Below are 1,153,433 nucleotides of genomic sequence, written 5' to 3' on the forward strand. Positions count from 1 at the left end.
CTCGCTAGATTAGGGAAGTTTTCAGCTATAATTTGTTCAAATATCTCTTCTAGACCTCTGTTTTTCTCCACCCCCTCGGGGATGCCGATGATTCTAAGATTGGATCGTTTCATTGAGTTAGTAATCTCCCGTAACCTACATTCGTGGGTGTGGATTTTTTTAAGACCAGCTTCTATTTTCGTTTTTTCCTCTATTAACCCATTCTCCAATTCACTAACACGTTCCTCTGCTTCGGTGACGCTGGCCATCAGAGCCTCTAGTTTTGCCTGCATTTGTCTCATAGAATTTTTTTTTTTTTAAGATTTTTTTTTTTTTAATTTATTTGACAGAGATAGAGACAGCCAGCGAGAGAGGGAACACAAGCAGGGGGAGTGGGCAAGGAAGAAGCAGGCTAATAACAGAAGAGCCTGATGTGGGGCTTGATCCCAGATCGCCGGGATCACGCCCTGAGCCGAAGGCAGACACTTAACTGCTGTGCCACCCAGACGCCCCTGTCTCATAGAATTTTTAATTTCTGTCAGATTCGCTCTCATTTCTGTCCTTAGGGATTCTATATTCTCAGTAAGCTTTTCGTTAATACTTTTTTCAATTCTACTCATCATTTTGACCATTGTTACTCTGAATTCCATTTCTGATAATTTGGTTACATCCATATCCATTATTTCTGTGGCAGAGGCCACAGACTTACTGTCTTTTCTTTGCTGGAGGGGGGCTTCTCCTTGTCATTCTGATGAGGAGAGGTTGAGGGGTTGTCCGGAGCCCAAATTATTGACTGGGTCCCAGGCCGTGCCCCTTGTTTTATAGGGATCTTAGGGATGTGGGGTTCTTCTTTAAAGATTTTATTTATTTACTTATCTGAGAGAGGGAGACAGACAGTCAGCAAGAACGAAACAGAAGCAGGGGAGTGGGAGAGGAAGAAGCAGGCTCCCAGCGGAGGAGCCCGATGAGGGACTCCTTTCCGGAACGCCGGGATCACGCCCTAAGCCGGAGACAGGCGCTCAATGACTGTGCCACCCAGGAGCCCCGGGTTGTGGGCTTCTTGATTTTTCAGCCTGCCTTCTGTGTTCTGGGGGAGGGGCCTGCCGCGCCGATACTCAGGCAACCCTGTTTGGTTAGAGTCTCCGTGTCCCCTGCGAGGGGGGATGGGGATGGGCACTCTCTGAGCCGGTATTTCCAGGCTTTTGTTCTCTGGCGGCTTTCCCTGGCGGTCGGCCATGCCTCTTCTGAGGGTCAGAGCAGCAGAGGCTGAATTGTCACAGAGCAGAGGGATTGCAGCCGGTTCTCCACTGATGTTCTGGCAACTTTAACTCCGTTACTGTTGGTGCTGCTCAACCCTGCAGCGTCCCGGGATGTGCGCCCCACACCCGGCGTCCCAGCCCTCACTTCCAGGGCCGGCGCGTCTCTGTCCTTTGTGTTTCTAACGCTGCCAGCCGCCCCGCGCGCTCCGGAAGCTCCCGGTCTCAGTCTGGATCCAGTGAGCGCACCGGGATTCTGGTGTTCCGCGAGATGCCTGGTGGCGCGCGCTCCCGGTTCAGGGTCTCAGTCTGCTGTTTTGCGGGTGCCGACCGCGAGTCCGCCCGCTCCCCTGTGCAGGTGGCCCACCAGCAGCCAGCCGCCCCGCTCACGCTCCGGGAGCACCTGGTCTCAGTCTGGATCCAGTGAGCGCACCGGGATTCCGGTGATCCACGAGATGGCTGGTGGCGCGGCTCACGGCTCACGGTCTCAGTCTGCTGTTTTGCGAGTGCCGTCGGTGAGTCCCCCCGCTTCCCCGTGCAGGTGGCTACTGCTTTCCGGCGCCCGAAGGTGGCGGCTCCCTCCCCCTTCCGTTTATCTTCCGATATCTGTGCACGGTTTCATGGCTCCCCGCTTCGTACCTCAATACTCAGCGCTGGAGATGTTCATTTGTAGAGATCCATATGCGTCTTCCTGCGTCTCAGGCTGGTTCCGTGGTTGTTTAGGCTGGTCTGGTACCTATCCGGCTCGACTCAGGGGACCAGCTGAAAAAGGGGTCCCCTACTCCTCCGCCATCTTAACTCTCCGCTCGATATCCATCTCTTTGATACCTGCTTCTATTTCTGAATTGTTTAGCGCTTGAAGAGAGAGAAAATTTAATTTAGTGCCCACAGCACAATCTCCAACACTTAGTAGTGCAAAGTTATTATGTATTTTAAGCACGTATGATCGTAGCCAAAGGGAAGCCAGAATAGTGCTGTTTATTTGCATTTTAATTTGACTCCAGAATTGTTTATTTTAAGCCCTTTGGTCCCATGCTAATGTAAATCACTTTCAATAGACCTTATTTTCTTCCCTTCGTGCTTTACAACCCTAAATAATAAAAGATATCATAATTTACTTTACAGTCCATATTTATTCTACAGGCATGATTTTTTAGCTTCACGAGGGCTTGAAAGACTGATAAATGGTAGCGATATGGTGGTTTTAGAAGCAGTTGCATAAAAGCTTGGTTTTAAATCCCAGCTCTGCCTTACAGCAACTGTGTGAACAGGTTAAGTTTACTTTATCTCTCTATCTCAGTGTCCTTATATGTAAAATAAGAATAATGATAGTATGTACCTCATAGAGTAGTTGGAAAGATTAAACGAGCTAAGACATGTGCAGTGCTTACTGTGATAATTGCCATATAATCCTCAAAAATTTAGCACCTGTTATGCACACTTATTTGATAAGTAGATAAAGAATTGGTTGGGAAAGCTGGGAATTCATTCTTGCCATAATTACAGTGGATGATGGTCTATTTTCAAAGGTGGTGAAGAAAAAGCTGAGGATAGACTTAACCTAAAATAAGGACAGGCAACAGTCACGATCTTTATCCTAGAGAATTGAAAACAAGTAGAACGACACTCCATAAAAGATAAAGAAATCAAAACATCAAAGACAGATTTCTGTGAAGAAGGAAAGAAAGAGAAGAGGGAAATGATCATTTATGGGGGGAGGGTGTGAAGCTCAGAAGAAGACATCTCCAAAAAAGGAACTGAAGAAATAAAAAGTGATTATTCTGAATTGATCCACCCACCAATAGGCTAATTGAATAGCGTTTATAAGACTGCACATTGAAGGATGTATTTTTTTCTGACCATTATTTACATAGACATTTCTCTACTTGATGAGAACAACAGTAGGCAACTGGAAAATGTCCATTAGCCAGCATGCCCAGCTGGATCTTCCTTGATGTTCATGATGAAAGCCTCGTCTTTGGAGAGACTACACATTTGATTCTAGGTACCAGACTGACGATAGAGGTAAGACATGCATATTCTTTCGAGTTTGTAATTTCCTATCTCATTTTTTTTTTTTTTTTTTGGTTGGTACCTTGTAGATTTGAAGAGGAAAAGTTTGGTGAGAAAAACATTAGTGTGAACACATATTAAGATTCAGCTGCTAACTTTTATATTTAAAAATAATTCTTCACTTTTGAGCTATATTTCTTCAGGTGTGACCTGTTGTAGCTACAGCGTCATTATTAGTATTTAAATGTCTCTAAGCCTGACAGTTCACTTGGACAAATGCAGAGCACAATGAGCACTGGTTTCTAAGAAGCTAGTAAGTAATTTACATAACAGATTTGCTTAATTTTAGTTTACAATAATCTAACATTTTGGGAAGGTTAATTTATTTGGATATTACAATGACATTTCTTGGGAAAACATGCTTATTTTCAGAGGCTTATAAGGATGCAATATACATGAGTCTGTTTAATATATATAACTATGGATAGAATTAACATTGAAAGTTTTAAGTACTTTCTTTCAGAATTGGGATTTTTATTTTCATTCTTTGTAGCAAGTCAACCTTGAGACGTGTGAAAAGTAAAGGGTGGATGGCAAAATAGAATGTTGTGATATGAAGGGAAATTTTATGAAACTGTAATTGATTCAGAGATTTTTTGTTGAACAAATGAAAGCAATTTCCCCCCCAATATCACAAACTAATTATATTTCTTTCTGATTTCCTTGGAGACACATGTGGAATAAAATGTAAAAAATACTGCACTTGTGTGTTTACTTACCAGAATGTTCTCCTCAGAAAAAGTAATGATACCCTTTCATTGACATCATCCAAGTGATAATATACTTTTGTTTCTATCATTGGAGTAATAATAACCTTTCAACCACATCACCACATAGTGCTGCTTTCTTTTATTGTACATAATGCATAAAAATAAAAAGGCTATATTATTTCTTAAGGAGAAAGATTGTTATTTAAATAAATTCAGAGACATCTGAAAACTCCAGTTCCTTGTTAACATATACTAAAATTTCTATAGATACTTGTAACTTTGTACGAGAATTTAATTTTAATATTCTTTCAATTCTCACATTGTACTTCAGATCTCTGCTACTTCACATCTCAAAAATATGACTTAAGATGAGTTTAGTTGCTTATATCATAATGATAAAGAATTGAATTTTTTTTGGTCAAATACTTCTTAAGCTGTTTCAAAGTCTGACTTGCATAGAATATTATTGGTAAATAAATTGTATGTTACTGAAGGACAGATATTATGTCCAAGTTTATGCTGATGGGTGAATTCAAAATAATTCAATAAGAGTTGACACAACCCATGAGAATTTAAATTTGTTCTTTTAAGTTGTTTTAATCACTTAAATTAACTCACAGCTTTAAGGTGAAACAATATGTATTTAATAGAGTCCTTTATGAGTTGATACCTATCATCATAAATCATATATAGTGTAAAGTAAATTATGACTTTGATCTCTTTACTTAGTATTTCTTAAGAATAGACATAAATTCTTTCTGGTTTTGCTTAATTTTGCTTCACTTTATCATAAATTGTAAAACTGATTTTTTCTAGATGAAGGAAACTCAGGCAGCATGTCTACGTAATAAGAAAAGTGAACCATATATTAAGTACTTCAAATAAAAAACTAATCTTAATAGTAATAAACTAATCAGAATGCTTCCTCATGCAGACACGAATCTCAGGAAACAGGCTGGAGGAATTTTATAGCAATTAATTTTAAAATTTTATATTATTAAATATATGTTTATTAATAAGTACCTGTTTCCGGTCTTACTCTATACCCTAAAATGCTGCATCTGAGCTAGATAACACTAGTTTTTACAAACAGAGGACAGAAATATTACCTTCATTTCCAGAATTCCGCTACCGCAAATACACTCTGGGTTAAAGCCTAAATTGCCTATTGGATTTTATTGGAACAAGGTTAACCCAGTTAAAGCTTTTTCCAAAATTCATATTTATTTAGGAGAGCAAGAAAACAAGCTCAAGACGGTTTTTAGTTGTTTTAGAAGTCAGCTTTTGGTTTTCTTCTGGAAGGAGAGGGATTGATCACCACATTGGTGATAATAGTGCTGGGATGACAGTGTTATTTAGTTGGTGTGACTTAATGTGCCAGGTCCCTTTTGGAGAATATTAAAAATGATGTGTTATTTTCAGCAGTGATTATTCTAATATTTTTTTTTGGTAATAGCTTTATTGAGATATAATTTACCCATTTACAGTGTACAATGCAATGTTTTTTACATATTCAGAGTTATGTAACCATTGCTACAACAATTTTAGAACATTTTCATCACCCCAAAAAGAATTCCCATACCCCTTTACAATCACTCCCCACTTCCTCCCAATTACCGTCCTACTACCCCAACTTTAGGCAACCACTAATTTACCTTCTGTCTTTATAGATTTGCCTGTTCTGGACATTTCAGAATCACAATCAGACAATCAGATGATCACAATCAACCAATTTGTGATTGGTTTCTTTCTCTTACCATAGTGTTTTCAAGGTCATCCATGTTGTAGTGTGTATCAGTACTTTATTGCTTCTTTTTAAAAATAATTTTTTGAATTCTATTCCAAACAAAAGGCCTCACATATTTATTACTGAACCAACCTAGGTGCAGAAACAGAGAAAAATAACTTCCCAATAAGACATGTCTATTATTCAGGTAGTAGTGATATTTACAGAGTGATAGGATACAAGCACTTGAACTTCATGAAGCGTAAATATATTTGCGTGCCATTTCATATGTGATCCGTTATAGATCCAGTCTGGTTCTTGTCCAATGCCTCTTTCTGGAGTTGTACCTGATTTTACTACCAGTTTTCATCTAAATCCACCAAGGAATGGGGCAATTCTGCTTTTGTTTCTTGGCCAGGAATCATTTGATTCTAAAAGTCACTTGTGAGAAGACATGGTGAGGAACAGTTAATTGCACATACCATGATGGTGGAGGAAAGGTTTATTGCTTTTTAATACCAAATAATATTTTATTATATGGGTATACCACATTATTGTTCATCAGTTGATGTGCGGTTGGGTTGTTTCCATCCTTTGGCTATTATGAATAATGCTGCTATGAACATTCCTGTACAGTTTTTAAGTGGGTATATATTTTTACTTCTTAAGAGTGGAATTGCTGGATTATGTGGTAACTCTGAATATTATCTATGAATAATTATTTGAGGATTTGCCAGACTGTTGTCCAAAGACGCTGTGCCATTTTACATTCCCACCAGTGGATATGGAGGTTCTGATTTTATGCTACCTTGCCAACACTTGTTATTATCTGTCTTTTTGGTTGTGTCCATCCTAATGGGGGTAAAGTGTATCTCTTTGGGCTTTGATGTGCATTTCCCTGATGATGTTGAACAAATTTTCAGGTGCTTATTGGCCATTTCTATATTTTCTAGGAAAAATATCTGTTCAGGTCCTTTGCCTGTTTAAGCAATTATTATTAGTATTTTTATTATTTTAAAAATTCTTTATATATTATCGATTTTGCTATCAGTGGTTTATTAAAATGAATACCTTAAGAGTGTGTGTGTGTGTGTGTGTGTGTGTGTGTGTGTGTGTGTCTATAATAAGTTCTATTATTAGCAAACCATTAGTTAATCAAATATAATTTTTGGTCAACATGACATAGAAAAACTAACTTGACTTTTCTTTCAATTATTCTGGAGTCTGTTTGACTACCAAATTTTGTGCATTTTAATATGTTACCCAGAGCACAGCTTATAAAATGGTAGGATGTACTGACTAGAAATTAAGTTCAGGGAAGTAAATAATTTGTTGAGGGCCTTAGAAAGATATAACACATGAAGGAAAAAGTAAATTCTCACAGGTTTATATATTTTTCTAATGCATTTAAGTTTTTTTAAGAAAAATAAAAATTTTTAGCATTTGAGCAGTCATCTTTCAATTTTTTTTTCATAATCCTTTCCTTGTATGTATGATTACTCTTAGGCTATAAATTAAATTAAAAAGAACATAAATATTTTTACATTTCAACAAAAGCAATTACCTTTATTCCCCACTTCCTTATCTTCAACTGAATAAGTAAGGGAAAGAGTAAAATTCACGGTTGCCCCATTGCTGTTGCTCATCTGGCCCCCTGGCCCATTTGCCATTCTAAGTGTGGCACAGATAGTAGAAGCCTACCTTACATGGAAGAGCACTTAAGAACAATTGAAGCTTGGAAAGGAAACCAGCTGCTACTACAGTGTCCAAGTATTAAGTATTCCTACATCCGTACCTGAAGGAAATGGATAAGACAGCAGAGTGCTCATTATGAGGCCCGGGTTCCCTGGCATTTGAAAGAAGGGTGACAGGTGCTGATGGTCCTTTCTTTTGGGTGTCTTTCCTCGGGTGAGGGATGTAGTATGAAAGTCACCTTAAGTAGCTGGACAAAAAGAATGTATAGCTCAACACATACCTGACCTCCCTTTTATGAAAGGAAGATTATGAGACGTATAACTGAAAATTATCTCAATTTGCAAACTATTGGACAGTATGAATTTCTTTTAGGAATCCTCATTTATTTTGATCAGAGAACAAGTTTTTACCATGAAAACAAAAATGAAATGGATGAAAAAAGTGAACAGACTGGACTTAGTTTTAAATTTGAAAATTTGGACATGCATAGGGAACCAGCATTTAAAGTATAATCCCTAGGGTGCATGGGTGGCTCAGTCGATTAAGCCTCTGACTCTTGATTTTGGTTTAGGTCATGGTCTCAGGGTTGTGGGATGGAGACCCATGTGGGGTGCCACACACAACGCAGAGTCTGCTTAAGATTCTCTCTCTCTCTCTGTCTCCCTTTGCCCCTCCCCCATCCCACTCGTGTGCACATACTCTCTCCCGCTCTCCAAACCAAAAATAAATTAATTAATTTAATTAAATATAATCCCTATTTGAAGTGGTCTTTGAAATACAGCAGGATATGAATGTATGGTATAATTTAAAGATAAAATTAATTCATAAATGTATAAAAAATTTATAAATATAATTTTACAAGCACATGCAATTCTTGTTCACAGACAAATGAAATTCTAAATATTGACAAGTTACAACAAGTAAGAATATGCTGACTGTAAGTCATGATCCAGCACCTGGACATAGTGATAACACTGGCACCTCGCTTGAGTAATAACTCCTCACACCAGGTGCCCGCAACGACATCTCCTGAGCTTCTCTTTCTTCTTCCTGCCCTCTTTACTTTAGCCTATGGACCTGCAAGTGGAATTTTGCTGTTTAACAACCAATCTCTATGACAGGATAAGTCACAATCTAGTGATGTGAAGGTGGAGAAGAGCCTGTGTTAGGCCAGGAGAGATGCAAATTGTCCATACAGAAGAAAAAAAGAAAAAAGGAAGTAAGAGGGAAAGAAGGAGTAAGAGAAAGAAAACCTTAAGGGCAAGAATTTTGTATTTACAAATACTCTTTCCTTTAGCTGTGGTTTTTGCAAGTGTGTGCCTGCCTCTTGTGGTCTTAGTAAATCACGGCTATTTAACCACGAATTTAAAGTTATTAAATTACTGACAGCCAATCCCCTAAAACTTATGTGCATGGAAAGATGTAAAAATAAAATAAAACAAAGAAATTTCCTATTTAAAATTTAATGTTGATGTGATTAAAAACATATATCAACAGCTTAAAGGCTATCAGACTTCATAATCAAGGAGTAGGCTTGTTATAATAAAAACAAGCTTCATTGTCATTTCTGGGTGCAGATTTAATTTATTCTTATTTTTTTAAAAAGCCGAAAATGGTAGGAGGTGATTCATTTATTTGGATGGAAAACTACATTTGGGTCAGAGTTAATAGCCTTCTAAAAGTAAAGTATCATTTGAGAAGGCTTGTGGGTACGCCTGCAGCTTTTTACTTTTATATCATTTGCTAATAAGCTGGTTATCTGGAAGCTATTAAATTAGAATATTTGATTTTGCTGAGATTAAAAAGAAATATTGGACTCATAATATTTTGTACAGAAAGCTTCCGTTACATTCTGCGACTTTTTAAAATCCAATGTCATGGCTTGTTTCTTCTGTTTTTAGGATTTTGTTGTGTTTTTGTTTTGTTTTACTTTAGGAAATGTTTTTCTATTTGTATGTAAAATAAAATAAGTATAATAATTGAAGTAAGATAATATTCTTAGCTGATGTTTTACAAGGCTCCAAACTTTAGAACTCTGCCTGATTTAAAGAATTTTTTGGTTAATATTTGTGCTGTATAAATTCACTGGTTTTTACTAGCAGGTGGTAAATTCCCAAAGCCTATCTCTGAAGGGTAATTTGTTACTCTCTCAGCATTTTTCCTTCTGGCTCTAATGGGAACATAGGTATAGTGTAGGAAAATGTGAGAATATTCGCAAACTACTCCCGAACAAACTAAAATTGAGAGAAAAAAATAAAGTTAGAGATGAGAGAAATGTCATAGCCAACAGTTGTATTTGGCAAGTATTATAAGGTTTTTAGATTGTAATTTTTAATATTTGGCTTTTCCTTTATTTTCCTTTTTTAATTTTTCTTTCCCTTCTCACTTCTTTGTTTCTTTTCTTTTTTTATTCTAACAAAATTATTTTTTGCCAAAAACAAGACATATTTCCACTCTGGGAAGGATTTTAGAATGTCAATGATCTTCCATTTAGTTTTCCGGGCTCAAGATGTGTGTGTGTGTGTGTGTGTGTGTGTGTGTGTGTGTGTTTTGAAGTTTTTATTTTAAGAAAATTTGAAATATACAAATTTATTATCTTTCTCTTTGCCTAACATTTTATAGAAATTCTACATAGTTTTGGAAACAGAGCTTCAGTAAATAATTCAGAATCTCTGTGGTCATATTCTTTCCTTAAAATTTCATACTAGAAATCCCTATATTGACTTCTTTTAACTTGAAATGTAGTCACATGTAGATCTCCCTATAATACCTTTCTCAAGGTTCCAGCTGTGGAACTGCAAATATGGAAATAGCATAATTAATTTCCTCAAGTAGTTACTAAATGTAGTGTTCAAAGGTCACCTTCTTTAGCACAGGGAGTTATTGACTTATGAATGAGATTTTTTAAATTTCACTTATAAGATCATTGTTTAGAAATCTTGGAAATCATTTTCCCACTGCAATAATATTAAAAGGATGGGACTTGGTCCAAGAATGATCCCTAAACTGGTTTATCTATCTCATAATGAAGCTGAAGTGTAGAAATCTGGACTAACTTCGCTGTATTGTTTGAGAGAAAAAAAACGGGTTGAACACTTGATTTTCTGATTTACCAGGGTTTTGCTCTGCCGCTGTAATCTGATTCTTACCCCTGGGTGCACAACTCCACACGGAGAGCACCAGCAATTGCTCGGATCTGGTTCGCCGCAATTTCATGCTAATTTTAACCGAGCCCATATCCCTGCTCTTCCTTTTAGATTTATCTCTTACTGGTTCTCTAACAAAATATTCAGAAGAGTAGCTGCCGCGGTTGTTCTGTCTTTCCGCTTATCTTTTTAATTCCATATTCCCCCTTTCCTCAGGTTTCATCCTATTCCTCATCAAATGATCATTCTTCCTTCTTATTTGAAAACATTCAGAGATTCAGGGCACTTTTTTTTCCCTCCTCAGCTTGTCAGTTTGTGATTTGCTTCAGTTTTAGAGAAAGAGATGATTCTATTATAAAACCAACCCGGCTCTTTGTCCTTGACCTAGCTCTTTCTGTTTCAGAAGGGGTATTATTTTTATAGATATTCTTTTCTAGTCTAGAATCTCACAACCTGCTTAACATACACATTTATTCCCACCTCCCTCTGCAGTATTGCCTTCTTTCCTTCTTTCCGTTTATTGCAAAACAACTTCGATGTCACTTTCATCTCTACCCGCGTGACCTTACATTCATTCAATTGTTTTCTCTTCTCCCCATTCTACTGGGACATCTACTCATTGTCAGCTCTAACCGGCGTTCATTCATTCTCAATCTACTTAATTCTTTAATGCATTTCACCCCTGAAGATTGCTCTTTCTCGACTTCTGGGAAAGCATATCACATTGCTCTGCAACACTCTAATTCCTCTTCTCTTCCATCTTTTAAATGTTGTCTTTTTCAAATATTCTTATTCACTCCTCTGTTCTTGCTATTAAATACTACACCTCAGGGATCTCACCTCCCCCAGGACTGCAACTCTCCCTTCTGTGTAAAATAATCTTAAAATAACAATTGTTTCCTGTTTTCAAAGGGTTTTGCTTGCATAATTATATTTAATCTCCAGCACAAATCTGTGAGGTAGATCTTATACTCATTTTACAGACTACGAAATTTATATTTTTCAGCTTCCAACTATCTGGCCACCTTCCAAAAGTTCGCTGGCTATATATGGCACTTAGGCATTCACTATAAAGTGGTAACATAGTCAGGATTAAACTTCTAATCTTTTTTTCTGTCCAGTGTCCTCCCTCTCCAACATTTCTATTGGGGTTAATAATACAACTACTAGCCAAGTCATTTAGTTCAAAATCTGGACTAAATTCTATTTCAAAGAGTAGGGGCTTCCAATGGGATTAATCTGGATCATCATCTCTTGGTCACAACAATGATTTATTTCTACCCACAGGACTCCTGACATTAAATCTGTGGGTTTTCCACACCAGCAGTTCTCCCATTCTCTGTGGGCTCAACTGGGTGTCCTATAAGCTAATTCAATTGAAACACTAACTACCTGGAATTAATGCAGACCCCACAGGTTAAGGGCTCAGTCCCATGAGACTGTCCCCTCCACTGCAGATGACAATCCTATGTAATGAGTTCCCAGGTCACCCACACTTTTGCTCAACATGGCTACAGATCAGAGGTTCTTACAAGTCTCTCCTCAGGTTGTTATAGTGACTCACAGAATTCAGGGAAACACTTTACTTATTATTACCAGTTTATTATGAAGGGTATATGTATGTGCGTGCACACACACACACGCACACACACACACACGCACACACACACACCTGGCAGGAAAAGCAGCAGAGAACACAAGTTGCTGGTTGTTAGGTAAAAAGATGTTTACCCTTCCTCCTCCACTGTCACTCCCAGACTCCAACACTAAAGGAGTAAGGTGCTATTAAGGAAGAAGAGGAGATATCCCAGTATATAATATACCCTATTCCTGGGATATAAAGGATATATATATATATTTAAAGATTTTATTTATTTATTTGACAGAGATAGAGACAGCCAGTGAGAGAGGGAACACAAGCAGGGGGAGTGGGAGAGGAAGAAGCAGGCTCACAGTGGAGGAGCCTGATGTGGGGCTCGATCCCGTAACGCCGGGATCACGCCCTGAGCCGAAGGCAGACGCTTAACCGCTGTGCCACCCAGGCGCCCCTATAAAGGATATTTTAAAGGGTACAAATGAAGAGCTAAATAAAGAGGCGCACACTGTAGGGTCCTCATGGAGTCTGGGGTGCACCACCCTTGTGGCATGTGTATGCATCCACCCAACCTGGCAGCTCTCCAAACCCTTCCATTTGAGTTTATTATGAAGACTCCATTGCATAGGTATTATTGATGAGATCAATGGCCATTGGTGATTGACCCATCCTCCAGTCCCCTCAACCTTCTGAAGAGGGAGGTCAGGGAGTGGGGCTGAAGGTAGGTTCCAACCCTCTAATCATATGATTCGTTCCTCTGGCAACCAGCCCCCATTCTGAAGCTATTTAGGGGCCCATCAAGAGTCATCAAGAGCCCTTCTTCACATGAACATAGATATCATTGAAAGGGGCTTATTATAAATAAGAAGATACCCCTCTCACACTAGCATTCAGGAAATTCCAAGGGTTTTAGGAACTCTGTGCCAGGAACCAGGGATGAAGGCTAAAGATACATTTCTCATTGCCCCACATTATCACAGTGGCCTTCTCTGTTACCTGTCTCATCCTTTAAAAGCCCATTCAAACGTTCATTCCTTCACGTGATCCCAATATTCCCAGAAATGGCTCATAACTCTGTTCTGAGCACTTGTTTGCCCCATCCTGCTATTGCTGAATAATGTGGCTGTCAGAGCTCAGGATCTCGGGTCAACCAGGCCTGCTCTAATCTTCGTGGTGCTGCTTACAAGCCAGATGACTTGTTGCAAGTCACTTAGCTTTCTGAAGCTTCATTGTTACATAGTGATAAACAAAGTCAAAAATAACAATGTGTAATTTGTGTGATGTTTAAAAAGGATTAAATGAGATAATGTGCATAGCTGGAACACGTAATTGCTCAAAAAGTTACTGGCTGACTCACCTCCTAAAGCATAATATTATGAAAATATGCCAGATGTGGAATTTGAAAATCCAGTTACCAGTTTTGCACCCTTTGGCTTTACAGTGCTATGACCTGGTCATGATAACTAAACTCATAGTCCTTTTATTGCCTGTGCTACAAAGTGGGATGAATTATAATGCAAGTAAATATTTGTGGGATGAGAAATTTTTCGGTAAAGATATTCATAAACTAAGATTCTTGGTAAAATATAAACAATGACTAAAATGAACACTTGAACAGAGGAATCAAGTTTTGTACATCTTCGCATTTTGTTCATTAGATGAACAGACATTAATTACATAAACAAACATGAATAATGGAGTGACTTATATATAAAAAGCTTTGGTTGTTGATCAAATTAACTTTGATAGGAATTCTCCATTTCTCAAATACAGACACTTTCCAGATTCTGTTGATTAAGAAAAACCCTCTTATCTTTATTACTTTCCCTTGTAACCCAAAGCCGTTCTCCTATTTGGGCCCTGTCTCCTTGGAGAGTAACTGTAAGTACTGCCTACTTGGCTGCTTTGCCTCCAGGCTTTCGTTCTACTAATCCATTCATTACCAGGATGTAGAAAAATCCTCCTTAAACACTCATTTGGCCATACCACTCCCTTGTTCAAGAACCTTCAATGGCTTGTTTTTTTTCTAGCAGAACAAAGCTAAACTTCTCCCCTGAATTTTAAAATCCTCCATCTGTTTCTGCTCTTCCTAGGCAATATTATTTTCCATTATTCCTTAACAAGCTTCCACTGCTCTACCGAGACAGGTATATTTTTTTGTCTCTAGTAAACTAGGCCCTGAAGATAAAAATTTGCATAAAATATTCAGTAGCATGTTCTTATTTTTCTCTTACCTTCTATGCTTCTATGCATGCCATTTAAGTCTCCTGGAATGCCTTCTTCTCTCCCATCCCCTTACATAAATCTACCCAAACTCTATGAGCCAACAAATGTTTTTACTCCTCTATTAATCTTCCCCCTTTCTTAATAGCACTGCATAGTCTTTTAAAATAGTCCGAACTAGATGATTTGGTCACATGGTATATGATTCAGAAGGTACCATGGGACATATAAAGTTTCTGCCCCTCAGTGACTACCCATTTCTCAGCTCTCAGAGATGTTCTATGTATAAACAATATTATATATGGCCTCCCCTCATCTCTTCTCCACCCCTCTTTTGAGTACAAATAACAAAGGGAGTGTTGAAGCTGTCCCTAAGGAGGTCATATTCCATCAGCAATGTGAATGAAGCAATTAAACGTGTTGGGTGAAGATCTGGGGAAGGAATATCCCAGGTAAAGCAAACCACAATTGCGAAGTCCTTCGCATAACAGCAAGCTTGCTGTGCTCCAGGAGAAGCAGGGTGGCCAGTGTGGGCTGCTAAGGAGGGTGTGGATGAGGTCACGGGGGTGGGGGGGCAAGGGAGGTATATGGTTAAATCAAGGAGAGTGATCTAAGCCACAGTAGGAGTTTGGCATTTATTCTCAGCTTATTGAAAATCTATTGTAGGATTTTGAGCAGAGCATGCTATGAACTATTCACATTTTAAAATGACCGTTATGGATAGTCTGTTGAGATTTGACAACAGACAAGTACAGAACAAGCAAGGAAGATCTTTATTGGTTTCAGCTGAAAGGAAGCTGTAAAAACACTTTCTTAAATGGGTTTTGATATTGCAAATCAACTGAAATTCCAGAAGACTTAGACATTAATGGCATTACTATATATTGAAACCTAAAAGATATAGGCAAAGTGGAACTTGGGGAGAAATTCATAATAATAAAAGCATCTATTTAAAATGTTGAAAGTGAACTGAACATTTAACTGGGCAAGACTCGGATTAAGAAAGTAGGTAAAATAATTTAGGTGGGAAGGACAGAGAAAGCAATAAGCAGGACTAAATGTATACAAAAGAAGACTAAAAACTGGTTCTTTGAAAAGACAAGTGAGAAGGAGAAAATTGGAAAGCCTGAAGAAGAAAGAAGACACATTGATTCCTGTTACAAGTAACTTTGTGAGGCTTGTCCAACTCACAATTCCACCTTTTCTAGGCCTCCAATGTATAGTGATTGACTGTTGGTAGTCTCATCCATGGTTCATGGGCCTCTCCCAGTAGCTGCCTTTCACTGAGCAAGGACTAGAGAACTCCCCCAAGCTGGGCCAATTATGTTTTCTCCCCCCTGGAAATTTAGCACTTAAAATTATGAGAGATATGGGGCAGCTGGCTCAGTCTTTGGAGTGTGTAACTCTTGATCTTGGGGTCGTGAGTTTGAGCCCCATGTTGGGCAAAGAGTTTACTTTAAAAAAGTTAAAAATAAAATCCTTAAAAAAATAAAATTTTGAGAAAGACTGAGCATTATGCTTTCCTCATTTTTATTTTCACGATAGCCTTTTTCTTTTACAAAAAAAAGTCATACACCTCACTCAGTGGTAAATTGCACCAATGTGTAAAAACCACCAAGGCGCCAAGCAAAGAACTGTTAGAAATATTAATGTTAGTGTTGAGAAAGTAAATCCCTAATAATTGGGTAACAAATCTTCTTGCAAATCAGGGAATTACTTTTTCATTGAATTAAACAAAATTTAAGGAGAATCTAATAGAATTTCAATTGATAAATCATTAAAAATAATTTTTAAAGAAATACCAATAAGTAATTTTTGTCATATAGCCAATAATGAGTTCAAAGAACTAAATAACTTCACTATATCAAAATTCCTTCTAAAACCAGTTTAAATGTATGTGAATAAGCTTTCTCAGCACTTGTATCTGGGAAAATGAAAATAGGGATAATATGAATGTTGAGCCCTATCTCATTTGAGTAATAATAACACTCATCACTGAATTTAGGAATTAATAAAAATTGGAAAAATCCAGAAAATCTTTAGTCTCATCTGTTTCACTAAGAAATGCAATTTCAATTAAAGTTTGCATTTTATGATTGATAATTGTCCAAACTTGTGAATTTGTTTAAATCAGTTGAGAGCAACTAGTAATTATATAATAATGATTAAGAAATCATTTAACACTTAGAAACTTATAGTCAAAGGAAATTAAACAGTAAACTTACAAGCATAGTTTTCTCATAAAAAGCTATTAAAGGCTAATAAAAGATGCTTGAGCATAAAAATATATAATCACCTTGGTATAAAGTTTTATGGGGTTAAGTGAAATATCAAAAGAAAAAAAGAAATAATGTAAAATTTTTTACTGATAAAAACTTTTTAAAAAATGGATTGCGGTGGGTGTCAAATCATGATGGTATTTAGATTCCACTGGATACCTTTTAAAGTGATAGAACAATTGCTTTTTTAAAGTTCTATATTTACAGTATATACCTACAATTATCTTTTTGCAATTACTTGAGTTTACAATGCAAAATCTTAATTTTTAATTTAAAAATTCTTTACAAATATCAAATCATTATTTTGTACACCTGAAACTAATGTTTATATCAACTATATCTCATAAAAAAGTTCTTATGGAGATATGTAAGCAAAGTGTTTGATGACCTCTATTTTAGAGAGACCTGCGCCTGGAACTGGTGCTACAGAACCTGTCCAGGGAAAGCCTCTTCCTTTCACAAAGTAAGTTACATCCTCAATGAAAAGAGCCTTAACAAGTGCCAGATTTTTATACCGTACAGGTTAAGGACCTATGGGCATTGAGTTTGAACCCTCAATAAGCTGCTTGCTTTCTGTATGATATTGGACAAGGAACATATTTATTTATTCCTCAGTTTCCTCACTGAAAAAATACAGCGCCTATCTCAAAAGTTGTTGTAGGAATTAATACAGTGCCTGACATACAGTAAGAATCTGAAATATCATTTGTTTGTGTAATGAAGAAATGGGCTCTAATTAAAGCTATAGAAGGGAATATTAGCATATTTTAAACAAGTGACTGATAAAATAATTGTGAAAAACTGAATTGGATTTGTCTCTAAGAAAATATAAATTGCTAACTTCTACCTTTAGAAAGTAGGAAGCCTGAACAGATCAACAATTATAGAAGAAAGTGCTACCTGAAAAGGTATTAGGATTTGATAATTTGATGAACAAGTTCTCCTAACTTGTATAAGATGCTAAGGTTTTTAAAAACGGGCTCTAAAAACAGGACAAGGTGGGGGTGGTGGTTCAGTTGGTGGAGCGTGTGACTCTTGATCTTGGGGTTATGAGTTTGAGCCCGTACTGGGTGTGTGCGATTACTTAAAAATATAAAAAGAAAATCTTAAAAAAAGTAAAAACAGGACAAGGTGGAAATTGCCTTATTGATACCAGCATGATACTGATAACAAAACCCGTCACACAAAGAACTCATGTACACAAGTGCACAAACACAACAAATCCCACTTACAAAATATGATTTAAAAAGCGAAGTTTACTTTAGGAATACAACCGTACTGACATATTAGAGAAACTGTTGCTCTCATGGGACTAAAAAAAAGAAAGCCAAATACTTATATTGAGAACTGCTGATGTGAGAGATAGCAACATACGGGATATTCCTGGACAGGAAAGCTCAATATGTACTGATATCAATTTTCCTTAAGTTAATCCTAAAATGGAGTGTAATTCAAATAAAATTTCAATGGAATCATGATTTCACATTTTATCTGAATTAATCAACGTGTGCAAGGAAATGAGCATATTCAGACACCCTTGGTGGAAGTGCCATTTGCTACAATATTTTGCGGGGGATAATATGGCATTACGTATGTAGGCGAATAACATGCATAGACTGATCTAGCAGTGAGGTAGATGTGAACTGATTGGTGGGGATCTTAGTAAGAGAAGAAAGCATGTTGAAATCTATGCTTAATATCATCTCATTTTGCTAAACATCCATATTTACATATTTAGATGTATTTGGATATACAGAGGAAAATATCTCAAAAGATACATATCCAAGTGTTAATTCCTGAGGCATTGAGAACTCTCTACTATCTACTGCATACAGTTTTGTAACATTAGTTCTGTTTTTTTTTTTTAACAACAGAACACAATTTTTGATAATTAAAATGAAAGTCAGGTCTTGGGGAAAATCATAGGTTGACAGTGACTATTGGACAAACATGTTACTTAGCTTGGAATTACAGTCAGAGAGATATAGACTAATGAGGAGAAGTCAGACTCGGAAAATCCTCACAGCCTCTTTTCATGTAGTGATTAGAGACAGATCTGTGTTAGAAACCAGATTCACTCTCACTTCATGTAAACCACACTATAGCTTCTGCAGTCAAATATTTAGACCTAATTATAAGACCTTATGTTGGTCTCATCTCATGTTACCTTGTTAATTTAAACTATTCTCCTCACCTTTATCCAGAGGGTTTGGGAACTTTGGGTAGATCAAAACAACATATTTTTCTTTCTAGTTTTATGACAAGTTACATATTTATCTAAATTATTGCTGAAATGATTTCATTGTATAGAACTAAGGACAGAGTATATTCGAGTTTTAGTGTTAAAAGTCTCCTAGTTTCTTTGGGTAAGTACCTAGTAGTGGAATTACTTGATCATATGGTAGTTGTATTTTCAACTTTTTGAGGAACCACCATACTATTTCCCACAATGGCTGTACCAGTTAACATTCCCATCAACAGTATGCAAGTGTTCCTTTTTCCCCATATCCTCACCAATACTTGTTATTTCTTATCTATTTGATACTAGCCATTCTGACTGGTATGAGGTGACATCTCATTGTGGTTTTGATTTCCATTTCCCTGGTCATTAGTGGTGTGGAGCATCTTTTCATGTGACTGTTGGTTATCTGTATGTCTTTTTTGGAAAAATATCTATTCAGGTCCTCTGTTCCCTTTTTAATCATATTGTTCTTTTGGTATTGAGTTATGTAAGTTCTTTATATATTTTGGATATTAATCCCATCAGTAGACAAATGTTGATAAGGAAGATGGAGATATGCACACACGCAATACATATCATGCAGTCATAACAAAGGATGAGATTGCATCATTTGTGACACCATGGATGGACCTAGAGGGTATTATCCCAAGTGAAATAAGTCAGACAGAGAAAGACAAAGAGCATATGATTTCCCTCATACGTGGAATCTTAAAAAAACAAATGAATAAAGAAACAAGCAAAAAGCAGAATCAGAGATAAATACAGAAACAAACTGATGGTTGCCAGAGGGGAGTATGGTGGGGGGAAAGATAAAATGGGTGAGGGGGAGTGGGAGAATCAGGCTTCCTGCTATGGAATGAATAAGTCATGGAAATAAAAGATCCAACAGAAGGAATACAGTCAATGATAGCATTGTATGGTGACAGACAGGAGCTACACTTGTGGTGAATATAGCATAATGTATAAACTTGTCAAATCACTATAGTGTACATCTGAAATTAACATAACATTGTGTGTCAACTATACTCACATAATAAGAAAAAGAGTCGCCTTGTTTCAAGAGTATTTATTAAAAGAAAGTCACACTTATGCACAATTGTGATGTCAGCCATTGATCCTTGAGATATTCCCACATTCCAGTCTTTCCTTTTGTTGCTCTGCCTTCCAGTCATAGGATAAAATAAAATGCTCTGTTCCCCTCCAGATGCATTGTCCTCTCTGTTCTTCCCCAGTTTTTCCCCATAGCTATTCCTGCCCTTAGATATGGACCTCACCTTCTGTCAAATTGCTGTCTCTCTCATCTCTCCTCAATATCTCTATCATCTGTTTTTTTTTTTTCAATACAGGCAGCTGCCCTTAGTTTTCACATAGATATGATAAACACTTTTCTTTTAACAGCTTTACATGTTATCTCTCCCAGGAGGTCTAAATTTGCACAGAGAATTTAACTGCAAATCTTTCCATAGAAATATTCCAAATAAAAAAGTAAGATCACTATAAACCAAAGGACTTGGGAAAATAGCTTAAAGCACCCCAGCAAATACTAAATTTCTTTGAAGCCCCATGGTTTATCTCTATAATTTAAGCATTGCTGAGTTCTACTTCATTATGTTTATTTTAATATGAAATTATGGCTTCAAATATGAAATAAAATGAATCATTTATTCCACAAAATCTTTAATAAAATTGACTCTCCATCTCCAAGATGTATTCTGTTAATACCATCACTTCTCATGCTTCCTTGCACACCACCTTCCCAAAGCTCAGTATTTACTACGTCACTTTCACGTGCGTTTGTGTTTGGGAGTATGTGTGTGCATAAGTGGGATATTATTTTGTATTCTTATTTGGCAAGGAAAGGTCGCCTTCCCAACGTTTCTTAGGAGCCTGCAATGCTAACGTGTAGGAGTTATATGTAAAGAAAGCAAAATATATGCATAAGCTCCTTCCTAGGATTCTGTGCACTTTTGAAAGCTGCATTTCAAAGAGGCCGTTTCAGTGTCTTAGGAAATTAGTCACTGGAAGGAATTGATGCAGGCTTTAAAAGAAATGGAAGTTCCCAGAGAGTGCTAATGCTCTGCTGGAATGAGCATCAGTGGGCAGGTAAATCAGTCATACAAAATGAAATTATGTATGCACCTATTAAAGATTACCTTCGTGCTAAATAAATGAAAAATTTTCTGATAGACACATTGCTTGTAATTGAAAGTCCTTGATTGCAGGGGCATAATGACAGCAGAAACTTGAGGCAACCTGTTTGAATGAATTCTTTTCATAAAAATATTGAAAACACAGATTAAGAAAGGGTTCTTCACTTTCTTCCAAATGTTTAAAATCACAGAGATAAAAGGAATAAAATAAATCTTTTAGGACTAAGTCATCTCAGAGAGTACAATCTTGTTTTTGTTAATATAAATACAATTCTTTCAAAGCGTTATTTTAAATAATTTAGCGTGTGTGATCTAAATAATTTACAGTTACTGGTTAGATAACAGATGTTTACTGGGGAACCATTTCTGTGAAACAAAAAAGGGATATCTTTCTGGATAAAGGTGAGGGGGCACCTACAGGGTAAAGTCAGAGGATGTAAGGGAAAATCAAAAGGAAAATCCACTTTGAACAAAATTGAGGGGCTTTGATAAGGCTGGAGGGTTTTAAATGACTAAGAGAAATAGTTTGCTGGTAGAACTGTCACTTAGAAAGCTTAAGATGCTGGCTGTGAAGGTCTCACCGAGCAGAAGGTTGTCTTTTCACGGAATCATTAGAACAAAGCAAGAGAAGGAATCCGTATCCTAAGAATTAGTTCAGATGTGGTGGATGGGGGATGGCTGAGGTACCAGCAGTCACTGCTGAGAGCGGCAGTTCTCTTGTCCTTTTAAGTTTCTTTTTTTCCCCTCTACCTAACATTTTATTATTATTTTTTATAATAATTTTTTATTTTGTCATAGTAGTCACCATACAGTACATCCCTAGTTTTTGATGCAATGTTCCATGATTCATTGTTTGCATATAACACCCCGTGCTCCATGCAATATGTGCCCTCCTTACTACCCATCACTGTCCTATCCCAATCCCCCACCCCCCTCCCCTCTGAAGCCCTCAGTTTGTTTCCCAGAGTCCACAGTCTCTCATGGTTCATTCCCCCTTTTGTTTACACCCCCTTCATTCTTCCCTTCCTTCTCCTACCTATCTTCCTGCTATTTCTTATGTCCCATAAATGAGTGAAACCATATGATAATTGTCTTTCTCTGCTTGACTTATTTCACTTAGCATAATCTCCTCCAGTCCCGTCCATGTTGCTGCAAATGTTGGGTAATTGTTCTTTCTGATGGCTGAGTAATATTCCATTGTATATATGGACCACATCTTAATCCAGTCATCCTTTGAAGGGCATCTCAGCTCCTTCCACAATTAAGCTATTGTGGACAATGCTGCTATGAACATTGGGGTGCATATGGCCCTTCTCTTCACTACGTCTGTATCTTTGGGGTAAATACCCATTTCATCACCATATTCGGTTTCCTTCTCATTCCTTGTTTTTCCCATCATTCTTGTATTTTTCCCTTGTTAAGTCCACAGGAGTAAAAGGAAGTGGTAGAGCTCTGCTCAGCACAAACTTTGCCGAGGCAACTCTTCTGTCACTTTGGCACCTGAAACTCAAAAGGAGAGCATTACATGTCTAATTTCTGCTTAGCTCTGTGCTGGGGCCAAGCCAGCTCCAGCCAAGAGACTTCGTAAATCATGGCAATAAAACTTCCCAGCAAAGAACTTCATGGCTTTCTTACATGCTATATTTTTTTTCTCCAGGAACAATTCCTCTTCACATATAAGATTTCCCTGTCCCAGCACGTCCTTTTTTTGCCAAAGCCTCCTCTTGTCAAGTGACAATGAGTCCACATGAGGCAGTAAGTCACTTTTGACCTCTCATTTCACTTCATTTTGTCACAAGTGACAGGTGTTTAAGCCAAACCATTTCCCTTTTTCTGCAGGACTGGTGACCTTGAGTTTGTGGAAGGTGAATTTTTCTATGCAAACGCTAGTGCGGAAGTAAATGATTCTCTCAAAATTTCCTTCCTAAATACTTCACATGGGTCTAATGCCATGGCTTCAGCGTAATTTGTCATCTTCCGTGCAATGAGGGCTTAAGGTTTAGGTGAATGTTTTATTTTTTCCTTGGCTGGTTTTCTCTTTGCTCATTCAAGCAAAGCTTGTGCCTTTTCCTCTTATTTTATTCTTTTCTGATTCGTACACTTGCCATGAGTGAAAGGGAGTAGAGGAGGGTATGTGTTGTTGTTTGAAAGATTTTCCTAAAGGATTTTAATAATATCTTCAAGGATAGTGATTTTATGTGTCTACAGACAGGGTAAGTGAATTAGGTATTTTGATTTGTTTTTGCTTTATAACGTATGCTACTGAATTCTTTCCCACATTTTTGGAGCTTTCTGGTTTTACATGAATTTGGTTTCTAAAGGCCAACACTAGGGGTCACCCTTCCTTATTTTAAGGTTTTAGTGATTGCCTAGAACCCACTGACAGTCCATTTATCTCAGAGGAAAGTAAGCAATTTTGTAAAGGAAAGCAAAAGTCTTTTGGCTCTAAGATTGCTAGTAATTTTGCTTTTTGTCCTTCCTCTGTCATGGAGCCCAGATTTGTAACAGAGTTTTATGAATGAGAGAATGCTGTTGAGTTTTTTTCCGCAAAAAATATTTTGAGCATAAGAATTAACTCAGTTGATTTGAAGCAGGACCCTATAGACAATAAGCATTTTAGGTATAATATATATAAAAGGTTTTACTTGAAACCATTAAATTTTAAAATGAGTTCTAAATTTGATAATTTACTTATAAGTATGACATTAATTTTGCTTACTAAAATAGTACAAATATCTTTATAAAACAAAATAGAAAATGGGAGGAGTAGGTAATTAATGATTATGCATATCCTAACTATAAGTTTCTAAAAATTATCTAAGAATGAAACTGTAGACAAAAGTATATACTGAACCGTATCATGTTGCTTGTTCACGCTTTCTTTGGTCTGTGTGTGTGTGTGTCTGACCGAAGGAATATTTCCATCTATAATAATACTAAGATTGTGTAGAGTTGCAATCAGTAGTTCATAGATTTGCTCCACGGTTCAGTTTTGAAGCTAAGTCTTATAGTTTTATTAGGAAGCTTGTATCTCTCAGTACCTATCTCTTCTCCGTTGGAATATTTCAAACATAATGTGACTCTAAAAAAGATCGCTTAGCATCGGAGAGAGTACTTCTTCTTCCAAGAATTTTGTTTAACAGCCTTAAATTCTTTTTTCTTTCCTTTATAACTCTTACCTCTGCCTGCTTCTCCCTTATGTTTCTTCCTGGTTGTGAACTGACTCCCATCGATCTTTCATTTCAGACATGTAGGTAATAAAGATAATACACTCCATTATTAAATGTGTATTATGTGCTAGGCATTAAGTCTTCACATCTTTATGTTATAGGTCGAGAAGCAGAGGCTCAGTGGGATAAGAATGCTGGAGGTAGGCTCTGAACTGAGGCTGCCAGGCTGCAGAAAGCATCTCCTAAGCTCTGGACAGAGCCGAGTTTGCCAGCTGACCACATGACTATGTTACCTGTCACACGTGTAGAAATACCCAACAAGCACCCAGAGACACATTAGGTGGCAGATAGAAGGTTATCTGTAACCCTCTGAAGATGCCATTTCAAAGGAATAATTCCAGTTGTGGCATTTCGGACCTAGTGGTGGGATGAATAGGGCAGATGGCTATTTGAGAACAGTGGAGATCGCACCACACCCTAAGCTTTTCCTGCATCCGCTTAGAAGGAAGAGTCTGTCTGGTTCAGGTGTTGGCAAGACGGGCAGCTTCCATGGCAATAACCAGGAGAAGATTCCGCTGCTTGTTTGCCTCGATGGTCTAGTGTGTTGAACAGGAAGAAGGGAGTGGTGAAATGATTTAATGACATTTCATTGATTCTTGAGCTAATTTTTTTTCCCTCTGGATAGGTTTTCCCAAAGCCAGAGCAAGAACAAAGGTCTCCTTCTTCTCTGCTCCAATAGCAGTTTGTGTGTATATATTTGCTATAATTTTCTCATTCTCTCATATTTATGTCTTTAGTTTCCTACTTCTGCACCTAATCTAGCTCACTGAAGGTGAGACAATGTCTTAGTCTTTATACATTCCTGACATGTGTCATAATGTCAGACCTATGAGAAACTCAAAACAACGGGTGTGAAGAAATGAACTCTCCATTTTTAAAGGACTCTTCGCCATGTTTTGCAACACGAGGCTACGAGAGTGCTGAACACGAGAGAGGTGGACTGGGGCTAGAGTGCACGTGAGGGTGCAAACGCAGCAGGCCATAGGTCACTGGGAGAAAGACAAGGAGAGACGGCAAGCCCAAATTGAGTTTTCAGAAAGGGAAGGGAAGTGGTGAGGCTCATCCCGTTCCTGGACCAGGGTAGCTGTTCTGTTAATTTCTAGATGGCAGTCTCTATATTGTACTTGAAAGGTTAAAATAATCTTTCGCCAAATTGAGTTTGATATAAGTGATGAAATTTTCCTCACTTCATTTCCAGAGTTGACTGAAACTCGCTCTGGGGGCCGAGGAAGCATGGCTTTGCGAGCTGATGCCTGTCGAAGCATCTCTGTCCCCGCAGCCGCACGTGCTGCTGCTTCTGTGCTGATCTACCCATGAAATCGGCCAGTTTCCCATCTTTGCCACCAAATTTCCCCTCACACTCCGTATTTTTTAGTGTAGAAATTCTCTTTAGACTGAAAAGGCCATCAAGACCAGTCATGTGCTCACTCTATACCGGCTGTGCTCTCTCCCACGCACCCGCCCTGTTTCTCTCCTCTTTCTCTGACTAAATCCTGCTCTCTGCCTCATGTGGCCGTGGACAGCAGGTGGATCAAAGAGAAGAAATGAACAGGAAAGATCTTACATGGCTAATGCTTCCATAGGCTGACACTGAGCTCCCTGGGACTTGATGTGGTTTCAAACTACCTTTTTCTTATAAGGCACTTTTTGGGGGTTCCGCGTACACTCTGCTCCTTCTACTTCACATAGCTGAGGTCTCACACCTATAGTTTCCTTGTGAGGGAGAGTTCTCTGCTCACCTTTATATTTAAACAGGCATCACTCTCTAAATGGTTTCTTTAAAGGCATCCTCTGGTTTTGACGTGAAGACAGAAGAACCCCCAATTCCTTTTCCCTTGTGTTGGGGGAAGGTCAGCAAACCAACTCTCCAAAAATTCACCGTTAAGTTTCTCCAACCCTTTTATACGCTCAGTATGGGTGAGGAATTGAAGACCCCCTCCCCCAAGCCAATTCCTCTCAGCATTTTCTGAAAATCTCATTTTGGGGAGGTAGTCTTGCACCTGACTTTGATAGGTAGTCTCAGGGCTTTGGCAAAAAATTGAGATTAAAACAGTTCAATTAACATCCTGCTAATCAAGTTATGGTTTGTGCTAATATGCTGAAAAAGAACTAAACCTCCACGTGGTTGAAATGCTTGCCCAGTATTACTATCCACTAAGTGGAACAATTTACTTATTTTTATTGTGGTAAAATATGCATAATGTAAAATTTGTCATTCTAACTGTTTTTAAGTGTAAAATTCTTGGCATTAAGTGTATTCACATTGTTGTGCATTGAATATACTTCAAATCAAGGTCTTTCTACTCCCAGGGTGTGTGCATGTTTTGTGAGTCTGGAGATTTTTGTTCCATGTTTATGACACTCTAGGCTTCATGAGAGGTTCACGAGGCTCTTCAAATACCCTCTTCTTTTTTCTCCAATCTTTCTCTTCTACTCGAGCATCTCCTCTATATCTAATGGGTTTTCTTGTATAAATATTTCACTTTTAAGTTCTATTCAAAATCTGCATTCATTCAAAAATAATTGAGTGCCAAGTACTGTTTGAGGCACTGGGGTTAAAGCAATGAATGCCATAGACAAAAATGTCTGACCTCCCAGAATTTCATTCTATCAAACTTCTTTTGCAAATCCTTTGACTCAATAATCATACTTCTAGAAATTTATCGTATAGGAAAGTTTGCTCAAGTGCACTGAGGCTTATGTAAAATGATATTCATTGTAGTACTGTTAGTCATGTGAAAAATTAGAAACAAGCTGAAAGTTCATCAATATAAAACTGGCTGTATAAGTTATGGCATTCATTGTGCAAAAGTTTCCTGTAGGTATTAAAAATAACAAGGTAGGTTTGGGTCTGTATGTTTAGGCATAAAAGATTATTTTTCAGTGTATATACATATTTGCATAGGAGAAATTCTGGCAGCATATACATAAAAATGGTTTCCTCTGGAGGTGGAATTATGACTGCTTGTCCTTTCCTTGTATACTTCTACGTGGTGTGAATATGTTTTCTAAAGGGTACGCTTTGTTTGTATCGTCAGAGTTTTAGAAATGTACAACCTTATTAGTAATTTTAAAAATTCAATTTAAACAACATGAAATACTCATTGTTGTCTTTCAAATCGGGTTAAAAAAGGAAAAGAAGACAATAGCGGTGTTGTCAAAGGTGTGGGGAAATAGATACTCTAGTACGGGGATGTACTATAGACACCATTTTTTCTAGGGAGCAGTATTTGGTGGGGTCACTTAGGACTGTCAAGCTAGTGTGTGGCTTTAGACAACACTGCCCCCTAGCGGTCATCATTGTCTGGTCATGCAAACTTCTAAGTTCCAAGACGCTGGTAAGTAGGCGCTTAACTAGGAGTCTGGGCACAGAGTCCATGCATGGGGCATGCTTGACTATTCACTAAGCCACCAATCTGTCCACCCCCAGTCCTTCCTTTGTTATCTGAGAAAAAGGCCAGTGATATGAAAGGAGAGAATGATGTTATCAAGCACCGAATGTGGAAGAGTAAGGCTCTAGAAAGGGAGAGCTTTCTTGCTGACTAAGTGAAAAAAGCACCGGTATTCAGAGATCCAGAAATGGGCAGTGTGTGGGCAGCTGAGGGGCTGTGGGAAAGAGAGGGAGGACTGGAAGACTGGGTATCATACGGTACCGCAGAACTGGCTATAGCTCCCTCCACCCCTGTAGCCCAGCAGTTATAAGAGTTAGGAGAATAACACTCCCTCCTAATTTGTGTAATCACACTATATTAGACACATTTGTATTTGCAACAGGGAGGCCAGTGTAAAAGATCCACGTATCAAAGGCCAAAAAACATATCTGTTTTTCTAAAACCTCCACTTCTAGGAATCCTAAGGAAAAGAACTTGGTATCCCCACAGATTTAAGCACAAGAGTGATTATTACAAATAGCAGAAACTAAAACCCAAAACTGAGGGATTGGTGAAATATATTTATGCCTTTATCATGTGGCTGGATACTGGGTAGCCTTAATAATCACCTTGAAGAATACTTACTGTCAAGGTAAAATATTAAAATATTTTTATTAAGCAAAAATATCAGGTTGCAAAATAATACATAACCAATTTTGTAAGAAATATAAAAAGCATGTATATATTCGTATAATTGAGAGAATACTGTATATGTACCAAAAGGTAAACAATGGTTATCCTGGACAGGTGGGATTTTTAAATGATAGATAATTTTTTCTGTATACTTTTGTATATCTCCAAATTTTTAAAATAGACATGTATTACCTTTATAGTTAAAAAATATTTAATCTCGGGAAGTATCAATGTAGGTACAATTCATATTCTTCCTTTCATGCAATTGTCCTCAATAGTTTTTTACTGCTGTAATTTAAGAGTCAATGATTTTAGAGCCGAGAATGTGTCTTTGAGATTATCTTCTTATTATTTAATCAGAAAGAATGAAATGATATATGTCATATGTTTTAAAAAATATATTTTAGTCTTTTATTTTTTAACTAAGAAGAGTGGCATGTGTAGGTTGGGGAAGTATTCTTCTCTATAAGATGGAACTAATGCCACTATCTATTCTGTTGGTTCTTTGAGAAGTAAATGAAATTGATTCCTGGAAAAGACCTGGCTCATAGTAAGTACTTTGTAATTATTACCTATCAAGAAACAATAATATAATAGACGTGCTGTCCTATATGCTACATGATATTCTAATATCATGTCTTTTATAGTATTGACTCACTGCTTTCAGCATTTAGCCCTGGTCATGTGTGCAAAGAGTTTCAGAGTTAAATTCTTAGTGTACCTCCAAGTGGTTGGGTAGAGACTGGTGAACAACGTGTCCACCATTTAACGATTATTATTCCTCATTTTTTTTTTTAAAGATTTTATTCATTTATTCGACAGAGATAGAGACAGCCAGCGAGAGAGGGAACACAAGCAGGGGGAGTGGGAGAGGAAGAAGCAGGCTCATAGCGGAGGAGCCTGATGTGGGGCTCGATCCCGTAACGCCGGGATCACGCCCTGAGCCGAAGGCAGACGCTTAACCGCTGTGCCACCCAGGCGCCCCTATTATTCCTCATTTTTATTTCCCCATCAGATAAATCAAACCTGTCACCAAAATCCATATGGATGCAATGCTGTTAAATTCTGTTTGGCTCTACATTTGATTTCATTTTAATCAGTCGTTGAAGGAAAGTAGCATCTTCTTGGCAAAATATCCTAAGATCTGTGGATTTTTGTTCTTTAATGAGCTTGCTTCTTGACGTAGCAAACTTTGCTCAAATTCATCAACGGAGTAAACAAAGCAGAAAGCACTTCCGAGTGGCTCTATATTCTACTCAGAGTCACAGAGTGAGTAATACTGGTGGACAGATAAATTAAGGAAGAGATGAGCAAATACAAAAGGCACAAATAACTACTTCATATTCACAGCAAAAGTCTCTCGTATCCACACGTATGCTTAGGAAATTCAGAGGAAGGCTGAGTTTTAACTGCTAATAATTTTACTTTATTTCAATATTGTAATTTTTCTAAATAAATAAATGGTAAAGCTCCTATCTATTTTTAATGACATCTTACTAAAAAGAAATTAGCAGAAAATAAAAAGGATCTTTAAAGGCATTCAGATTTTTTTAAAAATTTTATTGTTGTTTTTGGGTGAGTGAATTGAGATTCACAATCTTAGTATGAAGGGTGATTTTTGTACTTATTTTTTGCAATTCTTCCCTGTCAGTGAAAAAGCTATTGATTGGGCAAGCCAGACTTGTTACAATAGTACAAATGTACAAAGTTAAATGCATTTATTCAAATGCAAAACACATACCTCTATATAATTACAAGCCTATTAAACTACAGGTAGAAACACCTAATTTCAATGGAATAAATTACTAATTTTGAATAGTTTGTCATGGGAATTAGAAAGAACAACTTTTCAGGCTATGAATTATTTATCAACAAGAAATAATCATCAAATGGCCCTTTGCTATTATTATGTTTATGGGGCCATAATTAAAAAAATAAACAATATTTGAAGTGTCAAAAAAAAAAAGTAACAAGCTCAATTTAAATCCCTTATACAAAGAATTCAGGACTTTTACCCTTTACGATTTCTGATCTAGCAACTTTACAAATCAAAAAGCACAGGGAAATAGAGTGCGGGCTTGTGAACTTCAAGGTTACTGGACTATCCAAGCAGAGTCAGTCCATATTCTGAAACCATGTATAGACATTAGCTTACTGATCTTTTAATGCACATTTATTCTGCCAACTGGAACTCATATAATTATCTCTAGAAATCTCAGTGGTCTAACTTCCTTCACATTTTGATTTGGAATATGTAAAGCAAGCTTTTACTGGGAACTTAAGAAAATAAAAATTAATAACTGATTGATCTCAATCATATTACATAAGTTTGCTACTACTTCTAAAAATATGGTGGGTGCGATACCCTAAATGAACCTCCCAAACAAAATAATTACAATTCTTTTTGAATATTTAAATATCTTGAAATGTATTGCTTAGCTGTCCCAAAGGAAAGGAATTTAAGAAGGACAAATACAAAACGAAGTCAGAAACAATTGGAGGTAAGGAAGAACCAAACTTGCTTTCACACCGAAAGATCTAAACGTACCCTTGGCAGGGCAAATGGATTGCAGGCAATAGGATTTAAAGCCTAGAACCCATGCAGGATGCACACAGTCTTCTTGGAGACATTTGTACATGGCTGAAACCCTCATTTAAGGGTATAGGGTAAAGAGCAAGGAACCTACAAGGCTGAAGGGAACAATGAGTAATTTTCCTGTTTCCTGTCTCAACCTTTGCTCTGGGAAGAAGGAAAAAAATAATATGAGAATTTATACCCAAAAACCAACCCTCAAGCAGATTTAAGGTGCAAATTTATATCTGTTGGTCTAAAACATTTAAATGGAGAATACGGTTTTAAATTGTCTAGGGTTGGTAATGCCTCCAGGCAGTTTCCAAACACAAATACAATTTCTCTCTAGAGCAATAAAACTTCAAGCAGGTCCTCAAAGAATTTTCTCATATTAAGTTTACAGAAATATGAGTGCGAAGTTGAAAAATCTCAATCTCTCTCTCTCTCTCTCTCTCTCTCACACACACACACACACACACACACACACACACACACACACACACAGACACACACACAAAGAGACCATAGGAGAGAGCCAGATGAAATAACAGACTTCACCATCATGTTCAATACTTTAGACTTTCTTAGATACGCATCTTAAAATAGTAAGGGTAACTGGAAAAGTGTATACTGACAGAGGAGAAGGAAAAATGTGATGAAGAAAATGAAACTCTAATCTCAAAGAATATAAGAAATTAGTGAAAGCAAGAAAAGAAAACAGAAAAAAAAAATTCAGGTCACTCTCACACTGTTGGTGGGAATGCAAGCTGGTACAGTCACTCTGGAAAACAGTATGGCAGTTCCTCTAAAAGTTGAAAATAGAGCTACCCCATGACCCAGCAATTGCACTACTCGGTATTTACCCCAAAGGTAGAGATGTAGTGATGCAAAGGAGCACCTGCACGCCAATGTTCATAGCAGCAATGTCTACAGTAGCTGAACTGTGGAAAGAGCTGAGATGTCCATCAACAGAAGAATGGATAAAGAAGTGTATGTATATATATACACACACCCACATATACAATGGAATATTACTCAGCCATCGAAAAATGAAATCTTGCCATTTGTAACAACATGGATGGAACTAGAGGGTATTATGTTAAGCAAAATAATCGGAGAAAGACAATAATCATATGATCTCATTCATAATTGGAATTTAAGAAACAAAACAGAGGAACATAGGGGAAGGAAGGGAAATATAAAACAAAATGAAATCAGAGAGGGAAACAAACCATAAGAGACTCTTAATCATAGGAAACAAACTGAGGGCTACTGGAGGGGAGGGGAGGGATGGGGAAACTGGATGATGGACATGAAGGAGGGCATGGGATGTAAAGAGCACTGGGTCTTGTACAAGCAAGATGAATCACTGAACTCTACCTCTGAAACTAATTATACACTATATGTTAATTAACTGAATTCAAATTAAAAAAAATTCAGGTCAATAACAGCACATAATCCAAACATAGTAGTAATCACAATAAATATAAATTTGTTAGGCTCTAATCATATAACTTCCCAACTAACAGGAGAATGTAATAAGATTCTAAGATTCTAATCCAAAAGGCGGCTAGAAATTCATGAAAAGAAAAAAAAACCAAAGTAAATAGGACAATAAGAATACATAAGAAGATGATGCACGCCGATCCAACACAGTTATAATCACAAATATAAATGGACCAAAAAATACAAAATGAGAGTAAGAATTAAAATATCTGCTGCTTATATGAGATAATACTATAAAGATACACAATTTAAAAAATAAGAAAATGGTAGCGCCCCCCCCCAAAAAATGAAACCAAAGAAAGTATGTTATTTTCAGACAAGATAGGCTTTTAAGGCAAAAAGCATTATTAGATATGTAAAAGGTACTAAATGCTATTGAAGGGGTGTGGATGAGATATCCCCAAAGATGACACTGTGGTATAAAGATTATTTTGACTTAAAAGTAATAAATACTGAGCAGATGCAGGAAAAGTTCTCAACCTCCCCCATAACTGCCTAAAATTACAGTGAAAAGGAGAGTCTGTACCAGAAAGAGAGCACCTTGTTTTTCCAAACATTTCCTATTTCCTTTCACCTTCTTGCTAAATGAGCCTTCTTCTTTCTGTGTCCTCAACTACACCTCCCCCCACTCCATCTTCAGCTCATATAAGCTTCTTGTAGCCTCATTATCTTTGGAACTTCATGTCTGTGTGAATTCCCCATATATACGCTTATTAAATTTGATTTTCTCCTGTTAATCTGTCTCATGTCAAAGGAAGGTCTTCCTCCCCTGCACTATAAAATGAAAACATTAAAGTAGTAAATGAACAAATCTACTGTCTTAGTAGAAGATTTAAAAACCTATTCCTCCAGGAATTGATATTTTAAGGAGACAAAATAAATAGTAAAGATACATGACATTAGTGCATCTGATCTAACACAGAATGGAGCTCCCATGGTATCCTTACAATCACCTGGACAAACTCAGCACTGGGTATTTTATCATTCTCCACTGATGGGCATTACATCTATTACATATTTGTTTCCAGATGTGTGACTCTCTCTCTCTAGGCTTTCTTTTCTCTATTTGTTTATGCCTGCATTGAGATAATACATAATAATTATGATTTTTAAATAAAAACAATGGTACGACAGTATCCCCACATTGCTTTTCTTTTTCAAAACTTTATTTTTTATTGTCAAAATCATTGGCTTTCCGTATGAACTTTAGGAATAGAAAAATCAAGTTCCATGATCAGGATTTTGTTTGGAATTGCATTGAAATTATAAATTACTTTTTGCTACTGAAATAAAATCTCACTTCTATTATATTTTGTAGTAGAAGATTATTGATGCTTTTTTGCAATGCCTTTTATTATTTCTAACAATATGACTCTAGATCGCTTTTGATTTTCTAATTAACCATATTTTCTGAAAATTTGGCCAATTTTATTTTCCAATTCACATTCTTGAAACTCTCTGATTTTTTTTTTTTTTTTTTTTTTTTTTTTTTTTGTCTTATTGAAATGGTTGAAGCCACCAGTATGCTGTTCAATGGAATAGTAATAGCAGGCTTCCTTGTTCTCCTTCTGACTTCAGTGTCAATATTTATTATGTTTCCTAAGAATTTTTATAAGTCTTCTTTCTCCTGGATATAGTAATTCTCTTCTAATTCTATTTTTTTCTGTGTGTGTTTTAAAAACCATGAGTGTTGGGGCTCCTGGGTGGCTTAGTGGGACAAGCACCTGCCTTTGGCTCAGGTCATGATCCTGGGGTCCTGGGATGGAGCCCCATGTCGGGTTCCCTGCTCAGCAGGAACCTGCTCCTCCCTCTCCTTCTACCCCTTCCCCTGCTCATGCTCTCTCTAGTTATCTCTCCCTCAAATAAATAAATAAATAAATAAAATCTTTAAAAAATAAAAGTAAAAACCATCAGTGTTGAATTTGGTCAAGTGTATTTCTCTGTTGAGGTTGTCATATGGGTTTATTCTTTTAATTTGAGTCAATGGTATCCTGCATTCATATTTAATTTTTATAAGACTTCCTTCTCCAGGTTATAATAATTCTTTTTTAATTCTATTTTTTTTTTAAACCATCGATGTGGAATTTGGTCGAATGTATTTCTCTATCGAGATTGTCATATGCGTTTACTCCCTAGATTTGAGACAATGGTATCTTATGTTAATGTCAATGATCTCTTTGGTAAAACCAAATTAGACATACATGTGTATGTGTGTGTGTGTTTAAGATACTGCCGATTATGATTTATATTAGGATTTTTGAAAAAAATATTTTTGCAAATATGCTTTTAAAAGATATTGATATTTAATTTTCCTTTTTCCTAACTGTCCTAGACCAGTCTTAGTATCAGGACTATACTCTTTTTTTAAAAAGATTTTATTTATTTATTTGACAGAGATACAGATAGCCAGGGAGAGAGGGAACACAAACAGGGGGAGTGGGAGAGAAAGAAGCAGGCTCATAGCGGAGGAGCCTGATGTGGGGCTCGATCCCATAACGCCGGGATCACGCCCTGAGCTGAAGGCAGACGCTTAACCGCTGTGCCACCCAGGCGCCCCTCAGGACTACACTCTTAAAGTAGTTGGAGGGTATTCTATCTTAGAAACATTTTGTTCCTTGAATTTTTGTGGAAGTCACCTTTTTGGGTGGAAAATGAGTAAGTAAATGTGTGTGTGTGTGTGTGTGTGTGTGTGTGTGTGTGTGTGTGTGTGTATACACACACTTATTTTTTTTTTTTACAAAATAAAGTTCTTTGTTACTGGTTTCTTCAGTTTTTCTACTCATTATTGAGTTATTATGGCAAAAATGATTAGTTCTTGTGTTCAGATAAAAAGTGATGACTTTTAAAAAAAACATTCATGAGAAACAGAGAGAGAGAGGTAAAGGTAGAGGGAGAAGCAGGCTCCGCATGGATCCCCTGGGATCACGACCCAAGCTGAAGGCAGATGCTTAACTGACTGAGCCACCCAGGTGCCCCCAAAGTGATGACTATTTTAAAGGGAGAAGAGAAAAATTAATTTGAGGAAAATGAGTTGGGTGCCTGCTTCTGTATATTTAATAAATATTCTAAGTAATTATATCAAAAATTTTTATAGCCTTTCTTATGTGTTTTATGCTTGTTCTATCTATTTCTGGTAGGGTGTCCTTAAAAAATTATTATGATATTTGTGGGTTTTAAGATTTCTATTTAAAATTCGGGCAGATTTTGCATTCTATATTTTAGGCCTATATAGTTATGTGCATACAATTTCATATTGTTTTTTCTTCTTAGAAGATTCTTTTATGATTGTATGACAACTTTCTTTATTCCTATTAATGTTTTTGCTTGCAATTCTATTTTTCTTGATATCAATATCAATATTGCTTCAACGTCTTTCTGTTATTATTTGTGTGATATAGCTTTTTAATGCCTTTATTTTCAAACTTTCTGTGTTGCTTTATAGCTTGATACCCTAGGTAGAATACAGAATAATATGTATGTATTCGAATATATATATATATATTTATTTAAATTTTTCTTTATGGATTTGGCAGTTAAATTTTTTCTTGTTTAATCCTAAATTAAAATAAATAAGTACAATTTTTATTCAAACCTATTTTGTTTTTAGTATTTCTCTTTCCCCACCACAAAATAATGAGGATCTTAGAACGATTTGCTCATTGAACAACACCTGAAACTTCCTTATCTTGTTATTTTAGCAAAGAACTTTAATTCCCCACTTTAAAACACAAAATTACTATTTTTCAAATGTAGTTAATTGAAATTAGTACACTATTTCATCAGTTTCAATGCTGACCTTTTTTTTTTTCCCCTTTTCTCTACCTTACCTCCTTGTTCAACTTTTCTTTTGATAAAATACGTGGTTTAATTTTCTTTGAAAGAATGGCTAGTAGGTAAATGAGCTTAGATACTGTATGTCTGGAAACACCTTAATTTTACCCTCACTCTTGAGTAATAGCTTGATTAAGTTGACAGTTTTCTAATTTTTTTCTTCTTTCTGTCCTCAGATAATATTATTCCACAGAATTTTGAAATGCATTGTTGCCAATGAGAAGTATGTCTTCTGACTGTCATTTGTAAGTGATTTGTCCTTTTCGCTCTGGTTTTCAAGAGTGTCACTTTATCCCCAGTGCTCTCCAGCGTCAGTACATTGTGTCTATGTATGGAAGTTACCAACAAATCAGAGTATATATTTGGTCTGAAGCCTCATGGTTTTTTTTCTGTTCTGGAGAATTCTGAAGCACTTATCTCTTCAAATAGTACACGTCTGTCAGTTTCCCCAAGTGGACAAGTGTTTTAGCTTTTTAGTCCCTTCTATATTCTTCACTGCTTTGTCATTTTTATGCCTCCTTCTCTGAATTATATTCTTGATGAGTTCCTTCCTTTATGTTCATTTTCCTAATCACTCCCTAGTTGTTTCCATTCCTATTTTAATCACACATATTGCATTTTATTTTAACGACATTATTTTTCATTTTTGGTATGTTTAAATGATCTTTTCATATTCACAATTTATTTCTTGAGGATTTCTAAGTTTTGCAATTTGTTAACGTTTAAAGGGAACTAGGTCTCTTTTTTCTGTTGCAAATATTCAACATATTTATTTTAAAACTCTTGTCCCAATTTTTTAAAAGAGACTGAAATTAATTGGAATGAATTTACATTCTAATGACTGATGTCCTTGGCTGTCTTTTAATGTTACATTTCTTTATGTGTTTTAGAATTTTCAGTGTTTCTCCCCGTCTATCTTTCCCTCTCCTTCCCTTACTTCCTCTCTGCTTCTCTTTTTCCCACTTTGTTACACCACCCTGCCAAGCATCTTTCATTTACTTCTAGCTGGTTCTCTGATCCTCTATTTCAGAAGCAGGTCAGATCATGACAATTAGTTCATGGCAGGTGGTGAAACTGACAATATCCAATCTATTCACAAAGCCAGTGATTAGTTTGGTTCAGCCTCCTGGAATAAGGTTGTGTATCTTTTTGTCTATTTTTCTAGCTCTAAAACATCAGTCTCTCGCACTGTTTCATATTTATATTCCATTTCTGGTCAATGGAAATATTTATTTTGAATTTGAAAGTGGCTATCTCATTTTGTCACTACCATGTATCAGGGGAGTTTATGAAAGGTGTACCCTTTGTACTTTTTTGACCTGGGTATTTGTTTATTCAACTTAATTTTCATTTTTTCTTCATTGTTTCCTGTCCTGACCCATATTCTGTCTTCCTGGTATTATGATCATTTTTGAAAGTTGGCTACAGGTCTTCCAAGCTTCTTTTAAATTTGTTTTGCATCTGGGTATTGAATTATGAATCACTACCACTCCCTTAAGAGTCCTTCTACTAGTGATAGAGCTGTTGTTCAGCCCCTCACCCTCCCTTGGTCCTCCGCACTTTACTTTGTGCCATGTTCTATTCTTCTCTTCTGTTCTTTTGCTATGTTCTGCATAGTCTCTGAAATGTAACATTTAAAAAATTTTTCTATTGATCACCAAAATATAGATCTTATTTTAAGGACTTGCAGTTTTAGCCACCTGGCAACATGGTCCTTGATTTTATGGGATGTGTTATTGTTAAGTGTGACCAGATCACATCTCAGTTATTCTAAATTTGGGTCATCCATACGTTCTTGGTATTTACTCTAAATCCTGAGGTTTTCTCTTTGCAAACACACATGACTCTCCCTTTGCGGGCATTTTATGTGTTCTAGTAGCTTGCTTGGCCCCAATTCCGTACCCACCAAAAGTGCCAGAGTGTTAATGTCTCCAGAAACAGTTCTCAAAAATACTGAAGAGGACATGTGGAGCTTTGACAGGTTCCTTGCTTCTTATTTGGGGTAACTCTGAAGCATGTTCTACACCCTCTCCCATAGAGCCTTAGTAGAATTTGGTTTCTTAGTAGGATTTGGTTTGCCCGTAGTAGTAATTTACTTGTATTGCATCTTTTATTGGTTTTCTTTTCTCTCCACTCTTCTGCAAGTATTAACCTGGATCACTTACCAGACAAATTACTTACATTCTAACCCTTCTGTCTGGGTTTACTTCTGGGATAATTCAAGCTCAGATATCAACCATCTGTCTACATACTCTATTTACCCAGTGTTCATCCATTCCTATTTGATCTCATAGCAGATATTGGCAGCACATTTTTCACTATCTCTTCTAATGTTTTAGTTTGCTCTTTACACACACGTCTGCTTTTTCTATGTACTGAACTATTTACCTATTCCTTAAGAGAAATCCTCTTATTTTTGCAAAATATGCAAGATCCTAGCAGTGATATTTAGTAACATTCCCCTTACCGACCCCTGGGACCTGATGAAGAGTCTCTCTTTGATCAAACTTTAGTCAGGTTCCCTTGAATTCCTTTCCCAAATAGGCCTTCACTTAGACTTCTGTGTTCTTTGCATTGTTTAGTTTTAGCAAGAATTATATTAAGTTCATTTGTAAGTTCATTTAGCCAAAATCCCTCTACCCTTGATATCTGATTAGGTTTTTCATACTCACCATCCCCCAGGTAAAGTCCGATCACCCTGGCCTGCCTTCAACAAAAATTCTGTTAGGTCAGTTTAGCTAGAATCCTTCCTTATGTAACCCTCATGTTTCCTCTTAGTAATTTTCCATCCAGAGGATCCCCCTTCCTGCTATTTATGATTCCTGCTATTTACTTTTCTTTGTTGTATTTGGAATTGAGCCCAGTTCTATACTGAGGTCTTTTTCTCTCTATTGCAATAGTCCTGAATAATATCTGCTGTCTAGCTCTGACTTTCTTTGAAATTCTTTGAAAGGGTTCCTCATTTTGGTCTTTCTTATTTTTCTTTCAAAACATTAAAAAGCTCCTAAAAAAAAAAAAAAAGCTAAATTCACAGCGTAATCTTTACAACCAATGTTGCAGTTTGGAGCAGGTATGGGCAAGCCTATAACGTTCTCTTCCAAAATGGATTCTATGAGTTGGTTCATTTTGTATCAGCAAAGGTATAATTTCATGGTGTGTTTAGGGGATAGAAGACTAGACCTGTTTGCTTGACTTCAGAATTTAAAAGAAGAGAGAGGTGGATGGTATGATTGAACAATTGGTTTATAGGGTTCAGAGGCAGTGGTGTCTTACAGGACTACTATTTCTCTTTCTCCTTTTCCTCTTCCTCCTCTTGTATAGTGATAACATAATTGTTTAATGGGTAAAATGATAAATCTTTGTGAATGTGTTCTGCAGGCATAACTAACTTTTATAATGCCACAACTGGCAGGAACTTTCTAGTTTCCTCTGTTTTGTTTTGTTTCGGTCTCTGTTTTCTCTATTTCTTTTGGCAGGGAAGTCACATTGATTTCTGCTACAGAAAGAAGGCTAGATACTGTCACAAACTGCACTACAAGGCAATGTAATCTAAATAATCAGCTAGCTGAATGGATATCCTTCAAAGGCAAAGATACCACCAAGCAAGTTCAAAAGCATTTAAGCCCAACTTACTTTTAACGTTTCCCCAGTTGGCAATAGGCAAATATTGATACTGGCCGCTAAAATCTGTAAGTCAGAGAATAATTTTCATGGCTTTTGAAAAAAAATCACTGTAGTTACTTTGTCAGTTGTTGTTTCTTTCTATCTCTTTGAATTGGCTTATTGTTTTAGGCTTTGTCCCTCACTCAGAGGCAATTTTTATAGAAAAGAGGCTTTCATTTGCATATTCCCTTGAAGAATTTGAAGCATGTTTCCTTGGAAACTTCCTTGTCTGGAACAGTTATTTACATAAACAATGTTTTCATCAAAGTTAATGTTTCCAAAGGAAGGGAAATGTTAATAGTTTGTCCCAGTTAAAGCATGAATTAAAATACTTTTGTGCTGAGGTTCATCATGATTAGCAGAATTTGGTTACCTTTATCAGCAACATAGAATAATTTAAGAAAAAATAACTTTCCAAGGTAAGTATTACGTTACATGTTCTCTACATTGTATAATGATATCCCTCCTACTCAATTCAGGACTGGTAGGTGGAAAGTTAATTGAAATACTTGGTTAGTTTAAATGTCAATATAAGAAAAAAATAGATACACATTTTAACATTTCACTTTAAATTAAAACAAGTGGGAAGCCTGGGTGGCCAGGTGGTTAAGTGTCCAACTTTTGGTTTCGGCTCAGGTCGTGAGATTGAGCCCTGTGTTGGGCTACACATTTTGCACACAGTCTGCTTCAGATTCTCTCTCCCTCTCCCTCTGCCCCTCCTGCTCATGCTCTCTCTCTCTCAAATAAACAAATTTTTAAAAAATAAAATAAAACAAGTGAATTTGTATTCATTTGCTGATCTGTTGTTGGAGATCTAACACCTTTACTTTTGATGGGTCTGCTGAGAGAAGTTTTACTTTTTCTTTCTTATATAAATACACCTATAAGGTACTCTGTGATTTCCAATTTTGGTTTTCTTACTCTTAGAATGGGGGCTCATGTCCTTACAAAAAAATTGAGTACAAATGCCTTCTAGATTTTTTTCAAGTCTGTCAACTTCTTTCAGTTTTCTTGTCTATACTTCATACAGCACAAAATATATGTTAGCGACTCACAATTATGAAATCATTCAAAGTATTTAACTTAGTTTACATAGCAAACCCATCATCAATCACATTTCATCAATTTGCATAAAGTTTAATTACATAATTGTAGTAACAAGTACAACTGGCATAAACAATTTAGGAAATTCAAGTGAATCTCGGTAAGCGTACGACTCTACTGGTGAAAGCATAGGCACTTAAAGAAATTTACTGATTACTACAGGAGAGAAGAACTTTTATATCTTTTAACATTCTGAGCCTAGACCTAAGAATTAAACTGATATAGATTAACAGCAGAAAAGCATACACATTTTATTTAATACTTTAAATGTTCATGGGAGTTTTGAAAAGAAAAATGAAGGCTTAAACAAGCTGTTAGGCCCCAAAGCTTATATACATTTTTAAACAAGAAAAGTAATTTGGGGAACATGACATGACAATGGGGCTTGAGCTAGGGGCAAGTGGAACAGCAGTATGACCTAGAAAATATGTGGGGGAAATTAATGGAAGAAAAGGATTTTCTAGTAGATTCTTAAGTAGGTCCTTTTTTTTTTTTTTTAAGATTTTTTTATTTATTTGGGAGAGAGAGAGTGAGCAGGGGGAGAGGCAGAGGGAGAGTGAGAGAATCTCAAGCAGACTCCCAGCTGGACAGGGAGCCAGACACAGGGCTGGATCTCATAACCCTGAGATGATGACCTGAGCCAAAATCAAGAGTTAAGCACTTAACTGACTGAGCCACCCAGGCATCCCTATGCAGGTCATTTTTTTGGTGTCAACTCCTAGTCTCTGGTGACAAGACTCTTTTTCTCTTCCTGTTACAAGGAGGGCACCTTTCTCATGGGAAATTTTATGACCTGCTTTTATAGAAAGAGGGAGCTTGGAGAGCCCTTCCTTCATGTGCTGTTTCCCAAGTGCTTTAACTCAAAAAAATCAATATGCCAGAGTGGTGTATTTTGAGGTGGCATGTTCTGAACCCCTTCAGTACTTAGGGGTACTGAGCTCTGTTCTTGTCCTGGGTGATATAAGAGTGAATAAAACAGAGGAGAATTCCTGCCAGCATGAAGAGATTGGTTAGTAAGTAAATAAATATATAGTTTAGTAAATAACTATAGTCTCATGACAAATCAGGATGTTCTGTGCCTGAATACCTTCCCACATTCACAACATGCCTATAGTCCTTTCCCTACCTGAGATGTTGAAGTTAAAAGGTTTTACAATGCCCCCTTCTACATTCAATGTATTCAAAGGACTCTTCTCCAGTATTTATTCTCTGAAGTTGAAAAAGATGATCTGGCTGAAGATGTAACTGGTCTTTTCATTCACCTTCTCCATCCACCATGACTTTTTTTTTTTAACTTTGAACAATGTAGGTAGATACTTTGGTTTATGCTTTTCTCCAACATGAGCTCTTTGAACAGGAGTATTAAGGTACTTAAAGAATGGTTGACAGCATTCAAGATGCAGTGGACATTAACCAGTATTTTTATAGTAGGAATGGAGAGAGTAATTTACTCTTTTGAGTCAATCAAGTAGACCGAATCTTCCTTATGTATTTGCTATTACATTATGATTTTTGTGCATAGGAATATAATTAAGCATGTTATCATTATTTTTTTCTGACTGGTACACTGAAAATATTTTCTTCCAGGAAATATAAATGCTGCCTTTACCCTCTTTTGTTATATTAATATTATTTGATCAAAAAGCAATATATATATATATAGAGAGAGAGAGAGAGCAAACATGTGCAAGTTGGAGGGAGGGGTAGAGGGAAATGGAGAGACTTAAGCAGGCTCCACACTCAGAACGGAGCCCAAGGTGGGGATTGATCTCATGACCCTGAGATCATGCCCTGAGCAGAAATCAAGAGTTGGATGCTTAACCAACTGAACAACGCAGGCGTCCCTCAAAAAACAATATTTTAAAAATAAGGAATATGTTTACTTATAACTATTTTTGTCAGTGCCACAAACCAACTTTCCAAAACTTTCTATTTTCAATGACTTGTTTGTTAAATCTATTCAGTACTTTTCTTTTATAGCATATTATGTCATAGTACTTCAGAAATAAGTTATAAAAAATTTAGAAAAAATTATGTTTGGTTTATTTTACCTTGTGAAGAAAAGAAACAAAAGGACTGAGGCTCTTTTCAAATAAACACAAACACTAAACATATATAATTTGATAATGTATCCATTAGAATACCCCCCCCCGTGTCAGTAAATTAAACACTGTTTTTCAACTTTGCCTCTTCCTGTTTTTCTTTTTACCAAAACAAACTCAGCCTAATTGTAGTTTTTCCTTTTGTTGCTATTGTGTTTTTTTATGGAGCAATTTTAGGCAAAGCAGAGTCAAATGGATGGAAATTAAATGGTAGAGCAAGCTTAGAATCCAAAAGAAACAGATATAACATCTAGGTGAGGTCACTTGACTTTTTTGGCGGGGCTGGGGAATGATTTTGGCCAGTTTTAATTTTCCTGGTTTTCAGAAAATAGTTTGGTAGTGTTTTCAAGTTGAAGCTAAACTTTTTATTCATTCTTTAAGTGTTTACTAAACACTAAGAGGCAGGCACGAGTCTAAGCATTCAGGATATCTCAGTGAATAAAACAGTCAAGATTCCTGCCCTCTCAAAGTTCACCTTCTAGCGGGAAAGATAAATGTTAAAATATAAACATAAATAAATAAACTATAGCGGGTTAGTTGATTATCACTATGGAGAAGGAAGCAGAGGAGAGTAAGAAGGATTGGAAGTTTGGGGAATGCTACAGTGAGGGTAAATCCAATTGGAAGGTGGTGTTTGGGCAAAACTCTGAAAGATGAAGGGGGTAAGTTTATAGGTATGGTGTAGAGAGGAAACTGCTAGAGTTTCTGAATACGAGTTTACCTGGGATGATGGAGGGTAGCAAGGGAACCAGGCGGCAGAGCTGAATGACTGAAGGAAATATTAGAAAGAGAGAAGTCAGAGCAGTAGAGTCCTATGATCTCAACATTTCAAAAGGATCACTCTGGTTGCTGTGCTGAGAATAAAGTGTATGTGGCCAAATAATGAAGTGGAGAGAACAGTTGGGAGGCTGTGAGAAATAAAACAGATGAGAAATGATGGTGATCTAGACCCTAGGTTTTTGCATGGTAGGATTCTGAATATATTTTGAAGGTAGAGTCCTTCAAATTTGTGTCACTATTTTTTTAGAAGTATTCTGTTTTGTTTTCTGTATGTTAATTTTGTATCCTGCGACTTTACTGAATTCCAGTTATAAAATAACTAAGTCATGGGGATATAATGTACAGCATAAGGAATATAGTCAATAATATTGTAATAGCTCCATATGATGACAGATGGTAACTGGACTAACATGGGGAACATTTTGTAATGTGTGAAAATACCAAATCCCTATGATATACACCTGAAACTAATAAAGATATTGTATGTCAATTATACTTCAATTTAACAAAGTACTCTCTTTGGATAGGATGGAAATCATATATTGAAAAGATTCTATTAATGCTTATTTCTAGACACGATTTATTACTCTTCCCTAACATGAAAAAAAATTGAAAGTTTACCTGGCTTATGCTCACACACAAAGATGTCATTTTATCAGTGGGAGTGTTAAATGATTAGAGATGTATTTCACAGACTGCACATGGATTAGTTTTTAAGATGAGCTTGGCTCTCCCATGGTGTATCATTTCTCAGCACCGTAGCATGAACATATCTACTAATTATAGAAATACTGTAATTCATTTTAAATTTTAACTTAAAAATTTATTTTCAAGATAAACATCATAGTTTAAAAAGATATACATATACATACATCACACATATATTTTATTTTTTTAAATGGACCTTCCTAAACAAATAGTAACTTTATTTCTTCTCTTTTATCACCAACTTATTTGAAACAAGGAGGCTGACATTCTGAAGAATCTGCAGATAAGCTTACATTTTCCCCCTTTTCTCTAAGTGGCAGCTCTGGTCAGATACTAAAAAACAAATCAAGTATCACCAACCTATTTAACGTTGTTGTCAAAATCATTCAACTTCACATATAGCTGCTCTCTAGATCTTTGACTCCTAATTATGAGAAGGTATCTAGTATTTTCTTTTTCATTTTTTACACTAATCTCTATTTTAGCAGCTTATTTTCTTTCCAAACAATTGAAAATTATGTCTTAACTAGCTTATTGCCTTCTACTGACATAAAGACATATTGAAAATTTTTTGAGGTTGTAAGAAGTGATACGATAATGGAAAAACAGAAATGGAAATGATTAAACTGAATATAAGAATAGAGAGTGGATGCGCCATAGTGATCAAATCCAGTCCTCCTCCTGGATAGAAATCTGACCACCCTGAACATCTTTTACATCAGCTTGAGTTTGACAGCCTGGGTCGTACCGACAGTTAAAAAGTAGGTGTTGAGAATTTTGAAAGTTCTTCCGTTTGAGTACTGATTAGTTTGCTTTTTCTAGCAAAACCAATATTCTCATTATTGGAATTTAGGCAGTTAGCTCTTCATGGACAACATAGCCTTAAAATGATGACAGAAACAAAGGAAAAAAAAAAAAGATCTCACAGTAAATATTCTCAATTTGGTTCCATGAACTTAGATATTCTTAGTGCTTTATTTAGATCAATTTTGTTTTCAGACACCACTCACAAATTTCTCTCTTTAGCTAGATCTTTCCCCTGAATATCAGCCTGTATATCTATTTGCCTACAGTTAATGAATTTCAAACTGAGCTCCTAATCTGGTCCCCTTTCCCCACCTTTTTCTACACAAACTCCAGTAAAGTCATACATGTCTTAATTGAAATCACTTAATCCTTCCAATTTTTCTTGCCCCCAAATTTGGATTTATCCCTGGTTCCCTTCTCTTTTATCCCACATCCAGTTACCAGGAAATTCTGTTTGCAGTAATTTAAAAGTATCTAATCACTTCTCTGTTTGAGACTAGATTGCAACTAGACTTGTCTACAGATTAGATGACAAACGACTTCTTAATGAACTTCCTACTTCTTGTCTTGCTTTTTAAATTTTATTCCCATTACAACAACCAAGTGATCCATTTCAAACATAATTTTCATATTATTTCTTTGCTGGGAACCTCCATTGGTTCACCTCTTTGATTAGAAAAAAAGCTGAGGTTCTTACAATGGCCCATAAATACCTACATGACCTGGCCTACTCTTAGGTCTCTTATAAAGCAATAGTATTCAAGATCTACCATGAGAAGGGGCACTAGTAAACCTAGATGTCAGATGGAAACCCTGAGTGGCTCACCTTAGGAGTGAATAAAAATCAGAGGAGTCTTGACAAAATGTAATCTAGACTCTTTACCTAAGCTCTCTGATTAGATTATGATGATAACTACCCCATCCAATTCTATTTGCTAAACAGGATAGAAAAAACTTTTTGGAGGAACTCAGTGTTATCCGAAGTCAATACAATTGTTTTTACACACAATTTGTGCTATTTCACTAACACTAGACATGTTATAAGATAGGATCATACGATCATAAGAGAAAAAAATAGGCAATAGAAGCAGATTCATAGTTGATCTAGTTTTAAAGTTAGCAGATAGGAACACTAACATAACTATACATAATATGGTCTATAAAATAGAGGAAAATGTGTGTGAAAAGATGAAAAGTTAGAGAATATTCCTATAGAATTAGAAACTGAAAAAAATGGCATTTTGGACTAAAATTAAGATAGGATTCAATGAAAAGTATCTGATTTGAATCCTTGAAAGAGAAAGAACAAAAAGATATATAGAACACATGGATACAATCTGGAGTTTTAGAAGGGGAGAAAATGTGTGGCAAAGGCAATATTTGACTAGATAATGAGTTTTCTAAAACTGATGGAAGACTTAAGAAAAAGACTCAGAGTCTACTGAAAATCTTCAGCAGCATATAACAAAGAAATCATGCCCAGGCATATCATAGCAAAACTTTGAGAACAAAAGACAAATAAGGAATTGTAAAAGCAGAAAAAGTAAAAAAGATACTTCATCTTCAAAGACTTACAGCTAATTGCTCAGTGGAAATGATGGAAGCCAGAAATCAATAGAATTGTATCTCAAAAATGCCAGACAGGAGGGAAAATGCCTACATGAATTTTATATTAAGGAAAATAATCCTCCTAAAAGGTAGACAAATTAATAACATTTTAGACCAACATAGAGTGAAAAGGTACCACCAGCTGATCTGAATGAACAGAAATATTTAGGGAAGAAGTAAAAGAATTCCAGATAGAAATATAGAAATTCTGGAGATAAATAAGTGGGTAAATCCCAACATATACTGCTCATATAAAATAACAGTAATGATTAATTATGCTTAAAAATGTGAAGATTAAGATATACAATAATACAAAATATAATAGGGGTTAATAATCAATTTACATGTTTAACATTCGGACTTTTCTAATCTCTTTTTCTAGAGCTACAAGCTAGATGACTTCCAACAAATTGATATTGACAGTTTTACCAAATAGTTTACCATTGAGTAATATAGTCCTCCATCTTTTTCACTTCTAATATCAGCTTCCTTACTATCTACTGCCAGATCACTAACCCAATGCTATTGTTGGGGAGCAAGAATTCCTGTCTCCTCAAAGGACCTTCTAACTGGACTAAGAATCAAATTGACATGAGACAGATAAACAGGAGAAAATAAAATTTAGTAATGTACATATGGAGAATGCACATAGGCATGGAAATTCCAAAGGCAGTGAAGCAAAATGATGCTTATATTAGCAGAGTGTAGGAGTCTGAGGATACAAAAGAGAGAACGACCATTAGCAGTAAGATGAGAGGAGATGTTTGGAAAACAAAGGTTGCCCTATTATGCAGGTAAGTTTCTTAGGTAAAGAGGAGTCTGTTAATAGCTCTTTTCCTGGTAGAGGCATGCAGTTGAGGGGGAGTTGAAGAGCTTTTCCTGCATCTGCTGGATTTTGATTGCTTTTAACTCAAAAATAACGTTGATGCCAAAGTGACCCATGTTGGGGCAGCCTGTCTTTGGCCCCAATATCACACATACAAGGTATTTCTTAAAGGAAGAATCCCACTTCAAATTACTACTAGCTGTGTTAAGATAGCATCAGATACTATACAATTAATAAGTAAAACACAAGCAAAACAAAATTTTGTTGGATTTATGTAACTGAAGGGTTTTTTGCTCAAGTAATATCCAATACTAGCATGTTCAGTTGATAATTTGTCTTGTGTCAAGTGATTCGTGACTTCAGGGTCCTTTCATCTTATGTTCTAGCATCCTTTAGAACTTCAAAGTCCTCTGCATTTAGTTGGCAAATAGGTAAAAAGAGTATGCATAAAGCAGAGCTGTTTCTCAGCCTGAGGTGACTTCACTTTGACTCATGTTACATTGTTGTCACTGCCTAAAGGTGGCAAAGAATTGGAATTGAGGACTTTGGATAGACAATAGACCTCCCATAGTGACTCTTACATAGTAAAGACAGATCATAAATTTTTGTTGGACATTTAACCAGTTCTATCACAGAAGGCTTTTGAATGGATAACTAAGAGAGGGGTTATGAACTTATAAACAAAGCTGACCTCCTATTATAGTAACTTTATACCACCCTCATAATTAAATAGACTTGATGAGGTATTTATAGCATTGGGATGGAAATGCCATATATTTTGTGCCATTACAAGAAAATTCAGTTAAATCACTTGTCTAGGAGTGTCTATCACTAAAATGATAAGCATATGTTGAACACAATAATTCAATCAATCTATTATATATCTGTTGGAAAATCCATACATTTGACCTGAAAGAAATATTAACATCTTTTAACCTATCTACAATTTATTTGATTTAATGAGTTAAAGACACTAGAAAAAAAGTACTGGTGAGAGTGTTTTATATGTGGATCTCCTATTAATTCTCCTTGAATTCTGCCTGCAATAGCAAAAGAATCATTGTTATACAAACTTTTACGATTTAAATTAGCCTTTCAAAACTCACTCCTCTTAAATATGGGAGGGTATACAACAAATAAAAAAGTGCATAACTAAGGAGATTTTGCTGAAATGCTTAATTTCTCAAAATCACTCATACTTTAACACTAGAAGAAACGAATGATAATTATGGCCCTCTCATCTGTGACCTAAGCCCATACCTCCAGAGGAGAGAGATGACTATTTTGACAATATAAATTCAAACTCACAGGCTATTTGCATATATTAGATACATGCTGCAGTATCAAGCCCAATTAATTGAAGAACATGTTTTGTGAGATGCAATAACAATATAGCACATAAAAATGTGTCTATAGTATTAAATCTAAATTAAATATCAACTCTTGATTATTCATACTAACCATTTAATACAGAAGCACTACTTTTTAGTTTTTAATTTACAAATAGAAACATTTAAAACAATTACATTCATGCACGGATATATTTATTTGCAGCTCAGAATCAAATGAGATGGCTGTTTAGAAACTGCTCGATCTTATATACTGAGCTTATGCCTCCTATTAATTTGCTCAACCCATTTAGCTTTAATGAAAACCTCTCACCAGTTATCCATTTTCAATATCCTTATTAAATTAGTGCTGAAAAATTGTGTCTACAAAGCACTGAGTTCATTCACTCGAGTTGGATTCTTGTTGAAAAGGCACCTTCCAGTATGACATAATAAAGACACCATTAAAAAGTTTTAAATATCATATTAAATGCTAATTAGATCTGATCAAATACATATTAAATTTTTATTGTGGTTCATTTTGTTCTTGATTTATTATTGAATATAGTAGTTGCATTTTTTATACTTGGTAGCAACTGAATTGATTTAAACTTTATAATAATCATTAAGACTGCAATCAACCTGTTGATTTTTCTTTGTTTGACACAGGATTTTAATTTGGAGTTCACAATGGAATTTTTTCAATAGACAAAGTGGATGAAGACCTACCTGCGAGGTATGTATTTATGTATTTATGTGTATATTTATTTATATTGAATAAATGTGACATGCAACTTTGCATAAATTTAAGTTGTGTAGCCTATTATATTGATTGATTTATATACTGTAATATGATTGTTGTAGCAATATTTATCAAATTACGTAATTGTGCAATATTGTTCATATTCATTATACTGTGCATTAGATTTTTATGGCTTATTTACTATTCATTACAAGTTTGTACCCTTAAACACTATCAGTCTTAGATTTAGATTTACATATAAGTGATATTATGTAATATTTGTTTTCTCTGACTTATCTTGCTTAGTATAATGTGCTCAAGGTCCATCATGTTGTCACAAATAGTAGGATATCCTTCTTCCCTATGGTTGAATAATATTCCATTGTGTGGATATATAATATATATTTTTTTATCCATTCATCTGTTGATGGGTGTTTGGGTTGTTTTCATATTTTGGCTATTGTGAATAATGCAACACAATTGGGAGTGCATATAACTTGTTGAAATCTTTTGAGTTTATACCCAGAAGTATGTTGCTGGATCATATGGTAGAACTATTTTTAATTTTTTGAGGAAACACCATATTATTTTCTATAGCTGTTAGACCAGTTAAACATTCCCACCAACAGTGTATAAGAATTGCCTTTTTACCACATTCTTGCCAGTATCTGTTGTCTCTTGTCTTTTTGATGATAGCCATTTAACAGGTGTGAGGTGATATCTCATTGTAATTTTGATTTGCATTTCCTTGTTGATCAGTGAAGTTGAAGATCTTTTCATGTGCCTGATGGCCATTTTGATGACCTCTTTGAAAAAATGTCTGTTTAATCATATGATTTCACTCATTTGTGAAATTCAATAAACAAAACAGAGGATCATAGGGGAAGGGAGGGAAAAAATAAAATAAGACGAAATGAGAGAGGGAGACAAACCATAAGAGACTCTTAAACATAGGAAAGAAACTGATGGTTGCTGGAGGGGAGAGGGTTGTGGGGATGGGGCAAGTGGGTGTTGTGATGAACACTGGGTATTATATGCAACTGATGAATCACTAAACCTTACCTCTGAAACAAATAATACACTATATGTTAATTAATTGATTTTAAATAAAATTAAAAAATGCCTAAAGCCATACTGCAATTTTCAAAAAATGTACAGAAAAATTTTAAATTTGCTGTATTAATAGTTGATAAACAGTGATTCACAAAAAATGTCTATTTAGTTCTTCTGCCCATCTTTTAATAAGATTTTTTTGGTTATTATGTTGTATGAGTTTTTAAATGTAATTTGGATGTTAACTCCTTATCTGATAAATGGTTTGCAAAACTTTTCTCACATTCTGTAGGTTGTCTTTTCATTTTGTTATTTTTTTTTTTAAACTAGATCACTGGTTTATTATGAAAGGATATAACTCAGGAACAGCCAGATGGAAGAGATGTACACAGCAAGGTATGTGTTTGTTAACTATTTCTTTTGCTATGCAAAAGCTTTTGAGTTCGATGAGTCCCATTGTTGAATTTTGCTTTTATTTGTGCTTTGGCATCATGCTCAAAAATTACTGCCAAGACCAATAACAATGAGTTCGTGTGTGTGTGTGTGTGTGTGTGTGTGTGTGTGTGTGTGTGATATTCATTTTGCCCTCAGGGCTAACACTGGAAAACAATGTGTACATTTCATTGCCAGAATAAAAAAAAGTTTGGTCATATTAAAAATTATACATTACTTGAGGGCAATGACTATATCTTACCTATTTTTTATATCTAGACTATAGCTAAATTGTTCCATAGCCTACAGCTTTATGAAGGAAGTGAGGGAGAAAGCCGGGAGAGGGAAGCAGAATCTCATTTATCACCAGAACCAGGGAGACAAATGAGAAATGTCTTGTAGCAGCCTGTCACAAAATCAGTCTCCTCCATGAACATAGACTATCTTTCTGTTTGTTTTCCTTAATTTCTCTTAGATTACTTTTTCAGTATATAGGACTGGCTTATCTTGAATTATTTTTCCAAGTATTTGTGTTCTTTAATGCCTATATAAATGTGTTTCCTCCCTTCCTTCCTCCCTTCCTTCCTTCCTTCCTTCCTTCCTTCCTTCCTTCCTTCCTTCCTTCCTTCCTTCTTCAAGTTTTTATTTAAGTGCTGCTTGGTTAACCTACAGTGTAATATTGGTTTCAGGAGTAGAATTTAGTGATTCATCACTTATATACAACATTCAGTGCATAAATGTATTTTTGAAAGTTTCCTTTCACAATTGTTTGTTGCTAATATAGAAAAAAAGAACTGATTTTTATATTGACTTTGTATTCTATGACCTTGTTAGATTCACTTATTCATTGTAGTAGTTTGTTTTTTTAGATTATTTAAATTTCTCTATATAATGATGTAATCTGTGAACAAACGCAATTTTACCTCTTGCTTTCATATCTTTATTAAAAAAATTTTTTTTGCCTTATTACACCTCTTAAGAGTTCCAGTAAAGTTTTGGGTAGAAATGTTGAGAGTGGGCATCTTTGCCTTATTTCATATATTAAGTGAGAGCATTAGATATTTTACAAAAGCAGCTATGGTTTATGTATGTATCCTTCATCAGACTGAAGATGTTGTCTTCTCTTTCCAGTTGCTGTGGATTTTTATTATGAATGGGTGTTAAATTTTTTTAGATGTCTTTTCTGCATCTATGATAATATGGCTTAATTTGCTAATGTGGAATTACATGGATAAATGTTCAAATAATAAACCAACTTTGCATTCTTGTGTTAAACCCCAGTTAGTCAGGACATATTATCTTTGTATATATTCCTGGATTAGGTTTGCTAATATTTAGTTAAGGTTTTTTGCATCCATATTCGTGAAATATATTGTTCTATAATTTTCTTTGTTTTTAATGTGCATGTTCCAGCAGGACTTTGGAAACCCTGCCCCCCAGAAGGCATAAGACTGCATGAATTCTGTTTCACACTCTTCTTCCACTACTACTTTTCAATAAAATTCAAGGAGTTGTGGGAGAAATTGTCTGGCACATGGACTTATTTTTTGCATCTCGAGTGCTCCCAGATTTCAGTCCTCTCTGCCAGCATAAACTGTTTTTAAAAGCTAAGCATTTCTGCAGTCTTTGCATCTATGACAGGCCCACTTACTGCCCATTTGTATCCAGACAAGGCCTGTGCCTTCAGGCATGAAAGCTGTCTTGGCTTGCTACTTCTCTGTGTAGGTATAGTTCATTTCTTGCTGAGATTCTGCTTCTCAAATCTTCCATGAATCTATCAACCTTTGATCATCTCATAAAATATTAGGTACAGGTTTGTTATCTTTCACATTTTCTCGTGGCTACCATGAAAAGTAGATATTGTTTGACATCCTTCTCCGTCCTAGTCAGATGCAGAAATTCTTTCATCTATCTTACCTGTGCTTTCTGTTTATTAAGATACAGAATTATTCTTGTTGTCTCTGTTTGCTGACCAGTGTTTTTTTTCCTACTAAACCTTTTGACCAAAGGTTCAGTCCTGCATGGGTCCAGCTTATGGTTAGGTCCACAATCTTGTCTCTTACTTTCATTTGTGCCTTAAAATCCAAGACTTTCATTCATTAAAATAAAAAAATATTTCATGAAGAATCATCATTAGGTCTTAGCATACCATACAGGTTGTCAGTGCTTTCTCTTTTCCTTTTTTTCTTCTCTCACTCACTCTTTTAGCAACCATTGGGAATTGCCTAACCTTTGAATGAGCTAAACTTTGCTTATAAAAGCTTGTTTTCTATATGTTATCCAAGTGCTCTGTGGTTGGACAATATTGAGTATGCAATATTGATGGAAAGCGTAAGTCACTTCTTAGGTTTTCAACTTTTAATCTTTTTTTTTTTTTTTTAAGATTTTATTTATTTATTTGACAGAGAGAGAGACAGCCAGTGAGAGAGGGAACACAAGCAGGGGGAGTGGGAGAGGAAGAAGCATTCTTCCAGAGGAGGAGCCTGATGTGGGGCTAGATCCCAGAACGCCAGGATCACGCCCTGAGCCGAAGGCAGGCGCTTAACAACTGAGCCACCCAGGAGCCCCTCAACTTTTAATCTTTAACCCACACAATCTGGAAATACTATTTTTCCTCCTCTGAAACGCTCCAGTACTTTTCAGTTCTCCTTTTATGACACTTCTGTCCTGTATCATTCTATATTACTGTCAGTTCGCATGCTTGTCCTACCTGTACTACAAGAGTGAAAGTTAAATGAAGGAAGAGATTTTCTTACATTTTTTATATCAGAGTGCATGCCTCGTGCGATACATTGCGCACACTTCTCACTCAGTGGAGGAACTGATAGATGGCGAGTGTAATAATGTGGATAATTTCCACAAAGAAAAAGCAAAAACATTTCTGTCAGCAAGGTAAAATACTGAAGTTTTTTCCCTTTAGTTGTAGCTGCAGACAAGAATAAATCACAAGGCAAGAAGATAATGGACAGTGGTACTTTTCTTGAACCACTTACCCCAAAGTCATGTTGTTTTTATACCACGGTTTCCAGACTTACTAAATAATAGTAATAGTAATAAACATACAATTAAATTTGAATTTCAGATAACAAAGAATAATGTTTTAATATAACTATGTCTCAAATTGCAATGTTTGCTCAGATTTAACTGGGTGTCCCTCTTTTATTTGGCAATCCTACTCACATTACAACAGATACCCAGAACCCCCTTGGTGAACACTTCCTAAGTTTAGCTTCCTTGGACTGTAATTAAGATCTCGTCTTGAATCCCACTTCTCTTATGAGAACAGTTTCCTCCATATTCTTTTTCCTGTTTCTCAAGATGACAATGAGCAAATTGACAAAACTAAGGTGTGTTGCAAGTGAATAATAGGGAGTTAATTTTGGAATGTTCAGCTCTCACGAAACATGTGCCCATGGTAATAGTAATGTTTTGGAATTAATGTCATAATCCAAAATGTGTGATTCTATTAATGGAAATTTCAAACCAGAGACAGGTATTTTCAAAAAGCAAAGAAGTTCATTGTCTTCAAAACAGCCTGGTAACGTGGCCACTAATGACACCTATGTTAGGAGAAGCACTTCCTTGTTTGGATCAGTAGCATAGAGACTTTGTGATTATTGGCTACCTGGTCCAAATATAATTTAAAACTTTTTTGGGGGGAGTGTTGCTATTTAAAAATATTTTAAAGAATTTTCTTGGAATACTTTAAAATGTCAAATGATCCCTTGTAGTCTAGGCTCTAAAAATTTAGTGAAAAATTATTATAAAACTCAATTGAAACCAGTTATTAAACCCACTAAATAACTCACGTGACCAGCGTTTCTTTCTGCCCAGATCATATATACTTATTGAATACCAAAACTTCCCCATTATTAAATTAAGCAGAAAATCAGAAAATAACAATAGAATTGGAATCAAGAAGAAATAAACTGCTATCTAACCTATTCATCTAACTAGATCAATTTTTGCATTTGGACCTAAAGAGAACCCTTTCATTTAGTAATTTAGATTTAGGTTGATCCTCTCAGAAAGTATTATTATTATAAGAGGGGATGAAAAAGATAAATCATGAAATATTTTCAAGTAAAATAAGAAGAATTTTTTGAATGTTTTAAGAACACACTTTATTTTTATGGGCTAATAGAGATTTCAAATTATAGCAAAAACAATTGTTACATTGAATAGAAGGAAATACTTGTATTTGGAGTATATAAACCAGAAGAGATAGCTGTGGACATTTTTCAGAAGAACACTAATAATCATCACTCTGGGATGGGTATCTTCTTGATGACTGTACATTCTAAAGACTCGTCTGTGGTTTATTTCTGTACAAAAAATTCAATTTTAGAGTTTAAAGGGATTATTTTTCCTATGATCCTCAATCATGTCTTCGCTACTCAACACAGTTGATGGAAACTGTGAATGGTCCCCAAAGGTTGCAAGTTCAGCATCTTTTGGGGGGGGGGCATATATTTGAGTTTATTAGAAACTGCCAATTTTCTTTTATTTTTCTGGAGCAGAATTAAGTGATTCATCATTAACATACAACACCCAGTGCTCATCATAAGTACCCTCCTTAATAATAATAATCATTCATCTAGCCCATCCCCTACCCACCTCCATTCATCAACCCTCAGTTTGTTCTCTATCTTTAAGAGTCTCTTATAGCTTGTATCCCTCTCTCCATCCCCCCCCCATATGTTCATCTGTTTTCTTCCTTAAAGTCCACATATGAGTGAGATCATATGGTATCTGTCTTTCCCTGACTTATTTCACTTAGCATAATACACTCTAGCTCCATCCACATCATTGCAAATGGCAAGATTTCATCCTTTTGATCACTGATTAATATTCCATTGTATATAGACCTCATCTTCTTTAACCATTCATCAGCTGATGGACATTTGGGCTCTTTCTATAGTTTGGCTATTGTTGATAATGCTGCTATAAACATTGGGGTGCATGTACCCCTTCAAATCTGTATTTTTGTGTCCTTTGGATAAATACCTAGTAGTGCAATTGCTGTATCATGGGGTAGTTCTATATTTAACATTTTGAAGATCCTCCATACTGTTCTACAGAATGGCTGCACCAGTTTGCATTCCCAACAGCAGTGCAAAAGGGTTCCCCTTTCTCTGCATCCTCACCAACACCTGCTGTTTCTTATGTTGTTCATTTTAGCTACCCTGACAGGTATGAGATCATATCTCATTATGGTTTTGATTTGGATTTCCCTGATGATGAGTGACACTGAGCATCTTTTATGGTCTGTTAGCCATTTGGATGTCTTTTTTGGAAAAGTGTCCATCCATGTGTTCTGCCCATTTCTTAACTGGGTTATTTTTGTTTTTTTTGGGGGGGGGCTGAATTTGATAAGTTCTTTATGAATTTTGGATACTAACCCTTTATCAGGTATGCCATTTGCAACGATCTTCTCCCATTCTACAGGCTGCCTTTTAGTTTTGTTGGTTGCTTCCTTTGCTGTGCAGAAGCTTTTTATCTTGATGAAATCCCAATAGTTTATTTTTGCTTTTGTTTTCCTTGCCTGTGGTGACGTGTCTAGTAAGAAGTTGTTGCAGCTGAGGTCAAAGAGGTTGCTGCCTGTGTTGTCCTCTAGGATTTTGATAGTTTCCTGTCTCACGTTTAGGTCTTTCATCCATTTTGAGTTTATACTTGTGTATGGTGTAAGAAAGTTGTCCAGTTTCACTCTTCTGCACGTTATCTAGTGTTCCCAACGCCATTTGTTAAAGAGACTATCTTTTTTCCATTGGATATTCTTTTCTGCTTTGTTGAAGATTAGTTGACCATAGAATTGAGGGTCCATTTCTGGATTCTCTGTTCTGTTCCTTTGATCTATGTGTCTGTTTTTGTGCCAGTACCATACTGTCTTGATGACTTTGTAATTTAGTTTGAAATCCAGAATTGTGATGCCTCCAGTTTTGTTTTTCTTTTTCAGACTGCTTTGGCTATTTGGGGTCTTTTGTAGCTCCATACAAATTTTGGGATAGTTTGTTGTAGCTCTGTGAAAAATGCTGGTGATATTTTGATGGGGATTAAGTTAAATGTGTAGATTGCTTTGGGTAGTATAGACATTTTAACAATGTTTGTTCTTCCAATCCATGAGCGTGGAATGCTTTTCCATTTTTTTTTGTGTCCCTCTTCAATTTCTTTCATAATTGTTCTATAGTTTACAAATTGTTCTGTAGTTTACAAAGTATAGATCTTTTACTTCTTTAGTTAGATTTATTCCTAGGTATCATATAGTTTTGGGTGCAATTGCAAATGGGAAAAATTCCTTGAATTGTCTTTCGGATGCCTCATTGGTGTATAGAAAAACAAGAGACTTCTGTGCTTTGATTTTATATCCTGTGACTTTGCTGAATTCATGAGTCAGTTCTAGCAATGTTTTGGTGGAGTCTTTCAGGTTTTCTACATAAAGTATCATGTCGTCTGCAAATAGTGAAAGTTTGAGTTCTTCTTTGCCAATTTGGATGCCTTTTATTTCTTTCTGATGTCTCATTGCTGAGGCTATGACTTCCGGTACTATATTAAATAGTAATGGTGAGAGTGGACATCCTTGTCTTATTCCTGACCATAGGGGAAAAGCTCTCAGTTTTTCCCCATTGAGGATGACATTAGCTGTGAGTCTTTTGTATATGGCCTTTATGATGTTGAGGTATGTTCCAGCATCTCTAGGCATGCTTCACTTTGTTGAGGGCAAGTTCAGCAACTTGGTGAAGGGAGACTACAGAGAGGCATGGATAGTTTGATAAAGTTCTCCAAAAAATTCTGATATCCTTTTCCTTCCTTAAGGATCTTGTTTCTAATGTAATTTTTTAAATGAGGCAATTGAGTTGTCTAACAATGTCCAGAAAATTAGGCAGGAATTTAGAATTGGAACCCATGTCTCCCATTTTCAAATGTAGCGCTCTTACTAATGCATCATGTTTTAATGCGCCCCTCTTAAAATTATCTTAGTGTCAATAATGATTTATCACTTCAGTTCACAAATGCCTGTGGATTCTTTGACCTCCTTTTAAAAAAAACCAAAAACCTGATTTCCCTTAACTGTTGTAAAACAGAGGGTTTCTGGCAGAGAAATACCCACATATGAATTTCCTGATTTATTCTGAGTTTGATGCTTCCTGACAAACTCGGAGGTATCAATACAGTTTTACCAGTCTTTAAGCAGATTTCATCTTCTTTTATCATTTTAGGTTTTGGAACATATTGTTAGAATGTTTAATCAAGGATGAAAAATGTCAGAGCTCTTGCCCTAAGACTAATTTTGATTAACTCATCCAACCAGTCTGGTTTGCATTTCCATACTATGGTTTCACTAATTTCATAAATTCAGACAGTACTATAACTAGAAGGATAATCTTAGGGGACAGTAGACATTGAAGATTACATTCCTTTTCTGGTGCTAGGCACAAGTAGATGACAAGAGGCATCCTTATACAGCTGCAATCTGTTGGTCCCTGCTCCAGGTACCTGCTTCTTGGGTGAATTGAAGTGCTTCAATTCACAAGCAGTTGAGTTGAATCAAAATGACTCTTCCTTTCATTCACATACTCACCATGTGAGTTCTCTCATGTCCTTTATTTAATGTCTAAGCTTTGAACGATATTCTTTACCTTGAACTTCATTTTTATCTCTCACATTTGTATGTATATAAATGCTTATCAGAATTATATTCTCTTAGTAGAGATTTATTGATTTACTAAAATAAAAAAAATCACTGAGTGCCTACCATGTGCCAGACATTATCCTAGGTTGTGGTCACAGAGCAGTCAATAAGATAAAATCCTTGTTCTCATGAAACTTATAGTCTGTTGGAGCTTAGAGTTTTATACTGTAGTTGGTAAAGATTTTAGGTACACACACACGCACACACATATATCACATATATATGCCTCCATAAGCGTATATGCATGTCTACATACATGTAGAGGTATATATATGTGAGTGTGTTTGGTGATAACATGCTAATAAAAAATAAACTTGAGAAGTTCACAAGGATACTATTTTAGCTGGTCAGAGAAAGCCTCCCTGATGAAGTAACACTTCAGCAGAGATACAGATTAAGTGAAGGAGTGAGCCAGGGTGCTTTGTCTGAATGCAGGTTTAGAAAGAAGGGGTGTGGCTGGAGCAGTGTGATTGTAGAGTGAGAAGAGTTGAGGTCTGAAATGTGAGGAGCCAGGTCATTTGCCTTAATAATGTCTTTGGGTTTTATTCTTATTCATTGGCCAGATACTGGAAGGTTTTGATTTTGGGAAGAGCATAATCTGGTTTATGTTTAAAAAATATAATGTATGTGGTGTAAAGAATAGACTGTCATGAAATTAGCATAGAATCAGGCAGACATGTTGGGAGGCTGTAGAAATAATACAGGCAGAAAATGATGGTACTTGGACTGATATGGGATCTATAGAGGGGTCAGATTTTCAATATATTTCAAAGGTAGAACCAACAGGCTCTGCTGATGTCTTGGATAGAAAATCCAAGAGGAGGAAGAGGTAAAATGACTCCATGATTTTAGCCTGATAATCCCGAAGAATAGACGTAGCCATTATGTTGAGAGATAAAAATAATATTAGGTAAGTAGTGATTTCCAGAACCTTTCCTAGTAGATTACCAGTTCCTGCTGGATATAAGTAAAAATGCCTCCAAAAGACTGAATTGGTTCAGTACCTCTTTGTGTTCCTTCCTGAGCATTTCTCACCCTTGCTAATGAAAGCTCAGGTTGGCAGCCAAGATAAAAATGATTGGTGGAGCTATTAGGGAAATATTCACAGAGGCTAACAACTATCTTTCTTGACAGGCAGAAACAATGACTACTTAAGTGGCTTTACGGGCTGGGAGTGACCTAAAAAAAAAAAAAAAGAAAAGGAATGTCAGTCTTACCACAGAGTTCCTTACTTCATTATCTGTTTGCTAGTACGAAAGAAATGGGGGAGGTTCACCTCCCTTAGTTGGATTTTAAATCGATACTAAATATTTCAAAGCTGAAAATTAAACCAATTTAATTTTTCCTTTTAAATCAAAAGGAAAATATTTGTTGTTTATTCAGTCCTGAGAGCAGGAAGGAGAAATCTAGGAATACTAGGTATACCGGTAATTCTCAGACTGACAGAAAAATAATTATTAGATAAACAGCATGACTAGAAAAAGATACTTAACAGAAAATTTAAAAATAATATATAGAATCATTCTTCAAATTTGTAAAATGGACTGATTTTTTTTTTCCTCTGGATGTATGCTTTTTGATTTGTATGTCTGCATTTCATAAAACCCAGGATATTTTATTGCTAGGGGAAATGATTTCAAATGGACGTAGTAATTTAAAAAAATACAGTAGTGTACCAAAATGCAAACATTCTCAGTTTTGACACATATTTTGTGTACATGTTAATATCCTACATGAGGGGCTGCAATAGCAATCTGTCTTATTTTTCTGAAAGAATAGTGTTATGCTATCAGATATTTACCACTTATTTGAGAAAATAAGCCACAAACCAAGAATTTTCCAGTTTCGTAAAAGTAGAGAATGTCTCCAAAAATTTTTTTAAATGTTATTTTTAACTCATTTGTGAAATACCCAGTTTTTCACTGAGATTTCATCACTTTGTTCACATTGTTATCAGAGAGCAGAACTATCCTCTTTCAGCTACAAACCATTATTCCTTCAGCACCATGTGGAATGCCCTGCTGCTTTTGAAACCTTTACCGTGACTCCTAGCCACTTTCCTCATTGCTTTCTTGATCAGGTTTTTCAGTCTTTCCCTCTCATTCACTGAATGGATGACAATTTTTCATTTTATGCCATATTCCTGTATCATCCTTAGTGACTACAGCAAAATTGGGGGTGATTTTTGCAACATTCTAACCTCTCAGTTTCTTATGTTCTCATCTCTACTTTTCTTCATTCCCTCAGTCAAATATCCTAGACATTCATACCACCCAGGTCTTGCACATCTCTTAATATTTAATCCCAAATTCCAGTTACTGTCCACAATCTCTTTTCATTGCATCCCTCCCAGTATACCTTTTCTTTGCCTTCGCTGGGATCTCCCACATTTGGACCTTCTCATTTTCCTTCTCTGCCTGCTCCTGCCTTCATATGCATTCTTACTTAGTGCAGATATCTTGGTGTATTATTCACGGTCTTTCCAATACCTTTAATCTCCTATCAAATTCTTCTTCTACCCTAACCACTGGGCAAGCCATGATGATACATACGCATCGGGAATCCTGATTATAAGAAACAGAAACTTCTGGATCACTACAGCAGAAAATAATTTATTGGAAGGATACTGAATTGCTAACAAATTGGTGGGAAGATAGGACAACAGAGCACAGAAAATGGGGAGGCACTGTTGGAGGCTCTAAAATGAACTCTCAAGCAAGGCCAGGGTACAGGGACATCTGGTTAGGGTGCTGATGGGGCTCAGGACATGCTACCCCCAAAATAATGCAAGTTGGAATATTGAGTATCTTAAGTTGAAGGAATTTGAGAAGCAGGGAGGTCCTTCTGAACATTTCCCCTATTGCCCTTCTTTCCTGAAAGCAGAAGATAAATTTTACCTGTGAAAGTTACCCTCCCTGTACCAGAAGGTAGACATTTTTATCACCAGAGAGAATTTAGGGCCAAGAAATCTGTATAAACAAACCTTGTTAAACTCTTATCTTCCTACTTACTTCTTCACCATTTACTACCCTCAGGCCAATCCCCTTAGTCCTGTCAATTCTTCACAAATGTATTGTTTCTTTGTTTAAAAGGTTTAAAAGCTTCCTGCTTTGTTAATTTCTTCAGGTCTTCATTCTCTTGTGAAGGCTCCCATAGGATGTTAGGGTTCAAAGCCAGTGGCCAGGAAAGAATTCTTGAGATGTTTTTTGGTGTAAAAAAGTGGTTTTATTAAAGCAGGGGGACAGGACCTGTGGTCAGGAGTTGCACTGGGGTCAAGAGAAGTAACCCATTATATACTTTCAAGTTGGGAGGGGCTTAGGGATAGCCTTACGTCTCAAAGGAATTTTGGAAGCAGGGTTTCCAGGGCCTTGAGGGGGCTAGCTACTGTTGGGAAAAGGTCATTTATTACTGTCTAATAAAACCTGAGTCATAAGAACCTTCAGATATATATCGGTGGGTCATATGCTCGGGGGATGATTACCAACACACATCTTGGGGGTAGAGAAAAGGAAAGTTTCCAAAGGAATTTTTATATGTTAAAGTAGACTTACAGAATCTTGGGGGTTGGGCTAAGATTGCCTTTTGCTCTTAGCAAAGTTTTAACATCAAGGCAGCTGAGTTCCTAGAGGAATGTCACTCTGCCTGTTTCAAGGACTTGTCAAAGGGCTGTAAGTAGTAAGGAAATATAATTTTTCTTCTGCCTTTGTTTTCTACATCGCCATGTACATGTAAATATTTAGTAAAATTTGGATACTTTCCTCCTATTAATCTGTCATTGTTAGTGTAATTTTCAGATTGAGCCAGGGACCTTAAGATGGTTGAAGATAACTTTTCCTCCCCTACGTTATTAACTCTGAAACTGTCGGCCACACTGACATGACTGTCTCAGAATAGTGCTGCTAGAGTATTCCAATACTGATACTGGTGGATTATCAGAGCTGTGTTGTTGCCGTAAAAAATTTCTTTTTTTTTTTTTTTTTAAAGATTTTATTTATTTATTTGACAGAGATAGAGACAGCCAGCGAGAGAGGGAACACAAGCAAGGGGAGTGGGAGAGGAAGAAGCAGGCTCATAGCAGAGGAGCCTGATGTGGGGCTCGATCCCATAACGCCGGGATCACGCCCTGAGCCGAAGGCAGACGCTTAACCGCTGTGCCACCCAGGCGCCCCATTTTTTTTTTTTTTTTTTTTTAAAGAGGTAAAAAATTTCTAAACTGGGTTTAAGTCTTTGCATCACTCACTCAGGATTCAACGTCTCGGGTGGGAGAGTGTGTTAGAATTGATGTAGTTTTGAGTAGCATTAGTGTTGGGGTCTGGAACTAAGAATTCTTGAGATGTTTTTGGTGCAAAAAGGTGATTTTATTAAAGCACAGGGGTAGGACCCATGGGCAGAAAGAGCTGCTGCCCTGGGGTTGTGAGGAATGTCTGATTATATACTTGGGAGTTGGGGGAGGTAAGGACAAAGGGAGGTGTCCAAAAGGACTTTTCATATGCTAGGATACTGGAGGCCTGGCTATCTTCAAGTTTAAGCTTGTTTTTTCCTTCTAGTAAGGCATTAAGACAGTTGGGAGCTTCCTGGAGGAATGTTACATTCTGCATATCTCAAGTATTTGTCAATGGGCTGCAGGTTATAAGGAAATTTAGTTTTATTTACATTCCCTTCTGTTTTTTTTTTTTCCCCACATCAAAGTGACCCTGGGTCAAGTGTTTATATCCTGATTTTAAGAGTGGGAAATATGAAGTTCTCTCATCTTTATCTTTTGTAGTGGGAGGTAAGGCAGGACATCCTATCAACTACACAAGATGAGAATTTTCTCCCAAACAGCAAATAAAAGTGTTTGGAAGCCAGATGGCCAAGACCTGCCATACCAAGTTTATGTTAATCCAATTGGTTTCCTCATTGCACCTGTACATGGGCTGCTGAGCACTATTAGACAAAATTATATAGTCATAAATTCATATTCTTTAATCACAACTAGACCTTAACCATTTCCTAAATAATATTGATTCCTAATCATTTCTTTCTTCTGTTCTCCATGACAGTTATTGCATATTTTCTCCTTCTGATTCTTCCCTTTCTTTTCTTATTCTCAGGAGTTGTTGTCATTGCTCTCTTTAGAGAGAAAAATAGAAGTTCAAGAAAGTATCCCTTCCGTTTCCTGCCACCATGCCAACAAATTCATCTTGTCAAACTTGTATTTTCTTTCTTCCTTCATCTCAGTTGTTAATCTTCCCACCTGTGCTCTAGATCCCACCTCTAGTTCTTTCTCCTCTTGGACTTTGAACTTTTGCGGATTTTCCATTTGGTTGATTATTCCTCTTGCTGTCAACTTATCAACTTTTCCTTTCCTTTTCTTTTCTTTCTTTCTTTCTTTCTTTCTTTCTTTCTTTCTTTCTTTCTTTCTTTCTTTCTTTCTTTCTTTCTTTCTACTTATTTGTATGCACAGACACTTACGACTTCAAATTACTAACATTAAAAGGAAAAAGTTTCCTTTAACCTATATTGCTTAAGCTACTTCTGTATTATTCTACTCAGTGATGTTAGAAAGCTTTTCTATAGCTGTCCTGAAAGAATACCTTTTTTTGGGTGGTTATTTCTGGAACAGTCTTGCTGGAATCAGATGCAAAATTGAATTGAGCAGTTTGCAGAATTGTAAGGTAACTAAACATACAGACTTTTCACGTAACCTGATATGATTTGGCTGTTAATAAGGAAGGAATAGGACCTGAGACTTGGTTGACTCAAATGGAGTCTTTCAGATGCTCTCTTGTCAATGAAGAGCTCCTTTTTTTTTGTTCCGAGAAGACCAGCCTCCTCTTTCTTGAATCCCTTATAATATTCTCATCTAAGTCAGTTGCTGGAAATGGAATACCTAATTTCCTCACTCTGTATTGATTTTTCTGTTGCTATCATAACAAATTACTTCAAATTTAGTGGCTTAAGACAATACAAATGTATTGTCTTACATTTTTCTAGGTTGAAAGTTCATGCTGGGCCTTGCTAAGTTAAAATAAAAGTTTTCTGGAGGCTCTAGGAGAGAATATATTTCTTTACCTTGCCCACCTTCTAGAGGCTGCCTACATTTCTTGGTTCATGATCTATTTCCTCCATCTTTAAAATGAACGTGGGGTCAAATTCTTCTCACATTCCACCACACTGACCTCCCCTTCTTTCTTTTAAAGAACCTTGTGAGTACATTGTACTCACTGGAATAATTGAAGATTATAATGTCAACATCCTTAACTTAATCCTTTCTGAAAAATCTTTTGCCATTTAAAGCAACATATAGACAGGGTTCTGGGAATTAGGATATGGGCATCACTGGTCACCATTATCCTGATAATGACAAGACCACAGTGTCCACCTCAAGTACTCAACAACTTGTTGCCTCTGGACCCATAACTATGGTCATTTATCAGCATGCTTCAGAGTGGCAGATAACAAAGAACAGGGAGGACATAGCTCATTTACACACACACACAAAAAAATTGTAAGATTTTTCTAATATATATTGTAGATACCTAAGGAATAGATTTGGGAATACATTATAGTATTAAACCAAGGAGGACACAAAGTAACACTAGATTGGACTAATTTTTTGAAATAGATAACTTACTAACTAGATATTCTAGATTTTATATGTTAACTTGAGCAGCAGGTAATAGCTTTAATAATTCATTTTGTTGGTGATGGAAACTCTGATTGAGAGAAGTTGATATCCAGAACTTCCCTAGCATAATGTAAAGGAAGGAATCTAAAAGTCTGAGCAAATAGGAGTGTTGGAATATTTATCATGCATGACAGTGCATTGCCTATCCATTATATATGCTAAAGAGACCAAAGGATTCTTGCTTAACTAAGGCATTGAACACCAGTGTCCTTGAAAAGCCCTGGTGACTGTCTTCTGTAGGCTAGTCATGACTGCAGGAGATGCTGCCAGTAAGTTAGGTTCCCTGATTTTATTAGGGATGATGGGATCCAGAGTGACAGAAACTAAGTGTCAGAGCTTAAATAGGATCAGAGACAAGGCACGTACTTTTACAGCAATAGGCAGTACGGATGAGGTGGTAATCTGAATATTTTGACCCACAGGAATCTTTGGAGAAAGCTATTTTTAAGAAATGGTATCTATCAAAGATGTATTTAACTCATTATTGATGCAACCAACAGTATGCTAAAGCTGATTTAAAAATTGTAAGGTATATAGAATTATTTATAGCTATGGAAAGAAAAAAATGCTAGATTAAGATTTCTAAATTACATGTAAAAAATTTTAATGCCCTACATGCTATGTAAAGTTTTCTATGGCATAAAATCGTTTGCATTTCTATAGGACAAAATTAATCTGCATTGCTATAGAAACAGAATCATCTGCATCACTATGAGTTTTCTCCTTACCAACTGGTACCCTTACAGAGTTGTAAAATACTATAATCAAGCCTACATGTCCCTAGGGGTTAGATAATCCTAGTTAGATAAACCTGCTACATAAGGCTCTACTGTGACATTGAAAGGACATGAATCATCCAATTGCTTATTTCTAAGTTTTAGATTTTTGTTTTACTTAATAGTTCTTTCCTTTTGTACACAAATTCCTTTCACCCCTGGCCACAGTCAGTGACCGATGCTTTTTGTCACTATAAAAAGATTTATCCTGCATGGAGTCATACACAATGTATTCTTTGTGTCTGGGATCTTTTGCTTAGTATAAAACTGTTGGGCTATATATCTTTTAGTATCTATCAGAAGTTCATTATTTTTGCTGTTGTTGAGTTGTATTCTGTTACGTGGATTTACCAAAATTTGTTTAGCCATTTATCTACTGATGGACTTCTTATGTCCTTCCAGTTTATACCTATTTTAAATAAAGCTGCTAAGAATCTTCAAATGCAATTCTTTATGTGAACATATGTTTTCATTCCAACTGGATAAATAACAATGAATGGAATCATTAAGTTGTATGGTGTGTGCACAACTTATAAAAAAGAAATTCTCAAAGTGGTTAAATCATTTTACATTCCTACCAGTGGTATATCAGAGTTTCAGGGGCTCCCTATCTTTACAACACTTGGTATTGCCAATCTTGTTTTAACCATAATAATGCGTAAATAGTAGGTCTTAGTTCAGGCTGCTAGAAGAAAAATACCATAGCCTATTTGGGTTAAACAACAAGCTTTCTTTCTTTCTTTCTTTCTTTCTTTCTTTCTTTCTTTCTTTCTTTCTTTCTTTCTTTTTCTTTCTATAAAGATTTTATTTATTTATTTGACAGAGAGAGAGAGAGCAAGCAAGTAGAAGGAGCAGCAGGCAGAGGGAGAGGGAGAAGCAGTCTCCTTGCTGAGGAAGGAAGCCCCATGTGGGGCTTGATCCCAGGGCCCTGGGATCATGACCTGAGCTGAAGGCAAATGCTTAACTGACTGAGCCACCCAGGCACCCCAACATGTATTTCTTATAATTCTAGAGAATAACAAGTCCAAGATCAAAGTGCTAGCAGATTTAGTATCTAGTTAGGACCTGCTTCCTTGTTTATAGAGGGTTATGTTCTTATTGTACCTTCACATGATAGGATGAGAGTAAGAGAACTCTCTGGGTCTTTTATAAGGGCACTAATCCCATTGATGAGGGCTTCATCATCATGACCCAATCATCTCTCAAAGTCCCCACTTCTAAATACCATCTCACTAGATATTAAGTTTTAGCATAAAAATTTTGATGGATAGAAACATCCAGTCTATAGAATAGTAGCAGCTTATTATGGTTTTAATTTTCATTTAGCTGATTATTAATCACATTGAGCCTTTTTCCATGTAGTTATTGGTCATTATTATGTATTCTTTTGTGGGGCACTTGATTAGGTCTTTTGCCTGTTTTGGTGAAGAGGTGTTTTGTAGTGTAATATCCTCTAATTATCTTTCTTTTCTTGTGATTGATTATGTATGATATGTTATGATGAAAATATAGGAATATAAGATTGTATATATATATATATATATTTAACATGTATTAATACACAAAGGTTTTTCTTCTTTCATTTAAAAACATAATTTAACCCTACTTTGGTGAACTATGTATTATTATGAATTTAATTATTTAGTAGTGTTTAGATTGGATAAAGAACAAAAAAAGATTTGTCTGAATAAACCATTCCTTATTAAAACAGTTCTATTTTCTCTATGCTATGTTGTAGATGAATGGATGAACTGTATATCTCAGCTATTAGTAAGAAAACGTACAAAAAAAAAAGAAAACTTGTACAAATTCAGAGTAATATTAATAATTTTAACCTATACATTTTAGATATAATCTAAGGGTTTAAGATAAACAATTTATATAAAGAATTGAGAACATAATTTGATTCACTCTTATAGCAAAAAAATATATTTTTGAAGATTGAGTAACTTATGGATAATAATGAACTGAACTAAGTAAATAAAATAAATTCCAATAAGTGTATAAACTTTTGAAATTGAATATATTACATAGAGATATGAAAATTTCCATATGAAAGTATAGCTGAAATTATTTGTAGAAAGAAATATAAATATTAAAAACCTTATGTAAATGTAGGGGACATATTTGGGAAAAGACTGTTCATTTGATTGTAGAAGGATTTGTTTAACTTTGATCATTCATTGATTTATTCAATATACAAACATTTATCGAGCTTAGCAACTACAGTATAACTAACATTGTTATGTGTTGAGGATAGAAATTATGTAAGACTCTAATTTCAATGAAGTTGCATGTTTATAAAGATCATATTTTGATACAGTGTTAAAGGTGATAATATAGGTATATAGCACATATACTCTTAATGATAGATATGTGATCTATGAATTTTGTAGTATTTCTAATAACTATGCTAATATTATAAATTATATTAGCCTAATATCAATATTTTCTAGCTTTAAAAATAATGGTTTATTATATTTATATATTTTATATTGAGAAACAACCTAGCAATTCTAACAAAAGAAAAAGATTGTCATGAAGGTTGCAATGGTGTCAATCAGTGAGAAAACAGAACATAGGTTGTCCCTCTGAATTTGCTTCTTTTTCTTGGGCTTCTTTTTAACCTGAGAAAACAAAATTTTACCTAGTTAAGAGCTTAAAGGAAAACAGTTCCTGGGGGAGCAAAAGAGATCATGAATAGGAGACTAAAGAGAGTCAGATGCAAAGATTCTGTGCTGAAATTAGGCCTTCTGTAAAACTCATGAATTCCAACCAATACTATTGATTCCCACTGCATGTTACCCACATGGCCCCTTTTCCTTTATCTTGCTCACCCTAATTATTGATGCCTTTCTTTGTCCTCACATAATGTCATGTTCTCTTCCCAGTGCAAGTGGGACTCAGGAGTTCCATTCCAGAACATTTGAGAACACAGTGTTACTGTGTAACACTATACCCCCTGGTTCTTCAGTGCACACCTTAAAGGTAGCTGTAAGAAACTCTAATTCTATATGAAAATTATAATTGAGGATTAAATGAACAAAGATCAAATTTAAATATTATATATTTATCCTAAATTATCATCATCAGTAGGTTTGTATTGTTTTTGTGAACTCATAAGCGTTGGCAGAAAAAAAGAAGTAGGTAACATACTGTTTTAGATTAGGCAGTCACTGCTGGTCTGGTTCTTGGGTTATTTATTTCTTGGAGAATCTTTAACTTGGTCTCATATTTAATGTGTCACTCTGAAGGAAGTGACTCTTTCCTTCTCCCTCTCAAACTCCTGCATTATCATCTCAACTTTCTGGCACATGTTATCACAACTGTTCCCTATGTCCTTTTTGATGATGTTAGAACTCATTCCAGTTCTAGTGATATTGGATACTCTTTGTATCAAACCACAGAATCTTTTCTTATGTCTCTGAAACAAATATATGAATAAACAAACAAGCTTCTTATGATAGCTTTCTAGAATTTTTGCCTCTTACTGGTTTCTGTGTCAACTTATATATATATGTATATATATATATAAGCACATATATATATATATATATATATATATATATATATATATATATACATACACACACACATATATATATATTTCATGTGAAAGACATGGTAAAGGCACAACACTGGTCCATGAATAAAATTTCCCCACTTTCAAACTTTAGGGATTTAATAAATGGGGATTGACTATAATTGAATAATGGACGGATTTTTATGGAATGAATGGATTTTCATACCTTGAGCAGCATTTTCAAAGCAAGCCCCCAGAATAACCTGTGGGTCAATTCACAAAAATATGAAGGGTTTTATGGCCTAATAAATGTGGTGTAATAAATATAAACTATATTTTAGGTTGTAGGTTTAATGCACTTAATAGTCTCTCTCATATTTCTTATTGAAGAAATGTGCTTGGCAAAATAGTTCTCAAGTTTATTTGAAAGGTAGTTTAGTGCATTGGTTAAGAACTCAAGGTCTGGGGGCCCCTGGGTGGCTCAGTCTGTGAAGCATCTGTCTTCAGCTCAGGTCATGATCCCAGGGTCCTGGGATCGAGTCCTGAGTTGGGCTCCCTGCTCAGCAGAGAGCCTGCTTCTCCCTCTCCCTCTGCCTGCTGCTCCCCCTGTTCATGCTCTCTCTCCCAAATGAGTAAATAAATAAAATCTTTAATAAAAAAAAGAACTCAAGGTCTGCAATCAGGTGACTCAAGATCGTATCCTGACTGCATTTGCCACCTGGAGGCCTTGGACAAGTTATTTAATCTTTCTGTTTCTTAGTTCCATCACGTACAAGATGGAGTTAATAATAATAACTGCCTCATAGGTTTCTTGTAAGGATTGAATGAATTAATATATGTCAGGTGCTTTGAGTAATATGTGATATAAGTGCTCTAAAAAGATCCGTGATTTTAATTTGACTTTGGCGTCCTTTTTTCATGTAGTACCTACTAGTAGCTTGTGACTAATAGTGTACTTATCATTCATTGACTAATTCCCAAATGCTGGTTATGTGTTAAGTGTTGTCTTCGTCAGTTTGGGCTGCTATAACAAAATACTAGAGTGGCTTAAACAGCAAACATTTATATCTCATGGTTATGGATACTGGAAAATCCAAGATCAAGGTGCTGGCAGATTTCGTGTCTGGTGAGAGCCCATTTCATGGCTTATAGATTGCTGTCTGCTTATATCTTCATGCAGCAGAGAGCAGAGAGTGAGGATGCAAACTTCTGTGTTTCTTCTTACAAGGGCCTAACTACTCTCCAAAAGCCCCCATCTCATAATATCACATTAAAGTTTTAGGATTTCAGCATGTGAATTTTAGGAGTGGGGTACACAAACATTCAGTCGATAACAGCAGTACTACTACTATTTATTTTTATTTTAAAGATAAACTGGGGCAGATTAATCACTTCAATCAATCATCAACAAATATTTACTTAGCAAGATGTATCAGGCCTATATCTGTAGATAAGAGGTACACACAGGTTAGAAAACTTGTTCTGACTTTGATACTTGTACCAGCAATGGATGGACATAACGAGTCTTCTTGTATTTATTTAAGATACTGGAGAAGTTGAACATGACTATCTGGGGGTGCCTGGGTGGTTCAGATGGTTAAGTGTCTCCCTTCAGCTCAGATTGTGATCTCCAGGTCCTGGGATCAAGACCCACATTGGGCTCCTGTCTCAGAGGGGAGTCTGCTTCTCCCTCTGCCTCCCCATCCCCCGCTCCTGCTCTCTCTCTCTTTCAAATGAATAAATAAAATCTTAAGAAATATATATATATTTGAACATGGCTATCCATTACCAAGGTCTCAACTGCAGAAGAATAATCTATTACATTGAGAATTTGCACATATCAGTGCTCCTAGGGATGGTTTTTCATGGCTGACTGCATCATGGGTAAGTGCCTGACCTAAGAAAGGATGATCAGTTGCCTAATGAGTTCTACCAAACAGGGATAATGGTGATTAAGCGAACAATTCCAGACTTGCTTTTAGGGCATTTGAATATCAGACACACTAGGGAGGAGTTTTTAATCTTGTTAATATGGGATGGAGAGATGGAACATTGCTTACTCACCATAATGGTTAAGTCCTAGCTGGTAGAACAATAAGAGTCAGGTGCATCTGATTTTCTGCTAGAGTTGATACTATAGTATCTGTGAGGTCTGGCTCATGGCTGTTCCTATTTTCCTTTCTTCCCTTACATCCTTCTAGAACAGGAAAATTGTGACTAGCCAAGAAGGTGTAAAAAATGCTGTTAGCACTTTCTCAGTTCTACCTTTCACAAATATCAGTATTCCCATATGCAAAGTACCCTTGTTTCCTAACTAGAGAAAGAGGGAAGAATTTTAGTTATGGGTAGGAATTTTTTGAGAGAAAGAAGATGGAGAAAATGATTTTATTAATTTTGAGCCCATTACCCTTTAACAGGGAATTAAATTAAGCAAAAAGGGTTATAAAGAGATATGATTTCCTTCATCCCTTTAAAAGAACTGTGTGTTATTCAGGGCAAGAGATTGTGACCAGATTTGATGGAATTGTTTGTGTAGATGCCATGAGTTCAGGGGCCCTGCAGAGCACAGTCTTTGCCCACAGACAAAATAGAGCCCAAAGTTAGTGAAAAGGTTATTCCCACATCTGCATGGAACACAGCATCCTTCTAGTCCTTTAGAGGCCTACAGCTTGGGGCATTGGAGTTTTCATGACTGGAAGCGGTTACTCTTTTTCAAGGGCTTCTGCAGTCAGGGAGGAAGAACTTTTGTGAGCCTGAAGGAGAGCTGAAGAGGAGTATAAATGTGACATGATGACTGCAGCTGACAGACTGGTTTCTAAGTATAATTGAAACATCCTTTGAGTACTTCCAGAAAAAATTAAAAAACTTGGAGAACAAGTTGAGGGGAGCTTATCTCATGCTTAGGCAGAGAGGAGAGAGGATGATGACTCATAATTAAATATCTCTCCATTTTTAAAAATCACAGTCTGTTAAGGCTTGGGAATACTGGTTATAATTAAAATAAATCCCTATCAACTGAGATAATATCAGCATATCCTAAAAGATCCCTTCCAATCTGAGAGAGCTTAACACACGCAATTATATGGTGTACTACCTACAAGAAGCGACGACAGGCAGCAGTAACAAGGATTATTTTCTATTAAATTAATTTGAGGATGGAAAAGACAGAGTTATTTTGTTATTTTTATTTTTTAATTCAAACCAGAAGGGGCTGAAGTCAAAGAAGTAAACAACAAACTAAGAATCACATGGTAAAAATTCTTTCCTAGAACTAAATAGTTGAATTTTGTACAGTTTGACAAATGATTAACAATTACTATTAAAAATATATGTACTTGCTTTTTGAAGATTTTATTTATTTATTTATTTATTTATTTATTTATTTATTTAAGAGGTGCAGAGCCTGAGAGAGGGCTTGATCCCATGACCTGGAGATCAGGACCTGAGCCAGAGTGGGATGTTTAACCCACTGAGCCACTCAGGTGCCCCTGTACTTCTTTTTATTCAACTTTATAGTTTGGAAAAAAAAATATAGACTTGGGGGATTCCTGGATGGCTCAGTGGTTGGAGTGTGTGATTCTTGATCTCAGGGTTGTGAGTTTGAGCCCCACAGTGGGTTGTAGAGATGACTTAAAAATAAAAAAAATCTTAAAAAAATTTTCGACTCAGTAGAAGTTGCAAAAATAGTACAGAGAAGGTCTATGTACCCATCATCCAGCTTCTGTCAATGGTGGCATCATACACAGTATATTATCCAAGCCGGGATACTGAGATTGGCAAAATATAATTAACTTAGACCAATCACTTCAACTACTATAAACCACAAAAACCCACCCAAGATGAAATAGATAATCTGAATACTCCTGTATATATTAGAGAAATTGATCTGTAATTTGAAAGCTCTGGAAAATGAATTTCTAGGTGGCTTCACTGGAGAATTCTACCAAGTACTTAAAGAAGAAGTAATATCAGTTCTACACAATCTTTTCTAGAAGACAGAAAAGGAAGCAACACTTCCTAGCACTTTGGGAGGCTAACATTACCCTAGTACCAAAACCAGATGAAGATTGAAGAAAAAAGCAGGCAATTTCTCATGTACATAGACACACAAATCTTCAACAAAATATTAGTGAATTGAATCCAGCAATATTTTGAAAAAAATTATACACATGACCGAGTAGATTTTATTCCAGTTATTCAAGGCTAGTTCAACACTTCAAAATTCATTAATGTCTCTATATGCTAAAAATTGCAAAACCATGATGAAAGAAATAAAGAGGATCTAAATAAATGGAGAAGGAAACTATGTTCATGGATGGGGAAGCTTAACATAATGAAGATGTCAGTTCTGCACAAACTGATCTATAGGTTAAATACAATTCCTATCAAATTTTTAGCAAGATTTTTTCTTGTAAACATGGACAAATATATCTTAAAATAAATATGCAAAAGCAAAGGAACTAGAATAGCCCAAGCAGTTTTGAAAAAGAAGATTAAAGCTAGAGGAATCACAGTACCCAATCATAGTACACTGTTTTATATATATATATTTTTTTCTATGTCTCTACTTAACATGCTTAATATTTCTAGCTTTTGAATATATAAAAAACAATTATAATGATGAATGTGTTTTCATGTTCTATCTGCTTATTCTAACATCTGTTTCTGTTCTGGGTCAGTTACAATTGATTGCTTTTTCTCCAAACATAATTTCCTGCTTCTTTGGATGCTTGTTGATTTTTTTTTAATCAAATGACAGGAAATATAAATCTTACTTGGTTGGGTGCTATATACTTTTGCATCTAGAAATATTTTTGGCCTTTTTTCTCAGTGCAGTTAAGTTACTTGAAAAGAATTTGATTCATACTGGTCTTCTTTTTACAATTTGTTTTTCAGGACAAGAGCAACATTTAATCTAGGACTAATCTTACTCCTTTACTAAGTCAAGACCCTTCTGAGTACTCTACACAATGTACCTTGAACTATGAGGTTTCCTACTCTGGCTGGTGGTAGCAGTCAGTATTTCTGGTCCTGGGTGAGCACGAGGGACTGCTCTGTCTATATATTTCAGCTGTTTTTTTCCCCCTCAGCCATGGGTGGTCTTCTCACATCCGTGCACCAATGAGTGCTTGTCTGTATCTGGAGGCAAACCCTCAGTAGTTCCAGGGGGTTCATTCTCTGAGAAGCTGTCTTCTCACTGGTGCTCTTTCCCTTGATTCTTGTCATCTTGGTCTCTCTGGATTTCCAGTACTGTTTTCTCTGCCCAGAGAGTCTGCCAGTCTCTTTCTCTGTAATCCCTTCTTGCACGGAAGTCTGGGCATCCTTTCAAGTCAGTAAGCTGGGCCAATAGTAGAACTCACCTCATTTGTGTCCCATCTCGCAGGGATGACCATCCTTTATCTGATGTATAGAAAATATTGTTTCATATATTTTATTTGCTCTTTTTAGTTGTTTCAAGTAGGAGGGTAGATTCAGTGCTATTGTTCCTTCTTGGCCAGATGTGAAAATCCCACCATTCTACTTTAGTTCTATTTTCTTCTGGACATTTAAATTTCCTGACTTCTCTTCCTTCTTCCACTTTAGTAACTTCCTTTTGCTACAACCAGAGTAATTCTTTTAAAATACACAGTTGGTCAAATACCGAAAAACTTCATGGCTTCTCAAAGCATTTAACATGAAGAATAAAATCTAATAAAAGTTTAATAAAGTTTACAGCGCTTCTGTTCAAATCTGGCCTTAAGCCTTCTAATCCAATGTCTTCTAGTACTTCCTTTCATACCCTATATCCAGCCATGCTCAGCTTGGAGCTCTTCAAAGGTGTGGATATTCTTGTGTCTTTAGATAGTCATACATCCTTGCACTTTCCTCCTAGCTGTCCCCTACTCATCCTTTCTCATTTTAAGTATACTGTCTCTAGGTTTAACTCAGTACCCAGCACATAACAGGCACACAATACAAACTCCCTTTAGCATATTGTTATTTAGGATTGGTGTGGGGGAGGATGGAGTTGAAAATAGAAATTGATCTGGGATATTTGTGACTTTGAAAAAATTAAATGAATTCTTAATAAAAATTATGTTACTAATGCTTATGTTCTCATTGTCTTTTTATTTCTGCTGAATAGTTAGGACTATGCCTGTTTTCAACAGCTCAAGTTTGCAATGGAGTTTATCCACCTGCTCCCTTTTCTCATCACTCCTACTGAGTCTTTTGGCCTTTCTCCAGGCTCTCTGTTTGGTGCCAGATTTTACCCCATTCAAGGTTGGCCTGCTCATTCAATTTTATTCCAGGAAAGGCCCTTCTACTCCTTCCCCAGGCCAGCTGGCATCTTCTTAAAATCCTTTCCAATAATCATGGCCTATCTCATGTTCCGGGTTCCTCTTGCCTTGGCTTTTTCTCATAACACACCAGATTCTCTAATGAGGCAAAGGCTATTTGTCTTGACTGGTGGTGGGCAGAATTCCTAGTCCTATTACAAGCCACCAAGCAGAAATTATTTAACTAGAGAGAAAAGATGGCATTTAATTTAAAAAGTGGTCAAAGGATAAAAATAAAGAACAAATTTTTTTTTATACTTCAGATAAAGATCCTCAAAAGAATATTCTCATAAAAAACTACAATGTTAATTATTGACATATAAAACTGTTCTTTGGAACATGTTTCAAAGGTATATTTTTTAATTTGAAGTACTTTAAAATGTATGTACAAGGATGTTTTTGGAAAAATAATTATTTTTCTCTAATTTTTGAGAACTTCTTGAATATAGACTGGGTTATTTGAATCATATATTTGTTTGTCATAAAATATTAACTACAGGTAGTTCAAAGCACAATGCTTGATTTGGGGGACACGTATGGATCAACAATGCACATTAGTTACTCCCTTCTTGTACCTATGTGTGAATAGATCACTAAAAAGCAAGTTATTGGTTCACAGCTGAACTACAAAATTTTAGAACTTCTACAATACCTAGCAATATTACATAACTATTATATATATTTAGCTTTGCAGAACTGATATATAAATTAAAATGTGACTTTCTTTTTATCCTCTTGTTTCTTTGTTTGAATCCCAGAGTCACAGGATTGGGTTAATATTTGTCTTTATCACATACTCTCTTCAGTGACTCTTGCATACCTGATTTATTAGTTTGTTTTTGTTTGCAAGCAGTGATGTAACAGATACCAGTTAACCTAATACCCAAACTAAACATCTAATGATCTGGTTCTTGCCATTTCTGCCCCCTACCTGTTCGCTACTTTCTAGTTAATACTATTATCTTGGATCATACGTGGATATTATCTTGCTTTTAAAAATATGTCTTAGTCATAGCTAAGTATCTTTACCAAGTGGATTGTTTTGTCTTACTTTTTTTTTACATTTACATTGTTTTACATTTTTAGCTTTATAAAAATATATTATGCAGTATTTTAACTTTTTGGACTTATTTTCCCACTTAAATTTAGATTACTTACCTTCATTAGTGTTATCGTATGCAACATTTATTTATTCACTGTTTGACATTATTACATTTTATAAATACATAATAATTTGGTCTACTTACCGGTCGATATATTTTTGACTGTTTATAAATTTTTGCTATTACAAACATTACTGGTATAAACATTCTGCATATAAATCTGGTTTACCTTTGGAAGAGATTCTCTTTGGTATAAAATTATCTGAGTTAACTGTAAGTTTCCTAGAAATTATGAGAAAAAATATGACATTTTTAGACTGAATTTTGTTACTATATATACTTATGTATCCCAAATTCTATTTATTGTGATGTACATGTATATAGAAATGTAATAAAAGTATTATACATACATATTTAAAAGTATTAACTTTTTCTTGAAAGTTAATTTTGTTGGGAATTTCAAATTTGCTGTCTGAGGATTAAATTCAATCTGCAAATGTTTTTCTTTGTTGTCTTATTTAAGAGATATATACTCTTTTTCCTAATTAAAAAAAAGTATATCAGTTAGTGTGAACACAACATCATTTCTGCATGGGACAATATTTCTTCTGTTTAGCTCATAAAAGTAAGGTAAGAGTTGTGACTAGATTTGACAAATTGGGAAAAACTAGGAAGCATTGTCCAAATATCACAGAAGTTTAAACAAGCAATTTGGAGTAAATACATCCACTAATACCTGTTCAATGTTGATATTATTCAACATCACTTTCAATGGCCTGAAAAAATGAGATTGTCTTTTTGTCAGAAACCTTATTCAAATCTTTTATCTTATATCTCCTTTTTACAAAACAAAACTGCACTAAACTTTTTTCCATGACTACGTAGGACAATGGCTAGTTCTTCCTAAAAGTACCAAACAGATGACTCACAGTCGTTTCTTTTAGGGCTGACTTTATGCTCTGAAATTTTTAAGGCTGTCTTTGTAACTTATTACTTTACCACAAGGGTGCACTAAGAAGCCCTCATAAACACAAGAATCAGCTATTTAATTTGCTATAACTCATTTATCCAGAGCAGTAAAATGTTTCTACTGAATTCACATGAAGCTGTTCATACTCAAAGAACTTTTCTACATTGTTAGAGATACTGTGCAGAGGAGCAAAAAATGAATTCTCTTCACAAAGAAAATACCAATAAATAAGAATTTCTTCCTAATAATTTATTATTGTCTTTAAAATTGTTTCATAAATTGTTTCAGGCATAAAAATGAATTCAGTCAAGGATTTTTTTATTTCTTTGGTAGTTAAAAATAGTTTTCCTCTCTAAAAAAAGTTTTAATTACTTAGGAGAAATAGTGATAGGATTTTAGCATATATTCTAATTATGAACTATAAGCATTTCATATATTATGTTAGAATTATACCAATTTTTCTTCATTACTTAGATTAAATAAAATTGTATATTGAGTTTTTATGAACCTTACACAAATGAAGAGACATTTTACATACTGCATATACCAACCTGGACTACTGGAAGTGAGTTTAAAAAAAACCTGCAAAAAATGAACAAGTGTCCCACATCTAATTGTCTATCTATTAAAAGCACATCGTATCACCTTTGTCATCTCATTGACAAAAAGTGGCAATCATTTTGCTTTTAGATACATCTTTGCAATTATTAACATATAGATGTACCACATCACATCCTTTAATCTCCAGTGAGAATTTATTAGCTGCCTATCGCATGTCAGGCACTGTGATAGATCTTAGGGAATCAAAGTTAATAATAATAGCAGAAACAAAGGCTTCTTTAGGGCATTCACTCTCTTTTAGGAAAGCTGTGGAGATGGAGTTATTAGAAAGGAGTTTAGTCTCCGCTCATTCAATGATTCTTTGGGAACTTCAAAAGGTCTAGTTTGCTCATTTGTAAAATACAAGAATTAGTGTAAATGATCTTTCAATTTTCTTTGAACTTTAACATGCTGTGATTCTACTTATGTAACTGCATAATTAAGAGATTTATTCTACTGAAATGCAAAAGAAACTGGATTGCAAACTGAACATTTTATAGTATCAGGACAATAAATATATTGTGGACTTTCGATTTTGAACATAAAGACATTATTCATTTTTATGGTTTAGTTCAGCAGTAGGCGCCTTGCCAATGTGATAGGCACAAAACGACCCCTACATACAAAATAATCCTTTGAATACAACATTCCAGTTTAATGCTATTCATCACTGTAGATTTCTTAGTAGGCTAATTGGCTTGATAATTGAAAATATGGAATATCATTTCAAGAAATATTTTATATTGAAGATTTAATATTGTGGGATTTACTGAGGACTTCCTTATTTTCTGTCACATCTATCATCACCTTTAATTCACATTTAAAATTGTTTGTTTCTTATGAAAGATATCAAACACATAAAAAATGACAATGATATAATAAATTCCCCTGTATTCATCACAAAGGTTTTCTTTTTTTAGTTAATTGTAATTGTAATTGATATACAATGTTACATTAGTTTCAGGTCTACAACATAGTGACTCAACAACTCTATACCGTATGCTATGCTCACCATAAGTGTAGCTATCATCCGTCATCATACAAATGCTATTAAAATACCATTGATTATATTCCCTATGCCATACCTTTTATTCCCATGACTTATTCATTCCCTAACTGGAAGTCTGTATCTCCTACTCCCATTCATAGGTCTAATTCGCTTTTTCTTTGTTTATTCATTTGTTTTGCTTTTTCAGATTTCACATATAAGTGAAATCATGGTATTTTTCTGACTTATCTCACTTAGCATAATACCCTTTGGACCCATCCATACTGTTGCAAATGGCAAGATGTTATTGCTTTTATGGCTGAGTAATATTCCTGTGTGTGTATGTGTGTGTGTATCAAATCTTCTTTATCCATTCATCTATCAATGGATAGTTGGGCTGCTTCCATATGTTGGCTATTGTTTTTTTTTTTTTTTTAAAGATTTTATTTATTTATTCGACAGAGATAGAGACAGCCAGCGAGAGAGGGAACACAAGCAGGGGGAGTGGGAGAGGAAGAAGCAGGCTCACAGCGGAGGAGCCTGATGTGGGGCTCGATCCCATAACGCCGGGATCACGCCCGGATCACGCCCTGAGCCGAAGGCAGACGCTTAACCGCTGTGCCACCCAGGCGCCCCCATATGTTGGCTATTGTTAATAATGCTGCAATAAACGTAAGGGTGCATATATCTTTTTGAATTAGTGTTTTTATTTTCTTTGGGTAATAATGGAATTATTGGATCGTATGGTATTTCTGTTTTAATTTTTGAGGAGCCCCCATGCTATTTTCCACAGTGGCTGTACCAATTTGCATTTCCATCAACAGTGCACCAGGGTTTATTTTCCTCCACATCCTCACCAAGACATGTTGTTTCTTGTGTTTTTGATTCAAGAGACTCTGACAGGGGTAAGGTGATTTCTCATTGTGGTTTTGATTTGCATTTCTCTGATGATTAGTGATGCCGAGTATCTTTTCATGTGTCTGCTGGCCATCTATATATCTTCTTTGGAAAAATGTCTATTCAGGTCCTCTGCCCATTTTTAAATTATATCACTTGTGTTTGTTTGGGTTTTTTTTGGTGTTGAGTTGTATAAATTCTTTATGTATTTTGAATATTAACCCTTATTGGGTATATAGCTTGCAAATATCTTCTCCCATTCAGTAGGTTGACCTTTTTGTTATGCTGATGGTTTCCTTCACTGTGCAAAAGGTTTTTAGCTAATTGTTTTTGCTTTTGTTTTCCTTGCCTTAGGAGACATATCTAGAAAAATATTACTATGGCTGATGTCAAAGAAATGACTGCCTGTTTTCTTTTAGGAGTTTTATGTTTTCAGGTCTCACATTTAAGTCTTTAATCTAATTTGACTTTAGTTTTATGTACAGTGTAAGAAAGTGGTCCAGTTTCATTCTTTTGCATGTAGCTGTTCAGTTTTCCTAGCACCATTTATTGAAGAGACTGTCTTTTCCCCATTGTATATTCTTGCCTCCTTTGCCATGGGTTAATTGACCATATTAATGGGGGTTTATTTCTAGGCCCTCTGTTCTTTTTCATTGTTCTATGTGTCTATTTTTGTGCCAGTACCATACTGTTTTGGTTACTATAACTTTGAAGTATATCTTAAAATCTGGAATTGTGATACCTCCAGTTTTGTTCTTTCTTGAGTGCTTTGGCTATTCAGGGTTTGTTGTGGTTCCATTCAAATTACAGGATTATTTGTTCTAGTTTTATGAAAAATGCTGTTGCATTTTGTCCTACTTCTTCAGTTGTTTGTATTTGACTTTTCTTCTCCCGTATGGCCATTGCTGTGAGCATGGTGTAAGCATGGTGGGTGATAAAGGATTCTGGGATGTCTGCTTATGTGTCTTATTAATTAATGTGCATTAGTATTATTTGAGATTGATCCCAGATTTTTCATCTTAATATGGATTGCTGCTGGGCCTGCCTGACTTTATGACTTAGTGGACCAAATCAAACACAGCTCATGATAGGCTGTTCCATATATATGGTCACTTGGTTTTATATTGTTAAGTATTTCAACATTACCAGGGCCTGATAACTCACCAGGAGCTGTTTTTCAAAAAGTACATAATTCTTCACACAAATGGCACTACCTTGTTCCATCACCCCAGTTGCCTGTATTGTGATTCAACTCCTAAGGCTTGCTATAAACGCCTCACTAACTTTTTATATCACTGAGACTTCAATTTTATTATAGGATCTACTAACTTGTATAGCCTAAGCAGCAGGTTTATTATATCATAGCCTGAACCTGTTTCAAATCCCTTTTCTGCTCCAGCTCCAGTCAGAGATAGCAGGATTTTATGGTATTCGGGTTATAGACCAGATCAGCATTCTTATGTGAGGAATGTGTTGTCTTCAGAAACTTAAGTTGAAGAGGCACTGTATTTCCTACTTTGTAGTTCAGGATGTAAGATACAACAATGTGTCATTTAATCTGGAGAAAGTGTCCAGTCATGCCCCTGACCACTGGCTCTCCTAAAATTTTGCTGATACGGCAGATTCCTAAATCTTCATAAATGTTTTCTTCCTTTCATCTGGAGCTCATGTGTCTTACCAAGGTGCCCAGTGTGCTAACCACCTTTTGCTTATCCTGCCTGGTTGCATGATATCATTGATGTAAGGATCAGTGTGATGTTCCGGGGCATGCCCTTATGATTCAGGTCTCTTTGAACTGAATAATAACATGGAGCTAAAGAGTAAACTTAAACTTGAGGCAAACCTGTGATTGTATTTTGTTGGATATTCCATATGACTCAAACCTTTTCTGTTTCTTTTTCCCGATTGGGATAACACACACACACACACACACACACACACACACACACACACACACACACAGAGTCACTCACACATTCTTTAAATCTACCACATATCATGTACTTGGGGTCTTATTAATGTGCTTGAGTAAAAATACCATGTTTGGCAATTGGGCTACTACTTGGTTGAGTTAGCAGCAATGTATAGTTATTCTCCAGGATCCATGTTTTTTTTGTAGGAGCCAACTAGTGATATAAATGGATATAATATGATAGGGACCACTACTCTCTATCATCCACCATCTTATACCCCACCCCACCTCCAGGATGCAAAATTTTCTCTGATTTCCTATTTTATTTGGGAAGTGAGAAGGGTGGAGAACAGAGTTTCCAAGTCGTCCTTTTGATAATCCCCACTATAATAGCTCTTACCCCAAAGACCAAGGAACCAATGCAAGGATTATTACCCATCTGCTAAGAGTACCTCTCCCGATTATACATTCAGGGATCATGTGGGTCTGTGTGTCTAGTGAAGCCACTATAAACTAGATTTTAGCCAGAATGCCATTTATTACCTCATTTGCACCCACCTTATTTGCCTCTGCCTCTAAAAGAGGCCATAATGATTCTTTGTGTCTCTAGAGATCAATGTCAAGCAGATTCCGTGTTTAACAGTCCTCACAATGTCTGGTTATTCTTAGTGTACAGAGACTTAAGACTTAAGAAAATAGTCATAGATCCCTCTGAAAAATGACTGAGAAAGTTGTTACCATATATATTTCCCATGGTATTGCAGGTTCCTAACTCCTGGTGAATTCTTTGTGTCTTTTCATATATATTTGGTATTGATTCCTAGCAACCAAATTGCTGGGTCGAATAGTATGTATATGACTTGCTAGAGAGTTTCAAATTTCCCTCCGTAAGGGTTGTATTACTTTCCTTTTCCACAGCAATATTTGAGAACACCTGTTTCCCTATAGCTTCCCCAGAAGCATGTGCTAAATTTGGGATTTTGCTAATATGATAGGTGAAAAATATCTCAGTGTGATTTTAGTTTGCATTTTCTTATCACGAGTGAGACTGAATATTTTTTCATATGGTTAAGTGCTATTTGCAGTTCTTTTACTGTGAACTCTGTTCTTAATTCCAGGAAATTATTATAGAGTTTGTGAATTTTTTTCCTTCACAGTGTTAGAAGCACTTTATATATTTGTGATATAAATTGTTTTCTGTGATAGATGTTTGAGTTTTTTTCCTTTATCATTTGATTTTTCTTATGGTTTTTTTGGTCATGCATGTTTTATGTAATAAAAATAACAACTTTTTGCCCTTGTAGCTTTCAGTGTCTAAGTCAGCCCAAAAGTTTCCCTCACACCTAGGTCACATTGCAATTCACCCATGGTTTCATTAATTAATTGCTGCTGGAATTTGATCCATTTGGAATTTGCCACCTTGTATGGTATGAGGAATGGATACAATGTTATTTTTCCCCTATCCAGATCTCCCATATGTAATTAAGTATGCAAACATGCAGACAAACGTGTGTGTTAAAATTCTGTGCCATTGACCTGTTTGCCTATTTGCACATTAACACCTTAATTAATAGAAACTTAATTAATAGAAATTAATGTACGGGAGGGCTAATCACAGCTTCTAGACATTAATCTTTTTTCAGGGATTTCATGTCTATTCTTATTTATTTTTCCTTCAAATGAACTTTATAATAATATTTTCTAGCTCAAGAAAAAATATCCTTGGTATTTCTATAGAGTTTACATTAAATTTATAAATTAACTTAGGGAGTACTGATGCACTAAGTCTTTTTGTCCACATATACTTTTGTGTCTTTGGTGATTTCAGTGTGTAGGTTTTGTATATTTCTTGGTAAGTTTACTTCTTAATTTATATGTATGTGCACATGCATAAGTATATTAATACATCTATGCATATAATTTGTAGTCTAAATATGAACATTTGCTATCATAGATAGGGTTTTAGCCAGGTTTATTTGTATAGATGAAGGCTATAGTTTTGATATTGATTTTATAACATATTTATCAAACTATCTAAACATTTGTAGTAATTTCTCCATTATTTTTTTGTGTGATCCAGAAATATAATTATTTGATTTATAAACAGAAAGAATTTACTTCTGTCTTTCCAAGTATTATGGCTTTAATTGCTTCCTTGTATTTAGTTTATTTGGCTAAAATCTCCAACAAAAATGTTAAATAGTAATGGAAAAAATGGGAATTTTTGTCTCACTTTTAAATTTATAGGAACAGCTCTAATATTTTCCCATTAGGTAAGATACTGGCTTTGGACTGAGGTGGATATATTTTACTAAGTTAAGGAAGTATCAACTAATTCTATTGATTTTTTTAAAAAGAGAATGTGTCAAACTTATAATATATTGTTTCTTTATGTATGGAAATGACCTTCATTTTTCTCAGTTTAGAAGATACTGGATTTTATAAAATGAAATAAACCTCATGACATATTTTTAATATGTCATATATTTTAAAAAAATTTTTGCTAATATTTTGGGTGGTGCTCGCTTCAGTATTTGTGGGTGAGTTTGAGTTGTAGTATTTTTTTTGTTTGTAATCATTGCTTGGTTTGGGAACCAATGTTATACTTCTTTTGTAATGTAATTTAGAAGTTTTCTTTCTTTTTCTGACCTCTGAAGTAGCCGTGTTGGAATAATCTGATTTTAAAGGATTAGTAGAATTCCCTGTTTGTTTGTATTTTTCTTTGTTTGTTTGTTCTTTAATGGGTCCCACGTGAACTCTAACCATTTTCTCTTTTTATTTTTGACAAATGGTATGTTTAATCTTTCTATTTCTATTGGGGTCAATTTTGTTAAGTTTCACTTTCGGGATAAAATTATCCTTTCCATCTAGATCAAATAACATTTGCATGGAGTTGTGCAAAGTACTCTACTTTTTGGCATTCCTAGTTTTCATGCTATTTCCTGTCTTACCTATGTCCTTTCTTCGACTTTTCTTTCTTTGGCTATTTCAGCTAATGTTGTATCTATTTTGTTAATGATTTCAAAAGTCCGAGCTTTCAGTGTATTAGTTCTACTTTTATGTTTCAGTGTTTATTTCTTCTTTAATTTATGTTTATTAATTCCTTTCTTCTGCTTACTTTTGGTTTGTCTTGTGGTCCTTTCTCTAACTTTTTTAGTTGGATTTTAAAAATTCAATTATTTTTAATGATAGCTTTTATTGATGTAAGTACATAATACCATTAATTGGCCTATGACAATCGTTTCAATTATATTTCATATATTTTATTCTGATATATCCTGTGTTTATTATTATTATTTTCAAAAATATTTTGTGTTTTTTTGAATTATGATCAAATAGTGGTGATTGTATTATTTCTACTTTTTAGAATTTATTGAGGTTTTTTGTGGTCTATATTGTTCTACATTCTTACTTAATTTTTCTACTTTATTTGTCTTGAATTGATAGAGGTATGTTAAAATTTCTTACTGGTAGTTTATTTCTATTTCTCCTTAAATCTGTGGATGCTACTTCTTGAAAGTTTTTGTTGTGTTATTGGTTTCATAAATATTAATAATTTGCACATCTTCATTGTGAATTACAAACTTTATAAACTATTTTACTTTGTGTCCATTAGTGTTTTTTGTTTTGAATTCTACCTTGTTAAAAATAAAGATTAAGATCACCTGCTTTCTTATTTTCATTTTCCTGATGTAGCTTTGTCTTCCCCATCTTTTTTTTAACCTCTCTGAAACTCCTTTTTAAGATACGACTTCAAAATGTAACATTATGTTGGATTTTGCTTTGTTGGCAAATTTGAATATTACTCTTTAAATAGGAAAAGTAAGCCCATTTACTTTTATCAGTGCAATTAATATGATTATCTTCAATTCTATAACATTAGTTTCTATTATTTCATTTATTTTTAAATCATTACCCATTAGTGTTTTAATATGAAGAGTAAATAATTTAGTGTATTTGTTTCCTAGGGCTACTGTAACAAGCTATCACAAATTTGGTAACTTAAAACAACAGAAATTTCTTTTCTCATGGTTCTGGAGGGCCAACATCGAAACATCGAAGGGCCATATTTCCTCCAGGGGGTCCAAGAAAGATCTCATTCCTTGCTTTTTCCAGCTGTTGGTGGCAATTGGCATTCCTTTTCTACGTAGCACCAATATTTGCCTCCATAGCCAATTACCTATAGCTCTTCTGTCTGTTCTCCTTTGTGTGTCTCTTACAAAGTTTTTGTCATTGGATTTAGGTCATGTTCAGATAATCCAAAATGATCTCATCCCAAGGTCCTTAAGTTAATTACATCTGCAGAACCTTTTTTCCAAGTATGGTATAACATTTACAGGCTCCAAGAATGTGATATAGATACTTTCTGAGTGCCATTTTTTCCCTTCTATAATTTTTATTATGAAAAATTATTCAATCATCTAACTTGAACAACCATTCAACATTTTGACTTACTAGACTATTCTCTGATTATTTTTACTGAAGTGTTTTAAAGTGAATCCCAAAGTCATGTCATTTCAACTCCTAAATGTCAATATGCATCTCAAAAAAGGGGGAGACATTTTCTTACATAACCATAGTGCCATTATCACATCTTGTGTAATTATAAATAATTTTTTATTATGCTCTAATACCTAGTTCAAATTTCATCAATTATCTAAAAAATCTTTGTGGTTAGTTTGAATTAAAATCTAAGAAAGGTGTTTGGTTATGCTTTTTAGATTATTTGTGATATAGAATGATCTTTTCTCCCTTAGTTTTTTATGCCATTGACTTATTGAAGAAACCAGGTCAAGTGTCCTGAGGAACTCTAGAATTTGCATGTTTCTTCCTGTGGTGTCATTTAGCTTGTTTATCTATCTGTAGTATTATCTATAGACTGGAATTTAAATGTAGAAGTTTATAATTAGGTTTAAATTTTTTTGGGGTGCCAATTTTGGACTACTTAAGTTGGTATCTCTTTTTCCTTTCCTTTATCTCCTACAAAAAAAGGAGAAAGGGCCCAAATTATAAAATACAGTATAAAATAACTATAGTGTATCTATCCTTTTACAGGATTGTGACTATATTCTTTTCTTTATAACCATCAGTTAATTTTAGTTCTACAAGTAAATATATACTTGAGGCATCTTCTAGACATCATGCTGATGGCTACCAATTTTTTTAGGTTGCTTGAAACTTTTCTTTAATGGATTCTTCCAAGGTACTTCTGTAAGCAATATTCTCTGGGTTCTTAATGTTCCTAATAGTTGGATGCTTTTTTGCTTATATGTGCAGTATGTTTGTATGTATGTATGGTAGTTTGCCTGAATATAAAACTCATTGGCTTACATTTTCTTTTATTGTGTTTCTCAAATATGTTTCTTCATTGTCTTCTAGAATAAAATGCTGGCTGTCAAGAGTGTAACAACAGTCTAATTTCCTTTCCCTTTAAATGTTTTGCTGTTTTTGTCTGAATGCTTAACTCCTCTCTCCCATCAGTTTCCCCCCTTTTTATTAAAATTTAATAGTTTGCCTAAATGGATATGGGTGTTTCCTGTTCTGGATCATTTATCCACATATATAGTGTGCCTGACAGTATATACTTCCAACTTCTCTTTTTTCAGGAAGAGTTTTGAATTGTGTTTTTATGTTTGTTCTGTTTCATGGTCTTGATTTTCATATGTTGGATCTTGACTATCTTCTGGTGATACCTATCATTTTATTTTGAATCTCTTTTTGTCTCCATTTTATTTTGATTTTTAAACATCAGTTCCTCGCCATCTTCTCTTTAAGTCATTATTCATGCTGGTGTGCATATTCCTTCTAGTTTAGTCTTTATTTCCGAAGTGATTTTTCTTTTATTTATAATTCTGTTTTGTCAGCAATCTTTCAAATAATATTTTTGTTCAGTAATAACATTTGTAACTTTGTGTAATTATTATTTAAGCTGTTAATTCATAGCTTATAACAACTTCTTAATTTCTTTGGATTAATTTAGGTAAGTGTTTGTGGAAATGTTTTTCTAGTGTATCTTCATTGTCTGTAGGGACATAAACTTTCCCTTTAATCTCAGTTTTATTACAATAATTTCATCTGTGATTTGACTACAATCATTTTCATTGCTCATGCTTGAGATTACTTTCTTGTATTATTAGGGAAGAATAATGGATAATATTACATTTCCCAGCTTTATGGTTCTAGACCTCCCTCTTCTGTTAGTTTAGTGAAGTGCTGAAAAATATGTGTTGATACTCTGAGATATTATGGCTTTTACCCATCTCCAACATTAGATGATCTTTTTTTTTTCTTTGTCCCTCCCACTTCTTTCCCATGTCCTGATAAATTTGGATTCTGTCCCCCAGAAGGTTTCAGAAGAAGCTTTGATTGTTTTTTTATTTGTTTGGTTTTTAAAATAGAGTTCAAAGGACTCAGACTACTCCAACACCGTATGACCTTACCATCTTTTCCTACATTGTACTCACAAACTGGACCCTGTCAAATCCTTTGCCAAATCAGTTACCGTTCCCATCTTTGCTTTCTAAGCCTTCTAGAACTTGGTGATTTGAGGGTTCATTAGCGCTCATGGCTCACAGAAGTCCCTGTGCTTTTCCTCTGCTTCCTCCTGCATAGTTATGCAGCAGGACGATTTAGGTTTTGTTCTTGAGGTATGCATTTTTACCTGTTATCATTTTAAGGTTCATGAGGTAAACTTTTCACCTAGTACTGATGTAGAGGTTTTCCATAGTTGTTGATTTTGCTGCTCTGAGTACCCATCTGTTTTTATGGGAACATTAACAAAGATTCAAAACTATGTATATTAGTTTGCCAAGCTGCCATAGCAATGTATCACAGACTGGGTGGTACAGTTCTGGAGGCTGGAGGTCCTGGAAGTAAAATCAAAGGGTTAGAAGTGAGAGAATGTTCATGTCTGTCCAAATTGCCCAGAGAAGACTGACAGATTTTAGTAGACCTCCAGAAGTAATAGGGAAATGACTGGAAAGTGATGATGTGAACAACTTTTGGTAACCTTGAAAGTTAGGCAGAAGAACTAGACCACCTGAGAAAAGAAAGTGAAAGCTAATCAAGGCTTTTAAGACATATTTTGTGTTACAGCAAATTTAAGATTAATCTATTTACAGTGTGCTTCATGGATTCAAAATAAAGTGAAAATTGTAGATTAATTTATAGTTTGTAAAATATGTTTATATACATTTTATCAATGCTAGTAGAAGGATAAAAAATTAAGACTTATTTAGCTTTGATAATTTTGAAGGAGGTTTGCACAAATGTTATTTCATCTACTCCCTGCAAAAACACTTTCATGTATTTGCTAATGTTCATATATTACAAATGAAAAAATTAAGGCTGGACAGTTGAAGTAATTCCTCAAGAACATATATTCCATAAATGTTAAAGTTGAGATTTGACTTCAGTTCTCTCTGACAGCTAGGCTGTCATTCAGAATAGGAGAGACAAAGAGTTTCTAAGACAAGCAAAAACTAAAGGAACTTTTGAACACTTAACCAGTTCTGCAATAAATATTAGAGGGAACTCTTGAGCAGGAAAGAGAGGCCCAAAACAATAAAGACTAGACAGGAACAGAGACAATCTACAGAAACAGTGACTTTACCGGTAATACAATGCACTAAATTTGTATCTATCAATAATTACTCTGAATGTAAATGGACTAAATGCTTCAATCAAAAGACATGGGGTATCAGAATGTATTAAAAAATACCCAATGATATGCTGCTTATAAGAGACTCATTTTAGACTCAGGTCACCTCCAGATTAAAAGTGAGGAGATAGAGAACCTTCTATCATGCTAATGGACATCTAAAGAAAGCTGAACATACTTATATCAGACAAACTAAATTTTAAACCTAAGATTGTAATAAGAGATGAAGAAGGGCACCATTTCATAATAAAGGTATGTATCCAACAAGGAACTTTAACAATTATAAGTATTTCTGCCTCCAACTTGGGAGCAGCCAAATATATAAATTAATTAATAACAAACTAAAAAAGCTCATTGGTAATAATACACTAATAGTAGGGGACTATAATACTCATTCATGGCAATGGAAAGATCATCTAAGCAGATCGACAAGGAAACAAGGGCTTTAAATGACTCACTGGAATAGATGTACTTAACAGATATATTCAGAGGATTTAATCCTAAAGCAGCAGAATATGTATTCTTTTTGAGGGCACATGGAACATTCTCCAGAATAAATCACATACTGAGTCACAAAATCAGGCCTCAACCAGTACAAAAAGATTGAGATCATACCATGCATACTTTCAGACGACAACACCATGAAACTTGAAGTCAATCATAAGAAAAAATTTGGAAAGACCACAAATACAGCACATTAAAGAATATGCTACTAAAGAATAAATGGGTTAACCAGGAAATTAAAGAAGAAATAAAAAATACATAGAAGCACTGAAAATGAAAACTGGACAGTCCAAAACCTTTGGGATGCATCAAAGGCAGTGATAAGAGGGAAGCAAGAAAAGTCTCAAATACACACCTAACCTTACACCTAAAGAGCTGGAAAAAGAATAGCAAATAAAGCCTAAAACCAACAGAAGAAGGGAAATAATTAAGATTAGAGCAGAAATAAATGACATAGAAATAAAAATAAAAACCAGTAGAACAGATCAACAAAACTAGGAGCTGGTTCATTGAAAGAATTAAGAAAATTGATAAACTCCTAGCCAGACGTATCAAAAAGAAAAGAGAAAGGACCCAAAGTAATAAAATCATGAATGAAGGAGGAGAGATCACAATGAACACCGCAGAAAAAGAAACAATTATAAGAGAATATTATGAGCAATTGTATGCTAATGAATTAGGCAATGTAAAAGAAATGGATAAATTCCTAGAAACATTGAAACTACTAAACTACTAAAACTGAAGAAAATCTGAACAGACCCATAACCAATAAAGAAACTGAATTAGTAATCTAAACTCTCCCAACAAACAAGAGTCCAGGGCTGGATGGCTACCCAGGGGAATTCTACCAAACATTTAAAGAAGAATTAATACTTATGCTTCTGAAACTGTTCCAAAAGATCGACAGGGAAGGAAAATTTCCCAACTCATTCTATTAGGCCAGCATTACCTTGAAACCAGACAAAGACCCCACTAAAAAGGAAAATTACAGACCAATATCCCTGATGAACATAGATGCACAAATTCTCAACAAGATGTAGCTAATGGAAACCAATAGTACATTAAGGATTATTCACCATGAGGTTGGTTCAATATCCGCAAATCAATCAATGTGATACATCACATTAATAAAAGAAAGGATAAGAACCATATGATCCTCTCAATAGAATCAGAAAAATCATTTCACAAAACACAGCATTCTTTCTTGATAAAAACCCTAGAGAAAATAGGGATAGAAGGAACATACCTCAACATCATAAAGACTACATATGGAAGACCCACAGTTAATATCATCCTCAGTGGGGAAAAACTGAGAGCCTTTCCCCCAAGGTTAGGAATACAACAGGGATGTCCACTCTCACCACTGTTGTTCAACAGAGAACTGTAAGTCCTAGCCTCAGAAACAAAACAAAACAAAACAAAAAAAACAGCACAACAACAACAGCAACAAAAAGAAATAAAATGCATCCAAACTGGCAAGGCAGAAGTCAAATTTTCACTCTTTGCAGATGGTACAAATGATACTCTATGTAGAAAATGGAAAAATTCTGCTAAAATATTGCTTGAACTAATTCATGAATTCAGCTAAGTAGCAGAATATAAAATAAATGTACAGAAATCTGTTGCATTCCTATACACCAATAATGAAGCAGGAAAAAGAGAAATCAAGGAAAGTATCCCATTTACAATTACACCTAAAACCATGAGATACCTAGGAATAAACCTAACCAAAGAGGTAAAAGATCTATACTCTGAAAACTATAGACCACTATGGAAGAAATTGAAGAAGACACAAAGAAATGGAAAAACATTCCATACTCAGGAATTGGAAGAACAAATATTGTTAAAATATCTATACTACCCAAATCATTCTACACATTCAATACAATCCCAGTTAAAATAACACCACCATTTTATGTAGAGCTAGAACGGTCCTAACGTTTTTATGGAACCAGAAAAGACCCTGAATAGCCAAAGTAATGTTGAAAAAGCAAAGCAAAGTGGGAGGCATCACATTCCCAGACTTCAAGCTGTATTACAAAGCACTAGTCATCAAGACAGTATGGTAGTGGTGCAAAAACAGACACATAGATCAATGCAACAGAATAGAGAGCTCAGAAATGGACCCACAACTATATGGTCAACTAATCTTTGACAAAGTGGAAAGGAATATCCAATGGAAAAAAGACAGTCTCTTCAACAAATGGTTTTGGGAAAACCGGACAGTGATATGCAGGAGAATGAAAGTGGACCACTTACACGATACACCAAAAAATTCAAAATAGATGAAAGATAGGAAACCATCAAAATGTAAGATGGGAAATCATCAAAACCCTAGAGGAGAAAACAGGCAGCAACTTCTTTGAGTTGCTTCAAAGGTGCAGCAGCTTCTTACTAGGCACTTCTCTGGTGGCAATGGAAACAAAAGCAAAAATGAACTATTGGGACCTCGTCAAGATAAAGAGATTCTGCACAGCAAAGAAAATGAGCAAAAAAACTAAAAGGCAACCAACGGAATGGGAGAAGATATTTACAAATGACACATCAGATAAAAGGTTAGTATCCCAAATCTATAAAGAACTCATGAAAATCAACACCCAAAAACTAATAATCCAGTTAAGAAATGGGCAGAAGACTTGAACAGACATTTCTCCAAAGAAAACATACGAATGGCTAACAGACACATGAAAAAATGCTGAACATCACTCATCATCAGGGAAATACACATCAAAACCACAATGAGATAACACCTCACACTAGTCAGAATGGCTAAAATGAACAACTTAGGAAAGAACAGATGGTGGTAAGGATGCAGAGAAGGGGAACCTCTTACACTGTTGGTGGGAATGCAAAATGGTGCAGCCATTCTGGAAAACAGTATGGAGGTTCCTCAAAAAGTTAAAAATGGAACTACCCTACAAACCAGCAATTGCACAACTAGGTATTTATCCAAAGGATACAAACATAGTGATTCGAAGGGGCATATGCACCCCAGTATTTACAGCAGTGATGTCCATAATAGCCAAAACATGGAAAGAGCCCAGGTGTCCATTGACAGACTAATGGATAAAGAAGATGTGCTGTTGCGCCTGGGTGGTGCAGTCGTTGAGCGTCTGCCTTCAGCTCAGGGCGTGATCCCAGCGTTCTGGGATGGAGTCTCACATCAGGCTCCCCCGCTAGGAGCCTGCTTCTTCCTCTCCCACTCCCCCTGCTTGTGTTCCCTCTCTCTCTGGCTGTCTCTCTCTGTCAAATAAATAAATAAAATCTTAAAAAAAAAAAAAAGATGTGCTGTTTATATATACATATATATGTGTGTGTATATATGTGTGTGTATATATATATGTGTGTATATACACACACATACACACATATATATGTATATATACATATATATATATGTATGTGTGTATTACATTGCCATTTGCAACAACTTGAATGGAACTAGAGGATATTACGCTAAGTGAAATAAGTCAGTCAGAGAAATAGAAATATATGATTTTACTCATATGTGGAATTTAAGAAACAAAATAGATGAACATAGGGGAAGGGAAGGAAAAATAAAATAAGATAAAAACAGAGAGAGAAGCAAACCACAAGAGACTCTATAGTTTTTGTTTTTTTTTTTTTAAGATTTTATTTATTTATTTGAGAGGGAGAGAGAGGGCACAGAGGGAGAGGGAATAGGAAAAGCAGACCTCCACTAAGCAGGCAGCCCAATGAGGGGCTTGATCCCTGGACCCTGACATCATGACTTGAGCCAAAGGCAGACGCTTAACTGACGGAGCCACCCAGGCACTCCCAAGAGACTTGTTAGTTAAGAACCTGAGGGTTGCTGGAGGGAAGGTAGGTGGGGGATGAGCTAGATGGGTAATGGGTATTAAATAAGGCACTTGTTGGATGAGCAGTGGGTGTTATATGTAAGTGATGAATCACTGAATTCTACTCCTGAAACCAATACTACATTATATGTTAACTAACTTGAATTAAAAAAAAAAACAAAAAACAAAAAACAAGTATAGGAAATGGAAAAAAAATTTCTGTGGGAATGCAATGCTAAACCTTAATCTTAATATTATGCAAGTCAAAACAGCATTCTGTAATTTTGTGCTTCCCCACTAGACTAAAAGTAAATGGTGAAGAAAGTAATAGTACATAATTAATTATCTATAGATTTATTTCTCCTATATAGTAAAGAGAAACTTCTTTAGTCATTTTTCTTAAGTTAGTGGTCAGTTATCTCCTACTCACTGTAGTCTGAGAGAAGTGTAATTAATAGATGAAAGAAAGAAAATTGAAAGAAGAAAAAGAGGATGATTAGTTCCTAATTCAGTCTTTGTTTTGAGGGAGATAGAATTTAGCTTAATAGCAGTTCAACAACGCCATTTTACCTCCACCTTCTTTCTGGTTTGGTTTCTGGTCTTTAGGTTTCTGCATTTAGCATGACTTTTGGACCTCTTTTAGTTATATCAAGTTATGGATAATGCAAGGATGTTCCTGTATTGTCTGCACAAAATAGGGAAGAGAAACAAGGGATGCTAATGACAATGAAAACATGGGCAGGGTGAGGAGTCTTTCACATATAATATTTTGAATTCTGGTTTTTTTTTGTTTCTGTTTTTTAAAGATTTATTTATTTATTTATTTATTTAAGACTGTGGGTGAGCAGGGAGAAGGGCAGAGTGAAAGGGAGAGAGAATCTCACAGACTCCAGGCTGTGTGCAGAGCCTTATATAGGGCTTGATCTCACAATCCTGAGATCATGACCTGAGCTGAAATCATGAGTTTGAAGGTTAACTGACTGAGCCACCCAGGTACGCCTAATTATGCTTTTAAAAAAAATTTTTAAATTTAAATACAATTTAGTTTAATATATACTCTATTATTAGTTCCAGGGGTAGAATTTATGATTCATCTATTGTATATAACATCCAGTGCTCATCACATCACGTGCCCTCTTTAATGCGTATCACCCAATTACTACATCCTCCCCTACAGCAACACTCAGTTTCCTATAGTGAAGAGTCTCTTATGGTTTGTCTCTCTCTCTGTCTTTATCTTATTTTATTTTTTCTTTCCTTCTCCTATGTTCCTCTGTTTCTCTAATTATGTTTTAAGTGATGTTAAGAATGAAGGATTTGTGTTAAAGCATTATGTTAATGTTTGTTGAATTCTGTTATTATGTTGAAATTATGGGATCATGTTAAAACATAAGGCATATATATTTTAGCCTCATTACTAGTAGTGAATGTAATTTTAAAATCCTTTTGATTTATTATGTTGTAAAATTATGAATTTCATAAAAGCAAACCTAAAAATTAAACAAAGATAAATGTATTACATTAATTATAATAAATAACAAATTAATAAATAGGAATTATGGGGGGTTGCCTTAAAAAACTTTTTTTAACTGAAAGAACATTGATTAGAGTTCCCATTCCAGTAACAGTAACTTTTATTAAAGTAATCGTCCTGTTGATGGCTATTATAACTCTGGATTTTTAAAAAACTTTTTAAAGATATTAAAAGCAATTAAAAGCATCAGAAACTGTATAAGACACAATTTTTAAAAGAAAGGAAGTGAACAAAATGATACTCTTATTCATTGGTTTTCCTCCTAGAGGATGGTTCCCAGTTTCCTGAGATATACAGAGTAATAGAATTCAGTACAAATGTACAGTCTCATGGACTGAAAAGGCAGAGGTTGAACAAGATGGGAGGAGGTAGATATTGAAGAGAAAGCTCTTGGAAGGGAAAAAGCTCAGAGAAGGGATGCCCACCCCCAAATTCTGCATGGACAGTTCTGTGTACATGTACATATTATCTTCAACTCTTTAGATGTTTCCTAAAATATGCGTATGATAAACAGGGCTCCAAAGAACCTAGAGGAAAGCAGAAGCTGGGAGGTCTAGGAAATGCGAAGGGATTTCAACAGCTGTCTCTTGCTCAGGAAACAGAATTTGCCATTTAAATGTTGCTAAATTCTAGCTTCCAGAACTCTGAGACAATGCATTTCTGTTGTTTGAGCCACTCATTTTGTGTCTTTTGTTATGGCAGTCCTAGCAATGAGGAAATCATATGCAGCAACATATAACAAAGATAATAAATGTTGACCAAATGCAGTTCATTCATAATGTAAGGTTGTGAAGGTTGGAAAGCAACTTTGAAATCAATCAATGTAATTTCAACACATTAACAGAAAAAAAGTGGGAAAAAAATAGGATGACCTGAAGATGAATAAAAATTATGTGACAGAATTAAACACCAATTCATGATTTAAACAAACAAACAAAATCTCCCAGAAAACTAGGAATACAGAAAGATATCCCCAACCTGATTAAGGACATCTAGAAAATCCTATAATTAACATCACATGTAATGGTAAAAGACTGAAAAATCTGTCTAAAATGGGGGAGAGACTTATTACTCTCACTGCTTTTTTTTCACCATTGAAATTAAAGTCTTAGCTACTAAAATAAAGCCAGAAGGAAAAAAAAAGTGAGATTAGAAAGGAAGAAATAAAATTTTTATTTGAGGATGACATGTATACTTCAAAAAATCTATGCATTTTACAAAAGAAAACAAACCAGACCAATGAGTAAATTTCGTATGGTTCATAAACTCTTCCAGAATATTGAAGAGGAATGAATATTTTCCAATTTATTCTTTGAGGCCAGCGTTTTATCTGACACCAAAAGCAGACAAATGCACTACAAGGAAAGAAAAATATAGAGTAATACCTTTCTGAACACAGATGTAAAATTTATTGACAAAATTTTAGCCAGTGAAATATAATACATACAAATGATAAATATTATGCCCAACTGGAGTTCGTTCCAGCAATAGAAATCTGATTTAATATTTGAAAATCAAAGATATGATTCACTACATGAACAAACTAAGGAGAAAAACCATATAATCATCTCAATTCATGCAGAAAAAATGTTTGATAAAACTTCTGATAAAATCCATTACTGTTAGAAACACTTAGCAAACTAGGAATGGAAGGTGTATTAGTATTCTCCGGAAAAACAGAACCAATCTTAAGATTGTCTGTCTATCTGTCTGTCTATCTATCTACCTCTCTCTCTCTCTATCTGGTGAAAGGGAAGGAAATGAAGATGAGGGAGAGGGTAGGGGGATGGGAGGAGAAAATAAATTTATTAAAAAAAATTAACTCATGTGATTGTGGGGGGTGGCAAGTTTGAAATCTGCAGGGCAGTCTGGCAGGCTGGAAACCTAGGGAAGAGTTGGGATTGCAGTCTTGAGTCTGAAGGCAGTCTGGGGGCAGAATTCCTTCTTCTCTGGAGGACTTGGTGTCTTTTCTCTTAAGGCCTTTAATTGATTAGATGAGACACCCCCTCCACATTAAAGAGGGCGATCTGTCTACTCAGGTAGCTACTGATGTCTACTGATTTAAATGTGAATCACACCTAAAAAATATCTTCATAATAACTTCTAGGCTGGTGTTTGACCAAAAAACTGGCACTGTGGCCACACGTCAAATTTAGGGAAAATCCTTAACATGATAAAAGTCTTCTATAAAAAACCTACAGTGAACCTCATACTTGAGGGCGAAAGACTAAATGCTATGATTCTGAGATGAAAAAAATTGTAAGCATATTCAATCCCACCACTATTAATCAATATTGCATTTCAGGTTTTAGCCAGTACAAAATGGTAAGCAAAAAAAAAAAAAAAAAAAAAAAAAGAAAAGAAATTCAGATTAAAAAGAGCAATTTTTTTGTATAAAATAAAATTATCTTGGTAGAATATTTTATGGAACCCATAATCAAGCTACTATAACTAATAAGTGAGTTTAGCAATGTTGCAGGATACAAGATTCATATCTAAAAATTGATTATGTTTCTACATACAAACAATGCAAAATAAGAATATTAAATAATACAATTTATAATGGTATCTCAAATATGAAATAGAGATAAATCTGACATAAAAGGGCAAGGCCAAAAAAGGGAAAGACTAGAGAACACTGTTGAGTGAAATGAAAGAACGAAATAAATGAAGAGATAGACTTGTGATCATGGGTCAGAAGATTATTTTTAAGATGTCAATTCTCTACAAATTGATCTGTATATGCAATGAATTATATTCATTTATATATTGTCTCAGGTTGCTTTAGCTCTGCAGTAGTTAAGGTAAGAGACTGCATGCCCAAAAAGCCTAAAATACTTATTACCTGGCTCTTTACATAAAATTTGTTGATCTCTGCTCTATTTTGTTTTCCAAAATAGATGGCCTTGGATCTTTTTTTGGCCCTATCTCTGTCACTTTCCATTCTTGCACTGCACCCATGCTGAACTTGTTACAGATCATGCAATGTACCATGCTGTCTTTCATCTATGGCCCTGTACCTGTCATACCTGCAATATTCTTCAACCACCATACCTCCTATTTGACTGAGTTATCTCTTTTTTTATCCTCCAAATCCCACTTTAAGATATTGCTTCCTTTAGAAAAGCTCACTAAGTTCTGAAATCATATAAAGTTGCTCTGACCAAATCCTCCTATTGAGCTCTGTACATTTTCTAACAGAAGAGTTAACACACTGTAAATAGTTGCTTCTGTCTTCTCTAAAAGAGTGTAAGCTGTGTGAAAGGAATAATGTCTAATTTTTCACTGGGGACAAGCACATAATATCTGCTGGGTAAATAATTATTGAATGAACCAATAAATAAATGACAACTTAGGAACAAGATAGCTTTGGACCTGGATAGCATGGTTAAAGAAAGCTTTTATGAATATCACAATGACACTGATAATTGTTCTCTACCAGAAGAACTCCACGCCATTTTTCCTGGTTAGTCTAAATTCTAATTTGAGACACAGAGTTACAGCTTGATGACTCTAACATTAAAAAAAAAAAAATCATGGAGTCATATTACAAAGAATTCTGCTATAAACGTTTGTGAAATTAACTTTTCCTTTGGCATCGTGTTGATTGAATTCTGTCTAGGACATGACTGAAACTAGGCGCTTCCAGTACTGTGGTTTTATCTTAAGTGAAAATAAAAATGAGTTTATTGACTGATATGCTAACATGGGATGAGAATTCCCTGGGCTCCTTTCCCAGACCAATCACTGACTTATTTGTCTAAAAAGTGCACGCTTTTATCTGTAGTCCAGCTTCTTCCTATTTAAAGTATGTGACAGTTGCTATCCCCATAATTCCTTAATATGGTTGTTGAGAGGATTGGCATTTCTTTAATATTTTAAAATAAAAGGTTAAGACAGTTTCTGAGTGTTCTTACATGGAGGGAGAAGCACAGCCTTATTCAGCGAGTGGAAGTGGTAGATCACAGCAGCTAAGTCAAGAAGAAGACAGAAAATTATACTTCTATCATGTAAAAAAATACCATATTGATATTCAAAGTAAACAAATGAAGTTGCTTTAAAGTAAAAATGAAATTGAAATTAGTGTGTGATGAAGACAACCATATGGAATTGACAAGTGAGATTGATTTGCCAAAATCAGTGAAAAGTTACAAGTGGAATCTTGAATGCAAATTATTAGTTGAAATAGACAGTTACTAGTCTAACAATTAGAGAATTTGATCCAGGACAGCTACATTTGGATTGCCTTTTGACTGAGACAAGATGGCTCTAATACTAAATGTTTGGTAGTTTGGATTAAATACACTAGGAGCAATTCCAGGAAGCTAGAAGATACAGTGAAATGTCTCAGCAATGAGGGGGTGATATTTGACAAGGAGATACGGGCTCATTATTGAGATTTTTAAAAGTTACAAAGGAGTGGTAGACAGAAATACTTATTTTTAGTTAAGGATTTATGTCGTATCCATACATTGGAATATAAAGAAATAGTAAACATAGATTGCAATATAAAGATTGTAAGTTGATGAGAAAGAATACAAAATGACATCAGTTATGTTGTCCCAGAAAAATAATATCTTATAATCTTTCTCCATTTTTTGCACGGTGCTTTTGGCCCCCACCTGTGAGAGGGAAGGGGATGAGCAGAAAAGTTGCCATCATCCCCACAGAACATTTTTAACTCCGCAGCTGAAAGTGACAGTTGTAGAAAATTGGTGGAGATAAAATTGGATAAATAAAAGTCATTTTTTTTTCTTTCAGAAGTTAGGGTATATAAACTAAGAAATAGAAGTTTGCAAAGCCTACAGATCCAAATCTTAGAGGAGAGGTGAGCAGAAACCGTTGAGTTAGAGTGAAAAATAAAAAAAAAAAAGATAAAGAATGAACACATCATAGGATTACTGATATTCTTTGTTCTCTCTGGGTCATTATCCAGTTTTCAGAGATGAACCACAAGCTGTGTTAGAAAGTAAGCAAAACAACAGTAACAAGTGAAAAACCACCACCAACACCCTTCCCCACCAAATCTCAATGCGACTATTTATGAAGAAAAATACTTGAGAGGGAGGGCAGAATTGAGGCTAAAATATAAATTGAGAAATCATTTAGGAAAAGATTTATGATATTTATACAACTCACAAAGTATTTTTAGAGGGAATGTGTCCTTAGAAGAATAATAAACTCTTTAGTGTTGGGTTTAGGGGATCAATTGTTTATCAATCAAACTTATTCATCAGTTGAGCTGTTTTCCTAAAAGATGTTATCATAAATGACAAGAATAATAATGTTAAAAAACATTTTGATATGTGAAAAAGTCAATTTGTTAAACATAATTCTACCATCACTGACTGATAACAGCCCGGCCCTTGGGTGTTGAAGAGCAGAACTGTGTTCCGGCTCGTTGGTAGGCACTAGAGACTCTTGAGATTCTCAGGTGACGGTATTTGCTCTTAAGTTGCTTATAATATAGTGAGAAAGAGATATAGAAAAAAAATAAACAACTGTACTCTTGGAGATGTGTGCATGGTACATCCATGAAATATTGATGAAAGAGCTCTCTTATGTTTCAAATTCTCAGAATGGATGCTCAATTTGGAGGACAGAGAGAGACCTTACCTGTTTTGTTCAACACTATATTTCCAGTTCCTAAAACAGTGACTAGCCCAGAATAATACTAAAACTTTTTTAAAAGAATGGAAAAAAAATTGCTTTGCAGTGTTAAGCTAAATTTCACCATAGAGATGATGCATAAACTGATTCTTTAGAAAAGGCAGGAAAACAGCATACCAATGTGCCCAACGGCACAGAAGGATAAAGCAGCTTGATTGTCTGGTCAATAGCCAGTAGTGGCTGCCAGACTTGTCAGAAGAGAATTCTCTAAAGGCTCAAGAGCCTGGAGAGACGGGCAGGAGTCATCGCTTTAGATGGATCAGAAATGGGAAGATTTGACATGGAAGTTTGCTGAGATAATGGAAGAGAATTACTTGCCTGAAACTTGCCTCCTGAAGGAAATGAGTTTTAACCTTTCTAAAAATCTAAAAATCCTTTAATGGGTACCTCAATCAGGGCAGAGAAATTTCTGAGACTTGGAGATACAAGGAGAGTTTCTGGGGGTGGGGTCTAGGTTCCTCTGGACATGGGGAGGCAGGCCAGGGTAAATAGCTCTTAAGATTTGGGCTACTCGATATCACAGTAAAAGTCACTTACTATTCAAGAATTCTCTCCCATTATCACCAGTCTTTAATAAGAATGATGTCCAAAGTTATAGCCTGGTCTTGGTTGACTGGCATATTAAGACAGTGCCTTGGGATACCATCATGGATATCTGGAGGACACTGCAATAAAGCCACTGATGCCCAATGCAGCTGGATTTTAAATAAGACATTTAACACATTGCTCAGACACACAAGTTGTGCGTATGTCGCCTTTACTTCTTCTGCCCTGTATCAAGTATCCATTTTTCTCTCACTGCTTTGTATCAGTGAGCCTCTCATTTGGTGTTTGTCTTTCTCTTTTCCTCTGTAGAAAACATTTATTCCTCTCCTCCCTGTATTCTAAAATGCTTATCCACATTCTCTTCCATAAGCCATATTTATCAATTCTATTAAAATCTGAAGATGATCTCCAGGAAGATACCTAATGTCAACCTAACCCTGTGTGTTTATTTCCTACACTTGAAGTTGTTTTTCCTTTCATCTCACAAAATCATGGCCAACACTTATGGCCCACCACACGCTCTACTTAGTCCATAAAGGTCACTTCAGCTCTACAGAGTTTGTCAAACTACTATTACATTGGATTAGTGCCACTCATTAGGTCTTAATGCATGGTACTAGCATGTTAGCTATGATGTCATGAACAGTTTATAAACTCCTTGACTATCAGACATTTGTGTGTATCTGTATCCCATATAGTACTAAATTCAAAGCCAAGCATATGATAAATATTTATTTAGAGCTTGTGGTTGCTGACTTAAAGGCCACATGTGTGTGGAGGATTCTTGAATCTCTGGACAGTACTAGTACTTGGACCTTTCTGAACAGGGAGTGGTAAACTGATTATTCAATGCCGGATGATGCCCCTTCCACTTCATTTTCCTATCAGACATCTTTATGACCTTCCTTTTGTCATTCTATTATCTTCCTTCTGCCATCAAGGATTTGTTGGTTCTGCATCTATGGGATCTTTATGATTAGAAAATGACATGAGGTAAGCATGGAAAGAATTTGTTGCTTATCACTGAATAAGAGATGTTGCTCATCACTAGGTAATGTGATATGGCAAGCCCTTAATCAGTGGAATGTTCTGAGTATATTACTGAACACAACAAAAATGGAACAGTTACGCCATGCACATATGACTTTACAAATTTATTCTCAGAATCAGTGAAGCAGTAACCATAAATAGCGGATTATATTTTGCTCTGTTATATATAAATATAATAACTAAGTATAAACTTATCTCCAGTGGCTTGGTTAGTTAACTGGTTATCAGGTATCTAAGGATTCTTGCTGTAATATAAATACAGAATGGAATAGTGCTTGGTTGGACTTTTCCTTTTATGCTCTATAAAGGTAGAAAAAAATAGCAAGAACACTGGAAAATTTATTAATGGTATCAATATTACACAAAAATCTATATAATAAATTGGACTGTTGCTATAGAATTGTTATTCCTCTCAACATCCTTATTACACAGCTTTCTGAGTACATAATTTTCTGTTATTCTAAACAGCAAAGGAGAATTATGTACACAATTGACAATGTAATTAACTGAATTATGGTAGTATTTTTCTAATGAGTAACTTCGAATATTAGAAAGGCAAGTGATGTATTTTCTGTATTTGTTCTTCAGACAGAGTTCTGTTTTTACTTCTAATGACCATAACAAAAGATTTTTTCTGAGTTGTGACAGGGAAGGGGAAGACACTCATTTTTCTTTAGGAATATCTGTGATTGTTATTCCCCAGAGAAATTGCCTAAAGGACCTCTTCTCTATTACATGGTTTCTCAAAGACAAAACAAAACAAAACAACAACGGCAACAGCAAGGCAGTCTCTCAAAAGCCATGGAGAGCTGTGAGCAAACAAAGCCTTTCCCTTGGGCTTTGCTGGGTGCCTGGGGTCTGCTGCCTCAGCTATACCCCCTCAATACCTTTCAACTGGTTTTTGTCTTGAAATTGAATAGAGTTAAAAATTGATAATCTTTAGAAAGACTACTTGGAAATGCTTGGTGAATGACCAAGTATGCAGTCATACGCTTTCAAAATGCTATTTAAAGTTGATTAAATATGATAAAGAGAGGCAGAACTTTAAAAGGAAAAAGATTCCATATAACATATACAGACATATATGCTATTTTTTTTTTTTTTAAGATTTTATTTGGAGAGACGCCTGGGCGGCTCAGTTGGTTAAGCATCTGCCTTCAGCTCAGGTCATGATCCCAAGGTCCAGGGATTGAGCCCCCATTTGGGCTCCTTGCTCAGTGGGGAGTCTGCTTCTCCCTCTGCCTGCTACCCCCCTGCTTGTGCTCTCTCACTCTCTCTGTCAAATAAATAAATAAAATCTTAAAATCTCTTGCTCTCTCTCTAACAAAAAAATAAATAAAATCTTAAAAAAAAAAGATTTTATTTAGAGCGAGAGAGCAAGCACAAGCAGGAGGAGGGGCGAGGCAGAGGGAGAAAGAGAATCCCAAGCAGACTCCCTGCTGAGCGTGGAGCCTGATGTGGGGCTCCATCTCACAAACCTGAGATCGTGACCTGAGCCGAAATCAAGAGCCTGGCACTTAACCAACTGAGCCACCCAGGTGTCCCAATGCTACTGGTTTCGATTGTTGGTTTTCTACAATGGTACATGTGATGAAGTGAGGCTTATGCGGATACTTTTTGTGTGGTGCCCTTATGCATGCTTTGTAATTGTTAACAGTTAACTCTTCAATTACTTATAGACTGATCCTGTTTTTGAAGAATTACAATCACATCATCTCATATTGGCTCTAACTTGTGGATGTATTTAAAAAAGCCAGAAAATACCCTTTTGGAAATGAAGGCCATAGTCTGTGAGAAACATGTTGGTGCTAATGATTTATTGTTACTTCCTTTGCCTTTCCTAGTCTGTCCTCAGCAAGTGGATCACACCAACCTTGAGGACAAGCTATTCTCTAGCGAGAATAACAGACGCGTCCGTCTCTAAGCCCCACCTAGCTCTGTTGCAAGATGTCACTCACCTGGCTTATATACTTACATTTTCATTTACTCATTCTCTGAGAGTCCATATAATCTTTGGCTAGGCAACTGCTTTCACTACCATTGAGAAACTCCTGTAGGACTGTGAATGCATATTCACCATATCTACCTTTAGAATATTAATTCAAATTTATTTTTATCACCAGTACTCACTTTTTTCCTCATCTCCAAATATTACCACAGATAGCTCTAAAAGTTCATAGAGTTGGCAGAGATTTTCTTTATCGATTTCAGCATGGTTGACCAACAATGTGTAATTGTATTTTTCAGTAATTACTGCATTTCAGTTCATCTTTATAGACCTTTTCATTGAGGTTACAAAGAAGAGGGGTAATCAAATAAATGAATTAGAAAAAATTTCTTTTTCAAAATGTACGTTTGGCAGTCATGGAGGTGGGCTGTTTGAATCTGTCTTCAAGAGAGAACTTGTTCAGGGGTGCCTGGGTGGCTCTGTTGATTAAGTAACTGGCTCTTGGTCTTGGCTCAGGTCAGGATCTCAGGGTCATGCATCAGGCTTGGTGCTCAGTACAGAGTCTGCTTGAGATTCTTTCCCTCTCCTTTTTCCCTTCCCTCTTGCATATGCACACACATGTTCTCAAATAAATAAATCTTTAAGAAAAGAGGGAGAGAACTTGTTCAATTGCAGTTAGCACAGTGAGATGATAATCTATATAGCTGGGGGTACCTTCAGTCTTTCTCAGCCTTTTGTCCAGCTCCATGGTATTCTCAGCTCAGAGTCATGACTGAGCACAACGTGGGTACTGGTCCTGGGATGTCTGCACAATACTCCACTAAGGAACATCTTTGTACCAGAGCTCTCTGTTGACTGGCTGAGATTTTGTCAGCTCTGTGTCACTGCTAGAAGATCTCCCTGCCTAATACTTCTTAGCTCTCTTTTCCTTTCATTGGGGTTTCAGGCTTTTCTCTGTGACATTCTGCTTCCTTCACCTTTTATCTTTTATAAGCATTCCTGTTCAATAAAACTTTTCATCTCAGAGTTTGCTTTCCAAAGTACCCAACTAATAGTATTTTTAGTGGCTTGTTTAATGCTTAAAAAAAAATGCCATAGTTTATAATCTTTTTTTTTCTTCAAAGATTTTACTTTTTTTTTTTGACAGAGAGAGAGAGTATGTGACCACAAACACGGGGAGTGGCAGGCAGAGGAAAATGGAGAAGCAGGCTGCCTGCGGAGCAGGGAGCCCGATGCGGGGCTTGATCCCAGGACCCCAGGATCATGACCCGAGCTGAAGGCAGATGCTTAACTGACTGAGCCACCCAGGTGCCCAGGTAGTTTATAATTTAATTTCCCTTTTACTCTCTTGATTAATTCCCAGAGAAGCAGAGCTTGAGACAAGGGCTTATGTCCAGCCAGCTTATTTTGCTAAGTCTTTCCATCAGTGGAGCTGCAGACTGAGTGAAACACATAATCCAAGGATAGTTGCTATGATCACTGTGAGCTACTGGGGTTGCGTTCCATTAAAGACCTCTTGAGGAGTCTGGTCAAACCCTCCAGAATTGTCTCCTGGAGGAAGAGAAAAAGGGAGTAATTTTCATAAGCCCCATCCCTCATTGGTCAAAGGTCAACCTTTAGTGTTAACTCCTTTGCACACCAGGTTTGCCTGTGTAACAGAATTGCTGAATGTATTCCTGTTGGCAATCCAGCAGTGGGATCACAGAAAATCATCTCCTTGCTAGGAAGAGAGAGAGATTAGAAGCAACTGAGTCAGGATGCTGCCATTTACACCTCTGCACAGTGGGGAGATGTAGTTCTGACTGCAATAAAAGGGTGGGTTAAGTGGCTGTGAGGTGTGGCAAAGAGGTGCCCAATACAGCCCTCTAGGAGCTTCATTGCCAACTAAGTTAGGTTACATTTCTCCCATCTTAAAGGCTTCTGGCAACTTTTCATCCTTAGGTGTCTATTTATTACAGAAATTTTGAAATCAATAAAATAATTAAGTATGGTATAATTGAACCCCATGTATCCAGCTTTAACAACTGCCAATATTCTGCTACTCTTATTTCATCAATTCCTTCCCTCACTTTTTATCCTGGTGTATTTTAAATCAAATTGAAGATAACATATTAGTTTTCATCCACAGTAACTTGAGTATATATCTCTGCTAAAAAAGAATTTTTAAGCCTAATCATATCATTGTTATATTTAACCAAATAAATGTAATACCCCATCCATGACCATTTTTACCTGAGAGTTTCCAAATATGTTCTATAGTTGGTTTATTTGAATTGAGATCTTGACATTGCATCTGGTTGAATGCCTCCTAAGTCTTTTAGAAATTTGTTGCATATCGTTATGTTTTTTGAAGTAACTAGATCATATGGCCTGTGGAATTTCCCATTCTCTTTCTTTGACTGATAATAATTTCATGATATTGCATAACATTCTTTCACACTAGAGTTTTTTTTTCTTTTTTCTTTTTAGATTTTATTTATTTGAGAGAGAGAGAGTGAACAAGAGAGAAAGAGAGCGAGCGCGAGCAGGAGTGGGGGGAGAAACAGAAGAAGAGAGAGAAGCAGACTCCCTGCTGAGCAGGGAGCCTGACATAGGGCTCAATCCCCAGATTCCAGGATCATGACCTGAGCTGAAGGCAGCCGATTAACTGACTCAGCCCTCCAGGCACCCCTTGTGCTAGAGTTCTTAACTGGGTGTCCCAGATCCATAGAATTCAAAAAGTCTATGAACATGGGCTGGGGAAAAAAAGACATCTTTATATTTTGTAATGCCACTCATAGAAACTTAGCTTTTCCTTCATGTTTTGAATATAAGCAACAAACCACAGAAGTATTAGCATGACTATATAGATTTTTATTTCTATTCTCATAAATAGAAGTTTTTATGTCCACATCATATTATACTTGTTACAGAGACCTTGAAATAGTATTGTCCTTCATCGTAACTTTAAAATTTTACTGTGATTATGATATACTCCATTAGATTCCAAACAATCACACTCATCTTGTCCACAAATCTGGCTGGACTCCCCAGGGGCAAACCTGGGCCTAGTAATTATTCAGGGACCACACAGTGACTTCATGAGGTCTGGATAGGCCATGTGCATATTCTAAGCTCTCAGTTTGTGTTACAAGAAATGGGTAGCTTTTTACAACCAAATGAGAGCACAGGCCATGATTGTAGACCACATAATTTGAAAACATCTTACCATTGATGTAAATACAGTTTTTGCTATTTAATGTAGTTTATTATGAGTATAAGCAGATTGTATAGTGGATTATTCTTTGGTTCTAATTCTATGAGTAACAAGATTCTTTTTTTTCCCCCTACTACCCCTTGAACAGTATGTTATGAAATAAAAACATTCAGAGACTGAAAAATTGTAGTTAAAACCTGATTTCAAGGAGGCTGTTTACATATGTGAGAGAATTCTTGGAAGTGTTTGTGTTAAAGTGGATTCTGGTGTATTTTTTTGACAAATCTAACTCAGTTACAGATCATTGCTCCCAGTCCCTGACACTTGGAGTTGAAGAAAATAAAGGACAATGAAAAAGTATTGTCCGTTAGAGATAATTCCTTTTCATTATTTTATTAGAAGTTTATGGAAGTTCTTAAGTTGTTGAGAATGATTCATCAAATTGTAGGTGACAAGTAAACATTAGGGATTCACGTTGTGTTTAAGTCTTTCTTTCCATGTCATCACTACGTGAGTAATATTGGATGAAATAGGACTACCGCTAATTTTTGACAAATGCTACTAATGGTATACCATATAAGTGCATCACATTACCTGATATATTTCTTGATGGAGCACCCTAAATATTTAAAATGTTACTTAAAAATTACGTTTTTAAAAAGTTATAATTGCTATATTATCAATATTAATGTTGATGAATTAGTGAGTTTCTATTTGCAATGTTGCAAAATTTAGAATCCAAATAATGAAACACTTTCCATTTAAAAAATATCAGTTGTTATTACAATAATATTTAAAGGAAATAATTCAATTTGTTTATGAGATAAAGAACTCTTTCTCCCCATACACTTTATCAAAGTCAGTTATTTCACGTTGAGGCACTAAGATCTGTAGTCATATAAAGTTGTGGTTCTTAGTTTTAGCCTACATCAGAATCACCTGAAGACCTTTAAAATTCAGATTGCCAGGGCTCCAAAGTTTCTGATTCAATAAGTCTGGAATTGGATTCAGAAATGTGCCTTTCTAAGAAATTCTTAGATGATGTTGATGCTGATGGTCCAAAAACCACATTTTATTTTATTATTTTATTTTATTTATTTTTATTTTAAAGATTTTATTTATTTATTTGACAGAGAGTGTGAGAGAGCACAAGCAGGGGGAGGGGCAGGGGGAGAGGGAGAAGCAGGCTTCTCACTGAGCAGGGAGCCCAATGCGGGGCTGGATCCTAGGACCCTGGGATCATGATCTGAGCCAAAGGCATATGCTCAACCATCTGAGCCACCCAGGTGCCCCCAAGAGCCACATTTTTAAAACTACTACCATAAGATATAAGAATTTATTCAATCATTAATTCAGCCCTTCAATACAAATTTGAGTATCTACTATATGCCAAAATCTGGGGATAAAAAAGAAGAGAGGCTACACTTTCTTTTGTTTAAAAATTTTCGTTAAAGTATAATTGACATACAATATTAGATTAGTTTCAGGTGTATAGCATAGTGATTTGACAATTACATACATTATGAAATCCTCACCACTAAAAGTGTAGTTACCATCTGTCACTGGACAAACTTATTATGATATTATTAACTATATTCCTTATGCTGTACTTTTTATCCCATCACTTATTTATTTTATAACTGGAAGTTTGTACCTCTTAATCCCCTTTGCCTATTTTACCTATGTTCCTCTCCACTCCCCTCTGGCAACCACTAATTTGTTCTCCATATTTATGAGTCTGTTTCTTTGTTGTTTGTTTGTCCATTTGTTTCATTTTTTAGATTCTACTTATAAGTGAAATCATATGGTATTTGTCTTTCTCTCTCTGATTTATTTTATTTAGCATAATATCCCCTAGGTAGTCTTTTTTAGCAGCTGAGTAACTTTCCATTGTGTGTTTATACCCCATCTTCTTTATCCATTCATCTATTGACAGACACTTAGATTACTTCCATATTTTTACTATTGTAAACAATGCTGTATTAAATATACAGGTGCATGTATCTTTTTGAATTAATGTTTTCATTTTTTTCAGGTAATTACCCAGAGAATTACTGGATCAAATGGTACTTCTATTTTTAGTTTTTTGAGGAACCTCATTTTTCGAAGGTGAGGAAAACCTTTATTTTTCAGACTAGGTACACTACTTTACATTACTAAATAAAATGCACTACTTTACCAACAGTGCATGAGGGTTCCTTTTTCTCCATGTCCTTGCCAACACTTGTTATTTCTTGTATTCTTGATACTAGACATCTTGACTGGTATAAGGTGATATGTCATTGTGGTTTTGATTTGCCTTTCCCTGATGATTAATGATGTTGAGCACCTTTTCATGTGTCTCTTGGTTGCCTGTATATCTCTTTGGGAAAATGTCTATTCAGGTCCTCTGCCCATTTTTAAAAATCAGATTATTTGGGGTTTTTTTGGTGTCGACTGGTTTGAGTTTTTTATATACTTAGGATACCATGACATTCATGATATCCATGACTTATCAGATATAACATTTGCAAATATCTTCTTCCGTTCATTTGGTCGCCTTTTTGTTGTATTGATGGTTTCCTTTGCTGTGCAAACAAAAGCTTTCTAGTTTGGTGTAGTCCCAATTGTTTATTTTGCTTTGTTTCCCTTGCTTGGGGAGACGTATCCCAAAAAATATTGCCAAGATTGATGTTCAAAGGGTTATTGCCTGTGTTTTCTTTTAGGAGTCCTGATTTCAGGTTTTACATTTAGGTCTTTAATCCATTTTGAGTTTATTTTTGTGTATGGTGTAAGAAAGTGGTCCAGTTTCATTCTTTTGCATGTAGCTGTCTAGTTTTCCCAGAACCGTTTATTGAAGAGATTGTCTTTTCCCCATTGTATATTCTTGTCTCCTTTATTATAGGTTAATTGACCATATGAGCATGGGTTTATTTCTGGGCTTAGAAAAGCTACATTTTCTTCACTCATTATTATAAATGAGTGTCTAAGTTAACTTTATATCACAAAATAATTGACAGTTTTCAGCTCCTACCACAATTTCACGTGTCTACATCAATTTTACATCACTCTTTTTTCCCCATAAGAAATGAATCAGTATTTTGTTTATCAAATGAAGACTATTAGACTTAAAATGTAATGGATTCAGTATAAAGCTGCCTCACTAAATCTGAAAAGCAAGTAGGTCTGAAGATCATATTTATAAGAAGATTGAGATATTATGTTAGTTTTCTAAGGCTGTCATAATAAAATACCATGCATTAGGTAGCTTAAACAAAAACATTTCTCACAGTTCTGGAGGTTGGAAATAGAAGACCAAGGTGCTGGCAGGGTTGGTTTCTGGTAAGGCTATTCTTCTTGGCTAGTAGATGGCTGTCTTCCCTCTGTGTCCTCACATGGCCTTTTCTCAGTGCCTGAGCATTCTTTGTGTCTTCTCTTATAAAGCCATCAGTTATATTGGATTAAAGCTTCACACCATCAGCCTGATTTTAACTATATCACCTCTTTGAAGGCCCTATCTCCAAACACAGTCATATAGTTTAAGGCCCATACATCTGACCACATTAAACTTTAATTATCTTTTTATTTTATTTTTAGTTTTTTTTAAAGATTTGTTTATTTATTTATTGACAGAGAGAAAAAGCATAGGGGGATGGGCAGAGTAAAAGGAGAGAGAGAATCCCAAGCAGACTCTGTGCTGAGTGCAAAGCCTCAAAATCAAGAGTTGGATGCTTAACTGACTGAACCACCCAGGCACCCCCTTAATTATCTTTTTAAAAGTTCTATCTCCAAATATGGGTTACATTTTGAGGTACTGGGATTTGGGATTTCAACATATGAATTTTGGGTGAACACATTTCATCCCATACAGATATTTACAAATATGAGAAAACACACCTTTGAGGATACAACTTTAAAACTGTCCCCTGACTTGTACCTAAAACATCATCTTTCTTTTTCCCATAATCAGACTTGTAGAAAGACTTTCTATAACCATATATTAAGAGGCTATAACATTTCCAGGACTACTATAGGAGCAAAGAGAGGAAGCCTTCTTTGCCTTCAGTTTTGAAGGTTATTTCCAGATGTCTATGTGTAAATATATCTATTTGAAAATTGTGGTGCATAGTCCTTTAGAAACAATGTTTGGTTGAGAGTCAGTTTCCTAGAAGAACTAAAAAAGTCCATTTAATTTATTTTTTATTATTTTTTTCAAGACATTTATTTGAGAGAGGGAGAGAGTGTGTGAGCACAGGGGGAAGGGGCAGAGGGAAAGGGAGAGAGAATTCTAAAGCAGACTTTGCAGGGAGCCAATGGGGCTCCATCTCATGACCCTGAGATCATGACCTGAACCAAAATCAAGAGTCAGATGCTTAACCAACTGTGCCTGCCACCCAGGTGCCCCTAGTCCATTTAATTTATAATGAGTTTGAACTACTATATAACTCAAACACAAACTAATGCAAATTCTAATTGGACTAAATACAATTCAGATTTCCTTTTCTTTTTTAAAATTTTATACAAAGAATCCTAAAAATTAAAAGATTTATTTTATTTAAATTCAATTAATTAACATATAGCCTATTATTAGTTTCAGAGGTAGAGTTTCATGATATAATTCAGATTTTCTTTTTTTTTTTAATAACCTAGTTTATAATTCAGATTTTCTTGATGCAAGTGGCAAAATGGGGACAATTTTAATCATGGCTGTGAACATTTTTCTCCTGATCTTTAGCAGCAACTTCCATCCATTCATTCAATAAACATTTATTGGACACTTGCTTTGTGTTCAGGGTACTGAGAGATTACAATACAGCATTGTGTAAGAAAGAAAAATCTTTGCTAGAATGGAGCGAATGGTTTGGGAGGTGATTGGAAAATGAAGGTCCAACAGCAGAAGGAAATCAAGCTATTCACAGCAATAATGGGGAGAAGAGTTTTGGTGACTAAATGGTCCTGTCAGGAAACAAATGACCTTAGATGACTCAAAGGAAGTTTCTTCTATGAAAGAAATAGTTATGCTGGTATGGGCAATGTTGAGGAAATAAACAAGGTATGTTAGGATTCTCAGAACCTAGCCACTATCTGTGCATAGATCCAACGGGTCAAAGGAAAGAATTCCTGGTAGGGGAGCCCAGTAAGAAATGGAATCATGGAGGAAGGGACACACAGTGGGAGCTGTAGATGGTGGGTGGTTGGTGGGAGGGAAAGCTACTCTCAGAAACATAACCCAAAATAAGGAAGTGGTGGGGCGCCTGGGTGGCTCAGTCGTTAAGCGTCTGCCTTCGGCTCAGGGCGTGATCCCAGTGTCCTGGGATGGAGCCTCACCTCAGGCTCCTCCGCTGGGAGCCTGCTTCTTCCTCTCCCACTCCCCCTGCTTGTGTTCCCTCTTTCACTAGCTGTCTCTCTCTGTCAAATAAATAAATAAAATCTTAAAAAAAAAAAAAAAAAAAGCATCTCACTTTCTCTTTCCTTCTCCTCACCATTCTCTTGATGGTGTCTTCCTTTGTCCAAATCTGACAGTAAACCAGATGAAGAGGGAACTTCAGTAATGTAATCCACTGGGATTAGGAGAAAAGGAGCAAAATAGATCTGGTAGTGGGGGCAGGGGTGGCCCAGGGGATAACAGCAAATCACCAGCACAGAGATTGCAGGGGAGCTGAGATTTTTGCTAGAACATTCATTTGGATATGTTATTTACAGACAGGAATACTTGTATGTTAAGCACTGTTGTTATGAAAAGAAGTTTATATATTGCCTCTGATATTAAATCACAGAGACTACTAGGTGGGTGACATGTAAAAAATTACAGAGCCATAAAGAATAAGAAACAATCATGAACTAAGTAATTAATGAAAAGTGGAGGCCTGGGCAGAGAGAGAGATCAAAGGGGGGGCTCTTCTAAATGTATATTTTAACAAAAATCAATTTTAATGAACTGACCAGTCTATTTAATGGTAACTTTTTTTTTTTTTCAACCCTGTGCTCAATGTCAGTGTAATTCTATGGCTGATGCGAGGTATTTTTTCCAACCCGTACAGCAGATATGCTGTATTGGAGAAGGCTTTGACAGTAAGATCTTGGCAGTATTCCCAAATGACAAAGTCTTTGGTGACAAAGTCTATCTTTGGAAAGAGTAGTACAATTTCTGAAACTGTTCAGGCAGCTGAGTGGTGCTTGGATAATTGGATAGTATTTTTAAGACATTGTGTGAGCATAAATATATGAAGTGATAAGGTGAATGAATCCTGGAAGAATGATGGGAAATTACCAAGTATTTATATGCATAAAAAAGCAAAAACTATAAAGTCTTATAAGATATATTTATATCATTTATCAAAATAATTGGAGTAATTATAAGTAAAGAAAATCTACCATCTGATCACTTTATTCCCATTTCTGCATAGTTTCTTGGCTTTCTGAAATGCAACATATTATGATTGATGAGAAAATTCATCTTTTAAATAGTTTCTAAAACTTTATCTCCTCAGACAAATATTTCTAAATTCAATCTATCTGAACATCTAAACTCTGTAACTCATTATTTCTTTAGTTATCAGTGGCACAAAATTTCCGTCACTGCTGGAAATAATTAGCTTGCTTAATTGCTCGATTTAATTCTATTCATTAATTAACTGTTCATCATCTGTCTCATACATTTGTAGTAATTTAAAAAATTTTTATTTTGTTAAATTTTAAATTGGGAAAAGGTCTGATATTCTTGGAAAAGTCATGCAATAATTAATCCCAAAGGCTTGACATTAGATTTCATGAATTTGAGCCTCATTTGTCTGCTAGCTGTTTACCTTGACCAAGTTATTGAATGTCTATAAACCTTAGTTTCTTTTTCTGGAAAATGAGGAATAATAATGGTTTCTACCTCCAAGAATTATTATGAAGAATACATGAAAATAGATTCCTGATTAGTCAGTAATTAAAAATTTAAATTATTATTATTAATACATATAGCTCACATTATAGATATTTAAAATATCTAGATAATGATAATATTTAGTTATTTATAAGAATCAAACTTAAGTTACATAAACTTGATGTTTATATAGCAATATTATCATCAAAATACAACATACAACATTCTCATACTTTAGAATGTGACATGGTTACACAATTCAGTGCATGATATTCCTAAGAATAATAGTAAGTTAAATATTTTAAAAACTTATTATTCTCCTTTGCAATTATTGATCTTTAAAGTAATTTATTATTGATGACTTTTGATAAAGTTTTAATATTAAGTAGTCCACCTCTATATCAAAACATGATAACAATAATTTGAATGAATTTTTGGAGGAAAAAAATCCCTTAATATTACAGGAGTTGCCCCCAATAAAATTCTAAGATATTCCAACATAATAACATCTCCATTTGGTCTTTCCATCACTTGTGAAGCACGTGGTAAATGTGTATGTAATCTCCAAGATAGAACAAAAATCATGTGGCCTTTCAACAACTGTAATATGAATTTAAAAGAAATTATTACTATTTCTATTTATAAAAATATTTCAAAAATGGAAGATAAATTATCAGAGTAATCGATACTTTATTTTTTATCACATAAAAATAGCAGAGGATTAAAGCCATTTGTGCCTAATGCCATATTTTAAAAGCAAAACCTCTAGCAAAAGACATTTCTAGAAATCAGAAACCCGTATCAATAGGTAATAGGTCTTGGTTTGTGTACCACATTATACTGTGTTTTTTATTCTTTATGTAACATGTAACAACAACAAAAAAATTCCGGTGAAAGTGGCTTAAGGATCCATTTTTTTTTTTGCTTTCGATTCCATTGTTAAGTTCATTTGAGCTTTTCTCATACTGATAAAATAGCTGCAGCGATTCCAGTCTTTGAAACCACACATCATGCAGAAATAGAAGTGTTTTTTTCTTAAGGTTTTAAGCCAAAGTCCTAAAATTTACTTTTTAAAATTTAATTTCTGGCTGGATTGGTTAAGGGCACGTCCATTTGAACCAGTCACTATGCAAGAGAATGGAAATATACTGACTGGCTTAGGTCAACTAAATGCTACTTCCTCAAATTTAACTTTCCCCAGAACACATGGGCTGTATGGTGGATTGGTAGATATCCAAATTGAGATTAATGAATTTAGGGAAGAGAAAGGAGCCAATAGGTGCCAACTAAATGACCCACAAATCCACTACAGTTATTTTTATCAAAATCAACAAAAAGAATCACAAAAATCACAGAAACTAATCTTGAGGATCTTGTAAATATGGCTGTCCATCTTAAATTATGTATAGAAATAAATAAAACTACATCTAAGGAACATACCCACGGATATTACCATAATTGTTTGACTATTTTTTCTCACTTAGAACCTCTAATCCCAGAGGTTTTATCTACTTTTCCATGTAGATTTTCTTGAAGTTTATGGATCTGGAGATCTAAGAGTCTTAAGTGACAGTGGTTGTGTGTATTGGGTAATGTTTCCCAAATGAGGGCATTATCAGTTATGAGAATTGAACACTTGTTTCTAAAATATACCTCCTGATAACTTAGCTCTTCATGACATCTGGAAGACACTTGTCATGTGGTTCCATCATTCTCAGTTCAGACAAATTTTCATCTGAAAGCATGAATGATATTGCATTCCTACATCTGGTTGAATACTGAAGGATATAAGTATGCCAGAGCATAATATATATCAAAGTTGTATCTGTTTTTATCTCTCCCCCTATTACTCTGATGTCAGCAAATAACTACCCCTCCTTCTTTCAAATAGAGTTCCAGAACTGACAACTGTGTCTAAGGAGGCAAAGAGTTAACATTCTCTTCTGTTTTTTTGTTTCACCAAATCACCTTGGATGAGCTAAGGCAAAACTCCAAGTAGAATGAGCTCGAGAACATGAAGTCAGTATTACAACACAAGCTCAGGATGGCTTGTGATAAAAGTTGACAGTGACTTTAAATTCTTTAGGGACCGCAAAAGGCAATTTTGTTTACAGTTCAAATAAATGAAATATAAGAGCCTGCACCAAACCTTTTAAGGTTTTAGAGCCAAAATTCTTCAGTTTTTTAAATACATTTTTACCCACATGTAACAACTACACAGAGCAAATAAACGTGGATTCGTATATGACTGTCTTGGAGGAATTAGAAGGATTAGGGATGAGGAAACATTGTTTAGCTTAGAAAAGATTTCCAGGAAGGACACCTCGATAGCATACATTTCTTCAGGCCAAACCATGCTTCAATTCCCCAGGGAAGATTATGGTTCTAATATTTCTTAAAATCCTCCAGAAGGGCAGGGTCAACCCACGATTTGATGGTTGAGATACAGTATACTGTATGTTAAAGGACTTACTGCTTAGTCAGGCCATTCATGAATTTATTTGCACAAAGGAGACAAGACTTAGATGTGGTTTGTACTTGCTTGGGGTGGGAACTTGACACAATGCAGAGACAGACCCATGGACTCTTTTTATAAAGAACTCCATGAACCAAGGAAGCTCCAGCAATGTTGATTCAATATTCTAGTTTAAAACAAGACAGAGAGAGAGAGAGAGACATTCCACATGTTTATTTTACCTGAGCAACAAACACAGCATGACACATACACAGTGAAAACGGAAGGAAATTGTGTCATTTTGTCCTCTAGTGGGTTTGTAGCTTTGTAAGCAACAAGAGAAGCTGTCCTTATTCTGAAATAACATTTTCATGGAGGGTACAGAGAACAGCAGCCATGTGAGGGGCCAATATAGAGTACCTTGGTAGATAGCGAACTTCAGGGAAATGTTGAACTAAGACCAGAAAATCATTTGTGAGCATCTATGAGACAACAGGTAGTGGGGTACTGGGTGGGGGGTGGCGAGTATTTTTCATGGACAGAAACATAATCCACAGATATTTGAAGTATTGCTGTTAATAAGATTCTCTCATATTGGTAAGAGATGCAGACAAAAGCCCAGTTCTGAGCTCTATGATCTTAAAAAGTAAACAAACAAACAAAAAGAACAAAGATGATTCCTGAATCTCAAGGCAAAGAATGGTATATTCCACTTCTGCTATTTATTTCAAGAGCTATTTCCCTACATTGTTTTCATTTTAGTTACTTCTAACTTCAGTCGTGTAAATGATAGGTTTCTTCCTTTAAGTTTAGAGGTTAGTTTGATCACCTGGGATACAGAGAATTAAATCAATTAAGAAAAACTCAGTGGTCCCTTTTATATTGTGGGAGGCTAGCATCACATTTGGAAACCTTTAGAGAATAATTCCTTACATTGCTTAAAGTCAGTAGATTTCAGAAATATTGGGGCGCCTGGGTGGCTCAGTCGTTAAGCGTCTGCCTTCGGCTCAGGGCGTGATCCCGGGGTCCTGGGATCGAGCCTCACATCAGGCTCCTCTGCTGGGAGCCTGCTTCTTCCTCTCCCACTCCCCCTGCCTGTGTTCCCTCTCTCGCTGGCTGTCTGTCTCTGTCAAATAAATAAATAACTAAAATCTTTAAAAAAAAAAAAGAAATATTTACTTATGAGGAAAACATGTAATGTCTTTGTTGGATGGCATGAATGACTTCTCTACCATTGCCCTAATTGTGATTTTTTTTTTGATGATTCTAAGTAGAAAAATTTTTATGATGTAAATTTCAAGTATGTAAGCTGTACTATGGCCTTTCATATATTTCTTGTTCTGCTTATAATAAAACTGTTAGTTGCAGGTATTCAACCAAGAGCCTTGTATGGAACAACAGACATTGAAGTAAAATGGATCATATTTCCTATGGAATTGTTAAAAAACCTATATAACTTTAACAATATTATTTTCGAGTATTGAGCCAGCTGTCAGGGTTGGACTGGTTCATCAGGCTCTGCGGTTTTCTTCTCTCATGATCATTGCCTCCATCAACTTTGTTTTGAAACTGGTTTAAACACAAGGGAAGCAAGAGGAAGGATCTCTATTTCAGGAGATTGAGGCTCAGAATCATCACCATGAGCACTAATCCAACTCCCACTGTATTCCTGAAAACTTGTTTATTCTGGCTTGCGCCTGTTGGTAGGGTACATGGATTAATTAAATGAGTTCATTATCTTTATGGGTGGAAATAGTAATACCATTAAGAATTCCAATTAAGAAAGTTTGTTATTGTTCTTTACTGTCTACTTCATATTCTTCATGTAGTTTGTCAAATTCTATGCTTTTTACCTCAAAAGCTGGTCTCATCTGATTATCGCAACTCTTATTTTCCTACTCTGGGAATTCCATTATCTTTTGTTTGGTCATTTTATATTGCCTCTTATGGGTTTCCATTGCTGTTGGGTCTCCATTTATAATTTATCTTTCAAAACACTCCCAGAAGCATTGGAGTTAACACGTGATGTGGCGAAGAGTTACGACCCAGCTGTCAGGCTACCTGCGTTGAAATTCTAGCTCTACCTTGTCAGCCTGACCTTGGGTGAGTTGCTTAGCTACTCCATGCCTTGGTTTCTTATTCTATAAAATACAGAGAATAGCACCTAGTTTTGAGGAATGGAGAGAAAATATACGTGAGGCACTTAGAAGACAGCATTCTCTAATGCTGACAATCATAAAACATGATTTGATCTGCACCCTGTGATGACTCTTCTTTAACCTGCTGAGTATATGTGCCCCATGGCATACAGGCATTTTCATAATGATTCCGGGTTACCTTTCCAGGCTTGTCTCTATGCCCATAAACATAGTTTATCTGCTCTGAAATGTATGCTGTTTTATAGATGTATACAGTATGTTCCAACCACATATTTTCTCATTTTCTCTTCCTAGAATGATCTTACATTACATTTTTTCTTTTCTTGATCTTGCATTACTCATTGCCTCAAAAAACCTCATTCGTATTTCAAAGCCACAAATTCTCCTCTGTAGCTTTTTCTGACCCTTGGTTTTAGCAATGGACATTATTTGTGTTTTGTCTGTATCTCCTTGGTTCTGCCATTTCTTTCCACGTACGACGGCCAGATTTCTGATGGTCATTTTTGTCTAATGGCAGCCTTTGGCCTATTGTACTTACTTTGTCATCTGCTAGTCAATCTACTTCACAAAATAGGAGCTGGGTGGAAAAGATGAGGTATAGAAATACCTGGGAATTAACATTCATTGTTAATTACTAATTACTAAGTATCATACAATGCTATGTAATGTGGGGATGTGTTTTGTTGGAATAATCTTGAGGTATGTGTTTTACTGTGTTTCCTGGAGTTTCTTTCACAGTGATTGCTTAATAATGTACCCTTTAATGGCTGTGTTCCTTTCTGAAAAAAAAACCAACCAAACAAACAAAACAAAGCAAAACAAAACAAAAAACAACCCAAAAAAACCTATTTGCATTCTAATTCTTGGCTCAGGATCTATTCTTAGAGGAGCTCACAGTAAAACACTCCTTCATATACTTTCTATAGCACTTTTTACATGTTCTTTCTGTTCTTTATAGGATTTTATTATAAAACATTTTTTAGTTTTTTTCTGTTCTGCCACTTCCCCTGGACTGTGAGATGTTCTAACAAAGGGTCGTATCACGTTTATTTTTGTATTTGCACATTTATCTTGGGCTGGACTTGGCCCCTGATGGACCTTCAATAAATTGTTAGATACCAAAATGAACCAGAATTATCCTTTGTGTCGTCAAAGGCCCTTAATCACTCTTTTTATCCTCTGGCTCCTCTAGGCTTATGGAGTATTTGACCCTGCCTTGATCTTAAGTGTCCCCTTCAGGGACTGAAGTCGTGTCCCTGAAACCCAAACTCATGGCTTTGCCTTCTAATTGATCACTGTTTTGTTTTTTTCTTTTTTCTGTTTCTGCTTTCTTGAAGAAAAAGAAAGGAGAAAGGAATTAAGAAGGAAGAGGGAAAGGAAGTGAGAGAGAGACAGTAAAAGAAGGGGAGAAAAGCAGGGAGCAAAATGAGAGGTGCGGCAGGGGAGAGAGAAGTAAGAGGAGGAGTGGAGGAAGAAGTACAGTGACAGGAAAAATTGGAATGGAGAAGAGCGTTTAAAGTTCGTGTGAGGTACTCTTTTTCTTTTCAGTAAGGTGGAAGATGAAATCAACTGCTGAGATCAAGAGACATGAAAATGTAGGTTTGAGTAGAATGCAGAAGGCTTCAAAACCAATGGGAAGAATAGTAGTTAATCACTGATGAGTCAAAGCATTGGCATTTCTTCAATCTACGATGATTATAGAGCATCTTTTAGGTATCATGTCCCATACTAAGCAGACTGAGACCATTGCATTTGGCAAATAATGCAACCCTATTACTTTATATTGGTCTTTTTGTTCCATTTTTTGGCTAAGCTACCTCAAAATGTGTATGAATAATACCATTAACCTAAAATATGAAAATACTCATAAACAACAAAAGAAATTTTGTTAAATGAATGATTTAAGCCTTGAAAGTAGCATCCTTTTTTAATGTATAGCTGCTATCAGTGTCAGGATCTATTATTTTACTATTTTGTTGTCCAGTGAAGAGAAAAGTACCTCTGGCAATATCACTTTCTTTATCTTTGCTATCTAGAAAGCAGGATATTATTGTCCCAAAGCAGAAAAAAATGTCTGCTGATTTCTGCTCTGAGCTTTACAATATATTCTAAAGTAAAGTGTAATTTTATAACTAGAGTCTTCTGACCCAATTTCAGAATCCTAAGAAATTTTAGGCCTATGGCAAAAGTCTTAATCTAATGAGTCAGGTTTAAAATTCAATCTTAATGTTATGTTCTTCTCTCATATGACATTTCCTTAGCACTTTATCAGTTTTCTGCAAAAGATAAGCAATATTATATGTCAATATTACTATACACTTTGGACCTCATGAGAAAGTTAATTATGCAATTATAAACAATACCCATAATGGGTAAGAAGGTGGATTTAGCATCTGACAGACCTAAAATATAATTTTTTTTCTGTCAGTTATTAGCTGTGACCTCAAAGAATCTGTTTAACCTGACTGTATTTTAGTTTTCTCTCCAAAAATGGAGAAAACAATGTAAGAACTTAATGAATTAAAAGATAGAAAGCTCATAAAAACTGCCTGGCATTGACAAGAATTGGCTGTTTATATTGAATTTATATTGAACGTTTGCCTTTCTGTTTGTTTGTTTAAACTATCCATTATACATTGTACAGCTGTCCATTATACCATTGTCCTATAAACAGGGACTCCCCTACCTAGAAACCCTGGGGAGGATGGAGTTGACTTTCACCTATAGAAGTCGCGTGGCAAGTATTTATGATGCTCGCATGTCCAGCCTCCTTTCCACACACTTAGGCTCAGAAACCAAATGCATGTAGCCTATACATTGAATTATGTGATAATGATGCAAAGAAATATACAAAGAAGTGAATGTGTTTGGTGGAAGACGGAGATAACTATAGCAGTAATAACCACCTTCCAGAGGCAGCAGTAGTAGCGGGAGTCCTGACAGTGGCATTCAGAATTGTTAGTGCTGCTTCTGGTTGCTTTGAATGCCCAGCAGCGGCAAGCACAGCATGGGGAGTGGCCAGCTGGAGGGGATGATCTGGCTGCTTCTGGGTGTGTGGCCCCTGTCTGGTTTTCTAGCGGAAGACCCTGGACTATCTTTTGAAACATTCTTTTATCTTGAATCAGCCAGTGTCATTCTTTGTTGCTTTCAGTGAAGATCTCTGACTAATATAGAATTAGGACCAGAACCGTTTGCAGTCAATAAGCCTAAGGCAGAATGGTCAGGGCAGGGAGGAGCACAGGAGCACAGGCACTGTTAAGAAGTCTGGCATTTGTTAACTGGCCTAAAGGCAGAAGAATTCTAGCAAATATTAAAAGGATAGACGTTGATAGCCAATGGCATGTGGTACCTGAGCCACTAATTAAATTATCCCCTGGGGTCATCTACTATAAAATAACGATTCAAAGCAAGGCTGTGAGAGACCAACGGCTATTACAGTAGAGTATGAAGAGAAGTTCAATGAGTATGAGAAATTTTTTTTTTTTTGTAAATACATGGACTTCTTAAAAAGAGATGGTTTGTTCAAATTTCAAAATTCTTCCTTAAGGCTATAAATAAGACACTGTAAATAAGACTGTAAATAAGAGATTTTCTTTGCCATGTTGAAACAAACAAGAAAAATGTTATCTTTTGTTACGCAGAGCATTGGGAGAGTGACTAGAATCTAATAAGCACATAATAAAAATTAGTAATTATTATTATTGTTTTTATTGAAATTATCAACTCTATATTAATTGTTTGACCATGGCAAATTCGAGTAACTAATTTATGAAACCACCAAAAAAAAAATAAAATAAAAAGAAGGAAAAATAAGTATGTCTAGAATAATTTGAAGTAGAAATGCGAAGAGGAAAACAGATGGGCAATATCCAGAAAGAAAATTTTGCTCAGTATTGCCCATCTGCTACTCCTTGCTTGCATGCTTTGCAGTAATATAAATTTTCAAACAGCCAAGCAATATAATCCTCAATCTAGTTTAATTTATGTTTGCAGCTCATTGGCTGCTGGCAAGGGGATGGTTAGATTCAGATTTGATGATAAAGCCATATAGTTCCCATGTTTATCCCATGAGAGGCAAAGCTGTACAAAAGATTAAAATTAGTAGGAGGCAATTATTCTCCTTATTAATCAATTCTAGACACATTTGGCAGCTTGTCTCCAGCAACAGAAGTGCAATTCAAATAAAGGTGGTGAGACTCTTTCCAACAATGTTATTTTAATTGAAAGCATCACGCTCATTTTTGGTAGGCCATAACCTTCTTTGCCTAAGAAAGTGTTAAGATTAGTATTTTTCATATGAAAATTACATAGTTTTCTAAAAGCACTATCAGTATTCATTATCTTATTAATTTAAAGTATGCTTATTCACACTAAAACAGAAGATTACCTGATTTAGGAACTAAAAAATAATGCATTTTTTTTCTCCAATGGGAGAAAAGTTGGTACTATTTTGTCTTCTTTTAATAAATAGCCATTCGCATCGATCCAGATCAGATGTCAGATGATGGGTTTTTAAGACTAAAGGCAGGACTAAAATAAAGTTTCCATATTTAGTAAGTAGTTACCAGTTTATACAGAAATAAAGCTGATAAGGGATTAAGTCTACATATTACTAGAGCAGATGATCATTTTTCTGTTTTAATCAGTCAATTCAAGCACTTAGGGATGAAATTTTTAAGAGTGATTTTTACTTACTTTTAATAAGGAAGAAGAAAGTAGATCAAAGGCATTTCCTTCCCTTTCTCTTGATGATTCTTGCTATTTGTAGGGATAGGTATGCTCTAACACAGTCCATAACAACTTTAAACTCTCAAGGTCTTATAACAGCAAATATTTGTATCTCACTTCCACCACCATCCTCCTCTAAGACCCAGGTCGATGGTACCAGCTTCTCTGGAACATTGCTAGTCCTCATGACGGGGGGTAGGGGGGTGGGGGGGGGTGGGGGGCGAGGGGAGGGGAAGGGGGGGATGTATGGTGAAGCCAGCAGAGTGAGATATCCTATTTCTTATTTCACTCGCCAAAGTAAGTCATATGGTGAGCCTGAGTTCAATGTAGTGAGGAGGTGTAATCTCCCCACGGGCAGGGGCAGTGAATATCCTTTGCAGTACTTATCACAAATATAACCAGAAGAAGCCTTCTCAAATCCCTTTCAAATGCCTGAAAGGTGCAAAGGGAGAAGAATTTTAGTTGTAAGTTGGTCCTTTGTCTAATATGGAAAGAGGGAGAGAGGATCGAATAAGAAGTAAAAAAGTTAAAGTTGATTTTTTTTTTTTTCCGGTAAAGTCTTCTTTATTTTTTTATTTTATTTTATTTTATTTTATTTTATTTTATTTTATTTTATTTTATTTTATTTTATTTATTTTTTTTTAAATGATTTTTTATTATATTATGTTAGTCACCATACAGTACATCCCCAGTTTCCGATGTAAGGCTCGATGATTCATTAGTTGTGTATAACACCCAGTGCACCATGCAATACGTGCCCTCCTTACTACCCATCACCGGTCTATCCCATTCCCCCACCCCCCTCCCCTCTGAAGTCCTCAGTTTGTTTCTCATAGTCCATAGTCTCTCATGTTTCATTCCCCCTTCTGATTACCCCCCCTTTCTTTATCCCTTTCTTCCCCTACCGATCATCCTAGTTCTTATGTTCCATAGATGAGAGAAATCATATGATAGTTGTCTTTCTCTGCTTGACTTATTTCACTTAGCATTATCTCCTCCAGTGCTGTCCATGTTGTAGCAAATGTTGAGAACTCGTTCTTTCTGATAGCTGAGTAATATTCCATTGTATATATGGACCACAACTTCTTAATCCAGTCATCTGTTGAAGGGCATCTCGGCTCCTTCCACAATTTAGCTATTGTGGACATTGCTGCTATGAACATTGGGGTGCATATGGCCCTTCTCTTCACTACGTCTGTATCTTTGGGGTAAATACCCAGTAGTGCAATGGCTGGATCATAGGGTAGCTCAATTTTTAACTTTTTAAGGGACCTCCACACTGTTTTCCAGAGTGGCTGTACCAACTTGCATTCCCACCAACAATGTAGGAGGGATCCCCTTTCTCCACATCCTCTCCAACAATTGTTGTTTCTTGCCTTGTCTATTTTTGCCATTCTAACTGGCGTAAGGTGGTATCTCAGTGTGGTTTTGATTTGAATTTCCTTGATGGCTAATGATTTTGAACATTTTTTCATGTGTCTGTTAGCCATTTGTATGTCTTCATTGGAAAAGTGTCTGTTCATATCTTCTGCCCATTTTTTGATTTGTTTATTTGTTTCTCGTGTATTGAGTTTGAGAAGTTCTTTGTAGATCTTGGATACCAGTCCTTTATCTGTAGTGTCATTTGCAAATATATTCTCCCATTCCGTGGGCTGCCTCTTAGTTTTTCTGACTGTTTCCTTGGATGTGCAGAAACTTTTAATCTTGATGAAGTACCATAAATTCATTTTATCTTTTGTTTCTCTTGCCTTTGGGGATGTGTCATGAAAAAGGTTGCTTTGGCCGATGTCGTAGAGGTTGTTGCCTATGTTCTCCTCTAGAATTTTGATGGATTCCTGTCTCACATCGAGGTCTTTCATCCATTTGGAGTTTATTTTTGTGTATGGTGTGAGAGAGTGGTCAAGTTTCATTCTCTTGCATGTAGCTGTCCAATTTTCCCAGCACCATTTATTGAAGAGACTGTCTTTTTCCCACCGGATGTTTTTTCCTGCTTTATCAAATATTAGTTGCCCAAAGAGCCGAGGGTCCATTTCTGGGCTCTCTATTCTGTTCCATTGGTCTATGTGTCTGTTTTTGTGCCAGTACCATGCTGTCTTTGTGATCACAGCTTTGTAGTACAGCTCGAAATCTGGCATTGTGATGCCCCCAGCTTTGTTTTTCCTTTTCAACAGTTCCTTGGAGATTCGGGGCCTTTTCTGTTTCCATACAAATTTAAGGACTGTTTGTTCCAGTTCTTTGAAAAATGTCTTTGGTATTTTGATCGGGATAGCATTGAAAGTGTAGATTGCTCTGGGTAGCATGGACATTTTAACTATGTTAATTCTTCCGATCCATGAGCATGGAATATCTTTCCATCTTTTTATGTCTTCCTCAATGTCTTTTAAGAGTGATTTATAGTTTCTAGAATATAGGTCCTTTACGTCTCTGGTTAAGTTAATTCCAAGGTAACGTATGGTTTTTGGTGCTATTGTAAATGGGATGGATTCCCTAATTTCTCTTTCTTCGGTCTCGTTATTCGTGTATAGAAATGCAACTGATTTCTGAGCATTTATTTTGTATCCTGCCACGTTACTGAATTGCTCTATAACTTCTAATAGTTTGGGAGTGGCTTCTTTTGGGTTTTCCATATAGAGTATCATGTCATCTGCAAAGAGAGACATTTTGACTTCTTCTTTGCCAATTTGAATACCTTTGATCCCTTTTTGTCGTCTGATTGCTGTTGCAAGGACTTCTAGTACTATGTTGAATAATAGTGGCGAGAGTGGGCATCCTTGTCGAGTTCCTGATCTTAAGGGAAAGGCTTCCAGCTTTTCCCCATTGAGAATAATATTTGCAGTAGGCTTTTCATAGATGGCTTTTATGAGATTGAGAAATGTACCTTCTATTCCTACACTCTGAAGGGTTTTAATCAGGAAAGGATGCTGTATTTTGTCAAATGCTTTTTCGGCATCGATTGAGAGGATCATATGGTTCCTGAGTCTTTTCTTGTTGATATGATGTATCACGCTGATTGATTTGCGAATATTGAACCACGCTTGCATCCCAGGTATGAATCCCACTTGATCGTGATGGATAATCCTTTTAATGTACTGTTGGATTCTATTAGCAAGTATCTTGTTGAGGATTTTGGCGTCCATATTCATTAGGGAAATCGGTCTGTAATTCTCCTTTTTGATGGGATCTTTGCCTGGTTTGGGGATCAAGGTAATATTGGCCTCATAAAATGAGTTTGGTAGCTTTCCTTCTGTTTCTATTTTTTGAAATAGCTTTAGGAGAATAGGTATTATTTCTTCTTTGAATGTTTGGTAGAATTCCCCAGGAAAACCATCCGGGCCTGGAGTTTTGTTATTTGGAAGGTTGTTTATCACTGACTCAATTTCTTCATAATTAATTGGCCTGTTTAAGGAATCAATTTCTTCCGGTTTCAATCTTGGTAGTTTATAGGTTTCCAGGAAGGATTCCATCTCTTCCAGATTGCTTAGTTTATTGGCATATAGCTGTTGATAAAAATTTCTAATAATCCTTCCAATTTCAATGGTGCTCGTCGTGACCTCTCCTTTTTCGTTCATAATTTTAATAATCTGGGTCCTTTCTCTTTTCTTTTGGATAAGTCTTGCCAGGGGTCTGTCAATTTTATTGATTCTCTCAAAGAACCAGCTTCTAGTCCTGTTGATCTGCTCTACTGTACTTCTGGTTTCTGCTTGATTGATTTCAGCTCTAATTTTGGTCAACTGCTTCCTCGTGCCTGGATTAGGCCTGTCCCTCTGTTGCTGTTCCAGCTTCTTGAGGTGAGAATATAAAAACTGCATTTTAGATTTTTCTATTCTTTTGAGTGAGGCTTGGATGGCTATGTCTTTCCCCCTTAGGACTGCTTTTGCAGTATCCCATAGGTTTTGGACTGTTGTATTTTTATTCTCATTGGTCTCCATAAATTGTTTAATTTGATTTTTGATTTCCTGGTTTATCGAGTCATTCCTGAGCAGTATGGTTCTTAGTCTCCAAGTGTTTGAGTTTCTTCCAAATTTTTCCTTGTGGTTGAGTTCCAATTTCAGAGCGTTGTGGTCTGAGAATATGCAGGGGATAATTTCAATCTTTTGGTATCGGTTGAGACCTGTTTTGTGTCCCAGAACATGGTCTATTCTTGAGAATGTTCCATGGGCATTAGAATAGAATGAGTATTCTTTGGTTCTGGGGTGTAGTGTTCTATATATATCTATGAGGTCCAACTCGTCGAGTATGGCATTCAAAGCCTTTGATTCTTTGCTTAGTTTTTGCCAGGGTGTTCTGTCTATTTCTGATAGTGGAGTGTTGAGGTCCCCTACTATTAGTGTATTTTTATTTATATGTCTCTTTATTCTGGTTAAGAGTTGGCTTGTGTATCTTGCTGCTCCCCTGTTGGGGGCATATATATTTATAATTGTCATATCCACTTGTTGAATACTTCCCTTAAGAATAATATAGTGCCCTTCTGCATCTCTAACTATAGTCTGTAGTTTAAAATCCAATTTATCTGATATGAGAATTGCTACCCCAGCTTTCTTTTGAGGTCCATTTGCGTGAAAGATGGTACTCCATCCCCTTACTCTCAGTCTGAATGCATCTTTGGGTTTGAAATGAGTCTCTTGTAGACAGCAAATGGATGGGTCATTTCTTTTTATCCAATCTGCAACCCTGTGGCGTGTTATGGGATGGTTCAAACCATTTACATTAAGACTGATTACTGAGAGATATGATTTTAATGTTGCCATGTTGCCAGTAAAGTCTTTGTTTGTATTGGCTGTGACTTTCTGTTCTGTATCACTCTTGGGGCCTTTTTACTTTTATAGAACCCCCCGTAATATCTCCTGTAGGGCTGGTTTCGTGGTTACGAAATTGGTTAGTGACTGGCGATTCTGAAATGTCTTTATTTCTCCATCAATTCTGAATGACAGCCTTGCTGGATAAAGGATCCTTGGCTGCATGTTTTTCTCTGAAAGAGCTTTAAATATGCTCCCCCAACCCTTTCTCTCATTCCAGGTCTGTGTAGACAGGTCTGACGTAATTCTGATGCTTTTGCCTTGGTACGTGAGAAATATCTTTGCCCTGGCCGCTTTCAATACTGTATCCTTGCATCTAATATTTGCGAATTTCACTATGACATGACGTGGCGTAGGTTTGTCATGGTTGAGCTTGGGAGGGGTCCTCTCTGCCTCTTGGACACGAATGTTTGTTTCCCTTGCTAGATTAGGGAAGTTTTCAGCTACAATTTGTTCAAATATCTCTTCTAGACCTCTGTTTTTCTCCACCCCCTCGGGGATGCCGATGATTCTAACATTGGATCGTTTCATTGAGTCAGTAATCTCCCGTAACCTACATTCGTGGGCGTGGATTTTTTTAAGACCATCTTCTATTTTCATTTTTTCCTCTATTAACCCATCCTCCAATTCACTAACCCATTCCTCTGCTTCTGCGACCCTGGCCGTCAGAGCCTCTAGTTTTGCCTGCATTTGGCTCATAGAATTTTTAATTTCTGTTAGATTCGCTCTCATTTCTGTCCTTAGGGATTCTATATTCTCAGTAACCTTTTCGTTAATAGTTTTTTCAATTCTACTCATCATTTTGACCATCGTTACTCTGAATTCCATTTCTGATAATTTGGTTACATCTATATCCATTATTTCTGTGGCAGAGGCCACAGAATCACTGTCTTTTCTTTGCTGGGGGGGGCTTCTCCTTCTTGTCATTCTGATGAAGAGAGGTTGCGGGGTTTCCAGAGCCCAAATTATTGACTGGGTCCCAGGCCGTGCCCCTTGTTTTATAGGGATCTTAGGGATGTGGGCTTCTTCTTTAAAGATTTTATTTATTTATTTATGTGGCAGCCAACCAGCGAGAGAGGGAACAGAAGCAGGGGAGTGGGAGAGGAAGAAGCAGGCTCCCAGCGGAGGAGCCCGATGAGGGACTCCTTTCCGGAACGCCGGGATCACGCCCTAAGCCGAAGGCAGGCGCTCAATGACTGCGCCACCCAGGCGTCCGGGTTGTGGGCTTCTTGATTTTTCAGCCTGCCTTCTGTGTTCTGGGGGAGGGGCCTGCCGCGCCGATACTCAGGCAGCCATGTTTGGGTAGAGTCTCGGCGTCCCCTGCGAGGGGGATGGGGATGGGCACACTGTGAGCCGGTATTTCCAGGCTTTTGTTCTCTGGCGGCTTTCCCTGGCGGTTTGCTGTGCCTCTTCTGAGAGTCAGAGCAGCAGCGGCCGAATTTCAGCCTCTGTCACAGAACAGAGGGATTGCGGCCCGTTCTCTACTAATGTTCTGGCCACTTTAACTCCGTTACTGTTGGTGCTGCTCAACCCTGCAGCGTCCCGGGATGTGCGCCCCACACCCGGCGTCCCAGCCCTCACTTCCAGGGCCGGCGCGTCTCTGTCCTTTGTGTTTCTAACCCCGCCAGCCGCCAGCCGCCCCGCGCGCGCTCCCGGATCTCCCGGTCTCAGACTGGATCCAGTGAGCGCACCGGGATTCCGGGGTTCCGCGAGATGCCTGGTGGCGCGCGCACCCGGCTCACGGTCTCAGTCTGCTGTTTTGCGGGTGCCGTCCACGAGCCCGCCCGCTCCCCCGTGCAAGTGGCTACCGCTTCCCGGCGCCCGAACGCGGTGGCTCCCTCCCCCTTCCGTTTATCTTCCGATATCTGTGCACAGTTTCATGGCTCCCCGCTTCGTACCTCAATACTCAGCGCTGGAGATGTTCATTTGTAGAGATCCAGATGCGTCTTCCTGCGTCTCAGGCTGGTTCCGTGGTTGTTTAGGCTGGTCTGGTACCTATCCAGCTCGACTCGGAGGACCGGCTGAAAACGGTGTCTCCTACTCCTCCGCCATCTTAACTCCTAAAGTTGATTTTTTATCCTGAGTATCATCACTAGCCATTCCCAAATTACTCTGGTTAAGGTATTTTGAAGGTATGTGTCCTGAAAAGAACAAGGTGCTTGAATTTTGTAAGGGCTTTTTGCTTACAAACTGAAAATTAAGACAGTCTGTCAATTCATTTTGTTTCTCATTACCTCTTTTGACGTAAATGTTCTTTCAGTTGAAAATTTCTGTAGTACTTCACTGGTTATAATAAACCTGTAAGTACTTGGTCGTTATTTATCTATTCCCTCTTATAATTTTTGCCTGCATGTCGATCATGGGAACATTTTGATCTCAATCAAATTGTGTTAGGATATAAAGTAAAATAGGTTGGTGGGAAATTTGGATTCTAAGGGATATTATTTGACACTTAAGATATAAATTTCAACCCTGTCTTTCTTCTTCAGAGGATTACTGATTCAGGGAACATTGTTCTTACAACTGTTAAGTCAAGGTTCGTGCTGCATTTTAAGTTTTATATAAGGGATTTAAGTTTATCTGTTGCAGAAGTTATATTAAAAAAACTAAAAGGACCACATTTTCTTTAAAATGGTAGAAATGGTTCTAAGGTATGCTTTATAATTTATATTATATATAAATTGCATATATACATATAGATATATTTATAAATGTAAATTGATATTCTTTGAAATCTTTCCATTTCTTCTGTGGTAGACTTTCCTTAATTATGCATTTAAATATCCACTTTCTCTTGGACTCTCTGTAAGAAAAGATGGGCCCCCCTTTTGCTTGCCTTCTTGTTCCCACATGAGGGACATGGATTAACACTCCTGTCCTCACTCTCTCCTCCATGGGAGGAGGAGTGAATGATTGGATTGATAAACTGGGGAGTAGGAATTGGGCTTGTGAAGCTAAGGCTTTTCTATTCTTGGTATTTGCCTGCACCTCATAAATAATTCTTATTTGGGTGGGCTCTGTAGGGTGGGGGGGGGTGCTTGTAGTTCTCAAGAGTTGACTGTAAGTGGGATAAATGTCTAACTTTGGGATTTGGTGTTAAGAAGTTCTCATGGTTACCTGATTGAGCAATGTTCTCCAATGGTGCTATCACGTACACTGATTTTCCATTTCTCCTCTGCCTGACTTCTTTGTCTTTTAACTGATTCTGAATTCAGGCAAGGAAGCATTGCTCTTCTTCACACCCTAACCATCTATCCCTCTTGAACCACCCCCACACTTTGCTCACTGCTGCAGACGAACAGTGCTTCAACACCTGGTTATCCTGTCTGACTTTCATGTTCTTCCTCTCCTGATTGAAGTGGGAGGTGGGGCTGTGCACCTATATTTTTTGGAAAACGGCACATATTTTTTGGTGTGCTCCAGGTTAATGAAGATATTGGCTTACATCAGTTATATTGATTGCATATATTCTTCAAGTTTGCATTTATAGTTTTATTTATGATTTTTTGAGATAAACATCTGAAGTTGACTAATAAAGGCTATTCATCTTTTTTTATCCTTTCCCACTTTTATCCTCGCCCATCCTAGGAGCTGAAAATTATCTTGTTGATTCTTAGTGTTTGAATTTTAAGGTACGTTAGGTAAAAATCACTACAAAAATGATTGATGACTATTTGCATACTGTTTCAAAAGCCTTAAATTGTACAGAAACATATTTACTAAAACACGAAAATTCTCCATTGTTAACTTTGCATCCTTATATGTAATGATTGAGGACAATTTGGTATAGGTAGATTTAAATTTATATTCCTCATTTTAATTTTAAAAATACACATTGCTTAGTAACTTTTTAAATTTAATGTATCTTCGTGAAACCATGCTTACAGATCTATCTCTTTTTGATAATGGCTTAGGATTCTATAGAAAGGACTGATTACATTTTATCTAACCATTTCCCAATAGATAGACTTGAGGTTTCTGATTATGTATCATTGTGAATACTCCTGCAGTGATCATCCTTGTACCTGTTATCTTGTTGCTAACTTGTGTGAGTATAGGCTTTCTTCTCTAATACTATCAATGAACTCCTGAAAAACCTTACGTTCTTTGAGATAGGGCAATTAAGATACCAGGACATAAAATAGGGTTTTGGCAGACCACTTAATCCCTACACACCTTTGAAACCAGACAAGCAACAAAAACAAGTTGGTACTTGGGGAGATTGTGTGGACTTCCCAGCCAAGAGAGCTCTGTGTGCCTGCAGGCTGGCACGATGGATATCAAAAATGTAAAAGATCACTAAATGTAAATGCTGATAGGAGCATTACCTGTGTAGATGAAGCGGCGTCGTGAGCTGGGTAAGTGCTGGGTACGCTGTCATTGGGAGAGTGAAATAGGATTGAGGGTGAGCCATCATGGGAGAAGCCGGGGTACAGGTGCTGAGTTTTGATTTTCTAAAAAAAAGAGCTGAATGGGAGTCCTGATACTACTGCATCAGCCCGGCTGTGAACTTCTTCTTTTTCTCCTCAAAGTTGTTATTTCTACTCATGCTTTCCCTGCTTCCTTTGCCTGGAAAAAATAATGTACAAACCTACACAACTTATCTGTGATATTTGCATCCATCTCCTTATTTATGAATCAAATATGAGTAATTCATATTCGAGAAACATGGGCTGAGGTGAAACAGACTGTGTTTATGAACCATATGTTCCTGCAAGTGGAATAATTGGGTCAAAGGCAATGCATGCTTTGTGAGGATTCTGACAAATTGTTCCCCAAAAGGATGATAATAATTTACTATCACAGAGTATGAGAATGTCAGGTTTTCTTGTATTTTTTTTTTGTATTTTCACTAGCACTAGGTATGATTGAGCTTTAAATTTTTTTGATCACCTCGTTTTACCCATCTGAATTGAAACAGATTTCATTATTGTTTTCATTTAGATTTCTAGATAAATAGTTGACCAAGTTTTTCATAACATTTTTAAAATTTGAATCTTTGTTCCTGTGAATTATTTGTTGATATTCTTTGCCTACTTTTATATTGGGTTGTTTGCTTTCTCGTTTGTGGTTCATAGAAACTTTTTAAAAACAGTGTATAGAAACCATGTACCCATTAAACATTTTGAAAAAAATTTATCAGTCTTTTGCATATAATTTAACTTTACATGTGGTTTCTTTCCACATGAAAGTTTAACATTTTTCTATGATCAATTCTAATTTCTCTCTTGTGGTTCTAAACCTCTGACTTGTTTAGGAAGAACTTTCAAACCCCTGTATTATTAACATATTCTCTCGTACTTTTATTTATACTTTTCAAGTGCTTTTGTATTGTTAAAATTTGAATCCATATGGTACTTATTTTTATGTAAGCTATGCAGTACCAACCTAATTTCGATTTTTTTTTCTCAATTCATAGTCAGTGGTCACAGTGTCATCCTTTCTCCACTAATTCATGAATATGTATAAATCTAAGTATACACTATTAAAGTGATCTAGTTCCCCATCGCTGCAGTGTTAAATCTTCCCTGCTGCTGGTGATGGTGGTAGTGGTGGTGGTGGTGGTGCTTCTCCTCTCCTATCCGCTTTTCTTTCTTCTTTTCTCCAGGTTCCAAAAGTTTTTTTTTTGTTTAGTTTTTTTTTTTTTTTACGATTTTATTTTTTTAAGAAATCTCTACACCCAACATGGGACTTGAACCCACAACCCTGATATTAAGAGTCACATGCTCCACTAACTGAGCTAAAAGGTTTCTTGTTGTTGTTGTTGTTGTTGGTTTTTTTTTTTTTTTTTTTGTAAATATGCTTTAGAAAAGGATCATTGATCCTGTTGCTTCCAAATTAGTGGAATGAAGAGTTGTGTCCAGGGACACATCAAGTGATGTCCAAGCAGACAGCTGCTTTGTCAACCTCTTATTTATGCATCCAGTCATAAGGACAAGACATGTAGTCAACCAATTCTTAAGGCTTAAACCATTGGCTGATTTCTTCTTCAGGACTTTTTACTGAATCACTACCATGAATGATGTCCCTGTCAACTTGAATACAGATGTCCCCCAGAATGAAGCCTGGCTTAGAATCTGCTAGATTAGTCGCCCAACTTTCCCACATCCAGGCCATCCCACACCATGGCCACAAGCAGCTCTTAGTTCCAACCAGCTCTAAGAAGAAAGAGATCAATATAGTACTGCTTCAGGTGTTCCTCAGAGACCCAAAGGAACCTCATGGTCACAAGATGGCATCCCTTTTGCATCAAGATATTAATGATCTCTCCTATGAGATCTTAGTACCCCTGTCTGGTTTGATTGTGATGAAGGTGCATTGGGTGTTGGTTATGATATGAGCTGGCGGGGGCTGGGTGAGAGCTGTGCTGCTATGCCAGAGCCCAGTCCTGGAAACTTCTTCTTTTTTTTTTTTTTTCCAAATCAAAGTTTTGTTTTGGCTACTTGTAAGCTTTTTTTTCCCTGAAAGAATGTTAGAGTGACAAAGACACTTTCCTTCACCAAACTTTGGTCAGGCAGGCTCTTCTGAGCCCCGTTCTGGACTAAGTCTTGACCTTGGGCATCCATCACCATGTCTGCAGAGTTGGGTCTTAGCAAGTCTCCTGCTAAGTCAGTGTAGAGAGACCTTTTATGCTTACTAGCTAATCCTCCAGAATATCTGAACAAATTTCTCACCTCCACATTGCTCCAACTTCAATATCTGATCACCCTGGCCTTCAGCAAGAATCCTGTTAAGTCCGTTTAGCTAGAATCTCCCTACACTTGATGTCTTCTCTTGGTAATTTCTCATCCATTGACTACCTCAAAGCTATAAATCCACTTGTTCTTGTGGTATTTTGAGCTGAGGCCAAAGTCTCTTAGCTGCTGCAAAATCCCCATTTCAGTAATCCCTCTTAAATAAAATCTTTTTTTTTTAAAGATTTATTTAATCATTTTAGACACAGAGAGAGAGAGACACACACACACACACACACACACACACACAAAGAGACACCATGCGTGCACATGCATGGGCAGAGGGCAGAGAGAGAGGGAGAGAGAGTCTTAAGCAGACTCCACACTGAGCACTGAGCCTCACACAGCTTGATCTCATGACCGGGAGATCACAATCTGAGCAGAAACCAAGAGTCAGGTGCTTAGCCGACTGAGCCTACCAGGCACCTCTTGAATAAAGTCTTAATTTCCATTTTTAACACGTGTCAGAATAATTTTTTTCTTTAACAAGTGTCAGATTTCATAAATAATCCTTGGGTTTTAACTGGCTTTAATTTTGAGAAGAATTGATGTATTTAATATTTGATTCTTTCTTCAAGAAACATGGCCTGTATGTCTATTTCATTAGGTTCTGAGGACTTGCTTTACCTTTTTTAAAATATGTGTTAGAAGTCTTTTATTTTGGGGCATCTGACTGGCTCAGTCAGTAGAGCATGTGACTCTTGATTTCAGGGTGTGAGTTCGAGTCCCACATTGGGTGTAGAGATTACTTAAAAATAAAATCTTTAAAAAAAAGAGAAGTCTTTTACTTTTGTAGTTCTGGGATATACGCCTACACATGCACACACAGGTAAGTAGTTATAAGCTTTAGACACACCAGAAGTATTACAAACTCACAAAACACATAATTCAAAACTTTATTTGAATTTCCTTTTTTCAAAAAAAGGTTTTATTTATTTATTTATTAGAGAGAGAGAGAGAAAGCATGTGCGAGTGGGGGGGAGGCGGGGTAGGGTGAGGGAGAAGGACAAGCAGACTCTGGGCTGAGTGCAGAGCCCCACATGGGGCTTGATCTCAGGACTCTGAAATCATGACCTGATCCAAAACCAAGAGTCAACACTTAACCTACTGAGCCACGCAGGTGCCCCTTGAATTTCTTTACATTTATTTCGTGAATTTAAATCATAAATTTTAAATTCTTTTTAGCCAATGTGTCCCAACTTCAATGAGAAAGACTAGAACAAAATTAATAATTTATGATTCAGAAAGTTGAATGTATATACTGGAAATGTAAGTAAATACTTTTAAATTTGGGGGGTGGTAGATTTGTAGAATCTATACTTCTGATGTTATCAAAGCTTAGAACTGCACCAAGACATTTGAACACTTTGTCTATGAATTTTGTATAATTTATGCTAGATGTCACTTAATGTAAATTCCTTACCAAAAAGAGAACATGTCATTGTAGATACATGGGAAAAGCTTTTATTGGTATTTTGTCTTGAAAGTAAGACTAAAATTTAAAAAATGGAATATTTCTCTTAATTTTATCCAAAAAAGAAGTATCATTTTTAACTGCTCTTATTTTGAGCCTACTAAAGAATGAATCGAGAATGTTTTCCTGACAAAATTATATAAAAGCATGATATGAAATCAATTATTTCACATTTGACTTTTATAGCAGAATCCTAAAGCAGAACGCTTCTGCTAATGCATACAAGCTCTGTTTGCTAAACATTTTCATCTAAAAACCATTTTGTTTGAAGTCTTCGTTTTGTTACTATGCTTCCTTCTCTTCTTTAAATTGCTAATTTTGAATAGCCTGGTCTGTGACTTGTGTCATTCCCCAGATCACTTTAATGGACTTCATGCAGTGTTCCGAAGTTTACATGATTTTCATTTTCATATTGCAATTGATTTACATTGCATTTTTATTGTATTATTTGAAGTCGTAGTTGATAATCAGTAAGAGACTGACTGACAAATAATTTAGTTTGACATGCGGGGTAGATATTTCACTTAAGTCCAGTGACTAATTTTAAAATTGAGCTATTAAAATAGACTATTTTAATGTCCGCAGTTACATCATAACGACTATATTTTTCTCTACCTAACCTGGCAACTGTGGGGACTCAGAAAACTTCTACTTAGATAAGCATCATACCCTTTTATCATGCAAATATGATTGTCTTACGTATTTTCAGTCGACTTCCTTTTTTGTTATGTATTAGATATCTTTCCACATTAGGACCTATGGATATATTTTACTCTTTTACCTGGTGTGTATGTTTCATAGCTTTATCTAGTCTTCTGTTGGTGGAAATTTAGGAAACTTCTGATTTTTCAAAAGTACAGTGAAAATTGTACATAGCCCTTTTTTTTTTTTTTTTAAGTAACATGAGACTATTTCTCTCAAACAAGTCTCAAGTGGATTTGCTGGGTTGAGATGACAGCTATTTTACACGTTAATATATTTTATCAATTTGTACTCCTCAATGTATTGGCCAATGACACACTTTTGTGGATGGTATCTGAGCTCTCTCTATCATTCTTTGTCCAACTCTTGAAAGTTTCAACTTCTTTTCTGCCAACCTGATGGACAAAAACTGGCATTTCATTGCTGTTTTAATTTGTGTCCCCCCACTAATGGGCAAGGTTGTGTGCCTTTTTGTATGTGTGTTGCTATTTGCATTTCCTCTCTTGCTGATATCCTCAGCATATTTTTTGCCCTTGTTTCCCGTTTAATTACTCAACTTTCTCTTCTTGACTTATAAATATCTCATATATTCTAGGTAATAGACTTTGGTCTCATCTACATTGACATGTATTTTCTACTTTCTGTTACTCACCTGTTCATTTAATGTATTTAATGTTGATATTGCCTATGGCTTTTGAATTTGGGGATGTTAAGAAGGCTTCCCTATCTCTGACTGTAGTTCCTTCTAGTGTTTTTCTGGTTTTATTTTTAACAGTTTTACCAACTTCTTAATCCCCTGGAAATTTGACTTTGCAAAGTGTGAAGCAAGGAAAGCCCGTGGGCTCTACCTTTACAGCACGTCCAGAATCCTTTCCTTCTTTCCTCCGCTACTCCTCTGGTTCAACGCACCAATTATTATTATGCATTTATTTCTGCAGGGCCGCCAATTGATCACCTCATGGGGACACTTGCTCTTGACAGTCTACCTACAGCACAGCCACCAGAGTAATCTTTTACGAAGGTAATATAGCAAGAGCTGCTCCTTTTACTCGAAGTAAAACCGACGTCTTTAAAATGGCTACAGTCCTCTGGCTCTATCATTTCCAACCTGTCTCTTAGCCCTTCGCCCACCTCTTCTTCAGTCCCTTGCCATCTTCGAGAGCACACTGGCTCCGACTTGTACACCACCTGCAGATTCCACACCACCTGCAGATTCCTGCAGACCGCAGTGGCTCGCCCTGGCCCACGGGCCTGGAGCCGGGTTGTTGCTGTGGCAGCTGTTGCTGCTTTAGATTGATGCCCCCCCCCCCCACCCCCGTGTCTGCTACGCGTCAGCCCTCTTTAACGGATGGGTACAACTTCCCTCTTACCTCCCGTTTTCAGGTTCCATGTTGCCACTGACCTTCAATGGGCCCTGGCTCTCCATTCTACTAGGCACCCACGCATGAGCAACTCAGGTGGGCCAGTTCCTAAATGATGAAGTTTGATGAAAGGGGGATGGGAGAGAGTGGGTAGATTCTCCCTTCTCCCTCGTGTCGGAGGCAGAATAGGTTCATGCGATGTCTCTGAAAATGTCTTGTGTACTAATGGAGCAGTCAGGGTGCCAGAAAGCCGCGTCCAGCTCCATAATGCTCTGCCTCAGTTCGTTCTATCTCGCCCTCTGTTTTACTCCATTTTCTTGGTGCTCCTTCTTCCCTGGAATGTATTTCCTAATAAAATCCTAGTAAAAACACATTTCCATCACAGTCTGTTTTCTAGAGACACAAGACTAAGACAAGTCTATTTTCAAATGTCACATTTGCACTGAGGTCTATCCTAGGCACTGATTCACAGCCCCGACCCCACATCTCCCTGACTGCTGCGTTTATTACTAGCTCACACGTGATTTACTTAATCATCATGTTTTTATTTTCATCTGTTCTCCTTCCCCAGACTAGAAACTTTATTATTATGGTTATTATTTTTATCTTCTCTCCTTCCCTAGAGTAACAGTCTTAGGCCATAGAGAAGCAAACATCACGGTCTGTTTTGTGGACAGCTGCATCTCCCGCACTTAGCACAACGTCGAACACACAGTAAAGCCCTCCATCAGTATCAGTTGAATGAACGGAAGAAGGAGTGCTGGCATTAATGCTATTGACTAAATATAACCACCAGCACCACTGCAATGCATCTGAACTTGTCTCTACTTCTTTATATTATTAGTTGCAGGTTAAAGGTCTGACGTGGTGGGAGCACCTGGGGGGCAGTGCTTAACAGTCTTGCCCCCATCAGTTTCTAGAAAGCTTGCTGTCTTCTGTATTGGGCAACAAGGCCCCTCCTACTAGGAATCAAATAATGGCTGGGTTCCCAAAAGGACAAGTCAAAAAAGAAAGAGAGAGGAAAACAAAGACAAACATTCCTTACAGAATTGCATTACACTTATAAATTAATTTAGAGTGCTTCATTATAATGTTGAATATTCTCTCCAAGGGTTTGCTAGGTGCCTGGGTGGTTCAGTGGTAAAATTCTCACCTGACAAGAGCATGCTAAAACCCTTTATTATTTCGGTCTCCTTCTTAGGTTATTCTGATTTTTGGATATATAGTTTCACATATCAGTTGTACACATTTCTCCTTACATTTATTTTTAGATAGAATTTTTCAAAACTAGTTTGAATGGATTCACATTTTCTAATTGATTGTTTGGTATATACCACCACTATGTTTATTTCCACAGTCTTTTATATGTATCTTCCTTGCTCTATCATCGTTGGTCATTTTTTACATTTTAAAATCATGTGTCGTTTTTCACATTTAATCATTAAATTTATTTGGGATTTTATGTATAGCATTTAGTGAAGATCTAACTAAATTTTACTTTTCCAAGTGCTCAGCCAATTGTCTAGGTCTTTATAGCTGGGTATTCCTTTTTTTCTTTTCACTAATTTATGGTCCAATTGACCATTCACTAAATTATTTTGTACACTTACACTTGCTTCTAGGCTAGTTATGTCTTATTATTCCCTTCATCCCCATTCCTCAACTGCATGGAGAAATTTATTCCCTTGACTGTGTGGTCTTTACGTGGGATGGCTGAAGTGCCTTCAGAAGAACTAAAAATAACAAGCTGGATATTTCCAAGGGCAGTTACCTCAACATATCTGACTGGCACCTGGCAGTCTTCCTCTATTTCCTATCTCAGTTATTAATACTGCCAGACAGCCAGTTGCTCTGACCTGAAACTTAAGAATAATCCTTAAATCCTCATATCCGGTTAGCAAGCAAGTTTTACGAATTCAGTCTTTCAAATGTCTCCAAAACATTTTCTCTCCTCCCTACTGACAACTGCATTCATTGGAGTCCTGTGTTCTGTCACATCTCAGCTTAAGTGTCACCTCCTCAGAGAGGGTTTCCTGACACCCCATTTAAAGAAAACTTTACCTTACAGTTACCATTGTATCACCTTGTTTGTTTTCTTCATAAGTGTTATAACAATTTGTAATGACTCATTTAAAACTTTTTACTTAATTATTGTTTGTTTCTCTACTGGAATGTAAGTGCCATGACAGCAGGAACTTGTCTTCTTGTTTTCTGCGGCAGACAGAGTGTCAAGTTTCCAGCCTACAGCAGGCATGATATAATAATTTATTGTGAGAATGAATGAATGACACGATGTCCTCTTGTTATAAGGTTCATTTGCTTCCACTTTCCTTACTCATTTTACCAAACATCCACACTGATAGAATTTTTTTTTTAAAAAACAGAGATCTATCTGAGCATGTTAGTTCCCAGCTTAAAAATTTTCAAAATTTTCAGTGTCTTCTTAAGTACAAGATAGATATTAATTTTCTCAGCCTATAAAGAGTGATTGAATTATTTTAAACTATTTTAAATGAGGCTTTGAGTAGAACTGAGTGTCCAATATTAGGCCAAAATCTTAAAATTCATATTTGGTCTTACATTCTGCATTTAAAAACTCTGATTCTTTGTAGAGTTTTAATTAAAAAAATATAAATTTGTATAGATTATGTCTCTCCTTTCTTCATAGATGTTTTTGACTTAATTTTTTCCCATATGTAAAATTCTATTTTTTCAATTTCCATGTTTCTTTTTTTCCATTTTTTAACTTAAGTTGTTATTCTTTTTCTATATTTTAGAAACTTAACAGTTAAACAATATCCTTTTCTAGGTAGAGCTATAGAAAGGCCATAGCCTATGGGGTTGGTTTCTCTCTTGCTCTTCTCTTTTCTACAGATCACATGTTTGTGTGTGGCAGTTATCCAGGAACTTACATTTTAATATTTTTTCCTCTTTAAATAGAAATAATTTAAAAGTCATACACAATTGGCATTAAAATTATGAATTGGCCATGTAATCCATTTTTAATAGCTTTCTGTATTAGTTTGGCCCTATAATATATTGGTTTTTTTTAAAACTATGAAGTTTAGGGGTGCCTACGTGACTCAGTTGGTTAAACATCCAACTCTTGGCTTTGGCTCAGGTCTCAGGTCATGATCTCAGGGTCGTGAGATGGAGCCCTGTGTCAGTGCTCAGCCGGAAGCCTGCTTGAGATTCTGTTTCTCCCTCTCACTCTGTCCCTTCCCCACTCTCTCTCTCTCTAAAATAAATTAAAAAAAACAAACTATGAAGTTTAATGATACAAATTAATTCCTTCTAAGGTAAACCACAAAACAGTATTTCTATTTTTTCTCCTTTTATAATGAGTTTTTTTTTTTAAAGATGTATTTATTTGAGAGAGAGAGAGAGAGAGGACATGAGCAGGAGGGGCAGAGGGAGAGGGAGAGAGAATCTGAAGCAGACTCTGTGCTGAGCATGAGATCTGACCTAAGACTGGATGTCATAACCTTGAGATCACCACCTGAGCCAAAACCAAGAGTCAGATGCTTAACCGACTATACCACTCAGGCACCCCTCTTTTTAGAATAAGTTTTGATAATGTTATCTTGAATTATACTCTGTTCTTAACAGATCTATGCTGTTTTCACTTACACATTTTCTTTTTAAATCAGTTTTAAAAAATATATAGTCAAGATACCCTTTTCTTTGTGGGGTAGGAAATTTCCCTCCTTGCTAATTAACTCTCTAATTTTCTGACCTTAATCCTACTTTCTAGTATAAAATGTTCCCACATTGATTGCAATCCAGTACTTTGTGATTCATTACTTAGAGAATGCATTTTGGTAAATAAGTCCCTAGTTTGTTCATAAATTGTGCTAGTCTTACCCATTATTTATAAGGTCAATAATAAATTAAATAATCTGACATAATTCTATAGTTAAGTAAAAAGATTAATTGGGTTAACCACATTATTTTTTTTCTTTCTGTTTTTGGTCTTGTTGTATTTTCTTAAAGTACAGCTTGTGAGGAGTATTAAAGTATAATTTGAAAAAAAATTTAAAAACTGTGATGTATTTTAAAGGCCATATGATTAATATGAACAGTACTAGAATAGTCTCAGGCTATGATCTTCAAAATTGTTCTAGCTCATTACATTTCTTAAATCATTGGGATAAATTATCATTATATATGTATCTAGTCTTTTTTATCGTTTGAAATTATAACTTTGAGACTTTTACTGACAGTCATGAGGGACTAATTGGTACTAAATTTACTATATATAAATAACTAGAATGTTGAGGATACATAAAAATGTTGCTTTAAGATATTAGATAATAGGTAGTACAGATCTATACACTCTGAGAAAGGCGAACACATTAGATGGTTCCAGTGGTTGACTGACCCAGCTTTCTCTCTAGAAACTGTCTATCAGACTCTAATACAGGGAGAAAAAAAACTAAGCAAACCCAAAAGTTTTACCGAACTGCAGAGATAGAAATCAGAGTTTTGGGGGGGCAATCTAAATTTGTGAACCAGAGTACTAGACAAGGGTAATTTTGAGAGATAAAGCTCCAGGAATCTGTGTGGGGGTCCCCTGTATTTTTAACAAAATAGCATACTTCTCATGCAAAAGTTGAAAACCATGCACAGAATTATGAAGGAGTTGAAATTGAACATTCAAGACTGGGAGACATGTCATTTCCAACCAGCCATAGTGAAGAGATATTATTCAGTACAGACCCCAGAGGAGTCATGTCTTACTAGGAGAGCTGAAGTAAACCTAGAGTAAAGTCTACTTCAGTGATACCCCAACGAAATTTTAAAACTAACACTGAAAAGATCATGCTAATCCACAAAACACTTGATCTTAGCCAAAAGGTCAAGAAGCAATTAATCCACAAAAAAAACTGAAAAACAAAAACATTATTCTTCAAAAGAAGATAACAAAGTCCAGATACTCAAAAGCATAACATTTATAATACTTAATCACTTTAGCAATTGATCAATAATTACTAGACACACAAGCAGAAAAATATGACCCATAATCAGAAAAATACAACAGAAATTGAAATGACAGAGATGTCTGGATAAGCAGGTAAGAACTTCAAAACATCCATTGTAAATATTTTCAAAGAGTTAAAGCTGAACACAAAAAGAAGAGAAAAGGAAACCATAAAATTAAAACTAATAGAATTTCTAGACTAAAAAAAAGTAAATATAAAACGTAAAAAATGTACTAGACGTGTTTGAAAACAGATTAGATGCTACAGAAGAAAAGATAAGTACACATAGTGTTATAGGCTGAATGTTTATATCCCCCCAATATTTGTATGATGAAACCTGATCCCTAATGTGGTTGTATTTGGAGGTGACACCTTTGGGAGGTGATTAGGTCATAAAGGTAGAGTCCTCATCAGTGAGATTAACTGCCCTTATAAAAGAGACTCCAATGAGTGTTTTGCCTGTCATGTAGTCTGTGAGCCAGGAATTAGACTTTCACAGACAGTAAGGCTGCCAGAAGCTTGATCCTAGACTTCCCAGACACCAGGACTGTGAAAAATAAATTTCTGTTGTTTATAAGTTACCCAGTCTATAGTAATTTGTGATAGCAGCCCAAATAGACAAGACACACAGATACAGCAATAGAAAATACACAAACTGAAGCAAAAAGAGGAAAAAATAATTTTTAAAATAAGAATGAGAAGTGATTTGAGAAGTAGAGAGGAGACATATGATTGTTGAAGAAATTACTTAAATTTTTCCCAATTTTAAGAAGGCTCTAAGTTCACAGTTTCAAGAAGCTCAATGATCCTTAAGCGAGATATCAAATCTATATGAAGGCATATAGTAAAATTTATGCAAATGAAGGATTATCCAATAATCTTTCTGGGGGGACTTGTAAAGCATTTAATAAGGAGTCATGATCAAACAAAGATTATTTTATTTTTAAAAGAATAAATTTACCATACAGTACATAAGCAGGACAGCTGAAAGCTTCCAAAACAGAAACCCATAACATATGGGCTTGAAACTCCACATGCTTTGGTTGCATTTGGGAAGCATGATTCACCTATTTGGCTGTGAAAATCTCATGTTGCAATGGACCATCAGATTCAGCCGTCACCATTTAATGTTGTGGGATGATTTTAGCTATCACCATTTCATGATATTTAGATCAGGGTCTCTTCTGCATATTCTGTTTGGTAAATGTTACACAATAATCTTGAAGTCAGATCAGAAATGGAGAAAGATAAGAATAACTGCAGACTTCCTGTTAGGAATTATGCAATCCAGAAGACAATGAAGCATCTTTAAAATGCTACAGAAGAAAAGAACTTGTCAAGCTAGATTTCTATATGAAGAATAAAGGCTAAGTAATAACTTTTTCAGCAAACAAAAGCTAAGATAAATTTCTCACCAACAGATAATTTATTATTATACAAAATAAGAACTACTGTGGGAATTATAACAGAAAAATAATATATAAATAATATAACACAGAAAAATAATATATAAATAATAACAGTAAAAGGGCAGAAGGGAAAAAATGAAACCATACTATTTTAACATTCTTACGTTATATAGGAAGTAATATAATGTGAAGGTATGATAAGTTAGAGTCACATATTGTATGCATATAAGTACTATATATGTATGTGTATATTATCTATAATGTATGTTATGATTTACAATAATGCTATTTATAACATTGTATATGTATACAGTATGTATATGTATACATATTTTATGTAATACATATGTACAATAGTGCAGATAAAAATACAATACTAAAAAGTATTCAAAAATAAAGCAGAAAAAGACGAAAAAAGAATAAAGAACAGATGGAACAAATAGAAAACGTATAAAAAGAACTAGGTTTGACCCAATTATATCAATAATTCTATTAAGTGTAAAGTGGCTAAACCATAACTGTATGATAGAATGTTCAGGTAACAAGAGAAATGTCCCCTGTCTATATATAGTCTATGTTGTCCACAGTGGCTTTTGAACATTTGAACTGCGGCTATAGTGACTGAAGACCTGAGTTTTTAATTTTATTTGATTTTAGTTTATTTAAATTTAAATTTAAACCACCATATGTGGCTAGTAATTTACACTGGATAGTGTATTTCAAAACATTCCAAAAAGGACAAAAGTTATCAGTCTAGATAAAAAAGCAAGATTCAGTTACATGTTGGCTGTAAGAGATATTCTTTATACATAAAGACTCTGATTGAAAAGTAAAGAATGGAAAAAAATATGCCAAGAAAACCTTAATTATCAGAAATATGGACTGGACATATGAATAATAGGAAACTGATTTTAGCAGAAAAAATATTAATAAAGAGATATTTAATAGTGATATAAGATTTTGAAGAATACATGTATATATACTGATAGCAGAACTTTATTTGTATTACATGAAGCAAAATCTTACAGAACTGTGGTATGATATTGTGACATAAGAAATATATATCTGGTCATTAGATGACCACAATATATTTCTCACATATATTTGGTCTTGTCCACGATTCCTCGCTCACAGCTCCTAAAACCCTTGGCAGTTCCTATGATAAAACGATAAAGTCTTATCATAAGATATGACAATACAGGTGCCTTGTTATTAATGCAGGTGACCTTTGGAGCCCACCCAAGGGTGAGGGCTGGTTGCCACGAGGATCAACCAAGTGATTAATGGGTTGGAACTTTCGGTCCCTTCTTCCCTGCCCCCCAACCTCTGGGGAGGGGAAAAGAACGGAGGTTGAATCAGTCAATAACCAATGATTTAGCCAATCATGACTATGTAATGAAGCATCTATGAAAAGCCATAAGGACAGCTTTTTGGTCCTTTTTTGAAGAGCTTCCATGCTTGGGGAACCAGAACACTCACACATGCCATATGCCATCATCAAGTCAGGCTCCAAGTTCCATGAGGACAGAAGCTCTTTTGTTTGGGACCTTGCTCGATATATCTCTTTATCAGGCTGTTGATTCACATCCTTTATCATATCCTTTAATGAATTGGTAAATGTAAGTGTTTCCTTGAGTTCTGTGACCTGCTTTAGCAAGTTAATCTAAAGAGGAGGTCATTGGAATCTCCAACCTGTGGCTAATAGGTCAGAAGCACAGATAACAGCTTGGGGTTTGCACCTGGTATCTAAAGGGTGGTGGTGGGGTTGGGAGAAAGTCTTGTAGGACTGAACCCTTAACCTGTGGAATCTCATGCTATCTCCATATAGATAGTGTCAGAATTGAGTTGAATTGAGTTGAATTTTTGTTTAGTGTATGTGGGAGAACCCCTGCTCACACTGGAATTGGGTCTAGGAACTCTAAAAGAGGTGGTTTTAGAATATACTCACACATTTTTGATACTCCATCCTTCAAGAGGTAAGGCTAATTGTCCATCCTTTGAGTAGGATTTGTATTTATTAACCTGCTTCTAGTAAATAAAAATTTTCAGAAGAGAAGGCATGTGACTTCTGCAACTAGGTCATAAATGGTAATATAGATTGAGGCTACTATAAAGCTACAGTAATAAAGACTGTGATATTGGCATCAGTAAGTATATGTATTTAGAGAGTCCAAAAATAGACCCACATACAATCAACTTCTGAAAAAATGGACAAGGTAATCAGATGGGGAAATAATGTCTTCCTCCACAAGTGGTGCTGAAATGAATGGGTATCTGCATGGAAAAAAGAAAGTCCTTACCTAAAGTACTCTGCTTCATAGCTAACACCAGAATTTACTGAAATAAACCATAAACCCAAATGTAGTAGCTAAGATTACAAAATCTCAAGGAAAAAATAGAGAAGATGGTGTTCACAATTTTGGCATAAGCAAAGATTTCTGAAATGAGATGCAAAAAGTATTAAGCATAAATGAAGAAAGTCTTCATAAATTGGACTTAATCAGAATTAAACAATTCTGCTCTTTGAAAGCAGTTGTTGGTTTGCAAACTGGTGCCCATACAAAGGGGTCAAGGAGAGACAGAAGAAAGGCAGAGTACTCCAAGATTGGTAGGTAGTAAGTTTAATGAGCAAGGGAACATACATGAGGTTTGTCTTGGGAGGCCTTAAGCAGATCTCTACACCCAGCTGTCAGAATCTTAAAAGTTTGTATAGAGGTCAGGCATTCCTGGGTTCAGACATGTATACTGTCCAGATGTTCTCAACAACACTATTATCTGGGAGTTAAAGAGAAGCAATAGGGACTGAAGATACGAAATTTGGGGACTGGAAGGAAACGCTGGCTAAGGACTTTAATTATTTAAATAAAGGTCTGAGTAAACTGAAAGCCTTGCTCTTAACCTTTACATTGGTCATAAGCACTGCAGTGGAGCAAAGGAGATTTTTTAAATTTTGTCCCTCCTTTGTTGCCCTGCCAGCAATCTATCAAGCAAGCAGTAAGTCAGTGCCCTGGCCTGACTTGCAGAGGCCGGGGAACCGCCTTCCGCCCCCTGGTAACTTCACAGTCCCCCGGGGCCTTTGGGAAGGTCCTGTGTCTTGCGTTGGATCACCTGGGTCCGCAATGCCCGCGCGCACACAGCTTTGCCAGGCCTTTCTCAGGAGGTACATAGACTCAGCTCCGGTCAAGTTCCCAGCTGTGCAGATTTCCCACAAATAATGCTTTCCATGTGTAGAGACTTTACAGATCACAAAGTGCTTTCGTATCAGTTACCTCCTCTAATTTAAAAGAAGTTCAGCTAACAGCTCAAACTAAGGAATGATCGCTTCTCGGAGGCAAGGACGGCTATAGGAAAGGTCTGTTGCACCGAGGACCCTTTAAGGGCCTGTGCCTGGACGACGGCGGGATGAGGGCCTGGGAAAGGGGAGGGAGGGGGGGAGTGTCCTCTTTCTCCCCCCACCCTCTGGCGGCTGCGGAGCCAGAGCCAGGGGGGGCTGTCTCCTCCTCTTAGCCGGCAGCTGCTGCTCATTCAGCTCACAAGCCCGGGCCAGGGGACTGGGCGGGAGCGTCTCCTCGGGCTCCTGAGAAGTGGATCCGCTCCGGGCCACCGCAATGCCAGGAGCGGCCCCCGTCCTCCTGGTCCTGCTGCTCAGCGGGAGTCTCGGGGGCGGCCGGGCGCAGCGGCCACAGCAGCAACAGCGGCAGCGGCAGCCCCAGACACATCAGCAGAGAGGTAAGTCGAGGAACGGGCTGCTTCCATCCTTTGCGGGGGCTGTGGCCCCTCACCGGCCCCTGCTTCCAACAGTCCGGGGCAGGGACCGATTTCTGGCTCTCTCCTCGGGTAGTTGGGGCGAGAGGAGCTAAGCCTGCTGCGAGTACACGTTCAACTCCATGAGTACACCGTGGTGGGTGTGTTGGGGGGATTGCTTACCTCCCCCAAAAGAACCTGAAGCGCTTTTCATTGTTCCTTGGTTGTGAGAGAACTTGCTATCGTGTTTACCTATTGCCAATTGATTTCTGAAATCTTCCGAAGAGGCAAACTTTTAATCAACTGAAAAATAAAAAGTTTTTCCAACTCAGATTCCATCCCTGCAGAGAAATGTTTCCCAAGCTGTGGCTCATCTTGGAACTTTATGGAGGGCAGCTGATTCTTTCTTTCTTTTCTTTCTTCCCCTTTTTGAACAGTTTGTAAAGTAGTTAAGCGGATTTTTTCTTTCATTCCAATGGGACCTCCAGCCTCATCTTTTTCTGACTCACATCCTATCTTAGTTATCCTTTTTTTTTTATTATAGTGATATTTCTCCTCTGACTTAAATACAAAGACTTCTGTGTCGTGTTTACTTTAATCAAGACCACAGTGACCAGATACACACTTCAGGGACTTTGGAAAACGGTTTTATTTAGTGTAACTCAAACTATTCTCTTCAGAGTGCTGTAATGTTTATATGTATATAATTTCTGATACTCTTGGGAGTCTTTGAAGAATTATGATCATGAATTTTAAAAGAAGCACATGTACAGCGTTTTAAAACATAATTTATAATAGATCATTTCAGCAAACATTTTCATGAGTTGGAAAACCTGTATTAAAGTAAAAAATTTTTAAGGTTTGGTTTCAGATATCAAAATATTTACCCTAAGAGTATAGAATCTGGAGGTTAGCGCTTTTGAAAGTTTTGATGAAACTGAATCTAAGTTTTGAAATACATTTATCCCTCTTTTAGTTAACTGGAATAAAACTATGTCTAACCATTCTGAGAGTTCTTATAATCTAACATTTCTAGCAGTACTATTTTATCTTAAAAGGAGTAAAAAAATACTCTAATCTTCTTGCTACAATAATAACTTCTTGATTAAAATTCCTAGAATAAAAATGACCTTAAGTTCACTATATAACTTTTTTTCTTCTATTTTTGCTTTTCCTTCTCCGTGAGGTAAAATGGGGTCAATGTGGCTTAATTAATAGAATTTATGAGAGTGAGTTTGAGAATATCTCTGGCAGCTGATTTTTAAAAATACTGCTTTAAAATATTAGCCTTGCTTAGTTATGTGATATGTTTTAACAATACGTATTATTTTAATACTGTTAAGCAGCTGGGAGTAAAGAGAAGCCAGGAACACCAACTCTTCTGTTCGCTTGGAGTGGGGCAGAAGCTTAAAGCATGCAGAAGAGGGATCAAGTGGGTCCCTGAGAAATTTCCTAGTGTGCTGCCCACCCCCTTCATTCTCTCTCCTCCCTTGTCCCCTCTTTCTTTCTTCCTCTTCTCCTTTCCTTCTTCCTCCTCTCCTACTTCCCTCCTCTCCTCTTTCTTTCTCTCTCAGTCTCTTTCTCTCTCTGTTTTAACTGAGATAAAATTAACTCTGATTTCTATGGTCCAGGCACAAGCTGAGGTCAGTGAGAAAGGGAAAATTGATACTGCCACTCTGTTCCGAGATCACCTGAATGCTATATACAATAAGGAATTCTGTGCAAAATAGTTATAACACAGAATCTACTATATATAGACTGCTATCTTCTGCATCCTAGAATCTATTAATCTATTGTTATAGATCATTTGTAATATATTTCAAGATTGGCTCAGGGATAAATGGTTGAAACTTCTTAATATTAAAAGTATATATAAGGTATGTTTTATAAAACCTTAAATTTATTTAGTGTTTCATAATTTAAAAATGCCTTGTATACATTGGCTTATTTCACCTTCAACAAATATTATTCTTATTGGACAAATTTAAAACTGGAGACTTGGAGTAGTTGTAACTTAAATTCATGATAATAACTTAATTTTTAACAACTAAAAACAATTTTAGCGTTGTTTATGCTAAAGTTCTCTTTTTTTTGGTACTGAGATTTCTTTCCATTTATTGCGGAGGCCATGTTTTCTTTTTAATGTTGTTCTGTTAAAGTACACTCTCAGTGAAGATCATTGGATATGAGTGTGACTGACGAAGCTTTTGGCTATCAAAACCAAATTCTCTTTTCGATTATGCCAGTGTTGACCTTCTTGGCCAAGCACCGATTGTTTAGAATGAGTTCTTTTTTTCCCTTAGAGTATGGTGCCATTTTATTAAGAATATTGACAAGAAGCAATCATTCTTAAATGTCGTAATTGAGTTAGAAATTTAACCAGATTTTTTGTTTGTTTTTAATTTTTTCTTTAAAATCTTGTGTAGCTTCTCTAGCTCACTGAGTTGTATGAAATGAATAGCATCGATTCAGTAAGAACGAGATTCTAAGGAAATTTTTTAACTAGATATGACTGACAGAATAAAGTGACGTAGTCAAAGTGGGTCTGTGTTTCGGCAAGGCAGTAGATAAAATCTTTTCCTGATATTCTTTTGCATAATTCGTGGAAATGGAAATCTAATGGTAGGTAAATTGCAACTGATTGGAAGTTGTTTCCAAAGAATATCTCGTAGTGGTTTAAGGTCAGTTCGAAAAGAAGTCTCTGGGAATGTGAGAGGTTTCCTTACGTTCATTTGTCTCGGAGAGGGCTTGATGGAAACATAAAATCCAAGCTTATCAGAACTGTTGGTGGTCCAAAATTGATTCAGGTGGCTAAGCTGGTTAATAACAGATTCAGAAATTTTGAAGGTCTATATAGCCTGGACCATGAACAGAACCTGTGCAGAGCTGGTTTTGTTATTTGTATGCAGACGTTCAATAATTTCACTTGCCCTCTTCTGGAAATGTTTTGTTTCCATTATAAATACAGGATGTGTACAGAAACAGGAGGAGAAAGGGCAGTCTGAATTGCAGCAAGTTCACTGTGAACATATAGTGTGACATGGTGACAGAAAAGTGAACTCAAAAAAAAAAAAACACAACTAGAAACAGAGAGAGCTGTTGTTTGAGAACACATTGGGGTGCTTCATAGACAAATGTAGGTCCATTCAGAGGAGGAAGAAGAGAGTAGTTAGGAGTCTGGAAAGATTTCCAGAGGATGACTATTTCAAGTGAAAACTATTAATTTGCAGAAAGAAAGACTTAGGAAATCAGAAGAGTTATCCTTGAATTTGGGGATGGCTGTTTTATGGAAGAGAGAATAAAGTGTGCTTCCTAAATCCTGAACTCAGATCCATAGAAGCATATGACAAAGGGGTAGGTTTGAATTAAATAAAATGAGAGGAAGCCTGATCCTTCTCCCTGCCCCTCTCCGTTCTGAGCTGTTCAGAAATTACTGGGTTGTGTTGGAGCACCTAGTTTCTGGAAATGTCCATGTGTGATCAGATGTGCCACCTGTCAAGGGATGAGTTAGGATGAAATAAATGCCTTTACAGAGACATAGTTAAAACTCATCAAGCCTCTAGTACTTTCTAAGCCCAAGATTCTAGTATTACAGTCTATTATTTTTGGAATGCATACCTGCATTTGAACTTCTGAATTCTTAAAGATGTCAAGAAAATATGAATGTATGTAAATGTGTTTTTGGATGCCTTCTTGGATTTAAAATAAACACATGTTTCAGATGATCCTCACTCATTTTTGGCAAGAAGACTTAAAATTTTCATATGGAATTTTTATATCACATTAATTGCATGGTTTTAAAACATCCTGTGCTATAAAATATGAGAATGCTTCATAAATTACCTAAGATTTATTGTAACCATAAACCTGGTATTAGTTTTTTTGTATCACTTTTGCTACATATGTAACTTTTGCACATATGTTGGCTTGGTCACTACAGACTGGCCTAATAGTTCAGTAAAAATGATTCATAACAGATAAAATGTAGCATTGAGAATAAGAATATATTCAACATTAACAATTATACATATGGTAGAATTTTTTTTAAAGATATAAACTTTATATTATATATTTTATCTCACATATCAGTGTATACAAATTGCTGATTGATCTTATTCCTAAAACTTTTCTATCCTAGGATTTCATGCAAAGTTATGAACCGAATCCCCAACAGGGATTGCCAGGGATTATGAAAAAAACTGCGCGTGCCCTGCCAATTTGTCCTAAATTCACTTTTAACGATGGGATAACTGTCCCCTACACTGTAATGACCATCATTTTACCAATAATAACCAAAGAATTTATAACTCTTTGGGATATACCAACTATGACTCTGTAAGAAAAGCATGAGTCTATATTTCAATGGGAGAGATTTAGTTAAATTGGAAGAAGAATTTCTGAAGTAGTAAGACTTAGGTGTTTTTACACCATTCAAATATATTGCAATAACAATGACTCAAAATTGACTTTTTGGCAGATTTCACATATCGGTATTTTCTCAGTCCCCTTTTATTTAAAGCAGGTCATTGTCACTATTTTTCTGTTCATACATTTAATAAATAGTGATTTTTCATTGACAAAGACTATTGTGCTAGACTTTTCAACTTGGACCTTGGAGACCAGATTGTTGTTCTTCCTCTTTTTAATCCAAACAAATTCAGGATTAAGTGATAAAAATTCACTGAAACTTTTTTTGAGCTTTCACATCTTTCATAATCTGCTTTAGAATTATGAGGCCTGAATTCTGGGCCACAAGCAAAGAAGAATTAGCAGAAAAGGAGCAGCTAACCTCAAGCTAACCCATGCAGAGCAAGAATAGTGGGGTGGCTAGCTTAAATGCATGCTTGATCCCTGTCAGCATAACTATTCAGTAGGCTTCTACTGTGTGGGTGGAGCATGGCTGGAAGTTTCCAAGCAGGGTAATAATAATAACAACAACAACAACAATAATAACAACCACCACCACCACGATACATGGTGACTCAAGGTCATCTGTGCAGGTTACAGTAGGTTCTTTTTTTTTTTTTTTTTTTTTTTTTTTACCAGCTGGAGACAAGGAAAAAGATCAGGAAGAAAGTGTTGTCAATGGTCAGACACATTGTTTAGGCTTCTAATCCAGAACATTGGGGTTTAGGATTTGTGTAGAGTCACGACTTTAGACTGGGTAGCTAGGCAGGAACTTAGGCAGAAGTCCAGTTACAGTGATGGAGAAAACAAAGCCGAGGTTAGAGAAAGACAAAATTAGATTGGCACATGGTTCTCAGGACTCTGTGTATACCAGACAGAAAGAGGACGAATTGTGGACTGTACCAATTGCTCTGATGGAGCTCAAAGGCCCGAGTCTGTGCAGGAAATTGGTGGGCATGGGATGATGTGTATTGGAGTTATGGTTAATGAATGAATGTGTTCAGTAAGTAAAACAGAAAAAAAAAAATCCCTGCTCTTCTGGAGTTTATATTCTAGTTGGGGTGGAAATGGGGGGGGGGCAGAAATACGATGAATATATAGTGAGTAAGTAATATATGAAAACATATTTTTAGAATGTAGTGAGTGATGAGATTCTTGCACAAACAAATATACCAGGGTAAGAGGAGTCAGGAGGTCTAGGAATAGAGGTTGTTGCTATTTTAAATAGAGTGATAAAGGTTGACCTCATGGAGAAGGTCACATCTGAGCAAACCCTTGAAGGTGAAGTGGGAGTGATTCATACAGATACCAGGTGAAAGAGCTAATAGCCCTAGTACAGGGAGCAGGTTTATAAAGGTCTACAGCTGGAGCACAATGAGAACGGTCAGGGAAGCAATGGGGAGCTGGATCATTGTAAAGAATTTGTCTTTTAGTCAGAGTGAGATGGATGGAATTGGAGAGTTTTGAGCAGAGTTGAATGAATGAAATAACAGTTAATATTTCTTTTCCCAAACAGGCTTTAATCCACAGGCCTAGACCAATAATTCAAATGTATTAATTGAGATCCATTTCCTCCCCCATATGTCCCATTCTTAGAGAATAGTTAAGGGACTCCATTCCAAAATATTACACCTCAGCAGTCTTATCACTGAGATAACACTCAGATGTGTTTTTATAAAACTTTTTTTTCTTTTCCTTTTTTCCTTTTGGCATCTCCGTCCTATTACGATTAAAAGAATTTTAGAATCGGGTGCCTGGTTGGCTTAGTCGGTTAAGCATCTGACTCTTGGTTTCAGCTGGGGTCATGATCTTTTGGTTGTGAGATTGAGCCCCTCCCCCCATCAAGCCCTGCAGAGTCTGCTTGAGGTTCTGTCTCCGGCTCCCCCAGCCTCATGCACATGCGCTCACTCGTGCTCCTTCTCTCAAATAAATAAATGTTAAAAAAAAAAAATTTCAGTACCTTAAAACAACTGCAGTGCAAGGAACTTTTGCATATCCTTTTATTTGCCCAGTGTTCTTAGAAATATGCCACAGATTTCTTTTTTTAAAAAGTATTTATTTATTAGAGAAAGCATGAGCAGGGGGGTGGGGCAGAGGGAGAGGGAGAAGCAGGCTTCCCACTGAGCAGGGAGCCCTATGTGGGGTTCAATTGGAGGACCCTGGGATCATGACCAAAGGCAGACGCTTAACAGACTGAGCCACCCAGGCGCCCCTAAGTCATAATTTCTTGGAGTAATTTTAACTAATGTGGATGTTAAAAACAAAAATAAGTTGTTCACAGTCCCACATAAATATGTATACCTTGGAGTTCTCTTTTATTGTTCCTTTCAGTATCAGAGATAATGTTTAGATACTATTGTTAAAAAATGACAGAATGATGTATTGATCTGATGACTTCTTTTATAAAATGAACTTTGAAATGTTACCTATTTTTAGAATCAGAAACTTATTCTATGTTCTGTTTCAATTTTTATAACTTCTTTAAGGATCGCTCTAAATCTTGCAGTAACCTTTGGAGTAAAGTAATACAATTTTGGCCTGACTACATTCTATCATTTAGAACAAGAATTAGGTGGAGAAAATTGCAGTTTCTCTCTTTCTTTTTTTTTTTTTTTTTAAAGATTTTATTTATTCATTCGACAGAGATAGAGACAGCCAGCGAGAGAGGGAACACAAGCAGGGGGAGTGGGAGAGGAAGAAGCAGGCTCCTAGCGGAAGAGCCTGATGTGGGACTCGATCCCATAACGCCGGGATCACGCCCTGAGCCGAAGGCAGACGCTTAACCGCTGTGCCACCCAGGCGCCCCTAGTTTCTCTCTTTCTTTTCTTCCTTCCTTTACACCCTCCTCCCTTCCTCCCTCCCTTCTTCCTTCTTCTTTTAGTATCCCGCTTGTGAATAAAATGTGGCTTTCAAAGAGATAATTCTAACAAATATAACTTTTAAGAAGATATATAAGGCAAAACTTTACTTAAATCGTACCAAAAGCCAGATAATTACAACCTAAATATAGGTTTGAGGCATAATCTAAATTTACATGGTGAGTTAAAGCTAGACATTTGCTTGTCAAAGATGTATAATATGGGTAATAAGTGTTTTTTTTTTCTTCTAGTCATCTTGAATATGGATTTTAACATGGAAATCTGATGCTGTTTGGTTTTTATTTGGACACGTGACTTTTAGAAAAAGATCATAGAGATAGTCTGTGAGGGGTCATTATACATACCACTGGCTTTCTGTGGCAGTCTTGATCTAGTTCAAATAGTGAGTTCATCTATGGAAATCAAGAATAACGAAGACCTGAGGAACTATTTAGTGCCTGGCACTTAGGAAAGGCACTTTGTGCCATGTTAACAAAGCCTTTCCATCTGAGGTCCTCTTAGTGGACCACCAAGCTGTGCTTCTCTGCAGGACTGTTTGTATAACTGCATCTTGAGCGCCAGCTGCCTTATTGGTTTAACAGTATCTAGCACATTGCGGGCATTAACACATGTATTTACAGAGTAGAGCTGATTAGTAGGCTAATGTAATTATCCTCATTTTATAGAAGGAAAATAGATGTCTTGCACCTTGTCAAGGACAAACAAATTCCCATGCAAACTTTAGAATTAGAAATTACATGGATGGGGTACCTGGCCAGCTCAGTTGGAAAAGTGCACAATGCTTGATCTCAGGTTGTGGGCTTGAGCCCCAGGTTGGGTGTAGAGATTACTTAAATAAATTAAAAAAAAAAAAAAGAAATTAGGGAATGTTCCTGCTCCTGATTTTTTAGATCCTACATTGTCATCTCTTTTAGTATCTTTTATAAAATACCTTGAAATAATCATATCTCCATTTCTGAGTTATGTTAGTAGTCTAGTTAGGTAGACAGAATCACTAGGTATTGTGTTGACTTTTAGAAAAAGATCATAGAGATAGTGTGTGAGGGGTCATTATACATACCACTGGCTTTCTGTGACAGTCTTTAATGGTTGGAGTGACAGTCCCACATTGTGGGACTGTGTTGTCTTTAATGGTCTTTTTCGTTTAGACGTACATAAACACACACAACCATGCAGAAACATGCCCACACCACTTAAAATTTTGCATAAATGTAAAAATATTTGTCAAATTTTAGTCTTTAAATTCTTAGAATTTGGATTACTGGACACTGGACTATAAGAAAGTATTAATTGAGTATGGCTTTCCTGAAGTCGCCTTACATAAATAACGTCAGTGGGCTAGAAACATAATGGTATTCATTATATAATGAATGCTTTAAAAAAGGGAAGTCTATATATATTTCAGTGAATGAAAAGAACAAGAACCAAGCATGTATACCTGACTCAGAGAAGAGTTAATCTCAAAATTCCTTTTGAAAAAAGTAGAACACTGGCATTTCTGTAAAAAGATCTAACAAGTTCAATCTGAAATTGAACTTCTCTGTTAGAAAATTTTGCAAACTTCCTACAAGGTAGGCAGGCGTATGTATGGCACCAATGAGTGCGTATGTGTGTACCATTTAGAGCTAAGAACTTACACTACCTAATTAATGTATTTAGTATATTTCTATTAGTACATTTAATATACTAAGATATTTACCTATTTGATTTATTTTCTTAAATCAGATTTTCAGCTCTATAAAACAAATCTAGAATAAGGGAATCTAAGAATTAAATTTACAGAAAAATCTAGTTGCCTTTGATAAATGATTATGAACCACAGAATAAATTATAAATAGGATCATTATATTTTTTAGTCCAGTAGCTATACTATTAAAACTCTAAGGTGTAATACCTTTTAAGTTGCTTGCAACATGTACAGTTTATTCTAAAGGGGAAATAAGGTTAGTAGAGTTGCCACATTGAGTATATTTTTTCTAAAGCCTGTATAGCTACCACAATTTTCTGGCTTATTGCCTGCTATGCCTTTTTCAATTACTGAATGAGGCAGAAAGTACGAAACAGAACATGAAGTAGAACAGTTGTTATTTCAGGGAGCTACTTTATCTCATTGGTTTGTTGTGAGGAGTATATAAAACAATGAATATAAAACATGGGGCATCTATTAGGGCCTCAAAAACTGTGAGTTTCCAAAATGCTTCAAGAAAACTGAATTAAGTTTAAAAACTGTCTTGGTGTCAAGAGATTCTGGCTTAAAACAGCACTTTTTCTCCAACACTGTGATATACCAAACTCAGCTGAGGCCGTGTATGAAGGAATTTACTTATATACTGGAAAACACAAATGTATGAATTCAGTTTTAGTTGGAATTTCTGTTGTAGTGTTTTGCTATTCTGAACTTTATAGCTTAGGTTGCAAAAAATACCTATCAAGATATACCTCTTTGTACCTTCAATTTTCATATGCATTCCTCTGCTTTGGAGAGAACTTTGAATAGTAGAAAAAGTGTCTTTGGCAAGATGGCAAGAATGGGATTCATTGTCCTGTTACGCCTCTTTTATTAAGATGAAAAACCCTGGTCAATGGAGTTTAAATTTCCAATCGAAGTAGAATTAAATTAGATAATACATGTGAAAATACTTGGCAGCTAATCAGTAAATATTAGCTCCTCTTTTTCTTTATTGCTTGATCATAAAGCTCAAAAATGATATTCGCAGTATATATGACAACACTTTTGCTTAAGAAGAGTGAAACATTCTAGAAGCTTCTTTGAGTAGGCCCTAAAAGACTATAGATGGCAAGCTATGTCTTTGAAGAGATGGAAGAATTCTACCAAGGTCACACAACAAGTCAGTAACAGAGATAAGGAGAAACACAAGGTCCTATAATTAGCTAATAGTGATGTTGGTAGCTCAATGTGAGAGGTGATTTAGACATGTAACAGGATGGAAATTTTAGCAATGCTTTGTGGCTATTTATATTTCAAATATGATATAATTAACATTTTTCCTAGGAATCTCTAAATTTTGGACATTTATTAGGGATAAACTATGTTTTTAAAGAAGGGTTTTAATATGTGATAGGTAAGAAAAATGTGTGGCACATAGTAAGTGCTCTGTAAAGATTAGTTATTATTTTCAGCCTATGAACCACGTGTCCTCACTGGCATCTGCCTGAGTAGAGAGGATAATTCAGCATGTTTGATACACAACAAAAGTTAATTTCAGGATGGTCTTCAATTGGAAGTCTAATTGGATTACAGAAAAGCTCTCAAAATAGACCCTCCTTATTTGGACTCTTTCTATTCACTAAGGTTAAAAAAAAAAGTCTTGGAACACATTATTTAATACCAGCCTAGATTGGGAAAAATTTTAGTGTGTCTTCCTGCATATTAAATCTAGTGGTAAAATTCTAAAAAACCAAAGCCAAAACCAAATACTACCTCAGGAAATCACATAACCTCAACAGATCTCTAGGGAGACCTCCTTTTTTAGATTTGGGAATATCAGAATTTGAAAAAGCTTCAGACAAAAACATTTCCCATAGGCCCTTTTGCTCTTCAAACAGTTTCAGTCATGCTCAATGTGTATACAGCCATTCAGTTTTTCAATCTGCATATTAGAAAAATCACTGGATTTGCAATTAGAACTCTGGGTACAAGTTTTGCCTCCAGCTCTTCTGAAAGATGTCACAAGTCATCTAACTATGAAGTTCAAGTCTCCATCCAAAAAAAAAAAGAAAAGAAAATATAACGTTCAATGGAGGTGTTATAATAGTTAATTAAAATGTGCAAAACAAATAATATTAATAATTCTCTTCATTATTATAATAAATCACAGGTTTTCCAAAGACATTGATGGTTCATGAAGTTCTGCTTCACTCCCTTTCTTTGATTTTTTTTTTTCTTCCCAATGGCTCTTAATGTATTTAGTTCTTCTGTATTGAGAATCATGACACATCTTCCTATCTTCCTTCTTTCCTTCCTTTTTTTTTTTTTTTTTTTTTTTTTTTTTTGCTATATACCTCCAGGTAACAGAAAAAGTTAATTCATATAGAAGGGAAATATTTTAAAGTGCATATCCTGTCATTATTGATTTTGCACATAGCCATTATTGATTTTATCATTATTGATTTTGCACATATGCACATAGCACATATGCACATAGCTACATACACTTTATATGTAGACAATGATACATTTAAAAATTCTTTGGGGTGCCTGGGTGGCTCAGTCAGTTAAGCATCTGCCTTCAGCTCAGGTCATGATCCCTAGGTCCTGGGATCGAGCCTGCATTGGGCTCCCTGCTCAGCTGGGAGCCTGCTTTTCCCTCTGCCCCTCCCTTTGCTCGTGCTTTTTTTCTCTCTCACACACATGCTCTCTCTCAAATAAATAAATAAATAAAATCCTTAAAAAAAAATTCTTCAAAATACTTTTTCTTTTTTTTTTAAAGATTTTATTTATTTATTCGACAGAGAGAGAGACAGTCAGCGAGAGAGGGAACACAAGCAGGGGGAGTGGGAGAGGAAGAAGCAGGCTCATAGCAGAAGAGCCTGATGTGGGGCTCGATCCCATCATGCTGGGATCACGCCCTGAGCCGAAGGCAGACGCTTAACCGCTGTGCCACCCAGGTGCCCCCAAAATATTTTTTCATTCTTGTGTAAGATAGTTTTTGTCAGCTTTCAAGAACTGATTTTATCCGTAGGGTTCCTGACCTGGTGCTACCTAAGAGGTATGGAGAGAGCAGTGCTGTCCTACAGTTCATTATCCTTTTAGGGTTTGAAATTTTTATATTTTTGGACAAAACATAGCCCTCTGAGGCCATTTTCCATATCCTAGGATATCCATATATATATTTTTAAATTAACCCATGAGTGTGTTTGGGTTATTCTGAATATAATTCCATGGATTAAGTTAAATTTGGTTCAAGTATGTAATGAATCTAGCCTGTTAATGATTTTCAACTATGTACTAAGTTGAAAGACCACTCATATTCAGACAGACTTCATGAACTGTTGCTATTGCAGAAAGCTAGAAAGGCATTTAACCAGTTAGTTTCTCTTTTAAGATTTTAAGCTTTTTAATAATTAGAAATTAATAACATAAGTTACACACTGATAGGATTATTTGTCTCTTATTTTTAGCTACTGCTTTATCTCTAGTCTCTAGTCTGGCACATGGTGGGCATTTAATTAAATAATTGTAAAATGAATGAAGAAGCCACTCTTTGGTTAGACCCGAAAGGTGTCTTTTTAAATATGTTACATGTACTATTTTTCTTAATGCTTTTATATGTTAATATTTTTATTAGTTATAAATTTCCACAAATACTGAAACACAGTGGCACAGATACAGGGTATTGTTATCAATGACACTTAAGTGACAAGTATATTTCAGAAGTATTTTAGAATACTTTGTCTTGCTTTTAAGGTGTATTTTTTCCTCTAAGGATATTCTGCTAAGAGCTGAGGAACTTTTAAGCTTTGATGAGGACTGAATATTTCTTGGCTTAGAACTTTTCTGATGTGAGGACAGGACTTATAATGCATAAAATTAAAGTGGCCATTAAGATGTAAGTTCTACTTCAACAAATGGTATTTGGAAAAACTGGTCAGCTACATGCAAAAGAATGAAACTGGATGACTTTCTTAATACCGTACACAGAAACTCAAAGTGGATTAAAGACCTAAATGTGAGACCTGAAACCATCAAAATCCTAGAAGAGAACAGGGGCAGTAATTTCTTCAACATTGGCTGTAGCAACATTTTTCTAGATATGAGTCCTGAGGCAGGGAAAATAAAAGCAAAAATAAACTATTGGGACTACATAAAAATAAAAAGCTTCTGCACACTGAAGGAAACAATCATGAAAACAAAAAGGCAACCTGAATGAGAGGAGATATTTGCAAATGACTTGTCCAATAAAGGGTTAGTATCCAAAATATATAAAGAACTTATACAACTCAATGCCCCAAAACCAAGTAATCCAATTTAAGAATGGGCAGATGACATGAACAGACATTTCTCCAAAGAAGGCGTACAGATGATCAGCAGACACATGAAGAGGTGCTCAACATCATTTATCATGGGGGACATGCAAATCAAAACTACAATGAGATATCACTTTGCACCTATCAGAATGGCTAAAATCAAAAACACAAGAAACAAAGTGTTGGAGAAGATGAGGAGAAAAAGGAACCCTCTTGCACTATTGAGGGGAATGCAAACTGGTACCGCCGCTATGCAAAATAGTATGGAGTTTCCTCAGAAAGTTAAAAATAGAACTGCCCTGTGATCCAGTAATTGCACTACTGGGTATTTACCCCCAAAATACAAAACCAATAATTTAAAGGGTACATGTACCCTATGTACATGTTTGAGAAAAAGAAAAAGAGACAAACCAAGAAGCACTCTTAGCTATAGAGGACAAACCGGTGGTTACCAGAAGGGAGGTGGATGAGGGATAGATGAAATAGGTAATGGAGATTAAAGAGTACACTTGTGATGAGCACTGGGCAATGAATGGAATTTCTAAAACACCATATAGCATACCTGGAACTAAAATAACTCTGTATGTTAACTATACTGGAATTAAAATAAAACCTTAATACAATAAAAAAATTATTTCCTAAAAATGATGTAAGTTCTAGGGATAGAATACAGATAACTCACATAGGGAGACTTGATTAGCATCTGTTTCCATTTTTCTTTGTTTCCTCTTAGATAACACTGAAGTCCTTTATATTTTAGGGGGGAAAAAGCTTTTAAAAAACTATTCACCAGGCCTCCACAATATGTCAAATAATGCGTGTACGGTACCCTCAGATTAGGTTTCTTTCTTGCAGTTATTAACAGTCAAAATGGTGACATACCTAGAATTAATAAAAGAGATTTATAGTCCAAGAAACTTGGTAACCTGTATTCTTATTTTAGGAATGGAAATCTAAGGTGAGGTAGGGCAGATTTTGTGAGTACTTTATCCTTATTGTATAGGACAGAGCCTGGCATGTAGATTGGTCACAATAAGAATCGAATGATGGAATAACAGAAGAAGAGCTAACTTTCAGGAGGGAACACATACTGGTAGGTTTTGGGGGAAAAATGGAGATAGTTAAGATATGATGCTATCAGAAGTAGGCAGTTAAAATTTCTACTCAAGTACAGAAAAGAAAAACAAAGATAGAATTTACTAAGATATGGAGGAAAGGTGTAAGATCATGGAATGCTAAAACACTATGTTATAATTAAATGTTTAAATATAAATGATGCTTCTAGAAGTTTACCTCCTCTCATTTTCAATATATCATAAAAACTAATATTTAGGGCTCCCCACTTGTTTCTTTTGCAACTCCTCCAAATTTTACATGCTCATTACTTGGAAAGAATCCTCTCAACTTTTTCTAGATTAGTCCATCTTTTGTGAAAAAGATAATTCTCTCCCACTGTGCCTTTACTAAGCTGTTGGAGCCATCAAGAAACTTTCCTTTTTCCTTAGCACATCCTACTCTTGAATGCCTACCTCTTCTTTTTCTACTTTTAAAATGGAATTAACAGTTCATTTCCCCCTGGTCCTCTCTGATGAATTCCCTTATGTCTGATCATTTCTGTTATGGTAGCCTCCCAGATCATTATAGTGTAAAAAGTTGTCATCATATCATTTACTTGAATTCTTGTTTTTCTCATGTGTTTATGTGCTGAAAGTATGGGACAGGTGGAGTTTGTGTTGAAATCATGTTTTCGTTTTTAATACCAATTGCCGCACCTTGGGATTGAATTCTATGTGAACTCAGTCGTCCGCGCCAACATTTTCAAATGGGAATTTACTTAAAGATCGTAGGACTGTGGCATGCTCTTTAATTTTTATTCTCTTGGTATGTGTTCCTCATGGATAAAGAGACAGTAAAGTGATTGAAAAGATAATATGAATCAATTAATGAAGAAGCAGTCAACTATAGAATTATCATATTAGCAAATTTCTTTCAAGTTAAATACTCCACCTAACCTGGGAATTAATATTAAGCACTTTTTGTGTTCAGAGATCAGCTAATATAACTTTTAGTTAGAGCAGATCCTATAAAGTAAATGTCTGAATTTAAGTAACTACATAACATAGTTATCATGATTTCCATGGAGAGAGAAAATCAAATCCTATCTGATGGTCTTAATTACAGCCTCCTTCCCACCATGCCACTATCATATGCTTTACATTTGTGTAGCATCTGGCGTCTAGGATGTGTTATCATCATTTCTCTGCCTCTACACAAAGCTTTTGAGTATAGTGTATAAATGTGTATACTCCCACGGTTGGAGGAAAGGGGAATCAATACTTAAAATGGATGACTGGCCTATTAAATAGAAGAAAAGATAGACCCAGAATCCCACATTTTCTAAATCCCAGCCACGCATTTCACTTCTATATAAATTCTTGTTCTAATATGGAACGTAGCACTTTTTTTTAAAGGGAGAAAGCTAATATGAAAACTGTAGCATTATGATAATATTTATGGGTGGTAAGGGTATGATTTTTGAAAATGAAATCTACAAATAATCTATGACATGTCATTTTTTTTTATTTAGTCCAGAAATGCTGTTTGCTCATGTTCTCCAGAGGAAAACATAAATTTATCTGTGTAGTTAAGATAATTACTTACTCCTTCCTCTATTTAATTGATGTGTTTAATTCATTTTTACATTCCATTCATAAATATGACCAAACACAAATTAGAATGTGCATATTGTATTGTTTTATATTAGCACGCATATTTTCTGTCTTTCATGGTAGCTTTGTGTATGGTTTCATATATTAGGGAATTATAAATTGAATTTATTATAATTTGCTTAGTAAAATATTGATGTTAAAGTCTAATGTTATTTTGAATATTGCTTTGAGGGATATGGGAGACTCACAATGAAATCATCATTTCACCAAGATTTCTTTCTAATAAGTCATTCACCATTACTGGAATTGTATTTTGTGCATTATATTCCATTGACGTAATTTTAAACTTCCATTCTACTTCACTATAAATGGAATTTCATTATATCTGACTCCACAATAAGTGGGTTACAGTATCGTTGACATTTAGTAGAATTACAGATCTTAGTGTCTTTTTATACTCTGCATTAGAATGTATTATGTACGCTTTCAATTCTGTTTCAAAGAGACTACTATTGATTTACATAGTTGTATAAGAAGAGTTCTGTGAAACTCCATCGCTTGATTTCGTGGTGTTTTTTTTCTTTTCCTCTGAAATCACTTGAAAATATTTTTTAGTGTGTTTGCAACTGTTGGATAAAAATGAGATAAAACTTAGGGATTATAAATATGCTTGTGCAAGTTTTTTCTTTTCTTCCTAGCAGTAAGTAGGTCTTTATGAAGTCTTGGTGGATCTTAACCTGTAGCTTTCTCTTGCAACTTTCTTTTATTCTATACTTTATTATGAAAGCCCTTGTAGAAAATTAAGTGTTTTACATAGTGCTTAGAATGCCTTTCTCTTTTAAAGAGTGAAATGAAAATATTTCTTTTGTCTCAAGCTCAGGGGAAAAGTCCTGGTGGGAATAAGCTCTTTTATCTGGAAATTTGTTTGGGGGATTTAATGGCAGGGCTGCTGCTGCGGAGGCTGGGGAAGGAGGGCGTCTGGGTTGAAGGAGGTGACAGAGACAAGGGAGTTCAGTACTAAGAGGGTGCACACTGGGATCTCCTCATCTCTCCCCAGATCTCAGAAGTAGGCATCCAGCTGCAGGTAATCCCTTTTTTGGCTCAGAGGGGCCCTTAGAGGACCAGACCCAAAGGGGAAAATTACCCTAGAATAGTCAAAAACTTGAGTTCTAGAAGCATTTCTAAGGTCTGAGACCCAGGAATGAACAATGCCTGGGCCACATCTACTCTGTCCCCTTCGGTAGCAGGAACATTTAAATTCATCCAGGTCAAGATCACCCAGTAGGTCTGGGCTTGAACCTTACCACTCCTTCCCCTCTTTCTCTTCTTCCTGCTCTTTTCTGTTCGGGGAGAAAAGGGTCACAGAGTTAGTAACTACCTCGAAATATAGCTTTGTATTTCATGATTATGCCACCCACAGTTTTAGTTTTTCAGCTTGGTTTGGGGGCATCCTGTTTGTAACTTACAGTAACAGATTTGGAATAGAAATGCCCTTGACAACAGTCTTAATGAGCATTTTTAATTCCACAATAAAGTAATTCAGAGAATTGTTTCCTTTGTATCTATCTCCCAAGATAAGAGTATCTGGAGGCCAAATTTCCTGCTGAGTTCTTGAGCATTATTGCCGGGTCCGAAACTAGGCATTTTAACATGAAACATGTTGTTCTGCATCTGGAAGCCAGAATATAATAAGCATTGTTAATTTAGTTAAAGAAAAAGACAGCTGTTTAAGATTAGCCTTCTTGCGTATGTGTGGGAGTTAACAGAATAATGTCTCTTTCTCAAGATGTATATGTTTTTCTTCTTATATGCAAATTTTAATTCATGAAGGTATTAAGGAGCCAAATGAAATAATAAACCATTTTATAATTTTCGTTGGAAATTAGTTGACCAGTACTCATCTGAATGGCAATATAAAGCCCTGGTAACCAGATAATTTTGAAAATCTTCTAAGCTATATGCCTTATATTCTGGGTCATAGTCTCCTATAGTATAAACTACTAAGCCAGATAAAGCAACTCTATTTCCAAGATCTGCCCTCATGGTAACTATTATTTAAAGCCCTGGCCTCATTGATGCCTTTCAGTGAAAGCACTGCTGTATTCCGAAATATGTATTTTGGTAATTATCTAGGTTATGCACATTTCTGTAGGTGTATGTAATGAGATTTCTTTGGGAAATATGGTTTGTATCGGTCTATAGCCGAGGAAATCAGAACTGCCCGGATCGTAAGATATTTACATAACGACATAAAGTCACCAGGTCTTTTTTTAAAACAACTTTTTCAAGTATAACTTACATACACTAGAATTCCCATGGAAGTATAGGGATCGATAACTTTGTCAAATGCATATGCCCATGTAACTATCACTTTGATCAAGAAATAGAACAACTCTACTTTCTCAGAAAGGCCCCACTTGCTCTTTGCAGTCTCCTCCTACCCCCACAACCTCTTATCTGATAAGTTTCATCTGTTCTAGAAATTCCTCTATATGAATCATTGACCATGTACTTCTTTGTGTCTGGTTTTTTTCTCTCAGCCTAATGTCTGTAAAAATCATCCATGCTTTTGTTCATATGTTTTGTTCTTTTTAATTGCCAAGAGTTTCCAATGTATGAATGGATCTCAATTTTTAATTTAGATGTTGATGACATTCAGACAGTTTCCAGTTTTTAGATATTATGTGTGAATTTGTTATATGCAAGTTATGTACATTTCTTTCTATGAACATATGTTTTTATTTCTCATATTTATCAAGGAGTGGAATTCCTGAGTTGCATGGTGAATACACATTTAATTTTATAAGGAAAGGGAAAATATTTTTCTAAAGAGGTCGTATCATTTTACTTTCTCAAAACAAAGTCATGATCTTGATCTAGTGATAACAAACCAAGTGTAAATGTTGGGCCAGCTAATTCTGGGTTGAGGAATGATACTATAATTGATCATTTTTTCTTTCTGCTCCTTTCCTTCTCTTTTAGAGAACTACAAAAAATAAGGATTAAAGAGCTTGCTCTATATGGGAAGATTTTATTCTTTAAAAGGGTTTATGGCAGATTTAAGATTTCTTTTTCTTTTCTTTTCTTTTTTTTTTTTTAAAGATTTTGTTTATTTGACAGAGTGAGGGAGAGCAGCAGAGAAAGAGGGGTAAGCAGGCTCCCTGCTTTGCAGGGAGCCTGATTCAGGGCTCTAACCCAGAATCCAGGGATCATGACCCGAGCCAAAGGCAGAAGCTTAACTGACTGAGCCACCCAGGCACCCCTAGATTTAAGATTACTATAAAAATTTTACATAGACATAGGAGACAACAAATATACTTTGTTCAACTTTTAAAGCTGGATATTAGTTATTTGTTAGCTAATTGTTTTACAGTATTATGATCATGGGTAAAGCAATAATAATGTGAAAAGAAAAATTCCAATTTATTTATTAGATAAGAATGTGTTGAACATGTACTATGATCATGAAAGAAAAGGTTTTGTAAACTGTACATACAGAGATAAGCAAGATATAATTTTTTTCTCTATAAGAATTGTGTAAGTAGAAAACAAAGTAAATGTTTATATACAAGGAGATTAATAAAAGCAGCATATAAATGGAAAAGGCTTCAATAAATTATTAAAAATGTGTTTTAGATTCTCAGGGAAGTGAAGTAGAGACAATTTCACAGAAATGGTAAATTTGGCTGAACCTAACAGAAGGGAAGGATATTTTTTAATCATGTTATTTTTTATTAAAGTATAATTGACATACAATATGTTAGTTTCAGGTGTACAAAATTGTGATTTAACAATTCTTTAAATTATGCAGTGCTTACCATAATAAGTGTAGTTACCATCTGTCATCATACATAGTTATTACAGTGTGACTGACTATATTCTCTATGCTGTATTTTACTCTCCATTACTTATTTATTTTATGACTGAAAGTTTGTGCCTCTTAACCCCCTTCACTTATGTTGCCTATCCTGCCACCCCCTTCCTCTGGCAACCACCAATTTGTTCTCTGTATTTATGTGTCTGCTTCTGGTTTTTTTGTTTGCTTATTTGCTCATTTATTTGTTTATAGATTCCACAAATAGCTGAAATCAAATGGTATTTGTCTTTGACTTATTTCACTTAGCAGAATATGCTCTAGGTCCATCCATGTTGCTGAGAATGACAAGATTGTGTTCTCTTTTATGGTTGAGTAATATTTCATTGTATGTACATTGTGTGTATATTTTCTTTATTATTCAGCTATTGATGGACACTCAGGTTGTTTTTTCTGAGCAAATACCCATCAGTGGAATTATTGAATTTTTTTTTTTAATGTTTTTGAAGAACTACAACACTGTTATCCATAGTGGCTGCACCAATTTACATTCCCACCAACAGTGCACCAGGGTTCCCTTTTCTCCACATCCATACCAACACTTTTTATTTTTTGTCTCTTTGATACTAGCTTTTTTGACTGGTGTGAGGCAATATTTCATTGTGGTTTTTATTTGCATTTCCCTGATGATTAGTGATGTTGAACATCTTTTCATGTGTCAGTGGGCCATTGGTATGTCTTCTTTGGAAAAATGTCTTTTCAGATTCTTTTCTCATTTTTAATGGAATTTTTTTTTTCTTTTTTCTGGGTGTTGAGTCATCTGAGTTCTTTATGTGTTTTGGATATTAACCCCTTATGGGATATATAATTTGCAAATATCTTCTTCCATTTAGTAGGTTGCCTTTTTGTATTGTCGATGGTTTTGCTTGCTATGCTTTTTATGTTGATGTAGTCCCAATAGTTTAGTTTTGCTTTTGTTTCTATTGCCTGAAGAGACCCAGCCGCCCCTCATCCCCCCAAAAAATGTTGCTGAGGCCAGCGTCCAAGAGATTACTTTTCTTTTAGGATGTTTGTGGTTTCAGGTCTTACATTTAATTGTTAATCCATTTAAGTTTATTTTTGTGTATGGTGTGAGAAGGTGGTCCAGTTCCATTCTATTGCATATAGATGTCCAGTTTTCCCAGCACCATTTATTGAAGAGACTGTCTTTTCCCCATTGTATATCCCTGACTCCTTTGTCATAGATTAATTGGCCATATAAGCATGAGTTTATTTCTGGGCTCTATATTGTGTTCTATTGATCTGTGAGTCTGTTTTGATCCAGTACCATACCATCTTGGTAACTTAGCTTTGTAGTATACTTAAAATCTGGGATTGTATTAGTTTGTTCTTTCTCAAGGTTGCTTTGGCTATTTGGGGTCTTTTGTGGTTTATATAAATTTTTAGATTATATTTTCTATTTCTGTGAAAAGCACTGTTATTTTAATAGAGGTTGCATTGACTCTGTAGATTGCTTTGGGTATTATGGACATTCTAATGATATTAAATCTTCTAATCCATGAGCATGGTATATGTTTCCATTTGTGTCATGTTCAATTTCTTTCACCAATGTCTTGAAGTTTTCAGTGCATAGGTCTTTCACCTTGGTTAAATTTATCCCTAGGTATTTTATTATTTTGATGAAATTGTAAATGAGATTCTTTTTTAAATTTCTTTTTCTGTTACTTCATTTTTAATGTATAGAAATGCAACAAATTTCTTTGTATACTGCAACTTTACTGAATTGATTTATTCTAATAATTTTTTGGTGGAGTTGTTAGGGTTTTCTATATACAGTGTTTTGTCATATGTAAATAGTGTTTTACTTTTTTTTTTTTTTATCACTTTGGATGTCTTCTATTTCTTTTTCTTGTCTGATTGCTGTAGCTGGGACTTCGAGTACTATGTTGAATAAAAGTGGCAAGAATAGGCCACTTATTTCTGATCTTGTTTTTGATCATAGAAGAAAAGCTTTCAGCTTTTCACCATCAAGTAAGATGTTAACTGTGGGTTTGTCAGATGTGGCCTTTATTATGTTGAGGTATATTTCCTCTAAACTCACTTTGTTGGGAGGAGAGAAGAATTTTGATGGGTGGATATGTAAAAGAATAGTACAGGAGAGAAAGTGTGGGCTATGGGTATGGCTGATCAGAGAAGCAGGTAAGTTAAAACAGGGTTGGTGAACTGGGAGAAGAAAGGATTAAGTTTAGGCTTACTATTAGTAAAGAAAGGCTAGTTTATGATGAGAGAAGGGAAGGTCAAAATTAAATTTTGAAAATTTATCCTTCTGAGAGATTATGAAAACTAAAGTGGGGTCTCCTAGTGAGTTATCAAAAGGAAATGCAGAGAATAATCATTGGCTTTGATGAAGTTTGGAAGCTGTGAGAAAGGCCATCACCATGTTAGCATTTTTCAGTAGCTGGAGACCTTTTATTTTTTAAGGATTTATTTATTTATTTTAGAGAGCGCTTGTGCATGAGTAGGGGGAGGGGCAGAGGGAGAGGGATGGAAAGAGAGGGAGAATCTCAAGCTGACTCTCCACTGAGCACAGAGCCCACCAGGGGGCTCAATTTAGCAACTGTGAGATTATGACCTGAGCTGAAATTGGATGCTCAACCCACTGAGCCACCCAGGTGCCCCAGTAGCTGGAGACTTTTTTAACTTTCAAATTTCATATTTTCAGTAACTTTTCTAATTTGATTACTTCAGCCAGAGAACAAACTACTGTATCACTGATTTAACCAATTATTACAATGATTTACTTCACTGGTGTACTTTTTCTCCAAATAAGACACATTTTTGTGAAAAAGTTAGTTTTACTCCCTGGGATTCCTAACTTTTTATACTGGATGTACATCCATATAAACTTGAGGTATCTCTTTACTTGTTATTTAAATGACACTACTAATTTGGCTTTACATATTAAGTAGAGATATACTCATACAAAATGCCTTTTAAAATTGTGTACTTGTATAGCAATATAGTGACTAAAGCTAGTGCTCCCTTTGGAATTTGATTTGTGGGCATTGTCTACACTATGTTTTATAGCTGCAGTATTAAAGCGATCAGAGTTAAGTCCCCAGAGCAGATTAGAGGTGCTTATTAACAATAAAATATAGTCAAAATATACCAGGCATAAACATATTTTTGTGTAATGGAATTACCTCAGCATATTGTTAATCTAAATTAAATGAGTTTATAATTGAGGTTTGTGTGCAAGAAAAGAGAAAATTTATCTGTTAAGCAGACTATCTATGTTTTTAATATCACAAAGTCTTATATATCTTCTGAGAGTAAGTGCGGATGCCATTAAATGCAGTTGTCCTCTTCTGCTGTGAGTACAAATATATGGCAAACCTAGCCCCAAATTTAGAGAAATAAAAAGGGATTGTGGGGAAATGGAAGAGAAAAAAAATTAGAAGAGAAGAGGAACTAACTAATTTTCTCATCCTTTTCCCCCCAAGGTTGTTAACCAAAATAATTTCTGACTTTAATAGTGGACAAATAGGAAGGGAGCCCTGTATGGCTCAAGTTTTGATTGAGTTGTTTAACTCTCAGGACTCCTTAAAGCCACATGGATTGGAGATGCTATATTAATTTGACCTTTCAAATCAATGGTTTGTGCTCATTGGCTTCCAAGTGTAAACAGGGAGATACATGGTGCATATATAGTGTTTGGGTGCATTTGATTTTGCACTAGAAAATATTTACATGTTTGTTAGAAAATTGGAAGTTGAAATTAGCAAATAAAATGTGAAGTGAGCAAAAAAGAAATACTACTTATGATAAGAGCTGACCTGTATAATTTAACTGTGTAATCCTCCAATATATATACGTAATATTTGCTTCAGTTCAGTATAGCTTCTGGCCCCAGTACATCCCCGTCTCAAGGATGCCTAGTTTTGAAATAGCTGTGCTCATCTCAGAGAAGAATTTGCTTCATTTCTAATTTGTTTTATTTGTTTTGATTTTAAAGATGTACTACCTAAGTGGACAACAAAGTCAGGTTCCTGAACGCCTCCATGTAGAGGAATCTTAAGATAATACTTTTACTTGAGAGTTAAGGTGAATATAGCAGATTCTCTGAAACAAACAGAATCGAATATGGGTTAGTCATTTTTTGAGTTCATTACTATCGAATCTAAATATGTTTTCATTTATAATGTCTAAAATGCGTTCTTAACTTTGGTAGGATATTCATTTTGCATAGGATTTTACAAATCTCTAAATTCAGTAGGAAACTCATTGTATGTGGTATTTTTCAAATTAAAAACAATTTTTTTTTTTACTATAAACAACAAAAACATTTCCCCCCAAATGTTTTTATGTCTTGTGTAAATTATTGATTTGGAGTAACAGAACACTTGAAACAACGAGTTAGACCCGTTTATGAACAGGGTGGTGGTTTGTTGCTAGACCCTATTCTGTGGTAGAGATAAGGCTGAGATGGGAGGATAGTCTAATCTGAAATGCTTTGCTTCACATGGAACTTTTCCTGAATGCCGTTGCTATGTATTCAATATTTGGCCAAGTGCTGAAAATCAACATCTATTTGCTTTTGTCAAAACATTTTGTAAACATTCCACTCAGACTCACATGAAGAAGACAGAAAGGATAATGGGAAAAAAAAAAACACATTGGTTTTCTTAAAAAACCTACAAAAACACATACGTACATACATACATACATATTTCCCATATTTCCTCTCTTTTAATTGCTCATCTGCTTTTTAGATTAGTCTGTGGTTGACTTTGAAGAGTTTATGGGAGTACAGGGTAAGAGCTAAGGAAGAAATTCTACCCAGAGAATTTGTGATTCTCTTGTTATTTTGTGGAACAGCGTGAGTGATCTCCTCCAATTGTGTAGGATAAGTACAGCCCACTGAACCCTGCTTAACAGCAGTTTACCAGGAGCCGGTTATAATGTCAGAAACATCGGAACCTTTTCTTTTCTTCTACATTTGAATAATGGTAAATGCCTTCACGCTGTGTGAGAACTATTGAAGTGTGTTTCTCGGCAGGTAAACTTGGCAGTGTCTTATATAACTCTACTCGAAGGGAGTATTACTTAAACAGTGTGAAATACATTGTCTGACGAGAATGTATTACAATTTGGAATGATGTTTATGCAAGTGGATAGTCTTCCAGTTATTTGTAGTTTAAAAAAATGGACCTCTGAGGCCATGATAATAAAACCCAAGTCTTTATTTGGATATTTGTAGTGAAAACTATAATTGTTCCTTGTGGGGGAATAAGGTAAGCTCAATTATTAGGCCACAGTCCATCAAATATGTATGATGAGAGATAACTTCCTTCCTCTTTATTTCTGAAATAAAAGGCGTAAAATAATTAATGAATCACTGTTGTTTTCAAATGTCTAAATATAATTTTCATCGAAATTGCATGTGTACCTGATGCCTGATTATCTGCCTTTGCTGCTCTTATTTGCTCTCTAACTGCTGTGCCATTCTTTCCTGCTAGTTTGTCAGGATCCAACTCTCCTGGTGTCCTTACCCTACCTTACCTACCAAGTCCTACTTCTCATGGTAAATTTCGGTAGGGGTTTTATGTGCAGCATAATAGCCAGGTAACCAAAAAGCATGTTTGGCTAATGGGAATATGGGAGTGGAGGCCAAATATTTCGAAGTCCTTGGTAAATTTTCAAAAGAATTTAATTCTTTTGATTCATATTCTCATTCATTTAGTTTCTAGGCACTTGAGAATAAATGTAATAATCAGAACACTAAGTGTAAATACCAATTTTAGCAACTGAAAAAATTTGTATTTGAATCGCTGAGTTTCTGATATGTGAATACTTCGTTAGTTATGTGACTGCTTGTAAAATGGAATATAAAATGCTCTTATAACTGGGAATGGCAGTTGAGTACTGAAATCTGAAAAACTCACCTCTCTGATCATGCTTCAGTAAAAACCTGGTATTTCAAGTTTTCTTCACTTTGTGATTTCTTTTTTTTTTTAGAGATTTTATTTATTTATTTGACACAGAGGGAGAGACAGCCAGCGAGAGAGGGAACACAAGCAGGGGGAGTGGGAGAGGAAGAAGCAGGCTCATAGTGGAGGAGCCTGATGTGGGGCTCCATCCCATAATGCCGGGATCACGCCCTGAGCCGAAGGCAGAGGCTTAACGACTGAGCCACCCAGGCGCCCCTGCGATTTCTTTTTTATCCAAAGATTGCTTTTAAGTTAGACTCTTTTTGCATACAACCCCAAGATCCGTTCTTTATAGGGTGGGGTTTTTTCCAATTGTTTGGACATTCAGTCTAGGAGGCATGGGGCTATTCTGCCAAACCGCTGTGTTCTGTCCACAGTGGTTGTAAGGTCAGCCCATGATTTAGGGACAGAGCTCATTCATAGCTTTCCCATCCAACTTCTTTTCCATCTGAAGGGTCAGGTAAAAATGGAAATCCATTGGTCCTCAAGCTAGGTATTTTCTGTGTGTCAATATGAGTGATTTCAGTAAGTCACAGTGAAGATGATAAGATTAGATCTGATGGGGTGGCGTTTTGGGAAGAAGAAATTTTTAAGCTTTAGGTTTAACAGAGTGGAGGGAGTGTTGACCTCTCCTCTAATCCAATTGTCTTTGTGCTTGTGTTTACTATTATTCCTTCTCTACCTCAACCCACCTAATTCTTGTTCTTTGTTTCACTCTCCTTGCTTTGGATTTCATTTCCTCTATTCCATGGTGTCTCATTACTTCTCTTTGCCCTTTTCCTTCCAGAAATAGAACATGAAATGAAGTTTTCTCTTAAAAAAAAAAGTTGATAATAGAATAGTATTTGTTTATTACTTACTTGTACAATTAGAGCTATCTATAAGCAAAAAAGGAAAAATTTCCGTCATTCCACACCAGAAGTTAATTGAGTGATTCGAAGAATTGTAATTATATGGAAAGAAGTTTATTTTACCTTACTTTTCTTAGATATTTAAGAATTTGTTTCATGTTCTCAATTTAAAAAGTCATTTTATTTTATTATTTTAGTTTCTCCTATACTCCTTTTCCATGCTGCCAAAGCTAAATTGAATTTCATTTGTTTCATATATGGCCTACTAGCCTTTGCAGAGAAAGAGACTCCCCTCATTTGCATCAGGATTTATATATTTTTAAATTTATTTCTGGATGTAAGGAAACTGAGAAGAGCTTGACATCAACATTAGTTCTTCCCCATGGAATTCTAATTGCACCAAAACCCTTTTACTGAACGTGTACCATGTTAAGTATTATTTCATTTCCATACATCTATATTTCTCTTTATCCTACTTTGTATCCTTTTGTCTTCCTTTATTTTTTTTAAATTTCAGTATTCCTCATCTGTCCTCCTTATTCCCTGCCCTTTAACCTCATTGTTACAAAGTGGCATGAGTCAACCTAGAAAGGTTAATTTTTTTATTTTCCTGTGAGTGAAAATAAGCAAAAGTAATTATTTCCCCAACTTGATGATGTTTCCAAAAAAACCCTAGTAGCCACAAACCTAGTAGTCATCGCAATCTTCATTTCCTTCATTCTGTCCATCACATCCAACATTCCCTTGTAACAGGTGTAATATTCACAGTGTTGTGCCAAAAAATGCAAATTTTATGTTTCTAGTATGGAACTCGATTTGTGACTCCGAGCCTCTCTTTTGCTTATGGTAAACAACTAGGAGTTTCCAGGTAATATCAGTTAAATTTAGTAATTTGGGGATCACTTTTTCATTTAAAATTGGGTCATTTCGAGGTGCAGCCTCCTGATCTTTCTCCTGATGTAGAATTTAAATACAGGGGGAAGCATATGTAACATCATGGTGTCAGGTGTGCATTTTGGATTCTGATTGAATTGTATCAACATAGTAGATTACAACTGCTTCAGCTAGTGGAGATTAGGAATCCCTCCTAGTAGGATTCAGTTCTTCCATAGCTAACTTCAGTGTTAGCTCCAACCATATAGTCCATCCGGCCCATGCTTTTTCTCCTATGCTAGTGCTTTGCAATGCATTCTGGTGATCTTTAGCAAATGAGCGGATTTGAACTCTTTTTTCTTCAATAATGGGCCCACAAGAATGTTGGGAGTTTTCTTCCTCCCCTTTTGAGAACCTTGGAGCACTCATGGGGGTTATAATTCAGGTTGGTTCCCTGCTTGTGCCTATTTGTGCATGAGCCATATGCAATAAAGTCTTCTGTTATCTGCAGGTGGAAATTTTGAGTGTTCTCTGCTTTATTTTATTTTTTTTTTTATTTAAAGGGGTGCCTAGGTGGCTCAGTCAGTTAAGCATCTGCCTTTGGCTCAGGTCATGATCCCAGGATCCTGGGATCGAGCCCCACATTGGTCTCTCTGCTCAGCGGGGAGTCTACTTCTCCCTTTCCCTCTGCCTACTGCTCTGCCTGCTTGTGCTCTCTCTGTCAAATGAATAAATAAAATCATTTAAAAAAGTAAATTTAATTTAAAAAATTTTAATGATTTTCTTTATTATTTAGAGAGCATGCGAACAGCGTAAGGACAGAGGGAAAGGGAGACAAGCAGACTCCTGCTGAGCAGGGAGCTGATGCAGGGCTCAGTCCCAGGACCCTGAGATCATGACCCGAGCCGAAACCAAGAGTAGGATGCTTAACCAACTGAGCCACCCACGTGCCCCTGACTATTCTATGTTTTAAACTTTAATGTACAACTGATGTCAGTCAATCCTGATAATAATGCTTGTATTACTACTGCTGTCATCTAACAATTATATAGTGGATGATATTTGCCATGTGCTATTATAAGTGGTGGAAATATATGATTTTACATAATTCTCAGAACAATATGATGATGTAGATAATATTGTCCTCATTTTGTAGATGAGGAACTGGGGCATAATGTCAAATGACTCACCCAAGGCTGTACTTATTAACTGGCAGACCCAGCTAATCTGACATGAGAGCATACATTCCTAATCTCGGACCTCTGCGGGGGACTCCTGTATGTCTGACTTTCCTCTTCTCACCTCTCTAACATTTTTTGTCCTCCGTGGTCCATGGACCGGACTAGTCTAAAGGCTGGTGTTGGTGGATTGTGGAGGAACTTGTTCAGTGGAGAGCATGTTCCATCTGCTCTCAAATACCTCTCTCGCCTGAATTCTGACCTCTTAGATCCAGAAACCATAGATTTGGGGTCTATATTTGTTGTTCTCTTCTCCGCGACCCTAGTCTCGGACTTCCCACAATAAAAGGACACCTTCATAGTCTAAGACGCAGCCAGTATTGATCACACGGGAGAAAAATAGAACACATTAATACTTCAAGTTGTTTATTGTCTACCTCACACTTAACAAAGAAATCCGATCAGTCCTAATTCTTGCGAATCTATTAGTTGAACCTGATGAAACTACTACTTCTGTGGGTTACGAATGGTGAATAGCAGCAATTTCAGATGGATCAACCTGATGTGACATCATCAATTTCCTTACAGGTTCACAGTCATTACAACGATCCAGGCCGCCATCACCTCACACCTAGAAGTGATCACAGCTGTCTTTTAATGGATCTTCCTGCTTCCCATTTCACCCTCTCCCATTTGTTTATTACACTTCAGCTAGAGTAAGCTTTATAAATTACAACAGCACTGAGCCACTCTTCCGTATGAAATGCTGTCATGGCATCTGATTGACCTTAGTATACAGCCCAGCTCCGTTAACGTGGTTTGTAAGTCTTGTAGCATACATCCCAGTTAGTCTCTGACAGCCCCGGCTTACACCTGCCGCCCCAGCCTAATTATTAAAGGAGCCCCTCTTTATTCTCTGAAGTGGTCTGTTTCGGATAATGAATTATATGATCACCTCATTTGTAAGGTACCTCATGATCTGGCCTCTGTATTTCTCTCCAGCCTCATCTCTCACCACTTTTTAAAGTCATAATCTAGGTTGTAGCCATCCTGAACTCCTTTGATTTATGGAGCATGTCATATTGCCTCTCGGTCTGAACTTGGGCTCATGATGGCGTTGCTGTCTACAGCGTTCTTCTGTTAACCCACTAATTCATGCCAGTTTGTCACACAATTGCATTTATAAACTTGCTTCGAGAAGCACTTCCTGATCTCTAGACCAGCTTGCATTTCCCTGTTTTACTGTACTCACATTTGCTCTGCACATTTTCCCAGTCAAGTCCTCCTCCCCTTAGCCATGTTTGTATATCATTTTAGTGCTTCCTTTCAGACTATTAATTCTGGCAAGCCAGGACTCTCAGGTTATTCACAACTGTATTCCCAGGCCTTAATAAGTGTTTGTGTTACATAGTGTCACTGAAAATATACACATATGTATTGAATGAGTTTATGAGACAAAAATAGTTTGAGGGTGACTTCGCATTTGACATCTACTCTTGACTTTTTCTGTGAAGAGGCAGATGTTGAGCAAGTAGGAATGACTATAACAAGGGAGAAGAGAAAGGAAGACCAAAAAGAACCAAGTCTTGAGTATCCAGAAAAGAACAAATGGAAAAAAACCAGAGAGGCTTTGAACTGACAATTTGGATGGACACCTACCTTCCATCTCTGATCATCTGATCCTGGCTTTGCAGTGCTGCTCCCACTTATCTTAGCAGGAGCACTTCATGTGCCATGTGCAAACTTATTCAAACATCTTATATAGGAATATAATTTTCAGTAAGCGCAACAAGTAATTATGTTTGAATTTGAGGAAGTACTGGGCTAAGATAACTTCCTCTTTTAAAAGTTAGTAATAGTTATGTTAAACAAAAAACAGTTTCTGAAATGGTGGCTAAAAGTAGGGCTTTTGAAATCCAGTTTATAACATTCACTTCCAGAAAATGAAAGTGGGAAGCTGTTTGTAAGCTGTTCTTGTAACCTACTGTTTGCAAGCCGCTGTGGGTGGCGTTATGTCCTCCAAAAGATATGTGAAGTCCTAACCTCCAGTACCTATGAATGTGACCTTATTTGGAAGTTGGGTCTCTGCAGTTGTAGTTCAGATGAGATCATGCTGGCTTAGGATGGGCCCTAATCTAGTATGACTGGTGTCTTTGTAAGAAGAGGAGAGAGAGAGAGAGACAGATACAGGGAGGAAGCTGTGTGAGATGGAGGTAGAGATTGCAGTGATAGTTCTACAAGCCAAACACTGCCGCGGATTGCTGGCCTCTACCCGTAGCTAAGAGAGAGGTATGGAATAGATTCTCCCTCACAGCATCTAGAAGCGTCCAACTCTTCTCTGAGACCATGATCTGGGGCTTGTAAGCCTGTAGAACTACAAGAGAATAAATTATTTCTGTTGTTTTAAGCCACCCAGTTTGTGGTAATTTATGTAGCTCTAGGAAACTATATAGTTATTTTAAAAGGAAAAATAAGTATATCCAATGTATTTGATATGGAGAGGCTGGAGCTAGAAATGGTAGAATGATTACAGGAATAATTATTTAGGGTTTAAATTATGTGCCGTGCTTTCTTCCTGCTCTCAGTCTCACTGCTGATTCTTCTAATAACACAATTACTAACCTGCTGTAGTGGTCTGATCAGTGGCAGGCCATGCTGTAGGAACACATGACCCCTCGAATCTCAGTAGAGATGTGTATTACTGAGTTTAGTCCTCAATCGCACAATGTCCAGTACAGGTCCGTCTGGAGACTCAGGGTCCCTGTTTTTCTCTTGTGAGGTCTCTAACTCAGCACATGGCTTTCTGTGGTTGCAACCGCAGAGGCCAATGGGAGGGTGGAACGGGCACTCCAGGTCTTCAGTGCTTCGGCTAGGGACTCCTGCACATTCCGCCCATCTACATTTTATTATCACGGAATAGTCCTAGGACCCTCCAAACTGCAAGGGGCTGAGAAGTGTAGAGGACACAAGGGATGTTTGGTGAGAACTATCTCTGAGAGCTATCACACGAGCTTCTCAAAGATTCTAGCTCTTCCCTTATTTTGGCTGCTTTTCCCCCCCAGTTTTAGTCTTTTAAAAATTTCTTTTCACATACAAATAGCTATTACACAAGTACTTCCATATTCATGGTGTTATGTTTGTCCAGACCACCAGAACAACTGACATTAATAAAATTCTCCTCCATCCAAAACTTTTTTTTTTAGATTTGTTTTTTTATTTGAGAGGGTGAGAGACAGAGACAGAGAGAGAGTGCGCACAAGCTGGGGGGAGGGGCAGAGGGGAAGCAGACTCCCTGCTAAGCAGGGAGCCAGTTGCAGGGCTTGATCCCAGGACCCCAAGATCATGACCTAAGCTGAAGGCAGATGCTTAACTGACTGAGCCCCCCAGGCACCCCCCCATCCCCACAAACCATTTCTTACATAAACATTCATTAATGTTCAGTTCTAACATGTTTGACCTTCTTATGGAGAAGGATGAGGTAGAGGAGGAAATGAGAAAAGAATGAAGAAAAAGTAGAAAAGAAGGAGAACAGAAAGTGGGAGGGGGAGACATCCACTGAAGTTTTTAGAATAAAAGAAACATCTTGACATTTTAATTGTATTATTTTGCCTATTGATTGAATTGTCAATTATCAGAATTCAAGAAAATATACCCCAGGGAAAAAAAATCCCTTATACAACAAACTAAAGCTTTACATAACATTCTCCTTAGTCTCTTCATATAAAAATGTATACTCCTCTGTTAAGTATTTGTAAGAGCTCTTATATAAAAATGTATACTCCTCTGTTAAGTATTTGTAAGAGCTTAATGCACAGGTGTCTGGGGTGCCCTCTAACTCCCCCCTAGATTTATAGGCGCAGCCCATACAGAGGGGTTATTTCCCTGTAATGTGGATGTTTATCTGGCTCCAATACAGGCCAGCCACCCTTTCACATCAATCTGATTATAATTACTCTTTACAAGATTACATCTTTTCTTAGAGAAGAAAATCATTTAACCAGAAATAGCATTGAAAAGCCTTTCACATAATACATATGCTGTAAGTCCTACGTATATTCTTAAGATATTTATATGTGTTTGCAAAAGCAATATATGAATATATTTTGATTTTAAAAATATCAACCTAAGTGTCCAAGGACAGATGAGAGGATAAACCAAACGTGGCCTATACATACAATGGAATGTTATTTACTCTTAAAAAGGAAGGACATTCTGACCTATGCTATACCATGCATAGATCTTACAACTATGCTGAATAAAATAAGTCAGTTACAAAAGAGAAATATTATATAATTCCACTTACATGAGGTATTTCAAGTAGTCAAATTTAGAGCTAGAAAATAGAATGGGTTGCTGCGGGAGGGGAGTAGGAGGGATAAGCACTTATTGTTTGGGTACAGATTTTTAGTTTTTAAAGATAAAAAGAGTTCTGGAGATGGATAGTGGTGATGGTTGCATAACAAAATATGAATGTACCTGATGTTACTGAACTGTGCATTTCAAAATGGTCAGGATAGTGGGGCATCTGGGTGGCTCAATCAGCTAGGCACCTGACTCTTAGCTTTGGCTCAGGTCATGATCTCAGGGTCATGAGATTGGGCTCTGTGCTGGGCGTGGAGCCTGCTTAAGATTCTCCCTCTCTCCCTCTTCTTCCTCTCACCACCCCCACCTCCTTGCGTGTGTGCGTGCTGTCTCTCTTAAAAAAAAAAATCAAAATGGTTAGGATAGTGAATTTTATATTTTGTGTATTTTACAATTAAAAAATTTAAATGTAACATTCTTACCACTAGTGTTCTTTTATTTTATTATTATTTTTATTATTTTTTAAAGATTTTATTTATTTATTCGACAGAGAGACAGCCAGCGAGAGAGGGAACACAAGCAGGGGGAGTGGGAGAGGAAGAAGCAGGCTCCCAGTGGAGCAGCGAGCCCGATGCAGGGCTCGATCCCAGGACCCTGAGATCAGGCCCTGAGCCAAAGGCAGCTGCTTAATGACTGAGCCACCCAGGCGCCCCTTACCACTAGTGTTCTACCCAGAGAAAATCACTGTCTTTATTCTTCAGTTATAAGGTCTTTAAAAAATGTACTTATGACAGCGTATATTCTCATGACAGTGTGTATATATTTTTGATTAGTTTTGTTTTTCGCACAGTCCTGTCTTGTTGTGCATCCTGTTCGGCACGTCCAACAATGTTTAAGTCCTATTACGAGAGATGGGACAGAGAACCTTCCTCAGGCCCAAACTGATGAAGCCTCTCATTCCCTTCTCTACTCTCTTTGTGGTCTTAATTCTTTGGGACTACGACTCTGCATCAGTCCTTCACTACTGAGCCATTGTGGCGGACTTTTTCATGGTCCAGCAGATCTAGGATTTCTACTTATTACTTCTACCATTTCCATATTGCTTCTCCTATAGTTCTCTTTTATACTAAAGGTTGTGTTTCTCTCTTTCTCTATATTTATCTATCTGTCTGTCTGTCTGTCCGTCTATCCAATCTATCCTGGGGTGTGATGGAGTGTTGGACTTCAAAGATAAAATTGAATCTTTTCACAACTCTTCAGTTGCTTTAGCTTTGAGTCTGTTCTTTCCTTAAAAAATCTTTTTGGTGGTGGTTGGGCTAGGATTAGAATACAAATATTAGCTCTCTTTTAGGTGTCTAATCTGTAGATATGAATGGTTTACAGTTTCAAGGATCAGAACATATCATACCCCAAATTTATATCCCCAGAGGTTACTCAAATATTTCTCTTATACTTAAATAGTAATGTGATTTGTTCTGAGCATTTAGAGTGAACCCAAGATGAAGAATTGGAAAGAAAAGTTCAAAACTCAAATGCTTTAATAGGCTCCCAAATTTGATTTGAGAAGATTTGACAGCTCATATCTTGTTTCTTCGTTCAACATAGGGAAATCTGCAATAACAGTGAGATGCTCATGTCTGTTATTTAATACTAATATTGTATCTTGATTAATAAAATATATTATAGGCCTTATTTTGAGTATTTATGCTACTTTTAAAAATCAGTTATATTTTTCTGAGATAAATTCAGGAAGTCTGAACTTTCTTCTGAGTCCCATCCCCCCCCCCCTTTTTGAAGTCCATAAAGACCACTTTGCCAATGAGAAATATTTAGTATTGTAGTAAAGTTCAGGATTGGTAAGGTGATTCAGTATTCAACAGATATAATGTCGTAGTATCATTGGTAAGACTGTGAAACAAATCCCAGTACACTTCAGCTCTGCTAACCAAGATGAAATGGAGAATTAAATATGTATATGCTGAATCTGATTACGGTTGACATCCAGTTTGAAGACATTCATTCTCTAAGGTATAGTTTTGGGTAAAAATCATCAACCAAGCCTAACATGGTAGATTATAGGGGACTGAAAATGTTCTGTGGGGACTGGGAATGTTTATTCCTTGGTCAACACACCAATGTCCCTCTTTTCTCCTCGACTCCTCATAGGCAGTGGTCTTTAAACTTTTTTTTTTCTTTTTTGGTAAGAAATGCATTTAAGTTGTGACCAGTTCTTTTTCTCTCTCTAACACACACAGACACATACGAACACACTGAAATGTCATAAAATGTCTTCAAACAATACTTAGACTTATTACATTCAATGAATTCCAATATTTCTACTCTGTATTCTTTATTTTTAATACCAGTTTTAACCTACTAAATTGATTTCAATATCCACTCACAAATTGTCATAACAGTTTAAAAAATCCTTTCCGGTGTGTTTCATTTCATATATTTGACTTCATTATGAGAATAATTGAATGTGTGTTGACTGAGTAATGGATCACTTCATAGACAAATAAACAGTTTTGAGCTGGAATCTTTGTTCAGGAGATTTGCTTGAAATCCTTCATAATAGATTCACCTCATTACTTCTTTACTAAAAGTTTATGTCTGTACATGTTAAGGCAAAGGGAAAGAAAGACTCTCTATTTAAAAATCACAGGACTGTTACAGTGCCATGCAGAGGGTCATTTTTAAGTATGAGCTTATTAATTATCCTAGTGGAGATTAGTATTTTTACTTTTATTTATCTGGTGACCTTCTAGGAATAAGATACACAAGCTGTAAGATTGTGTTAATAAAAGACTCCAGAAGGATTGAAAATTCATAACTATCACCAATTTTAATAATTGAAATAGTAGAGCTCTTTCTTCCTGAACAACCTTGTGAATTCTTTTCTGCATTATTTTTATCATCAGTAGTTTATTTTCTTCCAGGAATATGAAACCAGTAAAACAAGGTCAACATTGTCTCTTTTTGGCTCAAGAATGTGGTAAACTCAATCTAATGAAGCATAATTTGGTCTTATCTAAGCCCATAGATTTAGACATTACTTCTCCATCAATGACTCTAAAATCCTTATTCCTATATTTGAATTCTTCTGTGACCTTCAGCTCCTAATTTTCATCTGTCCTTTGGATATCCTTAATCTATCTCCCTGCCAGGATTTGGAAGTTAACGTAGTCTACACTTAACAATTAAGCATTGTCTCTCTGAAGTTCCTCATTCTGAGTAGGTTTCCACTTCCATATTGTTGCAAATTCATTTGTGCAAGCCCTCATAAATATTTTAAAGTTGAATAAATGAATGAAATTAAGGTTACATTTGAATTTAAAACTGCCACTCTGCTCTTTAGAAACCATGTGGGTGTTGGCAACAACAATGAGACAAATAACACCAATTAATATTTCTTAAGTTAAAAAAATGTAAATGTCATAGTATTTATTTTCTTTCAAATGATCTTCATAAAAATTATTTTTTCTAAAATCCACTTTGACTTTTACTCTTAAATCTGACTTATTTTGACTTTCAAGCCTGTCTTTAAGACTCCAGTTTTTAAGCACTTTAAACAAATAAAAATTACTTTAATGAACTGTTGTTTTCAAACTGTTACTTTCCAAATAGTTCACTTGGACTGATATTGTAAAATCTATCTTTATTCTTTTTATTTTATTTATTTAAGAATATTTATTATTATTTATTTATCTGACAGAGAGCGAGAGCGAGCACAAGCAGGGGGAGCAGCAGGCAGAGGGAGAGGGAGAAGCAGATTCCCTGCTGAGCCAGGAGCCCGATATGGGGCTTGATCCCAGGGGATCAAGACCTAAGCTGAAGGCAGACACCTAACTGACTGAACCACCCAGGTGCCCCTCATTTTAGATATATTACTTTGTTTTAAAAAATAGCCATTTTTTATTATATTTTTTTCTCAAACTGCTTTAAATGCACCAATGATTCTTTTTTGATTGTAATATAAGGACACAAGTCTATGACTATTCTTCTAAATTGTACTAACTGGGGGCGCCTGGGTGGTGCAGTTAAGTGTCCAACTCTTGGTTTCCACTCAGGTCATGATCTCAGAGTCTGCTTGGGTTTCTCTCTCCCTCTCCCTCTCCCCTTGCCCCCAAGCTTGCTCACTCTCTCTCCCTCACACTCTCTCTCTCTAAAATAAATAAATAAACCTTAAAAAATAAATTGTCCTAACTGTAATTATTAAGAGAAAAAAACTAAACATTTTTATTTTGCAAAATTATATTTAAATATGCCTCTGTGTTTATTATAAACATCATCGCCATATTTACAGGTCAGGGAATTGAGGCACAGAGTTTTCATGACTTGCCTAGAATCATATAGCTTGCAAATGCCGAAGCTGTAATTAGAACATAGGTGGCCTGGCTTTGAAGTCAGAAATCTTAATTCCAGCAGCTCCTGGCGTTCCCACAAGGATCCAGGAGATCCTTGCCTGATCCCACAAGCTGTCTAGCCAAAAGAACAAGATTAAGTCATTCTTCATCACATATTATAAGAGCTTTGCCTCTTCTGTTTGGGCCCTTGAGTGATATTCTCACAAGTAGAGCTCTGCGTCACTGATGCTCTCTGCAAAAATGCTCTCTGCATTTTTTGCTACTGTGAAATCTTCAATAGGAGTGACTAGGCCTTATGCAAATATCTCTAGTTGTTGTTCTTTCCAGTCGTGATGCCTTGAAGCCTGAGAATCAATCACTCACCAAGTATTTACTGAGAGCTTACTGATACTCAGGCGTTGAGCTATTACTGAAGAGAATACCAAGACTGGGATTTAATCCCTGCCTCAAGGGCTTGCACTCAAGACAAGACTTACATCCATTACAGAAAAATGTAAGAATAAATGATTAAATTCTAAATGTCACTGTATAGCCAATGAGTGAAAACTACTGAGAAAAAGGAGAAAACAGTGTGGGACATGGATGGTAGAGGACAGTGGCCCTTAAGCAAGGGTGGAAACAGGGGGAGTACTTGGTGACAGCTTGTGGGGTCAGGCAAGGATCTCTTGGATCCTTGTGGGAACACCAGGAGCTGCTAGAATTAAGATTTCTGACTTCAGAGCCAGGCTTCCTATGTTGTAATTATGGCTTTGGCATTTGCAAGCCATATCATTCTAGGCAAGTCATGAAAACTCTGTGCCTCAATTCCCTGACCTGTAAATATGGGGATGATGGTTATAATAAAAATTATATGAGTACCTATCCTGTTGAGTTTTTGTGAGGATCAGATGAAATTGTTGGAAGACAGAATTGTAGGAGCAAATGAAATTGTAGGAATTGTAGGAAGAAAGTAATTACTTTTAATTTTTTTTTAGGGAGGGGGAGAGGGAGAGAGAGAAGCTTAAGCAAGGCTCCATGCCCGATGCGGGGCTTGATCCCATGACTCTGAGATCATGACCTGAGCCGAAATCAAGTTGGACACTTAACTGACTGAGCCACACAGGCCACCCCTACGATTATTTTTAACTAATGTTTTATGAGGTCCTTATAGTGCTAGGAACTGTTTACATGGCATATTTTATTTAATCTTCACCACAATCTTATGAAGAAATTTCGTTGTCCCATGTTTCAAATAAAGAAACACTTAGGTTATAGAAGTTGTCACCAGTTAGTACATGGAGGAGCTGATATGCAAACATTAGGTTTTTATATCTAGCACAGAAACTGAACACTTCACCACCACATCTCCCTCCCCAAATACGTATAAATTCAGTTCTTGGATTCCATTGAAATAAGGAAAGATCAAGGCAGTGGACATTCAAGTTTACAGAGTATGTTCTTCTTGGTCTTCCTCTTCCTACCCTACTTGTGTTTTGTTTCTGTATGTAAAAATTGTTTGATATTGTATGTATCACAAAGAAAGCAAGGAAGGTGCTAGGAGTACCAATATTTTAGGGTGAGCAAAAGAATAGGAGCCAGAAGCCAAGAGAAGAGAATTCTGTGGTCTTGACTCCCAAACACATCCCACGCCTGGTCGTCTTATTCTCATTGAATGACCCCTGGACCCTGCTCCAGAAACCTCAGAATGATCCCACTCTTTTCTTTCCATCTGTACTGTTTGTTACCTCATCAGAGTCCAGATGACAGTATTTTCCACTCGTACTTTTACTACAGACTTTAAACTTATCTTCTGGCTGCTTAGCCTCTTTTTATTTTGAAAATCCTCCACTCTATACTCAGTTCAGAGTTATTTTTCAAAAAACTAAAGGTTCTGAAACTTTTAACTTCTCTCCTCCCACTCAGATTCTTCACATTGCTCCACAATTTTGCTTGGCAAACTCTTTTGTCTGTTAAGACTCAACAAAAATGGGTACTCTTCTATCCTCTTGGTATTAACAGTTTGCTTTTTTGTTCCTGTCACTGTAATAGCCCTTATCTTAATGTGTTACAATTTATCTTCCTCACTAGAGGTAAGGACCAAGAGATCAACCATTTTGTGTGTGTGTGTGTGTGTGTGTGTGTGTGTGTGTGTGTGCGCGTCACTGCTGTATCCTTACGCTTAGTCCACAGTAGCTATTTAATAAATATGCCTTGAATGAAAGCATGAATCTATTTATAACATCCTCTTCTTCAACTGACTTTGAGTTTTATAAGGCTTGCAACTATTCATAATTCATTAACTTTTTTGGTAATTAACAGAATGCTTAATACATAGTACAAAACTTAAACATATGAATAAACAAAAGATTAAATGCAGAAATATTTTAGAGGGAGGCAGAAAGAAAGATTTCAGTATCCAGGAAGTCCACCCATCGTTCAGAAAGCAAATGGATATTGTGGTTACAGTAAGTAAGCAGAGTCCAACGTGGAGGGACATAATCAAAAGCAGAGAGGAAAAAGAAGGTCAATAAGAAAAGAATGATCAAGCAGATTGAGTAGAAACTGCAATACCCATCTCTCTATTATCTTATTGACCAATTCCTACTTCTCACAAGATAATTAGCTTAAGCACCACCTCCTCTGAGAAACAAGTGTTTCTCCTATGCAGATTGACTTGGCCTTCTTGGTTCTCCCTGAATGGGGCAAGCCCCATCCTGGCCTTCTAAGACTTCTCTTCCCTATTCTTGCCCATTCTAATCTGTTCTCCTCACAGTAGTCAGAGATGGTTGTCACTCCCCTATTTTAAAGTTTATAATGGTCTCCTATTGTTCTTATAATAAAGACAAAAAAAAAAAAAAAAGCCTCCATCGTTCTGGCCCATGATGTGTTATGCCTCTGTTTGTCACGTGATATTTTGTCCATACTGGATTCCTTTGATTTCTTGAATATGTTCCATTCTCTCCCCTGCTTTAAAAAGCCCTTATATCTGAGGCTTCCTACTGCTTTAGAAGATTACCCACATCTACCCTACTCATTTTTCAAACTTCAGTTGAAATATCACTTCCTTAGAGAAGTCTCATTAGATTGCTATCTACCCCTCACTAGATCACTAGATCACATTCCCTTGTTTCCTATGCTCTTCCTTTTGAGCACTCATCATGTATTATAGCTGTTGACTTTTTGAATGAGTTGGTTAGTGTTCTCTTTTTCTCTACTTCAAGAGGCTTTAAGAGGGCAAACTATTTTTGTTTTCCTTACCATCACTTTCTCTAATCCTTAGCACATTGCTTGACACTGGAAGACACCCAAGAAGTATGTTGGAATGAATGAATATTGAGCAAGGGAATAAATGGATGGATAATACAGTCATGAATGAATGAAGAATGTATCACATTTTTGTGTGGTAAATATTTCGTTTACTTCCCTGGCTACAACTAAGAGTGCCATATCCTGAGATATGACCTGGCAGCCATAGAATCGAAAAGAATACTTTAGATATGCAGAACATGATCATATATATAATATATGTTACTATATATATATATATATATATATACACACACACACACACACACACATACATATACATATATACACATACACACACATATATATATAAAATGTGTATATATTTATATAATATAACTTAAATATTAATGAGATATGTGTAATATTGATAGGAGTACTGAACCACATATTCCATAAAGAAGTCAAGAGCAATGGCATGGAATAAGCATGGGGCTTTTAAGATAAATTGGCTTGTTTTCTTTGGGCAATGGTGGAAAATAAGGCTTCCTGGAGTGGAGCAAGGGAATAGAAAGACTTTAGAGTAAGGAAGAACAATTTAGACGAAATGAATCTATCTCAAACTTTCAACAAACACTGACTTAATGTCTACTAGTTACCAACCATATAATATTAGGTGCTAGGGAAATTGAGGTAATGAGGTGGGAAAGATTTATTGTGAGCTCTTGAAAAGCAAAATATATAAAGTTTGTGTTAGGAAGATTAATCTGAAAGCTTTTGAAAGATGGATCTAAGACAAGAGATTTGTTGAATGAATGAATATATGAATGAATGAATGGAATGAAATGAAAAATTAGCCATGCTTTTTTGTGAATATTCTGTGCATTCTTATTTAGCTTGGTTCCCTTGACTGTAAAATTTAACTTTGTATTTCAGTAATTCTTTGGTTCTTTTATGTTTTTTTAAAGAGATTTTTAAAATACAGTTTTCAAGATTCAGAAGCAACAAAATGGGGGCTCCTGGGTAGCGCAGTCGTTAAGCGTCTGCCTTCGGCTCAGGGCATGATCCCGGTGTTCCGGGATCGAGTCCCACATCGGGCTCCTCCGCTGGGAGCCTGCTTCTTCCTCTCCCTCTCCCCCTGCTTGTGTTCCCTCTCTCGCTGGCTGTCTCTCTGTCACATAAATAAATAAAATCTTAAAAACAACAACAACAACAACAACAACAAAATGACATGCTGAACAAATAGATGAGTTTAGAACAAAAAAAAGGAGATGGTAAATATATAAGTGAGAAACATAATAGTGAGCTTCATTAACAAGATACACCATTAAATGCAAACATATTCTTATGTGGTAGATGGTAGTTTTATTCTGTGTGCCTGACATGCTATCATCTCCTGATGGTAATTTTTCAAATACACCATGCAGCCAGGGGTCATCACCTTATCCACATGTACCTCTGTCACTGAGAAGTTCAGAGGTAGAAGATGAAGGGGGCCAATGTTGGTCACTGTTCATCTTAGCTTGAAAAGAGCATCTCTAGAGAAAACTCCAAATTTAGCTATGTTGAAAGTGTTCCACCACGCAAGAGCAGCAAAACACAATCTCATTAAAACAAGCTCAGAAAACAATTCCAAGATACCTGATTAAAAGCAAAGCAAACAACTGAAGCACAAATAAGTGACCTTCTCTTCTGCTTTTCCAGCTCTATTTATTCAAGATCTGTTCTGGACATTAAGCTTTTTCATAGCCGTAACTTTTGTGGTTATTCACCCATCGCATCTATTATTTTTCCCCTGTATTTTTATTAATTATTTTAAGAGAAACTTGAAAAAATATTGATCAACAACGGTTTTCACTCAGGTGCTTTTAAAATAACTGTATGTCTCCAATAGCATTTAAAAGTATCTCTACTCTTGTCATTTAAGTTACTGCTTTATTGAAACTTCATTGAACTAGAGAAATCCTTTTCTTCAGTTTAAGAGAAAGGTAAAAAAAGACGGACAGCAGTTAAAAACATTGAATAAATTATTAGCCTTTTAATTTAGTTTTTAAAATTATGAATTGATGCATTTAAATTGATTCTAAATTTTGTGTGTGTGTGTCTGAACACTGTTGTCATGGAGATTAAAACTTTTATTTTCTGTTGTGCATATTATATTGGGAATGCCAGATTTCTTTAGTTGATGCTTTTGTGGAATAAACAATTTAGTTTCTGTAGAATTCTGTAGCGTTAAGTCCTCTAGATGATGCTTTTGAAAAATAATTAAAAAAAAACTTTAAAGATGATGTGTTTTAATGGGTTTGTTAATATTTAGTCTTATTTTAGATGACATTTAAAAAATCACTTATAGATATATTTTCTTACCTGTATATTACAGGGCGTAATGAGCAATTATATCTTAGTAATTCCATGGCGCTCTCATAGTTTTTTAAGATTCTGTTATCACTGCCTTGGTTGTAGTTAAGCCCAAGTATTAACCAAAGGGGAACTCACTTGGGTGGCAGGGCATGGAGCTGAGGGAATGTTCTGGAGACCTGTGGACAATGTGTTGGCTAGATTGCCCCTGATGAGGAAGAGTGCCTTCTGTGGAAACTTTCCTCAGACTTGCTCTACAGGGCTCTCGTTGCATTGCATTTCTACATACTCTCTATATTTTTTTCTTCTTTAAAAAAATAATCTGTTTACTTTTTGAGGCACCTAGGTTTTATTACTGTATGATCACACAATGTGTCTTGGGCAACTTCTGCTTTTTGTAAGTAATTCTGATTTTCTTTGAGGGCTTGCATATAATACCTTTTTCCAAATGGCCAGGAGACAATGAGAGTTTCAAAAGTTTTTTCTAGTCACTAGCGTATCAGGAAAAAAAAAAAAAGAACTAGTGGAGATCATATTTAAAAGGAATCACCAAATACTACTTATGAATATTGTAGAAGAAAACCAGGAGTGCAACTATATGGCATAGATGAAGAAGAGGAGGAGAAACATGTCTACCTTGTGAGAGCACCTACTGTGCAGATGAGAAGAAAAGCTGCTCAGATAGGGGGCATCTTGTGAAGAAAGAGCCATTGACATTCACAAAGACTTAGGGAAACCACTTATATATTTATGGTGGCAAGCTCATTAGGTACATATTTGTATGATGAAATCAAGATCTCGAAAGCTCTTCAAAGGTTAGAGCGATACGTCCATTATGATGTAATTTAGTAGTGATACGTCAAAACTCGTGTAATTTGTTCTTCAAAAATTGATCACCTCATACGGTATAGGAACCAGTATTTATAATTCTGAGGGGCGCAGTGAACAGGAAGTTCATTAGGTGTCAGGCTGTGGTAGGATCACAAAAGAGCTGATGGAATCTTTGATGATTTTTATAGACATGTTTTCTCAAACAGTGGTCTATGTGGCACTTGAGTCCAAATCATCAACGGTGTCGAACAGTGCACATCCAAGGGGCTCTATCCAGATTAAAGGAATTAATCACAGCCTACCTGTGTATTTGAGTACAGAAATGTGCATTTTTACTAAAATCCTTAATGCACCCCCAAAGTTTGCAAACTACTGATCTAAAATAAGAAAGGTGATAGTCCTGATTTATCTTCTGTTTGCTACGTTAAATATGGAAAACATAAACTTCACATGCCATACTTCAGAATGACATGGGAAAGCAGGTTACCTTTTAGAGTAGACGTGTCAGTGGAGGGGCATAACATCATGTCATTTGAGGGACGGCTGGAGTGATGGCAAGTATTTATCATGTATCAGAGCAAGCTGAACAAAGATGCGTTCTGTGGTCTTGAAATATCTGAGAGAATATCAGTATGAAGTATATTCATAAATGCGTCTCACTTAACTAAAAGATTTGATTAAAAATGCATTTTAGTAAATTCAATTGTGCCTTTTCCTCTCGTGACCATCTGTTAGAATTTTGAATACCTAGTCCTATGAAAAATTTATGCCAGTAAGATATGTTTGTTATAGCAAGCTTCTCACTCCTGGACTTTCTAATCAGCATCACTGCTATTAGCCTGACCAACCAGCTTGCCTGCAAATCCATCTGATCCATGTCACACTCCTGCAGCTGTGAGTGGGGAGCAGCTGCTGTTCTTATTTCATTCTCCTTCTGTCATGACATCCAGGTACTAATAACTGGGGATAGGCATTTAACCAAAAGCAGTTGTTAACGATAGCTTGAGCTTAAATTTCAACTCATTTTCCACAAAATGAAGTTAAAATTGAGTGTCAGTTTCAATAGTGACACATAGATTAAATATTTGGAGTTGGTAATTTTTTTTATTAAATATTTTATTTATTTGAGAGAGAGAGAGAGAGAGAGAGAGAGCACGCGCGTGGGGAGAGGGGCAAAAGGAGAGGGAGAGAGAAAGGGAGAAAATCTCAAGCAGACTCCCTGCTGCACGCAGAGTCAGATGCAGGGCTTGATGTCATGACTCTGAGATCTCACGACCCTGAGATCGTGACCCAGAGATCATGACCTGAATGAGCTGAAACCAAGAGTTGAACACTTAATGGACTGAGCCACCCAGGTGCCCCTGGACTTGGTAATTTTTAATTGTGGTTGTTTTTTAAGTGGCTCATCTGGAATACTGAGGCCTTTGTATATACACAATCATTTGTGGGACACTTAGGTTTTTAGTATTGTAGGCAGGTTCTACGATGGCCCCCAAGGATTCCAACGCCAGGGACACACATTCTGTATACAGTTAACAGTGCAACAAGGGGGTGGGAGGGGTGTTAGAGATGCCTCCCCTGACCCCAGGCAAAAATCTACATAAAACTTTCGATTCCTCAAAAATTTAACTAATAGCCTACTGTTGACCAGAAACCTTACTGATAAACAATCGATTAATACATAATTTTTGTTACATTATTATATATTGTAATAAAGTAAGCTAGAGAAAACAAACTGTTATTAAGACAATTATAAGGAGGAGAATATACATTTACAGTACTATATGTATATTTATTGAAAAAAGTAGTGTATAGGCCAGCTGGCCAGGGCAGGGGCTGCTGGGGCTAGGACAACAACAGCATTGGTGGTAGGGGCCTGGCCCTGGGATAGCCCTGTTCTGCATCCTGGTGGTCTTGGCTCAGCAAGTGGCTTCTGGGCAGCTCAGGAGTGGGGAGGGCCTGCTGGAGGTGCAGTATAGCTTCCTTCATCTACCTGGAGGTGAACAGCTGGCCTGTGGCCATCCACAGTTTTGGCTACCTGTGAGTGCATTGGCTTTGAGGAAGCCATGGGGCCAGGACACCAGCATGGGGAGGGGTCCAAGCCTGGCCTGGGAGGGGCCCAAGGCTGTGGCTATCCTTGGAACCTGGTGCACAGAGGAGTGGTGGGGGCTGGCAGGATTAAGGATGGGTACGTGGGGTTCCGTGAACGGTGCTGTTCCTCTGGGCACCTTTTAACACTTCAGCCAGCTTTCTGCCCCTGCCCCCAGCTTGACCTGACCATCCCATTGCACAGGGGGTGCCCGTAAGCCTGCCTGTCAGGGCCTCCAGAGGCTGCTGACAGCCTCAGTGGGCCTCCCCAGTACTCAGAGGGCAGCAGGCATGACCTCTGAACTCATAGCCTTGGATTTGGACCATGGAGACTGGGGCGGGAGTTGTCAGTAAATGCTTTATGGCCTTTTCTATCAACTCTTAAAAAAAGAAAGCTTGTAAGAGGACCCACACAGTTCAACCCACGTTGTTCAAGGGTCATTTGTAATCACTTCGCCTTGAGTATGAGTGGGACCTTTGAATAGGATAGGATAGCAATCCCTTGATTAGGTTACATTTTATGACAAAGTAGAAGGAAAATTTCAGATATAATTCAGGTCCCTAATTAGATTACTTTGAATTCAAAGGAATATTATCCTGAGTGGACCTGACCTAATCAGATGAGCTCTCGAAGAGCATCTAGAGGTCGGAGGAATTCTCGTGCTAGCCTTGAAGAAGCAAGTAGCTTCCTGCTACTTCCCTCCCTGCAAGTAGAAGATCACTTGCCAGGAACTTTGGGGGCCTCCATTGGCTGAGAGCAGCCCTTGGCTGATAACCAGCAAGAAAGCATAGCTGGGCCAATGCCTGGATTGCAGTCTGAGAGACCCTGAGCAGAGGACCAATCTATGCCAACTCCTGGCCTGCAGAAACTGTAATAATAAGTGCATTTTCTTTTAAGTCCCTGAGTTTGTGGAAATTTGTTATGCAGCAATAGAAACCAAATACATCAAGATTAAAAAATATTATCACCAACCAATAACACATTACTTGAACACTGGATGTTTTTTCTCAAAATACATGTAACTTCTATTTATGTAGTCTGTAATTATTGATTTAAAAGAGGATCAGATAATAACAGGTGAAAAGTTTGAATGATCATAGTTTGTTTTTTTTTCTTTCTACTTTTCCTCCAAATCAGCATCCAGTTTGGACCTTGCCCACTTTTAATTCTCTCATTGATTTTCTTGTTGATAATTTTATTAACACTTGATAGGTATGTCTCTTTGGATACCAAAAGTAAACTATTTAAGAAGATTGGGAGACATACTTTTTAACTGAGGATAAAAAAGGAAAATAGAATGATGATTTATATTTTCTCCCTAATTTGTGGACATTTATTAATTTAATGGTCTGCACCTTCTGTGGCTTATTAAATTGTTGGTCATCTAGCTGGAAAGTAAACTGTTATACCATAAATAGCTTTTCTAATTGCAAGCCCATCAGCTTTGTTTATTAACTCGTTCACCAGCTTTGATTCAGTATCATCTTGTGCCAAATAGAATGCTGGATATGAGAATAGAATATGAACAAGAGTCCGAATCTATAGGACGTTTTAGTATAGTGTTGGGGGGAGAAACATAAAGAAATAATGTGACAACGTATTTTAGCTATGGGGTTTGCATATATTTTTCTTTATGCTTTATTTGGATTTTCTGAGCTTCTGATGGAAGCTCTAGTTAACCCTTTCATTAAAATTAATTGCTCCTTCCTTATGTCTCCATCTGTAAGAAAAGAATTAAACAGTGGAATCTGATGACATAGTGCTTTCATTGTGATGTTGAGTGAAAAACGGTATTTTAAACTTGTATATTCAGTATGATCCCAATTTTATATTTCTATACTCACTCCACATATGTGAATATAACACATAAAAAAGAAGTTGGAAGTAAGTTACTCATGAGGTGATGCATTTTATCCCTGATGAGATTGTGGGTAACTAAAAAAAATATATTTTCCTATATAATAAGCATTTATTGCTTTTATAAGAAGAAAAATAAACATTTTTTTCAAAAAAGATGAGTGAATTTAAAGTGAGGAAATGAGACCATGATACTTACATACTTTTTAAAATTTATTGAGGGAGTGTGCATGCTCGAAAACATGGAAGGGGGGTGGAGAGGTGGGTGGAGGGCAGAGGGAGAGAAAATCTCAAGCCAACTCCACGATCTCGTAAGCCTGAGATCATGACCTGAGCTAAAACCAAGAGTCGGACGCTTTAACCAACTGAGCCACTACATACGTGTATATATATGCTAATCTTACACACACACACGTGTATTACATACAACTTACACATATATGTATGTATACATACATGTATATATATTCATACATATATTTGATGCAACTTGATTGTGAAGAAACAGAGAGAGAAATAGTGGGAGGTGGAGGGAGGTGCTGACCGGAGAAACTATGGAAAGGGAGGCTTAACTATCAGTATAATTTGGGCAGAATGAAGAAATTGCAGGCAGGGAGAGACTGAAATGCAAGGGAGAAAATAAAGAGCCCAGCAAGATTTTCCCAGAAGCAGGAATGACTCAGATTTGAAGAACAGGTGACAGGATTAGCCTTGGGAAGGAGAGAGAAGACCTCCTTTGAGACTGTAGGAGAGGACACGAGAGTTGATATAGCCATAAAAACACAGAGATGAGAAGGTAGGAGGTTCAAGGGGTCCTTACATGTGGCCTAAATTCTTGCTTTGGATTAGGAAACTAGGTCATTAGCTAAAATAGAGAAGTCTTGGGGAGGTGAAGGCTGGGAAAGTCTAAACAAAGTACATAACAGGAAAGGGGTTTAATGTTAGTCTGGTGATCAGATTTGTGTCTGGGTGGGATAGTCACCCTGAGGTTGGACTACCATGAACTCATTTTGGGAACTTTACAGGATTACTGATTTCTCTTTTCATATGCAGAGATTATACTGGTCCTGTAAAATGCCTATGTCACTTTCCAGTGTATACACATCTCCATTATCTTTCTAAAACACAGATTTATTTGGATTATTCCTTTGCCTGACCCAGTCTGCCTGCTCTCATTCCAAGACACACCACTGCCCCTTTCCATATGCCCAGTGTGCACTATGCTTCAGTCATTCCAAATCACATGCCTTTCTCTGAACATGAGCATGAAATTACAAAATTAGGGAAATTAGAAATTTGGTATTTCCCAGGATGCTATTTCCCAGGGCATGCTCCAGATCTGGGATAAATATAGTAGGAATATTTTAATGTTTTTAAGAAGTAATAATTAATGTTACTCAGTTCTCACGACAACCCCAGTGAGGGCTGTCTTATTTTAATATCATTAAAAAGATGAAGAGAGTGTTACTTAATTTCTCAAGGTCACACAGTTCTGGTGTGAGAGCTGGAACTCAAAACTAGACTGAGGCCAAAGGGTCTTTCTTTTTCTTCTCATTGTCTTGGGGCACACCTGTTGCTCTCTCAATTACTGAAGTACAGGGAAGAGTGTTTCAAACTGCTTGATGAATTAAACCTGTGGGAGGTCAGAAAAATGCCAGATAACTCACAGGGGCAAAGAACAACAGTATTAAAATCAGAAAAAAAAAATTTGAAGAAGGGCGGGAATGGAGGAAGGGAGGGATGAAGAAGCAGGGAAGAGAGAAAGGGAGGAAGAGAAATATTTGATGAGCTTGTGAAGATTTTTTTTTTTTTTTTTGGCCACTGAATGTGTGTATATTTAGATGCATTTACTTAAAAAAAAAATCCAACCAGATACATTCAGTAATTTAAAATAAGGTGATAATTTTTGCTTTCATTTTAAATGCTTCTTATAACTTATTTTAGAATTTTAAAATTTTTGTAGATAGAGGTAAAATGCTCAGTTTTCACAAAAATAATCACATCTTTAAACTTAAGGACATATATTTTATGTGACAACCTAACATTTACCACCTAGTGTTAAAGATGAGCCAGTTTGGAGAGAATTAAAAATTCTTTTGATGTATTTAAGGGTTTTAGACTGCCAAAAAAAAAAAAGGTGAGCCTTTATTATTTTTTCTGAATATTTCTGAAATATTTTGATCCAAAACAAATACATGTGAATGCTACATGGGGAATTTCAGAAATTAAAAATTTAACAAAAATATTTTTTATGTACTTAAAATGTATCAGGTACTGTGTGTGATGCTAAAAATTCTAAGACATAATGATTGCCGAACTCAAGGAACATATTTTTGAGACAGAGAAATGAATAAAAGTATAACATGATACGAGCTTATTCCTCTTGTGAATGTGGGGTGTGCAGAGAAAGGGGTATACTGGACGGCAGCCAGGGTCGAAGCTCTGGGATTGGCGCTCAGGAAACATACCGGCAAGGCAGGAGGGGCAAAGGGCATTGATGGGTCAGGAGAAATGAGTGGTCTGGGAAAGGGTCATCATTTTTGAAGCAACTCATTACAAAAGAGCCAGGAAGGGAGAATGTGCAATAGCAAGATGGAAGATGAGTGAGGAGAGAGGCAGAGCAGGGCCTTAGTGGAGGCCCTGGGTGGACCTTATTATCAGTGTTTCTCCATCTAAACTCTACTAGTACTAGAAGTACCATAAGTCTTAGGGACATTTTGCTTACTTATAGTGGAAAGTTCTTGGTTTTCCAGTCAGTGACATGTGACGTGCCATTGTTAGAAAGTGATTTGGGTGTGTTCCAGAGCCATGTTTCCTGGAGATGAATCCCCATCTCTCACTTATTAGCTTGTGACCTCAGGCAAGTTACATAATCTCTCTGAGCCTTGCCTGTAAATTGGGGATCATAATGGAACCTTCCTTGTAGAGTATGGTGAAGATTATATACACGTACGTACACATGTATACTACTAATTTACATATATACTTACACACACCTACATACAGGTACATAGATATATACGTGTGAGGTGCTGAGCAGAGTCCCTGGCACCAAGTAAGCACGGAGTAAATGTTAGATATTATGATTTAATTTACCTGGAACACTAACATGGTATAGTACTAAAGGCATGTGAAAATAACAAAAACCTTAGCTGAAATTTTACCAGACTTTTGGGTATCTATGATCAAGAAGAAAAGGAGGGATCTAGTAGCATAATATTTGAGGTTCAGCAAACAGTCTCAACCATAAAGTGGCTCTATTTTTTTTTTTTTTTTTTTGCTTGTGTGAAGTTTCACTGATGGCCATTTCCATAAAGCCAGTAAAAAGCATTGACTGGAATCAGACAGGTATGATTTTGAACTGTAGGTTTTCTTTTTTTCCCCATCTACTAGCTGTTTGACCTTGGCCTTCAACTCTCTATTTTTTAAATCTGTGAAATAGGGATTCTTTCCTCACAAGATTGTCAAGGGGATTAGATGTGATAACAGGAATAAGTGACTAGTAGTGCCACCGGTCAAGGAAAGTCCTCAATGAATGGTAACTGTTAGTAAAGGAAGATATTACAGGAGATATGGCACCATTTCCAAATTAAAATCCTGCCTCAGTGTTAGGGGCAAAATCCTTTAAAAGCAATCTCCTGGGGCACTGTGTGGCTCAGTCAGTTAAGGGGCTGCCTTTGGCTCAGGTCACGATCCCAGCGTCCTGGGATCGAGCCCCAAGTTGGACTCTCTGCTCAGCGGAGAGCCTGCTTCTCCCTCTCCTTCTGCCTGCCGCTCTGCCTACTTGTGCTCTCTCTCTATCTCTCTGTCAAATAAATAAATAAAATCTTAAAAAAAAATGTAAAAAAAGCAATCAAGCACAACCATTGAAGTATAGCTTGAGTCTGAGTTACAAAGTGATCTATCGTGATCTGAGGGAGGGATATAACCCCCAGGTAATGATGGCCGGGTAAGTTCGGCTGGTATTTTCAATCTCTGTCATCAAAGTTAGTTCCCTTTACAGAGAGAAAAGTTTCTTATTGTCCCCAAAGCTGTTGATATTGAATTTACCTCAGCATGCTACAGAAGGGCTGTTTATCCATTTTGACTTTGCTGTTTTAAAAATCCTTTATCCTTTTATTTTTTTAGGTTTCTGTGTTTTGTAAGCAATACCAAGCCTCAAAACTATTTTTAAAAAATACTTCAATTCCTAACAAGTATTATTTTATGAAGTGGAATATAAAAGACTTTCTTTAAATATATGGAAAAGTAAATCCCTTCCTTATAGCGCATTATATTTTAACAGCTTTGAAAATTCACCTGAGTGGTCTAATGTTTGTGGTCATCTGGGTATTAGCTAACAGGAATATAAATTCGTTCCATACGTTATCAAGAACAAATAACTTTTGAGCATCTACCATAAATAAGGCACTGTATTAGATGCTCAGGACCGAAATATGGGAAGAGATCATTTCAGCTCTTGATTTTCTCAGTTTACTGAGATAAATAGGCTTCATTACAAATAACTTGTTGAATTTAGCAAAATCAGACCTTGAGTATTCAGAAGGCAATTCAGGCCTTTTGTAAAAGAAAATCACCCTTTTATATTAATAGTAATAATCATTAACATTGTTGAATACATTCTATGTACTGTCCTAGATACTTTATTTATGCCTAGAATTTAAAAAGATACGGGGCGCCTGGGTGGCTCAGTCCTTAAGCATCTGCCTTTGGCTCAGGTCATGATCCCAGAGTCCTGGAATCGAGCCCCGCCTCGGGCTCCCTGCTCTCCGCTGGGAGCCTGCTTCTTCCTCTCCCACTCCCCCTGCTTGTGTTCCCTCTCTTGCTGGCTGTGTCTCTCTCTGTCAAATAAATAAATAAAATCTTAAAAAAAAAAAAAGGATTTAAAAAGATAGGTAGTTTTTCTTACCTTAGTCTTTGGTTGCAGGTAATAGAAATGCAAATTTAGCCTCTATTCACCCCTCTGTTAATTTGCCGAGAGAGTGCAGAGGAAGCCTGAGTTAGCTACTTGTTGACCAGGGGGTCAGTTCCTCAGGACTCCTCCCTCTCTCCTCTCAGCTCTCCTCTTTGTTGTGTGTGTGTGTGTGTGTGTGTGTGTGTGTGTGTGTGTGTGTGTATTTATTTGAAGTACAGTTGACCTACAATGTTATATTAGTTTCAGGGGTCCAGCATAGTGATTCGGCAGTTCTACACATCATGCTATGCTCCCCACAGTAAGTGTGGTTGCCATCTGTCACCAAATAATGTTATTGCAACTTTATCGACTATATTCCCCACCTACGCTATGCTCTGAATCCCCATGACTTGTTTATTTTATACCTGGAAGCTTGTACCTCGTAAACCCCGTCACCTCATTTCACTCACCCAACACCTGCCCCCTCTGGCAACCACCATTTTGTTCTTTATGTTTATGATTCTGTTTCTGTTTTTGTTTTGTTTTGTTTTTTAGATTCCACATATAAGTGAAAATCATATGATATTTGTCTTTCTCTGACATAACTTAGCATAATACTCTCTGGGTCCATCCATGTGTCACAAAGGTTCACTTTTTATGGCTGAGTAATATATATAACATATATTATATATATGTACACATACACACACATATACATACCACATCTTCCTTATCCATCTATCGATGGACACCGGTTGCTTCCATATCTTGGTCATTTTAAATAATGCTGCAATAAACATGGGGTGCATGCATCTTTTTGAATTAGTGGGTTTTTTTCTTTTTTTCTTTTAAAGATTTTATATATTTGAGAGAGAGAGAGAGCGCGCACCAGTGTGGTAAGGGGCGGAGGGAGAAGCAGGCTTTCTGCTGAACATGGAATCTGATGTGGGGTTCTATCCCAGGACTCTGGGGTCATGACCTGAGCCAAAGGCAGACGCTTAACTGACTGAGCCACCCAGGTGCCCTGTTCTTTGTCATTGTTTTTGTTTTCTTTTGAGTACTCAGTAGTGAAATTACTGGATCATGTAGCATTTCTATTTTTAATTTTTGGAGGAACCTCCATACTGTTTTCTGGAATGGCTACACCAACTTGCCTTTCTACCAACAGTGTACCGGGGTTCCTTTTTCTCCACATCCACACCAACCATTGTTACTTCTTGTCTTTTTGATTCTAGCCATTCTGATGGATGTAAAGTGATATGTCATTGTGATTTTGACTTGCAGTTCCCTGATGATGAGTGATGTTGAGCATCTTTTCATGTGTCTGTTTTCCATCTGTATGTCTTCTTTGGGAAGAATGTCTGTTCAAGTGCTCTGCCCATTTTGTAATGGAGTTATTTGGGTTTTTCAAATTTTCTTTTGAGTTTTTTTGGTGTTGAGTTGTATAAGTTCTTTATATATTTTGATATTAACCCCTTATCAGATACTTCATTTGCAAGTATTTTCTTCCATTCAGTAGATTGCCTTAGTTTGTTTTTGCTTTTATTTCCCTTACTTCAGAAGACATATTCAAAGAATGTTGCTAAGGCAGATGTCCAAGAGATTACTGCTATGTTTTCTTTAAGCAGTTTTATGATTCCAGATCTTAGATTTAGGTCTTTAATCCATTTTGAGTTTATTTTTGTGTGTGATGTAAGAAAGTGGTCCAGTTTCATTCTTTTGCATGTGGCTGTCCAGTTTTCCCAGCACTACTTATTGAAGAGACTGTCCTTTCCCCCTTGTATATTCTTGCCTCCCTTGTCGTGAATTGTGGTCTATTGAGGATCTCTCCACAAGGCACTAAGTGGGCCATTAATAGTTACAGGGTTAGATGGTCCCTAGGACTTTGAATCTCAGAAGAAAGGCCTCCTACCTCTAAGGTCGCCATTAATCGTTTCAGGCCCTGCATGGGTTATGTGTCCAACCCTGTTCAACGGGGACCAACATAACTTGGGTAGCTTAGGTCACACTTCCCTGAGTACTGGATAGGTAACACTGCCTGATACGGGTTCCATAGCTAGTAAGTGACAGCTGGGATTGGAATCTGTGCTCCTTCCAAATGATCATTCTTCTACCTGAAGTACCTTTCAATTGAAACTGCTTCCTGGTTTATTTCTATAAATTTGTGTGAAAAACCATTATCATCAATTTTAAGTAAAAGCAATAAAAAAAGGTTCTATAACATTTTCTTCCGGCAAAGAAATTAGCTTTTACATGGAGTGGATTTCATTAATAGATCTAATCTTTAGGGAGAAAACAGTTTGTATAAAATGTTAGGCTATCCTTTATTATTTAATGTCTCCTGGATTCTAGCATAATTGACAGCCTGTATGGTAACCAGTCCGATTCTCCTGATAGGCCCCTTGTAAAAAAGCCACACCAAACCTGTGGCTGTAGTGTGTATGTTTGCACATAGGAGTGTCTGTGCACACGATGTGTGTGTTTTGTGTGTGTGTATGTGTGTGGAGGCCATGTGTGTGTGTGGCAAAGAGAAGAAGGAAAGAATATGATGTTAAATTACCAATGTACTATGATAATTTTGTTGAATGTTTCTTTTTCTCTCTTCCAAACTAATAAAGGGGCACTTCTGGATGTGCTATTTAAAGGAGATGAACTTTTTTTCTTTTCTAAGCGCATTTTAAGAGGAGCGCATTTCTTAGATGTTTCTAGTCAAGATGACAACACCGTGAAATACATTTGCGTTATCCTAGGTATATTTATTGGCAGTATCCTTTAAATGTTGAATCTCAGCTGAATTTTCTTGATCTTCAGGAAGTTCAGGGACCAAATTAAATCCTACAGGTTTTTGTGTTATTGTTGTGCTAAATATCACCTTTCATCTCTTCTGCTTCAGTTCTAGAGGGATGTTAGATCCAGATTGTTTGAAGCTAGGTTTGAATCTTGATGTCTGTCTCCTTGACCAGTGGATTATTTCCTATTTAAAAAAAAATATATATGTGCATTGGAGAAGGTACTTATTCTGAGTGTCAGTGTGTTGTCATTATTAGTAGGAGAACACATCTTTCAAAGATAGAAAATATGAGCCTCATAACAATGCCTTATAATATGACTCTCAAAGGTGGCTGTTATTTGAGCTGTTATAAAACAGGAAGAAACATCACAGAGCATTAAAGTATAATATCTATAGTCACAGTAGTATACTATTAAATAAAATGAAGACATGAATATTTAAATTAGGATTTGTTTTTATACTATATTATTTCAGGAAGAAATTGCAAGCTCTGGAAATTCTTTGTGTCTTAGTGGAAGAAGATTCTGGTTTTTATAGCTCTTTAAAGGAATATCTGCATCAGCAGAAGACTGCCAACAGTCATCATATTTGATTTTATTTAATATTTCTTAAACACACAGCAGTTGTTTTTATGAAGGAGGGGTTTGTTGGCATTTACATTACCGATTCTTTGATTTAACTTTTACTCCCAGGGCTGACCTGTCATCTGGGACAAATCTATACTACAGCGAAGCTCTGTTGTGAGAAAGTACACAGCCAGATATAACCCGTTTGAATGAAAAAGCTAACAACATCATAGAAGGGGATCTACCTAAGAGCTTTTAAAACAATCCTTGGGTTTAAGGTAGAGGACTATTTTACCACCAAATACTAGATCGCATGAGATGGGTCTGTGTGCATTCCAGCTTAATTTTCTTTATCATTCTAAGTACTCTCCACACGAATTTAAATTTCAGCCGTGTTAATGTGCATTCTTCAGTGTGTCAGGAGAGGAAGATTATGATTTATGAGCTCAATAAACCTATAAGACACAGGTGGGAGCAAGGAAATTACTAAGAGTAAGAATCACTTCACAAGGAAATGCTAAACAATAAAATTATTATTGAAAAGCTTCACACACGTTTTTTTCCCCACAGTAATAAGAGAAAAAGTTCAATGCAGTAATTATTGGAATCATTCTATTTAATGTAGTGATAAATCTTGTTTGTCTTATTTTATATAGGAACTGAGGGCTAATAAAAGCCAAGTCTTACATAATATTTACTCTGTGCCAGTAGTATTCTGAACTCTTTACATATAATTAATTAATTTTCTCACTGGCGGCTAGGAGATAGGAGCTCCTCCGTCTAGGAGACAGAGGCTCAGTAACCTACTGAGCTTACACAGTGAGTAAGCCCCAGAGCCAGGATTTGGGTACCTAAAAAGGCTTTAGAGTCTGGGTCCTTAACCACTAGCCTGTATGGCTGCTACAAGTGAGTTATAGGAAATTATATAGAGATGACAAGTCCTAATTTCATTAAAACTCAAAAGGCCAAAATATTCTCAAAATTGGGAATGTTTTTTCAATAGAATAAAATTAATAGAAAATAAAATGTAGTAGTTCCATCCTTCTGCTACTTTTACCACTCCAGGGGTGGGCATTTGGATTCAGTTTGGGTTTCTAAATATGGTTTTTATTAAAATAAATAAATTTATCATCTATTTTATTTTTCTCTGGCAATTTTGTCAAATTTGAAGAACAAAAATAAAACTGCCTATCATAGACTGAAAAATTGATAAGTTTTAGTGTTATAGAAACATTTAAAATGCCTCTATTGGATGAGAACAACATAATGCAGTTGGGATGTAGGTAGGAGGCTTGATCAGTATATCTAAGTAGATTCGAGTGTGTAAAAGTTTCAGTAAAATTTTTTAGGCAAAAAGTAAAAATAATGTCTCAGCTGATCAGAACGCATGAAATCGTATGATTCAGTATATCCTATGTTATCATAAATTTCACTGCCACATTTCTAAAAAAATCACACAATTTGGAATGTGGGGAGCAATAACTCTCAAAATTGCCCAGTGATATATCAGGGTATATAGAAAAACGCAATGAGAACATGGCACCTCAGTTTTACTCAAGGGCAATTTTAAACACTATATTTATATTAAATAAACATTATGCAGCAGAATAAAATTCATTTGAATTTTTAAAAGATTCAGTCTGACTCTTCAAAGAAATCTCAGAGTTGTGGCTGATAAACGGGGGCTATGCCACCAGACCCCAAGGTATATTCGATTTATTCTTTTCTACCTTTAGGGATGTTTGAGGGGGAAAAAAAGTCTGAGAAGCCCTGAGTTAATGCAGCTTCCCGTAGATACTCTCTTTGTAGATTGGTAGTAAATTTTTGATCCTTACTGTGAACCTAGGAGTGGCAGTGCTGGTTATTTTTATATACCTTTTATGTACTAGTCTGTGTTCATCAAACAGGATAGATCAACGAATAATCTGGTTAGTGAAGGAAAATAAAGAACGATTAATCAAGAATAAACACAAATTAAAACTACATGATATTGTACACAGCATAGGATTGAAAAACATGAGTGTCTAGTAAATTTTTTCATCTTGGCAATTATTGCTTTATAGATTTTTATTCTCTGTCTCTAAAGATAACACAACACATTCTAGTATTGTCGTCTTTTATTTCCGTTTTGTCATGTTGTTCAACTTCATGTTCAGAATTTGAAGAAGTCATAAAGAAGACTTTTTTTTCTTTTGTTATTTTTTAAAGATTTTACTTATTTATTTATTTATTTATTGACAGAGGGAGGGAGAGAGTACAAGCAGGGGGTGTGGCAGGGAGAGGGAGAAGCAGGCTCCCCGCTGAGCAGAGAGCCCCACAGTGGGTTGCATCCCAGGACTCTGGGATCATGACCTGAGCTGAAGGCGGACAGACTGAGACACCCACACGCCCCCCCCCCCCCCCCCCCCGCTTTTTAAGGGGACAGTGAAATGGAATGATGACAGGAATGGATTTTATGTGTGGCTGAGCTTGTGTGGAGGGAAGAGAAATGCAAAGTAAATGCTCTGTAAAACACACTGAATAGAAATTTCGGAGCAGTGCAACTCTTCTGCAGGTAAAGGTTACCCTTTCATTCGATCTGCAGTCCGAGCAGAATATTTTGGTGGAGACGCAATTCCTCAGGCTGCTCTTCTGTTTTTGATTGTGGCACCAAAAGACTGGCCAGGGATAGAAATTATTCACCTTCACGTGTCAGTCTTATTAAATTGGAATGTTTTTCAAACGTTCACTCAAATTATTGTTTATTATGAATAGTTATTATATGCAAGGCACAAGGCTAATTACTGGTTGAATCTAAAAGGGACTTGGACTTGAGTGCAGTTCTTGAATAAAATTCTTTATTTTTATTCTGTGTCCATTGATAAACCATTAACTCCTACAGGTTTATACTTGGAATTCCTTTTTGTCTTAAATTTACTGCACCAGGCTTTAAGGGAAGTACTCTGCTGGTATTTGATACAGTGTGTCTTCTGTCTTTATGTCATTCTATAGGATTCAAATGTATCTTTCCATTACATTTTTTGTCCTGGTTGAAATATTTATCTTTTAAAAATCTATTCTGTGGCAGCTTCTCCACTGTAATTATTCCCTTTTTCCAAACCTCCCATTAAAGTCAGGGTCTTCTCAAAGTTAGGGTGACTTGTGGATGTGTGAAAGACACTTTTTTTTTTTTTGTAAAAAGTGTAGAATAATACTTTTTCTCTTGTTTTTAATACTCTCCTCAATGTTGCCCAGTGTTTCAGTAATTTTACTGGCTGTCTTAAGTGGCTTAGATCTGTTGCCTTTAAGGAATCATTTACAAGTTATCGATGAGGTTCCCGAGAGCTCAGAGCTCAGTTTCCGTGAAGTATAGTGTAGAGTATTTTTCCAGGTTGCACTACTTCATGCCAATTTCTTGCCTATGTTATGGAGAGTGTTTCCTGAAATGTATTTCCCTCTGTGTATTTGGCCATCAGGAAGAGCTGTGTCATCTGCAAATTTGAGGTTTCACTTAAAAATTCTCTTAGCTCATACAGGGGATAATTCATTTTATCTTGAGCTGGTTCTTTTTATCCCTTCCCTGTTTCCTCTCTGTAATCCATTTTATTGCTTTTTAAGTTAAATTTAAATTTTAAATTTTAAAAATTACCATACATTCCTTTTTTTCTGATTACAAAATATTACATACCCATAATGAAATTTGGAAAATTCATAAAGGCAGAAATAAGTTATCTCACTAGTCAAGAACAATGCCTGCAAGTGTTTAGCATATGTTATCTTTTTATTTGCAAATATACATTTTTACTTATTTGTGATCATCCTTTACCTACCATTTTAAGTATGTATTTCTTTCTTTATGGCTCTCAATCTCTCATCTGTATTCTTTTATTAACTGAATGTGAGTTTTATTCCAATATTATCAAGTGTTCTTAATAAAATTACCAGGTGAATTAAAAAAAAAAAATCTTTGCAATGCTTAATTTATGAACAGATCCCCTTCCAAAACTTCTGGTTTTTCTGATTGTTACACAATTGTCAGTAGGTTTCAGCCAGACCATGCTTTGGATAGTTTCATCTTGGTTAAGTTACTTAATTATATTTGTAAGGAATTCAATTTATTCCAACTTTAAAAATGCTTACTTATTATTAAAAGAAATCAATGCTGATTGTCAAAGCAGTGTTTCCTAATAATTACAGTTATTCATGTGTGTTGGTTTTAATTTTTCAGCAGCCGATCTGTAGCACATTTTTGCATGACTTCTAAATGATACTGTTAAAGTGTCTAGGCTTCTTAAAGCAAAATTCTTAAGACTATTATTTTTATGTTAATATATTTTTATACATTTATTTTGAAAACAGAAAAATAATAGGTTCCTGGGTGTCCATGATGTTTATTATTATGAAGTAAAATATTATGTGTACAGTTGAAGCCCATTGTGTTCTCCACAATCACATCCTTCCTCCTTCCCATAGAGGACACCAGTTTTAATTCATCATATGTGGTCATGAATTATTTCAAATGATCGTTACGGTAGTTGTGTTTATTCTGCACCTTCACCCCTGCCATCATCCTTATACTAGATTTTATAACCTGGAAATATTGATGTGCTTTAAGTTTTATCATCACCTGCCTGTTGCCCCAGCAAGTTCTAGGATGTATTGTATTGTATTCATTCATTCATCCATTCATTCATTCATCTTTGCTTATTTTTTTACATTATTTTTTAAAATTTGAACATAGCATAGTTGACACATGTTGCATTCATTTTAGGTGTACAACATAGTGATTCAACAACTAGATATATTTTTACTATGATCACTCTAACTGTAAGAGGTTATATGTATTTTCATTCAGTTTAATTATATTTAAGGAATACCAGTTAAAATATTAAGTAATACTGAAAAGTAATACAAAAAGTTGTAATTCCTCTGTCTTTCCTTTACTCTAAGAGGCGTAACTGATCTATCTTAGCTGGTTCTTCTAGCATTTATCTCCAGATTTTTAAATAACATAACAGCTGTGTCTTGATTTTTAAATTTTAGATATGCTATTTTCTTTCCTATTATGGAATACAAAGATTGAGCTCTCTCATGCAGTCCACGTACACACTTCTTCCTGTATCTGTCAACATATATTTATATTTTAAAGTGTTTAATGTTAATGTCATTAAAACTATATGAGTATTACTCATAACTGATCTCTGTGATGCCCTATGCTTATGTTTTCTTTCTTGTACATTTTTCCCCTAGCATGAATAATTTCCTTGGGTTTTTTTTTTTTTTTTAATTCTTAGTTTGCTTATATACATATCTCTAATTCTAAACCATGATCTTTGACAGGATTATAAAATTCCTCTCAATATACTAAATCACACTTGGGAACATATTAGTTGATTCTTTCTTTCTTTCTTTCTTTCTTTCTTTCTTTCTTTCTTTCTTTCTTTCTTTCTTTCTTTCTTTCTTTCTTTCTTTCTTTCTATTCTTTACTCCCATGTTTTTGTGGATAACACCCTCTAGTAGCTTCCCTAGAAAAAGTGAATAAAAAGTAAATAGTTTTTATGATTCACATGTCTGAAGATGTCTTAATTATCCCCTCTTTTTAAATATCGTCTGGTTCTAGGATTGGAGACTGGAAAGCATTTCCCCTCAGAATTTTGAAGGTGTTGCTTCTAGGCTCCCACCTGCCTTCAGTCATCCTGGCATTTTGACTACACTTGAGCATCCAGATTTCCCACTTTAGGTCCTAAGATCCTTCCCTTCTTTGAAAACTGGTAAAACATATCATTTTCAATGATCCTCCCTTTATCCCTTTGTTTATTTTTTAAAGATTTTATTTCCTTATTAGGGAGAGAGAGAGAGAGAGAGAGAGAGCATACAAGCAGGGGAAGGAGCAGAGGGAGAGGGACAAGCAGACCCTGAGCATGGAGCCTGATGTGGGGCTCAATCCCACCCCCCTGAGATCATGACCTGAGCAGAAATCAAGAGTCTGGGGGCGCCTGGGTGGCACAGCGGTTAAGCGTCTGCCTTCGGCTCAGGGCGTGATCCCGGCGTTATGGGATCGAGCCCCACATCAGGCTCCTCCGCTATGAGCCTGCTTCTTCCTCTCGCACTCCCCCTGCTTGTGTTCCCTCTCTCGCTGGCTGTCTCTATCTCTGTCGAATAAATAAATAAAATCATAAAAAAAAAAAACAAAGAAATCAAGAGTCTGGAGGCTTAACCAACTGAGCCACCCAGGTGCCCCCTCCCTTTATCACTTTAATTAATGTTGCCACTGCTCAGACCTCTTGGTATTCTTGATCTCCTTAAATAAGTTCCAGTATTTCTTCTCTTTTTCTTAAAATCTCCAAATACAATATTTTACTAATGAAGTTATTGGGTACACTTTTTTGTTGTCCGTCTTTTTTCCCATCCTCTATTTGTGATTAATTTTTTCCTCTGTAAGCTCTTACAATCTCATATTGATTCATAGTCTTTTGCAATTTGATGATGATATGCCTTGTGCTATAAAATTTTTCACTCTAGAAACTCATACCTTTTACTCATGGATTTTAATTTTTATTAGTAATTTATTTAACAATGTGTTATCAGTCTCTGGGTCTTGTCTTAGTTGGATTTTGGACTGATCCTCTAAATTTTTATCTTTAATAATTTGATTTCCTTTTTTCTTTTTATTCTATTTTTTCTACCTAGGAGACTTCCTCACCTTTATCTTACAACAACATTTTTGTTACTTTAGCTTTATTTTCAGTAACTCCTCTGTGCTTTGAATACCCTTTTAAATGTTGGTATGTTATCCTGTTCTTCTTTCATGCATGCCACATATTGTCCTAGTTCTCTGATGGTATGGAAGAGTTATTAAAGTTTTTACCTTATCTTTGCCTTTGTTTCCTCTGAGCTCCATTCCACGTTTCTGGTTTGTCTTTCATGGTAGTGGTAAAATGTCTGGGGAAACTTGGCTGTCCAATTATATTTATCTGAGACACTAAAATTGTTAGATCAGTGGGTGTCAGAAAATCTTGTTAACTCACTCGAGTATGATCAAGTTGTCATTTAAATGGGAGACTTCCAAACAGCGCATCTGTAGCCTATTTTTATGGATGTGCATTTTCTAATCTCTCATCCGCTAGCGTTCCTATTTGGAATAGAGTAAGGTGAAGAGTTAGAATGACCATAATCATACTATTCAGTGTGTAGGTGTTTGCTTTTCTGTTTTCAGTTAGGAACCCTACTTTCACCCCTATCTTTTACTGCATGGGGAATGGAGACTTTCTGGTTCAGTTTCTCCTAATAATCAATCCCCTATCTCCTGCCAGGTCAGCAATGGGGTAGCAGCTAGATTTTATGAGGTTGGTGAGGGCATCTGGTGACCTATCTCATGGTTACAGACAGATTTTGTAGCTTCAGTTCTTACTCTTGCTTTATAAATTATTCGAGGTCTCAAATTTCAGAGACTTTCTGGGGCTCAGCAGCTCAAAAGGTTCTTTTTGCTATGGTTTCCTCCTCCCCCTTACAAATACATCCTTGCTCCAGCTTTCTCTACTCTGGGCCAGTTCGACTCCCTCCATCTACTGTCTTTCCATCCTCTTTGAATTAGTTGACATTTCTTTTCTGTTGTCATCTTCTGTCTAGCTATCCATTGACTACCTATTTTTTTTATTACTTTACTCTTACATTAAGAGGTTTCGTAAGTAGGTAGGATTTAAGTGTGTGTGTTTGTAGCCACCTTTATCAAAGTTCTAGGTATTCACACTTTAATGTGAAGCACAAACAGAATATTACTTCCATCCCATTACTTTTGAAAGGTTGTGAATCTGAGCCCTATGTTTTCAATCAAATTACATACAAATAGTGTTAAACTGTTTAATTCCATGTGCATTACATTAATACAGAGAAGTATGTGGTGACTTCAAATATTTTTTCAGTGGCAAGGCTATTGTGAGGAGGGTGCTTATGAGTTATTCTTCATCTCCATAGAGATAAAGACAATGAAAATTGGTCTAAGTACATTAAGAGTTTTGTTGCAAGTTGAGTTGTGTTTTTCAGATTATCAAACAATGAAGTGAAATTTCCCCTTAGCATGTGTTTATAAAGACAAAGTCTTGAGTGATTTAGTCCAAGCCTTCAAATTTATGTGATATTGACCTCTGGGTCCTAAAGAGGTCTATAAATCCAAATCATACCCAGAACAACTTCTAAAACATTATGTCTTTATTTAACTGGTGACAGAGGTAAAATCCAATTAAAATTATTTTAAGTTCAGTGGCTCTATTTCCCTTTACTTGCAAGTGGACTCTTCTGAAATGGCAAAGAAAAAGCTTGTCATCTACCTCTACTATTAATGAAAGGGCAACAAATACTTATATTTTTCCTGCTTCTGAATAAAACAAAATAATGAGAGATTATGTTAATTACTTGTATATCTTTGTTGTCATTAAATTTGTATTACTTTTTTGGGAAAAAGAAAAGCACATGGTTGTGTTGGGGGGAAGATTACTGACCTGAGAAATAGATGGTCTTTTTCAAGTACAGTTCTTTCACTAACTGGTGTTTTAGTTTCTGGAGTATGATCACAGATTAGTGTAGGACTAGATAATTTTGAAAGCCCCCTTCTTCCTATTCTCCCTCTTTCTGTGTTGTAGCCTTTCTTCCCTTCTTGATACTAAGATACAATTGCTGCTTTCAATTGGCTCATGTTCTAGGAGTGAAAATGTCATGCACATTGTTGACAAACATACAAGTAATGTCATATGGTCATATTGCTACTACTGTAAAAACAGTGTAGAAAACATTGAGGTAATGTGGACTATTTTAAAAACAATTTTATTTCTTACCTAGTAGGCACTTACCACTTCAAATCATGGAAATGTAATTGAAATAGTATCTCATGTGACTGAGATCCTTCACATCTGGTTATCTTTAGACCCTGACATGTGTAAAATTCACTGAGTATTTTCCATTGAGTGCTTTGTTTACTGTTATAGAATCTTAAAATGTTACATCAAAGGAAAACTTTCATCAAAAGAACCTCAGCAAAACCTCAAAACAACCAAACATTTCACTCGTCTGTTTAAATCATCCGCAGAGGCAGCACTGTTATCCCAGTTTATAAGCTAACTAGTCTAATCATTGTGGCCCTTTTACGTATGCTTTTCCCATGGCCCCAGTTCTGCAAATCACTAATGAACACTGGCAAAGAGAGAGGTTAGAAACAGGCATGCCATGGCATTTTAGCTGACAAAACATTTATTGAAATGCTATCTGTGTGAAGCACTGGGAAATTCATCATCTGAATAGTCTGAATTACAATCCAGGAAGAATGTAACCCACTTGGGGACGTACCTTGCACATTCTCCTAGATTAATTTAAACCAACATGCGGATGTTTGATATGCTTCTTGCATGGCATTCCACAAGGTGGTGTTTTTCCTTCTGAGCTTTAAATATGCTGATCACCTTTAATAAGCTGTGCCATTCAATGCACTTTAAAAAAAAAATAACCTTTTTCTTTGGAGTAAGTAGTGGGAAAGAGCAATCATTAGAGACCAGAGTTTGGAATTGTTGTTGATTGAAAGGGAATCAAGAGAGTCGAGGCCTGTGTTTTTAAAATGGGAGCGATGTCTATTATTACTAAAAGAATCTGCAGGTTATATGATACCTGACATGGGAAGGGAATGCTTGATGAGTAGCCAATGATGTTGAACTTGCTGTATTTTCCAACTGACTTGTTTTTCTTACGAAGGCAGCATTTTCGTGAAATTGTGTTTGTTTTTCTTTCTGATAGATTCTAATTGAAGTTTGAAGGTTCATTACACAGTGCCTGGGAATATGTTGTCAAATATAATTCACCTCTCCCCTAGTGGATGTTGGCATAATTTTATAGGACAGGGGACTCCCGGGTGCTCAGCTGTCATCATATTTGGCTCCATTTTCATTCATCATGGAGAGAATTTCTACCATGTTTTGAACCTCTACTTTCAAACGTCAGTACCTTGAAGCAAAAATGAAAGAATAGGCTTGAAGCTAAGTAGATGAACATTGTTGTTCAAACAACACATTATAGGCTAAATCTTAGGTCTCTTTCAATTAGATAACCTTAAGGGTTTCACAGACGTATAACCTGACACCCCAAAAACATGCTACTTCTTCAAAGTCAACTTCATTTAATTTTAATCAGAAAAATAAAAATCAGAAACTCTTACACTTCTCACGTAGCAAGACATTTCTGGTTTTATTTGGGAAATTGAATATACGTCGGGTAGGTTTGGATTGCTCAGTAAAGAGGTCTACTTCAGTGTGAGTACGGTTTTTATTAACAGATTTTATAAACTGGCTTGGTAGTTTCTAGTTCTGTGGCAAGAACAATCTATCATAATAAACCTGTAACATAAATGTACAGGATACGTTCTTGTTTCAAGAGTCTCGAAGAGGAGTCCCCTCATGAACAATTTATGTCAGAGGATCATATAATGAAGTCCAGCCATAGCACAAGCAAGTGCAGTGAATGGTGTGTTGTTAAGTTCCTTTAAATCATGAAAAAAAAATACTTTCAAAGATGCATTAATCTTACTCCAAATATATGTATTTTTGCAAATAAAAATTGGAAGGGAGAGTTTCTATTTCTTTTTAGCAGTCCTGAGCTGACCATATATAACTAGATAAAAGAGGACAGTGATCTCTGTTCTGAGTGAAGGATTTTGCTGTTAGACACTTGGGGGCAATGATGGCTGTGCTGGTATCATTTTATTTTTCTCTTGTGCAAGTTTGATAAAACTCTTTAAATATTAATTTGCATTTTGGGAAACAAAGTCTGTTATATTATGTTGTGTTTAGAAGAAAATTGGCCTGAGGATATATGAATTAGATTTGGTAGCATGGTCATCAACTGAACTATTCTGTTTATTTAATTATTAAAAATAGCTAACACTGTGAAAGAAAATTGAGATTTGTCAATTTTTATTATACTCCCATCTTGTTTCTTGTATATTTGAATCCATTCACTTTTTTCTTCTTTCAGTTCAGACAGGCTACGCACTAAGGGGCTAAGGAAATGAGAGGTAATCTGCAGTATATGGGTTTCAGAGTATGAGTGTCTGTATATAAACAAGCAGTTATCAATGGCATTAAATTAATGATAGCATTTAAAAAATGTATTTAGGCAGTTTAAAAATATCTCCTGGTGAGTTATATTTATTTTAAAATGTTTAAAAATGAATCATTGAAATATCTCCCACTCTTATTCTACCTTTAGGTAGCAATATGTGAATCCATCTAAAGTCATTGTTTATTCTGGTTTTCCCTTCAAGTGTAGTTAACAAATTAAAATAATGTAAAAAGTCTTACGCTTCCAGTCCTATAGTTTCTCTTTTCTGTTGAAATATAGGTAGCTGGGGCGCCTGGGTGGCACAGCGGTTAAGCGTCTGCCTTCGGCTCAGGGTGTGATCCTGGCGTTATGGGATCGAGCCCCACATCAGGCTCCTCCACTATGAGCCTGCTTCTTCCTCTCCCACTCCCCCTGCTTGTGTTCCCTCTCTCGCTGGCTGTCTCCCTCTCTGTCAAATAAATAAAATCTTAAAAAAAAAAAAAAAGAAAACTTAAAAAAAAAAAAAAGAAATATAGGTAGCTGTTTAGATGATGAGATATGTAAACCAATCCTTTCTTTTAATGCTTAGAACAATCTGACTAATCTAAAATACTTTTTAGTAGTATTGATTGTCAATAAGGAACATTGAGATCCACAAATAAACATAATGAATAGAAAATTCATATTAGTAAAATTTTGATATTAAATAATAGAGGTCAGACCTAGATTAAAAAAAAAAGACTTTTCAATTAGTGGACTTCACATTGGATACTACCTGGTATCTGAAATTCAAATGTTTTTTTTTCTTTCTTTTTTTTTTTTTTTTTAAGATTTTATTTGTTTATTTGACAGAGATAGAGACAGCCAGCGAGAGGGGGAACACAAGCAGGGGGAGTGGGAGAGGAAGAAGCAGGCTCCCAGCGGAGGAGCCTGATGCGGGGCTCCATCCCAGAACACCGGGATCATGCCCTGAGCCAAAGGCAGACGCTTAACGACTGAGCCACTCAGGCGCCCCTGAAATTCAAATGTTTTGATTTACTTTTTGACTAAGCAGTGGTCTGAGTAATTGGCCACAGATTTAAAAATGTGACTGTCGTTATATTCTATGTTAGTAGAAGTCCAGAGGTTAGATACTTGTTTAAGATCAATTGAATATCTGAGTTAAATGTTTTTTTAGAAAATGCACGTTTTCTCTGTAATTTTTACCTTGTTATGGACTTCTTCAGGTCTCTGTTCTTGGTTAACACAGAGACCCTTCAACTTAAAAAAGTAAGCTGAAACAGTACATCAGGACAAAGGCTGGAAACAAAAGAAAAATAATTTGAACTCAAGGGATTTTCCTTAGTAAGTCTTAGAGATTGTGCCAGCTCTTTTTAAGAAAAGAAGTGTATATAAAGGCCACATTTAGCTGAATAGATTGAAAAAAATCCTTATTATTTTGATTAATGATTCAATTCTTATATCAGTGCTAAATATTCATAAAAAAGTATTCATTCACATTTTAAAATGAGGTAAATTAAGGGAAAAATAGGTCAATGTTCAGAGAAATGAGCTTTTCTTTATCAAATGGTTAATTCTCTATTCTTTAAAAAGAGCAAAGATCAGCCCAGCATGTAAGGTACTTGTGATAATGAAAGTATAGTAATGAAAGTACTATACACAGGAAAACTGCCTTTTTGTTTTGAATCTAGAATTAATTAGATTTCATTGTAGATGTATTGCATAAAACACATTTCAGGGGCAAAAATATTTCTCATCACATACCTAGTAAAGGTCCAAATTTCAATGACTAACTCAAGTGTGGGTGAGGAAATGTGTGCAGGCTTCACACAGATTGTTAGAGAAGCGTAGGTAACAAGATTGTTGTGAATACAGACTAAAAACCTACCCGGGACGTTCATTCTCAATCCATTTTTGCTGCTATAAGCTTTCAGGCCAAGGCCGTGCACCAAGACACAAAGCAGCCTCAGGGAAGCTTAGTTACCATCTCTGCCCAGTGGGGTTTGTCTGACTGCCTGCTAGTTAACACTTGACTAAGCTCTCTACCATTCCCAATGACTTACAAAATCAAACACTGTTGAAAAGAGAATATTAACTAAATCAATTGTAAAAGAAAAAACAATTTTTTTAAAGGTACAAAAGAAAAACATAAGAGTCAGTATCAATTATTTCATTAAATATTCATTGAGTAAGAGATCTGTGCGGGCAACTGTTGGATTGACCTCAGGTGCTTCGCAGGAGTGCCCCCTTGCTGTAGGTCAGGTTCGGAGACACACTCCTGACCACTTTTCATGCTACTTACTCCTGTCGGAGACTCTACTGAGGAGACCTGAGTGTGTACTGACCAGTAATTGATGAGTATATTTGCCAGACATTTTAAAATTATCCCTGCTCAAGACTGTAGGGGGGGATCCCTGTCAATCAGGAGCACAAGGTTTGCCTGGGATCCCAGGAAGAAGACCCCATTCTCTTCCCAGGCAAGCACAGATTTTACTGCTAGGTGGTGATGCACATTGTAGTCTGAGCTTTGCACCCCAGGTTATTTCTAAGTTACTCAATCTCTAAAGACATAACATTCCTAGCCTCAGGTTCATCGTTGCTCAAGGACAAAATCCCATACCTTGTGCAAAATTGGTCCTAAACCGTGAGAACCAATTTTGCTCCCTAAGAATTTGCATTAAAGATACCATTCATTCTAGTTTCATTCTAAAGCTGAAATGGGTTTATTCAATCAAACCAAAAGAACTCAATATGAGACAATTATTAAGGAAAGCCCTTTCCTTCCTTGTGGGAACAGCTGCTGTGCTGGCGGATCTTTCTAACGACTGAAATGAAGTTGTAGCAACATGGATGTCCTGAATGGGATTGTCTGTTCTGGGCAACTAGGGCTTAGTAAATATATTAGTGTCAAAAGCATATTCATGTCATTCTTTCATTCGCTCATTCATTTAACAAGTATTTTTGAGCTGCTTTTATCTACAGTCACTGTTCTAACTGATAGGGGAAAAAAGGAGTGGACACGTCTCTGTTCTCGTGGTGGGGACTGGCAGGGGGGGAGCCAATGAAAAGGAAACAAATCAATAAAGTAATTTCATATAGTGATAAGGAATGGGAAGAAAATGAAACCGGTATCTTGATAGTTCGTGGGGGTGGGAGTCACTTTGGTGGGCAGGGAAGGCCTTGCTGAAAGAGGTAAGATATTACCTGAAGTCCAACTGGAGGACATTCTAGCTATGAGATATCTGAGATGCAGGGGGTTCCAAATGGACAGAGTAATTTAGACAGCCTAAGATGTGAATGAATGTCTCATGTTGGGATAAACTTCTAATGTTGGAGGAACAGAAATAAAGCCATGAAGGCTAATATGAGCCAGGGTAAGTGTTGTATGAGGTAAAATCAGAAGACATGCAAGGGCCATACTGTGTAGGATCTTGTAAACGGTGGGGCTTTGTTTGAATTTTATTCTAAGTGCAGGGAAAACCGTTAGATGATTTTGAATCTAATACTTTTTAAATACTTCGTTACTCTGCTATTTGGAAAAAACGGATTGTAGGAAGAGTTGGAAGCATACAGTTATTCTAGTGAAAGACTCCAGAGGAGACTTGGCCAAATTTGGTTTCTATAATTCCCAAATTCTGAAGGAGACTACGAAGCCTCCTTCCTCAGTTGCTCCTATTCGTTATGGCCCAGGACTCCGGGGCAGGTACAATTTGGGAACAATTACTGTTAACTCTGGTTACACTTTGGTCAATTGAATAGGACTAATATAATTATAGGGCAGATGACAGAGGGGAAACCATTTTTTTTAAAACTTCTTTAGTCTCTACAGGATGGTAATGCCACTTGGTAATAATCACATTTATGCAACTTAGCAGAAATTTTGAAATCTTAGATTACCATTGACATTTCAATTTCTAAAGGCAATTCACTTGAATTCCCAGTTCCTTGATAATGTATTTCAACTGTTATATTACAACTTCCTATACAGTTTTAGACTTGGGTTAAAATTTTCTTTATTTTAAAGCAAATTAGTATTGTATATGCGGAAGCCATAACAATGTTGTTATTTGTATAAAACAAGGAAAATTAAAAATGCTCTACACATGGAAGACATCATATACTTTGGGAATAACTGGTATTCCTGTGAAGATGGGTTCAGATCTAGTGCTGAATGAAGATCAACACCAAATACAATGATAGCTGATAGTTATTTTGAGGTCTCAACAGAGATAATAAGCATCTGTATGAGAAAATGGAATATGTATAAATATTGGTGGAAATAATTTTTATTTCAGGACAAAATAAATCGAGTGAATTCAAGATTCTGGCTTTTAGAGGGAGAAATATGATATTGTTTTCTTTAAAATGTGTAAGTTATAAACTGCAAATCACCAGCATTATCATGATTACAAATGATCAAATTTCATATTAAAATTGAAATAATCTTCTGAACCCCATGTCCTATTTTAGCCACAAGACTTTTTGTTTTGTTTAATAATCAATTCTTGAAAGAATGCACACTTATAGTGACTTTTATTATGCGACAAGGTATTTTTAAAAATTTCTGCTGGGATAAAATGGAGTCTGAGTTCCAGACATAAGGATAGAAATTAAAGTGTGTGAAGGTCCTTCAAATATTCTGTCATTTTTAATAGTTCTCTTCTATATTACTTGACCTACCAATGTTAAGAGTCTGTCAGAGTCTTTTCAGCTGCTTTTGATTTTCCTAACCCCTTGTGGGCACAGTTGAGAAGACGACTTATTCGGATCTTTGTAACTGAAATTGGATAAGTTTCAAAATTTCAAGTTATATAAAAACTGTTTAAGAATAAATGATATATTTTAAAAATTGCTCTAACAATTTTTTTCTCTAAAGTTGATTCCTGAATGACAACATATAAACTTGCATTATGGGGTAGAAAATTCAGTTGGAAATCATGTTCTTATCTGTTAATTTGTTTCTCTTGTCAGGATGCTTTTACTTAAAACGTGTTTTATGATTAGTGATAGAATTATCATCACTAAGTTGATCCTTCCCCATTGGTTTGTCTACACTAACTGTCTTCTGGTGAAATGAATTAAGTTCTAATTTGGAATGACTGTAGCCTACAGCCATGAACAGTGATCACTAAGTGTCTCTAGTGAGAGGTGCTAGCCGCCTTTGGCATGTCTCTTGAAGCAAGATTCATTTGTAGTAGGGCTGGTTTTTCGGTGGCTTGTGGGAAGGTAAGAATAGGAGCCCAAGCTACTCCTTTCTGATCCTGGCATGTGGTATCCTCTTTTCCTTTTAATTAACTTCAGAGGGCATGTGTGACCATGGCTTTGACAGTCAGGAAGAGCTCATCTCTTTTGCCCTCCTATGCCTGGCATTGAAAAAACACAGTGAAGACTGAAGGAAAAATGTTGATTTTCTTACAGAGAGGAAGCATTTCAAGCATTTTGTTATCAGTATTTATAATTTAACATAATAGTGGTATTGATAGCTTAAAATTGAATACCTTATCTTAGCATGTATTATTAATATTGTTTAATGTGGTTAGTGTCATCATAGATATAAATGCAGTGGGGTACTTGTTCTCAAGATAGTGTAGTCTTATGGATAGAGAGAAGTGAATGTTGTCACAGAAAAAAAAATATAATTTAATACTAATATAGAGAATTTAGGCAACTAAGTGATATGAGAATATAGAAGAGAATGAGAATCATTGCCAGATGAATAAACACAGAGAACATTCTAGAATAAGTGAAACTTGGAGGATGTGTTGGGATTAAATAGGGAGAGATTAGAAAGAACACAGGCAGGTCTTCCAGGCAGAGTGTCTAGAAGCAGAGCCGGTAGCAGAGATGTTAGTGTCAGCGATTTCCTGTGCTCTCGGGAGAAACCTGTGACGCTGAGGAAGCAGCAAAGGGTAGAAGAAGAAATGGACAAAGATGTCAAGAGAGGCTGAGCCTCAGCCTCATACATGGTGTGGTCTGGAGAGGGAACTGCACCACACAGAGGTTTCCTCCTTAAAGAGCGGGGTGTCAGGTCAGTCAGTTACTGCCTCTGGCCTGAAGTGTGGGGGTAGAATGAGTGATATAACTTGTTGCGTGTCCTGGGGCAACGCGGCTCTCCCCCACAGAGGCAGTTCTTGAGACTGGAATGGGGCCACCACAAGCCATCAGCAGCCAGCCCTTGCCGCAGCTGAGAGATGGGTGCTCCAGCCTAGGAAAGGGGCCTGGGCAGGGCACCAGCAGAATTTCCTACACTGGGGAAATACATGTTAGGTGTGAGAGATGAAACCAGCTTGCTGGGGATATCCGTTTGTGCAGAGTTTCATGCCTTCTAGTTGGTAATACCTTATTAACCATTAGATGTTGCTCCTTTATGGTTTGAAGCAATGACATGGCTTTAAAAAACATCACTGCGTAAAAGACCCATATCATCCCTTTCCCTACAGATAGGACAGTTGATTGAGAACACTAGGTTTCGAGTCAGACAGATCTGGCCTCAGACCTTAGCCTTGCCCTTGCTGTATAAATGGCTTAGTATGAGTTCCTGAACCATGCTGAGTCTCGGTTGCATGTGCAAAATGTGAGTCATCATGTATGCCTCATAACTGTTGTAATAAGGGCAGTAATCCATGTGAACCATTCAACACAGTGTGGGGTGAATAGTAAGTGTTCAATGAATGGTGTTTACTTACTCCAAATAAGTAAAACTTATTCTTTGAATACAGAGTATTTGAGGCTATGGTTGATTCTTTTTTGGGAGGTACTGACAAGGGTGGGACCAGGGTGAGGCACGTGATACGCCCTGGGCGCACTTGTGTTTGTAGGATCTGAGAGTGAGTCTGTTCTTAAATTTTGTGTCCCAGAGCACCTGCCCTGCAACATCATTGAAAAGTAGATCTTTATGCTGAACTAGAAAAAAGATGATACTAGAAATGAAGGTTTATAGATATGTTAGAGCATCCATAAACTCCATTACAAAGGAAAATATATTAATGAAATGATTTTGGTAATACCTTGAGAATAGCTCTAATCCCAAATGATCTCTGTGTCTGTGCCTCTTGTAATGGCTTTTCAATATTCTCCGAAAAGTATTGGTATTGTTTTAGTTATGCTGTTGGTATTTCAATTTAGTTTTCATTTCCTTTTATTCTTGAGATGTGAAATTTCATATCCTTTTATTCTTGAGATGTGAAATTTAACTGCAAGCATTGAAAATACATAGAAAAATAAAAAATGACAAATTAATCAACTTGTTTATTAATATTAAAGCAGTTACTAAAAATTACCATATCACAATGGAAAAAAGTTTCTGAAGCTGGTAATTCAACAATTACTGCCCTAATAGCTGAAGTCATTTTTATGTGTGGCAGTCCTAAATCAAAGTCATCATAAGGTGCTCCAGACCTCTTAATAATTTGGCTCAGGTGCTAATGAGTTCAGGACATTAGAGCTCATTTGAGAGCAGGATTCATGATTCCTTTACTGTTCAGTACTCCTACCTCTGGCTTTGACTCAAAGACATAGCCGCATTCAAAAAAGGACACTGATAACAGAGTTTGACATTCTTTATAATTTTTCCTCTGCCACTTTCACTTTATAATCCTTGAATCAGAAAGAACAAGGAAGCTATTTTAAAAATAGAAGCTTAATCGGAAACATTATTTTCTGCCTTTTTCTTTATGTTGTTTTCTTCAAAGGGCCTTTAAATACTCCGCTGATAATTAAAATATTGAAACTATAACAGTATTTATGGTATGATTTTTAAATACTTCTTGTAGGGGTGCCTGGGTGGCTCAGTTGGTTAAGTGTCTGACTCTTGATTTTGGCTCAGATCATGATCTCAGGGTTGCGAGATCGAGCCTTGAGTCCAGCTCTGTGCTCAGCGTGGAGTCAGGCTTGAGATTCTTTCTTCCTCCCTCTCCCTCCCCCTCTGTCCTCCCCCTGCTCTCTCTCTCTAAAATAAATATTTTAAAAAATTACTTCTTATAACTGTATATTTCTCTAGCTCTATGACTTAATATTTGGTCTAATTGCCTTTAGACAAAGTTCGTTATAAGAGTTTGCTGGATTTCTTCATGGGAATTTGAGGCTGAAGGAGGGAGAAAAGATAGGTGGGTCGATAAAGAAGATAAACTGAATTTTCAGTCTACTGAAGGTACTTCATAGAGACAAGGGACCATTTAAGTATAGCCTTAACCCTATTGTTTTATCTGTCCCCATAACTAAGAGTACTCACTACAAATGGTCAGCAATCATGGGAATGGATGGAGTCCTTGCCTTGTGGTGGCAAGTCTGTGGGACCATATATTTGATGGCCCCTTCCAAAAGGAGTCCTGAGAATTGCCTTCTACCACAAATGCAGACTCACATGTCAAGTAAATGCATTTCTTCCTCCATTGCTTTTAAAGTTTGCATATTAACACTTATCTCATGCACCATTTAAAAGGCCTAAATATATCACACAGTGGTAGCCCAATCAAGGTAAGTGGTCAGACACCAGGAGGCTCTACATACTACATCAGCTGGCCTGTCCTGTAATCCAGGGTATTCCATTTATGCCCAGTCAACCAGGTGGCCTTCTAGTTGCTTTTTCAAATATAGACTTGATGGTCAAAGAGGTCACAATGGGATAAGAACTGTTCCAGCATCCTACTAAGATTGTTGCTTGAAATCATACAGTATTTGCTATTACTTACTAACATCCAATTTCTACCAAAAGACATGTCTAACTTGTGAAAACATCAATTCTGTATGTAGATAATATCTTAAACTCCAGTATCCATATCTATTGGGTATATGTCAGCATGCCAGGAGATAGCCAAAACTTCAGGATAAACGCGACACCAGCTTGTGGAATATAAATTCTACTTAAAACTTTTGATGGGGTATGTGGTAAGAAAAACACTGATTTGTATTAAAATGTATTCAAACGTATAATGAGATGGAACTGAAAGTTCACATGCAGTTTTCAGATAAACCCCCAAAAGTTAACATATTTCTGGGGGTACTAATTCATATTTTATTTGTCAGTAGTATTAATGCCTGGAAAAAGTTTGAGAAGTGCTGATTTAGACTGTCATTGATTTTGAGAGAAATATTTAGAGAATAAATCAATTAGAAATCCAGTGGAAATGAGCCTGTAGATTCACTGATCCACCCACCCATCCATCCATCCATGTAATGTTTTTCAAGTCACTCCTACGGACTAAATATTTTGTTATTAACTTTGAATATCAAAATTAAATAAAATTATATCTACCTTATACTTACAATCTAAAAACAATTTTAAAAGTAAATAACATATGGTGAGCTAAGTACAACAATAAATTAAACAAGATATAGGAGCATAGGACAGAAAAACAACAGATTCTTAGAAGACTTAGGGAAGACTTCCCAGAGAAAGTCACAAACGAACCTGAGATTTTTAAGGATGAACAGAGTAATTAGAATTTGGAGTATGGTTAGGAATGGGTGGATGGGGAAAAATGTTTCAGGCAAATAATTTAGTGCTTTAGTTTATAGGGAAGTTCTAGGTGAGAGAGTATATAAACTATTCCAGGAACTAAAAGAAGTTTGGAATGTTTGGAATTTAAATTTGGGGACAGTTATGGAGGAGAGGGAGAAAGTGGGGATCAGGAGTAAAGAGTAGAAGGGGGAAGGTTGAGTGATAAGCAAGAATCTGATCAGGAACACTTTGTAAGCCTTGTTAAAGAGTTTCAGGAAATCCCTCTGAAGACAATGAGGAAAATGAATCAGATGGATCAGGACAAGAAAGTTCATTAAAAGGCTATTGAGGTAATTGAAGGGATTGATGATAATGACCTGAACCAGGAAGGTGGCAGTGGAGATGCATGGGCATGAATGGACTGATGGACTTTTTTAGTAGTTCCACTCAAAAGGACTTGGTAATGGATTAGATGTAGAATGTAAGAAAGGGATAGACATGAAGCTCCAATTTTCAATTTGGTTAAAAGAAACACAGATTTTGAGAGAAAACAAGAGTTTCCACTTGGATATATACATATATGTTTTTGTTTTGTTTTGATTTCCAATGCCTGATAGATACCCACATTCAAGTGTCTAAGCAGCAGTTGAATAGTTAGAGTCAAAGCTCAGGGGAGAACTCTAGCTGGTGATAATGATTTGGGGAATTTTCACATAGAAGTAGTCATTGGAACCCAAGGGAATGAGTGATACTGCCCAGGACAAGTTTGTAGGGTAAAAAGAAGTTATGGTAGGAACACTGTGAAAGACATCAACAGGTGAGGAAGAGATGCTTTACTTAAGGGTATACTTAACATTTTGATTTTTCTGTTTGAGAGAAATTTCCCTCCTGTTTCAGTCTATTTTACGGTGGTACCTTACTAATGAAGAGTGTGCCATGTGGATACTGTTGACATTCATGAGGAATGTGTCTTGGGACCTTCAAATCTGTAAATATCATTTTAGTACATATGAATCCCAAGAAATTCTGAGAAGCTTAGCTTCATGGTTATGTTTTTGCAAGATATTCTCCAAATATAGCAGTTATTAAACTGATCCATGTGGTACCTTGTGACCCAATAGAATATATGGCCATGGATTATTATTCTTGTTCTCCAAACTGGGGTTCCTCTTTGATAGAGCTACCAAATCAAAGACATAATCCATAGTTGGCTATTTTCTGCTCTTTGAATATAGTCACAGATGCATTTTATTTTGGTAATATCTGTGATGACTATCTTTCTGGCCTATAGCCTTTTTCTTTATGATAAATTTGGTTAGAAAGAACTTCACATGGTCAACTTTCAGCCTCTTAAATTTTTGTTTTGAAAGTCAGATTTTTAAACCATGTGAACTAAATTTTATATATGATAAATCCTGGCTCATTAGCTTCTGCTCTCAGCCTCTGTTGGTTCAGAGGAATGATTATATACACTTTATATTTCATTTGAATTAGGTTTCTGTTGAGACAAGTATTTTCTGAATATGTCCTCATTTCATGAAATTAATTTATTTTCAACCTCTCTCTAATTTTACCACTGTTTTGATAGTTTTATAGCAGAGGAAAATGTATTGAAACAATTTCAAGACTTTTTAAAATTTTTCTTGTTTGTCAGATAGTATGGTTGATTCATTCCCTGCCTAGATTGGAACTACTGCAAGATCAACATTTTACTTTTAAATGAATCCAAATGTATATATTCTTGTTAAATACCCTTAACAGTTTCAGTTGCCTTTCCTTTAAAGGGAACTTCTATTTCAAAAATACACCATTAAAAAAATTATTTCCTGAGTTTCTCTGTAAGATGGGATGAGTATGAAGTAGCAAGTTGGCAATAAAATAAGTATCGTAGGTGTCCACCAGATTCACTGACTAGCTAATTGACTCACACATTAACCAATTTTGAGATTCAAAGCAGGGCCTGATGAGGAGAATTACCAATGAATGTTTGTAATGAATTATTGGAGTTGATTGTAAATATTTGAAACTTCACATATTAAGTCTGTTTATGCCAAGAATCCAATTATTCTTTCAGCAATTTTTTTCTGACCACCTATTCTGTGCCTTAATCACAGATACTGGACAAAAAACACCCTTGTCCTTTCTTTAAGGGTACTTTTCAGTCTGTGGGGGAAACTAATCAATCAAACTAACATAAGTATACTTTAATATGAAGGTAAGAAACAGGGATCTCGAAAGTGTGTCACCAAAGACTTGGGACCCTGTGACAAACAGCAGTCAGAAGACACTTCTCTGAGAAAGTGACTCTTGGAAGAATGAGTAAGAGCTAGGCAGGCAGAGTGGAGAGGGCAGAGAGGGTTGGGGAATATGTTTAGAGAGAGAGAGAGATCCACATAAACCATAGTCATCTTCTCATGTATTCAGAGAGGCCATGGAGCCCTTAAAGATCTGAAAATGTCATTGTGACTGGAACACAAAGGTGAGGAAAAGAGTTTGAATTGAGGAAGGTGTCAAATCATGCAAGGCTTTAAAGATAATGCTAAGGATTTGGTGCATTATGCAAATTAGGTAGTATTGACTGTTTAGGTCAGGGTTTGACCAACTTATTTTGAAAAGGTCCAGATGGTAAACCTATTATTGCAGCTATTTAACTCAGCTGTGGTAAGGAAGAAGCAGACAGAGACAACATGTGTGTGAGTGGGTGTGGCTGTGTTTCAATAAAGCTTTATTCAAAAAACAAGCATGGGCAGTACCTTGCATACTCCCTGATTAGATAAATCCTGAATTACTGCCTTATTTCCAAGTTTCTCCATTTGAACTGGTGCAAGGATATTTTGGGGACTTTAACAGTGCCTAGTCAGCAAGCATCAATGTACTTCATACATCGAAACTGGGTTAAGAAAAAAAATTGGACTCCTTTGATTTTCCTTTGAAGTCATGTCATAAGAAGAAAGCAGCAGCCTGGTTCATCTGCCAAGAGAAAGAGCATAAAAGACAAAATGAAATGCCAGAAACTGGATTACTGGAGGGAATGAGTGCTAAGAAAATGTTAAAAAGGTTTCTTGAAAAGCAAGGATCACTTGGGAGGTGAACTTGTTCAAAGCATGCATTAACTCACCTCTTGCAAGAACAAACTGTATTACAAGGCTCTGCTCCAGCTTGTCTGATGTACAGCACCTGTGGTCTCTGTAGACAACAGGCTCTGTACTTGAAAAGGATTGAGTTTAGTGCTCATGCTGTAGAGAATGATGTACTGTCATAAAAGTGTTCGGATGAGATTTGGAAAAGCTAAAAAGACTTTTAAAAAGTGGATTTGGCTCTGACTTATAATCATGGTACTAACTTATTTGAGTAATTTCATAAAACTTTTTTATGCTGAAGTGACCAGTTTATAAAATTTTTATCAAAGTCATAGAGGGTATTTAAAAATTTTGGAATTATAATGCTAGACACAATTTGGAGAAGGTATTTATCACTCAGGATGGGCTAGGTTATGCTGCATTAACAAGCAAACTCCAAATCTCAGTGTCTGTAAACAACCCACATTTTTTTCCCACTCGCAGTACATGTTCATTGTAGTCCGCAGGGGCCCTACTAATCATAGTCACTGAAGGAGCAGTCATCAATTCAGTGTTGGGGGGCAATGATAAAAGGAAAGAGATAGCCCTTGGAGGAACTATATACTTGGTCTGGAGTGATATATATTAGTTTTTCTCACAATGCATTGGTCAGAACTAGTGAAATGGCCCCAATTCACCCAGGGTGAGCCAGGATATTCAGCCTTACCATCCCTGTGCCAGAAAGTAGAAAGTTGGGAATATTTGGTAACCAGCATTAAAGACTATCACAGACATTTTTATATTTGCATATGTAATTTTTTCATTGATGATTATTTTGTCAACTTAATGGGTGGGACTACATAAGAGCAGGGACTATGATGGTTTTTGCTCATTTTCCTCTGTCCAGCGTCTGAAATAGTGCCTGGTACAATGAGGGGCTCAATGAATATTATGTGGATGAAGCAGTCTATCTAGTCTAGTTCTTTGATGATAGAATTTGCAAGACAAAGTGCCTCTTCTTGGTGTCAAACTCATCAGGAATACAATTCTATATAATATTACCCTTCAAGGAGATAGAAAATCACAGTTGAAAATAATATCCCCCAAGTCACTTTTTAAAACAGATACAGTTTAGAAAGAGCTAAGACTAATTTTTTAAATGGTCACCTATTTCCTATTATAATAGGAGAGACTCTTCACATGCTGCATATTTGACCTTGGGGGTTTACTCTCTTGGTTCATGCTAATCTAAATTATTCTGCTGTAATAAACAACCACCCACATCTTGGTGGCTTAATATGATGGGGGGGGGGTTATGTCTTTCTCACACTTCTTGTCCAGTTTGGATTATTAGGGACGTGGGGAAAGGGGGTGTGCTCCATATAGCCACATGAGGACTGAAATGAATGGCTGCTCCTCCCCTGTATGGCAAGTTGCTGGTCACCTTGTCTGAGGTAGGGACACCTGGAGGGTCCATGCATTTCTTCTCTGCTTTGGCTACTGTGGTCTATGCCACTTCTACCTAATGTGTGAAGGTCCCTAGCCAGAATCTATGACCTGGCCTTACCTAATGCAAGGTATCTTGGTGCTGAAGGAGAGCAGATGCGATGTTTGGAGGGCTCTACTTTTTCTAACACACAGATAATCTGGAGAGAGAAAGTTGAAAGGCCTAAGTATTTATATATAGAAGAGACCGTTAGCAACTGTGGGAGTTTTAATGGAACTCACTAGAAAACAAAAGGTATGTTGAGACCATCGGAGATAGAGTAGCTCAGTCATGGTTTGCAAAAACTATCAATATAATAGATTTGATGACAAAATGAAAGGAAGGATATGAAAGAAGAAACAGATTGCATTCTTAGGGTCATGTCTAGGCCCAATAAATGTAGGTTGTCACTTCTGCTATGGTACAAAACAGTGAAAGACTATTTGCTGTTAGGAGAAATATTTAATGAATTGATGTCAACCATCATTTCTGATATCAAGTATTAGAACAGTGTAGGAGAAAAATGATTATTTTTCTTTTCTGGATTAGTATCATATACACTAACATTTGGTGTATATTTTAAAATATTTTGCTAGTTGTCCTGTAAACACCTTGACTTTCTGTATTATATGCCACTTGGAATAGCAATACCTCACACGTACGAATAGGTTGCTGATAATAACTTGCCAGGTTCTAGACATGAATACTGATTGAAAGAGGTTCTCTTTGGGATTTAATTTTCTTTGTGGCAAAGAAAGTCCTGGGTTTGTTTTTTTCTTTTTTGAGGGACATTTCTCATGGAATAATGGGTCATATTAGGTTACACTGAGGAAAGTTTTGTTTATTGAGCTGTCCACATATCTGTTAAAGGAATTTCATATCTATAAATAAATAAGCTTATTTTCCCATGGTGCCAGAGAGATAATGAGACTTTTATATAAAAGTCTTTCTACCAGCTGAAATATCCTGATTGTTATTCTAATACTCTGCAGATACTTAGGGAACTGTGTGTCTGTTTTAGAATATTGGGATAGGTGTTATAATTTTTTCTTGCTTCTTGAGAACTACTTACAACAACAATAGGTTGGATTTTATTGTGTATATCTTAAAATGTCTTTGAACCAATACTAATAAGATGAACATAACTCTGGGAAACCAATCATTGGAAAATGTAGGATTTTAATTTAAATTTAAATTGGTGCAAGATCGTATTCAGAAAGTCTTGGCACTTATCTTTCCAATTATAGTTGTGATTGCCACTTGCTCCAAACCAAGCTGCATACTACCGTTTTCTATATTTCCTGACTAGGTGAAGGGCATCCTCGTCGTCCAGATGGCTAAGTCAGAAACCTGCAGCCATCTTCTCATTCTTTTCGTTCCTCACAGTCACATGCAATTAGTCCTGTAGTTTTCGGTCCCTAAATTCCTCCTGATTCCCATCCCTCTGCCCTATTGTTTCTTCATTAATTCAGCCTGTTGTAAGGCTATCTTAAGATCAAGCTATTCCATCTCCCTGTGGTGATCGTTCTGTAATCTACAGCTGGTAATATTCTTCTAATTAAGTCTGAAGTGGCCCCACCATCAGTCAGGATGCAGTTCAAACTCCTGGCAGTTGGACCTCACTCCTCTCAGGATCTCACCGTTTGCCTGCCTTTCTTGCCTCATTTCCTGCTGCTTGTCTACACACCATCTGAACCTGAGACGTTAAAAATGACTTCAAGTTCCTTTCCTTCGTAAATACTGTTTTACTGCCTTCAGCACAGAAACACAACCCCCAGCTCTCAGTTCATCAACTTCTACTCATCTCTTAATGGCTAGTGACTCCTTTCAGGAGCCATTCTATAGTTCCCGGTCAATGAGGCTGCTGACCTCTCTGCTCTCAGTGTAGTCCAGTCTTCTAACATGGCATTAGTCACATATTATAAAAATTGCTGTTTTACTTGTTCACTGCATTGCTCCTTGAGGATACCAACTGTGTCTTCTTTGTTTATTCATTTTTTTTTATAATGAGAAAAAGTTTTAAATGCGGAGAAATAGAAATGATAAAATAAATACCCACATTCCTATCTCCTAGAAATAACAACTTTTGGCATGCCATTTTTTTCTTACCAAGGAAATAAAAGACAACTAACCTCTATTTCTATCCTAAATCTGAATCCTCTTCTGCCCCTCTTATAGGCAAATAACATCCTGGATTTCTTGTCATTTTCTTTTCCATTAAAAATGCTTTTATATCCATATTATGTATCTATAGCCAATATTGTATATATTGCATATTTTTCCAATTAAAAATTGTTTAATACATGTAATAACCTGCTACTTGCAATTGGATTCCAATATTTTCTTGGCATGTATAGATTTCACCAACATAATATTGAGCGAATATTGTGTGAATATGCCGAGAGATAGAATGTTATTAAAGTTTAATTTCTGTGCCTTTTAAGAGTGACAATGGCATATCATCATATCATTGCTGCCTTCATTTGCCATTTGATTAATAATGTGATCAAGCTTTTACCCATGGGCCAGTCAGATGTTCCTGGCTGAAATTTCTGTATATTCATGTTTTTCTCCAGAGAATGAAAGGGTGAAGTTCCATGTGCTTGAGGAAGTGGGAGTGTTACGGGATACATGGGCAGGCAGTGTATCCAGTGCCATTTACTGTGAGAGAGGGCAGAAGGGGAAGATGAGGAGGGAAGATGATGCTAAGGAGCTTGGAGCTTATTCTCCAGTGATGGAAATTTATTGGTGGGCTTTAACTAGGGGAGCAATTGCTTCAGAACTGTGTTTGAAAGAATGAGTTTGTGAAGGATGCCTTGGAGGTCAGGGCAGTAGGGACGAGAAGATACGGAGCAGGAAAACAACTGAGAAAAATATGGCAGTTGACTAGATAAGAAATGGTGATTGTCTGAAATGAGCAGAGGGAGTAGAGACAAGTGCTGAGCTTGCCATTTATTTGGGAAATTTAGTCTTAGGGATTTGGGTTAGATCAAGTATAAAGGTAGGTATTTCTTATTTCTTTTCTTTCTTTTTTTTTTTTATACTTTTTATTTTGTTATATTAGTCACCATATGGTACATCCCCAGTTTTTGATGCAATGTTCCATAATTCATTATTTGCATATAACACCCAGGGCACCATGCAATATGTACCCTCCTTAATACCCATCGCTGGCCTATCCCAATCCCCCACCCCCCTCCCCTCTGAAGCACCAGTTTGTTTCCCAGAGTCCACAGTCTATCATGGTTCATTCCCCCCTCTGTTTACCCCCCCTTCCTTCTTCCCTTCCTTCTCTTACCGATCTTCCTGCTATTTCTTATGTTCCATAAATGAGTGAAACCATATGATAATTGTCTTTCTCTGCTTGACTTATTTCACTTAGCATAATCTCCTCCAGTCCCATCCATATTGCTACAAATGTTGTGTAATCGTTCTTTCTGATGGCTAATATTCCATTGTATATATGGACCACATCTTCTTAATCCAGTCATCTGTCGAAGGACATCTCAGCTCCTTCCACAATTTAGCTATTGTGGACAATGCTGCTATAAACATTGGGGTGCATATGGCCCTTCTCTTCACTACGTCTGTATCTTTGGGGTAAATACCCAGTAGTGCAATTGCTGGATCATAGGGTAGCTCAGTTTTTAACTTTATAAGGGACCTCCACACTGTTTTCCAAAGTGGCTGTACCAACTTGCATTCCCACAACAGTGTAAGAGGGATCTCCTTTCCCCACATCCTCTCCAACATTTGTTGTTTCAGAACTGTGTTTGAAAGAATGAGTTTGTGAAGGATGCCTTGTCAATTTTTGCCATTCTAACTGGTGTAAGGTGGTATCTCAATGTGGTTTTGATTTGAATTTCCCTGATGGCTAATGATTTTGAACATATTTTCATGTGTCTGTTAGCCATTTGTATGTCTTCATTGGAAAAGTGTCTGTTCATATCTTCTGCCCATTTTTTGATTTGATTATTTGTTTCACGTGTATTGAGTTTGAGAAGTTCTTTGTAGATCTTGGATATCAGTCTTTTATGTGTAGTGTCATTTGCAAGTATCTTCTCCCATTCCATGGGCTATCTCTTAGTGTTTTTGACTGTTTACTTGGCTGTGCAGAAGCTTTTATCTTGATGAAGTCTCACAAGTTCATTTTTTCTTTTGTTTCTCTTGCCTTTGGAGATATGTCATGAAAAAAGTTGCTGTGGCTGATGTCAAAGAGGTTGCAGCCTATGTTCTCCTCTAGGATTTTGATGGATTCCTGTCTCACATCGAGGTCTTTCATCCATTTGGAGTTTATTTTTGTGTATGGTGTGAGAGAGTGGTCAAGTTTCATTCTTTTGCATATAGCTGTCCAATTTTCTCAGCACCTTTATTGAAGAGACTTTTTTCCACTGGATGTTTTCCCCTGCTTTGTCAAAGATTAGCTGCCCAAAGAGCCGAGGGTCCATTTCTGGGTTCTGTATTCTGACCCATTGGTCTATGTGTCTGTTTTTGTGCCAGTACCATGCTTTCTTTGTGATCACAGCTTTGTAGTATAGCTTGAAATTCGGCAACGTGGTGCCCCCAGCTTTGTTTTTCCTTTTCAACAATTCCTTGGGCATTCAGGGCCTTTTCTGGTTCCACACAAATTTAAGGGCTGTTTGTTCCAGTTTTTTGAAAAATGTCACTTGTATTTTGATCAGGATGACATTGAAAGTGTAGATTGCTCTGGGTAGCATAGACATTTTAACTATGTTTATTCTTCTGATCCATGAGCATGGAATATTTTTCCACCTTTTTGTGTTTTCTTCAATGTCTTTCAAGAGTGATTTGTAGTTTCTAGAATATAGGTCCTTTACGTCTCTGGTTAATTCTGAGATAACGTATGATTTTTGGTGCTATTGTAAATGGAATGGATTCCCTGATTTTTCTTTCTTCAGTCTCATTGTTTGTGTATAGAAATGCAACTGATTTCTGAGCATTGATTTTGTATCCCGCCACATTACTGAATTGCTCTGTAAGTTCTAGTTGTTTGGGGGTGGAGTCTTTTGGTTTTTCCATATAGAGTATCACGTCATCTGTGAAGAGAGACAGTTTGACTTCGTCTTTGCTGATTTGGATATATTTATCCCTTTTTGTTGTCTGATTGCTGTTGCAAGGATTTCTAGTACTACGTTGAATAATAATGGCGAGAGTGGGCATCCTTGTCGTGTTCCTGATCTTAAGGGAAAGGCTTTCAGCTTTTCCCCATTGAGAATGATATTCGCCGTAGGCTTTTCGTAGGTGTTTTTTATGAAATTGAGGAATGTACCCTCTATCCCCACACTCTGAAGGGTTTTAATCAGGAAAGGATGCTGTATTTTGTCAAATGCTTTTTCTGCATCTATTGAGAGGATCATATGGTTCTTGACTCTTTTCTTGTTGATATGATCTATCACACTGATCGATTTGCGAATGTTGAACCACCCTTGCATCCCAGGGATGAATCCCCCTTGGTCTTGATGGATAATCCTTGTAATGTACTGTTGGATCTTATTAGCTAGGATCCTGTTGAGAATTTTGGCATCCATATTAATCAGGGATATCGGTCTGTAATTCTCCTTTTTGTTGGGGTCTTTTCCTGGTTTGGGGATGAAGGTAATACTGGCCTCATAGCATGAGTTTGGTAGTTTTCCTTCTGTTTCTATTTTTTGAAACAGCTTCAGGAGAATAGGTATTATTTCTTCTTTGAATGTTTGGTAGATTTCCCTGGGGAATCTGTCAGGCCCTGGACTCTTGTTTTTGGGGGAGGTTTTAGATATTGCTTCAATCTCTACATAATTAATCGGTCTTTTAAAATAATCAATTTCTTCCTGTTTCAGTCTTGGTAGTTAATAGGTTTCCAGGAAGGCATCCATTTCTTCCAGGTTGTTTAATTTATTGGCATAAAGCTGTTGATAAAAGTTTCTAATGAGCCTTCCTATTTCACTGGTGTTGGTTGTGATCGCTCCCCTTTCATTCATAATTTTATTAATTTGGGTCCTTTCTCTATTCTTTTGAATAAGTCTGGCCAATGGCTTATCGATCTTATAAATTCTTTCAAAGAACCAGCTTCTAGTCCTGTTGATCTTCTCTCCTGTGCTCCTGGTTTCTAATTCATTGATCTCTGCTCTAATCTTAATCACCTGTCTTCTCGTGCGTGAGTCAGGCCTCTTCTTCTGTTCCAGCTCCAGCTTCTTGAGGCAAGAATATAAAAACTGCATTTTAGATTTTTCTATTCTTTTGAGTGAGACTTGGATGGCTATGTATTTTCCCCTTAGGACCACCTTTGCAGTGTCCCATAAGTTTTGGACCGATGTATTTTCATTTTCATTGGTCTCCAAAAATGGTTTAAACTGATTTTTAATTTCCTGGTTTACCCAATCATTCTTGAGCAGGACGGTTCTTAGTTTCCAAGTGTTCGAGTTACTTCCAATTTTTTCCTTGTGAATGAGTTCCAGTTTCAAAGCATTGTGGTCTGAGAATATGCAGGGAATAATTTCAGTCTTTTGGTATCGTTTGAGACATGTTTTGTGACCCAGTATATGGTCTATTCTGGAGAAAGTTCCATGTGCATTTGAAAAGAATGAGTATTCTGTTGTTCTGGGGTATAGTGTTCTATATATATCTATGAGGTCCATCTGGTCCAGTATATCATTCAAATCTCTTTTTTCTTTGTTGATTTCCTCTTAGGTGATCTGTCTATTGCTGAGGGTGGAGTGTTGAGGTCCCCTACTATTAACGTATTATTATCTATATGTCTCTTTATTCTCTTTAAGAGTTGGCTTGTGTACCTTGCTTCTCCCCTGTTGGGGCATAGATATTGATAATTGTCATACATCCTTTACGAATAATATAGTGTCCTTCTGTATCTCTAACTACAGTCTTTAGTTTAAATTCTAATCTGCCTGATATGAAAATTGGTACCCCAGCTTTCTTTTGAGGTCCATTGGCATGAAAAATGGTTTTCCATCCCTTCACTTTCAGTCTGAATGTATCTTTAGGTTCAAGATGAGTCTCTTGTAGACAGCAAATGGATGGGTCATGTCTTTTTATCCAATCTGCAACCCTGTGGCATTTATGGGAGCATTTAGGCCATTCACATTGAGAGTGATTATTGAGAGAGATGGTTTTAATGATGTCATGTTGCCTGTGAAGTCTTTGTTTCTATAGATTGTAAATTTCTGTTCTGTATCACTCTTGGGCCTTTTTACTTTTTTAGAACCCCTCTTAATATCTCATGTAGGGCTGATTTGGTGGTTACAGATTCCATCAGTTTCCTCCGATCCTGGAAGGTCCTTATCTGTCCATCAATTCTGAATGACAGCCTTGCTGGATAAAGGATCCTTGGCTGCATGTTCTTCTCAGATAGAGTTTTGAAAATTCCCTGCCGACCCTTCCTAATCTGCCAGGTTTCTGTAGACAGGTCTGATGTTATTCTAATATTTTCCCCTCTGAATGTAAGGATTTTCTTCCCCCTGGCTGCTTTCAATACTGTATCTTTGGATCTAATATTTGTGAATTACACTATGATGTGACGTGGTGTAGCTCTGTTCTTATTGACCTTGGGAGAGGTCCTCTCTGCCTCTTGGACATGAATGCTTGTTTCCTTTGCCAGATTAGGGAAGTTCTTAGATACAATTTGTTCAAATATCTCTTCTAGACCCCTCTCTTTCTCCACCCCCTCAGGGATGCTGATGATTCTGACATTAGAACGTTTCATTGAGTCAGTAATCTCCTGTAATCTACATTCTTGAGATTGGATTTTTTTGAGCCAAGTTTCTGTTTTAACTTTCTCTTCTACCATCCCATCCTCCAATTCACAAATTCGTCTTCTGCCTCATTTACCCTGGCCGTCAGAGCATCTAGTTTAGACTGCATTTGAATCATAGCATTTTTAATTTCTGCCAGATTCGCTCTCATTTCTGCCCTTAGAGATTCTATATTCTTATTAATATTTTCGTTAATATTTTTTTCAATCCTACACATCATCTTCACCATTGTTACTCTGAACTCCAATTCTGACGATTTGGTTATATCCATATCCATCAGCTCTGTGGCAGAGGCCAGACTCATTATCTTTTTTTTGCTGGGGGGATTTCTCCTCCTCGTCATTCTGATGAGGAGAGGTTGCGGGGTTGCCCAGATCCCAAATTATTGACTAGGCCCCAGGCAATGTGCGCTTGTTTTATAGGGACCTTAGGGATGTGGGCTTCTTGACTTTTCAGCCTGCCTTCTGGTGGAGGGGCCTGCTGCACTGATACTCAGGCAACCCTGTTTGGGTAGAGTTGCTCTGAACCCTGCAAGGGAGGATGGGGATGAGCACAATGTGAGCTGGTATTTCTGGGCTTTTGTTCTCTGGTGGCTTTCTCTGGCGGTTTTCTGTGACTTTTCTGAGAGTCAGAGGAGCAGTGGCCAAATCCCAGCCTCTGTCTCAGAACAGAGAGATCGCTCTCCACTGAGCTCTCTTGGCCACTTTAACTCTGTTTCTGTCAGTGCTGCTAAAAACCCTGTAGCATCCGGATTGTGCGCCCCACAGCTGGTGTCCCAGCCCTCACTTCCAGGGCTGGCATATCTCTGTCCTTTGTGCTTCTAACACTGCCAGCCGCCTCCGGTTCCCGCGCACGCTCCCGAGCTCCCTGTATCGGTGTGGTTCGCGCGCACTCCCGAGCTCCCGGTATCAGTCCAGTTCCAGTGAGTGCTCCGGAACTCTGGTTTTCAGTCGAGTTGCATGCGTGTTCCTGAGCTCTAGGTTTCAGTCTTGTTCGTTGGTGTGCTCTGGATCTCCAGTTTTCAGTCTGGTCACGCGCGTTCCCAGGCTCACGGTCTCAGTCTGCTCTCTTGGGGGTGCCAGTCCGCGAGTCCGCCCGCTAGCAGTGCAAGTGGCTACTGCTTCCTGGTGCCCGAGCACGTGGGCTCCCTCCCCCTTCCGTTTATCTTCTGATATCTGTGCGAGGATTCACGACTCCCCGCTTCGTACCTCAATATTCGGCGCTGGAGATGTTCGTTTGTAGAGATCCAGATGTATCTTCCTGCGTCTCAGGCTGATTCTGTGGGTTTTCAACATGGTCTGGTAGATATCCAGCTCGACTCAGGGGACCAGCTGAGAAAGGGGTCCCCTACTCCTCTGCCATCTTTTCTCCTCCTTGCAGAAAGTGGTCGCTTTTCTGTTCATAGAGTTTCTGCTACTCTTTTCTTCATTCTCCAGTTGCGTTCATAGGTATTCAGAATGGTTTGGTAGCTCTCTAGCTGAATTCCTGGGACCAGACAAACTTTAGGTCCCCTGCTCCTCCGTCATCTTGGAACTGCTACCTAAAGGTAGGTATTTCATGCACATAGTGTAAATATTAATTAGATGTATTTAAGGTGTACCACTGATATTCGTTATTTTTCCTTCATTAAATGAAAAGTAAGATAATGAGACCCTATTAAACATTGTCCTGTATTTGCCGTTGTGTAGCCAGGGCTAACACATAAAAAGCAGGCAGTAAATAAATATAATGGACACCTAGACACGAATATCTGCACTTTATAGAGTGTGATTATTTTTGCAAATTCTACCCTTTCCCTTCTTATCTTTTAGTCATCCTCATTTCTCCATGCCCCAGGTATGATTCAGCCACCACATCTTTTTGTTGTGTTTCCTGCTGTGATGCTGGTGCAATTCAGAGCTACTAGCAAATTCTCATGTTTCATTTGAGGAGATCTTTTCCTGTTCATCAGGCAGTCATGTTCTTGGTGTGGTGTCATCACTATGTATTACCGCTTTGACTAATGCCTCCTCTTTCATAGCAGATGTTTGAAAACTTACCCCCCCCCTTAAGGACCCATTCATATGTATTTAAACATGAAGATCATTAAAGCATCCAGATATGAACTCTCTCCGCTACTCTCCTTCTCTCTAAATTTCTCATTTTTTTCTGTTCAAAACTTTGTCATCTTTCAACTTTCTGGACAATTTTAAAGGAAAAAAGTTGTGTCTTACAAATTCTGGAAGATCCAATTACAAGCTTCTCATAAGAAAAGATATTTTTTTCTATGGGTGATACTTTGTTTAGAGATGAGAATTGAAGTGGATTTTTTCAATGGGAAAGGGAGATATTTTTCACCAGTCTAACTGGTTTCCATCTGAATTTCTCTGATTTAATTTTGATAGTCACTTTTGATGGCGACAGATACAGTTCAGTTAAATTTTACTCCATTCCTCAGTTTCCCTGCGGGAGTACATGTGGCTGTGTTTGTATTACAAAACAAACTAAGGTGCCTATATACACCTTGGGAATTGCTTGACTGCATTGAATTAGGACAGAAAAAAACAAAGTTTCATGAATATTTCAAAATTTACTAGAAACTATTACTTTCTTACTCTTCTGTGTAGATCTACAAATTAATTAGTTGGTAGGTCTGAAATACGTGCTTTTCATTATGCATTCAAAGGCTGTATTACTTTTTAGTCCTTTGATATAAATCATAATATAGTGTCTTATAAGCATAGCTTTTAAAAAACTCTTGTTCATAGCCTGTCTTCTTCTTTTTAGATTTATGTCCATGATGTGCATGGTCCTGAATGTTGAATGGGTCTCTGTGAAGAAAAGTGGGTCAGATGGTTGCTTGTGCAGATTGGGGAGAAACTGATAGCTTCCTAGGCTCTTTTGAAGGGCGCTGTTTTAAAATACGGATTAGTCAAGGTTTACAGTGCTGTTACCAGCCCGAACATTTCAAATCACTATGCAATTTTCAAGTAGTCAGTGCTTATGGCAAAATTCTGGTCTTTTGATGTCAGAACAGGAATAGACATTTTGTTGGAAAGTGAAGCAAAAATAGAGGACAAAAATTGGATGAATTTTTTGTTTTTTGGGAAGACATTGACTTTAATAAGAAATTTTTACTCTTTTAAGATCTAGAAATCGCAACAAAATGGCAAACAAAAACAAAACAAAACCAGTTCAGAAAGCACTTAAGGATCTGATATTAATCCTCTAATGTTTAATACAAAATGTTATTTGGATAAATTTTAAATAGAGAGTGTATTATAAGTAATCCCTCAATCCCTCACTTCAGTAATTACCCCTAATCACCTAATTTTTTTTTTCCATCTGTAACCCCACTGGATTCTTTGAAGCAAGTCTCAGATATTGTATCATGTAATCTTTAATCTGCTAGTACGTAAGTATGCATCCCTAAAAGACAAGAATTTTTTTATAAAAACATAATTCAATACCATTGTACACTAAAAAATGAAGAATAATTATTTCATATCATCACATAGTAAAGATCTAACATTCCTTTTTAATATATTAGCTGAAATCCTTATATGAAGAAAAGCTTTCCGTCATTAACTCTTTTTTTTTCCTTTATCCTCATGTAGACTTCACATGGGAAAGCACATCAAATACTTGATACTTTCTCTTTATTACACAGGTTTTAGAAATGATGAATTGGTTCACTGGTGTTCTTTAATTGGTGACCAATTTGCTTTCTGTATCCTAATGAACTCATGGATTTTTAGCATACGTGTTTCAATGAATTACAGTTACTCTTCACTGCTCAAATTGTCCCATCTTTTTCTGGTTGGGAGTGTGTTCAGTTTGGTTTCTTAGTCTTTTCAAATTAATATTCTTTGATGTTCTCTATACTTTCTGGTATATTAATATGTGGCAGGATTGTCTTGCCTATTTCCTGCCCTAGTCTTAGAAATAGTAATTTTGGGGGCGCCTGGGTAGCGCAGTTGTTAAGCGTCTGCCTTCGGCTCAGGGCGTGATCCCGACGTTTCGGGATCGAGTCCCACATCGGGCTCCTCCGCTAGGAGCCTGCTTCTTCCTCGCCCACTCCCCCTGCTTGTGTTCCCTCTCTGCTAGCTGTCCCTGTCAAGTAAATAAATAAAATCTTTAAAAAAAAAAATAAAGAAACAGTCATTTTGTTGAGGAACTCTGGTTCCTTTAGTGGGAAATGATATTTAGAGACTCCATCTGGGCCTGTTAATGTGTCAGTAAGTTATAGGTCTTTCAGGGGATCATATGAGAAATGTATACTTTTTAATAGAGAAAATCCCTAATGAGCTTATGCTGATATATACATTTATAATTATAAGGCTTATATTTAACCTCTTTAAATTTTATATTTGTATCTCTTTTCTCATCCACTGAAACTTTTTATTCCTAAAAACTTATTTGCTGTCATGCTATCTCTCCATATATACAGTTTCAGAAAAATACCAATATTATCCTATAAAACATAGTTACTGAAATGATTTTTTAAAATATTCTAATTATTATTTTGTGTTTCTGAAACATCCCACTAGGCATGTACAGTCAAATTACCTTTTTTCTTTTCTTATTTTTTAGGGAGAGAGCCTGTGAGCCAGGTATGGGGGGCGGGTAGGATGTGGGGACAGTGGGCAGAGGGAGAAGAGAGAGAAAATCTTAAGCAGGCTCCATGCCCAGCACCAAGTCCAGCTCAGGGCTTGGTCTCACAACCCTGAGATCATGATCTGAGCCCAAATCAAGAGTCAGATGCTTAACTGACTGAGACACCCAGACACCCCAGGAATGACTTTTATTTTAAATTTATTTTTTAATTTTTAATTTTTATTTTTTTAAATAGGCTCCATACCCAACATGAGGCTTAAACTCATGACTTTGAGATCAAGAGTCCCATGTTCTTCTGACTGAGCCAGCCAGATGCCCCCATGTACAGTCAAATTACCTTTAAAAAAAAATCACTTGAAAAAGTCATTCTGTGGTTAAATCACAGACTCTAATTACAACTTCATTTCATATGATGTTTGCTTTAAGAAATTTTAGATTTTGTTATATAATGATATAAAACTTTTACATAGTTCCAAAGTCAAATTTACACAATAGAGTATATTCAGAGAAGATTAAACTCCATTTCTGTCCGTCTATTCTGTTTTTTTCTCTCCCTGATGTGTAGCCTTTTAAAAAAATATATTTGTATTATCTTTTCAGTTTTTAGGAATATATAAAAATAGTTTATTCAAACAATCCACTTAAGGATATTTTTCCCAGTCTTCTGCTATAAATCGTTTTACAATCAATTGTTTTATGCGTGTGTCCTTTATATATTTGTCAGTGTATCTTTAGGAGAGATTCCTAAAAGTGTGATTAACATGTATGTAAATTAGTTAAATATTGTCAAATTCCCTTCTATAGGGAAGAGTATTTTCTAGTTGTAAGATCAGCGTATGAGAGTGTATGTTCCTCTTCCCCACACCCCGCCATAGATTCTTCAGCAAATCATGTGCCCAAACTTTGTATTCATAGCTTCTCTGAGGTTGTATCTGGTAGCTGTTTGGGAAAAGGAAAAGAGGAAACTCAGTACAATGGGAAGAGTCCTGGGTTGAAATGAAAGACCCAGGTTTAATTCCTGGCCCGTCAATGACTACTTATTTGACCTTGGACAAGTTAGCCAACTTCTTTCATTTACCCCATAGATCTGTGGTGAGGACTGAATGAGATGACATTTATGGAATATGTGACAGAAGACTTTACCATACTAGTTACTCAGTATGTAGTTTTAAAATGCAAAGCAAAAGAGATTTTTAAAGTATTTGGAAATTTTTTTTTTAAGTCAAAGGAAATTAGTTTTATTTTAACTTTTTAAAAAAAACAATTATAGAATTATCAGTATTATTTATTGAATGCTATTGGAAATTTCTAAAAGTCCTCTGGTGAGAATAGATAAGGGGATATTTCTTACTGGCCAATGATGTTAGGATTGCTACCACCTAGATACAATGATGACCTCTGGTGTCACCTCCAAAGGCCACAAATCCATGTGCAAACAATAATCGTAATAGTAAATACATAATGTGTTCAAAAGTACATGCCAAGCGCTTTACCCGCGGTAATAATTATGTAATTATAATTATCACAAGACTGTAATACAGGGGTTATTATTATCCTCATTTTATCAGATAAGTACCCTGGGGTAAGAAAGACTTAGTACCTGCCCAAGATCATATAGCTATTACAGTTGAGTCAGTCTTTGAAATTGGCGGTCTGTGTGTGTATGTGTATTTTGGATGTTTGGGTTTGAGGGAAGAGAATGTTCAGCCCAATAAATAGAGACCAGTTCAGTGCCTTATGGGTAGGGTGGCTATATGTCCTCATCTGCCTGGGACTGTGCCAGTTGATACTCGATACCCTGATATAATTGCCAGTAGCACCAACTCTCATTCTCAGATATCACCGTACTTGTGGGTAAAAAGAGGCTATAATGATCTCTTCAGAGGCAAGTAACAAAGTGGTTTAACGTTATAGCAGTTCAATGTGTTTAGTGGGAGAATCTTCTTTCCTAAATTAAAGAAAGACCGTTGAAAACACCATCCTCCTGGTGTGTGGTCTGCTGACTTCTTTATAGTAGCTAGGAATTGATCCAACCTGCAGTTGTAGTAAACATCCCCTTAGAGTGCCAGTCCCTCGTGAGGCTCAGTGTGGGGTCGTAGAGAAGAAAAAGAACAGGTGCTCTCAACACTGGTCTCTGACTCCCTCCATTTTAGCAATCCACATGTTCCCAGGCTTAGATCTGTGCCTGTCACTAACTGATCATGTTGTTTTTTGACTGAGTGAATGACCCTTACTTGGTCTCCTGCCATTGTGAAAGAAGTAAGGACAGGTAGCTTAACCAGAGTACTCACCTCAGTTGAGGACACACCTAAACATGTACTTTTATATTACTTCACTCTCTTGTTTCAGAGAAGAATGGCACTGACTACAACTGGAAGCTACGTTTTCAAATTATATCACTACATTTTTTTTTTAAGAGAGAGAGAAAGAGGGAAGGAAAGGGGCAGAGGGAGAGGGACAGAGAGAATCTTAAGCAGGCTCCATACCCAGTGCAGAGCCCAACGTGGGGTTTGGTCCCACAACCCTGAGATTGTGACCTGAGCCAAAATCAAGAGTTAGCCGCTTGACCAACTAAGCCACCCAGGGGTCCCCTACATTTGTTTCTTAAAAGAAAAACCAGGTACCTGGGGTAAAGGGTCTATCCACCTAAGTCATTGCTTGGTTTTATTTTATTTATCTTGTAATTTTTTTATTTGTGCAAGTACTGTTGAACATTTGATTTGATAATCAGTCCCTGAGATCTTAGAAGCACAAGTGAAGGACTTTTAAGAGTGGACATAACCATGCAAATTTAATGGAGAAGATCAAAGTGTCCACTGGATGTTCATAAAATAACCTTAGCAATGCCAAAAGGAACACAGAGGCTATGGATATGTGATCTTGGGTAAATACCATTTAATTTTCTCTATAAAATGTATTTTCGCGTAAAAAAAGTAAAACACAGATAAAAATATTTGGGTAAATGTTTTACTAAGAAAATTTTACTTTTTAAGCAAACCTGCTAGGCCAGTATGAGACTAAGGCATTGGAATAATGTGTACCATGGACATGAGAAGGGCTCAGGGGGTAGGGAGCCCAGTCCTGCGTAAGTATTACCTGGACAATTAAATAGTCAGTTGTTGGGGTTCTCATATGTTCTTAGAATTTAGACTGATGGGGCACCTGGGTGGCTCAGTCATTAAGTGTCTGCCTTTGGCTCAGAGCGTGATCCCGGGGTCCTGGGATCAAGCCCCACATCAGGTTCCTATGCTGGGAGCCTGCTTCTTCCTCTCTCACTCCCCCACTTGTGTTCCCTCTCTCACTGGCTGTCTCTCTCTCTGTCAAATAAATAAATAAAATCTTTATAAAAAAAATTTAGACTGAATTAAGAGCTTTTATTTTCTTTTTGAAATCATAGGACAGAGAAATTTGGTTCTTCACATTTATTTTCTATGTTGATGGAGATTAAATTTCATCTGAGATGAGCCAAATAAATTAAGACCAAGACATTTGATGTAGAAAACGCAGAAATTTCTTCAGGCTAAAATTGTTCATTCAAACAAGTCTATTAGATTCAATTTAAATTGATAGGGTACTGAATAAAAATGAAATTATGCTTTCCTAGGCAATTAAATGAGAAAGAGGACAAAATTATTTTATGAAGTAATATATATTGAGTTTCCAGGACAGCAAAGGACTATTTGTCTTCACAGTAACATTCTATAGAGTATGGAATGGTGGTGATATCTGGATTCAGGTTACTTAAAAATCATGATTATCCAGAAGTTTGGATTATGTTTTGAGTCTGGTTTCTCTAATTCTGTAATATGTAGTTGAACATGCTTGTTGATTCTTTAATTTAAAATGTGTAAACAAATGACTGAAAATAGGGCTCCATCCTCCAAAGTTCTAACAACTGAATAGTAGCAAAGAGCATACATGTGAAACATTCGTTCTTACATTTTAAAAATTATAAAAACCAATATAAAGTCTGAGGAAGGAAAAATGCAGGGAAGAATTATGTAAGTTTAGTGGGGTTTTTTTGTTTGTTTTAAAATGCAATCAAGCATGGTGCCATTTACGGTCAGTTTAAAAAACACCCATTTACAAAATAACATTCAAATAGCTTGCCTGGGCTAAGTAAGCATAGGCCTTTGAATTTGCACAGAAATTCTTGATGTACAGTTTTTAGCTGGGCTACTAGAAAGCAAGACATTTTCGTCTCATGCCTCAGGTGCTCTGTCCATTAAATCTCTGTCTTGCAGAGCTGTCCTAAGGATTGGTCATAATAGATACGAAGGGCCTGGCACACAGTAAGTGCTTGTAAACTGTAACGTACTGTGTGTAAATTCACAGCAGGCTTTGTTGATATTTACAAAAGCCAGTTTTCTAGATAATCTGATGAACAGAACTGAGAGTAGTTATAAATATATATTATTTAAAAATGTTTTCTCTTTACTCTGGCTACTGTTAAAACCAAACTCAAAGCTCTAGCAGCAGCCAGGTTATCTTACATAACTTTGTCTCAGGCTTGTATTTATCTGCCTTCCACTGCATACAATGTGTGGTGAGCTTTTTCTATTGTTCAGGTCCTTGGCCTGGTGCTGTTTTAGAAAAAAATATTATCCTCTTTGGTATTTCCTATTGGTTCCCTGAAGGAACCAATTATTGATTATTTATGGTTTAATGGGGGACCGTTTTATTCTCATAGGAATAAAACAACAACAAATGAGATGCATGTGAAACATCTCATAAATGTGTCTAACAAAACGTACGTCTTCAGATATTAATATGCATTTAGAGCCTGGCTGGCCGCCAGGCCTCCTAACAAGTTGTTCTGTGCTTCAACTTCCTATTACAGGAGATCCTGTAAATGGAAGCTCTGGGTCCGCAGCTAGAGGTAACAGCCCCCCATAGAGTTTTGTGTCTGGGAAGAAGTGGACTTCTTTGTGGTGCAGTGATTAAATATTTATCAGTTTGCCTTAAGCCAAGCACATAGGAAAAGACCAGTTTGTATTTTTGTTTTGTTTTCAAGTAGGCCCCTTCGACTCTTATTTGTCTTGCCTTAATCAGAGAGTTCATTGTTTGCTCAAAAGCTTTAAGCTGAAATACTTTCATTGTGTGCATGTTTATTACCTAAAATAAAGGAGCTAAAAATGTTTTTCAGCTGCAAGTGATGACTTGTCAATACAGCCATAAATCACACGATATTATATATTTTTATATAATGAAGAGGATATTTCAATCTGCATGCATTCCTACATTTAAAAGTTGCAAAAACTGCCCAGAGCTAAGAATGTGGGTCTTATTTATTTTTTTAAACTGTTATAAACGGGACAATGTGATCGTTATTTTTTTAGTGTTAGAAGATTGTGATCCAATCAGTTTAAACAAGTATAAACATAGAGATGATCATTTAGGTTGGATTTTGATTCAAAGAGTAAATTCTTGGGATTTGGGGTATTGCACAATCTGTCCCATAAAAGGGGAAAAAAAATTCACCTTCTTGGGATTTTTATTATTTTTTCCGTGAGAACAGCATCCTGCTGGGAAGCTTATTTTATTCTCCTAGATTTGCTTCCTTCTATTTTCTTCCCCCCCCCCCCCGACAGTGACGACTGGCTTACAAGTAGAAATTTGCATCAACTAACATGGTCCCTTTTCCTTCTACTGTGGATCTCAAAATTGTTCTGCAGTCCCGAAATATGAAACACTATTGCTATTTTTTTTGGTAAAACTCGTGCTCCCCAAAATGTAAATGGATGAAACTGCTACAGTCTATTATGGAAGCAAAAACATTTTCATATTTGCTTTACAGATTTTTCAAAGTAAAATATAGTCATGTTTGTAACATCACATAAAAACTCATTTTAGAATTCCTCACAATAAATTGAAGACAATAAAGCAATCTGCTTCTTATATTAAACAGTGAAGTAAAAAAGCATGATTTAAAAAAAAAACTCTTCCTGTTTTCTTAAGATATAAAAGTCGTCTTTTATAGTTGCTAACTTCTTTAAAAAATTCTTTAGGTGAAACTGATGGTTGACAATGAAATCAGTTATAGAACAAAATAAAATGATATTGGAATTACATATCTAATTAAATGAGCTAGTTGGGCGAACTGACCATTCAAGTTTTAATTTTCATAAGCATTTCCTCTGGGCTCTTGATGTCTATACATGTGTTTAATTTCCAGTGAACTCAAAATCCTGGAATTAGGCTCCTTTGAGTAGTACCTTGAGAAATACAGTCATAGTCTAGTAATTTTCTTTTATGTCCACATTATTTTAAATCAGAGCATATATTTGTGTCTTATGGACAGAGCACATTTATTTGTGCATTTCTTAGCTCTTTTAATATTATAGCATATAGTCTAGGATAAATGATAGGATCAACTGGTAAAAAATTCTAATGCGTGATGGAATCCTGGCATTTATAGCTTTAGCATTTACAGTTACACCTCTTACAGTTTCAGACATTTGTGAGAAATCCCAAAGGTGTGTAATGCAGTTTGAAACTTGTAGGGACTGAAATTTGTGCTCTGCCTTCAGTCATCAGCAGCCAGTAAGTTAGCCCAGGTGACTACCCAGTACCAACATTGCAATACTGCATATTAGAAATAGCTTGCAATTGGCAAGGCATTCAAATAATTATCATTTTTGATAAAAATCTTTTTTTTTTCTTTTCAATTCAGGGTATGTGGGTATGGCACTCAGGAATTGGCATTTAAAGAGAACTACATGTGCATACATACAGCATGCCTTCCTATTTAAGTTTAGATAACATGTCTGTGTTCTGTGGTATCCAATTACCTTACTGTGTAGTGGAGAGAATGAAGAGTTGAATTCCCTATTAGCTAGGTCATTGTAGGAAGACACCGACTATGTATGTATTTTGTGTGATGACATTTCAGTTTTCCCATATGGCTTTGTCCTTTCTGTTTTCACTTCTTACTGGTGGTTTTATTGTACATACTGCACATATGTCATCTCATTGAATGTACTAGTATGAAGAGAAAAACCATAACTGAAGTTGGGTCCAATTCTCAGTTATGGACGGGGCTATCCAAAAGAAGAATGGAAATTTCATTTAAGATAGCTGAGTTGTTTAAGTAAAAATATTTTGAGTATCGGCTGCCAAATATATCATGGGTCCTATTTAATTTCTCTACTTGTCAGTGAGAACCATCCCTGAGATACATCATGAAATCTTTCTGTGGATGAAATCACTTAACCTCAGCAGTGAGTGTCACAGATTATTTATTTTAAATCACAACAACCACATTTCTATGTACATACACTGATCATGCTACAAACATTCTGACCGGAAAGCTGAAAAGAAAATAGAAAAAGCCCATTTTTTTCCATATGGAAATGTCACTGTCCAGCAGAAACTGGAAAAATATCCATCAAGAATTTAGATGTAATGTAGATAGGCTCTGACTTAACAATGAGTGAACAGTTATTTCTCACAAATTTCAGTAACATTGTCTTGACAGTGGTTCCTGGTGCCTCTGTGTTGCTAGGCAACTCAAAAGGGGATGGGGAATTTACACTCATATTTACTTGTATATGCTAGATTTTATACATATTATATTGAGAATGTATTACACACATCATTACAAGCTACTTGTATATTTCCATTCTGTCTTTTGTGTGGACTCTTCTGTAAATGCATGAAAGACACTCTACCTGAATCCTTGCTCTCCCTTTTTTGAAAATTAACATAACCTAGTATATGCATTGTTATGGTTGACTGTTGTGGCTACAAGAAAATATGGATCCTTTTTTGATGTAGGAGGAAGAGTTTTTCTTTTAATAAAAGCTTTACAGTGTGCGTGTGTGTGTGTGTGTAAAAGAGAGAGGAAAGCAATGTTTCTAAAATAAGAAATCTATGAAAGAAAGGAATAGTCTCTTAGTTCCACCTGATTCTTCTCATTTATTTACAATAATTAACAGATGCAGAAGAAAACTTCATAGGATACTTAAATCCAGTGAATTATTAAAGGCCCAAACTGTGGATATTTGAACTAATCAGCTTGGGCTTTTTGAAAAATACTGTATGATTTTAAGAAACTGGTGGCATAATTTCAAGGGGTGGGAGTATTATACTTGAAAACTGGAGTGGTTTTGAGAACTGCATTTTAAGAGTTAATGTTATATCAATGCCACAAACCACAGAATTACATATCTGTAACAAAAGAGCTTTAAGGAATAATGTGTAATGGATTGTGATGGATGAAACTGCTGAAAATTGATGGTCTAAATCAAAAGGATGGATTAAGAATCTTTGTGGGATGATTACACATCTGTAATTTTGTGGGAAGGACAGGTAAGAAGAGCAAGGAATACTAGGGACTTTATTTCAGGGAGGACTCCAAGGATTTGGGGGTATATATCATTTGATTAGCTTAGGTTCCAACTAGCTAAATGGTCAAAATTTTTCAAAGATGTTTTTAGTGTATCACACCAAGATTATGGAACTATTCCTGGACAGTAGGCCAGAGTTTATATTCTCCATGCTAAAGGAATGCTAGATAGATAGAATCTGATACATTTGGAGTCTTATATACTTTGAGTTCCTTACAGTAGTTTGGATCAATATTTAATTGAATGCTTTTTTTTTGTTTGTATTATTCTCATTTGATTGAATCTATATAGTTTCATCTTTGAAACTGGAGATAAAACTGAATGTAAGTGCTGTATATTTTATCAAGATTGTTTAAATTGCACTTATTATAGGAATCTAATGTAATATCTAATACAGTCTATACTCTGTAGAAATTTAGAGATAATTAAAAAGTATCTTCATGGGTATAGTTTTTTGAGCAGAGAAAATGAAGACCATGTAAAAGTTTATCACATCAAATTATATGTAGTCAATAGAAGTTATTTTGTGGGTGGAACTTTTCATTGATATTATATGGTAGATTACATGTTATTAAGCATAATTCTATTTTACTTAGCATAATACTATATATACTTGAGTACGTAAGATTTCTGTAGGATGAAGTTGAGAGGTGTTGATAAGAACTAGATATTTAGTAGAGAAATTTCATGATTCCTTAAATTTGTGAATCTTCAGTGACACATTCAATTACTTAATGATCTGTGAATCTCAGAATTCGTTGTAAATATAATCGTTTAGCATTTTTTTTGTTATTTAATAATTTAAATCTGATTCTCCTTTAGCTGAGTTTTTGGGTATGGATGGCTAAATATTACACTTTTTTCTTTACTGGTTTTAGATTTTTGACAGGTATATAGCCAAATCTTACTCTTCTCTTACTTTCCATTTATTCTTTCTATTAATTTGTATATGAATTCATTCTTTGCTAATAATATGAAAGTGAACAAAGCAGGTATGGTCTTTGTGTTTATGTAGCTTGTAAGTCTAATGCAGTAGACAGCTAGTAAATAAATAATGTAATTATATATATGGTAAGTACTCTGAAGGAGATTAACAGGACAATGCAATAGAATGAGTTGTGTCAGGTTATTTTAGATGAAATGGTCAGAGGCTATTTGCGGAGGTGACAGTCCCCCTGAGCTAAGAAGGATGAGAAAGAGATGGGCGTGTCAAGAGTTGGGGAAATAAGCTCATCAGGAAGAATGATGAACAAGTGGCTAGGCACAATGGTAAGAAAGGGTTTGGTGAGTTTCATAATTGGCTAGTGTGGCTAGGGCAGAGTAAGGGAGAGGAATAATAATAGGACTCAAGGTTGGAATGTAGACATGAGCTGGCTATTCACCATTTCATACCTGTGATAGGAAGTTCAGATTTCCCAGTGTGTTTTAATGAATGAAGCAACTTTCTTAGAGAAAGGACTTGAGGGGGTTTGTAATGTGACTATTTCAGTGCTGGATCATGGAATCATTAGTCCGGGGAGGACGGAATGACAGCCCGCTAGGGGTGATGGATGAGACCAAAAAAACCCAGACTTGTCATGCAGTGCAAGAGTGAGTGAACTGAAAGATGGGTGATGTGGATGCCAAGTCTAGAAAGGAGCCATGAGAGTGGGTGTCTGAGATGGACAGGTGTAAAAGAAGTCAATGAAGAAGTCAAAGACATGAATTCTGGGGGATGTCACAGGTGTAGATTTTGTGGCTATCTGAGGAGAGGTAGGAAAGATGGTGGACCAGCAACCGTGACTTTAATCCACGCCTGGAAGGTGGTTTTATGAATGTGATGGGAGATATAGTAGATGGTATGCCCGATGATAGAAGCTTTAAATTAGCTGAGCTCTTTGGAGGGTGGGAACTTATTTGGTAGCAGCAAAAAACCCCAAGGTCCACAGGTAACTTATTACAAGGTCTTGAAGGCTTTTAGAAAATTAAGCTTCCAAATCAGAGCTTCCCTTAGCTTCCAAATCAGAGCTTCCAAATCAGAAAATTAAGCTTCCAAATCAGGTGGCCATTTCCTTTCAAAGAAAGGCATCTCTCAGCACTCACTGACACATGCACATGTATTTCTGGGCAATTTAGCAAGAATGTATCTCTGTGAGAGCAGGGATCATGTTTGTTTTGTGGACTGTGGATTAGTCAGGGACTAACATTGTCTTCTCAGTAAATATAAATGGACTTAAATAAATTGACTAAATTGTGGGGCACCTGGGTGGCACAGTGGTTAAGCGTCTGCCTTCGGCTCAGGGTGTGATCCCGGCGTTCTGGGATCGAGTCCCACATCAGGCTCCTCCGCTATGAGCCTGCTTCTTCCTCTCCCACTCCCCCTGCTTGTGTTCCCTTTCTTCGCTGGCTGTCTCTATCTCTGTCAAATAAATAAATAAAATCTTAAAAAAAAAAAAAAAAAAATAAATAAATAAATAGACTAAATTGTAATCTCACTTTCTTGTTTTTCTTGCTTTGATTTTAATTTGCAAATTAGGAACAATGTAATTTTCCTCTTTTGTGGCCTTATTTCTAGTTTTCTCTGTTACATGCTATTATATATAATGCTCATATTTTGAATACTTTCTAATTATTGCCAAGTTATAAATACTATTAATATCCTGTTGACACTTCATAATATTCTGTTAATTGGCATTTAACACATTTCCCACTAAATGTATTTCAGGACATATTTATAGTTAGTGCTTATTGACACCAATTCATCATGGTTTCAATTTATGTGATCTTAATTTTCAAGTAAAACCTCGTAGAATTATCAGATTCCTCACAAGCATTCAAAATTTTTATAAAACATCTGAGTTTTCAGACATTTGTTTTGGAAAGGAAAAAAAATGTACCAGAGAGAAATTTTTACTTTGTTTTATTTTGAATAAAAATTTCTACAGGTTATGATTTTACTGTTCTTTTTATGTAAAAATGATATTTCTTTCCCAGAGTTTATTCTCAGTGTTTATTTTGGCACTTGAGGTTAGATTTGTGTAAGGCAGTGATTTTAAGTTCTCTCTTTTTCTCTCCATCCTTTTTTCCCTTCCCTTTTCCCTACTTCCTTCCTCCCTCTCTCCCCCCCTTCTCTTCTCTCTTTATTTCCATACACATCTCACACATTTTATTTCATAAGAGGAAGGGTGGGTAATTATTAGACTGCTCTAATATCTAATCCTTAAAATTTAAAAAACTGATTTATTAACATTATCTATTGTGCTTTGTTTACTAAGATGATATAAAGAAAACTTGCTTATCTTGTAGAATTTTAATACCAATATTTTACCAAACTGATGGATATTGGTAAATGTTTGACTTATTACTTTCAAATATTTTTAGTAATTTAATAGTAATTATCCAATTGTAATCAAATTCTAGCTCCTATGCTAAACACGTGGAGACTAGCAAATTTTTTGAATGAATAAATTACAGTATTTTTATTCTGGAAAAGTTTTTCATTTACTCTAAAGGTCTATGGATTGAGCCAAAGAAGTCTCAACTCAGGGCAAGAATATATATATAATATACATATATATTACATATATATAATATACATATATAATACATATATATATATGTAATATATATATAAAATTTTTGTATCTCTGCCTTTTTGTATATTTACTTAACTACCTATTAACTCTAGTAGTAGTATTTTTTTGTTTGGGAAGATAATATTTTCAGATATTCCCTCTTTTTATACTTCTTGTTCAGAAATCACTGTTTGACATTTGTATTTTTAAAGAAAGTATACGTCAAGTACGTTGTAATTATCCCTAGTTTTTGGTAAAAAAAAAAAAAAATTAAGAACTTTAAGATTAGAAAACATCCATCAATGTCTGTCATGGCAAAGCCTACTGTTAGGCATTTATCATAAAGTTTAGACTAGTATTAAATAAATCTATAATTAAATAAATAACATTGTGGGGCGTCTGGGTGCCTCAATTGGTTAAGTGTCTGACTCTTGATTTTGGCTCAGGTCATGATCTCAGGGTTGTGAAATTGAGCCCTGCCTGGGGCTCCACACTGAGCCTGCTTAAGATTCTCCCTCTCCCTCTTCCTCTTCCTCTGCCCCTCCACCTCACTCACACATACTCTCTCTTTCTCGAATAAACAAACAAACAAAAAACATTGGCAGCAAACATCACAGACTAGATAAGAACCAACTTGTAAAATCTTTAAAATGTGATCTTCAGTGAGAACCAGAGACATGTCATGTGTAGTTATTACCACATACAGGAAAAGGTGTTGCTCTCTGCATTAGGCTTCTGTAGAATTTTAGTGTGATATTTTAAACTGGTTTTTGATAGAGTGTATTATCTTTTTACCATTTGCGTCAATAGATATTTTAGGGAAGAAATGAGTGTTAATCTTAACTTTATTTTGTTTTACCTGACTTAGACATACTTGTCTGGATCTTGGAGGTCAGGCATTAGGCAGTGAGATCTCTCCTCTCTCCTCTGTATTCCTGATCTCTGTGACTAGCCCCATTCACCCAGCTGTCCTCACCACACTCCACTCCATGCAGCCCTCTTTTAGTTACCTTCTAGATCAGCCATCAAGTTCTGTGGGTATTGCCTCTGATGTCTTTCTAAAACCCATTTGCTTCTTTCCAATCCTGCAGCCAGTACCTTCATTCAGAATCTAAATATTTCTTCCCTCCATTTCCGAACAGCTTCTTCCCTTAGTCATCTGCCACCCTCTCCTTCCTCCTCCCCTTCTCCTATCACTCTTGTTTCATTTCCCTGTAGCGATCCCTGAACTCCAATCTACAATGTATGTTGAAAAGTTCAATACGGCCTGCATCCCCTTTACAATCTGGTGTTTGTTCATCAGGCCAATCTAATCTTTGACACTTCTCCCACTGACACTCTGTCCTCCTGGCAGGCTGAATGAGCTTCTTGCAGTTACTGTGCTGTGAACTTGCCATATGCTTTCTCTTCTGCCTCTCTGTTCCTAAACTTCCCAGTATTTGCATGCATAATGTGTCCTCACCTTTTAAGAATTTCCTAAAATTTTCCCTGAAATTTGAATCCCTCAACAGTCACCGCTCGGGCCACAGAGGTCTTTGCCTTTTTATCATTTACTACTTGGATCTTGCCACTGAAGACTTTAAGTGTGTGTTTCTCATCATGGGCCTGAGTAATTGTGCAGAGGGGCTGAGAGGAAGCAATCTAGTGGAAGGGGGCCAAGGACACTTGTCTCCAAGATCCATATTGGCAGATCTGTGTTTTACTTAGAATATATTTATGGGAATATAAATATTCATTTATATTTGTAAATTATAAGGAAGCTCATTTATATTATTATAGGGAAGCTCAGAGAGATTACTGGGGAAAGGCAGAGCATGAGGGATCCTAGGCCTCTCTTGGCACCACTGTTGCTGTTAACTACACTGTGGAGTGAGGTCCTGGAAGTAGGGACTAGGTCTGTTACCTGTGTCCCCTGTGTACCACATAGCGTTTGGCAAATAGACTGTATGCCATGTACACAGTAGGCTCTTAATACATAGTAAGTGAATTGGGGATTCTAGATGATATGAATACGCCCATATTAAATGCTTTTAAAAAGTAATTCCTCTACAGCATTAAAACCTATTTAAAAGACAAATGAAACTTTTTTCCTCCCCCAAATGACATGTCTGATCCATGCTTTTTGATTAAGGCTTGTGGGCTCAAATGGGATTAAACCAAACCATTGTCATGCATATGTAAATATCACGAGTAGCTGGTCTAGCATTCTATTCCCTATGGAGATTTAGTGAAAGGAACCTCTTTGGCCAGTGCTCTTCTGATGAAGGAATAAGTTAGAAATATTAAAAATCTGCCTTCTCCATTTTAGGCTGCCATTTTTTTTCCCTAAGAGCCGCTACGCGTCAGATGCCTTTTTGAAATACAAGAACACAAACGTGTTGTCAGTACAATGGTCTGTGTTGATTGGTTTGTCTTTGGGGTGTTGTTGATTCATCAGCTGATGGAGATGCTGCTGGTGTTTCATGCAACCTGCTACGGTACGCGGGCTTTATTGGCTTCCCAGCAGCGTCGCTAATACCAATTGTCAGATTTTATAGACAGTTTTAAACCTAACGAAATACATCCTTGAGAAACTTCCCTCACCATTTTCGTATCTGTATGGTGCAAACGAAAAGAACGAACGTTCACAACACTGGGTAGTTCAGGACTGAAATCGTAGGAGATGATGACACCATGCTTATTTTGCTCTTGCACATGGTGTCATTAACTGCACCATGGGACACTGATGCTGCCTCAGAGGCTGGTATTAATCTTTGCGCCAAAGCTTGCAGGAGCCCTGCATGCATCCACTGACGTAAGTGTTGCTGTCCATCTTTTTGATCTTAAGATTACTCCTTTGGGATATAAGGTAATGTAAGGCTGCTGAACTTAAAAAAAAATAAATAAATACAGTTAGTGAAGGCAGGAGATGTTCATTTTCTCCCAGTACTGAAAATGAAGAATACAAAGCCACACAGGAGACAAGAGTTCTATCACTATTCGGTAATTTTCATACATTTTCCAATTTAATCATAACTCTGGGAGAGTTGAAGTATTGTTAGTCCTATTATACCAACGAGAGACTGAGAGTGTGCTGGTATTTGATCCCAGGTCTACAAGAATCCAAAGATACATCCTTAATTAGTACTTTAAATAGTCATCTATCAAAGCACTTGTTTGACTAAATTTTTATTCTTTATTAAACCTAGATGCAAAAAAACCCACCCCTGTTTTCACAAGGAAAGAAATGTGGGCAACAATGTATGTTGAAGAATGTATAATCTTTTCACTTTTTTTCTACCTTTTTAAATATTCCTGAAATGGTGATATAGTCAGGATCTATGTATTGCCAGGAACTTGGGCAGAATGGGAGATTACTTTTTGGATAGAACCATTTGTAGGAATTTTCCAAATGATTCACACAGGATCAGCTTAATCTTCTGGAAAACATTTTGGGGACCACAAGCACATATTGTGCCCTCCAGGATGTAGTATGCTTATTGCATTGTGGTCTATGACTTTTCTTTTAGCATGCAAAATCCAAAGACCTAGATAAAAAAGGCTGATTTTAGCACTTTCACTATAAAACAAATACTTTCCTATAAGAGAATATCTTCATTCATATTGAACATACTAGTATCTCTACCAACTACAATTAAAAAAAAAATCCAGCCATTGGGACCTCTCCTGGTGGTGATGGGGAACTGAGCTTCTCCCTTGAGGGTCTTTAGAGAGGATAGATGTTAACTGTTTAGTCCAATAAACACTTAATATAAAAAGTGCTTATGAAATGCTTGAGCCACCTAGAAATAAGTTAACTATCTTCCCACCCAGACCATAGTCTCTCAAGGATTTAGGAATTCTCTCCCTTTTTGTTCTTCCAACCACTTTGGATTTAAAGCTCGGAATCTTTAAAAAAAAGGACTATTATGATTAGTTTTTCAAAAACCTCAGAATTTTGACAAATATTCCACATTTTCTTCTAATTAAAATAGCTATTTTAAAAAGTCAAAATGTGCTTAATTCAAAAATATGGGCTGAAAATAGACATCAGAATGAGTTTTCAGAAAATTGAAGAAATATTTTTTTTTGAAAAAGTATGAAGTCATTAATTAAATATTTGACCTTTTGTGGCTTCTCAAATGTCCATTTTCAAAAAGATAGAAGCAGTTAGAAGGAAAAGATATGAATGTAGACTCAGGGCAAGAGGAGAAAAGTAATTTAAATTGCCTTGATATATGTTCATAGATCGCAAATGAGCACTTCTTAAAATTTAAACCCTTGAATATGGTATCTAGGCACAGAGTGAGTCTATATATACAATGCAATTCTGACTGCCTACCAGCTGTGTTCTGATTTCAGAAGATGACCTTCCCTATAAGTTTTATATGTAACTCATAAAATGCGCAGCTCTGGAGAACAATTATCATGACAGGGAGTGTGCTTTCTTGATGATACGGTGGGGTCCTGTTTCCTACCTCTGTTTTTGAAGGATATTAAAGGTAAGATTAAAAATGTTCCGGTTGTTCTGCTTGCCCGATTGTAACAGTGGAGGAGACAAAATTGATTCTAGCTTATGGCTCCGTGTTTCAAAGTCATTCAACAGCACCTGTTGGCCGGCAGCTGTTGGAGATTATTGCACGTTTCCTTGTCAGAAACAATGTGGCAACAATAATAAATCAGATTTAAACGGGTTTCTGAAGGGGTTTGTTTAAAAGATTTAAAAGTCCTTTTATAGCCAAAGATGTTAATTCTAAGTGGTGAACCAGAATGAACCCACATATATCTTGGTACCAACTTATAGTTTCTAAATCTGGATAGTGATCACACATACACTGAAGCCAGGACAGTTTTCTTCCAGAAATATAGCAACATCGAAAGCCTCCCTACCAAATAGGCTTGAAAAGATGGGAAGGGTATGATATTTCTTTCTTTCTTTCTTTCTTTCTTTCTTTCTTTCTTTCTTTCTTTCTTTCTTTCTTTTTTTTTTTGTTTGTTTGGTTCAGGTAAAACAGAGGATACAGCTCTGATAATTAGAATTTCATATAGCAAATGTTCACATACATAGTGGATTTGAGGAAATCAATTTTCACTAATCTAGAAAATTCTCTTCTCAAGAGAGAAGAGATTTAAAAACTTTCATGATCTATTTAAATTCAATGTGTCTTTCATCTGTTTTGAATAGGGAAAAGTGACTCTGAGGTCATAACGTGAAATTGATTCCTCTCTTCCTAGCATATTATGATATTTCACATGAAGGCAAACTAGGTAGAGACATTTGTGGGTGAATAGGGAGGAGGGAAATGTAGGTTTTTACTTTATTATTTTCATGGTAATGCATACTTTATGCAATCCATCATTCCTGGTTGTCTAAATGTGTGTTTTCCCTGAGGTAAAATCTCAAAAAATTCAGATGTTTTGGGGTTCTGTTGGGGAGGTTGAATGATCTAGAATTCAGGCAAGCCTTGTGTGACTTTTTATTTAATATACTTACTTCCTGTATCTTTATCTATACATACACGTACATTCATATCCCTATATATTCAAATGTTTATTTTTTATATTCAAATTTTATTTATGAGAAAAATAGATTTATTCTTAATCTTCTTTATCTATCTGGAGAATAGCCCACCTTGCTCATTTTACTTTGCAAACTTCCTTGCTATTCTTTTTACCTCCCTCCTACTCTTTCTTTTTATCCTTCAGCTGTTAAGGCATATAGGTCTGCTTTCAGAGGAGTAACTGAAATTAACCACGTACATCATTTTGGTGGCAACTTGGTAGGCACTGGTCATTTGCAACAAGTCCCTGCTCTTTTGGTAAAGGGAGTAAGAAATGCTACATAAGCTCTTCATGAGGAGAGAAGCCTTTCTATTTGGTAGTCTTGAGCCCACCCCATCTTTACACACGAGTTGTGACTTGTCTTCCCAAGTATTCATACAGTTAGTTTAGGCTCCACCTAATGGAGAGGGGTTATGTTCTGTGCACCTGTGGCTTGTCCATCATTGAGTCTTTCCAGGCATCAAAGGTGTCCCTACTGTGCTTGACGTCAAGACAGCAAAGAAAAGACCTTCACAGAGACTATTCTTGAAATATCCTATGCTAAGATCACCTGTTTCTCCTATAGCTGCTTACTCCAGGACTTTTAGGGTCAGTAGGAATGCTTTTCAACAAATCTGGTTCCTTTTTTTTTTTTTTTTTTTTTTAGATTTATTTATTTGTTTGAGAGAGAGAGAGAGAGAGAGAGCATGAGCAGGGGGAAGAAGAGAGGGAGAGAAGCAGACTCCCTGCTGAGTGTAGACAAACTCCCCCCCCCCCCCCCCCCCCGGCAAGACTGGACTCCATCCAGACCCTGAGATTATGACCTGAGCATAAATTAAGAGCCTTTTGCTTAACTGACTGAGCCACCCACATGCCCCAAATCTGGTTCCTTCTTAAAAATAGTTTTGGTGTATTTGTCACATGTGCCTAGTAATTTATTTTAAGTGGTGAAGGGAAAAAGATGATGAGTAGACAGAATTCTAAGTGCGCTAGGCTCTTTTACCATTCTTTTTTTTTCCCATAAATTTCATTTGGTAACATACAAAAATTGTAAAAAATCAGAATAGGTTCAGTCAGTTAATCATCCAACCCTTGATTTTGGCTGAGGTCGTGATCTCAGGGTGGTAAGATGGAGCCAGAGTCCTGCTCCTTGCTCAGTGGGGCGTCTGCTTGAGGTTCTCTCTCTCCCTCTGCCCCTCCCCCCCACTTGTGTGTGCTCTCTCTGTCTCTCTAAAAAAATACATTATTGAATACAGAAAATTTATTAAAAGAGGACAAATAAGGCACTAGATTCCTCTACTATTGCTTATTTTCTTTACCCTTTTGCCCCCTCCTACCCAGAACCTTCTTGTAAACTCTCAAGATTAATTTTAGTCATTGCATGCAATTCCATACTGTACCTTGTCTTTCTGCAGAGCAAAGATAATACTGTGGTTCACAACTCAGCTTTCCACAGCCCTTAGGGAATATGTTTTTATTATTTTTCAGCAAGAACACTTAAAATATTTTTAGCTATATTTTGGACTTCTTTGCCTTCTTAAACACAGAATATAGATAATAAATTTACCTATCTTTGTAACTCATTCACTATTATAGTTCTTTTTTTTTTTTAAGATTTTATTCATTTATTCGACAGAGATAGAGACAGCCAGCGAGAGGGAACACAAGCAGGGGGAGTGGGAGAGGAAGAAGCAGGCTCATAGTGGAAGAGCCGGATGTGGGGCTCCATCCCAGAACACTGGGATCACGCCCTGAGCCGAAGGCAGACGCTTAACAGCTGTGCCACCCAGGCGCCCCCACTATTATAGTTCTGATTTGAATAAATGATCACATTGCACACTCTTGGTTCATTTAGAATGGTTTACCTCTGTCTACATATAATCTCAAACTCCTGTCCTATCGTCACCCTTAATTTGTTTCTTCAAAACTGTTTAATTTGGAATTAAAATCATTAACATTGATATGATTATTTATGAAAAAAAGGATCCTCCTATGGATAAAATGCACAATTTATTTTAGACATTAAGGAGAATTTGTGTGTTTTGGGAATATTTCCTGTTTCTTGACTCTTTACTGGAAATGGCCAGTTCTCATTTTTACATGTCTCTAAGTTACTACAGTTTCATTAGAGATAATGGATTTTTGTACTAACAGAAAGATACAATGGAGATAATGTTTGCCCACTGAAGGACAAGAATATACTGTATTGTTTTTTTGTTTGGTTGGCTTCTTTGGTTCATCAAGATGATGGTTCATAAAGAAAAAGTAAATGTTCCATTGACAAAGTTATGTATTTTAGCTTATTAAATGAAATAAATGACAGTGAAAGAAAGTCATTTTCAAACCTGCAGTGCTTGGCCCTTACTAATTATGTTTTTGCCTATGGAATGTAGATTTTGGAGAATTTATTTGGAATCAGTGATACACACGCTACTTTTATATGATAGAATATTTAATGTTTCCCTTCAGTACGAAAGTATTGTAATGTCCCTTTCCCCTTCAATGTAAACAGAGCACACTCATTCTTTAAAGACCAACAAATTCCCATTTCTTCTTGAAGTATTATTTATAGCCTTCTGGTTTGGCATGAAATTCACTTTTAAAGATAAAGCAAATATGGCCAAATGTCTCTGGTCTTTCAGCTTTTCTCTATGATTGGCATTTTATTAAAAAGGATTTTAATAAATAGCAAAATGTGATAGCAAATGACTAGGTAGATGTTGAGGTATTTGGGAAAGATTCAGGGAAGAACCCAGAACTGCATGTTGCAGGAGCCAGAAGAATGCTGGAATGGCTGGAGAATAGAAGGTATGGATTAGAGGAATAGAATGTCCTTGTTCTAGACAACAAATTGTCAGAAAAGCGGACATGTGCCAGAGCAGGTAGGACTTTGGAAATCAGGAGAGACATTTGCATTTTCTTCTAAGTAGAGTTTAAGTAGAGATGTGGCATACTTCTGACTTCTATTTTCGAAAAATTTCTTTGGCTGTCATGTGGATAATTTATTACTGGGGTGCAGGATCTGAGGTCGGGAGAACAAGCTGTAGGAATCCAGGTGTGATGACTGGTTCACATAGGGTGGGTTTCAAAGAAATGAGAAAAAGCAGACATGTATGAGATATTTTGGCAGGTGGAATCCTAGTACTTGTGAACTGAATGGAGGTAATGAGGGAAAAAGGAGAAAGTTAAGGCAATTAGGGAAGGAGAATTAAGGATAGATCCTAGATTTTGGTCTTGAGCAGTTATGTAGCTGCTGATATCATTGAATATGCCAGAATAGATTGGGAGGAGGGTAAGATTTTTAGGGGAGGAAAGGGCAGGGAATAAAGAATTCTGCTTTAGCTCTATTGAATTTGAGATATCTTCTAGGCATCTAAATAGACAGAGTTCTGGAGAAGGTGGGAGAGGTTGTGATACAGACTTTACAGACCACATGTAGACAACTTGGTCTTTGATAGGAAAGAGTGTGGTTTCATCCCTAGCAACTGGAAGGGAAGTAGTGTCTGGGACAGACGCTGGTAGTTTGGTAGATTAGTGTTGTGAACATGAGCGGGTTTCTTTCTCATTGCTTCTAGTTTCCTGAAAGAGTATGAAGCAAGGCCAACGGTGGAAAGTATGGTAGGGAAGAGGGATATCTTGTGCATTTGAAGAACAAGAAAATATGGATACCTCATCTATGTGTTTTCCAGTTATTTATCTTACATTTGGCTGCTATGTGCTTTGTACACCAGCCTGGACAACCTAGCAGAAGCTGGAGCTATGTTTATCCCCTCTGCACTTGTACCATTTCAGTGGGCAGGTCTAGTCTAGGTTCTGTCATTTATGGTTCATTATTCATGCACGCACCAATATTTGCTGTGTCGACTTATTGAGTAGCAGAAACTGAACATAGTCATTCTGACCTTGAGTTTTTCATCATTCCACCCTAGATTTCAGTTACATCAGAAGAGTCTATACGTAAGTGCTACCTGCCGATGAGATGGCCCATTAACGATACTGAGATTCTCTAAAGTTATGTTTTCTGAGTATAAAGCAGAAAAAAGGGCCCTTAGTCCTGTGCACACATACTAAATATTTGATCATGGAGGAATTATTTAACTTCCCATCTTTAAAACAAGGAATACAAAAATCTGATAGAGTGGGTCACACAATTATGAAAAAGTAAGGATATAAGGCTTATGAAATAGTAAACATTCAATGTTGTCATTAGACTCTAACCAAGCACAAGTATATCAGGTATTTTATTTTGTTGGGAGAATTATGAAGCCGTAATTGTTTGAAATATAACTCAGGAATCTATTCAAATAAGAAATTATATAGAATTTACTCCAAAGTAACCAATTAACACTTTTTAAAATAACTGAGAACAACTATTTTGATCTCAATATAAATCATTTACCAGTAAAAATGTAAACATATTAACTAAAACCAAATTAGAGGTTAAAAATGTAAAGGTGATAATATTTGAAGGTACAAATCAAGAACACAGATGTTAAGTTATTTTGGGGCGCCTGGGTGGCACAGCGGTTAAGCGTCTGCCTTCGGCTCAGGGCGTGATCCCGGCGTTATTGGATCGAGCCCCACATCAGGCTCCTCCACTATGAGCCTGCTTCTTCCTCTCTCACTCCCCCTTCTTGTGTTCCCTCTCTCGCTGGCTGTCTCTATCTCTGTCAAATAAATAAATAAAATCTTAAAAAAAGTTATTTTGATCATATCAGATCTCCAGGGTTCCCACTCTCCCTCCTTAAAAACATATACATAAGTTTAGGCTGATCAGAATTATCAGTGTCTTTGCTCTGAGATCATCAAAGTCATGTGTCCAATCTAAGAATCACTGGTGACAAATGGGAGATCATAAGAGACCCAGAAAAGGGACCTCACTTATGTACCCCAAGAAAAAGAAATAAATAGCACCGGAATCAATATTTGCTTTTTCCTGTAGTTTATCTGTGTTACAGATTGTGAATGTATTTTAAAAAAATATATTGCTTAATGTAATAGTATCCATAAGTATTTCATCATGAAAAGCATTAAACATTTTAAATATATAATATGGAATATGCCTTCTTTGGTAATTATTTTTATTCACCATATTCTTGCCAACTCTAATTTTTATTAAGATAATTATTTTTATTCACCATATTTTGCTAACCCCAATTTTGTTAAGGAATTTAATACTCTCACGCTCTGGAATTTGAAATGTTCTTTTAAAAAAATTTTAACATGGTTGTTGAAGGATGGTATTACTTTTAATAAACATAGTATTCCTTATTGTTCCTAAATAAATCACTTCTTTTTATGTAGTCTGCACAGAGCATTGGAACTGATGCATAAAAATACAGCTTTTTAACTTGCAAGGTTTTTTATGCATCTTGGGCCTGCTTATTTTTGCGATTGTGTGCATTTAAAAATCACCATTTATGTTTTGTAGTCTAGCTTTTTACTGTAGTGGAAATTTGGATTCGAGACAATGGGAGCTGTGATGTACAATATATAGCCCTGCATCCAATGGAGAAAAACCACCCCTCTTTTCTGTGCTTCAGTCAGCAGGAGTTTTATTTCAGTTTGTTTAGAAGAACCAGATCCTGTCATCTGCATGGCATACAATATTTGACAGAAAAATTTTCTTTTGCCCTTTGTAGCTTGAATGCTGAATGCCACAAAACTTCTGTCTAGCTGAAGAACAGTTTAAAGTGTCATCTGTGACAATGGCAACAGTAAAACTAAATCAAATTTTAAATTATTATGCATACTAGGCTAAGAACTATTATCTGAATACCAAATAGAGCCAAGACAAGTCTCTATGATTCAGATGATACAGGAAAACATTTTAAAAACAGGTATATAATAAAAACCACTTTGGGAAACTCTTTGGCATTATCTACTGAAGTGGCTATGTGTCTACTCTCTGATGCTGCGGTTCAGCCTGGAGGCATATGCCCAAGAGAAAGTTATGTTCCTCTGCACCATATACGCATCCAAGAATGCTCATAGCAGCACAATGAAATCGAGAGCGTGGAACTAACCAATGACATCAATGTTAGCATGGTAAAATATTTTGTGGGCTAGTCATATAAGAAATACCATGAAGCAGTAAAAATGAGCAAACAGCTACTGAACTTGACAGCATGAGTAAATCTTCACACATATGATTGAGCAAAAGAAATTTGACATCAAAGAGTGCATACTGCATGATTCCATTTATATAACAAAAAATTGATACAATTTATCATGTTAGAAGTTAGGATAATTGTTATCTTAGGGTGGAAATAGGAATTGAGAGGGTAGATTCTTGGGTATGGGAAATATCCTCTCTTGACCTGGATAATGGTTATAAAGTTTTTATTTATGATCGTACATGATAATATTATGATAATACATTATATGATAACACATGAATATTTTGTGATAAGTGAATCATACAAAGATAAATGTGTGCATTTTTCTCTGCATATTATATATACAAAATACATGCCATATTTAATATACATAACTTACCTATTATATATGCAGTATATATAATATGTCAGTATTTAACATATACCAATTTTTAAATATTTTAAAAGGAAGAAAAAAATCTCATGAAATAAAAAATAGTCCATTTCCTCTTCACTAGAGATAAATAAATCAATTATGTACAAGTCATGTATGGAGAATTTGTGTATATGTTAAAATAAGCTAACTCCATTTAGATTTTTTTAATCACAAAATAGAACTTTGTTACATTTTGGTCACTTTAGGAATTAAAATGAAAACTTACTTTCTTTTCCTGAACAGTCTTCAAGTATATTAACTGTAAGCAAATTTAACATAATTTAATGTGATTTTAAGGAATTTTTCTTGGTTTTCATCAAGTTCAACATTTCATTTCAATTTTAAGTTAAACCATTTTATTTTGCTCTTCCTCTGTGTGACACACTATGGTTTTTATATAATAAATTTTTTTTTTAAATTTTATTTATTCATTTGACAGAGAGACAGCCAGTGAGAGAGGGAGCACAAGCAGGGGGAGTGGGAGAGGAAGAAGCAGGCTCCCAGGGGAGGAGCCTGATGTGGGGCTTGATCCCAGGACTCTGGGATCACGCCCTGAGCCGAAGGCAGATGCTTAACGACTAAGCCACCCAGGTGCCCCTATAATAAATGTTTCTAATACGGCCTCCCTGTTAGAAAATTTTGTACGTAAGAGTACTATTGATTGTGGCAAGCGAGTAGGTATGTAAACCTATAGATTACTTACCTACCACTCAAAAAGAGCATTATGAAAGGTAGAAGACTGGTATAAACGTGCCTGGCACCTGACAACTGACATGGTAATATAAAATCTAGGAAAGTGTCAATGTTCAAATGCACAATATATTACTTTTTAAAAACTGTTTTTCATAATCCCTTGGGATGCATCATCTGGGAGGATAATAAAGGTGATGCCAAGAGCTGCCATTTACTAGGCATATGCTATGTGCTAGGCATATAATGCCATGGTTGATAATATATTTGCTACCTGTATTTCTAGAAAGAGTTAATTTAAACGAGAATTTTTTTCTGCCTTAAAATTGATGAAACTATTATTACCTTGTTAAAGAGAAAATCAGCCATTTGAAAAGAATGATATCCTTTGATGGCTATCATCTGATATTTAAAGATTCTCTTAAATATTTGCCATCGGGGAGAATAAAAGCAAATGCAGTTATCTTACCTTAGATCTTGTAGATGTATATAAATCCACAGAAATACCTAATGTTCTGAAACTAGAAGTTTTGTTTCTGATGGCATTCCTTTCCATTATGTGATTTGAACAAGTTTAGGGAATTTTCCCATCTACTTTGTATGAAAAAAATAGATTGAGACTATTTCTTTGTCTATCTAGTTGCCTTGGAACAAGAATTAAAGAGAGGAGTTGTGGTGGACATTGTAAAATGCTTTTGCTATTTCAAGTTAGATTTTGTTTGTGAAATAATAGTGTCTGAACAAGAGACTTTCTTTTAGGAAACAAAAATGAAGTATTTTAGAGAAGAACTTATTAAAAGAAAGGACATGATGATCTTTTACATTGCTTTAAGAAGCATATGCAATAACTCTCGGGGTTGAAAATGTCAGGAAATTAATCTTAAATCAAACAGGAAAGTTAGACAGTATTAACAAGCTTGAAATAAAACAAAACACATTTATCCACCCACTCCTAATTCCCTCCCAGTCATCTTCCTTTTAGGTGTCTAATGTTAATATTTTTTGACTCCTTTTTCTGATATTTTAATGATAGGTTTTTATTCATATTTCTCAATTTGTTAATTTTAGATACCATCAGTCGACATTCTGTTTTTCTAAATTACAATTTAGTTTTCTTACATCCGATCTTCCTTGACTATCCTTCTAATATAGTTACATCATATTTTATTTTTATTTTTTTAAAGATTTTATTTATTTGAGAGAGAGGGAGTGTAAGCAAGGGGAGGGCCAGAGGGGGAGGGAGAGAGAATACCAAGCAGGCCTCATGCTCAGCATTGCTCCATGCCTAACATAGGGCTTGATCTTGGGACCCTGAGATCATGACCTGAGCCAAAACCAAGAGTATGATGCTTAACTGACTGAGTCAACCAGGTGTCCCATCATTAGTATTTATATCTTATGATGTAATGTTCAGTGTTAAAATACCTTCTATTCCCGTCTTGAGAGCTATCTATGTCCTATCTTGAGAGCTTATTTTTCATTTATGTTTCCTGAGTTTCTAGTTTTTCTTGTACTTCTTGTGCTATTATATTGTTTCCCCCCCTTCAAACATATTTTAGTATATTATTCTAAATAGCCCCACTTTTTTTTTTTTTTTTTTTTTTTTTTTTTTTTTTAAGATCTCTCTGCCCAAAGCCCTCGGTGTTTTGCCCGAATTTGGAGTGATTGTTCCCTAGGCTTACTATAGTGTTTTCCTATATTTGATTCACACTTTCCTCTTTTTTGGTTAATTTTTCATTTTGCTGGAGCACATCCTCAAGTAGTTTCTTAAGAAATGTTGCATGGGCAATAGACATTGAGTTTTTTTAATTTTGAATAATTATATAAAATGATAGTCACTTTTAGTTTGTATGCTTATTCCTTCAAGTTTGGATAATTTTTCTGTGTGTGTGTTTTAATACAAATTCTTCTATCTCCATTTTGTATTTTTTGAAGGTCCTATTTATCAAATTTGACCTTCTTGTATTGCTGATCTATGTCATCTTTCCCCTTTTAACCTATTTTTCTTTTGTTCCTCTTTTATGACTTGACTAAGGAGCTGATTGAGATGATTGAGGAGCTGACTGAGATGATTGAGGGGGGTGTGAGGAAGGACAACAGGTTGATTAGGTAGAGAGCCAGCTGTTTTTGCTAGGGCAGTGTCAAATACAATAGTGTGCAGATTTGCTTTCCCCTCTGGGATCATGTGGTTTCTCAAAAGAGGTAACCTCCATACTTTTCCCTGGGGGAGAGACGGCTAGAAGTATTTGGGGCCACAGCTGTTCTTGACCACAAATGGAAGAAGTATTCACCTATGTAGAAAAATTTTCATTCTTTTTGTCAAATTATGTCTCTTAATAGAATCACATTTTATGAATAACTTTTATTTCACATAAGTGATCCACTGAAGAAAACTTCACGATTTTAATTACCCTTGTAACTCTCTGAAGTTTTGCCTTTTTTGATGTGTATTTCAATGGATGGTAGGCTTAAATCCCAGGATTTGGGAAAAATCCCAGTTTTAGTCCATTTGATTATGTAGAGACCTACTTGTTAAACTGCAATATCATGCACCGAGCAAAATGTTAAATTGTTTAGCACATTATATTACTTATTCCAAAATATCTCGTCTTTGAATTGACTACTCTTCTATGTTGACTTTTCTTTGTACAAAAGTTAAAATAATTTTGGAAAGGCAAATTGTTGAGATGCTGAAATCACACTGTCATTGATTTCAAGTAGATTATAGGCTGGTAGAATTAGATATATGCCTCATGTAACATAGCTTATTTCTTAAAATTATACAGAGAGTACATGAAATTCTGGAAATAAAAATGTTTAAATGCCGAGAAGCTCTCTTCTGTTATTTTTTTCCTCCTTTGGCTACCAATATACATATATGTATATATAGTGTAGTTAGTTCTGTACCCAGAAGAATTAGCAGCAGCCTTGGAGAGAAAAGGTAAGAGGAAGAAAGCCCTGAGCATCCCTTTGAATAGCTCAGGCAAGAACAGGTGTTATTATCCCAGGAGGAAACTGTAAGTGACTTTTTTGTAATTGGAAGTGTGTCCGGCCCTGATAAGAACTCGAGGGTAAGGAAACAAGAGACTACTAGTAAACAGCCAAAAGGAAGAAAGAAAAGCTTGCTGTGTTACTCCACTTAAATATATGTCATTTCTCTAAGGACTGCAGGTTTTTACAAAGAGATGAGGGCTAATTTGGGATGCTACTTACCTCTGTTTCCAAAAGAAAAACTTTCCTCGAGAATGTGGTTTTAAGTAGGCCATGGACCAAAAGTAGGCCATAAGGCATGCCAGGCAGCTTTATGAACTTCAAGGTTCTAGGAAATTTCATCCATCGGAGAGTTCCTCAGTGTTAAACAGTTTTAGAAAAGAAATAGCAGTAAAAATTAACCATGCTAGTAGAAATCTCTCCTGCAAGAAATGACTGGATGGTAGAGCCTAAGCAGTTTTGCTGTTGTTTTGTTGGCTGGATGGTTTGCTCTGAGTATTTTCTTCTTGATTTTTACTATATAAATAAAATTTTGCAAGGCTGACAAGAGAAAATAAAGTAAGCTTTCAGGAGGCTGTAAGATAACATCATACATTTTTGAGGTTTTTAAGACTGAGATTCTATTTTGTTTCACTTAAAAGGAATGTTATAATGTCGCATATTTTTTGCTTATTCTACATTTTGCTCATTCATGAAACTTAGAAGAAATTCTGTCCATTGACAAGCTCTCATTGTGTATTCATCACCACACTAAACCCTCATTTACTCTAAAATTAAGTGTTCGATGATATGCATGTTATAAATTCATTCTCAGTTGCAAAATTTTCTTGGTGCCCAAGAAATTGAACTTTAATCACTTAGCCAGAGTTGAGCAAAAATAGTACTTCGACATACATTGTCAGCATGTTCTTAGATTTTGATAAATGTGGGCAAAATCAATAGATAGATACAAGAGGAGCGTCCAAATAAAACCCTCATACTTCAGAAGCTTTTTCTTTTTTTTTTTTAAAGATTTTATTTATTTATTAGACAGAGATAGAGAGCCAGCGAGAGAGGGAACACAAGCAGGGGGAGTGGGAGAGGAAGAAGCAGGCTCATAACAGAGGAGCCTGATGTGGGGCTCGATCCCATAACGCCCGGATCACGCCCTGAGCCAAAGGCAGACGCTTAACCGCTGTGCCACCCAGGCGCCCCCAGAAGCTTTTCTTAACATAACTCACAGCTGTAGACTTTCCTTTGAATAATAAGAGAAAACTGTTTTGATAACCGGAAAGCACGAACACCGCTTTCTATTCAATGCGGACTTGTTTGCAGGAGGCAAAATAGTAACAAAATAAATACAATCACTAACTTTAAAATGCTATTGTACTTAAAGGTAATGTGGGTCCTAAAATTGTTTGGTGCTTCTAGTTTAGATAGGTGGGAACACTGTTTGCCTCCACATGCCCATATCCAATTGGCACTTTGAATTTTAATTATTCCCTATAACTGGAGTCCTCTTCATCCACTTTCTTTCTTCTCTTGTAGTTATATTTTAACATACCATCCTCTCAGCTCTTTCCTTTCAGACTTTCACTTTGCTTAATTCTTATCCTTTTTAAAGATAAACAAAATTTATATGCTCTACTCTTTTGAGCATTCATGTCCATAACTGCTTCCTCATATCCATTCTCTCCTTAGCTGGTGACAATCTGCCTTCAGTTTCCAACTCTCTATAAAGCTCTTCTCATTAAGTTCACCGTTATCTTCTGAATCCAGTGAAGATTTTTCTCTGTCCTCCCTGAATTCTTTGTGGCATTTGCCATGTCTGAGCACTCCCTCTTTTTTTGAGGACTCTTTCCCATTGACTTCTGAGATGACATTTACTTTGAATTCTCTTCTGTCCTCTTAGGTCGATCCTTCTAGGTAACTTGTATATGTTCGTCTGTGTAATTCTTCCATACTGAAGTTCCTCTGAATTCCAAACTTTAGCTCCTCTTAAGTTCCATAGGCTTTCTCTGTGCATCTGCAAACACTTCCTATGCATCTGTTCCAAGTGTACATGGGAGATTCTCAGGTCTAGACCTTCAACCTGACCTTTGCCCTTTCTGCATTCCTACCTGAGTGCCAGCAAAGAAAACCGCAGACTATCCTCGAGTCTTCCTTCTCTTTTACCCCCACATATAATGAATTCCAAATCTCATTGATTTTACCTTCTCATATTTCTTAAATTGTTCCTTTTTTTCTCTTTACCTGTTAGCAGTTCTCTTTAGCCATGGTTCATTTTGCTTGCATTGCTAGACTAGCACTCAGGTTTGCTCTTTGTCCCTAGTTTTGCCAACCTCATTCAGTTATTCCTTTAATCTCCCTGCCTTTTAACATTTATCATATTGTTGTATTTATATTAGTTTGTATTATGCATTTGATTTTACTTATTTACTTATAAGTCATGTACTCCATTATTAGTTCAATAGGTACCAATTCTATATCAGTATTATTTTTGTTCTTGTCGTTCACTTCATATCATAGTACTTGTTATAAATGCTTAATATTTGGTTTTTTTGTGAACAGGTGCATGAACAAATACAGTCCAACCGTTCCAAAGCTAGATGATAATAACCAAATGAGTAGTGGGGCATGGATGAGACCTACACGTTGAGTTTGGAAGGGTCTTTTAGCAGTTACTTTAGAAATAGTCTTGGAGAAGTTCTCCATCTCTTCCTTGTATTTGCAAAGTTGATCTGTATTAAAAGCAGGGTAATTCAGAAATTTAATGTAGAATTTAAATACAACCTCAGTGTTGGATCTACTATAGAACTATATTATATAGTGAGTACGTGAGATAAATAAATGATGTGTGAAAAACATTTAGGAAGCATGATGAATTATTTCTCAGTTTCTAGAGGAAATATAGTATGCCTAAGGCATAGATTCAACTAAACTATTGTATAGGTATAGATTTGTCTAAATAAATTCATGTTATGTCTTGATAGAAATGAGATAGCCAAACATCTTCCCATTTTTTAATTAGGCAGACGTGTGCTTAAAGTCCATCAGAATGAAGTCAAGGGCCATGTGGAATACTTTCCTCTGACTTCTGAAAATTTAAAAATTAATTTAGTGCTAAATGGTTTTGGGATTTACAATGTATAGGAATAAGTATTGCAATGACAGCAGTTTGCCATTCCACATAGTAAGGGTCCATATCTGAGTGAATCTGCTGAGGAGTCTAGTTTGAATCTTCGGGAAAAGAGAGAACGGAGGTGTTATAAAATGTGAAATATAAGCGAAATGTGCACCTCTGCTATTTTTACATAAAACAGACCTTTCCCTTCCACTGACAAAAAAGTCATTTTTTTCTCACTCCTGGATTGCTTGTTTATCTGTATTAAGTAAATTTCTGAGAAAAGTACAAATATTCATGCACATTGTCTTTACATCTTAAAGATTATGTGTTCAAACTTGCTACTACACAAAAAATAGAAGCTTACATCATGAATTTTGTTTTTATGAAGGATTTTTTAAAAATAGTGGTCTGAAAACATTATTGTTCTTTCATAAAGGTGGAGAGACCACATTTTGCTATAATATAGCTACAATTACTCTTTTCATCAATAGCTTTGTTAGTAGGTCAAGGAGAAATCTTATCTAACAAGAAGAGTCCATGGAGAAAAGAGACTAACCACATCAGAATTGAAATTAAATTGAAAAAATTTAAATCAAGGAAACCATTTTTGCTTCTTTTTGGTATGATGTGCAAATTCATGCATTTTAAATGGGAAATGGGAAATTTCATAGCCGCTGAACACCAGTGATGTGAGCTCTGTGGTCAGGATGGATGCGGGGGACAATATACCTGTGGCAGCTTTTGCTCATTTAAGGAAATTACACTCGAAACATTCTGACTACATTATAGAACCACAAGGAACTTTACAGTGATTTCTTTTTAGTGGAACAAAGTACTTGCTCTTTTTCAGCTCAGAATCATTTTCCAGTCTGCTACACTTAACAGGCGGTGCAGATCCAGTCATAGAAATGTAGGTGCACACACCAGCACACACACATGCAAAATTTCACTAACACCTATGTACTTCTATGTGTGTGTCACACTTACCCACCAACTAGAATTTGTGGTTTAATTTGAATATTTACCTCATTAATAAAATGCCCTTCACTTACTCTCTCTGTATATGTGCTCAGGATTTCATATTTAATATGACACAGAATAGAATGATAGGTTATGTGAAATTGAGGTCATGGTATCAATGATCTTTCTATGATGCAGAATGAAGTAGGGACTTTGACCAGAGAGAAAAAGTATGTATGGTAATTAAATGCATTCATATTATATTAACTAAACTTGTTGAATATCGATTTCCTTGTCAAATTACATAATATTTTAATTAACACAAATACATTATCAAGTTACAAGTAGTACACTGGTGTTTTGCATTAAGACAGTTGCAGAGATGTGCACTAACATTGAGTCTAACAGCAAGGATGAATGTAGCAGCCACATTTAGAAACCAACGCCAAGAATAGAGCTATTTACAAGCAATTAGTATATGTGTGCTTTGTAAGAAAAAGGAGAACTTATTGTGAGTGGGGATGCATTAACTCTTTCAGACACAAGGATTCTATTTCCCAAAAAAGCTCCATTCGTGTAGACAACACTTTAAGTCAGTTTTTAGCTTCCAGCTGTTTTCTGATGTTGGAAAGTGGAACACTAGGGTTTGAAATGGTTCTGGGGACACAGCCTTTCCTGTCAGGGATTCTAGCAGATGCTGATATAATTTAATATTCGTGGAAGACGGAGCAAATATAGAATAGCATCAAATTGATTTTTTGGAGTTTTCAAGCCAGATGTCCCTTGGCATTTACATGGAAGAAGTCTACTCTGTACCACGTTGCATATTTTCGTGTTCAAGTTCTCAGCCATAGTATGTAGTCATTGGTGTTTTGACAGCCATCTGCTTAGGCCTTACTTTCTCTATTCAGCCATAGCTAAAATTGAACATTTTTCATAGTGGAAAATTCCAGGTAGTTTTGATTATAGATAACTAGTATTCAATATTAAAAATAAAAGCAGTATGTATCTTTTGCTTAGTAATAACTCCTGTATTGAAAGAGAACGTCTTACAGCTGTGCAAAATAAATAAGCACTTTGAAAACAGATATCCTAATTCTTATCAATAGAGTTGATTTTAATTTTGTACAAGGCTCTAGCTAGACACTGACAGTTACAGAAATGAATAACTTTGGAATGATTAGCCCAAGGCTGGTCTCATCTTGTACATAACAAACACTCTATAAATATTTGCTGAATGAATGATAAATTAATATGTTAGAATCCATATATAATAGTTTGTAGAAATTTTTACCAACAGTTGATAGGTTTTAATATGTATAGATATACATACACATATGTATGTGTGATATGTATGTTTATATAGTGCAAGTGGATCAAAGAGTTTGATGAGATCTTTTGAACACTGACTGTATACTTTTGAACACCACATGTTAGGTGTTCCGAATTTTCAAAACTAGTATGTAATATTTTGTTCTAATGTCATGAGTATATCTACATAAATCAAATAGAATAAAAAATATTTTTTGAAATGATAAATTTTATGATATAAATTAATTGATAAGGAGTAAGAAAGGATGGGGAAATTTTTTTATCGAGAGGATGGATTTTTAGCTGATTCTGACAGAAATATTAAATTGAGAACTATGGCTAATAAATCAGATAGGGAAATTAACATAACCTAGGTGAGGTGGGTGATGAGATAGTGTTTTTTCTCCCACTTTTACTGAGGTATAATTGACATATGGTACTCTGTGTTTCCGGTGTATGGCATGATTTGACTTACACATATTGTGAAATGATTCCCACAGTAAGTTTAGTAGATTTAAAAAAAGAAAGAAAGAAAGAAAGAAAGAAAGAAAGAAAGAAAGAAAGAAAGAAAGAAAGAAAAGAAAAGAAAAGAAAAAGAAAAAGAAAGAAAGAAAGAAAGAAAGAAAGAAAGAAAGAAAGAAAGAAAGGAAGGTGGCTTTTTTTCCTTATGATGAGAACTCAGGTTTTACTCTGTTAACAGCTTTCATATACACCATGTAGCAGTGTTAACTCTAGTCCTCATCCTTAGTACTAATCTAATTTTAGAGTTAGTGTTTTCAGATTAAGATAATGAAATCATTTGACTAGAGCATGAAATTTTAATGGAGAATAATAAGAGACAAATTTAAAATAGATTTAGGTAGGGAAGGGGGTTAGAGTCAAATTACAGAATACTTGGAATACCTGGCTGAAACATTTATATTTAATCGAAGAGTCAAGTTAGAGTTATCAGAGGATCCAGAGAGGGGCAAGAACATAAAGGAAGTGGACTTCTATAGACCTTAATCTGACCATAATGCACAGGAATCTAACAAAAATGATAATTTCTGCTTTGAATAAAAATAGGGCTTTAAGCTGCATCAGTACTGATTGAAGATAATGTGAATTTAGAGCATAGTTTCGAAAAACAAGGATTAAACCTGATAATTGGAAGTTAAAAGAGAAGGATTTATCTCAGCTACTTCTAAAACAATAGGAATGCACACACACATACAAAATACCATATTTTACTCATATTTTTAAATGACAAACTATTTCTATTGCTCCCTATCATGTAACTTTTTCCGATTCATATTGAAAATCAGACTTTTATGTTGTATTCATGCATTAATTGATCTATTTATCAAATATTTCTTGAACGCTTTCTTGAGTCCATCATTACATTAAGCAGATATATTATTAAACAAGCTTTCAATTTAGTTTAGAGAAAGACAATAAACAAATATTATTATGAATATCTGGAAATCCTAAGGCCCCAAATCCATCTATCAGTTTCATAAGCATGATTTACAAGTCTGCTTCATTACTGACAGGGTAGACAAAATACATGTCTCTACAGAATAACACTTTACTGGGCATGCTCGCAGTAGCCAAGCAAATATATAGCATTCTGAAAATGTTGCTTAAATTTCTTGTTTCAACATGTTTGGGACCAGTTAATGTTTACAGTTTTGTGAGTAAATAAATCTATATAGTGAAAACATTTCATTCAATAAGTTGATCTTCTTGAGTTTTGAATAAATTTTGGAGCCTGAGGGAAACAATATGGTCCTTAAATTTAATCTTCTATGTGTGTCTAAGTTTAAGCTCCTAGTATTATCAGTGCTTTACTATTATTGTCATATTTTGAATAAACGAATTACCATTTGGATATTCTACTCTGCCCAGTAACTTCTAGCCATCACCCAATCTGGTGACAATCTCGAGATTCACTATTAATAATGAAAAATGACCAACCTTTGGCTGTCTTGACATGACTGAATCCACCAAATATATATTTCACTTCCAAAATAACCCAGGATATATTATCTAGATATGATTTTAGATGATACAGTATATTGTTACATTTACCAGTAGTAAAAAATAGATAAAATATTGTTAGATTGAAGGTGAGAACAGTAAGAGAAATGAGCAGACACCAGTCAGAAGTTTCATCGATAAAACTGAAGAGCAATTTACTTTGAAAGCAAAAATCTCATGACACTAAAATGAGATGACGAAAAAATTACACTGTGTACAAGTGTGGAGAAAAAATAGCTTGTGATACTGTAGTGATCTGAGAGCTCATTATGCATCAGCAATGAAGAGTTCTAACTACCATGCAATTAAAATACTAGAGTATAAATAAGAGTGTATCATGTGTGGTGGCATATAAAAATTCAGAAGTGGATGGAATTTTAGTAGAGTGATACTCTTGAAAAAGGAAACTGATTAGGCATATTTAATTAAAGAACAGTTACACAGCCACCTTCTGTAACGTCTTTTAAGCGAGAATGTCTCATTTTGGATATTAAAGTAAGATTGATACTCCGAAGACCAGTCAACCCTGGATGCTTATAGGGATGTTCTTCTTCAACCCCAATAATCTATATCCCAGAGTTAGTCAATTTCCCTCTATCAGTTTGACTGCCGATCAGGATTGGGAACTGAATAAGTTTTGATGTAGACAACTCGCAACCACTGCAAGTTATAAAGAGTCATATTAGTACCTCTCCTCTCTATTTGTGTCCCCAACTCACTGATGCCTGTGAAGACAAAACTCTTTTTAAAGATCTGGACATAGTTGCAATGGTATTTATTCTGGGGGAACTCTAGTGAAAATTAGAAACTTTAAAGGTGACGAAAGTTATTAAAGAACATGAACTTGATGATGAGCAGTTTCCTTACTGCCTATTAATAATTGGAGAAAAGAGACATGCTCCCAAATAATGAATTATGAGAAAAACTGGAGGGGAAAGACCCCAAAAAATCAAGGGAAATTTTTGGAAATCTTTTTAGTGAGCAGTAGAAAGCAATTTTTGGTCACACGTTGAAAGCGGTTTTTCAGAAGTTTTTGAATTTTTAAAAATCTTAACTTGATTTTTAGGCATGGCATGGTCACTTTTTTTCTCTGACCAATTGTCGATCCTTCTTGTCTCTACCCATTGACTCCGATGTGCTCGCACGCTAAAGACTGCCTCTGACTCTAGAATATGGAGTTTTCTCTCTGCAAGCTGTTGACTCAGAATCAGATCATCTCTCTAAGACCCTTATCTTTAATTTCTTCATCTCCAAACCTAGATTCCAGGTCACTATCTAGGTATGCAAGGTAAAGATTAGCTTAATCTGATTTCTCTGGATTTATACCCACCATTATTTTAGTTTACTGTCTGGACTTGACTTCTGGCCAGACTGACTTTGAATATTTTTGAAATTTTCTTCTTGCTGCCTGCTGTCACCCCCTATTTCTGTTTTTTTTTGTTTTTGTTTTTGTTTTGTTTTTTTTTTAAGATTTTATTTATTTGACAGAGACAGCCAGCAAGAGAGGGAACACAAGCAGGGGGAGAGGAAGAAGCAGGCTCCCAGCAGAGCAGGGAGCCCGATACAGGGCTCGATCCCAGGACTCTGGGATCACGGCCTGAGCCGAAGGCAGACACTTAACGACTGAGCCACCCAGGCGCCCCTACTTCTGGGTTTTATTTACCATATCCATTATGGAAATGTTTCTAATAAACTTTGTGCAGAAATTCTGTCATATCATTCTCTTGCAGTGGTTTGAAGCTCTGTGAAGAGGGGGTCATGCCCGTGTTGCTTATTCTTGTATAATTACTGCCTAGTTGAGCCCCTTGGCAGTTGGAGGCATTCAGTGAATATGTGTTACATATAGCTAAAGAACTGGAATTGAGTTTGCAAAACACATGTTCCTAGGGAATTAACTATCATCACTGATCTTCCATTATATTATCTATAAAATCTATAATGCCTATCCTATATCTTAGAGTTTTGTGAAAATAAATAGATAAGTGAAAATATTTTGTAATGGACAGTGCTACACATTTATTATGATCAGTGAATTGCATGGCTCAGATAAACGTTAATGGTACATGCCCCATGACAAAGAAAGGCACATGGTTTTGGTTTTGGTTTTGGTTTTTATTTGTTTTAGATCAGATATACTAGAACAAATATACTAACTCCATGTGGAATTTTTAAGAAAGAAGTTAGAATTGGTATGACTAAATCCATTCACAGAATCTCATTCATTAGTGAGACTCATTAATTTTATGCATATAAACTGAGCACCCATTTGATGTCAGTGATTCTAGTTGTCTCTGAGAATAAAAAGATTAATAAATTATAGTCTTTGTCTTCAAGGAACCTAGAGTTTAGTGGTCATTGAAAGTTGATAAAATAGTGTAAAAAATTGACAAAAACCTCATTGTATCTGAGAGTTTATATGTGCTTGGTAAATGAAAAGTATTATTAGCAACACTATGCTAAATGACTGTAAAATGCTGATTTTTCATTTCAAGTATTTACAAGAGCAAACAGAATATTTGTGAGTTTTCCTGCATATTTATGTGTGTGTTCAAACAGCTGCTAGAGAACAAAGTGTTTTGCCATAAACACTGTCAAATCTCACTTCAAAAAAATTTGTCTATAAAACACGTATTTCCATAGATATACTGAAGCTGCATAGAATTTGCTTTTAAAGCATAAAACAGAATTAGATGCTTGAGTCAGCTGTGAAGTATTTTTCATGCAACTCTCATTCTAATTCTTCACCCTATGGATCAGGCTGAGACCTGGCGCAATTTGAAAGTGATAATGCAGTAGAAAACTTTCAGAAGCAATCGGGGGGCTGGGGCGTAACTTTAACATTGTATTTATTAGAACGGCACATTTATAGCCTCCAACATTTTGTTTTGTTTTGTTTTTGTTGTTATTTTAGTAGGAAAGTATGGGGCAGGGGGGAGATAGACTGGGTTTTTGGGAAATACACCAATCAATCACTGTATCTCCTAAACCAAAAAACTTATCAACCGAACCAACCTAATCCCAGCGAGATTTCAAAGTGACTTACAACAAAACACAAAAGACGGTTTTGTTTATTTTCTAAGACAGAAGCTGAGAAACTACCCAGAGGTAGGGATTTGAGTTTAGGAAGACAATTAACACAATAAACTTTAAGGGAATATTGGTTTTAGCCCTTGATGCTAACGTTATCTCTGTGTTGTCAAGTCACCAAAACGATGATAGAACTATTTCTGTGCAGGAGGGTGGTTTTTGTTTTTTGTTTTTTGGTGTGTTGTTTTTTTATGTTTTGCTTTTTTCATGATGTATTCTTTTTATATTTTGACAAAGGGAAGTTTTTCACTTCTTCAGAAGAGGCATACCACGTATGTCCTAAATTCTAAGACGAATTTTTCCTTGGGGATGATTTTGGAGCACCTTTATGTGTCTGGCCCTGGCTGGGCTCCGAGAATACAGTGTAAACAAAGTAAACAAGTAAACTTCGCTTCTTCTGTCAGGGAGCGTCTGTTCCAGCAAGAGAGATAGACCATGGATAAATAATCATTACATAAAATTACACATTGTGATCAGTGTTACAGAGGAGAAGTAAGGCATAATTCGGGATTGTAATGCGGCACTGTTTTGAAAGGGTTAGCAAAGATCTCGGAGGGAGTAAGATATCAGGAGGAAAGACTCACGGAAGATTAGGAGGTATGAAGAGTAGAGGAAAGCTAAGGAGCAGAGATATCTAGGCAAAGTCCTGAGGGAGGAAAAAAGCAGAACCTCGTTCTAGAAACTGACTCAAGGCAGTATTCCTTCAATGTAATGAGAGGATATTGTAAACCAGGATAATAATTTTGAATTTTAACCTAAATCCATTACAAGATTTTTAAGAGCAGTGACTTGGTCACATTTGCACCTTAAGAAAATCCAGTTTATTAAAAATGGGTCGAAAAAAAGCAGAGGGTAAACAGGAGTCCGTTTGAGAGGCTCTTGCTGACGTCCAGATGTTAGAAATGCTGTAACGTGGCCCCAAGTGTTGGTGGTGGCGCTAGAGAGCAGGTAGAGCTGACGTTCATGTCGGAGTTACTGTAGTATTTATGGAGGAGTGGCAGCGACAATGACTGTAGCTTTCCCTGTGAGACACCAGGGAGGTAACGTGGAACGTGTTGAGCTAGAGAGAAGTTAGGAGCAGCCAATTGGGGGAGGGAGTGCGGTGTGGGGATCGTGGTAGTGCTGGAGCATAGGAAATCATGAGCTCTGCTTTGGGTAAAGTTTGAGATGTTTGTGAGACATCTAAGTGGAGGTGTCAACCAGCATTTGGATAAGAAGGCCTGTAGCTTCAAAAAGATATCTGGCCTGGAGATATAACTTGGGAGTCGTTGTCTATGCAGACGGTATGTAAATGGCTTAGAAGCAGATGAGATTATTTGGGGAGGAGAACGAAATGAGAAAAGGATACAGGATCAAGCCCTGAGGAACTCTTATACTTACTAATAAAAACAAATGAAAAAGAGCAAAGCAAATGAATGTAACTTTTCTTTCTTTTTTTCTAAGTCTTTTAAGCCGGGGGGAACACAATGTAGAGCAGTGTTTTTTAATATATCTGTTTCATCATTAGAGATAAGAAACTGTCTAGCAGTCCTTAAAGAGCAGGGCCCATGGGGAACAGTGGCTTTCCTGCTGCCATGGTATGCATCGAAGCTTACGTGAGCCCTTCTGATATTTTTGTTTGAGAGATGCAAATGCAAGCTCATGCTCCTTGCATAGCAATTAGCTTCGAGATTTATCACATTTTTATTTTTTACATTTTGGATTGTTAACCTCAGATAGACACAAAGTTTTCGATTTGTTTTCAGTAGTACAAACACCTCTATTATAGGGTAATTGCCAATTTAAGGTTCTCCATTTCATTTTCGGTGACTTAAAAGTGCTTTGCATTTCCTTGCCTTGCCTTTTTTACTTCTCATTTTGAGTTTGCAGGCAGACCTGCCAAAGAGACATCTAGTTTATAGGTCTGGTTTTGTAAGCCAGGCAGAAGAGAGCAGATACTGAACATATGTTCCGCTGATATTGATGAAGTGAGGTTGGAAGAAGTTGGAAGCAGTCTATTTCTCCCCAACTGCCACCCCCTCAAGGAATATTTTGGGTACCCTTATGGTAGAACATTCTAAATAAGTATCCTAGCTATAATAATTATTTCTCATCATAGGATTTTGAAAACCTTTCAGATGAATCAGGATTGTTCTACAAGTAGAACATTAAAAAAACAAAACAAAGTAGTTTGTAGATTCTAATTTTACATGGATAGTGGATAAGATTTCCATGCAGAGTGAAAGGACGGGAGATTTTGTGATCGGAGCAGTCCACTGGATACTCAATAAGCGATGGAAATGGGAGTAGGAGGGACCTGTATTTTGGGAAGGTAAATTTGAAACGAGATAAAGAATCTATTCAACCTAGCCCAAGAATGATAATTTGCTAAATGTGATATTTTTGTTGTTCTGTATTTCAAAAAGTTTTTATTGATCAGAGGTAGTGTGTTCAACTTCAATTTACCAGGCATAGGGTAGTTAGAGTTGGTTTTGAAAAAACTAGGGAGTTTGAAGATGTTTGGGTACAAATGCCTTACCTGAAGTCATTGTCATGGAGACACATTGTTATGTCCCTTCCTGGTGTTATCTGTTAGTGTTCTTACCAGAGATCTGGGTTACAGTGGCAGTTATTATCTGTGTATGCATAAGCTTTTGGTTACGGCAAATTCATGATGTGATCCTGTTTTAATAAGATAAATAATACCCTTTGTGAGGAATTTAATAAAATCCTATAGTGCTTGTCCGGGTCAAGTGGCTAGATGTCATCTGAGTCCATAATGGCCTTCATAGTCCTTATTTTAGTAAGAATATTTACTATGTAGAGTGATATTGATATTCAATAAGCAAAACAGGCTCAAGAGCCATTGGAGTACATATGGGTACATTGGGTTTATTTCTGATGATAATGAAAATACTTACATTTTCTTCTTAATCTGTTTAGATGGGAGTAAACAATTTTTAAAATTAATTCCAGAGAGGGCCATGTACTGTTTTCTTATTTAAAAAGAAGAAAGAGGGGCGCCTGGGTGGCACAGCGGTTAAGCGTCTGCCTTCGGCTCAAGGCGTGATCCCGGCGTTGTGGGATTGAGCCCCACATCAGGCTCCTCCGCTATGAGCCTGCTTCTTCCTCTCCTACTCTCCCTTCCTGTGTTCCCTCTCTCGCTGGCTGTCTCTATCTCTGTCAAATAAATAAATAAAATCTTAAAAAAAAATTAAAAAAAATAAAAAATAAAAAGAAGAAAGAACACCAAACCAACTCAGAAACCTCCAAAAATATCCTTTTATTTTGGAAGCTGGAAAGGGCAGAACTAAGTAACAGTACAAGACAAATTTGAAAGGCCTATAAATGCAAGTCAAGACTAGAATACATGCTCTCTTTGTTTCTTTCTTTCTTTTTCCTTTCTTTCTTTTTTTCTCTCTGAACAACTAGATTCAGCATTATTTTTTTTCTAGCTTACAAGCATTGTTGTGTCTGGATGGCTATTAGTTCAAATTGGACTGATTTTCTAGTTCTCTAAAACTCGTCATCTGCATCATGTATCAAGAGCATTGAGTTACTTCCTGCAGTGCACAGCTGGAAATCATTCTCTTTGGCAACATTTTGTTTTATCCCATTTTTGTTTTATACCAGTGTGTTCCCACACACCCACATAGCTCAGAATTTCAACAGACAAGTATCTCCTTTTCTTCCTTGATGTGTCTTAGAACATTTTAAATTGGCAGGTTCTCTTTTGTCTTTCAAATACTGAACCACTTGCAAACAGCTCTGTTTGCTTGCATGAATATTTTTAACAATACTCCACAGACCTGAAAGACTTAAATGGAAAGTTAGAGACATTCAAACAGACAGGTTCCTCTTATTCTTTGAGGTGATAGGTGCTTGGCAAGAACAAGCCGGAGAAATATCACGTACCAAGACTCGGATGATTAAAAGGGGGAGAGGGAGAGAGAGATACATAATGTATTGTTGTGAACAATATATGATGATTTTTTAAAGTTAATAAGAAATTGACTATATTATATTGAAGAGAAGTCATTGACTAGATGACTTTTTCATAGCCATTCTCTATGTACCATCTGTTATCAATTATGTCAGTGATGGTCTTTGCAAGCTGGACTATAGATGTTAACAAGCAGCATGATTTGAGAAATTAAAATGCATATATTATGTATATGAATATATAAACATATGTATCAATATCTCTGAGTAGTAATAACAAATTGTAATATGCTAGGCACAGACAATGAAGACGACTACTCCACAATATTCACTTACTTTAGTATTTAAACTGATGAAAACAAGAAATATATATTTAGAAATTATTTTTGACAGACTACATTAGAAAGATTTTCTTTAGAGACATGAGATAGGTTATCATCATTTTAAGTGATGGTTTACCAAACTTCACACGGTTCAGGGTAATCAAAAAAGAGCACATGAAGAAGAAGAAGAAGGAAAAAAAGGAAACTTCCACCAGAAGCAGAATTTTTAAAGTGGCCACTTCTGATCGTGATCCTTGTATAAGCATTGGGTCTTTACGTAACTAATTGTGATAGTTGTCACTACTACTGTTCCTTCACATTTTGTCCTAAAGATGTTAATTGAAGCAACTGCCTCTTTGTTTTATTTATTTTATTATTTTTGCCTCTTTATTACAATAAAACTACCCTCTTGATCTTTGTATATGTGCACCTTCATGCATCCTTGTGTGTATGTGCGTCTTTATGTGTGTGTGTGTGAGTGTAGGGGAACATATGAACATAATTTAGGGTTTTCGTATCCACCTGGCTTCTTGACCAGAAGCAACAGAAATCACCAACACTGTTTAACTTAAGCAGAAATGTATTTGAAGGAATTTGCAGAATTGTCGGAAAGTTCTGAACACAAGGCTTGGGAGATGGTGCTAATCAAGGCCATTTCACTGCCTTGAATTATTCACTGCCTGAATAATCTAGGCAGGGTCTTTTTACAGATGTTGCCCTTAACCCCTTACTTCCCCACGACCACTGGTACTTTTATCTCAGTCACTGTCACCTTATTTTTCTTATTCCCCAGCCCTATTCTTCAAGGGCTTGAGATGCAGAGTCCTAGGCGAAAGTCATGTGCATATGCCCAAGCCACTAAAGAAAGGGAAGAAGAAAGATCTCCCCTACTTGCACTTCCTTATCAGGAGGGTGTGTCCTACCCTCTGTACTAAGTACAATGGCAATTACCTAGGAATACAAAGGGAGGCTGGATGTTGGGCAGGGAAGAAAAATCTCTTGGGTTCTTTGAATTATTTCACTGAGCTAGAGTGCCAAAACAGAGTCCTACATTTCTACCAAATCTAGGGTCTGGTCAGTTTAATGGCTTTGGTTTGCCAGATTTCTCTCTGGAAATCTAATCAAGTGCATCTATTTCTTCTCATTGGATAAATTTAAATTTGAGTGTTGTTACAGGCTAGTGTTATCTCTATACTCAATGATGTTATAGAGTAGAAATCCATCGTAAAGGGTATTAACATTTCAGTGTGATGATGGTTATAATAAAATATCAACTAAGTACTATGTAGACACCAAGAAGGAAACAACAGATTCTGTGTGGCAAAGTCAGGAAATACTTTGACAGAGCAGGGATACTTGAGCTGGGTCATGAAAGGTGAGTGGATGACCATGGCACAGAAAAAGTAAGATACTGTGGGATGGATGAGATAGTGGATGCTGCACGACAAAGAATTTTCAGAGCACCTAGTGTAGTTGTAAAGAGTAAGAGGTCAGTACACGTGACATATACAGATTAGTTTAGAGAGGTAGATAGGGGCCTGGTTATAAATGTACGGAGGACCAAGGAGCGGCTGCTTTACTATAGGCAACATAGAGGTCTTGGAAAAAAAAAGTGATGTGATCAGACTAAATTTTTAGGAAGATAATTTTCATGACACTGTGGAAGATGAACAGAAGTGGAGTCATGCAGCAAGACTAGTTAGGGGCCATTGCGGTAGAGGTAAGATAGGATAGGATATCCTTATATAAAAGTATAGACAGACAGATGAGGAGAGAATGTTAAACTAGAGACAAAAAAAAAAAAAATGGAAGCAGAGATCTTAGCATGGTGAGAAATAAGACATATTTGTTTTCAAAGTACCTTTTAACATTTTCTGGTTCCTATGGAGTAATATTAAGGCTGGTTTATGTTCACCTCTTGAGTGTGAGTGGCAGAAAACTGGGGGATAAAAATAACCGAATCAGTTAGCAGTATTTTTGTGGTTTGTCTTCGTGAAGTGATGGAGATGAGCACGTGGAACAGGTGGATGACTTGAACTTTTTTTTAATTTTATTTATTTTTAAAGATTTTATTTATTTATTCGGCAGAGATAGAGACAGCCAGCGAGAGAGGGAACACAAGCAGGGGGAGTGGGAGAGGAAGAAGCAGGCTCATAGCGGAGGAGCCTGATGTGGGGCTTGATCCCATAACGCCAGGATCACGCCCTGAGCCGAAGGCAGACGCTTAACCGCTGTGCCACCCAGGCGCCCCATATTTATTTATTTATTTAAGATTTTTTAATTTATTTATTTGACAGAGAGAGACAGCCAGAGAGAGAGGGAACACAAGCAGGGGGAGTGGGAGAGGAAGAAGCAGGCTCCCAGCGGAGGAGCCTGATGTGGGGCTCGATCCCATAACGCCGGGATCACGCCCTGAGCCGAAGGCAGACGCTTAATGACTGCGCCAGCCAGGCGCCCCGCCTTGAACTTTTAAAAAAAGAATGTATAAGAGAGGAGAGGAACTGATTTGTAAATAGCAGTTAGAAGCCAGGAGGAGGCTATTTTTCCTCTCCCAGTGGTTCTAGGGATCCACTGGGGAGATCTACAGAGTGTCACTGTCAGAGGAAATCAAGGCTTCAATTACAATAAGAAGGCTGAAGAAGTGCTTTCTTAAAACAGAGAAATTTGGAAATAAATTTTAGGACTTACAAAACCATGATGGAAGTTGGCCTGCGAGAGTGCATATGGACGGGAAGGGACAACTGGATGTTGTAAAACTGAGGAATGGTGTAGGAGGTGGAAGGAATTTTCGTTTAGAGCAGGGAGGGGAGTGAGGCTGGTGGGTCTAATTAATTCTAATCCATTTGGGATTACAGTAACTGGGTTTGAAAACTAGCAGTGCCATTTAGATTCTGGGAATTATTTTCTTCATTCGTAAAATTTAAATTCTCTTGAGGGGTCTTTGAGCTGAATTCTTTTTGCTACCAGATAACAGGCTTCTAGTTCTTCACCTAGAGAAATACCAACTAAAGCCTAAGAAACCAGTCTGAACTGCTCCATGCAGCAGATTGCGTTGAATGCATTTCTCTCCAACTCACTTGTAGTTCTTCAAAAGACAACACTATGTATTAAATATGATTCGAAGTCAAAGTTCTTTATTTTTATGAAATAAAAGCTGGCAGGATTGGAAAGCTGTACAAGGAAAACAGAGTCCCCTGCTGACTGCTGGCCTGATGGGGTCTTGGAGAGACTTTCAGCTGTTTTGCTGATACTCTGCTTGCGTTTGCTGGTTTCCACTGATTCTAAAGGGGATTGAAAAAACAATTTTCCTCTGCGGTATCCAGCAAACTTTTCCACATTTGATTTAAGAAATGTCAATTTAGGGGCACCTGGGTGGCTCAGTTGTTAAGCGTCTGCCTTCGGCTTGGGGCATGATCCTGGTGTTATGGTATCGAGCCTCACATCAGGCTCCTCCGCCGGGAGCCTGCTTCTTCCTCTCCCACTCCCCGTGCTTGTGTTCCCTCTCTCGCTGGCTGTCTCTATCTCTGTCGAATAAATAAATCTTAAAAAACAAAAAAAAAAGAAATGTCAATTTAAAACTTTATTGTTACTGCTATTGACAATTTATAAAAGTGAAAAAAATGATATAAATCACATATATACATATGTGCATCTACATATGTGTATATGTATAACTGGTTATATATAGATATATACATACACACATATATATGCACGTATAATATTTCTATAGGTTCTTAGCCAAATTTTATTGAAATTTCCTCACATACAGAGAAGTTGAAAGAATCATATAGTAAACACTCATACGCTCAGCATCTAGATTCTAAAATTAATATCTTGCTATATTTGCTTTATTATACATCTATTCATCTGTACATAACTGTCTATCATATATTTTGATCCCTTGGAAACTTCATTCCTCAGCTCTTCATCATGAATATCATTAGGATTCAATATTGGTTTACTTTCTTTTTTAAGGTCAAACTTACCTATGGTGAAATGCACAAGTCCTCACTGGGTGTAGCATGCACTCATTGAGTGTAACATTCAATAAGCTTTAACAAATGTACACACTTGTATAACACAAACCCCTATCAGGAATATTACCGTCACCCCAGCAATGGTCTTATGCCTCTTTGCTGTCAGTCTCTAACCCTCAAATCAACCAGTTTTTTTCTGTTTTATTTTCCCAATAGATTTGTCTGTTCTAAAAAGTCAAATAAATAAATAATAGGATATGCACTCTTTTTTGTAAAGCTTCTTTTATTTGGCATAATGCTTTTGAGAGTCATCTTGTTCCATGTATCAGTAGTTTGCTCCACTTTAAAGCTGAATAGTATCCCATTGTGTGAATAAGCCACAGTTTCTGCATCAGTTCTCCCATTGATAAAAACCTGAGCTGTTTCCAGATTTGGTTGTTATGATAAGAGCTTCCATGAACATTTTTGCATAGGTCTTTTCATGGGCATGTACTATTATTTCTCTTGGGATTTTACCTAAGGGTAGAATGTCAGGGTCATGAAGTAGGTCTAGGTTTAAATTTATTAAAAAACTGCCTAACTCTTTTCTAATGTAGTAGTACTAATTTACGCTCCCAACAGTAATGGGGTAGAGTTCCGGTTGCTCCACAAACTTTCAAACATTTGATGCTGTCAATCTTTTTAATAATCTACCACTTACTGTAAAGCATAAGAACCTTGAAAATATATAGGCCTACTTACCATGATCTCTCCACCCACCATTTCTTTGTTATAATTGTCATCTGTATTACATTAACATACATTGTAACACTCCCTGGCCCCTGCAAAGTTATAATTTTTCCTTTAAACATTAAAATGGTTTTAAAGACTTGGAAAAAAGTCTCACTTTATATTCAAGTTTACTTACACTTTTTTTCTCTCATCTCAATTTTCTATTAATCCCATGCTGTGATTTTTTTAATACTCTAGATACTGCATTTTTCAGTCCTAGAATTTATATTTGTTTTTGTTTTTTGGTTTTTGTTATTGGTAGTTTCTATTCCTCTACTGGGATTTCCTATTTGTCTTTTCATTATAAGCATATTTTTGGGTGTCCTTGATCAGAGGTTTAAAGGTGCTTAAAAATATTTGTATGCTAACTCCGACATCGGGTTGATATCAGTGTTGGTCTTTATTCATTGCTTTTCTTTAAATGTGGGTAGCATTTTATTGTTTCTTTGAAAGTTTAATATTTTTTTTAAAAAATGCAGTCTGGACATTGTGAATGATATATTGTAGAAACCCAGGATTCTGTTATGTTTTTCTGAAGAATAGTCTTCCATTTTTAGTTTTTGTGTTATATCGGTTGGCTATCTTCTGTGGACTCAGACACTAAACTTTACTCTCCCCTGTGGAATGCAGCTACTGTGGATTCCTGTTTTGTTCTTTTAGCCCCAGTTGGAGTACAGGCTGGGCCATATTCAGGTCTGGCATCAGTGAAGGATTTAGGAAGTGTTCATACACATATTTTAGGCTCCTTTTATGTGTTTTTCTCTTTTCCAGCATTTTTTCTTCACTTTGTTGCAGCTATGGTGGTTCTTAGTTGTGTTCTCTGGTTTTTCAAGATTATTTAGAAAAAGACAGGTGAAAGAAACTGTGGAATTCTGTTTGCCACTGTGCCTGGTGCAGTTTGAAACACATTCAATATCTTCCTTTTTCTAAGCATACACATCCTTTCCACCTTACCTGTTTTGGGTTGTTCTCTATTGTTTTCAGGCATTTGGGTTTGTTTTTTTTTTTATATATATATATTTTGTTCAGAATTCATAGCTGTAACCTGTGAGGGGTTTGGTTCTTTGGAAGCTACTCCACAATTATTAACAGTAGAACCTCTGTATGCAGGTTTTAAAAATGCTTCTGCCCTTTGAAACCAGAGTGTGGGATTTTGAGGTTACAAATCATCACAATCATGCAAATGTGTATGAACGCACCACAGTATTTGGACTAGCAAGTGTAGTATAAAAACATCCAAGTGAAAATTTGGGGAATTTTCTACATGTTTGCCATATTGTAAAAAATTTCTATTTTTCACATGCTATAACAGCTTTTTCTAGACTATTTATTAAATATATACATTATATAACGGAATGTATATTATTTTCTATATAGCAATCATATTCTAATCTCTAACAAAAATATATAATGTAGGAAGAGTAAACATTATTTGTTTTTGTTCAGACTTTGTTCGTTATGCCACAAATCCAAGTAAATTTACTTAGTCTAGATACTATTCAGAAAAAAAAATGTCAGTCATAATCGTATGGGTAATGATGACTGGCTTTTATGTCATTAACATTACATGACCTCAAATTGAATTAAGAGGCTGTAAGTCAATACTCTATAAAGGTTCACCAGCTATTTGTAGTTCATTTACACTCACAGTGTTTACATATCTTAACCGAGCAACCCATATTGAATATAGCAATAAATATTGCTCTGCCGCTTTGGAATGGGAATAAATAGGTACAGCTTAATAGATTTAACATATAATGAAAATGGGCTGCAATCTATAATACAACCTGCTGAAGACTCAATAACAGCTCAGATATTGACTGACTCTTCAAATTGGTTGTTAGCAACTAATTGGAGACCTTCCCTGACCAATATACTTTACTGATTTTTTAAAAAAATAAACAGCAAAATAGCTGATAAAATTTCAAAAGGCCACTGTTCCTAGGCCACAAAGCAAGGCAATTAAATCAAAAAGGTTAATTTTGAGCACATGATCAATAAGGGTAACAAACAAATCGATGGAAAGAACTGAAAAATAATAAATGTAAACTTTATTAATATCTTTGTTTATGAGTAGAAAGGTCTATGAAGCAACAACGGGGTGGCGACCGGGCAAGTTATTTCTTCTATTAAATATGTAAAGTGATAAGCTGAGGACCAGGTTTTGGCTCTTCTTGATGCCCTGTTAAGAATAAGTCTTCTAATCGGTAGGGGAAGGAAGGGATAAAGAAAGGGGGGTAATCAGAAGGGGGAATGAAGCATGAGACTATGGACTATGAGAAACAAACTGAGGGCCTCAGAGGGGAGGGGGGTGGGGGAATGGGATAGAGTGGTGATGGGTGGTAAGGAGGGCACGTATTGCATGGTGCACTGGGTGTTATACGCAACTAATGAATCATCGAACTTTACATTGGAAACCGGGGATGTACTGTATGGTGACTAACATAATAAAAAAACATTAAAATAAAAAAAAAAGAGTAAGTCTTCTAGGTTAAAGGGCTGAGTTCAAATCTTAGTTTTCAATCTTACTAATTCATAATTTTGTGCAAATTGTATATCTTCTTTGAGCTGCATTCTTTTTATTTGTAAAATGAGACTGATAAAGTCTACACAACAGGATGACCGAGAGATTAAGTCCTATCACTTAATGAATATGAAATAGCTTCTGAAACGGTGTTACTCCTCTACCTGTCATTCTTTTAGAGCCATGTCATTTCACTCACATTTTATTCATTTAATTCTGTGGGTGAATTGGGGTGTAATCCAATTCTCTATTTTCAGACCCTACAATATACAGTAAAAGAGTTTTAACCAGCCATCTTTCCTTTCTGGCCCCCTCCCATGATTACTCAGACCTGAGAAAGTACAGGTCCAGCCAACTCAAATCAGGTCCCACACAGGGCCGCACCAAAGCAGGTCCATACCTCTGAAACAGACTCAAGGTCAGGGTCAAAGTCAAAACTAGTCAGAGCTGAGGGAGAAGACAAAGATCACAGAACAAAACTGACAGTGTCCTGGAGCAGTTTTAGAGATGGATGGCCACACCTGAGATGGCTTTTGTATAAGTAAACTGGTTTTGTTTGGAGGGATTAGAAAGGGTTGAGTACCTAAACTTAATCTTCAGGCCAGCAAGACAAGAGAGGTAGTTTTGTCCTGAAAACAGGATGCGTGGCATATGGGCATATGTCTCCCTTCTAATTACCTACTTTGTCCTACACTATACATTTAAATTAAAAAGACCTGGGAAAAACCCACTAAAACAAATTACTAACAGTGACAAATAGGCAGCGGTTTGTTTTGATGTATATGTGAACCATTACGTATACCCCGTGTAATCTATATGTGTCTAGATCTGAAGCCATATCTGTATCTGTATATCTATATACCTGGATCTGTATCCATGTCTAAACAATCACCTAATCTAACAGGTTAAAACAATTACAAAGTCAACAACTCCATTACTCACTCAAAATTCACATAAGCTTTCAGAAACAAGTCCATACTCATGCTGTTCCCTCTGCCTGCTGTTTGCTCTTCCCTTCTTCCTTTTTTCTACCAGATAAACTATTATTTCTCCTTTGAGATTCAGCTCAGATCACTTTTCACAATAAGCCTATCTTAATAGTGTTTTCATTCTCAAATATTTTATGGTATCTGGCATACAGTACTCAGTGCATATTTGATGAAATAATAATTGTATGGTTAAATGCAAAATGGCGATGGATGACAGAAGAGAAAGACAGACAAACTTTATTTAATCATATATCATTTACCAATCCAGAGAATAAAATAAGGTAAAGAGATAATGTTTTGGGAATGATCAAATTATTTTAGAAGTCATAATGTGGTGAACCTCACAAAACTGAGGTAGTCTCCAATAAGCCTGCATATATAAGTAAAACTAAAGAAAAAGATAGTAACATTTGTACTTATTGTACTTTACCATTTAGAAAACACTCTACATTTCCTCATGAAATATGTAACAGTGGCATTATGAATGGCTAATATTTTTCTGACCAGTGATCATCTGATCATATTAGCTCTACTCATGTCACATTGGCAGAATGTCTCATTGAGTGAGGTCAGAGCATACAGATGAGGGAAATGAGGTGGTTGGGGAAATAAACTTATTGGGAAGAATGAATAAGATAGTGACTGCAACTGAATAAAAAAGTAAGTTCTATCTCTAAAGGCAAGGGAAACAAAAGTAAAAATGATCTGTTGGGACTTCATCAAGATAAAAAGCTTCTGCATGGCAAAGGAAACAGCAAAACTAAAAGGCAACTTATGGAATGGGAGAAGATATTTGCAAATGACATAACAGATAAAGGGGCTCATATCCAAGATCTATAAAGAATTTCTAAAACTCAACACCCAAGAGGCAAAATATCCAGTTAAGAAATGGGCAGAAGATATGAACAGACCCTTCTCCAGAAAAGACATAAAAATGACTAACAGACACATGAAAAAAATGCTCCACATCACTTGCCATCAGGGAAGGGCAAATCAAAGCCACAATGAGATATTCCTCAAGAAGTTAATAGTGGAGCTACCCTATGACTCAGCAATTGCACTCCTGGGTGTTTATCCCAAAGATACAGATGTAGTGAAAAGAAGGGACACATGCACCCCAATGTTCATAGCAGCAATGTCCACAGTAGCCAAACTGTGGAAGGAGCCGAGATGCCCTTCAACAGATGAATGGATAAAGAGGATGTTGTTCATATACACAATGGAATATTACTCAGCCATCAGAAGGAACGAATACCCACCATTTGCATCTACATGGATGGAACTGAAGGGGATTATGCTAAGTGAAATAAGTCAAGCAGAGAAAGAAAATTATAATATGGTTTCACTAATATGTGGAATATAAGGAATAACGCAGAGGACCATAGGGGAAAGAAGGGAAAACTGAAGGAGAAGAAATCAGAGAGAGAGACAAACCATGAGAGATCTGGACTCTGGGAAAAAAATTGAGGGTTGCAGAAGGGAAGGCGGTGGGGGGATGGGGTAACTGGTGGGCCTTAAGGAGGGCACATGATCGGATGAGCACTGTGTATTATATGCAATTAATGAATCATTGAACACTACACCAAAAACTAACAATGTACTATATGTTGGCTAATTGAACTTAATAAAAAAAAAAAAATTCCTCCAAAAAAAAAAAAAAAAAGAGTAAGGTCTGAACATCTGGCAAATAAGGAAAAATTGGAAACCCCAAGTAACTATTAGCTGGAGAAAAGCACAAGGCAGGAGGGCCAGGAAGGTGGGGGCGTGGCTAGATTGGAGCAGCAGAACCAGAGTGTTTTTAAAGACTGGCAAAGTAAGGTGAGAGATTGTTTGGAGTCAGCTTTTTGGGAGACCCTGAGAATGACTGAGATGATAAATGTGGTCTTGCCTGGTCTTATGAATTCACTTACCTCTTTGAAATTGTTGAGAGTGATTACAAACGAGATCAAAATTATTTAAAAATCTTTTTTTATTTGCTGTACTGATATTTCTTTCAATGCAGTTCTAAGATCAACCAGGAGCACAAGTTAGCACAAGATTTATGTAGTTTCATATGATATAGTAGAGAATATGCAGTCTAGTGATTAAGAGGATAGACTCTGGAGCGAGATTTCTTGGGCTCAAGTCACAGCTCTGCTATTTGCTAGCTGCAATCCTGGGCAAGTTACTGAACATCTCAATAAAACAAGGGTAATAATAGCATGTGGCTCATAAGAGTATCACTTGTAGCAAATTAGTCCAGGAAGGTAGATTGCTAGAACAGTGCCAGACAGAATAGTGCCTGGAACATTATAAACATTCAGTGATGCTGATGGTGAGGATGAGGATGAAGATGCAGATAAAGCAAAGAACATTTATGTGGCCAGTGTTTATAATCTGTTCATTTTACAAATGTATTCGGTACTTACTCCGTACCTAGCAGGTGCTAAGATTTGAAGATAGGGAAGAAAACACTTATGAACTCAAAACTCTAGGGATCTCAGTAAAACACTGGGACATAAGACTTAATTAATAAAGAACTTTCTATCAGAAGTTGAGTTAATGTAGACCTATGTGGCACATGTATGGAGTAGAGACCACCTAGATGGTTAGCATGTTCCTTATACAAATTGAGTCAAATTATCTGTAGTTTCACATGTACTTTCTCCAAGACAAGTTCTTCAGTTAGAGTGGCTTCTGATAAATGACTTTATTGTCATTGAAAAGAGATCCATAAGATGCAAATACTAGACATGTATGAAACATTGACATTGAGTTGTAGAAAGTAAAGACCTGAGTTCACGTGGAATAAAGGGCCTTCTCACTCTACACTGAGATGGGTCTTTGTGATTTTATCTGAGCAAGCTTAAACTTCTGTTGTATCTAAGAAATAATTTCTGGTATGATAATGGACTACTATACTTATTGTTTCTGATAATATATTGCTATACAATATGGCCTTAGAACACAGAAGGCAGTAAAGAATGCTTTTCCAAAATCTTTCATCATTTGCTATTTTCTCCAGTTTGCGTATAAAGGAATTATAACAACCACTTAAGCTAAATAATAATTGGAGCATAAAAATGACCACAGAAAACATAAATGCAAACTTGTGCAAAATCTTTACATATGACTATAGTTTACTACTAGATATAAAATAGCTGAAATGGAAGATGGATCTTTTGCCAACAACATGAACAGAAGATTTTTTTTTTAAGTGTGTGTTAGAGATGGAACTTTCTTCCTAATTAAGTATTAGAGGTTAAAGATTAAGAAGATAGGTTTAGATTTTATATTTAAGACCCAAAAAGAGATGTTCGTTTGAGAACACATGCTATTTATATAGAGTGCTTAATTAATCAGATATTCAATTATCACTGATTATTTAATTTTCGATTAGTTTAATGCTCTGAAAAATATCCTATCTTAATTTTCATCCTAAAATGCAGAAAAATCATACCATGTTGTTTCTGGTCCACACATCATTTGTCCTTTTTTTTCAGGTTTATTCCCTGCTGTCCTGAATCTTGCTTCTAATGCTCTTATCACCACAAATGCAACATGTGGAGAAAGAGGACCTGAAATGTATTGCAAATTGGTAGAGCATGTCCCTGGGCAGCCCGTGAGGAACCCCCAATGTCGAATCTGCAATCAAAACAGCAGCAATCCATTCCGTATGTATTTTAATATGTATTTGCTTGGCACTAGCTAGAATCTGTAACTGAGAGACTTTGAGGTGAAGTTGCATTAAAGTCAAAGGGTTTGTGGTCCCCCAAATTCCTAGAACTTTTCTTCCATTGGGAGCTTCTTTATACCCTTTCTCTACCATCTGACAAACATCATTGGAGTTCTATATGTACCAGGTATAGTACCTGAGAATTTTCTAGCTGAAGACCTGTGTCAGTCATTAGGTTTACTACCTCAGAATAGTATCTGAGGATGTGGTTATTAAAGCAGGCTTTAGGCATTCATAGGTCACTTATGTACCAGGTACTGTGGTGAAGATCCAACGGGAGTAAAGTAGGGTCCCTCACTTCAACTAATGAAGAAATGGGCAAAAGCACAAAGTAAAGAATCAGTATACGGGCCTTAGGGAGAGAGAGGAGGGTCACAAATTCAGTCCTGGTGCAAATGAAGGCTTGCCAAAAGAAGTGATACCTAAGCTGAGATCCAAGGACAAGTATTAGCTAAGCAAGTAAAGAAGAGAGAGTGGGAAGAGAAGAAGAAATGCCAGAAAAAGAGTTCAGAATAAGACAGAAAAACTTACTTGCGGAGGGAACTACAAATAGTTAGGAATGTCTAGAACTAAAAGCATCAAAAGGCAGAATGCAGAGATAAGTCTTGTGCAGAGGCTGGATCCAGATTATGGAGGTTCTTAAACACCACAAGAGGAGTGTTTTAAGGACAGGTGTCATACAAAGCCTTCTTGCTGGCTTCTATGAACCACACTGATATCTCAGATTCATTTACATGTTTATTCGGCAAGCATTTGAACACCTGCTACTAGCAACTCATTGTATTGAAGCATAATGGTAAATCGTATATAGCCCTTGACTTAAGAGACTGAGAGGGGAAATAGGAGAAGCAGAAAAGTAAATTCAGTGTTAAGGGAACACGAGAGAGGTTATTTAACTATTCCTGGGAGAAAGTGACCCATGTACTGCAAAAATAGGAGTAAGATGAAAAGTATTATAAAAGAAAAAGCATACACAAGTCCTCAAGGTATGGAACAGCATGATACATTCAGTTAATTATGAGTAATTTGGTTTACAGGTAAAGAATTTATATAGAGAAGGGGAGGATGGTGTGCAAGAATTCTAGAGATAGAGGTTGATTTAGAGATACACATTTGGAAATTATTAAATACATATATTGGGAAGGTTAATAATGTAAATAATGTCAATGAGGCGAGTTGTAATGGGGATAAAACTTCACCATTATATTATTTTAAAATCTGCTTAGTTTGGGGCGCCTGGGTGGCTCAGTCAGTTAAGGGTCTGCCGTCGGCTCAGGTCATGATCCCGGGGTCCTGGGTTCAAGCCCTGCATCAGGCTCCCTGCTGAGGAGGCTGCTTCTCCTTCTCCCTCTACTGCTCTCCCTGCTTGTGCTCTCTCCCTCTCTCTTTCTCTCAAGTAAATAAAATCTTTAAATAATAAATAAATAAAATTTGCTTAGTTTCCTTATCTTTTTAAGTTGCAAAACTTATAAAATGAAGGAAGTTTTCTCTCACAATCTACATTTTTTAATCTCAAAAGAAAGTTGGAAGGCATTGTGCATTCTTTACTAGAACTGGTTAAAGGGAAGAATGCATAGTCACCTCTCTATTGTATAAATTAGAGATGCTGAAAACATTATTTTATTTAGAGAATTGGGACTTTTGTGATTAAAACTAGTGGTCTTGTGTATCACCGAATGTTAAAAAAAAAAAGGTTAAAAAAAATATGGTTACCATCAGAAGCCTTCCTTGCCTTTTAATGACTGGTTGTTTCTACGATGTAGATTATTATGGTATGGGCATAGGAATGGGGCATGATAGAACACATCTTATCTGTTTGCTTATTTTTGTATAGAACAATAAGGGCAAAAGACCTAGGTCAAAGCCCTGTGGAAACATCAGAAGCTAAGGGAGGTAGGTCAAGTGGATTCTAGAAAGGCAATAAAGAGAAACAGAATCCAAGGCAGGAAATGAGAAGATTCAGGTACCATGCATATGAGGAAGGAGAGAATTATCAGGAAGAATGAGTAATCCGCAATGTTAACTGCTTCCAAGATATTGAGTAAGAAAAGTGAAAAATAGATTTTCCTTGATTTTGGCAATATGGGATCCATCGATAACCTTGTTAAAGCAGTCAGTGGATTGATGGTGACAAAAGCCACACCGCAGAATTGATAAATGAGTGGTAAAGAGGACAGAAAGGAGTGTAGGAATATTCCCTCAAATATCCTTGATGTGAAAAAGACTGGAGGACTTTGACAGAGGAACATGTGGTGTTTTGAAAGTTTTCAGAGACAGGAGGCATTTGAACAAGTTTCAGTGCCGAAAGGAGAGGCCAGGAAAGTTGAGGATAAAGTTGAGAATAAAGGTGGAGTGGTAGTTCTCTAGAGGTAAAAACAGATGAGTCCCTAAACACAGGGGGAAAGCCTTAAATTAGGAGACACATATCTTTTAACTGATCAAATCAGAAAGAGGGGGGTGAGTAGAGGCAGATAGAAGGAAATATTTGGGAGGGAATTCTTATTTAATGCTTTTGATTTTCTCATTAAGACGTGTGTCTGGATCTTCTGTTAAGGAAAGGAGTAAAATTTCGATTAACGGCTTTTGGGGAATAGGAGAATTGCCGAGCCATAATGAGAATAAAGTAAGAATTCCATATGGGGTAAAATGGAAGAATCAAATGTTTGTACTGAGCCTTTACAGAGTTTTACAGAGGAAGTGGAGTGGAAGGTAAGGTGGCAAGAAAATGGAAGTAAAGGCCAGAAGATAAATGAATTGATGGACTGTGAGCTTTAGGTTCATTAGGGAGGAAATGAAGCCTGATGGGGAGGAACTGCCATTTGTTTAGACTGGTAGCATCGATGATTTCATAAGTAATGTGAAAAAGCCCGGAGGCATGGAAATGGTGGGGATGGGATGGGGAGTGGTCGGCAGGTAGTTGGGAGTGTGCGAATGTATGTTTATGATGGGCTGGGAGGGAGAGTCAAAGTATGTAAAATTGTGTGTGTGCATATGTGTATATATGTGTATATATGTATGTATATAAATATAAATACACATATTTATAGCTCCTGCCTATAAGTATAATGTTAGGATAGGTAAGGTTTGGATATAGAAAGCAATTAAACAAATATTTGAAACTGTAAACTCAGGGCTTATATACCTTGTGGTACATATTATAAGTAATGTAGAATTTCTGAGAAGGAAAACATTAGTGGGAACTGAAGTATCCAAAGAAGTTTCAAAGAAGGTAGTCAGAGTTAGTTGGGTATTGAAAAGCCTAATTGCCTGAGATTAGAGGGAAAGGTATTCCAGGAAAGGAGAAAAAGAAGGAGCTATGTACAGTCACAGAAACAGAATAGAAAGAAGATGCAAAGATTGGGGTGGAAAATAATTGAATGGAGACTCTTCGTTGGAACAATGGATGAGATCCATTTGCCAAACTGAGTCCAAGAACGACCCTGTCACTTCCCCCTTCAGAGTCTCTTGCGTCTCAGTTTTTAGGCAAGCCCATCCCACAGCTTTATATTGCGACAAAAGTGAACGGATTGTTTTAGTAACTAAGGAAGATGCAAAGGCGTTATGTTTTGTATTTCCTCATTTTTATTTACCTGAAATGTTCTTTGAACTTATCATAGTCTGGATTTACTTTGTGTGATTAATTTTAAGCTACAACTTCATTATATTTAGAAGTCCCGTTTTGGAACTAGAAATTTAGAAGGAACAATACCCTGTAAGAATAAACATCTAGCAATAAACTCCATGATTGTATTTTAGGACAAGTTGGAGCAACAGATGATAAAATTTTACAAATTCATGGAACAGCTGGAATAAATCTGGCAGGTCTGTACTCAATTACCATACAAAGAAAAGGAAACTTGAACTTCCTGTTAATAGATGGTGCTTCCCAATTAGAAACTAGCAGTTTGAGAGATTTACCTCATCAATGAGTCCCTTGCCAATTTTCTGATTCAGTTAGCCCTTGGATTGACTTGTGTGGTTATCCCTGTTGAGGATGTTGTAAGTTTCTATCTCATTCTAAATAAGGGAAGTATGCCAACAATTAATCAGTATTTGCAAATTAATTATGATTAAACTTTCATAATGGGGATTATGGTTAATTGTTGATTCATCTCCCAGTCCTCGTTTTCGTGACTAATTCTCATATCAATTTGACCTGCGGTGACAGATATCAAAATTTCCAATTAGATAGCTTCTCTCAGAATTACCTAAGAGCCACAAATTTGATTTGGAAATGTGGTTTTGTTTGTGTTTTTCTATCACATATTAAACCCACAGTCTGTAAAGAAGATTTCGGAGATGTTTGGGGAATGTTTGTGATATTTATTTTTCTTCAGAAGCATGCCAGAAACATTTCACTTATGGCTCTGACTCCTAATGTGCCAATTTCAGCACCCACTGGTAGCACAAGGGCGTTTATTTGATATTTGGTTTAGCTTATGGTATTTGCTGTCATTGTAAAGACCTGACACCTTTTGTAGCTTCAACAGAACAAGTGCTAATTATTAAATACATTCAGCAGTTTTACTTTTCAGTAATGAGATAGAACGCCTCATCTCAGTGGACTGCGAATGTGATAAGACTTGATACAAACCAAAATCCATCCAGTTGTTTAGCTGAACTAAATAATTTATCAATAAAAATAGAATATTTTTGTCCTGTCCTATGCTCTCATCTTCCCAAAAGTAACTCAAGGACAGAAGCCTCTATGTTTTTAATTAAACAAGTCATAACAGGCTCCTGTAATAAAACTAATATAGTCAAAGTATTTATTCTAAAAATGGCAAATTTAGTGAACATTCAGTTTTGAATAAAAATTTTTCTTTTGAAGATGATTTCACTTTATTATGAAATTCCTATTGCATTGAGGACTTCATTTTGCTTGGTTTTGTTGTTCTTTTCAAATTTTTTGTTAAATGCAATTCAGCTCTAATTAAGATTCAGAAGAGTATACATTTTGAACAGATGTGTAATTTATTTTATGTATATGCATAATAATGGTTAGAATATTAATAGCTGTAATGTTCCTCTCGTATCCATGTTAGTTTAGAGTTCTCATCCAAGGTATGTTTACTGGTCCATGGAAAAATGAGAAAATGAGAAATTCTGAATTTTTATTGACAACAAAATGAACGCATTTTAAAGAACTGTTCTTCATTTTGAAATTATGGTTCTTTAAAACTTTGTTGGTTTCAATCGTTCATTATTTGATGAAATAATAGTGGTGGTATATTAAATGACAGTAAAGGAGACTGGAGGTTACTGTGACTTGCATCAATGAAGAGCCAAAACTCATATCAGTTCCACAAATCTCTCTCACGTACATTTTTTTAAATTTACTTTTTTCTGAAAATCTGGGAATCACTGCTGCAGAGTGGAGTTTTGTTATCCCTATTTTAAAAATTGCACACACAATTTAAATGAGTTGCCATGGTTAAATACCAAATGGTGGAGCCAGGTGGAATATCTAGCTCCGTATACTTCAGCTCTTCATATTGCAGATCTCATGCCTTTTTCATCACCATTATCATCAGAGTACATGTCTGCATTACTAAATCGTGTAGGCAAATGGAGAGTCCATGATTGCTCTTGGTAGTGATGTGGTTTATTCATTATTTGAAGTATTCCTTCCATTTACAAAAAAGATTGTGTTCTGATCTAAAAGGTTATTATTTGAAACATCTCCCCAGAGAAGTAGTGTTAAAAAGTTCTCGAGCCTGATGCCTCAAGTCCTATGTAATCCATAATGTACAAAAGGGTAGCAGGGAAGCTAGCCTTCAGTTTGTTTACATTTCTATGGTTAAATATGTTGACTTTCAAGTGAGAATTTAGGAAGTTAAGCACCCTTAGTGAAACCCTTAGAGTAGAAATAGGGACATCTCCATCTACCTCCACTCCTGCCATCCTCGCCTGTGAATGAGCTAGGCCTGTTTAGAAGAGAAGAAAGAAAAAAAAAAAAAGGAATTTGTGTTACTTGGAAAACAAGAACATATTTCAGACAAGAACTCATAACTAAGAACCAAAACAGAATGGGGGTTTTGGCACCTCAGGCATAATGGCTGCTGTTGTGAGATGCACAGTGCTAAGTTGAAGTAAAGGCAAGGTTTGAAGAACGTAAGAAGGAAAGGGATGGCAAGAAAAGACAGTGGCAGGGGGTGATTGTCCACCCTCCTGTTATCTATCTCCAGTCTTCCTTTTAATGTGCAACTGGGTTCTGTTCTCATCTACCTGGAATAAAGGTGAGGGAAGATCCACATTTTGTTGGTAGGGCAGAGTTTCATGTGCTATTCTCTCCCTGCTTGCCATTATTGTCCAGACTCCTCCATTGAGTTAGTGATGATGGGGATGGGAAAATGCTAGATGGGAGGTTTGGAGTATCTTTCACTATATATATATGTTTTTAAAGATTTACTTATTTATGAGTTAGAGGACACAAACTTGAGGGGAGGGGACGAGGGAGAGGGAGAGAGAGGATCTCAAGAAGGCTCCTGGCTGAACATGGAGACCCATATGGGACTTGATCTCACAGCCCTGAGATGATGACCTGAGCCAAAACCAAGAGTTGGACTTCAACCAACTGAGCCACCCAGGTGCCCCATCTTTCATTATATTTTTAAATAGTGGTTGGAAGTTGGTCAGTTAAGAACTGACTGCAAAAAGTCTCATAGGATGGATTTGACAGCATTTTATATTAAACCCAGATACATACTGGACCACTCAAGTCTTGGTAATAATGAATAGTCAGAAGGGTCAATCTTCAAGTACCTTTCAACCACAATGCACGATTTCATGTTTTTGTTCACAAAGCAGATGGCATATGAGAGCTGCCTCAAACAGTTTTTGTTTCTTTGAATAACTGACACATCCATTGGATCTCAATATTATTTCTTCACTCTTAATTTCTGTAGTAATCTTTAAAGTTGCCTATTTTTAGTTGATGGCCAGAGTGTTGAGCAGGTTCTTCTCTTACAGCCCAACTCTTGAGGCATTTCATGCTACCTTATAGAGTGCTATGAAAACGTTGGCATTAAATTAATTCTGTTGAAGATATGAATTGCTCTTTCTTTATATTATTTTGATGTTTGATATTCACAAGATGATGCTTTCAAGTTAGTTTTACTTCTCTCTTTAAAGAAACAGCTACAAATTCATTATATGATCCTTTTTTTTTTTTTTTGGTCCTTTTACATATTGCTACTGATTCAACAGAAAGACACCCGATTACAAATGCTATTGATGGAAAGAACACCTGGTGGCAGAGTCCCAGTATTAAGAATGGAATTGAATACCATTATGTGACAATTACACTGGATTTACAGCAGGTATAGTGTCTCTCTCTCTCTCTTTTTTTTTAAAATCATTTTCCACTTTTAAAGTTGTATCTTGGACTTACTATTTGTTTAGTTAGTAGTTCTTGGGTGAAAGGATACTTTTCTTATTGCCCTCTGTTATTAATACGAGGAACAAAGGGGTCTCTTCCTTTAGGATATTGTTATTTAGAAATATTTGGCATTTATTTTTAAAGCACAATAAAAATGATGTCCCATGAAGACTTTAGAACTGAATTAGGAGCTGGTTCTGTTTTGACTAATGAGAGTTAATGATGAAAATGTAGATCAACAAAATTTTACATAAAGAAAATATAATGGTGCCATTTTTAACTTTTAAAATAATACAGCCCTCCTGCTCTGCTCATGGTGTGTGCTCTGAAAGGTTCTTGAATAACAGGGCTCTTGAGTAAATTGCCTCTCATTACTGAGAGTTGAACAAGCTGTGACAGTTGATTCTTAAATTAAACTTGGGCCACTAAACAAGGTAACAAGCCTTGTAGTTGTACAAAATTGATGTTGAAGTTATTAGAGTTTGTGTGGCAGAGGCCTGGGTGCCTTCTACACTTAATTTCTTTCTTCTTTCCATTCACAATATTCAGGTCAGGCTAAAGTTATTAATCAAGAATTACCATCACCCCAAATTATTGTGCTTGCAAATTGGATGGAATCTGGTAAAACTTTTCCATATTTTGCTGTTATTCCAAATACAGAAGCTAATTTAATTGACCAAAGGCTGAGACTGGGGACATTTAACTTAGATGACTTCTGTAACTTAGCCTGTTTCTCACTCCCTGGAATCAGTGTACAAAAGGCTCTCAGCCACTCCTCCCATGCCCAGTGGAGTCAGAGCGGCAAGGCATTGTGGGGTAAGTGAAGGTGGAATGGCCAAGATAGTTAGTGGCAGATGCTATGTATACACTGTAGATGACATGTTTCCACAGGTGCTCATAGTAGAGAGAAGCACCAGCCAATGGGGTTAGTCACATTCCCAGGGGACCAGATATGCACCAGCCATTTCACATATGGATGCTATTTGTCATCAACAGGAGTACAACCCCTCCCCCCCCCCCCAGAGTTTGGGCCCACTTTTTGCCAAGGGAGACACACTCAGGAATTACAAATTGCTGGCTGGTGAGTCTCACAGGAGACCCTCTTCTCACCCATCTAGGACAACTCAGGACCTTAGCAAGATGATGGCAAGGGCTCAGAGCTGCAGCTAAATTGCCAGCCAGCATGGCTTCATGTCTACCCATTCTAAGAGCTGAATGTTAGCCTTGAGTTAATGGCGTTTCTCAGGAAGTCTCAGAATACTATCAGGGAATAGCAGAGCAAAGTACAACACTAATCAATCACACAGTAGGTCAATGAAGACTTGTTAATGAATACCCTGAGGATCCTACCCTCAAAATGCACTTCATCCCTCTTCTGATAAAGACAGCTTGGTCCTTTATCCAGGCACCATGATTCTCCTCCTTTATGTGGTTAATGAAGGTCAGCCTTCCCAATCAGAAGTTAAGTCTACTGTCTGTTATCTTGTGCATCTTCTGGGATAGGGAATTAATAAATAGTGATGATCAATTTCTCTAGTTAACGCTCGAATTCTTTAAATTGTATGTGGAGCAAGAGTCAACTGTTAATATAATTTACCCAAATCACTTATATTACTCTTTGATCTCAACCACAGTATCATTAAACATAATAACATTTTTTTTCTTCTAATTTAAAACTGGATGGTCCAATTAGAAGTTTTTGTTAAATCGTTTCTGCATACCTATCATTTTTTAAGCATTTTCTTTTTTTCTTTTTTAAAAATTCCTTATTTAAATTCAATTTAATTAACATAACCTGTAATATTAGTTTCAGAGATATAATTTAGTGATTCTTAAGTTGCATACAACACCCAGTGCTTATTACTTCAAGTGCCTTCCGTAGTGCTCATCACACAAATACTCCATCCCCCACTTACCTCCCCTCTAGCAACCCTCAATTTGTGTCCTATAATTAAGAATCTCATGATTTGCCTCCTTCTCTGGTTTCATCTTACCTTATTTTTCCTTCCCTTCCCCTATGTTCATCTGTTTTATTTCTTAAATTCCACATGAGTGAAATCATATGGTATTTGTCTTTGACTGACTTATTTCACTTAGCATAATACCCTCTAGTTCAATCCATGTCATGGCAAATGGCAAAATTTCATTCTTTTTGATGGCTCAGTAACATTCCAGTGTGTGTGTATGTGTGTGTGTGTGTGTGCGCACACGCGCGCACACACGTATACTATATATACCATATCTTCTTTATCCACTCATGTATTGATGGAAATCAGGGCTCTTTCTATATTTTGACTACTGTGGACATTGCTGCTATAATATTGTGCTGCATGTGCCCCTTTGAATCATTATGTTTGTATCCTTTGGTTAAATACCTAGTAGGGTAATTGCAGGGTCATAGGCTAGCTCTAATTTTAACATTTTGAGGAACCTGTGTACTGTTTTCTAGAGTGGATGCACCAGTTTGCATTCGCATCAAGAGTGCAAGAGGGTTCCCCTTTCTCCACGTCCTTGCCAACATCTGTTGTTTCCTGACTTGTTAATTTTAGCCATTTTGACAGTTGTGAGGTGGTATCTCTTTGTAGTTTTGATTGGTATTTCCCTTATGATGAGTGATAGTGAGCATATTGTCATGTGTCTGTTGGTAATTTGTATGTCTTCTTTGGAGAACTGTCTGTTAATGTCTTCTGCCCATTTCATGACTGGATTTTTTGTTTTTTGGGGTGTTCAGTTTGCTAAGTTCATTATAGATTTTGGATACTAGCCCTTTATCTGATAAGACATTTGGAAATATCTTCTCCCATTCCGTAGGTTGCCTTTTAGTTTTGTTGACTGTTTCCTTTGCTGTGCAGAAGCTTTTTATCTTGATGAAGTCCCAGTAGTTCATTTTTGCTTTTATTTCCCTTGCCTCCGGAGACATATCTACTAAGAAGTTGCTGCAGCCAACATCACAGAGGTTGCTGCCTGTGTTCTCCTCTAGGATTTTGATGGTTTCCTGTCTCACATTTAGGTCTTTCATCATTTTGAGTCTGTTTTTGAGTATGGTATAAGGAAGTGGTCCAATTTCATTCTTCTGCATGTGGCTGTCCAGTTTTCCCAACACCATTTGTTGAAGAGACTGTCTTTTTTTCAATTGGATATTCTTTCCTGCTTGTTCGAAGATGAGTTGACCATATAGTTGAGGGTCCATTTCTGGGTTCTTTATTCTGTTCCATTGATCTATGTGTCTGTTTTTGCGCCAGTACCATACTATCTCGATGATTACAGCTTTGTAATAGAGCTTAAAGTCTGGAATGGTGATTCCTCTAGCTTTGGTTTACTTTTTTCAAGATTGCTTTGGCTATTTGGGGTCTTTTGTGGTTCCATACAAATTTAAGGATTGTTTGTTCTAGTTCTGTGAAAAATGCTGGTGTTATTTTGATTGGGATTGCATTGAATATGTAGATTGCTTTCGGTAGTATAGACAATTTAACAGTGTTTGTTCTTCCAATCCATTAGCAAGGAATGTTTTTCCATTTCTTTGTGTCCTCTTTGATTTCTTTCCTACATGTTCTTTAGTTTTCAGAGTACAAATGTTTTACCTCTTTAGCTAGATTTCTTCCTAGATATCTTATTATTTTTGGTGCAGTTGTAGATGGGATCAATTCCTTCATTTCTGTTTCTGCTGCTCTATTATTGGAGTATAAGAAATGCAACAGATTTCTGTACATTAATTTTATATCCTGTAACTTTGCTGAATTCACATATCAGTTAAAGTTTTGATGGAGTCTTTTAGGTTTTCGACATAGAATATCATGTCATCTGCAAAGAGTGAAAGTTTGACTTCTTCCTTGCTGGTTTGGATGCCTTTTATTTCTTTTTGCTGTCTGACTGTTGAGGCTAGGACTTCAAGTACTGTGTTGAACAACAGTGGTGAAAGTGGACATCCGTGTCACATGCCTGACCTTAGGGGAAAAGCTCTCAGTTTTTCCCCATTGAGGATGATATTTGCTGTAGGTCTTTTGTATATGGCCTTTATGATGTTGAGGTTTGTTCCTTCAATCTCTACTTTCTGGAGGGTTTTTATTAAGAAAGTATGCTGTATTCTATCAAATACTTTTTCTGCATCTATTGAGAGGATCGTATGATTGTTATCCTTTCTTTTATTAATATGGTGTATAATGTTGATTGATTTGCAGATTTCGAACAACCCCTGCAGCCCAGGAATAACCCACTTGATCATGGTGAATAATCCTTTTAATATACTGTTGGAACTGATTAGCTAGTATCTTGAGAGATTTTGCATCAGTGTTCATCAGGGATATTGGTCTGTAAATCTCCTTTTTAGTGGGTCTTTGGTTTTGAATCAAAGTAATGCTGGCCTTGTAGAATGAGTTTGGGAGTTTTCCTTCCATTTTTATTTTTTGGAATAGTTTCAGAATAATAGGTATTAATTCTTCTTTAAATGTTGATAGAATTCCCTTAGGAAGCCATGCAGCCCTGGACTCCTGTTGGTTGGGAGATTTTTGATTACTGATTCAATTTCTTTGCTCGTTATGCATCTGTTCAGATTTTCTATTTCATCCTGTTTTAGTTTTAGTAGTTTATATGTTTCTAGGAATTTATCCATTTCTTTTGGATTGCTCTGTTTGTTGGAATATAATTGTTCATAATATTCTCCTATAATTGTTTGTATTTCTATGGTATGGGTTGTGATCTCTCCTCTTTCACTCATGATTTTATTTGGGCCCTTTCTCTTTTCTTTTTGATAAGTCTGAAAGGGATTTATAAGTTTTGTTAATTCTTTCAAAGAGTCAGGTTCTAGTTTTTTTTTAATCTGTTCTGTTGTTTTTTTATTTCTATTTCATTTATTTCTGCTCTAATCTTTTTTTTTTTTTTAGATTTATTTATTTATTTATTTGACAGAGATAGAGACAGCCAGCAAGAGAGGGAACACAAGCAGGGGGGTGGTGGGAGAGGAAGAAGCAGGCTCATAGAGGAGGAGCCTGATGTGGGGCTCGATCACATAACGCCGGGATCACGCCCTGAGCCGAAGGCAGACGCTTAACCGCTGTGCCACCCAGGCGCCCCTATTTCTGCTCTAATCTTAATTGTTCCCCTTCTTCTGCTGGTTTTAGGCTTTATTTGCAGTTCTTTTTCCAGTCTCTTTACGTGTCAGGTTAGGTTGTGGATTTGAGACTTTTCTTGCTTCTTAAGGGGGGCCTGTATTGCTCTATATGTCCCTTTTATCACCTCTTTTTTGCATCTCAAATGTTTTAGACTGCCCTGTTTTCATTTTCATTTGCTTCCATGTATTTTAAAAAAATTTGTTCTTTACTTTCCTCGTTGACCCATTCATTCTGTAGTACAGTGTTCTTTAACCTCCATGTATTTGTGGTCTTTCTAAATTTTTTCTTGTGGCTGACTTCAAGTTTCATAGCACTGTGGTCTGAAAATATGCATGGTATGATCTCAGTCTTTCCATACTGGTTGAGACCTGATTTATGACCCAGTATGTGATCTCTTCTGGAGAATGTTCCACATGCACTCAAAAAGAACATATATTCTGTTGCTTTAGGATGAAATGCTCTGAATATATCTGTTAAGTCCATCTGGTTCAGTGTGCCATTCAAAGGCATTGTTTCCTTGTTGATCTTTTGCTTAGATGATTTTCCATTGCAGTGAATGGGGTGTTAAAGTCCCCTACTATTACTATATTATTATCAATGAGTTTCTTTAAGCTTGTTATTAATTGATCTATATATATGGCTGCTCCCAAGTTGGGGGCACAAATATTTACAATTTTTAGGTCTTCTTGTTGGGTAGACTCCTTTATTATGATATAGTACCCTTCTTCATCTCTTATTACAGTGTTTGGATTAAAATCTAGTTTGCATAAGTATGGCTACTCCAGCTTTCTTTTGATGTCTGTTAGCATGATAGATGGTTCTACCCCTCACTTTGAACTGGAGATGTCTTTGAGTCTAAAATGAGTTTCTTGCAAGCAGCATATCAATGGGTCTTGTGTTTTTAATCCATTCTGATACCCTATGTGTTTTAATTGGAGCATTTAGTCCATTTGCATTCAGAGTAATTATTGATAGATATGAATTTAGTGCCATTGTTATTACCTGTGAAGTTGCTGTTCCTGTAGATTGTCTCTGTTCCTTTCTAGTCTTTATTGCTTTTGGCCTCTCTTTCCTACTCATAAGGTCTTCTTTAATATTTCTTGCAGAGCTGGTTTAGTGTTCAGGAGCTCCTTTAGTTTTGCTCTTCTTGGAAACTCTGTCTCTCCTTCTATTCTGAATGACAGCCTTGCTGGATAAAGTATTCTTGGCTGCATATTTTTCACATGTAGCTTGTTGAATATATCATGCCACTCTCTTCTGCCCTGCCAAGTTTCTGTGGACAGATTTTATGCTAACCTTATATATCTACCCTTATAGTGTAAGGACCTTTTGTCCCTAGTTGCTTTCAGAATTATCTCTTTATCTCTGTATTTTGCAAGTTTCACTATGATACGTCTTGGTGTTGGCCTGTTATTGTTGATTTTTGAGGGGAGTTCTCTGTGTCTCTTGGACTTGAGTGCCTGTTACCTTTCCCAGATTAGGGACTTTCTTAGCTATAATTTGTGCAAATAGGCCTTCTGCTCCTTTTCTCACTCTTCTTCCTCTGGAATTCCTATGATATGGGTATTATTGCACTTTGTGGAATTGCTGAGTTCCCTAAGTCTATATCATGATCTAATAGTTTTCTTTCCCTCTTCTTTTCAGCTTCATTATTTTCCATAATTTTATCTTCTGTATCACCTATTTGTTCCTCTGATCCTTCCATCCTTATTGTGATTACATCTAACTGATTTTGCTTCTCACTTATACCATTTTTTTTTAAATTTCAGGCTGACTAGGTTTTAGGTCTTTTATCTCTGCACCAGGGTTTCTCTGGGCTCTTTTATGCTTCTTTCAAGCCCAACTAGTATTCTTATGACTGTTGTTCTAAATTCTTGTTCAGATATATTGCTTATATCTCTTGAGCAAATCCCTGGCTGTGATTTCTTCTCGATCTCTCTTTTGGGGAGAATTCCTTCATCTTGTTATTATGTCTAGGTTTCTGTCTTTTGTGTGTTAAGAAAGCTTGTTATGTTTCCTTCTTCTGAGAGTAATACTATGTTAAGAAGGGGTCATACACTGTCCAGGGCCTGGAACTTCAGGAAGTGTTTCTGATATATGCTGTGTGCACTCTGCTGTTGTGTTTTGGCTGCTCTTTCCCACATGTCAGTCCTCTGCAGAATTCCTCCTTCCTCGTAGTGGGGAGTGTTTAGACCTTTAACTAGGTGTACTTTGATTTGTTACAGTAGGCCTGATTTAAAAACAAAACAAAACAAAACCTAATCTAAGAAAAGGAAAAGGAACAAAAAAGTGTGCAGACAAGCAAAAAACTATAAGCTTGATTCCAAAGGAAAAGAAAGAAGGAAGAAATAAAATAAAATAAAAAGAAGCATGATCCAAAAAATGAGAAAATAAACAAACCAACAAATGAGCAAAAAACTAAAAAAAAATAACAAGAATAAATTACAAAATGCCAATAAAAAAGGAAGGAAGAAAAAAGGCAAGGAAAGAAAGCAAATTGGTCGTATTTCCACGTAAACTGAAGCTGATGCTTTAGTAGACTTGAAACGATCGGGGGTGTCTGTGTTGGTCTTCTGAGGATGAGGCCTGCTCCCTTGGCTCATAGTCAAACCTGCCCTGGTAGGTATGCTCCTGCTGGGCATAGAGGGCTGGGGTTTGGTGTAAGTGACTCCAGCCTCCCTGGAGGTGCTGTGTTTCTCTCTGAATTCCAGCCATGCCGGTGGGCTGAGGGGTGGTGGTGGTGGTGGTGGAAGATGGTATCACCCTGCCCCTCTCATTGCTGGGGAGTGGAACTTATGTCCAGGGAGGGGAACTTGCAACCACCAGTGTTCGGGGAGCCCCTCACAGAAAACCAATCGATCTTCCTTCCTTCCTGTGTCCCAGGCTTTTTTCAGGTCCTTGCCCTCAAACTGTCTGTGCCCAGGTTATTGGCTCACCTAGTGCCATAGTTCTCCTGTGTTTTCTCTCTAAATGGTGGCTGGGATTCAAAACAACAAATCTTATAGGACCTAGCAAGGTGCAGACCCACTCCCCTCCCCCAGCAATGCACCAGGCACCATTCTGTCCCAGAAAAGAAGTTGCATGGTCACCCAGGTGCCTGATCTATGGTAAAGCACAGCAAAAAGCTGCGACTAGGTTATCTGCCCTTTGGGTGTGCCTCTGTCCCCTGCTGTAGAACTGCTGCCCAGTGCCTTCAGGCAGGTCTTTTGTCCTTGGAGAGGCAAATACGCTCCTTCAAATGTACTCCAGGAAGGGGAACATTCTCTCCCAGTGTGACCCAGGGGATCCCCACACCATGGTGTCTTGCAGGAACCCTGTGTGCTGATCTCCTTCCCAATTTCTCCCTCTATCCCTGACTTCTTTCCAAGAAAATGTCTCCTTCCTCACCCTTACAGCACCGCAGCTTTTCTCTCCCCCGATTCACATCCCTGAACCTCACATCTGCCACATTCTCTCCCTCCAGTTGGGCAGATTGTGTTCTTAATCTTCAGATCAGTTTCCTAGTTCAAAATGATTTGATGTTGATTTGGCTGTGTTGGGGAGTGAGGCCCCTACTACTATGCCATCTTAAGCTGACCAAAAGCACTTCTTTATTATTTTAAAAATAAACAGCCACCATTGAATTTCCTTGATCAAATCTTTATAAATTACACTGGGAAATTCCTTTTACATTTTAACATTCTAGATGACTACTAAAAAAAACAAAACAAAAAAAAAACCAGAAAAACAATTTATTGAGAAGATAATGGCTACTTATTTTATACATAGATCGTTTTCAGATTTTTATTACTGAGGGATTATTAACTTTTCCCAATTCTGTTATTTACTCACAACATATCTTGACCAAGTAATTTAATCATGCTGTGCCCCAATTTCTAGATTAGCATAATAAATATTACAATGTCATGGCAAGAAATTTGAAGTGATGATAATAGCAAAATAGCAGTTTTGTGTATTGTGAGGTCCTGGTATCAGGATAAACTTGAAGAGTACTTTTACTGCACCAATTTGTATGCAAAAATCTATATGATGGCAAAGAAAAACATACATTAATTTAGAAGACAAAATTAGGGACTTGAAATTTAATAAGATATCCAAAATATCCCCTTTTAGCTCCTTTCTAACCAGATTTTTACCACAATATGTGTTATATCTGATCTCGGTTTATGACTTAAAAAAAAAAGGCCTCTCTCCCTTTGATTTATTTAGAAAGAAAGCTAATTGGCGGCAAGTGGGATCAGACACAGAGGGGCACCTTTTTAATAGACTTTGTTAACATCTTCATTCCTGGGTAATCCAGGTGTGTCATGAAATTAGTTATGCCCATGTGTAGGAATCTCCTTCACTTTAATAAACAATTCATTTCTCTTCCTGGTCTATCCTCCAAAACTAAAAATGCATTTGTCAAGAAAGATTGTCGTACAGCTACAGAGATCTTAACCTAAATACTTTATTCATTTATCTTATAGAGACATATTTAGTGAATTAGGTTAACATTGTTAAATAAGGCTTGGAAAGAGGTTGAATTAGCATTTCTCTGCAAGTACTATACTTTTAGAATCTATGTGAGTAGCATAGAAACATTTTCTCTAAACTGTTAATGAAATGATTGAACACTTTTATAATAGTAAAGCATGAAATATATTGAAGTATTTCAGTACTTTCAATTTTTCATATATTCATTATTTGTTGTTTAAACGTAATAAGATGGGGCACCTGGGTGGCTCAGTCAGTTAAGTGGCCAACTCTTGATTTTGGCTCAGGTCATGATCTCAGGATCTTGGGATTGAGGCCTGTATCAGGCTCCCTGCTCAGTAGGGAGTTTGCTTAAGAATTCTGCTCCTCCCTGCTCATACTATTTCTCTGTCTCCTTCAAAAAACAAACAAACAAAAACAAAAACAAAAACAAAACAAAAAAACACAAAAAAAACTTTAAAAAAGAAACATAATAAGGATTATCAGATTTTCAATCTCAAAGGAAGATTGTTATTCTTTCATTGCATATTCTTTCCTGACATTCTTTTCACTCATTCCTATTAAAAGAATCTGTTGTTCTTTAGCTTAGAAAACGTTAGCTCTGCTTATTAAAGCATGAAAAAGGAAAAAATGAGCTAGATACAGTTGGTAATTCATTATTCAAGAGGTTGAAAGGAGTGTAAATGACTTACATTTAATATCTCATTACCTAAATAAGCAAAGGAGACATACACATGCAATATCTAAAAAAGCTATACAAGGTTTAAATAGTGTTGGTTGGAGTTGCTTCTATTCAACACAGTAAGGGTTTCCTCCTGGAGACAGATCTCTACAAAGGCATTGGCCCTTGGATTGGTGATCAGATGTTTATTTTCCTACAGTCCCACTCCATTTGGAGTCCTTGAAGACAGAGGCTTCTGTTTATTCCCTCATGGACATTGGCATTTAGCAAGAACTCAGGACATTTGATGGAAGAATTGTCCATGGCTGCTCTTCAAATCACTGAAGTTTTTTCTTAGTAGTATATGGGTCACTGCTAAATTGGTGAATACAAAACTAGCTGTAGAGGAGATTATAATCTACACATTCAAGATGCCCTACGTGGATACATCTTGTTTAGTATAACAGAATATAATTAAAATCACTGTTCCTTACCTACTTCAGGTTTTTTTCTTTTAAGATCACTGATTCAATGTCACAAGCAGGATCTATGATTTATTAGAAAATGTGTTCTTCCTCTAAATGAATTTTTGCTGACCTTTTAATCATTAATGAAGGTGACAACCAGCTTTAGTGTCTATATTGTGCGGAACATTAGTACTAATTGTCTCCACTTTAGTCTACATTCAACACTGCAGTCACACCGATCTTATTAGTACAAAATCAGATTATATTACTCCTTCCACTAAAGCTCTCCAATGGCTTTCCATCCCACACAGTGGGAAAAGCACAACGACTCATGAGGATTTATAGGATCTTTACTTCACCCCGTTTCATCTCTGGACTCATCTCCCCTCTTCAGTTGCCTTGCTGGTGTCCTATCAGGTCTTAAGGGTCTCTTTGTACTTGCAGTTCCTGACTCAGGGCCTTTGCACTTACTGTCCCTCTGTCTGGAATTATTTTCCCCAGTTTACATTTAACCTTTTTCCTCACTTCCTTTGGTTATTATTCAAGTGCCACCTTCTTAGCGAGAACTTCCGTGATAATACTATTTAAAATTGCAAACTCCTCTCCACTTCCTAACCCATTTCCTTGCTATATCTTTTTCTCCATAAAATATATTGCAGCCTAACTTACTATGTATAGATTATATGTAAATGTTTAATGTTGTTTACCTCACCTTCCTAAATACAGTTTTCATGGGAGTGGATATATTTGTCTTTTTTTAATTGCCATGTTCTAAGCACTTAGAATAGTGCCCAGCATATGAGGCATTCAATAAATTTATGCTAAATGAATAAATGATTAAATGAATGAACAGTGCAAAACAACCCATGAGGTAAGACTCTTATTAAAGCTTAAAATTAAACAAAGGATGAGGTAACCTCATTGTGATGTTATGATAAAATATGCTGTACGTATTTTAATTTGTGGATTTTTTTTAAGTCTCAGGCTGAATAACACCTAGTAAATTTTCTCACTAACCCTTTTTCCATATTCTAAACTTCAGTCATATTTGTCACCCTGTATGACTTTACCATATTTATAGCTTTATGTAGGAAAAGCACGTTTTAATCAATTTAACTATTCCGTTGTGTCAGAGAAGTCTAGGACTATAATTATTTAAATTGATATTTTATTATTTCTTAGTGAAAATGAAAAAGTGGATGTAAAAAGGGGGGAAACCTACCATGATGGATGTAAATAAGAGTATAGACATAGGATATCTGTATTTTGATATATGCTGACAAAATACATTCTAGCAACATCACGGTAATGGGAACTTTTGGAGATATAGATCCTATTTCTGGAAGTTTCAAGTTGACTGCCCTGGAAAATGGGTCTTGAAACTAGGGAATAAGAGACTTGTTTATTTAAAAACAGGAATAATAATACATAAGGAAGATATCTGTTAAAAATCTGTGGGAAAAGATCTGTTAAAATTTTGAAATCATACTAATTCTGTTATGGAAAGTCTGAACATAAATGCCTAAAATAGACTGAATGTGGGCAGTTTTTCACAGCTGTCTGATGGCTTCCACACATAAAACACAACTGCATTTCATCATGTTGGTCTTTATTGTGTATTCTCTCATTTTATTCTCAGAGTCTAAGTTCATATATATATATATATATATATATATATATATATATATATGTTTTTACTTTATACGTTTTTACTTTATATATATATATATATATATAAAGTCTGTTTGATGTACTTTATATACTTACACTTTATATATAAAATATATGTTACAAACTATATATATGATTATGCCTATATATGTTTACATATTACATACACATATATTTTTTTAGATCTTGGCTACATAATTAAGTTATATGATAGCCTGTGTGTTTTAGTTCATAGATAATACATTTTCTCAATATGACCCTGAGTCTCTAAAATACAAAAATGGCAGGAAGGATGAGATGGGGCTAAGTAGAAAGGAGTAGGTATAATTGTACTCAAGCTCCATTTCCTGACATATCACTTATCAGTTCATTTGTCTTTGGTAAATTCCCCCATATTTATGCTCCTCAATTTGGTCACGTGTAGAATGGAGCTAATAGTACCACTTCTTTCAGAAGAAGAGTGTTATAAGGATAAAGTGAGGTAAATTAGGCAAATAGTCCAGCACACTGCTGCACATTACATTACTTGATACTCAGTAGATATTAGTTCCTGGGTGTCTCCTGAAAGTAATACTAGGGGCGCCTGGGTGGTTTAGTCAGTTGAGCGTCTGCTTTCAGCTCAGGTCATGATCTCAGGGTCCTGGGATTGAGCCCCACTTCAGGCTCTTTGCTCAGCAAGGAGCCTGCTTCTCCCTCTCCCTCTGCCATTCCCCTGCTTCTACACTCTGTCTCTCTGTCAAATCAATCAATCCATCTTAAAAAAAAAAAGTAATGCTAAGCAGAGAACAAATGGGCTGGAGTTATAATGGAAGTGATGTAAGAAAGTAAAAAAAAGCTAGTTTAAGCTCAAAAGCAGTTTAATTACTGAGATATTTACATGATACCTAGAGTTTTACTTGGCATATAACTTATTGTATTTAAAAACAGTAATTTGTGAAAATTAATATTTATATAGAGAAAACCTAAAAAGTGTCATTTGGACATTGAAACTCTTTTATGACACTTTCTGTACTATTTTGTTGTGATTATATCCTCTTGGTTACTTGAATATTTAATAATTAAGAAGTCATCTTATTCATTACTAGTATGCTCTTTACTTAAAAGTTTTTTCCATCTGGTATTATTTTATTTATATCAACTTCAATTTGTTATTTGTGGGATTTTAAAAAATCTTTTTACTAAAACAAATTTTAAAAATCTTTTGATTAATTTCAAATTTGCTGCCACCTTCCATTTTAGATATGGTTTTCTTATAAACAGCATGTAGATGAGTTCTGACATTTTATCTAGTCTGACAATGTCTTTCTAAAAACATTTATTTTCCATGTATATGTATGTGTCTAACAGGTTTATCAAAGTGAAGCATGTACACAAAAGAGTTGACAAATCCTAAGCGAAAAGCTTGGTGTATTTTCACAAAGTGAATCTCCCTAAGTATTGCCTTGATCAAGATAACCAGCAACCCAGACACAACCCTCATGCTTTCTCTAAGTCCTTCTTTCCCCTCTCCCCCTAAAGATGATGAGTGCTCTAACTTCTGTTCAACAGTGATGCCATTTGGCCCCCAGAGTTTTCTGTGTGGATAGGGTGTTGGTTACAGATCAATAGCTATAATATATCAAAAGCCTCTTCAGAGTTTTCTTATTTTCTCTGTTGAGTTGGGCTTTTCAATAAATTCATCCATATTTCCTATATTTTCAAATGTATTAGCATGAAGTTGTGAATGATATACTGTTATTACTGTTCAATATATAAATGATCTGTACTGATGCTCTTTTTTTTTGTTAGAGACATTGTTTTGAAAACTTTTTGTCCTTGACAGCTTTAACAGGTTTTTATAATTTTATTAATCTTTTCAAGTAGTCAATTTTTGATTATTGTGTTGAATATTGTACTGAAATCTGCTTTAATATGTCTTTTTTTAATTTCTAATTTTTTTTTTGGATTTTAGATAACTTTTTTCTATCTTCTTGAATAAGTTCCTAAAGTATCAATATTTTAGCCTTCCTTATTTCCAAATATTTTTATTTACGGGTACATATTTGCCCATGCGCATGATTTTAGTTGTATAATATAAGATTCATTATGTTGCATTTTTCATTATCATGTATTTAAAAATATTTCCATTTCCATTGTCATTTCTCTGTGACTTATGGGTTATTTAGAAGTGAAGTGCTTCATTTCCCAACTATTGAATATTTTTCTCATTTTTTTGTTTTTGTTTCTATTTTTTCTCAATTTTATTGTGGTCATTATATTTTCAATTCTTTGAGACTCAGTTTTTTGAGTCTTGTTTTCATCTAGCATATATGGTCAGCAGCTTTTGCATGGTTGGGAAGAATGTGGATTCTGGAGTTGTTGGCTGCAGTGTTATAAATACATCAGTGAGGTATGTATGTCTTTGTAAATATATATTGAGACTATTTTGTTAGGAGCATTCAGATTTAGGATTGGAGCTGTATTAATCCTTTTCCATACTATTGCTAGCAATAATTCTATCCTTAAGGGTTATTTTTGTAGCTTCACTTGCTTTTGTTCTGTTAGTGTTTGCATAATATAGTTTTTTCCATCCCTCTTGGTATCTTTGTACTTAAGGAGTGTCTTTTGTGAGCATTATGTAGTTGAATTGTTTATTTAACCAGTTAGACAATTGTTGTCTTTAAATTTGATATTTAATTTATTTATGTTTACTGTTACTGCTGATATTTGGGTTCAAAGTGCCATATTCCCATTTTTTTTCTATTTGTCTTTTGTTAATTTTTTTTCTGCCTTCTCTTCTTTTGAATATTAAAGATTTTCCCCCATTTAATCATTCTATTTCTCCTCTCATTAACTTGTATTCTATGTAGTCTTTATTACTGATTACCATAAATATTATAGCACTCATCCTTGATTCATTAGAACTTGCTGTAAATTGGTATGTTCATCACTTCCCAGACAGGGCAAGACTTTGTAACACTTCATCTCCACATTGTCCACCCTACCACATCCCTTCATCAGGAGATTTTGTCCTGTTGTGTTAATTCTATATATATATATATTAAGCTCCATAAGAAGTAAATATTAATGTCATAACAGGCAGTTTTCATTTAATTTTGAACATGTTTAACTTTCTCTGTTTATTTACTCTTAGTGTACTTCCCTCTGAGGTAATTTCTCTTCTGCTTTTTTTTTTGTTTGTTTGTTTAATGGAAGAGTTTGCTGGTGACAAATTCTCAATTTTTTTTTTTCCTGACAGCCCTTATTTTTACTTTATTTTTGATTCTTATTCTTTGTTACAAATAAAATTTTTATTTGAAAGTTATTTTCTTTTATCACTTTAAAGATTTCATTCCATTATTCCCGGGCTTTCATAATTTTTGTTGCGAAGTCAGTTAAATTCTTATTGCTCCTCCTTTCAAAGAAAGGTGCCTTTTTCCTTTGTCTCCTTTGAAGATTTCATTTCTTTGACTCTGGTGTTCAGGAATTGACTACAATGTCTAGGAATATGAATACTGGTTGGGATTCAAAAACTTTTGAATTCTATGGGTTGATGCCTTTCACTGGTTTGGGAAAATTCCCAGCCAATATTTCCTCACATGTTGTAACTGTCTACTTTCCCTCTCCTATTTCTGAAACTCCAGTTGCAGATATGTTAGGCTTTACATCATGTCCATTATGTATTCTATGCTTTAATTTCCCCCCCCCTTCTCTTCAGGCTTCTTTATACATTTTCTGGTAACCTTTTTCAGTATACTTAGTCCTTTCTTCTGTTGGATCTAATCTATTAAACGCTAAACCCTCAATTTGCTAAATTCTTAATTTCAGTAATTCTGTTTTTCCGTTCTGGAGTTTCCATTTTATACATTTAAAAAATAGACTTCAAACTACTTCTTCATTTATTCATCAGGAAGACATTAATCACAGTTATTTTTAATTATATGTGTGATAACTACATGTGAAACATCTGTGAGTTGCTATTGTCTTTTTCTTCTTGGTTTATTGATTCATGGAAAATTTGCTAGTTTTTTAATTATTAAATAATGCTCATTGTATCTGAAAATCTGTAAAAGTTCTCTTCAACTGATTTATTTTTATTCTGGCAAGAGAATAGAGCCATCTTGCCTTGATTCAATCAGCTATTAATGTTTTGTGATTTGAGCAGGGATTTTGATGGCTGTTTCTGGTTTGACCTTATTTCTAGGTAAACCTTCAGGGGTCCCAACAGACAGCCCTCTCGGCTGACTCTGAACTCCAGATTTTGTCTTCTCAGCTCTATGAGATTTCCCAAAGGTCTGCTTAGCATTTCACTTCCTATGAATTCATTTTTGTATGGTATTTATCTTCTGGCTCCTTTACCACTTAATTTGGTAGATCTCTTAAAGGCAAAAGCTGAGGAAAAAATAGGAATCATTTTTCTATGGCTTATGACCCTTCACATCCTAGTTTCACAGTTTTCTAAGGCTCCTGACTTCATAGCTCTGAACTCCAGTGTTCATTTTCTCAGCCTGTGAGATTGATGAAAACCCTGGAATGTAGCTTTGTCTATGAGCTTCTATTCACTTTTCAGTAAATCATTGAATACCCTGGGAGGAAAATGGCCAGCTCTTTCTGATGTGTATTCTTTTAATCAACTCTGACTGCCTTTGTTGCTCTCTGATGCCTTCAAAAAACTGTTTTTGGTATTTTACTCAGCATTTATAGTGTTTCTCTTTGAGATAAAATAGAAAATTTGTCTCTTTAATTTATGGGTTTAAAAACAAAAATCGGAATGTATTATCTAATAAGAATTATTTTTTGTATATGAATTTAAGAAACAGTGTCAATTATTGCTTTAATATTAAATATACTAATTATTGGGATATTTTGGTGGATTATATAAAAAGTAAGAAAATATATTTAAGATTGAGATCATCCTGGAAAAGCTGGGATACATGAATATGTCAACGAAAGTAGTCCTACACAAAGTAGGTACAATCTCAAGTAAGAAGCACCATCCCTTTATAGAATCTAACTGGAAAAATATATAAATAAAATAATTTAATGATGCATTTGAAAAAATGTTAATTGACCAATTGCTACTTGATGCTCACTGTTTTTAGCCTGGACATCTGGCCATGAAGGAGACAGGAAGCCTTGTTTTTCATGATTTTATATTCTAATTGTGGGGAGCTATGGTGGTTTCCTGGGGTGAGAGGAGAGACATGGAAAAGTAGGTAAATAATTACAATAGTGAAAGCATCATGAAAAAAAAGCCAGAATAATACAATAGAAAATGATAAAAGTAGCTGCTTTATTTGTGTGTTCTGTCTATACATTTTTCAGAAAGTGATATTTGAGCTGAGAATTGAATAACAAAAAGTGCCAGTCATGGAAGAAGCTGAGCAAACTATATATCTGGCCAGAATAAAGTTGGTGTGGTGAGGAATGGAAAGAAGGCCTATGTGGCTAGAATGTCGTGATCAAGAGTGAAAGTTACGATGAGATGATGATTCCAAGGTATCCAGATTTAGTTAGTTCCTGTAGGGAGTAGTCAGTCCTGATAATGAGTTAGATTTAATTCTGAGTATAATAGGAGACCTACAGTGGGATTTAAGTCAGGAGTAATATGATTTCATTTATTTTGATAGAAATATTATTTTGCCTGATAAATGGAGGATGACTGCAGTGAAACAAGTGGGAACCGAGGTGGCAGTTAGGAAAGCACTGAAGTACTCTAGCCAAGAGACAGAGGTGACTTGGATTATGGTGGGGACAGAAGACAGAGATGGACAGAAGTCATAGGTTGAGATTTACAGTAGAGGTTGATATGGCCAGAGTTGATGTGTAGAGAGTGGGGCAGAGATGTTGACTCCTAGGATTTTGGCCTGAAGAAATGTATTTTACCAAGATTTTCTGGACAGAAGGAGGAGCAGGATGGGGATGCTATGTAGTAAATAAGGGCTCTGTAACATGCTTCATTTGAAATGTACATTATCTCTCAAAGTGGGAACATTAAAGAGACAATTGGATGTGTAAGTCTGGAGTTTACTGGAGAGACCAGAAGTAATGATATGAATTTGGATATCACTGGCAAAGAAATTAAATTTAACATGAAGGCCTTGTTTAAAATCACCTGGAAAGGAAGTGTTGAGTTAAAAGGATGTGCTGAACTTGAATCGTGGGCACTTCAGATTTAGAGGTGACTGGAATAGAGAGGAGAGGAAGGTAGAGTCAGAGAAGCCAAGATAAAATCTATTAAGAAAGAGGGAGTGATCAGCTGCGGTGGTGTAGCTGCTGAGAGGGATGAGTTAAAGAACTCGGATATTGGAAATATCAGGAATATAGAATATAGAAAAAAATATTAAATTTCAATGAATGACAGTCTTTTAAGAGATCCTTAATAAAAGGTGAATGGCTCCAAACACAGATTTAATTTGGAAACTCCCACCATAGCAACACCTATTAGTGTTCAGTTTATTTATTTAAATATGCACATATTGATATTGTAATTTTTGAATTAAGGTAACAGCTAATAAAACTGTACAGAAAAAAAATTGTAGCATCCTTTACTCATTAGCCAGGTCGTGTCTAAATATTTAAAGTAATATATTCCCTGTCAAAATACCTCAGTTTTGTTTGCTTTTACAAGTATTTTAATGTGACTTTTCAGCCAAGTGTGCTGTCAGAAGATTATGGTAGATTAATCTCAAATTAGCCGAAACAATAAACTCAACTAAGAAAAATCAGCCTTGTAATGTACTACAGTCAGGAAAATCAGTCCAAAACACTAATGAGCAGTTGCCTCTCTGCATTGAGTTATTATGATTATATTAATTTAATAAGTCAGTTTGGGAAGCAATGATGAATAATCTTCAAAATACAGAGTAAATACTTAATTTAGCTGTCTGCTTCATAGAATTCACTTTTTCTGTCCTAAAATCTTATAGTTGTGGACTGGAATATGTGATTTTCTCTGTAATATTATTTAAATACCATTTCCAGTTTTGCTTCATCATCTTCCTCACTGTCACCTACCCTCAATTAATTCATTTCACATGATAAGCTTTTCCATTCATCAATGTGGAGAATAATTTATTTAATTGTTCTGAAACTATGGAAATGTTTATAAAATGAAATAGAAAAATCAAGAAATGGAGTAAGGAAGTAAAAAGATATTTTCTACTGATTTTGGAATACACTCAAGATAATTAAACTAGCCATAAAATAGGTTCTAACCTAAGATTACCATTTACTTTATTTTATTATAGTATGCATGACTGAGGCCTCACAGAATTTTTTTTTCATAAATTATATAACATCCTGACGTCATGATTAGCATGCCTCCACCTACCATTAGGAGACTTCAAGCGGACCTGTCCCCATTTTATATATATAATGAGATAAATATGGATATATACCAGAAACAGAGGAGAAGATATTGAGTAGGTGTGTGTCTTAGTCCATTCGGGCTGCTATAACAGAAGATCACAGACGGGTTGCTTATAAACAACAGAAATTTATTTCTCACAGTTCTGGTGGCAGGAAGTCTGAGACTTCTCATTATAGCCTCACATGCCAGAAGGGACTAGGGAGCTCTGTGAGGTCTCTTTTATAGGGCACTAATCCCAATCATGTGGACTCTGACTTCATGACCTAATCACATCCAAACTCTCCACTTCATAGTGCTATCACCTTGGGAATTGGGATTTCAGTGTATGAATTTGGTGGAGGGCAATGGACACAAACAGACTACAGCAGTGGGTTACTCTTTTGGATTATGGGATCTAGATATCCTCTGTAATACATAGTACCCTATATATCTTTCTTTTAAGAGAACCTCCTAGGGCTTCCTAATTCATGCCTGAAAAAGTTACCATTTTGTTACATTGTCTTTTGATATGTCAGAAAGGTTCTCTTTCTGAAAGCTGCTGTTTTCATTTCTATCATTGTACTCTATGACAATCAACATAATGTTTTTCACTTTCTTTAAGAAGAGACTCTGTGTTCCTGAGTTACATTTCATTAACGATTATCTTTTTTTCCCCCCCTTAAACTCAAGCAGTATTTAACACTTTGGGCTATATTTTCACTTATGGTCAGCCTCTCAGACTATACTATGGTTCATTTTTCTTAAGTTGCAGTAAAATCCACATAACATGAAATTTATCATCTTGACCATTTTTAAGTTTATAGTTCATCACCACCATCCAGCTCCAGGACTTTTTTCATCTTACATAACTGAAATTCTGAACCGTTAAACAATAGCTTCCCATTCGGCCCTCCTCCCAGCCCCTGGCAGCCACCATCCTACCTTTGGTCTCTACGAATTTGACTACATATGTCCTATAAGTTAAATCATACAATATTTGTCTTTTTGTGACTGGGTTTTTCACATAGCATAACATCCTCAAGGTTCATGCATGTTGTAGCATGTGTTGGAATTTCCTTCCCTTTTAGGACTGAATAATAGTCCTTTGTTGTATATACCACATTTTCTTATCCATTCATCCATCTATGGATACTTGGGTTGCTTCCACATTTTGGGTATTGTGAAAAATGCTGCCATGAACAAAGGTGTATGAAAATCTATTTGAGTCTCCGCTTTTGTTTCTTTTGGGGTATAAACCCAGAATGGAATTGCTAGATCATACACTAATTCAGTTGGTAATTTTTTGAGGAGCAGTTTTCCATAGGAGCTCACCATTTTACATTCCTACCGACAGTGCTTAAAGATTCCAATTTTTGTGCACCCTCACCAAGACTTGTTATTTTCCACCCCCCCCTTTTCTTTTTGATAGATGACATCCTAATGGGTGTGAGGTGGTAATGGTTCAGATTTTCTTTTTTTTTTTTTTTTTAAAGATTTTATTTATTTATGTGACAGAGAGACAGCCAGCGAGAGAGGGAACACAGCAGGGGAAAGGGAGAGGAAGCAGGCTCCCAGTCGAGGAGCCCGATGTGGGACTCGATCCCAGAATGCCGGGATCACGCCCTGAGCCGAAGGCAGACGCTTAACGACTGCGCTACCCAGGCGCCCCTCAGATTTTCTTTTGTAATAACTTAGACCATATGATGTCAGAAAGATAGTGGTAATGAATGCCCATGTAAAATTTGAGACCTAGAAACATGACAGGTACAAGAATTACATTAAAGGAAGTTAAATCCTGAATAATTTTGCTCAACTTGCTAAAATGACTCATCAACAAAAGGCCAGTGATAACTTAGAGAGTCAGGAAATGAACGGTTTTATTTTTTATTTGTATAAATTATGGTTTTTATAATATAAATCATATAATTATGCAGAACACATATTTAGAAATATATCACAGGTACTTTTATTTCTAGGGAGTTAACTACTGGCACTTTTTGAAAATCTGTTTTGTCTTGAGCACTAGGCAAAATGTTTTACATGAATCATCTTATGGGTTTTTTTTTTTTTTAACTCTGTGAGAAAGATATTATTACAGATGATAACATTTTGCATCAAGGAGATTTAACAACTTGATCTGGCAAGTAATAGAGTCATAGTCCAAATTCAGTTCTTTTTGATTTCAGAGCCTGCTGTCTATACTCCAAATAAACATCCATGCAATTTAGAACTAACGCCACACCTGAACCTTTGGAGTAATTAAAAGCATCAAGGCTTCTCTGTATACAGTATACGTTGTATATGTGTGTGTGTGTGTGTGTGTGTGTGTGTGTGTGTGTGTGTGTATTCTCTATATACATTGGCATATATAATGGCATGTATACATGCCAATAATTGTGATAATCTCACTAAAAACAGGAGCACATTAATATAAAAGAATGTTAACTTTAAAAATGCTACCTTCAAATTAAACTTAGGATTTACCAAAAATACTGCTAACCTCTGATATATACGTGTAGATATAACTTGAAATATTGAGTTGACTATTTAAATGTCTGTCTGTGTTTTTTATCTTTTCAAAATGTTTTGGAGAGAGTTGTTATATTATTAAATGCTATTTATTGGACAATTTAAGTACTTTTAATGAATCATGCAGAATTTGTGGGTCTTTGATAAGAAAATTCTTTGGGCAATTACAATAGACTAAACATTCTAGAAGATTTGAGAAAGATCATCATTGATCCAACTTGGTCAAAGTAATTTCCAGAAGTTTAGATTCCTGTTTCTTCATTTTTAGTATGATTTAGTAGATTTTCCTAAGGAAGGGCTTTTAAACTTTTCTTAAGTAATTACAATACAAGCCTACCTTCCATATCAACATAACCTTTAAAGTCCTTATTACTTAAAGACATTAAATAGTATTCTATACTCAAACTTTTACAAAAGAAACATTTCTGAAGACATAGAAAATAAATATGATATTTTAAACACAAGAAATTACATGTTTTTTATATTGTTCTTAAATGTAGAAAATGAAAGTCAAGGTGCTAAAACAACTTGCTGGAAAAAATGATTTATTATTAACTTGTTTACTCTCTATGTCAAATATCTGGGGTTTTTGAAAGTCTTATATTTCAGTCAAAATATTCCTAAAAAGATAGAACTTTGACAAAATAGTATTTTATACTTGAAATGAGATTTGTACTGGATGGTTGGATTAAAAGCCATCATTTCATATCATACTATTTAAGTGTAGAAATATGTAAGAGTTCTTGGTTATTCCTTCACACATTTTCATTACTTTTTGAGAATCTGTGTGGTGACTGGCATACAGTAGGTGCCCAATAAATAGCCGTTGAATCAATGGACAGTTTTGCTGAATCTGTCTGTTTCTGAGCTTTCTTCTTTGTGTTGCTGACATTGCTTTCTTAATTATATTATTTTCTTCCTCTATAATAGGATTATGTAGATTATTTCTCATTCAGGAATAGCATAAATGGCTAATCCAACCTCCGAGACTTAGCTTTTCAGTAATCTAAATTTTATAAACATCCAATAAAATTAGGATGCAATGTGTCACTTTTCCATTTGGAGCCTACTTTGTAAAAAGGTTCAGTTTTAACAAAAAACACTTGTGACTTGGGTGTTGAGTTTGAGAAGTTCTTTATAGATTTTGGATATTAGTCCTTTATCTGATAAGACATTCAGAAATATCTTCTCTCATTCCATAGGTTGCCTTTTGGTTTTGTTGACTGTTTCCTTTGTTATATAAAAGCTTTTTATCATGATAAAGTCCCAATAGTACATTTTTGCTTTTCTTTCTCTTGCCATAAGAGACACTGAACTCTAGGAAACAAACTGAGAGTTGCTGGAGGGGAGGTGGGTAGGGGGAAGGGATAACTGGGTGATGGGCATTAAGGAGGGCACTTGATATAATGAGAACTGGCTGTTATATGCAACTGATGAGTCACTAAATTCTACCACTAAAAGTGAAAAAAAAAACACAAAAAACACTTATATCTATTGATTATATAATGTGGGGATTCTTTTTTAAGAATGCAGTTACAGCAGATGATACTGTAAATTTTAAAAATAAGACTCTTATGTAAAGTCCTAAATTTAGCTATGTTGTTGGTTTCCTGAGAATAATCTTTGTACCTGTCGGAATACTGACTATATTGGCTAGCATAATTCCCTTGATTTTCATTAAAAAAATCCAGTTCCAAAATAATAAGTGAACAACATTCTGCTATAAAAATGCAATTCATCGAACATCTTTTTTCTTTATCTCTTTAAAATCATCACATTTTACTATGCCCAGTATGGTTTAAAATGAGTACTTTCTAATTCTTGAAACATTTGGTTTTTCCATTGAACTTTCCTATTAATTTTTTTTTCATATACATCTTGGGTTTTTAACCTAGATTTCATAGCAAGTATACTATATTTATCAATTCTTTTCTCATGAACTAACTTTTTGATAGAGATTATACTTTATTGTCTTATAAAAATTTGTTAGTAGCAATATTTGGGTTTATTTCATTTCTCTTCATACACACACACACACACACACACACACACACACACACCAACTAACCCTAAGCACACATACAAATAGATGTGCATTTTTTAAAGTTTTTATTTATATTCCAGTTAACATACACTGTAATATTAGCTTCAGATGTACAATATAGTGATTCAGCACTTCCATACAACATCCGGTGCTCATCACAGGTGTACCTCTTAATCCCCTTCGCCTATTTCACCCATGCCCCTACCCACCTCCATTCTGGCAACCATCAGTTTGTTCTTTATAGATAAGAGTCTGTTTCTTGGTTTACACCTCTCTTTCTCTCTTTTTTATTTTTCCCTCTTTGCTCAATTGTTTTGTTTCTTAAATTCCAAATATGAGTAAATCATACAGTATTTGTCCTCTCTGACTGACTTATTTTGCTTAGCATAATCCTCTCTAGTTCCATCCGTGTTGTTCCAAATGGCAAGATTTCATCCTTTTTGTTGCTGAGTAATATTCTAGTTTAAATATATACCACATCTCCTTTATCCATTCATCAGTTGATGGACATTCATGCTCTTTCCATAGTTGGGCTATTGTTGATAATGCTGCTATAGACATTGCGGTGCATGTATCTCTTTGAATTAATATTTTTTTATTCTCTGGGTAAATACCCAGTAGTACAACTGCTGCATTGTAAGGTAGTTCTATTTTTAACTTTTTGAGGATCCTCCATACTGTTTTCCAGAGTGGCTGCACCAGTTTGCATTCCCACAAACAGTGCAAGAGGTTTCCCCTTACTCCACATCCTCGCCAACACTTAATGTTTCTTGTGTTGTTGATTTTAGCCATTCTGATTGGTGTGAGGTGATAACTCATTATAGTTGTGATTTGTATTTCCCTGATGATGAGTGATGTTAGATATCTTTTCATGTGTCTGTTGGCCATCTGTATGTCTTCTTTGGAAAAATGTCTATTCATGTATTCTGCCCATTTTGTAATTGGATTATTTGTTTTTTTTGAGTAGTGTGTTTTGTAAGTTCTTTATATATTCTGGATACTACATATACATTTTAAATTGGTAACATACTATAGATAAAGTTGTGTGTCCCTTTCAACTGTGTTTTGTTAACTGGATATTATATTATGAACATCTTCCTCATGTAATTATATAGTCTTTGAAATTTAGTTATTTAAAAATTATCCCAAACATCTGGTCTCATGAATCATTTTCCTGCTTCCAGACCTCCTTGGAATTGTGGACTCCCTAAAATTCAGAGGTAATATAAGTGAAACAGAACACCTAACAAGATCTCAGAAAATACCATCAACTTTATAGTACTTGCATGTATCATAGGAGCAAGTTATGTGACCTTTCAAAACAAGGTATAAATCAATAATTAAATAAATTTAAAGATGTATTCTACTATTGCATTATTTATCCCTTTTCTTCATTCTCTATTCATTACAATAATCAAACCAAACCAAACCAAAAAATCCAAAATCAAATACGCTGTTGGCTGGTGAATTATAAGGCTATATGACAGTGAGGACTTTACTCTCAATTAGAAGATATTTATTGTCTAATCTATCTTGTCTGTCTCTTTCAGTTAAAAGTTTTAAAATAGATCCTCTTGCCACTTGATATGCAACATTCTTTCCCTTTCAATGTTATATAAAAACTAACAACTTAGATCTTACGTATCAGCTAGGAAATAGATGAAGGTATTGCTACTGATTATAATAACTAATATTTAATGAGTGCTTAACATGGGCTGGCCATTGCTCTGACACTTCACAGATACTGTGTTTTATAATCCTCACAACTTCGTGATGGGGTGTATTATTATTTCCATTGTCCATGAGGCATGGAAAGGTTATGAAATTTTCCCAAAGTGGCCAGAGCCCATTTATGACTATACTGAATCTGTCTCTCAACCAGCAACTCCACTTGAACATCTAATGAAACATACCATATTGTACAGCTCAGAACAGAGGTCTTGATGATTTCCTACCCCCAAACATGCACTTTCTCAGTAGAGCACCACTCTTAATCCAGTTATTGAAATAAATAAATAAAAGTAAAAGAAAAAAAGCTGTGGGAATTATCTTTGATTATTTTCCCTTCATACCCCTTATTCAAGTTCTGCAAACCTGACCTACAAAATATATCTCGAATCTGACCATTTATTATCTGCACCTCTCCAACACTATTCTAAGCCACCATCATCTCTTACCAAGACTAGATTAGCCCCCTGAATAGTCTCTTTGCATTCACATCCTGTCTTCATAGCCTACATACCAAACAGAAGCCACCATAATCTTTTAAAAATATACACTGGATTTTTACATCCCTCTGCTCAAAATCCTTTCGTGCTTCCTGACATATATAGACTAATGTCCGTACTCCACACCACACTCTGCAGAACTTCCATGACCTGGCCCTTTTATACTTCTCCAACATCGCAGCTAATCACAATTAGTTGCTCCTATTTTATTCTAGCTATATTGTCCTTCATGAGATGAACCAAGTTCATCCTTGTGCCAGGCTCTCTATACTTGCTATTTCTTCTGCCTTCAATGCCCTTTCCCAAGATTTTGACATAGCTTCATCTGTGATGTCACCAAGGTCGCTGCAAGATCACCCTCTCAGAAAACCCTTCCCTGATCACCATCTATTGTAGAAACCTCTACCTAAAATTGTATTATTTATTCACTTACCTTGTTTGGTACAGTGGGGTCCTGACAAGTGTTTAACAACTGGCTCTCCAGAAAGTAAAGATAAAAAGCCATAATTGCAGTGTTAGCCAATTTCCATGGTATAAAAACCCCCATCAGGACTGAATTCAAGCTACCAATATGATGTCATGTTGAACAAGGAATTGGGAAGGAAACCACATGATTGGCTTTTTTTTTTTTTAAGATTTTATTTATTTATTTGACACAGAGAGACAGCCAGCGAGAGAGGGAACACAAGCAGGGGGAGTGGGAGAGGAAGAAGCAGGCTCCCAGCAGCGGAGCCTGATGTGGGGCTCGATCCCAGAATGCCGGGATCACACCCTGAGCCGAAGGCAGATGCTTAACGACTGAGCCACCCAGGCGCCCCAACACATGATTGGCTTTTTTAAGTTGAAATATATTTGATATATAACATAGTGAAAAGTTAAAGTATACAAGGTGTTAATTTTACACATTTATATATTGTAATATGATTGCCACTTTAGTGATAATTAACACCTCTATCACATTACGTAATTATCATTTCTTTTTAGTGGCTGGAATAATTGAATTCTATTCTCCTAGCAAGTGTGATAATTATAATGCAATATTATTGTCTGAATTTACCATACTGTTCCTTAGATCTCTAGGGTTTATTTACTACTCATTGCAGTTTTGTACCTTAACAAATCTGTCCTATCCATCCCACCGTCATCCCCTGGTAACTGTCATTTTATTCTCTGTTTTTAGGAGTTTGGCCTTTTTAGATTCTACATATAAGTGATATCATAATTTGTGTTATCTTTCTCTGTATGACTTATCTCACTTATCATAATCTGCTCAAGGTTCATCCCTGTTGTTGCAAATAACAGGACATCCTTATTTCTCATGGCTGAATAACATACAGTTGTGTATGTGTATATACATATGCATTCGTCCAGTGATGGGCACTTAGGTTGTTTCCATATCTTGGTTATTGTGAATAAGGCTACAATAAACATGGGAGTGCAGATATCTCTTGGATATCATATTTTCAGTTTCTTTGGGTATATTCCCAGAGTGAAATTTCTGGGTCATATGGTAGACCTATTTTAATTATCTGAGGAACCTCCATACTATTTTTCATTGTAGCTGAACCAATTTACATTCCCACCAGTAGTATACAAGTGTTCCCTTTTCTCCATATCCTCGCCAACCATTGGCTGTCGAAAGTCAGTGCAGGCTGGCTTCAGCACATCACTGGTGTATTGCCTGTTTTTCAGAATATAATCCCCATGAGAGAGCAACATTGTTATCTTCACCTCTATATTTCGACACTTAGTTTAAAGTCTGGCACAATAAATAGTGTGTTGCTCAATAAATATGTAAAATACATGAATCAAGGAATTAATTAATGTAACACTTTGTGGGCCTTTAAAATATGTATGGAAGTACAGAACTGTAGAATCCATAATAGGAATCTTGGGGGGAAAGGTGAGAGTAATGCTAGCCAAAGCAAATTTGATTATGGGTATAACTGTCCTTCCCACCCTTCTTAATCAAGGAACCACCCCCATTCCCATTTGAATATGCTCTCTCAAACCTTTCTAAAGAGATTACTGGGAATGTAGACATTTAAATGTATTCTGTTCATATTTAAATAATTGCATTTATGTTTAGACTGCAAAAACTGATCTGAAGTTTTTCCAGTATGTTGTGTACCTTAAGCATTTGATACATGTCTAAACCGTTCTTCATGTCAAGAATATCTACAATTTAAATTATGACCTTATTTTGTTTTACATTATAATTTTAAAGTGACCTAGACACACAAAAAATTAGATTCAAGAATTTCAGAAGTCATAGGACTATTCTTCACTTCTATCTGTGATGATACTTGATGGCGTATTGTGCTGAAGAAGGGTCTCCTCCACACAAAATGTGTGTAAAGTCTGCTTCTGAAAAGTGACTATTTACTACCTGCTGTTTATGGCCACCTAAATGCAAGAGCATTCTTATACTCACTGCGATAAGGAAGAAGGCCTCATTCTTCATACCTCTTGTAATGCTTTGCTAACAGCTACAGTTACTTGACAATCCACAGCATGTTTAGGCTTAACAGAATCTTGGTTTCATAAAGAAACACTTCATTAAACTGTTGTTTATAGTGTGTCTTTTTACAGTTATTCTTCCATATATGCTTGTGGTGGAATTGTTTGAATGTTCTGCTGTCATCGTTCTCTGCTGTGTAGATGGATTAAATTTATAGTGTCAGATTTTACTACTGATGACTGTGGAGCTTTACCAACTGATGCTGAGTAATGATAGCCAATCAAACTGCTCACGAAGCCCTATGGGTTATGTTGCATGCCTTGGGTATCACACATGACATAGAGCTTGATTCCATATTGGTGAAATACTATGTTTCCCACAGATGTATCACTCTTTATGATTTGTTTCTAGATATTGTGATTAAATATTCTATTGGATAGCGATTTCAGAACCCGAATAGAATGACAACACTTTGTTATACTTTAAATGGAAATGTGTGGGTTTTTTCTAGTGAAGGATCTTATATAAATTAATCATGTTACAAGCTAATAGGCTGCTCACAGTAGGACATTAGTTCTATAGAGTATCCAAAATTATTTGCTCTTTATTCTGGAAAACTATTATCATGACTTTTTTGTGACGTTCATAACCTGCTCAGTTGAAAGGATTTCAATGTTAAAAAATTAGACTATGTCACTTTTTAAGCATTTTTCCCTCTTGTACTATTAGTCCTAATTTGATTAGTCTTGATTTTCTCCAGTGGTAAGGGTTTTTGTTTTCTTTTTAAAAGAGCTTTTTATTTTGGTGCAACTGATTAATTAGTCCTACATGAAGAGCTTTGGAAAGTCCGTGAGCAGTCCAACTTGACTACAGGGCAAAGCATTTCTTTGCGAAGGCAGCATAGAGAAGATAGTAAAGTCCTCTATGCACTGCCCATGTGTGCTGTGGATCCTTTAGGAGCTTCAGAAATCCAGCCCTCAGCACTTCATAAATCATTTTTAACTTGACATCAGCAAAGTTATATCATGATTTGGGTGCATTTCTAACTCAAAAAGAAACAGGATAAATCTAGCCAGAATAGAAAAAATGAAGAACTTGCAGTATGGTTTTTGTAAGAATTGTATCATATGTCCTCTTAAAATGGTAGCCGTTCAGACGTATTTATCATCACTTTTTGGCACTCAGTCTTTAGAAGATGTCTACATAGTTATATGAGTGTCATCTCCTACCCTTAGTTTTAAATCGCAGCCAGAATGACATCAGGCTCTGCAGCTTTCTCATTTTTCATTTCATTTACACTCTTCACACTTCACTGGCAATGAGGTCACCTCTTTAAAATTTGGGGTAAAGGCCAGCTTGACAAACTTTGGCAGAATGCTCTCCTTTGCAAATTCTCATTTCAGAGGGAGAATTTGTGATTCAGACATCTTTAAGATGGTTTTCTTGTCAATATCATCTTGTCACACCTCTCTGTCAATGATGAGGGTTGTGTCATTTGTACATACTAATGTCATACAATGGTTAGGTAGGTTCATCCTGTAGGTATTTGTAGAAATCACCTAGGAAGCCCCTGGAATCATTTCAGAGGTGGCATTCTATTTTTGATCACCTGTTCAATTGAATTAAAAGAAATAATTGAGAATCTATCACATGTAAGGCATTAAAAGCCATTTACAAATTGTTCTGTAGTTTCTACTATGAGCAACTTCTAACTTAGTTTTAAAACAAGGGCAAGATTGTTTCTTTACAAAGCAAGATTAAATTGTTATAAGAAATATTACGTTATTTTAAAATATTTTGAAATGGGACTTGAGAATGTGGTGAGTATTAGAAGTTGAGCTGTGGGAAATATCTGTATTAAGTGAGTTAGTTGAAATATTCTTAGACGCAGAAAGTGTTATGCAGAAAGCAAAATTAGGTGAACTGGATTTATAAACTTGCTTTATAATTTACTAGTCATGTAAAGTGGTACAAGTTACTTAGTGTATTGTTTTCCCGTTGCTGCCATAACAGATTACCACAGATTTAGTGGCTTAAAACAACACAAATTTATTATCTTATAGTTTAATAGGTTAGAAGTCTGAGATAACCCTTGCTGGGTTAAAATCTAGGTGTTGGCAGGGTTGCATTGATTTCTGGGGGCTCCAGAGAAGAATCCAATTCCTTGATTTTTTCCAGCTTCTACGGGCCACCTACATTCTTTGACTCATGGTCCTTTCCTCCATCATCAGAGCCAGAAATGGGTTGAGTCCTTCTCATGTTCAATCACTCTGACCTCTTTGGCTTTCCTTTTCTATTTTTAAGGACCCTTGTGATTACATTTGGCCCACTCATATAATCCACATTCTATTGCCATCTCAAGGTCTTTATATCATATTTGCAGTACTTTCTTTCCATGTTAAGGATTAAGATATGGACATCTTTGAAGGGTCATTATTCTTTCTACCATACCTACAGCTTCTCGTTTGTTTTTTTAAAGATTTTCTGAAGATTTTTAAAGAGTTTTTAAAGATTTTCTCATTTATTTGAGAGAGAGAGTGAGCGAGAGAGAACACAAGCGGGGAGGAGAGGGAGAAGCAGACTCCCTGCTGAGGAGGGAGCCCAAGATGGGGCCCCATCCCCCGACTCCAGGATAATGACCTGAGCCTAAGGCAGACCTGAGCCTTCACCCACTGAACCACCCAGGCGCCCCTACGCCCTCTCATTTTAATTTTCTAATCAGTTCCTACCTATCTCCTAGTGTTCTTGTTCGCAGAAAGAAACTTCTGCTTGCTGAAGTGCCTGGCAAATGCTAGGCTTTAAATAAAATGTAACTTTCCCCAAAGAAAAGATTTTTAGGAAGTAGAACATTGGGGCATCCCTTTGTTAAGGAAACTTGAATTAAAAAGAACCACAGCAGGTGTACCTATACAGGGTTTGGAGAGAAATTCAGGACATGCTGTCTTCTGAACACACTTTCTGTCTTCACTCCCTCCTCTCCTAGTGTTTACTTTCCATTTTAGGTGAAAAGCTGTTTTAGGAACATATGTCTGTTTGTTTTTTAAATCCCTAAATTATAAATAGTGTCAAGACCTTTTTTCCCTCCAAAGATGAAGAGCGTTCCCAAAATGGGGAGAACTGCATCAAAAGCTCTAGAGACTTCAAAGATGAAGATGAGGGAAAAAATAGGAATTTTTCAACCAGGTTTCTGGTACCTGTTCTGAAAGTGATTAGAGTATGTGGGCTGCCAGGGATTAAATGGAGAATGGGTAGTAAAGTTATAAACAACAGAGGGCACAGACTACTCTTAAAAAAGTCTCTAGAGAAAAACAAGGAAGTGGGACAGTATATCAACATGAAAATAGTTCTTTCTATTTCATTTGTAATAGCTAAAATTGAATAAGTGTTAAGTGACTCTGGTCTGTTGAAAGAATTCAAGAACCAAGATCAGAAAGTTTTATTCTGTCTTTGATTTGTTATTCTACGCTGTTAACGTTATATTTCTAACTCTTTTCATCACTACAAATCTTTGCTATTATTCCCCAAATGCTTTGAACCAGAGTGATTCATTCATGTCTGCAATGTCATAAATTGGAGAATGCATAGATTCTTCTTACCCTGGTAATTCTGGAAGCACAAAAACAAAGGCAATGCTGGGTATTTCTCAAGGGTGAATAATTTTTAGAAGGCAAACTTTAAACTGTCACGTTTCTGATTGTCTGTGATTCACACCAATATTGTGCTCTGTGATGGCTTCATTGAAAGGACTGTCATGTTCTATGGGGGACTCAGCCTACCTGCTCTTTTACCAGTAGCTGGTGTGAAAGCCATGCTGTGCCAATGGCTTGTTCACAGGAGGCAGGTCAATCTTTGAAACCACAGATTGTTTCAGATAAGAGAAAAATATGTGAGGAGAGAAGAGATGTCAAGGGCAGTGCTAAAGAGAAAGAAAATGCTTGTCTGAGTTTTACCTGCAGCTAACATTGTTAAAAATGATAGCAACTTAATGAAGCATGAAGTACTAAAGGCATTAATAAGCTGGGGGAGGACCTTATTCATTCCAATTTGGATTCCATTCACTCGTATTACTGGTTTTCTTAAGACTGAACTAAAATTGTGATTCCTTCTGGGCCATCAATGCCCTTTAGAGTTGATAATTAATTTGAAAGAATTATTAAGATATATTTATTGAGCTTAGGATGCCGTGTAGTCACAGTATGAACCAGAGTTCACATTTATCAAGGTAATAAAGAAAGTGCATTAAACATTTGCTCAGTAAGAACAAGCACTAAATTACCAGTAGTGGTAAAACCACTGTGTAAAAGATAATCATTTGTTTATTAAAATAAGATGCAATAGTAACATTTTAAATTCTGATTATAAAAATTTTCCAACACCCCCCCAAAAAATTATTGAAGGAAGAATATTATAGACCCAGGTGTATCTGACACCCACCTGTAAGAATTAACTCGTGGCCTTTCTTGTGGCAATTCTACACTTATCCATACCCTATCCTGCCCTCCAGGTTATTTAGAAGCAAATTCCATACATATCACTCTCTCTATGAATATTTTAATATGTGTGTCTGAAGGATATAGCTCTTCTGTAAATAAAACCATTGTCCCATCTAAAGATGAACGCTATTTCTCCTGCTGTAATACTGACAAATGTCCATTCAGTGTTAAGATTCATCGTTCAGTTACTTCCAGGTTTGCTTTAACAGCTGTTTGGTTGAATCAGGGTGCACCTGAAGTCGCATACTGCGTTCACTACATCTCTGGAGCCTCTCTTCATCTCTAACCTCATCGGTTTTTATTTCCTTGCCATTTCTTTCTTCTTTTTTAAATTGAAGTACAATTAACACACAGTGCTATGTTAATTCCGGGTGTACAGAATACCGATTCAGCAATTCTTCACATTACTCAGTGCTCATCAACATAAGCTTACTCTTGATCACCTTTCTCTGTTTCACTCATCCCCCTCTATCCCCCCCTGTTGCAAATACCAGTTTGTTCTCTGTATTTAAGAGTCTGTTTCTTTTGTCTCATTTTCTTTATCTTTGTTTTGTTTCTTAACTTCCACATATGAGTGAAATCATATGGCATTCCTTTTTCTTTGACTGACTTATTTTGCTTAGCATTATGCTGTCTAGTTCCATCCATGTTGGAAATGGCAAGATCTCATTCCTTTTTATGGCTGAATAATATTCCTCTGTGTGTGTGTGTGCGTGTGTGTGTGTGTGTGTGTGTGTGTGATCTTCTTTATCCATTCATAAATGGATGGATACTTCATTTGCTTCTGTATCTTGGCTATTGTAAACAAAGCTGCAATAAACATAGTATTTTCATTTTCAAATGATCTTTTTGAATTAGTGTTTTCATTTTCTTTGGGTAAATACCCAGTAGTGGTGTAACTAGATCATACGGTAATTCTATTTTTAATTTTTTAGGAACTTCCATACTATTTTCCACAGTGACTATACTAATTTGCATTTTCACCACCAGTGCACCAGGATTCGTTTTTCTCTACATTCTTCCCAACATTTATTATTTTCCATGTTTTTGATTTTAGCCATTCCAACAAGTGTGAGGGGATATTTAATTGTGGTTTTGACTTACATTTCCCTGATTATTAGTGATGTTGAGCATCTTTTCAAGTGTCTGTTGGCCATCTGTATGTCTTTGGAAAAATGTCTATTCAGGTCTTCAGCCCATTTTTAATTGTGCTATTAGTAGTAGTAGTAGTGTTGAATTTGGAAGTTCTTTATATATTTTGGATATTAATCCCTTATTGGATATGTCATTTACAAATATCTTCTCCCATTCAGTAGGTTGCCTTTTTGTTTAGTTCATGATTTTCCTTGCTGACCAAAAGCTTTTTATTGTGGTGAAATCACAACTGTTTAATTTTGCCTTTCTTTTCCTTGCTCCGGGAGACATATCTAGAAAAATGTTTCTATAGCTGATGTCACAAATCACTACCTATGTTTTATTCTAGAAGTTTTATGGTTTCAGATTTAGGTTTTTAATCCATTTTTTTTTGTTTATTTTGTGAGTAGTATAAGAAAGTGGTTCAGTTTCATTCTTTTGCATGTAGCTGTCCAGTTTTCCCAGCACCATTTATTGAAGAGACTCTTTTCCCAATTGTATATGCTTGCCTCCTTTGTCCTAGATTAATTGACCATGTATGTGTGGGTTTATTTTGGGCTCTCTATTCTAATCTATTGATCTATGTATCTATTTTTGGGCTGTTACCATACTGTTTCAATTACTACAGCTTTGTAGTATATCTTGGTATCTGAGATTATGATACCTCCAGTTTTGTTCTTTCTCAAGATTACTTTGGCTCTGGGTCTTTTGTGTTCCAACAAAGTTTTAGGATTATTCGTTCTAATTCTATGAAAAATGCTGTTGATATTTTGATAGGGATTGCATTAAATCTGTAGATTGCTTTGGGTAGTATAGACATTTTAACAATATTTGTTCTTCTAATCCATGAACATAGAGTAGCTTTACATTTGTTTTTGTCATCCTTTCATAGTAAATAACAGTATCCTGTATAACCGCAATTTTCTCCATGTTGCTTTTTTCATTTAATAATATATCCCTCCATTTAGTACTCTTACATCTCAGGTTTTCTTGGTTTTTCTTGCTTGTTAATTCTTCCAAATCAACTTTATGGTCAACTTGTCCAGTTCTAGGGAGAAAAGAAAAACTAATCTTTTTAATGAAAAAAATGCAGTTTCTTTACATTTATATATAAATTTAGTAAGAGCTGAAAAGTAAGTCTTGTTATTTTCCAGAGCTAAAAGTTGAGATTTTCCTTTTTGGAGAAAGAGGAACAGAAGTCCTTCAAATAATTTCCCATGAACTGTTTGGCATTGATTAAAACCCCTTTAAAAACCAATTTCAACATATAGTTGAACATTGTATCTTCAAAGGATTAGTTAGTCATTTAGTTAGATTATTGTTTCTTAGAAATTTGGAGTGGTAGTGTAATTCATTTTCAAATGTATAAATTTCATGTGAGTTTAATGTTAGTATAAAAAAGCCTGTTTCAGTTAAGGACACAGTGTTTCTGTTTCTGTCATGATGCAGGGAACACTTACCCCGAGTTGAAATCACACATTTGCTTACCTGTAACTCATTAAGTTGACACTCAGCAATTGTAATATACACTTGGTGGGAGGGTGAGTGGAATAAATAGGCTGTACAGGACAACTAAGTGACAATTACAAATCATTGTAGTATGTAAAATTACTGTAAATGAATTTGTCTGAAAGGAAGTATAAGCAGGCAAGGGGGCCATCCTTCTTGGACTTCACCACATTATTCTAGGCTTAATGAAGTTTGCGCAAATTTATATGAGGCATAAAACCCAGACAGTAATAATTGCTGGTATTTCTAGGTTAAATTTTTTTTTAAGTTTAGAACATCATTTAAAAGCTTTTATTGTTGAAATTTGATTTCAACAAGGTCTAGTAATAGTATTATCAAAATCTGTAGAATAATCTCTTCGGAGCATTTTTAAAATTATAATGAGCTACTTTTCTGTGATTGCCCAGAAATTTTTGCTGGGGAGTAAGAACTTGGTCACCCATGGTATGATGAGAGTGGATCTTTGAGTGAATATTATATTGTACTCAGACGTTTGATGAATTCCCTGCATTCAGCCCCACTTCTTCCCCTTGCTTCTGTTTAGACCAGCCTCTGTGAGGTTCTGCTGGTCTTCTCTAGGGCTACAGCAACTCTGAGTACTTACAGCCATGACCTCTGCTCTCCGTCATCAGCTAACTCTCATACACCTTCCAGAAAAAAGCTAAATGCTTCTCACCCTCTAATTTTTGCCCTTACTGGTTTCTATTTTATTTCTGTATTCTGAGGTCAAAGAGCAGATAATCACATGAACTGCATTCATCAACTCAAACAGCGACTTGTGTACCTATCTATAAAGCTTCTCAGATTATTCCAAAGGATACCAAGCCTGGAAACACCTGATTCCTAGAACCCTTTGTGGTTCTGACAATGTGTAGCTCTCATTGCTTCCTGAAAGCCAATATACCTGTATAGATATATGAGAGAATTTGACAAACTCATTAGTACAACTAAGACTACAGATGAGTTTTAAAAAAATATATTAGAATTGACATCACAGCATATAGAAATGTTAAAATCCATAACATTGGCAAGAGCAGGTGCTAGAATACGTGAAGACCTCCTCAAAATTAAGCAGTTTTGTTAGGTGAACAACTGTTTGCTGCAGGAAGTTCACAGACAGCAATGTCGGGAGAGAGGCAAAGCACCAACAGTGAGCAGATATTAGATGACCACATGTTCTCTTGAGACATTAGGAAAGAAAAAATGGAAAAGAGTAATTTAAATCAAGTCCTATGAGAAGGGTGAAGTGTCATCCTCTATAGAGAGGGACCTTTATTAATAATTTTTATGGATTTCATGGGGATCGGGCCTATAGAAAACCCAGATTCTATGGCCTTGTTACATCATTAAGGAGCCATACTTTGATCCAGCTCTCTTAACTGCACACCAGTGACACTCAAAAGTCTCGATAAAATTCACAAAATGCTGTACTCTTTGGTAGCATTTTCCTAGATCTGTGATTCTTCTGAACACAAAGCAACTGGGATACAGTAGATTCCTAAGAGTCATTGCAGAGACTATTCAGAATAAAAGTCCAGTCCTAATAATGCATGTGTTAGAAATTGGTTGCAGATGTCCGACTTATCCACATGGGTTATAAGTGAGCCAAGATATTCAGCCCAGGGCAGCATCTAGAATAGCCAGAGTTACTAGGTTGCCCACTTTAGACTGTGAGGTCTCCTCTTTCACCCCAGTGCTATTCTAATATCATCATCTCAGCCATGATGGTGAAAAGCATCGCTACATATGGTGGTCATACGTTACTTGTTAGTTTGGGACTGAAGGATTCTTCAGAAAGATTCTGTCCACCAATTCCACCCTATATGAGGTCAAGTTCTTAATACTCTGCACATGATAAAAGGAACATTAATTTAATCCTGCACCAGTGAAGTAATTACATGATATTTTGCTAGGTGACATATGAATGGAATATGAAATAAAAAGTAGTTATCTTTGTTACAGTAAAATGTCAAACATTTGATATTATTTCAAAAGTTATTTGGATTTTTTTAAGGCACGAAGTTCGTAAAAAATGCCCATTGACAGGAAAAGAACGTTGGGCTATTGTGTGTTGCAATATCAGGTTTGTCGAAGCCTAGCTGTCATAGCATTTTTGCACTTCTTAGAATGAGGCATTTGCTGTCCTTGTTGCACAGCACAGATTAGGGTTTTGTTCATCTGGAAAAAAAGGTTTTATAATTACTGATTTTTGACGAGTCTTTATACTGAAGACACAAGACATAATTAATACAAGTAGCATAGGTACATTAGAGAATTATTCTATGAGGGTCATTAAAATTGTGTTGTACTTAGAACATCACTGTTAAAATTTTACACAGCATTCTCTGATGCCTTCAAAGAATACTTCTGTTCATTGTGTTTTTCAATAATGCTGTCTACCACATTTTTAAAAGTTTATTCAAAATACTACATGCCAGCTAATTTAATTAATTTTGCATGAAATGTGAAAGAATCCATAGAAAATAAATGAAAGAGGGATATTGTTTTGAAATGGGGCTCCTCTACTATTCTCTAAGGCAATGCCTGCTTTTCCATGTCACTTAATGCTGGCTGTTATATTGAATTATAGAAAGAATCTGTGGGGTTTCTAGTATAACTTTGTTTCATGGATTTCATCTATTATTTCAGAGCCAACACAGAAGTTCCGAAGTCATAAATCCACATTGTAGCTCAAAGAAAATTTGGCCTTTTCCTGTTTATGCTTGCTGATCTGCTTTCTAAACAAAGTTCTTTATCAGTTACCTCAATGTGTCTTTATTTTTATTATTGGGTACCTGTGATCCCTAATTATGCTTTGTTATTTCTCTTTTTGTTTTCTATTTAAAAAAATACCTTTGTACATTTTTTTTCCTGAATGGAAACATGTTAATTTAAATAATTTATATAGATTCTTTTCCCAAAGAACATGCAGTTTTGTTTTCATCATCTTATTATGTCTTCCATGGTTTTGATGTTGGAAAATAAACAATGTAAAACAAGGTAAAAGAGTTTAAGTAATTTTCTTAGCTCATAGAGACATATAATATGATGAACACCCAAGCAATGTATGTCTTGGTTCCTGCAAGTGAAAAAAAAATATGCTGGTGTTGACTGAGAATCAAGATATAACAGGAAAAAAAGTATTATGCTAATAGAAGTAACATTGTAGTATGTTGCAGTGATTCTGGTTATGCAACTAAATGTAATTAATATTGAATGCCCACTATTTCAAAAGAGTTATAATAAGGATTGTAACATCTTTAAAGATATAAAAACTATAGTCTCTGCCCTTTAGGAGCTCACAATTTAGTTACTTGTATTCTTTTTTTTTTTTTTATCATTTTACAAACCTTGCCATGAATACTTCAGGATTACCAGAAATTGAAATCAGAGCTTTATGTTTATAGTAGAAAGAACTATCTTCGTACTGTATCAGATTAACCAATTGGTACGTTCCTCAGTGAATTTATTTATAAAAAAATTCCATGTGCATCAGTTGTTGAATATGGAGTGTCTAAGAGAAATATTCCTTATGAATAACAACAAAAGATGCAGAAACAACAAATGTTTTAGATAAGTATTGAGAGAGCGTGTTCTATCTTACTCCTAATCTTGTTCTTTCTCTGATAGAGAATTTGGCTTTAATTGTATTCATTTTATTTAATTGTCTTTATTTTAAAAAGTAACCTTATTAAAAACTAAGAGATTTATGCTAATACATTAATATAGCAGGATATTGGATGGAAAGTCAAATCTCTCCTCCTCCTCGACTCCTTATTCTCAAACCTCAGACGTAGTAATAGCTTCAACACGTACATGCATATTCTTCCCCAAAATATCAAAGCACATATACATGTACATAGGTATGTGTGTCTATTTACACTTATACTTACCTGTGTCCCTCTGTAAATATAAACTCATAGTATCTCTCACCTGGACTGATAGACAATAAAACAGAACCGTCAAAGCCCAGACAAATCAAAGCAGATGTCTTGGCTGTTCCTTGCTATGCTGAGATTAACAAGATGGTCTCAGGGGAGAAGAGGCATTTGGGAGGCTTGGGCAACAGTGATTTGCCAGCAAGTACAGAAGCTTATTTCAAAATTTTAATAAATAGTTTTTCCACAACTCTGCCTAAAGGGCCAATACCAGCCCTACTTTCAATCATTTGATGACTCATGTTTCCCCTCACAGCATACCTGTGGCCATGTTCTCATAAGGACCTCTATAGCCCAGCATCAGAGCTATTTGTGTTGCCCCTCCCATACCAAATTTTCATATTTTTAAGTTTGGTCCCTCGGAGTTGACCATGCACACTGTACATGCATTCATGAAGGTCTCATGTCAAAATTATGAAGCAGTTGAAATTTGTTTCTAAAACATTCCTTTCACAATTCCCTCTGTTGTCCAGTGGGTCCTTTAGTCACATTTTAGTGGGTCCATCCTCCCACTTGCACCATTCCAGTGATTCTAATTACACAGAGCTTAGTGTTTTCAGGCTCCCCATATTTCACAGCATTTAGTAAACAAAAACATGTCATGTTGCTTTATTAGTAGTGTACATTTTATGTATCTCTTTACTACAATATATTTTCAACCCGTGGATGGTAGGACTGCAATTCAAAGTAGTTTATAGATAAAAACTTTCTACCCAGGGCATTGAATATAAGCGTCACTCAGTAATGTTTGTGCATTATTCGTTTGGACTACATTGGTTATGCACTATCACAAAACATCTAGAATGTTTGCTTTTTATGCCTTCATATTTTATGTAGATTTCAAAATAAAGGATTTTGCCACATTCCGCTCAATTGTCACTCTGTTGACATACAGTAACTTCATGTCTTTCTCTTTATTTTCCTTTTTTTTAAAGTACATGTTTACTTCTTGTACAGAAAGTATAATCACCGTTCACTTAATATGTTCCAGTTTCAGTCAGTTGTCTGAAGGTCCTAGAACTTCTCCATTATTTTCCATTTGGGGGTTGTAGAGTAATTGACATTTATTAAGTATTTACAAGTCCTTTGTCAGGTACTTTGCATACATTATCTCATTTAATTCAAGTTGTTGCTTCATACTGTACTTATTATGCCTAATTTGTAGAAAAGGAAGCTAATGTTGGAAAAATAAAATCATCTGTCCAAAGTCACATAAATGCTGAGACCACAATTTGAATACAGGACTGTGTCTCTAAAGCTCTGTGTTATTTTTTCTTTTCATAAAAACACCTAATTCCACCTACATTGTACTTTTCTGAGGATTAAGTGATATAAGTGAGTATATTTTCTAAACTCGCAAGCATTTATCCACACATGGAATTTCTAACTCATACTTTATACTTTCTAATACAGTAAGGTGAGTAAATTGGTGTGTAATGAATGCTTTAGGTGATCATGATTATAATGGAATTTTAAAAATCAGATGAAATGATGTCAATGATTTGTTAGAGAACTAAAATCTAATCTTAACCCATTTCCTTTAAAGCCATGGCTGTCAAGATGAAACATCTCGCTTTAGCAAAAGGTATTAAACATGAACATGTAACAGTAAAATCATTTCAGAGAACATAATAGGGTTATGGAATAAAATCTGAAATAAAATCTACTGTAGCATTAAGCTTTATATTTCCTAAAAAATGGTGAGAATACTTTGGAATTCAAAGTTGCACGTTGTTGTCGTCACTCTTCCCCAGGTGTTCCAGATTGCATATGTGATTGTGAAAGCAGCAAACTCCCCTCGGCCTGGAAACTGGATTTTGGAACGCTCACTTGATAACGTTGAATACAAGCCCTGGCAGTATCATGCTGTGACAGACACCGAGTGTCTAACTCTCTACAATATTTATCCCCGTACTGGACCGCCATCCTATGCCAAAGATGATGAAGTCATCTGCACTTCCTTTTATTCCAAAATACACCCCTTGGAAAACGGAGAGGTAAGAGGGGACAACTTACCATAAGTACATTTAAGTAGGCCTGTCAGGAAGATGTGAATATATCAGTAATTTATGTCAGGGAGATTTTAAAATAGGATTTAGCGTAAGTACATTTAAATGAGTTATTAAATAAAAAGGAAAAACCCAAGGTGATTAGAATTTTAACTACCTTCATCCAGTATGTGTCTCCCAAACCCAATAAAGATCAGAAAAGCAGAAACAGGTTTAAGTCAGAAAGTCAATGATTAATTTCACAGAAAGAGACTTTTTTGACAATGAGATTGCTAACAATTGGAGAAGGACTGAGATCTTCACAGAAGCCTTAGATCTGAGTGTACTCTGGTCTCAAGATGGGGGCAAAAGAGATGTAATTTAGGGAGAAATATAGTTGACATAAAGGACCTAAATAACAGGGAATTCTGCTGGGTTTTGCATGTTTTTCAGTTCTTACCACGGAGGACTGGAGTTGGGTTTTTGGTTGGTTGTTTGTGGTCAGGCTTCTTACATGCTTTATTCAACAGTGTTCAGCTTCTCTGTGGCATCTCTTACCTTTCAGTTTTTACATTTATTCAAACCATGGCTTCACCTGTTACCATCTGTGTGATCTTGAGCCAGTGACTGAAATTCTCTGTGCTTTGGTTTCATCCCGCATAAATTGGGGAAAATAATAATAGCTCTTATTTCATAGGATCATTAAGAAAATTAAATGAGTTATTATATTTGAAGCAGGACGACAGTGCTGACAGACCAATACTAAATGTTCTATAAGCATTAACTATTTTTATAGTTAAATAAATAAATAATAGTAATAATAATAACCATCATTGTTAGTAGTAGTAGGAGTCAGTACTTTTCTCAAATCCCAAACCTTGACTTAGTGATTCTTTTGGATTCTCCAGTATTTCCCTAATCTGTCTCCCTTCAGTGGGTGAGGCCTGACTACTTGAGTCCTACCTGCTATAACACCTCAACTTATACTCAAATCTGATAGTCACTCCTCATGCGTCCACACGCCTGAAGCTAGTATCATTTTTTATATTCACATTTTCAGTAAACCCATATTCATATTCTATCAGACCCACCTCAGCCAGTTGAAGGTTATCTTTTTAAACACTTGTCAGGAAAGTTAGATTTTTGACACAAATGATCACTCCCTTTTGGCACTATTATTCTATGACTGTATACTAGTGCCTCACTGTATTTCAAATTCCATGTTCAAAAATATCAGTTTTGGGGAAGAAAAATTCCAAACGGTGCTCTCAGCAGAGATTTCAATCTGCCAAATGACAAGGATTCAAGTGCGATGAGTCAAACAGCTGTTCAACCTGCTTTGTGCCCATAGGCATCCAATTCCCAGCCAGGTTGGCCTGAGGATATGGGAGTAGGGAGGGAACGTAGAGATAATATATTTGAGTTGAATTTTTATTATTTTTTTCCTGGATCTAGTATTTACCAGAACTAATAATTATCTAATATTTATAAAGCTATTTTTTACCTTGAAAAAGTGGTCCAATTCAGAAATTGGTTGAACAATATAAAATGTGCCTACATAGATATGTAACCTACAGGTTTACATGCATAGTCCCAAAAGATGCTCTCCCTACATTGATGGTGGTTCTCCATCCTTTAGACCGTGTCAGTCTGCCAACATGGAACATATATGCTGTTTGTTTGCTTAGCTGGCTGTATTGTTTTCACTCCTAGACACTCACTAAAAACTACTCGTCGATGGTGGCTATTAGGAAAAATTTACTCAAATTTCTCTATGGCATTTAAGTCTATTTCTTTCTCATAGGAAAGTGGATGTTAGGAAAAGAAAGTAATTCAAAATATTTGAAATATAATGGTAGTATTTAAGAGTAAGAATTAAATTCAGACCTCTCCTAAAATACCTGTCTCAATATATATAGCTTACTCTGTGAAACATGGTGCTTTTTGGAATAAACAGATACAGGGAAGGTAGGTGAGATATATTCTCCAAGACTTCCAGCTCACTGGTAACAAAACTAAGATAAGAATCCATGTATCCAGGTCCCCTGGCCTCCAGATTGAGGTTTCTTTCATACTCCAGTAAAGATTGGAAGTTGATTTTTTTCTTTTTTTTTAAGTTGGTAATTGATAAACTCAAGAGTTCAGAGAAGACAGATGTTGGATCCAGTACGAGTAGAAAGAGTCCTAATTCTGAGGTGTCGCAATATAGAAGAATGTACGTGAGATTAGAAGTCTCAGTTCTGGTCTTGCTTCTCGTTTTTGTGGGCTCTTTGGTTGGTCACCTAATCTTTCTGAGATTGAATTTCTTTTTGGATGCCAGCTGAAATATAATTATTAGTGCTATGATCAAGACTTTGCAGAGAAATGAAGTCATACTCAAATAAGAAAAACAAACATATAAACCAGTAAATGGTTTATATGTGGTTTATATATATAAAAAATCATATAAATCCTACAATAGAAATGTTTACAGAGAGTGACAGATTCCCCTAGGTGAGCCAAAGGAGCTGCACTGAGAAGATCACTTCTCAGAATACAAGTAAACCAGAAACAACTCTTGATATCTCACAATTTCAAGGCCAATATGCAAATTTATTTCCAAAATGGGATATGGGTTAAACAAGACATATAACAGAATTTACCTCCAATGTTGATGGATATTTTTATTAGGTATAGAATTGTAAGGTTGCAGCTTTTTTTCTTTTGGCATATTTGGTTGTCTTCTGGTTTCCATTGTTAATATAGAAAAGTTAGCTTTTGAATAATTATCTATTGTCTATCTGTTTTCTTTAAATATTTTTCTTTGTTTTTGTTTTTCAGTAATTTTACTATGATGTCCCAGATCTGCTCTCCCCAATACAATAGTCACTAACCATATGAGGTTATTTAATTTAGATTTCATTAACTCAAATAGAATGAAAATTCAGGTCCTCAGTTACACAGCCACATATCAGGTGCTCAATAGCCTGATGTGACTAGCAAATACCACATTTAATTATGCAGAATACAACTTTTCCATTGTTGTACAAAGTTTTGAGCAACATTACTATAGATAATACCTTTTTAATACGTGCATTAAGATTTATTTGGTTGATATATTTGCAGTTACATCTTTCATCAGTTCAGTAAATAATTCAACCATTAACTTTCCAAATACTGTTCTTTTCCTCAGTCTCTTCTATAAAAATCTACTATAAAAGTTAATAATTTGGAACTTCTCACTGTTTATCTTACACTCTCTTTCGTATACACTCATCTTTTTGGCCTTTGTTCTTCATTTTAGATATTTTCTTCTGGCTTACTTCCAGTTCACTAATTCTTTTTTTAGCTATGTAAAACCTGCTATTAAAACTGTTCATGGGATTCTTAATTTCATTTATTACATTTTTCAGTTCTAGAATTTATCTTTGTTTCTTTTTTTTTTTTTTTTTTTTAGATTTTTATTTACTTATTTATTTGACAGAGAGAGGCAGTGAGAGAGGGAACACAAGCAGGGAGGGTGGGAGAGGGAGGAGCAGGCCGAGCAGGGAGCCCAATGCAGGGCTCGATCCCAGGACCCTGGGCCAAAGGCAGATGCTCAATGACTGAGCCACCCAGGCACCCCATAGAATTTGTCTTTGTTTCATTTTCAAATAGTTTAGCATCAGTTTTATATTGAAATGTTACATATTTATATATATTTAACAAGATTATATTTACACTTTTAGTATTCTATCTTTATCTCATTGAGCATAAAGTAATAATTATTTAAGAGCTTTTGTTTGATAATTCTAATATCCGGCCTCTGTAGATATATGTTATCTGAGCTGCAGGTTCTTTTTTATGATGTCTTATACACTCATGTTTCTGATTATTTTTGCATAAAAGAAGTTATATTTTAAAATGTGTATGTAGAAATAACTTGAGGCCTAAGATATTGTGAGGATTTTCTGATGCTTCTGCCAGGCAATGGCAATATAGATGATCTTAGTAAATATCAAATGATTTCACTCATATGTGGAATTTAAGAAACAAAACAGATGAACATAGGGAAAGGGAAGGAAAAATAAGATGAAATCAGAGAGGGAGACAAACCATAGGCACTCTTAACTGTACGAAACAAACTGAGGGTTGCTGGAGGGGAGGTGGTGGGGGGATGGGGTAACTGGGTGATGGGCTTTAAGGAGGGCGCTTGATGTACCGAACACTGGGTGTTATATGCAACTGATGAACACTAAATTCTACTTCTGAAACGAATACACTATATGTTAATTAAATTGAATTTAAATAAAAAATAAAAAAAAATAAAATTTTGGGGAGTAAAATTTCTGGGACCTAGATGACTCAAAGCTGTGCTGTAACCCAGTAACAGCTGCTTTAATTCCAGTTTACTTTAGGCTTCCTGTTTTTGGAGTCTAAACCAAAGTATGTGGGATTTACCAAAGTCCCACCCATACAAATCATGTCTTCCTAGTACACTGAGGCCATCAAAGCACTGCTTATTCTCTGAGCCATATCTTCTGGACAGGGAAATGCCCACCAGACAGAAGCTGTCACATCTCTTTAGACATCTTTCTTCTTGATATTGAGAAGGTGATTTTCTACCCTCTTGATAACTCTCTGATGGCTTTAAGTAAATGTTTTGACATTTTTCTGCACTTGGTCTAGTTGTTATCATTGAGTGTATTAATACTAATTATAGAATCTACTATAAAAAGAAACATAGGCTCATATGCATTTTTTAAAAATTATTTTGAAATCATTTTAGATGTATGTAAATGTAAGAAGAGTATAGAGAACCCCCACATTCATTTTACCCAGCTTTACTCATGTTAATTCCTTACAAGCTACCATGTATCTCTCAAAACTAAGAAATGAACATTGGTACATTACTTTGATATTGATATACTGGTGCATGATTTCATTCATGTTATCATTAATGTCTTTTTTGTTTTATGGGATCCAATTTGGGATATCTAATTGCAATTAGTCATTGTGTCTTCTTAGTCTCCTCTAATTTATGAAAATTTCCTAATCTTCCCTTATTTTTCCCAATCACTTTTAACAGCATCGGTCAAGTGTTTTGTGGCATATTATTCATTTTACATTCTCTGATGTTTTCTCATGATTAAACTGGGCTTCTGGGTTTTGGGGAAGAACACCACAGAGGTGAAACAGCTTTTTCACTGCATCACTCCTCTTTCTTTGTACGTGCACATTTTGTCTATTTCCTTTTTTCCTTCTTATTGGCTTATAAGTCTTATAGTTTTTTTGTTTGTTTGTTTGTTTTTAAGAGAGAGAGAGAAAGGCAGGGAGGGGCAAAGGGAGACAGAGAATCTTAAGCAGGCTCCATGACCAGTGAGGGGACTGATGCAGGGCTCAGTCTCAGGACCTTGAGGTCATGACCTGAGCCAAAATCAAGAGTCGGATGCTTAACCAACTGAGCCACACAGGCGCCCCAGTCTTATTGTGCTTCTAGGTATATTTTTATTTTGGACAACAGTGTCTAAATATTCACTATGACTTAAAATATATATTTTTGACTAAGCATTGATGATCATTTGCTTCCAGTCCTTCACAATATACTTAAATATAAATTTAAGTTAGAGAATAAGAGAAATAAGAACAAAGTATTTTTAAGGCCCACCCATGAAACAAGGCATTATAAAATAAACATGTCTCAATTTTAATACACTAATTAAGCAATACTGTTTATATTATAGGTATAGAATATTTATACAAAGTAGTCTTCTGTGATTAATATCAAATCTATGGAGTTTAAGGTTTATTACATTGTTACTTGTCTGGAGAATTTTGGGGACATGTCAAAATGTTTAGAACATTCTAGAATATTATACTTTAGATGAAAAGTGCATCATTTTAGACCTGAAAGTTACCTTAGGTAGATTCCTCATTGGTCTATTCAAATCCTTTAATAATATCCTTCAATATTATAGCCCTCAACTTCAGCTTCTTCTGTATCCAAACTTCAATACTGCCCTTTGTCCATGTCGTTATTAGAAGCCATTTGGCTTTTCCTTCTGGTCTCTTGAATTTTAACAGATTCATCTCTGTTTATTTCTTCTACTTTATTTGTTGATCCAGCCACCCCCACTCTTTTCCCTCCAGTCTCTGGCTTGGCCCCTTCTCTGCCTTCCACCTCACATTTCCTGAAAGAGATCAACAAATGTTGATCCTGTGGATTCACCAGAAGGATACTTTAGGGCACATATCAGTCCCCTAGACAACTAGATTCAACTACTTCCAAGAAAGAGATTAGTCCTGCAGTCTAGCATCCTGGGCTTACACCCGGAGGGAGAAGAGTTCACTCTGAGCTATGAGATGATCAAGTCTCAGCACCTGGCAAAAGAGAGATAATGGAGGACAATGGAGGCATAATAATTTGACCCAGTATGTTGTTACCCAAGCTGTAAACAGAAGGCTTTGAGCAAAAGCCTTCAAGGATTTTCATTTTAGAAAAGTTGTGTATCTGTAATGCCAGGAGAGGGCTTAGCATGCAACATGCCTTGCCTTGCTTTGAGAGAATGATCCTGAGCTCCCTAATAAGAGTTGTAGGGTATGAAGCAACAGACTCCAGAGGCCCTCCTTACTTTGATGCCAGTCAAAGAGGAAAGCTTTGGTGGGAACAGCTCCATAGATATACCTCTTCGGGAGTGCAACAGAGAGTCAATTCCATCAAGAGCTACTATCAGCTCAAGTGCTGTCTCTGATGGAAGCATTTGCCCCAAGATGCTTTTGAGACTTGCTAATAAGAACTGCTACTTAGAGACACCACTGAAGACCATGCTTGCAGCTCTGGTTCCTCCCAAGCTTAGCTTTACTTGGACATCATCGCTGGGGGCATTTGAAAGAGCTTTTTCTGAGTTCAAGGCTTATAATTCAGTAGATTTCGGAAGGGTTTAGGAAGCTGTAGGTATATTTTAAACAAGCAGTCCTGGTGATTTTGATGTCCTTCCTCCTTATTGTTCAGATATTTCCAGCCTTCTCAAACCCTGGAGAAGAACTGATCATCAGTGATTTAAGGAAAGAGTATCATTCATTCTAGCTACAATACTTCTAACTAAAGGACTTATGTTTTCTGTCAGGAAACATGATTGACATTGGCGGACTGAATCTCTGGGTGGGTTTGAGTTGAGTAAATGAAATTTGAGCTATAGCTAGGTTATAAATGGCTGAAGAGGTGGCTGAAAGAGAAGAATCACATTACTAGTGATTGACAAGGATGCGGACATATAGATGGCACTACTTTAGGAGTCCTAAAATCATCATAAATGTTTTTCCTTTATATGAGATTCTCCCCTTTCTCTGGCTGGGATTATCCCTTTTAATTTCTTTGGGTTGTCAGTAGACTACTAACTAAATATGCATGGTTACCATAGTAATTTTTGCTTAAATTTCCTCATACAGAGGAAAAGTTACTTACATATGATTTCCTCTCCTTACCACTCTTCTGGACTGCAACTCAAATGGAACTTAGATTCACTTTGATTCTGCTTTTGAAACATGGCAGGCTTGTATAAAAATCCCTGAGAAACCATCATTAATTCTTGAAGACACTTTTTTTCCCCTGTAAACTATATGTAGAGCTTTGATATAATTTTGATTTCCTATGTGACAGAATTTTATATACACAGAATATTTTTCTTCCTCTTTTCATCACCTGACATTGTGGTGATTCTTAGAACTGCAAATACTGGAGAATGAAGAAATGAACCCAACCTTGTATTTAAAACTGTTTCTGAGATCTTTCTTTGGTGTAATGTTGAGGATATAGCATGATTGCATGAGTCAGTTTGTGTGGAAATGAGGAACGAGCCTTTCACAGTTATCCTTGAAGTCGTTCCTTTATGGAAAAGCATCCAGGTATCACTAATTTGTTATGAATAGAAATTTAGGGAAATGCTTATTTAGGGTTTCAGACTTCCTTTCTCTAAAAATAATTCTTGTATTGACCAACATGGTGGCAGTTAGTACTTTGAACAACAATATGAGAAAGTACCTCGTTACAGTGAGGTTTACCTGGCATCCTCCAAAACAGCAAGTTTCAACTCTAGTTAGAACACACAGAGCACTTGAAAAATTTTGGAATTACACACATAAAAATCATAATTCATTTAAAAGACAGACCTTTGTGAGAAAGATAAAATTAAGAGGATTGTGTTCTTCCTTTCTGCTGATCAGTTTATAGTTTTCCCCTAACAATATTGTGCTTAGAAAGTATCAGTAAATCCTTGTCAAATTAATACAGTATTATTGAAAAATCATGAAGGCCAGAGAAAGTAAGCAAGAGTGGAATCTTGAGGAGGAAGCACCAATACTTAGGGGCTGGTTATCTCAGTGTTATAGAAGAGAATCTACCAACATTTATTAAAATGAATAAAAAGAAGAAACTTAGACTTCTGTTAAGCTAGGTAAGGTAGTACAGGGTTGTAGGAGAAGGCTTGAAAGTACAACTTGCTGTTTTTTAGGTGCTCACTGGATTCGATTTTTAGATAGAGCCTTGCCATTGATTAAACATGGAGTTTGGACGGATGAGTAAACTGTCCAATGTGTGTCCCGGCCAGTTCATCTGACTATAATGAAGATCAAAGTAGGACGTTTATAGTACTGCCTCCTTGTCTGCATAATATGATTCCAAGTTCTCTAGTTCAACAGTTATCATTGGCTTAAGCTCACCCCTAGTTGCAGTGTGATTGAGCTGGCTTAGCCTGAATTGAGACCAGGGTGCATGCAAGTGGCAGAGCCATGCTGTGCTGTTTCGTATGGTCAGCACTGGGGTAGGGGGACGGTGACTAAACAGGAATGAAAGAATAAGCAATGCAAAAAAAAAATGAGCTTGCTGGAGTTTAAAGAGACAGAAAAAATAGATGAAGGTCTCAAGTGCTGACATGGGTTAGTCCGGGGCCTGGAAGATTATAATAATGATAGCTAACATTTATCACACACTTGTTTTATGGCAGGCACTACTCCAAGGGTTTACAAATAGAAGCTCACATGGACTAATACTTGTCTTATTTCATAGTTGAGGGAAATATGGTATAGAGAGGTCAAATAACTTGCCCAGCGTACCAAGCTAGTAATTTTTGGAGCTGTGATTTGAATCCAGTGTGTCCTCTGAGTACCAGAAAGGCACAAGAACAAAAGTTTTCTTCTGTGTCTGGGTTTTCTTGGCAAATCTGCTGGGCACTGCAAACCCATGAGGCCTCACCACCCAGCAGAACTTGCTTCTCTCTGCATGAGATTGCACAGACCTGGGACTGGGCTGCTGCTTTGTTTTTAACTTAGAGGGATTTAATCTTTTAATGTTTTATGTTATGAAAAAATTCTTTTTTTCTTTTTGATAGTAACTTACTTTAAAAATACAGAGTAGATTTTTTAAAAAAATCTGAATTCTTTGTTTTGTAATCTTTTTGTTTATCTTGCTTATTTTACCTTTTTAATGATTTTTAATTTCTAGTTTTAAGAGTTTTATCTTGGTATATTTATATTTATCATATATTGTGTTTCTTTTTTAACTTCAGTAAAATTTCTTTTATATTGTCTCTTATACACATACACACATACACGCACACTGTTAATTTTAATTATTGTTTTTAGAATTTGATGGCTTCCAATTGTATTATAAGCTTGTCAGAATTTTTTTCTTGTCTTTCAGATTTTTTTAAAATCTGTTTTTTATAACTCAAGTAACTTTTTCATATAATTTCATCAGTTTTATTGTAGCTTATATTTTAAAGTATTTTACATTATTTTTGATTATTTTATTTTGAGCTTATTTTGTACTTTTGTTATTAAATGCTATTCTGTATGTCTTGTGTTTAGTTGTTTTGGTTCATTGTATTCAACAGGGTTTTAAATAACTTTGAAGAGATTCATTTCACCAAAGTATAGACAGTTATATCAAATATTACATTTGGCAGAAAGACAGCAATTCCCCATCTTATAGGTAATTGTATTAAAAATATCAAGTAAAGGACCAGGTGAATGATTTTTTTGTTGTTATTCATCAAAACTCTTAAGATTTGTGTTTTACTTTGGCTCATGTTAACTCTTTAAAATTGTTACTGTTATTATCAATTAGGTAAAATCCTGTCTGGACTGAATTGACATTATTTATCCCATTGTTAGAAAAAACAGTCACCTATACCCCTAAATTAACTAGTCTCAGTCTTTTGGACATTTCAAAATGTTTATGGTTTTGATCAGAATAAATTTCTGACTTTCTTTTTTAGACGAGTGGTATTTTTTGTATGAAAGACAGTATTTTCATACACCCCACTTTTGGTCAGTGCCAAAATCACTGTATGTAAGGAAATTTGCAAAGGATAGAATAAGATTTAATATTATATAGAATTTTTAGCTTATACGTCCACTAATTCTTTCTTCCATATAAATATTATGGGGACGTAAGTGCATAAGAATTATGGTAGCACCTTATAGAAGAATTTCAGAAAAGCTGGGTAAACCAAGTTCCACTTGTTATATTAATTGCAACTTGTCATAGAAAACACCTATGTTAAAGTTCTCTGGGCTGAGAATTATATATTGTTGTCAGTTATTTGGTCTCAATTCTAAAGCATATGGAGATTACAAAATTATGAAGTAGGAATAATATTTATTGTGTACAGAAAGAGAGAAAAATAACTATTAAATATGCTGGACTATATAAGCAGCAATTGAGACCACTGAAACTCATCTGTGGCTTTTAAAATCAAGAGTGAAGTCCTGAGCAAATATTCTGTGATGAAATAGCAGGTCATGCTCGATGTGATGATGTCTTATCATTTTTAATTTTAACATCGCCAAAGTAGGGGCTAAGCCTTTCAGTTAAAATGTAACCTCCACGGAGAGGAAGAGGATTAGTGGGTTAACTGTTGTTATTGTTATAGACAATGTTGGCCGTAATAATTTTGTATATGGTACTTCATTGATTACAAAGCACGTGTCATACCCTCTGCCATCTCACCTTCACCAAAGCCTTGAGGGCACTTGAAGCCAAAGTATTTTTTATTCTCCTTTTGCAGATGGAGGTTAAATAACTTGTTTATGGTAACACAGTGGTAAATGTTCAACATTAATCTCTGGTCTAGGTCCAGTTGAAATCTTCTGATGGCAAATCTCATAATCATTTCATTTCCTAAACTGAACCCTTGGGTCCAATAAGCCATCTTCTAAATATGTATTGGCCATTGGTCACAAGGGCTGTGTGACACTGTGGATTATTAAGTGCCATCTACCATCTTTACAGAGAAGAACCTGAGGGTATATCAGAAAATCAGTCTCACATGGGAAAGATAATGTGCTATTATCTTTATTGCAGAAGTATACTTGAAAATACAACGAAGGATCTTGAAGCTAATAGAATAAGCTCCCAATCCCTAGGGAAACTATTTCTACACTAGAGCCATCATCAAAAGTCCTTGAGACAAGTAACCCAGGAGAGGAATGGTTATCATTGCACTTTACAAGCGAACTTAAAAAGATATCAGGAGCTGCTTTACCAGGCCCCCTGCTATGAAATAAAAACCGGAGAAAAATCTACTACAAAGCATTCTAGCCCAAGGATGTGTACCATTTTGTACCGTGGCAGACTGACTGCAGCCAAATATGTATTTTCATTGGAAATATGTAAATGAATAACTTTGCTGAATTCTGCTACCTGCGAATCACAGAAGACATACAATTTAAATTCTAATCATGGGTAGCAAAAATCCTATGATACTCATTTTGCAAAGGAGAATGGCAACCTTGGCAAGATTACAAGTTAGAAAATTATATTTCCCTTGTGTAAATTTGCTCTTCAGCTTCATTCAGTAAGAATTATTTATTTTCTTATTCAACAGATAAGTGCCTTTTAAAACCAAGCCTACTATTAGGTTGAGCCATATGCAATTGCCAATATTTGACTATTTTTAGTCAATAAATATGCAGCTTCATATGGTTTAAAGTAATATATGCCAAAGCATGAGTAGAAATATTTGAAGAAATTTAAATTGTCCTCAGCATAACCTCACCTGTACATATTATTTTAGCAAAAGCATTAGAGGGAAATCAAGTCTCTTCACCGAAATTAAAGTTTATAAGTATAATAATTTATATTATTTATTTTGTGATGGTTTTTCCTTACTTTGTTAGTGATATGGTGAATATTAAACTAAAACTGCATTTATTTCCTAATTTTTGGTGGAGGGGAGAATAGCAAATAGCCTTTTCATATGAATAATCAGGCATTACTTAGGAGCCATGGGGAACTATGTGGAAGTTGAAGGTATATTAGTTACAAGTAAGAAGTTTGGGAACTGAGCTGTTTTGGCTCCTAGAGCGTAAAGCATGTATGCACACATCTGTGTTTTTACAGCCACACATGCCAGTGCCCTTATATTTGCAGCATAATCGGGTAGATAGTTGTTGTATCAGGAGTGCTAGTTGCTACCTTCTTAGAGGCAATTCAAATATTTTTTTAAATTTAAATTCAGTTAGCCAACATACAGTACATCATTAGTTTCAGATGTCGTGTTCCATAATTTATCAGTTACATATAACACCCAGTGCTCATCACATCACATGCCCTTCTTAATGCCCCTCACCCAATTACTCCATCCCCTAACCCCCCTGCCCTCAAGCAACCCTGTTTGTTTCCTATGGTTAAGAGTCTCACATGGTTTACTCCCTCTCTGACTTCTTCCCATTCAGTTTTCCCTCCCTTCCCCTAAGAATCTCTGTGCTGTTTCTTATATTCCACATATGAGTGAAACCACATTTCAAATATTTTTAAACCTGATACCCAGTTTATAGCAGTTATCCACTGTTTTCTTCAGGATGAATTATCTTATTGCAAGACTATTGGTGAAAATTTTTGAAAATTATGTTAAGGGAAAAGAAACCTCTTATGTTTTTGAAGAGAAAAAATCATCGCAATGATTTAATTTTGCTATTTCTTATCTTTACATTTGTTCTTTTTATCAGTGGATGAAAAACATTTTGTTCTTCCTTCTTATGATTTGTTATGCTCATTCCATTTATCTTATAACAAGATAAACTTTGGTGTTGAATTAGCTGTAATACAGCAGCTCACACATTAATCACTCCTGAGCAAATGCATTACTAAAAAGATAGGACATCAAAAATATGGCTGGAATACAGTTTCAGTTCAACCACCAAATGATTCGATACTACAAAGAAATGTTATGAGTTTATATAGCCGACAAGTAGTGCTCAGCATTTAGCTACTTTTTTCATTAACAAATACCGAGCACCACCTGTGTAGAAAACTCTATCTTAGGTGCAGGGGACAAAGGACATTATGTTTTGGGGGGATAAGATAGATTAATCAGGGGAAACATCTTGAAGTCTTGGACAAGGTTGTAAAGGCATTCCTAGCACAGAAAAGCCTTGGTTACTGGGGGTGGAGTTAGGGAATGGAGGAAGGGGAAGTGACAGGGGACAGAGAGAGACTAAGAGAGCAAGAAAATGGCAGGGACCTTGTTGGGGAACTGCAAGGTTGCCACACAGGAAATGTGGAAGCAAGTGATGGGATCCCCATTGTGTTCAAAGCAATTGCTTGACTCACCATGATTATTTTAGTCACTGCGTATCTGAATAAATTGAGTAGGGAGGCTATCTGTACTGAGCTATAAGACAGTTTCAGAACGAGAAAATTCAATTTTATTTATTTTGGGGGTGGAGGGGCAGAGAGGGTGGAGGGGCAGAGGGAGGGAAGAGAGAGAGAATCTTAAGCAGGTTCCACGCCCAGCGCGAAGCACAATCTCATAACCTTGAGATCATGACCTGAGCCGAAATCGAGAGTCCAACCCTTAACCAACTGAGCCACCCACGTGCCCTGACAAAATTCAGTTTTAAACTACTCTTGGGAAAAGACCCAAACACCTGCCTTGCAGAAACATGTCACAGCAACAGCTTTTAGGGGAACAGAATTCCTTCCCTGTACAATAATTATGACTAAGTGCTTCTTAAACTAAAAAAATAAAATAAGAATGTTTATCAGCATAAGGAATTAAAGCATTTAGGGTTTTTTTTGGTTTGTTTTTGTCTTTGCTTTAGTTTGTAAGATGTATCCTGTTTTGTAGTTCTTTTCTGACAAGTCTCATGTCATATGAGGTTCACTTTTTAGTGTGAAAAACCTGTTAGTAGAGTTGCAATGTGCTGTCCCTCAGTTTTTCCCAGCGTTTTGGTCAGTCTTTCTCCTGAGACCTAGCTTTGTAATAATTCCCGAAGACAAGCACGGGGTAATATTTTTCTCTGTGTTACCGTCACAGATGGAGTGGGCTAGCTGGTAGAATGGGTTCCATGCTAAAGAAAGCATACACATTCTCCTTGAGACAATGACTCGATGAAAGCCTCAGGGAACTGATGGAAAGAGAGAAGGGATAGAACTGTAGACAGAAAAGCCAAACGCAGAGTAACCCATTTTGTCAGCACTTACATTATGTTGTCTGGGTGCTATGATGTAGTCTCAACTAGTCCATTCCATTATCTGATGCTTGCTAACAAGGCTAAACTACTTACATGGATGATGTTAAAAATAGGCAAGCACCAAATAAAAGCACCTCTCTGTGACCACAGAAAGAGTCTCTCAAGTTGGACAGTGGATTGCAAATGATGTTCTCTGGAAGCCAAATCATTAGGACAGCAGCAAAATGAGGGCAAGTGGTGTCCTGGGCAACATAACGTGTGTTAACCCATCTTCTTACCCACAGAGTCACACAGCTGAAATTTGCCAAGACTTACTAGTATCTTCCAGGCACCCCAGGGAGGGGAGCCCCGGAGAGCAGTCACCCTCAGCCCTGCCCTGGATAAGGCCTTGTAATAGGACTGAGAAGAGAGATGGTTCAGGGCATTTTCTCCCTAACTCTGGAAAAATTGCACAGTTGGTGCCTAACTTTTATTTCTGAAAATAGCACAGATAATTTTTCAGCCCAATGAAATTTTTATTAAAAGAGGAAACAAAGGTAGACTGTGGAGAGGAGCTGATGTCAGTGCCTCTGATGATACTAAAATTTCTTTTACAATGATAAAAAAAAAACAGTATCTCCAAGTACTTAAGGCTCTAAAATTGGAAGCAGATCAAATAATGACAAATAGGATACATATATGAGAGAGGGAACTGTAAAGCAGAAGGTAAACGCAAATCGAGGTTGAAAAGATATAAAATAATTAGGTCAAGAGCAATCAGTAAAATCGATGCCAAACTGAACAATACTTTGATATTCTGTTATGGAACAAGGATTTGGGGTGATTTTGAAAAATCACGTCACCACGACTCTGTCCAGAACTCCCAGCTGCAGGAAGAGAAGTAAACAAGTCATCCCGTTGGAAGACTGCAAGGTTAAAGAACAGGCAAAGACGTAAAACTCAATGACATTCTTGTTGCTTCCCCGTGACATGATTCTAGCTCATATAATTCCCTAAAGGAAAACTACAAAAGGATGTTTCTAGAGATAGGAATACAAATACCATTTGCTCGTGTGTTTTAAAATCAGATAACAAGAATGAAGTTTAGGTAAAGGAGGTTGTCCGTATTTGCTTTTCAAATGTATTTCTATATCCTAGATGCCGTCATTTAACATAGAATTTTCCCCACTGCCTTTTCATAGATCGCTGTGCAGCTGAAGGATGTTACTGTGTACTAGGCATTGCTAAAGCTAGCTCTCGAGTTCCTTGAGGGAGGGGACTGTGACTGACTTCTTTTTGCATTTCTCTACTTCTCAGCTTCCGTCCCATAAATATAGGTGTAAAATCTTCCATGCCAACAGCCAAATCAGATCATTCTTGCCTGGGAGTAGAAAGTGGGACTTGAATAACCTAGTTTGACTATCGCGAAGAATCAACCAGGTAGCTTTCAAATTTGTGACAGGAAGGTAACACCTTAGAGTTTTGTAGTTATTTTCATGTGTCAGTCACGTATGTTCTGGAGCGACACCAAACTCCCAGAAAAATCAAGGACAAAAAGGCAATCAGTTATTTTGGATTCAAATGTAAATATGCTCGTAAGAACATGAATGGGCAAAATATATATGCACGGCAATAATTTTTACTTAGTTCCTGTCATTTCTTGGGGTGCCTAAGAGATATATACTTTTTCAATTCAAAAAAAAAAAAACACATAAGCACAATGCCACAGGGGCCACAAAATTTTACCTTGAAGACTGTGGATTAATTACATCAGATAACAATTTTGCATCCCTATTCTGTCATTTAAGAGGCACTTTCTAAAAAGCAGAGAGATAACTATTGTCCTGTAACAACGCACAAAACCAAATTGGTGTCTCCACTTTGATTTCTCTTTTGAAATTAATTTCTAGTTTGATTTTCTTTGCCTCTCGTGTCCTAGATGATCATTTGGTAGCATCTGGATAATTTTATGTTAACATCTGGAATTGAGATTTTTTTTATGTGTCTGATGCATATAGAATACTTCTGTAAGAAATGTATTTTCCCCAGCTGCTGTTTATTCATTTCAAAGAGACATGGTTAAGTAAGTGTAACAGCCTCTAAAATTCCTGAGGAAACACAAAGCATGTTTAATACAAAGTCCTGCCAGTCTATTCTCTCTCCTACCAGCTTTTCCCACGACAGACGTGGTGGAGATCTGCATGGAAGGAAGAGTTTTGAATGGTAACAGGTGGTGGTGTTGAGCCCATGGACCTTGGAAATCAGGCCTGCTTTGGAACCACTGGTCTGTCAGTCAATGGCTGTGTAACCTTGGGCAAAATCTTTGAAATTCAGTTTCTTGATCTCAAAATAGAGAAGTATAAATACATGCCTTCCAACATAGGTCATATTAAATGAGACGATTTATATCAAATATCTGGCTCAAGGTGGGGACTCGATGAATGGAAACTGTTATTATCATTTATTTTTGTATATTACATACAGAATGCAACTTAAAATTCTTTCTTTTCCTGACTGTCTAAGTCTTTTATGTGTCTGACTGGCAGTTTGGTGATTTGTACAAGGTTTTTCAGAGCTGCGACTGAATTTTGCGTTTTAAAAAAACTTGCTCTTTGAGTGGAAGGAGACGAAGGACTCAAGCTGGCTAAAGACATTGTAGCGGAAGCCAGAGAACGCTTCCTTTCTGAGCTTCTGTAGCAAAGACTGTGAGGTGTGTGTGCAAAGAAACTTGACACTTGAAGCAATCCTTCGGAATTCACAAACTAAAATAAAATCTATGAGTTTCAGCTCTTGCGGTGGCAGGGATAAAAGAGTTCAACGCCATTGGTGAAATGTTTCAAATGTTATTACACTCTTCTCAGAAGAGGCTAAATGACTTGTTTTTATCCCCCACCCCCAATTATTCACCTTCAAAGATGAAATTTGTAATATTTAGTTAGAGGAATGCACTGAGGCTTCTGAATACAGCTCTGAACAGTTCCAAAATCTCTTGAGTGTTGTTGGGATATGTGTAGAACCAAAGCAATTAATGTAAAGGTTTTTCATTTACTTGGTTTTACAACTTTTGATATCTTTGATAAAAAATTAGCTTCATTTTACATTCACAGATTAAAAGGCATTTTTCAAGGGAATGTGAATTTACAGTTTCAGAGAAATGATTTTAATAATGTGGATTTCACATATTGAATCTGAAAACCCAATAATTTTCTTAAGTATATACTTTCCTGTGTTCTTATGCTACCTTAATGAAATTGAGGGTTTGCAGATTGTCTCATTCTTTATTCTTTCCTCAATACTTAGCAGGGTTGGTACTCAATAATACTAGGTAATACTAGGTGAGTGAATGAATAATGTTAAAATAAATTATTACTCTTCTTTATCAAAGAAATATCCCCTTTTGCCTCCACTTATTCCCAGGAAAAGTATCAAGGTGGCATACATAACAAAACACTTTAAACTGACGAAAAGGAAAATTTAACAGAACAACAAATTAAAGAGAAATGCATATTTACTGCTCATCTGGATTGAGTTATTGCAGTTGAACTCTTAATTTGGAATTTTCAGACAATTAGGGCAAAAAAAGGAAAATGTTAAATTCTCTAGTTTCCTTGTCTAACAAAAGAGAGCATCCAAATTTGCAGAACAAACATTTTCTTGGCAGAAAATTCTCAGAGAAAATTTTAATGCAGTCCATATGTAAAGGCTTCAGATAGCCAAAAGTACAAGATTTTCAAGCATAAAACTAGCAGAGAGGGCCATATCACTTGTTTATTTCTACCACATTAGAAAACTAAGGGCCTAAACTTAAAATTTTCACTTAATAGTGATCTATGAGTCTCTGAGCAACTAAGATAATATGATTTAATTCCATGATTTTGTGATAATATAACTCAGCCCAGGATGAAGCCTGGAGGATGGATGGGTAGTTTGTCCATCTTGATGCCCCTCTCAGATGTCAAATGCACAAGCAAATCCACAGGGCTGAATTACTTACAGGGACTTAAGCATCACTATTCCTTGTTGCTGGGTAGTCTTCTGGGTGATTAACGCAGAGAATATATTTCTATGAAGAGCTAGCTCACTGCCATGCAGAAGTGCATTGTCGGGTGACCTGTGGTTAGAACCAATATATTTACCCCAACATTCATTTTAAGTAATAATAGCTAACATTTATTGATCACTTGCCACATGCCGGATACCATTCTACGCGGTTTGAGTCTCTTAACCCATCAAACTTTCACAATAAATACATGTAGGAGACATTATCAGTGTTCCAGTTTTATGAATGAGGAACCTCATGAGCAGTATTACTTTGCTCAAGATTATACAGTAACAAATGGCAGAGCCAAAGTTTTCACCCAGGCTGAGGCTACAGCCTGAGTGCTTAGCCACAGTCATGAACTTACCTTAATTTGCCTATGAATGTGTATTGGCATGTGGATTCTGCAGAATGGATACTTTTTTTTTTAAATTGAAAAAAAAAATTTTTTATTATATTATGTTAGTCACCATACAGTACATCCCTGGTTTTTGATGTAAAGTTCGATGATTCATTACTGAATGGATACTTTAGACCATTTCATGGAATACAGAAGGACATAAACAATGATAACAGGGGCACTAACTAAAATCTGCTTGCTTTAACCTTGAAAGAACATCAGTCTGATTCCTGCCAAGGATCTGATTGTGAAGAAATTGCGTTGTGATCAGCAGGCTAAAGTGAAGACGGTCATAAATACTTTGTGGAATAGGTGAATGAATGGATTAACCTTCTGCATGGTATCCGGCGGTAAAGGAGTGCTCATCCTATGGAAGTGGTTGTGGTCGACAGGAGTGCATTGGATTTGAAGTAAAATCAGGGTTTGATTCCCAACTCTACCTCTCATATTTTCTGCAACCTCCTAGGTTCTACGTTCAATGTGCCTTCTTAGAAGCTCAGTTATTTATTTATTTATTTAAAAAAAATTTTTTTTATTATGTCAGTCACCATACAGTACATCCCTGGTTTTTGATGTAAAGTTCGATAATTCATTAGTTGTGTATAACACCCAGTGCACCATGCAATATGTGCCCTCCCCACCACCCATCACCAGTCTATCCCATTCCCACACCCCCCTCCCCTCTGAAGCCCTCAGTTGGTTTCTCAGAGTCCATAGTCTCTCATGCTTCATTCCCCCTTCTGATTACCCCCCCTTTCTTTATCCCTTTCTTCTCCTACCGATCTTCCTAGTTCTTATGTTCCATAGATGAGAGAAACCATATAATAATTGTCTTTCTCTGCTTGACTTATTTCACTTTAGAAGCTCAGTTTTTAACCTGTAACTTGGTTTAAAAGCTGGCTCTCTCTATCCCCCACTCCCAGCTTTGTTGTGATGCCAAATAAAATACTGTAAGTGCATACCCTTGTAGATTCTAAAGCAATCTACAGATGCCCAGTATTCACACATACTTGCCGTGCATGAGAGACATGCATCCAATTAATGTACAAGCTGTACCAAGTTATTTTAGTTCAATTAAAAAGACAAGTAGCTTATCTATAGGCCAATTTCATGGCATTTCAAGTTGGAATTTTATCTGTTATAAATCTGTTCTTAACTACTTTCATTCAGTCTTTGAGGAAACTTTAATAGACTGGAATATATTCAAGAGTATATAGGGTCAGAATCTCTCTAAGAATCAAAAGCTTTGAAAGCCATGAGAAGTGCCTTATTGTTTTTAACCACTTCCCTCAAGAATGGAAGGGAAGCCAGGACCAGTAATAGTGCTGATTGGTCATTGCTCCTTATGGGTAATGCATGAGTGAGCGACCCAGTCTGAAATTCCTAAAGGGAACAAAAAGTCTTATAGGACACTTAAAGTTTTGTTTTAATATTTTTGAATGACACTTAAGAAATAAATGGTATAAAATTATATAAAGTAATTATAGGAGGAGAATTGCACCATGATCAGTAGGCCAAGATGGAAGACAGAGTCCTTTTTCTTTCTCTGTTCTTTCCACTGCTAATGACCATTAATAGTTTGGTGTGTATCTTTTCTTCTAGACAGCATTTTTAATGCATGTATGAGAAGGTGTATAAAAGTGTATTATGTAGTCTGATTTTTCTCACAAATAGAATTATCCTCTACATAGTGTTTATGATTTTTTTCACCTATGATGTTGTAGCTTTTTTCCCCCATTTCAGTATTGGTAGATTTACTTTATTTCTATTTTAATTGTCATGTGGTATTCACTGAAATGAAGATATCCTACAATTTATTTAATCATATCCTCACTGATGGCCTCTTAAGCTATTTCCAGCTTTTCATGATTATAGACAATTCTATAATGGACATCTTGTATAAACATGTTTATGTTCTCCCATGAATACTTCTGTAACTAAGTCTGGTAAGATGAGTCAGTAGGTCAAAGGACATATACACATTTAAAATACAATTTCCAGTATCTATATACTAATGTCATAAAGAAGTTCTGTTTGTAACCAGAAACTGTCACATTCATAAGAAAAACAAATATGTTGAGAACATTTTTAAAGTTGTCAGAGCACATTTCAGGATGTTCCAGCCTAAGCCCCTCAGATACATATTTTGGTGGGTTCAAGAAAAAAATCAAAAGAAATTATATAAATATCCAAAATTACATTCTGTCTATCTGTCTATCCTCAGGAGTCTCTATATAGCAGTCATCATTGATACAGTAAGGTTAGGTTGAAATTTGAGCTTTTTTAAAAAATGTTTGGGGATTTCTGAATACAGTAAGGATCCATAATGTAATCATTTGTAAAGTTTTAAGTTTATTATTCAAAAAAAATGGTCAAATTTAAATGAAATAAAACAAACTTTGCTCCATGGAGCATTTCCATACACAAAAATTGACACATTAGACCATTCCATTTTTGAACTTGCAGGATTTTAGGAGAATCAGACTGAGTAAAAATGTGTAATTATTTTATAAATAAAAATGCATGGGATTCTAGATTTAAAAATCTAGAAAGTGCAATAGTTTTACAATGTTTACTAAAAAGATGATAATTAGTATGTCATAAGGCATCTGGACTTCAGGTGTCATTTATGTGGGCTTAGAAGTCAGACCCTTCTTGTGACTTCACTTTTGTCTTCAGAGCCATTTCATTTAGAGGCTTATTTATCCTCCATCAAGTGATCTTTCTAAGGCTTTTCAATATGTCACTTCCGATTGGGTTGGGAAATCTTCAAGGAAATTATTATTCTCCCGAGTCTACACAGTCTTTTGCTATTGCATTTCCTATGACTTAGAACAAAGACAAACTCTGCAGGAAAATGTAGAAGTGAGCACTGTAGAATGCAAAGGTGCCTAACGTCTTCTCATGCCACTTCCATATTGCCTTTAATAAAAAATTGTTTCTAAATTGCCAGGATTTTTTTTTTTTTAAACCACATGAATCAGTATGCTCCTTCAGCTGGACTTTTCAAGGAGACTTTTTGAATGCTGAAATGATTAACAATATCTGAAGCAAAATTGCACAAAGTGTGTGGTGTGGCAATAGTGGGTGGGAATACAGAATAGTCTAGAGGCCCCCGCTGAGTGCAAGACAAAGACCTTCCCCGTTGTCCCTAACCGATGATGGTGGGCCTGGGATGTGTTTTCAGAAATAATTACTTACAGAGCACTTATAAAAACACATGAATCACCCTCTTCACGGTGCTTGTTCCCTTTTGGGGATGTTTGTCTGCTAGACTGTTAAATTGGGAGATTTACCAATTTCGTAAGAAAAATATTTACTACTTCTTTGAAGGCCTCAGAATCTTTTGCAAATACACTTTCAATTTTTATTACAAACCCCCTTGACACTATTGTTTACAATGCATTTTTACTTAATTTGAATAGTTTAATTTAGCATGAGTCATGCCTATGGGTTAACAACTTTCTATTCCAGTTATATCTAATCATATCATTGGGTGTTCAACGCTCCAAAGATTTCCCTGAACTTTGCACATGCGAGCCAGCAGAGTCCCATGACACCTGGCGTTAAGAGCTGGAATCTCTGGAAGGAGGTGCCAAGAAGTAACCTCAAAGCCGGATATTGTATGCTTTAGAAAAAATAAAACCATCTTGCTAGTGAATCTCGAGATTAGATTAGAACCACTAATACCATTATAAATGGGATTTAAGAAAATTATATTGGAGCCTCTGCAAACTTTGGAAGAGGCTGTGGATCAAAGAAATTATAAGGCAGTAGCAAATTGTAAATAATATATTTTGAAATTATAATTAAAATTAACCAGAGTCAATTTTCTGAGGCATTGAGCTATTAAAGATTTATGAGTTGCCTAAAATCTTAAATCTTTCCTGAGGTAATCGCTTCAGCGGACATAAAGGAGAGGTATCTTATTTGCTGCTTCACTGCTTAAACCAGCTTGAAAAAGCCATATTTGTGATTATTACTCATTACAAGGATGTTTATTGCAAAATACGGTTAGCCCTTAAAATCATGTGAAAAAAGGTCACTAAATGTTGTTTTAGTCTTTCCTTAACCCTTAAAATTAGCAAAACTTACAAGTTCCCTAAACCAACTAAGCTCTACCTGAATATTCAGGTACATGTCCTATAGAAATTTTAGGCTTCACTCTGTGTAAATCCGTCCTCATATCAACTGATAATTTATAAATGATTAATAGAATACCGAAGGGAATCAATTTTTTTCTAATTACATTTGTGCAATCAACATTCAAAATAGGATTTTTGAAAAAATCTTATATCCGAATTTATTCCATTTGTCAAATGTTCCTGCCTGAAATGGCACCAATGTCGATTTCTGAGTTCCTGGATTTCCTTCTGGGGAACTTCAGTGTGTAAATGTGCTCATTGTCGCAAACACAGCCTTATTAATTCTTGTGGTCCAAAGTGACAATTCAGGGAACAGAACCCAGAATGCCTTTGTACTGTTCTTTGCTTCACGCCTTTGGAAATCTGTGGGAGGCTCTATAGCACTAGACAGAACATTGGGAAATAGGATTATATATAAAGTTTACCACCAGATTTTTTCCAAATGGTGCTTATGTGAACATTTGTAACTTGTATTTTTATGAGGTTTGAATGATCTCCGGGTTTGCTGGTTGTGCAGAGCGGTTGTACGGGGCAGAGGACGCACCCCCCTCCCCCCGGTTGGCATGCTCCAGCTCCCCCCCATATGCACTGACTGTGGGACTTGCATCCTGCGCGCTGTCATTTTCTACCCGTTTGCTCACGGGCAAGTGCACTAACCTCTCTGAGCCTATTTCCTCATCTGCAAACAGGAAGAATAGTAATACGTTCCTAATACTTAAAATTAAATGAAAGAAACCTGAATGATAAAAATCAGCATGTAAGTGCCTATTTAAAAAATATTACAGCTTAAAGCCATCAATTCATGTGGCGTTTCTTGAAAGAATAGTTATATTTTGGTTACTAGTCGAGATCCAAAAGTTTAGGCCTGAATTGTCAGATGACAAACCTTGGCAAGTGGCTATAAATTTTGAAAGCAGAGACACTGATCATCTTTATTCTAGACTATCATTTCAAGGCGATTTATAGAGTGAACAGCCTTATTAGCAAGTGAAGTTTGTGTCTCCCTGTGAATCAAAGGTTTTCGTACCGCCTTGCAGAATGCACATGGTGTCTCCCTCCAGAGCAGGGGGGCAAGTATGCTTACTGCCCAAAGTCAGAGATTTGGTTTCTTTAGGCTGGAGGTTCCTCATCTGTAATACAACCCCCGGGAGCACACATATCAATGGATCCTCATTTATCTCTGGGTGGGGGGGGGGGGTTCAGAGACCCACACCAAACATTAATGCTCATGCTGCCTCCTGAGCTGTGAGGAATACCATGGTTTGACCCTCTTGTAATTCTCATATGTTTTGCCAGTAGCCATGAAATTACATCAGGCTAACTTGTTATCTTGCAAATCAGGTAACATTTCAGACCCTTCATAGTCTTTTTTTTAAAAATAGCTTTATTAAGACATATTTCACATACCACAAAATTCGAAAATCTCAAGTATATGGTTCAGTAGCATTTAGTATATTCATGGAGTTGTGCAAACATCATCGTGATCTAATTTTAGAACTTTTTCAACACCCTCAAAAGAAACCCCCTATGCATCAACAGTCATTTCCCATTCCCATCCTTCCCTCCCTCTCCCAGCTGCCTTGGACTGATGTTAGAGTGTGGGGTGGGGGGTGGGTGGAAGCAGGAACGTGGTTAAGAGGCCTTTGTAGCACTTAGTGAAGGTGAGACGTGTCTGAATAGAAGATCTATTTTAGAAGTAGAGCCAATAGGATTTCCTGACCAATTGCATCTGCCAGAAGGATTTGCTGATGGATTTTCCGTGTAATGTGAGCGAATGAGTAAGGGATGAGTTGGCCATTTTTGGCCTCAGCAGCTGGAAGGATTAAGTTGCCATGAAGTGAATTGGGGAAGACTGTGGGTGTAGCAAGTTTTGATGGGGAGAAATAAGAGTTACACTTAAATGATGGTGAACTGAAAATATCTGTTAGACATTATCCTGAGGTTGAATAGACAATATATAGTATTCTCGAGTTCAGATGAGAAATACTGCTTTCAGATAGGAATTTGGGAATTTAAAGCCGTGAGACTGTGTGAGATCACCCAGGAAGTACAAGAAGAGAAACAGTCCTAGGACTGAGCCCTGGAGAGGTCAGACAGATGAGGTAAAACTAGTCACATCAAAGAGCAAACACACAGCTTTGGACAGAGAGTTCTTGCAAGAACATTGCAAGTGTTACATATTCTCTTTGTTGCTGGATGTGAAAATAATCTTTCGGGAAATGTGCGTGCAGACCTTGATGTGATTTATATAATAGGCAACTGACTAGTTGCTAATTCCGTTTGCTTCCTGAGAGAAAGAAAAAATAAACGATAGACAATTTTAGGAGAAAGGTCTTCAGACCCAATGAGAAGAACTTGAACTTGACCAGGGTTTCCCAGGCAGGGTGTCGAGAAGGCCAAGCTCTGGTATATATCAAACAAAAGCAAACAAACGAGCGTAGACTGTTTTATGGATTGTAATGGATATATAATTTCATTTATGATATTATAAAAGCCTGCCAGTTGAATCTTACATATTGAGAAGAAAATGAAGTACCCGCCACTTCACTGATATTCGTTGCCTCTACTATTACTGCACCAGAACTCCAGAAATACTTTATTTTTATGTAACACTAAGGTGGTGTCTTAACAGCATGCCAAACATCTGGGTGAAACTGAAAAAAAATAGTCATCAATGTTTATTACTATCTGGATATTTGATGTCATGGAAATGATAAATCATAATTAGCATTTCAATTTGTCAAACAGATGTTCATTGAAATACAAACACAACCTATTCCACAAGCTGGAAGGACATTTTCGATGACCCATAATTGTTCTTCTGTTTCTCAAAGTTAAAGAGAAACACAGTTTATTAACATAATCCATTCAATGATGTGTAAAGATAGGGTGTGTTACTTTCTAAATTTGAGATTTTGCACTGAAATGATAATGTGTTGAAATTGATTTCGCCTGTTGTGTTTTAATGCTATTAATGACTGAAAACAGCAGCAGGCAGAATTATAAATTAGACTTAGGTTTCAAGCATATTGCATATTTTCACCAGGTTTGTTTGCGTTTTAACTCTAAATCTTTTTTTATAAGTGACATTGACATAGTAAAATCCTGTCCATGGTGAACAATTATGTCTTCAGTGGGCTGCAAGGATTTGATTTTATAATGAGTGGAAAGATTTCTCAAGTAAACTGTCTCTGGTTCCCAGTTCCTCTCTGAAATCTTTAATATTTCCCAATACTTCCCTGTGGTTGATTCCTAAGATACGTTGCGACGGACAGGAGCTCTGGAATTCTGGGTGGTCGAGGAAGTATGTGGGCAGGCTCTGCTGGCTCTACCATATTCTATTTCCAGCTTGCATTGTCTATTTTTATTCTTTTAATTTTTGTGACCTATTTTCCTTTCCCTCATTGATCTTTGTATTTGAAATAGTCTTCCTCTTACCACTTAAAGAAATTCTCAGGAATAATGAAAAACACAAGGAGTATTAAAATGGGGAGAGAAAAGGCAATATTGTTATAAGTAGTGCACTTAAAATAATTGTTTTGAAAAAGGACAATACTCAGTTGGAGATGTAAATTCTGAGATGCTCATTTTTTAATTGTTCACTAGTTTGTTGACCCACATATGTATTTGCATTTTTCCTTGAAAAAGAACAAGATTGTTGGTGGTATATATGTACTTCTCTACAGATTGTATAACTTGATACGGTGTTTATGTCTGAAGAGAATGTTTTCCTTTTTGTTTGTTAGTACCATCATGTTGTTTGTTAAATATACCACTAGAAGGAAATAGGAATATATAAATGTGAGAGAAGAGAACCAGGTATATACAACGTGGTGAATTAGAATTGAGAATAAGTTTTTATTTTTATTATAAAAAATAGCATACTTTATTTTTTTAAAATTTTATTAATTTGTCAGAGAGAGCACAAGCAGGGGGAGAGGCAGGCAGAGGGAGAAGCAGACTCCCTGCTGAGCGGGGAGCCTGATGCAGGACTTGATTCCAGGACCCTGGGATCATGACTTGAGCTGAAGGCAGACATTTAACCAACTGAGCCATCCAGGTGTCCCTAAAAATAACATATTTTAGAGACTCAGTAAGGGAATTTTAAAGAAACAGGAATACAGATATAGCAGTAACAGGAAGGTTATTTCAGTCAAGGCACATTAGGAAGATAGAAGGTCATGAGATATATAATTATGATAAAGAAGAAAGGGTGAGAAATAGAAAAGAAGGTGAATGATCAGAAATGAAGTTAGAGAAGGGACAGAATATTGATCAAATTTCCAGAAAAACCTACAAATAAACCCATTCCATACTAACATTAGTACCTCTAGGGATGTACTCCAGTACATTGTGAATACAAGTGGGCTTTGGCCCATGGCCGTTGTGGTCTCTGGCCCTGCACTACGGGGTGAGATGACTGGAATTAGAAAAGTCTATACATAATCTTTCCACGAGGTAATCAGCACCTTGTGGATGCATATAAATAGGAATTCAGATCTTACTTGTGTTTCTCACAAGACTGCCACACCCACGCCTCTAATAAGGAATAGCATCTCCGATTAATGAGTCTATGACTTTAATTCACAATTTATCAGACTTAGAGATACTGAAGATGGCTGGGATGCTGATAGTGCTGGAATCTGGGAGGCCTAGGGAGAAGAGACAGTGCGGGGAAGCCTGAGAGGAGTGAGAATTGGAGAGATTGGAAGCCTTGCACTCTGGCCCATGAGTATGCACTGTTGTTACATTGTACCTTCCCCGCCCCCCCCCCAAGGAACCACATTCACAGTGTTACCACCACAAAGGCAACATGGATAGTCATGACATACACTTATTGTGAACATTGTATAGGTGTCATTATTATAAACTATCTCCAAAAGAGGTTTTACCTTCTTATTGTGGGAATAAACCCAACGAGGGAAGAAGTAATGAAACCATCTTCTTGCCATTTCTCATTGGAGCCAGTTTAGAACGAAAACAAACCCAAACACTCTTAAGCCCAGCAGCAACATTTATAACAATTTTTCTAATTTAACTCCTTTTCTTTTTGCTAAGGAGGAACAGTTGTATTTTTGTCATTAATAGCAAAGGGAACAGTGCCTAAACAGCCTATTATAAATTCTTCTGGGAAAGCATATTACAAATAATTGAAAACAAACCTGATTCTGTGAACTTGGCAGCAAATATATAACAGAAAGCAATTCAGCTCTGGCCCCTGGATGATTGATTAAATGTTTTATTCCCTTTACCTTTCATTCACACTGTGTTTGTCAAGAGGAAAGAAAAAAGGGAATGTTGTGAACCGAAATCCACTTTAGACAAATAACTTACAATAATGATCAATGACCTCATATCAGCTGTTTATTCATTTTTCTCACACTTTAATGTTTCTAATATTCACAAGTCTGCATGCATTCCTGCAGATAACGAGGCCCTGGATTTCAGCACGTCCCCACCCCCTGCCAGCTAACCAGCATCACGAGCTGTATCTGAGCTTCTTTGAGGGCATGGCCCTGCGGCTTCCTGTGGTCAGTTATTAGTGTGAGTCCAGCGAAGGAACAAGAACACTGTGTACTCAGTAAATCTGCAGACAACTTCATCCCCTGGTTGTGTGGGAGGAGAGGTCCCTTGGTGCACTCTGTTTCTTTGAAGGGACTGGAGATCCGTCGGTGCCGTACAGATGTCAGGGGTGTGCAGAGCCAGCCTCCTACAAACCCAGTAAATACATGATTACGATCCAACTCCGTACAGACTAATGGGAGGAGCCCGAACGGAGGCTGCTGTTGACATGGGTCGCGTTTGTGGTGCCGTTGCGCCATAAAACGTGACATTAACACTGGGCCTCCTGGATGAAGCCCTTTTGTAAAACCTTAATATTTTTTTTTAAGATTTTATTTATTTATTTGACAGAGAGAGAGACAGCCAGCGAGAGAGAGAACACAAGCAGGGGGAGTGGGAGAGGAAGAAGCAGGCTCCCAGCGGAGGAGCCTGATGTGGGGCTCGATCCCAGGACTCTGGGATCATGCCCTGAGCCGAAGGCAGACGCTTAAGGACTGCGCCACCCAGGCACCCCAAAACCTTGATATTTTTGAATGTTCTGTGCACATCAGTGTGGGCTGTGAACCCGGTGACTCCCACGAAATCTTCAGTGTGAGGTCAGATTTACATAGAGTCTCTTCCCACGTCACATCCTTCTCTTCCTCATCTTCATCTCCACCAACTACAGCCCACATGTCAGCGGTTCTGCAGCCACCTCTTCCTGCAGCCCTCGTGTTGGTACTTGGTCCCCTACGCTGTCATCAGCCCCAACAGCCATCGTGTCAGCCGATGGAAATATAGACCATCCCCAGAGCTACAGCCCGGCACAGAGCTGGAGGGGACATGATCAGAAAGCCCTCTGATCTTTGTCTTCATCCCTTGTGTGATATTGGATATGAATAAGAAGGCAAAATTCAGGCACATGTCCTGCCCTTGATGCATAGTCTCCCATGGTTGTGTATCCTTCTCAGCCTTTCCAGAATCACCTTTCCACTGTGGGAGGGAACCTTGCCTATGCTGGTTATGTTGCCTGAGGCTGTCCAGGTGGGTGATAGGTAACTTCGGTGAAGGGCACAGCATACCCTGCTTAGCAGACATACATATAACAATTTGTATTCTTTTTCTTACTTTCTCAAGAGTAGCAACTGGCACTTAATGGTGCTTCCTGTGTGATAGGCATTTTTCTGTTTAGGTTGTATAAATTATCTCTTTTAATTCGGCAAACAGCATGATAAGTTTGTATTTGCCTTTTACATAGGAAATGGAGACACAGTGATTAAGGTGCCTGAATTCATATAAGCGGTCAGCGGCAGAGCCAGAATTTGAATCCAGGTGGTCTGTCCCCAACGTGTAATGTCTTAACTGTCTGAAAACACACGCAGACACATATACGCACACACAGTTATACAAAGCATCAGACACAAGGTTAGCCAAAATTAGGAAAGCATATACATACACATGTCCTTATCAACTTATGCACAGACTCATTGGTACTCAGATATATAAACTCACTGAAATAAAAATCCCTTAGTTATGGAAAGATAAGATTTTGTTCTGCAAAAGAAATCTTAATTTTTTTTATTATTTTACTCTTTGTACGATGAAAAATCTTAAGATTAGAGAGGGGAAACCTGTCATTTCCTCTTACAAAACTAGGCTACAAGCCATAATTAGATAATAGAACACATGATTTCACTTGAAAGCATAGAAATTTGACCAACCATGGACGTACAATTTCACTCTAAAGATAAAATGAAATGAAGCAGGACGGGAGTTTAAGAGAGAGAGAGAGGAGACGAGAGAGAGAGAGGGAAGGAGGGAGAGGGAGAGAGAAACAGAAGTAAAGATATGGATATGAAAGAAGACAACAAAAACTTAATAACATGAAAACAAAAGGAAGTTGAGAGACGAAGGTGGCAAAGAAAGGAACATTTAGGGAATGAGCCTGTCCCTGTATTGGTGAGAGGAAGGAGTGGATAGGCAAGTGTCTGAGGGTGAAGTCACATGGGCAGTCACCACAAGGAGTCCAGTTTGCAGACATATATGTTAGGGATGTTAGAAATACAGGCAGGCTAGGGGACATGCTCAATCCTGAGATCCTTGGGTCTGTGTTCAAACTCTTCTCTAAGTATTAGTATGACTCCATAATCTAAAGTCTCTTATATCTTGTTGTTCGAGGTAGAACAGTAAACTAGTTAAGGTCATCAACGGCCACTCCAAAATGCTGCTTTTATAGAAATGGAAGGAAAAAAATAAAAATAATGTATTTATACAGCTTTTCATTTACATACTTGCAACACACACACACACACAATTACTCTCTGAGGAACCCCTGAGTCAGACAACAAGAATGGAAGAGAGACTGAACTTCTTTTTCAAGCATGCATCTAGGTTTTGTTCCAATCTAATGACACAGGATCTGGCACTGTATTTAGACCTCCTGCTCCAAGATTTTATTTTAATTTTAAACAAGTGTTCCCACACGAGGACTGAGAACAAAACAGGAAAATGTTGCTTAAGTTTTCCTTTGTGCTCTTATTATATGTCTTTCAAGTGTACTGATTGTTCTGTCCCACCAATGTGGGTCACTGTACTCTCCGTTGCTTTTTTTTCTGTCTGGGACTTTCTCTAAGAGCGCTCCACAGTAAGGAAAAACATGTTAGTTTCACAGATATTTGTTTTTGGTATTAACATATTATTTTCCCCTTCTTATAATTTGAGGTTTTAGTCCTTCCTACTTAGATTTTAATATAAACTATAAGTTAATTCTTTTGCACACAAGCGAATGGTTTTTACTTACTCGAATACTTAAATACTAAACCTGTCATAACCAATTTCATTTATTATGATGTTAGTAAGACCCTGGGGATTGTTAGTTCTTTTCTGGATAATTGATGCTTTAGACTTCAACTCTCAGATATGTTCTGGTTCTGGTTTTGAGCTTCGCATCTCTTTACTGGGACGATCTCTCCTCGTATGGATCAATGCCAGGAGGTGTTAATCAGGTCTAAGACTGTCCTTAGCTTAGTGATCCTTTGTCCTCAGTCTACCACAGGAGGCCAGGCATCCGAGCTGGTGGTGGGGCCTGAGCGGTGCCCTGGAGCACAGCACACAGTCTACCTCAGGAAGGCCAGAGTGGCTAAAACTGGTAGGATGCATTTGACCCAAATTTGTGAAGAAAAGCCAAGACCTGGGGAAATCAAACAATAGAGATTAGTCTAGAGGAGCAAGAGCAGGACAATAGAGAGAAAATGGAATTAGAATCCTGGGGTCAGTCATAGATAGGACCAAAATGGAAGTAGGGCAGATAAGAGAATGGAGGGAGGGTCCATGGAAAAGTTCTCTCCCCACTGGTGGGCTTCTTGCTGGAAGTCTGCAAATAGTGCCTAGTCATGACTGGCTGTTATTTCTTCAACAAATGCTCACACAAGCTGTGCTCTGGGAGGTAGTGTCATGTTTGAGCTGAGGAGTTCAGCCAACAGAGTCAGACGGGAACTGGAGCAAATCCTAGCTAGATGAACTTAGCCCTACTTGTTAAAAGGTGAGTATCTGTTTTCTCTTAAAGAGATAATAACAACATCAACCTCAAAAAGGGTCGTTGTAAGCTTTAAATGACTTACTACTCTATGAGTTAGTCTACACAGATCACACACAAGAGTGTCTGGTATTCAGTAAGGACACAGTAATAACTTGTTTTTATGCGCAAGTTATATGTATTGCAGACATTTCTGAAGGAGCTATGAAGTTGGAAGAGATGACTAATTAAACTACTTCTCTTAGTCTCTCTCTGGTTGTGGCACACCCCAAAAAAAATTTGGAGCAAAGCAAATGTTAGAGGAAAGTGAGAGAACTTTGCTTCTGGTGACTTTCCCTCATGGCCTGCTCTGAAGTGACTCCTCTTAGATTCTTTCCTGGCTCTGAATTTCAGATGATGTCTGTGTCCCTATCTAGTCTTAGCTTGACAGTGCAAAGATTTAGCAATGGCATGAGCATTTGATAAAATTTAAACGAGAAGTTCCCAAAAGAGATTGAGAAAACCTATTTTGACAGCTCTTCCTTTATCCTTGCAAATATTAAACACTTTAACTAGAAAAAGAAACACATAAGTAATAAAAAGATTTTTAACTTGGAGTAGTTTTAAAAATTATTATTTGAAAATAATTATAAATTTTTAAAATAGATGTACAATGAACACCTGCATGTCAGGGTTCTTTTAGAGCAAACATAAAAAGGTTGGGGGAGTTAGATTTGTATTTAGTTATAGTTTTCTCTTTTTGAAAATTTTAGCGACTTAGCTGTCATTGTTCCTTTTATATATCATGACCAGTGGGAATGATACCAGGATCTTTCATTCAGTTATGATGGATTATAGCTCACCCATCTGGGCATGTTTCAGCTGAAACTAACCTAAGCTTCTTTTGAGCAAGTGGATTAGAAATAAATGTTTTGCTGGATTGCTTTGCATTGTACAAAGCAAGAAGACCACCAGAAACTTGGAAAAAAGGACCATACCAGTTTTGAGACTTTGAGAAAATTAAAACTCCTAAAGCAACTGAGACTTTGCTTCTATTTTTTATTTTTCTAAAAAATTTCACCCTTCTATGTCCATAGGGGTTGGACAGTGCTGCCCCATAAGACGTGCTGTTGGTAGAAAGAATAAGTAACTGATACAAAGTGAGAGAGAGAGAAAGAAGAGAGGGAGAGAAATGTTCTTTGACCAGTAAAGAAACTACGCAAACCTTTGGAGTTCAATATTTTAACTAGTTTCACTAGTAGAGAAGAAAAATAAAAGCATGACAAATATTCTTTGAAGAGAACTGATTTTATTATTCTGCAATTTATTAATGACTATTTTTTAATAGTGAAGAATCTGTTTATTTCATGGAAATATTTAAAGCTTTTATCCAGAAATGACAAATGCAAGAAATGTAATTCTTAGAAGAAGGAGAAGAAAAAAAAAGAGAGAAAAACAATCTAAGTTTCAGGGGCATTTGGAACGAAGTAGGTGTCAAAAGCAAAATATAGTCTTACGGGAGAGTGAAAGACCCGTTAAGACTAAGTCAAGGGTAGAGTAGTCAATGATATAGTCATATTTGTTCAACGGTTCATTAAGCTGACATTTCCCTGTATTGAAATAGGTTAGTTAAGGAAGATAAAGTCACACACAGTCCTTGACATTTTATATATTAGAATATTACTTTTCAAGTAGCTCAGTGGTCATCAACCGTGGAAGAGTGTTTTGCTTAGGTTTGTAAAACTTGTAAACTTCTAATGGTAGTGGGGATACTTACTAAGGGCCTTCCAAACTAAGTCAGTGCATTGTACGCTGTGTGGGAAAAGTCTATGTAGTTCTGTTAAGTAAGAATATTGAGACACCTGCAGGGATGTACACCTTTATACAAGTATACCCTATTATTTGTCTCTTCAGCAGTGGCTCTGCTAGTATCTTAAATAATTTTTTGTTAACTTATTAGGGCTACAGAGATACTCATATATCTTTTTAGGTACTTGAACTATTGCAGCTCTAGTGAGATTTATTCAATTATGGTAAGCAAACTTCATGCTAAAATTCTTGATGTATATTCAATAAATGGATTTTAAAATATAGGTAAAATACATATGAAATGAATTTTTAAATGCCATACACAATACACAATTTATGAATGTTTGAGGAAAGAGTTAACTTATTGGAATTTCTGTCATAGTCTCTAATATTTGGGCTCCTATATTGACTTAGTCATTCAATAAATAATTATTGAGGATCTACTGTGTACTACTCACTATGTTCAGCACGGAGACTACATTGAAAACAAGACAATGTTCCCATTCTCATTTAATTTGCAGTCTAGTAGCAGACACAAGCAAGTAAAAAGGCAGCGATAATAGGGGAGAGTAATGGGAGCTCAGAGAATTCACAGGACAGGGCTCCTAGACAGGACATGGAGGTGTTTGTGGAAGGAAAGAATTGACATCTCAGCTGAGACATGAGTGGTGTATAAAGTTGTATCTGTGTAAGTAGGGAGCAATGGGGAGACAGAAGAGGAGTTTGAAAAAGGAGCCCAGAGATGAGATAGACCACGGCACAAAAGGGGAAGTGAAAATGACTCAGTGATTTGGAATATAGTAAGTAGCCAATAAGTATTTTTGAATAAATGACTAAGCAAATGAATGAGAAACAAAATACGGGGTAAAGGAAACTGGAAAGAGGACTTCAATAAACTGTGTCTGATATAACTAGAAAAAAATGGACTGGAAAAACATTGATTCCGTAATGCCCCATTTCTTCATTAAGGCCCTAAAGATTCTTGATAGGAAAATGTCTAGTCTGAAATGTTTAAATATTTTATTAACTTGTATTATAAATGACATATTATGCCTCATTATTATCTATCCAATGCATTTTTATTACCCAGGGCTTAATTTTCATATATTCATATATTTTCATTTTTTTAAGACTTTAAAAATAATGCATTGATTTGAAATGCTTTAAAAAATGGCAGGGAAACGTTTTTGATAGGGTAAGGAAGGTTATATGTTAGTGATGAATCATTAAATTCTATACCTGAAACCAGTTTTACCATATGTCAACTAACTAAAATTAAAATTTAAATAAAAATTTGAAATAAAGAAAAGATAAGAAAGGGCATTTTTAAATAGCTGTTCAGTTATGTATAAGAAAGCCAAACAATCTAAAAGGATGATTATACAGTTTAGTAAAAAAATTCTAGAAACAAGGTACTATGTAATTTTTAATTCTTATTGTTACTGCATGTCTGTGGGGTTTAAGGAATTTGTAATTTTAATATAGTTTATTGTTTTATATGTTTATAAAACATATAATATATGTTTATAGGTTGGACACTGAGATAGCCAGATATAATTTGCACAAACCAGCGGGTAGGTCTATCATGCTCTGGCTAACAAAATTAAGTTGAGTAGATCTAAAGTTTAAATACATTATCTTATGACAGCTGAGTAACCTGTCAAAATGAAATTGTGGTGTAATAGAGAATGAAGTTAACTAATGTTCAACTAATAGTAAAAAATGTAGTAGACTTAGATGTAAGGAAATCATGGATCAAAGCTGTTAATTTCCTAATTTTCTCTAAATCAACTTAACTCAAAATGCTTGGGTAGAACATCATACAAAGGATTACTGACTGTAATTTCATTTTGTGGAAATAGCATTGTCAAAGATTTACTCATCTAATATATGAAAAATCTGATCAATTATTTTATGAAATTGCTTTTTCGGTAGGAATCTAGTTGAGTTAGCTAAATATTGAGGGTTTATCTAAGTTTCATTTATTCAGAAATTTTTACTTAGCACTTAATTTTTGCTAGATATTGCCCTATATGCTGGGGATTATATCAGTTAACAAAACAGATAAAAGTTCCTGAATTCTTGGAATTTATGATCCAAAGTGTGGAGAGAAATAATCATTATGATAAGTAGGCAAAGCATACTCATGGTGTGTTAGAAGAGAAGTACTGTGGAGAACATTGAAGTGGGTAGGGGGATAGTAAATGCCAGGATGAAGTTTGCACTGTAATTAGTCACTGAACGACTCACCAAGAAGACCTCATTTAAGCAAGGTTGGGAAAAGATGAGAAACTGAGCATTGCAGTATCTGGAAAAAGAACATTCCAGGCAAGGGAACCCCAAGTGATAAATCCTTGAGGTAAATTCCTGTCTGGCATGTTCTAGCAAAGAGGGCAGTCTGTCCAGAGCAATGTGAATAGAGAAAGAGTAGGAAAAGAGCTCTCAAAGTTCATGTTTTCTTTGGCAATGTTTCAGGGTGAAAATGGCATTGAGATAATTTAGGATCTCATAGTTCATTGCAAAAATTTTGACTTTTATTGGTCATGAAATAGACATTGAAAAGTTTAAGGAGAAGAATGACATGAATGGAATGATATTTTCAAAGGAATTTTTAGAGAGCTCCCTGAAACAGATGCTGACCTTGAGAATCTGCAAGACAGTTGTTGAGGCACCCAGTGAAGAGCAGAAACTAGAAACTTCTGCTCCCATTCAGGAAATGATGACTTTTGTGCAGTCTGCTAATGATGAATGTGATTATGGCACAGGGCTTGAGTAGGGAACGGACCTCTTTTGCTGTGGTTCACACTATTTTCAGTTAGTTGCTGGCCAGCTTTTGCTTCTAGCCTGTAATCTGTTGAAGGGGAATCTCTGCCAAAATTACTAAAGATCATCTGGCAAACAGGAGTGAAGAGAACATGGACCAACTTGCAGCATAGCTAGAGCTGGCTTGGTGTACAGTATTTTAAATCATTAATATTAAGCTTGTGATTTTTGTTTTTAGAGAATACAGAGAATAAGTTGATGGAAACCTTTACTACAGAGTTAAAAAAAAAAAAAAAAAGAACAGCTGCTATGGTTGTAAATACACTGTAGAGAAATAAGAGTGGTACCAGGGAAAACTGCTGGGAAGCTATTGTGGTGCCTGGGGTGGCGGGGGGTGGGTTGAGGAGAAGATGATGAATGTTTGCACCAATATGGTTTTAGGGGAGGTGGTAAGAAGTGTTTGGATGCTGGATATATTTTGAGGGTAAAGCCAAGAGGATTTGTAGACAAATTGGATGCCCAAAGACAGAAAACAAAAGCAGTCAAGCAGGACTCCAACTTGGAGTCCTAAGTAGGTGAAAGTATGACATTATTTTTTTTTCTTTTCTTTTCTTTTTATTTAAATTCAGTTAGTCAACTACAGTACATCATTAGTGTTGGTATAGTGTTCAGTGATTCATCAGTTGAATATAACACCCAGTGCTCATCTCATCATGTGCCTTCCTTAATACCTATCACCCAGTTACCCCATCCCCTCACCCACCTCCCTTTCCACAGCCCTCAGTTTGTTTCCCATAGTCAAGAGCCTCTCATGGTTTTTCTCCCTCTCTGATTTCTTCCCATTCATTTTCCCCTCCCTTCCCCTATGACCCTCTGTGTTGTTTCTTATATTCAGTGAGGTTGGGAAGATTGTGGGGATGAAGAGCAGGAACTCAGTTTGAGATACAAGTTTGAGATACGTGTTTGGCTGCCACATCAGTATATCCAGAAGGCAGCTGGATTCTGCATCCTGACCTTCAGAGGAGAGGTTTGACCTGGAGATGCAGGTGTGGCAGGCATCAGTATGGATGGTGTGTGTGTGTGTGTGTGTGTGTGTGTATTTTTGCTGCAGGGTGTGTTTTACGTTCATTAATCATACAATTACAGATGGCATTGACATTGGTGAGATTTGATGGGATCACTAAGTGAGTAAGTGTGGATAGAAAAGAAAAAAGGCCCCAAATTTGGTACTGTGGTACTCCAGGATTAGAAAGTCAGGGAGGAGAGGAGGGAGGTAGAAAGCAATGAAGGAGAGTGAGAAAAGTAGCCGGAGGGGTAGGAAGACCAGGACGGCATGGTGTCCTGGAAGTCATGGGAGTAACCTGTTGTTTTAAGTGCTACAAACAGATTAAGCATGGTGAGGACTGGAAACGGATCATTTGGGGGTTTCTATTGACCAGCCGGAGCCAGAGCCAGAGCCTCTGCTCTGGGCTAGAAACACAGTGACAAATGACTGCAGTATCTCCTTTCCCTAAGCTTCACACGGCTCACCCCCTTTCTCCAAATATATGCTTTTTCCCCCTCACAGGATAAAATAAAATAAAAGTGATTAGGCTCCCTTTTCAAAGTTATTATGATCTTACGCTCCCTCTCTGAAATATTATATTAAGCATGGCTGGATTTAGGGGGTTCCCACAAGTCTCAGCCACGTATTTCTGTAAGATTCTTTGGCCACACCTGTAGACAGCTAATCTCATCCTACACACAAGGATTTTCTTCCATCTCCTGGCTCCCCTCACTTCCAAGTTGTTGTACTTATGTCACTGGCACACTTAAAGACTGGTCATGAGCACGGGATTAAAAAATGTATGAAGAGAGTATACTACACAGCAAGTTGTCAAGGCCGTCCTCTTCCACTACTCATTTCCAAGTTTCTGAAGATTATTAATGATCCTTAATGATCATTCTCACACCCATCCATTCACTCAATAACCTTGTATCATTGGGGAACATATTAGGACTACAGCTCTTTTAGCAATCTCAAGTAGATGCAGTAATATAAATAGAAAAATGTGATAATTAGGGACAATTATCCATACTAGAAAATTGATTATTTGCTGTGAAAACTATTTTTAAGTTGTAGTCTAATCATAAAAGTAAAAACGCCATGGAGGCACAGAGGTCTTCTCCATCTGCAAAGGAAATATGATTTGAATAGTATGCTTACAACTAATAAAAACAGAATTATTTGGATGGGTAGAGTATAATATTGATTTAGACATTTGGTCATAAAAAAGGATATTTCTCATGAGTTTTTATTTTCTTTTTATTTATCTGTGAAAACTAATTTCAAAGAAGAGTGTAATTTCAAAATCTAAAAAGCCAGCTGTTAATCAAGCTGATATTTTCAGTTGGAATGAATTCCTTTGACAGCATGAACATACACTCTCCAACACGTCTGTAATGGAAATCATTTCAGAAGACCCCAGACCGCCACAGACTTCCCACGGCCTCACAGCAAGGCTGCAGTGGTCTTAAGGACTGACACTTTTCATCTTTTTGAAGATAGACACCTTCCAGTTGTGACTCCCCCCAGGAGATCAGGAAGTATGCTAAGCCGTCCAGTGGACTTGGAATTACACAGCAAAGTGCCAGTGGACATACCCTATCTAATATTAGGATTTATTTTGAAGGGGAGTAGGGAAAATGATGGAAGGAAGCTGACACAACATGGCCAAACAGCTGGCTGGTTTTGTAGCCCAGAAACAGCTTGGGACTAACTATCCTCACAAGATCTCTTGGCAGAGTAGCTTGATGAAAATACCAAAGCTGTGAGGAGAAGCGTTCTTTTGCCGATTCCTTTATGTCGCCATCATATGGTTTATTCACCTAAATGAGAACATGTGTACCATTTTTTTTTAAGTTCCTGTATGTTTAAATGAGGAACATACTGATTCCGTGCACAGTACAGATATGGATCCCACAGCATTTACACCAAATAAACCTTAACAATTTTCAGGAACATTAGTCCTGGACATGTGGTGATGTCTTCTTTTCTTTCAAATAGCACTTCTGGAAGCAATAAAGGGAGAGCTTGATAAGATACAAACTTAAGCATGAATTCAAGGGCACTGGTGATTTCTTGGATGCCAAAATCTCTAAGGGGAACTAATTTTAATGGCTTCATGCCTCTCTTTGCTCTATCTTTACGTTTAATCGATACATTCTTATGTCATAGAGACAACTTAATTTTAAACATATTTCTGGCTCACCTGCTAGATACCAGAACTGTGGAAGATGCAAGACCTACTTAGAGCTTCTAGAATTTCCTACATTAGAGGAGGGTATTCAGTATATTGAGATTCACTGTTTTAGAAGATTTTGCATTCTATCATCCTCAAATGTGTGAAGTGAATTTATTCTCTACTAAATATCCAAGGTAGACTCAATTAGCTGGGACATTTCATATTTTTATCCTGAACCATTTTGAGTTTATTCTTTGTGGCATCAGAATTAGTTTCTCATCTCAGAGTTTGCTATATTTATTTTTCTAGTGATTCAGTAGTTTATTGGCAGTCAGTTTGTAAAATCTCTCAGGGATTATCTAAATGCAGGATGTTAGGAATGGAAACACATATCATTGCCTTTCCTGTCAGAAAACATAATTAACACACATGATTTGTCATCTTGCAAAAGTGGATGAAAATTCCAGTGGGTGACCTCAAGTCATAGTTTCTCAGTGTACGTACGGACTGTCGTGTTCTGGGACAGCCCTCAGCCCAGCACACATTCTTCTCTTCTTGTATTCCTGTCTCTTTAGGCTCCTGTAAGTGTGTGTGTCTGACTGTGTGTGTGTGTGTGTGTGTGTGTGTGTGTGTTGTGTATCTGTCTCCATGTGTACGTTTTCCATCTAAAACCTACCAGTTTCAAGTTTTTTGAACAATTTTGATTTAATTTATCATATAGGCAATATTGCATTTACCAAGGACAGAAAAAGTCGAAGTAGTGTACTTCTTCCTTTGCGTGTATCGAGAGTTTCCTCATTCTTTTTATCATGCACACAATTCATTGTATAGATGTATAACATTTAGCCAGCCATACATTATTGATGGATAGTAGATTGTTTCTAGTCTTTTGCTATTACCAAAATATGCCATAGAAAAAAAAATATATATGATATATGTAGGATAGTTCCCATAAGTAGAATTTCTGGGTCAAATTTTAGGCATTTGTAATGTTGATAGTTATTGCTAAATTCACCTCCATAGTGATTTGTGCCGCTCACACCTGTAAGTGTCTGAGAATGCCTGTATCTCCTTAGTCTTGCCATCAGGGAGTATGATAATTATTTCGGAGTTTTGACAACATGAAAAAATGGGAAAAAGTTTATTACAGTATTTTAAATCAGGAGTCGTGGGGCACCTGGGTGGCTCAGTCAGCTAAACATCTGCCTTCAGCGCTAGTCATGATCTCAGTGTCCTGGGATCGAGCCCCGCATCGGGCTCCCTGCTCAGTGGGAGGTCTGTTTCTCCCTCTTTCTCTGCCCCCAACTCATGCTCTCTCTCTCTCTCAAATAAATAAAATCTTTAAAAAAACTTAAATGAGCAGTCCTGTTATTATGAGTGAGGTTCACTGTCTTATTGAAAGCTTAATGGCCATTAATATTTATTTTTCTTTGAATAGTCCCTTTATATTTTTTTGTGTTTTTGTCTTAGTTGTTGGTCTTTTTTTGTTGTTGAATTATAGGAGCTCTTCAGGTATTAGGGAAACAATTTCTTTATCTGTAATAGGAATACTTTGGTTTTATCGGTTTTCCCTCATCAAAATTCTCTGCTCTCATGAGATGCCTGCAAGAGAATGTGGGCTTCGTGCACCTCTAGAGGGTAGTTCTTTGCTAATTTCTCCTTTTTTTACATGATTAGATTTTATTTCTTCTAGTGTTAATCGTGCTAAATTATTCTCCTAAAAAATTTACCATTCCATCCAGGTTTCAATGTATTTTCATAGAGTGTATTTTTCATAGAATATGCTAAATCCTTGTAATTTTTTGTCTTCTTTATCAATTTCTAAAACCCAAATAACAACAACAAAAAAAACCTTTTGAAATCTCTCACTGTGATTGTAGATTGTCTAGTTTTCTTCTAATGTGTCAATTTTGCTGTATATATTTAAGGCTGTATAATTAGATACTTTCAATCTTAGAAGTACTTTAAGTTCCTGTATTATCTGAAATTTTGTACCTTTTTTTAAAATCAAGTTTTCTGGTTTCCCACTATATACCAGATTCTTAAATAATTTTAGGGCATAACAATTTTCAGAAAAAGAATGACTGATTTAAGGTTTTATGGAAATCCTAGCAAAATCAAATAGATGCATTGCCTTAGAACAAAAAAAATATGGGGAATTGCAGTATATAGAGAATGCCTAAAATATAAACAAATGAATTGCTTATACATATATTAGAAGCTCCATAAACTTGTTCAATTACTTCACTGTATTCCAGTGAGTAAATACCAACCCACATCTGCCTAATTGGGAAATGTAAGCCTTGACTTTATTTTCCCAAGAAAAATCAGAAAAAGCCAGGTATTTTATTTTTGGTAACCTTAATTGTTAAATTATTTCCCACAATGTGTAGATTCACATCTCTTTGATCAATGGGAGACCAAGTGCCGATGACCCTTCTCCTGAACTGCTAGAATTTACCTCCGCTCGCTATATTCGCCTGAGATTTCAGCGGATCCGTACCTTGAATGCTGATTTGATGATGTTTGCTCACAAAGACCCAAGAGAAATTGACCCGATTGTCACCCGAAGAGTAAGTTATGACGAATCCTATCATGGCCTGTAAATGATATTGGTAATTGTTAAATAATTTTAAAAGATCTCTTTCAGTGATTTGTAGGAGTGTTTGTTATCAGACTACAATTAAATATAACCCTCCTTTGTCCAAAGCCAAGCTCGGCCACTTCTTAGATATGTAACATTTATCAAACTTTATAACAGTTCTAAACTTGAATTTCCTCATTTGTAAAGGGAAGATTACAGTGCCTAGTTCATAATCTTATTAATTTTTTAGGATTTTATTTATTAATTTGACAGAGACAGCCAGCGAGAGAGGGAACACAAGCAGGGGGAGTGGGAGAGGAAGAAGTAGGCTCCCAGCAGAGGAGCCTGATGTGGGGCTCGATCCCACAATGCCGGGATCACGCCCTGAGCCGAAGCAGACGCTTAACCGCTGCGCCACCCAGGCGCCCCTCAGAATCTTACTTTTGACGACAGAATTTGTTTTTGTCACTGTCAGTGATCTGTACTATTACCGTAATTGGCTCTGGGGCGGTAGCTACAGGAAGTGCTGTAGCTTTGAGACATTTTTGGCCACAATCCACACTAAGAAATATATTTTCTACCATAACTCAGTATACACACACACACACACATACACACCTCAATATAGCTTACACTTTAATGTGAATAGAATTAGCTGGTGATGTTGTGGAAATGTAGATTCTGACTCAGGAGGTCTAGGGCAGAGTTGAAAAATAATTCTAGCACATTTTTAGATGATGTAAGTGTCGTTGTTCTGTGGACCATTTTGCCCAATCAAATAATTTAACTTTATGTTTCATTAATGAATCAGAAGGCATAGTTTTAAAAAGCGCTACTGGGGTGGGGGAATGGATTGTGTACACTGTTTTATTGTCTTTTATAAATAGACTATTGGGGGAAAAAGGTGGTGGCATCCCTTTTAATAGATTTTTGAAAAGAGCTAACAGAAGTGCTGTTTTCCAATGTTAAACTAGAATTTATGGATTATGACATAGGGGATCAGTCCAGGTTACTAAAGTAATAACTGCCTTTCTTCCCACCTATTCTTCACCACAGTCACTAGTTTATATCCCACTCCTTAGAGGCTGCTATAGAACCAAGACATTGTTATCAATTCAGCTACACATCCATAAAACAAATCCATGCTTAACAGAATATCTGCTCTATGACTAGAGGTGAAGGTGGAAATGGGATTGTAGAGAGAAACGGAGATGTGAGACACAGCACTTAATTCTAGAATGATGCACTTAGTTCTGAAAGGTCTGACTACTGCCTCCAGTTACAAATGGCTGAAGCCGCACACTGAATATGGAAGGTCAGCACTTTTCACAGTTCATGAATACCCCTTACGTATATTTTCTTCTTATTACTTAACTTACCCGCACCTCACCACTCCATCCTCCCAAAAATAACTTTTAAAGTTTGGTTATCCCCATACAACGCACGTTGGGTGTTTTAGTGCCCTGCATTTTCCAAACCTGAAATAACTTTATCTTGAGTTACATTTCAGCATATTGTAAATTATCTTATCCAGAAGTAATCATTATTTTACTGCAGTGTTTAAATTCTTTACTTGTGTAAAAAATCACTTTTAATTATAATTTTGGCATGATTTAAAAATATACACCGAGGAAGATTGAGTAATTTTGAAGTGAAATTTAATCTTTTCTGACAGTATATCTAACGGAGGAAAATAAATCAATGTAAATAAATATGTTCCTTTTATCATCTTTTGCAGAAGGCAGAGTGGGGGTTGGGATGCACATCTATTATTTATAACTTCATTGTACGTGAGCATTTAAAATAGTGCAGTAAAATGCAACATAGAAATAAGCTTTTTGAAAGTGCTCGTTCAGTAAACACTACATATAAATTTAAATATGTAAAAATAGGATATTGAATTTCAGCTCTTCATGACTCAAAAGCGAAACATTACGCATTTATATTTAAAACAAATTTCCCAGTTTTAAAAGCATCTACAAAAGTACTGTATCAGCTTTCTGAGCAAATATCCCTATTCATATCTATATTATTAAGTGATTAAGTTAGTGAAAAGCAGACTTTTATATTACCTAAACTTCTAGCAAGTTTCATCTCAAGTTCCAGGTCTAGGTATGTCAAGTAAGAACAGTAACAAAAAATATTATAAAAGATACTCTATGTAAACAACAAAATAAACGGAAAAAAATAAATGGAAAAAGGGAATTTGTAGCTAGGGAACTCAGATTTGTTTTCACCTACTTGTTCTTGCTGGGTTTTTTAATGTGAATAGTTGGAATAATAGAACTGTCTACCACAGAGGTGGTTATTTGGCTTTTATAAGATAATGTACTCTCTTAGTTATAAAATGTTATATGCATATTAATTTAAAAATTTAAATAGTCCAGTACTATAATTGTAAATTATCTTTAAACATAGGTGGGTAGCTTAAAATAATTAAAAACATAGCCCTATATTAATTTCAAATAGGAAAGTAATCACATGGGCATTTTAACATAAAAATGAAAAAAACAGCAAGCGTTCCAGCTATGTAGTTTACTCCTTACATTATGTTAAATCAGTCCTGCAGTTCATTACTTTTTATTTCCTCTTAACATGGTTAAGACACATTCTGTTATGAGCACAATTTCCTCTAAAGATGTGGAGTTTCGTCAAATCCATCAAGGAAGACGTCCGCATATGATTAATGAACACTGAGCTTCCTATAATGGCAATAAAGGAAGTTTTCTTTCACAAAACTACATAACACAACTTTTATGAAGAGTTATTGCCCTTACCAGCCCCTACCCACAGTAACAACTTGCTTTCAATAATAAATAGGCTAGCATACACTTTGTGTGTCTGGGGGAAGGAAATTTCTCAAATACCCACCAAATGTAAATCAGAGGCATTCTTTCTCGGGCTCTGATCACAGAGCAAGGAGTTAACTTGCTCAGTTGTTCCGTCATGCCTCAAGCTGAAGATGAAAGCAGAAAGTAACGTTTTTCAGCGAATGTTCCTTTTGTTGCTTACACCTTGCAGTCATCTTAACAGGATTTCTGTCTGGCTTGCTTTTTGCAGTACTACTACTCAGTCAAGGATATTTCGGTCGGAGGGATGTGCATCTGTTATGGTCATGCCAGGGCTTGTCCACTTGATCTGGTGACAAATGTATGTATATTTATAGGGTGCTTAGCAAAATGAAACTCTGAACTGTCAAATGCTTCATGAGCCGCTTTGCCGACAGGGATGCTGTGAATGGGTGTCAGGTCCCCACTTAGACGGTGTAACAGAGAGCCATGCCAGGGTGAAATGGAGCTGGCAGGATGATAGACTTTGAAGTCAGCCACCACAGTATCAGAAAACAGATTAGTTTTGTTTTTTTTTTTTTTTCCCCAAAAAGGCTCCCAAACTGGTCTATCTATTTTGAAACCTCTCTAGCGACGACAGCCTGCTGTATGATTTAGCTTTAGAGACGCCCTGCCATCAATCAACCTGACCATTTCTTTTAAAAGTTTTCATCAAAAAAATTAATGCAAACAAATGAAAACTGCACATGAAGTAAATAGGAATGGCCGTGGAACAGGAGGCCGAGGTAGGGCCGGGGCGATACGGAGCCGGATTAAAGAGTGTATTCAAGAGAGTGATGAAACTGCCAGGTCAGAAAATGCTAGAGTGCCTTTGGCTTGAATTTTTCATTAATGCCAATGTATTAAATAAGCATCACCTAAAAGATGGTGAATGAACATCTATTTATCTCAGTCATAAACAGGTGAAATACAAAATCATCTATTGTATATTATGGGGAAGAAAGGTAGTGAGTAGTAAGATCAGTGACCATAGTTACTTATGTACAGTTTGTTTTTCCTCTAAAACTGTAATACAAATGGTATTTCTCTCAAAGCTGGTTTTCTGACTAATGCATCATAATATTACTACCTAAGGCAGGTTCAAATGCCCTGGCATATTCGAATGGGCAAGGTTGTGGTGCATCTCTCCACAGGGTGTGAGTGCTATCTCTCCTGTGTTCCCCAAGCTGTGAGAGCCCACAAGGCAGCCTTGCAGGCCCAGTTCCACGCGATGAATTGGGCTGTACTCGGAGCACACACAGACAGGAGATTCAGTCCTGGGACATTAGATTTCTATTATACCACGGCCTTCGGTGCCTAGGGATCTATTCTCCTCTTCCCACACCCCTGAATGTTAACAGTACTTTGCCTCAAAGTGGACGCATCCAAACCAGAAAACCTATAGATCTCAGGAATCAGAGAAAGGAGTTCGGTCTTCAAGATCATTCTCAGTTGGGCCTAGACCCTCTTCCAGACCTGAGTCTAGTGATTCCAGAATAGTCTGGACCTCCTTAGGCTGGTGTTGATCAAATATATCACTCGCAAGGCTGGTCCTTCGTCCTGTCCAGACTGACAGGAGTTGCACGTTTTGGCACACCCTCTCAAAGTTCTCTCTTCTCTTCCTTCTACCTCCTGGGGAAGGCCCTTCCTCCAAGATTCCAAAAATACTAAAATTATGTTTCCTCCCCCCAATTTTTGACTAGAAATCCCGCTGTGAGTGTGAGCATAATACGTGTGGTGACAGCTGTGATCAGTGCTGTCCGGGATTCCATCAGAAACCTTGGCGAGCTGGGACGTTTCTGACTAAAACAGAATGTGAAGGTATGTTCCTTGGAATCAACAACATATGTGGGTCTCCCTTTGTGGGGACTCAGGTACTGTCAGCATGTGGTGATTTTAGGTAAGTGCATGTTTCCAGTTTCTACATTTTATCCAAGGCAATAGCTGGTAGGCTCTTTTACCCTGCTGTTTTACTCAGTTTTGTTTTGTTTTTTAATTTGACAAATATTACTAAACACCTAGACTTTACCACTGTGTGGGCCTTACGAGAGATAGATAAAAGCATAGTGAAAGCATACTTTTTACAAAAATACACTTACTGTCATCAGAGTAAATCTCAAGCTTATGGCATTATATAAACACACACACACACACACACACACACTCTCTCTTTCTACTAGAAATGCACATAAACACTCAGCAAAACCTACACTATATAGAGACTAATATTTAATATGTTGATATGTTTGTAAAATGGTTCTGAAACTAGTATGGCTCCAGATTCTTCTGCCTGCTCCCTTTGTAGCTCCTTCCCTAGTAAACAGCTTTTGTATATCAATCATCTAATAAGTGGAGGAAAAAAACAGAGGGGAGAGTTTATACCTTTCCAATTAGCACTATATCATTACCTAAAAAATGAAGGAAAAACACTCTGATACATTAGTTATACTTATTAAAGGGTGGTGGGTTTGGGCACAGTAACTGGGAAGAATATGAGAGCAAAAGGTAACAGAGAAGGCAAAAAAATCAAATTTGTAGATAAAGAATATTTATTTTAATAGTAATAAATATTTTAAATGTATGGTTTCTCATTAATAACAGTAGAAGATACTATTTTAGAAATGGCAGCAGTGATAATCATTAGCATAAACTAGGCTGTGGCAACCAAGAAGAAAAGCTAGTAATAAAAAATAATAGAACAATTGGCTGTGCAAATACGTGACAACAGACAGTAATTAATACTTGAATGTTATCATTTTTGAAGACAACCATATGGCCAGTTTTTTCAGAAGGGAAATACTCAAGAAGTGTAGCAGATGACTTTGTAGCCTAATATTGTCAACTGGCCCAACATGGTGACAGGGATACTAGAGAAACCTGTGTTCTGGAGATCTGCTCAGGCCAAGACGAAACCTAAAACAAAGACTTGTGCTGAGCTATAAATCCAAACTAGCCACGAAGCCCAATTCAATTGAATTCCAATATTAATATTTTAGTGAGTCCTAGCTACATTTTTTCAGTTCCATGGGTATATATGGCCCCCAAAACAGGTGTGGTAGACATTTTAAGCTAATACCAACTTTGTATATTTATTTAAAAATTTTTTATCATGTATCGTTTGTCAGACATGGTAGGTTCTTAAAACTTGAATCCTAGCAAACGTTAATCATAAAATCCCCCAACCATGAAATATTTTCTTTCGAGATTAAGATTCTGCATATGCTATCAGTGTCTTGAGTCCCTCCGTTTTCTACACTCACCTTTTTTTAGAAAAGATTTACTTATTTATTGTAGAGAGGTGGGAGGGGCAGAGGGAGAAAGAGAGATTCCCAAGCCGACTCCATGTTGAGCACTGAGCCTGATGCAGGGCTTGATCTCACGACCCTGAGATCATGACCTGAGCCCAAACCAAGAGTTGGTACTTATCGACTGAGCTACCCAGGCGCCCTCCCCCCTTTTTTTTTGCCTTTAGATTTGTGTCTGCCTGGTTGTGAAGATGCTTTGTTAGAAATCACCCATTGTTACTGAGTTGTATCTGCAGAAATGGGCCACCAACACCCACTGTGGTAAAAGGGGCAACCGGAGGCCAGCTTTGTTTTCTTCCTGTCTCCCCTACCCCGTTCCTGACCATCCCTCAGGTTCTCCACAGCTTCTCCCAGTGAGAGCAGACATTTGTTCCTAAGAGCGCATTTAAGTGAAATGGCACTCATGTTCTCAAACTTCTTTAAATTTAATGATATGTCTCTTCCCCTGGTAGAATATCAGCCATCAACAAGTGGGAGTAGCATTTGAGGGCAGGAATTCTCCCGTTGCCCCTAACACTGTCACACAGTTATAATTTTGTAAAGTAGATTTGCGAAATCCTTCACCAGTCTCCACTTGTGTATATATGTTTACACAAGGAAACAAAAAGTATAGCTCAAATCTGTGAGCAACAGGGATGGGCAAAACAGCACGAAAGCAGATTGCCACTTGTTACTATATACATTTTTTTAAATAGTGGAATTCTGGAACAATTATCATTTCTCATGGGACAGATGGGAGGCTATATTTCCAAATGGAAAAAAAACTGTTCTTCTTTTTTACCCACAAATTAAAGATAGGAATCCAAACCATAAAACCTTGCATAAATATCATGCTTTTGGCAATGTATGCATTCCTAAAAGCTTACATGAAAATTTCCTTTTCCAAGTTGAATTGTGTTCCAATCACCTTCGCATTAGGAAAAACCCTTCTGTATCATGACAAATCCTTCTATAAAATGAATAATTGCCTGCTAATTCATTTGAGTTTAATTTGGATTTTCATCAATCTGGCTTACTTAAGGCAGGATACATCTCTAAAACGCAAAGAATATTTCTTGCCTTGCAAAGCCCGTACTAAAGACCGTTTCTATCATGCATCTTGGACATTCTGTGAAATAGCGAACTGCTGATGGCAGAGCGAAAAATTGCTCTTTGTGAGTGGGTACCATCCGTGTTCTCTGAGGCTATAAATGGGTAGTTGTGTTGGTGCGGGGCCTTTAAACAGCCTTGGGAGCTGGAGGCAGGGGCCCTTACTGCATGCATGGTGTGTGAAAATCAGGGCTTCCCAAGCATCAGTGTTTTACCTACATTAGCTCATGGTTATAAATACTAAATCTAAATAATGAGAATCAATTTGCATTCCTCTATATTTCCCCTCTACTTACACTGGGAGCAGAAATCTTGCCTGTTTCTTGCAATATATTTTTACAACAGGATTTTTAAGAATTCTTGTGTATTGTCCTGAAGATATAAAACTGCTTATAATGCCTAGTGATTTATGACTACAGGTTCCCTAGAATACAGTTTGAAAACTTTCCATCAGTATAGCAAGAATCCTGTATTCTAAACCAAAGTCAACAGACCAGGGAAGGTATTTGCTACAAACACAAGGAGATAACATTCTTACTATATTAAGACGTCTTCTATAGCAATAAGAAAAAATTCAATAAACCAGTTAAAAATGAGCAAAGATTAAAACAGGCATTTCTCAGAAAAAGAAGAGACTTAAAACCATCTAAAGAGGTTATCACACTTATTCATAATTAAAGAAGTACCAATTAAAACAATGAAAATACTCTTTTCAACTTATCAAAGCTTATCGTTCATTCACCCAACAAATACCTGAATGCTTACTATGTCCAGAATTAAATAAGAGGGTTGATAATACACAGTGTTGGCGAGGCTATTGTTAAAGTTTTATCGTTTCTATTGGAGGGAGAGTTTTCTGACATAGCATTTTTGGAGGGAAATTTTTCAGGTTCGTTGAAGTTAAGATTTGACTAGAAATTATACTTGTAGGATTTTAGCCTATAGACGTCTTTGTATAGCTGTACAGAGCTCATCATGACCCTCATGAGAACACAATGGCTACTACCACTGCTTCCAACATTTATGCAGCTGAGCGTTTCCCCACGTCCCAGCCATGCCACTGGGTGTTTTGCATTCTCACAACATCCGAAAGAGGGAAGCACAAAAATGACACCAAGACACTGATGCCTGGTGGCTCAGTCAGTGAAGCGTCTGCCTTTAGCTCGGGGTCATGGTCCTAGGGTCCTGGGATCGACCCCCATGTCAAGCTCTCTGCTCAGCAGGAAGCCTCCTTCTCCCTCTCCTTTTGCCTGCTGCTCCCCCTGCTTGTGTGCTTTGTCTCTCTCTCTCTTTCATTCTGTCAAATCAATCAATCAATCAATCTTTTAAAAAAATGACACCAAGATTTAAATTTTCTTCTCAGAGTCACTCATCTGGCAAATGGGAAGCAGTATGACATTAGAACCCCCAATCCTCCCCTACCTCCTTGTTCTTCTAGGATGTACTCAACGTTACTTATAAAAGAGAAATCTGGAAACAATATAATTATGCATTAATAGGGATCTGTTAAACACCCCATTCAAGAAATACCCTGTGTGGCCTTTGGGGAAACATATGCTAATAGAGAAAGAGCTATGCTATTTACTATTAGTAAATTTTGAAAATAGTTCAGAACAGTTTATAAATGTTTCCCTTTGTGGGGGGAAAAAGACTAAGCTGTGTGCCCCACACATGAGCCCATATACACACACGTACAACCCCCAACACATATATGTGGAAATCCATGTAAGAACATCTAAGAAACTCAGCATCTGTGGAAGGAGATTCTGCATAATATATCTTTTTCCCTAGTTCCCATCCTAAAATAAATTTTACCCATTTTCTTAAAGCCTTTCTCAGTTCTTTCTGGGGGAATAATTTTTTCACATCTCTGAACTCCTGTAATACGACATGAAACAGAAAAGGAGGAGGAAGAAGGGAAGCGAATAGGAAGACGAGGAGGATCAAGGGGGAAGGGGGTAGGAAAAATCAAGAACTTATTTACAAGGCATTATGCTAATGATTCTACAGGCATTTTCTCACTAACACTTTTAAATATTCCTATCTGGTAATTACTATTGACCTTTCCATGTTTACGGAAACTGAGCCTTAGTGAAATTAAGAAGGTCCCTACATCACATGACTACTAAGTACTAGATAGATAAGACTGGTGCAAAACAGTGTGATCTCAGCCACGAAGCAAACCAGCTCTCATTTTGCCCTGATTCCTTGGCACTTATCTTACAGTTCATCTCTCTTATCAGATAGAACTTGAAGGGATTTGCCAGGGGTTAGCCCTGTAGACTCAGGAGCCTGACTCCTGAGTGAGGTTGGTAAGACTGATTTGGTTACCTTCTATAATTTCTTCACTTCTCTTTGTCTCAGTCCCTGATAGATGAAAAGAGGTTAATATGAGTCCCTAACTCATAAAGGTACTTTGAGAATTAAAATCAGTGGCAATAAATATAAAACACTTACAACCGAACATAGCATATAAAAAACCCCAAGTTTTAGTTATCAGAAGCACGAAAAAGGAACTATGCCCTAAGTGTCCATTTTTACCCATAGGATCGAACACTGAGATTCACATATAATAATTATCCACTGCAGATTACCTGGATAGTAATCATCCAATGCCATAGTTCAATAATTTATTGTTTGTCATAATAGGAGATTATGGGTTGAACCATGAGAAATTTCCGTTTTGTAAGATAAAATCAATCAACTATTGGCAATTTCATATGATTCAGCTTAATTTATAGGTTTTAATTATCTCAAGTTCCATTAAAAAGTATGAATTTATTAGTATATTCAATAAATTCAAATACTTTCTAGATTGTTTTGTACTGATTACATATGTATGCTAATGCAATATGATTTCTCACAGAGTACAAAAATCTATTATATAACAGAAGATGATTTTTAAATATATCTGAAACCTGAAATTAATGTTAATGAATTTATTTTTCCCTAATGCAGCATGCAATTGTCATGGGAAAGCTGAAGAATGCTACTATGATGAAAATGTTGCCAGAAGAAATCTGAGTTTAAATATACATGGAAAATACATTGGAGGGGGTGTGTGCATTAACTGCACCCAGAACACTGCTGGTATAAACTGTGAGACATGCATTGATGGTTTCTTCAGACCCAAAGGGGTAAAGTATGCTTTTACTTTTACGAAGTGTTATTTTTGGCGTTTTCATACAGAGATGTATTATACGGAAAAATAGTTTTGAAAGCTTCTCTGAACAGTTTGATTGCAAATTCTAGGAGGTGACTGGACGTGTTTCAAAATGGAAACTGGATAAATCTTTGAGGATGTGGTATAAAACATTTCCATCTCTCCAGAAAATTCCATTGTGCCCCATTCCTGTTAATCCTTACCCCTTGGCAAACTGGTTTTTAGAACGTAAATTAGTTCTGCCTCTTAGTGAATTTCATAAAAATGAAATCATCACATGAATACAATTTTGTTTTCCTTCTTTCACTCGATATAACATTTAAAGAGTTATCGATGGTGTGTTCATCGCAGTTCTTTTTTTAAAAAAGATTACCGAGTATTATTCCTTTGCATGAGCGTACTGCAATTTTTAATCCATTCTGTTGGTAGATATTTATGTCATTTTCAGTTTTTGATGAGCTCCTACAAAACACCGCTTATATTAAATAAAACATGACCACAGGAAGACTTATATTTTATGTATTTTCTGTGGTCAAGTTTTATTTACATTGCTTGCATAAGTATCTAGGGATAGAATACTTGTTTTATAGGATATTTATATGTCTGACTTTAAAAGAAACTGCCAACGTTTTGCCAAATTAGTAACAATATTTTACATGTTCACAAAAATGTGTGAGTTCCAGTTCTTCCATATCATTTCTAATATTTGGTATTGACTGTCTTTTTGAATTAACTGTTCTAGTGTGGGTGCCGCAGGTGTGGCGAGTGGGTATTTGGCAATCACTAAGTCATTCCCATCAATGCTTGGTGCTATCGCAGATCTTCTATTATAAATTTACAGCTGACCCCATTTTGGATTTAATTTTCATATTAAGGGCTTATTGTCTGTTCCTATATCTTGTCTTGTAAAGTTTCCCTTCAAGCCAAGGTATTTTTTTTTTATTCCGGAAACATTTTTAGTTTTTAGATCTATGACCCATCTCAGCAAATCTTTGTGTGTGGTATGAAATAATGATTGAGATCTACATGGTTAACCTGTTGTTCCAGGACCATTTTTTTTTCTTTTAAGTACTTCTTTTCCTCCTTTCAATTGCTTTGAGGCGGGATGCCTGAGTGGCTCAGTCAGTTAAGTGTCTGCCTTCGGTTGAGGCCATGATCTCAGGGGTCCTGGGATGGAGCCCTGCATCTGGCTCCCTGGGTCCCAGGAGCCCGGAGCCTGGTTCTCCCTCTTCCTCTGCTGTCACTCCCCCTTGCTTGTGCGCTCGCTCTCTCTCTGAAATAAATAAATAAAATCTTTAAAAATAAATAAACTGCTTTGAGGTATTTTTGCAATTGATGTGGTTTGATTGTGTAGGTCAATTTCTGCAGGTCAATTTCTGGAGCCCTAGTTCTGTCCCATGGATTTATTTGTCCATCCTTGCATTAATAGCACGCTATCTTGATTACTTCAGCTTTAATAAGCCTAGAATTCAGAAACATAAGTGCACTAACTTTATTCTTCCTTTTGAAGATTGTTTTGGACATAATAATTTATTTATATTTCTATATAAATTTTAGAATGAACTTGTCAAGGACAGTTGAGATTGTTGTATAGAATCTAAATACAAATATGGAGAGAACTAACGCTAATATTGAATCTTGTAATCCGTGAATAGAGCAGGTCTCTCCAATTATTTGTATCTCCTTTAAATACTCACAACAGTGTTTTCAGTACAGAGATGTTCCATGTCTTTTGTTAATTCTCAGCGTATTTATGTATTATTGTAAAACATAATTTTAAAATTGTTTAATGTTATTATCATCAGGATTTCCGAATATTGATGTTATATCCTAACCTAAATTCCTCTATTAGTTCTAGTAGTTTTAAACTAGATTATTTAGACGCTTGCTTTACACTGTGTTAGGGAACATTAACAGAAAGCTCAAGGTGGTTGTCTAATCTTGCTAACTTGGTTGAGAATTCCAATCTCTGCTTACTTTATGGTATTCAGACCTGAAAACTCTACGCACATCATTGAGCTTTCCAGCTGTTACTTTCCACTGGGTTCCTTGGAGTCTCCTGAATGGGTGTACTATTAAGGGATCAGTTAAGCCTTTGAAGGGTGTTGATATGCAGATTTTGGTGCTCCCCATCTCTGAACATAGATCTCAGCTAGTATTTTTTTTTCTTTCAAACCTCAAATTCTTCCAAGTTCTGCCTGCTTTTGATTAATTTCCCAGGACCTTAAATGTTTTACTTTCATATTTTGTCCAGAATTAATAATTGTTATCTGAGAGTAGATTGGACCATATGAGACACCGCCATTACTGAGCCTGGAAGCTTCATGTTTTTATTACAAATCAGTTAAGTGAATCAGAGCCTAGAATATGGTGTCTTAATACTTATAAGAATATTTATGCTACACTATATGTTAAAAATTCAAATCTCTCAAGTGCCTAATGTTTGGGTAGAAGTCCATTTCATTTTTTTTAAAGATTTATTTATTTATTTGAGAGAGAGACGGAGCACTTGAGCAGAGGGAGGGAGAGAGGGAGAAGCAGAGAAGCAGACTCTCCACGGAGCATGGAGTCAACACAGGACCCTGAGAGCATGACCTGAGCCGAAATCAAGAGTTGGACGCTCAACTGACTGAGCCACCCAAGGGCCCCAAAAATCCATTTCATTTTTTTAAAGATATAAAAGGAAAAATTTTTTTGCATTGCAGTTTTAAGCTAAATAACATCTCTACAATATTTTAAAATTCATTGTCCTAAAATCTGATTTAAGATTTATATAGTAAATCCATATATTTCATATTTAATATATATAATGGAATGTTTGAGAACTAATTAGTAATCTGAATTATTTTGATAAAATTAAAAATCATATGCAAAGTTGATATATTTATAGGATCTCATGTTAGAAAGATTCCTGGTCAGCAATCAGGCAGATTTCCCCAATTACCACAAAGAGGGATAATGCATTAGAGACTTTGATTTACTCAAGCTCATCATTGGAATCATAAACCATATTTATTACAGCCAAGATCTCATTTAAAATAAACTTTTTGTCTTTTGTCTACAGAGGGTTTTGGGGTTTTGTTTCTCATTTTTTGTTTTCATGTCTTGGTGTTTTTTTTCTAGGGAGAGAGCCCTTCTCCCATACCTACTCTGAAACTGTTACTCATACTTCAAGCTTCAGTCTAAATGTCACTTCTTTTGTGAAACATTGTTGACTTCATTTTGTTGTGTTATTACTCCCTCCTCTTTTGTGCCCTAGCGCTCTGTTTGTATGTCTGTCACTTGGCACATTCTATTTAATCAGTGTCTTTCAAGCCTGTAAGCTTATGTAAGGCGGACGTCAGGCCTTACCTATCTGAGCTTTGCACAGTCCTTACTTCATAATGGGGAATGAATAAGTGTGTCTTAAATGATGATTTTAAAACTTATCTGTGAATATAGTTGATATTCTATCAGACATGTAAATAATTCTGGTTATAACACTTCAATTTACATTAGTAAACAGGTTTCCATTTATAAATTAAACATAGATATATACATATGTATAGCTATATTTTGTGGGGGGGAAATATATGTATTTATATGAATAGATTTATTTATATGTAGAGAGAGACGCAGAGAGCATGTGCACAGTATTTAGGTATAACATAGGCAAATGTTTTTTTTTCTTCTTATCCTATTGCATCTGGAAAACAAGTGTTGTAATTACAGCATATTATCACAGTCTAGGTTTGTTTAATTAAAATATTTTAACATTAAAATTAGTTGTATTGAAGGTTTAATATGCCTGAGGAATCTTATCAGATCCTTTATATGTTCTTCCTTTCAGTTTTAGATTAATAACATCACTATAGTTGCTATTGATGTCCTCATAGCACAAGGAAATAGAGCAGTTACGTGAGGCCACATAGCTAGTCAGCAGCCACAGTAGATGTGAGCTCACGTTTTCCTACACTGTTGGCGCTTGGCTGATGCTGCCTCCGCAGGAAGCCAAATGTTTAATTTGCCTACCTAATATTATCTTTTTTTCAGCACCAAATATAAATTTCTATTTAATTAGTCACATCATGATCAATGTGAACAGACTTCCTAAAAAATAAATTTGGGGAAATTACTAATTTTGAACTATGTTGCAAGAAAAGAAAAACATACACAAAAAAACAAGCAAAAGGATTTTTATTAAGGAATACATATTAGAGACTGTCAAGTAAATATTGCTATTTTTGTTTATTATAATGATACTGTGATTGTAAAAGAAAGAAGCATCCTGAAATGTGTAAGGATTAAAATACTCTCTATCTGCAGTTTTCTTTCAACTTCAGCAAAGAATGAAAAATGATGGAACTCATGTGGCAAAATCTTGATAATTGTTGAATATAGGTAGCAAATAAATAGAAGTATATTGTACCGTTTTCTTTACATTTGTGTATCTATTCAGAAGAAAGGGATTTTAGAAATTGCAAATATATATTAAAGATAATTTCCTATATTACTTTCTCAATATAATTTATTATATAATTATTAGAATATTTCAATTATTACAATATAATTTATTATTAAATTTATTTTGTCCTTAAAAGTTTGCTAGAATGAAACATACTGATGCTTTTATGACATTTGACTAAGAGCCTTTTAATATTCCTGTTAGGTATCTCCAAATTATCCAAGACCATGCCAGCCATGCCATTGTGATCCAATTGGTTCCTTAAATGAAGTCTGTGTGAAGGATGAAAAACATGCTCGACGAGGTGAGAGCAATAGAAGAGAGCTGTTGTTCTGATAAAAAGACAACGGAAGCCAGATATGATTATTTTTAGAGTAACATTTTGCAGTAAATTTCATTCACTTAATAATATATCTATCATATCTATCAATATTCCCTCTAGGAAGCAGTTTTTTATTCATCTCAATAATTATTTTCCTATAAATCAATTACAATTAATTATGCTTTAAAAGCAAAAAGAGTTGAATATTTTGCATTATATGCATATATACGTATATTCATATATACATATTTACATGTCTGTGCATATCGCTCTTCTGGTCAATCAGAAACCTGTGACGTATGTAATTTTTAAATGTCTTGTTTATTGAATTGTTTTTTGTAGTTTCTGTGGTTTCCAGCGTGAAAAGACCGCATTCACTGAGGGATGTGTGTGCTGCAGTGGGAGGAGAGAACAGACTTCACACGCTGAGATGTAGTCAATAGTATAGAAAGCAAAATGTATACATAAAGGACTAAAAATAGGTAGTAGTCATGAGTTAATGAAGGGAAAGAGGCTGACAGAAATTTAAGCCAAATACTTTCTTTGAGGATTGAAATTTATGATGAACTCCAAACATTGAAGAATCAAATGCCAAAATAACTCCTTGATGTTGTTTGCTTGCCAAAGTTAAGTAGAACATTAGGACGTATCTGAAACAGTTTCTTTATATCGCTAAGAGTGGATTCTTCTCTTAGGAAAGACTAAAATAAGGCATGGCTACAATATAGGGTTTTTCCTCCACTGGCTTTCAAGTTTTAACACTGGCAATGTTTCTCCGGCACAGGGTAGGTTACCTGTTTTCTTTATAAAACTGTAAGATTATCAACAGAAGCCGTACAGTCTTAAATCTTAAAAGATTAAAACTCTGATTATTTTAAATCTCATATGGTGAATTATTGAGGTCATTTTTCATATTATGGCTCCTTATCTTTTTTGTAGTAACAACTAAATCATGTTATTTTCAGTAATGTCATTTAACTTTTTTCTGCACTTTTTTATTTTTTTAAGTTTTGTACATTTTAAGGAAGAATATTTTTGAAAATGCAATAAAATATTGAAAAGTAGAAGAATAAGCATACAATGCAGTAGTAATTCATCATAAATACTCTTATTAACATGTTTGTGTTAACTTCACATAATGAATTTTTCCCCAAACTATTGAGAGTTTCTCTAAAATCTGGTTTTGACACCTGAATAGTACGTCGTTATGTGGATATACCATAAATTATTTACCCACTCAACTTTATATAGCTATTGAGAATGTTTCTAATTTTATTGTAATCAAGGTTTTAGTGAAGATATTTGTGTATAAATATTATTCAATTATTATAAAAGCCATACACAGTAAATATAAAATTTTAACAATAAGGAAGAGAATAAAATAAATAGCAATAGTATCCTCTTCAATTTATTCATCCCCCAATCTCACTTCCAAATTTAATCACATTGAGCCATTTCTTCTATTAAGTTCTGGAGAAACTTATCTTCCAAACAATATCTAAATAATATTCTTAGTACTTTCATCACCATTAAATATTGCCTACTGACTCTCCATCTTAAAAGACAAATGTTTCATTCACACTACTTCCCTCCTTCTCTCCATTATTCAGACATTTTTCTTATATATGGTATCTTTATCATGTTAAATAAAAAGTTGAGTCATTATTTTATGATCCATTAAGTTTAGACTCCTCTTTTGAGATCCTACTATGTGCAAGTCCCTATACTCACTGCTGATTTTTCAACTCCCTTGACAATATCTGTCAATTGCATCTTCATCTTTTCAAAGATTGTACAGTTATATTTAATTTGAGACCTAATTAATTTTTCTAATTTTAAAATTGAAATGTAGTCAAAATTTATAATATTATAATTAGATATATATTATTCAGTATAGACCTGGGTTACAAAATTAGACACATTCCCATGATACATTTTTTTTTATAATTTTATTTTGTTATATTAGTCACAATACAGTACATCCCCAGTTTTTGATGCAATGTTCCATGATTCATTATTTGCGTATAGCACCCCATGCACCATGCAATATGTGCCCTCCTTAATACCTATCACCGGCCTATCCCAATCCCCCACCCCCCTCCCCTCTGAAGCCCTCTGTTTCCCAGAGTCCACAGTCTCTCATGGTTCATTCCCCCTTCTGTTTACCGCCCCCTTCATTCTTCCCTTCCTTCTCCTAACGATCTTCCTATTTCTTATGTTCCATAAATGAGTGAAACCATATGATAATTGTCTCTCTCTGCTTGACTTATTTCACTTAGCATAATCTCCTCCAGTCCCATCCATGTTGCTACAAATGTTGTGTAATCGTTCTTTCTGGTGCCTGAGTAATATTCCATTGTATATATGGACCACATCTTCTTAATCCAGTCATCTGTCAAAGGGCATCTCAGCTCCTTCCACAATTTAGCTATTGTGGACAATGCTGCTATAAACATTGGGGTGCATATGGCCCTTCTCTTCACTGCGTCTGTATCTTTGGGGTAAATACCCAGTAGTGCAATTGCTGGATCATAGGGTAGCTCAGTTTTTAACTTTTTAAGGGACCTCCACACTGTTTTCCAAAGTGGCTGTACCAACTTGCATTCCCACCAACAATGTAAGAGGGATCCCCTTTCTCCACATCCTCTCCAACATTTGTAACAACAAATGTTGTTGTTAATTTTGCCTTGTCAATTTTGCCATTCTAACTGGCATAAGGTGGTATCTCAAGGTGGTTTTGGTTTGAATTTCCCTGATGGCTAATGATTTTGAACATTTTTTCATGTGTCTGTTAGCTACTTGTATGTCTTCATTGGAAAAGTGTCTGTTCATATCTTCTGCCCATTTTTTGATTTATCTGATTCACGTGTATTGACTTTGAGAAGTTCTTTGTAGATCTTGGATACTAGTCTTTTATCTGTAGGGTCATTTGCAAATATCTTCTCCCATTCTGTGGGCAGCCCCTTAGTTTTTTTGACTGTTTCCTTGGCTGTTGTGCAGAAGCTTTTTATCTTGATGAAGTCCCATAAGTTCATTTTTTCTTTCGTTTCTCTTGCCTTTGGAGATGTGTCATGAAAAAAGTTGCTGTGGCTGATGTCAAAGAGGTTGCAGCCTATGTTCTCCTCTAGGATTCTGATGGATTCCTGTCTCACATCGAGGTCTTTCATCCATTTGGAGTTTATCTTTGTGTATAGTGTGAGAGAGTGGTCAAGTTTCATTCTTTTGCATATAGCTGTCCAATTTTCCCAGGACCATTTATTGAAGAGACTGTCTTTTTTTCCAGTGGATGTTTTTTCCTGCTTTGTCAAAGATTAGTTGTCCAAACAGCTGAGGGTCCATTTCTGGGTTCTCTATTCTGTTCCATTGGTCTATGTGTCTGTTTTTGTGCCAGTACCATGCTGTCTTTGTGATCACAGCTTTGTAGAATAGCTTGAAATCAGGTAATGTGATGCCCCCAGCTATGTTTTTCCTTTTCAACAATTCCTTGGTGTTTTGGGGCCTTTGCTGCTTCCACACAAATTTAAGGGCTGTTTATTCCAGTTCTTTGAAAAATATCATTGGTATTTTGATCGGGATGGCATTGAAAGTGTAGATTGCTATGAGTAGCATGGACATTTTAACTATGTTTATTCTTCCGATCCATGAGCATGGAATATTTTTCCATCTTTTTGTATCTTCTTCAAGAGTGATTTGTAGTTTCTAGAATATAGGTCCTTTACGTCTCTGGTTAAGTTAATTCCGAGATAACGTATGATTTTTGGTGCTATTGTAAACGGAATGAATTCCCTAATTTCTCTTTCCTCAGTCTCATTGTTCATGTATAGAAATGCAACTGATTTCTGAGCATTGATTTTGTATCCTGCCACATTACTGAATTGCTCTATAAGTTCTAGTAGTTTGGGGGTGGAGTCTTTTGGGTTTTCCATATAGAGTATCATGTCATCTGCGAAGAGAGACAGTTTGACTTCTTCTTTACCAATTGGGATACCTTTTATCCCTTTTTGTTGTCCGATTGCTAGTGCAAGGACTTCTAGTACTATGTTGAATAATAGGGGCGAGAGTGGGCATCCTTGTCGTGTTCCTGATCTTAAGGGAAAGGCTTTCAGCTTTTCCCCATTGAGATTGGTATTCTCTGTAGGCTTTTCATAGATGGTTTTTATGAAATTGAGGAATGTACCCTCTATCCCTGCACTCTGAAGTGTTTTAATCAGGAAAGGATGCTGTATTTCGTCAAATGCTTTTTCTGGATCTATTGAGAGGATCATGTGGTTCTTGACTCTTTTCTTGTTGATATGATCTATCACACTGATCGATTTGCGAATGTTGAACCACCCTTGCATCCCAGGGATGAATCCCACGTGGTCATGATGGGTAATCCTTTTAATGTACTGTTGGATCCTATTAGCTAGGATCTTGTTGAGAATTTTGGCATCCGTATTCATCAGGGAAATCGGTTGTAATTCTCCTTTTTGATGGGGTCTTTGCCTGGTTTGGGGATCAAGGTAATACTGGCCTCATAGCATGAGTTTGGTAGGTTTCCTTCTGTTTCTATTTTTTGAAACAGCTTCAGGAGAATAGGTATTATTTCTTCTTTGAATGTTTGGTAGAATTCCCGGGGAATCCATCAGGCCCAGGAGTCTTGTTTTTGGGGAGGTTTGTGATCACTGTCAATCTCTTCATAATTAATCTGTCTGTTTAAAGAATCAATTTCTTCCTGTTTCAGTCTTGGTAGTTTATAGGTTTCCAGGAAGGCATCCATTTCTTCCAGGTTGTTTAATTTATTGACATAAAGCTGTTGAAAAAAGTTTCTAATGATCCTTCCTATTTTCTTGGTGTTGGTTGTTATCTCTCCCCTTTCATTCATAATTTTATTAATTTGGGTCCTTTCTCTATTCTTTTGAATAAGTCTGGCCAGTGGCTTATCGATCTTATAAATTCTTTCAAAGAACCAGCTTCTAGTTCTGTTGATCTTCTCTCCTGTGCTCCTGGTTTCTAATTCATTGATCTCTGCTCTAATCTTGATCACCTGTCTTCTAGTGCGTGGGTCAGGCCTCTTCTTCTATTCCAGCTCCAGCTTCTTGAGGCGAGAATATAAAAACTGCAATTTAGATTTTCTATTCTTTTGAGTCAGGCTTGGATGGCTATGTATTTTCCCCTTAGGACCACCTTTGCAGTGTCCCATAGGTTTTGGACTGATGTATTTTCATTTTCTTTGGTCTCCAAAAATGGTTTAAACTGATTTTTAATTTCCTGGTTTACCCAATCATTCTTGAGCAGGACGGTTCATAGTTTCCAAGTGTTTGAGTTTCTTCCAAATTTTTCCTTGTGATTGAGTTCCAGTTTCAAAGCATTGTGGTCTGAGAATATGCAGGGAATAATTTCAGTCTTTTGGTATCGTTTAAGACATGTTTTGTGACCCAGTATATGGTCTATTCTGGAGAAAGTTCCATGTGCATTTGAAAAGAATGAGTATTCTGTTGTTCTGGGGTGTAGTGTTCTATATATATCTATGAGGTCCATCTGGTCCAGTATATTATTCAAAGCTCTTTTTTCTTTGTTGATTTTCTGCTTAGGTGATCTGTCTATTGCTGAGAGTGGAGTGTTGAGGTCCCCTACTATTAACATATTATTATCTATATGTCTCTTTATTCTGGTTAAGAGTTGGCTTGTGTATCTTGCTGCTCCCCTGTTGGGGGCATAGATATTGATAATTGTCATATCCACTTGTTGGATACATCCTTTACGAATAATATAGTGTCCTTCTGTATCTCTAACTACAGTCTTTAGTTTAAATTCTAATCTGCCTGATATGAAAATTGGTACCCCAGCTTTCTTTTGAGGTCCATTGGCATAAAAATGGTTTTCCATCCCTTCACTTTCAGTCTGGATGTATCTTTAGGTTCAAGATGAGTCTCTTGTAGACAGCAAATGGATGGGTCATGTCTTTTTATCCAATCTGCAACCCTGTGGCGTTTATGGGAGCATTTAGGCCATTCACATTGAGAGTGATTATTGAGAGATATGATTTTAATGATGTCATGTTGCCTGTGAAGTCTTTGTTTCTATAGATTGTAAATTTCTGTTCTGTATCACTCTTGGGGCCTTTTTACTTTTATAGAACCCCCCCCTTAATATCTCATGTAGGACTGGTTTGGTGGTTATGAATTCCTTCAGTTTCTGTCGATCCTGGAAGGTCCTTATCTCTGCATCAATTCTGAATAACAGCCTTGCTGGATAAAGGATCCTTGGCTCCATGTTCTTCTCAGATAGAGCTTTGAAAATACCCTGCCAATCCTTCCTAACCTGCCAGGTCTCTGTAGACAGGTCTGATGTTATTTTGATATTTTCCCCTCTGAACGTAAGGATTTTCTTCCCCCTGGCCACTTTCAATACTGTATCCTTGGATCTAATATTTGCGAATTGCACTATGATGTGACGTGGCGTAGGTCTGTTCTCATTGACCTTGGGAGGGGTCGTCTCTGCCTCTTGGACACAAATGCTTGTTTCCTTTGCCAGATTAGGGAAGTTCTCAGCTACAATTTGTTCAAATATCTCTTCTAGACCTCCCTCTTTCTCCACCCCCTCGGGGATGCTGATGATTCTGACATTGAAACGTTTCATTGAGTCAGTAATCTCCCGTAATCTACATTCTTGAGATTGGATTTTTTTGAGCCAAGTTTCTGTTTTAACTTTCTCTTCTACCATCCCATCCTCCAATTCACTAATTCGTCTTCTGCCTCATTTACCCTGGCCGTCAGAGTGTCTAGTTTAGACTGCATTTGATTCATAGCATTTTTAATTTCTGCCAGATTCGCTCTCATTTCTGCCCTTAGAGATTCTATATTCTCATTAATATTTTCATTAATAGTTTTTTCAAGCCTACACATCATCTTGACCATTGTTAATCTGAACTCCATTTCTGACAATTTGGTTATATCCATATCCATCAGTTCTGTGGCAGAGGCCACAGACTCAATATCTTTTCTTTGCCTGGGGGGATTTCTCCTCTATGTCATTCTGATGAGGATAGGTTGTGGGGATGTCCAGAGCCGAAATTATTGACCAGGACCCAGGCAGCGTGCACTTATTTTATAGGGACCTTAGGGATGGGGGCTTCTTGATTTTTCAGTCTGCCTTCTGGGGGAGGCGCCTGCCACGCTGATACTCAGGCAATCCTGTTTGGGTAGAGTTGCCCATCCCCTGCGATGGGGGATGGGGATGGGCACAATGTGAGCTGGTATTTCTGGGCTTTTGTTCTCTGGCAGCTTTCCCTGTTTGTTTTCTGTGGCTCTTCTGAGAGTCAGAGCAGCAGTGGCCGTATCTTAGCCTCTGTCTCAGGACAGAGAGATCGCAGTCTGCTCTCCACTGAGCTCTCTTGGCCACTCTAACTCTGTTTCTGTTGGTACTGCTAAAAACCTGGAGCATCCGGATTGTGCACCCCACAGCCGGCGTCCCAGCTCTCAGTTCCAGGGGTCGCACCTCTCTGTCCTTTGTGCTTCTAACACTGCCAGCCGCCCCCATTTCCTGAGCGCACTCCCAAGCTCCCTGTTTCAGTGTGGTTTGCGTGCACTCCGGAGCGCCGGTTTTCAGTCAGGTCACGCGCGCTCCCGAGCTCCTGGTTTTAGTCTGGGTCCAGTGAGCGCTCCAGAGCTCTGGTTTTCAGTCTGGTCACGGGCGCATTCCTGGGCTCACCGTCTCAGTCTGCTCTTTTGTGGGTGCCGGTCCGCAAGTCCGGCCAGCTCCCCAGTGCAGGTGGCTACCGCTTCCCGGAGCCCGAGTGCATGGGCTCCTTCCCCCTTCCATTTATCTTTCGATGTCTGTGTGCGGATTCATGGCTCCCCATTTCGTACCTCAATATTCAGCACTGGAGATGTTCGTTTGTAGAGATCCAGATGTATCTTCCTGCGTCTCAGGCTGATTCTGTGGATGTTCAGGATGGCCTGGTAGATATCCAGCTCGACTCAGGGGACCAGATGAGAGAGGGGTCGCCTACTCCTCCGCTATCTTTTCTCCGTGCAGAAGGTGGTCACTTTTCATAGAGTTTCTGCTACTCTTTTCTTCATTCTCCAGTTGTGTTCATAGGTATTCAGAATGGTTTGGTAGCTCTCTAGCTGAATTCCTGAGACCAGGTGAACTTTAGGTCTCCTGCTCCTCCGCCATCTTGGAACCCCTATGATACATTTTTATCTTCATGTTTTAGCTTGATGATATCTTAAAAGGAGTGTAAGTTGTAGTCTAATGTTTTGGACTTCTTAGTCTGAGTAACCAGATAGGGGAAATGGTATTTTATGGCGTTAACATGATTACCAGAAAACTAATTACTTTTGGTATAAGGTGGGTTTTCCCCATAGATTTGTAAGAGCTCTTTAAATATTAAAAACAACAACCATACGTTAAATTTGTTATAAACATTCTAGATTTTGTGTCTCACTATTGTTAAGATTTTTTAATATATGAAACTTTAAATTTTTTATATAATCACCTATTACAACTTAGAAAACTTCTTCAGCTTTAATAAGACATTATGTCAAAATTATTATATTTTAATATTTTAATTGAATTTCTGATATGCCTTTAGAATTCTAAAACTCATCTATACCAAGATCAGACAAATGTATTCATTTTCTTAATTTTTATTATTTCACTTTTTGATACTTATTCCTTAGTCAGTATGGAATTTGGTATATTTTATAAAGTGTGTGTCTAGCTTTATTTTGTTTTTCCAGTAGTCTCTTATAAATTGATCTATATTTAATACAATTTTTTCATTAAACATATTAAGTATATTTATTTTATATTCCTTATCTCTTAGCAGCATTCTCTGTCACCTATATGATCCTAATCCTGGGGGTTAATTTTTCTGCTAAGTTATTCATTGGGGCCTTATTTTCTTGTGTGTTCCATGATTGTGTGTGTGTGTGTGTGTGTGTGTGTGTGTGTGTGTGCACAGATGTACATGTTTGTGTACGTGTCCTAGTTTATCCTTTCAGGACTGTTGAGTTTATATAATCTCTGATACAATCTCCGAACTTGAGTAGTATCTAGAATTTGTCTTTTGTTCCATAAAGCCATGCTCAGTGTTCTAGTCTAGTTAATCAGAGTCAGTCAGATCTAGGAAAGATACTGATTAAGGGCTAGTTTATTTCTTTAGAATCTCTTCTTCTCTCTCTTTTTTAAAATTTTGTAGTTTCTGATCTTCAAGGAATTTCCTTACGTTTCATCTGTCTCCCTGTCTCTCTATCTCTCCGTCTCTAATTTTATTCTCTGTTGTCAAATGTTCTGAACAAGACCGGGTCTTTGGACATCTAAATGTTACAACATACACAGTATTAACAAATGTTAAGATAGACATGGTGATTGTATGGAATACATCTACACTTAGTATCAATGTCTGGAGATTTTAACATGAGAAGTAAATGTTAATTTCTTAGAGTGCTTCTTCAATCTTTATTGAAATTATCAGATTTCTTTTTCATTTGACTTTGGAATATGTTAAAAATGAATTTATTAAAATGAAACAGTATTTAAATTACCATAATAAAATCTTGGTCATTATGGAAGATCCTTTTAATGTACTTTAGGATTCAGTTTGGTGTTTATTTTGCTCATCTGAATTCATATGTTAAATAGGTTTTGGCTATGACATCTGCCAGCTGTGCTATCTTAACAAACAAATTAATTTCTCTGTGCCTTAGTTTCCTCGTTTGTAAAATAGGAAACAAAATAGTGTTTACCTCATTTTGAGGTTTTGAGTATTAACTGAATTAACCCATGTGTCATATGTAGTGCTAAGCATAATGCCTAGCATAAAATAAGTGCTATTTAATTGTAAGGTGTGATTATGTTTATTTGGTGTTATCTTTGTTAGATTTTGATGCCAAATTTTTACTAGCTTCATAAACTAAGTTACATAGCTCTCCATGGTTTAGATGCTTCATAAGAATTCAAACTTTAAAAACAGTGTAAAAACTAATTGCTACTAAAACATTTTTGTGGTAATCTTTGATTGTTTGTCCTCTTTTGATATCTTTGATTATCTTTAATGTTCTGTTTTGCCTTATTTTGTTTCTGTTTATTTTTCAAATCTTCCTTCTTTCCTGTGGTATTCATTTGTTTTTTCTCTTTTTTAAAAATAATTACATGAATTAAATTTTAATTTATTTGCATTTTTTAATGTATTTAAGCTTAAAAGTTAACTTTTGGCTACCCCTTTTTTTTTTCTGGATCTCACAAACATTGTTAAGTTCCTATCTTACTGTTGTTATATTCTACTTAGAAAACTATTTAATCACAATTAAGGTTTGATTTTCTCTTTCACCCAAGAGTTAAAAGGAGAAATATTTATTTATTAATTTTTAGACTGGTGGAATTTTGTGTAAGATTCTATTGTCATGTTTGATATTTCAAATTACTTCAATCCTAATTTATTACAACATTTTTTACAAATACAGACGTAGTAATTTGTGTTAAGGAAACAAGACTTAGATCATTTCTGCTTTGAGAAATTGAGCATTTTTGTAGATTAATGTTGAGCTACAATAGGTGGGTACATAGAATATAATGTGTAATTCAGCAATAGTAGATAATTCATGTTTTTCTATGTCTTTTTTTCTGATTCATCTACAAATATTTGAAGTGAGTAGGTTAATGTCATTCTCAGCCACTGAATTTTGGCCAGTTTCTCTTTAAGCCCCCAAATCAGTTGTTGTCTATATATTTTGTACTTAAAATTAGTGCTTCTATGTAGTTTAAATATAATAACCTAAGTCATGTTTTTTTATTGTGTTGTCATCAATGTAAAATGAGGGCTTGTCCTAATGAATCTGTTTTTTTTTTTAAGTATTTATTTATTTGAGAGATGGAAACAGAGACAGAGAACATGAGCGGGGTCAGGGGGCAAAGGGAGCGGGTGAAACAGACTCCCTCACTGTTCAGGGAGCCTGCAGTGGGGCTCAAACCCAGGACCCTGGGTTCATGATCCCAGCTGAAGGCAGATGCTTAACCGACTGAGCCACCCAGGCATCCCCTAATGAATCTGTTTTCATTGGATTCTACTTTGGCCATTACTAATATTACAACTCTATATGCTCTCTTAATGTAGATTTACATTCTTTTTTTTTTAATATTTCTTATCATTTTGCAAATCTTTTCTGAACATTACATGCACATAGCTTTGACAGAAGCATAAGACCATGAACTCATTTACATATGATTAACATGTGGGTTTGACATTCTTCCTCTCATTCTGCTGTGTGCTTTCCCCTTGTAATGTTCCTTTGCTTCTTTCTCCCCTCCTTTCCTTTTTTGAGTGGACTATATTTCACTGATTTACTCTTATGCTTTCCCAGATTTGAAAGTCAATAACTTGTATTTATTCATCTGCATTTTCCATTTTTCTAATCAAAGAAAAGAATAAAAATTGTCTTTTGCATGTCTCTATTTAAAAAGAAAAAGTAAATTTAAACTGCTTTCATTGTCTTGTATGTCTTGTCCTCAAAATATCTATTCCTGTGGACTCTCAGTCTTTTTGTTGTTGTTGACTCAGTGATGTCATACTTCAATGATTGTTGTTTAATTTGGGGGTTAAGCAGTATATTTTTACTCCCCAGGTGCTTTTCCATCTCATGATAGTCTGAGTTATGAAGCAACAGGTATCACAGGTCACTGCTTATTCTTCAAGCATCATCAATCAGTTATGGGAATGAATCCTTGATCATCGTGACAGTTTTTCTGTATCCTTAGTTTTGGTAGACGCTTTGAGATTTTATCTTTTTTTTTTTATTCTTAATATTTTTAAAGATATGTAAGAGATGCTGTATTAGCAACTTGTAGCCAGCTTTTAATGAAACCATATTTCCTTTGGTTTTAATTTTTCTTTATTGATATTCATGAATTAGTGTCTGTGTCAAAATAGAATTTTAAACGTTACTATCATTAAAGCCTTAGGAACTGAATTGTGTGTTTGTTTTTCAGTTGTCAATATGTGGCTTGTCTTCCCTTAGGCCTGGCACCTGGGTCTTGTCATTGCAAACCTGGCTTCAGAGGCGTGAGCTGTGACCGTTGTGCCCGCGGCTACACTGGCTACCCAGACTGCAAGCCCTGTAACTGCAGTGGTGCAGGGAGCACAAATGAGGACCCTTGCTTTGGACCCTGTAACTGCAAGGTGCGTTGTGTATGCCAGTAAAGTCTCTTGTCAAGGCAGAAGGTCCTTTTCCTTTGCTTCTCTGTTCTGTTCTGTCTATTGACATTAAGCCAATTGTAACAACTTCTCCTGTAAATATCCACCATCTATTCTACTTGTGGTCCTCCTCTAAGTGTCTTTACAACCAGGTTCACTGCTTCCAAACATCGACCATTTGTCTAAAAACCCGCCAACTCAAGAAGGACCAGTCACCTTAAGAAGAGGTATCATTTATAGCAAAAAACACTTTCCCCCCATGACCCAGCTCTTGTCTATGAATTAAAAAATAGACAGCATTACAAATAGCAACCCTGTAAAACGACTATACACTCAAACCTACCATAGCTTTGTATCTAACTGAAAATAATTCTGCTGAGGGTTGCAGTCTGGTGTTTTAAATAATCTCCTGAGATTTAGACCCAGATTGTCTGAAAATACTACATTCAGATTCTTCTATTTTATCACCGAAAATGTAAGAAGCCCTAGTGGAATTGATTAAAGCCTCAATTTTTCCTCCTAAGTGTACTTTCAGAAATACGACTTTATTTGTTGTATATACTCAGCTAATAGCTCATCATGGTAATGCCAAGGGATGCGTAACAACCACAGCTTGTACACAGAGAGGGGAAGAGGCAAGTGCTAGTCTAAAGTGATAGAACTGATTTCCTTTAGCTGTGCTCATCAGTCCCAAACGCTGGGATTAAGCAGTGTTAGCTACATTAGTGGAGAGAACGTACAATCCATTGAAAAGCTTAGCATGCCATACTGATATAAAAATGAATGTTACTTTTTGTTGTTGTTGTTCTCAATCACGGTTGGAACTTTAAGAACCTTTATTAAATCATTAGTCTTATCTAGGAAGCTGTAAATTATATGCTTCCATTTGTTGTGTGTGTATGTGCATATAGACATTAAAGTATAAAACAAAAAGTATTTATATTAATGTGAAGTGCATATTTATCGGGACAAGAATGTTTGAAAGAATAAGCTAAATATTATTATAGTTACATAATAGGCATATGTTATATCATGGGTCATTTAGGTGCTTTTTTTTTTTGATGACTAGAACTACACAACTCCTGTAAACTGACAGAAAGTCCATAATCTATAGTAAAAGTTCTCATGTACTGGAACGTAGTAAATTTTCTAGATATAGTACATTTTATTCCAATATTTTTTGAAATGACAAATTGCCATAGCGCAGATCAAGACTGTGTTGCCGTCTGTGGGTGATCGCTTGTTCAAGGAGACCCCTGCTCTTCATCCTGTGTGTCTTTTTGGACAATCCTACAGGATTAGTTCATTTTCTCTAATATTTACCAAAACGTAGCTTGTGTGGATTTTATTTCTTTCACAAAACTCCATGGAAATCTCTAACTTTTATCAGTTGTTCAAATAAAGGACAGGCAGAGTTGAGCTTAAAATGGAAGAGAAGTCTCCTGAGTCTCTAGAAGACAGGAAATCAAACTGAAAAAAAGAAGGGGAGTGTTTTTATATACCTACCATTCATACACTGGAGATGTCTGGTATTTGCCAGGAAAGGGTAACAAGTGAGGGAGGGATGCAAGCCACGTTTTTTCTTTTCTTTGGTAAGTATGGAGGGAAAGGCTAGAACGAGAGGCTTAGAGTCACCAGCAGGACTCCGAGGGAAGCTCCCTGAGCTCCTGCCTGCCCCCCGCCGACTCTCGGCCTGCCTCTGTCTTGTACCGAGCGATTATAGTCCTAGTTAAGAAACATGCCTCCTACAAAGACACTTGAAGTTCTACACAGACAGTTAAAACACAAAAAAAGAGCAATTAAGAAATCATAAAAGAATAAATAAGTAAGTAGCATCATTAAAGGAGGGCCCTTCAACTGTGTGATATTTTAAATAGGTGACTATAACCTCTTAGATAAAACTAAATGCTTTTTTTTTTTTAGGATAAAAACTTGCAGAAAACAGATTTCAATAGACATCTGCATAATTTTTAAAATCACTAATAATATGCATACAGCAAGTGAATTATATCATAATATGCATGCATGTAATGTACTATAGTTAAGTACCTATCGTCTCTTCTATAGTCTCTTGTTTGAAAGAATAATAAATACCCAGTGTTCCAACACAATATGCATACAATTTAAATACTGAACAGATATTTATTAATGTAGAGAGAAATGTGGCAGGTCATACTGTTTTATGAAAACACGATTAGACCTAGGTTTGTCTGCTGGTTATTTGAAACAATACGAATCGATCGAAATAGTATTTAACAAATAATACTTCATTGAGCAGCTCAGGTACTGGAGACTTAAATTCAAGTAAAATGATATCAATATAAATGCTCATTTCCAAAATGCATATTAACCAATAAACATGTGCACATTTATTTGGTTACACTATAACATGTAATGGTTGTTTTTTTATAATTTTCATTAGGAATAAATATCGTCTTTACTGCAGTATATAGACATTTTAAGAAAGCACTTGGTTATGAAGTTTTGGGTCTAAGTATATTTCTATTATAAATTTTAAATGGCTAATGTTCTGGTAAGATATTGTACTGAGAAAAAATGGACACCACTTCTGCCACTTCAAGTACAAGTATGCTGGATGAAACAGAGTAAATAAATTTGTAAGCATGTTGATTCAGGAAAGAGAGGGAAATTTCTAGATATCAGATCCAAAAGGGAAATCTAAGTTAATAAGCATAAGCCCAAGCCACGCCGATCAAGGAAGGTCATGGGGTGGGGACTGGGAGGCTGGTCTTAATCCAAATATAGGTTCAAGTTGGGAGTTTTAATGGTCTCTCTAGGACTTGACATTAGGGTTTGGACTCACGGAGAGAAATTAATACTAAGTTCACTTACGCGTAGACTCTAGAATTGTCCCCTGACAGGCACTAGAAAATTCCACTTGTAAGCTGGCAGTGACAACAGTAACTTTCTTTCTCCTTTGGGGATCTAGGTGGGGAAAAATTAGTATGTAGTGAGGAAGCAAACACCCAAAGATGTATGCCACATGGGAACGGGGTCAGTTTTATTCTCCCTTTATGTTAGAATTCTTCAACAAGTCAGGCAAGTGGTATTCCCACAAGAAAGAAAGTGCAGCGTCACCTGATGGTGAGCTCACCATAAAGCAGTATACTCCACAAAAGGAAAATAACTACAAAATGAAATCGGAAGCCACAAAAGTCAGAATGTTTGTACACTAAGAACTAGAAGAATAAGATAGTCCGAAAGAATTTGTATAAACACAGACGTATATACTTTTCATATTAATCATAAAAATATGTGAAAAAATGTGTAATCATAAAAATAAGATACAAAGATAAAAGAATTAAAAAGAATAGGAAAAAACCAGGGCAAAATAGGGCCCTATATTAAAATAAATAAGCAGCTTTGGAAAAGAAGTCAATATCATTTACTTCTAGAAATAAAAATTGTATGTAATTGAAGTTTAAAATTCAGTGAATGGTCTGAGCAAAAGATTAGAAACTGCTTAAGAGAGAATTAGAAATGTAGACCTGAAGAAATTACCTATTAACTGACATAGGGCGGTAAAGAAATGAAAATATGAGATGCTAAGTGGCACGGCTCAAAGAAGGATAAACTGGACAAAAGGAGCAGGAATCGCCGAAGAAGAGACTAGATAAAAATAGGTGAGCAAGAATATCCAAAAATGATGGAGCGAAGAGTTGTTAAGAATTAAAGAAAATTCAACATTTTCTGTTTGAAGAAGAAAAAAGAAATCTACCACCAAAGCTCCTAGCAGAAAATTTGCCCATGAGTTAAGATTGAGTGAAGAAGTGTTAAATGTATTAGATACATTTCTATTGTGTATGTCATATCATATGTACTAGAGACAAATATGTATCATATGTGCAAGAGACAAGTATCAGGTCACTGTGTGTGTTTATCATTCTCAGTCCAACTGCACTGAAAACACTGCTTGATGATGTACATACTTCAGCAAGAAGGATATTGAAACCAGAAGAGAGTTCCACTGGCTTGAAGAATGCAAGCCTCAGTTTAAAAAAGCAATAGAATTTCTATATGTCAGTGATAAACAATTGGAAAATGTAATGAAAATATTTAGAATAGCAACAAAAACTATATGATACCTAAAAATAAGTATTTTTAAATGGAGATACTTTTTAAGAAGGTTATTGAAGAACATAAGATAAAATTTTAAATGGGGAGATAATCAAATCCTGGGGAAAACCTGGAGAAGTGGAAATGTTTACGGCTGCTGTCATTTGGGTAAATTAGTACTACGACCTTAGAAGGACAGTAAGGTATCGTATCTGGTATCGTTAAGATGATGCAGTCTTGTCACTCAGCAACTCCACATCTAGACATTCATGCTAAAGACACTTGTACAATGTGGAGAAAGAAACCAAGAGAAGATTTTCACCACATACCTACTTGTTCTGATAAAAATTAGAAAAAATCGAAATATCCATACATCAGTAAGAAAAATGATGTGCAATATATTCATAAAACTTGATACAAGGAACAGTTCCAGTGAATGAAATAGGTCCTCATGTCTAACCATTGATAAATTTCAGAAACTTTAGTTGAGGTGAGGAAAACCGATGTCATTATACGGTCATTTGTGTGAATTTGTAAGATATAAAACATTTATATTGTGTGGACACACACATATATAAATTAAAATTTTTTAAAAACACTGATATGATATGTACTAATTTCAGAAGAATAGTTAACTCTAGAGAAAAGGGGGAAGGACTAAGATAGAAGTGAAGTGAGATTCAAATGTGCCTAAATATTCCTTTAAAAATACATCTGAGGCACACATGGAAAAATGTTAATATTTTTTAACCTCCTGGTTATGGGTAATAGATAATTGTCATATGTACTTTTCTGGCACTTTAAAGTAATTCCTAATTTAAAATTTCTTTAATCAAAGGAAAAAAATATTTCCTACTTTGAAAAGAGGTAAATGAAATTAATATGTATCAGCTACTACCAATTTTACACATAGATTTTTCTATTATATCCTTGTTTAGACAATGATATTAATGAACATCATCCTCATTATATTTCAAAATAAGAAAACAACGCTAGCTCGAGACATGAAAATACTTACTAATTTTTATGCATTATGAACATTTTTAAAATTCCTCTATCTTCTTGTGAATTACCAGAAGCAAGCATTCTCAGATGTATAAGTCAGTTGAATGTAAATGCTCTTCAGACTCTTGGTATTTATTTTAAGTACCACATGCTAGAACTTGGCTCTTTTGAAGTTTGGTGTCGTGTTATCCATTCAAAGGCCATTGGATTGCAGACTCTGATACATAATATAAACTGACCTTGATCTACATTGGAACATGTGCTTTTATTTTATCAAAGTCTTATAATAGAAAGATAAATAGTGAAGTAAAAGATTAGAAATCAAAGTGTATTTTCATCGTGCTTAGCTTTGGGTTTTTTACTGCACTTCCCATTAGGTCCTTACTGGCCCACAAGCTTATGTGATCTGGCCTTGGGTTATCTTGCTAGAATGTTCTGGAGCTTCAGTCCCTATCTTCCAGCCTGGCTTACATTCCTTGGAGGCACCAAGCTCTTTCTGGAATTTCAGAGTCTATTTAGATGGGTGAGAAAACCTCACCGCTGGCTTTGCCCTTTGCTTAGCTACACGGTTTCCAAGGCACATCTCCACTTTCTTAGCAAAGTTGGGATCCAAGATCCCCTGATAGAAATCATTCTCCTGCCGTAATCACTTGTAACATCTTTGTCTTTTCCTTTATTATCTTTTCACAACTTGCAATCTATTTAATGTCAATCTCACTTCTCTTATTTATTTTCTTCATCGATCAATAAGAAGCTGACAGTGACTCATACATAAAAAAGAACAAAGAAAGAAAATGAAACAATTGTGAAGATTTGAAAGTCACTTAAATTGGCTGATTCATGTTTCTTGATCTATAAAATGATAATATTCAATCTTTCTTGCCTAACTCTCAATGGGTGTAAGTGTAACATCAAAGCCTTGTGCAAGTATAAGGGATAATCATAAATACCTACTAATTACTTTTTCTGTTTATTTATATTTCTTTTTACAAGTAGAGGTAAGTTTCCACTCTTTTCCTCTAATAAGATTTTCATGGTATGTGCTAAGATTTTTATTGTTTTTGCATTTCCCTTTTTCCCATTTGTATACAGGAATGATCGCCTCATTAACTTGTTAGGCTTGAACCCTAGGCATTTCTACAAAAGTGATTCAATTTATATATTTGATCCTGAATTTAAATTACAGATGTAAATTTTTTAGCATGAAAAGTGCATCCCGGAATCTGTCTCTTGCAACAGCGACAGTTCAGAAATATTATGTTAATCAATTTTTTAATAGTAAAAGCTATACTTGTGCAAAGTGAGAACTTCTTTTCTTCTATTTCCTTCTCTCTTCCTAACCACCAACTACTTATTATTTAGCTGTGGAACAGTGTATTTAAAGAGCAAGCGCTCAACAAATACTGCTAATTAGCTAATTATCCTTCTTTTGTTAACTCCTTTTAATACTTGGATGCATTAGAATGAAGGCCATACAGAGGAAAATCTGTAATCGACTACAAACGCCCCAAGAAACAGGCATGACCGAAACATTCCTGGAGCAATTACCACAAAAAATGACTTAAATGTCACTGGAGATACTCCGGGTAACTTTGTCAATAGAATTCCCAGTTGACTAACAGTCACAGTTAAACATGTGCTGCTGAAGTTGTACCTAATTTATAAGAAGGCGGCTTCCTGAGAACGGATACAGGGAACCGATCGTGACTCTATTTCTCTAGAGAGAGCCTGTGCCGAGGAAACTCTAGCAAAAAGAAAATTGGTGTCAACCCAACAGTATCTGACTTTAAGAAAAAAGAACCTAGTAAGGTTTCTCTAATTCAACTTTGCTTTTAGAGGAAAAGACTACCAAAGGAGAAAGGACAGTTATTATAAATATTTCATAGGGAAGGCCACAGCATATCTCCTTATCTACTCAGCTAAATATGTACAATAATAATATGTGTCTAAAGCACGCATGTCTCCCTAAGGGGATGAAAAGTGGTTCTAAGAGGGGTGAAAATACCATTTTCATTTTACGTTTACGGCAAACATATTCACACAGTGCATCTGTACGTAGAGTATATCTGCGGAATGAAGATTTCATGGTGAGGATGATTGGGAAAAAATAACAAGGTAATGAAATAGGCTCCTTAGGGGCTTGAAAATAAAAGCGAGGCTGGGAAGTGCTGGTCTAAAGTGAAGAGACACTGTTTATTTATTAATTATTTAGCATGGGAAAATGGTTGACTATTATTTGTTGCTATTATTTTAATATAACCAACCAGAATAATGGTTTAGAAACCAAGAAAGTGGAATATTTGGTTTTAAGAAAATATGGTGATATGAGGGAATATTAATCTCTAGAGTGGAAGTCGGGAGCATTCTAGAAATTACCTATTTCATGGGCTTTGGTGTAAAAATGACCAGTAAGTTGGTAAATTACAAAAAAAAAATCTATTGAATTCTATTAGACTCTATATAAATAAAATATTAAAATTACTGGATTGACAAGAACTGTCCATTTGAATGCTGAGAGAGAATAGATTAGACCCCCCTTTTGTTTACATAAACAGAATAATCTTCGAAAATTTTATTAAATTATGTGTTAACTCTTTTTGAAGTTGATCAGTACAAAGAAGTAATAGAATGATAGCTAAAGGAGAGAGAAATCTCATGACTGAAGGAGCATTTGGGCTGGAAGTTGCAAGCTCACCATTATTAGGTATTTAGGAGCCATTCCTTTGACACCTGTCTTATTTTTCCTTCAGAGGCATGGAGGACTCTGGAAATGAATCTGGCGTCTGACTCACAGCACGTCCTCAGTAACCCTTTTGGGGCAGTGACTTCCTTTTGCCTTGCAGTATACTTATTTGTCCATACTCTTACTTCCTTTGCCATAATCCTCCTGAACATCTTTATATTCCCTCAGGCATCTCGAATAATGCTTTATGTGTAGTAGATCACCTTTGATTTGATGAATGAGTGAGTAATAATAGCAAATAAGGGAATAGTGAAAAATAATGTAGACAGCTTATATTAATAATTTGATACTGACAGCATAGTAAATTAAATTGCTCAAGGAACTGACCCATAAAGCAGATGATTCATTCTCAGTTGGAGAATCAAAAATTTAAGTCCGGACCATTCATATCAAAAGGATCTTCCAAAAATGAATCAGGAAGATAATCATAGCTGCTTCATGTATGACATTGTTGATGAAACACAAAGAAGTTTTGAAAAAGCAATTATGTACCTTGGAAGCCGTACAAAAAAAATTGAGAACCAAGCTGCCGAGATTGTGTATGTTAGCAAACTACTAGAAGGTGGGGAACTTGTCTCTATGAAGGTTCAGTATAAGTCCTGGAACATTATGCCTTTGTGTTTGAATTGTGCCACTCTAAAATATATTAAATATCAGACTGTGATGTTTTCACTGTCTTGAAGCTAATATCATTTGAAAGAAAACTTTAGAAACAATCCTTAAATAAGAAATCACTTAGATATACTCTCTTAAGGGAGATTGGAAAAGGAGAAAGGGGGGCGCCTGGGTGGCTCAGTTGTTAAGCGTCTGCCTTCGGCTCAGGGCGTGATCCCGGCGTTCTGGGATCGAGCCCCACGTCAGGCTCCTCTGCTGGGAGCCTGCTTCTTCCTCTCCCACTCCCCTTGCTTGTGTTCCCTCTTTCACTGGCTGTCTCTCTCTGTCAAATAAATAAATAAAATCTTTAAAAAAAAAAAAAAAGGAAAAGGAGTAAGGAAGTGTAGAACCTGCTATAACTAATTAATTCTCTACAAGTTGAGACATGACCAGAAAGCAGAGCTCTAGTGATGTAAAAAGATTTTATCCTCAATTCATCTTCCTGTCAGGCTGAAAAGGCCCTTTTAGTTAGGCCATGGGGACAGATATATAAGTTGGTACTATATGTACCATATTTACTATTTAGTTTTGGCTTAATATTTGTCTGTTTTAGAACCTGAGAACAATTAGAACCAAACACTTTTTAATCCAATGAACCTAGCTACCACTCACTAAAGAAAAAAATATGGTCCAGACTCAGGACTAAATAAGTAGGAGTCTAGAAACTTAAATTTGTGGCATGAAGCTGACATGCTATGCAATCGTGAGTAAGGTCTATGCAGATCTTATAGAAATTGATCATTACTTGTGTGGAGGGTTGAAGTGAGCATGGGGGGTGGAACAGGATTAACTTGATGACCAGTAAAAAGGTCTAAAATATTTTGGTTCAAAGATTTGTCACAACAAACAAAGCAAAGCTATCACTTTGGATAACCTGTTTTTATAGGTATAAACATCCTAGTATCTTTACCATGGTGTGTTGGGGGGTCCTCAAGATCACATTCGTTATCAGTGACTCATTAGAAGGACTCACAGAATTCTGAAAAGTTGTTGTACTCACCCTAATGCTTTATTCCAGTGAAAGAATATAGACTAAAATCAGCAAAGACAAAGGTGCATAGGGAAGAGTCTAGAAGAGACCAAGTGCAAACTTCCAGTTATCCTCTCCCAATGGAATCATACAGAGCGTATTTATTCCTCCCAGCGACAATGTATGACAACACCTACGAAGTATTGCCAACCAAGGAAACTCACCCAAGTCTTGCTATTCAGGATTTTTATTGGGAGGTCAGTCATGCAGATATGAAGCTCTCCTATGACTGGCCAGTCTCCAGCTTCCCCAGAGATCAAACGGATACATCATGACTCAGGGCCCCAGGTAGACAAAACTAGGCATTCACCATAAATGGCACTGTAAGCTGATAAATGTGGCCCAGAGTCGTGGGTAAACAAAACCAGACATTCACCGTAAATGGCATTGTTAGCATGAACTGCCTGGTGTGACCCCTGGCCCCAGGTACACAAAGACGTTTTTATCAAGCAGATAAAATATTCCAAGGGCTTATAGATTATCTCCCAGGAGCTGGTCCAGGGACGGTCTTTTCAGTTTAGACTATGCAGGGTTTGAGCACTCTAAGCCTATCGAATTAACCCTTTACTGCACCATATGGTGATGAAAGAGTTCTTTGTACCAGTGTCTTGCCTTTCTTAGACATTTTACCTGTTCCTGCCAACATAGGTGCATCAAGTCTAGTTCTTTTGATTTACCTCCTGCTGAATGACCTGTAATGATTTACCAATTCCTAAGAGAAAAGATCCATATATCAGAGTAGCCTTGAAAGTTCATTATGTGAGGGCTTAGACACCGGAAGCCAAGTACCAAGCGCAGACCCTAGCAGACAGGAACTATTCAGTCTGTTTCGAAAGAATAAATAATGACTGAATCTTCTACTCTTTGAATTATTTCTTGTTTCCAATCTCTTTGCTAACATAGGTCTCTCATTGTATCTCCCCCAACAGGTTGAATTTTTAAACCATGCTTCAAAATTTAGGTCAAATTCCATTCCTGTCACAAAGCCTCCTCAAGCCTTTGTAGCACAATTAGTCCTTCCTCCTCTGTGTTCCCATAATTTAATGAATTTCTCAGATGCATGATCCTATTCTACCTTGAATTATAGTGGACTATAAATGTATCATTTTACCCTGCTCTAGCTGTTGACTTTTAAAGACAGAGACCTTGGCCTACCCATCTTTAGAGTCCCTAGAACTCCTACTTTAATGTGTTGCTTCAGGTTACTAATTAATTGAATACTGAAGTTATTTAACCATATTTTTCATGGTTCTATTACCAGGCTAAAACAGAGATAAGGAAAATGTAATGTCTAAAAATTTCAAATTGTTGAACTCAGTCTGAATCTCAGAAAAGTAGTATCATGAGCTTTCAAATTAGAGTAAATGAAAAGTAGATTAGACCAAGTGCATAAGAGCACAGTCTGGAGAACAGCTGTACTGTGTCCTCAATGGGATAAGCTGAATTATAATTATAGAGGTGTTTCATCTTTCCTGCCTGTATACTCTTCTGAGGTTCCTCCCAACTTCAGGGCTTTGGGGAGTTATTTGTCACCATAGGTCTGAAATTAGTTTGAATAGCTTTGCTGACATTTATTATCTGAAAATATCTGAAATCTGCCTTAGAAATAAAAGTTAGCAAGAATGTCTGTGGCAATAATTCAATTTGTATATGTATCAGGATGCTAAAATTTAACATGTGAAATGGGCCAGGAGACCCCCCTTTGTTTAGGTTCCCAGTGATATAGAAGTGGTTGTGGTCTTAAGTGGGTCATACAAATTAAGAGCAAAAAGTTAATTTCAAATAAATTATTCTCTCGGATCCAAGCAGAACCTCTTTGTCTATTCTTACAAATCTTGTTATTTTTTCACACTCTTATTCTCTCTCCTATTTTTTCTCCTATGTTCTCAGACCTTATCAACCCTATCTTCTCCCCAATCTTGGTTTATTCAAAAAACAGTCATATTACACATCTACTGTATGCATAGCACTTTGCTGTGGATGAAAAACACAACCACCAAGAAATTCATTTAAACTTAGTAAAATTTTGTTTAGCTAGTGTTCAATGTTGTGCCAGGAACCCCAGCATTTTCTGGTACTATAAAAATAAGTAAGACAAGATTTCTGAATAGATTCTGGTATAGAACTGGAGAGAACAATCTCAGAAGGTATAGCTATGCTTTTTTTTGGTGGCTCTAATAGAGCAATGTCCAAAGGACTATGGGGACACAGCTGAGAGAGAAGTTCTGTAAGGAGAAGGAAAGCTTCAGAATTAAGGTAATGAAGGAATTCAAGGAGGAGAAAAAACGTGGAGCAAATGCAGGTGTAGGGAATACTGAGAATCTGTTTCCTAGAAAGCAAGGGGCCTTCATTTAGAAGTTATTAGTTAAGATTTACTGTTCTTCAAATTGAGAGACTATAGCCTTCCCAGTTTTTCATCAGGTAATCAGCTTTCCCTGGCCCGAATCCATGGTAGAGGCCCATCTATAAACAAATAATTTTTCAGTATGTTGGGACTAGGATTAATGATACCAATCTGGAGAGCAGTCACCGCACGAGATTTATTTTTCCCATATTATTACTATATGATTAACTGGCTACACCAATGTATTAAAGAAAACACTGTGAAAATTAACCAAGAAAAACTTTCCTCTTTTTCTGCTTAGTCACACCAAGGAAATCCATGGCCATATACTCCAGTTTCTCTCCCAGTCAGGTTCTTATGCTTGCCCCAAGTGTGTGTATTTTTAATATGTAATGTGGAAAGTATTTTGCCATCTGTATAATATCAACATGCTGTTACACATCCATTGGTTTAATTCTCTAATTTTATCATATATCCTGTGTTCTAAGAGGAAGTACTTCAACAACCGAGAATGGTAAACCAGACTGCATCCGTTTTCGTCAGTGTAACTCACTGCTGTGTTTTTCATGGCATTTACTCCACACTCTTGACATACATGAAGATCAAAATTGTAGCTTGTAAGACAGTAGAGTAGATCCAATCTCTTTTCGCATGAGTGTGGCTAGAAAGGGGGTAGCTTAATAAGCAGTTTTTGAGCAGATTTTTAAAAATATCATTATACTTTAAGTATGGTTGAGGGGTAAAATGAAGAATACCCAGTTTCTGTTTTCCTTTCACAGAACTAGAAAGAGACGGTTCTTTATCTTGAAGGGCATCTCTGTTTCTATTTGTAGGAGAATGTTGAAGGTGGGGACTGCAGTCGCTGTAAAGCCGGCTTCTTCAATTTGCAAGAGGATAATCATAAGGGTTGTGACGAGTGTTTCTGTTCCGGGGTTTCAGACAGATGTCAGAGCTCCTACTGGACCTATGGCCATGTAAGCAATACCTTTTCATTCTGTACCCTGCTCCATGTACCTCCTTGCTATTGTTCTTTGGCAAGAAATTTACAAAAAAAATGATTTTCTGGTAGTAAGTTTCTACTTACCATTATCATGAAGAAGAGATGGAATTTTCTTTCAAATGCTATTTGTGTATCTTTGATCAAAGACTTAAAGGTTTTATTTGTAGCAATGTGAAGCCTGGAGTCTCTTAGAAATAGTAAATATTAGTCTTTTCAGTGTCCATGATTATTATACGAAGCAGTAAAGGGATTAATGTGATTATATCCCCAAGGGCATATGATTCAATCAGGAAAGCATCAGATTGTGACATGAAGAATTATGTATTCCATTCACCAATATTTTTGGTATACAAATTAAGAAGAATTGCTCCCTATTGCCTTTTCAACTCTTCACAGACAGTGGTTTGTGTCCTGATAGAGGAGGTATGAGAGGAAAATGGGACCCTCAGGGAATTTCAAATAGCTCGTATGGCAGCTCTTAAGACTACAGAGTAGCAGGACGCAAGCTGGAGAGAGAGAAGCCTCAAGGGGAATGAGAAACTCTACCTACCATACGGGGTTGCGAATGCTAAGTTGGATTCTTATACATGGAGAGCCACTGGAGTATCTTAGCAGGGGAGTGATAGGACCAGAGTTGTGCTTTACAAAGATCACTTTTGCAGTAAACTACTTTCCAAACACCACTTCAACTTTAATCAGGTAAGTAATCCTTAACACAACTACCAAATGTTCTCTTCTGCCTGTATTTGCTTTTAAGTCAAGTCTAAAATATCATGAGTAGTTTCTGATTGTATTCTCATGTCTAAATCTATGCACTATCAAATGTATTGCTTTAAGGGCAGATTGCACAGAACCAACAGCAATTAGCCATCAAGCCCACTTCCTCCACCTGTTTGTAGAGTTTCACCCCACCCTCTAGACTGTTCCATTAACATCAAAGTTTCATGGTCAGCAGAAGAGCAGAAGTGGCATTTATCCTTGGTTTTCAGCAATTAGGTCCAACTGATACTTGCACTTCAGTAAGCCTTCTGGAAAGAACTTCCTCTGAATCTCACTGTGCTCTTAGAATCCCTGAAGGATTATGTCCGAAGAGAGGAGAGAAGGAAGTAACATATACCTTAAAGTCTAGTCCCAGCAATTCCACAACTTTGGGAGAAGGAGAATCAAATGACCTCTACATAAAAAAAAATTTAAAAATATGTCATCCACATATTATCACCATCACTATTCTGCTCCCCATCAGCTACAGCACCAAGCCACTCACACACATCTAAGTGGGCCCCTGGTAGCCACAAACCTCAGTATCTTATGTTTTGTACCAATTAGGTAGGACAGTCTAAATTAGAATTGTAGCTGTATGCCCTCCCCCAGCCAGAGTCTAAAGATGGAAAAGCAAATCATCATGTGTTTCCTAATTTTTCCTTTAAGGCTCCTTCCTTTTCTGGGCCAAGGATCTAGGCTATGAATTCTTACAGCACTTGGAGCCCCATGGGAAGGACTAGGTATAGTATTGTGAGCTGTGGCCATAACAACAGGCTGGTGGATTCAAATGTCCTTAAGCCTCAAAACTGAAATTTAATTAAATGAAAAGGGTGGAAATAATGAAAAGCCACCTTTCAGGCACTTGCATATTTTATTTCTTTTCTTCCTGTGTTTTACAACTATATATAAGTAAAAGCTTTTGAAATTATTTTTCCCATAAGCAACAGGAAATTATTAGTAGAATGAAAAATACGCAATTTAGAGCCCAACCATCTGATAATTTATATAATATTATAATCATTGTATAACTTTGAACAAATTTCTATTTTTAAGAAAAGTATTTGGAGTCATAACTTCTTAAAAAGCATTGGATCACTAAAATCAGATTACTACATATTACTCTTCAAACTCCTAGAATCAACAAGAACACAATGAGAATCTATAACAAGTACATATGATAAGTTTCACGTTTTCCACAGCTCTCCTATTTTTCTAAACTTTTATGTTGTTTTTTTTTTCATTTCCGAAAAATGGACATTATACAGAATTGGAAAGAGAAAGAAGTGGAGGTGGTTTTTGGTTTTGTTTTTCGTAAGTAAGATGATTGTGTGTTTTCTTGAAGATACAAGACATGCGTGGCTGGTACCTGACCGACCTCTCTGGCCGCGTTCAAGTGGCTCCCGGGCAGGATGACTTAGACCCACCTCAGCAGATCAGCATCAGCGTTGAGGAAGCCCACCGGGCCCTGCCGCAGGGTTACTACTGGAGGGCACCAGCGCCGTATCTGGGAAACAAGGTAAGTCCACACAGTGCTGGCTTCTAGGTACTTTGCTTTAGCGGATCAATATAGACAATGGGTTTTCTTAAGTAGTTTTTTAAAGAAAAGTCAGAACAAATTCATGGTGCGTTAGGCTGCCAGAAGCAACTCAATCAGTTTAAGTTGGATGTTTCTCCCAGGACCCCTGGGGAAAGGACAGACGTATACCAAAAGTTAATTGTCCCTAATATACACTCTTACATAGTTGGTATTCTATGCTAACTGGGTTTTTTTTGGTGGGGGGTTAGTCTCCAAGTCATTTTTATGCCAACTTTTTGAATGAATGAATACACTGATGAAGACTCTAGGACATTTTTTTGCAAAACCTCAAAGCTATTTTTGTGAAACAAATGATAACTATTGGAAGAAACTGTCTTATGTTTACTCGAAATAGCTGTTTTTATGGAGTTGTCTGTGGTAGGGTACTTACCGAAGTTTTCCTCATCTGTTCCTATTTTATTTCAAAACTGATATTCAAGACAGCTAATTTTTCTACCTTGTATGAATGTTAATTGGAAATGAAATTTATTATATAACTAACTTAATGCTTGCCGTGAAGCTTCTGCAAACAACATACTTCCTGGAGCTCAGAAAGAAAACTACCCTAAAAGAAGTGCCAGATTGAAAACACGTTTGTTTTAAAGCCCACTCATACATATATAAAAACAGACACAGATAAACAAAAATACCAGCCTCGGAAATGCAGGTGGTTTTTGGTTTTGTTTGCTTGTTTTGTATTCTATCTAGATAGGGGCCATGGTTTTTATTATTTTATTTTATTTTATTTTATTTTATTTTGCCTAAGAATTTGCTGGAAACCAAATTTGGCATAGAAATTCTAACTGATCTGCTTGTTTTGCAAAAGTTAGTGCCTTAGTACCTAATCACACCAGAAACTGTAACGGTGACAGAAAAATCCCTTAGCAAACTGTTGCTGTGTATGCCTCTGAGTTTTCACCTATAAGAATATAGTGTTGCTTTTGAAGAAATCATTGATTAAACAAACAAAATATAATTGTTGTTAGTGGTTCTCTTGCACGACATATGAGTATCGAGAAAGAAAAATTTAGTAGTTCACATCTTATTCAGTGAATGGGAACTGGTGGTTTTAGCTGATTAAGAAAAAAAGAAATTTAACTAGTGGCCAGTTTCTTATTTTTAGCAGACTTCTAATGCTATTATGAAAAATGTGTTAATGAATAAAACATGTTTTTCAATGAATATTGAATACTTTAAAAGAGATAGTGTATATGGCATAAAATTCTACAACTGTAATAAAAATCCAATTAAATATTTGCAAGGCCTTTTACAGCAAGAAATTATTCTATCCTGTTCTATTTTGGAACCTCCTACATGCCCAAAAAGAATAAAATAACACGTAAGACTTGAATGTCTACAACTTAAAATTGTGGGGGGGAAAAGATAAATACATAAACTGTCAAATTTTTTTGCCCCGGCTCTGAGGAGTTCAGAGAAGAGCCTTGGGTCAAAATTGGATGCATTTCAAAGGTCTTATTTTTTTTACAATGGTGAAATTTATTTAAGAATAGCTTGTAACAGAATATTCTTTACGGCATTTTCCATATTTTTCCTTTGGTCATATGCTTTTTCTTTCTGTTGGCTGAAAATCAAACTGACATAAGGAAAGCAAGCAAATGGGATATTAAATAGCACCAGAGCAAAGAATTTGGACATCCTGTTCATAGTTGTCGGTGCCCAAAGATAACTTCCTTTATCCCGCTGAACTGCTTCTTCTAACCACCCACAATGAAACACTTCATATTCCCTTACAGATCATTTTCACATCAAAAAGCTGTACTTGCCTGTGCTTCAGTTTCCACTCAGTGAACAAAATAATGGTAACAGGGTGTGCAAATTGTTTGAATATGGAAGACATTTTTTAATGTAATGTGGAAGCCCTTGGTGGTTTACTGTCAGATATCTCAGTATGAATGAAACAATTTGCCTTAATAACTGAACCATATAAATTTTTGATACGACAATAATACTGCAGGCCCTCACGAATTACCACAGTACATCTTAACTGCCGTGTCATATCACGTAAATTATAGTCATGATGACATGCTTAGCTTGGTTGATTTAATAGCTTGCTAAGGAAATGGAAAATTGGAGGGCCTTGTTTGTAAATTCAATAAAGCCACTTTTCTAAATAGTGGAGGCTAAATTCTTTACCAGTAATTGCTGTTCAAATCAGAGCCATTGCCAGAATCTGACAGAAATAGTATATCAAGAAACCAGTGCATCTGCTTCGATACTGAATTTCATTTACATCCATGACCAGGAGGCTGTAGGCATATCATCCCTCCTCCGCTTTTTGAGTGTTAATTCCTAAGTCAGAAAATATTTATGGGATACTATTAGCTTTGCTAAATATTTGTATAACCAATTTTCAAACATTTTCCAAATCACTTGGTTATAAGGCTACTTATAACAGAAGGGAGATGTGCATGCATATTCTATTATCATGAAGATGCCACATGACATCCTTCCTTTTTTTAGGAAGCTGACTCCAAATAATGCAACTGCTCTCACATGGGATACACTTTGCTGACATAGAGGTCCACCCGATTGTGATAAAACTCAGGCACACTCGCCAATTTAGCAAAGGAATATTTCTTACCCTAAGAAACGTTTTTATTGGCTGTGGACCCTCTTTGGAATCATGAGGCACACACATAACTGAATATAAGTGGGGGGGGCTAGTCAACAAGGCCTGGAAAAATGTAGCACATTTTTATACTGCTTAATATATCTAAATATCTTCACAATCTCAGTTATGAGTTAATTCCTCAATAGCAATCTTGAAAATGTTTTTTTTTTCTCTTCCTCACATGTGGGTGATTATTTAGCACAATTGGCACAATCAAGTGTTAATTCCCCCTCACCCCTCCCTCAAGACAGTCAAAGAGGATTAAGTCAGGCACCCACAGGGTTGTATTAGGCAGCATTTCATTTTCAAAATGCTTGGCAAGTGTTGATGCTTCATTGTAGGGCATTGGTTTAAGCCTGGGACCAGGCAAGAATGGAAAGAGCTAGAAGACAGCATCCTGCTGGTTTGCTACGGGCTACAGCTATTCAGAAGCTGTTTGGGTATTTCAGAGTTGGAATAATTTACTGCTTTAGTGAACGAAGTGCTATTGGAACATGGAAATAGTCATTTGGTTAAGGTTACCCTAGTGGTCTGAAATAGTTAGTACAGCTTCCAAAAACAATTCTCTCCACATCTGTAAAGTTCCCTGAGAATCTGGCTTGGCCTATCTCCTGTTCCCGCATTACCATTAAGGTTTATGATCCTGTCTCTGAGCATTATTAAATTAATCTTATGTGATTTGTTCTTCACAGAACAATGCTTATTTTCTACAACATTACATTGTCTTTTTCTGTTTCCAGAAAGCTTTTAAATTGTTTCATGTCGTTGCCAAGAGTACCTATAGCCTAGCTTAAGATGCGCATTGTGAGTCTGCTGACAAAATAGTATCTGGCTTCTGAAAGTAATCTCTGGTTCTTCTCTTGTGCTTGCTTGACTTTCAGTTCTGTCTCTCAGTTCTCAAATTGAAGCTGTGGATTTGAAGGAAATTGGTGTTTGAGATTCACAGGACAGGGTTGTTCTTAGCGCATAAAAGGAGCTCAACAAATACTTTGTGATTAATGCTCCATGCTTAACAACAACGATGGAAGTAGTTTTGATTAGTTTGTTCAGAAATGACTCTTGACTTAGGATTTATGTCAGGGTTGAGAAATGATTTCAAACATGATGAAAAAATTAAAAACCGGTAAGCATGATCTCCTCTCCTCTCAACAGCAGAATGTGTATTTGTGACTTCTAACTATTCAAAAGTGAAGGTCGAGCCTGATTCCCCCATCCTTAACTTCCTCAAATTCAAGTCTTGGATTAAATGGATTAATTAAGAAAGTATTGTGTATGGCGTGGCCAAAAAAAGGTAAATAGGACAAGCCAACTGTGATTGAATTTTTATTTCATAAATCAAATCTCGTTAAGAGTGATTTGGTAATGGAGTAGTATCAAGAAGATTTGCTGCCTAGAACTAACCAAATGAATTGTTAGTGGTACATGAAGAAATACGTTTATTAAAAAAAAAAAAAAAAGGCCAAAAACTCACTTGTTGCCCATAGCTATGGTAAAGTCTACTATGCAAAACTATCCCATCTACAAGGACTCAAGGTCAAATATATATATCTCTCTCAAACTTACATAACCTTATCGTAACAGTATCTTGATATTTTTCCTAATTAAATGTATAAAGTACTAATTCTAACATTACAAATTATTACATAAAAGAACATTTTAATGTTCATATGGATCATTCTGTTTCCAGCACCTTATAACAAAGTGCAATGGGGGCAAAGATCAGTTTTTACAATTGAGCAACTGAATATGCACCAAATAGGGGAGCATTCAGTTTGACAGCAGTCTGGTGGGGAAAATTAAGGAGTTCACGTAACAGTAATATCAATCTCAGGTAACTTTGGAATATGGTTGCCAACAAAAGTAATCTAGGCCTACATTGGTAGGAGTTTACTGGTCAGGTCAGGGAGGAAATGGTTATACAGATTCTGCACAAAACATGTCACCTAAAATATTCAGCTTGTGAATTTATGTTTTCATTTATCTTAAGATACATGACCAAAGCTATCAGCTGATAAACCAAGATATCGCAACTAGTAAAACAGTCAAGATTGTAGTCCAGATGTGTCTAGCCCTTTTCTACCAGTTGTTTTTTCATTCAGTTATGTTTATTAGTACTTGAAAGGCATTTGGCTTTGGAATAGAAATGCTTGAGCAGCTTATCCAAAGGGAAGTATAAGAAAGGAAACAATAAAGATACGAGTTTATATAAATGTAAATTAATGAAATAGAAAACAGGTATCAATAGAGAGGGCACAAACCCAAAAACTTGTTTTTAAAAGAATTACAAAGCTCTAGCAAGATTAATAGAAAAACAAAAAGTGTGTAAAGATACACATAAATGATATTAGAAGTGTAAATATGGACATAACTAAAATTACTTCCGAAAATAAAAAAAAAAATAAGAATAATCATGAAACCTTTACATACAATAAATTTAGTTAGTTATAAAAATAAGTAAATTTCTAGAAAAATAAAAATTAATAACCCTGACTCAAGGGGAAAAAACCTGAAAGTCATATGGACATTAGAACAATTGAATCAGTAGTCAGGATAAGCTTTCCAGTAAAATACCACCAGGTCTGTTTTGTTTACAGGTAAGTTCAATGACTGTTCAAACCTAAAAAAAGACTCAGTCTTATACACTTTTCTAGAAAAAAGAATCATGGGGATTATTCCTTGAGTAATTTTATGTGACTTGATGTGCTTGATATCAAGAAAGGTATGAAAAGGAAATCCTTGTCCAAAGTCACTCATGCAAATAGATCCTAAACAAAGCATAAACAATCTGAATTTGTAATGTATAATAATGGCAAAACAAAATTGGCCTAAGTGCTTTTGTCATAAGAGTTCAGGTTGGTTTAATATCAAAAAAATCAGTTTAAGTAATTGGCCATATTGACTGACTAAAAGAGAAAAATAAAATGATCTCAGTAGATGCAGAAAAAGAAACAGGCATAATTAAATATGATTCATGATGTTTTAAAAAAAATTGCAAAGATTAAAAAGGCACTTCTTTAAGTGACAAAGAGTATCTACACAAAAAGGCGTAGCAAATATTTAATATAAAACATGGAAAGACTTCTTAAAGATTACAAACATGCAACAGTCTTCACTATGATCACTGTTATTTAACATTGTACTACAAGATCTAGACGGTGTAGTAAGAGGAAATAAAAGATACGGAGATTGAAAGGGAAGAAATAAAACCACCATTTGTAGACGATAGGATTATCTGTTTTGTGAACTCAAAAGATAATATATAAACAAGTGAATCAAAAGGAGAACTGTGTATAAAATTAATTTGTGTAAGTCAATCACATTTCTTTATATCAGCAAGAATCAGTTAAAAAATATTTTTAAAAACAATCCTTTATAATAGCAATGCACATTAAAAGTACCATGGGCGCCTGGGTGGCTCAGTCAGTTAAGTGTCTACCTTTGGCTCAGGACATGATCCCAAGATCTTAGGATCTAGTCCCGCATCAGGCTTCCTGCTCAGCGGGGAGCCTGCTTCTCCCTCTGCCTTCCCCTCCCTCTGCTTGTGCTTGCCCTCTTGCTCTCAAATGAATAAGTAAAATCTTAAAAAAAAAATTAAAAAAAGTACCAATGATTAAATTTATATGAAAAAGCGAAGGACCAAGAATAATGCAAGGAAATCTTAAACAAAATCTGGAGATGGATTTTTAATCAAAATTTATCTGATATAAAGAATTAGGATTTATTTTAAAAAGATAATAATTAAGACACAAGGCTATTGGTGTGAAAAAAGATATAAATACAAAATAGATAAAATGGGCTCCTGGGTGACTCAGTCAGTTAAGCAGCCAATTTCAGTTCAGATCATGATCTCAGGATCATGTGTTGGGCTCCGTACTTAGCAGTGAGTCTGCTTGAGGATTCTCTCTCCCTCTGCCCCTCCCCCTGCTTGCACCCATTCTCTCTCCCTCTCTCAAATAAATAAATAAATCTTAAAAAAATAAAACGGACCTGAGAAAACAACCCAGAACTATCTCATGGATACTTGATTTTTGACAAAACAGACTTTGCAGATAATAACGGTAGGGTAGGGCATGTAACAAATCCTACTCATACATCAGTTATCTAAAGACAGAAGAAAAAAAATCTCTGCATCCCTACCTTACATTATACATAAAAATAAATTCTGGTTGAAGCAAAGGCTGTAATTTCAGAAATCATTCTAAAAAAGCTTATCCAAAGTAATACATTGCAATTTTTGCTTCTGATAATAATTGAATAACAGAATCTCAATTTACCCACCTGCCTTAAAAAAAGAAAACATGAGAAAAAGTGCGAAACAACAATTTTTAGGCACTAGACAACAAAAAATATAGGGTCTGTGATCTCCGAGAAAAGAGAAACAAATGAAATAAAGCTTATGACTGTCCCAGATTATTGCCTGGGTACAGTTCCAAGTGCATGGAGGGAAAACCCAAACATCAGTGTCTGAAAGATAGAGATTGGAGGTCAAAGAAGCTAGAAACTGTGGGACAGGATAATGGAGAAAAGGGATAGGCGGAGAGAGAGGGAAGGAGACAGAGAGACAGGCAGATACACGGAGAGGCACAGAGGGAGAGATCTGTAAAGATATAAGGCAGGATGTCCAGCCTGGCTCAGTCTTGAGTTGGATGGGAGAGCACCACCTAAGGCTGGTGAAAGAAATACCAATAAGTAGCAAGAGAAACAATTCCTGGAGCCAACACAGAGCTGGTAATAGTTCATTTTCCCACCATCTAAAATGGACCATCTTCCCCATTAGCTAAAGTACTCAGTATTGTCTTAGTAGGAGGGTTAAATTAGCCTGAGATTACAGGCTGCTCTAAACAAATCTTGAAAGCAAACCTTAAAAGAAAACAACTTGTTCCAAGTAAATTAACTGCATGCCAGAAAAAAAGTCCATTACTACTTAATTACAACAAAATCCAACACCCGACGATGTAAAATTCAGCATGTCTGGCAACAAATAAAAAATTACCAGGCATGTGAACAAGCCGGGGCAGATGAACCATAACCAGGAGGAAAATCAGTCAATGAAAACAGATCGAAATATGATGAGAAAATCATGCCAAGGCATATCAAATTAAAGAAAGAAAGAAAGAAAGAAAGAAAGAAAGAAAGAAAGAAAGAAAGAAAGAAAGAAAAAAGAAAAGAAAGAGGGAGACAAAGAGAAAATCTTTTTTTTTTTTTTAAAGATTTTATTTATTTGACAGAGATAGAGACAGCCAGCGAGAAAGGGAACACAAGCAGGGGGAGTGGGAGAGGAAGAAGCAGGCTCATAGCGGAAGAGCCTGATGTGGGGCTCGATCCCAGATCGCCGGGATCACACCCTGAGCTGAAGGCAGACGCTTAACCGCTCTGCCACCCAGGTGCCCCAGACAAAGAGAAAATCTTAAAAGCAGCCAGAGGAAAACAGGAACAACATATACAGAAGGACAACGATAAGAAAGATAGAAGATTCTTGTCGGCCATGATGTGACCTTGAATATAGTACACAGATATTTTAAAGTATCAAAAGGAAAAGAAACAACATACAAAAAAATCAGTCCAGAATTATTTAGCAGGCCAAAATATTCTTAAAAAAGGAAGGCAAACAAAGAGTTTTTCGGAGAAATGGTGTTTGTTTTCACCAGCAAATCTACAGTAGGAGAAGTGTAGAAAGTTCTTCTGGTTAAAGAAATATAAGGCTGGATGGAAATTTATCCCTGCAAAACGAAATTAAGAGTATTCAAAACAGCATAAAATAATGCTTTCTCCACCGATTGCCACCTAACACAGGACCTCAGTCTAGTCATCTCTTTGGCCCCAGGGCCTAACACAGTGGTTATTGAATAATAACAAGACACACAGACTTAACATAGAATTTCAAGTACTCTTTGTATACAATTTTCTTTGAAATTATGAAAAGAAAGACCATGTCATTATAAGAATGTGAAAGTACTTCCTTCTTCAACCCCCATTCCTCATCTCAAAACCAAAGAAAGCAAAATCAACACCAATTTGAAAGAGTTTCAATCAAATCTTAATGTAAAACTACATCTCCCCCCCATCTTTGTTAATAACACTCAATGCCGTGTTCTATATGCACCTCAGTGGAAAAGCACAGGGAACTGACGAATTGCTGGTTCTGATACACTAGCCCACGCTCTTGTGGGACAAACTCCCAATATTCTTTGTAGGGCAGTGTTAGGCCACTTGGAACCTTTCCTAGCCAGAGTGTTCTTTATATACTGGGTTTTTTGTTTATTCTTGTTGTTGATAGTGGAAAGAGCAAGTTTATAGGGAAGGATGGGAGACAGGTGTAAGAGGAAGATGCCATAAAGACACAGAGAGAGGATGGCCATCTATAAACCAAGGACATAAAGCTGGAACAGGATCTTCCTTCACAGCCCTTGGAAGAGACCGATCCTGCGGATACCTTGATCATTGACTAGCAAACTCCTACATTATTTTCTTTCTTCCTTTTCATGAGAATCGATTGAAAGGGATTAATTAAGTAAGAAGAAGTCACGGTCAGTTATTTTTAGTGTTTTGGTCCTTATGCCTTTCACAGATCTGATTCAAATTCTAGATATCAACCTTATTAGTCTTATGATTTTGGACACATCCCATAATTTAATTGAGTCTTTCATTATCTGCAAAATGATAGTTCCAGCCTCAGAATTATGCAAAGCTCTCTAAAACACCCTTAACACTCAGAAGCTTTTCTATAAATGCTAATTTCTTCATGACTTTCTGTAATGGTGCACCATAGGAATTTATATCAGAGGTAGTCTGTATCAGTTAAAGACGTTTGTTGAAGAACACTTTGTCCCCTGTTTACTGCTGTCTGACAGAGCATCTGGTGGTGGTAAGGGACAAGATATCATTAAAGATAAAAATGAACAATCACAGAGAGTTAATTTTAGCAAATAAGTAGATTACATGACTTAAGCAGCAGCTTTGCAGATGTGAAGAAATTAGATCAGTTAGCTGGCTTTTTGAGAGACCTGCAGAATGTTTTGTACTTTATCTCAAAGGTACCCAAATAAATCTAACAATCATCGCTTCATGTCTTTCCAAGCAAATAATTTGATAAGTCTCCCACTATTCCTGCTTCACTGAAGGCCTGGTATGTAAAGGCAATTTCTGCCCATCAGTAACTAATTAGAGAAGTAAATTTTATAAGTGTAATAAACACAATCAACACCCTGTAGCTGTAATGTCAGTAAGGTGGTCATTAAGATAGATCCCAATTCAATAAGACTGGTGTCCTTATAAAAAAGGAAAACTTAAAGACAAACCCCCATACAGAGAGAATGCCTATGGGAGCATGAAGACAGCCAGCAACAAACCAGAGAGGGAAACCTAAAACACACCCTTCTTCCACAGCCTCAGAAGGAACCAACCTTGACTGAGGGCTTCTACCCTCCATAACTGTGAGATAATGAATTTCTGTTGTTTAAGACCCTCCGTTTGCTGTGTGCTCCTTTGGCAGCCCTAGCAAACCAATACAAATGATAAGATATTCATTCTTTTTTAAAATTCCACATTTCCTTATTATAATTTGCAGCAGACAGAAAGCTAATCTAATTTCTAAAGAGGTTGTCAAAGTTGATGAGAAATAGCCCAACAGAAAAATGGGCAACAGATATGAACAGTTTATAGAAAAGGAAATACATGTTGTATGCCTTAAACTTATACAGTGAGGTATGCCAAATATTTCTCAATGAAACAGGGAAAAATATAAAACAATGTTCGATCTGACTCAATATGATAACTACACTGGGAAATCATGTGTCATCTATCTTAGGAAAAAGAAAAAAAAAATAGCACAGAATTACTGAGACTTTAAAAAGACAAAGATCCTGGGGTCCCTGAGTGGCTCGGTCAGTTAAGCGTCCAACTCCTGGTTTCAGCTCAGGTCATGATCTCAGGGTCCTGGGATTGACCCCCAGTTCAGGCTCTGCCCTCAGCTTGGTTCTGCTTGAGATTCTCTCTCCCCTCTCCCTCTGCCCCTCCCACTCATGTTCTCTCTCTCTCTCTCTCTCTAAAATAAATAAATAAATCTTTAAAAAAAAAGGCAAAGATCATGGGGCACCTGGGTGGCACAGCGGTTAAGCGCCTGCCTTCGGCTCAGGGCGTGATCCCGGCGTTCCGGGATCGAGCCCCACATCAGGCTCCTCTGCTATGAGCCTGCTTCTTCCTCTCCCACTCCCCCTGCTTGTGTTCCCTCTCTCTCTGGCTGTCTCTATCTCTGTCAAATAAATAAATAAAATCTTTAAAAAAAAAAAAAAAAGGCAAAGATCATTATATATCGGTAGTGAGGATATACATCGATGCAATCCAAGAAAACCGATTTAGAAATCTTCACTAAAGTTACAAATGCACATGTGTTTACATATTTCTCTTCTGAAAATTTATGCTGCAGGTATATATAAACATGAGAAACGCAAAGTCATTCATTCATAAATGTCTGTGATGCCCATAAAAATGTCTGTCACTGACAGACGAATTAAATGAGTTTGGGTACTACATGTAACCAAACGCTATAAAACTTTAAATAAGGAAAGAAATTCTTTGTATGCTAATATGGAATGATCCAAAATATATGATTAAGTAATTAAACCTGGAAGCAGAATAGTATATATATGACCACCATTTGCGTAAAAAACAGTGGAGAACAAGAATATATATTTATAATTATAAGGTTACTTAGCTATTTAGAGTCATAACTAGCATTTGAATTGAGGAGAGTTTCCTTCTAGAAACGGTTTACGCCTTCTGTGAACAGAATATTATCAAAGATGTAAAATAAGATATTTTAACTAGATCAGCCTTTATTTTTAATTTAATCTATTATAAACTATTGCTTCTCTATTCTAGACTTTGTTGTAAAAATCACTGCTTTAATGTGATCATTTAAATAAGTATTAAGTGCCCCAATCCTATGAGCTAAAAATTGGTTGGCATGCTTAATTAATCACAACGGTTGGAATAACACTCTTAACTTTCCAGATAGTTTCAGGGAATCCTGTTATTGTCAGCAGTGTCTACCGGAGAAGCATAAAGTTCACATTTTTATTCCTGAGGTTTACTCATCACTTTAGTAGTAGTTGAGTCAAGCAGGTGCTGTCTTACTTTACTTTTTCAGAAGCTCTTCCTCTGTTACCTGGGTCTGAGATTCCAAGTAGTTGAAATCTGACATTTGCCACATGGAAGAAGGAGCCATGTGATAAGACCCCAATCTGAAATGTGATGAATTATTAAACAAGTAGTTTGTTGGGTGATTGAAAATTACCTGCAAAAGAGTGCTTATCTCCTTGAGGCACGTCAAAAGCTAACGGAATTGAACCAATTAGACTGACTGTCTCTTCAATGAGTTGTGACCTCTCGATGGTAATAGCTTATTATGATGATAAATGAACCTATCTCTCCAACTGAAGCCTGAGTACACACTTCAGCAGTTTCCCTGAATCATGAGGCCATTACCTTTCAACTTCAGATCGACAGCAGTGACAGCCACAGGAGCAGAGAGCATGCATGACTAGACACAGATGATTGTTTTACTCAGATGAATATATTTACAGCTATCTCCAAAGAAATGGGACCTCCTGTAGGTTGTGTTCACACCTGAAATATTTACTGTATGACGTTTCCTTTATTAAGAAGAAGAACTACTTCCTGGCTACATCATCATTCTGAGATAACTAGGGTTTGATTTTTTCTCATTTTTTGTTTGCTGTTTTCAATGTTTAAATTCCTTATTCTTGTTGGTCTCCTGATGGAGTAAAATTTCAGAATAAAAATATTTTCATACATTGAAGATACTTGTAATATACACACAAGCATATGTGTTTTTAATTTAGGAGCACGTATCCTTATTTAATTAATTTTATTTTATTAAATTCCACTGCTTATATTTCATGTGGACTGGGGGAATCACTCAGACTCCTTTATTTGTAGACAACTTTTGTAAAGATTGTTGGTTTAAGAACCACGCAAGTGTAAATACTTTAATTTTTGGTTTTTTATTTTAAAGAAATGTCAGAAGTTCTTCAAGTAGTTAGTGAAGCTTGATATCAATTTTCTTTTTCTGCTCTAGTGATATTTTGGTTTGAAAAGAATGAAAGGAGAAAGTGTTATTAATTGCATCTATAATAAAATACAGTGTTCTAATTCCTCATAAGTATTAGATGTCAGCTGCCGACTTCCCAAATATATTCTTAGAAAAAAATCTTAGGGGGCGCCTGGGTGGCTCAGTCGTTAAGCGTCTGCCTTCGGCTCAGGGCGTGATACCGGAATTCTGGGATCGAGGCCCACGTCGGGCTCTTCCCTGGGAGCCTGCTTCTTCTTCTCCCACTCCCCCTGCTTGTGTTCCCTCTCTCGCTGGCTGTCTCTCTCTCTGTCAAATAAATAAATAAAAAATCTTAAAAAAAAAATCTTAGAAAAAACCCAAGCAAAACCAAGTTTATGAAGGTACTGCAGTGAGAGGAACACCACCCACCTTGACGGAGTGCTAGTAGTGTCTTAGTAAAAGTCTGGGGAGGATATTCACTGGTTTTAGGGGAAAGGTTGGGTAATTTCAAGGTGGTTTTTTTCATTGAAGGCAATTGGGCAGAGTTTATGATACCATAGCCTTGGATTTGTACAAGTGAGTGAGAGTGAGACAAGAATCCTGAATTAAGCGTTGAAGAGATACAATTTGTCTATGAGTGAGCCAGCTTGAATGGATCACTGCCCACGAACCAGGTTTTCTTGGAGCTTGTTTGGAGAATGGTTTAAAATAGGGGTTGGGAATTATGCTTGTTCGCAGCACTAACACAAGAATAGGGAATTGTACTGACTTTAGTTTTCATACACAGTAGCTGTGGGATCTTAACGTAGTTGATTAGTGTTTTCTGTGCCATCGTTTCTCCTGTAAAGGTGGAGATAGTAATTCCCACTTCGCAGAGTTATTCAAGACAGTGCCTTATGATAAATTAGCTGGGCCTAATTTGAAGTTAGACATTATTCCATTGAAATTTTAGAAAGGCTATACACACAGAAGGAGGGAGGGAGGGAGGAAGGAGATATGAAAGAAAAAAGAAGGAAAGAAAGAGAGCAGGAAAGAGAAAGGGTAGAAAGAATCTGTTCATATATATTTAATTTTTAGTGTATTTTAATTTAGAAAGTAACTATCTATTGGGATCTCTCTCTTTTAGTCCAAATTTATCAAGAGCTGGTCCGGTCTTTGAGTAAATGCCTTTTCTCCAGTTTTCATCTGGGGCTGGGTATGAAGTGATCATCAGCCTTGGTGTTCTGGAAGTAAGTCCTTTATGATGAAATAGCGCTGGAAATAGCCCACAAGCAAAAAGCTTTATAGGCCATCGAAGGTCCCCAAGGCTGTTTGCTGCTTTAAGCTTATTTTTACTCATCATCACAGGAAAAGAAATAAGTAGGGCATTGTTCTTCTTATATCAAATAGTTTGAAATGAAGGTGTGATGGTTTTGTATAAAAGTCAAAATGCTTAATTTTGTTTTTACTTTCAAAACAAGTAGAGAGATACAATTTGGTTATGTTAATATCCAATCATGATTCTGCTCTTGATCACAAACTCTTCTGAAACTTTACACAGGAAACATTAGAGCAGTTTATTGTATGTCACTCCCTGGCAGATATTTGAAGGATGATGGGTGGAATAAATGTTTGAAACAGGAAACCATTTTTCGTTGTGCCAAACACGTGAACCCCGTGCTTGGTGAAAGATGTCTAGGCCAGGGGAGGTGTGAGCTGTGCTGTGGGGGAGCCCGAGCCAGGCTGATCCCGTGGGACTTAGCAGGAACGGCTTTGATTCCATGTGCCTGACTCACATAGTGCAGTCTTTTGACTTAAAACAGATATGACAGGTTAAAAGGTTCAGAATCACCATTAAGCTAACCTCTCCTAAAATCTAGTTACGGCTACATCAGTCTCTCAGGTGTGGTGTTCAGGGCACCTCTGCTTCAGAGTCACCTGGGGTCTTTATCGAAAGCAGATTATTGACCCCTTATTCCGGGTTCACTCTGTCAGAATATCTGGGGGGAAATGTGTGGAAATCTACACTTTAATAACCTCCCCTAGTGATCCTTGACCCATAAAATTTTGAGGGCCACTCTTTTATGATTCCTTCGAGAAATTACTGATAATCAGTTAGGCATCTCTAGATGATTCCTGCGACTTAACATTCCTGATGCTTAAAAACAACAAAAAAGAATTCTGCGACATGCCTTAGTCTGAATTCAGAGGTTGACTTTCTTGCTCAGTAGTTTAGCCTGTACAAGGAAACCCTAAAATAACCTCTTCTTAGCCCCCACAAATTATGTAAATCTGAATCTATTTATCAATCTTGTTACAAACAGAAACACACCTACAATACACACATCTTTACATATTCACATAGGGAAAAGTGAATCTCAGAAAGAAGCCGTTTTCTTCTTTAATAGGAAGTCTAAGCTGCACTGCCATTAATATTTGGAATGAGGACAGTGGGCAGGACTGGAATATAACATGGGGGTTGGGGATACTTTCAGATTCCAGAAGAGGTTCCAGCTCTCCCTCAATATGGGTTAACTGCTTCGCCATGAGAGCTCTGCCAGCCCATTAGACAAGTGTAAACACAGGCAGGACCCTTAACTTCCCTGGTCCTCCATTCTTCACTGGTAAAGTTGGGTGAGTACCTTAGCAGCAGAAACTGTTGTTCAAACAAAATCTCAATCAGCGCGCAAAAACAAGACAAATGGTTCAGGTGGGTGACAGGCCAGTGGTGAGCAGGAAATAGCAATGGTGCCGATGGCGATGGTGCTGCTGGCAGGACGGGTACTGGTTACAGGGAGTCACAGGGCTAGGAGCTCTGTCTCCATTCACTATAGCCCTATGATCTCATCTGCAGTTTCCCCCAAAGACACCCAGGATTTGGGGAAACATGGTATAATAAAACAGACCAGATGAATTAGAAGGTCTCCTGCAGATTTAAAAGTTTATGATTCTAACACCAAATAGAATCATGCAATCACCTGACTACTAACAGTGACATAGAAACTCTACAAAATATAATAAAGTGACTACATGACATTAATTGAAAAGAAACAAATGTTTCTCAGCTGAGTGATTGTTCATATCCAGATGCACTGATGATACATAAGCCCAGACATAGAAAATGTGAGATGTGTTAGAGCAAAGCAACTAAAATGATTCAAGACACTGAACAGGCGGTGCTCAGCCCACATCATTTCTTACCTAGATTAAAGATAAAGCCATAGAACTTTCATTCCACCTCCAGTTTTCCCAATCTAATACTTTACTCACATGCCTGATAGAGGAAGATCTTTCTGAAACTCCAATTTGATTGCCTCAGTCCCCTGTTTAAAATCCTGCTGTCTTAAGGGTATAGTGAAAGCCCTGAGACCAGTCTGGACTTGTAGCTCAGGAGGAAACCTAGGGTCCAGCTAATAAAATGCCCATACGTATCCCCTACTCTCTTGTACTTTCCTATTTCACAGTTTTTATTTTTTTATTTTTGTCTGAAATTCCCTTCTACCCTTTTTCTGAGTGACTAACTTCTACTCATCCTTCAAAATGCAGCCCAAGCATTGACTTCTGTAAGAAACTTCTCGGACTACCCTTTCTTCTAGCACTGGCTGAGTCAGGCCTTTCCTGTGCTCTTCCCCTGAGACCTCTGACCACCCAACATGGACAATATTCCTCCCTAAACCGTGATATCCTGGGTGCAACTAGATTCTGTTCCCCTTTGTACCTATAGGTCCTAGCAGATTGCTCTGGAGAGCATAGGAGCTTAAAAATTCCCTGTTAGGGGTGTGCCTGGGTGGCTCAGTGATTAAGCGTCTGCCTTTGGCTCAGAGCATGATCCCAGAGTCCTGGGATCGAGCCCCGCATTGGGCTCCTCTGCTGGGAGCCTGCTTCTTCCTCTCCCACTCCCCTTGCTTGTGTTCCCTCTCTCGCTGGTTGTCTCTCTCACTGTCAAATAAATAAATAAAATCTTAAAAAAAATAAAAATAAAAATTCCCTGTTAGATGAATAAACAAATGCTCTGTGTGAATGGTAATTATTTTTGTTTCCATAAGATGAACCAGAGGAAATATAGGTAGGAATCACCCAAATTAAAAAAAAAAAAAAATGAAACCTTAGAGAAGGTACTTGGTTGGATTTTTTTCAGAATTGCCTGTCTGGATTTTCTTAACTATTAAAAAAAATCTGGGATCATGTAAGGCCACATCCATTCAGAGCCAGGCAAAGGACCCAAATAGTCTGCCAAATTCTTTTCCAGCTCTCAAATTTTATGAGCCTGAGCAGCATTGTTTGGGTAAAAGTCTTGTTCTTTGTGAATCAGGAGGAAGTTAAGATGTTTTGGATATTTACATAGAAACAAAGAATTTCAGAACTGGAAAGAACTTAGGCAATATTCTGTGAAGTGGTTTTCACGCTGTGTTCTGTGTGGTCCTTCTGTGCTAGGGCAGGAGGTATGAGAGAAAAGATGAGGAGCCCCTTTTCCTCTCGAACCAGAGCGCCATTATCTGTTTTGCACGTTGAGAGTACATGGAATGGAATATGGAAACCGAGACCCTGAGAGATTAAGTCACTTAGACAAAGACATATAGCTTCTCCAGAGACCAGGCTGACATTAAGTTTATGACCCCCTGACATCCACTGTAGATCTCTTTCCATTTTTCTGTGCAAAGCAGAAGAAAAGAGTAGGCTATTTACTTTACAGTCAAGGTACGTTAAAATCATGACTCTTGTTTTCAAACATCAATTTAGAGTTCATGCCATCAAATTAAAGAAGTTTGTTAACCAAGTTTAATTTGCTTTCACTAGGGAAGCAGCTGCCTTTCAAGATAATAAAATAAACACATACAATAATATTTGGTCAGCTGTGGCTTTTAATTTAAATGTTTGACTTAGTACAGTTTAGTCTGCTGGATTCCAAAATACTCTCTGCGAGAGAAGTGTATGCATTTTAAAGCATTTCAGATGTTTATTATGGTGTCCTAGGTCTGGCTGTCTTTCTATCACTCTGTATCCTCTGAGCAGACATGACTCTGCTTTAAGCAGCACATATTTTCTGATAGACTTGTTCCTTTCATTATCTAAAAATTTTATAAGAATGAGAAATAAAGGAGCGTCCACTTTCTTCTTTACTGTCTCTATAGTTTTGCCTTTTCTAGAATGTCATGTAGTTGGAATCACATAGTACGTAGCCTTGTCAGATTGGTTTCTTTCACTTAGTAATATGCATTTCAATGTCCCCCATGTCTTTTCCTGGCTTGATAGCTCATTTCATTGTTGAATAATATTCTATTTTCTGGATGGATTGTGGTTTATTTATTCACCTACTAAAGGACATCTTGGTTTCTTCCAAGTTTGGATGACAATGCATAAAGCTGTTATAAATATTTGCATGCAGGTTTTATGAGGATATAAATTGAGTGGGAACTTAAGTTTTCAACTCCTCTGGGTCATTTGGGAAGAGAATGTTTAACTATGTAAGAAACTGCCAAAGTGCCCTTCCAGTGTGGCAGGACCATTTTGCATTCTCACCAACGATGAATGAGCATTCCTAATGCTCCCCATCTTTGCCAGTATTTGGTGTTGTCAGTGTTTTGAACTTTGACCATTCTAAGAGGGGTTTAGTGGTATCTCCTTGTTTTAATTTGTGATTCCCTAATGATGTATGACGTTGAGCATCTTTTCATATGCTTATTTGCCATCTGTATACAATCTTGGGTAAAGTGTTCATATTTTTAAAACTAGATTGTTAATATTCTTATTGTAGGGATTTAAGAGTTCTCTGTATATTTCAATTACCAATTATCTGTCAGTTATGTTTTTTGCAAATATTTTCTCCCAAACTGTGGCTCATCTTGTCATTCTCTTGACAGTGTCTTCTTCAGAGAACATTATTTTGAATTTTAATGAAGTCTAACTTAAACAAATTTACTTTCACAGATCATAACTTTGGTATTATAACTAAAAAGTCATCACCAAACCTAAAGTCATCTTGATATTTTTCCTATACCGTCTTCTAGGATTTTTATGACTTTGAATTTCACATGATTTATTTTGAGATCTATCAATTATTTTTAGTTAATTTTTATGAAGGGTGTAAGGTCTCTATCTAAATATCTTGACTTTTTTTCTTTGTTTCCATGTGGATGTCCAGTTGGTCCAGCACCATGTGTTGAAAATATTTCCTTTCTCCATTTAACTGCCTTTGCTTCTTCATTAAAAATCAAATGACTGTATTTGTGTGGGTCTATTTCTGGGCTCTCTGCTCTCTCCATTGATCTATTTGTCTGTTCTTTGGTCGACACTATACTGTCGAGATTACTGTAGCTTTATAAAAAGTCTTGAAGGTAGGTAATGTCAGCCCTTCATCTTTGTTCTCCTTCAATATTGTCTTGGCCTATTCTGGGTCTTTGACTCTCCATCTAAACTTTAATATGTTGATATGCACAAAATAACTTGCTGGGATTTTGATTTGGGATTACATTGAATCAATTCATCAAGTTGCGAATAGCTGACATCTTAACAATATTGGATATTTCTATGCATGAACATGGAATATCTTTTTACTTTGTTCTTCTTTGATTTCTTTCATCAGAGTTGTGTGGTTTTCCTCATAAATCTTGTACATATTTTGTTATATTTGTCCCTAAGCATTTTGAAATTTTTGTTGCTAATGTAATTGATATTGTACTTTAAATTTCAAATTCAAATTTTCATTGCTAGTATATAGGAAAACAATTGACTTTTTATCATTTTCCTCTTTAGACAGATGGGATCAAATGACTTAAAAATTAAATATGTTGCTCTAGCTATAATGAGCATCTCGAAAATTCTCCACTTCCTTCTGAGAAACAAAACCTGTACATCTCAGGGTTATGGATCACATGCTGGCTACAAAGTCCTTGCAAGGCTTATCATCTAACGGACCGAATAGGATCCCAAGAAATTATTCAAGTCAGAGTTTTTAATTCCCAGTGAATTGATACAGGGTTATATGTAGTATGTTAGCTGTAAATCTAACCTACTATCAACACTTCAGACTTAGACACTCCCTACATCTAGAAGTTTTTGTTTGTTTTTAAACTCAAAAAGAAGAAACTAGAGATAAAGTTTATCCGCTCCATGCCACATGAATGTTTTTCTGGGGATGCTAGGATACTGAGGGGTACATCTTCAGCCCAGCCCAAATGTATTTCTGAAGGCTGTGTGGTGTAATATCAAATGTGATGGAGTCGTTGTAGATAATGCTGCTATAAACATCGGGTTGCATGTGTCCCTTTTAATTAGTGTTTTTTGTAATTTTGGGGAATATACCTAGTAGAGCAATTGCTGAATAGTAGGGTAGTTTTGTTTTTTTTTTAACTTTTTGAGGAACCTCCATATCGTTTTCCATAGTGGCTGCACCATTTTGCCTTCCCACCAACAGTGCAAGAGGGTACCCCTTTCTCCATATTCTCGCCAACACCTGTTTTTCTTGTGGTATTGATTTTAGCCATCCTGACAGGTGTGAGGTGATATCTCATTGTAGTTTTGATTTTGTATTTCTCTGATGATCAGTGATGTTGAGTATCTTTTCATGTATCTGTTGGCCATCTGTGTGTCTCCTTTGGAAAAATATCTTTTCATGTCTTCTGTCCATTTTTAATTGGATTCTTCATTATTGGGCTATTGAATTTTATATTTTGGATACTAACCCTTTCTTGTATGTGTCATTTGGAAATATCTGCTACTATTCCATAGATTACCTTTTACTTTTATTGATTGTTTCTTTCACTGCACAGAGCTTTTCATATTGATGAAGTCCCAATAGCCACCTTATGGAAACAGCTCAAGTGTCTATTAATTGATGAATGAATAAAGAAGATGTGATATATACATCCAGTGGAATATTGCTCAGCCATAAAAAAGAATGAAATCTTACAGTGCCTGGGTGGCTCAGTTGGTTAAGCGTTTACATTCAGTTCAGGTCATGATCCCAGAGTCCTGGTATCAAACCCCACATCAGGCTCCCTGCTCAGTGCAAAATATGCTTCTCCCTCACCCTCTCCCCTGCTCCTTCTCTCTCTTGTTCTCTCTCTCTCTCTCTCTCTCTCTCACACACACACACACACACACTCTCTCTCTCTCAAATAAATAAATAAAATCTCTTTTTAAACAAAAAGAATTAAATCTTGCCATTTGCAATGACATTGATGGAGCTAGATAGTATTATGCAAAGAAAAATGTTTAGAACCTAATATTTTAGAACCTAGGTTTTACTAGCTGTAAGATCTTAAATTTTTTCACCTTATATTCTTTGTCACTTTCGCTATATAATGCAGATGATAAATGCTACTGCATAGAATCATCACGATGATTTCATTTAATAATATACAATATCTGCTATGTAACAGGAGCTGGATAATTATTTACCTCTTTCCTTCCCTTGATATTCCAGAAAAACAAATAACTTGATTCAGTATCCAAAATTGTACAGTGAATGCCAGGTGACTAAATCTAGAGGAAGAAGTTTTGTCACTTTACTTTCCCCCTCTTTATGTTTTCAAAAGTACCTATGGAAGAAATAGAACATTGACTCTCAACGAATTGCTGCCTCCTGATCAGTACAAACAAGGGCAATGATGGTTGACTATACCCTGCTGTGCAGGGCAAACATGAACTCAATATATGCCAGAAATCGTGAATCAGAAAGCAAATTCTGTTTTACAAATAATAAATAACTGCAAAACAACTAAGAAACAGTCACTAGTTAGACAACCACTGTAATCTGCAGTTAGAGCCTATGGAATAAGCACCATTGTAGAGATGGCAACATTAAGGTTGATATTTTATGAAAACTAGTGTCCTTTGTTTTCATGTCAGTTTGAAGATGGAAGACTATCCTTGAGGGCAAAACATGCCTTTCATATATTAGGGCTGCCTAGAGCATATTCTGGCACATTATATAAATATTAAGTTATCCCTATAATTAAAATGATGTCCCTTGGAATGAGGATGGAGGCACATGGTTATCTGAATAGCCTTGAGCTACTTTTGCAGTAAGTAGATTTTTACTTTCCTAGAATATGTAATGAATAATGTTGTGTTACAAGTAAGAATTAGTGGTTGAAATACAAAAGACATTTTGGGGGGATTATGTAATCTATGTTACAACTAAAGGTATTTATCATGATAAGTGCTAGTCAGGGTTGAATCATGGTAGGATATATGAGATCCATTTTTTTCTTAATGGAAATTATTATTTTATTAATACAGTGAATAGTAATTTAATAAATAATAAAAGAACACTAATATAAAGTGCAATTTTAATATTTTATTTACAATGCATGATTTTTGTTAAACAATTAGAAAATACTTTCAAGTTATTGAGAATACTTGGAAGAGGTTGTAATTATCAGAAACACATAATACACGTAAACATGAAGACCTTAATTTTGAAATTAGATTTTGGAGCAAGAAAATAAGTGTTCTTAAAATACAGGTAAATACAAAGAGTGTGCTTTGAATACAAAATATGTATTTTTAGAATATTAAGTCCTTAAGTTACTTTTTTCCATATACAAGTCCCAACATCTGGTTCCTATAACCAGTTCATGTCTATTAGATTTGTAATTATGTCAATTGTGTGAATGCATGTGAATACTGAATCATTTGGTCAATCTTAGGAGTTTTTTTGGCAAGTATCTACTGTCCTTGGGGTTAAATTCAGCGTTCTTTTAAGTTAGAGAAATGAATGTCAATGAACTACCTGTAGTAAGACTACCACAGTAAAACAGGAAGCTCTGCATTGTTTTACCCAAGAATCTTTCTCCTATGAATGTGCCCATGGTGTTTTCCATGGAGATCATCTGTTACCAAGTTGTGAGTAAATTCCAACCTTTCTTCTTTGAAAATACTCTGTTCCTATTAAAACATGAGATGTTTCCTCCTTTGAAACAGATTGTGAACAGATCTGGTTGGACCCTTTTGAATATTTTTCATAGAGAAAAATGAAGACAAATTTAAATAAACTTCAGTTTCTGAGAAACTACAGGATGTCATCTATTCTAGACTGTCATTCATGAGCAATGACAGCTTCCTATTTATAAGCTCAGGGTAGTTCAGCCTCTGTAACCGGAAGAGGTGGTTCTGAAGCTCAGATACAAATGGATCCTGTGAATTTTCAGAAAATATTTCTCAAAGTCCCTTGGGAAAAATAAACTCGGGCCAGTACCAGCAGTTTGTGTTCCAGAAGACTCTGTATAAACCTAGCACAGGCAAGAAGTATCTTTCTTACTTTGCTTCTTAGTAGTGTACAAAGGTGGAGATAATTGTCACTTATAGACCCACCAACACCACCCCAAAGCCGAAAGCTCTTGGTTCACATCACCAAAATTCATAGTTTTTGTTGTTTTTAAAATGAGTAACACCAAATTTTTATTGCCAACAGGTCATGACATAGTCTAATGTAAGTGCAGAAACTATGAGTAATGAATCAAGGCTTAAAGCCTTGAAACGTAAAGTATAAACTAGATTAAGATGAATAATATCCCCAATTCATGATTGCAGATGACATTAAGAAAAGGCTTGCTATTACCACAGATGGCACAGCAATTAAATCAATGTATCAAAACACAACCCTACTCTTCTAAGTAATGTAATAATGACATTCATTTGAAATGTCTTATTTTATCAAGAAAAAGATTCATTTGTGCAGTGTTTTTCCTCCTCTCAACTTTAATCTTCTTGGTGAGAGGGACAGTATTTCATTCGTTTTGTGGTGACCCTCCCTCTTAATCCTGCCTTTGACATAATAGCTATTCAGCCATATTTACTATATTCAATTGACTTTTATAAATCTGGGTTTAAAATGTTCAATATATATATATATATAACATACTGGTGCAAATTATAAAACCTTTCTTGAAAACTGGCTAAAGCATATTTAGTTGTTAAACTTCTAGGGGAAAAAAATGTGATTAGATGTGATCTACCTCCACAATATAAAATAGTGATAGGCTTCAAGTTAAAATAATGATTTTCTCATTTTTCAATATTTTTAATGTCTATTATAATTCTGTACTTTCTGAAAATTGATTATAATGAAGAGATCCTGGCCATTATAAAATTGTCATCTAGTCATAGGTAAAATAAATAGGAGAATTATGGTGATTCAAATACAGAAAGCATTTAAATTGGAAAAAAGATGAATTTACACTTCTAAAACATGTTAGTGTTCATTTTCTGTGTTTTACGTTAAATTTTAATTTGCAGATACCTAAATTTAGATATATGTGTAGAACTGTAATCATCTTTATTAAACACTAGTTATTTATTGTTAAATATTTATAGGTAAAACCACAAATCTATGTATAACTTCATAGAAGTGATAAAAACACCCATGTAGAGTAGTGATTGGCCAATTATTCCTTCAAGAATTTCTATTAATTTGCTAGTTTTCATGAGTTTGGGGTGAGACACCCTAGTAATGCCTTAAATCATATATGTCGAAACATATGGTTAAAAAAGTACTCTAACTTATCAGTCTTCAAGAACCCAGGAAGTATGCAATCGTAGAAGTGTTGTAGTAGGAACATTAAAATTTCAATATACATATTTTATTTAGTCTAAAAAAAAAGAATAAAAACATTTTAAATATTCAATGTATAGATGTTGCTAACCCATTCAGTTGGTGAGGTACCATTCTGAAGATGTTCTGAGGGAAAAAAAATAGCATTTACAAGGTGGGAGGATTTATAGTAGTAACCTCACTTGTTCATTAACTGAAATATTATGATATATTTTACTATAATTTTGCTCAGCTAAGCTGGTTTATAAGTTATGTTTCCTATTTTTTTTAACTAATGAAGGTTCACCAAATAAATGCATGTTTTTTGTTTTTATTTTGGTTTCGGGGGGCAAGGGGCAGAGAGAGAGAGGGAGAGAGAGAGAGAGAATCTTAAGCAGGCTCCATGCCCAGCACAAAGCCTGACATGGGACTCGATCTCACAACCCTGAGATCATGAATCTGAGCCAAAACCAAAAGTCGGACACTTAATCGACTGAGCCACCCAGGAACCCCAATCATGGGTTTAATATATATATCCCTTAAAAAGAAAAACTACAGTGAAGACAGTATTGCCATGCACATAAAAGCAAAATACAAGAAAATACTCATGCTTACCATGACTCTATGTAAGAGCTGTTTCTGCTTCACAAAATGAATAGCAACTAATGACAACATCAAACCTCACAAAAAGTTGGTCTATTAGTGGGAATTTGTCTTGCAGGATCATCTTTTATTTTACAGAAACAAATTTGAAAGCAATCGTTCAGAAAGTTTCCATCATTTTGTGGCTCAAGTTCATGTTTACTTATCAACTACGAATACACTTCTCTGCACTTTGGAACTAGAGAATAGAATTATCTAACCTGTTTTTAAAGTCAGAACCCAAGATTTCCATGAGCTTTGAAACTTTTTGTTAAATATATTAAAATGCCACATTATTCCAAGTAATTTTCAAGGACAACCAATTATCATAAGAAAATTTATTATCCACATTTCAACCAGAACCTATGATAATTGGTGGAGAGGATTAAAAATAAGTATCATAGTCTCTCAGCCAATGATGTAAATCTTACAGTGGGAACTGTGTATTTTGTGTGTGTGTAATATCTTTTCTAAGCTGTGAAAACCATTAACACTAAGCGTTAAATGGAACTAGAAACAGACCTTAAAATTTCAATACTTAGTAATATCTTTAGTAAGCCAACATTTTCAAAATAGAAAGGCATATTTAATTATGTTGCTCTTTCTAAAAAAGAGTATTACATTGTTGAGTAAAGAAGAGTTTTATATAATAATTAAATTAAGTATTCTAAAAAATAGGTTTCATTTATTTCTCATACTTTTAAATTTTTATCTTTGTTTTTTAACAAATACATATTGTCATGCATATTATGTAATCTATTAATACATAGCATATAGACACAACATGTACTATAGATGTGCACTCTCATATATACAAAAATTTATGAATAAAATTGTAAAACCAAAAGTCTAGTAACCCCTGCTCTAAGTAACTGAGTGGTATAGTAAATCCAGCCCTGAGAAAAATCTATGAAATAAACAAAGTTTATGTTTCATGCATAATTAACATCATTCCAACTGGGGCTCTTAGTCTCCTGGTGGTTATCCAGGATTCTCTTATTGCTCTTAATTATACCATTATATAGTCTTAAGTGATCAAAATAGACACAGAAGGGAAGTACCATTGCAAACTACCATTTGTTGAGTGATTTATGTATTCATTGATGTCTACTATTTGTCAGGAATGTTCTAGTCTGTGAGCAGCAGACAAAAATTCTGCCCTCTTAGAGTTTACATTCTAGTTAGAAGAGAAAAAATTTGATTAGAAAAGTACATAAAATATAATATGTTAGGTGATAATAATTACTAAGGAGAAAAATAGAGCATGGTAGGGAATAGAATGACAGCACGTGGACTGTACTATAACTTTAGGTAAAATATTTATTCAAAGAACTGAAGATAATATAGGAGCAAAGTATATGGAATATCTTGGGCAGAAAGATCTTATGGAAAGAGGAAAGCAACTATAAATGTGCTAAGACATGAGGATGCTTAGTATGTCAAAAACATTCAGGATGGGATGAGTGAGGGGGAGAGTAGAAGGAGATGAGGAGGAGGAAGATACTGTAGAACTTTAGGCCATTGTAATTTTTCTCTTATTTTTCTCATAGTGAAATGGGAAGCCATTGGGGTGCGTTGAGCACAAAAGTGTAATTATCTGACTTGTATTTTAACAGGATGAACATGATTGTTACATTGATAACAGACTAGAAGGGGACAGGTGCAGAAATAGGGAGACCAGAGGCTTTGCAATCATTGGGTCAGCAGATAGATGGCTTAGACTAGAATGGTAGCAGGGAAGGTAATGAAGAGTGATTTGATTGTGGATGTATCTATATATAAAGCCAAAATATGTATCAGTAGTTTGGCTGTGGAATATTTAAAGAAAAGAGAAGACAAAGGAAAGAAAAAGAAAAAGAAAGATAAAAGAAAGAAAAAAAAGAAAAGAAAGAGGAGAGCCAAGGATGGCTTCAAAGTTATGGACTTAAACAACTGAAAGAATAGAGTTGCCATTTACTTAGATGGAGAAGACTGAGAACGGCAGATTTTAGATGAAGATCAAGAGCTCAGCCTTGCTTCTTTATTGTTTAAAATGCCTTTTAGACATCCAAGGGGAGATGTTAAGATGATAATGCCATACGAGTCTGAAGTTCAGTATCTGGTGGAAGGGATCTGAACTGAAGATTAAAAAGAAATTATCAGTACAGATGTCATTTAAGCTAGGAGACTAGATGTGATAACCAAGAAAATTAGTAAAGGAAGATAAGACAGGTCTGAGGATTGAGGCTTGCAGCCCTCCAACACTTAGAGGTTAGAGAAGTGAGGAGGAACGAGAATGGAGACTAAAAAGGAGTAGCCAGAAAAGTAGAAGGAGAACCAGGAGAATGATATATTGAAAGCCAATTAATCAATAGGGCTCAACTTTGTCAATACTATAGATAGGTCAAATAAGATAAGAAATGAGAACTGACCATTGGGTCTAGAAATGAATGCAACTGGTGAACTTTAAAACTATATTTTCAGTAGAGTGATGGGGACAAAAGGTTGGTTGGTGTGGCTTTATGAGAGAACGAGGAGAAAACTTTGGAGACAGCAAGCATAGACCCCTGTTTCTAGGAAGGAAATAAGGACACATATGCTTGTATGTGAATTGAAGTGTTGCTGGAAAGCACTGAAGTCTTTTGTTGGCCTTTACATTCTTTTTTTTTTTTTTTTAAGATTTTATTTATTTATTTGACAGAAATAGAGACAGCCAGCGAGAGAGGGAACACAAGTAGTGGGAGTGGGAGGGGAAGAAGCAGGCTCACAGCGGAGGAGCCTGATGTGGGGCTCGATCCCAGGACTCCGGGATCACGCCCTGAGCCGAAGGCAGACGCTTAACCGCTGTGCCACCCAGGCGCCCCTGGCCTTTACATTCTTAAGAGTAAAAAAAAAGTAGAAGAAAGTTGGGCATGAGGCTATGGAAGGAGATTTTGGAGTTTAGAGAAGAAAAAAAGAAAGTATGAAGTAGCATTCAGGATCATAGTAGCAAAAATGGACCATGCAGTATTTCTTCCGATGTGTCCATCTCAACAGTTGCAGGTACAGAGAAGGTAGAGAAACAGATTTAACTCTAGTGTGGATTAGCCAAGAGAGTATGGTGAAACTAGAGAGGTGCAAAGGAGTTGAGACTACGTGCAAAAGAGAGATTAAAATTACTGACCATGGACTTCATTATGGTGATGCAAAAGCCTCAGGCCATACAATTTCTCATTTTTCCTTCATTCCAATGCTATTAATATTTTAGGTGTTTGTTTTATGGGACTATATAAAGTATTAGAAAATATTTAACATCTGGGGCACCTGGATGGCTTAGTCAGTTGAGCATCCAACTCTTGATCTCATGGTCATGGGATGGAGCCCTGCGTCTGCCTCTGGGCTCAGCGGGGAGTCTGCTTGAGATTCTTCTTCTCCCTCTCCCTCTACCCTCCCCCAACTCTCATGCACATGCACTCTCTCTCTCGCTCTCAAATAAATAGATGAATCTTGTTTTTTTTTTAAAGATTTTATTTATTTATTTGAGAGAGAGAGAGTGAGCAAGAGAGAGAGCACAAGTGGGGTGAAGGGCAGAGGAAGAAGCAGACTCTTCACTAAGCAGGAAGCCCTGCAGTACTCGATCCCCAGACTCCAGGATCATGACCTGAGCCGAAGACAGATGCTTAATCGGCTGAGCCACGCAGACACCTCAAATAGATGAATCTTAGGAAAGGAAAGGGAAAAAGGAAAGGAAAGGGAAGGGGAAAAAGGAAAGGAAAGGGAAGGGAAAAAGGAGAGGAGAGGACAGGAGAGGAGAGGACAGGAGAGGAGAGGAGGAAAGGAAAGGAAAGGAAAGGAAAGGAAAGGAAAGGAAAGGAAAGGAAAGGAAAGGAAAGGAAGGAAAGATTTAGTATCCTTCTGCCCCAGACCCTAAATATCAGTAGCACTTCACCAAAATTAAAGGAACAGTATGTAATCCTTAACAGTTTTTTAACCCCATTGCATTTTCTTCTTTTTTGAAATAGACTTTTTTTCTATTTGCTCCAAACTGCAAAGATAGTTTATATAATTTCAAAATGCTTATATGAACACAAAAACCAAACCAATCATCTAATTATTTGCTATATTCAGAACAGAATATTCCAACAAGGAAAATATAGGTTAATGTTTTGAAATTATACTTTGTTGGACACACCAGAATTTTTATCAGTCATTCAAATAGTTGTTTTATTTCTTAGATATATTAATAATAGTAATAATGAGCAATAATGAAATGAATCTATAATAATAAACTCCTAACAAAGCTTAAGACCAGATGGCTTCAGAGGTTACTTCTCTGAAACATTTAAAGAAGAGTTAATACCTATTCTACTCAAACCATTCCAAAGAATAGTAGAGGAAGGAAACCTTCCAATTTCATTCTATGAGGCCATTCTTACTCTGATACCCAAACCAGATAAAGACTCTACAAAAAAAATAAATAACTATAGACCAGAATATATCTGATGAACATAGAGGCAAAAATCCTCAACAAAATATTAGCAAACTGAATCCAACAATACATTTAAAAAATCATTCACCATGATCAAATAGGATTTATCCCTGGGATGCAACAGTGGTTAAATATTCACAAATTAATCGACGCGATACATCACATAAGGAAGAGCACAAAAACCCTATCATCATTTCAATAGATGCAGAAAAAGCATTTGACAAAGTACAACATCCATTTATGATGAGAACTCTCAACAAAGTAGATTTGGACGGAACATACATCAACATAATAAAAGCCATATATGAAAAACCCACAGCTAACATCATACTCAATGGTGAAAAACTAAGAGCTTTTCTCCTAAGGTCAGAAACAAGACAGGATGTCCTCTCTCACCACTTGTATTCGACATATTACTGGAAGTCCTATCCACAACAATCAGACAAGTAAAAGAAATAAAAGGCATCCAAATTGGTAGGGAAGAAGCAAAACTTTTACTCTTTGCAGATGATATGATACCAAATGTAAAAAAACCTAAAGACTCCACTAAAAAACTACTAGAACTGATAAATGAATTCAGTAAGGTCACAGGATGCAAAATCAATCAACAGAAATCTGTTGCATTCCTATACAGTAATAAATGAAGTAGCAGAAAGAGAAATTACGTGTTATGAGTACATTTAATACGATGAGCAGTGAGTAATGTATAGAATTGTTGAATCACTATATTGTACACCTGAAATCAATAGAACATTGTTAACTACACTGGAATTAAAATAAATTTAAAATAAATAAAATGGTAAAATAGTAATTAGTAATAACTAGTAATAACTAGTGATTGAAATATATGGAGTATTAATATGTATATCTGGAATGTGGTAAGTATTCCCATATATACCTGGCACAGTACTAATTGTTTTACCTGAGCTATCTGATTGGATCTTCACACAGTGCTCTGAAGTATGTATTATCATTATTCCTCTTATAGAGCAAACAGTATAAAAATGTGCTTAATACTGGGAGAATGGAGGAATGTTTTGCAGTATTATAACATGGCTGTTCACTTTTCATCTGTATACATTGACATTGAATAGTTTCCAGCTGCTAAGGTAACACTGTAGAGTGTATCTTTTTTTCCAGGCATAAACACACTTTATTTCTTTGTCCCATAGTTCCTGAAACTGCTTATGCACTTTCTTCCAATCTTTCCTTTTACTCTGCTGATTAAAATTGAGACGTTAGGCTTTCTTTTAAAACAAAAAGCAAGTCAATGGAAGATACGCCCTCCAAAATATTGTTTAGTGCATCTTAAACATAAAAGGATTCAGCTGCTTAAAGGAAATTAACATCTGAAGTGGCATGTATTAAATATTAGTGATATTTACTTATAAGGGAATAGATATCATCTACCTCTATGTAGTTACCATTCCTGTATCAGTACATATATATGGAGCTCCAAATACATTACACAAAAATGATATAGAAGGAATAACGGTCACTAAGATCCCCTTGATTGAAACTGCATCATACAATGTTCTTGCCTTTTAGTTCAGTAACCTGAGAAATATAGCTGTCTATTTAAAGAAGACATTTTCTTGTTTGGCAGAATATTACGATCACAGAGCGTATGTACAATATGGTCTTAATTTGTGTCTCTCTGTGCTAGGCTTAGAAAAGTCACTTTAAGTTTTACTTAATTTATTTTGGAGTTTAACTCTTACTTTTGACATGATTTGTATTCTAAGGAGATCTCAGCTTCTTCCTGCTTGAAATTCAGCAAAATGACTTTGGATACATGGAACAAGTATATGCTCTTATTATAGCTATGTCTGCTAGGGCTATAGTCCTTTTGTTAGAAACCTGCCAAAGTTTTCAGTGCAAGCCTTTCGTTTCTGGGTATTATGATTTAATCTGCTAACTGCTATTGCTCCCTAAAAACGGTGCAGCCATCCTGTATCTTAGAACAAAATCTATATATGCAAGTTTCTTTTTCTTTCTCTCTACTTCCCCTCCCTGAAATATTTTGTTTTTGTTACTTCAAAATTATTGTCACTGCAACTGATTGTAAATTGCAAATTTGGGTCTGTTTGGAGAGCTGGTGAATAGTGGCCCCTCAGGAATTTCCTATATTGTCATATGAGGTAGGCTGTATAATGATCCCTCTAAAATATGTCCGTATCCTAATCCCCAGAACCTATAAATATGTTACTTTACATAGCAAAAGGACTTTACAAATGTGATTAAGTTTGAGGACCCGGATATTATCCTGGGTTGTCCAGGTGGGCCCAATCTAATCACATAAGGCCTTAAAAGTGGAAGAGGAAGGCAGAAAGGGGAGTCAGAGTGATGTGACAATGGAGGAGGAGGAAAGAAAGATTCGAAGCCTGAAAGGGACTCTGTCCATCATCATTGTTTTTGAAGATGAAGGGGTCCATGAGCCAAGAAATGTGGATGAGCTCTAGAAGCTAGGAATGGGCATTGGCCAATACCCAGTAAAGAAATGGGAACGTCAGTTCTACAACCATAGGAACTGAATCTACCAACAATCTGAATGAGCAAGAAAATGGATTCTCCCACAGAGCCTCCAGAAACAAATGGAGCCCTGCTGACACCATGATTTTAGGCATTGTACCCTAGTGAGACCTATGTTGGAATTCTCCCCAACAGAACTGCGAGATAATTTTGCGTTGCCTCTGGCTGCTAAGCTTGTTATGAAAGCAATAAGAAACTAATACAGTATAGATGGATGCTTCTAGCTTTGGGTAGAAGAAAGTGGGAGTTCTTTTTGACAAGACAAGGAGGAGATAATGGGATGAAAAAAAAATCAGTAGAGAAGATGTCATGGGGTGTGTCCCTATTGATGAGGGACTAAAATAGATTTGCTTTGGAGATGTGAAGGGGCCTAAGAACTATTCTAACTGGGCATCAGTGTCAGACTTCATTTCTATCCATGGATTTGTGAGGCCTGAAAGTATGTGCATTATGTTAAAAGAGTCTATGTATCATTAGAATAGCCTCAAGTAATTAATGTCCAAATAGTCAGGCATTTTAAATGATGTATACACAATGCTCTACATATAAATGGAAACCCAAAAAGTGAATCACCCATCGTAATAATTCTACCAGTCTAGCTATTTGTTATTATGTAGAAGGCCCTCAGAGGCCACCTGGTCTTGCTAATTTTTAGGAGCTTTTCACTTATATCACGGAGTCAGGATGTTGAAAGTATAATAAAAAAAAAATGGGAGGTAAATTGAAAGAAGAATGTGTAGTGGTATTTCTTCTCCATACCCATGTTACACAGATCTTGTTCAACTTAGGATGGGGTCATGTCCCGATAAACCCATTATGAGTTGAAAATATCATTCTGTCAAAAATGCATTTAATACTCCTAACCTGTGGAACATCATAGCTTAGCCTGGCCTACCTTAAACATGTTTAGAACTCTTACATTAGCCTACAGTTGGACAAAATCATCTAGCACAAAGCCTATTTTACAATAAAGTGTTGAATATCTCATGTAATTTAGTGAATAAAAATGAAAGGGAAGAACAGAATGGCTGTATAAGTACAGAATAGTTGTATCGGTTGTTTAATTACAATCGTGTGGCTTATTGGGATTATTGGGATCCATGACTCACACTTGCTGCCTGGCATCATGAGAGAGTATTGTACCCATATCACTAGCGCAGAAAAGAGATCAAAATTCAAAATGTGAAGTGCAGTTTCTACTGAACGCATGCATATCCCCTTTGCACCATCGTAAAGTCAAAAATTGTTAAGTCAAACCATCATAAGTTGGGGGCCATCGGTATTGGAGCTATATAGTAAGAACTCCATTAACATGGATATAGTTTAAATTGGATCAGTAGACTTTATTAAAACAACAAACTGTTTAAGAGAGTACATTTATGAGTAGTTGGGAAATCAAAACTGCATTTTTATAATGAAGCCATATTGATGTGAATAAGTCAAAATTCATATGCTCATTGTTAATTACATATGTACTTTCATGCTATTTAGGAAACTCAATTACATGGAATGTATTTTAAATATTCAAGCGTTAAATCACCTAGGTCATATACTAGGAAGCAGAAAACTCATCATTGGCTCTGTGTCTTCATGAAACCATATATATATATATGGAAAAATTGCCAATCAACTCAACTGAATCCATCCCAGGCTCATTTGTAGCCTACTACAAATTCTGGCCTATGTATTTGAGTGAACAAAATGTAGTAAATTAAGTTAGTCTTGTTCTAGTTAATTTTAGACATAAATGTATGATTTAAAAGAACTGGAAGTAAAATCTTAAACATCTCTCTGAAATGTTAAAAAGATAATTTCATAATTTTAACCTTTACAAGAACTTACTGACTCATCTGAGTATGTGTTACATTCACTATTGAATGCTCACATGGACGTGAATGACCAGCAAGAAAATTCCAGGGACTGGGAAGCTCAGAACCAACTGAACTGAATAAAAGAAACATTAGATATTTCAATGTATTGAGTTTGTCAATGAAAAGAATGGGTTCTTTCCAATTATTATGCTACTAGAGTATCCATAGTTTTGGGTTGTTTTGCTTTGCTCTATCGGCCATCATGAGAAGCCAATGACTTTTAACAAAATACCTCAAAGATCCTTTGTGCTCTTGCTTTCTCCCCTCACTTGCTGTGTATGTGAGCACCTCTCCAAAAGAGCAAACTTTGCTTCTCCTCACCTTTTTCATCTATTGACAAAACTACCAGGCTTCTCTAACGTCCTATCTTTAATTTAAAAAAGAGAGGTTTATATTTTTGTAAATTGCACCCAAACAGAAATATGTAATTCTCTTTGCTATATCCTTGGATTTGTTGCTTTTAACTGGGCCAAGCCTAACACCAAGCCATATATAAAACTATGCTTATTAAATTACCTAATAATAATAATAATAATTATAATTATAACAGAATTTTATTTGATCAAGAAAAATCACATTTTCTTGAATGTTAGATGTATAAAAATAAGATATTAGGAAAAGTTAATAAAATGATGAATGTGCTTGCCTGATAATTATGATACACTTTAACCTTTCTTCAATTCTCATTAGTTAAATATAATGTAACTCTAAAAATGTCTATTATGACATTAATTTGTAAAAAATTTATTATGCAAAGTATCTTGCATAAAGAATACTTTGAATGTTCCTTCTCATTTTTAAACTTTTTAATATATTTAAAATATATCATCAGATTTGAGCACTTTTTTAGAAATAGTGAAATTCCTTCTGTTTTAGGTTGTTTATTTGATTCTTTTAAAAATTATTTGATTCTTACTATTTTTAAGATGTTTATTTATTTTTTTAAAAAGATTTTTTTTATTTATGTGACAGCCAGCGAGAGAGGGAACACAGCAGGGGGAGTGGGAGTGGAAGAAGCAGGCTCATAGCAGAGGAGCCCGATGTGGGACTCGATCCCGGTACGCCGGGATCACGCCCTGAGCCCAAGGCAGACGCTTTAACGACTGCGCTACCCAGCTGCCCCAAGATGTTTATTTTTAACATATTTAACATGATTAAACAGGGAGGCAATCTTATTAGTATATTTTCTTAGAATTGGTTGCTAATTAGAAATGCTCCTAATTTCATCTTATAGCTATGAAACTATTCATACCATTAGTTTTCCCCAGCAGTTCTTTGTTATAATTGAAAATTATGACAACATATCACGAATTTCTTCTTGCATTTGAATATTCATATTACTGGATACTTTTTTATTGCTATGCGAGCAAACAACTGTAGTAGCAATAGACTTTAATGCATTACTCAGTCTCTGAAATGTGAGGAAAGAGGAGGTAAACATTCAGCAAATAAATTGTACTGAAGATTAAAAAATAAATACTAATACTCTCTTAATCTTATATTTATAAACAGAGCCTATGCCAAAGGAATATTTTAAAAATTCGTCTCCTGAGAGAGAGACCAGATACACACACTCAGACACACACACATACTTTTCAAAAATTCTGAAACCAGAAAATGTTTAGTTTTCACTCTGTGACCACAGTGTGGTCAGTATAAATTAAAAATAATAAGTTAGAAGACCACTTAAAAACTTAAGAACATGTTATAAAATAACTATTCTGACCGCAAAAAATTAAAGTTACAACTATAATTCTGAAAACAAAGTATCAGAAAGCCAAAACTCTGAGGTGAAGCAAAAGAAGTATTCAGGAGTAAATCTAAAGTCCTAAATGCTGGGACGCCTGGGTGGCTTAGTTTGTTAAGCGTCTGCCTTCAGCTCAGGTCATGATCCCAGGATCCTGGAATTGAGCCCCGCATCAGGCTCCTTGCTCAGTGGGAAGCCTGCTTCTCCCTCTGCCTGCTGCTAACCTGCTTACACTCTCACTCTCTCTCTGACAAATAAATAAAATCTTAAAAAAATAAAGTTCTAAATGCTTTCATTATAAAGTGAGAAGAGTAGGAAGAGGAAAGGAAGGAGAAATAAATTAAGTAACAATTCTCTCTCTCCCTTTATCCCCGACCTGAGAACAATTATTTTATTCATATTTATTCATCTTTAGATCTTTGAAATCTATCAGTTTTAAAAACGTGGTTTATATATTAAGTAAATGTTTAGTGAATGAATGGAATTTAAAAAACTGACTCAGAAAAGTAATCGTGCAAAGCCATTCTATTCTGTGCTTATAAAAATAATATATAAAAAGATGACACAATTATAGCTCCAAAGAAGGATCATTTAAGAAAAGCAAAGCTATAGAACAGCATAGCTTTTGACTGGAGGTGGCTGAAATTATTAAACTAGCCAATGGTGCTTAACCCGTATTGGAGAAAATTAAGACCTAGAGTTTTCCAGTTATTCATTGCTGAGTGACAGACCAACTCAAACTTTATAGTGTATGTTAACTATTTTAATATGCCTATAAATGTTACAGTAAGGAATTTGGACAGGGCATTGCAGGGATAGGTACTCTTTGCTCAATGACATCTTGTGGCCCAGCAGAGCAGACTTGAATGGTTGTAGGGGAGTTGAAGAAGCTGGAGACTTCTTCATGTACGTGTCTAATGCCTGGAATACAAAAATTCAAAGGTTGGACTCACCTGAGACAGATATCCCATGGATGAACAATAAATGCAGTTTGAGCTTCCTCCAAGCATGGTGGCCTCAAGGTAATTGGCAGCATGGGGCTCCAATAGAAAATGTACCCAGATAACAAGGCAAAAGCTCAATGGTTTTTAATGACCTTACCTCAGAAGTTGCACACATATCTCTGCCATTATTTGCAATTTGGCCTTGGACAGATCGTATATAATCTCTGGCCCTATGTGTTCTTAATGGTAAAGTAAGTGCTTTGGAGCTAAATAATAATAATAATAATAATAATAATAATAATAATAAGTCTTTTGATAGGTGAGGAACTAAATGAAGTTAGTAAGATTTTCAGTCAATTTCTGTATGATTACTTTCAGAAATACTGCTTAGACTCTAAAGTGATGCAAGCTTGTTTATATTATTGAACTGCTTATTTGTTATTGAATAAATGGCTACTGAAAATCAGATGGTGATGCATGTAGGTTTTTTTTATTATGCACTTTTAGTGAATTTCTAAGAAATAGCTAATATTTTAAAATGTCTCATTTCTAAGCATTATATGAGTGACCTAAATGATTTGATTTAGGAGGTAAATGTCAATATTTTTATGTCTCAGCAGCCAGAGCATGGATTGACTCGAGGAGATGGTTTTCATCTCCCTTAGTGCGGGGTGGGGGGAGGGAAAGTTGCTGGGAAATGGACCCAAAACCTTCTGTAATTTTGCTATTGCCATTTACAAAGTATACGAACTACTATCCGTTTAATTGGAAGTATTTTATATTAGTGTAATAGCTGAAGATAGCCTTCTGTTTTAACTGATAACACAAGTTTTATGCTTTTCCACATGCCAAGATATAAATGGTAGCTCAATGAGAAAACCTGATGAAGAGCTAGAAAATTAATGAGACATAAAAGCTTTTGACTCTGACCTTGAGATGCAGTTCGGTATTTATGATGTTAAATTACTTGCCTTCTTTTAAATGGAAAAACAGCTGGTCTGTGTGGGAGGGATGTTCAGTTATGGTTGAGAAGAAAAAGAAACAACAGAAACTTAAAAACCTTGTAGAAATCGTATATAAAATGAAGTACACACAGCAATATTCAATGCAATATGTTAAAGTTCACAAAATGCACAGAGGTTGCCCCCCCACCAAGAAGTATACAGTTGTTGCGCTAATGTAAAGTACATGAAGAAAATAAGTGTCCAAAGCTGCATAAATATGGCACCCCCACGAGAGTGTGAGAAAGTGTGTGTTTCATGTTGTGATTGATAGGACTGCTTCTATGGCCCTCTTTGAACTCTTAGCAGGAACTTTGGAGTGTCCTGAGGGTCTGTCTGCCTTTATATGGCAGGAAATCTGTTTTCTTAGAAAATAGTAAAGATCACTGTTTGTACTCCCTTTGTACCTACAGTTTATGGGAATTGGGGAGCTTAATAGAAAAATTGCAGACTTTCTCATATAGCTTATGAGAAATGCTCAGCTTCATTTTGAAATTTTGGCCATTGTTTTTCCTTGACTTATAGTATAGTTTTCTTTTCTTTCTGTCTTTTATCCTCTTCCTTTTCCTCTTTTCTTTCTTTTTTTTTTTTTTGGCTTTTTTTTGTTTTATTTTTTTTTTAGTTGGGGAGGCCACAGTCTGACCTCCTATTAGCAAATGTCTGATGAAATTTATAGAATTTGGTGAGGATATTTTAGCCTAATGATTTATCTACTGGAAACAAAAAAGGAATGAGGGGTAAAAAATCTGAAATACCATGTAATATATTTACTTGAGTGCTATAATTTCTGCATATTAGAGGGTTTCCTTACTGAAGCACAAAGTCTTGAACGTCTAGTTGAAATCATGTGACCTGATAGGCACCAGATTTCTATTGTCATTTAAGTCAGGGGATTTTAGAACTAAAGGTATCAAATAATAAAAGTGTGAATATATGTAGTCTCTAAAATGTGTTAATAGTACATTGTATACATCTTAACACAGTAAAATAAGCAGGGAAATTGTTAGAATTTGCACAGTAGAGTTGATTTATGTATATATGAATATTTATATATATGAATATACACACACATCTGCATACACATATATAATTTTTCCCTCATTTTACACAAATGGTTACATATTACAAAAGCACATTATAGTTGTTTTACTTAATATAATCAAGATAATTCCATATTAATGAATAAAGATCGTGTGTGTGTGCGCACGCGCGCATGCACTATGTGGTTGTTTTATTTGATTGGTTGGTTATTTGTCTTTTGTTGAATGGATGTACCCAGATTTGTTCAGCTGGCATGAAAGAGGCTAAACATTGGCTCTGGTGCTAGGCTTTGAGATTCAAATCCTGGTTTCACCACCTGTCAGCCTTACAACCTGAAGCAAGTTATGGAATCTCTCAATGCTTCAGTTTTTCTCATCTTTAAAATAAATGTGATAATCGTAATATACCTATTACCTAAGGCTGTGTACATATTGTTTGGGGGATTAAAAAAGTTAATGGGTATAAAACCACTTTGCAGAGTGGCATCACCATCATTACCCTTATTAATATGTCAGTAGCAATCACCATTGATGGACGTTGGTCTATCTTCAATATTTTCCTACAAACGTTGCAGTGAATAATCATGTGCCTCGTTATATCCTATATGTGCAAGTGTAGCTATTGGATAAATTCTCAGAGCTAAAATTGTTATGTCAAAGTGTATATGCATTTGTAATTTAAATAGACATTGTCAAATTGACCACATAGATTTTTTACCTACTACCACAAAGGCATGAAAGTACTTGTTTCCCTAATCCCCTCAGTAATAGATTATGCTATCAGATTTTTAGATCTTTACTAGTCTGATGAGGAAAAAATAGTATTTTAGAAAAGTTTACTTTGTTTTCTTATTGTTATTAATGAAGATAGTATGTTTTCATGTTTCAGCAACCATAGTATTTTCTTTTCTACACAAGTACTTCGATTCAAATTAGCAAACCTATTTTGAATTTACTGAGTTCACAAAATAATTAGGAGGGAAAATGAAATAATGTTTCGTTAAATTCTGTATGCCTGGTCTAGAACATGGAGAATAGGTTTTACATAGTTCCTCTCATGCATTCTTTATAAAAACATTTCAAGGTGATATTTTCATTCTCTTTTAGACACAACACAAAGTAAACTTCAGAATTAAATTACTTTGCCCAAAGTCACACAATAAAATATATGGACTAAGATATCTCTAATAGGTCGGTCTTATTCTGAAGCACATAATCTTTGCATCATAGACACCTTGCACATTGAGAGTGTGTGTGTGTGTGTGTGTGTGTGTGTGTGTGTGTGTGTGTGACAGTCTTGGGGGGGAGTATTTTAGAAAGCATAAATCAAGAATGCATCTCAGTATCGCTAAAGTAACAGTATGACTGTGTACAGCTTAACCTCTTAAAGCCTCAATTTCCTCGTGTCTACAATATAATAACAATCATAAGCCTATACTATAAGATTTTTGGAGATTCAATAAGATGATGCAAAAAGTGCTATTTAAATTCTAAAGTTCAATATAAATATTAACTGGATTTTTTATGGCTCAGCAATAGAGTCCCCTTAAATTTTGAGACGTACCATATTTTTACATTATCTTTATCTTGCATAAAAGTGGCAAATGTTTTTATCCTCAAGCTTAAAAAGTCCAAATCATACTGATGTATCCCAATGGTATGGTGATCATCAGAGAATCTTGCTCTGAATAGTTACAAAATGTTGGAGATTGTTTTCCGTAATGGCAACAATAACAAAACAATGGTAGCAGCAAACCTTTACTAAACATTGATAAAGTGTCAAGCACTATTCTAGATTGTTCAGTTGAGTTCTCATTACAACCCTATGAGGCATTTACTTTTGCATCCTCTCCATTTTCCACATGCAGACTTGATATAAAGAAAGATTAAATAATTTGCTGTATCTAGTTACACACAGCTGATAAGTGGCAGAGCTGACTATTCCCTGCTTCCCCAAGAAGACTAGCTCTAGAATCCATAGTCTTTCCCACTATGCCGTTCTAAATCTCTGATACTATCTATGCAAGTAGTATTCTCTTAATGAAATGTGTTGCCCTGTCATTTAAATGCTTTATTTCTAAAACCACAGAGTAAGGAACAGGTGTATATAAAGCTAATTACTATCCTGGTACTCTACAAATTAAAATTGAAAAGGGTTACCCTGATGTTTAATTAACCAACTATTAGTAAATTAGCTGTAAAATTTAGCATGGTGGAATTGCACATTGCCCAGTGATATCAGATCTAGTCCAAACTCTTAGCAGATGGAGGCATTCTTTCTCCATCATCCAAGGCAGATGGACCTCTATTCATATATCTATAAGGATATGGACATCCTTCAAAGCTCATTCCACTTTCAACAGTTCTAGATATCAGAAGTTAATTTTTATGCAGGATCAAAAGCATCCTCCCCCCCCCCACTTCCTTGTATAGAATCCATTTTTATGTGACAAAGAGAACAAGTTTTCTTTTTATTATACATGATAGACCTTCAGACATCAAAGAAAACGATCATGTTTTCCTTATGTCTTCTATTTTTTAAGGTTAAACATCCCCATTACCTTTCTAAACCTCTTGTTCTGCTTTTAAAGCTATCAGCATCCTGGTCACACCTCTTTGGATGACCTCTAATTTGTCAACTACTCCTTTAAATGGTGGTGTCAAGAGTGTGCTCTGACTAGTTATGACTGCAGTTGGCTCATTGCTTCCTGTAATCTGTATGCTAGGTGTCTTTTTAATACAGAGAGTACATTGTTTGCCAATATATCAGAACATATTGAAAATGTATTTGTAACTTATAAAATATGTATTAGTGGGTGCTGGAATTTATACTATTATCCTAGCATATAGATTCTGGTGAAAAGTAATGACATATAGTTGCTTTATGTGTGTAAATGTCTAAATGACTTAAATATTGATTTTTCCTTCCAACTGCAGATCAAACTTCCCAAATGCTAAAGGGCCTTATTTTAAAATAAATGTACTTAGAGTTTGCCAGTCAGCAGTACAATAAGTTTCTGCAGTAGCCTCAAATCACCAAAAAACTCAAACAGACATATTTCCTTTGGTCTGTTTTTAGGACTGACAGAGAGAAGAATAGAGAAACCAATAAAGGGCTATTCTAATAACAACCACAAGTTATCTCATGGGGGTAGTACAAATTTGTCCTGGTTTTTTATGCCTTCTCCCTCTATAATACATTGAAATGATATATGGTGTTGAATTTGATTAAAAGTCAGCAGATATTTATGCAATATCCACTATCTGTAAGATGCTTATGCAAAGTACCATAGGGAAACATTAAAACATGAATAAGGTCTGAATCCTGCCAACACTGTGATCTCTTCCAGAAACCCTAAGATTGCAAAGTGCATTTCGAATCATGAAATAAATATCATTACGATTAGGTTTTTTAGTGTGAAGTGTGTATGTACTTTAATTTTGAAATTTGTCCTGATTAAAACTGTATGATTTACAACATTTATTGAATATATACTATGTGCTAGGTATCAAGTGAGGACTTTTATGTGTATTTTCTCATTTCACCCTCAGGAAAAACTTCTGAGGTAGGTGTAATTCAGCTCGTTTTAGGGAAAATTAACAGAGACTCTGAAAGCTTAAATTACTTTCCCAAGGGCCATACAACATTTAAAGGCAGAACCAGAATCCAAAGCCAGGTCTGAAGATTCTCGGGGAATGAGCTTGACCTTTTGTGTGATTTATATCTGATTTCCATGTTAACAGACATGTCAGATAACTAACACAAATCTTTATCTGTTCATTCTGGAAGAAGACACTTGAATATATTTTATTAGCCTGTTGATTCTCCTCTGGGGTGTGACTTAGTTTCCATTGCATCTTTGGGAATCTTTTCTTCTAAAATTCATAACCAGCTTCTACTGCTGTAATAAAGAATCACCTGCAGACTTTATGAATAAGGGAATGAAAAGGAAGAGTGGTAGATCAATTTTGAATCAAATCCAGAACTAGTATTCTGGCATCTGCCTTTGGAGGAAATAAGTTGACTGTTATTTCAAAATAAACCTCTGTTTAAATAATGTAACCCGAATTAATTGAGCTCATTTAAGTATACAGCCCTTCCAGCCGTATTTAGTGTTGTTTAAGCTATAAACATTGAGAATTGCCTATGGGAAAGATAGAAATTCTGTTTCTTACAGAATTCTGTTTATTTGTTCCTGCTTTTTCAATAAGAGGGGAAAGGCTATACAATAACCAATATACTGTCCAAAGTAAAGAATAGCCTATAGGATAAAATACTTAAGCAGGAAGAGAAAGGTTAGCTAAAATTTGTATTCAAATAGAAAATAGCATGATTGATATCTCCTTTTTACAATGTTCTCATAAGTTTTTTTCACCAGAATTTATGCATGTATAAATGTAAATATATATATACATAAATATATATATATTCATTCATATATATATATTCATTTATCTTTTTGTGAAAATAATAAGCCTGTTTCTCTTTAATTTAGTGGAACTTGGATTAAAATGTATGTTGTTATTTTAACCAACATTCATGTTGTATATCATGAGCATGTAGTTTTCTGTTTTCTTGGCAGAGAACTCAAGAAAAAATTAAGCCCCTAGTCAATAAGAAAGTTAAATATATATAAAACCGTAGTTTATGGCTTATTTGATTAGATCAGTGTTTAATTGTGTATTGCATGTATTTTTTTTTGTACTGAATATTTACACATAAATTAATCCAACCCATAGCCAGAGTACTAATGGAACATTCCATCTAAACGCGAGTAAACAGAAGAGAAGCAGCTGTTGCAAAGATCCTGTTTTTGAGTCTGGGCCTGATAACAAAAAAAACAGTTTGGAGAATTTGTCTGCTACCATTTACTTACATCTGTTGAGATGGTATTATTTCAACTCAATACTTATCAGTGCATGTCACAAAGTAACAAGTAGTTCCCCCAGTCGGAAAACATAGAGGAAGCACTAAATCTTAATTTATGTAAGGGGTACTGTAATTCATCATCTTCTATATGATGGTTAGCAAATCTGTTTCTGGGGTGTTTATATTAAGTGTCCCCAAATGGATCTAAGTGTTTGTAGAAAATATGTGAAGTGGGGGGGATAATCTGTTTGTTGTATTTTAAAATTTGATCTGTTTAGTTTTGGGTCTCCTGTTATATAAGGACTGCTAATTGTCTGACTTTCAGTTACAGCCAGAAGCATTCTTACCTGATCAAACCCTTATAATTTCATTTGCTTTGCATCATAACTGAGTATAGAGAAAGTAGAATCAGGCCTCACTTTATTACATGGGAGACAGAAAGTTTATGCTAAATATAAGTTGGCGTTATTTTATTTAATAAAAATTCATATAAGAAGCTCATAACTGGTTTCTCCATTAAGCAGTTAGGGGACTAGGCTCCAGGGACACTGGTCGGTTGGTGTCACACTGAGAGAGTATCTCTGATGGGCTGCCTGCCATAAAACTCTGTCCTTGACACTGTCACATTCATAATTTTCATCCCTACTTTGGATACTTATGAAATTTAGCTGGATACAAAATACAAAGGAATGCAAAATTATCAAGTTGGATGTGGCCACATCTGAAAGGGAAAAAAACAATCAGAAGTAAGAGGATGGAGCTAGTAGGGGCAGGGAAGAGGAGGAGAAAAGGGGGGAGGAGGAGAGGAAGGAAAAAAAGGAGGGGTTGGATAAAAGGAAGAAAGAGGACAGGAAAAATCCAGGCAGAGAGGAAGAAAAGAAGGAAGGGAGGAATGGAGGCAGACAGGCAGGAAAATCCTTAAGATTTTCCTCTTTGTATCTCCTCGACTACATAACGTGGTCTCTTGCCTTAGGAGCCAATGTTTCCAGGATGTGTTGTTTCTGTTTGACACTCACAATTCCTACTCCTTTTTCTGTGCACTAAAGTGATGTCACTTTAAGACAGCCTGTGTAAATTCTGCCTGTTCTCTAATTCAACATCCTCTTATACCCATTCTATTCTAATTATCTAAACTTTGAAGAAGAGAAATATGCTCTTATCTCAATATTATAGATGTACAGAAAAGCATAGCAAAGCATGAAGTTCTGTTTCGATGTTAAAGGAGAACTCCATGTGTGGCGCCTGGGTGGCTCAGTAGTTAAGCGTCTGCCCTCGGCTCAGGGCGTGATCCCAGAGTCCTGGGATTGAGCCCTGCATGGGCTCCCTGCTCTTCTGGGACCCGCCTTCTTCCTCTCCCACTCCCCCTGCTTGTGTTCCCTCTCTCGCTGGCTGTCTCTCTGTCAAATAAATAAATAAAATCTTTAAAAAAAAAAAATAGGAGAACTCCATGAATAGATGTGTCAGTTAACACTTTGGTGGGAGAGATACCTTTTCAGAGTTTAAGGCTATTGAGCTTCAAAATCTAGAAAGATGAGCCATTTGCCATGTTTGTGATGCTAACTTGAAATTAGCATCTGTGTTTCATGTATCCTGCTCCATATTACAAAGTCTTTTCCTCATTTGATTTTTGTATATCCCTCCTGAAATATTTGCTCTGGTAAGCAAAAGTAAATATTAGATTTTACACCCCATTTAATGGAAAAAGAGAGGTGATGTTCTGATATCAGACAACCAAATAATCCAGTCTTATTTTACGAAAGAATTTCCCCCCAAGGATATTGTCCCCATAGATCACCACCCTTCAACCTTCAATTCATATTTCTTGAGATTGGGGGTAGGGGAGGCTACAACACAGATAGCCTGATACTAAATACTGATGTAAAGCTTAGTTTTATGAATTACCTTTAGCCTTTTCCACTCATGAGGGAGAGCTTTCCTGCCTCATTAAATCTTGAACGCGATGTGTGCTGCACGCACACTACATTATTCTGTGTGACATTAGGTTATATATTGCATAGTAACTGTAATGTTACTTGCAAACAAGCTGTTTCTTTCCCCTGAAGGTAGAATTAAAACAGGTACTCGTGGGAAACAGCTACTTGTATGGCTCTTTTCTTAATGGGGTGAATTTAAGGATCAGGAGAGTGAAGGGCTTAGAACTGAACCATCGCTGGGGATGAATGGATGCCACTCCTTTTCCTTGCAGTGCCTCTCAATTTGATACCTGACTCTTCCTGAAGAGAATTTTGCTTACTAGATATGAAGAAAGGTCAAAAACCAAAAACCAACAAACGACAATAACACTAGGTCTTTGGAGACCCTTACGAAATGAACTCTTCTCATTAAATTCACTTTCTCTTTGTATTGAAAGGGAATACAACTTTCATCTCTGGTAAATATAGTCTAATGTATCCAGTAAATGTAAGAATTGCCTCAATGGGAACTGGAATGACACTTACTTCTATCTGTGGAAAACTGCATTTCTCTGGCCAGTAGAATAGTGACAGTTTTGTTCCTCAGAAGCAGGGGAAAATGAAATGTTCCATTGGCAGTACAGGAAGTGCTCCAGTGTTGTCCCCAAAATGGACGAATTTGAAAGTCTCAAAGGCAAAATTAATGAATTGAGTCTACAAAGTCCAGAATTCTGGAAAACTAAAGTTATACACAGTACACGTAACTTAGCAAGGTCGTGGGATGTATTGTTAGAAGGCATTCTCCAGCGTGAATGACAAGACAGTTTATGCAGAGCTCTCCCTGTCCCAGAGTCCTTTAGCTCTCTTATTTGTTGTGGTTGTCACTGAGTCTTTGGGAATATCACTGAAAAACCGTTTTTGCCTCCTCAGTCTTCTGACCAGCGGGACACTAGCCAAGCAGAGAAAAAAAAGAAGCATTTGAATAGAGAGCTGTAGGAGTGAGAATTTCAGCAGGAAAATGAGTTGAAGCAAATCAAAGTAGCAGAATGGGTAGATACAAACAAAGGCTAGGTCAGAAGTTCCAAAACTTCTTCAATTTGTGGTACTCTTACGGTCTCTGTATTTTTTTTTTTCACAGTGTCTCCTAGACCAATTGAAATATGCCATAGTAGTGAGGGCCAAACAACTTAATAAATATTTGCATTTTAACAACTGAGCAACCAATTAAAAAGATCATGCATGTAAGTTTGGGCAATATAATAATTTCTTATTTTCATAAATAACCCCAGTGACTTACTAAAGGGGATTTGTGTGCCTGCTGGGTAATACACAACTTCTCAAACCTAGAAGGAGATTGGAAACTGCTACCTTTAATTCCTGTCTCACATTGATTTTTGTGCATTATGTGGTTTTTATCATAGCATCCACTGAAGACTTCCCTTAACAAAGATACGGCATGGCTGAAAGTGCAAAAACACAGCTCGATGTTTTGAGAATATCCCTGAAAGGAATATAAAGTTTTCTCCTGTTAAAACTGTGAAATACCTCAAGCTAGTCGTTTGTGTGGTGTCCGACAGATACACAGTATTGCTTGTGTGTCCTTTAAACCTTGACCGTATCCCACAGTGTCTTTGTGAGTTTACTGCAGTGCCCTGGGGCACCTCAGCACACAGTTTGTGACTAGGGGGCTAGATAGATCCTAGAGAGGACTGAAACTGCCTAGAAACCTGAGTGATATTATAGATCCCAGGACCACTAGAGGTCCTTCATTAGGGAGGTAACAACACAAGTAATAGTTGGTAAAATTTCCCCCCCAAAATGACTGAGGTCAGAGAATTGAATTCAAATGCTTGGTGAGGACCTAGTAAGTGTGATGTGGTAGTGAAAACAGAAAGTTAGACAAGAAGCATTTCAGTAGAATAAGAATGAGACTAATTTGATATAAATAACACAGTGAAAACAATATTATGTTACACCTATGGTTTCTAATTTGAAATAGAGAAATAAAACCATTGGCCTGACCCAATCATGGAAGTTGGGAATATAATCAAGTTTGTTTTCTGGGAAGATCCAGATAATAAGATTAACTGGGTATGTTGAGTGTTTGAGACATTATTAAACAATCACTCAGTACAGGGCTGTTACAGGCTAAACTGTATCCCGACCCCCAAATTCATATGTTGAAGTCTTAACCTCCAGAATCATAGGATGTGACTATTTGGGAAAGGATTTTTAAAGAGGTACTTAAATTGAAATGAGGTAATTAGGGTCGGTGCAACTCGATATGACTGGTGTCCTTATAAAAAGAAGGAATTGGAACACAGCTGAACACAAAAAGAAGACCATGTGAGGACGCAAGGTAAAGATGGCCATGTACAAGCCAAGAGGAGAGGCTGCAGAAGAAACCAATTCTGCCGATACCTTGCACTCAGATTTCTGTTGTTTAAGCTACCCAGTCTGTGTTATTTTGTTATGGGGGCCTGAGCAAACTAATATAGGGACACAGCACAGGGTAGAAGATACCAATTGAGGAATGAGATATAAACGTAATTAAATCCACCAGAGAGAAATAGAGATTCAATAAGAAAGGGTAACCAAAAGGGAGTAAGAGTCTTGGAGACATCCATACACTGAGTATAGAATAAGAAAGAAAAATGTATCTACAAATGAGACGGTGGTGTGACCAAGGCAGAGGAAGGAGTATCATGGAAGTTTGGGGCAATAGAAGACAAAGGAGTCAAGAATTTTAAGAATGACTACATGCTACATACAGATTAAGAATAAAACTGAATCAAAGGTCCATGAGTGGTTGCTGGGTAGAGTTGATAAATGACCTTTCAAGAAACTCTGTTAATGGAGTACTAAGGGTGAAAGACAGGATGTGGTAGGTAAAATAAGAAAGGTTGGATGAGTAAGAATAAAGCAAATGAGTGTAATGTTGTATTAACAGTGAAACTAATCAATAACCATAGATAATAGCTAGAGGAGACAATAAGATTGGTTGATGATTGGCAATCCTGTGCACGTTGGATTTGATGGAGAGACAGAAGATTGGGCTAATGAAGGGATTATAGGAGAGTGGGAAAGCAAGGACGTGGAAGAGCCAAGTGAAGGTGACATTTGGAATATGGAGTGGGGGATAGACAGAGAAGAGGCAGAGACTTCTTCATCCAAAGCTATAGGAAAGGACAGTTTATACTCTGAATATTCTCACAGATTTTTCCCAAAAATCTCAATATCCCTCAGAAAAGAAGATGATGTCTTAGAGTTGACTCATTACAAAGACTTTCATATAATGGATGTACTTGCTGGGAAAGAAAACTTCTAACCTGTGGGATGGCATCTTAAGAAATCCTTTTTGAAAATTACTTAAATAAGTACTTGACTCAGCTGCAATATAGAAATGGCCATACACCTGTGTGGCACAGTCAGTTAAGCATCTGCCTTCAGCTCAGGACTTAATCCTAGGGTCCTGGGATTGAGTCCTGCATCAGCTCCCTGCTCAGTGGGGAGTCTGCTTCTCCCTCTCCCTCTAATCCTCCCCCCTGCTTGTGCGTGCTCTCTCTCTCTTTCTCTCTTTTGCAAATAAATAAATATCTTTTAAAAAAGAAATGGCCACAAATATATAGCTTTACAGTGAATTAAAAACCCGATGATTCTAATACTATGGAAATGGGTGTTTGTGGCTTGGAGGAAAAAAAACAAAACTGATAACATCATCATATACCTTTTTAAAACGGTCTCTTTCCACATAACTTAGGTAGAAGTAAAATGGATTCACTCATGAAAATTTTTAGATGATTCAAAAACTGGTTCTAACGATACCAAAGTATAGGTATCAAAGATGCATGGAAGAGTTGGGGAAAATTTGCTTTATGAAATGTGAGTGAAAAGTCAAGTTTCCATTTTTATTACTATTATTATCATAAGCCCTCAGAAGAACAGATTGAACTAATTCTACTTCTTAGTTCATGTTTTATGTTATGATTGACCTGCAGAAGGACGCTTTCTTTTTCTATATTTCTTTTTCGTATTTCCATCCTCATTCCTCTCTCATATTATTTTATATGTTATTTGACTTTATAATTATTATGAATAGGTGTGGAAACAACATAAACAAATGAGTAACAAATCAAACATTTTTCTATTTCATCTAAAATCTTAAAAGTTCAGATATTCTGGGGCACCTGGGTATCTCGGTTGAGCATCCGACTCTTGATTTTGGCTCAGGTCATGATCTCAGGGTCATGGGATCGAGTCTTCAGTCTGCCATGCTCAGTGCAGAGTCTGCCTGAGATTCTCTCTCTTCCTCTCCCTCTGCCCCTCCCCTGTGCACATGCATGCATGCTCTTGTGGTCTGTCTCTCTCTCAATAAATAAATCTTAAAAAAAGAAAAAGCGTGGATATTCAAATTATACTCGCTTTGACTCTTATGACCAAAATAGGCATTACCTTTCATTCTGAGTTCCTCACATTTATGTAATTTTTAAATTAAGAAATTATGAATTAAAATTGTTTTTTTTTCCTTTTTTTAGGGAAACATAGAAAGAAAGAAAGAAAGAAAGTCCAACTTTTAAATGATCAAAATATATTTGGAAGCTTAAAAGTTTTGCAACATTAGAGATCTAATATAGAGATCTATATCCTGGTGTTTTTCCCAATCTCCATCCCTAGGTCCTACTAAATATTTTTATAAATGTAGAAAATTCTAAATACTTCAGTCTTTGAAATATATAAAGCATTCTTTCCTGCTGCCTGTCTAGACTCTTCTTATTGAGAAAATGGTCTGGCTGATTTTGAACAAGTATGCAAGGTAATATTTAGGATGCTTATCTTAATAGAACCAAAACCCTTTTACAGAGATTCACCTTTCATTACTCATACTAATGCCAAGTGCTATAGTCCAGGCAGATATTTATTATTTTATATATGAAAAGACATGAGAGGAGGGCTATTTTTCAGTGGAACAGGGGAATAAAAGTTTTCTGAATCCTAGTTCCTCACAGAGCTCCATGTAATGAGCTCTTAGAAGGCACTGCAGAGCTGCAATTTGAAAACCCTGTTTAATCAGCCATGGCCAGCTATGTGCCATTCCCCATGGAACAACTCTGAGAGGAATCCTGGTTCCTCCTCCTCCACGCAGTGCTTCGCGGGGAATTGCTTTGTGGTCAGGGTCTGCAGGAAGAGGCCACAGAGAGGCAAGGCTGCAAAGCTGGGGCTCTGTTTGTCAGCATGGAGGAAACAGCAGAATACAGATCATCATCTTTGTTTTATGAATGTCTTTATTTACAGTGCCGGAGCGGAATTTTTAAAAAAGGACTGCAGTATTTGCATTGAATCTGTCACTCAGGCTCCAGTGTTGATTCCTGTCCTATAAATGATCTTGCTTTCCCATTTTTTTTCCTTTCTACAAGGTTACTGTCAATGTCAGAAGATGTAAACCTCAAGCATCCATTATACGGGGCTTGGTGTGCATATTGGAAGAAAAGAAGTTTATTTAATGAAAAGGGATAATAACATTCATTCCAACTAAGCATATTTGATTGCACAGGGAAAAGTATGCAATCTTTGGGAGTTTTGATTGAATTGTATCATAATATAACATGTGCTGCCATTCTTTTATTTTGTTCTGACCCACAACATTTCCCAGTTTAGCTTATAGTCTATGTAAAGTCACTGTCAAATGGAGTGATGTCTTTGTTGAAAGTGTTCTGACCAACAGAAAGTGAGTGGCCCTCAGGGATGGGTAGAAATCTCCCAATTTTGACAAAGATCCTTCTCTGCTTGGGAATTGTAAAGCTCAAGCTATAGACGAGGAAAATGACAGGAGGGGTTGTATTTGGTTTCATGGAACTTAACCTATTTCAGCAAGCCTGCAATACTGGGGAAAATAATACATGAATTTATATTTATGTCAGGCTTGCCGCTGATGGGTGAGGTTCGTATAAAGGTTACTGCTAAAGAAATGTCTATCATTCTCACTGTGCACTCTTGCGATTTCTGTTTCTTCCAAATCCTACCCTCTAGAACAATAAAATGATTTTAAAATAATAAGTAAAATATGATTTAATAGCCCATCTCCTGTCTTCTAATGATTGCATATCTCCTCTCTTGTAGCTTACAGCAGCTGGAGGACAACTGACATTTACCATATCATATAATTTCGAAGAAGAAGAAGAAGATACAGAACGTGTATTCCAGATTATGGTTATCTTAGAGGTAGAGTACGGAGGACATCATTTATGTTCAACTGTTTCACATTCTTAACTTATTCCTTACCTGATTGGCTTGACATTAATTTACATATGACTTAGGAATTATTATATCTTGGGAAAATTTTTATGCCCGTCTTATGTTTCACCCTGAGATATATCTAAAAGACAGAGTGTATTCACTAGGTTCCAATGATAAAGGAGACCTTTAGACCAGACTTGGACTTTAAAACAAAAACATACTGATCATATTCCCAAGAATATAAGTATGATGAAAGTGTTTAGGCAAATGCTGATTTACATAGTTTTTTTTTCCATCTCTCCTTGCTTCCAAGTAGATTTTATGGTCTAATTCTTTGCTTATATTAGGCAGAGGCAAGTGAAAAAGGGAACTTGTTTATTTAGGTGTAGTTAATCTTGACTTCAAAAACTCTCAATTTAGATAAGAAAGATAGAGGAGAAACTGCTTTCAGGATTTGAGGGGCCATGGACAATTCCAAAATGCTGGAGGCCTAAAGATATCTTAGAGACCCCCTCCCCTCTTCTCATACTCTTCCTCCAACACTCACACAGCCTCAAAGGCACACACTTGCATGCACATTTGTGATTCCAGATGGGTTGATACTGATTTAGCACCGTGCTTTGTTGTTCTTTTCCTTGAACCTTTCATGCATGTGAATCAATGACAAAATTCTTCTCCTAACATACAGATTTCCAGTATTAGGTGAAGTGATCTGGACGATATGTATTATTACGTATATATGTATGCGTGTGTGTGTCTATGAAACTAGAAGTATGTCTTGGAATTCCTTTGGGATAAAAGGGGTTCTCTAAACAAAATGTTGTGAAGCTCTATATTGCTAGTATAAATGAGCTCGGAGAAGAAGGATAACCTAAATGTCATAGGTCAGTCAGTACATTCCCTAGAAGGATGCATTCTCTTATTGGGAACACTAGACTGCAGAGCTTTCTGGTTTGTTTTTGTTTGTTTTCCCATGGAGAAAGATTCTTTCAAACAAAACTTAATACACTACACTGTGCTGAGTTTTCTTCCCTATTTTTCTATACAACCCACATTCACCACGAAATAATATATATGAAATATGCAGCTATTGGGCACTTGGGTAAAACCAAGGTATTTGTAATCACATGCATGTATGAGTTGTCAAGAATCTATTATTTTAGTCAATGGTGGAAGCAAGGTCATGCATAACAAAGCTTATACTTTGTAATGCACCTGGTTAAGGCTAATAGCTAATTTGCCTTCTCTTACTTTCATATATACACTGAATGAAAGGAAAGCCATCCTGGAATTAAAAAATCTACTGAGGATAATTCACCAAGTGGCAAATCCAAATATGCATACTCTTTACCCTTTTATACCTTCTTTCCACAGTTTTAGCCCTTTGTACTTTCTTTTTTCCTTTAGGGAAATGACTTGAGAATTAGCACGGCCCAAGATGAGGTGTATCTGCAGCCATATGAAGAACATATTCACGTGCTGTCGCTTAAAGAAGAATTGTTTACCATACATGGCACAAATTTCCCTGTCAGTAGAAGAGAGTTGATGACAGTGCTCGCGAATTTGAAGAGAGTCCTCATGCAGATCACACACAGCCTTGGGATGAATGCCATCTTCAGGTAAACTCAAGAACTGCACCCCCCGGTGTTCGCACGCTTCCTTTCGTGCAAACGTGCAGGCGGCAGAAGAGTGATTTGAAGATCTGTAGGTTTCCTTCAGATAGTAGATAAGGATGGAGCACTAGTTTTCTGAAAAGCGTTTCTATTAAAACTTTAAAATCTAAATACCCGGAAGGCATGTGTCTTAGCCCCTTTCTAGTATTGATGACTCCTTCACAGTTTGGCCAGAGCGTGTGATAAAAAATGACCCTTAATCTGAGGAATTCTATAGTGGAAAATAAAATCTCCATTATGATGACTCAGAGAGTGGGAAACTAAAGAGGTGTGATTCCAGCGTTGTCATCTTGAGAAGGTAGTGTGCCAAGTATTTTCTTCTATTAATTAATTAACGTGTATCTAACTTGATAGTATATAGTTTGTAATAAGAAATCTAAGCACCTTCCTCTAAATAACCACAAGTCTCTTTATAAAAGACTAGAATGGCTGTGTGATGTAAAGCAAAGTATGAGCTTTGGAGCCAACCTAACTAGGAATTCAGTGAGCTCAATTGCTTATTTTATGTGTGAGTTTGGGCACGTGATTGGTCCTTGTGGAAACTTGGTTTCTTCAAGTGTAAAGTGAAGATTATAGTGTCTAACTTTCAGGGTCGTTGTGAAAATTGTATGTGATAATTATGGAAAGTGCTCATTAACTAGAATTGGTTGTTTTCCTTTTTTTTCTTTAAAGAGGGAACTTTTGACTGGAACTGAACATGCTCATATCCGACTGACTGTAGGCTGCTGCTGTGCTTTTCATTTTAAAAACAGTGATGTATTTGTCCAAGGAAATGTAAACTTCAACTGTCTGAATGAGCTTTTTTTCCCCTTCTGCTTTTCTGCTCTAGTGATATACACAAGACAGCATGGCAGCTTCCCCCTCTAACCGAGATTAAGTTAGATGATGAATCATGACCCCAAACTGACAACATGACATAATCAGAATCAAAAGCAATGTTTCCAATACCGGTTTATCTAACAGGAGGGTTTTGTTTTTGGTTTTGGTTTTTTTAATGCTGATGCTCCCCCACCCCCATCGTTTGCTCATGCTGCCTAGTTTGTCTTTCACTTATCCCATTTCAACTAAGTGTAATCATCATTACCATCTCCCAAAGGAGGGGACTGCAGATTCATAAACAGAACTATTGTCAAACAGTGTACCTCTTTTGCATAGGCAATTCTGCTGGAAGCTGGGTTAAAATGCCATGAAGATGTGAAGCAGCACTTAGGAATTAATTATGTTTTCTCCCATTTAGTAAATAGAGATTGTCGTGATGTTTAAGCAGTACAGAGAGATGAGTCCTCTGGCTTTCTATGTGAATGACAACGAAATTGACAAAAAGTGGCTAGGGGGCTTATTTATTTTTGTCAGCCTTGCTTCTCAGAATAGTTAATCCAAAGGCATTTCCTCCTGATTTATGTCAGATAACTTCAGTGTTACCTATCAAAATCATCAGTTTCATTTGAAGCGTTCCGAAGTGTTCCCCTATATGAGTGACATGTTAGAGCTAATCCAAGGAGGGGGCTGCTTTCTGCATCCTACGTTACCTAAAGCACTGTTGTTCTAGAAGGAAAAGCCAATGTCAGATTTGAAACTCCTACCCGTTTCAGGTAAGCAGAAAGTCAGCATAAATCCCGACTCCGTGAACTTGTAATATTTTATTTATCTCTGATCTATAAGTGGATTGAATCATATTTGTAAAACATCACTTGAATTGATTTCAACTTGTCTTGCACAGTAGGCTCTGACCTGGCATCCAGTTTGTGTGTAAGCACCAGTAAATTGAAGCTATCTCCACAAACAGTGGTGTTTTAGTTGTATTTAAGGAAGATGTACTTCCGGGGTAGTTCTCAGCACGTGGACTTGGCTTCTTCCAGCTGTGTGGTTAGATGCAGATGAATAGCTGAAGAACTAGCCTGCAGGTCAGGATTTTGACTTCTGTTTTCAATTCAGCTATTTAATAGTTGTAAACATAAGTGTAGCTTTGACCTCTTTGAATTTCAATCACCTCGACTGTGAAATACAGAGGAGGACAATTGCCTTGCCAACTTCAAAAGGTCAGCATGAGAATAGAATTAGAGGGCTGCAAAAGCATTTTGCTAATGGCAAATAGGCACACAAATCTGGAAACATTTCTAGCCGACCTTAGTCACTGCAAGCAATAACATTTTCTCCAAGTAACATGAAGACTTTGGAGACCTGGAGGATAAAGCACATAGTGATAGTTCAAAATGGGGACAATTTTTGCTGTCATTCTTTTCCAGAATGCTGAGAGGCTTATACAATAAAATTAATTGATTTCTTTCTCATTGCCCTCATTGGTAAGATGAAGGAAAAAAAACAGAAAAATTTTATCTTTCTTTTAGAAATAGAAATCAGCTTAACCAAATCATACATCTTTCTCCTCTAAATTCTCTAAACGCTAGCTTTAGTAGCACCCTTGATATTTAACTCAAGGAGACTGCTCAGCTTTTCTTAAATATCTATTAGGTATAAACTCTGCATTTTTTTTCTTTTACCTTATGGCAGATGTTAGTTTAATTCATCAAATTTCTAATCCCCTCCTTTTTAATTTTATTTTATTATTCATTTACTTTTAAAATCTTCACTGAAGTATAGTTGACATCTATTATCATCAGTTTCAAGTGTATGACAGTGATTTGACAATTATATACATTACAAAATGCTCACCTTGGTGAGTGTAGTTACCATCTCTCACCATACAAAGTTATTACAATAATATTGACTATATTCCTGATGCTGTACTTTTCATCCCCATGACTTATTTATTTTATAACTGGAATTTTGTACCTCTTAATTCCCTTTACTTATTTTGCCTATCCCTACTTCCCTCCACTCTGGCTACCACCTATTTTTTTCTCTGTATTTATGAGCTGGTTTCCATCTTTGTTGTTGTTGTTTGCTTGTTCATTTGTCCCTTTGCTTTGTATTGCAGATTCCACATATAAGTGAAATTATAAGGTATTTATCTTTCTCTGTCTGACTTATTTCTCTTAGCATAATGCCCTCTAGTGTTTTCCATGCTGTTACAAATGGCAGATCTCATTCTTTGTTATGGCTGACTAATATTCCATTGTTTATCTACCACATCTTCTTTATCCATTCATCTCTTTTTAGAGATGTAGATTGTTTGCATATATTGACTGTTGTAAATAATGCTGTAATAATCATAGGGTACATATATCTTTTTAAATTAGTGTTTTTGTTTTCCTTGGGTACATACCCAGATCCAAGCTCCTTTTTTGTAATGTTACATTTCCCTAACCTCTGCGGGTAGATGTGGTCATATGACTTGTTTTGGCCAATGATATGTGAGCGGAAGTGATTCCCCCTGTACTCCCCCGCTCCACACACACAAAAGAAAAGCATTGAATTGTCAGTATGAGACTCTGGAGCTTATCCACCTACAAGAGATTCTGGAGCTTATTACCTACAGGGTAAAAATACCCTGAAATATTGACAGCACATAGAAGTCAGCTGCCCTAAATAGTCACTTTTACATGAGTAAACTTTTTACAGGATTCTACATGAGTAAACTTTTTTCCTCTTAAGTAACTAAGAATTTGGAGTTGTTACCACAGCATAACAGATCCCGCATCATGACTTCATCGTGATACACCCCATATGTCTTTACTGCTTGAAAATGAATTCAGAATCATTTCAAGGCAAGATATGTTCATATGGCTTTTTAGAGTAAATGTGTGTCGGGAGTTTGTACCAAAAATATTACACATAATTTATGTAATAAATAATCTAGAAAAACCCTTGTAAATAAAGGAGTCTCTTGATGGTTATAGTAATAGTGTTGATAGATGCATAGTATGCGTCCTTCTTTTGAAATTAATGATACAGATAACCGTATTTTGAAGAAATTTTATCAGTAAAGCCTTTTTTAAAAAAACTTATGCAACTCACTAGGCATTGGGCTCTTGGTAAGGGGTTTAAACCCACCTGTGTTTCCTTCCTATTGTCTTTGAGTACCTGCCAAATCAATTCTGTAAATATTGGATTCACTTAGTCTGCCAGCATCTACTGAGTGCCTTTTATACACATCTTTCTAAGTCTCAGTCTCCTCTTCTGTATAATGGTGGAAGCAATCTCTAACTTTCAAGATTGAAGGCTAGGTGAGAAAATGATGTACCAAAAAACACCTGACATGCTATCTTACAATATGTTGGGAGACAATGTAGGGTCACAAGATGATCATTGGTTTTGGAGTCATGCTTGGGATTGAATCTGTGCTGCACTGTTTGCTAACTGCATTATATCGGACACAGAGCTTCTCTGAGTCTCAGGTTCTTCATTTGTAAATGTGGACAATAACATGATTACCACGTTGCATTCACTCATAGGTAAATGAGATGTCTGTCAAACCCCATTATAATACACAGATGATAGCAGACACTCAGCAAGCAGTAATTATTATGATGTGGTAGTTCTAGGCTAAGCAAAAAGGATACAGTGATAGATAAATGATCACTGAATTAAAAAAAGGCATACTCCAGGATGGGAGGCAGACATGTGCATTTACGGTAGTATAATAGTGCATTAGAAATGTGCACAGTACAGACTGGTGGAGCTAAGAAGGAAGAGATGAATTATCATATTAGCATTTAATATAAATTTTGTGAATGGCTTCAGTGGTATCCTATTCTGTCAGTTATTTCCCTTACTTGATGGGGAATTAAAAATGATTGTAGGAAATGTGTAGTTCTTGTTCAGGTGACCCACTCAGACATTGCCTGGGTTACTAAATGATTCTTTGCCTTTTTAGGAGTGGAGTAACATTTGTCAGTTCCCCCTGAGTGGTACTTGATGGAACTTCCATGAGGTAGAGACTATGGGAAGTTCAGAGTCATCATCTTATGTTTTGACAGAAATGAAATAGAACAAAGCACCTGAAACAGCAATAAAATCTTTATCTCCGGTGGCTAACCCAAAGTAACATTTGTTTAATTAAGTAGAATTAAATGGATACCTTCAATAGAAAAAAGATAGGGAAAAAATATTTAAAAGAGTTTTATGATCAAAGTTCTTATTGTTTCAAAGAATAATTTATTTTGTATGTTATTGTTATTATTTTAGTAAAGCTTAACCTATCTAACTCTGGTGGAAATAGAATGAAACAAAAATATCGAGAACAGTCTTTAAGTCAGTACCAGGACAACGCTTCTGATATGATTCTAATATTTTCAGTACAAGCTTATATAATTATGTCTTTGCTCTTCATCATCTTGTCCACATTTCCAAGTCATAAGAATAAGGCGAAATAGCCAGCTAAAGCGTGTGACTTAGTTGACAAATCTTTGATAGTTCATGCACTTCTAAACTTTAGTACCTTATTACTACGAGCATTATGTATTTAAATGAATGCAGCCTGGTATCAAGAAAAGAACATGCCCATATTAAAGGGGAAAAAAAAACTGCAGCCTTCTTTATGAGTAACACTTAAAACTGTTAAACACATTAAAATCCCATTTACCAACAGCAGAACCTGATGAACATTGGGTCTGCTCAGTGAATGCTAATGTGGGATATTGCTGGGAAAGATGTTTGAATGTTGAAATTTCTCATAGCTCAAAATGGTTACACAGATTAAGGAGAGGAACATCTGTTGTTCAAAAGACAAATGAAATTTGGCAATTCATTGAAAATATTTTTGTTTTTGTTTCATTATATTTTAAGTTGTTCCTTAAAGCGGTCAATTACTCATTTTTCTATTTTGAAACATTCCAATACTCAATTTTATATTGAAAATCCTGGGACTATATACACAATTGACCAGCCTACTGTTTTGTAAACTGTGGCAGTCCTTTATGTGATAATAAACTAGTATAGCAATCCTGAAATCATCTAATTCTGAAATTAAAGTGATCAGAAATCTAAGTGAATCTTGTGACAGTCCATTAATTGCAGGCAATAAGATGTCACAGTTCATTCAGATGAGTTCTTACCTCTGACCCCAAGTTCTGACTCTTAATATTTTTCAATTTATTTATTTATTTATTTATTTATTGACAGATCAAACAAGTAATTTGTCTTCTACAATTTCAGTACAAGCTTATATAATTATGTCTTTCAGTACAAGCTTATCTGACTTTATTTATCTGGACTGTAGATACTAGTTTAGTGTGTCATTTGTTTGGGAGTATGTTAGTCAGTGTTTATAATATAACTACATTCCATTCACCTATTCATTTACCTATCCATTCATCTGTTCTTGCATGTATGTTTGTGATGTAGTCTTGTATCCATTCATTCATCTATCCATCTATCCACTATCCATCTATCCATTCATCCATCCAACAAAAATGTATTGAGCATGTATTGAAATGATCTGGCTAGGTATGTAGATGACACAGCAGGGTCTTTGTGAGAAGTAGCTCATAAGCTCATGTCAACACAGGCAAGTACTCTCCTTAGTAACTCAAACCCTATGTTGTGGTGTATTCATACAATAGAATATTACTCAACCATAAAAAGGAATGATATACTGATACATACTACAACATGGATGAACTTTGAAAACATTATACTAACAGAAGCCAGACGCAAAAGGTCATGTATTGTATGATTCCATTTATATGAAATATCCAGAATTATCCGTGATAAATCCATGGAGACAGAAAGCAGACTCATGGCTTACCAGGGGCTGGGAGAAAGGGCAGAATAGGAAGTGACTACTTAATAGGTATAGGGTATTCCCATAGGCTGATGAAAATACTCAGAACCAAATAAAGGTTGTAGTTGCACAACACTGTGAATGTACTAAACACGTTGAAGTGGTTAATTTTATGTTATATGAATTTCACCGCAATGGAAAAAAAAAAAAAAGAATTGCCAGTGATGCTTCTTATACAAGTTTATTTGGTGAGGGAAAAAATGACCATTTAGAGATTTTCCTAAAAATCTCTATGTAACCTGAACACAGTAAAAGACTGATTTTTAACACTTACCATTTTAGGACCTTCTACTAGGTTGTCCAGACTGTACTCCCAGAGAAGAAAGCACTCAAGAAGTAATGATCAATGAATCTTGTGAAAGTCCATTAATCTGTGGCTAAAGATAAATACCTTATCTTTAGATGATGCCAGTTAGTACTCAGCACCTAGGATGATCCCATCCAACTGCTTTGGTTTTTCTTTTCAACTTTTTGGTTATGTCTGCGGTCATACATTCCAAGGTACTATCAAGTGTCTAGGATTAGTAAAGTGAGAGTAAAAACAGTAAAGATTTTTTTTTTTTTTTTGACGGGCAGCGAGAAAGGGAACACAAGCAGGTGGAGTGGGTGGGAGAGGGAGAAGCAGGCTTCCCGCTGAGCAGGGAGCCCAATGCAGGGCTCGATCCCAGAATGCTGGGATCATGACCTGAGCCTTAGGCAGACGCTTAATGACTGAGCCACCCAGGTGCCCCAACAATAAAGATTTTAATGTATTTTTTAATTTTAAGTAGGCTCCATGACCAATGTGGGGCTTGAACTCACAACCCTGAGATTAAGAGTCTCATGCTGTATTGACTGAGCCAGCCGGGTGCCCCAAAACAGTAATATTTTAGAAACTTATTAGTTAAAAAGCTTACAATTTGGTGAAAAGTTGTTACTTTTGAAGATACATTAAATGACCCATTAGTTTTGTTGTCTGGATTGATTACAGCTTAGATTCCCAAATCTCTGAAGCTCCTTGATAAATGTGAATCACTGATTAATAAAAAACTACCACTACTCTTTTGGAAGGCAACTGAAAATGCAAGAGTTGGCTACATCTTTCTTATGGTTAAAGGATGGCGTATAATGTTGTGTTAGGGAAGGTTGTCAGTCGTTTTAAGAAACAATACTTATCACTAGTCAATAGCAATCAGTTAATTTTGTGCCCTTAGAGTTTATTTTAAATTTGTTTTAATATATTAAAATGGCAAAAAGCTAGATTTGGAGATTCAAGTAGTATTTCTTATAGTATTCATGTAGACATTTTCTATCCTGTCTTAATAGTTAATGAGAATAATGTTAATAAAATGACTATTATTTAATAATCACCTAGTATGGGTTGTATATTATATCAAGAACTTTATATTCATTATTTCACTTAATTCTTTAATCAAGCTTATAATGTATGAACTCTTATATAATCTTTACTACATAGAGGAGAATACTGAGACCTAGAGAAATTCAGTAATTTTTTCTAGGCTACAGGACTGGTAAATGTCAGAGACAGGATATGAATCTTGGTCTGTCTGACTCCCAAGTCTATGTGGTTAACAATGAAGCTTTTAAGATTTCTTTTATGAAAAAAATGGGAAAAAGCCAATAAGACACCAATAATATTTATATAAATTGTTAATTCTATTAAGTTTGCATATTTTTGGAAGGAAATATATATGGGAAATACATATACACATAATGTACATAAATACCACATATATAAATAAAAAGAAAATATTACAGCATTTTTCAATTTGGCCAAACCAGCTATTTCCCCAAAATAGTGAGTGACACCAAATCACTGCTAAAATCACTGGATTATACAGAAGTGCTGATAAAATGAAACCCATAGATACAGAGAACAATGCATTTAATTTAGACCAAAAACAAATTAAGAAAACAGTCCTAAGTAATTCAACTGAGCATTTGAAAGTTTCGCTTTTGCCCTCAATGTGCAGATTTGTTTCTGAGAAAAAAGAAATCAAAACAGCTTCCTTTTTTTTTTTTTTTTTTTTTTTTGCTCCCATCTTTCCTTGCAATTTAAAAGGTCGAGCTGGATGTCAATATGGTCTTCTTTTGATTTTCTAGTTTAAATCTTAAGGTGAGTTCAACAGTCATATGAAAATGTTTTCTGTTTTAAAAATACCTTCAACTATGTTATTTTAAACTATTTCCCCCCAAAAGAAATCAAAACACATATCCAAACCCCAAGACGTGAGCATGAATAGTGTCATATCTTTTCAGCATCTGACGGGGTAGTGGTGGTGAGCACTCTCCACCGGACAGACTTAATGAATGACCAGACCGTCAAGTTAACGGGTATTTGCTGGCCTTCATTCTCAACACGAATAGTTTACCTATATTTACATTCTTATTGCTATACTATTCCTCACGCCATTTACCATCTCTTTTTCTTCCCGCTGTAGGTTAGGCTCTGTTGGCCTTGAATCCGCGGTCCCCTATCCTACAGACAGAAGCATTGCAGCCGCAGTGGAGGTTTGTCAGTGCCCTCCTGGGTACACCGGCTCCTCCTGCGAAGTAAGTTTGCAAGAATCAATCCTCAGCGCATTCCAGGTTCCTTCACTATTGCTTTCAGGACGCTATTTTTAAACGTAGTTTAGCTCTTCCATCAATGATTGCACAAATAAATGATAGTGTTGTCCTTAAAGAAGAAACTTGAATGTCTGCCAGAAACCATGGCTTTCAAAGAGAGTACCACTCACATTATGTCATCTTGAAATTATGTTTCTGTTTTGGGTATTTTTACCTGACTACAGCTGAAAATCTGATATTTTCCTAAGTGTTTATTTTCTGTTTAATTGGTTGATAAAATAAGATGAATGATAGCAGAATAATATTTAATATTTCAAAAATAGTTTCCCTTCATTTCTATCTCAGTACTTACCAGGAATTAGCATGATTTTTTCCCCTTTCCTCCAGTTTTTAATCTTGTGTATCACACTCTCTCTACTTTATTTCTAAGAACACCAAACTGCAAGCATCTGAAGGATACAATCTTTAAAATGTCAAGAATATAATATATGGAAGAAATACCTTGATCTGGAAAATTTTCTACCTGTCTTTGATTTGCTAAGCACCTAAAATTTGAGATATTTATTGTTACCCCAATATTCTAGTTTAATAATAAGATTAACATTTCTTACTTAATACCACAGTGTGTCATTTTAAAGTAATAATTTCCATGTACTTCTATTTTTTTTTTTTTTGGTAGTTTGAAATTGGTTTTACTTGAAACCTGGTCAAAAAATGTAAACACCATTTTCCTGATAGAGGACATAGAGGACATAGCTTGCAGATAAATAGGAGCTTAAATTCTTTAAAAATGGTGCCTTTAAGGAATCATTTGAGTGTACCAAGATGTTCCACTTCAGCACACTATCCCATTATGCCATTTATAGAAATACTCTAGGCATTGCTTTGTCAGTTCTTTTGTACTCTAAAATAATGCATGCTTTTAGAGGATACACAGAATTTAGAGTCCTATTCATGACAAATGTGTTTTCTTTAACTAGGCTCAGATTCACCTCTCTAGAAATAAAACTAAATGAAATTCACTGAGTACTTTGCTTTTCCAAAATTCATCTAAAGAAGAGAAAAATAATTGTGAAAATAAATTTGTTCTGTCAACCTAAATTTGATTTTACATCTAAAATACATGCGTATTTGGTGAAACATATTCTTTTATTAAGAGCCTAGTAGTTTTTATTCAAGCCAAAAGCTCCCTTTGAACTTTAAGTTCCTATTTCAATTGGAATAATAAATACCTTGATTCTGTCCTTGCTCTTCCTACGTACCCCCACATTCCTTATTTCCTGTACTCTTCCTCATCTTTATGAGTGCCCAGCCCAATGATATAAAACTGAGTATTAGAATTGTTCAGTTGGCTATGTTTTTTGTTTATTCTTCCTCTCTTCAAAAATATTTATTGTGAATCTTCGGTAAATTCTGTACTAGATGATGAGGGGATTATTTAGAAGGTTACATCATAATCCCTGTCCTTAAAGTGCTAACAATCTATTTAGGGAGCCAGGACAAATACCTATGAAAAATTGGATCACAGCACTATATAATTAAGAGACCAGTAAGTGGTACAGAGCATAAGTGCAACAATCATTCAAAGAGGTGAGCAATTCCAGCAGCGCGCGGTGTCACTGAGAGTATCCCGGAGTGGAAAGACCTCAAATCGGATGATAAATAATGGTAACGATTAGGTAGGAAGAGAGAAACATGGAAGAGTCAAAACAAAGAAACAGAGGAGGGAAAATAAAAGCTTCCCGTGACTCTCACACAATAATTGTTTGATAAATAAAGGTGTTTGGGAACCCATAAAGGAATTCAGTTGAGTCAGGAGACAATGAATTCTGGAACTCCAGAATTTCTCTCTGACTTCTTTTTTTTCAACTAACAATTCCTTCTTTTCCGCATCAAAATGGCCAATTTTTAGACTTGCTATTATTCATTCCTATCTTTTCCTGATTTCATTTGCTTTTTATTGAGTTCATAAGGCTGGTCATGCTAGCTTTGCTATCACCAATATCCACAGACCACTTAAAAGCTGAGTAAACTACAAAGGCCAGAATGTCGTAGTTCTCGGTTGCCAAAAAACGGGTTGAACCACTCATTAGGATATTCTCTTTCATTTTATTTGGGGCCACAATGTTGATTTGAAATCTTGTTTTCTTATTTGTACCCAGCTTCTTATAAATCCCTCCACAGTTTATCTTTCAAATACTTTCTGATTTTCCTTGTACCATCATAATTCATTTCACTTGACAGGTGGGACAGGTGAGGAAGTGAAAGCAAAATACTGAAAAAAGAAGTATTTTAATTCAAACTTAGTTTTCTATATGATGGGAATAATTTTAACCATCTCATGGAAGTATTCATACATTTTTTTTAGCTAATAGAGATTGATAATCATGTATTTTGACACAATCAAGACCCTTGACATGGATGATAAGGTGATGAACAATACAGATATGGTCCCTGCCCCCAACGACACTGCCTTTAGTGGTAGGCTAGACAATATGCCAGAGAGCAAATGTAAATAAATGTAACAAATGCCATGAAGAACATTAACGGGTACCTTCATAGAACTACTAAGGATGCGTGTTGGAAGAGTAGATGAGAGGGACTACTTTATTTATAACAGGTTGGAAGAGTAGATGAGAGGGGCTACTTTATTTATAACAGGCTACTTTATTTATAACAGAGAGGCTTTCTGAAGTGGTAACATGTAATCTGAGTGTTGAAGAATGAGAAGAGTCAGCTATGTAGAAGAAGCTGGAAGTGGATGAGGAGGGAGTGGAAAGAAGCTTTTTGGAGTCTGCAGGGATCTGAAAGAGGGCAAGGATGCTTAGAGCTTAGTAAGCAAGGGAGAGAGTAACACAAGACCCAATTGGAAGCGCTGGACCATTCAGAGCTTTGCCTGCATTATAATAATTTGGGATTTTATTCTAAGTGCAGTGGAAATTCATGAGAATATTTTAAGGTGGGTAGTGCCATGATCTGGGTTTTATAATTTGAAACAGTCTTTATGGGTGCAGTCTGAAGAACATAACATAGGAAAGCAGGAATGAGAGGAAGAATAGTTAATATGCTACTGTGGTACAGCATGCTATTGTGGTAGAATATGCTGCTGGAGTTTGTTTTCAGCTAATGGCAGGGGATGTAGAAAAATATGGGTTTACTCTCTCTGTATTTTGATAGTAGAACCAATAGGATTTATTGAAAGATTACATACCAGGGGAGAGTTTGAAGGATGAGTCATAGATTACCAGCTTGAGGAATTGGATATGATGTCATTTACTGAGCTGGGGAAGACTGGGGAGGAATAGCTGTGGGGAGAGGACAGAATCAATAGTCCATCTTAGAAATACTGGGTTTGAAAAGTATAAATTATAGATGTCAATGTACAGCTAGAATATGCAGGTCTTGAATTTGGAATATCTCTCTGGTCTAGAGATATGTATCTGGAAGGCATCATCGACCATGGGACTGAATAAAATTACCTAGTAGGCAGTGTGATGAGAAAGAGAAAAGTGATCAAGCTCCTAGGAGCTCCTGACAATGAGAAGTTGGGTCAAAGGAGAAGAGAAAGAGAAGAGCTGGGGTGGAAATGGGACTGTGATGTCCTGGAAATTGAGAGAAGGGCATTTGAGGGAAAGAGGAGTCAACTAAGCCATGTGTTGATGAGAGGTCAGGTAAAGTGCATCATGGAATTGTCTACTGGCTTTGGCTACCTGGAATGTGGTGACATAATCATGGTCAGTTTTAATTAAGTGGTGGGGGCACAAAGCAGAGTAGAATGGAATGAAGCATGAGAGGGAAGTGAGGAAGAAAAGACTTTTTTAGTAGTTACACCAAAAAGAAAAACAGGTAGAAAACAAGAAAGTTATGGGATATTAGGAAGTAATTTTGTCACGTTCATTAGTTAATTGTTCATGGGGATACTAGATCATATTTTTTAGCTGATAGTAGTGATCTGGTAGAAAAGAAAGCTCTTACTAATGCGGCCCAGAGAGACAATACTAGAAAGACAACAGATAATGGAATGCAGATTACGAGTATAGTGATACTCCTTTGAGAGGAAGAAGAATCCCGCATGCCCCACCCCATTGTTCTAGAGGGGAATACGGCAAATGGAGATATCGCTGATGCTTTTGGACTTGAGGATGTGGTATGAGTAGTACATTTGCAGAGTGTAAGGAAAACTTACTAATGACAACTCTATGAATATTTGTCCTGAAAACAGTAAATCAGTTCTCTCCCTGTTAATAATATGCTTAATTTCTACCCTTTCTGGGTCAGCCGCTTCACTAGTTTTTAGAAATACATATTACAGAAGGAAATTTCTTCTACGTGGAATCTAGGGTGGCAAAAATTTTAATGAGGAGAAATTATAAGAAAGGGATAGAAAATCAACACCTTTTCTGTACTGCCCAAATTACGAGGAAAGTCATTTTTGCTTTCCTTTCAGATGTGAAGTATCAGCAGACCCTTTTTTTATGTGTTTGTTATTGATGTTCACATTTAAGAGTCTTCATACCCTAAGGCAGAAAGAACGTTTCCAACAGCACACAACACAATTCTCTACACTTTATTACTTCAGTGGTTTCTCTCGTTTCCATTTTCAACTGGAAAAAAAAAAAGACCTTTTCACGATATATTATGTTACAGTTAACCATCCAGAAATATAATAAAGAACTGACAAAATGCAGTTTTAACTTGAGGGAGAACACAAGCTTCTAGAGGGCAGCTGCATTTGCCCCCTCATTTTGCATTCCATATAGTTCATAGTAACCTTCACAGAAGGGAAACTTCATCAAGGCTGAAGTGGACCTGGAGCTGGCTCTGACACGAAGTTCTTCTAAGACCTGATTCTGAACCAGAATCCCATTTTGTATAGTACAGTGTTCTACACTTTAAAAAGGGAATGATGAATATAAGTAGAGTTCTAGTACAATAATGCAATAAAATATCAAGGGAATATATGGTAAATAAATCATGAACCATATTGTGCCATTGGAGAAAACACACTATCATGCAGGGAATTGAGAAGGAAAGAGGTGAATTCTTCTTTTTATGTGTAGAAGTCAGCTGTGTATGTGATCAAATGTACGAGGAGGGCACTAACTTTCTTCCAAATGATTGCCAAGTGACAGAGTTCAGGGCAGTTCTATGTGAGTAAGGGAATGCAGTCCAGAAAGATCGACATTGCTTGGGATGACATTAGGTGCTGTCTTAGGCTGAGGTTCTCTGAAAGTCCTTTTATGTCTGCTGCCTTTTCTCAGTACTTTTCCTTCTCCTTTCTTGTCTGTGCTTTTTACTCTGAGACTGTCACATTTCAATTCTTTATATCTCTTCTTTATTTTACCATTTCAGAAGAGACACCAAGCTAATGCCTCCTCTAATCTCATACCTGCCAGTAACGCTAAGGTCAGTACCAAGTCCCAAATGTCAGGAGGACTAGCTCTGTAGCAATGTTCCAACAATGGCAACACTTAGATGAGCATGTTTGCAGAGTTTGCTACCTAAATATTTTTATCTAAAAAAGACCAAAAAAAAAAAAATTGAAAAAAAAATCCCTGAGACTTGAAAACTTATCTTTCTTTCAGTCTTGTTGGCCTCGGCACAGACGAATTAACGGCACTCTTTTTGGTGGCATCTGTGAACCATGTCATTGCTTTGGTCATGCAGAATCTTGTGATGACATCACTGGGGAATGCCTGGTAAGTGCTTTCTCCTCTGGGTTTGCTGATTGACAAGGCTGAAATCTGCTCAATAGGCCCTGCAATTCAATTACTACCTGTGGGACAAACACTTGAGTCAAGAAGTGACTTGACAGGGATCTTTATATTGAACTGAGTTGGAAGCTGAGAATGCTCTTTCATATGTGGTCTTCTTGACTAACAAGTATTAGGAAATGTTTATCCATAGTAGTCTAAGAATTGAATTAGAATTAGATATGTCATAATAAAATATAACTAATGACTAGGATGCCTACCTACCATGAAGATATATGGCTTCAATCCTTTCCATAAATCTATCAAAAATAGACTGTATTTCTATAACAGGAAATTATTTGTATCCATAATATGAAGAGTGTAAAATATAATCTTTATAATGTACATAATTCAGTTTTTTTCCACAGTGGGAAAAATGAGGGCATACTGCATGCTGTTCATTTTAAAATGTCAGCAGTTAAAAGTATCATATGTAGATTAAAAATAATAAATATATGCAATACATAGTCACCAGAGCTTCTTATCGTTTCTGCAATTAAGTCTAAACTTTTAAGCAGAAGAAAAGCTCTGCAAAGGCCAGTACTTCCCATCCTTCTAAGAACCCTCTAGACTGGAGAATGTACACTGCATAGACCATGCTGATGAACTCAAGGGCATGTGCATTTCATATTGTCTGACATGGCATGAAGCTTGAAGCAACACTTCTCATTTCATTAGTCTTGCAGAAACACAATTTGAAACAGTGCCATTTGGGAGGATATCATATTCTCATTTCCCTGTAGAATTAAAGCAGACTCTGTTATCTCTATTTCTTAATGTTCTCTCTTCTTCTTGCTCAGTGCCCCCCTCCCCTTTGGTCCACTTAAAAGCTTCCGGGAAAAACCCAAAATGAAAATTCAGGGCTTTTGTTTCAATGCAATTTGGCATTGAGGTTTATTGATGCTCTTTCTGTTTTCTCTCTCTAAGATTTTGTTTAATTGCATTGCTGTATAAAGCATGATAGCCTTAATTTGTGGATCAGTAGATTTTTCAAATGGCATTTTTATGGATAGAAAGACTAAGTGATTTTCATTTTAATTATACCATAAGTCTTTTAAAATGTACCTTGGGAAAAATATTGAGTTACCTTTAAACACTTTGCTAACATGCTATAGGAACTATTCAGCCCAAAGCTGATATGGATTTGCTTTATTTAAACCTAAAAAGACAAAAAAGAAATAGATCACAATATCAGACTTATAATGTTTCCAATAGTCCTATTTCATGTTGAATTGATGAGGAGTAAATCAAATCATGCTGTTGGTCCATTTGGTTATGTGATATTTCTGAGAATGGAAGCCCTTTTTTTGGAATAAAATAGTTTCAGCATAATTTGGGGAGGAAGAATGGAGGGAGCGACAATTATCTGAGATCTTCTACTGATGAAACATTGTTTATTGACTCCATTTCATGGAGAAAAAAAATAGGAGGCCACCTTCAAATAACAGAGGGAATCTTAGGGAACACAAAAGAGATCTTGTCAATAGAAGTAGAATCTGGTGTTTTCTGGGATTTCCATTATGGCTGGTTAATATGTGATCATGTAAAATATTTCTGGAGACTTTCAAATGCCTTTTATCCAAAATGATATTGATAACTAGGTGCTAATATCCCATTTTGAGCATATTGGTTCTGATATGATCCACAGAGAAAAATTTTTGAATGTTGCACAATAAAGACATTTTTAGTGTTTACTTAACCTGCATTTTATCTCCTTTTTTATTATGTATGTTTTTCCCCTAGCATTAAACAGAGGATTATGAATTTTACAGATACACTGCTTTTCAGTTAGCTTGGTTTGAAATATGATTAGAAATGGACTGAAATATATTTTTGATATCAGATCAAAATCCAGACCTCTGTGTGGACCTACATAAAAAGGTCATTTTAACTCAAAGTACATTTGAAGTGACCCAGGAAACGTTCAAAGCCACATGGGAAGATTGTATACTTGCCCCTTCTCATTGTTATTGTCACATGTGCTGTGAATGGACATTTGGAAGGGACTTTATGTCAGGACACCTGTGAAAATAACCAGCTCATCAGAGGATCATCTTTTCAGTTCTGATTTCCACTGTATTGTTGTCTAATGCTGTTTTATAGGCTCAGTTGCACAAACACTCGAGTGCTAAGACTAATTTTATGATTTCCACTAGACGAAATATGACATTAATAAATATAAGCAACTTCTACATGTTCTTTTTCTTTTAAATCAGTAGTTAGAGAAAAGCGGGGTGTCTGGGTTATGCAAGATTTTCAGTGGAATTTTAGAAATACCACTTTCAACATGGTTAAGACAATCAATTTTATTATCTTATTTTTTAAAACCCATAGTCTTTGAAAGTTATAATTTGATCATGACAATATGCAAAGAATATTGCAAAAAATACACAATATTTTAGTAATAGCCAACCTTAGTTAAGCTTGAAGACTGAAAGGACTTACTACGAAGATGAAATCAAAGAGGAAAGCCTTTCTTCACGTTGATCCGTGTTTTATACACTCCATCTTAATCTGCTGTTATTTAGACAACTGTTGATAGTGACGTTAGCCTCTGTGCTCTTTGAAAAAAGGCCTGCTAAATGCATTTGAGAGAGGAATTAAAGTACCTTAAAAAAAAAAAAAAACCTATTTTCAAGTATTGCCAGAGTCTAAAGAAATACCTGTTCACTTGTAGTTGAGTTGTCTTGGGATTTCAGAGCTTGAAAACTTCATAAATCATAGGCTTTAACTCCCTCATTTTATAGAATGCGAGAGATTCAGAGCGTTAAATGATTGGATTTTAATTTAATATCTTCTACTCAATAAAGAAGCTGTCCCTCTCCCCAAGGAATATAACCAGCTTCATTTAAAACCATGTATTTGTGTGTTTTTATTAAGTCCATTTACTAAACATAATTAAAATGAGCTTCTTTAAAAATATACTGCTATAATAATATTTCAGACTTTTCATTAAATTAGGCTAGCCATCCCAATGTTCATCCAGATTAATAAATATTTGCTTTATCCTTGAAGGGAATTTACAGTTTAGGTATTTCTTCTGCATATTTAATTAATGATCATAAAAATAAAGATTTTGTATCCCTAAGCTCTGATGAACTCTTTTCAACATGAGAAAAATATTATAATTTTATATGGTTATAACAATAAAAACGTATTTCAGTCACAATGAAACCATATTGGATGATTTTTAAAAGGAATCAGATACATTTTACTGTACCATTGGAGATGGAAGAAGTTAGGTCTACATGATGCCAAAACATACAAATCTATCAAATTGTGCTATAGAAAGCTTTCTAGACAATTCCAGTGTTTGGTTAACTGGATTGTTCACATTTGTACCAGTCTTTTGTGAACACAGCCTGAGTTGATAAGTATACTTTCACTAATATGAAGAAATCTAGATATAAATTATTTCATTTTGATTTTTGATTTTTGAAAAGGACATAGCACCAAAAATAACTACTTTGTAGAAAAATGCAGTTTCACTTAAAAAAAATTGTTATGTGCCTTGTGGTTTTACTACATTTTGATGTGTTTAAAAATCTTTCAGTATTCTCATTGTTTAATTATGAGCCAAGCAAGCCCCTCACAGATGTAATATGCTAGAGCATTGGCCAAATCATCAGTGCCCTCTGAGGTCCAAATTAATCTCTGAGGTAAGAACATCATTGTCCCAGAGAATTTGTATGAGTGGCCACTGTTCTCATTAAATCTGCAGTTTTAAGCTGAACAATTGACTTTTACCTAGAATCGGCTACAGTTTCCATTAAATATATATTGTTAGTACTCTGTAACTATGCACATGTACACACATGTGTGCAATCACACGTATTTCCTTATGAAAAAAAAATTGAAAACTAACAGAAAAAGGAAGTAAGATTTGTATAATTAAAAAAATGATAATGAATTTCAGTTGTTTTTTGTTAAGCATGCATATGCTGAAACTGGCGTGTTGTTTACAAGCTATGTACATATTAGATTAATTTTCAGTGCTATTTCCCAGCTGTAAACTTGACCATTTAATGTGGAAAATTATTCTTCTTAACAAGGAATAGACTAATAACTCTGTAGATCTATTTTTGGTAATATGTTGATGTTTGAGACCAAAATAATAAACTTTAATGTGCATGTCTTCCTCAGAACTGTAAGAATCACACAGGTGGCCCATACTGCAATAAATGTCTTCCTGGTTTCTATGGTGATCCTACTAAAGGAACCTCTGAAGATTGTCAGCCGTGTGCCTGTCCACTCAATATCCCATCCAATAAGTGAGTAACCAACTTACCTCTCTAATGATTTGGGCATCCAGTTCTGCAAGTGCATTTTTGATATAGAATGGTTCTTTCTCTTGTCACACATAAATAAATAATAAATATATGCATGAATTTCTCTGGAAATAATATGGTAGCTAAAATGAATTTTTCTAAACATAAAATATTTAAAGTTACAGCTATTTATTCTGCAGAATTTTTAATATTTTAGTTCTAGGTCTGGTGATTTAATATCTAGGTGACAGAACTCGAATAGAATTTCTAAAACAACTATAAAGGACAGACACATTTTATACAAATGTATATACATGCCCACATGTACACACACACACACACACACACACACACACACACACACACATCTTCATATAGTAACAAAAAGACCACTAATACTGGGGCACCTGGCTGACTCAGTGGTAGAGCCTGTGGCTCTTGATCTTGGGGTTGTGAGTTTGAGCCCCACATTGGGTGTAGAGTTTACTTAAAATAAATAATTTTTTTAAAAAAGATCACTAATACATTTACTGCTCATTTGGGTCCCAGTCTCACACTATTTATTTATGAATCTTGGGCAAGTCACAAACTCCTAGAAAAAGTAAAGAGACCAATCAATCTAGCTGACCTTTAATCACCCATCCTATCCCTTGGTTACCACATGGTTTGTCACATTATCATATGATATCATACATATATGATATATATATCAGTTTATCTTACTAAAACAGTTATAGTGGTAAGAACTATAAACTATATGAACATTGAAATATGGGTGATATAAGCACCTTATTTTGCATAAACTAAGTCTTTAAAAGGTTTAATGAAACTTTATACAATTTTTCTAGTCATCTAGTTTTAATTTTTTTTTAAATTTCTAATTATTCAGCTAGAACAAACAACCTTGGCATCTTGAAGTCTTTTAAGAGTATATATTCTGTCTGCCTCTTCCCTTACCTCTTAGGGGAACACTCTCTCCCAGGCGCTCTAATTCACATTCCTTCCGAGTGGCCATCCTTGAACCACCACCTGAACAAAACCCTGCATCATATATAGTTCTTATTTTAATGGGGCATACTGTGCTGAGCAAAAACCAACCTTTTTGCACTAGTAAAAAATTGTAAATAATGATAATTTTAAGTAAAAGGGATCTTTTTGGAGACTCTTCCTAAAGGTAAGCTTAGTGCTTCCTCTGCCTTCTGCTCAGGTCATGGTCCCCTCAGGCTCCCTGCTCAGCGGGGAGTTGGCTTCTCCCTCTCCCTCTGGCCCTCCTCCTAGTCACGCTCTCTCTCACACACTCTCTTTCTCTCTCTCTAATAAATAAATTTTAAAAATCATAAAAAAATAGGTAAACTTAGTACTTAATAATGTCCATATTATATTAGGCACTTTCCAGCTATTTCTAAATGCTATGATAATGCTTGAAGAGCTTAAATTTTTAGTGATTTTTAAAATTAAATCTATCAGCGACTGTCTTTTAATGTAAAAGTGTTATCAAGTTGGTCATATTCTGAATGAGGTCTTACCCAAGACACTGCCAATGAAATGGTCTTTTGTTAGAGTCAATGAATACAATAAGCTAAAGATGTGGAGAATGATTCTGTCACTAAGTTTAAAAGTCCTCATGGAAATTATGGTTCCTACTTTTCAGCCCACATGAAATCCTTATCCTCTCCAACACACCTCCTCCTTCAGAATTTTACAACTTAATCATTGGGGGAAAAAAGAGAACTAATATTTAATTAAAACAGACTACTAGGGACACCTGGGTGTGTCGGTTAGTTAAGCAAGCATCTGCCTTCAGCTCAGGTCACCATCTCAGGGTCCTGGGATTGAGCCCCACATGGGGCTCCCTGCTCAGTGGGGAGTCTGCTTGTCCTTCCCTCTGCCCCTCTCCCTGCACATGTTTGCTTTCTCGGTCTCTGTCTCTGTCTCTCTCTCTCAAGTAAATAAATAAATAATTAAAAATAAAATAAAACAGACTACTATATTCTAGATATAGTCCAATAAGGTGAATATTAGTACCCCCATTTTACAGATTAAGAAAAAAGACTCCAAGTAGAAATATAGTGTTATGGAACCAATTTCGGAGCCAGAAATCCTTGATTTAAATTTTGAGTTCTACTTTCTGGCTGTGTGATGGAAAAGTTACTTTAACTCTCTGTGTCTCAGTTCTTTTATCATTAGTTGTGATAATAGGACTTTCTTATAGGGTTGTTGTGAGAATTACATAAATTAAAATACACCAAGTACTTGAAACAGTGATTGGACATGATGAGTCCAATACAAGGACTGATGATTACTAAATAATTTGCTCAGAGTCATAATATTAAAGAATCAGAGTTGAAATTTTAAGTTTCAAGTCAAAGTACTTTCCAGTCCTCTGCAGTCTACTGGAGAACTTTTTTAAAAAGCACACTGAATTTTAAGTGATAACGTTAAGAGCAATTAAATGGGAAATTGGGTTAACATACGTTAGTGATCAAAATATTTCTAGAGTTTAGAGCATGAGCTTGGATGGACACAAAACTGAAGACCCTTTGGCAACCAAAGGTGTCAGCGAAAAGAAAGAAGCTAAAGGGAAATCTACTGGAAAATAATAAATATAGGAGAAAAAATTAAATTCCTTCACCATCTCTGGTTAGTCAGCCCTCTGTTGGCCGTAGTATGACACAACCCTTGCTCGCCAGTGTACTTGTGAAGGGTTAGACCACGCAGCAGAGAACCTGCTCATTCACTATGGCTGAATGAAATCCTCCAGGACCATCCAATATACTCAAAACTCAGTGTTCAACATTTGCTCTCACTGAGGAAAACAGAGGGACTACATCTGGCCTCTCACTTCTGCCGCACTCCTTCTCAGGCAGAATGTCACAGTCACTAGCAGAACTACCAATCCAGCAGAGCTGCCATTGATTGTACAATGCAAACCTTAGCTTAATACATTTTGAGAATTATGTAATTGGTTATGTAGATCTTAGGGATTTATCCTCAAGTCTAACCAACATTACTATAAATGCAGAGGGACCATTAGGGAGAGAACTTCGCTTGGGTAATTACAGGCACTCATGGCCCATCCTTCTCTGTTTGCTGTGCTTCTACTTCATTTTAATAATGGGTTCTAACTGTGTTCCTGAAAGAAAAAAGAATGTCAGCATCACCATCCATCAGTGACAAAGGAATTGGGTCCCAGTTCCAAGGATGGTATTTCCTCAAGTATATGTATTTCAATTTTGTATAATTATGGAGATCTTGATTTAAAAAAAAATAAAAACAACTCCATAGCATCAGTCACACCAAGTTTTTAAAGATCCTTTAATTTCTGAGATATTTCACTTACATTAAATAATAATTACGAAATAATAATTTTATCTTTACAAGTAGAACTGAGAATAGAGTAGCAATCTGTTTTAAATTCCAACTTCAAATATAGCTTTTTTCCCCAAGGTTTTTTTTTTTCCACTTAGTTTAAAAATACTAGTTTTGTGTTTCAAGTTCTAAAGACTTTTAAATTTAAAACAACGTGGAACATTAACATTGTCTAGCTGTGCAATTGTGATTAGAAAAATTCCCTGTAATCTAATGACCTGAATGTTTTATTAAATCACTAAATAATGAGACGGGGAAACTCTCCATTTAAAAAAATTTCTTTCAAGAAGTCATTACTATTATAATCTGAGTTGAAAACTCTGAGGAATTAAACTGAATATTCACAAATAATCCAGAAGATGGGATTCAAATTTTCACAGGTTATTCAGAAAAAAAAAAAAAAAACCAGCTAAAGGTTGCTGCAACCTTCATCTAGAAGTATAAGGCTTAGTGATAGTTTTGCTTTGGTGATTTATCTATTTAATCCCTGCTCATAAATCTTATAGATCACAAGCATTTTGGCTCCAAATTTCTTAGATAATATTGCTAAATAAATCAAATATGTAGGGAGATAAAGATAGATTGGTATAATTATTATGATATATGAATACAGACAAGCATATAATATTTAAATTATGCATATATATCAACTTCATCAACTATTCACAGTGTCCACTGTTTGCTTAGCCCTCTCATCTTGGTGATGTATATATTTTAGTTGTAGATTATAACTAGGTAGTCAAATTAATCTCTAGAGAAGCAAATAAATATGTAAATATTTCAAATGTTTTATAGTCATTAATTTCTGGCATCACATAGCTTATAAATTAAATATAATATGAAAGAGACACGTGAATGTCCGCCCTTGAACACTTAGAATGTGTTTGAATAGATAATATTAAAATCATTTGTATAATAAATTCAATATATTCTTGCCACAAGGCTGGACAGAGGGTAGGCTCTCAGTAAAGTCCTATTTACTGACACCTTTTTGAATACTACTTCTTTGGGGGCATCAGGAATGCTAGAATTTAAATTTTTAAAAGAATGGAACACTCCTAGAGCTGACTTTTGGGCTCCCTCAGAGGGCTACATTGAATTATTGCTGTTTTATTTAGCGCTTTTAATAGAAAAATAGAACTATTCCAAGACAGAAGGTAAATGTAAGAAATACTCAGCAACATTCTTTAGAAATCTTTGAGTGTGTTAGATGTTTCAGAGCACTTTCCTACACATTGTTTTATGTCTCCATGAGCGATTACGATGTATTTTACCAGTCCCTCGTACCAGAAGGGAGAGCTAAACTGCAGAGAAATCAAATGCCTTGATCGTGATCATTACAGCTTGCTTGTGGCAGAACCAATATTAGAACCCATATATTCTGATTCACCTCTCTGTGCTTCTTCCAAGGGGGCTATAGAAATAGAAACAATTACAGAGACATTGAAGAGAAGCAAGAAAACAAAAGGAAAGCAAAGAAAATTAACACAACTTCACGTTAGACACACCACACATGTTTGTCCTAAGAAACGATCCCAGGGTTTGGCAACAGTTATGCGCATGCAACGGTAGGGGATTACAGCATGATGAGAAAGCACAGGTGTAACTAACAAGTAATGAAATACCTTAAAATGGAAACAAATTAACATATTTTGGCAAAAACAATCTAGAGCATTATGAAAGGGCAGCTCCGATTTATTGTGGCACTCTGCGAAGGGCTTGTTTCACACTTTATCGGTATGAAAGGCTTCACTAGGTAGACCATATTCTCTTATTTTGCTCAATGAGAAACTCAAGTTTAGAGGAAAAAGAGTATCCAAAGACACAGAAAATAACCTGGTTCTAATTACAAAATTCAGGGATGGACATTAAATCAGATTTCATATCATCTGAAGGTTAATTAAAGAAATATGTGTTTGCTTAATGGTTCTCCTGAGAATAAGGACAGAGATCATTGACCCGAAAGAAGAAAACCTTAGAGACACTTCAGAATTTCATGTGGCCCAAGCCACAGTCACCAAGCAAAGGAATTTTCCCTTTGTTTTTCTCCCTTCCCTCTTGGTCCTCTGCTCCTTGGGCAGCTGTAACTGGCTCTTCTCACCGCCCTTCCAGCAGCTCTCTCGCGGACACTGCAGCGTCTCCTTCTTTCTGGTTTCTTTCTGGTTTCTCTTCCCCTGACCAGAAGGTTCCATGTTGCAGTTAGTTAGCAGGAATCCTGCTCCCTATTGTATATGCAAACATAGAACATGCCCTGATTCTATAACCCTGACTTTATAATGCTGGAAATCTCATGCCAGTGTGACAGGGGTGGTTATTTCCTATCACAACACAGTCCCAAGAGGCAATGCAGTTCCCTCTTGCATTAGCTGTGAGGAAGCTCAAAGCCATATGCTGACTGCCACTCTCCAAAGAACATACCTTACAATATGCATGCATTTTGTGCTCGAAATATACCCTTGATTTTACCTTATTTGTGTTTTTTTCTCTTGAACCTTATTGCACCATTTTATCTTAATGTACATATTTTGATAGGTAGAATTAAATTCTTTTTGGAACAAGGCCAATTTATCTTTATGTGTATATGCACATACGTTAGCACAAACACCTATATTTGCATATATATTCACATATATATGTATTACATACTTACAAGTGATCATTATAAACATAAGAATCTATGTTCAGCCATTAAGAAGGATTATTTCCATGTGCAGATCCTTACTAGGTAGACACCAGTAGCTTCTCTTCCTCCTATTTGTGGAAAATGCCTGCTGTTCTTGGATCACTTGTGTCTTCTGTGGCATGAAGTGGATAATTCAGGAAGCAGAACACAGTCTCTCTGCTGACAGAGAGCTAGCCAACTAGCGTTAAATGACATAATCTTGGAATCGCTGGAAGTCAACAATGATCTTACAGTTCCCTCTTTCTGTCACAGAATAGTTAGCTTCATATTTTGGCCAAAATCAGTGTCAAGTTGCTTGCTGTGTTTGCCAGAATAAATTCTGTAGATGTTTTCTGTTGTACATGTATATTTCCCATTCTCATTTTATTTTTGTTGTTGAATGCCCTCTTCCCCATAGTGGCAACTGTAATTCTAGTGGGAAGTGAGTAAACCCTCAGGTTATATTGTTTAAAGAATATTGAATCACAAATACAGACATAGTTTATGAGGATGCTTTGTTGAGATGCATCATGTCAAGTGATGTATTACCAAAAGTTTAAACTTATTTAATTCTTACCAGTAGAATGAATGCTGGCTGGTTACAGGGAAAAGAGAACATCAAATTAGAAATGAGAAGTCCTAGATTCCCTGCGAAGGCTCCTGGATATTAGCTATGACCTTGGGCAAGACAAATGATGCCTGCCCCAACCAGCTTACAAGATTTTGTACAAATGTGATAAAATTATTTGTAAAAGTCCTCTGAAAATGTAAAGAGCTAGTCAAATTGAATATATTGTTATTCCTTAATTTTTTTTTCCTGAAAAAGTATTGATTTTTGTCAGTGGGTGCATTTTACTTTACTTCTGTTGGTTTTAACTGACACATGAGTATATTTAAGAATTTGAAATCTATTTTATGGTTTTAAAGTGTCAGAAACCCTGTCAAACACCTTTGACATGACTTACGGTAAACTGATTTAGGATTTTAAAAAATAATTGGTATGGTTTTCTTTCAATCACTGGAGTCCCGCATGAGTGGGAGACCCAGGGCTTCTAGTTAGAGTCATTTTGTCCCTAGACAATGAGACAGTTATAGAATGCCAATTTCAAAATAAGACATACGTGTATTCTAGAGATTTGTCAAAATCCAGTCCTCCCTTTTATGTCTGAGAACAATAGCAAATCATGAGGTGAGGAGGGGAAAAAAAAAAAACTGTTTCTTTTGTTTTTACATGTGCCTTATTTTCTTCAATGCAGTCATTCACCTGCCAAAAAAATCACTCATGGCAAAGACCTTTTGGGAGCAAGTGCCAGGCTGCTCTTTAAAAGATGGCGCTCCTCTCACAGAGTACAGACTGGTCGTGACTTGGTTCTGCTGCTCATGGCAGCCACCACAACCCCTTCACTCAGTGTCTTTTGTATTTGTAACTCAAGGTAGCCCAAGTCAGGCTTCCCCCCTGCCTTACTGCAACAGATTCATTTTGACTTTGCCCTGAGTTGAAATGTTTTAAATGAATGAAGGACTTGGTTCTAATAGCTTGCTACTAATAAAAAAAAATATATATATATATATATATATATATATATATATATATATAAAATCTTTGCAGGATTGCTATGAGTTAAGCCAGAGGAGTATTATTTAGAAGTGGTACCTGTGATCTGACCTGCACAAAAGTCAAGGAAGTATTCCAAAGTGATTCAGGTGTCAGGAGCAGAACAAGATCAGGACTGGCAATGTTTAATTTGTTGTTCGCTCATTAATTCATTTAGCCATCAGACAAGGCTGCATTGAATTGTCCTGTTATATAAAATAGAAAAATAAATCTCTTTAGGGAAACATAATGGGAGGGAGATCAGTTGGGGGCAGTTTATTTTAAAATGGTAGAGCAGCAGAACTCACAGAATTCAGAAGGACTGATGGCTCTTCAGAGGGCGATTGTGTCAATCTTGGGGTAAGGTTCATGTGTGAGGGGTGTCTCTCACAAGGCAAAGAAGTTATGTCTGAGGTTATACATGTTGTTGAAGGCTGGCATATAATTCTGTAATTCCTCTGCTGGATCCTAATTTGGTATTCAGTTCTGTTACTTCAGACCCAAACTGGAAATGTGTACAAAGAGAGAGATCAAATTTGGGACATGCCAGAAGATGTGTAGTGGCAAGGTTTTTGGGGATTGTTTGGCTGATTGTATATTTAAGCAGAATACGCATGCTTTATCTCTTCTGAAAAACCTTTAGAGGATTTCATCTGCCTAAACAGCATGCTCCTTGGTCCACGTGGGCAGAAGCTTGCGTATATGTACGCATGTGTGCACACACACCCACACCCTTCCCCCCACCCCCCCACACAGTACCAGTGCTGAAAGTAGGAGCCCCATCACCACCACCACTACTTCCAAGATCACATACTGAGTTTTCCAAAATCTCTAACAGATTTTTCTGACCTACTTCAAATTCAGAAGGATTTGGCTAGAAAAAAATATATGATGTCGTGTCTTTCCAGGCCTGGGCAATCCCTACAAAGCAACTGTATAGCGCCACTTGTTACTGATGATCACAGACCCAGAACAGTCAAAAGTCAGCTAATAACATGCCACGAGGCTCCTGCTCTCCGCTGGGCTATATTCACGTCTGCAGAAATAGCAATGTCATTTCATCCTCAATTGGCCAGACCCTAATCTCCATCTGTGAGACAGGAATGACCAGCCTGTACCCTTTTGTCACAGCAGTCCTGGAGAAAGAGTAATGAAAACATGCCGCTAATGACTTTGTGTATGTGTTTCTTCCTTGTCTCTGTTGTTCCCCAACAATATCAACACAGCTTTAGCCCGACGTGCCGTTTAGACCGAAGTCTCGGATTGGTCTGTGATGCATGCCCTGTCGGGTACACCGGACCACGCTGTGAGAGGTGAGCATGGACCACCTGTCTTTCACGGTGATTTCTACCTCGGGAGTTATAAAACCACAGATATTATCATCCTTTGCACTATTTCAGAAACACCACCACACTCAGTGAGGTGAAATAAAGTTTCTCACTGTACTTGTCAAACACATGCATTGTATTTTTATAGTTTATTTATTCTCTAGAAATTGCTCTATAAATCTCCATTCACTCAGAGAGTGTTTGATTAATGTTTTAATCTTAAAGGTTAAGCATTAACCTATAATCTTTCTAGAAAGTATTGCTCAAGTGGAAAGTCATGCACTCTAAGATTTATCTTACTGTCTATGTTGGCACCATTTATTTTTCATAATTAGTTTTTTGTTCTAAAATGTGGCTTAAATGTGTAGTTCATAGTTCAGCAAGCGGTCCATAATTTACCTTCAATATATTTGAAAATAGAAATAAAATGTGATTTATTATCGTGAATTCTATCCTCTTCTAATTACTTCTAAGCCCGTAGTTTAATTCCTGTTGATTTTACTAGGTTGCTTTGCAGTGGAACTGGAGATTTTATTTTATGTAATTTGTGTGATTATTTTTCTCCTGAACTATTTTTAAAGGAAAGGTTCTTCTGTATTTCAGTGTCGGTATAAAAAAGGGTACAAAATTCTCCCTTGATATCGTTGACAAGTACACCAGCATTGCTCTGGTTTTAGCACTGGAAGTCGTCCCCTTTGCAGCGGGGGATGGGGAAGCAGAGGAAGTGACCTGCTTTCACCCGTTATCATTGAGGCAAACACCACAGAGGGCTATTTCTGCCTCTCCTTTCCTGTCCTCTCATCACCAAGCTCAACCAGGGTGCATAAAGTTAATGAAGCAGGAGCCAATCACCCAGAGAGAAGTGAGCCAACAGCTAGCAGTCTGTGGACGAGGTGCCAGTGATGGTTCCCAGCGGCAACAAGTAGTGTTTGTGAGCGTGGCCACATCTGTAAATGAGTAATGGAAGAATAGAACGGAAAGAAGGATGATTTATTTGCAACCAAGGAACCAGAGGTCTTTGTGTTAATAAAAAAAAAAAAAAAAAAAGGAGGGCACGCGTATATTACTTACTATAATCACAGGACACATCATCGCCAAGACAGATTTACATCAAATGTCTAACCCCCTGGCTCACTCCAGACAACCTTTTCTTTAGCAGCTGAAAGATGACAGCCGCTCTGTCACACAGCGCCATTAAATCCCACTTATCTAGGTGAGCATAATCTCTGATGTATTTATGTTACTTTGCTTCATGCTCTGTATTTTCTCTACATGGTAGACAATCCTTTCGGAACCATGCACAATTTAGCATTCTGCATTTTATTTAACAAACATCCGTTTAGCAACCCCAAGTGCCAGGCATGGGGCTTGATGTAGGACACGAACAGATGCGTCGTACTATCCTTACCTTCAAGCAGCTCCCGTCTCTGAAGAGGATGAGAACGGTTGAATGTATTCTGGAGACCATTCTACTCTGAATAATCAAAATTACCGAGGAAAGAAATACCTGACGGATGATTTTCTGTTTAAAATCTTTCTTAATCAACTTGAGAAGAAAATGGAAATGGACCTGCTTCCCAAATGGCATATCTTCTCTCCAATTCAAGTTCATCAGTCAAGAATCATCTTAAACTATTATTATAGGGAAGATGGAATCTTATATTTTTCTAGCCAGAATTTGGATTAGGGTTTTCCGGGAATATTTAGGGTTTATCGTTTCTCTGTACTTATATGAGCTCAAAAGTCCATTAGTAGAGGGATTCAAAATATTAGGAGAAACATTTTTGAGGATGTGCAGGCTGAAGTAGAAGGAGAGGAGAATAAGGGTCAGAGGGGAGAAGACGATCCTGGCTGCTCTGAAAATCTTGTAATCAAAACTATTCTGTAAGTGATTGGTGTAATCAGTTTGTGCACATCATCTACATAAAATCAGCATTGGAAAACTGGAGCAGTGTTTCCCAAACTGTAGCTGTTTTTGAAATAGAGTTCTGTGATCGCAGAAATATAGGAAGTATCTATTAGCATGTTCAAAGTTCTGACATGTCCTGGATGGAAGAAATCTGTTTAATTTCTTTTTTCTTTTTTTTTTTTAAAGATTTTATTTATTTATTTATTTGACAGAGATAGAGACAGCCCGCGAGAGAGGGAACACAAGCAGGGGGAGTGGGAGAGGAAGAAGCAGGCTCATAGTGGAGGAGCCTGACGTGGGACTCGATCCCATAACGACGGGATCACGCCCTGAGCCGAAGGCAGACGCTTAACCGCTGTGCCACCCAGGCGCCCCTGTTTAATTTCTTTAACTCAGCGTTTTCTTTTCTTTTCTTGAGGTATAGCTGACGTACACTGTTACATTAGTTTCAGGTATACAACATAGTGATTGGACAGCTGTATACATTATGCTATAACTCAGCATTTTCTAATCTTGTGCGACCATCAATCCTTACATATATATATATATATATATATATATATATATATATATATATATGGTATTGTGACAAAGATATGACATAATATTAACTGATATTCTTTTTTTTAATTTGACCCACAATGTTAAATTAGTTTCAGGTATACAACATAATGATTCAGCAACTCTGTAGGTTATCCTATGCTCACCACAAGTGTAGCTCCCGTCTGTCCCCATGCAATGCTATCACAATATCATTGACTGTATTCCCTATGCTGTGTCTTTCATCCCTATGACTTATTCACTCCGTCACTGGAAGCCTGTATCTCCCTCTCCCCTTCACCCATTATGCCCAAACCCCCACTCCCCACCCCCCACCCCTGTGGCAACAGTGTGTTCTCTGTACTTATAGGTCTGATTCTGCTTTGTTTTTTTTTTTAAATTCATTTAAAATACTGACTGATATTCTATAACGTGTAGAGCACTAGTTACACTTTCCAGAAACTTCGCATGGGGCCAAAGTGCTCATACTTTCAGATATTACTACTTTCCTCTGGGGAATGTTTTAAACAAAAGAAAAATGAGAGAGAGGATGAGGGAATCAGGTATTCATCATGGCACTTTGCTAAGATTGTGGGCATCTGTCATTATCAAGGAGGAGAAAAAAATAGAAAAAGAAAGTATATTGAAAGGTGTAAAGGGATGAGTGTTGGAGCATCAAAAGACATTTAAAAGAACATGGAGAAAAAGTGAGCTAAATGCTGATGACACTGCTCTGCTGGTCACCAAGCTACTTTCAGAATAAGACTGTAGTCCCAGCAATATATCGTACTTAATGGAGAGACACTTAAAAAAGACCGAAAAGACTGTGGCAGGGTGCCTGGGTGGCTCAGTCAGTTGAGCATCTGACTCTTGGTTTCAGCTCAGGTCATGATCTCAGGGTCTTGGGATCAAGCCCCACATGGGTGGGCTCTGCGCTCAGTAGGGAATCTGTTTGAGATTCTCTGTCTCTCCCTCTACCTCTCCCCCCACCAAAATAAATAAATAAATCTTAAGGAAAAAAAAGACTGTGGCAAGTTGACCCAGTGGGATCCATAGGACCACATGAAAATTAATGAGATATATGGACCCCTGAAGCCTCGTCCCCTCCCTAGCTGACCAATTTTTAATGACTCCTCCCCAAGTGAGAAGAGAGAGGTCAAAGTCAAGACTCATTTCACAATGGCTACTGAGAATGCAGAAAGTATTAGAACCTAATTGCTTAAAATTTGGAAAATTACCTATAATTTTATCCATATGATTCATATTCTAGGTCAGAAAATTTTCTTTTTGCTTTTAAATTTCAGTTCTAAAATCCTATTTAGATATTCTCTGCTTCATAAATTCCTGACTTTGAATTGAGTCTAATTGCCATATTACCACTGTGCTGGTGAGAATTTCTACTTATGCCTGAGTCTCCTTGAGCTCTTGAGTCTCAGACATGGAGTGTGCAGTCACAGAAATAGAAAAAGCAAGACAGTCATACTCAGTAGTACTATTAGCAAAACTGTGACTCCAAGTAAGGTTTCAAAGTCTGCTCCTATGGGGCTGTGCAGTTTGTATACTGCAGGAAAGTACTCAGCCAAGGGGGCGATTAGGAGCTTGAATCCCATGTACTCAGGATGTCCACTTTCTCTTTGTTTCTCTGCATATGCTCAAAGAGGACCCTTTTCTTCCCCTAATTTGCAGAAAGAAACCACATAAGCAGGCAAACTCACTAGTCTTTAACTGCTTCAGTCACATGGGAAATAGTAAGAATGCATCCCTTTTGCATAGCCACTCCCATTTACTCTCCAGCCACCCTCCTCTGTGCCTTCGCCAATACTGTTCCCTCTGACTAGAAGCCTGCAGCCCTTCCACTCCTCCACGTGAGAATCACCCTGCTCAACTTCTCCAATTCAACTCTATCATCCTGAAAGGGTCCTTGATTAATCCTCATCTGAATTGGTTGCCCTTTTCTGTGCTTTCATGGGAACATTGGCATATCCGTAGTAGCTCCCTGCTACCTTTTTAAGTATGTCTTTCTTCTCCATGGACTGCAGTATAAAGACAGTGCCTTATTTATATTAGTCTGATCAAGTGTTCAGTAGGTATTTGAGGAAGGGCAGGAGAGGAAAAGAGCAAGAGCTTTTCTAGTATGCTTATAGAGATTGAAGCACTGTATTTAGTCTGTAAGTAATGGGACGATAGGCCACATATTTTAGCCAAAAGTTATTGAAAAAATGATGCAGCAGAGTAAGAGAAATCTTGCCACTGTTGCTCTGCACTTCTCATTGGCCAATTCTCTTCATTTCTGCTATCCTCGCTTTCCCTCTCTCATCTCTCTCTCTCTCTCTAATATTGTTCCTAAGTCATCAGTAAAAAGAACCATATTACATAATGGCACATGGCATCTAGAATCTCATCTACATTAAAGGGTCTCTTTCTAAAATAGTACAATTTGGTATAAAAAAAATTAGCAAATGTCGAAGGGAACAGGGACTTTGTATTGTCAGGATGTCCATCTGTAGCAAGGAAACCAATAAATTCTGCTAAGAAATGTCCTCATTCTGCCTTGCGTATGAAAATGAGAGACCCTGAGATTTCAAATTACAATTAGTTTTGTAGAGTGAAAAACTGAGAGGCTGGCAAGGTCTAAAGGGCTGTCATTCATACTAATTTTTAATTAAGTGACTCCAACTTGATCAGACTATAAAACACTATTATTATTATTAACAAAAGTTATAGGATTAGCAGTATTATATTCACTGACCCTAGAATTACTTTAAAATTTCTACAGCACATTTTTATGTCTCTAAAACTATCCTATGTATGGAAACACACACACACATACACACCAGTAGTAGAACCTGAATGCACACTTTCAATAGATGGCATATGAATTATCCATCATGTATATTCAGTATGCTTTCTTACGTGTTCTACAACAAAAAATAAGAGGTGCTTCTTCGGTTATTCTACTTAATTGTAATTATTTTCTCATGAACAAAATGTTCCTTTTTATTGTAGGAGAATTTTGAGCTTATTAATCAGTATCTATGTTAAGAAAAATTCCCAGATCTTGTTATTTAATGCCATCTCTCCTGAGAGCAGTAAGTCATTTTGAGGAAAGTGAGCTGAAAATAATGGGTTTTCGTTGGCTGCGATAATGCTCATTGTATATCATTATTCTAGTGGAGCAAAGTCACTCTCTTAATGGTAAACACAATGAGATGCGAGTATATGAGGATGTGATCTTAAGCTCTGCATATCAAGTAAGGCAAGGAGAATTGGGTTAAAATTCAAAAGTGTCTTCCTATTATCTTTATGGAATACCACTTCTGAAGGGATTGTGGGGAATTTTTATCCACTAGAATGTTCATATTTTATGATAGGTAATTAATAAGCAATTATATTTGTGGGCGGCATATTCTTCCAAGCAGTATTTATACTATGACTTCCACAATTTATACAGTATTTTGTGAATATAATGAAAACTAGTAATTTCATTTTAAAAATTATGGGAAAAGGTTAATTCTGTTAAAAAAAAGATTATTATGGCACTTACAAGTGTTCTAGAAAACTCAGAGTCATTAATGACTTTGGCCCATAATCGTGATGTTATTAAAGTATCCTCACATGATGTAATGGATTTAAATCATTTCTCTGTTGAGTGGAAGAGAGCCTTTCTCTACACAGAGACTTATATATCTGTGAGTAGATGAGCATAAAAGTAGTGTACCATTGCAATTATGTTCTCCCACATTGTTTTTGTTCCCCTTCAATTTTGATCTTTGATGCAAAAGACTTTTTATTTCTCAAAGATGGTGCAGATGACAGGGCCAGCCTGACTGTAAGACTAGAGAGGCACTGTTTTGTTTCTCCTTTGGCAAGTGTGGCTTAATAAGAAGCATGAACAAATGTAACTGAAAGAGAAGACAGAGCGGCGTATAAATAGATGCCTCCTAAAAACCCGTATCTGTGCATCTGTGACATTAAGTAGCATTTTGAAACAACAGATGGATAAAGGGAAATTTGATACTATAATTTAAAAAACCTTCTCTGCTATGCCTCATAAATAAACAAACTTGTTTTTCCAATAATAGGTAAAATAGTATTTTGTCCTTTAAAAAAAAAAAGAGAGACCTAGAGTTTGCTAATACAAGTTGTGGGCACAATTAAGCATCACCTTACGGCATGTTACCCTAAGACGCAGGCATACGTGCTTCTTGGTAAAGGCTCATCAATGAAAATCTGCATCTGTACGGAAATGCAAATATATACAAACCTATTATTAATGCAGCGCTACCCACAGCCCCCACCTGAATCGTAATGAAAATCTTTTGAGTCACAATTTTCTATTTAATAAATTCTGAATTCTCGCTGCTGAATTTCCTTGCAAGTCTGTTTCCTCATAACAAGCTTTTGTTACAACAACAACAAAAAATGTGAACCTTACATATTTGTACAGAAAACAACCAACTGGAGTAGATACATATGATGTGTTGCACTACAAAGGCTTTCCAACATGGACCTGGATTCCTCTAGAGTGCCAGCAGCAGATTTCTTATTATGCTTTGGTCTCGTCTTCAATGCCAGTGACAAGATTCTTTTTTTTTTTTTCTTCCTGGCTGAAATCTAATTACTAGTGGGGCTGGCAGGATTTCATCTTGTATCTACACTGCAGTTATAGAAAAACATTTTTTAATCACCTTGCATTCGCGAAAAGGAGCACTTAAAAGGAAAACCTATCCTCCTGGGAGAGGGGAGCATGAAAAATATATAAACATTGCCCTCCGATGGGTTTCATGAGTTCCTCCCAAATACTCACTGATGAAATTTTTCCCCGTAGGTGTGCGGAAGGCTATTTTGGACAACCTTCTCTACCTGGAGGCTCATGTCAGCCATGCCAATGCAATGACAACCTTGACTTCTCCGTCCCTGGCAGCTGTGACAGCTTGTCTGGCTCCTGTCTGATATGTAAGCCAGGTACCACAGGCCGCTTCTGTGAGCTCTGTGCTGATGGATATTTTGGAGACGCAGTTGATGCAAAGAACTGTCAGCGTAAGTCCTGAACTATTGACACCCCTGACAGAATTGATGCGTTGCGCCTCCAAGCAGCTGATGAGTTCTTGGGTGGGGATTGGAGGGTGGGAAATTCTGTGGGTATGTGTATCCTGGATGCACAGCCTATGCACAGAGTCAGCACATCCTCAACTATTTCTTTGTACTAATAGAGTCAATCCTTTGAAAATCACTGCACGGTCAAAGGGTTGTTTTTCAAACAAGGCACACATATGTTTACCTGTGGATTGAAGATTTTAAAATAAACTTATGCCCATGATAAGAGAGAAGAAGTTAGTAATTAGGTAAGCCCCATTTATCCTTGTTGTTTATCTCAATGGTAATCATTTTCTTAAAAATGAATTTCTCTGTCCATATTATTTCTTTGGTATCTGTTTGTAGGTGTTCATCTGTTATGTTTTCAAATGTGAACTTTACATTCTTGCATTTCATAAGAGGTGTAAAATCCTGCCCATATTTCTACACACTGGCGTTTGTAACTGTCGAATGATTGACCTTCACCATAGGACTCTTCACAGAATGATATTTCTGTGTTTCCTTTCACTAAATTAGCTGTTGTAGGGCCTCATCCTTGTTAGTCGGAACATTGCTCCTGTCACCTGTACCTCCGTAGCTGCGTTATTTGGCATTGCGCAGAATTTACTAATGCTTTGTATTAGCAGGAACATGATATGCAAGGGAAATCTTGTTGTGCAGAATCCAGTGGAATGTGAATCCATGTCACCACCTGAATATTTTACACCATCCTCGACTTCACCTGCTGCCGTAGTCTTTAGGTAGGGCAGGTTATGATATCCACAGTTCACTTCTGCCAACTTCATTATGTAAGAAGGAATTCTTCCAGTCCTGAATTCAGTTAGGACCTAGGAGCTGCAAAATGATAGAAACCACTGTAGTGTCTTGTTATTATCTCTGCTGTAAACACCAAAGACCAGGTAGGACACCCCATTTCAGTAACAAATGCATCTTTCTTCCCATAGGTTTAGAAGATGAGCGCCAGATTTTTGTTATTTAAAAATGACAATTTGTTAAATTAAAAACAAATTACTCTCATACTCTGGTCTCTCTTCAGATCAAATACGTCTTTCACCTTTTATTAAAAAATAAAAAGCACACAAAAAAATCCATAAATCACTCTCTAGAATAATAAGCATTTATTATTATCCCCTATAAATTGGTGGTTTTTTTATAACAAAATTTCCACCAGGCTCAGAAGTGCCTTTAAACACTGTAGGTTTACCTGTGTAAAATCATAGGGAGCTTAAGAAATTCTCCCATTCAAAGTACATCATCTAGGATCTACAGTGTCTAGCTACGTGACCCTGGACAAGACAGTTGACCTCACGGAGATCGTTTCCTCGTTTACATAAAAGGTCACGATTTCCTGTGGGGATCAGAGGCTCTAGCACATGGAGAGTATCCAGGGCATTGCTTGGGCCTGGGATGCTCACACGTGGTAGCTCCTTCGACAGTAGTGTTCATAGAAGTTGTATCTGTGGTTCGCTCATTTAAGGGCTGTGTGACCTCTTTTTCTATCTTCCAGTAACTCCCTCCATAAGGTTGAGGAGATCTTTCCACTCATTTTATTGTGATAAATTGGGAATCTGTGGCATAAGAACACATAGGAAAATATGGCATAAAAACATTTTTAAACCATCACCTGCTTTTATACTACTTGCCATGAGATACATATAGAAATGATTAGGGTTTTTAATGGTCTTTAGCATAGAAAAATATAAGAAACATCTATTTTTATAATTTTTCATATATACAATAGCTCATCTATGCATAGGTAAAACCCTCAAGAAAAGAAAATTCATGATAAATCATTATTTTAGTTTCCTCTGGGTTTGTTCATGGAAAGTACACCACTACAAAGAAATATATTTTGCTTTTTAAATTTATGTGTGATTGTTTAGGTCATACATTTCATTTAAAAATGCCACTTAAAAATGTATATTGCTTTTGTTATTCTTTCAAGTTTTTATTTTAATTCCAGTTAGTTAACATATAGTATAATATCACTTTCGGGAGTAGAATTTAGTGATCTGTCACTTACATACAACACCCAATGCCCATCACAACAGGTGCCCTCCTATTAATGCCCATCACCCATTTAACCCATCTGCCCGCCCCACCCCCATTCATCTACTCTCCAGCAACCCTCAGTTTGTTCTCTAGCTAAGAGTCTGCTTTATGGTTTGTGCCTCTCTCTTTTCTTCCCCCTATGTTCATCTGTTTTGTTTCTTAAAATCCACATATGAGTGAAATCCTATTTTATTTGTCTTTCTCTGACTGACTTATTTCGTTTAGCATAATATGCTCTAGCTCCATCCACATTATTACAAATGGCAAGATTTCATTTTTATTTCTGAATAATGTTCCATTGTATATATGCCACATCTTCTTCATTCATTCATCACTTAACGGACATATGGGCTCTTTCCATAATTTGGCTATTGTTGATAATGATGCTATGAACATTGGGGTGCATGTGTCCCTTGGAATCAGTATTTTGTATCCTTTGGGTAAATACCTCGTAGTGCAGTGGATATGTTGTAGGGTAGGTCTATTTTTAACTTTTTGAGGGACCTCCATACTGTTTTCCAGAGTGGCTACCAGTTTGCATTCCCACCAATAGTGTAAGAGGGTTCCCCTTTCTCCACATCCTCGACAACGTCTGCTGTTTCCTGTGTTGTTGATTTTAGCCATTCTGACTGGTGTGAGGTGATATCTCATTGTAGTTTTGATTTGGATTTCTCTGATGGTGAGTGATATTAAGCATCTTTTCATGTGTCTGTTAGCTATCTGGATGTCTTCTTCAGAAAAATGACTATTCATTTCTTCCACCCATTTCTTAACTGGATTATTTGTTTTTTGGGTGTTGAGTTTGATAAGTTCTTTATAGATTTTGGATCTAACCCTTTATTAGATATGCCATTTGCAAAAATCTTCTCCCATTCCATAGGTTGCCTTTTAGTTTTGTTGATTGTTTCCTTTGAGGGGAGAAGCTTTTTATCTTGATGAGTTCCCATTAGTGCATTTTTGCTTTTGTTTCCCTTGTCTCTGGAGACATGTCTTGTAAGAAGTTGCTATAGCCAAGGTCAAAGGGGCTGCTGCCTGTGTTCTCCTCTAGGATTTTGATGGTTTCCTGTCTCAATTTAGGTCTTTCATCCATTCTGAATTTATTTTTGTGTATAGTGTGACAAAGTGGTCCAGTTTCATTCTTCTGCATGTTGCTGTCCAGTTTTCCCAACACCATTTGTTGAAGAGACTTTTTCCATTGGATATTTTGTCCTGTTTTGTTGAAGATGAGTAGACCAAATAGTTGTGGGCCCATTTCTGGGTTTCCTATTCTGTTCCACTGATCTAAGTGTCTGTTTTTGTGCCAGTACCAATTGTCTTGATGATTACAGCTTTATAATATAGCTTGAGGTCTGGAATTGTGATGCTTCCAGCTTTGCTTTTCTTTTTCAAGATTGCCTTGGCTATTCTGGGTTTTTTATGTTCCATACAAGTTTAAGGATTGTTTGTTGTAGATCTGTGAAAAATGCTGGTGATATTTTGATTGGGATTGCATTTAATGTATAGATGGCTTTAGGCAGTATAGACGTTTTAACAATATTTGTTCTACCATTCCATGAGCATGGAATGTTTTTCCATTCTTTGTGTCTTCAATTTCATTCATAAGCGTGCTATAGTTTTCAGAGTACAGATTTATTACCTCTTCGGTTAGGTTTATTCCTGGGTATCTTCTGATCTTTAGTGCAAATGTTAGTGGGATTGATTCCTTGATTTCTCTTTCTGCCATTTCATTATTGGTGTACAGAAATGCAACAGATTTCTGTACATTGATTTGTATCCTGAGATTTCTTTTGTCATTTTTAAGATGATGTTAATTTATGGTAAATTTAATCCTATATTCCTCACTCTAAGAAAAAAAATGACTTTTAAATTCTAAATTATGTGAGATCTTAAAAATTGAAGTATATATATGAGACTCACATAAAGAAATTAAAAATGTACTTTAATAGGGATGTATGGGGACAGATGGAAGCTACACTTGTGAACAGAGTATAATGTATAAACTTGTTGAACTACTATGGTGTTCTCCCGAAACTAATGTAACACGGTGTGTAACTATTCTCATTTTAAAAAAATAATAAAAGTTCATTAATTTAAAAAAGAAATTAAAATATATACAACAGTTCTAGTGTCAAGTGAAGTAGATATTTACAGAAAATATTTTTTTTAGCATTTTTTCACCCCTTGCTATAGAGTATGCTTCAGCTTTTCCTAGGGAAAGTCACAGCTGCTGCTAAGGCCAGTTCTTCAATGGCCACCAGCCTTGTATCAAGTTAGCAGACACTGAAGGCCAAATTGCTGGGAATAAAATCCAGCAATTTTTAGGAAAGCAGTAAAGCTAAGTAGAACCTTGAGTCAGATGAACAGGAAAATAACATAGGCCAATGGAGTAGCTATTTTTAATGTATTTATAAGTTGTGCTCAAATCAAAGTATCCAGAGACACGAGGTATTGTACAAAATTTACCCAAACCATCTATGAATATTTTAAATTCCTACGTCATCTCCCCCTCACCTTTTTATTCTAGTATCAATGCAATTATGTGTACCATTAAAAATACACTTGTAGACTACGGAATGAGCCATTAATTATGTTCTATTCGTGATAAAGCCCTTTAATTTTTAGACTGATTTATTATATATCTCAGAATAGCATCAAACAACTTCATAACACAGCAATGACAAAAGATTACTTAAACCAAATGTATTGGAAATAGTGTTTAAGTTGTAAAACAAAGTTATTTTTAGAAATTATAATGGTATGTTCCTAATACATTTGAAACATTGTTTTCATCTTATATATTTTGTAAATGGATATATTTGACATATAACATTCTGTAAATCTAAGGTGTACAACATGTTACTTTGATATGTTTATATATTGCAATGATTGCCATTATAGCAGTATTTATTCCACAATATAGTACAATATTATTTATATTTTTTATACTGTGTACTAGAGCAGTATAGCTTATTTACTACTCATTATTTACTACTTGCAAGTGTGTACCCTTAAACAACAGCAGTCCATCCCCTGGTAAACCACCATTTTACTATCTGTTTTTTATGAGTTTGATTTTTTTCAGATTCCACATATAGGTGATACTATGTAGTAGTTGGCTTTCTTTGTCTGACTTATTTCACTTAGCATAATGTGGTCAGGGTCAAAAAAAAAAAATGTGGTCAGGGTCCATCCATGTTGTTGCAAATGGCAGGATATTCTCCTTTGTCATGGCTGAATAATATTTCATCATGTATATACAACGTATCTTTTTTTTATCCTTTCATCTTTGATGGACATTAAGTTATTTCTAGATCTTGACTATTGTAAATAATGCTGCAGTAAACATAAGAGTGTATATATCTCTTTGAAATACTGTTTTCATTTCCTTTAAGTGTATACACAGTAGTAGAATTGCTGGATTGTATGGCAGTTCTATTTTTAATTTTTTGAGGAACCTCCACCTTGTTTTCCCAAGTGGTTGGACCAATTTACATTCCCACCAACAGTGTATAAGCGTACCCTTTTCACCACATCCTTGCCAGCATCTGTTGTTTCTTGCTTTCTTGATAATAGCCATTCTAATAGGTATCAGGTGCTATTTCATTGTGGTTTTGACTTGCATTTCTTTGGTGGCTAGTGATGTTGAACATCTTTTCACATGCCTGTTGGCCATTTTGATGTCCTCTTTGGAAAATGTCTACTTAGTTCTTCTGCCTTACATACCTTTCTAACCTTAAAGGGGTGTGTGTGTTCATGTATGTGTGTGCGTGTGTGTGTTTGTATACACACACACAAGATTTATATATTATATAATTCATATAATACATTGTATATAATATATAATATTAAATATAATGTATATAATATTTATAATTCACTCTCAAAATTGGAATAGTAATGATTACAGTAATGTTTTAACAACTTATTATGTGTCAGACACTGTCATATAGCTTTACATGAATCATTTCTACAGCTTGTAAAGTCGTTATAAGAATCAAATGCTATAATGCCTAATAGAATACCTAGCAAATCAGAAAATATTCTTTTCTAAAACTTAGTTCCAATGTTACCATCTGGGGCATATTATTATTTAACAAGCTTATTAATACTACAGGAAGTGTTTTCCCAACCACAGATCTCTCTTTTTTTTGCAGCTTGTCGCTGTAATGTCAACAGCTCCTTCTCTGAGAGTTGCCATGCCCGGACAGGACAGTGTGAATGCAAGCCTAATGTGCAGGGACGGCGGTGTGATGAGTGTAAGGTAAGGAATAGGAGCTGATGAAGAATCACTTCCTCCTTGAAAATGTTCATTAGCTTTCAATGACATACATGTTAAATATATTGAAAGAGGAGTTCAGATTATCCAGTGCTACATGTACCATCACTGTGCTCATTGAAATTTTTTTTCCAAATAGAAAAAAAAAAGTTGCTGTACACTACCTTTTGACCTTCAACCTATTTTTCCTTGGCAGTGAATTTGTGTAATATTTACTGTAATTCAGATGTTTTTGAAACAAATAGCATATACATTTAATCCCAGCCTATAGTGAGTAAAATACTCTTTGCTCTTATGTTGGCCAAATGAAATGCATCACACCCTTTGCTTTTACCAAACACTTTGTTCTAAACAGTTCTATCATTTAAAAGTTAGTTCCAGTGAGCCCTCTACTTAACGGAAGTTTTCAATAGAGAAGCTAACCCACATATTTTTAGATACATAATTTTTTTCTAAAATGAAACAAAAAAATCAAAATATGTTGTTCTCTGCTCCTGAGCATATTGCCCTGCTTTCAGGATGGCAAGCATCTTCGATCCCTCCGTGAGAGTGATGGACCCGCACTCCCTCTTTCTTATAAATATGTATGTTTGATGATAAAGACTGTTAAACAGAGCAAGCATTTCTCAGATGGCAAACTGGCCTTTCTGTAGTAAAAGTTGGAAAATATCATCAGAGTCGATCTCTTGAATAATATCATATGCTCTTTTGTTCCTTTGTTTTGTTTTATTTTTCTATCGGCTTTTAAAGCCCGGTATGTGGTGGGATCCAGAGAAGCAATTCTGTGTGCTTTGTGACTGCAATCCCGTTGGCTCGGTGACACCGCAGTGTGATGGGACAGGAAGATGTACGTGTAAATCTGGCTTCGTAGGGCGACAGTGCCGCCTGAGCGGGCAGGTGCAGCGGCAAGAGGCGCCGTCAAAGAGAGCGCAGCGGGTGCTGGCGCCTCCCCAGAGGTGGGCTGTTGGCAGCCCCAGCGGGTGCCCTCGGGGAGCCTATCGGGCCCCAGCTCCGGTAATCGCAGAGGCGCTGCATGGCTTATGCCTCCGCATGTCGTGTTCCGTGTGCTGCGGCGGACCTTCCCCGATGGCATTTTCCCGAAATAATGGTGGCTCAGTGTGCAACTGCCAATGTAAACACTAGGCGATTCCTGCTTCAAGCCTTGCCTTTTGAAAGTAGCTCTGTGTATTTTTAAAAGTATATTCAAGTTCAGAGGTTCGTAAAAGTTTCAACTAACCATGGATGTGGAGAAACGAAAGTTCATTTGTGGAAACCTATGATCTTGGAAGGGATTTCAGGCAGCATCTGGAGCAAATTCACTTCTACGAAGGAAGAAATGAAGGGAAATCTAGCAGAAAAAGTGACTTTCCTGAGAAAATGTAGCCCATCGTTCTGACATTCTGCAACATTTCATCATAATTGATGGCTTTGTGGCTTTTCCGCGTTGTAAGTTTGCCCATAGTTACCACAGTCGCACGTTTTCACGTCCTACGAATGTACCACGTACACAAAGTAAGGAAGCATGTTTTCTGCTACAGAAGTTTAGCCTCCCATCTTACAAGGCAAAAGAAACCAAAACAGGAAGGAAGAGAGAAAGAGAGGAAGGGGAGGGAAAGAAGGAGGAAGGAAGAAGAATAGGTCCACGACCCTGTTGCAGGAGACCAGATTTGCCAGGATAGAATCACAGCCTGCGCTGCCCAGGGGTTGGCAGGGGCAGGTAACAGAAGAAGGGGAGAGTAAAGTAAAAACCAAAGGAGTAGAAAAGAAAAGAAAAAAAAAATCATGCAGTACTTCTAGGCTCTTTCTTGGCATTTTAAGAAAACGAGTTCTGATATCAGACCACCTCAGGTCAAATCCCAGTCTGGCCACTTGCTAGGTGTAAGACAGTTTCATAAATCTTTCTGTAGCGGGACCCACTGCATAGGGCTTGTGTCAGTTGGATCCTCCAAGCAGCAAAGGCAAAGAGATTTGGGGGGGGGGGGAATGCCTGTGAAAGATAAAGGAGAGAACATAGTGCGCAGGGAGCCTTTTGTTGCAGGGCAGGCCTGACTGAAGTGAAAGGAAAAAGGGAAGGAAAAGTTGGGTGGAAAAGCCTCATTCTTTGCCTTCTGCCAAGACGCCAAATGCACACCAGGCCAAAGGGGAGTGCCTGAGCACCATTTAGCCGTTAGAGGAATCCTGGGTTGGGCAGGAAGGCTCTAGTTCTTTATTATCATCAGCCATTGACTTGGAGAAGCATAAGGTGGTGTGAGCTTCTGCATTGGGTCCACAAGAGGGAGGACGTCAACCCGCCACACTCGCACTGCAGAATCTCTCGTAGGGACATCTGTCCAGGCACCTCATTGGCTTCCAGATTGTCATGGGATCGGTGCATAAGGCACGCAGCTGGAGGGTTCTTAGTAAATGTTAGGTGTTATTACTGTGGTTATTATTGTTGCTATTAGATGAAGAAATCTTTTAAAAAGATTGTTTTTCAAAAACAAAGAAAAAAATGCATACAATTTAAAAGGGATAAGAACTGATCAAAATTTCTCCACGATAGAAAATTAGCAGAAATTCAACCCTTATTCATAACGCTTTTCCTACATATCCTATAGTACTTTGTACAGGGTGGTGTTTCCTGAGACCATTTTTCCTCCGGGACAGTATGTGTGAGAGTAAAGAGCACAGACTCTGAAGCCAGGCTGACTGACAAGGAATCCTGATTGTGCGCTTGGCTAGCTGGTGGCCTTAGGCAAATTACTTGACTTTTCTGTGCCTCAGTTTCCTCAGTCTGTAGAAAGGTGATGGTAATAACTATCTCCCAGGATTGTCTGGAGGATTAAATGAATTCATGTTTGCGAAGGGCTTCAGAACAGTGCTTAGCACCCAGCAAGCTTAGTATATAAGTGCTCATTGTCGTTACCACCCCAAGTGAAAATAATTTCCGGGAGATCATCAGACCTCTCATTGACACTGGATAGGGACTGTTTCCCGTGTTCCTTTTACCTCATTAATCTTCATCACTGACTAGGATTCTCTACTCTTTGAGTTTATTTACTACAGAGATTTTTCCCTAGTCTCCGAATTAAATTTTTGTACATCAAATTTATTAAAATTTTGTTGCTGAAGTTTGTTTCTATTTGTTTTGATGTAACTTAACTTTAAAATTACATTAAATATTTGAAAAGTATGGTGAAGATATTTCTTCTTACATATTTTTTACATAATGAACTTCAGAATTTTCTCAACAACTATGATTTATATACTAAGCTATTTAATCCTATATAGATATATTCATTAAAGATATACAGACATGCCAGCTGAAGAAAAATTTAGGAAATAAAGATGAACTTATTTTCTTTACAATTCAGATTTCTAAGTCAAGAAAATTTAAGAAATAAATGCAAAATAGTTTGCATAAAAAATCCAAATATATTTATGATTCAGACTTTTAAAAAATGATTTTAATGTAGTATTATTTAGTCTTTTTTCTATGTATATATGTTTCTATTTGTGTGTGTCTGAGTGGTATGTATGTCATTATAGGTATATGACTGGAATAATAGTGTGTATATAATTTTGTGTTCTGCTTTTTGAAATTTTGCATAATGCTGTGTCCTAAGCGTATTCCTATCATTAAAACTGCTTCAAAACAGGATTTTAATGATGGCATATTGTATAATAACATGAATGTATCATAATTTAATTTATTCAACTTTATCTCTAACATTGAGTAGTTATTCTCATAAATAATACTGTAATGGGCATGCTCATACTTTAACTATTTTCCCAATTTCTGATTATTTCTCTGGGTCAGGTATCTAGAATTTTACAGTTAATTGCTTTTTACGAATAAAAATCTTCTATGTCTTAATCTTTCCTTATATAAAGAAATTTAACTTCAAAATTGTGCTATGTCATTTGTTAGAACTGATACTTTCTTCTTTTTTTATTTTAGTACCAGTAGAGTTAACATACAGTGCTATATTAGTTTCAGGTGTACAATATACTGATTCCACAAACACACTTTCTTTAATATATGATGACATCTGAATTTGAACTGGAAATAAAAACAAAGCCAGCAGTAAATACAAGGATTAAATGATTATTAAACTCAATCAACCCATTTTATGTTTAAAAACCAAGACTTTTCTTAGCTATAGTCATTTTAAGAGACTAATTTTCAGTGCAATTTTGTTTCCTGAACTGTTTTTCATACTGTTAACAATAATGGCAAAAACATATAATGAGCCTTATTTGTTTCTCTTTGGGTGGCTCCCATTAAATAGCAAGATTTATTCTTACCAGGAAGTAACTATTAAGTCTAATAATCCAAAATAGGAATTATTTTTTACAAAGAAGTAATTACCGAGACTTATTTTTCAGGTTAAAATATCATAATAATGTGACACAGTTCATATTTAAAAATGCAACCCTGTTGTACTTTAAGTAGGATATGCACTTTTTGATTTTCTAGTAGAGGTAATTTTTAATCCATCCACAGTTTCTAACATAGTCACTCTAGGTCAGATAACATGTATTTCACGCCAAAGCTAGTAATGCAAACCGATCATAGAAAGTTATTTGCTGTGCATAGATAAGAGATATGCCTAGGAATAACTCATCAGAGAATAAAAGTTTCCTTTCGTCTACCTAATCGGATGCTTTGATGTGTGTTCTCTCAAATCAATTTTAGTTGTTAAAATGAAACCCAAGAAACTAGATGTTTGTAAAGCAATTATTTTGTCAGTGTAGGCATAAACCTGTAAGTTATATTTATAATGTGAGCTCTAGAATGATAATTAGAAGTATTTATAGAGCGATGACAAAAATTAGATCAAATACTAGAGGAAATATGTTTATTTTAACTGTAGGCTTCTGGTCAATAATATCGAAAACATTTTTAACAAGGAGAAGGAGTTCATAAGGTCTAAAATTAGTCAATTCAGATGATTAGGAATGAAGCAAGTAAATTTTTCAATTGAAATATAAGTAAGACCCCCTAGCTTAGTTCCACATTGCCGTTAAAATCTTGGAAATTATAGGGAAAGACTGGTGAAAATATAGCAGACATAAAGGATAATACCCTAATTCTGCTGTTAACTTTGATAAAATTTTCAAGTAATCGTACTCTTCTCTTTGGATCTTGTAGAAAAGGATCCTTTAGGTGAAATTACGGCCTCATTGTCATAATACCAGTGAAGAACCTCGACAACCCATAGGTTCCTCTTTCCTGCCTCATCTATGGTATTGTGCATCCTGTTTCATAATGAGTTAATTGATTTAATTTTTCTCTTTCCTTTTCTATGCTAGCCTGAAACCTTTGGCCTACAATCAGGAAGGGGCTGTGTTCCCTGCAATTGCAATTCCTTTGGGTCTAAATCATTCGACTGTGAAGAGAGCGGTCAGTGTTGGTGCCAGCCTGGAGTGTCAGGAAAGAAATGTGACCGCTGTGCCCATGGCTATTTCAACTTCCAAGAAGGAGGCTGCACAGGTCTGTAAATAAGACTAAGCCCCACACATTCGTTCTCTGGTTTTGGCATTTTGGGAAGCAGCAGTGTGTTCTTCTGCATTCCCAGAGTTGAAAGCAAAGGCACCTTGACAACAAATATATGATCCAAAATATTTAACTTAATAAGTACTGTATATTTATTTTAAATAAACTAACAAATGAAATATATTGCAGTGTGAAACATTACCCTATAAATAACTGCTTGCAAGTGCTCAATAAAAAATCCATCAGCAGGTCTCAATTCTGCTGTGTCCCTTCCTGTCTATGACCACCAGTTACTCACTCAACAGCTACTGTAGCCTGAAAGTCAAATGCTCAGTTTTTCTTTTGCCAGTGTTCTCTTAGTTTAAACTTCACTCTCAAGTTAATACAGTTCAACTTTCCCTTTTCCTATTGCAAAATTGGTACAAGGATCAGAGAAGTTAATACCGTTTTCAGGTACAAAAAAAAAAAAATGTTTTCATCTACTTTCATGTGCCTTGAAAGCTATGATGTTGCAAGAAAGAAACAGATTCGCTAGTTTTTGGGGAAATGCAGGAAGGCTTCTAACCATGATTTCCCACAAGCAGTGTCCTTATGTTTTTCCCACAAATCATGAATTAAGAAAATAGGAATTAGCATACTACAGATGAAAGTGAAGATCGAACATTAGCCTTGATTTATATGCCACTAATTTGGAATTGACCCTTATTCCAACATTCACTAGATTATCACCTTTGCTTACTAAACTCACTGATTCAACAGTGATGATACCATAATAAATATGCGGTAAGATTTTAAAACACTATTATTGACTATTGTAGCAAATTTATGTAAGAAACGTCAGGAGTAATATTTCAAATTGTTATAAAGAACAATACCTTTAGATATTCTCAACCACTTGCAATATACACTTTGTATCATAAAGATTAGCCATTATATTATTCTGAAATTTGTAATTGTGGATCTTCTAAGAATCTGTATGTAATCTCTAATATCTATATATATTTAAATTATGCTGCATTTTAAAATATATTGTTCTTTTTTTAAGTTTTATTTATTTATTTGAGAGATAGAGAGAGAGCGTGAGCAGGAGGAGGGGCAGCGGGGAAGGAAAATAGAGGGGGGGAAGAATTTCAAGCAACCTCTGAGCCAAGCACGGAGCCTGAGGCAGGGCTCAATCCCAGGACTCTGAGACCAAGACCCCAGATGAAATCAAGAGTTGGACGCCCAGCCAACTGAACTACTCAGACGTCCCTAAAGTTTACTGCTCTTTAAATCCAACTCTTACTAACATGTTCAGTTAATGTGAATTAATACAATGATACTGTGCATTCAAATATATTCACTACCAGAAATTATAAGTAAGACAAAGAGTATTTTTTAAAACTACGAAATGGTGATAATATTAGAAATACAAACTCAGTAGCATTCAAATCCAGAGAAACAGGACAGAAAACAGCCCCAAACAGGCAGGACAGCATTATGGTTGAGGGTATGTCTTCCACCAAGTAGCTCGGACCAGTTCAGTGGCTCCACGGGTAACTAGTTAAGTGACCTTGACTGAGTGACTGGGTCTTGCTGTCTCTCTATAAAATTTATCCATTAACTCAAGAAAACAATGATATCTATTGCACTGTGTTTTCCTAAGAATTAGTTGAGTTAATGGCTATAAAATAGAGTACTGCCTGTCATGTAGGCACCATGTAAGTGTTTATCATTGTTATTATTATTATCACTGTTTATTAGTATTCTGAATTGTGGTAAACATTCTGTTTGGGGAGGGAAAAACTAGCTAATTATTCAAGTCTCCTCCCTACTCAGTTTTATGATTCCATTGAAGAACTGCTTAGAGGATTTCTATTTGCAAGTAACGATTCGAACCATCCCATGACATTTTTTAGCACATAAATTTGAACATAATGTGAACTATTTTTCTTCTTAATAAATGGCACATACAAAATAAATCCTTTGACTTAAAATTAACAACAGCAATAATAATAACAAAAACAACAGCTAACCTTTATTTGGTGTTTATGTCCAGTATTATACTAAACATTTTTCACAGCTGGTATGGAATGCTGTGAGCAATGATAATTGTGATCCCTTAAAAATTGAACTTAATCAAATATTCTAAATGTATTTCATTTAAAGATGTAATCATCATATAATCAATTAAAAGGTTTCTTATAACATTAGTCTTCTGTCTGAGTCTGAGTATCTGGTGGTTTTTCTCCCTTTGCTTTCACTTCAATTTGAAACACTGCACTAAAGTATACTTACTAACTGATTCAACTATAGCTAATAAGTAGTGTACATTGCTCCTTGAAACACCTCTGAAATAATTTTTTTTTCAAATCTTATTTTTGCATCCTTGGAGAATTTGTACTCTTCATAATCATAGCTAAGAAAATGAAAAATCTATTGAAAAGAATAGGCAGGTGGTAAATAAAACTCAAAAATACCTTCACACATGCGCACGCACACACACACACACACACACTTACATAACCCAGCTGTTTTAAATTTTTGCAAAACTGAAATATCCTGGTGTATGGCAATTATAACTATGCACAATACACTGAATTTAAGAAGCCTATTGAGCTTATTGGTTTTTATTACAAAACAGAGTCATCAACAGGAAGGAAATATGAATCTATACAGCATAGAAAAATTAGTTATGAACTTAGAATGACTATGGAAACAAAATTTTAAGCTTTATGGTACCTAGATACAGTTAACATAGAATTTGATATTCCACTTCTTTCTTTCTTTAAATTTAGTTGAAAAACTAAAAATATTTTACCTTTTGAAATTATTAAAAGCAATACAATATAATTTTATTGATCAACTCCTCTGTGAAAAACTGCTTACTATGATTTAAAATATGAACGAGGTAAGTTTCACTTTCAAGGATCCTTAACCATAATATAGAAAATAAAACAACACAAATCCCAATATAAAGTCTGTATTTTCTGGCAAATTTTTACTATTTTACTATTTTTTCCCTTTCACCTATGAAGCTTGTGACTGTTCCCATCTGGGAAATAATTGTGATCCAAAGACTGGTCAGTGCATTTGCCCTCCCAACACCATTGGAGAGAAATGTTCCAAATGTGCACCTAATACCTGGGGCCACAGCATCACCACTGGTTGTAAGGTGAGTTAATTGCTTTATCTTATCTGATCATGTTTTAAGAAATTTTTTTAATTTTGTTAAAGCTTTATAGTTGGGGCAATCAAAAGCCAATGTTATATTATAAAACAGGATAGAACTATCAGTGCAGATTGATTGGAGTTACTGATCACTATCTTACATTTTAATTGTGGGAAATATGATGATGTAAACATTTATGTATCTTCATTCATGGTGCCTATCAAAAAAAAAAAACAGGAAAAATTATAATAAAACCAGAAACAGCAGCAGCTTCATACCTAAACACAGTGAAATATCTGCAAAGTACAAGGAAATTAAGAACTAACTAATTAAAGGAATTTGCCAAAAATCTATAGTAATTGCCCCCAAATTATGACTAGGTTTCAGTTTTCAAGAAGAAGTTAAGAGGATTCTGTGGAGTCATATTAACAGCCTTTAGCTTGAAAGACTCCTCATTTTTCCCGTGGGCATACCGTAGAACGTGGCATGACCAGATTACTAATGTTACGTTACATACATAACAGCAATTGCAGTTATATGGGTGAGAGAGGACAGAGTGTGGCCCCAGTCAGTGAGCCTCCGTGAAGACAGAGAGTAGGTTATGTTACTGCTGGTATCGCCTGGTAAACTCATAGGTTTGGAGGCTAAGAAAGAGAAGTCTTAAGAACAAGTCCTGGGTTTTGCTTTTCAGGAAATTAGATGAAAGTATTATTTACTGCTAGAGGGATTATAGGAGACTCAAGTTCAGGTAGGAAAAGGTGATGAGTTCAGGATTTTTGTGTCAGTGTTTTACGAGATTTGACCAGTGATTACAGTTGTATTACTGCCCCTTATGCCCCCTTGTAGTCTACTTCCCCTCACCCCTCAATCAGCACCAGGAAACTACGGTTTCTCCTTCTATCACTGTAGTTATGTTATTTCTACAAATTCATATAAATCAAGCCATATTCCATGTTGTTGTTGTTTGGGTTGTGTTTGTTTGGGGATTATTTTTGGTCTGGCTTCCTTTACTTAGTATAATGCCTTTGTAAGTCATCCATACTGTTGCATAATATCAGTAGTTTGTTATTTTTAAGTGTTTAATAATTTTACATTAGCTGACATGCTCTGACTTGTTTATTTATTTACCATTTAATGGGCATTTGGGTCATTTCCAGTGTGGGCTGTTATGAATAATTTTGCTATGAACACCAGTGTACAAGTCAAAAGCATCGGTGTAGATGTATGATTTCATTTCTCGTCACAAGAATACTCTACATCCTTCCCAGCACTTGGGATTCCGACTGATTTTAAGCATTCAGTTGGGTGTTTATTTATTTATTTGCATTACTTTAATGTCCAGTGATAATGGGAATAATTTTATTTGTTTGCCATTTATATATCTTCTTGTGCGAAGTGTTGATACAAATCTTTTCTATTTTGGGTTGTTAGTTTTCTCAGTAATGTGCTGCAAGTGTTCTTTACATCTTCCAAATGCAAGTCTTTTAACATATGTGTGTTCTATAACTGTTTTCTCCCACTATACAGCTTGTATTTTATTCCCTCTGTAGTATCGTCATCTAATTTTTATAAAGGCTAGTTTTTATTATCTTTTCCTTTCATGGCATGCTTTTTATTTTCTAAGGAATACGTATTTACTTAAGTCAAGATCTAAAGATACCTTTCCTGTACTTTCTTCAAGAAATTTTATAGTTTTGGCTTTGACATTTAGGTCCACATTCCATTTTCAATATTAATTTTCCGTATGGTTTGAGGTAACGGTCGAAGTTCACTTTTTATTGGATATCCAATTTTTCCAACATCATTTTTGAAAAAATTGTTCTTTCCCAATGAATTACTTTGGTCAAAATAAAATAACCATATATGTCCCTCGTACATTTTTTAACTCTATTCTGTTTCGTTGATCTGTGTCCGTCCTGGTACTAACAAGGTACTGTCTTGATCACTGCAGCATTCTAGCCTAGTATGAAATCAGGTAGTGTAAACTCTCCAGTTGCTTTTCATTGCCAATACCTTTGGGGTACATTAGATCCTTGCATTTCCATATAGATTTTTAAAGCAGTTTATCAATTTATTTTTTAAAAGCCTTCTGGGATTCGATTGGGATGACTGAATCTACAGGTCAATTTGGGAAAAATCAACATTTTAAGAGTATTGCATCTTCCAGTGTATGAATATGACATGATTTTTAATTTTGTTGTCTGTAATTTTTTTCTCAGCAATGTTTTATAGTTTTTGGTGTGCAAATCTTGTACATGTTCTGTTAAATTTATCATTGTGTTTCATATTTTTTACAAAATGTTATTTGTTTCATTTCAATTTCCCATTGTAGCCAGCATAGAAAACTGCAATTATTTTTATATATTAACTTTCTATACTGCATCCGTGCTAAGCTTATTCTAGTTATTTTTTGGTAAATTCATTAGGATTTTCTATGTAGACAATCATTCCATCTGCAAATTGAGTTTTACTTCTTTCCTTTCCCACCCATGTAACTTTTATTTCATTTTCTTGACCTATTACAGTAAAATGCTTGCAGTGCTGGGAACAAATATCCTTTCCTTATTCCTTAAGTTAAGTAGAAGGCATTCAGTCTTTTACAGTTCAGAATGTTGTTAGCTGTATTTTATTTACAGACGCTCTTTATCAGTTTGAGGATGTTCCTCATGTTCCTAGTCTTAAGTACTTTTATCAAGGATATATGTCCAATTTTGTCAAATGCATCTTCTACATCTGTTGAGATGATCATACGATTTTTCTTTTTCAGCTGTTAGTATGATAAATCATATTAATTGATTTTCAAATGTTGAGCCGACTTGTCAATCCTCAGATAAATCCTGCTTGATCGTGAGGGATTATCCACTTTAAATTATTTTAGATTGTGTTTGCTACCATTTTGTTAATAACCTCTGTGTCTCTGTTCATAAGGAATATTGGTTCATAGTTTAGGGGTTTTTTTTGGTAGTTTTATTGTCTAGTTTTGTTATTGGGGTGCTGCTAGCCTCATGAAATAGATTGGGAAGTATTCCTTTCTCGTAGTTTCTGAAAGAGTTTGCATAATCAATGAAAATCAATGACAACAAAAATACTTTAGAAAAAAGACAATGAGGCCAAAAAATGATTCTTTGAAATTATTAATAAAGCTGGTAATACTCTAAGAAGATTGATCAAGAAAATAAAGAGAGAAGAAAGCAATAACCAAAATCAGGAATAAAGAGGATCCTGCATATGTTAAAAGAATAATATGAAAATAATACGAGCAACTTTAACCAATAAATTTGATAACTGTACAAAATAGCAATTCCTTCTGTTTACTTTGAGTTTAATTTTCTCTTATGTTCCAAGTTTCTTAAGATGAAAGATCATTGACTTGAGATTTCTCTTCTTTACTAATATAAACACTTCATGTTATAAATTTCCTCCCAGGCACTAATTTAGTTGCATACCACACATTTTGATATGCTGTTTAAATTTTCTTTGTTAAAATCTTATTTATTTTATTATTTATTTGTGATTTGTTGATTATTTAGAAGTATGTTGTATCTTTCTGTTATATCTGTATTGTAATACATACAGCATACTTTGTATTATTCATTTCTTTGGAATTTATAGAGATTTGTTTTATGTCTCAGAATTGTGGCCATTTTGATTAATGTACTAGCAAACAATGTGTATTCTGGTATAATTGGATGAAATCTTCTATAAAAGTCAGTTATCCTTAATGATTTTTGTGTGTACACATTCTATCAATAACAGAGTGTTTATACTTATGATTTATCAATTTTTTTTCTTTTAGTTCTCTCAGGTTTTGATTCATGTATTTTGGAGTGATAATACTAGGTGTATATGCATTTAGAATTATTATGTCTTTTTGAAAAGTTGATGCCTTTATTAATATGAGATGTCCCTCTTTATCTTGGGTAATGTTTCTTCTTCTGAAGAGTATTTTTTTCTGATAATTATATACCCATTGTTCCATCTTTCTTTTGATTGGTATTTGTCTGGTTTACATTTTTCCACACTATCATTAACTCCATCTCTTTTTTAAAATTTAGTATGTTTCTTTTAGTTAGAATATATTTAAATCTCTGTTGTTCCTCTGATCTTAATTGGATTATTTAACACATTTCCATTTAATGTAATTATCAGTATGGTTGGGTTAAGTCTGCATTTTGCTGCTTGCTTTGCCCTATCTGCTCTTGCCTACTTTTTTCTTCTTTTCTATCTTATTTTGGATTCAGTAATTTTTATAATTATATTTTATCTTCACATTTGACTTATTAACTATACCTATTTTATGTTTTTTGTCTTTGTCTAGGGATGTACATCTTACCTTTTCAAAACGTATCTTAAAATAATAGTACACACTTTAGCATAGAAACCTGACAAGAGTAAACCTCTAATTCCCCTTTTTATCCTTTATGTTACTCCCTTTCTTGTCCTTTGTTATTGTTGTCATACATTTTACTTCTATATATTATATATCCTACAATATAATCTTATGATTTTGATTTAAATAGTCAATTATCTTTTTAAAAGGCAAAGATGCTGCTTTTCTGTTTTTACACACATGCATCAATTCTCGTGCTGTTCATTCCTTTGTGTACAGCCAAATTTCTGTTTCATATTGTGTGTCTTTTTCCATTAGCTACATTGTTAATTACTACTATTATTATTTCTAGTATTTCAGGCCTGCTGACAATGATTCTTTCAATTTTGTACGTTCAAAAACTATTTTTCCTTCATCTTTCAAAGATATTTTTTCTAGGTATAAAATCTTAAATCCTGGTTTTCAGCAATTTGATTATGCTGTCTTTTGTGATTTTCTTGTTTATTTCTCATGTAGTGAGTTGGACCTGTTGGATCTGTGGGATCACAGTTTTTATTAAATTGGAAAATTTCTAGCCACTGCCTCTTCAAATACTTCTCTTTTCTTTACCCCCATGTCTCCTTCTGGAGCTCATTTTGTGTATGTTGGTCCGCTTGGTAATTTTCCACAGCTGACTAAGATTCTGTTCATTCTTGCATTCTTGTTTTTCTGTATTCTTCACTTTTGATAGTTTCTATTGTTAAGTGTCCAAACCTACTGATATTTTTTTTTCCTGCGCTGTCTAATCTGTTTTTAATCTAGTTGGTTATATTTTTTTCATTTCAAATTTTTCATCTATAAAATATCCAGTTGGATATTTTTATATCTTTCATTTCTCTCCTCATTATAGTCACATTTCCATTTATTCTCTAAAATATATATAATATTTATAAATATCAGCTTTTGCAATATGATTGTCTGCTAATTCCACCATTTCTTTTATTTCAATATTATTCCTAATGGCTGATTTTTCCTGGTTATGAATCATAGTTTGTTGCTTCTCTCCATGCCTTATAATTTTTATTTAGATGCCAGATGTACATTTTCCATTGTTGCATATTGGCTTTCATTGTATTCCTTTAAAGAGTATTGAACTTTATCTTGGCAAATAGGTTAGTTACTCACTGATCACTTGGATCTTTTTAAGCCTTGCTTTTAAGTTTTTAGTTTAGTTTTGTTTTATTTTAGGGAGGGTCTAGAGCAGGCTTTAATCTAGGGGTCATTTAGCTCTACTACTAAGGGGCTAAGTGCATTGAGAACAGAACCTAGTGCATTACTGTGTCTTTCTACTTGGGCTGTTGGGAATATGAATTATTTCAAGCTTTCTGTGAGCTCTAGGAATTTTTTCAGCCTATGGCTTTCCAATTTATTTTTCCCTTTCAGCCACATAGAAATGTTACCCCATGCATACATAGATCAGTACTCAGCCAAAGATTCAAGGGGACCCTTCTGCAGATCTCTGGAATACTCTCTGTGTGTGACTTTCTCATTTTTAGACATATATCCTATTGGCCCCATAAATTCTATCTCAGCTTCTCCAAACTCTATGTTTCTCAATCCAGCTGTAGTGCTGGCTTTATTTGGGTTCCCCCTTTTTGGGTTGCAGCCCAGAAATTTCCTTCATGCCCTGCCTCATTTGCTTTCCTTTTCTCAGAAATCACAGTCCTGTGCTTCCTGGCATCCACTGTTTGAAAATAGTTGTTTCTTAGTTTTCATTTTTTAGTTTTTGGTTTTGTAGTTTAACAGCTTAAAAGAGTGAAGATAAACCATGTAAGTGCTTTAAAAACTAAAAGACTGTTTAAAAAGAAAGAATATTCTTTAGTTATCAAATGCAACACAGAGGTCAAATAGGATTAGGATTGACCGGTGTCCATTAAGAGCAATAAATAAGGGCATTTTGATGTTAATGAGAGTCATTCTAGTCAATCACATGGGTTGAGGAATATTAGAACACGATGACCAAATGTGGCCTGTATGACTCTGTGGTAGTACCAAATAGAGATGTAAACCATTTTTTCTGCACACATGCAGGCTCTAATCATCTTTACATATATGATAGAGCATCGGAATACATGGGTCCAGAATACATAACCTAGAAGAAAACAAGAGTATTGGTGATTGTTCAAAGAAGTTCAGATATATGACTTCAATTAGTCATATGTTAGTCATTAGTCATTAGTCTAGTTTCTAATAAAAACTAGAAAGGACACTCATCTTTCTAGTGCCAATGACACTATTAAGTTTGAAGTACATTTTTGGAAACAAAACAAAAACTTCTCAAGAGTTCCAAAGCTCTTTGTGAGTATGAACAGTGCTATCAATTTCTATGTTGGACTTTTTGCATTTTCAACTTTGAATCCAAGCACTACCCCATCCCTGGGACTCATGAATAAACTCCAAGGAAACTTAAGAGGGTTCCATTCTATCCACAAAATCCTGTGATGTGGCCAAACTCTAATAATCTCCTGAGATTAAAGCTGATGTCTAACCTGGATATAAATCTAAATGGAATATAGACCAAGTTTCCTTTAAAAAAAAAAAAAGTAGTTCTATGTTTGATACCATTATTTTACTGGTCATTGAATTAACATTATGTTGATTGAAGTTGATTGAAAATTTTTTATTACTTTGAACCACTGTTAAAAATCTGAATTTCTGAATAGTTACACACTTCTTCATTATGAATGATTACAAAAGAATTCATAGAGTCCTCACAAATATTTATGAGCATGTATTCTATTGAAAAAATTGGGATGATTATAATCTAAATGAACAGTGATTTGAGATTTATAGCTTCCTTGTCTGTGTGTCATGGATAATTTCTCTGTGCTGAAGTGTGAGTGCACACATCATTTGAGCTTTCACTGAAGTAGAATACAAAGCCTGCCATCTTTCACTAGCAGGGGAATAGTGCATAAATCCTCTATTGCTAAACAAACATTACATCTAATTATGATTTAAGTTTGATTTTGGCTATAGTGCTATCTAAACATATGGTTAATGGTCCCTTTTATTCTCCACTATAACTTCCTGAATAAACTTCCTGATTTGGAAAGGCACCAATGTCTACTTGGACTGTCATCTAGTCTTTAAGAATTAGTGCTTTGGTACTATATAATAAATTGGGTAGCAGACACTTCATATTTTAGTTCAAGGATAAGAATGTCTCATGAGACATTTTAAAATATATCACATGGCTATAGTTTCCCTAACATCATAATTTTCTGTTTCTGATTATGGCACACTTTATGTAAGTGAATCAAGAAAAAAATCACTTAAGTGAAAGAATTAATTCTTATTTTTTAAGATTTTATTTATTTATTTTAGAAAAAGAGAGAGCAGGGAGAGGGAAAGGGACAAGCAGACTGTGCTAAGCACAAAGCCTGACATGGGGCTCTATCCCACCACCTCTGAGTTCATGACCTGAGCCAAAATCAAGAGTCAGATACTTAACTGACTGAGCCACCCAGGCTCCCCTAATTATCCTTATTTTGAAATCTCTTCTACATCTGATGTTCTATAAGGATGAGTTAAGTGGGATGACAGCAGTGGGTTATTCTATGCTTAGGAAACTATGTCTATATAACATAATAAATAATCACATTATGGATCTTTGGGCTTAAAAATAACTTATAGTAGCATTTTTTTTTTTTTTACTGGATAGCATTGAAGACAGAAAAATACTTATTCATAAAGACAGCAAAAATAATAAGGCTGGTGATTATTTTAATATCAGAATCTGGGAAGATAGTTCACCAAACATTTGGGCAGGAAAGAGATGATAGATGGAAACTGGTGATGGTACATCACGTCCTAGAAAGAGTAGTCTCGTGAGTAAACTACTGTTGGCAAGAGCAGAGGCAGGAACATCCCCGGGAGTAGTGGATATAAGAATTAAGCTGAGCGATGAACGCTTGAGAAATGCAAAGGGATATCCTGCCAGACTTGGATTTGGGAATTTGGCAAGTTGTAATGCATATAATTCTGCTATAGAGCTCTACAGGTATAGATCTGAGAATGATAATAAAACAGTACCAGAAAGACTCAGGTCATTGATGACATACAAACATTGCATGGTGGAAAACTCAGACACAAAGAAAGATGGTACCCACGTGGGTACCAAGTTGGGACTCACTTGGGTGGCAGAAACCATAACTGTTATTTAAACAGGGAAAGTAGCATATAAAGAATTGTTAACTGGTTAAAGGTAGTTACTAAAAAAGCATAAAGGAAGGATGTAGGGGGACCTAAAGTAACAGGTGCAAAAGAATAGTTGCTTTTGCTAGGCTGAGTGAGGGTGAACAGAGTTTGTGGGCAAGTGCTTGTCTATAGATGTTGTCCACCATTGTTGCAGGATGTGAGCATACTGAAGCTGCTTGTCACGGTCAGAGCATGTGTGCCGACCAAAGCTACTCAGAAAGCTGCCTGTGGGGAGAGAGTGGCCTGAGGGCACAACTGAGATTCTTTCTGGGCTGCTGGGCTCTCATACTATAGTAAAAGAGTTAACAGTGACAATAGAAATGAAGAACCAGAACCCAGGACAGAAGTGTCTTCTCACCACTGTGGCCTTATTGGGTCTCTCCAGGGCCCACTGTTGACTAAGCCTAACGTTCTGCTACCTAATCACAGAGAAATGTCTACAGGGTCCAACCATGGTATCATAAAGCAGGACAAGGAAGAGGGAATTTAGAGCTCCGAGCCAGTGTTGATCATTGCCACTGCTGATCTCTGAAAATAATTTATTCCAAGATCCTAAATGGAATTTTAGAAACTTGCTTGGCATTTTCATTAAATTACTATGAGCTAGGAGCTCTGTAAATCAAGAGCAGAAAGACTTAAAAGAATACAAGACGAAAAGACATACAAATGAGCACAAATTAAAACTGAGATCAAATAAATTATTGAAAATCAGCTAAAAAATGCAATCGTGTAATTAAAAATGCATTGGTGGCATATACATACAATGGAATTTTCAGTGTGTAAAATGGGCACTATAAAATGGTCAACAAATCTGAGAGGCAAATAGGAAAACGGCTGCAGAGAACATTAGGATATCACAGGTTGGGCAGACAGACAAAAGCGGTGTACTTTAAGAATTGTAGGTGATCCTAAAGAAGCAGATGGGTAAATTAGGACAGAAGTAAAAACCAAAAATAAATTTAAATAAAAAAATACTGTTGTTCTCAAACTGAAAGAACTCATCAGAGTCTAATAAATTAATAAAAAAGACTCAAACTTTTAAAAATTCTAGCAAAATTTTGAGTTACATAAATGAAGAGAACAATCCTATATGCATGCCGAGGAGGAAGAAATACATTACCAGGAAAGCACTTCAAATCAGGCTTGTCTGCAAAACGAAATGCCAGAAAACAACAACCTAGCTAGATGTCACTTTCCTGAGTTCTCTTGGCTTCCCCAAATCTGGTTTGGGGCTCTCTGTGTGTTCTCAGAGACTTCTGCACTTCCCCTATTATATAATTCTTATTTCATCCTGTTGTATATATACTCACTTGTCTCCCTCTCTTAGACTGTTAGATAAGTCTCTTTACAGCTTAAATTCTGTAAAAATGAGATGATAAGGTAAAATGACCCTGTCTAAAGTTCAGTCTTTGAAACAAAAAGTGGTTGAGGAAAACCCATACCTACCTTCTCCTTGCTACAAAAAGAAAAAACACACGTTTTCTTTCTTATTCAATAGGATTATGGTTTCTGGACACTCATCTATTTTAGTAAATGCAGGAAGCAATTTTAATGTTATGTTCATTGATGTTTCCCAAGCGACTAAACTAGAACAGTACAAAGCATATAATAGACACATGATGAATATGTGTTTAATGGAAGCATAGAAACATTTGAATTAAAATTTTAAGCTATTTCCCGTGAAATGGTGTTAATGGTTGCTGTTTTTATCTCCTCCGTAGGCTTGTAACTGCAGCACAGTGGGATCCTTGGATTTCCAATGTAATATAAACACGGGCCAATGCAGCTGTCACCCCAAATTCTCTGGTACAAAATGTACAGAGTGCAACCGAGGTCACTGGAACTACCCTCACTGCAGTCCCTGCGAGTGCTTCCTTCCCGGGACTGAGGACAGGACCTGTGACTCAGAGACTAAAAAGTGCTCCTGTATTGATCAGACTGGGCAGTGCACCTGTAAGGTATGTGCTGCTGAAATATACTAAAGGAACACCTTCCCTGGGTTCTCTTTCCGTTGCTCACTTTTAACTTCATTCAGTGGTCATTATTCATGCTCCATTATGTTAAACAAATAGACAAAAATTCATTATCAGACACAGTTTTTATACGTATATGCTTATTGGCATACAGAGAAGCACTGCTCTTTAAGAACTTACTTTCAACCAAAATCCAACTTTGTTTCCAGTTGATAGAGATAATATACTTTTAATGGTGAAGTTAAATTTTTCTTTACATATTTGCTTTGCTTAAACAGGAATAATTTGGGAAGGAAAAAAAAATGACAGTTTTCTTAAGCATCATCAGAGAAAAATCACAGCTAGATAATAGAGCTTCTAAAAAACCATTTCTCTTCAAATTAATCCACAATCACTGTACACTGAAAAATATATTTACTGCTGTGGAAGTTCAGTAAAATTTCATCACGTATAAACACTGACATAACAAACAGTGACTACGTGCAAAATTCAGCTCTCATTAATATTGTTAAATGATGTAGAAAAACAGGCAATTAAAAAGGATAAGAGGGATTTTTTCCCCCCTTAGATATTTCTGAAAAATCAATCCCAGGATAAATGCGGTTAAGACCATGTCAGAGGTATCTTTTCAAGAAAAAAGTCTATGCAAAGAGGGACAGAGCACATAGGAAAATGAAATCCAGGGAGTGATTATTAAAATAGTCTTCTGAATTTAGAAAATGGCAGATTTTGCCATTGAAGTCCCCAGACAAAACACAAAGTCGAATGCTGCATTATTACATATTATGATTATACACTGTGTTTAATATGTATTTGATGTGGATGTATATGCCACAGAATGATAATTGTATAAACCTATATTTTAACACCCTGCCTTTTTTTTTTTTTTTACTACTTTATATCACACCACTGTCTGGGAATCAATGTTTCTGTTTTGCCTTTGAAAGTCTCATGACTCTTTCATATTGTTCACAGTGGATATTAGGAAATGTGCAGCTTAGATTGTAAAACCAGTATACAATAGCCTCTGCAATGTCTTTCTGTATAAATAAAGCCTTTTTTAGACTTCTGAAATTCTAACAATGAAATTAACTACATATGCCATTTCAGACGTGAGTCTAATCCTCAGTGTTCCTTTTTGGTTAATTAAGAAGTATTACTCATTCTCAAGTGTATTTCTTTTATAACCTCATTACCGACCCCGAGGAACTCTCCTCTTCCTTCAGGCGAATGTAGAAGGTGTCCACTGTGATAGGTGCCGGCCGGGCACATTTGGACTTGACGCCAGGAACCCACTTGGCTGCAGCAACTGCTATTGCTTCGGGGCTACTACCCAGTGCTCGGAAGCAAAGGGACTGATCCGTACGTGGGTGAGTAAGGAACAGCTGAGCCATGTAATGGTATGATGTCAGTTTCTGCTTGTGTCTTTCAGCCAGGCCCTGGGGGGTAGGAGGCGATGGTGAAACATTTAAGCAAGCTTTTCCCCTGTGCACTTTTAGAACTGGGGCCATGTGACATTAGACAGTTGGGATAAATGCCTTTTTTTTTTCCACCTGAAAATAGCTCATTTATTGTTGATGAGGAAATAGATGCCCAGTGAGAAAGGGAGACATTGTAACCGAAGCATTGTGTTTGGGGGATGGGCAGAAGCTGCCTTCTGGAGAGTGAGGGCGCCGGCGCGTGAATGCAGGCACGTGCTCAGGGCAGTCACGAAAACCAGAACTGGCTGCACGTTCTCTCCAACCAGCCTTAGAGAATCGCTGCCTTTTAAGGGGGCAGCGCGTTCGTTCTTACTGTCATTTTTCTCTAGCTCTTCCCACTTTAAGTTCTACTTTTTATTAGTGTAAAAAACCAATTTTCACAAATGTTGCAGTTTTCACCGTGCACACAGGGCAGAAAGATCCACCCCCTGCCCTGGTGTCTCGCGATGCGCTAGTTTTATTTCTCGTCAGAACTCCTCCTCAGAGGGAGAAGGGGACTGCAGAGAGACACGCGGTCCCGCACTTCGTTTCGAAGGGGTGCCCATAAGACTTGTGCTCAGCCCCCCGCGGTGTGCTGGTGCCCTCGCAGGTGACCCTGAAACCTGAGCAGACCATCCTGCCTCTGGTGGACGAGGCACTGCAGCACACCACTACCAAAGGCATCGTGTTTCAACACCCAGAGATTGTTGCACACATGGACCTGGTGAGACAGGAACTCCGTTTGGAACCTTTTTATTGGAAACTTCCAGAACAGTTTGAAGGAAAGAAGGTAAGGACAAGAACTTCAAAGTCCTATGAGAACAAAGTAAAATGTGTTTTTGGAATCACGCCATATGGGGCTTTATCTGACTCGCCACTCCTCATTTTCTTTTGCCAGTTGATGGCCTATGGCGGCAAACTCAAGTACGCAATCTATTTTGAGGCTCGGGAAGAGACAGGTTTCTCTACCTACAATCCTCAAGTTATCATTCGAGGTGGTACCCCTACGCATGCTAGAATTATCGTCAGGCATATGGCTGCTCCTCTAATTGGCCAGTTGACACGGCATGAAATCGAAATGATAGAGGTAAGCTGATTAGTTTGGGGCAAGGATGCCAGTGGTTTTGCATTTAGTTTCATCAAAGTGGTTTCTTTTCCTGTTAACAGAAAGAATGGAAATATTATGGTGATAATCCTCGAATCAGTAGATCTGTGACCCGTGAAGACTTCTTGGATATTCTATATGATATTCATTATATTCTTATCAAGGCAACTTATGGAAATATCATGAGACAAAGCAGGTAAACTATAATAGAGTAAAAGTTCAATTCTTATTTTAGAGTCTATAGGTAAGATCGATAAGACACCCGACAAGAAAGATTTAGATGTTTGGTTTGGAAGTGTGATGGTAGAAAACAAGTCAAGGATGGCTTCCAGGTCACCTGGTGGAAGATACTACCATCCTCCCCCCCGCCCCCAAAATAAAATAGAATGAGAAGCAAGTTTAAGGGGAGGGGAAAAAAAAAAATTGACCTTTGACCTGGTGAGTTTTAGATGCCAGTCAGAAATTCAGAAGAAGTCGCCCTGCAGGGTAGAGATAGATAACTATTGTGCTATAAATAGATTACAAGATTGCTGAGAAAGTGACCCCCTTAAAATTTCGAGGGAGTCAGTCAGGGTCAAGTTGGTCTCATTTTTTCCAACCATGGGCATTCTCAGTGTTCATCCCAGTGCGCCCTACAATATTGTCCCTCTCACTGTGAATCACGATGTGAAAAGATTGGGAATCACACCGAATAGAGAAGGACAGAAGAATAGTAATAGTAAATGTGGTGTCATGGAAGCCAAAGGATGAGAATACTACAAGGAAGGAGGTATAGTTTCGTATAACCCAAGGAGGCCAATTAAAATGAGGCTTTTGAGACTGTCACCTAGTATCACACTGGTGCCATTCATAACACCAATTTTTGTAGAATCCTGGCGCAAATCTCAAAGTTTTGAGCTATGAATAGGGCACAGTGGCCCTAACAGATAGGCGTAGACTATTGTTTTCCATGAACATAAATGTAAAAGGGAGGAATGAGATAGTGTCAAAGATCAAAGGATGATTGTTTAATCTGAGTGAGAAGTAAACATGTTTACAAGCCCTGAGGGAAAGGAGTTTGTAGCAAGATATACATTAAAAATGATAGGATAAAGAGAAAATAAATAATGGAGAAGCCAGGAGATTTCAACCTGAGCACAATGATCACGTCCTACTGTGGAAGGGGCAATTTACCCAATGAGATAAAATGAGGAATTGCACACATGTATTTAAGTTTCCTGCCATGGAGGCAGAAAGTTGAGTTCGTACACATAGTCTCAATTTCTCTGGCATGTCAATTTCTCTGTTATTTCCTGTAAGAATAGGAATCAATAGATGTTTGAAAACAAGTCTTATAGAAAAAAATAGTAGATCCATTTAGAAAAACAAAACAAAAAAATTATGAATTCTTTTATTGGCAAACCAATGAATATATAAATCCCGTATTTCAGATGTTTAAACTATACTAAACATAGGAGAAGTTTTTTTTTCTTTGTTGCAAAAGATCCATATTGTTCTTCTGATTGGACCATTAGTCGGGACTTTGAGTAAAAGAATAAATCAAGGATCAAAATTCACTTTCAAATCTGTATCCCTTTGGTGTTCTTTTTCTCACCTCTAAAGTTATTTTATGTGAAATAATTTTTAAAAAGTCATGTACCAAAAATATACTGCCAGCAATATCATTAATTATTTTAAAATATCAAGTGTAAATCAGGTGGCAGAAGCCAAGGCAATATTTGTATGTCATGGAAGATAGCAGGTAACTTTGTGGGTGTGGAAATGAATAATTATTTTGCAAATTCTTCCATGCTACAGTGAGAGTCTGGTAGCACAGAACATTTTGTTCGTAGAACTGATAGAAACAATGATGTCATGCATTTTTCATTATACTTTCTTTGCTTCCCTCACACTGATTCCCTTTTATGGGGGAAAAGATCACCTTTATTTTGTCCCCCCCCTTAAATCTCTTTATCTTATCATATTGTTCACAGACCCCTCTAAATAAAATTCTTTAAGAGATCATTTTGTGAAACTTAAGGATAAATAAATAAATACATCACTTGTTTTAGGCTCAATAAAAACGAAAGCCATTGTCTATCAACAATAAGAATAAATAAAGCAATGGATCAGCACTTAATTTTCTAATACAGTGGAATCGCGACGACAGTGAAAGATACATTTGAATCTTCTGTCAAAGATAGAACATAACCCTGCATCTTTGTTCAGTTACAGATTTAAAACAGTCTCAGAAGCAGAGGGTTTGAGAGTTTTACATGTAGTTTGAGACTTTGTATATAATGTCAATGCTTACATTGCCTTTTTTCCTTCGCTTTTGTCTTCTCTCACATTCATTGGAAGGATATAACAACTTTGCATTTCAGTCTTCACTTAAATAGAAGCTTGAGTTTGGCCAAATCCCTGATTCAAGCAAAAGTTGCTCTTTCATCATCTGAGAAAAACCAGGTGCATTGCAGAAATATCTGTTGTTGACACACAATTCAAGTTTTACTCAGTTTTTTAAATATTCACCAACCTGTTGTGTGCGTGCATGTGGGAGAGAAGGGAAGATGATGCTAGTAACCCCTCATGTTATAAAATACCCCCCGATGCCAACAGAGAAGACTCCTGAACAAAGCTCGTTACCCTCTGACTCCCACACACAATCCAAGGGAATATAAAGGTGGAGTCTTTCTTGCAGGAGGGGAGTGGTTTGTTTATAGGTCAAACTGCTCTGTGTACTATAAGGAGGGGAGAGTGAAATCGGAAATTTAATTGAACATGTGTTTCATAAAGGCTGGTTGATCTTCCGAGTGAAGATTACAATCTAGCAAAGTCAAGGTGTGCATTCATAATTCAGTGTCAATAAAACGTACCTATGCTTGTTACAAAGTTTATGATTCAAGCTCCTTAAACTATTGGAGGTGACTTTTAGTGAAGCAAAACTATTCATTTTCTCATTTAAAAGTTTATTTGCAGAACATTTCATGTTACCAGTTAGTCAATCATGAAATAGTCTGAGTTTATGGGCCGCATATATTTTTTAATGCATAATTTCAAATGAATGTAAAAGGTATCAACATTTTTGCTAGGAATATATATAGCTTTTTCAATTATAAGGACCTTTCTACCAATAGGAAGGGTGAGCTAAGTTAGTTGAAGGATTTACTTAATAAAATTAACAAAATCACTAATTTGAAAGGTTCTTTATCCTTTATCCAGTAAGATCAATATTACGGGATTATGTTCCATTGTTGTTTTCTAGATGGTTTTCTAAAGTTCTTGAAAGGACATTCCGACACTCAAGAGGAAGAAATCCGGCTAGTTGTAAATTAAAAGCAATTTCACTTGTGACTACGGAGATATTCTAATGGGGAATGACCTTGGTTTGTCTGTTTGAAGGAATATAACTGTCTAATTAATTGGCCATGTCTACCTGAAGCCACTCACATTTTAAAATGTGGGGAAAAAAATCTTTATAATAACTTCTCAACAGGACATCGGACATCTAATTTACTAAACTCCTTATGATTTATGTGAAGATTTTGCTAATGTGTAATCTCAGCCTTTGAGGAAGCAAAGATGCAGGGATATGATGTGGCATCTGAGCCCCTGGAATTTAGGCAGCTTGAAAACAACAGGACAAGCTTGAGGTTATTGACAAAAACCCGAGAAGACTCTTTGTAGGATTGGGTGTTTACTATGTGAGCTTAATTTACTGGCGTGATAATCTAAATACATGCGCTGTTTGCAGGATTTCTGAGATCTCGATGGAGGTAGCCGAACAAGGACGCCTAACAGCACTGACTCCTCCAGCTCGCTTGATAGAAAGATGTGATTGTCCCCCAGGCTATGCTGGTTTGTCCTGTGAGGTAAGCTGGTTACCCCTAACCTTAAGCTCAACTCACTTCACCAGCCAAATGGAAATACTTCCACAACTATCTTGGCTGCAGTTTTCCTTGTTCATGCATATCCTTTATATATATATATATAAATTTATATATATATATATATATATATATATATATATATATATATATATAATTTATTTATTTTTTTATTTTTTTACCTTCCGCTCACAGCGTGAGACACAGTAAGATAAGGGTGGTGTTACTGTGACTTAGAAGTAGGAATCACATCCGAAGGGAAATATTTGATGAAAATTAAAAGATTTGTAAAAATATGGAGCAGTCAGGAAATAAGAATGTTTTCAGAAAGCACCTTTATTATATCTGAGCTATTTTCTCGGCACCTCTTCTGAATGGCTAAAGACGTTTAAGCCGCAGTGATTCTGAGATAGGATTATATTAGGTTTTGAAGATTGTTTTTATATGGAACATGACAGAACGTAGGCACTAAATAGCAGAATGTTCCCTTCAACATAAGCTTCTCAGAAGGGCGTATGTTTTTCCCACAGTGCCACTACCATCCAGTCGTTATATTTTTTAAAATTGCTTATTTTGCTCTCTGGGATTTTCCTTTGATTATCTTTAGAACTGGCATATTTTCTAGATCTTTATCCTCTGGAAGTCTATTTCATTTTTGTGAATATGAAATATTAATAGGAAGAGTATATTATAGGGGAAAGTGGAATGGATGGGAAACTAGCCTGAGTTTGAATCTCGACTTCACCATATACCAGGACTGAGACCTTGCACCATTCACTAAACCTCTTTAAGCTTCAGCTGGTAAACCTCCAAAACCCTTACTTGCCACCACACTTGTCCCTCTCCTGCAGACCCATAGTATTCCCCACAGTGCAACAACCAAAGTCATAGGACGGTCGTCCAGGATCTGCTCCAGCCCTGCAGCGCAGATGCCTTCCTGGTAGGCAGATTGTTGGTGCCCACCGTGTAGCTGGTTAGATATTCTTAATACCTCTCCTACCTATGGCTGAGGGAGGAATCATATGAAGACGAAATGAGCTGTGACCCTAAAGCACTATTACGGTGCCTGGCAGTAGGCAACACTGATTGATGTTAATAGTATTATTATGAAATAATTAGTTATATATCCATGCATTGATTTCTTTACATACAATGGTATGCATCTTTCGTAAATAGGATTTGAGGAGTTTTATTAAGTCTGGCTCGTAAGGCAGGTGGTGGCACAAGCTTGAAACTAAAGTAACTTAAAAATAATGAATATAAATATCTTGAGATGTAGCATACTATGATGAAAAGGAGTTTGGTTTCAGTGAATCCTCCCTAGCTCCACCACTTGGACAGGATATTCACTCTGTTTGCTGCTGGCCCTTAGAATTTTTACCTGTACAGTCATCATGAGGATTGATTTCAGTGAAAATATGTGTGAAGGTCCTATTATAAACTGAAATGCTATTCAAGTTAGTTACCATTATATAAATTCCATGTTGTTCAGAGAACAATATCATAAGAATAACTGCAAATATCTGTGAAACGTCCCTGGAACAATTTTATAACTTTGTGGCTGCTCTGATGGGCGATATTCATATGAATGTGTCTGTTTTGATCTAATAAATAAATAATTCGGCTTGTTATGAAGTCATAACTCCTACACATACATAATGCACTTGTACCCATACTAGTAAGTGTATATATTGCACTTATATGCACAACCAACCAAAATACACATATGTGCACACAGTGTACGTGTGAGCATTGAGACGTGAATGTGGCACATATAAAACATGCTACCTTTCCAATGAGTATAAAAGACTTAAAGACAGAAGACAGAAAGAACTTGAGATTTTTCTAGACAAGTGGAATTTTATCCCAAGAAGCATTTTTGCTATACTGTTGGTTTACTGTGTGACCTTGGTCAATTCTTTAATTGGTATAGGCCTTTGTTGCTTTATAGGTATCCAGTCTATAAATTAACAGATTGGGTTTTGAAATTCTAGAATTCTCTGATTCTGCGATATTATTTTGCTATAAAAGGTATTGTGTAAGTAGTCAAGATTGACCTTCAGCTGTCTTGAAGCGAAAGCTACCACAGCTATACTTCTTTCTGCATGTATTTCAAAGAATACTGTTCACTTACAAATAAAAATGTGAGTAGAGTAGCAAATTATTTTAATGCAGTCTACCTTCCATTCTGGATTTTAAATGTTAAAAACTCTTTTTGCTGTGACTGGTAGGCCTTTTAAATAGCATATTCTAAAACATGCTTGTCCATTAATCTTAGTAATTTTCCATCATTATGTGAAAATATATATTAGCACAAATAAGGAAACTGATAAATGGAGAAGATTAAGAGAACTAGGAACACATACAACCCAGCATCTGCACTGGTGGCTTCACCTATGTCCTGTGAATTTCACTTAAGCTCCTATTTACAGACAATAATTACAGTAATATCCTAGTGTTGAGATTATGGGGATAAAGGCCTATCTCTCATAATAAGGTGCCTGAGGTGTTCTCCACATCCCATTGCCTCTAATCCATTATACATCTTATTTATAATTCATCTTGATTCTAAAGTGTAATTACCCAAGCATAAAATCTAATCATCAAAGCAAGAGCTAAGGACAGTTTTGAAATAATACCTCCCATTCCAGTAACATATGCTTTGGGTCATGAATACACAAAGCAATTCCTTTACAATATTTTTGCTAAATGTATGGTATTCTAGAGACATTTGCATGTACAAGCTCTTCATTTCTTGTCTTTACCCAAAATGTGGTTGCAAATAAATAGAATTAAGTGTTAGTTACTGCTGAAAATATAGCCAATTGTAAAGACACTTAGCCTTTGCCTGTTGCCTGTCATCTTATGACGCTTTGGCCCTGTCCCTTGAGAGTGTTAGTTCTAGAAATACTCACTTATTACAATCTGTGATTTGAAGTAAAAATCAGATTCCCTTTAGAAATCAAATGAAGGACTCAGTTTCCTTACCACGATTGTTGGTATGGGAGCCATTGAGTTTACAGTCATTTCTTACCATTGTCTGAGTTCACATGATTGCCTGACTGACCTAAGCTGACCTAAACTGGAAATGGAAATAGTCAGTACTGAGTGTGTGGCTCTCTGCGATAAGATCATGGTGATAAATAGTTGCAGACGATCTCTAGCTTGTATGTTGTGCACTTCAGCCTCCGTCTCCTCACCTTCATGTTACAATAGGGCTTCTGGCTCACAGTTGAATGGTTGCTGTCTACTGGGTCACCATTCTGGAGCTGTTATTTTTGGCTACTAAAAATAACTTTTTACATCTCCCCAAAATGTATCCCTATTATCAACTCATAAAAGTCAAAGGACAAAATAGTGAAAATAGACTTTTCTTCTCCCATATGCACATCTCTTGGGACACCTTTACCACTTTTGTTATATGTGGAAGACCCAAAGACTGTTTTCATGTGCATAAAAATATCGAGGCAGATGGTATGGGGAAGTAGGTAGACATGGATATTCTGTTACCCAATGCAATGGAGAACAATTACTGTTGTTTTTATTTTTAGTCTGTCTTCAATGACTATATTTTTAAAAATTTTCTGGAATAGAGGCATCTATGTTGATTTATTGTATGTGAAGCACTAACCATACATCATCTTATTTAATCCTCACAACAACCTTATGAAAGAAAAAACAACTTATGGTTTACTGAATGCTTATCCTGCACAACACCAACCATGTTTCCTAATAAGTCTACACCAACATTGAGTACATATTATGATCCCCATGTTATGGGTGGGGAAATGGAAGCCCAGGTGGGGTACAAAACCTGCCCATGACCACACAGCTAGAAAACAGCAAAACTACAATTTGAGCCCTGTTAAATTTGTAACAGAGATTACGTACTCAACTCTGATGTTCTACAACATCCTTATGTTCCAGGTGAGGAAACTGCAGCCTGCAGTGTTCAACACCTGTGTAATATTATATTAGTAAGTGATGAACGAGAATGAAACCAAGGATTCCCTGGTTGCAAGACCGGCGTAAAGGTAGAAGATAGGGTTTCCATTGGCAACGGCACAAGCGCTCTTGTTAAAGTCTAAGGAGAGAGGTGGGAGATGTTGTGTAACTCTGCACCTGGAGCTGTGGGTTTTCTATTCTCTTTGTCTCCATCCTCCCACATTTTGTGCAAATGAGATTTGAACATTTTGATGAGATGCCATATCATGCAAATGAAGATAGAAGGACAGCAGAAGACAATTGAGCTATGAATAACTTTAGCACAAGGAAAGAGAACTTTGGAAAAGTTTGAGTTGAGAAAAAAGGGACAGTGTTTATTTGCTTTTCTTAAATTCTCCATTTTGTTTCAGAAAGGATTGTAGATAGGACTTGAAAAAATAGCTATTATCTTTCCTCTTTTTATTCCGACTCAAGCATAATCATTCTCATAAATGTTGCCCCAGTTCACTGAGAACATCTGATATTGAAAAGCTCTCAAAAATACCAAAAGTGGAAAGAATGAATACAAAAAAGGATCCCAGAAAGGAGGGGATTAAGATAGAATAAATACATCCAATTCCTTTAAAGAGTGTTTTCAGGTTCTAACTCTTGCATTGTCTCTTGCTTTGCTAACTCTTAGAAATTTTATCTATCAGGACATAAAATTTAATCTAGAATGTTAGAACTAAAGATTCAGAAATCATCTGAGTTAATATACCTGCTCATTTGTGGGGTGGGGAAACCACATCTCAATGATGCCACGCAACTTGCCTCTATCCCTTAGAAAAAACTAACTTGTAAAATCAAGGCTTCCATATTCATTTGTGGCACAGTATCAGAGTCTGTATGCCCTTTAAAAGGCACACGTTACCAGCAGAGAATGAGGAGCATGCCAGTAATTCTCAATTCTGGCTGCTAATTAGACCCCTCTAGGAGCTTTAAAACAAGCGCTGGCCCTTACTCTCAACCAGTTGAATAAGAATTTCTACAGGTGGCGGGGTACCTGGATGGCTCAGTTGGTTGAGCATCCAACTCTTGACTTCGGCTCGGGTCATGATCTCAAGGTCATGAGATCAAGCCCTAGTGAGGCTCCTTGCTGGCTGGGGAGTCTGCTTGAGATTTTCTCTCTCCCTTACCCTCTGCCCCTCCCCGCACTGTCTCTCAAAAAATAAATAAAATCTTTTTTTAAAAAATTAAAAGTTAAAGAATTTCTGGAGGTGGAGCCAGGTATGAGTATATAAATCTCAGATGATTCTATGTGCAGCCAGGATTGGGAACCACAAAGATAGGCCTAGAAGGTCCAACACAGATCTCTCCTGGGAGCTCAGGCTTAGACTCCCCTTACAGGTGCTTTTCTGCTTTGTCCTGCTCTCCTTCCCAGGAAGAGTCATAGTAATAAGGGTAATTGGGTGTGTGTCGCAGTAAACTTCACCTGCCCCGCTCACCTTCAGATTTCAGTTTATAACAATGAATTTCATGTAATTCCTCAATGAAAAGTCCTGTTGCCGAACTTTATTCTTCCTCTGAGACTTGTTTTAAACTTCTGTTTGAGGTATAAAATGGACCTACAACTCTCTATTTGTGTGATTTTCACATTCACACATACAGACACAGACACACACATGCACACCCCAACCAAATACACCAGTAAAATAATTATATAGGTATCCAAGGATGAAATCCATGTAAAGAAAATCCAGTTTTATTCTATAATCAACATACTAAAGAAATGGAACGACTCATACTGTGAAATATTTCTAAATACACTTTGAATGGTTTCTTCAGTTTCTTAAAATTTCTAGACCTTATTTGGTAACAATAGCGATATGAACCTTGATTTTCAATAATATGAATATACTTACTAAAATGTATGATGAAGTCCACCATAAGACAAATGAGACTCAAAATATTTTGAATACTGTTCCTGATTTTCTTTATCATCTTGCTCAAAGCTGGGACATTATTTAACCTCATTAAAATTTCTTATAGGCTGTGATAAAAGCAGAGAGACTCTTAATTGAATGCTTAATTGAGGTACTTTTGCAGTATCCAAATCAAAAATAAGCTAGGAGAGTGCTGACTATTGATCTTTTTCTTTTTTCCAAAGAGCCTTTTTGCATATACCACTCTGGACAACCTAGTCCAGAACCAAAAGAACGCAGAAGCATTAGGAAGTTCTTCATGCATTTTTTTTTTCCTGCTTATTCAGCAATCATTCTTTCAGCAGCAGGAGCAAGATAGCCTGTGAAAAAAAATCCGACATAGCCAAGGTGGTCAAACAGCCCCTTTATAATCTTCATTGGGATCTGAAGAGCTCACTCTTACCTCTAACTCATAAATCAAACAGTGTCTGATAAATATGGTAGCTTTGCATACCAAGAGGACTGAGCCTGGAACCTGAGACTGCTCTCATTACCTCTTCAGGACTGTGGGCTTCCTTCCCGAAAGCCAGAGATGTTTTTTTGATACATTTGCATAATAAACCCGAATGAAGATGGAAGTCTTGATTCTGCATATGTCAGCTTTGCTAGCAGTTTTCTGCTTGCTCTCAGATTTTTATTGCAAAATGAAAAAAATAGATCAGGTGAAGATAAATTTTATTGGTGGTCTAATATTCCCAAGACATGAGAATTTTGAATTTCTTGCTTTTATCGTCTTTAAATTATATCAGTATAAAAAATGCAACCATGACACTTTTCTATTTATTTAATATTTCTCTGAGTCTCATTGGACATTAGCTAGTTATCCATCAAGCATTGCAAAAGCAGATTTTAGGTTGTCAAGGACATTGGAATTCTCTCTTTAGTCCAAATGACAATTTTATTTAAAAATAAACCTCTTTCTCAAGAAAAAGACTGTTTGAAGCTTTTTCAGATTGAGTGGTATATGCAAAAGGCAGCCCTCCTTTGCTGAGTTTTGAGGTCTTGGATGACTTCTGTATACTAAGGACCACACAGAAATACACATTAGGAATCAAAACTGGCCCTTGTGTTTATAAGTGATGTTGCCTTTAATGCAGGTGGGGGGAAAGAGGTCCTTTTCACCACTGAGGAACCCAAGCATTGCTAAACCAAGATTTATAACTTGCCTGTCCTAATTGCTTTCCTTTTCTTTCAGACATGCATGCCAGGATTTTATCGACTGCGGTCTGAGCTGGGTAGCCACACTCCTAGACCAACTCTGGGCACCTGCGTTCCATGTCAATGTAATGGACACAGCAGCCTGTGTGACCCTGAAACCTCCAAATGCCAGGTATTTACCTGCGTCTTTCTTGAATAAGGCCCATGCTCATTTATCTTTACACGTGCTCAGATATCATGTGCAGAGGCGAGCAAGCTAAACTGCAGGGAGAGAGAGAGAGAGAGAGAGAGAGAGTGTGAGTGTGTGTGTGTGTGTGTGTGTGTGTGTGAAATAAACCAGTGTGTGTGTGTGTGAAAAAAAGACATTTACCATATTACATGTATTTTAAAGTAATTAAAAATTGATCATTGGAAAAACCACTGCTCATGTCAATAAATAAAATATTAATGGCGCTTTAGGAGAACACCTGAGGACACTACTATTTATTTAAAAATCATATGAGGGCTTTTTTTTCTGATTACATACAAAAATAAACTTATAAAAAATCTGGAAATTATAAAACAATATTAAAAAAAGATAAAAGTCATCCAAAATTCAACATAAACATTTAAAATTTTAGGTATTAGATTTCTGTGAATTTTATGCATCTGTTTGTAAATAAGATGTATATAATATCACAGGTGCTGTTTTATGTTCTGTTTTTTAAATGTACCTATTACGAGTGTGTTATGTTGCTGGATGTTCTTTGAAATCTTTAGTCTTTGATTAGATATCCCATAATTTAACCACTTCCCGTAGAATTCCAGCTACTTTTGTTTTTGTTGTTATATTCATGTTAACAGCCTGCCCTCTACCACTGCTGTCTACCTTGGAACAATCAGAACTTTCAAGAAATTCAGGTTTGCCATGTCACCACATAGACTCCCCCAGACTCTAATCCTCACAAGCTCTGGACATCAGATTTGCTAACCCCGTTTCCCACCTCTCCTCATCTCCTGAAACCCCTCCAGTGAGATTTCTGAACTCAAGGTAGAAACTCAGCAAAATCCCCCACCTACGTATGTTCCCTCTTCCTTTAACGTTGTGTTCATTTTGCGGTCCCTGACATACTGCTCCCCCTGGAGCCCTCCAAGTGGTAGCTCTTGCCTCACACTCTTCATTTACCTGAGTCTGAAGGTAGGCAGCTGTCCTTGTTCCTCACTGCCTTCCCCGTAGCAACATGCAGATTTGACTCTCATGCCCCCATCTGTTTGCCTGCTACACCTGCTCATGGATGTTCTCACTAACCCTCAGGTCAGCCACCTCATCCCTTGAAGATTTTTTCCTCTGTGTCATTCCCATTCTTTCTAGCACTATTCCTGTCATAATTCTTGGTGATTTTAATGTTCATGAAATTAACTCTTCCATCCCCTTAACTGTGCTGCTTCTCCTCACTCCATGGTGCTGTTCTAGAACTTGCCATTATGAGAAACTGCAATGTCTCCATAGTCTCAAGGTCAACTGTCCTCTTCTTTGATCACCATCTCTTTTCTCTCCAGTTCATTTCTTGATACATCAACCCAACCTTTTTAGTCTCACCACTGATGCTCACACCTTTTCGTTGTTCCTTAACTCCTTCATGTCCTCACTTTCTCAACCAGCTTAATATTCATGACCCTTCATTAGCATCACTGCCTTACAATGTTCATTTCTCTTGCTACTCCTTTGTTTTCACTCAGTTACTTCTAACACTTGTTAACTCCTACTGCTCCACACCTGTGCCTTCTAAGCTGAATGTGGCCACTGAAAAACAGACAACTATGTTTTCTAGTCTCACCATAAATTCATTATCACTCACTTCAAATCGACCCTTTGTGCTGCTCTGCAACCATATCACTTCAGTCCATTTCCTCTCCCACATTTCTGGATGATTATTTCATACCTTCCCTTTCCTCTTCAAGCCCTCAAACCCCTCCCCCAACCCTTTCCAGCCTTTCTCTCAATGGATGGTCATGCTTTTATTTCATTGGAAGATTAGAAGTAGTTGGAAGAGAACTAATACGATCGTCCATTACCACATGCACCCACCTTTCTGCATCTGTGTGTGGTTACTTCAACTCTTCCATCATTTTGGATGAACTTTTCTTGTTTCTAGAAAAGACCAAGTCTACACTTACGCTCTAGATCCCAGCCCTTTCTCCTACTCAAGGATATTATTCCGCCCATCCCTATTCTGCCCTCTCTCTTGCATCATCACTTTTGGTTCTTTTCTTTTTTTTTTTTTATTTGAAGAGATAGAGACAGCCAGCGAGAGAGGGAACAGAAGCAGGGGGAGTGGGAGAGGAAGAAGCAGGCTTATAGTGGAGGAGCCTGATGTGGGGCTCGATCCCACAACACTGGGATCACGCCCTGAGCTGAAGGCAGATGCTTAACGACTGCGCCACCCAGGCACCCCCACTTTTTGGTTCTTTTGCTATCTTAAAAAAATAATTAAAAAAATAAAAACAAACAAAAAACAAAAATAGGGGCACCTGGGTGGCTCAGTTAGTTGAGCGATGGTCTCTTGGTTTCTGTTCAGGTTATGATCTCATGGGTCATGAGATCGAGCCATGCGTCCAGCTCCATGCTCAGTGGAGAATCTGCTTGAAGATTCTCTCCCTCTTCCTCTCACCTCCAGGTGCATGTGTGCCCACGTGCTCTATCTCTAAAATAAATGGATGAATCTTTTTGTTAAGATTGAATTTATTTATTTTAGAGAGAGAGCATGCGTGTGTGCAGGGGTAGGAGCAGAGGGAGAGGGAGAGAGAATCTTAAACAGACTCTGCAGTGAGCATGGAGCCCCACTCAGGGCTTGATTCCAGGACCTGAGATCATTACCTGAGCCAAAATCAAGAGTCAGACATTTAACTGATTGAGCCACCCAAGCACCCCATAAATGGATGAATCTTTAAAAAAAAATAAAGTAAAAATAAAAACACTCTCTTGACTTCACTTTCCCTCTTGACTTCTACCACTTCATTCCTCTCCTTATATACAGTGAAGAGTTGTTTATACTCTCTACAGTTCCTCTCCTCCATTCCCTCTTGAATTACTAAAATCAAACTTTTACCTCTACCACTATACTGAAACCAGTGACTAATATTCAGCTATCAGTCTTCATCTTTCTTCATCAATCAGCAACATTTGCTACTCTAAATCACCCATACTCTTTAAAAGTTTTTGTTCACTTTGCTTCCCTGGACATGCTATTCCAGGGATTTCTAAACCAGGGGACTACACCTTCTGTATTCTTTGCTATATTTTCCTTCATACCTGAAGCCTACATACTGCAGTTCCCAGGATTCAATCCTTGGAACAGTAGGCTTCTCTAACTTACACTCATTCTCATGGTGATCTTACCCAAGCACATGTCTTTCAGTACATACACTGAGAGACCATGGTATTTACCACTGTTTCAATGATTAAATCTTAGATCCAACTCTTTAATCTCTCTAGAATTTATTGTGGTATGAAGAGGTATCTTTCTTCAAATATGTATTACTTTATTTTTTAAATTTTATTTATTTTTACTTATTTTATTTAAATGCAATTAGATGTAGAGTTCAGTAATTCATCAATAGCTATAACACCCAGTGCTCATTACATCACATGCCCTCCTTAATTCCCATCACCTATTACTTTAAAGAAACATTTATTTATTAACATATCCTTTTCTCCTTGATACATCATGGTATCTGAGTATATATGAATTTGTTTTATCCATATTAAGGTATGTTTAAAGGATCATCTGTTCTGTACCATTTACCTACTAGTTCTTATTACAGTGTTCTGATCACCTTCATTTTATACTAAGTTATAATATCTGGCAAAGTAGGGGTGCTTGGCTTAGTCAGTTAAGCATCTGCCTTCTGCTCAGGTCATGATCCCATGGTCCTAGAATCAGACCCTACTTCAGGCTCCCTGCTCAGTGGGAATCTGTTTCTCTCTCTGCCCCTCCTCAGCCCCCTCCCCCTGTTCATACTCACTTTCTCTCTCTCAAATAAATAAAATCTTTTTAAAAAATCTTGCAAACTAAGGCCCTTTCTTTTTCTTTTTCTAATTTCTTGACTAGATGTAATTCTGTATTCTTCCAGATGACATTCTGATTTGCAGTTTCAATCTCTTCAACAAAAAAATGTTACTGGAATTTTTATTGGAATGACATTAAAGCTATGTGTAAAGAACTGCTGTCTTTACACTATTCAGTTATCTTCCCTCAACCCAGGAGTATAATACTCTTTTCTATTCAAAACATTTTGTGTCTCACAGTATACTGTTTTTATTATTACCTGTACAGATTATCCATTTCTTATATTAAACTTTTTCTATGTATCTTAGATTTTTACTTCAATGGTGAACATTATATTTTTTTTCTGTTTCAGTATATTTACTAACTTGTCGTTACTGATAAACATTAACAGAATAGATTTTTTACATGTGTTTGATATCCAGCCTCTTTGTTTTTAGTTCTAGAAGTTTCTCAGTTGATTATTTTAATTATTTTTATATTTATAATAATATTATTTGCAGATAGTTATAATTGTGCTTTTTCTTGCCAGAAGGTATACCTAGTATAATAAGTTTATGTTTTTGTCTTACGTCTTCTAGAAATGTTAAATAGGAGGGTAATCAGCTGCCTATCTTATTCCTAATTTTCATGTGGATGCCTCAAGTCTTTTGCCACAAAGTATGATGCTGGTGGTTAGCTTAAGATAAAGGTTTTTTATCATGTTGAGAAGACTTCTTTTTATTCCTGCTTTCTTAAAGATATCCCCTTTTAGTTAAGAAAGGATATTGAAATTGATTATGTGCTTATTTGTGAAGAGCAGAGTAAAGGTAAAGATGCATTAAAGATATGCATTTTAGATATGATCGTGTATTTGTTTTTACCTTAAACAGAATGATGGATGATATTATTGACTAGATGAATAACTGAATAATATTAACCATCCTTGAATTCCTGAAATAATTACTATTTGCTCAGTGTAGTATTCTCTCTCTAATCTGCTGGTTTGTAAAATTCAATAATTTCAAGAGAGGGGATTAATTTATACATCTTAAGTGAGCATTAAATGCATTGTTCCTTCTTATGTAAACTTCACTGGTATTTTTTAACAGGGCTATGTTTAATTCATATGATTTATTTTTTTTTAAGATTTATTTATTTTAGAGAGAGTGAGTGAGGAAGCATGAGTGAGGGGAGGGGCAGAGAGAGATGGAAAGAAAGAATCTCAAGCAGACTCCACACTGAATATAAAGCCTGACCTCAACACACTGAGATCGTGACCTGAACTGAAATCAAGAATTAGACCCTTAGCTGACTGAGCCACCCAGGTGCCCCCATATGATTAATTTTAAAATGTATATAAAGGATACAATTTAATTTCATTTTTTGGGATAAAAATTGTTGTCTTTATATTGTTCTCTTTAACACAATTGGCTATTATAGCTATTTTTGTGCTACAGGTCTATTTTTTTTTTTGCTATGTCTCCAGATGAAGTGAAAAATAAATATGTGTGCATATCAGACATGCACAGCTAGTATAAATTACTGTGCTTTGAATTTTTATATTTTCCTTCAGGGAACATATAACTTTTGAATTTAGGCAACTTTGTTCATCTTTGAAATAGCCCCAAGAGGCAAATAGAAAGTAGCTATTATTACTCTGATGCTATAACTGAGGAAATTTGAAGCATTCTGATTTCTTTCCTATGTATAGTATGGATTCCAGTTTGATATCAACACCATTACACAGGGCAATGCCCTAGACTTTGGGTAGAGTGATTATAAGCATGGCTCTGGGGTCAGACTGCTTTGGTTCCAATCCTCACTTCATCTTTTATGGACTGTGGGAGCCCAGCCAGTTATCTCAAGTCAGTGGGGTCTTAGTTTTCTCATTTATAAAATGAAGATGATAATAGCACCTACTCAGAGTTTTTATAAGGATTCAATGAAATATCGTATAAAGGGTACAGAACATTACTTAGTACATGGCAAGCTCCAGAGGAGTGATAGTGATGATGATGATGATGGTGATGAAGATAGTAATCACTGTACATGTTATCCACCATTTATAGTATAAGAATCAATCAGATGATAATTAATCAAAACACGTAAAAATCATTATCAGAGCTATGTTAGATTTCCTCACTTTTTTTCTTTATATCTTTCTTCAAAAATATGGAGTAGAGAAGAATAACACTATAGAGAACTTCACAGTCTTAAGCATTTCAACTTTTAAATAAAATCCACATGACTTTGTAACTATTTTCTTCATAATTCCTGATAATACTTATCAGAGAACTGTTGCTTCATGCTAGGCATTAATATATCTTACACATAGACATGTTACTACCAATAGCTCGTGACTGTTGTCCCTTAAGGAAAATTTTCTTCAAAATGGAAGAGCAAAACCTAAGTGATATTGATCCTTAAGCCAGGGGAAGCAGAGGTGAGGGAACAAATGCTAATCAGTACACACACATACACCCCATAGACAATCCAGGTAGGTAGGTAGGTAGGTAGGTAGGTAGGTAGATAGATAGATAGATAGATAGATAGATAGATAGATAGATAGATAGATAGATAGATTTTCCAAGTTGTTATAATACACACTTCTATATCTATCTATATCTGTATCTATAACTTTCTCAATATATCATCACTACACCCCCATGGTTAGTATTATTTTTGCAAAATTTTTAAAGGGCATATTGAATTCTCACCTAGCTCAAATAACTTTTTGAAAGTCCACATAATTTGTGAAAATAATATTTTCACCCTATCACAATTCTTATTTTAAAATGAAAAGAAAAAAAAAATCATTATTGATCAGCTCTGTTGTCTGAAACTACCAACATTTGTGATTAAGCAGTTAGCCCTATATTTGGTAAACAGACTTGTAACTAGAATCTACTCTGTTTAAGGTACTTTATAAGCCCTATCTTATTGAATTTGTCTAACAATCTGACCAAAATAGGGATCGTTAGTATTTTATTACAACTCTGAAAATTAGTGCTTAGAAAATTTAAGTAACCTACAGAGCTTCAACTAAAATGTATTAGAATCAGTTTTCATATCCACTATAAAATGCTATCTACAGACTGAGAGAGTAAACACACTGTTATCTGATTAAATGATTTGATTTTGAAGGCCTACGTGAATTCTGTCCTAGACTACTGATAGAATCTGCAAATATGATTAGAAGCCATGTATGAAAAATATTTGCAAAAATCATGGAAATATGAAATTTGCCATAGGATGGAAATCCATGAAATGCCACTCCAGGTTTATAAAGGAAAGTAAAATGTAGCAAACATTGATTTTGATCTCCAGTAAAACTTAAGGACTGCTTACTGAACTACTATCTGTCAAGTGTAGAAAAAATAAATAGTGCTCATTAGAAATCAGTATAGGTTCACTCAAAATAAAACATAGCAGACTAATTGCAAGGGTTACTATCTGAGATCCTTCCTGAATCTCATTATGATATCAAATTCATCAGAAAGTGTGACATAATATCTGAGATCCTTCCTGAATCTCATTATGATATCAAATTCATCAGAAAGTGTGACATATTACATCTCAAATTCAGCAAAAATAATAACAGCCCCCAAATATTCAACCCTGTTTACATTTGTGCCAGGACCAAGGCTGATCACTATAGATAGATTTTTTTTCTCATTCATTCTTACAGTAAACTTATGCAGTAGATAGGATTGTTCTTTCTTTTATAGTTGATGAACTACTGCTGACCAAAATTAAATAATTTGCTTAAGTCATAAGCCAGTAAAGATCAGATCCTATGATCCAAACTCGGGCTTGTTTAAATAGGCATTTGACAGAATGTTTCATGGTATTTTCACAAACAAGGTTGAAGAGATGGGCCAGATAATAATCAGTTAGCAAATTTAATGACTGTAGAAGTTTCTCTACACCTCAAGAATGTGTGCTGGGTTCTCGGTTCATGTCTCCAATGATGAGACATAGGCTTTGTGTTTCACCCTGTCCTGTTCAAAATTTTGATCAGTGATGTGGATGAGATGTATCAAATAGATGACGTAGAGCTGGAAGTGTTACCTAATGCATTTGATGGTGGTCGAGAAGCTTAAAGAGCCTGACAGGTGGAAGTATGAGCCACAGTTAAGAAGACAAAATTAATATAAAAGTTTCTGAGCTTAGGTAGGCTCACTTGTTCATTCATTATTGTGGCACTTAATAAATATTTCCAATATGCAGATATTGCGGTAGGTGATGAAAAGATACCAAGATGAGGAATGCAGGGGCCTTACCGTCTAGGAGCTTATATTCTAGTGTTTAGGGAGAGAGCAGAGGAAATAAGATGTAGTAGCAATTCCTGTGAAATAGAGTTTTTACTTGACTGCACAGTCATGTATGCAAGATCCATATCAGGAAAGGGAGGACAGTCACTATTTTTGCAAATCACAGGTAGAGACTTAAATATCTATTTTAAGAGAAATTCTGAATGATCAAGATTATTAAATGTTTAACTTGAAGAGATTTAGGAAGTAATAGCATTTTGTAGACAATCGAGGACTTGCCTTGGGAAATGGGAATTAGACTTAATCTTCATAGCTTCAGAAGGCAGAACTCGGATCATTGACTGAAAATTAGAATGTGTTTTCATTCAACATAAGGAAAATCTTCATAGCTTATAATTGTACAAGATGAAAAGGGCTACCTTAAAAGGATCCATTCATTCAATAACGTATTGAAGAAAAAGTGGGGAAGCATCCCTTTAAGGAAAGAGGGCTAAGTTAAGAAACTTGTTACCTCAGATCTAAGGTACTACGTAATATTAATGTTATATTATTTTGATTTAGTAGAAGGGATATATACCACTGGTTTTCCCATGTGCAAAAAAAAATGAATATCATATATTCTAATCTGTTATTTAAAAGGCACTAGAACATACAGTATCACTCTTGAGAATATAATTAAACTTCTCATTAGACATCTAAAATATAGGAATTTTTCCTAAATATTAATTTCTATACAAGACAAATATTGTGTCTCAAAGTAAACAGGAAAGTCATATGGAAGGTCTGTGTCAAAAAGTTTCAAAAATAGCATCATGATTTATATGTTGTGTTTGTGGACCTAACCAGAACATTTGATTTTGTTAACCAAGTTTAGTATGTCAGCAACCCTGTGAAAGATTGACTGTTCAGAGAAGGTTAAAATATTTGCTTGATCTGTGAAGAAATTATATAGAGCTGTAGGTAGGCAGCAAACCATATTTTTGAATCTCTGTATTTCTGGTAATAATCAACATTGTCTTTAAGTGTTTTGAGTCAATTATTAATGCTATATTAGGTTCATAAAATAATTCATTATGCAGTGGGTTTATTTTTACAAAAGCAAAATGCTGGTAATTGTTCAAGATCTTATGTATTTTTTTGGCACATGTTTATTCACATAACTGTAAAATACGTCCTTAAAACACTCCCCAGTTAACTCACTATTTGACACCTTGCTGAATGATTTAGACTGGACTTTATGGGTAATTTATCCCAGAACCATTATCCCTTGTCATGCTATTCTTAAACAGGGAATGGCTATTTTATTGCTAAAATACTGGTTCCTTTGGATGGCTGAATAAAAGAAGATCATGGTTCTTATACAATAAATCCTAATTCAGAACACAACAAATTATCTTGTTAACCACATTTCTATAAAGTATTAGACTTGAAACTTGGCCCTTTTCATCTTAAGAAGACTGACCAGTTTCAGCTATACTTCCTATATTGTGCATTCTGTCATTCAGAATAGTCATTGAATGACTACCATGTTTCGGTCACTGTGTTGAACTGGAAGGAGCATTTAGCCCAGACTTAGGACATCAGGGAATATTTGTCAGAGAAAGCAACATTTAAAATGAGAGCTGAAATGTGTAGGTGCTATCCAGTTAAGAGAAGGGAAGAACATTCCAAAACAAGAGATTTGGATATAAGAAGTCCCAGAGGAAAAAGAGAGCATGGCATAATATGAGAATTTCAGATGGTACTATATGGCTTTCACATAGCATACAAAGGTAGCAGTGGCTAGAGGTAGGACTGGAGGGGAAGCAAGCAGATGGTAAAGGTCTTACTTGCTGGAAAGTTTACAATTCATCCTGAGAACAATGAAGAATTAATGCAGGCTTTCCAGCAAGAGAATGGCATGGTTTGATAAGTTCTATGAGATGATCATTCTGATTGCAGTTCTAAAAAAATTTAGAAGTAGGATCTTTAGCTAAATTCTGTTCCAGTAAACCAGGTAAAAATGAGAGTGGCCAGAGAAAAATAGTAAAGACAAAGAAGTAAAGAAACAGTGATAGAATCATGGAACACAGTGATCAAACAGGCTCTCTGGCATGAGAGAGGCTCTAGATCGCTGGCCTGGGCAATTGAGCAGATGATAGTGACCGTAGATGAGTTGGACAATACAGAAGTATTAGCAGGTTTAAACAGAGATGAGCTTAATTTTCGATATTTCAAATTCAAGGTGCTTTTGTTATGCAATAAGTGCTATCCAGGAAGCATTTGGAAATGTAAGTCTAGAACTCATTAGAGATATCACGCCTGAATATATAAAATTTAGAGTTTTTGGCAAGTAGATGACATCTAAAGTCATAGTAATGGATGAAATCACCAAAGTAGAGTGTGTAAGACAAAGAAAAAAATAAAGAGGTGAGAGCCAAAGTTAGAATCAAAGGCACCAATGTTATTACACAGAAAGAGACGAAAAGAGTCCATGAAGGGGCATAAAGAGGAATAGCCATAGAGTTAGGAGAAAAATCAGCAGATCATACCATTTAAGAAACCATAGAAAGAGAAATTTCAAAGAGTAGCCAGAAATATTAGCTGCTGCAGAAAATTCATGTATCATGAGGACTTAACTACTGTCAGTAAATTTTGATTTATCAACAAAGATCTTATCAGTGAGTCTGGCGTCATGGTGACATGAGAACCTTTTTTAAAATGATGAGTAGTAAGGAGGGCACGTATTGCATGGTGCACTGGGTGTTATACGCAACTAGTGAATCATCGAACTTTACATCGGAAACCGGGGATGTACTGTATGGTGACTAACATAATATAATAAAAAAAAAACATAATAAAAATTAAAAAAAAATAAAGTGCAGAGAGCTGAAGGGAGATAAGGAAATAGAAATCAGGAATGTAAACAATGCTTTTAAAATGCTTATCAAAGAAAGGATGGAAATTTCCAGAGACCTGAGGCCCCAGAGATATAGTTGAGCTAGGGAAGTCTGGGCCAACCTCAAATGCTAATGGGAAAAATGAGCCAAGGAGGGAAAAATGCAGATGCTGGTGAAAAGGGGGAGGCAAAAAGGCAAGGAATCCAGTTTAGGAAGAGAGTAGCTTTAGACAAGGACAAACACCACTTCCTATGGGCAGAAATAAATGTTAAAGGGATGGAAAGTACTGCAAGACAGATGGCAAGTCTTTCACAAGAAGCTGAGGGAACATTCAAATGAGTGCTTCCTTTTCTCTGAAAATAAGGGGCTGTCGTCTGCTGAGAGTGAGGTGGACATTGAGAGTATTTGAGATTAGTATCCTATTATATAAGAAACTGGATCCATTTTACATTATTGTAAAAGGCATCTCTAAGTGGTATGATGTATTTTCAAACAGAGTCCCCAAAATGTAAAAATCAAAACAATGACCTAAAATTCATCATGGTATTGTCATGATTTCACCCCATGAAAGAACAAAAACTCTGAAAAAAGAGTCAAGAGAAGTTCTTTAAAAAATTTATAATTCCATGGTAATGTCTGTAGAGGAAGTGACTTCAGGTACAGTGTGTTGTGAATGACCACACATACCATGCCAAATATTGTCTGGCTATTAGAACACACATGAAAAGTAAATATGTGTTTCTTGATTGAATGAAGCCAAAAGCCCAGCATATGGGATGTGGGCCAAGTTCAATATGGAGCCCACGGGTGTCTCTGTTGCCTCCAGCTGAGTTGCTCAGATCAGTTCACTAACATAGCTATTTTATTACTGACTTCTTTGCTTCTCAACTTTTCTTTTGATATTGTTTATAAGAGGTCATCCTTCTGACCACTCCAAACCCTGTGTTATAAAATCAAGCTAAAATGCAATTCCATATTCTTCTTTTTCCTCCTTTTTCTCAACTCCCAAAGTCAAGTATCACATTCCCACTACACAGCAGTCAATATTGCATTCCTGCTGCCTTGTTTCTTCTTTGCTACTTTTTAAAAATTTTTTCCCAAAGTAGAAGTAAATTAGTATAGGATTGGATTTCATTTTACCTTTTCCTCTCACTTGATTCCTCTCAGTACCTGGCATGTAGCTCTCTCTAAGTCCTTATTGCATGAATTATTGCAGTGTGCTAAGTATAATTCTACTTTATGAGAACTCTAATTACAAAACTACAGAGTATTCTGGAACTATTCTCATTTCCTTATGGAAATGTCTTAAAGCATATAACCTGAGTGTCTCTTACTATGCAAACATGAAAAAGAAAATATTAACCTAGGATGCCTCGTTTCAGATTGGGTCCTCTCTATTTATAAAGAGTTATCAACATCTGGCAAGAAGTAGATGGATAACATTCTTAGTGTAGTAACTAGGGAGACTTTTTGTTTTGTTTTGTTTTGCCTCTTGTTGCCTCTTAAAATATTTATGCTTTCCACCTTGGTTTGGTTTCAGAAAGTCCACTGACAGGCATGTACCAAGGTCCCAGGATTTTTTAGTACTTTTCTAGCACCATTCTAGAAAAAACATAAATGGCCAGATGATATAATAAATTATAGAAATGTGTGAAGTATGTTCCCCAGATTCCAGTAAGAGAAAAATTTATACAGAGATTTATATAGGAAAAAGAGAAAGGAAATTCTCATTGTCAGTATAGCTACAACAGCCCGGTATTAGTTTCTCTTATGAAAGAACTTCTTTAAATATATGTATATCAAGGGACGTTTGGGTGGCTCTTTTGGTTAAGTGTCTGGCTCTTGATTTCAGCTCAGGTCATGATCTCAGGGTCATTATCTAAGGGTGGTGAGATCAAGCCCTGAGTCAGGGCCTGTGCTGGGCATGGAGACTGCTTAAGATTTTCTCTCTCCCTCTTCCCCTCTCCCAGCCCACCCCTGCATGCACCCTCTCCCTCTTCCTCTAAAGTGGATATATATATATATATATATATATATATATATATATATATATATATATATATATATATGCTCCTGTGAACACACAGAGACATACATATCATTGAAAGAGTTCTTGAGGTACTCATAGGTGGGAAGCTGTATGATAAATTACATTCTAACTCTCAGTAAATGAAAAACAAACTTCTCCCTTTTCCTTTACAGAATTGTCAACATCACACTGCTGGTGACTTCTGTGAACGATGTGCTCTTGGATATTATGGAATTGTCAGAGGATTGCCAAATGACTGTCAGCAATGTGCTTGCCCTCTAATTTCTTCCAGCAACAAGTAAGATTGAGAAATTACCATATTTCCCAATCAGTAGCACCATCTGTGTAGTACATGGGCTTTCTATGATTTAACTACTTTTTCCATGTAGACAAAATCTCAGTTTAAGATAGACATTTTTTTTAAACAAGATAAAAACATGACAAAAGTGAATCCATAATGCTCTGTGGTTTATTTTTCCATTAAAAGCCTGTCCCAAGTAAATAATATTTAATAATTAAAATGTAAATACTAATATTGACATAATTTATGTTTATGAAATAAATGTACACGTGTGTAATTTTATACACTTTCGTAAGGGTCTTGTATTTGCATATAGTTCTACAATAAGTCAGCTCTGAAGGATTGTTTGGGTGCCTATTATATGACTTTTGTGACTCCTTCCTCTCGTGTTATGTATTTAATTCACAATTTGTAAAGAATTATTAAGAAAATAATTGAAGAAATAGTTAAAGGGGGTGACTAATTTTTATGTTCCAAAATAAGTCCACATTTCCCAGAATCACAGTCCCGTTCTGTTAAGATGGTCTGAGGTTGGTACCATGGAAACACAGCCATGAGGGGAGACAAAAGCCAGAATATCTTATTTCAGTGCTCTCTGCACATTCTGCATTGGTTTAGATATTGATGAAAACCCTTGTTGCAAAGTCTGCCTCTACCTGGAAGTATAAGCGATTTATAGATCTCAATCTCTAACTGGTAGGGCAGTTTTTTCTCTAAGAATTTGTTTTTGAAAAGAATGTATGGCAGTTTGTTCAGAATTCTGGACACCTTTTCTTGAGTATATGAGAACCACAAAGCAACTTAGATAAAGATATTATTTCCCTCCCCCACTCAAGTTCTTTTTTTTTTTATCCTTCCTCATTGGCTTTATATATATTCTGAAAACATTTTCATGTAAATTGTCCCCCTTTCTTCTGTAAGTTCCTCTTTTTTTTTGTTTTAGAGAATCACAGGTCTTTTGTCAAACGTAAATTTTCGGGTAAGTGGGATATTAACAAGGATAAAATATGTGTTTTTTTGGTTCACCCAAGCACCAAGTGGTAGGTGTATGAAAAATACCATTATTTCTATTTTCCTTCCGCTAATCTCCCTCTAATGACTAGATTTAAACAAGAGAATGTTATTTATTGTATTGTTATTAAAATGTGAGCCATTGTATAGAAAGATTCAGTAATTAACTGATAACTTCTTTGATAACAATGAAGCATAACATCTGTTGAAAAGGCTCACAATAAAATGTGTGTCTTAAGAGAAGTCAACTTAAATGTCAAGGGAATTCAAAGGTGCAAAATACTACACTTGATTTTGGAAGCCTCAAAAACATATTGAAAGAAGTAGTAGGATTTATAATAGATCATAAACAGTGAATTGAAAGGTTTTTACTGGAGGAGATAGCAGGAAATTACATGAACAAAAGCTTAGGAAACAAAAAACACAATTCTTCACTTTTAAGAACTAATAAGTAAGAGTTCGGAGCATGGAGTTCAAATAGGATTCATAATTGCAGATGAAAATGAGCAGGAGAATGGAGGCCATGTTATAGAAATCTTTGAATACCCATCTAAGAAATTGCTATTTAATTTTCTTTGTAATGAAGAAACACTGCACGTTTTTAGTTAAAACAAACAAATAAAAAGGTTAATGTGACCTGAGCCACACTTTGGGAAGACTGTTATGAGAGAGAGCTAAGTAAAATGAATTAAAACAGGAAAAGAAAAAAAGTGAAGAGCACGATTAATATAAGCTATTTCACTAACTTAGGCAAAAGATAATAAGAATGTGAAGGTAGGCGATAATAACAGGAAGGGAGAGGAGGGGACAGGTGTGAGACCTTTGCTGAACGTAGCCTTCCAGAAGTGCTAACTAATTAGACATGAGAGGTTCGGGCCTGGCAGGAGTCGAAGCCAAAGGTTGTTAGCCAGGTTGACCTCAAAAATGGTAGTGCGATTAACCAAAATAGGGAAACCAGGAGAGAGCTGCTGCAGAGGACAGACAATTTACGTTCCAAACAGGTTAAAATTGATATGAAAGATCTGTCCAAATGGAAATATGCAAATAGCTACAGAAAATGGAAATAGAATTGGAAGGGCAGATGAAGGAAGAGATATGTTAATAAATGAATTAAAATTGGATAAGATTTCCCAGGGTTATGCTGCCCAAGGGGAGCATGTGGAAAGAAGGAAAGACAGAATTCCTTACACAAGAGAAACCAGAAAAGAAAGATGAGCCAAGACAGGAGCTGTTGCAGAGGCAAGGGAATGGAGCCCACACTGGCTAAGGACACCCCCAGCGAGAAAAGCAGCTGTTCTCAGAGAAGCCTGAGTACGCAGGGGAGCCTTGACCTGTGAGGGTCGTGGAGGAGTTTTGACAGTCAGTCGTGGAAACAAACATGTTACAAGGATGTCAGTTAATAGCTTTAGTAATTTTCAAGAAGGAAAAAGAAAGAGTGCTACCTTGTTTGGTTAGCAGGATCAATAAAAAGGTGTGTTTTAATTTTTGTTTTCTGTGATTCGTTTAATTTATTTTTATGGAAAGGACCCTCTAAGAATCAAAATACCAAATCCAAGTGGCTAGTTCAGTGGCTTTCAAACTTTTTTAACAGCAACCATTTTAAGAAATCATTTTTTTTGTATCCTAACTTGGTACATGAAAAACTTCTGTGTGTATAATATAAAATATAAGTACATATATATATGAATATATATATATGAATATATATACACATATATTCATATATATACTTTATATATATACTTTATATATATATACTTTATATATGTATATATACATATATATACTTTATATAATATATACATATTATTTATATATGTATATATATACATATATATACTTTATATAATATATACATATTATTTATATATGTATATATATACATATATACTTTATATGTATTAGAAAAAATATATATATATTAGAAGAGATTTTAGTCCAAACCTACTAGAGTGATTTCATGACCCACTCATATCACCACCTAAAACTTGGCACATTAACAAAGCAAAGACCTGTGTGTGGTAAGAAGGGAAGAGTTAAAATACAAAGCAAAGAAACCAGCCAGGGCAAAGAAGAGAGGCCCTCCTTCCCAAGATATAAAAATAAATTCTGAACTACAGTTGGAGGAGGCCTAGATACCTCTCTTCAGTGGCTTCGATCTGTGCAGCCAATGAAAAACAAGGAGTAAGGGGTGGTGAGTGATTACTAACTTCCACGCATTAGTGTTTCAATATTTCTTACCAAGACAAATATGGCAAACTGTCAACCATCGTGACAATGCAGTGTGGCTCAAGGGTTTTCCACCACCTACTCAAGAAAAGGTCAGATATTGTTCAACAGAGTAGATGAAACCCTCTACCATCTGCAATCTGACCACCTTTCCCCTTCAATGCCTTCTCCTCCCTTCTACAGTGATGCCATGTTGGAGTCCCTTGTTCTTTCCCAAACATGCCCACCATCTTTGCCAGACAGAGAAAGACAGAAACTGTGTGGTTTCACTTAAGTGTGGAATTTAAAAAAATATGAACTCATAGAAACTGAGTGTGAAATGGTGGTTGCCAGGGAGTGGGCAGTAGGGGAAATTGAGAGAGGCTGGTAAAAGGATACAAACTTCCAGTTATAAGATGAATGAGATCTAGGATCCAATATATATCTTGGTAACTGTAGTTGATAATACTTTTTTGTATAATTGAAATTTGCTAAGCAAATAGAACCTGTGTTCTCACCACCCCCCAAAAAGGTATATGTGGGGGTGATAGATGTGTTAATTAATTTGTACATATATGTATATTAAATCATCACATGCACACTTTAATTATATTACAATTTTATCTGCCAGTTGTACTTCGATAAAGCTGAGCAAAACAGGGGTAGATGTATAATGTCATATGAGACAGTGCAAGTGCTACCAGGGAAAATAGAGCAGCCTCAGTGAATTGGAAGTGGCTGGGGTGCCCTTTTAGCCAAGGGCCTCAATGAAGATCTTTGTAAACAAAGGCTTGTGCAGAGATGAATGAAGTAATGGGGAAAGCCATGTGACTGCCTGGAGGAAGAGTAGTCCGCCAGAGGAAAAAAACGAGTATGCTATCCCGGAGACTGGCCCATGCTTGGCGGACAGCATGGATCTAGAGCAGATGGCTCAGAGTGAATGGTGTCAGGGGAATCATGCCCAAGATATGACTCAGGGAAGCTCCAGTGGCTACTGAAATGTCCGAACTGCTAACAGTCTTCCAATGGCAAGAGGTGGCTTGGAACAGGGAAATGCGATGGTGTTAGTGATGGCAACAGGAGCAGCAGTTTCAGGTAGCGTATGTGGAATGTGAGAGATGGGAGACAAAGTTGAGTCTGTAGTTTATGGCCGAACAAATGGAAGCACAGAGTGACCATGGAGGAGATAGGGAAAATTATAGAAAGGTCAGTGGGATTGTTTTGGAGGGGGAAACTCAGTTTTAGCTCTTTAGGGTAGATACAAAGGTTTTAAGACTGAATGAGATCATTTCATTTAGGGGAGAGGGCAAGACAGGGTAGGAGAAATCTGAAGACTGAACCGTAGGGCACATAAAGAGGTCAAGGACATGATGTATATTCAGCAAAGGAGACTGAAACAAAGCAACCAGTGAACTGGGATAAAAAGGAGAAGGGGATGGGGGATCCAGGAAGCCATTTCATCTCTGTAGTATCCACAGGAACAACACAGACTAGCAGACTCTAAATCTCAGAAACTCTCTTGGGCAAATTTGGAATTAGCAGACATAAGTAAATGTCTAAGATGGCCTCCAAGAGAAAAGCATAGGATTTCTGGGTGGCCCTGCAGATAATATGTGAATGGAGAGTAGATGAAGGAGTTGTGAGCAGAAAGAATCAACTCTAACTTCAGGAAGTTGTGATCCCTATGCCCTCCTTCTTAAGTCCTTATATGTGATTTAAGGAAAAGGTTCAACACACCATAATATCATAATTCAAAAAAGTTTATATCAACTATTCAAGGAGAATGCTAACATTCTTGCATAGTAATTGAGACAGATATATTAGTGTAAAGGATTATAATTTAATTAGGTTGGCTCTCTAGATTTTCACTTGAAATGTCTAAAAACTTGTTTCCAAGTGCCTATATATATATATATAGTATATGTATTTATATGTAGCTTGTGTGTATATATATATGTATATATATATATATATATATGAGTTCAAAATGTGATATATGAGTGTGTGTGTGTGTACAAATGCACTCAGCACCAAGCTTTAACTGAGAGATCTAAACGCTTGCCAGAATGTGTCAATTATGTATTTGTGGACCTATTTTGCGAAGGCAAAAAATAAATTTTTTGGCTAATGAGTTTGTGAGTAGTAGATCAATTTGTTCACGTATTTCGCAAAGGTTAGAGTTTATTACTCATTCATGTGCTATTGATTCATTGCACTAGAGGACAGTTAAAATAGGGTCGTAATGGCAGCTGACTGAAGGAGTTGTGGCCCTAGTCTATACACAATTTATCTTTTTCAACAGCAACTTCTTTAGCAGACCAACAAAAAGAAAAATGGTGTTCACAGCATTACCATTTTGCAACAAATATATTATTTTTTTCCTTCTAAGTTTCCAGTGCATCATGCAGTTTTATCTAGTGGGAATCCTCTATTTACATTTGAAAGAAGTTTGTAACAACCTAAAATTACATGTTAGTACAGATTAGTTTCCAAGTCTTGTTAAGTGTTTCTTTTATAGTTAAGATGGTCAGAAATCCTGGCAAAGCTTGACTGGCTGTGGTCTACCAGTGCCGTAGTGAGAACAGGGCAAGTTATATAAGACCTACTTAATAGAAAGATCATAAAGTTGTCAGAAAATTTTATTCCTTTTCATGTGCAGAGCTTTCCCTTCTTTCCTCACACTAAATCACATTACTTTGTGTTTAAAATAAATTTAGTTTGAAATCTGTATGTAAATTAGAAAAGGCACTCTTATTTTAAGTGAAATATTTATTCACACTTCATGTGTTGAAGTGCCAGTGGCAATTCGGGCTAAGTTTTCAGAAAAAAAATTATATAGCTTTTAGGACCCTTTTTTTTTTTTTTACTTGAAAAATATGCAGTAATACTTATTCTGCTATCAGACAAATGTGCATGAATTCTAGTCATATTTTTCTTTCAATTTATGAAAAACAGGACACTTGCTGGATGTTTAATATTTTTATGGTTGTCATATAATTATTAAAATTTCAAAATGTTTACACAGTGTGAGGCATTGCAAATTCATTAAAAACCGACCATATTTATTTGTCGACTATTATCGGTAGTATTTTGTGGTGATATCCTACCCTTGACTAGAAAAATAATTAAAAATAGGTCATTTACAACTACCCCCAACATAAGTTCCAATCATCTGGATAATGGGCAGAATTACTTAAATATATTAAAAAAATAGGTTAAAAGGTTTTTTACAATCTTTTTTTTTTTTCTTTCCAATTCAGTTTTAGCCCTTCTTGTGTCACGGAAGGCCTCGATGATTACCGCTGCACTGCCTGCCCACGGGGATACGCAGGCCAGTACTGTGAACGGTATGTACAGTCATGAAACCTAGAGATCACACAATAAAGGATGACAACAGAAACGTATTCATTATTCTCATAATTTATTTTCCTTTCCTCCAGTAGTTCATATGCTTTCCACACTATTTTTTATTTTTATATCTGTAGACTTTCTCCGAAGACAGTTGTTTATTTCCATCTTACATTTAGACTTTCTCAAAGATTTCAAATTATTTCACAGTTATCTAATTTATGTTTTAGTGTACACATATCTATATATCTATACTTAGTGCACACATATGTCTATATCTATCTATCTGTATATCTAGTGGATACATATCTATATGTCTGTATATTATCAGTAGTTAACAATGATAAAAAGCTGGCTACCCATAATTCTCATCTTAATCCACTGGAAAATATTGGCTAATAGTGCATGTCACTGTTCTGAGCATTATGGTACTATGCCACCAAATGTCGACAGAATTCAAAATATAAATGTATCAAGCATTCTTAATTAGAACAACACAGGCAGGGGCGCCTGGGTGGCTCAGTCGTTAAGCGTCTGCCTTCGGCTCAGGGCGTGATCCCGGTGTTCTGGGATCAAGCCCCACTTTAGGCTCCTCTGCTGGAAGCCTGCTTCTTCCTCTCCCATTCCCCCTGCTTGTGTTCCCACCCCCCCTTTTTTTAACCTATAGTATCAGAATAGCTGATGTTCTACTTTTCACTAACATTGTGAAGATTACTGTTGGTGCCCTGCCTAAGTGCCTACATGGAAGCCTTCTTTCCCATAGGAGGGGCAAGAAGGCCTGAGAATTTACCCCCCTTCCTCCAGTGGTCCATAGCCAATGACTGACTACTGTGGGAGCACAAAGTCTGAACGCTTATGCTTATGCTTGTTCCAGAGTTTTCCATGGAATCAGAGTAAGACCTGGACATCACCTGAAATCGTACCATTGCTTGGATTTTTTTCTTTTCCATGCCATTCTTTCCCCACCCCTTTGCTGGGTTCTTCTAGGGGGCACTTCCTTAAATTATCAATCTCTTTGCAAATATAAACCAATATTAATTAATTTTATCATTAGCCATTTAAAAGTCTCCTTTTGATATAACCAGCAATGGTTGTGTTAATAATGGAAGTAAGTAGATAACTAAATAATGAACTTAAAGTTTGTTAATTCCGATGACGTTTCTACAGGTTTGCAAATGATATTTCCAAATAATTCTGCATGTGGTAACTCTAAACAGAATATCTAATACTTGAATGTATATAGCAGTACATCCACACTCTCTGTGCCAACAGAAATTAATAGCAATTAAATAATTCAAAGCAATGCAAAAACCCAAAAATATTTCCATTTGTTTTGGCAATATATACAACATTTGAACATACATATATATTTATATTTGTATATATATTTTTATGTGCTTTGGTATTCATGGTTAGGCTAATATTCATTTCATGCCCTTGTAAATACCGGTAAGATGAAGACTAAAAGCATCCCTGGACACCAAGGGTATTATCTGAAGTAATTTATGAAAAAAATGTTTAGTAGTATACCACATTTATAAATTGGAGTTCCCAGTATCTATGAAAGCATGTATATAGAAAGACTGGAAGGGTGCACTAAAATGACAATTACTGTCTTAAGGCAGAGTGATTATAGAAAATTTGTTTTTTTTCATATCCATTAATGTTTAATCAATAGGAGTTGACAGTTCATATAGCATATAGATGAACAGGGGCATATACTGTCAAATGTGAATGGCTTGAATTGTTTTCACGGTTCTCAAATGTTGTTACAGCTTTCCATTCATCATCTCTCACATATAAATGATCAAGTTATATTTCCCTGAAAAATTGCTTTTATTCAGCTAAATTAAACCAAAGGTCTTGGTTAAGTTTTTATTGTAACTTTCCAAATAAATTTGTTCCACTTCTGAGAGCTCCTTAAATCATTTAAAACACCTTGTGACCTGCCTAAGTTCATCGGCTCAGGTCTAAAATTGCTTACATGTTTTGATTGTCCCTGTAACATAGGAAACCCCTTCCTATGTTTTATCTTTGTTACTTTTGTAATTAACTCTTTGAGCATTTGATCAATCTCAGCCTGCTTAGAATAGAATTCTTTCACCTGTGAATGTTAAGAAATAATTTAAGTGGACATATTTAAATGGTACTTTCATTGAGCATTTATAATCTTACATTGGAAATAATTAAAACCACAAATGTATAAAAGCCTAGTTATGGATAACTTTTTTTTTTTTGCTTTGCCTTTTCTAACCAGCACAAGATAAATTAACTTTCACAATTAGCTGTGCAAATTTCCACAATCCTAGGCCACGAAAGATAGTTCAGGATTATCTGCCTAATGTTTGTAATTTTTGGCTTCAACTTCCTTCTGTCTCTCAACTTCCTCCCATGCTTGTCTCTGGATCAAAAATTATGGGTATTGATTATAGTTAGCTGACCATATATATAATTTATTGTACAGACTGGGATACTCTAAGGAGACATAGGAAGTGTTTTAATAATTAAACCAGGACAACAGATAATTTGGGACCATCCTGGTAACCCACAGCATATGGTCCTGCTAGCATCTTATTGTTACCAGACTTCCAATAACATAATCCACAGAGGCTTATTCTTAGGTGAATGGATGTGTGAATGAGTGGAAGAGTCAATGAATTGATTTCATTTGGGATTCATCCAGTTGGAATTTCTTTCTAATATTTTAACTTAATGTTATATATTTTATTTGCATAACATTAATCCACTTCCTTGGATTTATAAGGGAAAATCCATCTGAGGAAGACATAATAGAAAGACCAGTACAATTAAATACAAAATCTAGTAGTTTATTGCCACTTCACTTACTTCTTGCTCATTAGCAAAATTAGTGGGTTGAATTATTTGGTCATTTTGATCTTTAAAATGCATGAGTTTAGGAAAGCCCATGTGTCAATATATAATTTTATTTATTTCTAATTTTAAAAAAGAAGACTTCAAAACAATGTTCACGAACTAGAGCAGTGGTGGGCAAACTGGCCCACAAAATTTAGCCCATTGCCTGATTCTGTATGGCACCGTAAGCTAAGAATGGTTGTTACAGGTAAATATTTACAATCAGTGTGATGATAAAAAGCACTAAATTTGAGCCCTAGTTAAGTAAATTTGATACCTTAACAAGAACTTCCTTCTTCTCATTAGTAGATTGATTTTACATTAATAGATTATTACGAAATAATTTGTACTCAATTACGATGATGGTGATGATGATGTTTTGAATTCCATCAACCAAAACAATGTTTGCAAATGAACTTCTCTCTCACTAAATGATTTTGATTCTGCATTTTGATCTGAAAAAGCCTAAAATAGGTACTGGCTGGTTCTTTATAGGAAGAGTTTCCTGGATCCTGATCTACTGACTCTTGGTTTCAGTTTTGTTCCATCTGGTACACCACACACGGAACAATTTAGAGACGTGACTTATTATTAATCTCTTCTACTTTTTCACTGTTTAAATCCAGGTGTGCCCCTGGCTATACTGGCAGCCCCAGCAGCCCTGGAGGTTCCTGCCAACAATGTGAGTGTGACCCGCATGGCTCGCTGCCTGTCCCCTGTGACTCCATCACAGGACTCTGCACGTGCCGCCCCGGAGCCACAGGGCAGAAGTGTGACGGCTGCGAGCACTGGCATGCACGCGAGGGCATGGAGTGTGTGTGTACGTACACTAACTTCGCCATTCGTTCTGGGGGCCTCGTTCCACTTCTGTCTCGTTTCCAGTGAGAATGACTGACTTTTTCCTTTTTCGGCAATAGCTAATGCTACTCGTCATTCTTCCTGACACTGTCTGTCTACCTTGTGCCGTTTGCCTGCTGCTTTTGTCTCTATCCTGCTGAGCCCAGAACAGCTAAGAAAATCCTCGGCGTGCTTTAGTCAGTGCGCAGAGGACCTACAACCAAGCTCCTGGGGGCATGTTTTATTTTATTTTGTGCATCGCAGAGTTTGCAGTATTACACAGAGTTGGCATAGGCTTTGTGACAGATTAAAGACCTGGGTTCATTCAATTTTTCAGAATCCTCCTGAATCTGTAATCGGCTGGACACTTTAGGCCTTGAATTACAACGGACTTTTCTTTCCTAGCTTGTAGGGGAATCCATGGGCATGCTGCTTCATAACTTTCTCTTGAACTGCACATCTTGAAAGCAGTGACAGTGAACTCAAGTATTTTTACTCACAGGTGTAATAAATGGAAAGCAGTTCGCTTTTTGCTTTTTTTTTTTTTTTTGCTGCTGCTGGATTCAGTACTGCCACATGCCATGTCGAAAGTATGTTGAATATCAGTAGTTAAATATAATTAGATTATATAAATTCTAATAAAAAATTACGTTATTTATAAATTTAGGAGGGACCGTTACGTTCTTCTTTGCCTTGAGGGAATTTACATTAGCAGTCTTAATTCTTTTTTTAAAAAATAGAAATATAAAATATTTGAGTAGCTTTTATTTCAATACTTGCCTATTTTATGCATGCCGATATTTCTGGTTTTAACATCTTGCGTGTGTGTGTAAATCTTAATAGCATTTTAATTAGAATTTTTGTTTGTGTTCCAGTTTTGTAAGAGTTACTTCAAAAGCTAAGGCTGGCTAGCATGTACATATAGATGTATTTGAAGTATAATTAACATACAAAGTTATATTAGTTCCAGGTGTACAACATAGTGATGCAACAATTCCGTACATTTCTCAGTGGTCACAATAAGTATAGTCACCATCTGTTACCAAGCGACTATATTCCCAGTGCTGTACTTTCTGTACCCATGACTTATTTATTTTATAACTAGAAATTTGTGCCTCTTAACCTATTTCACATATCCCCCCACCACCTCCTTTCTGGTAATTATTAGTTTATTTTCCATATTTAAGAGTCTGGTTTTTCATTTGTTTGTTTTTTAGATTCCACTTATAAGTGAAATCATATGGTATTTGTCTTTGTCTGATGTATTTCAGTTAACACAATACCCTCTAGGTCCATCCCTGTTGTTGCAAATGGCAAGATTTCATTCTTCTTTATGGCTGAGTAGTATTCCACCATGTATACACACCACACCTTCTTTACACATTCATCTATCAATGGACATTTGGCTTACTTCCATATCTTGGCAGTTGTAAATAATGCAATAAATATAGTGGAGCATATATCTTTTTGAATTAGTATTTGCATTTTTTTTGGCTAAATACCCAGTGGTGGAATTACTGGATCATATGGTATCTCTACTTTTAATTTTTTGAGGAGACTCCATACTATTTACCACAGCAGTTATACCAATTTACATTCCCACCAGCAGTGAACAATTCCTTTATCTCCACATCCTCGCCAACACTTGTTATTTCTTGTCTTTGTGATTCTAGCCATTCTGACAGGTCTAAGGTGATCGATATCTCATCATGGTTTTGATTTGCATTTCCCTAACGATCAGTGATGTTGAGCATCTTTTCATGTGTCTGTTGGCCATCTGTAGATCTTCATTGGGAAAATGTCTATTCATTTCTTCTGTCCATTTTTTAATTAAATTATTTGGGTTTTTTGGTGTTGAGTTATAGAAGTTTTTGGTATATTTTGGGTAATAGCTCCTTATCAGATATATCACTTGCAAATATCTTCCCCCAGTCAGTAGGCTGCCTTTTAGTTTTGTTGGTGGTTTCCTTTGCTGTGCAAAAGCTTTTTATTTTGGTGTGATCCCAACAGTTTATTTTTGCTTTTGTTTCCCTTGCCTGAGAAGACATATCTAATAAAATGTTGCTGAGGCCAATGTCAAAGAAATACTGTTTATGTTTTCCTCAAGGATTTTTATGGTTTGAGGTCTCACATGTAGGTCTTTAATCGTTTTTAGTTTATTTTTGTGTATGGTCTAAGAAAGTGGTCCAGTTTTATTCTCTTGCTTTTATTCTAAAAGCTGTCCAGTTTTACCAACACCGTTTGTTGAAGATGCTGTCTTTTCCCCACTGATAGTCTTGCCTCCTTTGTTGTTGATTAATTCACCATATAAACCTGGGATTTTCTTCTGGGCTCTTTATTCTGTTCCATTGATTGATGTGTCTATTTTTGTGCCAGACAATACTATTTTGATTTCTACAGCTTTGTGGTATATCTTGAAATCTGGGATTGTGATACCTCTTTCTTCTTCCTTCTCAAGATTGCTTGGGCTATTTGAAGTCGTTTGTGGTTCCATGAAAACTTTAGTATTTGTTCTATTTCTGTGAAAAATGCTATTGGCATTTTGATAGAGATTGCATCAAATCTGTAGATTGTTTTGGGTAGTACAGATATTTTAACAGTATTAATTCTTCCAATCCATGAATATGGGGTGTTTTTTTGTGTCATCTTAAATTTCTTTCATCAGTGTTTTATAGTTTTTAGAGTACAGGTCTTTCACCTCCTTAGGTTTATTCCCAAGCATTTTACTATTTTTGGTATAATTGTAAATGAGATGGTTTTCTTAATTTCTCCTTCTTCTACTTCATTATTAGTGCATAGAAATGCAACAGATTTCTATATATTAATTTTGTACCCTGCAACTTTACTGAGTTCATTTATCAGTTCTAACAATTTTTTGGTGGAGTCTTTAGGGTTTTCTATGTATAGTGTCATGCCATCAGTGAATAGTGACAATTTTACTTCCTTCTTACTAATGATTGCCTTTTGTTTTCTTCTTATCTGATTGCCATGGCTAGGATTTTCTATTTCCTCCTGATTTAGTTTTGGAAGGTTAAATGTTTCTAAGAATTTATCCATTTCTTCTAGGTTGTCCAGTTTGTTTACATATACTTTTTCATAATCTCTTATAATTCTTTGTATTTCTCTACAGTCGGTTGTTGTTTCTCCTCCTTCATTTCTGATTTTATTTATTTGAGTCCTCTTTTTTCCTTGATGAATCTAGATAAAGGTTTATCAGTTTTGTTTATCTTTTCAAAGAAGCAGCTCCTGATTTCATTGATCATTTCTATGGTTTTTGTTTGTTTTAGCCTCTACTTAATTTATTTCTGTTCTAATCCTTATTATTTCCTTTTTTCTATTAACTTTGGACTTTGTTTTTTCTTCTTTTTATAGTTCCTTTTTTAAATCTTTTGTAACATTTCCTTTATTACTCTATGTACATTTTTCTTTATTTTTAATTTAAATTTAATTAGCCAATATATAGTACAGCATTAGTTCCAGATATAGAGTTCAGTAATTCATCAGCTGCGTATAACACCCAGTGCTCATTACATCATGTGCCCTCTTTAATGCCTATCACCCATTTACCCCATCCCCCTACTCCTCCCCTCCATCAACCCTCTGTTTCCTATAGTTAAGAGTCTCTCATGGTTTTTCTCCCACTTCTGTTTCCCCCCCCTTCCCCTATGATCCTTCGTGCTGTTTCTTATATTCCACATATGAGTGAAACCACATGGTAATTTTCTTACTCTGATTGAGTTATTTCATTCACCATAATACCCTCCAGTTCTATCCATGTTGATGTAAATGGTAAGTATTCATCCTTTCTGATGTCTAATATTCCATCATATATGTATATATATGTATATGTGTGTGTGTGTATATGTGTAAACACACACACACACACACACACACACACACATACACACACCACATCTTCCTTATCCATTCAGCTGTCGATGGACATCTCAGCTCTTTCTACACTTTGGCTAGTGTGGACATTGCTGCTATGAACATTGGGGTGCAAGTGCCCCTTCGGATCACTACATTTGTAACTTTGGGGTAAATACTTAGTAGTGCAATCGCTGAGTTTAGGGTAGCTCTATTTGTAACTTCTTGAGGAACCTCCATACCACTTTCCAGAGTGGCTATACCAGCTTGCATTCCCACCAACAGTGTAAGAGGGTTCGCCTTTCTCCACATCCTCACCAACATTTGTTATTTCCTAACTTGTTAATTTTAGCCATTCTGACTGATATGAGGTGATAACTCATTGTCATTTTAATTTGTATTTTCCTGATGCCAAGTGAGGTGGAGCATTTTTTCATGTGTCTGTTGTCCATTTGTATGTCTTCTTTGGAGAAATGTCTGTTCATGTCGTCTGCCCATTTCTTCACTGGATTATTTGTTTTTCGGGTATTGTTATTTATAGATCCTGGATACTAGCCCATTATCTGATATATCATTTGTAAATATCTTCTCCCATTGCTTTTTAGTTTTGTTGACTGTTTCCTTTGCTGTGCAGAAGCTTGCTTCCTTGATTGATTCATTTATTTTTGTTTTGTTTTGTTTTCTTTTGTTTTATGGAGAGAGAAAGCACAAGCAGGAGCAGGGGGAGAGGGAGAAGCAGGTACCCTCCTGGGCAGAGAGCCCAATGTGGGGCTTGATCCCAGCACCCTGGGATCATGACCTGAGAGGAAGGCAGACGCTTAACTGACTGAGCCACCCAACTGTACAAAAGTTTTATCTTGATGAAGTCCCAATGGTTCATTTTTGCTTTTGTTTCCCTTGCCTTTGGAGATGTGTCCAGCAAGAAGAAAAGGTCCAAAAGAAGACCTTGCTGTGGCTGAGGTCGAAGAGATTGCTGCCTGTGTTCTCCTCCAGGATTTTGATGAATACCTGACTCACGTTTAGGTCTTTGATCCATTTTGAGTTTATCTTTGCATATGGTATAAGAAAATGGTCTAGTTTCATTCTTCTACATGTGTCTGTCCAATTTTCCCAACACCATTTGTTGAAGAGACTGTCCTTTCCCCATTGGATATTCTTTCCTTCTTTGTCGAAGATTAGTTGATCATATAGTTATGGGTCCATTTCTGGGTTCTCTATTCTGTTCCATTGATCTATGCGTCTGTTTTTGTGCCAGTACCATACCATCTTGATGATTACAGCTTTGTAATAGAGCTTCAAGACCAGCTTTGTGATGCCACAAGCTTTGGTTTTCTTTTTCAACATTCTCTGGCTTCTGGTCTTTTCTGGTTCCATACAAATTTTAGGATTATTTGTGCCAGCTCTGTGAAAAAGGTTGATGGTATTTTGATAGGGATTGCATTGAATGTGTAGATTTCTCTGGGTAACATAGACTTTTTAACAATATTTTTTCTTCCAATCTATGAGCGTGGAATGTTTTTCCATTTCTTTGTGCTTTTACCTCTTTGGTTACGTTTATTTCTAGGTCTTATCGTTTTGGGTGCAGTTGTAAATGGGATTGGTTCCTTAACTTCTCTTTCTTCTGTCTCATTGTTAGCATGTAGAAATGTAACTGATTTCTGTGCATTGTTTTTATATCCTGCCATGTCACTGAATTCCTGTATGAGTGCTAGAAATTTGGGGGTGGAGTCTTTTGGGTTTTCCACATAAAGTATCATGTCATCTGTAAAATGTGAGAATTTGACTTCCTCTTTGCCAATTTGCATGCCTTTTCTTTTTCTTGTCTGATTGCTGAGGCTAGGACTTCTGGTACTATGTTGAACAAAAGTGTTATGGGCATCCCGGTCATGTTCCTTACCTTAGGGGAAAAGCTCTCAGTTTTTTCCCATTGAGAATAATGTTTGCTGTGGACTTTTCATATATGGCTTTTATGACATTGAGGTATGTTCCTTCTTTCCCTACACTGTGAAGAGTTTTAATCAAAAAAGTATGTTGTATTGTGTCAAATGCTTTTTCTGCATCTATTGAGAAGATCATATGGTCTTGTCCTTTCTTCTATTAATGTGATGCATCATGTTGATTGATTTGTGAATATTGAACCACCCTTGTAGTCCAGGAATAAATCCCACTTGGTCGTGGTAAATAATCCTTTTAATGTACTATTGGATTCTATTGGCTAGTATCTTGATGATAATTTTTGCATCCATGTTCATCAGGGATATTGGTCTATCATTCCCGTTTCTGATGGGATCCTTGTCTGGTTTTGGGATCAAGGTAATGCTGGCTTCATATAACGAGTTTGGAAGCTTTCCTTCCATTTCTATTTTTTGAAACAGCTTCAGAAGAATAGGTATTAAGTCTTTAAATGTTTGGTAAAATTCCCCTGGGAAGGCATCTGGCCTTGGACTCTTGTTTGGTAGGAGATTTTTGATTACTGCTTCAATTTCCTTTCCGGTTATGAATCTGTCCAGGTTTTCTATTCCTTCCTGTTTCAGTTTTGGTAGTTTATAAGTTTCTAGGAATGCATCCATTTCTTCCAGATTACCTAATTTGTTGGCATATATTTGCTCATAATACGTTCTTAAAATTGTTTATATTTCTTAGTGTTGGTGTGATCTCTCCTCTTTCATTCATGATTTTATTTATTTGAGACCTTTCTCTTTTCTTTTTGATAAGTCCGGCTAGGGGTTTATTGATCTTATTAATTATTTCAAAGAACCAGCTCCTACTTTCATTGATCTGTTCTACTGTTCTTTTGGTTTCTGTTTCATTGATTTCTGCTCTAATCTTGATTAATTCTCTTCTCCTGCTTGGTTTAGGCTTTATTTGCTGTTCTTTCTTAAGTTCCTTTAGGTGTAAGGTTAGCTTGTGTATTTGGGACTTTTCTATGTGAATGGCTTGTGTTGCTCTGTACTTCTGTCTTGGGACTGCCTTTGCTGCATCCCAATGGTTTTGAACAGTTGTGTTTTCATTTTCATTTGTTTCCATGATTTTTTAAAATTCTTTAATTTCCTGGTTGACCCATTCATTTTTTAGTAGGATGCTCTTTAACCTCCAAATATTTGAGTTCATTCCAAATTTCCTCTTGTGATTGAGTTCAAGTTTTAAAGCACTATGGTCTGAGGGGTGCCTGGGTGGCTCAGTCATTGGGCATCTGCCTTCGGCTTAGGGCATGATCTCGGAGTTCTGGGATCGAGCCCCACGTCGGGCTCTTCCGTGGGAGGCCTGTTTCTTCCTCTCCTACTCCCCCTGCTTGTGTTCCCTCTCTTACTGGCTGTATCTCTCTCTCTCTCTGTCAAATAAATAAATAAAATCTTTAAAAAAAAAAAAAGCACTATGGTCTGAAAATATTCAGGGAATGATCCCAATCTTTTGGTACCAGTCGAGACTGGATTTATGACCCGGTATGTGATCTATTCTGGAGAATGTTCTATGTGCACTTGAGAAAAATGTGTAGTCAGTTGCTTTAGGATGGAATGCTCTGAACATATCTGTGAAGTCTATCTGGTCCAGCGTGTCATTCAAAGCCCTTGTTTCCTTGTTGATCTTCTGCTTAGATGATCTGTCCATTGCTGTGAGTGGGGTGTTAAAGTCCCCTACTATTATTGTATCAATGTGTTTCTTTAAATTTTTTATTAATTAGTTTATTTAATTGGCTGCTCCCAAGTCAGGAGCATAAATATTTACAATTGTTAGATCTTCTTGTTGGATTGACCCTTTAATTATGATATAGTGTCTCTCTTCATCCCTTACTACAGTCTTTGGTTTAAAATCTAATTTGTCTGAAATAAGGATTGCTATCCCCTTTGTTTTGATGTCCATTAGGATAATAAATGGTTCCTCACCCCCTCACTTTCAATCTGGTGGTGTCTTTGGGTCTAAAATGAGTCTCTCTGTAGACAGTTTATGGATGGGTCTTGCTTTTTATCGAATCTGATACCCTATGTCTTTTGATTGGAGCATTTAGTCCATTTACATTCAGAGTGACTATTGAAAGATACGAATTTAGTGCCATTGTATTACCTATAAAGTCCCTGTTTCTGTATATTGTCTCTGTTTCTTTCTGGTCTGTCTTACTTTTGGGCTCTCTCTTTGCTTACAGGATCCCCTTTAATATTTCTGCAGGGCTGGTTTAGTGATCACAAATTCTTTTAGTTTCTATTTGTCCTGGAAGCTCTTTGTCTCGCCTTCCATTCTGAATGACAGCCTTGCTGGATAAAGTATTATTGGCTACATGTTTTTCTCATTTAGTACCCTGAATATATCATGCCAGGCTTTTCTGGCCTGCCAGTTCTCTGTGGATAGGTCTGCTATCAGTCTAATGTTCCTACCCTTTACATTAAGGACCTCTTGTCTTGAGCTGCTTTCAGGATTTTCTCTTTATCTCTGAATTTTGACAGCTTCACTATTATATGTCAGGGTGTTGATCTATTTTTATTGATTTTGTCAGGGGTTCTCTCTACCTCCTGGACTTGAATGCCTGTTTCCTTCCCCACATAAGAGAAGTTCTAAACTATGATTTGGTCATATATACTTTCTGTCCCTCTCTTTCTCTTTCTTCTTCCTCTGGAACCCCAATAATTCTAATATTGTTTTGCTTTACAATATCACTGATTTCTTGAAGCCTCCCTTCATGGCCCATTAGTTGTTTTTCTTTCTTTTCCTCAGCTTCCTTCTATTCCATCATTTTGTCTTCTATGTCTTCTGCCTCATTTAGTCTAGCTGTTAAAGCATCCATTTTAGACTGGATCTCAGTTAAAGCATTTTTAATTTCAGCCTGATTAGATTTTATTTCTTCACTAAGAGGTTCTCTATTGTCTTTTATGCTTTTTTCAAGCCCATAATAACTTTATAATTGTTATTCTGAATTCTAGGTCTGACATTTTACTTATATCCATATTGATTAGATCTATGGCAGAGTATTTCCTCTGGTTCTTTCTTTTTTTGTGTGAATTTCTCTTTCTGGTCATTTTGTCCAGAGAAGAATAGATGAATGAGAGAACAAAATAAAAAATATCAACGACAACCCCAGCAAAATACACACTAAACGAATCTGAAGAGGTCAGAAACGAAAAAAGAAAAGGAAGTAAAAGAGAGGGGAGAGAATATAAGCTCATAGGTGAACAAAACAGGGTGATCCACTTTGTCCTGGTTGTTTTTTGGTCTGTTTGTTAGAAGACACTAAATTCCAAAATTGCAAAGAAAGAAAAACATATATATACAAAAATAAAATTGAATACAGTGAAAGGAAGCCAGAAATGAAGGATATATCTATAAAATGTAAATGTAAAAATGGAAATTTAAAAAAGACTTAAAAACAAGGATTGACAAAATAAGAAACTAGTTGAAAAGGAAAAACAAGAAAAAAGAAAAAGGAAATTTGAAACTGAAAGACTAAAGACTCATGAGAAAAAGACCTCAAATTCTATATACTATTTTCCCCTAGTGCAGAAGTTTTTCAGTTCTGTGTGATCCATAAATTTGGTATTCACCCAGTGTTCCTGCCTGTCTTCTGGGGGAGGGGCCTGTTGCACTGATTCTTAGGTGTCTTGCCCAGGTGGAGTTGCACCAGCCCTTGCCAGGGGGTGGGCTCAGTGTAAGCTACTTTGGGTTGCCCTGTGTGGCTTTCGTTCCCTGAAGGCGTTCATGTAGCTTGCGAAAGAGTGGTCACTTTTCTGTTTGTAGAATTGTAGCAATTCTTTTCTTAGCTCTCAGGTTGAATTCACAGGAGTTGAGAATGATGTGATAGATATATACCTGCATTCAAAGGACCAGATGAAATGCAGTCCCCTACTCTTCCTCCATCTTCCCTCTATTCTCCTTTTTTTAGTTCTTTTAGTATAAAGTTAGGTTGCTTATTTGAGATTTTTCTTGTTTCCAGAGGTAAGCCTGTATTGTTACAAACATCCCTCTTAGAACTGCTTTTGCTGCATTCCAAGGATTTTGCACCATGTGTTTTCATTTTTATGTGTCTCCATGTGTGATTTTTCCCCCCCTTTGATTTCTTGGTTGATCAATTCATTGTTTAGTAGCATATTGTTTAGTCTCCATGTATTAATGGTGGCTTTTAAAATGTGCCAGAAAAAGTAAAAACTGGGTATGTTTGCTAATATAGGTTTTTAAATCATTTTTTTCAATGTATTCTTTAATAAAAATGTATCACATTTAAAATAAAAATAAATTTCAAGTTTGAAGGGAGGGAAAGATTAAATATAATATATAATATATATGTACATTATCATGTTCAGTTATTGGTTATATGCATATACACTGTTTTCAAATATAATGACATATTTTAATGATAATTGAAGTGGATTTCTAATGTAATCATATTAGTTTTAATATTGTTTTCAAGTTAGATTATTAACATTGACATATTTAACTAGATAATATATAGATGCTGCAAATATAAACACTAATAAAACAGTCCTTGAATTTTAAATCATCAATTTTCTTAATTACCCAGAAGTAAACTTGAAGTAAAATACCACATTTGATGTTAATCACAGAAAAATTGCAATAACACTTTAAAGTCTGTGAGAGATAAAATAATGGTATTATTTTCTGAACATTTATTTTAAAGGGAGTTGTTATTCTTCCCATCAACAACAGGGGCTCTAAGTTCTTATTCTGTTGGTGATTAATACTTCATATACGTTTAAATAAATTTATAAGAAAACTCTTTTTTTTTCTCCTTCCCATCAGTGGAATTTAAACCTCCTAGGGTCCCAGGTGATAACAAAAGTGCCAGTCCTTCAGTTACAGAGTTACTCTAGCCTTGTAATGTTCGTTTGGATTTTTCTTGTCCCACAGAGAAATGTACTTCCCATTGCTACACATGATATTCAGTTCAGTTGCTATATCCAGCAAATTTTAATATTCTTCTGGAGGATTAAACAATAGTGTATTTTTCTTGTACAAAAGAAGCGTTAAGTTATGGGGATTTTTTATACGTAGACATTTTTTTTTAAAGATTTTATTTATTTATTCAACAGAGATAGAGACAGCCCGCGAGAGAGGGAACACAAGCAGGGGGAGTGGGAGAGGAAGAAGCAGGCTCATAGCGGAAGAGCCTGATGTGGGGCTCGATCCCAGAATGCCGGGATCACGCCCTGAGCCGAAGGCAGACGCTTAACCACTGTGCCACCCAGGCGCCCCTATATGTAGACATTTTTTCTTAACTGTTTATAATCATTTTATAAATAAATATTTCTTTTATATTTTTAAGATATTTATAAGAAATATTTTCATTTTATAAACGCTGTATAGATTTTCCTCATGTTGCTCTTAAATATTAGAGATTTCCATTTCTACTAATGTTTACTCTTTACCCTTTATTAGGTTAACTGTTAGAAATTTTGCATAGAATATCTTTAGGCTTTTCTTCTTTTCTCATATTTTAAAATTTCTCCTGTTGCAGAAAAACATGCCATATTTCTATTATATTGACCTTTCCCAGGACTCAGTTTTTATTTCTAGTTTTGAAATGAGATAATTAATCAAGACACAAATAAGGACATAACTGACTTATCTTCAAATCTCTTTTTAGTATCTTTTTATATCCTTAAGCTAAATGAGAGCAAGATACCAAAGAATGATTCATCTGGCCTGTTTGATCTGCAGAGCCTGTTTTATCACATGGGACTGCAGTAGAATTGTATAAGGCCTGTGAGTGGGCGTATATGAGGTAGCCTGGTTTGGGTAAGAGCGTATGTATGTGTAGTCAGAGAAGTGTCTTCTGAGAAAAATCTCTTCGGAGCTTAGAGCGCATGTTACATTGATGAGGAAAAGAGAGAAATTGGTGCTGGTTGTTAAGATGGTGACTATAAAAATTAAGACATTTGTCTTATTCTGTAATAAATTAGGGGCGCCTGGGTAGCGCAGTCGTTAAGCGTCTGCCTTCGGCTCAGGGCGTGATCCCAGCATTCTGGGATCGAGCCCCACATCAGGCTCCTCCGCTGGGAGCCTGCTTCTTCCTCTCCCACTCCCCTGCTGTGTTCCCTCTCTCGCTGGCTGTCTCTCTGTCAAATAAATAAATAAATAAATCTTTAATAAATAAATAAATAAATAAATAAATAAATTAGCACTCAGGTTAGTAGCATGCATTATATAGTTAATTTTTCTATCTTTGATTAATTCTCTAGAAAACATGACTTAATTTGGCCTACATTGTGGATTTGTACGTTTATAAAAAAATAGAAAAAAAACACAACAAATGACCTAGGCATGATCATTGCATTATCTCAAGAGAGCTGCATACTGGTGCAAAGAATCTATATACCTCCTGTAAAGTTAGTTACATAATTTATATAACAAAGGATATAAAATTGTGCTGTAGAGATTGTGCAGTACAGAGCAAATGTAGAAATCATGGAAGAGCTTCCCTGGAGCACCTGAGAGACTCGTAGCTGCCACGGACAATTGCCAGTGAACGAGCTAGGATTTTATGGGATCCAAAATGGTGGATTTTTTGTTAGACACGGCCCTTTATACATGGAATTTCCATTACCGTCATGAGGAATTTATGCAAATAACATATGCCCTTAATACGTAATATTTAGACAACAGAGTCTTTCCCAGTGAGCCAAATTCAACCCACCAAAGTTATCAACCTCACCAATCAGAGTCAGTGCCTGGGCATGCTTAACCAATACATCTATCTTCAGATTCTAGGTATTCTCCAAAGCCCCTTTTACCACGCATGGTTCATCATAATAGTAATTCTTCAAAGGTTCACCTATATTGAGAGCTTGCCATTTGCCAGACACTATATTAAGCACTTTATATGCTTTTAAATGATTACAACATCCCTATACGTTATTATCTCCACTGTGTGATAACAAAACTGAATTAGGTGATTTAAGTTACTTTTCCAAAGCTCACAGTGACTTTTCAATAGAGCTATGATTTGAACCTAGGTCTGCCTTGCAAATCTTACTTTCTTTTACACTGACTGCCAGTGCAAGACACTGAAAGCAGACATGGTTTTCCCAGTGTATTCAACATTAATTAATTCCGCTCTTTATTCATTTACTTCTTGGGCTTAAAGCCCACATTACCTCAATAAAGAATAAAGATTAAATGGGCTAAAAAATGAAAAATTTTAAATACATATAATATTAATAGGTACATACTTTTTCCCCCTACCAACTGTTGAGACTCTCCTCTAAGATTTAAAATATTATGATAGTTATATGGGGGTTATGACAGATTTCTATTCATCAGGGATTGTCAAGTAGAGTCCTACCTTCCATGCAAGTGAAAAACACACTGGCCGGGTGCTTAGATTTCTTTCTAGACCTTTTTAATTTTTTTTTCTAATAGACAATTCTACAGTGTATTTTTCCCTTACAAATGCTGGTGAGTTCTGAAGAGATATTTTGTTGGACTTCCCAAAACAGGACAGACTTCTCCTTAGTATGTTAGGTTAATACAAATCCAACCTCCTTTTCCAACCCTCATTCACAATTTACATATCATTTTATAAAATGAGAACAACAACCTGCCTTTCTGAAATTTGAGAATGAGTAAGAAAGACATTTTTTTATTTAATAGTGAAGTTCTGTATGGTGAATCACAAAACTTGGATTTGTTCATGTCCTATTTTCTACAGATCAGTAGTTAACACAAAAAAATCTTATGTAATGTTTAAAATAGATTGAGTGGCATAGTAAAATATATTACTCTTAGAGAAAACAGAAATTAAAATTAGGAGCTGTTGGTAAGATGTTATTCCATAAAGAGTGCCTGAAAGAGGATTTTATAAATATCAAATTGATGCTTCCTATTTTATTCATCGCCTATGAGATATTAGAAATATAAAAGCTTTATTATTTATAACCACAATTTTTCTATAATATAACATTTAAGATGAGGTTTTGCTTCAGTGTTGCAAAAGCAATCATGAAGTGTGTTTTTTACCTGCAACCTAGCTAAATGTGATAGCGCACCTTAATTCTGTAAAATACACACTTTTCAGCCACTTGGTGAAAGCTGAGATCTGAAGTTTTATCTTACCTTGACACTGATCTGCAGAGATGGTCAAGATTTTTGTTTTTAATATCCAGTTGCCAGCAAGGATCTTATCACAATAATGCAGCAGCCCTTATATATTATAACTAGAACACTGTTGTACTCTTATAAATCAAAGATGATTGCTAATGGCAATTATTTCTCCCTATAAATGAGAGCAGGAACAAAATAGTGCAATGTGGCTGATCCCTGTGAAGAAAATGAGACTTTACATAATAAAAGGTGATGATAAAGCATCAGTTGACCCCCAGATGCTATTTAATGAACTATGGATTTGCTTGTGGGACATGCGATCACCCTCCATCCTTACCCATTAAATGCCATCCTCTTTCTGCTCCCACTTAACCCCCAAGTGCTACTTCCTATCCAAAGACCAGTATGTCTACTGTAGTTTTTTACAACTCGAAGCTGTGGCATGTTATTCAAACCCGGACATCATGGAATCTATAGAAGCAACTTCTGTTCGCCCTATTTGCACTTTATCTGCATCTGTTTTGTTAGTAAAAGACGCTTTGAGTTTTTTGTCAACCTTCTTAGCATAGGTCCAGGATTACAAGATTGTAGAACAGTAACTATCACTCTGATTCTAGATAATTTTCCTAGTTATTGGCCCTCAGTCTCAGGGGTTTGTATATCACACTGAGACAGCCATTCTATTAATGGAAGAAAGAGTTGTGCTGTTGAACTGTCATAGACAGGAGGCTGATCACTATTTATTTTTTGTCAGGCTTTATTTTAAGAGTAAACTTCGTTTGATTACAGTTTTCACTCTGCTAGATCCAAGGAGTTCATTGACCTCAAACAACAATAGAATCATATGATCTTCAAGTCAGAGGAAGTCATATAAGTAAGATAGTCTAATTGTCTTTTCTGTGGTGTCCCTGAAGCAGACCATCTCCTGATGCCCGGAAGCATGCTGTCATGGTATGTCTCTAGAAGGTTCGAATCCTTGGCTGGCCACATACAAGTTGTGTGATGCCATTTAGTGAACTCTTCTAAATCTCATTTCATCATCCGTAAAATGGAAACAAAATACTACACACACACACACACACACACACACACACACACACACACACACAAAGTACCTAAGCATAATACATGCTCAATAAATTCTAGGCATTATTAGCATCATGGTTATTACTTGACTGCTTTTTTCCAAAAACATGTTTTATGCAGCTCATCAGTTTCTGATGAAATATTTAGGTTAGGCTGACTTCTGGTTTTCTACAATTCTAATTGTAGGCTCTTCAAGTCACTGAAAACCCCTTTTATGACCACCTTATATTTTCTCCTCTCTTTAAGTTTTCACGTGGCAATATTTATGGACTCATATATACAATTATTGCAACTATTTTACTCATCTTTTAAATGAGAATATTAATAGCACTTTATAGAATTGCTGTGAACTTTAGATGAGATAATGAAGGCAAGAAAGAACATATTGCCTGCTATGTAGTGAATATTATATAGATAAAAGTTACTATCCCATTATTATTATAGTGCTTACAAAAAGTTTCCCTTTTTTTGGAGTAGTTATGCCATACTTAAGCCATATTGAACTTGTGTTACATATATATAATATATGTATATATATATACATATATATTATATACACATATATATAAATATATATATACACACACATATGTACAGAATTTTGTTTAACATATATATTAAATAAAACTTATACACAAATATTTAAAAATTAAGTTAAAATTAAGATACAAAAAATCCTATTGTATAATACATAATTATATAAATGTATTAGTTTAATTATAAATTTGTGTATATTATATGCTTTTATATAATTATACTTACATATATCTTATGATAAATATTAAATCATATATAATATATAAAACAACTTGGTGCATGAACAAATTCATCAGCCTCATCTAAAGCCTCCAGAATACCTTTCCCTTTATTCAGAGAAATAATAGGCAAAAAAAGTCTTCTTAATCAGTTTAAAACCAAATTTTTATTTTAGAAGATATTATTTCTACATAATAATAAGCCCTAAATATATGCCAATCTAAAAGTTTCTTCTTGAAGGGAAAAGAGAAATATAAAATCCGTATCCTAGGAACTATCAATGGCCTTAATATAAAAGAGTTAAATTAAAACATGAATATACGTGTACAAATTTTATCTTTTGTTAGAAATGTTTATTTACTCAATTATCCCTATTTTATTAGAGCAGACAATTTATATATCTTTACCTAAACTTGGTTAATGGATTTGGCCTTTTCAAAAATACTCAAAGCACTCATTTCAGCTTCAGCTTCTTTGGTGTGGACGTAGTGTGTGAGTTTTTTGTGACATTAAGCCAGTAGTTATTATGCATGGGGGACTCTGGAAGAAATGCAGTATTTTGTACTAATTGCTAACAGAAAGATCTGTAATATCAGCTGCATGATTTGTCCCTTACATGTGCCCAGCTATAACGATCTGAATTTAGTACTGCATTTGTTAATATTAGACACAAATTTATCCTGACACTTTTATAGGCAAAGCCTCAGAAACATTTAGTCATGTAAAATATAATCATAGTCTTGAAATATTTGCTTTTGTTCCCATGCAGTTTAGCCAGGATCTCACTTTATAACCTACCTCTTGCTGAATAGAATGGGTGGGAGAGGTTCTTTGGGGGTCCTGATTATAAGATAGGTGTTAATTTACATTGAGCAGTTACTGCATCCTTATCAAAGAACAATTGTTTATATAATGTGAATATTCCATGTCTCTGTACACTCTTCAAATCTTCCCCCTCAAAGTGAATTAAATGTGGTTTTAATTTGCATCCGTGTTTGTTGCCAGACATTTCAGACTTTTTGAGGGCAAATAAAAGTAGCTTGTGGTATAAGTAAAATATTTTGTGTCAGAATAAAATGGCAAACCATTATGTAAAAGGCATATTTCCCCATGTGTTTATCTTCTAACTGCATGAACTAGACTTATATAGAAGCTTTGGAAAAATCCCCATGGCTGTCATATCCATAAGTCTTTCTGACCCATTTGGACAGATGTTAGTATATTACTTGGAGCATACTATAAAACTTACCTTTCACTTATGGAAATGTGCTTCTGCTTTGTTCCTCAAAAAGCAAATACAGAGACCGTAAGACATGGTACAGTAATAGACCTTTGGACACAGAGACATAAAATGGGATGTATGAGTCCTTGAAAGAGCAATTAAATACATTTTTATTTCAACAATGGAAGATGAGGAACCAAAACAGATGGGCAGGGGGTAGAATAAACGAGAGAAAAATCAGTATTCATCATGCCTCTTGGCATTCTAGCTCACCAATTTACTCTGTAGTGTATCACGGTAAATCGGATCTAGTTCTGCATTCCAGTGCTTGATTTATTCTTATATGAAGTAAAAACTGAGAAAACTTTTCCCTGGAAATTTCTGGAGCCACCAGTGAGGAACCTCTAGCCACACTATTATCAGTGAGCTGACTCAATTTCTTCTTGGAAATAGGTAGGTTGTAAATTATACATACATTAGAGAAAGGGCTAGCAAAGGATTCCTGAAGAACACACTGCCCTAAAAAGCATGGTGAGACGTTCTGTTATGAAGTCTCTCTCAAGGTCTTGAAAGTGAAAAGAGTATATTTTTTGCTTACACCCTGGGAATATCTGCCCAAAATCCATCTTCACTAGAAGTTGAATGGAACTTTATAACAGTGTTAAAGTTGGCCTCAGTGGGAAAGGAGCCTTTGTATCCTTCCTAACTTTTAATAAAATTAAGAATCATTCCTAATACTTGTTCTTAGCCTGTGAATTGCAACTGGTAAGTCTCTGATCTGAATTTGAACTCTAAATCACACTTGCAAAACTTGGCAAAGGGTATGAGTTACGTGTTGCTGCCACTCCAAAATTCAACAGCTTAAAACAGCAGCTGGATATATCCTCAGGTTTCTGTAGGTTGAGAGTCTGGACTGGGCTCCAACGGATAGTTCTTTTGTTGTCATGTCTGGGGAGTCTCGGAGAGCCCCCATCACATGATGGGGCCTCAGCTGGAATGGTCAGGCCTGCTATGCTCTTGCTCACAGCTGCCTCTCTTCCTCAAGAAGACTCATCTGGGATTATCCATAAGGTAGTAGGGTTCCAAGAATGTGAAAGCAGAAAATGCTGAAGCCCTTGAAGCTGAGGCTGAAGAGTCACACAGCATTCCTCTGACACACTCTTTGGGTCAGAGTGCATCATAAATCCAACCCAGATTTAAGGGGAGGGAACGAAGACTCTACCTCTTAGTGGGAGAACAGGAAGGAAGTGGTGACCGTTTTTAATCCACCCCAGAACTGAGCATTGCCTTTATCTGGTCAATAACCCATCTGTGCTGTTTCTTTCTTGATAACATTTCATATCTTTTTTTTTCTCCTCCCTTCCTCCATTCTAATAACTCTTTCCTGAGTCAAAACTGAATTACCTCAAAACAAACAAAAACCTGATTACTTTATGTGGGTATCATAACAGCCGTATCCCGACATTATTCCGTCTCTGCCTCTCCAATCACAAGATACTTTTCTCTTAACATTGTTTTTATTCTGTTCTCCTGTTCCTCACATACCTGTGTGGTTCCTGTCTCATTTTCACGTTTTCCCATTTAGACACTTCCTGTTTGACTGTTCTTCTCTCCCTCCTTCCCTCCCTCCCTCTCTCTGTTCTGTCCTTCTAACACTCTGCTCTTCTCCAAAATATTTTTTGCTCTTCTTTTACAAAGATAGTAGTAACCACATATTTTTTACTATGTTTACTGTGTGCAAGACACTATCTTAAACACTGTGACCAAAGGTGATTAAGGTCTGTTCTCTGGTGTGGAAGAAGCAATGTATAAATAAAGTAATAAGATACCTCATACACACGAGTGTTAAGATAACAAGACCAAGGGAATGCAGTAGTGATTGGTGGAGACAGTCATTTCTGAGTCATCATGGCCTTCCCCTCTGAGGAAATAAGCCCTTGACCTGAACATGCAGGAGCCACACAGGGGAAGATGGAGGGAGAAGTGTCCTAGGCAGAGGACACAACAAACAAAATGACGTCTTTCATCTTTAGGACTGAGTCTCCCTGAAGCTTATCATCTGCAACAGTGGTTCTAAACTCTAGCTGTGTGATAGGACCATCTCTCATCTTTTAAAAATCCTGATGCCTAGGCCTTACCACAGACCCAAGAAATAGATGCTCTGAAGACAGGGGTGGCAGGAACCTGGACATCTGTATTTTATGAATCCCCATATGATTTTATTGTACAGCCAGAATTGAGGCCAATCAACCCACAGCAGTACTGCTCAAACACTAACATGCATAGGTTGCATGGGAATCTTTCTAAAATGCAGATTCTGAGCCACCAGATCTGGAATGGGCCCAAGATTATGCATGTCTAAGAAACTCCCAGGTGATGGCAATGCTGCCGATCTAGTTACCACCAAACTGTGCTGTACAGACCAGAAGTAACAGCATTCACCTGAGAGGAAGGTACACTCTCAGAGAATCAGAAGCCAGGTAACTCCATTGCCCCTTAAATCAGAATCCCTGGGAGTATGGCTGTCTTCTGTGTGTTAAGAAGATTGTTCAGATGATTCTGAGACCCGCTAATGTTTGAGAACCAGACTGTGTCTTGATGTTTAGACAGAGTCAATTCGGCACCTAATTATGTTGCAAGTTGTGTTTTCTGTAATTGTTTCATGTAGACAGGTGTGTTAAAACTTCTCAAGTGCTCGCATGGAACTGGGAGCAGGAAGGCACGACGCTCTGTTGTCTTCACTGAGTTTCCATGCAGAGCAAATTCCCTTTCATTCCACTTAGCAGAAGAGGAAGAGAATACAGCTCGAGTTCCACACTTGGACTCCTGCCTCCAAAGCCTCTTTGTTCACTCTGTGGGCAAAGCCCCTGCAGGTGACTCTCTACAGTTGTAGGTATCACCTGTACGGAGCTGGTTTCCTGAAAGCCCCGCTGGGGCAGTTGAATCCCTGCGAAGGGATATTCTAACTCACCTCTAACTGCTGTTCTATCAAAACTCACCCCCTGTACAATTTCTCTTTGTTTACAAGCTTTAGTTAATGGCTTTCTCTCCATTAGGCAGCTCAGGGGAGTGCTATTTAGAGGACTCATTGAATTCTTGCCAGTTTGGGGCATGGTCCAAAGCTACTTCAGGTCTTGGTATTTGCCATGTTATGTATTTACCTCTTTTCTCATGTGCATAGTTTTGATACCTCCTTCTTCCAAATATATGCTAGAAATTATAACTGTCTACATGAACGCATATCATAAATATGGTAGTACGGGCTCCTTGGCATGGAGAAGCTATACACCTCATTGCTCTGTTGCAAAGGGTTAAAAAAAAAACAAGGAGCACAAAACTTCAAACTGAATATGCATGTATTTAAAATCCTACAAAACAATTCATGTATTTTCATTTTAGAAATTCTGTTTATGAAATTAATCTAATAATGAAAAAACAATCCATTTTTTCCCTCTCTGCTAACTCTACCACCAGCCCCCTTCCACCACGCCAAGTTTGAATACTCCCTCTTTCTAATTATCGAAAAGATTATACATAGAACATTAGCACTTCTGGCTACTTAAGGAATAACATTTTCCTGGCCCTTAGCAGTTATTTATCCACAAGACTGGATGAGGTTAATTAGCAAAGCAGGAATTGGTGGGAGTGCATGTAATGATGGGTGATAATGTGTTGAAAGGCTAAAGAGGAAAAGTTGGCAAATAAGTCAGTAAGTAAATAAATACATATCATGAGCCAAAAACCACAAATTATAAAAAGAAAAGTTCTTTCTTTCGGCTTTTCTTTTTTAAAAATAATTATTTTCAATAGATATCAAGCAGAAAAGTTGTACAATTTTGGGATATGCAGCATGCGTGGTACGTGAAACACGTGGAGACCCATTTGTTACACTCTCCAGTGCACGCCAACAGAGCACAGTATATTTGCATACAGTTTTAGACACAGGAACATGTTTTATTCCCTAGTTACAGATGTCCTCTAGATTGCTAATGTGGGAATTGCTGGAACATTTATAATGTTATATCCCATGTCTTACCTCTCATACTTCTGCTCATTCCCCTCAAAATCCATTTGCCCCTCCTCTTTTGTTCCTCAGCTTATGTCCCCATCCCTAATTCAGCTTCTGGCCAACAGGCATGTCTGCTGTTCTGTTGTTCTTTTCCTCTTTTTTTCAACTGTCATCTATTTGAAACGTTTATTATCTAAGATGAGAAGCATCATCTCTCATGGAGTTATACTTGGGCCATAAAATATTTCATAGCTGAAATCTTTGAACATCTGTCTGGGATCCTTAACAGAAGTAAATAGTCTATGTTGTTTCCCTTTCACAGTTTGTGGAGATGAATGCACGGGCCTCCTTCTCGGTGACTTGGCTCGCCTGGAGCAGATGGCCATGAGTATCAACCTCACTGGCCCGCTACCTGCCCCGTATAAAATGCTGTATGGCCTCGAAAATACGACTCAAGAACTAAAGGTAGGTTGGAGTAGTAACAGCAAGAGCCAGGGAAAGGTAACAGAAGCTTCCCAAGGGGTAGTGGCCAGAATTGGTAAATGTTCTTCCCATTGCCCCAAATCAAGGCAAGCAGCCAGGAGGGAAATTCAGAGACTTTCTAAACTAGTGTTTTTCAAATTTGAGTATTATACTATAACAGATTGCTATTAAGGGAAAGAGGCTTATGTACTCTCAGTGCTTTGCCTAAATCAGCTTTATTATGTTACTTAAATATGTACAAACATAAAATCAGGTATGGTTCCCTATACTTATAGCTCTATAAAATCAAAGCACATTAATCCTTACAAAAGCCTAAAAAACCAATAAAATTAAAATTAAAAACATTAATATAAAATAACGGATGATTTTTGCTGAAAGCAAATTGCTGCTTGCATCAAGAATATGACCGTGACTACTTCCGCACAGGCTCTTCGATCAGTATGTATGTTATGTGTAACTCCAACCGTTCCACGGTATGAACCAGAGTCCCTCGTAAGGCTAGGGTCCTAAAATGACATTCGGCATCACTTGACAAGGTCACATGATTTAGGGGCTCAACCTGCCATACGATCAGACATGCATGCAGAGGTCGCTGCTGAGCTCAGGTGGCCATATCCATTTCTCAGGTGCCCCGCCTGAGTTCCAGAAATGCTTACATTAACATTTAAGTTTCCTGTCGAATTGAAAACACAAGATTAAAATTTTGTACTAGAGAGCTAGCAGACCTTTGAAAACACTTCAGTGAGAACTAATTTGAAAAACAGTATTCTAAAACATTGTTAAAACTTTTGGTAGTGGGTGGGAGAGGAGGAAATGTTAAGGAAAGTGGGATTTCATCTGATAGCAAAAGGTGGAAAGTGACTCCTGATACGCTATTGGTCAATGATCAGGTATTTTTTAAGAAATTCTGGAATGTTTCGGTATTGTGCTTGGTTCCCTGGGAGTTTTATGACTCCTATATGTGGTCACTACCCCCAGGAAGCCTGTAATCTATGTGGTGAAAGCAGTAATTTAACAATCAGGATAATCATCATGTGTTTTGTAAATTTTTGACTTACAATATTGTACAAAGATTGGAGACACAGGTAATAATCGGAGTAACCAGGGAATACGTTATGAATGAGAGTGTAATTTGTGTTGGAACTTGAAGGATAGACACAATTTAATAGAGAAATATTGGCAAGGACTGAGGAAAAATCTAAGGTTTATTCACTAGACACTGGTGGACGCTCTTCTAGGGAGTATATTCTGTAATCTGGACCATGGCCTTCAAGCCAAGTATTATTATGCCTATTTTCCAGGAGAGGAAGCCAGTAATGATGACAGCAAAAATACCTAACACTTATGGATGAGTACCTCTGTGTGAAGCAATTAACTCCCTAAGTCTTACATGAATTATCATACATAAATCTTACAGAAACTCCAAGAGGTAGGAAGGAAGCACTGTATCATCCATGTTGTTTTCAGGTAGGGAAACTGAAACAGAAAAGTTACAGGCGAGACATAAGACCACGTGGCTACTAAATGCAGAGCCGGGATTGAAATAGAGGCACAATGACTTCAGGGCCAGTGAGAATGACACTACCTTTGTCAAGCTCCGAGAGAGAAAGTAACTTGCCTGGAAAGGCCCAGCCCACCTGCCAGCCATGAGACCTCCCTGGCCCGGCGGGGCTCGTACTCCTGCCTTGAGGCGAAGAGAGTGTGTGAGCAGAGGTGGAGCCGTGAATTCACAGGGCGCGTCTGTCCGACGTGAGAAGGCAGGCATGCTAGTAAAAGATAAGGCTAGAAACTTGAGTGGGCAGGGTAATATGAAGGACAACCTTGAAAGCTAGACAGAGGAATCCAAATTTACCTCGTAAGTCTCATATCAGAAATGGGAGTTTTAATAAGGAAGATGCTGACTGGTTATTTTCCTTAGTCTCCCCCTTATCCACGGTTTCAGTTACCCACAGTCAACCATGGTTCGCAAGCAGATGATGCTCCTTCTGACTTATTATCAGAAGGTCGAAGGTAGCCTCGTGTGCCACGGTGCCTCATTATGTAAGCCTTTCATCATCTCACATCTTCACAAGAAGGGCAAGTACAGTCCAGTAACATATTTTGAGAGAGGGAGAGAGTCCATTCACATAATTTTTGTTACAGCATAGCTTTATAATTGTTCTATTTTATCATTGTTGTTAATCTCTTACTGTGCCTCATTTATGAATTAGACTTTATCCTAGGCTCATATGAATGGGATAAAGCAGTATATCAGGGTTCAGCACTATCAGCCGTTTCAGGCATCCACCGGGGGTCCTGGGACATATCCCCCACGGATGAGGGGAAGTACTATACATGGGAAGAATACCAAGAAAGGAGATTAACCGAGAAAAGCAAATACTTCACTAGGACATAAACAATTCTGAAAATACCACATAAGCACTGGATGTCGTAGTGAAAGGCCCTAATGGAAGTGTTTTTAATCTGTGGCCACCCCCTGAGCCAAGAGATACAGTCCTCTATCTCCTGAGGGCTGGCTGAGTGTTGGTCAAAACCACCTTGATTTTCCTTCAATTCCAATCTTTCTTGATTCTGGGCTTGTGTCCTTCTCCTACAATTTCTTTAATACCTGGATACTTGAGATCCTATTCTGATATTTAAAAATGGTAAGCAAGTCATTTTACCTCGTCTTTCACTTCCTTTACCTGTGTCAGTGCTGTCTGGTTCCAGCCAGAGACCACTGAGAACAGAGTTGCATTTCTGAGCTCACTGCAACCAGGGACACTGCCCACCACCGGGCATGTGGGCGTGTCTCCATAAGAGGGTCATAGCAGTGACTCCCAATATCTCGGTTTGTGCTGGGTGTTCTGGGGCAGGTGTAAGGGAGCAGGGGTTTGGGCTGGATTGGGTGCTATTAGGAAGTGGGGGTAATGGATTATTCTAATGAATCTTACAGAGAAGGAGGGAAGAACACAGGGAGGCTAAAGCTATAATGACCAAGGGGCAGTGGTCACTCAGAGTCGACAGCAGATGGATTTTGGGTGCCTTTGTGGTCCACACAGAGACTACGGTTTTGTCTGTGCTTAGACAAGATTATGGAGTGGTCTCGTTTTCTTTCATTCATCACTGTCACAGGGTGACCTTGTCTAATGTCACTGTTCTATGACATTGACTGTGTTTAACAGAAGAAAATGGCCTCTCTGTGAGTGCCCGGCCAGGGCCCTCTGTCAACGGCTCCCATTCTCCTTCCTTCCTGTAAACTCTATCTCTGTTGCTTGAAATGGGAGATTGAACAACCAGACAGAGTTCATCTTGACTCTACCCCTTACTGGCCACGTGATCTTGTGCAAGTTTTAACCTTCTTTGGGCCAGAGTCTCCTCAGACACAAAACAAAATAACATTTACCTGATAGAATTGTTGTAAGAATTAAGTGGGGGAAAAAAAGAAAGCCTGGCACATAGTAATTTTTCAATAAATGACTGCAATTTGCACTGCTTGCCAGGATATTCTGCATAGCACTTCATGTATTTGTGTCCAGGTGAAATGGTTTCTTTATCTTTTCTGTGAAGGCGAAAAGGTGAAATACTTTGTATATAAAGGAAAACTGTTGTGTTAAATGTGCAACCCATGATCACTGCAGAACCGTTTACTAAAATGTATATGGAATGAAATCTCTTTCAGCACTTGCTCTCACCCCAGCGGGCTCCAGAGAGACTCATTCAGTTGGCAGAGGGCAATCTGAACACACTCGTGTCGGAAATGAATGAGCTTCTGACCAGGGTAAGTTGGGAGGGCCATGAATCTTCTTATAGCAGATAGATGATGTATATTAAGGAAAATTACATCAAATTTCTGAAGCGCAAATCTTTTGTTTCTAATTCCCAATTTGGTGCGTGAAGTAGATGTATTTTGATTTGCTACTTCTGCGTCAAATAAAATCCTGAAACTCAGTAGCATCAAAGGAAGTTGTGATACTTGGGCAGTGTCAAGGACAAGGGCTAAAAATATCAGCGTGACAGTATATTTTGAAAATTCTATCCAGTCACACATACAAGTTTTTATCAATTTTGAATACCAACAGCACTGTCTTTGACTATGTAAGGAAAAAGAAACACAAAGGAAAATACTTACAGACGCTTTGATCTCATCACGGGATATTTGCATTTGTATAGAAATACAGTCTAAATCAGTATTCCTACACAAAAGAGGAAATCTTTATTGTGAAAATCCAAAGCATTTAAGACACTTTGAAAAGTTAGAATGTAAAGTCCGTGTTACATTTATCAGACTTTTTAAGGAACTGGGTGTTTTAAACCTTCAAAACTGCAAGAGGGTCAAGTTTCTTTTTGCTGTTAGAAAATGAAGAAAACAACATAAAGTCCGCCATCTTGTGGCCAGAAAAATGCATGAGCAGAAAACTGGCCTGCAATTTAGAGATCCAGTTTGATCTTCTAAGAGCTTTAAATGACAAAGAATATTGGAGCTAGAATGTTCTTACATATTATCTAGTTCATTTTCTGTTTGCTGGTTTAGGAAGAAATAACTTCAGGTCATGACAATGAAAAGAACTACCACTGGCCATACAATTCACTAAACTCAGGGACCTAAGTAGAACCCAGTCTCGATTCCCATTGGCCCAGTACTCTTTCCACCTCACAGGCATGATGCTGGTTTAGGAAAATTTCCACAGAGAAATCAAACTGGCTTCTGAGCATGTAACACTAAACAATGGCCCTGAGTTCACAAATGGCATATGAAACACTTTTTCAGAATCTAGTACCAGCAAGATAAGGAACAGTTTCTTGCCAGATCTAGTTAGATATTAATTAGATTAATAAGTACAGTTTTCTCGTATTAAATTAATAGTTAATAACTTTGTATTTTCTATGTAAATACAATTAAATAAGAAATTTTAAACTGATCATAGCAAACAAAGTAAACTCAGTTCAACAAGCATTCAGGAATGTTCACCCAAGCTAAGTGTTTGCAGATGAAAGATAGAAATGAAGCCCAGTCTTTGTCTTCAAGGAGCTTCAGTCTAGTTTGTGTGTGTGTGTGTGAACATGTGTGTGTGTGTGCGTGTGTGTGTGTGTGTATACATATGTATTTAGACGTGTGGAGGGTAATGTGGGAGAACTGCATGCAAATATATAATAAAACATGATATAAAATAAGGGAGCAAGAAATGTACCTGAGAAACATAAATGGAATGATTTAATCTCTTGAAGGGTAATTAGGGAAAATTCCATGGAGCAGGAGGCATTTCATTTATTCATTCATTTTAATACTTAATCGGCAACTACCATGTACTTGGTTCTCTGTCAGAATGACAGACCCTGACAATAGAGGGATAAGCAAAACTGACACAAGCATTGTTTCATTGATCTGATTAGAACCTAATGATCAGAGCCTAGAAACACAAGAAATATTTTACTAGGAAAGTCAGACCTTTATTATGTCTTAGCCTACATCTTTTCCTCTCTTCAGCAGACTCTCCCATACTGAATTAATTCTTCAGAATAGACTTCATATATTAAAGAATTTTAAGGTTAAAAGCAAAGTTGATTGGAAAGTACAGATGGTTCCCATATACCCCCTAACCCTACACAGACTTAGCTCCCCCATTATTAACACCCCCACCCCAGAGTGGTACATTTGTTACAATAAATGAAGCTACATTGACCATCATTCTCATTCAAAGGTCATAGTGTACTTTGTGGTTCTCTCATGGTGTTGTATATTCTATAGGTTACAGTATCATACAGAGTAGTTTCACTGCCCTAAACCCCCTCTCTGCTCCACCCACTCATCCCTCCCTCCTCTCAAACCCCTGGCAAAGTGATCTTTTTACTGTCTCTATAGTTTTGCCTTTTCCAGAGTATCATATAGTTGGAATCATACAGTAGGTAGCCTTTTCACATGGGTTTCTTATACTCAGTAATATCCATTGAAGTTTCCTCCACATCTTTTCATGACTTGATTCCTCATTTCTTTTTTAGTGCTGAGTAAATGTTTTCCATTGTCTGATTGTACCACAGTTTATGTATCCATTCACCTACTAAAGGACATCCTGGTTGCTTCCACGTTTGGGCAACATGAATAAAGCTACTATAAACGTTTGAGTACATAAATTTTCAATTCAATTTTGTAAATACCAAGGGGCTCAATTGGAGGATCATGTAGTAAAAGTATGTTTAGTTTTATAAGAAATCACCAAACTGTCATCCAGAGTGGCGGTACCATTTTGCATCTCACCAGCAATGAATAAGAGTTCCAATTGTATTTACATCCCCACTAGCATTTGGTGTTGTCAGTGTTTTGAATTTTGGCCATTCTAATAGGTGTGTAGTTGTATCTGCTTGTTTTAATTTACAATTCTGTAATGATACATGATACTGAGCATCTTCTCATATGCTTATTTGCTATCTGTATGCGTATTACCTTGGTGAGATGTCTGTTCAGGTCTTGCTGTGAACTGAGTGTTTATGTCCCCTCCAAAATTCCTGTGTTGAAATTCTAACTGCCAGGGTGATAGTAATAGGAGATGAGGCCTTTGAGAGGGGATTAGGTCATGAATGTGGAGCCCTCATGAATGGAATTAGTGCCCTATGAAAGGAATCCCTATAGAAGAGAGATTCTTTTCCCCCTCTTTGCCTTATGAGGGCACAGTGAAAAATAGTACTAGGAAGTCCTCACCAGACACCAAACCTGCTGGGGACGTAATCTTGCACTTTCCAGTCTCCAGAACTATGAGAAATAAACTTTTGTTATTATAAAGCACCTAATGTATAATATTTGGCTATGGAAGCTCAGATGGACTAAGACAAGTCTTTTCTCATTTCTTTTTTATTTGCGTTATTTGTTTTCCTATTATTGAGCTTTAAGAGGTCTTTGTATATTTTGGATCATAGCCCTTTATCAGATATGTCTTTTGCAAATATTTAACCCCAGTCTGCAGCTTGCTTTCTCATTCTCTTGACAATGTCTTTCACAGTGCAGAAGTTTTTAATTTTAAAAAAGTCCAGCTTATCAATTATTTCTTTCATGGATTATGCCTTTGGTGTTGTATCTAAAAGTTGTCACCATAGTCAAGGTCATCTAGATTTTCTCCTATGTTATCTTCTAGGTGTTTTACAGTTTTGGATTTTACATTTAGGTCTATGATCCAATTTCAGTTAATTTCAATACTATTTTTAAATAAACTTGTTATTTGAGAATAGTTTTAGATTTACAGAAAATTATAAAGATAATACAGAAATTTCCTCTGTACTCCGTACCCAGCTTCCCCTACTGTTAATTTCTTGGTATGGTATGTCTGTCACAACTAATGAACTAGTACTGATCCATTATCATTAACTAAAAACTGTATTTTATTCAGATTTCTTCAGTTTTCACTTAATGTCTTTATATTATTTCAGAATCCCATCCAGGATGCTGCATTACATTTAGTCATCATGTCTTCTCAGGCTACGGACTGAGATTTAGACTCCCCTTGTTTCGATGATTTTGATAGTTTTGACAAGCTCATGTATTTTGTAGGATGTCTGTCAGTTGGGGTTTGTCTCATGTTTTTGTGATAAGTATGGAGTTATGGGTTTCTGTGGGAAAGACTAAAGAAGTGAAGTATCATTTTTATCATTTTATCATTTTTATTACATCAAATTAAGAACCCATGCAACCAATATGTCTTATTATCTTGATTACCTGGCTGAGGTAATGTTTGCCAGATTTGTCCACTGTAAAGTTACTCTTTTCCTAAGACCATTTTTATCTGTGTATTCTTCAGATTTATAACCCAAAAAGCCTAGAAATAAGACTACTGAAAGCAAAGATCTCTTCAATGAAGTGAGATGAGGAGGAAATGAAAATCCTCATTTATTAATTAATCTTGTCTCTCTCACATCTATAACAAGAAACATAACTGTCATGGAGACCTTAAATACTCAAGTCAACATGATCAGTTCTTCCCCTGTGGTCAAGCCTCATGATAATCAAAAGGTGATTTGATACATATGAAATCATCACTAGAAGGCTAGGTGAGTGAAATATCCAATAGTATCAGCCTAAGACCACCAGTACCTGTATCTCATGGCCATGAATGATCCAGCATTTGGACCACAGCCTGAGAAGTGTGGTAGCCATCACTTTCATGGCTACCTTAGAGGAGACAGTGCCTTACACTAGGAGCCCACCTGGGAATTACTTGGGGCCAGGTCTCACTCCCAAAGGTTGTGATGTAATTAGTCTGAGGGAGGCAGTTAAGTGCACTGGGATTTTCAAGAGCTCTTCGGATGATTTTGGTATCAGCTAAGGTTGAAAACTGTGAGCTTATAATAACTGTGAGCTTATAACCTGATAATTCCAGCTACCTTTCTGCTGGAAAGTTCTTTCACTGGTATAGCCAGTCTTTTTGATGCTCCTTTTTTTCTTCTTTGTTGGCTGACCACTGGCTTTACGACTAATGCATTCTTTAGATTTGTTAAAGCATTTGGTGAGTCTCATCCTACGTAGCTGGTATAGGAGCTTGCCCTTTCTCCTTCAAGTGCTTATATATTTTATGCTCATTTTTTCATAGAGCAATCTAGTTCTCTAATAACCTGTGGTAAAGAGAATCATATTCCTCCCCAAACCAACACTTAACATGCATTTTATATAATTTATAGTGCAAATATGACATAGGCAAAATATTATATAATCACATATCTCTTTCAGTGTATTTTGATTTATTGTCATTTGATTTCCCCCTTGAAACGTAAGTTTCTTGAACATAGGAATCATATTTAGCATATTTGAACTGTCCTACAATGTGTGTGAATACTGAGGTGCTCTTTGATGCCAAATCCATATACCTCCATAGCTGTTGTTCTTAGCTCCTTCCTCAGTTTCACAGCCAGATTTTTTGAAAGCCTTGGAGACAGGTCTGCATTCACTTCTCACTCCACTGCAATTTAGATTTCCTCTCCCAGCTTGCTACTGAAGCTATTTCTAGAAGATAACCAATGACAAATTGGTTACTAAATCCAATGAAAACTTTAATTTACTTGAACCCCCTGTAGCAATTGCCATTTTTGACCCTTCCTTCTTGACATATTCTCCTCTAGTTTTCTTTTTATTCTCTGTCCTTTTATTCTCAGGCTCTTACTCTGCCCATGCCTTAAAAGTTGGTTTTCTGGGACACCTATGTGGCTCAGCAGGTTAAGCGTCTACCTTCAGTTCAGGTCATGATCCCAGGGTCCTGGGATAGAGCCCCACATCAGGCTTTCTGCTCAGCGGGGAGTCTCCTTCTCCCTCTGCCTGCCTCTCCCCCTGCTTGTGCTCTCTCTCTCTACCTCTGCCAAATAAATAATTTTTTAAGTTGGTTTTCTTGGGGTGCAGTCATCAGTCTACATCTTTTCTCACTTGTAAATTCTTTCTTTGGGCTTAAATTGCCATGTATATGCTGATGATTCAAAAATCTATTATTTTCAAGACAAACTTTATTCTCCTGCTTCAGTCCAAGAATCCTAACTGCTGACTGGACATCTCAAATGAAACTCATCATCTTCCTTTTAAAACCCATACTTTTTCCTGTTTAGAGCATCTCAGTGATTCGCCCTCCAGTATGTAGCCAGTCCCCCCTACCAAAATGAAGGAGTTACCCCTTACCTTCATTTTCAACCCAATCCAATTCAGTTTCCTTGTATGACCTCTCTTTCTAAGCCATCTCCAACCCCAACAAATTATTAATCCTATGACAAAGTAAACTCTCCAAATCACAGACCTGATCATGTTACTCTAGTTCAAATTTACAACAGCTCTCTCTTTTGTTCAATATGACATGTGATGCTCTCCCACTGTGATCTGATTCTTAACTGCCCAGCCTCATCTCTCCCCAGATTCGAGGTCTGGTTATCTGGACCTTGATGCATTTAACGTATAAGCCAGAAAGCAAGAAATTTTCCTTGGTCCTTTTTCTTCCTCATTGTAATCCCACTTACTCAACTCATTACCAAATGCAGGGGTGCTCTTCTTGTATAGATCTTCTCTCCACTACCCAACTTTCATTCCATCTCCATAATCTTTAGTTTGGAATTACCACATTGACTTTCTAGCTACTCCCTCTGCTTCCACTCTTGTTTTCCTTCCACTCTGTTCTCTACAGTGTAGCCAGAATGCACTTTTGCTATTCCAAATCTGAAGATGTCACACGAGTGCTCGAACTCATCCTCCCAACTTCTCATTGCTCTTAGGTTAAAGCTTCAAATCCTCTTATTGGCCACATCTCCGGCCACCTGTGCTTCTGGCCATCTGCACTCCAGCCATACTGCCCTTCAGTTACCTCATCCCACCACAGAGCCTTTCCACAGGTTTTCTTTAGCCTTTGAAGTAAATCACCTTCTCCTATATCTTCTTAACGTCTATTCTAGTTCACATTTCAAACCTCAGCTTATGGAACCCTGCCTTATGAGAGACAATTTAGGTGTGAGAGACTCCTGTGTAACTGTCTTATCCCACAATACTTCTTCTTCGGTTTGTAATTACAAATTTATTTTCATGATCACTCAACAAGTACTTCTCTACTCTACTATAGACTCCAAAAGGTCAGGAGGTATGTCCTTTAATTTTTTTTTTCTCACCACAGTATCAACAATATCATGCACACAGGAGTTCAGTAATTTGCTTAATTAATTAACTGTGAATAATTTAAATAGCATTTGAACAACTAGATGACAGGTAGAAAAACCCAGAATAAGCAGTGATTTTTAATGTCTCTAAAATACACTAAAATCAGCATATATTTATAATTATATTCAGCTGGCTGTTTTACTTCCTTGGATAAGCATCCCCTGAATGTTTATCCATAAGGTGAGAATGCTGTGTAACAGACTGAACTATGTAAAATATCAAAATCGTGCTTTATTTGCATTGTCTTTTACTGCCTACTTAAAATCAAATTTAGATAAAAATTATTTCTAAAATGATGAAACCTGTTTTTAAATTATTTAGATGCCAAAAATATTGTAATGTTTACCTTATTTATAGTGTTCAGAGGTTTAAGTTGACAATAATGTTTTTTATTTCTGCTATTATATTTTAAAAAAGAGAGAGAGAATGTAAAGCACATCATATTTGCTTGTTTTGGAACTCTCAAAACTGACACCTGAAATATTTAGGGAGAAGTTGTATAGAACTCACTTATTACCATTCCAGAGGGCCACTTGGCTTTTTCCTATCGCTCTCCTTGTGTGTTGTCTAATAGCTTGCCTGAGGAGTACTTCACTGACACTTAGATATACAAAACTGGTAGTTTTTGAAGATAACCCTTGAAAATATCATATAAATGATTAGATCTGAAATTTAATTTTAGCAGGAAGCTATATAAGTCTGCAAATGCAAAAGTGGATGGCATCTAAGCAATGTTGTCTATTCACTAGTTAGACTTGCCCCATTAGATTCTAGTTTTAACGTAAAGAAGGCAGAAAATGAAAGACACTGGTGATATCCAACCAAGAAAATTATGTGCAGATTTCAAGAGGCACAGTGAGAACTGCTTGAGCTAAAGCAAGAAAGTAACAGCTACATTGTTCAGAAGTAAATTAATGCGTGTCTAATGGTAATGCATGCTGCCTAATATAAATACTCTAAAAAAAATAAAGGAAAAAGCAAAAAAGAAAAATAGAAGGAAAAAATACCTAGTTTAGTGAACTTCAATGTAAAAAAAGGTAATCAAAAGTAAAAGAAACACAAGGTACTGCTTAAGGCATCATTTAGAAAAGAACGCTGGAAAGATTGTAGAACTGAGGTAAGAGGATGTAAAAATAAGAAAATTAAAGAGAATGAAAGGAAGATTGTATGATATAGTAGGATACATGAGAAGACATTTGTCAAATACTCAAAGGACAAGATAATAGTAAGAGGGAATATGACTGAGGGATGGAATGGTAATTTAATAAAATGCAAGAAGAACCAAACTGAATCAGACAGATAGCTCCTATCATGTAGTGTTTAGCATTCATCTGTAACATTATCAATAGCCTGTCCTGGGTGAAACTGAGTGTCGTGAATTTCACCATGATACTGCTATCTATCACCACTCCCTATAGGTGATAGTGCATTTGTCATAGGCTTCCTTTATGGAGTCTCTCATGGGTGGTTTTGACAAGGGTGACTCTTCAACTTAATTACTGTGTAATAAGACATGACTTTTAAAAATGTGTCTATATGATGTTCTGATATGGATTTTTAAATATGTTAATCTACTAAAACCTAAAGGTGATACACTTCAAGTACTACCTGAGCTCAACAGCGTCCCTCCTCCCACCCAGAATGCTCAACTTTTTCATGTATTTTCCTAGTCTTCCCAGTTATTATCGGAATATAAGTTAGTGCTTGATACGAACAAAATATAAAGCTGTGAGACAGAAAATTTGTGTTTAGCCCCCAATTCCCTGTGTGTATGAGTTCAGATAAGTCACTTAACCTCTCTATAGCTTCATTTTCATCAGTATGAAAATAGGGATTATGTCCTCTGTGTATCTTTAAAGGCAGGAAGAGTAAATGAGACACAAGGAAGTATTACAAGCCCATCTGAACACACATATCAATCCGGAGTATGGTTGAGCCTGACTCTGTAACCCATCTTTTAGAGCGCTAATACCATGAGTCAATGCTTTTTTTGCCAGAAACCTCACATTTCCTCTTCTTCTGGAGCACGACCGAGAGGGGTCGCTCTTCTCTCTGCAGGGGAAGGCTGCCTTCTTCCTCAGTAAGCCCTATGCTGGCCCTAAAGAGTTCTGCCTCCTCCCAGCCCCAACCCAGCCCGAACTGGCGTGCTACTTGGTGTGTAATTGCAGGTTAGCTTTTAATGACCATGAGGCCAGTGGCAAGAATGCAGTGTGGTTGGGACTGAGGGGTCTCCTGCCTGGCTCTCCTCCTAAGCACTCAGCTGGAGCTCTTGAGCACAAGCTTCCCATTAGGCTCTGAAAAATATCCAGAAACTGCCCAGCCATCCACATTCACTGGCAAGCCTAGCACCTGGTAGAAGGCAGGTTTGAATGGTACTGGGAAGGCATGGAGATTTTTGTTTGTTTGTTTCCTCCAACAGGTGTTGGAACTTCTAAGGGATTTGTAGTTGGTTTGATTATCACCATACCAGCTAATCACTCAATATCTACTATGCCTGGCGCTCTGAGGAATAAAAATAAATAAATAAATAAATAAATAAATAAATAAATAAATAAATAAATAAATAAATAAATAAATAAATAAGACATAGCCTTAGCCCCAAGGACAGAGATTAGATAGATACGGCAAAACCCCTAACAAAGTAATTACCCAACATAGTCATGAATGGTGGTAACGATAGTTGTTTTTAAAAATATAAGAAAGGGTCCTGCCCAGTGGCCGGCGGGTCCGGCACAGAGCTGCCCGGTGGTACCAAGCAGGTTACCCTGTAGACCCTCCGGCAACAGGACTGACATTGACCCCTGGGGGGATGATGAAAGCACTGAAAGAGAAGGTTGAATCTGAAAAGGGGGAAAGATGTCTTTCCTGTAGTAGGACAAAAATTAATTTATTCAGTCAAAGTCCTCAATGATGATACTGTTCTAAAAGAATATAAAATTGATGAAGAAACCTTGTGGTGGTTACGGAGGCAAAACCTGAAGCCGTCACAGCACCAACACCAGCTGCAACCCAGCGCTCACGTCTGCCGCGGCGTGGGCGGTGGCTCGGGGCCCCACCCCTGCCCCTGCTTCGGCTCCGGCTCCCACACCTGCACCTGCCAGGGCAATGAAACCAGCAAACCCCGCAGGAAAGCCAGCAGAAGTACCAGTGGCTACTAGCCCAGCATTAACGGATAGTGCCTCAGGAGAGTCTTCTAGGCCAAACCCTCCTGAAGACGCAACAGGTGCACGTGTCACAGGGCAGTCTTGTGAGAACGTGGTAACCGAGATCATGTCAGTGGGCTATGAGGGCCAGCAGATGATTGCAGCTCTAAGAACCGGTTTCACCCACCCTGACAAGAGCAGTGGGGCCTCTTTCTATGGAAATCTCAGAGATAAAGTCAGGCTGTGGATCCCCTCCCCCAGCCGCTAGGACGGGGGCTCCTCGTCTTCAGTGGCTGCAGCTGCCATAACCCTACAATCCTACAAATTCTGGAGTCTTCGGATCAGCCTCAGTTTCAACAGATGAGACAAATGACGCAGCAAAATCCTTCCGGGCTTCTAGCACTGCTGCAAGAGGTCAAGAACATTCTCAACTCCTGCAGCCAATTAGCGAAGCTCAGGAGCACCTGATCCCGTGCTAAATGAACCAGTTCAAGAAGCAGGTGGTCAAGGAGGAGGGGGTGCAGGCGCCGTGGCGGGGCCGCAGAAGGCGAAGTGCGCCTGTGAACTACACTCGAGGAACGCACCGGGCTAAGAAGCCGTAGAAAGATTAAAGGCACTAGGATTTCCTGAAGGACTTGTGATACCAAGATATTTTGCTTGTGAGAAGAATGAGAACTTGCTGTCAGTTTTCTTCTACAGCAAAACTTGATGAAGATGGAAAGGGCCTTTTTTCTCTCATGTTTCACAGCGGATCATTGCACGCATTCACTGGATTGTCTCGGCCGACTTGGGCTGGTGCGCAAGGTACTTGGTATAAGGTAGGAGACAGTTGGGGATGGGGATACAGGGCAAGGATAAGTACTTGCGTGTCTGCTGTAATTAGCACAGTGTGTAGAATATTGTACAACCGGAAGTCAGATTTTGCAGGTCTCTATTTCTTCTATAAAACAAGGGGTAATTTTACCTAGGTTTCACTTGTTTTTTTAGTGTACTGAATCCAAAAATTTAGTGTAATGCCCTGCTTCACATTTCGTTGACCTAACGTTGATTTTAGAACGTTATGTGGGGTGCCTGGGTGGCTCAGTAAGCGTCGGACTCTGGGTCTCAGCTGAGATCATGATCTCAGGGGTTGTGAGATCAAGCCCCCGCATCTGGCTCAGCCGGGAGTCCCCCTCCCCCTGCGCATATGCTCTCGTGCTTGCTCTCTCTCTCTCTCTCTCTCAAATAAATAAATTAAAAAAGAATCTTTGCTACTTGGAATCTACAGCCTCATTTTGGAGCAACACTGGATAAGGGCTTTGTGAAATTGAAAAAACAATTGGAGAAACTATAAACAGAAATGCCAAATTATTGATAGTTATTGTTGCTGCTTCAAATAGTATAAAATTAATGTGTAAGAAAGCACATTCTTTCAAATTAAATACCTGGGCAGGGGGAGAAAGGGGAACATCTTAAAATGAAAATATTGCTACTTGATAATTTTTTGATCATTGAATGTGAGATCCTTCTAACATGATTGGAGAAATTGCAAAAATAGACCGTTATCTTCCTGTTTGCGTTTCTTTGTGTTTTTTGGAGGGGAGGTTGTTTTGGGGGGAAAAATGGTAGGTGTCTAATTATTGTTTACTTCATTGTTGTATTGCAGTAAAAGCTTTAAAATCACCCTTGCATGTTTGCTTTGGAAGTATCCCTTTGTGAGATTTAGCACTTTGGGGCCAACAGAGAAATGCAGCATTCACTTTCCTTCCCTTCCCCTTCCCTCAGCAGAAATGTGTTTATCAACAAGTCACAAGTTCAAACAGCTGCCTTTCTTTAAAGCCAGAAAATGCTAATTCAGTTAGGAATTAATGCAAGTGTTTCAGAACTGGGTTTCTGATGTTTGTAAATATTTTTCCTTATTAGATAAGAATGTATGATCATTGATGTCATTAGAATGATATTACTTTCAAAAAGAGAAGTACAGAAGTATAATACAGAATCTTTTATTGCATTAGACTGGTGAAGTCTTTTGGAAGAATTGGAAGATGCAGATAGGAAAGTACTTTGGAAAATATACCATCAAGATATCTCATGGAATATTAAAAGAAAAATTTTAATAGGAAAGAAAGAAGAAAAGAGAAAAAAATCTAAGGAAGGCATAAGCCAAAATAGTCAGGGATGGCTTCACAGAGAAGATTGAATTGGAACTGACTCTTGAAGGCTGGATTTATTCTGGATAATTGGAGAGGAGTTAGAAGACAATAGTATAAACAAATGCCTTTTCTGAAAGTATTCATAGAAAGGTGGGCAATAAGAATGTTAATAAGGTTGGCAAGATTCATTAGGTAATTGCTTAATCACTTATTGAACATTCATTCAATATTTGCTCTCAGGCATCACACTAGGAGCTGGATATAAAGTAATGAGCAAAACAGACCAAGTGCCTGCTCTCTTACAGCTTACTTTTTAGTCAGGGAGGTAAGCAATAGAGGAGCCATAAGTAATTCTAAAATGCATGGTGCTATGAAAAAAATGTTCTGTGAAAAGTCTGGAAAGCTGGTGAGGTGCCCTAGATATGGCCACACCTAGAAGGGACACTGAAACTGGAAGATGACAGATGACAAAGATCCAGCCATTGAAAGGACAGAGGAAAAGTTCATCCCGGGCAAAGACAACAGGATCTGAGAAGAGCCTGAGAAGGAAAGAGTTTGGCGTATTTCACATACTAAACAGAAGCCACGGAGGTTGATTGCATACGGTCTTCGTGATAACTCTTGTTTCTCACCACGGGTCCTGTAGAATTCATGAGATCTTACTATTGGAGGGCTCCTATAATCAGTACCACGTTTGTGAATGATGACACATTGTTGTATAAATTAAGAAAGAAGAATTAAAGGCAATGGATGGGATTGTGATCATCAGGTATTTAGAAGAGACAGTATATCAAAATACATTTATTTTAAAAAATTAGATGCTTTTGGCTATGAGCCAGAGTTGGTAGTCTTCATTGTGTGAAAATGTAAGTTGTAATCTTTTAGTGATATAGATAAGATACTGATAAAGCAAAAAATAAATTTTAAGTTTAAATTATAATGTACACTTCCTGTGTGGTAATACAGTGCTGGTAATACATTAATAATGAAGATATTGAAAATGACCGTAATGTAGATCAAGTCCCTTAGCATAGTCTGTGATATGTGGAAATAGAAGTGATACTGTAGAGTGCGGTCGAGTCCAGGCTAGACCAACATCTACGACAGTTTAGAAGGCCAACATCTTAAGCAGCTGACTTTAGTAATTTAAGAGTAACATTTAAAATGTTCTAGGTATGTGTATACGCATGTGGTGTGTATATAAGAAGTTACTTGACCTATTGATTAGTACCCTCCAACTAAAGGGTGTATATTTTTGGTATATTTTGTATATTTACTGCACTCTATTAAGAGGGATTTTTAAAACTTTGAGTGGATCTTATCCTTTCGTCCTTGTATTTGTGATGGTAACACTCAGGTTGAGAAGTTAGTTGATGATAGTTGGACTTTATCTTCTGCCTTTTATGTAAAACCTTGAAAGCGGTCATGAATTAAACCTCTTACTGCCCCCTGGGAAATCACAAAATGCAGTATAATTTCTATAGCATCTCTTACCATGTTCTGTGTTGGCCAGACATTTTGTTCTATTTTAATTTCTATCTAAAATCCACTTATGTGTAAAAAAAAATTTTTTTTTTAGAATCTCTGGGCATGTCTAGAATGCAAACACTCTGGTACAGGATTATAGACTATTAGTACTCTGCCAATTTGGACCTTTTTCAAATTATTTTAAGGCAGTTTGTGATTCTTTGATTCATTATCTGTAGTTAGATTATCCCTATCTTTTTAGTAAAAAAAAAAAAAAAAAGTCCTGTTTATTAGCACATGCATTGAAAAATGAACTGTAAGCCTGTTTCAAGGTGCTCTAAACCTTATAGTACCTTTTAAGAAACTTTGGAAGTTACATATGCCATTTTTATTTGACTAAATATAGCATATCTTAACTACGAACACATTAAGTGGGTTCCTTTGTGTCAAGGGGCATCTTCAATGTGAATGAAGGTGCAGATGCGTGGGGATATTCTTTGGGAGGTGAAGCTGTTGGTGGAGTTGTTTCGTTTTGTTGATAAGGATGTATGGTGCTATGATTAACAGCCGTCTTTTCTAGTGATGACATATGGGAAAAGTTAGCCTTTATTCTTCTTTAACGTTTTCCTGGCATCTGTAGAGTGTTAAAAAACAAGCATTCACTACTTAGTAGCTAAGCATTTCTCCCTCTTTGTTTCTTTAATTAACGTATTGATCTCGACTGCATCTATAAGATCAAGCTTATTGAGACAGACCGGCTGTGCCTTCTCAAAAGATCATTGCTACGCTCCACACTTTTTCAGTAAATAAAATATGGACCGAACTGCAACATGTGGAGGTTGAAGAATCCATTAAAGACTTTTGGCAACTGTTCCTCAAAGATACTTCAAAAATAATTGTGTTTTATTGCTTCTTCTATGTCATTGCATATAGCAAGTGTTTTAAAAAGACCAAATACAGCTCTGATTTCCATTTAATGGAAGAAGTAATAAAGTTTAATTGTATACTTGAGCACGGGGTGTCATTTCCAGTATATCTGATCAATAATTCATCGATTCCTTTGGCTCAGAGTTATATTTGAAAGCAGATGTAGCCAGTGGGAGCTTATCTAGCTGTAACTTCATCATCTCAATTAATTATGCTTTTCCTGAATTTGGATCATTAGGCTACCAAAGTGACAGCAGATGGCGAGCAAACTGGACAAGATGCTGAGAGGACCAACAGGAGAGCAGACTCCTTAGGAGAATTCATTAAGGAGCTTGCCCAGGATGCAGAAGGTATTAGAATCATTTAATTTAATCATTATGTCTCCCACCAGAAAACTAGAAAAAGGGATTACACAGCTCTGGAACTTCTCTAGTAAGAGATGCCATCTCTCAATCTGAGGGTCGGGTTTTGAAAAGTATTTAGGTGGCATAGTCAAGGGCATTATCTGCCGAGCATCTACAAGCTATGGTGTTAAATAAGGGGGGACAGCAGTCCTTGAATTAGTCATTATGAGTGCAGGGTCATGGTACATTGAATGCAGTCCTTTAGGAGTGCCTTAATTTTTGAGGAATGGCTATTATGATTAAATAACAAACTTATACTTTGCTATCGTTTGTATTCAAAACTAAAAGATGGTTAATTTTTTAAAAAGCTAATTTTATCATTCTACTCAGTACTTTAAAGCAGCACTTTAGTTTCTCAAAATGGCTTTTAAAATACTTGGTGTTGTTTTTAATGAACATCTGTTGCTTGGAGTCTGGACTTGCTACCTTGCCAGAAGGTTCACTGCATTTAGTCTGTAATTCTCTAGGAATTAGTGCTTGGTATCTACCAGTCTGACTGAGGATCAAAGTGGAAGCCATTTGGGGGCTAAACCCCAGATTAAGAACTCTTAAAGAAAACATTAAAAAAAAATCTTGATCTTACATATTTATTATTATACAATAAACATACATGCAGGTTTACAAAGTAGGAAAAATGCTTTGGGTTTTTTTTCTTAAAATGTAAAATATTTTCATTGTTCCACAGTGTTGTGTGTTTTAGATATTTTGCTTGGAAATATAGCCAAATAAATCAGGACATGAGATAACCTTCAAGGCAGATCCTGACAGGTAGTTCTTAGGAATCACTAGCCAGGAAGAGACAGAAACTCCCAAAGATTCCCCGCTGCAAGAAACAACAGAGTTTTAATCTGAGACAAAACATGTCAGGAATCTGAAACAGAATTTACACCTACCGGAAAATTCTTAATTAACTCACTATGGTTTATCCTCTGCTAGATGGAGTTTTTTGTGCTTTCCCCGGTTTTATTTTCCATTAATATGACTTGAAGTGTTCTCTGCCCAGCACTCCCTCCCCGCCAACCAAAAAAAAAAAAAAAAAAAAAAAATCCCATTGCAGGTAAAACAATTTCTGCCTTGGGCCCTGAAGGCACTGGTCAATACCCCAGTAATGTTCCTTTTCCTTCTACCTCAATCTCAAACACTCACTACTTCCAGCCAATCCTGGAAACCTATTTTGAAATCACTTCAATCAAATACTCATGCATAAGAATAAATGCCGGTCCATGTTTTCAATAGACTCCAACATCAGCACTGCTCTGTTCACTCTACACTGTACCCACCACCCAGTCTGTGCACCGCACAAAGGCACCAGCAGGGGGCAGGTTTTGCGCATCGCCCACAGTCCATCCATCAGAGAAAAGGGTTATGTATCATCAAAGGTGTCTCTCATTCTCTAAATTGTGCATCCGTCAGGCAGTCTGGTTGTGTCTGTCCAGACAGGACAGCTTTTTTCCTAATTTAAAGGAAGGTCCATGTGGGATAGCTGTGATCCTGTACCCGGGAGAAATGTGGACACTGCTCCCTTCTTGTAAATGTAATGGAAATAATAACACACATGATACGCACAGCCCTTAAGAAAAGAACTTTGGCAAAACTAATCCAACTGTTAAAATTTCCTGAATGTTTAAATTTGAATATGTCAGAGGTAAGCGAAATCCTGACTGAGATGCTTCTATGTACTACAAGTCTTGGCAGTTCAGGAGATTTTTTCAAAAAAGAAAGGAAACTCACCAAAAGCCTTAAGTAGGTTATACAACATATCCACACCCATTTTTTTTTTCTCTTAGAACTACACAATTGGGGATAATACAGTACTTTTAGGTTTTATTAATGACAATAAATTGCTGTGGGAAAAGTGAATGTATTAGCCTGAATTTGTCTAGTTCAGTTTTAGTTTTAGATAGGGGAAGTAAGATATTCCATCTATCTTCCATTATAAGTCATGGTCTCTTCGTAGATAATCAGAGTCTGTTAATCTAAGGCATTCTTATCTCCCTATAATCTACTTTGCTATGACTCCAGATTAGATCACAAATACTCTATTTCATGAACTATTAGAATTTATGATTAAATATATATATGTGTATATATGTATGTGTATATATATGTGTGTATATATGTGTGTATATATATGTGAGTATATATATGTGTGTATATATGTGAATATATATGTTAGTATATATGTGAATATATATGTGAATATATATATATGTGAATATATATATGTGTGTGTATATATATGTGAATATATATGTGTGTGTATATATATATATACACACGTACATACATGTAGGTGTATATATATATATATATATAAACAACTCATATTAACATATGTACTGACATATATTAGGACTTAATAAATGCTAGACACCTTTCTTGTTTCTCAGGTCACAGTAGTGTTTGTCATTCATGATGAATTTACCCATCAGAGGAAATATATATATATATATATATATAAATTTTTTAATATTTTATATATAATTTATATATATAATTTTATATTTATATAATTTATATATAAATTTATATATATATATAAATTTTTATATACATATAAATATATATATAATTTTTTTTGGTTCAGTTTGAAAAAACTTTGTTTCTCCTGAGGAATTAATGTATTTGTGTGTTACAGATACTGTATACTTCTTATGTATCCCTTTTTTATCCCCTGCTATGCCTTGGCTACTGAGATACTATTAAAATGTCTTCTGATTTACATTATTTTTTATTTTTACTCCATCTCCTTTTCTCTTAATTTTACCTTGCTCTAAAGATATTTCAAAACTACTTAAAATTGCCTTGAAATAAAGTAGAAATAAATATGTAAATTTCAGAGCTATATTAATGTTATAATTATTTTCAATTCTGTTGCAAATGTACTGAACTGATAGTGCTGAGAGTGTATTCCTTTGAATCCAAGAGACTGAAGAACACATTCATCTAGTTTAAAAACATTCAGAGAATTTCTGAATTCCATATGTAGAAGTAGTGGAGCATTCACATCTCTTCTGTTAAAATGATGCTTTCTTTTTTAACTGTATCATTTTACTAAAGTCGTTTTTGTGTGCCTTAATTTCTTCTAGTTGCTTACATATTACTTTCATTTAAAAGAAATGGTTCAGACGTTCCAAAAGGTACAGCCATCTTCTTCTTTTCCTTTCCTCTCTCGTATCATTCTTTTTTCAGCAAGTTCTTCTCTGCAGGAGTTTAGTTTTCGAGAATAGACTGCAAGTGAGGTTCTCTCTCTCACACTACCCCCTTACAACCACCTAGGCCCAGAACCTAAATTCAATGAAATTTCAAAAATATCTCTAATCAAAGCTCATTTATATATTAACTTAATAAAAGAAAAATCTACACTTTTGGCAAGTTGAAAAGTTGCAACTGAGGTCACTGGTTAGTTACATAATACAATTAGTTAAAATCAACATACGGATAGACAGGCACTCAGACCAAAGAAGGAGAGGTACCATAGGGAAGGCCAAATCTACTGCCTTTCCTGATATCTAAGAAGTATAAACCTTACATTTTAATCATGGGCATTCTGCCATAGTTCTTACAAAGTCTGCTGGATCAAAGAGCTTTCCAGTTAGTCCACGGTCACTGTGGTTCTTTAACAAACTCAGTGCAGCCTAGGTGATAGCTTAGCAACAGTAGTGGTGGGGTCTTGAGAAGGTTCTTTGCTGTCTGTCAAAGTATGACTATTAAGTAGTTGACCAAGAAAGAGTCACCCTCAATAACTTCTCAGAATATGGCACCTGAGCAATAATTTCTACCACAGGGCTGGGAATGGCCATATTTGTGCTTTAAAACAGCTGATTCAAATTGTTCTGCAGATTAGATTATGTCTGTCGGAATAAGTGCTTGATGGCAGCAACTTTCTAACCAAATACCTTAATCATGAAAAAATTCAAAAGATGCATTTTGGAAAGGGTAAAATTAAAGATTGATACCCAATTCCTTCTGCTAAACCATGATTTTCAAACTCTAACATGCAGCAGAAGCCCCTAGAGGGCTTGTTAAACCACGGATTTCTGGTCCCCTACCACCAGAATTTTTAGGTCAGTAGGGCTGGGGTAGGGCCTGAGAATCTCCATTTCTGATAAGTTCCCAGGTGAGACTGATGCTGCTTGTTTGGGGACCACATTTCAGAACCACTGGACTAACCCACATGTCACACCCTTTATGGCGGCTGTGTTTGGCCGGTGTGCACTGGCTACAGGAACCTGGAATACTACCCTTGCAACAGCTCCAACCAGTGCCAGCCAGAAAAGTTTCTCTGAGAAAGTAGTGAATTTTCAGGATTCTTTATGTCCTAAAGACATCTTAGGATATAGCATTGACTAGTAGAAAATGTCTCTTAGCCAACCCAGAGCTTCATTCTAGGGATGTTCACAGGTGATATTACAGAAATAAGGGTTTGGCACACAAGAGTTTGAGAAAACATCTCCCTTCAACTTGTTAAGTCAATGTGCCACAAAACACACTTGAGGAGAATTTGGCCTAAAACTAATGGTAGAACTGCATAAATGTTTCAACTCACCAGTTTTTCAAACTTTCATTTGACATAGAATTCTTTTTTCAAATGAAATCTTGCCCAGAACACTAACCTATAAAATAGATACTTGACAGAATAGACATCATTTGTAGAATACCTGAAGCACCTAGAGAATTCTAAAATTCTGAAGAGCACAGTTTGAAACTTTATTTAATGCATAATAAACACAGACTCTTACAATGGATGTTATTGCTAGAAGGTAGCTTTGAGCCCTAATCTATAACCCTCGTCTCAAGACCAGTGCTTCCTCCCTCGTCCCTTTGAACAAAAGAACACAGAGCTGTGTGGAAGTGCAAGGGCAGGTTTGTTTTCAGAGATCTCATCACTGAGAGTTTTTCTATACTCGGTATTTTCAAATTGACCGAATACGATTGTGTCTTAGCATCAGCGCAGACCTTGTGTTTTTATCTTCTGAGTGGTAATGCTTCATGTCTCATTGTTTACCTCTTACATGAGGAAGGTTTGGGCCATTTCTTTATTTGCATTTTTTTTCCTTGTGAGATAGGAACACCATACTTTAATTACTCTGCCCCCCAAAAGAAATATAATTGGAGAAATATGTCACCTTTCCCTGTTTGTTATGGATTGTTATTAACTACCTTTCTATTCCCAGCAGGAACACCCATGGCAAACTACATTTCATTTGGAGATCGTGGGGAAGAGCAGATGCTTGGTGCCGTTTTTGCATGTGGCACTTCTGTTTACTAATTTACAAAATTTGTCTTACCCCCTGCAGCTGTAAATGAAAAAGCTGTAAGACTAAATGAAACTCTAGGAACTCCCGACAAGGCCTTTGAGAGAAATTTGCAAGGGCTTCAGAAAGAGATTGATCAGATGATGACAGAACTGAGGAGGAAAAATCTAGATAAACAAAAGGAAGTTGCTGAAGACGAGTTAGTGTGAGTAGATGCTTTATTATTTTTTCATTTGATACACTGAGCTTTCCAAATGATTGTTTACAGTTTTCTAAAATTTTCATCACACTTTGAGTGTGATACTTTATTTATTTTTCACTTAGTTATTATTTATCTTGCTCTAAAATGGATTAAAAGCATGTTTTTGCCTGTATTTAGATAATGAAATAAATGATCTTTTCTGGTGCTGTCCCTTTCATAATTGGGCTAATGGACTTGCCTTATTAATTGCCTGTATTTGGCACTTCTAAACCATCAATAGTTTTTTGTTGTTGTTTTAATGAAAATATCTCTGGATAAATAAAGTTATGAATTTAGCAGTCCATTCTGTCTGTGCATTTTGTCATTTTAGGAAATGCTGAATAGAAGAGTCATCCGATAATAAATGCCTAATACTTTGAAATTAGGGCTGAAAATTTGAGGGTGGAAATAGGAATTATGATTTTACTAATGCAAATGAACTCTGTGACCATACATTCAATAAAAAAAATACATGTTTACATTTATAGTCAGCTAACTTCAAAGTGATGGTCTTATTAATACTTAAATAATCCATACTACATGAACAGTATCAGCACCACCTGAGAACTTGTTAGACACACAAATTATTAAACCCCACCCCAGACCTACCGAATCCAGAGATTTGGGGATGGGGCCCGGCAATCTGTTTTGACAAACACTCCAGGGGGTTATGATGCCTGTTAATTTGAGAAGTACTGTTTCCCAAGTGTTTTGTCTTTTTTAAAGGCTCAGAATATTATCACTTTAGGAAAACCATTAAGTTAAACCCAGGAAACTCCCAGATCACTCAGCTGAGAGAAAAAAGCAAAGTAGATCGACATCCTGATATTGTATTAGCACGTCAGTAACAGTTCTGTTCACAATTTCTAACCAAATATATCCGCGTTCATACCTTATATTCAAAGTAACAGAAAATACGGCACTATGGCCAATCAGGGGGCTTTTTTTGTGTTTTTTTTGGTTTTTTTTGGTATGTGAAGTGAATCAAAATTTATTTCATCAGTCAGATTATGAGAATAACGTGACTCTTTCCAATTGAAAATGCTGTATTGCTAATTCATTTTAAATGTGTATATTTTTGTGCTTTAGTATTAATTATAAATGGCCTTGCCACTTTTCATGTATCCGTTTTCATTTCGACTTAGTACATAGTCAGTCTGCTTTAAATATTATCTTATTTGTCCATTCTTTGAATGCTAGCATCTCTTTGTAACACAGTTTAATACCAATAAACCAGGAGGCAGTGACAAGGGCTTATTGTCTGTTTTTGGGCTGGGCTGCTTGCAGAGCTGCAGAAGGCCTTCTGAAGAAGGTAAAGAAGTTATTTGGTGAGTCCCGAGGGAAAAACGAGGAAATGGAGAAGGGTCTCCAGGAGATATTGGCAGGCTACAAAAACAAAGTTGATGATGCTTGGGACTTGTTGAGAGAAGCCATGGAGAAAATCAGAGAGGTTAATCGCTTATCTGCAGCAAACCAAAAAAACATGACTGCTTTGGAGGTAAGTCATAGGGATTTTCATCTGAATCTGTAGAGATGGGGGGATGGGGGGATGGGGTAGAGGGGTGGGGATTGAACATGGCTGGATAAGTCAAGTTGATGCCCATTTACCCAAATCAAGAACAACTCTGAAAGGAGACTGCTAAAAAGTAGAACAGGAAATGATGTTTAAAAAAAAAAAATCAATGATCATTGCCATAGAATCAAATAAAATTTAGATAAAATATTGAAGATTCTGAGGACTGTGTGATACAATGGGGCCTTGATCTTAATGACAACTGTGTCACTTTCTAGAAATACATCTTGGACAAGGCAACTGAAGTCTCTAAGTCTCAGTCTTCAAACTACTCAATGAGTGCATTATACTAGAGCACATCCAAGGTATCTCCTAGTACTGACCTCATATGATTTTGTAACCCATGCACCATTGCTTAGACATCTAGCTTCCATAGATCGCAGAAGTACCAACTATTCCCTAATGGAATCTGGTACATTGAGAGTCCAGTGCTTGGTAAGATTTTGGTTCTCTTTTTCTTTGCAACGTGTTCTATGCAAATGATATTTTAAAAGAGATCAAGTCTGAGTTATTTCCCTCTTTTTCCTCACAGACAAGAGATAATTCTCTCCCCAAGAAATGATGGGCAGCTTCTGCCTTTTTTAGACAGCTGATGAGGCTTGAACTAAAACAGATTCTTCCTTCTTTTCCTCCCTCCCCTCCCTCCATCCCTTCCTTTTTCTCTTCTTTCCTCCTTCCCTTCCTTTCTTTCTTTCCTTAATATTTGACATGGCAAATTGGGCACTTTTCCTAAGAGTAAATTGAGCACATATGACAGTACAACCTGTATTTGGTATTTAAACAACAGCAATAATATATCCCCAGAAACAAACCTACCTTTGCTGTTTTCAAAGTATTTAACCCCAACAGATCTGAAAACAGCAGGAGACCTCTATCTCTTCTAGGGTATCCTCTCACCTTCAACTATAAATGAACACTCTCTGGCGTATATTATGCTTTCAAAAATGTTTGTGGAATGGCAGTTGAATAGAACAAATCTGGATTTCTTTTCATCTACTCATTTCTTTCCATTTTCCTTTAGATTAAAAAGTAAGAGGATGAGTTATTTTTTTAAGATTTTAATTATTTATTTGAGGCAAAGAGCAAGAGAGAGTGAGCACGAACAGGGTCGGGTGTGCAGAGGGAGAGGAAGAAGCAGACTCTGCACTGAGCAGGGAGCCTGCTGTAGGGCTCGATCCCAGGACCCTGGGATCACGACCTGAGCCAAAGACAGATGCTCAACCGATTGCACCACCCAGGTGTCCGAATGAGTTAATTTTTTTAAACTATCCATTTCTAGTCCCTCTCCTGGGATTTATCCCTGTCATTTTGATGGAAGATTGAGGAGGCTCACTTTTTTCTTAACCGAGGTATCTAATCTTAGCCAATTTGGAGTCTACTGACATGCTGGAAATATTAAAGAAAAAGTACCATCTAGTGAGGCAGGATGCTGGACTACTGTCATATCCCCAGCACCGGCTTGATTCATCCTGCTCGGTGACACCCCAGTGGTGTAACTTACCCAGAGGTGCACCTCTCCATTTTATGGCAACAGTTTAAGAAATTAAAATTACCTGTGTGGAAAGCATAATAAGCATTTGGGAAGTATTTCAAGAAGAGTTATAGTGGTGCAGTAAATGGTCCTTTCAGCTACTCCTTCCTTTTAGTGATGTTTAAAACCAGGAGCCATCATTCTTGGGCGCCCCTAGAGATGCCTGGAGCTTATGTAGTCAGCATTGCGATTCTAGGTGGTCCTTTCTGTATTTTCATTTTATGTGTCATGCTTAACTAAAGGCTTGTTAAAAACTTACTGGAGTAAATAGATAAACTGACTAAATTAACAGGAGTCAGGCACAGTTTACTTAAGATTGCCCGGGCTGATTAGGTTGCTTACAAAGGTTCCTGCTAGACCAGCTAACTGAGAATTACCCAAAGGATTTGTTCAAAGATGGGTTCTCTGAGCTCCCACCCAGAGTGTCAGTTGGTTAGTCTGGGCTGTAGCCCAGGGTTCATATTCTAAAACTCTCCCTAGGTTAATCCGATGTACAAACTGGTTTGAAAACAACTGATACAGCTGCTTATTCAAGCAAATGGATACAGTGGATTTGAAATAGATAACTGCATTGTGCCTATGTTCCCAAAGATGGTGTTATAATTAAGATCCAACTCAAATGTTATTTATTTTAAGGAGATAAGCATGTCTTTAAAAAAATAAAAACACTACTAAGTTCAAGAAATATGCTTAACACAAAAATTTATTATATTAAAGACTGATCCTTATGGGTCCTTAGAACAGCAACATGAACATCAACTAGAAATTGCTAAAAATGTAAATTCTTGAGCCCTACCCCAAACCTGTCAACTCAGAGACTGGGAGTGGAGCCCAGCAACTTGTGTTTTAAAAATCCCTCCAGTGATTCAGATGTAGACTTAAGTTTGAGAACCAGTGATTTGAAGAATAAAACACCATCTCTGATGACTTCAAGTGACTTGTATTTTGTGGGAGGTACACATAAGTAAGTTACTCTCTATACTCTGCAGTAATTATCATGGAGCTAAGTAAAAGAAGGTCATCTAAATCACCTGGGTTAAGGAGGGCTTCACAGAGGACGTGGTAAGTGTGCTGAGTCCTGAATGACAAGCACTAGTTAGTCAAAGTAGAAAAGGAGGAACAGCCCAGAAATAGGGAAAACCATGTGCAAAGACATGAAGGGGAAAAAAGAAAATGTAAGATACTTGGGGGAAAATTCAGTGGTTTGATAGGACTAGAATGAAGACTGCATGGAAACGAATGGGGGATAGAGAGCCAGAGAAGACAGACAAGGTCCAGAACTTGAGGAATGAAAGACCAAGTGCATTCGAGATCAAGTTAGGGAATTTGGATCTTATACTGAAAACTATCATTAACAATTGAAATATTGGAGTCATGAATTAACGTTACATTTTGGGAAATTTGTGAGTGGTTCATATAAACTGGAGAATTAGTTTTGTGTTAGGAAATAGTGTGGTATAAGGCTAGGAAAGTAGGCAGTGGTAATATTAAGTGTCTGTCGGACACCTTTCACAGCAAGATGCTGTTGGTAACCAGGGTGCTTGAGATGAATAGGAATGATCCCTGGCCTCATAGACCTTACAATTGAGGCAGTTTAACCTTTCACAATGCATAACACTGTGATTAATATGGGCTAGGAGCATCCACAAAAGAGTCACGAAAATGGTGACATCATAGCAGAGACTGAGAGAAATGATGGTGTCGCATGAGCGCAGATGCAGAGCTCTGCAAGGAAGAGGTGATCTTACAAAATGTCAAAGAGAGCCATAAATTTGCCCAACTCCGGAACTGTGTAGCAGAAGATGGCTCTGGAAATAGCATTTGGAGCTAGATCATAGAAGTCTTTGAATGCAGCCTTCTGGAGAGGCACGGGCTCAGAGGCACTTCCAGTGATGGAGAGAAAGCAGAGGGGACTATATGCCTGGTGGCCCTGGAGAATGCGAGCCATTCAATTTTGTGAGGAAGCATATACTGAATAGTCAGTCCCCAAATTGACCATTAGAAGGTTGCAAAAGGAAGGATTCGAAGAAAAGTAGTTAGTTGCTAGACAGGCAGGAAAATAAGCTGCTGCGAGTTCTTAAGCCGTCCACCCCACCCAAAAAGGTTTTAAATTTAAAGAGCTCTGGAATGAATTAAGATCTAACTAGAAGGTAAAGGTAGAAAGGTAATCAATTTTGGTCTTCAAGTGGAATCACTGAATAGTTATGCTTATGGTGTACTTTGGGAGAAGAATTCCCTTTATACATGGGCCCCCTTTTTGTTCCTTGAATGCTTGCCGCTTTCTCCCTTAGGTACTTTTTATCCTACATCATTCTCTATCCATTTCCTCTATTTACTTTTGTGACACTCAGAATTATGTTAAAAATATTATTACATTAATTTACTTATTCATTTACTCCCTCCTCCACACAGGCCATGAGGAACACTTCTTTCCTGTCCAGTGTATCTTCAAGACCAAGTACAGTGTCAGGCACAAAGATAGCACAGAATTTTTTTCCAGCGAATAACGTGCCATAAAGCAAAACCAAATGAACGTTACATCAATACTTTTATTAATATTTGGGAGCTCCAGATATTCATCTCTCCTTGTCTCAAAGCTCGTTTCCATTAGAGACTAATTTGAAAATTAGCCACCTCTGAAATCTCCCTAATCTCTGGATTATCATTTCTGCTTTAGTATGATAAAGAACACATTTTGACCTTTGCATAACAATTGTTTCCCTAAAGTGACTCAAATAGAGCTTTTGCAAAGATTCTTTCACTACTTACTTGAAATGAGAATGGATATAGCTCTTCACCTAACATACACATGGAAATATTCTCTCCCTCCCATTGGCACAGCATTTTAAATTAATTTGATTCATGAATACAAACAAGTCAGGTTGAAAAGATTATTGAATGTCAGAATATGGCATGACTTTAAATCAATTCATATAAAAGCTAGGGGCTAAAATTGGTAGTATGGAAAAGAATGTCAAACCCTTGGAAGATAAGGTGCAACTTGTAATCAGCAACACCAAGACTACCCCTACCTGTGCTGTCCATGAATAAGACTGACATAGCAGAACTTGCTCTGAATTAGCCAGTGATCGGACTAGCTGAATGATTCAAGTGTCCCCGATGCAAATCCCAGGAATGGACTCGAATTTCATTTATGCATTCAAAAATGTTTATGGAGGAAACGTTTCTAGGTCCTGAAGGTACAGTGATATATAAAGACTGTCTTTATGACGTTTATATTATAGTGAGGGAGACAGTCACTAGACCAATAAGTAAGTATATACTGTGGACATAAAGTCTAGAGCTGCATCATAAGTGACGTGTTCAGTGATATTACATGGTGTATTCAGTATGTTATGCTTCATCAGTTAGGGACAGTTCAATAGGCCTTGCATTTCCACTGGTCCCTGTACTGTACATGCATCTTACGATGAACTGGTATCACTGATTTTCATTAAGTAACAGTGCTTTTAGCAACCGTGAGAAGACGCAAACGAGGTGGCTCAATCTATACAAAAAATAAAATAACATTATTTATGTTTCTGTAGTTTGTGGCCATCTTATAGAACAGAATTCAGATAAATGAGTGCCAAGACAAAATAAAGTAATTATAAGTTGGCAATTACATCATGTTTACTGCGTGCTAGGCTGTGTTCTAAGCCAGTTCTTTTCAAATTTTACTGTGTGTATCACCTGGGGTTTGTGTTAAAATGTAGATGCTGAGTTGGTAGTTCTTGAAAAGGCAGTGAGATCGTTTATTTCTAATACCCTTCCAGGTCCTGCTGCTGCTGGTCAGTGGACCACATTTTGAGAAGTGAGAGACTAAGCATTTTGCATGAGGCTAAATACTTGCCCCAGTTTTTCATAGCTTGTGAGTGGGCAGAGCTGGGATCCCAACCCAGGCAGGCTAGTGCCTGCCTCCAGTTTGTAATCACTGTACCATGGCATGTAGAAAATATTTGGGATGAGGATGACTGCTGTTTTAGAGAGATGGTCAGAGAAGCGACCAGGAACAGAGCATGGAGGAGCAAAGATGGCAATGGACTGGAGGAGGGCCCATGTGGGAGGGAACTGCAACCACGGAGGGTCACAGGCAGGACTGAGAGGTGTGTGCTCGCAGCCCATTGAGGTGGTTGGTGAAGAGACAGGGAAAGAAGGGTATGAAATCAGTGCTATCCCAGCGCAAATAAGACAAGTGATTTCCATAAGAGCAGAGACCGTGCTTTCACAGCTCAAGACCCAGGCTTTAACAGTAGGTAGACCAGGGCCCAGTCCTTAACTGCATAGTTAGTGTGACCTTGAGCAAATCATTTATTCAGTTTCTTATTCTTTGAAAAGGTGATAAACACAGGACCTGTCCAGTTAGTGCAGAATTTGATGAGAAAAGCCTATAAACGACCTGGCACTTCTTGAGATATAAATGACTATAAAACTAGCATTATTATCTATATCAAAACATAAATGGCAGAGTTTTAAAATGGGTGCCATTAAATCCACAACTTACTGGGAGAATGAGTGGGATGTATCAAGGAAAAAAGAGGCAAAGGTACACTCCAAATAGAAAGATAACAATATTTCTCTCTCGTCAATTTTACCCTTCTAGGCTAGGAGTGAGTCCCATGTAGTTTTGAGACAAGCTCAGCATCAAGGAAGAATTAGAGCTTGCTCTCTTTTTATGGAACAGTCCATTAAGTTTATTCTTCCATGTGTTCATTTCTCTTTTTTTGAAAAGCACTTCCCCTGAGTTCCCTTAAAAATCTCACTTCTTCCAATTTTTACAGAACTCCCCTAGACTACATCTGCCTATGTTTATGCTCAGAAAACACTCATTTGGACCTCGAATCTGGGATGTAACGTCTAGTTCCAGTGTAATTCAGGGCACTACCACATGCTCAGGAATACATATTCAACACTTACACTTGAGTTTAAGATGGGTGTCCATCTTGCTTCAAAAAGAGTTCTTAATTCCTCAGCTAACATCACATAACTTTTCTTCTCTTGGATGACTTTCACATTGGGAGGAAGAAAGTACCTAGATAGGCATTTAAATAAAACAACACTTGAAGGACCGGCCAGGTAGTTTATCATTCTCATCCAGCCTCATCGTCAACACGGCATGTCTTGTTTGCAAAGCCTGTGTTCAGGCAGCTCAAGGAAGTCGGAAAGGAATACCGGGCTGGATAGGGTTTCGTCCAAAGGGCATTTTGATGTTTTGTTCATATTGTACTACAGAAAAAGAAGGAAGCTATTGAACGTGGCAAGCAACAAACTGAGAACACTTTAAAAGAAGGCAGTGACATACTTGATGAAGCCAACCGTCTTGCAGGTGAAATCAACTCAGTCATAGATGTGAGTATTTCATAAAAGCCAAAGTTAAAATAATAATGGCATAGGCTTTCATAGGTGGGAAACAGTGAAAAATCTCAGTAACATAAGCAAATACTAATTTTTTTTTTCTTGTGGGTGTCAGATCGTTTCTGCTTGATTCCATTGTGACTGCTGAGCTCTTGGCAACAGTTAAAACTTCACATTGTTCTCCCAACAGACATGAGTGTCTGTGTGAGAGTTCTCACAACACTCCTATAAACTTGCATTTTTTTTTCCCACAGTGATGAAGGGCATATCTTGTTCCCAGGATAGTTCTTAAAATCCGCCTCAATATTTATATAACATTGGTTAAAAGAGAAATGTAAACCTATAAGCAGACTTTGAATATAGTGTGTAATGCAGTAGACACTGTACTGTATGGCAATAGAAACACATATGGTCTAAAAAATCCTAATGACTATCATTTATGCATTTATACCTACAAAGAAGCATTTTCTTCGAAAAAGATAGTTAGGTTCTTCTTGGTGTAAATTGGCTCCATATATTTCCTAATCTCTCTCGTTAAATAACAGCTTTTATTCTGTATTCTCTTTTTGCTATATTAGTAAAATTGAAGTTTCATAAAAAAGTAAGTGTGTAATTATATCTCCTAGAGAAATTAGTAACTGAGAGGAGACTTGGATTCACTTACTTAAAATGCCCTCTCTTCTTACATATCAGTATGTTGAAGACATTCAAACTAAATTGCCACCCATGTCTGAAGAGCTTAAAGATAAAATCGATGACCTTGCCCAGGAAATAAAGGACAGGAAGCTTGCTGAGAAGGTGTCCCAGGCTGAGAGCCATGCGGCTCAGTTGAATGACTCATCTGCTGTCCTTGATGGGTATGTCATTTGTTGTTGGAAATGTCTGTGTGTCTTGATGCTTGTCCAAAAGTTGTGACTAGCAGAAGTGGTAGAGAATCTCTTTTAAATCTTGATTTCTCTAATTATGAGCATACGAGCTCCATGGCCTTTCTGTGGAAGAGCCTAATTAGGAGGGTCTGGGCAAAGTTCCACTGAATCAGCATCAAAAGTCTGAGTTAAAAGTGGATTCAAATACGGCTTGGTAGGGAATGAACACAGCCCTAGGCTACACTAAGAAAAAATATTTTCTATTCTTTATTGGAGAGCACAGCGGTTGCTTTATTAGCATTTTAAATAATAATGTATAAACACACATTCTGCTTCAGATTCTAGCTTTTTATTTTTAATGAAATCAAAACTATTTATTGTTAAGAGTGGCTTTTGAAAATGTGGCCCCATAGATAGCCTTTAAGTCTTTTTTTTCTCTTTCAGAATCCAGGGAGACACTACATATTCCCCTGTAAAATAACAGCTCCCTATAGCTGGCACTCTTATATGGGTCAGAGGAGGGAGGGTCAAGTGGCAAAGTGTGTTTAACCTATAAATAACATTCTAGGTATAACTGGTAGGCTTCCCCTACAATTTTGGGATTGTCATAATAAATACCGGTCCTATAAGCCCCAAGAATAATTGCCTCAGATCTGTTATTTAATATATAACATATGTAAGGTTCTGTTCCAGGACTTGATATCATTGATACAAAGGAGAATATTAATGTTTGAAGACCCTGAGCACAATTCATGCACAGTTCATTTTATGGTAAACTTTTGCCAATTTAGCATGTAAACTAGAAGTCCACAGATGCAGGCTCCAGGTTCCTAATTAGGGATATGTTGGTCATGTCACCTGAGACAAGCTATTTAACGTACTGAGATTCATTTTTCTTCATCTGAGCAGTACACCTCCCCTAAAGAGATTTTGTGCAATCCATTCCAGTAATAGGGTGCAAGTGCTCTGAAACATAGCATGCTTCACGAATGACCCAAAGGACCATCTCACTGCTCACGGTTGCATGGTGCGTGTGGTTGCAGAAATTTTTGAAGGACACTGTGGGTATTTAAAAATATGTTGGTAATATTTCATAGCCGAATTATTTAGGAATATGAGTTTAAATTGAAAACTATAATACAATAAGTAGCTACCTCATTATGACTTGGAATCATGATGATCTTGGCTGTGATCCTTTGGAAGCCATATTTGTTATAAGTAGAATGTTCTTCATTTGAGTACCAACTGCTCTGATGTTCCTTTTTGGGGTTGATCCCAACAGAATCCTTGACGAGGCTAAAAACATCTCCTTCAATGCCACTGCGGCCTTCAATGCTTACAGCCACATTAAGGACTCTATTGATGAAGCTGAGAAAATTGCCCAAGAAGCTAAAGGTCTTGCGCACGAAGCTACAAAACTGGTAAGAGCTGAATAGTGTTATGTGCTAAGAACGCAGGCCAATCTTTTGGAATAAGTACCTAAAGGAAATTTCTCAAATTTAAATGAGCTCAGGAAAATCCCAGTAAGCTAGAATATTTATTTTGAATTATTTTCAAAGGCTCCTTTTAAATCACATCCAAAATAAACTTCCAGTATGCTGTAATAATAGAACTCTTTTCTCAGTCTCTCACTACTTCCCACTACTGATAAGGGTCTTGAAATTATTGCAGATGCCAAGCAGTTTTGTGCCACCAACTCACAGAAGGAAAACAGTCAAACCTAAGACTCTGGACAGGGAAATTTATTGCTCTTGATCCAAATATCATCAATAAAAAAGTGCCCTGAAAATTAACACCACTACTTATACTCACCCACAAACTGGTTTTATGTGAAGCTTGACTAGAAAGTATACATTTTACAAAACACATGAGATTATATGCTTCTGAACGATTTATACTATTTTTATCAATTGAAACCTGTACCTTCAAAGGAACCTTTGGCTGCTGTCATTGTTCAGAAATACATTTGGAAATAATATTTTAGAATTTGGGGGCTCCAAGTATAGCACATTATCTGAGTAGCTTCAATACTGACAATTCTTCATTCTGTACATTTAGAGCAACATTTCGTAAATAAGTTACATGATACACCTTCATAATACTATTTTAAGTGAAAAAAATAGTTCCTAGGAAGCACATAGTGAGTTAAAATGTTCTAAACTAAATGTTCTGAACTCCTTTGGTCTTCGCATCAGAATTTCAGGGGAAAAAAAAACTTGATTGGATTTTTGTGAATGAAATATACATGAATAATTAGTGTTAAACGGATCAATATATTCTTGGCTTTGGTATTGGACACAAAGGTTTTTTTGGATATTAGGGATAATAAATATATTTACCACACTCTTAGAAGGTTTATTTCATGGTCATAGTGAAAACATCATATTCCATCAGCAAGTACTGTTTGGGTTCCTTTGGGATAAGCTTTAATACCATATGTTCTGTTTATTTCTTATTCAAAATTGTGTTACAGTTATTGCAGAAACTTCCCTATGCCTGGTTATCTTTTCAAAATGAACTTATATTTCAAATCTAAACAATTTATCTTCTCATAATCTTCTATTTTAAAGACACAGATTTCCAAGTTCACCATTTTCATCTGACCCAAGCTTTATTGTAGGACCATTTTTAGCATCTAGCACTGTGTCTGGCAAATGGTAGGCACTCAGAAGGGAATGAATGAATATCATTCTAATTAATATCTTTCAAGTCTATAATCATTTATACCAATCAAAATCTCACTATTGCCATTGCTTCCTCTTCATAAACTTCTAACGTTTTTTTATTAAAGAGCTATTTAATCTCACCCAAATTTAATATTATCACTTTATATATAGAAAACTGTCATCTTTATGCAGGCACAAAATGTTCTCTTTCCTTAACACTGATGCTTGTACGTGGCAATCTAGCCAGCCTCAAACAGGGCTAGGATGAGCTGTAATGCATTGCAACATGTCCTCTTGTTATCATCGTTCCTTCTCTTTTTCCATATCCCACATAAAAAATAATTAAATGTCTCAAAAAGTACAAAATAAATGCTAAAGAGAACCACTTATTGATTAAATGGCTATCTGCAAACTCAAAGAAGACTGATTTGTCCCAGAAAGTTTATTGGACTGAACAGAAACTTTGTTTCATGAACAGAGTAAAGTTTTAATTTTAATGTCATGATAATATAGTTCTGTTTTACTAGAAAATAAATATATTCACCAATCATTAAGTTGAGCAATTACGTAGCTGGGACTAAGCATTCCATATATGTAAGATTTGGTATTATTGTTCGATAAACACGGAAGAGTGAGATTAAGTTTATTATTTATGTATGAAAGAATTCAAGGATAAAAGTACAGAAGAGTTCTTCACTCACTTGAGTCTCTTCCTAAAAAGAAGGAAAAATGTTTTCAGTGAATCAGAAAGGACAAAGAAACAAAGCAGGAATTTGTATGAGGTGAGGAAAGACGTGTTAGACAAGCAATAAAACAATCAATTACTACTGTGAAGAAAACGGATGTGAAATAATGTGAGAAGGAAAAGAAGCATTGAAAATACCGTAAGGACAGAAACAAATGAATGGTAGAAATAACCTCAGAGCATAATTGACAGCATTTTTGAAACAACTTCACTTTTAAAAAATCTACTTAAGTATACCTATCTATAAACACACACATAATCAAGAAGGTCATTGAAAGGAAAATATGAGTGAGAGAAAGTTGATCATTTAACGAAATAATAAACAGGTGGAGGTTTTACGTAATTGAAGATTGTAGTGGAGCAATCCTATGTAAAGAGTAAAGCTGTGTGTCTTGCATACACCATTTATTTAAATATAGAAATAAAGTATTTTGGAAATGTAGACATTATGAAGAAACAAATACTATTTTTCTGTTAGTGTGAGGTGGGATAAATACTATAAAGCACTTGTTTTCCAACACGCAATCTCCAAGATAACCTCTCATTTAGTACCTCTCATTGGTGGATGCAAGGAAAGGAGAAGGGAAATGTGTCACTTTAGAAAAGAGAATATGAAGATGCAGTTATTTTGTTCTAATCTTAATTGCTTTGGGGCTGTAAAAAGTCCTCTGATGATAAAACAACAGAAAATTAAAACTTCAAATAAAAATTCCAGATAGGTGAACTTAAAACCTATATTATCAGCCAAATCAGGTTTTAGAAGTACGTGGACAAATATTTTGTATGCTGCTGGGTGCTTGGAATCACCACCAGAGGCAATAGGCTTCAGTGGCCCTGGGATATAAGGCCCCCGACCGCTGGAAAGGTCTTAGATGCTGTGCACTTGAATATGGTGCCTTCCAATAACAAAGAGCAACAACAATGAAAGGAAGTGTTCTGTAGAGTGCATTCCGTAATTCTAGTTCTCTAAGATCATGAAGAATCATCACATGATAATAATCATACAGTCTCACCTATTCTGCAATGTCATCTTCCTTCCTTCCCTTCCTCCCTTTCTCTAAGTCAGAGGAATGTGCTATGTTGTACATACTTCCATGTAGGAAATTAGGCTGTCATCACCTTCCCTTGGTATCTTGCACTTAAAAAAAAAAAAAAATCACTCTTTTCACTGCCCTGGCAATGGGAGGTTTTCTCGCTTCAGTATTTTGTTCACCCTGGAGTCATTGTCTCAAACACCCCCCCACACACACACACTTTCTCCTCTCTCTCTCTCCTCTCTCTCTCTCTCCTTTTTCTGTCTCTCCCTTTCCCTCTCTCCTCTCTCTCTCTCTTCTCTCTCTCTCTCACACCCCACCCCAACAATATTCATTAATATCCCATAGCCCAGGCTCTCACTTCTCAATTAGTGTCAGTGTTCAGTCTGATCTTCACTAGAATGAGCGTTAGAAATAGAATTTATACTGGACTTCAACTCCAGTACACTGTGTTCTTTCTCTTTAGTCTCCAAATTTAAGTTCTGTTACTTGCTGCAATTACCCATCATTTGAGGGAGCCATAATTCTAAAACTCTTTACCACGGTCTTTTCCAGACATTTCTAGAAAAAAAAATAATATAAAATACAAAAGAAGATGAAAGCAATTTGTGACATTTTTTTTCATAGAAACAAGATTGAGGTAGTAAAGAACAGTGCTCTATAAGCAAGATGTAGGCTTTAGATAAACTAGAGAGATGAGAGGGAAGTCTAAAATATATATATTTTATAGGAGGGAATATACCTAAAAAGTAAGTTTAAAGCCTTGATTCTAATAAATACATGAACTGTTGTAAATGATTTTCTAGTGTTTATTCCTTTAACATGAGGAGAGTAGAAATCCATAGAAATCTCAAAAGGAGTTTTCTCTTGCTTCAGGGTCAAGAATCTAAGGAATAAACTAGATTTTTGTAAATTTACTCTTGGCAGATAGTGGGGAGAAAAACCCTGATAGGAAGCAAGGACGCTAGAAAGGAAAGCCAGAGATTTCTGACAACATGCAGCCTGAATTAATTCAGATCCATCCTGATGTTAGAAATTCATAGAAATGCTAAATAAATTATAACTCCCCAAATTTAATGCAAACTTCATTTTAGAAAGAAAAAACAGAGGAAAATCTAAAAATACAGAGAGAGGTTAAAACAGAATGGCACACTCTAGAGCAGGCATCTTGGTGGTTCAATGAATTTGGAACATAAATATGCATCATAATATCTAGGGGTTGGGATTTTAAAGACCAGGCAGGGCGAGATGACATCACAGACATCACCTGAACCCACAAGAGAAGTCTCTAAGTGAAGGTATGCAAAAACATGAGACTCTGGAACAACTGTCTTCGTTAATGAGCAGTCATGCCTTCTAGCCCAGGAACATTTCTGGAAGTCTAGTTTCTTTTCATGCCCCCAGTTGTGAAAAATGTCTTTCATAAGATGCTAAAATCACAAGCCTATGGATTGAAGTCAATTTATACCATTCATATGGTACAAGACTTTTTAAGCTGAGAAATTAATGGCAGGGGTACTAGTCTTGGCTGTTGAAACCTCTAGAGCATCTAGGAAGATACAGAAACTACTCTGTTTAGATGCACTATAAATAATCAAGTAGGACTGAGGATAGGCAGGCAAAGTACTTAACATGATCCTGAGATTACTGAAAAATCTGAAAGAGAATATTAAATTGTTTCAATTATTAAAACGTTAAAAGAATGAATAGAAAAAAGTGATGCTAGAGGAACTAAAGACTACAGAAATTTGTAAAAGAAGCAAATAAAATGTCTAAAAAATGAAATAGATAGTAGTTAAAATTAAAAATGAATGGGAGGGCCAAACAGCATATTAGTAACAGATAAAAGAATGAGTTAGAAAGAGTTGAAAACATTGTCCAGAATGCAACAAATATGGTAAAATATAAAAGGAGTTTAGGAGGCAAAGGATGCAGAGTGTAAAAAATGTAAGTCTATGAGGAGTTCCAGAAGTTGAAAGAGTGAAAATGGGGAGCAGGAATGGTCAAAGAGCTACTGAAATTTTTCAAGTATTGGTGAAAGATATGATTCTACAAATTAAGGAAAACCATCACGATAAATAAAAATAAGTCCACACCTGAAAAATCACTGTTAAACTTACAGAAACCAAAAAGAAAAAGAAAACAAATCTTAAAATAATCTAGAGAGAAAATACAGATTATCTACAAAGGAATAAGATTCGCCTGTTAGCATAGTTCCCATTGAAGTCGCAATAGAAGTCGAAAGACAATGCACTAACATCTTCATGATATATTATATAATTATATGATATAATATGCTGGTCAGCTCAGAATTCTATATCCTGTTATACCTCATTCAGAGGGGAGGACAAAATAATGGCATCTTCAGAGAAAAACTGAGAGTTTACCAATCCCAGACTCTCACTGAGCGACTATAAAATTCCCTTCAAAAGGAATGTCAACAAAATCAAGGAAATTGGGGATTAAAGAGACAAAGTGACAGAAAAATAGTAAATGTATACAATTTAAGTAAGTATGGTGAAAACCATAATGAAGATAATTACTAAAGGTATGTAATTGCTTTAAAAAGTAGAGCCAAAAGAACAAGGGAACAACATGAAAATGGGCAGATGGTCAGAGTTCGAAGTTTTTAAAGTCCTTAAAATTTTGGGACAAGAGTAAAAAAACTGGTTAGATTTGAACTTTGTTAAGTGTATGTATTAAACATTGAGGATAATTATAGAAGAAGAAAAATAGTGATATTAATCAGAGTTCTCCAGAGAAACAACCAATAGGATATATGTATGTAGGTATGCAGAGATTTTTTAAAATTTGTTTTAAGGAATTGAGTCACACCACTATGGGGGCTGTCAAGTCTAAATTCTGTAGGACAAGCCAGCAGGATGGAGAACTAGTGAAGAATTGATGTATCAAGTTCAGAGACAGTCTGGAGGCAGAATTCCTTCTGCCTCTTTTGGGAGGATCTCAGTCGTTTCTTTTAAGGCTATCAACTGATTAGATGAGATTCACCTACATGATGGAGACTAGTCTGCCTTACTTGAAGTCTAATTACTTGGTAATTAGATCTAAGAGCTACTTTCACAGCAAGGTATAGACTTGCTTGACCAAAACCTGGATACCATAGCCTAGCCAAATTGACACATAAATTTAACCAGAACAAACAGCTGTACTTTCCAAATAAGAGAAAAAAACATGGAGTGTAATTTTCAATCAGTTCTATAAAAGGCCAAAAATAGAAGCAAAAAAAAATGGTATATATAAAACACAAAATATGATAGAATTAAATCTAAATACAGCAGAGTAATTATGACTAGCTGCCTCAAGAAATAAGCCCTGAAAAATCAGTTGCTTACCACAATCCAAATTTCTGTAATATATCCTACCCAATGTGTGTCAGGCAACCCTACTCCATCTCAGAGCTACACCATACCACGGAGACTCCAAGGTTGTCCTGGCAGGGAAAGAGAAAGACAAAAGAGACATGCTTGCTCTTCCCTGCCTTGGCCTGGACCATACCTGGTCTGTTGATCAGGAATAGTCACACACCTAATCTAACTGTAAGAGCGGCTGGGAAAAAGAGGCACATTGAATTCTTGATGAGCATTAACTAGCTCACTTTCAAGTTGTCTTTATAATAAATGCAAACAGATTAAAATGACAAGTTTAATGACAATAATATTTATATTGGTTTAAGAATGTTGAACAAATGCAGCCATCAGTATATGGTGTACACAAAATACCACTAACTCTAAGGGTGCAGAGGACTGAAAAAGAAGGGGTGCAAAGAGATACACCAAGGTCACACTAACCAGAAGAAAGCTGGTATAATAATATTAATAATATAGACTTTATATTTTTTAAAAAAAGAGTTACGAGAGATAAAATCAAGTTATCAGGAAGATTAAAAAATTTTGAACCCACAAAGTCATAATATAAAGTCTAAGAATGAAGGCAAATGTCAAATGAGGAAAATTAACATATCTATAATAATAAAGGGAGATTTTGTCATTTCTCTCTTAAAAATTGATAGGTAGCAAGCAAAGAGATATAAGGATGCAGATTTGAAAAGTACAATAAACAAGCTTACTCTAGTGGTCTTCTAGAATTCTAGATCAATTAGATAATTAATTCTATATGCCCCATTGGATAAAGCACTATGAAACTTAAGGAAAAAAAAAAGAGAGAACCATGAACCAGATTACAAAGCAAGTGTTAAGGAAATCTCAACGCTCCAACAGTACCTAGACTGTATTCTTTGATCACAGTGCAATAAAATTAAAAAATTATGTATAAAGATCATTCCTCAAAAATGTTTTAAATAAAAATCACACTTCAAAGTAATTCATGGGTCAAAGAAAAATATAGTTTGAAATCACAAATACAAAATGGAATCACAAAATACATAACAAAATGGAAATAAAACTACACATCACATCCAGTGGCACTAAAAAGGCAAGTGAAGTTTGAAAAGCAGTTATTAGGAAAGGGTGAGTATTGAACCCAATTATCTAGAGTTTCTGCTCAAGAAGTTCGGAATAATATATAAAGAAAGGAATAAAACTAAAGCAGAAATTAACGACCTAGGGAAAATATTAGGAAGCTGATTCTTAAACAGGCAAAACAAGACTAAGTAAGCAGTGCTTACACATTACTTACGTATATGGACAGGATGAGGAATGGAGAGGGGGACATAACTATAGAGATAATATAGATATAATACATATGAATATACTCGAGTACATGAGCAACTTTTTTCAATTAAATATGAGTGTTTGGTGAAGTGGACGATAAATCTAAATGTACTCAGAAAGAGTAAACTTGTAGAAGACTAGTCATTAAATGATTTGAGTCCGTTGTTAATAATCTACCCATGACAAAATAATAATGTCTACTAAAATTTCAAGGACTCAATATCCAAAACTTTTTAAAGAATAGAAAAGCAACGAAATATTCCCTGGCTTATTTTATGAGTCTGGTATAATCTTGATGGCAGAACGCTGTCCGAAACAGGATCAAAAAGGAAAACTGTAGGTCAATCATAGAGATGTAAAACTTTAAATATTATCAAACTAAATCCACGTATGTGTTTTTAAAGATCTAGACAAATACAGTAAAAAGTTAATATTAGTCAAATATGGATGATGGGGATACAGGTATCTATATTTCTGTTCTTATCAGTATACTTAAATTATTTCCTAGTTAAGTGTTTTAACTAAAATGAAAGTAAAAGGAAATTGAAAATCAGTTCTGCAGGAAGATCTGCCCTGAAAAATATTAAGAAAGTCGTTCTTAAAGGCTTCCGGAAATGAAAGAGCAACCCTCATCCACACACCTACAAGAAGCCCTACGTTTCATTCTTTTAAAATTCATGATGCGTGCATATTTTATTTCCTTTTAAATTGAAAAGAGAAGCAGGAAATTTCAAGCAACAATCCCCTGGCCTAACTTTTCTCACCTCTACACTCACACCCCCAGGACAATCATTGCTAAATCTTCCAACTGTTTCTTCTCCTGTCTCTCTTGATAATATCATTACCATTGCTGTCATGTGATTCATTACTTTAGGGGATTATCTATTTAATTACTGCGGTGTGATACATGACATGAAGTTCATTTAGATGCTATCACATCACATTTCCCTCTCCTGCATTTCCCAGTGTAGGTACGTTACCGTGTTTAGATCCTGAACTGTTTTCTTTTTAAACTTAGGGGAAGGGGCTCAGAGCTTTATTTCCTATTCCTGACTATGATGGACTCCCCACTCTGTAAATGCAGACCTTTGTGCCCTCACCCTGCCTTCAGTTCCCTTTCTTCCTTTCTCCTCCCAACTTCTACCCTTTAACTTCCATATTGTCATATCAGTAACATTTATATTTTGTCTATAACCAGAAGCTTAATTGGAAGCACTTCCTTAAAAGACTGTCTCTGATTGTTTTCAGTGGGGTAAAGCCTGGGGGCCCTTGGTGTCTGGTTGCATCGTTCTGTGCACCCGTGAAGGGGTAAAGAGCACTCTGTTTTGTAAAGATTTGCAGGGCATTATCTATTTTTAGTCTCATGACTGACTCTCATGCTCTACCTCACTTGTGGTTTCTGAGCCTGGTCGCCTTCAGAGCTTGTGCGCCTCCCTCCTGGCTTATCCCCTCCTGAGCAAGGTGAGGGTCCAGTGACTGCGTGGACTGAGGGGGATTAAGCGTCTACCTACCCATGTTGATGTGGTGAGAGAGACGTGTCTGTCCTGCTAAAGTGAAGATTCCTCTGCTGAAGTCATATACTTTCTCTTACCTCCTTTTCTTTATACCATCATAGTTTTAATTCCCACCATCTCCCTGGCACACTTAACTCCATTTTATTTAGTCTCTTGGTACTGTTTTCTGAAAGCAGTGTTTTTTGCTCAAAATTCAGATTTTTAATTTTTTTTTTCAAAATTTTATTTAAATTCAACTTAGTTCACATATAGTGTAGTTTTAGTTTCAGGGGTAGAATTTGGTGAAATTCAGATTTTAAGTAATCCATATTTCAGAGGAGTCTTTTGCTCTCTTCCTATATTTTATTTCCTCGTGGGGAGGGTATGGTTGAGGGTCTCCACTAACCCATGCAGTGGTTGGAGGAGTCAGAAAAAGGCATCCACACTGGGTGAGGTACACCAGAGCACACCGTGCAGTGAGCAGGAAGCTGGCCGGTTGCAATGCCGCTCTGTGCCAACGTTTAGGTCACATATCGACCACACAGCCCCAAGATCCCTGGGCTTTGGAAGCTGCTGAGTTTCTCTGCTTGCCAACCTCCATTGTGCACAGCGGGCTCCCATGCTCTTTCACTGCTTGGTGACTGTGCTGTTTTCTTCCTACTAGCTTTTTCCAGAAAATAATGTTCCCAGAATTAAAATGTAAGCTGTTAATAGACCCCCTAGTGGACAGAAATGTGGATCACCACAACTGGCCCCCAGAGTATGTTGCTCTTTCACTATTTCTCACCCAGGATTCCATGATTTTCATGTAGGTAACCCGTGATACACAGTAGCTGATCACTAAATGTAGATTGCCACCTCCCATCTCCAAACACGAATGTCAGAAATCTGGAATGGCCAGGATGCATCAGATTTTCAGAATTGACAAGATATTTGTATTGTCACGAGACATAGGAAAGTTGATGAGAGAAGATGATTTCAAAGGAAAAATAAAATTACTTCCTTTCCCTATTTAGTTTGAGGTAATGTCCGAATATCTATTTGAATGTAGATGTCATGTGAGGTTTTTTTTTTAATGGATCGGAAATAGGTTCTAGTGATGTGCTAGAATTTCTAAATCAAGTTGGGGAAAGAAGATAGCAGGACAAAATTTGGAAATTAGAAGATCTGCCTTCAAATTGAGTGCATTGTAGGATCTATTCTGATCCCTCCCTTGACTTGATTCTTATGGTAAATAGAGTCTGTAGAGCCCAAATCCTTTTATCTGATTTAATATTCAATCTCCCAACTATATAAGATCATTTCTTACTCTTCATTGGCCTAGTTATGGTACTTATAAGAGGTGTTCATGAGCTACTTATTGCAAAGTATGAAGTATTAAGCATGTCCACATTTAAAATTTTCTCTTTAAATTTTTAAAAATTGTGACCACATATTTAATGTACTTAATGTGTAAATAGCATTACAAAATACAACACACAGGGTAATCAGAGATAATTAGAATTCTAGTCTGTCCTCAAACCAGCAATAATCATATATGTTTTCATTATTTATGCTAATAAAAATAATACATTCCAACTTTTACTTATTCTCTTCCTTTGTTATAAGTTTTCCTCTCTTTCCTACTATTATTCTGTCCTTTAATATTATGAATATTATTCCTAATAATTTCTTCTTATTTATTAGTTTTTGAGTCCTTATAGTAGCAAGATTCTTTGACATCATTGCTATTGGTGTATAAATCATAAGGGTAAACACTGTGAATCTTGCAATAGTATGATTAAACATTAAGGCATTTCTAATGAGTGTTTGTTTAGAAATATGGTCATATCTTCTCTTCAGTCTGTCTTATTTAATATTTGCTTTATATAATTGGGTGAGCCAGAATACATAAAGAATACTTGCAAGGTCATTTTTGAGTTTTTATTTCTTACATAAAGGACTGTGCAAATATTAGCAGAGTACTTATTGCATTCAAAAACTCAATAAAATATGGTGTTAGTCAAGTTGTGCAGTTTATATCACATATACCTTGTATTTTATTCTGTCAACCACTACTTAGAAGTCATTCACACAGTCATTTTGACTTTTTATTAATACCTAGAATCATTGGGGGCACCTGGGTGGCTCCGTCGGTTAAACTTCTGCCTTTGACTCAGGTGACGATCTCAGAGTCCTGGGATTGAGCCCTGCATGGGTTCTCTGCTTAGTGAGGAGTCTGCTTCTCTCTCTCCCTCTGCCATTCACCCCGCTTGTGCTCTCTGGTTCTCTCTCTCTGTCAAATAAATAAATAAAATCTTTAAAAATATATATCTACAGTCATTGGAATTTAAATTTTATACCCATGTAGTATTAATGGGAAAATAGCGTAAACCCATAATTGATATGACAATTAAATCTGCCGATAAGATTGGTGATCATTTTTTCTCCATTAACAGTTCAGCAACTTATGTAACAACTGAGTGATTCACACAATAGCAAATATGAAAAAGTCAGTGAGAATCTAAGTACCTAGAAAAATATTGAATCTGTATGTAAAAATAGTGTTCATTAAGCCACCCTGATTTTAGTGATTTTCCCTGTATATGATAAGCTCGTTGGAGTCAATATTTTTAAAAAACATATTAGAAACAAAAAAACAAACTTCTGTTTTATGACACAGCATTAGACATATTTAAAAATTCAGGGCATAAAATGTTAAATAAAAACCAAAGGGTTTGTATCATCAACCTGAAACATGGCAACTCTTTGGGGTGATGCTATAATGCAACATAAGTGAGAATTAATTTCATTCAAGGCAGTTGTGCTCTCAGACTCACTGTTTAGGATTTCCACCCAGAAATGCAATAAGCAAGAGGTGAAATGACCATGCTGCATTGGACTTTTGGACATTAACTGGAAAAAAAATATTAGGTCCTCTGAGAATGTTCTCCAACTCCATAGATGCTTCTCCCTTGCCTTGACTCCAAATCAAGATTTCTTGTAATGTCTGCTTATGCTGCCCCCATCAGCTTGTTCAGTTCCTGCCTCATTGCAGTAAGCTAGTGCACCCGTAGATGCTGGGGCAGTGGCTGCCATGCTATCATTGGTGAAAATCTAGTCTCACTTAGTCATATATTTTTAAATTCTCTCTTGATTGTCCTTTTCAGTGCTCTCATCAAGCTGAAACCTCCCAGTCACAAATTCTAAACTTGCAGTTTTGAGGATTCCTATTTCATCCAAGTCTCCTCTGTATGCTCATTGGCTTCCAGTCTTCCGCAGAGATTCATCGAATCTCCCTCCCATCTTAGGGCATAGTATGCAAGGCAAGGATCGACAGCCTTTCAACAGCGGGGTTGTTTGTTCCTCACTTTTTGTTTACTATTTCATTTTAATATCTTGTAGGATTTTAAAAATATAGGTTGTATGAAAACATCTTTAAAATTAATGAATAGTGATTTCCTTATCTTAAGATTACGATCTTTTTTAATTGTTACAAAAGCAGTTCTTATCTGTTATAGAAAAGTAGAAAATACAAGCAAAGGGAGAAAATAGACAATGTGCATAAGCCCACCAAACACAAAGGATCACTTTTATACTGTTGTTTATCTGCACATACCTTTTCCTATGCGAATAGCTTTTTTGCAAATGAGTAATTGTTACATAACTGGTTTGTAGCTTAATATATAATTGTATCTAATTAACATCACAGGCACATTTTTTCAATATTCTCAAAAATTATATCTTTTACAATGTAGATAGGATTAGATTCCACTATTTCTTCTCAGAATTTATTTTACTATAGTAAGAAATTTCTCCCTGATTTTTAACAACAGTCTAACATACCTGAGTATAAATTTCTTCTGATAAATACTTCATACAAACACATTATAACTAATCACCAGCCCTTACATGTATCCTTGCACACTCTGAACCATTTTCTTTCTTTAAAAAATTTTTAAACTTAAAATCATTTGTTATGTAATATCTTTGCACATTATCTCCTTTAGAGATATGCAAGACTTCTAAAATAAATTATTTCATAAAGAGGGAGCAATGGAATAAGTCATAAACCATGGTGATGAATTTTCAATTACTTCTCTAACAAAAAACAAAAGCAAAAAGAAATATTCTACATCTGTCCTTAGAGACAACTTTTTCAGTGAATTCAGAAATTCTGTCTCTAATAAAGTAGTTATTTTGAGGACCATTTAGAAAAGTAATAAAAGTATAATATAGAAGGTAATATAAGCAATAGCTTTTAAATTTGCTTTCTTAAATAATAAATCACTGGGAGACAGGTATACGCCATCCTGAGAAGCTTAACTTCAGGTCTCATATTCACCTTTTCTCCTACTAGAGCTTCCTCTGACAACAAAACATGGCCATATTTCTATGCTCGATTATCATAGCGATCATTTTCTTTATAAGGGATTGTTTTGTTCTCCACTATAGTTTCTGTAGGAAAGGCAGACTTTCTCCATCTCTGTATAATCAGACCTTACTTTGGAACTTGAGACAGCTAAAAACTTTTGTTGGGTAAATCAGTCAATTCCTTCATCTACTAATGAATGACATGTAACAAGAGTTACTATGAATATTTAACAAATAGTAGGAAGGAGAACACTGACATGTATTAAAAGCCAATTAAATGTCAAGCCCTCTGTAAAATCTTTGCAGACTTTATCATTTCACTTTTTTCTGTATTTTTTCTTCTCTAATAATGTCTTAAATATCTCTCTCATACTTTCTATAAATAATTATTAAATAATAAAAACATACAGCAGCCTACATATATTTTATTGTGTATGATATATTTTCATGAACATTTTTATATAATTTATATATATGCATATATACTTATTTATAAAAATAGTTGCTAAAAAGCAAGAAACAACATATCTTGCAACTCTAAGAACCTCATTTATATTTCACATATGCCGTAGACACAGCTCAGAAACTCAGATGCAACACTTATGAATATGTATGAAGTATAATTAGCTTGGAAAATGCTGCTTCATCACCTGTCCTGATATTGTTGATGTGCTTCGGTGACTTACTAAGCAATGTTGGAAAAGGAACTCTCCAGATTCCAATGAGTTGAAACAGTTCTGTTCATCCATAACATGTTAGTAGTTTTCATTCTGTTATCCTATCCTATACACTGTTTATGACTGACAGTTGTATGCCATCAGCCCTTTACTTTAATATTTTGGAGTGCTTCTTGAAACAATGAAAACCTATCTATTCCTCCACATCCCTTGAACTCAAACCTCTCATTTCCACTGCCCTTGCCTGAGGTTACAACTCTCTTTATTCTGGCTTATGCTGTTACAATAGCCGATCGGTGTCTCGTTTTTCTCCCACGCACCTGCCCGGTTCATCTTTCTGGTCTAAGGCTCTGACCATACCCTCTTACTCAGAAGCTTTCAATGGCTCCATGTTGCTTATTGCCCAGTGTTTTTAGCCTGACTTTCGAGCTTTCCAGAAATTGACTCTAACCTACCTAACAGCCTTAGTTCTTCATACTGCCCTTCATAAGCTCTACGGTTTTTTGCAACTGAAATACTTGTTCTGTTCTCCACACATCAAAATTTCCTGCCTCCTTGGGGCATCTGTGTGGCTCAGTCGGTTGAGCATCCGACTTGATCTCAGCTCAGGTCGTGATGTCAGGGTCCTGGGATCGAGTCCCACGTCAGGCTCCACGCTTGACAGGGAGTCTGCTTGAGGATTCTCTCCTTCTCTCTCTGCCCCTCCCCCCACTTGTACTCCCTCGAGCTCTTTCTCAAATAAATAATAAATAAATCTTTAAAGAAAATTTCCTGCCTCCTTGCCTTTCCTTACCTGAGCAAGGAGTGGTTGACTAAAAGTCCAGGAAGAAATCATCAGCTTCCTGAAAAGCAGAAAAGACAAAATGCTTGGGAGCAAAGAGAGCTGACATTCATAAATGCAAGAAGATAGCAAATTAGCAGCAGGGAAGTCTATCAGCAGCTGGACTTCAGTTGGGGCTCAGTCATGTTGCTGGATAAAGGTGCCAAGTTCCAATGGAAGATCAATAACTCGATAATCAGACTAATAAGAAAAAATGAGTATCCAATATCAGGAATAAAAAAGGTAAAATCAGTACAACTTCTGCAGACAATAAAGGATTTTTAAAAAGAGACAAAATTATTAATGATTTTATGCCAGAAATTCAACAATTTGAATGAAATGGACAGATTCTTTGAAAATTACCAACTACCAAAACTCACAAATCAATAACTTGAATGTCCAGTAAAGAATTTAATTTCTACTTAAAACCTTTGTGTACACACACACACCCACCCACCCACCCACCCCACACACAAATTTAGCCCCAGATGATTTCACCTGTGAATTCCATGTAACATTTAAGGAAGAAGTAACAATTCTTCAGAGAATTGATGAGAAGAAAGTATGTCCCACCTCATCCTATGAGGTCAGTATCACTCTAATACGAACCAAAGACATTACCAAAAAAAAATTATAGATCAATATCCCTCACAAACATAGATGTGAAAATTCTTGACAAAGTCATTATAAATCAAATCTAACCATTTATTAAGATAAGCTACAAACTAGAGGAATATATTTGCAAATTACATGTCTGGTAAAGGATTTGTATCCAAATTATGCACAAATATCTTTCCAAATTCAGTAACAACAAAGAACCCAATAAAAATTGGGCAAAAGACTTAAACAGATGGAAAATAAGCACAAGAAAGGTGCTCAAGATTATTTGTCACAAGGAAAATGCAAATTAAAACCAAAATGATACACCTATTAGCATGTCTAAATTTAAAAATACTAACTACATCAAGTACTAGCAAGGATGTAGGCAAATATAATTCTCATACGCTGCTGCTGGGAATTTAAAGTAACACAAATAATTTGGAAAACAAGTTGGTAGTTTCTTAAAAACTTAAACATACTACTATATCATCTAACCACTCCACTTCTAGGTATTCACTCCAGGAGAAAATGAAGGCATATGTTTATATAAAGATTTATACACAAATGCACCTAGCAACTCAATTTAGAATAGTCAGTGCTGGAGATAACCCAAATGTCCATCAAGAGGTGAAGGAATAGACTGGGGCATATCCATCTAATTAAAAAAGGATCACATATTGATACACAATGTGGACAGAGGTTGAAATAATTATGCTGAGCGAAAGAAGCCATACAAAAAAGAGAACAAACTAGATGAGTCCATTTATATACAAGTTTATAAAATGCAAATTAACAGTGATAGAAGAGCTGTGTTTGTGTAGAGATGCAAGGAAGTCAAGGAAGGGTGGAAGGGAGAAATTAAAAAGAAATAGATAGTTCCTTTGCCCTGATTGTCATGACTGTTTCATTGGTGCCTGTATGTCAAAACTTATCAAATTGTAAATTTTAAATATGTGAAGTTTACTTATGCCTCAGTTAAACCCTTGAAAAGTGTAAAAAGGCAGACAAAAAGTGAATATTGGTCACCACTGTTCATAGTCCCTCAATTTCTCCAGCTCAAACTTAAGCCTCGTTCCATGTTGTCTGACCCTTCTCCCTCTTTTCCTCTCACTTCATTTCATTATTTTCTTCCTTGCAGCAAATCAACTTTCTCTCCCTTCCTTTCCCCCCATGACTCACTTTGCATATCCAAGATTAGCTTTAAAATTTTGGTTGTTAAATGCTTGCTAGATTATATTCTTGCAGAAAGACATTCACATTTCAAGGCTGCGGGGAAAGCACTTCCTTCCTCCCTCCTTCCCTCCCTCCCTCCCTCCCTCCCTTCTTCTCTCCATCCCTTCTTCTCTCCCTCCCTCATAGCTTCCCTCATACCGTCCTTCCTTCCTTTCCCATCTTTGCCTGATTTCATCTAGTACTCTGACCCATCATCAGGGTGACTCAGGATCATCAATACCAACTTCAGTTTTTTTACTACCATGATATTGGCATCTACTGAAACCTACTTTATCCCTATCCAAATTGATTTGGACTCCTGAGCTTTAAATTTTTTTCCTCTACTTGATAGCTTCTTCCTCATTGTCAGATTGTCAGCTATCACTTCTGCTGTTTTCATGTGTCTATTTAGAGAATCTTCATCCTTCTTTCTTTGTAATTTCCTTCCTCTGATCTGTTTGATCCAGAAAACCTGTAACCAAGGGAGTAAGAATGGCATGGAAATTTGTAACAGATGTGGAACCTGAGTAGGTAACTAAGGCTTTTTTTTTTTTTTTTTTTTTTTGAGTAAGGTACACTGGATTTGCGCCACTTATACTGATGTTCTTTCCCTTTTCTTTCTTTCCTTTTTTTTTTTTTTTGAGATAAATGACATTATGTGATGTTAGTGTATCTAATTTCCAAGGGAAACTGTTGGACTAAGAATTTCTGTGTTCTCAGTTGAAGAAACTGTCCATTTTCCATAAAATAATTTTCTGGGGTTATCAGATAGCTCTTTTTGCAAATGCAGGCTATATATGCACACTGTCCCTTTTTATTTATGTAGATGTATCTAATATGTCCTTTTGTAGTTATCTTGGTATTATATAATCAATCTGTTCCATGAACAGTGGAGATGTTAGTATAACACCTGAAAATAAAAGTTACCACAACAGTCATGAGTTCTATGATCTTCCCTAGTTTAATGCTTAAATAATGTGACTGATAAAAAAAAAAAATGTGACAGAGGCACTGCAGGTATCTTTTGGAGTGTTATGTCTACGTTGTGTCTACATTATGTCTACGTTATATCTATGTTATGATAACCTGAATTCAGCTTCCTAACTTCAGCAGTAAGTTTAGCATTCTCTAGCTCTTCTTGCACCTGAAATACTTTTCCAATTTAAACTTTACACATAAGATCCTATTTGATTTATCTCTTGGTATAACTGTATTACATGATGGTTGCTAAGGAGCAAACACTATTAAAATGTATCACTAGACTTTAAGTTAAATGATCCCTTTCCCATATCATCCTGCTGTCTTTGTGTCATCTTTTTTTAATCCAAGCCTCAACAAATACATCTTTGCTAGGAGATGATTGTAGCTCGGAGATTGTTATTTAGAAGATTTTGTTTTGCTGCAGTACTTGGAGACGTGTTTTTAAAAGGAGCAGTGTTCTTCCTCATTTGAAGGGGACAAGAACCACTTCCCCACTTATCACACAACTCAAGTAAAATGTGCTTAGGGATAAAGTCAGTAGGGGTATTGAGTTCTTAATTTGCTCGACCATTCTATAGCATTCAATACTGACCAGTTATGTCCTTGCAACACTGCCAACCATCATACTTTGAGCCACTTCTGCATCTCTTGGCTTCCGTAATGTCCTGCTCTCCTGGTTTCTCTTTGGCCTCTAGAATTTCAATTTCAAGGTAATTTCAATTATCTTGCCAGTGCCTCTTGCTGTACCTGCCCCTTAAATGTTAAGATTCCTAAGGTTTCTATTCTAGCTCTTCTTCTCCTCTCCCAATAAACAGTCTCCTGACTTTAATCGCCAGTATGTGCTGATAATTTATAATTCTGTGTCTGTAGCCCAGAATGCTTTTCTGAAAGTAAACTCTGTGTACCGGCTTCCCACCAGATATGTCTACTCCATAGTTCTGTGGGTTTTGATATGTGACACTTCTTTTTCCCTCCACAGGCAACAGGTCCTCAGGGTTTACTAAGGGAAGATGCCAAAGAGTCTCTTCAGAAAAGCTTTGGGATTCTTAATGAAGCCAAGAAGTTAGCAAATGCCGTTAAAGGTTAGTGACCTCTCTTTGTTATTATTTTCAGGCTAAGTGTAGTTCTATTTGGTGGGATATTTTATTACACTATTGGAAAAGTGGAATTGTTTCACTAGGGTTTTTATGATCGTTTTTATTATTGGGATTTAATGCAAGTAAACTCTTTCACCAGTTTTCTGACATTTTGTCATCACATCTCATTTTACATTGGGTAATATTTCATAATTTTTAGACCTAACTTATATAACATCATTTCACCTATATCTAAAGTACAGTGACTTTTAAATTAGAGTATAACAAGTTTTTAAGAGTACCAAACCCCACTTGTTTTGGCTTCAGCAATGACACAAAGGAATGAATTAGGCAGATGTAGTATAAATGTCCTTATGAAATTTTCAATTTGTTAGTGGTCACATTTCCTGAAAAGTATTCACACTTTTTAAATACATATTTCTTGTATTTTCTTCCTAATTCAATCATCAAAGTGCATAAAATATCTACTCCAATCCATAATGGGTTTTGCATTAAATATGTATTACTCAATATAGCTGCTCTGTAGGTAAGCTATTATATTTATTATTTCATTCAAATATCTCCAGTTTCTCTCTGCAGCCTCATTCCTTACCATTTTCTGGCTTGCATCCATCTCCCCAACCTTCCTGAAATATTCATGGCCCTTCCAAAACATACTACTATTCCAAGCCTCCATATTTCAGAGTGTTAATCCTTCTCTTTGGAATGCCTCTCCATCTTTCGTTCTTTTTTGTATAATTACCTTTTACCAGACCTTCAAGATCGAGCTCAGATGTCATCTTCTCCAGGAACATCTACACCCCATCTGAACTACATGCCCCTTCTCACTGCCTACCTTTCTCAGACTTGTCAAACCATAGCCGTGTACTTAGATTTCATCTTCTTGATGTGGTCTTCTTTTAAGCTTTGTTTTTCTAGTGTATAATATCATAGGGACTAGCTCAAATAAGGAAATCAGTGTATTTTTGAAAAGAATGGAATGACATTGGCCTTTACTAACCTTAGAAAGAAAAGTTTTATAAGCCTTTATATTTGTCATGCTTTAACTAAAATTGCTGTGGTCTGTAATAGAGGCTGATAGGAAATTACAACTTCTGTCATCCATGTAGATGGCATTTTGATAGTAAAACGCTCTGGACTGTGTGTCACGGGTGAAAAAAAAACCCGTGTACGTAATTTTGTGCAGGAGCTTGCTCTTATTCTCAGATGAAGAGTAGCTATAGAGTCAAAACCTGTTTTCCTCTTGGGCAAGTGGAGCTGATCCCATGACTTTGTGGCCACTCCTTCCAACGCAATGCCTTTGCCCAGAGCTCGGAAGGATTAAGGTGAGGTGAGTGAGGTTAGGTCATGCGAGTGCAGAGTCAGATCTTATTTTATTTGAAAAGTTTAATATTTTGTTCATCATTGATCTTTTTTGAATCCATTTTAATTTTTTAAAATGCTGCATTACAATATTTTTGATTAGTGAGTGTTTTGGTGTCCCTTTAAATTTTCCACCTGAGGTGAATGCCTGAGTTGTCTCCCCTCACTCGCTGCTCTGCCCTCACCTCTATTTCCCCAAAAATATCGTCGTTATAAAAATGAAGAAAGAATTCCATTTCCAGAGATTTTTTTTTTCTCTAAGAAAAAAAGAAATCTGAAGACAGGCGGTGGAAAGGGTTAGGAGACCGAAATGTTCATTAGTTTAAATGTCTTTTTTTGTACTTCAGGTAGTACATTATTTAAAGTAATGAAAACCCACAAACTACTCAAGTAATAATTTCTCCAAAAATCCAAGCCAAGGCTCTGACGGAGATGGGAATGTTTTCTTGCTACATTATGACATTCCCCTGATTTGTGGCCAATTACACAAGTTATAAAATGGCTGTTAATCAGGGATATGCCATATATTACCACCAGGAACTGCTGAAATAGGCCCTACAGAGCAAAACTCTTGACAGCAGCTATTAAAATAGAGATTTAGTCATTTCCCTTTCTCTGGTGCCTGGAGTTAGAAGGAATAAAAATGGTGAGGCCAGTCTACCCTCCATATTTCTAGTTTGTTACTTGGTTCAGTTAGTACAATCTGGTGAGTTCATGCTTTAGTCACGAATGACTTAGTGCTGCTCCCTGCCATTTTTATGCTGTCCTTGCCTTGAGGGAGTCTGAACTTGCCAGGAGCAATTTGTTTTGCTTTTTAATTTTTGAATATACATTTGTTAAAAGTCAATTTGCCCTTGTACGCATTTGAAATTTGAAACCAGTCTACATTGCACTGATTGAATGTCTACAGAGGTAAAAATCATTTCCTTGATGGATATGGAACTTGGGACAAATTGATGATTGAGAGAGTTAGAATATGAAATAATACCAGCAGGTGAATTAATGCTCCCTTGCAGATTGACAAGAAAGTTTGTCAATCAACTGGCCAGTTGAAGTTCTCATGGAATGTGTACAAGGGGAGGAATGAAGCAGATGATGGTATATTAGAAGCCTGAGAATACTAAGATTTTACAATTATATACCTTATATAGAGTAACTTCTCAATATTATTTGCTTCTTAATTTATCCCTAATATTTGTCTTTGCCCAAATAAGTTAAATCATTCAATCACTTAGGAATAAATAGGTAACGTTTCTGTAAATCAGATGACACTCTTGTGAAATAAAGAGATTCAATTCCCAAACGCAAAAATAATGACTCAGTGAGTTGCACGACACGTGGTACAGTCCAGCACAAAAAACAGGGCCAAATTATTCCGCACATTATCTTTTGTCAAATTAATCAATACTTTTCTTCTATACTATGATCCTCCAAACACTCAGGCATTCAGTCCAGACAAGTGTATCAGAAATGCTCTACCTTCACGAATGTAATACAGTTTCATTGACTAACCTGGTAAGATTCTGTTGTTATTTTAGATTAGGGAAAAAAAAAGAATAAACAGGAATACAATGCTGTTAAGCCAAAATATGAGGTGGGAGTTAAATTTTGTCCAAAGCCTTCTTTCATTATTAAAGATATACTCCTTTGGAGTTCACATATTAACATTTAGCAGAATCTGCCTTTCTGAAGATACACATGTGAAAGACAAAGAAAATCTGTTGCATGGACAAAAAACAATTTTGGATTAAATGGATGAAATCAAGCGTGGATCCCCTAGCTGACCATAGTCTGGAGAACAAAACAATCTTTTCCGATAGATATTCTGATTCCTCCTACAGAGCTGTACTTCTTCCTTTGGAGCGTGAATAAAGAACATCAGGATAATAAAAGCAGGCTGGAGTTGGTTTAGGAGTTAAAATGAAAAGTGACAAAGTAGTGGCAAACGTGGAAAGGTAGGAACTATTGGACCAGACAGTACTTGTCTTACGCAAAGGTATTCAAATTCAAGTTCTTTTAGAATACCTTGCTGGCCAAAACACAATGAGCCCTCAGGCCCACAGTCGGGCTTCAGAACTTGTCCTAGTGGCACCATAAGTGGGTTTCAACATCTGGCCATTTTGGTTTCTCATTACACTCGCCGAAGAGAAAATTCGCCTCTATTCTGGTATCTTAAGTCTTTGGAGATGCTGCCACCAGACAACCCCCCCCCTTCCGTCCTCTCCTCAGACTTCTCACTGTGACCCTCTCTCTAGTGGGAGGAAGAGCACATTCCGCAGCAGCTGACAGTTACTGAGGGCCTGTCAAGCACTGTGCCTGTGATGAACAAGACAAGGTTTCTCAGTAACATGCCTCCCTGCAAACCTGCCCATTGAGTGATCTCAGAGATTTCCATGCACGGTCACTTTAGTGCACGTGTCTGGGCAGAAGAGGCAGAGATAGGACACATCCCAAACTTGTGACAGCAACTGGAGAAAGGGAAGCATGGAAGTAAATTCATGAAAGAGAGCTAGAAATACAAAAAAGTGGCAAAACTGGGCATAGTACCCTCATCGAGTCAATAGACAAGAGGCTGGGGACAGGAATATGGTTCTCACTTTCACCTGGCTTCCTTCCTTATGCAGCTGTCCTTGCTTCTGCAAGGGCCCAGGTTCCTGCCCTGGGTCATCGGGTTGACTCAGGGGATAGACTCTTTGGAAATCTTAATATTTGGAAATATTAAGTAGGCAAAGGACTATATAGGTGGGTGAAAAGGTGTAGTAAAGTGACTTAAGGGAGATTGTACCTCTTATGTTCTTAAAATATCCAAAGATGACAATATATAATGTAATATGATAAAATTGAAAATTGTGTAAAATAGTCATATATTATGTAACTTGGTAAGTTTGGCCACCTCTCATATGTAAAACAAAATCATTTGATTTGAAGAAACACAAACAATCTTGAACACACTGCATTTGTATAGTGGGATCAACTCTTTAGCCCACATTAGTCTGGCTCCAAAGCTTGATGCTCTTACTCACTGCTGGACAAAAACACCATGCTTCTGCCATAGTCCAGAGGTGACACAGTGACATTCATGATCCTAACAAATGCTTGAAAAATGAGTAAATGGATAAATACCCCAATGCAGCTGAAATCTCTCATCATCAAGAAGGTCACAATCAAGATATTTTACATGACTTCATGCCAATGCCTTGCCTATTTCAAACTTTCTACTTCAGAACTACACAGATAAATGTTGCAGAGATTAACCTGTTCTCTAGTTCAGAAGATGCCTCGACAACAAAACATGAAGCGTATTTGTAACAAATGGAAGTTATGTGGATTAAATTCTTCTTTTACAAAGAAATCCTAAAGAGAGGATATTCCTTCATTTTTTTGGTAAAGAAGCAAATCAGAAGTGATAACAAGTCCATCAAAGTAATAGTTCATAATAAGACAAATGTCATAGTAATCAAGGAGTTCGTTGCAAAATATTATCCGGATGGCAGTTTGGCAGTAGATTCCATTTAACCAGACCTCTCCAAAATTAGGAGCCAGTCTGTGAATTTCACCCTGTGAATGAGAGATTCTCTCAAGGTATTTGTGCCTAAATAAAAAATAAGAATTGCATTTGAAGAACTTAACTAGATGAGTTTCTTTTTCTTTTTTTTTTTTTTAAGATTTTATTTATTTGTTTGAGAGAGAGAGACAGAGATAACGAGAGAGAGCACAAGCAGGGGGAGCAGCAGGCAGAGGAAGAAGCAGACTCCTTGCTGAGCAGGGAGCCTGACACGGGGCTCGATCCCAGGACTCCGAGATCATGACCTGAGCTGAAGGCAGTCGCTTCACCAACTGAGCCTCCTGGCACCCCTAGATGAGTTTCAGTAGTCAAAGAGAACATTTCATTAAAATCTATAATAAGCATTCAGATTTTATCTCTTAACGATGCTCCCTTTGCTTTGCTTTGAAAGAAAACTTCCCCTCTGAAGCCATGTATTCTCAGATTGTCCCATAGTTTGGTGACCAGGAATTTTTAGACCTATGGAGACTTATGAGAGGTGTTCTTCATTGTAAGGAAGGAAGGGGTAATTATGAAAGCATTTAGTTGAAACGTATTTCAACATCATTGAAAACTGGTAAATACACCAGGGCAATCATCAAGCCAGTGTGAATTATTTTGTTACCATTTACTGCCAGTTGTAAATCCAGTATATTCTCATATATCCACAGATTAATTTCTCGTATCAGTCATATGAAGGAAGGTGCTATCTTCATTTTATACACATAAAAAGGGAAAGAAATAGCATTTGAACCTCATCGTTCATCTCTCAATCTTACAATGATATCATTGCACTGCACTACATTTTTAATGACAAGAATTGTGTACAAGAAGACGATGATGAAAGAAATAACAGCTTTGAGATATTACATAACATAGTTCAAAGTTACCAGCTCTAATTTAACTAAATTGTAATTCATATTCAGCACAGCATCAGGAACATGGTAAATGAGTAAATGTGTAGTCTGGGTGGTAGAGACTTACAACTCTGGTGAGTTTCATTTTGGGTATGTCTATCCTCCACGGTCAGTGGGTAGGCAACAAAGGGAAATGATATTGCTAGGAATGGTCACAGTCGACCTGACCACCCTGCTCCTGTCTCTCTCACTGTATGAGCTCTGTCTCTGCTAAACCCATTGACCTTTGTGTTCTAATGTGTGAGGACAGGATGGGAAGGGGAGAATCAAAGCAGAAGAAGCATGTGTGTGTAGCCTTTGAGGTTTGGTGGATGTGATATCTGGAGAGAAGATAAAGAGAATGTCTTAACTACAGCTACTGGGTATGAGAGCTGAAGAATGAGATGAAATCCTATAAAATGTCGCAATGAATTATAAATTGGATCCTTCTCTTGTTCTCCAAAATTTACAACTAAAGAATTGTGTTGGGTGTTCTTGAACTATTAATAATTCTGTTTCTTTGGTCATGTTACAGTTCAAACTGGGCCAAATGCAATCTTCCTTACACATCAGCTATAGATACACTCTGCCTCATACCTCTTTTCATTGACAGCCAAGTGCTTCTTTTTCAAGCTTTTCATTGCAATAGTTTCACAAGTTTTCCATTTTGAAATCTGCAATACTTTTCCGTATACAGCTTTTACTCACCTAACTCTATTGACAAAGCTGTAAAGTGTTTAGATTTGGTTTTGTGAAATTCCAGAAACTACTTTGGAAAAAAATGATCAGAGTGTAAGAAAGGATCCCTCAAGAAGGAATCCAGATCAAATGGGTGAAACATAGATATCAGAGTGGGGCTAGAATATTCACATTTGGACCTCCCAGTACAAAAAGCAGAGGATCGAAATGACTGCTTTGGAGCTTGAGAGACAGAAGCAACAACGTTCTTGGGATCAGTCTTTCTTCTGAATAATTAGCCTGACTGTTCAGCCAGTATTTGCCATTCGAATGCATAAAATAGTATAAACCGAGTGATGCCCTTTAAATTAATGGTTTTTTTCACTGTACATGAAGATCTTGCTTACGAGAACATTTTGAATGCTTCATTATTTAAAAAATCAGATTTAATCAAGAAGCTAAGAAATAAAATTTGTACTGTTCCATTTCCTTAGTTGATGAAGACTTCCCAGGTAATATCAAAAGAGCAGCCCCTTATTCTCAAGGAATGTATATAGCCATCACAGTCATAATCAGACTGGCTTTCTTTCTGAAAGCAGACTTTCGCTAGCCTATCCAAAGATTTTATTTTAGTACCAACAGTTGAAAATAACAGAAGTATTAAAAGAAAGATGAATCGTGATTGACAGAGGAGAAAATCTAATTACTTGGAAAGTATATTTTGAGGCACTAGAATTGAAAATAATAACATCTTAGTGACTGAAATGGACATATTGGTGTTTTCGAGCCGTGCTTCGCTAGGATATTTTATGCTTTGTTTTTCAGTGATGTCAGATCTTTGCCTTGGATCTTAAAGGCAGACTCATTAAACTGTAGTATGTGCTTACATTACTTTTGTATAACAGTGGTTTAATCTGTCTGCCTATAAAAGCCTTATATGAAATGAAGTGGCTCATTAATATGTTCAGTCTTCTTTTTCACATCCAGAGTACTGATAGTTAAGAATCCTTCATCCATCTTCCTTTCCCTTTGCTCTTCCTCCCAGGTGAAGTCCAGTAAAGGCAGGGATCCTTCTCTAGCTGACAGGGAGTGGTTCCGCTCAGTTCCCCTGAGAAGTCAGGTGCACTGCCTTTGTGGGCATTTGATACAAGCAAATCAAGGCCACTCTGGCTCTAGTGTGTGAGACCTAGTCTCTCCTGGCCTGCCCATGCTGGGTACCAGGAAAGCGATGAGAACAGCAGTCTTGGTGGTGGCAATAAGTTGCCCCAGTTCAGGTTGCTTTAGTCATTTTTTATTGTTTTATTGTTGTTTTGTTTTTGTTTTTAACTCTTTTAAATAAAAGAATAGAAGTATCTGCCCAGAGGAAGCAGTTTAACCAGCACGACCTCCGTGGTGGTGCCCATGCCACCATGAACCCACTTTCTTGTTCCATTCCTAGTTTCTGTCTGCTGTAAGTACTGTCAGGGTTCTCTCGTATGTTCTACCTCACCTACCTAACACCAGATCCCACCCTGACAAATTTGCGCGTATGTGTCAACATATGTATTGTGTGCCTTGCTCATTTTCATAAAAAAGATCTCAAGGATCTTTTTTTTTTTTTTCTATCTGTACCTCCAAATAAAGATCTAATGAACATTCTGGAAGATACACATTGATATAGTTTCCCAAGTATATCTGTAGGCTAAATTTCTGGCAGTGCAACCGCTGGGACAAATACATGTCTATTTAAAATTCTAATAAATGTATTAAATTGCTCTTCAGAAAATGGCGTCAGTTTGCATTTCCACCAACACTCTTGCAAACACTTGGTATTATCAGACATTTAACTTTCCCAATCTGATAAATGAGAAGTGATCTCTTACTCTTCCTTTGCTTTACAGTTTTTTAAGTATGATAGTCAAAGGTGCTTGATTTTAATTTGGTAACTCATTATTTGTATCTATTTTATTGTAATCTACCTATTCCTGTTTTTCTCATTATTCTTAAAAATGTGGAACTCGGTACATCTGCCTGTCATTTTGCATGTGGGCATTACTAATTTTCTCTAAATATTCCAGTTTGAGTGTGAATACAGTGCTTGCATGAGGCTCACAAGTTTTCTTTTACTGTGGCCACGTGTTTAAGGCAACAAAGGAGAAGATAAAAGGAGAGGTAGGGAGAAAAGAAGCAGGGGCGTGGCGGGGGGGGGGTGCGGGGAGGATGGGAAGCAGGTCTGGATGTGGGAGAGCACCACTAATATGCTCCACTTATTCCTGGTTTTGACTACCAGTCCCTAGCAGAAAGCAGCAGTTAAGAGCGCAGTTTCTGGTATGAGCCTGCATGGATTTGAATCCCAACTCCACCATTTACTCACTGTGCAAATTTAAGACATTTACTTCAATTCTCTAAGCTTCGGTTTCCTCATTTGTAAGTGGGTGTTGATAATAGTAATGTATCTTGAAGTTATTGTGATGGTTAGAACACTAAACATAGAACTTACACATACAGACCGCCGTTCATTACTATCACTAAATGTCTGCCAGTCCAGGCCAAGAGGGCACCCCCTCTTTCCTAGTCCTTTCTCAGTGTTCCTCTTTAATTGAGGACTCTGTCCTTTATTTACATTTTGCATTTCTGTAGAGCTAAGTTAAATGATCAGCATGCATCTCCCCAGGAAACAAATATTATGGCAAAAAAAACTATTTAAAATATTTTTTATTTTTATTTTATTTTATTTTTTTTAAATATTTTTTAAAGAAACGATCTGCTTTATCCAGTCAGGAAAGGTGAAAAGTATTATAGGAAGCACAGAGTTTTATATCTTTCATTTATTCAATTCCACTGTTCACTAATAAATAGTGTTAAAAAAAAAGATTCTGTCTTAAGATACATTTGCAGTTTGATGTGTACGTAAGCAAAATTTCTCAACTTCTGTTCTTCCACCAACAGATTGGATCTTTGTTTTCTTTCCCTTGAAAGGTTTCATAGCTTTTACCCTATATAATTGTTACACTCAAACTCTGAACCTCTCAGTTGCTGTCATAATACAAAGTAACCAAAGTTTGGACAATGTTAAAAACTAGTGGAAAGAAGCTGAAAAATTTACATTTGTAATATTAAATTATCTCCAGTAAGTGATTTTTTTTAATGTTAAAGAAATCATGCTAACGTAGCAAGAGAAAACCTTTAAAAAGCCTGTTTGAGAGCAATTTATAAAATATTGTTTTCTCTATTTAACAAAAATACCACTTTTTCAGAAATGCGCTAGAAGTTGTTTTTTCATTCGTTTTTAAATACGTATTAATTGGACATTTACTGAAGTTGGGAGATTCTACTTAGCAATCTTATCTATCTGAGAGTTTTAAAAGTAACCCAGTGGGGGCACCTGGGTGGCACAGCAGTTAAGCGTCTGCGTGGCACAGCGGTTAAGCGTCTGCCTTCAGCTCAGGGCGTGATCCCGGCATTATGGGATCGAGCCCCACATCAGGCTCCTCCGCTATGAGCCTGCATCTTCCTCTCCCACTCCCCCTGCTTGTGTTCCCTCTCTCGCTGGCTTCCTCTATCTCTGTCGAATAAATAAATAAAATCTTTAAAAAAAAAAAGTTAATCCAGTGATCCATTTTGGTAATAAAATTGTTAAAATAAGTAACATTAATGGGAATAATGTCATCAAGAGGGCATCATTACAAATTCAGTAAGAGATTGATTGTTTTGCAGGTTTTTTTCTCCATAGAAAACCCTCAAATTAAATCAAATAAAAATCAGATACCAAGAGGAAAGCATAGCTGTTGAACATGTTGAAGAGGGAAATGGTCATTTCATAATCACCTATTTTATATTATCTGAAATGTATTTATTGATAGATGCCTATAAATTAAAGGAATTAAATTAGTTTTCCTGCTTTTTATAAACCTTATATTAAAATAATCTGAAATTACATATCTATATCAGAGATGTGTAAACTCAGAGATGATTGAAATCGTTTCATTCTTTTTTGTTTTCTGTTCACAGAAAATGATGACTATCTGAATGGCTTAATTACCAGATTAGAAAATGAAGATGTTAGAAATGAAGATCTCCTGAGAGCTTTGAATGACACTTTGGGGAAGCTGTCAGCCATTCCAAATGGTAAGCATTTGGGACACTGCAAACTGTGTCAGTTGACCTAAACTCTTAAAAAATGTTCTAATGTTTGCCATCTTTTCTGATATTACACTTGGACTGTTGTCAGGAAATTAGATATTGGTTTCCTTACTTCAGAATTTTTCTTTGTGGGTTTGAGAAACGAAAGCATACTTCACTCTGTGATATTTCTTATGCTTTGTTACCCGAGCTGACATCCATAGGTGTATGTTGCAAAAAGGAAACTATAGCCATCTTATTATACGGTTCTTCCACGTGTCAGCCCGAAAAGTCTTCTTTCTAATAAGGTTATTATTATTAGAAGTAATATTATTCATAATCTCATATTAATAGGAAGAAAGTATAAAATCACACGGGTACTGTTCTCTAAAATGTTGGTCTACTATAAAGTCACAGGTGATTATAATACATACGTAACAGACGAGAGCCTTTCCCCTCATGATTCTTTGCTTTTTTTTTTTTAGTACAGTTGACACACAATGTTACATTATTTTGAAATGTTCAACATAGTGATTCAGCAAGTCTATAGGTTATGCTGTGCTCGCCACAAGTGTAGCTCCCATCTGTCTTGCTACAACGCGATTACAGGATCATTGACTATATTCCTTGTGCTGTGTATTTATTTCTATGACTTACTCATTCAGTAACTGGAAGCCTGTATCTCCCACCCACCTTCACCCATTCTGCCCCTCTCCCCACAGCCCTCCCCTCTGGCAACCATCAGCACATCTTTCTTGGTAATGTTCAGTTCCTTAAGTGTTTCAGCTTTGAAAATATTAACAGCTGAACCATGTCTGTAGTATCTTCCTACCTATTACAAGTACTTGAAGTTATTGTTTGGTATTAGTTCCTAAAAACACGATTCTTTATATTTTTAATAACATGATACAATAATAACAGTTTGCTAATGTTTATGGAGTGCTTACTCAGTATGCTTCTAAGTGAACGTAATCCTTACAGTGATCCTACAAAGTGAATAGTGTTATTCCCACTTTACAGGTGACAAACTGAGACACAGTAGCATGCTAAGTGAAATAAGTCAGAGAAAGACAAATACCATGTGAATCACTCATATGTGGAATTTAAGAAGCAAAACAGAACACTGAAGGGCATTGTTAAAAGCGGCGTATATGAGATTCAAGCTCCCCAGTTTAACTCTGGAGCCTGTGGCCTTAACCACTAATCTACACATACTAGTAGGCATCTACATTTTCAGTACATGTTTTTATACAAATTATGATCAAGGAAGCTAATGTATACATTTATATAACACAGGAAATATTAATGATTTCTACTTTTTTCTAACATTACCCAAAAAAAAAAAAAAAAAAAACGAAAAAACAAAACCTAACTGTCCAGGATTGCTTGTCGTCTCCCTCAGTAGTAAGGTACTGAGGTACATAGAAAATTTCCAATGCTGAAAACAAATGTAAGTACAAAAACACGTGGTCTAAAATACCTGAGAGTCTCTCTCTACCTGTAAGTTGAAGTACATTCATTCATCATTCCCCCTTCGGAATGTGCAGATTAAATCTTGACCCTAGTTTTGATGAAACTATGAGTTGTGGATAAATTTCTCTCTCTAATATGTTCTGCGGCAAATCACGATATACCCTTACACAATGAACATTTAGAGTAATCACTTTGTTATCTTAAGAACTAATCAGGTCTTCATAGCAAAGGTCCCTGAGAAAATTTAATTTAGCTAAAAATTTACTTCATTCGCTGCAACTGAATGAGACAAAGTTCAGCCTTTCCCTTCGTGCGTGTGTCCCTGAGGTGGGCCAGCTGCAGCCTCCCTTTGACAAGCATGGAGGAAGCCACTAACTCCAGACCCTTTGCTTTGTTCCTCCTACCCTCGCCTGCTAACAGACACAGCTGCTAAACTGCAAGCCGTTAAGGACAAAGCAAGACAAGCCAACGACACAGCAAAAGCCGTATTGGCACAGATTAAAGATCTCCACCAGAACCTTGACGGCCTGAAGAAAAATTACAATCAACTAGCAGACAGCGTAGCCAAAACAAATGCTGTGGTAAAAGATCCTTCGAAGAACAGTAAGATCTCCTTTTTCATTTTGATTATATCATGTGTTTCTTCACACTGTATAAGGACCCTAGACTCCTAACTCTTAGACGTGAAGGAGACCCCACAGTGACTTTGTCTGCTCTCCTCATACACTGGGCTCCAGAACCAGAATCCAAGTCCCCAGGCTCTGTACTAGTGCCTTCTTCAGCCACATTTTTTCCAGTCAAGAGGATATTAGGAATTCTCAAAGTCTGCATGATTTTTGGTATAGGGATGCCAAATACTTTTCTTTTGCCAAATACTTTTTTTTAATCCTTCAGTATAATTGAAAATACGGTTGTACTTGGGAAATTACATCCTCTGAGCTAGTGAAGTTCTGTGGAACATGGAGGTCAAGGAGCACACTTACCAGCAGGCCTGTTAGAACAGGATATTAAAATGCTATCAACCTGAAATGCATTAAATTTCGAAAATGTTAATATTTTATTATTTAAATTTAAATATTTAAATTATTTAAATATTTTCAGGGAATTAAAGTATCTAGTTTATTAGGAATATTTCTTCACATCTTTTGTATATTGCATTAAATGATATCAAGTTAGTAAGCATTTTAATGAGAAAATATGGTAGAACTTCATATAATGATTTTAAGTTATTAACCGTAGTCAATAAACATGATGATTTTTTATAGTCTTTTTTCCATTCTGTGAAGTGATACAATGTTATCTTAGTATGTGAGTTCACCAAAGGAGATGCTTGATTTTTTGTACTTGTCACTCTCAAGAGACTACCCCTCTATTTATATACTAACATTTCCATTGGATATCCAAATGTTTGCAGCGTGAAATAAGAAAAACACTGTTATTGATGTTAGGGGTTCTATAAATCAGGTGCTGATTTCTCAGCACCATTGCCTCAAATCAAATGCTAATGATGCTACATTTAAAATAATAAATACTACTAGCATGACTCCTTAAGGAGCAAACTCCTTAAAGAGTGCAAACATATGTAACATGCATTTCAGAGCTAGGAAGGATTTATACTTTGCCATTTCTTCTAACAAGAAAAAGAGGCCATACAATCTTTTTTTTCTTTCTCATTTTTTCTTTTATAAGCTCAGAGAGAGCTAGCTGCTCTCTGTAGCTCAAAGATTCCATTCAAATAAATGGTCCCAATGCATGCCAGATGACTGTATCTCCCCCCCCCAAATAAAAATAAGTTTTTAAGTTAATATCATTCTCTTATTTTATAAATGAAAATATTATTTCATTCAATTTCAGATTGATTCTCAACTCATAGTGGCCTCTTCATAATATTTATCTCTAACTTTTTGATCCTACCCTCCATCTAGAGATAGTTACCTGTAATATGAATTAAACTGGGTCTGTTTTCTATCTTATTAGAACATCATAATAAAGTGTCTTTCAGTATGAACAATAGCCTGCTAACTGACTTGTATTTGTGGATTTTTATTTGATCACACGTGTTTGACTTAAAATAGGGTGTATTTGTAATTAGTACCTGTTGTGAAAAGTACCATTTTTTGATAATCACTGCTTTATAAAATCTATAAAAATATTTCCTCATGAATTTTCTCATTTCTTTTTGTTTTGCTTCCATATGAAATTACCTGCAGAAATCAGTATGTATTTGCTTCCTTGCATACTTTTCAGTAGCTTTACGCTTGACTGCCTATTGCAAATGCTTCAGCTTTGCATGTTACCATGTTTTGGTATTGGTTTAACCTTATATATAGCTATTCTTTCCAGTGTCACAGTATTAAGACTAGTTATATGAAAAAAAAGACATCTTCTTTTACAAAAAGTTAGCATGTGGATGTATTTGGTATAAAATGCTTCAATTGTGTTATAGAAATTAGTGTAATACCTGTATGATACCAACAGAAAAGTAGAAAACAGAATTCTTCCACAGAGTGAACTCAGTTGTGATTCTTCTGATAACACAGCCACTGAAGTTCAAAGGATTTCTTTGCAGTAGGACTAAAATAGATGAGTGTATGTTGTTGTCATCACATCTCCCCCATGATGCTCACTTTCCCCCTCCTTATGAATAATTATTCTCGAATTCTAGAGAATTATACTTGGAGAAGCAAACAATAAAACTAATAAAATTAGATGGAACAAATGAGCAATACTGGGTTATAATAATATTCTCTCTTATACATCTCATAGTTTAAATTTCAAAGTCAAAAATAAAATTACAGAATGGAAAATAATAATAATAAAATCCAACATATCAAAACCTGAGAAATATGACCAAGGCTGTCTTCAGTGGAGAATGGATGTGGTTACATTTCTAAACCAGCACTGAAATAAGCAATTTAGGTAATCAACCCTGTGAGTCAGACAAAATAAAATTAAAGAAGATGAAAAAAAAATGATGAATTAGAAGACGGAAAATAAACTTGATAAATCAAAGAGGTGAATCCTTAGGTGTGTAAAGATAAAACATTTTAAATGCTTGGCATACTTACTTGAAAATAATAAAGCGGAGATAGGCAAAGTTCTAAAGGAGCTATAACTAGATATGGGGGAAATTTAACACATAAGAGAGTACTTGTCAAAACTCTATGCTAATGAATTTTAGAGCCTAAAAGAGATAATTTTCTAGAAAAACATTGAATTATCATAATCTGTCTTAAAAAATGATTTTAAAATCTATACACTCAATTATAGACGAAAGTCACAAATTTTTAAAAAGTACTATACAAGAAAGTATCAGACTCAATATCACAGAATTTTTATTTTCAAAACCATCAAGAAGATAATTTCCAAAAGACTTCAACTGCTCCAGAAGATAGAAGAGGGGAAAAAAAAGTGAGGGATGCGGGGAACCTTTGGATTTCATTTGGAAACATTTGAGGAGAATGTGAGAGCTTTCAAAGGAAAGAATGCATTCTTGGATGAAGCAGAAATAGTCTTTGCTTTACCCTTTATCTTTTTCCCATGAATCCAAACCTAAATCATTTTTCTTAATTCCAGAATAGAGTATCAGGATAATATTGGGGAATTAAAGGAAGGAAAAAAATGGACAACCGGTTTATTAAAAGTATACAAAACAAAGGGGTAACTGTGTCTGTGTTGAATATACGATTATGTAACGTGGGCTTTGACCCCAGTAACCTGCATTTCAGGCTTTGATCTAGCAACTCTGTTAGTTAAACTTAATAATAGACTTAAATGTCTTTTCTAAACATCACTTACAATATTTAAGAGCATGAGTTCAAAATACTCAATTCAAAGCCTAGTTTAAAAATGATTTCCAGGACTACTGGGTGCTCAACAGTTGGTCGAGCGACTGGCTCTTGATTTCGGCTCAGGTCACGATCTCAGGTTCGTGAGATCAAGTCCTACCTTGGACTCTACTCTGGGCATGGAGCTGCTTAAGATTCTCTCCCTCCCTCTCATGCTACCCGTGTGTGCGTGCATGTGCCCTTTCTCTCTCAAAAAAAATACATACATACATACATAATGTACTTTAAAAATTTTTAAAATAATAATGTCCTTCCTTTTGAGCACCTTTGATTCATTCCCGAGGAATAGTTCTCAGTGGTCCATTGACCACTAGAGAGCTGATCATTCATAGCCGAGCAGGGCAGACAGCCTTGGTCCTTAAGCAGTTTCACCTTTTCATCAGAGTCACAATGACAGCAGAACAATACATGCTCAATCAGATAATAAATGGCATGGTTTGGGTAAGACGGTTGACATCCTTAAGATAGAGTTAATTGGTTTCCATGTGTCATTTGCCCTCCCATGAAAAGCACATGCTGAAAGTGTATGGATCAGTGATAACCTTCAATTATTTTAGGGTTAAACCCCTTTTGAAATTGTTGATATTCAACCTTTTATTGAACCTATAAAAATGGCCGTTTAATATGGTTCAACCTAATATAGAGATTAGAATAATCAATTATTCTTCAAACTGAAAATGAACTGCAGCATGAAAGATTTAATGAAAGTTTAACATAGGCCTTCAGTCTAAGGGTTGCTCAACATTGAAATGTTTTCAGAAGACATTTTGATAGCTTCTCTCTTTAAGACGTACAAAGACAGCGAGAAAAAGAAAGAAAACCAATTTTGTATGAGAACCCTGATTTAAATACAATTCTGGCTTGGACAAATGAAGTGACATTTTAAAACACTTTCATTTCCTTGATTCTGTGACTAAAATTCTATTAAGGTTAGCTTTTGGGCTGAAGCTAGAAATTAATCTTTGAATTACGTTCATGATATTCTCTACCTTCAGTGCTAACTTTCACCTTGATCACAAAGCCGAAGTGTCGGTCCTCTATCTCTAACATCTCGTGCTTTGGTCTGCTTGAGTCCCCGCTGAAATAGTCCCATTTGTCATCACACACTGTGCTTCAGCAATCATGGCCCTGCTTTGTCATGTGGATAAGATTAAATCCTTTCTATTATGTAATGAGGCATACTACTATTTTCATTTCTCTCTCTGTGTGTGTGTGTGTGTGTGTGTGTGTGTGGTATGCACTCATCTTGTTCTATGCAGTTGCAGATGCTGATGCCACTGTGAAAAATCTAGAACAAGAAGCTGATCGTCTGATAGATAAACTCAAACCCATCAAGGAACTTGAGGATAACCTAAAGAAAAACATTTCTGAGATAAAGGAACTGATAAACCAAGCCCGGAAACAAGCTAATTCTGTAAGTTCTTTTTATTTTCAATATCAGTAATTGATTGTAATTTTTGGTATTATTCCCAGAGGGAATGCCTTCCCCCAGTGTATCCTGTTGACTAATCACTGGTTATTTCCTTTAACCGGAAGCAATTTTAGGGGGAGGGGAGGAAAAAATGTTAGATTTTTTTCCCCCTAAGTTTCAAAAGATACAGGAAGAATAATCAACAATTACTGTTTTAGAAATGGGAATTTTGATGTATTTATCATTGTTTGAATAGAGTAGCATAAATAGCAAGAATGGAAATCTTACTATTGTGTGTTTAAAAGGCATGGATACTTCTGATGAAAGCAAAAAAGTCCAACCAGTGGGGTTGTATCAGCAATGAACGAACAAGGTTATATAGAGTAATAGCAATGGAGAACCATTATTTTCTGTATTTTTTGTCTGAGTACTACAACAACAAAAATTATCTTGGTTACAATTTCTTCAGATTTTGGTTTTTTGTTTTGCTTTTGTTTCGTTTTGTTTTGAGTAAGAATGGAGAATATCTCACTTGTATCAAAATTTGGCTCTATTAACCCAATCAGAAAACTCTTAGGAGAGGGGCGCCTGGGTGGCTCAGTCGTTAAGCGTCTGCCTTCGGCTCAGGACGTGATCCCGGCATTCTGGGATCGAGCCCCATGTCAGGCTCATCTGCTGAGAGCCTGCTTCTTCCTCTCCCACTCCCTCTGCTTGTGTTCCCTCTCTCGCTAGCTGTCTGTCAAAGAAATAAATAAAATCTTTAAAAAAAAGAAAAGAAAAGAAAAGAAAACTCTTAGGAGAGAAGAACTTCCTAAAAGATAGCAACCTGGTGAACCAGAGTAGAATTGCCAAGTGCCAATGTGAAATTTTATCTAGACTAGTAAATTCATCTTGTGGTGACTTTGGAAATAGAAGGAAAAAATAACAGTTTATGTTGTCAGGTTTAAATACAAATCATTTTATATATCCAAGTTTTCCATCTCAAAAATTCCATTTTCTGAACAATTTTGAAACTAGAATGACCAGAAATGCCCTTTCTTAATCCATCAACTTATAATTTTTTTAAGTAGTGGCCAAGAATATGATGCCCAAGTAGCAGTATATTGTTGCCTCTCCTTATACGTAGCTGGTTCTCCTAAACAAGGTTAAGACAAGGTGCACTTTAAAAAGGAATTCATGCTTGACTAAGGAGAAATCTAGAAAATGACAAAAAATTAGTCAAGATGATGTACATAAGCTCAAAATGAAAGAAGCAGATAGGGTTGAGAACACATATATTAAGTTACAATCTGAAAACCATGTGGGCAGTATGATGACATACGATTATTGTATATATGAAGCACAAAGTGAAAAGAAGTTGATGTTTGGGGTTTTAGCTACGATTTAACCTATGTAGAAAAAGCATCTCCTACATTGAGGGCAACTTCTACTTAAATAGTTTATAACACCATAGAAGAAATAAGACATGTACATAAATAATTCTAAGGTAATATTGAATAGTGTGCTGCATTGCTTGAGCAGTGGGACGTGCTATACATTTCTGAAAGCAAAAATCCTCTCTAATAGCAGCCAGAAGATTTCCCAAAGACAACAATTTGCACCAGGCCTTGAGTGGGGTAGTGCTGGATTTGGGAGGGGAGGGTAAGGAAGGAGAGCATTCTGAGAATGAGCCAAGGCAGAGAGAAAAGGAAGTTTCAGGCTCATTTCATGAAAGAGTGATCTAGTTTGCCAGGATTATTGGTCGAGTGAACATTGAACTGGAAAGGTCGGTGGAGACCAGGTCTTGTTAGGCCTTGAAAGGCAAAGTAAGGAATTTTGTTTAGCCAGGATTGTACATGACATGAACCTTACTGGTGAAGAGAAGCTGAAAGTTCTCGAGTTATCAAAGCTGTGCTTTTTGAATATGAATTTGGAAGTTTGGGATGTAAATGAGAGGAAACTAGGAAGAAGACAACTTTTAATAAGAGTCCCAACTGTAGCAGGTGGAAGTAGCAAGAGAAAGGGAGAGCTTAAGATATCACTCCTGTTGTTTCCAATGTTAATTTAAAAAAGAAATAGTAGTAAATATTCTCAGGTGAATCACACACTTAGCCGTATTTTCTTAGTCATCATGTGGGGAAATCTGGTCATTTTTAGTATTTCTTCTTGTAAAGAAATCTAAAAATATGCCATGTATTCATCAGTTGTGAGTGCTGCCTCCCCCCGCCCCCGGGAAGAAGATAAAATTCTGGCATGTTAAGTATATAGAACCTGTCTCAAATATAAAATGAAAGACAGGTATAAAGAAATGCTATGAAAAGTAACCACTGTCCATGCCTTTCAAGGAAATTTTCAATCATTTTTTTGAAATGGAAGTTACAACAAAGTTATCTTCTTTTTTATAAGATGTTAGAAATATGTAAGCAAGCCAATTTTTTTAAGTGAGTTTTGCACTAATTGAAGATGACATTTGCCTGATTTTATAAATCTATTTATAAACTGGCATGAGTTTCTGAATGTGGCTCTGACACATATTCAATATGACCAAGAAATTAAAGACATTTATTTTAAAGTAGCTTTCTCTAGTTTGTTGACTCCATAATTGAGCAGCTGGTACTCTTTTTAAACAAATGACCTAGTTACTGGATGAAAGAAATGCAGTGAAAATCCAATAGATATAATAATGGGATCCTCAATAATGTTTAATTGAGTTCATAATGATTCATAGCTAATGTTGTATGAGGAATGCCTTAGAGATACCTAAGGCTTAGTGATTTTTGTTTAGAAGTCTTACAGAGGGCTCACATTAGAAATAACAATAATTGATAGAACCAAACATTCTAAGAGATGTTTGTGTTTCAGAAATTACTCCCTTCTTATGAGAGGAAAATGTCCTCGCAACTTCTTCTGGAGAAATTTATAAATACTGTATTTTGATTAACCTGTTTTAATTTTTTAAGAAGTGTCTATAATTGGAAATCAAAACACAAGCTATTTAAAAAGGAGAGATTAGTAGCTATGGACTGGTGATCAAGAGTTTGGGCTGCCTGAATTTTTCAGGTACTGAGGGTATATTCAAAACCATAAGCCAGAAAACAGAAAATCCAGAGGGTTTTTCATATAAATGTGTAAGAGTTGAGCAATAGGCTACTTTACAAGATCAATTGCTGGCATTTGGGGCATAACAATGTCATTTTGTTCAGAGAACCGTATTTTTTAGATATGTAAAGTATGCCATAAAGTAGATTAATTGTAACTCCTACTGCCATTAAATACCCTTTGTTTTAAAATGGCTACTCTCTTAGACTTTCAGATCTCAGATAGGGTTTCATCAGTTCAGTTAGGCTTCAGTACTGGCACTCTTTCATCTACACCTTAGTAAACACCTTTTCAACACACCATCATGAAGGTCCCTGTCATTTCTACCAGGTGTATCCAAGCAAGGACAGAAACCAATCCTGTGACCAAACAGTCATGCATTCCACCCGCATTCAGTCGTTTCTTCTCTAAATAGCAACCAAGGAGTATTATTACATTGCATTCTTTTTTTTTTTTTTTAAGATTTTGTTTATTGGAGAGAGAGAGAGACAGAGTTAGCAACAGAGATAGTGAGAGAGAGCAGGAGTGGGGAGGAGAGGGAGAAGCAGACTCCCCACTGAGCAGGGAGCCTGATGTGGGACTCATTCACGGGACCCTGGAATCATGACTTGAGCCGAAGTCACTTAACTGACTGAGCCACCCAGGTGCCCCACATTGCATTCTTTAAACAAAAATAAGTTAGTTGTGATTAAATTAACCATAATACAGCTAGAAGGTCAAGCCTATAAAGCATTTGTGAAATAAAGATAAAACAGACCACACACACATCCTTTTGATTACTAATCCAGCCCCACTAGGAATTTGGATATGGTTTCCTATAACTCAATCTGCTGCTCAGCTGCACTCATGAATTCCAGTCAGACCTTGACTTCTTCTCTTTGATCGCCTTATGATGTCAATGAGTGTATACCCTGCCTCAGGTACTGAATTCGCTCGGTGCCAAGGTCTTCTCTGATGATGGCTTCAGTTCACTTGCTGCCAAGTCCTAAAAACTCACCATATCCTACACCATTTCCTGAACATTAAAAACATCTGAAGACTGCATTTCCCCTACCTGCCTCCACCGTATTATCTTTCTCTTGCTTTGCTCTATACTTTTGATCTCTAAGCCCTTGGGTAACCCTTTGCAGAGCTGCTACTTTACCACGTAGCACCCTCTGGCCACCTCCACTGCACGTGTGCTCTGTAGTATGAACATCCAGAGGACAAGCTGCACGTTTCCTGGTTCTGTTTCTCTACAACTCATTTTGATTCACCGACTCTTGGCACCTTATGGAGAAGGAAAACCCCATCATTTGTGGAGCAAAGAACTAACTTCCTGATAAATATCCACACTTACCAGGATGACTATCTCCCCCAGAACACAGAGAAAACATTCTGCGTACCAGACTTGCAGTCTGGGCCCCAACCCTGGGAGGAAGGCAAGGACAAGGAAAACACTCTAAGCAGCAGACTTTGAGGTCATTCGAGGCCTGGGGCCACCATCTAGGGCTCCATTAGGCTGAGCCCCTGTTTCTTCCTCTGCAGAAGATGCAATTCTGTTAGCAGATGAGGTGACAAAACAGTAATATACAAATACATGACGTCTGCAGAGTCTGTAGGGAAGGCAACAGATCTGCTGTATCCCCAGGAGCTCTCAAACACATGGGAGTTTACATATTCATCAGAACCAAAAACCCCTCCTTAGCTTGCTTTTAAAAACTTAACCAGTTTTTCAACACAGAGGAACAAGGGGAAGGGAGGGAAAAATAAGATGAAATCAGAGAGGGAGATAAACCATAAGAGACTCTTAACTCTAGGGAACAAATTGAGGGTTGCTGGAGGGGAGGTGGGTGGGGGGATGGGGTATTTGGGTGATGGGCATGAAGGAGGGCACGTGATGTAATGAGCACAGGGTGTTACAAGCAACTAAACTCTACCTCTGAAACTAGTAATACGCCATATGTTAATTAATTGACTTTAGATTAAAAAAATGTTTTTCAGCCAGCACCTCTTCATTGTAGTCTATACCACCTTTGGGGAGGAGTCCTGGGGCTGCCTATACCCATTCCCTGATGAGACTTTTGGAGACGCTTCCAGTGTCACCATTGCGTGGAGACCAGTTATCTTGTTTGGAGTCTGCAGTACCCTTTCGTGGAGGGTAGCAATAAAGCTAGTTGGTTTTCTTCCAAGTGCAAAAACTATTTGAGCAGCACAAAGTGCTAGAAAATTCACTGCTAGTGAGAACCAAGAGTTTTCCTCAAGCTGAGCTTTGATGTCAGTGGCGAAGAAAAGTTTTGCCTCTTTCCTTGGCTCTGCTTCCTCCTTTGAGCAAAGCAGCAGCTTCTTCCTGAGTCCGAGCAACTACACTGCTATCCTGAAAATGCCCCTTTGACGGTATACCTGAACCAAAGGAAATTAAATCACATTATCAACTAGTGTTCTTTGTGGTTGAAAAAAGGCTCCCTAAATGTAAGTAGGAATCGATACGAACTGTTTCAGTTCTATTCACATAGGAATTCCTTTCTTAGCAATTTATAGTAATTTTTAAAGTACTAGTCAAAAGAAAAAGGAGCTGTTAAATACATTAGTAGGGATAACCACTGAAAATTATTTCCATTTCATTTCCTGGCAACTTAATAAAAAGGCATAATTTATTCTCAAATGTATGTCCTGAGTGGCATGATTAATATTCTTCATATTGTTAGAACATCTAGAACAAAATCTGTTTGGCCTCTTCCAACTGTAAGAACATGAGAGGGTAGGTAATTTCCTCTTGAAAACGGAAAAGAAAAATATGTGTCCTACTTTAAGTGATACCAAAATCACTGAAATTTGAATCGTAAAATTTCATTAAACAGCCTTAATGAAGATCATTATCATTAGCTTCATATAAAATCACCTTTTGAAAATATCCCCACATTTATAAAGGAGGAAAGTATGAAGGTAAGAATTTGTTAGTTGCATGCTTCGAAAAATAGTAACGTGCTACCAAGATCCGGGGCTGTGAACAGCTCATTGTCAAAATCCTGGTGGGAAGCTGCTCTTCCGTGCCCTCATTAATGAGTATAATGGTGTCTGCATATGGGCATTTAATGATTCTATTTGATGATCAAAAGTAGCTTCAAAGAAGAGATGATGATGGTTTTGTGGTTGTTTGGGAGGTACTTCAAACTTTCCGAGAGATTTAGTCTTGGTCCTTTGTACCTTGTTTTTCTTGAAGATCAAAGTATCTGTGTCTTCCGGAGGTGACTGCATTCGAACATACAAGCCGGAAATCAAGAAGGGAAGCTACAATAATATCATTGTCAACGTAAAGACAGCTGTTGCTGACAACCTCCTTTTTTATCTTGGAAGTGCCAAATTTGTAAGTTTGATGTTCAGCTTCTTCGGTCTCCTAGATACATGAGTACACAGACGTTAATCCTCATAGCGAGGAAAATGTAGAGAATCTAATGACATGGTCCCAGAATTGTGTGATGTAGCCTTTCAGATTTGAAAACCTCCAAATCTTACAAAGTTCTGAAGTGTCAAATTAAGTCAGAGAGAAAATGAAACGAAAACTTTTTACAGTATTTAGGCACATCTGCTTTCATTTGTGAGTAGACCAGCATTTATTTAGAATTAGGTTTTCAGATCTGGCTATTTAAGAAGGAGAACTAAGGGGAATAAACCTTTTTTTAAAAAGTCGCTTAAGAAATTACAATGAACTTTCACGTTAAATGTCTACTTCTTTCCTACCATTGAAAACTCTCTTAACTCATGTTGAATTTATGACTCAAACTGAAAAAAAACAGAAGTTGTATGTACTAAAGCTCAGACCCAAAAGTTCTCATTCCTTTCATGTGAACATTTGACTCTGTATGCATGGGGATCTTCCAAAATGAATAAAATTTTCAACAGGTCAGTCATTGCTTCAGTCAAACTTGTCATTCAGGTGAGAAGTTTTAGGCCACCATGGGTTAAAAAAAAAAAAATCACAGATGGACCCTTAAAAATGTCAGTGTCCATGGTGAAAACAATGAATTCTGTAGCCATGTATTCTCTTTTGTCTCTTCCACAAGAACCAGAAGGAGAAAAGACTTTGGTTTCAAAAGTAGAATTGGATAAATTAACACATATGCCTCAGCAGTATGGACACTTGTGTTGGCCTAAAGATGAGATAATAAAATACGACTTACTCATGCATAATAATAGATTGTTATTATTTGGGAATTTTTATTGTGAGACTTTTAATTATTTCACATATCTATAAATAGCACCTGTTGAAAAGAACTCCGTTGGCTTCCTCAGGGTATCTGATATCTGATATCTACTGTTTTTGTGTTTCTCTGAACCAGATTGACTTTCTGGCTATAGAAATGCGTAAAGGCAAAGTAAGCTTCCTCTGGGATGTTGGATCTGGAGTTGGACGTGTAGAGTATCCAGATTTGACTATTGATGACTCTTACTGGTACCGTATTGAGGCATCAAGGTAACTAACTCAATAAGGATTAAGACAATTAAATGACAGAATTTGGAAGTAGCTTCCCAGTTTATAAGAAAACTCTTCTTTCCATTTCAAGGAGGTAACTATGTATACAAATTTTATGTATTATATGTACATGTACAAATGTGTGAACGGGTGTCTCTGTAGTACCTCTTTGGAACCTCCACACCTTCCACGTATTGACCAGAGTGACCCATCCATTTTGGACCATTCATCTGGTTGTCTCATAGTCATGCTATCATACTCTCAGTCATACTATCTCCCCCGAAGAAGGAGTACTGAGATGGGCCCTTATTCTGCATAAGCCAGATTATGAGGGCTGCTACTGGTGCTTATTAGCTCCTCTTCTGGTCTACACCACAACCTTGCCTACAGGCAGGTGCAGTATTCAAATGCTAGCATGAATATATATCGTGTCGCGTCCACGCTCCTTAAAATGGTAAGTAACAGGATATCGATTCATCCTGTTTGAAGCTTAATTGCATTAACTTCTAGTAGTGAATAGATAACATAGAGAACCCACTCCTGCCCTCAATCCTTTCCCCTCATTTCCTTCTCTTCTTTACCTAGTTCTCAACACCTAAGAAACCCAAAGCACCTAACAGTTGAGAGGTAGAGTTAAGGGCCTGAGTCTTTACCCCAACAAATGGGTAAAGCAGTTGTTGAATATAGATGATGGGTACAGAGAGTTTTCACTCTGTGTTTGTATACGCTTACATTTTTTCATAATAAAGGCTTAAAACTTAATGAGAAGCAATATTTTTAGTTCCTTTTGAAGATCATCAGGAAAGGAATGTGAGTGAACATGTGTGTTTTTGTGTATGTAGAGAGAGAGAGAGAAAGCAGCAGACAACACACTTCCGTGCCTGAGAGTAGGGCAGGGATTAAGTACTTTCCTGACCGTAAGAACATTTATATTCACAAAGGTCGACTCTTCAATCAGAAGAGATAGATTCTGGTAAGATGAGGAAGAACCTTGTTGGATAAATTCATTCTGTTGTTTCCATGTGCTTCAGTTAACACTGCATCATCAGAGATAAAACGATTACCTTAAATGAGACAGCGGGGAGAGACAGAGACACTCAAGTTTTGTTATGACTGCTTGTCTCAGAAGAGAGACCGGTTTTTCCTATTTAACAATTCATAGACATCAATCACTTAAGAAAATGAAATGAAATAATAATAGCTTCCAAAATTCTATTAATTGAATTTAAAAGTGCGGTTCTTCTCTACGCTTTGTATACACAACTCTGAAGACTGGATACTATGCTGTATACATTAGATGCGAGGCCAGACAATAAAGATGCACAATTCCCGGAAGACGACTTCAGCAAGTTTGGAGCCAAGATATAACCAGGGATTTTAAGAGAACGATGCAGCTTGTAATGCAGAAGGGTGGCTCATTTGGGGTTCAGTTGCTGAATTAAATTAGACAAAATGCTAACCGAAGTAGTATCAACTCGTTTAAATCGCATGTGCCAGTAAACAGTAAATTGTTTTGTGAGGCAGTGGGGGGAAAGGCTTCCGGTTTAAGCAGTGGCAGTTTCTTCGGCTAATGGCTGCCATGTCGCGTCACCTCGACGCTCATGTGCAGAATCAGGGTGTGTGGCTCACCGGTCCTGGCCAAAGCTGCCAGTACACAGCCAGCAAAGATCAGACTCTCAGTCGTGATTTGCAGCTTCATGAATCTGCATCGTTTGAAGCCAAGCACCCAGTTATCTCTCAAATATTCCAAAACGAATCCCTACATTTCATACCTTTAAAAACTGAAGTTATTGTCAATGTGATACATATTTTATATTCTGCGTTTTCTTCTGCTTCACTTCACGCACCTGTCAAGAACTGGGAGGAATGGGACCATTTCTGTGAGAGCCCTGGATGGACCCAAAGCCAGCATTGTGCCCAGTACCTACCACGCGGCGTCTCCCCCGGGGTATACTATCCTCGATGTGGATGCTAACGCGATGCTATTCGTTGGTGGCTTGACTGGGAAACTGAAGGTAGTGTGTTCTTCCCCACACTCTTTATTTCATCTCTGTCTATAACTCCTGACAGGATTGCTCTGGGGGAAGGCACGATACAACTCTGCCAAAGCTCGACGACTTTTTCCTTAGTTTGTTTATGAAACCATCATGTCTTTTGAGTAAGAATTCTTTTCTTCTTTGAGTATCCAATCTGGAAACACAATGTTTTTAAGCCTGTGTGTATTTACTTAAACAGTTGTTTTGCCCTTACCTGTGGCACCGATTTTTTTATAGTCTCGTTTGAGTTGCCTCAAGAGCAAAGTGTTTTTTAAATATACCCCATTTTCGGAATCAGTTTATGATTTATTGATAGGAAGTGCGATAAAGTTCTAACTCACATCTAATTAAAAGATTTATGAATACCTTGGGAAATATCACAGGAGCCAAAAGCTTTCAAATCATGGTCTGATTTTTCAAGTTTTCAAGTTGCTCTTCTCCTCATTCTTCTAGAGCGGTGCACTTAATATTCATAATTGCTTCATGACAGGTCCTTGTGCATTTCAAATTGCTAATAAGCGCCTGCATTTTAAAGAAGCTCATGTTGATTAAATGAAATTAGGTGTTGGAAAACGACCTGTAGGTGAAATGCGAGAGCACAACCAAATAGGATGGATAATCCTGGGCTTGTCACAATCATCCTGGGATGAGATTAGTCAGAAAATGTGAAAAGCCAGGGTGACCCCAAATTTATGAGAATTCAACCTTCATATAGAGTGAGGTTGTTTTATTTGCTTTGTGTGGGAGATGGGACTCTAAAGTATTAGAATTGATTCTACAACTACACACTAAACCCATCCTCATTTCTTAGAACTGCATATAAATATACATGGTACAGAGTAATATATAGTCATATTGCCAACTTTCTCTCCTCCCTGGAAAGATAAATATAGGGGTAGCACCGAGTAGTATAAAAACCATGAATTTTGAAATCAAATCCAAGTTGGAGTCTCTGTTCTCTCACTTACTAAAACATGACCTTAGGCAAGTCACTTAACCCCTTGGGCTTCTGTTTTCTCAACGAGAAAAGGGAGATAAAATATCTACCTTGCTTGGTGGTTCCTGGGGTGCCTCAGTGGAGCACCTGCCTCTTGGTTTCAGCTCAGGTCATAAATTATTATTTAGAAATAAATAAAATCTTTAAAAAAATATATCTACCTTGCTTGCATAGTGAAGGATACAATAATAAACTTTTATAACATATTATAACCCTATGCTATGCTAAGTAATATTTTAAGTAACTCACATGAATTAGCTTACAACCCCAAAAAGTACATAATATCCTCCTCATTTTATAGCTAAGGAATCTGAGTCAGCAGTTAAATGACTTGACCAAGGTAACACAGCAGTTAGTGGCAGAGCTGGGATTTGAACACAAGTCAAGAAGCACAAAAGCCTCCACTCTGAGTCAACGCATTTCACTGCCACGCTGAGTAGTGAAAGATTATGTGCATAAAATTTACAACAAATGCGTAAGACCGGGTAGTCACACATTAAGTCACATCTTAATAATTATTATTCAGATGTCACCAGGCATAAAAAAACGCTCTTATGCCATTCTCAGGGTAAAAGAACAGAGACACCTGGAATGTACAGAAAATCTTAATCATTTTGGTTCAGAGTTTCAAGCCTCCTGCTACATCAGAATATGAACCAAAAGCTGAAAACAAGTAACTAAATCAACGTGCTGATGAAAATTCAAAGGAGCAGGAAAATATCCCAAGTCTAGTTTTTAGGATGCAGGGGGGAAAAACAAAAAGCCAGTAGAATCCACAAGTAGGATAATCAACCTCCGGAAAATTAAGAGAGACTCCGGCTGATAAGCGAGAATTCCAAGGGCCGTTCTGACTTGTAAACGTCGGCGGCTATGACACGCGCTCTTCCTGCATGGCAGTGCACCCCTCGAACACAGCGATAGAAAGACGTACATGTTAAGTCTAACCTAAAATTGTAAGTACAAACGTTCAGCTATTCGGAGATCATCTTCCTACATTTGTTCTAGAACCCAACATGTCAATTCATTTTTCTTTTTTTTTTTTTTTTAAGATTTTTTATTTATTTATTCGACAGAGATAGAGACAGCCAGCGAGAGAGGGAACACAAGCAGGGGGAGTGGGAGAGGAAGAAGCAGGCTCACAGCGGAGGAGCCCGATGTGGGGCTCGATCCCAGAACGCCGGGATCACGCCCTGAGCTGAAGGCAGACGCTTAACCGCTGTGCCACCCAGGCGCCCCAGTCAATTCATTTTTCTTAACCCTCGATTACTCAGATAATTGTGGGGTAGCCTTTGGCAAAGCATTTTTAAAGGTAGAGGTACCAGAATATAGAATTTATCTGTAATGTGTCAGTGCCGAAAGAAATACGTGTTTAAATTACAGCAAGTTTCTCTCGAGTGGACCAGGTCATTCCCCTCCTCATGATTGTGTTATATATCAAGCTTAAGACCTTTCCCTGTGAAAATGACACCAGGGTTGTCATTCAACAAGTATCTATTGAGCCCTAATAGGCCCTGTGCTGTGTATACCAGCAGACAACCACAGTATGGTCCCTTCTCATGCATAGTCACTGCTTCCCTTCATTCTCCTGCGTTGGAAACCTGCTTGGGTATAGGGGGAAATGAAAAACTGGGGACAGAATGATCATTAAGCAATCTGTATGTGAGCTTTTTTCCCCTCTGTGTAGTCAGTATGTGCCCCTTCTCAAGATCTTTGGAACGGTGTCTCCTCAGTGGTATACAAACACTAACATTAATTAGAGACCTCTTCTGTGCCAGGCACTGAAGGCGGTACCAGAACTAGATTACCAGAATAGTTTCATTCTAATAATCCCAACCTAGAGACCAGGAAGTAGAATCTCAAAGTGGATAAGCAGCTCACCTCAAGTCAGAAGGCAGGAAGTGTGTATTGACGAATGGTGATAGACTAGTGTAGCATAAATAACCAGGATGTGTGAGGATATAATATGGTTAAAAGATGAATATGGGCAAGCCAAGACTATCAGAAAGAGTGGACAATAACTACTCCAGATTTCCCTGCTAATAACTCTTGTGGGTACTCTAAGACTCCTTGTGAAATTCTAAGTTCTAACAAATGCTGTGTTTCTCTCTGCAGAAGGCCGATGCTGTACGCGTGATTACATTCACAGGCTGTATGGGAGAAACATACTTTGACAGCAAACCTATAGGGCTATGGAATTTCCGAGAAAAAGAAGGTGACTGCAAAGGCTGTACTGTCAGGTGAGTTGAAAGGAGGACTCCCCTAAGGTCTGGCCTGTGCATCACGAAAACTTTAGTTTTGTTGTGCAATATTCTATTACCGTGTGGTTGACACGGAGCAGGTCGGACGGGATTACGTCCAGGGGTGATTTACCGTGAAGCTGATAAAAGCTCACAGTCTTTCACCCGTTTGTACAGGTACTTTCCAAGCCACTGGGCAGTGTCCTGGTAGGACTTTAAATGTTTTTGTAAAATCTGCAAGGAAAGGTATTTTCTCCTCAATTAGCTGAGACCACTATCTCTTTCCACTCCAGCTTCCCTCCATGTCCAGAACCAGGAGGTTTTTCATGTCTGTAGCTCTGCTGTCATCATAATTTCTTTTTTTCTTAAAGAGAGTTTTCCCTCACCAGCTTCAGGTTTCACAGAGCCTGGGCTCACTCCACATATGTTGGTAACAACATACAGAAGCCTAGTGCAAGTGTTCTCTCTGACAGGATTTTCCAAATGACACATAGGGTCCTGGAAGTGTTTCAAGTGGAAACCCACTGGGCTTGAAGATTCTGCTTTAGTGGAGATGGCTAAGAAGGGGCCAAGATAGGCCGGGAGAAAGTGCCATAACACGCATCATCAATTACTACATAGAGGTTAGAGTGTAGGAATCTGAAAATATTTAACAAGAAGACAAGGCATAGAGAATAAATATTCTCATATAAATCTGAAGAGAGGCTATAAAACAATTAGCTAGAAGGGCAGGATTTCTCAGCATAAGAAACTTGAGCCCGACTAATCAACGGAGCCTATTAAAACTATAAAATTTAAATTAAAAACTTGGAAGCTTAATATACACACATAGTTTAACTCCAAATCATTAGGTGCTATGTGGGTCATATTTTTTATTTCCAATTTAAAGAGCCCATGGACGTTGCCAGGGCTCCAAATTCCCCATCAGTGTGGCAGAGTGCACCTTACTTCCAGTTTAACTTCCAACTCTTTATTTATTTCTGTCATCATGGACTTGTCAATGCAGCATTGAGGACAGTTTAAAAGCCATTCATAGTTTAGAGTGGTTTCATGAATAATCTTCCACAAAATCTAATATGGAATGTTTTCTGTAAAATGTTTTCAATACAACAAGGACAATGAGGTTCACGTGAGTATTCCTCTACTCACAAATTAATGCCAGCTTTTCCCTGAACATTTCTTTGGTATATCTATAAAAAGGATTTTCAAAAGGCTATCATCAACAAAACATCAAAGGATTTAATGTCCATTCAGTAGTGCATATAATGTGTTAGGACTATACATGCTAATTATAAATCCTGCAAAGATCTTGTCCCTTAGTATCTAAAGTATTATATGAATTAATGTGATTATAATAGTATACACACACACACACACAAACACACACATACACACACATTTGTAGGGTGTTTTTCAAGTGTCAGAGATTCACACTTAGAGCTTCCTGATACGGAGATGAATTCAGTCCAGGGCTAGCCATCAAGGAACTTCCAGGAAGAAGAGAAAAGACACACCCTAAAATAGTCAAAATGCAAGGGATAATAAAAAATCCCTTTAAAAAAGACACTCAGAGTATACTATGATTATTCACATAGGGTTAGATTTGCTTCATGGAGGAGGTGGCATTTGAGGTGGGCCTTGCCATGGAGTAAGACTCCAAAGGAGGAGCTGGCAGATAGACGGTGAAGAGCATTCTAGTCCCAGGGGCCAGTGAGAGCAAAGGTGGGACGGCTGGACAGCCAGAGTGTTTTTAGGAAGGGACAAGTAAAATCCGTTCTGCTTCACAAGCGTGAATTCGCTCCGGCAGGATTGGCAAAGGGGAGAATGATGTCAGTAGGTGCAGAAGTCATGTACGTTCCTACACAGTTCTTCCCAGTGCGTAAAGTTTCTGCACCACTAAGGAAAGGCAGCTGAATGTGAGGTCTACCCGCATAGCGGAGTGTATCAAGCTCAAGCCTGCAGGTCGTGCCTCTTCACTCATGAACTCCCCCTTGGTTTGGCCCCAGCACTCTGTCTTGGAAGTTCATTGCTAGTTCTCCCCCAATCATTGTGCATTTTTACCACGTCTGTCACTCAATGCTGTCAACCCTTCCTTAAGCTCCTTGCCATCAGGTTACCTTCACCTATTCCTTTGAAGGTAAAGTTCTATATTTACTGAAAAAATTCTCTAAATTTTATAGCATACCTTTTTGAATTATGGTAATATTTTGATCAAGATTGTGATTGTTTCTGTGAGTACTCTGATTATAAAGTTGGGTAAGTTTTGAGTGACCTGCACCAACGCTAGTTTCCCATAAGCCTTGGTATGTATGTGTAGGAATAATTTTTACAGAACTCTTGGTGTTTGTTAGGTTGTGTTCAAGAGAACACATATTCCATTTTTAACATAAAGTCCCATTGTTCCGGCTTTAGAGCAGAAATGACTGTATGTGGGCGATGTAAGAGACAAGGCTATAAGACATAGACTGAGAACATGTTGCCGATCTTACAGTGTCCATTGTAGAAATTTGCGTTTATTCAGTAATCAGGAAAAAGGATGTAATTGTTGTTATGCTTTAAAAAGAGTTATCTGCCAAGACTATAAGAAAAGAAGTGTATATTATTAAGCTTCTAAAAATCACATTAAAATTAAAATAGAAAAAAAACCTACCAGTTTAATGTATTTAGCTCAACACTGAAACACTGATGAAAGGTAATGTACTAAATCAAACCCCATATGCGTCTACTTTTATCATTAACAAGTTACATGTGGAAGAATATGGCTGTTCCAAATAACATAATTAATCCTTAATTACTTGACCAGACATCAAGGTTCAAAAAAGAAACAAAAGGCAAGCTAAGAAACTTAGAAAATGTTAATTAAAAAAATATTTTTCCTGGTAAATGTATTCAGACATGCACAAGAACACTGTAGTAGAATGTTAGATATTAAAATATTATAGACTATACCTGGAACGATTCATTTTTCCCCCTAGCTCAAAGACACCAGTTTAAAATCAGACTTACCTGGGTTTGTAGGCTGATCTACGTCTGTGTGTTTAGCTGTTCTCAGCACAAGACCCTTCCCTACAGATTTGCCTTTTGCTTGAATAGGAGAATCTTCTAAAGGGCTGGAGTAGGAATAGGCCATAGAAATCATTCACTGATCTAACCCTTTTATCTCAAGGTGCCACCCGAAGGGTTACGCGACTTGCAGCAGGGCCTCAGTGAGATTGCCCACATCGGACTCCAGGGTCCTTGCCATCTACTCGGCCATTTCTCTCATTCATGTTGAAGGAATGAATAGATTAAGGACATAAAGACATCAGGTTATAAATATCCCAGAGTTCTTACACACACACACACAAAAGTTATTTTTTTATTCTAATATTTACTCTGTGTAGTGAGATTTTGTGTGTGTTTGTTTAAGTTATAAGTAACAGTGCATTGGGTCAAAGCATCCAGAAAACTGTCAACAGTGCCTCCCAAAACCCTTTCCAGGGTTGTCAGTGATGGCGTGACAGCATATAATGCAAACTCTAGTATTTGAGAACTTCCAGGGACTTCTCCTTAGTAGACTTTACACATTCTCTTCTCTCTAATGCAGTGATCCAGAAACTAATGGATTTGTTGTAATGATGAAGAAAGGCCAAATCATAGCCAATTTATTCACTATCAATTATACAGTTAATAGTCTGATTTAGTTTCTCAAACTTTCCATTAGAATTTTGCAGGAATATTGAAAAGCATCTTTTAAGTTTACATTAGGAAAAAAAATTGACATCATCTGATCTTTTTCCAAATTAGATATAACTTAAAATTACAAAGATCTGACCATGAAGGACACAGAATAAGACTCTTCCCTTCTTTTTGTCTTCAGTTTTATTTCTCTCTGATCCAGGAACAGAGAGAAAGCCACCTGCCTAAAATGTGGAACAGTTTTTCCTTCATGAGCCTGTTAATGTTTGTACACTGTCATTTTTCTCATTTAGTCAAGATTTCATGCAAATAATATTCTAGGTTCTTGTTATTTTACAGTGACATTACTATAATATTTCTCCATATCTCCGCTCTACCCTCAAGTTAATACAACACTCCAATTTCAGAGATTCAAATATATGCTAACATGCAGATATTTAAAATTTTAAAAAGTCTCCACAATTTGAGACCTACTCTGTAACAATATCATTAGGTAGATTGATAGATAATAGATAACTGCATTTGAAGAAGAAATGTTCTTAAATGTTATATTTACAAGATTTATCTTAGGTATTTCTTAATTATTCAACCAACATTGATTGAACATATAGTCTCCGTGGGGAATCTGTTATACTAAAATCTCCTTCATTCTACATATATCATAGTCTACTATGAGCCATGTGCCATGCTAGGTGCTCAGTTTGTACCTGACATAGAGCCTGGCCCATAATCTCTAGTTGGACTCATAGAGCTTGTAATCTATTGAAGAACACAGATAGCCCTTGAAATAGATAGAGGCATCCTTTATTTTCTTAATCTAATTTGACCGAGAAAAATCTATTGGACAGAAAGTATTCAGAGAGTAGGGACTTTTATTCCATTATGTTTTTTTTTCTTATAACTCTAAGTTTGTATCTTTTGACCACCTTCACTCGTTGTACCCAGTCCCCTCTCATTATGTTATGTATATGAGAAATGTAATAACACATTCTCAGTTCACCTAAAACCCCACCTGTTCATACCACTAAGACACACTTAAATATCAATGTAACTATCCACAAAGTATTTCAGTAGAACATAAAGCATTTAAAACATCAATGACTTAGTTATTGAACACCAAAAAGTCCAGGTAAGAGGTGATTGCTACTTGGTCTAGAATGTGGCAGTGGAAATGGAGAGAGATGGAAGAATAGAAGATCTATTCGGGATGGTTCCTGTCCTGTAACAGCTCACACTCTAATCTCAGAAGACAGTTTGATATATTGAATACTGATGGACAAAGCAGACATTGATTCATGTGAAATGTCTCTCTTCAGTCCTCAGGTAGAAGATAGTGAAGGAACTATTCAGTTTGATGGAGAAGGGTATGCATTGGTCAGCCGCCCCATTCGCTGGTACCCCAACATCTCAACTGTCATGTTCAAGTTCAGGACATTTTCTTCAAGTGCTCTCCTGATGTACCTTGCCACACGAGACCTGGTAAAGATGTGCATAGCTGATCTTCCATGATTAAAATTTTGTTCGCCTCTTTTCTGTAGGATTCTAGTACACTTATCAGTTATTGTTAAATTATCAATTATTATTTAAAGGATTCCAGGATGGCTGTGTGATAGCCAGGAGTAGGTGATGCAGATAGTACTTATATATTTTCATTGATAAATTCAATTACAGATACAATTTAATTATTACTTATTTTATAGAGCTCCCCATATAATCCTTTAAGAGAAGCACCCAGTAAAGATTCCTCCAGTATGGAATCAGGCAGCAGCAAAACTACTCCCTTAGTCTTCTTCTAAAGACCTAAGTTGAAAGGTAGTTCTGAATGTCCTTATTGTTTTTTCCAGGTTAATATTTCTTAGTAAATTCTTCCAGGGAACATACCTTTTAGTTGGCTTAATATGTTTTCAAAGGAGCTTCCTTTGTACTCCTGTCATTAAAGGATATGGCCTAGTAATTTGGTTGTTACCATTTGCGCCATAATGTCACACCCACAAACATTCACAAGGTAGTAACACCAATTCCGTTTCAAAAATGGATGTCACTTACGGATCAGCACATTCAGTAACTTAGCCCTAAGGCCCTATTATAAACCCCGCCCAAAAAAAGTAAATACTTGTATTTCTCTGTGTATCAAATCACTGATTTTTTTTTTACTCTATTTAATAGAAAGATTTCATGAGTGTAGAGCTCACTGATGGGCATGTAAAAGTCAGCTATGATCTGGGTTCAGGAATGGCTTCCGTTGTCAGCAATCAAAACCATAATGATGGGAAATGGAAATCCTTCACCCTGTCAAGAATTCAGAAACAAGGTGAGTTTCTGTAGTAATAGTGCTCTGTGAGCCTTAATCATGCTATCCAGCACTCCCGTGTACCTAATCACGAGGAGGACCCTGTCTGTAATTTCAGGTACTCACAAATTCTGTGAAAAATGGATACAGTCATTTCTTTGGCTTAGATTATAGGTGGCTTGGGTTACACATGACTGACTGAAGAGCCAAATGGTTCTCTGTCATTTTCTTTGGAAACTGAGAGCTTAATTTGGAAGCAAAAGCTGTCTTACAACTTGTAAAATTATATCCTGTACTAGGTTTGAAAAGGTTGTGTGCTTTTCTTTCCATCTTGTTTTACCAAGATGTTGTCTTTAGAGTGGCCCACTCGTGGAATTTGTAGGGGTGATAGAACACAGTGACCAGGTCTTTGCTGTTCAAAAATGCCAAACATTTGTATGTGTGCAAGTAAGGAATTTAATAATAATAAAATGTAAGTTTTTTTTGACTCTTTAAAAATATGCTCACAAACATTATTTCATTTGCTGATATAAGCAGGTATTTTGTTCTGGTGTCAGGGAAGGGACACGTAAGCTCGAACTTACATGTGGTCAAAGACAGCTATATGTAAGCTCTCACAACCAAGGCAGAAATCCAAATCTTAGGTCTTAGGGTGCTGCTACTGTTATTTCAGTATAATCCCCCTAATTCTGTATATAACATTACCAATATCTGCAAATGAAATTTGATACTTCTGTTTATAAAATTTAACCTATTAGTTTTGACCATGCCAGTGTGATATCTCTTGAGAATTTCAGTTTAACTTTGCACCGTCCTTCACTTCCTGCATGTAAACAAATACCCGGCAAGCACCCACGAGGTACTACACCAGACCTGAGTGAGGTCTGTGACAAGTCCTTGCCTTCAAGAAATGTGCAGTCTACTGGGGGAGATAGGCAAGTAAATAAATCAACGGTGAGATAATAGAAAGCGAATGGCTGCATCAAGATAGGTACAGTAGGCTAGGAATCTCAGGAGAGAGATGTCGAAGTCGCACAGAGAGGTCAGCTCCCTGAGGAAGAACCCTGAGGCACAAGCAGGAGTTGAGGACTTCACTGGATGGACAGCACCTTTGAACATTTCAGAGAGATGAGAGTTGTGTGAAAGCTGGGAGGCCTCAGAGAGCACATCCATCATTGTCCATCATTTTCCAATTGCTCTTCCTTGGAACATGGCGGCCTGCAGAAACTCTTCCATTTGAACAAAAACTGGTTAGCACTTATATAAGTTGGAGTACTGCCTTCTACATTGTTCCCGTGGAAGGAAGACACAGGTGCATTTCATGGGAAAGACTCAGCAGAGTAGTTAAAACTTTGGAGGGTAGATTTATGACAATTTCAGGGGCTACTGCAGTCTACAGTAAACCAAATGAAGAGTGAGGAGAGGGAAGCCATGAGAATGGAGAGGAAAGAGTAGAATTGAAAGATATTAAGCATTTTACAATCAAGAAGCTTTGTGATATATTCAATGTGGAGGATAAGTGTTTTAAAAAGGGATGTCAAGAATAATTCCTTTTTTCCCCCTTAAATAACAAAAATATTTTAGTGAAATCCTGTGGTATTGAATATTAAAAAAGAATAGGTTTTCTAGGAAAGAGGCTGCGTTCTATTTTGGACGTTATTTTATTAAAGGCACTCTTAATATCTTGAGCAGCCTCGGGAAGCTGTGTAATTGGCAGGCAGTCAGTTGTGTGTACCTGAGGTTTAGCAGAGCTGTAGGAGAGATGGACTGCTTAGAATCATTATCATGCCATTAATAATTGTAGCTGAATAGGGATGAGAATAACCAAGCAGCCATTTCTAGAGTGAGATGATCCAAAGCCCTGCAGCAAACAGCAGTGTTGAAGGGGTATGGGAAAGGTAGACCCCACAAATGAGGCTGTAAAGAAATAGTCAGAAAAAGGAGAAATGAGGAAAATAAGTTTTCAGAAGATCAAACCAAAGGCAGAGTGACCAGTTAGGTTCAAGGATAATCCAGGCAGGAGATGAATGATGGCTTGAAATAAGAGTTACAGTGGGTTTTGACACTAGGGAAGTAAAAGATAAATCCACAATGTGATACCACCATACAGTTATTAGAATGCCAGTAGTTAAAAAGACTGCACATACCCAGGGCTGGCAAGGATGTAGAGCAACTGGAGTTCTTGTACACTGCCGATGAGGATGGAAAATGTACAGCCACATTGGAAAATAGGTTAGCAGTTTCTTAATAGGTTAAATATATACCTACTGCATGATCCAGCCATTCCACTCCTAAGCATTCACCCAAGACACATGAAGCATATGTCCATACAAAGACTTGTACCAGAATGTCCACAGCACCTTTACCGGTGACACTCAGAACACACAAAAAAAATAGCTAAAGCATCAATTAACAGGTCAATAGATACACAGAGTGTTGTATATCCTCAGAATGGAATACTACTTAGCAATAAAAATGAGCTATTAGTATGCACACAAAATGAATGAATAGCAAAATAAATATTCTTAGCCGAAGAGCGCAGACATAAAAGAATATATTATGTCAAGTATAAAGAAAATGCAAATGAACTGATAGTCACAGAAAGCAGATAGAGGCTATGGAGAATGAGGTTATGTGGGAAGGTACAGGAAGGAAGGATGACAGAGAGGTATAAGGAGACTTTTGGGGTCATGGATATGTTTAGGTTTTTGACTGTGGTTATGGTTTCATGGATGAATAATATACCTAAAAACTTGTTAAATTGTATACTTTAAACATAGGCAACTTATACTGTGTCAGTTAGAGTTTGGTAAAACTTAAAAAACAGGGCAGATATCAGCGTTATTTAGGAGATAAAATTAGTAGGGCTGTTGCCTGATTAGATGGGAAATGGTGGGGGACAGTCAGGATGAGTCTCCAATGTAGAAGTCTGGGTGGGAGTCACAGTGCCACCAAATAAATAATATGGATTCAGGAGTAGAACTCATTTTGATTTGGACTATGTTTAGTTTGAAGTACTGAGAAGATATACAGATGATGCTGTCTATCCTGTTCAATGTGGATTTCTAGACAAAAGTCAGATCCAGACGTATATATTTCCGAATTGTCAACATATAGTAAGTAGATACAAACCAGAGGTTACCTAGATAGCTAAAACCCAAGAAGTGGCCAAATGAAGACACATTAGGGAACATAACACTTCAGAAGTATTCAAAGAAACAAGTCACAGAGAAGGTAATTGAGAATGAGATCAGAAAGGTGCAAGAAGCTGAAGAGGCTGGCATTATGGAAGCCCAAAGAAGAAATTTCCTAGAAGGGAGGAAATGTGAACAATATCAAATACTGCAAAGACGGGGATGGAGATAAGGACCCAAAGACCCCACTGGGTTTGGATGTGGGGGGGTCTCTGCAGATTTGAGCGATATTAGATTCCACAGAGCAGTGGGATAGGAATTCAGATAAACCTCCAGCCATGTGACCGTTCCTCCTTCTTAGTGACCAGATAAGTTGTTTTATGTGAATTGTTATCAGCCAGTTTATAGAAGCACTGTCCCTTGAAATTCAGATACACTCCATCAGGTGGCATTCAGCACCTTCCCTGAGGGTCCCTTAGTAGAACCATGACCACCACTAGGACTGCACCATATCCCTCAAATGGGCACAAGATGAAGGACGATCATCAGATTTTCATTGAGCTGGGAGAGAGAAGAAAGGAATTACCAAAGTAACAATTCATTGACAACAACTCAGCATTGATTATAAAATACTTGCTAAGCCCCTACTCTTTGTCTAATATTTAATAAAACCCTTATTTCCCTGCCTACCCATAAATGATGTCTGAACTCATCAACTCTGAAATTTTATGTGAATAGCTATTCTGTAAGGGAAAGAAATAGGGCAGGAAATAAAAGCAATTTGCTTTTATTATAATATAATATAAATATTATATATATAAATTATAAATATATATAAAATATAAATATAATATAAATATTATATAACATATAAATAAATATTTATATATAAATATATATAAATATATTTATAATAAAAAATATAAAAATAAAATATAAAATATAAAATATATATATTATATATATAAAATAAAATAAACAATTGCTATCACTCCATGAGTAAAGTCCTTCCTTTAACTCAGTAAAAATATGCCATCCTGTGTCTCTCTGTTGGAGTTAACGCGTGGGCCAGTGAGTTTCAATTCAATGTATTTCTGCTCTTTAATCAGTTTTTCTTAGAATGGTTTCTAAAAATGCAGATATTCACTGAGGGATAAGGGGGAAAACTACCTCCAGTCACTGGCTTGCCTGTGATAAGAGACGCAGAATCTTATTTTCACAGACACCATTAAAATATGCACCAAATCTGTAGGAAGAGGCTATTTTCATGTTCCAGTCAACAGCTCCATATGAAAACTTCTTTGCTGATCTGGATAAAAAAGAATGTGTATGAAAAATTCTTGAAAACGGTTTTATAATTTTTTTTTAATTTTAGCTACCAGTCCGGTCAAAAAGATATGTGCATATAACAATAATATATGTATGAAAGTAACCAAATTTTTAAATCTTGACTTGCTAAGTATTTTTTAATAGGACAATTATTTAACAGGTGTTTTTTGTGGCTTGTTTTTACAAAGTTCTACTTTGAGGATTTGAGATATTCATTGGTTTGGTATTTTATTTTGGTCATTAATTAATAAGATAATTATGTTTGGTTTTACTGAAGGTACTTTCTACAGATTACGGTGGAATTTGAGAGTTTTGATATTTTTCTTTGCTTTTCAAAGAACACTATTCTAAAAGATGATGCATTAAGGGAAAATAATAATGCTCCATGGTCAAATAAATTTGGGAAATACTTCTTGCTCTATATCCCCCCGTTGGAGCATTACATTGAATGTTGGTATGTCGAAAGATCTGGGCAGTCATAAAATTAAAATATACATTTAATTTTGCTTAACCCAATGTTTGTCATATTTATTTGAACCAGGAACGCCCAGGAAACTAGTGTTCCAAAGAATAAACATTTAGAAATACCCTTATAATCCACTGGTTCAAATAGCCATTTTCAGACCCTTGCTAATTCAGATCTAGTATCAGGCAAAGATTTAGAGGCCGAATCTGTCATGCTAATGAATTGATGCCTCAGTATGCATCAAGGGTCCAAAATATATAAAGCAGTTAAAGTCTGGGCCTCAACAAATATTATGGTGAGAAAGCACATAATTCAGAAAGAGCCTAGCCTGACTTAAAAATGAAGGGGAGAAGATCAGTGAGATAAGGGGTTCCCTTCTGCTTTCTGAACAAAACAGTTTAAATGGCAAAATGCCTCTCCTTTCCTTTGTCTGGCTGTTATTTTCATGCCCTTTCTGTGGAAAGTTTAATAATTTATTTTATCAGTGTCATTGTTTCTGCAGTTATTAAATAGATGTATGTAGTACAGATGCTTGCGAACGTCAATGTTAATTTGAGAATGAAAGTAAATTTGTCTTGAAGTAACAGTGATCATACAGATGTGGTTGGTCTTGCTCACGTAAGCCTTTCCTTTCCTTTACAGCCAACATATCAATTGTAGATATAGATACTAACCAGGAGGAGAGCATAGCAACTTCATCTTCTGGAAACAACTTCGGTCTTGACTTGAAAGCAGATGACAAAATATATTTTGGTGGTCTGCCAACACTGAGAAACTTGAGGTAATTTAGTGTATATTTAGAGCTAAGGATTAAGTTTTAATTAAATGGCCACTCTGCTCACTAGAGTTCTGAAGTTTAATTACAACAGGAATGTCACATAACCTTTGGTTGCAGAAAGGCTTAATTTAAAAAAAAAAAATCATGTTACATGTTAGAACAACACCAGGATTTAGAAACCCAAGGATTAATTGGATCTCTTTGTTGAAGAGATGGATGGAAATCGCTATTTCCCTCATATTCACCTGATGAAAAGAATTATAAAAGTAATTAAAGGTGGAAACTAGAGTTGAATGTGCGTCTTGTAATTGCCGTCCTCCTTGCACAGTCGCTGGGGATAATGGCACAATGACACTGCTTAGTGTTCTAAAAATCAGTCAGTGTTCCAGGATGCTGCGAGGATAACCTATTTTATTGCTAAGCATTAGCATGCTAATGGTATGTTGGAGCTTTCCCATATGCCTAATGCTAAAGCTATATTAGGTATTCTCGCTCCCATGCCAACATTTTTTTCTTAATTTCACATATGTTTTATAGATAGCAGAATGGGGAGATATAATTAACTCATAGTTTAGTTCAAAAAATAAATGCAAGTAACTAAAAAATCTCAGGAAATATTTCATATGGTATTTAATTAATTTACTGCTTGTTGTAAAACATCTCATAAGAAATAAAAGTTATAAAGCACTTGATGCTCAATAAATGTGAATTGAATTTAATTAGAACGGAATGAACTGATTTGGTTAAACCATAAGAGTTTGCTGCCAATACAGACTACCATGTTTTAAATTTTTGTTTTGTTTAGTTAGTTGGTTTTTAGTGGTTATAAAAGTCCTATCTCGGTGTTTCTACTCTAAAAAGACACACCATGATTGGAGGGAATCTCAGAAAAATTGAAAAGTATGGTAGTCAGTTCTCATCTTTTCCAAATGAGCAGAGGAATTTCAACCTCATTTTATGATAGCCAGCATACAGACTGAATTTTACTCTTGTACCTAAACTCATAGACCAGGCAACTAATTACCAGTCTTTCAAGGGTTTACATTAATAAGCTTCATGGGGCAGATAAACTGGTTCTGCATTCATCCACACTATACCGTACTTGTGTTAGGAATGTAGACTTAAAGTGTCTATTCAGAAAAATCATTGCAGATCAAGTGCATTTGAATAATGATGTAGCGATTACTCAAAAATCTATTTATTCAGTCAACAAGTGTTTGTTGAGCATCTACTCTTGTGTCACACACCATAGAAATACTAGGGATCCAACAGTTGCTAACGTCTAAGATTTATTTTACAGGTTTATTAAGTAAATTCCCTATAAGCAAATTAATTATCACCAAAATAAGGCTATTGAGGCATTGCTGTATATATTCTAGTGATGACTTGGTTTTAATTGCCATAAAGTGATTTTTAGGAATTATCTACAAAGGTGTATATGTTGACTACGCTGAGATGGGTTTATGTATTAGTTTTCTGACTACGTATCTAATGAGTCTGTATCACCAAGATGTTTTTACTTGCACAGTACAGCACTTTATAACATTTCTGTGGCATGGCACATTATTCCAATACAATCTTTAGACACATCTGTGACTGAGCAAGGAGCTATGCATTCATAGTTTGCTGTTATTTTGTCCCAAACACACAGGATCTTAATATGATAAAGTTCAAAAGATGAGGTAAACAGAAATTATTTTTACATATATTAAGTTCAAGCTCCTTGAGTAGGCAATATTTATCAACTACTCGTGAATACTATAGCATAGCAACATTTGTGCATTTTCCCATTCATAAAATAGATTAAAATTAGTATTTTAAATTTCTACTTCAAAATAAAAAATTTCTCAAGAGAATAGTGTGGAAAATGGTCATCTTTGGATTCTCATTTCACTGTGGGTCAAGGGCATATGTCTGTTTTCTACTCTGTTGGTTTTGTTATATTCCCTTCCTTTTAAGATCCTTGTGAGATATTTTTTAAAAAGACTTACGAGTAAAGTTTTTTGTTTTACTAAATGAAAATGCAATTATGAGTAAATTGTGTTTATTTGTTTTTTTCTCTTCCCTTTGACCTAGTATGAAAGCAAGGTAAAATTTAAATTATGCATGCCTTCTTCAAGTGCATGGGTTGGGTAAATGTGGCTTCTTAGATAAAGCAGTGGAGACGAAGAAAAGCAACACCTATGCAGCTTTATTCCTAGCACATTTCATGAGCAAGCAATGCATTCTGAGAGTTTCCATGCTGTCCTTTACTTACAAAGGTGCTGCTGGTCACCCACCATGAACTGGGCTGCAATTTCCCTTGTTTCACCAGCCACAGCCAAAGCCACGAGGACGGATTTGCTCGCTTTTCTCAACTGCCCGCGCACAGCGCCCCCTGGCGTACATACGCAGCAGCACACATGCAAAGGGCAGCTGGTCAGGTTTAAGGGCACAGCGTAGTTCCGCTGAACAGAGCAAAGCGGGCTGATGGGTTAAACCTTGGACCCGCATCTCTGTAGCACCATGCTGTCTGCTGAACAACCAGCCTGTGCTCCCAAATGCGCACTGCTGCCTTGCTGCTTTTTGCAAGCCTGCAATATGCAAACGTTTACAGGGCCCTTGCACCTCTTTGCAAAGCTGCTTATTATCGTTGTGTTTATTTAAAATTAGTTATGAAGCCAGATAAAAAGAACCTCAGTAAGTAACTTTACTTAAAACAAGTGTGTGCCTTAATGGTGAAGAAGTTTGTGGACAGCTCCCCTAGCTTCCCAGGAGCATTTTAATTCCTGTTTGGGGGAAAGGCATTAGCATGAAAGCTATGAGCGGCAGGACTCTGTAAGTGGCTGAGCAAACCCCAGAGATGTGCAGGGCTGACACACTCTGGCTAGAGCCTGATGCTTTGGTATTTCAGAGCCTAACATGCCATCTTTCTGGAAAGGAGATAATACGGCTGAACTTACCCAAGAAATTTTTAAAGCAAAGGCCAGCCTTCTAATACCAGAAAGTAGAATATACAGAAATGAAAGTATATACAAAAAAATAACCCAGGATGTTTTAACACAATATAGCGATGAGCTCAGTCATGCTGTTTGCTGAGATGGCTCAAAGGCAAAGGCTGGCTTTCAGTGGAAATATACAAAGCTCTGGAGTGACACTGTGTAGCTTTGTAATGCTGCCTTTGAGGCAAGCAGAGGAAACAGAGGCCTGTGGTCACCATTAAAAGTCTGATCACCATATGTGATTGCTTATCCCCCGTGTTTTTCTTAGCATCAAGCCTGCTAAATCATCATGTTTTGAAATAGTTCGTTGTATGTCCATGAAGCGGTGAAGTATATAACTTCTAGGACTGATTTACTTTATTGATAAGACCTCTGAAAAAATGGTGATAAATCACTCATCCTCTAAAGGAAAATGAACACTTGGAATGACATTCACCCATTCCTTTCACTTTATAAATAAGGCTATAAGCAAGGTCCTCAGCCTCCAGTCGGGTATGTTCTTCATAATAACCAACTGACTAAACAGAAGGAGAGGACCTTGGGGATAAAGGGAAATGATCAAAGAAAATGAAGCGGTTCCAGGAGAGAGTGAAAAAAAGAAATAGAACAGATACCTGGCATGACATAAATCACCTGCTACACACGCCAGGGTCTGAGTTCCTTTCCCACCTGTTTTTCCTCATGCCGTGTGTTTTATATTGAGGCGAAAAAGGGAATCCTGGTACCATGGGACCATGAGGAGAGAATTAATCATTATCCTAATAATATTTTGGTGTTAGTTGGACAGGTTTTACAGATGCTTATTAACACCAAAAAAAAAAAAGTCTTGTTTTTTAACCCAATAGACCTGCATTGTTCAATATGGTAGCCATAAGCCACAGTGACGACTTCACTTTCAACTAAATAAAAATTAAACAACAGTGTTCAGTTTCTCATTGGCGTAAGCTTTATTTCAAGGACCGATGGCCACATGTGACTAGTAACTACCAATTTGGACAATACAGAACAGAATATTTCCATCGCCACAGAAAGTTTTATTGGACAGTGCTTCTCTTGACTAAATAAATATCATCACCGACATTATATGAGCTTCTGTTTATTGAGCACTTGCTATGTGCTAGCATGTTTGTCTTTTTTTAAGAAGTAATTAATAAAAAGTAAACACTCGAATGTCATTTGGGTATAGAAGCCATTTTCAACCTTATTGGAAAAAATGTATGTTTTATGCCTTTGGTTGCTTTATTTTGTTACTTCTCCAATATAAAATAAGGACTTTGGGGTCAATCTATAAATCCAGTGTTTAAGTATTTTTTTAGACTATGTCATCCAAAAGAATGTTTCTTAGGCTTTGTTTTAGTTAAAAGCTTTAAAGCTTAATCTTCAGTTGCCCGATGTTCCTCCCAAAAATGTCAATGACAAAAATGTTTTCTTCTCAAAATAAATGAGTCCAGACATTTTTTTCCCCTAAATTTTGAGCAAGTTTTTTTTCTTAACTTTTTTGGTATGTAGTTTTATTATGATCTCTACACAATTGTCTATGCTCTGGTCCAAAAAAAAAAAAATTCATTATGCGTATGAAGCACTTCAGAAATCCGTTAATTTCTGTACCTTGAATTTAAATTCTGTGGTTAGATGATTTTAAAAGAGAGCAAGAAGAACTACATAAATTCTGCAGGATCGGGAGAATATCCGCTTAATCCAACGAGTAGATCACGGAAACACAGTTTGCTGGGTCCGTGTGTGTGCGTGTGCACGGTTTGAGAAACATGTGCCTGCCGGCGTGTCCGTTTGCTTCATATGGCTTGTGTCCCGTAGGCACAAACACTGTACTGCCATTTCCCTCATGCTGTTGCTTTTGTTTTCCATGTCACTTTTCAACAGGCCAGAAGTAAATTTGAAGAAATATTCTGGCTGCCTCAAGGATATTGAAATTTCAAGAACCCCATATAACATACTCAGTAGTCCTGATTATGTTGGTGTTACCAAAGGATGTTCACTAGAGGTTAGTTCGTTTTTAACGGCTTCCTAAATACTTTCGTCTCTGATTTCATTTACTGGGTTTGGGTGTTCCAACAGGGAGCAGTCCCTTGTTAATATATTTTAAATTCCTACTGACCCTAGTCTTAGCTATGCTTAAATAACAAACCAAGATTGAAGCTCTTCTATAAATTACCATAATCACATAAATGAGGGCAATGGTATGATGAAGACCCAAAATTATGAAGCAATTTCGCACATGTGTAATTCTTCTTAACATGTATTTTTAATATTAATCTCTTCTCTGGTTCTCCCTTCATTTCCAATACTACTTTTCCCTTTTCCTCGTTTTTGTCATCTATTTTTGATTTGTTTTATCTTTGTGTCTTACATATAGCTTTGTTAGCAACCTTAAATTTTTTTCCAGAAGGTGCTAGGAATTTACACAAGTAACAAGTAACCGTTTACACCGTAAACATTAGTGCACAGCATCTTATCTATAGTTTGGAAGTCAAACCTCCTTTTCTTTGAAAATGGCACAGATTAGGAACCGTTTACGAAGACCATCTCTGACAGGACCGCGAAGTCCCCTGCTATCACGTATCTTCAGTACCTTTTCTTTGTTGTCAAAGCACGTCCTTAGTTCCATTTAACTCCTCTGCTCTGACTCTTCACTGGGGGCTGACTCATAGGAGAGAGAAACACAGGTCCAGCTCTGCTCTCTTAAAATGTCCATAAGCAAGAGTCAATAGTCATCAGGAAATATTAGTAAGAAGTTTATGGGGATCCTAAAAGTAATGAATCTGTTTTTTTAGAAATGTGAAATGTATCATGCTTACAAAATTTCGATTACCCTGATATGACACAACTATTTATTTTAGCTGTTGTCTTCGACTGGAAATATTTTAAGGCATGGCTATAGAATTCAGGGAAATGAAGGGAGACTCAGGAGAAAAAAAAAAGTGATTCCATCCCTGAGACCTGAGGTTTAAAGACTGGACCAGAACATTCAGGGTCTTCATAGTTAGAGGCTCCCATTTGGAATTGGTCACAGATATCCACCATGAGAAGCTTGGGAATAAGGAGTAGGGAAATACAGAATTGAAACTCTAAGGATCCACACGGGCTTCTTTAAGAAAGTTTTACTGAAAGTTTTAATCTTCCAAAGCCTAACTCTCATCCACATCCAAAAGATACATACATGAGGATGGAAAACTGTCCAGAAAATGAATAGATTGTATGTGTGAAAATGATAATTCTGTAAAGGCACTTTTCGGTCACCAGGAATTATTTTACAACTGAAATATGAAGCAGAAATGATGTGGATAAATATTGAAAAATCTGCACAGTAGTTTTATCTGAACTATCCAAAAACCTATGATTTGAAAATTGGAAAAGAAAATAGATGATACATTTTATAACACTTATGTCACTTAACTGGGCCTGAAAGACTGTGGGGGGAAAATATCCTTGTTAGAGGATGCCTTGCTTTTACTCCAGCAAAATCCAGGGCTTTTAAAATGAGCATTTTAAGCACTCAATATGACCAACTACATGGGCTTGCTTAACTAAATCCTAGCACATTCAGGCAATGGAATGTCCTGCCATTAAAAGTGATGAGGAGATCTGTGTTTTCTGAGAGAGGTATCTCTCACAGTGAAAAAAAGAATTTACAAGAAATTACAAAAGAACGTGCCTAACAGGATTCAGTATAAATACAAAGAGAAGAGGAGAGGAAGAGGGCAAGGTTATGAAAAATGAATGAATGCATGCATGATGAACAGATGAATGAATGAATGAATGAATGAATGAATGAATGAATGAATGAATGAATGAATGATAAAAGCTGTATGTTTCTACACAGCTTTGAGATGGGGTGATTTTTGCTTTCTCTCCATAAACAGTCAGTTGGTAGAGGGTATTCAAGGGATTATGAGAGTGTTTTCCAGGGAGATTTAGCAAGATAGATTTAGACCAAAAGAAAATGTTATCTGTCAGTGATAATAGTGTGTATTTTAAATCAAAAGTGTTCAAATAGGGGCGCCTGAGTGGCTTAGTCATTAAGCGTCTGCCTTCAGCTCAGGGTGTGATCCCAGAGTCCTGGGATCGAGCCCCACATCAGGCTCCTCCACTGGGAGCCTGCTTCTTCCTCTTCTACTCCCCCTGCTTGTGTTCCCTCTCTCGCTGGCTGTCTCTCTCTGTCAAATAAATAAAATCTTTAAACAAACAAACACAAGTGCTCAAATAAAACCAGAGGCCAGGGGCACCTGGGTAGCTCAGTGTGTTGAGCGCCTGGCTCTTGGTTTCAGCTCAGTCATGATCTCAAGGTCCTGGGATCAAGGCCCGCATCAAGCCCTGCATCGAGCCCCACATTGGGCTCTGTGCTCAGTGGGGAGTCTGCTTGAGGATTCCCTCCCTCTCCCTCTGCCCCTCCCTATACTCGCTCGCTCTGTCTCTAAAATAAATCTTAAAAAAAGAAAAAAAGAAAAAAGCAGAGGCCAGAATTTTTATTTTAACCCAAACTGCTCAGAAAGTTCGGTCACACTTGGAAATAGTATTTATTAAGTTGCTCCCAAGATCTCCACGTAACTGTGAGTTTTATGCTTTCTAAAACAATGTATTTCATGGTGACACTGAGTGCCTGGAGGAGGCTGAGTGAGACAGAGAAATTAATTTAAATTTTCATTTCTGATGCTTTCTTCTCTCTTTCCTTTTTACCCACAGAACGTTTACACAGTCAGCTTCCCCAAGCCTGGTTTCGTAGAGCTTCCCCCTGTGCCAATTGACGTAGGGACAGAAATCAACCTGTCCTTCAGCACCAAGAACGAGTCTGGGATCATTCTCTTGGGAAGTGGAGGGACGCCAGCACAACCTCGGAGGAAACGAAGGCAAACTGGACAGGTACCCGCATACCTGGTTGACAGTGCATTTTCCCCAGCTCTTATATAAAGCAGTTCTTTTATAAGGAGACTGGTGAGACATTTAGGTTTTCTAAATTACCTTTGTATTTTTAGTTTTGCATCATTTATTTCCACTCTCATCTTTTTTTAGGACAGTTATCTCCACGAGGATTTTCCTTGTTGGTCAGCTCTAGGTGACCAACTTGTATTTGCACCTGTATTTCATACGGGCTTAGTATATGTGTGTTTAAAGAGAGAAAGCTTAAAATATATTCAAATTATAATAATCTTCTCTTGTCTCTAAGTCCAATTACTTACTGCATCTATAGATATCCTGCTAGGGTCCCTTAAATTCAAGTTTAAATTCCCTCTAGGATCAATTTCCCAGTCTATTAAGTCTGACCCACACCACCCTCTCTGGACACAGAGAAGGCAGAGAATGGACCTGGGATAGGAGAAGGCAAATAGAGCCCAACCCACACAAGCATAGACAGTAGCCTATGCTCAGATTCACTCATGACAGGAAGAGAAAGCCCACAGAGGGTCTGCATTATAAGGTGTGGACTTCAATTTTCATACCCCGTAGCCATTTTGTTCTGTTAAAAGCGATCTCTTAGGCATCCTAATTCTTTACTGCCTTGATATTCCCACTTTCAATCTTATGTTTTTAAATATATACATTATTCCATTTAATTTTGTTTTTCTCAGTGAAAGAGTTCATAGGATTTATCTAGTCTGTCATTATCAAAGAGTGGAATGCTTTACAAATATGTCCCTAAATACACATGCATCCTTATAAACCAGGTTGTGTTTTTTGCCATTTTATGTGTTTTTAAAATCACATTTATCATTTAAAATTTAGTAGTCAGTAATATGGTTGACCTTTGAACAATATGGGAGTTAGGGACACCCCCCCCCATCGCCAACTCAGTCAAAAATTCAAGTATAACTCTTGACCTCCCAGTGACTTAACCACAAATAGCCTACTATTGACTGGAAGCCTTAGCCATAACATAATTACTCAATTAACACATATTTTAAATGTTATATGTGTGTGTGTGTATATTATACACTGTATTATACACTGTATTCTAAAAGTAAGCTTGAGAAAAGAAAATGTTATTAACAACATCATAAGAAAGATATATTTACAGTACCATACTGTATTTATCTAAAAAAATCCACATGTAAGTGGATCCACACAGTTCAAACCCATGTTATCTAAAGTATTATATAATAAATCTTACTCTTCTCCCCAAGAAAAATAAAGACTAAAAAAAATTCAAAGATGTATAACCATGAGTAACTTGGGTTATCTGAGGAATACAAGAGTACTTTAATAACAGAAAATCTGAAAACTATATAATCATCTCAATAGATGCTGAGAAACCATTTGGTGAAATTTAATACCCATTCCTGATTTAAAACAAATAAACAACCAACCCAACATAACACGGATGCATATTAGAAACTAAAGAAAAGTGAAAAAAAAATGTACTACATATTGAATGATGCCATTTTTACAGATTTCTAATACAAGCAACACTAAACAGGGGCTCCTGGCTGGCTCAGCTGGTAGAGTGTCTGACTGTTAATCTCAGGGTTGTAAATTTGAGCCCCACATTGGGGGTAGAGATTACTTAAAAATAAAATCTCTAAAAAAAGTAACACTAAACAACATATTATTTACAGATATATATGTGAATTTTCAAAAATTTTTAAAAAGCAAGGGAATGATAAACATAAAATCCATGTTAATGGTTACCTCTGAGATGGTGAGGCTGGGGGATGGTGTTGGGAGGAAACGCACAGAAGATGCAATGGGATTGTTTCTTAAATTGGGTGTAGTTTTACTGGTATTCATTCCATTGTACGGTTGTGAACATGGCTTCATTATTTACATGTATGTCTCTTATATTTGGAGGAATGTATCAAATAGTCATAATAAAAATATTCTTTAAAGAAGAGAGGGAGGAAAAAAGTGTTATTTTCTCTCATTTTTTAATGCACATAATAAGCCCTGAATATGTATAATGTTTAAATTTCCTTTTAAATTCCTTCTGTCTTAATCCTGAAAAATAAAATCATTTTCTCACGATTATAAATGGTGAGCTAGTTATAACAAAAGGACCGGATCAAACATTCTTTAGTAGATTTTCACTAAAGGATATGTGTTTCCTAGGTCATTGTCAGATAATTAAGCACCACCTACTGGCTCCAAATTTTTCCTCGTCAAGACTAAGTAAATGGACTTAAATCACCAGCTTTCAGGATTGTTCTTAAAATAGAACCTGTGCCCATTAAAACAATTAAAAAGAAAATATTAAGTACTTTAATGCAAACTAAATTGGAAATAATATGTTAATGTTTCAACATTTTAATAATAAATATTCATTTTTTAAAAATTTCATAGAAAGTGCTATTTGAAAGAGGAAACAATGTTAAATAGTTCATGTCTGTTGTAGAACCAACCCTGGTCCCGCTGACATGTTTTCTTTTCCAAAGCTAACGTTTTGATGCCATAGGGTTATTAGTGATTCTGTTTTGCTAAAGGAGTTTGTTACCTTGAACAATCAATCCAGCTGAGAAAATTTTAATTGAGTGAGTAGTTTGCAGTTGCCCTTTGATGGATGGTGAGCACTAGTCCAGATCCTGGGCACCTTCTGTGTTGGACACACAGACCATTTAGTAACTCACTGGAGACATTACGATGCTTGGTGGAAACCGTCTCCACCACCTCAGGTGACACATGGAGGACCGAGTGATCACGCACAGCAGGCGCCCTCACGCTCCACAAGAAAGGGAACACGCGTGGCATCGGCTTTGGGAACGAGGACTGCATTCAGGCTCCCTGGGGTTCACAGTCTGATCTCAAAACCATACTGGTTGCTATAGTAACAGTAGCAAGAAGAAAGCAGTCATGTTTGTGGATGAAAGATTGTGTTCCTTCTTTCTAAATGTGGGAGGCAGGTGACATGTTGGTGATAGCAATCTAGTCGACCAGCTCAGAGAGCAAACAAGTCTAACCACTCAAAACGCCGTGAGATTGGGAGTCAGAGCTGACGTGCAGAAGCTAGCTGCCCACTTGTGAATACAAGGAAGACGGGTTTTACTGACACCCTGTGTTTCCTGATGGGTTCTGTGAGTTAGAGACCCCAGTGCCAGCACAGCTGCTAACCTCCAGCGCGGCACATTTGCTCTGCAGAGACTGCTGTATTGCAACATTCGCTTTCCACATCACCTAACAAGTGAAAACGGTCAATGATTAAAGAGCTGTTTCTTGAGGTCTCGGGTAGGATCTCCGAGCCAAGGAATCCGCAGTTCTGTCTGGGAACCTCGAAGGCTATCACATTGAGGCCTCTCCTTAATCTTCCGTGACCACTTCTCTTGCAGGCCTATTACGCGATATTCCTGAACAAGGGCCGTCTGGAAGTGCATCTCTCCATGGGGACGCGAACAATGAGGAAAATTGTCGTCAAACCGGAGCCGAGTCTGTTTCACGACGGGAGAGAACATTCCGTTCACGTCGAGAGAACTAAAGGGTAACAGTAGCTCTAGAGAACTTGTTGTAACTAATGCCAGCTCCCCTGCTCACCTGCCTCTCTGTCCGGACCTTTGCATGTGTGGTCATACGATGCGCTGCCAAACTCTCAGGTAGCCTCATTTCATCTTCCCGACGTTTCATGCTTCGGGAACCTCATTTACCTTGGCCCCTGGGAATTCTCTTCACATTTTTATTCTGCGCAGTTCTCCACTCTCGCTTTGGAAGAACCGAATGCATCTTCTGAAGCTGTAGATAAGACAAATCCCTCCCTCCGCACCTCTCAGATAGTCTCTCGAATAAGGTATGCGCGTCGTGAAGCCCACGGAAGAGCTCGACTGGAACCAGCCGCGTTTGGCAGCTGCTCTTTCATTCAGGTTCCAAAGCAGCGATGGCAGCTGCTTAGAAACCTGTCACCGATGCGGAGTGTGGCAGCAGCTGCAGGACCTACTGAGAGCTGCTAAGGGCCTGCCTCTTCCCCGCATCCCCTTCCCTGCATCCCCTTCCCTGCCCCAGGGGTGCAGGGGTCCCTGCAGAGGGAACAGAGCCCGAGGGAGAGACAGGGAAAAGGCCGCTGTCCCGCCATTAGTGCGGGGAGGCTGCGTCTCTGAGGATCCGAAAGAGCACTTGCTTCCCAGCCCTGAGCCACGAAATTGGCAGTAACCGGGGTATAAACTGATCTCTCATTTCTCCAGAATGCTGGGGCACTTGATATTTCCTTTATTGGGAAAGTCGCCTGTATTTCCATCAGAATGTTGTATGACAACTCAGGTAATTAGTTTAGAAGGACAGTTAGAGAAAAGGAAAACAGAAGCCCAGAGACTTCAGACCTCCAAGCCAGCAAGCCATTTAATTAGATGGAAGACATAGAAAAGACTTGGAAATCAAATGTGAGGAAAGCTCAAAACACAGAGGATATTTTTTAAAAAAACAACAGTAGGAACGTGTAGCAATAGTTGAAGTGAGCAGATGCTAGTCTATACAGACCTATATTTTCTAATTACCCTTTAGTGTGAAAAACAGTTTAGATAAGTAGTAAGAGTGTTTTATCTTCTAAGTAAATGATAAAGCTTTCCTTGGCTCATCTTTTTTATTATATAGAACATTAGGTTGTGGGCTGAATTGATACTAAGCTTTCTTGCAGGATGTCTACTCAGTGAGATGTTTAGAAACCATGATTAAGACAAATGAGGGATCGATATTTGGACAAACTAAGAACTTTTACTAACCTAATAGCCAGATAGTGTGGTCATGGTCTCTGAGGAGGAAGGCAAACTGAATTTTCTCATTTGGGTCTTAGAGACCGCCTTAAAATATTGTTTTCACACGTCTTCCAGGCTAGATTTCAGATCTTTGCCAAACGTTAATCCTTCTCATGGTGGGAAGGACTTGTTAACGTCTTTAAGCTTCAAAGACTCTCAATAAACAAGTGCAGATCTGAGAAATACAGTTGACAAAAAAATCATCCAGAATACGTTTTCTTTTTGCAGAGAAAGGATTCTGACGTTCCCCAGTGCATTACAGTGTTGCGCTAAGGCGTCCTTCTAACAGGTGTCTCTTCAGGAAGGGCATTTTATTATGCCAACTTCATAGCTGTTGGCCATTAATCCAACCTTTATTTGATTAAGTTCAGTGTATAGTACATCACTGAAAACTGGTCATTCAGTTAATTGGCCATATAAACAAACAGTTTTGCCATTCGCTCTTAATTAAAGGATAATGTATTGGACATATTAGTGGTTAGTCACAGAACTCTGTGGCAAAGCAGGAACACATTTGCTACCATAATGTCTCATTCAGCACTCAGAAGTCAAAACACAATCATCACCCATCCTTTAAGCAAGTGCTTCAATTAACTGATTACCAGAGATAGCTAATGACCCTAAGAACTTCACCTAGAAACATTTTTTAATGCTTCCTACCTATCCTGTGGCACGCTCTGTGTCAAATACTAGGCACTTATAACACCCCCATCTGTGCTCGCCAACTATTTATTCTTACCCTTTTGTGTGACCTCAAAGATTGTATTATTTTATGTTGGTTATGATACTTTTGTTAATTTGGAAATATTTGCTTTCTCTCAACACTATTCAGATCATAAATGTCAATTATCACTTCTTTTCCTAAAGCCCTGGATAAGATGGTAATTTTAGTACCACCTTACAAAATTATTGGATTTTTATCAAACTGAGAGGAAAATTTTCAAGATTGTTCTTGCCCTATTCTCTCCCCCTCTGCCTCTCCCTACCCTTCCTCCCCCACCCTCTTTCCTTGTCTACCCCTTCCTCTGCAAAAATCTCACTATGTCACTTTGGTGGCTATTTCTGTGGTACTCCAGTGATCCCTGCCATCTATGACTGTTTTGCCCTCTGACCCTTTTCCTGGACTCCACCTAAGTGGCCAGTAGTTCTGACTGGACAAAAGCATTAAACCCCAAGTGTCTGGAGTAGATGCATAGGCAAGGAGTTTTCTCCTCTGTGAGAGCATTCTTCATATAGGTACAGAATTAGGCTGAGGCCCACCAAGTTAGATCAAATATTTCAGGAATAATCTGGGATTTCTAGAATGGGATCATGATTGGATTATGCAATGGACACTGCAACCTAGGTATTTCTTACTGTCCAGAATATATTCAATCAAAATAAAATTGCAGGGGCCCCTGGGTGGCTCAGTCAGTTAAGTGTCCGAGTCTTGATTTCAGCTCAGGTCATGATCTCAAGGTCATGAGATGGAGCCCCATGTTGGACTCCATACTCAGTAGGAAGTCTGCTTAGGATTCTCTCTTTCCCACTCCCTCTGCTCCTCCCCCTTTACACACTCAGGCACACGGACTTGTGTGTGCACGTTCTCTCTCAGTCTCTCACAATAAATCTTTTTTAAAAAATAAAATTGCAGACTTTGTTCTTTATGTAAATTACAAATGTCAGGGCACCTACTTCTCTTAATACCTTCTTGCACATACATAACCCATTTGGCGGTTCTTTGAAAACAAAAGCTTAGACCAATATTCCAAACAAACAAGAGGCAGAATAGTAGTAATGAAATGTTTAATTACGAAACTCCAAGAATCAACTGTTGAACTTATAAGAAAATACAACTAGTCATAATACTAATAGTAATGTTTATTATAGTGCTTTTGACATACAATAGGTCCTCAGTAAAGAATTACTTAAAAAAGAGGAAATACACCAGAATCATAATGGACATATTGGTAATGTTCCTCTTTATAAGAGAACTAAATAAATGATCTAGTTTGATGCCCCTAGAATGTAAAGTACAAGCAGGATTTATAGACTTCTAGAGATGCCCTTATTAAGTAATACAGCTTCAGTGCAATCCCTTCATTAATGTTTTCCATGGCTTAAAGTAGGCATTTTTATCCTCATTTTATACATGAATGAAGTGAGATTGAGCAAGATTAAATAACTAGCCCAGGGGCGCCTGGGTAGCGCAGTCGTTAAAGCGTCTGCCTTCGGCTCAGGGCGTGATCCTGGCGATCCGGGATCGAGTCCCACATCAGGCTCCTCCGCTGGGAGCCTGCTTCTTCCTCTCCCACTCCCCCTGCTGTGTTCCCTCTCTCGCTGGCTGTCTCTCTGTCACATAAATAAATAAAATCTTAAAAAAAAAAAAAAAAAAAAATAACTAGCCCAGGTCACACAGTTAGTAAGCTTCCACACTAATACTTAATTCCAGTCTGTTCCTTCTGAAAGCTCATGCTCATTCTTTATCTCTACCCTGTGATCTAGTAAGAAAGGATCACTATAATGGTCCTTGGGGCAGAACCAGATCAGACAGTCTACATCAGAAACATGAGGGCCTCTGGCTCTTTAAAAACTCTAATCAAAGAGCAGATATTTGCTCTCCTTGGACAATCTTTAATAGTGGCTTAAACCCCTCATTAAAACTCTTAGGAACATTGCTATGTCATGGTAGTAACAGGTTGCTTTTAGTAAAAGGCAAAAAAAAAAGTATGTGTGGGGGGCACTTCTCAGTGAGGCACATATGCCCAAAAGCGAGTGTTTTTCTAAAAGTCTCAGAAACCACCAGCATTCTTAGCAATACTTTTGAACCTCCTGATTTTTACCAACATACTCTTCCAGAGTCTGGTAAAAAACCAATATGTCATTTCCCCCCATGTTTCCTTTGAAAATAAATCCAACCTTCTCCTTCTATACCCTCTTGAACAATGACATTTTGAATACCAATGAAATCCATTTTTTTTTTCATTCTCTTACATCTGAACTGTCGCAAAGTGGACTAGTTGCTCATGGCCGTTTCAGAGCATCTTTGCCCTGGTTTATTATTTCTAGTCCCACATGTGGTTTTTATTCTTTATAAAATCAAGTAAGATGACATTTTAGGACTGAGTTTTCCAACTAAGTACTTTGGTTTTCTCCCCAGATATGTAGTAAGTTTTCAGTAATCCATTTGTGATCCTCAGGCTAGTGACTAATACTTACTAATAGCTCCCTGTTTGGGATTGAAATTCAAAACCTGCTTCGAGAACAAAAGAAAAAAATGCCTTTGGTCATTTTCCTCTTTGTCTCCCTCGGTTCTTTGCCCCAGGATCCAAGGATTGCTGTGAATAAGTAGCATGAGAGTCTCAATTAGTAGTGTGTGACTTATCTCTCATAAGCAAATTAGGGAAATTAATGAAACAGTCACTAAGGAAAATCACTGCAAGGAACAATTAGCAAGATACTCTTGCCTGCCTTTTCTATTCAAAAGCTAGCAGCTGGGGCACCCGGGTGGCTCAGTCGGTTAAGTGTCTGCCTTCATCTCAGGTCATGATCCCATCCTGGGATCAGCCCTGCCTAGGTCTCTCCACTGAGTGGGAAGTCTGCTTCTCCCTCTCCCTCTGCGCCTTCCCCTGCTCATGCTCTCTGGCGTGCTCTCCCTCTGTCTCTCATTCTCAAATAAATCTTAAAAAAGGAAAGAAAGAAAGAAAGCTAGCAGCTATGTTCTTTATAAAATGCCCTGTAAGTGTTTGCTGTTGAGTCCTGCAATCCAGACTCTCAGGAGCAGAGTTTGTCCCCCAGCAAGAAGATAATAGCTAGCACAAACCGAGAAATAAAGAACCAAACAACATGTGCCCCCATGCTGTGCTAAACCCACTGAGCCTTATGCGATCAGACATAACCACACTATACAGAAGCCTCAGCTCTGCGGCTGTCGTCAACAGCACCGAAGGCTAGCGTTGCAGCCCCACCAGCACCTTCATTCAGTCAACTCTCAGGAAGAGCTAACGGGGGGGGGGGGGGGGGGGGGGGCAGAGGGCCAAGATCCTGAGAAACAATAGCTTAGCTTAGTGTTGAATTCCTAATGATCAAATGTTGGCTCCTGGAGGAAAGGGGGAGGGGTGGCAGGAAAGAGTCTGATTTTCCTACGATCCTGGTAGTTCTGTGCTTAATACTGTTTCTTTTCACTGTTTTATCAGCGTCTTTACTGTTCAAGTCGATGAAGACAGAAGGCATATGCAAAACCTGACCATAGAACAGGCGATTGAAGTTAAAAAGCTTTTCGTTGGGGGTGCCCCACCTGAATTTCAACCTCCCCCACTCAGAAATATTCCTCCTTTTGAAGGCTGTGTGTGGAACCTTGTTATAAACTCTGTGTAAGGACATCTGCTGGCTACTGTTTTTTTTTGTTTTGTTTTGTTTTTTTGGTTTGAGGATCCCTCTACACTCCGTCTAAAACCGAAGCGGGGTGGGGAGGAAAGGAAACAATGAAGAGCTTCTCACTAGATTTTAAAAAATTGCACTGATGGCTTCTCAAAGGGGGAGAGAGAATTTAATCATAAGGAAGCAAGACAATGAAAAATAATAAAAAGTAATTAATTTTAATTCTATTCCACTAGCCCTATGGACTTTGCACAGCCTGTATCCTTCAAAAATGCAGACATTGGTCGTTGTGCCCATCAGAAGCCCCGCGAGGATGACGATGGAGCAGTGCCGGCCAAAATAGTGACCCAGCCAGAGCCAGTCCCCACCCCCGCCTTCGCTACACCCACCCCAGTTGTGGCACATGTAAGTGTTCGTATTCTATTGCTTTCAAATTTTCACCTGTATTTTTAGTTATTTTCAGAGAGGAAATAATTCAGGATAGCTAGTATGCTCCACTTCTAGAATTAGAGGGAGGGTAATTGATCTATGAAAACCTGCCCTCCTTACATTTTTCTTGGATTACTTTTATTTATACACCTGTTCTGCTTTAATTTTCTTCCTTATAAAATGGCATGTGTTTTCAGTTGAAAAGCTAGTGTAACACAGAAACGTCTACAGAATCCAAAATAAGATCCACCTATAATATCACCACATGGAGGCAACATATCAATTTTCAGTCCCTTTTATTTGCATTTTAAATAGGAGATCTCATATCATGTATATCATTTGGTATTCTGTTTTTCAAAACTGGTAATACATAATTAAACATCATACAAATGTGTATGTCTGATTATGATGCTGAGGGCTATGTCCAGGGACCCAGAGAGGGCCCCACAGGACCAGCCAAGAGGGTCCTTGGCTTCTCTCAGGATGGAAATCAAACATGAGCCAACAGGGAGTGAGAGCAGAGTTTACCGAAGGTCTGGAGAGAGCAGATGCATTCGGAGCATCTGGGAGACTCGAAAAGGAAAGGAGTAGGAGTCTCGTCTTTGTTTGGGCCTGGGCGTTTTTACTGAGAATTGTGGTCCAGTGTACATGCCCTCTCAGGCATCCAGGAACTGGTTAGAACAAGGACAAGGGCCCAAGTATTATTTCTTGGAGCCAGGGGGCCTTGGCGTCAAGATGTCTAGGCTGGTGGTCTGGAATACACATATGATAGCTTCGTCTGGTCATTCTCACCTACTCCTTCCTTCTGTGTTATCTATTCTAAAGAAATCATTAACTCCTTATCCCTTAAAAGGAGGACATACTCTGTTTGCATTCTGAGGCGTGTGTAAAGTGGGATGGGGGCACAGGTCCTAGCAAGAAGAGAGGAGCAAAGGGGCAAAAAGGAGCAAAAAGCAGATTTTTATGGAGTCCTTCAGTTTCCCTATCTCAGTTACATGTGTGTGTGTGTGTGTGTGTGTGTGTGTGTGTGTGTGTGTGTGTGTGTTTGACACGCAAAGAGACTCACAGAATATTTCATTGTATGGGAGGTAATCATTCTATTAATTAGAACATGGGTTCCTGAGTAGACGGTCTGGGTTGCAACGCCAACACTCCAATCTACCATGAGTATGAATTTGGGAAAGCTACTTTGCCAGTCTATTCCTCAGTTTCCTCATTTGTACAATATTAATGACACATGAGTCTGAAAGTTAACAAGAGGACTTAAAAAAATGTTTATTCAATGCCTATTATGTACTAAACATTTAATAAATGGCATAATTACTATATAGTAATGAACATAATGACTGTTTCTAAGTGCTTACTACATGCCAGCCACTGCCTAAACAATTTCCATTCAACACTGTATGTCATTTTCATAATGGCCCTGTAAACGATATATCATCCCCGTCTTTAGTTGAGTTGATAAGAATTATCTAGCCTCAGTCACCCACCTACCGACACAGACAGTAAATGGCAGGATAGAAATTTTAATCCAGTAGGTCGGAGTATACAGCCTGGCTCCTTATCACTGCAACTCTCTGTCTTTACAATTTATTCTACTTTTTCCTCATTGTGGGCCATTTAGAGTGCTTCTAGTTTTTCACTATTAGAAACTATATTCTGATGAGTTCCTTTCTATACCAAACTTCGTTGTTTATTTTCTTAAAATAGATTCTTAGATGGATAGTTGTAAGATTAAATGATGAATATGCCTAAGGCTCTCAAAACATATATCTGAATTGCTTTTTCCAAAGGTTCCGTCAATTTACAATCTCACCACCAATATATCCAAGAGGGTGGATCTCACTCTACTCGGAATAGCACATGCATCAGATTTATCATGCTTGCCAATTGATGGGCGGAACATGCTGCCTTGAGCACAGATTTTGAAAACTCTTGAACATTTCATTTTCTTCCTTAGTTTTCATGATGAAACTGGTTGTTCTGTAGAGCAGTCTGCTCCTCGTCACTAGAAATACTTTGAGCTTATATCTTCTCCAACATTCCTTCCAGGATCTGAAAATAGCTAAGTCCTTACCCTTGTGGTGAGCACAGCATAGCATATAGGCTTGTCGTATCACTATGTGGTACACCTGAAACTCATTGTATGTCAAGGATACTTCAATTAAAAAAGAAAAAAAAATAAAGTCTTTTCCCCCAGGGTAAATAGTCCATAATCTCAAGCATTCTTCATGTGACCCGATTTCTTTTTTTTTTAATTTTTTTAAAGATTTTATTTATTTATTTGAGAGAGAGAGAGAGAGTGCAAGAGAGTGAGCATGAGCATGGGGACTGGCAGAGGGAGAGGGGGAAGCAGATTCCCTGCTGAGCAGGGAGCCCAATGCAGGACTCTGTTGGAGGACCCTGGGATCATGACTTAAGCCAAAGGCAGACACTTAACCAACTGAGCCACCCAGGCGCCCAATATTTTATTTTATTTTTTAAAGTTTTTTTTTCAGAGATTTTATTTTCATTTTATTTGAGAAAGAGAGAGAGCATGAGTTGTTGGGGCTTAAGGGCAGAGGGAGAGGGAGAAGCAAACTCCTCGCTGAGTAGGGAGCCCAACATGGGGCTCGATCCCAGGACTCCAAGATCATGACCTGAGCTGAAGGCAGATACTTAACTGACTGAGCCACTCAGGTGCCCCCTCATGTGGCCTAATTTCTAATTCCCATATTTCCACTGATCAGTATTCTTAAATTTGAAATATCCCTTTCAAAATGCAGCATCTAGAATAGACCATATTACTCAAAGTGCCCAGTTCAAGGGACAGCAGTACCTCTCGTTCCATTGGTCTGTCCTCATATTTTACACCTGAGAATGCTTGAATGCTTTAAACCAATGGATCTCGCCATTAGCTCATCATCAGGTCCCCCTATTCAGTCAACACAATCTTGAGGGCCTTTGTACCAGTCGAACTTCTCGAGTCAGGTGTCTCAGCCAGCCCATCTTGACTTGGTACAGTTTATCGGTGGAGAAGCCTGCTGGTCCCCAGTGATCGCTTTTCTTTTCTAAGCACCCACAAAAACTTTGTTTTATAGGGAGTCTCAAGCATATCCCTTGGTGGTTTCTCCAGATCACACTTTTTCCCTTTTTCTGAAAATAAAGATACTTCCCCATCTGGGACTGGAGATTTTAACTCATTTAAGTTTTCTTGTAACCTTCTGTTCTAATTCCAATTTCCATTTTCTCTCAGCAGTGTATGTTTTAACTTTTCTAAAACAGAGCATCCCACTTAGACAAGTCAAAAGCAAAAGAGGAGTGGCAGTCCTGTGGGCTGGTGTACAAAGACTCACAGAACATCAGAGCTAGGAGAGACCTTAAAGATTCTCTTAATTTACACGTGGGAAAACAAAGCCCTAGAACGTACCTCATGGCCTGCAATCCCACACATTATTGATAGTTGGCACTAAAACCCAGATAGCTAAATTCCAACAGCTATCTCCCCTTCTCTTGTACATTATAATTATGTACACTATGTGGTCATAATTACAGTTCTTAGAATTTCCATCACTATTGAGTTATATTTTTACGGTTTCAGATCATGCAACTATACGTATCTTTTAATTTGATTTCTTTCTTTTATATTTTCATTCTTTGTGTACAGAAAAGTGTCTGCTGTTTAAAGGGGACTAAAAGTTAGAAGTTTGACAATTTATAACAAATAATCTGTTAAGAGCCTACTAAATGCAAAAATGAAAATGATATCATCATTGCTAGCAAGGGAGAGGCAGGCAGACCTGAGAAATCAGACATTGATATAAGTGACAGAGTGAGCAAGTACGTGTGGGGGTCAGTTGGAACAAGTGTGGAGTGTGGGTTACATGCACAACCCACTAGCTTTCAAGATTGAAAATTGGAAACATGGCAGGGTGTCCCATTAAACTCCATCCAAACAAAATGATTAGTGATATCTAGAAGTGTAAAAACAGGTCTATAAAATGCAAATTTTAATATGTCATCACACTCTTGTACATAAAATCTTTCAATTGAAACAATACAAAATGATGATGACATACTTATGACATTATGTGAAGTGGAGAAAACAGGATATAAAACCATACATACTGCATAATCACATCTACATCAATAGATAGAAAACATTAAAAAAACCCTTGCAAGAAATATATCAGATGCTAACAGCAGATGGATTATGGACTAGAGATGATTTTCATCATTTAAAAAAAAATATTCGTACATGTGTTTTGTTTTCATTACTTTCTTAAAAGGATAAATTGAAAGCAGTGGCTTTCAACCTTTATTCCTCTGGAACATCCCATTAGATAGCTGATTTCCCTGCTGGGGAAGGGTGATGTGGTGAGTGGCCCCCCTCAATTCCTCCACGTTGGGGACCACTAAGGAAGCATACTGGGCCTTTACTCCAGTGATCCGGGAACTGGGCCTGCCCGTCCGCCCTGCCATAGCCCACCTACTTTTACTCAATGGACTCTGGCGGCTTACTTGTCCTCTCTAAATGGGTCATCACCCATTGAAAAAAAGTAGGATACTATCTACCTGCAAGGATTATCATGAGGGAATCAATGATACACTGTATGCAGGCACCCAGCATATTGCCTGGCTCACATAACACCCTATCACTATTCTGTGGGAATAGTTGGCCTTTCACGCTCTCAGGGGGAGGGCAAATGCCAGGAAAAAAAGGGGGTGAATATTCCATGTTTCAACAATTACAGACTCCAATAGGATATAGCTATTATAACTCAAGTCTCACATCATATTCCATTCTCACCATCTTCTTCCCTTTTATAAATCAGAATTTAGATTGTAAGAATGTAGTTAATAACTACGAGTTACTTCCTGACATAGGAACTATCCTCTCTTCTCCGTTCCTTTCTTCTTCTCCTTTACACTATCACACCCCTCCCCGCCAACATCTTACACCACGAGGATGGCATTCACTAGACCCCAGAGCAGTTTCCAAGCATCCTGAGAAATCCCTGCCTCGTGAAATGGATAATGTCAGTCCCATCATTAATACATGCCAGAACGTCATTGATCAGAGGGCACTGAATGTATATTATCTCATTTGAAAGTATGGTAGCCCATCTTCCCTTTATGCTTTTCTCTTATGCCTTGACCCATTTAGAGCTGGATTAAATATTTCTACATGCTGTATTTGTGGAGATTTCTCAGGGAGGATGGTGGGGTGGGGTTAGAGAAGACTGTAGACTCTATGATTACCATCTGCAGGCATATACGGTGTTTATACCAATTCTTTATAACCAGCATGGCCCGTGTGAATTTGTATACAATGAACTGGCTGTATTTTTTTAATTGAAGCTTATTGGAAAGTTGAATTTTGAACCTTGCAATCTGAAATGTGAACACTAAGAAGAGGGATATAAATAGCCACGTAGAGTCCCTGTGTTGTTAAGGGCTTTGGAGAGTTGGCGGAAAGAAGTGAGCAGAGAAGGAAAGAATAGACCAAAAGAAAGCCATTTCTCTAGCAACTTTAATACTCCAACTTTAAAAGCTAAGTACAGTCCATGCCAAAGGATGAATCAGTTGGACACTGATATGTATTTAAAGGGAAAACACACATTTTCCATACTACAAGGAATCTTGATTCAGGCGTTCGTGTGTAAATATTACTGCAAATGCCCAGTATTTACCAAAAGCACTCCTGCGCAGTGTGGTAACATAATTCACTTTCTCAAAAAACAGCTTGAGTAGGGATTTTATATTTCAGAACATTAAAGTCAGTGCTGTAAAAAGTATCTTCCATTTAGTATTCATCCGTAAAAAAGAGCATCACAAAGAAACATCCAACTTCTCAGATGTGATTTTAGGCCACATTTGTTAGAGGGATTACTGACTCATGAAAGAAGAAAATGATGCAGTTTTTATGATCATCACTCGGTGCTTTCAAGAACAAAGATGCCAGTTTTGATCAAAGCAGTTTAAATCTCTGTTCTGCGCCAATCAGAATTCAAGGAACGCTTGTCTACCAATCACATGCTACCCTGAAGCCCATTAACTCATTTCCAAGTGTCAGCCAACAAGCAGCAGTTGGAAATGACCACTGCTTTATTCTGCCCTGAGATGCAGTAACTGCGAGGTGAAGAAGTTTTCACTGTTACTGATCTGCGGCATCACCGTTTGCCTAAGCGGGGCTTTAGGAAGCGTGGCTTCCTTCACAGTCCTCTCCAGCCACGCCACTGCTCTGAGCAGCACGCTCACTGCCATGTTCAGACCCCCCAAGTCCTGTCTGCCCACAGCTTGTCACCGCCAAGCACAGACAAGCACGCTGTGTCCTCCAGATCACATTTTCCCTTATGCACTTGCAGTACTTTAAAGAGTCCCCACAAGGTGGCAGGATTGTAACGTGCTGAGATTGATGAGCCTGTGATTTCTTTTTTGTTGTTGTTGTTTTAATACATTTCAAAGGTGTTTCCAAAATAATACAGGTAAAGTATCACATCCATAAAGATGATGTCTTCCCTCAAGCTCACATTAGCTTGAAGGAGGAATTTGTCTTGCAACCATCATGCTTTTTCAAAGCTTCCTTGGAGGGGCTCCTGGGTGGCTCGGTTGGTTAAGCGTCAGGCTCTTGATTTTGGCTCAGGTCCTGATCTCTGGGTGGTGAGATCTAGGCGTTCCCCCTCCCTGCCCCCTTCCTCAGGCTCCATGCTCAGCACAGAGTCTGCTTGTCCCTCTCCCTCCCCCTGCTTGCACCCTCTCTCAAATACATAAATAAAATCTTTTTAAAAATTTAAAAAACAAAAAGCCTCCTTGGAATTACCTCACTAGAAGACCCTTTCTGTTACCCCTCTTCCTTAGCTTAGATTCCTCTAGGAAGCAGGTTGCAAAGTAAGATCATCTTATTGCTGTGCAAAGCACGAGGCCCTTTCTGTCCCATCTCACAAATTCCCTTTAAGACATTAGAGGGGGAAAAGATGCTTGAGCAGTGGGAGGAGGAGTTGGACCCTCGGAGGGGTACCGGGGAATAGGGGGGAAGTAGTCACAGGCAAACCACTGGGGTCTGTGCCCTCCTGCATGCGTCCCAAGTCAGGCCTAGTGTCAGACTCACCCAGGGGAAGGTGAGGCAGCAACAGACAAGATCCAGTCCTCTTTGCCTTTAACCAAGTGAGAGGAGAGGGCTACACTTGCACCAAAAACATTACCAGAATACAGGCTGGAAAATAGTCTTCCCATTTAAATCCAAAAATACATTTAAAAATCTCCTCTACTAGCATTTCTCAGTCCTGTTCCACTGCCAATTTTGTAAAGGAAGTTTTATGGCAGAAATATCCGTAATATCCATCCTGTTGCAGATTGATGATAGAAAACATCAGTTTGGGTGTCCTTAACATACAATGGGTTAATAAGCATATGGGTTGTAGACTGTGAGGTTACCTAGTAGAGTGACCCGTTTGTTACCACTCTCTTCTACAACATTGGCCAGTGTGAGCACACTGTTTTATCAGCCACCACTTCCACCTGCTTCTCAAGGTCCACCTGTTACAAAAGAGAAGTAGGAGCGCCTCCAGGAGGTGGTCTTCTTCCTCAGTTTCCAGTGGGCGTGTCACGTAGTGCTTCTTACAAGAACTCTCACAAAGTCCCGGTCCTTTTCTGGTCAAAAGTTTTCCTAAAATAACGTAAGCAGGGTCTTCTGCATCTAGCAGATCTGACAGTATGGGACCGAAAAGTGCTGATCAGCTCGGGACCAGTGTTGGAAATCTCTGTCTGTTCTGCCAGCAAGCAAGCGTCTTGTGGGGTTTGGGCCTCGATGCCCAAAATATATAAAGACAAAAGCTCTCCAATGACTTACAGCTACTACCAATAAAATACCTCATCTTTATAATTACCAGTTGGATCATTTAAAAAATTATATTAGAAACGTTATATTAATATTTCTATGTAGTAACGAGACGAGTGACCACAATGATTAACAATGACAGCCTGCTGGGGGCTTCCTTTTTGGCCACACATCATGGTTCCCTAATTCCTCAGCATCCGCTGACCTTTCTGCGTTCCCAGTTTTCAGAGCTGATGGGTCAGAGATGTTTTAGCCAAATTTTGCCCCTGATGGACTCACAGCAGGTAGGGTTCTCTTAGAGATTTCAGAGGAGGACTGCAGGCTACTACTGTTTGTGGCAGTGGGCCTCCATACAGGAAATAGGCTGAGAGGTTGATAAATGATCCCAGTTCTATTCATAGCGTCATTGCAGGCTGAGACATTAAGCTACCAAAGCCTTTCCATTTGGGCTCTTTTTACAGGCAGTGTAATAAGAAAGGGGACCACATGTTGATTCCAAGAGAGGCCATTCAGCTGTGTGAATAAATAGCATTTTCCTGTTCTACCCACTGGGTTTTTGCATATCTGTATGAATTTCTGCCACAGTCTGCTCTTTGTAACTGACCATCTCCTGGGAAGCAAGAAGGGAAATACTTCCATGAAGACCGATTTTATAGCATTTCAAACACTTAAAGCCTTTTACCTGCTGTGGCAGAGTGCTCCATTCAACTAAGCTCAAGAGAAAAGAGAGCAAGGCTTTTCCTCATCAAGTAAGAATGTCCTGTGCACTGATGATTCGTCTCATCCTCTATTTGAGAAGAACATTCTGCGTCAAAAGCCTGCCTTGGGCTGTTTGAGAACCTCTGCTAAGTCAGCGCTCACTGGGGCAGTGGCCCATCCGGAGCTATTAAGTGCAGATCTTAAAAACAGATGTGCTGTTCGAGCGTGTGCAGGTTATTTATTTTCTCGTGTACTGCGTGTTCTCAAAGACGCCGAGGCAGCCTGTACTTCAAGCTCTTTTGTGAAAATAGAGAACAGAGAAAGGAATGATGACTTCAGTAATTTGAGGAGCCCTGATTATCTACTGAGCTAAGGGTTATGCTGGCCAGATACGGTCCACCCAACCAGGACTGGCTGGATCATTGGCAGGGCCTGGGGCAAAATGAAATGCAGGGCCCCTTTTTCCAAAAAGTATTAAGAAACTCGAGATGGTGACAGCAGAGCATTAAACCAAGCAAGCCAGCCCTGTGCCGAGCTCTCCCTCCTAAGAACCCCAGGAAGTGGATCTTTGAACAGTGACAGTTGAAATGGTAGTTGGTGGGTTACATTAAAAATGTACTGGGTTGCCTAGCAACTGGCTCAGGGCCTGAATGGCCTGACTTGCAAGTTTAGATAGACCATCTTGAAAGTCTAAATTCATGGAAGCCTTCTAGTAGACTGATGATTTTCAAGAAAAAGTAATATAGTGGGAGACAGAAACGGGGAGGACAAGAAGGAACACATTTTTCTACTCTTAGAACTTGGTGGCTAGCTTGTCATTTTCCCCATCCCATCTTCGAAGACTGTAACTCTTTGTCAGTGAAGTAGACGTGAAAAGGAAATTCCAGTTTTCTCAGAAACATCAACAGTTTTTTTCCTTAGAGGGTAATGAAAACATGAATTGATCAATAAGTATTTTTGAGCACGTCGATCTGGCAATTCAAGGGTGCAGGGTAAGAAAATGGATTCCCGCTCCCTGAACATTTCATAGGAAGTGCTTCCGAGGTAGTTGAGTACAGAGATAAGAGACCCTTTTTCTTCTTAAGGAGCCTAAGATTACACAAGAACATTAAGCAAAAATAGAAGAAACAATTAGATAACAGGATTAAATTTTTAAGGAGCAGAGTCCATAATCTCCTCTTTCTCTCCTGGGTAATTTTGCAGGGTCCTTGTGCGGCAGAATCAGCACCAGCTCTCTTGATAGGGAGCAAGCAGTTCGGGCTTTCGAGAAACAGCCACATTGCAATTGCGTTTGATGACACCAAAGTGAAAAACCGGTGTGTATTATTCTGAGATATTGGGAAAGAACTGCTAAGTGGAAGTACTGAGTATGTGCACTTATTCAAGTTTTAATCAGCTACGTTTATTCATTAACGCGGTAAGCGTTTTAATTCACGGAGTACAATAGGGAACCGAATTCTATCGGCCTGAGCTTGAGGAGCTCAGTTTTGGAAATGAGCAGGAAAAGTGGATGTGGAAATCACCTGGACAGTCCTCGTCTCCGAGAAGGTTGTACTGTCCTTTATGAAAGTTCACCCACGATCAGGGGCAACGTAATGTCAGAATAAGAATGCTTTTGTTTTTCTGTTTTATTTTGCATGCTTTCATTTCACAGTCTCACCATTGAGTTCGAAGTGCGAACAGAAGCTGACTCCGGCCTGCTTTTTTACATGGCCCGCATCAATCACGCTGACTTTGCTACCGTGCAGCTGAGAAATGGATTGCCCTATTTCAGTTATGACTTGGGAAGTGGTGACACCATCACCATGATCCCCACCAAAATCAACGACGGTCAGTGGCACAAGGTAATAATAGTCCGTGGGAGGCTGGCAGTGTCCTCTGAGGGGGAGGCTGGTGGCAGCCGCTGGCATTCCCCCGGTACGGGTACAGTTTTGCCAGTGCAGATCCTGCCTCTGCATGTGGCGGAGGTTAAAAATAAGGCCAGGGGCACAGACAAGTGCCCAGCGTTGGGAAATGTAATCGGACCCGGAGGGGTTTATGTTCGATCACTCACACGCTTCATCATGGGACCACAAGATGCCACCATGGCTGTACAGCCATGGTTCCCAAACATCTGTCCACAAACCAGGGCCAGGCAGTTGAAGACGTTTTTGCTACTCTCGGTGAGAAATGTGGGACGATGGAGCATGTTTAATCCTAAAGCTGTAGGTATTCAACGTAAGGGAGTAGTATTTATTCTGAGATTATATTTTCTTCCTTTTAAGGTGCGAAAATGGCCTTTTATGACCTAACATTTGATAAACTTAAAAACTGGTAAACTAAAACGGGCCCTAACACTTGCCCTCGCCTCCCCCTATCATACCCCGTACTGGTCTGTGAAAACCGAGAGTCTGGGAATCTGCTAGATCATGTGTAAAGGGCTCTAGGGCTGCATTTGCACCGATAGCCATTTGGAACAACTTTTAAAACATTGGCCTTATACCCAGAAACTGGCACTATTATGGGCACAGAAGGCTTATCCGCCAGCTTACTGTCCTCTTTGGCGCGACTGCAAACAGATAATATACTGCCTGATTAAAATGAAAACTCAGAATTTGTTTCTGCACCTGTGATCGCCTATCCAGTAAAGCTTCCCTCAATAGACCAATAAAATGTTTAATTTTGAGAGTTTGGTGTTATTAGGTGGTGGATTTTATATATTAACATACTGTGCCTTGGCATATTCTATAGAAAGTCCGAGAACGTGAAAAAATACAATGAAAATGCAAAGTCAATCATCTTGTTATCTTAGAAATAAGAAATGGAATCTTCCTTTTTGCCTGGGAGCTTATGAGTAGAAAATACGGATCTTCATGGAGGAGCTCTCGTGAGAGCTCATTCTCCTCTATGGCTAATAGAATAAACATGACACTTGAAAAACAGACGTATTGTTGGTCCACAATGGGTCTGGGATTAAGAAAGAAAGTTTAAGCAGCCAAGTTAAGGAGGGATTTATTTTTGAAGAGTTGTTAACAGTTGCTTCCCAAACCAGAGTAGATGAGTGTCACATGAGGTCTTAATTTTTCGAATCCTGATGTAGATTCGTTTTAAACCATTGTTGTACTCCAGTATTAGGGTCACCCGTTCCTTTTCCTAAACTCAGACTCAAGTTGTTTAAGCCCAAGTCAGTCTTGACACCACTGATTTCACCCTGCCCCCGCAGAATTACCTCCTGTAATTTCAGCATCGTCTTCCTCCCTCCCTTTGTACTAATCAGCTGCTGTGGAAACGGCTGTGCAGCCTTGATGTGCTGCCCTTCCTTCCATTCTGTGTGAGAAGTGCCTGTTAGGCAGAGGGATGCAGCATATCTGAAATTGTGTGGGGGAGACCAAGCTTAGCTCAAACGAATGCATGTTTGAAACCAGACATGAATTTTGCAGCCTACTTAATTCATGACAGGGCTCTCAGTGGCCAGGTTCCTGACAACATGCATGCCTCTTGATACATGTGCTCCCTTGGCAACCTATAGAAAAGCCTTTAATCTAAAACTCACCCAGGTTGATTTTGTACCCTTTCGGAGATGGTAGTCATGGAAAAGACAGAGTGTGGGATAACCTGTAAAAATTGGTTTACGTTCAACTTATGGGTTTCACACATATTAGGCACTTAGTAAATTCTTTCATTTTTTCCTGATGAATATCCAGAAAGTTCTTAAATCTTACACTCTGCATATTTGTATCTGTGATTGGGTTTAATGACTCCTCTTTTTTTTTTATAGATTAAGATTATGCGAATTAAGCAAGAGGGAATTATTTATGTAGATGATGCCTCCAACAGAACCATCAGTCCCAAGAAGGCGGATATCCTGGATGTTGTGGGAATGCTGTATGTTGGCGGGCTACCCATCAACTACACTACCCGAAGAATTGGTCCAGTAAGGGTCTAATTTGTGTGTGTGTGTGTGTGGTTTAAATAACTGCCTGAGTCATGTATGTATGTTGAATTATTAGGTCATATTGGCCCCTGACCACTTAGAGGTGAATAGGAAATCATCTTTTCTGAGAAGTGACAGGTTTTCTAGACAGCTTTGACTAGGAGAGGTAGTATTACCAGAGTGTGGACCCTGGAGCCAGACTTCCTAGTTTGAATACCTCCGTTAACTATTAACTAGCTCTGTGGTCTGGAGCAAGTTACTTAGTCTGCCTTTGACAAAGTTCCCTGTTTTGTAAAATAGGACAAAATACCAAACAAGGTTAAAGATTAAATGAGGTAATATATTGAAAGTGCTTGGAAGAGGACTAAGCATATAGAAAGTACTAGAAAACAAGGAAGAGAATGTTGATGGTATTGTTTCAGGACTAGAGATTTCAGAAATATCGAGAGATGCAGTATTTAAACGATAGTTGTCCAGTGATATACTACAGTATTCAGAGTACAATACAGGAGTCAAAATTTAAAGTCCTCACAATTTTATAAACCAATGTTCACAAAATAATGTTTTGTCAGACCGTGTGTCCTGGTTTCCTTTGGAAAGCATGATTTTAAGAAATACAGGGGATCAGTGTTTTTAGAGAATGAATTACAAAGAAATGTATTACATTTCTATACTCAGAACATGTGATGATGAGGAGCTGTTCTTCATCAAAGACAACTGTTCATCATAGTTGTAATTCTCAGCATTTGGCTCCCCTCGTGCGATCAGGAGTATGTTCCTTTCATAGCTAGTGGATATGCTACCTAGGCCTATCAAAATGAGAGTCTCTGGAGAGCGGCAGGAGTGATTAACATGTGTTCCTAAAGCCAGATGAAATACAGTGGAGCAGAGTATGATTGAATTATTTTTATGGTCCCTAAACTCTAAATGCTTCATGCAGACTTTCAAGTTCTAAGTGTATGTGCATTTTCTTAGGAAAGAGTTCACTGCTTTCATTAGATTTTCATAAGGAAGAAGCCCTAAGCCAAACTTAATGATCTTTTCAAATAGAATTTGAAATTAGATTGAAAAAATGTTGTTATAGTAAGGTTACTAGACTATTAATAGAATCATAAGGAGCTAATTAAATTAAAAATTTGTTTAATTGTATAGTTGACACACAATGTTACATTAGTTTCAGGTTATACGTGTAATTTGACAAATTCAAGTGTAGCACCATCTGTCACTATACAAGGCTATTACAATATCATTGACTATATTCCCTATGCGGTACCTTTTATTCCCATGACTTATTCATTCCATATCTGGAAGGCTATACTTCCCACTCTTCTTCACCCATTTTGCCCATCCCCCAGCCTCCACCCCTCTGGCAACCATCAGTTTGTTCTCTGTAATTATAGGTCTCTTTCTGCTATTTCTTTGTTCATTCATTCGTTTGGGGGTGGTTTTTTTTTTTTAGATTTTACATATAAGTGAAATCATATAGTATTTTCATTTATATTATACCCTCTGGGTCCATCCATGTTGTCACAAATGGCGAGATCTCATTCTTTTTTATGGCTCAATAACATTCCATTGTATATACCTACTATCTTTTTTATCCATTCATCTATAATAGATACTTAGTTTGCTTCCTTGTCTTGGCAGTTGTAAATAATTCCACAATAACATAGAGGAACATATATCTTTTCACAAATTAGTGTTTTCATTTTCTTTGGGTAAATACCCAGTAGTGGAATTACTGGATCATAGGGTAGTTCTATTTTTAATTTTTTTGAGGAATGTCCATACTGTTTTCCACACTGGCTGTATCAATTTACACTCCTGCCAATAGTGTACAAGGGTTCCCTTTTCTCCACCTCCTGCCAGAAACTTGTTATTTCTTGTCTTTTTGATTCTTGCCTGAGAGTGTAAGAGGATATCTCATTGTGGTTTTGATTTATATTTCTCTAATGATTAATGATGTTCAACATCTTTTCATGTGTGTATTGGCCATCTGTATGTCTTCTTTGGAAGAATATCTATTCCTATCATCTGACCATTTTTAATTGGGTTATTTTTGGTGTTGAGTTGTATAAATTCTTGATACATTTTGGATATAAACCCCTTATTGGATAGGTCATTTACAAATATCTTCTCCCATTCAGTAGGTTGTCTTGTCATTTTCTTGATGGTTTCCTTTGCTCTGCAAAAGCTTTTTATTTTGGTGTAGTCCCAATAGTTTATTTTTGCTTTTGTTTCCCTTGCTGAGGGAAACATCTAGAAAAATATTGCAATGGCTGATGTCAGAGAAATTACTACCTGTGCTTTCTTCTAGGAGTTATATGGTTTCAGATCTCACATTTAGGTCTTTAATCCATTTTGAGTTTATTCATGTGTATGGTGTTAAGAAAGTGGTCCAGTTTCATTCTTTTACCTGTAGCTGTCCAGCTTTCCCAGCACCCTTTATTAAGAGACAGTCTTTTTCCCTATGGTATATTCTTACATCGTTTGTTATAGATTCAATGACCATGTAAGTGTGGGATTATTTCTGGGATCTCTATTCTTTTCCATTGAACTATGTGTCTATTTTTGTGCCAGTATCATACTGTTTTGATTACCAAAGCTTTGTAGTATCCTTGAAATCTAGAATTGCGGTACCTCCAGCTTTGTTCTTCTTTCTTAAGAATGCTTTGGCTATTTGGAGTCTTTTGTGGTCCCATACAATGAATGTGAGTACTATTTGTCCTAGTTTTGTGAAAAATGCTCTGGTATTTTGACAGGGATTGCCCTGAATCTGTAGGTTGCTTTAACAATATCTAATTAACAATATTCTTCAGTCCATGAGCATGGAATATCTTTCCATTTGTGTCATCAGTGCCTTATAGTTTTTAGAGTGCAGGTCTTTTACCTCCTCAGTTAAGTTTATTCCTAGATACTTTATTCTTTTTGGTTTAGTTGTAAATGGAATTGTTTTCTAAATTCTCTTTATGCTACTTTTTTATTAGTATATAGAAATGCAATCAATCTCTGGGTATTAATTATATATCCTGTAATTTTACTAAACTCATCTCTTCTAATAATTTTTTGGTGGAGTCTTTAAGGTTTTTCTATGTGTGGTATCTGATTTGCAAGTAGTGACAATTTAACTTCTTCCTTACCAATTTGGACACCTTTTATTTCTTGTCTGATTGCTGTGGCTAGGATTTTCAGTACTATGCTGAATAAAAGTAAGAGTGGACATCCTGGTCTTGTTCCTGATCTTAGAGAAACGCTCAGTTTTTCACCATTGTGTATAATGTTAGCTCTTGGTTTTTCATACATGGCCTTTATTATGTTGAGGTATATTCCCCCTAAATTCACCTTGTTAAGAGTTTTTATTAACAGTTGTTAAATTTTATCAAATGTTTTTTCTGCATCTATTGAGAGAATTATATTTTTATTCTCCATTGTGTTAAATGTAGTACATGTTGGGGGGCGCCTGGGTGGTGCAGTCATTAAGCGTCTGCCTTCAGCTCAGGGCGTGATCCCAGAGTCCTGGGATCGAGCCCCACATCAGGCTCCTCTGCTGGGAGTCTGCTTCTTCCTCTCCCACTCCCCCTGCTTGTGTTCCCTCTCTCGCTGGCTGTCTCTGTCAAATTTTAAAAAATGTAGTATATGTTGAATTTTGAATGTTGAACCATTCTTGCATCCCCAGAGTAAGTCCTACTTGATTGTATTTTTAATATATTGTGGAATATTGTTTGTTAATATTTTGTTGAGGATTTTTTGCTTTTATGTTCATCAGAGATACTGGCCTGTAGTTCTCTTGTTTTTTTGTTTTGTGGTATCTTTGGTTTAGGTGCCAAGGTAATGCTGGCCTCCTAGAATGTATTTGAAAACTTCCCTTCCTCTTCTACAGAAGAATAGGTATTAACTCTTCTTTAAATGTTTGGTAGAATTCACCTGTAAAGCCACCTGGTCTAAGACTTTGTTGGTAGTTTTTGATTACACATTCAATTTTGTTACTAACAATTGATCTCTCCAGATTTTCTATTTCTTCTTAATTCAGTTTTGGAAGATTGTCCAGTTTGTTGGCATATAATTTTTCATAGTAGTCTCTTATAATCCTTTGTATTTCTGTGGTATCCATTCTCTTTCATTTCTGATTTTATTTGGGTCCTCTTTTTTTCATGATGAGTCCAGCTTAAGGTTTATCAGTTTTGTTTATCTTTTCAAAGAACCAGCTCTTGGATCTTTTCTGTTGTTTTGTCTCTTTCATTTATTTCTGCTTAGATCATTATTATTTACTTTCTTCTATTCACATTTGTTCTTATTCTTTTTCTAGTTCCTTTATGTGTAAGGTTAGATTGTTTACTTGAGGTAGGCTTATAAATTGGTATAAATTTCCCTCTTAGAATTGATTTCGCTGTGTCCATTGTGTTTTCATGTTCATTTCTTCAGTGACCCATTGGTTGTTCAGTAGCATGCTGTTTAGCATCCACATATTTGTATTTCTTCCAGTTTTTTTCTTGTGACTGCTTTCTAGTTTTATACCATGAGACAAGAAAAGATGCATGTGATGTCAGTCTTCTTCAGTCATATTTTGTGGCCTAACATGTGATCTATCCTGGAGAACATTTCATTTGCACTTAAAAGAATGTGTATTCCATTGTTTTGAGATGGAATGTTCTGTATATATTTGTTATGTCCATCTGGTCTAGTGTGTCATTCGAAGACACTATTTCCCCATTTATTTTCATCCTGATGTATTTGTTGATGTAAGTAGGGTATTAAAGTCTCCTACTATTATTGTATTGCTGTCAATTTCTCCTTTTATGTCAATATCTGCTTTAGGTACTGTGATGTTGGGTGCATAGATATTTACAATTGTTATATTCTTTTGCTGGGTTGATCACTTACCATCGTGCAACGCCTTTCTTTGTCTCCTGTTAGTCTTTGTTTTAAAGTCTATTTTGTCTAATATAGATACTGCTGCCCTGGCTTGTTTTCTCTTCCATTAGCAGTGCATGGCTGTTTCCATCCCTTCACTTTCAGTCTCTAAGTGTCTCTAGGTCTGAAGTGAGTGTCTTGTATATAGCAGATAGATGGGTCTTTTTTTTTTTTTATCCATTCTACCACTCTATGTCTTTTAATTGGAGCATTTAGATCATTTATATTTAATGCAATTATTGTTAAGTATGTACTTAATACCATTTTGTTAATTGCTTTCTCATTGTTTTTGTAGTTCTCTCTTCTTTTGCTCTCTTTGTGATTGATGACTCTTTGTAGTGTCATGGCTGGCTTGCTTTCTTTTCTGTGTATGTTTGGGGTTACCGTGAGGTTCAAAGTGCATAGCAGTCTATATTGATCACCAAACACATTCTAAAAGAACATATTTACTCCTATTTATGCCTATGTTGTCATATTTTACATCTTTTTATTCAGTTTTCTTACATCTAATTATGGCCTTACCCATTTAAAGAAGTCCATTTAACATTTCTTGTAAGGCCATTTCAGTGGTGATGAATTCCTATTTCAGTGGTGATGAATTCCTTTATCTCTCCTTCAATTCTGAATGATAATCCTGCTGGGGAGAGTATTACTCTTTATTTTTCTTTCCACACTTTGAATATATCTTGCTACTGTCTTCTGGCCTGCAAAATTTCCACTAAAAAATCAACAGATAGATATACTCATGGGGTTTCACTAGTACATAACTTTGCTTCTCTCCTGGTCCTCTTAAAAATTCTCTCTTCATCTTTAATCTTTGGCATTTTAATTATTGTTTAGAACTATCTGTGCTTCTAGAACCTGGAAGTCTATTTCCCCAAAATGTTGTCTAAAAGATCCCTTAACCTACCCTCATTTTTTAAAAATTCTTTTTTGTTTTTGCTATTCAGCTTGGGTGCTTTCCATTACCATCTTCCAGATTACTGAGCGTTCTTCTGCATCTGTTAATCTGTTGGTCCCTCTAATGTATTTTTCTTTTCAGTTATTCTTCAAAACTGATTTGGTCCTTTTTATATTTTCTCTTTGTTGAAGTTTTCACAGTTCTTCCACTCTTCTCTCCAGTCCAGTGAGTATCTGTACAATCATTATTTAAAACTCTTTATTAGGCATATCACTTATCTCTGTTTCATTTAGTTTAGTTCTTTTTCTGAAATTTTGTCTTGTTCTTTTGTTTGGAACGTATTTCTCTGTCTCCCCATTTTGCTTGACTTTCTGTGCTTTGGAACAGCTACTTCTCCTAAATTATACGGAGTGGTTTTATGTATGGTCATCCCCTGTGCAGACTGTGTGTGCTTGGTGACTCTGGCTGGCTGGCATGGGCTGGGGGTCACAGGGCACTCTGTGCTGGAGCTAAACTGGGCATGTGCTGGGGTGATCCTGAGACTCTCTGCACAGAGGGTACTCTGACAGGACAGCTGAAGCTGAAGTGTGTACAATCCAGGGCTCTCCAGGCAGAGGATGTCCTGGTGGAACAGCTGGAATTGAGTCAGGCATCAGTCAGGAGATCTTGGAGTGCTCGGAGCCAGAGTTGCCCTAGCATGCCATCTGGAGCTGAGGTAGTGCAGGCCTGGAGTGTTCCAACGTGCTTGGCTCCTGTGTCACCTTGGTATGATGACTGAAGCTAGAGGGAGCACTGACCAGGGGTGTCCCAGTGTGTACCACCCTGGAGTCACCTTGGTGGGACAGCTGGTGGGGCTTCCTAAGGCAATAGGCCAGCAAGGGCTCCTGGACTCTGCTGTGGTCCATGCTCTCAAGGTAGATAAGGAACATAAATCATGGCTCTCACCAGTCCATCTGACCCAGAGAGTTCCAGCAGCCCCCCTGCCATTTGGCAGGGTTCTGGGGCTGAACCTTTTATGCACTAGTTGCTCTTTTTCTGTCAGAGGAATCTGCTCTCAGTCCCATCCCTCCCCATCATTGTTCATAGTGTTGGGGGCGGAGTTTCCCTTCCTTACCTCTTGCCAATCTCTTTGTCTTTTGTTGTGCTAGTCAGTCAGCCTTCGATTTTTCTTCAGAAGGAATTGCTTTAAATAGATATAGATTCGGTGTATCCGTGGAGGTGAGTTCAGGATCTTCCTACATCATCATCTTGGACGAGAACCAGCATAAGGGACTAATTAAAAGTTATGATATTCACATGGAGCACATAGTTCTGCCAAACTAGTGGTCCCATTAGCAACACAGTGTACAGTATTTAGAATATCAGAACAATCTAGATACAGGCTAGATGCATCCTAGTTGAGAAGCACAACACAGGATTTTCTGCACCCATTGCGTGGAGCCCAGGGTGATAGTACAGATCCAGGTAATTTGGGAGCTCCCTTAAGACAACTGGCCCATGATTATAAGCACAGAACATCCCCACAAATGGCAAAGTTCTGATAAAACCTGATGTTTTTTTTCCGACCTGAATATTTAGGTGACCTACAGCATTGACGGCTGCATCAGGAATTTCCAGATGGCAGAGGCCCCTGCTGATCTTGAACAGCCAACCTCCAGCTTCCATGTTGGAACATGTTTTGCTAATGCTCAGAAAGGAACATATTTTGATGGAACAGGTTTTGCCAAAGCAGGTGAGGCACTCCCATGTTCTTCCTGTTGAATATTAACTAGGTACAAATATTAACTTCTCGCTTGTATGGGAAAATAAAAGTCCTGATTTCTTAAGTTAGTATACTTCACTTAAACCAGAAATACAAATGTATAGAAGTAATAAAAAATGTCAAAGATTAATGTATCTGATTCTGAGGCAAACTAATAGAAAAAATAGAGTAAAAGGCTATTTGGAGAGTTTATTTCATCTCCTTCCCTAGAGATCAATAACAAATTTAATTCTACAAGAAGGTCCATGTGTTTATACACGTAATTTACTGTCTACTTTTCTGAAGATGAGATAGCATTTTTCTTTTTTCCTCTCTTCAGTTCCTTGTAAGGCTTCATGTCATGATCTCCCACCCAATACACACATACTGGTGCCCATTTCTCGATGATGATGATGACTGGTACTTCTCCTTGACTTTAAAGATCTGCCCCTTCTAGTGAACATTTCCAGAGCAGGTCTGGATTACTGAAAGTAAATGTATAATTTGGAGAAAAAATATGAAATAACTTCTATATAATAATGAAAAAAGACATTAACATACTTTAGGATAGACTATTCAGTCCTAGGGTTACCATAGATACTTGCATTTGTTTTTTAGAAAAGAATTAATGCGCACATAATATATAGAAGTTATCATGGGAAACAGAAGTGAATAGGGTGTCGTTCCTTCCTTCAAAAATATACTATCAATAGGTAAGAATTGGTGTGTTCAGAAATCACAAGAAGTAAAAATATTTAAAACTATGAAAGACATACAAGCAAGGTTCTGTGGATATTTAGAAGAAAAATTAATTTTGGTTGGGGAAATCGGGAATTGACATTTGAGCTAGGATTCTCACATGCAAAGGTTTCAGAGATGGAGGGGCAGGGCCCTCGAACAAAGTGTAAGTAAGTGGGAAATTTCACCTATTGCAGAGGCAGAAAACAAACAATAAAAAAGTTCTGGGAGGAACTTACACGCTAGGAGGGAAGGCAACCAAGAAAATAAGCAGTAACTACAAAGTGTGTTATATGATACAATGGTGGAAGTATGGGCCATAAGAGAGTCTGGAACTTATTTTAATTGACTAATGTCTGAACTGAAATCTAAACCATTGCGTTGTACAAATTTGAATTAATTCCTAAACTCTAATCCGTAATTTAAAAAAAAAAAATCTTCATTTTACAGTTGGTGGATTCAAAGTGGGATTGGACCTTCTTGTAGAATTTGAATTCCGCACAACCAGAACCACTGGAGTTCTTATGGGAATCAGCAGTCAGAAAATGGATGGAATGGGTATTGAAATGATTGATGAAAAGGTGAGTGTCAGTTTTCTAAATATTTCTGATTTCCTCATGATAGCATTGTTCATATGTAAGAACGTCTATTGTGAAGCCTTACTGTATTCTTTGTTGGGAGAAACTAGAGTGTATCTTTTCATCCTTCTAGATTATCTCCAACGTGTGTTTCCAACATACATACTCTGTAGACCAGTGTAAACTTTAAATGTGCTAATTCTACAGTTAGCCAATTGTGTCAACAAATAATGGGCCAAATGGTTTTAGACCTCAAGCTTTTACTGTGTTGCTAAAAGTACACTGATAGTCTCCTCTTAATGAATACACTATATGTAAAACTATAGATTCCAATGGAAAAAAGAGGAGGGGGCCTGGATTGTCTAAAATCAGTCTTTGTCTCTTCTCACACAGTAAGCTCTTCTCAGAAGTCAAGGTGGCCAGCTGACATATCAGTTTCTCAGTGTTTACTTAAAAGCATCCTGATACCATTTCAAAAAAAGTGCAGATTTATACTAAATTTAGATTAGTATAATTTGCTTACAATGAATAAGCTAATTCTAAACACCTCTCCAGTCCCTGTCTGCCTGTGAACAGCATCCTGCAACGAAATTACCTGTGTATAAACACTGAACTACAGGCAGCAGGGAAAGAGGTAGGCAAAGCAAGAAGTTACCCAATTTTTCTATCTGGCTCTTAAGTAGGAATCATACTTCATCTCTGGTCATATTTCCGCTCATACAGTGTTGTGGCCTCCCAAGAAGAAAGACCACATAGTAACCTCAAATATGCTTTCTGTTGCCTCCTCTCTCCCTCCTGTCTTCAAACCATCATCAAAGGCAATAAAGCAAAAAGATCCAGGAGGACAGAGGCAAAAAAGGAGAAACAGAAAAGCAACAGTTAATGGTTTTGACAGATTTTCAAACACGTTCACTACATCTTGTTGGAGTAAGCTTCGTTTCATCACCTGCTTATAACCACTGTTACTATCAGTTTGCTGGGGTATCAAGTTCCAATACAATGCATGTGTATTTTCACCAAGTCCTGCTATTACAAACTCCCCCCAATATAGTAAAATCTTAATCTTTACATCACCATTTAGTTTACAAACTTTTCACCTATTGCAGTTTGTCATCTTCTTTTTAAAACCCGTCTTTTCTTTTACCTTGTCAAATGTGTTGCCAGACTGTTTTTAATGTTTCAATATGTTTCTTTCCTTCATCAGCTTCAAAAGAATTCTGTCATCTCAAATTTCAAGGACTGTGCCATGTTACTGAAAACAGATTTTTCTTATTTAGACATGAACTTCCAATCTGAGTTTTCATTGTTAAGAATTTAACTGGCCTCCTGGCTCAAAGTCTTTGGCACCATGACCTGAAGCCTGCCCAAGAAAGTAATTGATGTTATTCTCAATCCTGCATATAAAATGGAATCCGTGAAGGAAAAAAGCATACATACAATTAAAGCATCAAAAGCTTACATTTTAAATAACCAATAATCCTCTAAAATGAATTTGTAAATCGAATCATTCTAAATATCTTTTAAGAAATTTTATAAGGTTCACTAAGAACTTCCACACTCTGTAAAGATCTACGGTAGGACTTATCTCTGTGCATATGAAGTTTGGTTGTTTTTTGTCAGCTAGTCTCAAATTCCAGGTCACATTTTCTGAAAGCAGAATTATTATGAGTCTCACACATCTTGCCTGTTGCTCCCAACAATGTCCAGAAGCAAAGAACATACTTTTTGTATTTTAATTTCTGTCAACATTTTAAAATTTTTTAAAAAGCCCCAGATACATTCATTTCTCACTATTCCAGCTAATGACTCTTCTAGAAACATAACAATTTTTGCTATGTGAACCATCATGATACCTTTCTAATGAAACCGTCTGCGACTGTTCAATTTCCTGCTTTCTAGCTAATGTTTCATGTGGACAATGGTGCCGGCCGATTCACTGCAGTCTATGATGCTGGGATCCCAGGGCATTTGTGTGACGGACAGTGGCATAAAGTCACAGCCAACAAGATCAAACACCGCATTGAGCTAACAGTAGACGGGAATCAGGTGGAAGCCCAGAGCCCAAACCAAGCATCTACATCAGCTGATACAAATGACCCTGTGTTTGTTGGTGGTTTCCCGGGTGAGCCTTATCTACTCCAGCAAGAATTTCTTTGCTGTTGGTGGATTTAAAATATTTATATTTCTGTAAATATGGTCAAGAATGTGTGCTTAAGTATACTTCCTAGCTTTAGAATCTACTCCCATAAATAACACCTTACCTGAAATTTCCAGTGTGTAAAATGAGCATATTACTTATAGAAACCACATGGGACTGAACTTTAGCCCCCAAAGTTTCATTCATGGGGAGATGGGGGCTAGAGGAAATGAATTTGGCTTATAAAAGATATGAGGCATTTAACAGCAATGAAGGCCAGAGTTGGTGTTCTTTCTGATTTTTTGAAAATTAATATACCAGAAGAATCATAAAATGTAATGGAACTTATTTCCTCAAGTTCTGGAAATCATTGGGTTAAACAAGCTAATTTCCCCCTTAGGTTATTATAGAGTTTATATTACAAAGAAACCCAAGCAATAAATCTGCATTCAAAATCCCTGTCCAGCACGTTAAGTACAGCATGTAAACCATAGAGTTACCTGAAGTGCCCATAAACGAGAGCGCCCAACTTGATGAGAAATAACCCAACTGCCTCTTTATAAATACTGTAATAACACGCTTTCAGCATTTTGGCAAGAGAAACTGCCATTCCCATTTATGTAAAGCTTCTCTGCTTAACAAAACAAGCAAAACATATATTCAGCAGTGGTTAATGGAGGAAAAGACATAGGAGCAACGGGGACCAATTCACAGCTCCTTTTTACAACGTTGCTTCTAAGTTAGAAAAGAACCTACTTCTGCTTCAATCAGGATAACCCTCAAAAATACTATGAAGGAGATAATGTATTTATTTCTCCACTCACGGTCTGTGAAATGGGATCCTAGTTAGCACCTACAAGGCCTGCTGAAAGAATGGAGTGTCTCCTTAACAACAACAAAAATTTGTGTGAGTTTTCAACCAACTTAACCTTTGGGGATGTATTTTTAAAAAAGTAATAAAGTCACCATTAAAAGCCCATGTCCTAATTCAGTAAAGTATTTGATCAATTGAATTCTTTCATTAAATTCCATAATGTATCACAGCTATAAATTTGTTCATTGCAAACCAAACTGCTATCTTAAAATGTATAATTCTACAGGTCTCCAGATTTCAGAATACATAACTATAGAAATGCTGTAAGTTTAACTGTTAGGAAAGCTAAGAACAAAATCACTAACTTTACTTAAAACAGCCTTCCAATTTAACGTGAAGCTAACAAACAGCTGACTTTAAAACATTCCCTTAAAAAAACTTTCAGGGAAGATGGACTCTGAGCCCACCTTGTCTGTCTCACAGACACAACTAGATAACATGCCACATTGAAGAGGGTAGGAAGGGCACAGATGCAGTGAGGTGTAAAGGAACACAGGCCATTGGCAGAAGTAAGAGAGGAGAGAAATAGACTATCACACTGGGGAGTCTGCATGGGGAAGACAAATCCCTGTAACACCTGGCTTTGAAAACTAGAGAGGCCAAATTTTGTCAGTTCTTACCACCACCAGCAGGACTTAAAGCCTGGAATGTCAAAAATCAGCAGACTTGACTCTGGGAGAGCCAGAAGGAGGATAAGAAACTGATTCCCCACCCATAAAGAGAGAGCACAACAAACAGCCTGTGGAGAAAAAGCAGAGAAGCAGCAATTTTAAAAACACCTGGGGCTAGTGGAGGGAGTTTTTTACTGTCCTGGAGAGACAGAGATTGCTAGGAGACTCCTCCAGGAACAAAGTAGCCAGCAGGTGCCATTTCCCTCCCCTGTCTCCCAGCACAAACACACAGCCACCTGCAGGAACCAGTGCCGTCCCAACATTCATTACCTAACTTGCTTACACCAAGCCCCACACCCTCCAGCCTGGCTCACTTCAGTCCTGGCCCAGTGGCTTCCCTACCTCTGAAGACCAGCACAAACCTTGCCAACACTGCATTTTCCAACCTCATGCTTTGCAGGGCCTCCATGCCAACAGCAGTGGCCAGTCACCTCCCACAGAGGGCATGCGCACCTTGTTAACACTGTGCCCCCTGCTCATGTGCATTTTGCAAATTGGCCTGGTCTCAGCAGCAGAGGCACATTCCCTCTGGCAGGTGACCAGCTCTACCTTGGTAAAAGTGCATACACACCCACTACTTTCAAGAGCAAGAGACTTAGCTGACTTTACTAACACACAGAAACAGATACAGACAAAACAAGGAGACAGAGGAAAATGTCCCAAATGAAAGAACAGGACAAAATTACAGCAAGAAACCTAAGTGAAATATAGATAATATGCTTGATAGAGAATTTAAAGTAATGATCTTTACTCACCGGACTTGAGCAAAGAGTGGAGAACATCAATGAGACCCTTAACAAAGAAAGAAAAAGAACCAATCAGACATGAAAAACACAGTAATTGAAATTAAAAGTACCCTACATGGAATAAAGAGCAGATTAGAAGCAGCAGAAGAACACATCAGTGACCTGGAGGACAGAGTAATGGAAAGTAATCAACCTGAGCAGGTGAGGGAAAAAAATTTATACATATTGAGAATAGACTTAGAGAACTCAGTGACTCCATCAAGTGTAATGACATTCACATTATAGGGATCTCAGAAGAACAGAGAAAAAAAGGGGGCATAACATTTATTTGAAGAAATAAGAGCTGAAAACTTCCCAAAGCTGGGGAAGGAAACAGAAATTCAGATCCAGGAGGCACAAAGATCCCCAACAAAATCAACCCAAGGAGTCCACATCAAAACACATAGTGATAAAAAGAGAAATTTAAAAGAAGCATGAGAAAAGAAAATAGTTACATACAAGGGAAATCCCATAAAGCTATCAGCAGATTTTTCAGCAGGAACTTTGCAAGCCAGGAGATAGGAATAATATATTCAAAATGCTAAAAGGAAAGAAATCTTCATCTAAGAATATCCTATCCAGTAAGACTGTTATTCAGAATAGGAGAAAGAAAGAGTTTCCCAAATAAAAGTTAAAGGAGTTCATGATCACAAAACCAGCCCTCCAAGAAATGTTAAATGAGACTTTTTGAGTGGAAGTAAGAGTAAGAAAAGTAGGAAGAACAAAGCAGTAAAAATAAGTATATCTGTAAAAATCACTTAAGGGACTCACAAAATAAAAGGATGTAAAGTATGACACCATATACCTAAAATGTGGGGAGGAAAGGAGTAAAAAATGAGTTTAAACTTAAGTGACCATCAATTTAATATAGACTGCCATATGCAGAAGATGTTATATACAAACCTGTGGTAACCAGACCAAAAACCAGTAATAGATACGCAAAATATAAAAAGATAGGAATCCAAGTATATTACTAAAGAAAACCAACTGAGAAGAGAGCAAGGGAAAAATGAACAAAGAAGATCTGCAAAAACAATCACAAAACAAATAACAAAAGAGCAATAAATACATACCTATCAATAATTACTTTGAATGTAAATGGACTAAATGCTCCAATCAAAAGACATCAGGTGACAGGATGGATAAAAAAAACAAGACCCATCTATATGTTGCCTACAAGAAACTCATCTGAGACCTAAAGTCACCTGCAGATCAAACGTGAGGGGATGGAGAAATATTTATCATGCAAATGGATGTGAAAGGAAAGCCAGGGTAGCAATACTTTTATCAGACAAAATAAACTTTAAAACAAAGACTGTAACAAGAGAAAAGAAGGATACTATATGATACAAAAGGAACAATCCAACAAGAAGATATAACAATGGTAAATATTTATGCACCTAAATACTTTAAAAAGTTAATAACAAATGTAAAGGAACTAATTGATAATAATGCAATACCAGTGGGGGACCCTAACACTCCACCTACATCAATGGACAGGTCATCTAAGTAGAAAATCAACAAAGAAAGAGTGGCTTTGAATGACATAACGGACCAGATGGATTTAACAGATATATTCAAAACATTCCATTCAAGAACAGCAAGATACACATTCTTTTCAAGTGTACATGGAACATTCTCAAGAATAGATCCCATTTTAGGCCACAAAGCAAGTATCAACAAATTTAAAAAGATCCCAGTCATACCATGCATCTTTTCTGACCAAAATGCACTGAAACTAGAAATCAACCAGAAGAAAAAGTCTGGAAAGACCACAAATACATGGAGGTTTAATAACATGCTACTAAATAATGAATGGGTCAACTAAGAAATCAAAAAATAAATGGAGACAAATGAAAATGAAAACACAATTGTCCAGAATATTTGGGAGGCAGCAAAGGTGGTCCTAAGAAAGAAGTATATAGCAATACAGGCCTATCTCAAGAATCAAGAAAAATATCAAACAAAATAACCTTCCACCTAAAGGAACTAGAAAAAGAATAAACCTAAAACCAGAAGAAAAGAAGTGATAAAAAAAAAAAATAGAAACTTAAAAAAAAAAAAAATCGATCAGTGAAACCAGGAGCTGGTTCTTTGAAAAGATCAACAAAATTGATAAACCTCTTGTCAGATTAAAAAAAAAAAAAGACTCAAAATCAGAAATGAAAGGAAAAATAACAACTTAAAATCCTTGGTATCTCTGTGGTGTAAGAGAATATTATGAAAAACTGTATGCCAACAAATTGGACAACCTAGAGGAAATGGATAAATTCTTAGAAACATATAACCTCCCAAAACTGAGTCAGGAAGAAATAGAAAATTTGAACAGACCGATTACTGGAATGAAATCGAACCAGTAATCAAAAAGCTCCCAAAAAACAAAAGTCCATGACCAGATGGCTTCACAGGTGAATTCTACCAAACATTTAAAGAAGTGTTAATGCCTGTTCTAACACTTCAAACTATTCCAAAAACATAGAAGAGGAAGGAAAACTTCCAGATTCATTCTATGAGGCCAGGATTACCAAAACCAGAGTAAGACTCTATCAAAAAAGAGAACTACAGGCCAATATCTCTGATGAAAATAGATGCAAAAATCCTTAACAAAATACTAGGAAACTGAATCCAACAATACATTTAAAAAATCACCACAAGTAGGGTTTATTCCTGGGACGCAAGGTTGATTTAATAACCACAAATCAATCAGTATAATATATCACATCAACAAGAGAAAGGATAAAAAACATAGAATCATTTCAATAGGTGCAGAAAAGGCATTTGACAGATTACAACATCCATTCATGATAAAAGCCTCAACAAAGTAGGTTTAGAGGGAACATACCTCAACACAATAAAAGCCATATATGAAAAACCCACAGCTAACATCATACTCAATGGTGAAAAACTGAGAGCTTTCCACCTAGATCAAAAACAAGAATGTCCATTCTCACCACTTTTATTCAACATGGGACTAGAAGTCCTAGCCATAGCAATCAGGTAAGATAAAAGGAATGAAAGCAATCCAAATTGGTAAGGAAGAAGTAAAAATTTCACTATTTGCAGATGACATGATACCTATATATAGAAAACCCTGAACTCCACCAAAAAACTACTTGAACTAATAGGGAATTCAGTAAGGTCACAATACAAAATCAATGTACAGAAATCTTTTACATTTCTATACACTAATAATGAAGTGGCCGAAAGAGAAAGAGGAAAACAACCCCATTTACAATTGCACAAAAAATAAAATACCTAAGAATAAATTTAACCAAAGAGGTGAAAGAACCTATGCTCTGAAAACTATAAAACATGAATGAAAGACATTGAAAATGACACAAATGTGAAGACATTCCATGCTCATGGATTAGAAGAACAAATATTGTTAAAATGTCCATACTACCCAAAGCAGTCTTCAGATTTAATGCAATCCCTATCAAAAGGCCAACTGCATTTTTCACAGAACTCAAACAATCCTAAAATTTACATGAAATTACAAAAGATTCCAAATAGCCAAAGCAATCTTGAAAAAGAAACACAAAGCTGGAGGTATCACAATTTCAGATTTCAAGTTATATTACAAAGTTGTAGTAATCAAAACAATATGCTACTGGCACAAAAATAGACCCACTGATCAATGGAACAGAATAGAAAGCCTAGAAACAAACCTACCTTTTTATGGCCAATATTAATTTATGGCCATTAATTTAACAAAGGAAGCCAAAATATGAGTGGGATAAAGACAGTCTCTTCAACAAATGGTGTTGGAAAAACTGGGCAGCCACATGCAAAAGAATGAAACTGGATCACTTTCTTACACCATACACACACACACAGCCTCAAAATCAATTAAAGACCTAAATGTAAGACCTGAAACCATAAAATCCTAAAAGACAGCACAAGCAGTAATTTCTCTGACACCAGTCATAACAACATTTTTCTAGATGTGTCTCCTAAGGCAAGGGAAACAACAGCAAAAATAAACTATTGGTACTACACCAAAATAAAAAGCTCTGCACAGCAAAGGAAACAACCAACAAAACTAAAAGACAACCTACTGAGTGGGAGAAGATATTTACAAATGGCATATCCAATAAGGGGTTAGTATCTAAAATATATAAAGAACTGATAGAACTCAACACCCAAAAAACAAATAATCCAATAAAAAATGGGCTGAAGACATGAATATACACTTCTTCAAAGAAGACATGGCCAACAGACACATGAAAAGATGCTCAGTATTATTCATCACTGGGGAAATGAAAATCAAAACCACAATGAAACATTACCTCACACTCTCAGAATGGCTAAAATCCAAAAACACAACAATAAGTGTTGGCAAAGATGTGGAGTTTAGAACCCTCATGCACTTTTGGTGGGAAAGCAAACTGGTGTAGCTGCTGTGAAAGGCAGTATGGAGGTTCTTCAAAAAATTAAAAATAGAACGACCCTACCATCCAATAATCACGCTACTGGGTGTATACCCACAGGATATGAAAACACTAATTTGAAGGAATATTTGCACCCTTATGTTTATTGCAGCATTATTTACAGTAGCCAAATTTGGGAAGCAGCCCAAGTATCCATCAGTAGATGAATGGATTAAGAAGATGTTGTGTGTGTATATAGATATCTATATGTGTGTGTGTATATGCATGTATATACACACAATGGAATATTACTCAGCCATTAAAAAAGAATGAAATCCTGCCATTTGCAGCAACATGGCTAGATCTAGATAGTATTAGGCTAAACGAAACAAGCCAGAGAAAGACCACCATATGATTTCACTCATATGTGGAATTTAAGAAACAAAACAAATGCACAAAGGGGGGAAAAGAGACAAATCAAAAAAGAAAAATGCAGATTCTTAACTATAGAGAACAAATGATTATCAGAGAGGCTGTGGGTGGGGGGATGGGTGAACCAGATGAACAGGATTAAGAGTGTACTTACCTTGATGAGCACTGAGTTATATATGGGATTCTTTGAATCACTAGGTTGTACACCTGAAAATAACATAACACTGTAACTACACTAGAATTAAAAAATACCTTTAATATAGCAGTTGCATTTTAAAACTGAGCCCTTTTTGCTTTGTTTTTCAGATGGCCTCAACCAGTTTGGTCTGACAACCAACATTAGGTTTCGAGGTTGCATTCGATCTCTGAGGCTCACCAAAGGCACAGGCAAGCCACTGGAGGTCAATTTTGCCAAGGCCCTGGAGCTATGGGGTGTTCAACCTGTATCATGCCCAGCCAACTAATACAGATAAGTTTAACTCCACGAAAGGTCCTTCAAGTGTATCAAGTAAAACAAATATACCTTACCTAGATATGTTATTAAAACTAATCTGTGCATGTATATTAAATTCTTTCTGTACTCGGACGGTGCTAAGTCAGATCTCAGACTGAATTTAAATTCAAGTTTTCTCAAGTTCATAAATATTAAACCAATTATTTCATTCTAAATAATTGTTTCGTGTGATTTTAAAGATGAAAGACAACTGACATAAATTAATAAATTTACAACATGCCTTGGAGTCATCTCAAGAAGAGCTCAGATGGTATTTGTGAAGGCAACTTTTTTGTTTGTTTTTACTCCTATTAATACTTTTATCATCCTTTTCCACGTATGTCAGCCTTGGCTTGCTGTGCAGGCCACTGAAAACAACAGTGGATTTGGTATGTTTGGGAGGAAATCAGCTCCTTTACTCCCTATGTTTGAGAAGGCATTAGCAAATCATTTCCCTGATGCAAGTTCATTATTAGGGAGTTTAACTAGCCATATGAGTGAATACTTTTTTATTCTGAACATATATTTAGAGAGTATAGATCAGATTCAGGCCAGAGAGCTTAATTACTTGATTTTCTTGTTTGATAATGATTTATAGGCTTTGAGGAGACACCAGAACCAAGTTCCAGAATGACAATTAAGCACACATTTGATACTACAGTGCTGACACTCTGGGCTCCTTCAGTTTGCAGTGAATATCACAATATACATAGTCACAGAGGAATAATGCTGAAATGCATGTTTACTTACCAGGAAACAATAAACCATAAATGTAATAGAAGTAGATCACTGAGTCTTTTTGAGTTGTAATTTGACCTAACAAGTTCATTTCTTTAAAAATGTCTTTGTTTTGTTCTTTTAACCACGATTTAAATCATCTTCAAAGGGGTCAGTGAGAAGACTGGCCTAGATTTTATTCATCAACTTAAGAAAGAAGTGTTTTCATTTGCCATCTGCAGTAGAAATAGTTGTAGCCTAATAATGCCGAATATTTAGAAGAACAGATCACATGGTAGTTTTAGCAAAAGAAGAATAATTCTGTCTGACAGTACGATCTACAAGGGAAAAGAAGGTGCTATTTCTAACAAAGGAGATAGCTAACACACTCCTAGCATTTCATCGTTGGCCAGTTGCTTGTTACCATTCGCCTACACAGCCTCATTCTAGAGCAAGTGATTCTCAATGATGGCTTCATTTTGGAATTATCTGGGAAGCTTGATTTGGTCTAGGATATAGCCTGGGCATGAGGGTTTCTAAAAATCTTCCCAGGCAATTCTAAAGTGCCATCAGGAATGAGAACCACCGTTCTAAAGAGGAAAATTATCAGCTATGCCAAAGTTGTAGAGTCATCTGAGACTCTATTGTTGACTTCGTCTGGCCACTTCTTCACACACAAAAATAATATTGAATCAAGTTAATGCCTTTTGAGCCATCTTTAAGCAATAAAACTCTTTGAAAACCAATATGTTTTGAAAGTAAAGATGTTACTTCTGCACTGAATACTGACAAGATTTGGGCTTATCTGGAGAATAAGTGGATAAACAGAAATAAAGATGCTAAATTCCTAAATTAAAAGTTAATGCCTTTCTTTCCTGGAGCCTGAACAGAAAGAAATATAACAAATTTGAAAGTAAAGGTATCTAATTAACACTCCTATCAGAGTCAAGCCCTGTTGAAGTCAATTTGTGTATGAGTACCTTAGAATGGTAGAGACAGGGCACCTGGGTGGCAGTTGGTTGGGTGACCCACTCTTGGTTTCAGCTCAAGTAGTGGTCTCAGGATCTTGGGATTGGGCCTGTGTGAGGCTCTGCGCTCAGCACAGAGTCTGCTGGGGTTTCTCTCTCCCTCTTCCTCTTCCCCTACTCCATGCGCACTCCTATGCATTCGCTCGCGCTTTCTTTAATTAAAAAAAAAAAACGGTGGAGTTGGAAAGGCCCTTTGAAATCAATAAATAACAGTGATTTTCAACTCTTACCAGACACTGAAATTGCCTTGGGCACATAAAAGAATCATATCTGGATATCACCCCAGATCTTAATCTCTGGATAAGGCCTGGTATTGGCATTTTCTAAACATCTCCAGCTGATTCTAATGTGTGACTAAGGCTGAGAACTCAGGTTTTTACTGCCTCCATATTTTATGGGGAGGAACTGGAGGAAACCCAGGGAGAGCTGATGGTGTGCTCAAAGTCCCATATTAGTTAAGTATTCCAAAGTAGTCATAAGAAATCTAATCTGGACCCAAGCAGAATTCACTGAATCAGGTATTGGCTAAATTTGTCCCATAAAAAATCCGTATTCCAAAATGGATCATGAATTTGTACGGACAAAACTGTCCAAATTCTAAGATGAGAAATAAGGAAATTTTAGGAAAAGTTTCTTTAGCATATTTTAAATAAATTTTCTACCTCTATAATCAGATTCTTAGCCCAAAACAAAATGTTTCCTTCACCCAACCTTATCCCTCAATAATTTCCTCACCTCTTTCCACCCACAGCAATCATGAAGAAAGCAGAATACTTTTCATTTATTTTTCAAACACCCACTCCTCCCAGGTTGCCAGCCTTCTTCTTTAAGAAGGTGTTTTGCACTTCAGAAGAAAAACATTTAGGAGGGAAGTTTTATTGAAGTTACCATGGTGAACACAGCTGACAAAGGAAAATAAGGAACGGAGCAGATTTCAGCCCCAAAGCACTAGAACACTGCAGACACTTAAAGCTTCAATTAGCGCTTTTAAAAATCATAACTATTTTCTCCTTCTTTGATTTAGCCTATTATCTCTAACTACAGAACTCTTCTAGATTTTCTGCTTAACAATAGAGGAAATGACTACTTTACAAATTGAAAATCTCAATTTTATGTTAATTATTTGCTGAAATATTTTGGAATAAAACTGGTATCTACAATTATTATGGAAACAAAACACAATAGTTTTCACAAGTGCAGAGCGTAGTCTTCACTACCACTTGCGAAAGATATGACTTTTTCCTGATGCAACTTTATCTCCGTTTTATCTCTGTTGAATCAAGAGAGAGATACAAACCTATGTAGTGTACTCACTTGCATGACCAAGATTAGTACATACTTCAGACCCAACAGTTACCTGAAGGGAAGGAATGCCTCAGGCCGGGCCTGGAATTCTCTTATTTTGGAATCTTGCTAATGCAGGCTAGTGTTTGCCATTTGTGCCAGACACGGAAGTGAGCATGAAATTTGTGCCCAGGGTCAAAGTGAGAGTGTTACGACGTGAACTGAGCTCCCCCTTCTCCAAACTCATTTGTTGAAGTTCTAGCCCACAGTACCTGAAATGTATTTGCAGGTGGGACTTTAAAGGGGTAATTAAGGTAAAATGAAGTCGGGTGGGTGGGCCCCAATCCAACATGACAGATGGCCTTCTAAGAAGAGAACAGATCATGGGAAACAGATCATAGGGAAAAGATCATGTGAAGACACACAGAGAAGATGGCTAAGCCCAGAATAGAGGTCTCTCGAAGAAACCAACCCTGCCAACATCTTGAACTCAGATATCTAGCCTCCAGAATTGTGAGAAAACAAATTTCCATTGTTGAAGCTACCCATTTTGTGGTACTTTGCTATGGTAATCCCAGCAAACTAATGCTGGGCCTTTCTGCATCAATATATACATACAACATACCTACCTACCTACCTACCTACCTACCTACAGCATCAGCACATTTCAGGTTCCTTCAGAATGACATGTACATCAGAGAAACCAATTATTTTGAACTATGACCATTATCCCTTACGTAAATGAATAGAAAAAAATTGAGACTAAAAGAATATTCACAACATACTTAAATAGAGGAAGTTGTTTTTATATGTGCCTGGGGATATTAGGAATAGCTACATCATAATTATAAATCAATGAAATAATGTTCTTCTCAATAACACCACTTATTGAACTTTTCAGCAGAATGGATTCTCTGGAGAGCTTTTCTGGTTTGTATATTCAGGTTTAGAGAACTACTAATCTACCCTTGGACAAATCAAAGCCCTGCTTTATTTGGGAAAGTTGTCTCTCTCGAGTTCAGCCTGCTGCAGGGACATAGCTAATAATATAAAAGGTGGTAGCAGTGGAGGTGGTGAGAAGTAATTAGATTCTGATATATTTTGAAGACGGATTAGTGTTTCCTGCAGCATTGCCTATGGAGTATGAGAAAATAAGGTACTGATAACTTCTGATCATCTGAAAGAATAGAGGAGCCATTATTGAGAGATGGGGGTTGTAGTTGAAGTGGACTTTTTTACAGAAAGGAAAACCAGGTGATTAGTTTTAGATATATTAATTTTAAACTTTCCACTAGGTATCTAAGGACACTGTACCATAGGCAGTTGGATAATGAGTCTGGAGTTCAGAAAACTGGTCTGAGCTGTAGATATAAACATGGGAGTCATCAGAATACTGATGTTATGTATAGCCACATAACTGAATGAAATCAGCAAGGGAGTGAGACAGATAGAGGACTATGGCACCAAAATTAAGAGTATCATAAAAATTACTCAGAACTTTAAAATAGGAAAAAGAAGGTACTGTTCTTTCAGTGCAGTCCTGGGCTTGACTTTCTACTGATTGGACTATTTCACAACTCTGTAGGGTCAAAGGCACCTTATAGGTTTTTGTCTCATAGAAATGTAAATAAATTATCTGGTTGAAGGTAACAATTTTTTTCTAATTGAGAAATCTTATCCTAATATCCCTTTATGTGTATGTGCGTATATAGGTTCTCAAATGCTCTTTAGACAAGTTTATCATCTTATTTCTTCCCTTACTAGTTGAGTTAAATAAAATCTTTGACATGTGTTCACATTATATTTGCCTGAGAGTCATAAATATTTAACCTTTTGAAAACTACACTTCAGCAAGGCAGAAGGGGAGGAGGGGGAACCAGCTGATCCGTTCAGCTTCAGTCCAAACCAAAAATCAAGTCACACAATTTGTTCATTTACAGGTGAGTTTTCTCAATTCCCTAACCCTATGTTTTCATTGTTGCATTTCCTGTGAAGTAAATATTACTTTAGAAACTTAAAATAATGTTGAGAGAAAAAAAGTTTAAGAATTACAGGGGCACCTGAGTGGCTCAGTTGGTTAAGCATCTGCCTTCAGCTCAGATCCCAGGGTCCAGGGATTGAGCCCCACATTGGGCTCGGCCTGCTTCTGCTTCTCCTTCTTCATTCCCCCACTTGTGCTCTCTGGATCTATCTCTTAGATAGATAAATAGATAGATAGATAGATAGATAGATAGATAGATAGATAGATAGATAGATAGCTTCAAAAAAGAAAAGAATTAACAGCTTTTTATTTCACTTTTTATTGATAATTTCTCTCTCCTGCTAGTTCCGCCTCTGCTTTTACACACACACACACACACACACACACACACACACACCCAGTCTTAGCTATTTAATAATGTTGGAGCCAGGAACAGTTTATTTGTGGCCAGATACACTACTGACTTTTAAATTCCTTTATAGAAGTGTGGCGTAAACTTTGACACGTCAACTCTTGTATATAACACCTAATCATAAAAACATGCATAGAATCTTTTAATCATTTTGTTATTTTTGAATTAAATAAGATAAATCAAACACTTAAATTAGATCAGTACATTAAAATCATTTTATATAATATATGATATTTTCTAATAAATCCCATTATCTTACCTATAATAGAAATCAAATTGACTATTGAAAATCACAAAAGAAATATCTGAATAGATTGACCAAATTTGGAGAGTATGTTTTGGATTAGCTGACTTAAAATGAAAGCTATGCACCATCCACAAAATTCATCAGAGATACCCTAATGGGCACTTCAGAGAAATGTGCAATCAACCCTGAAACTGAAATATCAGGGGGGCCTGGGTGGCTCAGTTGGTTGAGCGCCCGACTCTAGATTTCAACTCAGGTCATGATCTCAGGGTCCTGGGATCAGGCCCTGTGTTGGGTTCCTGGCTCAGTGGGGCATTCTGCTTGAGATTCTCTCCCTCTCCCTCTGCTCCTCCCCCCATTTGCATGTTCTCGCTCTCTTTCTCAAATAAATAAATCTCTTTTTAAAGATTTTATTTATTTATTTGACAGAGAGAGCGAGAGCACAAGCAGGGAGAGCAGGAGGGGGAGAAACAGAATCTGTGCTGAGCAGGGATCCCGATGTGGGGTTCCATCCCAGGACCCCAGGATCATGACCTGAGCCGAAAGCAGATGCTTAACTGACTGAGCCACCCAGGTGTCCCTCAAATAAATAAATCTTTTTTAAAAAAACTGAGATATCAACATTAAAAACTGCTGACTGCCGAAGGAGAAAGACATGACACACATACTAAGACATGATGAACAGGAAAAACACATAATATCAAGGATGAGCCCCAAATCAAAACTCACCAAACAGATGCTACAAATTTTAGGTGACAATGTTTCATTGAGATGTATTTGTGTTGGAAACTCTACAGAGTATTTTCCAGGGTTAAAACGGTCAGGATTTATTTAATTAAATAAATGATGGTTCATGAATCTTCTAAGAGGTTCTGAATAAAGCCAGCCAACCTCTTTCTATATAAACAGATGGAGATGGAAGAAGAGAGGGAGAGAAAAAGAGAAAATGAGAAAACTGAGACTTTTCTCATTTTAAAGGCAAGGCCCACTTTAAATATATAGTAAAAATAAATTTATTGATAAATTCCTTTTGTTTGATCTTAATATACAGAATTCATATTAATATTTGATTAAAATTTTAGCAATGTGTTGTAGCATCAAAAATGGATCAAAACTATATAATGTTTGCAATTTTTATATTTTTGTATTATAAAACATCAATTGGTTCATTTTAACATTTTTCATTTTTTATTTCTCAATTACAGTTAAAAGAAGAAAGTTTCCACTACTACATGCAGGCACTTCTCCAAAATGACATATTGTTACTAAGAAATCATTTAGTGCCAGTAAATAAATAGTTAACTAGATATAATTTAACAATTTATTTTCTCTTATAAATTAGCTTCTAATGTATTAGAGATAATTATGATGCATCATATGTAATTTTTTATCAGATGACATAAATTAGGAATCTGATGAGGAAAATTTGCAGAAATTAACTTCATTATAGTCACAACATCAAGGTCCCCAGCATCTCTCTTTTGGGTAGTAAACCTACTGAATAACTGAAAACTTGAAGTAAGGATCATCAGAAATAATAATGTGGGGAAAAAAGAAAGGGACTAATAAGGAATTGTTTCAGAGAGATTAAAATAACAAATTTATAAAAAATTATGTAATAATCCAAATAATATTGGTTTAAACAATGTAATGTATATAATTAAACTGAATTCCTAAACCATGCTAGAATATTATATTTAAATGTATAGATTAATAAATAGTTTCCCAAATGTGGTTGTTCTGACTCTACCAGGTACCAGTTGGGTTCAAGTGTGTCCAGAAGCTCATCTCTGAAAAGGTACAGTAATAATAAAGAGTGTCATGGGAGAACAAAGTTCTTGAAGGAATAATTGAACAGAAATACAACAGGAACTGAAGAAATCAGGATCCAGATATTAAAATCAAAGAATCTCTTTAAATTAAAACATTGCCAAAATCCCTTTTCTTTACAAGACTATGAAGAGTAGAACTCCTATAAAAAAGAAAAAATACATAAATAAAAAGACAAAGAACTATTTGTCTAAATCAACCTTTCAATTAAGAATAAATTATTTCCAGGGCACCTGGGTGGCTCAGTCATTACGCATCTGCCTTCGGCTCAGGGCGTGATCCCAGGGTCTGGGATTGAGCCCCGCATCAGGCTCCTCCGCTGGGAGCCTGCTTCTCCCTCTCCCACTCCCCCTGCTTGTGTTCCCTCTCTCTCTGGCTGTCTCTCTCTCTGTCAAATAAATAAATAAAATCTTAAAAAAAAAAAAAGAAATTATTTCCATGCTCATAGATTAGAATAATATTATTAAAATGTCTATTCTATCCAAAGCAACCTACAGATTTAAAGCAATCCCTATGAAGTTACCAACAGAATTTTTCACAAAAATAGAACAAACAATCCTAAAATTTACTGTATGGAACCACAAAAAACCCAAACAGCCAAAATTATCTTGAGAAAGAACAAAGCTGGAGATTCTCAGATTTCAAGATCTACTACAAAGCTGTAGTAATCAAAACAGTGTGGTACCAGCACAGAAATAGACACATAGATCAACGGAGCAGAATAGAAAACCCAGAAATAAAACCACTCTTATGTGGTCAATTAATCTATGACAAAGGAGGCAAGAATATATTATGGGGAAAAGACAATCTCTTAATAAGTGGTGCTGGGAAAACTGGACAGCTACATGCGAAAGAATGAAACTGGACCACTTATACCATACACAAAAATAAAACTGAAAATTGAATAAATACCTAAAGGTGAGACCTGAAACCATAAAACTCCTAGAAGAAAACATAGGTAGTAATTTCCTTGACATCAACATTTTTCTAGTTATGTTTCTTCAGGCAAGGGAAACAAAAGAAAAAATCTGTTGGACTACACCAAAATTAAAAGCTTTCGCACAGTGAAGGAAAACATCAAGAAAAAAATGGCAACCTACTGAATCAGAGAAAATATATGCAAATGATATATCCAGTAAAGGGTTACTACCCAAAATACATAAAGAACTTCTACAACTCGACACCCAATAAAAACCCAAATAACCCAATTAAAAATGGCAGAGGACCTGAATAGACACTCTTCCAAAAGAGACATACTGATGGCCAGCAGACATATGGAAAGATTCTCAACATCACTAATCACCAGGGAAATATAAATCAAAATCACAATGAGGTATCACCTTATACCCATCGGAATGGTTATAATCAAAAAGGCAAGAAATAACAAGTGTTGGTGAGAATGTGGAGAAAAAAGAACTCTTGTACACTGTTGGTGGAAATATAAATTGGTGCAGCCACTCAGGAAAATAGTATGGAGGTCCCTCAAGAAATTAAAAATAGAACTATCATATGATCCAGTAATTTCACTACTGGGGGTATTTACCCAAAGAAAAAGAAAACACTAATTAGAAAATATATATGCACCTCTATGTTTACTGCAGCATTATTTACAATAGCCAAGATATGGAAACAGCCCAAGTGGCTATTGATAGAGGAATGGATAAAGAAGGTGTGGTGTGGTGTGAGTATGTGTATATACACACATACACACACACGATGGGATATTACTCGGCCATTAAAAATGATGAGATCTTGCCATCTGTGACAATATGGATGGACCTAGAGGGTATTATGTTAAGTGAAATAAGTCAGAGAAAGACAAATACTATACGATTTCACTTATATGTGGAACCTAAAAAAAAATGGATAAAAAGCAGAAACAGATCCATAAATACAGAGAACAAACTGATGGTTGTCAGAGGGGAGGGAGGGTGGAAGAGAGTGAGAGATACAGGTTTCCAGTTATGGAATGACTAAGTCCCAGGGATAACAGGCAAAACAGAGAATATAGTCAATGGTATTGTAAGGGCATTGTATGGTGACAGATGGCAGCTACAATTGTGGTAAGCATAACACACAGAGGTCTCCAATCACTATGTGGCACACCTGAAACTAATGTAACATTATGTGTTAACTATACTTTTATAAAAAAGAAATGTTAGGGGCACCTGGGTGGCTCAGTCAGTTAAGCATCTGTCTTCGGCTCAGGTCATGATCCTGGGGTCCTGGGACCAAGCCCCACATCAGGCTCCCTGCTCAGCGGGGATTCTGCTTCTCCCTCTCCCTCTGCTGCTCCCCCTGCTTGTACTCTCTCTCTCTCTCTGTCAAATAAGTAAAAATCTAAAAAAAAAAAAACTTTTTAAATAAGAAAAATTTTTAAAAAGAATAAATTATTTCTTAGCATCCATTTCACACAGTGAGACCAATTAATGAAAGTTTATGCAACAGTTGTAAGAGCCCATACATAATAAAATATTGGGGAAAATAATATATTCTATTTTGTGTAGGTTTTTAAAATCCTCCCAAAGGTAAAAGAAAGGTACAGTTACTGAACTTATTGAGCTGTAAAAGACAGGTATTCCAAATTTACTCCCCTTGCTTCTGAAAAGAATTCCCTACATTTCCTTTGGGGACCTATCCCTTCCACTACGCCTACATCAGAAACGGGTGCTGACAATTCAATCAGTAAATCCCAGCCCATCCTCTGACCTACAGTGACTGGCATACTAAGGGATCCAATTAGAACCAATGAGTTTTCTGTGAGGCCTGTGTGAAAAGATATACCCCTCTTCCAAGCTAATGCATAGTGTGCATAAGGATGTGACAGCTGGGATGGGTGCATCCAATTTGCTACTAAGTGGGGAGCACCCACATCTGCCAAGGGACCTCAGGATGGAACCCAAGGATGAAGCTGATATTGCAAAAGGCAGAGTAGAGAAATCATGTGTTCAGTGAGTTAATTTCAGCTGAAGGCTGTCACAGCTCTGGCCTATTCAGTTATATGCACTAGGATAATTTTTTTTATTGCTAAAGCCAATATTCGAGTTTTTCTCTCACTTGGAACATTCGATTCTTACTGACAGATATGCTGACTATATGCTACCCTATATACACATTCTCCAAGTTAATCCTCTCAATAGCTTTTCTGGCAGCACTGTTATCATCCCCATTTTAGATATGAAAAAACAGAGGCTTTAAACACTTAAGTGACTTGCCCAAAGTCACCCAGCCAGGAAGTCTGGAACCATGAATTTTAAATTGAAAACATTACATAAGATTCAATACTTTCTGAAAGGAAAGTCCTAGATTATTATTTTTCTTACACTTAGATTACTTTGAAAAACAGAATTTGAAGATTAAGTTTAAGAAGTAGTTATTGTGAGCCCAGTGCTATTCTCGTTGAGAGGAGAGGTAAAGCTATCATTCCTGACCTTTCTTCCCACAAATATTTTTAAATCCTAGACTATACAGTCACTGTTGAGATGAGAAACATATACCTTTCCAACTTTAGTGTGTTAAGACTGTCAAGCCAGCCAAAGCAACACAAGGGTGTATTATTGCAATATCAGGGTTTTTTATGGAACCCAAGGAAAGAACAAAATCCTGGCCTCATAAGGACATGTGATCAAGGACTGAAAACCATCAGGTTCTCCCCCAGCTATTCCACCTTCATCTGTTTCCCATGTTACTGCTCCAGTCTTCTCTCTCCAGACGGGATCCCCTGCTATGACTGCATGTAAACAGACAACTTCTGTTTACAAAGTTATTTTCAAGGAACCCGCAGAGAAGGACTAGCTGTTCTCCATCCAAATGTGAAATTCCAAAAAAGAAAGCATGATTGGCTGGGCAGGAATCAGGTGTTGACCTCTTGTGATCAAATCAGTATGGTTATGGGAAAGATCAGGTAGTACAAGCATACCTGTATAGTAACAACACTCCCTGGTGGCCCAGAGGTGGGAGCAATTCTGGAGAGTAGGATTACATTAGAAACCCAAAAAATCGATTCCACTATAGCATAGAAGCAAGACAAAACTAGAAAAAGTCAGTGCTCAATTTAGGGTGCATAGAAGTTCAGGAGAGATGGGGCTCTGTAGGGCCATCAGGAGAGGCTTTGAGTCCCTGGCAGGACTTTTAAGATTCCGACTCTCATCCCATTTCTGATCACCAACTATGATTCTGCACCCAATTTCAGTGTGTGAGGGTTTTATCCACACCAGCTAGCAATTCTCAGACACCAGCTGGCTCTCCTAAGATTTCATGCAATTTTGACTTTGTCTATCTGGGGATAGCATCAGATCCCACAGGCTAAGCACTCAGTCCTTAGACAACAACCCACCACTCCAACTTCAGGTGCCTATCCTAAGTCCAGGGTGTCACCTGTGTTTCCCACCAACTGGCTGTAGATCAAAGGTTCCAGTGACCCTCTCCTTAGGTTTGGTAAACTTGCTAGAGTTACTCAGAGAACTCAGATTATTACCGGTTTATTATACAAAGATATAACTCAGGAATATCCATATGAAAGAGATACATGGGGCAAGGTATGGGGAAAGGTTCAGGAGCTTTTACATCTTCTCTAAGTGGGCCACTCTCCCCCAATCTCCGAGTGATCACCAACCCGGAAGCTCTCTGAACATGACATGACAGTACATAGGCATGATTGATTAAATCATCAGTCATTGGTAACTAATTCAACCTCCAGCCCCTCACTCCTTCCTGGAAGTACCGCGGTGAAGATGGGGCACTGAAAGTTCCAATCTTCTAAGCACGATTGGGTCTCCTAGTAAACAACCTCCATCATAAGGTTACCAAGACGGTCTCCAAAAGTCACCTCGTTAACATAATAAAAGACACCTTTCCTGCTCTTATCACTTAGGAAATTCCAATGGTTTCAGGAGTTCAGTGCCAGAAATCAGAGGAACACCAAATATATATTTCTTCTTATAAATCACAGTATCACAGATTTGAACTTGGCCATAAGCGATTTAGGAAGAAGAAGGAAAGGTAATACTAATAGGAAAACCTGAAACCTATATCATATTTTAATAAAATATTTATCAACAGAAATATACATTGAAAAAGAATGAACTGACATGTTGAAACTAGAGCTTTGCTGATATTCCCAAAGAGATTTTTAAGAATTATGTGGTGTCTCTTAGAATCCTTCCAAAAAGACAGCTGATAAATGAATTTCTAAACTAGGTACTGGTTTTGAAATGAAAGTTTTATCACCACAACTAAAAAATATTTAGTCATTGATTAAACGATAATGAGTTTTTAAAATCCTTCTTCTTTCTTCCCCTGCTTCTAAACAACCTCATCTGCTTGATAAATCAATCTAAATTGCTCCATAACTTAAAGGCCTAGTGTCTACTCAAAATGTTTGGTTTCTGTGTTTATTGCAGTCCACATAGTGCAAATATGAAAAAAAATCTAATTTTCTTAATGAAAGGGCTATAATTGACTCATCTAATGTATTTCTGAAAGATTAATAAAGCTACTTTTCCTCATGGCAATAAGACAGACATTAAATAAAAATGTTTCTCAAGAGTGAAGAGTAATCCCAGTGACCTCTTTCTCATTATGTGCAAGCCCTTTATAAACTCACACAAGTGGAATATGGTCACCAGATTCACAGTCATCTCTACTGAACTAAACTAGATTGTTTTCCCACATGAATGGAATAAAAATTATAAAACTTATATAATGACCTTTATTTATGCTCTCTAAATCAAAAGTCTCAGAAGTGAGAATTTTCAAATTCTAAAATGAGATACTAATATTCATAGCATGTTAAATTATAAAATGCCTCTTCTGTCTTTTAACTGTTTTTTCCCCTCTTCTCTGCCTTTCCACGGTCACTCTCTTTAAAAAAAGAGTCAAAGCTTAATAAATGCCAGATTAAGATCAATAGACATTTGAAATGGCTATTAAAAATATGGAAAAGAAACAAATGAACAACAACAAAATAGATAAAAACTAGATTCATAAAGAACAAACTGATGGTTACCAGTTGGGAGGTGGAGGGAATGGGTAAAATAGGTGAAGGGGATTAAGAGTACACTTTTAGTGATGAGCACTGAGTAATGTATAGAACTGTTGAATCACTATGTTGTACACCTGAAACTAATGTAACATAGTATGTTAATTATACTGGAATTATATAAAAGTTCATTACTCCTCTTTCATCCAGCACCAAATATTGCATCTTATATGTAATGCATTGGCTAGGTGCTGGAGACATCATGTTGAGCAAGACAAGGGGAATCCTTTGTCTCTTCCACTCTTGTGGGAGAGGGAGATAAGTAGAGCAGTAAAAGAAATAAACAAATAATCAAACCTTGCAATAAGTGCTTAAAAGGAAACAAAGAGTCTAAACCAGAGAGAAACAATGGGAAGCAATTTTAGATATTCAGGGAAGGCTCTTTTGAGCAGGTGACCCTTACGCTGATACCTAAAAATGTGAGGAAACAATGATGTGAACTGTATGTGCATGTGTGTGAAAGAGGCAGGGCATCATGTTGGAAGGCAGTCTAAGCAGAAGGACCAGAGATTGCAAAGACCCTAAGGTAGGTCAGATGTCTTCTAGGGATGGGAAGCAAAATAGTATGGCGAGAGGATAGCAAGCCAATAGAATGGTAGCGTGAACTGAGTTTGGACAGTGACAGAGCCGGGAGCAGGGTGTTATAGGCCATGGGGGTAAATTTGGATACTGGTTTAGGAACGATGAAAAGTTACTGAGGATGTTAAACATAGGGTCTGGTTCTATTTCTGTTGCTGCTCTCTGGAGACACAATTGGAGGGGCCCGGGAGTGGATGAAAGAGGACCTTGCAGTACTTCTGGCAAAAAGACAATGGTGGCTTAGACCAGGGTATGTTTAGAGAAACAGAGAAGAGGATAAATTGCAGAAAGTTTTGAAGAAGCAGTTAGACTTACAGATGGACTGGGTGCATGGGAGCTGCCTGAGGGAGTAAGCAGGGAGGGAGTATCTAAAGACAGCTTTTAGGTTTCTGATTTGAATGACCAGGTAGACAACCATGATGTCATTTACTAGAATAAGGAAGACTAGGGTGGGTAACAATTAGATTGCTGTTGGCTAACAGAAAACCCAGTTAACTGGCTTTAAATCTTATGAAAATGTGTTACCTGATATAACCAAGAAGTTAGCAGGACCAGATCCAAGTGCTGTCTTTTAGAGCTCTAAGTTTATTTCTCTGCAGTCCTCTTAGCTCTTTCCTGTTCCTTACATAGGTTCTATCCTCAATCACAACAGCTGTAGCAGTTTAAGGCATCAGCATGTCTAGAGGTGGGAATGGCCATCCCAATCTTTGTCTGCTTCCTAGGAGTGAAGAAAGATTTTTCTAGATGTCTAGCAGAAGTCCCTACTCTGGTGTTATCAGCAGAATATGACCACCCAAACCCAGCTACATGCAAGGAGAAAGTGATCTCCATATTGTTTTGTATTAATCAGGATATTTCCCTGAGACTGAAGATAGAATCCTGTCTCCAAATTAAGTAAGAAGGTGTAAATAACAAAATAAAATCAGAACCTAGTAATTTACCTAAACGTGTTGAAAATGTATGTTCACCCAAAAACCTACATAAGAATGTTTATACCAGCTTTATTTGTAATTGTCAAAAATTAGAGGGGGGTGGGGGAATGGGATAGGCTGATGATGGGTAGTAAGGAGGGCACATATTGCATGGTGCACTGGGTGTTATATGCAACTAATGAATCATCGAACTTTACATCAAAAACCAGGGATATACTGTATGGTGACTAACATAATAAAAATATCAAAAAATAATTAAATTTAAAAAAAACAATCAAAATATCTTTTGATGAATCAAAAAACTGTGGCATAGTCATACAATGAAATATTATTCATCAATAAAGGAAATGGGATCTCAAGCTATGAAAAGACATGGAGGAACCTTAAATGCTTAATATTTCTTAGTGAAAGAAGCCAATCTGAGTATATGATTCTAACTATGTGACATTCTGGAACAGGTAAAACTACATAGACATTAAATAGATCAGTGGCTCTATTTTTAACTTTTTGAGAAACCTCCATACTGTCTTCCACAGTGGTTGCACCAGCTTGCATTCCCACCAACAGCATAAGAGGGTTCCCTTTTCCCCACATCCTCCCCAACACCTGTTGTTTCTTGTGTTGATTTTTGCCATTCTGTCAGGTGTGAGGTGATATGTCATTGTGGTTTTGATTTGTATTTCCCTGATGATCAGTGATGTTGAGCATCTTCTCATGTGTCTGTTGGCCATCAGTATGCCTTCTTTGGAAAAATGTCTATTTGCGTCTTCTGCCCACTTTTTAACTGGATTATTTTTTGTTCAGGTATTGAGTTTTATAAGTTCTTTATATATTTTGGATACTGACGCTTTATTGGATATTTAATTTGCACATATCTTTTCCCATTTGTAGGTTGCCTTTTAGTTTTGTTGATTGATTCCTTCACTATGCAGAAAATTTTTATTTTGATGAAGTCTCAATAGTTTATTTTTGCTTTTGTTTCCCTTGCCAAAGGAGAAAGAGATTGCTATGGCCAATTTCAAAAAGGTTACTGCCTGTGTTCTCTTTTAGTATTTTTATGGCTTCAGGTCTCCCATTTAAGTCTTTAATCCATTTTGAATTTCTTTTTGTGTATGGTGTAAGAAAGTGGTCCAGTTTCTTTCTTTCTTTTTCTTTCTCTTTCTTTCTTTTTTTTTTTCATGTTGCTGCCCAGTTTTCCCAACACCATTTATCAAAGAGACTGTCTATTTCCCATTGGATATTCTTTCTTGCTTTGTCAAAAAGCCAGATACACACACACACACACACACACACACACACACACACACACACTGGAATACTACTAAGCCATAAAATAGAATGAAATCTTGCCATTTGCAATGACATGGATGGAGCTAAGTGAAATAAGTCAGTCAGAGAAAGACAAATACCATACGAAGTCACTCATATGTGGAATTTAAGAAACAAAACAAATGATCAAAGGGAAAAAAGAGAGAGAGACAAACTACGAAAGACTCTTAACTATAGAGAACAAACTGGTGGTTACCAGAGAGGAGCTGGGTGGGGGGATGGGTTAAATAGGGGATGGGGATTAAGGGACAAAACACCCTGTGATGTGCACTGGGTGTTGTACGGAAGTGTTGAATCACTATATCATTCACCTGAAACTAATATTACACTGTATGTTAACTAACTGGAATTTAAATAAAAACCTTAAAAAAAAAAAATCAGTGGTTTCCAGGGGGTCAGGGAGGGAGAGATGAATAGGTGGAATGCTAGGGATTTTTAGTGCAGTAAAACTATTCGTCTGACACCATAATGGTGTATACATGACATTATCCATTGGTTAAAGCCAACCATGTACAACACAAATGTAAACATTAATGCAAACTATGGACTTCAGTTAATAAAACTTACAATTGTTATAAAAGCACCACACTAACACAAGATGTTAATAGTAGGGAAGACTGTGGGTAAGTGGGGCACTAGAGGGGAACTGTATGGGAACTCTCTGTACTTCCTGCTTAGTCTTTCTCTAAACGTAAAATTACTTGAAAAATCGTCTAGTGAAATAAAATAAAATCGGAGTTTTGCCAGCAACAAATATGAGCAGGGTTGCACAGGTGGCTAATAGTGTCTACAATGGATGAGGGAAAGAACTCCTGTTCCTTTTCAAAGATACTGAATGTGAGATGGGAAGCATCACATGAATATGTTAAGTAGACAGTTGGGTGTGTGATTCTGACAATGAAAGGAAAGATCTGGTCGTGATATGAATCCAGGAGGCAAGGACTCAAGAATCCATGGAAATTAGTAAGATCTGGGGGGGGGGGGGTCCCACGACCAGGTTTAAAGAATCACCACATTTAGAGGTTGGATATAAAGGAGCTGATGTCAACAAAGGAGAATGAGAAGGAACAGAAAATGAGATTTTCAGGAAAATGTGATGTCAGGAAAGACAAGAGAGGAGAGTGTTTCAAGATACAGGTAATGTTGATATGTTTTTCAAAGATAAACTGAGTAGACGACATGGTGACATTGACAAGTGATGCTTCTGTAGATTGGTGGAGGAAGAATAGGTTTGAACAGTGAATGGAAAACAAGAAATTAAAGAGAGAATTCTAGTCATTTATATTTTTCCTATTTTGTAAAGGGATTATTTTGTGTCAGCCCAATGTCTTGCATATATATTTGTCCCACTCGCCAAAGGAGTCAAATGAAATAAGAACACTAAATTACGTGAACATATGTCTGTCAACACAATTCTGATAAAAGATGCTGGCACACTGAACAAGCTTATACCACTTCGTAAGAGGCACTGGTTCTCGGAGAGGGACAGCTCCAGTAACTGAGGTCAGTTGGAATTATTCAAATATAACCATATGTCAGAGATATTTCGGAGTTTCTTTTAGAAGTGAAAGAAACATTACAGCTTAGTGAGATGGAAAGTAACCTACCTAAAAGGCTGAAGACCAGAGTTTGCTTTCTACTACTTAGATGTCTGATTTTAGGTAAATCATTTAAACTCTTTGAGCCTCATTTGCCTCATTTGTAAATAATAATAATACCCCTCTTCTGTGCTTGACCCAGAGGTTTCGATTTTTCACCCTTTCCCTCCTTTTTTCCTATATTATATTGAACAAATAACTTTTCCCTCTTTTCCCTAGTGGTTCTGCAGTTATACTTCTTATTTTATTCTCTTTTTTTAATTTAAGATCTTTTTTAAAAAATCTTTTTTTTTTTAAGAGAGAGAATGCCCATGTGAGCAGGGTGGGGGAGGGGCAGAAGGAGAAGAAGAGAGGGAATCTTAAGGAGGTTCCACACCCAGTGCAGAGCCCAATGAGGGGCTTGATCTCACCATCCTGAGTAAAATTAATTCTTTAACCTTAAAGATATTCAGTCTAAAGTCTATATTTGATTTGATAAAAAAAAAATCTTAATGAACTTAGAATGCCTCATCTTTATCCTTTCCATCTTTTTTCTTCTTTTAAAGATTGTATTTGTTTATTTGACCGAGAGAGAGCATGCACAAGCAGGGGGAGTGGGAGAAGGAGAAACAGGCTCCCCACAGAGCAGGGAGCTGATGCGATGCGGGACTGGATCCCAGGACCCTGGGATCATGACCTGAGAGACACTTAACCACTGAGCCACCCAGGCACCCCTATCTTTTCCATTTCATATGTTATTTTTTTACAGTGTTTTAGTTCTGCTTTGCTTCCAAACTCACCAAAATTGGTTTTTGTTTGTTGTTGTTGTTGTTTTGGGGGATTTTTTTAATCTTTTTTTTTTTTTTTAAGATTTATTTAAGAGAGGAGAGAACACACACACGTGCACATGAGTTGGGGGAGGGACAGAAGGAATCCCAAGCAGAATCCACACCGAGTGCAAAGCCCAACCAGGGGCTCAATCCTCCCATAGGGGAGATCACAACCTGAGCTGAAACCAAGAGTCCAACTGTCAACCAACTGAAACACCCAGGCATGCCTGGATTGTTCGTTTGTTTGTTTTGTTTTGTTTTTAAAATACTTACTTCAATCTCCAAGGAATTGTTGAAAAGGAAAAACAAAGCTGGGGGCATCACAATGCCGGACTTCAAGCTATACTACAAAGCTGTGATCACAAAGACAGCATGGTACTGGCACAAAAACAGACACATAGACCAATGGAACAGAATAGAGAACCCAGAAATGGACCCTCGGCTCTTTGGGCAACTAATCTTTGACAAAGCAGGAAAAAACATCCAGTGGAAAAAAGACAGTCTCTTCAATAAATGGTCCTGGGAAAATTGGACAGCTATATGCAAAAGAATGAAACTTGACCACTCTCTCACACCGTACACAAAGATAACTCCAAATGGTTGAAAGACCTCCATGTGAGACAGGAATCCATCAAAATCCTAGAGGAGAACATAGGCTGCAACCTCTTTGACATCAGCCACAGCAACTTTTTTCATGACACATCTCCAAAGGCAAGAGAAACAAAAGAAAAAAATGAACTTGTGGGACTTCATCAAGATAAAAAGTTTCTGCACAGCAAAGGAAACAGTCAAAAAAACTAAGACGCAGCCCACGGAATGGGAGAAGATATTTGCAAATGACACTACAGATAAAAGACTTGTATCCAAGATCTACAAAGAACTTCTCAAACTCAATACACATGAAACAAATAATCAAATCAATAAATGGGCAGAAGATATGAACAGACACTTTTCCAATGAAGACACAGAAATGGCTAACAGACATATGAAAAAATGTTCAAAATCATTAGCCATCAGGGAAATTCAAATCAAAACCACCTTGAGATACCACCTTACACCAGTTAGAATGGCAAAAATGGACAAGGCAGGAAACAACAAATGTTGGAGAGGATGTGGAGAAAGGGGATCCCTCTTACACTGTTGGTGGGAATGCAAGTTGGTACAGCCACTTTGGAAAACAGTGTGGAGGTCCCTTAAAAAGTTAAAAATTGAGCTACCCTATGATCCAGCCATTGCACTACTGGGTATTTACCCCAAAGATACAGACATAGTGAAGAGAAGGGCCATATGCACCCCAATGTTCATAGCAGCATTGTCCATAATAGCTAAATCATGGAAGGAGCCGAGATGCCCTTCAACAGATGACTGGATTAAGAAGATGTGGTCCATATATACAATGGAATATTACTCAGCCATCAGAAAGAACGATTACACAACATTTGCAGCAACATGGACGGGCCTGGAGGAGATAATGCTAAGTGAAATAAGTCAAGCAGAGAAAGACAATTATCATATGGTTTCAATCATTTATGGAACATAAGACATAGGAAGATCGGTAGGAGAAGAAGGGAAGAAAGAAGAGGGGGTAAACAGAAGGGGGAATGAACCATGAGAGACTGTGGACTCTGGGAAATAAAATGAGGGCTTCATAGGGGAGAGGGTTGAGGGATTGGGATAGGCTGGTGATGGGTATTAAGGAGGGCACATATTGCATGGTGCACTGGGTGTTATACGCAAGTAAGGAATCATGGAACATTGCATCAAGAACTGGGGACGTACTGTATGGTGACTAATATAACAAAATAAATATTATTAAAAAAATAAATAAAAAATAAAATACTTCAGTTTAAAAACTTTGCTTACCATTTCTTCCTGAATTCTACCTCTTCCTTCTGATTTCTTTGGTTTTTCTGGCTGAGCAATATTATTGAATAGCTCATTTAGTGAAAGTCAACCTTTTGTTTTTAAATGTCTGGAAATGTGTTTACTTCCCCCTTAATACTGAATGCTAGGAGTCTAACTTAACATTTTTTCCTCAGCATTTTGAAGATACAGTTTCACCATCCTTCTGTATCAATTGTCACTGACTCCAAGTCTACTTTTATTCTGATTGGCATCCTTGTAAATTTTCTTTTTTCTCTGGTAGTTTTTAAAATTGGTTGTTTGTGATAATCTATAGTTTCACTACAATGTATTTAGTGAAGGTTTGGTTTTCTTTGTGCTGTTCCGAACTCAATGTACTTTTAAGGTATAGGACAAGTTTTCTATTTGGGGAAATTCTCTAACATATATCTTTATTGCCTCTTCCAAATTCTCCTATTTTCTCCATTTGAATTTTACTTATTAACTGTAATCTCTCATTTTATTTTCCATAGCTCAATCTGTCTTTCATACTTCTATGGACATATCTAGGCTTTTGAGAACCTACCACTTACACAATCTGGGAGTTTTTAAAGAAGACTACAGGGATGCCTGGGTGACTTGGTCAATTAAACATCTGACTCTTGGTTTTGGCTCAGGCCATGATCTCAGGGTTGTGGGATCAAGCTCCACATTGGGCTTTGCATTCAGCAGGGAGTCTGCTTGAAGATTCTCTGCCTCTGCCCTCCCCACCCCACACCCACACCCCCACCCCCACCTACTTGTGCTTTCTTTCTAAAATAAATAAATCTTTCTAAAAATAATAAAGGGAGAATACAAAATACGAATAGAAAATTAGACATGAAATGAATATTTCTTTAGAATGAGAAATCACAAATTATAAATTGAAACAAGTATACTGAAATAAATGCTACAAATATAATATACTCTAAAAATATATAATTTGTATATTATCTGCTGGAGTACTTCCATAATGCCTTTTTTCTCCTTCATTTTTGGGTGCATATTTCTCTATGACAGTAATTATGTCATATCTTTTTCAGTTGATGAAATAGATATTCTAGGCTTGAAGGAGAGCAATATATTCCACCCCAAAATATGCCACTTTGTCATATTAATTATTTTGAATTAAAGTTTATTTAAGAAACAACCAGTATAAGAAGGACACTACGTCTCTCCTTTGTCTCCCTGAAAGCAGGAAATAAATCTCCCATGTGAGGGTACTCTCCCTATGCCACCAGGGTAGAAGGCATTCTTACCACCAGAGGTAGGGAATACAGGACTGAGAAAGCTCTATAAACAAGCTATTACTTCACTAGTTTGCTACCCTAAGCCTAAACCCCATTATTTTGTCAATTTTTCACAAATGTATTGTTTCCTTGTCTAAAAAGTATGAAAACTGTCTGGTTTGGTCATTTGGGCAAATCTCATATTTTTATGGGCTCCCATATATATGAAATTAAATTTGCTTTTCTCCTGTTACTCTGTCTTTATGTCAATTTAATTATTAGACTGGCCAAAGAACCTAGAAGAGAAGAATTTGTTCCTATAGTTTGTTCTCTAGTTTGAGTTTCATTATTGATAATTTGTCTTTAAAAAGGTGTCCTTTAGTGCCACAACTCATCATTGGTAATATCTGTGTTTAGGATTATTATCAAATATGGGGACAACTTCTAGGAAGTTACTTTCATATATAAACTGCAAGAGCATCTTCTGACCACAGATGTATAAAACCTTGTTTCTTGGCTTGGGGCCTGGGGAGACGCCGGAATAGGAGGACCCTAAGCACACCTCGTCTCATGGACACACCTAGATGACTGCCACAGCAGTGCAACTAACCCAGAAAACAACCAAAACCTGGCAGGAGAGACTCTCCACAGTTAACCCCTAGAGAGGAGGCCACATGGAAAATGATAGGTGAGGCAGAGACTCAGGAACCAAACTCCCTGTAAGATTAACCACAAATGGGAGGAACACCACAACATGGAGAAGGAAGAGAAACAGACCCCATACCAGGCACCCTACACACTGGGAACCTGCACTGGGAAGACAAGTCCTCATAACATTGGCTTTGAAAAATAGTGGGGGGCTTAAGGTTGTGAGTTTTTACAATCAGTGGAGCTTAACTCTGGGTACTTTAAAAATAATTGGGATGGGCTCTGGGAGAGCTGGAGGGTGACAGGAAACTGAGTCCTTGCCATTAAAGTCCTTCTATAACAAAAAAACTCACTGAGATAGAGCAGTTTGAGAAGTGCCTGGTTTGTAGCGGAAGATTTATTTACTAATCTCAGAATGTTCATTGAAGGGGCAATGATCTTTAGGAGACTTTTCCAAGAACAACAGAGCTGATAGGCACCATTTCTCTTCCCTCCCCCCCACCCCTTTCCACATCCCTAGCCTAGATACCAGGACACCGACAGAAACCAGTAAACACTTGCCACCTAGCTTACTAATACCACATGTCCTGCTCAAACACTGTCCTGTGGACACGCTCCATCCAACTTGACCCACTCTTCAGGAGTTCCTCCAAAGCAGTGCCTGATGCATCTCATTCTGTAAGCAGCCCCAGTAGTCACCAGCACCACTTCAAAAATGACTGTTAGCCTGGGGAGAGAGGAAGATAATCACACACACTGGCTCAACTACAGCCCTAACAGTGGACTGGGGGCACACATCTGATTTGACTGCTAGACCCACCTACCAACAAAAACCTCACAGGAGCAGAATGAAGAGCCCTGTAGTTTGGAGTCACTGCAACTCCAACAGACAGACTGGGGATAGATATCTGGTCTAATTGCAGGTCCCACCCACCAATGAAAGCCTCTCAGGGAACAACACAGCAAGAGTGCCCTACAGTTCAGTGTAACTGCATTTCTAACAAACAGACTGAGGGCAGGCATCTGATCTGACCCAACTACAAGCCAAGGTGGCCCCAGAATGGCCCCTTAATAGCACAGAGACCAAACTTTGCCCACAGCAGGCAAAGAGGGCCATTGCAGCTGACTGGTCTAAAGCAAACACAGGTCAAACACAACAATAGGGCATATGCAACACATGAAGGAGACACCCCTCAAGCTCCAGGTTCTTTTTTTTTTTTTTTTTTATCTTAAATTTTTTTTTTTTTAATGATTTTTTATTATATTATGTTAGTCACCATACCGTACATCCCCGGTTTCCGATGTAAGGCTCGATGATTCATTAGTTGTGTATAACACCCAGTGCACCATGCAATACGTGCCCTCCTTACTACCCATCACCGGTCTATCCCATTCCCCCACCCCCCTCCCCTCTGAAGTCCTCAGTTTGTTTCTCATAGTCCATAGTCTCTCATGTTTCATTCCCCCTTCTGATTACCCCCCCCTTTCTTTATCCCTTTCTTCCCCTACTGATCATCCTAGTTCTTATGTTCCATAGATGAGAGAAATCATATGATAGTTGTCTTTCTCTGCTTGACTTATTTCACTTAGCATTATCTCCTCCAGTGCTGTCCATGTTGTAGCAAATGTTGAGAACTCGTTCTTTCTGATAGCTGAGTAATATTCCATTGTATATATGGACCACAACTTCTTAATCCAGTCATCTGTTGAAGGGCATCTCGGCTCCTTCCACGATTTAGCTATTGTGGACATTGCTGCTATGAACATTGGGGTGCATATGGCCCTTCTCTTCACTACGTCTGTATCTTTGGGGTAAATACCCAGTAGTGCAATGGCTGGATCATAGGGTCAAGCTCCAGGTTCTGGTGAACAGGGAACATTACACTATAGGAGCTCTTCTTCACAAAGCCACTACTTTCAAGACCAGGAAATGTAGCTGACTTTCCCAGCACATAGAAATGAACACAGTTAGTTAGACAAAATAAGGAGACAGAGGAATTAGTCCTGATTGAATGAACAAGACAAAATCATAATAGAGCTAGGTGAAGTGGAGATAAGCAATATGTCTGATAGAGAATTCAAAGTCATCGTCATAAAGATACTTACTGGGCTTGAGAAAAGACTGGAGGATCTCAGTGAAACCTTCAACAAAGAGATAGAAAATATTAAAAAGAACCAATCAATGAAGAATTCAATAAAGGAAATTAAAAATACAGTAGAGGGAATATATAGTAGACTAGAGGAAGAAGAAGAATGGACCAGCTATCTGGGAAGACAGAGTAATGGAAAGCAACCAAGATGAACAGAAAAAAGAATAATAAAAAATAAGAATAGGTTATGGGAACTCAGAGACTTCATCAAGCATAACAACATTCGCATTACAGGGATTCCAGAAAGGGAAGTGAGAGAGGAGGGGACAGAAAATTTCTCTGAAGAAATAATAGCTGAAAACTTCCTTATCTGGAGGAAAAAAAGCAAATACCCAAACCCAGGAAGCACAGAGAGTGCCTAACAAAATTAACCCAAGGAGATCCACACCAAGACACACAGTAATTTAAATGGCAAAAAGTAGTGACAAAGAGAGAATTTTAAAAAGCAGCAGGAGAACACAGTTACAACAGAAGCCCCTGAGGCTATCAGCCGATTTACAGCAGAAACTTTGCAGGCCAGGAGAGAGTGGCATGATATATTCAAAGTGCTGAAAGGAAAAAACCTGCTATCAAGATTGCTCTATCCAGCAAGACTATCATTCATAATAGAATGAGAGATAAGTAGTTTTCTAGACAGACATAAGTTAAATTTATCACTACTAAACCAGCCTTACAAGCAACATTAAAGGAACTCTTTGGGTGAAAATAAAAGGCCATAATCAAGAGTAAAAAAAAATCAGGAAAGGAAAAAAATTCACAGGTACAAACATAATAAAAGTAGTAGATTAATCACTTATAAAACTGGTATGGAGGGGCACCTGGGTGATTCAGTCAGTTAAGCATCTGACTCTTGATTTGGGCTCAGGTCACAATCTCAGGGTTATGAGATTGAGCCCTGTGTTGGGCTCCCTGCTGGGTGTGGAGCCTGCTTAAGATTCTCTCTCCCTTTGCCTCTGCCCCTCCCCACATGATCTTGTGCTTCCTCTCTAAAAACAAAAACAAAAAACAAAAATTGGTATGGTGGTTAAAGCACAAAAGCAGTAAAATTAATTATAAAATCATCAAGGAATTCACAAAACAAAATGGATATAAAGTATGACATATGTATACAGTATGGAGGGAGGAGCAAATATTTAGTGCTTCTGGAATGGGTTCGAACTTCAGCGCCCATCATCCTAGTACAGACTGCTATATGCATAGCATGTTACATATAAGCCTAATGGTAACCACACATCCAAAAGCTCTTATAGATACACAAACAATAAAGAGAAATGAATCCAAGCACATGGCTAAAGAAACCCATTAAACCACAAGGGAAGAGAGCAAGAGAAAAAAGAAACAGACAAGAACTAAAAAAAAAAAAAAAGGAAAAAACAAAAATAAGTAACAAAATGGCACTTAACTATACACCTATCAATAATGACTTTGAATATAAATGGACTAAATTTTCCAATCAAAAGACATAGGGTGACAGAATGGCTAAAAAGCAAGACTCATGTATTTTTTTTAAAGATTTTATTTATTTATTTGAGAGAGAGAGAGCGAGCAAAAGCTGGGGGAGGGGCAAAGTGAGAAGCAGGATCAGACTCACTGCTGAGTAGGAAGTCCAAAGGATCCCCAGGACCCTGGGATCATGACCTGAGCCAAAGGCAGGTGCTTCACTGACTGAGCCACACATGCACCCCAAGACCTATTTATACGCTGCCTAGAAGAGACTCATTTCAGACCTAAAGATGCCTGCAGAGTGAAAGTGAAGGGATGAAGAAACATTTATCATGTAAATAGAAATGAAAAGAAAGCTGGGATAGTAATACTTAGATAAGAAAAAAATAAATTCTAAAACAAAGCTTGTAACAAGAAGTAAACTACACAATCATAAAGGGAACAATCCAACAAGAAAATATAGCGATTATAAATATTTATGCACCCAACATATAAACACCCAAATACATAAAGCAACTATTAAGAGACATAAAGGAAGAAATCAGTAGTAATACGATAATACTAGAGGACTTTAACAACCCACTTACATCAATGGAGGTAATCTAGATTGAAACTCAACAAGGAAACAGTGACTTTGAATGACACATTGGACCAGATGGATCTAACAAATATATTCAGGACATTCCATCCCAATAAATTAGAATACACATTCTTTTCAATTACAGATGGAACATTCTCCAAAATAGATCACATGGTAGGCCTCAAAACAAGTCTCAACAAATTCAAACAGACTGAAATTATGGCATGCACATTTTCCAACCACAATGATGTTAAACTAGAAATCAATCACGAGAAAAAAATCTGAAAAGAGCACAAATACATGGAGGTTAAATAACATGCTACTAACCAATGAATGGGTCAACCAAGAAATCAAACAAGAAATCAAAAAATACATGGAGACAAATGAAAATGAAAACACAATGGTCCAAAATCTTTGGATGCAGCAAAAGCAGTTTTAAGAGAGAAGTTTATAGCAATCAGGCCTACTTCAAGAAATGAGAAAAATCTCAAAGAAATCCTAACCTTACACCTAAAGTAGGTAGAAAAAGAATAAACAAAACCCAAAGCTAGTAGAAGGAAGAAAATAATAAAGATTAGAGCAGAAATAAATGATATAGAACCAAAAAAACCATAGAACATATCAGTGAAACCAAGAGCTGGTTCTTTGAAAAGATCAACAAAATTGATAAACCTCTAGTCAGACTCACTGACACCACAGAAATATACAGGATTATAAGAGAATATTATGAAAAATTACATGACAACAAATTGGACAACCTAGAAGAAATGGGTGAAGTCCTAGAAACATACAGCCTACCAAAACTAAAGCAGGAAAAAATAAAAATTTAAAGGCTTATTACCAGCAATCAGTAATCAAAAAAAAAAAAAAAAAAAAAAAAAAACCCAAGAAAACAAAGGTTTAGGACCAGATGGCTTCACAGGTGAATTCTACCAAACATTTAGAGTTAATATCTCTTCTTCTCAAAATATTCCAAAAAAATAGAAGAAGAAGGAAAACTTCTAAACTCATTCTATGAGGCCAGCTTTGCCCTGTTACCAAAACCAGATAAAAACAACACAAAAAAGAGAATTATATCTCTGATGAACACAGATACAAAAATCCTAAACAAAATACTAGTAAACCAAAACCAACAATACATTAAAAAAAATCACCCACCACAATCAGGAGGGATTTATTCCCAGGACCTAGGGTGGTTCGATATACACAAGTCAATCAACATGATACATCACATTGAAGAAAAAGGATAAAAACCATATGATCACTTCAACAGATGCAGAAAAATTATTTGTTGAAGTACAATTTCATTTATGATAAAAATTCTCAACCAAAGGGCTCCTGGGTGGCTCAGTCGTTAAGCATCTGCCTTCGGCTCAGGGTGTGACCCCGGTGTTCTGGGATCGAGCCCCTCATCAGGCTCCTCCGCTGGGAGCCTGCTTCTTCCTCTCCCACTCCCCCTGCTTGTGTTCCCTCTCTCGCTGGCTGTCTCTATCTCTGTCAAATAAATAAATAAAATCTTAAAAAAATTCTCAACAAAATAGGTTTAGAGGGAACATACATCAACGTAACAAAGGCCATATATGGAAAAACCCACACCTAATAACATACTCAATGGTGAAAAACTGAGAACTTTTCCACTAAGGTCAGGAAGAAGACAAGGATGTCCACTCTCACCACTTCTATTCAACATACTACTGGAAGTCTTAGCCACAAAAATCAGGCAATAAAGAGAAATAAAAGACATCCAAGTTTATAAGGAAGAAGTAAAACTTTTACTATATGCAGATGACATGATACTTCATATAGAAAATCCAAAAGAAAGAAAGAAAGAAAGAAAGAAAGAAAGAAAGAAAGAAAGAAAGAAAGAAAATCCTAAAGACCAACAAAAAACTACCAGATAAATGAATCCAGTAAGGTTGCAGGATACAAAATCAATATACAGAAATCCATTGCATTTCTATACACTAATCATGAAATAGCCAAAAGAGAAAGTAAGAACACAAGCCTACTTACAGTTGCACCAAAAATAGTAAGATACCTGGGAATAAATTTAACCCAAGGAGGTGAAAGACCTGTACTCCAAAAACTATAAAACATTGAGGAAAGAAGTTGAAGATGACACAAGAAATGGAAATATGTTCCATGCTCATGGATTGGGAAAACAAATATTTTTAAAATGTCTACAGTACCCAAAGCAATCTACAGACTTAATGCAATCCCAATCAAAATACCAACAGCATTTTTCATGGAACTAGAACCAACAATTCTAAAATTTGTATGAAACCACAAAATGCCCTGAATAGCCAAAGGCAATCTTGAAAAAGAAACATAAAACTGGAGGTATCACAATTCCAGACCTTATTACAAAGCTTCGGTAATCAAAAGTCAGAGAAAGACAAATACCATATAATTTCACTCTTGTGATATTTAAGAAACAAACTAACAAAGAAAAAAGAGAAAAAATACAACAACAACAACAACAAAAACCCCAGACTCTTAAATACAGAGAAATGGTTGTCAGAGGGGAGGTAGGTGGGCGGATGGGTGAAGTAGGTGAATGGGGTTAAAAATATACTTTTGATGATGAGCACGAATAATGTATAGAATTAGTACATAATTATACTATACACCTGAAACTAATAAAACATGGCATGTTAATTACGCTTGAATAAGAACATACAAACAGAAGACCTTGTTTTACTGTCTCAGCGACAGGGGCTATAGGACATTTTCCTACCACGAAACAACCTGTGGCTTTGCCTTTCTGTGGCATATCCCCAAGTCAACTTTCCCAACTTTATACATAGCCATTCCAGTGCTACCCAACATGAGGAATATGTGACAGGGACCAAGAGGAATGGAAAGCAGTCTTAACCAATTGTAGTTTAAAATCCCACTTTTGCAAATTTTATAGAAACCTGTAACAATACAAACACATTGCTAAGAAGAGGCATATTTCTCCCATACAAGGAAAGGGTCTGCAGTATCATTATTTCATGACAAATCTGGTAAATTAGAGTCTATATAGTTCCCATTTCTTTTTTTTAAAGATTTTTATTTATTTTTCAGAGAGAGAGAGGGCAAGCACACAAGCAAGGGGAGCAGCAGGCAGAGGCAGAAGCATGCTCCCCACTGAGCAGGGAGCCTGATGCGGGACTCAATCCCAAGACCCTGGGATCATGACCTGAGCCAAAGGCAGATGCTTAACCGACTGACCCACCAGGCATCCCTGTTTCCCATTTCTTTATTTCTTCCACCATATTCTGATTTCTTCACTTCTCTTTTGAATTTCATCAGTTTTCTTTTCATTGGAGTTAAGGTACCATTTATCCCATCTCTTCAGTTTTTCATTTCAATGATAATGTTTCCAATTCTAAAATTTCTATTTTGTTATTTTTACACCTTCCCCTAATTTTTATTTTTTTAAGATTTTATTTATTTATTTATTTATTTGAGAGAGAGGGAAGAGAAGAGAAAGCATGAGAGCAGGGGCAGGGGGAGAGGGAGAAAGAGAATCCCAAACAGACTCCAAACTGAGCTCAAGGAGCCCAACATGGGTCTTGATCTCAGGACCTCAAGATCATAACCTGAGCCAAAACCATGAGTCAGACGCTTAACTGCCCATTCCCCTAATTTTTAAAAAATAATATCCTATGGCCATCTTATGCATTCACTTTCTTCTTTTGTATATCTAGGCATTTAAAGATATTTATATTTTAATTTATTCTAAGTTGCTCTATTATCTATAATTTCTTGAGTGGGAATGTTCCCAACTTTTGTGCCACTTAACCACCTCAGGATGGTAGAGTATCTTATGTGTTTTGTAGTTTTTAACAGTGCGCCTATCATGAGAGTCTTACGTGCCCTGGCTTACGGAGGCATCCCCATGAGGCAGTTCTGCTCACCTTTGTGAATAGAGCTCAGAGCTCACTCTACCACGTATGGGGCCTGAAGCCTCAACACCAACTCTGCACTGGTACTGAAAGCCCCTCCCCTTTTTGCAAATGGATGTGGCACAATTTGATCATTTCAGCAAATAGCAAGCTGGGGCGGGGGGGTAAATGCTGCTATCTTCCTGTGGATTGAGGTAGGTAGCAGCTGATGCCACACATGACCACAAACACACATACACCACATGTATATAACCTCAATAACAGATGGTATATCACAAAGAAAGCGAGTCTTGAACCAAACTCTGCTCACCAGCCCCCACTGCCCCCAAACAAAAAAGAAGGTAAACATTTATTAGCAATCAGGTACAAAAACAGTTACATGCTTGTGGTCTTTGCCTTACAGCACCTTGCATGAAAAGCTTGCTTCAGTACAGAAACAATATTTTCATGGCAGAACTACCTAGACTTACAGTCACATGAGATGACTGGATCGCCATGAACTGGAAGAACTTAGACTGATGGACTGTAGATCTCAAGCACTACAATAATTGTAGAAGTCCTCTAAGCTACCTGGAGTTTTATACTTTGTACCTTCACAATGTTCCTAACTGAACACATTGATCTTGAACATGACTCATTTTGCCAATTAAGAAATTGTTTCTAACATTGCTTAAACTAATAACCCTTCTGGTAAGAATCTGATATTTGAAATGTTAAGCACCCACCTGTAACAGTATGGATTCTTGATGAAGGTACTTCAAATACTGACAAACCATATCCATCTCTGTATTTGTTGACTTTCATCTACATATTGCAGAAAAGTACCTGGAAAGATGGCCATCAGCAACTCCTATGATCACATTCCAACAGCATCCTGACCACTTTCAGCCTGAGAGTTCCAATGTTCAGCACTCCTCTTAAATGTGGTGTGCAGAACCAAATGGCCTGATGTAAGGCAAACATAATCAAGGAAAACATGACTCTTAAACCCCAGAGGTAGACATTCTAATTCTGTTTACATGATTGCAAAGATTTTCAGCAGCCATTTGGCTGATGTTAACATTTTAATCACCTATTGTGTTTTACACACGTACACAGGGCTCAAGGTAGGGCTCCTCCATACTGGACGTGGATGAGTCATCTTCCATACCTAAATTTTGGGTTCATATGTATTCTTTTTACATTTAATCTTAGAACTTTCTCTACATAATATCCATGGGTTGTTTTTTTTTTTTTTTTAGAATATTCATTCTGCCATCTGGTGAACAGATGGATGGATGGATAAAACATCTAACATTACTCCACTCAGTAGACCATGTTTTACAGTCAGCAATGCTGTCCTAAAATTATTTCAAGCTCTGGATCCTGCTTCTATTATTTCCCTGTCATTGCCCCACTTTCTCTCTTTTTTGGATATTAAAAGTAGTCATCACTAGTAGCCAAGAAAATTGCAATGAAGAGAAAGGCTTACCATGAAGAAATAGTAATTTACGAAGTGGTGCCCTAGTGGCGTGGATTATTACAGGCTCCCAGTGAGGCTACCTCCCTTTGGGGGAGCAGCTTATGCAGTAGGAGAAGCTGATTCAATGCATTTCTGATTCTGCGTCCTCTCCTGATATAGGGTGTGCTATAACCAACTCTGCTAAGGGATCAAGTTTCATGGAACATGTAATGATATCACAGCAGGACCTGAGCAAACAACAAATATTAGAGGTAGCTAGGGAAAGCAAACGATTATGGAAAAGTTAAGGATCAGAGAGAGTTCCTAAGGCAGAAAATTCTTCCTGTTTCAGGCTTGAGTCTAGGGAAACATAAATACAATGGTCTATTGTACAACTGTCCAATAGTAATGGACTTTGGTCACTACCAGCCTGGGAATACATGTACCAGGCAATCTTAAAAGTAATTCAGTTGATTATTAGTCCCTGAACCCATTCTGTCATTCTATGCTAAATAATAATAGTAATAATAACTTCAAGTCTTGCATACAGTAAGCTTTTTAAAAATCAGCACACTCTAATTTCTAGAAAAATAAAATGTGATAAGGCACACAGTATCAGATTACTCATCACTCAAAGCTCTTAAAGGATTAGTGTTATTTTGTTGGAGATCTGAGACCACAGTTTCTACTAAATGAATTATCTCCCAGAGATGGGTTTAACAGGTGCTAAAGACTTCTTTTTTTTATTAATGACTTTTTCTCAAAACTTTAAGGTCTCCTGTGTATTTAAACTCTAGAATTAGTCGTATTTCCCTTTCTATAATGGCCCTAAATAAAAAATACTAGAGTTCTCTTTTTGTTGTCTTTACTCCTGTGGATGTCCCTTCCATGTCTCCAAAACCTTCCTTACTCAAAACTTTCCTTTTATTTTCTTTTCATTTCATATTCATTTACTCATATAAAAAATCTGTTTGTTAGTTTTCTGGTGGTATTTATTCCATATTTTCTCTTAATAAAGTGGACTTTCAGAATGAGGAAAGAAATCACTACAGGTTTAAAAAATGCTCACAAAACCACAAACATCAGAAAACAACATTATTATTAACTGGCAATAAGGTTATCATTTCTTTTTTAGTTTTCTTCATTTTGATCACCTTTTTTTTTTTTCATAAAATCTATGTATAACTTACAGTTGACCATGCTTTTAGGTGCTAAAGACCACCATTTGTCCGTTGCTATGTGCTGATTATTTTGAACAACTCCCATATGGGTCCTAGTTCATGTCTGAAAGATGCTCGTCAAATCCTCTTCTAAGCAAAAAGGAAATTACTTCTTCTGCCTTCATTGTGGGTTATCTTCTTCATCCTCTTCAGGAGTAGTGAAAGCAAAGAGGCTGAACAAGTCAATCATTGTGTGCAAACCAGAGGATACCAAATCATATAGAACTAGCAGCTCTAGTTCTGATGGCCTCCTTCTTATCCCTCCCAGGGTGCTGTGTTGCACAGCGGGGACAGAGGGCCTGAGCCGTGGGACCTCCTGCTGCAGCAAACATCTGCACATGCAGGTTTCTTATCAGGGTGGTAACTACTGTAGCTGCACTGTCAGTGGGCACGTGAATATATCGGAGCAGGTGCACAGAGGGGGGATCTTCAGCTCAGAAAATGACAAACCAGCAAATCTACCACGTCTGCTAAAGAAGCGGTCTCTTCCCCAAGTAGATGAAGAAGTATAGGTTCTGATTTGATTTCAATTGACTAGAGTCCTATTAAAAAGACTAGATTTCCGTTTTCTTGTGTTAAGACTAAGTGCCTTTTTCTTTCGTGTTTTTTAAGAAATATACGCAGAAGAGAAATAAATACGAAAACTGTGCTGACCTAAATAACTATTTGCCTCATCTTCTACAGATGTAATTTGAAGGAGCTGATAAAGAAACTAGAGTCCCTTAGAGGCCTTGTGTAATTACAAAGGAAACACTACAGAAAGCTAAAATGGCAAATATATTTAAGGTAATTCCCTGTGAATAGACTTTGGCCGCCACCATCCATTTTATTATTGCTTTTCTAAATTGCTTTCTTGCTGTTCTCTACCAGAGCCTCAGATCAATCTCTAGGTATTGTTGTGAGGGCTTGTCCAAAGTAATGACACCTGGCACAGAGCTGTAATTGTTTTATGTGCAGGGCATGTTATGCTGTGCACTAGGTCTTTTTCTTCATTAAGAGACTTTGAATCTCATAGTTGGCTCTAAGCACAAAAGAGGGCACCTTGCACCAAATGTTTTAAATAGAATTTTCTCCAGAAAGCAAGGAGCATAGGGTCACCCTCATTCGGAGAATGAGAGGTGGTAGGGAGACATCTAGAGCACAGTGTGAGCTATCAATATATTACCTCTCAGCTCCAAATCCACGTTTCCTTCCATGCTCTGCAATAACAGAGCGGAATTCTACAAATCTCTCTCCATTGCCAGCTGGCCCAGCCTTTGACCATCAAGAGAGGGATGCTGGATGAGGGAGAGGCTTCTCTGCCTGGTCTGCAGTACTGAGTTTGTAGGGCTCCTGCAGAATGTGTGATTTTCTCAGCAATGCCTGCAGGCCAGCAGCAAGTGACCCCTTTACTGGCACTCCCCCTCAGACGTGTCCATGATAGTCTGTCTCACTGAGGCTGGATTCTCAGCACCTCCCCTCCCCCTGGGCAGTTTCCTAGGGGAGAGCCACTGCTTAGCACCTCTCCATGAACAGTTTCCCCGCATATACCCCTGGGTAGACGTCACAGAAGAGGGCTGATGGCCACGGCTTCTCCCCTAAAAAAGCTTCCCAGAGCACTGCAATCTGCAGAGCTCCGAGGCACAGCACCGCCATGAGGACGGCTTCTCCCAGCACTCCAGAGGGAGTATGCCTAGTGAACTTCACAGACACAGAGAGCCACGACTGCGCCCTCTCCTGGAATGTCTGCATCTCCACCCTGGGGAACATGGCATTGTCCTGGGGTGCTCCATCTCAATGCTGGGGTGATGGCTACTCCCATTATCTGCTATTCCTGTATTTGTTGGCATTCTCTTGGCTCGGATTCGCCAATCCCCCATTATGGAAATCCCCTGTTAGTTCTTTATGTTGAATTTTCTCTATTCAGTTTTTTTTGTGTTTTCTGTTTCCTGCTGGACATTGACTGATACAATCTTTCAGTGGGAGGGAAGAGAGGGGTTCTCAGTGCTTCATAGAAAGAAGAGCTGCTTCGCCCCTGGCATTTCTGCCCCAGTGCCCATCTTCCTAACAATACCCTTGCTCCTCCCATTGGCTGCTCTCAGCAAATGGTGATAACTGGCTTAAACCCATTTAATGCTGGCCCCCTAAAGACTCCTACCTCCCTCACTCCAAGTTTTCCTGCATCTCTGCCCATCTTCGACGCATCTAAAGTGGGTAAGAAGAATCACTTTAATTTCTACATGAAATGTACTAAGGTAAAACCTGTACACTGACCTTTAAAAAAATTCACAACTTGATATTTTGTAGCAGATACTTGAATAGAACTCTGATTTGATCAATACTGCAAATTGCCAAGTTAGTGAAAGTCCTGGAAAATCATGCTGAGAAACAGCAGAAATCTGTTCATAATGCGAAGGTCAGTCAAGAATTTCTGAATTGCACTGGACAGTATCACAACCACAGTAGCCTGATTTTGACACTATAATCCATCTCCACCCTAGCACACAGAAAGTCAGTGTTCATTATGTAATTTTCCACTGCATGACCAGAGTAGTGACAGATTGACTTCCCATGATGACTATAAATAACAGAAATGCACTGAAAGACTCTAGTCTTAATAGTCTAGAGATAAGTAAGACATTACAGTTAGAGGTTCTGAAAAAATACTACACTTAGTTCTTTGGTCTGATTCCCCTAGTGGCCTTCATCTTCCTGGCTCAAATAAAAATATGCTCTAATTATTCCTATAGTTGCGGTAACTTTTTTTTTTGTTTAAGCTTCAGGTGTACATCACAGTGATTTGATATTTTTATACATTACAAAATGATTCCCACAATAAGTCCAGTTACCATCCGTCACAATACAAAGTTATTACAGTGTTATTGACTATATTCCCCATGCTATACATTCTATCTCCATGACTTATTTATTTTATAATTGGAGGTTCGTACCTCTTCATCTTCTTTACCCATTTTGCCTGCCTCCCAACCTCTCTCTACTTGGGCAACCAATAGCTTGTTGCCTGTGTCTATGAGTCTATTTCTGCTTTGTCTTTTCATTTTTTTTCTTAGATTTCACATTTAAGTGAAATAATACAGTATCTGTCTTTCTCTCACTTATTTCGCTTAGCATAATACACTCTAGGTCCATTTATGTTGTCACAAATACCAAGATTTCATTCATTTTATGGCTGAGTACTATTCCATTGTATACACTATACCACATCTTTATCCATTCATCCACTGATGTATGCTTAGGTTACTCCCATATCTTGGCTATTGTAAATAATGCTGCAATAAACATGGGGGTACATATATCTCTTCATATTTGTGTCAGGTCACTTTAATCTCAGCTGAAAAAAGTAATTCATCTGAAAAATTATAATCTAAACATAAAATATGAAGTAAACAAAGAACTTTTGTCCAACAGCAGAAATGAATGACCAGATTCTGTTTCACAATCATGCCACAAAAGGGGCAGAGCAGAGCTGTGTTTTTATATTTGAAATTCATTTAAAAGTATGGCACAAAATCTGGTTCCTGATATTGTACTGAGGTTTGGGCTTGGCAGTGCTTAGAAATACAAGTTTCATTTTTATATCCATTTTGTTCTTGTTGATCCCCAATTCATTTCACCTCAGGTACGTCAGGCTCTTCATGTTTCTCTCCCTGCTCGAGGACCCATTGGGAAGCAGCCCACCTGACACAATTTCGAAGAGCACCATTTATAGAAGATACACTTGAGTGCCCTGGAATGGCAGAGGGACTAAAACAGTTCCCACAGAGGGGATGATGGTAACTGAAAGCAAAGAAGGACAATCTGGAAATTATTCAGATTTTAGGCTAAAAACCTGGGAGGGAAGAGCTGCTGTTGTCTAACATGGAGGAACACATAGAAAAAATCTGCTGTTGCTGAAAAATGCAACAAGAGATGAGGTTCTGCCCTGGTTCCTCATGTACTTCACTTTACAAACTTCAAACTGGTTATTCCCCTACTTGAGCCCCTCTGAATAATCCCATTCCAACTCATATTTCCATGGATGGGGACAGGCTCCTCCTCCAATTAACCCGTCTATCTCCGTATACCCAAGACTTCATTTCTACAAGTCCCATTCAACAGGGGTGTTCAGTTAGCTAATTTAATCCCCTCCCCTTCCAGAGAGACGTACTGGGAAGCAGCCACTCTGTCGTCCTCCCAGCAGAAGCCACTTCTACCAGAATGGAGAACAGAAAGCCGTGTGAACAGGGGCAGCAACTCACAAAAATGACAGCCCCTGAGGAAAGGGGCACTTGTTCCTGTAGGTGTTTCTTCTTCCTGTCTTCTCAAAAATCTGCTGTCCATAGAACAGCTTGCCGGTTCTCTGGTCCAAGTGACAACATCTGTATCCCTTAAATAGTAACTTCCCATTTCCCCTTCTCCCCAGTCCCTGGCAACCACCATTCTGCTTTGTCTCCATACATTTGACTAGTCTAGGGCTCTTGACTATTTTAGATGCCACCTCATACAGGTGGAGTCAGTGAGTGCTCATATTTCTGTGGCTGTCTTATTTCCTTACCTCAGTGTCTTCAGGCTCATCCATGTTGCACCATGTGTCAGAATCTCCTTTGTTTTTAAGGCCGAGTAATATTCCATTTCATAAACGTACCACATTTTGTTCATCCACTCATCTGTCCATGCACACGTGGGCTGCTTCCACCTTCTGGCTATTGCGAATACTGCCACTGTGAACATGGGAGTGCAAATCTCTCTTCACGACTCTGTTTTTCATTCTTTGGGTATATACCTCCAAGTGGCGTTGGTGGTTCATAGTGTTTGTATTATTCTTTGGCAAAACTATGATTATGATGAAATCTCAATCTTCCTTCACTTCCTAACTTAACTCTGCACTCATGCAGCTATTCATGACTGCAGGAAAATAACCCCATCAACTTCTCTCAATTCATTATGAATAACTGTCATGGTTTGCCCAGGACTATCCAATTTTAGTGCTGAAAGCTCACATCCCAGAAATCCCCTGAGACCTGGGCAAACTGGAACACTGGGTTATCCAACCAGAAAGGGGCTCTTTTCATACCTTGTGATCACACAGTACTTCTCTCATCCATTTACTCTCCTGTTCCGCTGAATGACTATTTCATACCTATACACTCACACTGCCTAAACCTCTAACACTTCCTCTCTCTGTTCGCTTTCAATTGATGATCTGGATTCCCACTGCTTCACTAAGAAAAGAACTTCCCAGATTCCTACCACCACCACCAACCTACTGTCCAGCAACTGCACTCAATCCATTGCCTTCCCGCCTAGTACCACCAAGGAACACTCGTTCCTCCATCCAGGTACATATCCATGTGCCTCTCCACAGCCAGCCCCTCATTCTATGAACTACATCCCATTCCTTCTCATCTAGCCATTTTGCAAACTATATCCCATTCCTTCTGTTAGAAGATAAACTAAGGCATATTAAAAATTTTAGGAGTTTTTGAGCAAACATCGATTCCAGGTGAACAGTGTCACACTGGAAATGGAGCAGCACTCCCGAGCAGAGCCGGGGGTAAGGACTTTATAAAGAACACAAGCAAAGCAAGGAAATTATTTGATTGGCTTGAGCTTAAGCTACTGCATTATTTGGGAAAGCCTAGTTAGCTGCCTGTGTGTGGTTGTTCTTCTTCACCCTCAGGCATTTACAGACACTGATTCTGGCTTAGGTTTTGGCTTGCTTACATAGGCTACCAAAGTAGTAGACTCGCCTTGGGCTTATGGTCTCCTCGTCTGATTACTGTAATACTTCTCAATTCACTGCTGGAGAATATGTCTCCAACAATTCTCCCCCTACTTGCAACATCAATTTCTCCTTTATTGGGTCATTTCCTTTCTGTTATTTCTCCCATGTTCAAAACCCAAAAGAAAAAAACACTTTCCTTTGGCCCAACTTCTCTTGCCAGCTATCACCCCATGTCTCTTATCTTCTTTAAAAACAAAACTCTCTGACAGTATTTTCACATATCTCCTCCAATTCTTCTCCTTTTCATCTCTCTTAGGCCCCCTTCAACCCAGCTTTTCTCCCGGCCATTCTATTAAATCCCCTCTTGTCAAGATCACCAATAATCTCCATGTTGATAAGTTCAATGATCAATTGTCAGTCCTGTTAACATTTGATAGGTTACGTCTGATAGGGTAACATAGTTGTTACACTTTTTCATATGGCTTTAGGGTGCCTCTCCCTGGATTTCCTTCCTATCTGTTTCATTTTTCCTTGACTTCTTAAAAGCTGGAGTGCTCTGGGTCTATTTTTGGCTCTTTTCTCTTTTCAATCCATACTCATTCTTTTGGTGATCACACTCAGTCTCCTGGCTATAAAGATGCTGATGACTCAAATTTACGCTTTCAACCCAGACCTCTCTCCTGAATTTCAGATTCACATGTCTTAACTGACTAACATCTCCAGTTGGAAGATAACAGAAGTCTCAAATATAACATATTCCAAACTCGAACATATGACTTCTACCACTCTATTCTCCTACCTTCTCTCCCTGAAGGCTTCCTTGTGTTAAATGATGGCAAACATATCCTCCCCAGATTCCCAAACCAAAATCTTTGGAACCATTCTTAAACCTTTTATTTCTCTCACACTTCGTATTCAGCCCATCAGAAAATCCTATTTGTTCTACCTTCAAAATATACCCACAGTTGCATTTTGCTTGTGAATTTCTGCCATTCTGTATGTGGCAGCTGTAACACTTGCCTGGCACTTCCTCCTGTCAGTTTCTCTCCTTCAGCTTCATTATTTTCAAAATAATAGAAAAAGGAAGAAAGCTAATGAATAAAAGGGCATGGTGTGGGTGTGAAATTCTAATTGCTTCTTAGAATGTCTTTGTTTTCAAAGAAGTTATGCTTAGAAACACAAACACTTAACAGAAAGGAAAATTAGAAGCAAAGTAAGACTACAGATCTTATACAGTGATTTAATACTGTGTTCTGTACAGGGTCTATCACACTCAGTGTTTAATGAATGTTCATTGACACAAATAATACTATCTTATATTTATATAGTGCCTTTATCATGTGCAGTGCTGTTATATGCATCTCATAAACCTATTCACTCTTTACAACAACCCTATCTTTCAGTCAACCCTGAAGTCCTTGTGGGCAGAGACCACTTTGTACCCCCAAAGGCTAGCACAGGGCCTGGAGCACAGTGATTGTCCAGGAAATGTCTGTGGAGGGGGCGGGACTCATTGACATACACTTCTCCTCATTTTACAGATGAAAAAAATAAGATCCAATGACTTGCTCAATATCATTGAACTAATGATCAATAGTAAGCTGTCTTCTGATTCCTAAATCAGTGTTCTCCCAAGTATTAGATTTAAAGCTTCCTAAAATTTTGGTTTCCTGTTCCTTATAACAGAATAAACTTTTAATAGAAATTTAAATTGTCTACTATTATGTTCTTCCACTACCTTCCAGTTTAACCTAAATAAATATCAGTTTTCTATTATTTTTGTCATAGATGAACCTAGAAAACAATAAAACAGGTATAGGCTCCTTGGTGACTGTAAGTGTCATAAAGTGCCCATTTAATGCTTTCAGGAATATCCTACTTTATTTAGGTTCGGCATATTGACTATACTAAAGCAATGGTATTCTCTGAAACCATATATACCCTGTATATAACTCTATATATTTGGGGAGTGGGAGTTAGAACAGGAATCAGATAACTATCTTAACTCTCTCTTACCTTCCAAATGCCCACCCCCCATCCACTAGCTCACTTCTACCAAATTGTTCTCTTTAATGATTATTCCTGAGTCGCACCATCACCAAACTCTGACTTCTTGTTTCTTTCACATGGAAGCATCTAACTAAATATACCCAGAGGCTGTCATGTGGAGTATGTTATTTACATATGTATCTTATTGATAAGCTTCATTTCCATATCCCCACTTCCTTTTGATGCTTTCCACATACTGGGTTCCCAGCCACCAGGCCTAGCTTTATCTGTCCTGTCCCTTTTGCTCCCCAAAACCTCCCCTTTCTTTCAATACTCTAAGGCAGCCTCACTCTTCATCCTCATAAAGCCAAACTTCATCAACGGCAACAAATACTCAAATTAAAAACCTACCTCTGTGCCAACTTGTTTATAACAATGGTATCACCCACTTCCAGTACTATTATTTCTCCTCATAGTACTCATACAATTTACCCAAGAATTCCTAAAATACTGCTTTTTAATTCATAGTCACGTGGTACAGATTTTAGGAACCATAAGAGAGAAGAGCGACAGCAAATTTCAGACGAAATGGGGTAACGGGCACGATCAGCGAGCCCCACTTTCGTGAGCCAGGGCGCACAACTAGTCTTCCGTAGCCATTACATGGTGCTTTCTGATTGTGACCAATCTCGAGGCAGCTTTGGAACAATCAAGGAACAGTTATGCCCTATAGGTCAAGTAATCTTTGCAAGAGAGAAGCACACCAGAACTAAGAAAGTGTGATTTCTTAGAAGAAATTTATAATACCTTGATTTTCTTTAGATTTTATACAACCTTAGACCGCTTTTTAATAGCTAGTGGACCATTTCTAATAAGCCCAGAAAGTGTCCTTGACCTTCTTTTTTACCCTGAACTGATATTTCCTAAAAAACTTAATAATTTAAAGATTCTCATGCATCTTCATAAAGTAGGAAAAAAACTGGTTGTTCTAAGTTAGTGTCAAGTCCAAAATTTGCGAGTGACCATGGATAAATTACTTTGCCTCTTTGAGCCTAAGTTCCCTTATCTATAAATGAGAATAACATTGTCTGCTTCCTAAGACTATTGTGAGGAATAAATGAGATCGTATATGAAAGGATTTCAAAAACTATGAAGTGGCAAACACCTGGTAAGTGCTATCATCCAATTCCAGCACAAGAGCAGAGTAGAACCTGTCAGATGAGGGAGGAGACCATAACACATTTGCTTGGGAGCCCCATTTCCCAAACAGCAAAATTATTCCTGTTTCTAGTCACCATACTGATTTTTCTTCTTGCTTTTCTTTCTTTTTTTCTTTCTTCCTCCCTTCCTCCCTCCCTTCCTTCCTTCCTTCCTTTTTTTAAGTAAGCTCTACACCCAATGAGTTCAAGACAGGATTGAAAGCCACATGCTCTACTGACTGACCCAGCCAGGTGCCCCTGATTTTTCACTTCTTAAGGAAGACATATCTTCAACGATAATGTGTGGAGATTTACAACGCTCTGGAAAATGGTACTACTGCTATAAGTATAAGAAAAATAAACACAAATACTGATACTTAAGTGGACTCATTATATTGCATTTTGTTAGAGTTAACTAGAAAAAAAAATCCCAGAAGATTTCATATAAAAATGTGGGTTTTTTACAGAAAATTAATATCTTCCTCTATGTAAAAATAGATAACTAATTTTCTTTTTTTTTTTCAAGATTTATTTATTTAATTTTAGAGGGGAGAGGGTCAGAGAGAGAGGGAGAGAATCTGAAGCAGACTCCACTGAGTGCAGAGCCCCATGGGGGGGCTCGATCTCATGACCTTGAGATCACAACCTGAGCAAAAAACAGGTGTCAGATGTTTAACCAACTGTGCCACCAAGGAGCCCCTACACAACTAATTTTCTAAGGTAAACTATATTATTTTTTCCTACAAATGTTGCAATCATTTCTAATTTAGAGTTCTCAATCACCCCTCATTTCTTGTACTCTAATCTGCATGGGGTGGCCTCTGCATATCCCCTTAGCCTGCTTCCATCCCCTATGCCTCATTTGCTCGATCATTTAAATGCCATGTACGTGCTGTCAACTCCAGTCCAGATCTCTCTTGATGGACAGACTTTTTATCCACCTGCCACGCATCACTGCCACTGGATGTCTAACTGGACTCAAACTTAGCATGCCCCTGATATTTGCCCTCAGTCCTACTTACTCAGTTTTCCCCATCCTTGCTAAAGACTACTCTATTCCCTCTTTGATTACACAAAATATATTGGAGTTGCACTTCCATATGCATTCCCACAGGAAATCTGGTTGACCCCACCCTTTAAAGCATGTCCAGAATCTTACCACTGCTCACTGATCCCACAGGGACCATTTTGATTTGAACCAACAATATCTCTTCCTTAGGTTGTTACAACAGCCCTCTCACTTGTGTCTACTTTCATCCGTATTATCCCCATCCCCTCCCCAACTCTGGATTTATTTTCAAAACAGCAACAGAGAGATTCTTCCAAAAACCTGCTCTAGTGCATTTTTTTTTTAAAGTAGTCTCCACATCTAGTGTGGAGCTTAATGCAGGGCTTGAACTCACAACTCCGAGATCAAGACCTGAGCTGAGATCCTGAACTGAAATCAAGAGTCAGTCACCCAACCAACTGAACCACCCAGGCGCCCCTTTAGTGCATCTTACGGCTCTGTTCAAAACCCTTCAAGACTAACCCACTTTATCCAAAGAAATACCTTATATGATTGGCTCCACTATTATCTCTCTGACCTCATTATCCTACTACTTACTCCACTCTGGCCCACTTTGCCTCAGCCACACTGGCTTCTTACCATTCCACAAACATGGCAGGTATATTCCTTTTCATGGTCCTTGTACTGGTTTGTCTGTCTGCCTGGAGAATGCCCTTTCATATGTCCATATGTCTAACTCCTTCAAATTACTCATTTTTTCACTGAGTCTCACATTGACCACCTTATGTAAAATTACAATTCTCCTCCTGTTCCTATTTTTCCTTTCTCTAAATACATAGCACTTATAATTCCAACATGATAGTTATTGTTTCTTTTCTGTCTCCCTCTATTAGAATATAAAGACCATTAAGGGCAATATCCTAAGTAGAGTGCTCGGTACTCAACAGATATTTGTTGAATGAATGACTTCTGTTTCTCAGTTATGAAGACTCTTGAAAGTTGAATGTGCGGTGTGTTAGTTTCCTACTGCTACTCTAACAAATTACCCTAAACTTAGTAGCACAAGACAACACAAATTTATTCTCTTAGTCAAAAATCTAAAATCAAGTTGCCAGCATGGCTCTGTTCCTTCTGGAAGGCTCAGGGAGAAGCAGTTTTGTTGTCTTTTTTTCTGGCTTCTAGAGGTTGCCTATATTCTTTGGCTTTTAGCCCCTTCCTTGTAACTCCAACCTCTCGCTTCTGTTGTCACATCTTCTACCACTTGCTTCCATCTCCTGCCTCCTCTTATAAAGACTCTTGTGATACATCAGGCCAACCCAGATAATCCAGGATAATCTCCCCATCTGAAGATCCTTAATTCAGTCACTTCAGCAAAGTCTTTTTTTTTTTTTTATTTGCTATATGAAGTAATATTCACAAGTCCTAAGGACTGGGATGTGGACATCTTTGAGAGGCAATACTTCAGCTTACCACATGTGGAAAATGGTTTTCTGGGTTGGTATGTGAAGCATGGCATAACCAGACAACAGCTGAAGAGATGTGATAAAACTACTATATTTGCCAGTGTGTCAGGCACAATAAGGAATAGCCAAGCAGGAGCTCGGGCTCTTTTTCAGATAACTTGAAAGCCAGAAAATACAATTTCTACTTGAATAGGCATATACCAGAGATGGGAAAGAAAACAAGCAGAAGAGGGTTAGAGAAGTTTTGAGTAAAGAGGTAAATACATGAGGCTGAGAACTTGGTCAGTGGTGAGACATGGAACTCTCCTAAGCCACGTTAAGGATTCTGGACCTGGTTCCGAGGGAAATTAGAAACCACTCAGGGGACCTACACAGGGAAGTGGCCTGATCAGATTTACATTTTAAAGCATACCATTCTTGTAATAATGTGGAAAAAGAAAGTGAAAGCATGAGGACATGTGAAAAGACCAGTTGGGAGAATTTGCAATAATCTAGGTGATGGTGGCTTGCTATTATACTGAGCTGTAGTTTCTTCTCTGAAAATGAAGATCATATTACAATCAACCTCACCTGCCTATTGCAATGATCCACTGAGAAAACACATAAAGCAGTGAGTCGGACATATAAACTGTGCTGGCTCCTGGCTTGTAACACTGAATCAGACTTTAGCCATCCATTCCTATCACAAAATTGTGAAGATACTGCTAAAAGGAAAAAAGGTATTGATTATATCTAATGCAAGGTATTTAAAAAACAATAAAATATTGATGTAAGCACGACGGGATAGTAGCTAGCCTCTGCACTCTTATTAGGTCCAGAAGACATGTCTGTTAAATACCTCTTCTTAAAGGAGATAAGAGATGATTATGAACTCAGAGAGGATGAATGCCAGATCCCGGATTTCAGTAACAGTGAAACAAGGAGAAACAAAATTGCCACTGGGACTCTTGGCTGCCAAAGACCAAATATTACGAAAATGAACAATGTAGAGGGTTCTCAAAAGTGTTTTTCTTCATGTCCCCGAGCAATGAGTTATAACAGTACTGTGTACAGAAACATTGACGTGGACAGGACGTGTGGCTTCAGGTCCTATCTCTGTCACTTACTAGGTTTGCCAATGGGAAAGTCATGTGAACTCTGAGTCTCAGCTACCCTTTCTGAAAATTGAGATAATTCTAGCAATACCTCACCATGGTTCTTCATCAGAATTTAAGGAGAAAATGCTTACAGAGTGCTAACACGGTGAATAAACCAGAGGAAGTACCCAAATGGTTACTGTTATTATTAATGTTATTCACTGTTGTCTCTTTTTTCTTATATGTTTATCAGTTTGATACCTGAAAGGTAAGGGAGGCAGAAGAGAGGCCAGCAAGGAAGCAGCACAAGGAATGTTAAGGTCAATACCAACTCATCTTTATCAAAGACAGAACATACTTGCCTGTGACTCAGGCAAGGATGGAGGAATTGTGCTGCAGTCAACGCATGTTAGCAAAGAGCAGACGAGGAGCAGGCAGGGAAAGATGAAGGCAGGAGCCAAGGGGAGAATGACAGTATTGATGCGCTGAGAGCAGCTCATCTCCTAGAATGTCTGGCTCACTGTCACCAGGAATCTGACAGCACACGAGGAAGACGATAAAAGGGAACACTGGCCATACTCTCGGGGTTGCAGCTGCCCTCTCTCTGAAAACATAGGCACATTCACCCTCCTTAAATGAAACGTGGGAAGAAGCTGTTTGCAGCCTTCTCCAGAGGCCATTGTTGGAGCATGAAAAAGAACCACTTAAAAATAACAAGACCGCCATTGTCAACAAATGAAATTCTGCAGACCATCTCATTAGATATTATCAAGACCCAGAGAGCCCATGTTTTGGAGCTTTCCAACAGATTTGGACTGCCACAGCTTTTAAGTTGCACGTGATTAGAAGAAAATTTAAAAGATAATCTAATTCTCCAAAAGCCAAGGGTTAAGTGTAAGTCAAGGAGAAGAAAAAGAAAGATGTCTACATGACCAAACCTCATCAGAAAGGAAGGGAACTGAGGAATCACTTAAGCTGACATTCTTTATTTTTGATGCCCCATAAACTCGGGCTGAGCCGAGTGCATTTAATCCTATGGAAAAGAAATACTTTGGTTTCATCTCAGCAAAGTACATTAGAGCAGGCACTTGGAATGGCTGTCATAAGATGAATTTAGCAATTTTCAGAACTAAGAAGGATTAGATGTCTTTGGCAGACTAGATATGATTGATTACATGTCCCCCTCATACAAAAAAGATTTTAGCTCCCCATTGCCTACCCTGATTTTGAAAAACCTTCTCTTTCTCCCCTCAGTCCCCACGATGGGATAAGGAAACCCTAAGCGTCCCAAACACAATCCCAGTTAGGTACGGGGACTGATAAGAGGATGCTTGGTCTAAATTCTAAATTCCCAGGAAAAAACCGTCCATCTCAAATCAAGTGTCCACTCTTGGTCCAATTAGACTGGCAAGTTTCACACCACAAACATGCCTCAAGGAAGGGAAACTGGAGACTCAGTAGGGATCCTAAAGTGTGCCCAGCTTACCTGTTCCCTCTCTTACTTTCCTGTTCCTACACGTGGCCACATCACACCATTTGCTATTCCTTCCGCTTCCTTTCTCTGGGCTTCCTCACGATTTCCTCAGGGTGGAATGCCCTTTTTCCAAGATTTACCTGTTGGAAAAAGAAATCAGACACAGCTCTCAAGAACTCGATTTGGGAATTGTTCAGAATACATGCTCAGACTCATAGATCTTAAATTATATTTTACTATGGTAAACAAAAAGGACATGGATCTTAGTCAAGGTTACAAGATGACATCCCCAACAGCTGGGGATGTTCAGAGTGGGGCTTCTCTGGTATACGCTGGTTCCTTACCAGGAAACATATGTAGATATTGGCATATGTGCCATGGAAGCCTGGTACTTGGATAGTTTGAGTCTCTTTAAATCCCAGCCAGGCATTTGAAATCATAACATTATTACCTTCAAAAGATCTCCAGTGCTATATTGTTGAATTAGTCCCAGTTGACATAGCAACTCATAAATAGAGTCACAGAATGATAGCTGGCTGTGAACAATCTCTCATCTGCAGAGCTACAAGCCCTTGGAGGTACCGAGCATGACAGTCTTGGCCTGCCATGCACCAGCTCATGAGGGTGTCTCTTCTTTCTCCTCTGAAGTGACGTAATACTTGAGCACTTTGGTTTTACCTCCTGGATTGGTTTGTAAACATTATGGCCTATTGTGAGTGGTATGTGCTTTGTTGTCAGCTTGAATCCTGATGCAGCCGGTTCACTGACCTTGTTGGAGAAGGTTCCTCACTGATAAAACAGGGTATAAAAATATCGCCCTCTTAGATGTAGTGTGAAAGTTAAACAGCGATGTATATAAAAGACATGATACATGGCCTGGTACAAAGTACCCAATAAATGCTAATAACATCGTTACTATTTCTTGTGGGAACAGTCTGTATCTTACTGGTATTTGAGTACATTGCCTATACCTAAGGACAAAAACAATAAATGAATTAAATAGAAAAATGGCTACTTGAGGACAATGCCTCCCATCACCTGACCTAGAATCCTGCCTAATGCCTAATGCGGTGACATGGACATCTTCCCTGATGACAACTTCAAACAGGACAAAGATACCAGCTTCTTTAAGCTAATTATGCCTCTGTTATGGTTAAACCTGCCTGTTTTCTTTGAATCCTTTTTAGAATCCTACCTACATTATACGTGTGTAAGCTCGAGGTGTTTATGAGCCCCAAACATTCACTGATCACCTACAATTTGCCAATTACTGCATTAAACACTGCAGACACCAGATAAGCAAAAGCAGCCCCTGCACTAATGTGCTGACAATCTCATTCCTGGATGCATTACCCACTTTAACACTTGGCGTTGCGCTCACCTCACATTCGCCAGTCCACGATTCATACAGCTTCATATACTCGAGCTGGAGAATCATGATATTTCCATGGAGGATGCTGTCACTACAAACTCTAGTGTAGACTTGCTCTGGTTACATTAAAACAACATCATCACCACTGCCATCATCATAGCTAATATTCACTAGATAACGTGTACAATTTACAAAGCACATTCACATAAATGCTCACATTTGCTGTACTCAGACTTCACATAGGGGTTGGTTTGCCATAGCTCTATGGAGTATAGTCTCCGCTGGGTTTTTTTGTATTTGATAAGCCTACCATTTGCTCAGTTTGCTTTTTGGCTACAACGGGTCCCTGGGCCTTTTTGTCTTCATGGAACAATCTACATAGTGTCTGCCAAGTTTCTACTTTAGGTTCAGACCCGGAGGAATACACTGTCATCTGCTACCTCTGCACCCATTCAGAGATTTGCAAGTTCTTCTTACAGTTTGAGGTTGGATGCCAAATGATCCTCATTCCAGAATAAGCGTATGTTGTCCTGAGGCCGAAAGGTTTTTTGGTGTTTTTTGTTTGTTGGTTTACTATTTTTTATTTACCAACCATATATCTCTGGAATCCTAGTCACTGTATTTCTCTACCTAGAGAAGTTCATTTTCCTTACTCTTTATTATTACCTCCATACATTCCCTAACCAAGTGACTGACAGTTCCATTAAAATTGCACTCAGATATACCTTGTACATAAACACGTTGGTATAAAAGTTTGCGAAACCACTTTTACATCTCAAATATATATATATATATATATACATATATATATATATATATATATATATATATATATATATATATATATATATATATATATATATACACCAGTTTCCAAATACTCAAATGCCTCTTAACCCTCGTTTAGCATCATTTTCAGGTGATACATACCAGTCCAGTGCAAAACCAGGTCTGCAGCGAAATACCATGTTCATTCTGCTGGGCCAGTGCCCATGCCACACCAGTGATTACAATCTGAGAATCACTCCTGTGCCCACAAGTTTATTTGTATATATTTTTGATATAGGATGCCCCAGTTTTATATTGTGTAACTTTGTAGAAAACGACAGATAGTCAGGAAACCTCGAGTTGAATGAAAAATGGCTGAAAGGGAGTTCCTCTTCTCTAGTAATTCTTACACTCAAATCAACAAGTTAAAGGAGATGGTGAGAATCAACACCATTTTAAACACTATCTTCCCAAGGATAGATAGTCTACATTTCTAAGGAAGCATTCCTTATTAAATAATGGCCTCCCAGTTCGAAAGAACTCAACAACACCTAGAAAAAATAATGTGAAAAAAGGAAGTTTTATGTTTTAAAAAAATCAAATTATTTAAAGCCAAACTAAGGAAAACAACATGACAATGAGGATGCCGATGCCAAATGACATTTGTATCACTTCCTATGGGTCAGGCGCCCTTCTAGAACATTTATATAATATTTACTATACCTTTATTCTCACTTAATACAAAAATATGATAAATCTAAGTATCCTAAGTAAATAGGTTAAATATCAAATATGCACATAAATATTTCTGTAATAGAGAAACAGAGACTAAAGAGCTACCTTTCCTGATTTTGCTAATTCACAACATATGAAACATAATTAGCATCATAATTACCCACAAAGTGCAAATTAAGGCAGTGAAATATAATTTCTTCAACCACGAAATTAATGAATGTTAAAGAAAATAGTGATAGTGAGAAGACATTGAGATTATCACTTGACTGCCAATGATAGAAGTATAAATAAGTATAACTTTCCTAAAATGCTATTTGACAACATATGCAATAAGAACCTCAAATATTTTTATACTCTTTGACTCAGTTATCATTTTCTGCCATACTTCTAAGAAACCAACAAAATAACTTACTATAACAACTGTGTTAACAAATCTGTATATGAGTCAAATTGTTCCAAATTATTTGCTTTCAACAGTTATGAAGAAGGACCAATTAGCTAGTACATCACAAATAATTTTAGTAATAGATCACAGTGATTTTTGGCATGTAATGAACTTTAAAGGAGTTTAAAAAACTGTATCACTGCTATAATTAAGTTTTAAACTTCCGATTTACATGTGTATGGTAACAACTTTCTCAATGCCTACATATTTATATATGTCATATATATATATATACATAAATAAAGTTGAAAAAGAGAAGAATGGAGGTTAAATAATTAGGAATAAGTTATATCTATCCATTGACAGTTGAGAAAAAACTAAAAACCCTATCTCGCTAAGTAACCCCATTTTTAATAAAATGGAAATTTTTTATTTATTAACTTTATCAAGATTTGCAATATATTTTTGTTGTTTTATCAACTATTACTTCAATATATATTTATTGTGCTGCAGAGAAATGTAATTAATCTGTGCCACTGAATATATTACATTAGGATACATTTCTAAGGAGGAAGTAAAATGGAAATAGGAAAAAAAATGATGTGAAATTTCTTGCTGTAAATGAAGAGCTTTCATGTATTTTTTTTTAAAAACAGACAACAGTATCAAATCACTATGGCATTAAATTTCACCTGAAACATGTTGAAGTATTAGAATTCCTTTGTAGTTATTTAAACTTGTGATAAAAATTTTAGATTTCTATGTAAAAATATGCAGTACTTTGTAAAAATCATTTTAGAGGGTAAAAAACTCGAACAGAATTATATAGCACTTCAACATATTCTGTTCATCTCTCAAAAATTAAGATTTGGAAATGAACACGTGTCTTCATCTTGTTTCATAGAGCATCATATTTTCCAATTTATCTAACATGTATTTCCCAGGTTTTGCTATATAGATTATAGAGGGCAGAACAATAACTCTTATCACATGCAGCAATGCAGAAGAGCAGTGGGAGACAGAATGATCTCTCCCAACCAAGGATATTTTCAAAGAGCTGCTAACATGGGACAAACTTAATATATCAAATCATCAACCTCTTAGACATCTGCTTCCAAACAAGCTTATTTTATAATCATCTGCTTTACAGAATCAGACTATAGATACAGAGAACAAACCCGCTGGGTTGGGGGGAGAGCAGGGAGGGGTGGAAGAGGGACACAATGGGGGAAGGGGAGTGCAAGACACTGGCTTCCAGTGTTGAAATGAATAACTCATGGGAATGAAAAGTACAGCATAGAAAATATAGTTGATGATATTATAACAACATTCTATGGTGACAAATGTTAGCTACAGCTATGGTAAGCATAGCATAAGGTACAGAGATGCGGAATCTCTACGTTGTACACCTGAAACAAATGTAACATTATGTATCAACTATACCGAAAAAATGAAATAAAGTTAAAAAAAATCCTTTGCTTTCAAGTTAGGAAAGAGTCTTAAATTTAAAAATCACAAAAACAAAATTAATGATGTCTCTTAAGGACAAACAACATTCCTAGGGATTATTTTACCTTTATCATGGTCAGTTTTCTTCAAGTTACTCAATTATTTTGAGGATTATTTTAGATAACGGGAGCCAAGATGTTCTTGAATTAACTGAAGAAAGAAATACAGGTAATATCAGGTATTAGGAATTATGTGTAAAAACTATTTTATGATCAAGGTTCCCCCCCTTTGCAAAATGTCAAAGGAAAAAAAGCCCCACAATAAACCTTATTGTTTTTGCCCCTTGCCAACAATCCCAACTAAATCCATAGCTTCTAGTTCCTATGTACATCTTGGACAATCACGATAGGCTTCTGTTCCCATCACTCCAAAACCACTTGCTCTCTAGGTCAGCCAGCCCTGAATGTGTAAACTTCAGCTTCAATAGTTTCTACTCAGCCTTCATCTGCTTCACTTTCCTCAGTTATTTGACACAGTTGACCATTTCTTACTTGCTAAATCTGTTTTCCCTGATATCTGCGATTTTTACTCTTCTGGACTGAACTGCTCCTTCTAAGGCATCTCTTCTTTTTTGCATCCCTGAGGTGGTGGGGTACTTCAAAGTTGTTCTTAGCCCTCTCTGGGCTCCACATGTTCAGGGGATGATTCCTTTTTTTTTTTTTTTTAAAGATTTTATTTATTCATTCGACAGAGATAGAGACAGCCAGCAAGAGAGGGAACACAAGCAGGGGAGTGGGAGAGAAAGAAGCAGGCTCACAGCAGAAGAGCCTGATGTGGGGCTCGATCCCATAACGCCGGGATCACGCCCTGAGCCGAAGGCAGACGCTTAACCGCTGTGCCACCCAGGCGCCCCACAGGGGATGATTCCTTTTGCTCCCATGGCTTTAACCATCACCTCTAAGCAAATATGTTTTAAATATACATCTTTCAGAGAAACCTTTCTTAAAAGAGATTGCATTTCTGTTTAAGTTTTTCATACATCTCAAGTTCAACATATTCTCATTGTCTCTCCCTACCAAATTCATAATACCCCCTTTTCTCCTACCCCAATCCCTTTGTTACAAACCAGTACTTCCCATTCCTGGGTACAATGCAAAACACTTTCATCTTCTCCCAGGAGTCTTTTTTTTTTTTTAAGATGTTATTTATTTGAGAGAGAAAGAGAGAGACAAAGAGAGAGAGACCATGTGAGCACAAGCAGGAGAAGGGGCTGAAAAAGAGGGAAAAGCAGACCCCCTGCTGAGCAGGGAGCCTGACACAGAGCTCAACCCCAGGACCCTGAAATCAGGACCTGAGCTGAAGTCAGACACTTAACTGAGCAGTCCTCCCAGGAATCTTTAACACCGACCTCTCTGTCATCTCCATCCCATAGACTCATCAAGTCTTTTTGACCTCAATTCTGGAACATCAATATAACCCACTCTCACTCATTTTTATTCTGAGTCTCATTGTTTCTGGCCTGGTCTAGTTTGTGGCATCCTAACTGGGCTTCCAGCTGAAATGCCACAGCCTCCTTTAACAATTTCCCAATCAACAGCATCTTTTCTCAATACTCCCACTAAATTTTAATCTATCATTAGCTGCACCCATTTCCGCCTCCCTCCAATCAGAGTCCATTTGCTGAGAATACATTCCCTATCACTAGCCCATATTGATGGTATCCACAAATCTAAATCTAGTGTTCTGTGGGAATGCATCAGATGATTGATTTTTACATCTCCAAAATATAAACCAGTGCAGCACATAGCAAATACTAAAATGTTTGGAAAGAAAGGGAGGAAATGGGGAACAAATGGAGAACCATGTTTTTTCCTGAACCTTTAAAGTATTCCTTATAACAACATTTTCTAAGGAACTCACTCTCTAAGGCATTATCTAATAATGCCTAATAATTTCTTCAGAATAAAGAACGTTAATCCCTTCCCCATTTTTAACATGAAAAAAAGCTTGAAGATGAAAGAGGCATGTCCAAGAATGTGTTTCCAGATTCTTGGACAAAAGGTGATGCATAATCTCTCAACAGTTAATTCTTCCTGTTCTCAGAATTTTCTCTTGCTTAATACAAACTGGGCGATATAAGCAACCAAAGCAAAGATGCCCTAAGAGTTCTCACATTGAAATGAGAGTTTTAAAGACACATGTAATGATGAAATCACTTCCTTTTTGTAAATACTGTCAGGTGAAAGACAAAAATTTAACTGATCTACTATTCAGAACTGAGCCACTCTCTGTGACTGTCCTTATGACCTTCAGTCCAGGGTTAAGTTCTTTGTTCACTTTGGCCCTGGCTGAAAGGGAATGGGATTTAAGGCAGAGAGTACATGAAAGCCGCCATTTTGTAAAAGTTATAGGAGATGCAACAAGAACCGAGCTGCTCAGGTGCAACAAGGGGTGAACATCAAACAAAGAATAAAGACAGTGGAGAGTAGACTGTTTTCTCTGAAGCTTCTCTGAGTTCCTTGGGTTGAGAAATCAAGACTTGAAATCTCAAGATAAAAAGCTCGCTTTTGACAAAGTCAGTGCATATTGGCTTTAATTGGAAATACCATAGAAGCAGCTTTCCTGGCAACCAATCTCTTTCTCTTATTACTGTATGCAGCTATGTGTGAAAATAGCTCATGAAACCCTTCAAAGAAATCTTAAGGAGTTTAAGAAAGAGTTATATGGAGGGGGATTTTAATGTTTCATATAATACCCTTTCTATCAGAGGCAAGTTACCCCATGTAATACTTAAGGTTAGAAATGAAAAAGCTGGATGCCACATCCAGATTCTAAGACGTGAGGCCAAGCGAAATGGAAGGAAAATTACCATTGCTATATTTATTAAATTTAAATTTGAGAAATCACAAACCCAGAAAATCCAAGACAATGAGTAGGAGCAGCTAACACCAACTGAAGAGGCCCAGGATTCTCCTTTGAGCAAACAAGGTATCAGGTAAGAAAAGAAACTGGGTAAGAGTTTGTTTTCTTCTGGGACCTGGCGTACAGGACAGAATTCTCTCTGCATCTCAGACCAGTCTGTTTTCCTCCTAGACCTCCTGGTCTGAAATGCAGAGAAATTTCTGTCCCCTACCCAGTTTACTTTAAACAAAACAAGTCCTATTTAAAATTGCATTGACCTTGAAGTAGAGAAAACTTGTTATGGAATTATTTCTGTGCCCTTTACAGTATCACAGATACCCTGAGGAAGAGTTCCTGCCAGTGATTTCTAGGTGGAAAGTAGACAGTAGGTGGAAAAGTAATATGGCATTAAAACCAATAATCCTGAATGAGATAGCAATAATATTGTATCTAATAATACTGATCACTATACTCCTAATGAAACTAATCAAGTTTATTGAATACTATCAGGCAGATATGCTGCTAAGCCTGCTGAGCCCTTTATATAAATTGATTCTGTAAGCTGCCAAGAAGTAAATATTCTTATTATTCTCATTATACAAAGTATAAAATGAGACCTAAGTGACTTGTCTTAGGTCCCATTAGCTAACCCAGGCAGTTGGGCTCCAGGACGCATGTTACCTCTTAACGTATTATATAATTGAATAAATTCCAAAAAGTATTTAACCCAGCATTCAAGGCCCTCAGTACACCTCCTACTTCTTCTGCTAGCTAATATCTCATTTATTTGCTCCCTTGCATCGCAGAATTTTAAGAGCTGTCCATACTCACACTTGGATTTCTCTCTCTCAACCTGGCTATAATCTTTCAGCCTCTCACTTTACCTAAACTGCTCATCAAGTCAGCAATGACCTCCACATAGTAAATCCAGGGGTCAATTCCTGGCCTTTAGCTCATGTGCGCTATAAGTAGGATCTGACTTGACAATTACTCTCTTCTCTTTGATTGCCTTTCTTCACTTGGTTTCCAGTACGTCACAATCTCTTCATTAGCTCGAAGGTCATTTCTTTTCAATGTCTTTGCCAGTTCCTTCTCCTTTTCCTAACCTCTAACAGTGAGCGTTTCCAAGGCTCACCTCTTCGTGATTTTCTCTACTATATCCACATTCAGTCCCTTGGTGATCCCAGGCAAGCTTGTGGTTAAAGGTAAAAGTTCACATACATGCTGCTGACCCCAGCCCAGACCTCTCTCCCACCATCTGCACAAATCACTGCCTATTCGACATTGCCACTTGGATGCTCAATAGACATCTCAAATTCAACACACCCACAACTGAGCCCCTAAATCCTTACTCCCTCAGAATACCCGATTTACCTTCACCTTCCCTATTTCTGTTGTTGGAAGCTCCATACTTCCAACTGCTCAAGTAAAAAATCTTGTGACTTGTCTTGATTAAAAGTGCATTTTCTTTCTCTCATACCGGAAACCCTATAGACTCGACCTTTAAAACCATATCCAGAACCGACCTCTTCCTATCACTCCACAGCTACTGCCTTTACCAACGGTGCCCTGTTTTGCTCTCAAAAATGTCTTAAACCATGAATTACAGTTGTCCTAGTACAAGGCCATGAACTCATCCCCCATCCCTATCCCAGTGTTACTTCTCTGATCTCATCCATTAGTCGTAGCTGCTTCACTCTACGCCAGCCCTGCTTGTACCCTTGCTAACCATTGGTTAAGTCAAGCACACTACTGTTTTGGGGTCTTTGTTCTAATTATTCCCTCTGTCTGGAATGCTTTAGACATATGGCAATTTTCTCACTTCCTTCTAGTCTTTGTTATTAGATGTTCAATGAGAGACTGTTTACTACTACAGTGAACCTATTCCTCCACCCTTCATCCTACTAACCTTGTTCATCTCTTTTCTGTGTCTACTGCACTTATATCCTTCCAACATATTAGGTCATTCTACTTACTAATTCATTTTTACTTATTATTTTGTTCACTGATTTATCTCAAGGGTAGAACATGTCTGGCACATATACGTAAATGTCCAGGAAATGTTTGTTGATTGAAATGAAGAAACAACTACATACACACTAAAGACAGATGTCATCATGCCTCTTTAGACATCCTTCTTTTTACTTTCCTGGTTCACTGTCTTTCCTCTTGTCCTGATCCTTCTGCTTGAGATAGACATTGTCAAAAAACAAAAGAAAACAAAACAAAAAAACCCTCGGGTTTTTGGTTCAAAAAAAAAAACCCCACCTCGCGTCTCTCCCTCCCCACTCACAGGTGAAGAATAAAAGCAGACTGATAAATGGAACACAGAAACTCTGAAATTATTATTATTTACAATTTTCCAAAAACAGTGATTAAAGTGAGAGATCCGTGGTATTCTTACCTAACTGCCTTGTAAATGCCTGGCACTGAGTCTCAATCACTTACCTATGAACTCAGGTTCACTTTTAAAACTTCCCACAGTTCAGATGCAAAGGAATCCCTGACCAATACTGCCACCTACTGATCAAGAGGATGAGAAATCAGTACAATGAGGGAGAAAATGAAATCCAGTTAAACAAAAATTAGGAAAAGACAATTCATGAAAACTTTCATGAAGTCAGTAAAATAAACTGCTTTTCCCAAAGAGCGCTAGCAAGGAGTTTACATTGAATTATATAGCAAAGATTGCAAATAATTACAAAACCCTCTTCAGAAAAAAAGAAACATCTCTGAAAGATTAACAGGGCAACAAGTCTTCTATAAAAACCAGCTCTTCAACTTTTCAACAGCAACTGTCTTAAGAATTAAGATGTTTGAGACTCATAACAAATATGTTTGTTGTTTTTATTGTCCCTCACAAACAAGCAAAAACTAATCTACCACAAGATTTAAAGTTCACTAAGAAAAAAAAAATTATAGAAAAAACATATGGGTTAATTCCAGGCCGTTTATATTTGAGGCTCTGCACTACTAAGTTTCTCCTCTTTAGAAGTGTAGAGAGACATCTTTCTTGATTATATAAAAGCAATATTATTCAATATCAAGGAATAAGGTTCATGAGTTCTAAGGACTCGAAATGCAGTCACACCTTTGTATTTATTTACCAAGATCTGGAATTCTTTTCCACAAGCCTCTTGTGTTCCCCCCACCAACACACATAGCAGGGGACTAGTAAATGTGGTAAAAAGCTAGTTGACATATGCTTTAGCAAGCCATCTATCTAAATCATTATATTCACTCCTGTTTTTTTTTGAAATTGTGCACCCCTAAAATGTATTAAGCACTTAATCGAGTTTATATCATTAATTGCTTTCATTAACTTAAGCTATTAATAAAACATTTTGGGAAATTAATATATATTGTCAAAATCAGAAACAGAATACAACATGTTTTTGAAAAATCCTAAAGAACAAAAGTTTGCATAAGGAAAACACTACGGATGGAAACAGTTTTTTATCTTCCACATGTCTTCCCAATTTAAATATTACACAGGAGCAACAGGAACAATAAAAGAACTGGCTTTTAACAAAAACACAAATACAAGCAAAAATATAGTACATTCATAAACATATAGGATTAAAAGTAATAATTCCAAGAGAAGATAATTTAGAAAAATGCATTTAATTATAAAAATTTTTTAAATAAAAAAGCAATGGCACAAATCACCACGTTATTTAAGTGATCATATCCACAGGCTGCTCTTATAATTACACACTAAAAATTTATGGCTCTTCTCATTAACAGCATTTTCCCTCCTAACTGGAGTGACATCAAGAGCTTCTGAGAATGTGTATGATTTTCCCTAAAATACTACTAAAAGTATCATAAACACAGTGTGTGCAACATTCATTTACATCACCTTTTATTTACTACACTCTAAACTCATAAAATATTGAACATTTCTCACTTCATTTCTCTTATTTACAGTTCAGAGGCTCATCTCTTGTCACAATATGGTTTGTGCATTAAACTCCCTGGGAATAGTACTTTCCACGGCATTTTAATAAATTTACTCTGATTATTTAAAGTACACAAACAAAAACTTGTTCATATGACTGTGTCATACCCAGAAAAAGAAAATGCTTCCTGCAGCCTTCTTTAGGAGTTAAAAAAAAAAAATCCCTCTTTCAGTAGAATAACATTCTTAACCATTACTGGATTTTACTATCATGCATATTTGTACTAATACGACAATAGGTAAAGCCAGCTAAGACTTCATAAATTTCACTTAGGAGAATAAAGCATACATGAAGTGATTTGGTTTTCACTCTCTTGTTATCCATAATCCAGTTATTCCACATGGATATATTTTATTTATTCTTAGTATATAAGTATTTAATAGTTCAGTAATAATTGGCAGTTTCTGACAGTTGTATTGCTTAATAGTGGATACGGTTCTGTGCACATATGTCAGATGAACTGAAAACAATGCAAATCACTTCATGCGATAGAGCAGGAAGAAGTGGGATGTTATTGTTTGAACAAATGATTAAAAGGGAGGAATATTAACTTTCGATAGTGACAGGAATACTGTTGGATTCAGTCTACTTTAAGATGCATTGTCTTCACGACTTGCCAAATACCTGGTATTTGTGATCTTTTCGGTTAAAAAGCAAACCTAGTTGGGGGGGAGGCAGGCATGAGGAGGAGAAAAAGGAGAGGAAGCACATATTACCATGTATATGATTTTAGGAGAAAAAAGTGAGAGGGAAGAGAGTGTGTTTTCACATAGAATAAACGGTCACATCCGGGCACTTTTCACAGAGTATAATGGCCGCCTCGCTAATTAACCCTTTTTCCTCTCACTCCAGAGATATTTGTTTGCTCATTGTCTTATTAATAAACGTAATTCTGGCAGCAGCACAAATCTGTAACTTTTTAAGGCTTCAGAGTGTCACTATTCAAGAGTTGGGTACATTGGAACAATACAAGGGTCCTGCCGTTTCTTTTATTTGCACTCTTGCCCCAGCAATAGTCTCAGGAGGTCCTCGTGGTTCTCTGCAGCTTCAGCCTATGACGGCTTTGACTTTATGACCCACTCGGCGTTGGGGTTGAGCTGATACAAATCCATCATGTAAGTGTCATCATCAAGGCAGCGTTCTCCTATCAAAGAGACACCGGATCAGGTGAACACAGTGCAGGGACTGGGATGCAATTTTAAACTTATTCCTCATGGTTTAACTCTGAAATCTTAGACTTCAAAATCTCTCTCATCCTTTCCCATCTCCCATAACATTATAAGACGTGGCCAAAATATTGAGAAGGTCAATTTAGTAGGCTTTCTCTAAAGGAATGGGTTTCAAGTTAATTAAGGAAGTTGAAAATACTTTGTGTGAAGGGCTCTGCAATGGCTCATTAAAAGCTTATTCACCTTTTTAAGGGGTGGCAACAGTTTTGGGTCTACCTAAGTAAGAAACAATACTTCATTCTCAATACCCAAGGATAGAAATGCAAGTTCAAATACATATAAATATTTAAATAAATCTTTCTTATTTGAGTTAACAATTCCAAGCTTCTAACAGAGTTGCAGTGTATTTAAATTTTAAGAGTAAGCCTTCATATTTCCATGTTTAAGTTTCAGTATTTACTAACACCTTTGTGTCTCAGGAAAAAATTCCACAAAACTTAAAATCTTAACATATTTTCAATTATTATTTTGAATTAAACACTATTTCATTTATTTGTTAACAATTTCACCTGTACCATTTTCAAGGGTCAAAATAAAGAGAAAAAGTTTACTTCAAATTTTAATAGAGATGAGTACAACCCACTGATAACTGAAAATGGGCATATAAAATATAAGGCATGGTCAAAATTAATCCAGTCGATCTATTTTTATTTCCTAAGTTACTAATGTGCTTATATTCGTATGTGTGTATATCTGTGTTTGTCGTTGTGTGTGTGTGCGTGCATTACTTAGAAGGCAATCAACAATTGCAAAAATAACTCCTGCTTTCACTAAAAATATCTAGTACTGAGCCATAATAAAAATGTAATCCTGGCCTTAAATAAGCTCAGCCACTTCCTTTATTAAGATGTGATGTAAGCATATAAAAAAGAAAGACGTTCTGAAAAAGTTCATTACCATTCTAGAAATTGCTACTATTTTAAGAGAATTTGCCCTTGCTGAGGTTTAACACAGATGGGCGTACGGAGGAGCTCAAATAGAGCCTGAAAAGTCAGACCACTGAACAAATCCACAAAATTCATCAACTATCTACAGCATGCTATATTTAACTTCTGAGTTTTGCCCTCAAAGATATAAATAATAACCATTGGCAATGTCAAATCAGCATATGTAACACAGAGAGAAACAAAATGTGCTTACCAATATTTCCTCCAATTTCATACAAAAAAACTTCCCCTTTCTTAAGAGTCTGGGCAATCCCACTATTAGGGACAAAACAAACTGATTAGTTGTATCATCAAACAGCTTGCAACTAAATCACTTTAATGTGCTTGGGGAATTCTGGCTTGTATGGGAAATTCATAACTTAGACACACTGTAATTATCTAACATTTGTATTTTCCCATCTGTTAAGTGTGCCAAATAGGTAATAAAAATGTCACACCTGTAAATTAAAATAAACAAATGGACTCATACATCTGAAGGCAAAATAATAAATCAGCATCTAAATTTGTAAAATTAAAAAGAAAAGTAACAACATTTTAGCTGCCAATAAAATTATTAATATGATCAACTACTTTGCATAGGGGCCAGAAAGGTTCTCCTAAAACTACAAAAAGAAATATTTCCACCTTCGTTTTCACACTGCATTTATTCTGTAAGTATCTATCATGTGTTTGCCGTGCTGACAACCCTCATCGTACGCAAGATGTAAAGAATAGGACGTGGTTCACCACCCTTCCTGTGTTGGCCATTCAAATACAGGAGTTACATGCACTCAAAGTAGAAGCAAATAGTCATTATGAAGCCCTCACAAGAAGGAGACACATTTACAGAGTTATGCTCTTCAAAGAACAAACTCTTCCAGAACATTAAGTTTAAATAATAAAAACTAGTAAAATTCAGTGGTTTTTCAAAACTCTGTATACAAATTACCTGAGAAGCCTGCTAAAAATTCAGACCCAGAGCTCTAAAACTGATTTTGTACGTCTAGGTCAAGCCAAAGAATCTGTTTTTCAAATGCTCTCTGGTGGACTGTGATGCACGGAAGGGTTTGTGAACCACTCCTGTAAGGCCCCGAAGACACACTCCCTGGAACTGTAAAGGGAAAAGCAGATCTGACTTTTATTCAAACCATCATGAAAAATATGGCACAGTAGACGCTTTCCTAACCAACTGTCCAATGACTCATTGGGGTTATCCGACTCTGACTACTCTCTGTCTGGAACATGATAGACACTCGAGGCTTTACACGCCCCCACACTTAAGACCCACCTGCTGAGTTGTATCCTCACCGAGAGACAGCTCACTTTAGTCCAAACCAGTGTATGCTTGTTTTTAAAATTAAATAATTGTTTTTATTTATAATATAGTATATAATGCAATGAACTAGGAGTATAAAAAGAGCCATTATTTCTATGAAAACCAAGCTGAATGTTTGGGGAGACTTGATCAGGGAAAAACAAAAGAACCTAGTTAGATATTGTTCTCAGATTGTTTCTCCAGTATCCGTGTTCTTGTTCTACTTTAAAGAAATCTCGACTGGATTTCCTGGTAAATACAAGCTTTGCATAATGCTAATCAACAAATCCATAATTAAAGAAAAGGCAACAGCCTTTATCAAGACTGGTGAGTAAATGTGAAACTTATTGCATATTCACTTTATGTCATTCATGTGTTCTTATCTTTGGTGGAGAAAGTTGGGGAGGAAAAAGATGGGGGGGTGGGGTTTCCAACTGCCCCTATGCTGGCAGAACGCAAGTGGGAGAAGAGGAGAATGTGCTGGAAGAGAACATATATATAAACACTTGCTGAGAATTTCACTTATGCGGCCCAAACAGATAGTGTTATGTGCTTCGTGGTCATTTTCCTAGTTCATTATCACAAGACTATAACGCAGGTCCTATTATGGTCTACTCTTACACATGAAAAACTTTGGATTCAAAGGGATTATAAATCTAGCTTAAAATGAAACAGGAGCAGCTGGGGCGGGGGGTGCTTAGCAATGGATGGAGACGTTTACCAGACTTCCCTCTGGGTGGAGCAGGATGGGGAGAAAGGAGGAGGTAGAGAAACGGACCCCACTCCAGGGGGCAGCAAATGCTTATTTAATAAAAGCACCCCAAGCAGAAAATCCAAATATGCAGAGGACAGTTGTCACAAATCTGGTGCTTTCTATAACAATCATGTTATCCCCTAAATATTAAAGTCACAGTTGACTTCATAATCACCTCTTCTGCCATCTGCAAGGACAGCAACAAAAGTAGACTCAACTGAACACTTGGGTCCTTAGAGTAAATGCTCTGTAAATTAACTGTATCTAGGCTGAAAGAGCTGCTTATACATCTGAAGTCTGGCCAAATGATCTCCAGGTACGCACTCTGGGGGAAGATGGGCAGTCATCCCTGGGGAGCAGAATGGCAAGAGTTGATATCCACTAGGTCACAGCAGGGAGTAGAGAGGAAGTGGATTGATTTCATGAAGCAGAGACACTTTTAGGGAGCAAAGACACCTAACTGCTCCAGGGCTTACTCCCCTACAATTCCATCTCCTCCTTGACTCTGCACCAATGGCCCCAGATCCGTGATGGTTGCTAGATCCGGGCTTACAAGGAGGGTGTTTAAAGGGAAGCCTTTGGAGATGGAAACCATGCATTTGGAATTTAGCACCACCACCTATGAAATGTGTGACCTTGAAAAGTCTCGGTTTTCTTATCAGTAAAACAGAAGTAATATTAGTGCTTACTTCACAGTACTGTTGAGAGTGGGGTTGGTGCTGGCTTACTGAAAGCCCAGATACGACCAGGAAGGCTCTCTTCTATTTCCCCACCATCTGCTCCTGCTCAGGCTCAGCTCTTCTCCCGATTTATAAACGCTGAGGGAAGATACTTTAAAATATATCTTTATACCCCTTCTGACATCTAGCAGAGGGCCTTAAACAGAGCAGAGGCATATTAAATACTTGTGGTACTGTATTAACACTAGAGAGGTTTTGGCAGAAAACTTCACTGATGCCCTTGAACGTTACAATGCAGACGTGACATTCTATGGAAGACTGAAACAGCGAATTCATAAGCTAAGATACCAGTGTCCTGGATTTCCCTTTTTAAAAAATTTAGATTAATTTTCAATGAGGGGGGGAAATCATTAGAATAAAACTTTAGCTAACAAATAAGAATTAGAAGGATAAAAACTGCAAACCCAATACACTTGTTAAATCTCTAAAATTTAAGAAAAGATATTGTAAGATGTTTCAGAAAGCGTATGCTCTAATATCATCAGAGGGATCCCAAAGGCTTTCAGAGGACTCCTCCTACCCCATCAGCACCAGAACAGAGGAGAAGGCTTGGTTGTCCCTGACCGGGACAGTGTGCTCTGTGTCTGGGGGACCTCAAAGCTCCAGGGACTGGTTATCCTCTCTTGATTCTTTAGACCTTGCTTTTCAATTTAAGCATTTCTTTTTATTCATTATATTTCATAGAAAGAATTGTATTTTTTGTTTCTTTGTTTTATTCCCACCGCATCTTATTTAGTGATTTTCCTAACAGCCCCCATGCAGTAATTAACCTCCAATCCACATATTCTGGAAAGAATATCGAGTGGTCTCCTGTGCCAGGCCCACTGCAGGCGGAGTGAAGGCAGGCTCGACATCTTGCTCGCAACAGGCTCACCTGCACATAAACTACCTCAAATGAACCCAGCTCATTCCAACCGTCTAATTATTAAGTCTGTTCTTCTTTTCTGCTGGGAAGACAAAATTCAGAAGCACTTCACATCACCCCTCGTGATGGAGGGAGAGCGCGCATGTGCGGGGGTGAGTTATACCATGGAATGATGAAAACAAAACAGGCCTCTACCTTTCTTGGCTGAGAAACCTGGCAAGTACATCACTGGCTTTTAGTTCTTCAGTTAGCTGTATTGCCATGGAAACTTTCGAAAGATGGGGAGCTTGCACTCGAATCACTCCCTGAGGAACGTCAGCCTGCAAAGCAATAATGACACTGGAACAAAGCTGGCAGCAGCTGGAACATGTAACTCTGTACAATGCATTATATGGTAAGTGTGCTTAACTACGACGCATTTCACTTCACTACATAAAAACCTTAACTACTGTATAATGTAATTTGCTAAATTACATCAAACCTCAAATATCCTCTTAATGGTGATAGGGGAACTTTATAATGCCTATGCAGTAATGCTTAATTATTTTTAAAGATGTAAAGAATGACAGCAATAACCATTACTGCCATATTAAGTGCTGATTTCTGAGTATTATCTACTAGAGAGTGCTTCTTCATGGAGCAATTTATGAAATTGAATCAGAAAGAAGTTACTTTGTGTGCTATTGCAATGTATGCATTTTAAACATCTTCCTGTGCACTGACCAGATTTCACAGAAATTTTTGTTCCTCAGCGTCTTTGGAAAAAAAATGAAACATACTTTTCTATCCATCTGGATTGCGTCTGCTTCTCACTTGCCTGTTAAGCTTCCACTGTGACCACATACTTTGAACTTCAGAGGACCAGTTCTAAATCCTCTGCCTATAGATGTTAAGAACTGTTTATGTATTTGGTAAGATGTCGGTGAAAGGTTTTGAGGACTATAATATCAAAATACCAGCTATGACATTTGAAATAGTAAGCTTAATTAATTCCTAATCATTCCACTACAATAAAAAGTAATTATTTACAGTTATATGTCATGAACAGACCTTAGGACAAATGACATGCACAAATTATGTTTAAAGATAATGCTTTAAATGCTACAAAACCCTGTTTCATTAAACTGAAATTCACTAAGCATTGACTGAGTACCAAGCACTGTGCTAGGTCTACTTACCTATGAGGTAAGACACAAGTCTCTTAGTACGCAGTATTTTTTGTGCTCACAGTATCATTTTTTTTTTTTTGGTAATGTACATGGTCTTGAATTGCTATTATCCCCCACCTCAACATAAAGCACAGATAGACCATGAGTGGAATTAATGTGATAACTTTCAAAGTTCAACAAAAATAACATGGCTTTAGAATTAGGCTACATCAAAATGTAAGTGCCTCCAAAAAATTTCCATTTGCTTCTCGGTAACCTGTGAAACGTAGTGTGAGAATAACAAAGAAAAGAAGCGATATTCATGTAAGACCATACAAGGAAGCATGGGATTGGGTAAGACCATGGCTTTGCTCCCCAGAGGGCTGCAAGCCCCCGTTACATCTGTGGAGACATGGCAGAGGGCCTCACGCCAACGTGTGAGACTCTGCTGCCCTCACCTGACCACTCAGCAAAGGGCCACGGGAGCCCTCCCTCCAGCCAAAGACAGACAGTGCGTTCCAGGGCTGCCCACTCGCCATCCTGCTGGAAGAGGGACTGCGTTCCTAGTGTCCTTTAACTTCTCTTCCTGGGGGAAATGTGCTCAGCCCCATCCCTGAAGGACCCAATCCCAACCCATTCCCAGAACCCTCAATGTTTGCTTCCTTCCCAACCAGCCTGGCCCCTTGGCTTGGTTTGTTGACTTTCAATTTCTGGGGCATGTATTTTGGTCCGATAACTTAGTCTAGTCTCTCACCTCTGCCTCTCCCCTCAGATTTAAATCTAAGTTACATTTTTCCTTGATTCTGTGACATTTTCATTTGTAACCCTGGAAAGTGAGCTGCTTCTTACAATGGATGGGACATTTTATGTGGCAGTGTGCCCTTCCCCCCGCCGCCCCAGCGGATATTAAATCCAAATGGTGTATCTTCTAACTCAGCGATCATGCTACATTCCCTGTTCCCTTGGGTTTCATCACTAGCCTATATCCCACTGTGGTCATTCTACCTCCTGGCCAGACTTCACCTGTTTCCTCAGAGGAGGTTGCAAACATATGCTCCCAGACAACATGAATGTTGGGAGTAAAATTGTAAGAGCAACAATGAAGCACAGAGTCTGTGTCCCTAAAACCTTAATCTACCTTGTCCACTCAATTAAGAAACAATTATTGGTATTTTGGATTCGGTTAGTCTATTACAATTATATTTGGAGGGCCCTAAATGGCGGGCTAGGGTTTGCAGACACCCAAATACTTTATGCTCATTTAAGAAAGTTAGGAAATCTGCTCAAGTCATAGTGCCAGATATCCTTACATACAGGTTTTCTTTGGCAAAAATAATAGTGACAAAAACTGCCCCCATAATTACATCTTATCCAACCCTAAAATATCAAAAAGGCAGGCAAATCTATGCTGACGTTGGAAGTGAAGTAAGGTGATAATAATTAAGTTTTTACATATAGAAGGTCCACAAGAAATGAGTGACAAAAGCAAAATGTTCCAGAAAAATAATACACTGCCACAGAGCTCAGGGACATGACCATCTTTCTCTGCTCCCTGCCTTTTTCCCCACTATTCCGGTGGTACATTCTATTGTTTGGATTAAAAAGGCCAACCAAAATTTGCTACAAACACCCAGGCTTTCCTATCTTTATGTATGTCCCACTCCTCTTCTGTAATATCTTCTGCTATCAATTTTTCAAGCCCCACTTAAATACATCAAACTCCATAGAACCTTCCATGATCCACAGAGTCAAAAAGAATTTCTTCCTCCCACTGAAACTCTTTTATGATGAGACTCTAATATATGACACATGCATTCTCATTACATACCACATATCGAGTCAGCTGGAGCCAGCTAGCAAATATTTATTGATTAGATGAATCACTCGAAAACATTTCTAAGAATGCTATGCTAACACTGTAGTTATTTCTCTAGAACAAAATAACATAGACCAACGTGTATTTCCCAAGTAGCAAAAAGACTGCCTGAGGAACATTTTCTAAAAGAAACAAGTTGCCCCCATCTATAGTACGGTATTTCCTCTACTACTGAGGAAAGACCCCTCACGAACAACGGAAGGCCTCTCATTTCACTGTGGCCACGGCCTACACCTTCTACGTGAGCTCAGAGTGCGTGCTTTACACAGAACTACCATGCTTTTTTATACAACACCGCACTGACATCAGTGGAATGTTGGGGGTTACGCCCAAGAACAGCCCGTGTGACACAGGAATCCAGAGTCTGACAGAGTTTGGAAGGAAGAGGTTCAGGGACTAGCTTCTGAGGACACTCGAGAGCTCTCCTGTGTATGTGAAATGTCAGGTAATCGCCATATTATGGCTCTTGCCAGAAGACGGGGAGTGGCATGGGGACAGATTCCCTCTGGCTGTGAAACTACACTTTCTCCCCCCTTCTCCTCTGTGAGCAGGGGGTGAAGCTAGGCCAGTTCTGGATCAGCGTTACCCCTTCCCGAACTACTAACTATACTATTCTGACTCCTTTCGCATAGCACTAGCGTATCAGTGCCTGCAGAACCCTCTTCTCTGGGCTAGCAATGGCACATGGCACCCTCCTAGGTTGACCGGCCACATTCCCTGACGACTAAGGAGACTGTTCTAGGAGGGAAGGTGTATGTGCGTATACGTGTCTGTATGTGTGCCTGCATGGGTGTATATGACAGGAACAATTCTTAAGTGTTATTTTCTCTAGTAATACATCCCATCCAAATTCTCGCAACAATACATACATAGAAGAGTCTGACTTACTTTGAATCTGCCATGCCTTTCACTGTTGGAGAAGAAATGCATCTAACTGGTAGATATAACAGTGAAAGACATATAATGGTGAAAGATGGAGAGTTTAGAAGTTGTTTCTGGAAACTTTTTTTCTTATCTTGACAAGGGTGGCTAAATGATATTTGCTAAAGACAAGAAACAATAAATGATGCCAAAACTCTGGTTTAAATAGTGTATGACAAGTACTATTAAGCTCCAGAATCATGCTGTATCAAGTATTCAAGCTATTAGTATACTAATTACATTGAGCTGCCAAGCTTTGAATAGACACAACACGCCTGATCATTAAGCCAGTCTGTTCTTAACTTGAGCCATAGTAATAACTGAGTCTATGAATAGTATAATCTTCGTAACCTTCCTATTTCACAGGTTTGTTTGTTTTTTTTTTTTTTTTTTTTTGTCTTAACAGCTGTGACTCTCTTATTTTTTTATGTATTTATTTTTGCTGTGCTGGTGAGCTGAAGTTACGTGATACACAGCAAGACTGGAGAAGAGCAGGATTTCACTAACACACCATTAAAATTGAGTCACAAAGGATTTTACAACTTACAAAATAATAATCTCTTATGCATACGAAAACTGTTATAATGGAGAAAATAATCTCATATGGTTCTCACATGTTTCATATTTTGAACTAAAGTATATTTTTAAAAACAAGATTCTATTTCTTTTTATTATTTGATCAAATAGAAAGTGATTTTAGTATTTCTTTGTAACACGTAAACACTGCATTGCTCATATTTTTGCATTCTAGATTAGAAATTCAACGTCAGACCTTTAAAAGAGATATTAATTTCTCTTTTTTTCATTAAAAGCTAAGTTAAATGTAAAGCTGAGATTTTTAATGCTACAGAAGAATCTTTTATCTTCAAAAGAGCAAACTGGATGGGGCGCCTGGGTGGCACAGCGGTTGAGTGTCTGCCTTTGGCTCAGGGCGTGATCTCAGTGTTCTGGGATCGAGCCCCACATCAGGCTCTTCCACTATGAACCTGCTTCTTCCTCTCCCACTCCCCCTGCTTGTGTTCCCTCTCTCGCTGGCTGTCTCTGTCTCTGTCAAATAAATAAATAAAATCTTTAAAAAAAAAAAAGAGCAAACTGGAAAATACAACTTTCTTAAGAGAAAAAATATAACACATATTTTAGGAAATTAAACAAGGACATTTTAGCAAGGTATCTTAAACTACAATGGCATATTCATCACCTTGGTCTGATTGGAGGTAGAAATATCAAAGGCATTCTTTGCTATCTTGAACTGCCTAAGTCCTGATTATAATTGGCACTTTATTATCTAAATGTTTAAACTTTCATCCAACTCAGATTCAAAGACTTTTAAAGAACCTGAAATAACTTCTATAGTAATATGCATTTAATTTACAACGAAATTAAGTTCTGATATTTTTCTCTTTTAATATGGTATTTTTATGCACTATAAAAAAATCACAAAACGTCTTAAAAAGAAACAAGATTTTTGTGCTTGATACTATAATTTGATTTTCCATGTGAGTCCCCAAGTAGATCCACAAACTGTTTCCAGACCTAGAGCAGATGCTTAAGACAATACCTGTAATGATGCTCTGGGTCAGGCTGTTAAATGAAACCAGAGATGGAATTCTAAACAGAGTTATGACCATAGACATGCAGCCCTGGCTATAAACAACCCCGAATCTGCACCGCACTGCTGCCAACTCTGGGATTCTTCTGGAGAAGAATGGCAGAAAGTGGCAGCAACAGATTTCTTTTCCATGCCCGAAGCCCTAAATGTTAAACTGTTAAGAGATCATCTTGGATCTTTTAGCAAGTCACATAAGCTCTCTAAAAATTGAGTTCCTCAACTGTAAATTAAGGGTGTGACACGAGATCATCCTAAGAACCAAAGTTAACCACAGAGGGAACATTCCCGCTACGAATGAGGGAAGATGTGAGGAGCTCGGCTTATTTCGCAAAATCGCTTTCTCATAAAGGTACAGCTTCCCAGGGCACCTGGGTGGTACAGTCAGTTGAATGTCCAACCCTTGGTTTTGGCTCAGGTCGTGATCTTAATCTCGTGGTGGTGAGATCGAGCCCTGCATCCTTCTCTGTGCTGGGCGCAGAATCTGTTTGGGATTCTCTCTCCCTCTCCCTCCCTCTCTAATAAATAAATGAATCTTAAAAAAAGAAATGTACAGCTTCCCTTTACTTTGAAAGGTGAGCCTGAATGACAGTAGAAAAATCATACAGATCAAAGTCCACAATGGACTGGAAACCTGCATGATTCCACAACTCATAACCAGATGCTCATCAAAGCTGCCCTAGACCCTTACTAGGCAGAGCTGCAATTTGAGGTAATTATGGGCGAAATGATGACATGTCTGTGATTTCCAAAAAAATACTAAAAGGAAACAAAGTGTGGGAGACAGGATGGAATGAGATTAGAAAAACAGTCTGATTATTGGTCACGGGTTTATGGGGTTCATATACTACTCTGTTTTCATGTAGAGGTAAGAAAAATTCCATAATACAATTAAATATATGTTTACAAACACATACATACCAAATGGGGGGGAATCATACTTACAGTTTTTATACAAGACACATGGCAAGGTCCTGCTCTGAGAGATTCTGACTCTGGATCCAGGGGGTGGCCCAGTCATGTTTTATAAAAATACTACTACAGATAACCGTATTGCACACTTTGGATGAGACAGCATTAATCTGGTCTTACCCTCATCTTACAGAGGAAAGTGAGGCCCAGAGAGATAAAATGATTTGGCATTAATGTCTCGTTGATGGCAGAGCTAGAACTATAGCCTCAAGCCACATGACTTCTGGTATGTGATGTGGTGTGTGTGCACTTGTGTGTGTGTGTGTGTGTGTGTAATATCAATCCCAACTGCAAGTTGAAGGCTATCACAAAATGGTTATTTTTAATGGTCTACAATTTTGTTGTTTTCACCAAGTGTTTCCTCCTGCTGCAATTGATGTGTCTTTAGGACGCGAGAAATTCACATTTGTATCAAAAAATTAATATGCTGTAGTCATTAAAAACATTTGTCTTATTAAGTAGATTGTGTCCCTTAAAACCTGGTTCAAACAATTAATTTATCTAGTCAAGCATGTCTCAATCGCATGAATCCTGATTATATATAGTTAGCATTAATAGCATACAGAATGCTTTAAAAAATATTACCTTGATGAATTTTTATGATCTACAGTCTCTTGTCATTTCCCTCTTCAATGCCTGACAATCTGGCTTCTTCCATCAATAGATACTGACAATGCTTTGGAGAAAGTCAGAAGTGACCTTTCAAATGCAAAATGCACTGGACCTCTGTCCAATGTTAACCTTACTCAACCTCTCTCTAGCATGGGGTACTACTAACCAAGTTCATTTACTTACCTAGTCTCCCTCCCTGGGCTTCTGAGACTCTATAATCTTCCACTTCCTCTGACTTCCTATTATTTCTTGGCCTCTTTTACCAGCCCCTCTCCCATGGCCCACCACTAAAATATTGCTGTCTTTGGCTTCAAGGGCAATCTCTCTGCTAGTCCCAAAACCACACCTCCAGCTTTGGCCTCTTTCTGAGCTTCAGGCCCTTGTAGCCAAAGCACGTTCACACAGACAAGTCAACTACAAATGTCAAAAACTGACTACCTCATCAAAGGCTGTTCCTACCTCATTTTCTCAATGAGAAAATCATTGAGAGTCAAATCAGCAAGTCATTCTAGATTTCTCATTCTACATTCTTCATATCCCATTAGTTTCCACATCTTGTGGGTCCTCCTGGCTTGCGTCTAACCCTCCTTCCATTCCCATTGCTGGGTCTTGGCATTGCCCAGGACTGTGTTAAAAGCTATCTATTAAACCCATGTTAGTAATGGCGGTAATGCACGTTCACTGTATTACTACACATTAGCCCAGCACTGGGGTACATATCCTTCTCAGAGTTTTTTTGTGCCCTATAAGAAAATAGAGAATAAGACTAAAGAGACCCAGATTTAAGGTCATCCAGATTGGGTTTCAAATTCCAGCTGCCCACTTCCTATCTAGATAACTTTCAGTAAGTTATTTAAGATTGCTGATGCTCACTTTCCTCATCTATAAAAAAAAAAAAAAGAGACAATAAAACCGTATACTTCAATTAAACTCCTCTATCTATTAAATGAGATGATGTTTGCAAATGTTTAGCACTATGCCTGACCTCATGATAATTATTACCCCTTACAAATATGGCAATATTCACTAATTTGTAACTTTTCTTTAACAAACTAAGAGTATCTTCCAATGTCAATATATACACTTGTATTCCCATGATATTTCACTACATAAATATATTATAACAAATGTAACCAATTGTATCCTTTTGGGCTACTTCTAATTCTCGCCAGTATCAAGAATATGGCAATGAACTTAAGCATAACTCTTTACATATTCATCTTATTACTCCCTTTGAAGGAATTTCTGAATTCTATGAGGAGCATGGTTTTCGGGTCTTTGCCACATGCCAACTGCTCTCCAGAGGGATTCTACCAATTTATGTACTCCCATCAGCGATGAAATTTGCTGGCATCTCCCACCTAACCTCCTATTTTTCACTGCTCCAAACTTTCCTTCGCCTGACATCATAGCAATGATTTTAAAATGCAAATATAGGGACGCCTGGGTGGCTCAGTGGGTTAAGCATCTGCCTTCAGCTCACGTCATGATCCCAAGGTCCTGGGATCAAGCCCTGAGTCAAGCTCCATCCCCAGCAGGGAGTCTGCTTCTCCCTCTGCCTGCTGCTCTCCCTGCTTGTGTGCACACGCGCTCTCTCTCTCTCTCTCTCTCTGACAAATAAATAAAACCTTTAAAAAAAGGCAAAAATAATCCTGTAACTCCTGGAGTCAAGACTTTCCTCAGAACAGAAGCCTGGCTCCCGCCAGAAGCCATTCTGGCCTTCCTTCTGCCCCTGCTCCTCCATGTACCTCAATGGCCCCTCCGATCTAATTTTCCCACCAAACACCCTCAAACATCTCTACTTACTTTTCTAACACAAATCTCACACTCAATCTTCCTGCCCCTTCCCTGTTGAAGGGGCAATTCCATCCTTTCAATTTCTTGGGCCAAACACCTTGGAGTCACTGTTTACTTCTTTCTCTTACAACTCATATCATTTCGACTCGAAGGAATTCTAATGGCTCTAACTTCAAGAGACAGAGAATCTGACCATATCACCTCCACTGCTAATATCCTGGTCTCTCACTTGGATTAAGACATGGACCTCACCCTCTTACATGGTCTCCCCATCTATGCTGGCTCTCCTAGAGTCTATTCTCAACCCAATAGTCCAAGGGAACATTTTAAAACATAGATTTTCAAGCTTTTGCTCAAATCCTGCAATGGCTCCACTTCACTCAAGATAAACTCAAATTCTTAAAGATAGCCTATGTAATCTATTGGTCCAATGGTCCCTGCGATTTCAATCTCATACTGCCGTCTCCCTTGCCAGCTCCAGTCGGGTCACAAAGCACTCCTTGCTGGTCCTCAAATACCTCAAGCAAGTTTCTGCCAAAAGGCTTTTGACAGACTATTCTTTCTGTGCTTCCTGAGAAATACATCCAGCTTGGCTCCCTGTCCCCCCTTCCCATCTTCATACAAATGAATAATACCTAGACCACCCAACTGAATATTGCAAGGGGCTCCCTCTCTCAATTCCCTTTTGGTGGGCTATTTTTATTATTTTTAGAGCACTTACCACATACTATGTAATTTACTTATTAATTTTTAGTTATAGAATTTCAGCTGCACAAGAACAGCAATCTTCATCTATTTTGTTTAATAATGTATTTCAGGTGCCTAGAACAGTGCCTGGCACATGATAGCCATACATTAAATAGTTGCGTAGCAAATAAATAAAATAACCTAGGCGATTTTATGCTCCATAATCTCATGCTACACATTCAAATGATTTGGGGAGGGGGGAGAAGTAAAGAAACATAAACTAACAAGACCAAATGGGACTGGGAGGCTAATCACAAAGCAGATGGCCCATGTTCTATCCAATAACATCACTGTTGTTGCTCTGTAATTGTTTTCTGTGTGTTGTTATTCTCCCTATTAAAATTAAAGTACCTTCAACAAAATTCTGGCAAGTGACTGAAATTTTTCAAACAAAAGGACATCATGGGTCATGATTACCTAGGGGTTACCACTCCACCAGGAAGCTTCCTCTACTATTGATACCTCTCTATGCAATTTTCTGCCTAAATAACACCTACGTGTTCTTCACATCTCAGCTCTACTTCCCAGAGAAGCCTCTCTGATGCCCACTTCCTGATTTGTAGCCCAGGGCACCCCGCTCAGGCTTCCGTCACACTGGTGGCGGCTGTGAGCTCAAGCCTCTGGGCCACTCTCCCAGCTCCCTGTGGGTGAGCACCAGCCTTCTCTGTCTGTGAACACCTGACAGGGGTGGGGGCTCCGTGCCAAGGAGGCAGGTAGTAGCATCTCGTGAAAAGAAACGCTGAATTTCTCAGAAGAGAAACACAGAACTCAGAGAGACTGAGTAACAGCTAATCCATGATAAAATAGAGATTTAAATCCAGGTTTCAATCCCAAGCTTTCAAATGACAATATGGCGTCGAACTAGTACAGGGATAATTCCCAGGCCAACTAAGAAATCCAAGTTAACACAAATTCTCTGTAAATAACAAAATCAAGTCAACGTTTCATCTCCAAAACACAACTTTTAAATTTTTTTGCCTGAGGTTTTGTTATTTAAAAGGTACAGGGTAAATGTGTCCTCAGATAGATAACGTACCTCAGAGAGTCACGGTATAAAAAAGACGGGGCTATAAAGTCAACTAAGTTAATATGAACAAGCAGAGCTACGAAACATGATGATATTCACATATTTGTAATGGTTTAGAGGAAATAAAATGTTCTAAGTTAAGCAAAAATGGCATGTCAAAGATCCTTTCTAATGTATGACATTATCAAGCCCTTTCTCAAAAAAATATAACACTAGCTACAATTCCCCTTTATTAAATTTTATGTTCTTAAAGATACTTAAAAATGGACCAAAAATATTTCATGCCAAAAAACGTTATTTTGTAATTGTGAGAGCCATAATATAGAATATATTTATATACTTTTTACAACGACTAGATCCCTAAGTAGGCCAAAGCCAAAAAAAAAAAAAAAAAAAAATCACAAGCTGATAATTGCATTTCCATATTATTCCACAAGATGTCAGCATATAACTGAATAACTTCAATGGTGGTGCTGGTAGGGGGGGGGGTGTCTCCACCGTAAACAGAACAATAGAAACCCTTTCATTTCAGGATTTCAAGTTAGAGCTTTGGTAACTCACTTCATAGATGTGTTTTTACGTATATTATTTTAAACCTAATTCTTAATATATCTTACAGCAGTTCATAAATGCTGATATGTAGATATTTCTTTTTTGAAACATTTTAATTTTCTTCATTCCAACATAAATCTCACCAAATTCTTCTGGTGATCCAATGAAGAACCATTTCCGTACCTCCTGAAACCCGGGAAGGATCCTAGGCGTAACCCAACCATTGACCTATATGTTTTTCTGAGTTAGTTCTTTTTCCCCATTTTACAGATGAGAAAATTGAAGAAAACAGATGAGTGGTTCACACAGGGACTCTTTACTCCGAAGAGATTACACATTCAGTGGGCAACTGCAGTCTCCACAGAGTCCTTTGTGTGTTGGGGGGGGTGGGTGTGTGTTGAGACGTTCTGGTCTTTTCTTTTCCTTTGTTCCCCTTTAACAGCTCATATGCTGAGTCACCAACACCTGAGCAACCGTTAATACTGATCATTAGTAGAAGCACAGTTACCCTTATTGAGGCTTTCAACTTATAAGTAGTACCAAGGCCCAGTAAGTGTGTAGAAAGTCCTACCACTACAGAAACATATGAAACTCTTTCTCGTGTGTGTGATAGTAAAAACAGCACTGAATCTGCATAAATACATATCTTCAAGTTTTTCTTACATCACTTGTACTCTTATCTTGCTTTTCGTATTTTTCTCGGTCATAAGCCATTTTCTTCAGCAATTTCTTCATGGCTTTTTTATCTTTTTTATGATTTTCAGTATTTTGCTTCCTCACTTGGTTGACAATAAACTTGGGAATCTACGGAGAAATAAAATTAAGTTTGGGGAGGAAAAAGAAGTGGCACCATTTTTGAACTATGGAAATAATTATCTTTATGTTTTAAATGTGGAGAGAAGTAAAGGTTTTGGCCATTTCATAAGACTATGCTATTTTACATGCACTATTCATTAAATATGCAAAAAAATGCATCGTATTATTCATTCACCATGAGTACAGAGCTCACACACGAAGTAATTTACCTCCCATTGTGTAAGTGAGGTTCAAAAAGAGGCCTGGTGAAGTTCAAGGACATAGTGGCCATCTTCTATGCCTTATACGCCAAGATTAGAGACTGCTTGAGGTGACTGGCATTAGAGGCCACCACCCTGATGGTTGGTCCCTTTAGCAGCCACCTGTCAACAACCTAGCCTTTAGTTAACCTGCAGTCCCTTCTAAAAACCAGCCTCACCTCAAAAGAGAAAGAAAAATTCACCAATAAGAGCTGACAGGTATCTAGCAATAATCTAGGAAAAACTGATCCTCAGAAATTACATTAGCAAAAATAAAATATTTTAGGAGTTACCCAATTGAAACAACGAAATAATGCTGGTATTTAAAAAATTGAGATTTAATAAGTGGACATTAATTTTTTTTATTTTAATTCCAGTGTAGTTAACTTACAGTGTTATATTAGTTTCAGGTGTATGGACATTCATTTTTCCAAATTGCACTGAAAATTACCTCTATTGGTTCCCTTTTTATAGAAAATCTAACCCTAAAAAGACTTTAGAAATTAAGTATCACCACTCATTAACAGAGCTTAAAAATATACACTTACTGTCCACAGAAGTTGTTGATGCTTAATCATTAAGTGCATGATACTAGCTGTCCCAGCCGCCATTACAAATTCTCGCTGTTCGCTGGACTTCAAACCCAACGTGTGACACATGAAGAGATTTGGGGCCATGACCATTGCTACATTCATGGTTGTCATCTTATTTTTCTCTCTATTGTCTATTACTCTTTGGAGAAATTCAAGCAGGGCCTGGAACAGAAATGACTCTTGGGAGATTTGTGTTTTCATGAAGATAAGAGATTAAAGCACTGTCGCATATGGGATTTTTACTTAGTTAAAAACAAGCAAGTTATGCATAATAACCACAGTCGGCTAGCTACATTCAATGGGCCTTGCCATCAAAGCTTCTCCGTTTGGTTAGCACCCTGAGGTGGTGCTTTGTTCTGTGAAGGGCTATGGCACAGGGGAATGAGGCAGACAGCACACACATCTGAACTCGGCAGTGGGGAGAGGAACGGAGAAGCGTCAGACATAGAGCCTACAGGAGCTATGGGGCACTGAAAAGCAGTTTCAAATAGCCTACAAATATTCACTTGCTTCAGGAAGTGCTTCACTTCTATCTTTAAGAATTAAATTTAAAAAAATTCCCCTTAGAAAGGCTCATCTAACCTCAGTTTCATGTGCTTTAAGGTACTCAATAGCGAGCGGACATGAGATCTAAAAAGAATGGAGACTGTCATGTGGAGGAATGAGGGGAGGAAGAGAGACCAAGAGAAGAGTTTTTAAAAACTGAATGTGTAGGGGCGCCTGGGTGGCACAGCGGTTAAGCGTCTGCCTTCGGCTCAGGGCGTGATCCCGGCGTTGTGGGATCGAGCCCCACATCAGGCTCCTCCGCTATGAGCCTGCTTCTTCCTCTCCCACTCCCCCTGCTTGTGTTCCCTCTCTCACTGGCTGTCTCTATCTCTGTCGAATAAATAAAATCTTAAAAAAAAAATTGGATTAAAAAAAAAAAACTGAATGTGTAGGGGCGCCTGGGTGGCTCAGTCGTTAAGCATCTGCCTTCGGCTCAGGGCGTGATCCCAGAGTCCTGGGATCAAGCCCCACATCAGGCTCCTCTGCTGGGAGCCTGCTTCTTCCTCTCCCACTCCCCCTGCTTGTGTTCCCTCTCTCACTGGCTGTTTCTCTGTCAAATAAAATAAAATAAAATAAAATAAAATAAAATAAAATAAAATAAAATAAAATAAAATAAAATAAAATAAAGCTGAAGAACCTAAAAAAAAAAAGAAACAACAAAACTGAATGTGTAAATAAAAAGGAACTTTTCACCAGAACAAGCTGGCTTATGCTCATTTTGATACCACCCACCTCCCACCTCTACTGCCAACGCTCCTGTGTGCTCTGAGCCTGCCCTCTGTAACAGCCACAGGCAACTTCGATCGCCCTCCTCCTGACAGGACTTAAGGCTTTAAGTTCTTTTTTGCCTTCTTCCTTGAATTAATTTTGGTCTAGAACAGTAACAACAACAAGTATTCGACATTCTCTGTGAGTGAGGCATTGTTTTAAGCACATCCTCGACATTATCTCACTTAATCCTTACTGGAGAGAGAGGCTGTAGTCATTCCCATTGTATAGATGAGGAAACAAGGTGTAAGAGAACTTAAGTAACGTACCAGAGATCATAGAGCTAGCGAATGGTGGAGAAGGTCTATTGGCTTTTGTTTCTGAACTCTTAACTACAGAAAGAATGATGTTTTCATATTTAGCTTAAAATCCCAACCTGAAAGGGGTCAAATAAACTATACTGAAGTAGAAAAAGAAAAAAACAAAAAGAAACTGTTCATCTCTCACAAGATTTAGGGGGAAAAAATTCCTGGGTTAACAGGTGGATCTTAAATCAAGGTTAGCTGCTATATAGACTTCAAAAATTTGAAACAAACTAAAGGCACAGCCTCAGTATCTAACAGTAAGATTTATGTATCTAATTTCTGGTACAGCTCTCAGAAAGTTAAATTGCAATCCAAGCATAGGTTATATAGTAAGAATACCTTCTCAAATGAGGACAAAGATTAATTGGTGAAGTTTGGGGAAAAATTTTTAATTTTGTTCCAGAGACCAGAATAATTATTCAGGGACCAATGTATCTCTTTCTTTACAAAGCATAAATTACAGAGATTAGGTAATAAACCACTTTAATTGGGTGCACATATGCAATAAGATTATTCAAACCATTACTATCATATTAGAATGTGTGTGTTTCTGTGTATGTAGATATGAAATTAATAAAATGTTAGCCTTGCCTTTCCTGAAAGCACTTCATCTTCAGATATATTTTCTCTTTACCCAAAATAGAAGAACTGACCTTTTTAAAAAGTATCGGGACTCCTCGGTGGCTCAGTCGGTTAAGTGTCCCACTCTTGATTTCAGCTCACAGTCATGAGATTGAGCCCCAACGCTGAGCTCCACGAGGGGCATGGAGCCTGCTTAAGATTCTCTCTCTCCCTCTCTCCCTGTGCCCCTACCCCCACCCCTAAAAAAAAAAAAAAAAAAGTATCTACCACTAGTCTGGTATTACGTAAGTCTCACTGGACCCACTCCCTGAAAGCCAGTTTGAATCCCAGCACAGTTACTTATTTGCTAGGTGAGATCTTAGGGTAACCTTTGACATCTCTGCCCTTTAAAGTGTTATTACTCGTAAAACAGGAATACTAATCTCCCAGCCTGCCAGGACTGAGCAAGACAGTGTATATAGCTAACTTCCTAAAAATAAATAAAAATAGATAAATAAACACCAATAATTATATTAATGCGGATCTCCCAACTGCTATCTTGATACCGGTCTTCATTAATCCTCCAAGTCAAAAGTAGTTATGATCATGATCCAAATATACAATAATCCAAGGTCAAAAAAAAAAAAAAAAAATCCCAGCCAAGCAGTTTGCCCAGACATCTGTCTCTTTAGGCTTAAAGTAGGACATGGTGCTTCACGCAGTGGCTCCTAACCCTTCGGTGTGCTGTAGTAGGAGTCTACAAAGGTCATGCACATGATCCCATTCCTCCAAACAGCAACTGAAAGAGTGATACCACGCTCGTAAAAATTGGAGAAGTTTGCATTAAGCTTCCTGAAATTACCTTGTAATAAGAGTTTTCCTTCACTCTGAACTAAATGTAAATGGTTTATTTTCTTGTACATATGGTATTCCGGTTTCAGTGTTTCTATTATTAGAATTCCCGTCTGAAACATTCGTCAAGGCTAGCTGATTAAGCTCTTAAATAAAGCTGACTTACTTATGACATTTACATTTTTTTGCGTTTTCCAATTTTTTATCCCAAGAAAGTATTTCCCACTTGATTTATAAAATTGTACTCCCAGTAACCTTATATGCAAAAATTAAAGCTATTCTAAAATTTAAAAAAATATATCTCTTCAAACAGAATTTTCAAAAGACCGTGCCTGGGACTCTGAAGGCAAATTCCAAAACTGAGTTGTAGACCAGCCTTGCCCAATAGAAACCATACTGGAATAAGTGTTTCCTCTCACAATTATTTGAACTCATTTGCATGCAGACATGTTTGAAGTAAATCATGTGTCTTTCAATGCCTGCCTTATACTGGTCATTCACAGAGCCATCACAGACAGGTACCTCCATGTGAATAAGAAAAAGATGGATTAAATTTCTCTTTTAGGACTGTGTGTCAGGGCACAGCTGACAAACCAACTGGAAATCAGTCTCCACGCTGTCCTATTTCAGCCACAATCTACCCTTACACAGCAACCCTGGTCATACAATGTTTAAATGTAACCCTTTCTGGAGCTGGCCTCTGTCTCCAAAACAACACAACACCTAAGGCTGCCTTCTCAGCCTGTAACAATCAGTGAAGCAAAAGACTTTTTTTTTTTTTTTTTCTTCCTGACTTAGTAAAGGGAATAACTCTTTGGAAGTTCTCCTGTAGAGATGCAGGGATTTTACTCCAGTAATCCTCATAAACTCTTTCATCCAGAAAAGTTGAGTATTAACATTCATTCCATAGGCATGAAAAAATATCACCTAGTTTCAGTTCAAGGAGTCTTAATGAGGTACAGGAAAAACTTTCAAGATTTACCAACTGGTTTTGTTTTCTTGACATGAAATTTCTTGGCATGATTTTTCATTTTAAATAGAAAGAAATGTAGGGGGTAAAGGGGCAAGGGTTCTCTACCATTAACTTTATAAAAACAATTTTTCAGGGCAATGGCAAAACTTAAGGTAAATACTCTTCCTAAATTCTATTTTAGAAGTTTCCTTTTTCTTTCGTAAGTTCATAGCTAAACCTTTACAACTACCCTAAAAACTTTTGCTGTTAAGAAAATAAATCAATGTGGAACAATCCACTGATTATTATAAAAGCCTCTGACAATGCTTATAATAAATGGTATTAAATCATAGACCAAATCACTTTGAAATGATGATGTAAATCAAGAACTCAGGGTGAGCCCTTGGAGAAATAACTAGAATTTGTTGGAGTTGGTCTATCTTTTGGCTAACCAAACATCTCAAAATCATCATCATGACTTCTTTCAAACTCTACTGCTTACAACTACAAATATATCTTTAGGCAACAGTAGGTTTTACTGGATGAGCCTTACAACTTTTTTTTTTTTTTTTAAAGATTTTATTTTTATTTATTCGACAGAGATAGAGACAGCCAGTGAGAGAGGGAACACAAGCAGGGGGAGTGGGAGAGGAAGAAGCCGGCTCATAGCGGAGGAGCCTGATGTGGGGCTCGATCCCATAACGCCGGGATCACGCCCTGAGCCGAAGGCAGACGCTTAACCGCTGTGCCACCCAGGCGCCCCTTACAACTTTCTTTTTAAACATCCATTTTTCAACTTACTACATGCTTTTTTAAAAAAAATTGCAAAATGTAGAAAAATAAAAAGGAAAAACCAAAAGTACCCCTGTTTCTATGAAAAAAAAAAAATGAGCCTCACTCCCTGGTTTTGGTAGAAGCATTGCAGCAAAAATCAAACACCTGATAATACTATCAACGTGACCAGCCTTGTAAATACACTAACAAAGAGTTAAAAACTTCCACCATCTATCTTTAAAAGTCAGTCTTCTCTTCATAGACTTAACTAAGGAACATTTCCATGAAAACATCACAGTGTTTTGCGACCAACAACAAGCAATGACTCTGCTGAGTTCGGAGGGATATTTAATGTAAATGAATCCACTGACCTTAAGCATGTCTCTGTTTGCATCAGGCAGGAGGATGACAAGAAGGTTCAAAGCCTGGAGTTGTTGCTTCCTGGTTGGAAGATCTGCAGACAGATTAAATAAATCTGAACTCTTTTTCTTTACCACACATTTTTTTTACTTCTTTTTTATCATTTTGTAAGAAAAAAGTTATTTGGCATAAACATCACTGTGAAATTTAAGACACAACAACTGAGCAGCGAGCATTCTTGAGAGTGTGTTTGAGAGAGATCAGGAGAAGCAGCTGCCGAGCTAGAGCTTTCTCTCGGAATGCTCACTTCCAACTGTGATCATATGATGAGCGGCCTTATGTTTGCAGACACACAACAGTGCTTTGGAAATAATTTTAACTCCTGTGTGATAATTATTCCCCAATGAAGAGACACAGAAAGTTGGCCCTTCCACGGTATGGTGTCAGGGAGCGTCTGCAACAGTGAAGGTTGTTTCTTCACTGGTGAGTGGACAAATCACGTGGTGAGAGTCCATCAATTCCAATTGGAAGACGTAAAACGGAGCCTGGAACACAGGAAGTGTTCTATAAATGTCTGTGGAATGAATCAGAACACCAACCAGCAACGGTTGAGTCGAAGAGGCACGTGATTATCATTGATAGTTATGATTTTTAGTGACCCTTGACCCATGGAAGTAATACTCATGGATATTTGGAGTCATTCTGGCATTTTGTTCTTTAGGAATCGATTTGTCCTGGAATCTGTATCCAAATAATGTATGCAAAACAGCATGACTTAACTATTATAAATATTTTAAACTCAAGATCATTTCAGTCATGTCTCCCTTAGAAATTCTGAAGAAATGATATGAGATGACACATGGGAATCATCTCAATATTACATGCTTTAAGAATAGCCTGGAAAACAATGGAATATTACTCAGAATAGGCTGGACATGATGGAATATTATTCATAAAAAAAGAAATCTTTCCATTTACAACAACGTGAATGAAACTTAAGGGCATTATACCAAGTAAAATAAGACAAAGACAAATACCATATAATTTCACTTATATGTGGGATCTCAGAAAACAAACAACAAAACAAAACAAAAAATAAGTTCATAGATACAGAGCAATTGGTAGAAGCTGGGGGGGAGGGGAGTGGGCAAAATAGGTGAAGGGCGTCAAAAGGTACAAACTTCTAGTTATAAAATAGTTAAGTCATCGGGACGTAACGTACAGCATGACAACTACAGAGAATACCAATATGTTGCATATTTGGAAGTTGCTAAGAGAGTAATCTAAAAAGTTCTCATCGCAAGAAAAAAAAATTCTGTGACTATGTGTGGTGATGGGTGTTAACCAGACTTATTGAGATGATCACTTCACAATAGGTACAAATATTGAACCATTCTGCTGCACTTAATGTTGAAGGTCAATTATATCTCAATTAAAAAAAAAAATTAGAATAGCCCGGAACAGTCCTGGTGGCCATTGTAGCTCACCATAATCACCAATAGTGGCACCCCTTCCCTCTCAAAGTGCCCCAGTTGGGAAGTTAAAGATACAGTCTTTACCATACGGTGATGCCATGTTTCCTTTTTTGATGGCCTCTAGACTAAAAGGAATAATTACAGCAGTACATAACCCTTGTAAGATCTCTGTGCTCACTGGAAAAGAATCAAGAACTATTCGAGACCTTAATTTGGAGCTTGCCCAAGACCACAAAATGGCAAAGTAGAAGAAGTCTGTAGCCCTCCTCCAAGGAGACAGCCAAATAATTTGTTCCATGTTTCTGCGTGGCAATTTCAGAACCTAATGTCTCAGGAAATAATCACAGACTCTGCCCCATCTCCTTGTGCGTTTATGATAACTGTTAATCCACAGCTTCCCCAGTAAGTGTTGCTTTTAACGCTTGGCAAGAAAAATGTATCAGATCTTACGTGACTCATTCTATTATGAAAGAAATGTGAAGTTTCAGGTTTTAACAAGAAAATATATTGTACGGCTTAATGGGCATACAATTAATCTGTACCTGACGAGAACATTCTGTCATCCATTTACTCAGAGACGTGTATTTATAAAGGAAAAGGACAACAATGTAGGTCATGTGAACTGTCGTTGACAGAGAGTCAATACGTCTCTCCGAATATATCCGGTTATATTCTTTGCGAGGCAAAGTGTCATTAAAACAATTAATATGGATGGCACAGCACCAGGGCTGCCTCAACGAGAGATGGCACTTACGCTGGACGGCTTGAAAGGCTCTGAGATACTCCACACTGAGCAGCGGCTGGGGCAGCTCCCGGATGAACAGCTTCAGCAGGCTGGCCGCATCGTGCTGTTTGACGCTTTCCCAATTGAAAGTCCCTTCATAAAACTTCGCTTCCAGTTCTTGGCAAAGATTCTAAAAGGCAGAAGAAGAGGGGAAAAAAAAAAAAAAAGCTACAAGTGCACTTTTTTTTTTTCCTGCTGAGAGTGTGATACACTTCCCACTTTCCAAGAGAGTCTACTCTTTAGAAAAGAATCTGAAAGTACTAAAGGCAACTCTTCTCTGTCACTCACAAAAATACTACTTGGCCACAGGTACTCCGCCAGTGACAAATTATAGCCAAGGCCACAGACTTCAAAAACTGGTATACATATTTTCCTGAATCCGCAGCAGACCTTAAGCAGTAAAGGTTTAATCGTGAAAAGATGAGTTAAAATCGACATTCCATGTAGGGGTTTTACTTCAGATGCTATGATTTTTTCATTCAATTTTAAAAATCATCTTTTAAAAAGTATGTTTGAAATTATTTAGAAGTACATTACATAACACAATACATAATCCATCTCTAGGCCTAAAGCAGGAGGCTACCTCTGATTAGTCACCTCTGGGAAAGGGAAAACCAAATTCCACAGCAAATGAGGCCTGAAAATACATCAATACCCCTGTCTCAGGTGCATGAGCCATAAGTGGCACAGCCGTCCTGCCACCAGCTGCAGAGAACAGGGTGAGTCCAGGCAGAATTACAAACACCCAGTTTGTTTACCTTGAGGACTCTACAAGATTTGCCAGACAAATTATTAGTAATCAATTTAGTTTCATAATTACTATTTTCCACAGGCCTTTTCATTGTGGCATAAATCTTATCAGGTTAGAAATCCTTCCAAGTTTCTGTCAGTTCCTCCATTATTTTAAACTGTTCTCCCAAAGAATGTTCTTCGTTTTTCTCGTGAGGTGAATTTATTACACTTTCTCTTCCCCCACACAACTTCATCCACTCCTCCAGTTATTTATGTAATTGGTAAAATACATAAAGGTGAGCCTAGAAATGGGGGGTAAGGGAGAGAGAGGTAAAGGGAGAGGAAGACGGAGAACAAGGAGAGGGAGAAGGAAAAAGGGAGAGAGGGAGGGAGGGGGGAAGAAGGAGGAAGGGAGAAAAAAAGAAGGGGGAGGAAGGGGGAAAGGAAAGAGAAGAGTACAAAGAATTTGGTGGGGCAGGGGAGAAAGACAACCAAAAATTTTGCATATTATCTTTAAATTATTTATAATGGACCAGCTGCTGCATAATATGGGCTGTGACAACAGGCCAGGTTGAAGAGTTGAGCCAAAAGAATTCACTTAATTGACCTTCTTAGAAATTACATTTAGTTGAACTCATGCTTCTGCCAGCTATCCAGTCAAAATGTAAAATACACATTCTGTTCGCCACTGCGTACTAAAGTAAATGTGTTTATGACTCTTAGGAGTTGGCCCTCACAGTCTGCTAATTAGTGCTGTGACCAGTGGACTGAGAAGGGGTATTCTTGCCCATGCGGGGAATATGAAGTCACGTGACCTGTTTCTGAGGGATTCAGTCTCTGTAAGAGAATTTGCCTCTCAACAGAACTTATCTCAGAATCACACACAATGCCCATGTTTGACTGTGGGTAAAATTGCCCTAAATGTTAGCAAATGGAGTGAGACAATGGCCGCTTATCAAACTTACATGGGCCCCAAAATGGTTTCAGGGACCTCTGTGAACCGGACACCAAACCCAGGGGACACAAGCTGAATGAAATTTGTCCGCAGGGTATATCAGGTTACTTGAATCCGATTAAACTGAGATCGCCCTATGCAGTAAGAGCCAAGTAGGCCGAAACTAGCATCCCACATCGAGGAACCTTACCAAATAAGCAGGTGATGTAAACCATGTGATGTCTCACTAGTAATTGCCATCCTGGCAGCCCCACAGCCAGTCCCAGGCAAGGAGCGTGTGCACCCACCAACAGTCACTTCTCCCTGATCCAGCTCTAAAAATGTCATATAGAATAAGTCTTAAGGAAATGGACAGAAAAGATCTCTTCGCCCTATCCTATTTTCGCCTGGCTTTGCAAAGTCAGGAAGACAATAGACTGGATGTGGGCAATGATTTGTGCCACCTCGGTTGAAAGCTAACGCTGAATTGAGAGGCTCCGGAGGCTGTTAATGGCTGCTGACCGAGAACTTTTCCTAGATACGTTTTCCAGATAGAGCTACAATTCCAAGCATGAGGCCCCTGTAAAACGCAAATCCGCTGGGAGGCTTATGTATTATGCATCATCTGTAGGGTAATTCTACCTTTGCCATGCATTTGCTGGATGCTTTATTCCCCAGAGCAGGGGCTGGGCAACAGGGAGAAAGGAGGAAGGTACACAGCATCCCAAGATAGTGGGAACAAAATGCCAGCTTGCCAGGAAAGGGGGCAGGCGGGAGGGAGAAAGGGAAGTCTGGGAATCACCTTGCCTCTTTCACAAGCCAGACTCGGTCTACCCTGCGTCGGGTGAGACAGGAACTGCGAAAGTCAGGAAAGGAGTTGAGGCAGTGTCATTTTGCCAGCTCCCATAGACTGGTGTATGGGGACTACGGTCACATCTCCTATTCTGCTCACCTGATGGAGTTTATCATTCTTTTTTTTTTTTAATTCAATTGCTATTACCCATGCTGACTCAATCTATCACCAGTCTCCTACTAATGTTTTGACTCATCGTGTTCTCTTTCCATCACAAGGATGGAACAACTCTTGGCTTTTGCTGGTTTACTTTCGTTCCTATTTTACGTTTGCACAGCAAAGAGATTAAAATCATTTGCTTCTCTATCTTAATGCTACAGCTACAGCTAATACGGTGATTTTGAAGAAGAATCAAAACTTAGAAAAATCAGCAGAGACTCTAGAAAAACTGAATATACACTATGTTCAGAGGTTTTATCATTATATTGTATCTACTTTACTAACAATGGGAAGAAGCGGTGGGGAGGACAAGTTAGCTTTTAAAATGCAAAAGCGTAATTAAACAATACAGTGTTAACAGGATTCGAACCCAGAGATTACCTTGATTCTAATAGCAGCTCCAGGTATTCTTAAAAGGCCTTCCGTTTCCAAACCTCCCTCTTCAATTCGAGAAATCAGCTGTGTGTAAACAGAAGAACAGTCTGACTTGGGTATTTGTAAAAGGTACCATTCCAAATTTAACATCTGCTTCACATATAAATAAATGCAAACTGATTACAATGATGTGTAAACTGGCTTTCACAGCGTTTTGAATGCTCCTGCCCTAGCACTATCCTTTCAAGCAGGAAGTCTCATGACTTGACTTCCCATTTAGAAAAAGTTGGGTTTTACTCTCCTTTGTTACAGCAGTGGAATCACTTCACACAACAGCTGCAGTACTCCAAACAAACAGGGACTGGAGATGTTCACTGTGTAAAAGCAACTAAGACCATCGTGTCTTCTGCTTTTCCAGAAACATACATTCTGCAATCAAATAAATCTTATGAAATTCCAGTATTTGCACATTTACATCTCATTTTTAGTTTGAGAGACTTGTTTATGGTATGAAGGGAAAAAAAACCTGTTCGCAAATATTCATTTTTAAGCTTTTCAGCTTTTAGTGGCAAACCAAGATAAAAAACAGTTCTTGTATAGGGCTTCTAAATCACACCTTATACCCAAAGAATATACACAGATCTATCTCCAGAACCCCATTAAAATAACAAAGATTTTTTTTTTTAATAATGCAGAAACGCACAAGAACGAGGCAAATGGAGAAAATACAATGACATACTGTCGGAAGCTAGGAAGATGATAAAAAAAGTGGTTAGTTTCTTGGCAGAGTGATCTTCCAATTGAAATATGTATTCCCTGGGCAGTGCACAAAGGCTTTACAGGGGGTACTCTGCTATTTTTAGGAAATCAATTTCCTTGTCCTCAGGTTAAATATAACGCAATTACTAGCATCTCATAGGTTTTCCTACTTACTACCTACCCGCATTCACCACAGCCTTCTACTTTACAAAAGACAGACCTACTCTTCACTCATCCCCAAACTTACTATAATCTCTCTGCACACCCTAAGGCATAAAATCTTCCAGAGTACCAAAGGATGTAAAATTTTATTTTGTTTTTTTCAGGGAAACCTCCTTTAATGATTTACCAAGGCTCTATAAACTACAGAAAGCTTACCGTTTCTCCCTTGCTTATAAAAGTGTCTATTAGGAGCCGAGCAAGGTATCATAAAATGAGGTCTTTTGACCTTTGTCTAGATGTTCGGAAATCAGATATACTGTAGTGTGTAGACACTGGAAGATAGGCAATTTTTCTTTAATGACCTCATCTCTCCTATCCCCGGATTATAGCCAAAGAATGCACCGATCTTCAGGGAGTCAGGTAAGAATAAAGCAAAGTGTAGTCTCAAAATTCTCTTAAGGATTTATTATTAGCTAAGGAAAGAGCCATCTTTGTCCAGTCAAAGCAGTGCATGATTTTTAAAAATTCAACTGGAATGTTTGCCAAGACCACATTTTTCAAGTTACACTAGATAACAAACCCACGGCAAAAAACCTTACAAGAATTATTTTAGATTAGATGGGCATTACTCAATAAAGGATTTAAAACCAAACTTATCAAATAATACCTTGTAAAATTTATTCAATGTTGGAGCAATTTTCATTTTTATTTCATCTTATTAAATGTTTAAAACGTTCTATTAGCAAAAAAATATAATTCTATGCTAGCTGCTGGAGCAAATTAGTTTTTAGCAAGACTACATGCCTTTCATTTTCATCAAATACACAGGAAAAATGGATGATTTCTAAACAACTGACTGAGAGTAGGATCTGAATTTTTATATTTATTACTAATGTGGAATGCTAGCATTTAATAGAGATATGTATATATAATGCCTGAAACAATGCCATGTGGTTTTTCATATTTCTCACTTTTAAAATAACATTTTTAGTCACATTATATTGTATTACTAAAATATAAATGCTTTATAGCTCTCCCTTTATTTTCAAGACTTAAAAATGGAAAATAACTATATTGTTCTATATATTTTAATCACGCTCCTTTTTAGTCATTTATCTTACAAGAGACATTGCATAATTTGTCAGTAATGTTCATAGCATTTCCTAAGAGAGACCACATATTTACATGAATTTATGAATTGAAAATGAAGTCAGAAGTTTTTGACACAAAGTATCTTTAATTTGGCTGATTAGTCTGACAGTGAGAATAGAATTTACTAATTTGTCAGAATTTTTCTATAGATAAAAATTATTTCCCTCTTTCTAAGAATATAGTTTAAACGATGTGCCTATGAGCAAAAACAAAACAAACAAGAAAACAACAGATACAATTCACAGAAATTAGATAAGCTATGCTAAAGCCCTTTTTTGGATATCATTCTTAATAAATGAGTAAGTATAACCCTCTAAAAACAGGTAATAAGCCTTTGGTAAATCAGTGATTCCCAATTCTTTCCTTTGTACAAAATTGAGGAAATACCTAATTGAGGTGACAGTTGATAGAAAAAATATTTTTCAATGCTAGATCACTGTGATTTTTTTTGCTTATAATTCAGAGGGGATGTAAATAGATGAGTGTTATCTAATAGTAAACTCTTCATACTCTCCTCTATTTTTTGTGTGAACGAAAAAGTCTTTAAGGCTATTATCTAACAACTTCAAACTGGTTGGAAGCCCAAGTCTTCAGAATATTGAAGAGACCAGAAAGGTAAAATAACTACATAAATAAAACAATTTCAAGAGAAAATGACACAGGATTGCATGCAACCCTCAGCCTGCCTGATCAGGAGACATCACTGAATATTTGTGGAGATCAAAACTTGCTTTTCACTGATGTGATGGTGAATCTGGTACAGTCGAACGCGACACACCATTGGTTTTTTTGGCCAAACACCAGCTTAGATGTTGCTGTGAAGGTTTTTGTTGTTGTTGTTGTTTTGTTTTTGTTTTGTTTGGTTGGTTTTTTTTTTTTTAGATGCAATTAACATTTAAATCAATACATTTTGGGATGCCTGGTTGGCTCAGTTGGTTAAGCGTCTGCCTTCAGCTCAGGTCATAATCCCAGGTTCCTGGGATCGAGTCCAGCAATGGGTTCCCTGCTTGGCTTGGCAGGGAGTCTGCTTCTCCCTCTGCCTGCCACCCCCCCCACTTGTGCGCGCGCTCTCTCTGGCAAACGAATAAAATTAAAATCAATCAATCAGTACTTTTTGAGTAAAGCAAATTACATACTGTGGGTAGGCTTCATCCAGTGGGTTGGCGCCTCAACAGCAAAGACTGAGGTTTCCCAAAGCAGCATCAATTCTGCCTCAAGACTGCAACCCGGAAAGCCTATAGGAGTTTCCAACCTACAGATTTTGGACTCAACACTGCAACATCAACTCTTGCCCAAATTTCCAGCCTCTGGACTGCTCTGTTGCAGCCCCCACAATTGCATAAGCCAATTCTTTAGAATAAATCTCTCTACAAACACGCTGCCATGAGCGCGCACGCACACACATGCACACACACACCCCTTACTGATTCTGTTTCTTTGGAGAACCCATATCTATTTGGAAAGGATGCTGCTGAGATCCTTGCCTTGCACCGTCATCTGTGGTGGTAACGTGCACCTTTTACTTAAATTAATATGAATATATGACCCCCATTTGTCAGCACCTCCCGCTCATCACAGGCACTGTTGACAAGTATCCATACAGATACAAGTTCTATCGGCAGTGGCTGGCAGAGGCTGGTGAGTAGAACTAACTCAGCAGAACAAAGTCCATCAGGAGAAACAATGAGATACATGTTTGGATGTGATGGTGAGCATGAGAAATAATGGAATCAGAGGTGAGCAGATGAGACAGCTAATGATCATTTGGAACAGCAGAAGAATCAGTGCCAAGTAGACTGAGCTTTAGTACCGAATGAGTTTGTTGAGCCAGTCAACTGTGAAAGTTCCCATTGCCATCCTTGCCATCCCTAGAACTTTCAGAAATTGTGATGTGCTGGGGCTGCTGCAAAAAATCCACAGCTTGGGTAGTCCGTAACTGACCTGATGTACCTTCCTCACTACGCATTCCTGGCTTTTATCACGTGTAATCTGTGTTTCTGAACAAGGATGGCTCAGAAATTAGACCGACATTTTTATATTGCTGTAGATAATCCCCTTATGAATAATTGAGTGTTGATGACACCAGTGACTTGATAGTTTAGCAATCACTTTCTAATTCTACTTTATGGTTTCTTTGCCTACTTTGGAAGTAGGCATTGGTAAATTAAATTGGACATCCTCACGGTAAATAGGAAAGCTTGGAAAATACACACAGGCATGAAATATTCATGAGGATTCAATTCCCTAGAAATTTATAAGCAGTTCCCACTCCTGTGTATTATAGAATTGAAATCTCAATTATACAAAGCTAGCTAATATAAGACAGGAAAATGATGCCAGGTAATCACAGTTATAGTAATAACACAGAAAACATCACCATGAAATAAAAATTATGAGCCCTTGAAACAAATTTGCTTCCTGAATAGAAAATCAAAGTACAAAATAAAAGAGCACATCAATTGGAAAACTATATTATAATATTATGAATGCCAAAAAAGAAAAAAACTTCTATTAGTTCAAGTATGTTCTCTCTATGCTGACCCACTTAGGTCTACTTACTTTTTGAAATATCAAGGGTATTCGAGTTCCTGGTACTTTCCTCTGATCTTGTTCTAACAACACTGTCAATGGAATACAAAAAAGGCCAGAATCTGCAACAAAAAATAAAATTTCTTAACTTCCATCCATCTATAAAATATTAATGCAAAAATATTAAGGCATCAGATTTCTGATATTGTCATTCAAACAAGCAACTCTTTATTGAGCACCGACTAAGTGAATGACACTGTCTAGCCATTAGGTCCATACATTCCATAGGAAAATCTTGACCCTGTCTTATAGAGCAACCTAGCAACCTAGCTAAGCAAACGATTGCAAATGATCACCAAAATAAATAGAAAACTTATACTGTCCTATAAGAGAAATAGTGCCATGGGAGTATGTGAAATATGCAAATAATTTACTAAAGGTAATCCAATTAAAAGTTTTGGCTAAAGTAACTATAACTCATCTCTTCCATGCTTAACTGACATTTAACATTCTACAATACAGCAAAACATAAATGTTTGCTTTTTGAGACATCAGTCAACATCATGATCTTGTTCTACAAATGTTTTTCTTTAGAAAATATAGACACTTGGTAATCTTGGATTGAGACTTGTAGTTTCATATAATTGGGAATAACTCCAGAAGAACTGGAAGGTAATAATTTATAATTTTTCTAAATTAAAAATCATATGCCTTCAGTTTGGGTGCGAGCATAGCTTCTGCTTAGCACCTCCCACCTCCCCCCCAACACTGAATGAACAGTACAGAAGTGTAACACACAGCATCAGGGGAGATATAAATCATCTGTGAACAAGGAAAGGGGGAATTATATTGTGGAATGAGGACACTGAAAACTGGCACTAGAGAGAGATGCCGTTCAAGAGAATACCAGTATCCTAATAATTTGTAGCTTAAGAATTATGAAAAAAAATGTAATCTTCAAAAATGTCAAGAGTCTAGTTTATAAGATGAATATATTAGATGAGCTACAAAAATATTTAAGAAATGGAAGGAAATCTACTCTTTTAGTAGTTATACTCTTAATGAGAATGGCTTAATAGTTCTCTCTCTGCTAGGAAGCAATTCTAAAACATAAAAAAGCCTTTCTAAGCCATTTTAGAAGTCCTGAGCACTGAGTCACAGCTATTTAAATTATATTTCTATTTTATATTTGGAAAAGGCTTTGTGACAAGCTTCTGAAAAAACATCTAAAGTCTTTCATTATCCATAGTGGCCTTGCAGAAAATCAGAAGCACCATTTAACTCAGAAATTCACCATCCCAAGCCTTAAGCTATAATACTCAGAGGAGCTGAGCACAGAATGAGGTCTTCTGAGGCCCAGCATGGAAGGGAGGACCTTGAGGGAAGGTATACTTCAGTCCTACAGAGAAATTGCCTCTAAAACTTAAATCAGGTAAATATGTGTCTTTATTAATGTTACCATAGCAACTCAATAATCCTCATTCTTGGTATCTCTTTAGGAGAGAACTTAAAAGTTAAGTAAGAGGTCAGATTTCTAAACAGTTAAACTTTGTTAAATTAATAGACAATTATCTGGATTTCTAGACCAATAAAATCTTGGATAAAAACTGAGGAGATGTCTGTTCTCTATCATGTTATAAAATATAAAGTCTGTTTATGTAATGGGTAAAGCAAGTTACTTACAAAAGAAAAACTACATATATACACAATGAGTACAATTTAGTGGTATTAGGCGCCACAATGGCATTATTTTTCTTAATGGAGTGAAGAATGTTTTTGTGAAATAGTTTCAGGTAGAATGTAAATGAGCAAAGGGACGGGCTACTAACTACCGTATGTATTTCCCATCAAATAAATATGCAAAAGTAATTGACCAGGATCAACTACCTTAAAGTCATTTTTCAAGATCTGATTTTGGAAATAAAGAAGTTTATGCACCAAATGTATCTTTTACACATAGTTTTCAAAGGAGAGTGCATTTAAGATTCCTCAATTCAAAAAAAAAAAAAATTCTTTAATTCAGAATTTCCTTCCAAGGTAATTAAATATCTGATTATCTCTTTATTTTCTACAGTCTAGGAGAATAGTGCCTGCTTACCAAGTTACAAAATTTTTGAAGGCAATGTTTTAGAATCTGAATTTTAGATGTATTCAAGTGGTGGTTTATTTTGTAGGTGTTTCCCCCTCCCGGACAACCGCTAAGAAGCCAAGTTCATCTTTGCTTCTTTTGAAGTAAATCGAACTGTTTTTCATTCCAAAATTACCTTTTGTTTTGATTTTCACAGCTTTTTGTTGCTTCAATTCAATGCCCCAAATATCACAGAGGGCAGTGAGCTCAATGAAGGCTAAATTGCAGACTTTCTTCATGTCCTGTGGTGCTAGGTCACCAATCCTGGTGGTGCCTGTTTTGTCTTTTGGCAATCTGAAATTCTAAAATAAGTACCATTAATAGAGTAAGGGTTTATAGGGTCTAACCCCATTTTTAGTGAAAGACGACAATACTGTAACTATAGACAGAGGCTGTACTCAGAGTAGTGACCATGAAAGCCACGGAAAAATTGCTCCAGTCAGAAAGAAGAGCCATCTTGTCCTGATGATGGTCCTCAAAGCTGGGGGGTAGTCAGTATGTGAAGTCCAACAGACAAGGTGACCAGACTAAGGACCAGGGGTACTAATCCCAGTGGCTAAGAGCACAACAGAGACAGTAAAACTGAAGGAGTCAAAGAGCTCTCGTTACTGACCCTCAACAACAAAGGAAGATTAGGAGTCAAGAGATACCATGAAGAGGAAGAAGAGGAAGAGAAAGAGGAATCGTAGCCATGAGTGAGTACTTAGAACATACAAGGTACCCTTTACCTACGCTGTCATGAATATTATATGTAGAATATGATGTGAAATATTGAATATTTACAATGTAACAAATATTATAATGTTGTCGTAAAACCCCAAATAAGGTAGGTACAGAAGGTCTATATAGCATTGGGGCGACAGGGAGAGTGGAAGGGATAGTAACAGCATGGACTTTAAAAGCCAGAATGCCTACCAGTCATCTAGCTACTGACCAGCTACTAATAATCTGGCAATTGATAGACTACTCTTTCCGTAAAATGTCAGAAAGGGAGGGGGGAGGACAAGAGAAGGAGGGGCACTCCCCCAGCACCTGTATTATGGTTGCTATTATTATTATTTTTGCTGCTGAATAGAGAGACTTAGAGAGACTACTATCACAGGCAGGTAAGTGGTATTTAGTTGTTTTCTGCCTTTCTCAAATATTATCCACTACCTATTCAGCCACTTTTAATTTTAAATATGTTAAATATAAGAAAACAAACCACAAAGTAAAAACACGAATTTCTCTAATACACTGAATACAAATTATAGTCCCACGGTATTTACTGATTACTAAAACTGTGATCGTGCTCTACTGGTTTGATTAAAAAAGGTTATAAAGTTTCTATCTTTGGGGTTTACCCTTGACTTCCTCATTTAATGGCCAAGGATGTTCAACTGGTTCCCTTTTATTCCCTTTGCTTTGCTCATTTTTTCACCATAAGATTAACACTTCTGGTCTAAAATCTAGTGCAAAAAACATGTCTTAAAGCAGCAGTTCTCAAAGTCAAGTCCAGGGAACCAAGACAAGGTGACCTAACACCCTTTTTCAAGGAGCCTATGAGGTCAAAACTATTAATAATTAATCCTAAGATATTATTTGCCTTTTTCATTCCCATCCACTCATGATTGTACACTGGAGTTTTCCAAAGGTATAAGATAGGTGCTTTTGCAACAGACTGAATACAGACGTAGGTGTGAGACTCCAACTGACTTCTCCGAAAGTGAGACACTGGCGTTGCTGAAGTATAAAACCATGGCACGCTTCTTAATAATTTGTTTTAAAAATAGGACTATTTTTCATTAAAAAATGTTATTTATGCTAACTGTAATACTGTACTTAAAGTGGATTAATCATTTTTAAATTTCTCAATTTTTAATTTCGAATATGGTAAATATCCATAGGTATAACTGACATAAACAAAACCTCTACTCCCAGTCTTTGTTGTTTACTTATCACGAGTAATGATTCTTTAGTCTACATATTCAGGTTTCATAGTTCAAGAACACAGGCCAGTGACAAACTTCCATGGAACTCAATCCAATGAAATTCTTCACATTCCAAAATCACATATAGCAGTCTTGTTCATCTCCTCAAAATCTTTCACGAAACCCTGATTTCTGTAGAACTCTGAGTATACCTTCTTTCTTAAGCTACAACATACTTCCACAGAGCTGGAAGTCCAGGGAGACAACAGAGGCCCCAACACTAGGAAATCACGGATTCTTGGCCAGAAAGCTGCATATCTGGGGTTTCGTCAAAGTGCTGGAAGCCGTGGTAGATACTGTCCTCAATACCAACATCCTTCCTGACTGGTGAAACAAAAGCTTTTTGAAGTCCTCCATGCTTTTTAAGAGCCTTAATTGGTTTTGAGACCAAACTGTTTAAATATCATTGTTTTAGAGCATTTTCTAAAACCTACAACTTTTGGTAACTGAGCAGCTAAATCCTTTCCAACAAACTCAACTCTAAAAGAGAACCTCTTTACATTGTTCTTTACAGAAACCTCTTCTATAGAATCTGCTATGATTTCAAAGAGAGTCCACGATAGGAGAAAACAGGTCTTTCTTAACTTTTCGCAATACATTTTTTCCCAATGAGAACATGAAATAAACAGCAATAGACATCATTAAACATGCAGTCTAAATGAATTTCCAGCGTAAGTGTTAATGGGCAGTGCATGCACGGGGTTCGAAAACGTGCAGCCGGACCGCAGGTGGTCCATCCTGTCTCCATCATTTACTAGCTATGCGACCTTTGGCAAATTACATCACCTCTTTGGCAAAATACATCACTCCATCTGTAAAATGGGAATAATGACAGAACCCACTCAGAAAGTGTTATCACTACCTTTCTTTCACAGAGCTTTTTCAAAAATTTCAAGATTTCATGCTTTTCTTCTTCTATTACTGTAAGGCAAGGATTAATGATAAGGCTAATACTCTTATTTGATAAATGGTCTTTTATCCTATCCTGCCAAAGTCCCCATAGATAAGAATTACTACAGCACATTCTCAGTGGGGAATTGAGGCTTACTGAGAGACTAAATATGGCCACACAGCCAGTGACAAAATAAGGATTCAAATTCAGACCTTCTAGATCCTAAATTCAGCAATAACCATTCTGTTCTGCTCCATTTTCTCTGTCCACCACAGCACGCAGGGAGGAATCTGGGTTGATCAGTACTGATAGAGGACTGTGAGCCCCTCAAGGAGAAGAGCCATTGTCTTAATCACTTCCCTATCCCTACTGGACCACAGGCCTGGCACACTGCAGGGGTTCTGTCCCAGGCTATTCAGTGAATGAAGACACACATCCTACAGGAAGAGAAGCACAGAATCAAGCTCAGTGAGGTACGGAGCCACTGGCTGGATGCTTCTCCACTGTCCTGTGATTCGCACCGAGCCTCACGTTCAAAGTCACACATAACTTTTCACATTTTCTTCCAGGCCTGGCCCCAGAGTTCTGTTCATTGCATTGTTTTCCCAAGGGCTGAACCAATCCTATTTACCAACTTTTTTTTTTTTTTTTAGTTCTAAATGTTTCATTACAATCAGTTGCTATTGATCTCATAAGCCAAACATATGTAATATAATTATTTAAAGCATTAGCCAAGGTAAATGTTTAGAGAAACCTGAAATATTATTAGTTCAAACATTTGATTTACCTAGCAATCTATGTTGTGAGCTGTATTTATTTATTTATTTAACATTGTGCTTTAATGAAAGGAGTTAGCTCTTTATCCCAATGTTTAATTCATAGCTGCAGCTTTAAATATTTATGAAGTTTCCTGTCATTTTTGTTTAGTTAATAGACTGGATGGTTCAGTTCGTTGGCTAAGAGAAGGCAATGCAATTTCAGCAAAAGAAAGGCTCTTTGCCTTTTGAAAAATGTGCTTTAAGAATGAAGTGAAATAAAACTTTTCAAAAATTATAAGGTTATCGGTTCCCACATGTTACTGTAAATTAATCAGGTAGCTCTCTCAAACCGCACCCCTCTTTTGCAGGCCTCACAATACAAAGGGCCCCTTAGGCACTTCAGTAATGATGGACTCTGATGGACTTGACTTTAATAAAGTCACTTCTAGCCTCAACTTGGAAAGTAAGAGAATCTATCCTCACCTGGTCAATTTCCACAGATGACTTTTTTTTTTTCTGGTCTGCTAGGAAATGTATTTCTTAGCTAAGATTTTTCCACATGTAAAATGTGATTCTGTATATTACAGTATTTCATTCATTGTCATTTCCAGAGGATGAATACTTTTCTAGACAAATGAACTTTTGAATTTAGTTTTTTTATATTTCTTGCATTTTTTTTAAGGGAGAGCAAAGAGCAATAATTTAACCTTTTCTTGACAATTCAGGACAATAACCCTAAACACCAGTTTTTGTATTGTGTACCAGTGTGTGTCTGCTATAGATTTTCAGTATCCTCAATCAATCCTGAAACAACACCTCTTCCACTGTCCTTCGGCTTCCTCCAGAGGTATTCTTTTCTCTAGCAAACTGCCAACATGGGCCTCCATGCCTAGTTTTCAGCCTTTAGTATCCACAGAACTGTGTTACCAGATAACCAAAGTCATTATAGAACAAGAATTTACTTGAATTAAACATAATTCAATAAGAACCCAAAAGGCACTAAATAAAGACTTAAGAACTAAATATAGGCATGCATCTAGGATAATAGGCTTTGCCAGTTATAATTTTAAAATGATGATCTTAAAAATTTCTGCATAAACCCTTAATGTTTTGTCTCCAAAGTAGGATGAAGGAGTAATACTAAATTTCTATTGTATACGGTGGACCCAACAAGCCAAAATCTTATGTATATAATATCTCAAGCTATCCTGAACAAGTTGTCAGCAGCACCAATACAGAGCCACTTAAACTCACACCTAAATTAAATGCATTTATACCTTCAGGGCATTAAATGGAGTCAACATGGTCTTCCAGGAAGAACTCCAGCGCCAAAAGTTGAGTCACGGAAGCCAAGCCTTAGCATGTCACATATAATCTAACCTGTTTCCTTCCATGAGAAATAGGAATCGAAATATCTACTTCACAGAGATCATCTGATAAATAATTACAGAGCATATTTTCTGAGATAAGTGGGTACACAAAACACAATAAGTAGTAGCTACATTTTCAAACTGAAGCCCGTTAAAGGTTATGAAACCTGATCTCCACATTTAAGAGGAGAAATTTGAATCTGTTGTGAGAGATCATAAAGAATTACCCAATGCTGTAAGAAGAAGGACATGAATAAAAAAATGAAGTCAACAGAGAACGATGTATTACATAAAGCTTACCGCTTATTTACAGAAGCAGGGAAGCATAGAGGAGAAATGGAATTTAAGGTTTATCTGCTTAGACCCCTGCCTCAGAGTGATGAATATAAATATTCATTCCATCAACCATGCTGAGGACTCGTGAAAAGCTTACACACCCATGCCTTCCAGAACACATACGGATAAATGGTTGTATAGCTGAACAGACGCATATATGCATAAATAAATACAAGAATATACTGACAATAATTATCAAAAGCATGCCATCTTAATAGCTTCTAGTATTGTTTTACATATTGTATCTAATGTAACTTCACAACCCGGGAAGACTTAATAATACAGTTAGATACTAAACTAGACCCCCAAAGAATGGGGTAAGACTTCCTTGGTAAACAGGGAACAACAGAGGTAGAAATGGGAAGGTCATTTCAAGCTTGGGGCGCAACATGAATAAAGTCAAGAAGGGAGGTGAGCACAGATGTTAAGTAGAGAATGAAATAAGAGAGGAAGTCTGAAGTCTCTGAAATAGATATGAACTTATATTTTATTCCACTTTTGAATTAACAACTTAAAAGTCAACGTCTTCATTTTTTTTTTTTTAATTAGATTCTACTGTCCTTCACTTAAAACCCCTTCCATCTGTTGACATATAGACTATCACCATCTTGAGAGTCTGGGAGTGTAGGTCATTTCATTAGGTAAAAAAACAGATTCTTAAAAATATATGGTAAAACCCGGAAACAACTTAGATGTGCCCCATTAGAGAAATGGTTGAATGAATTACGATGCAGCTTCACAATGGAGTACGATGTATCTATAAAAAAGAATGAGAATTATTTCTGTATATAACTATGGAGTGATCTCCAGAACATACTAAGTCAAAAAAAAAAAAAATTCTAGGTTGAGAAAAGTGTGTAGAGTTGGCTACCATTTATCTAAGAATGGAAGGACAAACCATAAAGTTAAAATGAAAAGGAGTTTACCCAAAAGGTAAATTAACCTGTGAGGGGAGGGAGAGAACAGAAGGATAGCTCAAAGATAGAAGCCAGATTTTTAATACATCTTGGTTTTCAATCTGACTTCTGGACCATGTAAATATTTTACATGCTTACAAACAAAATTAAATTTCAAAAAAGCAATCCCTAAAAATTGAAAATAAAATGAAACCATTAACCCAACCAGGTATTCAGTTGGTAGCTTAACCATACGGACAATAACAGTCTAAAGCACAGTAATTTTATTATTACAGTCCTTTGGGGATATATTTTAAGGCCACAACTGATGAAAAGAAAAACAAGTTTAAACTGTTTTTCTAGCAATCGTATTGTTGATAGCAGTGGTAGTAATGTTAGTCTGAGAATGCTGGGCATTAACTGAGGATACAACAAACAAGTAATGATACGTGTTCTAATTATATCACCCGGGGTATCCTGAGAATGACTATTCTCGGCATGAAAGGAAGAAGATACAGGTGTACTTCTGGCCTCTGCCTCTGAAAAGGCTTTAAGGGATGACCAGCCCACAGAAAGGGACAGTCCGAGTGTCCTGATGATAGTTACAGAAGTACACTTCTGCTAAATGGAACCATGGTTTCTTGCAAAAACGTAATTATAGATCTAGAACAGAAACTATAGCAGATAACCACATATATAACGGGAAATTGTGTCTAGGGTCACATCAGATACTTCTACATCTATGAGCTAAATTCTATTTTTATAAGAAAATTAAAATACAACACTAATTGATCAGTAGTGAAAGACACTAAGGAACCAAAACAATGAACACTGGAAAATAAAAACTATTTTGAGAAACTTTTTCTTAAAAGAAGTATTCAAGTTAATAAATGAATAAAAGAAGAAACGAAAACATCATCTTGTCAACAATAAACAAATGAATCGAGCATTAATTAGGAGCAGCTGCTAATTTCACAAAAAGAGAAAGACAATCAGCTGTTCTGTGTCTCTTGATACATGATCACACATGAAGTAATATTGATTTAAAAAAAAAACACTGAATCTGATAAAACCGTAGTCAAGCAATCTATAAGAAACGAAGAACATGAGGAATGAGAAGGGGAAATTCTCTACAACTTAATAACCAGGTTTCTTCAAGAAATAAATTTTGAGGGACAAAGAGAGAGAATAACTGATGAAGAGAGAGGAAGGGAGGGAGAGAGTAAAAGTCTCAAAAGACATATGGACCAATTGCAATGCATCAACCTTATTTGGATCCAGATTCAAACAAACCTGAAAAAAAAATGAAATTTGTGATACAAAATGAAATTCCAACACTGACTAGTTATTGGAAATTAAGAATTGTTAACATTTTTTAGGTACAGTAAGGGGAGTCTGGGGATGTTTTCAAAACCCCTCTTTTAGAACTACATCCTGAAATATTTATAGATAAAAATATATAATTCAGAGCTGTGTTTCAAAATAACACAGAATGGGGCGCCTGGGTGGCTCAGTCATTAAGCGTCTGCCTTGGGCTCAGGGCGTGATCCCAAAGTCCTGGGATCGAGCCCCACATCAGGCTGCCTGCTGGGAGCCTGCTTCTTCCTCTCCCACTCCCCCTGCCTGTGTTCCCTCTCTCGCTGGCTGTCTCCCTGTCAAATAAATAAATAAAATCTTAAAAACAAACAAACAAAACACAAAAAACAACAACAACAAAAATAACACAGAATGGAGCACTGGTCAGGGGTATGGGAACTAGCCATGGGTTAATGAATGTTGGGTTGAATGGCAAAGTACTGGAAAGTTCATGACACAATTCTTATTAGCTTTTACAGGGTGTGAATTTCTTCAAAATAAATAAATACGTGATTTTTTTTAAATACGTAAGACACATTCAGTAGTAACAAGAACACTCAGTACATGGAGCTTGGTTTCTAAATACTATTTGCTACTAAGAGAAACCAGGGCTCCTTAAAGAAATGGATTCTTTTAAGTCAGAGAGAAAAGTACAAAGTGCGCCTGAACCATTTCATACGAGAAAGCAAAGAAGTAAAAGAACGAGGGCATGTTAAAATGACACAGGAACCAGACTGAAGAGCTCCCATGGGTCAAATTTAGGCAAATTTGAAAGACAAATAATAATGATTTATAAAACACTGAAAAAAGGAAGCCCTCCATCCATAGTGATAGTCAAAAACAAAAAGAGAAAAGGGAAGGCAAGCAAGTTTTACAGAAAATTGCCAACCAATCATAATAGAATTTAAAAAATGAGAAAATCACCATTTCTCAAACACTAGTTTAATTATTGTTTCAGGCAAGGATCACAAGTGTACAGTGATACTGGTGGGCAATGGTTGTTACTGACATATAGGATATTCACCCGGAATCACAAATTACTATTAACTGCATGTAGGAAAAGGTATCTTCGTAACAGGGAGACCTGGTGAACATCTCCTTAACCAAAGGGTCAAACTTCCATCACCAGTAAAGGGACCATGTGACGCCATGCCCCTCTTCTGATGATGTAATCAGAGGCATCGACCTCATCTATGTGGGAGTTTGGCCATGGAATCCAGTCATGAGGAACAAAGTCAGATGCGATTTCAACTCTTCAAAAATATTAAAGAAAAAGCAAGGGACATGATCTAAATTCAAGGAAAGCGAAAAGATATGACATCAAATGCAACACCGGACCCCAGAATTCCAGAGGGGTGGAAAAGGTGGAAGCTATAAATGACAATATTGTGATAATCGGGAACATTTTAATGTGACCATATGTTAAATATAATTATTGCTTTAGTGTTCAATTTCTTAAGTATTATAGCTGTGTTTGTATGTCTTTGTTAAGCTAAAAAAAAAAAAAAAAGTTGGGAAGGGGGCACCACGCTGGCTCAGTGGGTAGCCCATGGGAGTCTTGATCGCAGGGTCGTGAGTTCAAATCCCATGTTGGGCATAGGGCTTACTTAAAAAAAAAAAAAAGTGAGGAGTGCCTGGGTGGCTCAGTTGGTTGAGCATTCAACTTTTGGTTTCAGCGTAGGTCACGATCTCGGGGTTGGGAGATGGAGCCCCGCGGGCTGGCTCTGTGCTCAGCAGGGAGTCTGTTTGAGATTCTCTCTCTCCCTCTCCCTTTGCCCCCTTCCCCACACTCTAAGAAATAAATCAATCTTTAAAAAAAAAAAAAGCGAGTGCATAGCTGACAGCACAACATATAAACAGACAGATGTAGAAAGAGGAAAAGCAACGGTTATAAAATGTTAACTGTTAAATGGGTCTACATGAATCCTGTAGGGGTGTTTGCTATACTCTTCTTCCAGCTTCTCTATGGATCTGAAATTTCCAAAATAAAAAGCTGATGAAAAATATACTCTTCTATTTTAGTAAAATCTGAATAGTGTACTACATACAGCATCACCGTCTTTGCTCTTCTGGGCCTTCTCCTTGGAGCTCTCTTTCTGATTGGCGGCTTGCTCTGCAAACGATACCACCAGGTTGATATCTGTTTCAGAAGCAGGGGCCTCCTCAGGAACCAGTGGAATCAGCTCTTTTTCACCAACAACTAGGCTAGATGCCTGGTCTGGGGAAAAACCACAAGGTTCAGTTAATATATTTTCTTTATTTCTTTTTTTACTTTTTCACTTCTTTACATCAACTACATAAAAACCTTTGGGGGAAAAAACTATTTACTATAGTCAATAATTAATGGCTATTTTAAAGGCAAAAAGTTTACTCCAAGAATTCTACCAATGGTGGATGAAGGGTATAGGTGGGAAGGTGGAGACTAGAATCCATAGTTCAAGTGTGGAATCCTTCTGTGGGGTCACAATTCTTAGACTGGGTCGAAGTCCAACATTGATAGATGATCTCAAACTCTGAATGAGAAGCTTCACAAAAATGTAGTAGACTTAATTGTTGTTTTATTTTACAATGGGAGATTAAAAGCAAAAGAAAAGCAAAAAAAAAAAAGTGGGGGGAGGGGAGTTGAAAGAGGTTAGTTTTACTCTCTCGGAACTAGTGATACACCATTTCATTTTCTCACAGTGCAATAGATTACTGGACTAGACCTCTTCCACACCCTGCATTTCCTTTCTGGAATGTTATCTACCTATCAGAGGAAGAATTCCGAAATAAGAGTGAGTGCCAAAAACTTGCCACAGTGGGAGTCAGGTCTGGAAGTACCTGGTACAGGAACCAATAGGTTCTGTAACCACTTACATCAAAGACTATTAAGGTTCTCACTACTATAAAGCTAGTCAAATAAATTCTGGATATTTACATCAACATTTCAAGGGTATATAGTAAGTTTAACATTTTTTTGTCTCGTGTTAATCTTCTAGGAAAGAATTAACATTGGAAAGCCTCTTTGCTGAAAACACTAGCTTTAAAGCTTTGGAGAAAACAGTTCTAATTGACACAATTTGGTAAGTTTTTGGTTTAAAAACAACTCACATTAGAAAAACCTTGGAACCAATGACAAGATGACTGGTTGTTTTTTTTTTCCCTCAATGCAGACTTTTAATTCATGGTGAGTAGCTCTGAATTACAAAATAAACTTACATAGTGCATTTACATGCTTCTATACTAATGCAACAAGGTGACAGAGGGTAAAGCTAATTTAAAATTTTAATAAAGGCATGCCATATATATACATGTGTTATTAACACTGCTAAGCCTTCAGAAAAATATGTTTCTAGTCATTTAAATTTAAAAAAATACGTTTTTGTTTCACCCAATAGAAAATTAGGAATAAAGTGGGGCGCCTGGGTGGCATAGTTGTTAAGCGTCTGCCTTCGGCTCAGGGCATGATCCCGGCGTTATGAGATCGAGCCCCACATCAGGCTCCTCTGGTATGAGCCTGCTTCTTCCTCTCCCACTCCCCCTGCTTGTGTTCCCTCTCTCACTGGCTGTCTCTATCTCTGTCAAATAAATAAATAAAATCTTAAAAAAAAAAAAAGAAAATTAGGAATAAACATATTAGGAATAAACATATCTAGCCTCATTACTTTTGTCTGATAAGCAGGGCGGGCTTCTGGGCACATGACCTGTGCGGTCACGGGCCTCTGTGTTCAGAAGGACCCCCTCCTGTGTTGAACACTCTGCTTGGAGTCTGAGCAAGAAGTCACACATTTTCAGTTTGCACTGGGCCCTGCAAACTACATCGGTGGCCGGGTAGCATCTCCCAGTTAAAATAGTAAGTAAACACTGACCGATGCCAATTCCAAAAATAAGAATAAATTTGAAGCTCCTTGACGGTAATTATCTGTTGCCATCTATGGCACATTTATATATTATTTATGCAGCTATTCCAAGAGCCTGTGACAATTTTTTTAATTAGAATAACTAGACCGCTTTACAATTAATTTTTATAAAGTATTAACTTAAATGTCAAAGCACAATTTTAGTTTTCCTTCCCCACTGGTTTCCACTGTTATGTGTGTTACTGTGAATATGTATGTTGGGTTTCCTAGGAAACCATTCTGAGAGGGGGAAAAAAAATGATTAGCCATTTTCTTAAATTAGAAGCTACCTTTCCAGAAGCAGAGTGTTTATGGACAAGAATTTTAAAACTATTTTTTTTTCCTCAACACCCCCCTATCACCACTCCTCCACACAAAAGGTCCTGTGTTGGTTGCTGGAGGGGAGGGGGGTGGAGGGATGGGGTAACTGGGTGATGGACATTGAGGAGGGTATGTATGGTAATGAGCACTCAGTACTACATAAAACTGATGAATCACAGACCTGTACCCCTAAAAAAATGTCCTGTACTGATTACAAAGCTGAGTAGAGAAATTACAATTAAGTTACAATATATTTAAAATATACAGATTTCCTTCAACCTGTGGCAAAAACAAACAACAAACAAACCTGGAGTATAACAGCTTAAGAGCTCAAATAGTAGATCAAGCTAAGGAACATAGTAGGAAAAACAGTTTCAGGGGTGATTCAAGAAATGGATGAATTGGCTAAAAAAATATCTATGAATCAATGATCTACTCTCATAGAGAAAAGTTAACAGAGAATTCTGACATAAACCTTTTGACTCTTAAAGTCCTAAAGCGTAAATAGTATAATTTCTTTATTCTCCTTTGGTTTTGAGATGAACAATAGCCCTGCGTTATAAATACTTTACACAACTCCTTAAAGTATTTCAACTGTTCAAAATATTCCAAAGTGCCTTTATTTTTAAAAAGAATTATTCCTCCTCCAAAGAAATCAAGAGAAAATAAGTAAATATACATACTAACATGAAAGTTTTAAAAATTATTTGGGCATTACTAATGTTTGTAAGTGTATGTATAAAAACAATGGGCCATTCACACAGAGTTTTATAATTTGAAGAAAAGAATAATAGATTAATTAATTTGAAATCTGACAACCCTTGCAACATTAAGACTTCTGTGACTTTTTCATTTAGAATAAATATCTTTCACTGGACATATATAGAAACCCAAGTATAGGAAAACATTTAAAAGAGACGAGGTCACCCACACTTTCGGATTTCAAACAGAAAGAGCTCCACTTTTGAACTCCAGACCATGTTTTTCTGTGCCCTTCATCCTGAATCTTTCAGTGTTTACATGGCACTGGCGAATTCACTGACTATCAGAAGACTATGGCCTTGCCTACAACAGGTGCGGTGGTAAAAACTCAGTGACTCGGATGGTGTTACACATTCTCTCTTATTATTCTGACCGGAGGCTCTATGCCCGCCTCATAGCCTTCCAGCAAAAGCAGATGTAAATCAGGCAAGTTTGTCATGTTTTACTCGGCAGCTGCAAGCCAGCCTAGAAAGTACTCATATAATGAACTTGTCTTCCAGAATTTCTGTTTATATAGCCTACATCATCACCTCTGGCAAGGGAGGAAAGCATCAAGAAAGGACAATGTTTTCCTCAGTATTTATTTAGCAATTGCCAGACACCCTTCCCCAAAGCATACGGACATTGGCACAAAAGGTTCATCTGTCTCTCTTGATGACCGAGCTCTCTCCAGCAGGCCAACACTGGCTCTTCTAGCTGGCTTGCCACTCCAGCGTTTGCCAGTCTGCAGACTTGGGGAAACACCCAGTAATTTCATTCTGATATAAAAATATACATACAACTAAAGAAACCTCCATGTAATAGCAAGTGCTTTTATTGATAGAAACATATAGACATGTCTGTGTCCATACCCACACATGCACACACTTACTTATTTTTAAAGGCAAGGGTGCAGGAGAGAAGTTCTGAGAAAAGTATGGAAGGAACAAGAGAGATGCTGATGTTTTAAGACTCCAAGACGTCCCGTGTAATCTTGGACTAAGTCGATTGTGATGAGAAGGTGGGATACACTTCCCAGTCCTCCACAGTCGGCCTGAGACTCCTCCCCTACCCAGTACAACACTATTACTGGCGTGAGCACTCCAGGTGCTGGGTCTGAAGATCATAAAACAACAGGACAAGTCCCTGAGCTGCAATCTGGCAGCCACAGACCACCACTGTTACAGTTTTTAAATAACACAGTACGGATTCAATTTTTAAGTTTCATTTGGAATATTTTTTTTTTCGCAAATAAGGAGAAAAGCTATAAATTCTTTCTTGATTAAGTGCTAATGAAGTCTTAATACTTATTTTCACCCATGCCATGAATTTCTAATCCATTTCTGAAATAACAGGCATAGAAGAGAAAAAGTATGAGAAGAATTATAGTGAATTGCACAAAAAAAATATTTTTTAAGTCTTTATAAACTTTCTGAAAAGGAATCCATTTATGAATTAAGAACTTATGATTTCAGAATGAAGCTCCAAATTCTTTGGCTCCACTCACTAGCTATATGGCCTTGGGAAAGGGACTTCACATCTCTAAACTTCTATAGTCTCATCTGTAAAATGGGTTCGACACAGTACCTACTATGTAGAGTTCTTGAGTAAATTAAATTAGGTAAACATCTTCACAAGTACCTGGCCCATGGTAAAAGAGTTGGGAAAATTGTGCATAGAGATGTTAGAACAGAGATACAGAAACATTAAAAAAAAAAAAAAATCAAAGGCCCACTATATTCCCAGCCTTATGTAATTATCTACTTGGGCACTTTATATTAGCATTTTAATAAAATTTGCTTACTAGAATTGAAGGTGAATGTTTTAAAAGGTTGTATCTGTTTGTTATGCTAATAAACAGGAAAATACAAGAGAACAGGTCCAACATACCATCTTTTCCTTGATATTTGTTTTCATTTGTTCTGACTGACTGTGAGTCCTTGCCATCTGGAGCCTAAAGATAGAAAGTGGGCCATTGAGTCATCTCCCAACTCACAACCAGAGAAATGGTATTGTAAATAATTCCATTACTAACAAGAAACACACTCAGAATTGTAACAACCACAGGAAAAAAAGTACTGTATTTATTATCGACAAGCAATCACCCAACAAATATCAGATTGCCCCCAACTTGTAAGACACAATACTAAGCCCTGTAAGGAAAATGAAAAAACATTAAGAGTGTCCTTGCCATTGGGGTGCCTGAGTGGCTTAGTCAGTTAAGTGGCTGACTCTTGATTTTGGCTCAGGTCCTGTCTCAGGGTCCTGGCATTGAGCCCCACATCAGGGTATCAGGCTCCACGCTCAGCGGGGGGTCTGCTTAAGGATTCTCACTCTCCCTCTGCCCTTCTCCCCACACTCTAATAAATAAATCTTTTTTTAAAAAGTATCTTTGCCATCGAGCACACCACTACTTAGTTGAGGGGTGAAGACAAACTTAAAAGTTTACAGTAAACAAAATGTGGTCTATCCACACACTGAAATATTATTCAGCAATAAAAAGAACTTAAGTAGTGATACAAGCTACAAGGTGGATGAACCTTGAAAACATACTAAATAAAAGGAACCAGTCACAAGATAGGATTCCTTATCTATGAAATGCCCAGAATAAGCAAGTCATAGAGAGATACAAAGTACATTAGTGGTTGCTTAGGGGTGAGGAGGGGAATACAGGAATGACCGCTAATGGGCTTTCTTTGGAGAATGAAAATGTGCTAAAACTGAAGTGATGGTTATAAATCTGTGAATATACTAAAAATCGCTGAATTGTAGACTTTAAATGGGTGAATTAGATGGCATGTGAATTATATTTTGATAACGCTGTTAATAAAACAAAATTACAAGTTGACATGTAGGTAATAAAATCAAAATTCTTCAAATTCAAAAAAAAGCCAGTAATAAATGTGAGATAAATTAAAACTAAATTACCAAGCAGGTAATATGAACTCAGATATTCAAAGAAACTCTTTTTCGAAGGGGTTGGGGCAGTGACAACTGAAAATTGCAGTCCTCCAAGGGTTTATAGGCGCAGTAGAACATGGCTGGCTCCCCTCATCAGTTAAGTGTGGCTGGGCAATACTTCCTCCTTCCAAGGAAGTCTTCAGAAGGAATTCAGGACTCAGGAACGGGATTCTAGATCAATCATACACAGAGGTCTGTCTGAAAGAATTATTTTTTAAATAGTCACTCTATCGGATTTTCGTCTCTATTCAAATAAGGTGTTTGAAAGCACGACAGAGCCTACATTTCACCTCATGCTGTTGGCCTGGAAGGGCTCTCCCCTTCACCTGCAGTCTAAGAAGAGTCTAGAAAAACACCAGGGCAGATACATAGAGGCCACCCGTGCACCTCTTAGAGGTAGAGGTACTCAGGACAGTGAATAGTGACTACTCAGTCCCAGAAGTGGTATGAGGGTCACGACACTACTTCAACCCCCCTCAGGACAGAGCACATACCATCCTCCTTTCCTCGCCCACAAGCCTGCGGAAGGCCAGCCCTCCACAGCCCCACGAACACAGTGAGCAATGCTAATCTTCCATACGAACACATATTTTGGAGCATGTGGTCAGAACTGTTTTCCTTAGCAAGTGAAGATAACCGTGCAGATGGTATTCATTTCTGTATTATATTTCCTAGTGTCAGCAAGGGCTTCATGAGGAAGCATTTAAAATGGAAGAGCTGAATTTGTACTTATTTGAGAACAGAAGACCTTCAAGTGAAGATGACTGGCCCCTGTTTCCTTGAGGAATGGGGGACATATTTCCAATGGGTGGCAGCGTTCCAATTAAAGGCATGCAGTGTAAGCAAGTTAACGTGATTTTAATTTACTAGTGCGATTTCTCTGTTTAATGGGGCCATCAGATGATACAATCCACCCATTACCTTGGAATCAAACCATGTGGCTCAGATATTACCAGGAATTTGCTGGAAAATGCTGCTTCTAGCATTGAGTAGCAACATCCTCTTGGAGACTGGCAGAAATCCCACAGTAGATATTTTGCTTGGACTCAGTTCTCTCCCCCTCCCCCTTTTTTACTTCCTCTTAACTCCCTTAGGGAGGGTTCTTTAATTGGGAAGGAAATATCATAATACTGTATTTCCTTACTATTCATATTCCTACATCTGGAAACCTAGTCCAGTCCTTCAACCCCAGTGGCTGTCCCAAATAACCACTGGGTGGTAAGCAAGTGTTTAACTGCCTCGCAGCAGCAAGAGACCGGCCTGGAGCAATCCAGTGACCCCAAAACTCCTATCAAATAGACTGGATTTGATACACAATTGCCCATGCAAATAGAGTAGCAATCTGAAGCAATTAAGGATTTCTCGGAAGAATAGAATGTCTACAAAAACAAACAAACAAACAAAAAAACACAACCCAAAACCTCTGCGTGACAGAAAGATACCTTAAATACAAGATACCTTTCTTTTTTTAGAATCATATGATTTTTGTTACCCTTCACTTGTAGTATAAATAGAATGTCATGTTCAGATTACTGAATATCAGAATCATATATGGAAACCCAGATATAAAAGGATACATAGTGGTGAAACGCACATACTTCGAAGTCACACGAATTTGGGTTTACTATCTATGGGACATTGAGCAAGTTACTTAAAGTCTATGAGCCTCAGCCATAGAATGGAAATGGTAATACCTCACTCACAGGACAACTGTAAGGATTAAATGCAAGGCCAGAGAAGTAGTTAGCACAGTTAAGTGTTCAGCAGTGGCGGCAGTAATTATTACTACTATCGTCACTGTTCAAGATTCCTTTTGTTTGTTCTCATTCCAACAACCCTCTTGGTCTTCCAGGCCAGGACTATTCAGTACACCTGAGAATAATCCAGACCATAAATCCACTTTCACCCTACGAATACCATTGAGTTCAGCTGACTTTTTTTTTTTTTTAAGAAGATTTTCCTGATAAAGGAAGAGGTGATATTAATTTATATTTTGTGCAAGCTCCTTAGGTCCTCATGGATGAGTAACAAAGAGCCCACCAAGGGAGTGTTCTAGGCCACAGAAGTCTCTCGCTTTCCCCATGCCTACCCTGATATCTCTTCATCCATCAGTCCCACAGTCTCTCCCTGATTTCAACAGCTTCCATAATAAATTAATCTTGACAAATATTTACTCAAATCTTCTAGGTGCTAGGCACTGTGTTAAGCACTAGACACAAAGGGGAAGTTATTTCATGTTTCAGGGTTCCTGCTTTCTAATTATACTGCAGTTAGCTCCCTCACCAACCCCCCTCCTGCCCCACCCCCACCCCCACACACGCACTCAATTCATCCCCAAATGAGTCTAAGGAAAAGCAAATATTCCTGCAGGAGTTAATAAATAAGGAAGAATCCCTTACCTCCTACTTGTCTGTAAGTAACAATTGGTAGTCCCATGTGTGAGGGGTTAGGGCCACTCCTAACACCGCAAGCACAACTAACACAAGGATTATCACACTGAATTTTAACTTGTTTCATTTTCTGCCCCAGTAGTATAACCTCTAGAAGGATTTCTTGATCCCTGTGAGCAAAGAGCTTTAGTGCCTGGCCTACAAGTGCTCATTAAGTTTTTAATGATCTGAATTAAACTGGATTGGTCCAGTCAGTTCAAAGCAATTATTCCTTTGCTTTAACATCAAAAAAGAACACCTACTTTTTCTTTTGACTCTCTCTGTTGAGCAAATATGTCTCTGACGTCAGGAATCTGGTACTGTTTGTTTTTTTTCCTCAAGGTCTGGGAGACTGTCTCTACCCGTTTCTGAACAGCGGCTGCCTGGGTCCGGGTCAATGTTGACAAAAACACCATGCTTTCTTGGGGATCTCCAGCAGACTCGCCAAAGAGATTGGACAAACCAGCCTCCTTAAGCCACTCTTCTTCCAGTTCTCCCTCTAAGACAGTAGAGAAAAATGAGGTTTAAAAATCACAAAACATGAAAATTTTCACATTTTTTAAGCTTTTCAAACACGCTTACTGACATTCTTCTATCGAAATCAAACCACAGTGCTAAGAATCATTATCTGAAACTTGGACAACTGCCATCAATTCCGGCCACAAAGATATCAAATTTGAGATCCATTTCATATATACTCAATTAAAAATTTTAAATGACTTCACATGTGATTAACCTCGATAACTTCCCTGCAGATTAACTAGGGCAAGATAGTACTGCTCCCTTTCTAGAGATGAGCAAGCAATGAAAAGATAACTTACTTCCATCAAGTTACAGAAGGAAAGTCAATGCTGGAGATATCCATTAAAGCCCTGTTTCTTGGCTTAAATTCAGCACTGCCCCAGAGTCCAACACTAATTGATGGAAAGGCTTGTTTTCTCTGCTCACCGTAGCTGACACGGAGTATGGCAAAGAAGTAAAGAGCATCCAGACATCAGGAACTAATCAATTTCAAATTAAGTTTTTAATCCCCGTAGTAAGCACATCAGATTCATGTTTTTTACAAATTAAAAAAGAAAAGCACACTATTTTAAGCAAAAAAAAAAAATACATATAGATTATGGGAAACTAAGTACATAATAATCAATTCAGAATACTGAAAGCAGAAAGTAAACAATAAAGTAAATACTGTGTAAGATTTATGAAAATTACAGAAAAACAGAAAGATGAGAATAGATTCCCTCCAAGCACTAAGTTTCTAGAGGAAAATCAAAGACCGATGACTTGAGACCCAAAAGACCTTCATCTACATTTCTCCACCTTGATAGCCATGTGACTTTGGACAAGTCACCCAGCCTCAAGCCTACTCTGTTCTCTCGTCTATAACCTAAAGCATAGCTGTCCTGGCTGCCTCCTGAGCAAATGAGAGAACGTTACATGGGGAGAGCTTTGCAGAGCTCTGTTACAGCCTGTGTATCCTTCCACACTGTATAAACTCCTTGAGGGCAGAAATCTAGTATTAAAATATCCTCAGTTTTAAGAAACATAACGTAGTGCCAGGCATTCTGCAAGCCGGGCAATAAAAACTGCTTACGGACATAAAAAAGTCAGCCATTATTGTGAATGCTGTTAAGGCAGAACTCAGTATACATATATGAAACCAATTTGCCAAGGGAAAGAAAAAAAGCAGATATAGACGTGATAGGTAAAGTAAGCAAGATCTGAATACAGAGTCACTTGATCCATTAAAAGTAGAGGTAAAACTCAAAACGTAAAGTCAAAGCAAAGGCATGGGCACGTAGGAACATTCCCAATTCTTCTTGACAGTCACATTATGAACAACAATTGATAAATTCATTTTAGTCTTGGACAATTATGAAACAGGTAATGACACACGGCTGTGTATCAGGCTTGAATGCTATTTTCTGTGGAATATTTTCACCTTATTCAGCAGACCACTGGTATGCTGCTTCCATCCTGAAACACCGAGACAGAACGTCTGAGCCGTGCACCGATCATCGTAAGTACGCTCAGTTTTACTGGTAAAGTGAGAAAGAATGAGGGGAAAGTAAAGGAGAACCCAAACAAAAGAAAGAGTTGATTATAACGGTACAAATATAAGAAATGTTAAATTAAGAAAAATTGGAGATTTTTCTTTTTAAAGTATAATTGGTCGATTTTTTTTTAAAAACGTCACAGCAAGGGGGAAAACGTGTGTATGTAGATTCTGTTGTGTAGCAGCTCGGTGCTAAGTCATTTACTTAAGAAGTTCTCTGTTGAAAAGGAGATCATTATTAGTGGGTCAGGAGGCATTGACTGTCTCTTATTTTTTTGGCATCCTGATCAATTGACACCCCCAAAAATACACTTACAAATTTATGGGTGGCACAAGGCAGAGAACGTTAAAATGGGGTGTCTGGCTGGCTCAGTCAGCAGAGCATGTGACTCTTGATCTCAGGGCCGTGAGTTCAAGCCCCACGTTGGGTATGGAGCATACTTAAAATTTTTTTTAATAAAAAAGAAAGAAAGAAAAAAAAGCTAATATAATAGATGCCGGAATTGGTCATCAAAAACTTGGTGACTGCTTGAATTTACGAGATTGAAAAAAAAAGTATGAATTTTAAGGGGAAAAAAATGTTTTCTATGTTTCTTCCATAATATCAAATATAGTAGTAGAGATTGCAGGAAATATAGCTGGAAAGAAACTGGAGACAAATTATGGACCAAATAGAAGAAAGAAGCAAATATGGAGGCTGAAAACACTAATACCATACACTGTTCAAACCTATACCCTCAGGCTAGCTGGCGAAACCTGCAGCATTATATCCAATCAGGCATACTACATTTGGACAGAGAGGATGACCAGGACTGAGACGGGTCCAAAAACCACCAGAAGGACTAGTATGTAAATCTTTTTTTTTTCCTTCTAGAAGGACGTGGTGAGGAACAAGATAAGCATCTTCAAACATTTGAAAGGTTATCCCGTAAAAATAGAAGAGGCTTGTTTTGATCTTCCAAATGGCAAAAAGTATGTCCAAGGTAGAGGAGGGCAGATTGTCAATCAACAAACGAAAGAACGTCAAGACAACTCAAGCTGACTGACCAATGGAAAACAGCATCACTGCAAAGCAGTGAGCTTTCCAGCAGCATCTATACTCACTAGAGAACAAACGACCGTGTGGCTAGAATACCACAGAAGGAAGGTTAGATCATTTCAAAGACCAAGTCGAATCCTAGGGGTCTAGGATACAGGAAGCCTAGCCAACAAGAGTCTAGCCACCTCTAAGACGAAGTGAATTTACTCATGCTACGTAACTGTGGCAGCTGCAGCCATCAACCTGCCACAAGCAAGTAACTTTCAAGCTGGAAGGCCAACCAGCATTATCTTATTTTGGTTGTCCTATCTTTAATTTTTGTTGCTGCTGCTGCCCTCTTCCTTCCCATGTAGTCATCTCCCAGAAATACATATACGAACAAACAGAAATGTATTTCTTTAGTTATTACCATCAGGCTCTTTGACAACCACCACCTCTTGATCTTGTCTGTTCTCGCTAGATTTCTCGATATTTTCTATTTCCGTCCAATAGGTTTCCATAGATAGTTCATCCAAAGAATCCTGAGAACTTGATCGGTCAAATGGAGGCTTTTCGGGAACTTTGGTGATTTCCTGGTTCATAGTGTACTGGCCATATTTGCGGCTATAAATTCAAAAGAAAACATGGTTCATTTTAATACTTGAGGAAGTAGTACAATTTCTAAGACATCAGAGTACTGACTGAACAATTTGGAAACTCCATAAGTTCCCCTTAATAAAACCAAAGAGATATATATATTTGAAGCTATTTACCTTGAGATACCAGTAATTACAATATGCCTATAGAATGAACAAAAAGTTTCACTGGCAAAAAACCAAACAGCAATGTGATAAACCATTTTTCCTTTCCATTTTATGTAAATTATTTTAAGACTTCTTTAAACCTAAAGCTGTTCTTCGAAAGCAACAAGTTAAATCTTGATTAGAGGCCATTAGTTAAAACTCAGTCAGCCCTTATATAGCAAATATCTGCAATCAATAAATGAGATACTATTTGAATTTCCTTTTTATTTTTGGAACCAAAACATAAATAGAAGGATGACATATTAAGTTTGCTGTGACATTCTACTATAGAAAGCAACTTTTAACCTTTATTTAAAATTGTACCCATTACTGGTATGTATTTTAAAATATGGTAAAACTTCATTTATTGGGGAAAAAAACATTTATTGGCAATTCTGAATAAGTAGCTAGGAATTACCTCTTAAACATTTATCTCAAATATTATCTATAAAGAAAAGGATAAATTGAATAAATGAAGGTATTTTTATGACTTCAAGTTATTATACTCTTTTAAGTCACATCCCACCTACTACTAAAGTTGAAATAAAAGACCTCATAATAAATAAGTACATATATATAATATATATATTATATATCTTCCAGATATAATAGAAATATTAAATTTTTGTTTTACTGTTTTTTTTATATTGAGATAGATGGGGAGCCCAATTATTTAAAAAAGGAAAATTTTAGTTATGGCACTTCTTCTTTATATTCTTTTTTTTTTTTTCCTAATAATTTGAGGGGTGCCTGGGTGGCTCAGTCAGTTAAGCATCTGCCTTTGGCTCAGGTCATAATCCCAGGATCCTGGGATTGAGCGCCATGTTGGGCTCCCTGCTCAGCAGGGGAGTAGGCTTCTCCTGCTCTCTGCCCTCCCTGCTCATGCTCTCTCTCAAATAAATATTAAATATATATATATATATATATAATTTGAGTGGGTACAATAACTGGGGAACTAGTGTTTTGTTATTCTAATTTCAAATTGCTCTTTTATCTCCCAGGAGGATGTTAGGAAGTAATACTTTGCTACATTGGTTTTCTTACTACCCATATGAAAATAATAAAAATACCATAAAACAACATTCTTTATAATAGTGTGTGAACATTTTCACATTTAAACCGGCTTTTCCCATAATTATTTAAAACAGTAGGATTTAATACTACATAAGGAAGAGGGTCACTAAACTCTGGTCAATTCTACCTAGCAGTTTAATTCCAACTGGTTTCTTAGAACAAGTCAAAAGACTTAATTGCCTATTGCTACAAATAAATACAATAGAACTGAATACTTAACTGTAATATGCTAACAGGCCAATTTTATTCCTTTGAAGATGGTTCTCTCTACCCTGATTATGTACTTTAAAAATAATGCCTATTGCATGAATGAACAATCGCTATAATATCTCCCCAGTAGCAAGTCTGGGGGGCAATGGGTGGGCGTTAGAAGTAGGGCCAGCAGGAGGAAGTCTAGACATATTTGTGTGCTTCTCTTTCCTCCAGTCTCCATTGTCCATTGTTTGCCTCCCCCATCCCTTAATTCAAGGGGCACTTCCTCCCTCCCTGCCCCAACCGTCCTGTTTACATCCCTGTATCCCATCCTGGTCCCTTGCCCTTTCCCCACTGGCCACACCTTCAGTGTTGTCATTTTAGAGTTTACACTCCTGGTTCTTAAATTAAGATGTGAATGTAAAAGCTATCTCTCTCTTAGAAACAAAAACATAAATTATATTTCATTTCCTGTGATCAGCAGCTCAACCTATCCAAATGTTCTATTCCTTAATCCTGCTTTACCAGGGTAGTTAGAGCTAATTGACAGCATGTCTACCAGATTCATTTTTGGTTTATTTCATGTCAAATACACAGACACTGCATCTTTGTTTTTGTTTTCTCTCTCATTATAATATAAGACTGTCAACCTTATTCCTATCTCCTGTAGCCCTTAGTTCCATGGGAGACCACAATAAGTACTGTGGAATGTGTGAAGTGTAATGACTAATGCCAAATAATTTGGTTTATCTGCTCACAGAAAAGAGGTGCAGCTGAACTAAAAGTTATGTTCAGCTTTTCACTTCTGAAGGAATGTGTTTATTCTGGCAAGAATTTTCCAGTAAATTTCCATTAAGATAGCATATGCAGAAAAACGCAAGGGCATTGAGCAACAGTATTGTTACGTAAATACACCTTCTATATCAAGCCCTGCTTTCAAAACAGGCATAAAGCAAAAATCTAATCGCCTAGTGCTAATGAATAGACTCAATATTTTCACTTTAATAAGATTCAAAGCTGAATAGGTTTTTTTACAATAACCTGATGATACAGAGTCATAGAATGGAGGCTTTTTTTTTTTTTCTTTTTTGGATCATTGGTAAATGTTGGAAGAAAACGTTTTCTTTTTTAAACATTAAAGCATGGAGAGGAGGGAGGAGGCAAGCATTCTGTGGTAGACTACCCTTCTTAGCATGCCATGGATGTTACATTTTCTCTAAAAACGTAGCTGAACATTTTTAAATTACAGTTTACATCAATAAAGGCATTGTGTCACCTCTTTTCTTAGAATAAACTCTACTTGTGAACTCCAGACAGCCAATGGCTTAAAGTGTGGCCCTTCTTAAAACTGCCCTGGTAAGAAGCTAGTTAACCAGTTCCTTTCTTCTGTTTCTAGGAGTACGTTATCTGATACCACATTCATTCTGCAAATTGGGTTCCAGACCATAAAGTAACATCTGCCAGACATAATGAAGTGCAGAGCACAAATATTTTACATTTCCAAAAGACCCAAGCCAACACATGGTGCTGAAATCAAAGAAACGCACAGTTTGTACCGCAGGCAACTACCAATTACCCCCTCCTGACTTACTGGCAGACAATTGTTCTGTTTTTCTTCCTGACTTGCCCTCCAGAATCCCATGTGCCAACCATCCCAGGGCCACTCTTCAGAAACTTTCACATGTCTCACCTTTTACAGCTCTAACCACAGAACTAGACACTGTCCTCTGAAAGGGGTGGCTTCCAGCTGGCTGCAAACTCAGGTCCTATGCTGCTAGCATTCCTCCATGGCACAGAATTATCACCATGCCTTTTTTTTCGCACTAACATTATCAGCAAATAGTATTTAACAGACCCTTATGGGCCTTCATGGAATGTCCCTTCTTTTTCCTCTTGCTAGCATGTTCTTACGCTGTGTTTATAAAAAGCGGGGGTTTGTTTTATTTTCCCCCAGGTATATTTTATCCTATTTTTCTGTGATATTTTTTCCCCTGGTCAGTGAATTTCACACACAGTGTTATCACTCAGGCCTCTTATTTATTTTGTCATAGAGAATGTTTAATTGGTCTGATGCAATTTGTTCTTCGCAGGGAAGTGGACAGTGCCATGCATTAGACTGTGGTCTGCTAGAAGAAAGTAAGCTGATTGATGATTCATCCTACAGCCAATGCAGAGAAATGACATGCAGATAGATGGGACTGGGAGTCCTAAGTACCAAATGATTCACGTTCTACTTAACTATCTCTATGATTTTGGAAAATCATTTGACTTCTCTAACCCTGACTTTTCCAACCTGTAGAATGGGAAGAATACCGATAGCCTTGACTGCTTGGTGTGTTGTGAGTTACCAAGCAAGAATTCACCCTGAAATGCCTGCTGGGTAACCATGAAGAGGGCGCACAACTTAGTCTCACTGTTAACATGTAAAACTGCTAACAACAAATAACTGCCCCTCCCATAGTTTAATAAGGTCACCTTTGCCCTCTTCAAAGGTTCAGAAAAATTACTTAACCTCTAGGACAGCCATTCTTGAACATTCTGGTCTCAGGACTCCTTTATATACTTAAAAATGTTTAAGGACCCCCCAAAAAGCTTTTGCTTTTATAGGTTGTATTTATTGAGATGTACACTATTAGCTATTAAAATTGGAAAGAACACATAAAATACTAATTCATTTAATAAGAATAATCAACATCTTAACATAAATAACTCTGGGGGACACCTATTTTCCATACAAAAAGATAAAAGTAGTGAGATGAGTAGCATTGTCTTACATTTTTTGAAATTGTCTTTAATGTCTGGCTTAATAGAAAACATCTGGGTTCTCACATCTGCTTCTGCATTCAGTCTTTTGTGATACTGCACATCATGTAGTGTCTGGGAAACTCCACTGTGTTCTCATGAGAGAATGAGATCGAAAAAGGCCAATAACGTCTTTGTGTTATTATGAAAACAGCTGTGATCTCCTAGACCCCTGAAAGGGTCTTGAGACTCCCAGGTGTTCCAGGACCATACTTTGAAAACCACCGATCTAGGATTTCTCAAGAACAACACCTAATGGATCTCAAAAAGCACTTTTCAATTCTATGGGCAATGCTCCAGAAAGCCGTACTGAAAGAAACAGCCATGCTTTCCTGGTGACTCTTGACCTACTTCTTTGTTTATTTTAGTTTAGTTTTACAGCCTTTCATCAAAACTGGGACTTATTCCAATGATATAACCATATTTAATTTATACTTCAATGACAAAGAATAGAACATCATTTAAAAACCCCTGCCTTGCCAACGTCTTTCATCATTTGCTTTTATTTATCATGTATAAGGGGCAGAAATTCTCTCTAAGCTTCCCTTTGGGCCAGTGCATTTTTTCAAATGCATTTTCCTTAGCACTCCTTTGTCATCCATACCTCTTCCTCAACCATTTCAAGGCCAGTTTTATTTGGAACTAGGATGTTTCTTTGAACTTATATTTAACTATGTGGTCCAATCTCTACTTTCTGTACCCCACCCCAACAAGAGTCCTGTTGTGACACTCATTAGTTTGTCCCCTGTTCTGAGCCTTCTAGAGACACTTTTATGGCCCAAAGTCTGCTGTCCTCAAGTCCTTTGATGCTGGGATTCAGTTGTGTTTGTTTTATTTTCTTACAAGATCCTCTCTAAAAGAGCTACACTTTCTTTCGTGCTCCTTATCCCAACATTCATTTCCAATGCACAGAAAGATGTGACTGGGTTGGGAGACACAAAACAGAAGAATAGGTTTATTTTTGTTTGGTTCTTGTTCTGTTTTTAATGCACCAAAAAACAACAACAACAACAACAAGTTCTTATGCCATAACTTACCATCAACCATAATGACCAAGTATAATTTAGATAAAGCCGTATTTATTGAAGCATAAACTTTAGAATGGTATTGGACCCTAGGGATTTAAATCTATCCCATCATTTTCTAGATGAGGTAATGAGGCCCTAGGGTTAAATTTTCCCCAAAGTCACCCAGTAAAGTGATGGTAGAACCAAGATTAGTGTCCTCGCTTCTTCTTCAGTACTCATTTTATTATACCAAATAGACTAGAAAGAGTAGAATTTACTTTTTTTTGCATCAGATGCTCCAATCTTTCTCAGTTTGTACTGCACACAGCAAAATCAAAAGTGATCATGTTGACACAGTCTATAATTAACGGTTTTAAATGACCAGTGTACTTATCTAGAGAAAAATACACTTAACAATCAAACCATATCTCTTTAAAATGCATGAGACGTCTTTTCCAAGGCATTTTCTAAAATACGCCTTGTGTCACTCTGGGACGTGACTTCAAATACACCTGTTTTTAAAACACTTTGTTTTGAAGAAGTTGGAAATTTTCAAAAATGTTTAACTCACTCTGCTTCTCCATTTATATTATCTCTGCATTAAAAAAGAAAAAAAAAACAAATCGAAAAAAAATGGTGTTTCTGCTGTGTGGGTTTTCTTTCAGGAGGACAGTGGCATTCAAGAAGTAATCACTGCCATCAGGAGATGGCGAAGCTATTAATACTCTGTAATGGCTCCGTCCATCAGAATACACCGAATTTGAATGACTATGAAGAGCCGAAGCCCATGAATGACCCAAGTCATTTTTTTCCCTTGGAAGTGAATGCCTACTATTGTTTAGCTGAAAGCAGTAATTATTAGAAATGGTGCTGACATCCAGGAAGAAGGAACACTGACGATGCCCCCCGAAGGCAGAAAGAAGTGGATGAGAAAGCAATACCCCACGGCCTCTCCCCACACCCAGGCAGCCTTCAGAACCCAGGAAAAGGGATCCCTTCTCTCTTCTATCCAACCCAATGGGGAAGTTTAAAAATCTGTTAAGTCAAATTTCACATTTCAAGTAAATTCACTTTTGCCCCTTTGTATACATTACCCCTTTCCTTTGGGGGGAAAATTAAAATTTGTCATTATTTCTTTCAGCATTCTTTTTCTTTAAAAATAGGAGTATGTGTACAGCACATTTAAGTCTTCACAGAGAGTCCTCCACATATCAACACACAGCAGAACAAGGAGCAAAGAAACAGGATTACCCTCTATTTACATAACATCGCGTAAGAAGAGCTGAGGAGAGTAGCTCCTTCAGTGACCTGTGAAGAGCTAGTTTTCAGAATCTGGCTTTATCACTCTTACAGAAAACTAGGGCAAAACCAACTCATGGGCGAACAACGCTAAAGGAACAGGGATACAGGTGGCTGCCACCAGCAGGTGTGGTAGAAAGGAGGGAAGGCACAGGACCAAAAGGCATGTGGGAAAGTCAGGGGGCAGCCAAGGCATGTTGGAAAAGCTCCATTTCTATGTACAGACACAGGCAGGGTACCCAAAGGGGAATTATGGGCCATGGTTACAGACATAGGCCTTTCCTCTTTTAGACTCTGGTTCTGTGTAGAAGTGAGATCCTCTTGGCTCCTGGGCTCCCCCAAACATCTCTCAGGAGGCACGTCTCCCTCCTCACTTGGAGGAACAACTCAACGTAACCAAATGGGAGCCTCAGGATCTCAATGCGAAAATCATTTTCCAAGACAAGGGGAGAGGGATTTGCAGTGGGGCTTTGACATAAAATGTCAAGATCTTGGAACAATGGTGCAAAGCAGAGCAAATTGAGTTCTCCATCTACACTTCATTCAATTATCCATCCCCATGGTTTACATCTACCCACCACGTTTCTACTCCAGGACTCTTTCCTTTTCTCGTTAGCTAGAGAGCCACCTGGAAATTCGTCACCAGCAGCTACTTTGCGCTCTGGTCATTGGCTCTCCAGTTGGATCTGTTTTCCACCTGTTGTTACTCAATGTCATATCTTGGTACCTTTCTCTGTGGGGGTTGGAATAAAAGCATTTCCCTGCTTCTTCAGTCCCCCCACAGCCCTTACCACATCCTGCACTGTGATGCTCATGCCTTGTCTGTCTACCCCTACACTGTGTGTTCCTTAGGGCAATAATCCGTGTTTTGTTTTGTTCACCTGGGTATCCCTAAATTCTGCAAACTGCTTGCCATAGCAGATGCTTGTAAATTGTGTAATTATTAATTGTTCAATTATTGCTGCCTCTAAAAAAAAACCCACCTCCTTTTAATTTCCAAGGTGGTTTTTATTTAATTGCACAAAACTACAAAGGAGTAAGACAGGAACATGAAAAGTAGATGGTGAAGAAATTAGTCATCAGGAAACCCTAAAAGGCAATTAATAAGTAATTATTCTATGCCTCTGTAATTCTTGAGTGTTTTGTTTGAAAGGAGGTTTCCTTGTGAGAGAATAGAGGTTACAAAACAAAGAGCTGATTTCATATTAGACTGTACCTAATACTAAATCATAAATAAGCACTGGCTTACATTTTATTAAGCTCACATGCCCTGCTTCCATCCTGTCAACTCAATCTCTCAAACAAGTTTTAAAATATTTGTTGAATGCTAACTGTATGTCAGGCACCTTATCAGAGATGTCTGTTCAAGCAAGCTACTCAAACATTTATCATGAGATAGATTATAAATGACACCAACACCAGGTAAGGGTGGAATTTTCCAGTTCCTCACTAAACTTGTGGCCCAGACAACTCTCCAGCATGAGCCTCTGGGTCATGACCTCTGCTTTAGCACTGTCCCTGACATGCTTCAGGCCCTGTGTGGTTCACCATTCCTTCCTCAGAAAGAAGTTCACTTCCTATTACTGCTATCAGCTTACCTCCACCTCATGTCTCCCACCACTCCCCAAACATTTCTGTAGAAACCAATAATTTGAGGTCACCTCCATAGCCCATTCTGGGATCCCCCTCTCCTGCTCTGTTTCTCACGGTTCTCAGGGCTTTGCCTGAAACCCACTCGCCAGCCTATTTGTAAAGTTCTCCATTCCTAAGGTGGAGTCCGGCTTCCTCACCACTCTTGTCTAACACCTGGTTCTTACTTTACAACAGTCACTGATTTTGAAGGTAGTTATCAGCATCCCAAGTTTTTGTCAATCTTCTTTCCATTTATTTTTATTGCTCTTAACAAATCAATGTTTTCGCCTTTTCTGTCTCAAAGCTGTGCTTCTCTTCTTGAGGAATCCATCAAGTTCTCAACACATTTCCAGATGTGAAATGAAGAAGAGGATTCACTGACGAAGACCAGAAGTCCTCCCATCTTCCCTCATAGTCTTGAACTTGTCATTCAAAAGCTCCCTATCAAGCCATTAGACTAGAATCTCATCATAACGGTTCACCAATGTGCCTTAAACATACGTCAATACGAACGGATAAATTTACACTAATGTGCAACTGTCACATACAACACTTAACAATATACTTCAGAATCCGGAATCCAGGAGAGATGTTTAACCATTGGCCAGTTGACAAATGACAATCTTCCAATATCCCCATCTACTTCACAGAGTAGCCTGCTATGGATACATAAGATGCCTATCATCTTATAGGGACTAACAAAATATTTGTTGATATAACACCAAACTACAAACATTAATATTTTTTAATTTAATGTTGGAATAGTAGTGAATATAATATTGGTTTTACTTACTGCCTAAGGGCAAACCTTTCGCCTTTCATAAGGCTTTTATATACATATTAACATTAACTTTCCTATGCTAATAAAAACATGAGCACAAGGCATAGTTGGATTTAGAAAAAAAAAGAACCTGTTTGACAAGGCATAGCTGGAGTTTAAAAAAAACCCTTTGATAATAACTAAAGACAAATACATGGGCATACTCTAGAAGAAATGTGGGCATCATTATTAAACTCTTCTTGCTTCTTTCTGATTTTATTTATTTATTTATTTATTTATTTATTTATTTAATTTAAGAGAGCGCGCATATGCGCGTGCACACACACAGGAGCTGGGGTGGGGTGCAGAGGGAGAGGGAGAGTAGAGAGAATCTTACTTAAGCAGGCTCCACGCCCAGATGGAGCCCTACACAGGACTCAATCTCATGACCCTGAGATCACGACCTGAGCAGAAATTAAGAGTTGGATGCTTCACCAACTGAGCCATCCAGGCGCCCCTCTTTGTGACTATTTATTGAAATAAGATAGAGAAATCATCTCCTATCTCAGTGGGGCCATAGAAGTATAAAACCAACCCTCACCAGCCAGAAGAAAGGCCACAGACACTGGAAGAAAATGTTAAAAGGGAAAGGATCTCTTTGTGTTTATATACACACTCTACGTGTTTATTCTACCTACAATAAATAGGAAGAGGATATTTATACATTATTTCAAAAGAACATTAATGAATAGTAATGAAACAATTGAAAACAGCAGCAACAGCATGGCAAATACTTGGATAAGAAAAAAGAAATCTGCTTCACGTAGGCTACAAAGTGTAATTTTATGGATAGCTCAGAATGACCTTCAAATACCATAATGTTCCGCAGATAAGTACTGAAGGCCAGGAAGTATTTTTATAAGCCAGGTGCTAAAAGTCAGCTCTGCTGAGGAGATGGAGGGGGTGGAGAAATAATTTCCAGCTAATCAAATAATTTAGCCAAGCTTAGAAACAATTCATCCATAATGTTTTCACTACATGTCTTCCGCAATCAGTTACAAAGTAGAATATGTGAATATTAATGGGCAATTTTTTCCTCTTTAAATGAGATTATCCAAGACCCCTATTTTCCTAGTATGTTTTAGAATCTCAGCTGACCCAACACAAGACATGTGAATGTACGTAACCTGAAAGATACATGAAAAATAATAACACAGGGAACTATAGGTCATTTCTAATTATAAAATACTGCTTGCGGAGGGGGACTTAAAGCCTAACATTTGAAGGATAACAAAACAAAAATCCCCCCAACATAAGTGTTTTCAGTAAAAGCCTCTGAGCTTTGTTTACAGTTCAGGAACAGGGCTCGGGGGGCAGTGAGACCTAATGTGACCATGAGGGATGCGTAAGGGTTTTATAGGAAGAAATTCAGGGAACATTCAGGGGGTGAGCGGGCAATGCAGAAGGTAAGAAAAAAATAATTTAATATGAAAACATAACTGAAGCTATGTCTTAGCATTACCACATCATCCAGCAAATTATGGGCACACGGAGCTCTGGTAAATGCCACCCACAGGCACATCAAATTCTCAGAGGATTAAATCCTCCAAACTGGAAGTATATGAACCTAGCCTTGTTTAATTGCTGTCGTAAAAGGAATCCTCTGAGTGTCCTGCTCAGCACCAGGCTTAGGCTAGCCTACTGTTTACTTGTTGCAATATGGCATCTGGTTCCAAAACGCCATCTCATGTGGGAATTTGAAACAGGCCAAGAAATCCACAAGAAGTTAATGCCCTTGAGAGTTCCCTCCCTGGACCCTCTGTAGAAAACTGATACTAAATGAATGTTCAGCTCAAGGATCCCCACTTCTAGTCTTCCACTGTCATCCCTCTTGCTCTCCTCTACTTTCCCCATTGCTCTAGACCTGGATTCTCCTTTCTGCGCAGTCCCTACAAAGTAACAATCCAGGTTGATTGATTTCTACTTTTTTCCCCAAAGGTCACCTGCTGGATCAGCTTTGGGAGCCCTGCATTCTGCACGGGCCCAGGCTCCCCAGACCTCCCGTCCCAGCCAGGTCTTGTACCAATGACGCTTGTTGCCAGAAAAGAGAGGTAGAAGAAAGAACTATTGTCTCAGGAGGGAGAGATTAGCCAATGAGCTACTGAACAGAGAATAGAGCCTCTTGACACCAGAACAGAGTCTGAGTAAGTTCTAAAAGGAGACTACGAAAGGATTCAGAGGGTGTAGTTCCCACAGAGCCGAAGGCAGCATTTGTGCAGCGTACACCAAGTAGTCAGGACGAATGATGGCATCGAAGAGGACCTTCCTTTACGAACTGCCAGGGTGAGTCTTCAGGAAGACTTAAGTTATCAGATAATTTATAGAAACGATCCAAGACTAAGAACCGTTTTCTGGTCTTTGTTTCCTTTTCCTTCTTTTATTTTCACTCAGGTGTTTGAGGGTCAACTATTAAGGGTTCCCACCTTGGGGCCCCTGGGCAGCACAGTCAGTTAAGCATCTGACTCTTGGTTTTGGCTCAGGTCATGATCTCAGGGTCGTGAGATCGGGCCCCACATTGAGCTCGGCACTCAGTGCGGAGTCTGCTTGAGATTCTCTCTCCCTCTCTCCTGCTCGTGCACATGCTCTTTCTCTCTCCAAAAGTAAATAAATAAATCGTGTTTATATATATATATAAAAGGTTCCCTCTTGATAAAAGACTTCAGTTATTTGCTGAAGCAGGTTCTATAAAGTCAAATGCGTAGCTTTTTATAAGAAATACTTGTGAAGCTCTAAGCATATGCCAACCACACTAGTACAAGAATGTTAATTTCTTTATCCAACAGCTTTACGAACAAAAAGTTTCACTGAACAACAATGCTTACATTTATTCACTGGTCTTCCTTCATTGTGGATATCAGTCAGAATTCTGTATTTAAGTTTTAGTTTTAAAAATCACTGTGATAGTGATTTAATGATGAAATTAATCTACATAATGAACTATATTTTCCATTGCAAGTAGTAAAGTAGATACTCGAAAGAACAGTGCGACTGGAATGAAGTCAATACTGCAGTGTTTTGGTGGAACAATGCTCTAGAGACAGGTCGCAACACTGTAATTCACACACTCACCCAACACATCTTGACTCCTCATTCACTGCAAGGCACTATACATGCTGATGTCCAAAGAAACACAGGACTTCACCGCTGATCCTTGACAGGACACACATTCTAATAGTGGAGATAAAGCCTGTAGAAAAAATAACAATACCAGGCAACGGTGGCCTCCTGCTGTGAGTGGCGCAGCCAGTAGCTTGCGTCGCAGTGCCCACTTCCAGTGAAACAAAGGCAGACACAAATGCCAGAAAGTGTACGGAATCTTTGCAGCACAGTGAGAGTAGGTAAGCAGGGAGATTCCAGTCTCTTGCTATACCGCATTCTAATTTTATAATGCTCTCCCCAGAGCCAACCATGTCTTCCTGTTATTTGATTCAAATTTACTTCCCTCTAATTTAAGCCCATTTCCTCTGAGCAAATAAAGAATTAATCAGTGTCCTCTTTACATTAACCCCTTTGTTGGGAATAGTTTTCAGTCCTTACTGTATGCATTGAAGTCCCTATACTTTCTCCGCCTACAGTTTAAGCGTCAATGTCTTAGAAATACACCCTATTGCACACATGCTTAAGAGCATCTGAATAGTGAAGAACTATCTACAGGTAACCGCAGATCATCCTAAAATTTCCCTTTGGGCCTTTTTCAGATTGGCTTTTGCCCTGCAACTGAAACCTCCAAGCTCATGATGATTTTAGAAACGAGAACCTTTTTAGGCCCATGTGGGTGGTCCTTGGCACAGATACCGAAGTTAGAAACCTAATCATAAATGTTTTCTCTTCCTCACTGAGGCAAGTGAGCACTGTTATTAATTGCTTTCTGTGGTTCTGCTTTCTTTTTTAAAAAAGCCTTTGCTGATCATTTGCATTAATATTATGCTAATAAAAGTAAGGGAATGCTAACTAATTCAGTCTCTTTAGTAATAACTAAGGATCAGAGAGAGAGAGAGAGAGGAAGGTAATTTGCATATTTTCATGATTGGAGCGAAATGGCATTTAAATACTCATAACCATTTTTGAAGAGAAATAATAATACATGTTGGGCCAGCCTGAGCAGAAGTAATTTCTCCAGTGGAACCATCGAAAGCCCAAGTATTTCAGGATACACTCTGCTTCTAAGCATGAATATCTGATGACAAGGATGAGCATTCAAACACAGGGCACCATCTGCATCATAAGTACATTTCAGTTCCTCTCTGCAGAAGGAATTCATTTACTGTTGAAGGCCATTCACTTCCACTTCTGACTGCTTATTCCTCAAAAAGCTTCCAAGTATCGTGAGAACAATGATTAAAAGAAGATCTTTCCATCTGCACTGCATTAGGCTGCAAGACAGCCCCTCCTGCAGAAACAGCTTTTGCATAATTCATTGTGCCATTTTAAACCCTAATCAGTGACTTGCAATGAGCTATGAAGAGAGTAGGAAAGAGAAACACATTCATTGGCTACCTCCTAAGCACTCACCCCACCCGCACTTTGGGATACTGCTCCGTGAATCGTTGTGTGTGTGCGCGCGCACGTGTGCACACATATGTGCACATGCATGCATATGCGTGTGTGTGTGTGTGTGTGTGTGTGTACACGCACACCTTCACCTTATGCCCAGTAGGTTCTTACTCCCTTCTGAAGAGCTGTCATCACTCCTAGGCCATATTAATGTCCCAAGAAAGAATATTTCTTAGGCTATTATAACAGGATAGTTTAGGAAAGAAGATTCTACTGGCAGACAGAAGTTGGCTTATCTCCAACTCTGCTGTTCTTTGTGTGAGCATGACAGATAATTCACTCTACAACATGAAGAATAATACCTCAAATCTCTTCCAATTTTAAAAATTATATAACTCTAATCTGTTCACACTGATTTTTCACATATAAAGCCTTAGTTGAACCTGCCACTTTGCCTTCATGTTTCATTTTCCGAAGCAGGGCGAACTGAGGTGGTAGGGAAGGGCCTCTCTGGGTCCCCCACTTACCCTTCAACCACAGTAACTTCACTTTGATTTGAGATCCATTTAAGAATGCACTGGAAGAAGTACTTTATGACTACAGAAAATCAGAAAAACAACTGCCTTAGGCATCTCACGTTTAAAAAAAACTTTTATAGAATCCTTAAGCTTTAAACACTGAAAAATTAATTAGGCAGAAGGTTTTAAGGATGGTATGCAATATATGTGATTTTGATCCAGCACAAGTAGTGAGAAACTATGCAGGCAGTAGAGGTGAGGACATGGATTGCTTTTTTTTTTTTAAGATTTTATTTATTTATTTGACAGAGACAGCGAGAGAGGGAACACAAGCAAGGGGAGTGTGAGAGGGAGAAGCAGGCTTCCCACTGAGCACGGAGCAGGATGCAGGGCTCGATCCAAGGACCCTGGGATCATGACCTGAGCCGAAGGCAGACGTTGAAAGGCTGAGCCACCCAGGCACCCCTGGATTGCCAATTTTATAATAAAATTTATCACTTTCCATTTATTACTCCATAGACAATGGTAAAAAAAAAAAAAATAAACACTGAGTTTTTTTGGATAGGTGACATTAATATATAGATGAAATATGGTAAAGTCCCTAAGATTTAGTTTGGCAGTTCAATAAAGAATCAAGAGAACACTCTCAAAAGACACTACAAATTGAAAACTGAACTCAGTGGTAGTATCTCTGAGTAAATGACTTTTTTGTTTTTTAAGTAAACTCTATGCCCAACATAGAGCTTGAACTCACAACCCCCGAGATCAAGAGTCACATATTCTACCAAGTGAGCCAGCAAGGTACCCATAAGTGATTTTAACTAAATAACTTATAATGATTGAAATTTTGACCCTAAACATTAAATACTTGACTGAATCTTAGAAAGCACAATTGGAGGGTGGTAGGAAACCTTCCTGTATTATTCAAATTATTGTATAACATTGCTATCCAACTGAAATAAAGGCAAGCCACAAAATTTAAAAATTTTCTAGTGGCCACATTAAAAATTAGAGGGGCTCAGTTGGTTAAGCATCCGACTCAATTTCAGCTCAGGTCATGGTCTCAGGGTCATGGGATCGAGCCCCACATCAGGTTCTGCACTCAGCACGTAATCTGCTTGTCTCTCTCCCTCCGCTTCTCCTCCTGCTTGTAGTCTCTCTCTCTCTCTCTAAATAAAATCTTTAAAAACAAAAGTAAAAATAATCAGGTAATTGTAATAGTCTACTTGATTTAACCAAATATCCCCAAAATACTATCACTACAACATGTAATCAATATTAAATTTATTAATGAGATCTTTTACTCTTTTTTCATTCTAAGTCTTCAAAATCCTGTAACTTCTGTTTGCATACAATTTGAAGCAGCCGTAGTTCAAGTGGTCAATAGTCCCAGGTGGCTGGTAGTGAGCTCCTTGACAGGGCAGCTGCAGAAGAAATGAGGCAGGAGGCAGGTTCTCTTTGTAGAGCCCAATATATACAAATGATGTAATTCCCCCTCCTTCCCACACGCGAAAGTTAATGCCTGTTTGTCTCCAGAATATTCGTTTTTTTCATGGGCTCAGAGAATACTGGTTGAAAAACTACTTTATTCCACACTATGATAAACTACAGAATTCAGATGTACTGTAGACACAGTGGATCTAGCATTTAGCAGGCAACAAAGTCCCGTGCAATGGGAACTCCGAAACACTTGCAAGGGATAACTGCTACGGAAGCACAGGTGGCCGAAGTCACAAGCGCTAGGTTGGTGACTTGGTAAAGGCTTCACACAAGAGCGATAGGAGCTGGATCTTGAAGGCTAAATGGGACTTTGCTAGGTAGGACATGACAAGAAAGGCATTCAAGGCAGCGGCAACCACATGAACAAAGCAGGAGAAGCCTATCGGTGAGCCTGGGAAACTGAATAGACCGAAGCAGACGGACTGCACTGATGTACAGGGAGGTGTGACCACGTGGAAGGGTTGGGGGGGTGTGTGTTAGGCATTGGGGGGCAAAAAGGCTACAGCCAAATTGTGCTGGCTGTTGCTTATCCTCTCAAGACACTTGGAATGCGGTAGCAGGTGGTTTTTAAACAAGCAAACGTCACTACCGAATTCATGCTTAGGAAACGAAGTTTAAGAAGTAAAATACACAGAGACAGCCTGATGTTACAATGCTCTGGAGTCAGGGGGTCCCTGGGAGATGGTAAGGATTTGAATCCACAGGGCATGGGTAGAAACAGCAGTGAAAGGACAAAGTCAAGCAGCTTTTGCCAAGTACATTCAAAGTTATATAAAGTGGATGAAGGAAATAGAAGACATCAAGATGACCACATAGTTTGTTCTCTGATAGGCAAGTGGACGGCTGTCACTCCCTGGGAGAGGGACGCCAGAGCAAAGGGCGGGCTTGGCAGAGAATATGCGTTCAGTTTGGATGTGCTGGATTTGAAATGTTAGAGCCCCCTGGATGCCCATGGCTCACACCCATCTTCTAGGAGATTCATTTGCCTTCACCTCTGTACTTTACTCGTGGTCATCTGGGTACAAAGTGTGTTCCCAGATCAGGCAGCATCAGCATCAAGCTTGTCAGGAAGGCAGAATCTCAGACCCTACTCTAGACCGGCTGAATCCCAATCTGCATTTTTACCAAAATTCCCAGGTGATTTCCATGCACATCAAGTTAGAGAAGAACTGCTGGAATACCTGAAAATTGAGATCAGCAGCTCGCGAAAGAGGTACTGACCACTGACCGAAGGGAGGACGATTTTCGAAGTCAGCAGCACATACAGGAGTTGAAACAACAGGGGTGAAAGAGAGCATACAGAAAACACAGAAATTTAAATAGGATAGAAGAAGCTGTGTGCTGAGAAGGAGGCCACATGTTTGGAATTAAATAATCATCATGAAGGCAAACAATGGGGCTCTCCTGTTCAGTCCTTTTAATAAAAACTGAACTTTCATGAAGAAGAGGAAGAAGAGAAAAAGGAAACAAAACCTTTCAAAATAATGAAAGAACCACCAGTGGTGAATCCCCATTAAAGCTACAAAGAACTTCTATTTACGATGAAGAAAAAATCATATTACGTTCCTTAATATTCAAAAATACTGAACAAATGTGTTTGTTGAAAAACAAATCTGATGCGAGTGGAGGCAGAACTCAATGGAAAGTTGGGACCACCGCTTGCTGGGACAGAGGTGACCAGTGTGAGTGACAGAATCGGAGGCCGGGATTCCAGGCTAGCTCCCCCAGCTCCCACCACACCAGGCAGGGCATCTCACCCCCAGATGCCTGTCGCCTCAACTGGGTAATGAGGGGGCTTGAGAACAAGACCTTCTCCTCCTGGAGATTTCCAGCTGCGACTGCCTATTACATAAATTGGGAGGAAGGTGAGACTGACTTACTGCCTCCAACACTCCCTAACAAGAGCCTGAAGAATCTTCTATTCCCCACCCTCTCAGCCCATCCTGGCAACCTCATCCCACCATCTCACCCGGCGAACAACTTCCTGAAGTTTTGTCCAGACTCCAACAGCTGTGCAGAGCTGATTTCAAGTTCACCCAGCGTTCTTCTGCATCTTCTGTTTCCCAGGTGACACTCACATCGCTGCCTGCTGTGTTGCCCCCCCCCCCCCACACACACCCAGAATGCTAAGGCCCCTCCCAAGGCCTGGGAGGTCGCTGCTCCCTGAGGCCTCAGACCCTCTGAATGCTTCTTGCTCCAGCCAAGTGATTAAAAACCACTGTGTGTAATTTCCATCCCATGTAAAAGCCTTAAAATATATATTTTTTTAATTTGGCTTTCCTGCAGGTCACAGAAGCCAAGCCGGGAAGAGCAAGCTGTGCTTTTATGAGGGAGACAGAGCCCGTGAACACACATATGGTAGCAGATGAAAGTGCAGCAGACGCGGACAGCCCGCTCTTTCAACGAGCCACAGCAGGCCCGTCTGAAGGGCCCGCGAGGGCGTGACGCCTGCTTCTCGGCCACTCGGAACACACACTCAGTGTAAACCTGAACTCTTCTTTTGAAGTGGGCACAATTTGTCTATTGTCATGCTCTAGTCTTAAATTATGCTCTGGTATGGATCTGAAGAGGTGTTTTGTTCATCCAGTGCAAATGCCCTTCCCACCAGTACAGGAAAGGCACCTTGTTGCATAGTAAGCTCTTCTCTCCGCAGCCTAGTGGCCTCAGGTGGTGTCCTTCGGCTAACACCAAATCCACACGTAAAGCCTTTGGTTTCACTGTGCAGGGGCTCACGGGCACACCCACCCAGCCACAGATCCCAAAGGTAGCTCTTTGGTTATCATTAGGACTCCTACAACTGCCATCCGCGTTGATATAAGATGCACTTGTCTCCACCTCCAGCCTTCATCCATCCATGTTATTCCAATCCCCAGTGAGACGCTAACCCTGCCGACTTTTAATTGCAACACATCTCAGTTCCTACAAAGAGACTTAAAGGGCCCAAATCTGCTGGGGAAAAAGGGAAAATTCTCAGCTGTATTTCAAATATAAATATTAAATGTCCCACAGCGGCTCCATGAGAACAAAAAAAGGAGCATCTGATGTTTTGCCGGGACCAATGATCTCAACAATAAGACGATGAGGTGGTCACTATTATTCTCCCCAGCTTACCATTGGGGAAACTGAAGCTTAGGGAAATCAATCAACATGACCAAGAAAGCCAGGTTGCAACCCACGCCTTAGGGCCCTAGGAGCCACCCAACCTCTTAGGCTCTTTAGTTTCTACATGATAAAAACCTTTGAAACCTGTCCTGAGAAAGGGAAATTCAAATTGTAGTGGAATCTGGAGCTGGAAGGACCCTAGCAATCACCAGGTCAAATCACTCTCACACCATCTGAACTTCACAGACCACACAGGAGAGGGACAGCAGCAAATCCACTATAATTATCAATCTGCTTACAGACCCATATGATACATAGAAACAATCCATTCCCTGTCCAACACAGGCTTTTTTAAGAGACAAAGACAGAGAACCAAGTTCAAGTCCTGCATGAAATCCTGGCATCCTTTGTTTCCTAGGCCTCGTAGGTCCAGCCCTTAAGGATTCACTCATGAATATGGCAGAGCAGAAAAACTGGGCGATGTGTCCAGTGACATATAGGTAGTTAATAGCTGTGCCAAAACTCTAAGAAGGTTTCCTGATTCTCGGTCAGTAAATAGAATAACCAAGTACCTTCCATTAGGACAGATGGTATTATGACAGAGAAAACACATTACTCTTCAACTTTATCACCAGGGCAATAAAGATAGGCAATAAATACTCTTTTATTGATACTTATTTTCCCTCTGTGAACTTTGACAGCCCAACCCACTGATCCTTTGGCTGGTCTAAAGAACAACGAACTACGGTGACAGTACTTTGCGTATTCTCCTACAGCTTCCCACTTACTGAATGGTACTCCTCTGGAAAGAAGAAAAGCTGTTCAGACTAAAACTTCAGCAGTCACAAACTGGGAGCCTGCAGGCTAGATCTGGCTAGCAGAAGCATTTGGTTTGGTCAGCAGGGTGTCTTGAACATTTTTAGATTCATTTGCCACATCTTTCTCTTGTAACATGTTTCTCTGGGCAGGCAGCAGGTGCTGCGGGGCTGGCCCCTTTGATCAAGGGATATACTTCCAGTTTGCCGGAGTTCCCACCTGTGCTACCTGAATGTTAGGCTATCGGCTGGTCCCCTTGGGTATCTGGTTCGCAGTCTCCACTTCACTGCATTAATATTAAGGCACTGAAATAACGTGACCGCATTATTTCAAAGCCATCACTGATGATGGATATATGAATTCTGCATCAAAATAGGGGCTCATTCTATCAAGAAGAAAGCTAACGCAGCAGGGTGAGGGGGAGATGAACTGGAGATTGGGGATGGTCTGGTCCTTCCTCCATCAGTAAAGTGCAGTATTACTTTGATCAAGTCACCTAACCCCAATGGATCATGGTTATTTCCTCATTTGTAGAATTAGAAAGTTGGAATGGCTACTTGAGATTATCCCCCCTCTAAAAAAATCCTGTGAGAGGTCTCTGACTCTGATCTTGTACAAATACATGAATTTTCCCAGAGGGACATTAATAAAAGGGGATCATGAGAGATTTTAAGAGCCACATAGCCTAGAGTTTGATACGTGGTTCCATCATTTTCCATGAGATCTTAGGCAAATTATCTAAAACTCTGAGAGCTTCAGTTTCCTCCCATTCATTCATTTACTTAAAATGATTTATTGAGCATCAACTATGTATTAGGTAACTTCTAAAGGCTGGGAACTCCACAGTGAACAAAATCGAGTGTCCATTCTCACAAAGCTTACATTCGCGAGTTAACGAGACAGAAAAAAAACAAAAATATTTATAGCCTATCAGGGGGTGGGAAATGCTATACAAATAAATTAAGTAGGTTAAGAGTGTGGGGGAGGGGAGATTGGATTGTTAGAGATGGAAAGAGAAGACTACTCTGATGAGACACTTGAGCAGAGACCTGAATGGAGTTGGGGGGTAGGGGAGGTTTAGCCATGTAGATATTTGGGGATACACTGTTCCAGACAAAACACCCAGGGGTTACTAAAATTTAATGATGTGACAAGCAGAACTCTTGACAGAACAGTGATAAGCTCCTTTCTTCTCCATCTCTTCCCTTCTAAAGGGGCACAGTCTTCAGGATCTGCTGTCTTTGTATCATCACCATTCATATGAAAGCAAAGCTGGCCAAGGGTGAGAAAGCCTCACTTCTAATTCCATGTTTAACCAATGACAATCTATGCCTATCAGATCCTATTTTTTGAAAGGCAAGTAAGACAGCCAAATTGTTCCTCAACTGTGTTTTGAGAAAAATCCTTTCATAATAAAGTATATTCCCAAATACATACAGGTAGTGAATATTTATGATCTGCTCTCCTTGGAGGGCAGGTGGCAGAGTGTAGAGGTTAAGATCACAGTCTCCTTGTCAGAAAAGCCTGGATCACATCCCAGCTCTCTGTTTGCTCCCTGACCTTGGTCAAATTAGCCTCCCTGAATCTCAATTTTTTTCACCTGCAGATTGGGGCCCAACATCAATACCTCCTTTCAGAGTTGGAGTGAGACTTAAATGAGCTTATGTCCACAAAACACATGGAACTTTCTTGGCTTAAAGAACAGGGCTCAGTAATGTGTATCTATTTCTAACCGAGCTTTTAAACTATAAGTTATAGACATCAGTTCTGATTAAGTAGAAGAGAATTTTAATGAAAAACCCACCAGGAGGCTCCCAGAATGTCCAGCATCCAGGAATAATGCCCCCAAATCAGGCCATGGATCGGTCCAAGCACAGTGTGGAACAGTGGGTGATGCAGCTCACTGTGCCAATACCCACTACACTAGACACTGTCCTAGTTTTCAGGGAAAGGAGAGCCCTGCCTCCCAGCAAAGCTCAGGAGGAGTTCCCCAAATCAGAACGGATGCTCGCATATTGAGCAGCCAAAGGAATGCCAGGTGGTCAACCACACCACTATTACATTCTCACTGAACCCCTCTGGAGCACCCACTAGTTTGTTCACACCCCTTCCCTCACCAAGAAAGCCCCCAGCACTCCCCATACATCCCCATCCTAGAGGCTCACTGCTCTGGGAAGCCTTCCAACCCGACTTCAGTACCTGCTTCCTCTCTTCCCCAGCTAATTCTCTTACAAGGTACCTCATTATAAACTGATTTACACCTGGACTATAAATACTCATATACAAACAGACACAAATCCTTTTGGGAATACACAGGGTAGAGATTAAAAACAAATGCACATGTGGTTATAAATAACACTAGCTGGTGCACTAGTCATTTCGGGTGTGTATATCTCAATGCACAAATGAGGTTATAACTCCTTGTTGACAGGGAACACCATCCTTTTCTCCTGTACCTGTTAGAGTCTATTTCCTGTTCTTTGCCATGCTGAATACCTCCTACCTTAAATCTGAGATGAAGCATAGTTTTTATACTGAGGATCAAATATCTAATTTATACACAAATATTCCTTTGTTAAGAAAAATAGATTCAAGGGACGCCTGGGTGGCTCAGTTGGTTAAGTATCTGCCTTGGGCTCAGGTCATGATCCCGGGTTCCTGGGATCCAGTCCTGCATAGGGCTCCTTGCTCAACGAGGAGCCTGCTTTTCCCTCTGCCTGCCACTCCCCTTGTTTGTGCTTGTGCATTCCCTCTCTCACTGACAAATAAAATCTTGAAAAAAGAAAAGGAAAAAAAAAAGAAATATAGATTCAAACTCCCATATAGAATGGAGAAATTAGTCAATAAATTTCACAAAATATTGAAACACAAAATGTAATAATTTTATAAAATCATTTTTACTCCTTATTTTCAGATCTTAAAAAACCACTATCTTCCCACTCTGAAAAGTGGGGAATCCCACACTGCCCCAGTTTTATCAAGAAAAGAAAGAGCAGTTTTTTCTTTTTTTTTTTCTTCCCATGGAATAACATCCCCATCTTGTGGGCACTATTGTTTAATGTTTTCAAAAATCATGGTGACGTCTTCAGAACTCTGACATCGCAATAGTTTACAGGGGTAAATAAAATTAAACTACAACCCCTATTTGGTCCATAAGCCAGATGTTCCCTATGTCTTTAATAAAGGCTTTCTACACAGAGCACTTATAAATTTAAAATAACTGAGTCAGGCATCAACCAGGTCTACAGAAAAAGAAATACATATTTAGATCCACAGATACCTAAGGAGGAAGTCTTCCCATGAAAGGGTTCTCTTCTCCCAGTGAGTAACAAACTCATTCAGGAAACATTTATTGAGCTCCAGAGTGGCTTGCACAGTATGCGCTACTATCCTCAGGTTAAGGGCTGCCAAGCAGAAGGCAATATATATGTGAAGGGCAAAGAGAAACTGACAAGAACCCCAGTGGTTCCCAGCAGGCTCCTGGCCAAAGACTGGAGGCTGTTAGTGTCTGCCCGGGCTCCTGGCCAAAGGGAGGAAGGTCATCAGGCATCCTGAAATATGTGTGTGCAAAAGAATCGAAAAACAAGAAGGGAGAAGGGGGTGGAAAGACAATGGAAAACTAGAAAAGCAAGAGGAGGAAGCATCATTGGTATCCTTTCTTCCAGAGGAAAAGGGACATGCACGTCTATCAAAAAGAAGTACAAACAGAGAATGAGGAAAGAGGTGAAGAGAAGTTCCCATCTCTCTCCTTCTGCTGGCTTTCAAATGCCCCCCCCCCCGGGAATTTGAGCACAGCTGTAACCTGCAGACACCACACACACATTTAAACTCCCCTAGTCACTCCCTACTATCCTTTTGGAATTATCATACAAGTTTACTTGGTATTGTTATATTCATTTTTCCTCATTCAAGTAGTCCTTTTCTAGAGGTAGACGGAATCATGCTTTTTAGGCCAAGACATGATAGCAACCCACTGCTTTTCGCCATCATTTGAGAAACTTTTCTTTATTGAACAAATTCATCACTGCATGATAGAGCACGTGTGCAGTACCAATGTAGCGTCCTCAACCATTCATCCTCAAACCATCGGTTTATCCAAATATTCATCCAAAACTATGGAAAAACATTTTACAGAGTCAACAAGTTTCATCATTTCCAAATTATCTTCTAATGCTCTTTGTAAACCCTAAGATCAGTCAGTACAGGAGCAGTCTGGCTCATTCGGTCTCCAGACCCTTCAGTCTCCAGACCCTTCGGTCTGCCTTTCAGGAGCTGGGAGCTGAGACCCTGGGAGCTCTGCCCCAGCCTCGTCCCCCACTCTGGACTCAACCTACTTCTCCCTTCAAAGACACTACTCTGTCCAACAGCACTTGCCAAGCCCATCTGACTCAGGCACCTTTCCTTCCTGGGATGCCTTGTCTGCACATTCCCCATCCTGTCTCACACTCTCCCTACTTTCCCTGACGTCCACCGTGAGTGTATGACACAATCTGATTCTCATGGGAGTCCTGTCCTGAAAGAGTCCAGTGCTACAGGGCCAAGTGCAGGCTTGAGTCCAACAACCCTATCACTTACTGCACAAACAGCCTTGGGCAAATTGTCTAACCTCTTGGAACATCCCTTTCCTTATTTGTAAAATTAAATACTGATACCTACCTTGCCTGGCTTACGAAGATGTAAATAATACATGCAAAGGGCCAAATACTACACAATAGAGACCCAAGGGGTACCTGGGTGGTGCAGTCAGCTAAGCACCCAACTCTCGGTTTAGGCTCAGGTCATGATCTCAGGGTCCTGAGACGAAGCCCCACGTTGGGCTCTGCCCTTGAGATTCTGTCTCCCTCTCCCTCAGACTCTCCCAGTCGTGCTTGCTCTCTCTATATAAAATAAATAAATAAATCTTAAAAAAAAAAGATACTTATTAAACCAAGGTCATGATTCAAAAAGGAAACACTGTGAGTGCTTCAAGTGCAAAGAAATAAAGCCATCGCAAGAGTGGCTGTGGTACAAGCTGTCGGTCCTTGGGGAAGGGTGTCTTTCTCTCCTCCGTGAACTTAGGGTGCCACCCACTGTGCTTCACATTTTTTAAATTTATTTACTTGACAAAGAGAGAGAGAGAGAGAGAGAGAGAGAGAACACAAGCAGCAGGGAGCAGGAGAGGCAGAAGCAGGCTCCCCGCTGACCAGGGAACTGGATGCAGGGCTCGATCCCAGGACCCTGGATCACGACCTGAGGCCTAAACCAAGAGTCAGATGCTTAAGCAACTGAGCCGCCCAGGCACCCCCACTGTGCTTCCCATTTAATGGCATTTTAAAAAAAGCAACAGAATAAAAATGACTAAAATAATATGCACCAAAACATTAACACAACCATCTTCAGGCGCTGGTGTTACAGGCAATTTATTTATGTATTTTTTTAATTTGTGCTTTCCAATATTAACTCAATTTTCTCGAGTGAGCAATATTACAGAAGCTATGTTCAGTATATTCAACATCTCACCATAAGTTTGGAGCCCAAACCCCATTACATATTGCAAACAGAAGTTATATCAACAATTGTTTCCATTTTCACTTGATTTTAAATCTATCTATCGATCCTTTCAAACTTCATCTAATTTTTCTCGTCAAGCACTTATGCTTACATAAAACAGCTGGACTGAAACAGTTGTTATTAAAGTCTCCTTAAATTTGACTCCAGGGGCGCCTGGGTGGCTCAGTCGGTTGAGTGTCTGTCTTCAGCTCAGGTCATGATCTAGGAGTCCTGGCATCCAGCCCTGTGTGGGGCTACTGCTCAGCGGGGAGCCTGTGTCTTCCTCTCCCTCTGCCCCCTCTCTGCTCATGCTATTTTTCTCTCTCTCTCAAATAAATAAAATCTTTAAAAAAATTTGACTCCAAAATATCCCCTCAGAATTTCACTTGTGATCAGAGTGAGCATTGGGTATCAAGTTCAAACGTTCTCTGGTTTAAAACCAAGCTAAAAGGGGAAAAAAAAAAAAAAAAGCCCATTGTCCCTCAGCAGATGAATGGGTAAAAAAGATGTGGTGTATATATACACAACAGAATACTACTCGGCCATAAAAAGTAATAAAATCTTGCCATTTCCAACAACACGGATGGATCTAGAGAGTATAATGCTAAGTGAAGTAAGTCAGAGAAAAGACAAATGCCATGATTTCACTCATATGTGAGATTAAAGAAACAGAACAGAAAAAAAAAGGGACAAACCAAAAAACAGCCTCCTAACTCTAGAGAACAAGCTGATGGTTACCAGAGAGGAGAAGGGTGGGGATGGGTGAAATAAGCGATAGGGACGAAGGAGGGCACTTGCTGTGATGAGCACTGGGTGTCGTAGGGAAGTGCTGAATCACTACGTCGTACACCTGAACACTTGTGCACTGTTGGTGGGAATGCAAACTGGTGCTGCCACTGTGAAATATTGTATGGAGGTACCTCAAAAATTTAAACATAGAACTACCCTAAAATCTAGTGATCTCACTATTGGGTATCTTCCCAAAGAAGAAGGAAACAGTAATCCCAAAGGATATATGCACTGCTGTGTTTATAGCAGCGCTATCTCCAACAGCTGAACTACGGAAGCAGCCCCAGTATCCGCTGAGATATGGATGAATAAAGAAGATGTGGTATATATATATACAATGGAGTATTATTCAGCCATAAAAAAAATAAAATCCTGCCATTTGCAACAACACGGATAGCTCGGGGCAGTATAAATGCTAGGGAAAAGAAGTCAGAGAAAGACGAGTACCTTACGATCCCAATCATATCTGGAATTTAAGAAACAAATGAACAAAGGTGGGGGAGAGAGACAAACCAAGAAAAAAAACCAAAAACCCAGATTCTTAACTATACAGAACAAACTGAGAGGAGGTGGGGTGTGGGGATGGGGTGATAGGGCTTAAGAGTACACTTATCTTCATAAGCACTGAGTAATACATGGAGTTCCTGAATCACTATGCTGTACACCTGAAAAGAATATAACATTGTATGTTACCGACACTGGAATTAAAATTAAAAATATAAATTAAAGGGGCACCTGAGTGACTCAGTCAGTTAAGTGTCCAACTGTTGATTTCGGCTCAGGTCATGATCTCAGGGTCACGGGATCGAGCCCCACATCAGGCTCTGTGCTCAGTGCAGTCTGCTTGAGATTTTCCTTCTCCCTCTCACTCTGCCCCTCCCCCTGCTCACACTCTCCTTCTTAAATCTTTAAATAAATAAATAAATTTTGAAGAAAAGGAAATGAACCTAAGAAATCCCACACTGCATTTTAAAGGAGGTCTCATTATTCTGACACTTATACTTTTTCTTATGGCAGGTACCTACAGTCACTTGTAGTTCTATTCTTTAAGGTATTCTTTAATATAGGAGTCAAGCTTACAAGCAGAAGATAGAGAAATTCTCCCATTTGAAACTGAAGTGGCAATAGTGGGCCTATTGAAATAGAAAGGAAGACTGCATATCATGGGTAACATTCTCCCTCATTCCGGTAGAGGACCTTCACGATAATGATGAGTGATGGTACCCTGCCATAATGCAAAAAAGTAAACTTCCAGAAGAAGGGGATACACACTGGAAGGTAGCTAAATTATTTGAAAAATTTCTTACACCACCTACTTCATATCAAAAGGAGAATCATCCAGATGAAGCTAAAAAAAAAAAAGAGTGTAAAGTCATAACTCCTATTTTTTAATGCCCTCCTCCCTCTGCTCTCCTGCTCCGTGGGCTGCCAAACCAACACACTCTTCTCCCCCTCATCCCATCTGCCTACATCAGCAGGAAACACTCTCTCCCCAAGGACCCATCACGTGCTTCCCCTCCAGATAGATCTCAACCTCTTCAGGCCTTCCTGGATTCACAAGGAGTGGCTGCTTTCCACTCAACTCCCATCCTGATGCTGTCAGTTTTCAACATCTCCCAGTACAGAAAACCTACCTCTTCAAACCATAACATTCACAGAGCCACAGGATTTTAGAGACGTCAGGAGTTAGAAACCTTGAAACCTCTCTAGTTAAGTGGTTCTCAACCTTAACAGACTTGCTCTTGAGAGAATACATATTTTATCATCCCTGCCTTTACCGTACTAAAGTGAAATCCTGATCATTTATCTCTATATAATTTTAATAAGATACATGCATATGTGCATATGCCCTTTTATCATAAATATTAAGGAAAAATAAAGAAAACATCATATATTTCAGTAAGTGGATGTCTGGATACTAAAAGACGTAAGGAAGTAGTCAATTGCTTCTGTCTACTTATAACGAGTGAGTCTGGATTTGGGGAAAAAACAAGATCAGAAAAAATTCCTCTTAAAAAAACAGAAAATAAGAGATCAAAGGGATCAGTGGCACATGGAATTAAACACCTGAGTTCAGATAAGCAGATACGAGGGGCGCCCGGGTGGCTCAGTAGGTTAAGGATCCGAATCTTGATTTGGGCTCAGGTCATGATCTCAGGGTCGTGAGATCGAGCCCTGCCTGGGGCTCCGAGATCAGTGCGGGAGTCTGTTTGTCCCTCTCCCTCTGCTCCTCCCCCCTCTCACACACGCACACTCTCTCTCAAAGGCATACATAAAATCTTAAAAAAAAAAAAAGATAAGCAGAAATGAAACATTTCTACAGCACAGTCTTCAGGAATGCCAACTGGGTCATTCTAAAGGCATGAAGGCCACCCGACAATTCTGTTTGGCAGGACTGTCCTGAAACTGCAGGGTATCTCACACAACAGCAGCCCGCCCTGCGAACAATGAGATGGCATCAAAGAGCCCCACCAAAATGCCCTTTAGAGGGCAATACTGCCCCCACCGAGCAGTACAGTTCAACTCTCTTCACCCTCATTTTGCCTCTGAGAACAGAGGCCCTGTGAGGTTAAGTGATTACACTCACTGCAGGTAACTCACAATGACACAGCTGGTTTCAGAAACAAGTCTCACAATCAACACACACGTACTTCTTCCCCTCCCCTCTTTCTCCTGCTCCTGGCTCAGATTTTTCACCCCTGCACTCTGCAATCCTCAGCCGCAGAATTTAAACGACTGTGTCACTCAGCCCCCGCACCTCATGCATTCTCCCCCAAACTGGGTATGCTGACTTGTCCCCATTGCACAGCACGTCTCATTCATGTGGTCACAGCCTGAGCCTTATTATTTTTTTTTTTTAGATTTTTATTTATTTATTTGACAGAGAGAGAGACAGCCAGAGAGAGAAGGAACACAAGCAGGGGGAGTGGGAGAGGAAGAAGCAGGCTCCCAGCGGAGGAGCCTGATGTGGGGTTCGATCCCATAACACCGGGATCATGCCCTGAGCTGAAGGCAGACGCTTAACAACCGAGCCACCCAGGCGCCCCAGCAGCCTGAGCCTTATTAACTCACAAAGATCTCTAATTCCGTGTTCCCCATCTTGAAGCAGAGCCAACCTCCTGACAGTCTTTGGGACCTTCTAGTTCTCAGCCAGCTCACTGTGTCAGTCCCTCTCCTCCCCCGCCTCCCTCTCAGCACCGAGGAGAACTCATTCCACAAGGCTCCTTCTGCCCAGACCAGCAGATATGTCTTCAGTCTTACTTTAATGCCCCTCTGCTAGCTTTTTCCTTAGTCCTGCCTTCATAAAAATGGGAAGTATGTTAAAGTTCGCACCTAAGCAGACCCGTGATCCTTCATATTCACCAACTTCAATATACCTCTATTCAAAGTAGTGCTTTCCTTCTGAGGGCTTGAAAATTTCTTTCAATGGCTGTCCCAAATCTGCTGAGGTAATCCCTGATTTAATCCCCCTACAGAGTTAATGACTACTGCTTGTCTAATAATCAGGCAATAAGTTACGAAGATGCCCCCTGCCAATGTCTGTGTCCATGTGCTATGTCCAAGACAAATGCCCTCTTGCTGAAAAAGAAGTTTAAGATTTCCTTCAAAATCTGGTTCCTGTTAATATCCTCAAGGAAGCTTTCAAGCTCTCAGGCCATATTGATCTCTGAATTCTCCAATTATTAATACTGACGGATTTGCAGAGATGAAAGGCATGTTTAGATGACCTAGTCAAATCATTTTATTTTTCAGATGTAGGAACCGGGACCCATGGAGGGGAGGAAAACAGTCTCCGGTCATAGAACTGGCGGTTTTCAGACAGGCTGCAGCTCCATTTTCTGCCTTCCTGCCCACTTTTCTTTCAAATACTTCAATGAGTAACATTGGCATGCCTCCCCTGCCCCCCCCCAAATTTTTTTGTTTAAAAACATGACTTTGGATAAATTTAAGATAATTCTACTTTGCTTCGTATTGTCGTTCATTCAGTACTTAAAATAGAAAGGTTTTTATTTGTTACATATTTTCATACTACATGGAAATTGAATGCAAATATCCTGTTCCTATTTCCCTTGTTCATTTGTGTGTTGTTTTTTTTTTTTAAGTCAAAAACCACCTCCAGTTTGCTTTCAAGGATAATTCAGCCATGCCAAACAATCTACAATAGAGCAACCAAATGAACATCCCAAATGAAGCTTTTTTTTTTTTTTAAGTTTTGGTTTCAAACTAAGTTTATTTTACATTTGCTTTTCCTCTTTATTTTATAGCTATATAGGAAGGACGAAGTACAGAAAATCACAATATTTAACCTGAAATCATTTCTTAAAATTCTGTATTGTGGCTTGTGTGCCTTAACCACCGCTAATTAGTCAGCAAGGATTCACACACTTTCAGCTCAGGATGGCTGTGTCCTTGCAATTTCTCAGCCCTCAGTCATTTGGACGATAAATGCCTTGAACGACTAGATTGTTTCCACTCTTTTTGAAAACTTCTTTTCGCTATTTGCCTCTTTAAAATTAATGTGCCATCCGTGGATTTGTTTTACTGGTATCAGAAGAAAACCACCGCCAAAACCCAGAATAGCAACCCATTTCAGACGTGCAGGTAAATATTACTGCACTGAGTGCACTTCGTCAGCCTTAAAAATCTGACGTTTTGATCCTTCGAAAAACTCTATCCTTCAAAGTTATTTTATGCTCTATTTTAAACACAATCAAAATGTGGAAAGGGAAAGTGATAGTCTCCCAAAGCCGTTCAACTGAATGACAAAATAGGAAAAGGCTTCAAAGATACTGGCTCAAATTTCATTTTCTTAATCTCCTGACCCAGAGTAATTCACACACACACATTCACTCCTCTTTCTGAAGGAGGCTTTTTATCACTGATCTGTTTTTAGCTTCTTCCCAACTCTGCTTCAAGCTTTTCCTCTCTCCATCATTAAGGAAATACACCTTATTGAAGTATTTTATAAACTGTCTAAAAATCTCAATTAGCTATTTTTATCCACATGAGAAGCGTTCAGTGAAATTCTCATTACAACCATCCGATATCGAAGCAAACGAGTGTCAGATGCTAGCTAAGCAGGTGATACTCATGAAAATCTGCAATACATGTCTATGACACAAAAGAGTGATGCCACGAGCTGCCTGCCTAGCTCTATTATTAACCGTGTAATCTCATGTCACTTACCTCTCTGGCCTACTTCCTTCCTTATAAATCAAGGGAGTAGCGAATGTGAACGTAATATTTATTTAAGTTTCAAAACTCTATGGGTCTAGGAAATTACCCCCCAAAAAATCAACATTTTTCTGTTACATGCCTAAATGAAGAAAATGTATTTTTCTTAAATACACAAGCACGTGCGTGCGCGCGCACACACACACAGCTGGCCTCATGAGACCTAAACGAGGACTCTCTTATTTATAACATCAGCACATCATCTCATATTAAATGTGGCCAGTTGAATCTAGAAATAATTCCTAAGTTTTATTTTCATAAGGTGCCACTTTTACTTTTCTTTTTTTAATATTGACAAAATTGCTAGTACAAACAGCAAAAGAGCCAAGAGGGAGTAACAGTCACAACGATGCCGGTAGCTTTCCCTTCCTGAGCTCTCGCCATCAGCCCAGAACTCGGTTCGGTGTTTTTGCATTTCCTCCTCACAACCACCTTACTCTTCTGATTCACCAGCTGAGAAACAGAGGGACAAAGTGGTGAAGAAACTCAACAGGTTCTACCCTAAGTAGGAGATCCAGACCTGGCAATGCACCTTCAGCTCACTCAGGTGGCGAACCCCTTCACCTCACAACCTTGAATGAAAGAGACTGAGGGGCAATATGAAGGTTGGTTCAGTCGGACACTCACTGGCTGCCTTTCCCTGGAACTCATTTTCCACATCTACAATGAGAGTGGATGTTGGAGCAGCTTTAGCATTCCACGACCTAGTGCTGTAATCTGGAAAAATCCATGTAAGTATTTACCACAGACATCTAAAAAGACTGGCATTTCTCTCCGGAGCATCTCTTACAGCACAGCCACCTGCTGCTCTTTGCCTGACTTTGTATAAATGGCTGTCTACCCAAGGAAGCAGCGTTGGTTCCCAGCCCTAAGAGATAGGAGACAGTATTTCAGAAGGAATGAGAAACAGAGACTTGTTTTTTCCACCTCTTGCTCCTCGTATGATACCTGTAATCAATCCCGCTCCCTATGTCCCAAGGACTACCTATACTGCCAATCAAACAGTTCTCAATTGGCCAGACCAGCTCTCACTCCAAGTTCAACCAACTGCTACCCACACCACCCTATGCCACCCCACTCTGCTTGTACTTGCCCACCATTGAAGAAGCAATCGATTCCATCTAAGGACTGACCAGTAAGTGGCCAGAGATCACTTTTTAAGAGAGCGAGCGAGCAAGAGCGAGTGTGAGTGAGCTCATGAACAAGTGGGGTAGGGGAAAGGCAGAGGGAGAAAGAATCTTAAGCAGGCTCCACACCTAGCATGGAGCCCAACATGGGGATTGATCTCGTAACCCTGAGATCATGACCTGAGCCGAAATCAAGAGTAGTCGATGCTTAACCGACGGAGCCATCCTGGTGCACCGCCAGAGACCATTTTACATGGATGCTCTCATTTCTGCTACAAGTATAAAACAGATCCACCCAAAAAACCCTGGTTGGTATCACTGAGGTCAGGCAGTTGATGTGGTATATCAAGTGTGAGGCTCTGATTCTCTCCTAGCTACACTCCAGAGGGGGTTGTTGAATGGTGAGAAACGTGGAAGAGAATGGGGAGAGCAGATGAGGCCAAGCTTCCTCACATCGGACACAGCCGGTCAGTGTCCCTTGGCAGATGGGAAAGCAATACAGCTGTGGCAAGTGTCGTCAATGTTTTCTTACATATGAAAGTGGTAAGTACTGTTAATTTTGCTCTCTGACCACCCATAAGGGTTAAATGACCTCCCACTGCCATGAGATGCAGAGGGGCCAACAGGTCAAATACCACCACTAGAACCTACATCAGGGGGTCGTCCATTAAATACAGCTTAAGGTACTCCTGGACTGTTCACAAGTGGGTGAAACCATCAAACTATCTCAAACAACCAGTGACTCTCTTAAAAAAAAAAAAAAAAAAGTGTGCATGCCATGAACCCACTCATCAGCCCTACAGGTAGCTTCTGAGCTCTCACACCCTGAGCACCTCCCAAGTCAGAGCTCATGCTAAAAACATTCCTTTACAATCTGTTACGAAGATGGAATAAAAACTCGACTCATCTGTGGAGTTCAACATAAGCACTACACTTTGTGGAATTTCATATTAGATTGTTGTAGTCATACTTCTTTTTTAAGGATTTTATTTACTTATTTAAGAGAGAGAGACAGAGACAGAAGAAGCAGGGGCAAGGGCAGAGGGACAAGCAGACTCTCTGCTGAGTGGGGAGCCCAACATGGGGCTCGATCCCAGGACCCTGAGATCATGACCTGAGCTGAAGGCAGACATTTAACCGACTGAGCCACCCAGGTGCCCCTGTTGCACTAATACTCTTTTTTTTTTTTTAAGATTTTATTTATTTATTTGACAGAGACAGCGAGAGAAGGAACACAAGCAAGGGGAGTGTGAGAGGGAGAAGAAGGCTTCCTGCCGAGCAGGGAGCCCGATGCGCGGCTCCATCCCAGGACCCTGGGATCATGACCTGAGCTGAGGCAGACACTTAATAGCTGAGCCACCTAGGTGCACTGCACTAATACCCTTTAAAATGCTTGGAAAATAAGCGGCATGCAGAAGGTACTTCACTTAACAAGACTGATCAGGGATTCCAGGTTCTGTTCCTTCCATCACCAGCTATGTGTGAGTAACCTTGACCAGCCATTGAGCATTCATCAGCGATGGTAGGTTCTGTTCTTGGTTCCATTACCAGCTGGCTGTGGGTTACCTCCAACAGCCATTTTAGCTCTCCCAACCTCTGTCTGCTCATGTATAAAAGACTTAAGCCAAATGATATTTGAAGTCCTCAGGATTACAACGTAAAAGTATTATCCCTGAAAATTATTTAAGAAAGTGATTTATCTGAAAACAGATGAAGAACTCCTTGTACATTTTTTAATTAAAAAGCAGGGTGAGGGCTCCTGGGTGGCTCAGTCCATTGAGCGTCTAACTCTTGAGTTCAGCTCAGGTCTTGATCTCAGGGTCGTGAGTTTGGGTCCCGTGTTGGGCTCTACGCTGAGCATGGAGCCTACTTAAAAAAAAAAAAAAAAGGAAAATGGAATATTCAGGGGCAATAATACCATAGATAAGTAAATCACTAGGCCAGATCTCAAACTGTAAATTAAGAGATTGCCAGGGTCCTAGTGCCAAAGGTCAGATTTAAATAGCTACTTTCGTTATCTGGTATATTCACCACATTTTTTGGTTCATAAAAATCATACTTGTAATTATGACTAGCTAGTTTTAGCCAGGTTGGTGAACTCTTACTTTCACTAAGCACCAACAACTTAAAAATTCTGGCTCTAAAAGAAATAAGGCACTGTTTTAAAGCATTTAGAGCCTACCTCTTCGTTCGATTAGATGTACGTGTGCTATTCATCAAACTCCTAGAGCCATCCTAAAATTGAATGTTGAATGCTTGGAGAATATTCATTGACAGACAAAAAACAGCAAAGGTGAAAACGGTGTTCAGAATCTTGTCACCAATAAGAGAGAAAGGCTCCCCGGCTCTTTCCCTGGACACACATTCCCCATCATCTTGTCTCTTCCCAATGCAATTTAGGAGTTGCTCTTCCTATGACGGTGTTTTCCTTGTCCTTGCAAAAACCTGTGCTCCCAAACCCCAAAACTCTATCAAAGCTAGGAGTAATTCTAACGTTTGAAGGGAAAAGGGAATACAAGATAGCAGTAACTTAAAAGTAAAACATAAAACTTTTGTATGAGGGGCGCTTGAGCGCCTCAGTAGTTAAACATCTGCCTTCGGCTTGGGTCATGATCTCATGTCCCTGGGATTGAGCCCCACATCAGGCACTCTGCTCAGCGGGGAGTCTGTTTCTGCCTCCGCCCCTCCCCCCCAACTCATGCTTGCACGCTCTCTAAAATAAATAAAAACAAAACAAAAACTTGTATATGAGTACTGCCCAAGTTTTGGTTACCAATTATGCTTCACACTTCCACAAAGTGGAATCAAGCCTATGGATGTAAGAAAATGAAAAGGCAGTTTGTGCTCCCAAGAACACTAGGCTCCCCCTGGGGGAGGGACAGCATTCCCAAGGGTGGGGGAGGGCATATTCGAACTGTGCCCCACTGAACCCCAGGGATTCATAGAGGTGGGCCCTTTCCCATCTCTCCAAGCAATGTTTACACAAAGCACGAAATAAAATCCCACCTTACTTCTCTGGGCATGTATGTGAACCTAAATGTATCATTGGTTAAAAGGGTGCAGTTCTTCATTAATCTTTTTTCTAAATCCAGGGTGACACATTTGTGCTCAAGAAAAATTGTGTAGGTGAAGATGTTGCTCACACACATACAACGTGCTCAACAGATGCCCAGCAAAATGCAGGAGTCACTGATTAAGCTCCTGCAACCTACAAATGTTTCTTGATCACTGCTCTGCACTGGTCCCTCTTCTAGGCACTGGGGATACAGCAGTGAACAGAACAGACAAAAATCCCTGTCCTTGTGTATCAAATACACTGTAGTTTAGAAAACAAAACAGCTATAAAAGGGACCTAGGGAAACACTGGAAACTTGAATATGGATTGTGTCTTAGACCATAATTATCTTTGGTGTGACAGTGGTATACTGCAATGGTTTCCAAACTTCTCTGCACACTAAAATGTGCTGGGAGCTTCAATCAGTCAATCAATCAATCAATCAATCAATCCAATCCTGATGCTACCGACCTACCCAAGAATTGCAATTTAATGAGTCTGGAATACGGCTTGAGTTTTGGAATTTTAAACTTCTTTAAATTAAATCTCTGAATCTAGGTGTAAGATTTGTGTGTATTCATTGACCACTTTAAAACGTTTTTAAGGGCTTACATTTTTCACAAAAAAAGTTGGGGAAACGGAATCTCAATCATCTTGTTCACTAGATTGTCTTAGTGAGGATATTGTCCTGTGTACTAAATTCACCAATTCCCAAGCAGAAAACTACTTTCAGAGGCCAGGAACTGTTCCAGAATTCACCAAGTGAATTCTTCATTTGAGCTTACTACAATCATTTTACTATAAACTCCTTTTGTTTCAGTGCTTGTTTTAAAATGTTTTTAAAAGTTTGAGTTCAAAACCATCCTGTCTTTGAAAGAACAGTGCCTCACTGACATTATTCTGAGTATCAACTGCCTCTGGAGAATGCTGCAGGCATAGAATACATTGGGATTTTATCTATACCAATCCTAAAAACACACTTTAAAGTACATATTTAAATAAATCTTTACTACACATTTGATTTGTCCTAATTTGCCTCTTTCTCCTAAAGATGTAAAAAATGTTCCAATTAATATTATAGAATCAGTCCATTCTAGTGCCATCTGTCATCTGGACAGTTATTATTCATAAGGAAAACTGTAGTTATAATTCATTATTTATATCTTACCAACTTGATTTTTCCCCCTGGCAAGAACATAAAAAGGAATAGTGAGAAATAGAGCTGGAAAAGCAGATTGGAGCCCCGATTAGAGAGAGAGCCATACTGAAGCACGTACTCATTCGTGAAGTACTTACTAAGAACCTACTATGCACCAAGCAATGTAGAGACCATTATGAACAAGCCAAACAGGATCCCAAAGGTATAGTCATGTTGAGAATACAAATGAGCATACATGACCCAATTAGAGTGCTGCTTCTGAAGAGTTAATATGATGATCAGAATTAAACTAGACTAGGCTTGCATTAAAAGAGTACAATGTACACAATAAAAGGAGATTCTTTCTGAAAACTAAATTTAATGGTATAGTCCTCCTGACCCAGTTGCTTTCCATTTCACTTTTCTCCTCCCCATTGTATTAGTTCCATGTGGCTGCAAATTACTATAGACCTGGTGGCTTAAAATTTATTCTCTCATAATTCTAGAAGCTAGACATTCAAACTCAGGATCGGCGGCACCAAGGTGACAGTGAAGTTATACTCCCTCCAGACCCACTCCTTGCCTCTTCCAGAGTCTGTCGGTAGCAGCATTCCCTGGCTCTTGGCTCATACCGCATGACTTCAATTTCAACCTGCATTTTCACATGCCTTCTGGGTGTGTCTGTGAAGTCCCCCTCCGTCTTTTCTAAGAATGATGGTGATTGCATTTGGGGCCCAACTGGATAATCCAGGGTATTCTTCCATCTCAAAATCCTTAAATTAATTGCATCTGCAAAAATCCTTTTTCCAAATAAGGTGACATTCACAGATTCTGAGAATTAGGACCTTAAATCTTTAGCAGCCGTTATCAGATTACCATACCCACTTAGAAAGACAGAGAAAAAGGACAACGGGGAGAAAAGCCCGCTTGCCTAAACAAGAGCATTTACAGTGTTCTGCTCCAAATACATCTGAAGAGTTCACCTGCTTCTATATAGGTCCCGAAATGCGAGGCTGTTTGCTCCTCTGCTACATCCATGTATTTATGGTGAGAATTTAGTTAAATGAGATGGGAAAGGATGGTACAAACTAAAAGTAATATTTACTATTTTTCTCTCTTCTGCCTCCTTAGTCATAACATCAGATATCTTTGCAAAACAGCCCCTGTAAGTTTCACTTACTCATTTCAGGACTCTGGCTTGTTTCTCTGCTGTATGAAGTATGGGGAGAAAGAGCCCAAAAATGTTCAGCAAGGTAGCCCAACACAGGGGCAGTTCTTTGGCGTCTTTAGGACCATAGTTCTGGGGGAACTTGGCAGCCAGAACTTTTCCAGTCTCTAGAATAAGAAAAGTGACATGGGCATTCATGCTGGGACATTCTAGTTACAGTCACTTTTCTATAACTACAGAAGTCTTGGCTACAGATGCTTAAGAAGTCTAAGGTCAGGGGTGCCCGGCTGGCTCAGTCGGTAGAGCATGGGACTCTTGATCTCGGGGGTCGTGAGTTCGAACCCCATGCTGGGGGTAGAGATTACTTTAAAAAGAAAAAAAAAAGTCTATGGCCGAAATCATATGGACAAGAAGAGTGATAGAAACCTCCAAATTTCCAGTCCAAAAAAAAAAAAAAGATTTCTAGTCAAATCAGTGAGGAGCCTTTATGCCTTTTGTACTTTAGCAATCACAATACTGGAGGCTAGGCCAAATCTTTGCTTTCCTGACCAAACCATTTGACTAGAACAATAAAGAGACCATCTTAATCCTGCCCTGCCTCATTATCTGGTCACTTAGATCTGGAGAAATCCTGCTATTCTAGAATCCACTAAGCCTGTGATCCTTAGCTAAAATTCTTACAAGTATTTAATATTGTTAATCCATAAGGTTGAACCCTAAAAATGAAAGCATTCTGATGTAAAATATTTAACATGAATCAATAATGGCCTATATACAAGCTCCACCCACTTTCTTCCCAGTCCAGACCTGCACCAGTATATAAATTCAAAACTTAGCCTCTCAAGCAGGAATAAAGATACCACCTCATATGCTATGACACCATTACAAATACATTTCCATTTTATTTAAGCTATTAACATTTTGTGCTTTCATAAACAGAATAAATAAAACATTTCATTGTTGCATTGACTTAAAACACAGCAACAAGAAAGCAAACGCAAACTGAATAATAAACTAAAATCCACATATTACTCAAGGGTTATCTCATGTAGGGCAAGCATTACGGGACAGTACAAACACATAAAAAAAAAATCTGAACTTCACCTTCTTGTTTTCTAAGAGTATGTGTGGTGAACAATCTCGTGGGTTACATAACCTATACATGATCATGGATTACCATTTATCGGCTTGCCTCAGATAGCAGATGTGACAGGCAGCTACCTAACATGTATCGTGTCTCCTCCACTGTCTCATCATGCAGTAGCCCTCCGCTGCAGTGAAAAACCGACATTCTCTCATAGAACTCACTGTAACTTCGTAAATTTAAAAACGCAACAATTGTGCCAGTACAACACACTGCAATTACAGAACCATGGAATTTTTAAAAGGCGGGGTCACTGGAGATCATATGAAAGCAGACATGGCATCAATCCATATCACACTTTCTGGACAAAAGTCTTTCTGTCCCTCCCCTTTCATCCCCAGTTTTTGGTTGAAACAAGGCAAGGACAACATTGGTGTCAGTGTGAAGGCATGCCAGGGCCACCAATGGCCAGGGCCACTAATGAGAGAACCCCAGCTTTGGAATATAAAACAACGTATGCAGTTTGTCTTTGCCAAGCCAGAATACGGCTATCACCACTGAAGCACACTTGTCTCATTTCTATGTGGCCTTGGGCTACTTCCTTTTCTGGCCCAGTCCCCAAAGCAACAGATGAGGTCTTAGAATGAAACAGCAGCACAAAAGGAGTCAAACCAGATCTGCCACCAACACAGGATACAAATGAGATCTCCTGGACAATTGGGTGTCATCTGTGGAAACACGGATTGCTGACACTGGGGTAAGAGAGTCACATTCTTTCATATTTGGGTAACACATTAAGCTGACACCCTAGGGATACAAAGAAAGATGATTAGGCCCCCAAACACAGTCATATAACCAGCAATCATGTATTGATTGTACAGAGCATGCCACCCATTAACGAGATGTAGAGATCCGGGGATAAAGAAAACACCATGTCCAATGCTTTCATGGTTAATATTCTAGACAGCTACTAGAAATGTATACATGTAGCTGAGAACAAACAAGGGACTACACAATAAAACACAAAAGAAAATGTGGTGTTCCTGAAAAACTCGCTCACATAAAGCATTTTATCAAAGAAAAATATACTCATAACGACACATTTTTATCAAAGGACATAGCTTGATAATATTACTATCTCCTATTGGCTGTTCTATTTCTCTCTCTCCTGCCTCTGCGCTTGCTTTCCTTTTTTCCTTACTCCTATGGTTTAAAGTGTTTTTCCCAGACTTAATACTCCAGAAAAAAAAAAAATTACTTCGGGGTGGAGGGAATCAATACAGAGTTGCAAACATCTTATTTGCCAAAGAACAGCATTTTTTAAAATGAAAAACTAGGTATCTATTTGCACTAGCTTCATTTCAGCAAAGACACTTGATCACAGAAAAGAATGTGATCGCATTTCATTAAGTATAAGCCACCAATATCAGAACCTTTCGTATTTGATTAGTAGTGTGAGTTATAGGGGCGCCTGGGTGGCACAGTCGGTTAAGCATCTTGGTTTCAGCTCAGGTCGTGATCTCAGGGTCATGGGATCAAGCCCTGCATGGGGCTCTGCTCTCAGCACAGAGTCTGCTTAGGACTCTCTCTCCTTCAGCCCCTCCCCTCCCCTCAAATAAACAAACACATAAATCTTTAAAAAATAATAAAAAATGAAAAGAAGTATAAATTATAGAGCAAGAAAGGTACCAAATAATAAACTGGAGAAGAGAAAAACTCTAAGGGATCAAAGATGTAATGAAGAAGAGAGGCTGAAGATGGCAAAGACTGTCCCCACTTTCCAATTTTCACTAGGGCGAGCCCAGTTTACCTTTAACAATGTGATGCAAAGAATCAAGGTGTATCTCTGTCTGCATGGAGTGGCTGAGGGGGAGGAGGACACCATCAAGAATCTTAAAAATGATGCTGGGAGAACTGGAAAGTAATACAGAGGTGTTACTGTGGGAGGGGTTTTGCTCAGAATACAATGCTGAGAAAACACTCGTGAGAAAATGACTTCTTAAAGTGTAGCTTGAAAAGTGCAGAAGCTAGAGGCCAAGAAACAGGCACTGACAGCATGAGATGGTTGAAGTAGAGATTAGGGTTAGAGCAGCTGAAAAATGAAGTGCAGAACTGAGAAATTGGCGGGGGCGAGGGAGGGGGGAGGAATAACAAAGCTCAGTAAGGGGCTCCTTCAGCAGGCCTGGGCGGAGAGATGTCAGTGATGACTCAGATGTCACGAGTGGAGAAAAGGCAGGCCAGCAACAGGACTGCCAGTGGCACAGAGGAAGTAAGAGAGGAAATGATGCATAGGATAGCTAAGAGCCACTATAAATAGCTACATGTCTGTAGTCTCTCTAGCAAGAAGGCATGTGTGAAACAGTCTGCATTCCACACCTTGGTTAAAATTTAACTGGGAGAATAGCAACGTATTAATTGACACAAACTGTTGCTTTCTACAAACTGTTGCTTTAGCATAGATGTCTAGGAATGTGCCTGGAGGAAAACAACAACAACAACAACAACAACAAAAAAAACAAGAAAACACCGAGAGAAAGTTAAGTTCAATAGTGCCTAGCCCTGGAGCAGTGGTATAAGGGGCCTTTAATTTCCTTCTTTGCGCTTTTATTTTTCCAAATTTTCTCTAATAGGAATGCTATTTTGTTGGTAGAATTTGTGGAATTTCATAACTAAATATGATAGAATGCTGTGTGTTCATTTGTAAGTTTCATGGGCCCACATACACATACATACATACACACACACACACACACACACACACACACACACACACACACGACGCGTCCAGCTACTTCAGCTCTCATAGAACTTTTAGCACACTGGGAGCACTTCGAAAGAGCACGAACACGTCCACAGATGTTAATGTGGATCGTCACAGTCTGCCATCTGCTGACTTTCACATCCACTACATGTATCAGAAGTGTGCAGATGGACCATACTTTGGCCACGTGAATCATGAAAGCCAAGAAATTTCAGTCCACTATGTTACATTATTTAACCTAAAGCCTGACACTGCCAAGGACCAATGTCACAAAAAATTTTCCATTGAGGTCTGTAAAAAGTCCTTCTAGAATTACAGAAGATCTCAGTACTTAAGATTTCCTAGTACTAAATAAGGCACCTGATGGTAATAAAGAATGGATACTTCCAAAGTAAATTGGGCAAATCCAGTATGCAGGGTCACTAAAACAGACAATGGTGATCACTCCTCCCTCAAACTCCACCCGTGGACTGTGGCCATGCAGCAATCATTAAGACAACAGACTCTGGAAAACAGACTGCCAGGGTTCTGAGCCCCCCTCTGCAACTTTCCTAGTGTGTTGTCTTTGAGCAAGTTTCTTAACCTCTGTGCCTCGGTTTCCCCGACTGTAAACAGAGACAATGATGATACCTAACCTTCATGATATTGTGAAATTTACAGAAGTCAATATTCATATACAAGACATTGTGATGCACACAGTGTAGTACTAGGGAACGACGGGACACTGTATAGCGAGGTTAACTAGTACTATTTTCATCCTAAAGCGAGATGTTGAAAAAGTCTCAGCCTTCGCAGAAGTTATACTCAGATGCAACCAAAGTCTGTGCAAATCATGTTCATAATCATCTGATACAGTTTTGCCATATTCAAAAATACAAAGTTGCTTTTTTTCCTTCCCACTTCCTCTTATTTTCCTTCCTGACCTATATGCAGAGATGAACACAGCTGATACTGGAGTTCTGCAAAAATAATGGCATCCCAAGAGTAAGAGGCCTAGATGATTTTTCCCCCCAACTGTATCATGCTCCTCCCTGCTCAAACCCTCCCCTAAGACACCAAGGAAAATTCTTTACTCAAAAACCCAGTGTGTTGACAAGTTCTAAAATCAAAAGCAAGTTGACTCACTGTAAAAGCAAAACGTCTGTACTAAAGAAAAATTAAATAAATATATATTTTACAAAAGGCTCTAATAACTAGATCTCCTGCTGTGCAACCAGTCTCTAGGAACCCAAACTCTGATTATTTCCTCAAGACACCTCTCTGGATAAAAAATCTTTTCCCAGCAGGGCCATCCATTTGTGTGCTGAGTGCCAGCACAAAGTGAAATACAAACTTCTTTGAGAGCCAACCCTCTATCCCCTGACCCACAGCGGTAGGTTGCTGTCTTCCTCAGCCATGCTGTCATTGGCTCTTGCCCTCTGAAGCTGGGCTGCTCATCTCCTAGTGAGCTTGTCTTTTCCCAGCCACTCACGCAAGCTCTCTGAGAATTTTACTTTTTATTATTAGGCAGCCCTAGAAAGCTCACCCCACCCCCCAGTCTGGGCAATGACAGTAGCTTCTAGCGTAGCACACCACCAGTAAGAAGTCGAACCAAAGTTTCCCCATTGGGTAAGCTGACAAATGCCAGAGGCGTACCCAGAATTCCCTTGTCTCCTCACAGGGAACTTCTTCCAAGCTCAGCCTTTTTCCCTGGGATACTAAGAAAGCCAACCACTTGGATATACCAGCAAAAAATGGGCTGAGAACTTTCAGAATCCTCAGATTTTTCAGCCTGGAAGTATTTGTACAAACTTCTGTCTTTCTCCCGATTCACATTTCTTTCAGAAGTGAATTATCTCCCTTAAAATAAAATAAAATAAAATAAAATAAAATAAAATAAAATAAAATAAAATAAAATAAAATAAAATAAAATAAAATAGGGGCGCCTGGGTGGCTCAGTCATTCGTTAAGCGTCTGCCTTCGGCTCAGGGCATGATCCTGGAGTTCTGGGATCGAGCCCCACGTCAGGCTCCTCTGCAGGAAGCCTGCTTCTTCCTCTCCCACGCCCCCTGCTTGTGTTCCCTCTCCCACTGGCTGTCTCTCTCTCTGTCAAATAAATAAATAAAATCTTTAAAAATAATAATAAAATAAAAATAAACATTTTAAAAGATTTATTTACTTGAGAGAGAGAGCACTCACGAGGGAGAGAGAGACAGAGAGAGAGAGTGGGCTTGCACATGTGGTGGGGGGGGAAGGGGGGGACGGAGGGGCAGAAGGGGAGGGAGAAACAGACTCCCTGTTGAGCAGGGAGCCTAACATGAGGATCCCGGGGTCCTGGGATCATGACCTGAGCCAAAGGCAGCCGCTTAACTAAGTCCCCCAGATGCCCCAAAAAACCTTTCTTTATAAGCACACAGTTTCATCACTTCAAGATGTCAACTGGCTGCAAGTGCTAAGGAGGGATCATGCTCGCTTGCTTGCTTTATATACCAAACCCTCGGGACTTGCAACTCCAGTTCACGGGTCTCAGAGAAATTGTAAACTACCACAGTTTCCCACCTTCCATATTACTGCGAATGGTAGAAACTACAAATGTTAACTCTGGATACACAAGGGTCTGAGGGTTTACTGACAGAGCTTGTGGCTGAAACCTCACTGCCAGAGTGTTAAGAAGGTGTTTCTGGCCTGTCTCGAGCATCAAGTAGTATTCCTCAGGACACCCCAAGCACAGGCTCAAAGCCCACCAAAGTCGGCCTGGCCTGAGAAAACTTCTTTCATTCTCTTTTCTAAGCATGGGAAGGAGGTAGACAAGCATCCTTGTTCTAGGAAGGCAGACTCCACTACAGGAAATGAATTTACAGGCAGCTACTTACATTCATATGAAAAGCCCCCCTTCCTTCTAACCTACATCTTCACCTGCGTTGACCATCTCCCTATCTCCTCATCACGTGTTGTGTAGCTCTGGATATATCGTGAGCTACAATAATACTAGGACAGATGGAGGAGACTCTCTCAGATAGCCTAACAAGTTCAGCAGGGACCAAACATATTTCTTTTGTTGCATGGAGTTTGTGTGCTTTACCTAATTTAATCTTCATACCACCACTGAGGCATCGAGGTCAGCAACTTGTCCTAGGCCATATAACGAGAAAATGATGGATTCGAGATATGAAACCATGTTGTCTCACAATCCAGATCTCCCGCTTTTCACCACAGTGCCTTTACATTAGACCTGTCTCAGTTCAGTGGATCCAAGGAGCCATGACGGAGCAGGTGGGTATTCTGAAAAGTGGGAAGGTCACATGCTAACACTGATGGAAAGAAATCCCAATTCTTCAGTCAAGATTGAGCTCTAAGGCTTGCCACAAATTGGCTTCAACCTCCCCTTCCAGCCTTCCCTTCCACCTCTCTCTAGCATCCTGTTCTCTAGCCAAATTATAATCCTCATAGAACTACTCATACTGTCCAGTATGAATATTGGGGAGGAAAACCTTCCTCTACCCTACGGTCTTTCTAGCCGGACTTAGAATCAAATTGACAGGAGACAGATTAACAGGAGAAAATCAAATTCAATAGGCATATGTGCCGGGAATCCACACAGGCCTGAAAGTCTGAAGACAAAGAGGCAACAGGAAGCTTATAGGAGCTGAGGAGGGGATCAGGGGACTGAGGACACAAAGGGAGAAAGCTCATTAGCAGGAAGGTGAAAGGAAATGTTTAGAAAAACAAGGATGCCCTATTATGCAGATGAGTTCCTTAGGTAAAAGGGAGTCTGTTTATAGCTCTGTGCCCAATGTAAGATGCTTTTCTTCTTCCCAATGTAAGATGCTTTTCCAGCCTCTGCAGGGTCGGATTTACTTTTAACTCAAAGTCGTCTTTATGCCAAAGTGTCCCATCTTGGGGCTACCTGCCCTTGGCCCCCACATGAACCTCCCTCATCTCAGAACGCTCTTCCCCCTCAAACCAAATCCTACCTAAACCACTCTAACAAGATGAAACTTAAAACTTGCTCTGATCCTCTTAGTTGAATGTAAGATGTCCTTCCTCAGAAAATACCCAAAACAGGATTGGTTTTTGTTTTACCTCTATTATAGTGATTGTAACTTCCTGTCCTGTATCATAGATCTGTGATGCGGCAGGCTGTCATGGGGTGTTCCGCGCAACTAATGAATCACTGAACACCACATCAAAAACGAATCATCTACTAGACAGTGGCTGACTGAACATTTAAAAAAAAAAAGGCAATAAATTCTATTCTAAATATTAGAAAGAAAGAAATTTGAAAACTCCTTGCGGGGTTTTCCATCTGAAGAGCTTGTGTATGTAGCATAAGACAGGACACGGAGCACCTGTTCCACAAACTTCAAGGAGTTAGGACAGCGCCGTTTGTTTGTTTGCTTGTTTTTTAAAGATGCGCCCTCCTGCACAACTGCTGCACTGGGTAATGAAAACAAATGTAGCCACGACCAGGGGTGAGGAGTCCACCTTTGGGAGATTCAGTAGACGGATGCTAAGTGCACTGCATCTCAATACTGTCCAATTAAAAAAACAAAAAAACTCTCATTTCTTTCTACCTCCTTGAGGATCTCCATGTAACAAGACCAAAAAGAGGTGGATTCTAAGTACTTCTTTAACATCCAAAAATGTATGCCCTGTTCTTCTTCTTTGTCTGGAATTTACTAAACAAGCAGAATTCAAGGGGTTGAATGCTAAGTTTCCCACTGCTGACCACTTCACCGCCAGGTCTCTGAGGCCTCTTCAGCAGCTTGGGGACGAACTCATCCATCTCTAGCCTGAGAGACAAGGAGAAAGCTGACAGCTACAAGGCAAGGATTCTCTTCTCCAATAAAGACGGGAGCTGCTCCCAGGAAGCAGAAATGGGCAGATAATGTTTTTGCATTTGAAAAACATCACCGGACTCACATGACTTGGAGGAAAAAATGCAGGAAAGAAGGTCCACCTGCACATTATTTTGCAGGAGATGGCCTTTTGGCAGAGTTTCAGAAATCACTGCAAGTATGAAGGCAAAGCACAGACATAAGACACATCTCTCTGGTCCTCTCTTTCATCCCTCAGGAAAAAATCACTCATTTTTTCCATTTGCTTCTCCTGGGGACTTGAGAAAACAGAATCCCTGGAACAATAATTCCTGTCATACCTCCCTCGCCCCCGGCATCCCAATCTTCAAATCTCCATTCTGAATTCTGGAACGAGCAGAGGTTTGACTATGTAAGTCAACTTGTCATTTAAGTTTAAAAGGGGACTAGTTAATTTCTGTTTTTAAAATGATTGCATAAATTGGGGCACCTGTCTGGCTCAGTCGGTAGAGCATGGGACTCTTGAGCTCGGGGTCCTGAGTTCAAGCCCCACATTGGGCCTAGAGCTTACTTCAAACAAACAAACAAACCCAAATTTAAATTATGAATGTAATGCTAATAACCAGAAAACATGATTGCTTTGGCTAAACAGTCCATTTGTAACATTTTATTCATCATGAAATCAATACAAATTTCCTGCCCGTGTAAATCCATATGTACGTGTGTATACAAAATGATTTGCATGGCAATTTTAAGTGAAAATAAACCAAATGACTTATTTATAAAGTACAAATATCACCCTCACCTATGTGCAGTGTCTAAAGTGGCACAATGTCATTAAAATGAATGAAACCACTGCTGAATTTATGCTTATCAGATATATTCCTACAAAGGGGATACATAATATAGAAAAGTCTTAAATATCCAATGTGGCTTATGACCTTAGTCTCATGTTATCTACCCCTACATACAACATATAAATTCCCCAAACAGAAAATGATTCATGTTTCAAATACAATAAAACATGATGACAAATCAGATAGTAAAGAAACAGCTGATTGTTTACATTATTCTCAAGTATAATTTTAGAAACTGTAGATAAGGTTCATTTTCAAACAAATAATTAATACTGTCCTCACTTTTTATCTGAGATGTAATGCAAATAAAATATTAAATAGGGTAAATTCACTTTGAAAATACTGACGCATGGGGAAGAGGATACATGTCTACAGTTCTGAATGAGGTAGATTTGTAGCATTTACTAGTCGTCTCAAAAAGAAGGAAAACATTTCCTACTATGATTTCATACATGTCACTATTTAGATGATTCATTAGGGATCAAATCAATCTTATATGCTTTCACAACATTTGGAAGTTTTCTTAAAGTCTCCAAAACCGCAAATTCACTTCAGTGCTGTCATCATTTATTCAATATAAACTACTTTTGAGTTATGGAAAAAAGCTGCCAGTGGTATACAAACAAACACAGTGTAACAATCGCTTTGCACTTCCATCATCTGTATACTGGCCTCTGTTTAAGCTGTTCTTTGATGACTAATGTAAAGCACGTTCTATTACTGCACAAAATCCTCACAATTTAACAGGCTGTTCAATCATGACTTCAGTTCACTAAGAAAAAATGAGGTGGGGGAAGAAGCAGGGAGTATGTGAGCGGGAGGCGAGGCAGGGAATGACCCAGGAAGGGTCACCTGCAACCCAAGTAACACCAACACTTTCCCTACCCCAGTTGATAAAGGACTGCCCAGACTTTGGCCCCAGCCCTTATCAGCTGAAGCCCTAGGAACCCTGGGGATTCCACTTAAAGAGCCAGCGGATAGCGATGTGGGCAGGGAGACCTTGAATGAATCAGACCCTTTGCTTCAGCCATCACCGTGAGATGATCTCCCTCCATCTTACAATGAATTCTGTGAACTTTCACAATTTGCTCAGTAAGCTAGCTTTTCCTAATGAAATTCATCCCTTCAGTAATTCCTTCAAGATGCTTGGGTTATTGGGATATCAGGTGGAAATGTGAAGACTGGCTTTCTCCAAGCCTTCAAACTCACTGGCCAAGGGTTCCCAGAACAAAACCTAATAAGAGACATTTTTCATTTCAGTGCTATCAATTAAAAATAAAAGAAGGTACACCCAAACAGGTGCCTCCCTGGCCTCATACCCAGGAAGCGGAGTTGAGGGGATTTGAACTACCCTCTCACAAGAGAAGGAAACAAATGGTCTCTGGCAAATAGCTCATCCATATAATCTCCCCCACCCCAAGTCTGTTTTCAGGTCCCCAAAAGGCTGCCAAGCGGCTACATACATGCCTCCCTGTAGCCAAGAGCTCTGGTAACTTCTATGCGCACCAGCCTGATGTTCCCACTGCTGGTCAGCCCACAGTGGCCTTCCTGGGTCCTTGGCTGCTCCTGCAGCCTACCTCCATTGCCTTGGGGGCCCCAGGTATAGCCTCAGGGCTGATGCTACCTGACACTCTGTAAGGTGACAGGAGCCACTGTCCCTCACGTCCATGACTGCTCTCCTCTTCCAGGCTCTGCCTACTTTTTTGTTTTTGACCCTGAAGCCTGGGGCCCACCCCTCTTCCCTAGACTGAGACCGCTGGGCCCACTGGCCTCACAGGAGGGCTGGGCTGCCTAGGCCTTTTTGTCAATTTTGTTTTTATACCATGAAATGTTTTCCTCTTTAAGAAATGCATGCCTTCTTACTTCCTTCTCCCAGGGAGGCAGGTTCTCCAGGGGGCTAAGCTTGCCTCAGTAGGCCCCCCCTTCTCAAGACTACTCCAGCATGCTTAGGCTCCTCAGCAACACACGATTCACATCTTCCCTCCCCTCTCTGTCCTTCCTGCACTCGCTCTATACACGGGGCAGTTAGGTAAGACCGTTCCCTGCAAACCATTTGCCTGGCTGCAGAAAAAAGATATGATGTCAAGGAGCTTAAAAAGGCACAGAATGCCAGTAGACAAATAGGAAAGCAGGCAGACATCCCCCAAAAAACTCTCCCTGGTAAAGTGACACGAGAATGGCATCCTAGGAAAGCGAGAGCACTTTGAGTGGACACAGAATTCTGTTTTTGCTAAGATTAGCAATTTGTGGCAGCGGGACATTTATGGGAACATGTCATGCAGGGACACCTTGGCCTGGAAATCAGCTATTTATAAAACAGGTCTAGGTTTAGGACCAAGAATAAGGCAGTCCCAAACCTTCAGCTTTCTGACAAGTTTCAAATGACTTTGCCTACAAATGAGAGCTCCGGAGAGGGCTGTGGGGAGGTGATCATTTGGTTAATAATAAACTAAGAGAACCTATTTGCTATGAAAAACATCCATGGCTAAAAGATAGTTACAAGTACATGCTTCCCCAGCCAGCCAGCCCTCACTCACCACCTTCTTAAGTATTTCAGTAATCAAATCAAAAGTGCTTTTGAAACACCAAATAGGACATCTCATTTTGTAGCATTTGAGTCTGTGGTAGGTCAAGGCTTTAATGTCCTTGCAGCCCCCTGAAGTATTTGAATGTCTTGAATTGTTTCTTAGCAACTGTGAGAATTCCACACTTTCACAGCTCAAGGGAATGCTCATTTGGATTTCAGTGGAAATTTCTCATGCAACAGAAAGGGCAATAAGACCATCCAGATGGTTGGGGAAGACCTACAGACAACATGGACTCACAGCTGTCTTACTGTCCTATTTCCAAGGCTAAGGAAAAACTGATTATTCAGCTTTATAGAAAAATACAACCACAGTTGGGAGGCTCAGTCAGTTAAGCATCTGCCTTTGGCTCAGGTCATGATCTCCAGGTCCTGGGATCGAGCCCTGTGTCAGGCTCCTTGCTGAGCCTGCTTTTCCCTCTCCTTCTGTGGATGTTCTCTTGCTGTCTCTCAAATAAATAAATAAATAGTCTTTAAAAAAAAAAAAATACAGCCACTTAATGGCAAAGACAGTGGTGGTGGTGGTAGTGAGGTTTTAAAGGCGTATCTTGTTACTGTGTCATGCTGCTTCCGGGAGATTCTCAATGCATCTGAAGACAGTTTCAAGTTCATAAACGCCTGCTGATGGAGAGAGAAAAGAACGGCCCCTCCCCCACCTGGGGCTTTCTCCTCTATCCTATCTACAGGAAACTTCCCTTCCCCATGAGCCCCTACCACATCCCTGGCATGCCCAGACTGCTGCTTGGAAAGACCCAGATCAAGGCCTGCCACAGAAGACATCCTTCCTGAGAACGGAGGCCTCACGGTCCTCCAGACACATGTGCCTTAAGGGAGAAAAATGAGAACTGCACTTACTCTGAGCCTCTCAGTAGAAAGACAATGACCAGGCTTCACACTGGAAGTGGTCTGTACACAAACTGTGTGATCTGAGACTAGTTATTCCACATACATGAGCTGCCTTTTTTTAAAAAAAAGGATAATAATTCTCACCTTATGAGGATTAAACAAATTCCATTTTAAAGGGCTTTGCACATAGAGTACTCAATAAATATTTGTTTTTCTTTTCCTCTGTGATTTAATTTGCCCCAGTTACATGAATAGCTGACCACAAAATACCAGGAGACACCTCAAGGCCACACAAAATTATTTACTAAATGGAAGAATTTAGTAAAACTATTTCTCCTTCATTGCAGTAAAGGGTATCTTAGGGCCTGAAAGTAGTTAGAATGATCTCCCAAAGTGCCTATTTTATTACCAGTGAATTGCTTTGAATCAGATTGGCATAACCTTATCTCAATACCAAAAAGAAAAGAGTTTTTACTACAAACACGCACACAAACTACTAATCAAGTGTTCTACTGGAATTTAACTTCCTCTGTATATACTTCCAGAAACCACATTCAGTTACAGAAGTTGGGAGACAAGTAATTTCTATGAATGGCCGAGTGGTGAAGACCCTGATGGACGAATGCCCAGGTCCAAACCCCAACCCTGCCACTTACCAGCTATAGGACCTCAAGTAAGTTACTTTACCACTCTGTGCCTTTATCATGTGTAAACTGGGGCTCATACCGCCTACTGCTGGGGTTGTTATGAGGAGTAAATGAATTAAGATGGCCTCTCTAACTCACTGGTAGTAATCTTTACCTGAAAACCAATGTTCTGCAAGAAAACACTGAGATTGTCCAATTATTTTGAATGGAAAAAGCAACATATGAGGGTCTATCCAAGACCCTCAATCGGTTTTCTAAAAGGTAACACAGTAAAACTCTAGTACATAATTAACAAACCATGTTAAATGGAAAATGCTTCAAAGGCTGTTCAATGAAGATCAAATGATTAGTAAGATTAAATGCTATTTCTAGGCAGTGACATGGCACATACCCTTTTTAGTGACACTGGGTATGTAACTTGAGATATTTCCCCAACATATGTGTTTAAAATGCCATATTAGGTTTGGAGGCATGCATATAAATTTTCCCTATCAACACAAAAACAAAAAAATGTTGTATTAAAAAGCTTGTGTTCTGTGAAGCTTGGGTATTAAAAAATAAGAAACCTTCTTACTGTGGAAACATGTTCACAAAGGAGAGACTCTACCAAGTATGACTGTGTTGGTAAAATGAATTGCGGCCAGCAGAAGGGTGATTTAAGGGGCACCTGGGTGGCACAGCGGTTAAGCGTCTGCCTTCGGCTCAGGGCGTGATCCCGGCGTTATGGGATCGATCCCCACGTCAGGCTCTTCTGCTGTGAGCCTGCTTCTTTCTCTCCCACTCCCCCTGCTTGTGTTCCCTCTCTCGCTGGCTGTCTCTATCTCTGTCGAATAAATAAATAAAACCTTAAAAAAAAAAAAAAGAGGGTGATTTAAAGAAACTCCTTCTCCTCCTCTCCCCTTCCCTTCCTCTGCCCCTCCTACAAAAAAAAAGCCCAAAATATATGACTGGTTGCCTGGGTGCCTGGGTGGCTCAGTTGGTTAAGCATCAGACTCTTGATCTCAAGGTCCTGAGTTCAAGCCCTGCATTGGGCTCCATGCTGGGTGTGGAGCCTACTTTAAAAAACAAAAAAATGTTCTTATATTACTAATTCCAATATATACAATTTTTAAAATTTTTCCACATACAAAGAATAGCAATATGTTGAAATTTCACAAATTGTGTTCCCTGGAACACTGGTAATCAGTGTTGTGCAAAAAAGGAAGAGCTTCTAGGCCAAATAAATATGGAATATGCTTCTTGTTAAAATTTTTTTAGGAATTCATAATACATGCTAAGGTATTATATGCTACAACATAACCCATAGCAAACGGCTTATGTCAAAATATTACCACCACAAACCCATTTTTTAAGATTTTATTTATTTATTCATTTATTTAGAAAAAGAACATGAGTGGAGGGAGGGAAGGAAGGAGGGAGAGGGAGAGAATCCCAAGCAGATTCCTCACTGAGCATGGAGCCTGACTGTAGGCTCAATCCCACAACCCTGAGATCAGGACCTGAGCTGAAATCAAGAGCCGGATGTTCAACGGACTGAGCCACCCAGGCACCCCCCCACAAACCCTTTCTAAATGGAACACCCAGTGTCAGTATTCCATACACAATTTCAGAAACAGAGATCTAACACTTTGGCTTATTTATTGAAGAAATTTGCTTTAAGCAGATTAACAAAGTATTAGTCTCTACTGAAATGTGTAAAAAGCTATTAGAAAGGGCTTTGCGATTTAAGGACACCTAACATGGACTCTGCTTTCAAGTTTCAAGCTGAAAAGGGATTAGTCTCTTTCTTTTGCCTGAAAAATGGAGACGATACAATTTCAATCCATCATATAGGAATGAGAAAACTGGTGAAAATGTATTTCTCCAAATCACCCATTTTAAAATCTTAGGAATTCAGTGATCTGACAAATAAACCACTACCAGCATTTCTATAGACAAATCATTTGAATGTATGTAATGCGTTCTTGCAAAAACAGTAGCAGCCCTACGTTGGAGATACAAAGTATTTTTAAAATAGAAACATCATCTAATCTTAAAGTACTGTTTAAAATTTTTTTTTCCTTAAGAGAAACACACTCCACTCCCTGAGTTCACAGGGTGTCCCTAGCCACTTATCTTCCTCCTTGCTTTGAAAAAAGTGTGGCAAGAGGCCAAGAGAGTTTAGTAATACATTAGTAAAGCAAAAGTTTCTAAACAGGAAAGGAAATCCTACAGTGATGCTGTTTGGCTATGTTAAGGCTCAACGTTAGGAGTTACTGGACAGCCAAATGTAACTAACATCCTGGGAGTAGAAAAAACAAGTGGCTCCAACACTAGCAATTAATTTCTATAGAGCCTCTGGGAGCTTTTCCATATGTACGATGTGATCTCAAAAATATTATGTACTCCAAAACACTACATCGGAGCCCCAACAGTCCCTTGGAGAAAATACCGTTGGATGTAAACAAACAAAGGGCCTTTGGCAACTCTGGCGCCATGGAAGAGAGAAAATACGTTCTTTACGAGAAGTAGCTCATTTCTCCGCACTATATTCTTCTCAACTTCACATTCACTTGTGCCTAAAATCAAATTCAAATTTAGATCCTTTTCTGAAAATCAATTTTTGAGAATCAAGCATTTTTTTTTTTTTTGGTGGAAAGAAGAGAAGGCTGTATAATAAGTCGCCTTGCACACAATAAAATCTAACCCTTCCAATATATCAAATATCAATCAATTCACTAATATAGTTGAATTCCTATCACATACAGGGCACTGAATCCATCTACGCTTAATGTAAGAAAAATTAAGTCCCCACTTAAGGCATTCACAGTCCATGAATACAAAAAATTCTCTAAAATAAACTTACCTGATAAAGCAAGGCAGAGGAATAAATACACATAGAACATGTCTAGACTCGCGGAGAATTTTAAAGTCAAGCTCCAGGGAACAGAGATTTCTGTGTAAGAGTGGTAGGCAATAAGACCGAAAAGGCAGGGAGGGCCAGACACGACTGGAATGACAACGGAGTGGTTTAGGCCAAAGATGGCCTCCCTGGTGCAACCATTCCCCTGTAAGAGGTCAAGCTTATTCCTCCATGCTCTTGAATCAGAGCTGGCAAAGATGGCCTCCCTGGTGCAACCATTCCCCTGTAAGAGGTCAAGCTTATTCCTCCATGCTCTTGAATCAGAGCTGGCAAAGATGGCCTCCCTGGTGCAACCATTCCCCTGTAAGAGGTCAAGCTTATTCCTCCATGCTCTTGAATCAGAGCTGGCCTAGATTAATTGGCCAAAAGAATATGCTCATGTGGCCCTGAGTAATTTCTGAGACTAGGCCCTAAGAAGCCCGGCAGGCTTCCCCTTCACTTCTTGGAACGCTCACTCTGGGTAAGCAAGCAAGAGTGTAGGAAGTCAGACAATCCCGCGGCTGTACTGCCTGAGAGGAAGCCCAGGCTCGTCGTGTGGAGAAGATGCACGCCAAGCAATGACCCACCAGCCAGGTACCAAACCAGTACGTGAAGAAGCCTCTGGTGACCTCCACCCTCAGCCCACCCTGCTTCACAGACCCCAAGAAAGAACTTGACTGTGATGTTCCAGAATCACGAGAGAAAAATTACTACTATAAGCCACTAAATTTTGGGGTGGTCTATTACAGAGCAACAGGTATCTGAAACCACCACCTTGACCTTTAGGAGAGAGGTCACCAACCAGAGGTGCCTGTGTCAGATCCAACTTACAGGCAGGATTTTGGGGGGCTCAGTATTTTTTTAATTCCAGTTAAATTTTCTACCCAAACTCACATTTTTCTGAGGCCTGCACTTTCCAGTCATCCACTTCATTCACTTATTATGCAACCTGCCAGCCCTCTATTGATTTTTTTTAAGATTTCATTTATTTATTTATCTGGGGGGGGGTGCAGAGAGGGAGGGACAAGCAGACTCTGAGCTAAGCATGGAGCCCAATGTGGGGCTTGCTCCCACAATCCTGAGATCATGAGCTGAGTCAAAATCAAGAGTCAGATGCTTAACCAACTGAGCCACCCAGGAGCCCCCCTCTATTGATTCTTAAGTATATAAACCTTTATCTAAAGCATGCAAAGCAAAGGATTAACACACTTACAAAATCACCTAAACACATCCAGTGTGGTAACACTGTGTGATTATACTATAATCACAGAATGACTATAATTTGAAAGAATTTTAGTCTGCAAATACTAAAACATATATATATACCCATTTTCAATAATAACAGTGATTGGTTTCAAAACATAGAACACTATATAAATTTACTTCTACCTTGACCCAAATAACTTCTATCAGATGATGGACCGTATTATTTGGATCAGAGAGAAATAACAGACACACACTTAGTAACTCTAGTAAAAACATTAATTATAGAATAAGTTGATTGAGTTACATGTTTCTAGACCACCTATAAATAGCCAAAGTTCCTTTCAACTTTCAGTTGCCAACTCACCTTTTCTTAAAACCAAATCTCAATTATTCAACAATAAATTATTTTAAAGTTTTATGCCTCATGCCAGGACTTCCTAAATAGGATACTGAAAAAAAATTATTTTAGAATCAATTTGAATTATATTGCAAGCTCCTCCCTCAGAGCAGGAATTCTTACATTTATTTTATTCTGGGCTTATCATTTACGGTCAAAAAAGACCTTCACAGCTTACTTAAAATACCTATTAAAATGTTTTAAACAATTTAAAATTTAAGATAGATATTCCATATTAACATAACCTAATACCTTTCTAAGTTACCTGAATTTTTCTAGGTAAGATTTCAATTGTATGCTTATCAATATCATTCCTATGATTTTCCTCAAAATACAGATGATATCTGATAGACAGTAGCATTCAGAGATAAACCAGATCTCTACAGTAGAACCACCCAAACCAAAATCCTCATTAATGAGAATCCAATATCCTCCCACGTGATTCCAGTTTCATAGCAGCCCGATATTAAACCATTTCCCACTGAATCACATATTCTTCTCACCTGATTCAACTAGGATCACAAGAACATCTATCAATTTCCACCTTCCTAACTCTTCCAAAACAAAGGACAAATGGAAACAAGTGCATAAGCCCTAATGGAAGACAGGCACATGTGTAGGAGACATGGAAAGTCTTCACTGGGGGGAGAAGCAGATCTCCCCTGTGCCTCAGGAGGCACACGGTACTAGAGTAAGGCAAAACTACAGGCAGAAAAAAAAAAATAGCAACTCTCACTTCTCAATTCATGAAGGTCCTAAGAGGCACCAAAGAAACACTGAGTAATAACCTCCAACTTAGTTGAAGATTTTATTTGAGTTTGAAAAATGTATTTGGAAACCTGTTGTTGGGAGCTCAGAACACATTTTCCCCATATCAACAATGCTACAGATAAATAGCACGTTGAGCTGGGTGGCTAGTGAAAAGAAATCTCAACTCTAAAATGGCACAATTGGAGGATTTGCAGCCCTATGGAATTTAAACATCATTTATACTATCGTTTTCCCATGGAAAACAGCTTTTGCCTTTCTAATGGGTATCCATCTCTCCCCTCCTACCAGGCCACCCCCTCATTTCTTCCTCTAGTACCTCTACTTCCACCAAAAAGTCCCCAGTCTCTTAGAGCGGGAAGCAAAACCGTCTGCTCTTGTGAGCCTGTTGTAAGCAGGAGCTGCGGAGTTTTTCAGCAATTTGAAATGCAGGTGCACGGATGGATTTGAGAACTGCCGAAGAGGACAGAGTTTCTGGCCTAGGGCCCAGGGCCCACTAGGCATTTAGAGTAAATTTATTATGTATGACACAGATGAAGAGAAAAACCAGCAGTACAGTTTTCAGATTTGTGTGCTAAATGGGAAAGGGGATGGGGCTCAGGGGGAATTGGGGGGTGGGGACATACCCCCCTCCAGATCTGTGCCATGGATATCATACCCTCAAGAGATCTGGTCCATGGAACATCACTTCTTTTTTTTTTTTTTTTTTTAAGATTTGAGAGAGAGAGAGAGAGAGAGAGCACGTGGTAGAGGAGGCAGAGGGAGATGGAGAAAGAAACTCAAGCAGACTCCGTGCTGAGCGTGGAGTCTGACATGGGGTTGGATCTCATGACCCTGAAATCATGACCGGAGATGACACCAAGAGTCAGATGCTTAACTAACTGTGCCACCCAGGTGCCCCCATCACTTCTTGGTTATGAAATCAACAGTTGTTCATAAAGCACACACATATATTGTAAGGGGAAAAAAGCAAAAAGTATTCTTTCCTCAAAGATTTTGCTTTAGTTAATAGTAACATACCAGTACATTTACCTGTAAGTATTCAAATAATATAGAGTCAGTTTACTCTTTGAGGAACATCAGCAAATAAGTCTTCCTTGCTCTATGTGAGATGATGTCACGTATGAAGAGTAACAAATGATTTAGAAACGTACATCTGCCCAAACTATAAAAAACTACTCAAAACAGTCACCTGAGCCCAACAAGGGTTCAATACCTTTAAACCCTTAAGATATTTTTTGTATTCCCAGTAGTTATTAAAATAAACATAATCTGAGATATTTTTATAGCTTATTCCACAATTATTATTTTTTTCCACAATTATTTTTAAAATCAAGAAGTTATACCGCCTATCAAACATTCTTTTCCCCAAGTCATTTACAAACCAATCTCAAAAATGCTAAGAGTATTTCCAAATTAATTCACCAACAGGTAATTTGACTCCCTTACATCATAGAAAAATTGTTATGATTTTAGTCAAGCACTCTTCTAAGTACATTACATATATTAACTCATTCGATCCACCTAACAACTCCTGCATTAGGTATTTTTCTCTCCCGTTTGCAAAAAGAAAAGAAAAAACTAAGGCCCATGACATTTAACAACTTGCCCAAGGTCTCACAGCTATTAAATGACAGAGCCAGGATTCGGACCCAAACCTCGTAGTTCCAAAGGCTGTGTGTGTAATCACTACACCTTATTCCCTCTCACATTCATTCATTAAAACTTTTATTACCTGCCTGAGGCACTTTGCTAAGGCCTAGGTGTAAAGAGACCAAAAAAACAAAAAACAAAACAAAAAGGCAAGGTCTCCAACCTCAAGGAACTTACATTTTAGTCCACAGAAGTGCAAATTAAACCAAAAAGTTCAGTATGGCAATTCAAATTAAGTGACTCGAACTTATAGTAATACTCATCTATTTTTTTTTTAAACTCAAAAGCCACATATTTGGTCTTTATAATTAACCTTGTAAAGCAGACAGAGCATTATTACACCCATTTCATAGATGAGGAAACAGATAAAGGTAGATGTGCTCAACAGCTTAGCAAAGATGCCAGCCACATCCCTTCTGAGGATCTGCTCTACCCACAAAACCTGCTTCACTTAAAAGACCCCGAGTCGTCAAATCATAAGAATCATAGGCTTCCTGGGGCAGCTCAAGAAGATTAACTGGGCAATTCGATCCCCTTTCAAAACTTTGAAATTAGGAAACAGTTTGCTAGGAGATACAAGTTCATAGAGGGCAACAAGGCTGGGGCATCCATTAAGAGCCGAGCTCAGGTTTAAAATGATGAGATTATAAAGCCCGCAGACAGAAAAGAATAAAAGAGTATCAACAGAGAGTGAGCAGACATGCCACGTGACCCGTCAGTGAGGGAGAAAGACAGGCAATGCTTCCTCTGCCCAGGCCCCAGCTGCCTGCAGTAAACCTCATTTTCCCTAAAGACACTCAAGGGTTCTCTGCCAAAGCAACCACCAAACAGCATGCGTAAAGGAGATGACGTTTCACACTCTCTTTCAGCAAAGAAATTCAGATACGTAGCGCACTTGAGTTTGGAAGAGACTCCAGATGTAGTAACTGGCCACACCAGTCTCCATGGTTTCTGTTTACTTCTTGCAAAAATGGGATAAACTTGGCCGGCTCGCCGCAACAGACGCAGCAGTCCAAAGAATGTGTATTCCGAATTATCCGGACATCTGCCCTTCTGCTCCGTCTACCCTAATTCACTCCTGACACCTTTATCTATCCCCACTCCCCTCAAGTAAAGAGATTTAGTCTTTATCTCTTATCAAAAGAGCAAAGAAGTCCTTAAATATCAATACACACTAAAACATTACAGCAATTTCTTCTCAGATTTAGGTCAGGACAGAAATCATCTAGAAGGGAGAATTCAGGAGAGGATTGCATCACACCTAATCTAGCACACCTTCTTTCCCAAACCAAGCATGGAGAATCCTCTGTTGACCTCCCCGGACCCCACCCCTGCCTCCCCACCATCACCATCAGACAACAGCCTGGAGGCCTCAAGCTCTCCAGTTATGCTGTTCTAAGCTCTCTCCCAGTGACACCGCTAGGGTGACAAGTAGAAAGGCTTCTGAGGACCCTTAGGCAGAGCTGAATGAAGAAAAGGCAGGACAGGAGAGAGAGAAGGCAGCCAAAGGAAATGAGGCGTACAAATCCATGACCATGGAGCACAGGGAGCCCTCCACTTTGGACAAGGGCAGGCTCAACCTCTAGGATGCGGGTCTTTTTGCTAATGAGGGAATGTTACTCATATGTACAGCTGACAAGGAATTTAAAAAGAAGAGAAAAAAAATAATTCATTTTGGAGGTCCAATTGTTAAAAACAACTAAAGCCTAAGGGGCACACAATCTGGTAGCAACAAGTCCATCATTAAATGCATCAATTTGAGTTCATTTTGGGTCAACACTCCTGAAAGCATGACAAATACCAAAAACTTAAAACATAAAAAAGAACATGAACCTTGATTTTTTAAAAGATTTTATTTATTTTATTTGAGAGAGAACAAGGGAGGAGCAAAGGGAGAGGGACAAGCAGACTCACCACTGAGTGCAGAGATTGACTCAATGGGGGGGGGGGGGGGCGGCGCTCAACGCCAGGACCTCTGAGATCATGGCCTGAGCTGAAATCAAGAGTCAGTCGCTTAACCAACTGAGCCACCCAGGCACCCCAAGAACATAAAATTTTAAATAAGCACAAGTTCCACTTAGACAAGAGTAGACAGCGCAGTTAAGTGGACCATGGAAAACAAAAGGGTTTTGGCAGGGTTTGGGTTTTTTGTTTTGTTTTTTGTTTTGCGAGTAGATGAGGGAGCGGTTCTTGAGATTTATAAATCCTTATATTTGAAAGGCATAAACCTAATATAAGTTCCATGAAGATCACTTTAAACAGGCCCACTGAATTTACAAACTTCACAGATGAGGGCTGTTAAAAGGCAAATATCACGTAACTCTAAATAAAGGTGAGACCTGCCCACTTGGAGTACTGGGTGTGTCTTTTAACGATTCAAGAGAAAATTCTGGATAAGGCTTCTAAACTACACAGTAAAGAAGTTTTCAGAAAATCCTCTTATGTCATGAAACGGACGACTAGATTCATCTAGAAGCAATTATCCATATGGACAGGTTAAAAATGCATTTGGAATGCCTTAAAAGCTAAGGTGGGAAACCCAGAGACACTCTTTGAAACCAAAACACGCTGTTCTTCCAGTGTTCACTATCCTCCCCAATCACTGGCTTCGCATCTCACTTTGTGCAAAAATTAAATTCCTCAAGTGGGCTACAAAACCATCAGATCTATCTACCTGCCCCAGTTAGTTTTCTGCTCCTCAAAGCCACTTACTCCCAACCACTCCAGCCAAGCCCAGCTCTTTGCTCCTCCGGGGGCATTGCTCTAGGGCTAACTCCAGGCTCATGGCCCATACACCCTACCTGGCTCTACCTTGAAAGCTCTTCCCCTAACGCTTGTCCCCAGACATCTGCGAGTCTCACCTACTCAGACCTTTGCTTTCTACTCTGTGTCCTCCCCTCTACCCCCACATGCAGGTGTTTGTTTTTTCCCCCACTACAGCCTCAGCCGTCGGACAACAGCCTGACACATAGTGAGAGCTTAATAATTATATGCAGAATGACTGAGTGACTGAAAGGTTATGCTTACGACATAATTTTATAGAACCAAGAACTGGGTAGGATTTGAAAAAGTCTAGAATTAAACAAAGCATATGAAAATGGCCACCTTCTTCCATTTGGCATATGGGGCAGTAGTTCTTAGAGGAGGAGGAAGGAAGTTTGGGACAAGGAGTCCAGTTGCCTAAAGGAGACCCACCCACATTCCATCTTGCCATAAAAGTCAGTGTTTACAGACCTCCATGTGGCCCATCAATGCCCCAAGGCAGGCTCACTAAAAGCAGCCCTCACTAGTTCAAATTCTCAATGTTGCTACAGATCAAAAGGACATTTCCAAGGTCTTTCAAATGCCAGAGCCCTGAACTTGTACATTATGGTTCATTTTCAGTTATGCCAATTTTAGTTAAGCACATAAATCATGCCCATGTTTCTGAACACATGACAAAATGATATTTATGAAAATGCTCCTGAAATGAGGAAGAAGAGTTTATATGCTGCAAAGCTCCATAGTTACTTTAGCTAAGGTCAAAGAGAGGAACAGCTAGCTATAAAGCAGACACTGTTCTGTGGGCTTCACAGGGAAGAGCCCACTTGGTCCTCCCAATGAAGCGAGTACTATTAAGTTCAGTTTACAAGTAGAGAGTGAAAGAACCCCTCGGGGGCCACAATGCTAATAAGCGTGAGAGTTGGGACGTGAATCCAGGCAGGTTGGCCCAGGATTTCAGAGCCTATGTCACCATGACACACTGTCCCTTGGTTCTGCTTGCCCAATTCCAATGGTCTGCAAATGGGGTCAAAAAAACAAGACCTTACATGATGAATGCCATACATATGTTTATGGAAGACATAAAAATACCTCAAATGTCAACTAGAGTTCATAGTTTCAATAAGAAAATATCATTTGACATTAATATTTATTAAATATTGACAAAAACGCATATAAAGCAAGGAAGTTCTTCTTAAAAAGTCAAAGGAGGGGGCGCCTAAGTGGCTCAGTCGGTTAAGTGTCTGCCTTCAGCTCAGGTCATGATCCCGGGGTCCTGGGATCGAGGTCCGCATCAGGCTCCCTGCTCACCTGCTTCTCCCTCTCCCTCTGTCTCCCAGCTTGTGCTCTCACTCTCTCTGCCAAATAAATAAATAAAATCTTAAAAAAAAAAAAAAAAGAAAGTCAAAGGAGAATAGTAAAAATAGACAAAATGCAGTATGCTTTGAAAAACTGCTTTGCTAAAGCAAACAGTAAGAAGCCTGCTTGAAAATTAACAAGTAAATACTCAAATATAGCTAGTCATAAAAAGTGGTTTCCTTTGGAAATATCTGTGTATAAGTCAGTCAGAACTACTTATGTTAGCATAGTTCTTCAAATCCTAATGTTTTAAGGAAGAAATAGGACAAAAAACTGAAAACAGGATTCTGTAAATATTTGAGAGACTCTAACCAGGAGGAGGAGGAATTCCTTAATCAGTCATCCAGTGAATGTGTCCTGATAAAGAGGGAGAATGGAATGGAATGGAATGGAATGGAATGGAATGGGAGGAATTTTAGACTAACAGATTACTTACAAAAATATTAATTCCCTACTACCCCAGCTTCTCCAAAGACCAAAATAAAAGTAAAAAAGGACTTGGTTAGGCAAAGCTAAAAATCAAACACATTCTATAAATGCCCTAAATCATATACATAGCCCTTTATACTTTTCAAATGACATAAATGAGTTCATTTTATTGAACTAAACATTTGATTAAATAGTTCAAAGTACATATCATTTGGAAAAGACATAAACTTGCAATAAGCAGAGTTAGACTCCTTTGCTCCCTCCACTGACTGTTAAATGGGTGGGGGAGAACAGAGTCTAACTTTGCCTCTTTTTGAGTTTGGTTTGGTTTGGTTTGGTTTGCGTCTAAGAGCTTTTTAAAACAGGCATCAACCATCAACCCTGCACCTCAGAGCAGTTTTCCAGTGCTTAAAGCACCAGGTGACCAATCCAATCAGAGTGGAAGCCCTGTGTGCCCGACTCCCCCATCTTTAGGGGGTCACTCCTGACCCCATCCCATGCTCAAATCCCTCCCGCCTCCATCCAACCCACTCCCACTCCACTTGTAGTATCTCAACCCTTCCGGGCTAAAGAGGATGCCTCCCAAAATAACACTAAGCTAAATTATTCCATACTTAATGATAAAAGCCATTAAAGACTGTCCCTTCACCCTCCTTCCTGCCTTTCCTCCCAGCCCTCAAACCAGGGCTCCCATCTTCTCCAGCCAATATAAAGAACTGTCCCAGGGTGCCTGGATGGCTCATTCAGTAGAGCATAGGGCTCTTGATTTCAGGGTCTTGAGTTCAAGCCCCACATTGGGCATGGGCCTACTAAAAAAGAAGAAAAAAAAAAAAGTCCCTATGACTCTAATTCAGTGGTGAGAATTTGGGGCCAGAATGGACAAGCAATATGGCAGCCAGGAGGGGAAGCAAGTGGGAACAGAGCTGATGCTGTGGCCCCAGGGGGAGCGCTCACAGCATTACCACCTCTTGATTCTGCTTTAGCATAGATTGGGAGTAATCAGTCCTCTCTTTCGTTCTCTCAACCCACTCAAATACAGGCCACCAACAGCAGGCTGCAAGACTGCAAATACAGAATAAAGCTTCCAGAACGGAATATGCAGCCCCTTGGCACAGGCCTAGAACCACAGGCCTTGCAACACCTAATAATTCCTGGGATTTGAGGACTCGAGGGGAAAATGAGAGGTTTGGACTGTATGTCCCTAAGGTTCTTTCCACTCTCACAATCAAGATCCAAAATTTGGCTCAGATCCCCAGGCCACTCCAGAGTAAAGCCACTGGAGAAGGTACTAGGCTTGCCCCATTCTGGCAAGTTTGACTCTGATGTGGACTCCAAGTTAGGGACGACATAAGGCTGGGTGTTACAGGCTGCTTACTGCTAAAAGGTTACCAATATACTGATGAACTACAGAAAAAATGAAAACGCCGAATGATCTCACGCAAAATACCTTAAGTGACAGAAAATAAAATGGTAACACATCTAAGCACAAGTACCAATGCCCTTCTATCTCTGGAAATGAATTCATTCGACGGAACACATACTGTGGCAGCTATGTGAGGAAAAGTTCTGGTCAGCCTGAGAATCGAATCCAGTACTACTACAGCCATTCCTTTGATTTGTATTCCCCTCCCCCACATTTGAGGATTTTAAAACAAATGAAAGAAAGCATTATTTCAGCTTTAGGCATAAGCATAAGTCATATAAGAACAAAGGTTTTATTATCACATTAAACATCAAGGAGGAAATACGCTTACCGATAACTAATTTAGGTTATGCTACACGACTAGGTTAAGCATTTGCTTTTTGCAAGCTTCTGGGCCAATATTTACAATTTATATCTAAGACTGGAGGTAAAAATGTTCAGCTAGAAAGAAGGTCATTAAGGGAACGAAGGGGGGGGAAAAAAGCCCTTGAAAAATCAGAACAAAGTACACTGAGAGAACGGTACTCTTTGCGCCTCAGTGGTCTATAGAACGCTTGCCCTCTCTGCCTATAAAGTGATTTAACATTAACCACATTTCACTCTGGCCCCAGCATACTACCTCCTGCTAAAAAAAAAACTCCTTTTTGAAAGGTCTACCCCATGCCCACACATACACAAAAGAATGTGAAACACACTGCCACAGGCCAGTGTTTTGGGCTTTTTGCCTAAGAAGTTTGCTTTCAGCGAGGAGAGGGAGGGGGGGAAACCCACACTCTAACAACAGATTGTACAATGAACAGCCTCCTTACTTGTTGGCACACTTCCCCAACTAGCAGTTCCAGCGGCTGTGCCTTGAGCCCATTCAAGAATTCCATCTCATAGGAAGTGTTTCAAACACAGTCATTTGATCTTTCAACATTTGCAAAATGCACCTGCTAAGCAACAAGCCTGAGAGCCACGGCCCCAGTTCCTTCCCATCCATCTTCACCAGGAATCGGAGCGGCTATTTCAGGCACGGACTAGAGGAGACGCAAAGTACACGAACCCCCCGCCAAACACTCTGGCGGCAGCAGGACGTTAGGTTCGACGGGGATGTCGTTCCGTTCTCCCCGCACCAACTTCCCTGTCACTTTTTTCCTGGAGCAGGTAAGAGGTTTTGTTTTGCTCTCGGGCTTTCGAACGCCAGGGCTTACCTTGAGGTGGCTTCCTCGCCATGGTTCCCCCCCACGGCCTGGTCCTTGCCGCTGGGGTGGTAGGCAGTGAGGACAACTCCCTGGGAACTGGAAAGCCAGTTCATGGTGACAGAAGGGGCATAATTTCTGCGATCCTGACAACGAGAAGGGGAATGAAGTTCCTCTGGGCAGCTCGGCTCATTAGCATTGGCCGGCTCCGCCTCCCGAGGCCGGTGATTCACACGGGAGGGGCGGGGCCTCGCCCGTCAAGGGCTGGCTGGCGCTCCAATGAGAAGAGCTGTGACTCAGAGTATTGTTTCCACCCGGGGCAATTCCAGTCTGAGCGGCTTGAGTTAAGGAAGGGTGGGGGTGGGGGCTATTGAATTGCCCCCCTCCCTGAATTATTCTGATTAAATTGCCCGGTTGTGGACGCTGCTCTTCAGTGGAAGTACAAGCTGTCTGGGTCAGAAAACAATGAGTTACTACAGAGCTTCCCCCCTCCTCCCAATTCCTGTTTCCATCTGATAATTTCTGCTACTTCATGTAACATGAGTAAGGGCGTTTCTTAACCCCTTCACGTTTCAGTGTTAAAATTAACCAAAGCAAAAACCAATGAACCTAAGCAAAAGTGTGCAATACAGGGAACAAGGAAAGCTTTACCTCTGTGTCTGGTTTAAAATGTCCTCATAGAATGATTGTGTATCCTGGAACGTCATCTTCTTTCACGTAAAAGGCAATGCCAAATTTACCTCTTGCTTTTGTCAATACACCCTTCAGTACTAGAAAGACACATCTACCGATCCTCTGTTAAATGTTATTGCTGAGAATACCAGCAGTGCTCACCATTTGTTGAGCACCTACCATATGCCAGGCCCTCTGACAGTGACTCATGTGTATTATCCCTTCAATTCATTTCAATTATTTCTCTCTCTCTTTCTCTCTCTCTCTCACACACACACACATACACACACACACAGACACCCTTACAAGACAGGCATCATTATCACCTAAGAAAAGTAAAGCTGAAGGGTCAAGCTAAGTAAGTTCTCTTGGCTAAAAGAGCACATTTGTTCTGTGCCAGAAGCTGCATTTGAACAGAACTCTAAATTCCCTTCTTTGTAACCAGGGTGCTGTTCTTTATCTTGTAGATTAGGAAACTAGCTCAAAAGTTATGAAACATACAAGAGATGTTTCTGTTCTTTCTCCCCCTCAAATAATGTCTCCACCCTTCTACATACCCAGTAGTCTGAATCGGTTTGTTGTTGTTGTTGATCTCGATAGTCAATGTATCTAAAATTCCTCATAAGCAAGTTCTCGACTTCATCATTCCATAAACATTGTTTACACTTTTTTCATTATTTAAAATCATCATGAGAAATAAGTACTTTATTCATGCTTATACACTCTTATTTTTTTTTTAAGATTTTATTTATTTGAGAGAGAGAGAGAGAGAGCGAGCGAGCATGAGAGGCAGGAGGGTCAGAGGGAGAAGCAGACTCCCTGCTGAGCGGGGAGCCTAATGCGGGACTCATCCAGGGACTCCAGGATCATGACCTGAGCCAAAGGCAGTCGCTTAACCAACTGAGCCACCCAGGCACCCCACTCTTAAAGTATTTAAAAAAAATTTTTAAACCCTCTCTTCCCTGTCTACAGTGAACTCTCACTTACAGAAGTCTTACCAAAAAAAAAAGAGAGAGAAAGTATATCTTCATCTCTTCATCCCTCTTCCTCCCCAACCTTTTTTTTTTTTTTGAAGATTTTATTTATTTATTTATTTGACAGAGATAGAGCCTACAGCCAGCGAGAGAGGGAACACAAGCAGGGGGAGTGGGAGAGGAAGAAGCAGGCTTCCACCAGAGAAGCCTGATAAGGGGCTGGATCCCAGAAGGCCAGAATCTTGCCCGGAGCTGAAGGCAGAGGATTAACGACTGAGCCACCCAGGCGCGCCCCTCCCCAACCTTTGTATTTCCATCTCCATAGGCTCTACCTGCTGTCCTCTTTCTATCTCCATTGCCTGAGTCCCTTCCCTTATAGTTAAGTCTTAGTTGCAATATTACAACAGTCTTTTTAGCTCCTTCTTTGCCTTCTCTTCTAAATTATCTTGCACATTACAGTTGGCCCTTGAACAACATGGATTTGAACTGCAAAGGCCTACCTATAAGTGGATTTTTTTCAATACGGTACAGTAAATGTATCTTCTCTTATGATTTTTTTAGTCTTTTTTATTCAAGTGTAGTTGGCTCTTCCTTATGATTTTAATTTTTTAATTTTTTTTTGTTTGAGAGAGCAAGCGAGCAAGAGTGAGAGCGAGCAAAAGTGTGGGTGGGGGGCAGAACGAGAAGGAAATGGACAATCTTAAGCAGACTTCACACAGCATAGAGCCCAATGCGGGGCTCAGTCTCTTGACCCTGAGATCATGACCTGAGCTGAAACCAAGAGTCAGATGCTTAACCAACTGAGCCACCCAGGTGCCCCTTCCTTATGATTTTCTTAATTTTATTTTCCCTGGCTTACTGTATTGTAAGAATATAGTATATAATACATAGAACATAAAATATGTGTTAATCGACTATGTTATTAGTAAGGCTTCCAGTCAACAGTAGGCTGGTAATAGTAAAGTTTTAGAGGAGTCAAAGTTATACAAGAATTTCTGACTGCAAAGGTGAGGGTATGGGATCAGTGCCCCTCACTGCCACCTACCCCCCCAAGTTGTTCAGGGCTCAACTGTATTATCACATCCAAGCACAGCCCTGATGGTGTCTCTTTCTTCTTGCTTAAAAACGTTCACTGGCTCCCATGGCCTACAGATCCAGTTCCAAATTTTTGAGTGGACCACTGAACATTCCTGCTACCTTATTCACACACACGCCCTCCCATCTCATCTGCCAGACACCATTCCCTCTGGTCCCACTGTCATTCCTTCCTCTTCCTTCCACACCTAACTGAATCCTTCCACATAGTGGGCCTTTAATGAACGTTGACTAAATAAAAAACTGAATTTCATGTGTCCTTAAGATTCCTGGGGTACCTGGGTGGCTCAGCCGGTTGAGCGTCTGACTCTTGGTTTCAGCTCAGATCATGGTCTCAGGGTTGTGGGATCAAGCCCCGCATGGGGCTCCACACTTAGTGGGGAGTCTGTTTGGAATTCTCTCTCTCTCTCCCTCTCCCTCTGTCCTCCCCCGATACTCACTTGCTCTCATTCTCCCTAATACTTTAAAAAAAAAAAAAAGAAAATTTACTAAATTTTTAGTCAAAATTGGTAATACTGGGGCACTTGGGTGCTTCAGTTAGTTAAGCATCCAACTCTTGATCTCAGCTCAGGTCTTGATCTCAGGGTCATGAGTTCAAACCCCACGTTGGGCTCCATGCTGAGTGTGGAGCCTAGTCAAAAAAATGGTAATATTAAACAGTTGATTGGTAATACTAAAGAGTGCGAACCCATGATGAAATATTCAAGAGTTCAGGCAAAATGAAAACTGCAGGAAGAGAGGTGAAAGCAAAGTCAACTGGCATATATGAGTTTTAAAAACGTAAGGCCCTTATGTATATAAAATAGAATGTAAAATATAATATATAAAAATTAATAATGCCCCTCACAGTCACCCTTCTTTTTTTAAGTATCTGCTCTCAAATGCAAAAACAGAAGAATCGCCACTTTCCGCAGTTCTTGGCTGTAGGCCATGTGGTCTATCTTCTGGAAATGCTTTTCTTCTCTGCTTCCCTTGCCATCCCACTGCTTCTTTGCCCTTAATTCCTGGGTCTCCCTTTTATCTTCTTCCTTCATTTTTCTATGTTTTCCTTCTTCTTTGCTATATCATCAAGCTGTCAGTGTCACACATACCCAGTGACAGCATGAGCACTGCCATCTCTCACGAAACAATTCATGATAGAATCTTCGACCAGTTTTAACCAAAATGATGCTTAAGTTGTATCTTTGCCTAATTACACGCTCTTCACTTGTTTAATTACACATCATTAACATATTAACTTATGCACATTAACATATTTTATAAGCTCAGGATAATATTTGGGTTCATAATAACCATGGCCCATGGCTTTTTAAAATTTTTGTAAGGCAGAAAATGTGGCACAAGTCGATTTACATAGTTTAGTACAGAGGATCGAATCCTATTAATTGAACTGCCAGGTATAGGGAAATGCTCTTGGCTCTTTTCTTCAACCCAGTAAGCCCTGTCGTTACTGGTCTGAGGATGTTGCTTGTCACAGGCAGATAGTAGTAGGACTGTGCACACACACCACACCCTGGGGCACACAGCCTCAAATACAGGCTTAAGTAGATAAAAAAATGATTTTCAGAATTTCCTTCTGACCATCACAGAAGCAAATCTCACTACCAATATGCTCCCTTGAAAATGTTGTTCTTATTTCACACCTTAAACCCTACCAAGTTTTAACTGGGGTCCTCCCTTAGATCCCAACAGCCTTCCTGCTAGAAGCTCATTTTATGAAGAAAAAAAAAATACTATTTTACTCCCTTCCGTAATCACTTAAAACAAACACTGAGAACCTAATGTCCTTGAAGATGTTAATATTCCAGGCTATTGATTGCATGCCAAACACTTTCCTGTTATGAAACATCTTACCAAGTAATTAATAACATCAAGACAGTTTAAACACTCATTTCATTCATTCTCTTTAAATGGGACATACTAGATGACATAGGGAGGAAAAAGGAAGCTGTGATTTTTGTACCCAAATAGGTTGTTAAAAATAGTGTGGAGAGAGTACTGAAGCCTCTGTGAATTTGACAATCATGTTCAAAAATAATGACAAAATTATTATATTCGGTGCTTGTAATGTCAAAGAGTTTACCAACTGGTTTCATATTTTGATTTAGGCGCATTTTTAGTAGTATGGAATTAAAACTGAATTAGAATCAACATATTTATCAAACTTTTCTCAATCCGTTTCTATTGCTTTCAATGGAATTAACTAAGGAGGATGGGTACACTCATATCCTGTCAGATTATTGAAAGCTATAAACAGATACAAGGCCGTGTGAAAACTGACCTTTCAATTGGCAAAGTAAAATTCAATTTACAATAATATAATAAGAACTTGAATACATTAATCAACCGTGAAGTTAAAGTTTTATATAAGTGATAAAAACTAGATTTACACAGTAGCACGGACTAATTAAGAGAGGGTTCCAATCTCCCCTGCCTGACGTTTTATTAAGACTTTGAAGGAGGGGTGCCTAGGTGGCTCAGTCCTTGAGCGCCTGCCTTCGCCTCAGGGTGTGGTCCTGGAACCTGAGATCGAGCCCCACATCGGGCTCCTCCGCTGGGAGCCTGCTTCTCCCTCTCCCACTCCCCCTGCTTGTGTTCCCTCTCTCGCTGGCTGTCTCTCTGTCAAATAAATAAAATCTTTAAAAAAAAAAAAAAAAGACTTTGAAGGAATAGTTCTTGTGAACTTGCACGCAAACCAATTCTGTACTGGGGAATTGTTCCTGAAAATTATTGCATATACAGAGTCTACACCCACTTCCTTGGAAATTGCATTCATTTTTACTAATTCTGCCTCTGGAACGATAAGGGGGTGGGGGAAACCTTATGCCTCTCTCCAGACAGCTCTAAAACTTTCTCCATTCTCAAAGTTATTTTCTTAACTGCTCCTCCAGGGAGAAAATACTAGCCATGCCTGGGATAATTTGTAACTGCTATTGCCAGAGGCTAATTTAGGCTTCTTGGCAAACATCTAGAGAAGATCTCCCTCACAGTTAAAGAGTTTATGACCAATAAATAATAATAGCTAATGTTTGGGGCTCCTGAGTAGCGCAGTCTTTAAGCATCTGCCTTCGGCTCAGGGCGTGATCCCGACGTTCCAGGATCAAGTCCCACATCGGGCTCCTCCGCTGGGAGCCTGCTTCTTCCTCTCCCACTCCCCTGCTGTGTTCCCTCTCGCTGGCTGTCTCTCTGTCACATAAATAAATAGAATCTTTAAAAAAAAAATAATAGCTAATGTTTGAGTGCTTATCCTTTGCTAGATGTGGTATACACAGTCTCACTTAATCTAATCATCTCAAAAACTGATAGATTATAATTATGCCCATTTTAGAGAGAAGGCATGTGCGGTCTCGCAGCTAGTGGGCAGCAGAACAAGGACATGTACACCAGGGTGTATTTAACCATTGAGCCTGAGCTCTTAAACACTGAAAAGGTTACAGCTGTCCTGGAACTGACTCTCTTCTGTTTATGAAAAAACCTGCATGCATGAATAATTAATGAGGTAAAATAAGCTACAGCAAATCTAAACTGTTTAACCAAATAGAATAGTGATGTAAATGCAATGCTATGGAAATTTACATTCAAACAGGCACAAACAGTAGTTTCTTTTCGGGCACTCTAAACCTTCTTTTTTAAGTCAAATTACTGGGGGAGCATGACTTGAGTATGCATATTACTGTAGGAGATCATCTATACCACCTTACCTAAAATTGTTTATTACTGATAGAAACTAAAGAAAAGTACTCAGGTCATTATGATTACAAATATCTTTTTTTTTTTTTTTAATATTAGGCAAAGACAGATTTAGGTTTATAGACCTGAAGCTTAACAGAATTTGTTAGATACAGTGTTGTGGAGGGGGACTTGCAGGAACAGGACGCTAAGAGTTTAACTTCATTTCGCTTCATAATAAATCCACCTCTTATCAAAACTAGCCCAACCTGGAAATTAGCCAAGAAAAGAAGGTGCAATGAATATAGCTTCTCCTTTGGTTTTTCCTCTTCATTGCTGAATACGGTAAGACCCATGCTGCATACACTTCCAACTGAAAGTATGAAGTCAGGAAGACTGACGTGTAATCTCTGGAGGGAGGTATGCTCTGGAAAGGTAGCATTTTGATTATAAACGAAGACTCAGTTTGAAACATCTAGGGTTGTATCAATACCCAGACTTGCCTTAATACAAAAGCCTTCCTTTTTTTTTTTTTCTTTTAAAGATTTTAGTTATTTATTTGACAGAGAGACAGTGAGAGAGGGAACACAAGCAAGGGAAGTGGGAGAGGGAGAAGCAGGCTCTCCACTGAGCAGGGAGCCGGACGCAGGGCTCTATCCCAGGACCCCTGGATCATGACCTGAGCCAAAGGCAGACGCTTAATGACTGAGCCACCCAGGCATCCTCAAAAGCCTTCCTGAAATAGATTATGAAGAACACTTATGTTTCTCATAAAGTAAAAGAAGCCAGTGTGACTGGGGAAGACTTGACGAAGCCGACTATCTAAGTAAAGAGCTCAGTTGATGTGTGGCTTGGAGAGAAATGAGGAAATAGAACCTGTGGCTCTACTGCGGGGAAAAATGGCAGCGATCCACTCCATAATGAAGGTGGGCCTCCTACTGTTTTACTACCACCACTCCGGGAACAACTCTGTTTTCCTCCTCGACCAAAATACTTGATAAAACTGCACAGAGATATATCCTCAAAGAAGAATTTCTATTTTATGAGCCCCTTGGGAAATTGCTACGGCTAGAAAGGACTTCAAGAATGATGAAGCATAATTTTACTGGGGGAAAAAACGAACAAAAAACCTGGTACCCTACTTACAGATGGAGTACCTAAAATGTTCAGCAACACCCCTGGGTTTGGCTTCTCTGGTGAAGAAATTAGATTCAAAGGTCATGATCGAATTAGATTTACATGCTGTCTGCTAGCGAGCACCTGATGGCAACAGCAGCTACTCTAGAAGCTTGCAGGTCCTCCTTGTGGTAAGAGCTTGGGCCTTCAGCACGATCTTTTCAGAAAGGGGTGTGAAGCAGTAATAGAAACACGTCAGTATGCTTTTGATTACACAGAGCTTCCCTAGTTCTCCAGAGGACGTTGACATATGTCTAATTCTATTTTCTGGAGAAGTTTTAGTTTTTAAGAGAAAAGAACAACCCTCAAAATAATTTCAAAGAGGCATTTAATCAGGGAGTTTGGCTCATTTAATGATAATGATAGCTGGCCAGTTGAATGAGTAAATCTTCTCATTTTTAATGATGCAGAATAAGCAGAGTTGTTTTAGACAAACAGCCGTCATGCTAGCAGAGATCAGAAATTGAAATACTGGACGAACTTTTGAATGCCATAAATGAATGCTGGTGTAGAGAGGCTCTCCTGCTTCTCAATTTTGCTACATGCAAAAATCTCAGCAGAACACTTTTTCACTTTTGCCTGTACTCAGATGAATGGGAGAGTAACAGTCCTTGACTTCCTAACATGACTTCAACTCAGGGCCTTAGAAGATTCTAGATAGGCCTGCCTTAACATAGGCTGGTGTCTAACAAGTTATAGGAATTCTAACTTTCTCTGCTACTACTACTACTACATACTTCTGGGAATTAGCATTTTCGGGAATTTCAAAATGAAATAAAAATAAATTATATAAAATAAACTATATATAACTTAAATATATATAAATATATATATATAAATAAGTTATAAAAGAAAATATGCATATTACTTTGTAGAGAAAGAGCCTTTCATTAAAATTATGTTGGGAAGAACTTAGTTTCTTGTTTGACCATTTTGTTCCTTGGAAATATTAATATTTTTTTCAAATAAGTGAGTCAAGGTTCCTGGTTTTTAAAAAAATTATACCATATTCCCTCAATTCTAAGACACAGACTTCAACATTTTTGCAATCAACTAGACTATTTCACATGGTGGCAACACTTTTATTTCCCAAAACTCTATTAACTTGACTTGTTTTACAATAAATGGCAATCTAGTATCATGAAAATATTCAGTCTCTGCAAAATTATTCTATAATATATTTCATTGGGTATAATATATTTGCTTCATTGGTTACAATTTACTTATTTCATCGGAAATTTCTCTGTGAAAGAATAAATTTCTAGTGAAAGAAGTAAATTATATCCAAAATTTTGAATATAACTGTTTACACTGATTTTTTTGAGCTAGAGTCTGTTTAATATTTCCAAGGAACAAAATGTTTGCGTCGACAAAAAATGTAGAACAATGCTCACCCAATGCCCCATACCTCGCTCTGAGAAAGATCTTCTCACATTAGATCCTAGCTCCAAACTGTTTGTGTTCCTGAAATATTTTCTGAGAGTTTCTGGGAGTTCATTCGTCTTCATTCTATTTAATAATTTGGCTAGGTGGTTTGTTACAAAAGCTCAAAGGACATAGCGATACTCATGAGAACTGTGGTCTCCTGAAATTTTAAAACCCCAAATTATAGGGTTGATGTTGTCTAAAGGTTATCTGTATCTTTTCCAAATGACTTCTTTTATAGAACCAGCTGCTCTAAGGAAAGAAAGGTTACACAAAAGCTGGTCAGGCAGATGGTAACAGAGCCAGGTCTCAAGGATTTGCGGAAAACACCATATCCTGGCACCAGGATACTTCCTTGCAGTTCCAATTGCTCAAGTTCAGAGACAGCCTCAACACACAGTCACTGGCTCAAAGTGTGTTTCGTAAGAACTGGTCTCTAGCTCTTATGAATCACTCCTAAATAATATCTCCAAAATTTCTATCTTACCCGCCCACTGCCCAAAAAACCCCATAAGATTCTCTACCATTCAATTTTAGTGAAAACATTTGAATTCCACTGCTTAGGGTAGAAAATAGATTCTTTTCCATCAACCTGTCTTCCCACTAACTAGATTTTGTTTTTTAATTTTTCTTTAAAAATATGTAAGATACCGATTTTCCTTCCCCAATAATAAAATTGTATGTTTAATATTAGATGTCACATTCCTACGGGTAAGGATAAGTAACAATGCACATAATAAAAGTTCTTTCAGTCATCGTTCTTCCACATCAAAGAACCACAAACTCTGCAGGCTGGAAATATTTGCAAGGAACAGCTTTTATCACAAATTGGCATGAGCGAGAAGAAAAGCAGGAAGAGAAGTGCCTCAGTGTGACAAAGGTAGATTATTCTTTCAGAGTTTAAACACACACACACACAGTCTATCACATTGCCTCTTCCTCTTAAATAGATTAGTTTTTAAAAATGTTTCCAGAAGGTGAATATAACTTTCCGAGTTTTTGAGTTTAAGTCACTCTGATGTTCTGGAAATTTATATCACTATAAATTATCAAGGATTCGAATCAAGGCAGCAGACCCACATTTTTGGTCATGAAAATGAGACCTACATCAGCATATTCCTTACTGTGAGTCTGCCCCTGTGAGAAGAAATACTTGTCGGTCCTGCAAAGACCATCAAAATAAAGCTGTGGTGAACGAATGAATAAATCACTTAGAAGAAACAAAGTGAAATGGGCAGAGCCCTCTAGGAACTGATTTCTTTCAAGAGGGGCCACCTTCGCGGTGTTGCCTGCAGCCGGAGCGTTCACATACTGGAGGGAAACAGAAAGAAGCTTGATAGAGTTGCCATCAAACACAACAAAAGTACTTGCAAAGATTTCAGTCCAGAGCAAACATTCTGCCATGTTGATGTGATCCACAGGCACAAAAGGAGCCCTCTGGAGATTCCTCGAATGTCCCAAGGGCACATACCATGGACACTAGTAGGCCTGCCTCTAAAAGAGCAAAATGCCCCAAAAGCCTATGGTTTCACCACTGAAGTCACATGTGGGCTTATATTGCATGGCCACTGGCTCGCTTCAAACAGATAACCTGAGGGAGGTAGAGGTGAGTCAGAAACAACCCAACCCCAGGAGGTTTTTTTGAGTTAGGAGGGACAAATATGTATGTATTCATAATAGGAAGCATTACATAATAAATCCAAAAGTAAATACACACACACACACACACACACACACACACGCGCTAAGGGAACAGCTAGAACACCTAAAAGGAGGTATCAAATTCCAAGATCTATTAAGATTTCAAACAAGAGGGCACGACTGAAGTAACGTGTATGTGTGATTTTCCCCCCAAGCTTTCTCTATTAAACATTTATTATTTTACAATTAGAGAAATTGCCAGTAAGTAGACATCAAGTAATAACCACCCATTAGGTCTGGAATCAGGGCGGGTAGAGCAGGTCTTTCCATGGGAAGGAGAACAAAATCAGCTAAGGCAGATTCCAGCGGACTGTTTGCACCAAGTCAAGGCGCGTGCACAGCCCAAGTGCTATGAGGAATGCAAATCAGGGAAGGGGAGACAGGAGAGGGAGAACTAACCTAAAAAAAATAGAAATCCGTGCCAGATGTTTAAGGACTTCTAGTGCCTTGCAAGTATTTAGTCTATATTCCACAAACAGCAAGGAATAATCAGACTACTGAGCAAGATAGTAACATAATCAGCTCTACTAGGAGAAAGAACACTCCAGTGGCTGTAAATAGCATGGAAGGCTGGGAAAAGATGAAAAGAGCTCTGTGCTCAGACCTTATCAGTGAGGAGGTGCTGTAATATTCCTATAGAATTACAGTGGTGGCAGCCCTGCATGTCCTTCTACACTCGCAGCCCATGCTGCACGCAGCAGGGGCAACACACACAGCCACTGGACAATAGAATCTTTAAGAACCTGGTAGATGTGCGGAGGTGGGGACAGAGAAGGGGGGAGTCCAAAGTGACCCTGCCATCTCTAACCCAGGTGAATGAAGGTGAATGAAGAGGTCTAACAAATGGTTAAAAACAACTAGGAGCCCCTGGGTGGCTCTGTGGGTTGAGCCTCCCACTCTTGGTTTGGCCAGGTCATGATCTCAGGGTCACGAGATAGCCCAGCACCAGTCTCTGAGCTCAGTGCAGAGTTGGCTTGTCCCTCTCCCTCCCCACACTTGTGCCTGTGCACGGGTTCGCACATGCGCGCGCGCTCTCTTAAAATAAATAAATAAAACCTAAAACAAAACAACTCAAGGACAGTCTCTGATGTGTTCCCACAATGGGAAAGCCTCGAGCAATATTTGGCCATGAAGCACCTGGAGATAGCAGGTAGGTTAAGAAAAAAATGACGGAAACTTTGTTTCCATACTTAGTTTGGGTCTCTAGCCAGCCCTCCCCAAGACAACTAGTAGCCTAGTAGCCACAGGAGTTTCTTCCTGTGCCTGCGTCCTTGATGAGTGCATTTCTCAGGGACACTCAACTCCCGCCCTGGGAGTCCATTTAGAACCTGTAAGCTTCAAAACTGTTTCAGACAATAAATATTTTTAATCAGGATAACGGATTAAAAAGGAAAGGAGGAAGAAAGATGTGAAAGGTGAATTTATTGAGCACCGATCAAGTTTTAGACACTGGCTCAACTCTTTAAATTTGCTTCTCTCTCTCAATCCTGTTTTCCATACAGGGACCCCAAGTTTTTAAGATGCATCAATGCACAGCCCACCACTGCCAGCCAGTGAGCCAGCCAGCCTGGACACAGTCTGCAAGCAGACCAGGCTCCCTCAGAAACCCAACTACAATTTCAAACAACAGGCACCCGCTCATCTCCTCTTCATTTGATATTTTATTCCCAAAATAAGACTATTTGCTTGTTATTTGATCCATTTGCAACCTAATTAAAAATGCAATTGCCAAACAGGAAAGAGAAATGCCCAGGCGAAGAAAAGAAGATCCCGTAATTGAAAAATTTCAGGCAAAACTGAGAAAGTATAAAAGCAATTTCCACAGCTCCTCTGTGATCCCAGCCTGGATTAGGCCTGGAGGTCTAATATCCACTGTCGGTTGGTCTATCACAGTACAGAAATGATAACTTGCTTTTGGTTTTGCACCAAGCCCTGAGGTTTTAGGATTGATCTTTAATTTTAATGCATCATTTCATTCTAGCCAAACAAAAGAATAGTATGAATTGATTTATGGATCACAGTATTTTTCAACATTTGGTTTATACCATCTTGAACCAATTTTCTGTGAACAATGAGACGAGGAAAACATCTGCTCCCAAAAATGCTAGGCCAGGTGATATAATATCCTTTACTCTCTTCCTTTTCCTCTTCTTTAAATAGAAGCCCATCCTTGTTTACAGGATGAGGGCAAGAGGTAAATTCCTTTCCAAAGAGGATGTAGTTGTGGGACATTGTTATTAAGGTACTGTGTAAAATTGTTACACGCGCTGCCTCCAGAAATTTATCAACAAGAAAGTAGCTAAGCTCTCACCTACGTCAATGGTTACCTGTGAGAAGCCTGATAGCACTAGGGGAATAATGGAAAATCAAAGGTTCCAGGGAGGTCTTTCTCTTAACTCACTCATGCTGCTAAGCCTCTGTTTCTAAACCTGTAAAATGGAAATTACATATTCTTACCTGACAGAGCTATCCTGAGGTACAAATAGGCTGATGGAAAAGGTAGAGAGAAAAAAGGAAAGGCATTCAACTAAATTTCTTCATTGAATGTCTTTAGTGCAAAACCTTAAGATGAATGCTTTATTCCCATCATACAAACGAGAACACTGCAACCTAAAGATTAATGTCAGGGCAAGCTCTTTGCTCAGATTAAAAAAAAAAAAAATGCAGAGCCAGGATTCGCAATAAAATTCCTCTGATTTAAAGCCATGCTTTTCCCATTATCCTATCCTGCGTAAAGCAGCGCATGCATTATGAAGGTGAGATACATACATATATATACACACACATATACACACCACACACATATATATTATAGTTTATCATATCTAAGAAACCTATCCCTTTTTGACTCACCATTAGTTTGCAAACCACTGGCTAAAACAAATGCTACCAGAAATATTATAAACACCACCAACTCTAAGTTGCATCCCAATTTCAGAGATGTTTAAATGTTAATGAAAGAAATATACATCTTAGAATCAATGAAATAGAAGAATCAAGTAGAACCAATTTTTTAATTTCACCAAAGGGTCATAAATTTGGTTCTTTGAAGATCTATCGGGTATTTCATATTTTTAATAAACGATTCTGATATAGTCATTTAGTCTTTAATTTGTACATTTATTTAACTACTATGTGCTTAGCACTGTCTCAACCCTCAAAGACATATTACCAAAAAATAACAATCAAGTTGCTAAGCATGTTATCAGAGAATAGCCATGCTGCCTAAAACAGCAATCGAGTGCGTGCTCAGGGTATGGGAGTGCGAGACTGCAAGGGTTGGCAGGAACACAGAACATGCGAGTAGTCAGCTCTTACAGGGAGGAAGCAAGTCCTCAGTCTTTCCATGGAGAACACGAAGGCTAAGTTACTTGCAAGTAGTTACCTTCTCATCTCTGAAAATAGCTGGCTTCAGAGGCAAAGTTCCCACCTTTAATATGAAAGCCCCACTCTGGATTTATTTGGTCGTCTGTTTATCTTTCTTCATCTTTAAAAAGGCTCATGGCCTTCCAGAGTGACACAGAAGTCCTTGCAATGGGGCATGGTTTAACTGGAACCTGCCCAGGTCTGGATTCTTCCAGACTTCACATGTCCCCACCTATACCCATTACATTCCCTGGCTTGGTTGTGGGCTCCTGGAAAGACTCTGGGACTGTCCTTTGGCTGACTTCCACTTCAGCATTTTTGCTGAGCCAATCCTACTGGATGAGATTCTGGTTCTCTAGGAGTGCACATGAGCCTCCCAGGGAAGTCCTAGAAACCATCTGATGTGCCCTGGGATCACTTGGCAAGGACATGGCTTACTTCCTTTCAGATCTCTGGTTTATGCCAAAGCATGAGCTTACTGTAGCCCGGAAGATTTCAGATATAAACATTGATTTTTCAACACCAAAGCCACTTATCTGCCCCATTAATTGAAACAGTAAACTTTAAATTTATTAATACAAGAGGAATATTCCTAAATACCTGTTGATAGTTGTGAAATTCTCTTAATTCTCCACCTCCTGGATTAATGTGATGGTCTCCAGACTGGCCCTAGACTATCACTCATGGCATAAATATTGTCAGTTCGTTTGTTTATTGTTCTATAAGGATGTGTTCCTTGGCCACTCATCGGTTTATTCATTCAGCAAATACTTTTGGCCTGCACCTACTACTGCCAGGCACTGTAATTGTTGATGGTAATAAACTGAAGAATGAGATAATAATGAACTTGCAAAAAGCTAATGGGCCCAAATTCTTAGATCCCCCAATGGAAAAAAAAATGCATTTATTAAATGCCAATTATATGTTACTCTGTGCTATTTCATTTGTATGATCTCACATAGCCTCAGTTCTTTGCTTGTATTTGACAAATAAGAAAACAGATTAGTCAGAAAGATTAAGCAATTTATGAGAGAGAGAGTGGGGTTCACATCTGAGCCCAGGTCTCCTGACTTCAAATCAATCTTATGGTCTTTTTACTAAGTCATGTTGCTCATGGCATCTGGCAAAAGGAATATTTGGGTGCTGTTAGAAGTGCCAATCTCAAGCAGATTTGCATTTTGTTGGTCTGAGCATTGCTGCATCGTTAATGGAAACTGAGAACAGAAGTTACTAGCAGCGGAACCCAGTACGAGAGCTGCAGTACTCTGAACACTACGACGTCTTTCAGCTCTCATATTTATTTTCATTTGACAAAAGAAATACCATGGGTCCACATTTTAATCACACAAGTGCTCTACACATTCTCTGTAGTGAGCTAGTCTTAACCTTTCCAGGGAAAGTGAAGCTATTAATATTTCTCAGACTTTGTATTTGTGTAAAATTATATTGTAGTCCTTGGAACCTTGTAACAATGAATCCTGGTTCATAACAAAGGACTGTTCCAAAGGTGACTTACTCTGACACAGATAATAGTTGGTTTTCCAGTAACTAAACCCCCTTGGATTGGAGTCAGCTCTGTAGCAAAGCACTGGCTACTTGCGTACTTTCCTTTTCTCTCTGTACCCTATCCAACTCTAAGAGGGATTGGAGGCTGTTCTTACAGACATTTTAGTTAAATGTGTACTGTAGGACATATACACAGCTTGGCATTTAAAAAAGCAAAAGCTTTTATTTCTCACAGGGAAGAGCTAGGTATTAACTTAGATCTCCTTTGGACGGTCGGCAGAAAGGCTGAATAAGTAGGACCAGCACTGCAGAATAGGGTAATTTCATCTAGAACATTCTTCCAAAAAGATGTCTGGCCCTGTAGCCTGCCACTCATCCTGTTAAACTGAAGTTATTTATTTTCCTGACAACTTCCTCCCCTACACACACACACACACACACACACACACACACAGATCCTATACAATCATAGATTCTTGAGGTACTCTCAATATACGGTACTCTCAAATTTTGGACATAGTCACTCATTAGTAGTTACTGACTGGAATGCTGAAGTACTCCAGTTAAAGCCACTGAACTGGCCCAAGACACGAGTAAAAGCCTCAGGAGTCTGGCTTCCCCACAGAGGGGGTGGAGGCATCAGTGTGAAGGCCGAGAATGGGATACTAGCGACGTGCTGTAGATTTCGATCCCTGCTGGAATAGTCTCTTGGCTGCTAAGATAAATGCTGGAAGTCTGTGGTAAGAATAGGCTCTTCTATTGAATCAGTCATTGTTAATACAACCCTATATCACCTGTGAAGCCATAGGCATTGTGAAATGGGAAGGAAAAAAAAATCATCATTTCGCTGAATCCTTTCACCTTCCCTTTCCTAAAGAAACCAGAATCACTATTATACCAGAATTGACTAATTTGTCAATAGTCTCAACTGGTCTTTATCTTACTGAACTTCAGGATATGTGATTAAAAAAAAAAAAAATGCACGGAGAGAGCAAAGTCCATAATTCCCCACAGCACAGCACTAAACCACCACCAGCATCACCAATCAACAACCATAATTAAGCCTAATTATAAATTACACGTATCTAATTTTAGAAGACCTTTGTTTTATAAATCCTAGACATTAGAGACATTATTAACTTAGCTACTTGAAATGATTCCAGGACCAGAAACCCTTCATGCACTCTTGCCTCACGTATCTGGCCTAGAACCAGTCCTGTAATCGGCATCCTTTCCTTGGGCTTCTAGGGGTCAGAGGCAGGGACCATTTGGTGTGAGCGGAGCACCACCCAGATCTCTCTTCCACTTAGACCTGAAACATCCCTTTGGATTTTAGATTTTTTTTTTTTTTAATTTATTTATTTGTCAGAGAGAGAGCACAAGCAGGGGGAGCAGCAGGCAGAGGGGGAAGCAGGCTCCTCGCTGAGCAGGGACTCGATCCTAGGACCCCGGCATCATGACCTGAGCTGAAGGGAGTACGTAAGCCCCTTGCTCCTAGCTCTGCACCACTACCGCTTATATTTTGGTTGGGTTTGAACATTTCTAATTAGAATTGAGACAACCAAAGTAGTATCTTTGCCAGGTAGAAGTATTGGGCTAAGAGAGGAAGGAGAAACCATTGCAGGTATTCGGGATAGGACAGCCTAATGAGGTCCTGCTGAGTTTTCCAACTTGTAAAATGAAGGGTTGCACGGCACACGGGGACCTCTGCTCTCCTTAGAGCCCCAAGCTGCTAGGTCTGTGGTTTATCGGTGCATGAATTTCCCTTACAGTGTGATGGACCGCACTCCCACACCGGCAGGTTATGCAGAAGTGATGGTGCCTTATCAACTGATTCAAGGCACAGTGTCCAACACTCCCTGACCTCTACAGCTACTGGATGGCACGAGTGACAAGCAGCGCGCTACATCGGGGCTGGGGGAGAGGTTTGCTCCTCTGGCCTCCTACTCCTTGAAAGGACTTTGTAGGGAAATGCAGATCATTAAATGGAGCTGCAGGGTAGCCGCTTTAACAAAGTGAGTGCCGCTAAGTCGTTTTTCTAGAACGTGGGTGGTGATGGTGTTATTAGCCATTCCTGACAATCACAGGATGCTGAACAGGATGCGTATATCAAGTACAATGCTAGATGGTCTCCCTGTTGAGAGAAAGGCGGCACAGCAGGGACTTGCTTTGAAAAAAAAAAAAAAACAAAACACTAGTATCAGGGGTTCATCTTACTATGTGGAGTTAACTTCTCTCAAAGCACAGCAGCAGCGTGTATCATGTGACTGTGGTTTGCTCAGGACATCTCTTGTAAATGCAGCTATCACAGCACCTGCCATTCCCCCTCTGCTGCCCACAGTCCCTGGAAAAGGGGTAGCCAGTCCTCAGCAGCCGTGTTCTCTATCGCCCACCTCCAGCCAGAGCGAGTGATTAATCCAGGGGTATCAGTGTTAAGAAGAACAGTGGCTTCGGGGAATCTGGTATGAGGAAGGCGTTAGTTAGACCCCTCCCACCTTCCGTGATTCTGCGATAATATAAATCCTCTAAAGAGCGCCCTTTGTTATGTTGGCTTACTGTGTGCCACGCATCACAGTAAGTGCTCTTCACATAGCACCTACTTTATTTTTCACAACAGTACATGATATTGTCCTCACTTCATAGGTTAAAAAAAAAAACAAAACTAAGACTCAAAGACAGAGTTTACAAACGGTTCTGTCTTGCTTATACCTTTTAAAGTCTTTTTAGTTAAAAGGTGGACTTGTTTAAGAATGACACACAAATTCACAGAGGGCGAACCAAACAAAATCACATACAACCAGACTGAAAAGAAAATGAAATAGTATTTTTATAAGCACTCTGTTTTATCAATGGATGGCTTTACTTCTTACTCTGCTTTTTAAACTGCCAAATCAAGTGAATGGATTCATTATTTTAAACACAATGTTGCAGAAATCTGGATAATTCCTCTGACAAACTTCTAAAAAGATGTAACGCTGTGATACTCTGGTATTGAAGTCAAAAGCAGCCTTAAGGAAACTAATCTGAATCTGGGGCTTAGTGTTAACAATGCCTTAGCCAGGAGTGACTCCGCTTCAGAGCGAAATGTTTTTCATTCACCTGTCATTTCCATCATGCACTAATATGAAAAGCCAATATTTTTACCAGTTATCATAATGAGGTGAACTTTTAGCTTTAATTTGGTTGCCACCTGCTGGCTAAAAGACAAAATCTTCCTACAGCAAAACCAGCTTGGTAACTGAGAACAAATGTAAGCAAACAAATTCTCTATCATCTGCAACGCAAGTCTGGGTGACATGAGGTTGTTTTCTAAAGGGATACTAATATTTAGGGCTTCCACTGTGCGTGAGACGCTAGAGATATATTATTACATTTAATCAGCCCCCAAAGATGTGGCTGATCTAAGTATCAATGCCACTCTTTTAAAGAAAACAACGGACTTCAGATTGCACAACCAAAGGATGGTCATGAATTCAAAACCAGGTCTCGCTGGACATCAGCTTTTCTTCATCAACCCATGATCTTTCCATTACGCTGTGATTCTCCTTTACGGAGGTACATCCAAGTAATCCCATACTATAAAGAAAATTCTGATGAGTTGTGGCTTAGAAACAGAGCTACAACTCACTGCCTAGAGTCACAAAACCTTCATGCTATTTCACAAGTTGAGAAGAGACAAGCCAGATAAACATTTTGTAAATTTGGCAAGGGAGACCCAACAATGATTAGTCAAAGTAAGGGGGAATGACTGTACTGTGAGAGCCATCGATAAAAGCAATTTCGGGGAACCAGAAAAAAAAAAGAATTTTATTTTTTTTTTAAGATTTTATTTTCATGTAATCTCTACCCCCAATGTGGGGCTTGAACTCACAACCCAGAGATCAAGAGTCATATGCTCTACCAACTGAGCCAGCTAGGCGCCCACAAAATAATGAATTGGAAATAATTTCAAAGATTCAATCCTTCAGAGAAAAAAATTGAAAAAAGGAGGGTTAGGTTATTTTCATTCATCCATTTAGGAAGCAGCCACCTGCACATCTGTCTCCTCAGGACCACCTGTACTGGGTGCCCATGGGACACATAGGCAGCCTAGCTCCTGGCCTCAAGGAGCTCATGATCCAGTTGACCAAACACCAATAGAAAGAGAGCTTCTGTACTCTGAGCCCCCTTCTCGACCCCCTTTTTCATCTACAGTCTCATTCCTCTCCAAGAGGCACTAGGCATTATCTTTGAAAATAACAATGGCTAGTGTTTGAGTGCTGGTTCTAGGCACTGCTCTAACTTGACATATGTTAGCCAACTTCATCTTCATATAACAGTATGCTGGTATCTTTAACTGGTATATAACTGGTATCTCTAACCTCTTTTTTACTGAGGCAAGGGGACAATTGGTCTAAAATCACACAGATCTCTTAAATAACAGAACAGTGTTCAAACTCAGGCACTTTGCTCCGTGGTTTATAAAGATGAGGCTATGCAACCTCTAAGACAAGTAGGATGGCCCTGGTTTCAAGAACAGGAACATAAAATTGAGGTGACTTATCAGATGTCGTACAGTTAAGAAGTCAGAAGCAGATCCTGCTCTCCAACCATCGGTCCAGTTCTCAACTACTACCATCACGTTCTCCTGGAAACAGGAGTAAGGACACAACGAGCATGGAGAAGATTCATCCACATCGCCTAGGGTAGTTCGAGGTCAGGTTTTGGGAACAGAACTGGTAGCAGTGATGACTATGGAGTGGGCCTAGTCCAAGTGAGGCTGCTTGGAGGCCATGAGTGACTTCCCACTAGGCTGTGAACTAATTCCTCCTCTATCTTGGAAGCCCAAAAGGGCCTGACCCAAAGTAAATTCTGTGGGGAGAAATGATTAACTAGACATCTCAGATAGACCCTATGCTTTGAGGAAGCACATGAACTCCCACTTACATGGTTTATCACATTAGAATGATCACCAGCTTTGGGGGCAAATTTAAAAAAGGCAAATTTACATTCTGGAGTCAATTGAAAAATAGGAGAATTACAATCTACTCCAAACATCACTCCAGAAGTAACGCCTACACAAAGTCATTCTCGGATGAAATTTTACTTAGAAGTTTTGGAAGGAATAACATTATTTAATAACCGTTTCTCACATTCATCTAATACTGCTCTAATTGGAAAATACAGTTATAACTAGTATTTACCACCAACCAAAATACTGACACTGAAAGCAGGGTGTGTATAATGAGATACACAGACAAATCTGGAAAGTAATCTGTACCAAATTAGAAGACAAAGTCATGGCTGATGATCACGGACACACAGACCTAAAGGAATTTGATAAATGTATCTTTTTTTTTTCCTTAAGTAGGCTCCATGCCCAACATGGGGCTTGAACTCATGACCCCGAGATCAAGAGTCACATGCTCTACTAAGTCAGCCAGGCACCCCTCTTCTTTGATTCTTTTTATTCAGTTTCTCAGGGCATTATTGCTTCTATGGCTCCATGTTTTCTTCCATCCCCCCGCTCACCCCAAACACTGCCATAGAATGATGTGGTTGTTTTCCTTTATGAGGGCTATGGGAGGGGGGAAATGAAAAATGCAAGTGGAGAAAAGAACAATGTACTCTGGTAAGTGTAGGTGATTCCATAGAGAATTTTACAAGTGAGTTATAATTTTCATTGTTCTAAAAATCTTTGTAATCATTGCCAATAGCTTGAAGGTAAATACATCATGCTCTGTCCCTGAGCTAAATAAACTGTATTTGTATTAAGCACTAAAGCCACATTTCAAGAAAAATGTGTACCTAGAGATGATGATTGGGATGGTATCAAAATCCCAAAATGTATGAGAAAAAAGGAAGTGGGGATGCTAGTCCTCAAAAGGAAAAAAAATATTCAGAAATAATAATAGCAAACCTTTTTTTTTACTGAATGTGTATTATAGACCAGGCATCATGCTAAATAGTTTACATGCATTATCTCATTTATTTCTTACAGCTACCATACTAGATATTATTTTACAAAGAAACTGAGGATTAGAAATATTCACCCAAGGTTACAAGGTTATGGATAGGGAAGGTAAAACCTCTCTGTAGGTCTGCCTTACATGAAAACCTAACATCTAGTTTAATCTGCTATAATGACTACAATTTAAGAGACAATGCCCCAGCCTCTCTTGTAGAGGATGTGGTGCTGGTACCATTGCTGCCATCAGCTGGGAAAGACGACTTCAGGTAAATTATCACCTCAATACATGACTGTTCTCTCATCTACGAGAGTTGGGATGATTGCTAAAAACTCCTATAGCTCAAATTCTGAAACTCCAAATATTGGAAAATGTATTGAACAGAGAATGAATTTTGTGTTGGTCTGAATGGCAGAACCAGAATGAATGGGATGACTCAGTAACTGTCTAGAATATATGGGTGTTTCTGGTACTATTCAGGAATAAAAAAGAGAATCTCAGAATAAGAGAATATGTAAATGTAAATACAGATTTTAAACTTATTCAATGTTGAATATATCCATACCTTAGGAATATAATATTTTGATTTATTCCCTAACAATGGTGAAGTAGAACCGAAAACAGACCTGGAATTCAACTATTATAAAATTCTAAAATTATATTCTGTGTATCTTTTAAGTGTTATTTTTTCCCCCACTCTATTCAAACCAAGGAAGTGTCTTTTTTTTTTTAAACTTTATAAGTAATCTTCACACCCAACATGGGGCTTGAACTCTCAACCCCAACATTAACAGTTGCATACTCCACAGACTGAGCCAGCCAGGTGTCCCAAGGTAGTGTCTTTCTTTTCTTTAAGATTTATTTAGTTTTAGAGAGAGAGAGAGAGAGTGAGAGAGGGAAAGAGAGAGGGGAAGGAGGAGCAGAGAGGGAGGGAGAGGGAGAATCTTGAGCTGACTTCCTGCTGAGCATGGAGCCCTACACAGACTTGATCTGACAACCCCGAGATCATAATTTGAGCCAAGAGTTGGATATTCAACTCACTGAGTCACCCAGGCACCCCCCCAAGGCAGTGTCTTTCAAAAAACCCAAATTCTGAATCCCCTAAATACTAAAATATTTCCATAATTTCAAATAGTTTAGATATATAACTTGATAGTGCTAATGAAAAACGTTTTAAAACATCCATAATCAACAAAAAACCTTCATGTTGTTTATCAGAACAATCCGTTCTCAAAAGTTTTTAGGTGACAAATTTATTTTCCTGTCAAACTAAGGCTATGATAAACAATTGAGACTGATAGAAAATCCATATTATACAGCCATTCTTCTCTAAAAATGATTTCTACATAGATGACTCGCAGTCTTGATTTCTATTCTCAGTCTCTCCATTTTAACATGCCAGTCTTGCATTCTGCTACCTGCTAGATATCTCTTATTGGGCATCCCTTCAATATCTGAACTCTATATGCCCATGTTGTCGGTCTATGGAGAGTAGACAAAAGCTTCCAAAGAATTGGCTCCATGCCCAAGGCGGGGCCTGAATGCACGACCCTGAGATTGAGAGTCTCAAGCTCTACAGACTGAGCCAGCCAGGTGCTCCTCCCCCAAAGAACTTTAAAAATGGCTGCAATGAGGGGCACCTAGGTGGCACAGTTAGTGTCAGACTCTTGATTTTGGCTCAGGTCATGATCTCAGGTTGTTGAGATCGAGCCCCGTGTAGGGCTCCACACAGCACAGAGTCTGCTTGAGATTCTGTCTCCCCCTCTGTCTGTCCTTCCTACTCATGCTCTCTAATAAATAAATCTTTAAGAAAAAAAATATGACTGCAACAAACAGTCCTGGGTCTACTGATCCAAAGTAATGTGAAAGACCAATCGACTTTCAGGAAAGCAGGATCGTGCCAATTTATAATCTTACTGAGTGAACATATTTAAACAAAGATCAAAGGGGTGGGGGAGGAGAGATTTGGGCCAAGCAGGTAGAGCAGACAGATGTATGGAAATGGCAGTAAACTGCAGGAAATGGCAGTAAACTGCAGGAAATGGCGGGTACCTATCCAAATGGCATCCAGGAGGCCAAGAGCCTTACCGACTGGATGTGGAAGCTAGCTAGACCTTGTTGAGAGAAACCTCTCAAGTCTAATGCATCGAACACCTCTTGTTTTTAGTGACAAAATCTTTTTTTTTTTTAATGGCATGGCTTCACGTGGTCTGCCTAGAAGATACTGTGCTAATCAAATTCTTAAGAATTTCCCATTTCTGTGTCACTACTAATCCCTAATAACATGTCAGTAACATGGTTTCTAACTGACCTGACTTACAGAGTATGAATTGGCCATGTTTAAATACATCATCCTTGTGAGGCAAATATAATATACATGAAGAAAAATAAACAAATATGTATCTTTGCAACTTGTTGCATTGATATGTCACAATGCAAACACTCAAGTAACCACTACCCCAGTTGAGAAATAGGACACTGACAGCTCCCAGAAACCTTGTGTTCCTTCCTTCCATGCCCCTTCTTCCCCCCCCCGCTTTTTTTTTGTTGAATTGCCACCTAAGCATACATCCTAAAACCATGATTCAGTTTTCTTTTTGAACTTCATATGAATTTAAAGATACAATATCTATTCTTTACTGCCTGGCTTTTTCTGTTCATAATTTATGCTCATCAGGGGCACCTGGGTGGCTCAGTCAGTTAAGCATCAGCCTTCAGCATGGGTCATGATCTCAGGGTCCTGAGATTAAGCCCCACATCAGCAGGAAGTCTGCTTCTCCCTCTCCCTCTGCCCCTTTCCCCCAGCTCATTCTCTCTCTCAAATAATTAAAAAAAATAATAAATGCTCATCGGATTCATTCACATTGTTCAAATAACTGTAGCTTTTTCATTTCTGCATAGTACTCCATTGCATGGATAGATCAAACTTCATCTGCTCTACTGTGAATAGAAGGCTGCTTCAAGTTTTTATCCATACAAATAACACACTATGAAAATACTTGTATGTCTCTTGGTACATAGGTGAACACATTACTATTGAAGTATTTACCTAAGAGTAGAACTGCTAAGTGATAGGTATGCATTATCTTTAACTTCAGCAGGCCATACCAAACAGTTCTCCAAAGGGTGCACACGCATACATCGGCTCAGCAGTACAGGAGAGTTTCTACTGTTCACACCATTGTCAACTCTTGGTGTTGCCTTTTGCACTTTAGTCAATTTGTTGGGTGGTAAAGCTTTTGTAATCATAAAAAAGAGTTGAATTTTATCAAACAGTTTTCTCCTTTTTTCTGTTAACGTGGTAAGTTATAATGATTGAGTTTTTTAATGTTAAACCAACGTTACCATTCGTGAGTAGGCCCAACTTTATTTTTACATATTATCCTTTTCATATATTGCCAATTGTGGCATGCTAGCATTTTGTTAAGGACTTCTGCATTTAGTGTCACAAATAAACTAGGAATAACAAATACACTGTGGCAGACAGAATAATGCCCTCCTCCCAAAGATGTCCAAAGTCTAGTCCTTGGAATTTGTGAATATGTCACATTACACAGCAAAGGAAAATTAAGGCTACAAGTGGAATTAAGGTTGCTAATCAGTGACCTTAAAATAAGGAGTATATCCTCAATTATCTCGGTGGGCCCACTGGAATTATAAAGGTCCTTAAAAGTGGAAGGAGATGTAACAGGAGGTCGGAATGATGCAATATGATAAGAATTCAACTGCTATTTTTGGCTCTAAAGATGGGGGAGGGGGTTACGAGCCAAAGAATGCTGGCAGACCTCTAGAAGCTAGAAAATGAAAGATGTTCCCCAGAACTTCTAAAAAGAAATGCAGTCTTACTAATACAATTTTAGCCCAGTGAGCACAGTATTAGATTTCTAATCTAAAGACTATAAGTTCGTTTGTTTTAAGCCACTAAGTTTACTGTAATTTGTTACAGCTGCAATAGAAAACTATTACATGAGCTTAGGTGGAATTCCACAAAGAAAAGCAAATAATCATGTTATCATACTAGTTTCTTGTAATAACCTTCTCAATGTTTGATATCAAGGTTCTTGTGATCTCAAACAAAATGTTGAACATTCCCTCTTTTCCTATCTAAAGAGTTTGAAAAATACTCTTTTTTTCCTAAGTGTTCTGTAAAATTCATCGCTGAAGCTATCTGGGCTATCTCTGTGTGAAGGTTTTGTTTGTTTTAAGTAAGCTTTACACCCAACACAGGGCTCAAACTCACAACCCCAAGATCAAGAGTCACATGTTCCATGTACTGTTCACAGGCACTCCTTGTCTAAAGCTTTTAATCACAAATTCAACCTACCTAGAAGTTATATGGAGACTCCAATGTTCTATTTCTTCTTAGGCTAGTTTTCTTAGGTTATATTACCCAGAAATTTATTTCAACTAAGTTTTCAAATACATTTATGTGAAGTTGTTTATGATATCCTTTTATTTAATGTCCTTACAATTTACGGTTATGTCATGTTTTTTTCTTGATACTGGTTTTTGTGCTCTTTTCTTAATCTTAGTATTGCAAAGAAATTACTACATTTCATTTGTCCTTTCAAAGAATTTACTTTAGGATATGTAATTGTTCTTTATTGTACTTTATTTTTTGTGTCATTAATTTATCACATTTCTTTCTTCTATGTTTTTAGGCTAAATTTGCTAGTCTTTTTCTAGTTTCTAACATTAGATGCCTAGCTCACTGATTTTCAGAATTTCTTCCATTCTACCATATACATATCAAGCTATACATTTCCTTCTAAATAGGACTTAGGTTCACCTGTATCTCACAAATAAACAATACATAATATTTTACAATGAACAATAATAAAAAATATAATACTATCTAATTTTAGATTAGGTCCAAGAATTAGTGTATTTCCAAACATAAGAGATTTTTCTAGTATTTGTTGTTGTTATTGAGTTCCAGCTTGTTTATATTGTGATCAGAGAACATACTAACATTTTAATCCGCTGAAATTTTAGGGAACCGTCCTTTATTCAGCATACAGTCAATTTTAATGTTTTGCATATACTGGAAAGACAGTCTATGCCACAGTTGTTGGGATCCATATATTCTTATAAGTCAGGTTTGCTAATCATACTGTTCACATTTTCTACATATTTACTGTTGTGTGTGTGTGTGTTTTAATCTTCCTGCTTATTCTACTACTTATACAGAGAGAGATGTTAAAATCCCCCATGTGGTTGTGGATTTGTACATTTCTTATTGTAGTTCTGTAAATTTTATGTGGCAGTTATTTCTTATTGCAAATTAATGAACTGGCATTCTGATCTTTACTTCATCCTTCCATGAGTGCTATTCGGATAGAGTTAATCAGGCTCTTAAATGGCCCAAGAACCCACAAGAGTCAGGGGTTCTCAAATATTGTGCCCTGGGTCCCATTGTCAGTCTAGTGAAATGTGTAGGCATTGTCTCAGAATAATGTTTTTAAATGCATTAAATAAATAGGATAACAAATGAACTACTTTAAAATGTAGTTGGCTAAATGTTAAAAAATAAATTTGGAGGATGTAGCAAAGCAATTCTAAGAGGAAAGTTTACAACAGTATAGATCTTAAGAAGAAGTTACCAAAAATATAACCTTACAACTAAAGGAACTAGGAAAAAAAAAGGGTGGTTGGTGGGTGGGGACAAAGTTAGTAGAGGAAGGAAATAATAAAGATCAGAGAAGAAAGAGAGGCAAAAAAAAAAAAAAAAAAGAAAAAAGAAAGAGAAAAAGAAAAGAAAAACAATAAAAAAGACCAATGAAACCAATAACTGGTTCTATGAAGATAAAATTCATAAACTTTCTAGACCGACTCATCAACAAAAAAAAGAGCGAGCACTCAAATAAATAAAACCAGAAATGCTGGGGCGCCTGGGTGGCACAGCAGTTAAGCGTCTCCTTCGGCTCAGGGCGTGATCCCGGCGTTCTGGGATCGAGCCCCACATCAGGCTCCTCTGCTGTGAGCCTGCTTCTTCCTCTCCCACTCCCCCTGCTTGTGTTCCCTCTTTCACTGGCTGTCTCTATCTCTGTCAAATAAATAAATAAATAAATCTTTAAAATAAATAAATAAATAAATAAAACCAGAAATGAAAGAGAAGAATTACCAACACCACAGAAAAATAAAGAACTCGAAGATACTACAACAAAAAATTATATGCCAATAAAATGGACAACTTAGAGGAAGTGGATAAATTTGTAGAAACATATCATCTACCAAAACGAAAACAGGAAGAAATAGAAAATTTAAGCAGACTGATAACCAGCAATAAAACTGAATCAGTAATCAAAAAACTACCAACAAACAGTAGTACAGGACCAGGTAGCATCACAGGTAAATTTTACCAAACATTTAAAGAGGTAGTACCTATTCTTCTCAAATCATTCCAAAACATAGAAAAGGAAGGAAAACTTCCAAATTCATTCTACAAGGCCATCGTTACCACGATACTAAAATCAAATAAAGACACTACCAAACACACACACACACACCAGGCCAATATTCCTAATGAAAGAGAAGTAAAAATTCTCAACAAAAAAATTAACAAATGGAATTCAAAAATACATCGAAAGGATCATTCGCCATGATCAAGTGGAATTTATTTCAGGAATGCAAGGATCATCAAACCAATACACACAAATCAATAAACATGATACATCACATTAACAAAATAAATGATGAGAACCATATGATCATCTCAATAGATGCAGAAAACACATGACAAAATTCTACATCCATTCACAATAAAAAAGCGCAACAAAGTAGATTTAAAGGGAACATACTTCAACATAATAAAAGGCCACCTATGAAAAACCCAAATCAAACATCATACTCAATGGTGAAAAACAGAACTTTTCCTCTAAGATCTGGAACAAGACAAGGATGTCTCACCACTTTTATTCAACATAGTACTGGAATTCCCACCCATAACAATCAGACAAGACATAAGAGGTATTCAAAATGGTAAGGAGGAAGAGTGCCTGTGTGGCTCAGTTGGTTAAGCATCCAACTCCTGATTTCAGCTCAGGTCATGATCTCAGGGTTGTGGGATCAAGCCCTGCATCAGGCTCACTCTCAGTTCAGAGTCTGCTTGCTGTTCCTCCCTTCACTCTCTCTCGTTCTCTAAGTAAAATCTTTAAAAAAAAAATATTGGTAAGGAAGAAGTAAAATTGTCACTGCTTTCAGATGACATACTGAATATGTATGGAAAACCCTCAAGACTCTCTGAAAAAATTTTGAATAAATGAATTCAATAAATTTTTGGGATACATAATTAGTATTCAGAAATCTGGACTTCCAGGGAAGATGGTGGAAGAGGAGGATCCTGGGCTTACCTCATTCCACTGATACACCTAAATGATACCCACACCAATGTAAATAACACAGAAAATGGCCCAAAGACTGGCAGAACAGATTCTCCACAGCTAAATGTAAAGAAGAGGCCACATTAAAGTGGGTAGGAAGGGCAGACATGCAATTGGGAACCAAATTTACTGCAGGACTGTCCACAGGAGGGAGGGATGCCATAACACCAAGAGGGGAGAGGAACAGATCACTAGGCCCCCCAGGCATGGGGGACCCACATTGGGAAGATGAATCCTCATAACATTTGGCTATGAAAATCAGAGGGGCTTAATTTCTCAAGTTCCTACAATTCATGGGGCTTAAAGATTTATTTATTTATTTGAGAGAGAGAAAACAAGTGGTGGGGAGTGGCAGAGGGAAAGAGAGAGAAGCAGACTCCCCACTGAGCAGGAAGCCTGACCTGGGGCTTGATCCCAGGACATAGAGATCATGACTTGAGCCAAAGGCAGATGCTTAACTAACTGAGCCAACCCAGGTGCCCCAACATCTGGAATTTTAAAAATCAATGAGCTTGGCTATGGGGGATTCAGAGGGCAATGGGAAACTGACTTCCCACCCTTGAAGAGATAGCACAACAAACAGCACCACTGGGATAGAGTACAGAATCAGCAGTTTGAAAGATGCCTGGGGTGTACAAGAGGAAGATTTGTCTGCTAATTCCAGTGCCTGTGCTGGAGGGGCAGGACCTTTGGAAGACTTCAAGAACAAAGGAACTAGTGGGTGCCATTTCCCTCCCATGTCCCAGCATAGATATACAGACACCTGTGGGAACCAGCACAGTGTGAACACTCTCATGTACCTTGCTAACAGCATGCTAACCCTTGCTAACCCCCAAGTAATTCAGCAGATCTGTCCCCTCCAAACCAGCTTTACCTCCAAGTCCCCTCCCATAGCAGACCTGTGCAAAACTTGTTAACACCATGTGCCCCATCCCACACTCTCCTGTGAACAACTTCCTCCCAATCGGCCTCCTCCCACAGAAGACAGGCACAAATCTTGCTAACACTGCACACCCCACACCCACATTTTCCTGTGGACTTGGCAAGAGTCCATCCAAGGTGGTACCACAAGCATGGCAGGGTGGAAGTAGCCCTGACAGGGGTCAGCACCACCCCAAAATGACTCTTGCCTCAGGAACAGAGAAAGATAACCACATACACCTGTTAGACTGCAGTCCCAGCAGTGGGCTGGGGCAGACATCTGCTCTGACTACAAGGCCTGCCCACCAATAATAACTTCTCAGGTGCCAACACAGGGAGAGTGCCCTGCAGTTGAGTGTTACTACATCTCTGGCAAACACCTGGTCTGACCCAACTCAAGCCCAAGGTGGCCTCAGACTGGCCCACTCACAACACAGACACCAAACCCTGCCCACAACAGGTAATGAAAGCCATCACAGACAACTAGAGTGAAGGCAAATATGGCAACGCTTCAACAGTAGGGCGCACACCACACATGCAGGAGATATGCATGAAGCTCCAGGTTCTGGTGAAGAGGGGATTTGCACTGCAGGACAATATAGGACCTCTCCTTCCTCAGGCCACTACTTTCAAGAGTAGGAGATGTAGCTGACTTTCCTAACATATGGAAACAGACACAGAGAGACAAAATGAGGAGACAGAGGAATATGTCCCAATGATAGAACAGGACAAAAATCACAGCAAGAAAGCTAAATGACATGAAGATAAGTAATATGCCTGATAGAGAATTTAAAGTAATGTTCACAAAGATACTCAATGGACTTGAGAAAAGAGTGGAGGACATCAGTGAGATCCTCAGCAGAGACAAAAAACAAAAAACAACCAATCAGAGATGAAGAACTCAATAACTGAAATTAAAAGTACATAAGTTAGAATAAATGCAGACTAGAGGAAGCAGAAGAATGGAGGAGAGACATGGAAGAGAAAATAATGGAAAGCAATCAGGCTAAACAGGAAAAAGAAAAAAAAATACAAAATGAAAACAGATTAACAGAACTCAGAAACAACATCAAGCGTAATAACATTCACATTATAGAGATCTCAGGAGAAGAGAGAAAAGGGGGCACAAAATATATTTAAAGAAATAATAGCTGAAAACATCCCAAATCTGGGTAAGGAAACAGCAATTCAGATATAGGATGCACAGAGAACTCCCAACACAGTCAACACAAAGAGGTCCACACCAAGATACATAGTAATTAAAATGGCAAAAAGTACTGATAAAGAATTTTAAAAGCAGAATGAGAAAACAGTTACATACAAGAGAAATCCCATAAGGCTATCAGCAGATTTTTCACCAGAAACTTTGCAGGCCAGGAGTGAGTGGCAGGATATATTCAAAGTGCTGAAAGAAAAAACCTGCAACTAAGAATACTCTATACAGCAAGGTTATCATTCAGAATAGGAGAGAGAGAGTTTCCCAGGCAAACAAAAGTTAAAGGAATTCATCACCACTAAATGAATCTTACAAGAAGCGTTAAAGGGGACTCTTTCAGTGGAAAGGAAAGACCACAAGCAGCAGAAAAATAGGAAGCACAAAAGCAGTAAAATTAAGTATATCTATAAAAATCAATCAAGGGATACACATACATACACACACACACACACACACACACACACACACACACACCCCAAAGCTGTGGGGGAGAGGTGAGAGGAGTAAAAATTTAATTCTTTAGAATGAGTTCAGGGGTGCCTGGGTGGCACAGTCGTTAAGCATCTGCCTTTGGCTCAGGGCATGATCCCGGCGTTATGGGATCGAGCCCCACATCAGGCTCCTCTGCTATGAGCCTGCTTCTTCCTCTCCCACTCCCCCTGCTTGTGTTCCCTCTCTTGCTGGCTGTCTCTATCTCTGTCAGATAAATAAATAAAATCTTTAAAAAAAAAAAAAAGACCGAGTTCAAACTTAGGTGACCATCAACTTAATATAGACTGCTATATGCATAAGATGTTACATATAAACCTAATGGTAACCACAATTCAAAAACCAGTAATAGATATGCAAAAAATAAGGAAGAAGGAATCCACAAGTATCACTCAAGAAAACCAGCAAACTGAGAGAGGGGGGAAGAAAAGGACAGAGAACTACATAAACAACCATAAAACAAAATAGCAGTAAGCACATACCTACCAATAATCACTTTGAATGTATATGGACTAAACACTTCAATCAAAAAATATAGGGTGGGGGTGCCTGGGTGGCACAGCGGTTAAGCGTCTGCCTTCGGCTCAGGGCATGATCCTGGCATTGTGGGATCGAGCCCCACATTGGGCTCCTCTGCTATGAGCCTGCTTCTTCCTCTCCCACTCCCCCTGCTTGTGTTCCCTCTCTCGCTGGCTGTCTCTATCTCTGTTGAATAAATAAATAAAATCTTTAAAAATATATATATATAGGGTGATGAAATGGATTTAAAAAAAAAAAAAAGCAAGACCTGGGGTGCTTAGCTGGCTCAGTTGGTAGAGCATGTGACTCTTATTCTTGGGGTCATAGCTGGAGCCCCAGGCTGGGTGTAGAGATTACTTAAACAATATTTTTTTAAAAAAGCAAGTCCTACCTATATGCTGCCTACAAAGGACTCATTTCAGACCTAAAGACACAAGCAGATGATTGAAAAGTAAAGACATGGAAAAGCATTTATCATATGACTGATAATGGTAGCAATAGGTAGCAATACCTACATCAGATTAAAAAGACTTTAAAATAAAGACTGTAGCAAGGGACAAAAGAGAACACACATATTTATAAAGAAAACAATACGATGAGAAGATATAACAACTGTAAATATTTATGCACCCAACATGGGAGCACCCAAATACATAAAGCAGCTAATAACAAACATAAAAGAAGCATTCAATTGTAATACAATGATAGTAGGGAATTTTAACACTCCACTTACATCAATGAATAGATCATACACACAGAAAATCAATGAGGAAACAGTGCCTTTGAATAACATGGTGGACCAGATGGATCTAACACATATATTCAAAACATCCCATCTTTTTTCAAGTATGCATGGAATATATATTCTTTTCAAGAACACATGGAACTTTCTCTAGAATACATCAAGTTAGGCCACAAAACAAGTCTCAACAAATTCAAGATTGAAATCATTCCATGCATCTTTTCCAGCCATAATGCCATGAACTTATCAATACGTAAAAATCTAAAAAGACCACAAATACATAAAGGTTAATTAACATGTTACTAAACAGTGAACGGGTTAATCAAGAAATCAAACAGGAAGTCAAAAAATACATGGATACAAGTGAAAATGAAAACCCAATGGTCCAAAATATTTGAGATGCAACAAAAGCAGTTCTAAGAGGGAAGCTTATAGCAAAATAGGTCTACAAGAAGCAAAAAAAAAAAAAAAAACTCAAATAAACCTAAACTTGTACATAAAGGAGGCTAGAAAAAGAAGAATAAAGAAAACCTAAAGCCAGTAAATGGAAGGAAATAATAAAGATTAGAGCAGAAATACTGGAAATAGAAACAAAAAACAGTAAAATAGATCAGTGAAACCAGGAGCTGGTTATTTGAAAAGATTAACAAAATTGATAATCCTTCAGTCAGAATCATTAACGAGAGAGAGAGAGAGAGAGAGAGAGAACTCAAATACCAGAAATGAAAGAGGGGAAATAACAACTGACACCACAGAAATACAAAGAATTGAAAGAGAATATTATGAAAAATTATACAGCAAAAAATTGGACAACCTAAAAAAAATGGTTAAATCCCCAGAAACATATAATCTCCCAAAACTGAAACAGGAAGAAATAAAATTTGCACAGACTAATTAGCAGCAATGAAATTGAATAAATAATCAAAAAACTCCCAACAAACAAAAGTCCAAGACCAGATGGCTCCATAGGTGAATTCTGCCAAACATTTAAAGGGTTAATACTTATTATTCTCAAACTATTTCAAAAAACAGAAGAGGAAGGAGAGCTTCCAAATTCATTCTATAAGGCCAGCTTTACCAGGATACCATAACCAGATAAAGATACTACAAAATAGAAAACTACAGGTCAATATCTCTGATGAACATAGATGCAAAAATCCTCAAAATAATAGCAAACCAAATCCAATGATACATTTAAAAAAATGTAACAATCAAGTGGAATTTATTCTTGGGATGCAAGTTTGGTTCAATATTTACCAATCAATGTGATATATCACATCAATAAGAGAAAGGATACACATCATATGATCATTTCAATAGATGCAAAAAAACAAGAACAAAAACATTTGACAAAGTACAACAACTATTCATAATAATAACCCTCAACCAAAATGGTTTAGAGGAAACATACCTCAACGTAATAAAGGCTGTATATGAAAAATCCACAACTAACGTCATACCCAATGGTGAAGAAGTGAGAGCTTTTCCACTGAGATCAGAAACAAGACAAGGATGTCCACTCTCATTTTTATTTAACACAGTATTGGATATCGTAGTCACAGCAATCAGACAAGAAAAAGAAAAAAAAGGCATTCAAATTGGTAAGAAAGGAACTAAACTTTCACCCTTTATAGATGACATGGTACAACATATAGGAAAAACTAAAGACTCCACCAAAAAAAACTACTAGAACTGATAAAGGAATTCAGTAAGGTCACAGGATCCAAAATGAATATACAGAAATCAGTTGCATTCCTATACACTAATAATGAAATAACAGAGAAATTAAGGAAAAAATTTCATTTACAATTGCACCAAAAATAATTAAATACTTAGGAATAAATTTAACCAAGGAGGTGAATGACCTGTACTCTGAAAATCATAAAACACTGAAGAAAGAAGCTGAAGATGATACGAACTAATGGAAAGATAATGCATGCTCATAGATTGGGAGAACAAATATTGTTAAAATGTCTATACTACCCAAAGCAATCTACATATTAAAGCAATCCCTATCAAAATGCCAACTGCATTTTTCACAGAACTAGAACATATTATCCTAAAATTTGTATGAAACCATAGGAGACCCCAAATAGCCAAAACAAAATTAAAAAAAAAACAAAAAAACAAAAAAAAACCCCACAGAACTGGAGGTAACAATTCCGGACTTCAAGTTATATTACAAAGCTAAAGTAATCAAAACAGCATGGAACTGGCAAAGTAATATATACATTGATCAATGGAACAGAAGTCTGGAAATAAACCCATGCTTATATGGCCAATTAATCTTCAACAAAGGAGACAAGAATGTGCAATGGGAAAAAGTCTCTTCAACAAATGGTGCTGGGAAAACTAGACAGCTACATGCAAAAGAATGAAATTGGACCACTTTCTTACACCATACACAAAAATAAGCTCAAAATGGATTAAGGACCTGTGAGATCTGAAACCATAAAAATCCTAGGAAAGAGCATAGGAAGTAATTTCTCTGACATTGGCTGTAGCAACATTGTTGTACATAGTTCTCCTGAGGCAAGGGAAACAAAAGCAAAAATAAACTGTTGGAACTACAACAAAATTATAAGCTTCTGCACAGCAAAGGAAACAATTTTAAAAAGACAACCTACTGAATGGGAGAAGATATTTAAGAGATATATTTGATAAAGGTTTAGTGTCCAAAATATATAAAGAACTTCTAAAACTCAACACCAAAACAAATAACCCAACTAAAAATGAGCAGAAGACATGAACAGACATTTATCCAAAGATGTACAGATGGCCAGCAGACACATGAAAACACGCTCAACAGCATTAATCATCAGGGAAATGCAAATCAAAACCACAATGAGATTATCACCTCACACCTGTCAGAATGGTTAAAATCAAAAACACAAGAAACAACCAATGTTGGCAAGGATGTGGAGAAAAAGGAACCCTCATGCACTGTTGGTAGGAATGCAAACTGGTGCAGTCACTGTGGAAAACAGTATCGAGGTACCTCAAAAAATTAAAAATAGAACTACCCTATGATCCAGTAATTCTACTAATGGGTATTTGCCTAAAGAATATGAAAGCACTAATTCAAAAAGATCTATGCACCCCTATGTTTATTGCAGCCTTATTTACGATAGCCAAAGTATGGAAACAACCCAAGCATCCACTGATAGATGATTGGATAAAGAAGATGTGGTGTGTGCACAATGGAATATTATTTAGCCACAAAAAAGAATGAAAACTTGTCATTTGCAACAACATGGATGGATCTAGAGGATATAATATTTAGTTAAATAAGTCAGAGAAAGACAAATACCATGATTTCACTCATATTTGGAATTTAAGAAACAAAACAAAGAAAAAAAAAGAGTCCAAAAAACCCCAGACTCTTAAACATAGAAAACAAACAGGTGATTACGAGAGGGTAGGTGAATGGGAGAAGGGGTGAGATAGGTGAAGGGGATTAAGAGCACACTTATTGTGGTGAGCACAGAGTACTGTATAGAACTGCTGAATCATTGGGGCTCCCGGGTGGCTTGGTCGTTAAGCGTCAGCCTTCGGCCCAGGGCGTGATCCCAGAGTCCTGGGATCGAGTCCCACATCAGGCTTCTCCGCTGGGAGCCTGCTTCCTCCTCTCCCACTCCCCCGGCTTGTGTTCCCTCTCTCGCTGGCTGCCTCTCTGTCAAATAAATAAATAAAATCTTAAAAAAAAAAAAAAAAGAACTGCTGAATCACTATATTGTACACCTGAAACTAATACAACACTGTATGCCAATTATACTGGAAATTTAAAAATAAATGAATACATAGCAAAAAAAAATTTTTTTAAAGAAAGAAATCTGTTGTGTTTCTATACACTAATAGCAAAGTACCAGAAAGAGAATTAAGAAACAATCCGATTTACAATTACACCCAAAAGAATATACCTAGAAATAAACTTAACCAAAAAGGTGAAAGATCTATGCTCTGAAAACTATAAAACACTGATGAAGTAAATTGAAGACAACACAAACAAATGGAAAGATATTCCATGGTCATGAATTGGAAGAATTAACATTGTTAAAATATCCATACTACCTAAAACAATCTACAGATTCAACACAATTCCTATTAAATACCAATAGTATTATTCACAGAACTAGAAGAAATAATCCTAAAATGTGTATAGAACCACAGAAGACTCCAAATAGCCAAAGCACTCTTGAGAAAGAAGAACAAAACTGGAGGTATCACAATCTCAGCTTTTATGATATCCTACAAAGTTATAGTAACCAAAATACTGTATAACTAGTACAAAAATAGATTGATCAATGAAACAGAGTAGGTAGACCAGAAATAAACCCATGCTTATATGGTCAATTAGTGTCTGACAAAAGAGGCGGAATATATAATGGGAAAAAGTCTCCTCAAGAAATGGTGTTGGGAAACCTGGACAGCTACATGCAAAAAATGAAGCTGGATCACTTTCTTACACAATACGCAAAAATTACCTCACAATGGATTAAAGATCTAAATGTGACACCTGAAACCATAAAACTCCAAAGTGAAAACATAGGCAGTAATCTCTTAGACATTGGTCTTAGCAACATTTTTATGGATCGGTCCTCTGAGGCAAAGGAAACAAAAGCAAAACTAAACTATTGGGACTATACCAAAATAAAAGACTTTCGCACAGCAAAGAAAACAATCAACAAAATGAAAAGACAACCTACTGAATAGGAGAAGACATTTGCAAATGGTATATCCAATCAGGGGTTAACATAAAGAACTTACACAACGCACCACCAAAAAACAAAACTCAAAACAAATAATCTAATTGAAAAATGACCAGAGGGCCTGAATATTTTTCCAAAGAAGACATACTGATGGCCAACAGACACATGAAAAGATGCTCAACATCACTCATCATCAGAGAAATGCAAATCAAAACCACAATATTACCTCATACTAGTCAGAATGGCGAGTGTCAAAAAGACAGGAAATAACAAGTGTTGGTGAGAATATGGAGAAAAGTGAAGCCGTGTGCACTGTTGGTGGGAATGCAAACTGGTGCAACCACTGTGGAAAACAGTTTGGAGTGTCCCCAAAAAGTTAAAAATAGAAATATCATACCAACCAGCAATTCCATTACTGGATATTTACCCAAAGAAAGCAAAAAACTAATTCAAATAGACATTTGCATCCCTATGTTTATCACAGCATTATTTAAAATATCCAGAATATAGAAGAACCTAAGTGTCCCTTGGGAGATAAATGGTGTGTACGTACATACACACACACACACACACACACACACACACACAGAGGAATATTACTCAGCTGTAAAAAAAAAAGAAAAAAAAAAAAGAGAATGAGATCTTGCCCTTTGCAACAGCATGGATGGACCTAGGGGCTGTTGTGCTAAGTGAAAGAAGACAGAGAAAGACAAATACGGTATGATTTCACTTATATGTGAAATCGAAAACACAAAACAGAAATGGATTCATAAATTCAGAGAACAAGCTGGTGGCTGCTGGGAATTGGGGGTGGGAATGGGCAAAATAAATGAAAGAGATTAAGAGGTATAAACTTTCAGTTATAAAATAAGTCACAGAGATGAAAAGTACAGTATAGGGAAAAAAGTCAGTAATATTGTAATAATGTGGCATGGTAACTAAGCCTATGGTGGTGAACATCACACAATACACAGAATTGTCCAATTACTATCTTGTACAACTGAAACTAATATATTCTATGTCAATTACACTCCAACAATAATTTTTAAACGTTAAAAAAATAATCGTGATATTGTAACACAATTGTTTCTTTACTGGTGCTTTCAATAACAAGATCTCATGGTGGTTTTTACCACCTCCAAAATCTCAAACTAATGATAAGCACAAATAGCTCTTCAAGATCTCTGCAACGACTGTTACGTGATATGAAGTATCTGTGATATCAGTGACAAAGTAAGGTTCTGTTAATACTACAGTGGTCTACCGCCTACATTCTTATTGAAAGGAAATGTTCAAGTTCAGTAAGACATTAGTGAAAATAAATTTGCAATTTTTTTCTCCAAATTCACAGGTACACTGAATTCTGTCTATTCAGAGGTTCATGTGTCTGGATCATATAATAAGAACCTCTGCTTCAAGCTGTCAGATCAAAGGTGGACCTTTCAGAAGGTGCCTTAATGGTGTTCTCACCTCTAGGTCACTAACTCCTGTTTATGCAATTCTCATTCTTATATTTTCTCCCCCTCTCCCTCGCTCTTGCTATTTCTCATTCTTCAGTTTATAATAAAAACAAATGCATAATCCTCTCCCATCCCTCAAGCATCTTTTCCCATAACTTCACTATTTTAGTAAATTATATAATCTTTTTAAGGAAATAGGATGGTTTTCCTTCCTCAATCCTTATAGCAACACATTTCTATTATTGCATTTATCATGTTTGGCCCTATGGATGTTGGTGTACTAGTCTTATCTACATTCATAAATGATAAATTTCTATAAAGCTTTGCTTATTTTGTATTTAATGCAGTATGAATAGGTGTTCAATAAATGTTTGTATACTTTGTATCCAAAAAGCCTTACCTTCTAAAACTTTTTTCATCTTTAGACACCAATTGAGTAAATGGGAAAAACAAAAAAACCCTGCCTCTGATAGTTCCTTTTTTATGGCCCTATTTCTTTCTTGAATTTCTTAAATCTAGAGGACATCCTGATTTTATTTATATTATCCAAAACCCAGAAACCATCCAAATGCCCATTTATAGAAAAATGGACAAACTGTGCTATTTTCATACCATCAACATTTTTTAAATTATTTTTTTGATACGTGAAACAATACAGGTGAATTTCAAAAGCATTATATTTAGAAAAAAGCCAGATACCCCCCAAAAATAGCCAGACACAAAAGCATATATGTATTTCATTTTAAACAAAGTTCATTCATAGACAAAAATAATCCATTGTGATCGAAATCAGAATAGTGGGAGAGTCGGGGCAGTTTTTGACTAAAAAGAGCACAGGGCACATTTTGGGATGATGGGTTTAACTTTATCCTGATCTGGACTGATGGTTACACAGGTGCACACATCTGTACGATCTCATCAAGCTGCATACTTAATACACTTCCATTTTGCCATTGGTAAATCACACCTCAAAAGTTACAGGAAAAAATATCTGCAGCATTTATAAGAAAATCTAATAGGCACTAGTCTATGCACTAAAGACAGGCCAGTAAACAAAACTGTGTGATAAAGACAAAAATGAATGGTATATTGTGATTTTAAATTTCTTTGACCAGAGTAAAACATACAGCTAATACTCTAACTTGAATGACAACCTTTAAGAAGCAGTCCTTGTTGATTTCCTATTTTTATTACAGCTTAATGTCTTTATATTAGTACATTTTAATATGCAAGTAGTAAATGCTCATTGCAGAAAATAGAAAAATTACAAATAAGCATAAAGAAAATTAATTATCCATAATCCCACCGCAGAGATTAGTTTCTTTTTATAATGGCTAAATTATTTGTTCTACTATGGGCTACGTGCAAGATAACAAGGAGTTTCTAACCATAAATTTCAGGATCCCTTTAACATTGAAAATATTCCATTCTAATCCATTCTTCTCTCATTAAAGAAACAAACAACAAAAAAAACTTAACTGGGACAGGCTTTATGTGTAGCTTTTCATAATAAATAAAGGGAATAAGGATCTGTGCACATTTACAAAATAAATTTCAATCACATTAAAAAATACACTAAGTTGGATGCAACTTTTTTGGCTTTGAAGATCCTTGATTTTAGCCACTGGTTTTGGAAATTTTCAATATGTAAAGGGTTCATACCCAACTTTATAGAGAAAATGGGGTGAACACAGAGTTGGTCTGAGGAATCAAGTGTTTCCACGGGTCCCCATGGCCTGCAGCAGCATTTCCCCATCAGAGGTGGAACAGAGGTCAGGCATTCTGCAGTCAGTGTATTTAGCAAACAGGCTACAGCCACCTGGCTGGCTCAGTCAGTTAAGGGTCCAACTCTTGATTTTGGCTCAGGTCATGATCTCGGAGTTGTGAGATCGAGCCCTACCTCAGGCTCTGTGCTGGGTGTGGAGCCTGCTTCTGATTCTCTCTCTCCTTCTGCCTTTCTCCTCCCCAAAAACTAAATTTTTAAAAAATAAGTAAAAAATAGGAAACAGACTATGACATTTCTTACCCTAGGAAAATGTGCACAGTAGAGTGAACCTCTCAGAAGTCCTACAACGGGAGGGGCGCCTGGGTGGCACAGCGGTTAAGCGCCTGCCTTCGGCTCAGGGCGTGATCCCGGCGTTCCGGGATCGAGTCCCACATCAGGCTCCTCCGCTATGAGCCTGCTTCTTCCTCTCCCACTCCCCCTGCTTGTGTTCCCTCTCTCGCTGGCTGTCTCTCTCTCTCTGTCAAATAAATAAATAAATAAAATCTTAAAAAAAAAAAAAAAAAGTCCTACAACGGGAAACAAAACCTTCCTTTTTACTAAATATTTCCCAAACTTCTTTGGCTACCTACTCCACTTTTCCCCACTTCTCAACACAAGTAACAACTAAGAACCCCTCAGAGTAAGGCCACGCCTTGGAAACACCAGCATTATCTACCCATCATGATAATGCCCATTGGCCTTCCACCCTCACCTCTACGTTCTTCCAGATACACCAGCCTATCGCCACGGTAAGGCCACTGCCACTCCCTGCACACCCTGGTGTCCCGCAAAAGCCCCGCCTCCGTACGCATCGTTTCCACACTACTCTCCTTCAGCCTCCCTAGCTGGTAAATTTCTATTCATCCTTCACGCTGCTCAGCTCTCTGCCTGCCTAGGAGGGCAGGGCCAAACCTTCCTGGAGACTTCCATCTTCAGTGCCATTTGCATCATCACAGACCTTTCCACAGGAGATTATAACTGGCTGTCTCCTTGTGACTCCCTGTAAGTCTCAGTGAGATCCCTCAATGGTGGGACCCTCACCTTTTTGTCTTTTATTAAGGGAGACGCATATAAGCGGTTCTTCACATGTATTAGTTAAACGAATGATAATTGAATAGTAAATTGACACCAGCTCTTTTCACAAAGGGGAATCAAAATGAAATAATGGTTAGATGAAGGTACCCGTATTCTTCTTTCATCAATGGATTTGTGGAGGCAGAATTCCTACCAAAAGTAGACTTCTGAATGGCTCCAGATACCTCCATCTGTTATCCAGTGGGAACGCAAATGCTCTCAATGCCACTAAATTGTATGCTTAAAAATGGTTTAAAAAAAGCAATCAATTTTATATTCCATATAACGTGCCACAATTTTTAAAAAGCAAATAGAAACATGATGTATTTATAAGGTTGTTTTTTTTTTTTCCTGAGTGTTGGGAGAGGAACACCATAACTACATTTAAAAACAAAACAAAAACAAAAAAACCCAACCATTTTCTTTGGATAGACCAGCAATTTGAAGATGAGCTGAGCTGAAATTGAAAACAAAAACTGAGGGTAACTACAAACAAAACCAGAAGTGAAAAAGTTATACCAGGGAAGATACAAGTTTTTATTATGTAATTAAAACACAAAGATCCCCCTAACTAGAGAAAGCAAAGCAGCACTTCTACACACACAACCCCATTAGTTCCCCTTAAATTGCCAGGGACAGCCTACAGCTCACAAGTGACTATAAAGTAAGTCAACTGGCTTTACAATAAAACACATTCTAATACCGCAAAAGAATTGTCTATGCGAGAGACTTTTATGTGGCTCTTAAGCCTATTCCAAAAGATATTCCAGTAGAGGGGTTGCGGGAGTACTTTGATCCATGACACGCTTGTAATAACAGGTCCCCAAGGCATTTTCTCATAAATTTCCTTCAAAGGGGACAACACTTCTGGTTTGTTTTAGAATAATCTGTAGTAACTTTATAGGCAAGCTGCTTCTTTATTCTAGAACCTTAATCTAAAGCTCCAGTATTTATGCAGAAAAATCAACTATATTTAAACTTTAATCCATTATTCACATGGCTTATAAATACACAGATCAGACACCCTCTGGTACTTTTTACTTTTGCTATCCTTAAAAATAAAGCACTTTATAAATTGGCTTAACTAAGATTTTCCAGGTTTCCCTTATAAGTAAGGTAACATGTAACAATGATGAAAAGTGATCAATGCAGAAATACAATTAATCACATAAAATGGGCCAACACCACTAGACACTTTCCTACAAACAGTTAAAGCATAGCAGGCAAATAGCATTAATAACAACTTTACAAAACACAAACAATTCTAAAATTCTCTGTTCATATTTTGTAGCTATCCTTTTTCTTAAATGGGAAAAGTCAAAGAAAAAGGTGTAATCCATTTACTTTCATGATTTCACAAGAGACAATAAGTTCAGTATATTCTGTCACCTTATTTTTATTGAAACTAAGGTAAAGAATTTACGTACTGTTGGTCATTACCCCCATGATCTGCTATAGGCTACACTGAGTTAATGGATTTCCTTTTCCCTTCCTTTTTGTAGACTGATAACCCAGGTTCATAAAGTAGAAGAAACCAGTTCATCTAGAATGAGTAAGTATAGCCAAGTGGCCACCAGCTTCTTCCTCTTTGCGGCACCGAGCAATTAACAAACAGTTGAGCTGCACAAACACGAACTGAACGTCATCCTCACCACCTCCCATTTCTGCTTCTTGCTTCTGACCCCTTTAAAGGCTATACCGAAGAGGTGAACTTTACAGGTACCTAAATAAATAATGAGAGGAGTATTTATCAATTCTGCATGACCTTCTGTGCTCTTTCCCTCATTATTGAGACATAACTTTCCTCAAATGACTCCCGTATCAAGTGCCCTTATATTGCTGCTACGTGATCTGTTCCTAAGGCCCAGTGTTTAGATGCTGACACATGGAGTCCTTAAATACATCCTCCACCCTCCTCCCTGCACATTTCTCTGCCTGGTGCCATGACCTTCTCTCCGTAGGATTCTAAACTTGAGTTTTTGACTCATCTCTTTGTTAATTTCTTGGAGTTGACAGTTTGCCTGCCTGGACTGTGGTCCTGGCCCATCCCTCCCAGCTTGGTCAGCTTCCCTCAAACTTTGACTCCTGACATGCCAGACTCCTAATACGAACCAGCCTACCTTCTAGCGGACCCAATTCCAGACTCTGGCATGTCCGGCCTGCCACTCTCATTGTAACTTCTAGACTAGATAACCCACAAAATAATGAGCCTGCTGTTATTTTGCAGTAATGCTCCAAGCTACTTTGGCAGGTAGGAGAAGAAGAAAGCAAAGATGCAGGCTTCCTAATAAGGACTCCGATTCCGGAAGTGACATATACCAAGGGGAAGACTACACCCTTTTAGCAAAATGTGAAACATGCAGGAGATTCGATAGGACTCTAATATTTGACATACTGAATAAGGTTGATCATCAAAATATCAGTAAAGACAAACTGGGAATTGGTCTCAGAACACTATTATTTAAAGGATACAAAATTAGTAAATAGGGTGCAAATTTGGTCATTGTCAACAAAGTGTTTTGTTTTCTTCCTATAATTACAAATTTAAAAGAATCTCTGGGGTGATGGTGGAGATGTCACAACATGGCATATATAGTCTCCACCAGTTTAATAGATGCCAAACGCATATACAACACTTCTCCCAACCCCATGTGCAGCCCGCTGGCAGAAGCAGAATGCTGGAAATCTGCAGGCTTCTGTCTAGGTTGGTGACGCTCTCCTCTTATCATTTGAGTTACATAGGGTGACCAAGAGTTTGTAAGCTATTCAGACCAGCTTCACCTGTTTTTTTAATTAAGGAATTTAATGATATATTATTCAAATTGATGAATTAGAAGTTCAGAAAGAATGGTTTCTATGAAAACCAAGCTGAATGCCTTGGAAATCCTCTACAAAGGCAGGATGCCAAGACAAATGCTGTTGGATTAGGTGAGAGTGAGACAGGTATTGAAAAAAAAATGAGAGGGAAATGGATAGAAATCTAGAATTCTATATTCAGAAGAGGTTTTAAGCTCTAGCAGTATAAGATTATTTTTATAAAACACACCTCAAAATACATTACGCCCGTATGTTTCTATATGATTACACACCAGGTTGTAAATAGGGATTTCCTGTTTTTGTAGTGTTTTGAAAGCAGTCATGGCAGCGAGGGGAGAGAAAAAAGACTATGAGAAAAAAATTACACAATAAATAACATCATGTATAAAAAGAATCACGAAAGGATGGTCCTTAAACTATTAATAGTAGTTATCTTGGAACAATTTTAGCTTTCAAACATTTCTTTATGTTTAAATATTTTATGAGCACTTTACATAATCACAAGAAAAATGAGGCTGTTTTTCATTTTGGATTTTTTTTTTTTTTACTATTATCACAAAAAGAGAAGAGACCATAAGACTATTTGTAAGAGCAATGCATTTGCCTCTGGCATCCCAATAGATAGCAGATAGGAAGGTGTTAAATGCGAGGGTTAAGGGACATTAAATTCCAATGATGAATTCCCATGTATATAAGAGAAAAAAGTTTTTTTTAATTTTTTTAAGATTTTATTTATTTGAGAGAATGCATGAGAGACAGCATGGAGGGGTGGGGAAGGTGGAGGAAGAGGGTGAAGCAGGCTCCCCATTGAGCAAGGAGCCCAAGGCAGGGCTCGATCCCAGGACCCCAGGATCATGACCCGAGCAGAAGGCAGTAGCTTAACCAACTAAGCCACCCAGGCGCCCAACCTTGGCAAATCTTTAATTTTTTTTTAAATTCACTTAAAAAATGTAGTAGGGAACAAATTCTGAAAGAAAAATTATAACTTTGTAGAGAAAGACAAATACCATATGATTTCACTCATGTGAAATTTAAGAAACAAAACAGACGAACATAGGAGAAAAAAAAAAAAAGACAAAAGCCCAGTTTCTTTAAATACAGAGAAGTGGTGGTTGCCAGAGGGGAAGTGGGAGAGCTAAGGAGGAAACAGATAAAGGGGACTAAGGGTGCACTTATCTTGATGAGCACGGAGAAATGTATAGAATTGTTGAATCACTATATTGTACACTTGAAGCTAATACAACATGTTAATTACATGAATTTAAAAAATTAAAACCACATTATAATGCAAACTAATAATTTGACAAGAAAACTCTGGGACCAGAGAGAAGAATCCAGCTCTTCTTACTGTGTTATGTTCTAGCAATTCTTTGGAGTTCTTGGGAAGTGACCATTCATGTATTATTATTTTTTTAAGATTTTATTTATTTGACAGAGAGAGAGACAGCCAGCGAGAGAGGGAACAATGGCAGGGGGAGTGGGAGAGAAAGAAGCAGGCTCCCAGCGGAGGAGCCCAGTGTGTGGCTCGATCCCAGGACTCTGAGATCACGCCCTGAGCCGAAGGCAGAAGCTTAACGACTGAGCCACCCAGGCGCCCCAATTCATGTATTCTTGAATACTTTTTTCTAACATTTTCCCTTTTCCAATAAATCTCCATTCTTAGACGTCAGTGCTGCTTAAAGAAAAAAAAAAGCCACCTTCCTCACAGTATTTTCTCTTCTCTATTGATTAGGCAGGTAAACGAGCAGTTATCATTTACATATATGGTATGCTTCCAGTTCTATACCTAAGGTTAACTCATATATAGGGGGAATTCAGGCTCTCGGGAAACTATCAAACTTGTGTTTCTATACAGATATAAGTGGGCAAACCAGAATTTGGACATATCTGGAATCCCCTGGATTCTAGATGAGAGCAGGTACAGTGGGTCCAAGATAGGGAGATGAATCCTCCAATCCTCTATTTTCACTAATAGCTCAGTCTATCAAAATCTTAGCAGATTCTGTAAGATCAGGTTTGCTTTGCAGGCGTTCCGGCACCTTGGCTGTGATCTAGAGCTGTTTGTCTCTAAATTTCCCCAAGAGGATTTGAGAAATAAAAATGGAGTATTCTTGAGCTATGCCAGACTGACACCAATTTTCCAAGTCCACAGCAAAAACATATCCACGCACTCGGAGTTAAAAGGATCACGACTGAGAAGAAACCTTCCTGATAGGGTGTTTTTGTTCATACCAGGCTATAACGGAAGCTCTTGCATTAAGAAATTGGAGCGCGTCTCAGCGCGGCTGTCTTGGCTTATGCAAGAGTCTTGACAGACACTGATCAGGCATGGCTCGCCTCATCCTGTCTTAATAATTCATTTGGTTTTACTTTCACTTACACACAAACACATACCACGCAAATGTATTATTAGAAGTTACTGCTATATTGAATATTAATATTAAGAGTATGTACTCTAAGCCCGTCAAAAAATAATTATTTCTCCCTGGGAAGAAAATACGGTTAATTCCACATACTTTTCTCCCAGAAGTAATGAGATTATTCAGATGCCGTGCACTTTGTAATGCATGAAACCAGAACTTTCTGTCTCGGTGTCAAAAGTAGAAGTCAAACACAAAAATCAACAAATTCAGCAGGATTACACAGTTTGCAGATTCTGTGCTTTCCATTTTTCCTCCCTATATCAAATGACTGCAAAGACAGGCAATGTGATGGGGAGGAGGAGTTCTGAACTTGGGTGCCAGGAGTCCTGGATTCTAGTCCCGGCTCTAATATTAACCTGTCATATGACCATGGGCACGTGCCTCAGTTTCTCTCCTTACTTTCCTTACATGTGAAAAGGGAAAGATGAACAAAGAACTTCTAAAACCTCTTCCAGTCTAATCCCCTCCAATTCTAGTTTCTGCTTTGAAGCCCACTGATCCAACCTATAACAATACTTGCCCACTTTAAAGTTTCCTTTTCCCACTTGACACTTTTATTTCGACTAAGTATGAATTTCTGTTATCATTGTCCAGCATCCTCATTAGAAGAAAAAAAAAAAACCACTCTGTTACAGGCATGCCCAGACATTGGCTCTACTTTTTCTCCCCACGGTTTTTTTTTTTTTTAAGATTTTATTTATTTATTCGACAGAGATAGAGACAGCCAGTGAGAGAGGGAACACAAGCAGGGGGAGTGGGAGAGGAAGAAGCAGGCTCATAGCGGAAGAGCCTGATGTGGGGCTCGATCCCGGATCACCGGGATCACGGCCTGAGCCGAAGGCAGACGCTTAACCGCTGTGCCACCCAGGCGCCCCTTTCTCCCCCCCGTTTTACTGATGTAATCGATATACAGTATTATATTAGTCTAAGGTGCACCATATAATGATCTGATAGATGTATATATTGTGAAATCATTACCACAAATTTAGTTAACATCACCTCACAGTTACATTTTTTGGTGTGATGAGAACTTTTAAGATGTACTCTTAGCAACTTCCTAGTAGACCACACAGTACTGTGAACTGTAGTCACCGTGCTGTACATGACATCGCAAAACTAACTTATACCTGGATGTTTGTACATTTGACCACCTCCACCCATTTCCTCCACCCCCAGCAATCACCTATCCATTCTGTCTTTCTGAAGTCCTTTTTTTTTTTTTTTTTTTTTAGGATTCGCACGTAAGGGAGATCATACAGGTGCAATGAAGAAATATAGAACTGATGAAGGAGGAGAGATGCTTCTGTGTGCCGTGGAATCTGTGGTTAGTTGATACTGTTGACACAGGATGTTATTAGACTATTCAGAATCACAAATGAGGTTAGCAGTACTATTTGATATTAAACAGATTCTATTTCGCAATAATTAACAAGGGTAGAAAACGCAGCATGCTAAATCACATCAGAAATTTCCTTAGGCTCTGAGGCATGCCAGGAAGAATGTGAGTCGCTTTTATTACTTTTCCTATTCCTGTGCTCCTGAAGCAGGAGGAAGAGCCTTAGTCATTTGCAATTAATTACTCGTTGAATCTTCTAAGCTATGATCAGCTTTCCTTTTGAGCTTTCATCTAAGTATCTCTAAGAACTTTTGAATATTAATTATGACAACACTGTCCTGAAATAATTTGGGGCTGTGATTAAAAATTACGTGCCCTACATTTGGTTACTCTCTTCAGGTGTGAAGCTTACAAAAAAAAAAAAAATCTTAGAAGGTTAGAGCTTGGACCCATGTTAACACCCACCAGGCCCCGCTTCACATTTATAGATGAGGTTCTAAGACGACAAGAGTTAAGGGACGTGCTGGATTCCACCTTGCTAGCCACGAAGCAGACTTAGCATGCAATAAACCACATCCTGTTCTCCAAGGCCTCACTCGAGCTTGTGCCAAAATAACATGCTTCTTAATAATCTTTTACCCATTCACCTAAGTTACTAAAAAAAATTAACTTCCTTAGAGACAAGGCCAGCATGTAGGTGGGAATGGTCTGGGAGCCTAAACAAAACCTATTTTCCTTCCTGAAATATTTGGTATTTGTCTAATCTTCTCAAAATGAGGGTAATTAACATGAGGTCAAGCATCCCCATGTGATGAGTTGTATCCAGTTCTGGAGTTGGAGGTAAGTTGTGTTTAAGTCCAAGAAAGCAGCTTCCAAACATCAAAAAGTCTCTTTATCTGGCTAGTAACAGAACAACTGGGTTCAAGCATTAGGTTACCTGTTAGGGGTCACAATAACTGGGAAAGTACCTTTGGTTTTGGTTTTGTTTTCTTAAAGCGACCTATAGTGTCCAAGGTTCTCTGAGAAGGAGTGGGACCCTAGGGTGGGAGGTAAGGGCACTGGAGCATTACTGAAAAAGAAACAGGGCAACACTGAAAGAATATTCCAATTAATGGGGCACCTGGGTGGCTCAGTCAGTCAAGCAACCGACCCTTGGTTTCAGCTCAGGTCATAATCTCAGGGTCTGAGCTTGAGCCCCACATCCGGCTCCGCTCAGGGCAGAGTCTGCTTGGGATCCCTTCCGTCTTCCTCTCCCTCTGTTTGCCCCCATCCCCACTCTCTTTCTCTCTCATATAAATAAATAAAATCTTAAAAAAAAATTCCACTTTCCTGGAGAGAAGAAAAATAGTAGCATTAAAGGTGTGCCTCATGAGTGTCTTTGCTCTTCACAACTGCGTAAACCATTAAGGGCTGAGCACTTGGGGTAAGGATGGTCCAGCTATTTTGAAGCATGTTTGAGAGTTACTTATGGAGCACTTATTATGTGCCTAACATTTGCTACTATTTGTATTAGCTCATTTAATTCTCCACACAGTTCTGTGAGGGGGATTTAGTTATTATCCCCACCTTACAGATAAGAAAACTGAGGCTTGGGGGTAGAGTATCAAGCCCAGGGTCACATGGCTACTGAATTGGAGGAACGAGGTCTGATTCTTAATGTCCAACTTTGAATATCAGTATGGTCTTGAGATAAGTGTGCCATTTGAGTGCCAGACTTATGTCATGTTGTGGATTAACTGGAAAAAAAAATTTTTTTAATGCCAGATTTAAGAGAGAGAGGGAACAAGCAAGCAGGGTGGGGATGGGGGTTGGGAAGGACAAGCAGACTGCACTGAGCACAGAGCCCAACACGGGGCTTAATCCCATGACCCTGAGATCATGAGCCGAGCCAAAAGAAAGAGTCGGTTGCTTAACCGACTGAGCCACCTGGGCGCCCCTCCAGGGAAGCTGTTTTTAAAATTAACATAGGCTAGTGTATCCCTTCCCAATGTTTTATTTGAAGGTACAAGCCTGAAACTCATCCTTCTGTCCACGATTATTTTTCATTTCTTCGGAGACATTCAGAAAATGTGGTGAAATGATATCGACCTGGGTCACATTAGAGCATCTAACCTGAATAGTTCATTCTTTGTCTTTACCCTTGTAATTTCTCTCCTTTGTTTCCTACCTTGTGCTTCCTTCTGCCTCACCAGGCTCTGCAACTCCTCAAAGAAAGCACAGATGATCAAGAGAAACAAACAAAAAAATTGGTGATATTAATATTCAGGCTAATAATTAATAGTTAAAAATATAAATTGAATTAATAGAGGCCAAAGTCTAGAAGTTTCATGACCCCACAAAAGACATCTAGATATAAATGTGTACCCTTCCTGTTCATTTTCTTTGTGCTCTGCATAATGTCACAAGCCTGTGTTCCTGGTAACATATTGTAATGTCCAAAATAGCATAGAAACTCATTTTATAGAGCTCACAGGAGTAGTCCTCGACATACCGACTTTTTCAGATATTCAGTTTAATTTAATTTTGCCACAGTAGAGCTAGAGTTACTTAATCGAAATAATGCCAGATCGGTTTGGTTAATGTTCTGCTAAAAATAAAGACCTGGCTTTCTATTAGATTATCAAAATTCTACTCCAAATTGGAGATAAGGCAGAGTTTTATGCTGTCAAGATATCGGGTCAGGTGTTCCTTCTGTTAGTTATCGGTAGTCTGAAATCCGCAATGATTCACTTCAGAAAATAAATACTACCGCAATTAGAATGTGTCCTGTAAATGTCTTCTATCTCTTTTGTTCTTGTGCGCCATCTAGTGTTCTGTAAGGGAAGATTCAGCTTAATTTTCATCCTTGCTGAGAAGATGAAAGCCCTAGCGTAGAAAGAGACCATCTAGTCCAAAACCCAGCTCTCATTTTCTGTATGAGGCATTCACTACTTTATGGAGATGAAACACATAATTTCTGATTATATTTATATTTATATCTATATAAATGCCAGGTTTTATATATATATATATATATATATAACATTCTATATTTATATATATATAACATTCTATATTTATATATATATAAACATTCTATATTTATATATATAAACATTCTATATTTATATATATAAACATTCTATATTTATATATATATAAACATTCTATATTTATATATATATAAACATTCTATATTTATATATATAAATTCAATTTTATTCTAGAAGAGTGGGGGACATTCTCCATAATACCCTGTTGACTGACTTTACTGTTCATAATCATATTAACAGTTTTAGTGGCACAGACCTGAGAAATACACAATATTCAGAATAGAAACTTAAGTATTACATTGGCTTTGGAGACAAAAAAAACTCTGATTTGGGGAAGGTTATACACTTCACTCAGACTCAGTTCCATCATCTGTAAAATGTACATCATTGTATCTATCTATCATCATCATCATATCTCAGGGGGTTATTATGGACAAAGAAAAATAGTTGAAGTCCCTAGTAGAGTTTATGATTCGTGGAAATAGTCAATTAGTGGCAGCCATTTTTTAAAGACTGTATTTATTTGAGAGAGAGAGAGAAAGAGGAGCAGAGGGAGAGGGACAAGCAGACTGTGCTAAGCAGAGAGCCTGGTGAGGGCTCCATCCCACCCACCCTGAGATCATGACCTGAGCTGAAATCAAGAGTCAGACAATTAATTGAGCCACCCAGGTGCCCCCAACTGGCAGCCATTTTTAATATTGTAGAAGTATCCCTATAAAATGGGGTTCTCAGAAGCCAATATTGGGTTGAATCAGCACCCATCCTGGCAAATCAAATCTGGATCTACACAGTAACGAGAGGGTCCTTTCTCCTAGCACGCCTCCTCCCGCAGTACACCCGATACAGTGTAATATGTGAGAGTAGTGGGTCTAGTGTTCAGGCAGGTAGAGACCCCACCTTCACCTATCAGCCAAGTGACTTCAGGCTTTCCACCTGACCTCTCTGTGCTAACGTTTCAACATCTGTCATATAGGGATGATGATGACTCCTGTCGCATTGGTTTTTTTGTGAGGACTGAATGTATTGCTATATGCCCCTGGCATACAGCAAGTGCTATATTATTTCTGTTAAGTATGAGCTATACTTTAAAGCAAAATAAAATAAGTCATTTACTTGGTAGGGTGCTAATAACACTGTTATAGAACGGATATTTAACTAAACTTAATTTTCAAGAAAAAGATTAATACAGAGGCTGATTTCCTTCATCTGAAATAACCAGGAACACTTCTATATTTTAGGTGCTCCCAACATATGTTGTTTAAAAGGGTCATCTTCTTGAAAGATCTATTTGATAGAAGGATTTCTGGGTTGGGTTTTTTTTTTTTTTTGGCTGTTTTTGAAGGCTTTGTCTTAAATAATAATTATTATCCCCAATTTCTTTCTCTATGCAATATATTACACCAAATGCTTGTGGTAATTGTGTCCCTCAATCCCCAGTACAATGCTTCCAGGAGGAAGGACATGACCATTTTCCAGACTATACTGATGAGGAACTAAAGCCTCTAGAGAAATTTCGTAACTTACCCAAGTTTATAGAGCTGGTGTGTATGGAAAACAAACAAAACAAAAAAACCCAACCAGAATCACAATCCAGAATGGGGAATATTTATAACTACTATGTAAAACAGCCTTTCTACTTAGAAATGGTTGAAACTGGTTTCTGTAAATACTTCAAAGTGAAATAATCCCCAGATCCTAAAACAAATTGTTTCGCTTCTCTAAGTCTCCATTTTCCTCACATACAAGATGACAGGGATTAGATCAGGTGGTCCAAAATACTAGAAACACCAAAATTTAAAGAACATATTTTTACTTCATACATCTGGCTGGTGAATCTAGAAATTTATTTAAAATTTGAAAATACATCTACTTATGATTTTTCTGTTGCATTCTCTAATTGGTGTTCTAAAAGTTATCAGTTATTGATATCGGTTCAGCAAAAGTTTAAATTTGATTTTATCTAATTCAGAATTCAGAAAGCATATCTGTTCTTATGCATATAGCATATTAACTCTATATTTAGTCATTTTAATAACACCCAAAATTTCTATAAGCCCAGAATTTAAAAACACCAATTATCCCACATGGTCTGACTTGTTAAAATTACAATGAATTAAATCTACATGAAAGATATAAAATATGATAAAAATTGTTGATTTCACATATACTCTTGTTTTAATTTTTTAATAATTTTTTATGTTATGTTAGGTTAGTCACCATACAGCATATCCTTAGTTTTTGATGTAGTGTTCCATGATTCATTATTTGCGTATAACACCCAGTGCACCATGCAATATGTGCCCTCCTTACTACCCACCACCAGCCTATCCCAATGCCCCACCCCCCTTCCCTCTGAAGCCCTCAGTTTGTTTCCCAGGGTCTATAGTCTCTCGTGGTTCATTCCCCCTTCTCTTTACCCCTCCCTTCATTCTTCCTTTCCTTCTCCTCCCGATCGTCCTGCTATTTCTTATGTTCCATAAATGAGTGAAACCATATAATGGTCTTTCTCTGCTTGACTTATTTCACTTATACTCTTGTTTTATAGTAAATGTTTAATGGTAAAAATGTCACCTCTTTAATCATTGGCCAGTCTCAATTTATTTGGGTAAACACAAAACAATGGGGAAATCTGCCACAAGTCAACCTGAATATTAGAAGAAAACATTACCTGTTGGCATTTTGTTTTTATTTTCAAGTCAGCCAAACATTTATGATAAAAAGAAAGAAAATATATATTCGTGAAACCTTACATTCTTCATTTATTTGTAACACTTTTTTTAAGTAAGCTCTACGCCCAATGTGCAGCTTCAACTCACAGCCCCAAGATCAAGAGTCACGTGTTCTACTAACTGAGCCAGCCCTGCGCCCTGAAACATTACATTCTTTAACACTCAATTAATACATACTCAATAATTAGAATGGGGCTACTTGCTAGTATAATACTGACATAATAGACGTCACTAAACTCAGTCTAAGCCCCCCATAAATTATCCCATACAGCCAAGCGTATTCAATGGCCTGGCCAAGCATGTGAAATAGATAATGGGTCAAAAGAAAAGGGAACTGAGCCCATGACAAAGTAACAGGTTACTGTAGTAACTATATTTGGTGTAGAAGGAAGGAAGAGGGCTCCCCCCCAACCCCCCGTCCCTGACCACCACTGTGAGCTCCACGGTCTTTCCCATAATACTATTTGCATGCTCTTCACAGCACTCATAACTCTGACATGTTGATTCATGGTGTCTCTTTCCCACCAAAATTCAGGTTCCCTGACATCAGGAATCATCCTGTCTTCTCACTCCTGTGTCCTAGTGCCTCCATAGTGCCCGGCCCATTAAAGATGCTCAAAACACAGTTACTGAGTAATGAATGAAAGCAAGCAAGTGGTTAAACAATGACCTTCTGTTTCTGATTTTTTTTTTTATCCCTTGCTATTAGTTGTTGTCCTTTCTATGGTTCCACCCATTCTAAGCAATTTCCTCTTGCCTTGGTTAACAACTAGACCTTCGTCTGAACACCCTTCGTAGCCAAGGACAGCCAGGCATTGTTTAGTGCTGAGCTGTCGGCAACAGCCTGCTCCTGAGCTCTGGGGATGCCTACGCTCAAAGGACACAACTTGCCTTCTGGTGAGAGACACTTCAGGATGCTTCCCCCTCTCCTCGTGAGACTTCGTTCTCAGGCGTTGCTCACAGACTAGATGCTCTCATTCAGCAGCGAGAACTTTGCATCTCCAGCGTGTCTAGAGTGACAAGGTTCTGTACGTGTGAGGAGACATGCATCTTAGAAGCTTCATCTTTCATTAAGGGACGCACATCATCGCCACCATTCTGACCCGTGACTTGGATAAGGTGTCCTCCTGCACTGGGTCATTGCTTTCTGACAGGCCTACATCCCATAGACAAGCCTACATCCAACCCACAGCTACCTGTAGACACTCTGCTCCGCCCCCGGCCCCCTCAAATCTGTAGTGGTTCTGGCAAGGCCCACACCCAAGCCGCACATGAAGGCACCAGGCTGACCACTGGGCCTTTCCAGGCTCCATTACCCTCTAGTTACTTCCACCTGGAAGTAGATCCCATGTTGCCAAGCCTGAGGAGAGAGCGGTGACTGCAGCGGGCCGCAGGTGCTTTATGCTCTAGCATGGTTTGTAAGGCCAACCTTCACTCATGCTTTGGGAGTTAGGAAGCATAAGCTGCACAAAGCTTCAGATCCCTTCCAATGGAGGCATAAACAATCAGACAAATGGTAGCCTTGTTGGTATCACAGACGTATCATCGGGGACCTGGGTGTGTTATACTCTCTTAGCCTGGCCACGTCCTGTTATCTCCTAAATTGCATTTGACGTCACTTGAATCAAGCCCTTTTTTATTTTGGCAACCTAGATAAGCCAGAAACCCATGTCCACGGCAGAGCAGACCTACAGACCTTCCAGAGCTCTATGGGAGAAGACCATACATACCCTGTGCACAGACACTAGAGGACCTAAGAAGCTTTTTCAATCACAGATTCCTCATCAATCTTCACAGAAAATGTTGATTCAGGAAAACAGAAGTGGAGCCGGAGAATCTGTACTCTTTCAAAGTTTATTCTCCACCCCCACTTCCACCTAACCACTCAAGCATCCCCTCACTGTATCTGAAGAATATTCATCTTGGGAACCCACTGACGGACCTAAACCGCACTCCTATGAGCAACTCAAAAAGCAACAATAACCAAGTCATTTTATGTTCAGAACAAGGGGAGCTCGCATCATTCACTCACTCATTTGTGCATCAGGCACCGTGCTAAGTGTGTTCGGGGAAATCAAGGTGAATAAGATACAGTTCCCGTGGGCAGGGCCAACTGCACTACTGTGGGGTCCAGGACAAAATAACAATGCAGAGCCCCTTGTTCAAAAAGTATTAGGCATTTCAGGACAGTGACAGCAGAGCATTAAACCAGGCATAGGTCCCATCTGAATGTGGGCAAAGCATATTCATACTGGGAACCCATGGACCTATGGGGCATTCCAAACAGCAATGCAGAAAACAACAGGAAGTACTTCATTTGGCTCTCAAAACCAGAGCTCTCAGCTATGCTTATGACACGGGCCTTGCCTGTAAGGGAGGAATCTAGAACATTCCCACCTGAGAAATGACATTCAAACAGGCAAAATTGATGAGATAACCAAAAGACACTTATCATTACGAAAGAGTCTCCATTTCAATCAATTCTTCTAGTTGAATAACTAGTCCTAACACTTCCAATGAGGGAGCTTAAAATAACCACAGAATAATGAATTACCATTCTCCATTACTTTGGGGTTTTCCTGGGTGCTACCACTTTCTAGAAGCTATAAAAATTAACACATAGGAATAAAAGCCCCTCTTTGTAGAGCGGACAGAGGCATAAGCAAGTGATATCCATGAAAAGGAAAAAAATAACAAGTCTTCAATTCTACTTAGCTCACAATACCTTCCTAATATCCTTTCTAATCTTCTAAGGAAATGCAAAAAAAAAAAAAAAAAAAAAAAAGTGAGAAATTTTCATTCAAGACAGCTTGAAACTTGAATTAATCCAAATGCACTAAATAAATGAGCTCTTCCATACTTTAGAACATTATTCTTGTTAAGCCATTTGTCAAACTCATATTCTGACATTTCATGTGAGTAACCATCATGATTTCATGGTACAGAATTATGTAGTTTAAGACGTTGACGTCTGTTATGTTGTATGGATTTGGGGATCTAAAAACTCAAATCTTGGTATTTATTCCTATCCTTTTAAGGCCAAAGAGAGGGGAGAAGAGAGTACAGACCAAAAGCATGACCAAAATGCTTGTCTCTTTATAAACACAGCACTTAAGGGTTCTTTGTATGGCTCATGATGGTCGAGGTTACTAGGTTAGCTGCTTAAGTACCAAAGACTTGGTTTTTCTACATTTACTATGTCGCGGTTGCTTTGCCTTATTTGCATTCTGACATAACACTCGGCTTCAGAACATTACAAATAGCAATCAACAAAATTAAAAGGAACACAGCTTTATAGCATGCTGAAATTGTGGTCGAGGGGAAACAAGTTCTCTGAGCAAAAGGCACCTGTAGAGCAACAGGGCTCTGTATTGTTTCAAAAACACCTACCCAGATGTGAAAGAATGTCTCCTCCCTGCACACAGGGGAGAAGAGTCAGGAAAGACGACCTCTCGCGCCATCTCTAGCAGGCACTTGTACATTTCCACTTGCCGTCGGGAACCCAGAGGTGATGGAATAGGAGCTGGTCAGGCCCCTATTCAAAATAAAACCTCACATTCAAGCAAAGAGGAAAAGGGAATCATCACGTACCGATTTAAAATTAGTTTTACTCAGCGAAAGAAAATTTACGAAGGAACATATCAAGTTTGCTAAGGAAAAGAAAAACTTATCTGCCAAATTGAACACAGTGTACTTTTTGGACTTTTTTTTTTTGAAGTCCACTGATAAATGTAATGTACGTACATGAAACCAGATTCCAGTTTAGTTTTTCTTAAAACGGAGAATATAATGAACTCTGTATCTCACGGTTATTTTAAACGTATTAGTCAGAACATCTTCTACTCACCTTACTCAGCAAAGCCGTATGAGAGTTTCAAAAGTATGTCGACTAAGTTTTCTTCAGAATCATTCTTTTTAAGATACAGACCAATGCTGGGGATTCTGACTTGGTAAGTCTAGGGCAAGACCCATGCATGTTTTGTTTTGCTCTTTTAAATAAAATGTTTTTAAATTCGCTAGGTGATTCAGAGACGCAAAGAGCTAAGTCTCAGAACCATTGTTCTAAACTAATGGTTCTCAAAGTGTGGCCTCCGGACCAGAAGCATCAGCAACATTTGGGAACTTGTTTGTAAGGCCCTTTCTGGATCACCACCCAAACCTACTGAATTAGGACGAGGGGCACACGCTGCAGTTTAACAAGCCTTCCAGGTGATTCTGATTCATGCTCGAGTTTGAAAATAGCTGTTTAATTCAAAACTGAGGCCAAATTCATTTGTCTTATAATTACTAAAACAAAGCAAACAGACCTTTCAAGCAGATTTTTACGGTTTCCTTATTCAACACGCAAATCAAAATAAATCTCAGAAATTTATTTCTCCCTAAAAGGACCTAACAGCTGCTACCTTGGACACGTTTCTATAAGCAATCACTCTGGCCACCTTGAGCTCAGCCTCCAGCTCCTTCCCTGGGTTACGACAGAGGTCAGCAAACTTTTGCTATAAAGACCCAGATAGTAAATGTTTTCAGCCCATCAGGCCATATGGTCTCTGTCACAGCCACTCAGCTCTGCCATTCACAATGCATAAAAGATGGGTGTGGCTGTGTTCCAATAAAACTTTATTTACAAAAACAGCTGTCAGGCCAGATTTGGCCCAAAGGTTACAGTTGGCTGACCCCTGAGTTTAAGAAAAATTGGCAGACTAGTTGGGGGAGGGGAGGTGTGGAGAGGAATGAAAGTTACCATCCCTTACCCATGAGTGCACATTCTCCCATGAGCACAAACTTATCCAATCTGGAAGCTGCTTCCAGGTGAAGGAGAACAGACTACAAAGAAAAGGAGAGAAAGAAAAAGTGGTGTGTCTCATTTATTCACTTATAACTTATTCACATAGAAATACTAATTAGGTGCATTCTATGTGCCTGGAAACAAACATCAAAGCCCTATCCCCATAAACCCAAGTCCAACAGAAGAAAAAATAAAAATTAGAAACAATGCCATGTGATACAGCCAGACAATGAAATATTATTCAGTGCTCCAAAGAATGAGCTATTATGTCATGAAAAGGCAATGGGAAAACAAATGCATGTTACTAAATGAATGAAGCCAATCTGGAAAGACTACATACTGTGGGATTCTAACTATAGGGCATTGTGGAAAGGGCAAAATGATGGAGACAGTAAACAGATCAGTGTTGCCAGGGATTAGGGGAAAGGGTGGATGAATCCACAGAGCATAGAGGACTTTTAGGTCAGTGAAACTACTGCGTGAGACACTATACTGGGAGACACATGCATTATAGGATTTGTCCAAATCCATAGAATGTAGGAAACCAAGAGTAAACCCTAAAGTAAACTATGGACCCTGGGTGGTGACAATGTGTCAATGTAGGTTCAGCAATTGTAACAAATGTCCTACTCTGGTGAGGGATGTTGATAATGGGAGAGACTATGCCTGGGTGGGGGCAGGAAGTACATGAGAAATGTCCACAATGATCTTCTCAATTTTGTTTCGAATTTAGAAGTGTCCAAAAAAAAAAAAAAAATCCATTAAAAAAACAATATTCCCAATACACAGAGTGAAAAAGAGATCTGATAGGACTATTAATAGAAGGATAATAGAATGTAAAAATAATGCCAGTGAGACATCTGATTCTATACTGTTGTGCCAATCATGACAGTTTTATTCCATTAAAGTCACACTACCTGACCATTAATTCACGGACCTCCCGCTCATGGTTTCAGGATTAAGGGAACTAATTGCATAATGAGCCCACGGGGCTAAAGAAAGAAGCCTTGTCCAAAGACAGGCCAAATTCTGTCATAACAGTAATAATGACTCCAAACAGCATCCCCCTTTTCTCCCATCATGGCCTCTCTCTTTGTAGGTGTCTTGCCATGAGGCTGTACATTCATAGAGGGCAAGTCCATATTCTATTCCTCCTTGTATCTTCAAGAACTAACGCAGTATCCAACACATGGAAAGCACACAATAAAAATTGTATAATAACATGAAATGAATAAATTGCCACTTATTGAGTGGCCACTAAAAAAAAAATGCTTTAAAATTGATCAAATTGCTCTGGGAATATAGAAGTGATGACTGGCAAGCCCGAAGAAGCTAGGAAACAGCACTAGGTCTGGACCTCCAGGAATGAATGGCATTACGCCACTTGGAGAACAAGGAGAAACATATTCCAGGTAGAGGAAACGACAGGTGCAGAGGCAAAAAGCTCGAGATTAAACATTCAGGAAACAAAGACAAAATCAACACAGCTGCACCATCGGGTAAAATGATGAGAAAAAGAATGAGATTTTTTTTAAAAAAGAAAATGAACGCAAATTGAGATGTGCCTTATGTCTGAGAAGTTCGGAGATTATCCAAACATATGGCATTGTACCATATAATCTGGAAACTGTCATGATCAAACACGTAAAAGTAAAAACCCCAATAAATCACTCTCACTGTAGCACAGAGGCCCAAATAGAGGAGTCCGGCAGGAACATGCTAATGGACCCAATGAAATAGTTGACTACCAAAACAGTGACCAGTAGGATGGATGGGGAAAAAATATTGAGAGGCTTTTCTGAATTTGCATAGATATTCTTTCCTATTAGATGGGGAAGAAAAAGCTAAGGAAGATTTCTCCCCTTTTCCATTTGGGAGACTTTAGAATAGGTGAGACTCTTACCGGAGTCAGGAAACAGAGCCGGAGAAGCAAGCAAGCTTAGAATACAAAGATAGACGTTACTCTGTTGCAGATATGCTGAACTTCAGATATTTGGGGAAAGATAAAGTGTAGCCTCAAGTTTTTAATAGTGTAACTTATATGAAACCACTCTGAAAGCTTGAAAACAAAGTGCAAACTACTAACACTTTTAACAGTAACCAATATATGATGGGTCTGTAAAATGTAAAGCATGTTGAAACCAGAGTAAGAGGTGAAATGGTCACATTTTTAAGAAGCCATAGAAGACTACTGCCAGACTGCCTCCTTACCAGGAAGTCCTCTGGAAAGCGAAGGCCTATCAACAAAAACTTAGAGAAATAAATGTTTGGTCCCCTTAGCCACAAGATTACCCTTGGTCCAGGTCATAGCAGGCCAGGCTTACCACTCACTGGGCTACCATTAGTGAAAAGATTCCAGAAACAGCCAAAGAGTTCTAGTATCCACATCTTCTCAAAAGCAGGGACATGAATAGCACAACTTACATCTAAGATCAAAGGGTCAAATTCAGGCTTCCAAACCCCAAGGTATGCCTTGGTATTGATTTGGGACATGGGAGGGGATGGTTTGTTTTTTACAGTTATTTATTTGAGAGAGAGTGAACATGGGGGAAGGGTAGAAAGGGGGGGAGGGAGGGAGGGAGGAAGGGAGGGAAAGAGATTCTCCAGCAGACTCTCCACTGAGTGCAGAGCCCAACGCTGGGCTCAATCTCATAACCCTGAGATCACTATTTGAGCAGAAACCAAGAATCAGATGCTTAACCAACTGAGCCACCCAGGCACCCTGGAAGGGGATGGTTTATTAAGACAGCATTCACCACAGATCATAGGGCACCAGCATCTGGAGTACAGTGAAATATTTAATGAAAAAGGAAGGGACTGACTCTATGGCACATAAACTGTTTCATTCAGACTTAGGGCAGATATTTTCTAGTTTATTTAAACCTAAAGATATTTTATCAGAATATCCAGAATAAACCAGTTTTCTAAAAATAATATATTGGCTTCCAAAAAGATTCACATGATAGATACCAAAAATATTACATGTAAAATTGAGTGGTAAAATTGTGGAGTATTTCATTTCTTTTGGGAATAGGTCCCTGTATTTTCTAAGTTTTCTATAGGACAGCTACCGAAAATATTACCGGGATTAAGCTTGGGTGGTAGGATTATGATTTAATATCTTTGGGGACATTCTTGTGTATTTTTTAGGTTTTCTATAACAAATACATTACTTCCGTAGTCAGAAATAAACTGTAATTTTGCAGAGGAAAGAAAGTCTATTCATGCCGGCTTCCACCTCTACACCGCCTTAGGTCAAGTTACTGACATCTCCAGTCTGCAACACATCTTCCAGCTTTCTCTCTGGCCCTACCGTGCCTTCTCCAGTTAGGAGCCATAGTTCTCCTCTAAAATGTAGAGTCCTCCTTCGTGGCACTTAAAGAATTCATTCTCTACAAGACCCATGCACCTGGCCCTGGCCTAGCCCTCTGATCTTATCTAATTGACCCCTCCCCCCACACCTGTGCCTAATTCCTACCCACCCCCACCCCCCTCCACCACCACACCTTTCCCTAACCCTCTCCCTGCCCCCATGCCTTTCTCCGCCCAGTCACACTGCTTTACATCTGTCTCTAGAACAAACCAAGCAACCTGGAACAGGTCTGTGGGCTTCACCTCCATACTGGTCCCAAATCAAATATTGTCTCTTCAGAGAGGGCTTCCCTCATTCCATACTATTTCTTGGTCTGCTCTTCACAGCTCTTACAAGGACCTGATATCATTTTATTTACGGTCTGCCTCCCCATTTGAACCACCATCCTCTCCCACCATACTGTAAGTCTCTTGAGAACAGGAACCTTATTCATCTTGTTCAAACATCTGCCCTGAATATCACCACAGAGCTCGTCACATAGCTGCACAATGACCTTTTGGTAAGGGGTGGGGGGTTACCAGCTGGCAAGATTTTTTCTGCACATTGCCTTCAAGTTTATTTTCTGTGGTGTTTGAGAAAGTGATTAAGAGTGCACGTTTTCTTTCTCAGCACACCATGACGTCACCATTGCTAGATTGTGTGATGTACTGAGGTAGAAGCAGAAAACGAGGATTTAGTTATGTTTGTTCTTTCATATGCTTTTACTGGGGGCTACTTGGAACTGCACTAAGAGATTCACCAGGTTAATTCTGCAATGGCTTACTTTTTTTTTTTTAAACATGTGATATAACCAAGACATTCAAACATGATAATGCAAGAAACTTCACGATAAAGGAGGGAGTGGAATGTAGATACCCATATGTTCAAAAAAATGCAGATATTCAGATTCTAACTGGGTTTGTACTCTTATCTTCCCATTGCTGAGCTATTCAGCAGAAAACAAGGTCACAGAGAACCAAAACCAGGCTTACCCTCAAACCTTAGGATGCCTTTGTAGTCCCAAATTAAGTTCCTATCAGTGACAATTTGAAAGTTGCTGGCTAGGCTAAAAGTGAACTATGCCCTTGAAAAAGACCCAGAATCCCTGGGATTTTTGGACATAAATATATCAAATCTAGAAGTAGTTCGATGTCTGGCTCCTTGCCTAGACTCCAGTTAGTACTTGAGAATTTCTAGTTCTGTGCAGGTACAGTTCTTTTCTTTAAATTGCTAGAACCAAAGCTAAGAGTTGTCCTAAATAATGGAAAACTCATTTATTAAATCAAAAGCAGTCAGTGACTGGCACCTTTCATGCCCTACAAAGATACTTGATTAGCTCTTTTTAGAGCGCCACAAAAAAATATGATGGAAGGGATAGCTGAGAAAGTTCTATAGAATTATTAAAACACACACATTTCTGATCCCATGGCTCCTCTATTGAAAATATGTGGGATTTATCCTGATCTAGGTTTTGAGAATCAACACATTGCAGCTGAACTGGGTTCGAATCTGAAGCACTACGTGGGCCTGTCTCCAAAACAGCAGCAGAAACAGAGAAGCAGACAGAAGTTCATACTTAATGACGGAAAAGACTGGAAAACATACCTATTAGAAGTTCTAGTACTATTTGATTGTTTAGAGGAAAAATGAACTTCATTTTATTTCAAGTGTTCCCTTCACAGACTGAGGGAGTTTGTGAAATCCCACCTGTGTTCTGACATGGAAGAGACATGAGCAGCAGGTAGTGAGACTGAGACAGGCTAGTAACAGACAAAGGATGGGATGGCCCCATCACCTTTCCAACTCTTCTAAAGGGAAACAAAGAGTTGCCCTGGAATCCTCATCATGTGTCATGATTGGATGACAGGGGAGAGAGGAGAAGGAACCGAACGGCCTACCTAATATCCAAATGTAGAATAACTTTTTTTTTTTCCTGTTTTCTTCTCCTTCCAACTGATCATTAAGACACCCTTCTAGGTGATGGCTGATAGTTCTCAGTATTAGAACAAACTTTGTGTCTAAGTAGAACCAGAATGATCACTGCTAATTAGGAGAGGAAAAAAAGCACCTCTCAGAAAACATTCCACAGAAAGAGACCAAGAATGAGCAAAGGCAGGCCTCTGATGACAGTTTTTCTCAGTAAAATCCCGAGTCTTTTGGAGCTTCTGAAAAGGGTGCTTCTTCTGTTAAGTCCACTGAGGGACACCTGGATTGGTGCTCAGCTGGTATGAACCTGTAAAAGCCAGAGGCCGGACTATTAACCTCAGCGTCCCTGGGCAGCTTTTGTCCTGCCACAGGTCAGCTGAGAGTTCAGAACTCTGGGGTGTCGGAATGTATAGAGCCAGGATATTTACACCAGAAAAGGGAGGAAGGAATGGATTTCTCCCAGTTCCCAGGCTAGCAAAGCGACTTTAAAGAATTTTGTCCCTTCTGTAGAACAAAGCCTGCTGAACTCAAGGCAGTTGGTTCCAGTCCCTACAAAATAAACTAGAAATAGGAACTTTTAGGTCTGGGCCAACTTGATCCCTCACCCTTTCTTTCTAGAGGTTGTTTACTTATTCGTAGGGAGGGCATCACAAACACCTGTTATGCTAAAAAAAAGGCTTTAGGGGAGGAATGGAATGGGTGAAATAGGTGAAGGAGATTAAGACACTTATCGTGATGAGCACGGAGTCCTGTGTAGAATTGTTGAATCACTATATTGTACACCTGAAACTAATACAGCCCTGTGTGTCAATCCTATTTGAACGTAAAAACTTAGTGACTAAACATCAACCCTCCCCAAACAAATAAATAGGCCTTAAAAAGCAATAATCTGTCCAGAAATTCTAACTTTTTTCCACTCAAGTATTTCCACGAAGCACTTCCTTATCGTTTTTCTTCCTCTATCCCTACAAGATCAGTATCTTTTTCAGTTTGGGTCTTTTGCTGTCTTAGAGAAATAACAGTGTTTTCAAAGGAGTTGTTATTAATAACTTTATCTTTAAATTGAGGAAATTAATAGCGAATTCGAAAGACAACATTTTTCTGCGCCATTTGATTACAAGCGCTGAATGTTAGGGCATACGTGTAGACCTCCTCTTAATAGGTTGGGGTTTACTTGCAGAAGTGATCCTTTCTCTCAAAACCTCCCTCTGAATTAACAGTAATGGAACCTGGAGCCACTACTACAGGACATTTGGGACAGTTTCTTTAGTAGTGCAGAGTTCGCATTTATCTGAACGCTCTGTGTTCTGAAAGCCTCTTGTTTACGTGAAGATCCATCTGAAGACGTTGACGCCAGCTTTCATCAGAAATATTAATTGCAACCACGAAGCCGAGTTACAGGTTTTTTACTTTTTAGCTGATGCTTCTCTAGAGAAGCTATCCTGCTCAAGACCCAAAGGATGTGAGGGGTGCTAGTTTTTTTTTTTTTTCCTTTAAATTTGTGGACTCCTATTGATCTCTCAGGAGTAAACCCTGAACATTTGTTTTGTTTTTACAAATAACTAGATACCTGTAGTACGAACGTTTTCTTTCTAGTCAGCTGAACTTCCATGTTGAGCAAGGTTGGTGTTGAATTTTAATATTATTCTCTCTTGGCTGGAAGTAAAATTAAAATCATTTTGAAAAGGCTGCCAATTATGATATCCATTTGCCTATAGGGCATAAAGTATGTTTCCTTAGAATACACCAGGAATTTTCTAGTGCTTTTAACCTCGTCTTGTAAAGAGAGACCAAATTTTACCAAGCAGGTCGGGGACAGGGCTAAGAATAACAGGTAAGAACACGAATGCTTATTTCAACTTCATCCTGCAAGGGTTTTTAAATCACACAAGAAGTCCTGTTTCTCAGTCTTCGTTAAAAGCAAACTTGCAATGTGAAAACAAGGCTAACAGTTACAAAATCTTGCCTAGCTGTGGGTTTCAGAGCTAGCAAAAGCCCTGAGAAAGAGAAGAGCATGCAAAGGAGCCCTCCTTACCTGAAGTGAAAGCAGTACACCAGCTTCGTTACTACTGTAACCATCTTTCCCAAGTCGAAGAGCCGGGAACGCCGGAGTGACAAGAAGTGAAGAAGGAAGCCGAGGTTGGAGCTGCTGCAAGAATCTTCCCAGGCTCCTTTCTCTCGTGACACACCTCCTGTCTCTGGCTCAGAACACCAGCGGCTCGCACTCGCCCTTCACGCTTACCCACAAGCCTGTCCTATCTGCTCCATCATCCAGCAGCTGCGAGAAGCACCCGGCTGAAGCGTGCACACCGGGGGTGCTGAGCACGAGCCCCGCGCCGACCAGGTGGAGCGCCGCCCGGGGAGCCCGGGAAACCCGAGGCTGCGCGGCCGCAGCTGACGATCCTAAAGGCGCACGTTACTGGGCAGAGAGCAGCTTTCCAGGAACGAGGACCAGCTGCGGCACAGCCCCGGCGCTTCCCGGAGCCCAGGGCAAGCCCGAGCTCGCGGGGAGCTCAGGAAGCGGCCGGCTACTGAGCATGCTCGGCTCTCCCGGCGCGGCGAGGGCCTTTCAACCGGTCACTTCTCTTCCTGATTTGAGAAAGGGAGAATGGAGAAGTGTGCGGAGGGTGAGATTTAGGGGAGGTGATTTCTTCAACGTGGAGATGACCTTCTCCCAGCCCCCAATCCCAACCGAAAAAAAAAAAAAAAAAAAGGAGAAAAGACATTGCATTACAATTAGCAAATATTGATTGATAGGGTTGATAGAGGTGTTTGGAAGCTATCAGTGCTGTTTAGTCTTTCTCTCAGCACAATTAAGTTGTCTCTGGGGTCAAGTATGTAGTGTAGGCAGTGAAAGGATTTTCATCCTAGAAAATCACTATCAGCCAAAGATTCGGTATGAAATTGCCTATATTTGAAAGTCTGAGTAAGCAATGTGTCATGAGTCAGTTGATAGCTACACAATGAAATCCACCTAAAGACAATGACCTTCTTAAGAAAAACATTTTATAAGGTGTGCAATTTTTGAGATTTAAATGTTAATTTCTATCATAATAACTTACGTTTTGAAGTTTAAATCTTTCAGATGGCAAGCTTTAGATACCAGGGAATGTTGCTTATTCAGGACTGTAAACCCAGATCCTTTATGAGGGCTTGGTAAATGACAAGTACTCCGTAAATGCTTGCAAGAGAATGAGTTGTGGGTTGATCTGTAAATGGCACAGGAAAGCTGAAGTTCTTGAATTTGGTATGAACTCTTGACCTTCTCAGCTTTGTGTTTTGGGCTGGCCAAGTATTTGAAAATAGGAATACACTTAACATTTGTCGTGTAAGTGTCCAATATATAAGCAAATAAGTTTTTAAATATGATTTTCCTTTTCATGTTGTTGTTTTGTGTGTGTCCCTTTTTCGTCTCTTTGCAGTCCACTAAGATAACTCTTTGGCAAGCTGAGCCAAACCCAGAGGATGTTCTCTCTGCTACTGTTGAAACCAGGGACATTGACTCTCCATGGTTTGCAGATAACAGAATTATTTCATTTTGAAAAACTTCAAGCCAGTCATTTCTGCCAAGTCCGTGGAGGGTGAATCCAAGAGGCGCTCAGGGCAGAAAGCTGGGCCTGTGAGAATCCATACAGAACACATGCCTGAGCTGAGAGTCAGGTGTTTCTCAAATCCTTACCAGGTGTTGCCTTGGCCCATTGATCCAATCCCTTAGGCAGGAAAATTCTCTCTCTCTACTCCCCCTTCCTCCGTCCTTTGACCACCTTCTAATCTCCAGTTTGGTGTCTCCTGAGTGCTTCTGGAGTCCAGAACTTTTCCTAGCTCCCCTCCCCAGTGCCTCTCCAGTGCATACTTTTATAACCACACTTCCTGCATTGTCCTCAGCTAAATCATGCCTCACCGACCACCAGCTGTGAATTCTTTGAGGACTGAGACAGTGCTGGCTGTTTGCGTCTATACAATTGTGTACATTTGCACAATTACTGGTTTTCACATGCTTTCAGATTAGTTGAGGCACCATAGGGAGTCCTTCTAATTGTACTGATCAATTACAAAATTGGTGGTGTTAATTTAGGGACATTTCCTAGAAGTGATTCCAGAAGGAAAAATAATTTTTTTAATCAAGTCAAAGATTTCATAGCTGGAAAGGAAGATATAGGCCTATTTGTGCAGACCTGATAAATACAGATAACTAGGCTAGATTGGTCTTTAACATCTGCTTCTCTATCCCAAATAGAAATAGAGGTGGAGGCACATCTGCCCTTACCATGGGTCCTATGGACACACACATTTCATTTCATAGCAAAGACTCCTTATACCATCTCCCTCATTAACATCCTACATTTTTTCTCTTTGTTATTCATCATTTTGCAGTGAATCTCCTTCTCAAAAGCTTTCCAACCAGTCACTCTGTTTTAAGCTCTTACTCTCCAATTCTTTTTCCATACTTCCCCTAGATTCTCTTCCTAAAATTCCTTCATCATTACAGTGAGCTTTGTTGGGTGTCTTGGTGAGTCCTCCCAAGTTTCTCCTAGTAGATCCCCAATTACGATTATTTATTCATCCATCAAATAGTCCATTTGCCCAATAATACCTTGACTGGTCTAACTAGTCTAGTTTCCCACACCTTCACCATTCATTGGTTAAGGGGCTGGTATGTGACCCAATTTTAACTCATAAAGAGGCTAAGAAAGTTTGCAACAGGCACCAGGAAGGTTCTCCTTTTCTTATAAGTGAGAATTATGGAAAACCAATATGTCTCATTTTTAAGCAGGTACACATGCAGCCCCTAATGCTACTGGAACCATCTTTCCACCTGGAAAAGATCATACTTGTAAAGAACTAACATTGTACATAAGCGAAAAGCAGAGATGGAAAACCCAGGTCCATGGTGACTATCACTGAATTGATCCACCTACCTAAATGCCTTCCTACCTCCCCTCTTGGAATGTGAGCCCGTGAAATCTGTTTAAAGGCACTTTAAACATTCAAAAGCCTCCTGCCTGAGATGAGCTTTTTTTTTTTTTTTCAATTTCTTATTCAAAATGCTAGAATGATTATGAAATAACTAAGTTTCTTAGCACAGCATTTGAGAATGTTCTCCTGGCTCCTTTGCGTTTGTACATTTGTTTCCCATTATTTTCTGTTAGCGTTTTACATCTTAGCCGCGCCGGGCTACTTGCTATAATCATGTCATTTGCTATCCCATAGCGCGGCCTGTCTTCGTCCTGCATTTTCTTCTACCCAAATCCAACTCTTCATTTAAGGTCCAGATTAAAACATACTTTCTCTGAAGTGGGTTTTCAGAATTAATATTTCAACCTTCTATATTTCCGTACATGTTGCTTGTACCTCTGTGTGTAAGTTTGGGTTCCCCAAGAAGCCGAGCCAAAATGGGATTAAATGTGCAACAACTTTATTAAGGAAAATGTCTGAAAAAACAAAATGGGGAGAGAGCTGGGCAAGGCTGGGAGCCATCAGACTAGAATCGAGTCTGAGTGAAGGAGAGAGAAGGAAGGAAGGAAGCTGGATGCAGTGTCGTTTGATGGAAATTCAGTGAGGCTGTTGAATCCTCAAGCCAAAGTCTTCCATTGGAAGCTTCCAGCTTCTCCCGGAAATGAGCAGCTTTAGTACCACTGCTGCTGTCAGTGGTTGCCTAGAAGAAGCCTGTGTGATAGGTGGCTTCAGCAAAACAGCTGTGTGACTGTCAGGGGCATAGGAGCTGTGGCCGTAGTCAGCTATGCTCCCTGCAGATGGAAGGGTAGCAGGTACTTTCCCATGCGGCCATGCTTCTCATTTATCCCCTATTCAATCTTGTCCTACATTCTATTTTCATACAGATGAGGCTCTTCTTTACTAGATTACAGACTCCTTAAGGGTAAGAATTGGGTCCATCTTTGTCCCATTGTATGTTTCAAATAGTAGGATCCCAGCAGATTCTTACTCTGTTACTTGAGCTGAATTCTAGAATATATGGCCTCAAATTTCTGTATTAATAACTCCTTACAAAAGTAATAGGGAGTGGGGCACCTGCGTGGCTCAGTTGGTTAAGCATCTGCCTTTAGCTCAGGTTATGATCTTGGGGTCCTGGGATCGAGCCCCGCATCTAGCTCCCTGCTCAGTAGAGAGTCTGCTTCTCCTTCTCCTTCTGCCTCTGCCCCCCTCTAGTGCTCTCTCTCTCTCTCAAATAAAAAAAAAACCCTAAAAAGTAATAGGGAGAATGCCCCCCTAAAGTCCATAAGAACTTGCTTCCAGAAGATATCAAATACTATTCCATGATTAATATTTTTAAAAAGAACGAACAGTCTCAGTCCCCTGGCTACTAAACCCTGCAGGTCAAGGAGTCTCCACATAGAAGTCCTACTCTGAAACTTCAGGGTCCATGAGGCGGTGAAGTTGAGTACTGGCCGATGAATGCCCCATTTTGTACAAACTCAATCCCCAAGGCCAATGGATTCCTGAACTTTTGGGTTAAATTTATAATGCAGTTGGGATCTTGACTGGGAAAATAAATTTCTCTGGCATGCTACACTTTGTACTATTTCCTCAGCATTCATTTTTAGGTCGTATGAGAATGGATCTTTCAGGTACTTTTCCAGATAAAAATAAGTTAAAAATGATTTCCTAAGAGGGGAAAAGAGATTAGAAAAATCTGTGATTACTTAAGGTCATTAAGTATTATTATTAAGCAAAGAGGAAAAACATGTAAATATAGGTATCTTGGCATATTATTGCATTCCATTATAAATACTTTTCTATGTATCATTGTTAATTAAGGGCTAAATGGTTAAGATAATATAATAATAATTTATTATTGATTTTTATTTATGGTCGATAATAATAATCGTATACGTCAAGGTCTCGTAAGGAGACAGAAACCTCAATAATTTGAAAAGAGAGAGCTTAATATAAAGAATTATTATTGATTAAAAAAAAAACTAAAAGGGAGTGAAGAGAACTCTAAAGAATACCCTGTAGGAGCCCAGGGCAGGCTGCCCCAAGATGGGCCACTTTGGAATAAAGATTATTTGGAGTTAAAAGTAAACAAAACAGGGCACCTGGGTGGCTCAATTGGTTAAGCGACTGCGTTCGGCTCAGGTCATGATCCTGGAGTTCCAGGTTTGAGTCTCACATTGGCTCCCTGCTTAGCAGGGAGTCTGCTTCTCCCTCTGACCCTTCCCCCCCATGCTCTCTCTCTCTTTCTCTCAACTAAATAAATAAAATCTTTAAAAAAAAAAAGTAATCAAAACCCTTCAGACGCAGGAAAAGCTCTCACCTCCACCATAACTGCCTACATTTACATAGGAAAGGAGAGTCCCAGCAGGAATAGAGCTATTAACAGAAACTCCCCTTTACCTAAGAAACTTATCTGCCTAATAGGACACCTTATTTTTCTAAATACCTCCTTTCACCTTCCTGCTAATGAGCTTTCTCCTCTTTGTGTCCTCAAACCTGCCCCCCCCCCCCACCCTTTTAGCTCATATAAGCTTCCTGTTGTCTGCCTTTGGAATTTCGTGTCTGTGTGGATTCCCCATACGTACACCTATTAAATGTGATTTTCTCCTGTTAATCTGTCTCATGTCAATTTGATTCTAAGTCCAGCTAGAAGGACCGTAGGCAGAGGAACATTTTCCACCCTAACAACTCCTAGGCTGAGGGAGTGCCCAAGGAAGGAGGCCCTCCCCAAACCTGGGACCCAGCCCTCTTTGGGATAGTTATTGCCCACTGGATGGTAGAGAAGTTTGCGGGGTTTCCCAGGCCAGAGCTTGTCCACAATCAGCAAGCTGCGGCTGGCAGGCATGAGCTGTAGGGGCTGGTACTCCCAAGCTGGAAGCTTCCTGCAGCAGTGCGAATGGGCTAAGGCTAGTTTAGCAATCCAGCATTGCCCGCTGGGATCCTGATGAGACTTTGCCGTTGAGCAAAGCTAGACAAATACCAGCTGGACTTACCAGAAAAGTCACCTGGAAGAGGTATGGTAGAACTCTCTGACACCCACACGACCCACCTGAATCCATGGGCGAGGGTATGCCACTGAACTTACTGATCTCAGGCTAGCTGGAGTGACTACAGAACTCATCCAGCAGCTGCTGCCTGGAGATGGGGAGATGCCCCTGAACTGCCCCCCCACACACACCCAAGCCTGCTCAAAGGACTGCAGAATTCACCTGCTAACTGCCTGGGAGGTTATGTGCTGCTGTACTTACGGCTAGAAAGCCTATTGAGGCACTTTGGGAACTTACTGCAAAGATTTTTATGGAGACGCTGCTGAAACTCACCAGATGTGAGCTCTACTTAAGTGTCCTGCATGTCGCCCAACGATGTGAGAGCAAGAGCACTGGAAGGCACGCTTCCAGAAATCCACCACCAGGAAGGGACCTCCCTACCTCCTGCAGTGTCCCTCCAGCACCCTCTACTGACAAAGCTTACCAGATACCAAGAGACAAATGTTTCAGTGTCACAAGCAGGCAATGAAGGATGGATTGGGAGCTGAGAGGCAATAAATTAATAACTGACTGGCACTGTGCTTTTGTCAAAATCACTACTTTATATTGAGATTATCTCTTTATTCATTTATCTCTTCTACAGGCAGCTGATGGGTAAGTGTCTCAAACGTAAGGATAATTTTTACATTTTATGTGTAGCATAGTGCATGGCACATATTATGTGTTTAACGAACATTTGTCAAAATGTGGTTCTGCATATATAAATATCACATCCTGCACTAAAAGCCTCACTTGGTCGGACAAGCATGAGGTCTGCTCAAATTTAGTTGGCATGAAGGGAGACCATTACTTTTATTGTTTGGAAACTTGCAATAGTGATAATTGACACATTACTCATCTCTAAAGTCACCATTTTCCAAAAACGGGATTTCTGTAGTCCCTAGGAATTTTGGTTGGGGTTGAATGACTGGAAATCCTCCTCTATGAATCACTAGAGAGAAAAAAAAAAAAAAAAACCTCTTCTTTTTAGAGGCAGATTATTCTATGCAGAAATTTACTGAGAAAATGAGAAAAGTAATTATACTTGTAAGCTGCATGATATCCACCTTACATAGACTCTAGTAAAATGGAAAAATAAAAATAAAATGATTCAAATATATAAGAGAAGTTCATTGTGCTTAGTTATGCAGCAATAAGATCCATTTTTGGTGACGTTCTAATTAAAAGACTAACCTTATGTTGAAGAAGGTTATCTGCGCTCAGTGAGTCTGGGAGTTGAATTGAGAGATGAATTTACTTAGTCAATGTCAAGTATTAAATCAGTGCCTCCTATAGAATAGGGACCAAAGTATAACTAAGGTATAGACTTAGCTACTACAGTAATGGAACCCAAAAATACAATGACTCCAAAGAGCTATAAATCAATTTCTTTCTGGTGTTATAGACATTGGGCGGACTCTGCTCCATGAAGTCTTCCGGGACTCAGGTTCCTTCTTTCTTGTTGTTTGACCATTCCTTAGGGCATGGTCTTGTCCCCATGTAGAAGGTGGTTCAGTAGCAAAAGTAAGACCATGCTTTGCTATCACACTGGCTTAGGGATAAGTGGGAGGTTTGAACAGCAGCTGGTTTTCATTAGTCCACCCAAAAAGGCACCTTTTTGTAAATCATCTCTGCAAGGTGAGTGTTTTTATTCAGTTCGATGGCAAAACAAGGACATCTTTATTTTCCCAGAATGGTCACTTTTAAAAAATTTGAATAAAGATACACTGTGTTCTTATTGGTTCTAGCTCACATAAAAGAGAAAAGAAAGAAAGTAAAGGATAAGTAATTCCCTTGGAGAGAAATAAGGTTGATGTTGCACTGTCACTCAATTCCCTTGACTAGAATGTGGTCACATGGTCCTAACTCTCTGCAAGGTAGGATGGGAAATGTAGCCTCTAACTGGATTGGGGTTTGTCTTAAAAGGGAAGGCGTAAGAGAGAAAGAACGTTAGCAGTCTCTACTACACAAAGATCTTTATTCTGATATTATTAAAATTGTTGCTTGGTTTTAAATACTTCTCATTTTAGAAACATGTTGCATACTTAAATTCTATAATATTAGCTGATTAACTAAAAAATAATGTTAACTATTCTGAATATGTTAAATATGTTAAATGATTAGAGAATTGAGGTCAGCTTTATAGTTTCTATTACCATGTTTCATTAAATTAATATGTAGGCCACTAAAAAATATATAAACCATTCACCTTTACAAAATAAATTTTGTAATGTGCCAAGAAATAAGCACATTAAAAAAATAAATTAAAAAAATCAGGAATGTCTAAAGAAATATAACAGTCTAGGAGCAGAGGTACAAAATTTAACTTGAAAGACAAAAATTATCTAACAACAGCAAAAAGTACATCAATATGGAGAAGTGGACTGTGACATAATTCATTAATGTTTGATAAATGTCACCCAGAGCAAACTAAAGATATTAACAACTAATAGGCACAAAGATGCAAATTGAAATTGTTTTGAAGTCTCATTCTGATACATTTAGTTTGAAGGAAGAAGTTATCACAGGAATAACCACAGTTGAAAAAGAAGCATAAAATATTATAGGATAATAGTTTATAGAACTAAGCAAACAAATATGAAAACTTGAAATAGATGATTTCCTAGAAAAATTAAAAAATAATAATCATTGACCCCAGAAAAGATAGAAGACCTAACAGATGAACAACCACATTAGAAGCTCAGAAAGTAATCAGATAAACTCCAAACAAAAAATGGTCTCGTGGATAATATGTTTCAAACTTTCAGCATGCAAAGAATTTCAATGTTGTTTAAATTGTCTCAGGCACAGAGAAAGAAGGAAGTCCTCAGCATTATTCAAGTTTCTCCAGAAATATAGAACCAACAGGATGTGTGTATTAGCTCAATCTGTCATAAGTAGACACCACAGACTGGCTGATTTAACCAACTGGAGCCTGGAAAACAGAGATCAGAGCACCAGCATAGACAGGTTCTGGTAAGAGCCCTCTTCCTGACGCAGTTAGCTACCTTCTTGCTATGCTTTTATACAATGGAGAGTGATGATGGAGAGAGTAAGCTCTTTGGTGCCCCTTCCTGTAAGGCCGCTAATCTTATCATGAGGACCCCACCCTCATGACCTCATTTAAACCCAATTACTTCCCAAAAGTTCCATCTCCAAATACCATCATATTGGGGGCTTGGGGGGAGGGCACACAATTCAGTCCATAGCAATGTGTATGGAGGGGGGTGAGAGAGGAGAAAGAGCAAATGTTAATGCAAAAATCCTACACAAAATACTAATATATAGAATTTAACAGAACATTAATGGTGTAAAATATTATAACCAAGTGGAGTTCATTGAATGAATGCAAAAACAGATCAATAATAGAAAAGATGTTTACTCCCATTAGTAGGTCAAAGGATAAAAAGAAAAACAAACACTATGATCTTAGTAAAAGCTTAGTACGACCATTTTTTTCTGGCCAGAAGAACTGAGAAAAAGGGGCCTTAGGCGCCTGAGAATATAGGGGAATCCCTGAAATGACAGAGCTGGGAAATGGGACTCCCTAATTATGTGTCTAATTTGACACAAACCAAGCTCCCTACTGATCTATGTACAAAATAGATAAGAAGAAGCCCAGAAGGACTTGGAGAACTGAACTACGATACAAAACAGTGCCCAGTTTCCAGGCTGGCCCCTGAGTGGTGTGTGCACAGAGCAGACCACATAGCCTCACTTACGTTTGAAAACTGAACTGACTGACAGTGGAGCCACAGCCCACAGATTGCAATAGAGCTTTCCATCTGACGTTGACCAAGTCCAGTCAACGCTGCCCAGGGGATTTTAAGAGGACCCAGAGTCTCACAGCATAATATTCAAAATACTCATGATCCAATACAAATTTATAGAAGGTACCAGGAAAAGATACATAAAGGATCATATGTAAAGGATACATAAAGGAAAAGATACGTAAAAGATAATCATCAGATGCAAACCCTGACACAATGAGATATTGGAATTAAAGGACAAAGACTACTACTCAGGAATAAAAGAGACAATAGTGAAGTATGCAAAAATGGGAGGAATCTCAATTGCATTTGTTAAGTGAAATAAGCCAGACTCAACAGAGCAGGATCTGCAGGATCCCATTTATATGGCAGCCTGGAAATGCAAAACTACAGGGATGGTGACCAGATCAGTGGCTGTCAGTCCTCAAGAGTAGGGAGAGGGATCCTCTACAAAGGAGGGGCGCATTTTGAGAAATGGAACTGTTCTGTGTCTTGATGGTGGTGTGACTCCATGACCCCATCTATTTGTCGAAGCTCAGAACTATACAGCAAATTGAGTGAATTCACATTTTGTATATAAAAAATAAATATTAAAAATATTTTTAAAAATTACTCTCTGTTTTCTCTTTCTGAAGAGTAATTTAACTGTAATGATCTACCACCTATCTTACATGCTATTATTCTCCAGAATGTTCATATCACCTTGTTTTTACAGTTACAAATTTGTCATCATATTTATCATTTTATATACTCAATCCCCTTTTAAGATTTACCAAAATGTAAAAAAGTGATTTTTTTCCTTCTCACATCTCATTGCCTTTTGCAATTACTGTTCTTTCTGAAGTACGTTCCTTAATAATTCATTCAGCAACTTTTGTTAACAGTAAATTCCCTCAAGTTTTATTTATCTTAATAGCCCTTCATTTTGACCTCACATTTGAATAATAGATTAAATCCAGCTTCTCGGTTATTTTTCTCTGAACATTTTGAATATATTTTTCCACTGTCTTTTTGCTTCTAATGATGCTGTTTATAAGTCTGGTTTTGGTGTCTCAGTGCTTAACATCTTCTGACATTTGAGTAGTTTATCTAGGTATGTAGTATTGTTATCCTACTGATTGCTTGTATGACTTACAAAGCATGGATTCCTATCTACATTAAATTTGGAAAACTTCCTAATATATATTATTTTAAAACTTGCCTCTCTTGTATTCTCTATAGTGTCTTCTCATGGAATACCAGCTCTACATATGTTAAACTTTCTCATTCTCTCCTCTATGTCTGTCTATCCACTGCTCTTTTACATCATCTCTTTTTTAACTGTGTTGCTTTTGGGATAGTTTTCTCAGCAGAATCTACCAGTTTGCCAAATTTCTTTCTATATTCATAAATCTTATGTTTAACCCATTTAGTCATTGTTAAATTCCAGTGACTATTTCTTTTCTACAAACTCATTTTTTCTTTATAAAATTTGCTTGGTAATTTTCATAGTGACTTACATAGTTTTCTCATGTTCTTGTTCGTTTAGTTTATTTTTTTTATTTTATTTTTTTTAAAGATTTTATTTATTTATTTTGACAGAGATAGAGACAGCCAGCGAGAGAGGGAACACAAGCAGGGGGAGTGGGAGAGGAAGAAGCAGGCTCATAGCAGAGGAGCCTGATGCGGGGCTCGATCCCATAATGCTGGGATCACGCCCTGAACCGAAGGCAGACGCTTAACCGCTGTGCCACCCAGGCGCCCCTGTTTGTTTAGTTTATAATATCTTAATCATTTAAACATACCTATTTTATACTACATGCCTGATAATCCTATTCTTGGGGTAGGGTCCAATCATATCTTTTTCTCTGCTGATGTCTTTCATGGTAAATTGTTTCCGTGTGTGTTTTATGATTTTAGATTGTGAGCTTATCTTCCTAGGATGTTATGTATAGTAATCCTTTGGGACCTGATTTGAGGTATCTTGGGATTATAACTAGTCTAGAACTAAAATGTATGTTGATTTATTGGTATGTAGTTACCAGACTACAGAGATGGTGGTAATTCACATCTCAAACTTGTATAATCAAGTTCATGAGTATAAATTTGCAAGGGATTGTTCATTTTTTTCAACTAGAGTCTTAGTTGAGTTTTTCTTGTCACCTACCTATGATAAGGATGAGTAATTTTTAGTCTGTCCTTCCCCATATGTGTATATAAGTTCTAACTCCTTATCTTTCTGTAGTACCAATTCCCTACATGCTATTTCAGCATGGATTTATGCTCAATTAATTTCCAAGCCTCTAGTTTACCAAGAGTATAAAGAGTATGTGGATACCCCTCTAAAAAAGCTGAAGTATCAACTCACACTTACTCTTTTTGCGGTCAGTTTCCTTCATATTTTTATCCTCTGGAGATTTTCCTCTTTCTTGTGAATGTAGTTGTGGGTATCAAAATGATGTTTGCTGTCTTTTATCACTTCTATTATATTTTATAGGAAAGATTGTCAGTTTATGTTTACTACCCTAATTTTCAGGAAGCTTATTTTTTTTTACATGATGTTAAAATATATTAATTTGCTCACATCTTTCAAACTCCTCAAAATATTTTGATATTAATTCTGAAGATATTTTTGGTTTTGGTTCAGGATGAAATTATACAACATGACCAATAAGTAGTTAATGTTAAAAGACTAAAATGCTGACATTGGGTTAATAAACAAAATGGTATTCTAGAATTTTTGCAACTGATTTCTTCTAAAGAAAACTGTGAATACAGAAATGATTAGGAAAGGATGATTGTGTAAATAACTTGAATTCTTCTCAGGCAAAATTTTTCATTAAGAGATTCTAATTCTAGGAAGAAAATTGGCATAGAAGTTTGAAAGTCCAGTGTGCTAAATTAATGGTTCTGGATGTTTGCTATGCATCAATTCTTAGAGACATAAAAATGATTTAGTTAAATTGTTGGCAGGGCTTCAAGGAAATGACTAAATGCTTTTATGACTGATGGTAATATAAATGGGTACCATTTTTTCAAAGAGCAAAAGGGCAATATGTAACAAGATCTTAAAAATATATTTATATTATTTGACAAAAGAATGCTACCTCTGATTATATAGCTTTCTTCCATTTTCATCCATTCATTCCTTTCTTCCTTTCTTCGTTGGCCAATAGTGTTTAGGGAGCCAATTATGTGCAAAGTATTATGATTATTCTGTGAATAGAAAGATAATCTAGACGTGATTCTTTCTCTTGGGAAATCACAGGCCTAATTATCTAACAGACTTCATCTCCTACCTTATACTCATACCCTGCCCCTAAGGGGAAGCATTGTGTACAAAGATATTAAAAGCTTGGTAATTTATAACAGCAAATTTTTTTCTGTATAAGCTCCTCTATCAATACAAAGGAATACAATAATAACATGAATAATGAATATGTGGAATTCTGTTTCTTCCATGAGGGAGTAATATAGTCAAATTAACTTCCAGCCATTAATATCTAAATAGTTGAAAATTATAGGGGAAAACTATTTTTAAACGTTGGAAAACTGCCAACACAGGACTGTAAATTCCGAAGTGAAAAAAACTGATGTAAAATCTACCAACACCTGTACTTTCTGCCCAGAGGTAATTCTCTATAGCATAGGTAGGGGAAACTTAATAAGATCTGACAATCATTCTGAGTTGGGTAGACCAAGGCTGTTGGTCTAAGAGGATGAATCAAATAGAATTCATGGGACAGATTACCCTAAAGAAAGAAGGTTCACAGAGAAAAATCTCTAGAAATCCACAATAGAGAACCCTTGAGTCTTCATCTGAATACCAAAGTGCTCATATGTAGGGGGAATGCTCCATTAAGGACAGACAAAAATAGCTTTCAAGGAAAGAGCAATTACTGAGAATCTGAAAGACAAACAGTCCTCAGAGCCCACATAGAGTCAGAAATTGTTGACGTACTGAGTGGATAGATCTCATTAAAAATGTGAGACTAGAAGGACCACACCTTATAAGTAGAGCAAAATTGTTCCTAGAATAAAGGAGACCCAACTTAAAGAGCTTAAAAACAAAATCCCACAAGGAATAAACTCATCTAATGGAAATTTGACTGCTTTCCAGAAACTAATCAAATATTTGAAAGTACAAGAAATCCAGCAGTCAATGATATAAAATTCATAACACTCAGCATTCTCTCAAAATTCACTTAGATGTGAAGAAGGAAAATGTAACCCATAACCATGGGAAAGTCAGTCACTAGAAATAGAAAAGAAATGTCAGAGATGACAGAATTTGCAGAAAATGATATTGAAGCATTATTGCAAATATGATACAAATGCTCAAATGTGTAAAAGTAGGATCATGATGAAGAAAGAAATCGAAAGTGTAAAAAAACAATGAAATTCCTAGAGATGAAAAACACAATCTGTGAATTGAAAATACAAAGAAGGGAATGAACAGCATATTTAATTTTGAAAAAATTAAAGATTAATGAAATGGAGGACCTAGTGATAGAATCTATCCAAAATGAAGTTCTGGGGTGGGGAGGAGGGCATGGAGAATGAAGTACTGAAAGATAAATGACCGAAAATAATAAACAGAGCACAGTGACATGAAGAAAACTATTAGTTTAAAATATATGCAATTTGAGTCTCAGAAAGTGCAGGAGAAGCAAAAACAGTCAACAAAAATTTCCAAACTTGATGAAAACTATAAACCCACAAATCTAAGAAATCCAACAAACTCCAAATAGAAAAAACAAAGAAAATTACACCATGTGCTATTATAACCAAACTGCTAAGAACCAGTGATAGTAAGAAAATCTTAAAAGCAGCCAGAGGAAAAAAGGCATGTTACATACAAAAGAATGATGATTAGAATTTTTGCAGACTTCTTGCCTAAAAACAATATAAACCAGAAGATGATGGAGAGACATCCTAAAAGAGCAGGAGAAGAAAATGATACTGTCATCTTAGAATTCTTTACTCAGTGAAAATAGCTTTAAAAAATAAAGAAAGGCAAGGTGGAGCGCCTGGGTGGCTGCTGATTAAGCATCTGCCTTCTTCTCAGGTCATGTTCCCAGGGTCCCAGGATTGAGCCCCACATTGGGCTCCCTGTTCGGAGGGGAGCCTGATTCTCCCTCTCTCTCTTGATCTCATTCTCTCTCTCAATAAATAAAGTCTTTTTAAAAAATAAAGGAAAGGTAAAGTCTTTTTTAGATGAGCAAAAGCTAAGAGAATTTATTGCCTGCAGAACTTCATTACAAAAAAAATGTTAAAGGAAGTTCTTCAGGTAGAAGGGGAATAATACCGGATAGAAATTTGGATCTATACAAAGGAATGAAGAGCACCAGAAATTGTAAAAGTGTGGGTAAATATAAAAGATTTCCCCATTCCCCCATTACTTCACCATGTAAAAAATAATTGATGGTCTAAATTTAAAAAATAGCATTATTTATATTAATAATACATGTAGAAGTGAAGTGTATGTAACTGTAGTTTCCAACAAGGACTAAAAAGGCAAGATGGAAGTATACTATAATAAATTGTTATTTGAAGGTATACTGGGACTAATTTAATATATTGTAAACTCTAGAATAAATACTTAAAAATACGTTAGTGCTAATAGATCAATGGAATCTTGAAAATTATTAAATTAATCCAATAAGGAAAAGAGGTAAAAAGAAATAAATATCAGATAAAATGAATAGAAAACAAGTGACAAATGGTGGATTTAAACCAATGTATTGATAATTTCTATAGATGTAACTGGCCTCACACTCCATTAAAAAAGCAGAGATTATTTGATTGAATAAAAAACAGGGGACAATTACATTGCTGGATACAAGAAAAACTTGCTTTAACATAAAGACAAATGACACTTCTTTTTTTCTTTTTAAAGATTTTATTTATTTGAGAGAGAGAGCACACACACAAGCACGCAAGTTGGGGGGAGGGCACAGGGAGAAGCAGATTCTCTGCTGAGGAGGGAGCCTGATACAGGGCTCGATCCGAGAACTCTGAGATCATGACCTGACCTGAAGGCAGCCACTTAACTGACTGAGCCACCCAGATGCCTCACAAATGACAATTCTACCAGGTGAAAGTGAAATGATGAAGAGAAATATATCATGCTAACATTATACAAGAAAGAAGAGGTATTTTTCTATTAGGTAGATTTCAGAGCATGCAATATTACCAAGGATAAAGATGGACATTTCTTAATGATAAAGATAAACATTTATATGCTCATGAAGAACGTATAAAAATTTAAAAAAAATTTTATTATGTTATGTTAGTCACCATACAGTACATCATTAGTTTTTGATGTAGTGTTCCATGATTCATTGTTTGCATACAACACCCAGTGCTCCATGCAATATGTGCCCTCCTTAATACCCGTCACTGAGCTAACCCATCCCCCCACCTCCCTTCCCTCTAAAAACCCTCAGTTTGTTTCCCAGACTCCATAGTCTCTCATGGTTCTTCTCCCCCTCTGATTTTGCCCCTTCGTTTTTCCTTTCCTTCTCCTAATGTCCTCCATGCTATTCCTTATGTTCCACAAATAAGTGAAACCATATGATAATTGTCTTTCTCTGCTTGACTTATTTCACTTAGCATAATCTCCTCCAGTTCCATCCATGTTGATGCAGATGTTGGGTAATCATCCTTTCTGACAGCTGAGTAATATTCCATTGCATATATGGACCACATCTTCTTTATCTAGCAGTCTGTTGAAGGGCATCTTGGCTCCTTCCACAGTTTGGATATTGTGGAATTGCTGCTATGAACTTTGGGATACATGTGGCCCTTCTGTTCACTACATCTGTATCTTTGGGGTAAATACCCAGTAGTGCAATTGCTAGGTCATAGGGTCTCTATTTTTAACTCCTTGAGAAACCTCCACACTGTTTTCCAAAGTGGCTGTACCAACTTGCATTCCCACCAACTGTGTAAGAGTGTTCCCTTTTCTCCACAACCTCTCCAACATTTGTTGTTTCCTGCCTTGTCAATTTTTGCCATTCTAACTGGTGTAAGGTGGTATCTCAATGTAGTTTTGATTTGAATTTCCCTGATGGCTAATGATGTTGAACATTTTTTCATGTGTCTGTTAGCCATTTGAATGTCTTCTTTGGAAAAGTATCTGTTCATGTCTTCGGCCCATTTTTTTTACTTAATTATTTGGGGTTTTTGGTGTTGAGTTTGAGAAGTTCTTTGTAGATCTTGGATACCAGTCTTTTATCTGTAGTGTCATTTGCAAATATCTTCTCTCATTCCATGGGTTGCCTCTTTGTTTTATTGACAGTTTCCTTTGTTGTGCATAAGGTTTTCATCTTGATGAAGTCCCATAAGTTCATTTTCACTTTTGTTTCCCTTGCCTTTGGAGACGTGTCTTGAAAGAAGTTGTTGAGGCTGATGTCAAAGAGGTTACTGCCTATGCTCTCCTCTATGATTTTGATGGATTCCTGTCTCACATTGAGGTCTTTCATCCACTTAGAGTTTATCTTTGTGCATGGTGTAAGAGAAAGGTCGAGTTTCATTCTTCTGTATATAGCTGTCCAATTTTCCCAGCACCATTTATTGAAGAGACTGTCTTTTTTCCATTGGATACTTTTTCCTGCTTTGTCAAAGATTAGTTGACCATAGAGTTGAAGGTCCATTTCTGGAGTCTCTATTCTGTTCCATTGCTCTATGTGTCTGTTTTTGTGCCAAAACCATGCTGTCTTGGTGATCACAGCTTTGTAATATATAGCTTGAAATCAGGCAACGTGATGCTCCAAGCTTTGTTTTTCTTTTTCAACATTTTCTTGGTGATTCAGGGTCTTTTCTGGTTCCATACAAATTTTAGGATTGTTTCTTCCAGCACTTTGATAAATGTCATTGGTATTTTGATTGGGATGGCGTTGAAAGTATAGATTGCTCAAGGCAGCATAGACATTTTAACAATGTTTATTCTTCCAATCCATGAGCATGGAATGTTTTTCCATCTTTTTGTGCCTTCCTCAATTTCTTTCATAAGTGTTCTGTAGTTTCTAGAGTATAGATACTTTACCTCTTTGGTTAGGTTTATTCCAAGGTATCTATGGTTTTTGGTGCTATTGTAAATAGAATTGATTCCCTAATTTCTCTTTCTACAGTTACACTGTTAGTGTATAGGAAAACAACTGATTTCTGTGCATTGATTTTGTATCCTGCCACATTACTGAATTGCTATATGAGTTCTAGTAATTTGGGGGTGGAGTCTTTTGGGTTTTCCACATAAAGTATATGTCATCTGCAAAGAGAGAGAGTTCGACTTCTTCTTTTCAATTTGAATACCTTTACACATAAAAATTTTTGATATATTCATTTAAACACAGAATTTCAAAATACACAAAAAGAAAATTGAATAACCTCAAAGAAAAAATAGACAAAACCACAACTATACTTCTTTCTCCATAATTGAGGGTACATAGACAGATGGTCATAAGGATATAAAATACTTGACAATGCTATCAGCCAACTACACCCAACAAATAGAATACACATTCTTTTCAAGGGCAAGTGGGACAGTCACCAATATAGATCACATTCTGGGCCATATAACAAGTTTCTCTTTTTTTAAGATTTATTTATTTGAGAGGGAGGGAGGGAGGGAGGGAGGGAGACAGAGAGAGAGAGCATGAGTGGAGGGGAGGGGCAAAGGAGAAGCAGACTCCCCACTGAGCAGGGAGCCGGATGTGGGGCTCGATCCCAGGACTCTGAGATCATGACCTGAGCTAAAGGTAGATGCTTAACCTACTGAGACACCCAGGTACCCCACAAGTTTCAATAAATTTTAAAAGATTGAAGTTGCATAAATTATGGTGTCTAAAATCAAAGATATTAAACTGGAAATCAATAACTAAAAGACATCAGTAGAATTTAAAACACATTTCTAAAATTCTAATAACCCACGAAACAAAAAGAAATCACAAGGATAATGAGAAAATTTCTTGAACAGGGTAAAAATTAAAATCAATACCAAAATTTATGAATGTAGCAGAAGTAGTGCTTAGAAGAAAAGTCAGAATATTATATGTTTACAGCGGAAGAAAAGAAAGATCTCAAATAAATGATTTAAACTCCACCTTAAGAAACTAGAAAGAGAAGAGCAAATTAAACCTAAAATAAGAAGTAAAGAAATAATACAGATAAAAGCAGAAATCAATAAAACAAAAATGAAGACAATGCAGAAAATCAATGAAACCATTATTTTTAAAAAGATCAACAGAATTGATAAACTTCTAGATGCATTATTTAGGAAAATAAAGGAGAGACAACATAAATTGCCAATATTCAGAATGAGAGATACCATTACATGTGCTACAGATATTAAAAAGGCAGTAAAGAAATATTATGGAAAATATAATGCCAATAAGTTTGATAACTAAGATGAAGAAATTTGTTCCTTGAAAGACACATGCAAACAAAACTTACTCAAGAAAACATAGATTACACGAAAAGCCGTATAGGTGTTGAAGGAATAAAATTCATAGTTGACGATGTCCCCATAAAGAAAACTCCAGGTTCAGAAGTTTCTTTTTTAAATTTCATCAGGCATTTAAGATATAAAGAATCTCGATTATATTCAAACACTTCCAGAAATTAAAAAAGGGGGGAATGCTTCCTAACTCATTTTATGATACCATCATTATCCTGATACTAAAATTAGACAAAGACATTACAAAAAAGAAGACCACATTTTAATATCCCTCATGAACATAGACTCAGGAACATTACAGAATACTTGCAAAAAGAATCCAGCAATATTTAAAAAGGCCACCATGACCCAAGTTGGGTTCATCCCTGAAATGCAAGTTTGGTTTATCATTCAAAACTCAACATCACCACATTAACAAACTAAAAACAAACAAAACAGAATAAAAGCATCAATTTCTTCCTCTGAAATTTCTGGTATAGTATTTTACTATCACTCATATTATCGCATTCTACAAAGAACAAAATTTTATCATTTATTTTTGTTTGTTTCTTGTCATTTATATACATGAAGAAATTTTTCATTTTAAACCATGTTGTTCTTTTTATTTTTATTTTATTTTATTTTATTTTATTTTATTTTATTTTATTTTATTTTATTTTATTATTTTTTAAAAGGATTTTATTTATTTATTTGACAGAGAGAGAGACAGCCAGCGAGAGAGGGAACACAAGCAGGGGGAGTGGGAGAGGAAGAAGCAGGCCCACAGCGGAGCAGGGAGCCCGATGTGGGTCTCGATCCCAGGACCCTGGGATCACGGCCTGGGCCGAAAGCAGACGCTTAATGACTGAGCCACCCAGGCGCCCCTGTATTTTTTTGATAAGATGGAATGTTCTGGAAAAAACTGGCAGACCAGCATGATATAAAATGTCCAATGGTGTTTGTGTGAAAACCAGAAATGTGTAATAAATACATTAAGCACTCAGAATTCAGTAGAACACAATTATTTTTATTAATAAAATTGATGTAATTTTTAAATTGGTAGAACTTCAATATAGATAATAGCAATAGCTAAATCAAGAAAGGAGATAATATACTAGCCCTCAACATCACCATGAGCTGCTATTAATTCTTTTTTTTTTCCTTAAGTATGTAATCTGATTTCTTTTCCATCTTTTTTGTTTGCCTGAAATGATAACATAAATATTATAACTGATATTTGGACACTTACAAAATTAGCAAATTTCTCTAATTATTCATTAACAGTTTTTTTAACTCCTGTAAGTGAAATGAGATAATTATTTCAATAAAGTGTTATATACTGAAATATAACGAGGCATTGGATGGTCATGAGAAATAGAGTAACATACCAAAAAAATAAATAAATAAAACCTATGCTTTATTGCTATGATCCCAAAGATACATTGCCCCAAATTTGGAGTGACCTAAGGTCCTCAGTCAAGAATTTTTCTGCACTGTGGCAGAAACTTCTAGAGATGGGGGTGATTGGTTACTTACAAAACAATTTAGGGTGTCCTGATTCTATGTCACGTCATGTGTAATGTCGGGAAAGGAGAGTGAATTTCACAAAGGCATTTGGGGCACATTCTCTTCAGTCCCTTGAGAACTATGACCTAGAATGTGACATGTAAACAAAGCATTAAAATACTGACTTGAGATGACTCACATTTTCTAGTAATTAAAAGAATTACTTGAAATTTTTTAAGAAAAAAAACACAGTTGTAAAATTTTGGGTACATTTTATTGATGTTACCTTCTTTAGGTGTGAATCTATGTATGAAACACTGAGTTGTCTATTATTATCACATTTTATTTTTATTATCATTTGAGGAACTACCCTTTTAAGTTGGGTACTAAGATCCAAGTTAACTACATTCTCCCCGGTTGGTATTTGAATCTGTGATGGAGATACAACAGGTAGGAAAGAAAGCACAATGAGTTACCTCAGATACAGATGACCATGAGTTCCTGCTAAGATGTTTTATTGGTATCTGTTTACAGAAGCATATATCTCCCTTCATAAATACTTTCCAGATGGTTCCTCTTGGTCCTAATCTAAAATATGCCCATTTCAAAAAAAAAATGTGAAGGGGGTAGCATCTTAACTAAAAATGATATAATACTACCATTTATTAAGAACCTAAAATGTAAAACAGGCTACATATACAATCTATAACTATCACAGCATCCCTACAAAGTAGATAAATGACCTTCCTTGCAGCAGAATGCAAATACTTAATCCATTCTGCATCTTGAGTCTTATTACAGTCTCTGCTTCCATATAACTAAATTGCTGTTCATTCTGTAGTTTTGTCCCTGTGTTTCTCAGTCAGTTTCATCTCTTTGGACTCAAAATCTTGGCACACCTTTACATATTGGTTTCATAATTATGTCTTGACTTATTTGTAGGCTCCCCTCAGTTACCCCTCCCAGTTCAGGCTAGCCCTTTGCTGTATTTTTCCAAATCACAAGTAGTGTTTGTTCATTCAGTAAACTGGAGGACCAGTCCACCATCTGTTTAAGAAAAGTCAGATCTTCTCCTCCATTCCATGTGGCTAGGCAGCTGTCTCTCACCTATCCTGGAGAAAGATTGGAGGCTTGGTCCCTGGAGATAAGGTTTCTGGACTGGAGACACCCAGGCACAGCTAAGAAGAAGGGGTGATGGAGCCCCACGTCTGGCTCCGCACTCAGCAGAGAGTCTGCTTGTCTCTCTCCCACTCCCTTAGCCCTCCCCCCTGCTAATCACAAGTAGTATTTGTAAACTGGTCCTCCTGTTTACTGAATTGGCCCTAAAACCAGGCCAATTAGAAGATATAAGCACACTGGATACCGAGACCTGGTTATTTTATTCTCCACTCCTAGAGTGCTGAAAGCCAGGCCTTTGTTCATAATGCAGGAGGTGCAATGGCCTCCTTCAGAAAAACTTCCTGGTTCCAGGAAAAGTCCTAAAAATACCATCACTGTAGGGTCCATCATTAAATGTCCCAGTCAGATCACATGACAGTGAAGCTCATCATTCATAAGCCCCACACATGGACCCAGAGCTTCTAATCATCCCTCTCTCACCAACACACACAGACAAGCAAATGTTAACAAATCTGATATGAAAGATATGGACAAAAGAAAAAAGAAAAGAAAAAAGAAAAACAGAAGCCACCTAAGAGACACATACATTAAATAGGAAGAAAAAACCCTATCATTAATATCTTCAGCGGTAAATAACTTTTATGTAATTTTAATAACGTACAACACTGAATATCAATCCAAAAATATCAAGCCCAAATTATGATACAACTGTCTTGGGGCAGAAGGGGATAGCACAGGTGTATATATATAAGTAGGGAGTGGGGAAAGGAAAGAAAATTAAGTCCTCATCTCTTCCAGTGGGAAGTCAATAGGAAATGCCTAAAGCTGAAAAATATCAAAGAGTAGCAATACACCATATTATTTAGGAGATAAATACCTAAATAATCAGTTAAAATTGGTGGTGGTAGCTGCCTTTAGGGAAATGACGGAAGGGTGAATAGGGGATGGGTCTTGGCCTTTTAACAAACTTTGTGAAACCTTTTGTCACTTTCTGTACATGTATCACTTCAACATTTTTTAAAATTAAAAATAGATGGGAAAAGAGAATAAATAGGGGCCAAAAGTTACATATTAGTAAGAAAATGCTTTTAAAAGTCTGTGCAAAAGTGATGTAGGTTTAAATTAAGATCATGCTAGAGGACATTTCAGAAATGGACAGATGAGGGGTGCCTGGATGGTTTAGTTGGTTAAGCATCTATCTTCAGTTCAGGTCATGATCCTAGAGTCCTGGGATCAGGTCCCTTGTCAGGCTCCCTGCTCAGCCAGAGCCTGCTTCTTCCTCTCCCTCTGCCTCTCCCCTGCTTGTGCTCTCTCTCGCATGCGCATGCTCTCTCAAATAAATAAATCTTTTTTTTTAAATGGGCAGGTGAGTTATCAATTGATTTCTAAATTTTATACCATCGTAGTCAGAAAAGATGCTTAATATAATTTTGACAGATAACTATTTCAAAGTCACAGCACCTGAAAATCAGTTAAATGTGGATATCTAGCTGGGGAGTAGGAAGCATCCAGGATGACTACTAGGGATCTGGATGAACAACTGGGTGGCCGGAGGTACCATTTGCTGAATGAGAGGATCAAGGGGCAGAAGCAAATTTTAGGGAAGAAAAGAATGAGTTTTTTCCTTGAACTGTTTCATTTGCCTATATAGTTTCAAAAAAAAAGAAAAAGGTAGGGCTGGGAAGTTGTTGAATATGAAGTTCTCGAATTCAAGACCCATAATTAAGCTAGAAATAGAGGCAGGAAAATAACTGACAAAAATTGATAAACAAGGCCATGGATGTATATTTTTTTTTCTTGACTACTATCTCTTTCCCTTCCTCCGAGGACACCTGTGAGGACACTCAGGTGTCGTGGCTCGGACTCACTCTGCCCTACTCCTACCACAGGGGTGGGATCTAGACTGACTGACTAAGTACCCCATCCCTCTGGCCACAGTGCTTGGTTCAGTGTGAGCGTGTACCGAGGTGAGTTTATTGGAACTCTCTTGGGAAGAGTGGGAATAGATACAAGAAGAATGTTGGTCTCTTCCCTTCTGGAATCCTGGGCCATGTAAGTCTAGAGCTGCCAGTGACTCTCTTGGATGTTAAGCGAGAAAGACTGACTGAGAATGAAGACATCATTGTGGAAAGTACTGCTAAAGAACAGTGAAAACAGGACAGCTTCTTACTTCACTAGTCACCCTCCTGGACAGAGCTAAGTTTTCATCCTTTGAAATCCCCAGGCATGTGAGCTGATAATTTCCCTTCCTAAGATGGCTTGGGTTGCCCCTGACAGTGTTTTGCCGTGGGAGCAGGAGTGGGTAAGGTTACCATGTGAGAATGTGAGGGGTAAGTAGAAGCAGTATCTAGAAGAGCACCCTGCAAACCTTGGAACTGAGTAGACGAGGAGCTGCCAGGGGCAACTGAATAGACCCTGCTGGGTAGATAGACAAAAAAAGGTAAGGCAATTCCATAAGAGTCATGAGAAGACAGTGCTTTGTTTTGTTTTTATTTTTTTGTTTTTGTTTTTTTTTTAAAGATTTTATTTATTTATTCGACAGAGATAGAGACAGCCAGCAAGAGAGGGAACACAAGCAGGGGGAATGGGAGAGGAAGAAGCAGGCTCATAGCGGAAGAGCCTGATGTGGGGCTCGATCCCATAACGCCAGGATCACGCCCTGAGCCGAAGGCAGACGCTTAACCGCTGTGCCACCCAGGCGCCCCTGTTTTGTTTTTAAAGATTTTATCTATTTATCTGAGAGAGACAGAGCATGAGCAGGGGGAGGGGCTGAGGGAGAGGGAGAGAGACAAGCAGACTCCCTGCTGAGCATGGAGCCAGACGTGGGGCTCAATCCCAGGACCCCAAGATCATGACCAGAGCTGAAGTTAGACACTTAACTGACTGAGCCACCCAGGGACCCCAGAGAAGACAGTGTTTTAAGAAGCAGAGAGGGATCAACAGTATTAAATGCTGTCCAAACTCAAAACAACACCTTGAAAAATTGGCTTTGGCACCACGGAGCTGACCTTGAAGACGTTGATAGGAGCAGTTTCGGTAACATGGAACCTGATGGAAATAGTTTGAGGAATGTGTGGGAGATGGAGAAATTGAGACAATGGATAGAGACAACTCATTCAAGAAGTAGTTTTGTAGAAGAGAGATAGCATAGGTGCTTGCAGGTGACAGGTCTAGGGAGTGTTTCTTTCTGTGGTTGTTTGTTCTTTTAAGAAAAGAGAAGCATGAATATAATTAAATAGTGATGGGAAAGACCTAATGAAAAGAGAGAAATTGAAGTAAAGGGATCTAATGATTTACGAAGAGAAATCCATGAGACATCAGGAGAAGTGTGATTAGGAGCACAGGTAGAAGGGGGCACTTAGATAAGAAGTGAGAAGGCGGAGCATGGATGGGTACAATGAAGTTAATTTTATAGGTTTGGTTGAGAGAGTTCCTATCTTATGAATTTGTTTTCTCCGTGAAGTAAGGCAGGGTTAGCTGCTGAGAATAAGGGGGAGTAGAACATTTGATTGAGGCAGACAAGATCTAAAACAGTCACTGGGCTAACAAGAACAGTTGGTAGGATTATTGGGTGGGGTTGGGCCTAGATTGGTTGTGTCATGAATTTAAAGAAGTAGGCCCTGCCGTGTTGAAGGAGTTTCTCCAACAGTGGGGGGCAGCCAGGGTGCCAGGGTTGACATAGAATGGTAGTCACTGTTTCCTACAGTTTGGGGGAAGCAGAATGACTTCCTTGGGCATGGAATTTCCTTCTTTAGAAAACAACCCATCTATTTTTTTTTATCTGAGGTTATGTCAGAAAGAATTGATAGAGCATGTTGGTTAAACAGTGGTCTAGAGAGTGGAAGGATAAATTTTATATCAGGAAAAATGAAAATAGGTATCTGCCAGCAAACAATTTATTTTATATATATATACACACACATTTATTTTATTATATATCAACTCATCTAATCTTTATAACAACTCCAGAAAGTAGTTTTATTGAACCTATTTTATGGCTGAAGAAACCAAGACTCAGAGAATTAGTAGCTTGCCCAATGTCTCTCAGCAGAAAAGTGGCAGACAGACTGTTGCCTCATAATAGAAAAGCACAATGTCTGGTATCAGAGACATATGTAAATCCAGTTACTTCAGGCTCTTTTCACCATGGAAGAGCTACACTCATCATTGCATTTGGTCCCAAACACTATGTGACTGATTAGTATACCCCTGGGGAAAGCCGCCTGACATAGGTCTTGGGGACACAGCCATGGCTGGAACATATATACCATGAACAGGTTTCCCAACCTTGGGCCTCACTCTTCAGAGGGCCCCTCATATCACAAACTTCTGTGAATGAGGGCATAGTCACCTCTGTCACTTGGGATCTGTGCAACACTCAGTTTTGACATGGCGGGTTGCAGAATCCTAAACACCAGCTCTGGGGATTGAGACTTCCATCCTGGATAAATACTTCACATCTCTTTTTTTATATCCTCTAGACAAATGCTGATGCCACTGAATGCCATCACGGTTTGTGCATTGTGTCGCTGACACTGCTCCCGAACGCAGCGAAGATTGGGATGCGGAAGCACTTAGGAAACAGAAAAGACAAATTAACCAGTTTGTTAAATCGTTCCTCCCAGATAAAAGAAGTGGTATCAAATATCCATGTTCTTCTTTTTCTAGTCTTCTACATTCATGGCATTCATCTGCAATTCATTGTTGCACATGGCATCAAGGTAACATATTGCGGTAGTAATTACTCTTATATTCGTGAGTGTGTATGTCTATATCTACAAACATGTAAGTCCAGACATGAGTAAAGCATAGTCTAAATTTTCTAAATGTTGACTACATGGACATTAAATGCTGGAATTGCAAATAATTTTGTTTTTATAAAAGTATTTAATGATAGTTTATTAATTTCCCCCCAAATAAAATAATCTCAGACTCATTTAAATAATTTACATTAAAATTTGTATTGTTATAATTTTGTTCTGCATTTTAATTTTTATATGCCATTCTGAACATTTTAGAACATAATATTTTTTTAAAGGTTTTATTTATGGTTTAGAGTTAAGATGGAGGAGGAGTAGGAGACACCGTTTTCAGCCGGTCCTCCGAGTCGAGCCGGATAGGTACCAGACCAGCCTAAACAACCACGGAACCAGCCTGAGACGCAGGAAGACGCATCTGGATCTCTACAAATGAACATCTCCAGCGCTGAGTATTGAGGTACGAAGCGGGGAGCCATGAAACTGTGCACAGATATCGGAAGATAAACGGAAGGGGGAGGGAGCCACCGCGTTCGGGCGCCGGGAAGCGGTAGCCACTTGCACGGGGGAGCGGGCGGGGCTTACGGTCGGCACCCGCAAAACAGCAGACTGAGACCGTGAGCCGGGTGCGCGCGCCACCAGGCATCTCGCGGAACCCCGGAATCCCGGTGCGCTCACTGGATCCAGACTGAGACCGGGAGATCCGGGAGCACGCGCGGGGCGGCTGGCGGCTGGCGGCATTAGAAACACAAAGGACAGAGACGCGCCGGCCCTGGAAGTGAGGGCTGGGACGCCGGGTGTGGGGCGCACATCCCGGGACGCTGCAGGGTTGAGCAGCACCAACAGGAACAGAGTTAAAGTGGCCAGAACATTAGTAGAGAACGGGCCACAATCCCTCTGTTCTGTGACAGAGGCTGAAATTTGGCCGCTGCTGCTCTGACTCTCAGAAGAGGCACAGCAAACCGCCAGGGAAAGCCGCCAGAGAACAAAAGCCTGGAAATACCGGCTCAGGGAGTGCCCATCCCCATCCCCCCTCGCAGGGGATGCGGAGACTCTACCCAAACATGGCTGCCTGAGTATCGGCGCGGCAGGCCCCTCCCCCAGAACACAGAAGGCAGGCTGAAAAATCAAGAAGCCCACAACCCGGGCGCCTGGGTGGCGCAGTCATTGAGCGCCTGCCTTCGGCTTAGGGCGTGATCCCGGCGTTCCGGAAAGGAGTCCCTCATCGGGCTCCTCCGCTGGGAGCCTGCTTCTTCCTCTCCCACTCCCCTGCTTCTGTTCCCTCTCTCGCTGGTTGGCTGCCACATAAATAAATAAATAAAATCTTTAAAGAAGAAGCCCACATCCCTAAGATCCCTATAAAACAAGGGGCACGGCCTGGGACCCAGTCAATAATTTGGGATCTGGACAACCCCGCAACCTCTCTTCATCAGAATGACAAGAAGGAGAAGCCCCCCCCAGCAAAGAAAAGACAGTGAGTCTATGGCCTCTGCCACAGAAATAATGGATATGGATGTAACCAAATTATCAGAAATGGAATTCAGAGTAACGATGGTCAAAATGATGAGTAGAATTGAAAAAACTATTAACGAAAAGGTTACTGAGAATATAGAATCCCTAAGGACAGAAATGAGAGCGAATCTGACAGAAATTAAAAATTCTATGAGCCAAATGCAGGCAAAACTAGAGGCTCTGACGGCCAGGGTCGCAGAAGCAGAGGAACGGGTTAGTGAATTGGAGGATGGGTTAATAGAGGAAAAAATGAAAATAGAAGATGGTCTTAAAAAAATCCACGCCCACGAATGTAGGTTACGGGAGATTACTGACTCAATGAAACGATCCAATGTTAGAATCATCGGCATCCCCGAGGGGGTGGAGAAAAACAGAGGTCTAGAAGAGATATTTGAACAAATTGTAGCTGAAAACTTCCCTAATCTAGCAAGGGAAACAAACATTCGTGTCCAAGAGGCAGAGAGGACCCCTCCCAAGCTCAACCATGACAAACCTACGCCACGTCACGTCATAGTGCATTTCGCAAATATTAGATGCAAGGATACAGTATTGAAAGCGGCCAGGGCAAAGAAATTTCTCACGTACCAAGGCAAAAGCATCAGAATTACGTCAGACCTGTCTACACAGACCTGGAATGAGAGAAAGGGTTGGGGGAGCATATTTAAAGCTCTTTCAGAGAAAAACATGCAGCCAAGGATCCTTTATCCAGCAAGGCTGTCATTCAGAATTGATGGAGAAATAAAGACATTTCAGAATCGCCAGTCACCAACCAATTTTGTAACCACGAAACCAGCCCTACAGGAGATATTACGGGGGGTTCTATAAAAGTAAAAAGGCCCCAAGAGTGATACAGAACAGAAAGTCACAGCCAATACAAACAAAGACTTTACTGGCAACATGGCAACATTAAAATCATATCTCTCAGTAATCAGTCTTAATGTAAATGGTTTGAACCATCCCATAAAACGCCACAGGGTTGCAGATTGGATAAAAAGAAATGACCCATCCATTTGCTGTCTACAAGAGACTCATTTCAAACCCAAAGATGCATTCAGACTGAGAGTAAGGGGATGGAGTACCATCTTTCATGCAAATGGACCTCAAAAGAAAGCTGGGATAGCAATTCTCATATCAGATAAATTGGATTTTAAACTACAGACTATAGTTAGAGACACAGAAGGGCACTATATTATTCTTAAGGGAAGTATTCAACAAGTGGATATGACAATTATAAATATATATGCCCCCAACAGGGGAGCAGCAATATACACAAGCCAACTCTTAACCAGAATAAAGAGACATATAAATAAAAATACATTAATAGTAGGGGACCTCAACACTCCACTATCAGAAATAGACAGAACACCCTGGCAAAAACTAAGCAAAGAATCAAAGGCTTTGAATGCCATACTCAACGAGTTGTACCTCATAGATATATCTAGAACACTACACCCCAGAACCAAAGAATACTCATTCTATTCTAATGCCCATGGAACATTCTCAAGAATAGACCATGTTCTGGGACACAAAACAGGTCTCAACCGATACCAAAAGATTGAAATTATCCCCTGCATATTCTCAGACGACAACGCTCTGAAATTGGAACTCAACCACAAGGAAAAATTTGGAAGAAACTCAAACACTTGGAGACTAAGAACCATCCTGCTCAGGAATGACTCGATAAACCAGGAAATCAAAAATCAAATTAAACAATTTATGGAGACCAATGAGAATGAAAATACAACAGTCCAAAACCTATGGGATACTGCAAAGGCAGTCCTAAGGGGGAAATACATAGCCATCCAAGCCTCACTCAAAAGAATAGAAAAATCTAAAATGCAGTTTTTATATTCTCACCTCAAGAAGCTGGAACAGCAACAGAGGGACAGGCCTAATCCACGCACGAGGAAGCAGTTGACCAAAATTAGAGCTGAAATCAATCAAGCAGAAACCAGAAGTACAGTAGAGCAGATCAACAGGACTAGAAGCTGGTTCTTTGAGAGAATCAATAAAATTGACAGACCACTGGCAAGACTTATCCAAAAGAAAAGAGAAAGGACCCAGATTATTAAAATTATGAATGGAAAAGGAGAGGTCACGACGAGCACCATTGAAATTGGAAGGATTATTAGAAATTTTTATCAACAGCTATATGCCAATAAACTAAGCAATCTGGAAGAGATGGAATCCTTCCTGGAAACCTATAAACTACCAAGATTGAAACCGGAAGAAATTGATTCCTTAAACAGGCCAATTAATTATGAAGAGATTGAGTCAGTGATAAACAACCTTCCAAATAACAAAACTCCAGGCCCGGACGGTTTTCCTGGGGAATTCTACCAAACATTCAAAGAAGAAATAATACCTATTCTCCTAAAGCTATTTCAAAAAATAGAAACAGAAGGAAAGCTACCAAACTCATTCTATGAGGCCAATATTACCTTGATCCCCAAACCAGGCAAAGACCCCCTCAAAAAGGAGAATTACAGACCGATTTCCCTAATGAATATGGACGCCAAAATCCTCAACAAGATACTTGCTAATAGAATCCAACAGTACATTAAAAGGATTATCCATCACGATGAAGTGGGATTCATACCTGGGATGCAAGCGTGGTTCAATATTCGCAAATCAATCAGCGTGATACATCATATCAACAAGAAAAGACTCAGGAACCATATGATCCTCTCAATCGATGCCGAAAAAGCATTTGACAAAATACAGCATCCTTTCCTGATTAAAACCCTTCAGAGTGTAGGAATAGAAGGTACATTTCTCAATCTCATAAAAGCCATCTATGAAAAGCCTACTGCAAATATTATTCTCAATGGGGAAAAGCTGGAAGCCTTTCCCTTAAGATCAGGAACTCGACAAGGATGCCCACTCTCGCCACTATTATTCAACATAGTACTAGAAGTCCTTGCAACAGCAATCAGACGACAAAAAGGGATCAAAGGTATTCAAATTGGCAAAGAAGAAGTCAAAATGTCTCTTTTTGCAGATGACATGATACTCTATATGGAAAACCCAAAAGAAGCCACTCCCAAACTATTAGAAGTTATAGAGCAATTCAGTAACGTGGCAGGATACAAAATAAATGCTCAGAAATCAGTTGCATTTCTATACACGAATAACGAGACCGAAGAAAGAGAAATTAGGGAATCCATCCCATTTACAATAGCACCAAAAACCATACGTTACCTTGGAATTAACTTAACCAGAGACGTAAAGGACCTATATTCTAGAAACTATAAAACACTCTTGAAAGACATTGAGGAAGACATAAAAAGATGGAAAGATATTCCATGCTCATGGATCGGAAGAATTAACATAGTTAAAATGTCCATGCTACCCAGAGCAATCTACACTTTCAATGCTATCCCGATCAAAATACCAAGGACATTTTTCAAAGAACTGGAACAAACAGTCCTTAAATTTGTATGGAAACAGAAAAGGCCCCGAATCTCCAAGGAACTGTTGAAAAGGAAAAACAAAGCTGGGGGCATCACAATGCCGGATTTCGAGCTGTACTACAAAGCTGTGATCACAAAGACAGCATGGTACTGGCACAAAAACAGACACATAGACCAATGGAACAGAATAGAGAGCCCAGAAATGGACCCTCGGCTCTTTGGGCAACTAATATTTGATAAAGCAGGAAAAAACATCCGGTGGGAAAAAGACAGTCTCTTCAATAAATGGTGCTGGGAAAATTGGACAGCTACATGCAAGAGAATGAAACTTGACCACTATCTCACACCATACACAAAAATAAACTCCAAATGGATGAAAGACCTCGATGTGAGACAGGAATCCATCAAAATTCTAGAGGAGAACATAGGCAACAACCTCTACGACATCGGCCACAGCAACCTTTTTCATGACACATCCCCAAAGGCAAGAGCAACAAAAGATAAAATGAACTTATGGGACTTCATCAAGATTAAAAGTTTCTGCACATCCAAGGAAACAGTCAGAAAAACTAAGAGGCAGCCCACGGAATGGGAGAATATATTTGCAAATGACACTACAGATAAAGGACTGGTATCCAAGATCTACAAAGAACTTCTCAAACTCAATACACGAGAAACAAATAAACAAATCAAAAAATGGGCAGAAGATATGAACAGACACTTTTCCAATGAAGACATACAAATGGCTAACAGACACATGAAAAAATGTTCAAAATCATTAGCCATCAAGGAAATTCAAATCAAAACCACACTGAGATACCACCTTACGCCAGTTAGAATGGCAAAAATTGACAAGGCAAGAAACAACAATTGTTGGAGAGGATGTGGAGAAAGGGGATCCCTCCTACATTGTTGGTGGGAATGCAAGTTGGTACAGCCACTCTGGAAAACAGTGTGGAGGTCCCTTAAAAAGTTAAAAATTGAGCTACCCTATGACCCAGCCATTGCACTACTGGGTATTTACCCCAAAGATACAGACGTAGTGAAGAGAAGGGCCATATGCACCCCAATGTTCATAGCAGCAATGTCCACAATAGCTAAATTGGGGAAGGAGCCGAGATGCCCTTCAACAGATGACTGGATTAAGAAGTTGTGGTCCATATATACGATGGAATATTACTCAGCTATCAGAAAGAACGAGTTCTCAACATTTGCTACAACATGGACAGCACTGGAGGAGATAATGCTAAGTGAAATAAGTCAAGCAGAGAAAGACAACTATCATATGATTTCTCTCATCTATGGAACATAAAAACTAGGATGATCGGTAGGGGAAGAAAGGGATAAAGAAATGGGGGGGTAATCAGAAGTGGGAATGAAACATGAGAGACTATGGACTATGAGAAACAAACTGAGGACTTCAGAGGGGAGGGGGGTGGGGGAATGGGATAGACCGGTGATGGGTAGTAAGGAGGGCATGTATTGCATGGTGCACTGGGTGTTATACACAACTAATGAATCATCGAGCCTTACATCGGAAACCGGGGATGTACTGTATGGTGACTAACATAATATAATAAAAAATCATTAAAAAAAAAATAAAGGTTTTATTTATGTATTTGAGAGACAGAGAGCACAGAGGGAAAGGGAGGGGGGAAAGCTGACACCCCGCTGAGCAGAGAGCCCAATGTGGGGCTCGATCCCAGGACCCTGAGATCATGATCTGAGCTGAAGGCAGACACTTAACTGACTGAGCCACCCAGGCACCCCCATAACATAACATTTTTTTAAAGATTTTTATTTATTCTTTTGAGAGAGAGAAAGAGAGCACAAGCTGGGGGAGGGGCAGAGAGAGGGGCAAAGGGAGGGGGAGATGCCGACTCCCCACTGAGCAGGGAGCCCAACACAGGTTTCAATCTCATCACTCTGAGATCTGGACCTGAACTGAAACCAAGAGTTGGACACTTAACCATCTGAGCCACCCAGCCGCCCCCAGATAAACCAAGATTTTATTTTACATTTTTAATGAAAATACATTCAAATTAAGTTCACTTTGAATATAATTGCATTTTATTTCTTAATCCTTTAGGTTAGTGAGAATGAGCTCATGCTGAGATCATAAGAGAAATAAAAAATACCAAAGTAGAGCTCAGGGGAAAAAAGCTGAAAAGCATAAAGAAATAGAAAATGTTCAAAGAGACAGCTTGCTTAAGTTTTTAAAAACAGGAAACAAAAGTGAAATTTATATTGATCATGACCCACATAAAATTTGCAAACAAGACATTATAAATTCTTTATCAGATTCAGATTTAATTACTGACCAAAACAATGCAAATGAACTAAAATTGTTTTTTTTTAAATTTTTTAAAAAATATTTTATTTATTTATTTGAGAGAGAGTGAGAGAGAGAGAGAGAGCACAAGCAGGCAGAGCCACAGGCAGAGGGAAAGGGAGAAGCAGACTCCCCACTGAGCAGGGAGACCAGCCCAGGACTGGATCGCAGGACCCTCGGACCATGACCTGAGCCAAAGGCAACCGCTTAACTGACTGAGCCACCCAGGTGCCCCTAAAATTATTTTTATTAGACAAACAACTTGAACAAACCAAATGAAATCCCTGCAATTTTATATAGGTTTCTGAAGATATTACTCTAAGAGAGAGTGAAAATCACTATGTAAGGGATAGACACTTATACAATGAAAATAAAATATTTCATAAAATTTTCTTAATAATGTTTAAATTTTGTAAAATTTTTGTTTCATTCCCAAATATATACATTGCACATTTTATTAATAACTTTGTTGGCTATTCCTCAGTTGAGCAGTTTCTAATTAAAAATAGTCTAAGAGCTACAGTGACCTGATATGGCATTACTCTTAATAAAACCCAAATTATGAGAAAATCCTGATTTTAAAACCAAATTAGTATTTTTCCCTGAAATGAAGGCAATAAATAAATTATATGGAACACTTAATAATGATTTATGAATAATGAAGGGTCTTTATTTGGTTACTCACTCAAATATTACCAGCAATCAACAAAGCACCCAAATTTGTACCATAACAATAAAATTACATCTTCTCAAAAGCTTGCTCTCTTTCAGTTATATAAAAGTCATGGTTCACATATTTTTAAAAATTTTATTACTAAGATATTTTTGTCAAGATAGGGAATAAATATATCGTGCTTAACAGTTTGATAGCTTGATTTTAATGTTTAAATGTTTAGTTACATTGTGTATGGGTCTTCATTTGCACTATTTCCACAGATAGTTGAGTAGTTAGCCTTGGGCTGGAGACCGGGCCACAGTTATTAAATCAGAATCCATTAACTTAACCACATTAATTTAACCATCATTAACTTAACCAAGGGATTCAGGAGAACTACCTGATAACCACCCTTAATACCACACTGGGATCATTTGGAAACCAACAATGCAAGCAAATTAACCTCAGAGATTCAGCTAGGGTAAAAGAAATCAGAAAGGAAGGATGCATATAAGATGATCTCACAATCACTGGCTCCCATCAGAACCTTCATGAAGCATTGAATCAAGTTGACAGGACTCATTACAATTTTCACTTGGAAAAGGTTTGGGCAAATTATTTTTAGATCATATGCAAATCTGGAGTGGCAATAAGTTGCTTATTTATTTTTGTTATTATTTTCCCTAAAAAAAAAAAAAAGAAATGAAATGAAAAGAAGAAAGAAAAGAGTGGTGCCAGTATGTGGAAGCAATTGCTCGAGAGCACGCTCGATGTGACTTAGTGGTATCATCTTCTCATTGAAAAATACCTCAACCTCATCCTACCTGTAATGGAAATAGAATATTTCTTTAGTGCCTATAATGGAAAAAAATTACAGCTGTCAGAAATGATAGTCTAGACTACTTCTATAAAGCATTTCCTTAAAGCTGTAAATCACCAGCGTTAGCACGATCTCATAAATTTTCTTCTCATTCCTTTTCTATTCTTCTCCCAGTTTACATCTCCCCTCCTCTTTATTTCTTTTTATTGTTCTTATGAGTGTTTATCCATGCTGTCATTTTGAGTAATACTTCTCATTAAAAATTTAAAAATATTCTTCACATTTTGAACACATTAGGCCTCAAAAATTTGGGGTCCTTGTGATATAGTAATTTCTGTTTGGATTTACAACATGTTCGGGGAAAGGATGCTTTTAGTTCTGATAGTCGAGAAAGTTTTTACTAGTATTAAAACATGTGTGATAATATTTATTAGGATTTTTATATCAACATGAAAAAATAAAAGCAAAGAAAACAAAAGAGCAGCATCAGTGGAGAGCATTGGTTTAGATTAAATAGACCTCAGTTTGTGTGACATTGGACATTGGCTTGACCTTCATAGGCCTGAATTTTCTCGTCTGCCAAGTGTGTGTAATAATGTTCCTATCTCGTAAAGATGTGAGAATTAAGGAAAATTATCTGTGTAAAGTACTTAGAACTGTGTGAGCTTCATCTGACCTTCTTTTGTAAAATAAAGGAGTACCTACCCACAATAGAAAATGTAGACGGTAGAGAAGCATAAAATAGTTTTCTTTCCTTGCCTCCACGATGCCCCACTCCATTAATAGTTTCTCATGTGTTCTACCCAAAAATTAGTTTGGGAACCAGTGTATACACAGCCCTTTCTAAAACTACACAGAGAGATCAGGCTTTAAACCCTATCTTGTACTTCCGTCACTTAATATTTTATCTTGAATGTCTCTCTCCATGCATACCTATACATCACCCTCGTTCTTTAAAATAACTGTGTCATGTTCCACTCAATAAATGTACCGTAAGTCCTATAACTGATCTCTTCTGCAGTTTTTGTTTTTGCAATTGTGTCTGTAAGGAAAAGTCCTAGCAGAATTTCTGAATTAGTCTATGTGTGTTTTTTACTTAAATTTATTTTGTTGAACTACCCTCCCCAAAAGTTTGCATTAATTTACTTATTGGTATTTTATGAATTTGGATATGGTCTTGAAAACACGTATGTAAACACATTGTTTGAAATAGATTTTTTTTAAACTAAATGTACTGGAGATATGGTTTATGTTTTGTCAGGGTCCATAACCCTTTTTGATCATTTTGGAAAAATGTGGACTTCCATCCTCCGGATGATGTGCGTTAAAGAAAGTGGACATATACACACATGTTTAAAGGAAATCCATCTATTGTAGGCTGAACAGTAGTTCTCAAAGATGACCACATCCTCATCCTTGATTTTTACCTAATGAGACTTGTCTCTCTCGGACTTTTGACATCCCCGAAAAAGATACTGAATTTGTGTTGCATTAAGCTGCTTTTTATGGTCAATTGTTACAGCAGCAATAGGAAACTAATACACCATACATGTATCCCAGATGAGGCTCCAGCCATGTGGGAACTTGCTGTATTGGAATATATGAGAGCATAGCTTTAGAAAACAAAATAAAACAAAATCCTTTAGTACAGAGTAGTAGAAACTTGAGCTGGCCACTCCATTTCACCTGTCCTCCCACTGGCATAGCGCCTAAGCATCTCCGTGGAATCCTCAGTGTTCCAAGAAGCAGATTAAAAACTACTCCTTTAGAAAATTAAATAAGCTTTCCTCCATGATTTAAGAATGTATATATAAATCATATCTTTTAAAAAAAACACGTATTTTTCAATTAGTATTTATTGGCATGTATTTTAGAGTAGCTACTATGCTAGACTACAGGACTCAGCTCTAACCAAGACAGACTTACCCCTGCCCTCACAGGTTATAGTATAGTAATGAAGGTAACCAATTTCAATGTAATGTGACAAATGTTTTGATGGGGAAAGACAAGGGAACTGTGTGGATGCACAGAAGAGGTACTGTCAGCAGTCTGATATAAGGAAGCTGTAACATATGGGGAAGGGACAAACAAGCTAAGACCAAGCAGAGTTACTCAGGAAAGAATGAGCCTGTGTAGCAGCAGAGGAAGGCCTGGGGTAAATAAGAGGCATGGCATGTGGAAAATCATTCTGATAGAAGGTACAGCATTTCTAAAGATATAGAAGTGAGAGAGTAGGGTAAATTTGGGAAACCACAGGTAGCTCAGCATGGCTGAAGCACAGAATGCCATAGAAAAATGGAAGGAAATGAGGCCGAAGCTCGTGAGGGGCCTTCCTGGTCCCAGGAAGGTATTTCCACATCAATCTCTTGTTCAGGCAAAGCCACCCAACAGGTCTAGGGTGGAGATCCATTCAAATTTAGCAGACTTACCCCGGCTAGAATGTGGGGCGCTGAGGAGAAGGCAGAACATTGGAGGCTATAGCAGGCATCAGGGCCAGAGCCATAATGGTGGTGGACATTGACCTAGGGGAATGACCTGAGATATTTAGGTCACATGCTTGACAGGGTCTGATGACGAGTGGATATGTGGGGGGTGTGGCAAGAAGAGAAAGGATTGCAGAAAGATACCCAGATTCCTGGCTTGACAAGGAACTCCAGAGGCTTCCATCCTGTAAGGGCTGAATTTGAGAACCAGTTAGGTTTTCTCTTGGGGAGTCTAGTAAGTCGGTGCGTAAATAGATCTGGAGCCCCAGAAAGTAATTTGGGAGAGAGATACAGAGATTTATGAGTTATTAGTTTATACTTGGTAAGTGTTAAGCAAAGTGAAGGGAGTGAATAAAATCTCCCAGGGAGAGGGTATGGGATGGGAAGAAGGTTTAGGACAGGATCCAGAAGAAAACAAATCTTAAGGAAGGAATGAAGGAAGAGATGTCCACCAAGAGGCTGAAAAGGAGCTGCCGGGGAAGGAGAAAGAAAGGCAACCAAGTGTGAGGCAGTGGTCAGCTGTGTCAAAGCAATGCCATGCAGGGCTTAAGAGAAATTGTTGCTAAAAATGTCTCTTGATTGTTCTACTGAACAGGGTCTTGAGCTAGAATAGTTCAGTAGTGTGATGATTGCAATGGACTGAAAAGTGATTGGGAATTTGTACTGGTGGGATGAGATGAAATTCAGCACACCGGTGGAAGGAGGAACCTCAGATGAGAGAAGGAAACCTGTGCCGTTGTAAAGGAAAAGAGGAAAAGATGGATGAATTTGTGTTTTCATAAAGGGAAAATTTAGGCATGTCTTCAAATATTAGAGAATGATTTTCTGGTACCTAAATTAGAAGAAAGAGCAATTAGAACTCTTGAGTTGTCTCCTAGGACAGAAACAGGATGAATGAGGAAACTAAGGAGGAACTTGCCAACAATTATAGATACTCAAAATAGAATGCTTGTATTAGTAAATTGTTAGTTCTCGGTCACCTGTATGATTGCAGTGGAAACAATAGCTACTGTAAGAAAGAGTAAAGAATAAAATGGAGTGTGAAGGGAGAGTAGGAAAGAATTAACCAAATGCTTTCTAATACTCTCTTCTGTCCTTGACATTCAACTCTGTAAACTACAGCAAGCCTATTATATATTGAGTATTGCCCCTCAATTCTTTTTTGCTCGAGTACTGTCCAGTTGCTGTTAGTGAAAATTTCATCCTGTAGGCTCAGCCTCCAGATCCAGAGGCAGTTCCAAATATATCAGATCTAGGAACTGCATTGCCTCCAGTGTGGAGAATGGAATGAGTTTCTTGACCTATGCCTAGTTTCCAATGTGTCTGAGTTAAGCCACGTAGGTTCCTAAATGACCATGACACTCCAGCCTTTCCTATTAATCATCATATCTGCTCATTACAACTGACCATCTTCTCATTTGTTACCGAGCACTTGCTATGTTCCAGGCATCGTGTTAGGTGCTGAATATATAATGATGAATGTACATTCCATAAGGAGACAGCGTTTTGTCTGAAAACATTTCAGTGATATATTTCTAGTGCCTAAAACAGTGGCTGGCACAATGCAAGTCTCAATAAATACTTGTTCAATGAATGACAGACTCTGTTTTTAAGTTGCTTGAATCTAATGTACAAGACAAGCATACAATACTGACCATTTCAGGAGAATGTTGCAAGTACAATTATGGGAAATTGCACAGCAGGTAAGGAGCACCTTCCTTGGCCTGGAATAATGATTTGTTTTCTGGTTCCCAACCAGCACTGGAGTCTAGCCTGACCTCAAATCTGACCACTAACCTGTGCATATTTGCCATTCTTCTCTACCTGTACAGCTGAACCATATCACTCTACCCCAAACCACTGGCTGGGACCCTTGTGCAATCAAGCCACTGCCACAATCATGACCATGAATGGATATTGCTCCTAGTCAGAGGTAGAAATTACATCTAGCAGGTCATAGTTCTTAGAGAGGTATGTCAGTCCCAATTGTACCTTATTAGACATTGTACCTTGAACAGTTAGACAAGCTTTTAGAGGCCAAGTCATGCTGCCAAGACAGTGTCTCTAGCACTGGCTACCCTCCTGCCCCCTGTGCTGGCTGCCTTAGAATCCCAGTATGACTCACAGGGTGTTCAAGCAAATGCTCTAGGAATTAACAACCCAGCTGCTAGCCTAGATCATTCCCTCTCCTAAATGAAATACTACAGTACAGAAATGTTACCACAGAGAGTCGGGGACAGATATGATGGAAAGAGTATGACTCTGAGCCCCAGACAGCTTCTTTGCTTTTTTTGTATGATTTTGGACAAATCATTTAAGTTCTCTGATTCTCCATCTCTCTTTCCTTTTTAAAATTTTCTCTATTTTTTGAAAGATAGTTATTTATTTATTTATTTTTGTTATATTTGTCACCATACAGTACATCCCCAGTTTTTGATGCAATGTTCCATGATTCATTACTTGCATATAACACCCAGTGCTCCATGCAATATGTGCTCTCCTTAATACCCATCACCGGCCTATCCCAATCCCCCACCCCCCTCCCCTCTGAAGCCCTCAGCTTGTTTCCCAGAGTCCACAGTCTCTCATGGTTCATTCCCCCTTCTGAAAGATTTTATTTTTAAATCTCTACAACCAATATGGGGCTCAAACTCACAACCCCGAGATTAAGAGTCTCATGCTCTACTGATTAAGCCAGCCAGGTGCCCCATACTTTTCTCTATTTTGACATACCAGATTCACAGAAAAGTTGCAAAAATAGTACAAAGCATTTACATATACCCTTCATCTAGATTCCCCCAATGTTAATAGTCTCTAGCTACTTTACCCTTTTCTCAATCTCTGTGTATACTTGTGTATGCACATACCATACATATCAATTTTTTTCTGAAATGACTAAGAATAATTTGCAGATACAATGCCCTCTTTCCCATAAGTACTTTAGTGAATATTTTCTACAAACAGGGAATTCTTTTGTTCGTTTTCAAACAAGGAATTCTATAATTATAGTACAATGATCAAAATCAGGAAATTAACATTGAAACGCCAGTATTTTATAATCTATGGACCTTATTGAGATTTTGTCAATTGTCCCAGTAATGTTCTTTATAACACAAGAAAATCCCACATCGTGTATTTTATTTATTTTTTAAAAATGAAGTATAATTGAGATATAACACGATAGTAATTTCAGGTATACAACATGATTTGACATTTATATGTATTGTGAAACATTCACCATGTTAACTCTATTTACCATCTGTCACCACACACATTTACAACATTTTTTCTTGTGATGAGAACTTTAAAGATTTATTTTCCTTGAAACTTCTGAATTTGTGATACAATATTATTGACTATAGTCACCATGTTGTACATTACATCTCCATGACTTACTTATTCTACAGTTGGAATTTTGTACTTCTTGATGGCCTTCACCCATTTCCCCCACCCTTCAACTCTCCTTCCCTCTGGCAACAACCAGTCTGTTCTCTGTATGTATGTCGTTTTGTTTTGTTTGCTCATTTGTTTTGTTTTTTCACATTCTAAATATAAGTGAAATCATATGGTACTTACCTTTCTTTGACTTATTTCACTTAGCAGAGTAACCTCAAGTTCCTCCATGTTGTCACAAATGGAAAGATCTCATTCTTTTTTATAGCTGAGTAATATTTTATTGTATGTGTATACCATACCTTCTTTATCCATTCGTCTATCAATGGACACTCGGATTGTTTTCATATCTTAACTATTGTAAGAATACAGCAATAAATATAGAGCGCATAGATCTCAAATTACTGTTTTCGTTTTCTTCAGGTAAATACCCAGAAGTGGAATTGCTAGACTGTATGTTATTTCTATTCTTAATTTTTTGAGGAAACTCCATACTGTTTGCCACTGCCACATCAACTTACATTCCCATCAACAGTACATGAAGCTTCCCTTTTCTCTACATCCTCACCAACACTTGTTATTTCTTGTCTTTTTGATTATAGCTATTCCAGGTGTAAGGTGATATTTCCTTGTGGTTTTGATTTGCATTTCCCTAATGATTAGTAATGTTGAGTATTTTTTTTTTTATGTATCTGTATATCTTCCCTGGGAAAATGTCTATTCAGATCCTCTGCCCATTTTTTAATCAGATTGCTGTTTAAAAATATATATTTTTAAAAGATTTTATTTATTTATTTGACAGAGAGAGAGACAGCCAGCGAGAGAGGGAACACAGGCAGGGGGAGTGGGAGAGGAAGAAGCAGGCTCCCAGCAGAGGAGCCTGATGTGGGGCTCGATCCCAGAACGCCGGGATCACGCCCTGAGCTGAAGGCAGACGCTTAACGACTGCGCCACAGGCGCCCTGCTGTTTAAAAAAATATTAAGTTGTATGAGTTCTTTATATATTTTGGATATTAACCCCTTGTTGGATATATGATTTGCAGATATTTTTTCCCATTCAGTAGGTTGCCTTTTTATTTTGTTGATGGTTTCCTTCTCTGTGAAGAAACTTTAGTCTGATGCAGTCCCATTTGTTTATTCTTGCTTTTTCTGGAGCCAGATCCAACAAAATATCACGAAGACCCATGCCAAGGAGATCACCACCTATGTTTTTTTCTAGGAGGTTTATGCTTTCAGGTCTTACATTCAAGTCTTTAATCCATTTTGAGTTAATTTTTGTGTAAGGTGTTAGACAGTGGTCTAGTTGCATTCTTTTGCGTGTGGCTGTCTAATTTTCCCAAAACCATTTATTAAAGAGACCGTCCTTTCCCTGTTGTGTTCCTTTGTTGTAAATTAATTGACCATATATGCATGGGTTTATTTCTGGGCTCCCTATTCTGTTTCATTAATCTTTGTATCTGATTTTATGCCAATACTATATTGTTTTGAATACTATAGCTTTTAGTATAGTTTTAGACCAGCGAGGGTGATGCCTCCAGCTTTGTTTTTTTTGTTTTGTTTTGTTTTGTTTTGTTTTGTTTGTTTGTTTCTTCCTCAGGATTGCTTTCACTATCTGGGATCTACTGTGGTTCCATACAAATTTTAGATTGTTACATTTCTGTGAGAAATACCATTGAAGTTTTAATAGGAATTGCATTAAATCTGTAGATTGCTTTGGGTAATATTAACATTTTAATGATATTAATTATTTCAAATCATGAGAATGGCATATCTTCCCATTTATTTGTGTCTTCAAATTCTGTCCTGTAGTGTACCGGTCTTTCAGTGTACAGGTCTTTCATCAACTTGGTTAAATTTATTGCTGGATATTTTATTCCTTTTGATGCAGTTATAAAGGGGATTTGTTTTCTTAATTTCTCCTTCTGATAGTTCATTGTTAGGATATAAAAATAAAATAGAGTTTTGAATACTTATTTTGTACCCTACAATTCACTGAATTCATTGATTAGTTCTAGCCAATTTTTGGTGAAGTCCTCAGGGTTTTCTAGATTAAAATCAAGTCTCTACAAATAATGATAATTTTACTTCTTCCTTTTCAATTTAGATCCCTTTTGTTTCTTTTCCCTGCCAAATTGCCTACATCATGTCTTTTAAATCTCCTTTAAACATTTCTGAGTGTTTCTTTGAATTTTATGAAATTAGCATTTTGAGAAATACAGTCCAGTTATTTTGTAGAATGTACCTAAACTTTGGGTTTGTCTCTTGTACTCTTAAGACCAGTTCCAGATTATTCACTTGTAGCAGAAATGCCACAGAAGTGATTCTGGGTTCTTCCTAGTGTATCACAAAGGAGGTACATGTTATTAATTAGTCCCATTACTAGTAATGTTAACTTGGATCATTTGTCTAAGGTGGTATCTGCAAGTTTTCTCTATTGTAATTATATTCTACCCTTTGCAATTAAAGAAAGATCTGGTGGGGATATCTATTTCACCTTAAACTAGATGAATCAATTATTTTTATGATGGCTGGCAAATGGCAATTTAAAAATCCATCAATCCTTCTAGATTTATGAGTTGGCTTTCTCCTGTAAGGAAAAGTTTAGCTTTTTCCCGTTTGCTTGCTTGTTTGTTTTTTTTTTGTTGTTGTTGTTGTTGTTATTGTTTTTGTTGTTGATTTTACTCATGAAATCTCATTTTGTTAATAGTGCATAATCCTTACATTTACTATCTTTATTTTGATACTCAAATTGTCCTGGATTTTGACAGTGGGAGCCCCTTCGGGCTGGCTCCTGTGTCTTTTTGATGACCCCATCCTCTTTTGGCACCACAAAAGGTTTCAGACATATCTTACTCTTTCTCTGATCTAGCCCTTAAGCAACCATTTCTCCCAAGGAACACTGTTTTAGTGAAGAATGGTGTTTAGAAAACAAGATCTGGGGGGCTTCTGGATGCCTCAGTCAGTTAAGCTTCTGCCTTCAGCTCAGGTCATTATCTCAGGGTTCTGGAATCGAGCCCCACATTTGGCTCCTTGTTCAGTGGGAAGTCTGCTTCTCCCTCTCCACCCTGCTCCTGCTCTCTCTCTCTTTCACTCAAACAAAATAAATAAGATCTTCAAAAAAAAAAAAGAGAGAGAAGAAAACAAGATCTGGTGCTAAGTTTGCTCATTGCTATTGTAGTTTCATTGCTTCTAGTCATCTTAGAGGATAGAACTGGGAGATATACACGCATGTATCACACACATGCATGCTCAGCTTTGTATATCATATATACATACACTGTGCATTTATATGCACAAAGACATGCACATATACATATACAGAACCATACATAGCTATATCCATTCCTATCTGCCTATTCATGTCTTCATGAGTTCACACTGATACCTACAGTTCCAGTCCCACACATAAGGGGTTTTTCTCTCATTTCCCTTCTGTATTTATCATTATCTTCTACAACAGTGAGAAATCTGGCTTTCACTATCAAAAATATATGTATTTATTTATTTGTTTGTTCAATCCTATAAAAAGTAATTTCAGAATTACTAACCTATGTTTCTGGGGGAAAAAGAAGCAACTCTGGTCACTAATTGCATGCTTATTTTTATACATGAAATTTATTGATATACTTTATTGAGATTGAGTTTGATTTATGAATTTGCATAGGGGACTGACATTTTCATAATGGTGAGCCTTAACCATCCAAGAATAAGAATGTTTCTCCACTTGTTCCAGTTTGTATTTATGTCTTTCAGGAGTGTTTAAAGTTTGCTCATACAGGTTTTGAACATGTATAGTTAAATCTATTCCCAAGTATTTTATCTTCTTCGTTGCTAATGTAAATGAGGTTTTCCCTAATAGTATCTTCTCTACTTATCATTTTTATAAATAATTGCTATTGATTTTTTTTTAAAGATTTTATTTATTTATTTGACAGAGAGAGAGAGACAGCCAGCGAGAGAGGGAACACAAGCAGGGGGAGTGGGAGAGGAAGAAGCAGGCTCATAGCGGAGGAGCCCGATGTGGGGCTCGATCCCAGACCGCCGGGATCATGCCCTGAGCCGAAGGCAGACGCTTAACCGCTGTGCCACCCAGGCGCCCCCTGCTATTGATTTTTATGTGTTAATTTTATAGCCTGCTATATTACTAAATTCTTTGATTGAGATTATCTTTAGTTGTCTAGGGTTTTCTAGGTATAAGATTGTAACATCTGAAAATAGAGACAATTTTATTTCTTCTCCAATTCTTAAACCTCTGATTTCTCTCATCTAATTGCTTGACTGACATTGCTGGCACAATGTTGATGGCAGTGGAAACAGTAGCCAACTTCTCTTTGTTTCTCTTCTTTAGTGTTTCCCCTTAAGATGCTGGCTTTGGGACAAAGGAATGTGTATTTTGTAATCTTAAGAAGATATTTATCAAATCCTATTTTTTGACTATTTTTATCAGGAAAAGGTGTTAATGGTCTTCAAGAGCTTTTTTTTTAACATCTATGGAGATAATGATAAATTTTTCTTCTTAAAAATTTTGAATGGCGTATTATACTAATAAATTCTCTACTTTTGAAACAACCTTGTATTCCTGAGGTAAATTTTACTTGGTTGTCTTATATTTTTTTAAATGTGTCTTTGGATTCTTTTTGCTAATATCCGGAACTTGTGCATCAATATTCATAAGTCATATTGGGTTACAATTTTCTCTTTTTGTACAGTCCTTCTTAGGGTTAAGTGTTAATGTTATACTTGTTTCATAAAAAATTAGGATGTTTTCCTTCATTTTCAATGCCCTGTAACATGCAACAGTGGAGCATTGGGACTATGTGATCTCTGAAGGTTTGGTAGTGTTTTTCAGCTCTCTAGCACAAAATGAGATCCGTTATAATATTTCCTTTCAGAGAGTTATGAAATCAATTGTTTTGATGAACTTGGAAATGCTTTACAAATAGCACATCACTAGCCATATGTTAATTATTATAATATGAGTAAGAACAAAGTGTAATGCAGAATGGGTAATTGAATCTGCCTCAGCTGGGAAAGAGATACTTAAGAAGGTTTCATAGAAAGTATCCCTTCGTGTAATTTCAAACTAGAAAGAGGATTTTGTTGAACTAAGGAGTAAATATTCTAGGTAGAAGAAAGAGCATAAGTAAAGACATTGAGGCTTATGATTATAAAATTTACCAATTTTGTGATATGCAGTAGTGACATAACAGTTGACACTTTTACATATAGTTTCTTTGATTCTAAGTAGGAGGTAGGGTGGGTGTTATCTCAGTCTTAAGGTCATAGAGGGCAATGACTTTACGGGTAAGTGACAGAGCCTAGCACAGGTCCTGGCACAGAGTGGGTGTTTAATAAGTATTTGGGGGCATTTTCTGATGAACAAAACCACAATAGAATGTTGTGGGGATTTTTTTGTACTTCCTTCTGTTCCTCTATTATTGTGCATTTGGTAATTAAACAATCATTACCAATGTGTAGTATTATGTTATAATACCATATTGCCCATTCATTGTTTCATTTGTGTTTATATTTACAACTACACTGTAGCTTCCTTTGGTAGGTAGGCTACACATTTGCTGTTTAAACTTCTTATTTACAGACACCTAATTTTTCATTCTTGTATTCTATTTCCATCAAGTAGCTCATGGGTTCCAAGGGAAGCTGACACTCTTCTTCAACTCCCCTATTCTCCCATGGTGAGCTCAGATTGTCTTATGCCAAACAATACATCCCATTGCTCTGGCCACGGTGATTGGTTCAGGACACAATGTGAGCCAATAAGACCAGAGACTTCTGGGAAAGAAACATCCTTGCTCTGTCCCACTGTGTCTAACAAGGAAAAAGAGTAACCAAATAGGAAACATGAGGTGAAACCTGCCAAGAAAGAGCCTCTACAAGGAAGCAGATTCGAAAATAAAACTAAGACGCAGCCCACGGAATGGGAGAATATGTTTGCAAATAACACTACAGATAAAAGACTGGTATCCAAGATCTACAAAGAACTTCTCAAACTCAATACATGAGAAACAAATAAGCAAGTCATAAAATGGGCAGAAGATATGAACAGACACTTTTCCAATGAAGACATATAAATGGCTAACAGACACATGAAAAAAACGTTCAAAATCATTAGCCATCAGGGAAATTCAAATCAAAACCACCTTGAGATACCACCTTACGCCAGTTAGAATGGCAAAAATTGACAAGGCAAGAAACAACAATTGTTGGAGAGGATGTGGAGAAAGGGGATCTCTCCTACATTGTTGGTGGGAATGCAAGTTGGTACAGCCACTCTGGAAAACAGTGTGAAGGTCCCTTAAAAAGTTAAAAATTGAGCTACCCTATGATCCAGCAATTGCACTACTGGGTATTTACCCCAAAGATACAGATGTAGTGAAGAGAAGGGCCATATGCACCCCAATGTTCATAGCAGCATTGTCCACAATAGCTAAGTCATGGAAGGAGCCAAGATGCCCTTCAACAGATGACTGGATTAAGAAGATGTGGTCCATATACACAATGGAATATTACTCAGCTATCAAAAAGAACGATTTCTCAACATTTGCTGCAACATGGACGGCACTGGAGGAGATTATGCTAAGTGAAATAAGTCAAGCAGAGAAAGACAATTATCATATGGTTTCACTCATCCATGGAACATAAGAAGTAGGAAGATCGGTAGGAGAAGAAAGGGGTAAAGAAATGGGGTGTAATCAGAAGGGGGAATGAAGCATGAGAGACTATGGACTCTGAGAAACAAACTGAGGGCTTCAGAGGGGAGGGGGTGGGGGAATGGGATAGGCTGGTGATGGGTAGTAAGGAGGGCATGTATTGTATGGTGCACTGGGTGTTATACACAACTAATGAATCATGGAACTTTCCATCAAAAACCAGGGATGTACTGTATGGTGACTAACATAATATAATAAAAAAATATTATTATTAAAAAAAAGAAAACAGAGACCAATAAACTAAATGTTTAAGCCTTACCTGAAGTCAGCTTAGTTCTAGATTTTTCAAACATGAGTCAATAAACTAAATGTTTAAGCCTTACCTGAAGTCAGCTTAGTTCTAGATTTTTCAAACATGAGTCAATAAATGATAATTTCCTTTGTGACTAGAAGAATTCATTTGTAGGGAAAATATAAGTTAATAACCATGAAAATGAATTCACATGACCAGTCCAAATGACAAAGCCAAAACTTTGTACCACTTCTCCAATCCTTTTCACTATATAAGTAGGAGCACAAAAAAGAAAAATGAACATTTTAATTTAAACTTTCATAAAATTATCAAATCAGATTCAGTTTGGATTTTATAAGTAATAGGAAAAATACCCAAGTCTTTATACATCCTTATATTTCATTTATACAAATACATCCTGTAAAAATTGAAGTGTGTTTAACTCTGGCTTCATAGGACTAAACAACAAATTTGTCCTCATAGCCAAGAAGAATCACATTATGATGACTGAGCTTCACATGATGATGATGAATTTCACCTACGTTTATTTTAAACAATATGACATACAATCTATCTTGTTTGTGCCATTATATTTTGAAGCTACATTTGCAACAGAAATTCCTAAGGATTAGAATCTTCAGTAAGTTTATGACATTAGTAAGTTTTCAAATTATGACAGACCTCTGCGAATTGTCTTTTTATTATAATAGTTTGATCATTCATTATTAACTTTAGATTCACAAGCAACATAAGAAAAGCTCTTTGAAATAGGCTACCTGTGACTTAACTTCATATGCCCAGTCACCAAGTATTTCCATTTGAAAATCCTATTTTCATCAACCTCATAAATTTAGTCATTAAAGAACTTCAATTAAGCATGTGCAGTGTCTTGTGCAGGCTCTCAACATCATTCTCCATGGAGTACAATTAACAGGAAAATGGAGAGGACTAAGTGTTGGCCAGGATGTAGGGGCAGAGTCACTCATATGTTGCTAATGGAAGTGCAAATTGACTTTGATGTGCCATTTGGCCATGTCAAGTAAAATCGAAAATAGACTTTGATTATATCAAAGTTTTATTTTAGGCATTTTCTCATTTAGTAAGAAGTTATGTTTTATAACTATTTAAAATAAATTTTTCTTGATTTCTAATATTGTTGGACATCTTTTCATAGGGATAATGACTTTCTTTTCTTTTTCTTAATTTCCAGTTTATATTCTTTGTTCCCTTTTTTGGGGGGGTTACTTGTATTTTCTTCCTTTTTTTCTTTTCTTTTCTTTTTTCTTTTTCTTTCTTTCTTTCTTCTTCTTTTTTTTAAGTAGGCTCCATGCCCAGTGTGGAGCCCAATGAAGGCTTAAACTCACGACCCTGAGATCAAGACCTGAGCTAAGCTGAGGTCACAAGTCAGATACTTAACCAACTAAACCACCCAGATGCCCCTAAGTTGCTTGTATTTTCTTATTTAAATGTAAAAATGCTTTCTGTATTCAGGATACTATGTAAACTGCAAGTAACTTCACATTGCATTATTTATCTTACTAAACACGTCTCTGGAGACAAGGGAAACAAAAGCAAAAATGAACTATTGGGACCTCATGAAGATAAAAAGCTTCTGGGACATTTGGGCATTCAGTTGGTTAAGTGTCTGACTTTCGTTCAGGTCATGATCACGGGGTCCTGAGATTGAGCCCCTCATTGGGCTCCCTGCTCAACGGAGAGCCTGCTTCTCCCTTTCCCTCTGCTGCTCCTCCTGATTGTGCTCTCTTCCCTGCGTGCTCTATCTCTCAAATAAATTAATAAAATATTTTTTTTAAAGATAAAAATTTTCTGCACAACATAGGAAACAATCAACAAAACTAAAAGGCAACCCATGGAATGGGAGAAAATATTTGCAAATGACATATCAGATAAAGGGCTAGTACCCAAAACCTATAAAGAACTTATCAAACTCAACACCCCCAAAATAAAAAATCCAATTAAGAAATGCGCAGAAGACATGAACAGACATTTATCCAAAGAAGATATACAAATGGCTAACAGACACATGAAAAAATGCTCAACATCACTCATCATCAGGGAAATACAAATTAAAATCACACTAAGATACCACCTTACGCCAGTTAGAATGGCAAAAATTGACAAGGCAAGAAACAACAATTGCTGGAGAGGATGTGGAGAAAGGGGATCCCTCCTACATTGTTGGTGGGAATGCAAGTTGGTACAGCCACTCTGGAAAACACTATGGAGGTTCCTCAAGAAGTTAAATAGAACTGCCCTATGACCCAGCAATTGCACTGCTAGGTATTTATCCGAAGGATAAAAAAATAGTGATTCGAAGGGCCACATGTACCCCAATGTTTATAGCAACACTATCTGCCATAACCAAAACATGAAAAAAGCCCAAATGTCTGTCAACTGATGAATGGGCAAAGAAGATGTGGTATATATACATACAATGGAACATTACTCAGCCATCAAAAAGAATGAAATCTTGCCATTTGCAGTAATGTGGATGGAGTTAGATGTATTATGCTGAATGAAATAAATCAGTTAGAGAAAGACAAAACAGATGAACATAGGGGAGGGGAAGGAAAAATAAAATAAGATAAAGACAAAAGGAGGCAAACTACAAGAGACTCTTAAACATAGGGAACAAACACAGTTGCTAGAGGGAAGGTGTGTGGGCGGAAAGGGGAATTTTAGTGCTTTTTTAATGCACGTCATACTTTTACAAATTTTACACATAATTGTTTAGTTTTATTCCTGATAACCTAAGATTTTATTATTATTTTATTTATTTGTTTATTTATTTATTTATTTAGAGGTTGGGGGAGGAGAATTAGGGGACTAGGGAGGAGGAGAATCTTAAGCAGGCTCCATGCCCAGCACAGAGCCCGATGTGGAGCTCTATCTCACAACCCTGAGATCACAACCTGAGCAGAAATCAAGAGTGGGATGCCTAACTGACTAAGCCACCCAGGTGCCCTGATTTTATTGCTACTTTAATTAAGATCTTTATTTGAGATATTTTCTAATTGGCTCTTGGATAGGAATACTATGAATTTTTTTTATGTTTATCTTGTTTCCCACAACTTTGCTATATTCTTTCCATGGTTCTAATGGAGCTCTGTGGCTCCTAAAAATGAAAAGTTTTCACTCACTTCAGGTTCTTGGGGGTATCACAAATGACACCCCGGGTAATTGGAATGGGGGGAAGTAGATTATCCCTTTCATGGGACTGAGACAAGGAGGCAAGCCAAGGCCTTTAGGAGGTCCTGTACCTACAGAAACACCTATGATGACTGCCCATTCTAGGTAAAGTGAAGCTGTTGGTATGGAAGGCAACTGAATTTGTGTCACATCTACCCATGACATTTGCCAACCTAGATCGTCAAAGGCAGCTTGTGCAAAGCTCTGCTCTTGGTGCTAACATCCTCCTTTATGACTGGAATTTTCCACGGTGGCTGAGATCTGCTGCTGGCTTTGGCACAAATCTTCCTGGCATTTGCCAAGACCAGAAGCAGGCATTAATCTGCTTGCAAAAGAATAATCTTGCCCAAAAACCTGGTACAGAAGGATGGAATAAAGAAGGGAAGAATAATAGTCAACTCATTGGATCAAATAAAGGTAACAATGCCACACTGGAAGGATGCTACCCGAAACATCAGAAAACCCACCTTCATCCTTGTGTCTGTCTATAAGCAAGTTCCTGTGTCAGTGCACTTGTCAACAATGATATGTTGTATGCAGTGCTTAACATAGTGTATCATACTGTAGTAATCAGAAAACCTCACCGTTTTTCAGAAGTTTTACAAGGGACCAAATACTAATTTTTCTGCCTAGTGCCAGCCCTCGTTCTACTAATATCTATGTCATCTTATTACAGTACTTTTCTAGAAAGAGATGCCTATAATTTACAGCCAGGTACCACTGACACACTCATTACAAGACTTGCTGACTACTTTGGATTGCCCGAAAATAAAACCACAAGTCCAACTTGATAGCTCCTTTAGAAATCTTAATTTACTAAAATCTTTTTTAGTGTCAAATAAAAGACTGAAAATATCTAATCTAAAAAGACTATAAGAGCAGCAAATTAAGAAAATGTTATAAAACATTTTTGGGGAAAGCAAAAAGGGTAGTTATTACAACGGGATCAAATACATTTGACAGTCTCTTCTGGAAACAACCAGTTAAAACCTAAATTATTCTCAGAGCTAATTTAAGTTCTCAAACCATTCAAGATATAGAATGATGCACAGTGGTGAAAGCCACTGTGACCATAAAAATAGTTACGTAATATGGTATGCAATCCCTATGCAGTCCAATTCCTCGTCCAATTCCTATGCAGTTTTTTCCATGACTCCATTAATCCGATTGGAAGCTGATAGTTTTACTACTACTAAATTGCTCCTCATGGTCTGAAAACATGGTATTAGTTATCCAGGGGAAGATCAAGAGGCCTTTAAAAGGAAGGGAAAGAAGAGCTAAGTTTCTAGATTACAAATTTCTGTGATTTTTTTTTTAAAGCATGGCCAGCACAGTTCCACATTTAAGAGTTGTTGATCCTAGACACTCATGAAAGGAAAAAAAATTAAATTTCAGACATAGCTCCAAGATAAAAGTTACATTTTTTATATGAAAGAAGATAAAGGCACCAACACATTGTTTATTACTGAACAATGTACACACAGCCTTTGGGCATACTGGCCTGGATGACAATCTCTGGGTTTTCTGTACTTTTTCCTTTGGTTCATCCTGAGTTCCAGCAAACTGGGCTGGGCTCCATTCCTAGTCCCACTTAGGCTGTGCTCACTTTACAGTCCTCTGAAGAATGTAGCTCATGATGGAAAATGACTTTTCACAAGCCACTTCAAGATTTCTCGGCTGCTGCTGTGTTCATGCCAGGCCATGGCAGAGAACATATTCTCCCTGACACCAAGACAGTGTCCGGTTTGTACATCTCCATCTGTTACTGTGGAACTGATGGATTTTTTAATCCTCTGATTTCCCAGTGCAATCAAACAATTGATTACCAGAGAATGGGGGACAGCAGATCTAGTGATGACCATGAAAGGAAGCATGTGCTTTACCTCTAATACATCTTTTTGTGAATGGATCTTTCTACTCTTTGTAATAGCTTAAAACTCAGCCTGATTGAGGTGCCTGGGTGGCTCAGCTGGTTAAGCATTGCTCTTGATTTTCGGCTCAGGTCATGATCTCAGGGTCTTGAGATCGATCCCCACGTGGGGCTCCACGTTCAGGGGGTGTCTGCTTCTCTCCCTCTCCCTCTGCCCTTCTCCTTGCTCACGCATGTGTGCGTGCTCTCTCTCTCTCTCTAATAAATAAATAAATCTTTTTTAAAAAAGAAAACAAAAAAACCTCAGCCTGATTGGCAGTTATAATATCTGCAGATGGTACTATTCTCCCCTTGTAAATGGGAAGGAGAGCCTTGAGATCTACATTGTCCAATACAGCAGCCACTAGTTTAAATTTAAAATAATTAAAATTAGGGGCGCCTGGGTGGCACAGTCATTAAGCGTCTGCCTGCGGCTCAGGGCGTGATTCCAGCGTTCTGGGATCGAGCCCCACATCAGGCTCCTCTGCTAGGAGCCTGCTTCTTCCTCTTCCACTCCCCCTGCTTGTGTTCCCTCTCTCGCTGGCTGTCTCTGTCAAATAAATAATAAAATTAAAAAAAAAATTAAAATTAAATTTAAAAAAATTCAGTGCCTAAATCACAGTAGGTATATTCGAGAGCTCAATAGCCACATGTAGCCAGTGGCTACTGTACAGGACAGCACTGATCTAGAATGTTCAACGAACATGGAAATGGAAATGTTTTCGTAGCAGGAAGTTGTTGGAGAGAACTGTTCTGAAACATACACAGAGTATTTCCTTTTCAGCAGCAAAATTTGGCCCTAAGAAGAGATTTGATGTCTTTTGACAAGGTAAAGATTTTGCAAAGTCATTTGGGAGAGTTTAGGGTGATAACCTGTAGGGACATGTCAGGAGAACAAAGGATAGCTGTTCTTCAAGTAACAATAAGGATTTTATTTTGGTTACTCATATATATTCACTGTGGTCAGAACCTGACTGGCGTATAGGGCATTTTTAGAGGCTATGTGGAGAGAAGGTGAGGAAGAAAGAGAGACCTGGTCATTGGCAGCAGATAGGGAAGAGAGCCAGGATGTCTAATGAGGAGATGAGTAAGTGTGCTGTGATGAGAGAAATACAACCCTCTTCTTCATCTCCCCCCCCAAAATCTTGTATAAAGTACACATTACTCTCCAATACCTTGGGAGTTGAAAATGTTTTTCTAAGTCTACTCTAACATGAGTATAGTGAAGGTGTAATGTATCCAATTATGTTCAGCTTAAACATTTTATTCCCTTGATACTAGGTATTCTCTTTCTCCAAGGGCAATCTGTGCATGTCTTTTCCTTTTGACACTAAAGTCTTTGGCTGGATCAGTACAACGATCAATCCCATCCCAGGTGTGCCAGTGTTGGACACGTTCCCAGAGTCTTCCAACACGCAACTAATTTGAAATGAACTTTTTTTCTTCCTCATTTAACAGATATGTTATGTGCACATGATATGTGTGATACATCCCAAATCCTATTCTAGGAGCTGGCTATATGACATTGAGCAAACCATATCCCTGTTATCAAATAGCTTAAATCTCCTCTTTTACGTCCTCTCATCTACCCAGCAGCAGTTAAAGACATAACAAGTACTAAGTATGTTGCTTTACCTGCATTGCATTTGATCATTTCTAGTGCCAAGCATGACAATCCCAGAACCTAGCAAAGTATTTGTGGGCAGATTAGATGAAAGGATAGATGGCTGTGTAACCGGTGTCCTATACACAGTAGGCATTTGATCTATATTTGTTGTTAAAGGCTACTTCAGAAGTAGGATGCAATTAAATTCCTCTAAATTAGAACTGTCTTACTGGCCATCTTAATTTAGGTCTCAATGACAGAAATCATTTTGTTGTAATAACTGAGGCATTCAAATGCATTGTAAAAATATCATTTTAATAGACACATACTAATGGTGTAAAAATGAAAATTTGGGGGTTGGAGGAGTATAGCAAAATAGGGACTATAGTAAAATAGGTACTGTGTAGGAGGCGTATAGTAAAATAGACACATATTAATAGTGTAAAAATGACAATTTTTGTGTTGGAGGAGTTAGTAAAATAGGGCTTTTGGTGGGAGAATAAATAGGTTCAAACTTTCTGAATGGCAATTTGGAAATATTTTTCAGTAATTCAAAGACATTTATACCATATGACCTAATAATTTCACTTCTAGTGACCTATTTAAAGAAATATCTGTGAATGCAAGTGAAGGTCTATCTATTTACTTAATTTGAGAAAGAATTATAAAGAACTTAAGCATCAATAATAAAGAAACGGCTTTTTGGGGCACCTGGGTGGCTCAGTCAGTTAAGTGTCTGCCTTCAGCTCAGCTCATGATCCCAGCGTCCTAGGATCAAGCCCTGAGTGGGGCTCCCTGCTCAGCTGGAAGTCTGCTCCTCCCTCTCTCTCTGCCCCCCCCCCCCCGGCTCATGCTCTCTCTCTGTCTTACTCAAATAAGTAAATAAAATTTTAAAAAAAGAAATGGCTATGTAAGTTTTTATTCACTTTGATTGCACACGCATACACATAAACACACAAATGCCAACTTGAGATTATGAATTAACTTTATTTTCTTTTTTAAACTTTTTATCTTTTCCTATTTTGAACAATAAATAATATATTACAGCGATAATTTCTAAGAGTGTTAATACATAAGAGATATACAGGAATAGTAAGAGATTTGAGCTCAGTTTTAAATAACTATGATACCGGCTAGATTAACAAACTGATATTTGGTGCAGGTTTAATTTAAGGTAATTATTGGAGTGATATTTTTAACTCCTTCCTGTTTGAATTATTGGTCATATGGGAGAGAGTGAATATCCTACTCTGTTTTTAAGGATGCTTTGGAACTCTTGTTACTGAAATACCAGAATATTTAGATAGAATAAAAGAAAATCTAAAAGAAATCAGTAAGGTAAGTAAAACGTGATACTCGGAAAAGTTGTAACTTTATTGTCTTCGATTAAAAATGTGAAACCTTCTCAAATTTTTACATCTTTTATGAAGCCTTTCTCTGCAGTGGAAAATTTCTGTAGAAGAATTACATTATCGTCATATGAACCAAATTGTATTTCTTCCCTTTTCTGAAATTTTTACCGCAACCATATCTATGGATACTCTTGTTATAGATTTATTACCTAGCAGTTCGGGTTTCCAAAGTTTATAGAGCCACAACTTTAGGAAATGCCTTTGTTTTTCCTTAGGATGTTTGTCATAAAATTCTCTATCTCATAGTATATTTGCTCACATTTTTTTTAAATAAAATTATTTATTTATTTATTTATTTATTTATTTATTTATTTATTTAGAGAAGGAGAGGGGAAGAGGAGCAGGAGAGCAGAGGGAGAGAGAGAATCTTAAGCAGGCTCCATGGCCAGTGCAGAGCCTGACGTGGAGCTCAATCTCATGACCCTGAGATTATGACCCTGCACTCATGAACCTGAGCTGAAATCAAAAGTCAGATGTTTAACCTACTGAGCCACCCAGGTGCCCCTGTTCACATTTCTATAGAATAATCCCTACACTCTTTAGAGTGATAGCAAACACCTTTTGAAATGATCAATTCAGCTACTGGGTTACATTAGCTTAACAAAGCCCATTAAATTGTAGATAGGAGTCTAATCTTTACACTAGACCTATGAAAATAGTCCTTACACATATATTTTGGGATCATTGTCAGCAAAAGTAAAGATATTGTTCATTCATTTGGGAAATAATTCTTTTAAATAAAACATTGTTAAAGGAATATGCTAATTGATTAACATTATACCACAGTGGTATAATAACTGTCAAGGATATTTCTGGAAAGGTTATGCATGACATAAAAGTATTACCTTTTAAAAAAATATGTAAGTAATTTCAGTCCTGCCTGAAAAATATGCATCAAAATACTGGGTAGGATTCCATCTTCTTACGATTCTGTGAGGGACGCTGGAAAAGTATGTTAAATGGGCATGACTCTTGGTCTTTGAGTTAATATACAGTTCAAAGCAATAAAAGCTAAAGTGAATATTTAGTTGCTACGTCTGATATACAATATATTTAAGCTAAAATATGTACTCTAATTGTACTTTTAATTTTTGTGTGTCAAGTGGTGTCATCAAATAGATAATGATAATCATTTTAATGAGTAAGAGAAGAAAATCACAGATTATTCTTGTGATCAGGAGGAAAAAAAATAAAGAGAAGGATTCACACAATAGTAATTACCTGAGCAGATGGATTCCTAATCCTAGAAATAAACATGCTAATTAAGCTACACTACAGAATGAAAGATATTATGGTCTTTGGAGTCTGGAGAGATTGTTATTCTAATTTACTAGTGTAACTTAGTTCTCCATATATTAAAAAGTACTTAATCAACCAAATCTTTTTTTAATTATCAAATGTATTTAGGCAGTTTTAATGTTTCTGTAAATGTCTTCCATGTGTGAGTTTCTATAGGGTCAGACTTTCTCATCAGTGATTCACAGTTTCTTTGATACTTGTATTTTTCATAGAGCAGGACTGAGTTTTGTCATATATCTACCAAGACACTCTTTGCTGTATGCTGTCAGTGGGGTTTTAGTTGGAGAATCAAAGATCATAAAGCTGACCTGTTCATAGCTATCCTATGCTGCCTTCCTTTAAAGATGAAAGAAAGTCTTTATTCATAACAGGAATTTGCAATCCTTTGACTGATTTAGATGGGCTACATATTTTGCCATTCCTATGACTAAATATTTTGGAGGAAAGTAATGGGAAGATTGAGGATAATGGATGGAAGACAAAAGTTTGTGGAAATAAAAGAAAGAAGCAAGGAAGAAAGTATCACTTTCATACTTGCATGTGCATGAGAAGTTTGAATTATCTAACCAGTAACTGATCAACACAAAGTAGTTTCTGGAAGGTTACCTGAAATACATATAATTAGCATGACATTTCTTACTGTCTGGATGCAAATCTTTATGGAAGACATAGATTTTTTTTAAGATTTTATTTTTATGTAATCCCTACAACCAACGCGGGGCTCGAACCCACAACCCCAAGATCAAGAGTCACACACTCCACTGAATGAGACAGCCAGGCACCCCAAAAGAAATAGATTTTTAGAGTAAAAAGAGTCATCTAGGAAAAAATTTCAGAGCTAGTTTAATTAAGTTTCTAATTGTTTCCCAAAATGTTTGTGTGGGGGAATATACGGATGGAAGGGAAGAGGTGTATGTCACTTTCCTATCCTTTTTCTTATATTTATATTTTAGTTATAACCATGGTATGCACTTCTTTTATATCAAAAGATATTTTAACTACATTTAAAAGTGGTAAATATTTAAGACAATTATGTTAGTGTAACTGGCCTCAGTTTTAATCTAATTCAACAAACATTTATTGAATAAACATAGGACTGGCAGTACAGAGCTATATAACTTTAAAAAATATCTGGTCCCAACCACTTAGACCTTGTTACTCAAACTGTGGTCCATGGACCAGGAGCACAGGTATTTTCCAGGAATTGTTAGATACCTGGGTGGCTCAGTTGGTTAACCGCCCGGCTCTTGGTTTTGGCTCAGGTCATGGTCTCAGGATCCTGGGATCCAGCCCCGCACTGGGCTCCATGCTTAGCACGGAGTTGGCTTGAGGATTCTCTCCCTTTTCCTCTGCCCCTCCCCCGTGCTCTCTCTCTGTCTAAAATAAATAAATAAACCTTAAAAAATATTTACAGAATTTTAGGCTCCATCCCAGCCTCTCTAAACCAAAATCTACATTGTTAACAAGTTTTCCAGGTGATTCAAATGCATACTAAATTTTGAGAAGCACTATGTTAGAAAGCATAGTCTAAGGAAAGAAATAGACATTAATATTTTTAAAAAGGCAATAATTATACAAGAAATATGCTACCACAGAAACAAATACTGTGGGCCAGTAATAGAATCTAATTCTGCTTATAGAGATTTGTAAGAGTTTTAACTCCACTCTCTGCTATGTTCTACTTTCCACGTGATACATCAGCATTTTCTAAAGTGTGTCCCTGGGTCAAATACATCTGAGAAATGGTGCGTAATCTATACCACTGCTTTGAGATGCCCTGTTCACAATAATATGTTAAAGATTCTGAGAAGTCCTGAAACACATGTCTGTTTTACATAAACCCAGGAATCCACAAATATACTTACACGTGCAACTTTTTTTCCTTGCGTGGTACTATTAACATATTACAGAACTCGTGTGCTGTGGAACACACTTTGGTAAACACTGCATTTTATGAGTTGGCAACATTTTGCTCATGAATACCTTACTAGGATTCTTCTGCTTCCCACTAACATCTTTTTCTTTTTATAGTTATAAAGTATCTAGAATAAATTCAACCTTGAATATAGGTGTGAACAAAAAAATACAATTTAGCTCCGACACAATGTATATAATAATATAGAAAGTCTGAGGCAAATTAATTCAGCTGTTCTGTTAAAACTCACCCAGATCTGGATAGATAAAGTTGTCTTTGAACAAACAGTATGCGAAAGCCTAGCCTCCACATATCATTCAAATTAAGCCGGATCCTGTAAGTAATGAAAGTTTTGGTTAACTACCAATAATGAATAATTCATTGGTGAGATTATGAATAAGAACAATTGTCATGACTAAAATAATGTTCCTGAAACTGACATAGCATTTGAAATAGGGTAGTTTACAGATTCAGCTAAGAGACAGTAGGTATACATTCTGTGCTGATAAATTGTTGAAATTCAAAACTTCCTTCAGGGAATCGATGCGTGGTTCTGTCAAATTAATAGTAAGGAGCTCTTAAAACTCAGAAATTCAAAGGCAATGGAGTCAAAGCACATGCCAAGGATTTTACAATTCTCAATTCTTTCAGCTCTTCAGACTTGCCATTTGTTTGTATTGTTGCTATTTAAAAATATTTTATAAGGTATTTTCTCTCTAATTATAAAAGGGAGATATGCTCTCCTCGAACTTGGAAAATATTTTTTAGTATAGAAAAGATTTTGAAAACAGAAGTCTACCTACCTGAGCAATTTGGTTATATGAGAATGCCTTCAGCTCTGATTTCATTGGCCCAATGATTCTTGTTTGTTTTAAAATATTGCTCCAGCCCAACAGGGCTTTCATAAATCTGTTATTCCTTGTATGGCGGTAACAGTATGACTCCCATGAAAGGTAAAGGTCCCTGAGGGAAGAGCCCTTAGCGGATCAGAGGCTTGGCAGGCCTGCACAACTTCCTCAGAGATGCGCATATGGTACAAACCAGGAGATAGAATTTCCAAGATGCTTAGCCTCTATTCTTTGGTCTCTAAATTTTTTAACTCAAAGAAAATCAAAGAAGGTTACCTCAAACATCATTTGGCAACTGTTCTCTGCGTAATCCAACCCTAGTTCTTAAAACTGAAATGGTGACCCAACTATTTTAGCAAATTCTATTGGCCATTCCAGTATGCCGACACTGACTCTCCTTGTCATCAAGGTAACTGAATTGCCTAGGGCTTAGTAAATTTTGTGGGATTGTGAAGAAAATCCAAGGGATAAGTTGTTTTTTTTCCACAGAGAGAAAAGATCATCTCTACTTATACTGATAGCACGTCTTTCAGGTATCTTCTTTCTGATTCATTAAAAATGTGCATTTTTTAAATGTTTTTTTTTTATTATATTATGTTAGTCACCATACAGTACATCCCTGGTTTCTGATGTAAAGTTTGATGATTCATTAGTTGCGTATAACACCCAGTGCACCATGCAATAGCATTTTTTGAAAGTGTCATGCAAAATAAAATATCAGTACTTTCTACATGTGTTTTCTGTATGAACCAAACAATGTTGGAAAAGAGTACACACTAAGACTTAATGGATATGTAAGAGAAGTGGAAAATTAACCTGTAGTGAAGGGAGCTAATGAGTAACATAAATAATACTGATACTATAAACAGATAACTGGCCTTTGGGGAAAACGAGAGGGTAAAATGCTGCATCTCCATTTCTCATCATTAAGTATGACCACACTTAAAACCATTGCCAAATTTACTGAAAGGGGGAAATGTAAAACTATTTGTAGTCAATACCTAGCTTAAGCCAAAGGAAAAGCTTTAGAAAAGTCCACTTTAACTTGGCTAGTTTTCTTACTAGATGTATAATTGATGAATTCAGTTGCTCTATTTGTGGGAAGAAAAAAGTAAATGAAATGAAATCGTGCTACTGTAAAAATAGTAACGCCATTCATGTTGAAAGAGAACCAAAAGAATATATCACAAATATATATCCGGTGTTTTATTCCATGTAATTTTAGAATGATGAACCCTTTGAGCAGTCTTCTAGTCCAATCACCTGACCCACATAAAAAATATGTTGATGCCCCACTATATTTATAAATATGTATGTGGAACATAATACATACACATATGTGTATAATATATATAGGTATCATGCGTATATACCTAAAGCAGCCCACCAATGTGATGTCAGGGGGAACTCCAACATAAGTGAAAAAGAAAAAAAAAGAGTTTACTCATTTTTAAAATATGTGTTATTTTTTACACATGAAGAAATACTTCTGTTTGGTCAGATCATATCCACAAGACAAAGAGAAATTTTATTCACATTCATGAAATCAGGTCGTCCCAAAGCTGTACTTAGATCATAGTTGACGAGGTCATTTATTAAATCAGATGCCTGAAACTCGTCTTCTAGAAAAGATGTTAGGTTCTTGGGTCAGCTCACAGAATTGATTTGAGTGTTATATAACAGAGATGGTCCTAAGGCCATCCCGAATCCTCGATACCTGACTTTCTCTGGAGTTCTGAGCCGCTTCACTCTGAACTCATGTCTATTCAGCAGTATTTCTTAAGTATTTTCTATGTGTCATGTGTTAGATAATTACCTTGTAACTTTTCTGGGTCCAGAACCTATTGCTTATCTCAACCTTAAAGATTCAGCCACCCTATGCCCCAGAGCCCTTTTGCAAATATCCCATGGCTGTCTTCCATGTAAACTTAAGCCCCAAAGTAAAATAGAGAATTTGAAATATGCGGTTTAGTGGTTCTGAAAGTTACTAAGGAAGGGTGTGTCTGGGGACAAAGAGATTGATATACTAGCATTCTCTAATAACAGTGATGCTAGGATGTAACAATTCATTTGGAAATTGTGAATTCTTAAATTGGAGACTGATGAAGCCATTAATAGATCACAGCACTGAGAAAAAAATGAGTAATTTAAGTTGCTAATAAATACTAATAACTTTGAATTATAACTTGTGGTTTATTCCCACCCATCCTTTGACTAATATCTTTTTTTAATAATGGAAGATGGGAAGGGAGAAAAGTTATAATAGAAGAGTAAATTTTGAACGGATGGATGAAGGAATGGATGAAACTTTCATTTACTGAGTAATTATTATATGCTTAAACACTATGTCAGACAATTTCTCATTCTGGTTGAAATATCCCTAGATCTCCCTGCTCCATAAAGGAGGCAACTAATGTGAATGATGTTTTGATTTCCTTTAAGACTACACACCTCATAAAAAGGTAGGACTGAAATTTGATTCCATTTTCTGTTGACTCCAGAGATCACAGGTAGAAATAAAACCCCTTAGTTTAAGAATGCAGTATTCTTGGTAAAATAACTATTGTTGGGAAGTCTGCAAGCCTGCCGTGGTGGGTTTCCTCAGGGGCCAGTTCCCAGTCTGGTCAATTTCTGCCTCAAGGAAGGGTTTTGGAAGAAAAGTATTCTGAATGGAGGCAACCCCTGTACAAGCTGATGACATGCTGAACATTAGAGGAGAATAGGAAACATCAAATTTCAGTACAGTTTTGAATCAGAAGATTCAAAACCTCTCCCAGGAAGTGGTAAAAGAACTTAGTGGTGGAGGAAAAATGAGGGGTGGGGGGAGAATCAGCACCATAAGTTTTTATGATTAAGCCATCAGAGGACAATACACATATAACAACGTTTTACTCTTGAGAAGCAATTTAGGTACAAACTCAGATTTAATATATTTTCTTTGTTTCCTTTATTTTAATTTGCTTACCAGTGGAAGTGATGACAACATGAAGAATAGTTACTGAAATAGCATAATCCCAGACCCATTCTTCTACAACCAGAGCGAAAAGCAATCCGCAAAGTAGGTGACCTGTGTTGAGACTAGAAGAACTGCAAATAGAATGAAGAATATAATTATTTGGAACTAGAAAAACTAAGAATTTTGGAACACAATTAGTAACAGGACCATTACAACTTACTCTGTGAAGAAATTTTGGTTAAGAATTTTCAAAATATCCCATGTCTTAACAGTCCTCAAATTTGGTTAAGAACTTTTTAACATATTCTGTCTCTTAATAATCCTTTGACTTATAGAAAAATAACAGTATATAATTTGTTTCACATTCTTTGTCCTTATGATTTTAAAGGTAAAATACAATAAAGAAAAGTTACCATGTAACCAATACATGCTGATCTGTAATTGGATTGCAACTGTCTGTTTAAGATGTAGTAAAAACTAATGAAAAATCAGTTCTGAGTTTTCAGAAATGAACAAAAGAAATATGAGTTATAACATTTCTTTGCTCCTAATTATTGCCTTACCTGGAAATGAGTTCCTTCATGTCTTTGTAATAAAATGGCATGTTCAGATCGTCATCTGGGACACATAACCAATAACCATGGATGAAAGGAAGCCTCCTAAATGATTTGTGTGGATGGAAGCACTCTTCTAAATCCCCCCAATTGTCTCAGAGGGGTCTCCCCAAACATGTATAAAGAGCTAGTTATTTATAGGTTAGGACTGCAAACCTCTAAGAGCCTTGAACGTGTGAAGGGTCAACCTTTTGCCTCTTGTCTTTGATACGGATGTTTAAGACTATAGTGGTTTCGAAGGAGAGATCCATCAAACATATGTGACAAATAAATGTGACATACCATCAAGGTCCTTTTGTAATATTACTTTCTGTAAACATTACCCTTCTTCTTTTTTTTTCTTTGACAAAAACGTGGCATATGATTACTATGTTCTTATAATTCAGGAATCAATGAATCTAGACAGGCAAACTTTCCATTTTTCAAAGCAAAAGGTAAAATAATCACATTATATCATATTGTGCAGAAGTAATTTATTCACTAGCAAGCCAGGGATTGTTTCATGCTGAGCAAGGCACTAACCAAGTGAGCAAGTCCCAAGTGCCATCCTTTTGAAAGGCCTTACACTCACTCCTCAATTTGATTTAATTTCACTTACCAGGTTTCGAAAAGTTGAAGGGAGAATTCATACCAACTCCTTTTTTATCATACGGGAACAAAGTTCAGTTCAGCATGTCCCGTTCCCTAAAATCGAGGCTGTGGAAGGAACTTCATTGCTGTATCATACTGATACCACCTCTTCCCACATTTCCACTTCTACCTCTATCAGTGGCTCCCAGAGCTTCTAGATTATTATAGGGAAATAGAGATGCCTCTTTTATCAGCATTGACAGATTTTATAGGTTAACTTGCAGCTGCTTGGAGACATTGATTTTTAGTCTTGAACAAGCTGTATTTGCATATATTGATAAAAAAGGCTTATGCTTTGTTTATAATATGAAAGAAAGCATGATTTAAAAGAAGTAGTACAAAATTTAAAGTCAGGATACCAGTGTTATAGTCTTGCCTTAGAGCTTAGGAGTTATAAAACCTTGAGTACAATTTTAACCTCTGGGTCAGTCTTGTTTTTTTCTCTATAATTGGGAAATGGAGTGCTATCTTATCAACCTCAAGAAATTGTTAGGAGGATTTTAATTTAAAATGAAAGCAATTTGTAACCTATTTTCTGCTATGCAAAGGAAAGATATTAGTAATCAAAATGTTTTAACTAGACTTAAACATTCCAGTGTCCTTGCTAAACCTACTCTCCTGGGTGACAAAAATCATTGAAACAGACAAGAAACTTGACCCTAACTACATGCCCAAGGCTCTGAGATTACTCTTACACTTTATCTCTGAGATTAAAGTCTAAATTCTCAAAGTAACAACTTTGAAGAGTTATGGCAGTTATCTCCTCAAGCCCAAAATTAAAGATCTAATAGGCTAAGGTTTTATTGATATCTTCGTACAAATGTTAGTGTTTTGTGAGAGGAGAGAATGATATAAACTGTTCCAGGCATCCTGGGGATCTTCACTAATCTCCACTATGTAAAAACACAACCTTTCCAATAAGCTGTGTCATTCCTATCTTTCACTGACTGACCCAAAGGCAAGAATTAAATAGTAACAGTTGAGTTTTAAATCCCCTCCCAAAAACCACACATACAGCCTTTACTTAACTCTTTACTGTGACTATTTCTTTATTAATTGTGGACAGTTTTGATAGAAAATAAGTTAATTCTATCTTCAGTAGGAAAGCACATAAAGAGAAAGTGAAGATAGAATGTTAGACCTCTAGGGGCGCCTGGGTGGCACAGCGGTTGGGCGTCTGCCTTCGGCTCAGGGCGTGATCCTGGCATTATGGGATCAAACCCCACATCAGGCTCCTCCGCTATGAGCCTGCTTCTTCCTCTCCCACTCCCCCTGCTTGTGTTCCCTCTCTCGCTGGCTGTCTCTATCTCTGTCGGATAAATAAATAAAATCTTTAAAAAAAAAAAAAAAAAGAATGTTAGACCTCTTGTGTCTCATTAGAATGAAAGTCTCTTTTTCCTAATGTAGTCTTTGTCTATCCAAAATTGAATCGATAATAGCACCAAAGAAGGTTACCCATTTGACAAGGTTGTTCTAAAGCTTTTTAATTTGAATTCAGTAATTTTAACTGACCAAGTTTCCTGTACAAGTCATATTCAAAAATCTGGTTTCTTTGGCTTCAGGCAATTGTTGTATATTTGTGTATTTGTTCCAAAAAAAAAAAGTCCAGTGGTTTTCCAAAGAATTGTAGTGTTAAAAAATTCCACAATTCATTAAAAAAAAAGAGTAGGAAGAAATTTAACAGACTATTAAGAATAATTATGTTTAGAAAGTAAGTTTGTGATCGAATTTCTTCTTTTTCTCCTCTCTACTTGTAGGTATTTTATAAGTTTTCATTAATTTATATGTATTGTTTTATAATGGAAATAACATTAAAATCTCATTTTTCGAAAGATGGGATGAACTCACCATGAATCCCCCCAAAACAAGTATGTTTGACATATATCCAATACAAGTGGCTATTATTATTAATATACATAAGGCTTATGAATGTAGTAGGTACTAATTAATAATTATTTTTTCAACCAAAATTATGAATTTAAAAGAGATAAATTTTTTCTTAGTATACTCTCTATATTACTTTTCCTTTGGAACATTTTTTCCCCCTATTTTGGAAAGAAAAATCAAACTAAGCAGAAATGTACAAAGCAGAAAATGAAAGTTCTCTGTCATTCCAGCTGGGAGATAACAGTTTGTTGCATAATTCTCCAGATTTCTTACCACTGACACCATGTATTTTACTCTGTTCTACAAAAATGAATAATTACACTACACAAACACTATTGTCGTCTTCATTTTCCATGCCATAGCTCATGAGCATTTCTCTACATCAATATATTAAATCAGTCTTCTTCCTCTTCTTTGAAAAATATTTAATGTGCAAAAACTTGACCTACAAGATCACCAAATAAAAATTCCTCTAATAATTCTATTCAATTATTTCACTATTCCATCCTATTCCGTCTTTCAGGAATAGCCACTTCAAAATTTTGGGTGGCATTCTTCCACATTAATTTTTGAAGTCACATATAAAATACAGATGGCTGAGAGGAAGTCCTGATATGTTATAAATTTTTCTAAAACAAAAACTATTTTGTTTTTTGAGGCATTTAACTCGCTCATTAACAAAGATTGGAAATTAAAACCAATTACCTTTATAATTTGTGTTGAGCCGTGAGGGGTTTGTTTTGAAATCAAATGGTGCCAGGACATCCAACTCATACACCCTGAAGATGTTGCAAATGAAAATAGTTTACTACGGGGGAGGCGGTTCAAAACTTCGCACATCAAGGCTTTGAACATCCCTCTTCCCGCCATAAGTCATTCGCTTTACCCACATTGTGGCGCCTTTAGAAGCTCGCTGACTTGTATGGCAGCCAAATAATCTTTTCCACCACATTTTCTAATTTGTCCAGTGAAGTTCCCCTAGCGGACTTTGTTGTGTTTTAGCCCTTAGCTGTCATCCTGAAAGTCCTTTCCATCGAACATGAGAAGAGAACGTAACCTAATTCTGTGGCAAGCGCATAGGCGTGGAAATAAACCAGACCAAGGTTCTAAACCGGATGGATTGTGACACTGTGAATTTGGGCAAGTCAGTTCCATTTGGAGCTGAATTTCGGTGTCTTTTCTGTAAATTGAAAAGGTTAATCTCTGAGCTCTTTTCCTGTTGTAAAATCTGAGTCTATAAATACACACCTTCTACGGCGCCTGTTTGTAGTTGTGAACAGCTGGTCAACCCGTTAGCTGCCTCCTGGAGATGTAAGGCCCAAGAACTTCAAATCCCTCTCCTCTGACTCCCATGAACTACAAATCCCTGAAATCAGGCTCAGAGAGCCCTGACGATTCTTCACTCTTCCCTGCTCCAGGCATGGCCTCGCCATCTCCAGTCCCAGAAGCAGCTGAGCCTGTGTGTGAGCAGCAAATGCTGCCTCAGTGGGCTTGCCTGCAAGCGTGCTGAATAACATTATTCCCATTGCAGAAGTTGCTATAATTATTTTTGGTTACTCATTTGGATACTGAAATCAAAGGGTCCTAACTCCTTACTTGCACAATAAAATTAAGTTATATAAACACTCGACTTCTTGGAAATTATTTGTAAATCTACATAAAAATATTTCAAGGCAATCAATGTATTGGCAACCTAAATTTGTAGAGGCCAAAATTAAACCATAGCAAGACAAAAAAATTACCTGGAAAAAAAAATGGCTCACACTTGCATAGAAATATTACTGAAAATACACATTTTACTTTGTCCTCATAATAACCCTCTTTTGATCAATTACTTCCATTTGACAAATGAAGACAATTAAGAGAAGCTCTATGGCTTAGTTAAGATGTTTCCATAAGGTTAGTAAAAATCTGGGCCAGAAGTTAGGTCTCCTGACTTGGGTCCCAGAGATATTTCTAGTACATACCAGAAAATATTTAAATTTGATATGGATTATCTCTAAATTCCCTTCGAATTCAAATCTGCTCTGCTTCAATACCAGCCCAGGGAGTAAGAGCTTCATTTTCTTTCCATCACCATCTTCCAAAGAAGTAAGAGAACGATCCTGTCTGGTCCTATCTATCCACATCATTTCATGATTTTTGCTTTGATCATTTTCAAAGATGGCACATTTGCTCTCTTTCCTTTAAAAAGGTAAGAAATATACCATTTTTTAAACATTGCATCTTCTGTTCCATGTCAAGTATCAGATATAAACTCCTTTCACATTCACTCTTAGCTTTTTAATTCTGTTTGAAGGCAACTTACTTGAGCATCAGGCAGCACATGCCCAGAACTGCATAGTACACGGTGCAGAAGAGGATGACACATATAAGAAGATTCTGCAAAACAAGCTGCAGAGAACACAGGCGTGAGCTCCAAGAGCCTGGGTTTTTTCACATGGTTGTTGGTAATGAGTCTGACAAACAAAAGACGATGGATGACCCCTCGATAGTGTTGGCTAGCTTTGTTTTGCTTGGAGACCCACAGAGTGGGAAGAACTTCAAAGTCCACAATGGAAGTTTTTCTGACTGGAAAGGCTGGCATGGTCCACATTTGTACCAAGGATTAATGCCGTACAAAAATCCATATCACTTACCTTCCATCTCCTACCACACACTTCCTACATGCTAACATTTACAGTTTAATTTGACAACATGATTTTAAATTGCAGCTATCTTAATAGTCAAAATAGAAGAGCTGAGAAATTTTGAAAAGTGTGAACAAAAAGTACATAACACAGTAATAATTAAACCTGTGTGCAAGAATTTACAGAGCAATTGACTACAACACAATAGACAGTCCTAAAACGGCCTCTGCCACATATGAGATTTTTGAAGGAGGCATTGCAGATTAATGGGGACCAGATGGATTGCTCAACAAACAGTGTTGTGAAAATTGTCTAACTTCTAGACAGAAAAATCCCATTAGATTCCAGTCTTCTACCAGACACCAAAATAAACTCAAAATGGATTAAAGGCTTAAATGCCAAGAAGTAAAATGGGAGAAAATATTTGCAATATATATTATGAGCAAAGGATTGATATCCACAATGCATAAACACATACAGATAAAAAAAGACAAACAAACCAAGAGAAAAATGGACAAAGTATATAAATAGGCTGTTCACATGAATAAACATTTAAAAAGCCAATAAACAATTGAAAATGTCTGAACCTCACTATTAATCTCTCGAAATATATTCTTATGAATGTAATAAAAATGTCAGCATTTCACATAGAAATTTTCCAGTTTATTCTTTTCCCTTTTTATCTTTTTAAAAGTCTTCTTGTTTGGTCAACACTTTAACACTTTAGCATTATTCATTTTCTCTGAATGACCATTTTACCAAATTTACCAAATCTTTTAACTGGCCTGGGTACAGAGGAGCCCTCCACTAAACGCAAGAAGAGAAGAGAGCACAGAGCACACCACAACCATTTGGCTGAATGGACCAAGTTTATAGACTTACCAAGAACTTACTTCTTTCAACTATGTAAAAATGGGTGGATTGTCTGGCCTAAGAGAACCAGAGGGAATCAGGACTAAAGGGTTCTAGCACCTTCAGGATCCCAGCCCCCCACCCTGCCCACAGCCATGCCGTCCCTAGCCCCTCCTACTCTTTGCCTGTAGACTCCCCTTTACGAAGTCTCTTCTCTCTCTGCCCATTATTCTCATCCCCCTTTTGCCCTTCAGTATCTCCAACTCCTGGTTGCCCAATCTCCCCTCCCTCATGACCTTTAGTCTCTTCTTAGCCTCATTCATTTATTTATTCATTTGTTTTATTTTATTATTTTTAGTTGAAATATATTTGATGATTAATACTGTGTAAATTTAAGCATACAACATGGTGATTTGTTATAGTTATATACTGTAATATGAGTGCCATTGTAGTGATAGTTAACACTTCATCCTGTCTAATAATTATCATTTCTTTTTTGTGGTTGGAACAATTAAGATTTAGTCTGTTAGCAAATTTGATGCTTATAATACAAAACTGTTGTCTATTTTCTCTATCCTGTGCATTCGATATCTAGGACATACTACTAGCTGTGAGTTTGTAACCTTAATACCTCAATCTTTCTTTAAGACCTGCATAGTCTTGTCATTCATGATGGCTGACACAATCCTTTTTAAGGGAATAAGTAAAAGGATGAAACCTTCTCACAGCTCTCTTTCTTTTACTAGAGAATAAAAACCTTTCCTAGAAACCCCCATCAGATATCCCATTATGTCTTATTGACCACCACTTGAGGTCATGTGCTCACTTCCTTAATAATTGCTGACAAAGAGTAAAAGGGTCTAATGATGAGTTTAGAAAATTGGGACTTTGCTCCCAGGGCTCAGCACCTACTGCTGTAATAAAATAAAAATTATTAGCAATTACTAGCAAGGAAGGAAAAAGGGGTGTGGGGTCTGCTAAAAGGTAGGCAACTCAGTGTCTTCCAATATGTGGTAGAATCAGTATGGAAATAGTGATTTGTAGAGAAGATTATTTAGAGGTCAAGAGAACATGTGAAAGTTTTAGCTGAGTTGAAGGTCCAACTACTGTGCCCACATTTAAGTTGGTTGAATTTCTTCCCAACTGTGGGGATAAGAATCTGCTGATGGAAGCTGGGTATGTGATAGGGAACAACATTGGTGCTTCTGCAGCCTCAATATTTTCTTAAGGGTCATGAGTCTTTGGGATTGCTTTACTCTTAATCTATATGTTAATAACAATCTGTTTTTCGGGGCGCCTGGGTGGCACAGCGGTTAAGCGTCTGCCTTCGGCTCAGGACGTGATCCTGGCGTTATGGGATTGAGCCCCACATCAGGCTCCTCCGCTATGAGCCTGCTTCTTCCTCTCCCACTCCCCCTGCTGTGTTCCCTCTCTCGCTGGCTGTCTCTATCTCTGTCGAATAAATAAATAAAATCTTTAAAAAAAAATAATAACAATTTGTTTTTCTTTTAATTTGAGCATTAATAAGCTCTAGTTGAAATATTTCTAGATGATTGCTTTATTTCAATTCAATCCAAAATAAGATAAATGAGATGTAGTCTCTATACTAATATACAAACATGAAACTATTTTTGTTTCTATGTTAATATCAAAATTTAAATAATTTTTAAATGTAGTCACTTGCTATAAAATTTTATTTTTATAATCAAAACAGAGAATTGTGATACATCCTTAGAAAACACATAAATACTAATATGTGTAAGACATTTGGAGTTATTTTTTAAAAAATGAAATCATAATTTGTGGGAGAACATATTTATTGAGAAATTTTACATATGGGTATGTCTACTTTCCCCCCAAATTTACAAAACACTATATATAAATAGAATTACACATTTTAAAATTATTTTAAAAGAAATATTTTGAAAAACAAAGCATACTTTTTGAAAATAATTACCTTCTTTTCCACCCAAATAATATATTTAGATTTTCAAATAATTCTTTTCCTATAAGCAAATTCAGTTGCTTCTAGTAACTTCCTCCTATAATCTATACTCTTCACAGCTTACAAAAGTTACTTTCTAAAAGGTAATCAGACCGAGACATTCTTCTGCTGGATATCCTCCGATGGCCCTACAGTCATCAGGATTCATTCATCCATTTTTTCATTTGACAAATAGTCACTGGGCTGAGTGGCAATGCAGAGTGAATTGGATGTGGTCCCAAGCATAAAAACTCAGTCTAGCAGTGTTTCTCAAATGTACAAGTATCAGACTCACCTTGAAGGCCTGTTAAAACACAGATTTCTGGGCCCCCAGTCCCAGAGTCTCTGATTCAGTGGGTCTGAGGTGAGACCCAGAAATTTGTGTTTCTGACAAGTTCCTGGGGGATGCTGGGTCTTCTGTTTCTATAACCACACTCTGAGGACCACTGATCTAAAGGCAAGAATGATGAGTAAACAAATAGCTACAATACATAGAGCGCTCTGGTTGGGGAGTGTATGGAGTGCTGTTTTAATAACATATTTTATTTAGTCCAGGATATCCAACATATTGTAATTTCAATGCTTACACAAGATGAAAAATTATTAATGAGATATTTTATGGTTTTTGTTCATACTACATCTTAGAAACCCAGAGTACTTACTTACAACACATCTCAATTTGGACCAGCCACCTTTCAAGTGCTCAGTAGCATTGTGTGGCTAACGGCCACTTTATTAGACAAGACAGTTCTAACCATGGCCATTGCTTTTCCTTCTGGCCTCATCCCCTCAACTCTGTCCCAAATGGTTGATAGTCTAACTCTATTTACTATTTATTGTTGGATTACTATCTATCAAGCATTATAACCATAATTTCTCAATCTTTCCACCCTTCCCCATACCCACCATTATGTGCACACATGAAAAACTTTCTGGGTATGGGTAACTATTCTCTGCATTTCACAGATTTGGAAACTGAGGTAAGAGGGGTTAAACTTAGCTCAGCTCAAGTGGCCTGTATGTGACAGGGCTCCAGTCCAGAGCTGCTGATTGTCAAAGCTCTTCTTTGCTGTGTACCGTCCGGCCTCCCACCTGCTAGGCTCTCGATAAAAGAATGTTGAATAGTCAATTCTAGTTCAACACTTTCTTTTTAAAAGGATGGAAACTGATTCTTGACTAGGTTCAGTGAAGGGCCCAAGGTCATACCTTTATTTAGTGGCAGAGACAGGAAAAAAAAAAGTGTATTCAATTACCAAAGGAAAGATAATGTTACCCAAATGACTGAATTGATAACTTTATTATGATTCAATTATTATTGTACTTTAGGAAAAACCAATATATAAGAATCAGAGTTTATAGAAGTCTAGATATTTAGCAACTGCCAAGATTTTTATTACTCCTTCAAAAAACATATTTGAGTCCTGAAGCAAGTAAAGTGTAAAAAAAATTTGACATATATGACATTTGGCTATTTGAACTTGACTGGATATTTGATGATATTAATATTTTAGGGTGTTATAATGATTGGAGATTTATCATATGCAAATGCAGATCATTATAAATGCGATTTCTTTATTAAAAAGCTCCCATGTTGTTTTATTTGTGCATAATAACAAAACTATTTTGAGAGTAGACTATACATACACAAGTCTGAAAAATGTGCAAATTTAGGATATGGTAAATACTTTATAAGTTGCTTTCAAAAACACTGTCTGCTATAAGTCGTCTTTACACTGTCATCTTTTTGATGCAAAATATTGTGAGGCCAGCTCTCCTTCCACTGCCCTAAACACAAAGCAATTTTTTAATGCATTGAAATTAAGGAGGGACTACACCTACTAAAAAAGAATAAAATTCTTTTAGTTTGAGGTCTCAGAATCCCCCAAACCACAACTACTATATGCAGGTGGTGTGTCCTAGGTTTCAGAGCTTTAGTGGACCCTGAGTGCCCCAGCTGCGTAACTCCTTCAACTCTCCTGCCAGTTTCCAAACTGGTTTGACTGGTGTAGGAGGGCTGACAATACTGACTCCATCTTTGGCTCTCCATCTTGTTCACGCTCACACAATGACCTCCCTCAGGGCTATGTGTACAGAGGCCCCATGGAGGTGAATGCATGCTCTGCCCAGAATGTGGAAAGGCTTGTTGGGATCTCCCCGCTGGTGCGCAAATGGCTCCACTTTAGATAACTACCGTTTGCTCTACAAAATCCATGGGTTAAAGTCTGGACTTGGTGGAGAATAGCAGTGTAGCATCTGGATCATGATCCCCCTGATCCCCACGGTCACTGAGTTACCCTGAATAAAACTCTGTGTAAATGGTATAGAGTGGCGTGCTTCGTTTGTCGGTCTCAAAGTGCCTTCTTGGTCTGGAAGAGACTTTACTGTCCCTCCTCCTCCTTCTAACTCTGGGCTTAATTCAAAAAAGGAAAAGCTTGGCGCACTTGGGTGGCTCAGTCAGTTAAGTGTCGACTTTTGGTTTCTGCTCAGGTCATGACTCACGGCAGTGGGATCGAGCCCCACAGCCGGCTCTGTGCTCAGTGCAGAGTCTGCTTCAGATTCTCTCTCTCTCTCACTCACTCTCTCTCAAATAAGTAAATAAAATCTTTAAAGAAAAAAAAAGGAAAAGCTCACATTCATTCCATTCTTCTGGAATCAATAGCTACCTTTCATTCTTCTCTTCATTTATCTTTTGAATTTTTCCCGTTGTATCATTTCGTAACACCCCAGAGGGATGTCTTCCACATATTTTATAGTATTTCTTTGAGTAATTGGCTAAAAGATATGGGGTCTAATTGTTCTATGATACTTGCCCCATTTTATCTAGAGGAGGAATGGGGCGTGTCCTTGATGCTCACTAATGTATACATAGTGCCTGGTCCGGTTCCTGGCACACAGTAGGTTCTCAGTGAATGTGACTTAACTGATTCACTACAGTTTTAAGGATTGAGAGAAGCATGGCTGGTTTTCAGCCTACACATGGGTTAAGGAGTATCCATTATGACAGATCAGAGCCCAGACCACACAGAACACCACCTCCTATGAGAGCAATCTTTGCTGAACAATAAGAGAGTAATCAATCACCAGATAGTTATCGAGTGTTGACATCGTGCAAAGTTATCACACAGTAAACAATTAGACCAAATAAATATATCCAATGTTTACATGACCGTTTAAAGTATACCTGTAAAGTTTAGCTCACCCTTCAAAATAAACAGATTGAGCTAGGATAATCATCACCTCTTCTCAGATGAAGAAACAGAGATTCAGAGAAATGAAGTGATATTCACAAAGCTGATCAATGGAAAAGTTGCAATTTTATACCAAGTTTATTAACTTTAAGTCAGAAAGTAAATTTGGTGGTTCTGACCATGAGGGCAAAACTACTTCACAGAAGGGAGATAACCTTGGTTTCACAATGACATTGAGCTGTTAGTAAGAATCATAATGGTCCACATTCTTCATATTTAAATCAGATCACATGACCTGTATGTAAATGGTTCTCAAATTCTCTTATTCTTAAGAAATACCAAATGTTTGCATGCGAAAAGTGCAAATTCCTCACACTGCATATCTGGATATTAGGATTCTGTAGATACTGGGTAGAGGCCAAGTATCTGCATTTTAACGACCCGCTCAGAGGATTCCAATGCAAAGATCTGCTGAGGGTGTAGGAACAAGTCCAGGTGATAAACAGAACGTGGGTTTCTCCTATCGTTTCCTCCTCGGGTAGACTTTCTAAATGGGAATTGGATGAAGAGCTGGGAGAACTGGATTCCTGAGCAAAATGGGCAAGATGGAGGAGAGATAGATTTTCAACTGGAATGAACAAATATAATCTTTTACTTCACTGATAATAAGGAAATGCACACTGAAACAACAATAAGACACTATTGTTCTCCTGTAGGCAAGATATTTTTTTTTTAAAGAATCACTTGTTCTGGTGAATATAATAAACATTATTCTAGACTGCCGGTGTGAGTAGAGTTTAGTACAAGTCTAATAGGAAGCAATATATAAATGTGTAGTTTTCAAAAGTGTGATTCTGAACCTAAATACATATTTCTGGTAGGAAATAGAAAAGTCTTAAGGGGGTCTGTCTTTACATGGTGAAATCATTGGTGATTTCTCCCCCTTTTTTTCTGTATTTTATAAATTTTTAATGAAAAAAGAGACCTAGTTTCTAGCAATCACAACGTATATGATTGTAGGCAAGTTACATTGAGTAATATTTTTATCTGTAAAATAAGGCAATGGTGTTTTTGACCCTTAGGGGCTCATTATTTTGTGGAATGTCTAATGTAAACTACGGACTACGCAGAAAAATAGATAGGCTCACAAATACACAAGATGTTGTGTGCAATTTCAATGTTTTCACAGAACCTCTGAAGTCTGTGCATGGATCCTAGGTTAAGCATCTGTAATCTTGATGGATAATTCCAAGTCTAACTAAGGGCACTTCAAATCCTATGGGGGAGAGAGTATCTCCATCCCCATTAGAAGAACTAAAGAGACCATCAGGCTAGCCCTCATGTCTACAGCTATGGCAGATGCTGCAAACTATACAAATATTATTTGCAGGATTAGTACTCTAAATTATATTTCAAATTTCAATATGTTCATTAGGCTCCTTCTCTAGTTGAAGGGAACAGAAAAGCTCACTCTCTTAATCGTGATAATTGAAACCATGTTGGAATCAATTAAGGAAACTGTCTCAGCAGCTGTTCAGCTGTACTTTGCCACCCACCATTCAGGAGCCATAATAACTCAGTAGTGAGGTACATGGTGGGACTGGAGACCCAACACCACGGCACCAATATTCCTTGTTAGGACTAACCTCTTCCCATCTCTGTTCCTCTCTTTGTTTCTCTTTTCAACTCTTCCCCCAATTAACTAACTCCTTCTTATATGCAAATACACAAAAAGAGAACCTGATTAGATAAACCAATCACTATCTGATACATGGCACCCAGGTTGGATAGAGCCCAATTAACAGGGGCTAATAGACCACTGATTGGACCGTGTGTGGCTGTCTTTGAGTCAAATGAACTTCTCTAAAGCACCAGGGATGTCCAAATAGAGAATTCACCTCACACAAAGCATGGTGACCTTTGCAAAAGGCATCCCACAAATAGGGTTAAGGTAAGGGTCAATATCCAAAAAACCTTCTCAGAGAGAGAAGGCTGCTGGCTTATTTCCTGCTATTAAATTATTAATAAGATAAACATGTGGCAAACAAGTTCGGATATAGGCTCTATTAAAACTAATACCATAGCATTGGTTAAGAGGATTGGGGTAGTCCTGGGGGTTAGGGGAAAATGAAACAAGTTCTCTTGTTTTCAGGTCCTGGTTAACGGTTTTTAGTCAGTTCAGGTCTCAATACTTCTCCAATCTCTAAAGTTGTAAAGGATCTAAAATACTCAGGACCCCAGTTGCCTTTTTGATTTTCTAAATTCCAGCTATTATTAAAATAATATACATTCATTAATTCAGTTCCCAAAGTATTCAGTGCAAAAGATAAAAATATAAACAAATCTGACTTTGAACCTAATAGTCATTGTGGAAATTTTGGAAAACATAAAAACATGAAGCACAAAAAAGTGAAAATCACCCATAATCCATTATTCAAACAAATCTAAGTTAAATTGCTTTTCAGAGCTGTCAGGTTCTTTTTGTCAACATCCGTAGCTTCCAGAAGATTAGAAGTAAGTGGAGGCTTTTACATTTCCCTCCCATACCCCCCGGTTCAGCATCTAAAAACTATAAATCTGATAGGCAATATAAATGTCTTAAGAGGGATTGTCTTTAGATGCTGAAATCATGGATATTCCCTTCTTCCTTTTCTGTATTTGATAAGTTTCTAACGAAAAAGAAGAGACCAGGGTTCTACATTGTATGCTGCAATCATAGCAAGTCATTCTTAAAATGGTGCCCAATCTATACAAATTTATGAGCAGATAAACCCCAGGATATTTATACAACCTGGTTTTGAAAACTTAGGAAGTTCCCACTCTCTGTCTCTCAGCACTTTGACAAATACTTCATGTTTGTCAGGTTTACTCGGAGGCTCTCACCATGATATCCTGAAGTCATGGTCAGCCATGTTGGCCAAATCAGTTGACCGATTTCTTCATGAAGTCTGTGTGTGTTGGGGGGAGTGGTGGGGATGGGGTGGAATGGTGGGGGGGCAGCAAAGAATATGGGCTCTAGACCTGGGGTGCTCCTGTGGCCGAGGTGGCCGAGCTTCCCAGATTCTGATCTCTCCTTCATGTAAGGATAGTGAGGCATGTTCAATTCTGCATATTTTGAACAATGCTCATTTCATCAGTAAAAAAAATACTTCTTTCTTATGCTCATTGACGAAGTCTCTGGTCTAGGTTTCACTAATAACTTTTCTACTGCCTGAGAAGCTCTTCGAGTGTGGACTCCTGATAGGGATATTTCAGATGCTAACCAACAGCTCCTGGAATATAGTTGGGCATTAATCTATGCACACATCTCTCACACTGCGTTATAGCAAAGTATTTTATACAACATGTATGTTTTCGAAATAGATCTTCTTATGTTAATATCCACATTTTTGCCCCTTTAAATGGCTTCAAATTTAACTACATCTTTGCAAAAAAGATGAGTAGGTATTCTATGAAAATATTATGTGAAATTGTAACACATTTATTTCTCAAGGGCAGAAAGTGAAAACAAAATATTCAATGACCTTAGGTATTTTTTCCTTTAACTCTCAAAAGAGCAAGGACCTTTCCTATATAATTACAAAGCTATTACCATATGCAAGAAATTTTACACTGATACACAATATTATTTACACGGAGTTCATATTCAAATTTCCTCAATTGTCCTCAAAATCTAGAATCAATTAAATTTTCACATTACATTCAATTGTCATACTCTTTAGTGTCATACACTAGATTTGTCTGATGGTTTCTTCATGATTAGAATCTCTGGGGAAGAATTCTAAATGGTACTCTTGCGTATTTCCCATTGTCTCTCATGAGGAGACACATAGTATCATTTTGTCTCATTATCGGTGACGGTTAGTTTGATCACTGGGTAAAGGTGATGCCTGCTATCTCTCTATTTTAATTCTAGTCTTTATCCTTTGTGATTAATAAGTAATCTGTAGGGTGACACTTGAGGTTATGTGAATGTCCTGTTCCCCCAAAACTCTGCTACTTGCTGGCTTCAGCGTCCATTGATACATCTTGTCTGAAATCAATTATTTACACTGATGTTATAAAATGGTGATTTTCTTAAATTGTTTTTTCTTCTACATATTAGTATACATTCTTTCACAGAGAGATTTCCCTTCTTACCTTGAACTTGTGTGTTTATTATTTTTTCATCTATTTTCGGTAACTCGTGGTATTTCTTTATTTTCCACATGTCCACACTAATGTCATGCTTCTTATTGATGATGCTAAAATTGTCCCAAAGTTGACCAACTTGAGCACCTACAATATACTTCCTGTGCTCTTTTCACACACCCGCATCATTTTCTTTGTATGCCCTTGCCTTTGTATGTCCTCTGTCTGACGTTCCAATGGGATACCGCCTTTTTAATGACTATATTTCTATATGCATTTTTGGCTATTTGTGAGCTTTCTATTTTCTTCCATTGATTTCTCTTTCTATCTACTCACAGATCAGTATCACACTGTTTTAATTACAAAAGCTTTATAGTATGTTTTAATATAGGCACCCCCACTGTTCTTTGTTAGGGATACTAGAGCTATGTTTTATGTTTATGTTTGTTTCCAAATAAACTGCAAAATCTACTTGAACAGCTCCATAAAACAACTTTATGTTATTTTTATTGGAATAATATTTAATTTATTATTAAGCTGGGAATAAATAATAGCTTTATAACATTGACTCCTGCTATCCAAAAAACAAAACAAACAAGATCCCCAAATTTATTCAAATTAATTTTTGTATCTTTCAAAAATATTTTAATTTTTCCTCACACACCTTTTGCACACTTCCTGTTAAGTTTATTCTTAAATCAATCCTGCTTTTGCTAATAGTGTACCAGGATTTATCTCGTGGCATCATCTAACTAGCAATTGTTTATGCACATAAAGACTTCTGGCTTTTGTTTTTAATTTAACATTCTATCACTTTACAGAATCTTTTTTTTATTATGTTAGTGTTTTTATTGATTCTCTTGGATTGCCCAAACACAGTACAATATAATCTATAAATATAGTTTCACCACTTCTACTCCAAGTCTTACGGCTCCACAGTTTATTGTAATCTGATTCCAGTGGTTAGCACCTCTAAACCATAAGACACTCTTAATCAGAGGAAACAATCTGAGGGTTGCTGGAGGGGAGGGGGGCCCAAGGATGGGGTAACTGGGTGATGGACATTAAGGAGGGCATGTGATGTAATGAGCACTGGGTATTAAATAAGACTGATGAATCACAGGCCTGAACCTCTGAAACCAATAATACATTATATGTTAATTAATTGAATTTAAATGAAAAAATGTTTTAAAAATAATAATTTATTTTCAAATAGTAGTGGCATTAGTGAGTATTCTTGCCTCATTCTTGGCCTTACTGTGAATGCTTCTAACACCCTCCATCAAGAAATATACTGGCTTTGGGACTGTGATGTGTGTGTTTGTGTGTATGTTGTCATAGATATATAGTATTACCAGAGAAGAAATAATCAGTTCCTATTTTATTCAGTGTTTTAATCAGGAATGGTTGTTAACTTTTGTCAAAGACCATTTCAGCATCTATGAAGATAATTTTACAATTTTTTTAAAGATTTTATTTATTTATTTGACAGAGAGAGACAGCCAACGAGAGAGGGAACACAAGCAGAGGGAGTGGGAGAGGAAGAAGCAGGATCGCTGCGGAGGAGCCTGATGTGGGGCTCGATCCCAGGACTCTGGGATCATGCCCTGAGCTGAAGGCAGATGCTTAACAACGGTGCCACCCAGGCGCCCCATAATTTTACAATTTTCTACTTAGAATTACAAACATGGTAAATTATGTGAGTGGATTACCTGATGGTGAACCACCGTTACGTTTTTGGAATAAATGTTACTTGCTCATAATACATGTTATTTAGATTTTTACTTTTATAGTCCTAAGTAAGATTGAGCTGTAGTTTATTTTTTGTACTATCTTTATAAGGTTAGATGACAATGTAATTCTCGTTTTTTTAAAATATCTGTGGCTTTTCTTTTCTTTTTTTTTTTTCTATACTCAGAAATAATTTAAGTAGCATTAAGAGCGTATGATCTTTGGAGTTACAGAATTCCCCTATGGGAATTCTGGGTCTAGTCCTTTTATAATAACTGTCTATTCATTCTATGAAAACTGGGAATCCTTATGTGATTTTGCAGAGTGGAATGCTCCCATTAAGTAGAAGAGCTTTACCCTTCACTACATAGCAGAGGTATGTATATTCTTCAAGGTCTAGCTCATATATCCTATCACCACTCCATCCCCTATTGTAGGACAGAATCAATCCTTTCTTATTTCTTCTGCATCCATAGCATTGTGCATATCTCTTACAGGTCTGATCACATAGTTTGTAGCATACCTATCTATAGAGGTTCCCTTTCCTCTAGAGTCTCAAAGAGAGAGACACAGATTTAATCACGTTTAATTCCAGCCTCAAAACTATTGCTTAGTTCTTGGTAAGCAGGCAATAAATATATTCCAAATAATGATGAGTGAAGAGAAGTAAAAGTAATAATGAAATTTCACTTCAGTATGAACCATAGTCTATTCGCAAAACAGGTAGACTCCAGGGTCACATACACTTGGGTTTCTTTCCCAGTTTCTCACTGGCAAGTCCATGACATTGGTCAATTACTCTGTGTTTTGTGTTACTCATCTGTAAAATATAGGTAAAATCTCATGGGTTTTTTAAAATTCAGAACTTGTGTAAAACTCCTAGCAGTAAGTACTGTATGTACTCAGCAGATAATAACTTGCCCCATTACTCCCCACGTGAAGGCTTGCTTTTTAGTTCTTTGGGCAATTCCAGAGAAAACATGAAATATGGCTCTCTCACCTGTAGGACCACAGTGCACGATCCAGCCTTCTGATAGTGGTTCCCTCTGAAAGTGTCTGTATGGATGAAATTCTCTAGTTTATGTCAACAGCCACGTGCAGGAACGCCGTGTGTCTCCGCCATTTTTAAATTCAACATTTGCTTTACGATTGTAACTTTGCATTAGTTCAATGTAGTTATGAAATGTGTATCCTACTGGAGTTCTGAACAACAATACATTGTATTCGGAACAACAATTTAGCAGTCCTCATACCTGGGCTTTCTTCCCAGTTCCTGTGCTATTTCCCCAGACAGCAAATTAATTAAATGGCCTTTGGCCATAGCTCTTTCCCCTTGAGTCAGCTTTTCTCTCATTTAAAGTACAGAGACAGGGGGATTTAATTAGCCCAATTCCTGGCACATTGCATACACTCAATAAATGTTTGTTAAGTCTTGGAATTCTCTTTGGATAAAGGTCACTTTTGCTATTACTATTAATTTATGAGCATCTGAATAGTTCCTGTGATGACGATATTGACAACGAACAAGGACTTAAGGAAAGTTAACTCATAACAGGGATGCGTCATGAGACCAGATTTTCAACAACTCGCCTATTTTGAACGTATTCACTGTTGGTAATGTCCTATAGCTGTGAATCCACACAAAAAGCTCTGGGATTCTAAAAAAGTGAAGATCTGCAGCAATTACCTGAATATTTACACTAGAAGAGGTGTGTGTGTGTGTGTGTGTGTGTGTGTGTGTGTGTGTAAGCCCAAACTAAATATAGAGTCCCCATTCTTTATGTAAGCTACTTAAGGAAAAGGATATTATCTTTTAATTTTTTTCTCTCCAGTAAAAGTTATTATTGCTCATTCAATCCCCAAACTATATATAAATTATGAATAGTTTAAAATGCTGTTAAAAATAAGTTTTTTAAAAATATTTTCCCTGAAATAATGTTTTCACTGACCTAGAAAATTTTTCTTAGCTGTTGCCATACTTAACATTTCTAACTGCTGATGTATGTTGTGATGATGGCAGTGAGCAGAAAAAGCTTGAGGAAACACACACAGTGCTGATATTTTACTAAAACGAATGGAGCACTAATTCATAAAACATAATTTAATTTTTAAGTAAAAATCTGACTTTCCAGAGTGTCATTCCCTGAAGGCTGGATTTTTATAGGCCCAAAGCCTGTGTGAATTTACACAGCTGCTTTGAGGCTTTGCATGGTTCCCTGTTTTAGGTGCTTTGATTTTTTTTAAAGGGGTATTTTTATACTGAAATAAAACACAACTATTAACACTAGCCTCAAGGGAAAAAGAAACTAACAAACGAACAGCTTAAAATGTTTCAATACTTTCCCTTTAAAATCTTGCACATCTTTTAGAAGTCGGACAAATTAAAGCCAACCCCTGCCCGAAAAAAGAGGAAGGACACGCTGGCACGAGTTCGGGACTCGAGCGCAGAGGTGCAGGTGTTAATAATACTGGGTTTGCCCGTGAGTAAAACGGTCTCTCCTGAACGACCATCATCTGAATGCTTCCGAATCTTTTCTCGGGCATGGGTGTCTCTAGATGGCCGTCCTCACCCCAGGACGCAAGCAGTGCTGCAGAATGTTTTCTGCATTCGTTCCCAGCCAAAAGTGAAACAAGTTGCCTACTGACAGGCCATTTATAGAACACATTTGCTTACACCAGTGCGAGGCAGTAATGAAAGCCAACGCGAAGAAGTCATTCCTCTTTACCTTGCTCGGGGCCACTCTGGTCCGGAGAGCCATGGGCGCATCCGCGGTCAGCGAGGTGCTGAAAGGCACACACTTCCTACCGACGACATCTGGAAGAGACAATCGCCGCCGTGAGCTTTTCAATTACTCCCGAAGACGAAGTGTGAGACCAGCCCGTGCAGGATGATTGGATTACACAAAATGAGACAGAAGCCATCTGTGAGCCACACGTAAGCTGCTGAGTGCCAGGACGAGCACCCTTCGTAGACGACCGAGTTCTCATTCCATTCGGAGTTTGGTCAAGTTTGAAAGATGAGTTGATTGTTTTTATACAGCACTGCAAATAGGCAGGGATTTGAAATTCTCCCTGGCTGTATGAGTCATGACTGTCTCCTACTTAAATTAGAAACATGGATTTTCAGTTAGGAGGTCCCGAGATGGTCTCCAAAGGCTGCTGCTGGCTTTCGTGTTGCAGCATGGCCTGTTCTCTGGTTCACTCGCGGGGGCCTTGGCCTGCTGAGGCGAGAAATCATTTGTCCTTCCACACCAGGGCAAAGCGATATAAGAGTTCTGGTTTGGGGTTGGGAAACAGAGTGACCCTCATGCTCTAAGATAAAGGCCTGTACACAGTCAGTGCAATGTGTTCAAGAATTGCCGGGATACGTGCAGACCCGGAGCTCCGTGTCTGTCTGCACCTGAGGCTCCAGAACCAGTTCCTCACTTACACGTTTCATCGCCACCTCTTTTGACTGGCATCCGCTTCCAGCTTGTAGATGGGAATTTACTTGTTTGGGGGGTCTTTTTCCAAAGATAGCACCTTAACCTCTTCTCGATCAATCACATTCTGTAATATCTACCCCGACAGAAGAGCATGGCTCGGGTAAAAGGGAAAAGATTGTCTTAGCAAGCCCAGGGTTTGGTATTTTTCTTATGGAAATGTTTTTAAATTTGACTTTCATAATGCATATTACTAATGTTATCAATGCCCTTGTATTAATGGGCCTTTGATAATTGCTTTAGTCTGTGGTCGCCCTGCATGTCTGTTTGCGTTGTGAGCTCTTGCAGAGAAAAGGCCCTTTCGCCTAAGCCAGTAGCTTTGCAACAGCTCCCAGGGTCTGCTTTCAGGTTTTGGCACATGGGGAACCCTCAGTCAATGTTTGACTATTCCAATCCTGTGCTCTGCCCTGTTTGTGACAGCAATGAGCCAGCCTTTCTCCCAAAAAAGCCCAGGGAGGTCTTCCTGGGAGTCACAGCCCAGCGCAGAGCAAAGGACTTGTGCCCCCAACACTTTCAGAGTGTTTTGTATACAGCTCCTATTCCATCAGAATTATTCAGTTCAGTAGTAATCGCACCAAACCTATCCTCTCACAGAGTTGGCATCGTACAGTGGGAGCCAACACGAATTTCAGTAATAACCACTCCACTAGATAAAATATTGACGAGTACTAATCTTCTACAATGACACTAGAAAAAATAGGTGCCCATTAAAACACATTGTGTGGAGATGGTGTGTATGTGTATGTAGTTACATCTACAACAATAAATATCTTTTATTTGAACGACTACTATGATCTCTTGTGAGCAGAGTATGGTACAGACACTCACACACACACACACTCACACTCAATAGTGCTAACGCTGTTTTCTAAGCTTGCCATTAGATGGATAAAATATATCTACATGTACATATTGTAAGTATGTGTGTGTGTGAAATCCTTTCCATTCAGCACATCCACACGGAATTTAAGGAATAAAAGGTGGAAATCGCTTTACATTCTTGCATTCTGACTTGTGCCCCTTGGCATCTTATCATGTTTTTAAGTATTTGCAACTTGTATTCCCAGTTCTTTGTTGAAACCAGACTTGGCGATTTCCTTCATAGTAAAGACATTCAGAAACGTCAAGGTATTAAGTAGATATTTTCGAAACAAGAAGACATAATTGAGAACTGCTTTCTGACAAAGTTAGATGAGAAAATATGTTCAGGTCCACGATACTAAATTTTCCGGGCCAGATCTGTTTCCAAATTCAGAAAATTTTACATTTTAAACAGATAATAGGATCCATATAGTATATTACGTCATATGCCCAAGGGGTCTGGAACTTCATTCTGTGTTCAAACACATTGGTTGAGCAGCTCAGTGTATGAATATTCAACCCACGTGGGATAAACAAAAACTGTAAATAATTTTATGTCGGTTTACATCAGCTCTTGACACCAAATTAGTATAGGCCAGGTAATATTCTACCACTCTAAGAGTTCTAAAAATAGTTTTAAGAGATTTTTAGATTTAGAGTTCATAGATAACAAATTGTGGGCAAGTACCAATTTAATCCTAAGAATTGGAAGACTGAGGGGCGCCTGGCTGGCTCAGTCGGTAGACAATGTGACTCTTGATCTCAGGGTCATGAGTTCAAGCCCCACATTGGGTGTAGAGATTATTTAAAACTAAAATCTTCAACAAAAAAAAAAATCCAAAGACCACTGTTGATGACAGAACTCCACATACGATTTTAAATGCTATGATGAAGCTGAAAATGCTTCTGTAACACCGTCCCATTATCCGTAAGAAGTAAAAAAGTACCATTCCTTTGCTCCCAATGCCAGAATTAAAAGAAACCGGTTCCTACTAATGTTTCCTGCTCCTTCTATTATAGCCGGCTTGGCTTTGGAAGCCTGGTGCTGTGTATTTTTAGTTTGACTGATTTTCTCTAACCCATTTCTCCCTTTCACGGCCTTCTACCACATCTGTTGTTCAGTGCGTTTTTGAAATTAAAATAAAGTGCTCTACGGGATATCACTAAATCATAAAAACATATTAAGAACAAACAGGCTCTATTTTATTTCAGGGAGCCGTGGAAATACCAATCAGAGCTGAGGTGAATTTCTTTCTGTTTATAGCCTTCGTGGAGTTTCCTTTAGGTTTGGGCCCATGTTAAAGAGAGGATATATGATACACGCATAAGTACACACTGATTTCATGGTTTCAGATTTACTAGGTAATAAGCTGTGTCTTGAAAGTAAAGTCACAATAAGGGACAGCACCTCTAAACAGTTATGGCACAGAATCCAAAAACAGTTGGCATGAGCAAGTAGTTATGTATGTCCAAACCCTGTGTGGACAGTAATGTCCATACTCCCTCCCACAGACCTAAGCCAGGGCTACGAGTAACGGTAAACGTGGACACGAGTTTCAGTATCTCACTTCCCGTACTTTTAAGCCAGTTGACCACAGATCTGGGCCTAAGAGGACATTATAGAGTGGAAGAACATTGGGAGGATGAAGGGAAAACATCTGGAGGGAAGATACATTGTATCGACTTGAAATAATGGCTGGGAAAGAGACCTACAACTTAGGGCAAATGCAATACAGTGATCACCTAATTAAAATAAATATTGAATGACAAACTTAAGGTCCTGAGTCAAAGAATGTGAATTGGATTTTCAGTAGAAAGGGGCTGTGTAGCAGAGAGAAGGAGAGGGAGGGCATTTCAAACAAGAGAAACGGAAAATGCAGAGGAAGTGAAAGCAAGCCCATGACAGTGGCTTTGCTTGAAAGGGACCAAGCCTGAGGCCACCGAGGAAGGCTGATTGCTGGAGGCCTCAAAGGCCGGGCCAAAGAATTATATTTTAGTTCAAAATAAAAGCAGCGCTCTGGAGCAGGGGTATGGCAGATAAAATCGGCATAGGAGGAAAATTATTCTAGTAGCGGGTTGGAATCAAAGACTTACAGAGAGCACTATGGTTGGTTTATTGGAAAAGGCCTGGGATTTGAGTTTTTGTGGACCTAGCATAGGTGAGGAGAATTCGATTTCTAAACACACCTTGGTGACAAAAGGGACTGTCTTGGTGAGAGGGGCCGAAGAAGAAGGCAACACGAAGAAAAAGAAAAATGGCTTCGGGGTTTTGACAACAAAGGAAGGTGGTTACGATGCTGTTGGGAAGAATGGTGAGGTTAATGTGGTAGGAAATTAGAAGCAGCCTGGTGGAGTCAACGTGTGTAGTTTCGGGGCCTGGCCCTGCTCCGGGGCGAGTCAGAGTCACCTGAAGGGCTGGTTGAAGGACAGAGGCAGGAAGCCGCCCTCAGGGTTGCCCGTTCACTAGGTCTGGGGTGGACCCAGCACTTGCATTTCTGGGTACCACGTTTTGGGAACCATTACTTTAATTCGCGTACTCAGGGGCGCCTGGGTGGCTCAGTCGGTTCAGCATCCAGCTCTTGCTTTCGGCTCAGGTCGTGATCTCCGAGTCCTGAGATGGGGCCCAACGTGGGGCTCCGCACGCAGCGAGGAGTCTGCTGGAGATGCTCTCCCTCTCTCTCGGGCCCTCCCCCTGCTGTGTGCTCTCTAGCGCTCTAAAATAAATACATCTTAAAAATCAGTCAATCAATCACGTACTCAAAGGCAGCGATGGTGGAGGCGGGAATGGAGGGCTGGGGCCGACCATGCAAATGTGGGAAGTATCCACACCCAGGTCACTGGTGAAACTATGTTGTGGGGATTTCTGATTGACAGCACCTTCCATCATTTTTATACTCTCTATCATCTGTTTCCTTAATTATACTGCGAGCATTAAAGTGAAATAAGTGTTCGGTCTCTGGCAGCTGGAATAAAAGGGACTGAAAGTTTAAGAAATAAAAACACTCCTTCTGAAAATAGGCAAGGAGTGCAGAAGGGAAGATCCGAGCTGTTGAAGGCTGCAACAGAAAGAGATTCGGGAGCAAATTGCAATCAGGCATTTTGTGGGGGTAGGAAAAAGGACTTCTAGGTGCTTGACAGTCGACTGGAGAAATGCCCTCTCACTCTCTGTGAAGAAGCAAAAAGGCAGAGAAAGTTTGAAAGTGAGTAAGTCTACTTTGTATTTTAATTATTGTCAAGTACCCAGGTGCTTCAGTGAAGAGTTTCATGTACATATAAATTACTTCTGTGCCCTAGCATATTTGCAGAAATCTAAATGAGATGTTGTTCCATTTAAAATTTAAATAACTCCCTTGAGAAAATGCCAACCAGATTGCTTCAACTAGAAGCCAATGCATAAACATGTATTTGTTATTTACTTGTTAATGTGTTCGGCATCTTTACGTATTTTAGTCTTTTTTGCAGAAATCTGAAGTCCTCTGTAATGTGATTTGATGACCCCAAAATGATGTATAAAGAACTAAACAAACAATATTATGGCAGATGCAGGGGACTATAGAGAGCCCCCCTCCCCTGCGTTTCAGAGGTGATGATTACGAAGTGTGATTCTCCATTGTTCCAAAAGAGTTCAGATGTGCATCAGCTCGTACCACTTGCAAAATGGCAGACTGGGTTCCATAAGGGCAACTTCTTTTAATGGTGACTCAGCGCAGGGAAGTTCGCCTGAGACCTGAGCACGCTGAGGGTGATTAAGGGGCGCCCTTGGCTTTGTTCAGCGGGCTCAGGCTGACTCAGCCTCGGTCCTGGCAAGGAGGCTGCTGGCAGAAATGTGCAGGCATTTCACATGCTCCGTCTTCTGCCTGGAACTTACCTCTTACAGGAATAATTTGAAGTTAAAATGAGGGTGGGAGGAAGTTCAAATTCAATGCTTAATACTTGAAAATGCACAACTTCCATCCTCCAACTGGGGAAAAATTGGCCTAAAGACAGATTATATTAAAAAAATGCCCCTAGGGTTTCTTGGATATAAAATTGTTTTTTGAAAACAACAATATGATGAGTTAAGAGTGAATGAATCAGAAACATACGGATTAAATTTTCCCTGAATTTGCATGGATTTGGAAGTCATGGAGAAAAGGGCACTTGGCAAGAGGCGTTTGAGATTTTACCCAACCGAAAACATTTGAGAAATACTGTGAGGTGCTTTGGTGGACCCAAAACTGTGCCAAATTCTTTCATTTTTATAAACTGCACTACCAAGAAAAAAAAAAGAGGGATAAAAATGACCTAATTGTAATTTAATGAAGACCTGGAAGACTGTTCGTAAAGCGGTGAGTGAGTTCTACAGATTAGCACCAGCTTTCCAAGGGGTTAGGCTCAGGGTGTTCAATAGCAAATCTCAATCAAACGGGGACAGTAGTTCTGCCGACTTCAAATGCTCTCTGCCCACAGATACGGGGGAGGACCCCTGAGGCTGTTGAGAATGTTCTATTTGCTGGCCATTTTTCTCCTTCACCTACATGAAATTAAAATCAACGACGACAACAACTAAAGCATGATTTTAAGAAAAACACATGGTAGTGCTTATCTGTATGCATTACTAGCTTTTTTTGTTTTCCTTTTTTTCTTTTTCTTTTCTTTTTTTCCTTTTTTTTGTACACAGCATGTCAATAAACTGACACTCTTGGGCTGAGACTGCTGTAGAGGCCTTCTGGTACATCTAATATCAGGTAAGAAAGCCAGATTTATACAAACTTTGGCATTTTAGCAAGTCAAAATAAGCTTCAAGTTGCTTTAGAAGCATTTACAAAGTCATTTACAAATGATTTATGAGAAAAATATGTTTTAAAAAAAGACTCAGTTCTATTGTCTTCATTGTGCTAAATATGTTTCAGTCTTAGAAGAGTTCTCAGTGTAAGATTTTTTTTTCCCACTGCCTTTTTCTGGTGGATCAAATAATAACATAACAGTCATATAAGATCCTATTCAGTAACGACTTTCATGTAAGAGCTTAGAAAGTGGCTATGTAGATAAAGAGACATTTTCCAAATAGTCGCTGTTTAGCTGAAAAAAGAGGTAAAGACAAGGAACAGAGCACACAGTGAGAGCGTCTGTAGAGATAGAGACCAGAAAGTATGATTATCTTTGTAGTATTTAATCCACAGACCTAAAATTTGAACTTATACCATGGACACAAGCAAGGATATTTGAAACATGGACTTAACGCCAGATTTGCTCCTGACCCCGGGTAAATGGGTTCACAAATTCCTTACTTTGCAGATGGGCTCTAGCTCCCTAGAAGGAAGGTTTCTATGATCAAAAGATCTATCATAAGCGCTTCACTTCCTGACGAATAAGCTAGTAGTAATAAGGGCAATTTTTAAGTGAAATCCAAGATAGACTGGGAAGTCATTCATAGAGCAGATCTTGCTTGCTGTGTGTGTTATTACTTGAGTAAACTACACTGGTTGTATTAATAATATTTGAAATAGGTAAGAGTCCATCCCTCTGGCTTCTTAACTTGGGCAATATCACACGCAGGGAAGGGGAACCTTAAAAGGGCTAACAACAACGCAAAAATGGGTGGATTTACTAAGGAGATGTTAAGAGAGACCCAAGACGAAAATGTCGGGTTTGTGTAAGTCTTTCTGTACAGAAAATACCATATCCCTCCAGAGGGGATAGGGACATTTATGTTTCCAGAGAGGAGGTCCTGAACCCTTTGTGAATGTTCAAATTTGTGAATTCCACCATAATATACTATTTTCCCACAAAACAAAATAAAACCACAAGTGAACATCTATGTACCTCTTCAGACACATGATTTCTCTTTCTCACTTAATGAGCACATTTTTACTATTTCTGGTACTTTCTGAATCAGTTTTACAATTTGCTTTTACTTGTTTCCACATAGAACCCACAGGGAAACTCAGTTGCCTCACAGAACTAAGCCACTGTGAACCCCAATATACCACTTTTTAAAAAAGATTTTATTTATTTATTTGAACTAGAGAGAGACAGTGAGAGAGGGAACACAAGCAGGGGGAGTGGGAGAGGGAGAAGCAGGCTCCCCGCTGAGCAGAGCCCGATGTGGGGTTCGATCCCAGAGCACTGGGATCATGACCTGAGCCAAAGGCAGATGCTTAACGACTGAGCCACCCAGGCGCCCCAACCACTTTTCAATATGTCAGAGATTTCTATTTTTCTGGCTCGAAGTCATTAATTTCTCATACCAACTTACTTCATTTTCATTTTCATCATTGGCCTTCACAATTGACCCCTCCCACCAGCTGGGGCCATTTTAAAAAAATAGACACAATTTCTGTCTTTTTACCAGACTTCCTGCATCTGCCACGTTAGAGAAAGAAAAGATGTTACATGAGGTGTGGCTGCTGCACGAATGGCTGGTTGACACCTTAGCAAGGTGGCCAGCGCTTACAAACGAGCTCCAGAGCATCTGCAACTTAAATTGGGCCCTCAGCCTGGAGCTCGCCTCCTCCAGGGAGGTTTCCAAGCCCTACCCCAAGTTACCCAGCTTCTTAGTACTTCTGTGTGTGTGTTTCTATGGCACCCCGAACATTGCCCGTGATAGCTCTTGTCACTATCCATTGTGATTACCTGGTTATTTATTTTTATACCCATTAGATTATAAGCCCTAGGAAGGCAAGTACTGTGTCTGACCTACTTTGTTTATTTCAATAACCAAGGCACATAGAATAGTTCCCAGGACATAACAGGAACTCAATATGTCCACATTACATATTGACTTCCATTCAGATTTGTACAGTCCTTCAATACAATGTGATATTTGCTAAAGGACTATGTACATTTGAAAGCATGAATAATATCAAGAATGTGCAAAAGTTGAAGAGACTTAAACATGATACAAAGGTTTCCAGACTAAAGATATTTAAAAAAAAAAAACACTTTAAAGTGTACCTTTTCTTTTGGAAACAATTTTCAACAATACAATAATCTATTTTACACAACTTTTCATTTTCTTCTGTTCCCCAACATTGAATACCCTGTTGGTCCCTTTAGATGTCATTGACAAACCAATGGACACTAAAACCTGTTGCTTTCCACATGCCTAATGATATCCATCTTTGTCTTAAGGCATCCCATTCAAGAGACCCATCCTTTTTATCGCTGATACCAACATTGGCACTATTCCCATTGGTATTGTTTTATAAAATAATAAGGGGTAGGCCAGTGACGATGAAAATGACTATTCCCACAGTGCTGGACAGGCCAGAAGACTGCCAGTGCTAGAATGGCTAAGGTTTGGCAGGCAGCGAGAGCCCCCACCTGCAGCGGTCAGCAAGAACGTGCCTTGCACGTAGCAACTTCCCTCCCTGTCCGTGACCACCTCCGTAGCCGGCTGCCACCACCCCTCCCTCTCCTACTGTACCAATCTCCTAACAACTCCCTGCTCTTACTTTTGCCCCAGACAGTACCCCAGTTTTCACAGAGCAGCAGGAAGGATCCTTTAGAAATAGAAGTCAAATCACTGGTTTAAAATCATCCTTGGCTTCTCGTCGCTTTTAGAAAAAGATTCTGATTTCTTATTCTAGTGCACAAAGGCCTTCCCAACTGGGCTGGTCTATCTCTCTGACCCCAGCTTGTACCACCCTGTGGACTCTTCCCTGCCCACTGGCCTTCATTTCATCTTCAATACACCAAGCTCTTCTCCACCTTGTGGCCTTTATACTCTGCTCCTTCTACCTGTGTTTCCTTTCATTTGTGCCTTTTTTTTTTTTTTTTTAGATCTCAGGCTGTCTGTCCTTTAAAGCAGCCGTCTAAAATAAAATTAAATAAAATAAATTAATAAAGCAGACATCGGACCACGCTGGCATCTCATCCTATTTTGCATCTCTGTGTAGAAGTCACTGCTCTGTCGTAATTTTCTTTCTTTTGTTTTCTTTTTCGGTGATTATCAGTTTCCTCTCAAGAATGAAGCTCTTTGAGAGCAGGAGCCTATGTCTCCTGGGGAAGCCGAAACTATTGGTTAATGGGTAGTTCTCAGATTTTCTTTCCACACACCAAAAGCCGATTACATCTTTAAAAAGAAAATCATGTCAGGAAGATTCTAAATGCTAACAAACTCCTTTTGTCCCTGAGATGACTTTCTTCCCTAGTACAATGGGTTCTTAGGGAGATTTGGATGCATGCGAAGTACTACCCAAAGGGCCACGCGCACACAAGGGAGTGTTGGGAGTGGAGGTGGGGAACATAACTCGAAAACATTCGACATGGTACCTGATACATGCTGGGCACCAAATGTGATATTTTTCACCCATTATTCACTAATCCCTTTATTCATTCACTTACTAGATGCGGGGGTGGGGGGTGGGGGGGTGAGGGGTGGGGATTGATTGTAAAAGGGGCATGTCTTCAGACAGGGATAAGAAGTAAATCCACTCAGGCAGTTAGAAGGTAGAGAAGTTGGGCCTGGAACTGACGCTTTGCGCTTTCAGTATTAGATAATATCAAAGGCGGCAAGGAACTTAACGGCCCGGAACTGAGCACACTCCACAGAGAAACTTTTCCTAAGAAGATAAATTTTGATAGAAGATTGTTGGAGGATTTGACTGCCTACTTGATCTTAGAATCACTATGGACTTGTATGTCCTTAAAAGTGAGAGTTAAATCTATAAATTTGCCGAATACATCGACAGTTTGATATTACTTTACTACTGTGACTGTGTAGGAAGAACTCCAAAAATGCATGCCATAAAATAATAAATTATAATGCTTACAAATTCTAGGTCAGTAATTCATGAAGGGCGCTGTTGGTTAGTTTTCACTTCGGACTCTCTTGTAGTTACAGCCAAATTTTGGTTGCAGTGATGGTCATCCGAATGCTTGACTGGGGCTTGAGAATCTACTTCCAAGGGGCACCTTCCACAGGTGTGGCAAACTGATCAGGTGCCCCCCCTTTGCTCCATGGGGGCCTGTCCAAGGGTATGCTTGAGTGTCCCTACAGGGTGGTGGCTAGCTTCCTCTAGAGTGAGTAATCCAAGAGATCAAGGTGGAAGGTACAATGCCTTTCATGACCTTGACGGTCACCACTGTCACTTCTGTACGCTATTGGTCACACCCGGTCAGCTTGGATTGACTATGGGAGGGTATGAGTACCAGGCGTGGATCATTTGGTGCCATTTTGGAAGCTAGCTAATGTACATATCATGGAACATTAACATTTGGGGTAAATAATATGATTACAGAATGCCCAAGGACCAAAAGAGTATTTTTCCGTGACTAAAGTGAAGAAAAATTACTTAATTGTAGCAATTAGTAATATAATTTTTTAACTATTTTGTATACTTTTAAATTTAAAGATAAAAAAATTAAATTAGGATTTTATTTTTAAAATGAAAACATATAATTGTATATGAGAATACAAAATCGTACTAATCATAGAAAATTCCAAATATCTTTGTAGACAAAATCATTATTAATTCATTCATTCATCCAAATATTCATTTTACTAAAATTTATTGAATAACTGCTATATACATAGTCCTGTATAAGCAGCAAGGAAATAAGGATTTTTTTAAAGCAACTTAGGCCAACAAAGGTATTGGTGCTTTGACCAAGAAATTTCAGAAAGGAATGATTCTCTGCATAGATTGTTGCCTTAAAAAAAATAATTCCAAAAAAAAGTTTTGGAACATTTAGATCCATTTCCTAATAGTTTTCCACTATTCCTTCCAGTGCAAACCCACAGTCAGTGTGGGGAGATGGGGTGGGAGCCTTTGGTTTTTGTTTAAAGAGCATATTTGCATGTACGTACCTACATGCACACACACACACACACACACACACACACACACACACAGGCACATGCACATCCCCACAAAGTACTGGGCTGACATTAAGTTGTGCAGCTGAATTTTGAACTTCAGCTCTTCCTTCTGAAAATCAAGTCCAGATGACTCTAAAAAAAGCTGACCGTAAGAATGAGAGAACAGGTTTCACCAAATTTAGAACCACTCAAAGCCTCACGGAATCCGCGTTTAAATAAACCAAGTCTTCCAAATCTCTCTGGGTTTTGCTTTGCCTAGCACTAGGGAGTGTGCCTTTCCAGCAACTTAAAAGAAGGAGAGGAGGAGAAACAGCAGCAGTGGTTCCTGAAATCAGTTCTGCGACTTCTTAGAAGTTAAACAGTGATGATAAAACAACACCCTGACAACTTGATTGTTGACTTAGCACGCAGATACCGAAGGATTCGGTTACCCTTTAGCTTGTGAAGAGTTCCAAACAGGTGGGAAGAGGAGGATGCTTCTTTTGAGTTTCACCAAACCCAAAGCATTTGAAAGCTACCTGGAAATAAATGAGCCCAAACTACCCCTGGTTCTATAATAGATACTATGTTACAGAGTCGAGCATATTCAGAATTCATGAAAAGAACCATTCAATAACACCATTTGAGACAGCCATGTTGCAGACTGGCGTTCCATAAAGAAGTCCAGAAGCTCTGTATTTACATTTCTAGCCTGGCGTTCTTGGGAAATTCAACCATAATGGCTCTTGAAGCTAACAACTCAGCAGAGCATATTTGAATATATACAAATTTACCTAGAATGATTTGTGCCAACACAGGGTATTTATGCTTGAAGATAGCAATGACATTCCTGAGAAATATGAAGTTTTGCATAAAAACCTCAGGTGAGATAACACTTGATATACTAATTAAATTAGGCTAGCTTGAACAAATCGCTATGGTATAAATTCCCATAGTTTCTTCATCATGGGGTAAAAAAAATAATGATCTATTACAGGAAGTGAAACTTGATTGCATGAAACTGAACCCACGCAAAACCGAAGCTATTCAGATAAACAAAGTTTCCTCCAAGAAAGCTCTACAGCGCCCTTCTCTAAGACATTAAATGTTTAATACTCCATATGAGATTTAAAAGTACCCATCAGAAAATTCAAAAATAAATACTAGCTTTATAAGAAGTTTTTGTCCCTTCTCCTTTCAATTTCAAGGTCAGTTTGATCTTTACGCCTGCTCCTTGAGGGGAGCACGTTTATTATGTAAGAAAGAGATTTTGGAGAAAGTTTTATTATTACACACACCAGTCTCTTAGTCCGTGTTTATGTAAATGTTTATTCACGACCTGGTCAGCCCCATGACTTCAGGCACCTGACATACACAGTGTTAGTAAAAATGATTTGAGAAAGATTTCTCCTATTTTTCAGTTGCTCCAAAGTTTTGCTTTGAATAAATTATTAATCACCTAACTCACAGCGATGAGTAAGACGCTCAGGGACTACCGAAAAGAAAAAAAGACTTCTCTCAGGACTTCCCCTTGACCTTACCAACAGAAAAGTGATGAAACAACAGAAACCAAAACCAAACCCAAACAAAACAGGTCACACTGAGAGCAGGAGAGAGAGGGATGGGTCACCATTGCCTAGGACAGATGTAACGGCAGCAGCGACTGGCTGGGGTGGGAATCAATGGTAACCCAGAGTCAGGGCTTAGAAAGAAATGACCGGGAAATGTGTTAAATTCATTTTGAAAAGAAGGGTAATTTGGAAATTCACAAAGAAGAAGGTAAAATCTACACAAAAATTTCACCCCCAGATAATAATCTTCGTTAAATTTCAGAGTATTAATATAATGGTTTTTGTTGTTTTTTAAAAATAGAGATCATATTTTGTAACCTTTCTTTTACTAAGGTATAATTGACATGTTATATTAGTTTCAGATGTACAATAATAAGCAGTTGATATTTGTATATATTGTAAAATGATCACTGTAGTAAGTCTAATTAACATTTCATCACACACACAGCTACAAAAAAATATTTTTTCTTGGGATGAGGACTTTTAAGATCTACGGTCTTAGCAACTTTCCAATTCTCAATACAGTACTATTAATATATAGTCATCACGAATGTACATTACATTCCCACTGGTTATTTATTTTATAACTGAAGTTTGCTCCTGAACCTAAGTTCTTTAAACTTATTGACAATTCCATGTTCCAATAACTAATCTGTGTTTAGGGCTATGAATTACCAGACGGTATGGAAGTCTCATTCACCTTAGCAAATCTCTTCCTGCTGGATTGACCATAGACGGATGTGGTTGGAATTGTTGCTCTTATACTATTTAAAAAGATGCTGTGATATGGATTCTTTTGTGTTTATGAATAAATCTTTGCATATGGTAGATAACTCAAAGTGGAATTTCTGGGCCTATGAGTTTGCACATTTTCCAGACATCTGTGGAGTATTGAGTGTTTCTCTAGAAAGATTATAAAACTGATAATCAACAGTATAGGCAAGGTGAGGCTCTTTTCAAGCCTTCAGACCCAGTTCTTGCAAATGTGTCTCAGTGGGTCTTGCAGGGACAATACCTGGGGCCTAGAATTTGGGAGGGAGAGGGGAAAGCCCAATTAAACCTGGGTGCAACCATGCTTTGTCAGCTTTCTCTGCTTATTTCATACCATCTTTTTTTTTTTAAACGTAAATTCAATTAATTAACATATACTGTATTATCAGTTTCAGAGGTAGAGGTCACTGATTCATCGGTTGCATAGAACACCCAGTGCTCATTACATCATGTGCCCTCCTTAATGCCCATCTCCCAGTTACCCCATCTCCTCACCCCCCTCCCCTCCAGCAACCCTCAGTTTGCTTCCTATGATTAAGAGTCTCTTATGGTTTGTCTCTCTCTCTGATTTTGTCTTGTTTTATTTTTCCCTCCCTTCCCCTATGATCCTCTGTTTTGTTTCTTAAATTCTACATATGACTGAGATCATGCGATAATTGTCTTTCTCTGATTGACTTATTTTGCTTAGCATAATAACCTGCAGTTCCATCCATATCATTGCAAATGGCAAGATTTCATTTCTGGTGGCTGAGTAGTATTCCACTGTGTGCACGCACGCATGTGTGTGTGTGTGTGTGTGTGTGTGTATCACATCAGCTTTATCCATTCATCTGTCGATGGACATCTGAGCTCTTTCTATAGTTTGACTATTGTGGACATTGCTGCTATAAACATTGGGGTGCAGGTGCCCCTTGTATGTTTGGTGTAAATACCTAGTAGTGCAATGGCTGGGTCACAGGGTAGCTCTATTTTCAACTTTTTGAGGAACCTCCATATTGTTTTCCAGAGTGGCTTCCCCAGTTTGCATTCCCACCAACAGTGTAAGAGGGCTCCCCTTTCTCTGCATCCTCACCAACATCTGTCATTTCCTGACTTGTTAATTTTAGCCATTCTGACCAGTGTGAGGTGGTATGTCATTGTGGTTTTGATTTGTAGTTCCCCGATGACAAGTGATGTCACTTGTCACTTGTCACATTTTTTCATGTGTCTATTGGCCATTTGGATGTCTTCTTTGGAGAAATGTCTGTTCATGTCTTCTGCCCATTTATTGACTGGATTATTTGTATTTTGGGTTTTGAGTCTGATAAGTTCTTTGTAGATTTTGGATACTAGCCCTTTATCTGATAAGACATTTGCAAATATCTTCTCCCATTCTCTCCGTTGTCTTTTGGTTTTGTCGACTGTTTCCTTTGCTGTGCAAAAGCTTTTTATCTTTGGAGAACACATTACACATAGGAGCACCGTTGGGCCGTGCTAAGTAGCAGAAAGCAGGATAAAATTAAGCTTCATAATTTTTATCTTAAGACTGGGAGAGATTTATGGACTTTCTGAAGGTTATACAAGCAACTGAAGACATGACCTAAGAATAAAACACAGACCAATGACTCTTCAGATAATTATCGAACCAACTTTTTTCTAATAAAAGCAACTCAGTTTAATTTCTAGGTTAATTTAAAATTAATAAAAGATGTCAGATGAATAGCTCAGAAGATTCCTACCTTCTTAATCTATGATCCAAACAATAGCATACTTCTAATAACATCATTCACAAGTGAGCTAAAACTGTGTTCTCTCCATGGCCATAACTCAGAACTATGGCAGAATTATATGTGTCTAAGAAACCTAGCTCAATATCTTGAGACTTTTTTAAATGTCCTGATGAATAGAAAACCAGGGTGGGGGGTGCTGTGGCAGGGCAGAAGCACTCACACAGGCAATGTAAATTGAAATGATTAAATCAATTTGGTTGTGTTTAATTATACTGTGGTCATTTTGCCACAAATTATCTTTCTAAATTTACTTTCTGGCTTTCTTCATATATCATATAACTGGGAGGCAGCACAGTTTTGAGGAGCATACTGGACAGGGAAACCAGGATTCTTGGCTTGGCTATTAGCTAACCCAAAGACTTGGGATAATTCCCTTACCCTTTCTGGTCCACAGTTCCTTACTTGTCGTGTAGTAACTTATATTTATAATAAGCAAAGACCACTAATGAATGTAGATATGAGCCAGCTTAGCCTATACGGTGATTAAGGTATTTGACTATGAAGCCTGATTACAGGTTCAAATCCTGGCTGTGTACCACTTAATAGCCACATAACTTCAGGAAATTTGCTTAACCTCTGTGTGTGTCAGAGTCCTCATCTGTAAAACATGAGTAATAATAGCGCCTACCTATGACAGTTCGGGAGAGAATTCAGTAATAGAGTTCTTGCCTGTCCTACGGTAAGCACCCACTACCTGTCGGCTGTCAATAATACACACTCATCATAACGTGGCAGAAATTTATTACATAAGACCCTTCCATTCACTTAGTGTAGGAATCCTTTGGAGATAAATCTTTTTATTGCATCTCTTTGAGCACTAGTGTAGCTCAGTAATGATTTGTTTTCACGTCTCATGGCTCCATCTCCTTCATTTTCTGAATAACTTTTTTCTACTTATAGAGGCCTTCATTTCCTCTTTGTCTTCTCGTTTGGGACCTGCTTTCAGAAACACATGAAAAGGGTTGTTTGTATTGGTGATTTAATTATATTCAGTTAGCTCTTAAAATACACTGCAAATGTCATGAGAACCTCAAATTTGTACCTTGGTTTTTCAAAGTTATTTTGAGTCACATCAGTCATTCTGTTGAATAAAAATTCAGATGAGGCAATCTACTACAGTGTTGAAATTTATCATAGTGTGTCACCATTTGGGTCCTACTCGAAGGGAGCTAAGTTATTAGAGAGGCAGAAAAACCTCATTACAACGTGATTTACCCAGGAGAGCTCCTTCAGCTGTTCCCAGAGGTCAGTTGGACTAACAAGCAAGGCTTTAGTGTAAAAAGAATTTTTATTAGTATCCAAAATTTAATACCACATATTCAATTACTTTAGTTCTCATGTGATAAAAGCAAAATTAAATAAGCAATCAGGGGCGCCTGGGTAGCGCAGTCGTTAAGCGTCTGCCTTCGGCTCAGGGCGTGATCCTGGAGTTCCGGGATCGAGTCCCACATCGGGCTCCTCTGTTGGGAGCCTGCTTCTTCCTCTCCCACTCCCCCTGCTTGTGTTCCCTCTCTCGCTGGCTGTCTCTGTGTCACATAAATAAATAAAATCTTTAATAAATAAATAAATAAATAAATAAATAAATAAGCGATCAACATAAATTCAGCTATGGCCTTGCCCAAGCTTTAGTATTTTGATGGTGGAACGGTCTTCCATTCAAGAGGAAGTATGTTAAAGCATACAAGATATTAAAAGGCTCCCTTATTTCAGTTCATGAAAGGGTGACAAGTAATAAAATAGATGCAAAAGAAATCTATCTATGTTATCTATCATCTATCATACCAGAGATACAAATCGATCACCATCCCAAATTTGTGATATTTTAGGAAGTGGCAGTTTTTTTGGATTTATATCAACAAGATAAAGAAACAAAACCATTCTTGAAAAACATCGATCCTCCTTGCCCCCACTTTTTAGAGAAGAGATTTTTTTCTTCAAAATATTGTGATGCTCGTTTTTAAGATGAGTTATTGACGTGCTTGTAATTTATGATTATTTGCTTCAATCCAAATGTAAAAACGGGTGGCTCTGTGTATTTTAGCTCCCTTTGTAACATAACTAAGAAAACTTGGGGATTATTTTAGATTTCAGATTTAAAACACACAATGTGGGGAAATCAGAGCAATAACTAAATTTTAACATCAAAGAGTCTGATGAGGATGGCACCTCATCAATTTGAAGTGTTTTCTAAATATGCAAAGTGATTGGAAGCCATAAATTAACTTTCAATCCCAATTTTTGATAGTGAAGCGTTTTTGAACTTGCCACAATAAAAGGGTTTGTTTGAAGAACAAGTGATGTCTCCATTTCACTGTATATTCTACTTCTCATGTCTGACTGTCCGAAAGCCAAGGGCTTGGGCCATGTGATTTTACTGATCCACATTATTACCTTGTTTTTCAGAGAGTCAGTTCAAGAAATAATAATTTCTCTAAGTGCTGCTGGCCTTATCTCCTACTGTCTCTTCACATGGGGAAAGCTCTTCTCCCTCGGGCATCTTTTTTTTTTTTTTTTTTTTTTTTTACCCTCTAAAGAAAATGAGATCTTTATTTCTTTTTTTGCTTTGTCTTCCTGGAAGCTCAGAGCCAAAGTTGTTCTCAAAATATAACAGCTCTGTTGGATTTTAGGACATGCTTACATGTGTTTTCATATCATGTTCTTTTTTTCATCCCGTGGACCCGTTTCTACTTTAGTATTTATAATTCCTAATTTCCTCTAAATATTTTCTGTATGCTCCTTTAAATTCTTTGAGGAAAAAGGTCATGGCTGGATAGCTAGCTCGCTAGCTAGATCTGATTGATAGATCTGAGGAACATGAGAGGAATCCTAGTTGGCTGAGGTTTATAAACAAGGAGGGAATGGGTTATTAAGAGCAGTATTTTATGCAGATGGCAAAAGTATACATTCGTTAATGAAAATGCAGACAACGAAAATAAAATTCCCACAATGTCACCTGCTAGAGACATCTGCTGTCAATGTTTTGGTGCAGTTCTCTTCAGTATTTGGTCTCCACACGGGGTATGCCGCCGATGAGCGCTCACTCTGTGCAAGCTCTCGACCTACACAGTTCACACACATGGCATCACTCTCACATCTCGGGGGCAGGGACTACCCTCCTCCCACCGATCAGGAGTGAAGACACTGAGACACAGAGAGACCGTATAATTGGCGCAGAGTTAATTATAGTAACATTCCAGTTTGGGTCCCCGCAGACGAACCCAGAAGTGTGCCTCGCCACTGCTCTGTGCTGTCATTGAGAACAAGTGTCATTTTTTATTAAAAATCCTTCTAAGTCCAGTGTACTGAGCTTCCTTTGATGCACTTGATTAGTTGGAAGCTCAGTTTTTCCCCAGAAGAACCGCATGATGCATTATTGCACGCGCTCGGAGTCCCTGCCGTCAGCTTTGTTCTACACCCTAAGGGTACCAAGACTTACTCCCTCATTATGTAGTACTGCTCATATTGATGCCCAGTTGCTAGAAGTTTCCAGACCACTGATTCTATAATGCTCACTTAGCTGACACTGACTTCTTCCAGTCTGGGGAAATATATATTCACTACATATGACAGACAAGGGCTAACCTTAAAAAACAAAAAGCACTTGTTAATCAATAAGAAAAAAAAACTCACTAGAAAAATTGGTAAAGAATAAAAGGCATAAAGTAAAAGGTAGTGTTTAGAAAATACTACTGTTCAGTAAACATATGAAAATACTCCCAGTCTCACTTTTGATTTTTTAAATAGTGAGAAACCAAGCTCAGCTTCCTCCCTCCCCTATTAATAACTTGGCAAGCAAAAGGGTGTAAGGGAGAGAAGCATTCTCATAGACTGTTAGCAAGAGAAACACTGGTGCAAACTTTCGTAAAGTAACTTGGCATTATTTATTAAATATTTAAAGGCTTTGCCTTTTGATCTTGCAACATCACTGCTAAGCACTTACGCTGAGGCTATATTGCACATTTACACAGTTAGATGCTAAATTATTTTTGTAACAATTTGTATAATAAAAATCCAAAAACAACCTAACTACTTATATGTAGGAGATTAGATTTATAGTTTGTGGTCATTCATACAATGAAATATCGCTCAATTGTTAAGAAGGCTGACTATATATATATATACATATATATACCAACATTTATATTCAGTATGCATGCCAAGCTGCAGCTTAGCTTAGTGATTAGGAGTAGCTTCCAGAGCCTTAGTGCAGACTCTGGAACCATACCTGCGTTTGAATTCTGGCCCCACCACATAGAGCTGGGATTTTCTATAGCAAGTACTGTAATCTCTGTATGACTCACTTTGCTTATCTGCAAAGTAGGCACAAGAACAATCCCCATCTCATAGGTTGTAATGAGGATTAAACAATGCAGTGTTTGCAAAGTGCTGGGAGGAGGGCTTGGCCCTTAGAGAGTAGAGAGCATTCCGTCATTTTTTAAAAATAAAATAAATACTGATATGGAAAGTTGTTTAAAATATATGAAATAGAAAGTGAAATGACACAGAACAGTGTAATTCCATGTATCTAAAAAAAGAATGATGAGGGTAGGTTACATGTGCACACAAGAACGCAGCATTTCTGGAAACCACCGCAAGAAATGTTGAGTTTACTCCTGTGATATGGACAGGAAGTAGATGATCTCAGAACCCTTTTATTTTCAACCTCTGTACACTTTGAAGTGTTTCTATTTCTATTTTGTCAGAAAATAAAAGAGACAGCAGCAACAGCTCCTGGAAGATTTTGAGAGGCAAAAGGCTCAATTGCCCCGAACTCACAAAGGACCTCTGCAGGGGGGTAGGCTGAATGCCACCAGCCAGGCTCACATCATCTTGCCTCTGTCTCAGCCAAAATACTGTCTCTGTCTCTCCATCTCTGTCTCTATCTCTGTCTTTCTCACACACATGCACACAACACATGCACACACACACAGAGACTTGGCCAAAATACTATCTCTTTCTCTCACACACACACATTCACACACACTCACGTGCATAAACTCACACACAAGCACACACGTGCACATGTGATACAAAATTAGGATCATGAAATAAATACAATTTTTGTTCCTATTTTTAATTAATGATATTACATTTTCTTCAAAAATAGGATTTTAGCGACTGCACCATGTTCTACCACGTATGTGTATCACATCCTTTCCTGGATGGTTTTAAGGGACTCAATGAGCCTCGCTGAGCAGAGAATCAAGTCACGGTGTCCTGTGACCTGCACGATGCGTCCACACAGTCTTCTTTTTTCATTTTTTTAATGTCCTGTGACATTTCCTTCCTCATCATTATAAATATGCTGCAAGGATCTGGCAAGCTAATTCGCTTTAAGGCACAAATTACTAGTATGGTGGGAAAAAAAAACTGATACTGATAGAAAAAAAAAAAACCAAACCCGCAACTCTGCATTTTAACAAGGAACAAACCATTAATCCGAAGATTTAATTTCAGTAGTAGATTTTCAGTAATCAGCAGGAAGAGTAAGGGAAGGATTGAGTGACGGAGGAAACATTTAGAGTTGCCATTTGCAGTTTGGACTCAATAAATGTAGGTTGAATTGGAATATTCGGAGGCTGGCACAAACTGGCCTTCGATATGTCTTCCCTTTATTGTTGCAAATCACTACAGCGTACAAACCATAGGAAGTCAAACAAGTCACAAAAATAACGGGAAACAACAGAGACTTCTGGAGTATAAAATACTAGTTTTCCAATTTTGTTCACTCATGATTTTTAGTTTTGTTATAACCTTGGTCAAGTTTACTCAACTTCTCGGTGCCTCACTTTTATCTACACAAAATGGTCTACCTACCAAGATGTCGTGAGAAGTCATTTCTCACAATATGCAATTCTGTGCTTCTTGCTTTCATCCTTTCCTACCCTCGACTCACAGGGAAGGTTGGATGTCAGAAGAAAGAGCACTTCAAACCCTTGATAATGAGCATGAATTCAAGTCTTGCTTTTAACACATACCACCAAGGTGGGCAACTTGACTTCACTTTGCTAATCAATACACATAGGCTAAAATATATAAATTTATGGTTTAACTTCATTGGCTGTTAAGACCTATTGTACCTACTGCCTAACACTTTTATCATCATTGGGAAAATAGGCAGAAAGATAAAAATATATCTCACATTTTTGAGAACACAGGGCAAGTTAGTTTCTTTGGTTGATTATTCCCTTTGATCTGCAAAATAGCTGTTTAAGTTAGATACTTTACACATAGAAAGATGAAAATTTAGAGCTTGCCCTCATGCACACACCTCAGGAGTAGCATAGCTGGAATTAAAATTCTAAAGCTTCTATTTGTTCCACGCTGCCTATGTGAACTTCTGAGGTGTGTAGAGGCACATACAAATTAAGCATTACTATTATCATATTACTAAAAAGGTTATAAAACCAAAGGAGCATGAGTCACCCAAATGGGGTGACTCACCAACATGTCTATTGTGAGAACTTTTTGTTCTGGAAATCTTCCCTCAATATGGAAAGGACTAATTTATGATGAAGTGTTTCATAAAATAAAACCATGATATGTCAATGACTATAACTGCATATGCCAGCAATAGCTGGATTTTTTGACACAGATGATCAACTTTCTTAGAGGTGATTAAAATGTATTTTACATAGATATTTACATATAGATATTATATATATAGGATAACATGTATATGTATTATATATTACACATATACATACACACGCATACATACATATATATATATATATATATATATATATATATATATATATATATATATATGGCTGGACTCCTACTTTATACCTGACCTGCTGATAACTAAGATTTTTGGCAAGTGAGCCGTACATCTTTCGGCTACTTTCCTGGAGAATCATCTTAGCATTATATCCATTCACACTATTTTTCTTCCTATTCCTGTTATTGCCATGGAAACCAAGGAAGCGAGTTTACACACCTGTCTCCTCTTCCCCCTTGAATGTAGTCAGATGCCTTAGCATCCGTTCAACAAACATTCCTGAGCTCCATTCTCACGCCAGCCTCTGTGCCAGGCGGGACAAGGTGAAGCAGCACCAGCACAGACATGAAGTCACTTTCTGCTCCAGGCACTCGCAGTTTAATGAGATGAGACACGTTTGGGGCGGGGTGATGGTGCCGCAGAAGGAACTGCAATGGTGGGAAAGTGAAGTCCTTTCCGAAGATAGTGTCAGCAGGAAGGGTCAGTGATCATTTTTTGAGAAAGGAAGAGAAGGCCGCTCAGGAAGTGTAGAGAAGATACCAGAAGAATGTTAGTTGTAAAAGGGTTTCAGGCCACATGACTTTGTGGCTTTCTTCAGTGGGCTTTAGCAGGACAGAGATTAGAAAATAAGTTTCAGCTTTAGGTAGAGAAGCCAGGGCATGGAGTCCTCTTTCCCATCTTGATATTGACGTCCCCCCGTCATCATGCTACTGAAAATATCTGTCAACAGGCGAGAATAGCTTGTCCTGAGCCATGTAGCCAGGCCCGCCAGGTAAGAATCATCACATAGCCTTTTTCACCTCATGTGTGCCCTGGGCCCTGAGCTATACGTGGTGATCGGTGGGGGCCTGTTGGTCCAGTCAGATGGATGCGGGAGTCGACTCTGCCTGCCATTTGCTAGAGTTGTGGCCTCTGCCGGTTTGCTTGAATTGTCTAATCTTTGCCTTTTGCATGGCTGTAATGGAGATATTAATACCTATCTCACAGGATTTGTGTGTGTGCGTGTGTGTGTGTGTGGTGAAAATTAAGGAAAAAATATATGTAAAGCATTTAGCATATGGCAAATGGTCAAAAATTGTATTTAATGTTGTTTTGCTTCCACACGCATGTCATTTTCCTCCCTGATCTTTTCCTAATATCCGTGGCTTCTTATTTTCTTTCCTTTGCTACAGCCTTACCCTCACCCTACTTGTGTTTTAAACTGCCTCTTGACTCCCTCACACTTGCCAGATCCACGTGTCCTTAGCCTGGTGCAGCTTTGGTCCCTACCCTAATAGGCCAGCTGCGTGGGTTGGGTTTGCCCTGTTTCCCCATCCTAGTACGAAAACCTGCTCTCAGGCCTCGTGTATATCCCTACTCTGGAATACTCCGTGGCTTTTTAAAAGAAACACAAGGTATGTAATGTAAATATACTGAAAAGGGGGAGGGGCCTAACATCTATCACTGAATGGAAAAAGTAAGGTACAGTTCAGGATGCATGGTAGGATCTCATTTTGAAATATAATCTACTTCTCTAGTGTTTAAAATGTTATAATAAGCATGTACAACTTTCACCATTGTGTATGGGTATTTTTAAAGAAACTGGTATAAGTAACAGGCATTCCAAAGACTCTGGTGAGATAGAAAATACAGATTAAAATAGAGTGATGGTGGTAGGGAGTTGCCTGATGTGGCGTTTTCCCAAATGCTTGTGGAAGGGAAACTTGACGGATGTTGATGGCTTTCTTTAATAGATACAAAGATGGCCCTAGTCAAGTAAGTCAGAGAAACACTAAGTTGGGTGAAGTCAACAGATTCATTTGCTCAGCGCAGGAAATCCCTCAGGCTGTAATGTCCCATGTGTCTGCAAAGTGAAGAGTAGATGGGTCCTCACAGCACCATCTTTTTCTATGGAACAAGCCCAGCACTGGTGTTCCATGGGAGAGGGAACGCCCCAAATTTGAGAAACTACTTCTCTCCTTAAATATCTCTATTTTTATCTTTATTCCCACTCACACCCCACCAAGTATTTATATCAGACTGTTACACTTAAGTTCAAAACTTTGTCCATTTAACAAGTACATTCAAAATCTCAATGCCCAGTGAAACTGAAATATAAATAACTTCAGGGTGTTTACAATGAGATCCAAACAAAAATCATCCAGCTAAAATAAGTTATCTCCTCTTGCTGGGAGAAATATCTCCTTTGCTTAGGAGAGAAATTTTTGTTTTTTTAAAAATCACTTTTACATTCGATTCTTAAATTTGGCACAATCATCATTATTATTTGGGCCTTGTGTTCAGAGACTGAGCTGACCTTCGTCAGCAGTGAGCCCTCAGTTTAAACAACATCATCATCATGGGTCCTCACAAGGACATTTCTCGTGAGGTTGGTCATTAATTCATTCCTTCACTTGTTCCTTTTTACATCCATCCCCCAATTCCACCTCCCTCATCCAGCCATTCTGATGTATTTAAATACATTAAATACAAATTTGGGGGATTTTACATTTGTGTAAAATGTGGATTGTTTTATATTGGGTGTTTTAATTTACAAAATGGTATATGTTGCATAATTTCTTTCTGTCTTAACTTTTCCACTCTGCACTATGTTTTTCAGATTCACTATGTTGCTGAATACACATAGCTATTACTTTTAACTGCTGCATAGTAGTTCCCGGCGAAGATTCATTCATTTTTGTCTATTCACTTCCCCAGTGATAGGCATCTAGAAATCTTCCAGCTTCCTACCTCTACAAACAGCACTGTGATGATCATGTTCTTGCATGTCCCTTATGGATCTGTGTGAGATTTTGGAGTGTAGACCAAGGAGGAGGCATATACTGGGTCATAGGATAAGCATATTCTTAAGTCCTGTCATATTGTTGGCCTGAATGGCTTCACTCGTCTCCATTCCTACCAGTCATGCATGAGGCTTTATGACACCACATTCTCTTGTATTTAAGTGTTTATTTATTTCTGTTTTTAGTAATCACTTCCCCCAACGTGGGGCTCTAACTCATGGCCCAGAGATCAAAAGTCACATGCACTTCTGACTGAGCCAGCCAGGCGCCCCTGATACCACGTTCTTGCCAAAATTTTTCATTGGCCAGATTCTAATTTTTGCAAGTCTAATTGACATGAATTAATACCTCACTTTTATTTGCAATTTTGTGAGAATTATTCCAACCCTGATGCCCAGGATTTTATGAGATTTTTGACTGTATTAAACAGTCAAATAGGAACAACCATGAAATTCTTCGAGTCACACAGGCCAAAATGTGCATATGATAAATCAAGGAGTGTTGCAACTGTGTGTGTATATTTTGCTAAGCAATATTGAATGAAAAACAGAAAGCCACCACATCCAAAGAACATCCTAGCATTATTTGCTAAAAATTGAAATGTTCGTTTTATCATTCTCTACATTCTTCTTGTAACAGGAAATGACTTCTGAATATACTGCCTCATCTGTCATCGTCAAGGATTAAATATGAACCAAATTTGCAAGGTATTTTTTTTAAGTTTGCTAGAGCAGAATAATGTGATTGTCAACACTTTTAAACATTTTATGACTTTGGAATCTTTCCTTAAAAAAAAAAAACACATTGTCAAACTAATTAAAACTGGTCATGAATATTAATGTTTGAGTTGAAAACAACTGCCACTAGGTGGCAAACAATCTACACATAGAATTATACAAAAGAGAAAATTATAAATACACTATCATATATGCATATTATGCTAGACAATGAAAATAAGTATAGTTAATACTGCATCTCCTATATATTTTTAATAATATCGCCACTGGAAACATAAGCATAATGGTACAAAGAGTAACAAATGTTCTTGGTGAAAAATTAAGTGAAAAAACCATTTTTTTAAGAGAACGAGAATAGCAGACATTTAGTCTTACACCTAACATTTGTCCTTACTGTAGAACTGGTACATGGACATTTATTATTTATCTCATCTGTGCTCTCCAAGAAGGCATCTCTCTGTGGTTGAAGATACATTGATGATGAAACACTAGAGCCCTGAGTGACCTTGAACTTGTCCCAGGGCCTCTTGCTTGGTTTCAGGGATTCTATAGAGTTATCAGTTTTTATACCATGTTGCACGTAGGAGAGGAGTACTGTTGGGATTTTTCTTTCACCATTTGATTCAACCATCTCGGAAATGAGGAAAATAGGATGTTGTGGTGAAGAATGTAGACCCTGGTGCTAGACGGCCACGTTTGAATATTAGCATGACTACTAACAAGTGTGTAACTGTGGTAGATTGCATTATTCTTCTCAAATAATTTTCTCTTCTTATGAAAGGATGATATGTTTCTCATCTTATTGCTCTTAGGCTTGACCATGTGTGTGCTCTGGCCAGTGGTATGTGAGGAAACACAATGTATACCGTACCTAGCAAACAGCTTTAAGAGTGTTGTAGGTTCCCATCATCTCTCTTGCTCTTTCCTTCTACCAAGAAAATGCTGTGTACCTACTAAGAGTTGGCTGCTTCTCCAGCCTAGGGTCTGGATTGAGAAGAGTCATAAAGACGAGCTGAGGAAAATGACATCCAAGTACCAAAATATAATACGAGTGAAAAATAAGTATGGTTGTTATAAGTGATTGGAATTTTGAGGTTCATTTTGGTTTTTATTAATCACAGCATTACCTACGAAAAACCGACTATTACAATGACTTTGGGCTTCAGTTTTTTCACCTATAAAATGGAGCTGATAATATTTTTCATCTCATAGGCCTTGTGAGGGATTGAATAAGCTAATACATATAAAGAATATAGAATAGTATATTGCATCATAGTGGATAGACATCTTTATTAAAATAGTCTAAATGTATAGGCAATAAGAGCTGTCATTTATTGAATGACTTATAGTCTAGGAATGTTTTACTCATTTTATTTAATCATACAATATCTTTCCAAAGTTTCGACATTCTTTTTTTTTTAAGATTTTTATTTATTTATTTTAGAGAGAGAGCACATGCGAGTTAGGGGGAAGGGACAGAGGAGGTGGAGCAGAGGGGGAGGGAGAGAGACAAGCAGACTCTGCACTGAACTTGGAACGTGATATGGGGCTCGATCTCACAACCCTGAGATCATCACCTGAGGTGAAACCAAGAGTTGGACTGAGCCCCCCAGGTGCCCCTAAAGTTCTCACATTCTTATTTTATAGAAGAGGAAACTAAGATTCAGAAAGACCTCTTAATTCAGTGATTATCCATTCATCTGTGGCTAAGGACCAATTTTGGGGTGTATTTTGCCCCAGTCACAGACTTATACTTTTGGAAAATACAATAAAAATGAGTTATTAGAAAATGCAATGAAATTAACAAATTTAAAAAGACATGCAAAACAGAATTCCAATTTTTATTATCAGATTCAATAAATATAAAATTACATTTTAATTAATGTCATTAAAACAAACAGAACATTTTTAAAAAATTACAAAAACCAACCACATTACTCAATGAAAATATGCATATCAGTGACGAGTATGGAAAATCACTATTTTACTCCTGATTTTTTTTAAACACTTATACACATATTTTAAACTACACACAGTTTCTAATATGACAAATAAGCTTGTTCCTTATTTGTTAGCTCATCTAATCTACTTTGTGTCATAAACCTGTATTGATGGGAATGGAAGAAGAGAAATTGAGGCAATTTCGGGATATTTATTTTTAACTTTAATCAAAAATGAAGCAAATGATGCAGTATATTTAGAATTTCTATTTCGTCAGAAGCCAAATCCAACAATTTATCCTGTAGAGTTATGGTAGTTCCTCCGCCCCTTATCTGCAGTTTTGCTTCTAGCAGTTTCAGTCACCCCATCAACCGCTGTGCAGGAGCAGATGATCTCCCATCTGACGAATTGTCAGAAGGTCAATGGAAGCCTAATGCTGCGTCACAACGCCTACATCATTCTGATGAACCGCAGGAAGGTCAACAGATGCCCAACACTACCTCACTGTATCTATGTCATTCACCTCACTCCGTGTCCTCACGCAGGCATTTTATCATCTTGCATCACCACAAGAAGGGTGAGGATAGTCCAACATGGTATTTCGAGAGAGAAAGCAAGAGAGAACACATCCACATAACTTATATTACAGTATATTCTTGTGATTGTTCTATTTTATTATTAGTTATTATTGTTAATCTCTTACTGTGCCTAATTTACAAATTAGTTTTATCATAGATGGGTCTGCATGAGAAAACACATACTATATATACGGTTCTGTACTATCTGTGGTTTCAGGCATCTGCTGGGGGTCTTGAAACCTCTCCCCTGCATAGAAGGGCGGGACTATGATATAGTTGAATTTAAACTATTTTTTAATGAAATAAAAAAAAATTCTACATTTAACACTTCTGGATTGCAGTTGACAAACTAACCTGGAAATACCATGTCATCCGTGTAATTCATCATGTGACTTCAAGAACTAAACTGTTCTGTACTTTCTTCACTAAGATTCAGCAACACTCTTAAGAGGCTGAGCATACTATGTTAACCATATTGGATTTAAAATAAAAGCTTAATTAAAAAAAGACCAAACTAACAAATAAAAGAGACTAAGCATATTGATCACCCTCCAATGTTTTCTCCTGTCTTTTTAAAAATTTTCCTTCTATTTGTATTTTTATTTCATTTTTTAAAATTGAGGTATAATAGACATATTGCATTGTAATAGTTTCACGCGTAGGGCATAATGATTTGATACTTGTATATATGACGAAATGATCACCACAAAAAGTCTAGTTAACATCCATCGCCATACAGAGTTAGTTTGTTTCTTTGTAATGAGAACTTCTAAGATCTACTCTCCTAGTACCTTTAAAATATACAATACGGTATTATTAGCTGTAATCATCATACTGTACATTAACCTTTCAAATATTTTAAAATTGTTTTATTATATTAGATACTCTAAGTTTTTTTTAATGCAAAGAATATCCATATATTGAGAACATTGGCATTTTAAAATAAAAGTTACTTTGCTCTTTTAATTGTATTTGATATAATTTTTTATCAAAGCAATTTCATCTACCCATATAAATGTAAAAAAATATAAAAAAGCTCTTTCTTAAAATGTAAGACACTTTATTTTATTTTTCTTAAGAAGTTATTTTATTTTATTTTTATATTTTTTTTAAAGTAGACTCCACGCCCAACATGGGGCTCAAACTCATAGCCCTGCGATCAAGAGTCACATGCTTGCCACTCTGGAAAACAATATGGAGCTTCCTCAAAAAGTTAAAAATAAGACTACCCTACAATTCAACAGTTGCTACTAGGTATTTACCCAAAGGATACAAAAACACTGACTTGAAGGGACACATGCACCCCAATATTTATAGCAGCATTATCAACAATAGCCAAATTATGGAAAGAGCCCAAATGTCCATCGACTGCTGAATGGATAAGGAAGATGTGGTGTGTGTGTATATATATACATATGTATATGTATGTATAATATAAAATGTAGATATATTTACATATATATGATGTGGAATTATATCTATATGTACATATATGTGTATATATATATATATATATATATATAACAGAACATTACTCAGCCATAAAAAAGAATGTAATCTTACCATTTGAAACAACAGGGTTGAAGCTGGAATGTATTATGCTAAACCAAGTCAGGCAGAGAAGGACGATACCATATGATTTCACTTAGAAGTGGAATTTAAAAAATGAAACAGATGAACATAGAGGGGAAAAAAAGACAGAGAGGGAAACCATAAAACATACTCTTAACTATAGGAAACAAACTGAGGGTTGCTGGAAAGGAGGTGGGCAAGGAGATGGGCTAAATGGGTGATGGTATTAAGGAGGGCACTTGTGATGAGCACTGGGTGTTGTATATAAGTGATGAATCACTAAATTCTACTCCCAAAACAAATTTTACACTATGTGTTAACCAGCTGGAATTTAAATAAAAACTTGAAACAATAAATAAATACACAAAATCATTCAGTTCTTAAAAAAAAAAGAAAAAAGTCACACCCCCTACTGACTGAGCCAGCCAGGCATCCCTAAAATGTAAGACATTTTAAATCCTTTTTTTTCTCTTTCAAAACATATTTCTAATTCTTGAGAATTTTAATATATATATTTATGATGCATATTTATGCTTGAAAGTCTTGTATTAGTTTCTAACACTTTTTATGTATATAACTTGAATTTAAAAATTTTAAAATTTAAAGAGGCTTTGTTAAAAATTCCACCTGGATTGAGTTATCATGATCTTTAGTGTATAATTGATCCAAAAAATTTATTATAAACCTTGATAAATATGCATTAAACATAAACAAAGTTTTGGAAATATATCTTTTAATGAGATAAATGAGACTATATCTATATATGAATATTACTTATTATTAAAATAAATAAATATATTTCCAGTTTTCATTGTTATAGATGTAAGCACTGAGAGACACAGTTCGCCTGAATAAGTAGATAGAACGGGAAAGGAATTTGTTATGGCCCTGTTATTCAATTCTTTGAACTCCTTTTGAGTTATATAATAAAAATCCATAGTGATCTATCATCAAAAATTAGTTCATAATGATCTATTAGTTAAGAACTCAGATTCTCATTGAATTCTCATTTTTAAAAAATTAAAAGGGAACCTCTCATTTAGAAGGATTTGCTAACCAATCATTTGAATTTTTCACCTTCTCAAACCACCACCAATATTTGAAATTGTCCTCTTTTTTTTTTTTATTGTTGAAGTGTTTTCAACCAAGGAAAATATAATACGGTACAATTCAGTTCAGGATAGGTGGGTCATGGGGAGTTATAAAAGGAGACTGGAAAATGGGAAAGCACAGAAGAAATTTTAGCAGTTTTAAGGGAGCATATGTATAAAGTTGAAGATCTGGAAACTGATTTCCTTAAAATCACAGGATTTTCTATAAGTCTTGGAAAGTTTCCAGGTGCTCCCAGGTATACACAAACCCCAATTTGGAGATTACTGCTCTACTGTCAGGAGAGTGTTTTTCTTGAGATAGATGAAGGGGACTTTGCTTTGTAAGTTTATCAAAGTCCACTTCCAAGTCAATAGACTTAATATCATAATTTTATAAGTTGCTCTTTTGAGACAGAATGGACAACTCATTAGTTATTGTATGTAAAAAGAAAGCTCTTTGCTAAATTAAGTCATATAAATGATCATGGTCTTGCCAAAGGACAAAGCCATCTTTAGTTCTAAAATTACCTTTCCTGCTAATCAGAAGAAACTATTCTCTAGATTCGAGGGACCCTGAACCACACAGAACCAGGTGGAAAGGTACTGAGAAAGCCTTCCCTGAAATCTCAGGCTTGACTAAGTTCCCCTGTACTGGGTATTCATAACTCTCTCTGCAGACCTTCATCTAACAAAAAGATATTAAAATCATTTTCTTATTATCTGTTTTCCCCACCAAATTGTGAAGTCCTTGAGGTGAAAGGATGTCATATTCATTTTTGAACCCCCAATTCCTGCACAGTTCTTGTTATACAGAGGTTCTCAATAAATACATATTGAAAAGAACTATGCCAAATGAGGTAGAAATAATTGTATTTACATGGTATGATGTGAGAGATACAGATAAAAATTTTCTCCCCTGAAATATTAACTCTACCAGTTATTCTTAATTCCTTTGATAAACCTTCTTGCATCTCCTGGAATCTTAATACTAAAAAATGACATATGACAAAGATTGAGCCAGGAAAATCATGACAGAGAGGAGAGAAATTACTCCCTACAGTGGGAACAATCTCTGCAACAACATCATGGAGAGAGAATGTTCTAGGAGAAGAACAAAGAGCTGGACACACCCATAATCACCCCGGTCAGATATGAGGTTTGGGATTTGATCCTAAGGATAATAAATACCCATTAGAGAATATTAAGCAGAATATTGACATGATCTGATTTGGTTATCAAAGATTACTCTGGCAGACATCTTTTCCTGGTAGAAAGCCAAACTGGGCTAATTATACAACTCTCTCACTAAAGACAGTCAAAAGTTCTGGAAAAATTATTTTTAAAAAAAGTCTTTAAGACACTGAAAAGACAATAAATGAGTAAAGAACTTCCAGGCCAAAGCCAAATAAAAAATGGGAACCCTGAACGTTCAAGGAACCCAATGAACTCCAAGTGCGGTAAGTTAAGTGAAGCCCATAGTTAGATATATCCTGGTGAAGCTGTAGACACCAAAAACAAGGAAAAATAATTCTTGAAGCAATCAGAAAAACGAACACCTACTTTTCTTAGGGCTGCCATAACAAACTGAGTGGCTTAAAACAATAGAAATTTCGTCTCTCATATTCTAGAGACCAGAAGTCTGAAATCAATGTGTTGGCAAGGTTCATTCCTCCTGGGGGCACCACGGGAGAATCTATTGCCTGCCTCTCTCCTAGCTTCTGTTGGTTGCTGGCAGTCCTTGGCGTTCCTTGGCTAGCAGCTGCATCGCTCCAATCTTTGCCTCCTACTTCACACGACATCCTCCTGTCTGTGTCTCCATGTGTCTTCTCCTCTTTTTCTAAGGACAAAAGTCATTTAATTTAGGTTCTACCCTAAATCCAGGATGATTTTGTCTTGAAATTCTGAACTTATTACATCTGCAAAGACCATATTTCCAACTAAGGTCACATCCTGAGGTTCTGGATAGACATGAGATTTTGAGAGCCACCATTCAACCCAATACAGTTCAAAAGAGAAATAGTAGACTGACTTTTCTACAGTATTAATAAAAGCTAAAACATATGAAACTATGTTTTCAATATGCTGAAAGAAAGTGATTTTCAACCTAACCTCAGTGAAAATATATTTTAAGAACAAAGACAAAATAGAGTCATTTTCAGACAAATGCTGGGCAAATTTGCTACCAGTAGACATTTGCTAAAGAAAATTCTGAAATCTACACTTCAGGCAGAAGGAAAATAGGCCTAGGTACTGAAAAGAATGAAGAGTGTAGAAAAAGGTAAATATGTTAGTCTATATGAACATTGATGATGTAAAATAATAATGATAATAATAATAGTGGACTTTTTAAAAGATAAAAGTAAAAAAATGACAACTAAAATATGTGAATCGGGATGGGGTAAAGTGAGTTAAAATGTTCTAAAGATTGTGGATTGTCTGAAAGAAAGGTGAAAGTAGACATTACCTTTTTTGTTGATTTCAAGTACACAGTTTAAAATTTCCCAGGCAACCACCAATGGAAGAGGGAAAGAGGAAATAAATTCCAAACAAGTAATTAAGAAGAATGCACAGTGACTTAGACGCACACACTCTCACACAATCAATCCCAAGGCAAACAGGAAAAAAGAGAAAGTAAACAGAATAAGTGGGACAAGTAGAAAGTAAAAAATAAGATGGTAAATTTACACCAGGTATACCAGCAATAATTACATGAAACAAAACTAGACTAAATGGACCAAAGGACAAAGATTGTCAGAAAAATTAAAAATACAACTGCATGATATTTGTAATGAACATAACTCAGATATATGTATACAAAAGATTGAAAATAAAGAGATACAAAAAAGGAAATACCATGGAAGTACTTATACTACAAATTTTAAAGCAAAAAAGCATTATTAGGGAAAAGATGATTACTTAATATTTATTATAAAGGTTCACTTGCCAGGACGATATAAATATTTTTAATTTGTCTTCAACTAATAATAGAACTTCAGACTCCACTTTTCAAAACAATAATTAAATGAAATAAAAGAAAAATCAATAATTTAGTGCATGATTTTAATACACTTCTTGATAACTGATAAAAGAAACAAGTAAGTACAAGATTTGAAAAATAAGATTAATAAAATTGACCTAAGGGACAAATTCAAATACTATTGAATACACAGTCTTTTTAAGCAGAAATTAAACATTTTCAAAAACTGATCACAGGTGTACCCATAAACAAATTTCATCACATCTCAAAGACTGCAATAATAGAAAGTGTATTTTTATAATATTTTCTGATCACACACAATTAAACTAAATGTCATTTTAAAAAGTGTATCTAAAATATTCTTATGCTTATAAATTAAGAAATATACTTCATACCAACCCATGGGTCACTTCTAAGTCTTGTAGAATGTAATTAAACTTGTTCTTAGAAGAAAATGTATAACCTTAAGTGTGTATATTAACAAAATAGGAGCTAAAATTTAATGACCTAAGTATCTCTTACAAGGTGTTAGACACAATCCAGCAAAATAAATTCAAAAAAGGGAGAAGGACAAAAATAATAAAGATAAGAACAGAAATTAATTAAGTAGAGAACATACAATAAAGAGGATCAACTTAATCAAAAACCTGTTCTTAAAAAGTTTTAACAGTCAAAATTCGAGTACTACTGAATGTGAATGTGTGTTCGCATGTGTGTGTGAGAGAGAGAAAGAGGGGATTCAGAAATTATTGCTATCAGGAATGATGAGGGAGGCATTACTAGATGTCTTAATAAGTTAACAAGAAAACATTACAAACAAATTATGCCAACACATTTAATATTTTAGACAATTAGACAATTACTAGGAAAAAAATGCATCTTACTAAAATTGACTAGAGAAGAGATAGAAAACTTAAAAAAGTTCTCTTTTACAGTTCTTCTAAGAAATTTGAATCAGTAAAGACTTTTCCACATACACACAAAAAAATCTCAGACCTATATGACTTTTATGGTGAGTTCTGTCAAATATTCAAAGAATAAATCATTTTCATCTTAAACATAGTTTTACATATGAAAAAGATCCCCCAAATCGGTTTAGTAGACTAACATAACCTTCATAGAGAAAACAGATCAGTACACTACCAGAAAGAAAAATTAAAGGTCAATTCAACTCACGAACATAGTTAGAAAAATCTTTAAAAAGATAATAGATCATAAATAAGTGAAGCTTAACCCACTAAAGTTATATTAATCTAACACTAGGAAATAAATAAATACAATTTATCAGAAGTAACAGATTGAAGGATTATCACATGAGTATTTCAATAGATTAAAAAATGTTTAATTATATTCAGCATTCATTTATATATATATATATATATATATATATATATATATATATATATATATCACTTGACAAACTAGTAATAAAAGTGAAATTCATTAATCTAGTAGTGGTATCTACCAAACCCTATAGCAAAAATTTCTAATGATGAAATATTAATATAATTCTCTTTAAAATTGGGAATGAGATGAGAATGCCTGCTAGCACTACTTTTATGTAACATTTTACTGGAGATTGTAACCAGTACAAGTAGACAAAGAATGAAGAGAGATATATATAAGTATTAAAAAGAACTAACAGCACTGTCATTATTTTCAGACAATATAGTTGAGTAAACAGAAAGTCCAAAATAATCTAGATAAAATTTATTAAAATTAATGAGCATGTAACAAGATTGATGTATACAAAACTGTGTGCTATAAAACTACATATTTGCAATAATCATATGAAGTGAAATTAAAAGATACAATTTAAATAATACAAAACTCTAAGAATTTAGAATTAAATATATTAGATGTATACACTTTCTCCAGCAAATTTATAGAATATTATTGAATACAGTTGGTTGTTTGAAGGAACACCTTCTGGTTACAGTTTCAACAATTTTGAGCACAAAATGAAAAAATGACATAATAGATTATAATGGATGGCATTAAAAAAAGAATCTATAAGTTCATGCTGATAGCAAAAAAGAAGGGTGAGAAGAATGGAAACCTCTTCTTTATAAAAGAATGCCACCTAATTTTTAAAAACTGATGGAATTTCAAGTCACCGTTTTGCAACCTCCGCAGTAGTGATTGATCATAAATGGATGCTAAAATCATTAGGTAAAAGATGACCAGGGAGCAGGATATGCATACAATTTTATACTGTCATCCAGTAGGTTATTTATTAATTTCAAAGGAAAAAGTTACCTATTCAAAGGTGAAATCTGGCAGACATCACCTTAATGAAGAAATCAAACTTGACATCAGCAATAATGAGACACTGAATCAAGTGGGTTCTGAGGTGAACACTGAGGGGAAAACATCACCTCTCCCACAGTACTCCTGCCAAAGCCTTAACCAGAATGTAATTGTGAGGAAACAACAACCTATCTAAGTTGAGGATTTATAAAACAATTGGCCCAGGATCTACAAAAGGTCAAATTAAAAAATGTCAATGTCATGAAAGACAGAAGAAGGAAGAAGAGGAGGAGGACAATGAACTACCTTAAAACTTAATGAGACAAGACACATGACAACTAAACACGTTGCATGATCCTAGATTGTGTCTGGGTTTTTCAAAAAATGCCCAGGCAGATAGGGTATACAGTTTTGGACTTGACCAGACAAGCAGAGCCATTATGAGTGATTTATTATGGAGGTTAGATCTCATGCAATTCTGGAACCTAACGGAGTAGTCTATGCAGGCCAATGTCTCTGGGCCTAGCATTAGGCCAAAAATTGCTTTAGGTTATCCAGTCTAGCTGTCAGGAAAGAAAGATGGATGTGGACAACAGCAAAGGTAAACCAGAATCTGAGTCTGTTTCTCACCACCCCAACCTCAGTGTGGTGGGAGACCTGCAAGAGAAGGTAACCCCTTCACCATGGAGCTGCACGTGCACTTGGAGAAGCTGGAGGGGCAATGGCTTAAGTGTAGTCCCACACCTAAGTGAGCTAGCAGAACAGTGACAGTGTGTGTGAATTGCCACAGTGCCTGGTACCCAACACTGACCTTCAGAATGTTACAAAATGGCTGCAGCTTCACATCTACCTTCCAAATCTCAGGCAAGTTTCTCTTATGAACAATGTTCCATCAGAACCACACAGAAAAGGGAATTCTGAGAAATGTAGTTCCGTCTTAACCAAGTTAAAGTACACAAAGCTACCACAATCTATTCTTTACCAAGGTGACATCCATACATTCGTTTGAGCATACTTATCTTACAAATAAAGATGATAACAAAACCATGCTTCTGCCTAACCTGATGAAAATATTCCCTATGCAACAAAAAAACATGTTGACTCTCTCCCCAGAAGTTAATACAAAGCCCTTTGTCCATACCTCTTCTAGCTAAGCCCCACTCTTCCTTTGATATCTTGTAATTTAATATTAAGATATAAGGTTAATTACTATCAACACATATTACTTCCAATGGTACAGGAATGGTAGAGGGACAAAAAATAAAGAAAGGAAGAAGTATTTTAAACTATTACAGTCCTTGTTTTTGCAACTGGTCACATGGTCGAAGCTCATATGTATAACTACCTTCTTCCAGTCCCCATTCTCTCTTCTTCCTGCCCTCAACAAGCATTTCATGGTTCCCTGGCTGGTGGGTGACGCAAACCTTCATTCCTAAAGGGTCTGGCCCATCAGTAGCCCTGCCTGTATTGGATTGATGTAATTTTCCATTGACTTCATCACAGGATATGGAAGTACTAAGAGGCACCCCTACAGGATCTCCTGCATCCCAGACATATTTGCCCCAACCCCATGCGGTATAGTAGCAATCCTTGAGAGTTGAGATCAGTCATCATAGCCATACAGTAATCCAAAACCCTAAAATTAATTTGTGTCCTTTGCATTAGTGACATAAAGACGTTAGCAAAAAGAATATTGATCAATTACCATGGTTGGAAACATTATGGAGTGAGAGGAGACAAAAGGAATGGAAATGGTGAATATAGAAAACATTTTTGGGGGGCGCCTGGGTGGTGCAGTCGTTAAGCGTCTGCCTTTGGCTCAGGGCGTGATCCCAGAGTCCTGGGATCAAACCCCACATCAGGCTCCTCTGCTGGGAGCCTGCTTCTTCCTCTCCCACTCCCCCTGCCTGTGTTCCCTCTCTCGCTGGCTGTCTCTCTGTCAAATAAATAAATAAACATCTTTAAAATATAAAAAAAAAACATTTTTTAAGAAATTTAATGGAAAGTAGCAAAAAGAGACAGCCATAGCTATAGAGATGTGAGGCCAAGGGAAAATTGGAGTGTGTGTTTATGTCTCTGTGGACGTTTCTACGTGGGAACTCTTAATACCTCTCCCTGCTCAGTAAGTGCCGAACCATGCACTCATTTATTCAAACCAAAGCTTAGGAATAATCCAAGTGCACTTCCTTTCTTCTACTCCTTACATCCAATCTATCAGTGAGTCTTGATGTCTGTCCCTCCATAATAAACCCGAATAAAATCACATGTTACCACTTGCACTGACCATTCTTCACGTGAACTATTGTAATAGCCTCCTAACTCCTTCTCTTGTTTCCATTCCTGCTGCTCTTCTCCCGATCCTTCACACCCTCCCCTCAGTCCATTCTCCACGGAGCAGTCAGAGAGATCTTTTAGGATATAAATCAGATAAATCAGAATAGGTCCCTCTAATACAATAAGCCTTTTAGTAGCTTTGCTCTGTATTTACGGACCATGGCCCACAAAGCAGTCCTTGGTCTGGCCCCTGTCTACCTCACCAACTGTAAACTCTACTTTTGCGCTCCAGCTAGTATCCTTTTCTCTGGTCCTTAAATATATCAAGCTAATCCCCCTGCTCTCAGTCTTTGCATGTGCTCTTCACTCTGCCTGGAATGATTTTTCCCAATGTGGCTCTTTACATGACTCTTTCTTATCTTTTAGTCTCACCTCAAATGACCCCTTCTCCAAGACATGCCTCCCCCCATCTAAAATGTCATTTCCCTCCCAGTGTATCATCTGTTGCCTTCATAGCACATATCGCCATCTAAAATTATCTTACATATTGTTTTATCATTTGTTCGTTTTCTTTCTTTCTTCCACTGTATAATAAATTCCCAAAAATCTAAGACCTGTTTGTCTTTTTCAAATTCTATTTCTAGAGCTAAGAAGAGAGGCTGGCATATAATAGGTGCTTAATGAATATTTGTTCAATACAGGCGAATGAATAATTTCCAAAGAAAGGAAGACATGAACAATACAATGGAGGGAATAATTTATATTATTAGGGTGTTGTGTTAGTTGTTCTCCCTCAGATGCATTGTCCACCCCTTCCTGACATTGTTCTGTGTCTTGGGAAGCTGACCCCTGTGGGACTTCTACATGGTGGTCCCTTCCAGTTGGTTTTTGGTTAGGTTGGATCAGTAGGGGGCACTGGCATGAGACTGGAGAATAGGAGAGGCGAGAGTATTCCTTCTCTACTTCCTGGTTGCTTCAGGACCACATTCCTGACAAGGACTGAATTTTCCTAAGATGACAGTTTACCCCCTCCCCCACCACGAAGACTACAGTTCTCACTGAACTCCACCTCGTGTTCACACTCTACCACCTCGTGTTAGACACTGTATCATCTCTTCTATCTCCTAACCTTGCTAAAATTTCCATAAGTGGTTTCATTAAAAGTCTCTTCTTTAGAACCATTTGGAATATGCTGGATATCTTCTGCCTGCCCTTCAGGACCCACTCTCCATCTTTTCCCACCATGTTTTGTGCCCTAGGAAGCTGAACTATATAGACTTTATCAATGGCGTCCCTTGACCAAAGGCTCCCAATTAAGTTCAGTTAAAGGGAGATATCAGCAGGAAATCAAGTGTGGGAAAGAAAGGAAGTCAGGGTATTTACACCCTCTCTAACAGCCAGGCTGTCCCAAAATGAGTGCCTTCCCCCCTCTCCACCTCTCCCCCTGCCAAAAGGACTTAGCTCTTGTCAGAAGGTTCACTCTCACACCCAAACTCTACATTCTCCCTTGCCCCTTTAGACCTAGAGGTGTGGAAGGCTTCCCGCTGCTCCAGGTTGCAGGGTGTGGTTCTGTCCCTCCTGTTTTTCCTAAACCTTGCCCATGTCTTCGCATACAGTCCCTTTGTTAAACTCTCTTCAAATTACTCAATTTAATTGTGCCATATGTTACCTGCCAGGACCCTGACTGGTAAATGATGTGAGGCTCCCCCATGACCACATCAGATGATGCCTCTCCCGTTGAGCTGTCTGTGCATATTAACTTATTCAGTGGAAAGGACTGTGCCTGTTATTCTCATTCTGTCCTCTCCTGCTAAGCAGGAGTGACTGGAACAAACTCAAAGAACACGTACCTATGGGAAGAAGGGAGAGATGGGGCAGCTCGGCCTCACCTGAGTGTTCTCCTAACGTTAGCAGGTTTTGGTCCTGCAGTATCACTGGACTGTGTAGCACGCTGCATGACATCTTGGTGCTCTTCCTGCTGCGTTGTGCTGAAGGGAGGCTTGTTGTAGACCACAGGTCTGTGTTGGATGGCCATTTCCTGTTGTGATGCCGAGAATTCTCCATTCCTGTCTGTAACGGCTTCAGGTTCATGCTGAATATAGTCATCAGTTAAAGAATGAGGCCGTTTGGTGTAGCGGTGGGAGCATGGGAGTCAGACACACCTGGATGTAAGTCGTGACTCTGCACAACGTGCTAACAGCAGCCTCCCATCAATACGGCGGCTCCCGGCTGAAACAGAAGGACGCCCACCCTGTGACAGGCAGACCGCAGTTCCCTTATATTCAGGAATAACTTCTCTCTTTTGGGATTTCCTTTGTGCTGTATCCGTTCTGTTCTAATAATGGGAAAGGCCAGTCTGAATTTGGGCGAAGAAGACAGCTTCCAGGTAGAATATTCTTTGAAAGTGTATCTCCCCCACCCCCATTTGGCAGAAATCACTGACTGTTACTTCCTGTGTTACACTGTGGAACAACATCTTCCGCCTGAAGCAACTCAAGTCGTAGCCAATTAACATTCATACACACCATCCAAGGGCTATATTTAGGCAAAGACTCGGGGTGTTATAGAATGTATGTCACATATGGGCCTTTTCATGTATATTCTTCCACATTAAAAAAAATGTCACAAGTACAGAGGGTCCTGGATGACATTCCAGAACAGAGCCCACATAGCTAAACACAAAGCACAGCTCACAGCTAAAAGGATATGAAGTGAAAAAATGGAGTCAGTATGACCTGTTTCAGGTCCCCTCTGAACTCTGAGTCCACCTGTGGTGAGCCAGGGTTCAAAAGAGGAAGTCTTTCCCTCTGACCAGCTTTTGGCATAACTGAAACTTCTCGTGTTTCAGTATTTGTTTAGATGTCACCTAATAAGAAGACTGGTCCAAGAAGGTGCAGCTCCATGACGAGGCCGGCAGGGACCTAGACTCACACATTTCTGTCCTGTCGTGCCTAGATTGTAACTTTAAGAAGCACAACTGCAAAATGACTGCTCTCACCAGGCAACGCGTCTGCGTTCCTGACAGGAAGGAGCAAGAGGAAGAAGGCCTGAAGAACAAGCCAACTAAGTTTCCCCAAGTGATTTCTGATTACACCATTGGCCAGGACTGTGTCACGTGGCCAGCCCTAGCTGCAAAGGAATCTAGGAAGGTATTTTTAACAGAGCACGTTGCTATCATGACATAGTTGGGGTTCCTAACCAAGTTACTAAGGAGAAGAGGAGATCAGGAAGGCAACCAGCAATATCTGACACATGGGAACAATTTTCGTCTCTCTCCCTAGTCTACATTTTCTTTTTTTTTTAGATTTTTTTTTTAATTTATTTATTTGACAGAGATAGAGACAGCCAGCGAGAGAGGGAACACAAGCAGGGGGAGTGAGAGAGGAAGAAGCAGGCTCATAGCAGAGCAGCCTGATGTGGGGCTCGATCCCATAACGCCGGGACCAGGCCCTGAGCTGAAGGCAGACGCTTAACAACTGTGCCACCCAGGCACCCCTCTACATTTTCTTCCATCTTTGTATGTAGTCACTTTCTTCCCCTGAAAGCGCATCTTACGTACCCAAACCTGGAGCGTTTTCTCTCAGCTGCAACAGTATAATGCAGGGTATTTGTGTGGTAGGAGTGGAGTGGGGGTAGACTCTTGATAATCTGAATCAAGGTAGTTTATTATTTCTGGCCATTTACTTTCTTTATTTCTGCCCCCAGCCAAGTTTACTATGTTATCTTTATTAACATTATAAAATTTTAAAATATAAACAAAAAACATTTAGGAAAAGAAAAGGATAATCACTAATAGCTATGGTACGCTAATACTCCCACTGCTAACATGCTTATATATTTCTTGCTGTTATTTTTACCAGGGATTTTTTTTTTATCGGAATATTCATTGAATTTTATATCCCAGTTTTCCAATTAGAAAATCATCAGCATTCTTCTACGTTATTACAACAATAATGTCATTATATCATAAATTATATATGTAGTCATGTATATATATGGCTAAATATTAAACACCAATACATTCCATCTTATAAGATTGTTGACATTCAAATAAGGTCAAAACAGTAGCCACCACTTAGTGAGCACTCGCCATACTTACTGAAGGCACGGTTGGAATACACCTTCAAATCCATGTTCTCATTTATTCCTTCCAACAGCCCTATGTACAAGGTATTATTATCATTCCTATGAACAAGTGAGGAAACTCAGAGATGGCTAAGTAATCTTTCTAAGATCACACAGCTAATGTTCATTTCATTTTTCAGAATAAGAATATATATAATAATAATGTATAATTCTGATAATATATCATTAATGCAAAATTTATCTCCACTTCTAACATCTTTGTGTTTCCCTGCTTCACCTCTATTATAGAAATCTTATTTTGAAGCAGGACTCACAATTCTTACTGGAGAAGTCTTATTGTGAGAGGCAAAGTGTGTCTATGTGGTCACATGTATATGATGATTTGAAAATTATCCTGTAAGGTTAAGGAATTATGTCTGTTTCATCCAATTGGACCATCTATTGTAATCAAATTGATACGTTACTCTGATGCATAAAAAGCTTTTTAAAAAATTCCTAAATATTTGACAATTCTCTGTATCTCAGCTTCATCGTCACATTTTCCTGCTCTATTTTCTAGTATTTATTAAAATAATGATTACCTATATCAAGGTTCAAATAGTTTGTGGCGCCTGGGTGGCACAGCGGTTAAAGCGTCTGCCTTCAGCTCAGAGCCTGCTCCCGGCGTTATGGGATCGAGCCCCACATCAGGCTCCTCCACTATGAGCCTGCTTCTTCCTCTCCCACTCCCCCTGCTTGTGTTCCCTCTCTCGCTGGCTGTCTCTATCTCTGCCGAATAAATAAATAAAATCTTTAAAAAAAATAGTTTTACCGTCTCCTTTTAAGATGTAACATAAATGTATTTAAAGTACAGAGATTTTGATGATTCTCACTCTTGTCAGAAAAGGCAGAATCAAAAAAAGTGAAAAAAGTCAGCAAAGTCAGTGTCACCTAGGACATTCTAGGTTTCGTAATGCCATAATGTGGCAAATTACTAAACAACTACTGTGGGAATTTATCAGGACATTACTTTAATATTTTTCTTCATCTCTTTCTTGTAACAGGAAAGTTCATCTAAGAAATCTCCATGTTTTTATTCAAAATTAGGAAGGATTAGGGCACTCTTCCTGATCTTTCATTTAACTAAAACAATGATACAAAAATGTGTTTCTTCTAAAAATTTATTTAGTTCTTATTTTTAATAGGTAATACATTCAAATGATTTTTTTAAAAAACGAAGAAAAAAGGCTTTAAAAAGTCTACATTGAGAAGACTTATTACCACCTTGCCATTATCTGCCTCGCCCTCCAATCCCTCTGTGGTTAACCACTTGTACTAATTGCTGCTATTATTTCCTCTGTTTCTTATACAAAATGTGGCCTATCATTTATCCTCTTCTGCACCTTGAGTTTTACACTTGGCAGTATTTCCTGGAGACCTTTCCTTACCAGTGCATCTCATGCTTTCTCATTGTTCTTTAGTGCCACCTAATATTCCATCGTGTGCAGGGACCGTACCTTAATTAACCGCACCTCTGCTGATAGGCACTTGGCATGTTTCCAATCTTCTGCGTTTATAAACAGAGCAAGAGTGAATCACCTTGGACATAAGTCATTCTGATGTGTGCAGATGTGTCCGTAGGATACATTTCCCGAAGGAAGATGGCTGGGTCAAAGAGTAAATACATTTGTAACTATCAAAAATATTGCCAGAATGTCCTTCATGGGGGTCCGATTCTTCTGGCCTCCAGTTAGCAGTGTATGAGAGTACCTGTTACCCATTAGCCTTGGAAGCAGAATGTTGTTCAACTTCTTGATTGTTGCCAAGATGATGACTGAAAAAATGATGTGGGTTAGTATAGTCTGGTTTTAATTCAGGCAGAGAACATGTTATGTTGAGTCAGGCAAAAGAGGTTTTTGTTGTGGTGTTATTGTTGTTTTCTAAGTGTAGTCTGTGCCTTTGCCACACACAGTCTCATGTCCCCAAATCAGTGCTGTATGTGGAACTGTGTTAATGAGGACTTCCAGGATTTACATTGTTAGCCCTTTAGTATAAGGTAATAGGAATGGTAGAAAGAGCCCTTGAACATAGGCCAGGAGAGAAATGTAGAAGCAAGGAGTCAAGCCCCAGATCTGCCAATAAATGATGATGTATTTTAAGCAGTTATTGGATCACTAGGACTTCAATAGCCTCGTGTGCTAGGACCGTCAATAAGAAGAATAACAGAAAAGGAGAGAAACATAGTTCTGGGTGTTTTTTTTTTAAGTTTTTACTTAGATTCCAGTTAGTTACATAAGTGTCATATTAGTTTCAGATGTATAATACAGTGATTTGACACTCTCCTATGCCCCTGGTGCTGGTCACAGTGCGCTCCTTAATTCCCATCACCCATTTCACCCATCCCCTACCCACCTCCCCCCTGGTAACCATCAGTTATTTCTCTATAGTTAAAAACATTACAAGTTAAAAAATCCAAGTGCCTATCAGCAACCAGGGGCCCTGGCTGGCTCAGTCAGTAGAGCATGAAACTCTTGATCTCAGGGTTATGAGTTCAAGCCCCACAGTGAGGTAGACATTACTCAAAAAAAAAAAAAAAAATCTTTTTTTATAAGTCTATTTCTTGGTTTGCCTCTCTCTCTCTTTCTCTCTCTCCCCTCCCCCTCCTTTGTTCGTTTGTTTTGGGAGAGAAACAAAGTTTTTTGGTTTTGTTTTTTTAGAGGGGAAGAGGTGCAGAGGGAGAGAGAGAATCTTAAGCAGGCTGTAAACCCAGTGTGGAGCCCGATTCCCCGACCTTGAGATCATGACCCGAACCGAAATCAAGAGTCCAATGTTTAACCAACTGAGCCACCCAGGGGCCCCAAGAAACAAAGTTTTAATGACTGTTGCTGAGGAGGGAGCAGTAAGGGAGAAGATACGAATTTGAGACAGTAAAAATATCCTGGGTGATGGCAGCTGGGAACCCGGGACTGGTGGTGATCTGTTGGAATGAAATAGACATACTCTGAAATCCATTTCGGTTCCAATATGGTGAGATGCTCAGATGAACTCATGTGATACCAAATTCTGCCTATAATGAGGCCAAGACAATTTGGAAGTTAAAAAGGGGCTGGCATTTATAAAATGCTTCACTTCAAAACCTATGATTGGCTACAAATGAAATTTATTTTATTTTACAGATCATGCACATTTTATGACCATAATTTCAGTTTAAATTTAAATCCCAAGATAGTTTGCTTAAAATTGCATGTTAGATTTCTGGCTATTGATAGTTATTAAATAATTATTCCCTGATTGCCAAATATTTAATAATCTACAAGGCACTCATTGCTGAAACATTTCGCTGAATGTAGAGTATAATCCTATTTTATTTGAAACCTTATTTGCTTATTGGTATATATCTGTAGAGAATAATATTGGAGAGACTATACACTAAAAAGCATATAGCCTTCCAAACCCATCCTTATCTAGGTTGTGGAATTACAAGTAATTCTATTTTTTGCTTATATGCATTTCTATAATATTTCTACAATGAATATTTATTATCTTTGAAAATAATTTTCTAAAATCAAGAAAAAAATACTTTTGAGGTTAAAAATGGAGCCGGGGGAAACTTTTATTATTAAAACCTGAGTCAAAGAAGCTTTCATATCTAGTCAATGCTCTTAAACCAATCAAAGGCATTTTAGATGAAGTAGGGTAACAATTGCTAAGTGCTTTTTTCCTTTATTAGGGAGCTAGCTGAACACTTTCTGCAGTATCATTCTGTCCTTGTTTTACATTTTTTATCTGAACACAAAATAGAAGAAATCATAGAGCTTGAAGGTGAAAAAGCCTCTCTGTATGCCTATTTGGTATGTAAACATAATTTTTCAACCACTTTGTTTTATACCTCTCATGATTTCCGACAGATATAATAGGTCTTAGTTCCATTTTCTATTCTATTCTAATGGTTATTTTCACAGGACACTGTTCACAGTATCTTTTTAACTGGTCTCTGGGCAATCCACATGACATACGGCCAGATTAATATATTCCTAAAACACCACTTACATTATGTAACTTTCCTGCTCAAAAATCTTTAATAGTTTCTGTTATTTATAGTCATGATTTTCAAGCTTTTAAACCGGAGAACACTTTTCCCCCCAAGGAAACCTTATGTGGAATCCCCATATAAAAAAAAAAAAGCAAAAAACAAAAACAGATAAAGCTAGTATTTTATGAGAACCGGTGATAAAGTCAATCAATAAAAACCACGAGGCTATTTTGATGCAGACAAAAGGAAAGAGAAGGGAGTATTACAGTAGACACAGAAAGTCTTCAGCCCTCAACATATTCCCGTACCTTATTTTGGTTTTGTAGATCTGAGAAAAATCTCAATTTATAAAAGTCTTTATAATAGCCAAGTTCACCATCACAATGAATCACAAATTGTATCAAAAGTGTACTCCACGGTTTGCAATGCAAGTTGATGTGTTGATGGAAGTCACTGGGTTGAAAGTGATAGATCATTCCGACCAACAGTGTAAGAGGGATCCCCTTTCTCCACATCCTCTCCAACATTTGTTGTTTCCTGCCTTGTCAATTTTTGCCAGTCTCACTGGAGGGAATGAACCATGAGAGACTGTGGACTCCGGGAAACAAACTGAGGGCTTGGTGAGGGGGGGAATGGGATAGGCCGGTGATGGGTATTAAGGAGGGCACATGTGGCATGGAGCACTGGGTGTTAAACGCAAATAATGAATCATGGAACACTACATCAAAAACTAAGGATATACTGTATGGTGACTAACATAACATAATAAAAAATTATTATAAAAAAAAGAAAGTGCTAGATCACACATTTGAGTGTGGGGGCTGTTTTGCTTGTCTGTTTCCTAGTATCTTTCAACTGCAGGACTTGGAACTCAGAAAAAATATTTTTAAAATATTGACCAAGTTTTTTGTAAAAAGCTTCTTAGTTCATGGAAGGACTTTCACCAAATGAGTCGATGGGTTTTTGCAGGTGGAAAGTGGGCATTCTTTTTTCCTCCTTCGTCCCATTTATGCTGACAGAACCCTCCTCCCCCACCCCCCCAAAAAGAGCGGTTTCATCTTCCTGGAAGTCTCCTGAGGTGGGAGACTTTCCTCCCTGTTGATATCTGCAAAAGTAAGGAATTATTTCTGTGGTTTTCACACTCGCCTCACTTTGATAGTGTGCGGGTTTCAGAGGAAACTTGCACCTATGCAACTATATCGTTCTTTGACATATTCAAGGATATATTCAATTATATCTTTCTTTGATATATTTCAAATTGAAATTTCAAGACCATCCTTTTCCTGTGCTTACTTGGCTTTCGAATTTGCAAACACTGTCTCCTGGTCCGATGTTAGAATAACAGATAGAAGGCTCTGAGATGGCTCCTGTAGCCTCAAGTATGTGTTGCCGTTGTGTCATTTTTACACTTTGCCTGCTAATTATCGTCAATCAGAGAGTCAGAGCACGTTTCCTATGTTGTATGATTCATTCTTACTTCCTCAGCGTCTAGTCTTCTCCTAATTCATCCCATATGCACAAATTAACAGGTGTGCTTTTGTATCACTTTCACTTTTTGAAATTATTTTTACTCTTTGTCATAAATATGCCACCTTTGTTACTTGCCCTTTTAACACACTAATTGCTTTTTTTGTACTTACTGGTCACAACAGGGTAACTACTGATTGAAAACACTTTAAAACTAAACACGCAGGGCGCCCGGGTGGCTCAGCGGGTTGAGTGTGGGGACTCTTCATTTTGGCTCCGGTCATGATCTCAGGGTCATGAGATCAAGCTCCGTGTTCCGCTCCAAGCTCAGCATGGAGTCTCCTTGTCTCTCTCCTTCTGCTCTTCCCCCACCTTCCCTCTTGCTCTCTCTCTCAAGTAAATAAATAAAACCTTAAAAAAAAAAAAAAAGCTAAACATGCATTCAGCAAACACACGGTAAACGCACAAGGACAGTAGTTCAGACTAAAGTGAACAGCACAACCGTTGACACCGTGTGTTGGTGACAGGCAAAGCTGACCGACCGCTGCTCCCAGAAGGAGCTCCGTGTGCACCTATGGCAATGCGGAAGCGGTTGGCTCCTAAGATAAACTTTCCTAAGGAGTTTCTGTGGTTAACCAGTATACTTTTAAAAAGCAATTCAAATCAAGCATTAGCTTATTACATAATTACATGTTAGAGCAACATTAGCAAATTGATCCTATAAAGGACCGGATGACAAATATTTTAGACTGTGCAAGTTTCAGGGTCTTGATTGTGACTACTCCACTGTGTGGTTGTAGCCCAAAGGCTGCCATAGACAATATGTAAGCAAATGGGTGTTGTTATGTTCCAATAAAACTTTATTTACAAAAATAAGCAGTGGGCCACACTTGGCCCACAGACTGTAGTTCGCCAACCCCCATGTAGAAGTATAAGCAATTCTAGTTTGTATTACTCAGTGCACATTGAAAATTTAAAAACCACTGTGATAAATTAAAGATGGCAATAAATTCTTTGTTATTTCTTCCATTGAGAGGTGGACTCTAGTTCCCCTCCCTTTGAGTTGGACTTGTTTTTAGTGATTTCTTTGATCAACAGAAGGTGTTTGAGGGTCATTCTGGGAATTCTGAGACTAGGTCATAAAAAGCCCCTGGGGGCCTCTCGGAATGCTCATTTTAGGGAAGCCAGTCACCATGTAATAAGACTGACAACCCTGAGACTACTATGTGGTAAAGAAAACCACGTCACGTGGCAAGGCCCTCAACGAGGAGACACCTCGTGGAGAGACAGAAGGAAGTACAGGAGCACGTGAATTATGAAGCCATCTTGGAAGGGGACTTCTGGTGGAACATCTCTGGCTGGCGCCACTTAGTTCAGAGATAAGCTACCCCAAATTGTAAATTGACCCAAATAGATGCTGTTATTGCTTTAAGCCATTATGTTTTGGGGCGGTGTAATGAGTTTGAGAATTTCAGGGCTCATCAAGGAAAAGATTGAGAAGATCCTGCAAGAGAAATAGCGCCCAACAAGCTTTATCTGGGTGCTTTGACAAGTTGAGGGGAAAGTCCCTTATGGCAGAAGACCTTCCAAGGGACAGCTGGTGTGGGACCACCACCCAGGAGGGGAAGAGGACAGACTGTAGAGGACAGTGGAATTGGAGAGCATTTAGGTGATAGTTTCAGCTGTTCCAAAGAGCAATAATAGCTTGGGGTGTCTTAAAACCCCAGTCTTTGTCTTATATCTGGTAAGCAGATATTGGGTATACTTTATGGGTCATGCAAAATGGTCAGGATCTGAATGTCTAAACGTATGCTTATTTGGGCTATATTTTTAAAAAATTGATGTGTAAGGGGCACATGGGTGGCACAGTCGGTTAAGCAACTGACTCTTGATTTCAGCTCAGGTTGTGATCTCAGGGTCATAAGATTGAGCACTGTTTGGGGCTCTGCACTCAGCGGGGAGTCTTCTTCAGATCCTCTCTCCCTCCCTCTCTGTCCCTCCTGCTCAGGCTCTATCTCTCTGTCAAATAAATAATTCTTTTTAAAAAATTTTGATGTGTAAAATTTGAGTCTAGTGGGCTTTGAGCTAACAATCAGCGTACTGTACGAAGCAAACAACATAGAGGCCAATGTTCAGGGGCCATCTTTGGCTTATTTATATAACAGGTGGTTTATGTATCATGATAGGTTAAATAATCATATCGCTGTGCTGTACTGCGATCCTTTCAGGTACCTGTATTTTGTTTGTCTAATTAGATTCCACATTTTTTCAGCACAGAGCGCATATCTTGAATGTTTTGTATTCTGCACAGGATCTAACCCAATGCTTTGTAAACAGTTGCTAGGTAATAAATATTTCTTAAATGATGCAAATTTACAGATATTTCTATTGCAAAGTAGTCACCATCCTGATTGGTAGGCACAAAAGAAAGGGGTCTGTTGGCATGCAAAATGCAAATATTCTGGAGTCCGTGAAAGAGAGCACATTCAGCAAAGGTTTGAGAGGAGATGTGGAATTTATCTTTAGCTCTGTTGATCAGATCATATTCTTTGGTAATCTACTTTTATTTTCTGACAGTTACACTTTGAAGAATATGATTCAAATGCGCCGATAAGCCAAATAATTTTTCTCATTACCATTTGAAGTCTTGGCCATTCTTAGAAAGCTCTGTGCAGGGACGTCTGGCCGGCTCAGTCAGTGGAGCACGCGACTCTTCATCTCGGGGTTGTGGGTTTGGGTCTCATGTTGGGTGAGAGACTACTTAACAAAAATAAAATCTTAAAAAGAAAGAAAGAAAGAAAGAAAGAAAGAAAGAAAGAAAGAAAGAAAGAAAGAAAGAAAGAAAGAAAGAAAGAAAGAAAGCTCTGTGCTATAACTGACCTTAGTTGCTATGTTCGTTCTATTAAGTAATAGATTTCAATTCCCAGAGATGTAGATGCCATCAATTTTGTTAACTAGCAATATCCCACCCAATCTCATCTCTATTTGGTCAATGTGGGTTTAAAAAAATTAAATGCAAAGCATTTATTGAACTACTATGATGGACAGAGAACAATGTTAGGTACTTTAAACAAAAGGCGTGCCTTCAAGGGGGTTACAGTCTTAGAGGAGAGGTAGGACAGCTGTGAAAAGAAGCATATGGTAAAGAAAATAAAATAAGTGTCATAGCAGAAAAAGAAACATGGGGATGTGGCAGATAGAGAAATCAGAGCTGATTTCATGAATCAGGAACGTCTCAAAGAAAGGGCAAATTTTAGGATGAATTTTACAGATAGATAACTTTCAAATAGCTTATTTGTATGAGGCTTTATTATTTTCTAACCAAGCATTTCTTAAGGACTTTGGGCATTTCTCTTTAAGATTAATGACTGAGGCAAACGATCTATAGATACTTTTATGCCATTGGAAATAATGCAGTACATCACCATACTCTTGAAAAATGAAGTATAAGGTGAGAGACTTAAGCAGTGGAACACCTGTGTGTCCGACAGAGTGGACCAGACCCACGATAGTGTACTTGGACAATTGTCCAGACAGCAAAAACAAAACAAATAGAGAGCATTTACAAGTAGTAGAAGACAAAACTGAAGATATGACATTGAGTGACAATATTCTGTGCTTTGTTTGCGACACGATAGGGGAAAAGTTTCTGACCAAGGGAATGATGTGATTTTTTTGAGCTTTTTGAAGATCGGGTTGGTGGTGGGAAGCAGGAAAATGGTTACATGGAGGTTCGTCATCGGCAGGAGAATAACATTGAGGTTATTACCATGCTCTCCGTGAGGAGGTGAAAGATCATGACGGCTTAAATAGAGTGATGGCCACCAAGAGGGAATGTTGGGGATAGCTATGAAAGATATTATTTTAATTAGGACTTTTTTGAGTTGTAAGAAGGGGAGAGAGCCATTCAAGCTAGCTAAAACTAAAGTGGGTGGGAGTGTTTTAAGGCACAGGAACCTTTGGTGAGAATTCCAGAGAGCTGTAATTCAGATGGGCCTTCTAGCAATTGGTGTTGGAAACCCAAACTTTGTGCCAAAGCTGCTCCACACGAGTCTGAAGAGATGCCTCATTGCTTGCTTCTGTGTCTCTCTGCAGGTCTGCTCTCTTCTCCAGCTCTTTTGACCATCTCCCTATAGTGCCCAGAAGTTTCCAGTCCCTAACTTTAGCTTGCGCGTTTGCCCCAGATTTCTTCAGCCCTGAGTCGGCATATAAGCCCTCAGCTGCAGCTTGTCTAGCTAACTGGCAATAGTCGCTCAGCTTTCCAGCTCTAACATTCCTGCAAGGGGCAGCTGATTGGTCTTTTCTCCCCGGGTCACTGGCCAGTCTGTGGATGGGCTGTCTTTGATGAAGGTGGACTAACGTCTCTACACAACTAAGGTCAGTGCCAAGGTGGGTTCGAGGACCAGTAACGGGTATATGATATGGAACATCAATAGTCTAGGCCTACCCCTTTCTTCAGAGATTGTGATAGATCAGGGAAAAAGGGTCAGATGCTTCCAAATATATCTTATCAATTACGGTTCATTGTCATCTTGACAACTGGCTATGGGGAGGGTCAGAATTAAAGCCTAGATAGCTGAAAGAAAAGTGATATCATTAGCCAAAATACGGAAAGTACATGGGGAGTCAGTTCTGTGAGATAAGGGGAGTTAGTTTATTGGATCTTTAGAGAATAATGTGAAGGTATTCTACGTCGGTATTTTCTTGTGTATAAATAGAATTCCTGAGGGAAGCCTAAATTGGAAATGTGGATGTTTGGGACGTTCTTCCTTTTTGAGTTTGTCGAACAGTAGATAAGAATTTACTTATTAAATAAATTTCAACTGTGAATAAGTAAAATCCATCTTATTGCTAAATAACTTCAGGTAAATGATGTCTTGCCTTCTAAGCCCATTAACCTCAGAAAGTTTGGTTGTGGCACAAAAATGACAGGTTGTGCTGGCCATATCTCTGAACACTAGTGTGTCAACAATGATATTATGCAGGCTTCTTTTAGGTCAAAGGAGTAAATTAAATTTACAAGAGATAAACATTTGCTTCATTGCTGAACTGTCATAATTCTGGATACCTTGACCTCGAAGATGAGGTAATAGAATAAGAAACTTTGGGCAGAGAATGGACTTTATTTTTAAAGCCTTGCTCAAAGACACACTCACGTTGTGGACTGATGATACTTCTAATGTGCATGGCTATTTCTTGCTATAATGTGGTTTGATTGAGCATTTCTAGAGAGGGAACACTCAAATAACAATAAAAGAGCCCAGTAAGTTTTCAAATTGTTCTCATCACTGAAGTGTCTCTCTTACAGTAAATCTTTCTGCTTCCTATAATGACATTCACTGATCCTAGTTCTTTCCTCTGAAGCTATACAGAATAAATGTAAGTTTCTCAATCATTTCTCATCTGACATGATTTTTAGATGCCCAGCATCTTCTTGCCTTTCTGAATATACTGATTACTGGTTTCGCTGATTTCTTAGTGTGGTCTGAAGAAGATTCAAATAGCATTTACAAACATAATGGCCTGGAGTTAAATAACTCGAGAGTCAAGACAACTTGGGAATAGGTTTTCTTTTTTAAAGTTATATAATAGGGGCGCCTGGGTGGCACAGCGGTTAATCGTCTGCCTTCGGCTCAGGGCGTGATCCCGGTGTTACCGGATCGAGTCCCACATCAGGCTCTTCCGCTATGAGCCTGCTTCTTCCTCTCCCACTCCCCCTGCTTGTGTTCCCTCTCTCGCTGGCTGTCTCTCTCTGTCGAATAAATAAATAAAATCTTTAAAAAAATAAAAAAATAAAAAAAAATAAAAAATAAAGTTATATAATAAAAGCCATCAGATATTTTATCAAAGAATAATGATGGTGACAGTGAAAACTGACACAGTAGGTCTTCCGAATTTCCAAAACCCTATCCTAGTTGATACTTCTTTCCAATCCCTATTTGTACTAACAATACTAGTCTTATACCTGGTACTAACCCAGGATCCAAAGAAAAGTAGACAACCATTTGTGCTTTGATATAAGGAGTACAGATAAAACCCTTCTTTAACAATAATAATCTGGTATGCTCTTGAATATTTTTAAAAATCTATGGGTTTGGGGGCTCCTGGGTGGCTCAGTCATTAAGCATCTGCCTTCGGCTCAGGGCATGATCCAAGAGTCCTGGGTTTGAGCCCCACATCAGGCTTGTCCACTGGGAGCCTGCTTCTTCCTCTCCCACTCCCCTCGCTTGTGTTCCCTCTCTCGCTGGCTGTCTCTCTCTCTGTCAAATAAATAAATAAAATCTTTAAAAATAATAATAAATAAAAAAATAAAAATCTACTGTTATGGACTCTAGTAAACAAACTGAAGGCTTCAGAGGGTAGGGAGGTGGGGGATTGGGATAGGCCGGTGATGGGTATTGAGGGCACATATTGCATGGAGCACTGGGTGTTATATGCAAACAATGAATCATGGAACACTCCATCAAAAACTAAGGATGTACTGTATGGTGATTAACATAACATAATAAAAAAAATTTTTTAATCTACTGTTAGTTTTTGAATATGTAATTCATACACACAGTACAAAATTTGAAAGATACCAAATAATAATTAATAGGCAGAAATTCTCCCTCTGGTCTCAACCCCCAACCTCCCAGGTTTCCCCCAAAAGCTTTGACTGATACTAGCTTCTTTTGAAGACTTGCAGAGATATTCTATGAATGTGTGATTGCCTATGCAAGTTTATTTGCATATAGGAAACTTTTTTGGGGATACGAATTATAACAATGTATTTTGGAGACCATTTTGTGACAGAACAGAGAATTGCCTTGCTCTATGAAAATGTCCGTTGGACTCTGATATCACAGAGCTCACTCTTGTTAGATATTTTGGATGTTTCCAGTCTTTTGTCGGTAAAAGCAATGCTGCAGTGAGTATCTTCACACGTGTATATTTGTCCACAGGGACAAGTATACCTGAAAATTAATTACTGGAAATGAAAATGATGTGTCAAAGAGTTTGCACATGTTTTACTTTGCTGGGTGCTAAAGACTCCAGATATTTTGTACAACGATGTATGAGTTACTCCACACCCTTGCCAAAACAGTGAGTTACCAAATCTGTGGATCTTAGAATAAGGGTGAAATAAGTGGGATGCATTTTAACTGGCGATTTTCTTATGGTGGTGTTGAACATCTCTTCAAATGTTTGATGGTTGCATTTTCTTTTTCATGACTGGACTGTTGGTGTCTTTTTCCTTTCATGCTTTATGGTCTTTTAAAAAGATTCTTGTGTAGCAACTTCAACATTCAACATTCAGTCTGTAACATAATACAAATATTTTCTCTCAGTTTGCATATACCCTTGAATTTTAAGGTTCGAGAAGATTTCTCCTCTTTGAGTTTATATAAAAGGCCTCACATTTTTTATAATAGTATTACAGTTCTATTTTAATTTATGAATATTTGCTGCATCTGGAATTTATTTTGATGTAAGGGATGAGTGAATATTCAATTTTATTTTTTTCAAATATTCAATTATCCCAGAATTATTTATTGAACATTCTATTTTTCCTCAATGGTGGAAAATCCCAACTTCGGCATTTACTAAATTTTCTTTGGGGATTCTATTTGTAAACCCACTCTGCTATTTCACTGGTCGGTTCGTACCTACATGTGCCAGTACAACACTATTTTAATTATCTTATTTGGTAGTGTCAACCATTTAAAAGAAAAAGGTAAGTGGTTCAGCCGTCAAACTCGAGTTTATTCCAGAATAGCAGAGGAATTGCAAGTCAGAACCATATGATGAACCATAGGCAAGTCCAGAGAACAAAGGAGAAGAGCGTCATTTTATATACAAAAGGAGAAATTCGGGACGGGTTGTTTTGAACAAAAGTTCACTGGACAAAAATGAGAGTTCAAAGTGCTGGTGGCTTCTCATTGGCTGCAGGCGGGGGCTGCTTGCCCAGGTCCGTGCCTGCCCTTTGCTGTGGCTGTGCTAAGAGGAAATCTTCCTCCTTCCCGCTGGAAGAAGCTGCAATGAGTGGTACATTTGGGAGAGCACTCCCTTCATGACTTCCCGACTCCGATTTCGAGTTACGTTTCCTTAACACATTTTCACAATAAGGCTAATCTTCCCCCACAGCTGAATTTTTTCCCACAGAATTTCCCTAACTATTCTAGTATGCCCATTTTCACATGTGATATTTATAATCTTTAGTGAAAAAGATCTATTGGTATATTATTGAGATCATGAAACAATAATAGATTACTTTAGGCACAATTAACACGTACATTTGTAAGACTAGAGTGTACCTTGTGCATATTAGCCCCTCTTTTGTCCTTTAGTAGGATTTTAAACTTGCCCGCATAGACTTTTGCGCATTTCTTATTAAGTTTGTTCTCAGATATTCTTTTTGTTGCTATTACAGTTTCTTTGTTTAAGCCCTTAAAAAGTTAAAAATTGAGTTACCCTATGACCCAGCCATTGCACTACTGGGTGTTTACCCCAAAGATACAGATGTAGTGAAGAGAAGGGCCATATGCACCCCAATGTTCATAGCAGCATTGTCCACAATAGCTAAATTGTGGAAGGAGCCGAGATGCCCTTCAACAGATGACTGGATTAAGAAGTTGTGGTCCATATATACAATGGAATATTACTCAGCTATCAGAAAGAACGAATTCTCAACATTTGCTGCAACATGGACGGGACTGGAGGAGATAATGCTAAGTGAAATAAGTCAAGCAGAGAAAGACAACTATCATATGGTTTCTCTCATCTATGGAACATAAGAACTAGGAAGATCGGTAGGAGAAGAAAGGGATAAAGAAAGGGGGGGTAATCAGAAGGGGGAATGAAGCATGAGACTATGGACTATGAGAAACAAACTGAGGGCCTCAGAGGGGAGGGGAGTGGGGGAATGGGATAGACCGGTGATGGGTAGTAAGGAGGGCACGTATTGCATGGTGCACTGGGTGTTATACGCAACTAATGAATCATCGAACTTTACATCGGAAACCGGGGATGTACTGTATGGTGACTAACATAATATAATAAAAAATCATTAAAAAAAAAGATCTTGAATCTGTATACTTGTTATATATAGAAAGGATATATCCCAATGTTTACTGAGCTATCCTATTTTGAAGTAAAAATTTTTTAATGGTTCTAGTCTTTTTTTATTAAGAACTTTTATCACAAGTAAATGTTAGTAGTTCATCAAATATTTTTCCAGCATTTGCGAAGATGAGTATATTCTCATTTGATTTATTAATATAGTGAACCGTATTATTGGCTTTGCTAATCTGAAACACTCTTGCATTTCTGATGTGATCTTTATCTAGTCAAGATGTATTATTATTTTAAAATATGATCAATTTTCTTACTAATTTTTTAGCAGTTTAAAAAAATCAATTCTTATCAGTGAAATTGATTTGTTTTCTGCTTTTATGATGTCTCTGTCAGATTTGGCCATGATATTATTCTGACTCCTTAAAGAGAATTTTGAAGTTTTCCCTACTTGTCTATGTTCTGGAACAGTTTCATTAGATTGGACTTCTCTCTTCTTTAAAGTTTCAGAAAATAACCTGGTGAAGTGCCTAGGCCTTGTGCATTTTTAGGGTAGAAAGAGAGAACAAGGTGGCTCTTGGTCCATTTTCCCTGTTTTTATTAACATTTTCTACCTCGTTGGTGGTTAGTTCTGATAGTTTATATTTTCCTACAATTTGTTCTATCTCCCAGAGGTTTCAAAATTATTTTTATACAGTTAAGCAAAATAACCTCTTACGATTATTTAAATTCATTCTGTATTGAGTTACTTTCCCATTTTCCTTCCTAATTGGTATATATCTCCCCTCTTACCTTGGTTGCATCAGTTAATTTCTTCTCTATTTTATTGTTTTCAAATAATCAGCGTTTGAATTTGCTTAGTTTATCTTTCCGTTTCCTAATGCATTTATTCCTAAAACTTTTTCCTTTTTGTCTTAAAGCTGTCATTCTTACTAATGGGAATAATATTTTGGGGGACATCTGGCTGGCTCAGTTGGTAGAGCATGTGACTCTTGATCTCCTAGTCATGAGTCCAAGCCCCCCAGTGAGTATAGAGCTTACTTAAAAAAAAAAAAGAGATATATATTTTGGAGTCATATTTAAACTGTTAATAATTATTTATTTCCTAGAATAAATGAGTTTCAGACTTCTTTCTGAAGCTAGGTTCTGGAAAAGGGAAGGGAGAGGTATTAAGCAATTACATGAGTCCTAAAGAAGGGGGTGGTGACAACAAGTATATGTATAGTTTTGGGGAATATGGGGAGATATAAACCTGTCATGTCACAAAGTCTGTCCCATACCCATACATCAGAATATGTCCCTCTAACATCATCACATAATGGCTTGATGTCCCAGAGGGGAAAAAAAATTAGTCTTTATTGGAAAAGTGCTTAAATAAAAAACATACAATTAAATCAGTTACATAAATTATGAAACATAAGTCATGATAATTTTTTCTCCTTAATAAGTAAAGCAAAACCAAGCAAACAGCTTCATGAAGAGGCCCATTATCTAGCGACTAAAACTCCCAATCAGGCCATTTTATTCGCCCAAAGACGAATAAAAGATGGTGGACCACCCCTGACAGCCCACAGCTGCCTGTGAGAAGCACTGCGTCCTGCTTATCACTACACGGTGTCACCTCCTCCTAATCTGTGACCATCATCTTGCATCGCTAAAAGCTTTGTTACAACTTTTGGTTATTTGATTCTTACAACAACAGTTTATTAGATTCTCTCCCTCCTACATCCAACTAGACCCAAGCCAGCTGATTCTTAACTCAAAATATTTCTTGCATCTTTCTCATCGTGTTATTTCCAGGGCCTCCTTCTGAGTTTGAGACTTTACCCTCTCATGCCCAGATTCCTGCGGTCGTCTCCCACCATCCTGCCTCCAACAGGCTACGTTGTTGTGAAACAACTTCCAAATCTCAGAGGTCTAACACTACAAAGGTTTACTTCTCCTTCATAACATAGTTTAATGTAGGGTATGGGTTGGGAGGGCAGGGTAGAAAACGTCCCATGCAGTCCTCCAGAGACCCACGTTCTGTATAGCTATGGCTCCACTATCCCTCCAAGCATAAAGATATAGGTACATTTCAAATAAAAGAATGGAAAGTAAACCTTACATAAATAGTGCAAGGAAATTATAACAAGCCAAAATCAACAAGATGGAAGACAAATAGAGAAAATTAATAAAAGTAAAATTTAGTGTTTTAAAAAGACAAGTAAAATTGTTAAAGTTATAGCCATAGTGCTTAAAGAAAAAAAGAGAGAGAGAAGAGGGATCACCAGTATTGATAATGAAAGAATTAATATTATTTTAGTTCCACAAACATCAAGGATGATAAAGGAATAGTAGGAACAACCTTATGCCAATAAATTCAATAATTTAGATGAAATGGATAAGTTCCTTAAAGAAAATAAAAAGCTTACCAAAACTCCCACAAGATGAAATAGAAACTTTCAAAAAGTACTATGAAACAACATTAATAAACAACATAAATATAATGATAAATATAGTGTTACAATAATTATAAGCATAAAATCTGAATAGTCCTGTATCAAAATTTTTGATTATCAGAAACAAATTCTGTATAGCTACATCTCTGGGGGTTAAAATCTCTAATTGAATAGAATGAACATACCAACTAAACCACAGAGCTTTCTAAATATGGCTAAGCTTCCAATGGTACAGAGAAAAATTATTTATCAGTGCATCTAATCACAAAGGCCTGGACAGTTTTATTGGCAAATTCTATCAAACATTTGAGGAAGAAATAACAACACTTACACAAACTATCTAAGAAAGTAGAGGAAGTGGGAATACTTTCTAAGTTGTTTTATGAGGCTACCAAGTATTGAAGTTTATTCATTTTTAAGTAATCTCTGTGCCCAACGTAGGGTTCCAACTCATGACCCTGAGATCAAGTCACATTCTCTTCTGACAGTGCCAGCCAGATGCCCCGAGGAGCCTGATCTTGGTATCAAATTTGACAGGGTTTGAAAGAGAAAGAAAGAAAGAAGGAAGGAAAGAAGGGAGGGAGGGAAGGAAAAAGGAAGGAAGGGAGAACTATAAAGAAAAAGAAAGAAATTACAGTGAATATTCCTCATGCACATAGAACACAAAATTCTTGAACAAAATATTGGTAAACCAAATCATGAAATATATATAAAGGGTGATGATGACCAGGTGAGATTTATCTCAAGAATGCAAGAATCCAGGGAAACTATAAACATAAAACAGGTGAGCAAATTAAAATCATACAATGGATGGTAATCTTTTAATCTAAATATTTTTCCTTTTACTTACTTGCTTCTTGGCCCTTCTAGTTTGTTCAATGGTAATGCATGCATCAGACACAGGATTCAAGACATGGATATGGGTATATTGACAAAACCCCCCTCTCCTGTCTGTCCCCTAATTCCCAGCTCCAAGTACTAGAGTTCACCTGCCGGGCCAGATGTGATTAACAGATAAGATTCTTTCCTCACTTCCCCCCCCCTTTACTCTTTATCCCAGACACTATTCTATATCAGTTTATAGAGTTCTAGCTCATTCTTTTTCATCTCCTGCATAATATCCATTGTATAGAGGAAACTTTTTCTTCCAAACAGCCCCTTCTGAAGGTTGTTTTGGGTTGTTCCTCATCATTTGCTATCATAGACAATGTGACAATGAATAGCTTTGTGTATGTGTCCTTGTGTACTTGCTAGAATGTATCTAAAGGATACATCCCTAAAAGAGACATGTTCTTGCATTAAATGTTAACGTGTATGTGTAAGTGTATATGCATTTCATTTTTCTAACCATTGCCAAATTTTTCCATAGACAGAAGTTCTACAAGTGTACTCTCCCAGCAATTCCTGAAAGTACTACACCCCTGCCAGAACATTTATTATCAAAATGTTTATCTTTACTGTTGTGATAGGTAAAAAATAGTTTCTCACTGTCATCTTAATAACTACTCCTCTTATGAGGGAGTTGAGTTTTTAAAGAATGCTATGAAATAATATCAATAAATAATATGACGATAATAATAAATGTAGCATTATAATAATTATACACAAAAATATGTTTTTAAATATAATGATAATAAAAATAACAAACACACACTACTTGGCTTACAAAGCACATAGTCAGTCAGATGAAAACCACTGCATGCTGCTCTCTGGTTGAATTTTCCCATTTCTTCTTTCAAAAGTATTTGCTGCCTAAATGTAATATTTATCATTCCCAGGTATTTTTTTTTTCATTTTATTTATTTATTTATTTTAAAGATTTATGTATTTATTTGATAGAAAGAAAGTGCAAGTGAGGGAGGGGCAGAGGGTGAGGGAGAGCAAGACTCCTAAGCAGACTCCCTACTGAGCCCAAAGCCCAATACGGGCTCAATCTAATACCCGGAGATTGTGACCTGAGCCAAAACCAAGAGGTGGAGGCTTAACCAACTGAGGGACCCAGGCACCCCCCTTTTTTTTCATTTTAAAATTAAATGTATAGTTGACATATAATACTGTACTAGTTTCAGGTGTGCAACCTAGTGATTTGACAATTATGTACATTGTGAAATGCTCACCACAGTAGTGTAGTTACCATCAGACACCCTACAAAGTTGTTACAATATTGTTGACTATATAATATCATGTGCTTTTTGCTGTACTTTTCATCCCTGGGACTTATATATAACAGGAAGTTTGTACCTCTTAATTCCCTTCACATACGTTGCCTATTTCCCCACTCCCACTCCCTCCAACAACCTCCAATTTGTCCTTTGTATTTATGAGTTTGTTTCTACTATGTTGTTGTTGTTGTTTGCTCATTTGCTTTGTTTTTTAGGGGTCACATATAAGTGAACCCATATGGTGTCTGTCTTTCTCTGTCTGACTTATTTCACTCAGCATAATACCCTCTAGGTACATCCATGTGGCTGCACTTAGTAAGATTTCATTCTCCTTGATGGCTGAGTCATATTCCAGCATGTATATACACCACATCTTTATCCATTCATCTACGGATGGATGTGGGCTGCTTCCATAGTTGGTTATTGTAAATAATGCTGCAATAAACCTAGGGGTGCATGTATCTCTTTGAATTAGTGTTTTCATTTTATTAAGATAAATACCTCAAAGTAGAATTCCTGGATCATATAGTCCTTCTATTTTTAGTTTTTTGAGGACTCTCCGCGCTGTTTTCCATAGTGGCTGCACCAATTTACAACACACCTATGTATTCTCAAACTGTATGTTTGTGTGTATAATCAGTTTGCGTGTTTTAAAACTTCATGTAAGTAATGTCATCTGCATGTATTCCTCTGCACTGTGCCTTTTATCCTCAACCTTATTTTGTGACAATATATTCATGATACCTATTAGCTCAAATGTATTCATTTACCTTCCTGCTTACTGCTCCATTGACTAACTATATCACAATGGGGACGTCTACTATGGACGTCCACTTAGGTTTTTTCAAACTGTTGCTCTTTCAGACAATGTTATCATGATCATTCTTGTAAATGTCTCTTCATCAATACAAGTAGGCATATATCTGGGAGTAGATACGCCATAGGGATTGGACATCTTCAACGTTACTACATATCGTGAAATTGCTTTTGAAATTGATTGTCCCGATCTATACTCTCATCAGCAGTACGGAAGACTTCCTGTTGTTTCACATCCTTAGAAAACCTTGGTATTAAGATATACTCACTTTTTGCCAATATTATAAATTTGAAATAGAATTTCATTGTCGTTTTTAATTTGCATTTTCCTGATTACAGATGGGAATAAGCATCTTTATGTAGAAGTATTTGTATTTTTCTCTTATGTAAATGGCCTGTTTGTGGTAGCTATTAGGCTGTTAGCTTTTCTATTACGCTGTTGTTTTTGTCTTATTTTTAATTGCTTTGTAGGAGGATTTTTAAAATTTTCTTAGGAAATTAGCTGTCTTTGCTGTCATTTTTATCATGAATAACTTTTCTAGATTTTCATTTTTTCTTTCATTTGCAGTAAATCTGATTTATCTGTCCTTATAGTAAATTTTATTTTTTAAAACAAAGTATCTAAGTGTATATATACATATATTCATATAAATATAATTTTCTATAAATGCATAAATGTGACCACAGATAAGAATTTGTGTGTGTGCATTTTTTTTCCTGTTTTGTTTGGCTTTCTCCTCATTCTGTTCTACTTTTCCTCTCATGTCAATCTCTTTCTTTTCCCTGCAAACTAAGTCATATTAAAGACTTTATACTCATCTATATTTTTTACTGTATTCAAATAATATATTTACATTTGTATACATACTACACAGAATATTTTAATTTTTGTCATTATTTGATTTATAAACATAGGATTAAGCTATTATAATTCTTTTTTCCTTATTATATTTTCACTTAACAATACTTTGTGAAAACCTAAGTCATTTTATATAGTTCTAATTTAATGGCTCTGAAATTGTCTCGCATCAGGAAAAATTTTACAAAGCAAAAGCCAAAGTACCAAAACTTTCAGGGACCTAAAAAAGATAATTGTACTTAATTGAGATTTTAATATATTTTGGACATTTACTTATATGTAGGAATTTTAAAATGACGTTACGAGGTGTATCTTTCCCCATAAAATTGTTGTTGTAAAACTATATACATGTCAAGGCACAGAATGTACGTATATATGGAAGGAAGTATATTCGGTTCTGTTCCTGGCTCAGTAGTAGACCCTCATGTGGACTTGGGGGAATAATTTACTTCTCTGGCCTCCAGTCATTTCATCTGTAAAATGGAGGAGAGAATAGAATAGAGGCTGTGTTCCTGATGAAGTCATGTAAGTCACACGTCAATTCAAGACTAACGCAAGGTTTGCCAAGGCCTTACGTTCACCGGCTGATGCGGTGCCACCATGTGGTGGTAGAGTAAACGCAGTTTAAAATGCATGGTGTCATCAGCTTTCAAATTATGATTCTTCACCATTTTTTAATTTGAGGAATTAACAGTATTTCCAATCTTGTACATAAATTGGGACTTTGTTAACGTGCTTATTTTGCACCATTTCAAGTTTGCATAAAATGCGACCCCACTCCATAATCAGGGTAATTTTGACCTCTACCGCTGTTTCTATACCATGCAGTGGTAGTCAATCACATGAGAAAATGGGGGAAAATGCAAAAATCAGAGAAAATTATTCATTATGAAAGTGTATTTTAAATAAAAATATACAGTGGCTTTATTGGCTGAATGGCTAGAAAATTTTCAAAATGCCTGTAGTCCCTAGAATCATGAGATGGGGGGAACCAGAGAAACTAGGGACGGAGTTAGGTACAAAGGTACAAGATAGTGTATTAGAATTCTGTATTATTTTTTTAGTCTTCAAAATATTTGGGACATATACTAAGCAGTAATGAGATGGTAAAGAGCTTCAAAGTATAAAGTCAATTTTTATTATTTAATCCAGTGTTTATAAATTTATTATTATTTATGAAAATAATTGTGTCAACTCTTCTGGTTTTAGGTATTTTGTTTCTTTTTGATTTTAAGTTAGTTTTAAATTTTAGAACAGTTTTAGCTTCACAGAAAACTTGCAAAGATAAGACGAGAGACTTCCCGTGTACTCTGTACATGGAGAGAGAGAATCCCAAGCCGGCTCCACGCTCAGCGTGAGCCTGACACACTACTCGATCCCACAACCCTGAGGCCACGACCCCGACATCACAACCTGAGCCAAAATCAAGAGTGGGCCCTTAACCGACTGAACCACCCAAGCACCTGAAGACCTTAACAGTTTTGAAGAGTAGTGGCCATGTATTTTGTAAGCTGTTTCTCAATTTGTGTTTGATGTTTTTCTCATGATTAGACTGAGGTTATAGTTTTTTTGAGAGGAAGAGCACAGGCACAAAGTGCCATCACATCACATCAAAGGTACATACTATCCACATGACTTACCGCTGTTGATCTTAACCTTGATCACCAGGCCAATGTGGGTTTTGCCAGGTTTCTCCGCTTTTTCTTTTCTCTCTATACAGTACTCTTTGGAAGGAAGTGACAATGCAAAGCCCACACTTAAGGGGTCAGGAGTTATACTTAACGTCCTTAAGTAGGAATTATGCACATAAAGTATTGGGAATTCTTCTAATGAGATAATTGTCTCTTTTCCCTCATTTGTTTATTTATAAGTCATTTATTTATATCATATGGACTCGGATATTTATTTTATACTTGTGGTTATATTCCCTTACTTCGTTATTTATCCTGATGCTCAAATTGTTCTAGTTTGGCCATTAGGAGTTCCTTCAGGTTGGCTTCTGCATCCCTTTGACACGCTCCTTCCTTTTGTTTTGGGAAAACTTTCTTATTTTCTGGTTCTCCTAGGTGCTCCAAGCTCATCTTGCATATTTCCTGCCCCAGCCTCAGAATCCGCCATTGCTCCAAGGAGCTCTGATTCCTTTCACTGGAGAACGGTATCAGAAACCAAGATCTGGCCGCTAGGTGTGATTTTCATTAACTTTGAATCTTTCCTCTGTAGGTTTTGCATCAATGTTTTCCTCTCCATGCCTTAATCATCTCCAAGTTGAGATGATTTCTAAAGAGCTTTGAAAATTGAAGGAATGGTTTGGTTAATAAAATTTGCTTCACTCTTGTTAACTATTGTTTTTGATTATTGCCACTGTTAACATGACTCCATTACTATTTGTCAAGTTTGTCACTCTCAGATATGAATTCAGGATAAAAGCTTTTTGGAGGGAAATTATAAATTATGTATACACTTCTTCTCACTACCTTACTTTTCACTAAACCAGCAGCCAACAAATATGTTTCCGTAGTGAATAAACAGAGCTGCATGTATATATGCATACAGGTGTTTCCCTTTAGGCTTCTTATTGGATCACATTTCTAGAAGAAATGTGCCAAAATTACTAGACTGTGATTCACTTGAAAGCACCACCTGTGTGTTCTCTCCATCATCTTTACATTTTCAGGGCTTAGCTTTTACTTGACACAATCCAGGGGTTTCCTAAACCTTTGCTGAATATATTGCAGAAACTCCTAGAACCTGGTGAAGCTCACCATCAATAATTGAAATGTGTCTAAGGTTTTTGGGGGGTTTTCTGTGGGTTTTTGTGTGTGGGGGGTTAAATTTGTTTGTGTTGTTCTTTCTTGCTTGCTTTTGTTTGGGTGGGCTTTAGTGCCACTAAGGAATAGTGGTCCTTCAATTTTTTGGTGGAAACTATTTTATCCCCACTTTTAATGTTTCATCATGAGCCATGGTAAATTAATCAGGTTTAGGCTTCTTTTCCACTTGTGAAATAAAGCCCAAACTGTTCAGTTAAGAGAAAACGCTTGCCCATAGAAAGCCTATAAAACCGGAGTGTGTTTTTCCTTGATTCACAGTAAAACATGAACTCTTTATTTGAGCTCTCTATTACGTGGAAAAGCATTTCCATGTATCGCGTTGAATAAGCTATTCTTCCACTGGATGGTATTGAATTTAATTAGAAGAAAATATCTTCGTGAAAATAAGGCTTTAATGATATACTGTTTCATTTTCAGACCATAAGTCATCATATCCTCTAAATGGTGGGATAATGATGCCGAAACAAAACCCCATAGAAGAAAAAGCATTCATTTGGTGTTCAGCCTTTCTGCAGGAAACGTGCATTTTTATTCTTTATCTTTCTTATATTCCTACTTCCAATTTCCCATTTAAAAGCTGGTTCTCTTGTATGTTTTATTTTAATTCTATTCTAGATTCAGTACAATTTTTGTAAAATGAAATTCATTTAAATACAATTCAGGAACCAAGCAGTCTTGAATGGAAGTATTTGAGACAGCACTCATGGCTTCAGTATAAACAGCTCTACCTCCATCCATTCATTCATTCATCCACTTATCAAAACTGCTATGTGTTCACTGCTGTCACGGTGCTGGGGACACAGGGAAGGGAAAGACAAATTCATGCTTTTGGGAAAGAGCAGGGGAGGAATAAAAAGAAACTGAATAATGCAGCAGGATGGTCCTGACTGAGCAACGGCGAACAGAAGACCAGGATTTGGCTTGACGTCTGGTTATGCAAGAGCTTATAGAAGGTAGCCTGTGAGGAGCACGAGCTGTGTACAGGTACACAACCAATGGGCTGGGTAAGAACTGGGACTGCCTGGAGTCTTGTCCCTGGCCCCAAGCTTTGTTATGTTTTCCTTTTTAAATAATAATTAACATTGATCAAGTGTTTGCCTGAGCCTGGACACTGTTCTGGGGACTTTGTCTTGAATTCCTTTTTCACAAAAGCACATCCCACAACGAGTACCCTGAGACAGACTGTGGTCTGGAGCAGGCACTGTAACTCTCGTTTCTATTCTGAGGAGGATGAATTTAACTAAGATCACACAGCGCCAAGTGTCATAACCAGGATGTAAGTCCACACAGTATGCTCCAGAGACCCCTTCCACTGTGATGGTTATCCGCGCTGTTTGTGGAGTCTTGAGGAGAAAGGAGCAGTAGCAGAGGCTGAAGGAGCTGTTTTTCTGAAGGGTTCCATGAGACAAACAGAAATAGTGAAAAGGGGAGAAGTGGGGGGAGCAAACAGAGCTTCAGAAGCCCTTCTAGTGGCAAAAGTTGACCTAGAGTCTGGGAGAGAGAACCCAGCACTGTTCCTTGAGACAAATGGAGTCAAGAGCTGTGAAAAGTAGTCATCTCAACATGGACACCATCATTCTCGTGTGGGACGCCAGCCATCCTGAGACATCCCCTGTCACTTCAGAAGCCAAAGACAAGGATGACAAGGAGAGGTGTTGGGGAATAGAGGGATGGGTGGAGTGGAGCAAGAGAAGAAGTGTAATCTAGTGACTTCGTGGGGACTGTTCGTGAAGCTGGACGTGATACAACTGAAAGGCTGTTGCGATGCCAAGGACACTTCGGTGGCCCATGAAAACTGTCAAATCTGCTTTGTTTCTTGCTGTTTGTTTTCCCAAGCAGTGCGTATTACATCCCTGAACCTTACTCTGCTTGCTAGGCACAGCTAGATTATAAAAGATTTATGTTTTCTACCTCACTGGGTGTGGGGTGAATGTTTTCAGGTTTGTATTACTTTTTGGAGCAGGAAAAAAAAAGATGTTTTTCCTTATAATTTGATAGAATTGGGTGAACTTCTAAGAGATAATAGTGCTGTCCCCTAAATGCATTATTACTAGTAAAGTTTTACAATAGTAATTACGCTTTCTTAATATTACTGTCAGAAATTTAATTGATCTTTATCATGTAGTCTAGTCCTAAGAACAAAGAATTGTACATGTGGACCAAATATCCCCCCCCCCCAGTGTCTTTAACTTTAGGGGAGAGATGAGGAAATTATATTCAGCTCATTCACGATGCAAGCGAATTCTCAAAGATGAGCAGATGCATTGCTTGGAATGATTGATGGCCTTTCCTGAGACTGGCAAGTGCGGAAAACAAGATTTTGTGATCATGTTTCTGCCAGAGGTCCCAGCCCAGTTCTCTTCCGATCTCTGGCCTCCATCCATCTTAGAATACCCCCATTGGTAGATGGAAAAAATGGGATGAGTTTTCCTGTGGATGGGGTAAAATGGTTTGGTTTTACCATTACCTAATAATACAAATTGTTAAAAAGAAAAAAACAAATTAAGACTTTCTCCAAATACCTCATCAGAATGTCCCTGCCTTGGGAAATGTTGTTCCAAAGTGACTGTTTCAAAGAGTCTGAAATCACAACAGCTGTATCACTGTGGCTGCCTCAAAATGGCTATACCAGAATGACTATGAGAACAGCCTCAACAAAATGTCATGAGAGATGCTCTCTCTACACTCCCCGGCATAATGGAACCAAGATCTCATAATATATTCCTCTCCGGGCCTACAGACCCTTGAGGCTTTGAAATATCTGTATTAAAAAGTATCAGTGAGGCACCTCAGTTGCTCAGTTGGTTAAACATCTGACTCTTGGTTTTAGCTCAGGTCATGATCTCAGGGTCATGAGATAGAGCCCTGTGTCGGGCTCTTCGCTCAGGGAAGAGTGTCCTTGAGTTTCTCTCTCCCTTTCTCTCTGCCCCTCCCTGCTGCTTGCTCATTCTCTCTCTCTCTCTCTCTCTTTCAAATAAATAAATCTTTTTTAAAAAAGTTTTTTTTAAGTATCACACAACCTAGGTGAGGGGGAAAAAGTAAGCATAGGGTTTTAGAGGAGAGACCCTCCAGAAGGGGAAGGCTTCCAGAAGGGGAAGGAAGTGGTCTGGGAGTGTGCTGGAGGAGGGGCAAGAGGGAAGAAAAAGATATTCCAGGTAGAAGGGACACAAGAACATAGACACAGGGATAAGAATCTGCATGGATGATTGCCAAACCTATAGGAGTTTTAAGTTGCTCATACTCCAGCCTTCATTGAGCACCTACTGTGTGCTTCGCCATGTTGTCCCCATCATTTTGGAGAGGACATAGTTGATCTAGTAAATCATACAATCTTTTTCTTTTCTCAACCACAACAAAATATATATGGTTCCTTAAACCAATTTCAAAAATCTAGATTGATTTTAGTGCTCTGTGGTTTCCCTCAAATTTGTTCTGCTTAATTTTTAAACCACCTTAATCTGAATTAAATAATTCAGAAAAAAAATAAATTTTTTCTATTTGTATTTCTTAAATCACCTTAATCTGAATTAAATACAATAAACTACTTGGTTTATTTTGAAAAACACAATTACCTTAGAAATACAAATACAAAAAAATTGCTGACCGATGAAGTTATTAAGCATTCATTTCATATGCCATAACTTCTGAAAATACCAGCTAATTATACAATTTTAATAATAATGGTTTGTGCTCTATGGAATAGAAAAGTATGCTGAAACATTTTAAATACCATATGTTAATCATCTTAAAAAATGAATCTTACATGTGGATTAAGTACAGATTATTATTCTGTAACATTACTATTAACCTGAATGTTCCCATGGCAATAAGAGACATCTAACAACATATAAAACAGATAACTTTTAATATTTAATTCACAATTCATAAATAAAAACATATTTGTAGTCCTATGAAAGTTACACATTAATACCATCTATCAGGGATTCAGAAATCACCCTAGGAATCATATTTTCAACAATTTTATGTTGATATTTTATAATTAACTTCCTAAGATTTTATTTTTATTTATATTTTAGAGAGAGAGGGAGAGAGAGAGAACACGTGAGCATGGGGAGAAGCAGAGGGAGAGAAAGAATCTCGACTCCCTGCTAAGGTGGGAGCGGAGGCAGGGCTCCTTCTGACAACCCTGAGATCATGACCTGAACTGAAATAAAGAGTTGATGCTTAACTGACTGAGCCACTCAGGCGCCCCTAATTTCTGATTATAATATTAATACATGCTTTCTTTTAAAAATTGAAAACATGGATCAAAAGAATTAAAGAAACTCCAAGAAGAGAACCATTAATACTTGTTTATGTTGTTTTATTTATAATTTTAAAAAATTTAGATCAGATCATAAATTTGGTTTTGTAACCTTTTTTACTTCTTTCCGTGTCGTTAACTACTTTTTAAATTTGTTTTGTAGGAGGTGCTTCGGTGGCTCAGTCAGTTAGGCAGTCAACTCTTGATTTCGGATCAGGTCATGATCTCAAGGTCATGGGATGGAGCCCTGTGTTGGGCTCCACACTCGGTGGGGAGTCTGCTTGGGATTCTCTCTCTCCCTCTCCCTCTCCCTCTGCCCCTCCCCTCACACACACTCTCTCTCTCATAAATAAATAAATATTTTTTAAAAAATAAAACAAATTTGCTTTGTAGGTTGTAGATTTGTGATAGTCTCTACAATGTAACCACATACTTCGTGTTTAAGTGATTTTTTTTTAGTCTTGTCCACACTACTCTAGTACTTGTAATTGTGAAGTGCTACTCCATCTTATCAAAAAATAATGACTAAAATGGTGTTAAATTTCTTTATGTCCTTTTTTACTGATTTTACCAGGTGCTTTCTAAAAGCACTCAAAATTGATTGAGGATGTTTCAGACTAATTAGCCCTTACCAAACACATTTTTTGTGTGTGTCTAAAATAGAGTAATTGAGCTCTTGTAGGAACTCAATTATAAAACAACTAACTTCTAAAAGAGAATGTGGGGGGGCAGTTGTCTTATATTTGGGCATTTATAATAATTTCCCAGGAAGTGGGAATTATAGTGTGACATTTTAAATATTGTTTACTACTTTGGCACATGAGGAACAAATGGTAGCCAGAAAATGCCCTGCACAGAGACATTATTCATTTTAAATACATCCATAATTCCATTATTTTACCTTTGAAATAGTATCAAGTAGCAGATGCTATCTACATAGGATAGATATAGTACCGGGACCATAAAATCTGACAAACCCAATTTACTAGAATATATCTTCATGGTCAGACAGGCAAATGCTGACATTGCCTTTGGTTGCAAGTAGCAGCAAGGAAGAGAAATGTGTAATAGGTTAGAGAAGGCTCAGACCAAGAGGAGCATGCAGCTGAAGACCAGAAACTTTGGAGATCAGGATTACCAAAGATTGGGGGAAATCTAAGAAGTTCGCTTCTCTCCCAGAAGTCTCATTTCAACGTGTCTCTGCCATCTGATTCGTGCTTCTTTCTCGGCCAAGTTGCCTTCTCTGCTCCTCAGCCCACAGGGTGAGGGAAGATGGATGATGCCTGCAGCCCCAAGACTCACAGAAGATATTGTCAGATCCCACCATGAGGAGAAATGGATTCTCTCTCAGTCCCATTCATAAGGTGCTATGAACTGAATGCTTGTGTCCCCCTCCAAATTCAAATGTTGCAATGCTAATTCCTAATGTGATAGTATTTGGAGGTGAGGGCTTTAGGAGGTAATTAGGTCACAAGAGTGAAGTCCACCTGTGGGGATTAGTGCCCTTAAAAGAAGAGTGCTAGAGGCTCGCCTCTTCTCTGCTCTTCACCACATATGGATACAGGGAGAAGACAACCATTGCAAATCAGGAAGTGGGCTCTCACCGGACACTGGACCTTTTGGTGCCTCGATCTTGGACTTCTCAGGCTCCACAACGGAAAGAAAGAAATATTTGTTGTTTAAGCCACCTAGCCTATGGTATTTTATTATAGCAGACCAAACTAAGACACCAGAGAATTGTCCCAGCATGGCTCAGCCACCCAGCCCTGTGCCCACCCAAATACCTAGGTGCTCTGAATCCCCCAATGACTAACACAGGGGCCAGCTGATGCTGGTAATTTTGTGCATTGGAATCAGGTAGCTGAACGGTATGGTCTGAATTCATACAAAGTATGCTTTTCTTTGTACTCATTTTTTTTTCTTTTTTGTGAATTATATTAATAGTACATGAATACATTTTTCTCATATCGGATGTGTAAAACTTCCACACCTTATTCTTTGGGGAATCTTACTGTAAGTATTGCTCTGCAATTTGTTTTTGTTTTGTCACTTAACAATATGTCTTGTACGTTAAAGTTATCTATTTTCAATGGATTAATTTTTAAAGTTATATTAGTAATACATGAATGCAGTTTTATTGTAAAAAAATCTAGTAATACAG

General features: G+C 37.4%; 3 protein-coding genes, 1 long non-coding RNA gene and 3 pseudogenes across 9 annotated transcripts; 2 read left to right on the top strand and 5 right to left on the bottom strand.

The window, feature by feature from the left end:
• Nucleotides 1-6,042: 6,042 nt before the first annotated feature.
• On the bottom strand, nt 6,043-7,414 carry LOC148109274 (large ribosomal subunit protein eL39-like; annotated as a pseudogene).
• A 128,285-nt stretch (nt 7,415-135,699) lies between these two features.
• LOC123797635 (nucleoside diphosphate kinase B pseudogene) lies at nt 135,700-140,125 on the bottom strand (annotated as a pseudogene).
• Nucleotides 140,126-149,958: 9,833 nt separating this feature from the next.
• LAMA2 (laminin subunit alpha 2) lies at nt 149,959-749,796 on the top strand. Of its 4 annotated transcripts, XM_087865477.1 has the most exons (65): nt 149,959-150,180; nt 297,642-297,812; nt 305,084-305,196; nt 347,059-347,301; nt 389,533-389,712; nt 392,784-392,873; nt 394,255-394,372; nt 399,904-400,082; nt 404,757-404,856; nt 416,877-417,037; nt 429,739-429,879; nt 432,010-432,183; nt 483,587-483,688; nt 485,111-485,322; nt 494,503-494,614; nt 500,215-500,328; nt 504,526-504,653; nt 513,502-513,588; nt 520,881-521,092; nt 527,356-527,462; nt 528,228-528,491; nt 532,773-532,953; nt 535,974-536,110; nt 546,398-546,634; nt 547,876-548,019; nt 548,720-548,899; nt 549,008-549,196; nt 549,277-549,410; nt 552,948-553,065; nt 560,182-560,316; nt 573,528-573,652; nt 580,135-580,221; nt 583,723-583,916; nt 605,243-605,385; nt 609,065-609,163; nt 623,956-624,067; nt 629,422-629,584; nt 630,908-631,118; nt 637,957-638,073; nt 638,773-638,936; nt 640,228-640,366; nt 659,197-659,299; nt 669,785-669,901; nt 671,789-671,971; nt 676,476-676,630; nt 682,908-683,051; nt 684,025-684,158; nt 686,014-686,173; nt 689,304-689,428; nt 694,423-694,585; nt 695,273-695,417; nt 700,968-701,106; nt 703,180-703,191; nt 705,966-706,086; nt 708,786-708,962; nt 712,355-712,503; nt 717,940-718,116; nt 718,360-718,528; nt 728,277-728,389; nt 728,728-728,917; nt 730,831-730,986; nt 738,377-738,530; nt 739,728-739,858; nt 741,755-741,977; nt 749,431-749,796. In XM_087865477.1, the coding sequence occupies exons 1-65, from the start codon at nt 150,060-150,062 to the stop codon at nt 749,586-749,588; spliced, it is 9,636 nt and encodes a 3,211-aa protein (XP_087721603.1). In that variant the 5' UTR covers nt 149,959-150,059; the 3' UTR covers nt 749,589-749,796. The 4 variants fall into 4 exon arrangements, with proteins under 4 accessions (XP_087721603.1, XP_087721604.1, XP_045661534.2 ...); XM_087865478.1 differs by lacking the exon at nt 703,180-703,191; XM_045805578.2 differs by lacking the exon at nt 528,228-528,491 and having other exon boundaries at nt 149,961-150,180.
• LOC123797601 (lysine-specific demethylase RAD23B pseudogene) lies at nt 618,274-620,945 on the top strand (annotated as a pseudogene).
• On the bottom strand, nt 732,659-758,981 carry LOC148109275 (uncharacterized). The gene is made up of 3 exons (XR_015726109.1): nt 751,315-758,981; nt 749,279-749,331; nt 732,659-744,329 (listed from the first exon to the last, which is right to left on the bottom strand). It is a non-coding gene; the product is annotated as an uncharacterized LOC148109275 (long non-coding RNA).
• Nucleotides 758,982-808,017: 49,036 nt separating this feature from the next.
• Nucleotides 808,018-997,310, bottom strand: ARHGAP18 (Rho GTPase activating protein 18). 3 transcript variants are annotated; one of them, XM_045805576.2, is made up of 16 exons: nt 930,996-931,182; nt 877,950-878,067; nt 865,682-865,875; nt 862,441-862,676; nt 858,678-858,741; nt 853,896-854,065; nt 844,406-844,571; nt 842,172-842,263; nt 837,546-837,623; nt 834,457-834,616; nt 832,239-832,321; nt 827,065-827,271; nt 826,125-826,265; nt 814,399-814,523; nt 810,744-810,805; nt 808,018-809,518 (listed from the first exon to the last, which is right to left on the bottom strand). In XM_045805576.2, exons 3-16 carry the CDS (start codon nt 865,851-865,853, stop codon nt 809,427-809,429), a joined length of 1,848 nt encoding a protein of 615 aa, XP_045661532.1. In that variant the 5' UTR covers nt 865,854-865,875; nt 877,950-878,067; nt 930,996-931,182; the 3' UTR covers nt 808,018-809,426. The 3 variants fall into 3 exon arrangements, with proteins under 3 accessions (XP_045661532.1, XP_087721606.1, XP_045661531.1); XM_087865480.1 differs by lacking the exons at nt 877,950-878,067; nt 930,996-931,182 and adding an exon at nt 997,229-997,310; XM_045805575.2 differs by lacking the exon at nt 877,950-878,067 and having other exon boundaries at nt 930,996-931,191.
• An 86-nt stretch (nt 997,311-997,396) lies between these two features.
• Nucleotides 997,397-1,069,853, bottom strand: TMEM244 (transmembrane protein 244). Its single transcript, XM_045805621.2, is given in 7 exon segments — nt 997,397-997,596; nt 1,058,889-1,058,933; nt 1,060,481-1,060,573; nt 1,060,576-1,060,602; nt 1,064,308-1,064,381; nt 1,065,911-1,065,996; nt 1,069,824-1,069,853. Coding segments are annotated over 7 exon segments (555 nt in total).
• Between the last annotated feature and the right edge of the window lie 83,580 nt (nt 1,069,854-1,153,433).

This window comes from Ursus americanus, chromosome 11 (genome assembly GCF_024610735.1).
Source record: "Ursus americanus isolate L20-20 chromosome 11, mUrsAme1.1.p, whole genome shotgun sequence".
Taxonomy (NCBI): Eukaryota; Metazoa; Chordata; class Mammalia; order Carnivora; family Ursidae; genus Ursus; species Ursus americanus.

Excerpts from the sequence above, each read along its gene's own strand:
- LAMA2 (XM_087865477.1), top strand. The coding sequence starts at position 150,060 with ATGCCAGGAGCGGCCCCCGTCCTCCTGGTCCTGCTGCTCAGCGGGAGT. Across the intron at positions 546,635-547,875 it reads CTGGGCAGTGCACCTGTAAG|GCGAATGTAGAAGGTGTCCA; the intron begins GTATGTGCTGCT and ends CTCTTCCTTCAG. Across the intron at positions 583,917-605,242 it reads CGAGGGCATGGAGTGTGTGT|TTTGTGGAGATGAATGCACG; the intron begins GTACGTACACTA and ends TCCCTTTCACAG.
- ARHGAP18 (XM_045805575.2), bottom strand. The coding sequence starts at position 931,099 with ATGAACTGGCTTTCCAGTTCCCAGGGAGTTGTCCTCACTGCCTACCAC. Across the intron at positions 844,572-853,895 it reads AGAGCAAAGACGGTGATGCT|AATTTCAGATTGCCAAAAGA; the intron begins GTATGTAGTACA and ends TACTTATTTTAG. Across the intron at positions 842,264-844,405 it reads TGTGAAAATCAAAACAAAAG|ATTCTGGCCTTTTTTGTATT; the intron begins GTAATTTTGGAA and ends TTTTTGTTGCAG.